Source organism: Notamacropus eugenii, chromosome 1 (genome assembly GCF_028372415.1).
Source record: "Notamacropus eugenii isolate mMacEug1 chromosome 1, mMacEug1.pri_v2, whole genome shotgun sequence".
Classification (NCBI taxonomy): Eukaryota; Metazoa; Chordata; class Mammalia; order Diprotodontia; family Macropodidae; genus Notamacropus; species Notamacropus eugenii.
Window position 1 is genome coordinate 124,075,842 of NC_092872.1, and position 1,153,433 is coordinate 125,229,274.

Below are 1,153,433 nucleotides of genomic sequence, written 5' to 3' on the forward strand. Positions count from 1 at the left end.
TACCCCTAAAAGCACCTTAACTCTAACCCTAACCCTAACACTAACACTAAAAATGCAATTGATTCTAAACCTAAGCCTAACCCTAACCCTAACCCTAACCCTAACGCTCGATTCTACAAAAGCTAACGCTAAACCTAAGTCTAACCCTAACACTATCCTTAAATCGACTCAATTCTAACCCTAACGCTAATAACCCTAACCCTAACCCTAACCCTAAATGCACTGGATTCTATCCATATCTCTCACCGTAATGTGCTCGATTCTAACCCTAACACTAAATCGTCAATCTCAACACTAACCCTAACCGTAAAAGCACTCGATTCTAACCCAAAAGGCAATCCTGACCCTAAGCCTAACCCTAAACCTCGATTCTACCAACACTAACCGTAACCCTAATCCTAACCCTACTCCTACCCCTAACCCTAAATGCACTGTAACCCTAACCCTAACCCTAACCCTAACCCCCAATTCTACGAAAGCTAACCCTAAACCTAACTCTAACCCTAACACTATCCTTAAATGCACTCGATTCTAACCCTGACCCTAATAACCCTAACCCTAACCCTAACCCTAAATGCACTGTATTCTATCCATAACTCTATCCCTAATGTTCTCGATTCTAACCCTAACACTAAATCGTCAATCTCAACACTAACCGTAACCCTAAATGTACTCGGTTCTAACACAAAAGGCAATCCTGAACCTAAGTCTAACCCTATAGCTTGATTCTACAAACACTAACCCTAACCTTAATCCTAACCCTACCCCTAAATGCACTCTAACCCTAACGCTAACCCCAAGCATAACACTGAAAATCACTTGATCCGAATCCTAAGCCTAACCCTAAGCTTAACCCTAAACCTAACCCTCAATTATACGAAATCTAACCCTCAACGGAAATATAACCCTAACACTATTATTAAATGCACTCGATTCCAACCCTGAACCTAAACATAACCCTAACCCTAACACTAACCCTAACCCTAAATACACTGGATTCTAACCATAACTCTAACCCTAATGTGCTCGATTCTAACCCTAGCACTAAATCTTCAATCTCAACCCTAACCCTAACCCTAAATGCACTGGATTCTAACCCAAAAGGCAATCCTGACCCTAAGACTTGCCCCAACCCTAACAATAAAAATGAGCTTGATTCTACCCCTAACCCTATCCGTAACTCTAACCCTAACAATAACCCTAACGAATTCTAACCATAACTCTAACCCTAAATGTGCTCGATTCTAACCCTAACACGAACTCGTCAATTTCAACATTAACCCTAAGCCTAAATGCAATCGATTCTGACCCAAAATGCAATCCTGAACCTAAGCCTAACCCTAAACCTCGATTCTACAAACACAAACCCTAACCCTACTCCTACCCCTGCCCCTAAATGCACTGAAACCCTAACCCTAACCCCAACCATGACACTAAAAATGCGATTCATTCTAACCTTAACCCTAACCCTAACACTCGATTCTACGAAAGCTAACCCTAATCCTAACTCTAACCCAAACACTATCCATAAATGCACTCGATTTTAACCCTGACCCTAAACATAACCCTAACCCTAACCCTAAATGCACTGGATTCTAAGCATAACTCTAACCCTAATGTGCTTGATTCTAAACCTAACGCTAAATCGTCGATCTCAACACTAATCCTCACCCTAAATGCACTCGATTCTAACACAAAAGCCAAGCCTGACCCTAAGTCCAACCCTAAACCTAGAATCTACCATCACTACCCCTAACCATAGTCCTAACCCTACTCCTACCCCTACCCCTAAATGCACTGTAATCCTAATCCTAACCTCAACCATAACACTATAAATGCGATTGATTCTAACCCTTACACTAACCCTAACCCTAACTCTCGATTCTACGAAAGCTAACCCTCAACCTAACTCTAACCCTAACACTATCCTTAAATGCACTCGATTCCAACCCTGAAAATAAACCGAACCCTAACCCAAACCCTACCCCTAACCCTAAATGAACTGAATTCTAACCATAACTTTAACCCTAAATGTGCTCGATTCTAACCCTAACACTACCTCGTCAATTTGAACACTAACCCTAAGCCTAAATGCACTCCATTCTGACCCAAAATGCAATCCTGACACTAAGCCTAAACATAAACCTTGATTGCACTAACACTAACCCTAACCCTAACCCTAACGAATTCTAACCATAACTCTAACCCTAAATGTGCTCAATTCCCACCCAAACACTAACTCATCATTTTCAACACTAACCCTAAGCCTAAATGCACTTAATTCTGACTCAAAATGCAATCCTGACCCTAAGCCTAACCCTAAACCTCGATTCTACGAACAAAAACCCTAACACTAATCCTAACCCTCCTCCTACCCATACCCCTAAATGCACTCTAACCCTAACCCTAACCCCAACCCTAACACTTAAAATGCGCTTGATTCTAACGCTCACCCAACCCCTAACTCTTACCCTCACCCTACCCCTAACGAATTCTAACCATAACTCTAACCCTAAATGTGCTCGATTCTAACCCTAACACTAACTCGTCAATTTCAACACTAACCCTAAGCCTAAATGCACTCTATTCTAACCAAAATGCAATCCTGACACTAAGCCTAACCCTAAACCTCGATTCTACGAAAAAAACCCTAACCCTAACTATAACGAATTCTCACCATAACTCTAATCCTAAATGTGCTCAATTCTAACCCTAACACTAACTCGTCAATTGCAACACTAGCACCAAGCATAAATGCACTCGATTCTGACCCATAATGCAATCCGGACCCTAAGCCTAACTCTAAACCTCGATTCTACGAACACAAACCCAAACCCTAACCCTAACCACAACAAATTCTTACCATAACTTTAACCCCAAATGTGCTCGATTCTAACCCAAACACTAACTCGTTAATTTCAACACTAACCCTAAGCATAAATGTACTCGATTCTGACCCAAAATGCAATCCTGACCCTAAGCCTACTCTAAACCTCGATTATACGAACACAAACCTTAACTCTAACCATAACGAATTCTAACCATAACTCTAAACCTAAATGTGCTCGATTCTAACCCTAACATTAACTCGTCAATTTCAACAGTAACTCGAAGCCTAAATGCATTCGATTCTGACCCAAAATGCAATCCTTACCCTAAGCCTAACTCGAAACCTTGATTTTACGAACACAAACCCTAACTACAACCATAACGAATTCTCACCATAACTCTAAACCTAAATATGCTCGATTCTAACCCTAACACTAAGTCGTCAATTTCAACACTAACTCTAAGCCTAAATGCACTCGATTCTGACCCAAAATGCAATTCTGATCCAAATTCTATCTCTAAACCTCGATCCTTCGAACACAAATCCTCAACATAACCATAACGAATTCCAACCATAACTCTAACACTAAATGTGCTCGATTCTAACCCTAACACTAACTCATCAATTTCAACACTAACCCTAAGACTAAATGCACTCGATTCTCACACAAAATGCAATCCTGACCCTAAGCCTATCCCTAAACCTCGATTCTACGAACAGAAACCCTAACCCTAAACCTAACCCTAACAAATTCTAACCAAAACTCTAACCCTAAATGTGCTCGATTCTAACCCTAGCACTAACTCGTCAATTTCAACACTAACCCTAAGCCTATATGCACTCGATTCTTACCCAAAATGCAATCCTGGCACTAAGCTTAACATTAACCTTCGATTTGACGAACACAAACCCTAACTCTAACCATAACGAATTATAACCATTACTCTAAACCTAAATGTGCTCAATTCTAACCCTAACATTAACTCGTCAATCTCAACACTAACCCTAAGCCTAAATGCACTCGATTCGGACCCAAAGTGCAATTTTGAACCTCATCCTAACTCTAAACCTCGATTCTACGAACACAAACCCTAACTCTAACCATAACGAATTCTAACCATTACTCTAAACCTAAATGTGCTCAATTCTAACCCTAACATTAACTCGTCAATCTCAACACTAACCCTAAGCCTAAATGCACTCGATTCGGACCCAAAATGCAATTTTGAACCTCATCCTAACCCTAAACCTCGATTCTACCAAAACTAACCCTAAACCTAATCCTAACCCTACTCCTTCCCCTACCCATAAATGCACTCTAACTCTAAGCCTAACCCTAACCCTAACCCACGATTCTACGGAAGCTAACCCGAAACCTGACTCTAACCCTAACACTATCCTTAAATGCACTCAATTCTAACCCTGACCCTAACAACCCTAACACTAACCCTAACCCTAAACCTCGATTCTACGAACACAAACCCTGACACTAACCCTAACCCTACTCCTACCCCTACCCCTCAGTGCACTCTAACCCTAACCCTAACCCCAACCATAACACTAAAAAGGCTATTGATTCTAACCCTAACCCTAACCCTAACCCTAACACTTGATTTTACGAAAGCTAACCCTAAACCTAACTCTAACCCTAACACTATCCTTAAATGCACTCAATTCTAACCCTGAACCTACTAACCCTAATCCTAACCCTAACACTAAATGCACTGGATTCTAACCATAACTGTAACTCTAATGTGCTCGATTCTCACCTAAAAGGCAATCCTGACCCTAAGCCTAACCCTTAACAACGATTCTACCAACACAAACCCTAACCCTAATCCTAACCCTTCTGCTACCCCTACCCCTAAATGCACTCTAACCCTAACCCTAATCCCAACACTAACACTAAAAATTCACCTCATTCTAACCCTAACCCTACCCCTAACCGTAACCCTCTCCCTAACCCTAACGAATTCTAACCATAAATCTTGCCCTAAATGTGCTCAATTCTAACCTTAACATGAACTCGTCAATTTCAACCCTAACCCTAAGCCTAAATGCACTCGATTCTGACCCAAATGCAATCCTGATCCTAATCCTAACCCTACTCCTACCCCTACCCATAAATGCACGCTAACCCTAAGCCTAACCCCAACCATAACAATAAAAATGCGCTTGATTCTAACCCTAATCCTAACCCTAACCCTAACCCCCGATTCTACGAAAGCTAACCTGAAACCTAACTCTAACCCTAACACTATCCTTAAATGCACTCAATTCTAACCCTGACCCTAGTAACCCTAACCCTAACCCTAACCCTAAATGCACTGGATTCTAACCATAACTCTAACCCTAATGTGCTCGATTCTAACCCTAACGCTAAATCGTCAATCACAACACTAATCCTAACCCTAAATGCACTCGATTCTAACACAAAAGGCAATCCTGACCCTAAGACTAACCCTAAACCTCGAATCTACCATCACTAACTCTAACCATAATCCTAACCCTACTCCTACCCCTACCCCTAAATGAACTGTAATCCTACCCCTAACCTCAACCATAACACTATAAATGCGATTGATTCTAACCCTAACACTAACCCTTACACTAACCCTAACCCTAATTCTCGATTCTATGAAAGCTAACCCTCAACCTAACTCTAACCCTAACACTATCCTTAAATGCACTCGATTCCAACCCTGAACCTAAACCTAACCCTAACCCTAACCCTACCGCTAAACTTAAATGCACTGAATTCTAACCATAACTCTAACCTTAAATGTGCTCAATTCTGACCCTGACACTAACTCGTCACTTTGAACACTAACCCTAAGCCTAAATTCACTCAATTCTGGCCCAAAATGCAATCCTCACCCTAAGTGTTAACCTAAACCTCGATTCTACGAACACAAAACCTAACCCTAATCGTGACCCTACTCCTACCCCTTCCCCTCAATGCACTCTAACCCTAACCCTAACCCCAACCATAACATTAAAAAGGCGATTGATTCTAACCCTAACCCTAACCCTAACACTTGATTTTACGTAAGCTATCCCTACACCTAACTCTACCCCTAACACCATCCTTAAATGCACTCAATTGTAACCCTGACCCTAAGAACCCTAACACTAACCCTAACCCTAAATGCACTGGATTCTAACCATAACTCTAACCCTAAATGTGCTCGATTCTAACCCTAACACGAACTCCTCAATTTCAACATTAACGCTAAGCCTAAATGCACTAGAATCTGACCCAAAATGCAATCCTGAACCTAAGCCTAACCCTAAACCTCGATTCTAAAAACACAAACTCTAACCCTAATCCTAACCCTACTCCTACACCTACCCCTAAATGCACTCTAACCCTAACCCTAACACCAACCATAACACTAAAAATGCAATTGATTCTAACCTTAACCCCAACCCTAAACCCCGATTCTACGAAAGCTAACCCGAAACCTAACTCTAACCCTAACACTATCCTTAAATGCACTCAATTGTAACCCTGACCCTAATAACCCTAACCCTAACCCTAATCCTAAATGCACTGGATTCGATCTATAACTCTAACCCTAATGTGCTCAATTCTAACCCTAAAACTGAATCGTCAATCTCAACGCTAACCCTAACCCTACATGCACTCGATTCTAACCCAAAAGGCAATCCTGACACTAAGCCTTGCCCCAACCCTAACAATAAAAATGAGCTTGATTCTACCTCTAAGCCTATCCGTAACTCTAACCCTAACAATAACCCTAACGAATTCTAACCATAACTCTAACCCTAAATGTGCTCGATTCTAACCCGAACACTAACTCGTCAATTTCAACACTAACCCTAAGCCTAAATGTACTCTATTCTAACCAAAATGCAATCCTGACACTAAGCCTAACCCTAAACCTCGATTCTACGAACAAAAACCAGAGCCCTATCCCAAACGAATTCTAACCGTACCTCTAACCCTAAATGTGTTCGTTTCTCTCCCTAACACTAAATCGTCAATTTCAACACTAACCATAAGCCGAAATACACTCTATTCTAAACAAAATGCAATCCTCACACTAAGCCTAACGCTAAACCTCGATTCTACTAAAAAAACTCTAACCCCAACTATAACGAATTCTCACCATAACTCTAACCCTAAATGTCCTCGATTCTAACCCTAACACTAACTCGTCAATTTCAACACTAACCCTAAGCCTAAATGCATTCTGTTCTAACCAAAATGCAATCCTGACACTAAGCCTAACCCTAAAACTCGATTCTACGAAAAAAACCCTAACCCTAACTATAACGAATTCTCACCATAACTCTAACCCTAAATGTGCTCGATTCTAACCCTAACACTAACTCGTCAATTTCAACACTAACCCTAAGCCTAAATGCACTCTATTCTAACCAAAATGCAACCCTGACACTAAGCCTAACGCTAAACCTCGATTCTACTAAAAAAACTCTAACCCCAACTATAACAAATTCTCATCATAACTCTAACCCTAAATGTGCTATATTCTAACCCTAACACTAACTCGTCAATTTCAACACTAACCCTAAGCCTAAATGCACTCTATTCTAACCAAAATGCAATCCTGACACTAAGCCTAACCCTAAAGCTCGATTTTACGAAAAAAACACTAACCCTAAACCTCGATTCAACCAACACCAAACCTAACCCTAATCCTAACCCTACTCCTACCCCTACCTCTAAATGCAATGTAACCCTAACCCTAACCCTAACCCTAACCCTAACACTCGATTCTGCGAAAGCTAACCCTAAACCTAACTCTAACCCTAACACTATCCTTAAATGCACTCGACTCTAACCCTGACCCTAAACATAACCCTAACCCTAACCCTAACCCTTATCCTAAGTGCACAGGATTCTAACCATAACTCTAACCCTAATGTGCTCGATTCTAACCCTAACACTAAATCTTCAATCTCAACCCTAACCCTAACCCTAAGTGCACTAGGCAATCCTTACCCTAAGCCTAACCCTTAACCTCGATTCTACCAAAACAAACCCTAACCCAAAACCTAATACTACTCTTACCCTTACCCCTAAATGCACTCTCACCCTAACCCTAACCACAACCCTAACACTAAAAATGCGCTTGATTCTAACCATAAACCTACCCCTAACACTAACACTAACCCGAACCCTAACGAATTCTAACCATAACTCTAACCCTAAATGTGCTCGATTCTAACCCTAACACGAAGGCGACAATTTCAACACTAACCCTAAGCCTAAATGCACTAGATTTTGACCTAAAATGCAATACTGACCCTAATTGTAAACCTATACCTCGATTCTACAAGCACAAACCCTAACCCTAATCCCAACCCTACACCTACCCCTACCCCTAAATGCACTCTAACCCTAACCCTAACCCTAACCCAACCCTAACCTTCGATTCTAACAAAGATAACCGTAAAACTAACCCTAACCCTAACTCTAACCTTAAATGCACTTGATTCTTACCCTCACCATAAACCGAACCCTAACCATAACCCTAACCCTAAATGCACTGAATGCTAACCATAACTCTAAGACTAAATGTGCTCGATTCTAACCCTAATACTAAATCGTCAATTTCAACACTAATCCTAAGCCTAAATGCATCCGATTCTGACCCAAAATGCAGTCCCGACCCTATGCCTACCCTAAAGCTCGATTCTACCAACACTATCCCTAACCCTAATCCTAACCCTACCGCTACCCATACCCATAAATGCACTCTAACCCTAACCCCAACCCTAACACTAAAAATGTGCTTGATTCTATCCCTAAACCTAACACTAACACTAACCCTAATCCTAAACCAACCTTAACCCTCGATTCTACCAAAACTAACAGTAAAACTAACGCTAATCTTAAACGCACTCGATTCTAACCCTGACCCTAAACTTACACCTAACCCTAACCCTAAACCTAAACCTAACCCTAAATGCACTGGATTCTGACCATAACTCTAACCCTAATGTGCTCGATTCTAACCCTAACATTAAATCGTCAATCTCAACACTAACTCTAACCCTAAATGCACTCGATTCTAACCCAAAAGGCAATCCTGACCCTAAGCCTAACCTGAAACCTCGATTCTACCAACAATAACCCGAACCCTAATCCTAACCCTACTCCTACACCTACCTCTAAATGCACTCTAACCCTAAACCTAACCTCAACCCTAACACTAAAAATGTGCTTGATTCTACCCCTAACAATAACCCTAACCCTAACCCTAACCCTAACCCTCGATTGTTCGAAAGCTTACCCTAAACCTAACTCTAATCCTAACACTATCGTTAAATGCACTCGATTCTAACCCTGACCCTAAACATAACGCTAACCCTAACACTAACCGTAACCCTAAATGCACTGGATTGTAACCATAACCTTAACCCTAATTGTGCTCGATTCAGACGCTTACACTAAATCGTCAATCTCAACACTAACCCGAAGCCTAAATGCACTCAATTCTGACCCAAAATGTAATCCTGACCCTATTCCTAACCCTAAATCTCGATTCTACCAATACAATCCCTAACCCTAGTCCAAACCCTCCTCCTACCCCTACCCCTAAATGCACTCTAACCCTAACCCTAACCCTAACCCTCGATTCTACGAAAGCTACCTCTAAACCTAACTCTAACCCTAACACTATCCTTAAATGCACTCGATTCAAACCCTAACCCTAAACATTCCCCTAACCCTAACCCTAAATGCACTGGATTCTAACCATAACTCTAACCCTAAATGTGCTTGATTCTAACCCTAACACTAAATTGTCAATTTCAACACTAACCCTAAGCCTAAATGCACTCAATTCTGCCTCAAAATGCAACCCTGACCCTAAGCCTAAACCTAAACCTCGATTCTACCAACAAAAACCCTAACTCTTATCCTAAGCCTACTCCTATGCCTACTCCTAAATGACCTCTAACCCTAACCCTAACCCCAACGCTAACACTAAAAATGAGCTTGATTCTGCCCCTATCCCTAACCTTAACCCTAATCCAACGCTAACACTCGATTCTTCCAAAGCTAACCATAAAACTAACCCTAATCTTAAATGCGCTCGATTCTAACGCTGACCCTAAACTTACCCATAACCCTAAATTCAGTGGATTCCACCCATAACTCTAACCCTAAATGCACTCGATTCTAACCCTGACCCTAATAACCCTAACCCTAACCCTAACCCTAACCCTAAATGCACTGGATTCTAACCATCACTATAACCCTAATGTGCTCAATTCTAACCATAACACTAAATCGTCAATCTCAACACTAACCCTAAGCCTAAATGCACTCCATTCTAACCCAAAAGGCAATGCTGACCCTAAGCCTAACCCTAAACGTCGATTCTACCAACAAAAACCCTAACCCTAACCCTAACCCTAAATGCACTGGATTCTAACCATCACTATAACCCTAATGTGCTCAATTCTAACCATAACACTAAATCGTCAATCTCAACACTAACCCTAAGCCTAAATGCACTCCATTCTAACCCAAAAGGCAATGCTGACCCTAAGCCTAACCCTAAACGTCGATTCTACCAACAAAAACCCTAACCCTAACCCTAACCCTAAATGCACTGGATTCTAACCATCACTATAACCCTAATGTGCTCAATTCTAACCATAACACTAAATCGTCAATCTCAACACTAACCCTAAGCCTAAATGCACTCCATTCTAACCCAAAAGGCAATGCTGACCCTAAGCCTAACCCTAAACGTCGATTCTACCAACAAAAACCCTAACCCTAATCCTAACCCTACTCCTATCCCTCCCTCTAAAAGCACTCTGACCCTAAACTTAACCCAACCCTAACACTAAAAATGCGCTTGATTCTAACCCTAACACTAAAGCTAACCCTAACCCTAACCCTCGATTCTACGAAAGCTAACCCTAAACCTAACTCTAACCCTAACACTATCGTTAAACGCACTCGATTCTAACCCTCACCCTAAACATAACCCTAACTATAACCCTAACCGAAACCCTAAATGCAGTGGATTGTAACCATAACTCTAACCCTAATTGTGCTCGATTCTAACCCTAACACTAAATCGTCAATCTTATTACTAACCCTAAGCCTAAATGCACTCAATTCTGACCCAAAATGTAATCCTGACCCTAAGCCTGACCCTAAATCTCAATTCTACCAATACAAACCCTAACCCTAGTTCTAACCCTACTCCTACCCCTACATCTAAATGCACTCTAACCCTAACACTAACTCCAAGCCTAACACTAAAAATGTCCTCGATTCTAACCCTAACTCTAACCCTAACCCTAAGCCTAATCCTCAATTCTACGAAAGCTACCTCTAAACCTAACTTTCACCCTAACACTATCCTTAAATGCACTCAATTCAAACCCTAACCCTAAACATTCCCCTAACCCTAACCCTAATCCTAACCCTAAATGCACTAGATTGTAACCATAACTTTAATCCTAATGTGCTCGATTCTAACCCTAAAAATATATCGTCAATCTCAACACTAACCCTAAGCCTAAATGCACTCGATTCTAACCGAAAAAGGCAACCCTGACCCTAACCTTAACCTTAAACCTCGATTGTACCAACTCAAACCCTAACCCTAATCCTAACCCTACTCCTATCCCTATCCCTAAATGCACTCTAACTCTAAACCTAACCCCAACCCTAACACTAAAAATGCTCTTGACTCTAACCCCTCACCCTAACCCCAACCCTAACCCTCGATTCTACGAAAGCTAACCCTAAACCTAACTCTAACCCTAACACTATCCTGAAATGTACTCGATTCTAACTCTGACCCTAATAACCCTAACTCTAAATGCACTGGCCTCTAACCATAACTCTAACCCTAATGTGCTCAATTCTAAGCCTAACACCTAAGTCGTCAATCTCAACACTAACTCTAACCCTAAATGCACTCGATTCTAACCCAAAAGGCAATCCTTACCATAAGCCTCACCCTAAAGCTCGATTCTACCAACAAAAACCCTAACCTTAACCCCAACCCTAACACTAAAAAATGCGCTTGATTCTAACCCTAAACCTAACACTAACCCTAACGCAACCCTAACCCTCGATTCTAATCCTAGCCCTAACACTCGATTCTAACCCTAACCCTAACACTAACCCTAACCCTAATCCTAACCCTACCCCTACCCCTACCCCTCAAAGCACTTTAAACCTAACCCTAACCCTATCACTAAAAAATGCGTTTGATTCTAACCCTAACCCTAACCCTAACCCTAACCCAACCCTAACCCTCGCTTCTACCAAAGATAACCGTAAAAGTAACCCTAACCCTAACTCTAACCTTAAATGCACTCGATTCTTACCCTCACCATAAACCGAATCCTAACCGTAACCCTAACCTTAAATGCAATGAATTTTAACCATGACTCTAACACTAAATGTGCTCGATTCTAACCCTAACACTAAATAGTCAATTTCAACACTAACCCTAAGCCTAAATGCATTCGATTCTGACCCAAAATGCAGTCCTGACCCTAAGCCTACCCTAAACGTCGATTTTACCAACACTATCCCTAACCCTAATCCTAACCCTAAACCTACCCCTACCCATAAATGCACTCTAACCCTAACCCCAACCCTAACACTAAAAATGCACTTGATTCTATGCCTAAACCTAACATTAACCCTAACCCTAACCCTAACCCAACCCCTAACCCTCGATTCTACCAAAACTAACAGTAAAACTAACGCTAATCATAAACGCACTCGATTCTAACCCTGACCCTAAACTTACACGTAACCCCTAACCCCTAACCCTAAACCCAACCCTAAATGCACTGGATTCTAACCATAACTCTAACCCTAATGTGCTCGATTCTAACCCTAACATTAAATCGTCAATCTCAACACTAACTCTAACCATAAATGCACTCGATTCTAACCCAAAAGACAATCCTGACCCTAAGCCTAACCCGAAACCTCGATTCTACCAACAATAACCCGAACCCTAACCCTAACCCTAACACTAACCCTAACCCTAACCCTAAACATTCCCCTAACCCTAACCCTAACCCTAACCCTAACCCTAAACCTAACTCTACCCCAAACACTATCGTTAAATGCACTCGATTCTAACCCTGACCCTAAACATAACCCTAACCCTAAACCTAACCATAACCTCACCCTAACACTAAAAATGCGCCTCATTCTAACCCTAACCCTAACCCTAACCCTAATACTCGATTCTACAAAAATTAAACCCTAAACCTAACTCTAACCCTAACACTATCCTTAAATGCTCTCGATTCTAACCCTCACCTAAAAATAACCCTAACCCTAACCCTAAGTGCACTGGATTTTAACCATAACTCTAACACTAATGTGCATGATTCTAATCCTAACACTAAATCGTCAATCTCAACACTAACCCGAAGCCTAAATGCACTCAATTCTGACCCAAAATGTAATCCTGACCCTAATCCTAACCCTAAATCTCGATTCTACCAATACAATCCCTAACCCTAGTCCAAACCCTCCTCCTACCCCTACCCCTAAATGCACTCTAACCCTAACCCTAACCCTAACCCTAACCCTCGATTCTACGAAAGCTACCTCTAAACCTAACTCTAACCCTAACACTATCCTTAAATGCACTCGATTCAAACCCTAACCCTAAACATTCCCCTAACCCTAACCCTAAATGCACTAGATTGTAACCATAACTTTAACCCTAATGTGCTCGATTCTAATCCTAAGAGTAAATCGTCAATCTCAACACTAACCCTAAGCCTAAACGCACTTGATTCTAACCGAAAAGGCAATCCTGACCCTAAGCTTAACCTTAAACCTCGATTCTACCAACTCAAACCCTAATCCTAATCCTAACCCTACTCCTATCCCTATCCCTAAATGCACTCTAACTCTAAACCTAACCCCAACCCTAACACTAAAAATGCTCTTGACTCTAACCCTCACCCTAACCCCAACCCTAACCCTCGATTCTACGAAAGCTAACCCTAAACCTAACTCTAACCCTAACACTATCCTGAAATGCACTCGATTCTAACTCTGACCTTAATAACCCTAACCCTAACCCTAACCCTAACACTAAAAATGCGGTTGATTTTAACCCTAACCAGACCGCTGACCCTAACCCTAACCCTAACCCCAACGAATTCTAACCATAACTCTAACCCTAATGTGCTCGATTCTAACCCTAACACTTAATCGTCAATTTCAACACTAAACCTAACCCTAAATGCACTCAATTCTGACTCAAAAAGCAATCCTGACCCTAAGCCTAACCCTAAACCTCGATTCTGCCAACACTAACCCTAAACCTAATCCTAACCCCATCCCTATCCCCACCCCTAAAAGCACTCTAACCCTACCCTTAACCCTAACCTTAACGAATTCTAACCATAACTCTAACGCTAAATGTGCTCGATTCTAACCCTAACACTAAATCGTCAATTTCAACACTAACCCTAAGCCTAAATGCACTCAATTCTGACCCAAAATGCAATCCTGACCCTAAGCCTAACCCTAAACCTCGATTCTACCAACACAAACCCTAACCCTATTCCTAACTCTGCTGCTACCCTACCCCTAAATGCACTCTTACCCTAACCGTAACCTCAACCCTAACACTAAAAATGCGCTTGATTCTAACCCTAACCCTAACCCCAACCCTAACCCTAACCTTAAAACTCGGTTCTACGAAAACTCACCCTAAACCTAACTCTAACACTAACACTATCCTTACATGCACTCGATTCTAACCTTCACCCTAAATATATCCCTAAAACTAACCCTAACCCTAACCCTAAGTGCACTGGATTCTAACCATAACTCTAAGCCTAATGTGCTCGATTCTAACCCTAACACTAAATTGTCAATCTCAACACTAACTCTAACCCTAAATGCACTTGATTCTAACCCAAAAGGCAATCCTGACCCTAAGCCTAACCCTAAACCTCGATTCTACCAACACTCACCCTAACCCTAATCCTAACCCTGTCCCTACCTCTACCCCTAAAAGCACTCTAACCCTACCCCTAACCCTAACCCAAACAGTAAAAATGCGCTTGATTCTAACAATAACCTTAACCCTAACCATAACCCAACCCTAACCCTCGATTCTAAAAACGCTATATGTAAAACTAAACCTAACCCTAACTCTAACCTTAAATGCACTAGATTCTTACCCTGACCCTAAACCTAACCCTAACCCTAAACCTAACAATAAATGCACTGAATTCTAACCATAACTCTAACCCTAAATGTGCTCAATTCTAACCCTAACACTAAACCGTCAATTTCAACACTAACCCTAAGCCTAAATGCATTCAATTCTGACCCATGACACAATCCTGACCCTAAGCCTAATTCTAAACCTCGATTCTACAACACTGACCCTAACCCTAATCCTAACCCTACCCCTACCCCTACCCCTAAATGCACTCTAACCCTACCCCTAACCTTAACTCTAACACTAATAATGCACTTGATTCTAACCCTAACCCTAAACCTGACCCTAACCTTAACCCTAACCCTAACGAATTCTAACCATAACTCTAACCCTAAATGTGCTCGATTCTAACCCTAACACTAAATTGTCAATTTCAACACTAAACCTAACCCTAAAGGCACTCAATTCTGATTCAAAATGCAATCCTGACCCTAAGCCTAACCCTAAACCTCAATTCTACCAACAAAAACCCTAACCCTAATACTAACTCTGCTCCTCCCCCAACCCCTAAATGTACTCTAAGCCTAGCCCTACCCCCAACCCTAACACTACAAATGCGCTTGATTCTAACCCTAAAACTAACCCTAACCCTAACCCTAACCCTAACCCTTGATTCTACGAAAGCTAACCCTAAACCTAACTCTAACCCTAACACTATCCTTAAAGGCACTGGATTCTATCCCTGATGCTAAACATAACCATAAACCTAACCCTAATCGTAACCCTAAATGCACTGGATTCTAACGATAACTCTAACCCTAATTGTGCTCGAATTTTACCCTAACACTAAATTGTCAATCTCAACACTAACTCTAACCCTAAATGCACTTGATTCTAACCCAAAAGGCAATCCTGACCCTAAGCCTAACCCTAAACCTCAATTCTACCAACACTCACCCTAACCCTAATCCTAACCCTATCCCTGCCCCTACCCCTAAATGCACTCTAACCCTAACCGTAACCTCAACCCTAACACTAAAAATGCGCTTGACTCTAACCCTACCTCTAACCCTAACCCTTAACCTAACCCTCGATTCTACCAAAGCTAACCATAAAACTAACCCTAACCTAACTCTAAACTTAAATGAACTCGATTCTTACCCTGACCCTATACCTAAACTTAACCCTAACCCTAACCAAAAATGCACTGCATTCTAACCATAACTCTAACCCTAAATGTGCTCGATTCTAACCCTAACACTAAATCGTCAATATCATCAGAATCCTAAGCCTAAATGCATTCTATTCTGGCCCAAAATGCAATCCTGAGCCTAAGCCTAACCCTAAACCTCGATTCTACCAACACTTACTCTCACCCTAATACTAACCCTACTCCTACCCCTACCCCTAAATGCACTCTAACCCTAACCCTAACCCTAACGCTAACACTAAAAATGCGCTTGATTCTAACCCTAACCCTACCCCTGACCCTAATCCTAACGAATTTTAACAATAACTCTAACACTAAATGTGCTCGATTCTAACCCTAACACTAAATCGTCAATCTCAACACTAACCCTAACCCTAAATGCACTCAATTCTGACTCAAAATGCAATCCTGACCCTAAGCCTAACCCTAAACCTCGACTCTACCAACAAAAACCCTAAATCTAATCCTAACCCTACTCCTACCCCTATCGCTAAATGCACTCTAACCCTAACCCTAACCCCAACCCTAAGGCTAAAAATGCGCTGGATTCAAACCCTAACCCTAACCCTACATGCACTGGATTCTAACCACAACTCTAACCCTAATGTGCTCGATTCTAACCCTAACACTAAATCGTTAATCTCAACACTAACTCTAACCCTAAATGCACTCGATTCTAACCCAAAAGGCAATCCTGACCCCAAGCCTAACCCTAAACCTCGATTCTACCAACACAAACCCTAACCCTAATTCTAACCCTATTACTACCCCTACCCTTAAATGCACTCTAACCCTAACGCTAACTCTAACCCTTACACTAAAAATGCACTTGATTCTATCCCTAACCCTAACCCTAACCCTAACCCTGGATTCTACAAAAGCTAACCCTAAACCTAACTCTAACCATAACACTATCCTTAAATGCACTCGATTCTAAACCTCACCCTAAACATAACCCTAACCCTAACCCTAACCCTAACCCTTAATGCACTGGATTATAACCATAACTCTGACCCTAGTGTGCTCGATTCTAACCCTAACATTAAATCGTCAATCTCAACACTAACCCTAACCCTAAATGCACTCGATTCTAACCCAAAAGGCAATCCTAACCCTAACCTTAACCCTAAACCTCAATTCTACCAAGACTAAGCGTAACCCTAATTCTAACCCAACCCCTACCCCTAGCCCTAAAAGCATGTTAACGCTAACCCGAACCCTATCCCTAACACTATAAATGCGCTTGATTCTAACCCTAACCCTAACCCTAAACCTGACCCAACCCTAACCCTCGTTTCTACCTAAGCTAACCGTAAAATTAACCCTAACCCTAAATGCAATGCATTCTGACCATAACTCTGACCCTAATGTGCTCGATTCTAACCCTAACACTAAATCATGAATCTCAACACTAACCCTAACCCTAAATACACACGATTCTGACCCAAAATGCAATTCTGACGCTAATTCTAACCCTAACCATAACCCTAACCCTAACCCTAATCCAAACCCTAAAATGCACCCTAAGCCTAACCCTGACCCTAACGCTAACCCTAATCCTAAAATAAACCCTAACCCTAAACTTAACCCTCAACCTAAGCCTAAAGCTAAACCTTAAACCTAACTCTAACCCTAACCCTAACCCTAACCCTAACCGTAACTGTAACCCGAGCCCTAACCCTAACCCTAACCCTAACCCTAACCTTAACCCTAACCCTAACCCTAACCCTAACCGTAACTGTAACCCTAGCCCTAACCCTAACCCTAACCCTAACCCTAACCTTAACCCTAACCCTAACCCTAACACTAAGCCTAACCATAACCTTACCCCTAACCCTAAAAATAACCACAACCTCAATCCTAACCCTAACCCCAATCCTGACGCTAAACCTAACTCTAACCCTAACCCTAACCCTAACCGTAACTGTAACCCTAACCCTAACCCTAACACTGAGCCTATCCGTAACCTTACCCCTAACCCTAAAAATAACCACAACCTCAATCCTAACCCTAACCCCAATCCTGACCCTAAACCTAACCCTAATCCTAACCCTAACCCTAACACAAACGCTAAAACCTAAACCCTAAACGTAACCCTAACTGTAACCCTAACCCTAACCCTAACACTCATCCTAACCCTAACCCTAAACCCTAAACTCTAACCCCAACCCTAACCCTACCCCTAACCCTACTCCCATCCCTAACCCTAACCCCAATCCCATAAGCCTAAAGCTAAACCTTAACCCTAACCCAAACCCGAACCCGAACCCTAACCCTATCCCTAACCCTAACCCTACCTCTAACCCTGATCCTAACCCTAACCCTAAATGCGCTTGATTCTAACCCTAACCCTAACCCAAACCTTAAATGCGATTCTAACCGTAACCCTAAGCCTAACCCTGACCCTAACGCTAACCCTAATCCCAAAATGAAACTTAACCCTAACCCTAACCCTAATCCTAAACCTAACCCTAACCCTAAGGATAACATTTACCCTAACTGTAACCCTAAACCTAAGCCTAAAGCTGAGCCCTAACCCTAACCCTAACCCTGACACTAACTCTAAGCCTAACCTTAACCTTAACACTAACCCTAAATGTGCTCGATTCTAACCTTAACCCTAACCCTAACTCTAACTCGAACCCTAACCCTAAGCCTAATTCTAAATGCACTCGACTCAATTCTAACCCTAACCTTAAACCTAACCCTAACCCTAATCCTAACCCTAACCCTAACATTAACCCCAACCCTAAATACGCTCGATTCTAACCCCAACCCTAACCCTAACCCTAATCCTAAATGCAATGCTAAGCCTAACCCTAACCCTAACTCTACCCCTAACTCTAAACATAATCCTAACCCTAACTCTAACACTAATCCTCACCCTAACCCTAACCCTAACGATAACACTTTCCCTAACACTAACCCTAAACCTAAGCCTAAAGCTAAACCCTAACCCTAACCCTGACCCTAACCCTAACCCTTACCCTAACTCTAATCCTAACCTTAACGATAACCCTAACCCTAACACTAACCCTAACCCTAACACTAACCCTCGATTCTAATCCTAACCCTAACACTCGATTCTAACCCTAACCCTAAAACTAACCCTAACCCTAAATGCACTCTAAGCCTAACCTTAACCCTAACTCTAACACTAACGCTAACCCTAACCCTAACCCTAAAAGCCTAAAGCTAAACCTTAACCCTAACCCTAACCAGAACCCTAACAATATCCCTAACCCTAACCCTAACCCTAACCCTGAACCTAACCCTAAGCCTAACCTTAACCTTAACCGTATCCCTAAATGAGCTCGATTCTAACCCTAACCCTAACCATAACCAAAACCCTAACACTAACCCTAACCCTAAATGCACTCAACTCGATTCTAACCCTAACTCTAAACCTAACCCTAACACTAAAGCTCTAACTAACTAAAGTTCTAACGCTAACCCTAACTCTAACTCTAAACTGACACTTACCCTCGATTCTAATCCTAGCCCTAACACTCGATTCTAACCCTAACCCTAACACTAACCCTAACGCTAAATGCACTCTAACCCTAACCCTTACCTGAACCCGAACCGTAACCCTAACCCTAACCCTAACTTTAAGCCTAACCCTAACCCTAACCCTAATCCTAAGCCTAATCCTAACCCTAACCCTCACCCTAAATCCTAATCCTAAAATGCACCCTAAGCCTAACCCTGGCCCTAATGCTAATCCTAATCCTCAAACGAACCTTAACCCTAACCCTAACCCTAAGCCTAACCCTAACCCTACCCTCTAACCCTAACCCTAAGCCTAAATCCTTCCCCTATCACTAAACCTCACACTGAAAATCCGATTTTAACCTTAACTGCAACCGTAAACCTAAGCCTAACACTAAAATGCCTCCATTCTGACACTAACCCTAATGCGATTCTAAACCTAACCATAATTCCGTTCTAGCTATTCTAACCCTAATTCGACCCCTAAAATGCACCCTAAGCATAACCCTGACCCTAATGCTAACCCTAATTCGAAAATGAAACCTAACCCTAACCTTAACCCTAACCCTAACCCTATTCCTAACCCTAATCCTAACTGTAACCCTAACCCTAACCCTAACCATAACCATAACCATAACCCTAAACCTAAACCGAACCCTAACCTAGCCCTAATCCTAACCCTAACCATAACCCTAACCCTATCCCAAACCCTAAACCTAATACTAATCCAAACCCTAAAATGCACCCTAAGCCTATCCCTGACCCTAATGCTAACCCTAAACCTAAAATGAACCCTAACCCTAACCTTAACCCTAAGCCTAAATCTAAACCCTAAACCTAACTTTAACGCTAACCCTAACCCTAACCCTAAACCTAACTCTAACCCTAACCCTAATCCTAAACCTAATCTTGACCCTAACCTAGCCCTAATCCTAACCCTAACCATAACCCTAACCCTAACCCTAACCCTAACCGCAATCCAAACCCTAAAATGCACTCTAAGCCTTACCCTGACCCTAACGCAAACCCTAATGCTAAAATGAAATGTAACCCCAAGATTAACACTAACCCTAACCCTATCCCTAACCCTAATCCTAACTGTAACCCTAACCCTAACCCTAACCCTAACCCTAACTCTAACCCTAACCCTAACCCTAAACCTAAACCTAACCCTAACCTAACCCTAATCCTAACCCTAACCATAACCCTAACCCTAACCCTAATCCAAACCCTAAAATGCAGCCTAAGCCTAACCCTGACCCTAACACTAACCCTAATCCTAAAATGAACCCTAACTCTAACTTTAACCCTCAACCTAAGCCTAAAGCTAAACCCTAAACCTAACCCTAACCCTAACCCTAAACCTAAACCTAACCCTAACCTAGCCCTACTCCTAACCCTAACCATAACCCTAACCCTAAGCCTAAGCCTAACCCTAATACAAACCCTAAAATGCACCCTAAGCCTAACCCTGACCCTAACGCAAACCCTAATCCTAAAATGCAACGTAACCCTAAGCTTAACACTAACCCTAACCCTATTCCTAACCCTAATCCTAACTGTAACCCTAACCCTAACCCTAATCCAAACCCTAAAATGCACCCTCAGCCTATCCCTGACTCTAACGCTAACCCTAATCCTAAAATGAACCCTAACCCTAACATTAACCCTAACCCTAAGCCTAAAGGTAAACCCTAACCTTAATCCTAACCCTTATCCTAACCCTAACCCTACCCTAACCCTAACCCTAACCCTAAACTAACACTTACCCTCGATTCTAACCCTAACCCTAACAGTAACCCTAATCCTAAATGCACTCTAACTCTAACCCTTACCTGAACCGGCACCGTAACCCTAACCCTAACCCTAACCTTAAAACTAACCCTAACCCTAACCCTAATCCTAAGCCTAATCCTAACCCTAACCCTCACCCTAAATCCTAATCCTGAAATGCACCCTAAGCCTAACCCTGGCCCTAATGCTAACCCTAATCCTCAAACGAACCTTAACCCTAAACCTAACCCTAACCCTAACCCTAACCCTACCCCCTAACCCTAACCCTAACGCTAAATCCTTTCCCTATCACTAAACCTCACACTGAAAATCCGATTTTAACCTTAACTGCAACCGTAAACCTAAGCCTAACCCTAAAATGCCTCCATTCTAACACTAAACCTAATGCGATTCTAAACCTAACCATAATTCCATTCTACCTCTTCTAACCCTAATCCTACCACTAAAATGCACCCTAACCCTAACCCTAACCCTAAGCCTAAAGCTAAACCCTAAACCTAACTCTAACTCTAACCCTAACCCTAACCCTAACCCTCACCCTAACCTTATCCCTAAAATGCTAAACCTAACCATAACCATAACCCTAAAAAATGCGATTCTATCACTCGATTATAAATGCCTCGATTCTAACCCTAACCCTAAATGAGCTTCATTCTAACCCTAACCCTAAACCTAAACCTAACCCTACCCTAACCCTAACCCTAACCCTAACCCTAAACCTTACCCTAACCCTAACCCTAACCCTAAACCTAATGCTAACCCTAACCCTAACCCTAAACCTAAACCTAACCCTAACCCTAACCCTAATCCTAAAATGAACCCTAACCCTAACCTTAACCCTACCCCTAACCCTATCCCTAACCCTAACCCTAACACTATGCCTAACCCTAACCCTAACCTTATCCCTAACCCTAACCCTAACCCTAACCCTTAACCCTGAAATGCTAAACCTAACCATAACCCTAACCCTAAAAAATGCTATTCTATCACTCGATTATAAATGCCTCGATTCTAACCCTAACCCTAAATGAGCTTCATTCTGACACTAACCCTTAATGCACTCTATTCTTCAACTAACACTAACCCTCGATTCTAATCCTAAACCTAACACTCGATTCTAACCCTAACCCTAACACTAACCCTATCCCTAAATGCACTCTAACCCTAACCTTAACCCTAACCCCAACCCTAACCCTAATCCTAAAATGAACCCTAACCCTAACCCTAACCCTAAATGCACATGTGTGCATACTGGTATGTGTCTTGAGTCTGTGATAGCATCAGTTGATACCACCTCTGCCTTCCTGTCCCTGGGCTCAGGGCTTAAACTCAGAGGACAGTGAAACTTCTTTATGATCAAAGAGCTGTCGTTTGCAGGGACACAGTTCATGGAAAGCAACTATTACAGAGGAAGGAAAAAATGAACAGAAGAGTGGGGCCTCTCATATTTCAAAGCATCTTCTTTATAATTAAAGATGAGAATAACTGTACAATAGAGCTCCTCCTTCATGGCCCCACTCTACTTTTCATCTGGCAAATTTATTTTCTACAAGGTTTCATGAAATCTTCATAAAAAATGTATTTGTGAATACTATATGTAGCAGTAAGAAGTCCACAACCTAAATGATTTAAGAATTTAAATCACAGGTGTACATTAAATATGCTTGAGGTGTCATAACTTAGGTGTATAAAGGTTTAGAAAGCAATCAAGCCCAGAATACTTATATCAGTAAGCAGCTGCCAAAAATGACAAGGTATTTAATTAACCTGAGGGGAAAAAACCCTTTGGAATTTTCTTTGGATCCTTAAGATTTATTTAGAGACTTCGCAGAAAGATTTCTTATTTTTCCATGACTCCCCACTAAGCTCAAAATGAATCCAGTTCAGTAATCAATTTTTAAGCTCTTATTATGTGCCAGGCACATTGTTAAACTCTGTGGCTACAATGACGCAACAAACAAAATTATCCTTGCCCTCCAGTTTCATTCTGGATGGCCCCCCAAATTAGCAGCTCTACTTCCATCCTGACTCCCCAATAGGGAAAAGCAAAAGGAATGGGAATTTGTTGAGCGTCCTCTCTGTCCTAGGCACTGTGCTGAGCGTTTTACAAATATTTCATTTGATTCTTAAAACATCCTTGGGAGGTAGGTGCTTTCCTTATCCAAATTTTGCAGTTTATACAATTGAAGCAGACAGGGATTAGGTGACTTGTCCAGGGTCACATGGCTAGTAAATATCTGAGGCTAAATTTGATCAGGCCTTCCTGACTCCAGCTCTCTATCTACTAATGCAATTGCAACAGAAGGATGCAGCCTCTCTGGAGTTCAAACTTGCCACCTTTGCCATTACAAACAATCACCACTGACTAACCACCATCAACAAGCAGATAAGCCCAAGAGCTTTAAGATTAACGAGACTGCATGGACCACTGGTCCTGCTGGTAGACCAGTCCCCACAGACATCGTCAAAGGGCATAACCTCTATGGAAAAGGGACCTACCTGAACCAGGAAGGTACACTGAAGAAGAGAAACATGCCAAGCAAATCAAACCACTACCATCACCGTAATCATCTCTGGCTCTCAGACTTTGATGGAGATAGCCTAAGACCCTAGTCCCAAGAACAACAGTCATGCTAGTGACCCCACCCCACCCCCCAAGATCACTGGCCCTTCTAATCCATTCCTCAAAGCCACCGTCCAAGGAATCAGCCCTTGTGAAAATGTGATCTGGTACTGAAACTCCTTCCTCCTTAGCAGCCACTGAACCACAGACCAAGAAAAGAAGGTTCTTGATGTTTAGTAAGTTATTAACCAAATATACTTAGCATTCACTAGGGGCGCACTTTGATGGGAAGAAGAGGAGAAATGCAGAAAAGCAAGACATCGGTAGAAAGGTAGGCAATTATGGATATGGAATATGGAACATGCTGCCAGACAGGGCAGCTGGTGGCTTAATTATTTTTTGTTGTTGTAAGAGTCAGTTCAGTGTGAAAGAAGGGTTAAAGGGAAATGAATGTAATGTGTAAAAATTAAAGATATTATTAGTAATTTTTTTTAAAAAACAGTTGGGGCGATCCCTGAGTTGGCAAAACTAAATTCCACCCTGTGTAATTAATTCTTATATAATTAAGTATTAAATTAAATGGCACATAGGATACTTCCATTAGGCTTTCAATGAAGAAAGAAATCAGCTGTTATTATTATGTTTATTACTATTATTACAACTTTAAATAAGTTCTATTGATGCCATTTATTTTTATTTATATCATCTTCATTTCTAGATATCTCCTTCACCCCCAAAATCAAATTGACCCTTGTAATAAAGAAAAACAAATAAATGAATCTAACAAACACAATGACAATGTGTGTCACGTTCTTCTTTCAGAGTCCCACACTTCTCTGCTGGAAGAAGGGAAGCATGTTCTCTAGGAACATGATGGGTTTTTCATATACTGCAGAGCTCAGCTTCCTCTGTAATCTTTTCATTTAATTGGTTGTCATTGTATATACTCTTTTTCAAGTTCTAGTTATTTTGCTCTGTATCTGTTTATACAAATCTTTTCACATTTCTCTGAAACCCTCATATTCACAATTTTTACTGCATTTAAATAATATTCCATCATATGGATTTATAAGTGAATTCTACTAAATATTTAAAGAATAATTAATTTCAATACTAGATAAGCTATTTGAAAAAATAGGCAAAGGAGTCCTACCAAATTCTTTTTATGATACAAATATGGTGCTGATAGCTAAACTTGGAAGAGCCAAAATAGAGAAAGAAAATTATAGATCAGTTTCCCTAATGAATACAGATGCAAAAATTTTAAATAAAATATTAGCAAAGAGATTACAGCAAGTTATCATGAGAATAATACATTATGACCAGATGGGATTTATACCAGGAATGCAGGGCTGGTTCAACATTAGGAAAATTATCAGCATAACTGACCATATCAAATTTACAGAAACCATATGATTATTTAAACAGATGCAGAAAAAGCTTTTAACAAAATACAACATCCATTCCTATTAAAAACACTATCGAGCATAGAAATCAATGGAACTTTCTTTAAAATAATATCATCTACCTAAAACCAGCATCAGTCATTATACATAATGGGGATAAGAAGCATTTCCAGTAAGATTGGGAGTGAAACATTATCACCACTGTTATTCAATATTGTACTAGAAATGTTAGCTTTAACCATAAGAAAAAGAAAATGAAGGAATTAGAATAGACAATGAAGCAACAAAATTGTCACTATTTGCAGATGATATGGTGGTATATTTATATGCTAGAGAATCAACTAAAAAACCATTTGAAATAATTAACAACTTTAGCTAAGTTGTAGGATATAAGATAAATCCAAATAAATCATTCTCATTTCTATATATTACTAAGAAAACCCAGCAGCAAGAGTGAGAGAAAGAGAAATTTGATTTAACTTAATGGTAGGCAATATAAAATATTCGGGAATCTTCCTGCCAAGACAAACCCAGGGACTATATGAACACGATTACAAAACACTTTTCACACAAATAAAGTCAGATCTAAATAACTGGGAAAATATCAGTTGCTCATGGATAGGCAGAGCTAATATAATAAAAATGACAATTCTACCTAAATTAATTTACTGATTCAGCACCATACCAAACTACCAAAAATTATTTTATAGAGCTAGAAAAAATGATTAAAAAAATTTGTCTAGAAGAGCAAAAGGTCCAGAATATCAAGGAAATTAATGAAAAGAAATGCAAGGGAAGGTGGCCTAGCTATACCAAATCTAAAACTGTATTATAAAGCAGCAATCATCAAAACTGCTTGCTACTGATTAAGAAACAGAGAGGTGAATCAGTGTTATAGATGAAGTACACAAGACACAGTAGTCAACAAGTATAGTAATCTACTGTTTGATAAACCGAAAGACTCCAGTTTCTGCGATAGGAACTCACTATTTGACAAAAATTGCTGGGAAAACTGGAAAATATTATGGCAGAAACTAAGCACAGACCAACATTTACTGCACATACCAAGATAAGGTCAAAATGGATACATGACTTAGATACAAAAGGTGAAAGCATAAACAAATTAGGAGAGCAAGGAATAGTTCAGATCTATGGAGAATGGAAGAATTTATAGCCAAACAAATGATAGAGAACATTATGAAATACAAAATGAATAATTTTGATTGCATTAAATTGAAAAGTTTTTATAGAAGCAAGTCAATGCAACTAAGATTAGAAGGGAAATGGAAAACTGGGAAACAATTTTTACAGCCAGTGTCTGTGATAAAGGCCTCATTTCTAAAATATATAGAGAACACAGTCAAATCTATAAGAATACAAGTCATCCCCCAGTTGATAAATGGTCAAAGGATATGAATAGGCAGTTTTCAGAGGAAGAAATTAAAACTGTGTATAGTCATATGAAAAAAATGCTCTAAATCACTACTGATTAGAGAAATGCAAATCAAAACAACTCTGAGGTACCACATCATACCTATCACATTGACTAGCATGACAAACAGAAAAATGGTAAACAGTAGAGAAGTTATGGGAAAATTGGAACACAAATGCATTGTTGGTGGAGTTGTGAACTGAGCCAACCATTCTGGAGAGTAATTTGGAACATAGCCCAAAGGGCTATAAAACTATGCACACCCTTTGACCCAGCATACCATCACTGTATGGATCAATTCTCTGCTGCCTGTGCTAATTTTGGCCTAATAATTAACACCAAAAAAACACAGGTGCTCCATCAGCCACCAACACACCATCCACACATGGAACCATCGATTATAATGAATGGAGAGGAATATTCACACAGACTATCTGTGCCCAACCTGTGGTAGAGCATTCTGAGCTCATATTGGTCTGATTAGCCACAGTTGGACACACTGAAACTTCACTTTATCATGGTGTTGTCATTTTGGTCCTCTTTGAAGATGAAAGACAACTACCAATCACAAGGTCTGTATTCCAAATTGAATGCCATGGATAAGTTCACTTACCTTGGTAGTGTACTTTCCAGGGATGTACACATTGACAATGAGGTTGATGCTTGCATTGACAGAACTAGCTCAGTGTTTGGGAGGCTCCGAAGAAAAGTTTGGGAGAGAAGAGGTATTAGACTGACTACCAAACTGAAGGTCTACAGAGCCCTTGTGCTGACCTCATTGTTGTATGCCTGTGAAACATGGACAGTCTACCAGCGCCATGCCAGGAAACCGAATCGCTTCCATTTGAATTGTGTTAAGAAGATTCTGAGGATCACCTGGCAGGATAAAGTACCAGACACTTAAGTCCTTACTGTAGCTGAACTGCCAAGTATTCAAACTATGCTTCAGAGAGCGCAACTCCAATGGGCTGGCTAAGTTGCCAAAAAGACTATTTTATGGACAGCTCTCATGAGGGAGGCGATCACCTGGTGGTCAGAAGAAATGATACAAGGACACTCTCAAGGTCTCTCTCAAGAACTTTGGCTTTGACTGTGCAACATGGGAGACACTGGCACAGGACTGCTCAGCACAATGTGCCCACATCAGAAAAGGTGCTGTGCTCTTTGAGCAAAGCAGAATTGAGACAGCACAAAGTAAATGCAGGATGCGCAAATTTGGGATATCCACCCCAAATATTCACACAGACTATCTGTGCCCAACCTATGGTAGAGCATTCTGAGCTCACATTGGTCTGATCAGCCACAGGACACACTGAAACTTCACTTTATCATGGTGTTGTCATTTTGGTCCTCTTTGAAGATGAAAGACAACTACCAACCACAAGGTCTGTATTTCAAAGAGATCATAAAAAAAGGGGAAAGGACCCACATGTACAAAAATATTTATAGCACCTCATTTTGTAGCAAAGAATTGGAAATTGAGGGGGTGTCCATCAATTTGAGAATAGCTGAACAAGTTGTGACACACGAACAAACCAGGATACTGTTATTCCTTAAGAAATGGTGAGTAGGCAGGCTTCAGAAAAATCTGGAAAGACTTGGAAGAACTGAGAGAACATTGTACACAGTAACAGAAATATTGTGTGATAACTGACTGTTAGACTTACCTCTTCTGAGCAAGGCAATGATCTAAAACAATTCCAAAAGACCCATGATGGTAAATGCTATATACAACCAGAGAAAGAACTATGAAATCTGAATGCAGATCAAAGAATACAACTTTCTCCTTTTTTGTTGTTGCTATTTTTTGTGTTTTCTTTCTCAAGGTTTTCCCCTGTGGTTCTGATTCTTCTTTACAACATGACTAATGCGGAAATACATTTAATATGATCATACATGTATAACCTATATCAGATTGCATGCCACCTTGGTGAGGGGGGTGAGTCGAGGGAGTGGGGGGAAATTTAGAACTCAAAATCTTATAAAAGCAATTGTTGAAAACTAAAAATAAATAAAGTTTTGAAAAAGAAATAATGTTCTACCATATTGTACACCAGAGTTTATGCAGCCATTCTGCAATCAATGGGCATGGACTTGTTTCCAGTTCTTTGCTACCATAAGAAAACTGCAGTTTTGAATATTGTTCTGCTTATTAGGCCTTTGTTTTTATATTTGACTTATTTCAGAATACATGCCCAGTAGTATGATTGCGAGATCAAAAGGTATGGACAATTTAGTTGATTAGTTGAGCATACCTTCATATGAATATTGATAGTTTACATTTTTTCCTCTGAAAACTATTTTTTCTCATTCAGCAGGAAGTTTTTAACTGAATTTTGGTGCTGGGAACCTTTAGAGAGAAAGATCACTTTCTACCACAGAAGAGGGAAGCATAAAACATTGGTGTCTGAATTTGACTTATGGAAGGACTCTGGCATAGACTGCATTCTTGTAACAACACAGAGCAACATCCAATCCTCATTCAGCTGGGGTCAAGAAACTATAATCCCAGGTATAATGTGTGTCTTATTTCCTCCCTCTCCAAATAGACGCTAATCTTGTTGAGGTCAGGATCTGAGTCTTAGTTCATCTTTGTTGGTCTAGTGTCTTTTTGTCATTATAAATGTCAAAATGAATTTAAATCCTTTCTAAAAGGCAAAGGGAGTAAAGTGGGCAGGAGGAAAAGCAGAATGGCACAGTTAGACTAACAACAGATGTAAGATTGAAAATGTAACCTGGAGACCATTTATTCTACTTCATTATTAATAGCTATAGGAGTACATGCTCTAACAGGCTTCCTCTGCACTTACATTTTATCCCATGTGGGAGATGGCTCACATTATCACCTTCCTGTGAATCAGAGATATAACAGACAATTTTCAAAAGGTCCATGTTTGATGACTATGGCTTGGAAAGACACTAGGGGCCTTGGAAAACACATATAGAATCCGTGGGTGGCAGGGCCAATGGAGATATTGCAAAAAAACAAAAATGACACTGGAGAAGGTATAGGAAACTATTTTGAGAAGCAAAAACCTCTAAAACTAAACACTGTGTAATTATAATAAGCAACCTTAACAGCTCAAGCCTCAGTCAACAGCTGAGAAAACACATTCCCCTCACCCCTGTTTAAGAAGTAAGGGACTGTGGATGTAAAATATTGACCATACTATCAAACATAGTAGACGTGTTGGTTAGTTTTACTTAACTATTTTTTCCCTCTTTTTCCCCTCAAATTTTGTTAGAAGTGATGAATTGCTGGGTAGAGAAAAAGAAAAAATATATTAAGAAATGGATGTGTTTTAAAAACAAAAGGCATTCATAAAAATATTTTTCCCTAAGAAATGCTTAAGTACTCCTGCTTAATCTTTAATACCAATTAAGTATAATAAAATTTATCTTAGTATATTTTTAAGTAAGAAAATCTCAAGGCAGCCTAGATACTGAGTCCACAGCAAAGGAAAGCAGCTGTGATATCACAGAAAATGCAATAGTCAGAAAATTAAGAGCCCTGGGCTCTAGCAATGGCTCTGTCATTGTCTCACCAGGCAAGTCACTTATCCCCTCTAGGTGACCATCTCATACGCTATAAAATAAGGGATTTAGCTTGGTTCTCCAAAATTTCTTCCAGCTTTAAGATTCTATAAGGGCCAGGAAAGAAATGATGACTTCTGCAGGAATCATATCTTGTATGCATTTAGAATTTTGACAAAAGAACTTTGAAATATACTGCAGCCTTTGGAAACATCATAATCTGCTCTGCCAATAAAATCACGACCTCATTTAATGGATCTCCCATTCAGTGGACAGCAGGAATTTTGATCTTGCCTGGAAGAGCTGAGGAAGAGGATTTTCTCCACAATAAAAATGATAGGCACCTACTCAGTCTCAACTTGGGTTTCTCATGCCCTTTTCCCATTTTGCATAGAATCCAAAGACCTCTGCAATCTTTGGTTTTCCTATAGCTTTATTTCCCTTTCTTCTCTTAAACAACTGATTCCAAACCACTCCCAAAATTGGTCTGCTTTAGTCTGCAGAACCCACTCTGTGCTGTGCCACTCCTGGGTGTTGGCTCAGCATGTTCCCTATACTTGTAATGCCTTCTTCTTCATCTCTGTAGAAATCCTACTCAGACGGTTATGAGGATTTCAGGAAGACTTCTATGAACTGCGGCAGAGGAAGGAAGCAGAATCAGAAGTGTGTGTATGCACACATATGTGTGATACATATATATGCATCTACACACACAATAGCAATATCTAACATTTATGTTAGATGATATAATAGCATTATGACTATAATCATAGCTAACATTCATATAGTACTTACTATGAGTTAGGCACTGAGTTAAGCACTGTACAATTCTTATCTCATTTGATCCTCACAACAATCCTGGGAGGTAGGTGCTATTATTTTTATTTTACCAGTAAGGAAACTGAGGCAAACAGAGGTGAAGTGAGTTGCTCTAAGTCACACAGCTGGTAAGTGTCTAAGGCCACATTTGAACTCAGGTCCTCCTGATTCCAGGGTCAGTGTTCTATCTACTACACCCCCTAGTTGACCCAATAAAGCTTATTCTTAAAAAAAAGAAAAGAACTCCAATCACTCATCAGAGACTCAGTTCTAATCTCATTGCTTCCATAGAGTCTTATGATCTTCCCAGTCAGATTCCTTTAGTAATTTTTGTCAGTAGAACTTATATGGTACATTCATTCATGCTTGTACTGGAGAATGACTATGTGCAATGAATATTATAAATTAGAAAGATTCAGGATAAATATAATAGAATACCTGCCCTCAAGGAATTTATAGTCTATGAGTATAAGATAAGACTTGTACCCAGTTAAATAAAACAGATCTATCCATCAATAAACATTTATTAAGTGCCTTCTATGTATCAGATCTCTTCTAGATGCTGGGGAAAACAGAAACAAAAATAAAACAATCCTAGACTGAAGGGAGCTTACTGGAAGAGATAATATATACTGACATATGTAATATCAAAAAAAAGGTAATTTGGGGACATTCTCAGAATAGAAGTGAAGAAGGATTCAAGATCAAAATGAAAAACAAATATACTTTCTTGCATTATAGTTATTTGAGTATATGTTTTATCTTGCCCCCATTTGGTTATAAACTGCTGAAGGACAGAGATATTTGAGAAGCAAGAGAAATGTGGCCATTATATCTGCTATGTTATGCTGTCTCTCTTAGGAGGTTCGAACAGATGTTTTTGCATCGTATTCATTTTTTAATTCCCTCACAGTACTAAGGACAGTGGTTTGCCCATAGTAGATACTCAATAGATGTTTGTTGAATAAACGATTGGATGTCTATATACTGTCAGATCTGTGACTGATCCCTATGACCTTGGATGCTATCGTACTTTTCCTTTCTGAAATTCAAGGGTAATTTCCTTCACACTCAGTACTCACCCAAAGAGAGGTTGAGAACCCTGCTAAGTGACTCAAATCAATAATCCTAATGAGGTTTCACCCCCCAAGTCTTCTGGGAGTGTCCTGGGGCAGTTGAAATTAATTTCATTCATTCATTCCTTTCAAGTAGCCTTTTCAGACCAGTCATACTTGTAGGGGGGGAGAAAAGATGTTCGGCCCTGGTCAACCTATAGATCCAAAGTAGTTCTAAGTCATTGCAGAAACAGCTGTGTCCAGCCTTCCTCAGGCTAAATTCAGTCACTCAGGTTTCCAAGGCAGCATTTGGAAGGCAGGTTCTTTGTGCCACCAGAGGCACCAGTGCAGCAAGATTTGACTCTTGACCCTGAAAATAATAGAACTTGCCACATCTACTCTGCTATTCTGGCTATAAATTCTCAAGGTATGCCTGGCAAGAGTCCATACATAGAATGAGCCACTTCCTGCATTATTAATTGCCCTATGTCACTGACCAAAGGGTGTCAAACTAGACAAAATGAATAGGCCCCTTTACTGGGAAAAAGAATTACAGCAGGGAACTGTAACTGTCTGCCTTGAGCAGTCTCCACTTCCACATGGGCAAGAAGAGAGAGAGAATAAGGATTGGAGAAAGAAATAGATCTTGAAGAGGGACAGGAGGCGTGAACAAGATACATGCTTTAATTCAGTGAGGTTGATTCTAGAACGTGTAACAAGCCTTTAGAAATACCTTCTTATTTCTACAACATCAAACCAAAAAATGGTTATTGTCCTGACCTCACTATGTAGGCAGAGTAATCTTGTAGACAGTAAGCAGGAAATTACTTGTGATGACTGAGGACGACCAAATATGTCCCTCATGAGAGAGGAGGGTCATGTTAGAGCTAGAAAAGTCTCCTGGGTCTAAAATTCCACCATTAGTGGTGCTTTTATTTGTCATTAGCCTTGAAGGGGCACCTTTTTCAGTTTAATGATATAATAAGAACTTAAATGTTTATCGTGGGCCAGGCAAGAAGCAGTGGTAGTGTGAAATAATGGATTGAGAGCTGATCACAAAGCAGTAAGACCTGGGTCAAGTACTGTCTCTGATACATACTAGATGTGTTACCCTACGCAGGTCACTTAACTTCTCAATGCCTTAGATAACTCTCTAAGATTATAGAGAAGGTGCTAACCTTCAATGGTAGAGGGCTTCCTCACCTGTAATTGCTTACACCAATGAAATCACAGGACCAATTTCTATGCCTGTATTATAGCCACAAATAGATTTATGATCACATTAATTTAGAAGGTTTTCCAGCAAAGCAAATTTTGACCCATCCGTGTCTGCCCATCCTGGTCACTGTTGTCCATTTCCTCCCAGAATTTCATCACAGAGGGTCCACCCAATGCGCTAGAAGCTTCCCTTGCTTTCTCCTGGAATTTTGAGAGTACCAGCAGGGCACGCTGGCTCTCTACCTATCATCTCTTGCCACTGCCACATGACTAACCCTTCTTCTTCTATCATACAATTCTTACATGACGTCTTTTACTCTCACTCTTTGAAAATTTTAATTTGTTATAAATAGCAGCCTGCTCACACCTACCACATGCCTCTCGATTTTCCTCTGTGTATTGTCCATTTTTTATTATATGGATGCCTTCATAGCAATCCATGAAACAAAAGCACTGAGACTACAAAGACAAAAAAACATAATTTCTGCACTCCAGGAACTTACAAGGAGCAGGAGTAGGATACAATATGCATACAATATATATAGATAAGATAGTGATAATTTGAAAAGGGGGAAAAATACTAACAAATGGAAAGATCAGGAAAGATTTAATGCAGGAAGTAGCACTTGTACTGAACCCTAAAGATAGTTATGGAGTCTAAGAAGCAGAGCTGAGGCAGGATACCTCCTAAACATGGGGGACAGCCTGTGCAAAGACATGGAGATGGGCACATAATGCAAGAAGAAATAGATCTGTTTGACTGGAATATTGTGTGTGTGAAGGAGAATAATGTGAAATGTCTAGAAATGAAAGTTATGGCCAGATAGTGAAGGGAAGTCGATGCTAACATGAGGAATTTGCATTTTATTCTAGAAGCCAGTAAAGATTCTTGAGCAGAAAAAAATGACATCGTCAAGTCTATTCTCTGGGAAGCTTATTTTTGTACATTGAGTGAGGAGAATTGGGGGAGGAGAGACTGGAAGCAGGGAAAACAATTTGAAGATAACTATAAAAGTCCAGGCAAGAGGTAATTGACACCCGACCTATGGTGATTGTTGTATGAGTAGGGAGAAGCTAAGAGATTCAAGATACGTTGGGCAAGTACAATTCAAAAGACTTGGCAATAGATTGCCTATGGGGGAGAGGGGTAGATAGATGGAAGAGTTAAGGGTGATACCCAAGTTGTAAATCAGGGTTATTGGCAGGATAGCAGTTCCCATAGCAGAAATAGGAAAGTTAGAAGAAGGATCACTTAAGGGATAATGACCTGAGACCTGTTTTGGATGTGTTGAATTTGAAATGCCAAGGAGAGATGTCCAGCAGGCACTTAGTAATGCGAAACTAGAGATTAGAAAGATTAACCCTGGATATATACATTTCCCACGGAAGCTGATGAGATCACTCAGAGAGGCTATAAAAATAAATTGAAAAATCGTTAAAATCCAAATGTCACTGGAAGGCTAATATTTTAAACCCTAGTTTTGAGAAGTTGAAACCAAAGGGTAGAGGAAGAACAACTACGCAGGAGGGTCTATAGAATATCCTGGGAGTGAGCAGTGGGTCAGAGCAGTAGAGAACTGGCTTCTGGTTAATTTGACAGTTATGTGGAAGTTGTGATTAATGGGACTGGGAAAGTGTGAGAGTGTTTGAAGGGCTGATTTAGTGATTACCTGGGAAAGTTCCTATGGGTGAGAGTAGTATGATTGAAGGCCAGAGGGAGTTAGCAAGCACCTGTTATGTATTGTAGAGAAGTAGTGGAATGGTGTGGGGTATTTATGGTGTGAACTAGGTCTTGATACCCCCCTTCAGAAACACAGAGATGCCATCAGCAAGAAGAGATCAGTGATTTTTTTCAAAGAAGCTATAATATCAGATTCTAACTTAGAGAGCATAAGAGAATGATAGTGTTCTGAATTCCATCTAGTATTATTAGGGAAGAGATTGACAGGTTGAATGGGGGTAGCAGGGAAATATTCCCCTCTCAATGCTTCTGATTCTCTGAATTTTGCTAATATGACTAAGCTGCTTCCTCCCCTGGGAAATTCCGTTAGCATCTAGGGTCTTCTCATTTTGAAATATTCCTCTTTCATGATGGCCCCTTTTTCTCATTGGTGAGTTCCGCTCTGGGGAGGGAGGCCTCCATTGGGGGATGCCTTCAAATTGCGCAAGCTTCATTCTTTTTCAGGCTGTGCTTTTAACTCTACACAATTTGTCACCATGCTCCAATCTGAATATTTTTCCCCACCCCATTTTTAGCTCCCTTTTATGGGTTATCTTCCTCCAATTAGAATGTAAGTTTCTGAGAGTAAGGAGAGTCCTCTTTTTGCTTGTATTTGTATCCTCAGTACAGTGCCTGGCATAAAGTAAGTACTTAATAAATGTTTGTTGCCTATCTGCATGCTTGGGCAGGCACAGAGCTATCTGTCAGTGACAGTCACAGGCTATGTCATTCACAACGACCTAAGCAGATTGATTTCCTATGTGACAAATACCTGAGAATAGGAGCCTAATGGAACATGACTGAGATTAGGCAAATAATTTAAAGGGGGTTTTATTTGGTGGACAAAGGAAGGCCAATAAAGAGAAGAGGGAAAGTTGAGGAATGTCCTAAGACAAAATTCACCTATCTCACAATTTTGACTAAGATTGGCCCAGAAAGAAACACAACTTGTACAAATGCTGAATCAAACAAGCCAGAGAGAGAAGATGGTAGAAAATAGACTTTTTTTCAAGTAAATAGGATCTCTCCAGTAGCTATGGATACTTAAACTTTTATAAACAGACCTTCTGCATGTTGGCAGCTACAGGAATTCAAAGAGCACTTAGAAACTCCTTAACATTTCTTCCCCACCCACAACACAGCTGGTGTCTGCCCCTTGAACTCAATGACAAAAATCCCTTCTTTAGCCTTAAAAGCCACTATCCTTTTTTTCTCCTGCTATGAAAAATTAATACACCTGCAAAATTGGTTCTCCAGAAACAGTGCAATCAAGACCAGAAAGTCATTGAATTGTTCCTGCTGCTCATAATTAAAGAGAATTAATTCATCAGAGCCGAAGGTAAAGTCCACAGCACAGATGCTAACAAGCACAATATTCCAGATGCCCAGGCTTCCTTCTTTAATATTTTCACATCCACACACAATCCTTAAAAGTAACTAACAAATACTCTGTTAAAAAAATATGAAGTTCCTGAAAAACAACTGCTTCCCGACTTCTGGAAATAGAGCCCACATGGAATGAGAAGGAAGAAGGATACTCTCTCATGAGCTCAGAAGGACCTTCAGCATCAAAAAAGAAATAGGGAAGGGAGAACTGGAAAAGTGGCCTAATATCCCATTAGCTTTTCTCTTCCTTTCACATCTAAACCTCCTCTTCCTGACATACTCACTCTGTCTTGCACTCAGATTTGTACACTTCCAACTACAGGGAGTTCTGTGATACCTTCATGCACCCAACTCATTATTTTTTAGCTTTATCAATTAAGGTCTGATTTCTTCCTCCCTTCCCTCAACAAACAAATTGTGGAAATGAATAAGAAGCAGGTGGTTGAGCAGAGGAGGAGGAACAGGAAAGACTTCATGTAGAAGAGGGAGCTTGATTGGAGCTTTAAAGGAAATTAAGGATGCTTAGAGGTTGGGGGGAAAATGAGAGTGCCTACTAGGTATGGTAGACAACCTATATAAAAGCAATGAGACAGAAGATCAGTATTGTATACCATAAATAGCAAGAAGACCACTTTATCTGGGCCATAGAGGTCATGAAGTGGAGTGATAAAGAATAAAGATAAGTTATAGTCCAGCTGTGAAGGGCCTTAAATGCCAAATGGAGTTTGCGTTTAATCCTAGAGAGAATAGAGAGCAACTGGAGTTTATTAAGGAAGGAAGAGTGATGTACATGGTCAGACCTACACTTGAGTGATATTACTTTGGCAGTGTGAAGGGTGGGCTGGAAGGAGCAGAGACTTTAGAAAGGAAGACCAATTAGAACTCTACAGTGATTTTTCAAAAGCAAAAGGTAATGAAGGCCTGAGCTAGCACAGTAGCTGTGATAAGAGAATGAAAGAGAAGGATTTGAGAGATGTGGTAGAAATTTATTCAGCAAAACATGGCAACTGAGTAGGTATGTGAGGTGAGAGAGAATGAGGCAGCAAGAACACACAGTAAGTGCTTAATAAATGTTCATTCATTGACTGATTGACTGACTCTGTGGCTAACAACCAGGATGACTGGTAAGGATGGTGGTATCCCCATCAAAAACAGTGAAGTTAATGACCCATACAGTACAATACATTATGTTCAGGACTTTGAGCCAAAGTCCAAGTTGGTACCATCACGTATAGTTGAATACTTCATGACATTCAATGTAATAATGAAAGCAGTAAGTCCATGAACTTATGAATACAAATATTCCTTCTACTGCTACAGATCTCACCCCACTTATAAATTCTCATCCAGTGCAATTCTTGTCTTTGTCCTTCTATAGATTACCCCATTGAGGATCTATTTAAGGCACTACCACAGCACTAGAGACCTCTCTGATTCTTCTAATATTTCATGGATGTAAGACTGTCCTTTAGTTGTTTCTCACTCTTGTTACATGAGCAAACCATCTCCTTCTCTGGTCAAAAACATCTGGATTGATATCTTTTACTCCCTTCTCATGTGAACAAATTATTGTTGATAATATGATGAAGTCTACTTAGAACCACCACGTCTTTTCATTGCTTCTTAGATCATTATTCACAGTCATGAAGCATCACTAGGAAAACACGAGTTAAAAGATGAAGTTTTGATGTAGGACATAGCTTGGGATCACTGAAAGTGCTACTTAATTTTTCAAATATAAAAGAACTTGATATCCTCTGAGCTCAACTTAACTTCCTGTCTGCAGTGTCTGTGCAAGGTATATGAATTGATGGACTAACTCACCAAGCTGTCCACACAAATGTCTGTAATAATCTGAGCAATAGTTATCTTACACTTTGTTTTTCCTGTATGGGTTTCTAGACCAAGTCTATTTAGTGACCATGGATCTCACTGAGGAAAGCCTATAATATTTCAGCACAACGTGCAAAAAACAGACATAAAGGAGCATAAAAGAAAACCTCATCATCTATAGGTAATCTCTTCACCCAAGTTAAATGTAAGTTCCTTGAAGATGCTGACTTTCTGTTTTTTTCTGTGTGTGAACAATACATACCACTATATTCTGCACATAGTAGGAGCTTAATAAATGTTTGTTGGTTAAATGATGCTATTTGGAAAGACAATCTTTGAAATGATTTTCTGGACCAAGGTCCAGGATTTAATACTGATTCAAAATGTTACATCTGTTTAAGCTTCGAAAAACACGTACTCGAATACCAGCTTTAAGCACTTAACTCAGCTACATTAATAACACATTATTTGTACTTTGGTCACAGGGATAAATTAATAATGTGAATGTGTATTACCCAACATTGAAATGATTCCGCTCTTCCAAATGTTTTCTTTTCTGCCTTAAGTTTCTGACTCCTTTCCAAAGGTATGAATTACGTACATTTCCTATGATGTTCAAATCAAGTTTTCAGCTATTTGTTGTTCACCATTGATACCTGTTTTCATTTGCTTTTTTATAATGAAGCATTAACATGTAAAGAACACAAAACATCTGTATTCCTGGAGAAAATCAATATTTGCTAACTTCAAGTGATTTATGAAAAATATTTTCTCCCCATGGATACTTTAGGATGATATTTTTAAGATAGTGAAAAAGCTCTGAAATCTTGAAGTAGTGAAGTTTTAAAACTTCTCTAAATTTAAATATTCACACAGATTGAGAAAATTGCTAAAGGCTATAGTGAGGTTGGTTCCCCTTTTACCCTGAAACAAAAATCCTACCTGATCACATTATTAGCAAGTACTGCCAGGACTGAAAAGTTATTCAATATAATTGGAAGGGGTCAGACCTAGGGAGTTTTCCGCTGGGATTCTATTTATCCCCTTTTTTAAAGTGCTTTGCCTCTAAGACAGGGACCTCACTTCAGGAACCTGTCCTCTCCTTCCACCTCATCTGTCCTCCCAGAAAGCACCAAATTCTCTCCCAGCCCAATAAAACTTACTGGTTCTATAGTCTATTCCTTGGGCTACCCTCTTCTCCACTTGAGCTAATACGATAGTTTAAAAAAAAAAACTAAAGAATGAACACCTCATAATGTTTTACTATATTATCCTTGCCAGGTAATATTTACATTTTAATAGTTGTTCTTGGATAGCTTAACCCAAAGGAGAAAGTCACATGGGAACTTCTGGCACTGTGGCAAGGCCAGAGGGAGAGATACAGTTGGGCAAGAAAAGACTTTCCTAGGATTGATTAAAATAAATCATACTCCACAGGAAGCTACTTGCTCCATCTCCATAGAAAGTTAGCCCTATAAACTAAAGAAGGTGGTATGGACTGGTAGATAGAATAGATAAGAGTATTATTCTCAGGGAGACCAATGTACAAATCCTGCCTTAAAAATTTACTAGCTATGTGAACCCCAGGCCATTTATTCAACCTAAGCTTCAATTTCCTTGTCTGTAAAGCAGAAATAATAAAAACAGCACTTACCTGACAGAGCTATTATGAGGTTCAAATGAGATAAGTATATGAAGCACTTTTCAAACTTCAAAACACTATATAAAGTCAACTATTATTAAAGATATTATTTCATTATCATAATTATAATTGTATAAATATGCTATTATGAATGAATAACAAGCATTCATACAGTATTTTAGGTTTACAAATGCTTTACAAATATTATCTCATTTGATAATAGGTATTATCATTATCCCTGTCTTACAGATGAGGAAATTGAGGCAAACAGAGGTTATATGACTTGCATATGTTCACAATGTAAATGTCTGAGGCCAGATTTAAACTTAGGTCTTCCTGACTCCATGTTTAATGCGATATTCAGTGTGCTACAATAAGGAGACCTAAAGAGCTTAGAAAATACCTTGCTTGCCAAAAAGAAAGCTATGGCTAAAGAAGGCAATGACAGGTTAGAATATAAATGAATTTGTAAAATCTTGTTTTTAAAAAAAGGATAATGTACAATCATAAGCAATGTTGCCTCATAAAGCAGAAAGAAGCAGTAGAGGTTAAAATCATTTCAAAGAAATCCTGTCATGAGCCTGAACTAAGCAAAGTCATCCCAAGGGCATTTAAGGATGAATGTGGAAGAACAACAAAAGAAAACTGGAAAAGATTTGCAAAAATCATTAAAACAAACTGTTTTTTCCATTTAAGACTGTTGAACCATCACATTTAGACCCTAATATTATAGTCTAGATGGCTTATAACCAAGATAAAAATAGCACTAAAGAAAACAAAGATGAGGAAAGCAGCCAGACTAAACCAAGTACAGACAGAAGAGATTCATAGGTGACACAATTGTGAGAGCTTTCGAGGATTAATAAACAAGATGTCACAAGGAGGGGGAAATAGTGAAAGAGTCAACAAAAAATCTCAGACCTTAATGTTGCTGGAAAAAAAAGACAAATATAAGAACATCGATAATTTCTGACCTAAACCTCAATTCTTCCATGAAGACAAAATCTTTATGAGCCATCTATACATAAATGGAAGGCATCCTCAATAAGCAGGTTTTCATAAGTGATATTCACTTTAACATTTCACAACTCAGGGAAAGGTATTGATAAAATTTGACCATGCTTATTTTTGGTTGATTTCATAAAGCTTTGATTCTATAGGACAAAATGTGACCTTACAGATCCTTCTCAATGAGGACTCTTCAATCCACACGTCAAAATCATTCAAGATTCCTTGAAAGAGATGATGATGACCCTATGATCATCTAAATCAGCCAAGGCATATAACAGAGACATGTTCAACAAAGATGTTTGCCACTGTAATGGAAGAGAACCAGTAGAGTCCAAGCTGAAGAGGAATTCCCCAAGGATGATGAATTCTTCCAGAAGCTCCTATTTATGGATAACATACTGATTAGAACATTTCAGTGCCTCTGGAAAGAGATCTTTAGTCATTCAAAGGAGTCTGGTGTGCCCATTCACACAGGAAAGAATAAGCAGATAATGTTTATTGCCCAGATTACAACATGAATTTGAATGGACTGCCTAAATAACTTGTCCATCAGTGTGTAAATCTAGACTAGGCAATAGAGTATGTATATCTAGGATAGACAAGAGAGTGAATTGGTCCCAGAGTTGAAAAGGAGGAAGACAGCGGACTGGATTGCCTTTGGGAAACAGTGAAACTCTTTTAACGACCCCAAGTTTCCCACAAAAGCAAAGTTTCATCTATTTAATGCTAATATTCTATAGCTGTTCCTGTGTAACAGGAAGACATGAAATACAATAGTTTTCAAAGAATTAAAAATAAGTATTACACAGAAGATAATGGAGAAGAGCACAGGAGGTATAAGCAAGCTGCAACCAATGAGGAACTTCCAAGAAGAATGCAAGTGAAAGATGTCATCAAAGAAGTGTATGGTGGAAAGGGAAGGTGGACTAATCACAAGGAAAGTGATGAAAGATGACTGGTGAGCAGGCACAATGCTGCTCTGCTACCCTGGTAATCTCAGGAGAAAGGGAGGAAGAACTCCAGCATGTGAAGGGAACTTGTATGGCAAACTTATGGAAGGATATGGATAAGAACAACCCAGGATGAATGGGCATGGATGGGTCAAAAATGGCGTCAATCAAGGGAATTTTGAAATTGACATGATTTCAGTATTTGTATTTGAGTGCTTGAGTATCTGAGTACTTGAATACTTCATTATCATCATTCCCATCCCACACCAAACAAAAATAACTTCAATTTGAGCAGTGTTTCATAGCTTAAATATTCTGGCAATATTCTCCCACACATTATACCTTCCACTTTCCTACCGCATCTTTCATTCTACCACCAGATTCTCTGGTTCCTTCCTCCAAAATGGTCTCCTCCTATTTTCAACACTCACTTGATGCAGTCAGTAAATTTGATGATTGAGAAAGGATTGGTGATAGCAGGAGGATTTGAAAACTAAAGAAAAAATGTGGCTGCTGGACTAAAACAGAGAGATTTAAAAAATAAGAAACTAGTCCTTTCCAGCTCTAAATCTATGATCCTATGTGCTAAGGAAGCACACTCTCTGATTTTGTCTCTGAGCCGACTCCATCCTCAGCACCATGAAAAACAGCTGCAGGGGATAGGCTTTGCAAATGCAGCTGGTAAGGATTCTCAAGTTTTTAACCCTATTTGGTACAGCAGGATAGACAAGAATTAGGAAAACTAGCTAGGTGGCAATATTTTATTAGGTGATTGGAAGGGCCCACATTAATTTTCCTCTGAGTGAACTCTCCTAATTCAGTGGCACTAAACAACATCCATAGGAAATCATCTAATTCCTTAAATCAAAACAACTTTCCAGGCTTTTGACCACTGGTCCTTTCCTTGTTTCTCTAACTCTAATTGCCTATTATTTTTACTTTCCCCAACCTTTCCCCCACTTCCCAACCATCCCATCCTCCGTGACAACAGGGGATAAATTGTTTGGGCTGATATCCTGCAAACACAGGTGGTACCACCTGCTACACTCTCTGCTTCTCCTCTAGGTCTCTAACAGCTGTTGGGTCTTGGTCTTTTCAAAAGTACATTCAGAAGGAGGAATGGGAGGGGGAGGAGAAAGGGCTTCTACCAGCTATGCTTTACTTAAGTCCTTTCTCATGACCTCAAACAGGCAATGCTGGCATACCCTGAAAAATCAGTTTGACTTTATTTGGCTGAATTGTGTACCCTATCAGGGACTGTCAAGATTAAATTCTTGGCATGAGCAAACTTAATGCAATTAGGCTAAGAAGGGAAGCAGTTAACTGGGAAAATATTTATATAAAATATTTCTGATCAAGGTCTCATATCTAATATATGTGGACAGTCAATGGTAATGTGTGTGTGAGCATCTCTCTGTGTGTATTACCAAAATTATTACTCAGTAGATGTAATCAAACGATACAAACACTTTTCAAAAGAAAAATCACAAATTATTATCAATCACGAGAGAATGCTCCAAAACACCAATCAGATGAGAAATGCAAATCAAAACTATCTGGAGGTTTCACCTCACACTCAGGAAATTGACAAAGATGACAAAAAATAGAATGTCAGAGGAGTCATGGAAAAAGAGAATAAGTGACTCATTGTTGGTGGAGTTCTGAATTGGTCCTGCCATATTGGAGAACAATTTCGTATTATGCAAAAGAAAGTAACTGAAATGTCCATAGTCATGGACTCAGAGATTCTACTGCTGGTATATGACTAAAGGATTTCAAGGATAAAAGAATGGTCCCTATATGCACCAAGATATTTGTGGCAGCACTTTTCATAGCATTGAACAACTAAAAACAAAGCAGATGCCCATCGATTGGGAAATAGGCAAATTAGAGTACATGCGTGTCATAGAATATAATAATGCTGCAAAATATAGTGGATATGATAAATGGAGAAAACCAAGGACTTATCTGATGCAAAGTTAAATAAAACCAGAAAAACAATATATATAATGACCACAACAATGTAAATGGAAACAATAACAACAAAACATTCAAATCAAATGCTGTGGAATTATGACTAAGCTTAACCCTGGAGAAGACATTTGAGAAGGTACCTAAACCTTGCTGTTGCATAAGTAGCAGATCATCAGTATAGAGCATTGTATTTAAAATAAGACTTTTTAAATATATTAGTTTTGTTGAACGTTTTTCTTCCTCTTGTTTTTTTTATTATAAGAGATGGATCTCTGGGAGGAGGGAAATGTAGGTAATGTATCAGTAGCCATTCTAAGAAATTCTAAGTTATAATGTGTCTCCATGGGGAAGAATAGGTAAACTGAAGTTTATTCTCAGATCCACCAATAGTTTTTAAAATATTTTTCCTCAACCTAGTCTTTAAATCTTGTTCCATGGATTTGATGCATGGACCAGAACAGTTTCTAAAAAATTGAAAATAAATATTCCACAGAGGAGCAATGGAAAGACACATGTTAAGTGTGAGCATAGTGCAACCTATAATCAATGAAGAACTCCAAAGAGGATCAAGAATCTAGGATGACATCAGGAAAATATATGATAAAAAAAGATGAGCTGATATGGACAGATTTGCTTGAGTGCTTGAGGAGAACATAAGGGGATAAAACAGTCTTCTGTGTGACTGCTTCATGTGAGCTGTGCCTCAGCTTAGAAATAATATAGGATTCTCTAAGAGATTTGAATTGAAATTGGTTCAGTTATTCTTAATACCCAAGAGGTTACTTGGTATATAGGGTGTTAGACTGCTCAAGTGATTAGACTATACAGCTCCAGGCAAGAAGATATTAGGCAGCACTTTTCTTCCATTATTTTCGCTTATCACCTCAAGATGACTATTGGACTTAAACAGAAATGTGAAAAGCATTAAAGACTTCTCTGTGCCTACCTGGCTTTGTATTGTAATCACAGAGTAGATTTGTTCAGGCAAACAAGTTAAAGGATACAGATCTCATTGTAGTGATAGTGGGTGGCTAATAGACAATATATGCCCTATTTATACTGTACAAGGAAATGTTTACAGTACATACGTTGGGAAGTCAAGCATGGTGTGTGCTGAACATATATAAGACAATGCATGGGGAAGTATTTACCCAACCTCTGAACCTGCTTTTATCTACAAAACTAGGAATCTCAGGAACTGGGGGAAATAAGCCTCAGAAAACATGGAAGAAAAGGCTATAAGAATATGGAAGTTACAGAGTTGAGCCAGAAGAGACCACAGAGGTCTCATTTTATAAATGAGAGAAGTGAAGCCCAGAGAGATTTACAGGTCATAAGTGACAGAAGCAAGACTGAACCTAGACTCTCCAACTCTGTACTGTTCTATCCTACTTTAGCACCAAGGAGAGAGAAAAGTAGGACCATGTGACCTTGGACAAATAGGACTTTTTGGGTCCTCAGTTTCCTCATCTGTAAAATCTTGATCTTGGACTAGATAACCTCTCAGGTTCGTTCGACTTCTAAATCTGTGACCTGTCATCCAGGACCTACTGCTTCGAAGGCTACTAATAAATACTTCTTATAGGAGTATAAATGGAAATATGTTAAAGAATCTTGAGAGCATGTGATGGTTGTAACAGTTTAACCAATTCAGGGATGAAACAAAGAAATAAGGGGAGGAGAGAGAATGGGAAGAGATGAGGAAAGGAGAAAAGAAATGACTTAATAGTTTCTAAAAATGCGCAGCAAAATTCAGAGAAACATGGTAAGACTGATTTGAGCTGATAACAGAGTGAAATAAGCAGAACCAGAATAATTCAGTGTCTTCAACCATGTAAAAGAACATATGTGTAAAAAAGAAGGCAAACTTTAAGTAAATATAAGAACCAATTATGGCCGTACACAGTAACAGCAATATTGTACGATGAACTGTGAATGACTTAGCTGTTCTCAGCAATACAATGACTGAAGACAATCCCAAGGGTCTAATGATGAAGCATCCTGTCTGTCTCCAAAGAAAAAACTGACATTGTTTGAATACAGACTCAAATGTCCTATTTTTCAATTTTCTTTCATTTTTCTTTTAAGTCTTCTTGTACATAATGACTAATGTGGAGATGTTTTACATGATTACACATGTATAACCTGTGTCTGATTGCTTGCCATCTCAGGGAGGGGGGAAGGGAGGGGAGGGATAGAATTTAGAACTCAAACCTTATTTTAAAATGTTAAAAATTGTTTTCAGATGTAACTAGGGAAAATAAAATGTTATACATATACATATATATATATGCATTTTTTATACAAAAAGAATCAGTTGTAATCTGAGAGAACTGGTAATGAAACATACTTCCCTTCTCTTGGCAGAAAGGCTGGGGAGTATTGGAGCAGAATATTGCATTCTCTGTCAGATGTGGTTACAGTGTTATCAGATGGTTTTTCTTACCTGTCCCTTTGTTACAAGAGATGGTTCAATTCTGAATAGGGGAGGTATATATAAAAGAGACTGATATAAAATTAAAAGATATCAATTAAGCACATTTTATAGATATATCTATATATATATTTATCTGTAGGTATAAAATAAAAACCCTATGTAAACATATATAAACATACAAATACATATGTATTTATAACAGCTTTTTAAAAATGTATAGAATATACACTTCTTATGAATAGGGACTGTCTTCCTTTTTGTCTGTCTCCCCAGAGCCTAGGCCAGTACCTGGAACATACCAGAGAAGGAGGACTCTATAAATGTTTGTTGAATGGAACTGAATGAAATTAACGACAACAGTTGGCCTTCTTTAGAGCATTTGGGGTTTGCAGTGTAGCATATGTTACCTTCTTTAAGAATCATAATCTTGTGAAATAGCTACTACAGGTTTTGGCATCCCCATGTTATAGATGAGGAAATTAAGGCTTTGAGTAACTAGGTGATTTGCCCATGGTCAATTGCTAGAGGCAAAATTCAAACCTTGGTCTCTCTCCAGGGTTTTTTAAACTACACCACATTGCCTCCTCAGCACCTCAATAAATGTTTGCCATATTTTAAAATGTCTCAAACAATGAACACTATATGGAATTTGCTTCATTTAGCAGGCATTTTCCTCCAAGGATTCTTTACCCCTAATTTTTTTTAATGTTTATTTTTGTTTTTGTGTCACATTTAAGTTCTAAGCTGTTTCCATCTGCCTCCCAAACCTGCACTAGAGAAGGCCAACATTTGAAATAGATATATGTGTGTATACATGTATATATATATGTGTGTGAAACCATGCAATATATAGTTCCATGTATCAGTTCTTCCCCTGGTGGGGATATCATCTTCCTTCATCAGTCCTTTGCAATGATTTGGAATATTTATATAATTTGGAACAGCTTAGTCAGTCACATTTACTCTTTGAACAATATTGCTGTTACTGTATACAGTGTTATCTTCATTCTGCTCATTTCACTCTTCATTATTTCATGCAAGTCTTTCCATGTTTTTCTAAAATCAACTGGCTCATCATCTCTTATAGCAGAGTGTGTTCATCACAATTAATAAGCCTACTAAGGGTCCTCTGGAGTCATGCTTTGTCATTGCATTGTTCAGAGTTCTTAATTCTTTCAAAGTTGTTCCTTTCTCCTTCTTCTGCTTCTTCTTCTCCTTCTTCTTCTTCTTCTCCTTCTTCTTCTGCTTCTTCTCCTTCTCCTTCTTCTCCTTCTCCTTCTTCTCCTTCTCCTTTTTCTCCTTCTCCTTCTCCTTCTTCTTCTTCTTCTTCTTCTTCTTCTTCTTCTTCTTCTTCTTCTTCTTCTTCTTCTTCTTCTATGACAGTATCATTGAAAATTGTTTTCTTGACTCTGCTCTCAAGCAATTCATACAAGTTGTCCTAGATTTCTCTGAATCCATTCCTTCTGTCATTTCTAATGGTGTGATAATATTCCATTACATGGTCATGTATTATTTGTTTACTCATTCTCCAATTGATGGGCACCCCACTCCAGCCTACCTTTTGAGGCCTGTTAAACATCTTTCTTTATGTACTCAACATTCCACTGAACCTGACCCACTTCCTGCTCCCTGAACTTCATCATTTCTAGCCCTAGTACCTTTGTTCAGGCTGACCTCCACATTTGGAATTCATTCCTTCACCTGGGAGCTTTGAAACTTTTAGCTATTATGTTTCTGTGAGTTCTCATTTTAGGATCTCTTTCAGGTGATGATCAGTGGATTCTTTTTCAATTTCTATTTTGCCCTCCAGTCCTAGACCTTCAGGGCAATTTTCCTTAATAATTTATTGGAGTACAGTGTCTACACTCTTTTTTATAATCATAACTTTCAAGTAGCACAACAATTCTTGTATCTCCTAAATCTATTTTCCAGGTGATTGGTTTTCAAATGAGATAGTTCACATTCTCTACTATGTTTTCATTCTTTTGGTTTTGTTTTATTATTTCTTGATGTCTTATGAAATTGTTAGCTTCACCTTGCCCAATTCTAATTTTTAAGGAGTTATTTTCTTCAGGAAGTTTTTGGGTCTCTTTTTCTAATTGGTTAACTTTCTTTCCATAATTTTCTTACTTTTCATGTATTGCTCTTATTTATTTTCCCAATTTTTCCTCAAGCTCTTTTATTTAATTTTTAAAGTTCTTTTTAGGGACAGCTAGGTGGTCCAGTGGCCCTGAGTCAGGAGGACCTAAGTTCAAATCTGCCTTGAGACACTTGACATTTACTAGCTGTATGTGACCCTGGACAAGTCACTTAACCCAATGCCCCCTAATAAAAGTTCTTTCTAAGCTCTTTCAAGAGCTCTTTTGAAGTTTTACAATAAACTGTTTTGTCTTTTTCTGAGTTTGAACCCTGATCTGCTCTATCACTGTGGTAGCTATCTATGGTGAGGATCTTTATCTGTTTTTTTTTTAATTTATTTTTAACAGCATATTTCTTGCCTGTTAACTTTATGTTGGGGTTGATCTCTGCTCTGGGGTGTGGGGGATGATCTTTCAAGCTTCTGGCTTTTTTGTGCTTTTATTTTTTGAGCTCTCTCTGGGGACCTTTGATCTCTTGGTTCTTCTAATGTTCTATATTCCAAGGCTAGCTGTGTCAGCAGCAACCTAGCTTTGGGAACTTCCTCTCCACAAACAGTATTAGAATAGGACAGTGTGGGGATTGAGTGGCTGGATGGTTGTGGGGGCCTTTCTTGGCTCTGGACATGGAGCCCTGGCACTTGACCAGATGTGGTCCCAGGACGTAGAACCAGGCTGTGGTTGCAGGTGAGCAGGAGTGAACACACACCAGCAAGTGTGGTTGCTAAGCCTGCTGCCCACTGCTGCCTTTGGGGCTTACTGTTTATTGACTTGGTGGTATCTGCTCAGTGAAATCTATACTTTAATCAGAAAAGACTACCATTCCAAAAGTTCAGATCTTTCCTAACATCCTCTCAAGTTGTCTTAGGTTAGATGAATGCTTTACCCTGACTTTTAACTATTTCTGCTGCTCTAAATTAAGTTTTAAGGCATTGTTTTAAGTTATTTGGGGGGGATTTGGAATAACCATATAGTTTCCTTCCTTATTCCACCATCTTCCCACAATTCCCTAGTGCCTACCCCTAAAATTAAAACACAGAAATGGTAGAAAGCATTGTTTATACTCAAAAAGTTTGCTGTAATGTAATCACAGCCTCCTGATAGGACATGGCTTTTAGTACCACAAAAAAAATCACCAAAAAAATGTATTTCTGCTTTTGAATTTCAAGGCAAGAAATAAAAAACCATCGGGATATACATTAATCCCCACATATTTTGCACAATACCAAGCAATACCACATGTTCTTTTTCATCTTCCTTCCTTGCTTCTTTCACTACTGAATCCCTGACAAATGTCAGCTGTAAATATCAGACCTTGCAGTCATGCTTCAGACTATCTCTCTACGTGTATTAACTTTCACCATGAAATAAATGGCATTCCAACCATGCTAAGCCCTCTATGGCTTCTTAATAGGTAGACAAAGAAGGGAAAACTTTATGTTAAAGATCTCAGTGAGAAATAAACCAAATTTGCAAACACATCAGAAAAGCAGAGACAGGTTTGACTCAGCCATGCAAATAAAAGCAAAATAAAAATGAAATCAAGATGAGAAGACCTGAGTTCTAGACTATACTTTGCCCATGTGCTAACTGGGTGAGACTGTGTGACCTTGGGAAAAATATTTCAACTTCCATGCTCATTTTCTCCTTCTGCAAAATGAGGATTAGATGAAGATGATTCCTAAGGTCTCTTATAGCTCTATAATTTTATAGATTGTGATGCAAGAAATGAAAGAAGCCAATTTTAAGGGGGGGGGGAATATAAAAGTCTGATTAAAAATCTAAGCTTTAGCCCGCAGAACAGATTGGTAAGCTGTATTTTGATAGCACTAAGTAGATAAGTCAGACTTTGTCTATACATTTGAGAAAAATATCCTAGGATCATATACTTAGAGACAGAAGGAATCTTGGAGGTCATCAAGTCCAACTTCCTTACTTTACAGATGGAGAAACTGAGGCTCAGAAAAGCTAAGTGACTTCCTAAGATCATGCAGGTAGCAATTGTCTGAAATGGAGTTTAAACCTACATCTCCTGGATTCTAAGTCCAAGGTAGGATCACAGATGTAGAACTGAATGTAGAATGTAGAACCAAAATAGGTTTTTCTAACCTTATTCACAGGCAAAGTTAACAGCTGAGTGCTGATATCATCCAGTCAGAGCAAATAGACAACAGCGATTCATTTTTGTTTTTTTATAAGGTAGGGTATTTTTTTAGCCCAAATCATCTAGAACAGGGGTCCTCAACTTATTACCATGGAACTATTAAATCACCAAACTTCAACCTCCAACCATGAGCTTGCTGTCAATTCTATCCATAATCACCATCCATCCAACACACACACACACACACACACACACACACACACACACACACACACACACACAACACAAGGCTTCAGATAAGAGACAGAGAAGCTTTTCAACATAACAATGCTGCAGACCCCAGCCTTAGACTTATCGATTTCCATTATTTTCTTTCTTTTGCCTATAGACAGTCATCTTTTAGGATAAAGCAAATTGGTCCTGATCCAAGTTTAGGAGTGGATATAACTCTCAAAGAAGCTGAGGGGATAAAATGAAACTAATGTCAATTTGTAAAATACACTGAAGCATCAGTAAGCAAATTCACAGATGTGCACTATACTCTTTAAGGTTGCTTGTCTCTGTGCTGATAGTTATTCCCAGTGTGGCATAACAGATAGGATGCTAGACTTGGAGTCACAATGAGCTGTATTCAAATCCCATCTGAGACACTTACTAGCTAACCCCAAGCAACTCATTTTCCTACTCTGTGCCTTAGTTTCCTCATCTGTAAAATGAAGAGTTTGGACTAGATAGCCGAAGGTCCTATAAAGCTCTAACTCTAGGCACATTTATGTGGTTCCCATTCTATGCTAGGCACTGTGCTAAGCCCTTTATAAATCTTATCTCATTTGAGTCATATAGCAACCTTGTAGGATAGGTGCTATTTAGAGTTTAGAGTTAAGGGATCTATGGCAAAGGGAGACCAAGGTACTTGTGCAAGATCACACAGCTAGTAAGTGTCTGAGGCCACAATGAACTCAGGTCTTCCTGACTCTAGACCCAGTGCTCTATCCACTGGGCAACGTAGCTGCCATAAATCCATGCTTGTTCTTTTACATAAATCTGTATAAGTCTATGGTTGTTCTTCCTCTTGGATAGGTAGGTAGATATACAGTCAGAGATTCACAGATAGGACATTTATTAAGCAACCTTTGTGTGCCAGGTGCTGTACTAATCACTGTGGATACATATAAAAACAAGCAAGACAAACTCTGCTTTAGGAGAGATTACATTCTAAAGGAGAAAGACAACATCTAAAGGGGAACTGGACAGGAATGATGTGGGAATGGCTGGAGATATCCTGGAAGTGCCATAAAAGCTTTGGCCAGAACAAGGTGAGATCAAAAGTATACCCAACAAAGCCCAGGGGTGCTCCAGGACCCCTCCAAAGGGAAGGGAATAAAGGTGATGGTTGGAGCAGAGTTAGCATTCCTATAGACAGCCAGGAAGTATTTAGGATTGAGCTCCTTGATCAAAGCTGTCACTGATATTTATTATCATCATATTTATGACTTTGCTTCTTCGATGGAACCGTGGTCTCATTGGTGTGGGTAATCCCTCCACTGGGAACTATCACCACCCACTATGACATTTCAGCCTGTGTGAATCTCATCCATGTCTTTCCATAAATCTTTCACAGAAAATCCATCTAGTGCATTAAAGACTTTCAGGTTCCCTGAACCTTTTCATATCTTGAGAGTTCCATTGTTAATTCATGTTCTTTTCCTGTCTCAGGATTTCTGTTCATTGTATTGCCTGGTTGCCTTACGACTGGCCCACTCTCCATTCAAGGAAACAAGTTCTCAGTTGTTGATACCCAGAGGAAGGCAGTCAGGATGGTCAGTGGATCACAAAATCAGAGATTTGGAATTGGAAAGGATCTCAGAGGCCACTCCTCTCATTTTACTGTTGAGGAAACTGAGTACTAAAAGGTTTAGATGATTTGCCCAAAAAGTAGTCAAGGTCAGAAAAGGAATTTGGATCCAAGCTCTTGACTCTTAAAACAGCACTCTCACTACCACAACAAGCTGCCTCTTGGAAGAAAAAGTTGCAAGACAAACATTGTTGAAGGTGTGTGTGTTCCTCCTTCATTGCTGAAGAAGACCATGCCATCAGAGAAATAATGACATGACTCTTGCACTTGACCTTGTTTTGAGTAAGGAAGGACTATGAAGGTCACCAGCCTCACCTCCTCCAGAGCCATCTGAATCCAGTCACCAGATATTCATCAGGAAGACTGGAGATGCCCCAGGATGAGGCAACTGGGGTTAAGTGACTTGCCCAAGGTCACACAGCTAGTGAGTGTCAAGTGTCTAAGGTGAGATTTGAACTCAGGTCCTCCTGACTCCTGCACTGGTGCTCTATCCACTGCACCACCTAGCTGCCCATGTTGAAGGGTACAGAAGGAAGAGACATACTCACCTAGCAATTGAAATAAGATCAATCAACCCTGATAATTAGTGGAATGAACCAAACACCCCGTGTCTTTACTAGACCTTATCATAAAGGTGTATATCCCTCCCTCCTCTAGGTAGAGAAGTGAGAGACCACTGATGCTGAATGTTGCATAAACAAGTCAGATCAATAATCAAATCAAGTATTCACTAAGTGCCTAAGCACTAGGGATATAACAAAAGGCAAAAGATACTCCCTGATTTCCAGAAGTTCACAGTTTAATAAAGGAGACCACATACAAACTGCTGGGGTCATCTCAGTGCAATACCAAGGGATCAAAGGAAGAATTTTATCAGGGAAGTGTAAGTATGATCCACATTTTACGGATGAGGAAATTAAGGCTCCTTATGGAGACTTGTCCAAGATCACACAGCTATTAAGTAGAACTGTGCTTGAACCCAGGACTTTTGTCATCAAATCTAGTGGGATCAAGGAGTAATTTCCTTAAAAAAGAGAAGAGTGTTTATATTGTGCTGCCTACAGAGGTAGTCAGGGATAGAGCAGGCTTCTGAGAAAGGAGCTAAGAGACAACCGAAGGTACAATCACTCAGCAAGGCTCTCAGGAGCAGGCTTTTGAAGAGCTCTTCTAGCCATGCTCCAGCTGTACTACAAAGCATCATTTTCTTCATAAAAAGTATCAAGTAGCATGTGGTTCTATAGGGCATAAGCTCCTCATGATTAATTCTAGGGAAGGTTGAGAAGTGGCATCCTTTGCTTTTCAGGTGGAATAAAAAGTAGGTCTAGGCTAGATACTCAGAACCCTCAGGTATTGTATATAGAAACCATTATCCACAAATGCTATAAAATTCAAATTTCTATGAAGTTCCAATTTTTAAAAATTCAGTGTTTATCCTTGTGCCTAGCATGCAGTAAGTACTTAACAGATACTCATGGAGTGACCCACTGAATAAACAATAAAGACAAAGTAATTGTATATTTTCTACTCTTTTAATTGGTTATGGGGCAGTTAAAATAGGGTCTACTGTAGAAAATAACATATAAAAGCCTGTGTTATTAGGAGAAGTCCAGAGAATTTGGATTGCTAATCTGCTAGACTGGTGCACCTCATAAGGAGCTGAGCTTGTGATCTTTGCTCCATGGGAAACGATACTTGCTTCGATCCCTTGCAAAAAGGGTTGGAACACTGACAACACCAGTTCCTGCTTGGATTTCCAGTGAGAGCGGAAAAAGGATTTCTCCACCTCCTTTTCTCCCCACAGGAATGGTAACTGCACATACTCAACTACAAGACCATGTGTTTACCCTAGGAAAGCTAGTCTGCCTCTTCTATTTAATGTATCTTTCCCTGAGTCTAGTTGCCTCCTGTTTCATGAACTAAAGAGAGGCAGCTAGATTGAGTTCAAATGTGGCCTCAGATACTTAACAGCTTGGGCAAGTCATTTTACCTCTGTTTGCCTCAGTTTCATCAACTGTAAAATGAGAATGATAATAGTACCTACTTCACAAGATTGTTGTGAGGACCAAATGAGATAATATTTGTAAGGCACTTAACATAATGCCTGGCATATAGTAGGTGCTATATAAGTGCGTATTTCTTTCTCTGAGATATAGAGGTTTCCAGCTCTATCAGTAACCTTGTGAGTTCAGAAGGTCAGAAGTTTCTTGAAGTGGATGCTGGTGGCCAAGCAGGATACAATAGCTGTTTGGAGGGAAAAAATATTTCTAGGAGAATTCATCAGAATAAAAGTTAAAGCCAAAGCCTTGTCCATTTGGCCAGAAGATCTGTGAAATTGTGAGATGTTCAAACCATGCAGTTCCAAAGTAAAAATATTCCTTCAGCATCCCCACAAAGTATTTTATATTTTAAGTATGTCAATGCACACCTATGAATCTTTTGTGTTGTAAGCATTTCTTTTGTGGTAATGGGGATAAATAGCTGTCCTATACCTGATATCTATTGCTAGGAGATATCTGCTGTTAGAAGACACTCTGTTCATTGTTTTTGGAGGGATTCCATGTGCCAAACTGTGCTTTTAGAAATTTTCCTCAGAACTATCAGGTAGAGGGAAAAAAAAGCCTGAGAGTGTCAGGAAAAAAAAAAGACTGAAGCTCTATTTTAGGCCCCAAAGTCCCCCAAGATTGAATCTGGGCTCTGCGTAAGTCCAGAGGCAGGGCCCCTTGTGGGAAAGGATGTCCCTCCCTGGTTAGTAATAATTGTCTATTCCTTTCTCATGTTTTCATCACGGATATGCTTAATGTAATGATGTATATATGTACTATTTTTGGCAGAAGCAACATAACCCCAATATTAGGCAATCAATACAGACAAATTTAGGATAAAAAGAGATCCAGGGTCTAGATTGGGAGGAGAGTAAACATAAAACAAAAATCTAGGTCAGATTGATAACACATTGTCTAAAGAAGAAGACCTGAGGAGCTGAGAAAAGTAGAAATACTAATTGCCAGAGTAGGGAATGGGGGATGAGGAAGATGCAGGTGGGCCAGGAAATTGATCCTTTATTGGATTTAACTTCATTATGTTCCTAGGCAGGTATTATCCCAAGTTCTTGTTGTCCACCAATGAGACCCTTATTCTCTCTTTCTCATTTTCTCCTTCTTATGAGGTACAGAAGTCTTCATTGCCCCTACCAATGAGAATGTCATTTTGGAACTGATGATTATTGATGGCTCATAACTAATTCATAAACCTAAGCTACAGACATTTTGGGGTTTGGTTTTTATTAATAGATTGAGAAATTTTAGAGAGATGGTTCTAAGGTTGAACCTGATTTATGTAAACCCAGAGCTTTGGTTGTGGGCTAGAGGCTACATTTGGGGAACTTGCTGGAATGTTTTTGTTCCTGAGGCCCACAACCAAAAGTCCTCCATTTATAAGAACTGGATAAATCTCAGAAGTTTCTGATCTCTCTTTGCTTGCCACTCTAGGGCAGGGATTGGAATTGGAAATTGGGTGGCCTGTAGGCTCCTAGGAAATGGGGCTCACCAGATGGATTGCTTGACACTTTAGTAACATGCAGTGACTTCCTTTGTTGGGAAGGTCACAAAAGGTAATACTATAAATCTGAAAACAGTATATGTCTCTTGAATGTGAGGATGGCCAGAGAGCAAAGGACAGTCATCTTTCTGTTTATGGGCTCAGGTGCAAGACCTTTCAGGATTTGGTTTATTTTTAAATAAAACCTATTCCATATTTGATGTCCTTGCAAAGAAACTGAGAAGCTTTTTTTTTTTCATTTTGTCAACCCCAAACTCCTTTTTATTGTGAAAATCCTTTCTCCCTACTGATATACTCACATTGTCATGGGTAGGACCTCCAAGTCTATTCCTGACTCAGCTTCCCATTTTCTAGACTTGTACCATACTTAGCTAAATAAGGTTATACCTGTTGGCGTCTTCTCGGTCCCTTATTTCTGGTAGACATGGCACTAACTATCAACACGTAAAAAGATAAACAAAAAAAATCATTCTACATCAATATAAAAACAATGAATGGAATATGGCTCTTTAAACAATGTGATTTGCCCTGAGTTCCACACACCTATAAAGGTAATTCTGCCTATGGTAACTAACTGCCAATGGAGAGTGTTGGGTTCCTTCACATACTCAAAAAGATAACAATCTACTACTACTCTTACCATCACACTAGGTACAACTGCTGAAGTTGTTACCTCTGTCAACACGGATTCTAACCCCTACATGATTTTCTATATAAGTCTACATAAATTCCTAAAGTTAAAGAATATATTATCTTGTAGCCAGCCTTCTGGTAATGCGTCTCCCTTGCCTTAACTGGACTATCCTTTATGTATCAGATAAAAAATATAGATCCATATTCTGAAACTTTTGAATTTGATAGGACATGCTAGATTTTTATGCTTTGTTGACAAACCTCTTGAAACCTCAGGGTCATCTTCAAATCTTGATAAAATATTTGGATATCTGACTAGGACTTTAATGGAGGAGGCGGAGGATTACTAGCATGAATGATGATGGCATTTGCTGCTACCACCACCACTACTACTACCGCTACTACTACTACTACTACCACCGCTACCACCACCACCACCCATAACAACAACAAATATCTTTATGGTGCTTTACAAACTGTGAAATATAGTCAAAAATACCAGACTTGGAATTGGAAGGTCTAGGGTACACTATATATTACAATCTGGGTGAACTTGAGCAAGTTATTTAATATCTCAGTCTTGATATCCTAAACTGTAATATGGGTCTAATTAATGTTTTCATTCTCTAACTTAGAAATTTACTGTGGGAATTAAATAAGACAAAGCAATTTACAGTGTTAAAGAATTTCAGAAATATGAAGAATTACTACCATAAAACATTTTCACATTCATTATCTCACTTTCAGCCTCACAATATTAGTAGCCAGGACTTACTTACAAAGTTTTCTAGAAAAGGAAATCGAAGTTCAAAGATTTACTCCCTGTCCTCTGCCTAATAAGGAGCAGATATAATCCTTTGTGACCCTGGGTGAGTCAACACTATTTGCTTCAGTTTCCCAATTCATAAAATGAGTTGGGGAATATCAAGGCAAGCTACTCCAGTAGCTTTGCCAAGGAAACCCCCACAGGAGTCACAAGGAATCTGACACAACTGAATAGACTGAACAACAACAAGAAAAGTGCTTACACCCGGGTCTTCTGATGCCAGATTCATGACTATTTCTACTACACCAATATCATCTTAGAATTCCCTAATATAATTATTACATTATGGTCATAAAACAATTATCAAAACAAAGTTAATTTAAAAAACAATCAATCAACATTTAGTAAGCACCTACTAAGTGCAACACACCATGCTAGGTGCTGATTGTATAAGAGCAAAAGCTAACCAATCCCTGCCCTAAAGAAATTTTCATTCTAACTAGAGAAAAAATATGTACAGTATATACACATACACAAAGCTTCTAGAAAAGAAATACAAGGTAACCTTGGGTTTGCAGGTGAGGGAGAAAGCAACTGGAAGCTGAGGGACACTGCAAAGTCCTCATCCAGAAAGAATATGGAACTTAGCTGAATCTGAAAAAGAAGCAAGGATTTCAAGGACAGAAGTGAAGGAGGGCATTCCAGTCATGGGAGGGTAACCACAGCAAAGACATAGAAATGAGAGACAGAATGTCATTTGTGATCCACCTTCTGTGAAAATTTGTAAAATCCATCATTTGTACACACTTAATACTATAGCTGGGGCTTTGGGTAAAAAGTGTGTGTGTTCATCCTTCATTGCCGAAGAAGACCATGCCATCAGAGAAATAATGACATGACTTGCACTTGACTTTGTTTTTGAGTGAGGGAAGGCTGTGCAGGTCACCAGCCTCACTTCTCCTCCAGAGCCATCTGAATCCAGTCACCAGATATTCATCAGGATGACTGGAGATGCCCCAGGATGAGGCAACTGGGGTTAAGTGACTTTCCCAAGGTCACACATCTAGTGAGTGTCAAGTGTCTGAGGTGAGATTTAAACTCAGATCCTCCTGACTCCTGTACTGGTGCTCTATCCACTGTACTACCTAGCTGCCCCAGAGATGAACAGTAGAATATGAAGGATAGGGTGATTTTGGTTGAGAAGACTTTGGCATCATTTTTTCCAAATAGAAATAGAACATTCCTTCTTGTTCATCATGAATTTGAGATAAAAGCTTTTTCCTTTACTTTATCATTATTATTTTTCCCAAAGCCAATTACTTCTGGAAGAAAATTAATTAGCTATGAGATCAAAAGGCCCACAAAACATAATAGGGAAAAGTCTAAATTTTGGAAAGTTCTTTTCTTTAGAGAGATGAGGCAGCACCAGACAGAATTGGAGCATGTGGCTGCAATCCTCAAGACTGACTCTGTTTTTCTTTCTGTTATTCTTCAGAGAAAGAAAGAAATCCAATTCCTACCAGCATACAAATATTTCGCTTATACCACAGAATACTTTGAAGTGTGTCCACTTTACATTTGTCTCTATTTTTTTCAAACTTGGGCGTAATTTTGTTACTGTTGTTTATTTTTCAGGTGTGTCCAACTCTTCATGACCCCATTTGGTCAAAGATACTGAAGTAGTTTGTCATTTCCTTCTCCAGCTCATTTTACAGATGAGGAAACTGAGGCAAAGAGAGTTAACTGACTTGCCCAGGGTCACACAGCTAGTAAATGTCTGAGGCTGGATTTGAATTCATGAAGATGAGTCTTCCTGACTCCATGCCCAGACCCAGGCACTCTATCTTCTACACCACGTTGCAGATCTTTGGGGATAATTAAGCATATTTGAAAGAGAAATATTTGATATTGTGTAAGACTACCAGTATAAATCTATGGGATAGAAATGTAGAGAAAAACAGGAGAAAGGGAAGAAGGAATATGGGCAGTGTGATATAGTGGAAACATCAATAGGTATGGAATCAGAGAGCCTGGCTTCAAATCCTTATGCATTTTCTTCTCACTGTTTCCTCATCAGTTAAATAATTTGTAGATCTAGAGACAGAAGGACCTCAAAGGGCATCTGGTCCAACTCCTTCATTTGACAGATTAGAAAATAAGAATGATAATGAGGAGGCTGATATGATAATGATATGATGAGGATGCTATGTTTTATATATATATATATATGTGTGTGTGTGTGTGTGTGTGTGTGTATTATATATATATGATATATATAATAGAGCATTTACCTCAAGTTTTAAGGTTGGCAAAATACTTTACATATGTTATCTCATTTGATCTTCACAACAACTCTGAGAAGTAGGTGCTATTATTATCCCCATTTCACAGATGAGGAAACTCAGACTGACAGAGGTTAAGTGACTTGCAAAAGGTCACACACATGGGGAGGGAATTGAACCCAAATTAGATGATCCCTACACAATCATTAAGATTTTCCTTATGTGATTCATTAGACCAAATATTTCCTCATTCTAATTCACAATTTTTCCATAACCCTGAGCTGAAAGGTAAATGAACTGGTAATCAACCTATCATGCTAATATGGTACCCAGCAGGCATTGCCAATCATAATTGATTGTAATAATACATACTTCATTATTTCAATGACCTGGAATTTCATCAGTGTGGGGTATTCACTTCATGCATATAGATTGTTGTTCCTCTATGACTTAGTAGAAGAATTTTGAGAATTAATAAAGCCAGGAAATGCATGCCCTACAGCTGATCTGCCAGAAGGCCTCTTGAGACTGAGCCTAGCTGGTCCCTGGATTCCACTCAGGTAGTCAGTCCATCCCCAGACTTTACTCAAAGCTGTCCTAGTATGAGAGACCCTGTCAGAGCTTACACTCTGTAGCATAGCATTCAAGAACCCAGGATTATCTCTATACTGTGATGAGGCATCAAGTAAAACTTTAATGGAGGACACCACAGGGTGGTATTGTAGATAGAATGTCAGCCTTGGTATTAGGAAGTATCTGATACATATAATCAGATATGGCAAGTAGTTTAACTTCTCTGTACCCTTGACAACACTTTAAGAATATAAGTTACAGGGGACAGAGCCAAGATGGTGGAGTAGAAAGATGTATATACTCTAGTGCTTTCCCCACAGCCCACAAAATACCTGTAAAAAAATGACTCTCAATGAATTCTAGAGCAGCAGAAGCCACAGAACAACAGAGTGAAAGAGGTTCCTAGCAAGGGTAACCTGGAAGGCCAACAGGAAAGGTCGATCTCACCAGATGCTGAGCAGAGTGGAGCCCAGCCCTGGCCACACTGTGCTGGGAGGATCAGGATCTGAAAAGACTTCTGTGGCAGAATTTCCAGCAGGCAAGGTCCCACAAGCAACAAAGAAAGCTCCAAAGGTCAGTGTGGGAGGTTTTTCCCAACTGGGCGAGAGGGGAATGGGGTTCCCCCAGCACTAGCCCCAGGCAGCAGCAGCAGTAGGAGGGCGGCAGCTATGGTGGCTGAGGAAGCAGCCTGGGTCCATTGTCCAGGCAGCTCAGCTTAAAGCCTCTGGGGGAACTAAGAAGCTGATCTGAACCTCAACCCTCAATGGCGGCCCTGTTCCCATCCAAAGCCCTGGGGGAGTTGAGCAGCTGCTTTGAATCTCTGTACTGGGGAGAGAAGCACTATGACCTTCCTCTTGACAAAGGATTCAGAAATCAAGTAACTGGCTGAGAAAATGCCCAAAAAAGGGAAAAAAATAAGACCACAGAAGGTTACTTTCTTGGTGAACAGGTATCTCCTTTCATCCTTTCAGATGAGGAAGAACAAGGCATACTGTCAGAGGAAGTCAAGGCCTCTGCCTCCAGTGCCCCCAAAATGAATATGAAATGGGCTCAGGCCATAGAAGAGCTTGAAAAGCATGTCAGCAGCCTGCTAAAGGAGAATCAAAAAAATGCTGAGGAAAATAGCACCTTTAAAAGAAGGCTAACTCAATTGGAAAAGGAGTTCCAAAAAGCCAATGAGGAGAAGGAGGCTTTAAAAGGCAGAATTAGCCAAATGGAAAAGGAGGTTCAAAAGCTCACTGAGCAAAATAGTTCTTTAAAAGAGAGAATCAAGTTCAGGGAAGCTAATGACTCTGAGATAAACCAAGCAGTTAGAAAACAAAACCAAAAGTTTGAAAAAAAGGAGATAATGTGAAACATCTCATAGGAAAAACAATTGACCTGGAAAATAGATCCAGGAGAGACAATTTTAAAATTATGGGACTGCCTGAAAGCCATGATCAGAAAAAGAGCTTAGACATTATCTTCCATGAAATTATCGAGGAAAACTACCTTGATATTCTAGAACCAGAGGGCAAAATAAATATTGAAAGAATCCACCAATCACTTCCTGAAAGAGACACAAAAAGAGAAACTCCTAGGAATATTGTGGCCAAATTTCAGAGTTCCCAGGTCAAGAAGAAAATATTGCAAGCAGCTAGAAAAAAACAATTCAAGTATTGTGGAAATATAACCAGGATAACACAGGATCTGGCAGCTTCTACATTAAGGGATCGAAGGGCTTAGAATAGGATATTCCAGAAGTCAAAGAAACTGGGATTAAAACCAAGAATCACCTACCCAGCAAAACTGAGTATAGTACTTCAAGGGAATAAATGGTCATTCAATGACATAGAGGATTTTCAGTCATTCATGATGAAAAGACCAGAACTGAATAGAAAATTTGACTTTCAAACACAAGAATCAAGAGAAGCATGAAAAGGTAAACAGGAAAGAGAAATCATAAAAGACTTTCTAAAGCTGAACTGGAGGAGTATTTTATTTTAATTTAATGTTTATTTATTTTTAGTGTTCAACATTCATTTCCACAAAATTTTCTATCTCTCCTTTCCCTCACCCCATAATACCTTGCATTCTGATTACCCCTTCCCTCAATATGCCCTCCCTGCTATCACACCCCTCTCTTCCCTTATCCTCGTCTTCTCTTTTTGATGGTAGGGCTTTTTCTGACTACATATCTGTGTGAAGCTGGATTTTTTTCTTATATTTCAATCAAAACAATATATTGCAACAGACTGACTGCAGAAGCAGATATAAGAATCCAGCCATCTTCTGCTAATCTAGACATTAGAGCTGCAAAAATATGTAAAATAATACCACTTTTCATTAATTTGTTTTGTAAAACACATTGCAGGCAGGCTTCTGGGTATCCCCACTTCTAACATAGAGATGGCCTTGAGGGGTTCTTGTGTATTCCTATTTTTCCCAGGCTACATACAGGCACCATGCTAGGCAAACTGGGCATGCTTAAAGGCCCCTCAAGACCATCTCCATGTTAGAACTGGACATGCCAAGATGCCTGGGCTAGAATAGTTATTAATCATAATATATGTTTATGAGTTTATTGCTATTTTAAATTTATTAGTAAACAGGCTTTTATAAAATTTATTCATTTTAATTTCTACTATGGTAGATATAACCCACATAAACCAAAGCTCTTCGGGATCCTCATTACTTTTTAAGAGTGTAAAAGGGTCCTGCCAACAAAATGCTTGAGAATTACTGGGCTATAGGTGGTCTCTAAGGACCCAACTCTGAAATTCTAACACTTGTCCAAATTTCCACTGTGAAGCAAATGTGTATTAAGTATTCTTTATTTCTAGAATTCAGTACTTTCACAAATTTTTTAAAATAACTCATGACATTTTTGGAGAGACTCAATGACTCTGAGTTTCCATCCTCCTGGAGTAAATTCTTCCTCAGTTTATTTTTAATTAATGGTAAGATTTTAATATAATCTCCAGAACCTAATAAGATGAAAATTAATCAGAAATATTTGCTAATAATACAAAAGATACATTATGAATACATACCTTTAACTATATTCCAGGTGGGACTTAGTTGTTTAGAGAGACTGTGTTAGAGACTGTGAGTTAGAAACTTGATCTTTAAATCAGAAAGGTATAAGTTCAAGTCTCTCCTCTGGTAAACAGTAGAGGTGTGATACTGGGCAACTAACTTAACCTCTCAGTGTACCACACAATTCTCTAAAATTATCCTTTGGTCAAATAAAGACAGATCCAAATAATTTGAAAAATAATAATTGCTCATGGGTCGGCCAAGCCACTATAATAAATAATAAAAATGACAATACTACCTAAATTAATTCACTTATTCAGTGCTATACCAATTGAGCTACCAAAGAATTATTTTAGAGAGGTAGAAAAAATAATAAAGTTCATCTGGAAGAGCAAAAGGTCAAGAATATGAAGAGAATCAATTAAAAAATGTGAAAGAAGACAGCCTAGCAGTATCAGATCTCAAACAATACTTCAAAGCAATAATCTTCAAAACAACCTGGTCCTAGCTGAGACATAGTGATAGATCAGTGGAACAGATTAGGGATACAATACACAGTGGTGGAAGACTACAGTAATCTAATGCTTGGTAAACCCAAAGATCTAAGCTTTGGAGTCAGGAACTCACTATTCAACAAAAACTGCAGGAAAAACTAGGAAGCAGTTTGGCAGCAACTAGGCATAGACTAATATCTCACACTGCATACTAAGATAAGGCTGAAATGGGTACATGATTTACACATAAAAGGTGATATCATAAGCAAATTAGGGGAGCATGAAAAATTTGCCCATCAAAGCTATGGATTAGGGAATCAATTATGACCAAACAAGAGATAGAGAGGATAATTTTGGTTATTGTACATGAAATTAAAAGGGTTTTGCACAAACAAAATTAATGCAGCCAAAATTAGAAGGAAAGCAGGAAATGGGGGTGGGGAGGAAAATTACAGCAAGTTTGTCTGATAAAAGTCTCATTTCTCAAATATGTGGGAAACTGAGTCAAATTTATAAAAAAGTCATTCCAAAGGATATGAACAAGGAGTTTTCAGAAGAAGAAATGAAAGTTATCAATAGTCACATGAAAAGATGCTCTAAATTACTAATAATTAGAGAAATGCAAATTAAAATAATTCTGAGGTACCACTTTACAGCTATCAGATTGGCTAACATGAAAGAAAAGGAAAATGAATTCTATAGGGATTGTGGGAAAATAGGTACATGAATACACTGTTGATAGAGTTGCAAACTTATCCAACCATTCTAGAGAACAATTTGGAGCTATTTCCAAGTTGTGGACTTGCTTCCATGGAAAAAGTTTCCACACTGGGAGCTCCCCAAACCAATAAAATCACAAGTACAGACTGATTACTTAGAAGGGATAAATATATTTAAACTATTTATGTCTATACTTTAAGAGATATAATAGTTTTGTTTTTCATGTTATGTGTAGTGATATAGACTCTACTTACTTTCTCAATCTACAAGCACACATTTTTCCTTAGTGTTTTAGGAGTGCCACTGAGTGTTTATGGGATTCTTTGAATGCTATCATAAGCTTAAGCCCTCATTCCAGTATGTTCTGTCCAATAAAATCACCAATTATTATCACCTCAATACTATTGATATTATTGATTAGCATCACTCTATCAATTTAACCAACTAATATCAATTAGCTTTTATAGAAAAATATTTATAGAGAGGATATAACAAGAACAGAAGTACAAAAACATCCCCTTGCAAAAAACAAAACAAAACAAAGAAGCAGAGACACACTCTTTCTTCAACCATCTCAGTCCTTGGATGGAGTGGTTCAAAAATAATGTGGTTGCTACAAAGCATTCACCCCACCAAATTCACTTTTGAATGTAGCATATGCAATGGATGAGTTGCTCTCTCACCTGCAGGATGTGGATGGTGTTCTGGCTGCCAGATTGATTCTCTGTTATAGTGCATCAAGCAGGTCACTCCTCAAGGCTTCACTAGCACTCCACCAGAGTTTGTTGCTAATGAATTCTGATATGGATTAGTTCTTGGTCCCCTAGTCATCCACAAATTCTTTCAAAGTAATAGCCTCATCTGGTTTATCCCCAATGCTCCACCTAAGAATGGGGAAGAATAGCCACAATCAGGGACAGAAACAGTAACAGGGCTGTGTGCTCCAAGGCACATGGCAGTAGTCTCAAGGAGAAGATAAAGGCCCCAGGCCCTTCTCCCCACTCAGAGACTTAGAGTATTTTTTTCCTGATCAGTGAAACACAACTCGGTGAGTTGTCTTACTCACTGAAACACAACTGATTTGACTGGTTGGTGCCTTTTGTAGCCCAGTTCTGGCTCAGCAGTCAACTAGTCTTTTCTTCCTCTCAAAGTAAATGGACCAGAAACAATCAGGTACATACAAGTGCTCTGCAGTGGGGAGCCAAGTCCCTCCATTCCATACTAGAAGCAGGCTAGGGTGCCCTGCTTATGCTCCTTGGGCTGTACTCTCATTGGCCAGTCTCCGGTTTCCTATAAACATGGAGCTTACTTATTTGTATTAGTTGTTCCACCTAACCCACACCTCCACCCCTGCTCCTAGAAGAATTTAGGATTGATGATCTCATCCAAGAGGAAGAAAATCAGCCAGATTCATTCATTCATTTTTAATTTCAAAATAAGGAGTTACACCAATATGCCATGGTAGTAAAGTATCCTTATGAGTCAAATCGTCAAGAAGCATTTATTAAGCATATAATATGAGCCATGCACTGTACTAAGTGCTGGTTTTATTCAAGAGATGGCATGGATGGGGGAAAGGGGTAAGCCTCAGCCCTCTATAGGCAAATGGGTTTTAAAAGGGAGTGGCAGGTCCTGGTGATTATCCATCACGATGAGAAACTGGGAGGTAATGACTTAAAATGGGTCAGTTTAACTCACAGTAAGTCTGTCTGGAAAAGCATAGGCAGTGAAAGAAGTTGCTGAGAAAGAAGCTATGGATGAAAGTCTGCCATGGCTGGTGCCCAGGGCTCTGAGGAGACATCTGTCTGTCAAGGGTGGTTGCAGAAATCATGAAGTCAACTTTGTCACCAGGCACTGGGAGTCCAATGAGGATGAGCCAGGAAAAAGCAAGCATAACCCGAAGGTATTATTTTCTCTGTCTGCTCATATTGCCAGAGCGTGGTCATAAGGCATCACAAAACACAAATCCACAGTACATGAGAGCCCAGCAACTAAACTTTGGCTCATAATAAAGGCTTCTAATAAAGCTCATTATAAAGCTGTGTCTCCTGCCATGTTGCAGTGAGTACTGTCATTCTGGCCCCAAAGTGAGACATATTGTGTATTTTCACTTACTCTTCAAAAATGGCTTATGAAACATGTGCCTCGGCGAAGTGGGGTAGGTAAGAAAAGTGAATGCTATAATGGAGGAACCGTCTCTAAAAGCACTGTGATTACACGGGGCCTGGGGGAACCAAAATTTGTCCCAAATGACAAGAGATGAAAGGATATGCTGGAAATGAAGAAAGAACATGAAAACAAGGAAAGCAGAGTGCACGTCCGGCTGAATTCTCTTTGTTGTCATTCGTGTGCTCTAAATCACAGTAACTTCTTAAAGACATCGGTGTACAGATGGGTAAATCTGGTGCTGAAGCCTTCCTATCCTTCCTATTCCTAAGCTTTGCAACATGGTGACTGTTGTCATCCTCCAGCACGCTTGATGCTGTCTTTGGCAGACACCTGCCCTGTCCCTCCCAAGGATGACAGGAAGCGTTGCAATTTCCCCAGCCCAAACAGAGAAGACCACATCGTATCATTCCATTCCAGCCTTAAGCATTCTGTCAGTTCTCCAAGACTCTGGAAGATGGGCAAGCTGGCATAGTTCCACTGCCTCTCGGAATCTTCTTCTTACTGAAGATGCTTCTCATAGCCTGCCCGTGGGGGCACTGAAAACTGAAGCCTTGTTGGTTCAAATTCACCCAGTCTTCATCACCATAGTTATGATACTGATAACAGTAATTACTATACTGGCCCTTGGCTACTAGCATCAGTGGTTGGAGCAGGAAGAGAAGTGCCCATGTTGCCTTTGCTCCTTGCATGAAAATTCACTTTGGTTTGTCTAGCTGGCCCCTTTATACCGCCTCAGACATGTGGTTTTCAGATGTTGATGAGCTTGATCCAACTGCAGTGTGTCATTGTTTTAACAAAACTTCCCTGCTTCAGAGATGTTGGCCACAAAAGCACTGAGCCATTTTTAAGGTGGACTTCTACAAGCAGTGGAAGCTTGAGGAGCGCATATGTGCAGCAGACCCTGGAGGAGCAGCCTGGCAGAGAGGTCAAAGAAACCAAACTCTCCCACTGGTATGTTCATTTGCAGAATCTGCATTTGGTGATCATCTACTTTCCACCTCCTTAAAGGCAGACCCTCCAGCTAGTCTGATCACCAGGTGGGGATGACTCCTAATAGATCTCCTCCAAATACTAATGTCTAGGAAACATCAATTCAGTTCAACAGATTATTATTAAATGCAGAATGTTCTGCTAGGTGCTGTGGATACACAGACAAAATCAGAATGATCGCTGTTCTCAAGAAACTTGCTGGGCTAATACCAAATGGAACACATGCTTTGATGCAAATATCCCAGTATCAGGTGTCTACATGGTCAGAGATAGAAAGGTCCCATCTACACCATGATAATCATAGCAAAGTAAGGTCATGGATTTAAAGACAGAAGGCATCAACAAATTCAACTCCTCATTTCATAGACAAGAAAACTGAGGCAGAGGGAGGTTAAGTGACGTGCCTAGGGGTATACAGCTAGTAATTATCTCAAGAAGAATTAGAATCCAGACCTTCCAGACTCCTAGCCCAGAATCTGATTCATTATATCCACTATATATCACTACCACCTTCAGGTAACCATCAATCAGGGAAGACAAATTGTGGCACATGAACATAATGTGCCAAAAGAGGAAAATGACTGTGAAGAATACAGGGCATCCAAAAAGTTTTAGTGCAGTTCTTTTAAAAATTGAAAAACTTTTAAAGCCTCTTAAAACTTCACTAGCACTTTTGGGACATGCCGCAAAACAAAAACAAAATCGGAAGACTTATACAGACTATAAAATAAAGTTAGCAGAACCGAGAAACAATATACACAGTGACTGCAACAGTACAAATGGAAAGAGAACAGGAACAAGAAAACAGAACAAAACTGGCATATATAATTATCATGACCTCGTTTGGTCCTGAAGAAAAGATGTGAGAATGCACCTCCTTCCCTTCTTGGCAGAGATGGAGAGTTATGGGTAAGAAACACTGTGGATATGTTCACATTACTTGATGTGTTGGTTAATTTCACTGATCTACTTATTTTCTTCCTCCTCCTCCTCCTCCTCCTCCTCCTCCTCTTCCCCAACTGGGCCTTGAAAAAACATTATGGAGTCTATGAGATGGATTACATCTCATAGAGAGTGTATTACAGATATGAGTAACCTTACCTGTGCTAAGTCATGTAGAATGGGAAGGCCTGGTTGACTGGAACAGAAAAGACTAGGAAGGTAAATGGGAGCCATATTTTGTAAGGTTGAAATGGTAGACTGAGTATTTTACCCTTTTATCTAAGAGGTAATATGGAGTGCCTGAAGGCTTTTGAGTATGGGAATATCATGGTCATATATATGCTTTAGAAATATCAGTTTGGCAGCTGCGTGGTAGGTAGATGGGACTAGATTCTTTGTATCTCCAGTTCTTGGTAGAGTGCCTGGCACCTAGTAAGAACTTAATCACTGCCCACTGAGTGACTAGCAGAGTCAAGGAGACCAATTAGGAAGCTACTAAAAATAGCCTAAATAAAGGATGATGAGCAGTTAAACTAAGAGAAATAAATGAGTGGGTAAAAGTGAATAGATGCAAGAGATGCTATGGAAGTAGAATCAACTAACTTATCAGAATATGAGGGATAGAGGAAAGGGAAGAGTCGGTAATTCAAGGTCATGAATCTGGGTGACTAGAAGGATGGTGTTTCCCTCAACTAAAACAGAAAAGTTTTGAAGAGGGATGGGTTTTGAAGGAAATTAAATGTTACATTTTGGACATAATTGATTTTGAGATTCCTATGGCACATCCAGATGATAATGTCCAGCAGGCAGTTGGTAACATAGGAGTACAGTTCAGGACAGAAATAGGCGCTGCACATACAGATGATAGTTAGCTGCACAGAAATGGTAATGAAACCCATGGGGACTGATAAACCCACAAAAGAAGACTATAGGGAAAGGAGAGAAAAAGTTTAGGAAAGGCTTGGGACCCACTAGCACTTATGAAACTAGAGCAGGATGATGAACCAGTAAAAAGAATGAGAAGTAACAGTCAATCAATCAATGGGCAAACATTTACTACCTGCCTACTGTGTGCCAAGCACTATGCTAAGAAGAATCATGAGAAAGCAGCATTATAGAAACCAAAGGAAAAGGGACGGTCCAGGAGAGATTCCTCAATGGTATCAAAAGCTGCAGAGGTGGAGCTCAGTGATACCACTTAATTTAATAACTTAAAGAGTCTTAGTAAACTCAGTAAATAGTTAGAATTAAGTGCTGAGAATAGAATCCAGATTGCCAAGGTAGTAAAAGCACGTGAGAGGTAAGGAAATGAAGGAAATGAGTATTAGATTTGTAGTATCATAGGAGTGGTAAAGGAAAAAGAAATAGCTATTTTTTTGGCTTTGTTTTGTTTTTAAGGATGGGAAAAAATGTGGACATATTTGTAAATAGCACAGAAGGACCCAGTAGATAAGAAGAGATTAAAGATGAGGAGGAGAAGGTCATTACTGAGGCAGCAATCTCCTCACCTTTACCAAAGGCTTGTGGAAAGGAGAGCAAAGCTAAACTGAATTTCTTCTAAGATTGATGTCTTCCTCAAATTCATAGACCATAGAATCTCAAGAACTAGATGAAATCTTAAAGATCATCTAATCAATGAGTTTTTAACTTGATGTTCTATCTACCCCAAAGTTTCCATGGATTCATTTTAGGGGGGAGGGTAGTCCATTAACATGACTGTGAAAAATTATATCTTTATTTTCGCTGACCTTTGGTTTCCATTGTAATCCTGTGTGTTTTATTTTCTGCATTTAAGAACATTATTGAGACAGGGTTCATGAATTTTATCAGATCTCCCAAGAGGTCCACAATATTAAAAGGTCATGCATCCTGAAGCTTATCCAGCCCTTTTTATAGATGAGGAGACTAAAGGTCAGAGAGAGGTAAGTTGTTTGCTCTACCTCACATAGGAAGTTAGTGGGAGAGTGAAAATTGAAACGAGTTCAGTCCTTCTATCATATCCTGGGTCCTCCCATTGCCAAATTTCTTACTGTCTTTGGTATTAAAGTCTCTGTGTTACTTTGAATGATTAGATGTCGGTTTTGGTGAACTTCACTGGTGAATCTCTTGAAGGTAGCTATGTCATGAATTATTTATTTAATACCTAAACACCCCAATAGTATCCATACATTCTTCTGTGAATATATGTTATAATAACTTCTTCTATCTACCATGTATTTACAATTACCTTATATCATTGAACCTCATGACTTTTGTGTATATGTGGATCTTATGAGCAGACCTTGCTCAAGTTTAACATTGGGATGAAATGAGGCACTCATAGATTCCTTGAACTATTTACTTAGCCATAATATCGCAGAATATACAAGAAGGATAAAGTAGCATTTAGCTTCAGTAGATAGAACCCTTTTTTATCTACATATGGAAAGACAGTATTCAAGAGGATGAGGTATGGTAACTCATGAGGTATCAGGACTTCCACCAAGTCTGAAGAGTACAGACCTTATTTGGTTGAGACTTTTTATGATACTAGATGATAGGAAGCCATGTCAATGTAGCTGGAGCCCACCAGAAAGCCTCACCATCAAAGGAGGTACAATTTGAGCCTTGCTCCATCCTTTGGATTAATCAAGTCCAGCTTGTCTTCTTTTAGGGAAAATCTATCTTAACCTATGTAGGGAGACCCTGGTTAATACTGGCCCTGTAACAGTAGGGCTGGGTTATTATCTCCATATTACAGTTCAAGAAACTTTATACTAGGAGATGTCAGATGATAGTGGTTAAGTGGTAAAAGTAAAACACATATCTAGACCTTCCAACTGGAAGTATCATGTTCTTTACATTGTTTCCAGGTATTTCTAGATGTCCACACCTAATCAAGTGTTTACATCACTCTATGATGTTAATAATGACTCACATTTATATAACACTTTGAGCTTTATAAAATACATTCCTCACAACAGCCTTGTGCAATAGGCTTTGTCTTCCCTTATCACAGGGTGCCCCGGTCATTGTGGTCTCCATTAACATGCAGGCCCCTGGATGAGCTCCATCTCCATCCTTTGCCATCCCTGGACTAGGGAGGATGGGACTCTAGCTGGACCTCCCTCTGGCATTTGGCTAGGAAGCCTCCTCATATTGCCTCTTGTGGAGGCACCAACAGCTGCACTCAGTTATCACTGAGTGCCTTAGAAAACAGTGAAGGTTCAGTCTTCTGTGACCATACAGCATTTACACCTTTCACTTCCAGGACTCCATCTAAGTCCAGGCCCTAAAACACCAATCTTGACTGGGTACATATTTTACATATGGGCATCTCTTGGATGTATAACATCTTCCACCATCTTGGCATGAAGTAAAGAAACTGGAGCCAAGTGTCAGTTCTGTCAGGGGCCTCAGAGACACTATTACCAAGAATACACTAAACCAGATGCTAGGGCCCATCTCTTCACTTCCTCCACCCCATCCCTGCTCTCTGGAGTTTGGAGAGAAGAAGTTGACAACAATTTGTGTTATCTCAAGAGATTTTGGGGGGAAAAGAGTGGAAGGACTCAATACTCAAGGAATCAAGGACTCTGACTCCATCCCCATCCTGTGGCTAGCCAACTCCCACTTTCTCCTCTGTGAATCAGTTAACATTTATTGAGTTGAAAATCCTCTTCCTCCACTAAAACTCCCACAGATCTTTTTAATTTACTTCCTTCTTTACTAAAATGGTTCAAAGGAAAAAGCATCTAGATTCTGGATCTAGAGTCTGGAGATCTGAATTCTAGGCCGTCCTCAGTGACCTTTGGAAAGTTACTTCACATTTCTGGGTCTGTTTCTTTATCCATAATATGAAGGGGATAGATCTCAAGGATCACTTTCAGATCTGTTATTCAAGGCCTCTATGAGCTGATTAGTATTTGGCTACAATTCCATGTGACCAAAAACTGAATGAGCTTCACTCTTTACCAAGCTCATCCCAGTTTTACTTACAATACCATACTGTGTCAGAATTAGCACTACTCAACATAGATTGTTCCACCAATAAATTTGGGCATTGTAAAGTTCACAACCCACCAAGGCAGCTAAGTCTCGTAGTGGATGGAGAGTTGGGCCTAAAATCAAAAGAGCCTGAGCTTAAATCTAGCCTCAGACACTTACTAGCTATGTGACCTTGGACAATTCACTTAACTTCTGCTTGTCTCACTGTAAAATGGGGGATAATGATAGCACCTACCTCTCAAGGTTGTGGTAAAGCACTTCGCACAGTGCCTGACACATAGTAGGTACTATATAAATGCTAGCTATCTTTATTATTATTATCCATTCATCCATGCTACTCTTGGCCCAAAGTAGTCCTTTTCTGTGATGTCTCAGAGAGTATATACATTATATCTTTGGGGGTTTTCACTGCAGGCTAATGTAAGGCAAGTCCTTTCTAACTCAGAGACCATCCACCACTAAGCAATGGTTGTGTGGATGTTGTTGGCTTAGGAAGAGAGGAAAGAAGAAGGAAAAATGTAGAGGAGAAAGAACAGCTGAAAAGAGAGAAACTGTAGCAGAGAAAGAAGAGATAAGAAAATGCTATGTGTGATAGGGAAGGAGTAACATGGAAAAACACGTGCAGATGTAGAGAATCTGGGAAATATTTGAGAATAACTGAGTTGTCCAGTTTAACATATATATTGCTGCTGCTGCTGCTGCTGCTGCTACTACTACTACTACTACTACTACTACTACTACTACTACTACTACTACTACTACTACTACTAGTACTGTTGCTGCTGCTACTACTCCAACTGTTGCACACCTGGCAGAGCTGAACGCACTTTACGTGCTGGTAAGTCAATTGAAATATCAACTAAGTGCTTTGTGCCAACAGCTGTACTAGAGTCTGGGGATACAAAGTTCAAAATAAAAATCCCTTCCTTCAAGGAATTGTAATGGAGATCATATACTAGGGGAGAGACAAAAAAGGAGGAAGAGAACTTGAGACTCAAAATGTAAAAAATATATATGGTCAAAATAAATGAATGAATGAATGAATGAATAGTTTTAAAAGAATTCAGTTCCACAGGGTAAATGCAGCATGTACTCAGAATACTGGATTTTTGAGCAAGAAAACTTTGACTTAAATTCCTTTTCTACTGCTGTGTGTTACATGTGTGACATTTCTCTGGGCCTTAGTCTCTTCTTCCATAAAATATTGGGGATGGACTACATCTGAATTCATTAGAATACAATCTCCCTGAGGACAAGAACTGTCCTGCTGTGGTACAATTCATAGAATGCTGGACTTCAAATCAGAAAGACGGGTACAAATCCTGACATGGATTCTTATTGACTTTGCAAACCTAGGGAAGTCATTTATCCCATGCCAGCCTCAGTTTCATCATCTGTAAGATGGGGGTGATAATAATACATATTTCACAGCATTGTTATAGAAATTAAATGAAATATCTGTACAATGGTTTGTAAACCTTCAAGAATTGTATGTTCGTTGGGATATAGTGGTAAGTGCTTATATTTGTTGATATAGAGTTTTTTTCAACTTTGAAACGTTGATTAGGTGACTCAGTAAATAGATAATTAGAGGAGAAAAAACACTAATAATAGGGAGCTTCAGAAAATACTTCTTATAGAAGGCTCTATCTAACTTGATCTTTGAAGGAAGCTAGAAATTCTAAGAAGCAGAATTGAGGAAGGGATGCATTCCAGGCATGGGGACGGGAGATGAAATGTTAAGTTTAGGGATCATAGATCAAGAGCTGGAAAGAACCCATGAATCACCCTCTCCTGTCATAGATGAGGAATCTGAAGTTCACTAGTTAAGTGACTTGCCCAGGGTCAAACAAATGCCAATGAGTGGCAGAGAAGAGATTCAAACTCAAGTCCTTTGACCCCCAGAACCAATACTCATTCCACTCCTTCAAGGAGTGGGCTAGTTTGACAGAAAATTAGCTGGTATCAAGTTTTATGCAGTTCACTAGTTTTTGTTTCGCTGGGTTAACTGTTAACCTGATCCTTAGATCCTCCATATGTTTATGCACTTTCTGGACTCTTGGCCTCTTCATTTCATATATTTTACTATCCTTTCTACTTCTTTCATTTCTTCTCTTTTTATCCTACATTTTACTCCCACCCAAAGTATCCTGTTTCATACAGTCTAAAGATACTGACATCCTCCAGTGGGATCACACTTGTGTTGGCACCATTTCCAGGTCCAATGGGAGCCCTAATCCCTGAAAAATTCAGTTCCCTAACCTTGTCTTTGGTGTGATTTTCCCCAGCCCTGGCATTCTTACTCTCCAGATGTCTTTACCCTCTATGTGTCCTGCTCAATGCAGAAAGCCCTACTTAGTTCCTCTGATTCACTGTTCTCCCTCCTGTCTCATTTGCCACTAGACTACTATTAGAGCTGGTTCTATTTGTCAGTGAAGCAAAGGTTCTTCAATTTTTGTTCTAAAATGACCTCTGAGCTTAAAGTATACAGAACTATGTGAGGCTGCAGGAATTTCAGACCTGGAGTCAGGAAGATGAGTTCAAATTCTGTCTCAGACACTTAACATCTGTTTGATTTTAGGCAAGTCACATAACCATCGCTTGCCTCAGTTTCCTCAACTGTAAAATGGGGCTAATAATAACTTCCAGAGTTGTTGTGAATTTCAAATGAAATAATATTTGTAAAGCATTTAGCACATAGCAGGCAATATACAGTTACTATTATTGTTGTTATCATTATTTATTATTGACAGTACATTGTTTTAAATGTTAAAAGTGTAACACTTAAGTTCCACAAAAGTAGAAGAAGGGATGAAGACAATGTTCTTACCAGATAATCTCCTCTTTTTTTAACTTTCTTAATGTTTATTTATTTATTTTTAATTTTCAACATTCATTTCCACAAAATTTTGAGTTCCAAAGTTTCTCCCCATCTCTCCCCTCCCCCCACCCCAAAATGCTATGCATTCTAATTACCCCTTCTCCCAATCTGCCCTCCTTTCTAACACCCCTCCCTTCCCTTATCCCCATCTTCTCTCTTGCCTTATAGGGCGGGGTAAATTTCTATACCCCATTACCTATATTTCTTACTTCCCAGTTCTATGCAAAAACATTGCATACAAAAACATTTGTTCCTAAAACTTTGAGTTCCAACCTCCCTTGTTCCTCCCTCCCCACCCATCCCCACTGAGAAAGCAAGCAATTCAATATAGGGTATACATGTATAAATATGCAAATAACTTCCATATTAGTCATGTAATGAAAGACTAACTATATTTCCCTCCATGCTATCCTGCCCCCCATTTCTTCTATTCTCTCTTTTGACCTTGTCCTTCCCCAAAAGTGTTTACTTCTAATTGCTCCCTCCTCCCATTTGCCCTTCCTTCCATCATCCCCCTACCCTGATTATCCTCTTCTCTCCTATGCTCCTGTAGTGTAAGATAGATTTTCATACCAAACTGAGTATGTATGTTATTCCCTCCTTGAGTCAAATGTGATGAGAGTAAGCTTCACTTTTTCCCTCTCACCTCCCTCCTTTTCCCCTCCATTGAAAAAGCTTTTCTCGCCTCCTTTATGAGACATAATTTGTCCCATTCCCTTTCTCCCTTTCTCCTCCCAATATATTCCTCTCTTATCCCTCAATTTTATTTTTTTTAATTATGATCTCTTCCTATTCAACTCACCCTATGTACATGTGTATAATCCCTCCAACTACCCAAATACTGAGAAAAGTTGCAAGAGTTACAAATATTATCTTTCCATGTAGGAATGTAAACAGTTCAACTTTAGTAAGTCCCTTATGATTTCTCTTTCTTGTTTACCTTTTCATGCTTCTCTTGATTCTTGTGTTTGAAAATAAAATTTCCTATTCATCTCTGGTCTTTTCAAGAAGAATGCTTGAAAGTCCTCTATTTCACCGAATGACCATTTTTTCCCCTGAAGTATTATACTCAGTTTTAATGAGTAGGTGATTCTTAGTTTTACTTCTAGCTTCTTTGACTTCTGGAATATCATATTCCAAGCTCTTAGATCCCTTAATGTAGAAGCTGCTAGATCTTGTGTTATCCTGATTGTATTTCCACAATACTTGAACTGTTTTTTTCTAGCTGCTTGCAATATATTCTCTTTGACCTGGGAACTCTGGAATTTGGCTACAATATTCCTATGAGTTTCTCTTTTCAGATCTCTTTCAGGAGGTGATTGGTGGATTCTTTCAATATTTATTTTGCCCTCTAGTTTTAGAATTTCAGGGCAGTTTTCCTTGATAATTTCATGAAAGATGATAGCTAGGCTCTTTTTTTGATCATGGCTTCCAGGTAGTCCAATAATTTTTAAATTGTCTCTCCTGGATCTATTTTCCAGGTCAGTTATTTTTTCCAATGAGATATTTCACATTATCTTCCATTTTTTCATTCTTTGGTTTTGTTTTGTGATTTTTTTGGTTTCTCTTAAAGTCATTAGCCTCTGTCTGTTCCATTCTAATTTTTAAAGAACTATTTTCTTCAGCGAACTTTTGAACCTTCTTTTCCATTTGGCTAATTCTGCTTTTTACAGCATTTTTCTTGTCATTGGCTTCTTTTTACCTCTTTTACCACGTGAGTTAGTCTATTTTTAAAGGCGTTATTTTCTTCAGCATTTTTGGGTCTCCTTTAGCATGCTGTTGATTTGTTTTTCATGATTTTCTTGCATCTCTCTCATTTCTCTTCCCAATTTTTCCTCCACCTCTCTTACTTGATTTTCAAAATCCTTTTTGAGCTCTTCCATGGCCTGAGACAATTGCATATTTATTTTGGATGTTTTGGATGCAGAAACCTTGACTTTCTCTGATGGTATGCATTGTTCTTCTTCATCTTAAAGGATGGAAGAAAATACCTGTTCACAAGAAAGTAGCCTTCTATAGTTTTTTTTGCCCTTTTTTGGGCATTTTCCCAGTCAGTTACTTGACTTTTGAGTCCTTTGTCAAGAAGAGGGTATACTCTGGGGACCTGTAAGGTTTCAGTTTCTCTAAAGTGGCATAATCAAGGGAGAGGAGTAAACTCCTCTCCTAGCCTGCACTCTGGTCTGGGAGCTACTAAAGCTTTTCTACCCAGGATCTGCAAGTAGAATTCCCTTTCCAGAGCCTCCACCAGCTCCACCACGCCACTCAGCACTCTTCCTCACCCCCTGGCTGCCACTCAGAGCTGAGACTCAGGTCACCTGTTCAATTCCCCCAGGGGCTTTAGCCCAAGGGCTCCAAAAATGAATGCTGCTTCTGCTGCACCACCTGGGGCCTGGATTAGGGGAGGACCCTGTTCCCTTCTCACAAAAGTAAAAAAAGCTTTTTCACTGATCTTTGAAGCTGTCTTTGGCATTTGTACATTGAGGGATCTGAGAATGGCTGCTGCTACTGGGGATTCTGGCCCCAAGGCCTGTTCTGGTCCTGTTCCTGCTGGTGCCCAGCAGCCAAGGCTGGGCTGGGTTCCATGGTGGGCTGTGCTCTGTGCCCCATGCGATAGACCTTTCCTGTCAGCCTTTCAAGCTACCTTGGGCTGGAAATCTCTTTCACTCTGCCTTTTTGTGGCTTCTGCTGCCCTAGAATTTGTTTAGAGTCATTTTTTACGGGTATTTTAGAGGAAGAGCTCGAGTATGTGCGTCTTTCTACTCTGCCATCTTGGCTCCGCCCCTCCAGGTAATCTCTTGATTCTAGTAATATGATCAATGATTGTATGATTTTTTCTGTTGATCTTGACAAGGCTGAATATTGAATCTACATTACTCATCATTCACAAACTTTCCAACCTCTGTCATTTTTAATAATCTTTTCCCATCAATCATCCTTTAATATCTGTAGAAAAAAAGTATAGTGTAGTCAGGGACACTCTGGACTTGGAATCTACCAATCTGAGTTTGACTATTGGCCTTGCCTTTTAACAGCTGTGTGATTCTAGGCAATTCAATTAACTTCTCTATGCCTCTTCTATAAAATGGGAGACATGATACTTTACCATTGATGACACAGAGTTGTTATGAGGAAAGCACATATTTGGAGACTAGATCAATGGCATGACATCCAACTGGAAATGGTTCATCTGCCTTCTCCCTCTCTCCCTCAGCTCCCTATTGGTGAGTTGCTCCCAGAATTTCCATTTTGTGGAATGGCCAAGACTAGCCATTCTTCATTCTCTAGACTTTGCTACTATGCCCCAATGTCAGTATATGGCCCCTCCCAACTCTATTTTTTAGCTCCCTTTTATATGTTGTTTTCCCCATTATAATGTAAGCTCCTTAAGGGACTGTCTTTTTGCTTGCATTTATATCCTCTGTACTATATTTGGAACATTTGTTGTTCAGTCACTTTCAATCATGTCCAACTCTGTGACCCCATTTGGGGTTTTTGGCAGAGATACTGGAGTATTTTACAGGTGATGAAACTGAGCCTAACAGGGTTAAGTGACTTGTCAAGGGTCATACAGATAGTAAGACAGTAAGTATCTAAGGCCACATTTGTACTCAGGAAGAGGACTCTTCCTGACTCCAGACCAGGCACCCTATCCACTATGCCACCTAGCAGGTTAGAGATGAGGGGACTGATTTCTTTAGTTTATTTTTGTTATAGTAACTCATGCAGCAACCTTGACCATTGTTAGAGGATTGCTGGCAACTGTTACCAGCTGTTACCCTCCCCCTCCTGGATTCCTAATGCCATCTCTAGGTTTCTATAAGTCTTAAAGTGATGAGCAGGACTTAGGGATAGTCTTCTGTTGATGGAGGAGGGGTCAGAATTGAGAAAGCAAACTGAAATGAGTGTGAGTTGGTTTTTTTTCTAACCTTAAAAAGACTGTGGAGTGTGGCCACATGTATTAAAGTAAGGGATGGAGAGAGGGAGAGGAGAGAATACTGCCTAGACAGTGAAGCAGGGAAGTAAACTAAATAATTTAATCATCATAATGTAAACAGGGCTAGGGACCTTCCATGGAGAAGGCTAGCCTACAGAAAGGTTTCACAGTTGCCTGAGGCCATTTTAGTCTGATGAGGTAATAGTTATCAGTAGTATGCTAGTAAATATTTAATTAGCTCTCCAAATTCAAAAAAAAAAAAAGTATGCATGTAGTTTGCCAATTTCCAAGGTGAAACTAGCACACCCCTGGATGTATTCCTGTAGATCTGGAAATGTGTAGACCCACCCTACTGGAAAATAAATTTAGAACATGGAGAATAGTACCAAAAATATTCTCCCCAGTCACTCAAGAGCATCCATAACCCTGAAAGGGATCTTATAGTCAAGCCTTAGGAACCAGGTTCATCAGTGGATATATTAAGATAGTAGCACAAAAGCACGTGTCAGACACAGAGAGATTAGGTCCCTTGCTCGTGGTCACAAAAGTGGCAAGTAGGAGGGAGGGACTGGGAATCAAGTCAAGTTCATGAGACTCCAAATTCAGAGCTCTTTTCTTCTTATTGCACCACACTGTCTCTACTAGTGTGGAGTGGCACAGAAGAGTAGTGGGTAGCATACTAGTCCTAGAGCCAGGAAAACCTTGGGTTCAAATCCTGCCTCTGATGTTTCCTCAGTGAGTGGCATTTAATTCTTCAATGTGGCAGTTAATCCCTCTGAACCTCAGTGTCTTAACTATAATATGGGAATAGGAACATCTCTAGCAAACTATCTCACAGGGCTGTTATAAGGCTGAGATAGGGTCATGTCTATTGCTGATGGAATACTGTTCTGCTATAAGAAATGACGAGGGGGAAGGTTTCAGAAAAACCTGGGAAAATTTATATGAACTGATATAAAGTCCAGTGTGCAAAACCAGAATATTGTATACAGTAACAGCAATATTGTACGATAATCAACTGGGAAAGAGAAATCCTTAGCTATTCTAATCAATGCAATGATCCAAGACAGCTAATGTTCATCTTTTGGAAGAAGTCTTTGATCACAAAAATCTTAGAAGCATAGTGTTAGATGACCTCAACATAACATTTAGTCCCACCAGTGAATGAATTCCATCAATATCACATACTTGATAAATGGTCATCTATGCTCCAATGAAAAGATCTCTAGGAAGGGAGAATCTACTACTTTTCCAGGTTTCATTTTAGCATATCTCTAATGGACAGAAAGATTTTCCCAGACTGGTCCATTGATTCTCTGGGTGACCTTGAGAGAGTCACCTCACCTTCGTGAACATCAGTTCCTTCATCTTTAAAATGAGAAGGGAGGAGGTGGTAATAGTTGTCACTGAAGTTCTTGGTCAAAGAAATCAATTCTCTCCCATCAATCAAGCATCACTCAGATGAAGCCTGCTGTGAACTGTCTACTTCTAACCACTAGAACCTGAGAAACTTTGAAGCTCTCGTTCACTGTCTTCAATCCTCCTCCTTAAGCTCATGTTTTTCTACCTATCAGTTCTTCCTCCTAGTTCTCATACATTAAGTGGGAGTCTCCTGACTCTCAGAGATTCACATTTCACTTACAAATTCATAACTCTCCAAATTTTTCCTATCAAGTCAATAATCCTTTAAAAAGATCATATCTCAGTTTTCAAATGTTTATATGATTTCATTATTGTTGTTGTGGAAGTTTTACCCTCAGTCAAAAAGAAGTTACTTACAAATTAACTGAAATATACATCATGCTTGTAACTCTGAAGGCTTTATCCTGAGCATTCATCACTGATCCATCACCTTGAAATTGTCTTCCTCTATATTCATTTATCTAGCTTTTAACAAATGAAAGATCTTTCCCTGTCTACTTATAACATCAAACTGTTCCCACACAAGTGAGACTGATATCATCTTACATCATTCACAAAGGGATTTGAATCTTTATATCATATACCACAAGCATTTTTGTTCAAATCTTATTTTCTTATTTGAAAGCTATATATGTGTGTATTGTATATTCATATATATGTATATATAATACATATACAGGTACATATACATATATATATATATATATATATGTTAGTAGCATATTTTAAAACTAGCTTGTTTTGTTACTCTTTAGTTGTTAATCATCATATTTAACAGCCACAACATCTTATACCATTTAATAATTAACATAAATCTTTTCCTTTACACAAAAATATTTTCTACCATTTTCACCACCAAATTGCAGTGTATCTTTACACTATGAATGAGTGTCTAAATACCCCATGAAACTACCAGGTTCAAACCTTTTGGTCTGCACTTTCAGAAAGAGCACCTGGAAGATGGAATAACGAAGCATTCCACGTTTTCCCACCCAAGATTCCCATTGCTCTAATGTTCATGGTTTAGGACAAAGAAATTTTTGTTTCAAGAACTTTTTAAGTTAGATTCATGAATTTTTAAATTAATTCTTCATGGAAACCACTAAGTTCCTTAAATGATCAACTCAAGTGCCTCCTAGATCAAGATGTTTCTTGATTTCCCCTAGTTGTTGGTGTCCATGTCTCCCTGTCAACACAGACTGAAGGTTTTCAGGTATCAGCATTCAGTACGTGAGGTTCAAACATTGGGTTCAAAATAAGAAAATAAAGTAAGTCAGCTTTACTGACTTCTGCAATTGATGTGTTGTGTGTTTTCCTTAGCATGTTGTTGATAGGTAATTGGTATGTTGTTCTCCTTAACATGCTGTTGATATGTAATTGGCATGTTGTGGTTTCCATCCTTGCTATGTTCATATGTAGTTTGGTCTGCAATTGGCACACTGGTTTTCACATTATTGTGTAGTTAGTGTGTAATTGGTGTGTTGAGTTTTCTCATTAATATGATGTATCATTGGCTATAATTGGCTTGGTGTGTTTTTGTTAGGTTTTTGCTTTCTGCATTTCCCATTACCATGTAATTGACATGTTGGTTTTGTTAGCATGTAATTGGCATGTTGTGTGTTCCATTAGTGTGTCATTGACCTGTTTTCCTTTGTGTGATGGCCTGTTGCTTTTTCTGTTGTCATGAAATTGGCATGTTGTGTTTTCTATTGTCATGTAATTGGTATGTGCATTTTCATTGCTGTTTAATTGGTTGTGTGGAATTGGCATATTGTGTTTTGTTAGTGTGTCCATTTTCATCAGCATGTAATTTGGTGTTTGTTTTTTCTGTTAGCCTGTGGTTGTGTAATTGGCATGTTAATATTTCATTAGTATGTTGTTGGTATGTAATTGGCTATTGCCCTTTCACTGTTGTGATGTTGTTGTGTAATTGGCATGTTGTATTTTGTTAGTATGTTATTGGTGTGTTGCAGTTTTTACTTTAACGAGTTGGTGTGTTGCACTTTTGTTTGTGTGTAATTGATGTGAAATTGGCTATTGTGTTTTTCACTTTAAGGTGTTAGCATGTAATTGACACTGTGTGTTTTTGTTGGCATGTTGCTTTTTCTGTAGTGTATTGTTAGCATGTAATTGGTTGTTGCATTTTTCCTAGCATGTTGTTGGTATGTAATTTTGTGTTGCGTTTAATGTGTTGGGTTTTTTGCTTCAAAGTGTTGGCATAATATTGAAGTTGCATATTTTGTTACACATAATTATCATGTTGAGTTTTTCATATTAAAGTTAGCATGCTGTGGTTTTGTTGTAAAGCGTTAGCATGCTGTTGACATGTGATTCGCATGTTGTCAGTGTGTTGTTTTTAGCCTAAATGTTTAGAATAATTGGCATGTGACATGTTCATGAGTAATTAGCCTGTTAACACATAATTGGCATGTTGCTAACTTTGATGGCAAAGTGTTTCAGCTTGGTGTGTAATTTTGTAGGCTTGTGATGTTGGCATCTTATTGGTATGAATCATATTCTTCGTGTATGGAACTTTACCCTCCTTTCCTTCTTTTGCCAGATTGCTCATGGGATACGTTTTCTTCTCACATCTCCAAAGCTAAGGAGACACTTGGGGAAGAACTATTATTTCCTTGGTTGCTAAGACAAATAGTACATATTTTTTTTTTCTGACAAGAATATATATTTAGTGTTTATCTGTGTTTTGATGAAGGCCAATATACTCACAGATTAGTGAATAGACAGGGATCACAGAAGTACAAAAGTACCAAAAAATCCCTCCAGCACAGTCTCCCTGTGGATACTTTCTTTTTAAGCTGGAGTTTTTTATATGAGGGAAACACTGTCAGGATGTCCATCCAGCAGGATGCTTCTGACCAGAGGCCCATCAGTGTGATTTGTAGACAGAGAGAATTTAAACATTAAGAGGATTGAGAAATCAGTGGGCTAATTAGGATGTTGATGCGCTGGGTAACTGGGTAGCTGATTAATACAAGCTTTTTAAAAAATTATTTTTATTCTGTATCTTGCAAAAAAGCAGCAGTTGTTCTCACTCAGAGACCACAGTTGAAACAACCCATGAGACATCCAGAATCACATCTAAGCTAAAATGTGACATCTGTGGAAGACTATCACAGAGAATTGCTCCTTGACATCTGAGGATAAATCTAAAACAAAGATGATACAGTTCAGCTGAAACCTTTTTCCCAGTTATCATCTAAAATAGATGTAAGGTGTAAATTCTCTATCTACCAAGTACTTAGTAGACCACCAATCCTAGGCCTTGGGAACAGCTAAGCAACAAAAAGCCTTTATAGAGTGAGAAAAGATTTACAAATAAGTTGCTTCATAAAAAGAATCCTGGGCTGTAGAGCCCAAGGAGCAGAATCTCTGGCAAGATTAAAAAACCTTGAATATGAGACCAGTGATGGGTTGTGCTTGTGTCTTCTGAGGACCTGTGTCACCAAGCTTATTACCCAGTGCCTACAGGGGAGGGCACTTTTCAGCCAAAACAGCATTAAAGATCATGTCCCAAGTAACTTGTGATCTGTGTCAGTGAAGGGAGCACCAGTGAAATTACAGATCTCTAAAAGACTGAGGTAGATAATATAATATATATTTTACACTATACACACACACACACACACACACACTATATATATATATATATATATATATATATATATATATATATATATATATATATATATATATATATATATATATATATATATATATATATACATAAAATGGTTATCAAATCTGTAGTGAAAATAGCACATTCTCTGTACTATGATGGCCATTGCTCACCTTTCAATCAAACTTGCACAAAACAGCTAGAGGGATAGAGAGAAGGGATAGATCTGAGAGGTGTGGCAGAGATGGAGAAAACAAAGGACTCAAGATGAAAAATGCTCTCCATCTCCAGAGAGAGAGCTGATGAACTCTGAGTATAGATTGAAGCAGAAAGTGCCAACCCAACTGGCACTGGGAGAACTTTCCTCACCTGAGAGTTTCCTTTAACCAATGAAACCACAACTCTATTCTTGATCGCTATAGAAAATGCCACATTTATATAGATAATAGATAAATATAGATATATACTCACTGAGATAATCTTGAGGGAATAAAAGGTGCTTAGGCTTAGAAATATTAATATGACAACTGACAAACAGAGCCAAGAACCCAGGCCTCTTTGGCCTTACAATGTCAAACATCTAGGATATTGACTATATCTTTAGGCTTTCATCGAAGTCAACTTCAACAAATCAACTTCACCAGCACAAGACAGGAATGGTATACATTTTCCAAGTTAAAGTATTGGTGTACTGTGGATCCTCACAACAATCCTGAGAGGTAGGTGCCATTATTTTCCCCATTTTACAGTTGAGAAAACTGAGGCAAACAATGATTTAAGTTACTTGCTCAAGGTCACACACCCACTAAGTTATTAGGTGCTAGATGTGAACCCAGGTTTTCCAAACTCCACTCCCAGGTTCATACCACTTAATTACTTCTTCTCTAAATCCAAACAACTTCCCATTACCACTGTGTCTCCCCAGGTGCCCTCACTAGGAGATTTCATTACAGTCAGTACCTTTAAAGAGATATGATTGGTATAAGCAGGCCTATATATTTTCCTCAGAACCACCCAACTCAGGCCAAACAATTCATGAAAATTCCCCAACCTTGAGTGAACTCAATTAATCTTAAACACAAGTCCTACTAACTAAGACGAGTGTTGTTCTAGGGCAAACTTGGAAATGTTTCCTTCCATAAGTTCTTTGGTGTTTTGCCTGTCTCCAGAAAGGAAAGGAGATGTCTGGGTTTCATGTACAAGGAAGAAAAAAGGAAAGAAAGAAAGAAATTCCAGGATCCCTTAATTCCCTTCAACTCTGCTGCTCAGAATTGTCACTGGATCCATTTGGGAGGGCTCCTTTAAAACTGAATCTCAGCTTCTAACATTAGAATACTCCTGAGTAAATATGAACATAGGAAACTAATTGTTAATGTGCTCAATGCCTTGGCAGAGTGCCTCAAAAGCTGATACCCAGAGTCTATCTACATGTTGATGTTTCTTAGCCTCCTGACTCAAAAAAGTGCAGCCCAGTTTACTTCCCTTATATTGGGTTTCTATTCTCACTCAACAAGAGATGGACACAGTGATTTAATGGGTCTTTTCCATGTTTAGCTCCTATGATCTATATGACAAAGGGGGGAAAAGCTAGACATGCTGAGAACTAACGAAGCATAAGGATAAATATGTTTAATGGTAAAGTGTTTTTCATCTCATGTGAAATATAGGTCAATTTGCTGTAAATTTATTCACTGGGGTTATTTGTGCCAGGGCAGATTAAATGGCAGATACTGCAAGATTTGGGCTTAGTGTAAAATAGAACCCTATTTTGTCATGCGGTGACAGGGATCCAGCAACATCCATCAATGTTTGTCTCCATAGAGAAGATGGCATTTCAAACTGTTCAAATAAAATTGATTTGTGGTCCTTTATTACATTTGTGTAGACAGTTTGAAAAAAATCTGAAGTCTGGACACCTACACAGAAATTCAGATATATTGCTGGGTTAGTGGCTAAAAAAAATGACTGTGCATTTCTGGAAGGGGGAAAACTATTCTAGCACCTAAATCCTGGATGCAGAACCCATCCTGATGTGTGACACCAATGAAATGGATTCATCAGACTCAGCAGCCATTGGACAAGTTTTATGAGCTTGGGATAGAAGATCTTTCTAAACCATGTAGGGAAGAAATAATCCTCAAGTCAGCACTCTTTGAAGGGGCTGAATATTTCTTTTATTTTACTATAAGGAGTCTATATTTGTCTCCTTTCCTTTGGAACTTAAAGGTTCCAAGGGATGGAAGTAGTGCCTTTGGAAGCAATGTGATATCAGAAACTTGGGAACGCATTGCCAAGACCTGGATCTCAGTTTCCTCATTTGTAGGATGAGGTGTTCGGACTACTGAATAAACTTTAAGGTCCCTTCTAATGATAGAATGCTACAATGATTTCATTGGTATTGGGAAGTCACCATAAGGAAAGTCCCTCTATCAATCCAGATCAATTTCTGATCTGTAATTTATAATTTTTAAGAGCTGTCTTAGACATTGATTGGATAAGTGACTTGCCCAAGGTGACCAAGCCAGCATATATCAGAGACAGTATATAAACCTAGTCAGCTCTTCTTGATTTCAGGGCTACCTTTCTATTACATTAAACTCCCTCTCCAATGAGTCATTTCCTTATCTGAAATAAGTGACCTCCTGGGCTTCCATTTATAGAAGTCTACTTGAAATTTGTGGAGAAAATAAGCTAGTAGGGGCTTATTTTACATTAACTGAGTGCACTTAGGTTCCTAACTGAACAAATGAAAATCCTTTCGTTGCTGGAGTGAAAAAGCGGAAGTTCTACTTCTTTCCCATTCATTATTTAAGCTCTTGATTAGTTTTAGAGAAAACAGGCAGAGAAATACCAAAAGAGATTGATGTGACCTTAAGCATTTACTTCAAGCCAGAAAATCTATAGTTACATTTTCCACAGCAATTTTAGCTTTGTTTCCTCCTGGGTATTATCCTAGAGGCTCCATTTCACTATCAAAACAAAGCGTAGTGAGTACAATATTCAGTGTGATTCAGCGAAGTCCAATAAGAACTATAAGAATATAACTATGCCTTTAGGGTCATCCTCTCAAATAAATGAGCCAAATTGTTGATTTGGGCTGAAATGTCACCTCCCCTGACCTGTCTCATTTGTACATGTGGAATGATCTATAAGAACCAGATTAAAGAATGAATCTGGGACATTTTAGAATATTCCAGGATCCCATGTCCCTAGAAAATAAACAAGTTCTTTGAAGTAGAGAAACCTATGTAGCCTATGGAAAGAAGGGTATGATAGTCATATGTATGATTTGCAGTTTTGATGCCCAGGAAGCCCCTCACTATGCAGAGAACTGCACTCTGCAGGAGACAGAGACCTTGAGGCACTGGCTCCTGTGGGGAGGTCCTAGAATCATGAAGTCATTATTGGAGATGCCACTGCCAATGCAGTAACATGATTAGTGTGAGCCAAAGAGGAGCTCATCTTTGTTCAGCTGCTACAGGGAAAAAGCATGGCATCTGGTAGCACCCTAATTTAAGCAATTAAGCAAACTAGGTGCTCAACTGGATTATTCCTATTCTGCTGAAGGAATGAAAGTGCTGTAACAATATAAATGTGCCCACTACATTTTGGTGCCCTAGATTGTTCCACCTTAGTTATATTTCTAGTGTTAGTGGAAAAACAGCTTAACCTGGAGTCAGAAGATCTGATTTCAAAACCTGTCTCTTGGGGGCAGCACAATGGAAAGAGCATAGGCCTGCAGTCAGAAGTATCTGAGTTCAAATCTAGCCTCAGGAACTTCCTAGCTAGATGACCCCGGGCAAGTCACTCAAACCCCATTGCCTCAAAAAAAGAAGAAAGAAAATCTGGCTCTGCCATTTTATTAGAGATGTGATCTTGGGTAAGTCACTTCTACTTCTGTAAGACTCAGTTTCTTCATCTGTAAAATGAGGAGGGTTGAACTAGATTATTTATCTAGTGTTCCATTCAGGTAGAAATTTTGGCATACAGGGAAGGTTTTAAGAGCAGCCAGCAGTCATGGAGGTCACAGTATTGCTACTGAATACAACAAAATGATGAGGGTGCATCTCTAAAACGGACAACAGCAGAGTGGGAGAGTTTGCTACATCCAACTGGTACCCAGCAGCTCTGAAATAAAGGCTAAAAAGATTGACCCAGAGAACTCCAAGCTGAGACCTGAACTGTGAGGGGTAAAGTAAGGTAGAAAAGATGATATGTGACCAGTAATAGAAATGCATAAACTTCCAACTTTAAGCACCAAAAGAAGCAAGAGATTCTGAAAGAGATGATGGAGCAGCATCCAGAAATGGATTTTCCCAGACCAAATCCAACTAACTACTTCCTAACCCTAGCCTGTTTTCTCCTTGATCATAGGCCCTAGCTTCTTTGACCATTTCCCTCTGAGAAATGGTTGTAATTCAGAGATAAGGAGCAGGATTCATGGCCATTTGTCTAGGCCCAGGGTGAGCTTCCACTTCAAAGTCATTCTCTAGGATTATTTTTGGAACCTATTGGGGGGGAGCGGGGGAGATGGTCACAAAAAAAAGATGTCTTATAATCCCCATTCTGTATTAGTCTCTGATTGAATAATGTGGGGGTTTAGTTCTCTAAACTGCTTTCTGGAATGGTTGAACTATTTCAACCATGTTTTAAACTAAGAACATGGAACAAAGAATAAATGTAGGTATTTTGCCTCTATCTTATAATCAGATAAATAACTTCATGGGGAAAGAGAAAGGAGAGAGAAAATTGGGGCAAAATGATACAAATATAAGACAATTTCTAAAAATCTAGTACACACACATATGTATATATATTTATATCTATATGTATTTATATATTGTTTCAGATATGAGCAAAAAGGGAAATTGCAGAGAGTCTGCAGGAAAGAATCCAGCTCTGTAACTCTCATATTAAGCCACAGAGATCACTCAGACCTTCCTTCTACCTGACAAACTATAAGCTTCCTACTACATACCTAAACCTAAGCAAAGCTGCCCTGACATTTCTGGACTTTTATGGTTCTTCAGGCTTGTGGGTTAATCAGAAAGCATTTATTAAAAACTCAGTATGTGCCAGGCATTGTTCTGGGTCCAAGGAATACAAATATAATAAATAAAACAAGCCATAAATCTTCCTTCTTATAGAATTGAAGAGTTCTCAGATTTTTGGTAAATAAATGCTTCTTTATATTAAAAGAATATGTCTGAAGGTATCCAAGTGAGTAGATAGAAAATGAAAAAGAGTCCTTATGTATGAGAAATCTATTCTATGAAGAAATTGAACTGGAGATGACTGCATAGGAGAGTAGAAAAGGGACTGAGCTTTGCCTGCATGGTCCTAAAAATGTATTAAACCTTACTGAAGGGGGAAAAAATCCTTCATTGAGAGTTTATTGTCCAGGTTTTAATGAAAGGTTGAAAAAAAGTCCTTGCATTTTATGAAAGATATAAGGGAAAATATGACAGGGAAAAGAAATTCCTATTTTTTTGGAGGCTGAAGAAATATAGATAAATGAAAAATTATTGCACCTAAAATCGGCAATCTGGGTTCTGCAGATTTTAATGGAACTTTTTCATAGAGAGCACCAACAACTTGACACAGTACATATTCCTCTGATCTCTTCTCCTTTCCACCAGGACAAAAATATCCATTTTTAGTGTCAGATGATCCAACAGACATGTACCTGCTGGTCCCAATGTGTCAGAGTCGCCAAGATCATTAGAAGTAAAAGAGTTAACTTGGGTTCTTCCCTTTAGCAAGTTGGAGATTTTTCCCTTTTATAATGCCCAGTCTTCACTGCAAAAGTGATGGCATAAAAGTTGTAATTTCCTCTTCTACCCCTCTGGAACCCTCTGAAACTCCATAATAGGGTCACAGATATTGGGAAGGTTATATGAACCATATCGTAACACTCCCAGGGAATCCAGGACTTGGAAAAAAAATGACAGATATACAGATGAGCCTATCTAATTTTCTTATCCCTTCTGAGTCATATCCAGAAACTTTAAAATCTTAAAATATATCTATTTTCCATTTTTAGACAACATTGTTACATTTTTAAAGTTTTCCTGTTTGATACCATAATTTAAAGAATTTGCTTGCAATGGACAAACTATGAGAAAAGGATCTAACATAGTAATGCCCTAAAAAGTTTTAATCTACCATTGTCTATGAGTAAATAAAGACTGCCTCATCACCTCCTCAAGCACATTTTCTCTCCAACTTTCACCACCCTACAGGCAGCTATTGGTTTGGCTACCTTTTGTTCAGGATGGGAAATGTACTCTCCTCAATGTTACTCATGGATCATCAATAAGGGAAAAGGACCTACATGTACAAAACTATTTATGGCAGCTTTTTTTTTTGTAGTGGCAAAGATATGGAAATTGAGGAGAAGCCCATCAATTGGGGAATGGCTGAACAAGTTGTGGTATGTGAATAAAATGGAATACTATTGTGCCATAAGAAATGATGAACAGGCAGATTCAGAAAAACCTGGAAAGACTTACATGCTCTGATGCAGAGTGAAGGGAGAAGAACCAGAATAACATTGTATACAGTAACAGAAACATTGTGTAATGATCAACTATGACTAACTTAGCTCTTCTCATCACTACAATGAGTCAAGACAATTCCAAAAGACTCATAAAGGAAAATGATATCCACATCCAGAGAAAGAACTATGGACTCTGAATGTAGACCAAAGTATTCTATTTTCACTTTTTGGGTTTCTTTTTTCTTCATGGTTTTCCCTCTTTTGTTCTGTTTCTTCTTTCACAAAAGGTTCATCGAGGTAGCCTCCTTATCTTATCCATTTCTAGATCAAAGTTCCAGGGCCACCATCCATGGGCAAAAAAAAATTGTTGATTCTTTGTCAACACCATTGCTGATTCATTCACAGCCTTCTAAGCCAATTCAACAAGTGTTTATTAAGTACTTCCGATGTATAAGACTCTGTACTAGGTACAGGGAATTAAAAAAAAAAAGGAAAGAAAATGATTCTATTCAACCTGACATTTACAAGGTAGGGGGACCATTGCTCACACAAAAACTGACTGAAATTTTCCAGGTTATATGACAAGAAAAGGTTATCCCCTAGGAGTTCAAGGATACCTCCATTGTCCATCTCTATAAAGGTAAAGGGAATAGATTGTCCTGTGACAACCAAAGTGGGGGGAGGGGAGTCTCTCTCTTAGTCATTGCTGGCAAGATTCTTGCTAGGCTGATCCTTCACCTGGAAGATGGTCACGTACCTGAGAGCCAGTGTGGCTTCAGAAAGGGCCACAGAACAGTCTATATGGTGTTTGCTGCCCACCAATTCTAGGAGAAATGCCAGGAACAGAACAGAGGTATGTACACAAGGTTTGTAGATCTGACCAAGGCCTTTGGCACTGTAAGTCATGAAGGCTTATGGAAAATTATGTCAAAATTTGGTTGCCCAAAGAAGCTCATCAGCATTGTACTTAGTTTCACAATGGCATGTCTGCCAGTTTCTGGATAGTGGACAATGCTCTCATGCCTTCCCATTCACCAATGGAGTGAAACAAGGCTGTGTGCTTGCTCCCATACTTTTTAACATGAAGGTTTCAGCCATCTTGTCAAATGCTTTCAATGAGGATGAACACAGCATCAAGGTCAACTACTGTACTGATGGTAAGTTCTTCAATTTGAAAAGGCTACAAGCCAAGATCAAAGCGAAGGGAGTGTTGGTGCATGATTTTCTGTTTGCAGATGACTGTGCACTCAATGCAGCCTCTGAAGCTGAGATGCAACAAAGTATGGATCAATTGTCTGCTGCCTATGCTAATTTTGGCCTAATGATTAACACCAAAAAAACACAGGTGCTCCATCAACCACCACCACACCATCCATACATGGAAGCATCAGTTACAACAAATGGAGAAGTTTTGAATGCTGTGGATAAATTCATTTACCTTGGTAGTGTACTTTCCAGGGATGTACACATTGATAATGAGGCTGATGCACACATTGCCAGAGCTAGCTCAGTGTTTGGGAGGTTCCAAAGGAAAGTTTGGGAGAGAAGAGGTATTAGACTGACTACCAAACTGAGGGTCTACAGAGTCATTGTGCTGACCCCATTGTTGTATGCCTGTAAAACATGGACAGTCTCCCAGCGCCATGCCAGGAAACTGAATTGCTTCCATTTGAACTCTCTTAGGAAGATTCTGACGATCACCTGGCAGGATAAGGTACCAGACACTGAGGTCCTTGCTCAAACCAAACTGCCAAGCATTCACACTATGCTTCAGAGAGTGCAACTTCGATGGGCTAGCCACATTGTTTGAATGCAAAATGTGTGCTTGCCAAAAAGACTATTTTATGGAGAACTCAAATGGGGGAGGTGATCACATGGTTATCAGAAGAAGCGATACAAGGACTCTCTCAAGGTCTCTTTCAAGAACTTTGGATTTGATTGTGCAACATGGTAGACACTGGCACAGGAACACTCACCATCGCGTGCCCACATCAGAAAGGGTGCTGTGCTCTATGAGCAAAGCAGAATTGAAACAGCACAAAGGAAACATAGGATGTGCAAATTTGGAGTAACCACCCCAAATGTTCACATAGACTATCTATGCCCAATCTGTAGTAGAGCATTCTGAACTCATATTGGTCTGAACAGTCACAGTTGTCCACACTGAAACTTCATTTTATTATGGTGATGTCATTTTGGTCCTCTTCAAGAACAAGAACAACAGCCAACCAATGCAGAAATATGTTTAATTTGATTGTACATGTATAACATATCAGATTACTTGCCATCTGGGGGAAAGGTGAGGGAAGAGAGGGCAAGAGAAAAATGTGGAACTCAAAATCTTATAAAAAAAGAACATTGAAAACTATCTTTACATATAATTGAAAAAAAATAAAATTCTACTTATGTTACTCATGGCTAATTCCCAAATCTCTGGTCCCACATGGAACCATTCTCAAAGGTTTCTCAATATTAGCTATGTGAGCATCTCTACAATTTGTTTTGTACCCAAAAATCTCCCTGAGAATATCAGAATCTAATTATTGTCTATCAAGACCCCATTCTCTTGAAAGCAACTAAGGCTACCAAAACATTATCTACATATTCATGTTTAATAAGAAACATATAAAGAACAGAGAAGATCCCAGAATCCTAGACAACAAATATGACCCACTTTCTGATGAATGAAATTCCTTTCTCCTTCTTCCTTTTTTCCAAAAGAGTCACCATGCTTTCAAACAAGCAAACAAAAAACCCTGACATCACTGACTTTGGTCCCAGGAGCACAGATGGAGTTGAGGACCTCAATGATGAACAATGCTGGATTCTCTTCATTAACCTGCTTCCCTCTGGGGCAACAGCTTTCTCTCCCTCACTCTGTGTGCCATATCTGTATAACCAGGGAACATCTGGTCATGCAGCCCATGGTCCTACAGCTCTGAAGTTCTCTGCATTTCATGGCCAGATTGTCACAGCTCCAGCATTCGTTGGCCTAGCAAATGTGCTCTTCACTATATGGTCAGCACCCTCTCTGCTTTACCCAATTGACCCCACATTCCTTACCGCTGCCATTCAGAGAGCACCATCCACTCTCATCAAGGATCTTTCTGTGTCTCTTCAAAGCCCTTTAGGGAATTGTTTCTGGTCATACACCCTGAGGCTCTTCAGTGGGAGGAAATTAAGTTCCGACTTCACTTGGAAATTCTCTGACTCTTGTTAGAAATCCTCAATATATATTCCTCTTTACAAGCATACAGAGTGGCTAGCTCTGTGCTTAATTCTGTTTTACCTTTAAATGCATATAGAGTGTTTAACTCTATGAGTTTGTATCCAAACCCAATCAATAGTATTTAGATTAGAGGTTCAGATCCATTATTCCTTTCGGATGTCATTCATTTTACAATGCAGTTTTGTAAGGACAATCTGTATCCTCTTGATGTCAAGAGAAAGCAAGGAATGCTCCCTCGTTGTAAGCATAAGCAAGGTGGGATTTTTTGTTGTTTTTCTTGGTGTTTAGTTTTCCAGGCTCATGCTAAACATCTGAAGGCTTAATCTCCTTTGAACTCTGGTAATTCACAGCTGTGCTGAGCCACATAGGTTTCATACCTTTTAACCCGGGGACCTATTAGTGGAAAGTGTATATATGTATTTTGAGGTGAGATATTGCCTGGGGGCTTGATCATGGAAAGATATTTAGCCATTATTAAGATCCCCCTCCGCCCCGCCAAAAGTATGCCCTGATGTTGGCTCTCTCTCAATCTGGTAATGTATATAGAGAGGAGATCTCTTAGGGAGAGTGGACCTCTGATAGGGAGAGGAGACCTTTGATACCAATCCTTGAGATAACACTAGAGCACTGGACTAGAAAAGTATAGGGTTTAGTGAGACTGGGATAGTTGTCTGTTGTTTTTCAAATATTGTATTATTTTGCTGTACCGAGAGCCCAGACTGGAGTGGCCCCTCCACATGTAAGGTTGAGGGAAGATGAGCTGCCCTAGAGATGGAAGCTGTGCTTAAGGCAGGAGATGATTACAAAGCACATAGCACAGTGCTTGGTGCTTAGTGGGTGCTTAATAAATCTTGTTCCCTTCCTTTCATGTTTTCTGGGTGAGAAAGTCAGAAACCATTCCTTTGCATGTGGCATCCACCAAGCAGTGAACTTGGGATTCGGCCATCCTACCCCGTTCTCTTTTTGGTCAGGAGAAACTTGATCAGGTACACAATAACCCAATCCCATTCTAAGTCACTTTCTTCAGTGGTATTAGTGACACCCTACCTGTTGTGTTGCCTCTGAAAAGTACCACATGCCCAAACCTAACAGTTCACTCTTTTCTGTGCCCCAAGACAAGCATGGGGTGGCTCAGGAATTATACCACACCTAGCCCCTCTGGCTGAAAAACCAGGGATGACTGTTCATTGTAGGCAGAGGAGATCCATCAGTGAACAATTACAGAATTTGTGGCAGAGGCAGATCAGATACCATGTTCCCTAACTCTCTGCCTAGAATACTTTACTTCCCAACAGCCTACTTCTTGGTCCTTTCTTAGGAAAAGTAAATTACGCTAATAAGAGGAAAGTTTTTTTAGAGGCAAGAAAAATGACCATGATTCTACTCACCAGGTAAGCAGCCTGACATGGTGAAGTCAAGAAGACTTAGAGTAAGGATGGTATGGGTTCAAATCCTACCTTGGGCTGTGTTACTGTGATCAAGTCGCTTATCCCCTCAGTGCCCCAGGAAACTCTCTAAGACTGTATATTACAGACAAGTCACCCATCTGCAACTCTAAATTGGTTAAAAAAGAGTTCCCACATCAGAAAATTTCTCAAACTAATGAAAACACCTGTTTGTACAAAAGAAAACTTACAGAAAACCAAACAGAGTGTTCTGTATCAGCATTATCCACCTAACTAGGTAAATCTTTTCATGCTCTGAGACTAAGCAGAGTGGAATATTTACCAAAACATTAATTTGTTATCTGATATCATAGATATGGATTCTTCTCGCTCCAAATGTACTTCAATAGCCATCTAGTTCAACATTTTCATTTTTCAGATAAGGAAAACAAGGTCCTGGGAGATTACATGACTAAAGTCATGTGGGGAAGATTTGAATCCAGATCTTCTGACTCTAGAAACAGTGCTACTACCACTCTACCCCCCCAGGTATCAAAAGCTGTTCTATACAAGGACTACAATTACACAAATGTATAGGTCCTTAAATAGCAGTAGAAGTCAAAGGAATACCAGGCTAAAATTGAAAGAGTTTTTACATGATAGTCTCTTTATTCTGTAAAAAAAAAAATTTAACTCAATGCTTTATTTTGTATTGCTTCATGTAATCTTTCAACATTTCTTTAAATTCTTAATATGCATGTTCCCTTATATTCCATGTACATTTCATTGAATTTTTCTAATAATATTCCATTACATTACTATAACACCATTTGTGCAGGCAGTGATGATAAAAAAAAAAGTCGGCCCTCTTCCCCCTCTCCCCACTCCTAGCATTATGGCAGCTAGAGGAGGGGTCTCAACTAAGCAAGCTTGTCCTTGGGATCTTGGCTACCTTTTCTACTTTATATTTGTTTTTATTGAGTAGGTAAATCAATATGAAACTCAAGACATATGTGTCTAGGCTTGGAGTTGACTTTGTGACTTCAAAAGATCCAGAGTGTCATCAGGTCCATGAGGTAGAGCTGACTGGTGTCCAGGAGAATTTCTTCATGGAAGGATATGAGTGAAAATTGTTTAGACAGTGCAGAAGTAAGGTGAAATATCTCCATGACTTTCAGTGTTCCAAAAACACTATGTTATATTCTGATGACATTTAAGTATAAACTTCTCAAGAAATTGTAACAGTAATTTTAAGTTATGGTACTGAATGCTATCTTAAGTTATTCTGTTATTTTATGATGTGAGTCTTTTGTATGTTTGAGCATTTCTTTTGCACATAGGAAATAAATAACTGATTCATATGGCACAATTTATATGGCATGAATACCTTTCATTTCCTCACTTTTTGAGCTAACATAAAGATGAGCCCAAACCTAAGCTTTAGCTAATTTGCCTCCAGAATGCTGACGTAAGAGAGTTTGATGAGTGAAAGGGTATAAGAAAAAGGAAAGTGCTCTCTCAGAGTGTAGGGTTTCTCCAGGGCTAATCCTGGTCCACACCATGTGCATGGATATAAAGAAGAATGGCCCCTTAGGGAGAAAGAGAGCCTCTAGTTCCTCGGATCCAATATGGTTCCAAATGTTCAATTGACATGATAACATTTATTCATTTAAAAAAATAATCCCTGAATTCATCCTCTACCCTTAGTTGTAAGATAAAATGATTTCTCTTCTGATTTTTGTATATGACATTAAAATTAAGAACTTTTATCCCTTTGTAATTCGTTTTGGTATGTCAGATACTGACCTAAACCTGTCTTCCAACAAACTGCTATCCAGTTTTCTCAATAATTCTTGTTGTAAAGAGTTTGTTTGATATTGCTATGTGTTCTTGGGTTTAATGAATACTATCCTGTCATATAAGTTTTATTCTAAGTCTTGTGTATCTATCTCTTCTAAAAGCCAAATATTGTTTTTTCTAAATATAGCAACAGATAATTTTGAAAATTATTGCTTTTTAACCTAATTTGAGATTAGGTAATGCTAAACCTGATTTCCAACTCTTCTACCATAATTTCCATTTGTATTCTTGATATTTCCTCAATATAAGATTTGTTAATATTATATCTAATTCTATACGCCAATTTGATTGTATGTAGCATTAAATTTCTTGATTAATTTGGAAAGTATTGTCATTTTTACCATAGTTGGTGCAGTCTAGCCATTAATGTTAAACATCTCTCCAACAATTTAAGTTCTCTTTTATTTTTTTTCTTTCTTTTCTTTTTTTGGTGAGGCTATCGGGATTAAGTGACTTGCCCAGGGTCATACAGTTAGTAAGTGTCTGATGCTGGTTTTAAAATCAGGTTCTCCTCACTCCAGGGCCAGTGCTCTATTCACTGCACCACCTAACTGTTCCTATCTTCTTTCATTTCTATGAAATTATGTTAAAGTGTAATTTATACAAGGTACATGATTTCTTGGTAAGTTAGCAATATGACATTTGTTATATTTTACAGTTATCATTATTGGTATTTCTTTAAGTCTTCCTGATTTTTGCTATTCACATATGCAAAGGCACATTCAGTACCTCATTATGGGATGCAAGCTTCTCTGAGTTCTCAAAGACTATGCCAGTTAAGCTTAAGATCTGACAAATTCTGCCATATTAGAAAGGCAGTAAGTATGATCCTAGAAATTAACTGAGTCTAATTCTGAGAAGTAGCTATGTAAGTATAAAAAGATTTATCATCACTTGGCTTGACATTTGGCAATGAATCCTTGGACCACAGAAAACCACAAAACAAAGGAAAATACAAAAACCCTTAGGCTTACACAATCTCTTTCTATTGCTATAGTTAGGGCAGTAAAGTGATGGGAAAGAGAGAAAGGGTGCTAAAAATTACAGTTTTCAGAATACCTATGAAGTTCTATACGGTTGTTGGAATTCTAAATACAACATCTTTGTTTGGTAAAAGACAGATGGAATAGTAGCAGAAAAGCTGAAATATGTCCATCTAGGCATTCTCGGAATGAAACTAAAAGAAAGAAGGAAGTAGAAGCTTAATGGAAAGATGGATCACAGGTATTCGTTGGAGAAGCAAACAAGTTTGCATTGGCTGAGTTGGTTTTATATTCAAAGGAAATACAAAACGTTATTTTGAGGTACATTTGGCTTGTAATACATGAAGGACTCATGTTAAGTGTTTACAGAAAGACCATCATGAAAATAATTTCCCCTTATACACTAACACCAGTTACAGAAGACAAAAAGGCAAGGAAACTCTCTGAGGATTTGACAAGACCCTTCGTGTTAAACTGGAATACACTTTGACACTTGGTGACTTCAGTGCAAAGAGGGGAATAGGTAAGGATGATGAAAAACATAAAAAAGCATAAGTCAGGAAAAATGAATGAGAGAAGTCAAAGTTTCATAGACTCTAGAGAAGCCCCATACCTTTACATAATGGATATTTTCTTCAAGGAAAAAAAATCAGTAAGCATGCAATATAGTGATTGCCAAGTAGCATTCAAAAATTATTTAGATTATAGTTTAACAGAAAAAGACTCCTTATTCATGGAAGAGTCTTCTCTGAATCAATTGTCTATGTGGAGTCATATTAATGACTTGTAAGAGAAAAAAAATCATACAATAAAAAGCTAGAATGTATAATAATGAGAAAAAGATATTGCATATGACTAAAACAATTCAATCCTGAGTTATTTAAACAAATATTTGATAATGTAAAATAGGTAATGCAAAATTATATCATGATTAAAATAATTTTATGTATAAGTTTAACTGAAATAAACTAATTACCATAACAAGGAGATTAAAAAACCTTAAAAATACCTTAGTCAGCAAACACTTGACAACATGAAATGCAGCAAGATGGAAGTGAAAGGCAACATTCAGTTATAATATAAACTTATTTGTAAAATCTTACAAAGAGGGATAATGGATTATTATGCTTCTTATGAAGTCTTGCTTCATAAAGCAATATAAAGTAGTAGAGAATAAAATCAATTTGAAGAAATTTAAACCAATTGGTAAGAGATCCAACCAAGCAAAATCATCCCAAGGACATTAAGGACATAGCAAACAAAAAATAAAAATGGAAAAGTTATGCAAATATCATTATGACAAATTGTTTCCTCCATCAAGGACAGCAGAATCACCACATTTGGCCACACAACCATGCTTGTACAAAGATAGAAATGACCCTATGAAGAACAAAAATATGGAAGAGCAAGCAAATTTAGACTGTGTGAAAATCTGTGGTGGAGGTAACACATTTGTAAGAGTTTAGGTATGAATTCAAAAAAATGTACAAGGAGGGACAGAGCCAAGATGGTGGAGTAAAAGCAGGGACTTGTTAGAGTTCTCCCCCAAACCCAGCCAAATAGCTGTAAAATAAATGACTCTAAACAAGTTCTGGAGCTGCAAAACACACAGAATGATGGAGTAATGCAAATCTCCAGCCCAAGATAGCCTGGAAAGTCGACAGGAAACATCTCTTGCACAGACCTGAACATGCCTTGAGGGACTGATCATTGGCACCTATGGTGGTTTCCAGACTTCACGATCCCAAAATGCTGAGGACAAATTGGAAGGTCAGTGGAAAAAACCTGTCAGACCTGTGGGAGAGAGTAGAGTTGTCCCCCCCACCCCAACAGAGGGGGCAGAGGAGCCCAGGGCAGCCACACCAAGGGCTGTGGCAATGGCTGTTTCTGGAGCTCTAGGCCTACAAATTGAGCAGATGACAGTATACCCCCTCAATCTTCACTGGAAGCAGACAACTACCTTGACAAAGAGCTCAAAAGTCAAGGAATTAGCTGGGGAAATGAGCACAAACAGAAAAAAAAAAGTCAGACTATAGTATCTTACTTTGGTGACAAGGAAGATCAAAACATATAACCAGAAGGAGACAACAAAGTCAAAACTCCTCCATCCAAAGTCTCCAAGAAAAATATGAATTGGTCTCAGGCCATGGAAGAGCTCAAAAAGAATTTTGAAAATCAAGTAAGAGAAGTAGAGGAAAAATTGGGAGGAGAAATGAGAGTGATGCAAGAAAATCATGAAAAATGAGTCAACTGCTTGCTAAAGGGGACCCAAAAAATGCTGAAGAAAATAACACCTTAAAAAATAAGCTAGCTCTTTCCCATCTCTCAAGATGGCAGACAAAAAGCCCCCAAAGGAACCAAAGGAAAAGAAGGTTAAAAAGGAAAAGAAGGAGAGCAAAAAGGAAGATGTGGCTGAAAAGGTGGTGAAAAAGCCTTGAAAGCATTGCATTTGGAACCCAGTCCTGGCCCGACCAATTGGTAGGTACTCCAGGTCTGCAATGTATTCCTGGAGAGCCATGTACAAGTGGAAATATGCTGCACAAAACACCCAAATTGAAAGGAAAAAGAAAAAGAAGGTACCTCCTACTATCTCAAAACCAGTTGGTAGCAATAACAATGGAGGAACTCATATGGTAAAGATTCGCAAAATCCCTACTGAGGGTGTGCCTAGAAAGCTGTTAAGTCATGGCAAGAAGCCCTTCAGCCAGCATGTGAGGAGACTTCGAGCTAGCATCACCGCAGGCATCATTCTGATCATGCTCACTGGCTGCCACAGGGGCAAGCAAGTGGTTTTCCTGAAGCAGTTGGCCAGTGGCTTACTACTGGTGACTGGACTCCTGACCATCAACTGTGTTGCTCTGAGAAGGACCTATCAGAAATTTGTCATTGCCATGTCTACCAGGGTTAACCTTTCAGGTGTAAAAATTTCAAATCATCTTACTGATGCTTACTTCAAGAAGAAGAGGCTCTGTAAACCCAGACACCAAGAAGGAGAGATTTTTGATACAGAAAAAGAGAAATATGAGATTACAGAGCAGCACAAGGCTGATCAGAAAACAGTAGACTCAGATCCTGCCCCAAATCAAGAAAATTCCTCAGCTCCATGGCTATCTGCATTCTGTATTCTCTCTCTCCAATGGAGTTTATCCTCACAAACTGGTGTTTTAAATGCCTAGCCGAGAACTCTTATTAAAATATTTGGAATAACAAAAAAAAAATAGGCTAACTCAAATGGCAAAAGAGATCCAAAAAGACAATGAGAAGAAGACTGTCTTAAAAAAGCAGCAGTGGCCAAATGAAAAATGAGGTCCACAAGCTCAATGAAAAAATAAGAATGGAGAAGATGGAAGCTAATGACTTTATGAAAAATCAAGAAATTACAAAACAAAACCCAAAGAATGAAAATATAGCAGACAATGTGAAATATCTCCCAGGAAAAGCAATTGACCTGAAAATAGATCCAGGAGAGACAATTTTAAAATTGTGGAACTACCTGAAAGCCATGATAAAAAGAGCATAGACGTCATCTATCAAGAAATTATCAAGGAAAATTGTGCTAATATTGTAGAACCAGAGGGTAAAATAGATTTTGAAAGAGTCTACTGATCACCTCCTGAAAGAGATCCCAAAAGAAAAGTTCCTAGGAATGTTGTAGCCAAATTCCAGAGGTCCCAGGTCAGGAAGAAAATATTGCAAGCAATCAGAAAGAAACAATTCTAGTATTAAGGAAACACAATCAGGATAATACAAGATCTAGCAGTTTCTATATTGAAGGATTAAAGGGCTTAGAATATGATATTCCAGAGGCCAAAGAGCTGGAATTAAAACCAAGAATCATCTACTCAGAAAAACTGAGTATAACACTTCAGGGGAAAAAATGGTCATTGAATGAAATAAAGGACTTTCAAGACTTCTTGATGAAAAGACCAGAGCTGAATAGAAAATTTGACTTTCAAATACAAGAATCAAGAGAAGCATAAAAAGGTAAACAGGAAAGAGAAGTTATAAGAGACTTATTAAAATTGGACTGTTTATATTCCTACATGGAAAGATAATATTTGTAACTCTTGAGATTTTTCTCAGTATTAGGGTTGTTGGAGGGATTATACATATATATATATGTATATATATATACATATATAATATATATATAGACAGAGGGCATAGGGTGAGTCGAATATGAAGGATGATATCGAAAAAATAAAATTAAGGAGTGAGAGAGGACTATATTGGGAGAAGGAGAAAGGAAGAAACAGAATGGAGTAAATTATCTCTCACATAAAAGAGGCAAGAAAAAATATTTTCAATAGAGGGGAAGAGGGAAGAGGGGAGAGGTGAGAGAGAAAGAGAAAGAGTGAACCTTACTCTCATTGGATTTGACTTAAGGGGGGAATAACATGCATACTCATTTTGGTATGAAAATCTATCTTACACCACAGGAAAGCAGGGGGAAGGGGATAAGCAAGGGTAGGTATGGGGAGATTATAGAAGGGAAGGCAAATGGGAAGAGGGGGTAATTAGAAGTAAACACTTTTGAGGAGGGACAGGGTCAAAAGAGAGAATAGAATAAATGGATAGCAGCATAGGATGGAGGGAAAGTATAGTTAGTCTTTCATAACATGACTGTTATAGAAGTGTTGTGCATGACTACACATGTATAACCTATATCGAATTACTTGCCTTCTCAATGGGGGTGGGTGGGGAGGGAGGAAGGGAGAGAAGTTGGAATTCAAAGCTTTAAAAATGAGTGTTAAAAATTATTTTTTCATGCAACTGGGAAATAAGACATACAGGTAATGAGTATAGAAATCTATCCTGCCCTACAAGAAAATAGAGGAGAAAGGGATAAGAGAAGGGAGGGGTGTGATAGAAGGGAGAGCAGATTGGGAGAAGAGGTAATCAGAATGCATGCTGTATTTGGGTGGGCAGAGAGGAAAGATGGGGAGAAATTTTGGAACTCAAAATCTTATAGAAATGAATGTTGAAAACTAGAAGTTAATTTTTAAAAAGTGTACAAGGAAGGGAAGATAAAGATATGGGGGGGGAGATCTTTGACTTTATTAATACTGAAAAATGCAAAAGAAAGCATCAAAGACTATCAACCTATATGCCTACTCCCCTAAATAGGAAAAATTTCCATGAGATTCATCTATATTAGGGCATCTTCATTGATAATATTGGGAAACAAGCAGGCTTTCACAAGCAATGTCATGTAATGGATTTCATCTTTACCATCACACACTTGACTGAAGGATGCAGTGAATACATGATGCTGTTATATTTATTCTTTGTTGATTATCTTTTAGGGCAAACTTCCAAAAAGTGGTCTGCCATCCACAAATAAAAATCATTCAAAATTTCTTGAAAAAAATGCCAGAAACAATTTTCATCAAATAACCCTGATCATAAACATCAGGTGAAACACAAAACAAGGAAACACATGCTCATCAAAGGTGTCCAACACAAAGTTCATTTTGAAGAAGGATTCCTTAGTGAGGTCCACAAGATATTTTTCTTTGCAAATGACATTTTGTGGATGAATCAAGACCAGGAAGATGGTTGAGACTCATGGAAGTGATCCATAACTACTCAAAAGTTTGGCCTGACTATCCACACAGGAAAGACTTAGTGGATAAAGAATAACTATCGTTCAGCTTATAACATACAGTAGAATGGACAATCTATAGAGTTTCTCTATCAGTATGTATGTCTGAGAAAGATAGTGCAAGTGGAAAATGGGTTGGGCTCAGACATAAATAGGGGAAAAAGAGAGGGTTGAATTGCCTTCATGACATTGCAGCACTCTTTCTTAATGACCTTAAGTTTCTCTTGGTAACAAAGGCCTGCTTTTTTAAATATTCATATTCTGCTGGTGTCATTTTCTTTGGCTGAGACTTGGAACAAAGCAGTTTCTGAAATATTGAAAATGAATACTAAAGAGAGGAAAGGGAATATGATCAGGTTACAATACATAACCAAAGAGGAATTTCCAAACAGAAGAAAAGTAAAAGGTGTCATTAGGGAAGTATCATAATTGGAAATTGGGATTAGTTGGTCACATGGCAAGAACAGAGTATGACAAGTGAAGAGCCCAAATACTCTGTGGACATCCTTACAGTGTGAAGAAAAAGCAAAGGAGACTTCCAGCACATTGGCTAGACATTTGTGGAAAATTATTGGAGACTGTGCATAAGAGTAGCATAGGATAGGCATGCATGGATGGTTATAAGTTCCATGGTTAGAGGAAACATCCAGGTGAATCAGATCACAGATTCATTTGAGTACTTGGAAATGCTATTTTTGAGGATTTGTTTTTATTTAAATTATTGTCTTATTTTTTGATTGACTTTTACTGGGTTTTCTAAGTAAATTTTCATATCATCTGCAAACAGTTACTTTTGCCTTGTCTTGGCCTAAGCATATTCTCTTAATTTTTTCTTGCCCTGTGTTCACAAATTTAGAAGTTGGAGTAACTTCAGATGTCATTTTCTTTTTTTTTTTTTATTTAACTTTTAACATTTATTTTCACAACATTTTGGGTTACAAATTTTCTCCCTTTTTATCCCCTCCCCCCCCCAAACCCAAGCATTCTAATTGCCCCTGTGACCAATCTGCTCTCTCTTCTATCCTCCCTCTCTGCCCTTGTCTCCGTCTTCTCTTTTGTCCTGTAGGGCCAGATAGCTTTCTTGACCCCTTAACCTGTATTTCTTATTTCCCAGTGGTAAGAACATTACATTTGATCCTAACACTTTGAGTTCCAACTTCTTTAGCTCCCTCCCTCCCCACCCCTTCCCTTTGGAAGGCAAGCAATTCAATATAGGCCAAATCTGTGTAGTTTTGCAAAAGATTTCCATACTAGTTGTGTTGTATAGGACTAATTATATTTCCCTCCATCCTATCCTGACCCCCATTACTTCTATTCTCTTATGATCCTTTCCCTCCCCATGAGTGTCGACCTCGGATTGCATTCTCCTCCCCATGCCCTCCCCTCCATCCTCCCCCCCACCCTGCTTGTGCCCCTGTCCCCCACTCTCCTGTATTATGAGATAGGTTTTCCTATCAAAATGAGTGTGCATTTTATTCTTTCCTTTAGTGGAATGTGATGAGAGTAGACCTCATGTTTTTCTCTTGCCTCCCCTCTTTATCCCTCCACTAATAAGTCTTTTGCTTGCCTCTTTTATGAGAGATAATTTGCCCCATTCAACTTCTCCCTTTCTCCTCCCAATATTTCTCTCTCACTGCTTGATTTCATTTTTTTTTTTTTAGTATATGATCCCATCCTCTTCAATTCACTCTGTGCACTCTGTCTCTATGTATGTGTGCGTGTGTGCATGTGTGTGTGTGTGTACTCCCACCCAGTACCCAGATACTGAAATGTTTCAAGAGTTACAAATATTGTCTTTCCATGTAGGAATGTAAACAGTTCAACTTTAGTAAGTCCCTTATGACTTCTCTTTGCTGTTCACCTTTTCATGGTTCTCTTCATTCTTGTGTTAGAAAGTCAAATTTTCTTTTCAGCTCTGGTCTTTTCATCAAGAAAATTTGAAAATCCTCTATTTCATTGAAAGACCATTTTTTTCTCCTGAAGTATTATACTCAGTTTTGCTGGGTAGGTGATTCTTGGTTTTAGTCCTAGTTCCTTTGACTTCTGGAATATCCTATTCCATTCCCTTCGATCCCTTAATGTAGAGGGTGCTAGATCTTGTGTTATCCTGATTGTATTTCCACAATACTTGAATTCTTTCTTTCTAGCTGCTTGCAGTATTTTCTCTTTCACCTGGGAGTTCTGGAATTTGGCCACAATGTTCCTAGGAGTTTCTCTTTTTGGATCTCTTTCATGCAGTGTTCTGCGATTCCTTGAATATTTATTTTGCCCTCTGGTTCTAGAATCTCAGGGCAGGTTTCCTTGATAATTTCATGGAAGATGATGTCTAGGCTCTTCTCTTGATCATGGTTTTCAGGTAGTCCCAGAATTTTTACATTGTCTCTCCTGATTCTATTTTCCAGGTCAGTTGTTTTTCCAATAAGATATTTCACATTATCTTCCATTTTTCGAATCTTCACACTATGTTCTGTGATATCTGTCTTTCTCATAAAGTCCTTAGCGTCCATCTGTACCATTCCAGTTTTGAAAGATCTATTTTCTTCAGTGAGCTTTTGAATCTCCTTTTCCATTTGGCTAATTCTGCTTTTGAAAGCATTCTTCTCCTCATTGGCCTTTTGAACCTCTTTTGCCAATTGAGTTAGGCTAGTTTTCAAGGTGTTAATTTCTTCAACATTTTTTTGGTTCTCCTTTAGCAGGGAGCTGATCTGCCTTTCATGCTTCTCTTTCATCCCTCTCATTTCTCTTCCCAGTTTTTCCTCCACCTCTCCAACTTGACTTTCAAAATTCTGAGTTCTTCCATGGCCTGAGCCCATTGGGTGGGCTGGGACACAGAATCCTTGATTTCTGTGTCTTTGCCTGATGGTAAGCATTGTTCTTCCTTGTCAGAAAGGAAGGGAGGAAGTGTCTTTTCTCCGAGAAAGTACCCTTCAATAGTTTTATTTCTTTTCCCTTTTCTGGGCATTCTCCCCAGCCAGTGGCTTGACTTCTGAATATTCTCCTCACACCCACCTCGCCTCCTGGTCCTCCCAGCCAGCGTTTGGAGACTGAGATTCAAATGCTGCTTCCCTCCTTAGGGCTTTTGGCGGGGGCAGGGCTGCTATTCAGTGTGAGAATTAAGTTCAGATGGTCAGGTCGGGGCAGGGCCGCCTCTCAGGCTCTGTTCCCTCAGGGGGTTTATGCACAGACCTTCCACAATGGATCCAGGCTCCCTCCCACTTGGGGAGCCCCTGTCTGCAACCGCCTCTCAGCTTCTATCTCCCGGGGGGGCCCGAGCCATGGGGGCACCCCACTCCCCTCTCGACCCACCAAAGAAACTCTCTCACCGACCCTCATCACCTGTGGGTGGGGGGGCTTGTCCTGCCACTGGAGATCCCGTCCCTAAAGCCTGCTCAGATCTGTACCTCTTGGAGCCGCGGCCACCGCAGGTCCGGGTTGGGCTCCGCGTCTGCAACACGACAGACCTTTTGCGAGAGGTTTGCAGGTCCCTCTGTGGGTGGAGGGACCTCTTGGCCGCAGGATATCTCGTCCCCGTAGCCCGTCCGGATCTTTTCCTCACGGTGTCGCGGCCGCTGCAGGGCTGCACTCAGCTCCCAGTCCCGGCGCCCAGTCCACAGCGCAAAGGACCCCCCGCGAGAGGTTTGCTGGTCTCTCCGGAACAGAAATCTCCCTTGCTCCAATATTCCGTGGCGTCTGGGTGCAGAATTCACCGTGGGTTGGTCCCCTCTAGCCATTCAGTGGGTTGTGGGTTTGGAGCTATGTGTATGTGTGTCTTTCTACTCCGCCATCTTCCAGATGTCATTTTCCAGATGAGAAAACATAAGTGCAGAAATGGAAGATAAGTTGGCCAAATGTTACACAACTAGTAAATGGTGGAGCCAAGATTCAAACCCAAGTTCTGTCTCATCACATTCAGCACTGTTTTCCATTTCATTGTATACCTGTTGTTATAACGAGCTTTTTTAGGACTTCATCAAATAATAATATTGACAGTGGGGATCCTGGCTTCATTCTGAATCTTACTGAGAAAATTTCTAGTGTTTCTCTGTTATAATTAATGCTAGCTGCTCTTGGATTGTGAGAATTATTTTTTATCATATAAAGGAAAGCTTCTTTCATTCTTGAAATTATTCATTTTTTCATTATTTCATTATTTTTAAATAAATGAATGCTTTATATTATCCATAAATTGAAAATAAATATATGCTATATATTATCAAAGATTTTCTTGATCCCTACTGATGTAATCATATGATTTCTGTAGTTTTTGTTATTAATATGATTTTATATGTTGTTTTCTTACCATTGAGGGCCATCACCACTTGTCTTGACTCTTCTCTTGCCACTGGACTTCAATGACTCTGGAGAAAAGAGTGAGGCTAATGACTTTGCTAAGCTCTGCCTCACTTAAAACTAATTCATACATATTCCAATATATCACCCCTCTTTGAGATAAAACAACAACCATCTATTTTCCTACTATTAAACCATCTCCTTACAAGCCTAGTATAAATTCAACTTTGTTAAAATGAGTTTTTTTCAATGTTTTGCTAAATCTTTTTATTGTTGTTTTATTTAACTTTTGCACTGATGTTATTTTTCTTTTTCTGTAGTTCTCTTTCTCTATTCTATCTCTCCCTGGTTGGGGAATGAGGACTTCATTTATCTTGCAGGAAAACTTCGGAAAAGTATCTTTCATCTTTATTTTTGAAAACAGATGTTATAATATTGAGATTGTTTGTTCTTTAAATGTTTGACAGTATTCATTAGTAAATATATCTAGACCTGAAATTCTTCCCCCATTGGAGTTCATTTATGGCTTTTTCAATTTCTTTTTTCTGAAATTGGTTTATTTAGAGTATCTATTTCCTATCATGTTAACTTTGGTGTTTTATATTTTTGTAAAAATTCATCTATTTCATTTATGTTTTTAGTTATGTTGCCTCATAATTCAGTATAATCATTTCTGATAATTTTTTTCTTTCCTCTTCATTTTTTGTGAATTCTTTTTTATTTTAATAACTATTTAATTTTTAGTAATATTTGTAATTTTTTAATTTTGGTTTTCCTCCATTTTTGAACAGGTTAACTAATGGATTATTCTGTTAGTTTCTTTAAAGTTCTTTTTTAAAATAATAACATATTTATATAATACTTTAAGAATTATAAAGCACTTTACATGTATTATCACACAATAATCCTAAAAGACTGGACCTATCATTTTCCCTGTTTTATAGATGAAGAACCTAAGTTTAATAGAGATTTAAGTAACTTCCCCAGGATCACAAAGCTGGTAACTGTCTAGGGCAAGGTTTACTTGTAATTCAATTTTACTTTATTTTCAGTTCTGTGTTGATTTATAAAATCTGTTTGTGATTCTTTGCAATCTTCAGTTTGTTGGTTTTCTAGGGTTTTTTTAAATTATATGCTTCAAGAGTTCAAAAAAGCTTTTGTCCTTTTGTGCCATTCTGAGCTTCATGGGATTTGAAAGAGGCTGCTCCTGCTCTAGACTTGCCCACTCTTCCTAACTATTATCACTGCTCTGGCATTTTCTAACCATTTCCATATCCTATACTTGTACAGCCTGGTCTCACTGACCAGTGTCCAACATTCTCCTGACTATAAAATCAGAGATATGCATAGCTCCCTGTTGTTAAGGGGACTGGGGGCTGCTGAGAAGTATAGTTTCCCAGATGGAAGGAGGCTGAAAACTTGAGAAAAGATGAGAGCTGCAACAGTACAGAAAGTTTAGTAACTTTTGAGAGCTGAGAGCCAATTACAAGTGAAAAGCACTACTACACCAAGTTAAGCATAATAACAAGCAACTGGAGTCTTGTCTGCCTCACTGATCTGTTTAAAGAGCAATCAGGCTGGATAGAATTTTCTATTTGCCTAAATGTACCCATCTTGCCATGCTGTTGGGACTTGATGAATTTATCCACTTTCCACTTCTTTCTTATTTCTCCCCCTCCCCCTCAATATTCATTGCCAAACAAACCAGCACTAAATACCTTTTCAAAATTTCTTGCTCTAGGCAGACTTCAGAAAAACTTAGAAAGGTGTACATGAACTGATGCTGAGTAAAGTAAGCAGAACCAGGGAAACATTGTACAGAGTAATAGCAACATTGTTGGATGACTAACTTTAGTAGACATCTCTTCTCAGCAATGCAATGATCTCAAGACAGTTCCAAAAGTTTCATGATGGAAAATGCTGTCCACATCCAGAAAAAGTCCAAATACAGATCAAAGCATACTATTTGCTCTCTCTCTTTTTGGTTTCTTCTTTCTCATGGTTCTTTCCATTGGTTTTAATTTTTCTTAACAAGATGACTAAGGTGAAAATATGTTTAATATGAATATATATGAACCTATATCAGATTACATACTGTCTTTGGGAATGGGGGGGGAAGAAGGGGAGAAAATTTAGAACTCAAAATCTTATGGAAGTGAATGTTGAAAACCAAACATAGATTAATTAATTAATAAAAAAATTTCTTACTCTAAAAAAAAATCCTTGGATTTTTTTTTTACTTTTCTATCTGAACTTTCATAATGATTTCTTTTATCTCAGTAATGATAGGTTGACTTTTATTGAGTACTAAGCGAATGTTTATTACAGAGGACAGAAGAAAAGGAAACACAAGAGAAAGAAGAGGCATAAACCCTTGGGACCAAATGCCTTATATTGCTGTCTCTGGTGACAGAAAGGGGAGCTTCACAGGAAACCAATCAGGTATGTCTGAATGAAAACCTGCCCTTCTTATAAGGTTACCTGAATTGTTTACCTGCTATGGTACAGAAATGATCCAGGACTCTGTCATCTCACATATTGACTAAAGAAAGTGACTAGAGATTAGAAGAACTTGAATGTGCCAAATTGAAAAGCAGCCTCTTGCAGGACTGTCACTGACTCTCCCCTCTCCTCGTCCTCCTCTCCTATCCTGAAGACCATAACATTTAAAGCCTAGAAGCCCTCAACCTCTAACAGTAACTGAGAAGTAGTGGTACATTTTACCCTGGTTTGCTCTTTCTTTATCCTTGTTCCCTAGTGCCCTGGCCTCTGAGTATCTCATGCTAGGCCCTGGCCTCTCCTTGTGTGAGTTAAAATGAGCCATAATAAAGCTCTATTGCTTGAAACATTACTGAACTGTCTAACTCACTTGTAAAAACCTTATTTGAGTCTCAAAATTGTTATTACAGACTGGTACATATGTTAAATTCATTAGTTCTTTCTCTTTTTTCTTTTTTTAAAGTATGCATTCAGGGAAATAGATTTTCCTCTAAGGATTACTTTAGCTGCATCCTATATATTTTGGCTTGTTGTCTATTATCTTTAATATAATTTTAATGTATCTTGGATTTAGTGTTAGACCGAGTCATTATTTAGGAGATTGTTCTTTAGCTTTCATTTAGGGCTGCATCTTTCGTTCAGATCTCCTTTACTGTTGCAGTGGTGGGGAATGATGCCTATCAAGAAATCTGGTGGAGCTCTCTCTGCTAAGAGCAGAGCAGCCAACGAATTCTTGGCTTGCCTTGGTGGTAATTTCATTCTTCAAAGAGTAGAGGAGGTGACTAGAAGAACTGATGTTATAGACTCAATATTGATTGATAAAAAAGGACTGATTGACAAGATAGAAATAATGGGAAACTAGGGAGGAAGTAATCACCTTGTATTTTGCTAGAGGAAGGCTGTGTAGAACCAGACACAAATCCTAGGTTTTGAGAAAGTTGATTTCCAGAAAAAGAGTATATAAGTATTTATACCTCAAAATTTATATGTGCTCAGGAGGGATGGGTGCCATCTAATAACACAAATCAAATGGCAAAAGAAGAGAAAAAAGGTGAAATGTACCCAGAAATAGATGTGGCTATATACAGAACTCAAGACCTCTTCAGTCAAAGACATTTAGGTATGCTGTAGGGGGAATTCTTGTTAAGCTACAAAGGGGTTAAGCTACAAAGACTGTGGGCTCCTTTCCAACTCTGTGATTCTGTCCATTATGAAAGAATGAAATATCTTCAAAGTATCTAAGAACCATCTTTTCTCATAATAAAATATGTTGAGCTCTGAAAGACAGACAATTTAAGTGTGCGAATTGTTATCCCTGGCTGTTTGGTATTTATTGCATTATGGTTTCTTAAGTGTACATTTAAGTTTCTGAGTTTTTGCATTGGTTATGAGTTTTTCATGTCCTAGCATATGATCAATCTGTCACTAAATTATTTTTTGTTTTCCCTCCATCAAATTCTACCATTACTACTTAAAAATTATTGTTTTTTTAATTTTACTTTAAAATGTTCAGTAATTTTTAGTCATTTAAACTTTTAATAACTTGTTTTTTAATTCATACAACAATACTCTTTGATCCAGCAATTCCACTACTAGGTCTGTATCCAAAGAGATCATAAAAAGGGAAAAGGACTCACATGTACAAAAATACTTATAACGGCTCTTTTGTGGTGGCAAAGAATTAGAAACTGAGGGATGCCTATCAATTGGGGAGTGACTAAACAAGCTGTGGTATTTTAATGTAATGGAATATTATACTATAAGAAATGACAAGCAAGCAGATTACAGGGAAAAAAAAATCTGGAAAGACTTACATGAACTGATGCAAAGTGAAGTGAGTAGAACCAGGAGCACATTGTACACAGTAACTGCATCATTGTAAAGTGATCAAACAATAGTTTACGACAACTCCAAAAGACTCATGATGGAAAAATCTATCCACACCCAGAGAAAGAACTGATGGAGTCTAAACGCAGATTTAAGCATACAGTTTTCACTTTATTTGTTCTTTTTCTTTTCCTTTTGTTCTGTTTCTTCTTTTACAACATAACTAATATGGAAATAGGAGCAGCTAGGTGGTGCAGTGGGTAGAGCACCAGTGCAGAAGTCAGGAGGACCTGAGTTCAAATCTCACCTCAGACACTTAACATTCACTAGCTGAGTGACCTTGGGAAAGTCATTTAACCCCAACTGTCTCATCCTGAGTCATCTCCAGTCATCCTGATGAATATCTGGTCACTGGATTCAGATGGCTCTAGAGGTGAAGTGAGGCAGGTGACCTGCACAGCTCTCCCTCACTCAAAACAAAGTCAAGTGCAAGGCATGTCATCGCTTCTCTAATGGCATGGTTTTCTTCTGCAACGAAGGATGAACACACACACTTCTATGGAAATATGTTTTACATAACTGTACATATATAACCTATATCAAATTGCTTAATGTCTTAGGGAGGGAGGAAGGAAAGGAGAGAGAAAATTTGGAACTAAAAAATTTATTAAAAAATGAATGTTAAAAATAATCAATATATTCCTTAATTTGTTGGTTATGAAAATGCCATCTTAACCCCTAAACTCAGCTTCATTTCCAGCTAGCTCACAGTTAGACTCCAAAATTCTATTTTTAGTGCTATAATCTGTCTATCTCTGTCTCTGTCTCTCCATTTGTCTGTTTGTCTATCTGTCTCTCTCTGTTTTTGTTTGTCTCTCTCTATCTTTCTCACCCTTCCATCTTCACTTGTAGAACTGGATTTCATGAAATAATAGTTGTTATTCTGTAAAGTGCTCCCTATCTCCATTCTTCCAGGTTAGCCAGTTCTATCTATTGCTTTTCCAAGAAATTATTGTCCCAAAATCTTATCCTTTGTGTTTTTAGTGCTCCTCATATGAAATATCAGTTCAAAACTATGATAGATTTATTACCACCTTATAGCATGTACACCTTGACTGCTTTGTTATTCATTACTTGTGTTTCAAACATTGTTTGCCTTGTTAAGTTTCTGATATATGGTCAGTTTGTCTGTCAAAGGCCTTGCACAGATCTGGGTTCTTTGATAGGAAAAAAAGAAATTTCTTTGTATCACGGAAGAACCATGTTTTCTCATGGAGAAATACGCTTTTCTTTGCTAGATAGATAATTTGGAGGTATAAGCCATTTTTCCTTCTTTTTGATGTATTGCATTCTAGCTTGTTCCTTCATTTTGTTATATCATTGAGTAATCTTGCAAGATCTCAATGGTTACGCTTGGATATGTGAAGCATTTTGCAACTGATGGCCTTTGAGAGTTGCCTGGGAGGCATTGAGAGTTTAAGCAACTTGCCCAGGGTCGCATAGCCAGCATGTATTTGAAGCAAGATGTGGACTCAGGCCTTCCTGACTTCAAGTCCAGTTCCCTATATTCACCATGCCACACTGCCTCTCAAGATGAGCAAGTTTAGTGCTCCACAGTAAAGAAGCATAAACTACGCTTCAGGCTAAGAATCTACTTTTTTCTGAGATTATTAAAATTTACATTTTTCTGAAACAGTCCTTTGATCTCACTGGATCAACCTCTCCATTGTCATTACAGAGAGAATAGGTCACTGCTGGGCTTGGATGTTGAATGGAGTACAAACTGATTCTAAGTCTGATTCTCCAGCCACTGTACAATGCTGCCTCTTATCCTTATATCTTCTTAATAGAATGCGAACAATATTCCTCTTTAAAGAGAAGAACCATCCTTTTCCTTTTGAATAAGGCATGCCCTTCCAGATCTATTTTCCATTTATGGGTTTCATCCCAGCAGGGCTCAGTGAGGTCTGAGGTTGAATTTACCTCAAAACTTTGAGATCTCTAACTGACCTTGACTACTACCCAATTACCCAATTTACCTTATTTTTAATAAGTCATTTCTTTCTGGACATTTCAGTCATGGTTTTTATTGCTGGCTACTTTTTAAGTTTTTCTCTTGTCTCCTACATTATAGCTAACCTGTATAACTTGGGGATATATGTAGGCAGTTGTCTCCCTCCCACCTGCCTCTACTACCCAACATCCTTTTGATTAGGTTAAAAGACTCCAGCAAATAAAAATATGTGTATGTGTGTACACATGTATATATATACATACACACACACATATATATACATATATGTACATATGCACACATGCCTACACACACACACACACACACACATTACACATAGCTCACACTGGACCAAGAGCTCATGGTACCTATTTTTCAAGATGTGGAAATACCATTCTCAAACAAGATCTTCTTAGACGGTCAAGAGACCTAGGTTTGAGTCCTGGTTCTGTCACTCATCACCCGTAAAATTTGGGGCAAGACATAAACTCTCTAAATAACTCAATTTCTTTATCTGTAAAAATTGAGGCTGTAATATTTTATTATATTAGGAGTTCAAAGTTTTTTGAAGATCAAATGAGATATGGCATATGACACTTTGTAAATATTAAACTGTATATAATTGTCAAATATCATTATCATTCAGCTTTATTCTGCTACTTCATTAATTCATAATCATGTTGAAGTCAGTGATAGCTTGCCTGACAGTCACAATTTGTGGATCAATGTTGCCCCCTAGGAGACAGGATTTATACCCAAGCAGAGCAAACAGCAGAGTATAAAGAATGTTCAGCATGTCCCCAAAAGGATGTTTTGGGATACCCTGCACTACAACGCTTTGGGGAGGGGAGAACATATCAAAGAGTAAGACAAATTGGGAAATAAACTTTGAATTTAGTGTTTGTGAAAGTAGAAGGAACTTTCTATGCTAGATTTTATGAAAGAATTTGAGGGTGGGAAGGTAGGGATTGAGATGTAAGCCAGTACTACCAATATATTTCTAGTAAAGTACTCTATGGTCAGGCTTCAATTATTTGTCTACATTATGGCAATATAGACTTGAAATTAAGGACTTTAAAAATCGTTTTTAAATTCCTTTTTGTTGGTTTTTTTTTGTTCCCAAGTTTTTTAAGTTGAACTTTTTGTTTGAGAGGAGAGAGAGAGGGAGAGAAAAAGAGGGGGGGGCGAGGGAGAGAGTCTAGTTTTGCCTCTTTAACACTGTACACACTGCTGCTGAAGTCCAAATCAAAGAAGTAGAAGGGGTGGAACAGTCAAAGGGAAGATACACAGAAACAGGAAAGATTGGCTGGGGTCGTAGCGTAAGAAAGAGCCTGGGTTGGAAGCCAGAAGACATCAGTATACCAAATAATAGAATGGAATTTGGGACTTGAAGGCAAGGAAATCTCTGGATTCCACTTCAGACACTTCCTGTATGACTCTGGACAAGTCACTTAACTTCAACTTTTAACTTCTTCATCTATAAAGTAAGAACAGTAATACCTATCCAACAGGACTGTTGTGACAATCAAATGACAAATCAAATGTGACAATCAATGAAATTATATATGTAAAGCGCTTTGTAAATCTCAAAGTACTATGTAAAATAAAGAGTTAATATTATTATCTTGACTTTGTAACAAATTTGTTTATGTAGTGAAAAGAGTATTGGTTTTGGCATCAGAGAATCTGGAGTTAAATCCTACCGATGTGACCTTGGGTCAATGAATTCCTCTGGACCCCAGTTTCCTCACCTATAAAATGAGGGGATGAGAGATGTCCTAGGATCCACATACCTTTAAATCTTTGATCTCATGGTCTTGGATAAGTCACATCACCTGTCTGAGTTTTAGGATTCTATTAGAACGAAATCTTGTGAGCAAAGATTGCTTCATTCTTTGTACTTATGTCCTTCACACCTGGCACAATGTCTATCACATAGTAGGAACTTAATAAATATTTGTTGATTGTGTAGATTGTCTGATTAGCCTCATAGATCTAGTGCAATAAGGGTCTTAATCCCCCTTTAGTTCTGCCCCCTCAGATTACAAATGATGAAACTGAAAGCCAGAGTGGCTAAATAACTTGGCCGAGGTCGCGAAGGAAGAAAGTGTCTGAGACGAGATTTGAACCAGGATCATCTAACAACAAATCACTCTGCTTTCTCAGATTCTCAGATTCCTTCCAAATTTAACATTCTTTGATTTGAACTAGTCCTATAATGTGTATGGCACAGTCTATAAATATTCAAATGATCTCTCTCTCTCTCTCTCTCTCTCTCTCTCTCTCTTTCTCTCTCGTGTGCGCGCGCACACACACACAAATAATGAAAATAAAGTGTATTGATTTTAGAATAAATTCTGTGCTTTATGCAAAACTCATTTTATTGTGGCCCTTCATAATATCATATGCAGATGTTAGTAACTCATGAAATTTCTAAATGAGACAGAGTTTCATAACAATGAATTTCACTAAGGCGATGAGTTAGTCTTTGGCAGAATACCAGATAGAAATGGCCTGGTGTCGACTGTTCTTTCCCCTTGGAATTTCACAAAATCAGACAATGTTTGAATTACTCAAATATGCCCCAAGTCTGCAGTTCATTGTCTTAATGTTTCAAAGGACCGTGCTTCGATAAATCACATCCAATGTCTGAGGCTTGGAACAATAAAACTTGTAAGCAAAAATAAGGCATAGCTGCCTCTAGCTATTGAAAGGGGCTGTAAAGCAGAAGAAACTGTATTGGATAATAAATGTAATTATTCCTTTGAATGGTTTGTGCTAACATGAGATGATACCATATAATGGGCTTTGAAGGTGAAGTTTTGTATTCTGAACTACTCTAGTTAAAATAATGTGATAGTGTCATAAAATAGCTACTAAGTTAGTGTATTAGGACTTGTGGAGAGATAGGGGTTACTGAAAAACAGTCTTTGCTATTATTATATTATAGAATCAGAGCTTTCCTGAAACACTTCAGCATCTGGAGCTTACAGATCACAGTCCTGTGCCATCAAAAGGGAGAACTAGGGAGTGATCCAGGTTTTTGGTTTTCTTCCTGGTCTTTATTTGAAAGAAAAAATAATTGAAAAAACAAAATTTTTTTCCACACTTTAGTAATATAAAACTATCTGCCAAATGCTGTATCTCACTAGGTCTGAGTGAAGTTAATGGAAAGAAGGAAATCCTTTAAACTTAATTCTTCCAGGAGCTGAATATCTACATGAAGAGATAAACTTGGACAGGACAAAAAATGTATGCTTTCTATTACAACGATACAGATGAGTTCCTTGATTTTTGATTTTGTCAGCGTGGAGACTTGGGAGGAGAAATGCCATTGGATGCCAGTTTTGTTAAAATAATAAAAGAAGCATCTTCCTCCTCTGCCTTCCTTTCAGGCTGCCTTCAGTTCAGGCTGCCTTCATTTTATTGGCTCCAGTCAGCTGCCACACATGTAGTCTTTCAAGGAACTTTGAAGTCACATAGCTCAGTGTTCATTCAGTCTCTCTAAGGTTTGGTCTCTCTCTGTCTTTCCCTTTTCCTATAAACAAGCCCAAGTCTTCTCCATTCTTGAGACAACCTTCATTATACCCTGCCATCCCCAGTATTTATCTTCAGTCGTCCACCCTAATGGCTGTACTTTCTCTTCCATTTACATCCCTATTCTCATCATTTAGTGGAAACCTCTCTTTCTAAAGTCTCATGATCTTTTCATTGTCAGATGAATGATCTTTTCTCAACCCTCATTCTTAACCATCCCTCTGTAGCGTTTGACGTTGCTGACCCCAATGATGGCACTTTGGGGGGACGGTTCTCCTCCCACCTGCATGACACCTCAAGGCTCCACTCTAGGCCCATTACCTTTCTTTACACTCTCCTGCTTAGTGGCTTCATCAGCTGCCATACGTTCACTTAGCATCTTCATGCCAATGATGTTCAGACTTGTGTGTGTAGCCTTAGCCTCTTTCCTGACTAGTCTCAAATCAGCTGTCTATTAGACATTTTCAAGTGGATGTCCCAAAAGTATTTCAGAGCTAACATTTCCAAAACAGATCATATTATCTTTTTCACAAATGAATGAATGAAAAAACATTCAAATGTTTATGATGTACAAAGCACTCTATAAAGTTCTAAGGGTGCAAAAAGAAAAGCAAGAGGTCTCAAGGATTTCACATTCCAATATATGTAGAAGGTCTCAGATGCAAGTCAAATGGAAAGGTTCCATGATACTTAGGGTGCAGGGGAAAAGCAGATGGTAATGTATCTTTTAAAATATTATTTCTCTTCATAAAACCATATGCATTGCTGATGGTGCACCATGTGACGGTGCCAAGGACTTCCCTTTCCATATCTTCAGAAGCTCTGGCTACTGAAGAGGAGGTGGAAGGTAGGGGTGGGGAGGAAATTATTCAGCACCTGAAGAGTCAACGGAATCAATTGCCAAGTCACATTTCCACAAATGATGCTTCCTTGATAGATAGATAAGGAGGCTGTAATGGAGGCAGAGACAGGGGTCTGGAGGCTGCGACTATTCCCAAGGCTCTTGGGCTCAGTGTCCATGCTTGTTTATATCCAGATCTAAGAGGAGGGAGTACTGGAGATTTGACTTACAGGTTAGTACATGCCAACTCCTGTCTCTCAGGGTGTCTTGCAGCTTCAGCTAGGCTGGCTCACCTGTGGGCTGGCAGTTAGTGGGTATGGTTGGCCCCTTCTCAACAGGGGTTGTCCCTCCTGGATAATGACTGTAGAGGCTAGGTTGGAATCAGAGCCAGTGGCCTAGGGGTATGGGGAGAAGACTATTATTTCTGGGGATTTTGAGATTCTCTCTCCCTCTTCCACACTTCTGTTTCTCTAATGGGCATCACAGTCCTTCTAGTCACCCAAGTTCTCAACTTCAGTGTCATGCTTTACTCCTTACCCTTACTTTCCTCACATATCTAATCAGGTACCAAACCTTATCATTTCTATTTGTACATCTCCCACATCTCTGTACTTCTGTCTACGTATATATTCCACCACCCTCAGTCATCATCTTTTATTTTCACTCTTACAGTAGTCTCTTATTTGGTCTACCTGCTTCAAATCCATACTCCAATCCAGCCTCCACAAAGATGCCAAATTGATTTTCCTAGAACACAGGTCTAAGAAAGAGTTGGCTTTAGATGAAGGAAGACCTGGGCTCAAATTGCACTACTGACACATTCTAAAATGTGGCCTTAGACAGGGTGCTTATTTTCTTAACGCTCCAGGACTCCATTTTCTAATCTGCAAAGAAGAAGGTTGGACTCAAAGATCAGAGGTGCTGAATATGCTGCCCATGGGCTGAAAAATGTGGCTGGAACCATAGTAAAACGTAATTTGGAAATATTTAACAAAATAAAAATGCAATAGAATATAGAGGTTGTTAATATGTGGTTAAAAATATGTAGCCTGCAGGGATCCTTATATACGGTTTCAGTGGCTGCCATTTTTATTTGAATTTGAAACCACGATATATGTCATTCCAGTTCTAAATCTCTGACCTTTTGTGAATGCCATATAGTCACTGTATGTTAAATGTGCTAGGGACAGGGTCAGTAGCCCTCTATACAGCTGTTTGCCTGTTGCCTCCATTCTACAGCACTGACAAGAGTCTAAGATATAATTCCTACTCAATAAGTTTAAGATCTAGTTGGGGAGATGAAATGTCCAATACTCCAAAGCATCAAGGTTGTGCAGTGAATGGACGCTGGGCCTGGAGTCAGGAAGATATGAGCTCAAATCCAGCATCAGAGACTAAGGCAAGTCACGTTAACTTCTGTGCACCTCAGTTTCCTCAAGTATAAAATGGGGATAATAACGGCACCTATCTCCCAGGGTTGTTGTGAGGATCAAATGAGATACTATGTAGCACAGATCCTGGAACATAGGAGGCCCTTAAAGCTTGTCCCATTCCCTTTCCCAGAGCCCAAAGAATTAGGTGTCATATGAGGGGCCTATTAGATGCATGCCCTACCTATTGATGTTAAATGGTTTCATGAAAAAAAATGCTTGTTTTCACTTAGTTTCCCAGTTGGGGCATTATAAATAGGCAGTCAAACTAATAATATCATAGCATGGTTTTTAAACTTCACAGAAGAGTTTTACTATTATGTCATTATGAAATAATGTGGTCAGCATAGCCTGATCCAGCGTAAGCCTAGATTTTGTGGAGAAGAGTGGAATTCTAAAGTTGGGAGGGACTCCAGTGCTTATGCAACTTTGGCTCTTGCTTTTAACAGGTGGGAAAACTGAGTCCCAAACAATTTAAGTGACTTAAAGAAATTCAGACAACAGAGACCACAACCCCAACAGCCTTACTCCCAAACTGATTCAACTTCCAACATACCACACAGGCTCCCAGAAATAAAATACTTTTGACGGGGATGATAAGATGCCAGGTTTCAAATTAGGTAAGGTAAAATAAAAGAGTCAGTGTGTCCAGACAGCTGGCCTCAGAGTAAGAGAAACTTGGGTTCAAGCCCTGCCTCTGACAGGCTATTTAACTCTAGGCAAGTCATTGACCTTCTTTTTTCTCTAAACAATTCTCTAAGACTATAAACTGGAGAGCAAAAGTTGATTGGAATTGATAAAGGCAATTTCCTTAGTGAGAGTTCCCTGTAGCAATGAAATCACAAGTTTGGTCAAAAAGGATGGCATAATTAGACCCAACACAAGTCTAAGTCAAGTACAAATTAAGAATGAAGCAAAAAACCTTTTTTTCTTGATCTCAAAAAAAATGGGCAACATGGAGACTTGTAAAAAGAAAGCTGATTTAAGTTTATCATTAATTTTCCATTTCACTACATCTGCGTATTTGTGGCGATGTGGGTGACCATCTCTTCTGAGGTAATGGTCAGCCTCAGTCAGAGTCATTTTGTGGAGTCTAGAAATGGTTTGTGAATCCATTCCCAACAATGTTGTGGGTGAGAACCCATTGTGGACAACACAACCCACGCTGACACTCAGAAGTGCCAGTCCGTAATAGATACTTAGTCATAAAACCTTAACCACACATTACAACAGTGTCTGTTGACTTCCAGAGAGTATGATAATGCTGTAAGAACTTTCTCTCTTAGTTCCTAAAATTCTCTTGTTAGTAATAAAGCATGGCCTGGTGTTGAGTGAGTGTGTGCAAGCGTGTGCATGTGTATTTTGTTTTTATTGTTTTGGCAGTCATATTTTTCTAAGGCTGTACTAGAAGAGATTTGCTAGGTTTAGGAGCATAGCGGCTAAGAGATAGAAATAGAGAGACAGAGAGAGATAGTGCTCTAGGGTTGCAAAGCACTTTACATATACTACTTCACTGGATTCTCACAACAACCCTGTGAGATATATGCTAGCCTTAACCCTATTTTAGAGATGAAGGAACTGAGGCTGAGTGAGGATTAGTAACTCGCCTAGCGTCATAAGTGTCTGATGCAGGATTTGAAGTACAGCCAGTCTTCTTGTGGTGAGCCTCTCTGGATCTGGGACAATAGACAATATATTACTTGGTCACTTCTCAACCTCTTTGTAGCATTGTAGAGTTTGCATTCCCCTGGCGTTGCCTTGAGAAATTACAGTCACTTCTAAATCATCATGGGGCATTAGATTAAAACTTCAGTGGAGGAGATAGAAGCAGCAGCATTACCAGAATCAAAAAGGAAAAAACCACTGAGACCAAATGAACCTTTGGATGCTGGAAAGAAAGGGATTTGCTAGGATTGAGGATGTAGAGAAGGAAGGCTGAGGAGACTGTAAATGGAGACAGTGTAAGAATTCTCTATTGGTTGACAGCAAAAGCAACAGCTCACATTTACAGAGTATGTTTATATTCACAGGTACTTTCCTCACTACCACTTTATCAGGTAGGCAGTACAGTCACTAGTGTCCTTATTTTATAAACAAGGAACTAAAATCTTGAGAGATTAAGCAACCTGCCTGTGACTACCAAGCTCATAAATGTCTGAGGAAGGATTTGAACCTCTGTCTCCAACCGCAAGTCCAGTGCTCTTTCCATTGCAGCACACTGCCTCTCACAGGTAATTCCCCCTATCTATACTGTCAAAATGTCTTATCAATAAAAGCCAGGATTGGAGAGGAGGGGGAAGGGCACCAGGTTTAAAATAGAGGTCAAAGTTGCTGCGCTATGGATGAAGTTACCTTTCAGATCTATAGATAGGAGAAGGCTTCATCACCAAACAAGAGATGTTCACAGGAGGTAAAATGGAAAGTTTTGGTTAGCTAAAGTTTTGCACAAACAAAACCAATGCAACTAAAATTAAGAGAGAAGTAGGAAGTAGGAAATGGGGTGGGGAGGAATCTTTGCAGAAGTTTCTCTGATAGAGGTCTCATTTCAATGATATAGAGGGAATAATAGATATTCCCCAATTGAAAAACGGTCAAAGGACAGTTTTCAGAAGAAGAAATCCAAACCATCAATGACCATTTGGAAAAAAGTTTCAAGTAACTAATAGAGAAATGTAAATTAAAATAACTCTGAGGCATCACCATCAGATTGGCTAAGTTGACAAAAATGGAAAATGATGAGTGCTAGAGGGGCTGTGGGAAAATAGGTATTTTAATACACTGTTGGTGGAGCTGTGAAATAATCCAAACATTCTGGGAAATGATTTGGAATTAATGCTCAAAAAACTTATAAACTGTGCATACTCTCATCCGGCAATACTGCTACTAAGTCTATACCCCAAAGAGAGCAAAGAAAGACGAAAAAGACTCATATGTGCAAAAAATATTTATAGCAACTCTTTTTGTGGTAGCAAAAAAAAAAAATGGAAACTAAGGAGATACCCATCAATTGGTGAATGACTGAACAAGTTATGGTAGATGGATGTCATAGAATATTGTTTTGCTGTAAGAAATTATGAAGGGGATGACTTCAGAAAACTTAGGGAAGACTTGTATGAACTTATGCAAAGTGAAGTAAGCAAAATCAGGAGAAAAATTATACGAGAAGAACAATATTGTAAAGATAATTAACTCTGAAAGAATTTAGGAATTCTGATCAACACAATGACCCACCACAATGCTGAAGGATTCGTGATGAAACACGCTATTTACTTCCAGACAGAGAATTAATGGACTTCTAGTAAAGACCGAAGTGTTTCTTCTCTCTTCCTTCTTTTCTTCTTCTCTCTTTTCCTCCCTCCCTTCCTCTGTCTTCCTTCCTTCTTTCTTTTCTTCCTTCCTTCCTTTTTTCCTTCCTTCAACATGGTTGGGGCAGCTACGTGGCTCAGAGGATAGAGTGCCAGGCCTAGAGCCAGGAAGATTCATCTTTGTGAGTTCAAATCCTGCCTCAGAGCCTTACTAGTTGTGTGACTCTGAGCAAGTCATTTCACCCTGTTTAGGGGCAGCTAGGTGGTGCAGTGGATAGAGCACCAGTGAAGAAGTCAGGAGGACCTGAGTTCAAATCTCACCTCAGACACTTGACACTCACTAGCTGTGTGACCTTGGGCAAGTCACTTAACCCCAATTGCCTCATCTTGGGTCATCTCCAGTCATCCTGATTCTGGTCATTGGATTCAGATGGCTCTGGAGGAGAAGTGAGGCTGGTGACCTGCACAGCCCTCCCTCACTCAAAACAAAGTCAAGTGCAAGTCATGTCAATATTTCTGCGATGGCACGGTCTTCTTCAGCAACGAATGACAAACACACACAATCTTCAACATGGCTAAGGTGGGGATTTGTTTTGCATGTGTGTGATACACACACACACATATTTGAAATGAGCTTTGTTTTTCTTGGCGGGGGGAGAAAATTCTGAACTGAAAATAAAATTAAAATGTTTAAAGTTCCTATGTTTATCGTTGGGGGAATCATTTTGTGAGTAGTCACCATACTTCCAGCCTAAGCAAGTTAGGGAAATTCAGACTCTAAAACAAAATAAAAATTAAAACAAAACCCACTAAGCCTAAAATGGCTGTGCTATTCTGTCTCCCAATCACCTATTCACTTTCTGTTTGACTTACAGATACTATTTTAGGAAAACTCACATTCTTGAAGTTTTGCTCTCTGGAAAAGAATTTTTTAAAAAATATTTTTATAATATTTGAAAAGTGAAGTAATTCTCTAATTAGTTTCTAATTGTGCAAATGTAATCCTCCCTGCAGATGTGGCCTCTAAATACAAATAGGGGGAAAATCCAATGTCATATAATTGAAGAATTAAAAAATGAACATTAGTTGATTCTACGTGAACCCAGATTTTTCAGCACTTTAAAAATATGAATGAAGTCTTTCAATACCAACTGAACAAAATTTTGAGAAATGCTGGGCATGTTTAGCTCCTGATTCCCATGATTAGGAATATTACTGTGACTTTCATTTAAAACAGTTCATTTGAAAGAATTGCAAATAACTTTCATTGGTTTAAGGCAGAAAAGGACAGTGTTTGCTGTAGAAATATATCTTTTTACACTCTTGAGGCTTAGCACACAGAGCCAAAATAAAATGTTGGCTCAAACAAAATTTTTTACAATTTTGGAAAGTCTTATATTCAAAGTGTATATTTCTTAGGGGAGAGAGACAGGAAGGGAAGGACAGGAAAGGGAAGAGAGAAAGAGAGCCAGAGATGGACAGAGAGACAGAGACAGAAAGAGACATAGAGAGATTTGTTAAGAATGGAGAATTATTCCTAGTATATTTTCAAAGATCCACAATTTCACTGGTATGGTTGCTCCCTCTACCACTATAGATCAAAACCTGGCATCCTTATAAAGGGCAGAGTACTGGACCTGTAGTCAGTAAGACCTAGATAGGTCTTATACTCAGGAAGACTTTGGATAATTGTTAGCTGTGTGAGACTGGGAAACTTATTTAACTTCTCTAGACCTCAGTTTTCTCATTTGTAAAGTGAGGTCGTTGGACTTGATTATTTCTAAATTTTCTTCCACCTTTAAATCTATGATCCCATAAAGACCAGCACAGGCTGTTATAGGTGGTTTAAGGAGTTGCTATGTTGTTTTTTTTAAATCATCACCTGGTAGCCCACTAGACCCTTAACTAGAATTCTCATGCCCAGAACAAAATCATTTGAGTCAGAAAAAGGAGACGTACTGACTGTGGCACAAAGTGACTATGACAACAGGTACAGTCTGGCCTGTGAGAATTAGAGGCAAAGCTAAGCAACAAGACAGAGATATCATGTCAACAAGATTTGGGGTGACAACTAGAAGAGGGGTCACATTCCCTGGTAGCACAGACCAGTGGAGAAGGATGGAGGCAGATACAGGGATAATCGTGACTGTGGGGAAACACTGCTTCCTCCATGCTCAACCCCAACTGTTGGTATTCTGGGGTTAAAGCCCATATCGTTCCCTTTTTGTTCTGGGTCTACAGTCAACCACACAGGGATTAGTCTCTCTGGTCAGTCTTTTCTAGTTTTATAAGGTCAACCACTTTGTGCTCCCTGGGTACAGCCTTGGAAAACCAGACTCATCTTCACACCTCGATGAGATAGTGTTGAAAGGCTAATTATAGAGACATCAGCAGCATTACTACCAGGATGAACATGGAGAAACCATTGGGACCAAAGGAACGTTGTTGCTTTATATTGTTCCTTGTCAGTAAATTGTACATTTGGGGTGTGTTGCTAAAGTGCTATAAAGAAAGGCTCAGCATTGGCATGGTAACTGGCCCTAAACAAAAGAGGTTATGATTGCAAAAAATAAACACTTCAATGATAAAAGACTAAGAAGATGTTCAATAAGGTTCTGTTACTGGGATCACATCATTTATATTACCCAGCATTTGTGCCTTGGGAACTCTGGTTGGTTGCACTAACTCCATCACAAACAAAGCTCACTAGTTGTTGCACATTTGTAGGCATATATGTGTGTGTGTGTGTATGAATGGGTGGGGGGAGAAAGCGAAGGGGGATACATAACACAAACACACTAGAGAGAGGAAAAGAGTGTGGTATTATAGACAAATATATGTATTTATATATGTATATAATTTTATGCATACACGCTATACATTTTCTAAAACATTCTCCCTATAGAATTAACTTCTTAATGGCAGGGATTATTTCATTTTTGTCTTTGTATCCCCAGAGCCCATAATAGGCATTTAATATATGATTGTTTATTGACTGAAAAATATCAGACCAGCAGTCAAGAGACCTGGTTTCCAGTTCTTACTCTGCCTCTCGAATGACGATATTGTACAAGTTGCTCCACGTAGCTGAGCCTCAGTTTCTTCACCTATGAAATGAAGGGTTAGACAACATTATAAAGCTGAACAAAGGACTAGTAAGGAAGCATGTTATCCATCTCCTGACCAAGAAATGATGAAATAATAAGAATAAGATAACATTTTTATATATCAGCAATGTGGAAATTTATTTATATATATAAAATACATACACTCACACACACACATATATGTTTGGGGTTTTTTGTTTTTTCAAAATGGGGTAGGGTGCAGAGAGGCAAGAAAGTGAGAAAGTAAATGCTCCTTAATTTAAAATATTTTTATGAAGGTTGGACTGAATATTCTTTAATGCCCTTTCCAGCCCTAATGTTAAATGTTCTGAGATCATCTATGTTCTTCTGTCTCTCCCCAGTCTCTTTTCCATATGCAGGTACACATACACACACACACACGAACATTTGCCAGATCTGAAATCCTGTGAGATTTTGATTTCCTTGGGCTATTTTCCCCCTCACTACTTGATGCTGAACCCTATAGCTTCATAAATAATTTTACTTATAATCAAACCAATCAATCAACATTGACTGCCTACTGAACCAAAGGAACTTGGCTGGTCCCTGGGGATATAAAGACTTATGTAACATACAAACTTCCCTGCTCTAAAAGAGCTAAGAATTTAGATGACGAGAAAGGACATTCACAAGAATAACTGAGGATAGAGGGTAGCAGCAAGATGTAGTAGAGATGACATGGTATAATGGAAGAAGCATGGGACTTTAGTTAGGAGAGAAGTGGCGTTCAGTCCCAGCTTCAACACTTACTGGCTAAGTGACCACAGGTAAAACACTAAACCTCCTGGAACCTGTTTTCATAGCTGAAAAATGAGGATAAGAATATCTGCACCTGTTACTTGCTGGGGTTTCTATGGTAAAAGTGCTTTAACAACCATAAGTTGCTATAAATGTGAGCTATTATATAATAAAGGTCTAATGGATGGTACAATAATGCTTGGAAGAATACAGAAGAGTAAGAAGTAACTTGGGACTAGAAAGACCATAGAGGAAGGAAGATTTGACCTCTGTTTTCAAGAAATGTAGAATATCCTTAAATGAAGAACACTCCAGGTAGGGAGGAGACTCTCTCTTTAGATAAGAAGATAGGAATTTGTATGGTGTATTTTGAGAACCAATAGGCCAGTTGGGCTGGAGTAATGTTATACTTGGAGAGTAGAAGGAGACAAGATCAGAGTGGCAGTTTGGGGCCAGATCATGTAGGAATTTGAGTGGCAGTCTAAAAAGTTTGGACTTCCTCCTATATGTGTTAGCAACCTATTAAACAATTACAATTAGGGAAATAGGGTCATAAGAACATAGAACTAGAGTTGGAAGAGATCTCATAAACCATCTCTTCCACCTCTCATTTCACAGTTGAGAAAACCAAGATCCAGGACAATTAAATGAGTGGTCCAAGGTCACATGTACTACACAAAGAAGGAGCAGAGTCAGAGTTTGAACTGAGGTCCTCTTATTCCAGCATGTTTTCCACTGTAACAGTGCTGCTTCCTTAAATGAGAACAATTAAGTGGTATTTTAGGAAGGATAACCAGAGATGGATTGGATCAAGGAGAGACTGTTAGGAGACTAGCCAGAAGACTATTTCAATAGTCTAGGCATTATGAGATGACAGTTGGACTAGGGCAATGGTGCTAGAAACGGAAAAGAAGGGATAGAAGAACAAGAAATCATTAAGAGAAAATATTTTCATAAACTTACCTTATAGGCTTGGCTTCTGTCTTCCCAGTGCCCAAATACCCTGAGGTTATAAGTTAGGTACCTGGGAGCCTAAGTGATGTTTCCAGACTTCTACAGCAGCCTTTGTAGAACAAGCTTTACACCAGTGACTCAAAAGAGCTATTTCTCCTACATTTCAGTCTGGGAGTTAGATGGACACAGCAGAATATTTTGTTTAGGAAGGACCAAGTTATGGTAGTTCATAGCCAGTCACAGAAGATCCAACCTCTTAACTGTTTCTTTCCTTCCCATTTATCGTACCCCATTGTTGCATGCCTAGGGATAATAAGAAAGAGGTTGAGTTTATTTGTTTGTTTATTTTGGCTGTCTTCATGATCCACACAGGAATTAGTTTAGCTGTGACAAGTGGTACTGATGGTGAAGGCAGGTTAAGAGAATTGGCTATGCTGCAGTATAGTCTGTGGGTTTGTATTGATACAATGGTTGTTCTCTTTGGAACTATGACTATGAGTATTCCATTCAACAGAATTAGAGCAGATTGGGATACAAGCAGAGACACCATTTGACAATGTAGCCAATTTAACATTTTAAGTAATATGATAATACTATGCCAAAGACCATCTTTTTGACAAAATTCTTTGGGTGATACTTTATGGCTCTGAGCCACAATAACTATAGCATTAAAGTTGCAGCTCACCTAAAAGGCAAAGGAGAGGGCTATAGACTGTAATTCGTTACGAGCCAAGAACTGCTCAGAGAAATGTTGCAAAGGATGTCATCAGGGAGCTGGATGACTGGAAAAGAAAGTGAGTGAGGGTAACCAATGGTCATCTCACATGACCCATTCTTCAGTTTAAAAAGGTTTAGAAAAAAATAATTAGGAAACCATGACTGCTTTCAAGTATCAAAGACTTCAGGGATTTAAACATTTTGGATAAAACCGCTGATGAATGTAGAAATGCAAAATTGGCTAAGGAATGTCCATTTCTTCCAGGAAAAGCTTTAATGTTTTGAGGTATTCATCAATTTAAAAATATTCAAAGGATTTTATTTTCAGAAATATTACAGTTTTCAATAATAAAACTCCCAATATAAATGATCTCTTTCCCATGCTCCTGTCCTGTATCGCAGCTGTCTATAGGATATCTCTACCTTAATATTCTATCAATACCACAAACTCAAGAAGTCTCAAGTCAGGCATCATTTTCTCTCAAAACATTTTCTTCTCTCTGACATTCTCTTTCTGTTGATGGCATAACTACCTTGTCACCAGACTCAAAATCTTATCCTTGAGTTCTCCCTCTCCCACTCTCCTCACATCAAATTTGTCTTCAAGATCTGACAATTATATTAAACATGATCAATTTAGTCATTTCTATTCCCAGCGATACCACCTAAGTTCAGGCCCTAATCTATTCTGTACATTAGTGTCATTGAATTTTCTAAAGAACTGGCTTGCTTATGAACACAAGTCCCATCCAAAAAAAAAAAAAGGTTTCAGTTGTTATAGGCACCAGAGGCTATAGAGGTAAAACAAACAGACAACTAAACAGTTGTTGTTCAGTTGTTTTTGACTCTTCGTGACCTCACAGAGTATAGTATGCTAGGCCCTTGTATCCTCCACTGTCTCCTGAATTCTATTAAAGCTCATATTCATTGTCTCCATGATACTCTCTGTTCACATCTCATCCTCTGCTTTCCCCTTCTCTGATGAATCAGAAGTTGGAATTAAGGTTGCTGGGAGAAATATTAATCTCAGATATGAAGATGATGCCACTCTGATGGCTGAAAGTGAAGAGGAATTAAGAAGCCTCTTGATGAGGGTAAAGGAGGAGAGTATAAAAGCTGTCTTGAAGCTTAACATTCAAAAAAACTAAGATCTTGGTACCTGGTCCCATCACTTCCTGGCAAATAGAGGGAGAAGAAATAGAAACTGTCAGCTTTATATTCTTGAGCTCAAAAATCACTGCATACAGCAACTGCAGCCATGAAATGAAAAGATGTCTGGTCTTTGAAAGAAAAACTATGGCAAATCTGGATAGCATACTAAAAAGCAGAGACCTCACCTTGCCAACTAAGGTCCACATAGCTATGATTTTTTCAGAGCAATGTATGTCTGTGACTTGGACTATAAGGAAAGCTGAGCACCTCAGAACTGACACTTTTGAATTATGGTGTTGGAGAAGACTTTTGAGAGCCCCTTGGACAACAAGGAGAAAAAAATCAGAAATTAATTCAGGCTATTCAATGGAAGGTCATCTCACCTCAGACACTTGACACTCACTAGCTGTGTGACCTTGGGCAAGTCACTTAACCCCAACTGCCTCATGCTGGGTCATCTCCAGTCATCCTGATGAATATCTGGTCACTGGATTCAGATGGCTCTGGAGGAGAAGTGAGGCTGGTGACCTGCACCTCCCTCAATCAAAACAAAGTCAAGTGCAAGTCATGTCATCATTTCTCTGATGGCATGGTCTTCTTTGGCAACAAAGGATGAACACACACACACATACTGAAGCTGAAGGTTAAATACTTGGGTCACATAATGAAAAGATGGGACTCATTGGAAAAGACTCTGATGTTGGGAAATATTGAAAGCAAAAGGAGAAGGAGACTGCAAAGGGTGACATGGATAGATTGTGTCATGGAAACAATGAACATGAACTTGGACAGACTTAGAGAGACAGTTAACAGAAGGATTGATATGCTATGATTCATGGTGTCATGAAGAATTGCACATTGAATAACAGCAAAATATAAATCCAATCTGAAATCCTGTCCATACAATTAGGTCCATACCCCCACCCTCTCTCATCTATACTAATGACCTCTTAATTGCTGGATCCAATGTCTTCATTCTTCTTGTTTTCATTGCAGCTCTAAATATTGTTGACTACCCTGATCAGCCACTTATCCCTCCTTACTCTACTGCAATCACCTCCTAATCAGTCTCCCTGCCTCAAGTACTCTCCCCACTCTAATCCATCTTCAAAAAGTTACTAAAGTGATTTTCCAGTGGTTCCCTATTACTTCTGGGATCAAATATAAACTCCTATTTGGCTTTTAAAGCCTTCACTGAGCAGTTCCAGCTTGTCCAGTCTTCTTATGTGTTACTTTCCTTCCAATGCGACATATAGACTAGCCTCGCTGTTCCATTTTTGCACAAAACATTCCCTTGATATCTCTAATTTTCCCATTGTGTTGTTTTCTTCTATTTCTTTGCATTGCTCAAGAAACCCTTATCTCTCCTTGTTACTCTCTGCAATTCTGCATTCAGTTAGGTATATCTTTCCCCTTCTCCTTTACAATTTACTTTCCTTCTTTCCTCAGCTATTTATAAAGCCTCACCAGATGCCATTTTGCTTTCTTGCCCTTAATTTTCTTTGGAATTTTTTTGTTGTTGCTACCTCCTGTAAAATATTATGAACCTCTGTCAACAGTTCTTCAGGCACTCTATCTACCAGATCTAATTGCTGAAATCTATTCATCACTTCTACGTCATATTCATAAGAGATGTTATTTAGGTAATATCTTTACAATCTGATGGTTTTCCTTACTTTCTTCAATTTAAGTATAAATTTTGCACTAAGAAGCTCATGGTTTAAGTCACAGTCAGCTCCAGGTCTTGTTTTAATTGACTGTATCAAGCTTTTCCACCTTTGGTTGCAAAGTATATGATCAATCTCATTTCAATATTGACCATCTAGTGATGTCCATGTGTAGAGTTGCTTTTTGGGTTGTTAAAAAAAAGTGTTTGCTATGATCAATGAGCTATCTTGACAAAACACTATTAGTTTGTATACCCGGAGTCACTTTGTACTGCAAGGTCAAATTTGCCTATTATTCCAATTATCTTTTGATTTCCTACTTTAGCATTCCCATCCCCTATGATGAATATGACTTTTTTTTCTGATGTTATTTCTAGAAGATGTTATAGGTCTTCATAGAACTGATTAAATTTGGCCTCTGGCATCAGTGGTTGGAACACAGACTCATATTACTGTGATGTTGAACAGCTTGCCTTGGAATCGATATTTTTCTGTCATTTCTGAGATTGTACCCCAGTACTGCTTTTCTCACTCTTTTATTGACTGTGAGGGCTACTCCATTTCTTCTAAGAGATTTTTGCCAACTGCAGTTTATGTAATGATCAACTGAATTAAATTCATCCATTTCCATCCATCTAAGTTCACTGACACCCAAATTGCTGATGTTTAATCTTTTCATCTTCTATTCAACCACATCCAACTTACCTTGGTTCATAGAGCTTTGATTCCAGGTTCCTATGCAATATAGATCTTTAAAGCATTGGCCTTTCCTTTCATCACCAGACACATTCACAGCTGAGCTTCCTTTTGGCTTTGGCTTAGCTGCTTCATTAATTCTGGAGCAACTTGTAGCTGTCCTCTTCTCTTACCCAGTAGCATGTTGGACATCTTCCAATCTGAGGGGCTCATATTCAAGCGTCATTTCTTTTATCATTTCAATACTGTCCATGGGGCTTTCTTGGCAAAGACGCTGGAGTGGTTTGCCATTTCCTTCTCCAGTGGATCACCTTTTGTCCAAACTCTCCACTATGACCTGTCCATCTTGGGTAATCCTGCACAGCATAGCTCATAGTTTCATTGAGTTATGCAAATCCTTCTGCCACGATGCGTCAGTGATCCAGGAGGAGAAACAAAGAGTTCCCACCTTCAAAGAGCTAACATACCAGTAAAGAGTGTACAATAGGCAAAGGTACTCTACTCTTACCTAACCAGAACCTCTGCTTTCTCCAATGTGGTAATTCTGCCTTACTCATGATGGCAATAATCCAGAGCACTCAGCACAATGTGTTGCATATAGCAAATATAATTAATGACCATCTATAGCACCTCAGATAATGTCTCTCCTGTGTTAAGAACATAGAAGATCTTTATAGATGAATAACGATGGGATTGAACTCATCCTACCCCATTTAGCCCAAATATATTTAACAGTAGATAGCATACCTCAAATGTTCACCAGGTATGAACTAGATCTGAACATGTTTCATCCGTTCATTCATTCAATAAACATTCATCAAGCACCTACTATGTGCCAGGCACTCTACTAAGTACTCTATAACACCCAGCATCTCTGTTCAGAATGACCAGGTAAGATGGCCATTCCTTCTGGGGGCCTGTATAAAGCCATGGAGCTAACGAAAACTGAGAGATTCTAGTGCCTGACGGTGGAGTACTCCATCTGTACTCTTGAGAATGAATTGGCTGGGGTGAAGAAGTGGCATACTGGGCTGCCTACAGTGTCTCTCCCCATTCCTCCTTGTCCCTACCTTGTTTGGAGGATGGGCTTCAAAAAGTCTGAAGGATTTTGGACTTTTCATATTTCCATCCTTTGCCTAACAGTGTCCCTGGGACAGACGATGGCAGTATTTGAATTATGAAACAAGGACAGAATGGATGAAGATTCAAGGCTCTACAAAGAGCCTAAAAGAAAAGTTTAAGCCATATATAAGAGTTAAATCTTTAGAACACCAGCAAAAGGACTGCCAGGAACTCTGAGTTTCCTCTCTGCCATATTTATATGCTTAAGTTTAAATTTTTCTCTGGACTCTGTGTGCATGTTTGGAGAATCTATCATAGACTTTTAGGAAGATGTTTTGTACCAACTTGTGCTATTGTTCTAGAACCCCTAACCCACTCCCCTCCAGTTCCTCAGAGATACCCCTACAGCTCTGTGGGAACACAGTAGAAATGCTCTAGGGAATCTAGCCTGTCATGTAAATGGGGGTTGAGATAGTCACTTTATAGCATGTGCTACAAATAAAATAAAGGAAATATCTTTGTTTAGAGGTCCTCTGATGCCTAACATCAAGAAGATATGCCTACTAGCTAATATCACAGAGGACGTTCCATGAAGAACTAAAATGGGAGAGTCATTCCTATTTCTGGAAAGATTCTTCAAATGTTTGTTCCTGTTTGTGAATGACATTGTCTGTATTATATCAGGCCATGCAACACTTCAGAGACTCCTAAATGAAACCCAGAATCACTCAAAAGAGTTGGCCCAAAAGTACATCAGAAAAACTAAATGGATGAAGAATGTCTGTTGTCTAGACTAGGATATATAATTATCTGGACAGCCTGCAGAGTTAGTCCATTAGTACTTTTTTCTTGGACAGATATAATAGATAATGAACTGGGTCCAGAATTGAGGAAATAGAAGAGAGAGGACTGGATTGTATTTGTGAAATTGGTCAGCGCTTTGAGTGGCCCCATACTTCTCCTCTAAATAAAATCCCATCTTGTTAATATTAATGTTCTTTTGGCAACACTATACAGTTACAAATCATAGAATGCCATAATCACTGAGGAATCAAAAGAAGTCATCCAAAGGGCAACAGAGAGGGGCATGGTGGATTTAAATAGGTTGTAAAACATTATAAACAATGGATTATGCACAGTAAACAAAAGAGATGTTTGACCAGGAATGAAGATAGGCCGATCTTTCAGTAAAATGAACAATTCACGTACTGCATTGGTACTTAGGTAATAGCAAGAGATGAAAAAAGAAGGTCCCTAGCCTACCACATAAACCTCATGAGGAAGATTTAGGGGAGCACATAAATAAGAGTCCCACAGGATGAGAAAGACGGATTGTGATTTTCATCCCTGAATGGAGCATTTACATCATTCAGATCTCAGACCAACTGCAGTATTTAATATAAATACATGCTTGGTGTCATCAATTAAAATATACATAAAAATGCCTTTCCCCCCAAGTAACCTGCCAGGGCAAATAAAGTGTTGCACACTAAGACTACTTTACTCTTGTGTAGGAAAAAAAAAAGCATTCAAATTGAGTTCAAGAGAAGATTTTAAATTCATTTCAAATCATTTGGGAAACATTTCTTAAATGATGTTGAGATGAGTTCTTTAAAATTTCCTGTGTAGATACTTTATTCCCTTCTCTCCTCTTTCTCCCCACTGTGCTTCCTTGTCCACTTCTCATTTTTCTAACTTGACTATTTTACTTTCTTTACAATGTTTGTGCCTAATTTTGCACATTTTGAGCCCTTTACAAAGTACTATTTGATCATAGTCAAATCCCTTCCCTTTTCCTCGTCTTAAAACAAGAGGGATACAACAGACAACAGCTAAAGCTTCTTTGAGGGGCTAGGATGCTCCTATATGATGAAGAAGTCTGTAGTAACATGACTCTAAGCAACATATTATGGCTTTATATATAATCAACTTACCATTTTCCTCCCCCTGGTAATTAAATTTCAACAAATTATTTATTTAAACACCTATTGTATACTAAGAACTGTGACAGGCATAATAGGTGGCCAGGCAACTGAAAGACAAAATAGATGATAGCACCTGCTGTTCTGTGGAGGGGATCACATAAGGATAAGATACATTTAATTCAGGGGAGTTAATGAAAAGGTGAAAGGAGATGAAAGATGAGAGCTCTAGAAGTATGAGAAGAAGGGAAGACTGTTAATAGTTGGAGGAAACCAGAGGTGCCTCCTGAACCAAACTGAACACTAAAGGATATGAGTTCCAAAGGTGGAAAAGAACGGGAACATTATAGGAATGGGGGATGATGTGCAAATACACAGAAGTAGGAGATGTTACTTTGAAATCAGGAAACAGCAAGTAGCTCATTGTGATTGGAACATTATATGTGAAGAGAATAAGGTTGGAAAGGTAGATTGGTCAGATCATAGAAGGTCTTAAATGATGGACTTAGGAGTTTGTATTTTTAGCCTTGAGGCAATCAGTCAACTAACATTTTTTAAGCACCTCTGGCATCTGATCCAGGAAGACACTGTCAGAACTTTGCCTTAAGAAGATACTTTTGGCAATTATGTAGAATGTGAATTAGAAGAGAAAGTCTAGAGGCAAGAAGAACAATTAACGGGTTACTACAATAATCCAGATACCAAATTGTGACTGCCTGTATGAGTGGAGAAAAGGGGATTGATGTGACGGATGTAATGGAGGTAGAACTAGATAAGACTTGGCAACTGATTGGATGTGGCAGGGAAGGTAGAGGCAAAAGGAAAAACAAAATTACTCCAAAGTTTTATACCTAGTTGACTAGGAAGATACTGGTATTTTCAACAGAAATGGGAAGTCTGGAAGAAAAACAAAGGTAGGATTAGTTGAGGTAAGAATTCTGCTTTGGACATATTGAGTTTGAAGTATCCACAGAAGAACCAGATGATGACCAGCAGGAAGCTGGACATGTAATTCTGGAGTTCAGAAGACAGATAAGGGTTTCTTACTCCCTGGGATGAATAGACCTGGGAGTAAGCTGTATAGAGATGATAATTGAATCCTTGGGAATGGATGAGAACCAAAGGAAAGAAAGTAGAAACAGAAGACAAGAGGGATATCACATTTAGGCAAAGGAAGTGGATGATGAACCGACAAAGAAGAATAGAAAGAGTAGTGAGGCAGGAAAGAGTACTGTCAAGGAAGCCCCAGGAGAAGGACTACAGGGTGATCGCTTCAAGGCATCATTAAATCATAAATACAGAGCTGGAAGAGACCTTAGGTCATTAAATCAAACTCCCTTTATTTTATAGTTGAGGAGTCAAGCCAAGAAAGGTTAAGTGACTCACCTATGGTCACAGAGTTAGTACTTAAGGGAGGATTTGGACCAAAGGCCTTCCAGATTCCAAGCCAAGCACTGTATCCACCGAGCCACATAGCCGCCAATGGCAGAGTCAAATGAAGGTTAAAGGATGTAAGGCCGTGAGGAAAAGAGGCAAAGTCAATGCCTTTATGAACAAGTTTCAGTCACCAAGATGGAAATAGCAACCTTTCATAAATGAATAATAAATTTTAGCCTTTTGATTTGGATTCAGGAAATACAAAATGATACTCAGAAAACACAACAGAACTCTAGCTACATATGTATTCATATACATCATGTATTGGACGGATCACATCCTTTCTTAAGGATTTAAATAGGGGCATAGCACAATAATCACAAAGGATATGGTAGGTGTGGATGGGTTATAACCTGCATTGTTCAAGAGAGTACCTACCTTGATGAGATAAGCAATATTCTAAAGTCTAAGTATGTGTGTTTTCTTGGTCTAGACATGTAATTTCAGCTGTGTGGGAAACCTGCTCTACTAATACAGACTGGTGACTCATCTGTAACTTCTAATATTGGTGAATTCTCTATAGAATTGGTGTCTAACAAATAGAAACAGGGGCCACTAATCTGTACATAAGAATCCCTGCAGGTCACAGATTGACAAGTTTAAAATGTAATGTTATCGATGTTTTATTCTATCTATTTATTTTACTAAGTATTTCCCAATGACATATGTCTGGTTTGAAGCACTGGGGAATGTTGCTGGGAGCTGTGTGTTGGATTCTTTTGGTCTCAAGTACTGAGAAGTTAAGTGATTTGCTCTGGGTTACAGGTAGGACTTGTACCCATTCTTCCAGGTTCCCAAACCGGCCTCAAAAATATTTATACACATATACTATAGGAAAGAAAAAAAATTTCTAAGTGGGATATTCTTGGATTGACAAAATAATAATACTCGAATAATACAAGAACTTTTTCTATTTATGGAACTATCGGAATCATTTACATATTTGTGTCTATATTCATAAGGCATTTTAACAAAGGAAAAAATTAGACTAGTTTTCCTTCCACTTAAGAAGGACTAAATGATGTCATTTTTCTGACATGTTAAATATCTGTCATGCATTGAATATAAAATTTCAGTTCTATTCTGCTCCTGTTTTAAAAAAGAAAGTAACTTAGTATGTCTCCATTTCACAGAGGAGGCTCAACTGTCCCTTTCTACTAAGGGCTGAAGAATGACTTATTCTCTCCGTTGCTCAAAATAATATCCAATAGCTTTGGCTTTCCTTTTGAATGACTCTATCTCAGACGATAAACTGTTCTCTATGTTCAGTCCTCCAAAGGCATATAAGTTAATATCTTTTCTTGAAATTTATAATTAGAAAAGAAGTGAGAACACTTAAAAGATATTCAACTAAAATAGTAATATAAATACCTATTCCATCTCTGGTTCAGGTTATTCTGCTACCACATCAAATTTTCCAGAAATTCTCATTCTCACTGCATAAAAACCACTTTTGAGTGGGGAAAAAAATGAATTGTCTATGGTGTACCATCACATCAAAGAATCCTAGGAAGATATTTAATATGACATGAAATATCATAATATAAGCAAAAATATCCTCCCCCCAAAATGTTTAGTATGAATATACACATTTAAATGTACATACAGTTGAGTTTACTTAGTTAGGAAACAAGGGCAAAAATGAATCCAGAAACACACAAAGCCAGGCACGATTTCAAAGAGGTTAATACAAATGTTGCAGTTCTCTAGAGGCCTACGAGAATCTCCTGGCAGCTGGTTTTCTGGCACCAAAGGACAGTGCCTGATTTTGTAATTACAGTTGGTGGCCTGCTAAAAACTATGTTTCTGTTGGAGATGTATTACAGTAACTGCAAGGCTATTTCCTTGAATCATACAGATGCTGTACCCCTTGATCACATGAAGTGTGTTTATATTCAATCTCTGAGAATATGACTGGGGTACAATAGCTGAGAAGGAATCAGTTTGTTCTCTTGGGAAGACTGGTAGTTATCATAGATAAAATGTCACCATGTTTAACCTCTGTCTGGGTGGAGACAAAGCCTATGACTGTTATCTTGTTAAAAGGAGTCAGATTTTCTACTGGTCTATAATGAACCTTGTAGCACAGCCATCATAGATGGTGATTGCTAGTGGCTGATTCTATCTTGGGAAATAACTAGGTCTTCCAGGCCTGTAGAAGGATGATTCTCAATTTCAAAGCAGTTGCTACTGGTGAAATCAATTTCACTTCAATCAGAAGAGCTGTTCTGAAACACAGGAGTAGGCAAGTGCATGGTTAGAGTTAGTTTCTCCAAAGGAGCTAGAAATAGTTTTGAAGTCATGACAAAAGTGGTGGAGAAAATGAGGAACTTTAAAGTGAAATGACCTGCCCAAGGTCATTTTATTTTAAGAACATAAGATCTGGTTATCTAGTCCATTTTATAATGGAGCCAGGATTAGGATACTGGGCTCTTGAGTTTACTTACTCCAAGCAATACCTTTGGAGGGTGGGGTGAGGAAAAGGGGTAAAATAATGTTTCATCTCAGGTAACAAAGTAGATATAATTAAACTAATGACATAGAAGGGAAGACATAGCTCCTTTCCTTTCTGGTTGCATAGGATATGGCTGCTATTTTCAAACCACATCTCCACTGCTCTGTCTGTCCAGTTTCCACATCCCTTACTGACCATTCCTTAATGTCAGAGAGCTTCCACACATAAACTCAGCTTTTAGCCAGGATGGACAATTTCAGCATCCAGCTGGTATACAGCTATTTTGAACTCCTTGCTTAGCTAAATTAAACTGATTTCAGAAAGGAGAATGGTTTCCTTTTACTGTACCTTTTCCTAAAAGCATTTTCATGAAGGAAGATATAAATGATAAACATCAATTCTATAAGATGATACTATTTGACTGCAATGAATATTTTGCAAAATATACAAAGCTTTTATGATTGTAGACTATGACATCAGTCCTGTATGAATGCAAAACCTAACGGAAGAGGAAAATAACTATATTTGTAATTGACCAATTTTGCTTCTTGGCAAATACTTCTTAGCTCAGCAATCTAGTATAATATACGGACTTGCAAATAGTAGGCATACAAAATATATCCTGGTCAATGAATGCCAGAATTACAAGTTCAGCTGGTGGTATTAGAAAAGCTGGATGAGACCAGTTAGTGCTGTTTTTCAGGTAATGGATGGAACTGGTAAAAGACCTTGAAACTTGGGATAGAGATAAAGGTATTTGATGAATAAACTAATCAAAGACTTTAAGCGAAAGTCTACATGGTAGAAAAAAACAATACTTTGGCTGCACTTGAATCCCAGACTCACAGGATTTGGGGCTTAACAGGATTTTAGAAGTAGAGGTAACACTAGGACAGGCAACTGTGGCTTTGTCCAGAGTGCTAAAGTTTATAGTGCAAATTCTAGTAGATAAAAACAAGTCAAGTAAGCACTGAGGTAGCAAGAAGAGAAATAATAACATAGGAAGGAAGCAGAGAGAGGGCTTCCCTATGTCCCCAAACTACATACATTCCTGGTGATTCTTCTCTAGACTTAGCCTATCCTCTCCTTCCTACAGCAGTCCCATGGCAGAGGAGGGGGAAATTGGGTTGATGTCACATTCTCAACTATATCTTACCCCCTGCCCAGGACATCTGAGGCAGCTAGGTGGCAGAGTAGATAGTCCTAGACTTCAAGTCAGGAAGACTTAAGTTCCAATCCTGCCCCAGATTAGCTGTGCGTGAGGGACGTAGAGGGTTCAGTGGATGAACTCTGGATTTAGAAGTCAAGAATAATAGAATTTAGATTCTGCTGGGCAAGTCTCTCATCTGCCTCTTTTTTCCTCATCTGTAAAATAAGTGTGATCCATTTCAGCTTTAAATCTACAATCCTGTATTTTGTGGTACTGCTTCCTTCCCCTTTTCCACCCTCAGTTATTAGCTAGAGGTAATACAGTCTAACTTCCTCATTTTACATTAGGGAAACTAAAGAACTGAAGAGATTAGGAAGTAGCAAAGCCATGAATTTCTCTATCTCAGTGAAGTATATATACAGCAAGTGAAAAAGGCTCTTCTGCTGTTTTCAAGCAAGGGATTGGCTTCACTCCATTAGGACACAACCTAGAAGATACCAGTTTAAGGAGCCTACTCTTTTCTTACTAAAGTCAATAAATATCTTCCTTAAACCAGAAGTTCTAGGCATGATGCCACCATCACTTATACTGTTAACCCAGCAAAAGTCTAAAGGGAGACAGGGAAGGCAGGATATTTTACAGGAACCAACCAAGAACTTTTTGCTGACAGTCTACTCTTTTAGGTCATCTTATGGAACTGCTTAAGCAATCAGTTTCCACACCTTGCCTTTTCTCTGTTAAAGCTAGTGCTCTGCAGTAAGTATGCTGCAAGACTGTTATAGGAGCTTTGGGTCTTACAATTAAACCAAGTTTATCAGACTGGGAGAAGAAATCTTAATACTCCTTTAAGAAATAAAATATTCCACCCAGTCTTATATAATGGCCATCTGGGATTTTGCAAGATGGCTCCTCATACTGGCTCCTCACTCTTCAGATGATTGCAGCCATCAGTGTTATAACCTGAGATACACTTTTAAGCTGATAGGACTTTATTTCATTTGGGAGGACAGAAAAAAGGGATGGTTTACTTCTTCACACTTAAGAGAGGTCTGTCTATCCTCCCATTCTTTTAGTACAGAGCAAGCAGAATGCCAAATCCACAACTGGCTTTTCAAAGGAAAGTTCAGGGCTTTCTAAAGTGAGATAATATCTGTAAAGTACTTTGTACATCTTAAAGTGTTCTATCAATAGTAGCTATTATTAGATGTGCTGGAGAGAGTAACTTTAAAATCTGTACTATATCTTTCACCCTTTTAGAGGGAGGAAGGGAAAAAAGGGCTCCTCCTCCCCACTTTTCCTTCCAAGACTTCTCTGAAAAGCTTGGCTTCCTGGCATCTATCTAGGTGATTCAGTGAGTGGAATACTGAACCTGGAGTCAGAAAATCTCCAGTTCAAATTCTCCCTCAAACTTTCACTAGCTGTGTGACTCTGTAAATCATTTAACCTCCCTCTACTTAATTTTTTTTTCCTCCTCCCCTCCCTTCCGATCCTGTTTGGTATTCAAAGCCTTTCATAACCTGGCCCCAACTACCTTTCAATTCTTCTTACATTTTACATGCCCCTTTGTTCTCTTTGATCCAGCTGACCCTGGCCTCCTCAATGTTTTTTGAAGCTGCCTCCAAGCCCGAAATCTTTTCCCACCTCATCTCCACCTCTCAGCTTCCTTCAGTTCCAGCTAAGATTCTAGGTGCCCCAGAAAGCCTTTCTCAATGTCTTTTCATTCCGGTGCCTGTCCTTTTTTATTTCCTCTTTATCTCGTATATAGCTAATTTGTATCCAGTTTTTCCGCATGTTGCTTCTTCCATTAGATTGTGAATTCCTTGAGAGCAGGGACTGTGTCCTTTGTATCCCCAGGGTTTAACACAGTCACTGCCCCGTCGTGGGCCCTTAATAAATACATGTTTATTGGCTGACTTTGGACCACCCAGCAGGTTTCTGTGCACTGACTAGAACAACAACTAACACTTCGGTGACCCTTTACAAATATAACCTCATCTGGTCCTCACAACAAACCTTTGGAGGTGGGAACCATCATCCCCCATTTTATAGATGAGAAAACTGAGACAAACCAAGGTTTCAGTGACTTGTCTGTGGATCACCAGCCAGAAAGCATCTGGGGGAGGATTGAAATCCTGGTCTTCCACAGCTGTGTGTCATGTTACAAGTGAGAAAATTGAGGCAGACACCCAGGGTCACACTAGTGCGCATCTGTCTTCCAAGGCTACCATTTTACAAGTAAGAATGAGGCAGGCAGTGACTTGCCCGTGGATCACACAGTCAGTAAGCGCCGGAGGGAAGATTCGAACCAGGGTCTTGAGAGGCTGTCATTTTACAAGTAAGAAAACTGAGGCAGACTGAGGTTTCAGTGACTTGCCCAGGGTCACACAACTAGCGTCGGAGGACAAAACTGAACCCTGGTCTTCCAAGGTTCCAAGTCAAGCCCTCTATGCCTAGACGCCCTCCGGCTGGCTCCCGGGGCTGGTCACTTCGGGGGCGGGGATCTCCGCCGACTGTCCACGTGCGACTGACGGGAGGGGAAAGTTCCCTCTCTAGCGGTCCTCCCCTCCCCTCCCCCCATTGCCTTAATTAATCCTAATAGCATAAATCAGGCCGGAGGCCAGGGGCACACCCTCCCCCCTGCTCGAGGCTGTCCGCTCCGCCGGGGGGAGAGCAGCGCGGCCGCGGCTAGGCCCGCTCCGGGTCCCGGCGGCTGCAGGCAGGGCCAGGAGGGCTCCGGGCCGGGCCTCGGGAACCAAGCCGAGCCCCGAGCCGAGCCGCCGGGTGGGGGAACACGGCGCAGTTTGGAATGGAGAAGGAAAAAAAAGGCCGAGCCGTCCCAGAGTGATGACGCGCTTCCTGCTCCTCCGGTGCTGGGGGCTCCGGGCTCGCGCTCCTCGCTCGCCCGTCCTCGCGCTCGCGCTCGCGCTCTCTGCCTCTCGGCTGTTGTTCGGTGCTCGGAGCCAACGGCGGCGGCGGCGGCGGCGGGAGCGGAGCGGGCTGCGAGGCGCAGCGGGGGGCAGCCGACTGCACACACCCGGGCAGGCGCTCTGCCGCGGAGCGCTGAGCGCATCCCCCGGTAAGGCACACGGTCCTTCGGCTTTTCCTCTTCCTCCAGAGCCATGCACGTTGCATGAAATCTCTCCTAGCTTTCCCCCCTCCTTTTGCAAAGAAGAAAAATCTGATTTTTTTTCTCTCTCCCCACCCTCTCCCCATCTTGTGAGGGATGCCGGTGCAGAAATAAAATGCAAAGCTACCTAGACTCCCTATTCTGGGAGAGCTTTTTTGTTCAGAAATAAAAAGGATTTTAAAAATGAAAATAATGCACCTGTCTTTTGCATATGCATGTTTCGTTGCACTCAGCCTGGAGTCCACGGTTTGCAGTTGCAGATCTCTTTCGAGCTGGGACTTCGGAACGGACTCCCAGCTGCTGGCAGCGCTGGGTTTCCTGGTCTTGGGTTGGTTTCCGGTGATTGGGTTTTAAAAGCAGCCCCGGAGGCGAGAGGGACCCCCTCGGGTTCCCGGGTTCCTGCGAGTCCTGCTGCCGCCGCCTGAAGCCAGGGGAGTGAGGCTGGTGGGTGGACGAGCTTCATTCCTGCACAAGCCATCCCCGCTCCGGCGCTACTTTGCAAACAAGTAGCGAGCAGCCGCATCCGATACAAATGTATCCTTCTGCAGCTCCCCGACCTTTCCTAGGACTCGGGCTGGAGAGCTTCGCGGCAGGTTAATCGCCTCTTTCTCCTTCGCCCTTTTACTTTCTAGTTTCGTCACTAACACATTTCTGGCCCAAACCGTGGCGTGGAGATCCAGGGAAAGGACGTGGATGAAGTGCCATTTGCTCCTTTTGCCCTCGGGTTCAGCCGAGAGTCTTTATCAGGGAGAACCCGCTCCCCCCTGCCTTCTGCTCTCGTCCCATTTCGCCTCTATCTGAGCTGAAATTTCGCGCCCCGCCTTCTGTGGGAACCGGGGGCATTGAAGGCACGCATTTTGGGATCCTTGATAAGACTGAGTAAAAACATTCGAGGGCGCCATATTTTCAGTGGATCTTGGTGGTGGGGCTTGCGGGGGGGCGTCTGTGTGCATGTGTGTGGAGAACAGTTTCTGTAGCTGGTTAGCAACCCTGAGTGTTCAGCCCCGCTTTCGTTACTCGCGGGGGAGGGAGCGAGCTGTATTCGCTGGGAAACTTTGTGTGTGTGGAGGTGGGAGAGCAGGACTGGGCGCGGGGAGCGGAACGGGTGTCCCTGCGAGGGCTGGCGAGCACATTGCCAAAGCAGGCATGAGCCCGAGATGTCTCCCCAGTCTGGGGACCCGTGGTACTCCCCGCCGAAGGGAAGCAGCCGGCTCCAGAGGCTGGCTACCCGCCCCGCCCTGCCCCGCGGCGCCTTGCCCTCTCCCCCTCCCCATTGAAATTCTTAGGTACCAGCTCGGGGGAGGAGGGGAACACGCCCATCCAGCCCTGGGGCTGGCTGCTGCTACTTGGTCGTTGAGGCACCCTGCGCTCGGGAGATGTGGGGAACTAAGGTGGGTGCTTCATGCAGCATGTCGAAAGGGGTGGGGAAAGAAATCTTGTCCCCGATTTTTTTCCGCCGGTGCCTAGAGCGGAGCGCTCTGCCAGCTCTAGTTGCCCTGCGGAGCTCTGACTGCTCAGTCCGGAGGGAGGAAGGGAGCGGGGAGCCCAGGCTGCCGGGAGCTCCTGGGCTTCGCGTGGCTGCTGGGGAGCTTGGCTTGGGGGTGGCGGCGGGGGAAGGGAGAGCCGATCTTGGGCACTTCGTCCCCTGTGCCCTCCCTGGAGCTGCGTCCCCGACTCCGTGGGCGCTTCCAGCCTCCTCCGGAGCTGCGCCGCCCCCCAGCCCTCTCCCACCCTGCGGGGCCAACTCCCCGGACTTGCTGTTGGGCTCCTGGAAGCGCAGAAAGGGGGCGGGACCAGAAGTCGGGGCTTCGCTAGGTGAAGCTTTGGGGAAACTTGGAAGTCCCCCGTGACTAAGGGGGAGAGAAAAGGAGGAGATCGAGTGGCGGTGTCCTTTTTCATCGGGGAAAAAAGGAGAGTTTATCAGGGAGGGCCTTTGGGTCAAAACGAAGCCGATCTTTCCTAGAGGTGTACGTGAGTGACGGGTGGTGTTGACATGGTCAAGGAGGAAGTTGGCTTAGTTAAGGAAACAGCTTTTCTTTTGGTAGTGGAAAAAAGTGGGTGCAGAGGTTAACTCCGAAGGAAGATTGTTACGTATTTCCCACCGGAGATGATTTCTCGAGAGGTAGCATCTGATTACAGAAAGAGCTGGACTTCTCCAGGAAGAGTGATCACTGACACCGTAGGCTGGCTAGTCATCTAACTTGCTTACAATCTCAGTTTTCTCCTCTGTAAAATGGAGATGTTCCCTCTTGCACCGACAATCACAAGGTTGTGAAATTAAGCGTTCAAGAAAGAACTGCCGCTCCTAAACCATCCTGAGAAGGCTCAGTTCTCCCAATACAGTGACCTGCTGAATTGCATCCTTTTTCAGTAATGTAGTAATACTGCATATGCTCATTTTTGTCACTTGCTGGATTGTGAATTTGTTTTTCCTTGGATAAGGAGGAGGGAAGGATATAATTTTGGTTCTTAAGTCAATTTTGTCTTTATTTTCTGGCGGAAGAAGGAAAAATAGAGTTCCAGGGACAAAATCTCTGTTGTGTTTGTTTGTAAGAGTGTGCCACACTTCCAATTTTGCATCTTGTTTTGCAGTTCTGTGTGTGCACTTTGGGTTTTCGTTAAAGCCCGAGAAAGAGAAATTCACTATGGGAGCTGCACTGTAGTTCCAAGGTTTAAGCTGTCCAAGTTGGAGCTGCTTAGGTTTAGAAAATTCAGTTTATTTAATCATTTGCTAGCTAACCTAACCCTGATTACCATTGAATTTACAAAATATTCTAATCTATGAGAAGGGCTGATAATCTAACTTCTTATACAGGCATATGTGCAAAACCATGGGGGCTGAGGGAGGGAAAGAAGGCAATTGCTTGCCTGAATGCTAATATTTCCTCTTACTCCCACCCACCCCCCCTTTTTTTTTTCTTTTGAGCTATATAGCATATAAATATCTATACCTGAGGACTTTTCTCTACTTGACATCATTTCTCTATGTACCTGACACAGACTAGCTTTGAAGTGAATCTAATATGGCAGTGAAAGATTCCATTTTTAAATCTTGCCAATTATAGATACACTTGGGATTCTGAAGCATTAAATTGCTTAATTGTACCTGGGCTATATGACTTCCCTATCTTCTTACTTTTTACAGATCATCATCAGTTAAATTTGCAGTGAAAATTTTGCCCTTATTCTTAAAGTTGAAATGGTTTGTTTCTGTCTTGGAAGAAAGAAGTGACTGTTTTTGAAATTGTATAATGAAGTTATTACAGCATCAGAACAGGTATATAGAGTTAGATTACATCTGTCTTTTCTGTTGCTTGGTGGTTGAGAGAGACTGAATTTTTTTTCTTTTCTGGGATTTTTCAAACTATATTCTGGGGAAACCTTTTTGGTTTCATGGAGGTGTTTTGAAAATGGAGTTAGGTCTTTATGGGGAAAGTATTCTTTTCATATAGGGGATTTTCTCTCCCCCTACATATTTAAAGTTTCTGAGCATTTCTCCCCCCGCCCCCAACTTAAATTTAGTTTCTCTCCCTTTTGTCTACAAATTATATGTTCATCTTCAGGTTATTCCTAGGGACTATGCCATTTATTCCTGGGGATTATGCCAGAAAACAAAACAATAGGAATTTTGCCACTGCAGGTGTAAATTTTATTTTAATCTTTTTTTTTTCACTGTGACCAAGATTAGGAGCAAAATCAAAAGAAAAGAAAATTTTGTTATGATAGTCATTGATAGTTGTATAGTGCTTTAAAATTTGCATTTTGCTTAAATTTTCTCCCATAATCTCCACAACAACCCTTTGAGGTGTGTACAATAGGGATTGTTATCCTTTTATTACAGATGGGGAAATTAAGACCCAGAAAGGAGGACCTAGCTCTCTTCTTGCCTCAGAAGCATTATTTTTACCTCTTAACCTTTGTCCTTAAATAGTTCCTTTTTCGTGACACTTTTTACCATGTAGTTTCCATGTCAAATACACTAATTTTGGGGGTTTTTTACATTAACTTTACATATTTAGAACACAGTGTTACAGCTTGAGCAAGGTTCTGTGACCTCAAAACATTTGAAAACTGTTCTTTGCATATTATGAAACTCAAGACATCGTAACGTTTGGGGTTTTATTTTCTTTGTCAATATTAGGAAATAACGTAGGACTTTGTGACCCATAATATTCTTTCCAGAAGTCCTGCAGCATGATATTTTTGGAAAAACTCTGAGTCCCTTAGAGGAAGAGAAGAGAAAAGCATTGAGGTTCAATGAGGTTCAAAGCATTGAGGTTTCAAGTTAATTTTTTATTGGGCATAGCAGTTTTGAAGACAAGGTGGAATAACATAGTTAGAATTATAGCCTAAGTTATCCAGCTGGTGCCTTTTTAATTATGGCGCTTTCCTCTAGAACTTTCTAATTCTATTAATTTTATATCTAATAAAGGAACTAGTGAAAACTAGTGAAAACACAAACCAATTCAAGCTGTTTAAAATAATTAGAATAGAGGGCATAACCAGATGTTTTGCTTAAAGATAAAACATGGTTAAGGAATTTGAGATCCATCAGTAACTTTTTCATTAAAAAAATCACACAGTTTCAAAAAGCAGAAGTTGTTAAAAGAAAAAAAAGCTGACCAAAGAGAGAGGTGTAGGGTGTATCTCTCCTACATCAGTGTAGTCTGATTCATTTTAAACAATGATTGCCCTTTTGGCTTAATTGGATGAGAAAGGACAGGCCATACTTAATACAGAGCAGAATCATGGATTCTTTGAGCTGTTAGGGACCTTAAAGTTCATCTGTTCCTTTCTGATTTGGTTGTGAGAGCCTTTATGTATGGGTTATCTGGTTCACTTACCATTCATTGCGCAGTGGATTTTCAGAGTTGGTGTCAGTTCTATGATTTTGTTTTCCTCTTAACAGTTTAATTTTGATCAGATTCTTGGTGTTTTGCCTTTGTAGACGGTGCAAGAGGTGAATATTCTTTATATTTTCTTTGCTTTCCTAAGGTTTCAGCTCCATTTAGACAAAACATTTCTGTAGAAATAAAACCTCCATAATTTTGGTTCCCAAAGGTGATACCCCTTTCTCTTTCTAAATCAAGTGGACAAGTTATCAGTAAATATTAATTCTTCCTGGAATGGAAAACTGTTGCCAGAAATGTTTTAGAAAAACTTAAGGTCTGGGGAACGTATGTACCACGGGCTCTTCTTCACTTGTCATATCCTGAGGAGAAAACCCACAATACAGAGAAAGTTAAAGAATAAAACTTGAATGTCACTTCCTTGCCCTCAGAAGATAACATAATGGCAGCATCCAGTTTCCCAAAGACAGGGAGAGAGGGCTGAGCTTTTTTACAAGGATCATCTCTAGGCAGTCTTCTAGTGAGCTGATTTCTATGGAGTCAGGAATCTTTCTTTATGTATATGTTGATTGAGTATCCGGTAAAATAATTTCCCCCAGTGTAAAGTGTAACTCCTAGAAAAACTTTATTGCTGGTCATTTATGGATTAGTAACTTACACTGAAGATAGTGTAGTGTAAAGATGTGATAGCTTCAATTCTTTTCCAGCTCATAGAATCAAAGTTTCAGAAGTGAACAGAGAGATTATTTAGTTCAGAACCCTTCCTTTGATAGTTGTGGAGGGGTTAAAGTAACTTGCCCAAAGTCACAAACTTTAGAGTCTAGGATTTGAACTCAGGCCCTCTGACTCCAAATCCAGCCCTCCTTTCTCTGTATCACACTGCATACTTTGTCTTTTTTCCCCTCTCCAGTATTAGTCTACAGTTGGCATTGGCAGGTGTGTCTTGTTGCTACAGTACAAAGAAGGGCAGCCATCAGGATGAGGGCTGACCTTTAGTGCTTCACTTCCTCCTATTCAAAGAGTATTTCTTTATTAAATTGCTTCAGTGTCAGTTTAGCTGCTAACTCCTGCATCCCATCTGAGCTACAGCCCTGTTCAGTTTTACTTCCAAATTCTTGACTTCCGTTCTTTTTAGAAGAATTTAAACATATCTTTTGTTCTCCCCACCCCTAAACATTCAGTAGTGGCTCATCTGTCTGGGTCTCAGTTTCCCCACCTGTGCCATAAAGGGATTAGACTTCATTATCTCTAAGTATCCTATAAGGCCATGATCTTTAATTGTTCTTGTCTTGCAGAGTTCAGAGCACATAGTTGGTGTTCAGGAAATACTTGATCAGCTGATTAATAGAGAAGACCTAGAGAGAACTAGACTTATTCTTTGCCCTGTGTTGCTTTTTCTCTCAGGAAAGAAGATATGCTGGAACAGCTTCTGTGACTGTTGTACAGAAATGGGGATTTGACATCCCTGAGGTGTTAATGGTGGCACATAGGTCAATGACAGAGATTGTGAATAATACTCAATCCCTGTGTCCACTTGAGAAAACAGTGGGAAGATTTTTGCCTCTATCTGAAATGGTGTTTAAATTTGCACACCAGTAAAGGATGTGATGCTAAGGATGTTCCCCCCTCCCACCCCCTCCATTCTTTTTTCCTAAGGATTCTGAACAAAGGACCACTAAGCTCTTATGTGTTAAAATTAAAATCCTCTTTCTCTTTTTTTTCCCCCTGGGTGTTTTCACTGCTTTAGGACATGCAATTTAATTACTTGACACTGGTGTCTGTGTATATTCTGACATGTTGATTTAAATGAGAATGCCTTCTAAAGTGTGTCCTGAGGTCATGCAGGTTAATGCTTCCAGGGAAAGCCTAGATTATTACAGGGTCTGACCGTTTACACTGAGGCCAACATAAGAGGCTTAATTTTCTCATTTACCTTGAAGTTCTACCTATGGGTTCAGAACCTATTACTTATCTGCCTTTAGGCCCTGTTTAAAGGAGCCTACTCCCTGGGGAGCCAGATGCTCCTGACTGGCTGGGGTTCTTTTGTAGTTCTTTTGTAGAAATGGCTTGGTTTGACATGTGCTTTTAAAAGGAATCTTTTGTTATTGAGTAATAATAATAGCTCACTTTTTATATAGCACTTTATAGCTTACTTCCTAAGCACGTTCTTCTCAATGAACAGCCCCTGTGAGGTAGATAGTGCAAATGTTGTCTTTCCCATTTTAGAAAAAGAGACTCACAGAAATCAAGGGATTTGTCGTTGAGTAAATTCAGCTCCACAAACTTAGTGTCACCTGTTCTTTTTAGGGCACTTTACCAGCTCATAGTGCATGTGAAACACAATGCAAAAACAGCAAGTGATGAAATCAATGAGATTTAGGGCTGGAGGGGGACTGCAAAGGTCATCTAGCCCAACCCCCACATTTTACAGAAGAGGAAACTGAGGCCTGGTAGTTTAAGATTACATAGGAAGGAAGTAGCAGAACTGACATCTGAAACAATGTAGTCTGACTCCATAGCCAGTGCTCATTTCAGTACAACACACTGTCCTCAAGAGCTCAGCTGCTAACAGGGGACTAGGATGTATATTCAAATAATTATAATACAAGGTAGAATGTGACAGGGGCAATGGAAAGATCCAGACCAGGGGTGGGGAACCTGCAGCCTCGAGGCCACTTCTGAGTCCTTGAGTGTGGTCTTTTGACTTGAGTCCAAGTTTTACAGAACAAATCCCCACCCCTGATCCGGATAAATTGTTCGAAGAAAATTTGAGGTAGAATCATGACTTTGACTAGAAGACTTCATGTTGAAGATAAATAGAGTCTTAACTGAAGAAAGAAATTTTAATAGTTTGAGATGAGGAAGGGGGCTATTTCTAGTATATGAAATGAATGCATGGGTAGAAGAATTCAAAGATAAATAAAGCATCAACTAGTAAGTCATTCTAGCTGAAATATAGACTGGTGCCAGGGAATAGTGTAAATTAGAGGTAGGATGGGTGCTAGCTAAACGCTAGGGGAAGGAGTTTGCTAGTTGGCACAGTGGATAAACCATTGGATTTGGACTCAGGAAGGCCTGGGTCCAAATCTGGCTTCATACTCTGACAAGCTGTGTAACCCTGGCCAGGTCACTCAACCTCTCTGCCTTTACTTGATCATCTATAAAATGGGAACAATCATAGCGCCTACCTTCCATACGTTGTTATGAAGATCAAATGAAATAATGTTTGCAAAGGACTTTGAAAACCTTAAAGGACTATAGAAATGCTACCTATTATTAAAGAAAGCTAAGGTGCAGTAGATACAGTGTTGCATTTGGAGTAAGGAACTTTGAGTCTCGCCTCAGATACTACTTACTAGTTGTGTGACTTCGGACAAGTGATTTAACCTTTCTCAGTTTTGTGATCAGTAAATTGTGGATGATGGTACTTTGCTCACAGAGTTGTTGTCAGGATCAAGGGGGACATGTAAAGCATTTTGCGCATTTTAAAGCACTCACTATATGTTGTTGTTTAGTCATTTTCAGTCATGTCCAACCTCATTTGGGGGTTTTCTTGGCAAAGATACTGGAGTAGGTGGCCATTTCCTTCACCAGCTCATTTTACAGATAAGTAACTGAAGTCAACAGGGTTAAACCCAGGGTCACGTAGCTAGTGTCTGAGGCTGGATTTAAACTCAGGAAGATGAGTCTTCCTGATTCCAGGCCCAGCACTCTTTATCTATTACCATACTAGTAGAGAGAAGGGAACCTATTCAGGTGATGTTGTAAGGGTAGAAATGAACAGATTTGGCAGCTATCTGGATAAAAGAGAGAGAACAAAAGTGAAGAATTGAGGATGACATCAAGGTTGGGAACAGGTTGACTGGGTGAATGGGGGTGCCCTCAGCCATAATAGGGAAATTGAGAATAGGGGGAGGTTTAGTGGAGAAAAGATAATGAGTTCTGTGTTGGACATGGTGAGTTTGAGATGCCTATGTGCCATCCAGTTTGAAATGTTTAATAGGCAGTTGTTAATGTAGAACTGTAGCTCTGAAGAGAGATGAAGGTAGGAGATATATATCTGGAAAACATCTATACAGTTGTGGTAATTGAACAAATTGGAGTTGAGTAGATCACCAAATAGAGAATCAAGAATAAAAAAGAGGAATCCTAGGACAGGAATTTGGAGACACCTGCAGTTTGTGGGTATGCACTAGATGATGATCCGGTGAAAGAAAATAGGAAGGAGGGGACAGTTTATGAGAACCAAGAAAGAATAAGTGTCGGGAAAACCTAGAGAGGAGAAAATACCCAAGAGGAGGAGATGGTAGTCATCGGTGACAAGTACTATAGAGAAGTCAAGAAGGAAGATGGAAAGACAAGACCCTAAGCTTTGGTAACTAGGAGAGCACTGGTAACTTGAAGAAGAAAGCAGTTTCTGCTGATTTAGGAGGTCAGAAGGCAGATTGCAGAGAGTTCAGAAGAGAATGATAGCAGATAAAGTAGAGGCTTATTAAGCATTGACTTCTTTCCTCAAGGAGTTTAGCTGAGATGGGGAGGAGGAATATTGTACAATAGTGCAGATAGTAGAATCTAATGAGGTTGTTTTTTTTTTTTTTGGTAAGGAGACTTGTCTGTTTTTAAGTATTAGGGAAGGAGCTAGAAGATCTGTAGGGATTGAAGTTTGGAAAAGGAGCAGAAATGATAGTAGGAGCAATCTGTTGGAGAAGATAGCATGGGATAGGATCAAGAATGCATGAAGAGGAGGAGGCCTTGTTAAGGACAAAAGCTATTTCCCCCAACTGGGTGGGGATAGTGGGGGACGATGTTAGGGGAGTGTGATAAGAAGAGAAGGTGAGAAGAAGGTCCTTTTGGGTGAAGGCCTGACTTTTTTGGTGAAGAATGAGGCAAAGTTCTCAGCTCAGAGGGTGTTATGGGAAGCTTGGGAAGAGAATGGAGTTGGATCAGCCATTGTGAGTGGGATAGAGAATAGGTTATGAACTAGAAGGATAGTCTTCTGTAATGAAGGGCCATTTGAGATTAAATAATGTAGATTTTCTTGTGTACCTACTCTGCACAGTTCTATATCTTCCTTCAGCTTATTGAAGGCAAATGATGGGAATGATCCAGAGTTGGGTTTTAGCAAGGTGTGATTGGAGCTAGGACAAGATAAGAAGGGATACTACGGAGAGGGAGAGAGGGAGAGAGAGAGGGAAAGGGGGAGAGAGAGAGAGAGAGAAAGAGAGAGAGAGAGAGAGTCAAGTTTATGAACTGAGCTGGTTGGATGGTCATGTGAAGGCTTTGTAAAAGGAAAGGAAGGCAGGAACGGCAATGAGACAACTTTAAGAGGTTGAGGAGATGAGAGCCTGAGCAAAGTTGGTGACAGAGAGAATGGAGAAGAGGACATCAATGTGAAAGATGGTGTGAATGCAGCATCCAGTAGAACTGGGCAGCTGGATTGGGATGCAGGGAATGAGGGAGAGAGAAAAGTATGAGGTTGACTCTGTGGTTTGGAGTTTGGATGACTGGGAAGGATGGTGGTACAATCAGTCATCAGTCACCTCTTATTAATTACCTTACCATACAAAGATTTCCCTGCTGTTAAGAAGCTTACCTTCCATAGGAGGAAGCAACATGTACAGAAATAAGGAAATTAAGAGAAAGGGGGTAGGTTTGAGAGGAAGATGATGACTTCAGTTTTGGAGAGGTGGAATTTGAGTAACCAGGTTAACATCTAGGTAGAGATGTCCAGTCGGCAGTTGGTGACTCAGGAGGTTGTGGCTAGAGATAAAAGATTTGGGACTTTTAAATGATAGACAGGTTGACCATCTGTATATCTAAAGGGAGTTTCCACAATGAGATTTCTTCTATGCTGATAAAATCACAGGTTCAGCTGAAAAAAAAAATAAAAGATATGTAATAATAATTATTGTTACCTTATCTCTTTTGGACTCATTGTCCTCATCTGTAAATTGTGGGAGCTGAGCAAAATGACCTTTGAGGTCCTTTCTAGCAAGAGCTATGTCATGGTATTCAAACTGAGCCTTGAAATTTCCTATTTAATTTTTTCCTATCAAATTAGTTGTTTTCCACTTGTTTCTCAAATCTCTCAATTGGCCTGTTCCTCTTCCTCTCCCAAGCTCAGGGCCTACGGTCAGAGATCATAGTGACAGAAAGGACCTTAGGGACCATTTAGTCCAAATCTTCATTTTACAAATGATTAATGAGACAGAGAGATTAAGAGACTTATCCAATGACAAGTAGCTATTGGGACTGGAATCCAAATTTTCATATTCTTAATGTACTTCCATTGATGTCATGTTGGGTTCCATAAGCAGTATGAGAAACCATGGAGATTTCTGGGAAAAGCTGCCAAAAATGATTGTGTGGGAGAAAAAGCAGGGAGTGTGAAGTAGGGATGAGATAGCAGAGAGCTGTGACCCTTCTGGGGAAAAGCCTTATGTCATGTCCTCACATTGGAGGTACAAGTCTTGATTTGGAACATCAGACAATCTGATGGTAGTTCATCCTTTAACTCAATAACATTTGCTCCTTTCCCCCTTCCACTTCCCTGTTTCTGTTAGAGAATCACATTTTAATGCATATGGCAGGGTTTTAAAATTTTCCTTCTAAAAGCTACTCTGCAAGTTGAATTTATAGCTAGAGTTAAAACAGCAATCACTTTTAAAAAGGTTCTGTACATGAAAAAGTTTTAGTATTTACTTCATTAGGATTTTTGGCTCCCCATAATACCAGAGGTATTCCAGGGTTAGAATACAGCACTCATCCAGTTGCCTGACAGGTTGGAGAACAGTAGGAAGCTGACAGTGGACTTTATTCCTTACGACAGAAAAACAGAAGGGTATTTGAGAGCACTGTACAGGGGATGCAAGGTTTTTGGCTAGCTTATAGCAAAGGCTATAAATATCTTGTTGTGTCTTACTGGTGAATTTGCTTCCGTTACTGTCAAGTAATTGCCCAAGGCTTGATCAGAGCACTTCTGTCTGAACACCTAGACCTCCTTGCTCTTGAAGACCTTTGGAGGTGGCTTTATAGCAAGTGTGAAAAAGAGACTATTAAACACATTATAGTGACCCTTTTGGAAGTTGAAGTGTGCCAGATTAACAAGTATATGTAATAAATAGGAAAAAAAAGGGAAACCCAGGGAAGAGGTCTCCTTTGTATTTATCTCGAGGTATGCCTCACAAACTTTAGGGTGTGACGATGAGTAAGAAGGCTTGTTAATGGTTTGCTGATAGTGGTTTTTCAGGTAAAAGGTGTGGCTCTCCATTAAGTACTCATGTTAGAATTCTGCATATCTGCCTGTTACAATAACATCTTAAAAAAATATACCAAAGTTCTGTTTGATTCTATAGTATATTTTTCAGCCTGAGTTTCCATTGTAGGAATCTGGCCCTTGAAGAATAAAGGTGGAACTAAGCAACTATAGATTTTAGAGTTGGAAGGGATCTTTGGAGATCAGAGTATCAGACTTCAAAGGGATTTCAGATTTTCTAGCATACACATGAACAGGAATCCTTTCTATGGTATCTCCCCATAGAGGTCATTAGGGAATCAAGGGCTATCCAAGGCAGCCCATCCCACCTTTGGGATGCTTTTTAATTGCTAGGATGTTTTTCCTTATAACAAGAGCAGGATTTTCCTTGCTTTTATTTATATTCCCAGAATTTAGCACAGTGCTTGGCACATAGTAAGCATTTAATAAATTCTTTCATCCATCCATCCATCTTATCTGTCTCTTTATCTATCTTTTGACCTATCTCTAGTCTATCATTTCTATTGTCTCTCCATCTTTATCATCTATCTTTGTTCTGTCATCTATCATCTTTCTCTGTTTATCTGTGGACTTGCCTACTTCCCTATCCATCTGACTATCTCTCAGTTAACTCTGCATCTTCTACCTATAGTTTCTAGTCTGGTTCCCACAATTCTCCTAGAGACTGTTCCTTCTTCCACATAATAGCCCTTGAAGTAGTTGAAGACAGACATCTTATCCTTCTTCAGTCCTTCTCCAGGTAAATTTCCCTGGTTCCTTCTCCTTCATTGACATGGGTCTCCAATCCACTCACTTTTTTGGTTGGTCTTCTTTGGATGTACTGCAGTTTGTCAATGCCCTTCCTAAAATAGGGGAGCCAGAATTCTATATGGTATTCTGGATGTGGTTTCACTAGGGCAGTGAATGTACTATGCTTCTCTTAAATGCATTTTTTATATCAGGTTAACTTTGTGAGTTAACATATCTCACTAGTGACTCATTGAGCCCAGTGGAGTCTTTGAGCCTCACCTAGAAACTTGTAGATTAGTTTGTTTTTTGGAGATATGTAAAGTTAATGTATTTCAGCAAAGTAAAGAGAGGCGGGAGGAGGGAGAGTTGACTTCAAAGCCAGGAATATCTGGGCAAGTCACTGAACATCTTAATGTTCCAGGCAACTCTTGGAGGCAGAGGTTCTTCACCATTTTGTTGATTCCTTGACCCTTTTGACATTCTGGGGAAGCCTGTAGATGCCTCAGAATTATGTTATTTAAATGAATAAAATAAAATACATAGGATTACAAAGGAGTTATACTGAAGTAAAAGTAGGGCAGCTAAGTGGTACAGTGGTTAGAGCACTGGGCTTGGAATCAGGAAGACTTAACTTCATGAGTTCAAATCCAGGATCAGATACTAGCAGGGTGACACTGGGCAAGTCAATTAACTCTGTTTGCCTCAGTTCTTGATAATGAGCTGTAGAAGGAAATGGCAAACTACTCCAATATCTTTGCCAGGAAAACCCCAAGTGGGGTCAAGAAGAGTTGGATACAACAGGAAAATGACTGAACTGACAGTTAAGAAAATACTAAAAAATTATAGTGATACATCTAGTGGCAAGTCCGATAACTGTAGTAATCTCTAAGTAGGGAAGATATTTTCACATCTACAGCAATTATAGTGTGATGTGAAAATATTTGTGATTTCTACTGGTGTGAGTAATGGTATTATAGTTTGTTTGCTACCTTCCAAACTGAAGGAAATGCTAAGTTTCAATGAGAGAGGTCTCTCTTTTACACACACACGCGCGCACACACACACATGTTCAGATCCTCTGATCTATAAGGTCGTATAAAAGCTAGAAAGGATTTGAGTACAGACTAGATAATGGAATAGATGTATTTCATCTGAGGACAAAGAAATTTAAGTGCAGAGAGTCTAATAACTATATAGTAGTGGATTTTCCTGACCACAGCAACTCATGCAATTGTCTTTTAAGATGTGAAGGGGTTATAATTTGCAATGGTAAATTCTAATAAGAAGATACTTTTATTTCCTCTACCTTTGGGCAAGAAAGCTCTTACAGGTCAAGCAGAGCCTTCAATAATTTACACAGCTACGAAAACACAAAACACTTTTCTATCAGGGTTTTCTTTAATCATCAGAGTGTTTCAATATCACAATCAAATCCCATTTGGATGACAACTTCAAAGATCTGTTATGCACACTAAGAGTGAAGTTGGTGAGGAGATGACATGTTTGTTTTGTTGCTTTAACCTCTCAGGTACTCTTCACGACTAAGACTGAGTTGCAGAAAAGGTCCCGACCTGCATTGTTACAGGGAATTTCCTCTTCTGGGAGTTCCCTTTAATCACTAAAATTACAGGCCCAGTCCCTATGCTTTAAGAACTCTGCTAAAAATTAAAGAGAACATGCTTGAACTAAGAAGAAATAGTGTTCATTCAAATCAAGTCATTTCATCTCTCTGAGTCTTAGGTAAATGATCTAGAAAAAAAAACGAGGAGTTTGGAAGAGGGAACCTAAGGTCTTTTCTAGCTTCAGCACTCTGATTCTATATAATGAATTCTATATAATATACTTCTAAGTGAAGTTTAATTTATTCAAATGGATTTCCCTTTAGAAATCGCTATCATATCATATCCCAAAAAGGCATTATAATTGGAAAGCCAGAGTAAACTAAATTCCCCCCCAAAAAATCTAAAAAGTATTTATAATCCAACTATGTGTCTAGCCTTGTGAATGAGAAAGGAAAGTCCAAACTATTTAATTGTACTGAAATTTTGTTGTACTGAATATGAATATATGGGGCAAGGGCTTATGAAACTTTTAATTATATGTAGATGTTCTACATATGACCTCAGTGTCATTAATATTTACTAGTAGTAATACTGGCCACTGCAAAGCCCTTCTCACACATTTTTCTTACTATGTGTCTACTTTTATATTTACATATTTTATGAGTTTTTTTTTTCAAATACCTACTGACAATAGCTTCGAAATTTGCGTCCTCCATCATCCTAGTCCAGGAGTGGGGAACCTGCAGCCTTAAGGACACATGCGGCTCTCTAGGTCCTCAAGTTCAATCCTTTGACTGAATCCAAACTTCACAGAACTTGTTCTGGAGTTTGTTTCTGGAGTTTGGATTCAGTCAAAGGGCTGCGCTTGAGAATGTAGAGGGCCATATGTGGCCTCAAGGGTGCAGGTTCCCCATCCCATGTGAGTTTTTCTTTGGTTTTGCTTTGCTTTGTTTGTTAGGAAAGAAACCAATCAGGACCAAATTTATGAATTTAATAGTAAAGGGAACTCCCAGGTAAGGAAATTCCCTTTAACAATACAGGTTGACACCTTCACTGCAACTTGCAACCTCATAATTTTTCAGGGCTCTTAATCTTGGATCCATGGACTCCAAAGAGGTCCTATGGATAGATTTTAGATGGGTTCATAAGAGAGAGAGAGAGAGAGAGAGAGAGAGAGAGAGAGAGAGAGAGAGAGAGAGTGTGTGTGTGTGAGATGGACCCCTTTGATAGTCTGGTGCTTTCTCAGAAAGTTTTTAAGTGCATAAATTCAAATGCATAGGGTTACCAAGGAAGCCAATTATATTTAAATACAGTTATCAAAATAGTTTAAAATAAGCAAGTTCATAGACAGAATCCCTGGATAAAACATTTGTGTTCTAATAGAAATTTCAGGGACCCAGGGACACTTTCTTGCTACAGTGAGACATTGGAGTAGGATGTTAGTAAGTCTTATGAGAACAGGAGAAGTAGGGGCAACTAGGTGGCATAGTGGATAGAGCATGGGCCCTAGAGTCAGGAGGACCTGAGTTCAGATTCACCCTCAGACACTTGATACTTACTAGCTGTGTGAACTTGGGCGAGTCACTTTACTCTGATTGCTTAGTTCTCCCCCCACCCCCAAAGTAGGAGAAATAAATGGTGCTATTGAAATAGGTCTTGACATCTTGGTAACTATAGTCTACATTTTTCATTGAAAACTAAATTTTCTTTGGGAAGAGATTTCCAGTCTTGTGTTCCATATTGGGTTGAATGTTGATACACGGGAGAAATCATCTTTCTTCGCTTTCTGGCTCCTAGCTGCTTCTAGAATTCTGGGCCCCACTCCTGTCCCCTTATCTGGTTTTGCTGGAGCCTGCTACACTTGCAGCTACAGCCTTCCAGCCCCTTCAGCAGGCACCTCCCTCAAGTTCCAGCCCTTCCTGCCCCATCAAGGCTTCTGCTAGGAGATGGGCTTCATGGGGCACTGCTTGCCATGACCTTGAACTTGAAGTCCTCAGGGAACTTTCTCACTGATTACCTTCTGGATCCATCCCCAAATTAATTAGCATACTGTTTTTTTTCTTAATTTCCTCAATCTAATCCAATGCATTAAGCACCTACTATATGCACAGTAGAATAAAAGACAGTTCCTGCCTCTAAGAGCTTCCACTCTAATGAGAGGAAATGACATACAAAAAGAGGCAGCAAAGGGATAGGGGGAAGAGGGAGTGGGAATTGGAGCCTCGGGGGAGTTGGGGCAGCTAGGTGGTGCAATGCATAGAGCAGGAGTCAGAAGGACCAAGTTCAAATCTCACCTCAGACACTTGACACTCACTAGCTGTGTGACCTTGGGCAAGTCACTTAACCCCAATTGCCTCATCCTGGGTCATCTCCAGTTATCCTGATGAATATCTGGTCACTGGATCCAGATGGCTCTGGAGGAGAAGTGAGGCTGATGGATGACCTTGCACAGTCCTCCCTCACTCAAAACAAAGTCAAGTGCAAGTCATGTCATCATTTCTCTGATGGCATGGTCTTCTTCTGCTATGAAGGATGAACACACACACTTTGCAGCAGATGCAAAGTAGAATGATCTGAGTCTAGTTTCTGTTCTCTACAAAGGAAAGCTTTGGGAGAAGTTTGGTATTCCTTCCTCCAGCCTTCCATTCACAGGGAAAAGGAGGCTGAGGTAGGTGGTATCAGTCAAGGTTTGAGTTAGCAGCATGGTGGTGAGATTAGAAGTGGGAGGGGCACCTTGTTCTGGAGCTGAAACTAGGTATGATGGCACAAGCGAAACTTTGCGTATCATCCCAGTGATGCTGAATCCCAGTACCAGCTATCCACTCCTTCATTCCCATCTACCTCAGCCTTTTCTCCCCAGTATCTTCAGATCTGCCTGCCCCTGCCACTGTGCCCCCTGGAATGACTGGTCCATAATCAGTTCTCTTTTCTTAACCTTTTAACTCCTTCTGGGTTTTGGCACTCCCAGAGACTTTGTTCCTTCCAGCATCCCTGGCCATCCTTTCCAGTATTTGCTGCAGTTTTGCTCCTACCCCTTAATGTCATGATCTTAGTATAGTTCCTTATTACCATTCACCTAGACCACTACAGCCTCCTCATTGGTCTTAGCATCATGGAATCATAGATTCTGGTACTGGAAAGAGATTCAGCAGTCACTCAGTCCAGCCCTCTCCTTTTACAGATGAGGTGTAGGGACTGGATTCAATGCTTTGTTCTTCCAAGACTTACTTTGGGGAAGTCACAACTTCTTTGGCCTTCAGTTTCTACATGTGCAAAATGAGGGAGTTTGAAATGGCCTTTAGATGTTCCTTTGATTCTTAAATAAGAGATCTAAAGGTTACTGTCAGTCTCCTTTCTGTGTCCTGTATCTCCTGGTGCCTGGAGTGCCTTCTCTCCAACTCTTTGCATGTGGAATTCTATTTGGCTTTCAAAGCCCAACTTGAATATTATCTCCTCTATGGAACATTCCCTGACCTTCTCTGTTGGTAATGACCTCCCTCTGTGATTATATTGCATTTTGTTTTGTTTTTTCCTAATGTCTTTGTTATGTATTATGTTTATGTCTCTGTGTACGTCCTTTGTGTATTCCCAAATGCTCTTGTCTCCCACCACCCTTAGCGTCTCCCTAATTTTATCATAGCACCTCCAAGTTGAAATACCTAACACTTCCATTAGGTCCAGACAACTTTTTAAAAATACTGATGTCTTATCCGATTTTTAAAAAAGCAGTACATATATATTGCAAGAAAAATCATCTTTCCATTTCATTTTAAGTAGCCATGGTTTATGACTGAGGGGATGTGTGCACTGATGGGCACTGTGCGCTTCACACCTTAGAATCAGAGTGGACCCTGTCATTGTCATATCCTGTACCACATTGGTTTTCCGGTGATACTCACTTATTTTTTATTATACCAACCACCCAAAACCCAGCTTCAGAATGCTATGCTATTGCAAGCAAGAACATTTAAGAAGCTACTGACATAGTTAAAAGTATGAGTAAGAAAAAACTATCTCACTTCTAAGGATGTCACTAAAAGAAATATAGCTCCATCTAATATTGCTATTGGGAACTAGAGTTCAGAGTTTGCAGTGAGATGTCTAACAGGTGTTGAGTATGGAGTATTGTATTATCGTATTTTTACATCATGTCCCAGAAAACTCTTCATCCTTCGCTTCAACCCTGGAACTCATATCTTGGAAGAGTCCTCTAGACCTCTGAATGGAGGCTATAGGACACCTCCCCAAACTTCCACTTAACCAAGGTTTTTAGGCCAGCCATCTCTTCATTTTTTACCTGGTTATACTTTCCTGGGATTCTTTCTCATGTCCCCATCCCACCTTTTTGACTTCTTTTTATGTGTTAGCTTTCTTATTAGAATAGAAGTTCCTTTTGTATTTCCTGTGTTAGCATGGTACCTGGCACGTAGTAAGCTTGTAGTAAATATTTATTGATTAGCTTTCTCCCTTAAAAATGTAAAATTACAGAACCCCTGCAAGTTTGTCTAGTGCACACTTGGGGAACCGCTCTATGAAAGCAGAAGCCACTTATGTAAACTGTTAAGTTCTTCCTACTTCTGGTAGAGTGCTGTGCATATAACAAGTTTTTAATCCATATTTGTCAAATTAGTAAAAATGTATTGGTTTAAAAAATCTTATTCATGCTAAATGCAAATTAAAATAACTCTGAGACACTTCGCAGATTGGCTAAGAGGATAGAAAAGGAAAATAACAAATACTGGAGGGGATTTGGGTAAATAGGTACGCCAGTGAACCTTTGGTAGAACTGGGAATAGTCTGTCCATTCTGAAGAGCAATTTGGAAATATGCCCAGAAAGCTATAAAACTATGCATACCCTTTGACCCAGTAGTATCATTACCGTAGGTCTGTATCCCAAGGAGATCAAAGAAAAAAGAAAAGAATATATGTACAAAGGTATTTATAGCAGCTTTTTTTGTGGTGGCAAAGAATTGGAACCTGAGGAGATAACCCATTAAAATTGGAGAATGATAAAATACTTTTGTGCTGCAAGGAATGATGGAAAGATATGTTTTCAGAAAAACCTGGGAAGACTTACGTGAACTGATGCAAATGAAGTGAGTAGAACCAGGAGAACAAAATGTTACAGTAATAGTAATATTATAAAAATTAACCGTGAAAGACTTAGTAACTGATGATGGCAGTGATGTACCAGAATTCCAAAGAACTCATGATAAAAATGCTATCTACCTCCATGTAGAGAACTGATGAATTCAGAGTGCTAATTGAAGAATGTTTTTCTCTTTCTCTTTCTTTGTTTCTCCCTCCCCCTCAAGAACATGGCTAATGTGGAAAGATATTTTGAATGACTTCATGTGTAGAAGGGGTATTGTATTGGCTTCTCAGTGGATGAGGGAGGAGGTGGAGTAAGGCAGATATTTTGGATCTGAAAATAAAAGTAAAACTGAATTTTACAAAATCTTATTAATTCTTTTGTCATTGTCACTTCTCAACACCATTTCCCTCCCCAAGTAGAATTCTCCCCTGGAAGAAAGAGTTAAGTAAAACAAAGAGATACCTTAATCATATTTGATCATTTGATGTGGCATTCTTTACCCTGGTTCATGACCTTTCCATTGAAAGAATGGAAATATGTTTCATCATCAGGTTTCTGGAATCAGCATCTATCATTTCCCTAAATTTGAATTCTGATATCTTTTGATGCTATTTTTGTATTGGGTTTTTCTTAAGCCAGGACACGGCTTTTCTTCTACTCTGGGATAGGCTTCTTTTGTGTCAGGGAATCCATTTGATAATTGCTGAATGTGCTGTTTTTCTCTGAAAGCATTTGTAAAATATCACCTTTCTATTTTCTGGGCATTAGTTAAAGCTGTTTGTTAATTATCAAGATGGATTATTTCAGAAGCTTAGGAAGGTTGTGTCAAATCCTGTTCTTGTTTATTCTTTATGTTCCCTTTGGGTGGGGAGAGTTCTTTGACTAATAGTTTAGGTCCCTCCTTCTATGTCCCGGCAGTTAAGACTGGAGTGTTCTGGCTATGACTTTTTCTACTTGGATTCCAAATAGAACCTGTAGAAACACCATGGGCAAAGTCAATGAGTTTTCTGCAGTTGTCTAGATTTTTAACAAAACAGTTTTCAAAGTAGGCCACTGGATCAGAAGAGCAGTGTGATAGCTTTGCAAGAGCCTTATATACTTGGAGATACAATGGGAGACAGTTTTGAAGATACCCTCAAATTCGATCGTAAATCCTGGCAAGGCACTGTAGTGGGAAGTAAACATTCATAGTGAATGGGCCTGGAGTCAGGAAGATATGAGTTCAGATCTGACCTCAGACACTTCACTATGTGACCCTGGGCAAGTCACTTAACCCCACTTGCCTCAGTTTCTTCATCTGTAAAATGAGCTACAGAAGGAAGTGGCAAACCCTCTAGTATCTTTGCCAAGAAAACCCCAAATGAGGCGATAAAGAGTCGGACATGACTGCAAGGATTCAGCAACAGCAATTTTAAAGTGCTTTCTATAACTTGGATTACTATGTAAATGTGAGTTTCATTTTTATTACTGTTATCAAAAGAGGAACCATAGTGTAGTGGTAGGGGCATTGAGCTTGAAGTCAGAAGACCTGTGTTCCAGTCCCAGCTACTCTATTTAATAGTCACGTGATGTGGGCCAGTAACTTTATCTGTCTAGATCTCAGTTTTCTCATCTGTAATATGGGGATAAAGATAATTGCATTTCTTCCTCATAGGATTATTATGGTCAACTATGATAATGTATGTAAAACATGTTGTAAAGGCTTACAAAATATCTATTAGTAGTGGTAGCATTATCATCATCACAATTGGTGATTGGTTTTTGTTTTTTTGTTGTTATTGTTGCTAAATTTTGTTAGCTCTGAGATTGGGCCCAAATTAGTTGCTCCCCTTTCTTGTTTGTACTCCTGATCCTTCATCCTCTGGCCCTATTGCATTATGCCCTAGATACTTAGAACTCAAACTGTATAGCAGTGATGCCTTTGGCGCTCTTGGGGCCATGAAGATATGGTGGTAGGTAAGGGGCTTGATGGCAGCCTTTCTAAGATATTCTGTGCTATCCACTTTGTGATATTTCACCTCCAAAGTGAGCAGTTACTCGGAACTGAGTACCTAACTTCAGGTTATTTTATTTTCATTTGAGGGCAAGATTACATGGCGTGCAGTTTTTCTAATGTTCCCTCAAACCCTTAAATACTTCTATTCTAAGGATCATCAGGGAAAATACCCTGAGAGAGACTTGTTAAATGGCTTGAAATAACCGTCCATGTGCATTTTTGAAATGACAATTAGAAGCTTATTTGAGGAGCTGAAGGCCCGCTGTGCAGCATTAGTCTAGGCAAGCTCAGTGCCAAATTGGGAAGTTCTCCCATGGGCTCCTTCACATAGCATCATCTGCTCAGAAGTGCTGATCCGGGGAAGCAGGGAAATTGTCAGATTTATGGAGGAGAGTGACTGGGACAGAAGGGCAGGACCATGTGTTCATTTAAAAAAAGTTTTTTTTTTTAATATGAACAGTACTTCTCCAGAGGGAATAGGGAACTTTGCAAGTGAAATCCTCAAGTGGGAAAATTAATATTACAGATTCCTCCACATTGGTGTCATGGCTTCATGCTGGCCCAGAATATATACATTCCTCCTGTCCCAAGACGTCCCTTGGGAAGGTTATCTCACAGCACTTTCCCTTCCCCCTCTTTCCTTCTCTTACTTTCCTTCCTCCCTGAAGGTTGTTGATCAGTGTTGCTGTTATCAGTTCCCTGCTGGATCCTACTTTCAGTTGCATGTATGTCAACAATAGGGGTATTACTTGACTTTGGGATCCTGTAGGGTGAAAGAGAATGGAGAAATACAACATGATGATCATTAGATCCAGATGTACTGACTTTCCCTTCCTCTAAAACCAGTAAGTCTGTTTGTTTCCATTTACCAAGAATATTCTTGTTAACCTGGTGTTTGGTTTCATGGAGCCAGGAGTACCAAGGTAGCAAGAACACTAGATGTGAGTCTAGCTATTTGGGTGATGCTTGAAAAAGTCATTTAACTTCTCTCACCCAGCTTCCTTATTGGCTAGGCAGATAATACTTGTATTACATATCTCGTAAGATCAAATAAAATAATGTAATCTCATTTACCGGTTTTATGCTCTTTGCTTGTTTGAAGTATTACTTAGGAATCTACTATGTGCATAGCATTGCGCTAAGAACTGTGGAAGGCAACACAAAATTACGTAAGATTTTCAGGAAGCTATGGACTTGTTAAGGAGACAGACCTATCTGTGCATGCGAGAAGTTCAATAGCTTTGTAAGGCTGAGTGTAAGAGAATGCAGGATGGGGACTGAACCTGGGATTTCGGGGTGGTTTGCTGTTTATCCTTTGTTCATGACATCAGCAAGGTGATGTCATGACTTGCAAGTGAATTGGATTTAAGTGAGGGAGGGCTGTGCTTAACTCTCCTCCAGAGCCATCTGGGCTGCATAGCAAGATATAGCTCAGGATGATGGGAGATAGCCCCAGATGGGATTTCATAGATAGTGAGGAAACTCCTTAAACATTGCACGTTGCAAATTATACTCCTTAGACTCTAAGACTTTTAATAAAAGGATTTGTTATGTAAAATTTGGATTCAGTCAAAAGACCACACTTAAGGATTTAGAAGGCCACTTGTGGCCATAAGGTTGCAGGTTCCCCATCCTTGGCCTTGGAGAGTTGTCTAGAGTACCTGGAGGTTAAATGATTTGCCCAGGCCACACAGTTGTTATGTGTTTGAGGCAAGACTTGGACTCTGGTCTTTCTGTCCTTTATGCTAGCTCCCTATCCACTAACTACATGCCATGCTACCCAGTAAGGAGGTACAGATAAAAATCTGCCCAGGACTTATAGTCTGTACCCTACAATTTAGTATTTAATATGCTACTTTGCAGTAGTTATTTTGTGGGTATATTAGGCTTTTCTCCACCAACTAGATTCTAAGTTCAGTGAGAGCAGGACTTGTGCTTTAAATTTTAGTTTGCTACTTTGAGATATAATGGAAGACAGATTTTTCTGGGAGGTGGATTAGACTATAAATATTTTTCTGAATCCTCTCTCAGCACCTAGGAGGTACTCAATAAATAGGTATTGACTGATTATCCACAGGGGAGAGGTAAGATTGGGTGAGGTCCCTGTGTTACGGTGGTCTGTGAGGAGCTGGGTCAGGAGGCTGGCTTGCCTTAGCTGTCTTAAAAGCAGGAAAGCTGGGCGACCCCTGTTGAGAAATCAGTTACCAGGAGTCTAGTGGAATGATTGTTTACCATGCTTAAGCAGCAAATACTCACTTTCAGGTTTGCTATTGGAAGAGAGAATGTAGATTTTTGTCCCTGTTATTGAGTCTGGCAACTGTTGCTCAAACATACAGTATCTAACAACTTAAAAAACAAACAAACCTGAAAGCAAGTTTAGGTCTGTGAAGTAGTTCAGGCCACACAAGACAACTTTCCTTACAGGACGAATAAATTTAGATTTCCATTAGTACTCAGTAATAATTGATGAATATAGCCTGTCCTTGGTTATGGAGTCTAATTTCCCTCACATTTCTCTCAGTGTATCTTCTGCCTGGGCCTAAAAGCAAACTTGGGTTGTGATTTCAGCAGGAGGACTTTAATAAGCTACAAGAAGGGACTTTTCTCAGCCTGTATTTGGTGCATGTCTGGAATAGACAGGCAGAGAGAGAGAGACAGTGGAGGGACGATTAATAGGTGAAATGCGCCAGAAATACTGGAGCAGCTGGCTCAAAGCCGACTTTACCCATAGACACATTGTAACAAAAGTTTGTAACCTGTGTTTTTGCTTAGATCCAAGTTAGTTAAAATGTTTGGCTCCCCCCCCCCCACTTCCAAACAACTGTTTCATAGTAACAGTTGAAACAAAGCTTTATGTTTTGGGAACATTTCCTGGTAAAATAAACATTTTTAACTGAAACAAACAGGATGTTAGGATATAGATATCAAACAGGTATTTACTTTAAACCAGTAAACAAACAGGACAGTGTAAACTTTCAAGGAAATTCCAAGATTAGCCAAAATTTTAGTGCAATATGACTTTGTCAGCAGGTCAGCCTTACTCAAGGGTAAGTATGTATGTATGTATGTATGACCCTGGGTGTCTGTCCAACTTCTGTATGTACCTGTCCAAGGCTGTCCTTAGGAGTCCAGCTGTAGGCACACTAAGACTTTTGCATGGTCTACTTCTTGAATATCCAGAGAGACCTGAATATCCAGTGCTGTATGACCCTGAGCATGACCTCTGACTCAGTTACCCCATCTTGAAGATGGAAATAATAGTCACCTACCTTACAGGCTGTTGTGAGAATCAAATGATCAGATGATCAATGCTAGCTATTGCTATATGATATTGACTTAGAAGGGGGCAGTTTGTAGAAGAAAGCAAAATCATAAAATGGTAGCATGGAGGGGGAGGGGTACTAGGCAAGTAGTGAACAGTTTTACTCATGGGTTCTCTTTAACAAACCCTGCTTTCTAACCAATTCCTTACCCAGGAACAAGATGGGTAGAGCGTTTCTGAGCTACGCAAATTCTCTCCTCCACCCTGCCCTCTTAGTGAAGTATTTCTGTATTGCTTTTCCTTCCTCTCTCCTGGACTCTGACGCTTATTCTGTTTTCTCCCAGGGCACCCTTTCCTGTTCTTCATTCCCTCCCAAGTATTTCATGAACCAATCTCATTATTTCACAGACCACTCTGAGTTGCTCAAGGCCAGTGACTTGGACTTAGCAGAGTCCTTTTTCATTTTGCGGGGAAGAACTAGATCATAGATTCATTCAATTTGGGTCAGCATATATTTCTGAAGTGCCCACCTTGGGTAAAGCAGTGTGCTCAACCTGGGGGAAACAGACAAAAGGATAGCTAATTTTCCTCAAGTTGCTTACATTGTCCTGGAGATAGAACGTAGGCACAGAGAAGTATGGAAGGGAGGAAAATGTTCAAGGGAGTGATCACACAACGTGCCCTTGGAAAATAAAGAATCAAGGACGGGGAGAATTAGGGAGTGCTTGCTGGAGGAGGTGATGCCTGCATTGAGCCTTGAAAGAAGGGCTGATGGACTCTGCATCCATAGAAATGTTATTGTACCTGGTGATCGAGGTCCTGTCATTTCAGTGCTTCAGGCATACTTCATTATATAAAGGATAGCAATTTCTTTAATGTGGGTACTTCTACCAACACAGATCACAGACAGTCCTATATGACACAGCAGATCATCTTTAAGGGCTTCTGTACCCCCCAATACCTCCGCCATTATCCTGTCCTCAGGCAACTAGTGATAGTGTATAGAGCCCTGGAGACAAGAAGGCGAATCTAAATCAGATCTCAGACTAGCTGTGTGACCTTGGGCTGGTCACTTAACTTTTTTTGCCTTAGTTTCCTCACCTGTAAAATGAACATAGTAATAGCACTTACCTTCCAGCGTTGTTATAAGGATCAAAAGAGACAATGTTTGTTTTTTTAAAAAGCACTTAGCATAATGCCTGATACATAGTAAGTGCTATATAAAAGTTTATTCTCTGCCTACCCTTCCCCCCATCTTCATCTTGTTACCAGTCATATGGCAAACCCCTCTGAATTCGTATTGCAATAGATCTAAATTCAACGACTGGACTCGTATTCCAAGAATATTATGGGTTAAAAAGGCATTTGTGGGTTAGTCCTGAACTGGGGCCAGCTCATGTTGGTACTTAAATGTTAACTTTGCAAGTTACTTCTCAAAGAGCTGTTAAAGCATTTTCTGGCTCCTCAGCTATCTCCTTGAGTCACTGCCACATCCCAAGGATGGCTTTGTCTATCTTTGTTGCTTTCTGACTCTTACATGAGTCTGCCTGTTTTTCTCAAACTTTGTGTTAGTAGCTTGTTAGTGCCTTGAGGGCAGTGGACCTGTTTTATTTATTTTTGTATCCCTGACACTTAGTTCTGTCTTTGAGAAGATGGATTTGTGATCAAAGGAGAGGATGTATATAAAAGACTTTGCAAACCTGAGCTATATAAATTCTAATTAGTATTGTTTGTTATCATTATTGATCTTTGATCAGTGGGCAAACAACAACAGATCCCAACCCATCCACACTCTCATTGTGTGTGTACCTTTGTAGCCCTAGCATCCAGCACTATGCCTGCAATATAGTAGGTGCTTAGTAAATACTTACCATTTGACTGATTAATTGATAGTAAATGTGCCAGTGTCCCATGCTCCCTCTTTTTCAGTGATCTGCTTTCTCTTAGTCATTATCTGTTGACATCCTTTTACCTCATGACTTTCTCTGAAGTCTACTCATGCATGCATTTTTCATGGCCTTTGGGTGACTTTGAACTTGAAATGTGGAAGCTCAAGCTCTCACACATAATAGGTATCTAAGAATATTTGTTAAAATTTTATTGAATTGAATCCTTAGTTCTCTCTTTTTTTCCCCACTTAGTTTTATTTCCTTCTGCTTGGGTAAGGAGTATCAGAATTATAAATGCTCTCTGCCTTTCCCCAGCAGCTTAATTTTTGAGCTTTCTTGAGAAAAAAGATAAGACATTTTGGTGTTTTGCACCAAGCATGTGTTGTCACCTTTTCTAAATCCTGAAGGAGGATTAGGAAATTGTTCTTTCAGGTCTGATTAAAGACCCTCTGAGAAACTAATGATTAAATTATATTGTTCAAGTATAAATTCTACTCTAGAAAATTATTTTGGATCCCCATACCAGTCAGTTCCTGCGGACAACCTTTTCTCTTTTTCCAACGACCACAGGGAACTTCAGCTGAACCTTTTCCCTCTAATAGCTAGCCAGCTAGCAGCAGCATTTGGCTTAGGGGATGGTTCAGATATGGCTAAAGAGAACTAGCCTCAGAGTGTATAAGGAAGGCTATAGGCTCTGGTAATTCAGTTTTAGGCTTTCTGGCAGAACTGGCCTGATATCCTAGGGGAAAATAAGAAGGTGTTATATTTTTAATAGGATAAAAACCAATTTGGAAACCCATCAGATCTTCCTTCTTTGTCTTCTTCAGTGCATTGTTCTATGTTGTCACCATTCAAGCTTGTGGGTGGTAGCCTACTATCCTGGCGGGCATTGTTCCAAATAAGTTAATTGCATTCTGGCCAGTCTTGCAATTTTCCTTTTGAGTTTAACGTGGAAAGGAGAGAGAGAGAGAGAGAAAGAGAGAGAGAGAGAGAGAGAGAGAGAGAGAGAGAGAGAGAGAGAGAGAGAGAGAGAGAGAGAGAAGGAGGGAGGGAGGGAGAGAGAAAGAGAAATGGGGAACAGGGGTTTGGGGGGTTCCCTGTCCTGTTCTACTCTGTCCTGTAAATACTTATGATTCAGAAAACAATCCTTTTATATTTGCAAGTTGTAGAAATAAAGTAGAGCCCTGCTTGTTAAGACAAAACTATTCTCATTTCTTTCCCTTCTCACCGTATTGATGATTTGAAATTCTACTCATCTTTTTTGGATAAACTCAAATCCCATGAATTCCAAGAAGCTTAATTACCTCAGGTGCATGTGATTGTTCTTCTCCTTTGAATTCTGGGAGTAAATTGTTGTTTTCACTTTACTTACGATATTCTAACATTACGTGGTGTCTTTCAGAATAGTTACTGATGTGTCGAGATAATTGTAGAATCCTAGAATCTTAGTAAAATGGAGGCCCTCTAGCCCCACCCCCTACCTGAAGCATGAATGTCTTCCAAAATATTCTTCCCTGGGGTCCAAAAGCCTGTTTTGAAATATATATTTTTGATATCTGATTTCAAAACCATTGGTTTCCTTTAGAATCCTGTGCATTTATTTTATGCATTTAAAAACATGATTCTAAGAGGTTTCATAGGTTTCACCACACTGCTTGAGGGATCCCATGAAGGAAAAAAAGGTTTGTGGGTTTTCTGTTTCCCCATTCTGTTTTTGGGCTATTCTAATAGTTAGAAAGTTCTTCTTTATGTTGAACTTAATTTCCTTGAGGGTAGAGATTATGCCATGTTTTTTTTTGTATTTTCACTATATCCATGCACATGAATAAATGGTTGGATTGGGATTTAATGTCAGTCAAATCATGTCTACCAAAGTAATATTAATAATTGCTTCACATTTCCAAAGTGCGTCAAGGTTTTCTGAGCACTTCACATATATTATCTCATTTTATCTTCGCTTTGATCTTGTAAGGTACGTACTATTCTTATTTTTGATTAATAAGTGAGAAAGGTTAAGTGCTGCTGATATGTATCTGATAGAGGATTTACACTCATGTCACTCTGATTCCATGTCCAGAGTGCTATCCACTCAGGAGAAGCCTGGTAGAATATGGGTGGTCCATCTTCAGCACTAGGCACTCGCCCATTCCGGATGTTTTGCAAGGGACTGTAAGCATCTTGATTGATCACTCTCCGCAGGATAAGTCATAAAGAGCTACTTGGAGTGTCCACTTCCATAAAGATTTCTGAATTCCAGTCAAGATACTTTTCTTCATTGACTGACAACTTTAGGAACATATGGCCCCTTCACTGTTTTACTCCTAGAGAGATGAATATGTGAGGGTTCCCTTCAACTTTTAAAGATTCAATTTTTTTTCATGTGGAAGCCTCATTGATCAAAGAACCACCTAATCATTCAACTTGTTGAAAGCTAAGAAATTGTTACACTCCTAGTTTACGTGGTAGCGGGCACTTGGGCAGCTGTGTGTTCTTTAAGGTTTTGTTCAGTATGAAGCAGATTTGGAGCATAGGAGCTATTAAATGAGGTATTGAATAGTAGCATCTCACAGTGTGAAGGGACCCACCCATGGAATCATTTAATCCGACCTATACCTGAACAGGAATCCCTTCTATAGTAGCTCTAACATTATCATTCAGCCTCTGGAAAATAGGAACGCATTGCTTCCGTAGACAACCCGTTATCCTTTTGGAGGTCACAATTTATAACAAAGTTTTTCCTTAAATTGAGCTGAAATCTAGTTCTCGGCACTTTACACTTACTATTTCTAGTTTTGCCTTTAGTTAAAATAAGTCACAGATCTTTATATCCTAAATTTAGAGCTACAGGTTTACTCAAAGTTCATTCCATTTTACAGATAGAGAGACTGAAACCCAGATGGGTGAAGTGATTTGCCCAACCTCACACAAGTGGTCAGTATACCATGTGTCTTCCAAATGGGAACTCTTCAGATACATGTTGACATCTATCAAGCCCAATTTCCTGGCCCTCTTGCTCCACTGTCTCCAGTCTTTTTATTTCTAGATTAAATATCCCTAGTTCTTTGAAAAGATTTTTATGTGCATTGTATGTTTTCAAGGGGTCCTTTTCCTTCTTCCGATATTGCGCTTTTCTTTTTTTATTTTATTTTATTTTGTTTCATTTTCTTTCTTTATTTTTTTTTATTTAACTTTTAACATTTATTTTCACAACATTTTGTGTTACAAATTTTCTCCCTTTTTATCCCCTCCCCCCCCCAAACCCAAGCATTCTTATTGCTCCTGTGACCAATCTGCTCTCTCTTCTATCCTCCCTCTCTGCCCTTGTCTCCGTCTTCTCTTTTGTCCTGTAGGGCCAGATAGCTTTCTTGACCCCTTAACCTGTATTTCTTATTTCCCAGTGGTAAGAACATTACATTTGATCCTAACACTTTGAGTTCCAACTTCTTTAGCTCCCTCCCTCCCCACCCCTTCCCTTTGGAAGGCAAGCAATTCAATATAGGCCAAATCTGTGTAGTTTTGCAAAAGATTTCCATACTAGTTGTGTTGTATAGGACTAATTATATTTCCCTCCATCCTATCCTGACCCCCATTACTTCTATTCTCTTATGATCCTTTCCCTCCCCATGAGTGTCGACCTCGGATTGCATTCTCCTCCCCATGCCCTCCCCTCCATCCTCCCCCCCACCCTGCTTGTGCCCCTGTCCCCCACTCTCCTGTATTATGAGATAGGTTTTCCTATCAAAATGAGTGTGCATTTTATTCTTTCCTTTAGTGGAATGTGATGAGAGTAGACCTCATGTTTTTCTCTTGCCTCCCCTCTTTATCCCTCCACTAATAAGTCTTTTGCTTGCCTCTTTTATGAGAGATAATTTGCCCCATTCAACTTCTCCCTTTCTCCTCCCAATATTTCTCTCTCACTGCTTGATTTCATTTTTTTTTTTTTAGTATATGATCCCATCCTCTTCAATTCACTCTGTGCACTCTGTCTCTATGTATGTGTGCGTGTGTGCATGTGTGTGTGTGTGTACTCCCACCCAGTACCCAGATACTGAAATGTTTCAAGAGTTACAAATATTGTCTTTCCATGTAGGAATGTAAACAGTTCAACTTTAGTAAGTCCCTTATGACTTCTCTTTGCTGTTCACCTTTTCATGGTTCTCTTCATTCTTGTGTTAGAAAGTCAAATTTTCTTTTCAGCTCTGGTCTTTTCATCAAGAAAATTTGAAAATCCTCTATTTCATTGAAAGACCATTTTTTTCTCCTGAAGTATTATACTCAGTTTTGCTGGGTAGGTGATTCTTGGTTTTAGTCCTAGTTCCTTTGACTTCTGGAATATCCTATTCCATTCCCTTCGATCCCTTAATGTAGAGGGTGCTAGATCTTGTGTTATCCTGATTGTATTTCCACAATACTTGAATTGTTTCTTTCTAGCTGCTTGCAATATTTTCTCTTTCACCTGGGAGTTCTGGAATTTGGCCACAATGTTCCTAGGAGTTTCTCTTTTTGGATCTCTTTCATGCAGTGTTCTGCGGATTCCTTGAATATTTATTTTGCCCTCTGGTTCTAGAATCTCAGGGCAGGTTTCCTTGATAATTTCATGGAAGATGATGTCTAGGCTCTTCTCTTGATCATGGTTTTCAGGTAGTCCCAGAATTTTTACATTGTCTCTCCTGATTCTATTTTCCAGGTCAGTTGTTTTTCCAATAAGATATTTCACATTATCTTCCATTTTTCGAATCTTCACACTATGTTCTGTGATATCTGTCTTTCTCATAAAGTCCTTAGCGTCCATCTGTACCATTCCAGTTTTGAAAGATCTATTTTCTTCAGTGAGCTTTTGAATCTCCTTTTCCATTTGGCTAATTCTGCTTTTGAAAGCATTCTTCTCCTCATTGGCCTTTTGAACCTCTTTTGCCAATTGAGTTAGGCTAGTTTTCAAGGTGTTAATTTCTTCAACATTTTTTTGGTTCTCATTTAGCAGGGAGCTGATCTGCCTTTCATGCTTCTCTTTCATCCCTCTCATTTCTCTTCCCAGTTTTTCCTCCACCTCTCCAACTTGACTTTCAAAATTCTGAGTTCTTCCATGGCCTGAGCCCATTGGGTGGGCTGGGACACAGAATCCTTGATTTCTGTGTCTTTGCCTGATGGTAAGCATTGTTCTTCCTTGTCAGAAAGGAAGGGAGGAAGTGTCTTTTCTCCAAGAAAGTACCCTTCAATAGTTTTATTTCTTTTCCCTTTTCTGGGCATTCTCCCCAGCCAGTGGCTTGACTTCTGAATATTCTCCTCACACCCACCTCGCCTCCTGGTCCTCCCAGCCAGCGTTTGGAGACTGAGATTCAAATGCTGCTTCCCTCCTTAGGGCTTTTGGCGGGGGCAGGGCTGCTATTCAGTGTGAGAATTAAGTTCAGATGGTCAGGTCGGGGCAGGGCCGCCTCTCAGGCTCTGTTCCCTCAGGGGGTTTATGCACAGACCTTCCACAATGGATCCAGGCTCCCTCCCACTTGGGGAGCCCCTGTCTGCAGCCGCCTCTCAGCTTCTATCTCCCGGGGGGGCCCGAGCCATGGGGGCACCCCACTCCCCTCTCGACCCGCCAAAGAAACTCTCTCACCGACCCTCATCACCTGTGGGTGGGGGGGCTTGTCCTGCCACTGGAGATCCCGTCCCTAAAGCCTGCTCGGATCTGTACCTCTCGGAGCCGCGGCCGCCGCAGGTCCGGGTTGGGCTCCGCGTCTGCAGCGCATCGGACCTTTTGCGAGAGGTTTGCAGGTCCCTCTGTGGGTGGAGGGACCCTCATGGCCGCAGGATATCTCGTCCCCGTAGCCCGTTCGGATCTTTTCCTCACGGTGTCGCGGCCGCTGCAGGGCTGCACTCAGCTCCCAGTCCCGGCGCCCAGTCCACAGCGCGAAGGACCCCCCGCGAGAGGTTTGTTGGTCTCTCCGGAACAGAAATCTCCCTTGCTCCAATATTCCGTGGCGTCAGGGTGCAGAATTCACCGTGGGTTGGTCCCCTCTAGCCGTTCTGTGGGTTGTGGGTTCGGAGCTATGTGTATGTGAGTCTTTCTATTCCGCCATCTTGGCTCCACCCCCCGATATTGCGCTTTTCTGTCTTCCTAAAATATACCCCAGACTGAGCACAATACTTTAGACATGGTTCCATAAGACAAAATATAAATGTAGTGGGGCCAGCCATTTCTTTCAACCATTCTTTGCTGAAATAAGTATAAGGATAGTGTCATTATGATGTCATTTATATAGGGACTTTCCAAATGAGGAAGCTCATTGTACCTAGGTCTACAACTTATTTTTTACTTATAGTATTGACTAGACAATTCTGAAGGACTTAGGATGAAAAATACCGTCTCCAGAGAAAGAACTAATGGAGTCTGAATGAAGATTGCAGCATACTCTTTTAAACTTTATTTTTCTTGGTGGTTTGTTTTGGTCTTTTTTTTCATGACATGACTAATATAGAAATATGTATTGCACGATTGCACTTGTATAACTTATGTTAAATTGCTTGACTTCTCAATTGGGAAATAGGGAGAGGAGGGAGAGAATTTGGAACTCAAAATTAAAAAAAAAGGTTAAAATTATTTCTATGTCTAGCTGAAGAAAACAATAAAATATTAAATATTTTCCAAAAGATGTTTAGAGCTTTGAGAAGTTATATGACTTGCCCAAGGTCATATAGCCAATACTTTAAGGAGCTGTGATAATAATTAATGGCAATATTCCCCTCAGTAGTTATGCCTCATGAGTTACTGTGGTTTAAAAAAAAATCTCCTGGTGGTCTGTCTCAGGTTCTTTTATAGTTTTAATGAGTACAGATACCCGAAGAATTATGTTATAAGAGAAGCCAATACTTGGCATGTATCCATCTCAGAGAAACAAAACATTATGAATTTAATTGCTGGGTAGTCTTTCATTCCAAGTTAAATGGATGCATGAATTATATAGTCCTGTCATAAATCACTGAGGTAATCTCTGTGCGGAGGAAAGCCCCTTCCCATTCAATCAGTCAATCAGCAAAGTATATCTAAAGTACATACTGTGTGTCAGACACTATACGAGGCACTGGGAATGCAAAGATGAAGAATGAAATAATCTTTATTTTCTGGGAGCTTATATTTGATCTATATATACATATATACATTTATGAAATAAGCATAAAGAGGATAAAATTCAAATAAATATCATGTAGTTAAAGACAAGGTAGTTTTAGGAGGAAGATGTTAAGTTAGAAGATCAGTAAAATCTTGCTATAGAAGGTGGGACTTGCATCTTGAATTCTTCTGTGGGTTGGAAAGGAGAAACGGAAATTGGCATGGAGAATGATTAGTGCGAAGGAAAAGATATATATACGTGTGTGTGTGTATTTATGTATGTATGTATACACACATACACACATACATATGAGGAAAAGAAAGAAGGATAATTTGTCTGGATGGAAGAGTACAAAAGGATTTGGTCTAATGAGTCTGGAAGATAGGTTGGGTCTGATGTAAAGGTCTTTAAAAGCTAACAGAAGTTTATATCACATTCTAGAAGCAATAGGGAGCCATTTGAGTTATTGAGTTGGGGAGTGGTGTGGTTGTGCTCTAGGAAAATCATTTTGGCATCAGTATGTAGTATGGACTGAAGTGAGAAGAGCCTTTAAGCAGAGAGACCAAGGTGGCTATTATCAAAGGTGATGGAGCAGGAAGGCCTGAATTAACAAAGTGAATAGAGAGAAGAGATAGGATGAGAAAGATATTGTGGGCATGCAAAATCTGGTAATTGATTGGATATGTGGGGTGAGTGAGAATGAGGAGTCAAGGATAGTGCCAAGTTTATAAACCTCGGAGACTGGAAATATGGTGGTGCCTTTGACATGAATGGGGAAGTGCAGAAGACAGGTGGGTTTGGAAAGACATTATAAGTTATGTTTTCAGCATGCTCAATTTAAGGTGTCCTTGGGATATCTAATTTGGAATGCCCAATAGGAAATTGGTGATTTGGAGCTGAAGCACAGAGGAGAGACAGATTAGATGCATAACTCGGTGAGTCATTTGCGTGAAGATGATAATTTTACTCATGGGAGTTTGATAACATTATGGAGAGCAAGTGTAAGAGAGAGAAAAGGACCCAGGACACAGCCTTTGGAGAACACCCCCAGTTGGGGACCAGCAAAGGAGAATGAGAAAAGAGTGGAGCTAGGAGAAAATAGTGTCCTTAAAACCCAGAGGAAAAAAGAGAGTATTCAAGTTAAGGTCATCAGCCATATCAGATGCAGCAAAGAAGCAGAGAAGAATGAGGACTGAGAAGAGACTATCAAATTTGGCAAGTAAGAGGTCATTGATGTCTTTAGAAAGGGTAGTTTTTGTTAATGATGAGATTGGAAGTTAGATTGTAAAGGATTAAAGAGTGAGTGGAAATGAATGCAATGAATATCGACAATTTTTTTTTCTAGGAGTTTGGTTGAGAAAGGGAGGAGAGATAGAGGATGATATCTTGATGGAACACCCCTACCCCCTTAGAGTCTATAGATTTCTACCCCACACAATGGAAATTATATGATGCCCCTGAAGGTAATAAGTAAAGATTCCCAGCCAGGTATCAACTTTGCAGTCCAAGGGATTAATTTATGAGAATTTTGCTGCCTTTCTGTAGGTAGAACAATGATTTAAGATCCGTGGTCTGTGTGGAGTGTGGAGGGTTGGAGGAATTGCTAGCAGTCAGGTCTGGAACTGTGGGTAGTCATATGCCTAGAGACTAGATTCTAACAGGTCTGGTCTGCCAAGCTGCTCTTGGGCTTTATGAAGGTTCAATATATCCTCTCTAGGCTCTCTAGAAGTAGTTTCACATCTGTTTCTCAGGCTTGTGCCAACGTGGACTCTCCAGGTACCGTAGCTAGGCTGGAAACCTTGTTCAGCATTGCATTTCTAATCTAGTCGTAGACATTAGAGGTGGCTTCCTAGAGAGCAGCTTTTCAAGTATTTGTATTATATCCCTTCTAAATCCTCTCCAGTCTAAGCCAGACAAGTTCCTTCAACTGATCTTCATAAGATCAGTGAATAAACAAATTTTTAGATCTTTTACTGTGGATAAGAAGGCAGAACTACTGTTCTTATCCTCCAGGAGCTCACCTTCTCATGGGACGTGACAGTATGTAAATGTTTTACATGTAATACATACATAGCGTAGATGGAAGATAGTCTCAAAGGGAAGGGATAATACTGGGGATGAGAGGGAGGGACTAGGAATGTGCTCTACTAGAATTTGGGATTTGACTTGAATCTTGAAGGAAAGCCCTGAGGGAAACTTTGGAAGAATATGCCAGGCATGGAAATCAGCTAGTGCAAAGGTACACAAGATGGGGGTATCATTATTGTAGAACGCGTGGAGATTGAATAAAAGAAGAGTGGAAAGGTAGGGAAGGGCCAGGTTGTGAAGAGCTTTACATGTTCCCAAAGAGGACTTGATATATGATCCAGCAAGTAATATGGAGCCACTGGAGTTTATTGAGTAGTGGGGTGATTTGATCAACCCCATGGTATTAGGTAAATCACTTTGCTAGTGGTGTGGAATATGGATTGGAGAGACTTGTGTCTGGGAAACTAGTTAGGAAGCTCTTGTGTTAGTTCAGGTAAGTGGTGATGAGGTTCTGTACCAGGGAGGAGGCTGTGTGAGCAGAGAGAAGAATCCATATACAAAATAAGTTATGAAGGTAGAAATTACAAGATTTGACAAGAGATGGATATGTGGTGTAAGAGTCCTAGGAAAAGATGGCATGATCAATGATTATGGCATAAACCCAAGATTTAACACCCTGGTCCCTCAGTTCTAGTTGTGCTTGTGCTTATAGGACAACGTGGCCTCTTTCCCAAAGGTTGTGGAGAGGGAACAAGTATTGGGTAAAGGGTTAGGCTTCTTTCCTTTTTCAGAGAGCCTTACATTCGTTTTAGTTAAATTCTTTGAAAATAGCTATTTGCAAATATTAACATACTCAAACGTATCTTCTTTCATTCATTGATTTGAGCTCTAGTTCAGTGGTAGCAAACATATAGAAATGGGGGCCACTAAACTGTAGTTAAGGATCCCTGTGGCCTCTTCTTGCCTTAAAAAGCCACATATGAACATTATGTTCTATTGTATTTTTACTTATTTTGTTACATAGTTCCAGATTACATTTTAATCTGGTTCAGGCTGCATTTGCAACCTCTTTACTAAGTGATTTGCTCCCTGATTTTTTTCCTTTTTGTTCCATATCATTATTAAAATAATGAAAAATTATAGTATCCTAGATTTTGAGAATTAGAAAAAGTGTTAATAGTCATCCACTAAATGTAAGATTTGCTTTTAGTGCTGCTAGTAGATGGTTACTCTTAACATTTCTACTTTTAGGGAACTCTTCTACCTCAAGGGGCATCCCACTCCATTGTCAGATTTCTGACTGTTAGGGAGGTTTTCCTTATGTTGAACTAAAGTCTGTGTCCTGCCGCTTTCCCCATTGATCTTAATTTTCTACGCTCTGGAGCAGCAGTAGGTAAGACCACTCCCACTTATACATGTAATAATTCCCATTTCTAGAATACTTCCAGGTTTATTGAAGTATTTTGCTCACAATAGTCTAATAAAGTAGGTAGTGTGGGAATTAGTCTAATTTTTTATAGATTAAATTAAATTCAACAAGCCCTTTTTAAATACCTATTATGCGCAAGACATTGTGCTAGGGGTTGAAGAAAGCAAGGGTTGGAGACCCTTGTAACATCCACAGCTGCATTGCTAGTCCACCTTGGTTTCTTGACTCCAAATCCCATACTCCTGTGCCTCCATTTTTCAAGGCCAAACATTCTGAATACCTTCATCCTTAAAAAAAAAAAAAAGGTATCTTTTTTATATAGCCTAAATTTCCCCTTATGTGACTCACTTTTCCAGAGTCCTTCATTTATTCTTCTTATGATGTAGTTTTTAGATCCCTTCATCATCTCTGTCACTCTACTGTACACTGTTTGTCAGTTGTCCTTTAAAAATGTGATGCTTACAACCCTGTTACTGTAGTCAGGGCTCGTGCAGTGTACAGGAGAAAGATGATGCCTCTTTACCCAGACACACTTCATCAAGAGTCCATTGACTTTTTTTTCAGAAGTCAGCTCTTTTCCATATTGTATTCCTGCAGTTGATTTGTGAACCTCAGTGTGGGACTTTGCATTTGTTTTGTTGGTTACTTTTCCTTATTACAGCTATCCTTGATGTATCTTTTAACCTAATTGTAGGTGCAAAATATGGATATGGAGTGGGGGCTTCATGTTGTAATTTGCCCAGCCTACACTGTAGTAGGGATGACCCTGGGCTCTTGGTGTAGGCTGTTGAAAGTATTATTAGAAGTCAAAGAAGGGAGAGATCAATGCAGGCCTGTGTAATGAGTTGCTTCTTGGACTGGATCCATTTTCCAGTAGATCAAGGAACTTGTGGGGGTAGTGAAGTGTGATGGGTACAGACTTGGATTGCTAGTCAGGAATAGCCATCTCTACCAGCACCCTCTCAGCAACTTTAATAATCTTGCCTGGTCAGTTTAGTTTGCTTTGTGTGGGAAGAGAATAGACTGACTACTTGTGATATCCCTCAGAATCTCCCTGTATGTTATTTGCATTCTTAATAAGATGCACACCCTTTAGAAAAAAAAATCCAAACAAGTAGTCCCTGTTCCTTATGGAAGAGTGGTTGGCAGAGCATCAAATACCTACCCAGAAAAGAGCAAATCATGTTTCTTATGGCTTATTGACAGTGAGTGGGATTGATTTCTGGGGACTGTCAGTCATTGGTCAAATACCACTTAAGAGAGCAAGGGGGTTAGGTGAATTTTTTTTTATGTTTTGGATAACATTAAACTGTATCAGGCTTGTAGGTATGGTGATGGCTACTTGCTAAGGGGGCAGGGAGAGATGCCTGCATCTGTATTTCAGCACAGGCTTAGTGCTGAGACTTTCTGAAAAGTCCTTTATACACACTATCTCACTTCATTGGTATAATAGCCCTGTGAGAGGTGGGTACTTCAGGAAAAGCTTTGATTCAGGCACTGTTCTTGTTGAAGGCAGAGTGCTAGTAGCCCAGCTTTATGGGCATTCAGGTGCAGTGACACATTCTTCACTGGCCCATATTTTTCCAGGTTTAGAAGTTGGGTCATACCTCCTGTAAATGGTGTTAGGTAAATAATTCTAATCAATTTGCTTTCTTTCCTTGCTTTTCTTTCTTTAAAGGAAGCCTCCTAGCGAAGGTATGTCTTGAGGGCAAAGGGTATTCCTACCCCATCATTAAGACAGTAGTTTCTTGCAAAGAATAGTAGCAGTAGGAGGAAAAGGAAAAGGAGAAGAAAGGAAAAGAGTAATTAATAATTATTATTGAAAGTTGGCATTTATGCAGCACATAATAGTTGGCATTTATTTTTACTTTTTGAAAAATTATTTTATTTTTAATTTATGTAATAAAATAGAAATTTCTGTAATATAAGAAAAAAGATGATTTGAATTAAACTGCAACTCTGTTATGTATATATTATGTTATTCCTTTCAAATATATAATAAAGTTATCATGTAAATGTCATTTCTTCTCTCCCCCCACCCTAGAGATGGCTACCATTAAACACAAATAGGCAAATATAGGTAAAATTATTTCACACATACTTCTGTTTGTCAGTTCTTTCTTTGGATCCAGATAGTGTCTTCTTCATTTGCCCTTTATCGTTAATTGCAGAGATGCTCATCAGTTGGGAAATGGCGGAACAAGTTGTGGTAGATGATTGGGATAGCACTATTGAGCCATGAGAAATGATGAGCTCGTTGACTGGAAAGACTTGCACAAAGTAATCAATAGCGAGCTGAGCAGAATCAAGGGAACATTGTATACAGTGATAGCAATATTGTTTTAATAATAACTTTGAATGAATAACAGTAGACAGAGTGCTGGCCCTAGAGTTCAGAAGACCTGTGTTCAAATCCAGCCCCAGGCACTTGTTAGCTGTGACCCTGAGGGAATCATTTAACTGCTGTCTGCCTTAGTTTCTGCATCTTTAAAATTGAGATCGTAATAGTATCAGTTTACTGGGTTATATGTGAGGATATTAATGTGTGGATAAAAATAGGATAATAATTGTTAGGCACTATATAAAATCTAGCTGTATTTATTTTTTTAAGTTATTACTACCATGTAGTACTTTAAAATTTAAAAAGTGCTTTATACAGAAAATCTTGCTTGACGCTTATCACAGCCTTGTGAGGTAGGCACCTTCTCTTTGGTCTGAACCTTTCCATAATATCATTATTTTAGGGAGCTCAGCACCTCCTTTGAGAAAATTCTCTTTATCCATGCAGATGGACCACCTTTCTCAAAATGACAGTCTTTTCAGAGATGCCGTGGGCACTGAGAAATGGAGTAATTCACACCCAAAGGGACAAACCTGATAAATCTTTAAGGCAGGATTAGAATCTAGGTCTTTCCACTGTAGCAATGGCCTCTTTTAATTAAAGCTTCTTTTGGGGGGGCATGATTAGAAGAATTTTGTTCCTCAGTTTATTATGAAGAGTAAAGATAAAATCTATGCTTTTCAGATTAAAGAATTTTGAGCCATTTTGGAACATTCCTTTAATTTTCTTGGAATACTGACAACATAACTTTCCTTAGTTGGAAAAACAGACAAAAATAGCTGTACCTCTATTGCTACAGATACAAAAGATTATCATTTATATACCAGATAGGTGTTATAATTGGAGGTTAACATTATGGAAGCATATTCATTTTGGGAGTACTGTCCAGGTGCTACTATCCAAGGACCCATAGATCAGTAGTATCTAAAGTGGGATGCAAAAACCAGTCCATTGAGCTGTGGGAAGAAAAAATTAGAACTTCTGTTTATATACGTCGTTCAGAAAAATAAGCAAATACATCGTTTTATTAATATTTAATATATGGGTGTACACTTGCATCCTCACTCAGGTTGTTTGTGAGACATATGTCATGATGGTACCCTAAGTAGCCTAAGGATGGAAAGGAAGTTCCACAAGGTGGAGGGGTTGATAGTAGCAGTTTTTGCTCATTAAAATTTTTTTCCAGCATGTTGTAGCATACTATGTAGTTTATATTACCTAGCTAAATGGATTTATGGATTATCCAACTAATTTTAACCAAACTAACCCCCACAAAATGGACCGAATGACTTAAAAAGCTTTTCCTGCAAAATAATCATGAATCGAAGGTAATACTGCTAATATAAGCTTGCTTAAGCAAGCGACATCAAAATGCAGAATAGGTATTTCTATTCCTACTGCATCCTCATATGATGATTGAATCAGATCTAATGAGAAGCTGGCAAAAATAATTCAAAATTATTAAGAAGGTTATATGAAGTATGAATTTATATCCACTCTCACTAACAATGAACCTTGCTGTAAGTGTGTAGTGTGCCTTGAGATTTTAGCTGTTGAGCGTGTGAAGCTATAACCTTTAACAAGATGTTTGAAAATGGAAATTTTATTGTCAAAAATGATGCAAACTCATGTATTAGAGACTCATGCTTACTTATTTGTAAATAGGTTTTTAACCTGTTGAAAAAATTTCCCAGATGAAGAGCTTCAGTGAGTTTTTAATCATTTGCTAAAAAGATTAAAGTGCTGTATGCTTTTTGAGTAATACTACCTGACTAACATTAGGGGGGAAGGAAATTTGCTAGCCAAATTTTAACAAAAACTTTTGTTCAATTGGTGGATGGATTTTTAAAAAATTATGATTTAATAAATACAACCAATTAAGTGCACTTCTTCTGTTGGGACCTGATCATCTTTGTGAGGTATCTTTTCCAGCTCTTACCACCATTTAAACCAATTAACAAAATAAACTGGACTTCAAACCAGACCTTCCAATCACTTGTATTACAAAATGTTAAACTGAGATTTTCAGTATTAATAGCTAGCATTTATGTATTGCTATAAGGTTTGTAAAATGTTTTACATATATTATTTCATTTGAAAAAAATGTAAAATAATGAAGCAGAATTATGCAAAAATACATATTATTTTTTCTTCTAAAATGATTGTTACTTTGTGAAGCACAATTCGTTGTTGCCACATTTTGGTTACCTTTATTCATGACAAGAGTTGTCCATGTGAGAAATAGATGTCTTTTATGCAGCCAATGTCAAAAAAAGGGAATTAAGCATATCCAGTCACATTTCCCTCTCCAAAACAGTATTTTAATTTTAGTGAGAGCAAGTAGATTTCTTATGCCATTCATAAAAAATCTGTTTATTTCTGTCATATCTTATATATTTATTTCTATCTTAATTTTCTGTTTATTCTTATATATTTATTTTTATCATACATACATAGTATATAAGTATATTATATCATCTTATATACATAATATATAAGTATATTATGACATGTTTGTAATTTATTAAAAAACATAGTAAACATTTATTAAGTGCCTATTATTTGCCAGATACTGTGCTAAGAACTGGGGATAGAAAGAAAAACAAAAGATGATGGTCCATGACTTCAAGAAGCTCATAATCCAATGGGTGAAGGCAATAAAAAGAATCTGAAAAGTGGGAGGAGAGAGTGCCCATCATGAGGGCATGAGGAAGCCAGGTGGGAATTGGGTACCCTCCTTAAATGGAGGATCTGGGAGGACCTCTCCATTGGCCACTCCCCACCCTCTTCCATGAGGGGGAACGGGGGTGTGAGATTCAGAGTTGATACGATCTTTCAGGCTGTTGAAGTTCAGGGGAGCATGATAAAGTCCAGATACTGGGTGCACTTAAAATTTTTTTTTTACTATTGGAGTGTATACCTTAGATGATACTCATAGGACATTATGATATTTCTCTATATGGCTACTGTTTTAAGACTGAAAGTGAAGAAATAAGGATCTGTGGTTTTAATCAGTTACTTCTTTCCTTAACTTTAGGTGAGTTCAGGGTAGGAGGAGACAGGTAGAGAGTGGGAGACTAGAGGATATTTGCTCTCTGCATCCACTCAGAATTGAGAAGTTGAGATCAAAGCTGCCAGAGGAAGCCACCAGTGTCTTTCCGTTTTCAGGAACACCGATGTGTGTGTAAAGTTGCTTACTGTAGAAGTGTTTGTCTATCATATATAATGACTTTCCCATTATATCAGTTTGCCATCAGTATTCAGAAATGCAGAGATAGTCATCACAGTCTGGGCAGTAAGGAGAAGAAGGTGTTAAGTAGAAGACTCTTGGTTTTGCAGATGGGAGATAATTGGCTTGGGGAGAGTCCTGGTATAATTATGTAAGTCATGCCAAATAGTCTGTAATGTGTCTGTTTATTGTAGAAATGCCTGTTAAAGGTCCTTTAATAATCAGCAGCATAGGAAATTTTACTATTTTGAGCTCATCTGTTTCCTATTTTATATGTTTGCTAATCTTCCAATTAACTCCCACCTCTCCCCCTACACTCACAGAATGACTCCTTCCTTTCCTTTGCCTACTTTCATGCTTAATTTCTAAAGCCAAAATGCACCATCGGGTATTTAAAACTCCATGGGTTGTCTGTTTAGAATGAATGTTCCCTAGGGCTTGCCTTGTGGTTTTCTGGAGGTGGTAATGGAATGAGGACCTATCCTTCCTGTGCTGGTAGCTTTTGTTTTTTTCTCCTTATCCTCTGATTTTTTTAAACTTCCTGTGAGATTTTTCTCTCAAACTGAGAACATTTTTGGGTGACTGCTCAAGCTGTCATGATTCTCCCACCGTGCCCCTAATTGGATCCTTCAGCCAGTAAGCAAAATGAAAAACAATAACAGTGACAAATTTTTTAAAAAATTCCTGTACCTTTATGCTTCAATCTGCACCTGCAGACCACCACCTCTGCTGAAAGGTACATGTCATCATCAGAGACAGGATTTTATCAATCCAGAGTTTCCATTCCAAAGATATTGTGATATATAGTGGGAGCAGCTATTGTTAACCTTTCAACCTCTCTCTCTCTCTCTCTCTCTCTAAATATTTATTTATAAAAATTATATATATATTTATATATATATAAATATATATAAATAAATAAAATATAAATATATATATTTAGGGATTGCAGGTCATGGCACCCTCAGAGTCAACCTTCATGCAGCCAGTCTGTTCCATAAAAATTTACTCCATTATGATCCTTAAGCTTCAGGATTCAGAACTAGAAGTCATTTCCCATGGAGACCCTCTGTTAAGTGCTCTGTGTCTTCCAAGTCTCTGGTTTTAAAGGGCTCTGAGATCTAAAGCTCATTTATACAGAAGTGTAAATAACTAGTGACAGTTGAAGGTGCTCTCAGAAGGATGAGCATTCTAATGAGATATGTCTTATAGTTGTGTGTGTTTGTCCTTCGTTGCCGAAGAAGACCATGCCATCAGAGAAATGATGACATGACTTGCACTTGACTCTGTTTTGAGCAAGGGAGGGCTGTGCAGGTCACCAGCCTGACTTCTCCTCCAGAACCAACTGGATCCCATGAGCAGATATTCATCAGGATGACTGGAGATGACTCAGGATGAGGCGAATGGGGGTAAGTGACTTTCCCAAGGTCACACAGCTAGTGAGTGTCAAGTGTCTGAGGTGAGGTTTGAACTCAGGTCCTCCTGACTCCTGCACTGGTGCTCTATCCGCTGCACCATCTAGTTGCCCCGGCCTTTAAGTTAATGAATGTGTGTATTGCAAGTAAACAAATTGTAAGTAACCAAAAGTAGGTTAAGGAGAGAGATGATGGGTTTGTTTGTTTGTTTTTTGTCTGTGTGGGAAGGGGAGAAAAGAGGAAGTGGACAGGTAAGCTTTTCCTTGTCCCCGAAACCAACTCACCCAAGACTGACCCAAGTGATAAGTGTTCCTTCATCTATAGGGATGACTGCTATGCTCCTTACTTAAGCTGAAGCTGATCGCTGTTGAGTTTTAAAGATATATTTGTTTTTACACTTCACTCTCATTTCCTGCTTTATCTGGTTCCTGTCATATATGTTTGATGTAGATATAATGTTTTGTTTCCAGAGTTTATTTTAAGAATGACAGTAGGAGCTGCCTTGTAAACTTGTTGGAAAATAACGTACACGAAGCTGTAAACTGCAGCTACCACGCTGTGAAAGTGTCTAAACTGTTTTAAGCACAATTTCACTCCTTTCCTGTACCTCTTCACGGTGGATGGTTTACATCTGGCTTGGATATTCACAGTGCATACACACTTCTCTGTATTCTCCCCCACTAATGTTTGAGGAAAGAAAGTTAAGTGGAAATCAGATTCTTTCTATTCCTTTTAAAAATAGTCAGTCACAACCCATCAGTTGTTTCTGATGAGGTAGCCACTAATCATTGGTTGTGTGAGATGTTCTAGGTCATCTATACTATATTGCATATGGGGAACCCAACACGCCATCTTTATTGGTCATATTTGTCTTATTAATTCATTCTTTGGACCATTCTGCTTAGTAGTGATATTGTATAATAGCTAAAAGTGCTTAAAGTAGGGCTTGGCAACTTTTCAAATGTGGTATGCCAATGTTCTAATCTCTCCTTTTCGACCTTGAGGTAGGAAAGGGGATGAGTGATCAAGTGAATTTTAAATTCTGTTAAAGAATGGTGAAGGCAGCAAAGTGGGATTTGTTAGTGACCTCATCATACTCTCAGTTTTCCTGTTCCTACTTTATAGAGGTGAAATGAAGGTAGACCACTTTGTTTTATGTACAGGGCAGCTAGGTGGTGCAGGGGATAGAGTACCGGGCCTGAAATCAGAAAGATCCAGACATATACTATTTGTGTGACCCTGGGCGTCACTTAACCTTGTTTGCCTCAGTTCCCTCATCTGTAAAATAAACTGGGGAAGACATGGCAAACCACTCTAGTATCTTTGCCAAGAAAATCCCAAATGGGGTGACAAAGAGTCAGACAGGACTGAAACAATTTGAAAATAATAACAACTCTGTATAAAAAGGTTTTAAAGTCTTAGGAATGAAGGCACTATTTAATCCAAGTATTATTAGTCAACTTTGTATTATAGCCTATGTAGCAATCTTACATAATTTAAAACTTGCAGGTTTAATTAAACCCTGTGTTGACAACTCTAGCCACTTTTTTCTTATTTAGTATGCAACCTGGAGCATAATCTAACAGAGAAATCCTTTGGAACCCAAAACTTTAATTGCCACCCTAAATATTTGAACCAAAAAGAAGTCATCGTTTCCATTTCAGACATCAAGTTAGAAACTAACAGAAACTCCGAGGCAAAGTCAGGAATCTGGATAATTCTGCAGCTTTTGAGTCAGGTCTTGCAAGATAACATTTATTATTTGAATTGCTATGACTTTCCAAACTATCCCATCTACCTAAGTTAATTACCAAAGGTAATTCTAAAATTAAAGCTTAGCACAATTTGGAATATCTGCGCATCTGTTTAATTTCCTTAGCAAGCATGTGATTGAATTGTATTACCAGTTATTCCCCAGAGCAAGCATATGCTAGTAAATTTTTAACAACCGGCTTCTATCCCCTCCCCCTAAGAAATGCTTATGACTTGCTTTAAGTTTAATCTGTATTATTAATTAGACAATTAATTAGACAATCAATACAACGACTGAAGCCTTGATTTGTAGTGTTTACCAATTTCCAAGGCACAAATATTCACCCTGAAAAATTTAACAATTGGCTCTGAAGCTGCTACAAGCAGGCCCCAGCACAGCTTTTCTTCAAAGTAATGAAAAGCATTTCAGTGCTTTTCGAAGAAGACAATATAAGGTTCAGAATGTAAAAGCTGCTTGTCCAAAGTCATGGGATGATTTATTCTTAAAACTGATTTTAGTATACGAATTTTCTGACTTCTTCCCCTGTTGCGACGTAGCAAATGTGAAACTTTTCTCCAGTGTGTACATAGTGATATCCTAAAAATAGAATATACAAAAGTTCAAAGTGAGTAAAAATAAAAACGAACATTTTCATAATCAGTTTGGGTATGAAATTGTGAACATTTTTACTTGTATTTACAAGGTAAAGTAGGCTTTACTATCGGTGTGTCAAAGTAAGAGAATTTTCAAGACAGTTTTATTGACTTTGTGAGAAATATAAGGGTGCTTGCTAGAGACAAGACTTAAACACAGGAAATAATTAGGGAACAATGCAAGGCTATCTCTCTAGGAGTGAATTGTGTGTTACAGACATGAAATTTCTGTAGAACGTCATTGAAGACAATTAGTTTCACTTGGGCTATAGGAGTGCAGTCTTTGGGACCTTGGACAAATCACTTCGAGTAGATAAATCTTTAGAAGGCGCTTCTAATTTTAGACTGATCTTATGATCCTTGTCTAAGGGTCTCCCTGTTGGTGGTGGGTTTTGTTATCAAGAGTACAGAGCCCTTTGAAGACTCTACTCAGAATGAGACCTTCTCTTAGTACCAGTGAAATTGTTGTAGTTAGGTTGTATTGGTAGATCATCTTGGCTGAACATTCCTTGGAGTATCTTTGAAGCTTAATTCACACAGAGATATAATTCTCTGTTGTGGAATAGATATTGTGCTTTTTCCTTGAAAATGGGTTGTCTCTTCTCATTAGATTATAAACTAAAAGGGCAGAGACTTTCTTTTTTATTAATTGTATCCTTAGGGTTTAGCATCATGCCTGGCACATTGTAGATGCTTAACAAATGTTTATTGAATTGGCTTGGCTTGAACTTCACAGTTTTTGCTAGATGAATAGTAGAAAGATAGAGAAAAAAACCTTAATATGTTGGAGTTGTTTCTTAAGGAATTTTCATCTTTTTGATAATTGTTTTTCTTTTCACAACTTACCCGTAGGCACTATGCTAACTGCTGGTGCTACAAGTGAGCAAGGTAGACCTCCCCATCCCCCAGAAGCTTACATTTTTCATGGGGCAGCTAGGTGGTACAGTGGATAGAGCACCAGTGCAGGAGTCAGGGGGACCTGAGTTCAAATCTCACCTCAGACACTTGACACTCACTGGCTGTGTGACCTTGGGCAAGTCGCTTAACCCCAATTGCCTCATCCTGGGCCTTTTCCAGTCATCCTGGTGAATATCTATCTGGTCACTGGATTCAGATGGCTCTGGAGGAGAAGTGAGGCTGGTGACCTGCACAGCCCTCCCTCACTCAAAACAAAGTCAAGGGCAAGTCATGTCGTCATTTCTCTGATGGCATGGTCTTCTTTGGCAATGAAGGATGAACACACACATTTTTCATGGGGGAAGACAACGTTTACCTGGCACATGTCCACACAGAGTCGATGGTTGATTTTGAAATGGTGGCCAGGAAATAAGGTTGAGGCTTGAATGTGGGCAACATAAAGAGAAAATTCTCTGTCCAAGGCCAGGCTTCCCATGGCAAAGTATAAGGTTTTGGATGATGACTGGAGTTCAGGACCTTGTTTAGATTTGATGCCTATATTTGAAGGGGACCTAGGGGAAAAAAACATTACAATGTAAAGAGGATTGAACTTAACATCAGAAGACTAGGGTTCAGGTTCTGCCACACCAACTAAATAGCCTTGTGCTCTTAGGCATGTCATAAGCTCTCCAGATTCCAGTTTCCTCATCTGTAGAATGGGAATAACGATGTTTACACTTTCTGTGTCACAGGGCTATTGTAAGTAAAGTGTTTTGTAAACTATAAAAGTCAGCGCACATAGACAAGGGCTTTTTCTATTATAGGGAAATAAAAATGTAGTTATTATATTGATTTTAGTAAAAAGAAGTAGAATGGAGGAATGACCTGGTTATATAATATTAGGTTCTTCACTATAGGAACAGAAAGATTGTTACAGCCTTAGGCATAAACATATAATGAAGCTAGAACAGCCCTTGGCACATATTTGTGGATATAATTTGACTGCACGCTGGTGACATATTAAACATGAAACTAGATAATTATGTAATTAGTCAATTGAAACATGTGTCCTATCCCCAGGACACCAAAATAATTCCTCAGAGGTTGAAGACTGAGTAACTGTGCCTGTTATTTTTTTTTCCTGTAGGGTTGTGTAGTTGTGTGTATGTATTTTTAATGATTCAATCCCAGAGGGTCCCAATGAAGCTTGAAACTTTAGAAACCAAATATCTTTGATCAGGAGCTTTTGGTTTGGGGGTTTTAGGTGAGGTTTAATCAGCAGAGCTGAGAAATGGACTCATTCAGCAATTCAATCAAGCTGCATTCATTAAGTAGCTTCTATGAGAAGAGACCTTGTGGTAGGTGCTGGGAATAAGGATCAATCAGCCAGTCTTTAAGAATCACCTTCTATGGGTCAGGCCTTGTGCTAAAGACTAGAGCTACAAAACAAAGGCAGAAAAGAGTTCCTATCTTCACAAGGCTTACGTTCTATTAGAGGAGACATTATATATTACATGTTGAGCAGTATAACATGAAATATGCATTATATACATAAATGCCAGATACATAGAAGATAAACTGAGGGAAAGGGGAATGAGATGGGGAGAGGAACCAGTAAAGGGAGGCCGGGAAAAGGCCTCCTGCCAGAAGGAATTGTTCAAGCTAGGTCTTAATTCTGAGATGCAGAAGAAGGAAGAGAGAACTTTTCTAGTCCTGAGAAACAGCCAGTGGAGTGGTGTGTGTAAGAAACAGCAAGAATGTTGCACTGGACAGGGTGGAACAAGGATTAGTTACAGCTGAGAATACTGAAATGATAGGAAAAGGTAGTAGCTTACTTTGTTCTACTGGTGGGCACGTGTATATTGATAGGTAAGGCCAAGGCAATTGGAGGAGGCAAAGCCTACTTAGAAAAGCTTTGTGGAAAATATGGGAGCCAAACTGAGATTTAAAGAAAGATAAGAATTCCAAGAAGTAGAGGTAAGGAGCAGGGAGAGGAGAGACAGAGAGAGAGAGAGAGAGAGAGAGAGAGAGAGAGGAGAGAGAGAGAGAGAGAGGAGAGAGAGAGGAGAGGAGAGAGAGAGAGAGAGAGAGAGAGAGAGAGAGAGAGAGAGAGAGAGAGAGAGAGAGAGAGAGAGAGAGAGAGAGAGAGAGAGAGAGAGAGAGAGAGAGAGAGAGAGAGAGAGAGAGAGAGAGAGAGAGGAGAGAGAGAGAGAGAGGAGAGAGAGAGAGAGAGGAGAGAGAGAGAGAGATTTCCTTTAAACAGTTTACATATTCATTCATTTATTACATACTTTAATTACTTATTTAATTAAAAGTTTGGGTCTCCCTATCTTGCCCAGACTGGAAATGTAGGGGGTGATTCATTGGCTGGATCTGATTCTAATCAGTTGGGTAGCTTTTTGATGTGCTCTGTTTTGGACCTAGGCTGGCTTCTGAGGCACCAGCCTCGTGTCCCCATCCCCTCACTTTGGGGACACCCCCCACCATGTTAATACCACAGCTCAGAGCTCCAGCAGGCTCAGCCTCTCCAGCAGCAGAGATTATAGGCACGCTTCACCAGGCCTGGCAGCAGTTGTCATTCTCTTGGGGGGTGGGGAAGGAAGCCGTAAGTACAGAGATAAGTAAATATAAACTATGTGCAGAGTAAATACCAGGCTGTGTCTTTGGGAGGGGAGGAAGATACGAGCAGCTAACAAGGCCCTGTAGGAAGCAACATTTGAACTGAGCCTTGTGAAAGAAGCTAGGCATTCTGGGAGGTTGAGGGAGGAGAGAGAAGTGTCTCTGGCATGGTGGACAGCTCGCATATAAAGGCAAGTGGATTGTTTGGGGTGAGGGTGTGGGGACAGGGAATGGAGAATGTATGAAGGAAAGTCTTGTTTAATAAGCCTGGGCCAACAGGCTGCAGATAGAATTGTGAAGAACATTAGAAGTCAGGAGGAAATTGTATTTGATCCAAGAGGAAAAGGAGCTTTAAAAGTAGGGGGTGTTTCACGGCTGGACCCAAGCTTTAGCAGCATCACTTTCGCAGTTTTGTTGAAGATGAATTAGAAAGGGGAGAAGAGGCTGGAGGCAGGGAAACCGCTTGAGAGACTCTTGCAGTGTCCAGATCAGGATGAATACAGTGGTGGCCTTTTCTGACTTGTCCTCATCTCATCTAACCTTGACAGTAATTTTACCCAGACCTTTTTGCCACTTTCAGAATATTAACGGAGAGGAGCAAACGTTGTGATTTGGTCCTCCTGTGTGAACGAAGGCTGGTCTGAGACTTTGTAGATACTTTCCCCATCACCCACCATGAACAATAAGTCCCCTTTTAAGCATATTATAGATTGACAGTGAATCAGCCCAACCCTTCTATAGTATCTAAGATCCCTCTGAAATGGATACGTTGATGTGTCTGAAGCTTCTATGGAGAATGAGTCTAATTGTGATTTTTAAATGAGTATTCTGTACGGCAGGTCTACGTTCTAATGACTGAACTATGAGCCTTCTCTATTCTTAACATGGCATGCACCTTCTTTAGAGTTGCTTTAATCAGAGGAAAACTCAGGGGTAAAAAAACTGAACAGCATTATCAAAATATAACTGCATCTTCCATCCCCACCAGGTTTCTGTTGGAAACTTTCTCATTTCCCACAGTGCAAAGATCAATGATATCAGTTGTCTGATGAGATGACAGGATTCATTAGAATATATTAATGAAGTAATGTATGAAGAATTTGCTTTGAAAATTATGAAGAGCTATCCCAACGTAAGTTATTGTTGAGTTATTTCAGTCATGTCTGACTCTGTGATCCCATTTGGGGTTTTCTTGACAAAGAAATTAGGTTTGCCCTAATTTTTACAGATGAGGTACTGAGGTAGGCAGGGTTAAGTGCCTTGGCCAGTGTCACACAGCTGGTAAGGGTCTGAGACTAGATTTGAACTCAGGTCCTGACTCCAGGACTAATGGTCTATCCATTGTGCCACCTAGCTGCCCTCTACAAGTATAAGTCGATGATCCTCATTTAACTTTTTTAAATTGTCAGCTTTTGGATACTGTGGAATGTGAGATTTTGAACTCCTAGTGGGACAGGGCCATCTTTATTACCTGCCTTTGGGGTTGCTTGCCCAGTGGTTGGCCTGGCTAGAGAAGCTGATTACCTGTTCCTGCAACTGCTGCAAAAACGCTGTCTGCTGGGGATGTCAGGAATTTCAGTTCCTTTTGGAGATACCTTAGAAAGCAGATTTTGAGAACTTTCAGATTTTCTTGTAAAAGTTTCTGAACCCTGAAAATCCTTGGAGAGAAAAGCATTCATTCTCTTCTTTCTCCTCCTCCTCTTTCTTCCCCCTCCTTTTCCTCTCTTTCCTCTTCCCCTCCCTCTTTTCCCCTCTCCCTCCTCCTTTTCCTCCTTCTCCTCCTGTCTTTGTAGTCATTGTAAGTTCTCTTCTCAATGTCTTTGACATAATTTCTGAAGTAGATGTTATGCTGGTTGCCATGACTTGGTATCTTTTTTTCAGATGACTGTAAAAAGGGACATTGTGAAATAAGCCCCAGATTTAGGGTCTATGGTTAGTTTGATGGGAGGAAAACAAAAACCTCATTAAAGAATTCAAGCCAGTTCCTTTGGAAGGAAAGAGAGAATTAGATACACGCCCTTCTGGGAGAGGAAAAGGGTGTTTGCCAGTTGGTAATATTAGATTAACGGAGGAGGGAATATGTATGTATTTTATTTGTACACATGTATTTACTTACATACATATGTGCAAAATGCTATATAAATTATTAATAATGATCAATTATTAACGTCCACAGGCTAATTAATAGCAATGCAGTAACGACTGATGCTTTGATCTATGTCCTCAATGTCTTTTAATTAGTTAGTCCAGCAGTAATCATTTATTCAGTGCCTGCTAAGCGCCAGGGATACAGAAAGTGACAAAAGACAGTCTGTGCCTTCAAGGAGTTCCCAGTCTAATGGGGGAGACAACATGAAATGAACATGCAAATCAAGCTATAGACAGGGTCAATAGGAAGTAATTAACAGGAGGCACTAGAATTAAGAAGAGTTGGGAAGGCTTCCAGTAAAAAGTCAAAACAGGAATTTTGGTTGGGACTTCTCTAAGGGAAGCCAAGGAAGTCAGTGGTCAAAGTCGAGAATGGACAGCGCCCCAGACTCAGGGGATAGCCAGAGAGAATGCCTGGAGCCAGGCTATGAACTCTCTGTTCTTGGTACAGCCAGGAAGCAACTGTAAGTCAGGTACATGACCTTCCATGTTTGCTTTTCAAAGGAAGGCAAATATAGTATAGTGGGAAACGTGCTGAATTTGGAGTCAGAAGACAGGAGTTTAAATCTTAATTTGGGTTAATACCTGTGTGACCTTGGGCAGGTCACTTTGGTTCATTTTTCTCATGTGTAAAATGAGGTTGTGCTAAATGATCTTCAAAACCCTCCCTGTTCCAAATCTTGTCCTTCCAACAGTCTTAATTCTCTGTGCTCTGTTAGGAAGGAGGCTCCAGAATTTTAAAGCAAAAAAGGAATATAATAGAACTGAATAGAACAACAATATATGGTATGATATGTGACCGTCACAGCTGGGGGCTGGGGGGAGGTTGGGATAGGGGCATGGCAGGGGGCAGGTGGGGGGGGGAGAAGAAAGGTTAACCCCTTAGATCTCTCCTGTTGGATTTTTTAATTTTTGTAATTAGTTGCTAGTTGTGAGCCTGCAATATAAGGAAGTCATAGGATTGTAGATTTAGAAAATGTGCCACTGCTTCCCCCCCTTTCCATCTACTTGCTATGTGGTCCCATGGATTGATTGCTAGGCCTAGAGTTAGGAAGTCTTGAGTTCAAATTGAGCCTCAGACACGTTCTAGCTGTAAGATCCCAGGCAAGCCACTTAACCTCTGTCTGCCTCTGTTTTCTCATCTGTAAAATGGGGGTAATAGTCGCTTCTGTATCCCAGGGTGGTTGTGAAGCTCAGATGAGATAATATTTATAAAGCACTTAGCACAAACAGTAAGTGCTATTTGAATGTTAACTATTATTATATTGTATCAATTTATGTATATGTGATCTCTTAGAATATGAGATTCTCAAGGACAGGAGGGACTTTTGTTTTTTCTTGATATCCTCAGTACTTAGCATAGTGCCTGACACATAGTAATCATTTAATAAATGCTTATTGTTTGGTTGGTTTTGGAAGACACCATACAAGTCAACTAATCTAACCCAGTCCCTTTATAGAGGAAGAAACCAACGCCCAGAAAAGTTAAGTGACTTGTCTGAGATCACACAGGTATCTGTCCCATTGTATTCTGCTTCCTGTTCCTGTGATGGGACAAACTGACAACAGAATGGGCCAATTACCTCCTGAGATGGTGAGTTCCCGGCCAATAGACCTTTCCAGAGATGACCATGACATTGGTTTTTTTTGTAAGATGAGGTATTTGCTTCAGGAAATAGGTTAGACCTGAAGACCAACAAGGTCCTCTCTGGCTCCCGGTTCCTGTGACTTGTGCTCACTCTTCCTTGCCCCCCACTCTCCACCCTCAGTCCTGATGCATCCAGTTTTCGCTGTTGCACATATGAGCCTTAATCCTTTGAGAAGAGAAACACTCCCACCTCCAGTGTCATCTTTCCCAAAATCAGAGTCTGGGCACACCTTCTCCCTGAGGGTTTTCCTGATGAATTAATCAGTAAGCATTTATTAAGAACCTGCTACGTGCCAGGCATTGCACAAAGCACTGGGGTTACAGAATGAAGTAAAAGACAGTCCCTGGCCTCAAGGAGCATACAGCCTGTAAACAAATATGTACGAAGCAAGCTATGTATAAGATAAATAATTAGCAGAGGGAAGGCACTGGAATTTACTGGAGAAGGCTTCCTGTAGAAGGTGGTATTTTAGTTGGCACTTAAAGGAAGTCAGGGAGATCAGTAGTTGGAGCAGAGGAGGGAGAGCATTCCAGACATGGGGGACAGCCAGAGAGAATACCTAGAACTGAGAGAGAGAGTGTCTTTTTCCTGGAACAGCCAGGAAGCCAATGTCACTTGGATAGAAGAGTTGGGGAGGAAGGTGTAAGATGACTGGAAAGGTAGGAAGGGACTGGGAAATTCAGAGCTTTGAATTCTAGACAGAATATTTTGTATTTGTTCTGACAGCAGTAAGGAATCACCAAATTTATTGAGATGGAGAGGTGACATGACTGAACATGTGTGTTAGGAAAATCACTTTAGTGTTTGAATGGAGAATGAATTGGCATAGGAAGAGACTTGAGGTAGACAGACCTCCAGCAGGCTGTTGTGGTATTCAAGATGAGGTGATGAGTGGTGGCAGTGTCAGAGGAGAGAAGAGATCCTATTTAAGAGATTTGTAGAGATGACAGACCTTGGCAATGGGAGGAGGTATGCGTCAGATAGCGAGGAATCCAGGATGACTCCTAGGTTGTGAGCCTGAGGGACTGGGAAGATGGCATTACCTTCTACAGTAATAGATAAGGTAAGAGGAAGACAGAGATTAGAGGGAAAGATCATGAGTTTGAGATGTCTACTGGACCATCCAGTTTGAGATGTCTGAAAAGCAGTTGGAGATGTGAGCTTAGAGGTTAGCGGACAGTTTGGAGGAAAAATGGTAGATTTGAGAATCATCTGCATAGAGATGGAATTTAAATCCATGGGAGCTGATTAGATCACCAAGCACAGAAGGGTGGAGGGAGAAGAAAAGAAGGGTCCAGGATAGAACTTTGACGGATGCTTAAAGTGAAAGGATGTATTCTAAAAGGGGATCCAGCAAAAGAGACAGAGAAAGATTGCTTAGAGAGGCAGGAAGGGAATCAGGAGAGAGTGGTGTCCCCAAAACCTAGAGCTAAGAGAATCAAAGAAGTTGGTCACCAGTGTCAAAGGCTGAAAACATATTGAAGGGAATGAAGACTGAGAAAAGATGGTTGGATTTATGCTATAGAGCCCCCCCCCCCTTTTTTTTCTTCCCCTCATATCATGCTTTGGAAAAAAAAAAACCAGGTAGAATACAGCACCTTCATATAGCATCCACCCTCTAACATCTCCAACAATATTTAAATTTTCATTTTATTTTATTTTTTACTTCAAAGGTTAATGGATAACAGCAGAGTCAGCAAAAACTCAGCAGTGATCACAGCCAGAAATAATTCATGCTACATCAGACAGTACAACACATTGATTTACAGACCTTAGGGTGTAGAAGGAAGAACAGACTGGAAGGCATGTAGGCCCTCCCCCCAACCTCCCCTTCCCCCATATCTTTCTGTACATGATCTAGTTAGAGTAACAGGATTGCCTCCCATTCAGCTCATCTTGGAAATAAAGAATTACACTGATCATAGCTTAATGAACTGGGACACGAACGCATTCAGAGAGCCACTGAGAGCTGGGTCAGAAAGTCAAACATTTCCGGCGATGTCTGGCACTGTCGCATTCTTTGTTTCTCTTGAAATATTCGACTTCATGACCTAATCAGTCTCTAGTGCAGCACGTAGTTATTATTGCATGCAAAAGCAAAGGAATGAGCAGAATGTAGGGGTGAGTAGAGAGCCAGGAACGTAACCTTTGGGTCAGAAAAGATGTGAATTCAAGTCTTCCTCTGTGTGAGCTCCAGGCTGTGTGACTGCAGGCAAATCACTTAACTGCTCTGTGCTTGAGATGACTCCCCAAGATATGATCTTTATTGGTGAGACGCACCATTACTGACCTTGAGACTTAGAAGAGACCTACCTCCAAGGCCATATAGTCCTTACTGGGAGTTTCTTACCCCCGTGAAACCATTGGTTCAGAAAAGAAACCAAGGGACCTCTTGGGGTCATGCATTCTATCTCCTTGCTTTTGTATTTTTAGGAATATAGTGAAGCTGTGTGTTAAGCTTCACTCTACAGAAATACGAATGTCATGATGATAGACTTTCCAGTTCCCTCCTTCTGGCCCCTCTTTCCTGTATATTGGATCATGAAACTTAACACCCAAATCCCCCCCCCCAAAAAGGAAGAAAGAAAACCCCAAGTCTCACAGTTTAGCCTTGTGTCTATATTGCTTTTTCAGACATTAATGAACTCATTTTCTCCCTCTCCCCTGAGTTCCTATTTCTGTATTCTGGCTGATTTCACACTTACAGTCTGACTTATGTACTTCCTGTTCTTTCATGGAAAGGCAGCATAGCTTAGTGGATGGAGTGGTCTTGCAGTCAAGATAATTTGGGTTTAGGTTCAGTCTCTGATGTATGTAGTGGCCTTGTGATCCTGAGCAAGCCAATTCATCTTTCAGTGTTCTGGGCAACTCTCAGATAGTCTAAATTGAAGATGAGAGGCTGACCTGCCATAGTAGAGGGAGTTTCCTCACCGTTCTCTGACTTTACATATACATATTATATATGTGTGTGTGTGTGTGTGTGTATATATATATATATATATATATATATGAATTCACTGTATTTCTTAGCTCTGCAACCCCCCCCCAACCCTCCCCCTCCACAATCAGGGTTAAGTGACTTGCCTAGGGTCATGTCTTCTCTGTGCTCCTCCCCCAAATCTATTTTAAGGAAAATGCCCAGGCCAGCTAGACACTCCTTTATCCCTCAATGGGTTGCATTCCTGCATCTCCAGGCTTCTTTCTCCTTCATAACCCAGCAACTTTCTTAACTTTCTTACCCAGCATGATGACTGTAGCCCTGCGGGCTCTTCCTCTCATTGGTCAGTTTTTCCCAGAACCTCTCTTTTAATGAAGGTGCCTGGGGTGCGAATGTTAACTTCTTCATCCTCTTTGGAATCCATTTCTGTCTCTCCATACTTCTGTATGCACTATAATCCAGCAGCTTTCCATCCTGAAAGATTCTCATTCATATATATTATGTGTGGATGCATGTGTGTATGTTTGCATGTATGGATGCATGTATGTGTGTATATATTTTTTCCTCAACTCCTCCACATACCTGTAGCACTGAGAACATGGTGAATGACCCGTAAATACTTAGCTCGTCCATTCATTCTAATTTCTTTACTTTAGGTATAGATTGAGTTGGATTCAGGCCAACATACCCTTTCTTAAATGTTTTCTTTATTTTTAGGGGTGGGTGAGATATTTGATATAATAGGATATTAAAAATAGGTATTAAATTTGGGAAAAGTGTTCCTTTTTTCCATAAGACCACATATCCTAGGAGCAATTCATGAATCCTTGCTGGTTGACTTCATTCCATAGGTGTAAGGACTGGACATTTCTAGTCTCTTTGGTCTAGGGAACTTCCAGAAGATGAAATTTCCTCTTACCAGTGCAGATAGGAAACATCTCTATGGCTTAGAATCCTGGAAAGTTGTGCGGACCCTTGAGCTGCTAGGTGACTTGTTCAAGGTCACATAGACCTTGTATCAGAAGTAGAACATGAACCCAAGTCATTCTGACTCCTAGGCCAGCTCTCTATCCATTACACTTCCCTGATGGACCTCATACACATTTGAAATATATTAGAAAATGACAGGGATATTTGCATCTTCAGTTGACTTTAACCAGAGATTTGATGTGTTGAACAGGGATGTTCCAAGCTTGACCAAACTAAGAGTGAGGTTCCATAGTGAATTCAGATGACTAGCCAAAGCCATGGACACTCTTTTTGACATGGCTCCTTGATGATATCTTGCCTATATTTTTCCATTAGGAATGCCTTATAGCAGAAAAACTGATATGCCACACCAGGATTTCTATGGGTTAGTTATTTCTGAAAATGAATAGGAGCTGAATCAGTGTCTATTTAGCAAATGTTGGAGGGAGTGGAGGGGAAAAGGAGAAGGAAATATGCATTTATATGGGACCTACTATATACCAGGGCCATCGCTCATTGTCCTGATCTATGTCTTGCCACTGGACTCTCTCTGATGACTCTAGAGGAGAGAGTAAGACTGATGACTTTACACAGCTCTACCTCACTTAAATCCAATTCACTTGCACATCAAGACACCACCCGTCTCTTGTCATTGGCCTCTTCAGGAACAGAGGATATATAACAACTTTTGGCCATGCCGTCTTTTTGGTCTGGCCCAACTTGTCCCTTTACCCCTTTATTGCTTAGCTAGCTCTTTGTCTCCCTTGGTGATCCTTGACAAAAAGAGCTTTCTTTTTAATCATTTAATTGATCAGTTTGCTAATTTGACCGACCTTTATCAATCGCCCCAAATCTGTCATCACAAAATGTAGCGTTATTAGATAATCCTGACCAGTAATGGAAATTGAGCTGTGGAACATTCCCTGGAGATATAAGCTGTAAGAGACATCTGTATATCCTTTGTGACCTGATAATGGTGAGAAAACCACTCACCATTAATTTCCTGTCTGTAAGCTAGATTTAGATTTCCATTGCAACCCTTCTTTCTCGTTAGCTTTCACCTCCCTAGCCCTTTCTTTCCCCTCCTGTTCTCGGTAGCAGTATGGAGTTGAATGACCCCAAAAATGAAGTGTGCAAGACCCTTCTAGGCTGAGGTCCTCTGATTCTTGATGTAGCAGAAAAAGAAAAACGGTACCTTTTTAAGATACTCATCACATACTGGCTTTTATTATTTTTGCACCTGATAGTAGCTACTGGTGTGGCCTTGGGAAGGTCATTTACCTTCTCTGGGCCTCATTTTCCTTATTTATAACATGGATTATAATGAATACCATTCCATATAAAGATTTTATATAAAAAGCTATCTAGTTACTATGAAATTCATATAACCATTTCATTCTCTTTTCCCTGACCTTTGTGTGACTTCAGGGACTAGATTGGCAGGGAGGAGGATTTCTAACCTTTGCTCTTATTCGAGCCCTTGGATATATGCTTTTAGTTTGCAACATGACTTAAAAATAATTTAGCAGCAGTATCTTAAAAAGTAATAAATTAGGTATAACCACTACTTTCATAATGGAGGAAGTTAGAATTTTGTTTTTGAAAGTGAGAAAAATAACATTTAAAGTTTCTAAATTTAGTAGGAAGGGAAAATTAATCGATAATTTGATTTTAAAATAATCTGCTTACTCAATTCACAAGGCTTTAGCTAACGTCAATAGTATATCTGTTTCTTTGTCTTCTTTCCTCTTGCGCCTGCAGACTGGATAGTTCAATAAGTACCTGTTGAGAAATCACTCAGTCGTTCATATTTGTGTGAGTTCTCTATATATCTATAGGGATAAAAGACTGTATCTGTGATTTAAAGAGAATACTCAAATGAGGAAATGCCCTCTCCCATTACAGAGCAGAGGTATACTGTCTCCATAACTTATAGTCTCAATGACCTGGAGCTCCTGGGGGCTGGGGGATATGTGGAGTCAGAAGAGCCAGCTTTATATCTGAGGTAGGACCTGAATCCAGACCTTCCTTACCTTTATACACTGTGCTATGCTGGTCTCTTGTACTCTTTCTCTTGTATTTTAGATATCAGATTTTTATCAGTGATATTTGATGCGAGGATTTTTTTTCTTGATAGCTTTTCTTTTATTGGTATTGATTTTGTTGGTGCAAAACTTTTTCAATCTTCGAACTTTCATTATAGAAGACTGAAAAACTTTTGCAAAAACAAAATCAATTTTTTGTTTTTGTCTTTGTGTCTTTTGTATTTACTTTTTTCCTGTTTGGTTATCCCTCAGCCATGGCTGTGAAAGATATCTCCTTCCATTTTTCTCTAATTTAAAAAAAATTGATATGACCTTTTATATTCAATTCTAGTATGTCTTTGGAATTTATTGTGGTGCATGTTGTAAGATGCTGGTCTAACTATTATTTCCACTTTCTTGCTTTCCCAGTAGTCCTTTTCAAATGTGGAAGAAGGAAAGAAATTGGAGCTGAATATTCACAGCATTTGCTTTATCCTCTGCTCTTAAGAGGCAGCGTGATGGTGTATTAAAATCAATGGACTTGGAGTCAGTAGAAACTCAGGTGTGCATCTTGACCCCTGGTGCTTCCTATAACTGTGTGATTAAAGACAAGTTACCTCACTTTGTAGAATTTCCATTTTCTCGTCAGAAGAAAAAAGGATAATAATATCTACAGTGCCTTCTTCACAGGATTGTTGTGGTATCAAATGAGATAATAAAGTGCTTTCTTGAAACCTTAAAGCACTACCTAAATATCCAGGTTGTGTTTGGGATTGCTAGATTTCAACCACCACTTACTCAGTCATCTGTTAAGCATCTGCTGTTCTCAGTGTCCTGCGCTGGGTGCTGGAGGGAAGGGGAGTAGAACTGAGCTCAGATAGGAGAGCAAGAATCAAAAATCACAAAATTTCAGGCTTTGAACAGACCTCAGGGGCTGTATAGTCCAACAGATACCTGAAAAAGAATTCCATGACTACAAATTCACTTGGTTATCTAGTCTCTACTTGAAGACCTTCAGTGAGTTAGAACCCACCACCTTCTTAGACAACCTGTCTCCCTTTGGATTGCTGTAACTGTTAGGAGCTTTCTGCTGACATAAGACCTAAAGATGCTTCATCAGCTTTCGTCCTCCCACTGCACCTGGCTCTGTTGTCTTGGGTCCAATAGAGCAGCTTTTTAAAGTACTTGAAGGCAGATATGGCGTGTTGCCTCCCTTGAACTATTTCTGGGCTCAAGGGCACCAGCCATGTTTCATGTCCACGACGGTCCTACATGGATAGGGAACATAACTTATGGCAATGTATTTATTTTAAACAAATTCTATTGCAGCCAAAAAAGTGTCTGGGTGTCTCATAGAATTCATTACGGTGGAATTGTACCTGTAACAGTTTGAGGCTAAGACTCAGACTACATTGTTGAATGTAGACCTGGGTGAGGCTAGAGCCGGCATTTTGGTGCAGAAATGAAGCTCTGAGAAGGGAAAGATGAACATTTTGTGAAAACTTATACTTATACTTATACATACTGTGCATTCTTTACTCCCCAGCTGCTAGCAGCAACAAATGCCTTTTAATGGGCACTGTGACTTTCTGATAGCATTATAGGTCAAAATAATGAATGTGTAGCCCCCCCAATATTTGGAAGTATTTTTTGAAATCATCAAAGAATTTTTGCGTATTTAATCTAATTTAGTATCAAGTGCATGTTGTTATATTTTAATTAGCAACATCTATGCTAATTAGTATAAACCATAAAGCACCATAGGAATATGAAAGATACTCTTAATATGAATACTTTTCTCATATTACTAGAGCACTATATGATTTACCAACTACCTTCTTCATAACGACCTTGGTGGGGTAGGTGAAATATTTTAAGTCATCAAAAAATTTTAACTTACATATTGAGTTTAATTCATTGAGCATTTACTAGGCATCTACTGAGTACCAGGCTCAGTGAAAAACACAGAAGATACAAAGCCAAAGGTGATGTAGTATGCGTAGCTTTTTTTAGGGGAGCCAGAACCATGATTTCATTGTAATAGAGAATTTTGTGGAGAACTTCCAGGAGCCCTGCAAAGTTAGGTGACCTATTCCTAGTCACATAGCCAATGGCCATCAGTGGAGGGACTAGCCTATGGCTCTTTTTAACTCTGAAGATGGTCTTTCCTTCCAGTGGGGGAAAGCTCATTAACCAAGATGCCCTGTTTTCTAACCATGACAGATAAAATAATGAAATTAAAATGTCTTAGGCAAGTAAGGAATAATTCAAGGCAGTTAATAGGACAAGTGTTCAAAGGAAGTAAGTGTGATTAATTGCTTAAGAAATTGTATAGAAGAGGGAGAGGTTACTTCAGGCTGAGCTGGAAAGAGAAGGCTTCATGGAGGAGGTGGATATGAAATGATCACTGAGAGATGCCTTAGATGTGCACAGGTATAGATTAGGTGGGGGAGGGCAGTTTTGAGGAAACGGGGTTTGGGGTCAGGACTAACTTCTGGTATAGACAAGTTCACAGAAGGAAGTGAATTGTTAAAAATTCTCTTAAGATTTCTCAAACTGGGTTCTCCTTCAGAGAGGGGATGATGCTTCTGTCTGTGCTAACCTGCCATCCTGACAAACTTCTAAGCATCCTTGGATGTCACCGGTGGGGATTTCCCTGCTGCTCCTCTTTACTAATGGGCTGTTCTATTTTTTGCCCATGCTGTCTCCAGTAGCAACAAGCTGATTTCTAGCTTCGCATTGCCTGACATGCCACTGTGATAGGGCTTGTGTGACAAAAATAGACCTGAATTCTTGCCAGGAGCAGGTATCTGGATGGGAGTTCACCTTTAGTTAGTACTGACTTGGGTACTGTGTTTGAGGTATGGTTGATGTTTGCGCAGTTTTAGCTGATGCTAGATTTTAGATGAGCACATCCATAGCAAAGTTAGCTGAGACAAAGACAATACTTGTTCACTTTGGACTTTTGAGCACACTAGAGTAAAGAATAATACAATTTAAAGTGTCCCTGATTTTATATATCATTTCTCACACACACACATACATCCCCACTCTTTATAGAATTAAGTAGTAGTAACTATTGGGTTAAGCCACTAATTTGTAAATATAGTAATGGAATTGTAGAATCACATAGAAAATAAACTGGAGGGGAAAATGTAGCCTAGATTAGGAGTACTGGAGGAAAACTATCGTGGTGATGTTTATTTTTTTTTTAAAGCTACACATAGTCTTTCTTTTCACTCTTCTGACAGGTTGATTACTTCTGATTAAGGACCAGAACATTTGCAATCCATAGGGAGAAAGACATTTATGTTTCAATCATACAGCCAGTTTTTAATCATAGGAAAAACTGCTGAGTGGAATGATTTTGTTGTTTGTTTTCTTTTTTTAAGGGCAGCATAAATCATTTGAAAACTATATAAAGTGTTATATGTAAGTAATCTTCTGTGATTAGTAAAAATAATTCAACGAAGCGCATTTGGACTTGTCACCATGCTTCTGAGGTAAATCTGGCCTCCCAGAGCTGGTCACCAAGAGAATGCGCATTAAGAGTCAGTCCAGAGCCAGGTACTGACCTAGTTTAAAGGCACCTTTTCCTTTCCAAAGCAGTTGGAAGGACCTCTTCTGCTTTCTTCTCTTGCAGCTAGGGACTTACATTTTTCCCTTCTGAAATGATGGGGGTGCATTGTTCTCATAATTTTTTAGGGCAACTGACTAATTTCCTTTGAGCTCTTCAGTAGTCCCAAGTTTGTGGTTGTAGGATTGACTTTTAGTAGCAAAGATGATTGTGATTTTAATATAAAATTGGGAATTCTGAGTATCAAACTCCTTGGCATTATGCAAAAGAAAAAATCAGTTGACATAGAGCCATCATTTTATAGTCCTGAAGTAAAGTGACAGTTTAACAACAGAAAGTCTTTACATTTTAAATGAAGTAGGTTAAAGTTTCTTCACATCTCTGGGTCTAGTTCAGGGGCTCTTACGAGTAGGGTGGGGAACCTGGGGCCTTGGCCTAAGATCTGTGGATATATTTCAGTCATTAACTTGGATTGGGGGAAAAATTACACCTTTATTTTCACTAACCTCTCACTGAAATTTATCATTTCCTTGAATTTTGAATGTTAACAAGAAACCATATTGGTGTTAGCAGTACCTGTGACTTTTTCATCATAATGCTTGCTTATCACATTACAGCTGTATAATTTTAACTCATCACTACTTCAAGATTACTGAAATTATTAGATCTGTCACTATGTATTACTATGCCACAAGTTAAAACAAATATTTTGGTAACTGTTTTAATATAATTAGGTTTTTTTTTTTTTGTGGTAATCCAAAATATTCTGCTTTTTGCACTTAAAAACACTTTTCTGAGAAGAAAAAGTCCCTAGGCTTCACCAGACAACCAAAGGGCAGACTTCCCCACCCCACCCCCCATCTAGGTGAAAGTGGGAAGGAAGCATATGGACCTGACTTTAACCTTATTGGAAACTGGCTATTAGAACTTGGCATTTCTTCCAGGCAGAGACTGAAATAGACATATGATAGGTCAGGATTTAGGTGTACTGGCTGGGTTCCAGTAGAAGTTTAGAAATCCCTGGAGGCCACTTACGGTGCCTGGACCACTATAGTACTGAGAATCACTGTCTTTTCAGTTCCAAATTCTCGTCTTTCTCTGTCCCCCTTATTGCCCCTTTCCCCCAAAAAAGAATCCTCAATGTCATAGAGAATGATGAGAAGATTGGAGATTGAGACAGAACCAGGCAAATTGTTTTTCTCCTGTCCATTCAAAATATAGAGCGGGCAGTTCCTTAAAAAAAAAAAAAAAATCACCATTCCCTCCCTTCCTCTTGCTTCCTTCCTGCTGTTTTTCTTTATCCCATTGTAAAAATAATTTCACTTTTCTAGAGTTCTTGTATTAAAAATATGCTCATGGGTGAGTGGGAAAAAAAATGCCTCTTGTTTTGAAAACCATCTTGTATAGCTTAGCAACATTACCCTTTCATAGTCTTTCTCTCCTGTTCAGAAACCTGCCTCCAAAATAAGTTTTTAAGTTGGTATTCAGAATCTTCCACAGTTTAGTTCTAATATGTTTTCTGAACTTTTCCCCAAGAGAAGCATTCTTCTCTAGCTGGATTGGTTTACTTATTATTGTCTCTACCTTTTGGATTCCCTTTTTGTTTACTCTGTTTCTTCCCTCACTCAGTCACCGAATTCTAGTCACGAAAGCCTCCGAACTTAATCCCACTTCTTCTGTGAAGTCTGCTCTGCCTTGCTTTTTTTCTATCCTGTCTTCAACTGTGTCTTTCAAAGAGCCAGGGTCCCCAGGGTCTCCCACTGCATCCTAGGCCGTCTCCAGTTGTCCTGATAAATATCTGGCCACTGGACCCAGATGGTTCTGGAGGAGAAAGTGAGACTGGAGACCTTGCACAGCCCTCCCTCACTCAAATCAAAGTCAAGCACAAGTCATTTCATCATTTCCTCGATGTCATGATCCTCTTCGAAAATAGTGGACAAACACATTGGGTACTGACATATTTTTTAAAATCTCAGTTTTAGAGCTTATCTATTTCAACTCCTTTATACATTTTACTGATGTTGAAATTCAGACTCAGAGAAAGGTAGACCATTGACCAAGGTCTTGCTCCCTTATTCTCTGGCTTGTGTGCAACCATACATGCAAATGTACAAATACATACACACACATATGCACATGCACACACACACACACCCCAGTTAGTAAAAGGGCCAAGATTTGAACTCAAGACCTCTGATCAAAAGTTCCTTGTTCTTTCCACTGGACCATATATATTGTACTGGATGATAGTCCTTGAGATTTGGACCTTTTTTTTTAATAAGAAATTATTCTTTATTCTCTCCATAGTGCTGCTTTGCAATCGTTTTTGTTGTGGTGGTTCAGTAGTTTTCAGTAAAGTTTGACTCTTTGTGACCCTCCTTGGGGTTTCCTTGGCAAAGATACTGTAGTGATTTGCTGTTTTCTTCTCCAGCTAGCTTTACAGTTGAGGAAACTGAGGCCGGCAGGGTTCAATGACTTGCCTAGGGCTACACAGCTAGTATCTGAGGCAGGATTTGAACTCATGAAGATAAGTCTTCCTGACTCCAGGCTGGCACTCTATCCACTATCCTAGCTGTACTTGCCAGTAGTACTTTTTATCAAATAAGCGCTCAGATTGTTATAGTTGGATTTCTGTGACAAAGGGCTATAATGATTATTACTCACTAGAAGGAACAAGTTTCAAAGCTGATGATTTTCAAAATTAGCAAACAGTACTTTTGTCAAACTGCATTTTGTTAAAATTAGGGAAATAAGATATGGAGGGCTGGAAAACCTCCACGATGTCAGACCATGTTGGTTGATGTGTCAGTTTGTTTTGATGAACCGTTTTTCTCCTCTTATTTTTTGTTACAAGAGATGGCTTACTGGGCAGGGAATGGTAGAAAGATTATCTTTGGAATTGAAAGTGAAGTAAAAACAAAAGATAGCCATAAACGTTTTTAAAGCAGAGTCACATCTTTGGGTTGGTTCTTTGAATGGTGCTTGCTTATCTCCTTCCTACTTATTAGATCTGAAAAATAATTTTCAAGTGGTGGTCTCCATTTTCATGATTAGCCATTACTGGACATTTAAGTTTAACTTGGTTAACATAGAACCAGTGCCTGCAGTTTCCCATAAAGCTGTGGGTAACCCTTCTCTAATACTGTTCATCAAATGAAAGTATAGACTCCTCTGGCAAGGTGAATGAGCAGCTTGTTCCCTTGGATGGGCTTGACATGGACATCTTGTGGTGCCTGATATGGAAACCTATGTCTGGATGTAGTCTGGTGGACATTATGTCATGATGCCTCCTAAGGGTGGAGCAGAGCATGGTGTCTCATTTAGCATTTAGGAAACATTTAGCAAGTGAAATTCAATCTATGGCCCTTTCACAAATAGAAAGGAGGTCCGCATCTCCTTACATCTCTTTCGTCTATGACTTCTATCCCAACCTGTGTCATTGGCCTCTTAGTCACTAGTGTATCATTTAAGCAGCTGTTAAAGCCACTCAGAATGCTGGCCACACCAAAAAATAGAAAAGATCATTTCAGGAAACTGGTGAGAAGCTGATTTTTATTTTTAAATTAAGAGTGATCGTTGAGATAACCCCATCCTTGATTAGGAATTCAGCAGCTTCTAGCGTGTCCTCTGTCTCCATATTTTCTTGGAGAAATTCTCTTGTACAAAATCTCATTCAGTCACATTCTTTTGAGTGTTTGCCTATGACAGTGCAGAATTTAGTTGGTTTTTTTAAAATTGATTTTGAGAATACTTTATAGGCTCTGTCTTAGAAGAATCGTTATACTCTTGGGCAGGATTATATCTCGGGAATGGGAAAGGATCTCTGAGACCATCTAGTGTGGAAATCCTCATTTTAGGTCCTGGGCATGTGACTTGACCAAGATCATGTAGGTAATAAACATTAGAGGAGAGGGTTGAACCTAGGTTTTTTGTTCTTTCTTTTCATGGTAACACACTGGTCTTTAGTCCTCATGTGTTAGGAGCACATTTAAAATTCAAAATGCCCGGGTTTTGTTTTAATTTGATTTTACATTAAAAACCCCTCTCCAAGGCAAGCTACTTTTGCTGAAACTACAAATGAGTCTTTATACTAGGTGTTTGTTTTGAGGTGTATGAGAGAGAGGGAGAGGGAGAGGGAGAGGGAAAGAGAGGGAGAGGGAGGAAGGGTAGTAGGGAGGGGGGGGGGTGTCTAAGGACTTTTTTCTAGTGTCTAAAAACTTGAAAGACCTAGGTTAAAGTCTCTTGAAATTTATAAATTAAGGAGCTGAAACTTGCTGGGGTGGAAAGTGAAGTGTCCTCAAGGTGGAGTTCCCTGGGCCTGTACTATTGGAACCACAGATCTCATCCTTAACTCTTGGATTGACCTTTCTGGTTGATCCCATCTTTCTGAACCTCAGTGCCTTGTACACAGTAGGCCCTTAATAAACATTTATTGAGTCGGATAGACTTGAATAGGAGGTCTGAGTGCTTCCTTTCAGAAAGACTACAGATCATCATTCATTCAGTCTTTTGATGTGGCTGCAGCTTCTCCCCCCATCTGGACTAGTTGATGCCAGAGCAGATTAGCTTTATTTGCAGTCTCTATTTCTTTTCCTGGAAGGTTTTTTTTGAGTTAGTTGTCAAACAGAGTTATGTGTTATGTATGTAAATGTCTTTTCGTAACATTACTAGCTTTGAGGAACTGGGAAATTTATAGAACTGAAATTAAAATCCTGCAATTGAAGACCTGGACCCATGCTTGGTCAAGTATGGGATGAACTGCTTAGCTCAGATAGAACTTTTCTTCTTCAGCCCCTTTCCTTTTTTCACTCCTCCCCCCCTTTCTATTTCTCATCTGTCATTTTTATATTTGACCTGGTTTCCCAGAAATGTTGGGATGTGGATTTGTCGGGTTCTTTGAAGGACATTCTTGCATATTCCAAGGAGCCCAGGGGTGGGTCTAAATCATACCCACCCACCCCCACCCCTCCCCATCTTCAATTTTGTTCTGTTAGTTTTCCTGAAATGCTGGCCTGTGGATTTGTCAGATTCCTTGTGGGGCATTCCTACATATTCTGATTTGGGGTGGGGTTGAACTCATGTCCTTCGCCTTCCTCCAGTCTAGTTTTCTTGAAATGTTGGGGTACAGATTAGTGAAATTCTTTATGTGGGATTCCTGTAAATTTCATGAAACTTTAGGATAAGTTTCAAAGGAGGGATGGGGTGGGAGTGAAGTACCTTACTCCAGTCTTAAGGAATGTGATAGAGGAAAATCGGAGAGTGTATTTTTGAAGTTTTGCCCAGGTAATCTTTCTTTAATTAAAAATAGTGATTCAAGTAGGACAAGACTCTAAAGAGCTTTGAGGATACTTTTTAAAAATTGCAAATCAATTTTTAAAAATGCAAATGCTGGAAGAATGGAGCTCACCAGGAGGAGACAGAATACTTCTATTTTCTGTTATTTCCTTCTTCCCAATGTAAATCCAAGGCACCGTTTTAACTAATCCTCTGAATATGATGTATATAGTAACAGCAACCATGGACTTAGATCTTGGAATAATACTAATTTTGTGTCTGTCAAGTCGTCTCAGTCCTATCCAACTCTTTAAGACCCCATTTAGGGTTTTCTTGGCAAAGATATTAAAGTGGTTTGCCATTTCCTTCTCCAGTTTATTTTACAGAGGAGGAAACTGAGGCAAACAGGGTTAAGTGACTTGCCCAGGCTCGTGCAAGTAGTAAGTGTCTGAGGCCGTTTTTGAACTCAGGTCTTTTTCATCCAGGCCTGGTGCTCACTGTGGCAGCCGTCCCAGAATAATAGGTAGCAGCACTTACATAGGCTGTTTTGCAAAGAGCTTTACACATATTATCGCATTTTGTTTCAGTAATGACTTATAAATAAAACCAGTAATAGGAAGAGCAGGAAATAATATAGTTGATGGAGAAGAGGGCTGGCTAGAAAAAGAGACTGATAATGTTGTTCATTTGTTTCAATTCTGTCTGATTTATAATAGGTCTAATCTAAAAAGGTGGGTGAGACCTGAGAGGACATCTAGTCCAGTCTCCTTTTTTTTAAAGATAGGAAACTGAGACCCATGGAAATCAAGTGACTTTTCTGAGTACATACAAGTAGCATAGGGGCAGCTAGGTGGTGCAGTGGATAAAGCACCAGTGCAGGAGTCAGAAGAACCTGAGTTCAAATCTCACCTGAGACACTTGACACTCACTAGCTGTGTGACCTTGGGCAAGTCACTTAACTCCAATTGCCTCATCTTGGGTCATCTCCAGTCATCCTGATTCTGGTCACTGGATTCAGATGGCTCTGGAGGAGAAGTGAGGCTGACACAGACCTCCCTCACTCAAAACAAAGTCAAATGCAAGTCATGTCATCATTTCTCTGATGGCATGGTCTTCTGCTATGAAGGACCAACACACCAGCAGCATGTATCTGAAGTAGGATTTGGTATCTGGGTTTCTCATTTCAGACACTTTCCATTATAATGGCCAAAGTTACATAAATTGTATATTAATGAATCCTTTAGAAATCCATGATTTCATTGTTGTGGATATTCAACTTATTAATGAAGATTTCAGTTTCTCGTTGACTCAGAGTTTCTGTTCTCCAGGACTCGGTCTTAGACTCTCTCTATATTGTTGGTGGTCCTTTGTTGGTGAAGAGGACTTATGACATCAGGAGGGCAATGTCTTGACTTGCTCATGAATTGGATTTAAGTGAGGCAGGGCTGTGCAAAGTTATCAGCCTCACTCTCTCCTCCACGGTCATCAAAATCCAGTGGCAAGACAGAGGGCAAGATAACTGGCCAATGGCCCTGGATGCAGTGGGTGATCTTGACCTTTAAAGTCTTTCCCAAGTCTCAGTTGGTTTGAGGCCATGCCTATTCAATGACTAAGGACACAACTAAGAGTTGTGTTTCTCTACTCATGCTCTCTTGAAAATCTTATCAGGTTCTTAGCATTCAGATATTTTTACATAGATAGTCACCATCATCACCTCCTTGCTAGATCCCTCCTCCAGGATTCCCAAGTACCTTTGTTTTCACATTTTATTGTCCATCCTAAATTTTCCTCTCCTTCAGAACTCCTCTTTCTTTGAGGGTAGCACCATTTTTCTGTTTACCCAAATTCATACCCTCAGAACCATTCTCTCTCCCTAATCCGTCTCTCCTAAATTACCCTCTCTCTTATATACATCAATTGTTAAGTCTTGTCAATTTTACCTTCATAGGGACCATCCCCTTAGTTTAGGCCCTCATCACCTGTCAAGAGGCATCCTTAATTGGTTTCCCTAACAACATTTTCTTTCTTCTCTAAATAATTCTTCAGTTAATTAGCCATCCTAAGCCCTCATATTTTACCATGGTGTTTGCTTACTAAAAGCCTTCAGGGTAGTCTAGACCCCACCACTTAATTGGACAAATCACTTCACCTGTCTAGGCTTGAGTTTCTTTCTCCGCAAAATGATGAGTTTGGGCCTAGATGACCTAGATTTGGACCTTCTAGCTCCAAATCTGTGATTCAGTGATCTTCATGCCATACATAACTGTCTACATGTTTGCTCAGTAAATTCTAAGCTCTCTGAGGGCAGGGACAATTCTCCTTTTGCTTTTGTGACCATGACCCATTTTATCGTTGGGTTGTTTCATTCATGTCTGACTCTTCGTGACCCCATTTGGGGTTTTCTTGGCAAAGGTACTGGAATAGTTTGCCATTTCCTTCTCCAGCTCATTTTACAGATAAGGAAACTGAGACAAACAGGGTTAAGTGTCTTGACCAGGGCTGCAGTAAGTATATGAGGTCAAATTTGAACTCAAGTCTTCCAGACTCGAGGCCTGTGGTTTAGTCCCTAACTTCCAGATACTCGATTATAAATCCAATGTTTTTATGCCTTGTATAATTTATGTGATTCTTTTGATGTAAGGAAAAAGTAAAAGCTTTATTTTTATTTTTTTGAAATCCTAGCAATCTCTGGCTCCTTTTTGCCTCTTCCTTCCCTTGAAGGGTCTATGTGTTTATTTAGTGAGTCATTCAGAATATAATCAGAATGTTTCCTTTCCTCCATGCAGGCTTCTATGCAAATGTTTGAGGGTCACAAATGAAGGGGGCCTTGAGAGCTTGCTGGCTGCCTTCTGGAACATATGAGAGTAGCACTGACTTGTCACAAATTCTTTTAATATTTTATAGCGAGTGAACATTTTCCAGCCTTCACAAGATAGGCAGATCTCATTGGCTGAGCTTGTGGAGTGGACTGGTAACTTGAGACCCATCCCTGGAAAGGTTAGCAGCCCTTTGGCTATGCCTGGGGGTTGAGAGTGAAATGAGGAGAATGAGGAGTGAGAGTGAGGAATGGGGCTTTGTTGCATTCTAGAGACATTTTGGGGGAAAAAATCCAAAACAAAACATGTTTGGTCATCCTGGAGAAGGATATCAGACAAATTCTACGGTACAAATGCAAACTCTCTTCTAGGGTTCTGGCCCAGCTTTTTGGAGTAGAGGTCTTATGTGAAGAAGGCAAAATGATTTTGACCTCTGATAAGAAATTATTCTGGATCACCACAGGACCATCATTTCAGCTGAATTGTTCATTTTGCTGCAGAATTTAGAGGGCTATTTTAGGCCCAACCCGGGGTAGATTTCTTAATAAAGTCTAGGACTTAATCTAACTCTCTATTTTTGTCATTATTCATTTGAAGTTTCCTTGGCAATGATACTAGAGTGGTTTACCATTTCCTTCTCTAGCTCATTTTGCAGATGAGGAAACTGAGGCAAGCAAGGTTAAATGACTTGCCCAGGATCACATGGTTAGCCATCGTCTGAGGCTTGATTTGATGTGTCTTACTGACCCCAAACTCAGTGCTCTAACCATTGTGCCACATAGCTATCCCAAACTTTCTCTGTAGAAGAGATAAATATAAGTAGGGCTGACCAGATTGAGACTATCAGTTTGATGGTCAAAGGAAGGAGTACTCAAATTTATCACAGGTTTTTTTTCTCCTAAAGTACTTCACAAAAACACTTTAGGACTAAATCTTCTCTTTTGAAATAATTTGGCTAAAGCAAAGTGCTCCCCCTCTATCTTTTAGGAGAGGACGGAACATGGGTAGATTAAGGGAAATGGGGAATTTGTAATATAAAAAGACAATACTAATTTTATAGCAACAGTATGAAAAAGTTTATGGCCCTCCTCCAACCTTCTGTAACTATGAATCCCCAAGGATGTGATTTTTTAAAACCTCTTTTTAAAATTTAATAGGGACAACACTTTTTTTTCTTTTTAAAGAAAATGATATTCACTTTTTCTGAGACACTAATTTTCCCAAAAACTATATGCCCCTAAAGGGGAGGTAGTCTTTAATTTGTGCCTATCTCTGGGGCTTGGCATGAAACAGCGAAATGTTTGTTGAATGAAAGGGAACAATGTGAGCTTACCAGAGCCTGGTAAGCATAAAACGTGTTTTGATAATGGTGCCAGTCTAGTGTGGTTGGCACACAGGAAATAAAACTGAGTGAGGGAGTTAGATTGTAGCAGAAAGACTTGTATGCCAGCTTAAGGAATTTGGACTTTTTTCTCTAAGCACTGGGTAGCCATTAAAAGTTTGTAGGTTGGAGACTGATGTAATCAGAATGATATCTTGGGAAGATTAATTTGGCAGTGATGGAGAATGAGAGACCACTTTGGAGGCCTTTGTGATATAGTCTAGTCTTCGAAATGAGGTCGTTAGCAGTGGAAATGGACACAACTTAAGAAAGACTGCGAGAGAAAGGATGGAATTGGATAACTGAATTTTATTTTTAAGGTAGTAAAATCACCTGCCCTGTGCATGATTCTCCACAGGCATTTTTGAGTACCTGTTATGGGTTCAGCACTGTTGTAGAAACTGAGATACAAAGGAAGTCTAAGATACTGGCTTTATTTAGTTTAGAAACTTCTTAGTTGGGAAGGTAAGACTAACAGATGTGACAGTAAACAAAGGCTTGAGCCCCCCCCCCCCCCCAATCCTTGTCACCTTCTTTTCTTGCCCCCTTTGTGGCCTCTGTCCTGATTGGTGAGTTCCTAGCTTAAATCACCATTGCATGAGTGGAATCCATCTATGCTCATGTCAGTCTTGTTTGGACCAACTCTGATATTCCTCACCAGCTGCCTTGCTCTGCTTGGGCATCCTTCCCCTTCCCACTTCTCCTTTATGTATTGTCTTTCCCTTTTACAGTGTAAGCTACATGAGAGTGGAGACTGGCTTGTTTGATTGCATTAGTATCTTTAATTCTTAGCCTGGCACATAGTAAGCATTTTTAAAATGTGTTCTCTCTCTCTCTCTCTCTCTCTCTTTCTCTCTCTCTCTCTTTCTCTCTCTCTCTCTCTCTCTCTCTCTCTCTCTCTCTCTCTCTCTCTCACACACACACACACACACACACACACACAGCACAGACTTTATATTTAAATGCAATCGACATTTAGGAAAAAAGGAATCAGTGAAGATTGGAGTAATTACTGAAGCCTTTCATGGGAAGAAAAGAGACGTATGCTAGGTATAGAGGTATGGAAGGAAAGATGGAGAAAGTAGGGACACGCTAAGAGGGGAAGGGCATATTGAGCAAAAGTCATGATACGAGCTGTAAATGAGCATGTTTGAGGGACAGAAACTTGACTGACTAGAATAAAGGATGTACATTGGGATATAGATATATCTATCTATATATAGTATAATAAGAAATACATTTGGGGCCAGATTATGAGTGGATTTGATTCTCTAGACAGAGAAATTTAGATTAAATGGTGCAGAAAATAGGATATCAAGACATCACCCCCTCCCCCAATACTCCCCCCCACCCCCAGCACACAGCTAGAAAATAAAAAAATGGGGCTTAAAAGTTTGGATTTCATTGGGGCTCATCCTTCTGTTGCTCTCAGAGCACAACCTTTACAAAGTCAGATCTGAAGCAGCAGGAGACTGGGAGTGGTGGGGAAGAGGTAGACAGGGTTAGTGAATGAAACTCCTTCCCCTTCTCAGAAGAGTTTGAGCTTGGTGGTCCTGGGCTGCCCACAGTGAATAGCTTAGCATGCATCCTCTCTGAAACTGCTTAGGAAGAAGGGATCTGATAAGCTTCACTCTTGGTTCATTCTAAACTCTGAATTTGTAACTGCTGCTCATGTCCTGCATAGCAAGCACCAGACTCAGTCTGGCATCATTTACCTGCTTCTTTCTCCAGGTTCACATTTTCCAGCAATTTAACAAGACAGAGGATAGACATTTAATAAGCTCTTATGGATGCAGCTGCAGTTACAGCCATGGGGGACGAGATAGCTTTTCTTTTGGCCAAAGTTGCTCACTCTCTAGTATAGAGTTCAGGATACGGACATTTGGAATTTGTATTTAGTAGGTTGGATCTGCAGGCTTGCACATGCTACTGCTGAATTTGATAGCACTATCGAGCAGTCAGTGCCTGGAAACATTGAAACCATCTCTGGTATTCATAATTCACATTTGCTACCCTCAAGTAATATTTTTAGCCCTCCCTGAGACAGGTTATTGTGAAAGGAGGCAGTGACGCTTTGCAGGTAGTGCAGGAGACATGAAACTGGCTTCTCTTAACCTGCTATTTTTAATTCTCTAGAGCCAGGGTGGTGGGATTTACTGTAGGTCATTAAAAATTCAAAACAATCATTTATTTTAATTTATTTTCTCTGTTTTTTTCTGTATACGAGTGTGAATCCCTGTTGGGATTGGTGAGTAGGGATCCCTTCATTCACTGTATGCGTCTGCAGTGTGTCTGGCAGAGTACCTGGCACCTAGTAGGTGCTTAATAAGTATTTGATGATTGATACCTCATCACCCTGGAAAACGGAAAGAAAAGGCTTCCAGGGCAAACCTTGAGAGGGCAAAGGTCAGCCTCTAAGGACTTTTCGTCTCACCCCACAGTTTCCATAGTAGACTAGCCCCTGTCCTCTGCCATCCTGGAGTAAGAGGTGAGAGAGCTTCCCCTTGAGATTCCATCTTTAGGGTATTGAATTTTTAGGGTGGAGATTAAGGCTGGGCCAGGGTTTCTCTATCTCTTCCCTGACTTGATCAGTTGACAGTTGAAAGTACTGTACACAGATTCCAGGCATGCTAATTTTGGATCCACACCATACACAGAAGCTGCCTGGAGATTCTTGAGATTGTGAGGAAAGAGGCCCCAACTTTTCACAAGTGTTGCTTTCTCAGGCCTCTCTAGTTGCTGATACCCTTTTCTGAGATTATACACGTGCGCATACACACGCACATTTATACACATACATCTATACACACACATATACATATATACACATATACATATAGCTGTGGTGTTGCAGCTCACCTGCAGAATGTGAACTCCTTGAGGATCTGGATAATTTTATTTTTGTCTTGATAGCCTTCCTGCCTAGCCCTGTGCCTTTCAAGCAGTACTTGCTAAATAGTTCAGCCTACTTTGGCTGAACTGAATTGCCAAGTCTTCCTGTTTTCATTCATCTTGTGAGTTGCTTATGATTTTGGTGGCTTTTTTGTGAATCCCCTAGTTTTCCCAGGAGCATGTGATAAGGGTGAGTGTATTGGGAGAGGGGGGTCTCTTCTATCCTTTTGTCCCTAACCCTCCTCCCCCAACCTAATCCTAGAAAGGGCCATACTTAAACCTTATCAGGCAGCACCTTAAATATTAGTTAACTGGTCAGGTACCATGCTTGATCCCTGAACCTGGAGTCAAACAGGTTTGACTCCTGGCCTTGCCATCCCTCTGCTGTGTGACCTCAGGCAAGAGACTTCATCCTTTGACAATAATCAGTTTCCTTGTAAGCTCTTCTTCTGCCTCAGGATTCTAATTTTACAGATGAGAAAACTGAAGTCCTGAAATTTAAGTGATTTTGATCCAAGGACACACAGCTGGTAAAAATAGAGATGAGATCTGAACCTAAGTCTTCTAGCCCTACTCATTTTATGTAGTTGAGGCAATGGATTTGTGAGTGAGAAGGACACAGGGACCTAGAAGGGAGGAGATAGAGAAAGAGGATCTGGAAGGAGGAAATAGAGAAAAATGATCTATTCCAGGAAGGAAGAGAGGAAATAGATAAGTGGCCAAAGATCCCCATTGTAGAGTTTTGTGTAGGGCCGGCCAGGCCACTGACAGCGTTGTTGTGAATCCAGTGCGTTGCCAATAACTAAATAGTTACATAAGTTGCTCTATTTTTATAGGGCTAGGGAACTAGGCCTGTGATTTCTTTGGCTATAGGAAAGTCCTAGATGAGGAAAGTCGCTATGCCAAAGCAGGTCTGCCCTCTTTCTGCAGTTTTGTCTTACAGAGTTGCCTAAGGCTTTGAGAAGTTAATTGACTTGCCTGGAGGCACTAGCCCTATTTCTTGTATGTCAAACTGCCCTATCAGATTTCTCCAAATAGATGTCCTGGAGAATTGTGAAACTTAACAGGTCCAAACCTGAATTCATTCTGCACCCCACTACTCCACTCCCCCATTCTCCGACTACCCCACTCCCCACCCCCAACTCTCCCCTTTTCCCAACTTTACTGTTATTGTCTGTGGCACCACAGCGTAGTCACCCAGGCTTACAATCTAGGGGGCCTTCTCACCTTTTCACTCTCTACTTCCCCCCAACCCCCTCAACCATATCCAATGTGTTACCCAGTACTATTTCTTCTACTTTTGAAACATTTCTTGCATACTGCCACCGCCCTGGTGTAGCCCCTCATCACATCAGGCCAGAACTATTTGCAGGAGGCTGCTGGTTGGTCTCCCAGACTCACATCTCTCCAAGGCCTCTCCAAGGCCATCCTCCACCCATCTGTCCAGTTGATCTTCCTGAGGTTCTTGTGTGACCATGTCACACCTCCCCCTCCCACTGTATCTCCCATATTTGGTAAACTATAGTGGTTCTCCATAACCTTCAGGAGCAAACATAAACCCCTCTGACCATCTGTTTGGCCTTCAAAACCCTTCATAACCTGCCTTCCTCCCACCTTTGTGGCCTTCTTAGACTGTACTCCCCACCCCACCCCCCATATACTCTTCAGTTCAGTGACATTGGCTTCCTTACCATTCTTCACAAAAGACATTCCATCTCTTGACTTGAGACAATTTCATTGACTTCCCCCACTTTTAAACTTACTAGCTGTGCGACTTTGGGCTAGTCACTTAATTCCTCTTTGACTCGGTTTCCTAACCTGTAAAATGGGGATGATTATAGCCCCTACCTCACAGGGTTATTATGAGGATTAAATGAAATTATAATTGTAAAGTGCTTACTTAGCACTGTGCCTGGCTGCGTGGAAGCACCAGTAGGTTTGTACTGTCTGCTTATTCCCACCCTCTACTTCAGTGAAATCTCAGGTCCAGGTTCTATCCTTTTATTCAATATTTTGGTAGTAAATCTTAATGTCAGGAAACTTTGAAGTGCTGCTTTCCTAGGATGATGGAATATCCCTGTTCCAGTAAGACTGATCTCTTTCATTCTAGTGCATCAGTTGGGGGGAATGACTTCCCCTAGCTTAGGATTTTGCAATAATAAATGAACCAACAATAAAGTCTTTATTTGCTGAGCTGCTAACTGTAGAAGAAGGCTGTAACCATGTTGGTCCTGGCATTTAATTCAGAGCAAAAGCTTCCATAAAAATGATGGGTGAGGACAAAGCCTACTCTTATGCCAGGACACTTTCCTCTACTGACCTTTTATGCTGAGGACTAGGCAAACCAGTCTTCCCTCCCCCCAGTGCTGGGAAGTTGGTTGTGTAGAAACTGGAAATTAGATAGACCAGCTTGATTCCTCCTACCTAGTGCCCCACCTGCTTCTAATTCTAATCTCCTATTCCATAAAAACTGCTATTAACAAGAAGAATACATTGCTTTACCATCTACTGAAAAAGAGAGAGAAATATTTAGTTGAACGTGGATTTTAAAAGACCGTTCTGTGTCATTTTAAAGCTACTTGTTATTAATAAAGAAGTGCACAGCCCCTGAAATGGTTCTGTAGTGCACTCCAAAGTCCTATAAAGAGAGATATGGTTGTTTAAATCTTATTTCTTACGTGAAAAGGTCTCTCGTACACCATAAGAGAACGAATTTAGTCTTTTTTTGAGGGGGAAGATGGAACATTCCTATCTCACCCAGGCTGGAAATGCAGTAACTATTCATGAGTTGATTCCCCTCCACCTTTGCCCCTCTGTGAGCAGTCCACTGGTTGGGATGGCGATGATAGGACTCACCATGTTGGTGCCGGTCTTAGTGCAGATGCCAGATGGATGGGATTAGCCCACTGCAGGCCAGATGACCCAACCTCTTCAGTCTTCTTGGTAGGAAGGGTTACAGGCCTGTGTCTCCACACCCTTTTTAGTCTTGATTTGAAATAGAAAAGGTATCACTTCATGATGCTAGACACAGATCTCTCTTCCTATTGGCCCAGTTGTGTGCTTTTAAAAAAAGAACAGAAGTTCCAGGAAAGGGACAGTGTGGTGTGGTGGGAAGACCATAAGTCTAGGAGCACTAAGACTTGAATTCTTGACTTGGTTCTGCCATTGGCTGTGTCATAAGTTGACACACCTTAGTTCCCGAGTTTCTTTACCTCTTAAGAACCTTTCCAGATATAAAATGCTGATTCTAATATATTCTGTTTACCATCTGGACTTGAAGCTTCCTGGCACATTCTTTTCTATCTCTTTTCAAAGTGTGACTGTCCTAGAATCAGAATCTCTTAGAGCTAGGAGGGAATATTGAAGATCGTATAGTCTTTCATTTTCATACATACGGAAACTGACACTCTGAGTGATGAAATGACTTACCCACAGTCATACAATTAGTTAATAGCATCAATCCTTCAAATGGATAAAGGATACTACTTCTTCCACACCTACCCTTTCCCCTGACCAAAAAAAAAAAAATGAAAAAGAAAGATGGGAAGGAAGGGAGAAAAAAAAGGAAGGAGGAAGGAAAGAAAGGGAAGGAAGGAAAGACAAGGAAGGGAGTGATAGAGGACGGGAGGGTAGAAGACATGGAAGAAGGGGAAGGAAAGGAAAGAAGGAAGAAATGTAGGGAGAGAGGAATGGAGGAAAGGAAGGAGGGAGAGGGAAAAGTGAAAGGAAGGAGAAAGGAAGGAGGGAGGGATAAAAGGAATGAAGGAAAGGAAGAAAGGGAGGGATGGAAGGAAAGAAATGAAGGGAGTGCTAGAGGGAGAGAGAAAAGGAAAGAAAGGAGAGAAGTATAGGAGGGAAAAAGAATAGAAGGAAAGAAAGAAAGGAGAGAAAAAAGGAAGGGAGGGAAGGAAGGAAAGAAGAGAGAGGACAGAAGGAGAGAAAAGGGAAGGGAGAAAAGGAAGGAAGGAAGGGGGTACGTGGGTTTGGCCAAGATTTGTGGCATCCCTTCCTTATAATCACTCCACAGATTTTCTGACTGTTTAGCTACCATGGTTTGAATTAGTTCCTGGTCCCATTCTCTTCTTTTAGTCATGGAAATCCAGAGTTGTAAGGGACTTCAGAGAATATTGGTGCAACCTGTATTTGAGCAAAAAGCCCTCAAAAACATGCTGTAGACAGATGAATCACATAAGAGTGCTGGATGATGGAATGAATGTAGGCTTGGAGTCAGAAGACCTTGGTTTGAGAACTCATCCTCTTAGTAGCCACATGAGTGTGGGCAAGCTGAGTCTCAGTTTCTTTATCTGTAAAATGGGGATCATATGTATGCTTCCTTGCTTAACAGTATGGTTATGATAATCACATGAATAAATACATAAACTTTCAATGACATAATAAGTTAGGTGCTGTTTTTATATTGAGAGGTTACTTGGTGAGGTAGAAAGAGGATTCTCCATACGGGACTGGATTAGTATTCCAGCTCTGACACACATTCACTGTCCAGTTAACCCTGGACAGGTAACTTACAGTGCTCTAGGCCACTCTTCAATATTACAAATTGTGAAACAGTTGTAGATCTGCATTCATAGAGGGTATTTCCTCACCTAGAGCTGCCTATCCAATGAAATCACAAGTCAGGACTAAAAAATAAGTGTTATATGCATAGATGCTATTTCTGTTGCTGTTTTAAAAAATGACTTGGTGTGACTCCAGTGTCAGATCCTTATCCTTTCCCTCACCCATTTGTGTAGGAGAAATAGTCCCTGACTCAGAGAAGCTTGTCTGGTGAGGGAGGAGATGAGCCAGGGAATGAAGTGTCTGTGGGGGTATCTTTAGACAAGTTGGAGTAGGAAAGTCTCTGTTCTTTGGCAGGCAAACAAGAAAATGATCCCCTTTTGGACTCATGCAATGATATTTTGCTCGGACTCTGTAGTCACAGATTTGGCAATAAAAGAATTTGTAGTTTTTCTTTTTTTTCTTCTCAATGTCTAGAGGTCTCTTTGCTTTTCAGATCCCTCTTCATGCCACCTTCCAGTGTTCTTTTTAGAGGGGCAAAACGTCTTTCTTGTGATTGACAGCTGCCAGGTTTTCTATGTCATTGAGTATAGCAGGACTTCATATGTTAAGGGTTTTGTCTGAGACTAGGTGGTAATCGCCTTTTTATTTTAGCCTTTTTTCTGATTGGGAGGGGCAAGGTACCCAGAGACCATTGCAATGACACATGCCATTTGGTCCCCCTCCTCTGAGAAAGGGCAGAGGAGAAGTCAGGACTCCAGTGGCGTTTACCAGCTGCTTCTAACATCACCTGAAGCCTCAAAACCACTCCTTAAACAGCAAAAGACCGGCCAGGGTGCAACTTCACTTGAGTTCCCAAGATGGTACATGAATAAAGTACAGTAATAAAAGTTCTGCCATTTGTTTCTGTTTACAGCCCCTGATGTTTACTATGCTACATAGTAAAGATCACTTCTCAGAAACTTGATGAAAAGTCTCATAGAAATGCCTGCATGGCTTTTTGTTTTGTCTGTAAGTTAGAAGGCAAATGTTTTATTCAGATTTTATTGGGTCTAAATGTGTTTTTTTGTTTTAATGAACCGTATGTAGCTGTATGAATTTGCATAGCCAATAAATCAGAGGATAGTGACTTACTTTACAAAAAGATTCCAAGTGGCACAAAGGATTCTCTATTTTGTTCTTTTTCACATAGGTCGATTCCTGTGTGTATCTGAGGTATAATGTAATTTTCATTGGACTTTTCTGAAACAGTTCTGTTGTTTAAAGTGAGACAAATCTACATTCCTTCCCTCATGATTCTCTGTAATTTATTTGGTGCAGAAAACTGTTCAGCTCGATCAGAAGTTCAGTTAACAGGCTACCATGCCATGCAACTTTACATACCTTGGGAATGCTGTGCCATGCAGAGTATTGATTCTTTAGAACAGGGGTGCTGATCCTTATTTGTGTCATGGACTCAGCTTTAGGGGATGTCTCTGGATGTGATACACTTAATAAACTGGAAAGGAAACTCTTTGCAAGGCTGGCAGAGCACACTGACCAACACCCTGTTTGGAAACCCCGGGAAACCAAAGCTGCCCATCTGTGGACTGATTGTTGGCCAATGTGTCATCTTCACCTCACCCTTCAGCTCCAGTTTGCTCAGAGTGGGAGCTTGCCTGGGTCTCCATACTACAGGTAGTGTCATGCCTTGGAGAATGGAGAAAAATCTGTTTATTTGGAAATAAAGTTTAATTTATTTTCAGGAAAGGGTGGAGATAGCTCTTTGGATAGGATGATGAGAGAAGTCAAAATAGAAAGAAATTTTGGAGCAGTGGGTGTGCCTTTTTAGGAAGTAGAGTCCAACTGGCCCTTCCTTGGAGAAGACAATTTGGTATGATACTGCCAGTAGGACTGATCGGAGGTTAGGGGGCTGGTTAGCGTCCAGTGAGGGGAAGGATTGCTAGAGATCTTTATTTTCCTCTTCCTTATTTCTCATATTTAATTAAAATATTCTTGTTTCGAAGTTTTCTAGCTTTGGTGAAGAGCCATCCTGACCACAAAGCAGCCACCCCCGTAAGGAGGTGGATGTGGAAGGAAAAGACCTAAACAATTTGAGACTCCTGAGAATTCCCTTTTTTATTGCAAGAGTCTGCTGAAGCTGCTTCTGCAGTTTGTAGCCAGAATGTGTGGATTTCTTCCTTGGAATTAAGAAAGCCCTCATCACCCTCCAGGCCTGTCACGATGCCTGGTAAGAGATGGGTACTTCATAAATACTTGCTGATTCATTATTTAATCATTACTACTCAGTGTTACTAATATGTAAGAGTCAGTAAAACCAGCTCAGTTATATTAGACTTCATTTTTTTAAAGTCCTCTTCTAGGGACCCATCTAGAATCTCTAGATGAAGAGAAACTTGAGGTATTCAGGTTTCTCCCAGTTTTGTTCCTGATTTTTCCCTTCTTATTTTTGCACAACCAAATCTTCTGATCACATGGTTATAGATCTAAAGCTAGAAAAGTCTTTAGAGGTCCTTGAGTTCAGTCCCCTCACAAATGAGAAACCTGAGGCCTAGAGAAGTTAAGTGACTTGCCCAAAGTAGTACCACTGTCTGCTTCGGTTTCCTCAATTGTCAAAGAGAGATAATAATAGTACCTACTTCGAAGGGTTGTTGTATTTGTAAAGCACTTGGCACATAGTAGGTCCTTAAGTCATGTTTTTCCTCCTTCCTTTCTTCTTTATTAGTCTGAAGTATAATTTGAATCCTGGCTCCAAATCTTGCGCTTTCCTCACTCTACCAATTTCAGATGTGAGCTTTGAGATACACTATCCATGTTCATTTTATTCTGTAGACAAGTCAGCTGCCTGCCATTTTACCTGGCTTGTTTGACCAATCTCTACCATAGGTGGAAAGTCTTCCATTGGTATCTTTGATCCATGTCTTTTAATAAGCACTTATTAAATAATACTTATTATTTAAGTACCCTTATTATGGTGCAAGATGCCCATAGTAGGCACTGAGGTTTCAAGGACAAAAAAACCTGAAAACAGTCCCTGCCCACATTGAGCTTACATTCTGAGTATTCTCCTCATAGAGACTTCCCACAGTGTACACTATTTCTGTCTTCAGTTCAACAGGCATCTAATATGTGTGAGGCACAGTGTTAGGTGCTGGGAATGCATAAACACAGATGAGACAGTCTACCACTTTATATTCCAGCTCATTTACACTTTATGACTAAAGTTGGAATGGTTTGACATTTACCTCATGTGGAATCTGGTCACCAGGAAAATGCTTCAGCCTGTTTTTTTTCCCCAACTGTTGTCGTTAGGCTAAGCATATTTTAAGACACTTGGTTTGCTTACTGATTGATAAGACATATTTAAATTAACTGTAAGTGTATTTGTTTACTATGGCACATGGGCACTTTGTCTCTAATTAAGTAATTAGAAATATGCCTAGACATTTCTCCTTGTTGTCAGTTGGGGGCTTTATTTAGGATTAGTTTTACTGCTTGTTATGTTAGCAACCAAATGACGAAGACTTTTAGAAGGGGCTGTTGATATATCACGCTTGTGGTAACATTGACTTTACACGCAGATTCTTTGCAGTTAAGAGCAAAGTGAAACTCTTCTTGCCCTCTATGCTCTCACCATGTTATTACCGTCTTTCTGGTGGCCAAGTAGAGGACTCATGACCTGACTCCTCCTTCTCTTCATCCTGACTTGGTATTTGGAGCTGCCGAGAGAAAAGCTGTAGCCCTAAGATGTGAGTCCTCTCTTTCCAGATGACATCATGGGCATGCTTGTATAATTGCTCTGTGGAATTTGCTGGCTGAGTTTTGGTAATTGTTGGATCTCGTCTCCTACTTTATTGCTTTATGTCTGTCCTGGCAATCTTGTGGTGAGTTTCTTGAAGCAAATCAAATGCTGGTTCCATGAAAATGAAATGGCACGTCTTGCAGTTCTTGGAGTTTGCTGCAGAAGCCTGTCTCCCTTTCCCTTCTAGCTTTAGAGAAAAAGTTTGGACAGGTTCCCTTTTCTCCCTCACTACTTCCCTTCTTCTCATCTGTTCTTTCTCCTCCCTCTAGTTCTGGAGTACAGTCTTTCTTTTCCTCTTTTGCATTTAACAGTGGAAGAATAGGGAGAATGAGAGACCTCCTGAGTTCAGTGGGGAAGTTTTACAAACTGTTCAATTCTGTTCTAGTCATTATATAGTGCAATGGAAGGTCAGGGAGATAGTTTTAAGAGATTAAACCTCTACTTCAATCACACAAATTACATACCTCTTTCTCAAAGAGACACTTTCACCTGCATAGGAATTAACTCACTATATACATTTTGTTTTGCTAAGCACAAAGGATTAAAAATATCTTTGAAAAAACACTGTACTTTGTTGTTAAAGGAATATATAGCTGAAGTCAATAAGTACTCTATTAATTGTAATGAGAGCTCCCATTTTGATAGTGCTGTGAGCTTTGCAAAGGGGGCTCTTCACAAACAACCTTTAAGGGTAGATAGTTTGAGAAGTACTAGCCATATTTTACAAATTTGGAAACTGAGGCTCAGGACTGGTTAGGTGATATTTGCCCTAAGTTGTACAGAAAAGATTGCAGCTAGGACTCAAACCCAGAGAACCGTCTACTCTCAGAAAGTTAACACCTGTTACATAAACTCAGAGAAGCCACTGGAAAAAACTGTGTGATGTTTTGTGCCCTACAAAACAACGAAAATACCAATACTATAATACATTTTATGGGAGGACTAATGCCATTTATAAGTGCTTTAAAATTTAAATGTTGAATAATAGTTTGTGTTCTTGTTATTTCATCTCCTTGAATTCTTGGGGTGTTTTTGTGGGTGTGTGCTGTGAATACTATTAACAATATATTGCTTATACATTTATGTTTTTCATCATCTGATCAGTATGGATACTTCCAGAACCTTTGAGGATCACCACCTGTACAAGCATGTTTGTCCATGGTCTTCCAGTTATCCATGGAAGATGGAGCTAGCCAACTTGCTGGAGTGGTTTTCCATTCCAAGCCCTAATATTTTTGTGGCTACAAGTACAATATTCAGATTGTCCATTAGCGATTCCACATTCTTCCTCAATGACCATTGTAACACCTTTTTTCATCCTAGTTGTCAAGAATAATTTTTTTTTAACTTTTTATGCACAAGTCATACATTATTGTCTTTAGCCTACTTACACCCACCATACATTTTTCCTTTGTGTTATCTGCCATTTCAGTGTTTTGGACGTCATTTTGTTCCATTGTTTACTGTCAGCTGGAACTAATGGGAGATGGGTTTATTGAAAGTGTGATACAGCTTCCTAAATGCAATCAGCATTTCTCTTCCCCTTCCTTTAAATGTCTGGATCCAACTCATTGTTTCTCTATAGTGCCTGTCTAAGATATTTGAAATGATAAATTAACTCAACAAACTTTCTGTCTAACTCTATGCCATGATTTGAGCAATATACATTCTTTATCCACTTGTTTTTTCCTGTGTGTATTACTAGGCTCATCTTTCTTTAGGTCAGGGGTGGAGAACCTGTGGCCTTGAGGCCGCATGTGATCCTCCAAGTTCTCAAGTGCAGCCCTTTATCTGAATCCAAACCAGGTAAAAGATCATACTTGAGGATCTAGAGGGTCACATATGGCCTCGAGGCTGAAGATTCCCTATCCCTGGTTGGTTTAGGTGATTGTGGAATTCATCTGAGGAGACCCTGTAGTGGTCCAGGCTTAATGGAGTCAGTGTAATGTTGTTCATTGCAAAGAGTTCTGGGTCTGGAGCTGCAGAACCTGGGATCAGATACTGCCTTTGATACTTACTACCTGTGGGAAATTTGGCAAGTCACTTAACCTACCTGGGTCTCAGTTTTCTCATCTGTAAAATGAAAATGTTAGACTAGTTATTTCTGAGGTTCCTTCTAGTTCTTTCTCTATGATCCTATTTTCCTAAAGTGTAATAGTAAAGGAGTATTTGGAAAACTTTTATAAGGAATCCAGCTTCCATTTGGACTTTGTCCTAAGATATCCTCTGGTATGATGATGAACAACTTTGGTGAACATATCTCCTTCTTTTATGCCATGAAAGGGGATCATTGAACAAAACTACTCGATTTGCATATGTCAGGAAATCTTGTATGAACTTAGCATATGAATGGAGACACCTGATTTTAAGAGATTTTTAAGGAAGGAATCTTTGTAAAAAATGTATTTATATATATATGTATGTATGCATGTGTTATGTGTGTGTACATGTACATACATAATATATGCACACACATATATTTGTGGAGCAAGGAGATATTCTAGGATATAAAACTATCTATGACAGTATATTTCCTTACTGAACTGTCATGTATAGTACAATGGAAAGAGAATTTAATTGGTAGTCACAAGTTATGGGTTCAAATCCTGGTTGTACTGCTTACTACTTGTATAACTTTGGGAAAGTTACTTAATCTAGGGCTGTCTCCTTATCTGTAAAATGAAAGGGTTGTACTAACTAGATTCTATTTAAACTTCCTTCTAGCTCTAAAACTGTTCTTTCTCCTATGATCCAATGAGTTTCCATATATAGTATATAAGTATAGGATGAATTCTTGCTCAGGACCAAGATTTGATGGTGTCTTAGAACCTTTCAACTCTGAGATTCTGAATTCTCTGTTGTATAGTGACTCCTTCATCTCTAAAATTCTGGTTTTTTTTGTCAAGGCAGTCCCAGTTAAGGATTTGCCCAGGATCACACAAAATTCTACACTTTTAGAGAGAATCAAGTACAGAGATCTCTAACCTTTTTGTGAAGCAGGAGCCACTTTTCCACTCCCCTCATGGTTTAAGATCATCCAAATTAAGAAATGGCTCATTTGGTGTGTAGACTGGTGGGGGTAGGGGCAAAGGTACTATTGGGACCTCTACTGTCATCTCTGTTGGGAAACCTGGAAAACCCTATAATGGGGCATGAGAGAGAAAGATGTGATACTAACAATAACTGACTGGAAGGTGTGCTGCTAGGCCTCAATCTTCTCACTGGACACCGCTGACCTAGTCTGTTCCTCTCATTGTATAGAGGTATAGGGAAGGGTGGAAAGTTAAATGACATGTCAACAGAACACAGCTAATTAATTAGTGATGGAATTGGAGCAAGAACTCAGATCTCAAAACTTCTACTTCAGTGAGTTTTTCTTCTATTGTGCAAAAATGACTCACTATATTTAATATATTTGTGGTCCTACTTAAACTTGCACACTTATCTCTTATATCGACGTTGGCCCCTTTTTTTGCCCTTTACTTCAAGATGTGAGTTATTCTCTCTCTTAAATACAGGACTGATACTCTACCCTTCAGATTCTGCAGATAAAAAGAACACAAAGGCCGTTTGTGTTTCTAAGGCAAAGGCAAGCCAGTAAACTCAACACAGTTGGCTTCTTGACAGTTTCCCAAGAGCAGACTGCATCCTTATTTATTTATAGCTTCTGGTTTAAGATTTGGGCTGTGGATGATATTGGCTACATTGCCTTATTGCCTGTTAAGCGTGTGCATATGGTCTGGAGTTGGGGATTGACCTCAGCAGGTCAGGAATCTGCTTTGCTCCCTTTCTGGTGCCTGAGTGGAAAAAAGTTGTTTAAATAGAGATCATTGGGGCCAAGTGGAAGGAGCACTGGACCTAAAGTCAGAGGGCCTAGGGTTAAACCCCAGTTCTCTACGTCTTAACATGTGTGATATTTCACCTTCCTGGGGTTCAATTTGTAAAATGAGTAGGTTGGACCAGATATCTTTTAAGGTCTTTTCCAGCTCCAAAGCCTATGCATTATCTTCTTTATGTCTACAGGAAGCATCCTTTAGGCATATAAGAATTTGTGAGGGGGAGGGGAGGGAAGATGTTAAAATATATCCTCTTTTTAAGTTGAATACACCTAGCTTGACCATTAATGACCAACGGGGCAATAGTGATGTTGATAGCTTTTATTTCACTTTTATGGTTTGCTAATGTACGTAATCTTGCTTGATTCTTACAGTAACTATTAGGGATATAGTACTGTGCAAAGATCATTACCTTCCCCTTTTTCACAGATGACTCTCTGAGAAGGTAAGTGATTTGTCCAGGGTCACACAGTCAGTTGCTGGCTTGTTATCCAAAATTGATTCATATTTGCCTTTCGACTCCCAATTCACTTTACAAATCTTGGGATCCTTCTTTTAGACACCCCTCTGAGCTCTTGGGAAGAAATACTGATCAACTTAAAACTTAAAAGCTATTTAAATATAGACCAGATGTGAAGGCAAATTCTAAAATGAGGAAATGGTGGATGTCTCTGAGTACGCTTCTTACAAAATACCTAATGGTGGCTGTGGATTGCGTGAAAGGAGGGGTACAAGTTCTGGGTGGAGTAGGTGTCAGTAATGCCAAGTGTCCCAGAGAGAGAGAGGCAGGCAAGAGACCAGGTAGGAACAATGGAAAGTATTTTTTATGTGCTCCTTAAAATTTCTGTTTCATTTCATTCCTTAAGTGTGTGTATTATGATGGGTTTCATTTCTAAAATGATTCAGTGTTCCAAAGGAATTGCCTTTTGATGTTGAAATGTAAGGCTGCCCTTTAAAAAGTCCTGTCAAGTGCTCTGGGGCACAAATATTCTTCCTGTCATTTGGGAACCTTGGGTCTGCTGATGAGGAAAGCCAGATTTAAAAGAATGTAAATAAGGCAAGTGCTGACCCTGAAAATTTCAGTCAGAGTTTGCTTTATTCAGGGCAAGTTAAGTATGTGACACCATAAAAATAATTTACAGCATTTTCATGGAAGCCAGGATGGGTGATGATGATAATGTGTTTTTAAAAATTTATTTTCTTGGCATGTCATTGACACAGAATCTTAACCAAATAAGAAACACTTGTATGTTGGAAAAAGGCCCCCAAAGGCTTTTAGATGGGCTGTGGTGGGGGTGGTCAAATATGGTTTCCTTATTTTATTTCAGATATTGAAGCATAGGACTTACTCTCTGACTCCTCATTTGAACTCAAGGTCAAATCCTTTCCATTTACAACCAGTCCATAAACAAATTTTTTTTTTCTGACAAAAAAATATAAAAGCCATGAGTAGACTCAGTCTCACCTCAATTGATTCTGAAAAGTAAAGAGAAAGGAGTGATCTTTCTCAAAGAAATCTAGGTCTCTAGGTGAATCTATAAATTTATTCCCTTAACAAGCCATTTTTGCCATAGGCTGCATTACTGATAAAGGAGAATATCCAGCTACAATTTTGATTTGCATGAGCCCTTCTCTGAGTCTACCACCAAAGAGTCCCTAGATAAGCATTCCAGAGGAAGTCTGGTCTTTAGACCAATAAGGAAACAGAAGCCTGAGCAGATGGGCTCAAATAATTAAATTCTTTATGCTGGTGACTTGTAGAGAAGAAAAATTTCTTCTGGTGTTGACATCCTGTAGCCATTTCTTTCATCTTGAATGCCACCTGTGGGGCCCACTAAGGAACCTCTCACCTGGGCACGATAGAAGGAAGAAAGAGACAGGTAAAAGGATAAGAGGGAATAGAAATAGAGTAAGAGAGGAAGGAAAGGCAGAAATGAGTTGGGGGAGACAAGAGAAAAAGACACATTTCAGGAGGAATGTTAGATAATGGATAGATGGCATAGGTTACCCACTCTTTAACTTATACACTTACTTCTTCTGTTGGTTTATTTTTGTTGCTCTTTTTTTTTTTTTTTACTGTTTTTACCACTTAAATCCCTCTCTAAGACTGTATTTACAGCTGAAAAGCAGTCATTTTAGTTGCCTCTAGGCTAATAGATAATGTTAACAGTGTAGGCACTGGATTGATCAGAACTCTGGTGGCAGCATTTTCATAGTAAGATTTTAATATTGGCAGCAATTATGACTGGCATTTATGATTATTTTGATATATATATATATATATATATATATATATATATATATATATATATATATATATATATATATATATATATATATATATATAGTAAGCTCATTAGCTAATAATACCTTTGGGTTACTACCAGCCAGTTAGTAAAAGTTCGACTATTAAGATAGGAAACTCATTGAGAACCTTGCCCCTCTCAGCCCCAAATGGTGCTTTGATCTTCATAGTATTCTTGAGTTTTCAAAGTTGAACAATAAACTGGATTGTTTCCCCACTGCTTGTGTTTGTGCATTTGCTAAGGATTCTTCTTTTCATTAATTCAGGGGAACTGCGATCTCATTGATGGAGGGTATGGCTTCCAGTGATGCACATCACAACTGAGCTATGCCTTACCCTGTGCAATTTTTAGCCATGTCTTCCTATACATCTTCCACTGAAAAAGTATTTGTTAACTATGTGCCAGGTTGGGCGGCTAGGTGGTGCAGTGGATAGAGCACCAGTGCAGGAGTCAGGAGGACCTGAATTCAAATCTCACCTTAGACACTTGACAGTCACTAGCTGTGTGACCTTGGGCAAGTCACTTAACCCCAATTGCCTCATCCTGGGTCATCTCCAGTCATCCTGATGAATATCTGGTCATTGGATTCAGATGGCTGTGGAGGAGAAGTGAAGCTGGTGACCTGCACAGCTCTCCCTCGCTCAAAACAAAGTCAAGTGCAAGTCATGTCATCATTTTTCTGATGGCATGGTCTTTTTTGGCAATGAAGGATGAACACATACTGTGTGCCAGGCACTATACTAGATAAAAATACGTAAGTAAAGTGAGCCTTACCCTCAGAACTTTTTGTAAGTGGGTGATTTTGGTTGTTCAGCTGTTTTTTCAGTCATATCTAACACTTCATGACCCCATTTGGGGTTTTCTTGGCAGAGGTACTGCAGTGCTTTGCCATTCCTTCTCCAACTCATTTTATAGATGAGGAAATTGAGGCAAACAGGGTTAACTGACTTGCCCAGGGTTACATAGCTAGTAAGTGTCTGAGGCCAGATTTGAACTCAAGAAGATGAGTCTAACTGATTCTAGGCCCCCCCTCCCCCATGCCTCACACACACTCTACTGCATCACCTAGCTGTGGTCCAGGAAGGGAAGTTTTATCTGGAAAAGCACAGGAATGGTGAGTCGTGTCATAGGGCTGTTAATTGTCCCAGTGGTACTAAAAATAGCAAATGCAGTAGTGAACTAACTGACTTATAGCAAGAAATGGAAGGGGGTGGTAGTAGAGAGTATATATGTATTGTGATGGGACAGATGGCAAGAGGTCCATTGTGGGTGAATGAGAAGCATGACTTGGGTGAGGAGTTGGCTAGATACAGTCAGTTAGGTTAGTTTGCCCACATTCATTCAGCCAAACAAGACAGCTCAGCCTCAGGTTTGGAGTTCTAGAACTAAGTGGATTAAGTCATGTAAGGAGGGGTGATCTTTGTAGGTCTGATGCAGGTAGAGAGAGGGGGGTCAAAGAAGGGAAGACAACAAGATGGCTGGTGTGGATGGATGTGCTGAGCGAGGGCTTTCCCTGAGCTCTTTTAACATTCACTGGATACTATTCCAACTCTCTGATTATCCATGTGTCACTCCTTACATGACATGGGAAATAGGGAGTAGGTTCAGCAGTTGTAATTCAGAATGGCAGCCCTAAACTAACCACTGTCTTTATTGTTTACCCATCTCTCCTTCCAAATCTCTGGAACAGCATGAACCACCAAACACCTCTATTTCTACATGAAGGGGCAAAGGCCTAGGACCAAACACAGAAGATGCCAATCTATTTTGTATTCCCAGTTTCTCCCCTTAACCCTACGACATACAGTAATCAGAGAATCACAGATTTAGAACTGGAAGGGACTTTAGAGGCTATCAGTTCTGGTTTCTCATTTTACAGATGAGGAAACTGAGCTTGATGATTAGGTTAGGTGACTTGGCCAAGGTTACATGGCTATAGGTGTTTGAGGCAGGATTTGAATTCAGGTATTCTTGACTTCAGGTCCAAAACTGGTCCACTATGCCATCTACTCTGTCTTTCTTTCTATCTCCCTCCCTCCTCTCTCTTCTCTCTCTCTCTGTTTCTCTGTCTCTCTGTCACACACACACACATACATACACACACACACACACACATACACACACAATATGTCAAGGCTTACAAAGTGCTGTCTTTATAACAGCTTGTTGAGTTAGGTGGTACAAGTACTGTCATCTCACTTTTAAGCATGAGGAAACTAGCTAGAAGAGTTTAAGTGACTTGCCTAGGATCATACATATAGTGAGTGAGGGTTCTAAATTTCAAATCCGTGTCTATACTGGCTCAAAATCTGGTTGGCTTTGGTGCTGCCTCATCACGTAGCCTTCATCTCATCTAAGATACTCCAGTCCTCTTTGCTTAATTTAGAATCCCTGGAGTATCTCGGTATGCTGTGAAGGCCCCTCCCATTCCTTATTCATTGTTCATACCACCATGGTAACTATGGTGGGGGCAGAGGGATGGATGATCTAATGATATCAAAAGATTTTTTCAGAAGACTGCCAATTTGAGTAATCTTACAAATAGGTAAAATTCTTGACTAGTGTTCTTTACTTTAGGAGGTGATGTGGCATTAATGGATTAGGGGAAAGAGGTTATTGAGTCCTCTCAGTCCTGTTTGATTTGACTCCTCATGATCCCACTTGGAGTTTTCTCTGCAGAGATACTGGGGTAGTTCCTTTTCCAACTCATTTTACAGATGACGAAACTGAGGCAAACAGGGTGAAGTGACTTGCCTGGGGTCACTACTAGTTTCATGATTTTGGGTAAGTCACAACCTCTCAGTGCTTCAGTTTTTCCATCTGTAAAATAAGTTGGACTTGATGCTACTCGAATCCCTTATACTTTGAAATAGACTTTCTTAAGATCCTTATAATTTTCAGAGGCTTCTGTTGAGAATAATTCTCTTCCTCATCTGCAATAGTTATTTATTAATAGTGGCAGCTAAAGGGTTAATGGTGCCCTTTAGGGTAGTAAGATTTTTCACATAGACACTTGTCTATTAGAAACAGGCCTGCGATTTCTTCAGGGACATTGGTAGATAATTGAAGGTCTGGATCAAATGGAGGCTGGATTGAAATCATCATTTAAGGGAAAAGATACTTTTTAATTGATAGCAGTCAGTAATACCCATTCCCCCAAATTATATTCACAGTGTGGTAATATCATGAATATAAAAAGATTTTAAAAATACATCTACATATTCCTAACTTGCTTTAGAGAAAACAGAATTCTAGGTGGTGACCTAAACTGACATTCAAGTATTCTTAAGGCAATATAAATGGGTTGTGAAATGATTCACATAAGACTGAAATTTTAAAAAAATGAAAATTAGTGTTCCTGTTATATCAATCCATCAAGAAACATTTATTGAGTACCTGCTATGTGTCAAGCACTATGCTAAGCTCTGGTGATACAAAAAGAGGACAGTCCCTGCTCTGAAGAACCTTACAATCTAACGGGAGAGACAATATGTAGTCAAATATATACAAAGCAAGGTATATGTAGGAGAAATAGGAAATAATCAACAGAGGGAAAGCACTGGAATTAAGAGGGGTTGGGGAAGGCTTCCAATAAAAGATGGGATTTTAGTTGGGATTTAAAGGAAACCAGGGGAATCAGTGGGTAGAGATGAGGAAGGAGATCATTCCAGGCATGTGGGACGTCCAGGGAGAATACCCAGAGCTAGAAGATGGAATGTTTTGTTCTTGGATCAGTCAAGAAACCAGTGTCACTGGATTGGAGTATGTATTATATTAGCATAGATGCAAATTTCCCTCTACAGTGCCGACTGGCCCCTGCTCTGCAACTTACTGATGAGAATTGCCAGGTCCCGTGAGAGGTTTTGAATTGTTCAGGGTCACTCAGGTGTAATTCTAAAGCCAGTATTGAATCCAGATGTTTTTGATTCCACCAAACCCAGGTCTTTCTCCATGCTGCTGTGTTGTCCTACTTATACAGATTATATGCTTATTTAAAGATATTACTGAATATGCCGTTATCATCCAATTAGGTTAGTTTCTTTCTTAAAGAAATCTGAGAGAAGAGTCTTCTAAACTTAACTGTGTCTGAGGCACAAATAAATCCTTTGTTTTTGCTTTCTCTTGAAGGGAAATAGCTTAGTAGGAGCTCTGAGGTGGGGAAAAGGAAGTTAGCTCGAGGAGGTAATAAAAAGAGAATTCTTTTCCCCACCTTCTCATCTGCTCACCCCAAAGCACACATGTACACCAGGGCTTCATACACATAGAATTAGTAAATAGACTCTCCCCACCAATGAATTTATGCATATGCACTTCTGTGGAAAAAAGTAGTCCTTTTGTTACGTCTCCTTGCTTTCCATTCAGAATAGCCCTTGATATCAATTTTAATCAGATTCTAGTTTGTAAAAATGGGCAAGATATTCAGCATGATTCTACCCTTCAGAAATTTTTACTTCCTTAAGAGATGTTTTCATGGATTTGCATCCATTATTAGGGACTGAATTTAGCTGCTCTATTTCCCTAGTGATACAAAATATTGCTATCAGTTTCTTCTTTTAGCTCTGACCAAGGGCCTTGATTTAAGTGAATTTGAATTTTTATATGGTGACTAATTCCTTGTGGATAAGCAAGGGTCTTGACTTTTGTCAAGGCTTTTAGCCAGGTCTCAGAAATTTGGCTGAAGGACCTGGTCAGTTGCAGGAGCCAGTCTGGGTCATAAGCCAGACATCAAACAAGGGCTTCTGGAATCCATTTCCTGATGTGGTCATTTCTTGGTGCCTTGGTCAAGATAGGGGTGGAAACAGTGGATTACTCTATGAGTGAGCCATCTGTGACTAGTTTTTGAAAGGCATCCTGCTTTTAAATGACAGGGCTGTATTATGCACCATGTAAGTAGAGAAGGAAAATGCTGGATTGTTTTGCTCTAAAAAAATTATTTGAAAAAGCCCTGTGTCTAGGAGAGTCAGGTCATTTTTTTTTCATTCTTTCCTTTTTTTAAAAAAGTTCAATGAGTATTTTATTGAGAGATAGCATGAGAGGAGTGACTAGAGAGATGGTCTTGGAGTCAGAAAGATCTCTGTTCAAGTATTAGCAAGTCACCTAATCTCTTAGTGGCTCAGGTTACCCTTTTCGGAATGTAAGTTGCAGAGCAGATGCTAATCTCCATTGGGAGAGTTTCCTTATTAGAATCTCTCAATACTGATGAAATCTTAGATTAAATCAAAATTTAAAAAAAATCAGACTGTGCTTAGTGCCCTCTTTCCCATGTAACAAAGTATAAATAAACAAAAAACCAAAAGCAAAACACATTGTTCATTTCCGACGAAGTATGCCTAATTCTGTCTTTGCTGAAAGAGAGGAAACATGCTTCACTGTTGGTGATTGTATTGGTCAGAGTTATGATGTTTTTCAGTCATTGTAGTCATTGTGTACATGGCTTTGCTTGGTTCTGTCTCACTCTGCATTAGTTCATACCAGTGTTTCTCTGAATTCTTTGTTTCTTTTGGCATGATCATATTCAAAAAGTTTTGCTGAAAACGATCATTTTAACTGTAGGACTGATGTCCTGAATCACTTAATCAACAGACACTGATTGTGCAATAGTGACATTTGTAACAAATAATGATGTAGATTCATATTTGTGACCTTATCTACTTGGGAGTTCATTCCGGTGATGCAGGTCACAGCCCATCCCATTTCTTCCCATTCTGTGTGGCTCTTGTTCATGTCCTCCCAAAAGCTCAGTGCAGCAGGGTCTACCCAGATATGGTGGAGACTTTCTTTGCTTACTATGGACATCACAAAGATACTCCAAGTTGGAGTGCAGTGACACTGTCCTGATTTGGCTCATTCAGCACACGCCGTTGATCTTGGCCAACACTGAAGTCTGGTGGCTGGAGAAATACATTAAGGAGGTATTGGAAGACTTTGCCAAAGACAGCGAAAAGAAGGTGAAACTGCTCATGGGGAAGAGGGTTCAGCTGGCAGAAGACCTCAAAAAAGCTAGAGAAATTCCAGAAAAACTAGACACTTTCATGGAAGCCCTCCCTCAGAAGTCAATAATAGAATCCTTCCTAGCAACAGTTGCCTCTGAATACAGTGAACAAAGAAAACCTTTCTCTCTCTTTGGTCCAGCCTTTCTCCTTGGAGAGCCCCATATCATGGAAACACCGCTTGTCCAGGACACATATAATTTATTCTTGGGGGTGCCTCTTTAGTCACAACACCCCATGTTTATGTTGTTAAGGTGATAGAGTAGGAGACTGTAATGATGACAACATCAAGTTTGGTTCTTACCTTACCAGGGGCATAGGTCTTATGATGTAGAGAGTGGTTTTACCTGATAACCATTTCTTGTCCAGAAAATATTGCTGAAATAAAATAAAAACCTGGAGCAGCACTGTCATTTGTATATAAAATAATCCTACCACCCTCTCCTTCCCCCCCCAAAAAAGGTATCCAAAGATACCTTTGGAACATTCTGCTTACCCATCTATCTGTCTTGTCTTGCTTTTGTCATGTGGTGAGTTCATCTTCTCTCCCAATCATACAATTCCCTGGTGATCCCTTTTACTCCTGTTCATCTTTGGAGCCTCTCTTTGGTTATTTGTTGCACCATGAACACCTTTCCTGTGTCCCTCTCTATTGCCCTCTATGTGGTATTGATAGTAAATAGCTTATATCAATTTAATATTTTATAGTTTTTGTCTCTTTGCAGCTTTACAATAATCCTGTAAGGCAGGCATGGATTATTCTTCCTTTTGCACAGAAGAGGAAACTGAGGCTCTGAGAGTTTGAGATTTGCCCAGTATCTCATATCTAGTAAAATTACAGTGTTGCAATTCAAACTTAGTTCTTCTAACTTTGAATCACATGTTCCTTCCTTTATATCAAACTGTATCTCTAAAGAGTGCCTATCATACTGGCACTGTGAGAAATATAAAATATAAGGCAATGTCTAGGAGCTTACAAGTCTAGTTGGGAAAGTAAGACGTATAGAAATACATAGGAAAAGGTATAATATGAATAACGATCTCAACAGTACGATATACTTCAAAGTTGAATTCCAGTCAAAAGACACAGTCATTTAGTATGGTGGGATAGAGGAAACAGATCCAGAATGCTTGAATTGAATACTGGGTCCGTCATCATGAGATTCAGTTCCGATGAGCAAGTATTTGTAAAGTGAAGCACAGTGTGCTGCCCAGGAACCTGCAGGGGCTTTGTGAACAAATTGGTGAATCACTGAATTCTCTGGGAGTCTGACCAAGGAATATCTACTCTTTTAGGCCAAATTCTCTCTTTAGCTATGGAAACTAGGTCCCAGGAGAAAAGAATCCACTTTACAAGAACTCAGGGCCACCATGACAGCACTTTTATTTAGTGTACTTGAGAGCACCCCTCAATTTCCAAGACCACTAGGCAGTTTGTAAACAAGTAATGATGTCCTCAGGAGAAGTAGGCCCACCATGTGCAGTCACCCCAAGGTGGTCACATGCTCCTAGCTTCTGTCATGCCACACTGAAACTTTTGCTTTGAATTTAGGAGCTGGCTCCAAACTTTAGAAACCAAAAAATAATGGAAAGATAATGGAAATGGAAAAGATGAAAGGAAAAAGAAAGGAAAAAGACATGCTGGAGGGGCTGTGGGAAAACAGGTACACTAATGCATGGTTGGTGGACCTGTGAACTTATCCAATCATTCCACAAAACATTTTGGAACTATACCCCCAAAAGCTATTAAAATGTGCACACTTAGTTATACTGCTACTGGATCTGTATTCCAAAGAGAGCAAAGAAAGAGGAAAAGGATCCATGATAGCCATGAATTGGAAACTGAGGGAGTGTCCATTAATTGGGTAATGGCTAAAAAAAAATTATGGTTTATGAGTAGTATGGAATACTTTTGTGCTGTAAGAAATAATAAAAGGACTGGTTTAAAAAGCAACAACTTGTATAAACTGGTGAAAGGCAAAGCAGAACCAGGAGAACAGTTTATATAACAATATTATTTTAAGGACAATCAACTCTGAAAAAATTAGCAACTCTGATTACCACAATGACCAATCATAGTTCCAAAGAACTTGTGATGAAACATGCTATTTACCTCCATTTTGTTCCTCTTCCTCCTCTGGAATTTGTTTGACATGACTACACATATTTGAATGGCCTTTCTTTTTTTTGCCTGCTTAGAACTGAAAATACAATTGGAAAAGAAAAGCCCCCTTACAATTTACAGATGAAGAAACTGAAGCCCGAAAAGGTTTGCTAAATGTTACATGGCTATGACATGGGAGAGTAGATTCAAGTCCTGATCTACTGATTTCTTATCCCAGGTCATTTCCTCTATAATGTGTTGCCTCTTCCTGGATGGGTGTTATTATGTGTGATGTTGCAGACAAACTCTTTGGATTTATATTCTTTCCAGTTTTTCTAGGTTGTGAGCAGATGATAATAAATTACATAAGCAACAAATTATGAAGAATGAATCTGCATGACTAGAATTATTTAGTAGAGAGGCAGCTCTTCTAAGAGGTAGGCTCCTCAAAATGTGCCCCAACTTCCCTGAGGAAATTCTCTCATTATGGAGCAACTTTGCAGAGCAGGCCAAAGGCAGCAGTGACAAGAGATCTATAATAAGGTCCCAAGTGAGCCAGAGGCCAACAACCCCCAGGAAAACCAAGATTGGGTCTGAGGAGGAAGGGAAAGTGTTATAGGGTTTAGGATAATAAGGGGGATCACTTCAGGAGTTGGCTGGGACCGGGGATGGGGAAATGGGATAGGGTAGGAAACTTTTTATGGCTCCTCTGAAGATCCCCAGGTCCTCCATATGGGGGTCTTGGCAACTGGCAATCTTTTCTACCAGTTTCTGAAAAAAGATGTCTCGCCCTGGAATTTCTTCCACTTAATTTCCTCTGCCTTCCTAAAATCCTGCTGATAAGAGATTCATTTGTATTTCTTTAAGCTCCTTTTAAAATGTGAGTTCAGGTTCTCGACCACAGCTTGGGGTCTTAGTCATCTAGTAACACTTTAGTGTGAATTGGTTCAAATAGTTAGCTTGTCATTTAATGCCTAGTAGAAAGAAATGTGTCCTAGAGGAAATAGGATTTTTAGTGGGGATTGAGTGAGGGAGAAATGGGAGGAAGGTATATTAGGAGATAGAAGAGAGACTCAAATGAAGATAGGATGCCAAACACTGTAAATTTTCAGTTTTGCCTAAGCCTGGCTCTGTAAGGCATTCAGGCTGAATCGCCACAATAGACCATGACATAATCTGGTGGTTCAAAAAGGAGTTGGGCATCCTTTGGGTCCTGGACAGAAATGTGGGATCCTATGGTTTAGAGCTTGAAGGAGCCTTAGAAAACATTTTGTTCACCTTCTTTCTTTTCTTTTTAAAAAATGTTCTTGTTGATATTTTCTGCTTCTTACATCTCTGTAGGTATCCCAAGCCATCTCACATGACAAATAGTATTTTTTTTAAGAGAGGAAAAAAGTAGTAAAGCTGATGATACATTGAAAAAATCAGAAAACGTGCAATGTGTAATCTCCTGCCTCCATGGATGGTTAGGTCAGATCTTTCCTTTATTTTCTCAGGGTTGGAGGGGGGACCCTTGAGATTTGAATCTAGACCCTTCTAGGGGGCAGCTACTTGGTACAGTGGAGTCAGGAAGACCTGGGCTCAGATTTGGACTCAATTCTTCCTAGCTATGGAACCCTGGGAAAGTCTTCGTTCTTCTGGTCTGCCTTAGTTTCCTCAACTGCAAAATTTTCTTTTCTGTTTCTACAGCCATTTTTACTACTTTTAGTTCAATTTAATTCACCTTTCCATGATTCCCTTCCCAGAGTAATTCCAAGCTGAGAAAAGAGAAAAAAAAACCTAGTGGGAGTTTGAGGAAAAGATAAGGTGAGGATGGACATTGGGCAGCCCCAGTGACTTTGTGATGCAAACTGGGGACCTGGCTAAATCCTGTAGAACTGTTCCATGTCCCTTTTCTAGCGCGCGCGCGCGCGCGCGTGTGTGTGTGTGTGTGTGTGTGTGTGTGTGTGTGTGTATGTTTCACATAGCTGCCACAGAATGTCATTGAACATGAAGCTAGCTTTCTCACCTTTTCAGGGTGGAGGGGAAAGGTTATATGTCGCTTTTACACCTCAGGGAATACCTAGAGAACATAAGTATTGATTCATTTAACTACTTAAAGAAATCAGGATGTACTAGATAGAACATTTTGATGATATTCACCTTTAGCAGCTCCAGAATTACATTTAAAAAAAAAAACCTTTTACATTTGTGGCTACAAAAACTTTCTTGCAGTTTATTTGGCCTGTTGGTTTAAATTTGCATTGATCCATTTTACTCACTTGACATCACTCTTGTCACACTACTTGTGTGACCATGGGCTAGTCATTTAATCTGTTTCCTTGTCTGCACCATTGTACCCCCAGAATTTGACACAGTGTACTGCACTTATTAAATGTTTAATAAGTACTTGGTGTTCACTGATTATGAAATGAAGGGTTTGGGTTCAACAGCTTCTAAGATCCCTTCCACCTTTAAATCTCCAAACCCATGATCCTATGTTAGTAAAGAATTCATTTTACAGGAGAATGGCAGAACAAAGTGGGGGTGGTAGTGGTTGTGCATCATCTTGGATTGGACCACAGCAGAGCATGGGTGCGGCATGCTATGCATTTTCTCAGATCCTAGTGGAATTGCCATAGTACAAAGAAGAAAACATGAGTGGTTGCTGTAGTTTCAAAATAAATTACCTCACTGCCTCAATTCCTCTTTATGCAAAGAGAACTGGGTAAATAATGGAGAGAACCCTAGGGCTGCATCTCAGAAAACCCATTTAGTGCTTTGAGGATGGGAGGAGGAAATGGTTGGCTCTGAATGACAATGATAAGACTTATTCCTAGGAAGCAGAATACAACATTCAAAAAATGTAAGCCATACGTTCAGATTTGACTATTTAATTCTTGAGAATTCATTCTTGGTATGTGGCTCTCTGAGCGTGGTAATGTCTGCCACCCACTGTTCTGTAGGAGGCACGTAATCAGACTTGGTGCAAATTGCATTAAAATGAAAGTTGTCAGTTCACTTTCAAAGCTGTTGTTATATTCTGAGCAGAAGAGGAGCAGTTGGTTTTGGTTTAGATACGTAATTAGTAGACTTAAGTTTTTAAAAGTCCTTCATTAGGAACCACATATCTTAGGGAATTAGCATTTTGTACTTTTAGTTTCCTCTTGTAGAGGGAGAAACGTCTTGGCCAAGCAAACTTTTGCTGAAGTCTGAGCCCTCACTCTTGTTAGAAATGGGTTTGCCAGATACCTCTGAAGGATCTCCCATTTTTTATGAATCTGAAACAGTATAAGGATTTGGTCCCTATGCTTGTGACTATCAACTTTTATATTTAAAACAATTCTTTCCCTTGCATCCCACAGAAGAGTCTCTTATAATGTTAGGTTTTCTCTCTAAAATTTTCTTTTTAAAAAGTTTTTGTTTTTTATTTGTTTCATCTCCATAGTTTTCCCAACCCTCCTCTCTTGCCCCTCCTGGGAGCCATCCCGTATAACAAATAGTGTTGTTCAAAGAAAAAAAAAACAGCACAACTGATTGATATGTTGAAAAGGTAAAAAAAATAAGTGTAACGTATAACTCCTCTGAACCTCTCACTTCTACAATGAACTGGGTTTGAGTTGTCTTCTCATCCCTCTTCATTCACATCCTACTTGTTTTTCTTTTTAATAATTTTACCACATTCACTTTTTGTTTTTTTTTGGGGGGGGATATATCTTCCCCCTCCATTTACATGGTATTTCTAAAACTCTTGACTGCCTTTCCCCCTGCTGAGAAGCAATCAGTTCTACATTATTAAAAAGTTTTTTGGAGGAAAAGCAGAAATATGTGGATAACCAAACTTTAGAAGAAGAGAGGAGGGATGGGAAAGGAGAAGAGAGGTAAGACTTGGCCCTGCAGACATCTTTGTGTGGCTAGGGACGTCCAGAAAGGAATTTGTGGAAAAAAGTATTTTATTATAAAGGTGAATTACAAATGCATTATATGATCCTCAAATACCCCTTCCAACTCTTAATAATCTATGAATTTGGGCCTATAAACTTATTTTTGTAAGCCCAGAAACATGTTTTCTAGTGTTGATTCATTCTGTTACTAACTAGCTTTGTAGCCATACGCACATTGCTTAACTCATTCAGTTTTATCATCCATACCATGTTGGGGTTAGATCTCTAAGGTACCATCCAACTTTATGATTTGGTGATTTTGTTAATGTCTGTAAATATACTTAGAAAGTTGACCTCTTGAGTTACCAGAATGTGTGATTCTCCATTTCTTTTGTTGTTGTTTTTTAGGAGAAATTAGCCAGTTCTTAGCACTGTACCTTTAAATACTTGATCTCACATGGGATTTTCCTTCTCCCTTTAAAATCAAGTTTACTTATTTATGCGCAATGTTTTCAGAGCATTATTTCACTCAGTAATCATGATGTTTGAATTCAAATAGTTCATCTGTTTCTCTTCTAATAGGGTTCTCCAGCAAGACAACATCTGGATTTGGTTGCTTCTGGTTCTTGGACTAAACAGCTGATTTATCATCTTTCACCAAATTTTTGGACTGATTGTTTGAAAACTCTGTAAGTAGTTCATATGTTTTCTAGATGTGCAGAACTTGTGAAGCTTGTTCTAAAGACTTTTGTGGATGTGACTTGTTTCTGTTATGTGATGCCAATGAAATGCCAGTGAAACGATTCCTTCATCTTTGTTATTACTTTTCTTAATCTGTTTGGCCAAAACCTGCCAGACAAAGTAGAGGAGAGAAAACTAGAAGAAAAGAATTCTTTTTGAAAGAGATGTTAGTGAATCCAAGTTTTATAAATTTCTTACGCTAGTGAGTGTCCCTAATGCATTTATGGGGTAGTTTGGTGGCATCATCTATAGAGTGCCAGGCCTAGAGTCAGAAACACCAGAATTCAAATCTGACCTCAGAGAATTACTAGCTATGTGACTTTGGGAAGGTCATTTAACCCCGTTGGCTTCGGTTCCTCATCTGTAAAACAAGCTAGAAAAGAAAATGGCAAACCACTCCAGTATCTTTGCTAAGAAAACCCCAAATGGGGTCACAGAGAGTCAGACACAACTGAATAACAGCTAATGCGTATTTAATAATCCTACAAATAAAGGGAAAAATTATTTCCCAAAGTGAATAATGATGCCCTAGTTTAATTACATTGTAATTCAGTATTTATTGTGAAGGGAGTTTTATATAAAATCAGGGAACCTGTATCAAGAAATGTTCAAGGTAGGACTGAGATAGATCACAAAATAAGATGTTAAAAAGAGTGTTTTCCCTAAGCTTTGAAGTAAACAAGTGCAGCTCATAGCTCGGGGGAGAGTATGGAGGCAGGGTGATAGGCTAAGAACTTGAAGTGGCATTGGAAAGAGTCAAGGCAGCACAGTGGTGTTTGGGATATTCTCTAACTCAGCACACAGACATGGCATTTAGCATTTACCTAAGGCTTCATGATAAGTAAAAATTGCTTCCCTATCATTTAGGATCAAGGACTTGAATAGAAAAGGGTTGTCAGTAGTGCAGCTGAGGTTGCTGATTTCTGTGTTATTTTTTCTTGTCTTAATTCCTGTTCTGTCCTTTCTTTGGTAGCAGTTTCCACCTTAATAGTGGAGGTTTAAAAGCACCTTATCCTTACTGGGTTTGTCTTACTTGGATCATCTGAAGAACTTTGATTAAGGGAGGCAGGAGTGAACATGGAAAATATGGAGTATATTAACCTCACTCTGGGCAATTCACATGGAGGGCAAAATGTGTTTTTTAGCTATCATGTTTTTCATATTTTGATTCTGCCCCAAAATGATGATCTCTTGTGTTTAGGGGAGAGGTGAAAAAGAAGTGTTGGGAGATAATTTTCCTCCTGCTTTGATTAAGAATTAAAGGCAACTCCCCAGGGACTTCTGTTTTCAGAGCTGGTCTGCCTGTGGTAAAGAAAAAGTAGGAAATGAAGCTTTCATTTATTTTATGGTTTGTATGTTACTGTTTTGGCTCTTCAGTGTTGGCTTTGCATCACCACAAGGGTCTGTGGGATGCCAAACCATTTGTTAACTATAGAACTGAGTGGAACAACTGGTTAGTCACTGTTAGGTTTTCAGTGTCCAAATATTGGTGCCCTTGGACTGAATGTCTCACAAATTTCTATGAAAATGGGTATAAGGAGGATATTCATCATTGCTTTAGTGAATTCACACAGCATCGAGTCTTAATCCCTTCTGGCCTGAATTTTCTATGGAATGTTGGAGTGCTTCCTCAAACGAAAGACCTTGAGTTCAGATTTGATTTTCAAATCACCTGTTCATTACCAGTTAGTCATTACTATACTTTCCTGCTCCTTTGGCACAAGGTACCAATGTGATGTAATTGGTCGATAAGAATAATGCCATAGGAGGAGACCTTGCCTTTCCAGGCTTGCATAGATGTGGCTAGCCACAGATCTTGGAACGAAGTAGTGCCATGTTGTAACCTGACTGTCCATAATTTATGTTGTGGGCATAGCCTAGTGACAATGAGGATGGTGATAAACACACCGTTTCTTTGTTTTCTCTTCTATAAAGTTGAGCTAATACTTTGCCTCATGGAGTTACTGATAAGGAATTGATTAGGATGATTGTATATAAAAGAGCTTTAAAAAAAAAGTTGGCCTTCAGCTCCATATTTGAAGATGTTACCTCTGAGGGTGATTAACTATGGGTGACCACCAGTGGAGCAGACTGTCCCACAGTCCTGGGCTTAAATCATCCTCATTCCTGTCGCTGGAACTTTGTTCATGACGTTCGAGCTCTCTTGGAGTAAACTGCATTTTCTAAGGTTGTAACGGACAGCTATCAGTTGCTAACAATTAGTTTTCTTGTGATCACTTGGAATTATGGTTAACATCATTAAGAAGAGTTTGTAATAACAGGAAATAAACTTTTCTAGATGTTGCTGTTTTCCAGATGAGAACTGTAATAGTCTGCATTTGTTATTTAACACTCATTTTTAACATTTAAAGAAAACCTGAGTTTTTGTGATCTTAAGAAAATGATCAGTTAAAAAGATATATACATGTATTCCTTTCCTTTCCCCTTCTTAGAAAGCTGTTCTAACGATAAGTTAAAAAAAAGAAAAAGAAGTCAGCAACGCTGATGAATACATTGAAGATGTGTAACCGGTGCAAAGGAGTGGAGATAGGTGTCCTTTCCTATCTGTTCTTTGGGACCAAGCTTACTATTCATGGATTTGCAACATTGGTTTTTGTTTGTTTTGTGCTAGTTCTTTCCATTTTTGTTGACGTTGATCGCTGTTACAATATTGTTGTTACTATGTACATTGTTCTGGTTCTCATTTCACTTTGTATCAGTTCATAGAAGACTTCCCAAGTTTTGCTGAAACCATTCTGTTTGTCATTTCCTGTAGCGCTATAGTATTCCATCACAATTATATACTACACTTGCTCAGCCATTCTCCAATTGATGAACATCCCTTGGGTTTCCAATTCTTTTCCACTTGTAATCTTTAAAAATACTATGTAATAATTTTTGGGGGGTGGTTCTGGGAGGTGTTTTTTTTATCCCCAGTGCTTATACACATGGTTGTGTTGAATCTGGGAATTTATTTTACCTTAAACTTTCCCATTAGTAAAATGACCATGTTGTATTATATAATCTCAAAGGTCCTTTGCAGTTCTAACAATTCTAATTTTGTGATTTTAGATTTGAAGACCCAGCTTTTGTCCCAGCCCTTCCTCAAAGACCTACTTTATCTTTCTAGTCTGCCCTGCTTTCTCCCTTTTTAAAATTCTTCTGCACTTGCATCCAAGATTATAGTTTGGCATTTGATTCTTCTCATCATTTAATATCTTTTTTTGTCTGTCTGCCTGAGCCGTGAGCTTCTAGATATCCTATAGGCATCTTAAATTCAACATCTCCGAAACTGAATGAATGATCTTTTAATTTAAACTTTCCTCCCTTGGAAACTTCATTACTGTTGAGGGCAGCACCATCCTCGCATCACCCCAGTTTGCAGCCTCAGCATTGTCCTTGCTTCCTCAACCTTGCTCACCCCACCCATCTCATCCATTGTCAGATCTTACCATTTTTACCTTTGCTACAATTTTCCTGTATTCCTCCCTTTGCTTCATTTCTGGAGGCACAGTCCTGGTTCAGACCCCCTTCCCATTTTGTCTGGAGTGATACAAAAGCCTGCTCCCTGCTCTTGCTGTAATAAGTCTATTATCACGTTGTCCATCCAGCTACCAAGGTGATTTTTTTTTCTGCATAGATCTGACTACATTACCCTGTTACTACCGGAATCAAATATAAAATTCCTTGTTTGCCATTTAAAGCTTTTTGTAAGCTCACCTTCTTTACCTTTCCTGTCGTTTTATACCTTACTTTCCCTCCGTGCATTTTAAGGTTCCGAACATTGGCCTGCTTGCAGTTCCACACACAAGATCCTCTATCTCCTTGTCTTTGTAGGCACTGTCCTGGTTGCCTGGAATTCTCTGTCCCCTCACCCTCGACTCTTACTTTCCCTAGGTTTTCAGCTCTTAGTTCAAAGCCCACCTTTTGCAGGAGACTTTTCTCTATCTCCCCAGCTGCTGACGCCTTCCCCCTTTCAGATTACTCCATTGCCTCTGTATATATCTCTTGTGTATCTAGTTATTTACATATCGTCTCCCCCTTTAGAATTTTGCTTTTAGAGGGTTTCTTTTTGTCACCAGTACTTAGCACATAGTAAGTGCTTCATACCTGCTTCATTGACTGATGACTAACTTTATCTCCATCTCCTTAACATTTGGTATCCAAGAGGCAGTCAAATATTTCTAGCCATCCTAAAACTGAAAAGGACAATTCTTTCTGCAACATGATCCATGGAATTGGGGAGACAATTCTTGAGTGGATGACTACAGCTGAGGCTTGTAAAACTGTTTTGAACTTGACCTCTTAATCATCTGGTTTTACTGATGTTCTTGTGGGAAGAGACCCACCTGGGTTCTGATTTGCCATATGATGAGCCGCGCTGTCTTGTCCTGCCTTGTACAGCTCCACATAGTGACTATGCTCCATCTTTTGAAGTTATCCACTCTTGTGTTTTTGAAAATGTGCTGGAAGCAAATTTCAGCAAGGGTCAGATTTCCTGTTGTCATTTGGCAGGCATTTGTATATTCCATGTTTAACTGGAGTGTGCGGTGACAAGATGATGAAAGGCTAATAAAATTCACTGTGCATTCTGCTTTGCCCTAACCTAGCCACCTCAACATTTTCCTTTTCCTTCTGAATTTCAGCTAGCTGCCTGTTTGGCAAATCCCTGCTTCCACATGCCTACATTAGCCCTTAAGAGATGGGTTTGAATTGTTTCCAGGGGTCGCTCTTGGGTTTACTTTTAAAAGTATTCTCTATCTTTGGACATATCTTTGCTGTAATCTACTCTGGGCATTCTGCCCTAAGATGCTTTGGTCTTTAAGGGATTGAGAAAATGCTATCAAAAACAATTGCAATTCATGTGGTCCATTCTTCAGAGATGCCCCCCAGGCTCTGTGGCTGCCTTTGGCTCCCTTTTCTGTGATAAGTGTCACGTGTATGCCCTCTCTGGTGTGCACATTTGGGTGATCTTCACCACTGCAACACTGGGAGATCTGGATCACTCAGTCTACAGTAGAAAACTTTGGCAGAAATCAAGGGCTTTTGGAGGAAAAGAGGTCTTCTTAGAGAAGGAACCTATATAGGGCAGTGGGCCTACCAGATTTTTTTTAATGGAAATATTTCAGTGATAAAATACCTTTAATAGTCCTTTTGAGATCAGTGGCAGCCAATCAAGTAGCACTCCCTGTGTAGCTGGAATGCTTTGACAGCATAGTGGATTTAGTTTGGCAAGGAGTCTTTTCCCAGGGCAGCTGCGTTAGTTACACTGAGGCAGAGTTGTACAGAAGAGACTTTCACATCAGAGAAAGTGATGATGGTGGGGGTGGTCATGGGGGTGGGGAAGGTGTGACCCACATGGAGCAATTTAATTCCCCTGATTGCTCAGTCTTTTTGTCTTGAGTTCAACATCCAGCTGCTCATTCTGCCTGAACTTGTAATGGAGAGGATGACTCAGAAATCTGGAAGTCAGTTGTGGTGATTTCACTGTAGGATCTGTAAAAGAGAAAGGAAGGTAGTCTGTGTGGGAGATGATTGCAAAGGCGGTCTTTAGTAATTAAGTTGATGGAATGAGAGCTAAAGTAGTAGGGTTACCCAGGCTTTGGCACTTGACTTTCCTGCTAATTCTTTTCAGTTTGACCTTTCATTACTAAGAGTAAGAACAGGGAAACATTTGATGTCAAAACATTAGAAAAATGGAAATTGAAGAGTCTAAATAAATATAAAATAAATAATAAAAAGAATACATAAAAAGAAATGAAAATAAAAATAAATTATTCATAACGATAGATTTTGAGAGGTGTATTAGTTTGTCTTGTCCCAGAAATTTTATTCTCTTCTTTCTTTACAACAAAGTTTTATTGATCTTTTTTACTTTTGGGGCTATGGCTATTTCGTGATATCTCCCTTCCCCCACTTTCATAGACCTCTCCCTTGTCACCAAGAGAAAGACTAAAGCACCAACTGTGTTTCTTTGTCTCATATCATGCAACATTCATCATCACAGTCCTCTCACATTTTCACCATGATGAGTGAGGAAGTGTTTGTCATTGGTCATTTAGAACCAAAATCAAGAATTTAGTTTTCAACAGAGAGCTTGTATAAGCCATTAATGTTATGTAATGTGAGGTGGTGGTGGTGAATTTTTGGGGGGGTGGGGTGGAGGGAGGGAGTCCTACCTGGAAGGTAGATAATTTTCCCATGTAGGGACAAAGACTCCATTGAGTTAGCTGAGTGTGTCTTCCCTACTCTGCTTCTAAAGTCTGTATCCTTCCCCTTCTTTTCTGACATATCTAATATCCTTGGGATATTCCAAAACATTCTTTATGGTTACTTTTTTGAGCAAACTTAAGATTAATGAAGTCTTTGTGTACTGATTCTTTTACCTCACATCTGGAGCTTCTAGGCTTGAGTTCCTATGCTGACTTTCTTTGTGTGTTCATGTCTGTCTATACTGAATATATATGCATGTGTGTGGGCTCCCTCTCTGGTTCAGTTAGCTTTGCACTGTTCCCTGGGCAGATACTGAACTCCTCACCTTAGCTAGCCTGTCGCTGGTGACAAGGGAGAATAGGAGGGATAGTACAGACATAGCAGAACAATTCCTCTTCTTACTGGGAAGAAAGTAGGGTAAAACATTGGAATCGTATGGGAGTGGTTCATCTTCATTTTTGAAAGCAAGCACAGTAATATATAGGTGTGTATACATATACATGTGCGTATTATCTACATGAATTTTTACTCTATTTTTTAAAAGAATACTTTGTTTCTTATAAATGTTATTGCTGAAAAGTTGTATGCAAATTAACTATTCAGAAATAGAATAATTTAAATGCCTTAGGGGAACTGGCCATTTAAATAAGACAAAGCAGTCCTTCATAAGAGAAATAATCCTTGGTTTATCCCCAGGGAAGCCCTCCAGTTTTATCTGTTATATAACTTTGGGGTTTACTGTATAGTGGATTTTCCTAAAGTGAGGTACAACCATACTCACACGGTGCTTTCTTGGCTAGGGAAACAAAAGCAAACCTCAGCAGAGAGAGCTCTGTTTTGAGTTAAACTTTGTCTGAGCGTAGCACATTATCTGCCTCTGTGGCAACAGAATGAAACCCATCAAAGAAGACAGAAACACAAATGCAATTTTAATAGGATGTTCTTCTGTTTGTTCCTGAGTATTCCTAAGGTACCGATCACAGCAATATCTAAGCCTTCAGACAGTGGCAATGGTAGATTAGAATACAATGAGAAACAGCTTCCTAGCCTGGACTTGGCAGTCTAATAATAATCATTTATTATGACTTTTTTTCATTTATATTGCTTCTGTACTCAGTGGTTGGGCTGGGAAAAGTAAGTGTGAGGTGCTAGTTGGGATGAAGTAATAGCTGCGAAGAATTTCAGATTGATCAGGAAGCCTTTTGTTACAGCACTGATTGCCACATGAAAATAAATATGTGGCTCTTTTCTGCTCGAAGTTCTTTCATTGATTTGATAAACCCTTATCCCAGAGCAGGGATTCTTGAAGTTACTACATTAATGAACCAGATAGGTTAGGAAACCGATTCTGTGGTATATTGGTAAATATTTAGCAACTGACCTCCCCCTCCAAAAAACCCCCCCAAAACAAGTCTCTCTCTCTCTGTCTCTGTCTGTCTGTCTGTCTCTGTCTCTCTTTCCCCGCCCCCCCCCCCCCACATATGTATGTTTGGGGCAGCTAGGTGGTACAATGTTTGATAAAGCAGGACTCAGGAGGACCTGAGTTCAAATCTCACCTCAGACACTTGACATTCACTAGCTGTGTGACCTTGGCCAAGTCACTTAACCCCAATTGCCTCATCCTGGGTCATCTCCAGTCATCCTGATGAATATCTGATTACTGGAATCACATGGCTCTGGAGGAGAAGTGAGGCTGGTGAGCTGCACAGCCCTCCCTGACTCAAAAAAAAAAAAAACAAAGTCAAGTGCAAGTCATGTCATTATTTTTCTGATGCTATGGTCTTCTTTGGGCAATGAAGGACGAACACACATATGTATGTATATATAAATATATACACATAACATTTTCCCATATATATGTATATATATACATATATATGCTTGATATACTTTTAATTTTCAGTTTGCATTATTAACATTTCCCCCATCGCTTTCTTAAGTCTAGATGATCAGAAAGCAACAAATCTAGCTCTTATTGGTAATATTTGTTGATTTCCAAGATACAGTGCTTACACTGAAAATTTAACAATCTGCTAATGGATTGAGCTGGCACACTTCTGCTCTATGTAGGCAGATTTATCTACCTGATCTGCTTCCCCTTAGTGCAAAAGCAAGCAAAAAATACTTTTGAAGCATCTAAAGTGTGGCATTGCTTTTGATGAGACACCACTGAGAGAAATAAATGGACTTACTCAGAGTAACGAGTCTTTGTTGAGCATTCATTATTCTGCAAAGCACCATTCTAGGTGCTTTGAGGATTTAGAATTTTAAAATGTATACAAATATACATGTGTACATCAAGCAAAAAAAGTCTGTGTCTTTCCTCTGAAAGAGCTTCCCCATCGGTTCCATTGATGGGGAAGATCTCTAGAGAATGATTCAAACAGGAATACAAAAGATTACGATTGGTTGCCAAATGAATGGTACACAGATGGTAAGTGTTGTTGATGTCCATATAAAGAAGATCTCATTTCACTAGGTAGGGGAGGCTTTGTGGATGGAGCCATGGGGGTGTGTGTGTGTGTGTCTGTGTGTCTGTGTGTCTGTGTGTCTGTGTGTGTCTGTGTCTGTGTCTGTGTCTGTATCTCTGTGTGTGTCTGTGTGTCTGTGTGTGTCTGTGTCTGTGTCTGTGTCTGTGTCTGTATCTCTGTGTGTGTCTGTGGGTCTGTGTGTCTGTGTGTGTGTGGTTTGAATAGGAATTGGAGGAATGCCATGAATGAATGAACAGTACCCTGAAGCTCAGCTACAGAACTCTCAAGGACTCCAAACCATCGGTTGAAAGCCTCCTCCTTGAGCAAACAGTAAATCAAGTATCTGTTCTATTCAGTTGTAATACTATCACAAACTAATCTCGGATCCTGGTACCAATCACTTTTCAGAATCTCACAATCCTTAAACTGAAATAGTTTGTTTACAACCAGTCAATACCTGATTACATTCACAATTCATCAGGTGACTGCTAATACTTAATCAAATCAATCCAAAGGTATGTATTGATTACCTCCTATTTTTACTTATTAATTATCCAAATCTAAAAGCAAGCAAGAGTTTGCATATTCTACTGCATATGCATACAATGTAACTGTAGATTTGTTACCTTTTTTGCAATTTTGCATACTCTGTTACATGTGAATAAAATATAACTGCAGATTTGTTTTTTGTTTTTTGCAATCAAATATAACACGAATTTTGTTAAAGAAATCAAAGTATGAGCACAGATTTCCCTTCTGCCCCTTGTCGCCTAGTATTTTCTTTTAATCACTTCTTCCTTGGAATATTTTGAGGGATCCATTAGAAAAAAAAAGGATAAAGCATCCTACATATCAAACTCAAATGCAACCTTAAATATAACATAAACATATGGTTCCCAAATAACTAATTTGTCATTTCAAGATGCTTTAGTTATTAATCCCAGAATCTCTTTTGAGTAGCTTTTGGCTTCATTGAAATGGTCCCAGTTTTTCTGGAACTTCTCATTTAGATGTCAGGTTAACAGGAGTACAAGTACTTGTCGTTCTTGGAGGGTGAGTTCATTTCTTTCCTCTCCAGCCAAACCACCCCCCCCTTCCCCCAACAACCACTCTCTTTTAATATCAGATAATAAAATCTTTATTAGTATCTCTTGGATATTTCTAGGCAGATCTATTGTTTTCATCCTCAGGAATAAGTGTATAACTCTGAGGGATTTATTAATATATCTTATTTTAAAATCTTGAAGTTCTTAAAATTGATAGGTCTTTGGAACTCTCAATTTTCGAGGGAATCATCTAATACGGCTTTGATTTCTGGTTTTAGTCATTCTCAGCATCTTTCTTTGCTCTGCAGCAGCTGCCAAGAACAGAAACAACTTCTTGGGACTGCCTTTTGTGGGGAATGTTTGGGATGCATGTATGTATCACAGTGTTCTTCTAGGGCCAGCAGCTGATAACAACTATTCAGTGCAGCTGAAAAACAGCTGGCTTGAGAAATAAATACACTTATGTTAGTAGGCAAAGTGGAGTAGAAATTACAGGCAGCCCTAGGGGGAAAAATCATTCTGGATAAGCCTCAGCCCTTCAGGAAGGACTTTTAATATGTATTTGTTATCTTGCACTATGAAGATCTCTATGGATTCTTGGTTTCTTCAATCAAGAAACCAACCCAAACAAAAACCCAGAGCCTGCTTATTACCTGACATGCCACATTTTTGTTAAGTATATAAAATCCTTAGGCATAATGATTTTTTGTCTTCATTTCTTGGCTTCTTGTCCCTGTTCTGTCCTGTTTTACCTCTTCGTCTCCAACTTTGAAATGTACTGTGGAAAGAATGCTGGACTTCAAGTCAAAAAAGCCATGCATGCTTTGCTGTTGGTTAACTGTGTGCCCTCAGGCAGATCACATCTTCGCTCTGGGCAGAAGTTTCTTTATCTGTGTTATTGAGGAGATTGGGATAGATTATCTCTGAGCTTCTAGCAAATTTGCAGTGTGTTAAAGATCATTCATTTCCATTTTAACCAAAATCTATTTCCCTCTATGAACAACAGTAACTAAAAACAAACAGATGCCACCAGGAGCTTTAGAATTTCCAGAACTTTTATGACTCTTTATGAGAATACATATAAAGAGATTCCTTTGAATTCATTCATGCAAAGAAATGGATTGGATAAATATTAATTTTGAATGGAATTTTTCTTCATCAGGGACAACTTTGGAAACTTTTTATGTTTCTAGCTAGTCTTGCTAGTCTGAGAAGTTGAGTGGGTTCTCTTTAAGTCATCATTCATGTTCATGGTAAAAATCCAGACCCAGGGCCCCCAGTCTGCCTTTGCATCTGATGTAAGGCAACTTAAAGAGCTATAAATCCTGAACTACTAATTACATTTGATCCATGTTGCTTCCCTCTTTTCTGCTTCACGGCCATGAACAGGGTGATGGTGGTGTCACTGGGGAGCGAGATAATGGGCATAAATGATGATCCAGGAAATCTAGTTCCTGAGCAGCTGTCAACCAGCTGTCAGGCTGGTGACTCAGCAAATGGTAAAATGGAAAGTCTAGACTTAGAGATTTAGTGGAAAGAGGATGGAATTTGGAATCAGAAGCCCTGGTTCCAAGATCAGGCTTTCTGAAAACACAGAGCCTGTCACATATAACTTCCCTGAGCCCTGTTTTCATCATCTACAGAACAGGGATAGCTAGATAGAGAAATTATTAAGTGCTTACTATGTGCCAGGCCTTGTGCTAAGAAGCCCTGAGGTGATAGATACCATCCAGCAAGAGGAACTCTAACCTTCAAAGCACTTACATTTCACAGAGGGAGAACCACACCTAAAAGGGGGTACTTGAAAGTTGGTGGGGGCTTTCCTACAAAAGCAATGGTATGATTGGAGCTCTCAGGCAGGAAAGGAGATTGAGATTTGGTTCTCCCCTGCCTATAACCTAGGATGACATAATTTGCCTCACAACGTTATGGTGAGGCAAATGTAAAGTCATTTTTGAGTGGAAGTTGCCATCCAATCCAGTCAACATTTATTAAGCCCCTACTGGGTGCCAGATACCGTGCTATGTGCTTGGGATACTATTAATAAAACATCCTCATCCTCAAGGAGCTTATAATTTAATTAATGGGAGGGGGGCAACAAAACACAAATGGAGGTAGGAAAGCAGAGAGGAAGACACGCCGGAGGCTACCCATTTTAGGGGCATCTTATTCCATAGAGTTGAAACCAGAAAGAGCAGAGTGTAATGAGTCCCAAAGCCCAGCTTTTGCCCTCTATTGGGAGGAGTTTGGTACTCCAACTTCCAGCCCTCCAGTCACAGGGGCAAGGAGACAGAGGGAGGTGGTTTCAGTCAAGGCTTGAGTTAGCGGCATGGCTATTAGCTTAACCTGGGAGGGCCAGTGTTGTTGAAACCAGGCCAGAGCAGCAGATGCAAAGGAGGAGGCCGAGCTGCCAGTATCAGGAACCTTGTTATTAGATGTTCAGGTGGATATATGCTCTCGCTGGTGTGGCTTCTTGGCCCACCTAAGAACTTGGTAGCTTTTCCACACCTGACTTTTCACTCCAAGTACTGTTATTTATGTCTTCACTTAGGCTTTTATAGAGAATCTACCCTACGCACCAGACATTCTTTCAGTTTTGGTTTTTTTCCCTCTTTTTCACTTCTTGACCCCTCACAGTCTGGCTTCTGACTTTATTATTTCATGGAAACTCCTTTCACCAAAGTGACCAAATCCAGTGGCCTTTCCTCAATCCTGATTCTCCTCGAATTTCCTGTGGCCCTTGTCACTTGCTCACTCTCTGTACCTTGATACTTTCTTCTCTCTGGGTTTTTTGGACACTGTTCTCTCCTGGTTCTCTTCCTGCCTATTTGAGCTCCTTTTCAGTCTCCTTTTCTGGATCCTCATCCAGGTCACACGGTCTAACCCTAGGTATCCCTATGGGTTCTGTCCTGGGCCTTCTCCCTCTAAGCTGCTTGTCTTGGTGGCTCATCAACTCCCGTAAGTTTAATGATCATTCATATCCTGCTGTAATCTTTTTTGCTGACCTCCAGTTTCTCATCTCCATATGCTTTTCAGAAATCTCAAACTGATGTCTAGTACATATCTTAAACACAATGTCCAAACAAAACTATTATGTTTTCCCCGAAATCCTCCTTCCTCCTGACTTCCTTGTTACTGTTACTGTTGGATTACTGCTTAAGGGCAGCACTATCCTCCCAGTGTTATCCTTGACTCTCCATTATCCAATCTGTTACGGAGGCCTGTTGCTTTCACCTTTTGTAACATCGCAGACGTGCCCCCTTCTCTCATCTGACACTATCACTGCACTAGTGCAAATCCTCATCACCTCACATCTGGACTATTGTAGTAGACTGCTGGTGAGTCTGCCTGCCTCAGTGTCTCCCTTCTCCCAATCCATCCTCTGTTCTGCTTCTAAAGGGATTTTCCTAAAGCACAGGTTCAACCCTGCCCCCCAGTAAACTCCATGCAGCCTAACATGGGACACATGTGAACCACTTTGCACCCCTTTCCTTCCTAGCTCTGCAGAGGAGTGGGGTAGAGGTGTCTTCTCATAGCTCCTGTTTAGGGGCAAGCTGGTTCACTGTAATTTTATTACATTCATTTTATTCACTTGTTTTTCTTCCTATTTACATGGTTTTAGTCTTTGTTTATATTATTTTCTTTCCCTTAATTTTCCCTGTATAATCTTCCAACCTTCTCTGCTACCCCCTCCCCACTAATGCCTTTCTTGCAAATTTTTTTAACAGTATTCTTGCAAACAAGTCATTAGAGCTACCACGTTGCAATTTATCTGTATCCACCAGCTGTCTCTTATATTGCCTTTTGGGTTACTTATACTTTTTACTTAAAAATGCAGATTTTAAAAAATACCCTCTTTTTTTTTTTTTAAACTGTATTTAAGAATCTCAAAGAATACTGCAGTCATCAAAACCATGTTTCATCTCTCTGGATGGGAGCCAGACATTTTCAGGTACCTTGTCTGTAACTAAGCTCAGGAATCATGCTCTAAATCTGCCTTGCCAATTGGTTTGCATATATTTATCTGGGGGTTGAACCTTTTATCAACTCTCAGTGTTCATGAGCTGTTCCAACACCAGTTAGTGCTGAAAATCAAGTGCATTACTTTGGTAGCACTGAGTTTCCTCATTTCACTTTTTGGAAGTGTAATGCTACACCAGTGTAAAGGGGTGCCTTTTCCATCCAAGGGGGTATTGCTGAGTTTCCTAACAGCTGTGCTTTCTTTCTTCTCACTTTGCATGTTTCTACATTTAAAACAAAGGTCCCAACTTAATTTTTTTGTTCACCTTGGGATTTTAGTTTATTGGGAACAGTTGTCATTCATTATCGCACTGCCATTTTGGGAGTTTTCTTCCCCCCTTCCCCTTTTCTTTCTTCCCTTCCTCTCTTCCTTCCCTTCCTCCCCCAATTTCTCTCCTTATCTCTGTCTCTCATCTTCTCCCTCTCTTCTCTCCTTTCCCTACTTCCCTTCTTCCTTTCTTTCACTCCCTCTCTGTCTTTTCCTTCTCTTCTCTTTCCCTCTCTTTCCCTCCCCTTCTCTCCCTTGTCCCTTCTCTCACTTTCATCCTCCTCTTCCCTTCCTCCTTCTCTCCCTTCCTTCTTTCTCTCCCTCTTCCCCCTTTCTCTCCCTTTCTTTTTCTTTCCTTCTCTCCCTCTCTTATCTCCCTTTCCCTCTCTTCTCTGTCTCTCCCTCTCCTCGCTCTCTCTTTCTCCTCTTCTTCCCCTTCCTCTCCCTCTTTATATCAAGACTTCTTATTCTCTACCCTCAAATGAAGATGGACAATACTGCAAACGAGTCTGTGCAATTCTGTTTAACCAAGAGAATGTCACAGATGAAAAACATGATTGGATGTGACCGTTTGGTCCAGACCCTCAACACCTGTGAAACTGACCTTTATAAAAGTTTAAGTCTTGGAAGCAGTGAAGTACTCTAATAAAGATCACAGAAAATATTTCCAAGTGTTTCTAGGTAAAACCATGCCTAAGTGCTCTTGAGACTGTGATGTCTTGGTCACAGGCTAATAAGCAAATTGCAGGGATGAAAGGACACAGGTGGTTCAGGGTAAAACATGGATCATAAAACTTTTAATGAAATGGGTATAAACAGTAGCAGGCATCTGAAGAAAAACATACAGTTTAAGGACAGTAGAGTTTTTAAATGTAGAAACATAACTCTTTAAATGTGAATTTGTGTATGTGTATATATGTATGTGTGTATAGATGTATTATATGTATATAGTGTTTCTAGGTGTGTATTTGTATATGTGGTATCTTGGAGTCTAGATACTTCTTTGATTTGGAAAGGAATGCTTTGTTTTATTTTTCTCCATCCTGGGGAGCTAAAGCCCTGTAGAACCACATGGTACTTGTAATGGCAAGCAAAAAAATCTTTCGCTGTTTTGTTTTAGTATAATCAAGTGCCTCTGATTGAATCTTGCCTTTATCAACCAAGAGTTTTTAGTAGCAGTAAGTTACAGAAGTAAGACTTTCTGTAACTAGAAACCAGGTATGTATTTGTATGTATTTGTTAATTTGTTAACTGTGTTAATGTGATTAAAGAAGATCTTCCCCACCCATTAATGGGCCTGGGAAGATTTGTAGGAAGGCCCATACCTTTTGTTAAGTTTCTAATGAGGTACCGGTTCTCAATTTTGATTCCCTCTGGCTCTAAAAAATGTATAAATACTCTGAGAGTGAGATTTTACTTTGGGAGCTTAGTTTTTGAAAGATTTATGTTCCAGATGAGACTTTGGGAAGCTGCTAAGCAGCCCCTCGGCTTTGAAAACCCAGATGTTGGTGCTTCCCTCTCTGGTTACTATGTATGTATGTAATGATCAGACAGTTGGAAGCCTGTCAGTTGGTCTTTATTTTTCTGCTTTTGTATTTCTCTGTTGGTGAATGATATATGTGCTTGATTAAAGAAGATTGTTAACCCCTCAAAAGTTGCCTTTCCTTTTAGAAAAGCAGATCAAAGAATCTGTCCCCCTGTGTATGTCAGGGTGCTTGCTTTTACAATACTTGATTCATTTTTGTAAAGAAACTGATACTTTGCCATGTGACTGAGGTATATATATATGAAATCTTTCATGATTTCCTTGTCCCACACCCACTATAGTTACTAATGCCCTCCACACGATCTTGAACTTATTTCATATTTATTCTGTATAAAAATATATACACACACTCATACACTGGCCATCGAAGTAGAACATTAGCTCTTATAGAATCAGAAGATCTTGGTTCAAATCTTGTTTGACCTTGGGCAAGTGGGCCTCAGTTTCTCATCTGCAAAATGGGGCCTTGAGGACCACTATGGTACCTTCCAGCTCTAAATTTATAGTTCTATGATTGTTAACAGAAGAGAGAGCTCTTTAAAAAAATCTGTTCTTGAGTCATTAAATGGGTGATTTTACTTACCTCCAGTGTCTTAGTAGGTCTTCTTTCAGAAGCTTTATTTTTATAGATGACTATGTACCTGCTATCCCTCTAGGTAAGATAAATCACAAATGTACTTTTTATTAACAAAATTGCCATTGGACTTGGGGTCAGTAGAACTGGGTGCAAGTCACAGCACTGCCCTATGTGAATGATTTGACCCTGCTTGTCTCCCTAGCAGCCTGAGTTTCCTCATCTCTAAACTGTGGCTCATTCCTACACTTGGGAAGTTCTGCCTTTCTGTTCCTCAAGGCCATGATAACTTTATCTTTTAGGGAAAAAAGGTGTTTGATTCAAGGGAACTTTTGTTGCAGATGTTTTGATTGCTGTTTCTTTTAAGGTTCTGATATTGAGCAATCCTGTTCATCAAAATTCATTGAAAGACATGAATTCCACTCAGCAGACATTAAGTGCTTGCTATGTCCACGACTGCATGCTGGCGATTGGGGATACCAAAACAAGCAGTTGCTAACCCTAAGGAACTTGCACTCTACTTCAATTAATTGTCAGGAGAGGTCCTGAACAGAGTGATTACCTGATGTACTCTGAAGCAGGCCATATGAATAGTAGAATAACTGAAGGCAGACATCTGTTCTACAGGTAAGTAGTATTCATGAGAATAACTTATCAATAGTACAAGATGTAGAAAATGTCTGATTTTTTACTTTTTAAAGTTTTACAAATTTCTAATGTAAAAATTTCAAATTGTTAACAAAGGACTAGTGTGTGTGTATGTGTGTATACATATATATGTATGTATACATATATATGTGTATACACACAGACTTTGTCTTTTTTTTTAATTGCCAATTCATTAAAAAAATTTTTTTGTACCTAATTTTTTGTTTGAGCAGAGAAATGGGTTGAACTGGATTTGAAAATAGTCTATCTTTTTGGAAACCTGGTTTTTGAAAATGGAGTGACTATGTGTAGACCTCTACAATCTTGCCATTCTTTAAGCATTCTTCAAAACCACAGCTGTACAGATGTGGATAGAAAGAGAAGAGCCTGAACGGATGGTGACTGTCAGTTGTTTGCCCAGGTTAATGGAACTTCATTCCTAGTTATAGCAGCTCTTGTCCCTATTATTCAGGATAAGCATGGGCTATAATTCTATATATCCTCCTCTTCCTCCTCATAGCTAAATTTATGTTGTGTTTTAGCACATGCAAAAAGCTTTTATGAACATTATCTTATTTGATCCCAGTGACTCTATGAATGGTTTACACATAGTAGGTGCTTGATGAATTCTTGTGGAAATGAAATGAATTACATATATTAATAATAGATTTAAATAGGTATTAAACATATTAAGTTTAATCATATTAATTACATTAAATGTAAATTAAATTAAATATTAATTTGTTAAATATATTAACAGTATATTTAGCTTTTAAATATATAATGAATCTCATCTTAAGATAAGAAAAGTGAGGTAAGAAGTAAAGTTATTTTCCTACAGTCAAGTAGCCCCAAAGTGTCAGAGGTCAGAGCTTTTGTGCCACATCGCCTGTCATGATGTTATTACTTATTGACACAATGTATCTTTATAATGAAGAGGGTGGGAGAAGCCCAGCCTATGTGGAGGCAGAAATCAGTATACTTGGTACCATCTATTATCTTGTTGATCAAGACTCTCGCCCTGAGAAAGACTGTGAGACAGTGTTTCTACTCAAGACTTAAGCTAGTCTGGGGTACTTGAGGAAAATAGAAGAAAGATTGCTGCTATGTTCTTGGGAGATTAGTTACTATATATTGTCAATAGCGTAGAGAGTAATGGTACACTTTAGAAGCAGGGAGGAATCAGGTGAAGTTTGCCAGAGTAGCTGATCTCCACAGACCCAGAAGCTAAGCTGTGCCCTTTCTGACTGCTCTGGGAATGCCTGGGCTATCTCTGTCCTTGATCCTGTTTCCTGGAAGCCTTGCTTCTTGACTTAGAGAGAAGGGCTACAAAGAAAAGATAGGGCCTACACCTACTCAACCCTTATTTGCTACCTTACATATTCTACTTCTAGTGTAGACCAGTGTGAATTCCCTTCTTGAGGTAGGACTATAAGGGAAGGATTTTTTGTTTTCACTGAGCAGTTTTCTCCCTGCTATTTAATATGCATATTACACTTGAACTCCCAAAAGATGCAGAAGAATGATAGCTTTGTTTAGAGACAGTTCCCAAGGGCTGCTTTTTGGCCATTCTTTCTGATAGCACCGGCCATGCCACTGTCCATAAGTCAGCAAGATTTTGTTTGTTCAGATTTTGGTAAACTGGGGCATCTGGGGCTATGCCAGATGTGCCCTGGAAAAATGCATCTTGTGCAAATTTAGGGACAGGCCAGGGGAAACAACAGTAAACAAAAGGGGGAAAAGAGCCATTTTTAGGATGTGATAAGCTAGGCCATGCAGTAGATAAGAGAATTCTTTTTCTCTGGTGCCATGTTCTTCTCCTGCAGCTGTATGGTTAAAGGTCTGGGCCAGCTGTGTTGTACTGGATGAAGTTACTCCTTGATTCCTCTGTCCTCCCAGCAGCTGGAATGCAAATACTATCATCTTGTTATCTCTTAACCTAGCTCCCAGAACTGGAACTGCTTGGGGAGATTAGGCCTTGGTTTCCCAGTGCTTTGATAATACCTTTTAAATCCTGGCTTTGCTTTGGGAGTGAGGGTGTAGGGGCGGTAAAATGAAGTAGATGACTGTCTTCTTTGGTATTTGACTCAAGGACAGTTACTCACTGTGAAATCTGTGGTCTCTTGATTTGGCCAGTAGATTTCTCTTTTTCTTCTCTTAAAAGACATGGCAGCATCCCTTCACCTCTATTTGTGAAAACATTACTTTTTGGTTGAAGCCATTTGAACTTGCTCACATTACTAGATAGGTCCATTTGCTGAGTTGAGAAGGAACCTCGTGGAACTTGGGCTTAGCAATGAGGATTATAGTCAAAGAGATATATTTACCATGATCAATACTAAGGGAGGTAACTGGTGTGGTTATTATTTTAAAAAATCTGGGTAGCAGTATAAAAGTGCCAGTAACTTTATTTGACAAACATTAACATAATTTTTAAATTAACATTACGTTGCCAAAATGAAATATGACTTGAGAGGCGGCTTGGTATAAATGTATTGGGGATTGATTGGCTATAGAGTCATAAAGACCTGGGTTCAAGTCCCATCCCTGACATGTGCATGCAGATAAGTCACATGACCTTGAAGTACTCCCTGGATTAACTCTCTGAATTGCCCCAAAGTTACATTGGTAGAGAGAGTTTTCTTCCATTGTGTAAATGAAATCACAAATCTTGACTGGGAGAGAAATATTACTTATATAGATTTATCCATGGTAATGAAAGGAAGTAATAATGTATCCATCATATCCAAATAATACCAATAAAAATACAAATTTCTCTTATTTCCCTTTATACCAGCAGAATTTTAATGAGGCAGACAGTTTTGTACTGTGGCCTCATATGGAATTAAAATGAATTAGATGCTTACCCAATCTTAATTGAAAATTATTTGTAAATAGTGGGTAGCCTGTTGATATGGAGTCAGGTATCTATCTAAGTTTTAATTGTTTTGGGCCTTTCCAAAGTAGACTGAATGAGATGTTTGATCATCACCTTAGTATGTCAGAGAGTGTACTACATGTGGAATCAGAGGTCCTTGGTTCTAAACCTACCTTTGCCATTTATTATTACCTAAGTGACCTTGGGCAAGTCACTTCCTCTTTCAATCTCATTTTCCTTCTCTGAAAAATGAAGAGGTTGAAAGATAAGATTGCTAAGCATATACCCCAAGGAGGACCAAGACTGAAACAAAGGTTTCATATACATCAAAATATTCATAGCTATATTTTTCATGCTAACAAAACAATTGAAACTCATCAATTAGGAATCAGCTGAAGAAATTTGGCTAAACATATTCATATGAATATGCCCTAAGAATCAATGACTATGAAGAACTCAGAGAAGTTTGAGAAGGTATATGTGAACTGATACAGAATATATAGAATGAGAAAAACAAATACATGATGATTTTGCTGAACTTTTTTTCCTATTACTTGAAAAAAACTTAGTATGTCCTTCTGGATAGGGGAGGAGTGACAAATGTGTTCAGAAGTAAAGGTGATATAAAAGTAAAAGATATCAGTAAAAATAAGATTTAGAAAGAAGATGGGGGGAGGGGTTAAACAAGATGGTCATTGAAGTCCCTTCCAGCTTAAAATCTGTGATCAGTGTGCTTCAGAATTGTGATGAAGGGACCAGAGAAATTCAAAAAATTCAACTTTTTCCCATCCAGAGAAAATTCAAACAGTTTTAAGGTCTGTATTTTCTTGTAACCAGGATTTCCCAGTCATATTCTTCTTAAAGCAAACTTACCATTGCTCTTCCTTGGGAAAGTGAATGTAGCTTTAATTTCCTGTGTTCATCAGACAACTGTTAAGATACGAAGCTTGCCGAAAAGCAAGTGATTGAACTGGTGGCATCTTCTTCGAGAAGGTTAATGCTTTCTAGAGCTACAATCTGGACCTTTCTCTATAGGTGTCTAGCGATTCTAAAATCCAGGGGAAAGACATCATTGTTCTGTGGTAAGAAAACAATAAATGATCCTGGAAACCAAGGGAAGAAGGAATTTCAAGAAGGGAGGAATGATGCCCATTGTCAGAAGATGTAGAGATTTGGAGATCGAAGACTGAGGGAAAAGCCTTGTTAGACAGTCACTAGGAATTTTTGAATGAAATGTGGCTGAGAGGAAAGAGTGGCTGACTTGGAGTAAGGAGACATGGGTTCAAATCCTACCTCCAGCATTATCTGTGACCTCAGGGAGTCAGCCTCCCAGGTTCCATTTCTTCGTCTACAAAATGAGAATGAGAAAGCACTACCTGTTTTATGGAGATTGTTGCATCATGTTGCAAAAACGAAGTATGCCTTGAGAGGCATTTTGAAAGCCTTTTGTAAACCTCAAAGTGCTGTAGAAATGAGGGAGTTTTCTTTTGAGATTATGGTTTCGGTAGAGTGGAGAAGATAAAAGGCAGCTTGTAGGGGACTTAGGTAGAGAAGCAATGAGGAAGTAGAGGTAGAGGCAGCAGATTTAGATCAGTTATTTTCTGGAATTTTTTTAGTGAAAAAGAAGAGCAAGGTCAAGTGAAAGGTGTCCATCCTCTCATTCCAGGAAAATGAGATCTGTGGATGTTTGAGGGTAGAGGATAAAGGAGAGAGAGGGAGAGACAGAGATAGACAGAGACAGACAGAGAGACAGAGAGAGAGAGAGAAAGAGAGAGACAGAGAGAGAGAGAGACAGAGAGGGGGTTGGGAGTTGTCTGAGATAGAGGATCAATCTAAAAACCATTTCTGGGGGAGGTAGGAGGACGTAGGATCAAGGCCATGAATAGAAGGAAGACTCTTGGAAGGGATACCTCTTTCTCTGACATAGGAAGGGAGAAATGTGTCAAGACAGTGATATATTAGATGAGTAATGTGTAGAGAGTTCCTGCTTGTTAGCCTCAATCTTCTTAACAAAATAGGTCAAGTCATTACTGAAAGTGGAGCTTTCATAGAACTAATGATTTGAAGGTTGCCGAAAAGTTTTGACATGATTATGGGAGTATAGTTGGGAATCAGGAAGGAAGAATGAAAACACTCACCAAGTGAAGACCCTTGAAGACTTAGTTGTTTGTGTGATATTTGTTTTGGGTCAGATTCTCCAATAACATTTTACGTGCCAGGAACTCAGTGGGAATGATCCATTGCTGGGTATTTATTTGGCACAGTGAAAGTTAAGAGAACAAGAAAGTTTCTAGTCTTTATGAGGGCTGTGTTGACTGATATTGGTATTTGGGATACACAAGGAATTCTGATTTTCAGAAGGTGGCCCAACTGGTATGATAGAAAGAGTACTGGCTCTGGAATCAGAGGACCAGGGTTCAAATCCCCCCTTTCCCCTCCCAGTATTTATTAGCTCTATGACCAAAGGTTAAATCACTTCATCTCCCTGAACCTCAGTTTTCTCATCTGTATGAAAAAAAGAAGTAGGACTAGTTAGTTAGCCTTTGAAGTACTTTGTGGCTCTGCATCTTTGTGAGGGTGGAGAGCAGATTTAATGGGTATGGAGAAGTAAAAGGTAGTAAGAAGGTTGTGACTGGAATAGGGTTGCTCCAAACTCAAGATTTAGCAGGGTGTATATAGAGTTTAGCAAATTCTTTAATCATATTATAGATTATTACTGTAAACACAGTGGTGCCTTTTAAAACCTATTTGTATTCTACAAGTTTTTTTATACCAGTACCTTTGTAAGATGTCCTTCCAGGTCTCTTCCATCACCTTCTCTTCAAGACATTGCCTCCTGTTTACAGCGCCCAAATTTGGTGTCTACATTGTTGCTTATATGCTGTCTCCATTAGACTCCTTGAGTGCAAGGAATGTGGTTTTTTGCCTTGCTTTGTGACCTCATCTCTTGGCACAGTGTCTGGCATATAGTACAAGTCTTAATGAATGCACTTTAACTTCACTTAGTTCAGCCAGCATTTCTTACCTGTTTGCTATAAAGGTTCAAGGTTCTTAAGTTCTAGATTTTGGGAATGTAAAACCAAAAAGTTTCTGTCCTAAAGGAGCTTAAAATCTATTGTGCTTAAGTTTTCTGTCTGTAAAATGAAGGGAATGAACTAGATCAGTTATTTAAATTGTGCTCTGTGAATCCTAATATTCTGTTAAAGGTTGGGAGTTCCTTTAGGGCAACTGGATGACTCAGTGGATAGACTGCTGATCCAGGAGCCAAGAAGACCTGAGTTCAAATTTGACTTCAGACACTTATGAACAGTGTCATATTGAGCAAATCATTTAACCCTGTTTGCCTCAGTTTCCTTTTCCATAAAATGAATTGGAGAACAAAATGACAAACCACTCCAATTTCTTTGCTAAAAAAACCCCAAATGGGGTCATGAAGTCAGATATGACTGAAACGTGAACGACAACAAAAAGGGTTCATTTAGTGAATTTTAAATGTTAATTAATGTTAAATATTAATAATTACTTACTATTAATACTACTTACATATCAAAAATACTTTTATGTAGCATTTATATGTGTACATAAAAATAGGCTTAACTCTCTTTGGGGTATTCCATACCTTTAAAGCCCCTTGTCATTGATGCATTGAACAACCATCATTAAGCATTTACTGTGTGTCAGATACTTTCCTGTGTGCTGGGGAGAGTGCTGGTTCCATCAGGGTTTATAAGTTTAAAAGCGTTACATGGACAAGTAAGATTTTTGGTACCCTTCCTCATTTATAACTCTAATCATAGAATCATAGATTTAGAGGTAGAAGGGACCTCGTCCAAACCTCCCATTTATTAGAAGAGGAAGTTGAGCCCTAGGGAGGTGAAATGACCTGCCTAAAATCACCTAGGTAATAGATGTTAGAGGTAGAATTTGAATATGAGCCTTCCCCCTGCTCTTTGCACTAGGACATAAGATGACTTTAAAGCTGCCGAAAGAAGTCTATGAGTTAATTTTATTGAAGAGTAAGTAGCACCCCTTTTCATACATAAACTTTGTTTCCCTTCAAACCAGCTTTCCTTTCAAGGACTGGACTTTTATCAGTGGTTGCTTGGCTTGGTGATTTAATCTTTCTTAGCTTTTGGCTAGTGGATAGAGGAAAAGGAGGAAAGAGAAGAGAAACCATGGTCTAGGCAATAATCTTACTTAAAAATTCTTAATTTAGTTGCCTGTAATCAGTTTTGAGCTGGCTTTTTACAGATCTGTTCCACTTTCCTACTTTCTCAACAAAAGTCGTAACACATAAGTTGGGACAGCTATTCCATGTTTAAAAAAAGAAAAGTGTACCCAGTGCAATGCCATGGAATTGTGACAAATGGACAGACCATTCTCTCCGAGTTCTCAACTTTTTATTTTACTTCTTCTCTGCCACATTTCCAGCCTTTTATTTTTGATAATAACTTTCAGTGTAAACCCTTCATCCTAGCTGTCAGGATCAGCAATGGTCTGGGGAAAAATATTTTCTTGAATCCAGGGAGAATTTGGTTTATTGCTTTGTATCTGACGCATTTTTGAGTAGTATTGTCCAGGGACCACTGTCACATGGCTCAGTGCTTAACAGTTTCTTTTGAAACCATGTTGGTGTCATACCGACGTTAAGAGAATGTGTCTATGTTTACTGCTGCTTGGTTGCCCAGCCATTACCTTGCAGTTTTGGTAAGTTGGAACTCCTCTTAACCCTTCAAATATTATAGTTATTCTGAATGCTATAAGTATGAAATATACTACTAGATTGAGCATCTGAAAAAGAGCTTTTTAGCATTAATACTTTTTCATTCCATCTTTAATCCAAGTATTAAAAACTGGATTTTCACTACAAGTCTTTGGGAAGGTTTGTGGCTCTTTTGTGACTGGCTAAGGAGCCAAACTGGTGCATAGTATCCAATTAAGATTATTGGTAAGGGTCTGCCAATATCTCTCCGTCCTATGATTATGAGGCTAACTCACATTTACTTACACTTAACTTGCACCTGGTTTTAAACGGGCTTTAACCTAAATATAATGCAATTATAATATAATACATATTTGTTAAGCTTTTACTATGTGCCTGGCATTGTGCTAATCACTGAGGATATGGATTAAAGAAAAAAAAGAGTCCCTGCCCTCAAGGAGTTTATAATCTAATGAAAGGAAGCAACACACAAAGGGGATTGGGGTGGGGCAGAAAGGGGGCACCATGACTGTGGAGTTGAAAACAAGCAGTGTATCTGGTAGAAAATGAATATGATAGTCAAATAGACATTATTTTATTTGATCCTTGAAACAGCTCTGTGAGGTATTGCTGGTATTATCCCCATTTTACAGATGAAGATCCTGAAGTCCAGTTTAGTTCAGTGACGTGACTTGACCAAGATCACATTTCTGAGGAATATTAGGGCTTACATCCTGGCTGTCTTTACTCCAAATTCAATGTTCTTCCTGCTACAACACAACTGCCTAAGACTTTTCCTGGCTACCTTCAAATTCCAGTTCTTTTCACCCAAGCTTTAGAAGTGTGTGGGATAGCATGACCCCCCTCCCCCCCTTACTCAAATTGACTGCTCAGAGGCATCTCAAAGTAAAAACAGAACATCTCCTTCATTTGGTTCTCGGGAGAAGGGGGTGGTCCCTTCACCAGTAAAGCTGGAGTTAGGAGGTACCTTAGGGACCAGAATGGCAATTTATATAGACCCAGACCCAGAAGTCCCCCTCCCACCGCTGACCATTATTCTCATTAGCTGAGAAGCAAGGTCTTACATTTTAGGCACAAAATCTAACCAGTCCCTTTTGGAACCCTGTTCAAATTTCCAGGACCTTTACAAAGCTCAGGAAAATACACATCATCACATGCAAATTAGGCATTGAAAACATATGCAAATTGGGCATTGAGAACTTATGCAAATCAGACCGACCAAAGTGAGGACTGCAGACTGAGTGTGCATATGCAAATTAGGTATTGAGGAGTTAGTGAACCATAGCCAATCATTGATCCTAATGCACTGTATAGCCTTACATGGAAATCACCTGACTCTGGAGGAATCGAAACCTGGGTCTAAAGTCTCTTCTACTCTAGGGAGGGGTCTCCATAGTACTGAGAAGTCTTCACTAAATCTGTTCCCATTCAGAGGGGAAGATTCATGCCATTGTTAAATAAAATGAAGTTTTTCACCTTCTTTGTTTAGCCAAGGATAAAAAACAAGTCCTTATGAAGTTTTCCCTAGCAAAAGTAGCTCTTCACAATCTGAAGATATAGCTTCTGACTGGTCAATGCGACCAACACATTGAGTTGTTTTTCCAGTAACGGTGAGAGGAATTGTGGTATAATACATAGAGATCTGACCTCAAAGTCAGGACATCCTGGGTTCACGTCTTGCCTCTGACACATACTAACTGTGTGATCCTGGGCAAGTCAGTGCAAAGAATGTGTTGATTTGCATTGATAGAGAGAGTTTCCAATAATAATGATAATCACAAGCCCCTGCCCTGGTCTGGTGAGGTAGTGGAAAGAACGCCAGAAACCTCTTCCATTCCATGATATCCTTTCTACCCTTCTACAGCACTGAGCTCTTCTAACATCTTCACCACCGGCAACTACTATCAACCTACTGCCTCCCAATAATAGTAATGGGGAACATTTACACGGTGCCTACTACGTCAGGCACTTTACAAATATTGTCTCATCTGATCTTCACAACAACCTGGGAGATAGGTGCTAGCTATTATTATCCTCATTGTATAGTTGAATAAACTGAGGCAAATACAATTTAAGTGACTTGCCTAGGGTCCCAAGCTAGTAAGTACCTGAGGCCACATTTGAATTCAGGTCTTCCTCATTTAAGGCCCAGTGCTCTCTCCATTGTGTCAGCTAGCTGCCCCCACCTATCAATATGTAACCTAGGAGCCCTAGGCGTGGTACCGATCCCCCAGACCAAGAGGTCTGCTTCCAGACTAAATCCTGTAACTGACATCTGGACAAGCAACTCCTGTGGAGATTGTCACCTGGCAATTACTTCTGCAAGGGCTACTGCCTCTGCCTCCTGAGGTAATTTTCTCATGATCCAGAAAGATAGTTCTTGCTGTTAAAGTGCTTAGCATCTCAAATGGTCCAGCGTCAGAAATAGATAGCATTTTATTAGTAGATGCATTGTTCAAGAAGATACGTTGCCATCTGCACCCTGAGGACCAAGAGACCTTTCTGTGACTTGCCACTGAAACTCCTTACCTGTATTGTCTTGTTTACTGGATTAGACTTTGCACATATTGATGCTTGGGATGTGCCCTTCTTACCTATTTGAAACCTTTCTATTCAAGGCTCACTCATGTGCTTTCTCCACGAGGACTTTAATGGAGGGAATTCTCTATTCTGAGTCATTAGTAGCTGTGGTTGTAGAGTAAGCAGGATGTGCAGCATCTATGGAATCAGTAGCCAAGTCACCTCTGCCCAGGGGGTTGTTTGCCCAGATAATAGCTGTAGGATTCAGGCTTTAGGAAGTCTTTCCTGATTCCCTTATTTGTGGATGCTCTTAAATGATCAAGTGTTTTGTTATTCTGCTTGTATGTTGTGCGCAAGCTCTTTGAGGCTAGGGGATGGTTTTTTACTTTGTCTTTTTATCTGTAGAGCATAGCACAGTGACGTGTACAAAGTGGGCTCTTCATTAATGCTTGTTTGATGAGATTGAATTGTATCACCGTTCCACACTTTCATACCTAGTTTCTCTCTTGTAAGTAGTTTCATTTCTTTTTGTGAAGTTAGATGGGCATTACCTTATCTTTTACTTTACAATGGACAGAAGCAATTGGCTAACATAAGGATCCTGTGGCGTTAGCGGCATACTTTTAACAATCTCAGCTAACCAGTAACAGATGCCTTGGTTATAATGCAAGTGTTCATCCAAAGGGCTTTTGTGTGGCTTCTTCTTCTACTGCATGCTTGAATCTTCTGTTTAATATAGTTTCCTTCACTGACTTAACCCAAATGGGATTTGGCCACAAAGTGGCTTCTTAAGGGATTAATGGGCTCATTCACTGCCTCAGTCTCTTAATGGTCTTCATGCAAAGGATCTTCTTTCACTGAAATTGAAAAGAGATCGTGTCCACTCCTTCCTCTTCGTCTTTCCCTTGGGATTTCTTGAACTTTGGGGGCAGCCTGTTCTTTTGAACTTCCCGTAATGTTTGTTCTCCCACAATGTTTCCTCTCCTTGGCTTTTCATATACTCTTCCTTGGCATTCTGCCACTGCCTTATTCTTACAGATGAGGATCTTAATGGAAGCATTTCTTGGCTCCTGGTGGTGGCTTATTTTCCCTTAAAAAGCTTCTAGAAACTGAGGGTCATCACCATCATTACACTTTAATGCAGAAGATTTTCTTTTTCTAACCTATTACCTTTTTGAAGACCCACTTCATATATGATGCCTTATGTACAAAGAAGAATCTGAAAGAGTTGTGATAGAATCTCATGTCTTACTTCTTTTAGGGTTAGTGATCTAACAACAGCATCATTTCCCCCTCTCACTGCCCTTTTCTCTCTGCTGCTGGTTCTTTATGTGAAACAGCTATGCCTAAGCATTTGTCTAAATTAAGTTTATGAAATTGGAATCATTTTTAAATGTACCAGGAAAATAATGATTCCTACTCTGAATCTTTTTATAGATGAATGTATTCTACTGTAATGCTGGTCATCTCCCTGAGATTTCCTCCCTCCCTTCCTCCCTCCCTCCCTCCCTCGCTTCCTTCCTTCCTTCCTTCCTTCCTTCCTTCCTTCCTTCCTTCCTTCCTTCCTTCCTTCCTCCCTCCCTCCCTCCCTCCCTCCCTCCCTTCCTCCCTCCCTCCCTCCCTTCCTTCCTTCCTTCCTTCCATCCATCCATCTTTTTTGAAACATGAGTTTATTCAAAGAGGAAGTCTACTGACCTGCAACTTATTCTAAAGAAAAAGACAAGCCCAGCTGTTGAATGGCAACTCATTAGTGGTCTGTACTTTTCTATATAAGTGTAAGCGGGAGCTTTACCTACACTTTTTGGAATTACAGTGTTGGTACCAATCCTATCTTATATAGCATGAGGTTTAGGTTCAGATTGGCAGAGGAAGGTTCAAATCTATTCTCTTTTTTTCCTCTTTTAGATTCTCTTGACTCAGGGATAAACAATAGACTTCTCTGTTTAGCTTGTTAAATTCTTAAAAAACCGTGTTTTACCTGGCCCCAACCTCTCTTTCCAGTTTCATTGGACTTTATTCTCCCTCCTGTACTCTTTGATCTAGCTAAACTGGCTTTCTCTCTGTTCCTCACACATACCAACACACCATCTCCCCTCTCCATGCATTTGTGCTACCTATTCCCCATGCCAGAAATACGCTCCCTCCGTTCCTTTGCCATAAAGAGTCCTTTTCTTCCTTTGATACTCTCAGAAACCATTTTCTGCGTGGAAACTTTTCCTTATCTCCTCAACTACTAGTGCCTTCCTTCCCAAACTACTTTGTGTGTAGGTATGTAATGTCGGGGTGGCGTGTGTGTACATGCATGTCTATCTCCCTCTCCATATATACACATGTATGCATATATATGCATGTGAAGACATTTTTATGTGTGTATATATTATCTATAAATAATATCTATCTATCTAAAAACATTAAGATATAAGTATCTCACTCATTAGGGTATAAGAATTCTTTTGAATAAGAATTATTTCATTCTTTGTACTTATATCTCTAGCACCTAGCCATTTACTGGCACATAGTAGGCACTCAACAAATGCTTGTTGAATGGTTGATTGAAGTGGTGTTAGTATTTGAGTATTGGTAGATGAATGAATTAGGAAAAGCATAGCAGATATGGGAGGAAGGAGCATCCTGAACCTTCACAGTGAGAATGTTGCTTCACAGCCAGACTATGGCATATAATTTGGGCCCTCGTTCACTCTTTGGGGGCAGGGGAAGAAATGACTGAAATGATTGACTCAGTAGCTCTAGTCATTGACAGAACTGACACATTCTCTTGTGAGGATTTCTTTGCTCTCTCTTTTTCTCTCTCTCCCCCTCTTCCTCTTCTTCTCCCTCTCCCTCACTCCCCCCTTTCTTCTCCCAGTACTTTGGACCTAGTAAGTGCTCTATAAATATTTGTGGAATGAATTGAATGAAAATTTTTCTTTCCTGATAATCATAAGGGCACAGCCACAAATCCTGGGCTTCAGTCTTCATTGTTAGAAACATGGTGTAGAGTATCAGAGAGAAAGCTGGGAAACCAGGGTCCACGTTCTGCCTCTGACAAATACTGGCTGTGTGACGCTGGGATCATTAACCTCTACTTTTGTTTCTTTGTCTGCAGAATGGAAATAATAATAGCACCCATCTCCTAGGATTGTTGTGAGGATAGATGGAGATCATATTCATAAAATATTTTGCAAATCTTAAAACAATATATAAATGCCAGCGCTATTATTATTAACGATGATTATTAACACTGCTCTACGCAGCTCTCTAAAGAAAGAAACTCTCCGTAAGTTGCAGAGAAGGTACCAATTAGGTGCCAGTCTGCATCAATAGATGCAGCTTCTCATCTGGGAATTCCCTGTACCAATGAAATCACCAGTCTGGTCTCCATCCCAAGTTCCTTTACTCAGCATTTGGAATTCATGGGAACTGCATTAAACCTGGGGAGGATTAACTTCTTCCTACCGTAGGAGTAGTTGCAAGTTAGGGCTCTTTTGAAATTTATTTCTGGACCGGAACCTTTCAGGAATTTTTGGTTCCTAGTAAGTGTACCCTTGCAGAGGGAGAAATTCTTAAATTGTCATTGTGTTTGAAACAAGTGACATTGTCTCTTGTGACCTTTCTCTGGGGTTAGTCCTTCATATTTTGATGTCACAGAAGCATGTACTCCTTTTGGGTTATAAATAACTATGCAACTTGAGAGTTAGGCCAGACGGCCCAGTGTTGGAGCAGCTGCATCTGTCCCTGTGATGGAGCAGAAGAACTGACCCTTGTGAAATTCACTTTGCCACATGAGCAGAAAGACAGTCAGACAGGATATTAATCTTCTTAGGAAATATATTCAGAAAGCAGAATGCTTCCTCTTTGGCATTTCTGTTTTGTTTTTGAATTGTGTGAAATGATGGATTATAGAAGGATAAATGTATATCATTGGCTCGAGACAAACTATTTTAATAGTGCCTGCTACTTTCTGACCAATAGGACAAGTGTTGGGGGTGTTAGAGGAAAATAATTATATTGGAAGATATTGAAGGGGCATCGTAAAGAAGTAGGTGTAACTGGGTTCTCAAATAGGAGATAATTGAAGGGAATGATGGAATATCAAGGAAAGATCCCTGGATTCATTGTCAGAATGCTTGCCTGGGTTTTAATCTTGACTAATTTAATTTGATTAACTTAATTTGACTAATTTAATCTTGATTTTTTATATGTGTATATGTATATTTATATGTACAAATGTATATGTACACACTAGGCATTGAATATATGAAGACCGTGAGTACCCCTCAAGGAGTTTGAAATCAGATTCTACATTTTAAAAGTAACTCTTCTACTAGTTACCTGTGAGCTTTGAGTCAGTTGCTTAACTGTTTTTTTTTCTGGTTCCTCATTGGCAAAATGGGTATAATACTAGTCCTAAACAGCTCACAGGTTTGTTATTATTGTAAGAATCAAATAAAATAATGTATGTAAAGCATTCTAGATGGTAATCTTCAAAATCACAAATTAAGGTTAAACATACAGTGGTTTTATTGAAAATTCCACAGATAGAAGACTTCATTGAGGAATAAGGTAGAAGGGAAGTGGAGCTCTGGGTCAGTAGAAGAGGATATTGGAAATGGTCCTATCCTTACGTTAGGGACATGAGTTAATTGCATGGTAATTAGTCTCTAGCATGGTTGATCAGAGTAACTGTGTAATTGAAGCATGACAAAATGTTACATGCTTACTAAGCAATTGAGTTGTCTTCCTAAGGATATAGACAGAAGTGGGGGGAAATTGACTTCTTTTGAAAAGAGCTGTTTCTTACAAGAACATTCCTCTTTTTCTTGCATCAAGTGATGCCCATTTGCTGACTAGAGGAATAAGACTGATCCCACAAGCCCTACATAAACCCAGATTCCTCGTTTACATGCTCTCCCCCCAACGGCATAGATACAGACATACATAATATTGTCAGAGGGAGAGGTCGCCCTTGTGTGTACCTTAAGCTAAAGCCAGCTTTTCAAATTTTATTTAAATTTAAAATAGAGAGTCTTTAAAGAGTGGAAAATCCTTTCAGTTGTGATGGATGTTTCATAGTGGGTATCAAACATGCTTAATGATGTTATATTTAAAAATGGAAATTTTTCTTCTTCCAGACAAATCAGTATTTCAATCCTATAGTTGATCAGTGTGACAAATTAGTCTCTTAATTTTGCATAATTTGAATTAATAATGAAGAGGTTAATTTAGTTCAGGCTTAGTGATTTCTGAAAATTCAGAGAAAAGGTTTTTTTGAAAAGAAATTTTAATTCTAGTTTCAATGAATTATGAAGGTGACATTTTCATAACTTAAATGGAAAAGATAAGTACCTAGATTTGACTAAGTATGGTTTTTCATTTGTATAAATTATTTCTTATTTGCTTGTTTTCTTTCTTGCCAACATTTCTTTTAGACTTCTGTTGATAAAGACTATATTTAATAGTTCATACTTACTCTCAAGCACTTGTTCTAGTGAATTATAAACTAGCATTTTGGTATATAGAATTCCTTACTCACATGTATTTTACAAAAAAGTTATGTTGTTTCTTTTGTCTTTATATTCAGTCATTCCCCCTTATTAACATCTTCTGCATCAAACCATCTCCTGTAACAAAAAATTATGAAAAACCAACAGGTACAGTGAGTGCATCTCCCACCTCTATGGACACAAAGTAGAGGTGTGTTCCATTGTATTGTCTATCATTGTTGCTAATTCTTGAGGTTACTAAAGGTTTTATAAGGAATGACACGTGGATCACAAATTCTCAAAGAATGCATCTGTACAAACATGTGGAACATAAGTAATAAGTGTAATATAATTTTTCTTTGATTATTCAGAAAGGCAAAGTTCTCTAAGATCATCACTGTGAAAAGTTATTATATTATGAAAGATCAGATTAAAACATTAAATCGTTCCAACCGTTCAATAATTGTAATAGCCAGTACTGGTCAATAGAAGCAGTGTCTCACTTTGTACCAGTCATTTGGTCATTCAACTGCACAGCCATCTCTAGTTGTCCTGATCTATATCTTGCCACCCAGATGGGTCTATATCTGGACCTAGATGTCTCCAGAGGAGAAATTGAGGCTGGTGACCTTGCACAGCACTTCCTCACTGAAATCCAATGTACTTGCGAGTCACGGCATCCTCCTTCTGATGTCATGGTCCTCTTTGAAAATGAAGGACAAATGACAATGCATCAGTCATAAATGCCAAAACACCAGGCTTAGTAGCCCTTACAAAACATTTTTAACCCTTGCAGACCAAGAGAGATTTCAGATGGTAGAACTCATTTTGATAGAACTCATTTTTTGAGCCCTTTCTTTCCTGTTAATATTGCTATAACCCTATTCTACTTGTATTAGAGATACCTACAAACAGTGGGAAAACTTGCCTTGAATTTTGCTGATGACTTCCTAGCAAAGGGCTCCCTTCTTTCTTTAGAAGAACTTCTTGTAACAGACCCAACCTCCCTCATGTTCCTATCATAAACGCCATCATCATTTAATGAAATTGTGAGGCTAAATTTTAAGTAGTAATTCATATTGACCATTGAGGCTGATGTCAGCCTCTTATTCCCCCTTAAAAATGGGCATTAATCTATAGAAAGCTCAGAAGAAGATGGGGTTGCATCATTGTGGACACTGGGTTGAGGTCAGGGGTGACATGAATAGGCTGCTCTAGCCAACACCTACTTTTTAAGAAAATTCCTTCATCTGTTCCTGAGTGTGAATGACCCATATAAATGCCAGAGTATGCCACTGTATTTTTTTCAGAGTGATAGGGAAAAGAGGAAAAATTTCCATAGTAGGATATAGAGCCATTTAGAATTCACCATTGGTGGGGTGGAGTTTCCTAAAGTCATTTTGTTCTAAAAGCAGCCTGGGGTATGTCAAAATATATCTTTAGAAGTCTGCTCACCTTTATAATGATAGATCCCTTTCCTGTATAATCATGGTGGGAGTGGTATTACCAAGCTTAGCCCCAGCATGCTTTGGGGGAGGGAAATAAAGATGCACCATAATAACCTTTCATTTGATTCAGAACATAGGAGTAATAGCCACTTGGTCTAGTGGATAGAATATTGGACTTTGATGCAAAAGGGGTTTAAATCTCAGTTCTTTCATTTACTAGCTGTGTGACTTTTCAACTCAGCTCCTCATTCATGAAATGATGGGGTTGGAATGTATGACCTCAGCCCTAAATCTGTGATCTTAATGACACAAAAAATACCCATAACTAAAGGCAACAGAATTGTGACCAGTCTAACATTTATCATCAAGGGATAGCACCCTGTCTTTTCCTTAAGTATTCCAAATAAATGCAGCCTTTGTGTAGAGTGCTAGAATTCTGACACAGTCACTTTATAGCACCATAGATTTAGTACAAAACAGACTTCAGAGCATGCAGTTCCTTATGCATGAGGAAACTGAGGTTCAGAGAGGTTAAATGGACTTGCCCAAGGTCACATAGGTTGGCTGTATTAAGAGTGGGATTTGAACTCAGGTCCTTAGTCTCTTGAGTAAGTGACTTTTCTACTGTATCATGCCATCTCAGTTGTAAAGAAGTTCACCTGTTCCCAGGGAAACCTCCAGATTTCTGTTACAGTGCCAGTACATATATATACTGACAGTTATGTTTGTTTAATCTTGGGTCTAAATGTTTAATTTTCCATTTCAGTAACTCTTTGTTTAGAAATATTATTCTTGTGGCCTCTGCATCTTTTCATAGGACTGACACCATTCATTATCTCTGGGTTACAAGCCCTACGAATAATCTGTATTTTCTTGTTCCTCTTCTCCTGTACTCAGTTCATGAATTGTTGGCTTAGGAATGTATATGTATTCCTTCTTTTTACTTCCTTCTTTTTACTTAGGGTTTACTATCCTATGGTGCTGTACTTTGTAGTGCTTGGCACATTGTCTGGAACAAGACTGGAGAACTTGCAGCCTTGAGGCATGTGTTCCTCTAGATCCTTGGATGAGACCTTTTGACTATAGAACAAATCCTTTTATTAAGGGGATTTGTTCAGGGAAGTTTGAATTCTGTCAAACGGCCGTACTTGAGGACCTAGATGACCATATGTGGCCTCCAGGCCGTAGGTTCCCCAGTCCTGGGATTCTGGCCTGTGCTTAATAAATGTTTATTGATTTGATCTGAAATCATCTGTGATTTCCTTAGTGTGAGTATTCATGGTACTGACATTGCTTGCTGCTGCACTGTGCCTTAAGCAACCTGTCTTCTTGAATTTCTGCTTGGCCTGGGCAAAAAAAACCCCAAAAAAACAAAACAAAACAAAACACATTTCATTGCTAGCCTTCCAGTGGTGCACCTCTTTGAACTTAGCTAGACTGATTCTTGAATGACAGCCATATAGTCTTTTGCCAATTTGGGACATCTTTTAAAAGCTTTTGCACCTGTTAAGGAGTGCCACAAGCCATGTGAGGGTATTTCCAAGACTGTGGTTTGAATTGGTCCCTGGTTATGATTTTTTTCTTGGCACTTTTCACTGGTTTTCCCTTCCTGGATCTACTGATGAAAAACTGATTCAGCTTCGCTGAGAGTTTGTTTTGCTTCCTTCCTGTACTTACCTATGCATATATTAATTTCCCCCTTATCAATAATCTGTTTCCAGAAGTATATTAATATATTGGAAGTTGAGATTAGAAGTTGAGTTTTGATCTATTTATTTCCCTTTGCAGTCTTTCCTAAGTTCTATTAAGCAGATGAGTTTGTTAATTGTATTCTGATAGAGCTAGTAGTTATCATATAAACATAACCCGAAGTCCTGTAGGAACAGCTTCCATCTTAGCATTTCTTCCTCCTCGGACTTTTTATTCAAAGCTCACAATCTATTTTGGTGTCAGTTTGAAAGAAAAACAGTAGTCATGGAAATGTCAAAGACCTGAAGAAATTTCAAGTTCTGCTTAATCTCTCCAAGGCCCATAAGTGAGCTGTAGAACAGATATCCTCAGTCAATAATTGGCATTTACTAATGAGATAAGTTAAATGAGCATCAGTTTCCATCTGGCCCAAGCGTGAAATTCATACACTGGGGCAGTAGAATTATTTCCCTGAAGGGAATCAAACAGGACTCTGTAAAATATTCTCTATTTGAGTGTCATTATTCTAGTGTCTCCCCATTTAACAAAAGAGTTGGCTCTTTGGGCCAGAGTATGCCGTTGTGTTTTTACTTTATATTTTAATAATTTGTCTTACTGGAGGGAGGAAAAAAGGTTGTGGTTGGAAAGAAGGATGGGGTTGGAAGACCAACCCCCAGCCATCCCAAGAACTCAATTTAGGATGCTGTAAGCGTGTAAGAATCTCCTTGGACTCTTGTCACATACTTCCTTTTACTCTGCATGTATTTTGCATGTACTTATTTTAGTGATTTAACTGTTATCTCCCCCATGACTATATAAGCTCCTTGAGTGCAGGGACTGTTTTTGAGTTTTTGCCTTTCTTTTTAATTCCCAATGCTTAACACATTGCCTAACATGTAATAAGTGCTTAATAAATGTTTGATGATGACATGCCAATTGCTACATGGCAATTGGGGGGTAGGGATTGTTACTTCCATGTGAAAAAAGGGGGAGGGAGGGACTGAAAGGGTAAGAAAATTGGATGTGACAAGAGCACAGGAGGATTGTCACATTCCATCATCATAGCATCTTAAATTAAGTTCTTCGAATGGTGATTTGCTGGTGTTCCTTTTTTTTTTCCTTTTTTCCTTTTTTTGCTTTTGTTCCTCCCTCCCTCCCCAGGGACCTCAAATACAAGGTAAAAATATAGCTGCACAGTCTGGCCCAACTCTTCTCCTGCTTTTTTCTGTAAGGCTCCTGTAGTGACCTGCATTTTGCTTGTGAGCCAAAGGACTCACTTCTTCAGAGGTGTCCCCTCCTCTCTCCCTTGAACAAACAAACAGAAATAGATCTTTCGGGGTATGGAATTTGCTCTTCAGTGTCTCATGTTTTGGTAAACAATGGAAGAAATAAAGCTGTCCACCTATTTCAACAGAAGTCCAAGAATGCGATCAGAACTGGTTGACTGTTGGCTTCTCAGTTACACATACTCCATATGATCCGGTCGTCACTGAGGGAAAAGATAAGGATTTCTAGGCCAGGCCAAAGAGCCAGGACCTTCTGGTACTGACTTCTTGTCTCCCTTGCATCTGTGGTTCTGCGGCAATTGGGGATGGGATGTGGTGGGGGAGGCTTTTCATCTCTTTCCCTTAACCATTGAAGTTCAATTACTGAGTATTGTAATTGCTTAAATTTGGGAGAACCACATCCACAACAAACAAACAGAAAACCTGACTTTCTAATGAATACAATAAGTGGAAGTAGAGGAAGGGGAAAGTGCCGGGCTTCTAAAAGAAATCATCCCAGGCTTGTCTCCCCAGATTGAATAGCAGTCCTCAAGTTAGCCAAGTTTGCCTGGGACCCACGTGGCCAACTCTCTTCCCCACCTTTCTTCTTTCCACATAGCATAGACAGTGTTATGTGCTCCCTGGCTTACAACTGTGAGTATGTTTTCCTGGTTTTATGATTTGTTTTTAACCACCCCCACACTCCCTTTTGCTTTTAATCAAATCAGGATGACATTTACTTAGGATATCTGCAGTGTTTCCTGAAGAATTCTAATTTCACTTGAAATTGTTTTGACTGCCAATAAAATGAAATTTCTGTCAGACGGGGAAAGTGTTTCCTGTGTAATGTCAGCGGTAACCTGTAATTATTACAAATTCTTTGATTTCAGCTTTTCTTGTGTATTTCTTTATATTTTCTTTGTCTTTTCATGGCTTTTTCTTCCTGTTTGGGTTACAGCTAGAAGTTCACTCTCTTCTTGCACACAAGAGTTAATTGGCCATAAGCTTATATCAGGCAGGTGATTAGTCTTGTAGCTACTACTTTAGAGCAATGCAGTCGTTTTTAAATGATTGTGCCAGTTGTTATTTTGACCCAAGAAAGGTTTGGTGGAGTTGATTGTGTGAAACTTTAGGTGGGAGATGAGTTAAGCAATTGCATAGCAAAACATCCACGATTGTTTTCTTGAACTTGATCATTGTAAGAAAGCGAGGACCTTAAATTGACAATCTCTCATGAAATCAACATCAGGTCTACTAGGTGATATCTCTTTGAACACTGGCCCAGTTGAGAGAATAGTATCCTTCTGGCAGATTGTAGTTGCCCTATTCAGATCAGAAAATAAGAAGCTGTTGAAGAACTGTGAGTAGCTAATAAGATTTTTCAAAGAGCAGTGATAATCAAAGGTTGACAGCTTAAGGTAATTACAGTTGTTCAGTTAGTTCAGTTGTGTCTGACTCTTCATTACCCCTTTTAAGGTTTTCTTGGAAAAGATACTGGAGTGGTTTTCCATTTCCTTCTCCAGCTCATTTTACAGGTGAGGAAACTGAAGCAGACAGGGTTAAGTAAAATTTGCTTAGGGTCACACAGCTTAGTACGTGTCTAAGGCTGGATTTGAACTCAGGTACTCTAGGCTCCAAGTACAGTGCTCTGTCCACTTCAGCACCTAGCTGTCTAGTTACAGGTGTACTTAGAATGATTTACTCATTTTCCAGAATTTCCTGAAGCTATTTTCCTTTGTATCTGGCCTGGAGTTAGGAAGGACTCTTCAAGTTCAAATCCAGCCTCAGATACTTATTAGCTGTGTGAACCTAGGCAAATCACTTAACCTCTGTTTCTCTCAGTTTCTTCACCTGTATAATGGGGATAATAATAGCTACTATCTCCCAAGATTGCTGTGAGTATAAAATGAGATAATATTTGTAAAGTACTTTAACATAGTGTGCACATTGTAAAGAAACATATAAATGCTAATTTGCCCCCTCTTTTCCTTACCACCCAGCTTCACCACTACCTTGCACTAAAGGAAAGGAGAAAATACTCAGATTAAGAATGTATCTTTATATTCACTAACTTCTAACTGAAATTTAGCATTTCCTTCAATTATTTAAAAAAAAAAACACCACCACAGAAGCGTCCATAGGCTTTACCAGATTACGAAAGGAATTCATGATACAAAAGAGGTTAAGAACCCCTGATGTATATAAATATTTTTATTATTGTTAGTTTGTCAGGGAGAGGATGATGAAACAACTATTTCCTTTCCTTTCTGGGTAGATTTTATCATTAACTTGAGAGAAAAGTAGGTTTACTCAGGTAAAACTTCACAACTAGCCAGTTTTATACAAGGCAGATAATAACCCAAAAACCTGTTTTGGTTTATCGTCCTTTAAGGGGCTGAGAGTGTTTGGAAAAAAAATATTCAAAAGAGGGTCCAAGAAGTCCCGAGTTCAGGTTGTTTACCTACCATTGCCCACACCCTTAAATTCATGCAGTATCCCATTAGACTCATAGGACTGAGTGCATTTTCCTCGTTCATATCATTAGGAAGAGATCTTGTTGGTAAATGGAACACACTTCACCTAAATGTAGCTGTCTCTTTGTAGAAGGAGTGATGTGAAGTGCTGACTCAGTTTTTCACTTTCCTTATTTAGAAAGCTTATGCACAGAGCACATTCTTAACCTACTGGATGAGGTTTGAAATGTGAAAAGAATTGGCCTGAGAATTGTCAGTGGACCATGGCAAGCAGTATAATTTGTGTGGGCAAATCTCTGTTGAGTGGGGGAGACCATAAAATTGATTGACAACACTCTTGTCAAGGAAGCGCTGACTTGAGAGGGAAGTCTGTAATATGCACTTGAAATTGGAATTGTATTGCTAAGGGCATATTTCCAAGTTTTTAAAAGAAATTCTGTCAATTATAGTTTTCTTCTGAAAGGAAAAGGAAAGTTTGAGATAAGAGCCAAGCAGGAAATGCTTTCTCCATTTTGGGAGCCAGACTTTATCTCATGAAACTTTAGGCCTCTCCAGATTGCCCTTGTCATTAATGGAGAGGAAATAGTAGGCTTGGTATCCTACCTGTGTTTTAGTAGAACTGAACTTTCCTCCTGAAATTCACTTAACTTTGCATGTGGATGAAGAATATTCCTTTGGCTTTTTTCTTTTAAAAAAAAATTGGTCCCTATAATTTCCGTAGTTCTATAGTGGTTCAAAATGTTGGTCTTATTTTCCCCTCTCTCCCCACTGCCCTTTAAGTCAGACTTGTAAAAACATGAGCATAGCTTATACCTGTACTTATATCGTCTGCTTGCTTCTAGCCTCTTACTGTAAGAGGCTGAGTTAAGTAGAGTATATAATTAGTTCCCACCAGTCCTGCTCCCTTCTCCCATTAAATATGAGTCTGTAAATTTGCAAAACCATTCCTGCTTGCCACATCCACCATCACTGTAGTTCCTCTCATGACCTTCATTGACTTTAGCACTGAATATTTTATGTGGTCATTTTGTGTAACTGTTTTACAGGTATATTTTTCTCTTTCAAAGAGATCTTACTTTATGAGTATTGTTTGTATCCTCCTGCTCCTCTTCTTCCTCTTAATGAATATTAATTAGGTACCTACTATGTGCCAGACATGGTGCTAATTAGGCACTCAGGATGCAAAGAAAGGTAAAAACATGATTTTTGTCGTCAAGGAGCTGGTATTCTAATGAGAGGAGAAAACATGCAGACGCTCTGTACAAAGAAGTTATACATGAAATGGGAAGCTATGTCTGAGGGAAGAGGAGGGAAAGAGGGAAAGACTTCCTACAAGATTTGATTTGAGTTTTGGGGGAAACCATGGAAGCTAGGAAGGGGAGGCAAGGAGGAAAAGAATTCCATAGGGAGTTCAGCCAGTGAAACGTCTGTAACCTATAGTGAGGAAATGAGTATCTTGTATGAAAAGTAGGAAACAAGTCAGTGTACCTGGATTGTGAAGTGTGTGGGGAAAGTGTGAGAAGACTGGAGAAAAGTAGAAGGGGACCAGATTGTGATGGATTTTAAAAGCCAACAAGAGGATTTTATATTCCATCCTAGAGATAATGCAAAGTCAGTGAAGTTTATTGAGAGAAAGGAAAGTGACATAGTCAGATATGAGCTTTGAGAAGATTATTTTGGTCGCTGAATGCATGATAGACCAGTGTGGGAAGAGAAGTGAAGTAGGGACGCCAACCAGCAGATGTCTCAGCAGATCAGGCATGCAGTGATAAGGGCCTCAATCCAGGTAGAGGCAGGAGAGAAAGGAATGTATGTGGGGGATGTTTTGAAGATAGAAATGATTAGATTTAGCAATCAATTGGATATGAAAAGTGTAAACACATAGTGTAAGCACTTAATTTGTTAATTGGAAGATGTGAATGAAGTGCAGAATAACTTCATTCTTTGGTCATCTTTGTAACTGGGAAAAATTGTGATGCTTCTGCAAGTAATAAGGAAATTTGAAAGAGGGGAGAGTTTTTGAGTAAAAATAATGAATTCTCCTGGACATGTTAAATGAGAGATATGCATAGGATACCAATTTTGAGATTTCCCAGTAGGCAGTTGGAGATGGACCCTGGAGGTCAGGAGAGAGCAGCTTGTATAGTCAGAGTACATGACCTCTCTGTTGTGACCATTCTGTCTCACAACAGTGATACAAATTGCAGCCTACCTGCTTGCTTGCAAATGTGGGTTTTTCCTGTGTCTTCCTATCAATCTTTTAGAAGGACCTATCCAGGGTGCTAGAGACCTCCCTCTCTATCTTTGAGTATTCAGTGTAACACAAGCTGCTGAATTGTTATACCTTACTCAACACACAACTTGACTTGCCTGTCCCCTCTGGCTTTAAATCTCTCCATGGATATCATTTATCCCACTAATGGTGTCCAAGTCTTTACTGGCTTCACGGTGGCAGGCTGCTCACCTCTGCCATTTGGCTCTGCTTTGCCTCTTTTGGTCTCTTGAAATTGTGATTCTTCTGAGATAGTGATATTCCATAATTTTCACCCACACAGTATCATTAGATGATATTGTTGTTAATGAATATAGTGAATTGATCCCATTGGTCCTTCATTACCTCTGTGACTAGCCCAGCAAGCCATATTTCACCTTATTTCAACTTTCACCTAAATTTCCAGTTTAGTTTAAAAACATTTTACTTATATTATCACTTCAACCTCCTTGCCCTAGCCTACCCCCGCCTTTCCCCCTCTTCCTCCTTTAAGAGCTTCCAGCAGACTCCCTAGGGACTTTCAGAAGATCAGTCAGTTTTTACATCTGGAAGCAGAATGATCTAATATTGCATACTTTTGCTTAAAGTGCTTTCCTTTTGCTGTAACTAGATACTTCCAGTTGGAAGTGTATGTAAAAGAAAGGGGAGGGGAGGGGAGGGTCTACCAGGGCAAGGGCATAAATGAAAGTTACATCAAACAATACCTGGATGCTTAACTCTGGCAGCTAGGGCAGACGAAAAGAGAGGATTCCCTATTCACTCCTCCAGCCCCACCTAGGTGTCTCTCCTTGTTCTTATAATTTTTCTCCAGTCTACCTTCCCTGGGTTAACACTGAGCTGTCTAGTCCTCCTACCTAGACTGTTTAAGTCAACACACGTTAGTTAAAAGGCAAACTATGTTCAGAGGTGCTGGTCAGAGACAAAAATAAGATATAAACTCACGGAGTTTATAATCTAGTGGGCAAATCAGTACATACACAAATAATTAACTTAAAATAAATTTTAAGTACATAAAAGCAATATATAGTGCTTTGTTAGTTCTGAAGTAGAAAAGATTTTTTTTTTGGGGGGGGCATAGGTTGAGGGAATCAGGGAACCAATCATGAATAATCTGGCATTTAAACTGGTTTTTAAGCACAAGTAGAATGTCAGTAGTTGATTGAAGGAGAGGATAATTCAATAATAAGGGAACCATCTGAACTAAATAGGAAAGTGTTGGAGGCATGTGTAGGATGTCAAATAATCCTGGTGTGGTGATAACTTTGATTACATGGAAGAAAGTGATATGAGATTTTGCTGAAAGGGTAAAGTGGTATGATTGTGGAGGACCTTAAATGCCAGGTGAAGTTTGGACTTTGCTTATTAGGCAATCAGGGGCCCCTAAGGATTTTGAGAAGAAACAGGATTTAACCATTTGCATAAAAAGAAAATGACTAGGAACAATGTAAAATGTGGATTAGAGACCTCAGAAACTAAGGGCAGGAACTGCTTAGAAAGTTATTGTCATAATACATGCAACATGTGGCAAGAAGGAACTATAGCTGGGTGGTAACACTGAGAAAATAAAAGAAGCGTGGATGCAAGAGATTCAATTCAATGCAGCAACCATCTATTGATCACTTAGTGTGTGTCACTATGGCTGAAAGGACATGATGACAAAAGCATTCCCTGTTCTCAAGGAGTTCACAATCTACCTGGTGAAACAATATGTACACAGATAAATACAAAATATACGCAAAGTAAATACAAAAAAAAAAAGGGAGCGATCATGGCAGAGTGTCAGGATATTACAAGGGAAAAATTAATAGGACTTGGAGATTGACTGGATATCAGAGGAGGAATCAGATGATCCAAAAATGACTGCATTTACAGTAATAGAGAAGTTAGAGGAATGATAGGTTTTAGGAATAAGAAAATCATTTTGACTCTAAATATTTTGAGTTTGTGGATGAGATATGTAGGTAGAAGGCTATCTTGTTTTTGGAGAAATGGCAAGAGGAGAAAGTTCAAGGTTAGAGATATATATCAGATGCTTGTAAGTCATTAGAGCCACTAAGTGCTTGAGATTGTCAAGGGAAAATTGAGATTGCCAAGGCTGAATCGGAGGGACCTATAACTTTCTATTTATTCATTCATTCATCTATCTATCTATTTATATTATTAATTTGTTTACAGTTTTTTACTTATAACTTTTAACCAAAATTTAAGAGAAAGGAGGAAAAATAGTGAAGGAAACAGAAAAGGATGTTAGAGAAGGAGGAAAAGAATATGGGACAGAGTAGAATCTTAGAAAGGAAAGGAAGAGGAAGAAACAGGGAGATGAAATTTTCTGCTATGTTGACTAGTTCTTAAAAGGGCAAGGATGATGAGGCCATTGTAACTTATCCTAGGAAGAATACCTATAAATCTGGAGAAGATGAGGCAGGGTGTGATCCAGACCTAGTGCTAGGTCCTGGAATCACCAGAGTGAGTGGCAGAATAGTTCAAAGACCAGAGCCAGAAAAACACCTACCTGGGAGATACCAGATATGGGAATGAAGCTAAAGGGGAAAGCATCCTTTGAGTTTGTGAGTTGAAAAACAATAATAGTTCAGACAATCACAGAGGAATCCATAAAGAGCTGGTGTAGGAAAACTGGGGGGGAAGGGTGATTTGATGAAAACTTCTTCTCACAAAGAAAGTACCTTAGGGTGCTTCTTTTTATGAAAGCAGTCTAGTGCTTTTACCATACCCATCCACAACTCGAGTACCTCTTCTCCCTCCTACTCCCATTCAGCAGAGGGTTTTGAGGCCATTTACTCCTCCATCCTCTTGCAGTTTGGCTTTTCTCCCTGTCACTCTTGTAGAATTGTACTCTACCTCCTAAAATTTGTATTTACTCTTTGTATAATTGCACATGTGCATAATGAATTCCATAATAGAGTATAAGTCCTTGAGAGCAAGTTTATTTCAGTTTATGTCTTTCTGTCTGCTCCACTTCACATAGTGCTGGACACATGATAGATGTTGATTAATTGACAACCAGCTTGGGACTAATAGTAGTTGATGCTGCTGCTGATAACAGCTAGATTTTAGCACCTGTTGTGTGCCAGGCACTGTAATAACTATAAGGCAGAATATATAGTAATATATAATATAAAGTATGTTGATTTTATATTAGAATATTTGTCATATTATTTCATTTGATCCTTACAACAACTCTGGGAGCTAGATGCTGTTATTATCCCCAGTTTATAGTTGAGGTAACTGAGGCCAAATGAATTGCCCAGGGTCACACAGGTGGTAAGTGTCTGAGGCCACCTTTGAACTCAGGTCTTCCTGAATCCAGGCCTGGTGATCTGGCTACCCTAGGCAAATAAGCTCATGCTGCACTAAGCTATGTTAAGAAAGGCATAGTGTCTCTGACGTGAGGGAGGTGAGAGTTTCATTGCATTCTGCCCTGATCTGAACACTCCTCTAACACATGGTTGAGTTCTTGACACAGCACACTTTAGGAAAGATGTGGATAAATTGCAGGAGACTGGTACTTAGGATGATGAAAATATTTGAGGACTTTGCTATGTGAGAACTGGTTGAAAGAATGTGTATTCTCTTTAACCTGGAGAAGAGAAGGCTTAAAGAGAAAAGTGGAGCTGTCTTTAAGTATCCCAGAGCGGGTATCACAGAGCAAAGACATTTATTCAACTTGTTCTCCTCTTTTCCAAAAAACAAAACTTGGAACTTTGGATCTGAGCTGAAAGATTAGGATTGATTTGATGTAAGGAAACTTTTCCCCAAAATCAGTTTACATTATATATTTATTAGCTCAAGTTTACAGCACTTTAAGATTTATAAGAATGCTTTCTTCTTCACAGTTCTATGAGGTAGGTAGCATGGTTCGAAAAGTGTGGTTGTTGAATTTGTCTTCTGATTCTAAGATGTGGTTTTCAACTATGACAATATGTATGTATGTCCTTTGTTCTCTAAGAGAATCATGACATCCCAACCATGAGGGAGGACTGTGCAAGGTCACCAGCCTCAGTCTCTCCTCTGGAGCCATCTGGGTCCAGTGGCCAGATATAGATCAGGATGACTGGAGATGGCCCCTTGTGGATATAGGTTTACATGGGTCTATGGAGACTCTTGGCACAGTAAATAGAGCACGGGAGTCAAGAAGACCTGAGTTCAGATGTGGCCTCAGACAGTTATTAGCTGTGTATGAGCCTGAGTGAATCACTCAGTTTCCTCAACTGTAAAATGGCGATAATAACACCTATCTCATGGGGTTGTTGTAAGGGTCAAAATGAGATGTTTGTAAAGCCAACATAGAGGTCAAAGACCCCTGTTTCTTCACAGGGTCACTTGGCTTTAGTCTTGTTTTACTGGACTTTGTGATGGAAAGTCACCCAAATCCTCTGAGAGCCTAGCTACAGAGAGTAAAGCCACACAAATTGCACCATTTCCCTGTCTGCCCAGCCTATGTCCTCTTGTTGTGGCCCCCTACTTTCTTCAAGAAGCTTTCCTGGACCCCATCTAATGCTAGTGTGTTTTCTGAGTTGCTTGTCTCTGCCCTTTACCCTTTACATAGCTTGTTAGTACGTCATTGTTTTCATTCTTTCTCCTCATTAGATGGTGAGCTCCTTGAGAGCCTTCTTTTGCCTTTCTTTGAACTCTTTTTATTTAGCAAAGTGCTTCACACATAGTAGGTGCTTAAATGCTTGTTCACTGACTTGCAGTCATACAACATTAACAGGAGAATATTAGCATTAAAAAGTTGAACTTTTAAAAACCTCAGTTTACTTAGTGCTTCTACTACTGTTAGGCATCTGGCTGTTGCCAGTTTCCCCCTGGTTGCAAATAATGACATTCCAAGCATGTTAGTACAAATAATTCTTTGTTTTTTTCCATTATATTCTTAGGATTGGTTCCTCGTAATGAAATTATTGGGGAAAGAGTGTCTTGGTTTTTTACCTCTTGCAGACTGTCTTTTCAAGGAGTCGAAGGGTAAGGGGAAGCATGAGGAAAGGGAAAAGACAGTAGATGGAGGGGAAAGGCTGAAAAAAAAAAGGGATGGGAGACTTGAGCAGATTTACTGCCAGACGGGAAGGATCCAGTGGAGAGACTGAACTAAGCAGTGGATTTAGACCAAGTTTACAGTTCAAGGAATAACACATTAAGGGAAAACAAAACAAAGCAAAAACATAGGCACATTTCTTTCTCTGAAACAGGATTTTTTGAGGAGGAGGGAGGAAGGGGAGAGAATGGGTACAGACACTGAAATGCTTTGTAGTATGGAGGGGAGTTGAATGATCTCACATCAGATCTCAGTAAAATAGGTGAGGTCATCGCTGGGAGTGTGTGGGTGGGGGAGAGTAGAATTGAGGGTTTGAGGAGGGAGGAAAATATTTGAAACAGTCACTGTGGGTAGTAAGAGGGGGAATGAATGAGTGTTAAACAGAAGGCTTGTCAAATAGCAGTAAAGGCCCAGCAGAGGTTAGGCAGCATAAATTTACAGTGGATGAAATTGGCAAGAATTTATGTCTTTCTCCAGTGTGCTGAACAACACAGAAATAGGACTGGAGAAATTGAATGGTGAGGTTTCTGTTGCCCAGGATCCAAGGATTAGCAGGAGGCAAATCAAGGTAGGTTAATGGGAAAGGGATTCTTGAGAGGTGATTAGAAATTATTTCCTAAGCTGCAGAAATAAAATGTGAAAGGAAAGTCTCTTTAAAAATGGACTTTTAATCATTAGTAAATTACCTGAAATTTCATTTTTCCCCCGAAAGGGTGGCTTATATAGGATTCTTAAGTAGGCATTTTCAAGAGAATAAAGTAAAAGGACTTGTGTAGGAAATACAGGGCTTATTAACTTTGCCACTGATTGCTGTGTAACTTTGGGTGTGAACTGTCTTTTTAGCAAATGGGCACGAGAATGCTAGAAATAAATTAATTCTTTTCAGGGTAGCAGTGGGTTGTATATATCTTCCACTCTTGTATCAGGAGCCTATTAAGGAAGAGTATATTTGTGTGAGGAAATACATGGTTTCTTTTCCTAGGAAGGATGAACTAGAGAATGAGTTTGTTTTCTTGTACCATTTCAGATATGGTCTTTCATTTGAATTGGAGATTTGTTTTTGCTTTTGTCATCGGGTGGCATTGCTTAGTAATCCTCCCTCTCTATGAGACATAAGTGATTATGCCAAGTTGCTTGAATTGGTATTAATAACCATGTTCAGCACTCTCCACATAATGTACCCCGACCATCACCATGTATCCAGGGGGAGATCAGTAATAGTGTTCTTCTGATTCTCTAGTAGGTGCTCAATAAATCTTTTTCTTTTTGGTTGAATGAAACAGCCGTTAAGTGTGACTTCCATTTATTCATGGCCTTACTTTTCTGCTTCCTGGCTTCCCTCAGTTAAGGATGTAAATGTCCTTTTAGGTTATTCCTTTCCTTTGCTTTTGTCTTGTTAAATTTCCTATGGTTATCCTTCTGAGGGATTGCTGTCTGGCTTTGAGGTATCTTTGGAACCCCAAATCTGAGCAAATTTGCATCTTCTCCTGTCTGATGTGTAAGCAACTTTGATTTTCATCATAGATTAAATACCTTGCCTGGAAATGTCAAAAGGTTGTAAATGGCAGGGAAGCTGCTAATGGAATATTCTGCTCTCCCTGAGTGTGCTTCGCTTCCTATTTGCTTTGGGTTGGAATAGAATAAGAAATATTTTTTCCTACCTTATTTACAAATGCACAATATTTCTCTGAATCAGAACCAACAAATTGTTTCATTATGCAGCTGTTATAAAAATAATTCTTTCTTAAGATACTGGCAGGTGGAAATGCCAGAAAAAAGAATGTTGACTGCGATGCTGCAATTAGGTTGTTGAAAATAAACTGTTTTGCTGACATATGCAAGTAATCCTGACAGTGAAATACATGGGAAATAGTGTTATCCAGCATTTTACCAGTTCGAAAGCTCTGAAAAATAGATATGTCTGTTATTGTCCTCTACCTACATGACCTGGCATCTCCCATTTTTAATCAGCTTAAAAACGAATCTGAAATAGTGTAATTCAATAATACAAGAGCAGCTACAGTGGACAGGGATGCTGTTTTCTCTCCGGGTCACCTTTTGAGGGGTGGGGGGCAATGTGAGGGTGTATAAAATGAAAACTCAGCTTTTTGGAAAATGACCCTTGACCCATTTATTAACTTTCCAAGTACAAAAGAGCCCCTATTGAATGGGCTTCCTCCAAGTTACCTGAAATTTCAGTTGATGTCCTTTATATATGAAAGGATGTTAATATTAAATCCCTTGTTTTACTTGGGTTGGGAAATAGAAGACAGATCAGTTAGAATTCCTATAACTTTTCCATGAGCTATTTCTTTACGTAAGTTTTTTTTTTTTTTAGTTTCTTAAAAAAATTGAATCTTGACTCAACTAAGGGAGAACGATTTTTCTCTCTCTTTTTGATTATATATATGGAATAAGTGTCACCTGTTCGAGAATTTAGAAATGCTTGTAAATGTTGCCGAGTGACTGGAAAGAACTGATGTAGTAGACATAGCTCTAATAGGGGACCCAGAACTGATCAGGCCTGGGAATGCTATAAATCTCTGATCTTTTCTTGCCTTGCCACACTGCCTCTAGGACTTTTGTATGTGACTTTCCATTCACTTAGGAAAGAGGAAAAGAGAGCCTAATTCCTGGAGCAGCTGGAATTTACTTCTCCTTTCCTGGGACTTCTCATTAATCAGTAAGCAACTGTTTTTTCCAAAGTGGCTAATAACATATAGGGAGTGAAAAGGGGGATGTCCCAACATAATTTGTGAAACATTGACTTTGAAAAAATAAGTCAAATCAGAATAGAAGAAGGATGGAAAGGAAATTGTAATTGACATGATCACAGTCCCTGATCTCTCCAATTTGTATCTCCACTGCTTAGATCAATGTCTAGCAGATAGTAGGTGCTTAATAAATGCTTGTTGACTTGTAAGGTTTGTTTGAGTCATTTATTTTAGGAACTATCTTTAACATGAACATGTTTTACTGATGACTATTTAAATACTGAGCAAGCCTCATTAGTTTAGAGCCTACTGGGCTTATAGTTTGAAACTTGTCCGGGAAGAAATTCTTGACTAAATAAATAGTGTCAGATATACAGGAAGAGTGTCATCCATCTACTTGGCTTATTTATGAAAAGAAACTTTCTGATCCTAGTGATGTTGCAACTTTGGCCTAGTTAATTCTTTTGGGAGTTACTTTCCTCCCTTGTAAAATTAAGTGATAGGATTAAGGCTGCTTAAATCATTAAGGCTCCATCCACTTGTGAACATTGTGTTAATTTGATTCAGGAAACAGTGCTACATAGATTTGTGCAACTGCTCATCTTAAATGTTTCTCTGTTCATCTTAAGCACGTCTTTGGATTTTATAGAATCCAAATACCAGAAACTAATAAAACTGTTCTTCTGGGGTGAAAAGTCTGAATTCAATTCAATAAACATTTATTTTGTATCTATTTTGTGGAAGACGAAATGTCTCTGCCTTTACTCAGAGCTTAGATCACATTAAACTGCCTTTGTATTTTCCTCTAAGTATTCCAAATTAAAAAATAGTGTATTCTCATTAACATACATTTATCTTTGCATGTGCCAAGTATTTCTTGTAGCTCCAATTCTAAAATAACCATTAAAATACGTTTATTTTTGCATGTGATAGCTATTACTTGTAGCCCCAATCCTGAAATAACCAGCCAGTTACTGTAAGTCAAATTTCCAAAGCTTAATTTTCTGTAATCATATTAGTTTAAAAGAAACTAAAGCTCAAAGAGGTAGATGACTTGCCCAGGATATCTAGCCAAGTAGTAGACAGAATCCTCCTGTTATTTCCACATAATCTCTCTTTCATCTAGCCCTTTTGTTTCTCTGCTTTTCAGAACTTATCATAGGGATATGAAAATTGCCATGCTAGATAAATATTTCTAGTGCCAGTGTGAAGTCCAGCACAATCAGGAAAGAGAAAGATTAAAATAAATTACTTGATTCCTCACTGGGAAGGGAAAGACTTGGAAAGGAGGAGCAATGATGGTACTTAAGGAATAGATTTGAAAGCTCAGCAGTGTCACATAAGGAACGGGTAATCTCCTGGGAGCTTGGCAAGACTGTTATTTTAGGGACAGCAACTCAAGCTCATACATAGCTTCTAGAAAACAGCTTTCCAAATAATGCAGGATTTCATAAAGCTGCTTTCCTTTCCCCCCCAAAATAAAATAAAATAATTGTAGTTTAGCTCCAATTAAAACAGTAAATCAGAAACTGTATTAAAGGGTCTCTTGGTACTGTTTGCTGTGACTTTGCTAGGTGATAAGATACTCAAAGAAATATACCTAGTTCCTGACCTCAAGGACATTACAATCTAGGTTGGGAGACACAATAAAAAAATGAAAAATTAAAGTAGCATTGCATTTTTCCATCATTAAGGTCTCCATGAATATATTTGTCTATCCATAATATTGTGAATGACTTCCTCAAAAATGGGAGTACATATTTCCCATAGAAAATAGGTTATGAAAATGAGCTGTTTCCACACGGCTAAAATTCTGATGTCAAGTCAGGAAGCATTTATTAAGTGCTTATTGTATATACTTGGCACTGTGTCAAGTACTGGAGCCAATATAAACAAACAAAGACAGTTGCTGTGTCTTAGAGTTTACGTTCTAATAGGGGAAGACCTTACATAGAAGGAAACTACTGCCGTGTACTGCATGTAATTGAGAGAAAGTGTGGGAAGTCCTGAGGAGAGTAAGGAGCAGAACCTGGAGAAGTGTGAGGGAGTAAACTTGGCCAGCCTAGACACTCCCTTAAAATGGAGGTCTAAGACCTAAGACTTTGTCATTGCAATGCCAGCTCTCCTTTCTTTTATTGGAAGCTGGGTTGAGTTGTGCTAATCTCTTTTAACAGTGTATATGTGCAGTGGATTGGCAGTTTAGAAGTGAGAGCATTTCAGATGGGGGTCCCTGGGTGAGTACACTTGGAGATAGGTAGGGAAATTAGCAAGGCATGTTTTAAGTACTGCAGAATTGTGGGTGGCGTTTGGCGTAAGGGTCGATAGTTGCTTCAGCCAGCATTATTAATCAAGCATTCTTATATCTGAGAAGTCTAGGACTGTGCCTGCCTAAATTCTTCTGCATAGTGTGCCAACGTGGTCTGATGACAGTGATGATGATGGGTGTACAGAGGGGTTTGCCATCTTGCTATGACTGTGAAAGTTGCTCGGACAACTTTGCTGGTGGTGATGGTCTCCTTGAATAACTTCAGCCACCATGTTGTAATAGTAATGCTTAATAATACTATCTCAGATCTTTATAGTGCTTTAAAGTTTACAGAATGCTACAGAATAGGAAGTCCATGAGCATCATGCCTATTTTACAGACAGGGAAACTATGGTCCATAGAGATAAATTGATTTGCTCAGGGCCACACAGCTGATACTGTAGAATTTAGGGAAAGGATTTAGGTGTTTCTGCTTTAGAACATATAAGATGCACTCAAAGACACTGACTCAAGTTCAAGTGATTACACTGAAAAGATACTCTAATTAGTAACAAGTCTGACTCACCATAGGTATGACATTGACTTTTCCTCAGAGGGAGAACTGTAGTAGTGGGGCTTGGCCAGAATAAGGACAGGATCTCACTTGCTTAATAGTAAATTGACTACTGAGGGAATATATGAGCATGTGTTCCGAGGTAGGGAAATTGCCTTGGATGAGAGCATCTGCTGGAAAATGTACTACATGCTAATGTCAAAAGGCGAGGACCTAGAGGTGGATTGGTGGCTGATAGTGAACAAGAGTGTTGGACTCGAAGTCAGGAAGATCTGAGTTCAAATCTTTCCTTAGACACTTACTAGCTGTATGACCCAGAGTAAGTCAGTTAATATTTTTTGGCCTTAGTTTCCTCATTTGTAAAATGGGAGGAATAATAGTGCCTGTGTTACAATGTTTCTTTTGAGAGGATCAAATGTAGTAATAAATATAAAGGGCTTTGTCAAACTTAAAGCACTATTTAAAAGCTGTCTCTGTTGTTGTTTGGTTGTATCTGACTCCTTGTGACCCTGTGGGCCATGCTGTTCATGGAATTTTCTTGGTGGAGATACTGGAGTGGTTTGCCATTTCCATCTCCAGTACATTAAGGCAAACAGAAGTTCAGTAACTTGTCCAGGGTCACACAGCTTGCCTGAGGGCAGATTTGAACTCAGGTCTTCCTGATAACAGACCCAGAACTCTAGCCGCTGAGGCATCTAGAATGCTACCTATAACTATTTATAAAGATGTATGCCATCCTTATGACTGTGCATATTTATGCTGAATAACATAGTTTCTGTGAAAGGAAAGAGATGTTAAGTAGTTTCCTTTAAGATTTTATATACACTGGGCCATGGAAAACTAAGCGTAGTTATTGGAAAGGAGGCAACTACAAAAGTCCCTTCATTTTTCTTTACTTTCCTCTCATTTTATTCTGTATAATAATCTCATCAACAAGCTAATTTCTCACACAACAGGTTAGTTATTTCTAATAAGTCTCTGTGGATTTCAAAATCCACCTGATATATTCAGATTATTGTTGACATTGTCCCTATCTTTTTTGTGTCTTTGGTCAGGGGCGTCCTGCTTAAGTATAAAGTGGTTTTTTTTTTTTCTGTTTTATAGGAGGCAAAAAAGGGGCACAGTTCTCATTCACATATAAATAATTCCCCTTTGCTTCCTTTCCTGTATGACTTGCTCAAGAGTAACTACACTCTAAGGATTGTTCATCGTTGTTCAGTCATTTTCAGTTGTTTCGTACTCTTTGTGACCCCATTTGGGGTTTTCTTGGCAAAGATACTGGAGTTGTTTGCCATTTCCTTCTCCAGGTCATTTTACAGATGAGGACACTGAGGCAAATGGGGTTAAGTGTCTTAGGGTCACTGAGGTAGTGAATGTGGGAGGCCATTTTGAACTCAGGAAGATGAGTTCTTGGCACTCCATTGTGCCACCTAGCTGCTCCTTAAGTAGGTAATGGAATATAATTTAGTGAAATAGTAGATTACTGATTACTGTGGATTACTGATTTTGACGGTTATAAATACAACAGTAGTGAAGTACACAAGTCAACAGGCATAAGCACCTACTATGTGCAGGACATGGCAAACAATTTCACTGCATTTTTAAAGAAAAAAGGGTACATGAATAACTCATAACTTATTCTGGCTTATTCTGGAGAGAGCATGAGTACTTTGTAATTTGCTGATTAAGTTAGGAAACATACTTCTGTTCTTTAGGAGAGCTTAGCACTAAGCAGACAAAGTATCTGTAGATCTCAAAGAATGTTATCTCTCTTGAGGGAGAGACACTGAAATCCAATGTATATTTGTTGAACATGGTACATGGGGTAAATGCAGTTGCTTGCTTTGTGACTAGGATTGCCATGGCCCTGAAAGCCAGGCAAGAAAGATTAATCTCTACTGATAATGGCTGATATTTTGATAGTGTTTCAAGGTTTGCACACCATTCCTTGTCCATAATCTCATTTGATTCTCACAAACCACCAAGGTACAACAGGCTTACTTTCCCCATGAGGAAACTGAGTCACCGAGGGATTAAATGATTTGCTCATGGACACATACGTGATGTGAGACTCACAAATCTCTTCTGACTGTATGTCTACCTCGTGTTATATGCTAGGAGCTAGTGATACACATCAGGGCAGGCAAGAAACAGTTTCTCCTATCTATACAAGATCTATGTACAAGATCTATACAGGAAATATTGTCCTGATCAGAGGACAGGCGTTGGCATCACAGGAGACCAGGACAGAAATATGAGGGTACCTTCATAGCACCAGAAAAGTGAGATGTTTTGGCTGAGATCATATGGAACAAAGTTGAAATTGGAATTCAAGTCTTCCAACTGCCAGTCTACTTCTAGGTCAAGATAGCAAGCATTTATTAGGCTACTTACTATATGTGTCAGGCATTGTGAGCATACCGAGAAAGATAAAAGACAACAGCTTCTCTAGGAGCTCACAATCTAATGGGAGAGGCACATGCAAACAGCCATGTACAAACAAGATATATCCAGGATAAATTGGAGCTATGTGCCAGTACTGTGTTGAGCACTTTACATATATTATCTCATTTGATCCTTACGACAACCCTCTGAGGTAGATGCTATAATGTTATCCCCCATGTTCTGTTTGTAGAAACTGAGGCAATAAAGCTACGGTAGACACTATAAAATATCTGGGAGTCTACCTGCCAAAACAAACCCAGAGACTATATGAGCACAGTTACAAAACTCTTTTTGTACAAATAAAGTCAGATCTAAGTTAAGTGGAAAAACATCAGTTGCTCATGGGTAGGCTGAGCTAATGTAATAAAAATGATAGTTCTTCCTAAATTAATTTACTTATTCAGTACCATACCAATCAAACTACCAGATAGTTATTTTCTAGAGCTAGAAAAAAAATAATATCAAAATTCACCTGGAAGAACAAAAGGTCCAGAATATCAAGGGGACTAATGAAAAGAAATGCTAGGAATGGTGGCCCAACCCTACCAGATCTCAAATTGTATTAAGAAGCAGAAATCATCAAAACCACTTGGTATTGGTTGAGAAACAGAGGGGTAGATCAGTGGAATAGGTTAGGTACTCAAGAAAAGTAGTTAATGAATATAGCAATCTACTGTTTGATAAACCCAAGGACCCCAACTTCTGGGATAAGAACTCACTGTTTGACAAAAATTGCTATGAAAACTGGATAACAGTGTGACAGAAACTGGGCATAGACTCATGCCTGACACCATACACAAGAATAAAATCCATATGGATACATCATCTAGGTATGAAGATTGATACTATAAATTAGGGAGCAAGGAATAGTGTATTTGTCAGATTTATGGAGAATGGAGCAATTTATGACCCAACAAGAAACAGAAAACATTATGAAGTGCAAAATGGATAATACTGATTACATTAAAAAGTTTTTGCACAAACAAACCTAGTGCACTCAAGATTAGTAGGGAAGCAGAAAACTGGGAAAGAATTTTTGCAGCTAGAGTCTGTGATAAAGGCCTCATTTCTAAAATATATAGAGAACTGAGTCAAATGTACAAGAATACAAGTCATTCCCCTATTGATAAATGGTCAAAGATATGAATTAGGGAATTTTCAGAGGAAGAAATTAAAGCTATCTATAATCATATAAAAAATGCTCTAAATCACTATTGATTAGAGAGATGCAAATCAAAACAACTCCGAGGCACCATATCACACCTATCAGATTGGCTAACATGACAAAGCAGGAAGATGATAAATGTTGAAGAAGATGTGGAAGAGTTGGAACACTAATTCATTGTTGGTGGAGCTGTGAGCTGATCCAACCATTTGGGAGAGCAATGTGGAACTATGCTCATAGGGCCACAAAAATGTGCATACCCTTTGACCTAGCAATATCCCTTCTGGGACTCTATCCTAAAGAGATCATAGAAATGGGAAAGGGTCCCATATGTACAAAAATATTTATAACAGCTCTCTTTGTGGTGGCCAAAAACTGAAAATCAAGGGGATGTCCATCAATTGGGGAATGACTGAACAAGTTGTGGCATATGAGTGTAATGGAATACTGTTATGCTGTGAGAAATGATGAACAGGAAGACTTCAGAGAAGACTAGAAAGATTTATATGAACTGATGCTGAGTGAAAGGATCAGAACCAGGAGAACTTTGTGCACAGCAACAACCACAGTGTGCGAAGAATTTTTCTGGTAGACTTAGTACTTCATTGAAATGCATGGACTTAAAAAATTCCCAATGGACTTGAGACAAAACACCTTCCAATCCAAAGAAAGAACTATGGAATTGAATCACAGATAGAAACAGACTATTTTCTTTTGTATTATGTTTTGTTTTATGATTTCTCCCATTCATTTTAATTCTTCTTTGCAACATGCATTTAATAGGAATGTACGTGTAAAACCTATATAAGATTGTACGCTGTCTCAGGGAGGGCGAGGGGAAGGAGGGGGGAAATGGGGGAAAGGGAGTGGAAAAAAATCTAAGATATGAAAGTGATTGTTGAACACTGAAAACAAGTAAAATAGTTCAATTTTAAAAAAAAAGAAACTGAGGCAGACAGATTGGCTCCATCAGAGTCACACAACTAGTAAGTATCTGAGGCTGGATTTGAACCCTAAATGCACTCTTTTCTTGACTTGAAGTCTAGCTCTCTATCTACTGCACCACCTAGAGCTCCACAGAATTGGAGGAACTTTTATACAGGGAGAGAGTAAAACAATTAGGCCATTTTAAAGAAGAGTACCTTCTTAGCTGATGTAAATGAATTCATGTTTCCATGAATTGTATCCTAGGCTATCAATGAAAGAATAATCTTTGAAAATCCTGTGGATAACAGGATTGGTGCCAGAGTACTAGAGGAAGGCAAACATTATAGTTTTCATAAAAGTCCAATTCTGGAAACAGCAGATCACTGAATTCACAATTCAGCCATGACAAATACTAGACTAGATTGTTAGAGAGGTGAGGCTTTTAGAGAGCAAGGGAGAACCAGTATGAAGGCAGTTCCCACAGAACTTATTTTGTCAAACTCATGTAATTTTCCTTCCTGTTAGGGTTATTTCTAGATGAGTAGATCAGGGAAATGAAGTTGTTCATTCAGCATTAATTAAGCACCTACTGTGTGCACCCTAAGTGCTGAAGAAGAATACAAAGATAAAAGATACGATTACTGCCCTTTGGGAGCCTACGTCCATGAGGTAATACTGACCCCCCCCCTTCTCTCTCTCTCTTTCTCTCTCTCTGTATATGTATATGTGTATATATGTGTATATGTGTATATTTACACACACACACACACACACACACACACACATACCCTTATATAGTTACAAGATGCTTTGTTACAAGTTACAAGTTACAAGATCTTTCTTTGATTCCTACAGTGACCCTTTGAAATCGGTAATGCATGTATTATTTTCTCCATTTTAGAGATGAGAAAGCTCTAGCCAATAATAAGTACAATCAGATAAGCATCCAGATCTTTTTTTAAGCACCCAGATCTTTTGACACCAGACGCTATAGAGAGTGGACTGGGATGTCATTAAGGCATCTGATAAAATCCTTAGTGCTATTCCTTGAGGATAAGCCAGAGAAATCAGGGACTGTGGGTTTGGTGATATAACAGTTTGAGGGATTTATGGGTAGCTGAACAAAAAGTGCTTAATTGATTGAATGTTTGTACAACCTCCAGAAAGTGATATTCTATGTAAGGTTTTGTTATCAATCCCCTCTTAATTACAATTTTTGTCAATGACTCAGAGGATGATATAAAAAGTCATCAGATTGGCAGTTAACATAAAACAGGGATAAATAGCAAATATGCTGGCTAAATACTAAGTGGTTTTAGTGGACTTGAAAGGACAGTGAATCACTGGTGTGATATGGCAGCCCCAAATAACCAAAGTAAATACAGTGTCCAGAAGCATCAGGGTAAGCTCTGCTGCATCCTGCCCTTGCCAGACTTGATCTATAATCCTTTGTTCAAGTTTAGACATCACATTTCGAGAACAACATTGACAAACAAGAGTACATCCAATGAAGAATAATAAGGACACTGAAAGGACAAGAGATCTTGTCATGGGATGGAAGAGCTATTGCAGCACCTGGAGAGGTTTAAGACTGAAGAAAAGACTTGGGTGGTGGTGAAGGATGTGGTTATTGTTTGCTTATATTTGAAGGTCAGTTTTCTTAAAGGAGGGATTAAACTCTTTCTGACAAGCTGACCTAGGCTCAGTGGTTAGAAGGCCATTATGAGACAGGAGAATGTTCTAATAATTGACTTCTCTCTCCTCCCCCAATCCCCAAATGTTTTGTCAGGTAGTGAGCTTTTTCCCCCAAAGATGTGCAAGAAAGGGCAGGATGACTTCCTGTCATTCATGTTGTTGAACAGAGGTTTTACAAAACATGAATTTGTAGTGGATCCAGTAGTCTCGGTTTCATGACTTTTTTTTCAGCAGCTTCCATTATCTAGGAATAGGAGTGGAGAAGGTTAAAGTGTTGTGGATGACTGAATTTTGGATTGAAAGGACAAAGAATTCAAGGGTGGAGTGCATAGTTAAACTGGTTAATTATAGGAGGAAAGTGAGGCACGAGCAGTGGTGCTGGAAAAAAGAGAGAGGATAGTGACTAGAAGTTGTAGTGATAAAAATTAGGTGTATAAGGCATGAGAAGAGATTTAAATCTGGAAGCAAAGGTGATCGTGGTCAGAGAGGGAAGTTTCAGAATTCTTGATTATAGATTTGGTAAGGTTTTAGAGGTGGGTGGTCTAAGTTGTGACTACTCTTGGAGGTGAGTGAGGTACAATGGAGTCTTAAAGTCATGAAGATTCTGCCGGCTGATGAACTAGGAGATTTTTGATTATTCAGTGGACACAAGAAATATGAAGAGCCTCCAATATGAGGGCAGGTATTAGGAAAGAGAACAGGGATTTTAAGAGGAAAAAAGTATACCTTGCAGCTCTTAACAGAGAAGGTGATAAACTACAGGTTTAGAATGAGATAGACATTTGTAGACATGGACAATATGGGAATTTGTTTTGCTTGATTATACGTATTTGTTACAAGGCATTTATTTTTCCTTTTTTTTCCACTGAGTCAGGAGGTAGGAGAGAGGAGGATAATGATAGGGTTGCTTCTCAATGAAAAATTAAAAGAAAGAAAAGAGATGTTAAAAGAAATGCACAGAAGAGAGTAAAAGAAAGGCTGTAAGTTAACACAGACACCAGGGCATCCTTGAAAATTACATATTGAATTTATATTGAGGAAAAAGCAAGGTGTTCTTAATAGTGATTCACAGTTTCTTGTACAATCCTCTTTTTTTTGTACTGTTCCACTTTGTATGTGGAAATGCTCATTTTGTGAGGTGTTTAAGTTCAGAATAAAAAAAAAATTAAAAAAGAGAAAGGAGGTAGAATAGTGACCTTGAGATTAGGCTATGACAATGAATTTGGGCTAGACTGTAAAGATGGATAGAGCAAGCCAAAGGCTCTAGTATCGTAGATTCCGTGCTAGATGGGATTTTGGCTGTTATCTAGTTAAATTATCATTTTATAGATGAGGAACTGGAGGTCCAGAGAAAGTGTCTTGCCCAAGGTCACAGCAGAATTTGAACTCACTTCTTGAAAGAAGAGCTTGCTGAGTGTGGTAACCAGGTCTGGAAGTTGGAATGCAGATAAAAGAGTTGTCACCTCTTCTAAGGAACAACAAGGTCAGTAGTGGTTGCCCAAGGATGTGGCATCATCTGGAGAAATCCAGGTTTTCATGTATGCAGGAAGATGGAAAGATTGTGGGAGGAGGAGACTTTTGATAATAAAGGGGGCATTATGAAAAAGTGATAAGAAGGGACTAGAGGTTAGGGATCAAACCAGTTTAGATGGAGATTAGCAATCAGGAAGAGGTCGCAGAGGAAAAATCCTTTTTTGCTTTAATGAGTGGCTTCTTTGAATGCCTAGGATCATGGGCACAGCAAATGGGTGATATCTAGCCTTATATCAGGGGAGTTAATCCATATTCATTTGGTCAGAGCAGGAGATAGAAGACTCAGTGGTGCAGGGTGTCAGTAAGGTTGTAATTCTGCTAATTCTTGCTACATAAAGAACTGGGAACACCACTTCATTCTTCTGGCTTTATCTGTGATAATCCTTGGAAGAGGGGCTGTTGCCAGTCTGTGGTGTCAGTAATTAACGATATCGGAGAAGTTTGTTAGTTATTATATAGGCATTTTGTTCTACCGTATTTCTTCATCATAATTATAGCCTGGAGCTTTGGCCAAGGCTGAGGTTGAGGTAGTCATAGTGGTGATCTGTCTTCTGTCCAGCACTCTCACCTGATTGGGTAATGGAGGTCTGAAGATACTGTATTATGCCAGATTCATGTTGTCCATCTGTTTGTTTCAGCTGTGCCCGACTCTTTGTGACCCCATTTGGGATTTTCTTGGCAAAGATATCGGAGTGGTTTGCCATTTCTTTCTCGAGCTCATTTTACAGCTGAGGAAATTGAGGCAAACAGCATTAAGTGACTTGCCCAAGGTCACACAGCTAATACATGTTTGAGGCCAGATTTGAAATGAGGAAGATGAGTCTTCTAGGCTCCAGGCCCAGCCTTCTATTCACCTAGCCACCCAGGGACGAATGTTAGAGGTTCAAAGAGATAGCCCTTAGTCTCCTTTAGATGGACAATTTTATGGAATAACAAATTAATGACAGAAAGTAAGTAAATTTCCAGGATAACTTAAAGATAGATTTTGACAAGATTTACTGATTAAGTAGATATTTGGGGGATTCCTTCAACCCTTTTGGGTTGTTTTAATGCTCTTCGGTTTCTCGTGATATCACTATTAGATAAAAGAGAACACTGTGCTGGGTGGGGTGTGTTTATAAGTATGGCATCTCTCATAGGAACCAGAACTGGACCTGTGCTTTTATTGTTTAAAGGGAACTCCCAGATGAGGTCAGCATTTCCTCTGCAGTTAGAGGGTTGCCAGTGGCACTGAGAGATTAAGTAACTTCCCCAGCATCTCACTGCCTTTATGGGTGAAAGGTAGGATTTGAACCCTGGTTTCCCGGAGGAATCCAGACAATCAAACAAGATAGTATATGTAAAGAGCTTAACACAATACCGTGCACTTTGCAGGCTCTTAATAAATCCTTGTTTCCTTCCTTCTTTCCTTATTCCTACCTTCCTGCCTCACTGTTTCACATAAATATAGGGACATTAGAATAAAAATCACTTGTCACCTCTAATTTTCTGTGCTTTGGGGATAAGATTCCTTTCTGATCTAGATTATCGGGATGTATCAGCTGTTTGTCTAATTTAAGATAAGATGATTCTTCTTTCTTTTCAATTGCCTGAGATTGCTTGATGATACTTTGGGGAGAGGACTATTGAATGTAGAATGGACCTTTCCTCTACATGCTGCTTTCATCCATATTGCCCCTTTTGGGGGGCGGGGTGGTGATGGAGGGTGCACCCTGTCCTCGTGCAGATCATCAGCCAGTCTGTGTCACAGGCAGATCTAGCCCTGAGATCTTTCTGACGCTTGAGTCTGGCTCACTCATGTGTCAAGCTGCCAGCATTGTTGTGTTATTCATAACAGCTAACTGTATTTCTGTAGTGAAATCCAAACAGCAATTAGATGAATAAAAGGTCATTTTCTCCCCCCATCTATTGTAACCTTCTGAGGTTGGCCGCCGGTCTTACTTCTGAAAATTTCTCAGTTCCTAGAACAGTATCTTGCACATAGAATCATAGATGGGGCTTTGGTTGTTGTTCAGTCATGTCTGACTTTTTGTGACGCCATTTGGGATTTTCTTGGCAAAGATACTGGAGTGGTTTGCCATTTCCTTCTCTCACTCATTTTACAGATGAGAAAACTGAGGCAAACAGAGTAAAGTGACTTGCTCAGGGTCACATAGCTAGGAAGTATCTGAAGCCAGATTTGAACTCATAAAGATGAGTCTTCTTGATTCCCAATGTTCTATCCACTGCACCACCCGTCTGCCCACTGAATGGGACCTTAGGGGCTCTCAGGTCTAACTCTCTCCCCTCCCCATTTTGCTAGTGAGGAAATTGAGACAGAAAGGTTACAGAACCTAACCAAGCATAACACAGCTAATAAGTGAGTGGGTTAGTTGATAGGTTTCTCAACAGTTGTTAATTTTGCTTTTATTTAACAATATTCTCTAATTCATGCTTTAGCGTATCCAAAATAACTTTCCTTTGGTAGGTGGGCATTGGTGAAGCTATATTTATGGGGCCTCAGATGTCACAAGTGGATTTCTTCTTTTCAGGTACCTGATTACCAAACCTGAACCCTCCACAGGAACTGCATTTGTTTCCCCAGACTTTTCATTTCCTGTTTCCCATAGGGCTGTAACATTTTCATCCTCAGTCCTGTGAATTGAATCTGTATTTTAATTGCAGCAGCTTCTAAAACAAGTGATGGATAGAATCGGTTGTTAGATTCTGGCAAGAGCTCGTTGAAAACTCCTATGTTTTCTAGCCATTTGTGATCTAATTTCCTTTTGACTGTAAATAATTGTGTACAGGTGTGAAGTTTCTTATGCTTGGGTATGAAAGTGCAGGTGTTTTCTCCTATTTACAGTTTTATTTCACTGTTTTCGCCCTATACTTCCCCTCCCTCAATACCCCTAAACCAGGCTTTTTCTTCAAATAGCATCATAGTAGATAGGCATGCTCTGCCCAGTGGGATAATTTGCTTCTACAAACAAGATTTTAAGTGAAATAGCATTTATAGGAAGCAGTTCTATAGGGATAGGAACTGAGCTGAAAGCAGACAGGGAAGGTGGGCCATGGAGGAATTGAAGCTACCAGGGTTGAGAGTCTAAAGATGCTATCGCAAGGTGTGGGATGTTTCTGTGGATTGTAGTTATAAATGGTGTCACTGAGGAGTAACATTGCTTGAGTCAGTGTCTTATTAGTTCATATTATTTTTTTACTTATATTTTGAAAATGGAGCTCTTTTCTCCCCCCATGTCTTTTGATACCATAATTCAATATGGATAGAATGTGATACTCTTATCCTTCCTTATAGAAGTAACATCTCAACTACTTTATCTAAATAAAACTTCATATTTTTCAGAAAAAATTTTAATGATATCTTTTACCTTAATATCCCATTTCCTAATAAATCCCTGCCTCTCTCCCTTCTCATTGTTTAAGTCAGCCTGCTTGAATTGACCTCTCGTAAGCTTTCTTCCTTCTTCTCTTCCCTGAGTTTTCTTGTTTCTTTATACATTTTCTCCATAAAGCCTCAAATTTCATTCATGTGCCTTCAGTTTAGCCTTCCTTACATCACCCCCCTGCACCCTCCCCCCTGACTTTGAAACTTCTCTTCTTCTGTGCTTTCTACCTTTATTAGATTTCAGTAGTCTCTGGAAGAGAAAGAGTGAGGGAAACACCCTGTCTGCTTAGACTTCTGTGTGGCTCCAGTTATTAGGAAGGACAAGTTTAGACTATAAGAAAACAATTATTTCTTTGCTCTGTTAGAAAAAATCTTTAGGCATGTTTACCTCTCTCCCTCTGCTAGCAACTCTAATTAAGTAAAATATTAACCCACAGCTTATTCTGGAGACTGGAGCAGAAAGGTAGCTTCCAACAATTTCCACCAAAACAGAGTATTTTCTCCCTTTTTTTCTCCTTGTGTGTTTCTATATCTTCCCAATATGTTAGAAAAATATAAAAATTAGAATTTACTAGGGGAGAAAGACTGAGTACTAGCTTATATTGTCTAGGTCCTGTATGAAGAATTTTGACTGTTTGCTCTCAGACTTATGACACATCCCAGTGGATCTTATTTCTTCCACCTTAAGCCTGAGTGTAGCAACAAGCATACTTACACTTCCAGGATGGCCTGCTAGCATAGCTTCTTAGATCTGCTTTTCTAAAAGGAAAACAACTTCTGAGAGGTCAATAGTCTTCTCTAATCACATAACCAACATAGAAAATACAAGCAGAGAAATAAAGACCAACAGACAGGGCTTCTGACTGTCTGACTATAGGCAATACATACATCACAGATCAACAGACAGATCCAACTGTCTGACCATTCCATACATGCATACATAGTTACCAGAGAGAGATGTACCAACATCTGGGTTTTCAAAGGAGGTGGGTCTCCTTAATGGCTATCCAGAGTCTCATCTGGCATAGGAACCTTCCTCCAAAGAGTAAGCCCCAAAGCAAAACCTCACCTCAGAGTGTATATACACTTTTCAGAGCCGAGTCTCACCCTTGTGACCCAGTGCCTCATTAGAAATTAACAAACATGTGGATCTTCCTACAAAACAGTGCTCCTCTAATCAAGCTTCCCTTAATGGGTACCACCTTAGGCCTATTAATGGGCAGGGAAAATCTTTAACTCTTACACTGGGTCTAGGAATAAACCTGTCTCTTCCCTTCTTTCCAATGTACTGTGCTCCCCAAAATGAGAATCCAGAGTCTTGGCATACTACTGCTGAAAGATTTTTGACCCTCATTGCCATTGTCATTGCTTACCAGCTATGAAATTCATACCAAGAACACTTTAAGACACCAGTTTAAAAAATACAGCCATGTTGTTATAGCACACATATATTTGTGTGTATAGGATGTTACTAAATTTTACCTTAAGAGCTAGGCATTCATAAAACATTTTTGTAAAGTGAATCACTTTGATTTCACCTCTGTGGATAATTCCTCAATCAATCTTGATTGAAATTCCTCTATGTTTTACTGAATTTCCAGGCTACTCATAATTGGTCAGCAGAACTTTTTTGAACATCTCTGGGCTGCTTCTTGAATGCCAGTGTGTGGGCATTCAGAGCTCCCCAATTTGGTAGGACTGTCTAGATTTTGTGTTTCCCTGAGCATACCTTTGAGCATAGAAGCAAGCCATTCCTCATTCCTGCCCCCACCCCCCCAAAAAAACCCATCTGATATATTCCATCTTAGGACAGATTTTAGCGAGACTTTGTTTTCTGAATAATAGTATTCTCTTTGATTTACTTTATTTATTAAGTGCCTGGGCTCAGAGGTTTATTGATCTGGAGCTAGAGACAAGAGAAGACCTTTAATCAAACACTCTCATTTTACAGATGAGGAAACTGAAGCCCAGGGAGGTTAATTAACTTGCCCAAGGTCACACAGGGAGAAAGCATCTGACACAAAATTTGGAAGAAATTTGGAAGTTTGCTGGTGGGCTTGGCAGTGACAGCTTCCGTTTGGGGGTATATCCTTTCATTTCAGAGTCAAGGCTTTTTTGGCAGTATCCATACAATACTACACCATGCAATGGTACTGTGTACAAGGCCTGGTACTATAATGAGTCGTTTCTTCCAGAAAAGAGTTTATATGTGTTTGGGAGGTTCCTGTATGAACTGATGAAGATATGATATTTGAGGAAGGTGTGAAGTCAAAATGGGGGTTGGTGGAGTAGTCAGGGAGGTTTTTACAGAGAAAATAGTATCTGATTTGAGTTTGGATGAGGGGAAAATACATTGTAAGCTCAGGACAGCTAGGTGACACAGTGGATGGAGCACTGAACCTAGAGTCAGGAAGACTTGACTCTTCAAATCCAACCTCATGACACTTCCTAGCTGTGTGATCTTGGGCAAGTCACTTAACCTCTGATTATCTTAGTTTCCTCATCTGTAAAATGGTAATAATAATAGTAGCACCGACCTCCCAGGTTTGTTGTGAGGATCAAATGAGTTAATAACTATAAAGTGCTTAGCACAGTGCTTGGCACATAATAGGCACTCTGTAAGTGTTGGTAGTGTTGTTTGCGTATGTATGAAGTTTAAATACCAAATTTGGAAATAGGCTAGTTTGGCTGCAGTATGGTGTGTATGAAGGGGGATAGTGAGAAATAACGCTGGAGAGAGGTGGCTTGGAACTGGACTATACTTAAATACCACACCAAGTGTGAAATTTGTGCTTTATCTTGGAGAAAAATTTAAAAAAAAAAAAACAAGGATTAAAGCAGAAGTTCTTAATCTCGAGTCTGTGAATTTTTTTCAATTTAATATTTTGATAGCTGTATTTGAATGTCACTGGTTTCCTTTGTAATCCTCTGTATTTTATGTGTATTTAAAAGCATTCTGAGAAAGGCTGCAACAGCCTGCCATGGGGGTCCATGACAGAAAACAAGGCTAAGAACCCCTGCATTAAAGGTGTTTGAGCCAAGAGAAAGGGGTGTGTGTGTGTGTACATGTGTGTACACTAGGTGCAAGGTCACCAGGGTAGTTGGCTTTGTAAGTTGGGAGCAGGGGACAGATGTGAGAAATGGGATGTAGAATTAAGAGGGCTTGGCAAGGGATTATGGTTTCACAAGTTACACAGAGGTCAGTGAAGGCTTGAGATGAGACTTTGCTCTGGCAGGTGGAAGGACTGAGTTGCTCTGATTAGGGAACAAGGAGGTAGGAGCTGGTTAACTTTAGTTTAACTGTAGTAGTAACTGTTGTTTGGGGCACTCTAGTGACGGGTGCTGGGCAACCTCTTCAGTAGGGTGAGTAGAGGAGAAGGCTTTGAGTGTTTGGCAGCAGCTTGTTACCCCTTCACTCCATGGCCCCCGTCTAGCCAGATCCCAGAAAGAAGACTGGGCTGTGGGTGAGGCTGGATTAGGCGGAGTTGTGGGTCTGCTCTTAGATTGTAAATTACTTGCTTTTTGCCCCCTTTTGTATACCTAGGGACTGAAATGAAGTGAGTATTTAATAAATGTTTGTTGATATGACTGATTGGTATCCCATCTACCTAAACCCTTGATGGGAAAGAAATACTTGGTAGATGGTAACTTCTCTAAGTTAATGATGGACAGTCACGGTTCAGTGATCCTGACTATGCAGATAATAGGCAAAGAGCCACATGGAGGGAGGTATTAATTTCCTTAAAAAAAATACTTTTGGGGGGCGGAGCCAAGATGGCGAAGTAGAAAGACGCACATACACATAGCTCCGAACCCACAAACCACAGAACGGCAGAGGGGACTAACCCAGGGCGAATTCTGCACCCAGAGACCACGGAATATTGGAGCGAGGGAGATTTCTGTTCCGGAGAGACCTGCAAACCTCTCACGGGGGGTCCTTCACGCCGTGGACTGGGCGCCAGGGCGGGTAGCAGAGAGCAACCATACCGCGGCAGCGACACCGTGAGAAAAAGATCCGAGAGGGCTACGGGACGGGATCTCCAGCGGCCACGCAGGTCCCCCCACCCACAGAGGGACCAGCAAACCTCTCGCAAAAGGTCCATCGCGCTGCAGACGCGGTGCCCAGCCCGGACCTGCGGCGGCGGCAGCCACCACGACTCCGAGAGGCACAGATCTGAAAGGGCTCCGGAGGCGGGATCTTCAGCGGCAGCACGGGCCCCCCCACCAACAGGTGACTGACGGGGGTAGGTGAGAGAGTCTCTTTGGCGGGTTGAGAGGGGAGTGAGGTGCCCCCAAGGCTCGGGCCCCCCCGGGAGGTGGGGGCTGAGAGGCGGCTGCGGACGGGGGCTCCCCAAGCGAGCGGGAGCCTGGATCCTTTGTGGAAGGTCTGTGCATAAACCCCCTGAGGGAATTGAGCCAGAGAGGCGGCCCTGCCCCTGACCTCAGCACCTGAGCCTAATTTAACACTGAATAACAGCCCTGCCCCCACCAAAAATCCTAAGGCGGGAAGCAGCATTTGAATCTCAGTCCCCAAACGCTGGCTGGGAGGACCAGGAGGCGAGGTGGGTGTGAGGAGAACATTCAGAGGTCAGGCCACTAGGTGGAGAAAATGCCAAGAAAAGGGAAAAGAAATAAAACTATTGAAGGGTACTTTATTGGAGAAAAAACACTTCCTCCCTTCCTTTCTGATGGGGAGGAACAAGGCTTGCCATCAGGCAAAGACACAGAAATCGAGGACTCTGTGTCCCAGCCCACCCAATGGGCTCGGGCCATGGAAGAGCTCAAGAGGAATTTTGAAAATCAAGTTAGAGAGGTGGAGGAAAGACTGGGAAGGGAAATGAGAGGGATAAGGGAGAAGCATGAAAAACAGATCAGCTCCCTGCTAAAGGAGAACCAAAAAAATCTTGAAGAAATTGGCACCTTGAGAACTAGCCTAACTCAGCTTGCAAGGGAGGTGGCCAATGAGGAGAAGAATGCTTTCAAAAGCAGAATTAACCAAATGGAAAAGGAGATTCAAAAGCTCACTGAAGAAAATAGATCTTTCAAATCTGGAATGGTACAGATGGAAGCTTTGGACTTTTCGAGAAAGACAGATATCTCAGAATATACCGCGCAGATTCGAAAAATGGAAGATAATGTGAAATATCTTATTGGAAAAGCAACTGACCTGGAAAATAGAATCAGGAGAGACAATGTAAAAATTCTGGGACTACCTGAAAACCATGATCAAAAGAAGAGCCTAGACATCATCTTCCATGAAATTATCAAGGAAAACTGCCCTGAGATTCTAGAACCAGAAGGCAAAATAAATATTCAAGGAATCCGCAGAACACCGCATGAAAGATCCAAAAAGAGAAACTCCTAGGAGCATTGTGGCCAAATTCCAGAACTCCCAGGTGAAAGAGAAAATATTGCAAGCAGCTAGAAAGAAACAATTCAAGTATTGTGGAAATACAATCAGGATAACACAAGATCTAGCACCCTCTACATTAAGGGATCGAAGGGAATGGAATAGGATATTCCAGAAGTCAAAGGAACTAGGACTAAAACCAAGAATCACCTACCCAGCAAAACTGAGTATAATACTTCAGGAGAAAAAATGGTCTTTCAATGAAATAGAGGATTTTCAAATTTTCTTGATGAAAAGACCAGAGCTGAAAAGAAAATTTGACTTTCTAACACAAGAATGAAGAGAACCATGAAAAGGTGAACAGCAAAGAGAAGTCATAAGGGACTTACTAAAGTTGAACTGTTTACATTCCTACATGGAAAGACAATATTTATAACTCTTGAAACATTTCAATATCTGGGCACTGGGTGGGAGTACACACACACACACATGCACACACGTACACATACATAGAGACAGAGTGCACAGAATGAATTGAAGAGGATGGGATCATATACTAAAAAAAAAAAAATGAAATCAAGCAGTGAGAGAGAAATATTGGGAGGAGAAAGGGAGAAGTTATATGGGACAAATTATCTCTCATAAAAGAGGCAAGCAAAAGACTTATTAGTGGAGGGATAAAGAGGGGAGGCAAGAGAAAAACATGAGGTCTACTCTCATCACATTCCACTAAAGGAAAGAATATAATGCACACTCATTTTGATAGGAAAACCTATCTCATAATACAGGAGAGTGGGGGACAGGGGCACAAGCAGGATGGGGGGGAGGATAGAGGGGAGGGCATGGGGAGGAGAATGCAATCCGAGGTCGACACTTATGGGGAGGGAAAGGACCATAAGAAAATAGAAGTAATGGGGGACAGGACAGGACGGAGGGAAATATAGTTAGGCCTATACAACACAACTAGTATGGAAATCATTTGCAAAACTAAACAGATATGGCCTATATTGAACTGCCTGTCTTCCAAGGGGAAGGGGTAGAGAGGGAGGGAGCTAAAGAAGTTGGAACTCAAAGTGTTAGGACCAAATGTAATGTTCTTACCACTGGGTAACAAGAAATACAGGTTAAGGGGTCAAGAAAGCTATCTGGCCCTACAGGACAAAAGAGAAGACGGAGACAAGGGCAGGGAGGAGGATAGAGGAGAGAGCAGATAGGTCACAGGGGCAATTAGAAAGCTTGGGTCTGGGGCGGGGGAGGGGAAAAAAGGGGAGAAAATTTGTAACCCAAAATTGTGTGAAAATAAATGTTAAAAGTTTAATAAAAAAAAATATATAAATATAAAAAAATACTTTTGTGATTAACTCACTTAAATTTCCCCCTATATCCCTACCCCCTCCTCTCTCTGAGGACTATCGCATATAACAAATAATTTTTTTTACGTAAAAGAAAAAAGGAAAGAAAAATAATCAGTCAAATCAAATATTATCTCAAAGAAACATCTGATAATATGTTCAGTGTTGTGCAACTCTGAGCCTTCTCTCCACCTCTTCCTCCATACACCTTTACAAAAAAGTGGAGAGAGATGACTTTCTCATATCTTTTCTTTGGAGCCAAACTTGTTCTTTGTATTTTGCAATGCTCCTTTTCCATTGCTTTGTGATTGTTCCTTTATGTTGTTGTCAATGTATAGGTTTTTTCTTAGCTCTGCTTACCTCGTTTTGCATCAGTTCTTATGTCTTTCCATGGTTCTCTGTAGTCATACTATTCATCCTTTCTGACAACATGGTAATATTTCATGACCTTCATGTACCACAATTAGTTTAGCCACTTCACCAGTCATTGGGTATCTGCTTTGTTTCCAGTTCTTTGCCACCACAGAAGTTGCTAATAAACATTTTGGTGTATATGAAGACATTTTTTTTTATTAGTAATATTCTTGGAGTATATTTCCAATCTCGAAGAGGAGATTATACCTGGAATTAGGACTGCAGTTCTTGGAACTGGAGCTGGGAACTCCCTCTCCCTGAGTCCTTGGATTTTAGAAGTTAGATATTCAGTCTGCCAGATACTCACATTCTTTTTAGTTGTTATCAGTCCCACTTAGCTCAACCCTAGATGTTAAAGTTAATACTGAGCAAGTCGTGGTATCTGTACGGTATTGTGGTTAAAGGAAGCAGTAGTGGCCTTTTCTTTTTCTTGAACATTCTGTCATTCCTTGCTGTTAGTGATGTCAGACTAGCCATTATTTGTAAGGTAGATTAGAGAGGACCCAGAGCAGTCATAAATTCTGTCCCTTTGCTTCTGCTCAGAACTGGATTTATCTTATCTTGTATGTAAAATAAATAACTTTAAAAACAATCCTTTCAGGAAAGCAGTCAGTGGGTAGTATCTAAAACAACACAGTACATGTTTTTCTGAAAAGTCATCTGTGAATGAAATGGTAGAAAATTGACTCATTTTTCCCATTGATATAAATTGGAATTTCAGGGATGCTTTGTCTTATTTTCTGCATGCTCTTCAACTGCCATTGGATCTGGACATTTAAAAATGCATCTGTACTTCTGCTTTTTAGTTTTCTCAGTCAATTAATTAATTTCTTGTAAATAAATATTTGAATGTAAAGGAACCTTATTGGGAACCCTTATGGAAAGTAAATATTTTATTACTCATCTTCTTTAAGCTAGGTTCTGACTGGGTTTCTCCTCTACTCAAAATCTGTGTTTGTCTCCCATTGTCTGTAGAACTGAGTACTGACTCCTGAGTCTGGCTTTGTTAAAGCCCTCCTTAACCTGGTTTCCAACTGTCTTTTCTCATCTTTGTTGTAGCCAAAGTGGACTACTTAACTGTGTACCCAGTTTGTCCTACCTATATATCTTCCCATAAACTCATATGGCAATTCCTGAGCTCTGGAACATATTCCCTCTCCCCCGCTTATGTTCACATGTTGAAATGTCATGATTTTCCAGGGCCTCCAAGCAAGTGCTGTCTCCCCCATGAAGCCTTCCCTGATAAGAAAGTCCCTACTACATTCTCCATCTGGATAATAATCAATCTCTTCCTTTCCAAATTCCTCCTAACTTGTTTCGACCAGAGGTAACAAATACACTGGGCTCACAAAGCTCTAAAGCTTCCCCAACCAGATTAAAATATAATTGGGAAATATTTGACAAAAATAAATAAAAATATAATAGAATGTAGATAATGGTAATATATGATTATAATTTTTTATGCAACTAAGGATGCGTATGTAGCATTTAATGCCCCACCCCACCTTCTATATGAGTTTTATATCATTGTAGTCCATCATGCTCTTAGAATATTCTGCCTTGTGCACACTTCCGTGAGATCACTGAAGATGCAGATCATGGTTTTAAATTCATTATTTTTATTATTACGATTTTGTAAATTTTTGAGTCTTGCACTCTATGCTCATCCTAGATGTTTCATAAAGCTTTAGTGATTTGAATTCCTTCTTGTTGTTGCAGACAATCAACCCTCCCTTTTTTAGCCTTTTACTCAAATAATGCAAATTCCTTGTGGCTCTTGCATTGAAACCTAGAAAAAGAAAGAAAAGTCTGACTTGTGAGTTTTCCCTAAGTGTAGGACGTGTCTCAAAATATAGTAAATGCGTGTTTGATGGTGTTAAATGTTGGTCACCTCTTTCTTCCTCCTTTAAAACCTGTAGGACTACTTGTGTCCTCGTTAACCTCCCTCTGCTTTGAGCCCCTGCTTCCCTTGAAGTCTTTTAATACACAATTTATCACTTAATTATAGTCTGGCTTATTGTTCACTAATTGTCTTATGAGTCTAAATCTTGTCTCCCCCATCAGGATTATAAACCCCTTCAAGTTAGGGGGTTAAAAAAAAACCCAAACTTTTGTATTTAGCACGGTGCTGGGCACATAATAGATAGATCCTCAATCATTGTTTGCTTGCATGCACAGTCATATGAAGGCTCTGTTCTGCGTGACTCCTAGAACAGTTTGTCACCATGTGAACCTGTAGGGAGCAAGTTGAACAGCCTGGACCAGGAAGAGCCAGCCACATTCTCCTGAAAAAAATGGAACACTGAATCTCCAAGCTGGGCCAGAGCTGAACGACAGTCTGGAACTTCTTGGCTTTCTCCCTTCTCCCTACCTTATGGTTTTCCTCTCTGAAGATAAGCCTTTAAATAAAAAAGTTCTTGAACTTTCCTGATATGGACCCCTTTGGTAGTCTGGGGAAGCCTGCCATCCCCTTCTCAGAAGCGTGTTTTTAAATGCATAAAACAATGCATAGTAAACTAATCATACTGAAAATAGTGATCTCTCTCTTCCTCTCATGTCTGTCTCTGTCTCTCTGTCTTGTCACTGTCTGTCTGTCTGTCTGTCTGTCTCCCCTCCCCTCCCCTCTTCTCTTCTCCTCTCCTTTCCTCCTCCTCCTCCTCTCCTCTCCTCTCCTTTCCTCCTCCTTCTCTCTCTCTCTCTGTCTCTCTGTCTCTCTCTGTCTCTGTCTGTCTGTCTGTCTGTCTCTCTTTCTCTCTTTCTCCCCCTCTCTCTCCCTCTCTCTCTAAATTAATGGACTCCAGGTTTCAGAACCTCCATTTTAAAGCAAAGGGTGGTAGAACATGCCTCTATAAATTCATAGCCTTAAAGTGACTCCAGATGAAAGAAGAAAAATGGTTTCTCTTGAAGTTAACTTTATGCAGGCTTTTCCTCTTGGATGTCAATAATAACTCTTGCAGTTAGGATTTTAATAACCCTGGACTTGTGTTAAGCCAGCTGGGGTTTGGGGTTCACCTCACTGGTAGTTTACTGTACATGATACCAATTTTGTTTATTGTTCTTTGGGTCTTCCCAGGGGTACCTGGGAACAATAGGGGTGAAGAATAAAGAGGAGCTCTTCTTTCCTTTTGCCGTACATTTTATCAGAAATAGTAAAGATGTCCAAATTTCTGTTAAAGGACAAAAAAGGAGAGAGTTAGTTTCTGTGTTAGAGAAATTTCCCAAAGTGTAGGTACTAGCTGATCAAATTCCATAATGTTGCTTGAGTGTTATAGTGTTAAGAATTAGTAAGTATAAGAGCTTAGAGCTCCTTTATTTATCTGATGTGAAAACTGAGGTCCAGAGAAGGGAAGTGATTTGCTCAAGGTCGTACCAGTATAGGCACACTCAGCATTTGATTTCAGGTCCTCAGGCCCACAAAGAGTTTCCTGGGATATTTCTAAATTCTAAGATGCTTTCCTTACCTTTGATAAATTAGATATCTTTCTAGTGTCTGGATGGTTTTGTTTCTTTTTATTTTTGTACATTTGGCTTTTGGATTTGTAGGACTACTGATACCTTTGAGATCAAGTCAAGCAAGTTAGTTCAGGGAAAGCTGGGTGAGCATCTCTAGGTCTTTTTCTGTAAAGTACAACTACATATTTTCTTCTCTTGTGGTATAGAGAAAAGTACACTGGATTCAGGAGATGGGGTTTCTTGTTCTAATTTTCCCTCCTGACTCACCGTGACCTTGGTTAGATCCTTCATTTTCTTCTTCTTGATTCCTCTTTCTGTCCATCGACTATATACCTTGACCCATCTCAAAGGGATACTGTGTGAACACATAAAATAGTAAATGTGATTGTGCTTTAAAGTATTTCAAAGGGAGAGTTTCGAAATGTGCTGTAAGGCAGAGGTATCTAACATAGGCTGCATGAAAACACTGTAGTGCAGCCTGAACCAGATTAAAGTGTCATTGAAAAATATTGAGCAAAATAAATGAAAATACAAGGAAACACAGATCATGTCCATATGTGGTTTTCAAGTAAATACGTGTGTTGCAGGGATCCTTACATATAGTTAAGTGACCCCGTTTCTTGAGTTTGACACCATTGTTATAAGGCATGTTGTTATTGGGGTTTTCTTTGCAAAGATACTGGATTGGTTTGTCATTTCCTACTCCAGCTTGTTTTACAGATGAGAAAACTGAGGCATAATTGACTTGTCTAAGGTCACACAACTAGTAAATTTCTGAGGCTGAGTTTGAATTCATGAAAAGGATTTTTCTGGATTCTAGGCCAAGCACTCTGTCCACCACACTTGGACTTGCTCTTTTGTAAGGCATAATTATTTTTAAATCATGCTTTATCTTTGCAAAGAAGGAAGGCTTAGCAAGTGTCAAGTCTGATGTCATTCTTCCCCTTTTCTCCTCTATTTAGTAGAATAACCTTAACTCTTCTCTTCTCTAAAAGGCAGCTAGATGGTGCAGTGGGCAGAGCTGGCCTTGGAAGCAAGAAGACCTAAGTTCAAATCCAGCCTTAGAAAGTTACTAGCTGTATGACTCTTGGCATACAGCTCACTTGGCAGGTTGTTCAACCTATGTTTTCCACAGTTTCTTATTCTGTAAAATAGAAATGATAATATCTACTTCACAGATTTTTTGTGAAGAGAAAATGAGATATTTGTAAAGTGCTTTGCAAACTTTAAAGTTCTATAAACAGTAGTTGTTTTTGTTAACGTCCTCATGTACTAAATACCTCTTAATCTGCTAGGGTTGTCCATAATGATATATTCTATATGTCTTTTAAAGTTGGAAGTGTTTTCACATTTCTCCCAAAATGAGTCCCAAATTTTCAGTGGAAATAGTTCTGTAAATGTTAGAAGGTGGTCTGGCAAATTTTAGATTTTCATCAACTTGCTGGTCTAATTGTATAACAGGTCTAATTATATAATATAATAATGAAGCATTTTACCTATGAGTTTCCTTTCCCTCTGTCAATCTGCCTTCTGAATAGAGAGCAGTAATCAAGAAGATAATGCTTTTACAGTAAACTGGACAATCGAAGTGGCTTTGGATCAATCAGCTTTTTATTTGTCTATCTGTCTATCCTCAATCTATCTATCTGTTTGTCTATCGCTGTGCTGGTGATAAATTGGATAGAACACTGGACATAGAGTCAGGAAGCCCAGAATTCATATCTGATATACATATCTGGTAAGTGTTCATATACTTGCTAGTTATGTGACTCTCGGCAAGTCACCCTTTGTTTCAGTTTTCCCATCTGTAAAATGAGCTGGAGAAGGAAATGGCAAACCACTCTAGTAAACCCCAAATGGGGTCATGAAGAGTTGGACATGACTGAAATGACTCGACAACAACTTTAATTCCTGCCCTCCAGGAGTTGGCTGGGGGACTCAGTATATACATATAAACATGAAAAGGAAGTATAAGCTAATGAGTGCCAGATGGGTAGTATAGATAATAAATGACAACTTAGGAAGGAGCTGTCCCTATGGCCTGAAGTGGTCATTCCTCAAAAGAACTGGGATTTCAATTAGGCTCACTAATATTGGTAGGATTGGGATTGGAATGGAATGAGGATTGGGTAGGGCTGAAAGAGATGAGGTTATTCTAAACAAGGGGAATGATGTAGACCAAGGGTATGGTGGGAAAGCAGATTCACGTAGGGTAAGAGTGGAAAATTGGGAAGGTAGTTGTACTGATTGTGTTTGCCGGGCTAAGTATCTTGAACTTGATCCTGTATATAAACTACTCTATCCTATCCTGCATCCTTTTTAGTATTTTCTTCAGTTCTTGGTGAAGCTGATTATATGGAAGCTACCAACCACAGCAATAACCCATTAGTGCAATCAGTAAATTTTCTGGTGACATTTTTTTCCTCCCGTGTTCTCTGGGAAGCCATAATTCTCATTCTGGATACTCCCCTGTGTTCATCCTTAATCTCTCCTTTTGTTCTCTTTAGAACTGACCATCTGCTAAAGCCCTTTCCAGGTTATTCAGAACTGCTGAAATCCTGGACTGTGCCAATGGGGCTGACCAGATGTTATAGGAAGTAGGAGGCTTCTGGTATTAGATCATATAATCCAGACCTCTCCCAAAGCAGAGGTCCTACATAGGAAGTGGTTTAGCCTGATTTTTTTTAAAAAAAATCAACTGAGATAAAATATCTTTCTGGAATGAAGGGGTCTTGAAATAATGACTCTCAGTGTAGCCATATAATAATTCACATTTCAAGCTCTAAGTACAATTCTTCTAGCAGACTGTCTGTAAATTTGGAATTGTGGGTCCTGATAGTCTTAAGTTCAGTGGCTTTACAGTGAACTTGAGAATAGTTTGAGACCGCTCTGGTTTCAGTGTTTAGAAGAAATATGATGGATCCAAGGGGAGAGAGACAGCTTCTACAGAACTCACTTTGAGAATGGGTTCGGGGGTTTGGAAGGATATTTACAGGAGCTGAGGCTATTTTTGTTAAACTGTGAGACTAGGTAGGACATTCTAATCCCCTGACTTCAGGCAGACCACAATTGAAACACATTCAGATAAATCTTGTTTGCTGTCTTTTGAAAAGGAAATTTGAATGCTATGGAACCCGTGGAGCTTTTCCCCCCTACCCCTTGGATAATGTGCCTGTCGTCCTTCTCGTTAGCTATGTATTTATAAATGTTTAAAATTGGTTCTAATTGGTGCTTAACTTTTATGCTTTGTGGCTACGATGCATCATCATTACGAACTTGATGGCAGTGTGGAAGCTTAGCTGCCCACCCCAGAGTCTGATTTACATCCTGATTTACTGAGATCAGTTTTGCTTAATTTCAGTGTATTAGCCAGGTGTGAAAACAAAATGGTCAGCGAGTGATGGAACACCAAAACTTTTTTCCTTCTCTGATGTTAAATTGGTTTTTGTCCCGTACCTTCAAGGAATATAATTTTATATGTATCCAGGACACCGCGAAAATACAGTAACTCAAATAATGATATTACCCAAAGGATTAGCATGACCAAAAAATGTAAATTTGTATTTTTTAATGGGTATGTTTTAGTTTTTACATTTCAGCATTTCCCATGGTATCCTCCACACCCTTCCCAAAGATCTATCTCTTTGCAGCAAATTAAAAAGAAGAAAAAAAGTCCAATAAAACAAATGTATCAAAAAAGTCCATTATATACAGTATTACATACTCATAGTACACCATAATAAAAAGAGGAACACCACCACCAAACGTTTATTGTTTATTCTGTTTGTTCTCTACTAAGCACTTTTACAACAAATGTGAGCAAGTATTTTCTTACATTTCATTTGTCTTTGTTTTTGTATTTTTACTTTTGGGCTCCTAATTGTTGGAAAATTCCCCCCCCCCCCGATATCAGACCTTCATGGTTCTGTCTTCTTGGGACAAAGAGAACACACTAATTCGTCTTTAAAAGGACGAGTCTTCATATACTTTTCCGTTTCTTAGCTACTAATTGATGACTATTTCCAAAAAGGGCTTCTCGAAATATTTTGGTGTGCATGGTGCTTTCTTTTTGTCATTTTTCTCTTTGGGATGTATGTTTAGCTGTGGGATCTCTGAACATTGTGGTATTTTTCTTAGTGTATTTCCAAATTGTTTTCAGAATGGCTGAACCAGTTCACACAACATTGTATTTAACGAGCCTGTCTTTCCTAAGCCCCTCCAACGTCCATTATTCCAGTCTTTTGTCATCATTGCCAATTTGTTGGGTGTTTGTGAGGAGAGTCTTCCGAGTTGTTTTGATTTGCATTTCTCTTATCATTAGCAATTTGGAAGTCTTCCATATGGTCTTTTGTTTGTTTGCTTACAGTTCTTTTGACTGTTTATATACTTCTACCTCTCATCTATTGGAAATGGCTTTTGGCACTATACGTTTCTGTGAGTTGCCTATATATCTTAAATATCAGACCCCTATCAGAGATGTAAATTTTTATGAATTATTTTTTACTCCCTACTTAAAATTACATTTTGGGGGTGGTGAATTAATTTTCCCCTTGTATTTGAAAAAATAAATGAACAGAATATCCAAAGCACAAAAATAAATGAGTCATTTTCTTCCATGGAAGTCTTAGTTTTACTCCTCCTCATTGAATGGAGGTCATGACCCTGAGTTCTTAAATGTTTCATAAGAGAAGTGTAAGCTCCAGATGGTCCTGTTAAGCTGGAAAGACTTCAAGTATGTTTCTGGTGGCAAAATAAATCTATCATATGAGGACCACAGAGGAAAAAGTATTGGATGTGGAGTGAGAGAATCTGCTTTTGAATTCCAGCTCTTCCACTTGCTTCTTGAATGACCTTGGACAAGATATCTCTCCGCTGAGTCTCAGAATACTTATCTTTAAAGTAAAGAGGTTAAATTATATGACTTCTTAGGTGCCTTCCAGCTCTAAATTTATTGTCTTAATTTTTGGAATTACAAATATAAGCAGAAAAAAGTCCCTGCTCTCAAGGAATTAGCATTCTAGTCAAATGAAATGGAAAATGATGAGTGGAGGAGAAGGATAGAGAAAGTTTTGAGAATCTGGAGTGGTTGGTCTGGGCATTTTCCTTACAATGGAGATTCTGGGGAAAATCAACCAATCAACTGGGGTCTGCAGGGGTTAAGTGTGAGAAGACTAAGAGTGGAATAAACTTCTAGAATAAGGAAGGATTCTCTGTCATGGTAGAGAGAATCCACAATCAGGATTGGAGCCTGGACTTGGCCAGTTTAGTTAAAACAGATACCTATCATGAAACAATTGGCTGTGCAAACCCTTAAGTCTCAGTCTCCTAAAGAGATGAGAGATCTGTTTAAATTAATTAACTAGCACTTATTAAGCACCTGTTATATATCAAACGCTAAGCATTAGGGATGCAAAGGCATAAGTAAATATAAAATAGAGATGTGGTCTAAGACCTAGATTTCTTCAGCAGCTCTGGCTTCAATTCTGAGGCCTTGACTGTAACCCCGAAATTCATTTTCTCTCTTTGATTTGTACTCTTACCACAGAATTGTACTCTGGGGAAATCTCTAAAATGAAGTATAGGAGTGGCTCTAGCCTAAATTTTTCCGAAAGCAGATTAACAGGGTGGAGGCGATGCCCACACCAATGAAATCCCTGGTCTTTAAAGTATTAAAGTACAAGTTCCCAATGTTGTTCTGTTTCAGCCTGTATTTTTAAAGTCTTGATAAAATACATGCAAAAATACTTCAATTATAGGAATTAGGAGAGGAATGAGATGCTGTTATTTGAATTTTAGTCCCAAATGCCTAGTTTATGATAAACCAATTTTAATACAAAAGCTCGTTTTTCACCAGTCGGCTTCTAGCTGGTAACACAAATTCAGTCTTATGTTTGAGTTCCTTTCCTAGAGCATACTTCACAGAAAATCCTAAATAATTTAAATTTTCTTTTAATGAAGTGGCTAAGTAGAAGGCAATTGGTCGAGTTTTATCCAGTGACTGTCTGGGTCATGAATTTTTCACTTGGGGTCTGTGGGGTAGATATCAGGGGATTTGTCAATGGAGATTACAGAAAAATGACATCTTTATGTTCACTAACCCTTGGTTTCCTTTGAAATCTATGTATTATTAGTTTTATATATTGAAATATGGTATTCTTTGAAAACAAAATCTGTCCTTAGGTTTCGGTGGACTGGTCAAGTGATCCATGACACAAAAACGGTTAAGAAAGGTTCGCCTCATTGTAACTGCTATTTGTTGAAAAAAAATTTTTGAAAGCATTACTTAGAAAAGCTAATTGAAGAGATGTTACTGTCCATTGGAAGAATCGAAATTTGGGAAAATTTATCTATGGGTTTCAGCCTATAAAGTAGCGAAGAAAATATTAGACTAGAAATCAGTGGTTTGTTTGGCTTAAATTTTCCTGCTCACATTAACCAGGCATGTGACTTGGGGCAACCCTCTGTCTCTTTGGGGCTTCCTTTCCTCATCTACAAAATAATAGGGTTGTGTTAAATGGTTTCTAATATCCTTTCCAATCCTAAGTTGATATGATTCTATTTTGCAAGAGAATATGTCATTTATAATGTGATCAAGACCTACACTTACCTTCTCTCATTAATTTTTGTAGACATATATTAGGGATGTGGACATTAGTAAAAGTGTGGTAAAAAGGGGTATGCATGTATGTAAATGTTTATATGTTTATGCCTATCATACTTTGACATTCACAAAACTTTTGAAGTTTTAAATTACTGTCACAGAATTTCAGAATTGGTCGGGACCTCCATAGCTTTCTAGTCCAACTTATACCCTGAAGAACTTTGTCACTATACCATCCCCCAAAAATAGTCCTCCATCGTCATCTTGAACACTCCCCCCGCTCCTCAAAGAGTAGCAACCCATTTTCTCCTAGGGGCAACCCATTACACTCCTGTCTAATTTTAATTATTAGGAACTTTTTTTTCCTGACATCAGGTCTAAATCTGCCCCTTTGCAGCTTCTACCACTTGCTTCTGGTTCATCCCTCCAAGGCCAAACAAAATAAATCCAGTCCCTCTTAAAACTCACAGTAGTAAAATATTGTAATGTTGGAATTACAGGAGCTGTTCTTTGGTTTGGCTCTCATTTCCCTGGAACCTAAAGCCCTAGAAATCTGATCTGCCAGCATACTGGTAGAGCTGTGTATAGGGAGATTATCATTGCAAGCCAAAGTCCCTCTCATAATGGCTTCTTTATTTCAAAACATTCACAGGAAAGGCACTGAATGAAACTGGAATAGGGAGCTGTATCCTCAAAAGCATCACAGGCACATATGTGATATAATTCTGTACATTTTCAAATTGTAATGCCTTTAAAACAAATTACTCTAAGATATCATTAAGGTGGATTCCATTAATTTGGAGTTTGAAATACTTTGGAAATGTACTACATAGATGCCTGGTTGATACTTCTCTTTTTGGTGCCTAATTTTAAAAAAAGTTCCCTATGTAAAGAATTGTATAAACATATGGAAGAAATATATCTAAATTGTTTGTGAATAAAATGCCTTTTTTGCAACTTCAGGTACTTTAGTTTCCCTATAGAAAACTAAAATGCTATTTCCATTTTCCATTATTTATTACCTACTACATTTTGCAGGTAACTTACCCTGATATCTCTATATCTATAAAATGAAATAATCATGTCTTTATCTTTCCTTCTCTTCAGCTCTGTGGTGGGAATAATATCCTAACTTCTGTCTGCATGCTTTAGGGTCATTTTGTTAAAAGGCTGTTGTTATCCTTCCTTGTGAAAATGGACCAGTTACTTCCTAGTGAATCCATGGTGTCTTGACTTGCTAGTGAATTGGATTTAAGTGAGGTAGAGCTGTGCAAAGTGATCAGCCTCACTCTCCCCTCTAGAGTCATTGATCAGAGTACAGTGGCAAGACATAGATCAGGACGGTGGGTAATGGCCCTGGGATAGCCTACTACTGAAGACTTTCAGGTGGTTCTCTTTGCATTGGTTTTGAACTCTGAGGTGGGGAAGGTTGAGAAGATCTGGGAAGATTTCATGGAAGAAGCATGAAAGCAGGTGTAATAATTAAGTCGGCAGAGAAGAAAAGGTCGTGGGGATCTTTCAGTTCACTAACTGAATCCAGAAGCACGAACCGTGATAGGGAGCTCATGTAACAATGAACTATTATTTCACTCTAGAATTATTAATTCAGTAAATATTTAAATAAGTGCCTGTCTTGCACAAGGCATTACACAGACCATATGATTAACCTCCCCATCTTTCTGCCTTCTCTATACCCTACCCACTTTTTCAGGATACTAGTAAAGGATTAACTTTTCCATAATGCCTTCCATAATGCATTCTCACCCACATGGATTCTCCTTTTCCAACTTATTCTGCACCTGTTGTCTGTAACAAACACTTCCTTATATACTGTCTCTCTCCCAGTTTTATGAATCAGTCTTGGGTCCCTAACTGGATTGTGACTGTGTGTCATATTCTCTTTGTTTCCTTCTACATCATAGATCGGTGCAAGGGGCTTAAATGTTGGGTGATGGATGACTGAAATTGGTTTTTTCTTTAATTCAATTCAGCAAATATGTATTGAGTCTTTACTGTTGTCAAAAAACTGAGCCAAACATTGTGACAGCTAGAGGAATAAGACTAGGACCCTGCCTTGGTTATTTCTGAGTGAAATCTCTACATCAATTTAAAGTAATAAACTTCTTTTCCTAAATACAAGGCCAACTTGGTTCTTCTGGGAACTTAGAAGAACAAAGTCATTCTCCATCAGTGCATTTGGCAATTATATTGCAACTGCAATGCCAAATTGTTATGTGAATTAAGTATTTTTGATTCATAAATAATTTCATGTTTAAGGATTTTAGGAGGGAATGTTTCTAGCAGTGCAATTCTTCTGGTGAGGATAATAAACCTCTTGAGGGCAAGGAGTGTGCATATGTGTGTGTGGGGGGGTGTTGAGGGTGGGGTTCATTTTATTGATGTAGGAAAGTTTAAGGGAGAAAACTCCCAGCACCTCCTCTGTAACTTAAAGAGTATCAGGGAGTTGCCCGTTGCCAACTGCCAGAGCTGTTAGCTGTATCTCTGTACCTAAACACAGGGGTTATGGGAGTTGCTCAATGTCACACAGCCTGTACGTGCTGAACTCGGGTCTTCTTTCCTCAGAGGCTTGCCTTCTATCCACTTCTCTGTGCTGTTCCTTAATGACTCCATCCTGTGTCTCAGGCTGCCAACCTGTGTTTTTGTAATCTGCACAGTCAGATAGCATCAGTTGTTCATTTCTGTATAGAGCATTGACATGAAGTTATAGCTCATTTTAAAATATCTACACTAGAGAGAATTCGTTTTGTAATGTACAAATGTCATAGCTAGTATTTCCTGTCTGTGTTCTCAAGAATTATAGCGTAAGTGTTCCAAAATATTAGCATGTTAGAAAGCGTGAAAGGTATATATACGCAAGACCTGGCCCTGATCACTTGGGAAAATACTCCTTTTTTGGAACTAGTTTGGGAAGGAGCTCCCACTCATAAAGATTTGCTTTTTACATTTGCAAAATTAATAGTTTCTCCTTTATCAACACAGAAGAAAAACAACATTTCTATAGCACTAGCCAGCAGGTCAGTTTTATCAGCAGTTTTCTGATTGCACATTGAGATTTCGTCTGATTTGCATATTACTTTTAATAGCAGGAATAAAATAGGTCTTGTAATTAATCTGTGAAACAATTCCAAACAAAAGCTGGGGTGGGGTTTCCTGTGTAGGAATGGATACTGTAATGAATGGGAAAGAGAGGTCTGAAGTCCAGTCTTTGCTTAGATTTTCCCAATTATAAACTGGCCCAGTTTCCAAAGGAATGTTACACCCCTTCAGAGGCCCCTCTTTCATGGAAGTTAACCCTTCTTGCTACTCCATATATAGAAGAAAAGAAATATTGAATAGTGATAACCCTGTGATAGAGTATAGAATGCAGTGACATTGGACCACCAGATCAATTTCTTTGGATACATCAGGAACACCCCTAGGACTAAGGACAGACAACCTGGCTTACAGCATTCTGGGGGAAGCATTTTGAATATTACTTCTTATAAAGGTACATTATATTTAATGCCAAAAAAATTAAGCTGTCCGTATCATGTTGAACACATACAACACAGTGGGTGGAACACCAAGTATGGAGTTAAAGAAACGAGGTTCAGATTCTACCCTGGATGCTTATTCCTTGTGTGAGCCTGGGCAAGTCACTTCTGCCTGGGCCTCAGTTTCTCCATTTGTAAAATGAGGAGTTTGGACTCTGAGGGCCCTCTGAGACCCCTTCTAGATCTAAATCTATGGTGCTGCAGTCTTGAGATCCAAACAACAACAGCAGATAAACATTTATTAAGATTGTGATCATTTAAGCTACTTGTTATAGCAGAGACTCAAAACTCTCTAACATCCCAGGACTACAATTTTTAAGCATCAGGCCAGTTTTAACGTTTAAATTTTGCTCAAAATATACAGATATTTTGTCCCAACTCAGTTCAAGAAGGAAATTTTATTTCATAGGCACTCTTACGTGAATCTTCGCCCTAACCTTATATTCAGTTATAATATTGATGTTACAATATGGTATGGAGTAGAGGGGATAGTTTAAGTGTATTTTACTTCTTGATACTGTCTTTCTAATTTGTATTCATATTGCACTTTTTCTGTTTGGCTAATCTGGGGGAAATTGACCTCCTTTTTTGTGTCAGTTGCTTATAGTTTTGTCTGGCCTTAACTTGGGGAGTTCAGTCTGCTACGTGAAAGACAGTGAAATCCGGGAAACTGTGATGATGAAAAAATTGTCAAGTCCCTATCCTCCAGAAGTTTATAATTTCACAGAGGAGAAGGACACAGTATGTACACCGTATGTTAGACATGGGGACAGTCAGTGGGGAATGTCTGAACAAATTGTGGTACGTGACTGTAATGTCACTCTGCTGTAAGAAGCAATGACTATGGAGAGACATAGAAGACATTGATGAAATACTGTGAAGGGAGAACAATATACCCAGCGACTGCGACAATGTAGATGGAAAGCATAACAACAGAACTATCTAATCCGAATGCAGTGGAAATATAATGGCCAGTCTTCTCCCAGGGACAAGATAAAAGAAAGCATCTCCTTTATAGTATTGTTGTCACTGTAAAACTTGGTCTCCTGGTTCTGCCCGCTTCACTCTTCATTAGTTCATACAGGTCTTCCCAGGTTTCTTAGGTACCATTCTTTTCATCATCTCATAGCACAATTGTATTCTATCGCATTTATATATCATAACTCAGGGGCGACTAGGTGGTGCAGGGGATAGAGCACCAGTGCAGGAGTCAGGAGGACCTGAGTTCAAATCTCATCTAAGACACCTGACACTGTGTGACCTTAGGCAAGTCACTTAACCCCAGTTGCCTCATCCTGGGTCATCTCCAGTCATTCTGATGAATATCTGGTCACTGGATTCAGAAGGCTGTGGAGGAGAAGTGAGGCTGGTGACCTGCACAGCCCTCCCTCACTCAAAACAAAGTCAAGTGCGAGTCATGTCATTATTTCTCTGATGGCATGGTCTTCTTTGGCAATGAAGGACAAACACACGTATCATAACTCATTCAGCCATTCCTCAGTTGATGGGGAACCCTGTTTCCAGTTCTTTACCACAACAAAAAGAACTGTACATATTTTTGTACATCCTTACATTGACTAGTTCACATGAGAGTATGGTTTAAATGTTAGTCCCTCCCCAATTCTCTTTTTTCCTTGCTTATATAGACTTCTAACTACACTCTCTAATTATGTAAGAGAATTTTCCCCATCCCTCCTCTCCCCACCCTGGTGTATTTCTCTTCCTTTCCCTTTCCATACTTCTTTTGAGATCACAAAGACAAAACCAAACCTTTTGGAGGCATTTTGTTTACAAACTCCCTCCCTGACCCCTGGTGATAATAAGGTTCTAGGTGGTGTTAATTAAATACATTTTACTCCTTCCGTGATGTGTCTGTGTGTTGGAATCTTCACCTTCCATTTGGGAAGTGGGAATATCTTTTAATAATAGCCTTATGTGTACTTTTGCACATGTGGCTGTGACATTGCCTGAGTCTTCTCGCACTGGACAGGCAATTGTCAAATTGAAAGCTTGGTTTAAAAACAAAACAAAAGCGTGTAGTCTGTCAAAGAAATGTCAAGGATGCTGATGTGACAGCTACCCTTTTTCTTAGGAAATTTCAACTAGAATCTCTGATCTTATCTTTAAAAAGAAGACAAATTCTTAACATTTTTATTGTCAGAATCAGATTTGGAAGGGACCTCAAATGACTGCCTGATTTTACAGCTGAGAAAGCAAAAGTCCGAAGAAGCAGCTTGCCCAGGGTCATATACCTGGTAGCAGAATCAGAAGAGGTAAACACACTGTAGTGGAAAAAAATATTGGACCAGATTATAGTCCAAACTCTGCTGCTTACTTGATGCAAAATTTAGGGCAAATCTAATGTCTCATTGCCTTGATTTCCTTTTCTGTAAAAAGTGTTCAATTAAAGTCCCTTTCAACTCTAAATCTATAATCTTATGATATGTTATTTACCTGTGATATATTTACCTATAAGATATAAATATATATATATTTACATATAAGATACCTATAAGATACCTACTTGTAACATAGTTGGTTTGTTAATGATTTTTTAAAATTTTCTACAATTTCACTGGATTAGGGAAGTCCTGGTTGAGGAACTTCCTTACTCAATGCAAATTGAATACCTGTTTTGCGTTGTACAGTCTCAGATGGTTGCTTGGGCCAAAGAGAAGTTAAGTAATTTGCTTAGGTTCATAGAGCAAACTTTAACACTTTTTTCCTGGTGGAACTCATCTGCAGGTCTTCTAACTCCGAGGCCAGCTCTTTATCCACTAAGCTGAAAGTTAAATGGGATATTTCGGAACCTGAGGGTGGGGTGGGGATGGAGGAAGGTGTTATAGGATGAAGTGTTCAGCCTTACTATTATTGGTAGTACAACTGCTACCTTTGCCTGGGTCTCCTGTCTTGTGAATCCTCTTGCTATCTGTAACACGTGGTGTTGTACTGACAACTAGGATCTCATTGTCATCATAAGGCTGAACTCTGCCAGCTTTGTGCTCATTTGAAATTTTCAGGAAAACAGGATATGCATTGTATTTGTCAGAGAACTATTTAAGAATACTGTGTTTAGTGAGCTAGGCCTGGCACAGCCATTCCTGATGAAAAGTTGTGTCTCCCATTTTGCCGGGAGCACATTCTGCTGAATTTTTACTTTCTGTTCCCTCAGTGGAATATGCAATGGACGTTTGTCTCTGCTGTGATCGAACAATTCATTATTTACACGTGTTTCAACTCCTACAGTGTTTAGGATATTGTGCTAAGCACTGGACAATACAAAGATGAGTTATTCTCTGCCCTGAGAGAGCTTATACCCTACCAGTGGTAGAGCTGGAGAGTCACATTTTTCTAGAAAGAGTTTGCTAATATGAGCAGTGGTGTACATTAGTACCACTCTTAATCCATACATCTAGATTTGGAGAGAGCCATCCATAGCTCTCAAGGTGGCAGAGGTAGAGTAGACTGGCATAGGAAAGTTTGCCAGCCTGAAATACTGAATTCTATTGTCCTATGGAGTCACTGATTTTTGGGTTTTTTTCATTCTTATTTTCAGGGAGTTAGGCAAGGGTGGACATTAGAGAACTCCTTTGTAATACTCTATGCCCTCTATGAAGGGCTCTCAGGGAATTCACCTCCTTGTTTCCCATTGGCTGTGAAACAACATTCTGCAAGGTGAAATCAGTTCTGAAACTCTAACCTCCTCAGAAAATTTCTGACATTTGCTTTCATATCTTTTTATTTGCTATCAAAGCTTTAGTTCTCTCTCCAGAGCTTCTTTTTATGTGTTTTCTTCTTCCATTAGAATGGGAACTCCTTGAGGTTAGGGGCTGTATTATAATTTATTTTTCATCTCCAAGTCCTTAGCACAGTACCTGGTACATAGTAGGTGCTTAATAAATGTTTATTGACTCTGACTCTTACTCTAATTTTGGACGTGCTTAATAAATGTTTATTGACTCTGACTCTTACTCTAATTTTGGACGTTTTATACCAAGCTAATTTCCTTTCTAATTCCTTTTTCTATAACTCTTGCTCAGTACACAGCCTAAGTCCTGTGACCACTTCTTACCCCAGAATGCACCTGTGGGCACCACAGTTGGCACCAGTTCCTACAATCTGAGTCTGTGTAAGGCTCCCTGGTATGGCTTGGGGAACCTTGTCATTTTGCACATCCTCAGTTTGCTTTGAGTTCCTGGATACCTGGATGCTCTGTGAAGTCAACTCTTAAGCAGACCCCATTCCCCTCCCCTTTCCTTTCTGCATACCTTTCTGTACCAGTGTACTTTTCTGTCTCCCTGTACCCAGCTGGGCTGGAAAAAATCACTTACTGTGATTTTTTCTTTTTCAGTCTTATGTGTCTTTTAGATCGTTTTGGAGGACTTTTGTTGGGGAGACATTGCTGAACTTATTCCTACTATCCAGTCATCTTTACTCTGTCTCCCATCTTCCTACTTTCCCCTTTCTACATCAGTTTTCTGTGATTGTGTTACAAATTTTGCAGTTTTGTAATCTTAATTTTTTTAACTTTATAAATGATATAAAAGTGAATATGAGATATCCTCATAAATTTATTTTTATGAATGGATGACAGTGATAAAGTATTTCTGTTATACCCCAAGGGCTGTGCCAAGGAATAGGGATATAATAAGAACAAAAGGGGAGACAATATGTTGTGAGTCAGATGGAAAGGTTCTATGTCCGTAGGGTAGCCAAGGAGATCTTTATGTATTTTAATGTCATTTCCTGTGATTAAACCTTATCCATTTCTGATGTTGAACCTTCTGACAGTGCCAAGAACTTTGGTGTGGAGAACTTTCTTTCCAGAGTTGCAAAAGCTGTGGCTGCTGAGGAGTCACTGGGGCTGCCTTAGAAGCAGCTGCCAGGTCACATCCCCAATAGGGTTGGGTTTCAGGATAATGGCTGCAAAGACTGGGTTAGAAGCAGGGGCAGTGGTCAAGTGAGCACTGCTAATGCTAGTGTTTGTGGACTTGGGGTCCGGAGGTAGCTTTAGCAGGATCTGAGGTGGTAGCAGGTAGTAGCAGTGGTTTGACTTCCCTGGGACATGCTGCTTTTCCTCTATCTCCCTCATGAAGCCTTGTGCCTTCAGTTTGTCTTCCCTGTAGGTGGCAATCAGTTCACTGTTGGTAGGAATGATTGGTCTCAGCTCCACAGGGGCAGCTTCCCTGGATGATGGCTGCAGGTTCAGGGCTGGAAGCAGAGTTTATTTACAATTCAGATAAACCTATAAAGAGATTTTTTTTTTTTTTTTTACCATATAGACATTTAATCTGAAGAAAGAATAGAGACATACACACATACTGAAAAGGAGCCTTGTATAGTAGATAGAGGACTAATTTTTGAGTCAGAATGACCTGAATTAATGTTGCCTCTGGTACATTTTAACTATTTGACCATGTGCAAATCACTTTGAAGCACCCCCAGGTGATGCCAGAAGATTATAAATTGAGTAGTTGAAATACTTTGGTAGAAGGAATTTCCATAGTGGGACTTCCCATGCCAGGGAAATCACAGGATTTCATTTTTCTTCTTCCCCTTGACACATGTATCTCTAGGTTATTTTTTTGTTGTTAGAAGTAGCTAGCAAAGTAACTTATAGTTAATTTGATATTAAGCAACCTTATGAACATGCATAACCTTCCTGGATGTTCTCTATAGAAATGAAATCACAAGTACTTTCCAGAGCATGGTGTTGTTAAAGCATCATTCAAAAGTGAATATATTTTTGTACATTCGAGCTTAAATTTGAAGATAGCAGCAACCCAAATGTAGTGAGATTGAAAACTCAGAAGACCGTCTTGCAGAAATTTCCTTGTTTAAACCTTGTACTTTCTAGAATTTTAGTTTCTAAGGAGGAAGAGGAGGATTAAATCTCATGGGAGGCATAAGGGAAACCAGCATAAGAAGGGTGTGTGGGTACATACGTGTGTGTGTGTGTGTGTCTAAAGAGATAGGAAGAGAAAGGGGTAGTCAAGTGACGGATAAGGCAGGAAATGAAGAAGCTTGTCACCATGTGCTCTGTTTCCAGACTCCTTTTCCTTTTATCACCCCTTCATCTCTGAGCCTGCCTTCTTGACTCTGTCATTATACATGTTCTTTAATAAAGAATGGGAGAGCTAGGTTCCTCTTAACTGGAGGAAAACACTCTCCTAACCATATGGCACCTGGAATTTCCAGGATAATTTAGGGTTTTCTTAACCAAGTTGTATTTTAGGATACCAGAAGTGGTGAGAATGTCTGGGTGAGAGGTTGTACGCATTGCCTACAATTAAAACCTTTATATTTCCTCTTCAACCAAAGAGACTGGCAGTAATAAAAGTAGCATTTTTATGACTCCTTAAGGTTTGCAAAATACATTACAAATGTTATATCACTTTATTTTGTCTATACCACAACCCTGTGAAGTAGTTTCTCTTATTATCCCCATTTTACAGATAAGGGACTGAGGCAGATAAGCATTTCTTCAATTACTTTCCTAGGCTCACACAGCTATTAAGTGTCTTTAGGGATTGGTAATAGCCATAGCTGACTTAGGTAACTGCAGTTTCCTGACTTTGTGAAACCATGGTGGTGACTGAGAATTGCACATGATGTGTTCTAGGTTCAAGGTGTATGATGAATGAGTACAATTTTTTGGATCCAGGAACCACTGAACTGTATTTTTATTCCAGTTTTGTTTAGGGCATAGAAAAGCATGTATGCACAGACTCATTCTGCCTCATATTGTTAATGGGTTCCATGAAAACTTGAAACCAGTGGACCCAGTGTCTTAGTCGATAGAGTTCTGGACTTGGAATCAGGAACTTGTATTCAAATGCCATTTCAGAAACCTGTAGCCTGTATTACCTCACTCGGAAATCACTTAACCACTCTGAGACTTGGTTTCTTCATCTGTAAATTAGGAAGAGTGATACCTGTAGTAACTGCTCGCCAGGTTGTTATAAGATTTAAATGAGATAGTGTCCACAAAGCAATTGCAAACCATAGTAAAGCTATTGTTATTAAAACGTATTAGGGTGAGCTATTACAGTGAAGTTAGTTTCTTAACAATATTGTAAATGGGTAATTGGACAAATGCTAGCGGTAATGTTTCTTAATTTATTAAGAGTATTGTGAAATGATTTTTGTTTAGGGAACAATATAGTAAATAAGCACATGTTAAGCTTTTGTTCTATGTCAGGGACTGTACTAAGTGGAGGAGATACAGGTAAGAGCAGAAAACAATCCCTGCTCTTCAGCTCACAGCCCATGTCTCTATTTTGTAGCTTGTAGTAAGTGGAATGACTGGTGGGAAGCTGTGACTTTTCCATTTGGAGAGGCTGTTTGTGGCTCATGAGTTCCCAACAAAGCAAGAGAATTGCAGTTAAGGAAAGCTATGCTTTCATTGTGATTTGGATTTTGTCTTTCCCTCATCCCTACTTCAAGGTCTGTTAGAACATCATTAAGTTCTAGAGTGGTTAACTGAGTTATCCACATTTTCTCTTTCATCTCCCCGCCCCCCCCCCCCCCCCCCCCGCCCCGTGCCCTTTAAAGTGTTGATAGACTTCCAGTGGGATTTTGAATGTGGTTCTAAAAGGATTCTGTGAAGATCCTTCCCAAACACCTCCGTGGTTGGTGGGTCTTGGCATGATGGGCTCTCCTTCAGCTTCTTTAAGAAATGATGCCAGGTTGTTCACTGACTCCTTTCCAAGTGTGTGAGCTTACAGGGTTCTCCCTATCATGGCTTTTTAGTTTACCAGGAACAATCTTTGGTAAACATGGCAGTTAGAAAAACCCAAATATTTATCTTGGCCGATAAATTTTCTCAAGTGTCTGGCTCTTCCCCTGACAGTGTGCAAAATTTCAGCTGCAGAGGAGGGAGATATATTTGGCTTTTTCACTTCATGTCCTGGTTACTGCTCTCTGCTTTATAGTGGTAAAATACCTGTGAGAAGAAAATGCTACTTCAAAAGAAAAACAATCCCTTTATGTTTTCAACTTTTTTTCAACAAGACTGAATATATCCTCCTCCCTTATTTCTAATTCCTAAGCCGTTTCCAGACAGACACGTTGGAGTAAGATAATTTTAGGGAAGCTTCCAAATGTATAATATGGGGAAATTACACTCTCTGCAGCCCAGTATTGGGTTTAGAAACTATCTCGCTTTCAAAATAATTACTCCAGGCCTGTAATTTCATCCGATTTACAACAACTTTGAAACTATCTGGTGCCACTGAAATAACTTCCTAAATAATTCTTATTTAGTAAATTAAACAATCAAGCTTTAGAATGTTGCAACATGTTCTCATGCTTGGAAATTTCATCTAATTTTTAAAATGTATTTTGTAACTTTTGTTCTGATCTTTCTCCCTTTCTCCTTCCCTCCCTCCCTCCCTTCCTTCCTCAGTGGACCCTGGCTAACAGCAGTCCACATTTGCATTCGTTTATGGACTCATAGATTTAGAGCTGAAGCATACTTTGGAATTGTCTAGTCCACTCTCCTCAGTTTTCCATATAAGTCAATTTAGGAACCATGAACATGAACAATGAAGTGCCTTGCTGAAAGGTAGCAAGGAATAGAACCAGAATCCAAACCCAGATCCTCTGATCCCAGCACAAGCAATTCAGATTATAAGGAATACCATCCTGTGCTTAAATCACTATTAAGCCACTTATCTCACACAGTTGGTATCGCTGGTAGTTATTGAATATTCCATAAAGAACTGTGAGTGGGCCAGCATGGTTGGCTGGCCTTGGGATCAGGAAGATCTGAGTTCAGGTTACTCCTCTGACACACATATTGGCTCTGTGACGCTGGTACGCCATTTAACCTCCCAGAGCTCTCATTTACACCAAAAAATCTTCAGTTTCACAATTGTTGCTAGACTGCATTGTTAGAGGGAATTTCTTCACTTGGAATTGCCTAAACCAGCCAAACCACATGTCCTGTCCAGGAAAAACCAAACCACAATAAACCGCTAACTAATTATCTAAAGTGACTTAGTTTATTGTCATTCCTTTGGCATTTTTTAAAGAGGTGAGCACTAGGTACTAGATGACAGACCCGTGGCTAAGTCTGACACTTGGAACCTTTCCAGTGCATGACTTCTCATGGGAGCAGTAAAGCATGACAGGAGTATATTGTCCATCACTCCTGTGAATCAGTCAAACTTACTTTTTGTCAACAGAGGGAAAGGTACACACAACTTTGATGCCAGGGTGACATACCTTTGAGGTAAGACAGGTTTCAAAGGTCTGCCCAAGCGTGACCACACGTAAGTAAAACCAGCTAATCTTACTTTCACAGAATTTAAAGAAGGAAAAAATGCTCTCAGCCACAGGTAACCCTAGCTTTCATTTTAAATAAAATTAGAAGAGGCTATCATCTGACCTTTTTATGACCTTTTCCGAGATCTTCAGTTATTCTTTAGAGAAACATTAGACAAAGCTTTGTTGAGAAAAGTGTGCCTGCCCGTCCAAATCAGGAGTTCTTAACTTGGGGTTTGGTAACTTTATTTTTCTGAATATTTTGGTAACTCTTTTTCAATACAACTGAAACTTTATTTCAATGTAATTGGTTTCTTTGGTAATATTAGGTATTTTATTTTAGGCATTTTAAAATGTTATTCTGAGAAGGAATCCATAGAATTTGCCAATCTGCGAAAGGGGCCTGTGACATGAAGATTAAGAACCCTTAATGTAAATGAAAACAGGGTTTCATGGTTTCTGTGGAGGAAGAGAGAACAGACGAGGCTTTAAAAATTTTCTTCTTTCCCCCTTATTTCTTCCATTCCAAATAATGCTGTCTCCCCTGCCCTGGATCCTGATGGTTTTAATCAGGTGAATCTAAACTTCTTCCAGCTGTTTATTTCCATTCTGTGAACTTTTCATTCAAAAGAGGTGAGTTTATGGCATTTGGAGACTTATTTAGGGTTTCTAAAAAAAAAGAACGTGGCACAGTGGATAAGAGTTGGATTTGGAGTTAAGAAAACTGGATTCGTGTCCTGTGTCTGCCCCTTGGTAACTCTGTGATCATGGGCCTCTCAGAGCCTCCCTTTTTAAGTGTGTAACACAAAGAGTGCATTAACTAGAATATCTACATTACAGAGTTCTTGTTAGGCACGAATGTGAAGATGTATGTAATTAACTTTGCCAACTTTAAAGTCCTACTTAAATGTCACTCATTAATCATCATTATTTAACTATAGTTGGAATGAGATTTAAGGGTTTTTTTTATATATATGCAGGGAAACATATCTCCTGCTCCAAGCTTTTCATCATCCTAACTTCTTATTTGATCAATAAGGTTACCAACAAAGATCACTGGAAATGGCTAAGATCCCCTGGCAGGGTAGCTAAAGGGAAGAAAAAAAAGCATTGACCTTGGAGTCCAAACCCCCTGGTTTCATGGTAGCTGAATCATTGGATTTCTCTCAGCCTTGGTTCCCTTACATGTAAATGGTGATAATTTTTGCACTCCACAGTTGTAAGAAAACTGCAGAAAGTGGAGAACTGTGAGCAATTATTATTCAATTGAACAAACATGTCTTAATGCCCTACTGTGTGCCTACCTGGCCATAAGAAATGACAGGTCTGAAAAATTCAGGAAAATATGGCACCACTTACATTAATGAATGCAGAATGAAGAAAACAATATATATAATGCCTACAACTATATAAACTGAAAGAAAAATAAAATGAGTCGGAATTCTGTGTAATTATAATAATGACCAAGCTTGACCTGGGGAAAAGTTGAGAAAAAAATACCTCCTTCCTTTTCTTGAAGAATTATGTAAATGTCTGTTCTGTTCATTGTGTTGGTGAAATTTTAAAAAAATCTTTGTCATAAGGCAGACCGTCTCAACTTTTTGTCTTAGGATCCCTTTAGACTCCTACAGTTTTTTGAGGATCGCTCCCCCAGCTCTTATGAAGCATATATCTATTTTTATTTACTATGAGAAATTAAAACATCATAGTATTCTTATGAAACTAGTTTTAACTTTATATGCAGACCACCTGAAAGAGCCTGGGACTCCCTGGACCACTTTGAAAGCCACTGTTGTAAGGAAAGTCTCCATGACTAGGAGAAAACAAGGGGAGTATATTTGGAAATGAATATCAATAATTTTGCTAAGGCAAAGGAGAGATCCAGTCAAAATACTTTATGACAGTAGAGCGGCTCTTAACCTTTTGTGTTTCATAGATCCCTTTGACAATCTGGCGAAGCCTATGAACCTCTTCCCAGAATAATGTTCTTTTTAAATACTTAAAGCAAAATACAGATTACAAGGAAAACCAAAAGTTCATGAAAATAAAGGTGTAATTTTTTCCCCTTCCAAGTTCATGGACCCCCTTGAAATCAACCCATAGGCCTCTTTAGGGATCCATGAACCATAGGTTAAGAATCCTTGCTCTAAAGAAATTTGAGAAAGGAGAGATTGCTTTAAATATGTAGGGATGAAGGAGCATAGACTTTGGAGCAATAGAAGGATTTTAATAGGGAAAGATAAGGAGGATATGCATTCTGAGCTCCAGGAGGGAGCAGCCTGCCAGAACACCTAGAGGCTAGAGGGTTCAGAGTGCTATTGGGACTCAAGTTTTAGGAAACCCTCACATATTGCCACCCACAAACTAGGACCACTTCTTCCCAGACATAGACCAGGGGAGCTCAAAATCTGAACTTCAGATATTTTATGAAGTACGTAATCAGACCAGATTTCTCAACAATGTTCCTTTATTTTGATACTACGGTCCTTAGGGACCAGAGCACAGCACCCCCACCATGCATGATCACACCAAGGAAAGTCTCCAAGCTCCCACTAGGGCTGCAGATCTCAGCCTTTTCCCTTGTTTGGCTGCCTCATGGATACTTCTAAAGCACCGTTTGACTACATCCAACAAAATGCTCCAGAGGCTCCCTGTTCCCTCTAGACAAAGAATACCAAATCCTCTGTTTAGCATTTCAAGTCCTTTAAGAGCTGGCTCCTGCTATTTTTTCCAGGCTTATTGAGGTTACTCTCCTTCACACCCTCTATTTTCCAACCACTTTGGTCTCCTTGTTGTTCCAAATTTCCTGGCATTCCTTCATATATACTCTGATACCGACTCAGTTTACTTTTTCTCTTTCCTGTTCACAGACTCATACCTCATACTCTACACTCTTTACATTCTTTAAAAAAAAACACAAAAACCAAACCACCAACAACCAAAAAAACCCCAAAACACCAGTTTCTCATATTCCTCAGTCACACTCTGCTGTCTCTTTCCAAGCTCTGAACTGACTCAGTTCTTTCTGAGTCACTCTATACAAATGCTAGCTCACTGAACCTCCCTTCCTTCCTTCCTTCCTTCCTTTCTTCCTTCCTTCCTTCCTTCCTTCCTTCCTTCCTTCCTCCCTCCCTCCCTCCCTCCTTCCCTCCCTTCCTTCCTTCCTTCCTTCCTTCCTTCCTTCCTTCCTTCCTTCCTTCCTTTCTTCCTTCCTTCCTTCCTTCCTTCCTTCCTTCCTTCCTTCCTTTCCTTGTTCCCCAGGACTTTATTAAATGCCTTCTATATGCTAGAACCTGACACATAGAGACAAAATAAAAGTAATCTCTGCTCTCAATGCACTTCCCTTGGGTAGGGGTAGGGTATAGAAGGGAGAGGCGGAGGGAAATGAAATAAACACAGATGAGTAAATTTCTTAAAATATGTAAAATGGTTTCAGAGAATTGCTGGCAAAAATGGAAGGGATCAAGAAAGGCCTTGTGGAGGAAATAGTACTTCAGCTGATCTTTGAAGTAAACTAAAAACATTTTTAAGGCCATTAACTTTAAGAGGTGAAGGTGATAGAAGAGAACGTGGGGAGAGAGGGGAAGCTTGTGTTAATGTACAGAGGTGGGAGTTCTGATGTTCAGCATGAGGAACAGGAAAAAAGCCCGCCTAGCTAGACTGCAGCTTGTATGAATCTTTCTAGGCAATAAGTCTAGAAAGATTTTTTAGAACCAGATCATAAATTACTTTAAAAATACAAACAAAACAGCTTGTATTTTCTCTAAGAACATAGGAGAGCATGTATATGTATGTATATATTTGTGTGTGTATATAATACACACATACAGACATATAAATAGTGTGTGCATGGATAGAACTAGGGACAAAGAAAGAGAGAATATAGGAGAATATGGAAACACATATATATTAGTGATAGGGAGCCCCTAGGGCTTTTTGACTGACATGGTCAAAGTTCCTTTGCTTTAGGAATCAATTTGGGCGCTATGGAGAGGAGGAACTGAGAACTGGGAAGGGTTTGAAGCAAGGAAACCAGAGAAAAGGAGGAAAGGGAAACTGAAATTGATGTCAACAGGACCTTCTTTTTAGTCTATATCCTGAAACTTAAAAGCTATATGATCTTGGACAGTTCACTTAATTTCTCCAAGCCTCAGTTTTCTTATCGGTAAAATGGAAGTAATTTTAATGGTATATGTATATTCAGCTCTCCAAGACACAGCTAGTTTGTTAGCTGCAGGTTGACAAAAGTCAGTAATCCAGTTATAGACTTTGCGACAGGAGTAGTATGAAAAAAGTCTGGAAAAGTGAGATGAGGGAAAGAAAGCTCAATCCATTAAGTTATCAGTAGTGCTTCCTAACCCTTATAAATCTAGAATATGTTTGTACATTTCTTAATTTGCTGGGGCACTTTCCAGGAGGGGAGAGAACATGGACATGAATGAAAATTCACATAGCAGTACAATTAGGAAAAATGGGAACAATTCTTTAGAAAACTATGAAGTAAGGTCCATCTTATAAGGGCTAATTGCTACCCTGAAGCACTTCTAGTGGGACTCTCATCTGTTGAAAGATTCTGCTAAATGATTTAAAAGTTACCTGAAGTCTTTAAATCTATGATTCTTTTAAAAAACTTGATGGTGGGAATATTATGCAAGGGAAAGGTTTGAGGAAGGGAAGAAAGGAGGGGGTGCTATGTCCTATTGCTCTTCCCTGATCAGAGGAGCCAGAGGTAGAGCCACAGAGAAAGCCTGGCTCTTTCCCCACTAATCCATCCTTCCTGCTTCTGCCAGATTAATTATCCTTATTTACTGATCTGATCACGTTCCTCTGACTCAGAACCCTTCAATGACTTCCTATTGTACAAGACTTTCCATAATCTGCCACTATGCTACCTTTTAATACTTAGCTCACACTGTGCCCCTTCATGTATACTGCATATCAACTAAATTGTATTATTCCATCCATTTCCCATGTCATATTGTACCACCTCTCTGTCCTCTTGCCTCCATATGTCTGAAATGTCCTTCTGCCCACCCCTCTGTCTGCTGAAATCCAATCCATCCTTTAAGGATCATTAAAAACAAACAAAACAAAAAATCCCCCTGTTTCCTCCATGAAAATTTTTTAGAGTCTTCCTTGCCAACCCACTCCAGGCAGAAACATTCTTTTTCCAACCATCTAATTACTCATTGACCTTGAGTAGCACTTGGTATGCAGCTGATGTATCATTTTTCAAATAGACTTTGGAGTATAGGCTCTTTTTCTACACTAGATTTTAGAGTTCCACAGTATATTTGTTGAAGTTGAAAGTTGGATGTCATTCCTGACATAGACATTAGAGAAACTGTGACCCAAGGTTAGATATCATCCTTGACATAGAGGTTGAGGAAACTGTGACCCAGTGCTCGGGCTCAGGTGGGCTCTTTTGTGTTCTGTAATTTACGGATAGCAGCCATCCATCAGTCTCTGCACATAGTTCTGCTTCCACTGACTGCCCAGGGTCTGCACTAATGCCATTTATGGGGACAATGCATATGTAGTGGGGGAGCATATTCTGACTCTTGATTGACTTGAGATGCAGATTGTGTTATGGTAAAAGCATTAGCCTGGGAATTGGGAGACATAGGTTCCCATCCTAGCCCTGCCATTTCCTAGCCATAGGACCTTGCACAGGACTCTTAGCCTCTCTCAGTTTTAGTTTTATCATCTATAAAATAACACATTCAGACTATTGATCTCAGAATTGTCTCTTTGATTCCTGAGTTATTTTTTCAGTGGGTCATGGTGCCTCTGGTAAATTTGGTGAGCCCATCTTTTGGATGCTACCAGCTTAGTGCAGGCCTTCATTATTACAGTGGCCTGTTGGTTGGTCTGCTTCCTTAAGCCTCTCCCCACCCCCTACAGTCTGTTAGATTGATATTCCTGAAGTACAAGTCCATCCATATCACACACTACGCCCACCTGTACCCCCAAACATCCAGCTCCTATTCAGTAAATTTTTGTGTCTCCCTGTCACCTCCAGGATCTTATATAAAATCCTCCGTTTGAAGTTCAGAGTTCTTTGTAACTTGGATCTCTCCTACCTTACTGGTGTTCTTACATCTTTGCAGTCTGCAATCCAATTATACTGGACTCCTCGCTGTTTCTCTTAAGAGGAGCTCTATCTCCCACATCTGGGTATTTTCACTGACTGTACCCTGGAATTCTCTTCGTCAGTGTTTCTGCCTCCTGGCTTCCTTTGAGGCTCAGCTAAAACCCCAACCTCTGCAAAAAGCCATTCCTGATATCCCTTAATGCTAGTGCTTTCCCTCTGTTGATTATTTCCAATTTATCCTGTTTGTACAATACTTGTTTTCATATTGTCTCCCCAGCAGACCATGATCTTCTTAAAGAGTAGGGGATGTTTTTTACCTTCTTGGGGGGGGTGGCGGTATTGCCGTTGTGTAGCACAGAACCTAGCATATAGTAGGTGCGTAATAAATGTTGGTTTGCTGACTAACCTTAGACAGAAATTCCAAGAATGATTTTGAATTAAGGGGAAAGAAATTTGATTATTTGCCTTTGGTCAGGGAAAATGAATTCCTTTTCGAAAGAGTCAGAGTGGTTTAAGTGAGTGTCAATAAATTTCAGGGTGAGGACAAGAAAACTCTTTGTCAAATTACACACAACAATCTGTGGTTAGATTTAGTTTATTGAAGTCATTCAGATAGTTTCCAATTAAAACAAACTCTAGTGCATGTTATACAAGTAGGTTAGAGTAACGATGTGGTACAGCAGAGATACTGGACTTTGATTGAGCAATACCTGACTACAGATCCTCTGATATTTAATTCGTTGTGTGACTCTGGGCAAGTCAGTTTTTTCTCTCTTAAAAAAATTAACTATTTTAAACATTCTTTTATAACTTTTTTGAGTTCCAAATTTTTTCCCTCCCTCCAGCCCCTTCCCCACTCATTGGGATGGCAAGCAATTATAATAGCAGTTGTATATGTGAAATCATGCAAAAAAGCAAGAAAAGTAAAGTGAGAAAACTGCATTTCCTTTTGGACTCAGTGTTCAGTAGTTCTTTCTCTAGAGGTAAATTAACAGTTTCATCATGTGTCCTTTAGAATCGTCTTGGATCATTGTACTGATTAACAGTCACTAAGTCAATTACCATTCCACTGTTGCTGTTACATTGTTGCATGTGCGGTGGCCTCCTGGTTCTGCTCATTTCACTTTGCATCATTTCGTAGAAGTCATCCTAAGTTTTTCTGAAACCATCCCTCTCATCATTTCTTACAGCACAATAGTATTCCATTACAATCGTATACCACAACTTGTTCAGCCATTCCCCGATTGATGAGCCTCTCCTTAGTTGGGTTAGTTAACTGCTCTGAGCGTCAGTTTCCTCATCTGTACTTCTAGTACCTACCCCATAGGATTGTTATGACTAGTAAATGAAATAATTTATTAACTGCATTGCAAGCTTTTAAGTATGAAACACATTTATTGATAGTCTAAAAAATGTAAAACCTCAATATGAGAAATAAATTTCTCAAAAAATGTATTTTGTTAGTTAATTTTTAAGGTTTAGAGCTCAAACTTTTTGATCTATGAACTCCCTTATGGTGTTAACATGGAAACCCAAAAAACTTTTGTTTATATGGATTATCTATCAATACTTAACATATTAGAAATTTAAAATGACAATTTAGAATATTTACTAATTTGATTAAAATTGTAATCAGTCCATTGTATGTCAATATACATAATTTTATGAAAAAACTCCCCCTCCAGTAAATGTAGTGAGAAAAGTGGCAAAATTTTTACATAATTTTGCAAATCTCTTTAATATCTGACTAAAAACAGCTGAATTCTGATATTGTTTCTGTATTCGGTCTCTTGCAATATGTTGGTTTGGTTGGAGTATATGAAGACAATTTGATCTCACACAGCTATACAGTTGATCAAGGGAGGGGTGTTTTAATAGGCAAATAATATTTTAGTATCATAGGATCTTGGGTCCCTTAAGAAGTCCACAGCCCACACTTTAAGAGCTGGTATTTTAGATAACCAAAACTCATTAGGATAAACAGAAAATGGTCAGAAAACAGGAATGAATAGGTAAAATGAGGAATTTATGGGTGAGCAATAGGAAGAAATACTAGGACTAGAATGAAATGATTCCATGAGGCAGAAAGATGAATTCCTGATTCACAGGCAAAAATCTCCTTAAGTCACAGGATTATAGTATTTTAGCACAATAAAGACCTTAGAGGTCATTCCACCACTATTATCTGTCCTCTGATTTTAAATATGAAGAAGCTGATGTGCAGCTAACTAATATGATTTGTCCTAGTTTATAATGCTAATTAATTTCATTATTATAGCTACCAGGGTCTTCACTTTTCTAGTTCAATAACCTTTTGGTTACCCTGGAGGTAGCTTCTTCCCTTTCTTTCTACTTATACCACTCTCTCTCTCTTAGTTATTTCAGGAAGGGAGGCATTCTGAAAATTTTGAAGAACAGGATTCTCTCTGTACTCCTGCTAGGTGATCAAGTATTGCCTCAGTTGTTCACTGTTGCATAACTACGTTTCCTGTTTTAGCAAGAATTCCACTCCATTCGAGTGTCATTTTATATCTGTGGAAGCTAAAGCATTCCAGGTCTCCTGGACAGTGCAGTGGATTTGAAGTCGGCATGGGCTGAATACAAATATTTTCTCTGATAATTTTCTTAGTTGTGTGACTGTAAGTCACTTAACCTTGCAGTTTCAATTTCCTCACTTGATAAATGGTAATATTAATAGCCTCTGCCTATCATGAGAATCAAATGAGGAATGTTTATAAAGCACTACATAAGTGCTAGCTCTCATTGTAGATGTTATTATGAAGTGGTGATAAACCCCATTACTTAGATTTTTTTAGTGAATTCTTTCAACCTTTTCTCATAAATCTTCTTTCCTGATATTTTAGTGTTCAGTTAGTATTCATTTTCCTCTGGTCCTTATTTGGTTTCTAGGTGCCCTTTTAACACATGGTGCTTCCAACAGGATTTGCTATGACCATGAAATCTCGTTCTCATTTCCCAACTTCCCCTGTTCCCCTGCCCCCAAAAAGTTATCAGCTATTAGGAGTACCTCTTCATATTTTAAAATGTTCTGTTTTGTAGGTGTGTCCCCAGGCCACTTTCCCTGCAATGTACTTTCTCCCTGGCTTGGTATACCAGAAGGCCAGATTTGTTCACTAAGGCTCCTTGGCAAAGGAAGCTTCTCACTAAGAGGTCAGAAGCAAGAGATGGGTTGTTATTAGGAATGAAAGTGTCAGTTATTTTGAAATACTGAGAAAAAAGCAAAAAATCCCAGAGGCCAGAGACAGGAAGCATCATCCAGGATCCAGAAGAATAGGTCAGGGGCAAACAAGGTCCCAAGGTCCGAGAATAGGCAAGCTATGAAGAATCTGGATATACAAACATGTTTGAACCCATACACAGTGGTGTGCATGCATTTTAAGTCATTCAGTCTGCTGGGCAATCCAGTGTCTTTCTGATCTCCTTGTTCCTCTGAATGAATTTTTGTTGTTGACAGCAACCATCTGTCACTATCTTCGCTGTCAGACAATCCGTCAAAGCCTATTTGACCTGTAATGTTTCTGAAGTATAGTACTGTAGAACTTTTCACCAGTCCTTACAGTATTTTTATAGGAAAACATGCTCAGAATTCTAATTTGAGGTGCCAGAAACACATTCTTCAGTCTTGGCCACCTCCTGTCCAACCTGTGGAGGGGAATTCACAACCCTGAGACGCTGGCTTCTATGAGCTGATGCTGATAGAAAATTTGGGAGCAGGAACTCCTGGAAGTGAGGTCTTCTGGCACTTTTCAGACCTGCAATGGCTCTATGTGTTCCCCTTGTTGATGAAGGATTAGAAGTTTATCTTATAATGTAATTAGAAGAGTGCTTAGTCCCACAGCTTAATCATTTAGAGCTAAAGGGGTCCTTAAACATCTTCAAGTCCAACACCCTCATTTACATATTAGGAAACTCAAGCTCAGAGAAAGGAGATGACTTGGCCAAGGGCATTAGGCAGGAAGTATCAAAGACTGAATTAAAACTCAGGTCATCTGCACTGTTTCCCTACTCCAGTGCTGTTTTTTTCTTCATCGCTTAATTTATCACCTATTTTGCTATCACAGATACTATCTGGGACCCATACCACTTAGTAAACAGAATTTTAGAAGGGTGGTGTTTTAGAGGCAGCCATCAATGTTAAGAGGGAAAGAAGAGTGATGAAAGGAGGCAAAATCTCAGGAAGGAATTGTAGGATTATGGGTTTAGAGTTAGAAGAAACGTTAAGCGTCATTGATTTCAGCCTTTCGTTACTGAAGAGGAATCTGCAGTACTTCGGTGAAGTGACTTACTCAGGGTCACTCGGCTTATAAGTATCTGAGGTAGGATTTGAACCCTGGTCTTCCTGACTCCAAGTCCTATCCCTGGTTTTACACTATGGAGGGACTCTTAATGGCTGCCAGGCTGGGGAAGATGATCTGTCTGTAATGGCAAAGTCAGAGACTTCTTTTCCTTAGGTCTAGCAAGTTCTTTCTTAATTGGTGTCTGGGTATGCTGTCCTCTGCCTCACCTTGTTTTTGTTTAGTTTTGTTTTTGAACTTGACCGCAGCATTTCTTATATCCTATAATGAATAGCAGCTGTGGAATGTGGCACATCAGGTGCCGCCAAATTCCTTCCTATCCTTATGATTTGGAGGCTTTGGAAATGGGGTCAGTTTCACTCTACGGCATTTATACTTACTTCCTTCATGGCCTGTTACCATATTACATGAAATTCCTTCTTAACTTGGGACCAGCACTTGGGAATGCATGCCTGTAAACATATCTTACTATTCACTTTGCCGTCTTTTGCTGGGTTTCCTCCACTGAACTGAAAATTGCTTTTGTGAAAGTCATTTCTTTTTTCCCCTAATGTAATTTAAGAGGTAGCATATCTGATTTGTCAGGTAGAACTTTTTCTTGGGCTGTCTTGTCATTTACCCATTTTTCAGTCTTGCTCGACTCTCTATTTCTTGGCAAAGATACTGAAGTAGGTTGCCATTTCCTTCTCTAGTTCATTTTACAGATGAGGAAGCTGAGGCAAACAGGGTTACGTGCCTTGCCCAGAGTCACAAGGCAAGGAAATGTCCGAGACCAGATTTGAACTCGGGAAGATGAGTCTTCCTGATTTTAAGCCTGGCATTTTGTCCATTGTGACATTTTGCTTCCCTTGGGTTGTCTATGGAATTATCTGGAATGTCCTTCCAACTACTCAGTCCTTCTCAACCTACAAGGCTCACCTAACTTAATACCTTCCCTTCCATATCACCTTTTTTTGATCATTGTAACCTCCAATCATCTCTTAAGTGCTTAATGTCTTCTATCTTTGTCAAGAAAGAAATCTTTGGCACCTCCTTTTGGCAGGATGTTCTGAGAGAAACAAGGATGTATAATGTATAGTTCTTACTTTCTGGTTTATCATCAAGTTAGTGATATAAGACATTTGCACAAAAAGAGTTATCTGTAAAATTAAGTGAATACTATAACCTATAAGTATAGCACAATATAATGCCAGAGTCCTGGAATTGGGTTCAGGAAGACTTGGATTCAGACCTCACCTTAAACACTTACTTGTTGTGTGACCTTGAGCGTGTTATTTAATTTCTCTGTGCCTAATTTTCCTAGTCTGTAAAATGAAGAGATCAAACTCAGACTTCTATGATCCTTAATCAAACATTACTCTGTCATATATCTTTTAATTGTCTTTTCACTCATTTATTTTGTTTTGTTCATACAGAACATTTGTAAACCTCTCAAGGACACCTTTGTTTTAGAATCTCTAATAGTACCTAGCATAGTAAAGGCTATGATCATGGTAGGTGCTTAATATTTATTGAAAATTAATTGGTGAATGCTAGCTACCACTTATCATAATCATGCAGTTATTTCCTGTTTTAGGGCAATGATAAAAATTTCTACAGGACTGATTCCAGTATATGTTATTGTACAGTAACATATAGATTAAAGGTCTTAATTATCTATCTGTATCTCTCTCTATATGTATATACATATATGTATTTATGTGTATATATACACACATATGTGTGTGCACATATATATACATATATATATATGTATATATATAAAATGAGACTTTCATCAGGAATTTTATGCTTTTGTTCTCAGGATGTTTAACTTTTTTGTCAAGTAAATTGACATCTGTTTAGTATTCTAGGGAAATTATCAATGCCCAAAGTTTCATGACAGGTTTCCTTTAAATGTAGTCTTTTATAACACTGAGTTCATGTTGCTTTTGATAATATTTCTATATTAGAAGTAGCTAAGAATTTTCTTATCTATATTTATGAGAGAAACTGTGGTCTATCAGATACTCACAAGTTTTCTCTAGACTCCCAGATTAAATGATTATTCTGCCCTACTTGAAAACATCACAGCCGGCTTTGGTATTTGTTTTAATAAAATTTTATTTTCTAAGTTCATCCAGCATTAAATTGAGATGTAGAAAATTTATGTTTTGACAACTAATGTAGGGAGAGAAAATAATGGAAAGGAAAATGGAAACTTTTCAAGATGCATTTTATTCCTCATGTAGAAAAATCATTTAAAATTATTAAAGGAATGATGTAGACACATTTAATTTCAAATCACATTATTTGGGGAATATTCTTCAACTGGAAGCCTGGGGTTTACAACAAATTGATTTGAGAGTCTCAATTTTTTCTCAGCCCTGCGTGAATTTATTTTCTTCAGGAATATACACATATATATTTTATACTCTTATTCACTTAAATGTTACAAGTTTTAGTAACTGCATTTGGAGTTAAGAGGGCTATTAACTATCTTGGAACACAAACTCTACCTACAGGCATCTACTTTATTTGATCATTTCTGAAAAGTGGTTCTGCTCATGCCTGAAAGATTTCTCCACGTGACACTGGCCAAACGGCTGTCCTTCAGGGATCCATGACTTCCTGGTTGCTGTGGGCATACTCCCACCTCTAGTCGGTCTGTATTTTCTTCTGATGCAGGCCTTTTGGAACCTATTTTGTTTGAACTTTGATCAAGTGACAATAAACCTAAATTCCAAATGAATGAAGATCCAAGGTAGCACTCACTTCCTGACACGAGGTGATGAACCTCAAGTGCAGAATTAGACATGCATTTTCAGGGGTGGCGAGTATGAGTTTTGTGGAGTTTTTTGGCCAGAATATGTAGAGAGCTGCTGAAGTTTGTATTTTTTGCTGCTGTTGTTTAAAGTTTGTACATTCTGAGAGGGGGCACTCATGGGAGAGAAGTTTAATTTAAAAAAAAGGTACTTGAAAAATGGAATCCTTTACAACAAAAAAGAGAGGATAATCTCTTGCTGGTAGAAATCATACTCTTGATGTCAACAGATCTGTTGTTTTACTTCTATTTGAACTGGTTGTGCTAATGATTTTTTTGGGGGGGAGGGTCCAATTTTATGTTGAAATGAAACTTTTATCCTCTAATTCAGTCTTTATCAACTTCATCCATGAGCTTGGCAGAATGGGTCATGATTGAAATTATAGAAATTAAATTTTGTAATGAAATTTATTATTAGAAGGTGATTAGAGATGTCACTGAAAAAATTGTGTCACATAGAGCTAAAAGTGAACTTTTTAACCTTCCCCATTAATGCTTTTTTCATCTTGTTGAAAGCATGCCAAGGAGAGGTAAGAAAAAAGTTGGTTTAGACCAGTGAGGCCAGAATTAAAAGTGCAAATAAAAGGCTTCGTTTGGTAGTTACCACATTAAAATTCATTTGTTTAGGCCAAATGTGCATTCACTGAACTCTCACTTACTATAAGAAAATTGTGGATGGCATGCACAAGAAAGATATAATTTAGATTCCATATTTGAGGTAGACAAAGGAGCCACTCCCAGTATCTGATAGACCTAGAGGGCTATGGCTAACTAAATCAGTAGGAATGAATTGTCATGTCCTCCTTTTAGTAATGTTCATTGAACTGAATAGCTGATATTAAATTACTCATGCATGTAGATTACTGCCAAGTAATACATTTGCTAAGTCTACATTTGCTAAGAAATCTGCATAAGCATCCTCTACTTCACATTGTTAATTGGGAAAATCCATCAATGAACAAGTGTTTATGAAGACTGTGCTTTGTGATAGGCGTAGTGCTAGGGATTGGCAACACAAATGCAAAGAATGAAGTAATCTCTGATCTCAAGGAGCTGACATTGTTTCCCCCAAAGCAGATGGTCCAAGTATACAGTCAGTGAGTAAGATATCTAAAGATGGACGAGAGACTTGCAGGAAGACAAGGGAGTAAAAAACGGAGGAAACAAAAGAGTTGGAAAGGATAAGAGGTCCATCCTTCAACAATGATAGTTTGCTAACCCTAACCCTAACCCTCCTTTTCCAGCAAATGAAGACAAAGAAATTGTGGACTTGGCCACCATTCTTCTTTCTGAAACAGCTCCCTAGACAGCAAGTCCAAGAATCAGTGGGATATTTTTCATAGAAAATTTCTGTGAGCTCCGGGACATGTCCATTCTGTTGTGTTCCCATGTTCTTTCATCAGATCATTAGGTGATAAATTTGTGGCCAGAAAAAGTTATGCAATTCAAAAAGTACCACAGGGACCCCATCTATTTGTATAGCAACAATGACAAGTTGATGAAAAGTACACTGGGAAGGGAAGGATACATAATTTGTACGCCATCTAAAAATATGAATTTTACCATTGGCACTCTTGGTATTCGATCTTTTTTTCAGAAGTCCACAAGTTGATGCATAACCACATTCATAGTAATATTCTCACTATTAATGATGCCACAAGGATTTTTTTTTAAGTGGCTACTAAATGGAAGAATAGCTCACAGGTTATCCTCAGAGAGCCAATTAAGAGAATTAGAGGGGCTGCTTTCATCTTGTGCCAAAAGGCAACATGAAACAGGATTTCATGATGTTCTTGGTCATTTGCTTTGATTATAAAACATATAAGCAAACTAATCACCTTGAAGATGAATAATAATCATCATCCCTGACACTTGTGTAATTCTTTAAAACTTATTAAGTACTCTCCTTGTTAATTGCTGTCCATAGACCAACCTCCAGATGAAGTCATTTTCTACTTATGCTCTTTATGAAGCATTTGACAGCATTCTCCCAACTCTATCAGCATGTACTTTAATATTTATTAACTTCATCAGGGCAGAGGGTGAAGGATGCAGGAAGGGGGAACAACTATGTGACAATAGGCTTCATGGTGCAGAAACAAGCAAATATTATCGACTGCCAGTTAGAAAATTCCGACCTGTGCGTAATGTGTAGTTTCTTCAAGAAGAAAATTAAGTTACTGAACATGGCAAAGGGATGGGGGGAAGAGGAAGGGAATAAGCATTTATTCCTACTGTGTGCCAGAAACTGTGCTAAAGTGCTTTTTACTTGAATGTCAAAGAAAATAAAATTATGATTTAAGGAGAAGGAAACTATTGATTAGCACTGTGAATCATTTTAAAATCAGCTTCTTATAAAATAAGCATCAATTATTAGAGCAAAGGATAATAGCATCAAATTAGAATAGAAGATTAAATGAATCACAGTGAATTTACAAAGCCAGGAAAATACTACCACCATCACTACTACTACAGCTAGCTAGCAGTTATGTAGCACTTATAATGTGCTTTACAAATCTACTAAGAACTTTATCATGTATTTTCCTCCTTACCACAATGCTGGGAAGTAGGTGCTATTATTATCCTTATTTTATTGATGAGGAAATTGAAGCAAGCAGAAGTTAAATGATTTACCCAAAGCTGGATCTGAACTCAGGTCTTCCTGACTCTGGGCCCAGAGCTCTATCTACTACACCATCTAACTACTAGGTACACATAGTGAGTACAATAGAAATACAAAACTTTATCAGTTAGTGTATTTTAATACTTGAAGGAAGGGAATAAAAATTCATACTTTAAAAAATTGGTATTATATTCGTAAGTGGTTTTTCCAAAGTAAGGCTCTATGCATTCGAGTTCAATCTTAGAGTCTTCTCAGTATTCATCATTTTCTTAAAGGATCATGTTTTGCACCCACCCACAAGTATCATAACATCAAAGTCTGGCTCATTGGATCTCTCTCCCTGAAGATTGGTCAGTTCCTTCCTACTACCACAGAGACTCCCAAGACATCTGAACCCAAAGCAGCTTTATTACACAGTGTATGAGGAACTGCAAAAAGGAACGTTATAGGTTGTCCTCCTGACCGAGCCCCTTTGCTCCCCTGCGTTTGTTCACAGTGCCCATAGTAAAATAAAGCGAAATAAAAACAAAAATGTATGTGAAGATCCAGAATCTTAAGTTCACTGATACTGCAGGTCTCTAGACCAGATTATTTTGGGCCACTTTTGGTTTTTCCCCCTATGATCAATCTCTACCCCCTCTCTACCAGCTCTCTATCTGCCCCTCCTGGTATTTGATGCCACCATCACCACCACCATTCTTGTGGCATTTCTGGATGCTTGTGTTTCACCAAAAATCCTGTGCGTAGTGCAGCACATCTGCCTGCCATTTTGTTTAGTGCCATCTTCCAGAAGTCACTCTGTATATTCTCACATGACTTTATCTTATCCCTTGTAACTCCTGCTTGATCCTTTCTGGGTGCTTTCTTTGTGACCACAGCATCCAAGAAAATTAAGGCTTTTCGTAGAGGACTCTACTTTTCTTTCAGCCATGACACTGAGAAATGCTAAGTTTTCTCTTCTGCCCAGTACAATACTATCATTACAATACTTATCTTACTGGTGAAGAAGGGGAAAACTAGCATCCTACTGATGGTGTATAAAGTCTTCTGAGTACCATTTAGCTTTAAAAATACCCTTGATCTCTGAGAATAAGCATTTTGCTTTTTTTTTTCTTTTTTTCTTTCAAATTTTCATTGGTATTTTTTTAAACATTACTTAAATTCTCAGTGTATTCCTCTTGTTCTCCCTCCAGAGAGTCTTCCCATAGATAAAAGCATGAAAAAGGGAGAAAAAGTTAGATCATCATATCAAAAAAGTCTGGTAGCATATTTGGTTCTATGCTACTCGTTCTCCCCTTACAAAGAAAGTGAAGGGGAAGTCTTCCTATAAGCTATTCCTTTTTTATTGCACTTCTCCAGCATTCCATTTTTAATTATTTTGTTGCCTTTGCTGCTCTTTCCACTGAAACATTCTTTTAATTATTAGGAATATTGTTTTTCTTGATTTTTTTTCATCAGTTCATATGTCTTCCCATGTTTTTCTATTTTCATCATTTAACATAGCTCAGTAATATACCATTACATTATTGTACCACAGTCTGTTTACCTGTTTCCTATTTGATGGATGGGAGTACATGGATGTTGACATTATCGGGGATGATTTAAATATGGGATGTGGGATTTACAACTAGATAAAAATGTTCTTTTCTCATTTATTAAAGCTGAATGCCAGAAAAGCAAGCAGATCATTGGCCAATTTAGTAATCGTGGATTTTCCTTTTCTTCTGGTTGACCTGTTTCATTTCCTCATCACATTGGAAAATGCAAAGTGCTGATTTGAAAAGTGAAGTTCTGGCATCCCAAAGTTAGAGTATGAGAAAGCAGTTTGGATGTGATCTAATTGTTCCTAAGATGAAACATACAGATTGGAAATCACTTGTAAATAGCATCAGTTAAGTGTTCTGCTTTTTACTCAAAAGTGGCATGTGCTTGACTTTTTATGCTTTGAGTAGTTATGAGTCTGTTAGAGGAACATTTAAATTAAATATTTAAATCTCTCTCTTAATGGATTCTAGCAGGGAGCTGTTTGTGAAAGTGTGTAAAGGAAGCAGAGTTCTGATGAATGCGTTTTAGTGTATGCAGTTTTAAGATTTATTTAGATGGGCTCATTTCACTCAGAAAACAGAGTGGGTCAAACACTCTGGACCTAAGCAGAGTGGAGCTAGACTGGAAGTATCCCCAGCCCTTCACACCTGTTGGAGATATGGAGACCAAGTCTTTTATTTTTATTTTTTATGCCTGATGAGTTGATTCTTGGTAAACTGGCTATCAATTTTCTGCAAGTAGCAAAGCATTAGAAGGTGAGAATGTTACGAGTAAAGGAAGAATCAGGTCATGTTTGCTGGTGTGACTAGGTCATAAAGACTCCGCAGTTGGAACTCCTGAGTGTGCCTTTTGCAAGTGGCTGGTGCTTTGCTAATTTCTTCCCCTCTGAACAGCATCCAGGGATGTGTGGGTTCTCTGTTTTTGACCTATTCGATCAGTTTCCTAGGAAGGCAGTACCTCTGTACCTAGGGAAGGAGGCTAAGTCTGAGGCTATGCTGAGATAATATCTTCCATGTATAGTAGGAAGAGCAGTGCTCAGTTGGAGACCCAGCTCTGTGCCACTTAACCACTTTGGGGATCTTAGATGGTTTATTTAAACTCTCTAAGACTTATTTTCCTCATCTATAAAATGAGAGGCTTAGACTGGACTGCTTCTGAGATCCTTTTCAACTCTGGAGCTATGATCAGATTTTAAGGCTGGAAGGTGTGGTTTTGTTGATATAATGAAATCCCTCTGCCAATGAAGCTTGGCACATTCCCTGTGATGAAGTGTCTCAGTGGATTGAGTGTTGGTCTAGAGTCAGGAAGACCTCAGTCTAAATCCTGACTCGAGACGCTGAGCAAGGTATTTAGCCTCTGCCTCAGTTTCCTCACCTGTAAAATGGGAATAAAAGCACCTATATCCCAGGGCTGTTGTGAAGATCAAATGAGGCAACGTTGTTATAGCATTTTATAATCCTTAGAATGTCATATAACTCCTAACTAATTATCATTTTCTGCAATTTAGTCTTAGAGAGTTGTCTAGATTACTAAGAGATGAAGTGACTCATCCAGAGTTACTTGTTCAATTTGTGTTGGGGGGGACGACTTACAACTCAGAGCTAAACTAAGCTATTTGCTACTCCCTGGCAATCTCTACATAATTCTAGTATCTATGTGTAATACTAAAGTGATAAATACTACTATTAAATAAGAAAATAAAAAAAACCGGAAAAATAATGATTTAGTGTCCATATTAGTGGAATACGTATAGCATTGTTTGTCAGTTATTTTCTAGAGGAGATTCTCATTTAGGTATTATAGTTTGGACTAAATGGCCCTTCTCACTGTGACATTCTGACACAACATGTCAGTCATGTCCAGGTGCTGCAAGGGATGAGAAAACCTCTAAGACTTTTTCCTTGGAATTAGTGAGGGAGCTCAGACTCAGACGTGTCCGACTCATGACTCTAATACAAGCAAGTGCTAAGTCATGTGATGCAGAAACCCAGCCCTTGGGGAATTTAGATGGAGGGTGAGAGAACAAGGTGACACAGACCAGGAGGGGAAGGCTTCGTGGAGGACAGGGAATTTGACAAGGCTATGAAAGGACAGAAAGGAAGAGATGAAAGATTTACCAGACTTGATTTATAGGATATAATGAAAAGGAGAGACAAATTGGTGTAGTACATAGAGAGCTTCCTTAGAGTCAGACAGATAGTGGTTTAAGTCCCATCTTTGATACATTCTGGTTTTGTGACCCTTTGGGTAAGTCACTTAAGCAATTATTTTGTATACTAAGAGGATGACTATAAGTTGCAGAACAGATACAAGTCCACATTAGTTGAGGGAATATCCTCTCTGGCAGTTTCCTTCCTCAACATAATCAAAGATCTAATCTACGCCCCCCCCCCCCCCCCCCCCCACCAAGGGAAAGATGGAAAGGAACAGAAAACAGTGCATACAATGAAACCATGTTGTTTTTGCTTTAAGAGGACAGGTAGTGAGTGAGTTAGAGCTCTGCAGAAGCTAGAGGGAGGGGAAGCTTTGTGTTTTGTTGAGTTTTCATTTTAAAGCAATGGGACAAGTTATAGTCCAGTAGGCTCTTTCTAATACCCTGGTGATGGCAACCGCTGTGTCCTGGAGGAAGGCAACAGATGGCAGCTTATGGAAACCAGATTCTCTGTGCTAAGTAAGGATTGGACAGCAAAGGCAGCTTTTGAAAATGAGGGATATACATGTCGTAATCAGGTGGGCCTGGCAATGCAAGGAATTATTGACCAGAAATAGAAATGCTCCTGATTTTCGTATTGTGGTTACTTAGATAACCGTTGTTTCTGTGATTTGTCAAGGGACCTCTTGACAAATACCTTGGTCTCTTTTATTAGCCTCTTCTTGGATTGTCAAGAGAGCAAGTGACCTCTGCATTGTAGTGTCGTAGAGCCATCATTTTCAACACAGATCTTATTCAGTAGTATTGCAGTTACCAAATTCCCATAGGATGGGAAGTGATTCTTTTTTCTTAAAGTTTCTTTTTAACGAAAAGTTTGTGACTTTTCCTATTTGTCTCCAGCTATTTAAATCTAGATAGTGAAGGAAGTAGTTTTTAATGTGAAAAAAATACATTTCCTAATGTTTAATTTTTTCCCATCAAATTCATCTTTTGATACAGGAATGTATTCCATTGTAACCCCAAACTCTTGAACTGATTCTGGAGTCAAAGGACCTGGGTCCAAATCACACCTGATACTCTATCCTCCTTGGGCCCCAGTTTCTCATCTGTCAGAAGAGAGAGGTTTGAACAACACCAGTTAGTCTTTGAGGTCCTGTCTTGTTCTAGAGCTGTGATACTCTGAAGTCCCAGGCAGAAGTGGTGCTACACTTTCGGAGTTCTCATTTGGCTCTTGACACTTAAGCTGAAAAAAAAATGGGTTGCAGAATCACTTTTCATATTTACCAGGATTAGTATTAGACAAATAATTGATGTGTGTGTGTGTGTGTTTTTTTTTATTGGTGATGTGATAAAGAAGAATAGTAGTTCGCTTTTAAGCTTTACAAATGTTACCTCATTTGATCCTCTCAACAGCCCCAAGAGTTAGGTGATGTGATTAGCCTTATTTTGCAGATGAGGAAATTGAGACAAACATACATATTCTTTCAATATTTATTTTACCCTCTGGTTCTAGAATATCAGGGCAGTTTTCCTTGATAATTTCATGAAAGATGATGTCTAGGTTCTTTTTTAGAACATGGCTTTCAGGTAGTCCCATAATTTTTCAATTGTCTCTCCTGGATCTATTTTCCAGGTCAGTTGTTTTTCCAGTGAGATATTTCACATTCTCTTCCATTGTTTCATTCTTTTGGTTTTGTTTTGTGATTTCTTGGTTTCTCATAAAGTCATTAGCCTCCATCTGTTCCATTCTAATTTTGAAAGAACTATTTTCTTCAGTGAGCTTCTGAACTTCCTTTTCCATTTGGCTAATTCTGCTTTTGAAAGCATTCTTCTCCTCATTGGCTTTTTGAACCTCTTTTGCCAATTGAGTTAGACTATTTTTCAAGGTGTTATTTTCTTCAGCATTTTTTTAGGTCTCCTTTAGCAAGGTGTTGACCTGCTTTTCATGCTTTTCTTGCATCTCTCTCATTTCTCTTCCCAGTTTTTCCTCCACCTCTCTAACTTGATTTTCAAAATCCTTTTTGAGCTCTTCCATGGCCTGAGCCCATTGAATATTTATTTTGGATGTTTGGGATACAGAAGACTTGATTTCTATGTCTTTCCTGATGGTAAGCCTTGTTCTTCCTCATCTGAAGGGATGTGAGGAGATTATCTGTTCACCAAGAAAGTAACCTTCTATGATCTTATTTTTTTCCCCCTTTTCTGGGCGTTTTCCCAGCCTGTTACTTGACTTCTGAGTATCCTCTCCACCCCCACCTCGCCTCCAGATCCACACAGCTAGTGCTTAGGGTCTGAGATTCAAATGCAACTTCCCAGCCTCAGGGCTTTTGGCAGGGGCAAGGCTGATATTCAGTGTAAGATTAAGTTCAGGTGCTCAGGTGGGGGCAGGGCCACCTCACAGGGCTCAGTTCCCTCAGGGGGTTTATGCAGAGACCTTCAACAATGGATCAGAGCTCCTGCCTGCTTTGGGAGCCCCTGTCTGCTGCCTCCACTGCTGCCTCCTGAGGGGGCCTGAGTTATGGGAACACCCCACTCCCCTCTCAGTGAGCTGAAAAGACCCTCTCACTGACCTTTGGCACCTGTGGGTGGAGGGACTTGCACGGCCGCTGGAGATTCTGTCCCTGAAGCCTGCTCGGATCTGCTCCTCTTGGTGCCGCGTGGCCAAGGCAGGGCTGGGCTCTGCTCTGGGTCCTGTGGGCAACAGACCTTTCATGTGGGTTTTTCAGGTCTCTCTGGAACAGAAATCTCCTCCACACCATTGTTCTGTGGCTTCTGCTGCTCCAGAATTTGTTGGGAGTTCTTCTTTACAGGTATTTTATGGACTGTGGGTTTGGAGCTAGCATATGTCTGTCTTTCTTCTCCGACCATCTTGGCTCCTCCCCCCTAGAAGTCTTATTAAGTGATATAGTGGAGAAGTGCCATAGAGATCTTCTAGTTGAGAGGTTCTTAACCTTTTGTTTTTAATTTGGCAACTAGGTGATACAGTGGATAGAGTGCTGGACATGGAATTAGAGACTTGCTTAGGTTCATGCTTTTATTTAGTGTATTAACTGGAGCTTGAACCTAGGTAAATCTGCTGTGTCTCAGTTCAGTACTTTGTCCAGTAAAGCATAGGTTATTTTTAATGTGTTCAAATTTTGATTACAAGTAGAGCTGTAAATTACTGAGCTATAAGGACTCTAGAATCTGTTATTGTTTACTCCTAGCCTTATACCACCCTGTTTTGCTACTTTATCTGAAACACATTAAAAAAATTGAGTATGGAAGAACTGTCAACACAATAACCCAAAGAATTCTATTAGGTTTTTCCAGACTGTTGGATTTGCTTTCGCACCTTTCTGTCCTGAGTTTTTTTCTGTAAGGTGGAGAGGACATTGAAGGTCCTTTTTTATAATCTCTATGGGCATAGAGGGATGCTACCATTATGGTCTCAGTCCCAGTGCATTGTTTCAAGACCTGAGTTCAAGAGTTATTCATCGACTCCTGGATCCAAAGTCAGGAACTCTAGGGCCATGAATTAAGAAGTAATTCAATTTCTGTTCCCTTCTGAAAGTGGAGCACATATGTATTTTGCACCCTGGAAGTGAACATGAATCTTCTTTTGCTTTGGAAAATAGTATAGTGCAGTTTTACAGAAGTGTGTGAAGAGCCAAAATTTTAGAATTTAGAATTTCTCATGGGCTGATGTAAAGCGTTAAGCAACATTTTCCCTCCCTCCTTCTCCAAACATGTACATACATACTTACATATATATATATATATATATATACATGTATATATAACTGCAGTTGTTTTCCCTCCTAGGGCATTTTAATTTTTCCATTTTCAGAAGCAACCCATTGCTTTCATAGAGTTCACATCCAATAAAGAATCCTTACTGCACCAAAATCACCAAAGAGTCATCTCATCTTTTCTTAAAGCTCTGCAGTGGGATGGTAGAGGGAAATGCAATTCTTAACACAGTGTCTAGAACATTATTGGTGCTTTAATAAACACCAGCTGGCAGACTCACTAACATAACATTCTCCTTTTTTCAGATAGCTCATTGTAGTCCTCAGAGCCCCTCTCACCATGGTCTTCCATTTAATTGACAAGGTTCTAGGTGTTTTGTTGGTCAGAATTTTCTTCAAGACACATAGAGCATTGGAACTAGGGTCAGAAAGACCAGAGTCCAAATCTTGCCATAAATTCCTATTGGCTGTATGACCCTGGGCAAGTCACTTAATGTGTTCGTGTCAGTTTCCTTATCTGTAAAATGAGGATAATAATAGTGCTTGTCTCTCAGGGTTGTTATGGTGATCAAGTGAGATATGTTTAAAGCAATTAGTTCAGTGCCTGTTACATAGGAGATGCTATATCAATCTTAGTTGTTCTTAACATTCTTAACAAAGTCATTTTAGTTAAATAGCAATGCAAATGAAATAGCCACAAAACATTTTCCTTTCCTTCTTTTCCTCCCTTTCCTCGCTTCCACCTTGAATTTCCTCCTATAAATATAGATGTAGTCATCATCATCATATTATTAATAGCACTATTATTAATATACCTTGCCCCTGCAGAGGTGAGCACCCCCTGTCTTCCCCCCAGCTCTTTCAGTCTGCTGTGTTAGAGTGATCTTTTAGCTTTCTTCTGTGCTTCATCTGTTGTTGTCTTTGTCCTTCATTCTTGAAGAAGACCATGACATCAAGATGATGACATGACTTGCAGTTGACTTTGATTTGAGTGAGGGAGGGCTGTGCAAGATCACCAACCTCACTTTTTCCTCCTGAGCCATCTGGGTCCAGTGGCCTGGAGATGGCCTAGGATGCACTGGGAGATCCTGGACCTTTCAGGCTAAGGTCCATTTTCACTTTGAGTGAGATACACTCATTCATCAAATAGACTTCTGTAAATAGTTACTCAAGGGATGGCCCCTTTAATAAAAACAAAAAATCAGACTGGGATGGGGAGACCCTCAGGGTTCCTGGGTAAAGCAGAAACAGTTACTATTTAGTAATTACATTCACTCTGTGTTAGGTGGGTGGGGATTTGTTGTCCAGTCTGTGAGCTTGCAGTGAATTGGGTTTAAGGCAGAATCCTCAGCAGAAGTGCTCTCTTGAGGGCCGCTTGGTCTTTCATTGTTGGAGATATTGTGATGAGTCTTTCCTTTCTACAAAAAGCTAATGTTCTCCTCAGTTAGCATTCTTAGCCAGTAGCTGGGAAATTTGCTTCTGCTTACTGTTGGCCATCTGTACCACAGCTATGATTGCTGTGTAGTCTTCTTAGAGCTAAGTTACTTGGCCAGTTCCTTTGAGGCTTTCTTTTTTCTAAGCTCTCCTCCCCAGCCAGTCTATACCAGAAGACAGAGACACCTAGAGCTATCTAGATCAGGTCTGTCCTTCGACTTCTTAAAATCCACATCCACGTTTGATATGCCAAAGACCCATGATCCTTGACATGTGCTGTCCTGGCCTAGGACATTCTCTGATTTAATCAGTCTTTCCTAAAATACGGCCCCTGGAACTGAACCCAATACTCCACATTTGGTCATCCAGGCAAGCGTATACTTAGATTGTCTTTTCCTTATTCAGTGAAGCTATATTTCTTTTACTGAAGTCCAAGGTGGCCTTTTTTTTTTTGACTTACCATATTGTACCATTCTCTTAAAAACCCCTAGATCTTTTTCATTCAAATGTATTCTAAAGATACACCTGTCATTTGCTTTTGAAGTTGATTTTGTATACCTGAGTGTCAGACTTTACATTTATCCCTCATAGATTTCTTCTTAGTAGATTTAGTCCTATGTTGTAATTTGCCAAGATCTTTATGAATCTTGACTGTTATCTTGCTTGTAAGCTATCCTTTCTAGCTTCATGTCATCCAAAAGTTAGATAAGAATCTCATCTGTGCCATTATCCAAGTCATTCATAAAAAGAGTAAACTGTACAGCACCAACTACATGTCTCTGGCTCATTTCACTAGAGGATACCTAAGCTGATGTCAAACCATTAATGATTACTTTTTAAATCTGACAACTCAGTCTTAAATTCATGTAGTTATATCCTGAATCTTTCCATCCTTTCCACAAAAATAATATGAGACATGATCCTAGAGGCACATGGGTAAAACAGTAGACAAGAGTGCTAGACCTGGAGTTAAGAAGACCTGAATTAAAAATCCAGCTTCAGATACTTCCTAACTATATGACCCAGGTTAGCCACTTAATCTGTCTGCCTCAGTTTCCTCAACTGCAAAATGGGGATAATAAAAGCACCTACCTCCTAGGGTTATTTTTAAGATCAAATGAGATAAAATTAGTAAAGCACTTAGCATAGTATCTGGCACCCAATAAGCATTTAATAAAGACTTGTCTCCCTCCATGAAGCACTTGTCTCCACTGTCCTATCCAGAGATTTAAAAGAACTGCTCTTTAATTCTATTTGTAAGAATTTTGGGGAAAAATTCTTTGGTCCCTTAAAATTATTTCCCAGTATTCTGTAATTTAGTGTCACCTTCTCTGCTACCCTGCAACTATGATTTAAACTTACAAGTCACAAAATTTTTTTAAAAATTCCTAGCAGCTTCTACATTATGGATATATTGTACAAATCTACTAAGTATGCTGCTGCTTACTATGATCAAATTTTCCACAACATTTTCATAAAGTCTTAATGTTGGGAGTTTAAGATATGCTACTCTTAACTTCCTCATTCTACACAGGAGGGAACTGGGACCCAAAGAATTGTAGTGACGAATAATTTTAAAATGCCCATGAGGAGAAATGGGACAGGAATCTTGGTCTCTCAATTCCTAATACAATCTTGTCTTCTGGTGCCTCTCATTGCAAAACTCATTTGGAGAGAGTTCATTCTGGAGATCCATGCTTTTTTTTTTCTTACTCCTTGCCAGATGTTGGTATGGCAGTAAAATTAATTACCCTGCTATTTTAAATTAATACTTGCTTTTTTAACCACTTTAGTTGTATATTCTTGATTACTCATGCACATTTTTCAGCTATCCAATGTTACATTACCATTTGATATAATTAATCTCTGCCCATTTCAACTTAGTCCCATACTCTCATAGTGCTCCTCATATGGAAAAGGTTATTAAACCCAAACTGTGGAATATCAGAATGTAGAGTATCAGACAAATTGATACGAATATTTTCCCCAGCATGTGGTTTTTTACTGTCTTCAGTTATCAGTTACACTTAAGTTCTAGACGGCACAATGAATCCCTGGCTTGGAGTCAGTAAGACCTGAGTTCAAAGGTGATCTCAGACACTTACGCAAGTCACTTAACCTCTCTATAGTTTCCTCAGCTCTAAAATGGGGATAAGGGCAGCTAGGTAGTGCAGTGGATAGAGCACCAGTGCAGGAATCAGGAGGACCTGAGTTCAAATTTCGCCTCAGACACTTGACACTCACTAGCTCTGTGACCTTGGGCAAGTCACTTAACCCCAATTGCCTCATCCTGCGTCATCTCCAATCATCCTGATGAATATCTGGTCACTGGATTCAGGTGACTCTGGAGGAGAAGTGAGGCTGGTGACCTGCACTGCCCTCCCTCACTCAAAACAAAGTCAAGTGCAAGTCATGTCATTATTTCTCTGATGGCAACAAAGGATGAACGCACACACAAATTGGAGATAGTACCTCCCTTGCAGAGCTGGGAGTCTCAAATAAGATAACATTTGTAAAAAACACTTAGTACGTAGTAATATATAGCACATAGTAGGTGCTATATAAATACTTACTCTCCTCTCTTCTCCTCATGCCCTCTCCCCATCCAAGAATCTCTTTTCTTTCCTTGCAGAGTCAGAGTTCAGGAACAGACCTTTGACCTTTTCCTGGCTGCTGAAATATCCTCCTTGTCATATTAATAATCCATCTTATTTTCTTAGCATACAGTACCACCAATGACATGTTTCACTCCTATTCTTCAAAGTTCCTCATTGGTTATCTGTGTAAGTGCTACCTGGCCTTTCCCTCTGCTGCGAACTGACCAGAAACATGAATCCGCCTTTATGTGTTACCTTTCTCTCCTCCCTTCATTAGACTGTGAGTTCCCAGACAGCAGGGATGGATACTTGTGTTCTCAATCTGTCCTTTCATTTTGGGGAATTCCTGAGTAAACTCCTTATTCCATTTATATGAGATACCATCTTATCATCATATATTAGATAACATCTTAGATAATCACTCAAGATCATATAACCAGTATGTGTCAGGGCTGGGACTTAAATCCAGCTCTGCGTGACCCGACGTCTATGTCTTTACTGCCGTGTTGTTAGTACTGCCTCATGCGTTTAAAATGATCTTATTTACAGGAAACTTTCTAAAGCATATTTAATATATGTGCAACATCTTAGGTTGTACAAAGATGTAGCGGGTGGAGCAGGAGTTCATAGAAGGAAAAGGAAAACAATTATGCTGAAATACCTCTCCATCCTTCCCCCCAAAAATGTTCACACCCCTAGTTTAGAACCCGTGGTCCAGTGAGAGACTCATTAAGTCAGACTGCCTCTTGTGCATTTTTCAGTGGAATGATAGATCGAACAACATGGTGAGAGCTGGAGAACCACTTCAAATGTGGATGGTCAACCTGGAGAAGAAAAGATTTAGGGGGATAGGACTGCCATAATAGACCTCTTCTTGATCTCATAGGGAAGTTTTGTTGTGCAGTATTTTCAATCATGTCTGACCCTTTGTGACCCCATTTGGGTTTTCTTGACAAAGATACTAAAGGTGTTTGCCATTTCCTTCTCCAGCTCATTTCACAGATGAGGAAACTGAGGTAAACAGGGTTAATTGACTTGCCCAGTGTAACACAGATAATAAGTGTCTGAGGCCAGATCTGAACTCAGGAAGAAAAATCTTCCTGATTCCAAGCCGAGTGCTGTATTCACTACACCCTAGTGAATACACACTAGCTCCATCCTCCTAGAGAAGGAGGAGGACTGTAAGGAAAAACTTCCTAGCAACTAGTGCTTCCCCAAATTGGAATGGTCTGCCTTACAAGGCAGGGGGTTCAGTGTCATTTGAGATCTTCTTTAAGACACTGGGTGACAAATTATCAGGGATAAAGTAGAAGAGAGCCCTCTTTAGGAAATGGTTATATTAGGTAACCTCAGAAACCCTTTTCAAATCTGAGAACCTGTTTCTATTGTGCATTTATGTTGGTTTAGCTCCTGGTAGGACATGTGGAATATTACATGTGTGTGTGTACATACTCATAGGTGTCCGTGTATGTATACATGTATACGTACACATGTATGCATCTCTCTATATACATACATCAGCATATGTGTAATTCATTAAACTATAATATGGTTCAAATCTTTTACCCCTAATAAAATATTTTATACTGGAAAAACTTGCTCAGTAGTCAATAGGCATTCCATTGCTTTGGGCACAACTTGTGAGCTGGGTAGGAAAGAGCAATGATGTTAAAAGCTGGAGATGCATAGGAATGACCCTTCATTGTATTGCAAAGTTGCATTGTCTTCTCCACTCATCTCTGAAACACTAAGTAATGCCTACGTATTGGTTCCCAGGGACTGTTTTTTATGAAGGAAAAGGAGCAGAGGTAATTAGGTATTTTTTTATCCTGTTAAGCCTTTTGAAGGGATTTGTGTAACTAAACACTATTAAGGCTTTTCAAAAAGGTTTATAATTATGATTTTATGGGAGTTCAAGTTTTATATAGGGCTCCTGAAACTTTGAAAATAGACATGGAAAAGAATAAATCTGTTTGCAGAAAATAAATTGAACATAATGGATCTATTATGGGAATAATTCTGCATTTTACATTCTAAGTAGAAAAATACTTTCATACATAAATACAACCTAATAAAAATAAATCTGTTAAGTGAGTAAATATACTGTGATGGACCAAAATCTTAACCATAATAAGAATGACTCATCTGATCCAGTATGTTTACCCACTTTTCATTCTTATTCGTGCTTTTTCCATCCTCAGTTCTTTTGTTAAGGCAAAATAAATCTGGATGCTTCATGGAGAACTTTTTATCATGTTTCCTTTGTACTAGCTTCGTGCTTTTCAGTTTTGTTCCCCACATATCTTTGACCCAAGATGAATACTATCTGTCCTAAACAGAGATAAAATAGGTGGTAAATGATAAATTTGGATGGTATTATTGTGTTTGTATTTTTGATATATAGGATGATTAAAGGAGAGAACGGAAAGAAAAAAGTAGCAGAGATATAACACAGAATGAATTTTTGTTGCCCACGCATGGTAGGTACTTTTCTTAGATGAGGTGTGCATGCAAGGCCCCCAAAGGCAAGTTCAAGATCCCTGAAAATGAAAACACAGAGGCAAAAGAGCAACTCTCTAGCTTCCTGACCTTGAGAACCCACCCGGGTCTCTATAACAACAGCTCTCAGATCCAGAGTACTGCCTGCCCTGTCTTTTTGATACCTGTTTATTTTAGATTCTCCTTAAAAGAAGTGAGAGTGCATTTAACTCATTCATGTTCATGGGCTCCATTACTAAAAGCTGTTAGTGGGCTTTTACCTCATTAACACTATGCAACATCGTCAGCCCCTCAGTGCGCAAGGACTGGGTAGGACTCACAAGCCTAAGACAGTGCTTCATTTGTTTAACTGAACATCCTTGAGCTGTAGAATAAAAAAGTGTAATTTATGATCTTAATTAATGAATCTATAAGCTTTAATGAAGTACCATGCACTGTGCTAGGTGCTGGGAATGTAAAACTAAAATGAAGGGTCCTGCCCTCAAGTAACTTATAATTCTTGGAGGGTATTCTTTGACTCCTTTTTTTTTGGTAGTAGTTTGGGGGTTTATTTAAGACAAATAAAAACATGCAGAGCTTTTTCCTCATTTTCTTCACTCCTCAGTCTAGCGTTTGGATTGGTGAGCTTCATGGCTGACTGAGCTGCTACCTCAACAAGGACTTCTCCATTCTTAGAGGAAACATTGTGAGCCATCTCAGCACAATAAGACTGGTTGCACATCAGGAGCACTTCTAGCTCTTTGACTTTGTGCGCCAAAAGTTTCCTGCATCCACTTGGTAACGTGTTTTCACTTCTTATTGCTTTCATAACCAGTATCGGGCATCAGGATGTGGCCCTTGAATCACCTTTGCATCCATCGGTGCCTCTTGGTTTATGCCAGTTTCTCTTGGTCTTGATGTATCTGTCTGACTGATGTCAGATGAACAGCTTGGTGGCTTTTCCTCTTGATTTTAGGCTTTAGGAGGGGCCTGAGGGCAGGCATGATGCCAGAGAAGAGATAGCAGCCCCTCCATGGGAAACGCTGGCAGAAAACATCATTTGACTTCTGAATTCAAAAAGAGGGCCAAAAGATTTTACTCGGATTTTCCAGTTCACAGGGGTGCCATCCACAGTGTGGAAGGGGTAACTAACTGTATTAGGTAATAATTTATTACTCATTCATTTCATTCAGTGGCTTAATCTCATTTTAGGTCAGGATTGACTTTTCTATTTTCAGACTATGTTGAAGGGTACTTTAATTTTCCTCTACTCTTCTCCCTTTCCAACTTACCCCACCCAAGTCCAGCTATTTTTTTTATTAGTTTCCTTTTGATGTTTGGGGTTTTTACACCATGTTCTTTTAACGATATCATTACCACTATCAATAAAACCCTAAGAGGTTTCTCATGACTATGTTAACTTGTTTGTTTCTTGAGCACCTTGATTAGAATCACAGAAGCAGATAAAGAATGCACATTGCAAAGATTGTGATATACAGTTGGCTGAGCAATCCATTGAGTTAGGCCATCTGGCTTGAATGGGCACTGCATGTGCCCAGAGCTCAAGGGGAGGAGTAGGCACCATGAAAGGAAAGTTCCTTAATGACTAAAGCCCAATAAAAGTGGAATAGGTTGCTTCCACTGGCCCATTGATTTAGAGCTAGAAGATATCTACAGAGGTCATCTAATCCTCAGCCAGTGGAGATTTACAAACATGGGGTAGGTGCCCCTTGTTGGAAATTTTCTAAAGGGATTTCCAACTTAGATATTTGCTCAAGTAGATGATTCCAGAAGTTCGTTCCAATGCTGAATTTTCATCTTCATGTCAGCTCCTTCATGAAGGTTATCTACTTATCTCCCCTCCCCCAGCAATGACTCCCTTGAACCTCCTGTATTTAAATGCTCAAGTCTGTGGTCTCATCTATTTAGGAGTTCAGTCCATTGATATTAATATACATCATAGGCCATCCACTCTTGACCATCGTGTGTGCCCACTCTTGCCAATATCATCCCATAAATTTGCTTCAGAGGGTGTAAGCCATCAACAGAAGACCTTCCTTTCTTTTTCTTGACATTGAGAGGGTACCAGTGGAACATTTTGACTGTCTACCACTCATCCCTTATTCTTGATACATGACCAGCCCACCTTCTCCTGAACATACATTTCTTTGACCACACATTTTTTACGCCTATTTTTCAGCATTCTGTATTACAGTCTGCTCATATCTACCATGTACCTCTGCATTGTCCTCTGTGTACTCATGCTTCACTCTTTGGATGCATTTATAATCCATTTCACTGTCTTAAAACATCTACTCCTTCATGGTCCATTCAGCCTTTTCTTTGTGTTGCTCCTCAAGTAACAGTTTGTTTGACAAAATTCATTGGACATTTATTAAGCAACTGCTGTGTGTCCAGTATTGTTATTACCTTGTTAGCTTGTATTATTATACTCATCAATTTGGAGTAGAAATGACTTAGATATCTACAAATCCAGTTCTTTTCCCCATCATTTGACAGAGCCAGATTTGAAGTCTTGAAGACTTGAGTTCAAGTCTGGTGGCTGATTAAATATCAGTCTGCACTAGTAAAAGAGGTTTTTTCTACTTAAAAATCTTCTATTACAGTGCAATCACTGGAAATTTTCCTTTTCTCTATTCCTTTGTGTATGGCTCTTACCCAAACTTTGTGTCTTCCCAACATTTAGAAAAGAGCTTTGTTTAAATTACAGCTCAAACAAATTCTGAACTTCATTGAATATTTCCTCCTAATTTGTTTTGTTTTAATTTTTCCCCTTAAAGTAAGAAACACTTGTAATTTCTTAATGAAAAGGATTTCATTCTTTTCCGCATTTATAATCATTTGTTTCTATCACAATTTCTGTCTAGTTTTACATGTTTAACCAGCGAGAGATTCCTGATGTGTCAAAAACTGTAGGGGTTTATTGCTAAAAGGCAGCCATAGGAATAGTACTGCTGTACTTTATTAGAGGGTTGCACCTTGTTTTTCTGAACATAAAATTTGGAGTGCCTGGGGTAGATGGGACTTAAGTTATTGTCCAATCTTCTCAAAGGAGAGAAAGGAAAGGAAACTGAAGTTGGGAAGTGAAGTGACATATATGATTAGTGATTAGATGAGGCTAATTAGTGCTAGAGCTGACCCCCTTGAACCCTTTGAGCCTCCTGTCTTCCTTTTAAAAGGTTCTTCCACTACTCCAGAGTATTTTTCTCTGTTTCAGGTTCAGCTAATTTAAGACGTGGATTTTCTAGTCATTATTTTAAACAGTAGCTGACTCTATTAAACATCAAATAGTCAACACAGATAGCGTTATCAAGCAAACTTTTAGCCTAATAAACTCCGTTATATTGCATTTCTTGTTAAACCTTATATTAACTTCCAATTAATCTAACTTTGTACTTATTCTCAGGCTTCATTAGTGCATTTCTTTCCAATTCAGCTGAATCGTTATCTTGCAATCATATACTTTATGGGACTTGTCCATGGTTCTAGAACTTGAGGACGAATCTTCTGTGTCTTTTTACTCTACCTCTGCCCATTCTGGGTTGTTTCCCCCCCTCTCCCCACTCTCCTGGATTGGATATTCATTCATTCATTCATTCATTCATTCACCTACTTACCTGTCTCACTTAATGGTATTAGATTCTCCTGTTTAGGCCATTAAAGGGAAGTGATAGCACTGACTTACCCTTCTCATTTCATCATCATTCCTCTCTTTTCAGTTCACCAAAGTTATCTTGCTTTCAATTGTTTTCAGCTGCTACATAACTTTGCTACTATTAGTTCAAAATTTATCCTTCTTCTCATTTGACAAACACTTATCCTTATATTCTAATGGGATAATCATGTTGCCCTTCCACATTCTTTGAGATATCTTTAAAAATAAAGTAACGTAGTGTCTACAATATTCTTTTTTGTTTGTTTCTCATTTGACTTCATGGGGAACGGTAAGTATGGGTGAGTTGGGGAATGCTTATTTCTTTAGGATACATGTGGGTGTTTTCATAATTGTAAGACTAATCTCATCTGTTCCTAATTTAGTAACTGTAGACATGATTTTAACCATCATTTTTGGTATTTATTTCTATATATTTTGTCCTACTGGCTATGGTTTTCTCTATTCAAAATTGTGTACTTTAGTCTCTAGCTCCAATATATTATTCCATCTTCCTAGGGTTTCCTCAAATAGATAAAAGTATTAGTTGACTTTAGGTTGTATTTTTGTGGAGAGACTTCCTAAATAAGCTGTTGTTGTATACCTAGATAATGAATTTGTTCATTTGTTTGGGGGTGGAGTGCAATTGTATCATGAAGGAATCATGAGTCCTCTTTTTCTGGGAGAACTTAATTCAAAGGAAAAAAAAGACAGATTCCTTATTAGATATAAATGAATATTGAGAAATTTGATGGTTCGTCCCATTTATGTTTGCAGGGAGATAAAGGATATATTTTCTCATGCTTCATTTTCATTCAGAATCTTTCTCTTTCCTGACACGGATAAAAAAATTGTGCTTCACCTCTTTGCCAAAAACAATATAATTTTAGTTTCCAAAATGAATATCTTAAGATATCAATTCCTTGTTGGTAAAACAAATTCCCAACTCCTATTTGGATGCGGAAATTCATTGTTTCCTGAGCAGTTTCCTTCTATGCTTAGTATGAAGGAATGTCTATATTTAGTATTCTTTAAAAACTGAGCATATATGCTCCTATAGCATATTGATTTTTAGTAGTCTTTCTTATTATTTCAGGCATGGCTACTGGAGATCTTCCATATGGTTTAAAGATAATTTTGGAGACCTGGACTTTTTACATGAACTAAGAATTTAGGTAAGACCTTTTTCATTCATGTAGTTGTTTTTTGTTCTTTTAAAAATTTATTAATTGCTTTTAATATTCTTTTCTTTTTAGATTTTAAATTTCAAATTGTCTTCCTTGCACCCACTGATGAGGGAAGCAAAATTAAATCATTTATACATGTGAAATGATGCAAACAGTTTCATATTAGCTATATCATCAAAAAAAGTGCAAAAAGGACCATAAATTGGGAAAGTTATACTTCTTTTTGTACTCAGATTTCCTCAGTTTTCTCTCTGGAGGTAGATAGCCTTTCTTCCTCTTGAGGTCTTGAGAATTATTGCAGATCATTGTATTGATCAGAGTAGCCAAGTTTTTCACCTATGATCATCATTACAATGTTGAATTTACTGTGTACAATAATCAACTGGTTGCTATTTCACTTTGCATCAGTTCATACAGGTCTTGCCATGCTCTTTCTTAAACCACCCCCTTGTCCTTTCTGATAGGACAATAGTACATCATCACAACCATATGCCACAAATTTGTTCAGTCATTCCCCAACGGATGAACATTCCCTTGATTTCCTTCTTAGCCACCATAGGAAGAACTGATATGTATGATGTGTATATAATACACACACTTATACGTATACTTGCATACATATATACACACACATGTCCTTTTCCTTTCTCTTTGATCTCTTTGGGGTACATGCAGCTTTATAGCCCTTTGAGCATAGTTCCAAATTGTGCTCCAGAATATTTGGACTAGTTCATAATTCCAACAATAGTTTATTAGTGTGCCTATTTTCCCTCATCCCCTCTAGCATATGTCATTTCTAATAGGGGTGAGGTGGTACCTCAGAGTTGTTTTCATTTGCATTTCTGCAATCAGTAGTGATTTAGGGCATTTTTTCCTATGAGTATGGATAGCTTTTCATTTCTTCTTCTGAAAACTGTCTGTTCATATCTTTTAACTGTCTATCAGTTGGGAAGTGGCTCTTATTTTTATAAATTTGACTCTGTCCCCTATATATCTGAGAAGTGGGGCTTTATCGGAGAAACTCTGAGGTACCACCTCACTCACAGAAATGCTAGAGAATTCCAGCTGGAGAATTCTAGAATCAGAGGGTAAAATAGAAATTGAAAGTATCCACTAATTACCTCTTGAAAGAAATCCCAAAATGAAAACTCCCAGGAATATTATAACCAAATTCCAGAGCTCCTGTGTCGAGAAGAAAATATTGTAAACAGCCAGAAAGAAACAATTCAAATACCATGGAGTCATGGTTAGGCTTTAACAGCTTCTATGTTAAGGAATAAGAGGGCTTGGAATATGATATTCCAGAAGGCAAAGGATCTAGGATTACAACCAAGAATCACCTACCCAGCAAAACTGAATGTAATCCTTTAGGGGAAAAATAGATATTTAATGAAATAAGAGTACTTTCCACCATTTCTGATGAAAAAAGCAGAGCTGAATAGAAAATAGGATATTGAAACACAAGTTTCAAGAGAAGTATAAAAAGGCAAGCATGAATAATATTAAGGTACTCCCTAAAGTTAAATGGTTTTCATTCCTATATGGGAAGATAATACATGTGACTCCTAAGAACTTTATCATTATGACTAGAAGGAGTCTAAATGAATAGAAGGCATGTGAGTTGATTATGTTGGGACGATCTCAAAAATAAAGGGAACAGGAAAGAAAGAGGGATGCATTGGGAAAAGAGGGAAGGGAGAGGTAGAATGAAATTTTCTCACATAAAAAGGCTTGCAAGGAACACCTTCTCTAGTGGAAGAAGAAATTGGGTAGGGGAGGTGAACAGAGCTTGGAAGGTCATCACATTTGTTCAAAGACTATATACATAGTTCAGTATAGCAATCTTTCTTACCCAGTAGGGAGACAAGAAGGGAAGGAAGAGGAATGGGTGACAAAAAGGAGGTTAGGATTAAGGCAGGCAGTGATCAGAAGCCAAAGAGAGAGAAGGATAAACAAAAGAAAATGAGATGGAGGGAAACTGCATTTTATTGAAAGGTACAATAGAAAATGGCATAGTATCAAAAAACGATATAGCAAGTTTCTCTGATAAAGGCCTCTTTTCTCGTATATATAGGGTATGGAGTCAAATTTATACAAATTAGAACCATTCTCCAGCTGGTAAATCTTCATAGGATATTAGCAGGAAATTTTTAGAAGAGGAAATCAAAGCTGTCTATGCTCATATGAAAAAATGCTCTAAGTCACTATTGATTAGAGAAATGCAAATTATTGTTGAGAACTGAGAGGCAGTGGTATAGTCAATAGCACTGGCAGACAAGAAGACTTAATTTGAGCCCTGCTTCTGACCTTGGGCAAGTCACCTACGCATTTATACTTGTGTGGTTTATGTAAAATGCTTTGTGACTTTCAAAGTGCTATGAAAGTATCAGTTTTTATTATTCATAGACTCACTGAAAGTTAGATTTAGAAGGTACCTTAGGTATCTTTTAAAGTGAAATACTTTTCAATGTCAAGTCAGAACAAGAGTTCAAATACTAGCTCTGCCACTTACCATTTGAGTGGCCTTGAGCAAGTCACTTCATCTCTGTGGGCCTCAGTTTCCTCATCTGTAAAATTAAGGATTTGGACTAAATCAGTGTCAAAAACTCAGGTATAAATAGAGACCACTAATCTGTATGTAAGGATCCTTGTGGGCTGTCTGTTGACTTAGTTTTAAAATATAATATATTTTATATTTCATTTATTTTGTTAACTATTTCTCAATTGCATTTTAATCTGCTTTGGGCCATACTAGTCCAGATCAATTGGTCACATGTTTGATCCCTCTGGATCAGAGTATGGTTTTATAATTTATTGCTTAGCATTTTCGTAATTATAGGTAAATTAAATTATATTGTATGATTATAATTTTATAAGGCTATAGTTATACTACCTTTATCAATCAGAATATGATGAATGTAAGGACCCAACCTTTTCAGGGTATGGAAATAAATATAAAATACTTCCTGCTCTTCAGCCCCTTACAATTTATTTGGAGAAAGGGCATAAATATATCAGAACCAAAATGTAATATGAATTACAGAGTGATTCTTCCAGAAAGAAAGTTTGATTCCTATTTGGTTGGGATGAATTTTGGGAGAATTGAAATTATAAAGCATCCTAGCTGTAAATGCAGTAGCTGCTTGGACAAGAAAGGCAGGAAGAACATTTATTAAACACCTACTATGTGCCAGGCATTCTGCTAATCATTTTTACCAATATTGTCTCTTTTAGTTTTCACAACTACCCTGAAAGGTAAGTGCTGTCATTATTATTAAACCCAGTTTACAGTTGCAGAAACTGAAGTAGACGGGAGTTGAGTGACTTGCCCTGAGTCATGTAGCTAGTCAATATGAGGCTGATTTTGAACTCCAGACCCAGCACTCTACCCACTGCTTTGTCATCAAATTCTGTTTGATTCTAGTGGATATGAATTTTTAAATTAAAATATTGTTGGCAGTTTTGCAATGATAGGGAAAGTCAGTCTGTGGAAGAATATTGGTTTATTTTTAATCATAAAATCACTTTGTTTTCAAATCATTCCTACTTTCCGTATACACCTTAAGAGAAATTGAGTGAAGATTTCCCCCCTGCCCCTTTAATTCACCACATGGTGTATCCTACATTTCATCTTCAGAAATGTCCCCCGGGGTACTGTGTTCTTTTGACAGCTGTGATCCTGTGCTAGGGCACGTTGGAGGTGAACCTCTCCTGGACAGGCCTTAGCGAATGGTTTTGTCTTTGTTGGCAAGGAAACTTTATCCACTGACTACCTCATGGGACTCATTTCTCTGGATTTTTCAACCCATAGACTATTTCCTGCTTCTTTTTTGGTGGGTTTAAAGGAGGTGAGGCAGTAGGTAATGACTATAGGAATTTTAGGGCTTCCCTGAAAGTAAAATAATATTAGTAAAAATCAAAATTCATTAACTAATGCTAATTATTTCTTTTCCTTTAATGTAAACAATGGTAAGGCTCCAGTCTAGAAGCAGAGAAAGCATAAGTTGCCTTGAGGGGACTGAGAAAAATCCAAGCTGAGTGAATGAATGAGGTAATCAACCACAAGCACATCTTCTTGGCTCTCTGAAGGGCTTTGGGAGAAGTCAGGCAGGGATCAGCAGTTAAAGTGTTCAGGCAGCCATGAACCATTAGTTCTTCATGGGATTAAAGATTTTTAAAAGACAGCGAGTATGATTAAAGTGATATGTTTAATGCTGTACTTAATGACTCATGATTAAGTGATAGAAAGCTGAGTTTTGGAATAAGCTGCCATTCTGACCTTAGTTTAGCTTCTTCTTTGTCATATAGAAAGCATTTTGAAAGCTGTCACAACAAGAGAAGAAGTGAGGAGCAAGAAATACCTTCCCCTCTGCTTGTCCATGTGATTGACGTTCTGCTGACACATATTTGGGTCCCTGAGGCTTCTTTATGGTGTCTTTGCTTTTGGAGTTAGTATCCCATCATTTAAGATTTCAGAGAAGGTCTTCAGTCCTTGGGTTACCTTAAACCCCATTTAATGGACAAACTGGGAAATTAGCCCCATGATTTTTGAGAAACAACTCTTTAGCTTTGGGGAAAAGATAATAGCTATCCAGTATGTGGGAAAAGGTCGTATTGTATTGATCAAGATGAGTTTTAAATGAGTAAGAGAAGTTGTTTTCTGTACTTCCTTTCCTTCATTAAAAATGTAATATTTTGTGTTCCTGCCACTATTCTATTTGCAGAATTGGTTGGATTGCAATTTCTCTTGGGTATCATCACTTTCTCCTCTTCCCTGTGTAATCTCATTGGAGAAATGGAGGGAGTTGTCGTTTTCAGCTCATCCTTTTTTCAGGCACACATGTTCCGCTGTGCCTCTGAATGCACGTCTTGGCTGCTCAGTGAATAATTCAGATTAATAATAATATTGATAAAAGTAACAATAATGATATTGCCTAAGCTATTTTTCATAATTAAAGTCACCAGTTCATGAGTAATTTTATCATTAAATTCACCAGTTCACCAGTTTCCTCGAGCAGAGCTTTTTGGCTAAATTGTGTTCATCAGATAATTTCACTTAGAACTTAACAAGCCATTTCAAAAGCCCCTAAGGTAAGAACTTCCTTTTTTAAAAAATTTAACAGAATACCACTAACTTAAAGTCTCCGGAATATTGACCTAGTGCGATAGATTCTGAACTGAGAGAATTATTTTCCTCATTAGATCCTGGACTAGATCACTTTCACCACTACCTACCTGGCATAGTGCCTGGTCCATTTTTTTTAAGTGGCCTGTGATTTCATTGGTGTAGGGCAATTATTCTTAAATCTTTTAGTTTTTGGATCCCCTTACAATCTTAAAATTATTGAAATACTTCCCTACTTCCCTTTTCCTAGAGGTTTTGTTTATGTGGTCTATATCAATATTTACCATATTAGAAATGCAAACATCTTAGTACTATTATGACAAATATTTTCACCTTGTAGACCCACTGAAAGTATCTAGGCAACTCAGACTACTCTTTTGAGAACTGGTCGAGGTAATTCCTAGTGATGAATCTAGCTACATTGGTGTAACTTAGTACCTATTCTGCAACTTAGACCCTGAGCAAATTGTTTGGAAGCACTGAGAGATTTTCTGATTTGCCCTGAGTCACACAGGGAACCTACTGAGTTTCAGTCTTCTTTCCTGTGAGGCTGGTTTTCTGTCTACTGCACCAATGTTGTCAAACTCAGAGTAGAAATGGGGACCACCAAACTGTACTTGGGGATCCCTGTAGGCCATGTATCACCTTAGAAAGTCACACCTTCATATGTTTCTTCATTAATTTATTTTGTTAAGTATTTTCTAGTTAGATTTTAATCTGTTTCCAGTGGTAAGGGAGTGCTGTGGGCCACATGTGATCCAAGTCTATTTGATACTTCTAAACTATACCATAGTACTGTCAAAAAAGCTGTACCTAAGAAGTACTTCCAGATTAATTGATTGGTCATGAAACCCTCTTGTTTGAGGAGCTAAAAGCTTCATTAAAAAAACCTAAGGTCTTTATTACCTAATAGTATGAGGGCAAAATTAGAGCACATATTCTTTGCCCTGAGATCAGACTTATTATTAGTATTTCATCTAGAAAGTTGCTGCTTCCCTTCTTACGTTGTTGCTTTTGTGGTCCATAGACCTGTCTTTATCTTGCTCATGTCCTTTATGGTCCAGCTAAACTAAGTCTCCTTTTGTTCCTCATATGGCATTCTGCTTTCCAGCTCTCTTCTAATATCCTGGAATGGATGCACTTTCTCCTCACTTCTGCCTCTTAAAATCAGTAGTTTCCTCCTGACTGGCTCACTCTCCCTTTCTTGGTCCCCACAAGGGACCCCTTCTTCCACTTACCTTCATTACTTTATATTTAATTTGTATATGCTTTACATTTACTTACATGCTTGTGGTGTTTCCCTCTGGAGTATAAGCTGCTAGAGGGCAGGACTTATTCCATTTGGGGCTTTGTATACAGTAGTGCCTAGTATGGCATCTATAGCGAAAGTTCCTTAATAGATTCTTTTTGACCTGTTAGTCAGTTTACAGACTTGTTCCTCAGTTTCTGGCATTCTGGCTTCTCTTCATACCTATGAAAGCTTCCCTTTGTTTCTGAAATCTAGCCTTGTGGGGATATTTGCATACTAACGAGGCAGGTAGGGGGCACGGTGGGTAAGAGTGTTGTTAAATTTGATGTCAGAAAGACCTGAGTTCAAATCCTACCTCACATGCTAATAGTTTGACCTTTGTCAATTCTTTCAATTTCAGTTTCCTTATCTGAAAAATGGGAATAATAATAATAGCTCCTACCTCACAGGGATGTTGTAAGGATCAAACGGTAACATGTTAGAACAGGGCTTTACAAACCCGGAAGTGATACATAGATAGTAGTCATTGCGACCTGCACAACCCTCCCTCACTCAAAACAAAGTCATTACTTCTCTAACAGCATGGTCTTCTTCGGCAATGAAGGACGAACACACGTTACCAGTCTTAGCTGACAGGTTCTGCCCGGTGATTGCACTTTTCCAGGAATGATGGATATTGTTACTGTATTTCCGTTTTGTTACTTTTCGAAAGATATGCATGCTATTTCAGACTGTGCTGTCATACATAAAACCCATAGCTTATAACGGAAAGACCCTGCTTAATCATCCATTATGTAAATTTTATTTGAATAGAAACTATTGTAGGATCCCCCTCTAATGTTCAGTGTGTTTGAACCTTGGATTGACCTCTGCACAACTGAATAAGACTGGAGAAATAGCTTTTATGGGAAGTTCTGGTGATTAGCTGCTTAGCTCAAAACCCAGTAAGTATGCTTTCTAGCAAACCCACCTGCAATTCACCAAGTATGGTGTATGGGCACCCACGAAACTGAACATAATGAGATTTGAACCATCTAGAATTGCTCTGTACCCTAAGTGTAGGGGGAAAATGGTCACATCAGTGGTTCATAGCTTTGTGCTTGGAGGCTTTTATTAAATCCTCCCATTCCTAATGTAACTAACTAATCTATTGACTTAGATATATTAGGAATTTCTGAACTTGTGAGATGGCAAGCAAACTGTACTTTGACCTTAAATTTGGCAGTAATGGGGTCATTTTATCATGTTAATTTAATAGTGCTAAATGTCATTGTGTAGATGTAGTAAGTGAAGCATCCACCAATTTACTGAGCACATGGAAAGTATGTGCTTTGGGTACCATGGAGCATTTCTCAGTCTTGCTAAATGATGGGTTTTCTATGCAGATTCATAGAATCTTAGAAATTGATGGGACCTTTCAGATCAGGGTACAGCAGAATAGAAGGCAGAGTTAGGAGTCTGAGCACCTGAATTTGAATCCTGACACTTGGATTTTAACCGTGTGCCCTTGGGTAGATTTCTGTCTTTATCAGTTTTCTGAGGTAAAACAAGGAGGCTGGATAAGATGACTCTTAAGGCTTCTTCTGTCCCTTAAATCCCAGGTTTGCTAGACTTGTCCAATCACAAGCACTCTGGACCTCAGTTTCTCATCTATAAAATGAGGGGATTGGACCTCTGAGATCCCTTCTAGCTCTAAACCTATACAGTTTAATCTATCTTTTTAGATAGATTTTATTAATAGAGTTATCCTGGTTCTAGTTTGCTTATGAATTATTGACTCTCCTTCACTTTTGGTTACGACAAATAAGTTATAAGTAAACAGTAAAGTCAGCCAGGAACCAAGTCCTAATAACTCATTCCTAGTCTATTTTTTGACATACATATCTTTGTTTGTGTGAAATGTTTTTGTACTGCTATATATTAATGTTTTCCCAAGAATATAGGGTCCAGCCTATACAAATGGAATTTATAAGAGAACTAATTTGATAGTGTGGACATATTTTAGAGGGCAAATTGGGTCATGAGTCTATTTTAGATTCCTAGCCAAGTAACTGAAATGCATCCTGAGATACACTGAGACAGAACCCAGTGGTTTCATTAGGTGAATGAAATACCCCAAATCAAAAGAGCCTTTCTTGTTACTCAACACTAAAAATTCCACAAATAAATAACCCTCAATTTATTTACCTCTAAGGCATGATAGAATGACTCAGTCCTGCCAGTATTAGAACTGTTGGCTCCACATAGTCTAGGATGTCCAGAATTCTCATACCATTCTACTTTATCCTTTGGAAAGTTTCGTATAATTGTAGCATGTCCAATTTTATAAAAGTCTAGTTTTGGCCAGTGCATCATCCTTGTTATCACTGAGGCATTCTTAATAGAAGCCTGGATTCAGAATACCTAGAGCTCAGGGAAGTATATTTATTTAGAACCCATAGGATCCATAGCAACGCCTTCTGGCAAATTTTTTTTTATAAAAAAATTAGACAGTCTTTGGATTTCAGATACCTTATTTTTAATAATTTTATGGCTAGTGGATTGAAAACATAATATTCTCTCCATACTTTTATGTCTATCATGCAAGGTCACCTCTGGTTCAGGCTCCTTTGTCTCATTCTGTGGATGCAGAAACTTGATTAGCAATTCCCCTGAGAGTAATCAGGTCCAAATTATTTTGTGAGTCATGATGCTGCTTCAGTTAATTGACAGTGAAAAATCTTATTCTCCAAATAACTACCAACTAGTTAGTGGACCCTTTTCCCTTCCTATAGACTACCGTGTGCTCTGATTCCTTCCTTTTTCATTCTTGCCAGAAGGGACCTTCCCAACCTCTGTGCTATAGCGCTTCTGCTTTGTCCTGCACAGTTTAGTACTTAAATGCTTCCTTGTGTAATAATTGTTTGCTTGTACATCTTATCTCTCTGGTTGAATTGTAAGTGCTCTGGAAATGGGGATTATGTCAGGTACATTTGTGGCCCCTATAGCCTCAAGCTCAGTTCTCCTGCATAATTAATTCTCAACCAGTATTTGTTGAATGAATGAATGGCCAGGATCAATTTTTAGCCGTTGTTTTTTCCCTTTTAATGTTGTTGTTGTTATACATCCAACCAGTCCCATCGAATCCAAACTGTATTTGTTAAGTGGATATGCTTGATACAAAGTCAAAATAAAAATGGCCCCTTCCCAGTAGAAATTTATATTCTACAGGGAAAAAAAGAGCCAAACATTGAAAACAGAGACATCTTTCACCTGGCCCCTACTGTGAAAACAGCATTTATAATAATAGACTGTGACACTGTAATCTGTGATTGTGTTGTAGCAACCACGTTAACTAATCTACAGGGATAGAGACTGAGCTCGTGATTTCATTGGAAAAAGGAATTCTCTCCAGCATTGCAGCATCATCTCTTCAATTTACAATCTTAGTTACCTCGATCAAAAGCTTCGTGTCTTGCCCAGGGTCCCTTAGTGTCATTGTGTATGTCAAAGGCTGGATTTGAACCTGTGTCTTCCTGGCTTGAAGGCCACTGCTTTGTCTGCTGCATCGTACTTCTCCTCAGTCGAATAACTTACATGGGGATCAAGCTCCTGCCACGGCCATGTTCACAACATTAAAAAAAAAAATCGGAATTATGTGAACCAGGAAATAGCAATACGTTGATAATTAAATATTTATTAGGTATCTATTATGTATCAGGCAATATCTATGTTCTGTGAGGATATTAAGAAGTTTAAAACATAGTTCTGGCCTTCAAGTTAGGCAGCACAAACCCAAATAACTGTAAGAGGGTGCACATTATAAATATCAAATGAGTTTGATGGACATTGAGTGATGGGAATTTAGGAAAAATAGAGATCTCTTCTGGAAGGACTTAATAGACCTTGAAATATGGTTATGCTTTGGTAGATGGGGAGGTTTAAGGACGGTATCCCAGGTAGGGGTTATGGATTGGACAAAGGTATAGAGACAGGAAAGTGTGGGCTAGGTTTGGGGAGTTAGTGAATCAGTCTAAGTTTCTCTTGTTCCACAAGCATTTATTAAGTGATGAAGTCACTATGTTAAGCGGTAGGGATAGAAAGAAAGGCAAACAACCATCTCTTCCCTCAAGGAAATCACGTTGTTTTTTTTTCTTCCAAATTCATTATTTTATTTGTTTTCAATTTTCAACAATCACGTCCATAAATTCTAACTTTTCTGTGCCTCCCTCTCCAAGACAACATGGGTTCTACACATACATTCCTATTAAACACATTTTCACATTAGTCATGTTGCAGAGAAGAATTAAAACAAATGGGAGAAAGCATGAGGAAAAACCAAACATAACAAAGGAGAAAATAGTCACTTTATTCTGCATTCTGACTCCATAGTTCTTTCTCTGGACGTGGATGTCATTTTGCATCATGAATCCTTTGGAAATGTTTTAGGTCCTTGCATTGCTGTGAAAAACAAAAACAGTCCTTGCACACTGTGGCTGTTCCTGTGTATAATGTTCAAGGAGATCGCATTTTAATAGGGAAGACAGTATGCATGTAACTGAACATACAAGATATGGATATAGAAAGAGAGATCCAGGTCTCTGTATTTAAGATCTATAGCAATCTCTTATATATAGATACAGATAAATCTAGAATCCTTTTATTAAGGGGATTTGTCAGTGAACTTTGGATTCAGTCAGAGGGCCACATTTGAGGATATAAAGGACCATCTATGGCCTCGAGGCCACAGGTTGCCCACCCCTGATAGAACTGTCTAGATCTATATCTTAAATGTTATATTGTAGAGACAGATAGATAGACAGATTGATAGTCAAACCTACTCTATATACAGTATAAATGGAAGATGATCTCAGAAGGAAAGAATTGAGGGCAGTAGGGGTGGAGATTACTGATAAAGGCCTCCTGAGTCTTGAAGGAATCTAGAAAAGTAGAGATGAGGAAGGAGAGCATTTGGGGAGGGAGAAGAGAAAGAGGGGCCAGTGAAAGAGGTTCATAATCAGGAGGTGGAGTCTACTGTGTGAGTAGCAAGTTGGCTAGTATAGCTGGATGGTAATGTGTAGAAGTGTCAGAGGTCTGGGAATGGAGAAAGGGAACAGTATGCAAAGCCCTTTAAATGCCAGCAAGGAGATTAAATGGACAGCAAAGAGGTCAAATCAGTCAATAGTTAAAGAAAAAGAAATTAATTAATTTTAATTAAATTAAACTTAAATTAATTTAATTAATTAATTAAAGCTAAAGATTAAATACTTTGACTACATGATGAGAAGACAGGACTCATTTGGAAATGACTGCTGATGGGAAAGATTCAAGGGAAAAGGGAATGGCAGAGGGTGAGATACATAGATAGTGTCATGGAAAAAAATGAACGTGAACTTGGACAGACTTTGAGAGATCGTGGAAGATAGAAGGACCTGGTGTGCTGTGGTCCATGGGGTCACAAAGAGTTGGACATGATTGAATGACTGAACAATGACAACAGTTAAATGCCAGAGTATTTTATGTTTGATGATGAAGGTAATAAGCAAGTATTAGAGTTTATTGAGTAGAGGGGTAACATGGTCTTGCACTTTAGAAAATCACTTTGACAGCTTAGTGGAGGAGAGATTGGAGTGGGGAGAGTCTTGAGACAGGGAGACCAATTAGAAGGCTAATGAAATACTCCGGGTAGCGAAGGCACTGAGAGGAAGATATGTGAGAAATGTAGTGAAGAAATGACAAGAATTAGCAGTGGATTGAGTACGTGGGATGTGTGAGGGCTCAAAGATGACACCCAAGTAACCACTCTGGGTAATTAGGAGTATCATAGTTTGTTGTTTCTAAGTTGTATTTGACTCTTCATTACCCCATTTAGGGTCTTCTTGGCAAAGATACTGTAGTGGTTTACCATTTCCTTCTCCAGCTCATTTTACAGATCAGGAAACTGAGGCAAATAGGCTTAAGTGACTTGTTGAGAGTCACACAGCTAATAAGTGGATGAGGCTAGATTTGAACTCAGGAAGAGGAGTCTTCCAGACTCCAGACCTGGCACTCTACTCTCTGTCCCACCTAGCTGTCTGTATCATAATATACCTGACACTAATAGGAAAATTGGGAAGAAGGGAGGGTTTGAGGGAAAGATAAAGAGTTGTTTTGGATTTGATGAGTTTGAGATCTCTTATTTGAAATGTCTGGAAGATAGTTGATGACTTTCTCTGCATTGTAACTCAGGAGAAAGTGATTGGGGTTGGATTTATAGATCTGGGAATCACCTTGCATAGAGATGATAGTTGACCTATGACAACTGATGAGATCACAAAGAGAGATAGTACAGGCTAGAGGGAAAAGAGTTAAAACCCTAGTACAGAGCCTTGGGGGATTCCCATGGTTAGTGCATGACATGGATGAAATTCCTGCAAAGTAGACTGAGAAAGAGCCATCCCACATGTCAGAGAAGTACCAGGAGACAGTAGTGTTATAAAAACCTAAAGAACAGAGAGGATCCATGAAAACAATTTGATCAAATGATTCAGTGCTGCAGAGATGTTAGAAGGATGAGGAATGAAAAAATGCCATTAGATATTTGTCAGTTAAGAGGTCATTAATAACTTTGGGGAAGGTAGCTTGAATGATTAGTTGGACAGCCAGATTGCAGAGGCTTAGAAGTGAGTGAAAGGAGAGGAAGTGGTGGCATCCACTGTTGGCTGTTTCCTCAAAGAGTTTAGCTGGGAAGATGGGGGCCAGAAGAGGTGACTTAAGTGGGATGCTCTTATCAAGTGATGTGGACTTAAAAAAAGATTGGAGAGACATGGATGTGTTTGTAGGCAGCATGGAAGGAACCAGGAGAGAGGAAAAGTTTGGAGTTTAGAGAGAGGGTCAGAATGATGGAGGGGTCAATCTTCTTGAGGAAGCAGAAGTATATACTAGGGGTTATATGCCTTGGCAAGGAGAAACACCATCTCTTCATGAGAAATGGACATGAATATGGGGGAGAAGAGGAAGGTCTAGCTAGATCATCTCATTTTTTTTTTTTCGTTTAAGTATGAATCTACATCCTCAGCAGAGAGAGTAGGGTAGAGAAAGGTGGTTTGGTGCCAGATTGTAAGGAGTCCTATCCATTTCGAGCAATTTTATCCATATTGTGTGAAATAGATCTGTGTAGGACAGTATTTTATCCTATAGGTAAAAAGGGAATCATTGAAGTTTCTTGAAGAAGACTGTATATAGATCACAGTGTTTTAGGAATAATAATCTGGCAGCCATGTGAATGATACATTGGAGGCAGGGAGTCCCTTTAGGAAGCAACTGTGATACTCCTGGTGTTTTAATTTTTTTAACCATGATTTCCTTGATGTAGGGAGGTTCAAATCCCAAACTTCCTCTGCGTGTATAGACTTAGAGTTGTCTTTGGGTACTGAGAGATTAAGTGTGTTGTCCAGGTTCTCACAGCCAGAGGTGGGAGGTTGAATCCTGGCTCTGAGAATGGCCTTCTCTGTACTTTACCACAAAGTCTTTCAGGTGTGTATGTGTTCATGGATGCTAGAGGGGGCGATCTTCTGGTGAACTAGGCAGGGGATGAAAACAAGTAGGCATCCAAAAGTTTAGGTAGTGGCAGTGGCAGTGGCAAGGAGGCCACAGCATAATGTACAGGGTAAAGGAGGAATTCTAGGATTTTGCTGGTTAGGTATGGTGAGGGCGAAGTAAAAACATCTGAGGTCTCTTTAAAATCAAGGAATTTAATCATCACCTCAGTCAAGTTCTTTAAAAGGAAGATATTCTAGAAACTTCAGAGAAATTAGTTTCTTGAGGACTCATTGTTGGCCCCTTCCCTAGTTTCCCCCATGGCATTTTTCTTAATTCTTTTTGCTACTTGAAATTAAAAATTCACTCGGTGGTGCAGCGTGTTCCTCTCCTTTTTTGGTGTAACTTTATACCTCTCCTATTTTGGGCAATTAATTCACTCACATCAGTTCCTCATGCAGCGTTTTGTAAGTTAACCAAAATTATGCATAAACTGTTTGGAGAAAACAAAGAACTCTGTATCCCATGTAACATAGGTTCAGTTCTTGTGGTGTTTTGGCATAATTACTTCCCTCACTGAAAAACTGTAGTATCAATTTTGTCTGAAAGCAAACTTTTGAAAAGAGTTGTATATCGAGAAGCAAAAATAAAGAAGAAATAAAATCCCTTTGACTTCTTTGTTTTACCTGTAGGTTCACTGTTGGGAAAATGGTGGCCATTTGTAGTAACCAAATCAAAGATAGTGTAAAGGGAAAATGCATTTTTTATATCATGGAAAATTTTTTAGAGTACCTTTTAAAATGTCGTTGCAGATTAATGCAGGGAGCTGAATTCCTTTTAGAAAGTAGGTCAAGTGATCACATGTTTATGTATGAGGACGGTTGTAGTATAGTTTTAGGTTTATCTAATATTTCCTGATGTGGCAGTTAATATTAATGCCCCAAGCCGAAACTTTATCTTGGCAAAAATATAATTAAAACAAATCTGGTTAGTTTGTTTACCCTTTATAAGAGCAGATGTTTTAAACCTCATGTTCTTTAAACTTAATAGTATTATAAAAGTGAAGAGCTGCTTGTTAAATTTCATAACTAGCAACTACAATGAGCTTCTCTCCATAACTGTAAGTTAGAGTGATTAAGAATTTAAAGGACTAAAAAGCATAATCTGCCTTCCCAAATACCTTCATTAAATTTTGATAGACCAGCTTGTGGTGGAAGGAGATTTGAGTGAGAGGCAGATCGATGTAGTAAAGAATAAAATACTCAGTGTGGAGTCATGAGATTTGAGTTCTTTTCTGTGTGTATCCCTTATTAACGGTAAGACCATTTCCCCTCTCATCTATAGTAGGCAGAGACCAGATGTTCACCAACTCAAAGTTCGCACCCAGTTGGTGATGGAGATCGCTCAGCTTAGAATATCTGTTTCTACTAAAAAGTTAGCGATGGCCATCAGAATAATTTCTCTGGAGTTCCTAGAAAGTTATTCATAATATGAATGAAGATACCTTTATGGAAAATATTTTTCTACTGAGTTCAATTGAAGGCATATATTAGCAGGGAAAATGTTCAGTGAAATGATATTAGGGATCGGGCTTAAATAACCAACGGTTCATTCCTGAATGAGATGGAAAGTAATTTTGCTAGTGATGATGTTGAAGGCTAATAGCTAACAATTATGTCATACTTTAAGCTTTACCAAAAAATCATATGTGTATAAAATCATTTGATCCTTTCGTATATTCTTCATGAATCTCGAACATACTATTAGAACATTAGCCCCTTGAGGGCAAGGACTATTTTTGTGTTTTTTCCTATGTCCAGAGCCTTAATACAATCTTTTACACATTGGCAAGTGCTTAGTAAATAAATGCTGGGTGAAACAATTTTCACACCACCCCCAAGAGGTTAGATGATGATATTAATTCTTATTTTCCAGATGGAGAATCTGAACCTAAAGAGTTTAAATGACTTGAGTAGGGTCACACAGCTAAACAAAGTATTTTCTTTCTAACCCTGATTCTAGTTTCACTATCCGTTCTTCCGCACTGCCCCCGGTAAATGATCTGAAAGGCACTGATTCACCAAGAGAAATTGTGCTTCTTCTTACCCTCGTGTTCCACTGTTTTTAATCAGCAAGCATTGATTGTTACTCACCATGTGCCAGGTATTGTGCTAAGTGCTGGTTGTATAAAATAAGCAAATTTTAAGGAACTCACAATCTTTTGATGGTTTTTAGGTTCTGTCTTACGAATTTACTTATTCCTTCTCCGTAGGAGAAGCTAGCTGCCTTTGAGTGACTGACTGCAGGACTTTGAGGGATTCTTTCTTGTTTTATAGACAGATCCTATTGTTTGTATGGCAAAAGTTGCTTTTCTCCCAAGCCCACTTCTTGCTTTCTTTGTCTGATCCTAGGACATCCTTTGTTTCTCCAGGTAGTGCTGAAGAGCATTCAGGGAAAGGAATCCCTATCCCTCCTCCCCTTTAATGCTAACATTGTTCATGACAATAACGGATTCACCAAAGAGGTAACAGCTCTTGATTTGACATCCAGAAATCAAACCTGCTTCTAAATTTTGAAAGGCTGATGGTTACCAGGCTTCTTAAATGAATTAGTAATCCCATTTCACTTACAGTGATAGGCTAAAAAGGTCTCCATTCCTCCTTCTGCTTCTTTCTCCTCCCCTGACCCTCTGCTCCCAACCTCTCACCCTTGCTTTATTTCATTTCCCAACAGCAGCTGAGTGTATGCCTTACAGCTTAAAGACCCTCTCTCAAATGGAAGTGCCCACAGATTGACAACATTTCAGTGTACACTTTAAGGAAAGTGCCAAGAATAATAAATGAACAGGTTATAATGGATCCTACCCATCACATATTCCTGTGACCTTTGCAGATACCCTCCCTATGGGTTAGTACTGTCCCTTTGGTTCCCCTGCAGTTCCCTAGTTGATATGATTCAGTAGTAGACCAGAACTGACCTTCTTTCCATGCTCACAGGCAGTACACTGTCAACAGACCCATTATAATTCAATTAAAATGTGTTGTGGTTCATGCAAGAGAATAATCTGTGGTTTTAAAATTCTGCTCAGAGTCTGTATGCCTATCTGATGGCATGGCTCACCCCTCACTCTCCTTTTTAGATTCCTCTGCCTATCCCTACAGAGTCTAAACTGGGTTATCAGCTGTATTCCTATCATGGGAGTGCCCTCTTTGGGACCCTGTTCTCTTTGTTTTTTAAAAGTAGCTTAATTGGTACAGCATATAGAGTTCTGGACACAGAATCAGGAAGACCCTGAGTTCAAATCTTGCCTTAGATACAAGTTGTATGATCCTAGGCAAGTCCCCTAACTTTTCCCATCCTCAGCTTCCTCATCTGTAAAATAGAATTGATAATTTCACCTGCCTCCTAGGGTTGTTGTAAGGATCAAATGAGTCCACACATGTACATTGCCTTTTGAACCTTAAAGTACTGCATGAATGCAAAATTATCATCATCCTTCTCCTCCTCATCATCATTACTATCACATTTGACTTCTGCTAGAGCCCAGTTCAAGTTATATTTCCTTCACCAGACAGCTCACTCTCTCGTAAGATTTCATAGCAGTTATTTCGGTTCTTATTCACTTGGCATTTATCATACACTTTTGTATTATGGTGGGTTTTCTCTGTGCATGCAGTATATCTTGTTTGATAACAGGGTGTAGTAAAAGGGATGTTAGATCTGGTGCTGAACAACCCAAATTTGAGGGTCACATTATACCTCCTGAGCATATGATTATAAAAAAGCTACTTTACCCATCTGAGTCTTAGTTTTCTCCTCTATACGCAGTAATATTTGCATGTCTTCCCTTATATCTAGCTAGCTGATTAGTTAATTAGATAACTGGGTAGAGCATTAATTAAATGCTTACTGTTTATCAGATAAATAGATAGATATTTTCCCTCCACAACCAATCCTGTGATTCCATTTGAATAGGGAAATCTCAATAAGGAAATGCCTTTTATTAATATGTACCTGTGCTGCAATTTGTAGTCCTATAAGATTTTATGTAGGGGACAGAGAGATCTAATCACTTGTGCCTAGCCATACAGAGCATATGTCAGATATGGAACTTAAGCCCAGACTTTCCTGTTTCTGATGCTAGCTCTGTTTCCTGTATACTACCCTACTTGTCTGTCTCTCTGTCTGATTGTCTAACTGACTGACTGACTGGTCATTCTCTCTTTTTCTCTGATGTATTAAATTTTGATTAAATTCCTAGATAGCAGGGACTATGCTTTATGCTACTTTTGGTATCCTCTGCCATAGGGTATAATAATAAATATTTATTTGGTTGGATTTTTTTGCATTTCATTGAGCGATTTTCCTCTCTCTCTCTCTCTCTCTCTCTCTCTCTCTCTCTCTCTCTCTCTCTCTCTCTGTCTCACACACATACACACACACACACACACACACACACACACACACACATACATCTCGGAGGTATTTTTTTCCTGCTCTTTTGTCAGAGCATAAAGGAGACAGTGATTTCTTCCCTATACCTCCCTCCCCAACCTTTCTTCTTAAATCTGAATCCATATTCTGTAAAACATAGGTGAGCATCACAGGCTGCTGCTGGAGAGTCTTGTTTTCTACATTTTATCCTAATGGCATAAGCTTTCTGGATTCTCTGTGGATTAATTAAGCTCTTGGCGGACAAAGGATGGCCTCTCTCTTGCCTTCTCCTCTCCTGTTTGCCTCTTCTCAAGAAGTATGGCCACAGGTGTCAGGAAGTGCTTAAAGCAGAATCCCTTGTTTGATTTAGCATCTAGCTCTCTTTATGGTTAAGCATTTGAGTGACTAAGAATTTTAATAGAACCTCGGCAGGCAGAGGGCAAAGAGTATGGTAAAAAGTGATTTCATGAATTTTTTCTCAGTTCATCCTGATGAGGGCGCTAGCTAGCATTTATGTAGAGCTTCAGGCTTTGCATTTAGGGTGAACTGATGTTATCCTCGCAACAGCCCTGTAAGGTAGGTGCTGATATTACCATCATTACAGATGAACTAGGTCAGGAGGTCTGGGATACTGAGACAATCTTCATAAGAATGCTAAGGCATTTTAATTTCTATACAGTAAATATCAATAGCTGTGACTCCCATAAACAGAAGCTCTTGGAAGGGGTGATCCTTGATAGTTTTTAAAATTATAAAGGGGAACTAAGACCAGAAAGTTAAAAAACTTATGTTTTAGGTGAAGGGAAGACATGGGGTCATTCACAGTTACACAGGAGAAGATAGGAAGCCGGGAGGGATGGGAGGTGCTGCTGGGAGTTCAGTTTAGTCAGACTACATGAGGGGGGTGCAGTGTGAAAGAAGATTAGAAATGTAGGTTTGAGCTAAGCTGAAGAGTGCGTCTTTTCTGCTAGAAGCCAGAGAGAGCCACGGAAGGCAGTTTAGCCAAGTGGTGACAGTTTCAGTCCTGTACATTAGGATGTTTATTTTGTAGACTGTGGCAACAGTGAATTAGATGTAGGAAAATACAAAGGCAATATTATCAATTAGGAGTCTAACATAATAGTTCAGGTAAGAGATGATAAGGCCATGAATAAGGAGAGTGGGGTGGATTTGAGAGTTAGGATGGAGACAAAATGGACAAGATTTAGCCAATTAATAGAATATGAGAAGTAAAGAAAGAAAGAGCATTTAAAAGTGATCATGAGTTTTTGGCCCTGAGTAGCATAGAGGGGCAGCTAGGTGGCTCCATCGTGCACAGAGTGCCAGGCGTGGAGTTAGGTAGATTCATCTTCCTGAGTTCTAATCTGGCCTCAACCACTTACTAGCTGCGTGAGCCGGGTTTTCTTGTTCAGTCATATTTGACTCTTTGTGACTCCATTTCAGGTTTTCTTGGCAAAGATGCTAGAGTGGTTTGCCATTTCTTTCTCCAGCCTATTTAACTGATGAAGAAACTGAGGCAAACAGGGTGAAGTGACTTGTCCAGGGTCACACAGTTAGTAAGTGACCGAAGGCAGATTTGAACTCAGGTCTTCCTGACTCTAGGCCCAGCACTCTGTCCATCTACCTGTATTAGTGTCTTCTATTTTTGCATTATGTCTGCATTAGTGGCTTCTATTTTTATTTGAAATAGAACTGTTCTGGCAGTCTAGAGTACTGAATCATCCTGCTCTTATCTCCTATTACATTAAAAATTGTTCCCAGATTTCTTTAACAATTTTTTTTCTTTATGAAACCAATATGATGAATGCAGAGGAAAAGGACTGGCTAAGCTTTTCTGCTTGGTCTTTGTCGCAGCTCTGCCAGCTGTTCTGCCTCATCAGTCCTGTCTGGGCTGGAGAAGGTAGCTGATAGGACCAGGACCACTGCTTTCACTTTGGTGCTCCTTGGTTATGGGACGGGATGGTGGGATTGCCGGCTTTCAGGCTGAAAAGTCAAACCACATGCTTCTCTTTCCACTGGAATTTCCTTTCATCTTGATTTGTTTCTAACTTTTTGACATCACTTGCATAAGGAAATGTATCCTAGAATAGGAAAATGAAGAAATTTTCTTCATTTAAAATTTGGAAAATAGAAGTAGGTAGCATCTGATTCTCAAGTCCTTGATCTTCTTCCAAACTATGAACCATGAGGCAACTTTTGATTTGAAGTGAATAGACTAGAAATGCCATCAAGGATGACCTAGATACAAGGCCTTTTAAAAAGAGAACTTTGATGGAAATCAGGTGGGTATGTTGGCCTTCCTTGGAGCATGTTGATGGGCAGGAAGCTTTCCTGTTGGTCTTGACTTAAACTACTGTGATTGGTGAAGATGTAATCTTCTGAGACCCTAGGAAATCTTTTGTAGGACAATTCATAGAACACATCCTTTTCTTTAAAAAAAAATATGTGTGTATGTATGAATATGTATACACACATAAATTATTTCGTTTTTTCCCAACTACATTAAAAAAAAATTAATGTTCGTTTAAATTGGTTCCAGATTCTCTCCCTTCCTCCTTTCCACACTTTCCCCACCTTTGAAAAGGCAAACAATGATGTCAATCATACATGTCAAGTCAGTCAAAATATATTTTCATATTAGCTTTGTTGCAAAAGAAAATAGACCCAAAAATCCCCAAGAAAAGAAAAGTGAAAAAAAATATGCTTCAGGCTGCACTCAAAGGAACAGATGCTTTTCAAAGATGATAATAGCAACTACCTCCCAGGGTTATTAAAGGATCAAATAAGATAGTATTTGTAAAGTGCTTAGCACAGTACCTGGCACATAGTATTACTGTTCATGTCTTCATTACTCTATAGGCAAGTACATCAGCTATTTTCATAGATTTGGACACTGAGGCTTGAGGAGATTACTGGAAAGAACACTGGTTCTGGGTGACCAAAGATCACCTTTTAACTCTTACACTTATAACCTGTGAGCCCTTGGGAAAGTCACCTAAACTCCATGGGCCTCAGTTTCCTCATCTATAAAAATCAAGGATTTGAACTACACAGCCCCAGAGGTCCCTTCCTGCTCCACCTTTGTGATCTCTGATGCTTAGATTTGCCAGACGACAAGTGATAGAACTTTAATATCAACCGAGGTCTTCAGCTTCTAAGAGAGCCCCTTGAAGAACGCGACTGGCCAGATAATCCAGTTCTAGGAACTTGCTTAAGTCAGTGTTGAAAGTGCTTAACCCTTTCTCCTTCTACCTCCCATTCGGTTCTGCTTCCAGTTACCTATGATTATATATTAATACATCTTTTAAATAAGTTAGGCCACAGACAAAATATGTTGACAAATGACTCAAAGAAGGTGTTTATCCAAGAGAATGAATGTGAAACGTTGAAAGCTGGCCTCGTTCTTCCAAGTTTACTCTGGTTCTACTGGAAGGTTCTCATAAAACTGCAGAATTTTCACTGTTGCAGACAGCCTCTGTGACTGATAATATATAACTTCATGACTAATATATTGAATGAAGCTTGCTTCTCTTGTGCATCTGCCAGAAAGGTACAACCAAGTAAAATTAGTGAGTCAGACTAACAGAACATTTTTTTTCCCTGAAATTAATTCTGTTGTTGTTGTCATGGCTAATACTACCAAGTTTTAAAACCTTCATGCATGTGAATAGTGTTTTACTAAAACATCTGGATTGGTTAAATTTTCAAATGAAATGTATTATTAGAGGCAAATATTAGAGAATCAATAGATGTCAGCATAAAAATTAGATTTATTAAAATATTAGATTTATTACATTGAAAATTACTTTATTGATATTGACCTAAGCTACCTAGATTCAAGTGACAGTCTTTAAGATAAAAATATCTTTAATGTTATTAAAAACTCTCCATCAAAGTTTGTTCTAGATTGAGCTAGTTTCTGCTTATTCATCTTTATCATTCCTCCATCTCTGGGATGTTGGACTCTTGGATTGAAACTGAGCATGGAAATGGGTCCATTTTAAAATTAAAAAATAACCAAGTTAAAAAGAACGTAGCAGGGCAGTTTTCTTTGGAAACTTTCTATTCTAGAATGACTTTGAGAACAGTAAAGTGATCCTTTTGAGAGATAATTTGTTAAGTATCATGTTGTGCGTTTGGTACGAAAAGTGTGCTGTTATCAGATCTATATCTTTCTATCTCTTTGCTTTACTTCGATTTGTATTCTCAGATTCTTTGGGCCAAAAGGCTTGGTTGTCCAAGTAGAGGTCTTATGTTATTCTTGGTTTATTGTTTCCTGAATAATTATGTAATAAAATTCAGACTTTTCATAACCTAAGGTAGAATTTGTCATCAGACTTTTTTCATATAAATTCAACTTGACTTTTCATAAAGAAAGGACTTTTAGAAATCAATATTCATAGACAGAAGCCAGAAGGCTTTTATTTGCATCCTCTTCTCCAAAAAATATTAATCTGACCAAATCCAGAAATCTAAGAAACCAAGATTTAGGGACATGTCATTTAGTAAGATTTAGTCTTCCACTGATTGAAATGATTGTATTCAGATTTTTAAAATTCAGAAAGGAGGGAGGAATCATTGAAACACTGAGTACGTGGACTGACTTTGTAGATTTTAATTTTGTCACTAGGAGCAGGTAGGTGGTGCAGGGGGTAGAGTGCTGAGCCTGAAGGTGGGAAGATCTGTACCCATATTCATCCTCAGACATTATTAGCTATGTGATCCTGGATAAATCCCCCAACTTCTGCTTGCCTCAGTTAACTCTTCTGTAAAATGGGGGTAGTAATAGCACCTATCATCTATGGTTGTTGTGAGGATCAAATGAGATAATTATTGTAAAGCACTTAGCACAATGCTTGGCACATAGCAAGCCCTGTCTAAATGCTTGCAACCCCTTCTCTCCCCGCCAGAACAAGTTTTCTATAACCTTGCATTATCATTTAATACCTCCTGTAATGACTGAGCCTCCAAGTCATCTTCAGGTATGTCTGCCCCTCTGCATTTCGGTTTCCTTTTTTGTTATTTTTGAAGTGCATTTTCATGCACCTTTTAATTCTTTGCCTTGTTTCTGTTACGGAAGTTGAGGAATTGATTGTGTTACAAATTTGTCAAATATATGTAAAAGCTTCCTGTGGAGGTAAACCCTGAAAAACAGTCAGGGCAGTCCTGTATGTGGATGTTCTGAAGATTCACTGAGAATGGCAGCATCTGGAGAACGGTCTTTTGGTTTTGACTGTAAAGGAGGGGAAACAAGAGAAAGTCAATACTTGGTTATTGAAGCAGAGAGAAAAATGGTGTCTTTAAAAAAAGAAATGACTTTTTTGTGTTGTTGGGTTGGTTTTTTGGGGTTTTTTTGGTTAATGGAGATAAATATATTCTATCTCAGTAGCATTGATCCTGTTTCCTATACGTGCTCCCTGCAGCATCGTCTGAGGCATATATTGGAAGTTTAAATTCAGAGCATTCAGGCACTCATACTGTGAAACTCAATTATATTGTCGTGATATGTTCGCATAAAGTTGCAGTGAAGGTACTTAGAAGGTGGAGAAATGTTATTGCATGTCTGTAATCAGGTGCTTAAACATAACGGGCTCTAGCTAGCTTTCTTGAAGTGTAGAACTACTTGTTTGCTGTAATGCTCTCCCAAGCCACTGTGGAATTGACTTAATATAAATGGAACCTCAGATCTCCAAAGCAGATGCTGACAGCTATGGCACCAGCATGTGCTAAGAAAGTAATGGCTAAATCTGGGAACTTTACCCAAACAGAATTTTCAGCCAGGACTGCTAGTGGGACTTCCCAGCACAGATGGGCTGAGGACATAAAATCAATTTTGAATGGAGAATTGCTTTTCTCAATCTAACTGTCACTCATGCAAATTCAGGAAAGTCTTTTGGGATGCCAGTACCCAGAATCCTCTACCATCTTGGTGAAGGGCTTATGGACATGCTTGCTGCCTGGTTGGTTGGAAAGGAAGGGAGAGAGAAGAGAGGTGAAGTAGGGACATGATGTTTGGAGCATGCCTATTAGCCTTTATTTGTGCTTCTTCTTAGCCTTTGTTTTTCTGTGGTTGATGAAAAGGAGATGAATGGAAAGGAAATGTATTTGTAGCACAGAGGGGAGTGGGAAGAGGCCTTTTTATTTCTATTTCACTTTTCTAGTTTTCATTTTCTAGGTAGGCACTTTAAGTATTATTTCATACAGACCATAGAACAAATACAGCTGGGTCCCAATTAGTGTGAATAAAGAATCCTGTAAAGGTTGCATGTATGCGAGTTCATACTAGTCTAAGTTATAATTAGATAAAATATGGTCATTGGTTCCACTTCAATGGAAATACTCAGTATGAGTGCAAATAATGAAACCACTTGACAGGGATTCATTATCTGCATTCATTAGAACCTAGTTATACTAAAAAGTAAGAGGTTAGTTGAATAAAAATTTGTTGGAAACTTCAAAATGTTGGGAGTTTTATATTAGCTACCAAAAGGAATTTAGACAAATGTACCCTCTGCTTTCTTCCAACTCATGGTATATTTGGGGGAGAAAAGAAACACACAGTGGCCATTCAAGATAGTGTATCAAAAGTCCCATGAGACATTTATGAATGGATATAGAGGCAAGTGAGCAGAACCAAGTGAAACAGTTTATGTAAGAGCTACAACATTGTAAAGAAAACCCACTTGGAAAGCCTTAAGAACTCAGCTCACCACGGTGATCACCTGTCATTCCAGAACGCTGATGATGTCAGTTACCCATGCTTCCCATGTCTTAACAGAAACAGGATGGACCTTTGGTGAAGAATACGAATGCTTTGTGGATTGGGTTTGCTTGACTATGCTTTTTGTTACAAGGCAGGGCTTTTTAAATATTTGAATGAGGAGGAAGAAATTGAGGGGAGGGACCCAAATGATAGTGAGGAAAAAACCTAAGAACGATTAGTGTCAAAAGTTTTTTAAAGAATACGAAACAGAGCAGAAAGGGTTCAGAAGGAATCCGACGAGCAAATCAGTTTTGGAATTTTTAATCAAGTCATATGTAATGGGGATTTCTGGTTTTGTGTACAGTCTACTTTTCCTGTCCTTCACTGTATATGGAAATCCTTTCATTTGCTGGTATCTTTCAAGTTCAGAGCAGCAAAAAATCCACATCAAAAAATACAAATGTCATGTGAGTAAAACCGATAAGTGACAAAGGAATTTAATCATAGCCTCCTGAGAGACAAGGACCATTTTTCCTTAAATTAAAACAAGTTGGGTTTTTTTTTTAATTGATGCCTTTCCCCCACTAACATCACAGTCATTATACAATATCTCCATGTGCCTCTTTTTTTAAAAACAAAGTATCCTCTTAATTGGAGAATTGTATAAGTAATACTGTGTGATCATGGGCAAATTATTTTACTTCTTAGAGACAAAAAGACACATTGGAAGAGAGTAGGAGAGATGGTAGGAAGGTAAAGACAGAAAGAAAAAAATCACTTAATCCTTTAAGCATTTATTAAGCACTGAGCGTATAAAGACAAAAACTCAAACTATTCCTGCTCTTAAAGAGGTTAAATTATACCATGGAAAATACCACATACACAAATAAGTGAATGCAAAATCTACATGAAATAATTGCCATGTAATTTCCTGCAGGGCAGCATAAAAGGGAATAACCATATTGGGAAAGCCTCTTGTAGGATGAAGGCAACTAGGGATTCTTAGTAGTAGAGGATTCGAGCAGCATGGGGCAAAAGCCAAGGCAAAGGCCAGAATGGGAGAGATGGGATGTCACATACAGGTAATGGCAAATGGGCCAGTTTGACTGGAATATAGAGGGTATGAGAGGAGATATTCATCCTTTTTAGGGAAAGGGAGAAAGCATTTATATAGCACTTACTTTATACTATACTGTGCTAAGTGCTTTGCAGATATCTCACAAAAAACAACGTATAGCAAAATGTGTATTGTTTCAATGGTGCCCTTATTGATTAGTTGTCCCTTTCCACCTCTCTCCTATTTCCCACTATTCCAATGAGACAGGGAGCTTTTATACAAGCAAAGTTGTTTGCCTACGTAATATACAAGGAGGGTATTGTAGAATTCATCTTAACAAAATAAAGGGGACAGGCTGTAATCTGTGGGTTTAGAAAGCATCCCATACCTGATGCAGTGCATTATGTTAATTGATACTATGTTGTATGCATCATGCTCTCTACCGGATCTGCTGCCGTGGCTTTCCAATTCTAGCTGACAGCACTAACCAGGATGATGATCAATGCACCCTCTATAATGAGTTTGTTTGGGTTACCCCAAATCCATATGGATTGACTAAATGAATATACTATAAAGATGTAACTAATCCATGTTGTTGACAAACCTTTGGCTGATAGGGAAGCCTGAGAATCACAGTGTTATCATTGGTGGAAACACGTTACCAGCCAAGCGTAGGTAAATCTCAACCTTGAAACATTTTTGTATTAGCCATGCATTGACTTTCTGATGCTTAGACCTTTATCCACTGAGTAGAAGTTGGGCAAAGATGACAGCATCTCATGCATGAAGGAATTTCCTGTGTCCTCTAGATCTTAGAAGTGCTGTAGAAAGATAAGTAGTTATTGAGATTAGGGGATAGTGAATTCTGACCACCTTCCTTCACCCGCATTTACAGCCTGACTTTGCTTTTATGGAGTCTAATAAGTTCATGATCTCTTCCTTCTCTTAACTCTTCTGTCATTAGATGTAAGTACCACACCATTTAGCACTTCATTATGCAATTGTGTCCTTGCTTATCTTTTCCATGAAATCCATTGCAAACTTTAGGATAGGACCTGAATATCATAGGAATCTCTTGTTCCCACCCTACTACAAGCACAGTACTCAGGAAATACTAAGTGCGTAACATCTACTTATTGATCACTCAGTTTACCAGGAACCTTCCATACTGGAAGTTTCCCACACTGTGAAGTCATTGGTCTGAATGATTAGATTATAAAAAAAGAGAGAAGATTTCTTATTCTTCTTAAACTTTAAAACAATAACAAAGAGAGATCAACTTTGAGGCAAAACTGGGAGCAATAAAATAGAATTTGGTTGATCCAGACAAACTATACAGTCTGATTTATTTTAGCTCTGCAAGGAACCTGGGCTTTCTGTTACTTGATATGATAAAATTAACCCATGCCTGAGCAACTAAATGGCACAATGGATAGGGCAACCAGCCCTGGAGTTAGGAGAATACTGATTTCAAATGTTACTTCAGAGAGAGTGAGGTTAGTGACTTTGCGCATCTCTCTCTCACTTAAATCCAATTTACTTGCAAGTCAAGTCACCTAAATGGACATTGTGTCAGTCTAATTGAGACCTGGAAAAGACCTTAATTTTAAAAGGCCAAGGTCTTCCACTGCATCCAGAGCCATCTCCAGTCATCCTGATCATATCTTTCCACTATATCCAGATGGCTCCAGAGGACAGAGTGAGGCTAGTGACTTTGCACAGCCCTCTCTCACTTAAATCCAACTCACTTGCAAGTCAAGTCACCTGCCTTCAAGAAGAAAGGACAAAACAGTAACATCGATAAAGATTTCTTAACCATTTAACATGTATAAAACAATGCTACCTTTATTTTTTAAATTAGATTCTTATCTTTCTCTTTTTCAAGTGCCATTAAATCTACCATTTTCAGTATTGTGTCCCTAACGCCATTTTCCTCATAAAGCCTATTGTGTTTAATTGCCCCATTTTGCATAGCATAGTGCCTTTTTTTTTTAAGGACTATATGTTGTGTTACAGCAGAAATGATTATGTTTAACTTGCACAGGTAGATGTGTATATAGGCTCCTATGATTTCAAATCCAGAACTGGAAGGGACCTTAGAAGTCATAAAATCTATGAAAAATTGCATATCCATGAAATCACATTATAGCATTGTCCTGAATTATAACTTCAGAAAAGATTATTTGCCCTTAATAGATGCTTTTTAATGATTGATATTTAATTGGCAATATCTTCTAACCACTAAATTCTAAGTTGCTGTGTTCTCTAAGTACCTAGTTTAAGTGCTAGTCATCTCTAGAGAATTATTTAAATTCATTAGGGGTTTTCGTTAAGAGAATCACTTTTGTTAGGTTCTAATGATCTAATATATCTAAAGCTCTTTGCCAGTTCTAGAGTCCCATATAAACTCAGCTTTTCCTTCTCAATCATTCTCCAGCGGTCAACTCTCATTGATTCTCCTGCAATATTTTTCATACCTGTTTCCTCTCCATTCACACAGCCATGATGCTATTTTACACCCTGACATTTTCTTGCCTAGACTATTGCAATAATCTCCTAATGGGTCTTCCTACTTTTCATCTGTCCCCTGCACTGTCCTTCCTCTTCATAGCTGACAAGCTGGTGTTTCTAAAATACTGTTCTCACTATGTTACTGTCCTACTGAAAAAATCTTCACTGCCTCCCTGTTGCCTTTGGGAAAGAATACAGAAATGCACATTCTGACAATTTAAGTCCCCTCCAATAATTTGACTATCACCTATCTTTCCAGTTTTCTCTCATTTTACTCCCCTTCATGAACCCTTCATGCCAGTGAAACTGACCTGTAAGTTATCCTGTCTATATGCCCTCATGTCTGGAAGGCACTCCCGTTTCATCCTTACAAATCTGTCATTTCTTTCAAATCCCGGGTTAGGTGCCTGCTCCTATAATACGCCTTTTTGATCCCTCTAGTTTTTCATGCTTTTTCCCTTTTAAATTTACTGCATCTGACTTTGTATATCTTTATATTATCTAAGTACGTGTTGTGTTCTACTCCTTTCCTCACAGAATATGTGCTTTTTAGGATGCAAAGATTGTTTTTATTTTTATTTCTATTCTTAGGTCCTAGTACAGTGCTTCTTGGCACTTAGTGGGCTTTTAATACATTTGTTGAATTGAATTTGAATAAACACTGCTCATAATTCATCTTCTCTATTCAGATTTTCTCATACTCAGTTTTCTTTTAAAAAAAGTTTTGTTGTTCGGTCATGTCTGACTCTTTGTGACTCCATTTGGGGTTTTCTTGATAAAGATATTGGAGTGGTTTTACCATTTCTTTTTCTAACTCATCTTTTAAATGAGAAAACTGTGGCAAACATTTAAGTGACTTGGCCATGGGCACATAGCTACCAAGTGTCTCAGGCCAGATCTGAACTGAGGAAGAAGATGAGTTTTCCTGGCTTCAGGTCCAGCACTATATCCATTGCACCAAAAAACTGCCCTCCCCAAATATGCTTACATTTAAATACTTAATAAATAAGCAGGTCAAGGAAAGAAAAAGTGCGGTCTCTATCATTTGTATATGTGGTAAGCAAATCAAAGGGAAGTGTATGGGATTCTTGTACCCAAGTATTTCATAACCTCAGCTGGGTTTTCAGTCTCATGAACAGTCTTTCTATTCATTGCTCACAGGTCTCCTTGTACATTCCTCACAGTAAATGGTACAAAATATTCCTTTTTTCTCAGAACTCAGCCTTTCTTCCTACTTAACAGTTTCCTCACCTCCATTCTTATGTATCTTAAACTTCTCATTTCCTTCTACCGTCTTCTCCTTTCTTCTCCCAGAACTGTCCTTATTCCTTTCCCTTTCCCTGGTGCCCTGCACCTGTACTCGATCCCACTTCCTCTTTGACCTTGCTTCGTCAGATGTCTCCTCTCATAATTCTTTATTTTCTTCTCTATTTGTTCCTTTCCATTTGCTTATAGACATGCACAATTCTCCGACATTTGAAAAATCAAAAGCAAATATTTTCCCTTGACATTTTCTAGGTCCTTGAGCTAATTTTTCCCCCATTTATGCATGTTATGTTCGTGGCATAATTGTCCTTTAACCCGGGAGAAAAACATATGATTATGGTTGTCTTAGGGACAGATACAAGGATTTCATTGTCCAGTTGGTCATTTTAGTTGCCTCCTGCTGCCTTACTGTACAGCTTGGATATTGGAATAACAGGGTATGGACCTCATTCCTGGAGATCACCATTAACTTAGAAACTTTGCTTTAAATGTTTCATAATTGTGTACTCTTATGATAATGATGTGGGGTCTCAGTATGGAAAGAGGAAGTGTAATACACTTATTATACCACTGAGGAGCCATCTTTCAAATATTAAGACCACCTTCATTATCATGCTTTCCTCATTAAAAAAATATGGTAATAAAAGAAAATAAAGGTCTATTATTTCTCTCATTAATTGCTGTAAGCATCCTCTACCCCTTAAATGAAATATCTGTTTTATGTAGCCTGAGAAGGAAGAAAAGTTTTGGCCTAGTGGTAGTCTTAAGATGAAATTCTGTCCAATTATACATTTGGCTGTATACGCAGGAAATATACACTGAATCATCTTCCAACTTGAGTAATTTGTTGAGATTCCCGAAGGCAAAAGACTTCCTTACCTTTTGAGGTTAAGGTGAGGAAATAAAGGAGTATTTGGAAGAATGGAAAAGGGAGAAATGAACTGTCTTTGTCTTAAAAATTTTGAAATATTGGAATTCCAGCTATTGTCTTTACCATTCTGTGACCAAGAGAGTTCAACTTTCCAAGAGCACAGTATCATAAGTAAGTCTGTATATGATTGAAGTTGGGAGGGAGTGGAATGTTAGGAAAAAAAGCAAACTTAAAGACAGCGCCAAAGACTGCATGGATGTTAGATCTATTTGCCAGGAACAAAGAAAAGTGATGCTTTTTAAAGAGATGAGTCATGTTTTGATCAGGAACTGTTGCCTTTGGCGTCTTGAAGTATGAGACACTGAAATTTGTTTGCAACTATAGAATATTCTTTATTTTGAATTTTTTATTTTATTTTTTGCTGTCCAGAAGTCATGTCCCCCACTGTACGCATGAGCTGTAGGATGCTGTAGCAGTTTGCATATTCATAGATTGGACAATGAAGGGACAGAAGAAGATCCAAGAAAGTTTACCACCAATGTAATTGATTGAATCTTGTTTTGGGGCTGGTCTATGATGCTCAAGTTAAAATGGGCAAATATATATGCTTTTAGACTGTTACTGAGTCTTGTGACCTACTTTTCTGACTGCTCATACGTAAATCAATCGGGATATATCTCCATGGACACCAAATTTGGGTAAGCCTTGTCAGAACTTTTCCCTTTAAAAGAATCAGATCTTGGAGAGAGTCTTCAAGCATTAGTGTCATCCTGTTGGAGCAACCACAGTGCATGTGGAGGACTTTTCATATTAGAAGCACAATTACAGTAAGGATTCAGGTAATTTACCTTGCTACCTAAAATGAAGATAACATAGTCAATAAAGGCAAGCAGTACTAGGAATTATCCTTTCCTCTTGCAATTACCTTATGACAGAGATTCTTCATTTTTTATTTTGCACTTAATACTATTTTATTTTTTTCCAATTACATATACAGATAGTAAGAATTTGAGTTCCAGATTTTTCTCTCCCTTTCTTCCCTCTCTCCCCAAGACAACAAGCAATCTATATAGGTTTACATGTATAATCAAGTTAAACATATTTCCACATTGCTGTTGTGTTTGTCCTTCGTTCTCGAAGAGGACCATGACATCAAGATGATGACATGACTTGCAGTTGACTTTGATTTGAGTGAGGGAGGGCTGTGCGAGGTCACCAGCCTCACTTTCTTCTCCTGAGCCATCTGGGTCCAGTGGCCTGATATTCATCAGGATGACTGGAGATAGTCCAGGATGCAATGTGAATCCCTGGCCCTTTCAGGCTGAGGTCTTATCACATTCTCACTTTGAGTGAGATACACCCATTCAATGCATAGGCTTCTTTAAATTACTCAAGTACTTTAAGTTACCCCTTTAATAAAAAAAAAAAATTCAAACTGGGCAGGAAAGACCCTTGGGGTTCCTGGGTAAAAGAGAAACAATTACTCTTTAGTTATTACATTCACTCTGTGCTAGGTGGTTGGGGACTTATTGTTCCTTCTGTGAGCTCCAGAGTGAATTGGGCTTAAGCCTTGATCTTTGAACAAGAAATGTAGCCAGCATTAGTCTTGTTGTAAAAGAAGAATTAGAACAAAAGGGAAAAACCATAAGAAAAGAAAAAAAGAGAGAAAATAGTATGCTTTGATCTGCATTCAGATTTCATAGTTCTTTCTCTGGATGTGGATAGCATTTTCCATCATGAGTCTTTTCGAATTGTCTTGGATCATTGCATTGCTGGGAAGAATCAAGTCTATCAAAGTTGTGTTACTGTTACTGTGTATGATGTTCTCCTGGTTCTGCTCACTTCGCTCAGCATCAGGTCATATAAGTTTTGCCAGGTTTTTCTGAAATCTTCCTACTCATCATTTCTTATGGAACAAAACAGTATTTCGTTACATTCATATACCACAACTTGTTCAGCTATTTTCCAGTTGATGGGCATCCCCTCAATCTCCAATTCTTTGCCACCACAAATAGAGCCGCTATAAACATTTTTGCACAAATGGGTCCTTTTCCCTGGCCCTCCTACATATGCACAACACTGTTTCTCCTACATATAAAAAACATGCAGGCTAATTTTTGGAGGGTATACCAGCAGTTGAGGGGTATAAGAAAAAGCCCTGTGTAGAAGGTCGCTCCTGAGCTAAGCCTTAAAAGGAAGCTAGGGATTCTAAAAGATGGAAGTAAGGTGAGACAAGAATGCTCTCCTGGTAGGAGGGGTAGCTTGTGCAAAGACACATGGACAGGGATGAAATATGTTCAGGGAATGGCCAGTTAGCCTGTTTGGTTTGAAACAAGACTATGTGAAAGGGAAGAGTAATGTGTAATAACCCTGGAAAGTAGATTGGCACCACATGGTGAAAGGCAGAGGAGGGGAGTTTGTATTTATCATTGAGTCGCAGGGGATACACTGAAGGTTGTTACTGACCTGCAGAGTGGTGTCGTCAGACATATACCTTACAGCTATCCATTTGGCATCCTTGTGGGTGGTGGGTTAGAAATAGGGAAAACCCGAGTATTGTAGCTTTGCTGACAGGTAATGAGGGATTCTGCAAGGGATGGAGGACTTAGGAATGAAGAAGTGAGGCATGCAGTCCAAACAATTAAACTTTGTGGCAGCTTTCAAAAACAGGAACATTGTGGAACCTGGAGATTCCAGCCTCTCTGGATGTGTATGTGTGTGTGCACATACATATATAGATATATATATAGATATATATATATATATATATATATATATATATATATATATATATATATCTATATATGTATGTGCACACACACATATACATATATAGGCATACATAAACATACATATATGTATATATACATATATATTACACATGAAAGCTAAAAATCAGGCCTTTTTTAAAAAATACTTTTTTCTTATAGTGTAGGATTGTACCTCAGAAATCTAAATTGATTAAAGTGGAGAGTATTTCTAGTTCTGATATACCTACCTTAATATTACTGTATCTGTAGTGCTATATGACAGATATTTAAAGAGAGGAAAATTCATTCTGTCTCCTTGTTGAGGGTTTTTCTCATAGATATACCAAAATTAGCTCTATTTAATTGAGTTTTGAAAATTGGTTATTAGGCTATTATATTAACAATGTCTAATATTTTCATTTTCTTGGCTTTCTTAATTTCCCTAAGGTTTGTTGCAGGGCACCTTGTTATCATCCAGAATAGCTTGATTTCTAGCTAGGTAATGATTGTCTCCACATGCTCATCTCTCCATCCTTCCTAGGTAGGAGTTATGTTATTATTTCCATGTCTTGGGGTATGTAGCGATTCCAAGCATTGAGTGGTGGTATTTTATTCCTCCATTAAAATTCCAATCATGCTATTACTACAGTTTGCACCAGAAGATGTCATAAAACGGCGGAAAGTGACAACAGAGACTGTCAACATGGAATGTGAACAGTCTCATTTGCCATGACCTTGATGGATATATCAGAATTCTGTAATTATTTCAGTATCCTGGATTCACAAGAAAACTGGTAAAATGTACGGTGATGTTAATTGATAGTCACTGCTATATTTAAGCCTCATGCTGCAATTATTTAGTCTTGGTAACAAGGAAAGGACTGTAATTTTCTTTCTCCTTTGCTAATAATTCGCTGTGTAATTCTGGGCTAAGAAACTATTGTAGTTTTAAAACTATTCATGAACTCACTGTGATTTTTGTCTCTGCACACAGTACAACCAGTTTACAAGCAGAGTGATTCTGGAACATCTTGTATAGTTTGAAATACCAATTTGGAAATGGATTTGAAATGACATGTAATCTGAAATGTAATATTCTTATTAGAAAAGGTGGTACCCAATATTATTAAAATGATTCCCAGCATGTGTGAATTATAGAAGAAATTTTCTGTTTTCTCTAAATAGGTTTTTTAGGGTTAATATTTTATATTGGAAAGTCAAAATATTGAAACAATTGGAAAAATTGGGACAAATCCATCTCAGCTGTATTATAGTAGAAGTGCCTGGGAGGTAAGAACACATATAAAAATGTTGCCGTCATATATACACAGGCAAGCTCATAACTTATTTTGGCAAATTAATGAACATTGCGCATCTATAAAGAAAAAGATTCATAATTTTGGTCTTAAAAAATTGCAATTCGAGTTGTCATCTTGGTCTGAAATTAACTTAAAAAGATCTTTTCATTCAAAATTACTCAGTGAATATTCTATCTCAATACAAACTATTCCTCCCCAGGACTTGTGGCTGAAAGTAGATTAATATGTCCAGTTCAGATGACTGGAATAGTGTTATACTGGTTAGGATATCTGCTTAAATTTTAAATTAATCCAATGCGGGGATGGGGAGGGGAGATTTGGCTTGGTTCATAAATATCATGTTGTTTTTCTCAAGTAGAATGGAATCGAGACAAGGAACTATCTTAATACTGTATGTATATTTTAAGCACCCAGAACTTAGTAGGTACCTAATAAATGATTGTTGATTGTTATACATTATTCTTGCAAAGCCCTCCCTCACTCAAATCAGAGTCAACTGCAAGTCATGTCATCATCTTGAATGTCCTCTTCGAGAATGAAGGGCAGACACAGCTACCAACCATCAAATAGTTTTGTTCACCGTTAGCAAGATAGGTATAACTTAAAAAAAAAAAAAAAGATATCCCAGCTCTCAAGAACCATTTTTTATAATGGTAGAAAAAAAGTCACACACATCTGTTACATGAAAATTTTTTACCATGACAGCAGCATCATATAATTGTTGTGATTTTGGTCCTTCCTACTTGTCTTCATACAAGGCCAGAAGAGATTCATTAGGGACTTTGACAACCTCGAAATGGACTCCAGGAATATCACCAGAAACATGACTTTAAAACCAAACCCAGCAACCAGAATGTAATGTTCAGGTTGCCATCACTGGGAACAAAGGTGGTGGTTTTTTGGTTTATCTTAATTGAGCTGATCTAAACTGAGACGGACTCAAGACACTTCCTGTCTGCAGATGCGGGCTCCTTGACTTCCACATTTGCTTTGTCTAACATCACCCCCTATTCTTTCTTAATACTAATCCCCTTTGTATGAGATGTTCCTCCAAACAGAACAGCTTTCAGGGCAGTGTCTAAATGGGCTTTTTTGTACAATTTTCATGCTCCTTTGGGTCTCCTGTGGATGCAGAGCTTTCTAGAAGCATGAAGATCACAGCACTGACTTCTGCTGCCACCATCTCAATCAAGCAAAAAGTCCAATATGGCTTTTTTTGTTTTTAAAAAGGTTTAAATTTTTGAGAAATCTATGAGTTCAGTAGAATCTAATTGAGTCTGAGATAAATGAAATAGAGACTACATGAAAATTTACTTCTGTGCCACAAGATTAAGCAGTCTATTCAGTTCCCAACTCCATGCAAGTCACTGGAAATTCTTGGGAGAAAAAAGCAGAACTAAATAAATTAACATGGGCCAGAGATTATAAAGGGAATATTTAATCTACTTAATCCACTCTCATTTACATGAGAACAATAAATATGCTAGCTACAGATCTTTTCTATTTATTAGCCTGCTTATACCTAAACTTGTATTTCTGAGGGTATTTTGCATTTCTATGTTTTATATGTTTAATTAAGAGGCAACACAGCAGGTTTCCATAGAAAGTTGGCCTTGAAGTCTGGGAGACCTGGATTTAAGTCCCACTTCTGACACATAGTTCTGTTGCTCTGGACAAGTTACTTAATTTTTCTTTTTCTTCAGGCAATTCAGTGCCCCAGGCCATTTGGTGCAGTTGCCAGTGGTTGACTGGATTGTTGGGAGTTATGTCCCGCAGTGAAATTGTAAGGTTGGACTTTTATAAAAAACAAATCATTTTCTGTGAAAAAATAGAAGAAAATAATCTGAGTCATGTAAGCAAAAATTTGGGTTCCACTTTAGATTATTTCTCTTCACAACTGATTTATGTTTCACAAAACTGCAGAGTGTTGGAATTAAAATTATATCAGAGGTTATCTAGTTGAATTCATGCCTCAAGATCCCCACTAAAGCTATTTGACAAGTGTCTGTCCAGCCTTTTCTTGAAGACTGCCATTAAGGGGGAAATGACTACCTTCTGAGATGGTCCATTCCACTTTGGGGTAGTCATGATCTTAAGAACACTTTGTCTAAATGTTCTTTGCAACGTACTCCCTTGCTCCTGATTCTACCATTTGGGGTCAAATGGAACAATTGTCTTCTACATCCAATAAATGTTATCCCTTCAGGTACTTGGAAACAATTTCCTAGCTTCCCTCTACTCCATCTTTGTTATTCTGGATGCCTTCTTAAAGTCTTTTAGTTTTTCATTGCCCTTCCTAATCTATTCAGTTTTACCTATTAAACTACCCTTTCCCTCTCTCCTTTTTCCCCTCTCCCACTCCTTTCCACACTACCAGTCAGGCACTTGGGCATTTTTTTTTTCAGTCCAGACTCTAAGGAAAAGTATGAAATTGAGGAAAGGGAAGAAAACGTAAAATAATGACATCCCCCAAATCTGCATTTATTAAATGCTTGTTATATGCAAAGCACTGTGCTAAATGTTGGGGAACACAGTGTTAAGTAGTATCTGCTCTCATGCGCTCATAGAATATAACTCAAAGGGGATATTTCAGCTATAAGTTGTAGAAAGATCCCATGGTCCTTCAGGTATATCAGCAAAACAGACAGTTATGCCTCAACTCTCATTTCCACTGATAACATCATATGAGTTTCTGATGTTGAGATATATGAGTGACAAGAACTTTTTTTTGAGTCTGAAAGATATGACTACAGCACCCACAGCCACATTTGCTAGACTACATCTCCAAGGAGGTTGCTTTCTGATGACTATGGATGCTGGAACCACTGATATTCTTAAGGTTCTTGGATTAAGGGTCCTGGGATATATCCATCAGTATCTGAAGGGAGGTGGCGGTGAGGGTAGTGGTAGTGATGGTTTGACTTTCCTGGAACCCTTCTATTTCTTGTCTCTCCCTCAGGGTGACCTACTGCTTCAACTAGACTGTCTTGCTATGTAGTAGCAGTTAGTGAGGGTAACTGGCCCCTTCTCCATAGCAGCCCCCTCTCTGGATGATAGATGTACAGGCTGGAATGGAAAGAAGACCAGTAGTCTCTGGTGATTCCACTCTTGGGGATCTGGCTATTGGTGGCAGTTGGTCAGCAGTTGTAATTGCAAATTAGGAAGTTGGGTTTCTTTTACACAATGATATTTCCTCTCATTGGTGGCTGCAGGAGCTGGACTAGAAACAGGTCTGGTAGTTTGGGGGGCTATTCCCATGGGTCTTAGGTTCATGGATGTCTTTTTCAGGGTTGAGCAAAAATGGTCGTCAAGGTGATGGTGGTGGCCATGCTACCAGCCTGGAACATGCTGCCTTTTGACTTTGCTTGAAAGTCCCTTGCTGATTCAAATACTATTTGAAGTTGGTAGATCTGAACTTAAGTCCTGGCAGAGACACTTTTAAGCTCTGTTACTATGGGGCAAATGACTTTTAATTTCTCTGATCCTTAGTTTCCTCATTAGTGAAATGAGAATAATCATACTTGTATTACCTAGGTAGGATCATAGAATTTAGGTCATAGAATTCTTGGTGCCATAGAAGTGTTATACTCCAACGCACCTACTTCACATATGAGAAAAATGAGAACCAAACTGGTTGTGTCTTGTCTGAGATCATATGGGTGATAAGGAGCAGAGCTGGCATTGAAACCAATGAGCTCTCTAAATTTCAAATCTAATAGTACTCTTTTCAGTATCCCTTCTTCCTTATGGAGTTGTTATAGGGAGAGTGTTTAAAGAGCTGTCTAAACGTCACCTCTTGCTATTATTGTCACATACTTCATCTATATAATGTGAGGGAAATGCTTTATAAACTCTAAAACACTACATAAATGGGAATTGCATTGTCATCATTAGTGGTAGTTGGAGAACATTTCCCATTACAAGAAAGAGTTTCAGCTCCTACATCTGAATTTGTCTTTTCCATGTTGATGTAGAGGAAAACAAAACTCAGGAGGCAAGTTACCAATGTCTGACTCTTTTAAGATTTCAAAAATCAAAATAAAATTTGGTCCTTCCCCACGTGCACAGAACTGTGCCCTGGTCCATGCAATGCATGACGTAGAGGAAATCACACTCAGCTTTGATTCCTGAAACCCTGGGTTCAGTGCTGGTTCTGCCATCTCCTATTCATGTTTCTGTGGGAAAGTCATTTGCTGAGCTTCTGGTTTCTCATCTATCAAAAGGGAATGATACTTCCAGCCCCCACCTTGTAAGAGCATTGAAACAAAAGGCATTGTAAACTTTAGAGTTCTATAGAAACATGATCAAGGCAAAGCAAATTCTGCTCGTTATTTCTAGAATGTTTGAGAAGAGCTGTGAATTTGGAGAACAATAATAGTCACTCATATTTATATAATGCTTTAAGTTTTATAAAGTACATTCCTCATAGCAACCCTGTGAGGTAAATAGTACAAATATACTTATCCTCAGTTTTCAGTTTAGAAATCTTGGGCTGTAAGAGGTTAAAAGAGGTGGCTCAGCAGATAGAGAGCTCAGTCTGGAGTCAGGAATACCTGAATTCTGATCCAGCCTCGGAGATATACTAGCTTACCTGGGGCAAATCACGTAACCCAGTGTGCCTCAGTTTCCTCTAAAATGAGCTGGAGAAAGAATTGGTAAACTACTCCAGTATCTTTGCCAAGAAAACCTTATGGACAATATTAGCATGTTGTGTCCCACAGGATCAGGAAGAATCAGACATGACTGAACAACAAACAACAAAAACAAACTTGATCATTTAATAAGTGCCTTTTGATTGATTAATTGATTGATGATCAGATAGACTAAGTAGGCTTAGATCACCCAGATCCCAAGATGGAATGAATACATAATCTAATGATTGTGAGAATAAAAACCTTCAACATTACCATAACCTGTTAAATCAGATGGTTCTTCCGTATGCTTAATCATCCTTCTAGTTGACCATTTATTTTTAAATCACAAAGAGCTACAATTTCTGTCACTTTAATTCCTACATACATCCACAACTACTGGATTTACCAAACCATGGCTAATAATTTATAACATCACCGTAACAGTTGGGTATCACAGTCTTCTATATCATTAAAGTAAGAGGTTGTGCTGTGTGCCCTTCCTCCAAAGGTGTTTTGATCAAGAAGTAGAAACTTGTATGTTTAAATAGATGATCAAGCTATTAATTGTAACTCTTCTCAATGTATCTGACACATAGTGGACTCTTAATAAATGCTTGTTTATTGATTGATTGTTAGTGGGTTAGAATTAGGGACAGGGATTCATTCGACTTGGAATTTCATTGATATAGAAAGCTTGCAGATAAGGAAATTTGTTCTACTAATTATTGCCAGTTACCCCTCTGTAGCCTATAATATCAGAGAGTTGCCTAGAGCCCTAAGAGGTTAGGTGGCTGGCATTGCATCGTACAACTAGCATGTCAGAGGTAAGCCTTGATCCCAGGTTTTCCTGATTTCAAGGCCCATTGTCTGTTCCCTAAGTCACACTATCATTCATGTGTATCGTAGTTTAATGTTTACAAAGTAAACATTTTTCTCCACCAAATATTTGACTTGGGTGGTGAAGTTGAAGTGAAATGATCTGTCTGTGATCATACAGGATTAAAGCTAGGATTCAACCCAGACTTCCTGACTCAAGTATAACACTACCCACTGTAACATGTTGTGTTGCATATATAGTTATCATTTCAGTTTTTCCTGTTAAAAAACATGATTTGTAAGAGGAATTCAGGGCCTTGCCCAAATTTATACTGCTATTAAGAGTCAGAACTTGGTCCTGAATTTTTTAACACCAAAGGCTCTTTTCTGTACATCACATTATCTCCCTTATCTGTATAGAATGAAAGCATGATAATTAAGTCATAAAATTTGTGTATTTCTGGCTTGCTAAAGGACTTGGGGAGAACTGTAGTCAATACAGAGAGATTCAGCTTAGGGGCCTGGGTACTTGGAGCCCTTGACACTGAGCCTGAAGGGTTTATGATATTAAATGAAAGCATTTCCCATACAGATTTCAGTCACTGGAAGAAGCAATCTCTCTATACATTGTGAGGTTGGGCTTGTTTGGCCATTAAATTTCTTTTTTTTTCTTCCTTTTTCCTGTGACTCTGGGGATATATTGCAAAGAAATTTAATGAATATATTTTCATCCATACTTATTTGATTCATGACCCTGTGGCTTGTGTTTCATAGTTACTTTTTATAGCTTTTGAATTATTATGTATCACAGAACTGAATCAATAAAAAACAGAACATGAAGAAAAGACCCTGTTTAACATTTCAAGGGAGATGGAGTAATGTTATCCGTAAATATTTATATTTTACTGGGAAGAAAATGCCTTTTTCATTTGACATTCGAACAAGTTAACTGAGAGGTTCACCATTTGAGGGAGAAAGATAAGCCTTTTTTTTCCTTTTAAAAAAACAATAGGATCTTAGAACTAGAAGGACCTTGGGGATCACTTAGTCTTATTTTGTGGATTAAGAAACTGAGGCCTGGATCTGTTAAGGGTTTGTTCCATGATACATGGCTAATATTTGGAAAAGCTGGAACATAAGTCACCCACTTCCTCGGCCACGGTACTTGGGATGATACATGCTGTCTTCTTTCAAAAGTCATTTGAGAAAGAAAAATGTAGAAGAAAGTAAAGCTGCATTTTTATTATAGTTCAGTCATTCATTCATGTCCAACTCTTCATGACTCCATGGACCATAGCACACCAAACCCTTCTGTCCTTCACCTTCTCTCAAAGTCTGTCCAGTTTCATATTCATTGTTTCCACGATATTGTCTATCCATCTCCTCCTCTACCATCTCCTTCTCCTTTTGCCTTCAGTCTTTCCTAACATCAGGGTCTTTTCCAATGAGTCCCATCTTTTCATTATCTGGCCAAAATATTTAACCTTCAGCTTCAGTATTTGCCCTTCCAGGGAATAGCCTGAATTAATTTCTTTCAGTATTGACTGATTTGAGCTCCTTGCTGTCCAAGAGCCTCTCAAAAGTCTTCTTTAGCTCTACAATTCAAAAGCATTGATTCTGTGGTGCTCAGCTTTTCTTATAGTTCAACTCTCACGGCCATGCATTGCTACTGGAAAAATCATAACTTTGACAATACAGACCTTTGTCAGCAAGGTGATGCCTCTGCTTTTTAGTAGGCTGTCCAGATTTGCCAAAGCTTTCCTTTCAAGGAGCAAGCATTTTTCAATTTCATGTTTAGAGTCGCCATCTGCAGTGATCTTTTAGTCCTGAAATACAAAATCTGACACTGATTGCATTTCTTCTCCCTCTCTTTGCCAGGAAGTGAAGGAACTGGTAGCCAAGATTACTAATTTTCACATTAGGCTTCAACCCAGTTTTTGTACTCTGCTCTTTTATGCTCATTAAGAGATTTGTTAATTCTTCTTCCCTTTCTGCTGTCAGAGTGGTATTATCTGCCCATCTGAGATTGTTAATATTTTTCCTGGCAACCTTAATTCTGGCTTTTGATTCATCCAGCCTGGCATTTTGTATGATGTACTTTGCATATAAGTTAAGTAACTAAGGTGACAATACACAGTCTTGTCATACTCCATATCCAATTTTAAACCAGTTAGTTGGGCCATGTTTGGTTCTGATTGTTGCTTCTTGGCCTGAATACAGGTTCCTCAGGAGACAAGTAAGATGATCTGGTACTCATCTTTTTGAGGACGTGACACATTTTGTTGTGATTCACACAGTCAAAGGCTGTAGTGAAATCAATGAAGTAGAAGGAGGTGTTTTTCTGGAACACCTTCCTTAATCTATAATCCAGCAAATGGTGGCCAGCAAGTGGTGGCAGTTTGGTCTCTAGTTCCTCTGCCTCTTCCAAAACCGGCCTGCTCTTATGGTAATTCTCAGTTCCCTTATTGCGGAAGCCTAGCTTGCAGAATCTTAAGGATAACCTTGTTGGTATGTGAAATGAGCGTAGATGTTCAGTAATTGGAACATTCCTTAGCATTGCCCTTCTTTAGGACTGGAATGTAAGCTGATCTTTTCCAATCCAGTGGCTACTGTTGAGATTTCCAAATTTGCTGACATATTGAGTGCAGCACTTTAATAGCATCATTTTTTAAGATTTTAAATAGTTCAGCTGGAATTCCATCCCTTCCACTAGCCTTATTGTTACCAAAGCTTCCCAAGGTCCACTTGACTTGAGTCTCCAGGATGTCTGGCTCTGGATCAGAAATCATGCCTGGTTATCAGTGATGTTAAAAATCTTTCTCATATAGTTCTTTTGTATATTCTTGCCACCTCCTATGAATCTCTTCTGTTTCTTTTAAGCCCCTACCATTTTTGTCTTTTATCATGCCCATTTTTGCATGAAATGTTCCCTTGATATCTCTTAATTTTCTTGAAGGGATTTCTTGTCTTTCCCATTCTGTTGTTTTCTTCTATTTCTGTGCATGGCTTATTCAACAAAACTTTATCTCTCCTTGCTATTCTCTGAAGTTCTGCATTCGCCTGGGTGTATCTTTCCCTTTTCCTTCCCCTTTCTTTCCTCAGCTACTTATAAAGCCTAATCACATAGCATTTTGTTTTCCTGCTCTTTTTCTTTGGGGTGTTTTTTTGTTGCTGCCTCCTGTACAATATTGTGAACCTCTGTCCATGGTTCTTTAGGCACTCTGTCTACCAGATCTAATCCCTTAAATCTATTCCTCACTTCTACTTCATATTCCTAAGGGATGTTATTTAGATCATACCTATATAGTCTGATGGTTTTTCCTGTTTTCTTTAAGTCTGAATTTTGTAATAAGAAGCTCAGGAACTGAGCCACAGTCAGCTCCAGGTCTTGTTCTAACTGACTCTATTAAGCTTCTGTACCTTTGACTGTAAAGTAAATAATCTATGTGATTTCGGTATTGACTATCTGGTGATGTCCATGTGTATAGAGTTGCCTTTTGGGTTTTGGAAAAAAAATATTATAATCAGTGAGCTATCTTGACAAAACTCTATTAGTCTCAACCCTGCTTCATTTTGTACTCCAAGGCCAAACTTGCCTATTATTCCAATTATTTTTTGATTTCCTACTTTAGCATCCTAATCACCTATGATGCATAACTTTTTTTGCATTTTTTCTATGTTGTGGGTCTTCATAGAACTGAGCAACTTTGCTCTCTTTGGCATCAGTGTTTGGAGCATTACCTTGTATTACTGTGATGTCAGATAATTTGCCTTGAATTTGAACAGAATCATTCTGTCATTTTTGAGATTACATCCCAGTACTGTTTTTCTCATTTTTTTATTGACTATAAGGGTTACTCCATTTCTTCTAAGGAATTCTTGTCTACTGTAGTATATGTAATGATCACCTGAGTTAAATTCACCCATTTCCATCCATTTAAGTTCACCAACACCCAAACTGATGATGTTTAATTTTTCCATTTCCTGTTCAACTACATCGAACTTACCTTGTTGGCTCATAGATCTTCCATTCCAGGTTCCTGTGCAGTATTGATCTTTATGTATTAGACTTTGCTTTCATCACCAGACACATCTGCAGCTGAGTTTTCTTTCAGCTTTGCCCCTACTGCTTCATTAGTACTGGACTTACTTGGGGTTGACTTCCATTCTTCCATAGTACGGGTTCATCTTCTGATGTCATCTGTTTTATCATTTTAATACCACCCATTGGATTTTCTTGACAGAGATACTGGAGTGGTTTGCCATTTCCTTATCCAATAGATCACCTTTTGTCAGAACTCTCCACTATGACCTATTCATCGTGGTTCATGGTTTCATTGAGATGTGTAAGCCCCTCTGCCACAATAAGGCAGTGATCCAGAATCCATGGGGTTTTTTTGGCAAAGATACTGTAGTGGTTTGCCTTGCAGAATTCTCCACAATGATCTGTCCGTCTTGGGTAACTCTGCACAGCAAAGCTCATAGTTTCATTGAACTGTGCAGGCCCCTCTGTCAAAACAAAGCAGTGATCTAGGAGGGGAAAAACTTCATTTAGATACCTTTGCATAAACCTAGCTCTGACTAACTCTTTGTCTTCCTGGGAAGTGACATTCAAGGAAAACATGGATACTTCAACTCTAGTAAAACAATGAGTTTGTAGTTGCCTTCAGTGCTCAGCTGAAATTATTGTTGTTGTGTTCATCCTTCATTGCTGAAGAAGACCATACCATCAGAGAAATGAGGACATGACTTGCCCTTGACTCTGTTTTGCATGAGGGAGGGCTGTGCAAGGTCATGAGGTCACTCCTCCAGAGCCATCTGAATCCCATGATTAGATATTCATCAGGATGACTGGAGATGGCCCAGGATGCAATGGGAGACCTTGGCCCCTTTAGGCCAAAGTCTGTTCAGATACTCATTTAGGGTGAGGCAATGCCCATTCAGTGAATAGGCCTCTTTAATGAGGCAGAGAAAAAGATCTATATCAGACTGGGAGGGGAAATAACAATAGTTACTATTGATAATCACTCTTAAGCCTGAAGAGTCCAGAAAACAGCCCTTAAGTGGAGCTTAGGCTGGGGACTAGTGTTGTGCAATGTATGGGCTTCAGAGTACAGTTGGTTTTTAAGGTTTTGGGAAAGGGAACGGAAAAGGAAGGGAAGAAAAGGGAAAGGGAAGGGAAGGAAGGAAAGGAAAGGAAAGTTCAGCTGAAATTCTGTCTTCTAAATGAAGTTTAAACCTCTGTATCCCTCCCACCCTTCCAAACCCCATCCACCTCTCCAGTGCTTGGGGACAGCTAGGTGGTGCAGTGGATAGAGCACCAGGAGGTGCAGGAGTCAGGAGGACTTGAGTTCAAATTTCACCTCAGACACTTGACACTCACTAGCTGTGTGACCTTGGGCAAGTCACTTAACCCCAATTGCCTCATCCTGGGTCATCTCCAGTCATCCTGATGAATATCTGGTCACTGGATTGAGATGGCTCTGGAGGAGAAGTGAAGTTGGTGACCTGCACAGCCCTCCCTCACTCAAAACAAAGTCAAGTGCAAGAGTCATGTCATTATTTCTCTGATGGCATGGTCTTCTTCGGCAATGAAGGACAAACATACACCTCTCCAGTGCTAGCTCATGTGCTGTAAAAACCATCCTATGTAGTGTGTATATCCTGTGAATACAGTACTCATGTCTACATGCTTCTAACTCTATAGAACAGACTTTTTTTGAGGGCAGGGATGATTTTGCTTTTGGCTTCATATCACTGGTACTTAGCACCATGTCTGCCATATAGCAGATATTTATGTAAGGCTTTAAGTGTTTCAAAAGACTTTATATTGTTGTCTTCGTTGTTAGTAAGTAAGCGCTTAATAAATGCACATTAATCAGCTGATTAATTGAAAGGGCTGAAGCAATTAACTTTGGGTCACTTGACCTTTGGTTCCTCTAAAATGAGGAGTTTGGCCTAATTTATTTCTGCAGCTCTTTCTAGCATATAATTTAATAACTTAATATTAATCACTACTAATTTAATTTGTTATATTAATAATAAATAATATTAACTTAATATTAATATCTCAATAATTTAATAACTTAATAATCAACACTTGGCAGGCAGAGAAAGGAGAAGGACCAATTAGTGAAAAGAATCCAGGAATTTACGTAATTGGAGCCCATTGGATGGGCATTCCTGTGAACTCCATGAGGACGGAAATAGTGTTTTATCTAAATGTCTTATCTTCCCCCATGCCTACCTAGTACTTGGTACACAGTAGGTATTAAGTAAATGTTTATTTGATGGATGAATTACTATACACACTGAAAAATGAATTTATATTGATACTTTTGGTTTTTATATTTTCTGCTTTCTTGTTTATAATTAAAAATAACAAAGCTTTTAAAAAAGTTCCGCAAAGGTAGCTAACATCAAATAAGTCTGTTATATATAGAGAATTCCACACTCATAGTCCCTTACCTTCACGAAGAAGTGTTGTAATTTTTCTCATCTACTGTATCTTCTTTTAATCTAATCTTGGCCAATAGAATTTCATAGCATTCAGTTCTGATTGCTTTTAGTGATCCCAATTCTTTCTTACTTCACTTCGTAGCAATTCATAAGTGTTCTGATATATAATCTCAAAAATTGAATTTCAAATGTAGGTGTGTTTTTATAAATCAGATTTTTGTAAATTGATTCACATTTTGAATAATTCCCTTTGATAATATTTCTTCACAACTTTCCTTCTGTACTATGCTTGCAGATTTCTAAATCTGCCATTTTGGACTAGGCAGGTAGGGTGGGCCTTTGAGGGGTGAAGAGGGAAAGGAGTAAACATTTATTAAACTGCCATGGTGCTAACTGCTTTATGGTGCTTAGGGATCCTCACCACAACCCTGTGAAGTAAGTGCTATTATTAGTTCCATTTTATAGTTGAGGAAACTGAAACAGCTAAGGGTTAAATGAATTGCCCATAGTTGCATAGCTAGCAAGTGTCTAAGACTGGTTTGAACTCAGTTTTTTGACAGGGGGGTTTTGCCTCCAGGTCCAGTGTCCCATCTGAAAAGAGTATATTGTTATAATCTCCCCTGAGACCAGGGTGACATAGAGCAGCTAGACTTGCAGTTACTTGAAGGAGAAGAAAAACCTACACTTAGAAGAGAGCCGTCAATCAATTCAGCATTGATTAAACTCCTTTTGTGTGCTAGAAACTATGCTAAGGACACAAATACAAATGAGAGGGAAATAAAAGAATGTGAAAACTAAGAAAAACTCACTGGATGGAGCAAGAGAAAGGTGACCTTGAAGTGAAGAAGGGAAAGGCTTGTGGCCATCTCCAGAGAGGCAGCAAAATTGGGATTTGTTTTCCGTAATACACCAGTGAGGGCTTTATGATATCAAAATGTCTTGACCTACTGGTTGAAAAATACCCCCTAGAGGAATCACTATTTAAAATAATATTGAATTGAGTACTTTAAAAAAAAAAATGAATTGTTATGTAATCTTGAAAAATCACCCTTTCTCTGTTTTGAGATTAAGTTCAGATTTTTAGATTGAGTTTTCTTCCAATAGCCTAAAATTAATACTGTATCAGCAATCTGTGATTTTGCTGGGGGCAGTATTCCTTTGGCTAATGTAAGTGACAGCTTCTTTTTGCTGTAATCGATAGTCTTCCATTTGTTTACTGGGACCACGACATTCACCATTTGTTCAGTCTGGGAATAAGTCCCCCCCACATTCAGCTAGGAGGATGTTCAAAATAAGCAGACAAATAGCCCATCACCATTTTATTTTCATCAAATATAACCTAACTCCTCCAGGAACAGTGTTATTCGAAGTAGCATTATGTTAGCAATATAGGAATGCCATGGTACAAGTTGTAGACTAGAGTTAGGTTGATGTGTTACATACTTTTTCTCATTCTGGTTCTATCTATATCCCGAAAAGCCAAGTCATATGTAGTGATACATCTGAGAGTTCTGTATTATTCTTGAGGTCTTTCATTAGGCTTAAGAGCCCCAGGCTGTTTGGGGTGATTTGAATCTTGATGTGTGCTGAAAATTGTAGGATTTTTTGAGGTGATGACAGATTGGATTCTAGTCCAAACTTACCATTTTATAAAAGAAGTTAACTGAATTCTAGGGAGAGAGCTCTTTCCCCAAATTCTTGTGAGTAAAAGGCAGATCTAAGGACTAGAACTTCTGCTGTCAACCACCTTTATATTTTTCGAAACAGCAGAAAGTCACTTCATACCTCCCTGCATTTTGGTTTTTCCACCATATCTAAATCCACCTATATACAATCTTCAGTAACCTCCTTAATGGGGAGTGGAGGGTAGGAGGGAGGAAGAAAACTATAAAAATTATTTTAGAAATCATTATTAAATAAGAATTATTAAGAAGTTCATGCTTGTGAAGCATCATTTCCAACTCATTCACCATAATGGCATTCTTTGACAGAATATTCTAGTTTCTCATAACTATCGGAGTCACCATTTTTGGTCGCCTAAAGCAGGCCTTTCACATTAATCAAAAACAATCAATATTAAATAATGACTATGGGGGTGGTAATCTTCAAGGTTGGAAATAGATCGTAGCAGTCTTCAGACCTCTTGCTTTTATTGGATGAATCCCCAAGAGAATGGCTTCGTTTTCTAGAATAAACACTTCACTGAGTAGCTGCTATTAAAAATGAGAGAAATGAGATGAGGAAAATTCATGTATTTTCACCTGTACTGGAATGTTCAGTTATTTGTTTTCTCTTCCTCCCTACCAGGCACATATAATCTGGCTCCAACCTACCGTTCTAACTTTATCATAATTCCATAAAGGCTATAGACTAATGTCTATGCCCGCCCATACCCACCCACCCAGTGTGACTCCATGTGGACCTCTTTAGATGAAGCTAGACTGGTTAATTTGGTATGCCCTCCAATATGGCTTTTGTATTCCCACCTCTAAATCTGTTCTCTTGCTTTTCCCCTACCTAGGTTGCCCTCCCCACTCCTTTCTATCTCCCCAAAATTTGATTCTAAATGATCTTTTCCTTCATTTTCTTCCTGTGATTGTTTTTATTTCTTAGACAATAAACTTAAGCATCTACTAAGTGTGAAGCATTGTGCTAAGCTCTAGAGATGCAAATATGAAAAAAGAAAGACTGTCCAACCACTGTCCAACTGTCCGTCAACGAGCTTATACTCTAATGGGAGAGGATAACACCCAAAAGGAAATTAAAAAGGTAGTAGCAGTAAGTGGAGAAGTCAGAAGTGTCTTGGAATGGTACTTAGCTTGACTCTCTCCTTGAGTGTAAGTATTATAGTTCATGCCTCCATGATTCAATCAGAGGGACACAGGATAGAGCCCAGTTGGAGTACTAAGACCTATGGGATCCTGGGAGATGATGAGAGTTGAATAAGCTTCCAGGGGGACATGGTGGAGAAATCAGAGATGTCCCAGAATGGTGCAATCAGACACCATTCATTTATATGCTTCAAGGATGTGTCATTTTATCCTTGGTGGAAGTTCCCTCCATCAATGTAAGTCTCAGCTTTTCTACATCTTAATAGAAAATCATTATGAGTTGATGTGGCTAGGGGAGGGGGGGGGGCAGTATTCACCACTTGCTCATCTTTTAGTAATGAAGCCCTGAAAAGGCAGCTACCTTGGTCTTTGATCACACACGTTCAGTCCAGTGCTGTCCCTACACTCAAAACATTTCAAGCTCTATTTAGATTTGGCCAGAGATTGCATTCCATTGGCACAGCTTTGAAGACCAAGGGATCATCTTCATACCACAGTGCAGCCTCAGAGTAGGACTTCCATTTGATCCTCCCCATTTAGTACCTGTTATTTTCTTCTTGGTACTATTAAATCAGTAGCTCCTTATTAAGTGCCTTCTAACTGCAGCACATACTTTTTGAGCATCTATTATGTGCAAGGTAGTGTGTTTTCTTTCTCCTGGTAGTTAACAAGGAAATAGGACCCTGCATTATTAACATGATGAGCTTTAAAAAAGTGTCTGGTATTTTCGTTTTCAGTGTACATTCTCTTCTTTCTCTTTGCTGTATGTATGAGCATTTATCAGCTTTAGCATAGGCTTAACTTTGAGTCACTAAAATAGGGTTAGGATTGCTTTGTAGGCACTTAATATGGATTACACTTGATGGCTTGCGTAAATAAGTCCACACACTTGGATTTGACTCTCTTGTGGGCCAATTAGCTTTCCTTTCTTTCTTTGCCTCAACTGGACCCCTGTCTTCTAAACTGAGAGAGTGTCAGTGGATGAGTAAACTTTTTTATGATTTGAAAAACAGCTCATAAGAGTGTGTCTTACTGACATAGGGTTTTAGTATTATCATGTTTAGGTGTGAAAGTGAGTGTGTTTATCATGGCATCTAATGCTTTAAAGAGTTATAAACTTAAAAATTTTAAATAGTAATTTTTGTACCATCTAATTATCTGGACTTCTTCCTAATAGCTATAATGCTTAACCTTTGAGGTAGACAATACAAGTAAATATTCGTTTAAAAAGCATTTAAACACATATTATGTGCTATGGTGGGGCAGCTAGGTGGTGCAGTGGATAGAGAACCAGTGCAGGAGTCAGGAGGACCTGAGTTCAAATCTCATCTCAGACACTTGACACTCACTAGCTGTGTGACCTTGGGCAAGTCACTTAACCCCAATTGCCTCATCCTGGGTCATCTCCAGTCATCCTGATGAATATCTGGTCACTGGATTCAGATGGCTCTGGAGGAGAAGTGAAGCTGGTGACCTGCACAGCCCTCCCTCTATCAAAACCAAGTCAAGTGCAAGTCATGTCATTATTTCTCTGATGGAATGGTCTTGTTTGGCAGTGAAGGACAAACACACATTATGTGCTGTGGCAAGGTCTAGGTATAGAAAGACAAAGAAAACAGCCCTTGAAATAGAGAGACTTTTATTTTACTGGGAGCTACAATATGCAGATAGACAAATCAATGCAAATCATATGCTACATATGAACTAATTTGGGGAGAGCATTAATAATTGAGGGAGATCAGGAAAAAGCTTCTGTAGGAGAAGCCATTTAAGATAAAGCTTGAGGGAAGCTAGGTATTCCAAGAAACAGATGATGAAGGAGCACATTCCTGGCATGGAGGACCAACCTCTCTCTGCAAAGACAGGTAAGTAAGAGATGGTATTTCACGTATGGAAAAAGCAATAGACCAGTCTGACTTGGAACAAAGCGTATATGAAGGAAGGGAAAATGGAAAGGGAGGTTGAAGCCACGGTAGTAAGGCCTTTAAATCCCAGGCAGAGGGTTTGTTTTTTATCCTAGAGGCAATGGGAAGGCATTGAAGCTTTCTCTGCAGAGGAGTGATGTGATCAGACCTGTGTTTTAGCAGTGTAAATTTGGCATCTACATGGCAGATGGATTATTAGACCAAACCAAGACTGGAAAGAGAACCCAGTAGAGAGCTATTGCTATAAGAAGAAAGTGATGATAGCCTAAGAAAGAATATTATCTGTAAACAAGTATAATTAACTCTAATAATACAATATCATGGTGTAGTTGTTAAAGGGCTAGCCTTCAAGAAAGGAGAACCTGAATTTTTATACATCAAGGCAGTGTGACATTGGGTAAGTCCTTCAATCTCTCAGTAACCTGCCCAAGCTCACACAGGCATGTTACTGTCAAAAGTGGGACTTTTTCTGGCTCCATGGTTGCTGTCTAATCTTATCTCATACTGTCTTTTTAATATGGTGTTATTATGGGTCTCCCCTCCTCCCCAGTAGAGGAATTATGTGACTTGTTTTCATATGATAGATAAGGAGCAAAATGAAAGTACTGCTTTGTTTTTTAGACCATGAACATGGGATCTAGCCTCCTAAGAATTATTATTTTAAAAAATTTTTGTTGTGGTGGCTATTAAAATGTTTTCTGGAATTTGTCTATCGACTTCTCTTCCCTAAAGGACATTAGGAAGCCTAGTGACTTTGCTCCTTGATTTCATATCTCCCCAATCTATTCATATAAGCAGATGACTTTGCCATTTGATTTCTTTGGGTGGTCTGTGTCTAAGCATGGACTTTCCTGAAATTCTTGTGATTCTGAAATTGTATCTTTTTCTCAAGGTGTACTATCTCCCCCCGCCTTCTTTCTCTGTTTCTCTGTCTCTCTGTGGTTAACACTTCTTTTTCCTATTTAAAGAAGGAATCTTGATTTATCATAGTTCCTTACTGGAATTTTCCTTAAAAACATAAAACGTTAACCATGACCATTCTTGGGTCAGTCTGGTTAAATTTACCCTGTTTACTTATATAATAATATACAAGCTCCTATCACTTGCCCTAGCTTTGGCACTGGGGATTCAATGATGAAAAAAAATCAGCATGCTAATGTGTACATTACCCCCCTTGGAAATGGGATAGAAGTAATAAACGTTAGCTTTGGACCCTTCTTCTAATTCAACCTTTGGAAAGCTTGACATATTTTTGAGGTTCTCATCTCTGTTGACTTAAATTGGAACTTAGAAGTCCTAAATTTCATTCATTCACTTATTTGTTTATTTTCTTCAATGATTCCTCAAATTCTGAGAAGTACATTTATTCAGACAGAAGAGACTTCCAGCTGAAGAAAAATGATTTTTGAGTGATTGTTAGTGCTTATATTCTGAAGTTTTTCCTTTTAATAGTTTTAGATTTGGGGTCTTTATACCTTTGTTTCCCTTTAAAGCTTCTCCCACCTCCAGCTCACTCAGATTGTCTCCCTACAATCTTACATAATATTTGGAAACCTGATTGATAGATCTCTAGCCTTTGCCTAGGGAGGTGGTTTTTGAACAATGTTAGAATGAAAAGTAGTCTATAGCTCTTCACCATTTGTTGGACTTAGTTGTAAGGCCAAAGTATATTTCAGTTAGAAATCTTTCCCAACAGTGCAATTGTTTTCAAAAGCAGTGACAGAGGCAAAACTGAATGTGAGAAATTTAAAAAACAATATGAAATATTTTTCCTGCTTTTTTTTTCTGCCCGAAGTGTGTGTCCACTCGAAATACATAACTGAAAAATGTGAATACATATGTGGGCTGCTTTTTTCTAACTAGAGTTTAGGATGCATCTTTACCTATTTTAATTTTCTTTTACTTTTCTAATTCTTTCAAGAAAAAAAAAAGCAAACTTCTGAATCTCCTCCCTAAGTTGCAACCAGAAGTAAAATGAATAAAATAAACTTATGACTAGGGTAGCCTGAATTGATCATAGTTCAGTGATTTCACACTGGATATTTGTCTGAAAATAGATCCTACATACTTCTTTCAAGGAGAAATATTTAATTGACACAATCTTAGTACATTGTGTTCCAGTCTTCTTATCCATCAGTGACAATAGGTCTATGAATATATTCAGTAGAATTTCATTATAGAATTCCTTTTTTTAATAGTTTTATTTATTTATTTTTAGATTTTGACATTCATTTCTACAAAATATTGAGTTACAATTTTTCTCCCCTTTACCCCTTCCTTCAATGAGCCCTCCCTTCTATCACACCCCACCCTTCCCTTATCCCCATCTTCTCTCTTTTCTTGTAGAGCAAGATAGATTTCCATACTCCATTATCTATATTTCTTATTTCCCAGTTATATGCAATAACAATCCTCAGCATTCATTTCTGCTACAACTTTTCCCCCTTCCTCCTTCCCCACCTATCCCTACTGAGAAAGCAAGCAATTCAATGCAGACTATATATGTGTCATTTTGCAAAAGACTTCCATATTAGTCATATTGTGTAAGACTAACTATATTGCCCTCCATCCTACCCTGTCCCCTATTTGTTCTATTCTCTCATTTGACTTTGTCCCTTCCCAAAAGTGTTTACTTCTAGTTACTCCCTGCTCCCATTTGCCCTCCCTTCTATCATCCCCCTCACCCCCATTTGTCCCCTTCTCCTCTACTTTCCTGTAGCATAAGATAGATTTTCATAGCAAATTGAGTGAGCATGTTATTCCCTCCTTAAGCCATATGTGAAGAGAGTAAGCTTCACTTTTCCCCTCTCACCTCCTCTCTTTTCTTCTCCATTGAAAAAGATTTTTCATATCTCTTTTATGAGTGATAGTCTACCCCATTTCATTTCTTCCTTTCTCCTCCCAATATTTTCCTCTCTCATCCCTTAATTTTATTTTTTAATAGATATCATCTCTTCTGATTCAACTCTCAAAGTGTACTCTGTGTGTGTGTGTGTGTGCTTGTGTATGTAATCCCTCTACCTACCCAAATACTGAGAAAAGTCTCAAGAATTACAAATCTTATCTTTCTATATAGGAATGTAAACAGTCCAGCTTTAGAAAGTCCTTTATGATTTCTCTTTCCTGTTTACCTTTTCATGCTTCTCTTGATTCTTGTGTTTGAAAGTCAGATTTTCCATTCAGCTCTGGTCTTTCATGAAGAATGCTTGAAAGTCCTCTGTATTATTGAATGACCATTTTTTCCTCTGAAGTATTATACTCAGTTTTGCTGGGTAGGTGATTCTTGGTTTTAATCCTAGTTCCTTTGACTTCTGGAATATCCTATTCCAAGCCTTTCAATCCCTTAATGTAGAAGCTGCCAGATCCTTTGTTATCCTGATAGTATTTCCTCAATACTCCAATTGTTTCTTTCTGGCTGCTTGCAATATTTTGTCCTTGACCTAGGAACTCTGAAATTTGGCCACAATTTTCCTAGGAGTTCCTCTTTTTGGATCTCTTTCAGAAGGTGATTAGTGGATTCTTTCAATATTTATTTTGCTATCTGGTTCTAGAATATCAGGGCAGTTTTCCTTGATAATTTCATGAAAGATGATGTCTAGGCACTTTTATTTTTATCATGACTTTCAGGTAGTCCCATAATTTTTAAATTGTCTCTCCTGGATCTATTTTCCAGGTCAGTTGTTTTTCCAGTGAGATCTTTCACATTATCTTCTATTTTTTCAATCTTTTGGTTTTGTTTTGTAACTTATTGTTTTATCGTATAGTCATTAGCTTCCCTGAACTCTACTCTCATTTTTAAAGAACTATTTTGTTCAGTAAACATTTGAGCCTCCTTTTCCATTTGGCTAATTCTGCTTTTTAAAGCCTTCTTCTCCTCATTGGCTTTTTGGACCTCTTTTTCCCGTTGAGTTAGCCTATTTTTAAAGGTGTTATTTTCCTCAGCATGTTTTTGGGTGCCCTTTAGCAAGCTATTGACTCACTTTTCAAGCTCTTCCATGGCCTGAGCCCACTGCATATTCATTTTGGAGGTACTGGATGCAGAAGCCTTAAGTTCCTCTGACAGTATGCATTGTTCTTCCTCATCTGAAAGGATGGAAGGACATACCTGTTCACCAAAAAAGTAACCTTCTAGGGTCTTATTTTTTCCCCCTTTTTTAGGCATTTTCTCAGCCAGTTACTTGACTTCTGAATTCTTTGTCAAGAGGAGGGTTCTAGTCCTCATCCTCCCCCCAGGACTGTGCTCAGGGCTGAGATTTAGATCAGCTGTTTAATTCCCCCAAGGACTTTGGGTGGGGGCAGGCTGTCCCTCAGGGCTGAGGTTCAGATCAGCTGCTCATTTCTCCCAGGGTCTTTAGGCCAGTGCTTCACAAATGGATACACTCTGCTGCTGCCACCACCACTACCACCAACACCGCCTGGGGCCAGTGCTGTGGGGGACCCTGGTCCCCTCTCACCCAGTTGGGAAAACCCTCTTACTGACCTTTGAAGCCTTCTTCGGCACTTGTGGGGTGAGGGATCTGAGACCTTCCCTGCTGGGAATTCTGCCCTGGAGGCCTGTTCCAGTCCTGTTCCTCCTGGTGTAGTATGGCCAGGGCTGGGCTCCTGTGGGATAGACCTTTCCTGTCGGTCTTCCAGCTTACCTTTGGCTGGAAATCTTTTTCACTCTGTCATTCTGTGGCTTCTGCTGCTCTTGAATTTGTTGAGAGTCATTTTTTACAGGTATTTTATGGGCTGTGGGGGAAGAGCTAGCATATGTGCATCTTTCTATTCCATCATCTTGGCTCTGGCCCCCTAGAATTTCCTGTGACATGGATTTAGATACGCTGTAGGTTAAATCATCTCACTTACCACCCACATTCAAAAAAATCCTGATTATAACATATTTCACCTATTAAGTATGTGTCAGTATTGCCCTTTAACAGTTTTTATAAAGGAATTTTAATGTTTACTTAAACCTTTAACCAAACTCTGAACAGTATGCCTCTCAATTCAGCCTAAGAGCGTATTAACTTTTTGGCCACTAAATCATACTTTTAACTTGTATTGAGGGTGCAGTAGGCTAATTTTAGTAAAATTTATATATGGAAATGAATTTAGTTAATATTCGTTGGTATTTCTGGTTCACTCTATAAAGCAGCTCTTAAAACTTTGTGGTTCTAGAAAGCAGAACATTAATTACCACAGGTTGCTTCTTGAACTTTGCTTACTACAAATGGAGTCTAATCATTTTTCTTTTCAAATCTGTCATTTCCTCCATTTGCAGTATATTTTAGGATTTGTGTTAAATAGCTGTCTTTCCTCTTTTGAAAATTTGTTTTATGTCTCTTTTTGCTTGTAAAATTCATTCCCTAGTCAAGAATTGTATCTTGTTGGTTTTTCTTCAAGTTTAAACCTTTGATGGCATTGTACTCCCTTGGTATGTATTTTACTGTAAAGTCACAGAATCTCAGAAGTGAACGGGGCCCTAAAGGTCATCTCTCTTTCAGCAATACCTGCAGAGAAATGCCTTCTACCACATTGCTACTGGGGAAGTCATCTCACGTTCAATAAAAGACCTCCAGTGAGAGCAGATAGACCATGGCCATTACCTGTGCATAGCCCTACCTAATTGTTGGGGTGTGGGTATGGGTGTGGTCTCCTTCTTAATCTTTAGTCTCTGATTCTTTGCAGTTTTTGTCCATTATTCTCAGTTCTTCCCTCTGAAAATATGCTAGAAAAGACTTCCTTGGACAAACCACTTAACCTTTCTGGGTGGACATCTATAAAATAAGTAAGTTAGGCTAGATGACCTCGGATATCCCCTTAGCCCTCAATCTGATTCTATGATCTGAAGTTTAATCCTTTTTACATATTACAACTATTTATATATTTGAGTGATGGTACCTCCACTAAGTTTCTTTTCACACTAAATAAATTTAAGTCTTTTAATGAAGGATTCTTACTTTGTTTATGTGTAAATGGACTCCTTTGGCAGTGTGGTTAAACCTATGGACTCCTCGGAATATTTTTAAATGTATAACATACATAAGATTATAAAGCAAGTCAGTTATATGAAATTCACCCATCAAAATATTAAAAGATATTTACTTTGACCAACCCTAAACTAGCATGGTATTAACATCATTTTCTATCTGAAGGGTTCTCTTCTATCCCTTTGCAGCTTTTCCATTCCTTTTCTCAAATTTAATGCCCAGAATGAAACATAATAGTCCAGATGTCATTTAATTAGAACAGGTTAAAACAAGATTAGAGGCTGATAGGTAGCTCATTGAATACAGAATTAGGCCTCGGGGCAGGAAGAACTGTGTTCAAGTCTGGATTCAGATGCTGACTAGCAGTATGGCCCTGGGAAAGTCACTTAACCCCTATTTGCCTCTGTTTTCCCATCTGTAAAACGCAGAACATAATATTACCTTCCTCACAGGGTTGCTGCGAGGATCAAATGAGATATCATAGGTAAAGTGCTTTTGCAAATCATAAAGTGATACAAAAATAAAAACTATTTTCACCATTGTTATTATTTTAACTTTCATACTATCTAATAAAAACAGTTTTGGAGATAAAAGAATAAGCAATTTAGATTTAATTGTCCTTTTTTTGAACTTGGGGGTACTCAATTTTTAATGTCTTTTTAAAAAAAATCCGTCTCATTGAACTTTCTGTTTAAATCATGCCAGCTAGAATAGATGATTTCAGGCCTTCAGTTACCCCATCTGTGAAATGGGTGTAGCTTCTCATCTTCTGGGCTCAGTCATTTTAAAGCACTAATCTTCCCTTCTGATGACAATGGTGACTAACTAAATAAACTAAACATTTAAGCTTAAATGAAAAGTGAAAATATTCTACAACAAAGTGATTTCCTGTACATTTCTAGATATTAGTCCTGACATGTTTGTTTATCTTTGGTTTTATGTGATTGGTGACATTGATATTAAAAGCTCTTAGAATTTGAAAAGACCTCAAAATATCATTTGGTTCTAAGCAAGTAAAGTATTACTGTCCTCATTTCACAGCTGGGCTAACTGAATCCCAGAAATTATCTGTACTATCTGGCATAATTAAATAGAAAGTTAATGTGATTCAGAGATTTTTTTTTTTAAAGCCTCATTAAAATTGATTGAGTGCTCCAAAATATACTTGGACAAAAAAAGGATAGCTGAAGCTGAATTTATAGACAATCAGAAGGTAGAATTTCAATTACCACTCGAATGAGCTTTCAATCACATTATGAGGGCTACTGATTCTTAGTCCTATGATATCTCACATTTTTCTGGCAGATTGAATTGAAGGGATGTTTGTCAAATTTGCTGATGCTATAAACCTAGAAAGAAGTGCAAACACAGAGCATGACTGAATCAGGTCCCAAAAAGATTTTGACAGGCTAGAATGACAGGTCAAATCTAATAAGATGCAGTTTGATAAAAGTAATTTTGGAATCCTACACTTGGGTTCAAAAAGTCACGTTCACAGTTACAAGATGGGGAGAGGACTGCTTTGATAACAGATCTCAAAAAGATCTGGTCTCACAAGCTAAATATGAATGAAAAAATACAAAATGGCTATTTTGAGAGGCTCAGTGAGGTGAAGAAAGGAGGCGATGGGACAGAAACAAGATGTACTTCGTACCAGGAACTGTGTTAAATTTTGCAAATGTTATCTCGGTTGATCCTCACAACAACCCTGGGAGGTAGGTCATATTATGTTCCCCATTCTACAGATGGGGCAACTGAGGCAAACAGAGGTTAAATACTTGTCCAGGGACATGCATTACTATTTTACTACTTCTGTTTGACAACCAAGGCTGAGAAGATAAGCGTCTGAGACAGGATTTAAATCCAGATCTTCCTGACTTCAGGTCCCAACACTAGATCTACTGTATACCTAACTTCTGCTTTCTGAGAAGTAGGGAATCTGAGATTCTCTATTTATGGCTTGTGTGGCTTCAGTAGTAAGGATGATGAAGACGATGATTTGTCTTTGTATGGTGCTTTATAGTTCACAAATCACTGTATGTGGATTATCTCATTAGCCTCCTCAGGTCTGAATTTTCTCATCTGTAAAATATGAAATGTGACTTCCCTTGTCTCTTGGTAGAGTGGAACCATTCTTTTCTTTAAGGTTCCAGGCAGCAGAGTTTGGAATTAGAAGACCTGAATTCAAATCCTGACTCTTTCTTCCTCCTATGTGAACTTGGACAAGTTACTTGACCCCTCTTTGGGCCTTAGTTTCTCCATCTGCAAAACTAAGGAGTTAGACTAGATGACCTTATAGGTTCCTTCCAACCCTGAATCTATGATTCTGTGATCTTGTCATTTGCATCTGAATAGGATATGATAAAAAACAATTTTAAACTCTGTGCTAAGTGCTGAGAAAGATAGCCTCTGCTCTCAAGAAGCTTACAGTCTAACAGGGGCTAACAACATACAAAAGAAGACTGAAAAGGGCCGGGGTGAGCGTGCTACTGCATAGTGGTATATGATGAAAATATACCAAGCAGAGTAGCTGGGAGCTAATGAAAAGATTCTGGAATTGAGCCTTCTATAAAGGAAAGCTATGGGAAGAGTCTTTTTTGTTCTTCCCTCCAGCCCTCCAATAGGAGAGGTAAAAGCAACTGAAGGTATTGAGGAGGTGTGAGTACCATAGTTGAAGCAATTTCCATGCTGATGAACTTATCATAGGGAGAGGAAGTGATCATAGGGGTGCATGGTGATGATGATGATGGTGGTGGAGTCAGATCAAGCAGAGCAACCGATAGCAAATGAATTTGTTTTGCCATATACTGTCTCTCTGACCTTGGATGAATTACAGTCCCTCTTGGCTTCATTTTCTTCCAGTGTAAAATTAGCATGCTGGACCAGATCATCTCTAAGGTCCCTCCCAGCGCTACATCTATGATCCTACAAGATCTAAAATCCATCTTCTTGGCAGTCTTAGCACATAAACTTAATGAGGGCAGTTAAATAAGCCCTTGGTCCAGGGACAGAAGCAGCAACATAACCACAATCCCGCAGGTGGACATTAGCCAAGATGCATTTAACCGCAGAATGTTCTAGCATTTCATAGTACACAAGGGGAAACCTGATTTTATTCATTCTCCCTAATGACTCATTTCTTTATGCTCAGCGTAGAATATTAACTAATCTTTCTGGGTGCTACATTTGTGGTTGTTGACACGGTACACCAATATTGACTTTGATCCTAGCTCCTCCTTGCATACCTGTGTTGGGGATAAATTCCAATTCTTATTTTCTTCCCTTATCCTTTGTATTTTCTATTACATTCTATATTTGGGAACGAGTTTCAAAGTATGGTGATTAAAAGGAGCAAATGAATATTGAGAATGGTTAGAACCATAGGATTTGAGAACCAGAGGGGAATCTCTGCTAACTAGTCTATCTATGAACAGATTCAATTTAACAAATTTAACAAAGCACCTCCTTACTTCGTTGGTAACGGAGTTACTCGTAGTTGCCCTCTACTCTTCCCCAGGAGAATATTGGATATCTTTGGACTTTAGGGGCTCATCTTCTGATCATCTGCTTTATCCTTGTAATATTATCCATGGGGTTTTGTTGGCAAAGATCATGGAGTGGTTTGCCATTTCCTTTTCCAGTGGATCACCTTTTGTCAGCAGTCTCCACTATGACTTATCCATTTTGGGTAACCCTGCACAGTATATATCAGAGTTTCATTGAGCTGCATTAGCCTTTCCACCATGCCAAGACAGTGATCCAGGAGGGGGGGAAACTGCATTTAGATCCATTTAACAAATTAAGTAAAAATATTTTTTTAAAAAATCCTTGTGGCCAAATATAAGAAGCCCAATTTTTTTCCCCCTGATAGCCCCCTAAATTCTTAATGATTGCTGTCATGTCCTCCCTGAGCCTTTTTTTCATTAGGATAAATATCTCCAGTTCCTTCAGTCAATACTTACCTGGCATGGACCTGAGGACCTTCACCATTTTGAATGTTTTTTCTCTTTTCTTATCTTTCTTTGACTTAGACACAGTACTGTAGATGTGGTCTTTGTATAATCAGAGCACAATCTTTGTAAATGAATGCTGTGCTCCTTTTTATGTAGGCCAGTGTTCTATTAGCTTTTGAAGGGGGTTGACATATTGCTTTATTAACTCATTTCAGCTTTTTTTCCCCAACCACCCCAATCCCTTAACTTTTAGACATACGTCTAGCATGTCAAGATTTTTTTTGGATTCTGACTCTGTCATAGTCAATAATGATATGTAACTGGCTGAAGTATGTTTTTAGGGCTTTGAAAATTTACTTTAGTCTTAATGGGTAGGGGAAGGGGCTAGAGGGATAGCTGTTTTAAAGGTTTAGATGGTCCCAAAGTCTGTGAGGTTACAAGCCAAGTCAACAAGCATTTCTTAAGCACAAGATATGTGATAGTACTGGGCTAAGCCATCGGGATGCAGAAAGAAAAACAGTCCATCCCCAAAAGGAACTGATATTCTAAAGATGAAAAGGAGCTTTTCTATGTATTCTGTATATTCCATATTCTAATGTGAAAGGGAGCTGAAGGGAGTTGTGAGTGGGAGGGCAGGGCAGGGAAAAGAAGCTGCACAGGGGTGTAATGGTGAAATCCAGAGATCCTGAAGCAGAATTCAAGATGACTGCCCTGGATCCTTCCTCAAAGTGGAGGATCTAGGAAAAACTCACCAGTGGGAAGGTTGGTGGCCCTTCTTCCAAATGGATATTCCAGAAAGGTATTTCTCAGACACACAATAGGTTATAATTCCTTAATTAATTTTAATTTCATGTTTACCTTAGACTTTTGGTTTTTTCTCCCATAGGGAAAAATATTTCAATTTTGGTTTTATAGTTTCCTATTTATTACAAAGAAGAAAATTTTGAGGTTTTTTGTTTGTTCATTTGTTTTTCAATTTTCTTTACACAGCATTCTATCCACTGTGCTACCCAGCTTAAACCTGCTGCACTCTGAAGCTTGGCTGCCAGTGGGCCCCTGCCTCAGGGCTCCTCTGGACCCTCCTGGCTTTAGAGTGATTATCAGTAGTGGCTGTTGCTAGTTCCCTCCCAGCCTGATGTGTTTCTTTTTCTTTGCCTCATTAAAGGGGCCATGCCCTGGCTACTTCTTAAATAGGCCTATTCAATGAACGAGCATTACCTCACCCTAAGTGAGTACCTGAATAGACCTTGGCCTAAAGGGGCCAAGGTCTCCCAGTGCATCCTGGGTCATCTCCAGTCATCCTGATGAATATCTGGTCACTGGATTCAGATGGCTGTGGAGGAGAAGTGAGGCTGGTGACCTTGCATAGCCCTCCCTCACTCAAAACAAAGTCAAGTGCAAGTTATGTCCTTATTTTCTGATGGCACGGTCTTCTTCGGCAACAAAGGATGATCACAACAACAATTTTCTTTACTGTTTCTCCTGACAGCAACTTCCCTGCTTTTAACTCTCCTTGCCAAAAATCTGCACGATTTTGAGAGATTGGAATCCCATTGTCCATGTGCTACACTTTGTTTTACCTGTGGATAGTCTTCTGTAAACATGCTTTCTTTGTTGCCTTTGGTTTTTGTTCATATAAATGGAGTGTGGTAAAATGAAATGGAGCAAGAATATGGAAAATTTCCTTCCATTTCGCTGGGGCTGACAAAACACGTTCTTGTTAAGCTAGACAAGAAACACTATTAGAATTCTATCTATTTTTATTGAGCTCTGTCTCTTCAAATAGGGTTTTCCTATGTATTTCACCCATTAAGTTAATGTATCCCTCCTCATGCCTGACCTTTAAGGGAATGAGTATTAATGAAAGACATTCTGTTCAATAACCGAATGACAAGGGTTTGGGATTTGCTGTGGTAATTGGATTCTAGTAACTGGGAAGAAAGTCATGGTTGATGTTTGCAAGAGCTCTGCATTTTTCAAAGCAGATAGCAGTATTAGTTATAGAAATAACAGGTATTCTTAGCAAACAGCAGTAATCCTGCTTCTAGGGAACTTCCTTTGTAATTTCAATAGCCTTACTGTCAGTATAATAGGAGACAAATGAAAAGAAACAAAAAATGATGGTTCATTGTAAATTCTTGATTATTAAAGCTATAGCGAGAGAGCAGATAATTCAGAATGGCAGCTCATCTTGAAGCTTTCTGCTTGCAGTTTCCAGGAAATGTCAGGAAACTGGTAAGGCAAGAAGGACTTCAAGATGTGGCTGTAGGGTTTGATCGATTCACTCATCTTCTCTCTTATTATAGATCAACTGTGGAATTGCTGGAAAGGGAAAAAACTACTCTTAATTGTGTAGCATGTAATAATAAAATGTCAGTGGGAGCAAGAAATGATTCCTGGCAGAGAATACAAGAAAAAACAATCAGGGTTCAAAGGGATAAACAAAATGGGGTAGGAGAGATGACAGAAGGAGTTAATTTTAGCCTAGAAACTACAGCAAAGAGTAATAAGGATAACACTTCTGGTCCTGGTGGGCTGGATGTTTCCCTGAAGTGTATCCCTATGGTGCTGCATAGGAGACTGGGGGTGAAAGGCAGGTCATGGAGTTTCCTTTGAGCCGTAGCCATTTGGGGGAAACTGGCCTCCCAGAATTTCCTTTGAGAACCCCCAATCCTTGTGTGTTCTGTTATCTAATCTGGTTTATTTGACTCCCACAATTATCATTTTATGAATTACTTTGTTAAATATATTTGTTCAACTATCCTTGACTGTGATTGTCTTGTGTATAATAGGTGTTTGGTAGGAGAGAGCTGGTCATGATGGTGAAGGGTAAAGTAACTATTCTCTTGTACTCCTGGGAGAACATGATACCCCTCAACTACAAATATCCAGTGTGCAATAGATACAAGTCTAGCCAGTATCCTTCTTAGAGATAGGAAAATGGAGAAATGAGCTCCTAGCCTAGCCATTTCCCTTCTGTTCTACTCAAATGTGGAAAACCCATCACTATAGGATGAAGCAGATCCCAGAATAGAAATCTCTAACCAGTCCCCACAACAAAAGCCATAAGTGGATCTCCTGGTCTATGTTACATGGTTCTATATATAGATAGCTCCTTATGTGTTGAATAGATAAGGGTTACTGACACCCAATGTTGTTTGGTCTCAGAGAAGACCAATGACATCAGGAGGGTGATGTCTTAACTTGCAAGGGAATTGGATTTAAGTGAGGCAGAGCTGTGCAATCATCAGCCTCACTTTCTCCTCCAGAGTCACTAGAGTCCAGTGGCAAGATAAAAGATGACTGGTGATGGCCCAGGATACAGTGGGAGACTTTGGCCTTTTTAATCTAATGATAGTATATGGAAGTGCATGGTAGATTTTTAAAAAGTAAAGAAAGAAGAGGAAGAAAGTGGTGTTTGGAAGTTTGTTTGAGTTGATTTCATCAGTCTGCCAACAAACTCAGTTTAACAAAGCACCCCCTGAACTTGATACTAAGAATACAAAGATTTAAAAAAATTGCATATTACTTGTACTTAAGGAATTGACATTTAACTTAGAAACATAAGAAATATAAGCTTATATGTATAATACAAGGTAGGATGTGATGAGCAAAGAAGATAATCCAAACACTGTTCTAGGAAATTTCCAGAGTAAAGAAGTAGTCTTGTGGGTGTGAGGGGGGGTTTTGGTGGGTGTATTGGGAGAGTGTATGGATATGGGGTTGGAGCATACTGAGGACAGGGGAAATTTCATTAAAAAAAAGAGGTAGCACATTAGCTAAACTTTGAAAACATGTAAAGCTCTTAGCAGGAAGAGTTGAGAAGGACCTGTCTTCTGGCCATGATGTACAGTCTACCAAAATGCAAAGATAGGAGGCAGCATGCTGAGTTTGTGTAAGCGTTCCCATCAACTTTCTTGGTCAAAATGAAGTGTATATGAAGGGTTTATTGTGAAATGCAGGGATAAGTAGTTTAGAAGTAAAATGTGAATGATCTTAAATATCAGATTAAGAGAGGGTAGTTTTATTCAGTAGAAGATAGGGGACTGTTAAAGTTTTTTGAGGGATTTTGGGGTGGGAAAGACTTGATCGATCAGATGTGTGCAAATATTTGAGTAGATGTCATGTATATACTCGGAACATGGAGAAAATGTGTGTGTGTGTATGTGTGTGTGTCTGTGTGTGTGTGTGTGTGTGTGTGAGAGAGAGAGAGAGAGACAGAGAGAGACAGAGAGAGAGAGAGAGAGTCTATTTGAGTGGGGTGGGGGATAATGTCCTAAGTGCAAAATTATGGTCTCATTGTTTAAATAATGAATTTCATTAAAAATTATTGGTAAAAATGCTAGTCCAAATAGCTGTTATGATATTTGAAGGGAAGACGAGGATTACTTGCAGCTGAAATGCTGAAAGAATGCTTCTTGGAAAAGTTGGGATCTGAATCAGTTCTTGAAATATGGGTGGGCTTTGCATAGGTAAGAGAGGAGAAGCCAGGCATTTAGGTAGAAAAATCACTGGGGTAAAGGGACAGAGAGAAGTAGGAAAACATAAGGCAGTATTTGGACAGAAGAGCAGAAGAAATGTTAGTGATCATCTACTTGGAATTTTCGAGAAGTTCCATTCTGAGGTGCAGAGAAGTGTGAGTATTACCTAAGATTATGTAGCTGGAGACTCCAAGGTCTCAATTCTCTTCAGCAAATTCTGTTTCTGTAGAGGAAGCTGGGTGGTCCAGTAGATGGGACAGAGAATTCATTTAGACCCATAGAAGACAAGGCAGCTGAGGTTATTTGGAAGCATCTTATTGGGAGACTTTGAGTACCACGACAGTGTGTACTTGATTTTCAAGGGGTTTTCAAAATGCTCTTTAAAAAAAAAAAAATGAGCCTTAAGCAAAATTGTAACGGATTGTCAAACTTCTTTCACAGTTTCTCAGTTTACCCATCTCCCAACCCTGCCCCCCACTGCCATCCCAGCCCTACTCTGGCCCTGCCTTTCTACTTGACTTCTATCAAAATTTGCCTCTCATATAATGTTTTCTGTAGGAATTAGAGGAATTTCTATGGGAAATTCTGTAGCAATTCCCATAGGAATTCTCAGCTGTAATTGTGGATGATTTCACAAATGTGTTGACCCAGAGTGTCAGTAGCTAATGAGGTTTACTGCTTGCCTTCCCAAATATGTTTTCATTTAAGCAGGAAAAAAATTTTTTAATAACTCAAATAAATATATCTTCAGTTATAGAATATATCAGTGAAGGGACTTTCTTGGTGGTTGTTAGGTTTGGTTGTTTTTTTTGTTTGTTTGTTTTTGTATTGGTTTTTTTCTGCAGGGTTAGGTTGGGGGATAGATTGGTAAGGGGATGAAAGTTAGGGCACTTTCCCCCAAGTCTTCAAATGACATGTTAGCAGTATTCTATCTGGTTAGTACTGTGGAATAAAAGATCACTTGATGACTAAGAGGAAGAGAGTGGAGAACTTTCTCGTTCCAGCCCTGGGACTAACTGGTCACTATGACCTTGGACTTCAGTTTTCACATCTGTAATATGAAGAGGTTAGACTTAATTTTGCAACTTTAATGATTTAATATTTTTATTTTCCCCCCAGTTACATGCAAAAACAATTTTTAACATTTGGTTTTTAAAAAAATTTTGAGTTCCAAATTCTCTCCCCTCCTCCACTCCTTCCCTCATTGAGAAGGCAGCTATTTGACATAGGTTATACATTTGCACTCATACAAAACAATTTTGTAACTCTCAAGTCCCTTTTAAGCTCTAAGTTTCTAAAGTATTGATCCAACTCATGGCTCTTTTAGAATGTGCAAATGCTGACGTATTTGCTGATTACAATATAAATCAGGAGTTACTCCACACTGCTTTTGCTTTTGTTTTGCTTTCTTTAACTTTTCCATTTATTAATCTCACATCAATTCTTTTGAGTAGACCAAGTTAAATTCCCATAAGGCTAGACCTCTTTTCAGATCGTCTTTTGGTAAGAACCTTAGTGTATGGTGATCAGCATTTGGAAAACTAGGTAGTGGCCATCCATCACTTCCTTTCTGTCTCTGAGCAAAGTGAACGTTGCCTCAAGTTTTTGAGCAAAGGCACAAAATATGGGAAATCCCTCCTTTAAAAATGCTCACCTTAACAAATAGCAGATAAAATGGTGGTATAGTAGAAAAGCCAAGAGATATTATACATGAAACTGTAAAATCTCTATTATGTACAGCTTGCCTTTCTTCAAAAATGTAATGTATTTTAGATATATTCTAATTTATTTAACAAATTTGACACATAACTTTCACACCTCTTCTGCTTGTTTGTGATTCTGTCTGGTCTTCCATCTTCTTATATTTTTTAAAAGGTTTCAATGACCTTTTCTTTTTTTCTTTTGTTGTCATGTCTTTGAGCTTCTTTTCCTTTTTAGCCTCCTTTCTTTCTCCACTCCAAATTTGAAAAAAAAATCCTTATAATAAATATACATAGAAAAGGAAAATAAATTCTCATATCAACTATGTCTCAGGCTGTATGTATTTTTCTGCAGCTTTTCTATCACTTTTTTGTGATGAGATAGATAACGTGCTTCATCTTTGGCCCCCGTAATCATGGTTGGTCATTGCATTGATCAGAATTGTTAAGTTTTTTAAAGTAATTTTTATACCATGTTGTTATTGTATACAGTTCTACTCAGTGTCACTTCATACGGATTTTCTCAGATTGTTCTGAAGCTGACCTTTTGCCATTTCTTACAGTGTAATAATATTCTGTTACATTCATATATCATAATTTCTTCAGACATTTAATGTAGACAGGTCCTAATGACAAATGACAAACAAGGCACACTTCCCTTTAAGGTGATTTGCTAGAAGCTTGCCCTTGTAGAGAGACCTTAACTGTAGGATAATAAGAGTAACCAAGAATACCAAATAATAGTCCTTTTGATTCAAGATAATATTTGAGATAAATAGGCTTGGCAGAGTGTGCTTCCTTCGATGACTAAAAGCAGGGAACATTGCTCCAGCTGCTAATCCACGGCACTGGAATTTTTAGTGACTTTTTTGTCCAGCCGATCATTGCACACCTGTGTTCCTTTCAGGTTAATCATTCCCAGTGTTTTCTTTTTACTGCTTTTTCTTTTTTATTGGCCATTATTTCTAGTTTATGTGAACACGGCCAAACAGTGATATCAGACTCCTCTAAGTAGGGATGATTTTTACACTAATTTTCTGGGCCTAGTTCATCTTACTAGAAAACAGAGATTCAGCTACCAGTAGAACGAGGGGTGTAAGCAAGATTTTCTCAATGAATGTGATTCTCAAGGACAAGAGTGGTCCCGTTTCTGGCTTTGTGTGCCCTCTGCCTAGAGCAGTTCTTTGGCCTGAGTAACAAGTGCCTAATTAAAAGTTTGAGTTGTGATGGTGATTATTACTATGTAATTATGTCTAATGATGTTTTGGGATACTTTATATATGTGTATACACATACACACACATATATATACATACACATGTGTGAGTTTATTATCATACAAGATATTTTGTATAATAAGGTTACTACTGACATGACTACTGTTAAATTAAGTAGCATAGACCATTAATACATTCTAAGGTACTGATGGATTGTTCTATATACTATAAAATAAATATATATACACTATATATTGTAGTATATTCTATATATTATCTATATACTGTTTACTACATATTCTATATACTGTATGTATATTATATACTATATATCATATATACACTGTATACCATTTATTATATATACCTATACTACAAAAGGAGCTAGAGAATGAATTATGATGGTCATCTCTAAAGCCTTCTGTGAAGAGGCATGATTCCCAATGGGTGGATATCAGGTGATTGGAGAAGAGAAAGAGAGACAAGGCAAACACTGTGCTGTTTTAAAAGCTTGTTGCCAAAGGAGAGGAGCCTTGTATCTCCATGGATGTAATTTCACATGGAGTGATGGTTTAAATTTATCAGAGAGAAGTTGTTCTGAAAAGATCTTGGAGTTTGAGTAAACTGAAGATCAATAAGAGTCAGCAACTAGATGTGGCACCACAAAAATGCTAGCAGCAGCAGTAGCAGCAGCAGCAGCAGCAGCAGCAGCAGTAGTAGTAGTAGTAGCAGTAACAGCAGCAGCAGCAGTAGTAGTAGTAGTAGCAGTAGCAGCAGCAGCAGCAGCAGCAGCAGCAGTAACAGCAGCAGCAGTAACAGCAGCAGCAGCAGTAGCAGTAGCAGCAGCAGCAGCAGCAGCAGCAATAGTAGCAGCAGTAGCAGTAGCAGCAGCAGTAGCAGCAGCAGCAGCAGTAGTAGTAGTAGCAGCAGCAGCAGCAGCAGCAGCAGCAGTAGCAACAGCAGCAGCAGCAGTAGTAGTAGTAGTAGCAGTAGCAGCAGCAGCAGCAGCAGTAGTAGTAGTAGTAGCAGTAGCAGCAGCAGCAGCAGTAGTAGTAGTAGCAGCAGCAGCAGCAGCAGCAGCAGCAGCAGCAGTAGTAGTAGCAGTAGCAGCAGCAGCAGCAGCAGCAGCAGCAGCAGTAGTAGTAGTAGTAGCAGTAGCAGCAGCAGCAGCAGTAGTAACAGCAGCAGCAGCAGCAGTAGTAGTAGTAGCAGCAGCAGCAGCAGTAGCAACAGCAGCAGTAGTAACAGCAGCAGCAGCAGTAGCAGTAGCAGCAGCAGCAGCAGCAGCAGCAGCAGTAGTAGTAGTAGTAGTAGTAGCAGTAGCAGCAGCAGCAGCAGTAGTAGTAGTAGTAGCAGTAGCAGTAGCAGCAGCAGCAGCAGTAGTAGTAGTAGTAGCAGTAGCAGCAGCAGCAGCAGCAGCAGCAGTAGTAACAGCAGCAGCAGCAGTAGTAGTAGTAGTAGTAGTAGCAGTAGCAGCAGCAGCAGCAGCAGCAGTAGCAGCAGCAGCAGCAGCAGCAGCAGCAGCAGCAGCAGCAGCAGTAGTAGTACCACTAGCAGCAGCACTAGTAATAGTAGCCATTTAATAAATGAAATGGAACATAGGCTGAATGACTAGGTGTCTGGGAGTGTTGGAGAAGAGCTTGTTGTTCAGATATGAGTTGGATGAGGTGTCTTCTGAGATACCTGCCAACTCTCAGAGTGTGGAGGGTAGGGAATGACATGAATGGCTTAAGTCATTCTGTCATGTTTTAAATTGATTTAGGCTATACTCAATTAATTCAGTATTGGGCAAACAGCTACTGAAGAGACCTTGTGTTCAATATAGTTTGACAGTTTTCAAGTAAATAGTTTCCATAGTTTTTCAGCATAAATTCATGTCCGTACAGACTATCGTGACTCAAGATTGGCCAGCCTCAATTATTGTTTCAGATGTTCCTATTTTGCACAGTGAGATAGTTGTCTTTTTCTAAAAGCTTTTCTTCATCCACGTGACTGTCATGTATGACTGCACATCATAAGCAAGTTATCAAACATACCAATAAACTTGAATCTTAGTATTTTCACTCTTAGTCATTCAGGGACTAATTATCCAATGAGGGAATCCCCTCGCTGTCGTTGATGTCTGACAATTTCGTTGCTTGCTAATATCTTTATCAAAGTATACAACAGCAGGAATAAAATGAACTTGATAAATCTTCCTCCCCTACTTCCAGGTTGTTGTTCAGTCATTTTCAGTCATGTCTGACTCTTTGTGACCCGCTTGGGGTTTTCTTGGCAAAGGTACTGGAGTGGTTTGCCATTTCCTTCTCTAGCTCTTTTGACAGATGAGGAAACTGAGGCAAACAGTATTAAGTGACTTGCCCAGGGTCACACAGCTAGTAAGTGTCTGAAGCTACAGTTGAACTCTTAAAAATGAGTCTTCCTGACTCCAGGCCTGGCACTGCATCACTCTGTGCCACCTAGCTGCTCTTCTTAGGAGTTCTTTTAAATTGGAAGCAAACAAAAACTATTTAGTAAAATGTGGTTTTGATGTATCCATTGATGTATATTATCCATGCCAGTTGCACATCTTATTAAACATGAGTTATAATATACACTTCTCTGTGTGCCAGCAGTTTTCCTGTTGACCATCACTAGTACATGGTAATGAGCCAACCATACTTTCTGGTCCTCATTGTGGCTAGTGGCATGCTTTTATTGGATTCTACAAAATAAAGCAACCATTTCAAGGACAATACTACTGTTAACCAGCATTTATACAGTGCTTTCATGTCTGCAAAATGCTTTATATATTATCTCATTTGATCTATTAGCCATCCTACAAATGAGAACAAACTAATGATTTGCTGAACCCTGAATTAACTTGTTTAAAAATAAAAGAAATTATCCCATGAATCAGTTTAAATCAGGGCCAAATCTATTTCTGAATCTCTTCAGCTGGAAGAAAACCCAAACATGAACTATGGTTCATGCACAAAACATGAATTATTTTTAGACAATGGAGGGGAATAAAGTTAGGTGGCCCATTTTGGGGTAAAGTCTTTGACATCACCTCATTAATAATAATATCAGCATGTATTTCATTTTTCACTTGTTCAAGAGAGTAGCCGTGTAACATGATGGAGAGACACAAATTTAAGAGAGTGAATTATGCCTCTGATACTACTTACCCAGATCACTTAATCACCCTGAGCCTTTTGTTTTTTAATTTTTAAAATATAGATAACAATGCCTTTAACACTGTCTACCTCAAAGGGTGGCTTTCAGGATAACCTGAGATGATACTATGCTTTTTAAACCCTAAAATCCTATGAAAATGAAAATGATTATTTCAGGGAGGTTACCCCATTTGATTATAACAACCCTGTAGAGTAACCAGAGCAGATTTTATTATCCTCATTTCAGAGATATAAAACTCAGTGAAAGCTGAATGATTTGATGAAGGTCATCGAGGTGTGGTTAATAATAAAATCATAGCTGTAGTATTTCTATTATATTATATGTTATAAATGCATTTTTAATGTTTTGCAAATTTTCGCATCATAGAAATATTAGTTACTAAATATACATATAATGTATACCTACATATATATAGTATATACCTACATATATGTATATATGCATATATATATACATATATATATATATATATACATATGGTCTTTTGATTCTCACAATAAACCTTTGAAATAGGTGCTTTATTTATACCCATTTTACAGATGTTAAAACCGAGAGTGAGGGAGAATAAGTAACTTGCATTAGGTCTTACAGCTATCATATTTCTGAGGTGAGATTCAACTCAGGACTTCCTGATTCTTAATTAAGTACTTTATCTGTAATTATTCTGCCTCCCTCACATTCAGTAAGTAGCAGAGGACCTAGATCTTACATGGTTGTTCTGTTTTGTTAATAAGGGATAGGTCCAACCTATTAATAGCCTTATGAAAAAATACTCCAAACTACTAATAATTAGAGAAATGCAAATCAAATTAATTCTTGAGTTACTACCTCCGTGGTCAAAAGTTAACAAAAAATGAAAATTAGAAATGTTGGAGGGGCTGTGGGAAAATAGATACATTAATGTAGAGCTGTGGACTAGTCTAGCCATTCTGTACAGCAATTGATAACCTTACCTAAAAAGTACTGAACTGTGTGTACCTTTGACTCAGTGATGCCTCTGCTAGACCTGTATACTCAAGAGATCAAAAAGGAAAAAGATCTATATATACAAAAGTATTTATAGTGGTTCTTTTTGTCGTAGCAAAGAACTGTAAATTAACAGGATGTCCATCAATTGAAGAATAAATGGACAAATTATAGTGAACGAAAAGCTACTGTCCTGTAATAAATGGTGAAAAGGATGGTTTCACAGAAACCTGGGAAAACTTCTATAAACTGATACATTGAAGTAAACAGAACCATGACAGTAATTTGTACAGTCACAACCTTGTAAATACCAATAACTTTAAAAGACTTAAGAACTCTACTCAGTGAAGTGACCAATCATGATTCTAGAGAACTCATGAAGAAAACATGTTTCCTGCCTCCAACAAAAGGGTGATGAATTTAGAGTATGAGATAGATAGATAGGTACATACATACATGTGTATACATACATGTGTGTATACATACACACATATACACATGCATATATGTGTATATACTTATGCTAAGCTAAATAAATATCCACATTGGCAAGGTTCAAATTTATTTAGCTTCATTGTATTTGCTTTTTACAAGAACTTTCTTTTTCATTGAGGGTGGGAGTGTGTAGGAAGGAGAGAAGATTTTTATGTTTGGAAAAAAACATAAAAGAAAATAAAAATTTTAAAAGAAAGCCAGGTATGATTTTACTGGTCTCCAGAACTCCAAAATAAGTGAGTTTCCTCTCTCTGTTTAGGTCCAACTTAGCATCTTAACTGAATTGACCTAGAACGCTTGAGTTTAAAGACTCACCTGAGGTTAGATTGATGATTTGTTTCAGAGGCAGAATGTGAAATCAGGTTTTTTGCTATCCAGGAAGGAAATACGCATTTATTCAGTATGTACTATGTACCAGGCACTGTGCTAATAAGCATTTTACAAATATGTTATTTGATTTTCACAAAACCCTGGGAGGTAGGTGCTGTTATTAACTCCATTTTACATTTGAGGAAACTGAGGCAGAGATTAAATGTTTTGCCTAAGTTCACACAGCTGGTAAGTATCTGAGACCAGATTTGAACTGAAGTGATTCTGACTCTAAATCTAGTGCTCTGTGCACTATGGTGCTACTAGCTACCCCCTAAGCTCATGTACTGTATCACACTGCCTCGTTTAGGTTCACAGATGTTCTGAAAATCCTAATGCGTCTTTTTATATTTTTCAGCAATTCTGAGGGGGAGCCTTCAAATCACCTAGAAAAATGGTGGCCTTGTCATTAAAGATTTGTGTCCGCCACTGCAACGTGGTGAAGACGATGCAGTTTGAACCATCTACAGCCGTGTATGATGCATGCCGAGTCATTCGGGAGCGGGTACCTGAGGCACAAACTGGACAAGGTAAGTCATGAGTTACTATCTAAATTTTCATGGAGCATTATTGCTAATTCTACTTCTAGGTAATAGTAAGTCACATTTTAATAGTGCTGTAAGTGTAAAATGGCCTTTTTTCAGAATATTTTTGTGACACATATTGTAAGTATTATTCTCATTTTGATGAGAAAATTAAGGCTCAGATAAATTAATTGCCTATGGTCACATTGTTAGTAGCTATTAGAATCAAGATTCATACTTAAGTATCCTATCTCCAAGTTTTGCTCTTAGATACCTGTTGGACAGTTCCACCTGGATATCCCTCTCAGTATTTCAAAACCAACTCATTATCTCCCCCACCCCCCCAAAAAAACACCCTTCCTTTCAGATTTTCTATTTTTATTGATATCCACCTTTCTCTGTCTGCTGGGCATAAAATCTCAGTGCTGTCACTGACTCTTTCTCCCTCATCCTCCATTCAGTTATCCATCTCAGTCAATTTATCATCAGTGATATTTCTTAGAACGTTCTTCCCTTTCTCCCTACTCATCACACCATCCTCTCTTATATATACTATTGTAATAGATTCCACATTGGCCCTCTCCCTCCTATCCATTTCTATATTCTAATCCATTCATCATCATAATCATAGCTAATATTTACATATTGCCCACTATGTACCTGATTCCATGCTACATACTTTAAAGATATTATCTCATTTGATCCTCATAACAACCCTGGAAAATAAGTACTATTATTATCCCCATTTTACAGGTGAAGAAACTAAGGCAGTGACTGAGGGTCAGTAGGTGGCTGTGGCTGAATTTGAATTCAGGGTTGGCTGTCTATCCATTTCCTTTTGTTATGAAGATGTGTTGGCTATTAATTATATTATTACTTAGAGCGCAAGAATGGTAGTGGGGAAAATTTTGAAAGATTTAAAGTGGCCCGGCACGGTATTGGTGGTACATAGTTGTAGTCCCCAGAGCTGGGGAAACCAAGACTAGGGAATTGCTGGGAGTTCACAGCTGCAGAAGGGCTAAAGACAATCAGATATCCACACTAAGTACAGATTAAGGAGGGGCAGACTGGCCCAGAGCAAAAATGGGGCAAGTTAAAGTTTCCATAATCGTTGTTGGGATTAGTTTTGTGAGCGGCCACTGCACTGTAGCCTGGGTAAGATTGAAGACCCATTCTTTATTCCACCACCACACATATTCTTCCTCCCACCACCACCACCACCACCACTCCAAAAAAAGAAAAGGAAAAAATCTTAAGATTCTATAGAAGTGGCTCAATTATTATTATAAAATTAATTTTTCTTAGTGTTTAAAAACACTGCATCGTATTTAACTGTTGTTACATGACAGCTTTTCGCAGACTGCTCAGTTTTCTTTTTATAAACATAGGACACATGAACTTAGCCGGCATCATATCAAGGTTCTGGAACTATGAAAATCACCACTTCAAATTCCTTCCTAAAGGGATGCCAGTTGTCAAAAGACAGAACTGTACAATGCTATTTTTCTTGGCTTCAAAACCAAGAAATCTATGTTGTTACAGATTGTATTTAAGACTATGCTTGTTTGAACTGTTGCCATACTAACATTTTTCCAATTCGCTTCTTGAAAGTTTTGTATGTCATTGATTTTGACATGGGTATCAGACTAGTACATTTATTATTTACATGAGTTCATTAGTCACAATTGTCAATATTTACAGTAGATGTTTATCTACTTTAAATTATGAGCTTGAATCCCCAGAGTAATTTTTGATCCTTTCCTGCCCCTCACCCTTCTGCATAATAGTTGCCAGAGACTTATGATTTCAGTATTTAAATACTGCAAGAGATCTGTGACCTCATTGATGCACTCCCTCCTGCGGTGAAGATAATAAATGATTAATTATTTCATGTCAGGTCAAGTTCTTGTCTGTATCCTCCTATCAGTCCTACAGAGAATGTGCTTAATGATTTTGAAGTCTTTCATGGCATCTTCCTTCCTTCCTTCCTTCCTTCCTTCCTTCCTTCCTTCCTTCCTTCCTTCCTTCCTTCCTTCCTTCCTTCCTTCCTTCCTTCCTTCCTTCCTTCCTTCTTTCCTTTTGCAATCCAGGTTCCATGACTTGTCCAGGTTCTACCTAGTAAGTATCTGAGGTCAAATTTGAACTCAGGTCCTCCTGACTCTGAGGTCAGTACCACTACACCACCTAGCTGCCTCTTTCATTGTTTCTTCTTGTGCATACCACTGAAGCACTGAGGCTGTCCATCGGCAACTCCCCTCTTCTCTTTTACTCTCCTCCTTTACTTCCCTCATTCTTTTCTGATCATACATTTCCTGGATGATGTATTGTCTGCAAATTACTGCAGTTTACATAATAGAGATTTTCAGTTTCCTTTGTAATTGTTTTCTTCTATTCAATACTGTATATGTAAATGTTGTGTTGTGTGTTTGTTAAATTCAAGATAACACAAATTATTGCACGTAAGTCATTGTTGGTAAAGTTTTTACATCTCTTATACCCACCATTTATCTCTCCACTACCCTTTCCATTACCTGAAATTTTGATTTTTTTTTTCTGTGCTTGTGGTATTTCATGATTTGTAGCCATGTAACATCCATGGAAGAATGTTTTCTAGATGGATTTTTATATAAGGGAACAGTTTGTGATCATTACAATCACAATGTAATTTCCTAATTTCAGTCTCTTCCTCCTGTTCAGTTCCAGGCCCAGCTCATTGCTTATTTGCAGTATTTCACCAAGATAGTTTTACTTCCTAATGGCTTCCCATTCAGCTGTAATCATCATCTGGGCAGTAACAGTTCTTCATTCGGTTTAGACTGTGTTGATTGTCAGGTGGGTCTCTTTTGAATCACCATGGATTTTACTGCACAGTTCATGTACTTCTTCGGGAATTGAGAAAAACAGAAAGTACAACATCATTAGCAAATGAGACCACCTGGAATTCCTTACTGTCCATAAGGCAATCCTGACCGTTGGACCCTGTGCAAGGCACCATCCTTGACTAAGATCAATACCTTTGCTGATATCACTCCATTTTATAATTCTGATTGTCAAAGTATTCTTGGGTAAAGTTGCATCTGTGGCTTTACGTGTTAGGGAATATTGTATAGTATAATAATTAACAAATAAACAACAGAATCTTAGAGTTTGAGGCCCTTTCAGTCAGTTTGACTGAAAATCTGTTGTAGGATTTTTCTTTTGAGAAGCTAGCCTCTTTCCTCCTACTTCCATCAAGAATGCCTTTCACACCTGTGTAGATTTTTTTTATATATCTTATACATATTAGAAAGAAGGCAATATGAATCAGCATCCTTGATCTTCTTTTGAGGTGGGGGAAACCAGTCCTGTCATTGAATTTTTCCTTAATCATTTATTATTTTAGCCTCTTTGAGATCTCATAGAAAGCTACCCCTCTTTGCCTTGTAAATGGTATTATCTACAGCGTGACTCTCTCCCCTTGTTCTTGGTCTGGTCCAGCCACTCTTTCCTTTTCATTTAATTAAGTATCATTGTTAATACTTCATGTGGCACATCAAAGATATTAAAGTCCAAATGGAGTCGTTCTACTTAACAGAAGCTATGAAAACAGGTCCCTGTGGAAACGCTGCTTGATACGACTTCTTTTTGTTTATTGTTCCACTTTCATCTGTTAATGCTCATGATTATTTATGCTTCACCTAAACTTCCTCAAGATTAATTTACCGTTCTTCCATCATCTGCTGTTTTGTAAGACATAATCTCCTGCCATCTTGCTTTAAAACATTTTACCAAGGCCTTTTGATTTACATATTTTCCCATTTTCTAGGGAGATAAAATGTCTGCTTGCACTGGTGGTTTCTGGACTCTTGCTTTGGTTGCCTTACATCAGCTAAAGTTCTGTAGGTAATGGTAATAGTCCGTATCTATGTCTTTTTCTCTGTTCATTTCCCTTTTTTCACTGTCAGTAGGTCTGCTTGGAGAATTTGTGATAGCATTCTCATGTTTATCCTTTTGAATGACTAATCTGGTAAAATCTGACTGCATGCATTATGCCTTCTGTAAAATGACTCCCATGTTGTTAAACAATTATTTCCTGTCAGTATCCAAATAGTTAAATTTTTTGTTTATCACCTTCTCTTCTGGAAGAATCAATTTATTATATACAGGTATGAGACTGAGTATTCTAAAAGCCTTTGATCTCTTTTTTTAATCCTGATCCATATTTTCTAATGTATTTTCTGTTCTCCATTTATGGTAACCTTTCATTTAATATAACAAGGTATTAAATATATACAAGGTATTTATATATACATATATATAAAAACACACACATACATATATAGAGATAGAAAGCAGATTTTAGTACACAAACTGAAGGTGTATGAAGGTATATTCATGGATGGTCATCTTGTTTGCATTTTGGGGGAAGGTACTAATAGTCTTAATTTTTTTCTGATCATTTGATATCTTGTCCCTTTTCAGTTATCTTAAAAACTGGTCCCATGCTTTCAAAATAATGTTACCTCCAGCATAGATCTCTTCCACTCATCCCTAATCTGTTTCAGCTGCCTCCTTTTCTTATCCTGAAGGTTACAAAGCAAGATGGCCAAGTATCCTACACAATGTTTCTTGTTACTTTAGGCCACATGATAAAACCAACTGTACCAACGCTTTTATTTCACTCATCAAGAAGAACTTAGGGTGCCTCCTTCCGTTTAGATCACAGATTGTGAACCTTTTTTGTATTCTGAATACCTTTGGCAATTTGGTGAAACCTATGGGCCTCTTCTCAGAATATCTTTCAGTGCATACAATGAAATATATAAGTTTATGAAGGAAACCAGTTATTCTGAAATACAGTTATCAAAATATTTTAAAAAGCAAATTCACTGACCCCAAGTTAAGAACACTCACACATTTTCAAACTTTTTTATATTTTCTGGTTTTGTTTTATAGTGAGAATGTTTATATTAATATGATTCATTTCCTCCTTTGTCAGCTCTATTGATTTTTGTCCAAGGAGTACATTTACAATACTAACATAAAATTAATATTTATAGCTAACCTAAAACATGTTTGGTTTTTAGCACCTTGCATGCTTTTCCCACCACTCTACCACCATCATTTCTAAAGCAGAAGGAGTCACCAAGGCCTCAGGACTATTTAATGTTTTTCTTTACTTCATAGGTTCCCATGACCAAGTATTTCATTACTTCCTTCTCAGCTATTAGGGATGAACTTCTCTGTTTCTAGCTAAGATGGTCTCTGGAGATCAGACACAGTGTATTGCTGGACCTATAATTCAGGCTCTTTAAACATAACACAAACTACCATTCATTGCCTTGCTTCAAACATCCATATTCACCTTCACCTCAGAGTGATGCCTGACAGTAGGCTCTGCTTCTATAATATTTTTTATTTCTGCCCTTTCCAATTACAGTCACCAACTGGTTATAGCCTGTTTCACCTTTTATCCAGTTCATTATTTTAACTTCCTAACCATTTCTATCTGCAGACTCTCTACTTTTCAATCCAGCCTTTCCACACCTACCAAATTAATCTTCCTAATGCATAATTTTGTCATCTCTCTACTCACAAACCTTCCCTGCCTTGCTGTTAGCTCTAAGATACCATACAAACTCTTTTGCTTGGCAAGATTGGCCTTTTCAACTCTATTTTTTCCTTCTTCCTTTCACAGCTATCCACTCTAGGCAAAGTGGTTCCTGATTTCTTCTTATCCTCTCCTGATTCCTGTGCATTGACCCTTGCCCTGCACTCCTTCCCTTCCACATCTCGGTTGAAATTCTTCTCTTTTCTTCTGTCTGAGGCTACCTTGGTGCTATATCCTCCTTTTTCATTTCCTTCCCCAAATCCACACCACCCATATTAAAAACTTTTTCAAGCTTTATTAAACTATCTGATCCAAGTCTCTTTGGTTTCTGTCACATTCATCCTTGATATTACTTGGTTTTGTATGTGTTATATCCCTTATCCCACACTCCATCCCTAAGCTAAAACTGCAGACTTCTGGGTGGTAGAGGCTGTGGCGTTCTTCATCTTACTCAGCGCCCAGTGCCATGCACTTGCTTTGATACCTCCGTGATCTCAGTGGTATGAGCATCACCTCCTATAGTGCACAGCTGGGCTAGAAAGCCTTTCTCTAGAGTTTCTAATGGAGCATGATTATTTATTTATGTTTGCTTCCTGTGTATTTTGTGTAGATTTAATCTTTGTACGCATTTTCCCCAATAGCACACGAGCTCTTTCTAGACAATGACTACTTCCTATTCCTCTTTGTACCCCCAGCACCTGGCACAAAGAAGATACTTTGTAAATATTGTTGATTACTTCATGGATCAGCTGTCCATCATTTCTCTCTTATTACGTATTTGACCCATCTTTCCTGTTCATTGATGTCTGTAACGTTCCTTACTTTTTCAAACTCTTTAGTCATTATCTTTTATAGCCTGTATAAATCCACTGTATGTCTCTCTATCACCCACAGTCTTGACTATTGAGGTTGTGATGTTCCTTGCTCTGCAGTAACATGGAATTGCTCACTAAATTGGTCTATGTATGTGATTAATAATTTTTTTAAATTGAAATGAGTATGCTGAAGTTCCAAAAAAGAGATTACTCATGAATTCTAACATTTTATTCAGGATTTACTTGAGTGTATATAATTTTGCATGTACAACAATAATGATAATAATATTCATATTTAAAATATTTTTACTTTTTGAATAACTGAAAATTAAAGTGTAGTAATGTTTTCAAAGCACTTTATAAGTGTTATCTTATTTGATCCTCAAGACGACTCTGAGTGACAAGTGCTAGGATTATCCCCATTTTCCAGATGAGGAAACTGAGGCAAACAGGTTAAGTGACCTTCCCAGGATCACTCAGCTAGCCAGATGACTTAAGGCCATATCTGAATTCAGATCTTCCTGATTTCAGGTCGAGAATTCTGTTCACTGTGCTACTTTTTTGCTGTTCATTGATTTCAGTCATATCCAACTCTTCATGATCCTGTTTGGGGTTTTCTTGGTAAAGATACTGGAGTGGTTTGCCATTTCCTTCTCAAGCTCATTTTATTGATGAGGAAATGGAGGCAAGCTGGATGAAGTGACTTGGCAAGGGTCACATAGCTGGTAAGTGTCTGAGGTCTGATTCCAGACTTGGCACTCTATCCACTGTGCCACCTAGCTGTGTAATAACTCCTTAAACTAAGCAGCAATCTGTTTTAGAATAGGGTTCACAGTGAAAGTTGTTCTGAAGAATTATTGCTTACTTGAACATCGTACACAGCATACAACCCACATTTTGATGTGCACCAAAATCTCTCGCTTTTAACTTCAAGAAGATCATTGTAATTTCTATGGCTGTCATTAAGAACAAAGATAATTCTTAACACTTTAGCCCTTCTTGATGTTTCATGATACTTAGATGTTATTTAAAAATAAGTAGTGACATGTCAGTTTTTCATTACTGATTGAAACTAGTGAGCCAGCCCAGGGATCAAAATGTAAATTAGGAGTCCTATTTGCTTTCGTTTTTCTTTTTTCTCTCCTCTTGTACTCTCATTATGTTTATATGCTTCGCAGCTTGGAAATGAAAAGGTGTGGAAAATGTGTCTAATAGCCTTGAAGACTATATATCAAGTAACTGAGGTTCAAAGATTTTGGGTCCAGAGACTAGATCTGCATGAAGAAGAATTTCTGTAGAAATACTTTCCTCAAAAAAAAAAGCATGCATATATATATATATACATATAGACACATACACACATATACACCCAAAATAGCTTGTGAACTTTAATAAATACAGTCTAGAAATCAACATTAAAATCCTCTCTTCCAACTCTTTCTCTCTTCTATCTCTTCCTTTCTCTCTCCTTCTCTCTCTCTCCCCTCTCTCTCCCTCTCCTTCTCTCTCTTTCCTCTCTCTCTAACAATCTTCTCCATTAGGAGATCAATACGACCCTGAAATCTCTCTTCTCTGAGTACTTCTTCCTTCTTATGTCTTCTGATTCTTTTTTCTTTTTCTATGATCAGATTAATGTCTAGCTTTGGTGGGAACATTAAACATTTAAGGAACTAGCATTTGCCAATTTCAGAGGTTTTAGAGACCTTCAGCCTTTCTTGGGTCATTTCTAAAGGGGTACTTGGTGGCCTCTTAGGAACCACAATCAGTTTCTTCCCCTTTCCTTTTTGGGTAAGTTTATGCTGTTTTGGAAAAGGTTTGACTTATGGAGTAAATTGAGAAATGGATTTTACAGGTACCTTTAAGTCATCATTCTCTGTGGGGACACCAATATACCCATAACAGTGCTGAGGAGGTGAGATAATGGGAAGATGATTGAAGATCTAATCCTAACCTCTCTACCTGGGTTTTCTTGGAGTGTTATTTATAATTACTGGATCAGTCTTGCTTAAAACAATGTATACTTCCTTAACTTTAACAAATATACTTCCTTAGCCTTTTTTCCTTGCCCTGTATCTTTCTTGTATGGTTATAACCTACCTTACCTGTATGGGTTAGAACTAGGGATGAGGAACCTGCACCCTTGAGGACACATGTGGCCTTCTGGGTCCTTGGGCGTGGCTTTTTGACTGAGTCCAAGTTTTACAAAGCAAATCCTTTTATTAGAGGGATTTGTTCTGTGAAGTTTGGATTCAGTCAAAGGGCAGCATTTGAGTACCTAAAGGGCCACACGTGACCTTGGGGCCACAGATTTTCCACCCCTGGTTGGACGTTTCATTCGGTTCATTAGGTGGTCTGTTATTCATTAGCTATGTGTAAAGTATTGTATTGGACTCTAGTAGAGATGTGAAGTTTAGATAAAACCTAATCATTACCTTGGCTGAGTTTTGGAGTCCATTGGTTGATAAAATTATATGTGATATATTGTATTGCATAAGTACATTAGGGAGATTAAAAATTGGTCCTTACTGACCGGGAGGATCTACAAAGCTTTCAAGAACTGGAGGTGGGGCAGGGATTGGTGTTTGAATTGGATTCTAAAAAATGGGGAAAGAGGGGAGAGTACATCTTTGACATAGGGGAATGTAAGCAAAAGAAGGGAGGGGGATGGTCTGATAATACAAGTATATGTTCCGACACCAGGGATACGTGCATTTTGTCTGGATCATGTGAAGGGGTGTAACTTGAGATAAAATTGGAAAGTACGGTGACATTAGTTTGTTGAGGGCTTTAAATGCCAAGCAAGAGATTGTAAACTTTGATCAACAGACAGTAAGGAGTCACTAAAGATCCTTAGAGGAGGAATCTGACCACATTTATGCAAAAGAAAGATTAGCCTTGAAGCAATTTGCAGGACTGATCTCAGAGGCAAAGAATTGAGGCAGAAAGACCTTTCAAGAGACTTTTCCTGTAGTCTGGGTCATTGGTCCCAAGGACCTGTCCTGATAGGGATGAGAGCCAATCTCAGCTGGTGAGCCTGGATTGTTTTGTCTCTCAGGTTTCCCCCAATGTTAATCGTAACTTTTCAGCCTGGTGACTTAATGAAACCTAATCTTATTTGGGTTTATTATTTCAACAGCTCAGCTCTTAGGCCTCCTCATCTGCTTTAGCATTGAATACAGCTTGTGTTGTCATCAAAAGACCCTGCCCACAGTTGGCAAAAGCAAACATTCCTCTCCTGTTAAGAAGGATGCCAGTACGTTTGCCAAGTCAACAGACAATGTACAGAAGCCATTGCATGCATTATTGGATCTTCCAAGGTCTCAAAAGTCACTGTGTTTCTGAATTTCTTTCTACGTTTCAATTCTCAGCTTCTGACTATGGCTTATTCCTATCGGACGAGGATCCCAGGAAAGGCATTTGGCTGGAAGCGGGCAGAACGCTGGACTACTACATGCTGCGGAATGGGGTACGTTTTCCTGTGGGCCTTTATTTTGGGGCCTTCTAATGAGAGCAAATATTACCGTACTTGGAGGAAAGGAAGAAAAAACATCATTTGTTTTGATTCAAGGGCAAAACTTTTCTCAAACACTCCTATTTCTTTGAAGGGGGGAGACTCTGAGGGTGTTGGACAATGTCAGCAGTCCAAATTCTCAAAACTCCGTGGGGGCATAGGAGTAACCCTGGGCGTGTGTGTTTTAAATATTTTCCACACCCCAGTGGTACAGTCCTTGTTTCCTGCTTAGTTTTGTAGCCAGGAGTCTTGATGAGGCATCTCCTGGTAAATGTCATAGGCATATTCCTGTAATTATTTCCTGGGACGTAGAGTGCAGAGTGAGGGTTGGAGGATAGGAGGGAGATGAAAAATAAATTTGAAAGTTAAATTAAATTTCTCTGATCATTTTGGGAGGAGTGGGAACGGAGTGTCTTTTGCATCTGAATACACCGTAAAGCAACAAAGCAATTTTAATAACAAGTCATTTTAATGCAAAAAGAAAGGTTAGGGAAGGGAGGGAGACTGTAAAAAGGGGTTAAACATTCCTTTCAGTTTAATCAACGCTAAGATAATAGCTCTCTGAGGCATGAAGGCCGACCACTCGAGTGGACAAATTAGATTGGTTAATATTCAGTGAAAACTCCACTGTAAGCATTGCATGAAAGTGGTCAAGGAAACATCTTTTGTCTTTCACCATTGTATTTTGGGGAGTCAAAACAAAGATGAGGACACTTATTTATACATATACAAATATGACTCCCAAGCCTCTCTTGCTTCTTCTTCATATTCAATGTGAGAACAGAGGGACCCTATCAAGTCTTTTTGGAAGATTCTGAGATTGTCGTTTTTTTGCTGTGAGGAGCCTCCCTCAAAAATCAAAATGAGCTAATCCTCGTTGGATAGAACATAAGCCATAAATTATACAAAGTCTTGAGTCATTGGAAGCTACAATTATGTGGATACAATTTCAATATTCAATTGGTGTTTGTTTTTTTCTTTAATTAAAGCAATTACCAAGCCCTAATGAATTGATTTCAAATTCGAAATTGTAGTCCATTTAGCGTTAGTGGAACAAAAGGGCTTTCGCTGAGGAAAAGCTGCGTGTGAAAGTAATTGATGTTATTAACTTCATTCATGCTTCCACTTCTGTGGCTCACAATCTGGATTTTGTGAATTTTTTAACATATAGTGTGATAATTATATTTCAATGTAGTTGATTTCCTTTGTCATCTTATACATTTTATTTTATGCATTTAAAAATATTCTGAGAAGATAGTTCATAAGCTTCACCATACTGCTAAATGGAATTTATGACCCAAAAGAAAGGTTAATGAGAACTGCTCTCTTCCAAATCTGCATTTCCATCAAGGGACAGCCAGTGTAAGATATGTCTGTGGTTTGTGCTCTAGGATATTTTGGAATATAAAAAGAAACAAAGACCTCAGAAAATTCGGATGCTGGATGGATCGGTGAAGACAGTGATGGTGGACGATTCCAAAACTGTTGGGGAATTACTGGTCACGATTTGTAGCAGGATAGGTGAGATTTCAAACGTCTGACTCTCACTTTGTGGGGTGTCTCTTCCAGTTCCTACTCCTATCCCATGTACATGCTTCCTGAATCAAACCGATATTTCCCTTTAAAAATTAAAATGTCCAATGAATGCCGTATGCCCAATCTTAAGTCATTCAATAAGGAGATTCAAGAGAGTATGTCTGCCCTTCAAAAAATGAAAGAAAAAAGAATTAGAACATCATAAAGATTTTAATAATTGAGGAGCAGCTAGGTGGTGTAGTGGAGAGAGTACTGGCCCTGGAGTCAGGAGGACCCGAGTTGAAAGTTGACCTTAGACACTTAATAATTAACTGTGTGACTCTGGGTAAGTCTCTGATTGCCTCTCCCCCCACCCCTCCTCATCCCCTGCAAATAGTAAAGTAGAAAGAGCACTAGATTCGACTTGGGAGGAGGGAAAAATCAGAGTGCGAATCCTATCTCTGACAGATACATTGACTATGGCAAAGTCACTGACCTTTAAAGTCTCCTCACCTGTCAACTGAATATACCTGGATAGCTTACTTCTCCAGCATTTGTTAAGGGATCCAGAGTGATAATGTATGTAAATTATTTTGTGAGCCTTAAAGGGATGGTGATAAGACCTGTGATTTCACTGCTTTCCAGAACTCCCTTAGGAGAAAACTCCCTCTACTAAACAGGTGGGCACCTCTCCCATGACTGAGAGTTGCCTTGACACTGAGAAAGGGGAATTAATTGCATCATTCTAGTCACACTGTCAATAGCTGTCAGACGTAGCATTGGAACCCATGTTTTTCTGATTCTAATGCTAGCTTTTTATTCACCATTTCTTCCATAAAACCTTAAACCACTATCTACATCCCTGTGGTGGTGGTGGTGGTGGTGGTGGTGGTGGTGGTGGTGGTGGTGGTGGCGGCAGCAGTGGTGGTGGTGGTGATGGTGTGGTTAGTGACATAAAAAATGTATTAGAATACAGTGAAAGAGAAGGGTATTGAATTCTACCTCTGCTATGAAGCATGTATTTAACCTCTGTGAAATCACTTTGTGTCGTGGGGGAATGAGCGCTCTAATTTATTCACCTTTAGAAGGTGATTGGAATAAATTAATTTCCTTCTGTCTCTAAAATTCTGTGACCTTAAGATTATTTATTCTAATTGCCCACCCAGTATAAGAATCCTTCGTCTATTCCCTGTACATAGCAGTATAGTTTTTTCTTTTTTCCTCTTTTTTCTTTCCTTTTGTTTCCCTTTTCCTTTCCTTTTTCTTTTTTTCTTTTTCTTTTCCTTTCCTTTTCTATTTTTTGTTTCCCTTTTTTGTTTCCTCCCTTGTCTTTCCTTTCCTTTTTTTTAAACTTTTTTTCCTTTCTTATTTCCTTTTCTTTCAAGTTTTATTTCTGTTTTGTTTTTACAGACATTTACAAATTATTCCACTTTGTGACAGATTGTTTGTAACAAAGTAAACCATTTAAGTGAAACTAATAATATAACCTCATCTTAAAGCACATGCAGTGTTTCACATCTGTGGCACCCCTATCTCTAGTAAAAAAAAAAAAAGTTCCCTCCCCCATCCCCATTCCATTTAAAAGAAAAAACAAATTTATTGTAACACATCAGCATTGTATAGCAAATTCCCTCAATAAATATGTGTTTGTATACACAAATATACAGCCCATGGTAGGGGGAGCCTGCAGCATCAAGACCTCATGGGCCTTTTGACTAAGTCCAGGTTTTACAGAACAAATCCTTTTATTAAGGGGATTTGTTCTGTGAAGTTTGGATTCTGCCATAGGGATGCACTTGAGGACCTAGAGGGCCACCATGTGGCCTTAAGGCTACAGGTTCCCGACCCCTGGTCTATTCCTTCTTCCATTTAACAACCCTTCACATACTTAAAGAGAGCTATGAGGTCTTCCTTTAGCCTTTTTTCCCACCACCTCTTTATCAGAGTTTTGACATGGGATCCCTGAATTTGTTTGTGTATTTTTTTAAAGTATTTTGATAGTTGTGTTTCACTAGGATTGTTTTCTTCTGTAATACTATATGTTTAACTTCGTGTGCTAAAAAGCATTCTGAGAACATGTCCTTGTCACACACAAAAACAGTGCTAAATACCTCTGTGTTATTCAATATCTTCCTTCCTAAGCCATGGAATTTTAGACCTGAAAGCGATCATAAACATACTCTAGTCCAGTTTTCTCATTTTCCAGATGAGGAAACTGAGGTCACCAAGGTTATGACTTGCTCAAAGAAACATAACTAGTAAAGTATGAGAGTAGACCCAGATCTCTTGCCTCTCGGTACCATTCTCTTGTGATTTCAGAGTATGCTAGCTCAGCAACATTCCTTTTAAAAGGAGGTACTCCTTCTGAAGTGCAAATGTGTTAAGACCATGGCAAAGCACAGTGTAACAATGTGACTCCCTATGGTGTGGACTAAAAGTTTTTAGTGTATTCTCAATAAAATCTGCTTTTCTGGCAATAACCTTCATCTTATTTTCTTCCTTTCTTAGTGAGCTTTTTATTATCCTATCTTTACAAGACCCAAATGCAGATGTTTAGATAAAGAAAGTGTTGGTAGGATTGTAGCTGAAAGGACCACAATCATCACCTAGTTGAGCTCCTCATTGTAGAGATGAGGAAACTGAGAATAACTGAATTTCCCAAGGTCAAGTAGCAGAGCTAGAATTTCTACCTTATGTTCTCTGACTCCAAATGGATCGTTCATTGCACTTATCTCACCCTAGCGCCATTCATCATTTGTTTGGAGCAGAAGGGCTATGTGAAATATAATCTCAAAAAACGCTATTCTCATCCGCATTTGGGTTTTTTGTTTAGGTATAACCAATTATGAAGAATATTCTTTAATTCAAGAAATAATTGAAGAGAAGAAAGAGGAAGGAACGGGTACACTCAAAAAAGACAGAACGCTTCTGAGAGATGAAAGAAAGATGGAGAAGCTAAAGGCCAAGCTTCACACTGATGACGACTGTAAGTATAGGGAAGGAGACAAGGAATGTGGCAAGGGGGAAGGGTTGACTTAGCGCAGCGTAGCCAAGGATGGCATCATATTCCTATCCTTTATATAGTTCAAGACTCCTTTGCCCAGGGCATATTCTCACATTTCTCTGCTAGTTCTTTTCTACGTTTGTGCCCTCCAAGTTATAGGAATAGTAACTTGAGTGCCTCTATCCAGCCTCATCTGTTGTGGCTTCCCAGATACATTTTTGCAGCCAGACTTACCTTCTTACTGATCCTACTGGATAGACCACTGAATTTGGAGTAAGAATGATCTGAGTTTGAATTCTGCTTCAAACATTCACTATCTGCATATAACCCAGGACAAGTCATTCAACATTCCTAGACTTTAGTTCTCCTCATCTATAAAACAGGGAATATCATGGTACCTACTTCATTGGGTCTTTGTGAGGGTCAAATGAGAGAATGCATACATACATACATATATACATATATAAGTGCTTTGTAAGCCTTATGTAAATGCTCGATATTATCACCACCAGCAGCAGCATCTTTAGTCCTGATTTATACTTAGACTATTTCCTGATCTGGAATGCTGTTACCCAATCACCGTGGATAGGATGATGGGACGCTGGACTTGGGTTCAGGGAATTCTATGCAGTGTTCCGTACCTATGAACTCTGTTACTGTCTCTCCTCCCATTCTTCCCCCCAGACACATACAACTCTGCCAAAAAGGAAGAAGGGGGTGTTTTCTTATATCACTTCTTTGGGATAAATTTGTTTTCTTTTCATTTCACCACATTAATTTTTTACTTTTATAGTTTTTACCATTTACATTGTTGTAGTCGTTATGTATGTTGTTTTCCTAGTTCTGTCATTATTGGTATTACAATCGTATTGGTTTGGAAAACTTAAGGAATGAGAGAAAATAACAAATCAAAGAATTTGTTGAACTAAAATCCCTTCCTTGATTCTTTTTTTTTTCACATGTCCTATGAAAGATGTAAAAACACTATGAAAATTTAAGCTTGTGATTTTTTTTCATCTTTTATTTCAAGAGATGACTCAGTAGATGGGGATTATGTAGAGCATCTCAAAAGTTTTAAGCAGTTTTAATCTCTAATAGTTTAAATATTCTAAAATGATAGTTGTAAAAACAAAGGATATTTATAAAAGCATGAAAAAAATAAAGCATTTCAACAGGGCCTGATAGCATTTTTAAGAAATAGGAAATGTTTCTCCAAGAAAATATCTAATTTTAAGCTTGGTGTAAATGTTCTTGTCTTTATTTTTCTAACTATTATAATTAAACATCAAGAATAACAATCTGTATCAAATGGCCTTTTTGTCAGATTTTTTTAAAGTATGAGATATAAACACCTTTCACTAATACAAGTCTCATTGCATTCCAGTAAATTGGCTGGATCACAGTCGAACATTTAGAGAACAAGGAGTGGATGAAAATGAAACGTTACTGCTTAGACGGAAGTTCTTTTATTCAGACCAGAATGTAGATTCAAGAGACCCCGTGCAGCTGAATTTGCTTTATGTTCAGGTATGGTAAGTCTGCAAATTCAGGTTAAGCAACCAGTGGGAAGCCATAGCAGTGGTGGCAAAAGGAGTGGGAGGTGGCCTCTGTGTTAGTTGGGTTAAGTAATTAAAAGCCTTCCTCTCAAACCCATTGTGCATGAGAAAGCATTACTTCTACTCACTGGACACTTTTTTAGTTCGTGTAATCAGTGGGAGCCATCTAATGGAAAATGGGGCAGTTCTGTTCCACTTGAGATTCTTTCCTAGATGAAACATGATCTGGAAGGGACCTGGGCTAAATGTTGACCTGTAAGGAACACTAGACATTAATTCTAGGAATGTAAAACATGTACAAGCCAATTGAGATACTTGTTAAATAACCGTGCTTAGAGAGACAATTACCAAAAATGCACAACTGAAGTTAGCCCTGGATTCCTTAGCTAGTGAAGAGGAAAAGACAAATTAAGAATGGGAGGACTGGAGATCAATGAATGGAAAATGAGGAAAATGGAGGAGGGAAGATAAGTTAGTAAATTCTAGGGCTTTTAGTTCACATGCTATTTCCTATCATTGATGCTTTCAATTTACAAGTTCTTTCAGTTTTTAGAAAATGTAATGTCAATCTCTAGGACAAGCTGTGGTTTTATTCTATGAGCTACTCTTTAAATGAAAGTGGAATATCTTTCCCCTCCAGAATCACAGTAGTTTTGCAGTCACTGCCTCACTTTTTCCTGACTTTTTCCCCAGCTTTTTCCCTCGTGATATTGGATGAAACTTAAGGGAATGAGGGAATAAGGTGATGCAATGAAAAGAGTCTTGTATTTTTGATCAAAGAACATAGGTTTGACTCTCCCCTCTATTAATTACTACTTGTGTAACTATGAACAAGTCCATCCATCGCTCTGGGCATCAGTTTTCTTAACTGTGAACTATGGCATCGGAGTGACTGAGTATTGAACCTTTCCTGCTCTAAATTATATGAGTCAAAGATAGTTGAAAAACCTTCATTTCTACGACCCATGTTTCTTAACCTGATAATTTGGCAAATACTTTCTAGTTTTCCCATTATTTTTCAAGGTCATCTTTGCCTTCTCACATCATTAGTAAATCTTTTATTTTGAAATATCTGCTACTTCTTCCTCTTAATCTTTTAAACCTTTGCCATTTGGGGAGAATGTTTATCCTTTTCTTTACCTGAAATTTCACTTAACCAAAGTCAACAGCAATAACTTTAACTCAGCATATTGTTGGTGATACTGTTCAATATTTATTGTTCTTCCCAAAGTGGTGCTTACTTTAGTGATAAAGTGCAGTAGAATGTCAATAGAGAAATCCGTCAGTAGGTTAATGTTAATAATAATAATAATTGGTCTTTACCAAGCAAGACAAATCAGATATAAGACTATCAAGGAGAAACTGACACTTAGATTGTTAAGAGACTGACTAGCATTCTAAAATCAAAGCTTAATGCAAAAAAAAAAAAAAAAGGCTCATCAGTTCAAAGCAGGTGAATACTTCCTTACCAAAAAGGAGGAAGACTGACCGATAGATGTTCTCACAACACATGATCAATAGGTTAAAACTTTACTAAAATACTTTTGAAACAAACATATTGCTTCACAAAGCAATAGCAGAAATGGATAATAGATATATCCTATAAGATTATAAGATATATTGCCAGAAGTGGTTTATCTCCAAACAAAACTTACGTAACATCTAAAATCTCAGAGTAGAAACAAAACATACTCTATGGGTAACAAGTACGTGAACTCAATCAATCCACATCCACAAAGAAATTCAAAACGAAAAGCTGAGTCTTGCATATTTCCTACAGAGGCAGAGCTGTAGGTAGTGCTGCCATACCAGATCGTTACATCCAGATAGTCTAGAAAAGTTCTTATCACAGATTTCTGTTAGTTAATCAATTCCAAATCATGGAAATTATGCAACACTTCCCTGTAAATTGCACAAATCTGCTAGATACCTAGACCATCAAGTGGCCAGAATTACACACCAGAAGTTTGATCTCCTTCACAAACTTACGAATATCAAGTCCCCATACTCCAATATAAACAAGAAGATATTTTTTAGAATTCAATAAATAAACTGTTATGGAACTAGAGCACTGTTATAGGAAGGAAGAGTTGTCCATGATCACCCAATGATTCATAAAAAATTTAGGTATGATTTTTAGTAGCTGCCACCTTAACATAAACTACTAATCACGAAACCCCATGGAATGAAAAATCTTGAAAGCATAGAGTCCTAATGAAAATCTATTAAAACTACACAGGAACAGGATGAGGTACATGTCTGCAAGAATCATCCCTGTAATAATTCTAGTGAGTCTCCTGAAGATGAATTTGCATCTCAGTATTCTTAATCAATTAAAAAAATCATTTTATCAGTAACACCATTCTGTATCCAAAAGAATAATAGGAGTTTGAAAACTTGTGCACGGACTTTTCTGCTTTGTGACACAATGCTCAGAGTATCAGGAAGTGCTGAATTCAAATGCAGACTCAGGCAGTTATTAGCTGCAAGACCCTAGGCAGGTCACCTAACCCTTTGTGCCTCAGTTTCCTCAACTGTAAGATGAGGATAATAGCATCTCCCTCTCAGAGTTGTGAGGATGAAATGAGATAATATTTAAGTGCTTTGAAGACCTTTAAGTGCTATATAGATACTATTACAACTATTCTTTTTGCTCAGTTGTGAGTGACTCTTTGTGACCCCATGGATGATAGCACTCCAGTGCTGTCCATGGGGTTTTGTTGGCAAAATACTGTAGTGGTTTGCCATTTCCTTCTCCAGTTGATTAAGGCTAATAGAAGTTAAGTGATTTGCCTAGGGTCCTATAACTAGTAAGTGTCTGAGGTTGGATTTGAACTCAGATCTTTCTGACTGCAGGCCAAGAGCTCTATCCAACGAACTACCTAGCTGCTTCCATTATAATTACTACTATTATCACAAAAGAGGAGAATAAGATAGTGATAACAATATTAATAATAAATTCTGAAGAATTGGGTGGATAGCATTGAATATGGATAGCATCCTCAGCAGAACGATACAACTACCCTAGAGTTAAGTTATAGGCTGACCCTTCCTACTTGGAACTGCTGGTCAGATTGACTTAGAAGACCAAAGAACAAGTATTACTCCTTCCTTTTATGCCAAAGTGTGGTCAGCACCATCAAGACAAATGAGAAGTGTCAGTATCTCACCTTATGGCAATGCTTCAGGAAAGATGGTACTGACCACTAAGGTAGACAAACCATGAATGTACATGGAGTGGACTAACTATATCAGTGTTTTCATTACATACTAGTTCTGTATCATAACAAAATTTAAAACTGACTTTACCAGTTATAGTTGGGAGCATCATTTTTTTTTTTTTGGTGACCATATCCTGAACTCTTTAAGTTATATTTCAGATCAATGCAGGGAAATTGTAAGAAATATATTCATCCTTTAGCCCAGATTAGATGAAATTAGAGCTGAAATGGAGGATTTAATAAAATCTGAAGAGAGAAAAGTTGTAGAACCTGAGGTCACTGAAAAGTTTAACTTACCACTAAATGCAGAAGTCCTGCCTGATAATGAAATGGATGGTAATAATAACCGGTATTGATATTGTATGGTGGCATTTACAAGATGGTGGCATTTTTAACTCTTGCCTTGCAGGCTCGAGATGATATCCTGAATGGTTCCCATCCAGTCTCCTTTGAGAAAGCTTGCGAGTTTGGTGGATTTCAAGCCCAGATACAGTTTGGACCTCATGTAGAACATAAACATAAACCTGGGTTCTTAGAGTAAGTGGCTTTTCTTTGTTCTCTCTGTCTGTCTGCCTCTCTCTCTCTCTCTCTCTGTCTGTCTGTCTGTCTTTCTCAACCAAATACCTTTGGTATGCTGGCATGTGGAAGGGGTTGGGAGGTGCAAAATCTATAATCCTTTTCTGTGCCTTTTAACTGGGGATATTCTCAATATCCATAATATTCTTCCTCTTTACCTCTACCTCCTGACTTCTCTAGATTCCTTCAGTATTCAACTCATATTCCAGCTTCTGCAGGATTCCTTTCCTGACCTTCCATCTCTCCAGTGCTGGGTTCTTCACTCTGATGTTTTCTTTCATTTGCAGTGTGCCTTCATCTTGTATGAACCATTATTTGTATGTTATTCTCTCTCCTCTTCCCCCGTTAGAATGGTAGCTCCTTGATGGCAAAGACTGTATTTGTCTACCTTTGCATCCCTAGCTCTTAACACAAAGCCTAGGTAGTACATGCTATTTAATTAGTCTTTGTTAACTATTGTCTGATTTCAGGTAAACGTGTAAGACTTGGCTCCTTTTCTGTTAATAGGTTTGATATCAGATATTTCAGTCGAGCAGGAAGAAACCCTAAAGTTGTATTCATTATCCCTCCATGAGCCTGAATTACAGGGATGTGTTAACTATGAACAGTAAAGTTTACAATTGCCAGTCACAACCTAGTCCTTCAGCTGGGGGTCAATTCTGCCAGGATCTTGGTGTGCATTATTAAAAGGTTATGTTCTATCCCTCCCCTGGTAACAGCTTCCTATCTTTTGCCTATTATTGCTCTGATTCTAGTTCATTTTCTTCTTAATGTATATAGTTGAAACAATTAGATCAATCTTTCAGATGCAGGGGAGTTGTCAGTATAATTATGCCACTTAAAGTTGAGTATGCAAAGAAATTAGTAGCAGGAATGAGAAATGAATGTCAGTTGGGGCAGTGGGACTAAATGAATAGGCACAGCTGATGAGCAAATTCAGAATATGTTGTGAAGGGGAGATAGGGTCATTCATTAGATTGTGGCAAGTATGTTCTGCGGGGAGTAATGAAAATGCTGACTCAGCCCTTAAGTCTCATGCCATCTAAATGGAAGATAATAGTAGATGCCCTTGACAGGGAAGGAAGCCTTGGCTCTTTATTTTTAAAATTCTTCTCAGAGGCAGAAAATGCCCATCCATTCCCTATTATTTTGTCTAGCCTATGGCATTTGAAAGAGTCCTACCCTTGGGTTAATGAATCTCAGGGAGTCTCTCCAAGGTGATGGTTTGTATTGGAATATTTTATCATGACCTTGATTCTCAGACTTGCTCTAAAAAACTGCCTATGAGGAATTCCTGTTATTTCAGCCTGTATTCTCCAAACAAGCCACATTGCCAAGTAATCAGTAGCTCCTATTAAACTGGCTAATAGAACTTTCTCCATATTAAAGCTATGTGAAGACCACTTCACTGTTTATACAAGAGTAACTTAATTATGCTACTGAGAAATGAAGATCCTGTTTTCATTTTGATATTTTTAATGACGGAACTATATAAGAAGGGAGATGATTTTTAAAACAGCAATTTAAATGGACTGATGTCCCTATTTTTAACCATTCACAGCTGTGAGCCCTCTTTGGTTCTCATGGGCTTCAGAAGGGAGTCCCAAGTCAAATCCTTCTCACTTATTTCTTACAAATACATTTATTATGATACTGTTTTTATATCCCTCTACCAGGAAACAGGAACTATTAAACCTTATGGTGATAAACCATTATCATGCCATGTAAGACATAGGCTTATGTCTTTGATAATTCTTTGCCTCAAAACAGTACTTTGATTGATTTCTTCCTTTACCTGTGGCTTTGGAATTCCTATATGGTCCCTGGAGACCATAACACTTCCATCTTCCTCAAGACAGTTTTGCTTTCATGGAAGAGTTCACTTTATCATACATCTTCCAAAACAAAAATCCAAATATAGAAGTACCTTGTCACTATTTGCCCCAAGTATGGAATGCAATTTAATTATCAACCAGTCATTTAGTATTAATAGGCATAAGTATGGTTGTAATCCATTCATTTCTCTAGCTAATTATTGAGTGCCTTCTAATTCCAGAATACCGTTTAGGCACTGAGGGAAGTAAAGTTGAATAAACCAGCGTCCCTAACATGGGTGGTGTGCTGAGGAGGGAAATTGAAGAACCTTGTATTAGATTAATATGGGTTGTCTCAATATACTCTATAAAAGTATCAGAAAAGGGCATGGAAGTGCAATTGGGGACTGAAGGAGAATGGGAAAGGTTTAGAAGAAGCATGGTGGGGAATACCATAATCAAAAAGAAATAAGAGCAGTGCCGAGAAGCAGGGTGAGTCCACTTGAGCTTGGGTAGAATGTGACTTTTGCTGGCCCAGTCAGCCTGATTTCTCAACTTTCTTTGGCAGTGCTTTGCATTTGGGGGAGAGAAGTCCTGTAGAATGATAGCTTCCCCAACTACATTAATAATATCCTTTCATTGGAAAATCTAAGCTGGCAAACACTTGGAAATGGTGGTTTTTAAATCTTCTAAGATGTAACATGGAGATTATGTGCTTCAACTATGATTCCAAATTAAAATAAGCTTATTGTTACTGTGTGGGTTTTTTTCCCTGAGGAATTTGATTTGCTTTTTAATTGAGACTAAATCCTGCATAGGTAATGAGGCATTTTCATTTAACATTGATATTGGATTGTGTCTTTTCCTTGTGTATACCACACAGGTGGTAATTCTTGTGAATGTGCTCAGTGTTTTAGTTAAATGAAAACTGTGAAGCTACATGAACTCTACTTTCTCCTTAATAGTATATTCTAGTCTTCAAGGAAGTAGTCGAGTTATTCAGGAAATCCTCTTTACTAGCATAAATTTCAGAAATATGCCATGAGCATCATGTGTATGTTTATATGCGTCTTTATATACTGTGTCCTCACAGACCTGTGTATGTGCTGTCTGAACAAAAGCTCTGTTAGACATAACTTGAAACACCATGGTATGTCATGGTCTCCAGAATCAGCTTCTCAGGCATAGTTTGATAGAGATCTGTACTTTGTAGGTGTACATCTCAATTGGCAAAGTATAATAAATGCTGTTAGTTCCCTGGCTACCTACTACTGTGTTTGAAAAACATGGATTTTAGTTGATTAAAAAAATTATTCTCTGATCTACAGCTCTTTTCTGTTTAGAATGAAGGCATTTCATCTGTTAGTAAAAGTTGAGTCATTATCTATAAAGTGTTGCTTAGTCTTTCATGCATAGCACCCTGTAATTTGTAGATTGCTTCGTGCCTTAGTGAAATTCTCTTGTATTAATTTTTTTTGTAGTCAGTCAGTTGAAAGCACTTACTATGTGGTAGGTACTGTCATAAAATACAGATTCATTTGTCTGGCATTTGAAATCTTCTGTTTGACTCTATCCTATCTTGCCATCATCCTTTCCCTGTCATTTTTTCCCATTCCAGTGTGACACCTCTCTCTTCTTTCCCATCTTGGTGCTAGAACGTGATTATCTTGATGTCACTGCACTCTCTCTTGGCTCCCCCAGCACCACCCACATACATGATTATGTAATCACTTGTCAAGTCCTCTCAGTTCAAATTCTGAACTCTCATATCCATCCTGCCCTCTCCATATACAGTTATACCATCTAGGTTTAGACCTTATATGCCTCTCATGAGCTTCCATCTCCTAAATTCTTTTTCTTCCTCTAGATTTTCTCTTCTCCAATTCATTTTTCCACATAACTACTAAAATAATTTTTTTAATGCACAGATCTGACCATACCATTTCATTACTTAAACATTTAGTGTTCCTATTACTTACAGAATACTGATAGAACCACTTATAGAATAGTAGAGGTATTACTTATTACTTATAGAATATTATTATTATTTTAAAAATAAAACACAAACTTTACAACCTGGCAATCGGTGCTCTTCATAATCTGTCTTTTGCCAATGTTTTCAACCTAATATCATAAAACTTCCCTTTATGTACTCTATATTCCAGCCAATCCGTACTTCTAGTCTCAATCTGCACTTGCCTATCCTCATTGTTATACATGTTTTCCCCTACTCCTGTAATACATTATGTCCTTGAAATCCTTTTCTTCCTTTACAGTTCAACTCAAGTGCCAACTTCTCCATGAAACCTCAAGAATTTCCTTCAATTCCCCCCAAGATGTAAGCACTTTTTTCTAGACTTCTTTACTCCTATCCACTTCATTCTTATACTAATTTTTGTGGATTTGTCCTATCTCCTATTATGAGATTTTAAGCTGCTTGAGGGCAGGTTCTGTATCCTGTTCCATATTTGCATCTATATTGCCTACTTTATTCCCTGTATATAGTAACATTTTCACTGAATTGTATTTTTGAATAGGAAATAACACTCAAAATGTTGATTTTTAAAAGATTGATCCATTGGTAGTATGCAAGATGGATTACTGTCGAGAGAATATGAAGTTAGGGGCAGCTAGGAGGCACAGTGGATAGAGCACCAGCCCAAGAGTCAGGAGGACCTGAGTTAAAATTTGATCTCAGATACTTACTAGCCGTGTGATAATGTGTAAGTCACTTAAACCCAATTGCCTTCAAGAAGCAAAACAATAAGAAAAAAGAACTTAAAGTCAGGAAAACCATTTATTAGGCTGTTGTGATTGGTCAGGTAAGAAGTAGTCAGAACCTAGACTGGGGTGATGGCAATGGAAATGGAAAGGAAGAAACAAATACTGGAGATGTAGAGTGAGAATGGACAGGATCTGCCGCTTAGCATGGTTTGCCCATCTTGTCTGACCGCAGTGGTTTTTTTGATCACTTAGAGATTTTCGTCTGGCTGTGAAAATGTGGGAAGGCAGAAGAAATTTCTCTCACAGTTTACATTTCGTCTCGTGGTGTCTAAACATGCTTTGATAGTGATTTTCCTACAAGACAAAATAATTCTCTTTGTGAATGTCTGGTAGTGGCAGAACTTGAAACTTTTCACTATAAACTCTGAGCAAGTTTGTTGTTGACTGAGCAAAGCTTTTGACAGTGTAAGAGGTCTTAAATCGGTTTTATCCTTGGCATCTGCTCAACTGTATATTTTCTCTCCTTAACCTCTTTGGAGTTTTTCCTCTTTGAGATTTTGTTTGAATAATTTAGAGGCCATTGCTTTATTTTAGAGCATATGATAAAGCATTTTTTTTTCTTTTGGGAGGATGGGGCTTTAGTCAGGGGTCCTTATAGAAGCTTAGACAATGTGGAAGGCAGGGGGAGAGCAGGGGAGGATAACAGCCACTTTTCTGAAGATCATTCTATTAATTTTTTGGTTTCTGGATTAATATACCATCTTCCTCCTCTTTCTCCATACTTCCCCAATCCCAGATTCACTGTCAGCATTCTCATTTTATCAGCTATTATTTATTGATGGTGCTGGGGTAGCGTAAAGTTTTCTTAGCAGAATCTTCTCTTTGAGGACCCAAGAGTGTTTTTCTATGTCACCATGTTTCCTGTGTCCTCTCCCTGATAGCAATTCACTCTGTGCCTGTCTAACCAATGTAAGGTTCAGATTGTGCCACTTATTGTCATGCAGAAGGCAAGGTTGAGATTCAGTGTTAAATTGTGCCAAACATGATCTGTGTGCAGTATTCATGTTCATTTAATTATAAGGCAAGCCCAAATGGCCCTAGAAACGTGTAAATTCATTCATATTCAACAAATTCATTATTAAGAACCTGCCACATGTCAAGCTCTGTACTCATCGTTGGGATGGATGTAAAGTTTAAATAAGATTTTGTCCCAGCCCTTAGGGAATGTAGAGTTCATTATTAGGCCTCCTGCTTTAAGGTCTCCACATGGTTTCAGTGTGAAATGTATTAATTTTGAAGTAGAGGCATAAATTCAAAATCTAGGGACTGAACAAACTTTTTGGAAAGCCTCCATTTTATTCTTTATTCCTATCCTATACTCTGTCATGGCTATAACAGTACCCTGCTGTGTGTACCCATCACCACCAATTGTCATTTTCCTTTTTGTCATTTCTTCTAATCCAGTATGACCCTTCTCTTTTCTTTCCTATCCTGGTGCTAGGAAGTTTCCTGACTACCTGGATACTCCAGTCACTCCCCTACCTCTACTACCAGTACATCCATCCACATGCAGTCTCCTTCATTTTGCTATAATGCCTTGCATAGATTGCTTTTGTAGGCCTGTGTCTCTGTGTTCAGATAAAGTGATCCATTTTCTTAATGCAGATTATTGCAAAATAATAAGAATGATTGCTTAGGAAACATAGCAGGATGCTAACATCCAATGGAATGCTGCCCTTTAAAGTAATCACCTTTATTGCAGCCTTAATACCTACTATAATGACATGTCCATGGTTCTGGACCTTTCTGGAACTCTGTTGGAATTATTTGTAGAGTAATGAATAGAGAAGCAGCCTTGGAATCAGAAAGATGGCCTGAGTTCAAATTCAGCCCCTGATAACATGCTCAGGTTGTGAAGAAGGACAAATCAGTTAACTTCTTAGTACCCCCAGGCAGCTCTCTTAGACTGTAAGGTGCAAGGTCCTAATCTGCATTGAGAGAGGAGTTTCCATGTTGGGGAATTCTCCATACCAACAGAATCACAGGTCAGCTCTAAGCAACGTCTTCACATTCATGCCTATCTAGTTGCTATAAAGGAATAAGAAGTAATATTTTAGCAAACATTCCAGATGCTGACATCCAAAGGGAAGCTGCCCTTTGAAGTAATCGTCTTTGGAATCTATATTTACTTAAGTAATACTACCATTGTTGCACAGACTGATGGAACTCTTTATGGGAATAGACATTAGAGTCAGTTGTTAGCCACATAAGATAATGAGTAGAATTTTGCAGTCCCTGAGTGAAAGCTTTTCCCTAATCTCCTTCCCCTCCCTGTTCTCCAACCAGAGGTAATCTCTTCCCTCTTGTAATATCTCCTGCCTCTCTATTTGGCTTTTTCTGCCTTGCAGGACATCACATGAAAGGTTGGATTGTGGTTCTTTTAAAAATATTTATCCGCATCCACATACATGTATGTATGTGAGTACGTATATGTGTACATGTGTGTATATATGTGTGTGCGTGTGTGTGCCATCACTGTGCCTTGATTGCTGTCTGTCTGTCCTCTATTTCTGGCATGCTTCCTCTGATCACCTGTTTCTTACAATCTCTGGCTTCAAAACTCATATTTTTCAAAAGACCTTTCCCAGTCCACTTAATTTATTAGTGACCCCTCTTTAAGGTTATTTTATATCTATACAATGTAGCTGGTAATGTATATACCTATTTATAGACAGTTATCCCACCCCACCAACTATAGTGTAAGTTCCTTGAGAGCTGGGATGATTTTTACTCTGCATGTATGTGTGTACATGTATGTGTTTATATGTATGTATGTGTATATCCTCCACACTTAGCACAGGGTCTTATAAGTACTTAATAAATGCTCTTGATTGATAGATGGTTCCATCTAACTCGCAGCTATCTACAATAATTAAACACACTCCAAAGATGAATAATTGCCAATATACTCTGACACACTCTGCCTAAAAAAAACAGTTAATTGTTTCTGATGAAAGAAGACATTAGAAAACATTAAGAGGGGAAAAAATGGAGGTCATTTAATTCTTTCAGAATAATGTTGCAAGTAATACATTTCTGGGTAACCAAAATTTAGACTCTAAAAATTTTAAATAGGCCTTTACAAAGAAATGAAACTACATATATATTCATGGTCCTGTAGAAAGAGTATTGACAGTAGAGTTGGGGAACCATAGTTTAAGGGTTTAACCATGGTTTAGGGGGCCATCACTTCTGATCCGTATCTGGCCACTGGACCCAAATGGCTCTGGAGGGGAAAGTGAAGCTGGTGACTTTGCACAGCCCTTCCTCACTCAAATCAGTCAACTGCAAGTCATGTCATCATCTCCCTGATGACATGGTTCTCTTTGAGAACGGAGGACAAACCACAACCACAACCTTGGAAGGAGACTATGAAGAAAAAAATAGCAGAAGAGGAAGACAGATTTACCAAGGAGATTACAGACTTCAATAATGAGTAGGGATTAATAAATAAAAGAGAACTTTTGACTAAAGAAAAAGTCAAGATTGAAATGTCTGATTTAGAGAAATAGGAAAATATTTTGAAAAGTGAAATAAAGTCAATGGATCATCAGAGTGTCTAGTTAAATGAACTTCAGCTTCAAAAGAATGAATCGATGCAGGAATTATTTATTCTTCAGAGAAAACTTAAAGCATTAAAAATAATGTACATGAAGCCACATGTACCACCAAATTTTTAGAGGAAGAAAATGTCAGAATCAGTGAAAAACCTCAGAATGATCCTGAATGTATAAGACTTAAAAAAGAATTAGAACTTTATAATGAAGAAGACATGGAAAGCATTTATGAAGCTCTCCAATCAGAAATCGAATTTTTGGTATTGACATTGTCACAGAAAAGTCTGCAAGTAAAACAATAGATTATGCAGGATTGATCAACATCACTAAATTAAATATTTTTAATGCTGATATGGATGATACCCATCATAGCAGATTCTTCTTGAAAAGCATTGAACCAGGTTGCTGGTGATACCAAGAATTGTTTTCTTGACAATTTAAAATAATAAGCATTTATTTATAGCTATTCATAACATTATTGGTTTGTGGTATCCCTCGGCCCTTCCTCTCTAGCTGTCAGTCTGTCATTTCTATACTTTCTAGAGTATATATAAATCTCTACTTTCCATTCCTTACCACCAATGATCTTGGAGTTTGTCAGAAATATGCATAGGAAGAAATGCTTTGGTTATTAACCCAATTTTGCCATTGCCATTTCCATGCAAGTTTCTCACTTTCATTTCAGTCTTCTTTCTAATAAAGATATCTGAGAGAGTAAAAAAAAAAATCTGTCACTTAGGGATTATAGGTGAAGGCCTCGGTTTCCTTATCTCTAATGGGAGAGTTCAACTATATGATCTGTGAGATCCCTTTCTGCTCTAAATCTGTAATCCTATAATACTTATGAGGGTAATGGTATCCATCCCCTCCTCCCAGCATTTTCTCCCAACCCCCCATAATCCCAAGGCCTAGACATGAACAGGGACACATGAGACTCCCACAAATATACCTCTGTGTCTGCCTTGACTCCATATTTTTCACTTTCTTTGACCTTACATCTTAATACCTCTGTACCTGGAAGAATCCACCTGTGACATTGGAGCAGACTTATTAATGATAGTGGCAAGGACAGTACTATGTGGAGCTTGGTAGTATTTAGAAAGATGTGTTGTATTTTTAAAGAATCTTTATAAAATGCTTTGCCATTTGGAAAGCATTTTTCTCAAAGGGACGCTGAGAGATAGGTAGCATGAGTAATAACAGTGTTCCCATTTTACAGATGAAAAAACCAAGGGATAGAGCAGTTAAGAACCTTGCCCAGTATCATACAGGTTAATAAATTGCAAAGCTGGACTTTGAAACCAGGCCTTCTGACCCCACGCTTAGATCTACTTCCTCCTGCACCACACTGTGTTACATTCTAAAGGTAATTAATTCCTGTCCTGAAGTCAAGAGGACCTGAGTTCAAATGTGGCCTCAGACACTTGACACTAGCTACGTGATCCTAGGCAAGTCACTTAATATGACAAAAATAAATGAATGCTAAAAAAAAGTAAAGGTAATTTATTCCTCAAAAGATGTCTTAGAATGTTACAGGTAATAACTTCATTGAACCAGAATGCATCCTCCTGGGGTAAGCATTTTGAAAGATAATGGTTATTTGAATATATAAATTCTTATATCTATTAACTTACCAGTTTTGTAACTTTTTCTAGCTTTTTCAACTTCAAGCCCAAGTCATTGATCTCCTCTTTCTCTATTTTATTTATGTAAGCATTCAAAGATATAAAACTTCCCCTAATAACTGCTTTTGCAGTATCCCATAAGATTTGGTATGTTGTCTCACTATTGTCATTCTCTTGAATGAAATTGTTGATTGTTTCTATGATTTCTTCTTTAACCCAACCCTTCTTTAGGATTAGATTATTTAGCTTCCAATTGATTTTTGGTTTATCTTTCCATGGCCTTTTATTACATGTAATTTTTATTGCATTATGATCTGAGAAGGATGCATTGATTATCTCTACCTTTCTGCACTGGACTGTGAGATTTTTATGTCCTAGTACATGGTCAATTTTTGTAAATGTTCCATGTACTGCTGAAAAAAAGGTATATTCCTTTCTATTCCCATTTAATTTTCTCCAAAGATCTATCATATCTACCTTATCCAGAGTTTTATTTACCTCCTTAACCTCTTTCTTGTTTATTTTGAGGTTAGATTTATCAAGTTCAGAGAGGGGGAGGTTGAGGTCCCCCACTAGTATAGTTTTGCTGTCAATTTCTTCCTTCAACTCCCCCAACCTCTCCTCTAAGAATCTGGATGCTATACCACTTGGAGCATACATGTTTAGTAATGATATTGCTTCATTGTCTGTGGTGCCTTTTAGCAGGATATAGTTTCCATCCTTATCCCTTTTGATTAGATCTATTTCTGCTTTTGCTTTGTCTGAGATTAGGATTGCTACTCCTGCCTTTCTTACATGAGCTGAAGCACAATATATTTTGCTCCATCCTTTGACCTTTATCCTATGTGTATCCTCCCGTTTCAAATGTGTTTCTTGTAAGCAGCATATTGTTGGATTATGGCTTTTAATCCATTCTGCTATCCGTCTCCGTTTTATGGGAGAGTTCATTCCATTCACATTCACAGTTATGATTACAATCTGTGTATTTCCCTCCATCCTCTTTCCCACCATTTGTGCTTTTAGTTCTCCCGTCTCCCTTCCCCTCCTCAATAGTATTCACTTTTCTCCCCCTCCTCCTGTAGCCTTCCCCTCCTTCTTTTAGCCCCCCTCCCTTTTACTCCCCTTTACTCTTATTGCTTCTTCCCTCCCTTTTAGCCTCCCTCCCCTGTCTTCCCCCTTCCCCTCCTACTACCTATAGAGCTAGTTAGGATTATCTACTTAAGATTATTGTTCCCTCCTTTAAACAAATCAGATGAGAGTACCTCTCAAACAATGCTCATCTCCCTCCCCTCCTTCCCTCTACTATAGTTTTGTACTTCTTCCTGTGATGTAATTTGCCATTTTCTGCTTCCTCCTTTTCACACCTCCTATTATAATCCCTTCTCATACTTAAATCATATTTTTGACATGACATCATTTACTTTATACCCATTCCCTCTATGTATATCCCTTTTATCATAATAGCTGCACAGTTCTCAAGATTAACAGGTATCATCTTCCCTTATAGGGAGGTAAACAGTTTGCCCTAATTGAGTAACAAGTTTTTGTTTTTGTTTTTTCCCCCCTGTTTACCTTTTTATGATTCTCTTGAGACCTGCATTTGAAGATCAAATTGTCTGTTGAGTTCTGGTGTTTTGGTCAGGAAGCTCTGGAAATCCCTTATTTCATTGAATGACTTTCTCCTTGCCTGAAATGTTATGCTGAACTTTGCTGGGTAGTTGATCTTTGGTTGAAGTCCCAACTCCTTTGCCTTACGGAATATTAGGTTCCAGTTCTTTCCATCTTTTAATGTAGAAGCTGCAAGGTCCTGTGTGATCCTGACTGTATGTCCTTGATATTTGAATTGTTTCTTTCTGGCTGCTTGTAGTATTTTCTCCTTCACTTGATAGCTCTGGAATTTGGTAACGATATTTCTTGGGGTTTTGAGTTTGGGATCCCTTTCGGGAGGGGAACGGTGGATTCTTTCGATGACTATTTTGCCCTCTGAGTCTAGTACTTCTGGGCAGTTTTCCTCGATGATTTCCTGAAAGATATTGTCCAGACTCTTTTCTTCATCATGGGTTTCTGGCAGGCCAATAATTCTTAAATTTTCTCTCCTGGATCTATTTTCCAGGTCAGTTGTTTTTCCAATTAAATATTTTACATTTTCTTCTATCTTTTCATTCTTTAGATTTTGTTTGACTGATTCTTGTTGCCTCATTGAGTCATTAGTTTCTACTTGCCCAATTCTAATCTTCATCGTATTGTTTTCTTCAGTTAACTTTTGCATCTCCTTTTCTATCTGACCAATTTTTCCCTTTAAGGAGCTATTTTCTCCATTTAATTTTTGTACTTCCTTTTCCATTCGACCAATTTTCCCAGTTAGGTTTTGTGTTTCCTTTTCCATTTGATCAATTTCCCCAATTAGGTTTTGGGTTTCCTTTTCCATTTGATTAACTCTTCCTTTTAGGGAATTATTTTCTCCAGTTAATTTTTGAACTTCCTTTTCCATTTGTTCAGTTTTCCTTTTCAAAGTGATGTTCTCATCAGTGAATTCTTTTTTTATAATTTTAAAATCATTGGCCAGTTTTTCTTCCATTTCCTTCTTCAGCTGTTCCAGGAAAGCTAGTTGTGCTTGTGAGAAATTCATAGTCCCTTCTGAAGTTTCAGATGGAAGTACAGTCTCAGCTCTGACCTCTTTGGTGTTTGTGTTTTGGTCTTTATCCCCATAGAAAGATTCTATGGTTTTTTTCACTTTTCGTCTGCTTTTTCCTATTCATGATGTTGGCTGAGTGTTGTAGCTTCTGGTTCTTTCAGTCAGAAGGTACAGAACTTTGTGTTGAGCTGATGTGTGAAGAAGCCAAAAGCAGGTTTTTGTTTTTTCTTTCCCAGATCAGCCCTGGAGTTAGCTTGTTAGGTGTGTGGGAGGAGTGGTCTGGTCACAGGAGATCTCCTCAGCTGACCTGAGGCAAAGGCAAGGTCAGGGGATGGTGATCCCAGCTTTCCTATTGTCTTCCCTTTTCCCCTGGAGGGCTGAGGCACGCCTAGATGCTAATGCGTGTTCCCACCCCACCTGGGGCTCTTCTCCCAGCGCTGAGGCTTGCCTGGGTCTCAGTGCGAATTTTCTCTGTCCTGGGTCCTCTGTCCTTCCGGATTGCCTCCGCCACAGTAGGGAGAATCCCCCTTTGCTATTTTCCTAGCCTCTGGTGTTATGAGACTATTTGCCCCCTTCTGCTGTTCCTGCTGATCCAGGATTTTTCTGGGGAAATATTTTATGGTTCTTTCACGGTCATCAGTGGGGAGGAGAGAGCATTTACTGATCACTCCACCATCCTGGCTCCCGGAAGTTCAAGTAGGTGACTTACCGAAGTTTAGTCTTCAGGCTGAAGGTTTCAAAGGCTGCTGCGCTGATATCTGGCGCTCAGCGGCTCTCACGGGCTCGGTTTGGCTTGTCTCCTGCTCCGCTGGTTCCGCCCGCCGCTCTCAGGTTTCTCAGGTCCCTTCTGCCCTGCTGCGCTGACCGTGCTGCGCTGTGCGCTGGGGGCTCACCCCCGCGGAACAGATCCTTCCCATGGACCTTCCAGTCTAACCTGGGCTCCGGATCCGTCAAAGTCTGTCACCCACTGGATTCCGCACCTCCAAAGTTTGGTCAGATTCTCCTTTCAGAGGTATCCAGGGGAGTTTGTCCAGGAGCTTAGGTGAATCCTTGCTTTCACTCCGCCATATTGGCTCCACCCCCCCAGTTTTGTAACTTTTGAACCACAACTAAACGCATTAGACTTAACCCTTTCTACATTGTGGGGTTTAAGGGTGTGATGCCCCCCATGATCTGAGAAATCCATGTAAAATTTTGTGGTCCTCCCTTTGTACCTGAGAAGAAATATAAATTATTATGGTCTTAAAAGAGAAACTATGTTGATATTATACAATACTATACATATATTTTATGCATTTCTGAGTTTCTAAACTTTTTCTGTGTTGTCCATTGGCCTTTGCATGTCATCTGTGGTCCCACGAAACTCCCCCAAAATTCCCATTTAATTTCTTATGCCAGCGAGCTGTATTTTGAAACTGCAACAGGGAGAGTCACAGTGTGGAAGTGATAACTATAGATATCCCTCATTTGACCTAACAAGCCTGTGAGGTGTGTAGTCTGTTACTCAGTTAAGTACAGATGACTTTGAGAAGTGTCATGGAGTGGCCCCTACTCCCACAGTTAATGAAGATAGACAATGTGAATCTAACTCAGGTCTCTGGTCAGGTCTAGGCTGCAAGTCTGATGGCCTTTTACTGTGCCATCTCCCATGACATTATAACCTGTTGCCACGTGTCAGGAGAGTAAATAAAGTGAGAGAGATATATCCCAGGGTGGAGGCTGAGGGAGCACGGTGATACCACCTTTAGTGTGGGGACCACTCCTTTGTAATTCTTCCGTTGTGCTGAGGTTGTGGAAATAGCTCAGGGACAGACTTCTTCCCAGGGCTTACGCTATCCAAGGCATTTAGCAGGAGCAGACTGAGGAAAGGCTGCTGGTATAGTCTTAGGGACTTGACTAGGAGATTTTTTAGGTAGTATGGAGTTTGCAAATGAGAATACGGAAGGGAAGTTTTAGGAGAGATAGGAATGTGTGGCTTGGCCTCACAGATCCAGACTGTGAGTGTGCATGTGTTGTGTGGAAATCCCACCTCTGATGCTTATTACCTGTGTGATCTTGGGCAAGTAACTTCTGCCTCAGTTTCCTCATCTGCAAAATGATAGGGTTGTGATAGAAGGCTCCTGAGGTCCCTTCCAGCTTCTAATCTGTAATGCTGCAAAATGTATAGTTTCCATTTTGTTGAAAGAAAACAGGAGGAGATAGTGGAAGGTATGCTTTTCACAAATAGGTGTCCTACTTAGGAGAAAATTGTCCAATTGGATTTGGCGATCTAACCCATTTTTTAGGATGAAGCTTGTCATTTTAGCTGATGGATTTCAGCTGGATATGAGTCCCAGTCTCTTATATGCCTTTGGAAACCAGGCTCGGTAATCAAAACAGTAACCAGGCCGGAACTACTGCAGTGCTAGCTGGCAGAAGAGTAATGGTAGGTGGTCTGATTGTTGATGTGCTTTTATGAAAAGGACCCAGATTATAATTTTCTGACTTCCCAAGGAGAATAAAAGACATATGTGGTATTCTTTAAGTGAGTACATAGAGAGCTATGTGTTAAAACATCAGGCATATGACATCTACTTTGCAAGTCTGAAGGAATATTCTGTCAGTCTAATGAAGAATTTGATAGGGAGCTGGGCATTTTGGTCCTAATGGACTTGCTTAGCCATTTGGTATCATTTCTGTCCACCTCCTGTGTTTCAATCTGACAAAAGTTTGGTACTAGAAGAATCTATAGGGTTGGGAGGGGCATGGGAACTTGAAAACTTTCTAAAAATATGCCTCAGCTTCTTGTCAGTGATTATATACTGCAGCTGACTTGGGAAGTTAAGGCTAGACTAGGCCCTTTGAAAGGCCAGGCCTGTTCACTTTTAATCGTTTTCTTGTTGTCTTATGTATTTGCATCACAACCATTTCCAGCTGTACACCTGAGCAGAGAAGCGGCATGGTTAGACCTTTGCTTTAGGGTATTGACTTGACAGCCTGTGGAGAATGGATTGTTGAGGACTGCAGGGGCTCTCTGGGACTCACTTCTTGTCACTGTAAAATTAGCAGGTTGATTTAGATCAGGGCTCCTTCAGCTTTTTCCACTTGTGACCCTCATTCACCTGAGAAATTTTTATGCGACCCTGGGTATATAGGTATATAAAATAGGTACACAGAAACCTTTTATTGTTACTAAATTTTCACTACACCCCTCCCCCCAATCAGTTATGCGACCCCATAGATGAAGAAGTGCTGGTTTAGATGACCTTCTAAAGTCCTTTCCAATTTTAAATCAATGATCCTATAATTTAAAGCATCAGGAACATATTCCTTAAAAATGCTTAGGGCTATTTTATTGGATCAGTCCTTGATTCATTCATTGAAAAAACTTTTGTTGTATGCCTGCGTAAGGACCTGAGAGCGTGTATAAAAATACTGTTAAGATTCAGTTCCTATGATGAATCTTACTGTCCGTCAAGCCACTAACACAGATAATTATAATGTGTAATACATGATAAGTTTACTTATTAAAAAAAACTTTGACGTGGCAGACACTTCCCAAATAAAGCCCCCACAAAATACATTAAGAATACCAGTTAGTAGGCTGTTCTGTTAATCCAAGGTTATTGCAAGAAGAGCCTATGTTCAAGTGGCAGTAAGGGGAGCAGAAAGGATATGATAAATGTTAGAGCTAGAGACTCAACGTGATACGCCTCGTTTTACTTCTTTTTAACTTGGATCTGGTAAATGATTGAGAGGAAGGAGTCAAAGATGTCAAGATACACCTCTGAATGTTGGGAGGTATCACCTACATGGTAGAATCATTAGCAGAAATAGGGAGGTTAGAAGGAGAAACAGCTTTAGGGAGAAAAATCAGATGTTACCTCTCTGTCATGTTAGATTTGAGTTGCCTGTGGCACATTCAGGTGGTAGTATCCAAAAGGAAATTGGAAGTGTGAGTCTGTAACTGGGAGGAAAGATCAGAGTTGGAGATAAATTTGGAGGTTATGTACGTAGACAGAAGAATAGGTGAAGTCTTGAGAATGACTGATTTCCAAAAGAGAATTTATACAGAAACTAGTAGAAGACCAAGAAAAGGCCTTGCAGGGGGGAGAAGGGAGAACACCAGTGTTTAGGGATGAAAGCAGTAAGAGAAGCCATCTCAGGGATGAAAAATGAGTGGTTAGGATAACCAGAAAAGTTCTTGTTCCCTAAGCCTGCATTAAACAATGGAAGTATGCTGCCAGAATGAGAAATTAGTATCGATCCGATGTCAGACTATATTCAGTTCAGCAAACATTAAGTACCTATTATGTAAATAGTACCTATCATGTGCCAGGGTTGGATTGTACAAGCACAAAAACACAAGTTTGTTCCTTAAAGGAGCATACTGGGGGAGGACACAGCAAGCTCACAGGTAAACATAAAGACTATGTAAAGGAATAGAAAATAATTCCGGCAGACACTGGGGAGTAATAATGGAGGAGGTTTGTTGGGAAAGAGGAGGAAAGACCCAGTGACAGCTGCACTGTGCCTGGAAGCTCTGAATTCTAATGAGGCAGAGGGGAGGAGAGTGCATTCTAGACTGTGGAGAACAGTTGTTCAAAATCTAAGAGGTAGGAGATAGAAAGACTAGTACAAGGGATAGTTAGAAGCCTAGTTTGACTGGAATGAAAAATAATGGGAAATGATTGGAAAGGTAGATAGAAGGTTTTAAATGCCAGGCTAAGGATTGTGAATTTTATCCTGTAGGGAGCCGTTGAACATTTTTTGAGCAGAGGGAGTGACATATCCAGTCTGGAGTTCTAGAATATTGGTATGGGAGCTATGGGGAGGATGGATTGGAAAGTGAAAGTATGCGTGACTAGGAGGTTATTGCAGTAGTCTGCATAAGAGTTGATGATGCCCTGAATTAAGTTAGAGGCTATATGAATAGGTAAGAACTAAACCAAAATCTCATTTTTCCCTATCTGTAAATGGGGATAACAATGAGAAAAACAAGTGCACTTGGCCAAATCTCTTTTCTCAAAAATTAAAAGCCCTATTCTGAATACATTTTTACATTTGGTTTCAAACACTGAACAACTTTGGCTAGTGAAGTATTCTTTGTAAACCTTCATGCTGTCTAGGAATGTAACAGAGCATGGCTAAGACTTCTGAACTGTGGCTCTCTTACAAGTTTAGGTTTTCCTCGGGCTCATCTTTGGGCTGAATTGGATTTTTTTTCACGTGGTTGGAGTGTTGTGTTGTTTACAAGTGGGAAGTTTGAAAGTTCCGGGAAAGAACTGATTTACTTATCCCTTGTCTACAAAAAGGAATGAAGCATAAGGAAGCATGTATATTTGTCATAATGGATTCAAGAAGTGGTTTTCCTTTATTGAGTGTGGTTTGACTGTGTAAGGCAGTTTTTTAAAATTTGTGACCTGGTTCCAGGGCATTATGTGCCATGGCTAACTATTAAATGAATCACAGTTTCATTTATATTCTTTCCCTCTTCTCCACTCATCAGCAGAACTCATTAAATGTTGTATAGAGTGTTATATAAAAGCCTCCTAATAGGTCTCCCTCCCTCCGCTCTATTTTCTCTAATCTATCTTAAATGTAGGTACCTAACATAATCTTCCTGGTTCAGAGATCTGACACTATATATTTGCTTCTTTCACCTATTGAAATCCTCATCTTGTTGAAAGACCAGCCCAGCTGCCCTCTTCCATGAAGCCTTTCTTGACTCCTCCAACCCCCCCCCCCCCCCCCGCCCATTCCTGTCCTCTGCTAAAATCCATCTTTCTTCAGACTTGGACAATTTGTTTCTTTTATTCTCCCATTCTAACTTGTATTCTGTTTATTTGTGTATATATCTTATTTCCCTTTTCCCCACTTTTCCATCTTTTATTATGTTAATAAGCTCCTTGAAGTGTGAGTTACCATTTTGTTTTTCAACTTTGTATCCCATGTACTGGAACACAGTACATAATTAATTTTTTTAATTGAATTGAACCAAGACTAGTAGGGAACAGATGGAATTGGGGTGTGGGGCCTTGACTTTGAAGTTTTGCGAATGGTCCTTTTCTCTTTTATTGTATCCATCACAACATATTAAATAGTTTCCATTTTTCTCCCCTCAGTCTAAAGGAATTTCTGCCCAAAGAATATATCAAGCAAAGAGGAGCTGAAAAGAGAATATTTCAGGTACTGAACATGTCGTTATCTTAATATTCTACTCTGAATACCTTTCTCAACTGTTTTTACTTGAGAAGCCTTTTTTATCATCCTGACTTTGTACCCTGTGCATCCTTTCCACTTATGTCATAAATTACCATTAGCTGAAAAGTAAGGAAGCTAATTTATATCATTAATTATCATTCACTCAAGAGAAAAGGAGCTAATTTATATCATTAATTTTCAATAGCTCAAGAGTAAAGAAGCTGTCAGTTCTTCTTTAGGTTTACTTTATATATTTTCTTAATCGGTAGATTTTAGTTGAAGGTTAGTTACTTGGTCTCAGACAAACATACTCATACCTAACTTTGAGCCAGCTTCTCACTCGCAGTCACAGTGCAGCAGATGATGTTTTACCTATCACTTCTTCATACTGATTTGCTTTTGGCCAACACCCTTATTCAGGAGCCATTATTTTGGAGAGTGTTCATGATATAGTTCACAGAAAGCCAGTTGAAGCCGAAGAACCTGTGTTAAACCTGACTTCTGACCCATGATGGCAGCAGTGACCCTCAGCAAGTCACTTACCCTCTGTACATAGTAATCAGGTCACTAAGCCTCTAAGTTGCAGAGAATATGCTGACCTATATTGATAGAGGAATATTCTTACCAGGGTGTTCCCTATATTAGTCAGTGATGTCACAGGCCCATTTCTGATCACTCGCCCCTAGGCTAGACATGTATTTTAAAAGTCAAAGTTTAATTCATTTCCTGGGTTACCACAGAAGAATCTCTTCAGCGGGGACTGTTGGGAGCTTACGATTATCTTTGCTTTGAAATGTTCATTCCAAGATTCCTATCTAGACATCGTTTTTAGTCTTGGATTCCAAGCATGTAAAATGTCAGGAAACATACCATTTTTACACCTCCTGTTGGTGTCAGGTTTCTTAAAAATATAACTGCATGATCTATGCCAACCATTTTCTTTTAGTCGTTCTTGTACCTTAAGGCCTGGCGTGGTTGGCGCATGCCTATAGACCCACCTGCTGGGGAGGCTGAGGCTGATGGATCACTTGACTTGAGTTCTGAGCTTTAGTAAGGCTAAAACCAGTTGGGTGCACATACTAAATATAGCACCAATTATGAGCCCCCAGGAGCAGAGAACACCACAGTGTCTGAGGAGGGGAAAACTGTCCCAGTGGGAAATGTGGAGCAAGTTAAAATTTCTATACCGATCAGTATTGCTCTCAGGTCTGTGAGGGGCTGAAGTCCTTCCAGTCTGGGTGAGACACAGAGACCTAGGATCAAAAGGAAGGTAAACATGAGAAAGGTAGAAGAGAGGGAGGGAGGGGACCTTCAGTAGTATATCAAAATGATAATCCTCCTTTTATTTCCCCCTCCCTCATGGGGGATGTGAGGAGGAGAGAGCACATATAGAGAAGAAAAAAAGCATAAAATGCACTTAAAACTATATAGAAGAAAACAGAAGGAAGACAAGAAAGCATCACAGACAGGCAGGATAGATTTGATAGCTGCATGTTGAATTTATTACATATTTTAAAAGAAGAACAAGGTATTCATAACATCTTCAATTTCATATATAATCCTCTTTTTCTGTTCTATTGTGTCCATAGAAATGTGCATTTTATTTGATGTTTTCTTAGTTCACAGTTTTTAAAAGAATAAGCTAAAAAACAGAAAGAAACGATAGCCTTCCTTGACATCCCTAGGCTATCAGCCTCTGTAGAAATTTCCAGGTCCTCTGTCCTTATGGCCCCTCTGTTTTCTTGATGAATTGGATCTCATGTGTACGTTTTCCTAATGTGCCATAGCGATTGCTCAAATGGTTCCTACTGGAAGGAGGCAGTAACTTTCCCCCGGGATCTTGTACTCTTTCAGGAGCACAAAAACTGTGGTGAGATGTCGGAAATAGAAGCCAAGGTGAAATACGTAAAACTCGCGCGTTCTCTCCGGACGTACGGCGTCTCCTTTTTCCTCGTGAAGGTGAGCTGTGTGTTTGTCGGGCTGTTCCATTCTGCCATATTTTGTCTCTTGTGTTCTTTTGAAGTGTGTGCTGACAGTTTTCTATTTTACTCTTCTTGTGGGCTGATCAGGACCCTGCAAATATGTGTGAGGGGGTGAGATATATTGGGGAAAGAGTACTGTACAAGTCAGGAGGCTTGGGTTTGAATTTTGGCTCTGATTCTTATGAGCAGTGTGCCTCTTCCTCTGGTCTCAGGAGCATTGTTTGTCTGAGACTGAACTCATCAGAGGCAATTAACATCTGTTCTAATCTGTGACTCACCTAGCACAGATAGCAGAAGCAGAGTGTGCTGGCATGGAACCACCAGTGGCTATGGAACCTACTGGTCTGGCTCCAGATCCCAACTGTTACTTAGTAATTTTGTGACTCAGCAATTGTCCCTTAACCTTTGCCAACCTCAGTTTTTCCATCTGTAAACTGAGAGGCTAGACTTAATCTCTAGGGTTTCTTCCAGCTCAACATATTTTGTATATGTTGTGTTTTGTTTTGGTTTTTTGGTTTTTTCACCCTTTTCATAGATATACCTTTATTTGGAACAATATTACCTTACCATACAGAATCTATTTCCCTAAGACAGTTAAGCAAAACCTGCTGGTATCTTGATTGAAACTGATAAGCATGTATCACTCTCTGTTTTTTTTGTAGTGTAGGAATTGTTCATAGGATGTCAAGTCAGTAAGCTTTCATTAAGTGCCTTCTGTGTACCAAGCACGGTGGAAAAGCATGACGATAGAAAGAAAAGCCAAAAAAGGGGGGAGGAGGGGAGGCTGCTCTCAGTGGCTCACAGGTGAAGGGTGCATGCTTTCAGTCTGATATAATGGTACCAGAGAAGCAGTGCTGGTGGTGTGAATCTGGAGACCTCACCTTTGAGCCAGGAAACCCTGGCAAGTCCCTGCCTTTCTCAAATAAAGGAACTGGACTGAGGGGTCTTCATGACTGTTTTCTGCAGAGTCATCTTATGATTCTGTTAGTGTGAAAAAGAGATGCTAGGATCATGTGAAACAGCCGTGGCAGAGGGGGAAGGGTTAAAGAAAGGGAACAAGCTTTTATATAGTACTACTGTGTGCTGAACACTTCACAGTTATTATCTCCTTTGCTCCTCACAACAACTCTGCAAAGTAGGGTCTAATATTACACCCATTTTAAAATTGAGGACACTGAGGCAAGTAGAGGGTAAATGACTTGTCCCAGGGTCACACAGCTATTAAATGTCTGAGGCTAGATTTGAATTCATCTTCCTCACTCTATACCCAGTGCTCTATCTGAAGCATCACGTACCTGCTTCAGAAAAATAGAGTGCATTGTGGATAGAAAGCTGGCCTCTGAGCAAAGAAAGATATGGGTTCAAGTTCCAACTCCGATATATCCTGGTTTTGTGCCTGGTTCTAAACCTCTTAGTCCTCTAGGCCAGAGGTGTCAAACTCTCTTGCTGCAACTTCCTGCCTTAAACAAATTAAAATGTAATTGGGAAATGTTTTTTAAAAATACCACATGGCATAGATAATGTTGCTTTGTGGTTTTCTAAGTCAATATGCAGCTCACGCTTCAACATGACTACTCTGAGCAGCACTCCAAGTCCCAGGTTACAGAGATCTCCCTTGCTGTGTTAAAGAGCATGACCTCCCAGATCCAGATCCCGTTCCTATTCCCCAGGAATAGGTTCGTATTCCCACTGCTCTCTATTTCAGTTGATCCTGTCTTGATTGAATGATCCTTTTTCACAGTATCTACATTCCCCTTTCATTTTGTCCATGTGCAGAGCCTCTGCATTTCAAGGCTCTGATAGCCAATTTATTAAAAAATTACTTCTACTTGGTCTTCCTACATATTAGATTTCTTCCTTTTCTCCTCCATCTTACTCCCACCCAGGGAAGCACATCTCAGAAGTCTTAGTGTAATTTTAAGCTTCTAAAGCCCTGTCCTTCTGCCCATGTAGAAAGCACATAGTTGAGCAGTGTACCCAGGATTCAGTTTCCTACCAACAGAATCAAGACCAACTGACCAGAAACTGATCTTCTAAGACAAAGGCAAGCAAAACAGAGAAAGGTATTGCAAACAGTTTTGCTACCTGTGACGGAAGCAACTCGTAAGAGTGAAGGAACCATTTACTGTAATGGGGTTCATAATTGTACTTCTACTTAATCTGTTTCCCCTTTGGAAAATCTGTGTAATTATGTAAGGGTCAATTTTGATGTATTGAATGAACATAGTTACATTTTTTTTTTGTGCCGATGGAAGCATTTTTAGTTAATTTAATCATTGTCTTTATAATTGTTCATATTTATAGAGTACTTTAAGATTTGCAAAGTGCTTTTGCATTTATTATCTCTTATAGTTCTCACAACAAACCTTTATGTACAATTATTATCTTTCTTTTATAAATGAATTCACTGATACCATGATGGTTTGCTCAAGGTCACAGAGGTAGTAAGTTTCTGAGGCAAAATTCAAATTCAGTTCTTTTTCACTCCATTTCTCATCATCTACTTGCTACACCATCCTTCCTTTCACACAGTTTGATATTCAGTTAAACAACATTTGGATACCTTGTCAAAAGAAAAAACTTGTATCATTCAACTAATTTTTCAATGAAAAAACTCGTACTTTGTGTATTTATTTGGATTTTTCTGTTTTCAGTATCCACCATCCTACTCACTCCCATTATCATCAAATTGAAAAGAGAAAACTTTTTGGGAAACAATTATTGTAATAATTGTTGTTTTTCTGGGGCACAGAGAAACTGCTATAACTTTTGAACCAAGCAAAATCACATGGCTCTGTAGATCCCTGAGAAATCAAGACATGAAATTAAAAAAAATTAGTATGCTGTACAGTCAGCAATATCAATGAAGAGAATCTCATAGCAACAGAGTTTGTTGCTATACATTAATACACATTGTACATTAATATACATTGTGTATCTGGAAGCCACAGAACTCTGTTGCATATAACTGGGAAATAAGAAATACAGGTAATGTCCAGATACACAATTAATTTCTTGTGCACAAATAATTTTTATAGTATAGAAAAAGAAAAAAAAGTTGACAAAACTAACCAATATGATGTAATATACAGTGTTTTACACCCTAATCCCTCACCTCTGCCAAGAATCACAGGGGAGGGGGCACCTTAATGGTAGTCTCCTTAAAAATAACCTTGGTTATTTTAATTTCACAACATTTGATTTCAATTGTTGTTCTTTCGTTTTACAAGGTTGTCATTATGTATGTGTGGTATGCCTATGTATGTGTGCATATAGGTACACATACACACAAATATATGTGTATCTACATATACACATACACACATATTTATTTATTTCTTCCAAGTTCTTCTTACTTTCGATAAATTCAAATCTTTCCATGCTTCTCTGGATTAATCATAATTACTTATTATTATAGCACAGTTATAATTTTCTCTTACAGTTATGAACCACAGTTTTTCTTTGGCTATTCCTTAATCAACAGGCATCTTCTTTGTATCTATTTTTTCTTGGCAGAAATAATGATAACAATTTTTTTCTTTTTATTTTTTAAAAAAGTTTTATTTATTTTTAGATTTTGACATTCATTTTCACAAAATTTTGAGTTCCAATTTTTCTCCCCATCTCTCCCCTCCCCCCACCCCATAACACTTTGCATTCTGATTGCCCATTCCCTCAATGTGCCCTCCCTTCTGTCACAACCCACCCTTCCCTTATCCCCATCTTCCCTCTTTCCTTGTAGGGCAAGATAAATTTCTATACCCCATTACCTGTATTTTTATAGTATAAATCATATTACCTAAGGTAATGCTCTTACCAAATAAAAAATACTTCAGAAACATTAGAGGTTGTAGCAAACTGATAAGAAATGGGTTCAGAGTAATGTATGTTGTTTTGAGTCGTTTTTTAGGCTAACTCTCCATTATCTTATTTGAGGTTTTCATGACAAAGGTATTGGACTGGTTTGTCATTTCCTTCTCTAACTCATTTTACAGAAGAGGAAACTGAAGCAGAAAGCATTAAGTGACTTGCCCAGACTCACACACCTAGTGTCTGAACTCATGAAGATGACTCTTCCTGACTTCTCAGGTTCAGCACTCTGCCCACTGCACCACCTAGCTATCCTAGAGTAATATGTATTAAATTATAAATGGAGTATCAGGGGATCACAGATATTGAATTGGAAAGGACTTTGAAGGTTATTAAACCAGCCCAGTCATTTTATAGATGAGAACAGTGAGGGCAAAGGAGATTGAATGACTTGCCCAAGGTCATCTAATAGTGACCATCAGAGGAAAGTTTTAACTCAGGTCTTTCCTGAAGGGAAACTCAATCAATACACTAAAGTTTAAAAATTAATACTATCAGATAACATCTCAAAGAGTGATTAAAAAATATAGAACAGTTCAGTTATTGCTTTGACCATTTTCTCTAAGACAGGGACAGAGGTGGAGGTCCGGGGGAGTAGGAAGTGAAGGCTTTGTGTTGGAACAGTGTCCTGAAGGTTTTCTCAAGCCAGTAAAATGTTTTTGAGAGAGCTTTTAAGAAAAGATAAGGAATTCAAGCATCTTGAGTTTCTTTTCTCCCAATTTTAGAGATGAAAGGGAGGGATCTATCAATGATATTTACATACATTTTTATTTGACTTTAATCATTGGAATTCCATTAATTCTACATATTTTTTTTTTGTAAAATGTTAATGGAATACTTAAAGCTTTAATCTTTTATTAAATGATTCCTTTTTCTATGCTTTTTCTGTGCTTTCTAAATGAGCTGAGGGAGCCAGAATTCTAAACCTCTAAGTAATGGTCCTTCCAAGTCCTAAATTCTGAAACTTAATTTAGGTATTAAATTATGAAACGGAGATACTGGAGTACTTTAGCAAGTAAAGAGAAAAACCAGTGAGTGGTTTCCAAATAGTTTAACTTACCAATATTTATATTCATATATTAAAAACTATAAATTAAAAAAGCCTGAAATTTTAATGAGCTGAAACATTTAAACGTTTATGTTGCGTATATGAATCATATCCCATAGAATTGAAAATTCCTGGGGGGTTGTCTGAAGGACTGGTCGGACTGTTTTATTGAAGTTACTCATGTTTTGTTTTTGCATAATCATAAGGATTTCTTCCCTTCGTGGTGTTACCATCTGTTTTATATGTCAAGTATAATAAAATCTGGCAGTGTTCTATATTGAATTAATGTTTTTTGCATCATTTTGCAAGGCATATCTATTGAGTCTTACTTCATAGGGAGAAGTGCTAGATGTCCTTTCCTATCCGGTTTTGTCACTCTGAGCCATATATTATTCAAATGTATGGATAGGATTTCGAGTTGGCACCCCTCTCCCTTTTTCTGACTTTTTATTCACTGGCTCTGATCAAGATGAAGAAACAGGGCCTTTTGTCTTTCATTCACTTTTATCAGTGTTCAAAATAAATTTCAAAAATAGAGCAGGTTGGCAGGCCACTTAAATATAACTTTTTATTTGAAAATCTTTTTTGTTTTTATAAACAATAATAGGCCTGGCTTTTCATTTCATATGTAGAAGCTCTTAGCCTGGGTTCTGGGCCCACAAAGAGTCTACGGCTAGATTTCTGAGTGTCCGTAAACTCAGATGGGAAAAATTCCATCTTTATTTCAATATAAGTGATTTCCTTTTATAACCCTGTTGCAGTTCTGCAGATTCTCAGGATTGTGGCATTTCAGAACTAGAAGGTCCTGAAGAAATTATTTTAGCAGGTCCCATTTTCCAGGTGAGGTACCTGAAACCCAGAGAGGAAGTGTTATCTCTAGGTCACACACTCTCTGCTAAATCTGCTCATCTTCAGACTCTGCCTGAGAACTTGTTCCACTATGAGTGGCATAAGCTTCCTAAGGATTATAGGATCATAGATTTCGGGCTGGAATAGATCTTAGAGTGCATGTAATTCAATACCCTCATTTTACAGATAAGAGAATCAAGTCCCCCAGAGAGTAAGTGACTTGTCCAAGATGATGTCACTGGCAGAGCTGGGATTTGAACCCTCTGAATTGAAATGCAGTTTCACTATGCCTGGCAATAGATCTCTGATGGAATGTTCAGTGCACAAACACACATGGATGTGCACAATTACACACACATATTTCCTGATACTTTGCACATGCTTTTATTTTTCCTCTCCAAAAATAAATTGAGAATAGTTATCAGCATTGCTAATATCAGAAGGAATGGATAGTAATTGCAGGACTTTCTAGGAAAATGACCTAATTTTAGCTGAAGGTTTGAGGGATGACTGAGAAAGATGGAGAAAGTGTGACTTAAACGATTCCACACCTTCTTTGCGTAACACACAAATGCATGTCTCATAATATAAACTAGCTACATGTACCTCTAAAGAAAGTCAAAGGGAAAGTAGTCCTCATAGAGAAAGTTTCCTTGGAAAAGGCAGGATTTAAATAATAAACTCTTAATAAAAAATTCTCTTGAAGTGGTATATAGTGACTTTATTCTGAATTTCTTAGGGGAAGGGTGGGGGGGGTGGCTGGATGTGTAATTTGTTAATTTCGTTTTGACTGTGCTGTATATCAGATATTTGAGTTTCAGCAAATATGTTTGCTCTAAAAAGAAAAAAAAAGTTCTTTATGCAGATATTTTCTATTCACCATTTTAACTCTCTCCAGCTGTTCTGGGTTTTGGGAGGAGGAATTGTAAATGGATTATCCCATAATGATAGTCTCAGCTGCTACTTTCAGTATTCTTTGGGTTCTTTATTATATTTTATTTTTTTGCTGATGGTTCCTAATAGGAAGCTCCATTTTAATTTGTTGACTTATTTACAATGGCTTCTTTCTGAATGCGAGAGTGATCTTGACATGTGTTAAAGTAATCTTTCAGGTTTCTTTGCTCCTCATACAGGCACCCCTTACAACGGAGCTTTGCAAATGCGGGGTGGGGGTTGTGAAGAACGAGAAGGATGGAAGGAACAGCTGCAAACCATATTTTATCTCTCATCCTTTCCTGGGTCCAGTCAACTGTGTGTGCTAGCGCTGTGCTTGCAGATTAACTGACTGCAGCCTCTACACCTCCCTCCTGACATCTGTCTATTGCTTCTAGAGCCAGATTAGATTAAGCAATGAGGTCCACGTTGGGTTGAATGCCCCCCTTCATGGAGCTACTCATTTTTTTCAGGCCTTGTTCTTCCCTTGCCAATATTTTGAACCCTTTGGGATATGCATAAGGCCCATTTAGTGTTGTAACTGTTTCATTATATGCATTCTGTATTTCTTTCTTCAAATTCTGTTTCCCAAACCCTCCAGCAAATTTTATTAAACTCTGTCTCACTGAAATATTGTCCCTTGATTAAGAAAACTGAAACTGTGACATTCTCATCATTGTTTTAGGATTTGTGGTATGTCTCATGGTCCTCAAGATTGCATTCTTTGCTGAAATTATTTTTACTAGGTGAGAAGGAACAATTCTTTTTTTTTTTTAATAATTTTAGGAAAAGTGAAATTTTTATTTATAAAAACAAATTTTGTTCAAATGTTTTGGTTTGACATCACTTTTTTTCCCACTATACTTTTTCCCCACCTCTCCCAAAGAGCCATCTTTTATAAAAGAAAAAGAAAAAAAAGTTGACAAAACTAACCCTAGTCCCTCACCTCTGCCAAGAATCACAGGGGAGGGGGTACCTTAATGGTAGTCTCCTTAAAAATAACCTTGGTTATTTTAATTTCACAACATTTGATTTCAGTTGTTGTTCTTTCCTTTTACAAGGTTGTCATTATATATGTGTGGTATGCAAATGTATGTGTGCATATATGTACACATACACACAAATATATGTGTATCTACATATATACATACACACATATTTATTTATTTCTTCCAAGTTCTTCTTACTTTCGATAAATTCAAATCTTTCCATGCTCCTCTGGATTAATCATAATTACTCATTATTACAGCACAGTTATAATTTTCCATTATAGTTACGAACCACAGTTTTTCTTTGGCTATTCCTTAATCAACAGGCATCTTCTTTGTATCTATTTTTTCTTAGCAGAAAAAATGATAACAATTTTTTTCTTTATATTTTTTAAAAAGTTTTATTTATTTTTAGATTTTGACATTCATTTTCACAAAATTTTGAGTTCCAATTTTTCTCCCCATCTCTCCCCTCCCCCACCCCCATAACACCTTGCATTCTGATTGCCCATTCCCTCAATGTGCCCTCCCTTCTGTCACAACCCACCCTTCCCTTATCCCCATCTTCTCTCTTTTCTTGTAGGGCAAGATAAATTTCTATACCCCATTACCTGTATTTCTTATTTCCCAGTTATATGCAATAACAATTCTCAACATTTGTTTCTAATACTTTGAATTCCAACTTCTCTCCCTTCCTCCCTCCCCTCCCATCCCCACTGAGAAGGCAAGCAATTCAATAGAGGCTATAATATATGTGTCGTTTTGCAAAAGACTTCCATAATAGTCATGTTGTGTAAGACTAACTATATTGCCCTCCATCCTCCCTTTGCCCCCTTTTTTCTCTTCTCTCATTTGACTTTGTCCCTTCCCAAAAGTGTTTACTTCTAGTTACTCCTTTCTCCCATTTGCCATCCCTTCTATCATCCCCCTCACCACACTTGTCCCTTTCTCCCCTACTTTCCTGTATTGTAAGATAGATTTTCATACCAAACTGAGTGAGCATGTTATTCCCTCCTTAAGCCATATGTGAAGAGAGTAAGCTTCACTTTTCCCCTCTCACCTCCTCCCTTTTCTCCTCCATTCGAAAAGATTTTTCTTAACTCTTTTATGAGTGATAGTCTACACCATTCCATTTCTCCCTTTTTCCTCCCAATATTTTCCTCTCTCACCATTTAAATTAATTTTATTTTTTTATGGATATCATCTCTTCTGATTCAACTCAACCTCTATTCTCTGTCTGTCTGTGTGTGTGTGTGAGACCCCTCCACTTATCCAAATACTGAGAAAAGTCCCAAGAGTTGCAAATATTATCTTTCCATGTAGAAATGTAAACAGTTCAGCTTTAGAAAGTCCTTTATGATTTCTCTTTCCTGTTTACCTTTTCATGCTTTTCATGATTCTTGTGTTTGAAAGTCAGATTTTCCATTCAGCTCTGGTCTTTCATCAAGAATGCTTGAAAGTCCTCTGTATTATTGAATGACCATTTTTTCCTCTGAAGTATTATACTCAGTTTTGCTGGGTAGGTGATTCTTGGTTTTAATCCCAGTTCCTTTGACTTCTGGAATATCCTATTCCAAGCCCTTCAATCCCTTAATGTAGAAGCTGACAGATCCTGTGTTATCCTGATTGTATTTCCACAATACTCAAATTGTTTCTTTCTAGCTGCTTGCAATATTTTCTCCTTGACCTGGGAACTCTGAAATCTGGCCACAATATTCCTAGGAGTTTCTCTGTCTCTTTCAGGAGGTGGTTGATGGATTCTTTCAATATTTTTTTTGCCCTCTGGTTCTAGAATATCAGGGCAGTTTTCCTTGATAATTTCATGAAAGATAATATCTAGATGCTTTTTTTGATCATGGCTTTCAGGTAGTACCATAATTTTTAAATTGTCTCTCCTGTATCTATTTTCCAGGTTAGTTGTTGTTCCAATGAGATCTTTCACATTATCTTCTATTTTTTCAATCTTTTGGTTTTGTTTTGTAACTTCTTGTTTATCATATAGTCATTAGCTTCCCTGAACCCCACTCTCATTTTTAAAGAACTATTTTGTTCAGTGAGCTATTGAGTCTCCTTTTCCATTTGGCTAATTCTGCTTTTTAAAGCCTTCTCCTCATTGGCTTTTTGGACCTCTTTTTCCAATTGAGTTAGCCTATTTTTAAAGGTGTTATTTTTCCTCAGCATTTTTTTGGTTCTCCTTTAGCAAGCTTCTGACTCACTTTTCAAGCTCTTCTATGGCCTGAGCCCATTTCATATTCATTTTGGAGGTACTGGAGGCAGAAGCCTTGACTTCCACTGACAGTATGCATTGTTCTTCCTCATCTGAAAGGATGGAAGGAGGTACCTGTTCACCAAGAAAATAACCTTCTGTGGTCTTATTTTTTTCCCTTTTTGGGGCATTTTCCCAGCTAGTTACTTGGCTTCTGAATCCTTTGTCCAGAGGAGGGTCCTGGTGCTCCTCCTCTACCCAGGACTGTGCTCAGGGCTGAGGTTCAGATCCCCTGCTCAATTCCTCCAGAAGCTTTAAGCTGATCTGCTAGGACAATGGACTCAGGCTGCTGCCACGGCCACAGTAGCAACCCACCTGCTGCTACTGCTGCTGCTGCTACTGCTGCCTCCTCTACTACTACCTGGGGCCAGTGGGGGGGGACCCCGCTCCCCTCTTGCCCAGCTAGGAAAGCCCTCCCACACTGACTTTTGAAACTTCTTTGGTGCATGTGAGTTGAGGGATCTGGGACCCTCCCTGCTGGAGATTCTGCCCTGGAGGCCTGTTCTGGTCCTGTTCCTCCCCCTGGGGCTCTGCTCTGGTCAGTGTTCTTTGGGATAGACCTTCCTGTTGGTCTTCCAGGTTAACTTTGGCTGGAAATCTCTTTCAGTCTGCCATTCTGTGGCTTCTGCTGCTCTAGAATTTGTTGAGTCATTTTTTACAGGTACTTTGTGGACTGTAGGGGAAGCACTAGAGTATATGCTTCTTTCTACCCTGCCATCTTGGCTCTGCCCCCCCAACAATTTTCTAAGCATGGAAAGCTATGAGAGAGAAAAATTGTTCCCCTCAGGAAAATATCACATTGAGTTGTGAGGTTTTTTTTTTTACCTTAGTAAATAATATTTGTCTATTTATGATGTGTCCATAGACAATTTTTAAAGGCCAAATAAAATAAAAATGATTCTCAGTACCAAAAAATCATGTTTCTTCTCAGCTCTGCTAACTGGACTTGGCTTTTTCCTCTTTCTACTTTTGCTCATGTCTAATATAGTCAACATGCCATGCTTATTCTTATCAATATTACTTTTATCTCCTGAATTACTATGAGTATTTTAGGAACTTTATTGATTACATGCTGTGTACAAAGCAGAGGGCAGTTATTGTTTATGTAGATAGGTGTTCAGAAGTCACTGACTTTTTGGGATGTTGGGGGGTACTGTCTCCTCTCCCCTCCCCCCACAATTTCATTGTGAGCACCTTGAGGGCCGAGGTTATCATTTTCCTTTCTTGTATTCCCAGTGTTTATCGCAGTGCCTGGCATATAGTAAGTATTTAATACATATTTGATTGACTGATATCATGGTTCTTTGGAATGGGAGTAGGGAATCAAACCTACTATAATCAGGCCTCAAAGACATAAATGAATAATAATAATAATGCATGAATCTCTTCACCTTCTCCATATGTATCTGTATTCTCAATTCCTCTCAAAAATTTCAAGGGCCTAGATAGATGTCTATGCATAGGTAGATAGAGGATTTAAGTACTTGCAATGTGCTAAGATACAAATACAAGCAAATAAGACAAACCCTACTCTCAAAGAGTTTAAATTGTAATGGGGGAAGATAACACATTTAAGGGAATTGGAAATTGGGGGTGAGAGGAAGGTAGCAAGACAATAGGTAAAGAGAAAGAGAAGTCTGGAGCTATTCATGTATATATGAGATGAAGCAAGGCTCTTGACCTTCCTAAAATGGTGGTCCCAGGGAGGGAGTTACCAATCAGAAGAGCAGATTCTCAGAGGTTCCTCAAGGGTGGCAAAGAGGTAGGTGAGAAAAAAGAAATTTGGAAAGTACTGAGATCACTATATGGAGATCATTCACTAGGACTCAGGCCCAAGTATTGGCATTCAGGTCCATCCCAGTTAAAGTACACCTTTTTTTGTTTTAATTATGACCTTGATAGTCATCAAGAAATATTAATATCTGCATATATATATAAAGGATGCATTAGAAGAGGAAAGCATATGAAATAAATCTACAACGTGCAACTTTTTTTAGCATATATCATTTAACATGCTACCAACATTGCCCTTCGTATCTGTCTGTGTTCTTTTGTCTTTGTCCTCTGTTTCATGTGTTTTTTACTTTCTGTATTCATACCATACCCTACACACTCAGCCAGCCAGCCCATCCCTGCTGCTGAGGGAACTGAGTGTCCTTGCCATGTCTCCTCCATCATATGTGATAACCATATCACCTGGCAGCTGAGAGCTCTTTTATAGCTGGAGTTATTAATGATAGGGAACAGGAAGTGGATATTTATGGATTGCAAACATTTGTCTTCCCAACAGGTTCCCAGCCTGAACAAATTGTTGCATTCTCTCCATGGATAGATAGGTAATTTCTCAGAGGGACCACTATATGTTCAATGGTATCTGGTCTTTTTGGAACAAGCTTCCTTTAAGATACAGTGTGGCAAAGGAGATAGATAACCAACCTTAGAGCCAGGAAGAACCAGATTCAAGTCCTACCCCTTATACCTACTAGCTGGATGACCCTCTGCCAGTCATTTAATATCTCTGTGCTCTGAGCAACTACCCAAAGCTATAAATTGCTGACCTGTGTTGGTAAAGGGAGCTTCCTTATCTGTGAGTTCCATTTATTAGTGAAATCACAGGTCCAGTCTCCATCCCTTCCTCGTGAAACAGCCCATCTTCCCTAGTTTTTTTTTTGGAAAAACTCTTACCTCTGCCATTCGACAAACCTGCCTTTCTCTCTGAAGTGATTTGGACTTGCACCAGGGTAGTGGCAATGTCACAAGAAAGAACCATATGCAGAAGATGTTAGGAAAATAGAAATAACAGGACTTGGCATCTGATTGTCTGTAGGACATAAGAAAGAGTGAGGAATGGAGGATAATACTTAGTTGTGAACTTAAGTGACTGAGAAGATGGTGGAACCCTAAGGGAGTTGGGAAGAGCAGAGGGTTTGAGAAGAAAGAAAATTAGTTAATTTTTGAATTTGTTGAGTTTAAGATAACTACCAGACCCCAGGTATGAGATGTTTAATAAGTAGTTCAGTATCAAAGATTGGAGGTCAGGAGAGAGGTTAGGGTTTGATGCCTGCATATAAATGGTAATTGAACCCAGAAAGATTGAAAGAAATCAACAAGAAAGATGATAAACAAGGAGAAACTAAGAAGGTCTAGAATAGAGTCTTGGGGGATATACTTGGTTAATGGGCATGACCTGGTTGAGCAACCAGCAAAAACCAGCCTGATAGGTCAAAAAACTAGGAAAGAACAGTGTCAAGAAAGCTTAGAGAGAAGAAGATCAAGGAAAAAGAACAGCAAAAAATGCAGAGATCTCAGGAAAAATGAGGATTGAGAAAATCCCATTAGATTTGGAGAGATAGATCATTGATAACTTTGAAGAGTGCAGTTTTATTTGATGGAGTTGGAAACCCCACTATAGAGAGTTGAGAAAAGAGTGAGAGTCAAGTAAGTGGTGACATTGCTGATGATCTGTTCAAGGAGATTAGCCATTTAAGGGAGGCGAAATATAGGAGGTAGTTAGTGGGGATGAAGATAGATGGCTCAAGTGAGGGATTTTTGAGAATGGGAGAGACATGTGCATGTTTGTAGACCATACTAAGCAGCGAAGAGAGAGAAGAGAGTAATGAGAGAATGATCATTGAAGAGCCAATATGCTAGAGAGATGGGATGGAATGAATGATTTGTGCATGTAGAGGGTTTTCCTTGACAAGGAAAAGGACCTTCTCTTCAAGAATGAATGAAGGAGGAGATGGTGGAAGGCATCTGAGTGATTGTGAAAGGAGGGAAGAAGGAGCTCTTAGTTAATAGTCTTAAATTTTTCAGTGAAATAAGAGGCAAGGTACCCAACTGAGTGGGTAGGAATAGGGGAGCTATGGGAAATTTGAGGGGGATAAAAAGGTATGCATAAACCACTGCAGTGAATGCAATAATGAGTCAATTAAGCACTTGTAGAAGGATTGCCACAGTGAGAGCCTAGTTGAGATTATGAAACCTAAATTTGAAGTGTTCCCACTCAGCATCATTTTGCGCTTTTTCCAGCTTTGTCCAGCCACATGTGAGTGGTTGCGAAGGGAGTGAAGGCAGTGAATGGTGGGAGTAATCAAAGCCTGGGGTTTGGCAGGGCAAGATCGTCAATAGAATAAGGGGGCAAGGAACTGGCAGCTGGTTCACCAAGAAGACAAGATGGGGAAAGAGTGCAGCCAGTAGAGGTGTAATGGCTTGGAAAAGAACAGAGGGGTAGGGTATTGAAGGTCACAGTATAAAGCATACTTTGTAGTTGTGAGGGAGAGCAGAAGTGACAATGGATCATGGTCAGGTAAAGGAATTTCGGAGTTCATAAACCACAGATATTAAGCAACTATGATAATGGCAAGATCAAGGGTATGAGCGTATGTATGTGTGGATGAGGCGGGATGAAGGAGTGGGTCATGGAAAATGACTAAGTTGATGACTTTGAGGGGCTTAGGGTGTTTGAGGGAATATCAATGTATGTTAAAAATCCTCTAGTGTGAGGACATGAGATGGGGAGGAGAGGAAGATTGTGTAAACAAATTGTGGAGATCTGTAAACAATAACTGTCATATTCTAGTTGAGTGATTAGTATAGATTGAATGAACCTCAAAGGAAGAGGGCTGACTGAGCGATAGTGATAGAGGGAAAACCTGATTGTGGCAGTCAGGAACAAGGAGTGTTCTAGCTCCCCCACTTTGACCCGTTATTTTGTTATATGAATAGAAGTATGATGAGTGATGGAAAAGGTAGCCAGGGAAGTGGTATCATCAGAAGGGAATCAGGTCTCCGTGTAAATACAAGAAGTTAGAATGAAAAAAGATTTAAGATGAGAGCTAGTTTGTTACCTCTGAAGCACATTTTCAGGGCATAGAGGGAGGATTGGGCAGCTTTGGAATAGGCTTTAGGGGGATAGGATGGGGGTGGGGAATAAAGGAGCAGTCGTTGGGTGGTGGAGAGCAGAGTTTGAACCATGGTAGCCAGAGATTCCCAATTACTTGGTTGGGAAGGGTAAGATAGGGTGGAAATATGTTCATCATTGAGCTAAGGTTAGGTAGGCTTTCATTGTCTAGGGGTTTAGCCTGGGAGTAGAGTTGTCCCAAGGGTTCAGACCACTGAGTATAGAAAGAAATATTGGGAGTGGGGGTGTGTGAAGGAAGGAGGAAACATGGAGGTTTCCTGGTAGGGGCAAGACAGTGGTTATGGAGATACACACTACTAGAGAGAGTGCCTACAACACAATGGAAGCAAGTGCAGGTAAAGTCACTATAGGTAGAATTGTAGATGGTCAAAGGTGAAGAGACAGTGAGGAGTCATAGAAAGAGCTGTAGGTTTAGAATCAGAGATGTGAGTTTGAATATTGCATGTACTACCTATATGACTGATAGCAGATCACTTCACCTTCTTCAGTTTCACTTTCTTCATGTATAAAATATGCATGGTGCACCTCTAAGCTCACTCCCAGCTTCAAATCCCATGAATTCATTGACATGATTTAGTAAGCTGACTTTTAGAGTGTCCATTCTATCCCAGACCACATCCAACACAAGTTAAATAAAATTAAACATTCAATTTAATACTGTAGGTAGATATAAATAGATTTTTTTTTCTTCAACAGGATAATTAAGTCTTATCTTCTATTTCAGGAAAAGATGAAGGGTAAGAATAAATTGGTCCCCAGATTGCTGGGCATCACTAAGGACTCAGTTATGCGAGTGGATGAAAAGACCAAGGAAGTCTTGCAAGAGTGGCCTCTTACTACTGTCAAGCGCTGGGCAGCATCACCCAAAAGCTTTACTCTGGTACAGTGTCAGAATGGGGAAGCCTGGGGATAAGAGGGCAAAGGTGGACCTTGGGGTTTTACTTGTTATGACATTTAATGACTTACTCACCTTGAAAAAGCCAGGAAAATATGGCTGCTTGGGGCTGGTTGAATCATGTTATGATAGAAACACCAAAGTGCTGATAGTACTCCATCTTTTACAAATATTAACCATTAGTATATGCTTCTATGTAACTAAATCTTACAATTATTTTTTAGGAACCTACTCCATATAACCATTTATCACAGTACTTCACTATTATCACAGTACTTAACAGTAGATTCTTCATTATTACCGTGGATTGACCAGCTGAGTCTCCCATCCTTCCTTGAATCTATATAAACCATCCAGTTAATGCCATGGGCAAAAAGGAGATAAGAGAAAAAAAACCCAATAGTTACCTAAATGGATCATTTGTTCATATCATTATATAATTGGAAACCTCCCTTTCCCCAGCAGAAGTCATCACTGCACTTATTTCATACAGGACTGAACCATATGAGCCCTAGATGGATGTGCATTTTTTAAAATCCATCAATTTATTAAAAGTAAAAGTTACACTAAAACTGGTGTGTCTGTTGTCTCTCTGATTCCATCTTCTGTTTTCCCCCTCTTTAAAAGTTGCTGTTGATGTTTAAAGAATATCTATTAATACTGTTTTCTTTAGGATTTTGGGGAGTATCAGGAAAGTTATTATTCTGTACAAACGACTGAAGGAGAGCAAATATCTCAACTTATTGCAGGCTATATTGACATCATCCTCAAGAAGGTATTTACTTATTGATTTGATTAGAAAAACAGCCTTGCATGACTTACGTTGTTCCCACGCGTAACTCTTCTGAAGTGACTGGTTCAAGGATTCATTCGTTTGGCTTTCTGGAATTTTGTTTTGTGTTTTCTCCTAGAAACAAAGTAAAGATAGATTTGGATTGGAGGGAGATGAGGAGTCAACGATGTTAGAAGAATCAGTTTCCCCTAAAAAGTAAGTATTCTGTTCATGGAGGAAAGAGTTGCTGTTTAACAGAAAGGGACACAGTTATTCCTTTTGGATTCCTCTCCCATTATTCCTGTCAAATGGGGATATCTTCTACTGAATTCTAGTCACATTAAATCACTCATTTCTATGGGTTGAAGGATGTTAAACTGAAAGTGAAATCCTGCCTCAGATTACAGAGAATATGGTGAATTCCCTTGTTCTGATACAGCAGGAGTTGTATTCTCATGCTAATTTCCCCTAGACATTACCTTTATTATAGGAAATTGATTAGATGATCAGCACTGGAAAGCACCGTCTAGTCCAACCCTCTTGTTTTACAGAAGAGACACATATAAAGGGCCCAGAAAGATTAAATGACTTACCGAAGTCACATAGGTGTAAGTTGCAAAGCCAAGAATAGAATGACATCCAGTATCCTTTCCTCTGTAGAAGACACAGTAGTAGCAGATATAGCATCCCCTGACCTCAACCAGATCTTGTTAATAGAACCTAGAGACCTGTACTGGCCCCCAAGAATCAGGTGAGAAACTGTACCTCAGAAACTCAGAGACCAAGCCCTCTTCAGGCTTGTCCCCCGAAGGTGAGGAAGGCACAGAAATGCCAAACCCAGGGTCCCTAGTCTCTGGGACTATGCAAATCATCCCTATCATCTGACACCACCCTTAGCCTCAAATTCTTTGCTTCCAGCAGAATATTATAGCCATTCTCTCAAGAATACAGTAGCAGCCTTTCTTCTGACCTCTTTCCTTCCCTACTTTTCCTAACTTAAACCTTGAGTAGAAGCATCATTTGCTTCACTGTTCCCACATCCCCAGGACTATAAAAGCATCTGAGGAAAATCCCCATAGTGACAAGCTCTCCCTCTGTCCCCCAATCACCTGTTCTCACTCCATTCCATAGACAGACCTGTTAAGGCAACAGGTCATAATGGCATGATAGTCAATGAGGTAGAAGAGTCCTGAACTTGTCATCCAGTAAAAGCTGTGTTCCAAATCCTGCCTCTGACTCTTAGCTACTTGTGTGAGCCTTTACCACTCTATGCCTCATGTGTGAGTAAGCGGGCACTGGGTTTGGAGCATTTACAAAAAATAATCATTGTGTTCTTCATTGACGTTGGTAAGACGGCTTAAGAGACGATCGCCTGCCTACTGGTGGATATAAATTTAAAAGTTGGCATTTACCTTGCTGTGCTTTTGTTTTTACTCATTAACTAAGAGAAGTAATCTGATTGTAGGATTTGAAAATAGATGTCTGCTTTTTAGAGTGTGCAGGAAGCCATGTGGCTTTTGTACATGATTACACACTCTCTTTCCATCATGCTTTGGTTGGACTCACTGTGCTCCAGATTCAATTCTCTCATTCTCTGTAAATGCACGTTGTACCTGATTTGCCTCAGGGTATCATCCAAGGAAATGAAACCAGTCTAGGCCATTCTGCTGTAATTACTAGTACTGGCAGTTGGTAACGTAGAAAGTGCTGTGCGATGAGGGGGATGGGCAAGGGATTTCATTTTGGAAGAACAGCCATTGGGTAACTCTCTTCTGTGTTCACGTTTATCTTGTTAATTGGGTTGGTATCAAAATAATGGCTCCTAAGTGAGCTTCTACATGTATCTGTGGCTTTTTGATCCAATAAAGTCTCTTAAAAAATTATCAGATATCTATTTTATTTAATGGATCTCTTTGTAGTACCTGGCGCTATGTATATTTTTCCTCCAATGGGCCATAACCAAGTCATAATCATGTTTTCCATTGGTTTTTTTCCCCCAGTTTCTGCCATTTCCCCACCCCACTCTTTCTAACATGTTCTCAGTTATTTTCTGATTTTTCCCAAGTATTAGTGCTGAAGTTGGAATTCAATCTGATGTGAAAAAAGTTTTTGGTTGGCCTGTGGCAAAAATACTATAAATTCTTGGAATTGGAAGTGACCAGCAAATGTAAATGAGCAAATTCACTGCTGGTATTTATTAAGATGATGTATTTTGGTAGGGAAGGAACTTGCCTCAGATGACCCTAGCCAGTATCTCTTAGCATTCCCCACATAGAGCACCTTGTTCCTGCCTGAGCCCTGTCCTTAAAGCAATACCATTTCTGAAAATCTCACCACCATCGCAACCCTTTCTCATTGGCCTAGGGTGGGAACTCTTTGGTGTTCCTGGGGATAGGGAAGATGCAACTAGAAACACCCATAGAGTAGCTCCTTTTTCTTTTTCCTTCATGCTTGATAGAGAGGAGCAGGAGTTCAGACGACATCTGTCAGACTAACGGGATCTTGTCTACTGCTTTTTGCTAACCCATCACATAACCACCTTGTTTTCCTTGCCCCAATTCAGCTTCATCAAAGAGAGAGGGGTTCCACTGCTTGGGAACCCTTGAGTACTCCCACTCCCAGAGAGTGAGCTTTGATGGTGTGGGTGCTGACTCCCTGGGTCATCAGATCTATTTCAGTTTCATCTGATCGTTCCACAAGGGCTGACACACAGGATGGGCACTGTGCCTCTTGGACGTGACCCAGTTTTGGATGACCAAATTCCTACTTACTTTTTACTCAATGGAAAATAACATAATGCTGTTATGCTGTGTCTAATGAGATTTTTAGATATTGAAATGCTAAAGCCGGACATGTAAAGGCTTTCCTTGACAACTCAGCATTGTTGCATTTTATTCATTGGTCTTCAGTCTTCCATTTATATGTTTTTAACTAACTTCATCATTTTCAAGTTGAATATGTAGCTTTCACCAAGGGACAAAAGATGACACATCAGCTCACAGAGATTGCCAACATGATACCACATACTGTTGTATGTTAGGAATTCACCCACATAAAAATATCAAAGTTGTAACAGATAAAGCAAGAGGTGATTACTTGTATTTCTGAGATTGATTTTTCATAGAATGGACATAGCTTTCTCCATGTGAACTACTCTCATAACATTCCAAAATACAATTCAATTTACTGAAATTTAGTTGGCATGAAACTTTTTTCAGGAACATATTTATTGTATGAGGCAAGGTATGCTTGTGATATTTTACATTATTTTGTTACTTAAAAGGAAACTATATTCTATACAAGTGCCTATATGACAGAAACTAAACACTTCAAAATTTCCTCACCAGGTCCACAATCCTACAGCAGCAGTTCAACCGAACAGGGAAGGTAGAACATGGCTCAGTGGCATTGCCTGCTGTCATGCGCTCTGGTTCCAGTGGACCAGAAACTTTCAACATTGGCAGTATGCCCTCCCCCCAGCAGCAGGTCATGGTTGGCCAGATGCATCGAGGACACATGCCTCCACTTGTAAGCCTGTCCTTGCAGTTTGTTTGACCATACATGTGCTCTCTTTTTCCTTCAAAGATGCCCTGTAGGACGTGAAACAATAAACAGTTATTAAATGCCTACCATGGCTCAGGCCCTGAGAAGAAGCTCTAGTGATACAAAGAGAAAGCAAAAATAATACCTTTCCTCAAGGAGTTTGCATTTTAATGGAGGAGTAAGTCTATACAAGATAATCTGGATACTTTATATATGGTGACCATATAGAAGACACTGGCATTCAGGGAGAATAGAAATAAACCTCTTACAGAAGGTGGTGTTTGGGCTGCACCTTGAAGGAAGACGTGTATGTTATTTTGTTGTTTTGGTTCTAATAATATTGATTAGTTGTGCTGAGCTATACATATTCAATCGTATGGTCCCACATATAGCACCAGCATTCTGGACTTGACAGTAGGTTGATGAGAATGTTCAAAAGTGGATATGCTCAAGGCTTACCTATTTTGCTTGTATAAATCTCAAACTCATGACTTTGTCTTGAATAGAAACGTATTTTAAGCAAATTACTTAATTGTTCCAAATCCTATTCAACAAATTGTTACTGAGAGACATCTTGGTGTAATGGAGAGAAAGGCAGACTTGGGGTCAGGATGACCTGGATTCATTCCCTCTTCTGACACATACTGACTGTGTTTTGAAGATATTGTTTATTGAATCAACCCACTTAACCTCTTGATAATCCAGGCCATTCTCTAAAACTTGAAATGGCAGAATAGTTGCTGATCTGTGTTGCTAGAAGGTATGAGTCCTTCTTGTTCTGTTAAAATTATGAATCTGTAGTAAAAGCAAAACCAAACCAAACCTGTTATTACATAAGCTTGAAGATAGACTTTCAGCTGAAGGTTAATATATGACTACAGAGGAGTCAAACAGATAATGCATATGAATTTCCACAAATATTGCCCGAATCTTTAAAAAAATGCTTATTTAAACCCACTTTGACAATCAGTTTTACCAGATGACCCACACTATTAGACGAGGGATTTCCAAAGCCCATAAGTAAGAAAACAGTTGGCCCCTACCAAGAATTGTTGATCATTTTAGTACCGAATCTTGTTAGAATTCATTTTAGTAATCATTTATTTTAACCCCTCCTGTGTACAAGACACTGGGAAGTCCAGAGACAAATACAACACACACTGCTCTTTAGAAACTTATATGTATTGTAATATGGGAGAGGACATGCATGCCAAAATGCTGTTATAAAACAGAACTTGTTTTATTCATAGAAGAGGCAGAAATCAAATGCTGTGAGAGATTCAAGGAGAAGAAAAAAAGGCAACTGTCTACCCAGGGAAAATAAGGAAAGCCAGGATATGGCAATATTGTTGAGCCTTAAAGGATGGGTCATTCAGATATTTGGAGACAGGAATGGCAGAGAGAGGAGGGTATCTCCTGAATAAGGATAGCTAGAAATGCAGAGAAATGGATTGGGTTGAATCTTAAGAAATAGTGAAAGTCCCAGTGATGAAACAGGCAAAACTGAGTTTAACCTGATAGGGGCTACCATATAGTGATAGTAGTGAACATTTATGGCATACTTTTAAGATTTATAAGGTGCTTTACATGTATAATCTCATTTGACCTTCACAACTACCTGGCAAGGTAGGTGCTGTTATCCTCCATTTTATAAATGGGGAACTGAGACTGAGAGATGAAATGATTTGCCTGTGGTTGTACAACTACTAAGCATCTTGGGCAAGATCTGAATTTAGGTCTTCCTGATTCCAAGTTCAGTCCTCCATCCTCTACACCACCTCACCAAATATGCCAATTTAGAGCTGCTAAAAATTCCTCTCTAGTCTTTAGAATTTTCCAAGCAAAGCCCCAAAACATGCCAACACTTAGAAAGACATGGAGTTTTGTAAGAATGGTATGACTTTCTCTACAAAAGGAGGTTTTTTTCTGTTGGAATTCCCCACATCCATTTGTTTTCCCAGACGTCTGCCCAGCAAGCCCTGATGGGAACAATTAATACGAGCATACATGCGGTTCAGCAAGCTCAGGCGGACCTCAGTGAAGTGGATAACCTACCACCTCTTGGGCAAGATATGGTGAGTGTTTTTTTATAAGTCTTTCAGCACATCTCAGATTTAACAGAAAGCCAGATAATTTATTGTGTCTGACGTTTGGCACCAAAAAGCATTCTGGTTTGGAATCTCTTGTTTAGTTGTTGTTTCTTAGCTGAACCCTCACGAACAGGTATTATGGGTAAGTGGAACCCTGAGATTTCAGGGTTATACAATGTCAGAGCTGGAAAGGACTGTAATACCCAGCTAGTCCAACCTCATCACTTGACAACGTGGAACCTGAAGCCCAGATAATTGAAATGACGCGTCCAACATTCCACCGGACCATCTCACCTCTCTGCATGGTGATCTCTAATGGTTTCCTATTACCTCCAATTGTAAATTCCTCTTTTTGGCATTTAGGACTTTATATAACTTGCTCCTTTCCTAAATTTCCTATGTTCTTACACCCTATTCCCCTTCACACACTATAATTCAGCTACACTGTCCTTTTTGTAGTTTCTCAAAGTGCTCCATCTTCTATCTTTGTACATTTTCGTCAGTAATATCTCATACCCTAGTATATATTCTTTTTCCTCCTTACTACCTTTTCATTTTCCTGTGTTCTTCAAGTCTCATTTTAAATTCTACTTTATGTCGTTAGCCTTTCCTTTTGCCATCTCTAGCTACTAATACCTTCACCTTTCATATGTACTCTGTATATATCATAAAAACATACACACACAGAGATTTATACATAGGTACATATAGATACAGGAAAACAGATAGCTGTTTTCATGCTGATTCATCCATTATAGTATAAACTTGAAGGGAAAGAGTTTTGGACTTTTCTGCTGTTCTTTGTACCCCTAGTGCTTAGCACGGTGCCTGCCATGATCAGTACTTAATAAATGCTTGTTGTCTGACTGCTTGGCAAGTTAATCAGCGTAAGAATTAGGGATATATCCCAAATTTCCTGAATCCAATTCTAGTGCTTTTTCTAGTTTGCCATATTGTGTGATGGCGATGGCATTGGGGGTCCGTAGTAGATAACAAAACTGCAGCAGGCTCAAGCAATGAATGCTTGCTGAGTTCCTACACATCATTTGGGAGAGTTGTATATTGATATCATGAGAATGAAAATGCTGTTTGGATCTCTTTAACATTAATTGGCACCACTGTCAGCTATGCAAGATGGGGCTAGCTGGCAATAGAAATTCAGTGATGTTCTTGAACCAAGAAAAATAGTCTTTCAGTTCTGGTTATGTGTCTTGTAGCCTTCAGTTCTAGGTCATTAGAATACCATAACTTACTGACATTTAACTTTTTAGACTATGGCTCAGCAAAAGTATATTTTATGCTGTCTTTTGATCTAGCATGACTGGAGAATTGTATCTTCTCAGATATTCTGAATAAAGAAACATTACTGTGGCCATCAGATTTCAAATAATTACAAGTAGATTTCCATACTGTCCCTACTTTAATTGCACTCTGATATAATCACAGATTACAAGCACCTTGGAAGGTGCTCTAAGATCTTACAAGGCCTCAGGAGGATCATTCTGATGTTCACTTCCCATATATAGTAAAGCAAAGAAGTGACAGTTTAATAATGGTTTCCAGCATCTTAAAGTCTTAAAATTTAAGACTTGGAATGGACCTTAAAACGTATCTAGTCTTCTTCCCTTTCTTTGGCTGCTCAAGCCTGGAAGGATGAAACTATTTTTCTGAAGGCGATTCTGCTAGCTAATGAAATGAATAAGACTGGAGGACCTAAGTTTTTTTTTTTTAAATGTCAGATAGGGGAGAATCTGCTGTAACTATCCATGTATATCATCTATAATATAGTAGACAGAGCCCTAGAGTATGGAAGACATGGCTTTAGTCCCTCTTACTGACACATTCTGGCTCCCTGACCATGACTGACTGACCTGACCTCTCTGTATCTCTGGCCACTCTGCAAGGCTCTAATTTCCAGGAGAGCTGCCCATCTCCATCATTTTCACACTCAGAGATCCCTACACCAATGAAATCATAGATCCAGAACTAAAAAACATTTGTTTTATTTGCTGCAACTGTTGCTTCTAAATAGATGCAAGTTGTTAGAAAGGGTAGCCCTTGCCCTGAGAAGAACACTGGTAAACTATTAGAACCCTAGAGAGTTACTATTATCTGATATTGTCAGTGTCATGAAACTAAATATCCTTTTTTTCTTCCCACTAGGTTCAGGACTTAAACTTGATCTGACTGAATAAGGTCATCAAGCCTTTCACTGCAAGGCTTCTTAAAGAGAATAGTAGTAATGGTTTTTAATGAAACAACCAGAAATAAAAAAGCCTTCTTCCTAACCAGCATCTGGGAGAAAGTAAAAGGCACTTCAAAGAAAATTATTTAAGTAAACTTAAATGCCTCATTGGCTCCCTTTGCTTTGTTTAAGAAGTTTTGGATTTTGCTTTGTTTTAAATCAGAAATGTTGTTGGCTCCCGTCTTTTGGGAGCGGGTTCTTTTGTTCTTCCTTTAATTTGGCATGTAATTGACATTCTTTTGGGTGATTCTCTTATTTTCCAGGCCTCTAGGGTATGGGTTCAGAACAAAGTCGATGAATCAAAACATGAAATCCACTCTCAGGTTGATGCTATCACGGCTGGAACAGCTTCAGTTGTTAACCTCACAGCTGGTGAGTCACTGGGATAGAGATTTGTGGAGTGCTAGAGCGTTTACCTCATTGCCCTTTGATTGAAAAAACAGATTTCCATGATATGGGGAAAACCGTCTATATTTATACATTACCAGATTTGCTTTGACCCACTCACTTTCTCCAGTAGGACCCTAGAGATCTTGAAAAAAAGACTTGGTCCCATTTCAACCACCTCATACATCATGTAAAAGTACATAAAAATCCCTTTCTCCCCATCACAATATGCTAAACATTGAATAAAGTATGTTAAGTCAGGGTCTCCCCTCTTGGTGCTTATAGCCCTCAAGAGGGAGAATTAAACCATGGGTGGATCCATGTTGTCTCTCTTTCTTTGAAGCATAAAGTAACACTCTCTTTAAGGGCAAAAGTTATTAGAGAATCAAACCTTGTCCTATCAGAAATGGGAAAGGGAAACTGACCCAGAAAATCTGCCTTCCATCATGCAGGTCTCGTTCATTTTATAATTTGTTTTAAGCAGCAGGAGTTAAACTCCGTATGTACCAAATGGGACCTTAACCATTAATGCCATAAAATGTTGAAATTCCCTTTGGTGATTTAAAAGTTATTTTATTTAAGCAGTGACTAAGAAGGTCATCCAGATGGACTGTCCTTTCTTAAATGTACTTTTAATGATAAGGGGATCATACTATCACTCTCATATGCCTCTTAGTTCATAGATATATCTTTTTTCTTCAAGATGCAATGCAAGGAAATTCCTTTTCCATGAAACCTATCCTAATCCTTCCACCTCCTAGGGACTTTCTTCCCAAACTTTGTTGGTACATATTTGTACATATTTTTTTCTGCATATGCTTTTGTGTATTTTTTTATCTTCCCATTCTAATGTCCACTCCTTCAGGGTAGAGATTTTTCCTTCTTTTGTCTTTGTAATTCTGGTGTCTAACACAGTTAAATGTACAACGGTAAGCACTCAATAAATGCTGATTTATTGATTGAGATTGGTCTTGCTTCAAAAAAATCAATTAACAAGCTTTATTAATTATCTACTAAAGCATTGTGTTTAATTCTAGAGTTGCAAATACAAAAATTTAAGTCGTTTTCTTCAAGGAATTTACACTATGTTCGAGGAAACAATGTGTGTATTTGTGTGCATATATACATATATGCCCATATAGATGTGTATATGTACATATGCATAATTGTGTATGTATGTATGTGTATATGTGTGTATGTGTGTATATATATGTTTGGGGTTTTTTTTGAGGCAGTCAGAGTTAAGTCACTTATCCAGGATCACACAGCTAGTGGCAAATGTCTGAGGCTGGATTTGAAGTGAGGTCCTCCTGACTCCAGGGCAAGTGCTCCAGCGACTACACTACCTTGCTGTCCCTGTGTATATATTTTCAAGTAAATATTTTTTTCAAATATATATACACACACATATTTTTTCGAGTAAATACAAGATATTTTCAAGAAGAGGGGTTACGTACTTTTTGTAGAATGAAACTTGAACTTTGTAGGAAGCCTGGTGTTCCAAACGTGAGGAAGGAGTGCATTCCATGCATGAAGCATGGTTTACGCAAGGGCAGAGGTGGGATGATAGACAGTCATAGGTGCAAAACACCAAGAAGGCCAGTTTGACTAGACTGCAGAGTGTGTGAAGGAATAACGTATGATAAGTCTGAGAAAGTTCATTGCCTTCGGTCAGAATTGCAGGTCAGGCTGTGTAATAAGATCGATTTGTCTATTTTGTTACTTTATTTTTGGTGATCAACCTGGAGACCAAAACAAATTTGAAAGAATTACTCTGAGTTGTTCCTATTTCTCAGGTTGTTAATGTCCAGCCAACCTGCTGTCCCTTTCTCCTTCTCCTGCCTCAGGTGACCCTGCAGACACAGATTATACAGCTGTGGGCTGCGCAATCACGACCATCTCTTCCAACTTGACGGAAATGTCCAAGGGTGTGAAGCTCCTGGCAGCCCTCATGGACGATGATGTGGGCAGTGGAGAAGACCTACTGAGAGCTGCTCGGACATTAGCTGGGGCAGTGTCAGATTTGTTAAAGGCTGTGCAGCCCACTTCTGGAGAGGTAAACATTTGAATAAAGGGTTGCAGGAAAAGAATGGCATCCTTGGAGCAGATGACTTGTTCTCTGGCCGCTTGTTTTATCCACCCTCTGGCATTACTTGTGGGATCTTTACAAAAGTCTTGTGCAAAAGTCCCTGGACCTCAGTTTCCTGTTTGCAAAAAGAGGAAATTGAATTAGATAGCCTCTAAGATGCTTGATTTATGTATCTTGTAAGCTTCACCTTTTATTGGGATGCCTTAGGCTTAGGGTAGAGTTTTGCAAATTAATGAGGAAATGGAGATTTTGAGAGTCAGTTGTTTTGGGGGTTTTTTTTTTTAGTTTTGTGGAATTGAGCTAGTTCTCATGGGCCACTACTTTTGCTTTAAGTGACTTGGAAGGAGTACTCTGCTAAGATATATCCCCATTGACCTCTAAAAGACACCATATATTTAAAGGTTTAAGCACTTTGGACCCTTATTTGCATGAAGTGAGTACTAATTTGCTAACTAGACCTTGCCCATCATGTGAAAACTTTAAGTCTGTTTATTCCTGTCAGTGGCTTTTCATCCTGGTCTATAAGATCTGTAAGCTCTTCAGGTAGAAACAATGACCGTATTCCCTATTCTTCTTGCATTCTGTACTGACTCCAGACATTTCCATTCAGATGTTTGGGGAAATCCTATGTTCCTAGTTCCCCTATGTCTGAAGGAATCTGTATCTGTACTTACCAGGATTTTTGGTGAATGAGTGTTGTTTTCCAACTCCAAGTTGCTTTGTTCTTGTTTTTTAAATGCTTGTAGCCTCGACAGACTGTGTTGACTGCTGCCGGAAGTATTGGTCAAGCCAGCGGGGATCTTTTGAGACAGATTGGAGAGAATGAAACAGATGAGCGATTCCAAGTAAGAATTCAAATTCAAATTTTCACCAGAACTACAAGCCTTAACTCCCTGCACCCCTCCCTTCCAAAGACTTTCTAAGTGGTAGTATATACAAGAACAAGATGAGCTAACAAATCTAAAGCTAACTTCCCCCACCCACCCATCCCTACCCCAAATAGAGTCAAAGCAAAGACTAAAAAATTGAGAAAGTTTGCATCTTTTTGAGACCAGTTCAGAGAACTTTTTTAGTCACTTATGTATGTGTTCATTTCTATTTAAACTGGCTCAAAAGAAAGTTCTGTGTGCAAAGGTCAACATTCTTCTCAGGTACCACTCAGGACCTAGTTTCCCTTTTGCCTTACCTGTCCTCTCTCTTTGACAATCACCTTATACCCCAGGTGATCCTGCAGACATTGACCACAAGATGGTGGGTGAAGTTCATTGTGCTTGTCTTGGCCACGTGTCTCTCTATGAGTTGTGTGCTTCTTTGGCGTTGTGATGGCTTCCTCATCTTCTCAGGATGGCTGTAATTTCTAGTTATCCAGTTTTTATTCCAGTTTTTGTATATGAACTCTGTCTCTCTCTCTCTCCCTCCCTCTGTCTCTCTGTATCTCCCTCTGTCTCTCTGTCTCTGTCTCTCTCTCTCTGTCTCTCTCTGTCTCTCTCTCTCTCTCTCTCTCTCTCTCTCTCTCTCTCTCTCTCTCTCTCCTTTCACAGAATTAGAGAGTTGGGGCAAACCTCAGTATCCATCTTGCTATTTTGTTGCGTTGTCCAGTCATTTCAGTTGTGTCTGACTTCTCATGACCCCGTTTGGGGTTATCTTAGCCAAGATACTGGAATGGTTTGCCATTTCCTTCTCCACCTCTTTTTATAGATGAGAAACTGAGGTAAACAGGGGTAAGGGACTTCCCAAGGTCACACAGCTAATAAGTGTCTGAAGCCAGAGTTGAACTTAGGAAGATGAGTCTTTCTGACTCCAGGCCCAGTGCTCTATGCACTGTGGCTCCACCTAGTTGCCTCAGTATTCATCTAGTCCAACCCGTATACAAAAGGGATTCCTAATATACTATACCCAATGAGTGAACATCCACACATAGCATGGTACATCATAAAGAGAACTGTATTGGAGGACCTGTGTTGAAAACCTGCCTTTACTACCTGTGTGACGTTGGACAAATTACTTAACCTCTCTGGGCTCATCTACAAAGTGAGGAGAGTGCTCTAAGGCAACTTCTAAGGTCCTTATGAAGCTCTGCATTTATGCTCCTATCAACTCATATATATGTGTATATGCACACACACACGCATGCACAGAACTAAGTACTTCACTGAATAAATAGAACGTTGGACTCACAGTAAGGAAGACCTTAATTCAAATCTGGCCTTAGACATTTGACTAGCTGTGTGACCCTGGGCAAGTCATTTAACCTCTGTCTACCACAATTTCCTCATAAAATGGGCCTGCCTCCTAGGGTTGTTCAATATAACAAGAATTGTGTTTATAAAGTGCTCTGCCAACTTCAAGCACTCTATCCATTCTTGCTATTAACTATCATTATTATGTTTACCCATATAATATCCATATGCTTTAAATCTGTCTTTTGTATTTAGAGAAGAGCTCATGATTATACACTGTCCAACTCTAAAAGCATAACTAAAGTGAGAGCAGATGTGGGACCTTCTCCTTCCCAAGTATGTGATGTATCCACTGGTGAGCAACTCCAGGCTCTGTTTGCATGCCTGTCTGATGTACTGCCTTTATCACCATCTTGAAGCCCTCAAAGTGGGCTCCTGTTTGTTTTTCCGCCTACCCATTATTGATGGGAGGGAATGAAGAACATAACACAAGTGGGGTACCAAAAAGAGGAAGCCCTCCCTTGAAAAATTCCTTTTCTACAAATCCGGAAACCTGGTTACCTATTCTGGGTGTTGGGAGAAATAAAGGAAAATGCCTGGCACTAAAACCCAGTGCCAACATTAGCTGGATTATGGAGAAAGCAAGGGAGTTCCAGAAAGACATCTACTTCTACTTCATTGACTACACTAAAGCCTTCATATGGATCACGACAAAATGTGGCAAGTCCTCAAAGAGATGGGAGTAGCAGATCCTCTTACATGTCTCCTGAGGAACCTGCATGCTTGCCAGGAAGCAACAGTTCGAACCAAACATGGAATAACTGATTGGTTTAAGACTGAAAAAAGGGTATGGCAAGGCTGTATAGTGTCACCTTATTTCTTTAACTTATATGCAGAGTACATCCTATTAAATATCAGGCCGGATGAATCAAAAACTGGAATTAAGGTTTCTTGGAGAAGTATCAGCAAAGTCAGACATGCAGACAATACCACTCTGATGGCAGAAAGTGAAGAGGAATTACGTTTCCCTAGGAGGGTGAAAGAGCAAAAGTAAAAGCTGGCTTGAAGCTTAACATCCAAAACTCTAAGATCCTGGCAAATGGTCCCATCACTTCCTGGCAAATAGAGGAAGAAGAAATGGAAGCAGTGTCAGATTTCGTATTCTTGGGTTGAAATTCTGCAGACAATGACTGCACCATGAGATTAAAAGATGCATGCTCCTTGGAAGGAGAGCTATGGCAAATCTGGACAACATACTAAGAAGCCGATGCATCACCTTGCTGACCAAGGTCCCTATCGTCAGAGCTGTGGTTTTTCCAGTAGCAGTGTTTGTCTGTGAGCGTTGGACTATAAGGAAAGCTGATTGCCACAGAACTGATGCTTTCGAACTTTGGTGTTGGAGAAGACTTTTGAGAAAGAGCCCATTGAACAGGAAGGAGGTGAAATCAGTGAATACTCAAAGAAATTAGTTTACATTATTCACTTGTAATACTGAAGCTGAAGCTTAAATACTTTGGCCATATAATGAAAAGATAGGACATATTAGAAAAGACCCTGATTTTGGGAAAAATTGAAGGCAAAATTAAAAAGGGACAGCAATGACAGATAGTCTCATGGAAACATGGAGTAGGAACTTAGATTTGAGAGAGAGTGGAGAATAGCAGGACCCGCCTCTGATCCATGGGGTCACAAAGAATTGGATACAACTGAACAGCAACAAAAACCCAGTGCCCTCAGCAGATGGACACCTGTTCCTCTTCTCCGGTTTTTACTTTTTGAGAATAGAACCACATTCTCTATGGTTCTCTGCTTTAGAATTACAGATTTCTGGTCTGTAGGACAGACAAGAAAGAGTTAAATAGATAGGGAGTTGGGGTACAAATTTACTAGTACTTAAATGAGTTAAATCCATTACCTTTCTTCTAAAAATGTCTTCTTTAAACTCTCTGTGGGTTTTTTAATATGGAGAAGATTATATAAAATATCTCTAAAGATTCAACTTGAAGTCAAAAATTATTCCAGTCCTTTGAGTCACCCACAGTAGCTAACATAGTGTGTTTTTTTAGTTTTAATTTTTTTAAACAATTAATGGGATGTAAGTCCCATTTCTTGAGCCTCAGCTCTTTAAAACACCTGTCATTATTGAAAACTGAATTTTGTTATAACAGCAGTGCTATGAACTCCATTGAACAATTTTGATAAAGCCCTGTATTTTGACTGATTCTATTTTCTGCCCTGTAAAATGAATCATTAATCTGTATTAGTCATTTTCAAACTTTTTAGTCTCAAGACTGTATCATGATAATTTTAAACATTATTAAGTACACCAGATAATTTTTGTGTATGTGGGTTATGTCTACTGATCTTTGTGAAATTAGAAATTAAAACATCTTTGTATTATTTTGAAAAGTTTTGATCTCATGGGTCCCCTCTAAGGGTTTTTGGGACTCCCCTCCCCTCCATTTTCCCTGCTCTACATTCTGCGAAACGACTGACCTCAATAATCTATAAAGTTCCTTCCAACTGTCATACCGATTCTAAAAATGCAACATCCAGAGGGATTTCTTTGAGAAATATAGAAGAGACATATAAATGAGGAATTGGAATGGGGTCCCCAGTCACAGAGAAGTGCTGAGCAAATGTTAACCATGCTTTTGTTCTACCTCTTCTTCACAGAAGTGGCCTTCAGGTTTCAGTACAAAATGCTTTATTTTCTATTGATAATCCCATATCAGGCAACTGGTGCTGCAGTGGATCTTGCCTCACGCTTACTAGCTATATTACCCTGCTACTTAACCACTATTTGCTTCAGTTTCCTCAACTGTAACATGGACTTAATAATAACATCTAGCTTATTGTGGTGTTGCAAAGATCAGATCAGATAATATTTGTAAAAAAGTCCTCGATGCTGTGCCCGGAACGTAGCAGGCACGATATAAATGTTTATTCTTTTTCTTTCCCTATTTTACATCAATTCTAAATCTTTGCGATCTCTTTACGACTTCCATCTGTTGCTGTTGATTTACCCTTTGATACTAAGGAGCACAAGCATAGTACTTTTTGCACAGGACTGCCTTTCAAGTGGGCACTTTTCCAGTCATCCTGACGAGTATCTGGCCACTGGACCCAGATGGCTCAGGGGAAGAAAGTGAGGTTGTGGATCTTGCACAGCTCTCTCTCACTCAAATCCAAGTCAACTGCAGGTCATGTCATCATCTTGATGTCATGGTCCTCTTCAAGAATGAAGGACGAGCACAACAACAATATACAGATGAGGAAACTGAGGCAAATAAAGTTAAGTGACTTGCCCAGGGTCACACAGCTAGTCAGCATCCGAAGCTAGATTTGAACTTGGGAAGATGAGGTTTCCACACTCCAAGTCTGACTCTCTATCCAATACAATGCCACCTTGCTGCCCTGAAACAAGACATAGGATAAATTGGAGATAATCAGTCAACAGAGAGGAAGCACTAGCATTACAGAAGATCAGGAAAGACTTTTTAGAGAAGGTGGCATTTTAACTGATTCTTCTTGCTTTTTTAAAATTGTTTTCAGTTTTCTGCAATCACTTCTATAAGTCTTAGATTTTCTTCCTCTCCCTCCCCCAGACAGCATGCAATCTTACATGGGTTCTACACATACATTATTATTAAACACATTTTGACATTAGTCATGTTTCATGGAAGAATTAAAATGAATGGGAGAAAAACCCAAACAAAACAAAATATAACACAGAAGAAAATATTGGAAGCCAGGAAGCAGAGATAGAAGAAAGTTCTAGGCCCAGAGTTGGGAGTGGGAGTATCTTGTGCAACAAGTAGCACGCAGGCCAATGTCACTGGATTGCCAAGTGCTTGAGGGACGTAGTTATAACATTCAGTAAGACTGGAAGGGGGCGGGGGGCAAGTTACAAAGGGCCTGGAATGCCAAACAAGATTTTACATTTGATCCTCAAAGTAGTAGAGAGTGCATGGAGTTTTCTTAATGGGATGTGCCCTGGCGATGGCATTGACTTTCCCTTTAGAAAGGGCAGTTCAATAACTGAATAGAAAGGAGACTTAAATGGGGAGTGTCTTGAAGAAGGCAGTCCCACCAGCAGCAATTTCAGTAGTCCAGGCCAGTCCAGGTGATAGGGGCCTTCACCAGGGCAGTGTCAGTGTCCAAAGAGAGAAGTGGGCCTGTGTGAGAGCCTGTGAAGAGAGGATTGTGGCTAAAGAGAGAACAGATCCAGAAAGTTCCAGGCAGGATCTAGTGAGGCTGAAGAAAGGCCCTACACAAAATCCAACTATGCATGATATTAAAGACTAAAGCAGGAGCCCAGCAGCAAGCTCGGAGCTATAGTGTGTGGAAAAGGAAAATTCTAAACCCTTTGAGAAGGGTTTAGCTCCAAGAAGAGCTCAGCAGAGAGTCAGCCCCAGAGTCCCTGAAAAGAAAGGCTTCCTCTCATCCACCATACAGGGGGCCAGGCCTTCTGTTGAAGAGACTGACCCAAGCCAGACCCCAACAATCTAGTTACTGAGGTAGATAAGATGAAGAAACAAAGGAAAACCTCCAATACCACGCGTCAATACCTGGTTCCAAGACACACCCAGAGGGTAAACCCCAAGGAGATTGCCAACTCCACTGGAAGACCAGATCTTTTAATAGTACCTGGAAAAATGAAACTGAAGAAGTAGAAAGGAAACGTTAGGAAAGAAAGAGTAGAAAGGAAAAGTAAGAAAAATGGACGACTTAGAATAGAACCTCAACCAAGAATGGAATGCCCTGAAAGTTAAAATGGGCCAAACAGAAGACAGTGACCCAGTAAGGTGATGAGAAATGTTTCAAACAATTAGAAGGAAGAAAAGAAAATGTAAGAAATGTTACATTAAAGATACTGAGTCTTCCCTTCCCCCCCACCCAAAAAAGAAATTCCTCTCTAATTTTAGAGCACTAAAAGTACTTTTCATTATCAGATGAACTAATAGAGACCTCTGTTCCCAGTTCTCTCCAGGAAAGGGAATTCCTTGACATTCATATTTAAAATAAAAATGACTTGTCTCTTTTGGACCAGCATTTCTAAATCAAATTGAGTTATATCATTACTGTTCCCTCAAAGCCTCCCCTTTCCCTAAATTCCCTGTTTCTCTTGAGGGCTCCCCCATCCTTCCAGTCATCCAGGTTGCAGTTTCAGAGTCATTCTCTCACTGCATATGTAAAATCAGTTGCCAAGTCTTATCTGTTTTATCGCCATAGCAATCTCCTGTTCATTCCTAGTCACAACCTAGTTGAGGCCAACTCATCTGGAATGTTGGAATAGTCTCCTAATTGATCTCCCTGCCTCCAGTCTCAGCTCTCTCCTATTAGATCCCTACATAGCTGCCAAAGTGATATTCCCAAAGTACAGGTTTGAACATCTCTTACTCCCCTGCTCCATAAACTGAAGTGGCTCCTTATTACCTCTAGAATCAAATATAGACTTATCGATTTGGCTTTCAAAGACTTCACAACCTGCCTCCAATCTTCTTTTCCAACCTTATATATTACTGTCCTTATATGACCCTATCTAGCAAAATTGACTTTTCTTGCAGTTTCTAATGTATGGAATTGTATCTCCCGTCTCTCTTTTCTGCTCAGATCACCCCCTACATCCAGAATGTACTCCTTCCTTTAAAAAAAAAAAAAAGTTTTCTTCTTTTAAAACTTCAAACTTAACATGACAAAATAAAACAAATATTTCCATATACAAAGTAGAATGGGGAAAGAAGATTGCATTTGAAACCCTAACTATTATTTCTTTTATTTTTTATATATATTTTATTTTTCCTGAATTATATGTGAAAACAATTTTTAAGCTTTTTTTTAAATTTTGAGTTGTAACTTCTATTGCTTTCTTCCTTCTTCTCCCTGAGACTGTAAGCAATCAGATGTAGGTTATACGTATAGCTTCCTCTTATTTTTAAGTAATAGTAAGTTCTACATGTAACTTTCAAAATTGTGCTGCTTGTATGTGTTTCTTTCTGGCATTTCTTTTTTTCTCTTGATTTTTTTAGTTGTTCCATGATCTCCTTTTCTCTTTTTGTGGGGGGTGATGTGAGAGAAGTGTTACAGACTGTCACTAGCGCCCCTTCTCTTCCTCACATTGAAAAAAGTCGTAACAAAACTCCTGCATCAAATATGCATTTTTCAAGCAAAAAAAAAAAATCATTTTACTTGTATATGAAGATCTTTTTTTTCTTTCTGCACTTGAAATCCCTCAGCTTTCTGTTAGGTAGCAGGTCACACACTTCCTTGGTCAGTCCCTTGGAATCACATTTGTTCATTACGTTGATCGGTGTACTTAAGTCTTTCACAGTTGCCCATCTTTAACCATACTGTTTTCCTGGTTCTTCTGGCTTCATTCTCCACAACCTCATACATATTTTTCCAGGTCTCTCAGAAACCATCCCTTTGGTCTTTTCTTGTGGGGAAGTGCACTCCCTCCTGATCTTTACCTTTTAGAGTTCCTAGTTTCTTTCCATAAAGAGATTTTTTGTATTTTCCCTGGATTGCTAGTACCACAATGTGAAAGTTACCTTGTATTTTCTGTGTATTTACCTGTGTGTTCACAGAATCTCTTTCAATAAAATGTAAGTTCCATGAGGTCTGAGACGGCTCATTTTGGTTTTCTTCTTTGCTTTCCTAATGCCTAGCAGGATACCTTGCACATAGTAGGTACAAACAATAAATACACATGGTACCTTGCACATAGTAGGTATGAATGATAAATGCTTGTGTTTATTTAAATTGATTGGGACCTCTCTGGCTCCTAAAAACATGGAAAATAAACCAAACCTAGCATATCGTTAATTGACAAACTAGACAGATGGGCGACATATCTACTTAAAGAAGTGAAATTACTCTTTATTCCACAGATGGAGTCCCCATTTCACTGTATCTCAGCAGACAAGGGCTAATCATAAGCACTCTATCCTTTGCCAAGTGTTTCCTATTTATGCAAGTTCACAGCCCTCTCCCTCTTTAGCCAGAAGGTGAAAGAACAAGTTTTCTGGTTTCTAACTAAAAAAAAACTTTTCCAGTTTCCATCATATTTGATTTCTTTCAAATATGTCAGAGGAATATGACTAACTCTAAAATGAACTGATTTCTTAGAATCTATATTTAACTTCAAGATATCATGTCTTCCCCTGGGTGTTTGGCATTGTCCTGTGGAGGCTGAACTCTTCATATTTTACTCGTAAGAACTTCAACTTTTTGGAAAAGCAGTTGTCTAAAAAAGATAATGTTTTCCACATTTCAATGAAACATTCACCTGGTGTGGACAAGCATTGCAGATGGTATTTGTGAAAGTTGGTTATATTTCCAAGTTTATTCTTCCCTGCCATCAGAGGTTACATGAAAAGAGCCCTAGCCTGAGCATCAGAAGAAACGAGTTCAAGGCTTAAATCTTCCACTCGTTGGTGGTCTGGTTTTGAGTCATTCCCATGCTCTCTCCCTGCCTCAGTTTCCTTCCTTATCTAGAAGTGGCATTATTGAACTACATAGATGCTTATTAATTCATGGCAAATGTTATTGATCTGCAGTAGTAAGCATTCAATAAATCTGTCTCTTAAAGCTTTCACTCCTCAGAATGTATCCATTTTTTTTAAAATTTTTTTTAAACTGAAAAGGTATAATCCTTAAAAATTTTACCTGTGATCTGCCTTTCTCCAACCCTAACACTGTCTTTTAGTACCTGGCTCTTACCATTGAGAGCCAGTACTTTGAGACTGCTGAGCAGACAGTGTTTCACTGAGTAAAATTAATATTTACCATCCACAATATCATCTGGGTTAGGAAATCCTGAACTGATTCGATTCTGATTTAATTTCTTAAGTCCCTTCCTACTATAACATTCTGTCATTTTATCTACAGAGTATCTTGGAAAAATAGTAAAAAAAAAAAAAAAATTAAATTAAGGGCTTAATTCTGAAAGTCTGGTACATGTGAACCAGTTATTAAAATGGAAACCCTTTCACCAAAATTGATTTATTTCAGACCACTTATTGGATGAGAAAAATAATATGATGTTAGGATTGCAAGTCTTCCTACTTTATGATTGCTTCTCTTTTTTTTTTTAAAGCGTATTTATGAAAGACCCTTCTAAGCATCCAAGTAAATCTCTCATTTTATTCTTAGGCTAAAGGAAGAAGTAAAGGAAAAATAAGGGTCCTTATTGTCTGCTTCTTTTTTGCAGGATGTCCTAATGAGTTTAGCCAAAGCTGTCGCTAATGCTGCTGCCATGCTGGTGCTGAAAGCAAAGAATGTTGCCCAGGTGGCAGAGGACACTGTTCTGCAAAACAGGGTGATTGCTGCCGCCACCCAATGTGCTCTCTCTACCTCCCAGCTGGTGGCATGTGCTAAGGTAAGGTTATGTTTGGCTCTGGGGCTCCCACTCTCGTAGCTGCTGAGGACTGTGTTGATTTTCATTCGGAATCGTTTCAGGTGTCTTCAGGTGGTTTTCGTGGGGTTGTGTTCCAGGCACTCGGTCCTGTTTACATCTGTGCAACTGTGACTAGTGCACCAACCCTTAGAGAGCTGGTACTTTTTTTTGACATCTTAAGGCAGCTAGGGGATGCAGTGGATAGAGCATTGGAATCAAGGAAAGACTCATCTTCATGAGTTCAAATCAGACCTCAGACACTTACTCACTGTGTGACCCTGGGCAAGTCACTTAACCCTCTTTGCCTCTGTTTCCTCATCTATAAAATGAGCTGGAGAAGGAAATGGCAAACTACTCCAGTATCTTTACCAAGAAAACCCTAACTGGGGTCATGAAAAGTCAGACACAACTTAACTCTAACAACAACAGAAGCGTTTGCTCACGTACCAGCTTTTATAAATCTGACAGTTTTCCCAGTTGGATTTCTTGTTTCTTTCACATTCTGTTGAGAAAAGGTTTCTGAACGGTGTCACTCACTCTTGTAAAAATGTAGGTAGTCTTGAGTAACCATCTCATAGTTAACAACAATGTTGTTGTGACGATATCAGGGAATGTGAGTCTCTTAAAGAAGTGAAATAGGAAACTCACTGGACTCAGCTTCCTGGCCTCATGTGTAATAAAACCTGGACTTCTTGTTAATTCTGGGGGGTAGGGGTCATGAGAACTCAGAGCTGGAACAAGTTAACCAAGAATTAATTGATAGGGAGCTATATAGTCTTCCTAGTTCTACTTTACTCTCACTATTAAGGAAGGAAGGTATCTTGAAGTAGGGGATAGATAGCTGGCCTTAAAACCAGAAAGACCTGAGTTCATTTCTGCCTTCTAGGTTATCCTGGCTGTTTGATCCTGGGCAAGTCCCTGAACCTCTCAGTAATCTAGGCCTGTGGCATCAAACTCAAATTCCTGTCTCCCTCCCCAAAGCTTTAAGTGAATGAAAAGGCAGTGGCTTATACCACTGATGATCTACACAGTACTTTTGTAAGCTCTCTGAGATATATAACTTTTGGGGAAAGAAGAGAACCCTGGGACTTTTATTGTAGTTCATTCATATCTGACTCTTTATGACCCCATAGACCATAGCCCAGCAATACTGTCCGTGGAGTTGTCTTAGCAGAAACACTGGAGTGGTTTGCTATTTCCTTCTCCAGCAGATTAAGGCAAACAGAGGGTAAGTGACTTGCCCAGTCACATGGAGGATAAGAGTCTGAGCCTGCATTTGAACTCGGGTCTTCTTGACTCTAGACCCAGCACTTTATCCACTGAAGCATCTAGTTGTCTAGCTTGGGACAAGTTTTGTTTTGTTTTCTATAGGAGAATAACAGCTTTCTATTTTGCCTGTTAATTCCTACACATTAAGCTTGTTCCAGATGTTACTCTTAGAAAGAACTTGCATTGGAGAGTATCAGAAATATTTATTTTTGTGTAGTTCTGATTAGTATATGTCATAGCTCTTACTTAGTAGTGTTGGCCAACCAGATGGTATAGTATTTATTGGAATTGAACTCAGGAAGATCTAAGTGTGATTTGGACTTCAGATCCTTGCCCGGAAGTCATCACCGAATCTCTCTCTGCTTTGGTTTCCTCTATATATAAAGTGGGGATGATAATTACAGCTTCCTCCCAGAGTGATTATGAAGATCAAATGAGAAAATATTCATCAAGTGTTTTGCTAACCTTGAAGTACTATTGTTTGTGTGAAGAAAGCTCTTTTTTTTGGAGGGGAGGAGGGTGGTGAGAATGTATTGCTAATTAATGTTTATAACGATGGCCCTAAAATGGAACACCCTGAAATGTCCTTAAGAAAGGTTAGATAATGTTCATTATGTTTAAATAGATTCTATGGCATTCTAATTAAATTTGAAGTAACAAAGCAGTGCATTCAAATAATGAGAATGTTTAATTAACCAGAATACGTTATTTCTTAACTCTCATGTATAAATTAGAATTTACTGTATTCAATGGATTTGGGAACTAACATGGTAGTTGATTTTCAAAAAGCTTGTCACATGATTAGTTACTCAGTGAGTTTTTTAGTGAAATTTCACAAAAAACATTTTAGGTGTACTTAAATACTGTCGGTCTTTAGTACATATTCTCAACAGGCAATTAAAAAATACATGTTGGGGGACTTAGATACAGAAGTATGTGCAATCAATTCTTGAGTACTTGTGGGCTGTCTTTGAAGTGCTGCAAATTCCTACATTGGATATACCCACTTTCCCCTCGCTACAAAAATATACTCCAGTGCATTGGGAGTTTATCTCCCATTTTTAATTACCTTTGCCATTGCATCCCTTCGTTAGCTTAGAAATTTGAAAACTGATAACCTATGAATGTAATAAATAAGTGCAGATTTGTGATAACTTTTACTTAGTGGCTATGAAGTAGATGAGAGCCATTAGGCCCTACTTCCAGGAAGAGATGGCCTTGGAATGAGATTTTTTTTCAGTTAATTTTTCCCTTTTATTCATATATTGTTCTTATATAACCTTCTTTGCATGTAACACAATTTGCAGATCTTTGAAGCACTATATCCATGCTAACTGTTATTGTTGCTAGCACTTATTTGAGAGGAGCGATTTTTTCCGTCTTTAGATTGGTGTCCCCAGGGCCTAGCACTCTTCCTAGCACTTAATAGGTGCTTAATAAATGCTTCTTGAAGGGCTGATTTCCATATATACATGTTCCTCATTCTCTTACCCAGTGAGGCATCCTTCGGGAGGAAAAAGATTTTGAAAAGAATAACAGCTTTAACTATACCAACCAAGAGTCATCTGCATCTGTCAGTCTATACAATATTCCACATTCATAGACACTCTCCCAACCCACTTTTGCAAATAAGGGATAGCGGTGTCTATTATCAACTCTTTTGAGCCTCGATTTGAAGATAGGAAGGCAGGCGGGGGGCCACATGCAGGGAGATTCTACCATGATTTACAGAGCATGAACAGAACCCAGATCTTGTAGCAGATTTCAGAAATGCTTGCAAATAGTCGGGATGGGTTAAAACCACCCTGTAGTTCCATTGTCTCTGTATGCATCCTCTTTCAGGTAGTGAGCCCCACCCTCAGCTCCCCAGTATGCCAGGAGCAACTGATTGAGGCTGGAAAACTTGTGGACCGTTCAGTGGAAAACTGTGTCCGAGCCTGCCAGGATGCCACGGATGATACTGAGCTCCTGAAGCAGGTCAGCGCAGCAGCCAGCGTGGTCAGCCAGGCCTTACACGACCTCCTGCAGCATGTCCGGCAGTTTGCCAGCCGAGGGGAACCGATTGGCCGCTACGACCAGGCAACCGACACCATCATGTGTGTTACCGAGAGCATCTTCAGCTCAATGGGAGATGCGGGTAAGTGGCTTTGGACATATTTATTTCTTGGTTCCTCTAAAGATTTTGGACAGGAGCGAGGAGATAGAAAGAGAATTGGTGACGACTCAGTGTTCATTTTAGAGAGGTGTCTATTGTATTGAGAAAACTTCACAGAGTTCATTATAGGGATTGTGCTGAAATTATGCTCTGTGTTTCAGACTAACAGATGTGTTTCTCTGTAGCACTACTTATTAAGTGATAGTATACAACTTAAAAAAATATTTTCTATGTCTTCCATGAATAAAGCAAAAAGTTTATTTTCCACATATTTAGTAGATTACGTGTATTTGTGTTTTTAAAAATGAAAGCTCACACAACCTCAGACTCTTTCTAGGCTTTGTTAAAGCTCCTTTTTTTCCTATAAGAGTTCAGGCCAGTTTGTTTCTCCATTCATGTTAATTCGGTGCACAGGATAATTAAATTCTGGTTGTTTAGGACATGCAGGCTTGGCTTCCACAGAAGACGTTTCTTTGTCTTTCTGGTAAGATGTGGAGTCTGCAGCTGTTATTCCAAGAGGTTGGCCTAAGGATTGAGTATTTTTCCATAGGGCTTAACTTCTCCATTTTTGTATCCTCATTAGAGGTGAACAGAATCCTTTAAAATGTCTAGGAGAGCAGAGGTTTGAATAGCAACTGCTTTCATCTGTCTTATCCCATAGGTGAAATGGTCCGGCAGGCCAGAGTCCTCGCGCAAGCTACCTCGGACCTCGTCAATGCCATGAGGTCAGATGCTGAAGCTGAAATTGATATGGAGAATTCCAAAAAGCTTCTGGCGGCTGCAAAACTCCTGGCGGACTCCACCGCCCGCATGGTTGAAGCTGCAAAGGTAATTAACATGGCTTGATGCGCTGAGAAGTGAGTCCTGCAAGCTATTTCACTGAGGAATTTTGTTCCTTCTTACATGCTGTCCTACTAATTTGCCTATGAGGTAATATCATCTACTGCTGAAATGATCCATGTGGATCTTCTAATGCAACGTTTCCTTTGTAAAGAAGAGGAAAATGAGGCTCCCTAAGTTTGTATGAGTTAGCAAATTCAGGATTCTAACCCAGTTCTTCTGAATACAGATGTAGTTTCTTCTTACTGTACCATATTTATTATTTTTTGCTTTGGTCCCTATATATGATTTCATCATTTTGGCATATTTGCACCACCAGGGCAGGTCACCTGTGTCTTATAGTCTTAGAGAGTTACATGGTACCCTAAAAGGTCAAATAACTTTCCTGGGGTCACATACGTTAGTATGTGTCAGAAGCAGCTCTTAACCCCAAATTTATTAATGTATTAGAAACCATCTATTACTTTTTGGGGGTTTTTTTTGCAAGGCAATTGGGATTAAGTGACTTGTCCAGGGTCACACAGTTAGTGTCAAGTGTCCAAGGTAGTATTTGAACTCAAGTCCTCCTGACTCCAAGGCTGGTGCCACTTAGCTCCCCCATTTGTCTAATTTTAAGCAAAGAGATTTTCCCACACGTTTGGGTTTCCTTTTTATTTGTGCTTTTTGCTAAATCTCAAAGAAGATAATTTTTCTTTTTAGATAAATTTTTATTTTGAGAGTAAATTATTATTTTTGCCTCATGTACATTTCACAATGTATTTTCATGTCCTCTCCATCATAAAAAGCCAGTGAATGCTTATAGCAGAGGGACAACAAACAGTTCAGCAAAACTAAATTCCTAAATTCTCACATTGTATGTATGCCGTGTACCATGCTCTCAGACCTCCACCTCTGCATAACATCTGTTGCTGGTCCTGAATCATTTCAGTCATGTCCAACTCTCTGTGGCCCCCTTTGGACTTCTCTTGACAGAGACCCTGGAGTGTTTTGCCATTTTCTTCTCCAGCTCATTTTATAGATGAGGAAACGGAGGCAAACAGTGTGAAGCGACTTGGCCATGACTAGGAGTTGTCTGAGGCCAGATTTGAACTTATGAAGATGAGTCTTCCTGACTTTAGGTCTGGCACTTTAGCCACTTCCCTACCTAGCTCTTAGGCAAAGCAGCTGAGGAGATGCTATCTCCTATCACATCCTTGTGTCAAGGCTTGGTCCAGGTAGCTTTGCAACACAGAGTTGGGATTGGTTTGGTATTGTTGAAAACCACAGCTTGATACCTTATCTGCCCATGCCTACTGGCAGATGGAGCAGGAGGCCAGGTTGGAGAAGGTATTGAGCTTGTGAGTCAGAAGAAGCCACTGAGCAGAACTGTTGTACTTTTATCTCGGAGCAAAGAGGGCAAAGGAACCTGCTTTCAGCTGGCTCACCTCCATCAGGCATAGTCCATGTGCTACACCTTATGGAAAAAGATCCTGCTTCATTTATATTGTATCCCCAAAATCATAGAGAAATGTTAAGCTATAAAAGTATAAAAACTTTAAATAGGATTTGTGGCTGACAAGCCAAGGTGATGGATAAAAACTGTAAAGATAGTAGGAAGAGAAGAGGAAAGGAAAACCTGCAAAAAAAAGTGGGTGTCCCAAAAGTCTTAGTCTATCTTACTAGGTTCTCTTCCTCTGCTTTGTTCCAGGTCCTTTTCTGGGCCTCACTTTCCCCATCTCTAAAATAAAGGGGTTGGATTAGATGATCACCAAGCTTCCTTCCAACTCTAGCACTTTGATCCGTGAATATTGAACAGATTTAAGAAACAAGTCCTTTCTAGGTCACACAGCCAAGTAGTGTTAACTCTGTGATTAGAATCCTGGCTTTACTGACTTTCCAGCCCAGGAATCTTTTATCTACACTGTGTAGTGCACGATGAGACTAAAACTAGTAAGTTTTATGCTTGAAGGGGCCTATATAATAACATTATTTCATGGTCTCAAACAATCAATAAGCTGTTATCAGGCAATGCTTACTATGTGACAGGCATGGAGCTAAGTGCTAAAGATGCCTGGAGAAAGGCAAAAAAGAAGCTTTGCCCTTTATGAACATGCTATAGAAAATAATTCCATTTCAGCAATTGTGTTAAGTAACTGCACTAGGGAAGATACAAAGTTTAGATAAGGATAAAACCCTTGATCTCATGGAACTCCAGTTGAGGATTGGAGATGTGACACCTACACAAGTCATTGCTTTATAAATGGCATTATGTTCTTTCTTTGATTTTTATCAATGTAAAGGCCATGGGAGGAGAGGGGTGGGGAGTGGGAGAATGACTCAGTTTTGTGTGCTGTAGTTTGAAAGGAGGGGTAAAGAACATAACCACAATTGAACTATTGAGACATTTTTTAAAAATTCTGCCATGTATTAGCAAGTATATTTCTGTCCTTTCCACCTGCACTTCACATACCCTCTCCACTTCTTAAAAACCTAGACTCCCAAGCCTGAGACAAAATGAAATATCGTCCCCAAAGTGCCAGGAACATAGAGAAAAAAAATGATATGAAGGTGGAATATATGGACATGACCCCTTGATTCCTTCTCCTGTAGAGCTTCTTCAAAGTGTCTTATTTCTTTTGCTAATGCACTGAAATGCCTTTCATCTCTGTTATTTCTTGGCCCTCATGACCAGAAATATAGTTTATAGTAAAAATACTCATTTTTAGTAAAATTTTTTTACAGTCCCGGAGTTTGGATGTTATCTGCCACCTGTAGAGTTTTCCATGGATGTATCTTAACCCCTTACAGTGCCATAGGGAAGAAACATCCCATAAGGATGACTCACAATTTAGTACAACCGAGATTGCACATCACATTTTCAATTAAAAAATGAAATTAATCTAAGTGATTTTTTTTAATTGTCCTAAATTTTTTTTCAAGCATTTTATTTCTGGTCCTGTGATAACTTACATGGATCACAGAAAATAAAAGGATCATAAAATGATACTTTTGGAAGGGACTGTCAAGTCCAAGTCTAACCTTTACTTCAAACATGAAGACTATCTAGCATACATCCTTTACTTGCAGACCTCCAGGGCTGGAGAATTTATCACTACATCCCAAGGTAGCCATGCTCACTTTTTGTTAGCTCTGTTTCATAAAAATTATCTAATTGAATCAAAATCTGCCTCCCTGTAATTTCCACATAGTTTTGCCCTGTGGGGTTAGCAGAATATGTTTAATACTTCATCCACATGGCAGCCTTTAAAACACTTTAGGATATAATTCTTAGAGTTACATTGACATGATCTCACTTTGACTTTCGGAGCTTAGCAAAAAAGCATGTTTGAAACATCCCGTGCAGATATTTTCAGTGGCAAAAAGGAAACCTCTTGATCTTAAAGGTATCTCTTGGGAAAAATTATCTTTGCCTCTCTGCTAACCATATTCAGGACAGAATTATATGGAAAACAGTGAAAGGTATAATTGAACTGGGCCTCTTGAAATCCTTATTTTCACCCTTCTAGGGAGCTGCCGCTAACCCAGACAATGAAGATCAACAGCAGAGACTGAGGGAAGCCGCAGAAGGACTCCGGGTTGCAACCAATGCAGCTGCCCAGAATGCTATTAAGAAAAAAATTGTCAACCGGTTAGAGGTCAGGAAAAGGACCTTCCTTTTTTTTCTTCTTGGGCTATCCACTTTTTAAGTGAAATAGGCACTGTACAAATAAGCAAATTTGTAGCGTATCTTTCTGATTAGTAAAGCTAAGTCAGAATTTAACCATTGGCACAGTTGTTACAGAGAATTCAAATCTAAGAAACTGATTCTGTGGAAGGAGAAGAGATTTCAGGTATGTGAGAACTCTGAAACTAGGGTTACCGTAAGTTCTCAAGTTATAGTCTGTACCAAAGACATTTAGACAGCTCGGATCTTTAATATCAGAAGAAGTTACATTTCTGCCATTCTATTTTTTTGCAGGGAATTGCTTGTTTTGGTTATAAATTTTGGTAGCTCATTGCTATGGTATTGTCTTCAACCTTGGGGCGAAGGGAATGGTTGATCAAATGCCAGTGAATGTTTCCAATCTTGCTTTCTGGAATCATAGGGAATAGGGAGATTGAACGCATAGGGGAAAAAAGAACATTTTAAAATAAGGAATGTCAGAGTTAAAATGGATAGTCCTCCCATAAATCTAGATGTATATCAAATTTAATATCATGCATCCAGGAGAATACTGACTACTAAAATGAGAATATAATGGGAAATAAGTGTATTGTGTGTTTGCCCATGTGCACACGTACACATCACGCATAAGCCAAGTCTAACTTATACAGAAAAACCCCTTTTGCATGCGCTAGTCTTCATTCTGGTCCTTTGATTCATGTCTTTGAGAAGAGTTCATTGAAGTCTGTATGTAAATACGTACCAGGCTCAAAAGCTGAACTCAGTCTTTTTCTTCATGATAGGAATTATACCATAGTGTCACTGCTTTTCTGTCAAGGCGACTCATAGGGTGAAAGTGTTATTCGTGAGTGTGAAACATCTGTATTTGGCCTAGAGAGCTGCAAGGAAGGTGCTACATTATGGGGTTTTTTTATTATTATTTTTGAAGAAACTCCCCCGTGGCGCTGCTTATCAGTACCATTAGGGGGTGAGATTGTTCCTTGTCCCTTTACAAGAAAGACAAAGGGAAAATACCACTTCTGATACCAAGCTAACAATAACTGTTCCAGGGAATGGAATCTTATAGTGGTTTCCAGGGGCACTGTTAAAAATCAGCAGTGATTTTAAAAGTTGGCATCTACTTACAATCCTCATTCTTACCCATACGGCAGGGACCGAGCTGCTTTACCTATAGGACACAAAAACTAAAGCTTAAAAAAAAATCTTTCCATCTTGATTCCTTCTTTTAAGGTTGCAGCAAAACAGGCTGCAGCTGCTGCTACTCAGACAATCGCGGCATCCCAGAACGCGGCTGTTTCCAACAAGAACCCAGCGGCACACCAGCAGCTTGTCCAGAGCTGCAAGGTAAGTATCCAGACTGACAGAGTATGATTTCTATTGTACATGATACTAAGAGTGTTAGTGCTCTAAGTGCCTTGCTAATTTAGTTAACGGATATCATTCAGGCCCACTAATCCGATTCACAATGGCTCACATTTTCCAGGTGTTTCTGAGTCTGCTTTTTGTCAGCATTGTTGTTTTTTTTTTATTTTTTTTCCCAGTTCTTTCTTTCTTGTTGCATCCTGGATTTACTTTCTTCTCTTTTTTGAAAGATGCAAAAATCAAAGCTATTCGGTGGCCCAGCCATTTGAATGCCGTGAAGCAGTAATAAACCATTGAATTTCCAAAGAGCCTTTCTTCTGAAGAGCTGGCTACTTCTCATTCATCTTTTACATATCATAATAGTGTTTCATTTTCTGCTTTGCCCTCTTGCCCCGTTGGCTGCCTGAGCTCACACCTTGATTCGTTCATTCCCACTTGACTTCAACTCCACTTTTCCTCTGGAGCTGTATATTAGAGCCTTTCTGTCTCATTTTTTTACGAGGCTCTGTCTTCAGCTAAGTAGGCCACAGTGAGCTTGGGTCTCTTGGAAGGACCAAAAATGGTTTGATCTGTCAAACCCCCTTGTGTGGCCATTTCTTAGATATCTTATGACATGGTTGATCAGAGCCTCTTACAAACACTTGTAAAAAAATTAATCAGGGGAGAAACATGGCACATTTTAAAATTTCACTGGAACTTAGTTTTCATCCCCCCCCTTCAAGTTCTAGCTGTTAAATTATTTCAATCCAGAGTGTGGGGGTGACTGCCGCCATCTCAGAAACAAATTAACCTTGGAAAGGAAATGGATGATATTGCCATCGATGTCTCTCTGAAACAAAGGCCCAAATTCCATTCCCCCATGTTAGTCAGTAGAGCGCCGACCTTGTCAGTGAAAAGCCCTGAGAACCATGTGAGCCAGGCACTGCAAAGAAGAGGCGAGAGGAACCAATTTCTGCCTCAGGCTTCTCACACTGCTTTTATGTGGATGCTGCTGCCGCTGTATGAGAGAGCACTGCTGTGTGTGAGCTTGTACCATTGTTGGAGCTGCTATTCTCCTCCTGAGTTTGGTTGCTGCAGGGCCTATCAAGCAATAAGCAACCCAACGGGGTATGGAAATGGGCATTTCCACTTCTCAGGAGGTGCATGAAAATCAAGTTAATAGACTTCTAGAAGAAAAGGCACCCTTATTTTAAAAAAAAGACTAACAAATAAAAAGTCAGTCAATATAGCTTCCAGAAAAAAAAGGGAAGGCTTATAATTTACCAGGTGGAGGCTAACTACAAAACCCACTGAGTTATAGCTTGTGAGAACCTGGTTAAAGAGCAAAATGTCATGAGATTGGTGAGCAGGATGTGAACTTCAGAGGGCTCATTACTGAAGGCAAAGTTTGGGGAGGGCGGTTAAGTTCTTTTAAAGTATTTATGCCAAGCAGTGTGTGAACAATAAGCTTCTCTAGACATGGAATTTTGATTCTTGCCACCTTTGGGAAGTCTTTTATATTTGGGGAAATGAAATCTATTTGGTGAAGGCAAGAAAAAAAGAAACTGACAGTCTCAACTGCCTAATTCATGGAACAGACTTATCAGGTCAGAGCTACATTGTGAACGCTGTTGTGCAAGAACCAGGTAGTCCCAAAACTTTTAGAAGTCTCCACTATTCCCCACCCCCTCCAAATTAATTACCTTTCTTACTTTGGATTAATTCATGGATCCTCTTGGTTTCATTTTGGCCATAAGTTCTCCTTCCATCTTGGTTTAAGTCCAGGATCCTGTGCATGAATGAATGATTGCCAACATTTATTAAGTGCCTACAACGTGCCAGGCAATAGAAATGCAGCATTTCTCATTAAAGAACACAGCATATTAAGGGGAGGTAGAAAGCAGCCTGGTTCTGGACAAGGTAAGGTGAAATCTTACACATTCAGCGTCCTGGGGAGGGGTAGAGTCTGCGGTTCTGATGGGAAGGCAAAGAAGCTGGAGGGCCCATGCCATGATTTGGAAGGGGTAAAATTATATGCAAGTGATCAGTTCAAAGTTGCAGTTACATACATTCTGTCAAACTGAAAGCTCAGTTTCTGTGAGCTAGCTGTCACTGCTCAGTATCTTATGGTAGCATCCGCCAGGGAGAAGCTCAACTGTAGAGTAAACCCTGTATTTGTAAAGCCTTCTAAGGCCAAATATGCTTCCTAAGGTCTAGGAGATGTCTTTGCCTACCAAGGCGATCCTGTAAATGAATTTCACATGCAAGAAAAGCTGTATACTAGGTTATTTTCCTACCCATCCTGGATAATGCAACATAATTACATTTCCCAGATTACCTAGAGGTGCTTAATTATATTTTCCCTTGCTTCCCACAGGCAGTGGCTGATCATATCCCTCAGCTGGTGCAGGGGGTAAGGGGAAGCCAGGCTCAAACAGAAGATCTCAGTGCTCAGCTAGCTCTCATCATTTCCAGTCAGAACTTCCTCCAGGTAGGTAATATTGACCAGCCCATCCCAGGATGCACAGAGCCTCTTGTCACTCATGTATTGCCATTGTCCTTAAAGACAGAAAATTTTTAAATTAAGTTTTATTTTCAGATCTGTCCCTCTTCCTTCCCTCTCTTCCTCCTCATCCCTCAATATAAGAAAGGAAGAAAAAAACTTGAATTGCAAACATATCTCATCATGCAAAACCAATTCCTTACTGGTGATATAAAATGCATGTGTGTATCTATATCTGTCTAGGTATATTTGGTGTATACAATTTGGTGTATATAATTTTTCAAATAGATTCATAGTGCATATTGAAATATGTCTCAGATTGTACTGAGTCTTTCACCCCTCTCTCAGGAGCTGGGAAGTGTGTTTCACTATGAGTCCTTTGGAATTGTGATTGGACATTGTGTTGATCAGTTCCTAAGTCTTTCAGAGCTGTTTGTCTTATATATGAATTGTTCTTCTGGTTCTGCTCTCTTTACTTTGTATCAGTTCATTAGTTCACAAATCTTCCCAGATTTCTCTGAAATTCTCCCCTTCATCATTTCTTGTAGGACACTAGTACCCCATCACATTCGTATGTCATAATTGTTCTACCTAGCTCCAATTGATAGGGACTCCACCTGCCCTTTCCCTCAGATTCCAGTTCTTTACCACCATAAAAAGAGTTGCTATAAATTTTTTGTGTGCGTATGGGTCCTTTTCTTCTTCACTTGATTTTTAAGAGAGAAATCAGAATGCCTCCTGCAGCTTCAACAAATGTTCCGTGGTAGAGTCAGACCCTGAAAACTCTCTTATTATTTTTCCAGTTTCAGAGGAGATAGATTGAGCTTGGTAGATCAGGAAGCTGAAACGTAGCAAAAATACCTTGGGGCAGATACACGTGATTTTTTTTTCCCAAGGACTTTAACTGCAACTTGCTTTTTCTCCTTTCCTCTTTAAGGAAAGGAAGTGAAGAAGAGAGTGTGATAAATTGGAAATCTTGATGAACAGGCTTGCACTGATTATTGCTTTCAGTTAGATAATTTCTGGAGCCCTTAAAGTAGTCAGTCAAAAACTGTGCATGAGATTCAAGTCTTTGTATCCTCTCCAAAGATGGGCTGGCTCTCTCCAAAGGAGGGAAAAGCAGTTAACTCTCCAGTTCTTTTCAGGAAACATAGGATGCAAAGAAATAGTTATCATAACTCATTTTCTTTCCTGGAAATACTTTCGATGGTTTTTCATTATTAAGAGGTCTACACAACAGTTGCAGATCTAATTACTAGAAATCAGGATGAGGATGAAGTGTGTGAATTCGTTGGTTGAAGGAATTCCTTCTCACAACGCAAGTCATCACTTTCTTGGTACCTTATAGTCTTAGAGAGTAGGCTAGATTCCTGAAAGTCCCCTGGTCAGGGTAAGATAACCAATATGTGTCAGAGGTGGCACATGAACCCAGGTCTTTGTGGGTTCAAGACCTACTCTCTCTATCCATTATGCCCTGTAGCCTCTCTTAAATTTAAAAAAAAAACCTAGAAAACATCATTTCCATAATGGAGTAGCTATCCCTATTCTTGTCAGTTTCTCAGTGCATTTTATTTGTGAATCTGTATTTTATAAGAAGACGATTATTACTTCTTAATCCCATTTTGACGGTAGCAGGATATTGGGAGTTGAGGAGGTTTTCCCCCCTCTTGTTTCCTTAGTTTCATCAATTTCCAGTGTTCCTAATGCTCTGAAGTCAGGCATTCTGCATACTGTTTCTGTTGCCCAAATTCTTTGTAGAGAATTGGGGGATTATATAGATTTGTAGAGAATATGGGGATTAAGGAAACACTATTGAGATTTTCTCATTCCCAAATTAAAATCCAGTCTCAAACTCTTACTAGCTGTGTGACCCTGAGCAAGTCATTTATCTTCAGTTTGCCTCAGTTTCCTCAACTGTAAAATGGAATAATAATAGCACCTAACCTGCAGGATTGTTGCCAGGATCAAATACATATTTGTAAAATGTTTAGCACAGTGGCTGGAACATAGTAGGCAGTATATAAATGCATATTCCCTTCTCTTCCTGAGACATCACAACCTTTTTGAATCTGTCACATGCTGACCTTGATTAATTTCACAATCCTTCCTTTTCAGTTGCTATAGACCACGTATAGATCCGTATAAATCAACTTCCATGTGCACTAAGGTGGCCAAAGCATTCATCCTCCTAAAGCCAGTCTGGTTATGTATGTACATACAAACCCACACTGGCCCATCTACCCACCCACCCACCCACATGCACTCGTGTGTGTACGTTATCTTGTTCTTCAATGATCATGGAGATTCCACATCTGGAATTTAACATTTTAACCCTGACAGTGACACATGAAGTTGCAGAACTGGCATTAAAGAGTGATGGGAAGAACCACTAGACAAGATCAATTTTATATGTAGGGAGTCCAACAAAGTCACAAGTGTGGAACCAAAAAAAAAAATCTCATTTGCTCTTTGTTTGTTTTGTGGTTTTGTTTTTTGGGTTTTTTTGTTATTGTTGTTGTTTCAGACCCATTTCCTTGGTAAATGAGACACCCTCTACTAATACAGATTAATAGCTATTCTGCAGCTTATAGTTTTAGGGAACCTTAGAAACTCTTAGGAGAGTTTCTGGAAGTATTAGAAGTTAGGTGACTTATCCACAGTCATTCTACCAGTTTGAGTCAGAATCAGAGACTAAAGCCATTGGAACTGAACTGTTTAGCCATTCCCCAACTAGAAAGTAATCTGTCAGAAATTAGGTTTAGATCAGTGCCTCATACCATATACCAAAATAAGTACCAAATGGATATGTGACTTAGATATGAAAGGGTACAGCATAAACAGATTAGAGGAACAAGGAAAAAAATTACCTTTGGGGTCACTGAATGGGAAAGATCTCATAACCATACAGTAGATTCTCCAATTGCTTTCTGCTCATATCCAGCCGGGAAGCAAAATGGTGGCCTCTGCCAAAGCCGCGGTGCCTACTGTCAGTGACCAGGCTGCAGCCATGCAGCTGAGCCAATGTGCCAAGAACCTTGCTACCAGCCTGGCAGAGCTGAGAACTGCTTCCCAAAAAGTAAGTATATTTCAGGTCTGTCAGTACTGAGAAGCGTTAAAAAGTAGTTAGGAGTTTCTTGGGACATTTTAGGGGTGGGAGTAGACATTTCAGGTTGTCTTTTGAATACTCTTTGGGAACCTCCTTTAGGAGATTAAGGTTTGTCTTTTCATTTCGGTTTTTGCCCATTATGTCATTCGTTTGTCACCTTCAGTTGCGAGCCATGTGTTGTTGTGGCTGGTGTAGATATTTCTAAGGTTGGATATATATCGATCTCTGCTAGCTTTCCTCGAAGATGGTTTGTGTCCTTTAAGGTAGCACCAGAAGCTTTGGTGTTCATTGGTCCCTGTGACATGTAAATCTCTCTTCCTTAGGTTTGTTCATATTCGCCACATGACAACTCATTAAACTAGTAGTAGGAAAGCTTTTGAGTCATTTTATCTTTCTCTACCGTTTATCTTCCTCTGTGTTACCTCTGCTACCTTTGTTTGCATAAATGGTTTAAAGTCTTGCACTAGGACATCTGATTTGGCAATAAAATATTTCTTTCTTGGATCCATTTGGTGGATATATGGATGCATGAAGCGTTTAGGAAGTACTTACAATGCACATAACACCTGAAGACACAAATAGAAGCCCATGCTCTCAGGTTGCTCACATTCTAATGGAAGGTTTCAGCTGCAAGTCACATGGAAAATTCCCAAGGTCCTCAGGGTACAAATGGTCATGCCTTTTCTTTAATGTCATTTCTGCTTACAATTTCTAATGTTGCCAACAAAGAACATTCTTTTCTGGGTCTTCCTTCTATGAATGTGGCTGTAGCCACAAGATATTCTTTTCCCACAAAGTTCAGTGATTTCTTATATGTATGAAAATGTTTCTTTATTCTTTTCTGGCTAGGCACATGAAGCCTGTGGCCCAATGGAAATTGACTCTGCTTTGAACACCGTACAAACTCTCAAAAATGAACTACAGGACGCCAAAATGGCAGCTGTGGAGAGTCAACTAAAGCCACTCCCTGGAGAAACTGTAAGAAAGGAAGAGGGGATGATCAGAAGTGATTTTTTTTTCTGTTCCTAGAGAAGATTAAAGCTGCATCCAAAGAGAAAACAGTATGGGCTTTTGTCACAGCTGTGGAGTTATCCACTGGTGCCTGTGGTTTCAGTTCAAATTCACTGGGAGTCAAAAAACCCCGTTTTCAAAAATACCTGGGATGTACAGACCTGAGTTGATCTCACTGCAGCAAAGAGCAGAAAAAACAGTGCTGAGGCCTCCTTCCCAGAGGAACTAGCTACTTCTGTGCATGTTTCCTAGCAGAGAATGGCCATCTCTCTTTCTCAAAAGAGATATAAATACAATAATATACAATTAATAACATTCACATTTCCTCCCCCAAAACTCTTTGCACAGGGAACTATATGTGTGGAACAGTGCATATAATGTCCAACTTTTTAAATATGTTGATTAGCTTTTCTGAACTCTTATAAAGGAGGGAAAAGAAATAGATGTGTAAAAGGAGATGATGTAAAACCAAAAGATATTAATAAAAATTTGTTTTAAGAAATAACATGCATTAACATGCTACATTCGAGAAATAAGGTTTAGTGACAGACTTTCTGTTATAAGTAAGAGGGTTGACAGTGCCAAATGGCAGCATCCTGAAGAGAGGGATAATAGATTATCAATAATCACAATAATAGATAATCAATGATCTGCTGGAAAAAAAATCAATGGGCCTTGGTGTCAGGAAGCCCTGAGTTCACATCCTGTCTCTGTCATTAACAACATTTGTGAACCTGGGCAAGCGATCTAATTCTTGAGCCTGTTTCCTCATCAGTGATTGACGTCACTGAGCTGGATTCAGTGGCTCCCATGATTCCTTCTAACTGTGAATCTCTAATCCTTGTCTAGAAGGCCTGGGTTTTCCTCCCAGCTTTGCTACTAACTAGATACATGACCTTGGCCATGTGGCATCCTTTCTACAGCCACTTTATTTCTAAAATAATGATACCTCCTTTCTCTCACCATATTGTAAAAGCTTCAGAAGGAAGGACAAGTGAATTCACCATCCATATGCCATGTGTTATTATTTCTACTAGGGATGTGATCTGACCCATCCTATAAATGAATTCATCATATTGCAAGGTGATCTAATGTCAGGCTTTAACTCTTGTAAAAATTTACCAGTCCATATATATTGTGTCAGACTGCCTTTCCTTATTACTATATACTGGCAACATAAACAGCATTCTTTTCTACTGCTGCTGCTGGGTGAATAGATAAGTGGGTGTCTCCAAGCTTGGAATATCCCATCGTGTATTCCTGTAAATGAAGTTGCTTGTTCAAAATAGTCTGAAAGCAGTTGAATGCCCTCAGGCACATTCCACCTCCCTTTCCACAGACATTTTCTGCATGCACCAAACCTTTTACATTGTGTATGCATCTCAACTGCAACTTCATATTTTTATCTGGAAATATATGATTACTGGCAAACATTGCCAGAATGGAAGCATTTATTTCTGCTGTTGCTGCTAAAATTAGTTTTTTGTCCAGATTCTTCTAGACAGAGCACGAACCTGGAAATGCTGCCTTTGCATTTTAGGATTATAAATTTAAGAAAGCCACTGTATCATGGTGAAAAGAGAGGCCATCTGAAATCCAGAAGACTCAGTCTAAGGCCCACTTCTGACATATACTGTCTATGTGACCTTAGGCAAGCTACGTACATGACCTCTCAGTATTCTGGGCAGCTCTTTAAGATAAATTACAAAGACAGTGCTAACCTGTCTTGGGAAAAGGTATTTTCTCAAACAGGAGCTTCTTGTATCAGTTAATTCACAGATCTAATCCCTAGCTCTGTTTATCGTTAACCCTAGATGTAAACCAAAAAGATGTTAGAAAGCCATCTGTTCCAACTCACCCCATCCCTTTGCAGATGAGGAAACTCTGTTTCCCAGAGAGGTGATGTCTCCAAGGTCACCTAGGTAGTAAGTTATTGGGCAGGGATTTAAACCCCAATCCTCTAATTCCAAATCCATTGTGCTTTTCCGCTGGTAACTCAGGAGGGAAAAAAAAACATAAACTAGCCTTGTATTTAAGGTCAGGTATTAAATGTTGACACATCCTGATAATGCTTTTAGGTTTTGCATTCAAGTAATGACCCTAACATAGTCATTTGCCAAGTTCTTTAATGGGACCATTTATCTTGGTTACATTTATTCTGCCTTGTCCATTTATCACAATCAAAGCAAGAGGCTTTGCCTTAGATGGAAAATCAACATTTCTGAAGCACTTAATACATTAAGACAGTATATTAGATACCACTAATAAATAAGAATAAAATAAGCTCTTTCTATCAGTGAACTTACATCCTTCTGAGGAAATTTTTGAAAGACTCCCACTCCTATCATTTTATTGACCATTCCCCAAATTTCTTTCATGTTTTATTTGTACAGTTTGATGTAGAATGATGAAGTTAACCAATTTTAAATATCCTTCATCCAAATGAGGTAAAAGAACAGTCCTTCTGCCCATTTATGGATGGGAGTCCGTGATTCACTCTAAGGATTTGCAATGAATATTCCAAAATAGCTTTCAAAAGAGCCATTATTATCGTCGATACTAATGAATTTACATAGCCCTTTTCTGATCTATAAAACATTTTCGTCACAATCACCTTTTGACAGAGATATAATAAAGTTTTATTAGCCCCATTTTATAAATGAGGAATCGTTGGCTCAAAGCAGTGGAATGACTAGCCTGTGGCCTCAAAGCTAATAAGAACCAAGATGTCAATCTCCGATTCCAAGTCCAATGTGCTACACTCAATACCTTGCTGTTTATAGGTAGAAATCATGAAGACGTTGGCCAATTGGTTTCTTTTTTTTAATAAATACTATAAAGCCAGTGGAGGTTTTTCATTTCCTCAAAATGATATTTCCTCTGTATTTATTGTTTCAGCTTGAAAAGTGTGCCCAGGATCTAGGAAGTACCTCCAAAGCCGTTGGGTCCTCCATGGCCCAGCTGCTGACTTGCGCTGCTCAAGGCAATGAACACTACACAGGTAGGTACCTCTTCATCATGCATAATGCCATACAGTAAAGCTACAGCCAGTAATAAACAGGGAAATATTTCATTTCTAACATCCAGCAGCTTTTTACTTGTTGAGTGATTTTTTTTTTAATCCTGTCACGCTTGTGGTAAGAATTCCAAGTGTCATTGACCATCATGGATGGGAATTTGTCATTAGAGGAGTAGCTGACTTAGTTGCTGAAATGCCTAAGAACCTGCAGGATGGTACACTCTAGTCAATTTAGAAAATATCTCCAAATCAATTTTTGACAGAATTGTGCTTGCTAGGACTAAAACATAGAAAGGTATATCATTTCAATGGTTAAGAGCCGTGCCTGGCTTTTATTTAAATTGGTTATTATATAGCGCATCCCCCATTTCTGCAAGGAATCCAAGGCACATACATTAATTAATTCTGTGGAAAGTAGTCATCAGTCTTCTGTCTGTGTTTTGTTTTTTTTAAAGTTTTCTCCTTCTCTAGCTACTCCTAGCTCTAGTTTCAGATCTAAATCAAATTATTTTTGTAACATATAAGCCAGAGATGTGGGAATTAGTTTACACAATCTATATTTCATTATAGAAAAAAAATTGAATATCATATTGTTTGCTTCTCAATGGGTGGTGAATGGATTACAGAATTTGGAACTCAAAATTTTAAAACAAAGACAGCTAAAAATAAAGAAATAATATATTTTTAGGAGTGTTCCTTAAGAAAAAAACATTGAAAGGGGGTTAATAGAAAATTTTCACCATGATTTAAAAAAGCAGACCAACCTGTTTTCTTGGCACTACAGGCAAAGAATTTATACTATCATTGTTGCGTGTTTTCATGTTTAATTGATATGTGATTTTTCAAAAAGCAATTTGTAAGTTTCTTTGATATAAGAGTTAATGTGGTTTACATATGCTTCAGAAATGAAGTGTTCACAGTAATCTGACTATACTTTGTTTACACAGATGGTAGTCCAACTCTGATGCAAGTGAACTGAAAAATTAGAAAATAAATGCTCTTGTAAAACACTTACATTAATTGCATATTATCTCCCTTGGTAAAATGTAAGCTACTTGAGGATAGGGATGATTTCATTTTTGTTTTTTATTGCCAGTGCCTAGCAAAGTACTTGAATATATTTGTTGTTGTTCAGTACTTTCTGACTCCTTGTGACCCCATTTGGGCTTTTCTTGGTAAAGATACTAGAGTGATTTGCCATTTCTTGCTCCTGCTCATTTTACAGATGGGGAACTGAGGCAAATGGGGTTAACTGACTTGCCCAGGGTCACAAAGCTAGTAAGTGTCTGAAGTCAGATTTGAACTCAGGAGGAGGAGTCTTCCTGAGTCAGGCCCAGCACTCTATCTGCTGTACCCCCTAGCTGCATATATTAATTAGCACTTACTAAAGACTTGCTGATGAATTGAGGGAATTTTTTTCCCCCATAAAAGTGAAAGTTTGAGATATTCTGTTTGATTGATCAAGTACTCTAACAGAAAGAACATTAGTGTAGATATACCACATATTGGTAACTCATTTTTGAAAAATTAGAATACAAGAAAATTCTTATCACAGGAAGAGTCTTAAATTTAATTTTACCCTTCCTTCATAACTCAGAAAGTATTTCAGGATCTTCATTATGAACACCATTCATTACTCTTCTGTACAGAATACATTTTCTGTTTATTTGCTTTCTGGGTGTTTGGAAAAGGTAACAGATGTAGTAGGATGAGCACGAGACTTGTATTTGGGAGAACTGGAGCCAAATGCCAGTCCTAACAATTAAATTCTGTTTGACCCTGAGCAAATCACTTTTAGCTTTTCTGAAACTCAGTTTCTTCATCTTTCAAATAAAATGAGTCATCATTTCACTTCTACTTGTGTTATGGTGATAAATGTGAGTTTCCATTCTAGATAAAGAAATATTTACCATTAGTATCTTTAACCATCATTCTTAAAGTTTTATCCCATCTCTTAATGACGACTTTCTCTCTGTGTTTGGTAATGCTTTTCAAACTTCCCCTCCCTCCGAGAGCACCTCAGGAGAAAGGTGCTGTCTGTTTACGGCATGTGTGCATGCATTTTGTAACCAACACAGCTACTTCATTGGGCAGTATTCTACCTCTGTAATTTGTCGCTTTCTCTGTCTCTTCAGTTCAGGTTTTTCAGTAAAGCTACGGGCTTAAAGAACAAACAGGGGCTTCGTGTTTAGTATAGGGCTTTGCATGTAGTAGCTGCTTAATAAATTGAGTATTCTAAGGCAATACTAATGGAAGACATAGAGATTGTGGTGTTGTGGGTTTTCTCTTCTTCTACACCTACTAGTGGGGAAACTGCTCAAAGGCTGGGATAGCTTCATATTTCCTACTGAGTTCAAAAATATCAAGTGATCAGTAAATATTGAATGAATGAATGAATGAATGAATGAATGAGAGAATGATGAAACCTTTCTTTATCATCCCGAAGTTATCTTCAGTGTCTCAAATAACATCAGAGTTACAGATTTTCATGTGTATAAAGTTTTCACCAGTCCCTGTATCCAGCTATTGTGGGACTCATTTAAAAATAATTTTGAGACAAGTTTAAATCCTTTTCCCTCTCCCCCAGACCAATCGTGTGGTAGCTGACTTTTACTTACATGGTTGTATCTGTCCAATTGTGATTTTAAATTCTAGGATAAAGAAGTCCCTATAATAAGGACCAGCCATTATAAGGGGTTTCTTCTGTATTTAATCTCACTGGTGCATATTTTCCAGACACTGCTATTGAACATAATTTAGGATCCAGATGGTGAAGGAGCTGCTGAAGTAATTTATGGCTTCGAATGCTTTTTTGTAGTTTTTAAAAATCCCTTTGCAATGCTTTCCCAATCTCAGGCCTGGCAATGTACCTCAGACCACAGAATTGTTTTGTTTTGCTTTCTAAAGCTGCCCCCCATGGTGGTCACCATTCAGACTGTTACTGCCAATTCAACCACTGGACAACATTAGGTTTTTGCCAGGTCCTTACAGTGATCTGTTTTGGCCTTTCTCCTTCTTTATTATTGGTGGTTTCCTCTTTCATGCCATGGAGATCTTCAAGCTGTATGAGTTTCAGAGGGAGTCTTGAGTCGAAATTATTTGGGATGAACATACTTAAATCTTTGAAATTTGCCTTTTCCTCTTTGCATCTTTTTTTTTCTGAGTTGATTTTCTCACTCTTGCTTTCTGCATATAATTTTCATCTGCAGAAATGTGTTTTGCACCAAGTGAATCTTCATAGAAATGCCTTTTCTAGCTTCCTCTACCAAATCTTGTGTTCTCTGTACCTGAAATCAGGTTGGATTCTAGATCAGAGGTGATAAGCAAGAAAATGAAAAGAAGATACAACTTGGAGCTGGAATCAATCCGTCTCAGGCACTGTTCTAGGTTCTGGGATTACAAATGTAAAGCATACATCAATTCCTGTTCTGGGAGTCTTACATTCTAACAATAATATAAGGAACCTGAGAGATCATCTAGTTTAATTCTTCTTATTTTATAGACAAGGAGATGAGGTCCAGAGAGACTAATTTTCCCAAGTTCACATGTTTTCTAAATGGCAGATTTTGAGCTAGAAGCCAAGCCTTTTTATTTCTCTCCCTGTGCTACATATGCTTCCTCTGTAAAGCAAAGGCTTAGGTCTGAAATCAAATGACCATTCCACTCATCTTTTATCTTTTTGGTTCACATTAATCTCACTTATTTTTGCACATTTTCTTGTGAACTTGTCATTAACAATCTCCCTTCCTCCCGCCCCCCCCCCCAGCCACAACAAAAATTATTTTGTTTCAAAGTGCTCCAATCTATATAAACTATGCTTGCAGCTTGTCATATGATAAAGTAGGGATTGGGAACTTTGTAATTTCCACTCATTAGGTTATAGAGCTAGATCCCAGCTGCGTCTTTTCCTAAATATTTACAGATTAACCAGCCTGAGATAACAACCACACTGTCTCACTTATGTATCTGAGTCTCTTCTGGTGTCTTTACTGCACCTTGCTCTGAAATGAAGGGACCACCCACTGACTCCTCAGACTAAGCCAAAATGTTTCCCTGCTGCAGATACAGAGTTTAACTTTGAACCTTCTGAAAATTATCATATGAAGGTTAGTGTTGAAGACTGTGAACTGTTGGGGAGTTTTTATATATTTTTCTTCTCCATGTTTTCCAATAGGACACTTGCATACTGCTGTATCTTTCTCATCCATTCATGTCTTGGCTGTGCCAGGCAAAGATTTTCCTATTTATTGGCATGACAGTGTTGGTGGATAAGTGCTCGATGTCTGCAGAGGATAAATTGGAATTGAGGAGGAAGGAGGGAAATAGGTTAAGTGGTGTATAAGTAAACTTCAGAGGCTAGAGAGAATTAGCTTCAGCCCTAGGGCATCATCAGGGAGGCAAAAAGCAGACAGACAGATGGATAGATAAGCATTTGTGAAATGTGTTATTGTGTACCAAGTCTTGTGCTAAATTTCGGGATTGATACAAGTACACACACAAGCAGTCCGTGCTGTGAAGGAGCTTTTGTTCTAAAGGGAAGAGACAACTCATAAAGAAGAGCTGGAAACAGGGAGTTTGGTTACCCACCAAAAGATGCTTTGGAGCTAGTAGTGGGCAACTGGAGTGAAGGCTCAGCTCCAGGAAGGCTTCGGGCAAAGCTCCCCTATCAGAGGCCTTCATTTCTTCCTACCCATATCTCCCAGCATTGTAGAATTTGCTTTTTCTCTAGCGGTGATGGGCCAGTACACTGGTGCAGGCCACCCCAGAATGAGCTACCATACAGACAGACCTCAGTTCTCACAGTATTTGGGGGCATTCCCATGCTTCTCCCAGAGCATGTCACCACTGTTACTATAGTCTTGTCTCATCCAGGCAAGCAATCTGGAAATGAATTACACGTTAGTAATGAAGATATATGTGTGTGTGTATACATACATTTTGGTGTCTAATAGTAGCCATCTCTAGGGTGGAGGGAGGAAGGAAGAAAAGGAGAAAAGAACTTCCATGAGAACTTTATTATATATTTAAAAGGAATAGCAAGTTGTACGTAATAGATTTGCAGTTTCATGTGCAATCCTCTTTTTTCCCCCTATTCTGTGTTATGGAAGTACCTGATTTGTTAAGTTCAGAATAAAATAAAAAAATAAGTGTGTATTATACTTTAAGACTTATAAAAAACTTTCATCCTAGCAACCCTGGGAGCTGTGGAGTACAAGATATTATCTATGTTTTGGAGATGAGAAAATTGACTCACCATGAAAGAGGTTAAGAGACATATCCAGGCTTTACACTGACAGTAAATAGTAACAGTAAGACTTTGAACCCAAGTTCTGTAGATTTCAAAAATAGCTTCGTGCTATTGTGAGTCAGGTCATGTGCGCACCTTCAGCCACTTATATCTCTATTTGCTTGCCTGCAAGCGAGCAAGGTACTCGTGCTTGCTTCAGTAGACTCTCTCATTGGACGTATTCCCAGTACCTACCTCGTTCTCCCCCATCACTGTCACTTCCAGCACCTCACACCCATCATGGCCACATCACACCCTTGTCATGACCTCCTCGTGGTGGATCAATACCCAGACCCCAGTTTTACAAGTTTTACCTTTGTGAGCCTTGGACAGTTGAATTGTTTGATGGGACCTCAGAGAAGGTGGCAGGTCAGTTTTATGACCCAAACTCCTGCCATCACCTTGATAAATATCTGAGCGGACATCCTTGAGAGGGTAGTAACAAAATGAGGTTTAGAACAAGTTGGAGGTCTTTGTCGTTATATTCTCCTCTTGAATGCCCTTGAGAAGACATTAGTCTTTCCCTGTTGCTATTTTACCTTGTGGTCATTTGTTAACTCATCTCCTACTAATGTCAGGAAGACCCCTCTTTCAGTGGCCCTAAAGAACTGATCCGTTTTAGCCAGTAACTACAGGAAGTCTCTTTCCGTCTTCAGGAGTGTAAATGATCATTATGCCCCATCATAATTTTGTTGCTCATTGTAGATTTAAATACTGGCTTTATATGGTATTCTAACAGACAGTCTGGTGGATTTTTCCTTGAAGGAGTGGCCGCAAGAGAGACAGCACAGGCCTTGAAAACTCTGGCCCAGGCAGCTCGGGGAGTAGCAGCATCCACCAATGATCCTGCAGCAGCTCATGCTATGTTGGATTCTGCCCGAGATGTGATGGAAGGCTCAGCCATGCTCATCCAAGAAGCCAAGCAGGCTCTGATTGCCCCTGGAGATGCAGAAAGTCAACAGAGACTAGCTCAGGTGAGTCCAAAGGGTAGGATTTATGGCTTACCATAGATGGGGATAACTTGGTAGGCTGGTACTTGGGATAGAATACTTGATGCTGACTTTACTAAACTTATCTATTACCATCCCCTACCCATTAAATGCCTTAGCTATAGTATAAGCTTCCAGAGAGATCTAAGTTCTTTGAACCATATACGATGTAGAATAACCCAGTTCAGTTCTACTGTAGCGTGTGAGCATGGCATTGATATGCAGAGCTGGCATAAAGCATTTGTGTGCTAGAAAGCAAGGTGCAGAAATGGTATCCTTATACATTATGGCCCATAAGGGCTCTGTAGCCTACACTGCAACATTCATGACTTAAAAGACGAATATCAGCATGTGTAGGAGTCATAATTTTTTTATGTTGAATGTGCACATTTATTTTTTTAAAAGGCATCCCTCATTAGGTCTTCATGTGACTTGGCAATTTACTTCACCTGTGTCTAGGGCCAGCTAGGTTCAGTTTGCCCCTACTCATCCGCCTCTGCCCCCCCCCAAAAAATCATGTGAAAAGGCCTAAAATTTTCTGAATTATCTGCTAAAGAACTTAGGGCCCCAGACTTTAACCTGCTATGCTAGCTGCATGAGCCTGGGCGTTTTAACCACTCCATATTCTCAGTAGCTCTGGCCCAAAGGATTGTAGATCTGAGAGCTGGAAGGAATCTTGGATCTAATCAGACCCAACCCCCTCATGTTTCTATGAGGGGGGTTAATTGACTTGCCCATAATCATACCAACATTAAAATTCAGTCAGAGATGGCTTTTGAACTCAGTTGCTCTTACTCCCAAGCAAGTATTCTCTTTTTTAAAGGATATGTTGTTCTCTTACGCTGTAAATTCCAGCAACTTCTTCCTCGTGGGCCCACTCTCGGTTGGCTGAGGAGCCTTGACGTGCTCCATTTCTAACCTCTGTTCCTTTTCTGAGCAACCTCATGGCCCTGTAGGCCCCAAGGACTCACTATATGAAGTGAAGACTAGCCCCCTGCAGCTCAGAATTCCCAGGCTCAAGAAAGCCAACAGCTTTAACCTCCCCAGTAGCTATCATGCCCAATTGTATTCTGTTTAAGCGAACAGAAGAGTACCCATTTCAAGCTGAAGCAACAAGAGAGGTCTCTGCCAGTGCAAAATAACACATCCCAAAATGAGGATAACTCAAGAGATATAGTCACTCAAATTAGATAGAATAAAGTTTTAGGACCTTGTTTTAAATGACTTTTCTGAATCAGGGAACTCAGAATAAGCTTTCAGCCTTGTGACCTCAGCAAAGCTCATAAGATAAAGATGGTTCCAGTTTTTTTTCTTTGACACAGCTTGAGCTAGTTGTGGCTTCTCAGCTAAAGCTATCAGAATCTAAAAACACCTTGGACTTACTCTAAGGCATCTGCTTGGGTGCATTCTATCACCAAGTTAACCCCACTGGCAGGTCAGAATGTTATACTCAGGTGCCTTGGCTTTGGGCTCAGAACCTTTGCTGAGAAGTAGTTTAATAGCCTCATTTTTTTTTTTACTGGAAATGTGATTTCATTGGCATAGGAAGTTTCTGGTAATGAATTCATACCAGTGCAAATTCACACTTCTTTGCAATGCATGGTCGTAGAGGCTCTTTATGGAGTCCCTGAGATTTTAAGTGCCCAGGGTCACGTTCAGTATGTATTAGAAGGGGGATTGATTTAGATCTTTTCAGAGGCCGTTTCTCTCTCCATTTCACCACACTGCCATTTTAGGGAGATACTGACAGTTTCCATGACTAACACCCTTTGGGGAGGTAGACACTGCAATCTTACCAGGATTGGGATGTCCATTCTTCATTATTTTAGCAGCATAGAATTTGCATCCAAGGGACACTTAATTTGAGCAAGGTGAGATTCAAAGAACCCTTTTATTATCCTGTTTTTCCTTCTAAGGTGGCCAAAGCTGTCTCACACTCTTTGAACAACTGTGTGAATTGCCTCCCGGGACAGAAGGATGTGGACGTGGCCTTGAAGAGCATTGGCGAGTCCAGCAAGAAGCTACTTGTTGATTCGGTGAGAAGAATCATTTTATTAGAGATGGTTAAGTGTTTGGATGCTTTTCCAGTTTAAAATAGGGAGTCTTTGTGTCCTGAGAAGGTTACTTGGAGAAACTCTATTTCTTAGGATGTTTCTCTTTTGTTTTAAACTTTTGCTTCCTCTTGTCACTTGGAGGTAAAACTGATTTCCATAGTTGTACTAAATTCCATTTCCTCAGTATACCTTTTCCAGTGGCTCCATAACTCATTGCTTTTTAAGGTTATCTTAGCAGATAAAGTCAGCGTGGGGGAATATGAACTTTGATCTCATCTCTATTGGTTGTTCCTCTGCTGCATTAGGAGGAGGACAAAAGGGAGACAGACCCAGTGTACTTAATGGATATTGTTACTTGTACTATCTGACACTTTTGTCAGTCATCCCCTCTGGGGCATGGAAAATTACTAGCGGAGATCAGAAGTACAACAATACAAACCATTGTAGATTTCTCTAAACCTTATAATTATTTTATGTCTATATTACAGATGTTAATTGTTGGTGGTTTAGAAAATCAGAAGGCCCTAAATGTGGTAGTGAGGGTTTTTTTTCCTACTCTTAGGTTTTGAGACTTAAAAAACAAGTAAGTCCATTATTGAAGCATCTTTCCATCTAAAATCTTAATCTCTTGGGTTCAACACTTTGTACCATCTTCCTGACTTTAGATTTGTTCTCTGTCTCAAAGGTAAGCCTCCAGTTCAATGTCGAAGGACAAGGTTAACTTGGAGTAGGATCACAAAGAGACTTAGTACTTTCTCGTCTAAGCTTTATCATTACATACTTCATGATACACATACTCATACATCAAAGGTGAAAGTCACTTATTTCTCTGTCTTTTCTTATCCTAGCTCCCACCAAGTACCAAGCCTTTCCAAGAAGCCCAAAGTGAATTGAACCAGGCTGCAGCGGACCTGAACCAGTCAGCAGGGGAAGTAGTCCATGCCACTCGGGGACAAAGTGGAGAACTTGCAGCTGCCTCTGGAAAATTCAGTGATGACTTTGATGAATTCCTTGATGCTGGCATTGAGATGGCTGGTCAAGCTCAGGTAGGTGGCAGTGGTGGTGGTGGTGATGCCTGGTCCTGAGTTCACATGTACCTGTATGCTTCTTGGGAAGATACATGATCCATGATGAACCCATTAGAACGGTGCTCTCCAAAAGTGTGTCAAACTTGCATCCTTGCCAGTGAAAGAAGTATTTCCAGGCTCCAAAGGATGAGTTTTTCTTTTCTTGTCCTTGCTTAGGCAATTTCTCTTTTTACTTATGCCATTTTGGGGAGAAACATGAGATAAATTTAACAGAGATTAGAGTAGCAAATTGGAATTTAACATAACTTAGTATAAGTTTGTGTTTATATTTTCTCATGCTGGTTGGTGCACTTAAAGCTATTGTTTTGAAACCTAGTATCAATTAAATTTTCCCTCCTACAGATGAATTGATCAACCTCTTTTTAGAGCAAGGGAACATGACAAGCCTAATATCACTGTTTTCTGAACTCCAGTCACCACCCTAAGAGAGATTAAGGGTATTTCTTGCTCTCTTATCTGTTAAAGGTGTTTTCTTTTCCTTTTTTTTTTTTTTAATTTTCAGATGCTAGGCCAGGTGAGAAATGTGTCTTTTTACTGTGTAGAAGCTGCTGGAATGTAATCAGCCCTGAGAACAGACAATGTGGGTCGTTTGTGCCAGGCTGAGATGTACAAACTGCTTGACAACCCAAGCATTGTTAAGCAAGTTGCTGGAATTGTTTGTGGGGCGTGTGTCTGCATGCACGCACTTAGAAACACAGTTCCTGTAAGACACTCAGTTTCTTCAGGATAGATTTCTGTCCCCAGAACGTGATGTGTGGAGGGGCATCCCTCTGGATAAGGGGAGCCGCTGATCAGCATCCTACAGAGGCAGGCATCTGGAGACAGGGTCTGCATAATGGGATCTCTACGGATAACTTACTTCTCTTTCAAAATGCTCCCTGTGGCCCTGTGAGTCCCAGGGATGATGTACAGACCATAGTTAGTTTGGTTCCTTTTGACTTTCCAGACTAAAGAGGACCAGATCCAAGTGATAGGGAACCTCAAGAATATCTCCATGGCATCCAGTAAGCTGTTACTAGCTGCTAAATCTCTCTCCGTTGATCCAGGGGCCCCTAATGCAAAAAATCTCTTAGCAGCAGCTGCAAGGTAAGAGGGAAAAGCCTGAGGGGTTATGCTGTGTCACTGTGACAATTCTTTTCTCTTGTAATGTCTTTAAATGCTTGATTCTAAGTTCTTGTGTGTATATTACTGCAAGTGGAAATGAACCCTTAGACGTGGTAGTTTATAAAGTTGGATGTTCATGCATTTGCGTTTTACTTTAAATGAACATGTGTCCTGCACATAGTACACATTTAATGATGGTTTATTGTATTGAATTTAGGGTTAGAGTTTTCTTCCCACAAGACTTTTTTCTCCTTTTAATCCTAATAATTCACATTTCTAGTGATTTAAAATTTGCGAAGCCCTTTCCTAACAACAGCCCTGAGAGGTTGGTAGTATGAATATTATTTTGCTCAAAATACGTTTGTCCATTTTACAGATAAAGAAACTTGGGCTCTAAGTGGTTAAATGAATTATCCATATTCATATATCTAGTAAATGTCCAGGTTGTACATTTGAACTCCAATCTCTTCATTTCAAATCTGTGCAATCTTTACTAAATTCTAAATTTCATTCATTTTTGCAGGCTCAGTTTAGAATTATTTTTTTGACTGCTCAGTCCTTGGACCCATTCAATTTCTTCCTCTTTTTTTTAAGCTCTAAATATAGCTAAATTTCCTATTTACCATTGCATTTGACCATCACTTCTTCCCCCATGACAGTAATATCATTGATTTATCTCTTACTCCTTGTGAAGCTGCTTTAGAGGTTTCCTTTTGCTTGTGGAGCTCGCAAGTTTTCTTATGGTCCTAACCAAAATTTTTGATTCCCTTCCACTCCTAGATAGTTCTTCAATCTATCTTAGGACAGGAGCTACCATAGAATGGACAAATACCCTAAGATCTTTCAAATTCCCTTTCTTTAATTCTGAACTTAACAAATATGAAATAAAGGGGCATTTCCAAATACATGGTTGAACAGAAAAATAGGATTTTATCCAAAACGATGAATCTCTCTTATGTACAGCTGGTTTTTCTTTTTCCCATAAATTCAAATGTAACTGCCGTCGCTTTCCTCTTTGCCTATTTTTTCTAGGTTTCTCTTTTCTTTCTCTTTTCTTAAGCTTTTGGCAACTCTATGACATATTCTCCACCAACAGCCTCCATTAGAAAGAAAAATATAAAAATAGAAGCAAAATTCTTAAAACAAATATGCAGTCAGTCAAACAAACTCCCACAATAGCCATGTCTCAAACTGTGTGTCTCATTCTGAATCCTGAGTCCATCATCTTTCTTTCAGGAAATGAATAGCAGGCTCCATCATTGGTCTTCTGAAGTCATGGTTGGTCATCGCATTTATCAGTTTTTAGTCTTTCAAAGCTGTTTTTCTCTATAATGTTGTTTTTATTGCTGGAGATTGTTTTCCTGGTTCTGCTTATTTTATTCTTTATCAACTTGATACAAGTCTTCTTAAGTTTCAATAAAACTGTCCTTTTCATTATTTCTTATAGCATAATAATAATTATATTATACTATATTATAGTATATAATACTATAGTATAATATAGTATAATAGTAATTGCTTTCATATAGCATAATTTATTCAGGCATTTCTCTGTTGTTTCCAAGTCTTTGCCACTATGGACAGAACTGATGCAAACATTTTTGAACATATGGAGCCATCTTCTCTTTTTGATCTCTTGGATGTACAGACCTGGCAGCGGTATTGTTGGTTCAAAGGTGATGCACGATCGTGACTTTCTAAATGCTTTCCAAAATAGCCGAAGTGTTTAACATTTTCCCCGATAATCCGTTAGCATGGATTTTTTTCTTTAAACCATTCCAACTTTTGTCAGTTTTTTTCTCTCGTTTTTACCAATTATATAGTTAGGAGGTAGAACGTTGACTTAATTTTCTTTAAAAATTAGTGATTTGGAACATTTTTTCCTAAACTTATTCATAACTAGGATTTCTTCCTTTGAAAACTGCCTGTTCATTTCCTTTGCTCATTCTATCTATTGGGACATGGCTCTTGTTCTTGTAAATTTGAATCAGTTCCTTATATATCTTGGTTATGAGGCTTCAATCAGAGAAACGTACTATGAGGATTTTTTCCACTTCACTATTTCCAGTCTAATTTTAACTACCCAAGTTTTGACTGTGCAAGCCATTTTGCATTATATGTGATGTGATCAAAATTGTCCATTTTTTTCTTTGTGGTCCTCGCTGTCCCGTGTTTAGTCAGGCACTCTTTCCCCCATCCATAGCTGTGCTCCGTTTCTTAATTGATTTGCAAAAGAACTCTTTCACTTTGCAGATCTCTTGTTCTCCCAGTTGGATTTTTAGCAACTGTAGCTGATTCTTTACCCTTCCTTCACCTCCCTAACTTGCCAAGATAAAGTTTTTGATAAAGTTCTTCACAGGTTTCTCTCCTGAGATGGCTTTCATTATCTTACATGTTTTAAATGAGCTCAAAATGACAGTAACTTGAAAGTTTCCAGTCTGGAACCTGCTGTTCATTGCCTTAGATCATGAAAAGGAAAATCTAGCAAAGTAGAACCAGTTTTCAGAGCTGAGATATCCTAGGGGAAGGTCAAAGTTGGTCTTTTAAAATTCTAGATGTCAAATGAAAGAGCTGCTCCAAATGAATATCCTCAGCATTCATAATATTCGTCCCTACTTACAAAATTGAAGATAATTGAGGATAAACGTGTCCCTCTTAAAAAAATGAAAAGAAATCTTTCCGGGACACAATGGATTATCCAAAGTTTTCTATCACTCAAAATGAGCATAGAAGCCCAGGGACCATTGAAAACTATCCTGTTGCATTGCTTCACCTTTTAATAGCTCATCTAGGAATTATTAGATCATAAATTTAGAGTAAGAAGGAACCTAGAGAGACCATTTAATTCAACTCTCATTCTACAGCTGAGGAATTGAGGCCCAGAAAGGTTAAGTTACTTAAGTAACACAGAGTTAAGTAATGCAGAAGTAATTACATACACATACATACGCACACATACACACACACACACACACACACACACACACACAAAATCACACTTTTTTTTTTTTTTTTAACAAATGAGAGAACTGTAGCTCTTTAAGGCAGCGTGGCACAGTGTAAGAGTGATAAGCTTAGAATGCTGGCTATGGAGTCCCATCAGACCTGAATTCAAATCCTAGCCGTACCATTTACAGTGGTGTACTGGATAGAGTTCCGCTCCTGAAATCAGGAAGACTCAACATCCTGAGTTCAAATGTGACCTCAGACACTTACTACCTGGGTGACCCTGGGCAAGTCATGTTTGCCTCGGTTTCCTCATCTGTAGAAGGAGTTGGAGAAGAAAATGGCAAACCACTCCAGTTTCTGTGCCAAGAAAACCCCAGATGGGTTCATGAGGAGTTAGACACGACTGACATGACTACTTTTTAACCCAAAATCTATTATCCTATGGCCCTATTACTTTGGCAGGGTCACACAGATAGTACACAGCTCAACTGAATCAAAGTTGAGTGCTTCCTCCATTGCATGCTACCAATTAATCATGTAAGAGTGCCCAAATTAAAATATCTCCATTGCAAGAGGAAACTGTTGTGAGCAGATGCTGGCAGCTACTCCCTAGGGATCTACATCTTTTGTGGAGCATTTTTCTCCCCAGTTTTAATCCAGGGTAGAAATGCTGGGGACAAAGAAGGGGTCTGTTCCTGTCACAGTTAGATCTTCTTGAGGTTACTGTAAACTTTGGCTAAGCAACTCAGCCAGGAAGGATGAGCATGTACGGTGGCTAGACATCATCTTAAATCTTCAGCATTCTAGTCATTACTTCTGCTGTTGCAGGATGAGAAAATCATAGATCTACATCCAAGAATGCCCATACAGGTCACCTAGTCCTAAGGGATTGAACACACAGCCCACAGCACTCTAATGGGGCCTGAACCCAAATTAAAATGTAATTCAGAAATATTTAGCAAAATAAACAAAAATATGATAGAATATAAGTAATACTAGTATGTGGTTTTCTAAGGGTTGGGGTTTCACATTTCTGTTTGAATTTGATACCAAGTCAAGCCTAAGTACTTCATTCCATAGATAAGGAAACTCAGCCTTAGTAAGAAATGAAGTGGCCTGCCCAACGTCACAAGGGCGACCCAAAATCTGCGTTCTTTCAACTCTACCCTTCTGCTGAATTATTCTAAATTATCTAATTCTGAAATATTAGAATATCTGAATTCTACCAAATTATTAAGGTTAGAGTTGAAATCAGTCTTAGATGTAATCTGGTAAAAGCATTCATTTGATCTACTTTTTTCTTTTCTTTTTTTGTTTGAGGTGGGGGAAGGCAAGGCATTTGGGGTCAAGTGACTTGCTCAAGGTCACACAGCTACTAAGTTTCTGAGGCTGGATTTGAACTCAGGTCCTCCTCACTCCAGGGCCAGTGCACCAACTAACTGCCTCATATTTAGTTTTTTCAATGAAGTTTTGTTGTCTTTTCTAAACTACTAGAAAATAGTCACATATAGAAATAAAGGGGAGGGGGTACATTATTCACAAAACGGTTAACTCTTTATTTGTTGTCTTTTAAGTGTATATTGACTTTCAAAAGATAATAACAAAATAATCTCTTGGTTTCCATGTTCCCTTTTGAGCTCTTTTCCTTCTGTGTAATGTCCCCTATAGTTGTTGCACAGTTACCATCAGTATGACTGTTGTTCTGATTGGCCATACTTCCTCATAGCCTTCATATTGGTCACCTAGTATGGGCAGGTACTCTTCTGTTACTCATATGTCACAATATTAGCATGTTCACAACCTTTGAGGCAGAGATTCTTAGCCATTTTTTTGTGTCCTGGACCCCTTTGGAAGTTGGCACAGCCTGTGGACCCCTTTTCACAATCAAGTTTTAAAGTGTATAAAATAAAATTCATAGGATTACAGAAGAAACCAATTATATTGAAATGGAGTTAGCAGAATATTTTCAAAGAACAAGTTCACAGACCTTAGGGTATGAACTCCTTGCTTTAGACACATTGCTAACCCCTCACTTTTCATAGAAGAGGAAACTGAGACCCAGAGAGGTGACAGTCTCTTCCTTAGGGTCATAGAAAACCCAAGGTTAGATCTTTGGGCTCCTGATTCCCTGGTCATAGCTCTTTTCATTATCTATGCTGATAGCTCTTGGTTATTCATATGGCTGTCATATGACTGAACGGTAATGCCACTGCTGCTTCTCAGGGCATGAACAAGCCAGTCCAGTGTCTCAGTCCTGAATTTCCAGGCTCTCCCTTCTCCCCTCCCCCAACATTTTCAAACTTGTGCCTGTTGTTCTTTGTTGGACTGTTCATCCCTTCTGCCCAAGGAAAAGCCAATTCTCTTCTCTATAGAAAAGGGGACATATCTGTGTGTAATGGACCCTCATTTCTTCCTTAGGATAAAAGCAAAGGGAGGGGAGGGCAGAAGACATTTGAAGAACCCTGTCATCTGTTTCAAATATCTACAGTGGCATAGCTTTCACTTTATTTTCATTTGCTTTCATTTCACATTAGGAATGTGGAAACTTGTTTATTTCCTTCAATTGTGCTGGTTCAGGATGTTGCCAAATCTCATGAGTCTGGTTGAGCTGAGAACCATTTTCGCAGGTTTTCACCAACCCCTGCCTTGAGATAAGCAGCTGGGTTGGTGCTCTTTGATTGCATCCAGAGACTGAGAAACCAATTTTCAGTTGGAAGAAAAAGGTGCTCTGCCTCCATTCTCCCTCCCTGCCGCTGTTGTTGACACTGCCACCTTGCCAAGCCCCTGGCATGAAATACTCGACAACTTGAGAAGCAATTTACCCTTCTCCCCTTCCAAAGCTGCCCAAGATGCTGAGGTTATACTGGGGATCACAGGACCCATTTCCACTTCTGTCCCAGCCGTAGCATTGACTCTCTAGGAACCTGCAATTTAATTAACACCTGTCTCCCTCGTTGCCCCTTGTATTTTGCCATCGGTCCCTGCGGACCCTGTCACCAAAGCTGGAACAGCAATTCTCTTTGTATAAGAGAAGAGAGAGGAGAATTGGGATGTGCAAGAAAAAAATGGTCTTTTTGCATTTGCCTTTGGTCATACTATTTCTTCCTTCTCAGTCCTAAGTGCTCTCCCGCTTTGCTTCTTTCCACTTAAATAGTAACCATTCTTGAGAGTACAAATCAGATTCTACCTCTTTAAAAAGACTTGGATGGCCATTCAAGCCCCAGCTGATTTCTTTCTTGCCACATCTGATCTCCTATTGGCGTTTGATTATTTCATCCGCAGTCTTCCCATTTCCCCTATAAAACCAGAAAATATATAATGCATCTATTTGTCTATCTGCATCCATGTACTACGTATGTGTGTGTATAACTGTAGCTGTATACATAGATAATATATACTGTAGATAAAATGTGTATATATACATGTATGTATGTGTACATATATATATATATAGTCTGTTGTATATACATATGTGTTTGTGGAGAACAGGGGAGAAAGAAAGAGACAGATAGACAGTGCTCTTGGGCAATTTTTGTGTCATCTCTTTGCTAGGTTTCTTGCACTCCTATTTACCTTTTTGCAGGCATATGTCACATGTCCCTAAATAGATTGTAATTGAATTCAGCAAACATTTATTCAGGACCCCTCACAGGTGAAGTCTGGACCATAGTGACTGTAGTCATGTAGTACTGCACCAAGTACTTAAGACAAGGGTCCAAGTTTTACAAGTCTTATCTCTTCACTACCCTAGTATTGTACCTTATAAGTAATGGGCATTCCACAAATATTTTTTGCTCATTGAATCTCTTTATCTTCACTAGACTTTAAGTAATTCAGAGGCAGGAATAATGCCTTCACCATCTTCTCTGTCCCCCACCATGGTTGATGGTTATCCATACTTATTGTAGATTTTTTTTTTCCCTATGCTGTATCCCTTAAGATACTCTGGTTTGGGTCATTTTAGCATCAGTGAACACTGAACAGTTTTCAGGTTAGAAATCCCTTCAGTAATCTTCAAGGTTTGAGGCTCAAGTCTGTTTGCTTTTATCCTTGAATAGAGAAATGTCCCTGGTTTGTGTTTTCATTATCGGTCATGCTATCCCAGTGCCATATGGTAGCTGCCAACTCCAATATGTTCAATGCGTAATAATCTCTTGAGTGTCCTCTGCACAAGTGTGCAATTTCCTGAGTCAGCCCCATACAACCTTTCACTTTGGGCACCCTGACTTCACTTGTTTACTCTTTCTATACACTTGGAAGTGAATAAATAAATGTGACTGGTAGCTGAATCAGGTGTCTGTCTGTAATGCCTAATGAATTCCTCCACTATAAGATGTTACCCTATTTATTAAACAGACAGGTACCAGCCCTTCCTTTTATAATCTAATGTTCTAAACCAGATGACCCTGACATTGGTCAGAGCTGAAGATAGCCAAATAAAGAGTAGACACCCTGGAAAAAACATAAGCCAACTGAAGCTACATTTGCATACAAATACCAGGTGATCCTGACTTCACCTTACAACTGCTGTGCCACTAGAATGGAGTGTGTCAGTATACACTGATTTATTGATTTAGTAAGTGTTAGTCAGGCTCCTTCCCCTGAATGCAACCATAGTAAGAGGTACAGTTCCTCCTGCCCTTGAGGGTGGCATCCTACTACTTATGCCATATTGTTTCTACGTTGCGGGCAGTGGAGGAAAAAAATAACCCTCCTTTGTCATATGTTGTCCCAAATCAATACTCAAGTGTTGGATTTTTTCATCACTAGAATTACTAAAAATTTTGAGGAAAATCTATGGGCACATGAATGAATTAGACCAAAGCCAAATGGGGGGAGGGATTTTTTTTAGTTCTTTCCCTATCCAAAGTTCAAGATGTGTTTTTTTTCCTTTCTCTCCCCTAGCTCATCACCTTAAGTAAATCTAAAATTCAAACTAGAGTCTAGAGTCTTCTCATCAAATAATTAAGCTGATTGTCCTTTGCATATTGGAAAAGCCTGTTCGTTCAATTTGCATATCCTCTGGCAAACTCCAAACAATTTATTAGTAAAATACATTCATTCCTTGACTTCAAATCCTCTGCCCTTTCCATTGAACCAGGATTCACAGAGGGGGTTTGAAGTGGCAGCTTGATGTTGTCCAAAAAGCAGTGGATCTAGAGCCCACAGACCTGGGATTTGATCCAGGATTCTACCAACCAAGAGGGTTGGGGCCTCAGTTTCATCATCTACAGAAGTCAGAGATGTATAGCCTAGGCTGTTGAAAGACTAAGTGAGACCATATATGTTAAGAGCTTTATAAACTAGAAAGCGATGTATAAATAAGTCTCAGGTGCTGTTGTCATTTTTATTATAGGACTTGAACTTGGTCAGGAAGTGGAAGAATAACTCACATTTCATTACGATTCACTAAGTTCACAAAGCCACTGTCAAATATGGGTAGAATTTAGATAAATGGGAAGTGTATTCTAGGCAAAAGGGAATGATGTGAGCAAAGGTTTGGAAGGCGGAATAAGAATGATGTGCTAGGGAGAGGCACAATGCTCTGACTTTGCTTTATGTTGTCAGTTGTAAGAGGTAATTTTGGGTGATTTGGTTAAGAGCCAAATCGTGGAGAGAATTAAATCAAGCTGAAGATCTGTTTTCCTTTTTTCTCCCTCCCCTAATCTCATCCTTCAGTTGTATCCAACTCTTTGTGACCTCATGGACCACATCATTCATGGGGTTTTCTTGGGGTGGTTTGCCATTTCCTTCTCCAGTGGATTAAGGCAACAGATGTTAAATGACTTGCCCAGGGTCACACAGATAGTAATCGTCTGAGGCCAAATTTGAACTCATCTTCCTGACTTCAGGCCCAGCACTCTATCCACTGAACCACCTAAGTAAACAGAAGTTAAGACTTGCCCAAAGTCATACAACTGCTAGTCTGAGGCCAGATTTGAACTCAGGTCATCCTGACTCTAAGTCCCTAACCTTACTTATTCCATATTAATAAAAGATACTCAATAATTTAAGTAGTACCTCAAGGAACTTTCTTTCTCATTCACATTCTCCTCACTGGAACAGGCTGTCCTGGACTCACATACACCCTCCCATTCATTGGTTCTAGATCTATCTTTGCTCTCTCCTTAACTACGTTACCTTGAAACACCATTGCCAGCTCTACAAGGTCTATCAAATTTCATTACAGCACATAGTAGTGAAATGTGTGCCCTTGAAAAAATCCAGCTCTCTGAATTATGGATCTTACAGCCTAGAGTTGGTGGCAGCTTCTGCCTCTCGTTATAGAAGAGGCTGCTTAAGAAGGATTGGACACCAAGAATGTCCCAAGTTTTCACTCTTTCCCAAAGGTACATTGTGGTCCCAAAACAGTGCCAAGATTGGATCGAAAGTTCTGGTTTATTTCTTTGTGTCCCTGCTGTCTCTCCCCAACCCTCAAATGAAGATCACGTTTTTGTTAAAGAGTAGCGTTCAGGCCTACGTTTAAGGACTGTGAATTCATGTGGGATTAGACGAAAAGTAGTTTTAAAATTCCATTGCATTTTTTACAGCATGTTTGTGGTAATCAGTAGTCTCTTATTGAAATCTTAGAAATTATAAGAGGAGTTGTCCGGATGATTCTTTGTAAGTAGCTAGTTAAAGGTCTTAAGAACAATGTGATTATTGCTATTTCAACCCTGTTGGAAAATCTTGGTCATGTATATGAGACAGTCATTCATTCTGAAAAAAAGCACAGGTTCCCCTCACAAGTCAGCCCAATAATCAGATGATTTGGCTCTGCTTGAGGAAAAATTTTCTTCCTCAATTAGGTTTCCTTTTTTTTTCTCATTTATAACCTGTTGCTTACAGAAGAGCTTTAAATGGAGACCATACCCTACTTAATTCATTAATTGAATTTCTTATGAATTGGAAAAATAAAATAAGGGTAATTTCATCGTCAATCTTTATAAAAAATGCTTTTTTTTTCCTTCCTAGAGCTGTGACAGAAAGCATTAATCAGCTCATCACACTGTGTACCCAGCAAGCACCAGGCCAGAAGGAGTGTGACAATGCCCTCAGGGAACTTGAGGTATTATTACATGGAATGATACTTAGAGATTTCAAAAGATGGAAGGACAGGTGTAGTCCTTCCATTTTCTTGTAGGATTACTGTCCTGTGCCTTTCTTATTTTCTAGTCTTTCTGGGAAGGGAATTGTAAACCATCCTGGTGGACAGGAATTCCTCCTCCTGGCGGAGCTGAGGGAAGCATCAGATCTGCCTCTACCCTTGTGTTTAGGCAGAAATGTATTTAGTAGAAAGAGTCTCATATTTAGAGGAGGAGGAAGTAATTTTTACCAACTGCTCTTTGGCTGGCGCTATGGATGTAAGACCAAAACTGAACAAGTGGCTGAGGCAAGTTAAGATAATGTTATATCCTGAGTCTCTTGAGAATGGTAGCTCCCCTGGGACATACTGCTTAACGGAGAGAAGAATACATTTTGCCTGTCCATTTTGTCTTACTAGAGTTCTGGGTGATCCTGTAGGCAGAGTGTTATAAACTGACACTTCTTGACCAAAAGGGTTAAAGCAGAGTCAGAGTCTTGGGCCTCCCCATGACCTGATACTGACACAACTGAAGGCATATCTCAGGTCCTAGCTCTTGTACCTGAGTATAAAACCACAAGTATTTGTGACAGGAAATAAATGAAAATCTGTTCCTACCCAACCTTTGACAAGTCAGCCATTCCATAGATGGAGGGCATATTAAACGGACCAAAGTGACATCTCAGTAAAAATAAATTGGTTGTATTTCCTTGGACATTTGATTTCCCTACAGAGATGTTGCTTGGTTGTCAATCATTAAGAGCATTTGTACGTTCTTCAATTCATTTAGTTCTGACATTTTAGGATTACCCAAGCACCTGGAGGCAATTCCACAATCAACTAGAAATAATTGTGACTTCTCACTTGCCCAGGATGTAGTCTCTAGTGTTGACTTTTTATTGCTGGCCTTGGAGTAGTATCCTAGACCTTGGGATGTACAATAGCTTTATAAAATTGCTCAGACCCCTCTCCTCAGTCCTTGAATTTTTATCTACATATTTCTTAACAAAACCCATGGAGTCCTTAGGCCTTTTCCAAAATGTAATACCAGAAATCAGAATTCTGCTGTCATTTTTAGAAAGTCTTCATAATAAGCTGTGGGGTACTCTTTTTTGTACCCTGAGCTCAGGTTACTTCATTCACTGCCCGCTACAAAGAGAGAAACTTGAGCTGACTTTAAGAACTTTGAGTAACCTTAACACCCATTTTTTCTGGGATGACAGCCTCCAGAGCCCTGAACTTTTATAAGATTTTAGGCTGTTTGTGAAAAGTAGAGCTGACTTGATCACCTTAAACATAGGTTCAGTTGTTTGTCTTTACTCAGTGGCCTAGAGTTACATCAGCTTAGCTGTTTTTTCTTCTACCCTGTGTTTTTAAGTGGTCTGGTGGTTGAAGCAGATTCAGAAATCTTGATTGGATCTGCCAATTGTCTTTGGCAAAAAAGTGTTCCAGTTTGTTTGTTTCCCCTTTACATAGGAAAGAATAGGTATAAATTATATTATATAATGTATTTCATACCTGAATTAATATCTGAAGATGCTTTCATTAGGGAGAATGGAAAACAAAATTAAAATAATGGCCGTTAGTATTTAAAAAGAAAAACAATCATAGGATTCTGAATAGTCCAGTTAAAATAAATCCTATTTAAATGAATTTTGCTTTAAAGTGAATTCTTCAGAAAAAGTGAAACTGATGATAAATGAAGGAATTTGCGTGGTTGGTAAGATGAGCCCAGAATACTGGAGGCTATGTGAAATAGATTGCAGTTTTGAGGTTATAAACAACAGAAACAGTGATTAATTGAAAGAAAATAAGGGAAAATGAATTATGCTCCACAAAGGGTTCAACATCTATTGATAATTTATTTTTAGAGAGAGAGAGACTAATTTTTTTTAATTAGAAATTCACATTGATGAGTTTCTGCCCATCAGTTGCCCTTCTGGGTTGAAATTTAGTGTGCTTTTCCCTTCATAGTTGATTCTCAGGTAGTTGAAGCAGTGGAAATTGTCTATATATACATGGGGATAATGGAGATATTCTGTGATTTTGTAATAATAGCAAATAGCTCTTGTCCTCAGAGGAAGACAGAAAGAGTTTATTATCTTGGGGCTGATGCTTTTGGAAGCTACTCAGAATGCAAGGTGGTTGAGTGAGTCATTTTCACCATTAATAACCATGACCTGATTAAATTTTCAGTTATTTGGGGGGCATCTATCTTTTAAATTGATTAGCTTATAGATCTAGAGGGGACCTCAGAGGTCATCTAGTACGAACACTCTCATTTTTATAAATGAGGAAAATAAGACCCTGGACATTTTAAGTGATTTGCCAAGGTCATTTAGGCAACATAGCATCAGAGGCAGCTTTTTAACTCAGACTCCAAAACAAGTGTTCTTTCCATTCTCTCTTCAGATTTTCTTATGGTGTCCAAAGGGTTCTGCCTTTAGACGCCGCCATTTTTTTTACCCTGTCCCTTATACCTGTACCTTAAACTGAAGATGGATGCCATTGGGTTATGGTGGAAAGAGCACCCCCTTTGTGACTTTGGAAAAGTTCCTTGACCTCATCGGTATCTTCATCTGTGAAGTAGGCTAGACAGCCTCTGATGTCCCGTCTGTTATATCTGATAAACATTCTCATCGTCTTTCCTGTCTGATGCTTCTTAAGGCCTCATCATCAAGACATCTTATGAAGACAAATTTGGCTGCACTGGCTCAGTAGATAGAAAAATAGGTTAGACTTTTCTCCTTGATAGCATTTGAATACAGCTTATCCAGGACTTAGATAACAGATAACCAAAAGTGTGATGGTTAGTTCATGATGCCCATATGGAGAAACATAGAAGTAGGCTCCATATTTAATTAGCACCTTCACTGACAGAGTCTAGAAGGTTTAAGAGTCAGTAGCCTTTTGATGACTTTAAAAGAAAAACAAGACCAAATTAATCCACCACCCTGAATTTTCTTTCTGTCAGACTAGGCACAGATGAATTGTCCTTTCTCATTATGCCTGGTCTGCCCATGAAGATAGTAAGGGAAGAAAAGTTTCAGAGTTCAAATGCTAAAAGATTCCCTCAATTATAAATACAGCATAAGTCAAAGAATGAGTCCTTGAAGTTAATTGCCACATCCCCTTCTGCCTCCCCTACTTTATATAAGTATCATCGATAAAAGTAATCGACCTCTATCTTAATTAGTACTTCCCTAATTAGTACTGTATCTGATTAACATATATCTCATATAAGTCTCATATAGTCTCATATAATATGCTTGCTTCAAGAATTCGAAGTTTACCCACTTAAAAGTGAAATGAACAATAGTGATCAGAACTCTATGTATAGAAAAATATTTGTTATTTTGTGCCCAATAGTATGTGGAGTCACTTTCATTCTCTATGGAATGCTTTAAGGTTTGCTGTCTTTCTGCAGACTGTTAAAGGAATGTTGGATAATCCCAACGAACCTGTTAGTGATCTCTCCTATTTTGACTGCATTGAGAGCGTAATGGAAAATTCCAAGGTAAGATTGTTTTTGTTATAGTAGCTAGTATCAGCTTTCATGTTTTTAAGTAAATTAAGGAACGATGCATGTTCACATGATCGAGGTGTATGTATATGTACATATATATACACATACATACAAATAAACGCACCAAAAGCTGGGAGCCTTCGCAGTAGTACACACACGTGGTCTCTTCTTCCATGACTGTATGTGTACACAGAAACGTGTGCACACGTCTTTGTCTGTATGTACACAAACATGTGTATATGAATATATTTATGAATACATTGCTCTCTTAGCTCCCTCTCTTTCTGTACACCCACACACACACCCACACACACGCACGCACGCAGGCACACGGAGAGAAGAGCTGGAGGGAGAGAAGGAAAGGAAGAGAGAGAGAAATTTATAGGAGAGCATACTTGAGCCGTCTTTCCCGGAGAATGTTTTTCCAACTACATTGAAGTTTGTTTCTGAAATGCCCTACTTCTTCATTTCCTTCTAATTAATTATAATTAAGACTTTGCTTTTCTGTATATAAGTTAATCTGTTTTCCATATCCAGGAAATAAAGTTGTTTTCCTTTCATTAGGAAAGTGTCATTTGCCTATTCTCATTACCAGAGGAATCCCTGTTGAGGGGATCTTTATCACTAAAATGGCATATAGATTTGGTAGTGCTGCCATCTTACTAAGAAAAAAACAATTATGTTTATTCATCATTTCACTACCTGTAGAGCAACTTTAATTGTCATATACACACCTACCCAGTAGTCTTTCTTGAAGAATTAGCCACCATGCCTAGAAGCCCTTTTAAGTACTCAAATATACATAGAAAATTTATAATAAATTATCATCCAAAATAAGGTAAGTATAAATATAAAATCTAGAATAGTTACTGTTTTCTTTTTTCAATTATTCCAAGTAATAGATGCATTTTCATTTTAATATTTTCTTGCACATTGATACTACCAAGTAAATTTCTTGGCTCATTGTTTTGTCATATATAGTCCATGTCTGACTCTTCATGACCATGACTAATGCTGTCCATGGGGTTTTCTAGGCAAAGATACTGGAGCAGTTTGCCATTTCCTTCCCCAGTGGATTAAGGCAAACAGGGGATAAGTGACTTGCCCAAGATCACATAACTAGTAAATGTCTGAGGCTGGATTTGAACTCAGGTCTTCCTGACTCCAACCTCAGCATTCTGTGCATTGAACCATCTACCTACCTCTTGGCACATGGTAGACACTTCCTAAATTCATGTTGAACTGGATTCAGTGAGTCAACAAACATTTATTAAGCATATACCACATACCAAGCATTGTGCTAGTCTTGCACAATGTGAAGACAGCAGCTAAAATAGATCCTGCCTTCAAAAAGCATGTATTCTGTTCAAAGAAACATTTATTAAACTCTTTTATGTTCATAATTAGCTTTTACATTAAACTCTAGAAAAGTTCAGCTCTAGGAGTTCCCAGCTTAGATATAGTCACAGAAAGGCACATCCAAGTGATAAGTACTTTTAATACTCTATATGGATAAGCCTTCTTCCATTAGAACAAAAGACACTTTGGATACTTTGGAAAGTTTCATGCTCCCAATTTATTATTTCTCTGTTTAAAATTGAATTATTGTAATTTACTTGCCTATTATTGTTGTCAGTGAGGGGGAAGACTAGAATTAAATTTCCTTGAAGATTACAATTTTAAGTCAGCATTAGGCTCTTGCACACACTGTTATTGGAACAGTGCTTTCTCTGTTTCAGGTTCTAGGTGAGTCGATGGCAGGAATATCTCAAAATGCTAAGACGGGTGACCTTCCTCTATTTGGAGAATGTGTGGGAATTGCATCCAAGGCCCTCTGTGGCCTCACAGAAGCTGCAGCCCAGGTAAATCCTTTTTGCCAACTATGGTAAGACTGATTCCCAACCTCCACTTGAGATTCAAATGAGGATTTCCATGGAGGAAAAAGAAAAAAAAAAAGATGTGAGCCTGACCTCTCGTTCAGTCACAAGGCAAGGACTGATAGCTTTTTTTTTTTTAATAGTAAGAGGATAGGATAGGATTCAATGCAATCCAGAGAAACTGGCTCTAGAAGGCTTCTTGCCAGGTGTATGCTTCTAATTCTAACTACTAAGGAGGCTGAGGTTGAGGCAAAACAATCAAAATTTTAAATTCTTGATTTCCAGACTGCAGTAGGCTAAGGTAATCGGGTATGTACACTAAGGTTAGCATTATTTGATGATCTTCTAGGAGAGTGGAGGGAAACTAGGTTAACTCATATGCTGATAAGCAGAGGGACAAATTCATGAGTAGCCCCTGTATTTTGAAAGAAAGGGAGGGAGGGAGAAAAGAAAGAAAGAAGGGAGGGTTGGCGGAAACCTTCTACTTTTCTGTTTCTAAGTTGGAATGGAAGATGACGTACAAGAGGACAGAAGAAGTTCTTGGCCAAGATGAGTAAAAGAATGAATGAATGAATGAATGAATGAATGAATGAATGAATGAATGAAGAAAGCATTTAATGTGCCTAGGCACTGTGCTAGATATTGGAGATGCAAAAACAAAAGCAGTCTCTGCTAAGAAAAGGAAAGAGAGAGAGAGAAAAGAAAAAAGAAGCAGAAGAGAGGAAGAAAGAAAAGGTGGTAGGCAGGAGTTCTCAAGATACTTTGTGTCACACACACAAAAAATCAGTCTCATAAAGCCTATGGACCCATTCTTAGAATGTTTTTCAGTGCCTTAAAGTATATATAGGATTATAAAGCAAACCTTGAATTATTGTTATTGAGATACTTTAAAAACAAATTCACAGACCCCAAGTCAAGAATTTCTGCTCTAGAACTGGTCCTTCTCTCAGACAAAAGAGTTGAAACTAAAGTTTCCTACTAATTGTAGCATCCCAGAGTAAGAATCTCGTCACAAGCAGAAAACAGCAATTAGTCAGTGCATTAATAAATTGGACATTTCTTTCAGCTTATTGTCTCTGCTGTGGGTGGTAAATCTGTGGAGGAGATGGGAGATGGCTTGAGGGTAGGGAATGTAGAACTATATATGTTTATATTCCCCCTAATGCTTTATCCTTTTTTTTAAAATGATTTTTGAGCTATTGCAATTACCATTACATGTCTTTGTTCTTATAAAAACAGGTATGACTTGTTTGTATTGTCTCAGCCCTTAGAATCACAAGGTCTAATTGGTGTTCAGAAGTAGAGTTCAAGTGAGAAAAGGTTGGGACCCTCAGCAGTAATGTATTAGATGTCACCCCTACTCCTTCTACTGTGGACATCTTGTGAATTTTTGAAATAACTGTTTGGTTTATTTAACTGACCCCAAAATAGTCCACTGTTGCCATGAGTCCTCCCCAAAGAGGATTTGCATCAGTTTTGAATTTGGAAAGCTGACGTGGATAAAAGAAATCTTCTAGTTACCTGAGAATACAACACTCAGTGCCGTGTATATTTCTGAGTTGTATGAATTGGCATATTTTCACTCAATTGCCAGGAATATTCTTGGAACAATCATACTTCAATAGAGATTAGATGCTTCCCCCCCCCCTCCTGAAAATACTTCAATGATTTTGTGTATACAAAATGTGTGTACCTGAATCAGCATCTCTTAGTCATTTTCATATCTGATTTTCACCAAACATGTCAGGAATTCGAGCTGAATATTTTATAGCTTGAATATTGTCACCATTTTTACCTCCTGATAACCCCATGAGGTAGAAATTGGAATCCTTGTTTAATAATTGAGGAAATTAAGGCTGTAGAACTTGGTGTGATCCTCTAGTGTAGATAGTCAAGGTTAGAACCAACTCATTCCATCCCCTCATTAGCCTTTGGAAAACTGTCAGTCTTATACAAAAAATACCACAGAAACTGTGTTGGGCACAGTAAGCTGCCAAGTGGCCCCTCTACTGCAGAGAGCTGGTCCCAGAATCAGAAATATTGGAGTTCAAATCCTGCCTCAGACACTTATTAGTTGTGTGATCCTGAAATAATCACTTAACTACCACCCGCCTCACTTTCCTCAGCTGTAAAATGTGGAATAATGCAAGCATCTACCTCCCAAGGATTGTTGTGAGGATCAAGTCAGTTTATATTAGTAGAGTGCTCCGCATAGTCCCTGGCATAGAGTAAGTGCTTAACAAACACTTGTTTCCTTCCTTTGTCCTAGGCTGCTTACCTCGTTGGCATCTCTGATCCCAACAGCCAGGCCGGGCACCAGGGTCTTGTAGATCACATCCAATTTGCCAGGGCCAATCAGGCGATCCAGATGGCTTGTCAGAATCTAGTGGATCCAGGCAGCAGTCCCTCACAGGTAACCATTTTGGGCAAGATGAAAAACGCTTTACCATGGTATCCAACTTCCTACCATGTTGTGTCCTAAGTAGGTGAAAGGAATTGTCAAGCTGGAGTGGAGACTTTGCATATCCCAGATTCAAATGATGCAGTGCTCTAGATAAAGAATTTGGGAGTCCTTGAAGCTTGTTATAGATTGAAAATTAAAGAATGGTGTCTTAGGAAATAGAAAACCTATATTATTGCCTGAGTAAAATAAAATTAGCAGTGGGGGGAGGAGGGAGTATTTTGTCTTTAGTTTCTTAACAATATTTAGGCAGCATTGGGGGCAACTAGGTAGTTCAGTGAATAGTGCCAGGCCTGGAGTCAAGAAGATCTGAGTTTGAATCCAACCTCAGACACTTACTAGCTGTGTGACCCTGGACAAGTCACTGAACCCTGTTTGCCTCAGTTTCCTCATCTGTAAAATGAGCTGGAGAAGAAAATAGCAAGCCACTCTAGTATCTTTGTTAAGAAAACCCCAAATGGGATCACAAAGAATCAAAGACTAAAACAACTCAACAGCAGCGACTAACTTAAAAGCAGTCAGTTTACGTATAATGCCAGTTTAGCAATAGTATCTGTCTTCTCCCCTTCCGTAAATACCTCTTAAGCCACATGTTGCCTCTTTGTGGATATTTCTTCCTCACCCTTTTCTTCCACTGCTACCTTATTTTCACTTTAATCTCATTGCATCTGTATAGAACTAGAACTAGGGTGATGCAGATATTGTTTCAGAGTGCTGAAATTGACTGGGTACCATCAGTATTTTGAATCTTTAAACAGCATAGAAATAGCTGAGCTTAGATCCTAGTTCATAAAAATCATTAAAGTAGGAAGCTAACCATTTTCCTTCATTCCCTTGGTCCATTTGCCTACCTGGAATCTTTCCTTGTCTCTGCAAGCAGCCTACCCCTTTGCTTCATGCAGGTCCCTCAGCAGCATTTGCCACTTACCCGAGTTGCCAAATGCCTGTTTTCAGCTCTGCATTTATATTTCAAAAGCCAGTTTTATTTATTTCGTTTATTATATCATTCTACTGATGATCCTGAATGAATGATTGCTATGTGGAACTAGCTCCACGTATTGTGTTAAAGTGGGGAGGGGCACATGGTCTATATCCTTACCGAATATACGCAGTACAAGGTAGCAGTTGCATACAGATTTCTCAGTAGTTGATTAGGGAAACACAGAAATGGTGAAGATCAAAAGAAAACCTCGTTCCAATGGGAAAGAAAAAAGTCATGCATGTTTCTTAGTGATTCCTAAGTCAGTACTGATAGCTCCATAGTACAACATGTCAAAATCATTAGCATCTCTACTTCTTTTCTCCCTCTTTGCTTCCTTCAGGTCATTTTTTCCCCCATTTCCCTTTTCCTTCCTTTCCTCTCTTCCTTCCCTTCTTATCATACTCCCTCCCTTTCTGCTGGCACATTTGTCTTAAGAGGGTATGGAACCCGTTCATCCTGTGGGACAATAGAACCTAATGTTAACAGACCTGAAATCACCTTTGGTACCCATGAACTGATTCATACGGAATCTAGATTTTCAAAGCAAAACCTCTGAATCAGATTCCCTGCAGCACTCAGGTTCTCTCTTTTATAGGTTTTGTCAGCTGCTACAATTGTTGCCAAGCACACCTCTGCCTTGTGTAATGCCTGTCGCATCGCTTCATCTAAGACAGGCAACCCAGTGGCCAAGAGGCATTTTGTTCAGTCAGCAAAGGAAGTCGCCAACAGCACTGCCAACCTGGTGAAAACCATCAAGGTAGGTCAGCCTTTTCCTTCCACCTATCCCCACACTCACAATATAGCCCAGGCTGAATCCTGGATTTGTTTTGCTCTCATTGTTAATATTTATACCCATTAAAAGGTGTTTTATTTCCAGATGGGGTGTTCATTAATTGCATATCCATGTGGGCCAATTTTCCTGAATTAACAGCATGAGATTCTGTCTACTTATAATCGAATGGTTGGAGATGGTAGAGAAATGTGTGCATGTATGTATTTATAAAAGTGCAGTTTTGTTTTTTAAAAAAAGTGAGGCCATGGTCTATATCTACACAGAAAATATGTCACCTAGGGTAGCAAATGTGTGCAGATTTCCCAATTATTGATGATGGGGGAGCTTAGAAACAGTAAAGACCTCAAACTTCATTCCACTGGAAAAGAAAAAAGTTATCCCAGAATTTTTTTGAAAGCCAGTTTGCTTCCTCTTCCTAGAAACCATAAAAATAGATATAAATAGAGGAAGTGAAAAGATCTTGGAAGGGCAGGTGAAATCTTTCCTGAGACAGGTAATATGACAGAAATTGTGGTGTTTTTTCCTGTTGGAACAAAGATCAGGGTAAATGGAAACATGGAAGGAGATACATTAACAGGGAGATACATCGCCTATAGATCATGAGTTAGGTCTGTAATCCCCTTTCCTAAAAATGTTTTGTGATGGTATGAGGATATTATTATGCCATAAGAGATATGCCTTATGAATGTAATGGAATACTATTACACCAATTCCACAGGTAGGATCTTCAAAATCAAATCTAGCCAAATACCTCTTCTTTAGTTGTTTCTTTCTGTTTTGTTGGTGTACATGGATGACATTTACTGATGTAAAATCAACTTATCTGAAAAAAAATGAAATAAAATGTATACTTCTTGTAAAATTTAAAAATATTGCTGTACCAAGTTAAGGGGAAATGAGGAGAATTTTTATTTTATCTTTCCTTGGTTTTAAAACACAGTGATCTGTATGCCAAACCTCTCTCTTATAGTTCCTTTCAGATTCTTTTAGGGATGTCGTTTTCTCCTAGCAACTCACTTCAGTAAATAATACTGGTGATGTTCTAAAAGACAAGCTTGCAAGTGATTTATGTGAATAGAGAGAAGGGAAGCGATGTTAGACTCAGCTAGACTTGGCAAATAATTAGAAAGAGAAGTGAGGAAACATGAAGCCTCAGGGATGACTTCAGAGTTACAAACCTTGGTGATTGGAACATAGTTCTTTCAGCAGAAATTAGGAAGTTCAACTTGGGGAGGGGTATTCTTTTTTGTACATGTTGATTTTGAGATTCCTTTAGGGTAAACAAGTAGAGTGTTCTAATAGCAGCTGATAATGAAGCACTAGAATTCAGGACAGATTTCAATTGAGTATAGATTTATGTAGCATTCTTGGTAAGGAGAGATTTACTTTTTAAAATTTTCTAACTTCATTCACTTGAAGCACTCTATGTACAGACATGTACGTGTATATTCATGTATATTTATGTATGTGTGTGTATATATGTATGTATTCTTTCCAAAGCTTCCACTTTTTTATTACTCTTATTCTGATTATGTCAATGAGAAGGTCTCAATTAGATATAATCTTGAATTATAGATCATAGATTTAGAACTAGAAGGATCGTTTAAGGTTATCTGGTCCAAGTCCTTGATTCCCTAATTTTCAAATAAGAAAACAAAGACCCAAAGATTATTTGCCCAGGGGTATATAGCAGTGATTAGCAAGGAGCATCCATCTGTAACCCCTGGTAATTATCCTTTTAATAACAAGAATACGTCTGCTACTAGGCCTGTACCCCCAAAAGATTAAAGAAAGAGAAAAATTATGCATTTGTCCAAAAAGTAGTTATAGCAGCTGTTTTTGTAGTATCAAAGAACTGGAAACTAAAGAGATTCTCATCAATTCAGTAATGACTGGAAAAAAATGTTTTGTGACAGTTCTGGAATATTGTTATGCCATAAAAGAGATGTCCTGTGAATGTAATGGAATGCTGTTACACCATAAGAAATAATGAAAGAAATGGTTTCAGTGAAACCTGAGAAGATTTGTATGAGCTGGTGCATAGTAAAGTCAGGAGAGCTGTATTTAATACCATACAATAATGACACTACTTTGAAAACTGTGAAAACTATGATGAAGAAAGCAATACTCAACTATGACTCCAGAGGACCAGTTGCAGAACATGCTACGGGTTTTCTGAGAGAGAGGGGAGAGGAGATGGACTTAGGGTACAGAAGGAAATGGTTTTTAGATATAGCCAATGGAAGAATTTGTTTTACTTGGCTGTGCCTAATTTGTTACAAGTGTTTCACTTTTGTGGTGGTTGTTGCTTCCAGTGGGGTAAGAGAAGTGGGAGGAAGACAAAAGAGTTTTTTGGTCATTAAATAAAACTAATTTTTTTCTAATAAGTTTATTCTAATTTCTGTTAGAACATCAGGAGTTGGTGGAATGGGGAATAGGAAAGTAGAAACAGCGTCAGGGAATAGAAGGTTATGAAACGCATGCTAGGTCATCAAGGTTGTGAATATCTGAAACCAAGCCTTTTGTCTATTGGCTACCCTGACTCTTTGAGAGTCCTGGGGATTTCTTGTATTGAAAAATGAAATAGAAGAGATACATTACCAGTCATACCCACTCTCTTCTAAAGAAAATTATGTAGCTGTATTCTCTTTCTTCCTTCATTCAGCTCGTTACTCTAGTTTCACATCAGATGTGTGGAATGGAATGTTATTTTTACTTGGGCAGTTGTACTGGTTGGATGCCAACTAAAAATTGTGCAAGAGTGGCTTTTGTTTTTCTAAGAAGCCATAGCGTGGCCTTGCCCCATAAAGCAATACTTAGTTCATTCCCTTGGGCTTAAACATCATCACTGTGCACTCAATACAAATGATTCAGCTCCCCCTCTCATAGTACGTGGCTTGGCTGTAAGTATATTCGCCACTTTCTTGCTTTCCCTTCTTAAAGTAGATTTTGCAAAAGAAAAAAAATTGTTTGGGTATGGTCTTTTCTTATTTCTGAACCTTGTTGAAGTTGTCTCTGAGTCAGTGTGACACAGCAGAAAAAGAGAATTAGACTGGTAGCCTAGGAAGCTGGGTTCTAGAATGTACTCTGTTAGCAGGTACCGTAGTAACTTTAGGCAAGGGCCTCCATTTCTTCTCCACTCGAATGAAAAAGGTGAACCAAATGATTTCTAGATCTCAATTTCTAAGCATTTGGGAGTTCTATCAACAACTAACCTATTTCTACCTAAATTGTTTTAGGTTATGTATAATTGGATAGATGTCTGTGTGTCATAAATCCTTCTGCATTCTGGTCAAGCATATGGGCCCCTTCTCACAATAATGTTTTTAATTGCATAAAATAAAATGCATAGGATTAGAAAAAGAAATGAATTTATATTGAAATAATGATGTCATCATTTTCCCATCCAAGTTCATGGACCCCCTGAAATGGATCCACATTTTTCAGGCTAAGGATCTTGTTCTATGGGATGAGACACACTGTGGTAAAGGAGAGATTCTACTGCCTGTCTAGCCAGAGCGGGTGAAGATATTCACGTCATCCTTCAGTCACTAGTTATGTGACCTTGGGTGGGAACAAGCCACTTAATCTCTCAATGTCTCAGTCTACTCAACTGTAAATGGAGGGTTTGAATTAGATGGCCTCTAAAATCCCTGGCTCTGTCTGTCTTTCACCTTAGGAACTTTTTTATAGGTTCCTGACATATTAGAATACAGATTAAGATAAAAGATTTCTGAATCCAAGAGATAAGAAAGTCCATGAGACTTCACTGTTCATCTGCTCAGAGTAGCTAATCCTGGGGGACAGGAGACAAAAATGACTGAAAAGACCTGGATATTTGGTTACTTGCTTCTATGCTGCTTATTAGTATAATCTTTAGGCACTTTAATATAAAACCATTTGTGAAGATGCTTCTTTGGAATGGAAACTTTCTGCCTTGAAACTACAGGCACATTTATATCTGTAGGTTTCTTTGGATGGAGAAATAGTGTTGGCTTGTAATCCTTGAGTCTCCAGAGTTTTAAAGGTGCTTGGCTCTGGTTTTTGGAGATACTCCAAATAAACCAGCAGAAGAGCATTATTTCAAGAATGTATCATTCTCCCCTTTGTGGAAGGGTAATCCATATGATTCAGGAGGTCAGTTGTTATAGGAGATACATATTCTACTTAGTTTCTTAAAATTGTTCTGCTTCCAGTAGTTCTTTGCTCTTATTTTCCAAATATTTTTAAAAATCCTAAACAAATCAGACCACATTCGTTTTGAAATAGGATGGTTTTAGTGCCCCCAGGGACAGGCACTGGGTATCATTATACAGAAAATACTTCCGTATTTTCTCTTCACACCAGGCTCTGGATGGAGATTTCTCAGAAGACAATCGCACCAAGTGTCGAATTGCAACCGTGCCCTTGATTGAAGCAGTTGAAAATCTGACAGCATTTGCTTCCAACCCTGAGTTCGTCAGCATTCCAGCCCAGATCAGCTCTGAGGTATGATGTGCCTTTTTCCTTTTTGGGGGGTCTCCAGGAAGCAAGAAAAAGTGGGTTTGGGGTTAGTTGTCTGTAGTGTTGAATGTATATGAGAAGTTAATAGCTGAAAGTGCTTATATATGTGCAAAGTATCATTTTATTATTGTTATCATGAAAGAGATAGTATTCTAGCCTAAGTGGAAAGTGAAGAAATAAGTTATGTCGTTGACTGCTGGACCTTGAAATTTCAGTCTCCAAAGTGGGGAAGTTGTTAGGAGTATTCAGATCTGAACTGGTTGGTTTTAAATACAGAAAAAGAAGCTGTGGATTTGTTGTGTTTAGTTGCTTGCTTTTCAGGTTTTGGGGGTTTTTTTGAAGACTCTAGGTTCCCCAGCACATCTCAGAGCTTTATCTAACTAATAGATGCCCTTGTTCTATCATACCTTGTCTGCCCTGTTACAGTACTTGTTTATTCTAATGGGCTCCAAAAGAGAGAGAAGAGTATAACCTGTACAGAGTTTTGGGGTTTTTTTTATCATCTACCAGTAGGTTTTTCCCTAATAAACCTTCCATAATCTGATACTTTAATATTTATGTGCTTCTTGTGGCATATAAGGCACCCCTTGGCCTGGGTAATGAAAAATAGCTCTTCCTAAGAAAAAAAGTCATTGAGTACATTGTTTCCTTTTTCAAATTATGCATCAGTTCATATAAGTCTTCTTATTGGTGACTTCTTAAGGTAAGTGATAAGAACTACAAAAAATTAGGGGTAAAACAACATGATCATGTTATAATTCTATCCATGTCACCCTTGTAAGTGAGTTCTTCCCTCCCCCAGGAAAGCCAGAGCTATGTACATTAATTATCCCATGCTCCCAGTTAAGCTATTAGACTCTTTGCAAGAAAGACTAATTTGCCCTGCTTAGGGGTGAATTTGCATGTCAGTAGTCAGGGAAGTGATGTTCTGGAGGTCAGTATTTTAACTTTTTATGTGAGGAAAGCCAAAAAAAAAAAATCGCTAGAATATGTCACCAACCACAGCAGAGTCTGGATGGCTAGTGAGATCCCAAAGACCTGTGCTTCAGATGGAAATTTGCACTTTATAATCTCATGATACTTTTGTCGGTAAACATGATTGTAGATTATTTTCTCTTCCCTGGAATTCAGTCATGGACTGTAGAATCCTGCCCCTCCTGTGTCCTAGTTCCATGGACATCTTGTAACACTATGCTTCTTCTCAAATCCCAACTTGAAGGGATACAAACTTTCTGATGTTCCCCAAAGATGAGAAGAGGGGTAGGACAGTGAGAAAATAAAGAAGAAACAGAATACTCATGTTGTGAGTTTACAGTCTCCAGGTAGATAAGTAACCATAACCATCTCGCAGTTTCTTGGACTTTTGGGATTGTACAAACCATTGAAATCCAAAGATAATCCAAAACTCTCGTTTTCCTACAGCAGTTCTGAGGTTTCTCACCTTTACAACTGCTATTAATGAATAGCAGAATTATCCATTTGTATTTAAAACTCTTCCTCTCCCCTCTTAGACGTCAGTAAACAGTGGGGGAGAGAGAAAGCCCAAGGCTCGAATAATCTGCAGATGAGATTATCATTTGTTGTGGTTCAGTCATTTCAGTCTTGTCCAACTCCTTATGACTCCATTTGGGGTTTTCTTGGCAGACATACTGAAGAGGTTTGCCATTTCCTCCTCCAGCTCATTTGACCGATGAGGAAAATAAGGCAAATAGTTCTAAGTGACTTGCCCAGGTTCACCCATCCAATAAGTATTTGAGGCCAGATTTGAACTCAGGTCTACCTGACTGCAGGTCTGGCACTCTATCCTTTGTACCACCTAGCTGCCCCAGATAATTATATCAATAATTAAAAATTAAGGCGATTGCACATGTATTACTAAAAATGCAGCATATGTTAAAGGTGTTGTCTTGTGATGATTTGTGAGCCATTTTAATAACATGCACACAAGTTTTGTGTATCCATTGGGTGCTGATGTCTTGAGCTATCTCATCAGTAAGATTATAGCACGGATTGCTATACTGATACCATGCAGATGTCTTCTTTCTGGATTATTGAGTCTTACTCAACTGATACTCCCAGATCTTTTTTGGACCTGATCCACCATCAGGCGTAAGAAGAGAGCTTTCTATCAGTATGGATACCTTGTCCTCTGGAATATCACTCCATCTAACATAATGATTTTTCTCTTTTTAAAGTATGTCACCTTCAGGGAATGCTTTTCTGTCCCCAACTTGTATTTCACCATTCCCAAACTAGAAAAGACCCTGCTGCTTTCTTGTTCCCAGGGATCTCGGGCACAGGAACCTATCTTGGTCTCAGCCAAGACCATGCTGGAGAGTTCATCTTTCCTGATCAGGACTGCTCGCTCTTTGGCCATCAATCCAAAAGACCCACCCACCTGGTCTGTCCTTGCTGGACATTCTCATACTGTATCAGATTCAATCAAGAGCCTCATCACTTCCATTAGGTAAGTGCCTCCCAGTGAACTTGCATCCACCATCAGCTACCCTTGTGTTTTCAGTAGTAATAATCATTCGTTTGTACAGTGATTTATAGCTTCAGATTACTTTGTATCTGTTACCTTATTTAATTTTTGAAATAATCCTGTGTTATGGGTCCTGCCAGCATTATCATCCCTGTTTTGTGGATGGAGAGACTGAGATCAACTGATTGGCTCAAGGTCATATAGTTAATTAGTGGCTGAGATGGAACTAGAATCCCAGTTTCCCAGCTCCAAGTCCAGTGCCCTTTCCAAGACTCCAAATGCATCAGGCCTGTTATTTAAACTAGGATATAACTGTGATGTCATTTTATCTGGGTGCCAATGCTGTCTATCCCCTGTGCCACCTAGATACTCAGGCAAGGATAACCAGTGTTTGCTGTTCTGCCCTAAAACAGACGTTTGGGGTTTGATCTAATTCACTGTTAAAATCATATGAATATTTGAGTCCTGCTAAAACTGTGGCTCTCTCTGTCTCTGCCATCTCCAATGATATTAGGACTTTTAACATTCATTGATCAGAATATAACATTTTCAAACAGAATTTAGATTTAATTCTACATAGAGGGACTAAATGAGTCCCTCCTTTTATACAGTTATACTTGGTTTCTCATTTACATGGGAAGGACAGGGAATTAGCTAGCACTTTGCCTTAGTGTTCTCAATCATCGTGAAATTTAAAAGCCCATGCAAAGAAAAATTTCATTAGGTATAATGTATGTATGTATGATGTAGATCATTTGCACTGGAAATAGAATATATCTTTTATAATTGTACTAATAATAGCTAACATATAGTGCTTTAAGGTTTACAAAGTGTTTTCCACATATTATTGCAATTCTCCGAATAGCCCTCTGAGATAAGTCCTATTATTATCCCCATTTTACAGATGAGGATATACCTAAGGCACAAAGAGGTTAAGAGCCCTGGCCCAAGGCTATACAGCCAGTGAGTGAGGAAGGATTTGAGCCTACCTTTTATAATGGTGTTACACTTAAATCGGTGTGAAGTCTTAGAACCATATTTGGCCATTCATGGAGCATTTGGGCAATTAAAGTTCAAGCGGGTATTATTACTGCTAAAATGGAGTGTATTCTCCAGGTATTGATTTCCTCTCAAGCTGAGGACAGTTCCCTACAACTTCCTTCATCTTGGGTAAGGCAGGATGGCCCAAGAGCCTTACTTTAGGGATAATGGGTAACTCAGATTTGTAAGAAGGTATCAGAGAAAGATGATCAGGAATCTGTTGCTTATTAAATAACATAATGAAAGAGACCTGGTCAGAGACCTCCCAATCAGTGCACTAAACATTCATGTAATATCCCAAAGTAAACTGGGCTCTCTTTTTCTCCTGATAAAAAGGTTCTCTTCCTTTCAGGGATAAGGCTCCAGGCCAGAGAGAGTGTGACTATTCCATTGACGGCATCAACCGGTGCATCCGGGATATTGAGCAGGCCTCCCTGGCTGCAGTCAGTCAGAACTTGGCCACCAGGGATGACATCTCTGTGGAGGTAACGATTGCTGTTCAAATGCAAATTGCTCCATTTATCCTCTGCAAACTAGAGAATGACTTGGAGGTATCTAGCTCTGAGATCCTAAATCCTCTTCTGATGTTTCATTGTGTGCCTGTGCCCTTGAGTCTCAAAACTATACCAGCTTAGTGTGATCTCTGGAACAGTTTGTAGTAGTACTAGTAACAGTAGTAGTAGTAGTAGTAGTAGTAGCAGAAGTACTAGTAGTAGTAGCAGTAGTAGTAATAGCAGCAGCCTCTAACCTGTGTGTACACACACACACACACACACACACACACACACACACACACACACACATTGCTTTACAGTTTACAAAGAGCTTTATTCATGCTTTAAATAATCTTTATTTGTCCTAACCTGTGAAGATCACCACCACTCTGTGAGGGAGGTGCTGTTATTATGCCCAGTGATCTGCCTTGGACCACACAGCTAGCTAGCTGAAACGTGTCTGAGGCAAGATGGGAGTTCAGGTTTTCCTGACTCCCAAGTCTAATGCTCTATCTGTCCATGGTGCCAACCAGCAGCAGACTGTATGCTCGCTGCTTAAGAAACAATCTTGTTATGTATGGAGAGACTCATCTCCAGAAGACTAACCAATGAGTGATAATATTTTTCTGCTGCAACTCATCAAAACTGTTTCCTGAGATACGGTTTATATTTAAATAGTTGAAGGAAACATGCTTGTAGAAATCCTATGTGATTGGCATATGTATAACATATAGCCCATTCTAGTAGCAGTAGTGTTCAAGGTGCATATATTGGTTCTTAAAAGAATTAGAAAACATATGGGTACCTGGGAATATTAATGATATTAATATTATTATTAATTAGTAATAATATAATTATTAATTAAGAATATTAATAATAACCGTAACTAGCATTTTATATCACTTTGAGATTTGCAGAATGCTTTACAAATGCTATCTCATCTTATTTTTATTTAATAATGAAAAGAGGTAAGGACATGTAATGGTAGCTTTCTTCATGTATCAAAGAGCTGCTATGTGGAAGAGGGAGTTACATTTATTCTTTGTGGTCCCACGGAAAATTTTGGAGCAGTGTGTAAAAGCTGTCAATGAACAGATATTAGCTCCATATATGGAAAAACATGCCTAACAAGTTAGAGTGATCTAAAAGTTCAGTGGACTAATAGGCAGTGCGTTCCCTGCTACTGGTGGTCTATAAGTAGGCATTCCACTTTTGGGGAATGTTGTAAAAGAGATTGCTGTTCAGGGACAGATTAGACTAGATGATCTTTAAAGTCCCTTTTCACTTTGAAATTATATGACTCTGTGAAGAGCAAAAATATGTTTTGAGTCTCAGTTAATCTTCCTTCTGTGAATTTAAGATGCTTAATCCTGGAGTGGAGAGGGAAGAGTAGCTAATGGACAAGAAATAATCAATAAATCATGAATGGGAGGAAGGAAAGAAAGTAGGTATGCTGATTATCAAAAATTGAAATTAACATGTGACCACGATTTCCTTTTGAGTAGATTGAGAAAATGGTGCCTTCCAGTGGTAGGTACGATTGTGAAAATGGAAAACAGTAGACACTAGAAATTGAAGAAAAGATGCAGTGTGTTATTAGCCCAGGGTTTGTAAATTTAATTTAGAAGATCATCAGAGCAGACCTTGGGACGTAAATTTTAAATGTATCTATGTGCATTAACTGGGGGGGAAATGCATTAATCAAATTAGCTGGTTCTGCATTAAACTCAAATGTAAGCAGACCTCATTGAACTAAACATTTTTACCCTAAGATTATTAACTATATAGACTTTCATCTGTTACTATTAGCAGGAAGCCCTTATCTACTTATACTATTAGTCTTCTATATTGTTGAGCTCCTTCTTCCTAAAACTGGGAGGTAGAAATTTTTTTTTCAACATCTTAGAAGACAGCCAGTTCCTTTTCTTTCCATTGTTTTTTTTTTCTTCTTCCCTCTAAGTGCTCTTAATGTCTGCCTTCATTTCCTTTGATACATCTCAACCTGCCACTTAATTTCCCCAGATGAGACTCTAGAACTAGGACCCTGTCTATAAATTGTGGTGGTGATACATTAGTCTACCCTCTGGTGTAACTCTATATTGCATCATACCTGAATCTACAGCATCTACAGAAGACATGGTACTTCTAGCCCATAATCCTTCTGGTCTTTCTGGGCTAGTAGGGGTGAAGGATGCAATGGATACAAAGCAATTCATCAATCATTTGATCATCAAATATTCATTTTTTTTTAATTTATTAATTTGTTTTTAGTTTACAACATGCAGTTCCACAAGTTTTTGAGTTCCAAAATTTTCTCCCTCTTCTTCCTTCTCCCTCCCCCCAAGATGTCATGCAGTCTTCATAACAGGCTCTCTGTATATACATTCACAATAAACATTTTCTCATTAGTCATGTTGTGAAGAATTAAAGCCAATAGAATGGACTATGAAAAAGGAGAAACAAAACAAAAAAAGAAAGAGAGAAAATAGTCTGCTTCAATCTGTATTTAGACTGTAATTCTTTCTCTGGATGTGGATAACATTTTCCATCATGAGTCTTGTGGAGTTGTCTTAGAACCCTGCATTGCTGAGAAGAGTTCAGTCTATCAAAATTAGTCATCGTACAGTGTGGCTGTAACTGCATACAATGTTCTCCTGGCTCTGCTCTCCTCACTCAGCATCAGTTCATACAAGTCTTTCCAGGTTTTTCTGAAGTCCATCTGCTCATCATTTCTTTTTTTCTTTTACTGTGGATCTTAAGTTTTTTTCTAGATCCCATAAAATATATCTTTTTTCCGCTTATTAATTTTCAGTTTTCAACATTCACTTCCACAAGATTTCAAGTTCCAAATTTTCTCCCTATCTCCCACCCCAAAACAGTGTGCATTCTGATTACTCCTTCCCCCAATCTGCCCTCCCTTTTCACACACACATACACACACACACACACACACACACACACACACACACACTTTGTTCTTATCCCCTTCCCTTCTATTTTCTTCTAGTACAGGACACATTTCTATACTCCATTGCCTGTATGTCTTATTTCCCAGTTGCATGTAAAAACAATTTTTAACATATGTTTTTAAAACTTTGGGTTCCAAATACTCTCCCCTTCTCCCTCCCCTCCTATCCCCATTGAGAAGGCAAGCAACTCAGTAGTCTATACATGTGTAGTCCACTTCCGTAACAGTCATGCTGTGAAAGACTATTTCCTCCATCCTATTCTGTCCCCCATTTATTCTATTCTCTCTTTTGACTCTGTCCTCCCTCAGAAGTGTTTACTTCTAATTATCCCTTCCTCCCATGTGCCCTCCCTTCTGTCATCCCCATCTCTTATCCCCTTCCTCTCACTTTTCTTTAAGGTAAGATAGACTTTAATACCCAATTGAGTATGTATGTTATTCCCTTCTTAAGCCAGATCCAATGAGAGTAAGGCTTACTCATTATCTCTCACTTCTCCCCTCTTCTCCTCTGTTGCAAAAGCTTTTTCTTGCCTCCTTTATGTGAGATAGTTTACCTCACTCTATTTCTGCCTTTCTCCTTCTCGCAATATATTCCTCTCTTACTCCTTAATTTTATTTTTTAAATATCATCCCTTCATATTTAACTCACTCTGTGCCCTCTCTCTCTCTATATATATATCTACCTCTATCTATCCATCTATCTACACATATATATACATATATATACATGTATATGTATATATATATATGTGTGTGTATATACACACACATATATATACATATATATGTGTGTGTATATACACACACACACACACAGATATGTGTAAAGAGTTCAACTTTAGCAAGTCCTTTATGATTTCTCTTTTCTGTTTACCTTTTCATGTTTCTCTTGATTCTTGTGTTTGAAAGTCAGATTTTCTATTCAGCTCTGGTCTTTTCATCAAGAATGCTTGAAAGTCCTTTTATTGAATGTCCATTTTTTTCCCCTGAAGGATTTTACTCAGTTTTTTGGAATAGGTGATTCTTGCTTTTAATCCTAGCTCCTTTGACCTCTAGAATATCATATGCCAAGCCCTTTGATCCTGTAATGTAGAAGCTGCTAGATCTTGTGTTACCCTGATTGTTTCTCTACAATACTTGAATTGTTTCTTTCTGGATGTTTGCAATATTTTCTCCCTGACCTGGGAACTCTGGAATTTAGCTGTAGTATTCCTACGAGTTTTCCTTTTGGGATCTCTTTCAGGAGGCGATCGGTGGATTCTTTCAATGTCTATTTACCCTCTGGTTTTAGAATATGAGGACAGTTTTCCTTGATAATTTTTTGAAAGATTATGTCTAGGCACTTTTTTTGATCATGGCTTTCAGGTAGTTTAATAATTTTTAAATTATCTCTTCTAGATCTATTAATCAGCAGATATTCTGATGATGATCAGACTAGTGGTCAAGACTCTGATATTCTTTGTCTTTTCTGATCTATTGCAGTTGAATTCCTACTCTGAGTAACCATCTTCCTTCTTCTCTCAGTCCCTTGGATATCATTACTTCACAAATACTCTGTTACCAAGTTGACTAGGTTTTGGATTTCACATGCTTTTTTTCCCAACATGAATCCTGCCTCTTGTGTCTGAAGCAAGAACTGTTCATCCTCCTATCCCAGAGATTTGCCTAAGGACAGGCATGTACCAGGCATGCTTTAAAGGACCCTGGATTAGATAACACTTAGAGTCAGTGGAGCCACACAGACATTTTTGCCAAGCACGTAAGGGATCTTCAGTAGAATGTAAGATCCTTGAGGACAGATGCTATCTCATTTTTTGTCATTGTATCCTCAATATAGAGCATGATGCTTGGTAGGTATTTGGCACTTAAATAGTTTTATTAATAATTTTTTTCCTGATCCCAGTATAAATTGTTCAGGGGCCTTTATACCCAAGGCACCTCTGTGAACCAGGGCAAGTTGATTTTCGTGTTGTTCATCCCAGCAAACAGCCTGGTTACTGAACTATACCCTTATTATCTTACTGGTAATCACCCACTGTGAACAATGTGGAAGGGTTTTCTAGCATTGTAGGGACTATTGATAACTACTGAGAGGTAGCCAATTGGTTGGCTCCATTATGAGTTCTGAGAATGTAATTTATAAGGGGATCTGTTTGGAAATGTTTACATCAAAACAAAATGTATCCCCTTCTTGGGAAGAAAATTAGAATAAGAGAGAGTTGAACTTGGTAGTCAGAGTCAAGTTTGAGGCAGAGAAGCAATCCACTAAAGTAATCCACTAAACTCTTGAGTCTTTTTCTGACAAACTGCTATATAAATATTCCTCTACCATCTTATACTTGAAAAAGTGATTTTTAGAACCCAAGTATAAGAACTTTATAACTATTTATAGCTATTAAATTTCATCTTATTAGATTCATCCCAATCCGTTAGCTTGTCTGTCAGGATATTTTTGCCTCCCGACTCTCTCAACCAAAGTGTTAGCTGTCCCTACCAGGTTTCCATCATTTGCAAAGAGACTTTGAGTGTAGGGGAGTCTCCATTCACAACCTGTGCATCAGAAGATCTTCCCCAAAAGAATGGTATATTCCTTCTCCATCACTCAGGTAGTCCCCTGATAGCCAAAAAACTGGTACCACCCACTTTATTGTTTCCATCCTGTAGAATAGGGTCATCTTAACCCCGTAACTGTACTCTTTGAGTCCTTGTCTGTCCCTGCTACTTATAGAAGAACAGAAAAAATTTAAAAAAACATAAATGTTGTCCAGTGTGTTCTTGACACATGAAGTTGCTAGTGGATCGACAGGGTTGTGAACCTCAAAAGACATGGAAATCAATGTAAATCATTCAATAAGCATTTAATATGTTCTTACTTATTAAGTTCTCACTATATGCTTACTATGTGAGTACTTATTAAGCAATTGTTCATTATGTACTTACTTATTAAGTACTAAGTATTGAGTTCTTACTAAGTAATTATTCATTACTTATTTATTAAGCATTAAGTAATCATTCATCAGTTATTAAGTACTATTAAATAAGTCCTTATTCATTAGATACTATTGTGTACACAGGCTGGAGATATAAAGAAAAAGCACAAACAGTCCCGGCTGTCATGGTGCTTCCATTCTAGTGGGGAAGCTAACCTGTATAAATCAGAACATGTAGTAAAAATCTAGAGATGAAGGAATGTAGCATGACAGAATAGCAATAGCAGTTAGAGGGACCAAGAAAACCTACTGCACAACATAGTGCTTGAACTCATTGTTATAAATAGCTAAGTGTTGCAGTAGATAGATTTTGGGCCTTGGAATCAGAAAGATCTGAGTTCACATGTTGCTTCAGACGCAACTAATAAGCTATATGATCCTAGGCAATTTATGTAACCTTTCTGTGTCTCAGTTTCCTCATCTGTAAAATGGGGATAATAATATGACTTACCTCATGGAGTTATTATGAGGATCCAATGAGTTAAACTATGTCAAGTGCTTCGCAAACCTTCAAGAATGATATAAGTGCTAGTTAGGAAACCAGGCATTTTGGAATTTGAAGGCTGAGAGAGAGAGCTTTGCAGGCATGGAAGCCAATGCAAGACATAAACAGAAGATGGAATATCAGGCACAAAAATGGCAGGCAGGTTGGTATGACTGGATCCCAGAGTATGTAACCTTTATACAAAGACCTTTAAAAGCCAAAGTTTTATGCTGGAGGGATCACTGAGATATGGATAAGGTATCACTGGAGTTTATTGAGCAGGAAGGTGTTAGGGTTAGAGCTGCATGTAGGAAATTTACTTTGAGAGTTGAGTGGAAGATGGATTAGAGGGGAGAGAAATGAAGCGATGAATCCAATTAGAAAGCTGTTGTAATAGTTCAGACCGGAGGTGATGAGGGCCTGAACTAAAGTAATGGCTTTGTGATTCGGGAGAATGAGACATGCTGTAGAGAAAGAAATTGCAAGATATGGCAACTGAGGGGACATGATAAGTGAGAAAGAAAGATGAATTGAGGGTAATGCTATTTGGAATCTGGGTGACTGGAGGGATAGGAGTACCCCTTACCAGGTAAAAGAATTATAGAAGTGAGGGAAATTTGGTGGATAAGTAACCAATTCAGTTTAGTATACACTGAGTTTGAAATGTCATGATTCAAAATGTTCAGCAAGGAATTAATGCTGTAGGATTGGAACTCAAGAGAGAGACTAGACTTGAAAATTCTCTGCATAGAGATGGTAATTGAACCTATGAGCATGGATGAGATTACCAAGTAGCAGAATATAGAGAAACAGGAGAAAAGGGCTTAGAACAGAGTTTAGAGGGGACACACACAGTAACTGCTTGACACAGATGAAGATCCAGCAAAATAGAATGAGGACAAGTGGTCAGATATACAGGAGGAGAATGAAGAGAGAGCAGAATCCAAAAACTTCCTTCACACTTTTTAAAGTAGGTGATTGCTGATAACTTCAGAAAACAGTTTCAGATGAGTGGTAAAAATCAGCAGCTAGATTAAAGAGGTTTTAGGATAGAGTGATAATAGAAACAGAGGCACTGATTGTAGACAGATTTGTCAAGGCATTTAGCTGAACAGAGATAAAGATAGCTGGTGCATATCTTTGAGGGTATGTTTGTTTTTTAAGAAATTTGAGCATATTTGTCAACGAAGAAAAGGATCAGTAGAAAGGGAAAGACTGAAGATTAGAGAGAGTGGTAGTCATGGGGGGTGTAGTCTACTGGAGTGGATGGGAGGAATTGGGATCAAGGGTACATGTAGAAGGGATGGCAAGCAGAAGGGTGACCTCATCTGGGGTAAAAACTGGGGTAAAAAGAAGAGATAGTTGGGGAAGATCTCAGAGGGATGGGAGATGAAGAGGAAGGGAGAAGAAGAAATTCTCAAGAATGACCTCAGTTTTTTTTTTCAGTCAGTTATGTAGTGAGGTACTCTTCAGAGAGGATTCAGGGAGAGGGTGGAGAAGAGGTCAATGGTGGTATGATTAACCTAAAAGGAGAACAAGTTTGCAGTAGCTGCCGTGATGAGTGTTACATGGAATCAAATACAGAAAAATCGAAATATTGCCTTGCTGTAGTGAGGGACCAGTTGAGAATAGTTGGCACAAATTTGTAGTGGACCAGGTCACTTAATGTCCACTCAGGAAGCCTTGGGAGGAGGAAATGGTATATGAACCCATGGTATGACAGGGGAAGTTGAATAAGATACAGACTTAATGCAGAGTCTTTCAAATTAGCATGCTAGCACTCAGGGTGAGGACCAGGAATGCAGGAAGTTGCAACTGAAAGGATGGAAGCTTAGGAGAATCATAGTGGGGCCCTCATATTTTGTCACTCAATAGATCAATCAACCAAGTATTAAGTGCCTGTTGTTGTATGCTAGGCACAAGTACAGCAAATGAAACGAGGAGCTTATATTCTAATGAGGAAAACAATAATTCCACATAAAGATATAGAAGATAAATTTAAAGTTAATATTTACAAGGTAGTTAAATACAAAAGGATATTTAGAAGAAAGGGCACCATCAGCTGTAGGCACCAGGAAAGGCCTACAGAGGAAGGTACCAGCCAAACCCTGGATTTTCAGCTTACACTTGTTCCCATTCCAACCTAAATAAATCGATCAGTCAACAAGCTTGTGCCAGGCACTGTGTTAGGTGCTTGAAATACAAATACTAAAGAGAGAGAGAACCTGATCCTCAGTTCCCAGGTGAGGACTGCCGGCCACACAAGGAGTTTCTTTATGGTATTTCAAATGCCTCAGTTGACTTTCTAAATCCATTTCATGAAAGGTTTTAAAAAGCTGGGGTTTGGGGGCTTTTTTGGATAGAAAAGGAGTCCCAGTGTTGTGCCCTGCTTCTTTTCTAACCCATCTGTAGCTATTCTTGGCTAGAGTCAGATTGTGGATATACTTCTCATTGTCATGACAAGTAATTAGCAGAAACCTCCTGGAAGCCATTTTTTCTTTCCCAGGATGTTTTTGTGGTTGTTCCATAGGCTGTTTTTCTCATTCCTTTCAACGAGCACAGATCTCCAAAGCATAAGGCTCATATACAACAACGTTCTGGCAAATTTGCCCACCACGGAGGCCAATCTCATTTCTGATGAGCGGTGCATCCTCACCATGTATTTTTGCCTTGAATCATCTGACATTGGGCACATGTGTGCAGAGAAGTGGATGCACAGTGTTTCAGATTTCTAAAATATGAATTTTTTAAGTGAAAATTCCTGCCTACTAATCTAGTACTTCTTAGATAATCATCAATACCTTAGACTTTTTTTGCCTTATGGGTTCTCTGGGGTTAGAAGAAAAGATACCAAAATCTTGTTCTAACTTTGGAATTTTTCTAGAATCCAGTTCAAATCTGAGACTGAGTTTTTTTAAACCAAGAAGAATAACATTTGGTTGTTTTTAGCAACAGCCTGCTCATCTAAGAGAATTTATTGGGCCTCCCCCAACCATCCCTAATTGGCTTATTACTGGCCATACTCTCCAGCATAGTATTTTGGAAATGAATACCAACTCTCTCTCTCCTTCGTTTTTAAAATTGTCTTTGATCTTTTGTAAATTAGTTCCAAGATAGATGAACAGCAATTTCAGTACCTGTGATCAAATAAGGATCTTTTTGCTGTTTTGTTTCTACCAAGAAGTATAATGCCTCTGAATAATGTGATTAAGGAGGATCTCTCCCACTCTTTCCTTGATGGGCCTGCCCATTTTGGGAAGCTTGATTAAGGGAGTTGTTTTGTGGGAGGGTTCCAAGTACCTTTTGTTTTTTTCTATTGAGGCACAGTCATAACCCTAACAGAGGGTTATGCCCTCTGGCTCTAAAAAAAAGTATTAAATACTCTGAGAGTCAAGTTTTACTTTGGGGTTTAGTTTTTGTAGGAAGGTTTGAGTGCCAGAGGAGGACTCGAGGAAGCCACTTTAAGGAGTTCCTGTAACTATGGTCAGACAGTTGGACTTGTCTGTTGAATTATGGTCAGGCAGAGGAAGCCATGTCTGTTGATGTTTTGATTTCTCTGTATTTTCCTTGAAGTTCAGGGTGCTGACTCCCCTGAAATGGGTGAATGTATGTGTGCTTGGTTAAAGGAATGAAACATGTGCTTGATTAAAGTGATTGTTAACCCCTCAAAAGTTGCCTTCCCTTTTATGAATGCAGATGTAAGAACCTGTGATAGCAGGTTCCCTTGTTGGGGTGCTTACTGTTTCAGTGCCCAAAAGAAACTCAGTTTTTGATTTTAATACCTTTTGGCTATATTTTATTGGTTTCCTTTGTATCTGGTTCAGTAGTTTCAGTGATTTTTCCTGAATACTCTAATGATATTAAAACAAAGATGAAGGCATTACTTGTCATACCTCAGCTGGGGCTGGAAACAAATAGGAGATAACTTGGGGCTGTCAAGCAAAGGTAGAGACCTACCTCTGATCTTGTACGGAAAGGTGCTTAGGGAGGCTGCTGGCCACAGGGAGTATGTGCCCTTGCTACTGAGATGAATCCAAGTGAATAATTTTAAAGTGCCAGCGTCCTTGTGACCATCCACTTGATCCTGTATCCAACTGTAGGCCTCCATCCCTATGCATGCCTGTCTTTTATGAACCAGGGAAGCCCAGTGAGTAAACTGTAAAAGGAGAACTTGACAGTGCCTTTCCTTGTCAGGCTTTGCAGGAGCAGTTGACATCCGTGGTCCAGGAAATCGGACACCTTATCGATCCCATTGCTACAGCAGCTCGAGGAGAAGCAGCCCAGCTGGGACACAAGGTACTCTGGCCTCTTGCGATTCTTTTGAGTGTGGATGTGTATCTGTGTGTGTGTGCATGTGTGAGCACACTGCCCATCTGGATTTGCTTAGAGAAGGAGAAGTATTTGAATTGGTTATGTGCCAAAAAAATCTCTTCCCATCATGCTGTCAGGTTAGTCGGATGGTTGCTTCCAACGCTACATGAAGCCTCATCCTAGCATGCACTTCAGAAATTAAATCATTTCCAGACCTACAGTGCCCATTGAGGTACAACAGAAACAGCAATGCCCTGTGCCTCTTCCTCTTGGGCATGGCAACAAATGCAGTATCTAGGACCCTTCTCTGCTGGCATTCTTATTTGACAGTGCATTCCTTTTAAGAACCAGAGCTCTTTGGTACAGTTGAAGACTGAACTGAACAGGCTAATTTTGACTTCAAGAGGTGTTTGGTTTTTTTAATCATTTAAGTTTACCTCATTTCAGCATATTTAGTATTTCTCTCCTGACTCTTGAAATTAGGGAAAAGAATAGTTGCAGATAGTCTTTGCAGAACAGAAGCCTTTCCCTTACTGCTTGCCTAAGACAGTCATTCTCTTAGTACTAATACTTCTTTTATTTTAAATGTTTATTAAATCCTTAAGCTGTATTAATTATGTGAATTCTTTACTGGCACTTTACTTATTTTGGAAATGTTCATCATAGATATTATAAAGTAGATTTTAATTCCCTTGTGATTTTGTCCATAGATCATATTCTTCAGATAATGAAACTGAGTTTCCAAAATTTCTGAGGGGGAAAGACACTAACCCTTCTGGTTGCTTTTTTTTTTAATGCCAAAATCACCTAATGGTATGACAAGATTTTCTACTAGAGTCCATCTTTTCCTCTTTACAGCTTCAGGGATTGTGGAAAAGAGAAAAGAACATTAGATTTAAAGTCAGGAGATATCGGTTCAAATCCTGGCTTTCTATTAGCGGTGTCTTGAATGCACCAAATTCCACAAAAATTGTTATATTTGCATTTATTTACACATTTGCCCAGTTGCCTCCTCCTCAGTTTTTTTTGGTCCTATCTTCATATATCTTGAGGACTTTTTTTCAGTTGTTTTTAGCAATAAGATAATAGGAAATAAGGAAGAACTGTATTCATTACTCCATCTAGTCATTCAGTGAGTCAGCCATCATACAATTAAGTGACAGGCAGTGGGCTAATCCTCGGGGATACAAAGACAGCAGAAAACCTGTCCCTGCTCTCAGGGAGTTCCCAGTCTAGTGAGGGACACAACAGGCAAACAACAGGAGAAGCAAAGCCTCCCACAGGGCTTCAACAGCCTAAGACTAAGAGCCCTGGTGGTGTACCACCTGGGACCAGAAAAATCCATTTCCATCTATTTCTTCTTATTTGATGGATCTAATTCTTATTAAACAACATTCTCTTGAACCCGGAGGATTCTTAACCCAGAGTCCTCAAACTTGCTTTTTAAAAGTACTTTTATAACTATTTCAACATATTTGGTTTCCTTTGCAATTCTACTTTTTATTTTATGCATTCAAAAACATTCTGAGAAGGGGGTCTATGGGCTTCAACAGACCGCCAAAAAAGATTAAGAACTCCTTTAAGTAATCCATCAATTAAGTTAATGAAATGCACTTTTAGAATGACATTTTATATAGAGTGCTTGCAATTTTCAGATTCCTCAGAGCATCTTATGTAAGTCTCTCTAATAAATATAGGAAATGCCTCATAGATTCAATACCCAGTGCGCAAATAAAATAGTGTCACCTTTGAGAGAGCAACAATCCCTAGCCATAGAGGAACAGATTGAAAACTAACACTAGTGTTTCTGAAGCTGTGTGCAAGATAACCCTTTTAGGAAACCTTTTCCTAATCTGATAATCATGATCCTAAATCAAAAGTGTTATTTCTAGGTCACTACTAAGTGGTAGAGAATCCATTCTGACTTCTAAATTTAGAGAAATACATACAGGTTTAATCTGGCTCCTGTTTGTCCAGTCCTTGCCACAGCGTTCTACATCCACCTGTTCTTCTCGTCCTCCCCGGTCTCCATAGATATACCAGACCTATTCACTCCCTCTCCTGGTACTTTCACATTGCATCACAGTGTCCAAGAATTACCAGCGTCATTAGTCTAACACAGAATCTGGAGGTATTCCAAAAGCTATGTAGTTTTCTGATAACATTTCACAATCATGTCTAGAAATAGATTCACACAGTACATTTAAAACGCAGAATTAATACCTATTAAAGAAATGAGAACATCACAGCTCTGAATATTTAAAGGCACAGTAGTTGTTTTGATGTATTTTTTTTCCCATTATACTGAGCTCCTTGAGAGCAGGAGCTGTATCCCCAGCATTTACCACAGTGCCTAGAACATAGGACGGGCTTCATAAATACGTAATGACTGAATGGCTTTTCAAAGTTGCAAACTTACTCATATTTGTTATGGAGGAGATTTAACTATAAATACAAGAAGAGGATATAAAATTATTTCATGTACAATAGAGCTTAACACAAATTATTTTAGCAGCATTTTCCTGGAGCTCAGTTCCATCATATTATTGCCCAGGTTTGCATTTCTTAAGGGTAGCTAGGTGGTACAGTGGTTAGAGCACCAGGTCTGGAGTCAGGAAGTTTTGAGTTCAAATCAGTCCTCAGACACTTGGTAGATGTGTGATACTGAGCAAGTCACTTAACCCCTATTTGCCTTAGTTCTTCTGTAAAATGGGGACACACTGGAGAAGGAAATGGCAAACCACTCCATTATCTTTGCTGAGATTCGTGTAGAGTTGAACATAACTGAATGACTGAACAACACCACATTCCTTAAAGGAAGCTTTAGAAAAGAATGCCTTTGTATTGAAAACCCAGTTTTTGAGCATTGGAGCATCACAAAAGTAAAAGATTCATTATGCCCTCCCATATTTGTATGGCCAGAATGGTGAGACCAAGATTCCTCTTACTTAAAAAACAAACAAACAAAAAAATCACACATACACATAGAGTTCATTGTCATGACAACACACAGGTTAGACAAAGAGGGTTCATCTCTATGGAATATTATGAAGTATCCTTCTTTTTCTTCTTCTAGTCTCCGGGTTACAGACCTGGACCTGATAACAATTTGCTTCCTTTATTAAAGCATTAAGTGAAACCTTAGAATGGATCCAATCCATCACTGTCTCTTGGTAGTTCAATAAATAGCTTTTCATCAGCCTAGGCGAAATCCAAAGCTAAATGTCTGAAGAGAATGATAAAAGATTTTTTTGCTTTTTATTTTTCTTTCATTTAAGCTTCATGAAAGTATCCTAGAATCTAATAGAAAACATGACATTTGAAATGGACACAAGGAAGTAGTCTTTTCGTTCTATCGTGAAATAAAAGAATCTTATCCCTCAGTGATCAAGCTTTCTTTGCATAGTAGAAGAAATAATTGTCCTTGTTTTTTCAAGAGCCCTTAAAAGTTTCTTGTTTTCAAAATAATTGGCTCTAACATCAGATACATTTAAACTCCATACTGCTGAACAATTTTCTCTACGCTCCTGTTGTGTTTAGAAAAGGGAGGTAGAATTCCTCAAGGCAGTTCAGAACTGTCCATAAATTTGAAGATGGGTTTTTAAAAGCCAAGTTACATATCTTCCTACAGAGTCATCTGATCTTTCTTTCTTTCCCTGAAAAGTATGGCTTAAGACATATTACATTGAATACTGTCGTTTTTTTTCTTTTTGTGGATGTTTTCGTTGCAAGGTCACACAGCTGGCAAGCTACTTCGAACCCTTGATCTTAGCTGCCGTTGGTGTTGCATCTAAGATCCTAGATCATCAACAGCAGATGACAGTACTGGACCAGACCAAGACCCTGGCGGAATCTGCTCTACAGATGTTGTATGCTGCCAAGGAAGGTGGAGGCAACCCCAAGGTAGAGTCTAAAGAACCTTTCCCCCATGAAGACCTCACAGTGGGGTCATGTTGAAGCAGTCACACATTCCTGCTGTGTGAAGTATTGCCTGGAAATCTTGGGTTTTCCAAATCAATAAATCTTTCCTTTCTTCTTTATTTTTGGACGGTGAACTTATACAAGACAAAGAAAATGTCTGTAGTATTGGCGTTCTTAATATTCACCGGGGAAAGGGTGAGAAAACTACCTGATGAAAACCATTTTGGTCGACTTCTTTTTCATGATACAGCAGTCGTATCTCAGCAGGCGAGCCTCTTTTGGGATGCGTGTGATTATTACAGGAGTAAAAACACTATCTCTGGGCGTCTACACAGAGTACAGGGACTTCTTTTCATTATTTTCAAGCAAGTGACATATCATCAGATGCATCTCTCAGTTCAGATATTCACTGCAGCACAAAGCAAAATGTGGTGTAGGATCACTGGTGGTATTGACTGTTGTTACCTCAGGGACAAGGCGTGTGAAATGCTCTGGCCCATTTGCAAATGGAATATTTCTTTAGCTTGTAATATTTTGTTATTACATTTGGTGGCCAAGGACAGCCATGTGTCCTTTTCTTTAAGAGGTAATGTTTGTGTTGAAATGTTTCACGAAAGAAACAGCAAGTGCCTTCAGTTCATCAGGACTTGAATCCTAGAAATGGAGGTTTAAGGGGGTCCCCATCCATTCAATGACTGAGTACAACAGGTTACGTTGGATCTCAGTGCATCCTTCTATAAGCAATTTTATTTGATAGAATATAGGGTATAAAGATATAGTTTTAATGTTTAATAACCTAATTCCACTGAACTACTAACACATAGATATTTTCTTTGTGAAATTTATGTGTGCAATGTCCGTGCAGCTTTAAATACCTTAAAAATATACTTTACTTTAAATACCTTAAAGCTGTACTGCGACTTTTGGGACAGTGCGTGTAACAAAGACAGAACAAGTCTAAAAATGTGTTTTGATATTTTATATGGTTACTATCTCCTCAATTTCTTCAAACATGCCAAGCACTAGAAATTGAAAATAATACAGTGAGTAGATACGAGAGAAATCAATTAGTTGGATAAAGGCAGATATGGCATGCCTATAAAATTTATAAGACTGGCCCTTTTGCCCTTCCTTGGGCAAGGCACTCCATCTCATGCCTCCACAGCCTTGAACAGTCATCCACCGTGCTTGAAACACTTTCCCACCTCACTTCTGCCTCTTAGAATCCCTCATTTTCCTTAGAACCCTGTTCAAGCTTTACCTCCATAAAGCATTTCCTGATCCCCCCAACTGCCAGTGCCCTAACCCTAAAAAATTTGCCTTATATTTATATATTTTTATTTATGTGCCTAATGTCTCCCTGGATAGAATGTGAGTTCCTTGAGACAAATGACAGTTTCAGTTTTACCTTGGTACCCTTGCCCCCACCCCCAGCAGAAGGCTGGCAGACTCTTTTGTTGACCAATTGAAATTATTTGTACGTATTCTCTCTGGTTGTCTTGAATGCCTGAAATGGTAACCCACCTCTTTTCTACCACCTGATCTCCTTGGCTTCCTTTAAGTCCCAGTTAAGTCCCACACCATCTGCAGGAAGCCCTTCCCAACCCTTTTAATTCCAATGCCTACCCTCTGTTCATTTTTGCTTATATATCCTGTACTATATATCACTTGCTTTGTTTATATTTGCATGTTATCTCCCCCACTAGATTGTAAATTTTTTGAGGGCAGGGAATTTTGCCTGTTTTTATATCTCCAGAATTTAGCACAATGCCTGGCACCGTGTAGGCCCTGAGTAAATTTGAATTGTATAATAATACATACACTGAATAAAACTGAATGTGTATTGTCCTTCAAGGCTAAGTATCGGGTCATACAGATTTTAATGGTGACCATAGTAAGCACTTAATAAATCCTTGCTGATTGATTGATAGATTGATTGACTGTCTTGTGGAAGAGGGACTGTGATCTTGTGCTTTGCCCCAGGGAGAACTAGGAATAGCTCAGTGAAATTGCACAAGGGCGTGTGCAATAAAGAAAAGCTTCCTAACAATGAGTTCCATCCAACTGCTAAATGGGCTGCCTCAGGGCATTGGGAGCTTCCTGGAGGCCTCTGAGCAGAGGCTGGAGAATCACTTGTCTGTTACATCGTAGCTGGAATTGATTTTTCATGTTCAGATCAGACTCTGGCCATTTTAGTCTCCTAGCTCTGAAATTCTGCCAGTTGGTCATCAGAACCCAAGGTGAGGTGATAAGAGGCCAATTGCTTTTGAAATAAAAAAAGAAAAAAAAACAAAGGGCATATCTTCAGGGTGTGGCTAAGAAAGACTCCTCACCATGTGCCTCTTGGATTGCATGAGTATTTCAAACCTCAGAAGAAGATGAACAGGAAATGCAACATGGGAAAGGAAGAGATGTTTAACATAAGTATTTTAACAACCTTATACTTTATGATGTCTGGTGAGGTGCTGATCTAGACAGAGTTAGAGCTGAAATGTGAGTTTGTCAGTTAACTGAATTACTAATAATACATAATAGATAGGTGAGCTCCCTTTCTGACCCAGTTTTCACACTTGTAGGGAATCAGGCTGGTTCAAATACTACCATCTAAGAATGAAGACCACGTTTTTTTCAAAAGCACATAGCTTTACTGTATACACTCTTACCAAATGAGCATGTTCTTTTACAAACCAGAAATTATATAAGATAATAATCCTGATGGCTCAATTGGGTATGGATTTGATCAAGATGAATATAAGCGAGTCCTGATACCTAAGTGACGATAAGAAGCCCCAAGTGACACGGGCAAGACATTTTCTACAAGGGAAGAGAAAAGAGGGGAAAAGAAAAGAAAAAGAAAGTGGAAGGTTATTTTAAAAGAAGGGGAAGAAGAGAAAGAAATAATGTGAGGTATGATATATTTTATGACATCTAATAATTTTTAAAATGAAGTCCTATAGTTGGTCTCCAAAACTCCTTTGGGACATAAATAGGAATCACAGAATCCCTATTTTATACATGAAAATGACTTAAATGAGAATAAGGGTGACTTTATTAATCAGTTCATCAGTAAACATCTTTAAATGCCTACTACGTACCAGGCACCGTGCTAAACACTGTTTATATGGTATGTCCATATTAAATTTTTTGAAAGTTTTTTGAAGTTTCTTTTTTTCCCCCACAAAATAAAATTTGGAAAGATGTGTGTGTTCACATGCATGCATACATATGTACATATTATGAATATATAAATGTACATGTACATATAAATATACATATATATTATATAAAGGTGGGGAGAAGGAAGGCATGTGCTACAAAACACTAGAATTGTCTTATAAGTTAATTTCTGATATAAATGCTTAGGCTAGATCAGTATGAAATTTTGGTAATTGACATTTTTCTTTCTTATTTCTAAAAAAACTTGAAAGTGACTTGGCTACCATAACACAGGGAATTCATGACAGAACAGAGACCGAAACCAGGCTGTCATGATTTCTAGCTTCTCAGTACTATCAGCCTTCCTTAGTTTTACGCTGTGGTCTTCTCCCTACAGGGCTAGAGCATGAGGATTTATTTTCTTTCTGAAAGGAAATATTCCATCAGGCAAATCTGACTAGATTTCTAGTATGTGGTTTTTCACTGAGTTTTTATTTATATAGAGAAAAATCTCATAGCTGGAAACATATATATATCTAGAACTGTGTGTTTGGTAATGAAATTTTCAGTTTTAGAAATAAAAACTGAAAGCTGGGCTAAATATTTCTCAACAACTCACCTTTGACTTCTGAAATGCTAGAAAATATGGTTGGTGAATGCAAGATTCTGCTGCCTCTCTCCTTCAGTCCCTATCCCTGCTCCTCTTTAAACTAGACCACTTTTGGAAATCTTCCATTTTCTTACACGTCCTTGCTGAGTTGCAATTCTCTGACCTCTGGCCACAGCTCCATCTCTAGAGTGGTACAGGCCAAGGAACCCTCCCAGAATATGTCTTTTCTCCACCTTCACCTCATCTTTTTGAAACAAGTAAAAATTGTCTAAATAGCAGAGAACATCAGTATTTGGTGAAAGAAATGACCACAGAGAAAAATGTAAATTTTTAGAATCTTAATGTTGGAAGGAACCTCATAGGTCAGTGCCTTTGAGCCCAAAGGTCAGTCCTCCTTCCCACTTCATTATAGGAGTCCTTCCTATAGCATCCTAATGATAGCACCTATTTATATGATGCTTTTTGGGTTAGGGTTAGGGTTAGGAATATAAAACACATTGTCCACAATAATCCATCAAGGCACATGATGCAATTGGCTCCATTTTACATGTGAGGAAACTGGGAACTAGAGAATTGAAAGGATTTGCCTATGATCACACAACTAGGTAAGTAGAGGGGGCAAAAACCTATATTTTTCTGATTCCGTCTCTAGTCTGCTTTCTACTTTTTGGTTTTGAGAGCATATGGTGATTGGTTGGCAAAAGTCCCAGAGACAGGCAGTTGGGGCAAGTTGAGGTCCTGATTTCTCATGTTGCTGAAATTCTGGGGCCATCGGTGTCTTTGTTCACACTGCTGTGACACTGACCACTGAGTTCAGTCCACACCTGGCAAGAGGATTCTAAGACCTTAAGAAATGAAGCCAACAATAATTAAACAATGTAGAATTAGAAACTCATTGAATGGCAGGATAGGGATCAGGTCCTTGGTCTCTGCCTGAATACTTCTGTGGACTAAAGTATAAATTCTAAATGGTTTAATCACATATCCAAGACCTTCTACAAACTTTTTAGTCATTTCAGACTCTTTGTGACCCCATCGAAGGCTTTCTTGACAAAGACACTACAGTGGTTTGCCATTTCCTTCTCCAGTTCACTTTATAAAGGCAAACAGGGTGAACTTGCCCAGGGTCACACAGTAAATGTCGGGCCACATTTGAACTTAGAAGCATGAGTCTTCCTGACTCCAGGTGCAGCCACCTAGGTTTTCTAAAACCTACTGTCTCATTGCCTTTCTATCTTTATTTCACAGTTTTTCCCTCTACCCCATCCCAGGTTGACTACCATGTCCAGAATTTTCCTTCTTCTGTACCTTTGCTGGGTCTTCTATCTGCACTTAGATTTGCCTTTAAGTGCAACCCTTCTTTCCTGGGCCTCCTGCCCTTGGCCCATGTCTACCTGTTGAAATTCTATTCATTGGTGAAGACTAAGTCCACTTCCTCATTTCTTTATTACCCTCTCTACCCCCTGCCTCAGGTAGAAGTAATCTTTCTCTGAGCATAGTGTAAATCTTCATGCCTCACTTATGCGTTTGGCATAGCCTGCATTATGGGTAGTATATTGTTTGTGGATTATATTCCTCCTCATAAATCATAAGATCCATGAGGACTGGTACTCGGCTTTAATTTTATTTGTATTTCCTCTGACTTCTAGTGTATCGCTTTCCATATACCAAGTGTGTAATAAATTGATATTGAATAAGTACATAAATGCCTCATGAGGCAGTCTACTTTATTTGATGAACAGCTCCAGTTTTTAGAGACTTTAAAAAAATTGAACTGAGATCTGCCTCTTTGAAACATCTTCCTGTTTGCTATGCCCTAGGGCTAGCTCTGCCCAGCTCTACTAGGTACAGTACTAAAGAGAAACTAATAGGCTTCATTTACCTTTAAAATATAATTTAGTCTACAAATTGAACAGAATCTTAATGTGTTTTACTTTGTGCTGTGGAATGTAATAACAAGGAACCTTTCTTTAATGTTAACTGAGCACCTACTGTTCATTAATTCCTTCATAAAAGATTTATTAAGGACTAGTCATATGGAGAACATAAGTATCCTTGTCACTGAAGGTGGAGGGAAGAGGATGCTGAATTTGAAGAAAAAGTGCTCCCTGCCCACATGGAACGTACACTCTAGTAATAGATAACTATAAGTGACAGTGCCACTAACCCTAACCCTAACCCTAACCCTAAATGCATTAGAGTCCTTCAAAAGAAGATCCGTTGTAAGGTCAGAAGGGGAAAGTTTTTGCTGATGGCAGGATTAGGAAAAGGGTTAGAGAGAAGGTGATATTTGAATTAGTCTCTAAAGGATGGATATGACTACTGCAGGATTAGGCAGCAGGGAAGTTATTCCATTCATGAAAGAGAAGAATGAAACGTAGGGCTTGTTTGGGGAACTAAGCGTAGCCCGATTTTGCCAGATATAAATTTGGTCAATACAGGGGAAAGAGTAAAGCATGGTTACAACAAACTGGATATTAGCACCCTGGCCAGGGGCAAGGGGAGACAGGCTCCTGAGTCAAGTCAGCACTCTTCAGAGGTCATCATTGAACCAAACTGCTGGATTCTGCTACCATACTATGGTGTGCACGTGGCATCCATACTACTGTTAATTGGTCATGCACTTCTATGCAGATAGGCACGGTGATTTCAGGATAAGTAAGAGTAGAATGCACCACCAATAGTTATAGCCATGTGTGAGTCTTATAAGTGTGTGTGTGTGTGTGTGTGTGTGTGTGTGTGTGTGTGTGTGTGTGTGTGTGTTCCCTCCTCCTGGGTATCTTATTATTCATGGGATTTCTGTGATAAAGTCTTCCAACAACACCCTAAGGTTTTTCTCTTGTAGGGCACAGCCATTTCAGTTTCTATCCTAAGAGGGAAGGGGGCTAAGGGACTCAAAGGATGTAATACCCCAAATGTAATAGTACTATTAGCATAACGAATTATATTTTTACCCCTCCACCTCATTCGAAATCTAGGCATATGTGGTGCACAGTTTAAAGGAGCCGTTGTCCAAGCTACCTAGGAGTTACTTCTCGGGCAGTATTGAAGTCAGATGGGCTCATGCATGTTGTCATCCTGACACACCTCCCCTGCAAAGGCCGTACTGCAAGTAGCTATACTCCTAAGCAAACCTTGACCTTCATGGGCTAGAGTGAATTAGTTATAAAGACAAATCCTTGCTTTTTTGAGGTAGACCAGATCATCATCATCATCCTCACAAGTGGTAACATTTATATAGCATTCTAAGGTTTGCAAAGCACTTTGTATAAGTTACCTCATTTGATCCTTACAACAACCCTGTGAAGTAGCCGGATATAAAGCAAGCCCATGTAAATTGTCAGCATTCCTATATATCACTAAAAGGATTCTGTAGGAAGAGATAGCTAGAGATATCCCATTTAAAATAACTCTAGATGGTATAAAATACTTGGGAATACACCTACCAAAATGAACTCGTGATCTGTATGAACAAAGCCATTAATAAAAATTGTACATAAATAAAATCAGATTAAGTAAATGGAGAAATATAAATTATTCATAGGTAGGCAGGGCCAATATAATGAAAATGACAATTTTACCAAAATTAATCTATATATTCAATTCCATCCCAATTAAATTGCAAAAAAAATTAACTTATGGAGCTAGAAAAAAATTCATTTGGAAGAACAAAAGATTAAGAATAAAAAAGAAACCAGTGGGAAAAATGTAAAGGAAGGATGTTTAGCAGCACCAGATCTTAAACGTATTTTATAAGGCGGTAATTGTCAAAACTGTCTGGTACTGGCTAAGTACAGCAGGAGATCAGGGGAACAGAGTAGACATACAATCTAAAACAGTAAATGAATATAGTAACCCAGTGTTTGACAGATGTAAAGACTTTAGTTTTGGGAAATAAGAATTCATTTGGTAAAAATTGTTGGGAAAGTTGGAAAGCAGTCTGGCAGAAATTAGGCATACACTACACCATTCTATATATACCATCCTATTACCATTTACCAGGATAAGATCAAGATGGGTACATGACTTAAATATAAAGGGAGACATTACATGAAAATTTGAAGAACATGGAACATATTACCTATCAGACTTATGAATAATTTATTAACAATTTTTGAACAAACAAGAGATACTGTTGTGAGATGTGAAACGGATAATTTTGAATACATTAAGTTAAAAAGGTTTTGTGCAAATAAAACAAATGTAGCCAAGATCAGAAGGAAAGCAGAAAATAGGAAAGCATTTTTATAGATAGTTCTCAGATAAAGGTCTCATATCTCAAAAATATATAGAACTTTGTCAAGTCTATAAGAAGGTGAATTATTACGCAATTGATAATGGTAAAAGGTTATAAACAGGCAGTTTTCTGATGAAGAAATCAAAACAATTTATAGTCATATGAAAAAAGACTCTACAGCAGTATTGATTTGCGAAATGCAAATTAAAACAACTTTGAGCTATCATCTCACACTGTCAGAGTGGTTAAAACGATAGAAATGGAAATTGACAAATGTTGGAGGGCGTTAATTCGTTGTTGGTGGATCTGTGAGCTAATCCAACCGTTTTGGAGAGAGATTTGGAATTATGCCCAAAGAATTATTCGACTGCCTAGACACTTTGAGCCAGCAATACCACTGCTTGGTCTGTCTGCTGATTAGGGAAAATGGAAAAGAACCTGCATGTTCTGAAATATTTATAGCAGCTCTCTTTGTAGTACAAAGAACTGGAAATTGCAGGGAGGCCTATCAATGGGCAATGGCTAAACAAACTGGTATATTTTTACGATAAGATATTACTCTGCTATATAAGAAATGATGAGCTTAATTATTTTAGAAAAGTGTGGAGAGACCTCCATGAAATGACGAAGAGTGAAATGAGCAAAGCCAGGAGAACGCTGTATACAGTAACTGCAGTATTATTTTAAGAACAGCTTTAAGCAACCAAATCATTGTGAATATAATAAATACCCAAATTAACTACAAAGACCCAGTGAAGGAAGTTGCTATTTAAATCCAGAAAAAGAACTAACATATATGTATGTGTATGTATGTGTGTGTATGTATCTACATATGTATCTAGTAGTAGCTATCTCAAAGTTTGGGGTGGCAGGAGGGAAGGGAAAAAAGAAAATAACACGATAACTTTGTTGTATATTTGAAAGAAATAGCAAATTGTACATAATGGATCTGCAATTTCAGGTGCAGTTGTTTTTCTGTTCCACTTTGTTATGGAAATTCTTGTTTTATTTCTTAAGCTCAAAATAAAATAAATTTTAAAAAAGAAAGAAGGAAATCACTTAGTGACAGGAAGACCTTCGTGATCTCCCTGACTCTGGCAGTTCTAGGGCTATCAAGCTTTTTGTTTGTGCCATGGTGGTGCGGCGGACCACTGTGTTCAGTAGCATGGCCTGCTAAAGCCATAGGAAATGAGGTTAAACAAAAAGCAAGGCTGGAATTTCTCATCTGGAAAGAGAAACCTGTTGAGGAGCCTGGGGAAGGAAAAGGCAGCTCTTCTCCCTTGTTAACCTTGAGATTGAGGCTAAACCTTGACTTGGGGTTCCAGCCCAAAACTAAAGGGGAAGCCCCAAATGTTAATTATTAAGGTGCTTTAGGGAACTCTTATTTCCTGAAGCCAGGAGAGCATATGAAAAGTACATTCCCTGAAGCAGAAGGTCACTCTCTGCGAGGGGAGGGGTTCAGTCTGTTGGACTGAGTTTCAGAGGCATGAATGCAGACAAGATGCTATTTGTTTTCTCCTGGTTTGAGCCAAATCAAATTAGAGGTATAGAGCATCGAGAGCTGCCCCAAGAGCCAGGAAGGTCTGGTTTTAAGTGGTGCCTTTGACACATTGGTGGTACAAGAAGTCATTTTATCTCTCAGGGCTCTAAGCAATTGTATCAGTAAGTACCCCAACATACACAGGGGGGCCTGCTCTCACAGGTTCTTCGATCTGCTTCTCTAAAAGGAAAGGCAACTTTGAGGGGTTAACAATCACTTTAATCAAGCATATATAACATTCCTTTAACCAAGAACGTTTATAAATATTCACCTAGTTCAGGAGAGTCAGCACCCTGAATTTCAGAAAAAATACAGAGAAATCAAAGATCAACAGACATGGCTTCCTCTGTCTAACCATAATCAGTGCATGTATCACAGATCAACAGACAGGTCCAAGTGTCTGACCATAGTTACCAGAAGGGTAAACACTGACATCTGGGTTTTCAAAGCAGGGGAGAGAAGATCCTTTGCGGCTTCCCAAAGTCTTATCTGACACACAAAGCTTCTTCCAAAAACTAAGCTCCAAAGTAAAACCGAACCAAAGTGTATTTATATACTTTTGAGAGCCAGAGGGCATGACCCTCTGACCCAGTGCCTCCCTAGAAAAAACAAAGGGTACTTGGGACCCTCCTACAAAATAACTCCCCTAATCTGTCTTCCCTCAATGGGCAGGCCCATCAATGTGTGGGGACGATCTTCTTTAATCACATTCAAATAGAGGCATTATACTAAAACAAACATAGCAAAAGATCCTCCTTTGCTTGACCTCACAACTGTACATGGCAGAAAAGGTGCCAAGCCTTATTGGTAAAAGGGTTTTCCCTATCTGGGAGTTCTCTCTAACAATGAAGTTCTGAATCTAGTTCCTCTCCCTATCAAATAGCAGTCAAGATTCCCAAACAGGGAGGCCGTGGTAGGCCCAAGAGGGGGCTAGTTTCTGTTATTGTCACTTCCCTTAGGTGTAGATAGAAGGGAACCCCACTGAACACAAGTACTTGCTAGAGGTCATTAGCCCAGTGCAAGTTTATGATCCAATTTATGATCACCCTCCTGAGGTTATCCTCTCTGTCTGGACAAAATTATTCACTAAATGAGTGATCGTAGGCCTCATGGGCATACATTTGTCAAAAAGAAATTGATTCAACATTCTCAGCCAATTGCAAGGACTTTTTTGGTCCTTGTTTAGACTAAGTAGGCCTGAGTGATATCACCTTCTGTAATCCCCACTCTTTTCTCTTGGATTCAGACTATGTGGCTTGTGTTCAGGAAGGGGGAAACTATACTAAGCTCTGTTTACATCGGGCCTAGTTTTGGAGTTTGGGAGTTAGTCTTGGAGATCACCGGACAGGCATTCAAATGTGATATGACCACTCTAGTTATACATAACTCTATGCTTCTAATAGCGTTTAATGAAATGTTGGCATAGCCCATGCTTTGTTTTGGCTTTTGGACCAGTCAGTACTGTTATTCATTGAACCAGGGAAATCCCATCCAGAAAACTCCTACCAGTCCATCAATCAACAGTCATTCATTGCTTTCTATGTACCAATACAGACTTTTGCCTTTGGTGAGCTTGAAGTCTTAGAGAATTTCCTGGGACACTGAGAAATTAAGTAATTTGCCTAGGGTCCTTCAGCCAGTATATAGCAGAGGGGGGACTTGTATCCTTAGATTTTACTGAGTTGGAGGCTGGCTCTCTACCCATGCTACCATGGCTTCCCCTGTTGGAGTCTATTCATCAACATGCTCTGGCCTACTTAGATGGTATTTTGATTTTTTTCCCCTTGGTGCAAACCAAAGCATATCCCATAGATTTGGCAATATTCACTTGACTTCCCTAGCATGGATTGTTTTTTGACCTTGAGAAGGATGTTTTCCATCGGAGTCAGGTTACTTCACTGGAATTTGTGTTGCAGTCTGGATTATAAATGTATCCATCATAGGTAAGAGCTATTCAGAAGTTCAGTTCCTCTCCCAGAAGTTATACTTGTACCTGCATTTCTTAGGGACAGTGATTTTTTTCCTTAATCGCCAGTTCATGTCAAAGTACTTACGGCTGACAGTATGTTTGCCCAGAAGAAAGCTGCCATAAAAGTGGAATGTTGGGCACAAAGAAGCCTTCCAACAGTTGGAGTGATTTTCTGGCCATCCTCTTCCTCCCTGGAATTTTCATTACTTTTTCTAGAGACCAGCATCTTAGGGTAGAATTATCAAACAGAGGCCTGCAGGTGGGAATGCAGTCTGCGTGAAGCCAGGAAAACTCCTGAGTCTGTTTAACAAAATAAATAAAAATACAATAGAACATAGATAATATTCATTTGTGTTTTTGAAGTCAATATACTGCCCTAAGGGATCAATTTCTGTTTGAGTTTGACACCACTGTCTTAGAGACACACTGTTGAGGGATCAGAGAAAGAAAGAAATATTTATTTAAGTGAACCTACTACACACCAAGCATTGTGTTAAACACTTTATGAATACTATCTCATTTTATCCTCGTAACAAGCCTGGGAGATAGATTCTGTTGTTCTCCCCACATTACAGTTGAAGAAACTGAGCCCGACAGAAGTTCAATTACTTGCCCAGTGTCACACAACCTGTAAGTGAGGATAGATTTGAACTCAAAGCTCCATCTACTGGACCACCCAGCTGTAGCTTCCAGTCAGAAATAGCAGCTCGGAACTGAAATCCCTTTTCCACCCAATCACATAGTGCTTTTGACGATTGAATTGACTTTGATGAGTTTTACCTTCATTGTATAGTAGTTGCTGGGCAGCCAGGTAGTGCAGTGGATAGAGTGCTGGGCCTGTACCCAGGAAGACTCATCTTCTTGAGTTCAAATCTGTCCTCAAACATTTACTAGCTATGTGATCTGAAACAAGTCACATAACCCTGTTTGCCTCAGTTTCTTTATCTGTCAAGTGAACCAGAGAAGGAAGTGGCAAACCACTCCAGTATCTTTGTCAAGAAAACCCCAAATGGGGTCACAAAGAGTTGGACACAACTGAAAACAACTTAACAACAACATGTCTTTGTATGGATTTCTCATTCAGGTTGCTTCAGATAGAGGCCCCCGTTCAGCTGCCAAGTACTAAAAAGAGTTTTAAAATAAATTAGAGATTGATTTATTGCTTACGTCTACTATCACACACAGGTGGTATGACATGTAGAATGAGGAAACCAAGATGTTAAGCATGACTTCTTTTGTTTGTCTAGAGATTTGCAGCAGAATGGGGTCTTGTTCCTAATGATGGCAGAGTTTTCCAAGAAAACTCATATCCTCACCCTTTCAGGTAGCCTGTGTCTTCTCATCATTTATGTTCTGGCAGATGTACCAGAGACACAACAAATGTTAGACTTGCAGAACTGGGGAAAACACCTGCAAAAGTGAGTCAGGGCCACCCATCAGGCATGAAGTCAAGCACAGAATCCAGGGAGACTGACAGAGAACAGAGTTTCCATTGTGGGAATACAGATACCAGCTTTCAGAAGATCATGTTTTTCTCTTGCCATTCAGGCTTCTAAATGATAGATACTTAGAACAGGTTTACAAAGAACCTAGAAACTTTAGCCCTTTTTTCATGTTGCATATCTCAAGCCAGTGTGTTCCCTCAAAGACACATGGCTATAGCAAGAATGATTTGTCCCCTCTGTCGGTGAACTTGAGAAATCTCGTGGGTGTGAGACAATCATGATGCTGTCAGAAGTAAAAATTATGGTATTATTGGATTGGTCAGGTACCATATATAAGAATTATTCTATAAAATGTATACACCACCGTTTATTAGGGAGTATCACACGTAACACCCAGAGTGACCTCCGCAACCTCCTTTAGTGGGGAGCGGATTAATTGACAGCCTCCTGGTCACCTATAATGAGGATGAGAAATGTATTATGTTAGTCCTTTGCAAGGACAACACTGAGTTTTATTCCTCAGCCTCTGTGAAAATGTGGAGAGAGTATTTAATGGAGGGATTTAAGAAGGATAGTTATGATTACAAAACATTGTAGCAGTGTTCTTGTCCTTCAGAAGGCAGACCCAGGTCACCTCTGGGATTTGGAAAGGATGTGGTTACACTGTTGGCATTCCTTGGAGACTTCTCTGATACAAATGTATCATTATATGTTTCACTCAGGACATTGACCCTAGGGAAGGTAGTCAAGGAAACTGTGTGTGTCTCTTTCCTTTCCTTCTGAGCATCCAGCAAACTGTAGATATGCTTAGTACCTCCATAGTGATGGGGAGTGGAAAGGGAGGGAAACAGAGGAGATGAGCTTCCAAAATCAGGTAAGTCTGACTAGATGTAATATGACACTTGTCTTAGACACTATACCCTACAAACTTTAGAGGAAATTTGAGAGTTTTTTACATAATAACCTTGTAATAATGCCATGTAAAATAGCCATGTAAAAATATAATGCCATGTAAAAAAGCTTTAATTTTACTGAATGAGGAAAAAGATACTAGGAAATGCTAATGAGCATAGGAATAACTAGGTTCATCAGTAACACTTATTTGGGGATATTATGAAAAATGGATTGGAAATACAATCTCACAGTGAAGAGAGAGCTGAAGAATTCTATCTAAGAATACTGGGCAGCTAAGTGGTGTAATGTATAGAGAGTGTTGGACTTAAGAGCCAGGAAAACCTGAGTTCAAATCCTAACTAGCTGTATGACCCCAGAAAATTTACTTTACCTAGATATTCCCCAGTTTACTCACCTATAACATGGGATAATAAAGATACCTTCTGCATATAGTTGTGAGGATTAAATGAGACCATATGTTTCAAGATCTATTTAAATCTTAAAGTACATAAATATGAACTAGCTAGTAGTAGCAGCAGCAAAAGTAATAGTATGGTGGTGATACAGCAGTAGTAGGAGTAGTAGCAGTAGACACATCAGTACCTTAAAAAGAATCCCCTCTTTAACAGCTGAGTGGCACAGTGAATGGAGCAGGGCCTGGAATCAGGAAGATCTGAGTTCAAATCTGGTCTCAGATACTTACTAGTTGTGTCACCCTGGGCAAGTCACTTCACCCTGTTTGCCTTATTTTCCTCATCTGTAAAATGAACTAGAAAAGAAAATGGCAAACCATGCCAGTATTTTTGCCAAGAAAATCCTGAACAAGGTCACGAAGAGTCAGACATGACTGAACTCTAACAGAGGTGACAAGTGGTCATTCAGCTTTAAAAACCTCCACCGTGAGGGAAATGCACAACCCAAAGGCAGCTACACTTGGGGTAGCTTTATGTGTTAGGAAGTTTGCCTTTATGGTCCTGCCAAACTATGCCAGGCATTGTAGAAGATGCTGAAAAAGCATAGCGTAGGTCACTCCCACTAAGGAGGTTACAGTGTACCTGGAGAAGAAAAACTGAGCTATGTGACACAGCCATGAATCATACACAACAAAACTACTTCATGTCAGTTCTAAATTTTGTGACAGAGAGACCAGAGATGCCATGGTGGTCCCTAGGAGAGGACTGTCATTGAAAAGTAGTAGAGCAAGCAGGAAGGACCTAGAGGATATCTTCCTGGAGCTAGGTCTTGAAGGCTCCATAGGCAGAGGGGAAGTCTTTTAAGTGACTGGAAAAACATATAGGAAATCATAGAGAAAGGAATGAATAGAGCCCATTTCTGGGATACTGAGGAAGTCGACCTGACTACAGTAGAGGATGGTATATGCTTCTTGGGGTGTCACTTGGAGGAAGAATACAATATATTTATTTTGAGGTTTCAGATTTGCGTGCTATATATAGCTAAAAAAGTATTAGGTGATGAGCTAAAAAAAGACAGGCTGAAAATACAAGGAAATCTAACAGGGATAAATGTAGAGTTCTAAATATGGGTTAAAAATAAATTCAGAAGTAGAAAAGAAGGTTATGGCTAGACAGTGGCTCCTGTGAAAAAGATTTGTCAGTGCATTTTATAGGCTAATGCCTTATGGTACTATGTTGTGAGGTAGGCACAGTGCTCACACTGGGGGGCATGGGAGTCCTGCTCTCCTCAGCCCACATCTAGAGGACCATGTTCACTTCTGGATGCTTCATTTGATTGAGGATATTGATAATCTGGAGCATGTCTTGAATAGGACAAACGGGATGGTGAAAGGCCTACAGTCCATTCCATATGAAAATACAGAAACTAACACTGTTTAGCCTGATAAAGAGCAGACATGACAGGTATCTTCAGGTATTTGAAAGGCTGTCATATAAAAGAGGAATTAGATTTTTTTTTTTCTGACTAACCCTAGAAAGCAGAACTAGGAGCATTGAATGAAAGTTGTAGAAAGACAGATTACAGCTCAATGTGAGGAGAAGCTTCTTAGCATCACAGTTGTCCATAGTTGTCCATGTGGGCTGCCATGGCAGTTACTGGATTCTGTATCACTGAGGCTGGATAGCCACTAATCAAGGAATAGGATCATAGAACTAGAGCTTGAAAGCACCTCAAAAGCTGTCTTATCCAGTGCCCTTATTTTACAGCTGAGGAAATTGAGACCCAGAGAGGGTAGGTAATTTGCCCAAGGTCATTCAGTTAATAAGCATCAGAAAAAGAATTAGAATTGAGGTCCCTTCCACTTAGGAGATTCTGTGGGTATGTTCTTGGGTTTGGCCATCTACATACCAAACTTCACGCATCTGATCGTTTTTAAAGGCCCTGCCTTTTGGCCCATGTCGGAGTACAAATATTATTTCTAGTGGGAGTTTCATTTAGTTTTGTTTTGATACAGACATGTCAGATTGTTGGCGTCATTGATGTTGCAGGCATCCATCTCATTTTGAATGTTTTGAGAGCTCCAAGATCAAATATACAAGCTCTCTGTCCTGCTTTCTGCCCTTCAGTTTATAAGTAAATTTATGAAATATTTTTTTCCTCAGGTGGAATGAGTGCAGTAGGATTTTTTGCATCATGATAAATAAAGTATGGATTCTGTCTTACCCTTCCCGAGCCATGTGGTCTAGTTCATGGAGATGAAATATCGCCCTAAATTACTAGTTCATCAGTCTGTCCTTGTGAGAGAGTGTTATGCACGCTGACAGGTACCCTGAGCAAAGCCGTCTAGTGTTATCACATTTCATACCTCATTATTTGTCACATCTGAGGAAATCATTCTTGATTCCTATGCCTGCAAATTATTTTCGAGAGCAGAATAAGTTCTGGATGTTTTAATAACCTCTTTTCTTGAACTATTCATTTCTTTTAGTTGAGTAACTTCAGTCAATTAGCATTTCTGTTTTCTTATTGGTAAGTAATCAGTATAATAAAAGGGAAGGAGTACTGGTTCTAGTGTCAAAGGCCCTGGGTTCAAGTCTTACCTCAGAGGCCTACTTATTCTCTGTGGCTAATCATTCAACCTCTCAGGGCCTCAATTTCATCATATGTAAAATAAGGAGGTTGGAATAGGTAGTCTATGAGTTCCCTTCCAATTTTAAGTCTTTGATAACCATATTTCTAAGTCATCAAGGCTATTCCAGCATTTGAATACAGTTTAATTTTTATTCACATGGAAAGAGAGCAACACTAGGTGAATTTCAGCGAATTGAGGCATCTAGACCATGAGTCTGTGAATGTGTCCTCCTTGAAAAAGAGCTATGGCACTGTCATCCTATATGTGTTCAGTTGTTTCTGTTGTGTCTAACTCTTCAGGACCCCACTTGTTTTCTTGGCAAAGGTACTGAGCTGGTTTGTCCCTTTTCCAGCTCATTTTACAGATAAAGAAACTGAGGCAAATAGGGTTAAGTGTCTTGCCCAGGGTCACAGAGCTAGTAAAGAGTCTGAGGCTGGATCTGAACTCACAAAGAAGAGTTTTCCTCACTCCAGACCCTGCTGTTTATCCTCTGTGCCGCCTAGCTGACCTGTCACCCTACTTGGAAGTTGATTTTTCTAGGAGTGATGGTGGTTGTGTCCTGTTCTAACTACATGCATTCTTTTGCCCATTTCTCTTTTTGGGACATCTGGGACATGATTTCATCAGCGCAGGGAACTCCCAATGAGGAAGCCTCCTATACTAATGCCAGCGAACACCTCTTCTGCAGTTTATAGTTACAGACACTTACATGGTACACAAAAATGTTACATGACATGCCCAGGGTCACACAGTCAGTATGTGTCATAGGTGAGATTTGAAGGTAGGTCTCTCTAATTATGAGGCCCTCTATCCACTATGCTATACTCTTTCTCCTTTTATAACCAATGTTCCTTACTTAAAAGTTATCCAAACTATGCCCAAAGGGCTATAAAATTGTGCATACCCTTTGACCCAGCAATGGCACTTCTAGGTGTATATCAAAACAGTTCATAAAAACGGGAAAAGGACCCACATGTACAAAAATATTTATAGCAGCTCTTTTTGTGGTGGCCAAGAATTGGGAATTGAGGAATGTCCATCAATTAGGGAATAGCTGAACAAGTTGTGGTGTATGATTGTGATGGAATATTATTGTGCTGTAAGAAGTGATGAGCAGGCAGACTTCAGAAAAACCTGGAAATGTTTATATGAACTGATGCTGAGTGAGGGGAGCAGAACCAGGAGAACACTGTACACAGTAACAGCCACAGTGTGCAATGACTGACTTTAATAGACTTAGCTCTTCTCAGCAATGCAAGGATCTAAGACAACTCCAAAAGTCTCGTCATAGAAAATACCATCCACGTCCAGAGAAAGAACCTTGGCGTCTGGATGCAGATGGAAACAGACTATTTGCTCTCCTTTTCTTTTGTTGTTTTGTTTCTTCTTTCTCATGGTTCCTTCCATTGGTTCTAATTCTTCTTTACATCATAACTAATGTGATAATATGTTTAATATAAATGTATAAGTAGAGCCTATATCAGATTACACACCTTCTTGGGAAAAGGGAAGGATAGGGAGGGGGAGAAAATTTAAAACTCAAAACCTTATGGAAGTGAATATTGAAAACTAAAAATAAACAAATACTGTTTTTTTTAAAAGGTAACCAAAAAAGTTATCCAACTTAGCTTAGCATGAGAACAAATCTTAGAAGAGGAGGTTGGGCAGAGTAGAAGGGTCATTGGGCTTCAAGTCTGAGGACCTGGAATCGAGTCCCAGCTTTGATATTTACTGTGTAATACTGTATTGAAATTGGCTTCCTTAACTGCATAATATTTGCAATAACTATCTCCATAGACTGAGGAAATTGCTTTTGTGAATAATGAACCCCCATTCTTTTGGGAAAGCTGGGACTGCTCCTGCTTCTCGCTGGAGAACCTTCCACCCTCATCTCATCAGACTGGAGTAAAGTGACAGCGGTCAGGCCACTGACCTCAAAGTCTTGTGCTGTGTTCCCAATTCTAAGCAGTTATTCGAGTGTAGGTCTTGCGCAAGATTGTTGTTGATTTCCCCATCCATAAAAATAGGGCAAATTATTATTCATAATGCATTTGGAAAATCTCCCCCAAGAGATGTTATTTAAACACAAAAGTCTCTCTCCTTTGGTGCTAAGTGCTAATCATAAAATGTAACTCTTCCAGTATGAATTTGTTCTACTTCATTCAGTGCCTTTTTAAAAAAAAAAATGATCTCTGATGTCACAGAGTAAGGACACAAACCCTGATGTTTTCAGATGATTGAAAAATGAGGAACCTCACAGTTATTTGTGTGTAATTACAGGAGGACTTCTCATAAAATAGATGTGTCCCAGGAAAGCAATTTGTAATATGAATTTTCGGAAAAATCTGTTTTCTCATTGATTGTCATTCTAAAGTTAGGTCCTCAAATGTGGCCGTTTGAATCCAAACTTCACAAAACAAATCTCCTTGATAAAAGAATTTGTTCTATAAACCTTAGACTCAGTCTAATGACCACGTCCAAGGACCTAGAAGGCCACATGTGGCCTTGAAACCACAGGTTCCCACCCCAACCATCAGTAACACATTCTATTTCTTTAATATTCCAAGTATCCCTCATTTCATCCCTCCACAAAGTAGATCATTCCCCCTTTATACTTTAGCAAGATAGTATTTGTGAATCTCTATAGCCAAAAATAATTGGTCACTTCAAGGCTGACTTTCTAGTGATGGATCTCTTGGAACTTAGCTTGGCTGGTCCTCATTTGAGAGATATGAAATCTGTGGCTTAGGTAACCTGTTTTAGCATGGTTTTGGAGCTATCAAAGCTTACCCTACTCTATGGAACCACTACACCACAGTGAGACATTAGAAGATGACTTGGTTTGTTTTATCCCCGCTTTAGGTTACATTCCTGATCAGATTCCAGAGTGGTGCCTCTGCTTGCCATCTCAGTTTGTGCCAAGGCCTCTCAGGCACCAAGGGAGCCTTCAACCAGAATATTAATCATAAACATAAACATTAGCCAATATTAATCATATTGATCAGTAGTCAAATGCATATGCTAGCCCAAATCATCTTGGGTATAGTCACACCTGGGCTATGTGATTCATGCCTATCAGATACTAAGAACCATTCAGGGCTAGTACACCAGCCAAGATCCAAGTTCTTCCCTGGATTCTAGTGGTTCTTGAACCAAGGGCCCTTCCGTTGCTGCTTAAGTCTCAGCCACATTCACTCTGGTCCTTAGGTTTTATTATTTTTATATGGAAAAGAAAAAGCATTTTTCAAGTATGTGACAGATACACTATGTTAAGCACTATACAGATATGCCCTCATTTAATCCTTACAATTACCTCTTCATGCAGCAGCTCTTGTCTTTATTTTAAAAAGCATACATTATAGATTTAGAGCTGGAAGGTAATTTTGAGATCATGTAACCTAATCCTCTTATTATACAGATAAAAAAACTGAGGTTCAGAATGATGTGTCCACAAATAATAAGTGACAGAGTCAGGAATTGAACCCAGCTAGGCTACTCAGTGGATAGAATGCTAGACTTGGTGACAGGCCTAGCAGATCCAGCCCCATACATTTACTAGCTGTGTGATCCTGGGCAAGTCACTTAACCTCTGTTTGTCTTAATCTACTGGAGAAGGAAATGGTGAACCATTCCGGTATCTTTTCCCATGGACACTATTGTCACGCTGTGTGTTCCACAGGATCACGAAGAGTCAGACACAACTTAAGTTCATAGGATTGTAGAATTAGAGCTGGAAGAGACCTTAGAGATTACTATGAACTTAAGGCTTATAATCCTTGAGGCTGTTCTTAGAGAAGAGATTTTTTACCATCTAAAGACCATTTTTGTCCTCTTCCTAGGCACAGCACACCCATGATGCCATCACAGAGGCTGCCCAGCTGATGAAAGAAGCAGTGGATGATATTATGGTCACCTTGAATGAAGCTGCCAGTGAAGTTGGAATGGTGGGAGGAATGGTGGATGCCATTGCAGAGGCCATGAGCAAGGTGGGTTCTTTTTATCTCAGGAAACTAACTCATTATCCTTTCTTTTTCTTTCTTTTTTTTTCTTTTTGACAAGGCAATCAGAGTTAAGTAACTTACCCAGGGTCACAAGAGTCTGAGGCCAGATTTGAACTCAGGTCCTCCTGACTCCAGGGCTAGTGCTCTATCCATTGCACCAATGAGCTGCCCCTCATCATACTTTCTTGATTCTTGATTTGAGACAGCTAGGTGGCACAGTGGATACACTCTGGGCCTGAAATTAGAAGACCTAAATTCAAATCCAGCCTCAGACACTTACTAGCTGTGTAACCCTGGGCAAGTCATTTAACTACCCTTCAGTTTCCTTATCTGTAAAATGAGCAGGAGAAGGAAATGGCAAACCACTCCAGTGTCTTTGCCAAAAAAAAAACCAAAAAAAAAAACAAAACCCAGAATGGGGTCACGGAGAGTTAGACATGACTGAAACAACTGAAGAACCACAACAGTAAAGTTCAGATCCAGCCTCAGACGCACATTAGCTGTATTACCTTGGGCAATTCATTTAACCTCCATTTTCCTCAGTTTCTTCAACTGTAAAATGGGGATAATAACATAGTACCTATTTCCCAGGGGTGTTACAATGATCAACTATGATAATATTTTTAAGCACTTAGGATAGTGCCTGGCACATACTAAACGCTGTATAAATGTACTTAATATTATTCTCATTAACCTCCCTTGTATTTCTTACCCTCAGACACTTTTCCTTTGGAGATTTCCAGTTTCTCATTGCTGACTGTCACTCAGTGTCATTGTTTTCAGATCACGTATCCAACAGGCAGCTCATTTTTCCTTCTGTAAACACATTCTTCATCTTTTTCCAGTGGATCGCCATATCCTCTATAAGGAAAAATGGTGATAGCTGAGTTGGTAGTTAGGTAGAGAATATGTTCAGAGACTCATAACAACTTGTCTCCTGCTGAATCCCAGAAGGTAGCACTTGCATTGTTGTATCAGGTTGACATTCATTAGTCCTAACAATTCTTCATCTACATCTAATTACCATCGTTTGATATCATACCCAAGGAATTTAGGTGACCATAATGGAAATCTTGTCTTGAAACATCCAATGTGAGTGTGTTAATAAGGTTTTCAGGATAATAAGTGGTTGTTAATTGCTAGTTTAGAGAAGATTCGTTGCTATTGTATCAAAAAGTGGGTATACCCTGAAACTGGAGAGCACCGTAATTATCTTTAAACATTATGCACTAATTATTCCTTGTAGTTCAGACAAAGTAATAAGCCTGAACTAGGGTGTTCTGATTCCCTTTGAGGACCTCACCTGGATGCCTTGTCAAAGCACTCATTTGCTTTCTGGAATTTTATGTTGGTCTCTTGCTTTACAGTTGTTCAGTTTTGCAAAAATTGAGTATGATATTTTTCTTCCCAGGGGCCCTGGGTGCTCTGATAGGCTTTCCATGTGACTGAGCATTGTCAGCATCTGATATACCATGTATATATCTTGGAATGGCATAAAAGAATGTGGCATTAAATATCTATTTATTTCTTTACCAAACTCCTAAGATTCCAAACTTTGGCCTCTCTCCAGTGATTAAAAAAGATTTCATAAATTTCTGAGAAATGAAAAAGAAATAATTTAAATATTTGCATAACGTCAGAGTCTTATCTAGCTGAATCAGTCTATTTGACTGAGCTCTTCTTTACTAATCTAATTCAGTACCTAATGTCAGAAATATATTACCAATTTTATGGACCCAGAACCCTGTGAAAGAATGAGGGAGTAACCAGCAAGCTTGGGGCAAGTCTGATTTTACCTGACTCACTGGACTAGAACATGCTAATGTTATCACAGATGTTTGCTGGTTTCCCCAAGGTACACTTAAAGCTACCTTTTCACTGGAAAAGAGCACCAAAGCAACTTCTGCCAACATCAGTATAAGTGAATCCTTTCAAAGAGTAACATTGTAAGGAAATGTGGACACCTGTAAGGAAAAAAGGAGTTTTTGTCAATGTTTTATATAGTCATAAAAACTCAGGTTTATCTTGCTTTGTAAAAAAAAAAAAAAAAAAGAATCGGTTTTTAAAATACAATAATGATCAGCTTGACAAAATATGAACTTAGAAATTTTTGCAGTATCTGAAGTTGGTTCTAGCAAAGGACTCAAGCCATTGATCCACCATACTTCTTCTTTAGATTATGGTCGGCTGGGCTGACATTCTCTTCCTGAGTTTGAACATCATCAGGTCTCAGAATCTTGCCTGGTGCCGGCTGGTTAAGTCAGGGTAATACTGGCATGTAAATGAGACCTGCTGAGAACATGAAGCCTTAACCCAAATGGCTGACTTTAATTATGGTAATTTCTTTCCTTAGTTGTGAAGATTAAAGGAGGGGGTGACTTTTGGTGTCCCTCAGACTTGTAATGTTCGTAAAGGAAGGCCTTGCCCTCTACTCTGTAGGATTATTGAATTTTGGAATCTGGTTGGATAGACATAGTCAAAGGAAAGGTAGATAGATAGATAGATAGATAGATAGATAGATAGATAGATAGATAGATAGATAGATAGATAGATGGATGATAGAAATACGTACACACATACATATATAATACATATGTATGCATATATGTAGACATATACATATGTATATGTTTCATTTGAGGCATTTTATTTATGAAAATCTAGTGATTTAATTCCAGAATGTCACATAAATTTCTATTATTTTTTATAAGGAAGGGAGGAAGGATGGAACCTGATGCTGCTATTTTCTTATTAAATGGATATCACTGGAATGTGAGAATAATTTATAAAGTTTCTCTTAATATTAACCTTTAATATTTATATTTCATTATATTTATATAATTTATATATTGATATTAATTATTTATATAATTTATAATTAAGTTTATATTTAATATAACCTTAATATTTCAACCTTTAATAACGTAAGCCATTCCATTGCTATGTGGTTATCTCCACTTTGAGTGATCAAATTGCATGGGCCTCATCTTTTCTTCTTCACACACTGCAGTGGGTCAGCGATAGCACTGTTTGACCACACCTCCATTTTTTGGTAAGGAAATGGACGGTCCCACTGGAGTTGATAATGATGACATTAGCAATGATTACATTCTAAGGAGTGTTGATGATTACGTACTCTATATTGTACCACATGTTTGCAGTGTTCTTTACTGCCATTTTTAATTCTTCATTAAATAATAGCGCTGATTAATGCCTTCTATCTAATGAGCTCCTAAATGCTTTTTTAGCTTCCCCTTTTTTCCTACATCAAACCCATCCTGCACACAGATGCCAAATTAACTATCTGAAAACACGAGTCACATCATGTTACTCCCCAACCCTACGATCCCCCTCCTCCCCCTGCTGCCTACCGTGCCAAATCTGGGTCCTTTTGCCTAGTATTCCCAGGCCAGCCATAATTTGACCACACCTTTTCCTCACTTATATTGACTTTCCCTTGGGGTCTATAATATTCATCAATGTAGTCCTTCCCCTGCCTCTCTAACCTCTCTTTTTCACTGGCTTTTTTTCTCCTGTCCCTGAAGCATTTAATACTAAGGAGACCATTAAGATCTTTGCAGGAAGGGATATTACTTAAATATCTCATTATCTTCAATATCTCCCTTTGCAAACTTCATGTATCCTTGTACAAACTGAGCCTCATTCTCATGCAGTTACTAATAAAACGGTTAGGGTCACTTATGATTCCATTTAGGGCATTGTGCTATGATTCTGTAACTCTGTGTCCTAACAGAAGTAAAATTTTCTCATAATGATGATAATTATTAAATTAAATTACTTTCCTCTCACTCTAGCTGGATGAAGGCACTCCTCCAGAACCAAAGGGAAATTTTGTTGACTACCAGACAACAGTCGTGAAATATTCCAAAGCCATTGCTGTAACTGCACAAGAAATGGTAAGTGGTGAAGGTACATCCCCAAGCACTCTTGGATTTGTGTATGTTTAATTCCCTACTCTTTACCACTCAGTCACCAAAGCCTGCTTCCCTCTTGGGAAGGCAGAGGGAATGTGTTTCTCCAGATTATTTGTTTTTTTTTTTCTTTTCTTTTTCTTTTTTGGCTAAACCGGCAAAAATACAGTTCATGGCAGATACCTGTTGTCTTTCTAGCTAGTTGATGCTCTAGAACAGTGGTGTCAAACTCAAATAGAATCCCTGTGTGCCACATATTGACTTAGAAAACAACCATTTAATATTGTCTATGTTGAATTTTTATGTATTTTGCTAAACATTTCCCAATTACATCTTAATGTTTCAGGCCACATGTACTCCCAATTAGGAGTTTCATGAGCTGTCCCAGTTCTGTGAGTGTGACACTTTAGAGTTGACCCTGTGTGGAAGCAAATTCTCCAAACCAGGATTAAAGAAAGCTTTGGTATAGTCATGGAAAGGAGAGAAAGTTAGGTGAACAAGGGAAGGAAAATGGAGAAAGTCAGTCAGCAAGCATTTATTTCTTATTTATTAGGCATACTGTGTGCCTAGGAGAGAGAAGGAGAAAGAAAAATTAAGCGCAGAAGAAATAGATTTTCTCGTACCTGAATTAAGCAGATTACTACCCTTGTGGAATAAATTTTATTGTTGTTTGTTTTGGTCACCTAAAGCAGAAAAGGAAAACTTTCTATACATAGTTTTATTTTTTGTTTTTGACAAGACAAAACACATCTATTGAGATGAAACTTTGCCTGGAACTAAACTCAAGATGAAATTGATCATCTAGGTCCTTAGATAAAGGACAGCTGAGTAGCCTAATAAAAAATGGTTTCATAAAAGCAGACTTGGTTTTATAAAAGATAAATCACTACTATTTAAATAAAATAAAATAAGACTATGTGCAGGGAAAGGAATGAAGATATGACAATCTAGATGTTGGGTTTAAGTTACATGCAGTCAGTAATATCTATCAGATACCCTTTTATTTGTTTGATACATAAGACCACACTTGTGCATCCAGCATCTTTTTGTAGCCAGACCCAGATCATTCTCTTAACTGAGCCTTGGTCTTCCATAAGGTCCAAGGTCCCATATCCAAAAGACTTTGTCATGTGAACATCTGTCCACTAGGGGCTGACCTAAGACCAACAAAGTCTTTCCCCTCCCACTGGCTGCTCAGTTCACAGCCCTGCCTGGTCTATAGCATGATGGTGTTCTTTTTTTTCTTACGGTGGGAAAGAGTGGCAACATTCATCCTAACATAATGGAAAACATTTGGGAATCGGTATCAGAGGTGGTGATTCTCATAGGAGCAATGTATTTGACAGAACATAGATTGAATCAGACGGTTCTTAAGCTTGAGTTTTGGAGAGAAGCATAATAAACTAAGGGAATTAGTTTTGCTAACTAGTTATAAGGTTTTGTCAGTTCTCCTAGTGTCCCTGCAGTATCTCCCTGGCCAAAGTGCCAAGCTGACTTGACTTAACTCTTAATATCTATGCTCTTGATGAAGCCCTGGTTTTATGCATAATCCCCATGTATGAGACAGCTGGTGCAAATCCTTTGAGTTTGCAGAAAATTATAGCCATATGCCTTAGGGTTAGCCCCCAAGTCATTGTGTTTCATTTTGACGCAAACAGAAATGAAGCAACTCTTTGGCTCTTCTTGTTCCATTTTGGGTCTAATGTTCATTTCCTGGTGACCCACGTGGTAGGTCTGAAACCTAGCAATCATTTTTGTATAAACATATGTTAAGCTCCACATGGAGAATCCTGTAGAGCTTCTCTTGCTTAAGGGTTTTATTATTTATACCACAGAAAGATGGCTGTCATCTCTAAAACTAAGAGGGGAGAAAAGAATGTAGGGGAAAGCAACTTTTCCTTCTGGAAAGGGGAATAAAAGGTCATTTCTGGGAGGTATTACTAAAACAATATTTGGGGGGAAATAAAAGGAATTTGAGAGGGGAGTAACTAGAAACTCACTTAAGCTGAACAAATTGTAATGAAGTTTTTCTATAACAAAAGTAACTTGGGAGAGAACTCTTACTCTTCTTGATGCAAAGCAGTAGAATTTGACCATTTTGGTTTGCTGCTTTAAGCTCTCTCCTTAATTCATGTCAGAAATTTTATTTCGCCCCGATTCTCCTGCCTAGAACTATTTTAGGTTTGGAGTCCCCCCCCAGAACACTTATTTGTCCCATTTTCCAGTGTTTCACTTCCTCACCCCTTCATTTCTCATGCCCAACATGACCACTGGGCTCATGGAAGTTGGTCTAGGTTCATAGCTAGCCTAGCCCTGAGCTATTCTCCTGTTATTCCTATGGAATAACAACCAGCCTAACACTAAAAAGTTTGGACGCTTCTAGAATTGAGCCAATAGTGGACCAGCCACTCACTCACTGGTGGCTGGGGGAGAGGAATTAAGGGGGAGAGAAGGAAATGAGCGTTTGGCATGTGCCCATGCATTCCCTTGCACATTGTTCTGAGTATGGATTTCCAACTTGTGTTACTGGGCTGGCAGGAGAAGCTAGCTGGCTGCTGCTGACCATAGCTGCGTTGTCCTTGAGCCAAGCCAGGCCGTTCAGGTTGTGCTGAAGAAACGGAAAGCCTGGCCTGTTCTCTTTGCACATTCTCAATGCTGAGCATGCTACCTGTGCAGCCTCCCCCAGCCCTGTGCCTGCCAGCCCAAGGGGAGAGCAGCAGTGGGGTAGAGGGAAGGTAAACAAAGCATGTCTGTCTGGGTTTGGCTTTGCACACAGTTATCTGCAAAAACCCTAACCCTAATGCACCTGTTGCAGGGTTAAAAAAGAAGGTCATTTGGCTTCCAAGTGGTATTAACCCATTATTCTTATGCATTTTTTATGTGTGTGTTTGTGTGTCCCGCTTGTTTTCTTTTTCCAGATGACTAAGTCGGTTACTAACCCGGAAGAGTTGGGAGGACTTGCTTCACAAATGACCAGTGACTATGGGCATTTGGCTCACCAGGGCCAACTGGCAGCAGTTACAGCTGAACCAGAAGAGGTCTGCCATCTGAAGACCTCTATTTTACCTAGTGAATGCACACCAATGTTCATACCCAGATTGTTCTCCACTGTATGAGACAGGGGCCAGATAGTCAAAGCCAGGTGTATTTCCCCTCTTTGTTTCCCCCTGGGTCTTGGATAAAACAGCTGCAGGATTTCCCTGAGCCTGATTTCCTTTCTAGCCACCTGGTTGGACAAATAGATTGCTCCACTCTTGGACCTCCTAAGACCATGGTAAAGTGAGTATAGCATATAAATTCCCAGACAGAAGAAGTCTGTTTTCTATACTCTTCCATTCTCCCACCATCTAGACCTCTTGGCTCTCATAGTGCATGACATCTGTGAGCTAGGGGCTGCCTGATAAAAGAATAGGGAGTAAGGAAAGCCTGTGCTGTCTATATATATATACATACACCAGGGTAATCTCTCCGTGATCCTCTCTCTTCCTCCCCAGAGCCAGTTAACTTAGCTCACTTATCATTATATCTTTGTCTTTTTCCAAAATATGGAAGCATTGTGGGATATCATAATTAGATGGGACATTTATGGCCATTTAGTTCAACCCATACCTGAAAAAGAATCCTTTCTACAATATACCCAACCTGTGGTCATCTTGGCTTAAAAACCTTAATTAAGAGGGAAAATCATCTATCACTTCCCAAGGCAGACCATCCCACTTTTGGATAGCTCTAATCATTAGGAAGTTTTTCCTGACATCAAGCCCAAATTTAACCCATTGCAGCTCCTTCCTATAACTCCTAATTCTGACATCTAGAACCAGCAAAACATGGCAGGCTCCTCTGCAGGAGGACAGCTAACGAAACCTGTGAAACAGCCCCTGAGTGATGGAGTTTAGATGCAGCCAGCTATGTGCAACCTACCTTCTCTGAACAAGTTCCCACCAAAGTCACTGACTGCTGTTTTAGACCTGTATTCTGTGCTTTATGGGGGCTCCCCCTTTGTCTCTTAATTAGTATATTTTTGGCTTCCCTCTGATTTGTTTTCTGTCCTCAGCCAAATCTTCTCCCCTGATTCAAAGCAGACATCTGCATCTCCTCAGTCAGATCCGTACTACAACTTAAATTTCTGGATATTGGGTCAAATGTCTTCCCTAATCATCTCAGAAATCACACACCCCCCCACCCCGCCATGGTGGTTGTGCTCACAAGAACCTTAATGAATGGCTCGTAAGATGAGTAGGGAAACATCTGGCCTAATATGAAATCCATGCACTTCTCCTTCTGAACATGTAGAATCTAATTGGATGACTCAATGGTTGCCTTAAGTTGTAGGATCCTTTAGGAAAATGCAGATGGACCAGACATTTAAACAGAAAAGATTCACAGAATTTTGGGAGGTAAAGCCTGGCTGTAGCAATCAGTGTTCCTTGCAGGGAAAATATTCTTTTTCTTTTCCTTAATAGTATTTTTTACCCAATTACACTTAAAGATAGTTTTCAGCATTCATTTTTGTAAAAATTTGAGTTCCAAATTTTTTTTCTCCCTCTTCCCAAAACAGCAAACAATCTGATAGAGGTTATACATGTACAATCATGTTAAACATGTTTCAGGGGAAATATTCTAAACCTGTAATATAACAAAACGATGTAGATTACCGCTGTCATTGGGAAGATGAAAGTCACTAACTACATTCCTGAGGCAGAAGACTATCAATTATCTTTCCTTTTGCCTTTATGATTAAGGTTAGTATCCCTTGAATTACTAAATACTGGCATTTCTTCCCCCATTTGTTTTATTTTTTTAATATGATAACTCAGATATCTAAAGATGCTTCGGAAATAAACGTATAAGTAAAAGTTGCTAACATATGGCATGATAATGGCATGTAATTATATTTGTGTAAGCATGGAGAAGCAGCGTGTCATAGTCCAGCAATTTTCCAGGTTTTTGGTCTCGGAACCACTTTAACTATCCCAAAAACTGAGGCCCCCTCCTCCAAAGAGCTTTCATTTCTTTGGGCTATATCAATGAATATTGACCATATTACCATTAACATTATCATGTTAATACAAAAGTAATTTTTTTTTTTACAAAAGTAATTTTGTTACTATAAAAATCGTTTTGACCTCATGAACCCCCTGAAAAGGAGTGTTCCTATACCTCACTTTGAGTACTAAGGGCATAGTGGATAGGAAACTAGCCTCGTGGTCAGGAAGATCTGAGTTCAAATTCTGCCTCCCCCTCCTGACTGTAACCCTTGGCAAGTCACTTAACTAATGACCCCGAAAATTCTCTCATTCATTAAAAAAAATGTACAGAATATACTAAGTGGCATTGCTAGACATCTTCTTTGAAAGTTCCTTATTCCATTGTAATCATGTTCAGCACACTCCAATTTTTTATTTATATGTATTATATGTAATTTGTATAATGTAAAAAATGAACTGAACCCAAGGTTCCAGGAGTAGCCACAATCTTGAATTTTGATATCTGAACATGAGTTTTCATATATTAAACTATAGCAGGATTAATAATAGAATAACATTAATATAAGGCCCTCACCCCCACCAACTCCCACCACAAAGAACTCTGCTAGTGTGAATCATTGATTCAAGGCAGTACCAAAACTAAATGATTCCAAATTTCTGCATCAGACTTTCTGTTGATACTTCTGCTCAGAAGGCTGATTATTTTAAGAAAAATGGCCTGTCTTCAGAACATAATATGTTTGACTTTCATAAAGCATAAAGGATTTTTACATCGCAGTAAGAGAAGACTTGGCTAAGCAAAAGAAAGACCTACCATACTTGAAGAGGAATTTAATGTTGAAAGTGGTAAGTAGCAGTGTGGTAGAGTAGAAAGAGCATTGAACTTGGAGTCAGAACATCTGACCTAGAGGCCTGCCTCCTACTGGTCCTGTCTGTGAGACTGTGGATAAGCAATCTCTATGAGCCTCAGTTTTTATCATTTTTTAAATGGGGCTGATATTATCAGGGATACATAACTCCATTCTATAAACTTTAAAACACTACATGAGTGAGCCATTATATTACTGTTTGAAGAGATTTAAAACATTTCTCCCCAAAGACCTTTAAAAGCACTTATCAGCCACCATCTTTCTTGGTTAGCTTAGGTGTAGAGCCTCCTGAGACGTTGGGTTGTACACCATATGATCTATGGGGTCTTTTGCAGTCCTAAGAGTCTGCAAACCACCCACCCTCTGTAGAAAATGAACAGAATTTTTTATTGTAACAGGCAAAAGCAAAATATATAGTAGTGAAAAAAGTCAGGAAAGGAAATCATCTGCTAAAAACCCAGCTGCAAATTACTGTAGATACTGATCTCTCAAATATTCTTCGGTTTATAGTGGGTGATGTTTTCATTAACTTTTCATTTTGTTGTTTTTTCACCATCACATCTTGAGTTGCATTTTGCATTCCAGACAAAAGAACAATGTAACCTGGAGTGAAAAGAAGTTGGGGGTAGGAATATAATCCTACCCATGGTCTGCTAAGGGAAATTCCTTGCGTATGCTTGCCAGACACATATTAAAGGGAGGGGGCTGGGAGATCCCTGAAGCCACACTGCTTTCTGTTCCCAGGAACTGGGAAACATTCATATGCCTAAGAGAGCCCTCCATTATGGCATGTGAAAACATTTAAATCCAGTCCAAATAAACAGCCCCAGGACCCCATTCTTCAGAGTCCCAAGACGTATTTTGCAGAGTTAACATTCTGTCCTATTCCATGATTGTATCAAACCAAATGGAATAGAATGGTCCTTTAGGCACAAAAAGGAAGTTTTACTCTCTTGGTTTTTAGTGGAATATTCTTGTTTATTTCAGAATATCACAATGAGAACCTCTTTGTCACCTCAGGATAACTAGCAGTTTTCTAGTGCTCAGTGTATTAAAAACAGGCACTTAGGTATCAGCAGTAGACTTTCCTACAAGTTTCTTGCTCTAAAATACTTCATTAACAATTGTGAAAGTAATTAGTTATTGCTGTCCTTTATGCATACATTTCTTGCCTCCATCAATTTCTCTATCTTTAGAGAAAGGGTTCTTAACTTTCTGTGTTTCATAGATCCCTCTGGAAATTTGGTGAAGCCAATGGACGCCTTCACAGAATAATGTTTGTAAATGCATAAAATGAAAAATACATAGGACTACAAAGAAAACCAATGACAGTAAAATGCAGTTATGAAAATATTTCTTTAAAAAGTTCACAGACCTCAGGTTAGGAACCCCTGCTATGCAGCCTTAAAAGAAGTGACAGTAACAATGCCCTACATCAATCGCTTTATTTGAGCCTTTAATATTTAAACGTGATGAGGTATGTAGTACAATTATTATCCTTATTTTAACTAAGGAAACTGCCTCCAAAGAATCAAGTTCTTTGTTCACAGTCACACAGTCAGTAATGACAACTAGCATTTTTTATTAAGATCAGCAAGCATTTATTAAGTGCCTGCTGTGTACCAGATAAGCATCGCAAAAGATGCTGGGAATACCGCAGTAAAGACTGAAAAAACGCTCACACTCAGAGCCCATATTCTAATATCAGACAGCCGTCTCAAACAGTCAGATCTGCTGCACTTTAAAATGTAGAAGGTATTTGCCCCACAGGAACCCTACAAGAGACGTAATTCTCAGCTGTTGTTACTCCCATTTTACAGATGAGTCTCAGAAAGGTTAAGTGACAGACCATGGCTATAGGTTCATAAATTTAGAAAACTGTGTAAGACTTCAGAGGTTATCTGTGCAATCCTGTCATCTTACAGATGAGGAAACTGATGCCTACAGAAGTCAAGTAGCTTGACTAAGGTCACACCAATCATTATAAAAACTTGGATTCAAACCCACATCTCCTGACTTCTTTCCAAGTGTTCTTTACACCACACTCTCCTGCTGCAAAGAACACTCGAGTTGGAAAATCACCCTTGCTCTTGCTAATTTATAATCTTCCAAGCACTATCCTCGTGGGAGTAAAACTTTTATTTAATCTTATTCCAAATATAAATTTGCTATCCAAAAAAAAATAGCATGAGAAAAAAAGTTCATTTATTTGGTTGTATTCAGTAAGGGAAATGATCATGTGTTTCTTTAACTCGAAAAATAGAATTTGAATTAGAATCTCATAAAGACTGAATTTTTAATTTCATCAACAGGGAGCCTAAGCCCAAGAAGCAACTTAATTGAGATACAACATTCTCTTTTCCCCTTTTGTTCATGGAAGAAAAGTGGAGAGGCTTTTTTTCCCCTTAATTTCTGCAAGCAAATATATTACTAGAACTGCTAGGTTTTTTTTTTTTTCTAACAAGTCATAGTTAAGATCATAGAATCTTAAGATTTTATGTTAAGAATAGCTAGGATGGACCTTAGAGGTCATCCACACCAGCCTCCTTCATTTTTCTTCTTTTGGAGGCAGTCAAGGTTAAGTGACTTGGCTGGGGTCACACTGATAGTAAGTGTCTGAGGCCAGATTTGAACTCAGGAAGATGACTCTAACTGACTCCAGGCCTAGCACTCAATCCCTTGTACCACCTATCTGCCCTAACTCTAGAATACTGACTCAGTATTCCTCCACTGAAACATACTGCAAGCAAAAGCAGCTACTTTCTTGTTCACATCATAGCATCAAGGAATTTGGAGCTGAGTGTTATCTTGGAAATTGTCTGATCCAGCAGCTCTCAGACTTTCTGTTATTAGGCCCCCTTAACATTCTTTAAAGATCCCAAAAAGCCTTTGCTTATGTGGGTTACATTCAGTGGTGTGCTAGTAAATATTTAATAACCAGATCTCTCAGGGGAAAAAAACAACTTGTGTGCGTGATACATTTTTAAGTTTAATCTCCATTATTAACATTTTCTCTGTCACTTTCATAAGTCTAGACAATCAACAAAACAATCCATCCCTTCTTTGTAGCATTTGCTGATTTATGAAATGTAAACGCTCAGACTGAAAGTTTAACAGTCTGCTCTCACAAGCCAGTTCAAGCTGGCTCCAGTACACCGCTGGTTATATTTGTCAATATTTACCGTATTATGAATTAAATTAAAATTTATTTCCTGTAATTCATTTTAAAATAAATTTTAAATCCATTACATGTTAACATAAATAGCATTTGTATGAAAAATATGTTATTTTCCAAAACCAGAAATGTCAAGAAGAATGGCATTGTTTTGCGTATTTTTGCAAATCTCTTAACGTCTGGCTTAATGGAAGACAACTGAATTGTCCTATATATTTCTGCATTCAGTCTGTTCTAGCATTTTTTTTTTTTGGTAGAAGTATATGATGAAAATATGACCTCACACAGATATACAGCCGGAAAAGGGATATGCAGTTTTAATAGGCAAATAATATCTTAATATTATTATGAATGAGTTTTGACCTCATGGATACCCTGAAAGTACATGCTCATGGATCCACGTACCATGCTTTGAGAACTGTTAGCCTAATCCACCCCCATCTACTAATAATTAAAAAACATTTAAAATACTTTAAGGTTTGCAAAGTACTTGAAACATAATATTTTATTCTCACAATAGCTGTAGGACTTTTCCTGAATTAATACATGGTGTGGCATTGCTCAAGTCTTTTTAGATTTAAATAAACATTAGGGGAGAGACAGGAAGGGTCTTTGGCACCCTCCCATATGTTACGTATCCCCCTGCTTAACAAACATGAAAAGTATCCAGGATGAAGTCACTTTCATTCTGAAACTGATTCTTGAGACAGGCTGAACTTGATGTAGTGGAATGAGTGTTAGGCTGGGTCTCTGGACTCAATCCTTAATGCACTTAATTGATCGATTAATTAATTAATGGATTTGGTCCTGCCTCAGTTGTGGCACTTGAGCTGTGTAACTATGAAAAGTCACTTAACCCTTCATAGCCTTGGTTTCAGTATCTGTAAAATGAGTATGGGAATATTTACACTATCAGTATCACAGGGTTATTGTCAGATAAATACTTTATGAACCGTAAAGTGCTACAGACATGCAAGTCATCTTCACCATCATCATCCTCATTATTCAGCACTGTGATTTCTCTGGCATAGTAAATTCCAGGTGAGGAAACTTTAATAATAATATTAATACTAAATTATCATTATTGACGTTACAAATATCATCCTAATAGGGTTGCTCAGTGAAGTAGAGAAGAGATTTTCATCAACAGCAGGTCTCAGGGATTTTGGATTCTAAAAATGAATTATTGATCTCCCCACAACATTCATATCTTGAGCCTATACTTCCCCTTAAAGGGATTTCGTACCTGTTATTTTAGCCTTGCCTTTTTCTTTCCTTGGTCACCTGCTTTCTTGGGACCTGCCTAACTAGAATTTTGCTTTTTTCTGCTAAATATCACCAATTCTTCATTTGGGGGTGGGGTGGGGTTTGATACAGACTTATGAACATTGTTGAAATCACAGTTACAGTATTAGAATTTTAAAATTTTTTTTTTTTTGCTGTGATTATTTTTCTCCAAAGTAGCAAAATATTGAATTCCTTGAGAGGTAAAAGGTGTTTCTACTTTAAGGTGGGTTTGTTTCTAGGTGATGATGAAGGCATGGTGAGCCTATAGCATCTCACGCTAAAGAACCATCATCAGGCAGAACCCTGGTCAGTTCAGAATTGCATTCATGATACTGGAGGGTACCTGTAGTACAAGGAACACTAAAGATTGGGACACTAGCTTTGACCTTGGGGAAGTAGTTAGCCTCTGAATCAGTTTCCTTATTTAAAAAAGAAAAATGTGATTGGGCTACATTACCCCCAAGATACTTCCAATTTAAAAAGTCTAGAATCACCTCACCTTCTTTCTCCCCTCTTTCCTTTTCAACACTGCCCTAAAATTTTCAGATTCAGTACCATTGGCCTCTGCAGAATTCTTCCCCTTTGGCTGCTAAATACTTACTCTGAAGCTCTAGGTTAACTTTACTGTGAATCTGAAATTACTCACCAAATTAGGTTTGGATCTAAAATGTCACAGCCTCCTGTCTCAAGTGTCTTATTTTTAAAACCACCTCCTTCTTATCCCAACAAGCAGACATGCTTAAACATAAATTAAAGGATTTTCTTTTTTTTTTTACTGACTTTAATATGTATTCTGTTGACAAGGTAAAATGAGCAGCACCTTTTCTACCATGACTGTTCCAAAGTTAAACTGGCATCAAAGAGATTTCCCTCTAATCCAGTAAATGAGATTATCTGGGAAGGTGATTGCCATCCAAGTGGTCACACAAGCTTCTATGTAATTACAAGCCTCCAAAGATGTTTTCAGAAGTGAGGTGGCTGAATTTTTCAAGTGTGAGCCACAGGTCTTAGCTGGTATGGATTCTTGAAAATAATACATATTGACTTTATACTTTGAATTTTTTTTTAAATTGTCTAGCTGAACTGGACAGCCAATTATTTATGACAGGTTTATTGATCAAACCAAAATAAAAATTGATGTGAAACAGATTTCTGCTGGCCCAGGGGGATGCAAATGAGGGTAGGAGGCATTATTTGTTATAACTCAAATCAGATGACTGGCAGATCTCCATGGCAAAGCTGATTTGACTGCAGACACAGAGAGCATAGCCTAGATACGTTTAGGATTGCTTCTCCAAAGAACAAGTTCATTTAAAAGAATTTGTACCAACTCAGCCCTACAAGATAAATACTAATTAACAAATACTTTTTTAAAAACTGGTCTTTTTTTTTTTAAGCACCCATTCTTGGGAGAGTCAACTTTCTTGGCTTAGTTGGGAACTTGAATAATCCAGTTAAATATACCTAGAAGGGAATATTGGTTTTCAAAGAAACAGAATACAGTAAAATGTGCCTTACGCAAACTATGCTGAACATAGGACCTTTGATGTTTCAGAAAGCATTCCAAGATCTTTGAGAGCTTTGGGGTTCTGGATGTTAATTTTTTATTGTGTAGTACAGCTTCATCAAGTACCCTAGAAGGTGCTCTCCCAATCGATTGCTTATACTTGAAATTCCTTCTACAGAGAACCAAGTCTTCTTTCCAGAATCCCAAATCAGGATTAAAATGCAAAGGCACAGGAGGGGAAATGTAAACCAGTCAGCAGATCAGATAGTAAGCCCCTACTGTGTGCCAGGCACTGTACTAAGCACTGGATTTATATTCACAATAAGATATAAATTATTACTATCTGAGTCTTTCCTTAGAAATCTTCCAGATAATAAAGGGGGAGTCATGAAAGTAGTGTGACACAGGGGAAAGATGGGGTGAAGAACAACCAGAAAAAGCTAGAGGACCCAACTGTTTAACAGCTTTGCCAAAGGTCATACTTGGCTTCCTGTTGTATGTAACACAATAGACATAGATGAAAAGTAATACCACAAAATGTAGACATACTTTATGGGATCTGGGTGACCTTTGGAATCTGTAAAATGTAATTTAGCTGCTATCCCCTCCCACACTTCACAAGATATGGAATCTTAATAGGAGTGGAATTTTCCTAGCTTTGTTCCCCTATAACTAAAGAGAAATTTTCCATGCTATGAGAAGGTATAACTGAAAAGACCTATGATGTCTCTCTACTCCCGCAACCCTAGATTGGATTCCAGATCCGGACCCGTGTTCAGGATCTTGGCCATGGCTGTATCTTCCTCGTCCAGAAGGCAGGAGCTCTTCAGGTCTGCCCCACTGATAGTTATACTAAAAGGGAACTGATAGAGTGTGCCCGCTCAGTCACGGAAAAGGTAAGAAATTTAACCCTCTGATCACATGATGAGTAAACAGAGCCAGCTCCCAGTTGCTGGAAGTTTAGCAGCGGGGATGATATAGATAAGTGAAATCCTTTCAAAAAAAAAAAATCTGTTAATCCAATGGTTTCATCTGTTTCCCCACAGAACTAAGAAGTAGACAGAACAATTGGTTAATGTTTTATTGTCCCTCTAGTTCCTTGTCATCTGACAAAGGTGCTAATGTGTCATGAGCAAAGAGCAAAGTTATAATCACCTTCTGAATCACTGATTGGTGATCCAGCAAAGATACTGTGTCCTCTCCTCCCCTGAATAATTGAGGGTCAGCTATAGGTACAAATAAATCCCCCATGAAGCTTTGTTCTCCAGGTGGAGTGAGCGTGGCTATCAGGCCTTCATATAGCCACTGCATTCCTCTTTTCCTGAAAGATGCTCCTAAAAACTCCTCAGATGGTCAGGGACAGCATTGGCAGTGAGATCTATGGTAAGTGGAAGGTGGAGCTCTAGAACAGTGATTCTGTTCCTTCCAGCATTGAGGGCCATTTGCCAACCTAAGTATCCTTTATCTTTTACTGTGATAAGGGAGGCAGAGTTGGTGGTCTTTTGGGCAGGAAAGCAAGAGCTGCAGCCTGAGACAAAACTTGGAAGCAGAGGGTATAATGAACTGTAGGAGGGCCTATTATATTGTAGCCATAGAATAATGCTCATTGGAAGGAGAGAAAGGAAAAGAACCACATGAAGCCTTTATGAAAAGGCAGGGCAGCTTCTGGGATCTAGTCACCGGGTGGTTTTTTCTGGGTGCCTCAGTTTGTGTTCATCTGGGGTATTCTTAATGCATTGAGTTCCATGGCAAACTACCTAACAACTTGGGCACTGAAAGCACCAAAGGATGGGCGGTGGTGGCTTTGTGACTGCTGTTACTCGACCCTTATTCTTTCTATTGTGCCAGGGTTAGAGGTTGGAGGACCTTAACATCTTTCCCCTAAATACAGTGACCTCTTGTCCCATGTTGCTTGTACTTAATATGATTGTGTCATGCATACACACACACACATACACAAATATTCTGTTGCAGAATTTAAACTTTCAATTCCAACAGATTTATCATTGTCACACACAAACATGCATGTACTAACCCAATTTTCTCATCCCTCCTTCCCATCTTTTTGCAACTACTGTTCCATCCACTTGAAGTCCTCTTTCACTTTTCTGCTAATCCACATACCTGCCTTTAAAATTTGTCTCCTCCAAGGGCAGAGAGGGATGATAGAAGAGAGGGCAGATTGGCAGACAGGGGCAATTAGAACGCTCGGTGTTTTGGGATGGGGGGAAGGGACAAAAGGGGAGAAAATTTGGAACCCAAAATTTTGTGAAAATGAATGTTAAAAGTTAAATAAATAAAATAAAATAAAATAAAATAAAATATGTGTCCTCTAGGAAGTCTTCCCTGATCAACCCTATCCCATTCTGGTGATTCTTTTATTTCCAACAACTCTTATAATCCACAGTTAAGTGGCATTTTTTCTCCATGTTTCTTAGGGAGCTGATCAGAATCATCTTTTTGTGCATGTGAACTGAATGTCCCCATTATGGCACAGTCTAGTTGAAGCCAATTTCTGTATCTTTTTTCTACCTGCACTTCTTTTCCCCTAGTCTGTAACAGATCAGTAGATTTTTCATGCGACACCAATCTTTGAGGTGTCATTGGGTAACTGCAAGAGATCCAGGAGGCCCTGTGCACACTTAAGCATTTTAATTTCATCATCTCTTTTCTCTGATACTTTAATTTCGAGAAGATCTGTGAAATTCTTTGACATTTGAAAGTTTTCCTACTCAAAAGATTAGGGAACTAAACTCAGTGGAGCTCCTGTTGTTTTGAGGGGCAGTGGAGTGAGGAAAACCTGGCTCAATGAACCTAGGCAAGTCATTTCATTTCTCTGTGCCTCTGGTTCCTCATCTGTAAAATGAGGGGGTTGGATATGATGACTTCTTTGGCTTAAAACCAAAAATCCCATGAATCACTATTAGGGATTATGTTTGCACATAGTTGTGCAGTAAAGGTACTGATTGGCCTGTACCAGGTTAATTAGAGCAGTGATTCTGAACCTTGGTAAATTTGACATACACAGCCTCTCCCTCCCATCCCATCTTAGAAGTGCTGTGTAGCATCTCATTTTTTTTTAATTAAGGCAAATGAAAAATGAATATTATTTGGGAAATTTTCTCAATCTTGCCACTTAATATAAGAAAAATATACCTTTCCACTGGGAATCACCCATGCAGAGGGTGTTCCCCATCCATACCCCAGCCAAAGGTCTGTTCTTGTAGCTTGAAATAACTTCCCAGGAGGCTAGAGACATGCTAGAACCAGGAAATTAATCCATATCCTTGAGGACTTTCCTGTTGCCCTATGTGATTGCAGTTACAGCTGCCAAATTTTGTCCTAGGAGGCCACTTGAAATTGAAATATGGTGGAAGAGAATTTAAGCCCCAGGGCCCCAGGTGGCAGAACAGCTCTTTTAGAAGAGAGAAGTCATGGCTATATACTTTAGTAATAGTCTGAGAAATTTTGCCTTTAACTGCCTCACTTCTTTATTTATTCTTTAAAAATGTGTCGTATTGATAACATTTAGTCTCTGTTCAGCCATGTTTCAGTCATTTCTGACTCTTTGTGACCCCATTTGGGATTTTCTTGGCAGAGACAGGGGAATGGTTTGTCGTTTCTTACTCCTGCTCATTTTATAGATGAGGAAACTGAGGCAAACAGGGTGAAGTGACTTGCCCAGGGTCACAGAGCTAATAAGTGTCTGAGGCCAGATTTGAACTCAAGAAGAGTCTTCCTGACTCTAGGTCCAGCACACTATCCACTGTGCCACCTAGCTGCTCATCTCACTTTCATTTCTGGGAAGGAAACCATTGCCCTCTCCATTCACACTCCACAGCTCCTGACTTCCTCTTTACTTGTGAAAAGGGGCAACAATTAGACATCCAACACTGTGACCACGTTGCCAATGTAGATAACATCCTATCCTAGTAATGAGTTCTCTTTTTAACTAAGATGATCAGTGACTATATTGGAGATCTGAATATTCCTTATCACACACCTTTTCACCTTCCACTCATTTGTCTGCCAACTCAAAATGCTGTCTTTAACGTCCCTCTTAATGTCCTAACAAAACCCCATCCCCATCTCCTAAAGGTCCTTCCCATGCAAAAAAACAAAAAAAGTTGTGACATCGCCTAGTGAAGTGATTGTAACTGATAATTCATGTTACTTTCCCTTTTTGAGGTTTACCAATTAATAGAAATTAATCATATGAATGTGCACTTTAACTGTAACCGTTTGGAAGCAGAATTGTCCTTTGTGCTTGGTGTGAGTTCTGTTGCATTTTGCTGTTGTTTTTATTTACGTTGTCTGTAGTCCTTGTGTCCATTGATACTTTGTTTCTTCTTATTTCCTACAGTGTATCAGTTCATACCTGTCTTCTCACGTTTCTCTGAATTCTTCACATGCTCTCTTGCAGACAGCTCAGTAGCATTCCATTTCACTCATACATCAAATCCAGCCTCAGACATTTCTTTGCTGTGTGACCCTAGACAAGTCATTTAACCACTCCGTGCCTCAGTTTCTTCATTTGTAAAATGGTGATAATTATAGCACCTACTTTTCAGAGTTGTTGGGAAGATAAATTGAGAAAATATTTGTAAAGCACTTTATAAACCTTAAAATGCTATATAAATGTTAGTGGTCATTATTGTTATTATTTTAATAAGCCCTGGGCACTGTGCTAAGTGCTTCACAATTAATATTTCATTTGATGTTCACAACATCCTGGAAAATAATACCACCAGTTTGATCAGCCCTTCCTTAATCTTTGGGCACTGAGTTGGTTTCCAGCTTTTTATATTAAAACTAGTGCTAGTACGAATATTTTTGTACATATGGATCTTTTCTTTCTGTAAGGCCCACCCAGCCAGTGCAATAGATACTGACCAAGTGGCTGTTAGATACAAGGCGTTGTGCCAGGCACTAGTGATACAAAAATGAAACAAAATATATAATTCCTGCCCTCAAATAGTTTATATTCCACTGGATCAAAGGGAATGAACAGCCATGTAAATTTGCTTGGATCATTTCTAATTAGTTTCCTGAAATAGTTTGCCCTTTTAAAATTTTCTGTTGCATTCTCAAAGTTGTCACTTCACTATGTCTTTGGTCTTCCTAAACCACCCCCTGGCTAGGAATCCTTCTTCTGTACCCCTTGTACCTTAACCTGGCATGTAGGAGCACTCTGCAAAGCTTCTTGGTATTTAAAGTCTCATACATAATGTCCATTTCCTTCAAATCTGGCTTGTCTTTTCTTAATATGGCTGCAAAGGTACTTGGGAAATAAGAATCAGAAACAAGAGAAAAGGTAACAGTTCTCTCCTTGGATGCAGCATATTTCAAGGCTCTGCATACAGAGAGTACTTGATCAATGTTCTCATTGATGGATTGGCCACTGCCATGGTTCCCAGTGAGCCATCACTCCCCAAGCATGCTGTGACCATGCTTAGCTTCATAGTGTCAAGTTAAGTTCTTGTCCTTTCATATGTTTATTCTAATAAATCAGGGGTTCATAGTGTTTGGTTTTTTCTTTTTTTTCTTTTTATCATGGATTCTTTTGGCAGTGAAGCATATAGACCCCTCTCTGATGAATGTTTTTAAATACTTAAGATACGTAAGATTAAAAATGAAACAAATTATATTGAAATTGTTAACAAAAAAATTCCAGTTCACAGACCCCAGGTTAAGAATCCCTGTGCTGTTAACTTCACATGTTTAGTTGATTTCATATTGCTTGCCTTCTCAATAAATAGAGGAGGGCTGGAGGGAGGGAGAGAATTTGGAATCCCAAATTTTTTTTAAATGAATGTTAAAAATAAATAAATAGAAAAGCAAAAAGAAAAAAAAAGAATCCCTGCACTAGATAGTGGCATTATGTTATGAATATGGTTTTCAATCTCGTTTGTGTTCTTACTGCTTCCATTAACAATTTCTGTTCCAATTTGAAAAGCTTTTTATGTATATTATCTCACTTGATTCTCATAACTTTGTATGGCAGGCAGCATAAATATTCTTACTCCCATTTTATGGAAGAGAAAAGTTAAGCTTGAAGGTTAATAACTTGCAAATCTCAGAGGTGCTATTTGAGTCCAGTTTTTCAGACTTCAAGCCCAGTTCTCTTTCCAGTATACCTTCCTGTGCTCCCTCGTTGCCTTTACTACCTCCCATTGTCATTTGTTTTTTAAATGGAAATTGTCCATCATTATCAAAGGGTTTACGTTGTACATAAGTAGGTGTGTGGTGGAATGTTATCTGTTCTTTTTTGTAAGTGGTTATCACTCCTCCTTGTGTCTCCCAGTAACAACCTAAAAACACACATTAATTCCCTTGTGGTGGGACTGTCTGGGGAAGTATAGAAAGGATTTTTTTAAGAGATTCTATTTTCAATGACCAACCACAATTTCAGATGCTACCCACTTCCTAATAGAGAGGTGATGGTTCAAAATGCAGATTGAAACTTTTTCTTTTGGACATGGCCACGGCACAAATTTGCTTTGCTTGACTATACAAGGGTTTTGTTTTTCTCATTTTCCCAGCTGGACAGGAAGGAGTTTGAAGTAGGGAGGGAGAGAATTCCAAACCTGAAAATTTTTAAAGAGATTCTGTGTGTGACAGATGACTGAAGGAAAGATGAATACCACGTTACTGAGCACCAGCATAGGTGAATGCCGCTAGTTCCTGTATTGTCTGCTGTGCTGCATATGGCCAGATAACTGGAATTCTTGTTGTTTCGATCCAGGGAAGTTTTTCCTTTTGCTAGGCTATTAGAAAAGATGAGTGCTTAGAATTCTGATCATTCCCGTGGTGTGGGGAAGGGCTGGTCCTTTACATCCAAAGCAGAGGCAGGGTGCTTCTTGATCATGGTTCATTTCTGATCAAGAGGCATCCCAAGACACAAAACACAAGCCTATAGAAAACCTACTTGCACAAGTTAGTGCACAGAGATGTAAAGAACAAGGTCAGAGAAGAAGCTGATTCTGTCCATCCAGTGTGAAATGACCAGGTCGGGGGAGGGGAAACTGCAGCCTCAAGGCTACATGTGAATTTGTTCTGTGAAGTTTGGAGTCAGTCAGAGGGCCACACTTGAGGAACTAGAGGACCACGTGTGACCTCAAGGCTGCAGGTTCCCCACCCCTGGACAAAACTATTAGGGTATCAGAGCTGAATATTCCTTCTTGCCTAATTTTAAATGTGATCTAAAACCATAACTCTATAGATTTATCATTAGAACATAGATGTAAAACTGGAAGGGCTTTGGAGGCTATATACAGGCCAATCCCTTTGTTTTAAAGATAAGGAAACTCAAGCCCAGGAAATACAAATGTTCAGGTCCCACAGATTGTAAGTACCAGAAAGCGAGATTTGATCCCAAGGTTACGACTTCACAGCCAATGTTCTTTCCGTTGTATGATCTCATGGACTGGAAGAGAGCTTAGAGAGATGACAGACATCGTCTCCATGATGGACAGTCTTTGCTCCTCTTTGGGTAATTTCTTTTGTCTCTCTTTTTGTTTCCTTTGTCTCTGATTTCCAGGTTTCTTTGGTTCTGTCTGCCCTCCAAGCAGGGAATAAAGGGACTCAGGCTTGCATCACAGCGGCCAGTGCTGTGTCGGGCATCATTGCTGATCTGGATACGACCATCATGTTTGCAACAGCTGGAACCCTCAATGCCGAGAACAATGAAACCTTTGCAGACCACAGGTCAGGGCTTGGTCAAAATAAAGTGGGGAGGGGTGGTGCAGAGAGTTGAAGACAACGTGGTAGCCATCCCCGAAGCAGCCAAAGGTGATGGTCAGGATTGAGTTTTACCTGCCTTGGGATATTTCTGAAATTCACTCCAGCTCAAAGAGGCAGCCCAAGGAAGTAAAAAGCTTTCTTATGATTCTGAAGAGGACTAGAAAGGGGGTTTGGGAGAAAGGAAAGCAGTTAGATAAGTAGGGCAAGCCAGATCATCAAAATAAATCCTATTTACTAGAGTTAAAAGTAGAATCATGTCTTGAGATTTACATTTCACAACCCAAATAAAGCTTGCTCCAGTGAAGAATGACATTCTCACTCAGCAAAACAGGAAATCGTTCCTGTAACTCATTATCTTATGAACCACATGGCAGTTGTACATAACACTACTAGAGAAATGAATTGACCAGAAAGCTTGAGGTTTTAACTTATTTGGGGAAAGGGATGCTCAAGACCTAAGCTCTTTTCCTTGCCTGGGTCAGGAGTTTGGGACCTTGAACAGCAGCTAAGGAATACGCATTCCTCCCAGGACCTCCCAAATTAGAACTGTCAGAATTCTGTGTATGCTGCTGGAGGTCACATCCTTGGAAACACTATGAACCCCTCTCTGTCTCTGATCCTGCTTCATAGGGCATGGAAGACTGAAGAAATTCCCACCATTTCTTCCTCCTAGGCTTGCCTCCTGCCATTGGTTTAGAAATGTCAACATAAAATATAGTGGAGAACTTCACTCCCATCCATATGACTCCTCTGGCTCCTCTTCCAGCACCACTTTTCCAATTTCATACATTGAGCTAAGTGAATTGTTTCATTTCTTAGCTTGTGAAAAAGGATGCCACACACTCAAAATATCCCCCCACTGCTGGTTATTTGGAGCCATAAACTAGGGGCATCTAGGTTGTTCAGTGGATAGAGTACCAGCCCCAAAGTCAGGAGGACCTGAGTTCAAATGTGACCTCAGACACTTACTAACTGTATGACCCTGGGAAAGTCACCTAGCCACGATTACCAGAGAGGGAGAATACTAAACCAATTGACTTTGGTGTAGTTCTTGAGCTTGTTTGGCCGTGTGAATTTGTGCCTCTGGATCATGGCAGAATGGGAAAAATAACGGATCTGGAGTTAGCAGTTGGATTCAAATCTAGACTCTATCACTTTCATATATGGCCTTGGGCAAATTGCGTAACCTCTTTGGGCCACAGTTTCCCCAACTGTGAAATAAGAGTGCTGGAATATATCCCCTCCAAGGCCCTTTCCAGTTTTGCTACTTGTCAATTGGCAGCTTCTCCATCCCTTCTAGAGGGTGGTTGGTTGATTCACATTCTCTCTCTCTTTCTCTCTCTCTCTCTCTCTCTCTCTCTCTCTCTCTCTCTCTCTCTCTCTCTCTCTCTCTCTCTCTCTTTCTCTCTGTCTAAGGAAATCCTTTTATGTAGAGTCCACCTTTGAGAACGGCTTTCTCCAAGTGTTGCTTCTTAAAGTCTTGGCTCTTCTGCCTTATTTTTGCTCCCAGGGAGAACATTTTGAAAACAGCAAAGGCCTTGGTGGAGGATACAAAATTACTGGTGTCGGGGGCTGCTTCAACTCAAGATAAACTGGCCCAAGCAGCTCAGTCATCAGCAGCCACCATCACCCAGCTTGCCGAGGTGGTGAAGCTAGGAGCAGCCAGCCTAGGTTCTGATGATCCTGAGACCCAGGTATGAGAATTACTAGGGGCATCTGACTGTAATAACTTCATTAACCTCCCTGGCTTCAGTTTCCTCAGCCATAAAATAATGGATGGTCTTTCAGTTCTTGGTTTGTAATCCCATTCCTGTGTTTGTGGGCATGGCCTTTTTAGTTATACAAAATAACTGATGCTACTCTTCAGATTTCTGAAAGTAAAACAGAACTTAAAGTTAATATATGATTTCATGCATGTTTGGCTTTGGGAGAGGAAAGTGAACTCAGTGACCTTGTAGATTGTGTCCCAGCCCTAGAATTTTCACTTATATTCTCTTAAATACAAACAGGTTCAGAGAACAGCTAACTGTTTAGAAGCCTCCAAGAAAAGCTGCTACTCATTCTTGTTTATTTGGCTAGTTCCAGCCCGTCAGGTGGTAAACTCTTCAGACTTAGCTTCTTAAATCCTTTTCCACAAGTCCATTCTTTCAGTTCAGATGGCTCGTAACAGACAAGAGCTTTTTATTTATATGACAGAGAGCAAATAGTGTTGTTTGCATCGTTAATAAATGATTACAGTTAGTTAATAAAACACTAGCAACTTTTCCCTGAATGGCTGTGCCCCTTTCTTGTCTGACATCCTCTAATGGAGCGTAGCTCTGAGGGGAAACATTCCTTGAATTGCAGATTTTTTCCCTGCTGGATTTCTTTTTGATAATATCAGAATCCAAATTGGCCGCCCTGTGGAATTTTAAGTATTCACACAATCCCTTCCTGTGGTATTACTTTTACCCCATGGAGAACTGTAAGACTATAACCTGATAACTAGATAGAGCCACACATTGCTGACCATTTGTCTTGGTGTGTTTCAACTCCGGAAAATGCAGGGCCAGCCTACCTTCAAAGGGGGAATGTGACAGTTCAGTTTAATGTAGATGGTGACAAGTGCTGCTTTGTTGCCTTCCTGTGGACTCCCAAGCTTTTAAAAATACCCAGGAGGTATTGTCCTGATTTCTTGTGAAGAATGACCAGTGTGGAACTCTCCCCAATGTCACTAATCATGTGTTGGTTGGGAAGTACTCAGAAGTTAAGGAAAAGTAAGAAACTGGTGACCCCGCTTTTGCCCACTTCTTATATCTCCAGACACACAGTAATACCATCACCCAGTACCCTGTGACAGTAAGGGTAGCACATGGTCAGTAGAAGCAAATAAAACATCCATCCTTTCTCTATGCCCAGAAATTTGGCACTTCTTTTGTGAAAGGAAAATGGAAGACTGGTTAAGGGAAGGGAAGGAATGTTGCAAAAACGTGGCCCATTGCATCAAGTAGTTACAGTTACCATGGAATAAGACCAATGAACATAATGCATTTTGTGAAAGGGCATGCTAGTGTATATATCGAATTATTTGGTCTCATGAGGTAAGAGTGGTATTGAGTCATAATGATTGCTTATCTTTTGGAATCTTTTTGTAGGAAATGAGGCCAGGTCAACCAAGCCACTGGCTAAAAGACATTTAGCTGTGCTGTTTTTATTGAAAAGCAGCAAAGTGTAGTAAAGGAAAGGTTGGTCTTAGAGTCAGGAAGGCCCCAACTTTGAAACATGCTTCCTGTGCACTGGTGGGCAAGGCACCTGCCCCTCTTGGTGCTCTGGGCATTTCTCTGAAGAGTAGACATTAGAGGTTAATTTCCATTCTGAAAGTTCCTAGGATCATCGAAGTAACCCAACAAAACATTTTTATTCTTAAAAGATATTCTTCCCTCTTACCCAATTCCTCATGGCATGGGGTTGTGATGTGAGTGTTTCCTTCTGTTTTTGTGGCTCATTTCTTTTAGGTGGTACTGATCAATGCCATCAAAGATGTGGCCAAGGCACTTTCTGATCTTATCGGTGCTACTAAAGGAGCTGCCAGCAAGCCAGCCGATGATCCATCCATGTACCAACTCAAGGGTGCAGCCAAGGTAGACAAGGGGCTTCTTTTCTTCCCTGACTTGTCTTTCCAATGGCAGTTCATTGTATTAGAGGTCATTTTTTTTCTTCATGGTCTGGTTATTTGTAGCATGCTATTATTACCTGGTTAAAATCTTACAGTTTTGCTCTCTCTGAGTCTGAAATTATCTTTAGCAACATGGTCTTTCTGGTGACAAAAATAACCTGTTAAAGTGATTTATTTAGCTCTTTGTGTGATCTCTTGTCAACATCTCAGCCTGACATATCAAGTTTAACACAGCAGTATCTCTGTCACAAGCATCAGTTTGCTATTCTAGCATTTTGTTGTGCAGGTAGAAATCCAGGGAAGAGACATCAGTAACATCTTCTCTGCCTTTTCAGGGTGAGAGATGAGCATGTCAAGTCATTGAATTTATAGGTTAAAGCTGAGAATTCTTGGTTTCATGCCAGGTGAAAATTAGAGCATAAAATAGTGTTATAGTTTTCATCAGAAGGTTGCATGGAAATTTTTTTTTCAATTAACAAAATATTTATTTTTTCTCTCCCAAATCCTTTACTCCCCCTTTCCCCCAACAATTAAAAACAAACAACTTGTAGCAAACTTATACATAATCAAACATAACTCATCTCCATATTAACCATGTCCAGAAATGTCTCATTCTGCATTTTTAGACCATCACACTACTCTCTCAGGAGGTGGGAAGCATTCTCTGTTATTGGACCTCTGGAGTCATGTTTGATTATTGGTACTGGAGACATACTTGATCATTAAGAGTTCTGAAGTCTTTCAAAGTTATACATTTTACGGTATTGTTGTAGTATGAATTATTCCCCTGGTTCTTCTCATTTCACTCTACAACAATTCATCCAAGTTTTCTTAAACCCTTCACCAGGGTCCAGTTCAGACCTACAAGGTCCCTTTGCCATTTCTTATAGCATAGTAGTATTCCATTACATTCACATCCCATATTTTGTTCACCATTCCCTAATTAATCAGCAATCCCTTAGTTTTTGATGGTTTGCCACCACAAAAGAGCTTGTCCTCCATGACCTTTTTCTTTGATTTCCTTGAGGTGTAAACCTTGTAGTGACGTTGCTAGGTCAGAGTCTATGCACAGCTCACTAACTTTGGGGGCAGAGTTTAAAATTGTTTTCCAGGATGGCGGCACCAATTTATGACTCCATCAATGCCACGTTAATGTGCCTGTTTCCTACAGCCCCTCCAACACATGCCATTTTCCTTTTTATCAACTTGCCACATGAAAACTTCCCAAGAGCCCCAAAAAGACCAACGTGTTGCCTTCACTCGTCTTCAACTCAGATCCCTTCATCATATACACATACCAGAAAAAAGTGATTTTTCATGACCCAGTTCATTCCTTTTACCTGGTCACTGTTAGAGATTCATCAACATCGGGCATATACATATTTGGAAGGATCAAAACTGAAGACTGTGATGGCAGAAATTGAAAAAGGAAGCATTTTTAGTCACCCATTGCCCTCAAAGCTCAACAGCTGCTTGTTTTCTTTGAATGATGCCAGGAGTAAGGTGGTATTGACTTACAGGTTGGCTGACTTTTGTGCCTATGCTGTTTGCCTTTATTAAACTGATACACCTGTTTGTATCTAGACCATCTTTCACTCTGACTTCTCAATATGGAATTTGCCAGAGTTCTCTTGTAAGGTTTTAACAGACTCCTGCTTCTGTATTGCAAACAGGATATTCTGTCTTTGGCCTCTATGACTTTTTCATCTTCCATGCTCTCCCTCCTCACCTCCACCTTCCTTCAAGGCTCAGGTCAAGTACAACCTCATACCAGAGGCCTTTCCTGGCCTTCCCAATGGACATTACCCCTCTTCCTATTTCATTTTACAATGTACTTACTTTGCATATATCCTATCCATTTATCTTGGAATGTGTTGTATCCCCTTACTGGAAAGCAATCTCCTTGAAGGTAGGCGCTGCCTCTTAAATTTATATCCCCAGCACCCTGAATAGTGCCCGACACTTAATAAGTATATAATTAATGTTTGTTGATTGAATTAAGCAAAAGGAGAGAAAAATTCTCATTTCTTATTGTAGGACAGAAAGATGAGGACTATAGGAGTGAATAAGATACAAGTCCATTTGTTTTTTATGTAAAAGCAGTGAGTTTAGGGTATTTTCTTTTGTTGTTTTTGGTTTGCTTACAACGTTCCTTAAGGCTCTGGGTCTTTTCTTTTCCTCTGGGTATTGTCCTATTCGGTGATCTTATCACCCTCCTTTCCCAAAGGACTCAGCTGTCATCTGGATGCAGATGACTTCCAAGTCTTCCTATCCAGCTCTAGTTTTTTTGCTTTACTCCACACCTACATCACTTTTTGAACTCTTCAAACTAGATATTCCAAAGGCATTTCAAACTCAATGTGTCCAAAACATCATCTTTCCTCCCCAAAGCCACACTGTCTTCCATATCACAGCAGAGGGTGCCACTCCCTTCATTCACTCAAGTTCAGAAGCTCAGGATCATCCTCACTTCCTTACTCATCCTGTATACCCAGTAATCTGACAGATGTCTCCCATATGCCTTTCCTCTCCATTCACACAAATACCACCCTAATTTAGTCCCTAATCACCTCTCACCCAGCTTATTGCCATTTGGATGAATTCTCTGCCTCAAGCCTCCCCTCTTGATTCCATTATCCACACGGTCACCAAAATAATTGTCCTGAAACTCAGATCTGGCCATATCTTCCCCTACCCCCTCAACATACACACTCAATAAACTCTAGTTGTTCCCATTTCTCCTCTTTAGATCTCTTGACAACTTGTCCCCTTCCTCTTTTTCTAGCCTTCTCACATTTATTCCCCTCCATATAACTCTATCACCTAACCTGCTGTATCTCACACATGATACGCCATTTCCCATCTCTATGTCTTCGTACTGGTTCTCACTCCTCTTCTCTGCATCTTGTCATCTGTGGTTTCTTTCAAGATTCAGCCCAGGGGCCATTTCATACAGAAAGTCTTTCCTAATCTCCCCTCTCCCCACACTTTCTTATATATATTCTTCAATATGCTTATATTATCTCTCTTCTTAGACTGTAAGCTCCTTGGGGCAGCTAGGTGGCACAGTGCATAAAACACTAGCCCTGGAGTCAGGGGGAATCTGAATTCAAATATGGCCTCAGACACTTACTAGCTGTGTAACCTTGGGCAAGTCATTTAACCACCTCCCACCCATGCTTCAAAAAAAAAAAATAATGTAAACTCCTTGAAGGCAGGGACTGTTTTACTTTTGTCTTTGTATCCTAGTGCTTAGCACAGTACATGGCACACAGTAGGTACTTTTAAAATGATGCTTATTAATTGATTGATTGATATTTGTCCCAATCTGAGGATTATGTTGAGAAATCAAAGCAGAGCCTTAGTGGAAGATTGTTTTTTTTTTTTTTTGCTAGTGCAGTAATATTTCAAATATTTGTGAAATCATCAAACCTGCGACTTCCTGTCACTCCCCTAGGGAAAAGTCCTCAACCCACATACTGTTTCTTCTCTCTTTTTCTTAATCCTTTTCTAGGTAATGGTAACAAATGTCACATCTCTCCTCAAGACAGTGAAAGCCGTGGAGGATGAAGCCACCAGAGGCACCAGGGCTCTAGAAGCCACCATTGAGTACATAAAACAAGAACTCACGGTAAAGAACCAAGTAATTGTCCCCTGGAAATCTTACCCTTAAAATTTACTTCCATCTGTATGTAGATGGTGCTGTCATGCAGTGCACCTAATGTCATCGTCCCCATGCCTTTCACACATGAAGCATGCTCAGATGTTTTTTCTATGACTCTTGTACTGCACAGAAGAGGATTTTGGTTCACTACTATCTTATAAATGTACCTACTATTCCTCCCCCTCCTCTTTTCTTTGCTCATTATGCCCCGTCATTTATTAGCTTATCCTACTTGTACTAAGGAGGAGTTGGCTGAAAACGGACCAACAATCTACGGGAGTCTTTTTTAAAAAGAGAAATTTGGACATAAATTCAACTATACTCATGTGACCCTCCTCTCCCTTTTCTGTGACTTCGTCATTCACCTGCGATAAAATCAACTCACACCTAGCATTGGAGAGGAGAAATCCAATTAGTATTTCCCTGGGAAGCACTAACTTTTACCTTTTTGACGTAATGTTTATGTTAATTGTTCAGACCTTAGTTGGTTTAGTATTTAGTTTGTATTTGAAAGGATAATGTGAAAATATAGCATTTACTGCAGCCAAACAATGCTTAGGAACTACTGCTCAGAACCATGCCAGGGCTTTAGTCTTTGTGCTTGGTCAAAGTTTCCCTGAGAGTCTGAAAAAGGAGGGCTGTCTTCATTTAGAAGTGTCTCCTGAATACACCTACACCTACACTACAGTACTGTACTCTCTTCCTGGACCCATCCTCTTTTTTTACCCCTCCATCACTGGAATGATGCTTCCTGAGTATGGTCTCTTCCACTGCCTACCTAAGGGAAACCCTCTAGAAAACTGCTTCCTTGAGATTCTGAGATAAACTCTCACTAACCTGGGATTAGGGCAGCCAAATGGCCCACTGGATAGAGTGCTAGCTCTGGAGTCAGAAGAACCTGAGTTCAAATCTGACCTCAGACACTTACTAGCTGTGTGACCCTGGGCAAGTCACTTAACCCTGTTTGCCTCAGTTTTCTCATCTGGCAAATGAGCTGGAGAAGGAAATGGAAAACCATGGTAGGCTCTTTACCAAGAAAATCCCCAATGGAGTCAGGAAGACCACAAAACAACAAATCTGGTGTCAGTCAGGTACTCTCTGGATCCTTATCCTTTTCTTAGATAACTAATGTCCAACACAAAGTGAGTGCTGTCATTAGAAAACCTTACCTTATTAATCAACCTTAGAAAAAAAGACATAAGAATACAAACCCAAAACAACCACCCAACCAGCAGTCTTTGATATGATTGATCAGTGCAGCTTTAAAGGAGGATATACATTTACCATGGTTAATTTATTTCAGCATCTCTAAAGATGTATGTTTTGCTAAATAATTCACAGTGTCACCATAGCTCACTCGACTTGAGCTCCTCCGCACAATTATGCAGTTATATTTGTAAGAGAGGCTAAGAATAGATTGAGCTCCAAGCCTTACTTCCCCCAACCCCACACCCCTTTAAAGAGAGATACATGAGTCCTCAGAGATGCATTCAGGTCAGCCATGCCCTGCAATCGACAAACAAATCTAAGGGACTGCATGGTCTTTAAGGCTGCTGGGCACCAGCATGGATGAAAGAAAAGGATGGAGAACTAAAACAGTTACCTTCCCAGGACAGTGTCAATGACAAATATTGGGTGTCAGTTCCTGCAGTTGAACGGGTTAACATTTTCCGCATGCCTTCCCCAGCTTGTTCCCTGTGTAGGTGTTAGAGGCTTATCAGGGCTAGAGTCTTGACAAGCAAGAATGATATTACTGTACTCAAATTAAATTTCTAATTTCCTGTCATTTGAAGGTTGCTTCCAATTGCTGCATCTGTTTTGAGGCACCAGGCAGTGGCCTGGCAAAGAGAAAAATAAGTTGTGGGTTGTTTTTCCCCCTTTCTCCTCTTACCTTCCAGGTGTTTCAGTCAAAGGAAGTTCCAGAAAAGACATCGTCACCTGAAGAATCGATAAGGATGACGAAAGGCATCACTATGGCAACTGCCAAAGCCGTGGCCGCTGGGAACTCGTGCAGACAGGAGGATGTGATTGCTACTGCCAACCTGAGCCGGAAAGCAGTGTCTGACATGTTAGCAGCTTGTAAGGTAAAGATTTGCTTCACCTTGCTTCTGCCATGGCAGGGATTTTTATTAATAGACAATTTTCACTTGTGACTGAACTGTTTGGTTTAGGTTTCAGGGTATGGAGTTGGAGGGGGTAGCAGAAGTCCCTAAACCTTTAGTTTCAGGTATACAGTGGCATGTGGAAATTCTCCTGGTTGCTTTCAAGTTTGGAACTTGAAAGTAGCTGTGTGCTGACCTGCCAGCTTAATCCTCCCATTCTCCTTATTTTCCATTCTTTCCTAACTAAGAAGGAAACCTCTCCTTAGGAAAGAGCCAGGCTGAAAAACCCTGAGAATTGTGGTCAATAAGCTTTAAATGTTCTCAGGACCAGGTTTCCCAACTTAAAAATTACTTGGTAACTGTCCTTCCCACAGTGGTAGAGAAGTCCTTTCCTGAAGCAGAGCTCTCTTGATGATTCTCTGAGGGAGTGATTTGAATGAACAAAATATAACTTGGAGGAGCTATGTTGAAGCTATTTCAGATAAACTACTAGTCACAACAGCTCGTTTGCAAAAATTAGCTCCTTGTTTCCCAGTGTGAGAGCCATTTCAAGGCCATCCTTTCCACAGAGCAAGGGAGCGGTAGAAGGAAAATTAAATATAGGGGGACTTCATCACAGGTGGACTTGATCAGTACTGCTGCTGACTCACAGGGAAGTAGGTTCTTTGGCAACTAGACAGCTTCCAGAATAAGTTTTAAGGTCATTTGTTGAGAGATGGGGAGAAAACAGTGCCCAAACCGTGGAACACTCAGTGTATTTCTCAGTTTCTTCTTGAGGATTCCTAAGTAGCACCAGAATAATAAAATGTGAAACAACATTATATCAGGATGAAAAAAAAGCATTTTTGCTCAAAAATTTTTTTCCTCAATTTTTTAAAACATTTTTTTAAATTGAATTGAAATCTATGGAGGAGGAAAGGGAAGATGAGAAATTTAAAAGCTGTTTGCTTCCTTTGAAAAAGTCTTTACCTATTTCAGTTGTAGTATATCATCTCCTTTCCCTGTATCACCCAAGAGAGAAAGTTGAGTTAGTGAAGAGTGATAACATGAGGAAATGTGATTTGGAAACGTTGATCATTAATTTGTAAGATAAATAGGTTTTCTCTGTCAAATTGCTTGCCTTCTCAGTGAGGCGGGGAGGATAGGGAGGAAGGTAGAGAATTTGGAACTCAAAATTTTAAAAAACAAATGTTAAAAATTGTTTTTGCATGGAATTGGGAAGAAAATAAAGTATTAAATAATTTTTAAAGCTTATTTTTTTTAAAAAAAAGCTCAATAGGTTCTCAGTGAAAGCTGTGAAACATTATTTGTGTTCTTGGAGTACTTAACCAAGTCTCTGATTCATCTGAACTCTCACTCTTTTTCTCTAATGCTCACTGTTCACCCTGCCTCTAATACTTTGTAGTCAAGTTCAGTTAGATTGCCACAGGGCCCCATCGGTAGGGTCACCCATTTAAAAGCAGGGCCAGGAAAGCTTTGGGTGAGAGGAACCCTTCTACATCCATTGGGGGAAACCAGGCACAGAGAAAGCAGCCTGCTGACAAGGGATTTCTCTCACTAAAGCATCTTTCCAATGTCTTCCTTCAGTCTCACTCTTAAGCATGTATCTTTATGTTCAGTGACTTCGGAAATTACAATAGATCATCTTCTTCTCCCTGTTGTCCGTTTTTCCTTCACTTAAAAAAAAACAAAAGACTTGAGATAACCAAGCTGTCCTTCAGAGGCAGACTCACATGCTTGCCTCAGACATCGGAGCTTTTTGTGGATTGGGCGTTAATGTATCTGGGAGGTCCTTTGGATCCTAGTCACTAGGCTTCCTTATTGAGATTGGTCAGTGCCTTCTGTGGAATGACGCTAGAGGAAGCATGAACCATGGATCAGAGAGACAACTGGGTTGTGGCTGTGCTGCTGTTCAATGATAAAGCTGACTTAGTGAAAAAAAAATTCCCACCCTTGTACAGGGTTTGATGCCTTTGCCATGCATACATATCCCTGGAGAGAGTCAGTGAAGGAGCTAACAGGATGCAGAAGAAAGTGTTGGTGACAATGGAATAGAGGGGAGGTGGGGGTGGGAGGGAGGCACAATGGTTGAGAAGTTGGTGTCTGTAGTGACCCAAGAGTAAGTATTCAGAGTATTTCTCATGAGCCAAGCATGAATTTTTATTTTCTTCCACTCAGTATTTTGCCAATATGCGTATAATAACTCTTGACAGCTACATAATATTTTTTTTATTTCAAAGCATCATTACTTCCATTATATTTGATCCACCTACGAAGGAGGAAGAGAAGGTATTTACCCCCATTTGGCAGTCTTCTGACACGTTGCTCCCCAACATATACTCTTCATGCCAGTGATACTGGCCTCCTGTCTGCTCCACAAATAAGGCTCTCCATCTCTTGGGCTGGGCATTCTCTCTGACTGTCCCTCATGTCTACAACACTCTCGCTTCTCTGTTCAAACTACTGACCTCCATGGATTCCATTAAGTCCCAAGAGTAATAACTACAGCAGTCCATAGCAGCGTGTCTGTAGGATAAAGTGCTTTCTAAATATTATCTTACTTGATCCTTACAACAACGCTGAGTGAAAGGTGCAATTATTAACCCCGTTTGTAGTTGAGGAAACGGAGGCAGGCAAGTTAAGTGACTTGCCCAGGATGACACAATCAGGAAGTGTCTCAGGCCAAATTAGAACTCAGATCTTCCTTATAATCAGGTATCTATAGAAAGTAGACCAGATCCTATACTTTCAGAGGCCTGTTAAGTATTTTTTCTTATGGTGATGGTTTATTTTTTCCCCTGAGCAATCAAATGAATTATTGCTTCCTTATGCCAAACAGTGTCAGCCTAGCATTGAGTGTCTTCTGAAAATATTATGAGAAGTAGCAAAGGCATAGTGGGTAGCGTTTTATATATAGAGTCAGAGTGACCTGGATTCTGATTCTGGCTTTTTGTAGTTGTTTGACCAAAAGAAAGCCACTTTGAGCCTCAGTTTCCTCACTTGTAAAATGAAGGTTCTTGTAGGACCTGTCTCAGAAAGTTATCAGACAAATTAGATGATGTATTACTTTATAAATTTTACTACATAAGAGGAATATTATTTACCATCAGTCACAGCCAGAAGATAGCTTGTTTGCCTGACAGAACCTGACTCATGCCAGTAATCCTCAAGATGCTTCTAAGTTGGATAGTGAATCTCTAGGTTCCAGATAGGGGCACTGAAACAAACAAACAAAAAATTAGATTCAGTGATTGAAATGGAAAGGAATTCAGCTTTTTCATCTGTTTCTGTGTTTATTAGGTCAAATTTCTTCCTCCTCATTCCAGAAATGGAGAGACAAAGTACAAGAAAAATTTAAGTAACTATTAACCAGTCCTATCCCTATTTAACTTTCTCCACCATTTCATCCTTTCCTCTAGTCTCTGATGTAGCAATGGCCTTCCTCCTTGCCAAAGGTCAATCCCCTCAACCTATACCTTTGATCCTGTTTTCTCCTACCTTCTCTAGGAGATTATCCTCACCATCATTCCCATCTCTTTCCAGTCATCAGTATCTTCCTCTCTACTGGTTCCTTCCCTGAAAACTTCCTCCAAAATGTCCAGGTCTCCCCTATCCTTTAAAAACTCTTACTAGAAAACTATATATATATGTATATATATACATATATATACACACATACATGTGTATGTGTATGTGTTTGTGTGTCCATACACATATACATATACATATACATGTGTGTGTGTGTGTGTGTGTGTGTGTGTGTGTGTGTGTATCCTGTGGATCCACTTCTCCTCACAACATCTTCTTAACCTCCTCCAGTCTGGTTTTCTACTTTATCACTCACCTGAAGCTGCCTTCTCCAAAGTCACCAGTGATCTATAAATCACCCTAAAGGAATCTTCTCCACGTACCTCTTCCTTGATCTCTGCAGCATTTGACACCCTTAATCCCTCTCTCTCCTTGTGCCTTCCCTTCTCTCACACTAGGTTTCCCTCACATTGTCCCCTTCCTCCCTCCATGACTTCACACCTTACCCCAAGACTATATGCTAGGCCTTCTTTTGTTTTCTCTCTACATTTTCTCATTTGATGATATCAGCTTCCAAGGGTTTAATTACCATCCCTTGGCAGATGTCTCCCAGATCTCTGGGTCCAAATCTCTTCTTTCCTGAACTCCAGTCTCATAGTTGTTGTTGTATACTCATTTCAATTGTGTTTGACTCTTCATGACCCCATTTGGGGTTTTCTTGGCAAAGATACTAGAGAGGTTGGCCACTTTCTCCTCCAGATCATTTTGCTGATGAGGAAACTGAGGCCAACAGGGTTAAATGACTTGCTCAGGGTCACACAGCTAGTAAGTGTCTGAGGATGGATTTGAAAACAGGAAAATGAGTCTTCCTGATTTCAGGCCCAGCACTTTATACTGCATGCATTCACATTATGTACTTATATAAAATACATACATACATACATACATATAAAGGAGTTTAACTGCAAGGCACATGGAAAGATCTGAAAGTCCTGTGGACCTAGTGGTGAGGTGGATGACAAGGCCCAGGCGTCCTTAGGTTTTAGAAACAGTCAGTGACAGAGCTGAAAGACTGTATACACATACGTGCTGCATGCATATTTGCTAGCTTTGGATAGGACCTGGGATTCCACTGATACAGGGAGCTCCCAGTAAGCAACTTCAATGTAGATTGACACTTTTCTTGGAGACAGTCTTAAAGAACACCCAAGAGCACTAAAAATTTAGTGACTTACCTAGGACCAGTATGTGTAAGAAGCAGGTTTTGAACTCAGCTTTCTATATATCTTGCTGCTTCTCCCATATAACAAAATGTAGCATATTTAGTGTTTATATATGGCTGTGTACGTATGTATATAAATAATTGGTCATCAGAATCATTGATCCTGGAACCTAGCAATGAAGTCTTGCCAAAGTGGTCCAGGAAATAAGTCTGGTTGGACTTTCTGGGAAAATCTTCACAGTGCTCAAAATTGAACATCGTAACAAGCTGACTGGCACTAGCTAATAAATAATAAATAATGAAATAATAAATAATGAAAAATAATAGTCTTGTGTGCCAGAGCTTTAAATAATCAACCCAGCTGGAATAAAAATTCTACCTGAATGTAGGCAGTTCAGTAGAAATGTGTTTCAGAATGAAGAAGGTAAAATTCCAAGTGTGATAGATCCATTTAAGTGCCTGGTTATGTTGTTCTAGGTATTAAGTGTGTAGATACTAGTGTTATCTACACTACTGTGTAGATAACAGTGTTTAAACAGAACACAATTCCTGCTCTTATGCAGCAGGGCTAGAATTAGGAGAGTGAGACACACACACACACACACACACACACACACACATAATAAGTAGAAAATAGAGGAGTAAAAAACAATGCAGTGTATGAAAACACCAAGGATGTTGGAGGGAAAGTGGCAGCAGTTAGGGGTGGGGAGGGAATCTGTGAAGACTTCTTGGAGGAGGTGGCAGTTAAGCTAGGCCTTACATGCCAAACAGTAATTTATCAGGTAGTGAGGGAAAGAAAGGCCATCCAGGTATAGAGAATGTTGTACAAAACAAGGTATATTCAGGGGACATAGTTGTCTAATTAGGCTGGAGCACAGTACCTGGTGAGTAATATGAGATTACAGTATAAGGGTAAGATGACACCTGATCATGGAGAGCCTTGAATACCAGGCAAGACATAGACCTTTATTTGTTGATCATATGGAGCCACTGAGAATTTTTGGACAGAAATATGAAGGGAATAGATCTCTATGCATAAGGAAAATTATTCTGGCAATGGAAAGAAAGATGGATTGGAGTGGGGGAAAGAGTAGAGTCTGTCTGTTAGAAAACTGTTATCATACTCAAAGTGAAAAGTAATGATAAGGGCCTGTTGTGGGGTGGTGGCATTGGGTATGAAGGAATGGGGCTGGATATGAGAAATATTTTAGAAAGAGAATCAATCGGTCTTGGTAATGACTTGGCTGTGAGATGAAAGGAAGAAGGAAAAATCAAAGTTAATACTAAGGTTTTGAACATTTTTCTTTCCTCAGGCTGTAGCCATGTTCCCAAAGCAACTGCTAGTTGTAAGGAATTCATAGGAATTATGTGACTCGTAGATTATAGAAGATAAAGGTAAAAGATAGGAGTTTTAAAATAAAAGGTTAAAGATAAAAATTTATATATAGCCACCAACTGGGACACATGGGAAGGGTTCTTTCAGTGTATACACCGCATGAATCTCATCCATGGATGCAGATCAGTAGAATGGAAGAAGTCTTTGGCACATGATATGTGATTAATAAGTGCTTGCTGATTGCTTGGTTATGCCTAGAAGTGATTGATTACAATCCGTTTATACTCTGAAGGACTCCTATCCAAATCTTCCTCTAAGTCATCCAAAAGGGGTTCATCCATTGTACCAGGGGCTTACTTATAAGCTCTCTTATAAATAGCCGGATATCAAAGGAGTTTATAGACTGTTCACCCTTGCTACATGACTAGCCTAACCTTCTCTTCTAGTCAGTAAGCTCCTATTAAGTGCTTACTGTATGCCAGACACTCTGCTAATTGATGTGAATACAAATAATTTAAGCAAAAGAAATATAATCTTACATTCTAATAGAGGCAGACAACATATAAAGAAAAAAAATGAAAAGCAAGGGGGAAAGAGGTGGGGGAGGGCAAGTGGGTAGTGAAAGCCAGAGGGGTAGGAGTGGAATTCCCAAAGAGGGATAAAGTAGTGAACACGGCTGGCCAGGGAACTTTCCTTAAAATGGAGGTTCAGGAAATAACTGACTAATCTGAGGAAGGTACCCTGGGGGTAGAGTGATCTTTCAGGGTGAGACAGTGTGATCTTCTGTGGTCAGAAGGGAGTGTTTGTGAGTATGTGTGTGTAGAGAGAGGGGAAAACAAATTTCCATTTCCATATGTATATACATATGTAATATAAATATACGTATAATTTAAATTATGTATGTATGTATATTATGTGTGTAACATATATTAGATGGAGAGATAGATATGGATACATGGAAATTTAGGTAGCTAAATTTTTAGTTTGTAGTGTGTCTGCACACTCCTGACCAGCATGGGCCTCTCCCTTGTCTTTTAGGAGTGAGATCTCTCAATGAGAGTGGCAGGCTTTCTTTGTAGGTAACTACCTAGATGTGTGATTTAAGAGACACTGAGAGTTACATCTCCCCTCCTCATTCCTGACCCCCTTCCTTGAGCTAGCAGGGCATTTTTATTTATGTTCTTTGTCCAGATGGCCCTTGTTAAAATGCAGATATGTTCCTGATAAAGGATAATGGATTAAATTAATTAGCCCAAGATAGAACACCATGGGCAAGTGGGCACCTTTGCTACCTGCAGACAAAATGAAGGTATTGGGTATCACAGGAGGTAGAGAACAGAAGAGGCAACCTGATTTGTGATTCACCTCTAGAGTGTAGAATTAAGAGCATAATACACCATCAGACTTAACAGTGACTCATAAGACAACCTAACCTACTATTTGCCTAGGATTCCCTTATCCAGAGTAAATGCTAGATCTCCTTTTACATTTATTGGAGACCAGCAGCAAAATTTTATGTATTTATATGTGTGTGTATATGTATATATATATGTATATATAATATATTTATATTTTTAAAATAAGGTATTAATTCCATCACCTAACTTAAGTTACTAACATAAAAATCTGAGTTTCTCTAAATTTTTTTTATTTTTAAATTAATTTAATTTATTTCTAATTTAACATGATCAGCTTTTTCCCAGTAATTATATACATAAATTAGATGTGTCTTACCCATAAGAAATTCCAGATTAGTTTACTCCAGCATTCTACCCTGCCTTGTATTTTAAAGGGATGTTAGAGACTATTGATTAAGATTCCCTCATTTTATATTTGAGGGACTCAGGACTGAAAAGTCAACTGACATGCCCAAGAAAGAAAGAAGCAGTTATTCATTTCTTCTACTATATGCTAGGCACTATGCTGTTTTATAATATCATCCCATCTGATCCTCACAACTCCCCTAGGATGTAGAAGCTACTCTTAACCCCATTTTACAGCTGAGGAAACTGAGGCAGACAGGTAAAGTGACTTGCCATGGGTCACAAAGCTAGTAAAATTTAAACCCACATCTTCTAATTCTAGGCCTAGTGCCCTATCCACTAAGCTATCTATGTGCCAACTATGACAAGTTAGCAACGTCTTATTCTACCAAGTTCCAGTCCGGTGGTCTTTCTGTAACACCAAACTAATGTTCCTATTAAGCAAAGGAAGTGTCATAAAAAAAGGTAACGCTGTTGCCTAGAAAAATCTCACAACATTGTACAAAACAGAAAAATGACAGAATAAAGCCAAGTGCAGTAATTAACCAAAATCCATCTCTCTGCACAGATAATAGAATTTTGACAGAATCATGTTTTTACAGGCACATCTTGCACACCTATTATACATAAACCTGAATTTAGCAAATGGATAATTTAAGGGACAGTTATTTGTATTGCAAAGAGATTATCTATTTTGTAGTAAGACTTTCACAGGCTTCTTTTTTCAAATAGTATATTTCTCAAGCGTGTTTCAAATATGATTCAATTTACAAAAATTTAATTTATATACAATCCAGAAGCACATCTACAGCAAACAAGAACCAACTGTTCTTGAAGCTGGTACTTTGTTACATATTGTTTGCATTTCTGTGATTGTATTTTGTGTTACATTTTGAGAAATCATTCATCCTTCTTGAATTATCTGGTAAAACTCTGGGGGAAATGTCCTTCTAAAACAGACCAAAGGGCTACTTTGGACAGAGTCCCAAAGAAGCCTTCATACATGGAACTCATCCATTTGTAAATGTTTAGAAAGCCCATGACACTCTAAAAAAAAAAAAATCACTGGATTGGGAGTTAGAGTAGCCCAGCTCTGTCACTTACAATTGGTATAAACTTGGGAAAGTCTTTAATTACCCTGGACCCATTTTATAAAAACAGCAAATATAGCATTTATCTGTTGCTTTTAACATTTGCAAGGCATTTTACATATACTTCCTCATTTGATCGTCACAGTGAATCTTTGAGATAGGTACTATTATTTTCCTTATTTCAAAGATGAGTAAACTGAAACTGAAAAAGTTAAGTGTCTTGTTTATGTGTGGCACACGATTTAAACTTAGGTCTTCCAGACCTCGAGTCTAACTAGCACTTGAATCCACTGCTCAACCTAGCTACTTAATCTATTAAATGACACATGAATGAGTTAGCCTCTAAGTAAGGTCCCTTCGAGTTCTACAGCTACGTCTATTTATTCCAAACCTATAATTTAATAATTATAAAAAAATCCCATTGGAGAAACTGCCTCTACTAAAGCAGTCGTTAACACATTCTTAGGCCCCTGAGACATGACAGGGTCACATAATCAAAGTGTTAGAGAGCTGGGATTTGAACCCAAACATACATTAACTGTAAGTCCCACAAAACCTCTATAAGAATCTAGCCTGATATGTTTTGCAGAACTCATTGGATGGTCTGTGCTTATATTCCAACCCTCTCTGGCTTCTATTTCCTCCTCTAAAACGAGAGGGTTGAATTAGATGATCTTTAAGGCCATTTCCAGCTGTAATATTCTGTTGTCCCACTCCCGCCCAGGTGTGTGCTTGGAAGCACTCACCACTTGTTCAATTTTCCATGTGTTTGCCGCTTGGATATCTGATTCATTTTTTGCTGATTTTAAGAGAGTGATGGAGAAAATGTAAATAATGCAGATTTAAAAGTGTATCCTGGGGACATTTCTTTTTTCTGGAGAGACTGTTGTTAAACATTTACCAGCTTACTCTTGGGCCCACCCCAGTTTGCACTGCCTGGCTTTTTTTTTCTGCTTCACTGAGGGAGTACAGAAATCCACTTCTATTTAAAGTGCAAGGTATAGAGACAGATGAGATTTCACAGTACTCTAAGTGGGAGAGAGAGCAAGCATTAATTAGCCTGCTGCCAGGGCCCAGGCTGTTGTCAGCAAGCTAAGGTGCGTGTCATAGCAACGAGTGAGTAGTGTTGTAAGTAACCATTCAATTTCAGTTTGAAAAGAAAGTAAGAACTAAATGATCTTGTAATGGAATGAGCCCTTGCACCCACTCTTACAACTCGGGGAGAAAGTGTCTGTTTTACTACTGTTTCTCTCCTGAAAGCTGATATTTTATTCACCTCTGTAATAGGAACTAAATAAGGGAATCAGGCACCTCAGATTTCAGATAAGAGACTCGGAAAACAACCTCAGAGTTGTCTACTGTTTGCATAGGATTCCCTTACCCAGAGTAACTGCTAAATTTCTGTCTGTATTTATTGATGTTCTGAACAAATAAAAAATAAATTCTTTGTTAAATTATTCATTTCTTCCTATTCCTAACACAAAGGCCAGTTGAGTTTCTCTAAATTATTTCCAACTTTTGATTTATATCTTCTGATAGTATGATCAGCTATCCAGTGACCATAAAAATATTTCGCATTGTGGCCCTTTATTCTCCTCACTTTTGAGAACCATTTCTATAATATTTCAAAGTAAAACTTGTAGATTTCCCCTTCCTTCTTTCCCCCCCGCCCTGCAATGTTAATAACTGAGAAATTCGATTTTAAAATTCACTTGGTCCAGTGGAAAGAGTCAGGATGTGGAATCAGGATCCTGAGTTCCAATCCTGCCTTTGACACATATTACCTGTGGGACCAGGGGCAAGACATTTTATATTAAATAACACATGAATGAGTTAATTCTCTAAGATCCCTTTGAGTTCTAAAGCTATATTTGTTTGTTCCAAACTTGTGATTTAATAGGTATAAAGAAATCCATTGGAGAAACTCTCTCTACTAAAGCATTCATTAACTTTCAGTCTTAGGCATCTTCCCTGACCTCAGTTTCCTTATCTGTAAAATAAGAGCATCAACCTAGATGTCTATCCTTGCCAGCTCTACCTCTACAGTCCTATGAATTTGAGGGGAAAACTTCCTTTATCTGCTTTGATTGGTATATGATTAGTTCTTCTTACTTCAAGGTATGTTTTCCTTTCTCTCCTTAGCAAGCTTCCTACCATGCCGATGTTGCTGAAGATGTGAAAGCCAGAGCTTTGCGATATGGAACTGAATGTACCTTGGGATACCTGGATCTACTGGAACATGTCCTTGTGGTAAGAAAAGTATATTTAATTTCTCATTCTCTCTCTGTCTGTCTTTCTCTCTTCCTCTCCATCTCTCTCCTCCCCCTCTCTGTCATGCCTCTTTCTCACACTCTTCCTCTCTTTTTCCCTTTCTCTCTTTTCTTCTCTCTCTCTTTCCTTTTTCCTTTCTCTTCCTTTCCCTTTCTATCTTTTCTCTTTTTCTCTCTCCTTTTCTTAGACTTTACAGTAAAATGTTTTTAGAACTTGTCTCTCCTGGGAATTAAAATGTGTGGTTTTTGTATGTTTTCCATCTGGAGACGGACCATGGACTACCTTTTCATACAGTGAGAAACAATAGTATTTAACTTCCATACCTTTTTAAATGCCTTTCCATCTGTCATCTCATTTCATTGCCGCATCACCCCATTAGAATGGAAGGTAAGAGGAATACATCCATTTTTCAGTTAAGGAAACTGAGAAATAGAAAGGACCAGCACTCTACCTTCTTCCATTGCATAATATTTTAAAAAGTCTCTATTCTGGACTTCAAATCTATTAGGATATTTAACCTGATTTCTTTTGTGTTCCACAAAATGGCAGATATTCTGGAGATTGTTCAGATGACCTTGACAGCATAGAATAATAGTAGGGGGAGAAGTTGGTGCCACAAGTGAGAAGAAATCCGAATTCTGGTCAGACCAAAAATGACTTTATATTGATTTAATAGACTTCTTTTTGTTTGTTTAGTTCCTCCTCAGCATCTGTGATGATTTCCTCCAGTAAAATGTAAGCTTCTTAGGAGCAAGAACTTGTCTTTGCATATCTCTCACCTAGCACAGTGCCATTCACATAGTTACCACTTAATAAAAGTGTATTGAATTTAAGTAGCTTTTAGTTAATTTAGTTAATTTGAGCTAAATTCCTTAATTTCTGTGTCTTGGTTTCCTTATCTATAAAGTAAGAAGGAGAATAAAGAAGCATTTAAAAAAGCATTTATTAAGGCAGCCAGGTGGTACAGTGGATAGAGGCTAGACCTGGAATCAAGATCTGAATTCAAATATAGCCTCAGATACTCCTAGCTGTGTGACACAATGCGCAAGTCACTTTAATCTCTAGCTGCCTCAGTTTACTCAACTGTAAAATGAGCATATTAACCTCTCAGGGTTGGTACGCTTAAAAATGCTTTTCCGTTCCTTATTAAGCACCTGCTATGTGCCAGACTCTGTTCTAAGCTTTTTATTCGTATCACATCTGATCCTTGTAACCCTAGGAGGTAGGTGCTGTTATTCTCATTTTTCAGTTGAGGAAAATGTTGCAAATAGAGGTTAAAAGAGTTGGCGGGTACAATAGATCTAATCTGACAGTGGATTGGAAGTCACATCTATCTTACTCTAGTTCCAGTTGGGGCAGGGAAGGGGAGATGGACAAGATGATATGATTTCTAAGATTCCGACTCTAAAATGCTTTTACCATTTGAGGCTGTAAAGTACTAAGAGATTGCTAGTCTGTGTCCTTGTAGGCTGCCAATGTACTTAATCCTCTGAGCAGAAACCTGTGGGCTGGAGTGTCCTGGAAAGGAAACAGTTGCAAATGTTTGTTGCCAGCTTTAATGTCTACTTAAACTGGTTAACTTCTGAAATATAGATAAAATAAAACTTGAAATACACACACAGCAAAGAAACCTAGTTAAGAATGCTGAAACCAATGAGATCTCCATATTAGAATTGGCCCCATGGAAAATACTCACGTGCACTGCATGCTGCCACATAGGTGCGGAGGGACTCTTTTCTCTTAGGACTAGAGGTCCAAGAACTAGCCTAACTAGATTCAAAGAAGTTCATTATCAGTCATCATCATGATTTATATTTTGGCCAAAGCAACCCATAAAATGGACAAAATTCCAAAATGGCTCTCCATCCTGGATGGGGGCCTTCACTTAGAGAATCATGGTGGCAAAGGGTTCTAAGAATCACAGTTCTTAAACTTTCCATAAAAATTAATTTATCTGTTAGATCTCCTCTCTTGTGATCTTTATTCAGATAAAAATAAATTGACTTAAAATGTTCAAGCTAGGTCCCAATTAGTGCAAATAAGGAATCCCTGCTAAGTGGCTGCATTATTTGAATTTGCACTGCATATTTCCATCGAGCTATTTATCATATTTTACATATACTCTTACTTGGAATAGTACACATTTCAAATAATGCAACCGCTTGACACTAAATCAACCTAGCTGTGTAGAAGTAACTAAATTACTTCCATATTAGCATAATTGAATCCAGAAGTCATAAAAAAGTTTTAGCTTAGTGAAAGAATGCATCATAGGTTTTATTTGAATAGGCAAATAAAGGTGCTATTAGACTAATAGACTCTCAGAGTTGTAAAAGATCTCAGAAACCATCTAACACAACTCATACTCATGCCACCCCTCTTAAATATCCCTAGCAAAGAGGAAACCCTGTTTAACCTGCAAAGCTATTCATAACTTGGCCCCTTCTTGCCTTTCCAGTCATCTTAGATCCTTCCTCCTTCCTTTCCCCCAGCTCAATGTACTGTATAATTCAGTGACTCGGCCCTCCTTCTTCTCCCTTATATAAGATACTCCATCACCCAGCTCCAGGCATTTTCACTGGCTGTCTCCCATGTGTGGCTGGATTTCTCTCTCTCTTCATCTTCATCTTCTGGCCTCTCTGGCTTCTTTCAAGTACTAGTTAAAGTCTCACCTATAAGAAAACTTTTCTGATCCCAGATAATGCTGGTGCCTTCCCCACCTTGGTTCTGTCCAATTTATCCTGAATATTTTGTGTTTCTATAGAGTTGTTTGCAGTTTCACCCATTAGACCTGTAAGCTTCTTGAAGACAGTGACTGTTTTTTGCTTAGCATAGAACTTAGCACATAGTAGACATGAAAGAAATGCTTATTGACTAAGTGGTGACCCGGATTCTACTTGAGAGAGAGCTTGAACTTGACAAAATCCTACGGATGTGTAATCAGACTATCACGTGGTTAGAGAAAAAAATAATTAACAAATTGAACAGAGGGATAAAGATTAGAGGGTAGAGACCACATGTGATTACAGTAGCTCTGACGTAACCTATTTAGAGAGACTATTAATTTTTTAAAATGAGAAATGGATAAGTATAAAGATATTGCCTGTATCACAAAAAAAGTGTAATTGATAAAAAAAAAAAGTCACCAGAACCAGATTAAATGAAATAAGAGTTAGAGAAAATACTTAATCTTCCTGTTCAGTGGAGAGACATAGTAACCAAGGATAACCTCAGTTTAGAATACATTAAGAAGGAAAATAGAACACTTTGAGCAGTATGTTCTTATAAAATAGTGAAAAGTTTTTGAAGGGAAAATGAGCTTCCAGCCAGATTTTCATGAGATCTGGCTATGTCCAGTTCTCTAGATAGTGCTTGAAAATGAAATGAGAATGAGAATAAAAAACACAAAATAGAACAGATATGCTGGTGTTACTATGTTGATCCACATTTCTTAGCAATGCTAGTAGAATTACCACATTTGATGTCTTTCACCTATGTTCAGAAACGGCAGTGACATTTAAGAACATTGTCTAAAAGAGGTCCTAGATGTGATCAGATACATATGGAAAATCTGTCATGCTGGAGTGGACACCATTTTTAAGTGCCTAGGAACTGATTTTCAAAATCTTCCAATTAGAATAAAGATTTTAGAAGAATAAGAAGGCTCACAATTGATACTTTCACCTCCCCCAAAACATTGTTGTTGAGAAAGTCTCAGTGAGAATTCATGAATTGAGGATTTCTTTATGAAAACATGACAAAACTTCCTTTCATGGATTCCATCTTTAATGCCACAGAACTGACTATAGAAGTATAGAGAAAATAAGATCCTGTGGTATCTATTATTGAGTGATTTTTTTTATTAATTTATTTAACTTTTAACATTCATTTTCACAAAATTTTGGGTTCCAAATTTTTTCCCCATTTGTCCCCTCCCCCACCCCAAAACACTGAGCATTCTAATTGCCCCTATCACCAATCTGCCCTCTCTTCTATCATCCCTCCCTTCCCTTGTCCCCATCTTTTCTTTTGTCCTGTAGGGCCAGGTAGCTTTCTATACCCCATTGCCTGTATTTCTTATTTCCTAGTAACAAGAACGGTACTCGATAGTTGTTCCTAATACTTTGAGTTCCAACTTCTCTTCATCCCTCCCTCCCCACCTATTCCCTTTGGAAGGCAAGCAATTCAATATACGCTATATCTGTGTAGTTTTGCAAATGACTTCCATAATAGTTGTGTTGTGTAAGACTAACTATATTTCCCTCCATCCTATCCTGCCCCCCATTGCGTCTATTCTCTCTTTTGATCCTGTCCCTCCCCAAGAGTGTTGACTTCAGATTGCTCCCTCCTCCCATTGCCCTCCCTTCCATCATCGCCCCCACCCTGCTTATCCCCTTCTCCCCCACTTTCCTATATTGTAAGATAGGTTTTCATACCAAAATGAGTATGCACTTTATTTCTTCCTTTAGTGGAATGTGATGAGAGTAAACTTCATGTTTTTCTCTCACCTCCCCTCTTTTTCCCTCCACTAAAAAGTCTTTTGCTTGCCTCTTTTATGAGAGATAATTTGCCCCATTCCATTTCTCCCTTTCTCCTCCCAATATATTTCTCTCTCACCGCTTAATTTCATTTGTTTAAGATATGATCCCATCCTATTCAATTCACTCTGTGCTGTGTGTGTGTGTGTGTGTGTGTGTGTGTGTGTGTGTAATCCCACCCACTACCCAGATACTGAAAAGTTTCAAGAGTTACAAATATTTTCTTTCCATGTAGGAATGTAAACAGTTCAACTTTAGTAAGTCCCTTATGACTTCTCTTTGCTGTTTACCTTTTCATGCTTCTCTTCATTCTTGTGTTTGAAAGTCAGATTTTCTTTTCAGCTCTGATCTTTTCATCAAGTCCCCAATTTCATTGAAAGACCATTTTTTCCCCTGAAGTATTATACTCAGTTTTGCTGGGTAGGTGATTCTTGGTTTTAGTCCTAGTTCCTTTGACTTTTGGAATGTCCTATTCCACGCCCTTCAATCCCTTAATGTAGAAGCTGCTAGATCTTGTGTTATCCTGATTGTATTTCCACAATACTTGAATTGTTTCTTTCTAGCTGCTTGCAATATTTTTTCCTTGACCAGGGAACTCTGGAATTTGGCCACAATGTTCCTAGGAGTTTCTTTTTTAGGATCTTTTTCAGGCGGTGATCAGTGGATTCCTTGAATACTTATTTTGCCCTCTGGTTCTAGAATGTCAGGGAAGTTTTCCTTGATAATTTCATGAAAGATGATGTCTAGGCTCTTTTTTTGATCATGGCTTTCAGGTAGTCCCATAATTTTTAAATTGTCTCTCCTGGATCTATTTTCCAGGTCAGTTGTTTTTCCAGTGAGATATTTCACATTCTCTTCCATTGTTTCATTCTTTTGGTTTTGTTTTGTGATTTCTTGGTTTCTCATAAAGTCATTAGCCTCCATCTGTTCCATTCTAATTTTGAAAGAACTATTTTCTTCAGTGAGCTTCTGAACCTCCTTTTCCATTTGGCTAATTCTGCTTTTGAAAGCATTCTTCTCCTCATTGGCTTTTTGAACCTCTTTTGCCAATTGAGTTAGACTATTTTTCAAGGTGTTATTTTCTTCAGCATTTTTTGGGGTCTCCTTTAGCAAGGTGTTGACCTGCTTTTCATGGTTTTCTTGCATCTCTCTCATTTCTCTTCCCAGTTTTTCCTCCACCTCTCTAACTTGATTTTCAAAATCCTTTTTTGAGCTCTTCCATGGCCTGAGCCCATTGAATATTTATTTTGGATGTTTGGGATACAGAAGACTTGATTTCTATGTCTTTCCCTGATGGTAAGCATTGTTCTTCCTCATATGAAGGGATGGGAGGAGATTATCTATTCACCAAGAAAGTAACCTTCTATGGTCTTATTTTCCCCTTCCTTTTCTGGGCATTTTCCCAGCCTGTTACTTGACTTCTGAGTGTCCTCTCCACCCCCACCTCGCCTCCAGATCCACACAGCTAGTGCTTAGGGTCTGAGATTCAAATGCAACTTCCCAGCCTCAGGGCTTTTGGTGGGGGCGGGGCTGCTATTAAGTGTGAGATTAAGTTCAGGTGCTCAGGTGGGGGTAGGGCCACCTCACAGGGCTCAGTTCCCTCAGAGGGTTCATGCAGAGACCTTCAACAATGGATCAGAGCTCCTGCCTGCTTTGGGAGCCCCTGTCCTCTGTTGCCTCCACTGCTGCCTCCTGAGGGGGCCTGAGTTATGGGAACACCCCACTCCCCTCTCAGTGAGCTTTGGCACCTGTGGGTGGAGGGACTTGCACGGCCGCTGGAGATTCTGCCCCTGAAGCCTGCTCGGATCTGCTCCTCTTGGTGCCGCGTGGCCAAGGCAGGGCTGGGCTCTGCTCTGGGTCCGGTACGCGACGGACCTTTCGTGTGGGTTTTTCAGATCTATCTGGAACAGAAATCTCCTCCACTCCGTTGTTCTGTGGCTTCTGCTGCTCCATAATTTGTTGGGAGTTCTTCTTTACAGATATTTTATGGGCTGTGGGTTCGGAGCTAGCACATGTGTGTCTTTCTACTCCGCCATCTTGGCTTCTCCCCCGAGTGATTTTTTTAAAAAAGCATTTCACTTGGTTGAATTAGATATATCCTTGAAGGGTATTCTCAAGCAAGGTGTCTTCTCCTTTAAGACATTAAAAGAAATCAATAATGAGAAATGAACATCAGAGAGGACATCAATACTGATTACAAATACTGATACCAAAGTTTAACCACTGTAAATTTATTACCACAAGAATACCAGAAAAACCCAGAAAGCACTTTAGCTAGCAAACATTTGATTTGCTATGGTTGCCAAGTAGAGAGATGGCTGTCAAACGCAATGGTGGTTTCAAATATAAACTCATTTGTAAAATTTTTTGAAGGGTGATTAGGAGAAATATCATCTCATAAAGTAGAGAAAAGCATTAGAGGGTAATACCAGAGTTTTTGGTTTTTTAAAGCTTGGCAAGAAATGCCAACTAAACAAGCAGTCTAAATGCAGATTCCTTTAAAGGGCAAGAATGGAAGGATGATGTCAAATAGAAGAAAAATGGAAAAGATTTATAAAGATTATGAAAACAAATGTTTTATACACTAAGAGCAATGGAACCACTGCCCTTGAACCCTAATATAACAGTTCCACATGTGTTTATAAGGGAGGTAGAAGTACAAATAGAGAGAGAACAGAAGTCGGTCAAACAACTGTACTGGACCAAATGACCTCAAATGAGATCCCTTGTAGAGGAACCCTAATTGTGAAGGTGATGATGGAATGATAGCCAAGCTTTCCAAAGGTGGGGAATATACCAGAGGTGTGAAAAAAATCATGTCCTTTATTGATATACCCCCAAAACAGGTAACTGAGAAAACATTCATTACTGACCCACATGCCTCCTCTCCTACTTATACAAAATCTTCATCTCCAACTTGTCTATACATAAATCAAGGTCATCCTTGAGTCAGGTTTTAGTAGGGAAGAAGCTGATAATCAACAGTAGACCACATCTTTGTCATTTTGCACTTGACTGAAAGATATTGAGATTATGAATCCTATCTTGCTTATCATTTGTAGATTATGGAAAAGCATTTTATTTGGTAGAACAAAATGCCCACCAAAGTTCCTTTTTAACAAAGACATAACAATAGATATAACCATATTCAGTAACATTGATCATAAACATCAAGTGAGATGTACAAATGAAGCTTAAGTGACTTTGCCCAGAGTCACACATTTAGTGTCTGAGGTCAGATTTGAACTCAGGTCTTTCTGACTCAAGGCCAGCACAACATCTGCTGTACCATTTATTCCTGGGCTGTGGGATGTATGTCCATGTCTTAGATAGTTGGATAGCTTTCAGGTTTGGCTGGGCCAGATAATAGAGGAAACAACTGGGGACTCTTTTGACTGGGGGACTTCTTTTTAAACGACAGTTATCCTTCAATATTACCTTGCTCCCATGAATTTTTATTTAAGTGGTTCCAACATCTCCATTAACCTGTTGTCTATTATGGATTCATTTTTTTCCTTGTATTTACTATGGAAACAGGTCTTTCAAACCTTAAATTCTGCAAAATTGAACAGTTTATGTGTCTGTTCCAAACCTACCACCTGGGTTTCTTTTCCATCTTTCAACACAATTATTGTCATTGTAACGTAATTATAGAGGAAATGTACTTCATTTTTGCTTGGCAGTTTGTATAGACTTGTAATATGAAGGTAGCCAGTTCTACAAAGAAAACTGTTAAACAGAAGACAAAGGAAAGGAAGTTAAAATGAGTCTTTCAAAAAATCTGCAAAATTCCCTAAACCTGTGTACTGATTTTCAAGATAATCTTAAAAGGGAATATTTAGATTTTTTCTATCAGTTTAGATCAGGGCTCTATAAATTTATGGTTTTTTAAAAAATATTTTGGTAACTGTATCTTGGTACATTTGATTTCGTTTGAAATTCTGTGTATTTTATTTTATTTATTTAACAACATTATTATGAAAAATGGTTAACAAATTATCAAAAGAGTCCATGACATTAAAAAAGGTTAAGAACCCCTGGCTTAAATCATTGAAGTTATCCAACAGGCTCTTTAAAAAGGTAAATCCCAGTGGCTTAGAAGAAGCAAATTTAAAATGTAAGTACTATTAATAATCTCAGATTATTTGTCAGTCCTAGGGCTTCTTCCCCACCTCTTTTTTTTCCCAGTCACCTGTGCATTTGGGGAACTTGTAACTTATCAGAGCTCATCTCTTTTATTTTGTTGTTCTTGTTATATTAATTTTTGTTAAAATGCTAAAATGTTGATTTTCTAAAGCAGACTTTATACAAAGTAGAGTAAAGACTTGTGCAAATTTCTTTAAGTTTGGGAGACTTTATTATTCCAAATATTCCTTATAATCCCAGTAACAAAAGAAGAAACCAGTATGACTAAGAATTTGAATTATAAATGAGAATGCCACAAAAATTTGAAAGGATATACCCCACTTAAGTGGTTCTTGCAGTCTCATTGGTGTAGGTAGTCCAGTTAAAACTTCTGTACAAAATTGTTGTCATTGGTATTAATGCCTTCTCCATACATTTCCCCCTTTTCAGCCTCATTTCCTTGTTTCTAGAGGTCAGGTTGGAGTTCATTTAATCACATGCCCCATCTTTTTCTCAATTTTTATTCTTTCAATTTGATACAAATTTTGATCTTTGAATAAGTCAGTGGTCTGACTGACTTAGGGATGACTTCCATATCAATGAATCAATCACTTCTTATACATTAAAATAAAATACATTTCTGTGTTTTGTGTGTGTGTGAGAGAGAGACAGAGAGACACTTGTATTCAGTGCTGCCATGCCCGGTGCCTTCTGATTATTTTCTTGAAGAAAGTAGCCATGGTATATGAGCCTTCTGTATTGTCTACAAGTTTTTGGCCTCTCTTGAACCATGTTTTCTAATATTTTTCATCCTCCTCACCTGTTCCTCCATTTGCCTTGAAGTCACTGAGTATTAAACTATATGTTAATTTAATTTGAATGTTATTATTGAGTTCTTGGGGTAGGTATTAATGCAGTAGCTCGAGAGCTGAGCCTGGCCTCAGGAAGACTCATCTCCTTGAGTTCAAATCTAGCCTCAGATACTTGCTGTGTGACCCTGGTCAAGTCGCTTACCCCTGTTTGCCTCTGTTCCCTTATCTGTAAAGTGAGCTGGAGAAGAAAATGGCAAACCACTCCAGTATAATTGCCAAGAAAACCCCAAATGGTCACAAAGAGTTGATTGTGACTGAACAACAAATTGTGTTCTTGAAAAATTGATATATCTTTTCATCTTCCACATTTTTATCATTCTCCTTTGTTATCTCATCATCTGTGTCATGCTCCCTAACTGGGGATATTGGCCAAGGCTCTGTCCTAGGGCACCTTCTCTTTTATTTCCCTACTTTCTCTCTTGTTAACCTCATCAGCTCCTGTGGGTGTGACTCTTCTTTATGTAGATGACTATATAGACTGTTCTCTATATAGATAACTATATGATGATTCCAGCCACCTCACCCTAGAGGTGAGTTTCAGTTCTGCATCAATTGCCTATTGGAGACTTTTCAATCTTGAAGTCCTGAAGACATCTTAGACTCAGCATGTCTGAAACTAAATCCATTTTCTTTCACTCTAGACCGTACCTTCTTCCAAATTTCCCTATTTTTGACAAGGTAGCCATTTTTCTTGTAGTTCCTCAGGTTTCTAATCTTGACATTTTCCTGGACTCCTAAAGGTAAAGGAGAAGCCTATGGAGAAAAGACAAAGGAAGACAAAATGTTAACCTTATGAGAAGATAAGACATGAAGTATCAACCTTTTACTCAATAACAAAAGACATAAAATTGCTTCTTTTTAAACTTCAGTCTTTACAGAAAGGTTAGCTCCAAGTCGTTCACTGGAGCATACAGCAACTCCTTTAAGTATGCATAAGTAGAGAAAGTAAAGAGAACCTTAGAAATCTGTTCATTCACGGTCAACAGCAAATAAACTCTTTAAGGGAAGGAACTATATCTTTTGTCTTCACGACTCCAGAACATAACATATTGCCTTGTGCATTCTTTTTTCATTTTTACCACAACTGCGATTTTATTGACTTAGGGAACTCCCAATAAGCAATGCATGAGCAGCTCCTCCTGATCAGCTTAAAAAGTTCAAGCCCTGACTTGGGACACTTGTAGATCAGGTGAGAGTCACACAACCAGAATCTGTCAGAGGCAAGATGTGAACCAAGGTCTCCCTAACTCTGAGGCCATTTGTCTGTTCTCAATGCCAGTTAGGGCTTTACCCCAAAAGATATATCTTTTAACTAATTTAAATATATTTTGTATTCCTATATATGTTCATATTGCGCACTTCCCCCCCCCCCGAGGGCATCGACTATTTGATTTTTTTTTGTCTCTATGTACTCATCAACTCATATAGTGCCTAGTGCATGATAGGCGTTTAATAAATACAGGGCATCCCAAAAGTCTTCGTGCAGTTTTAAGCCATTAAAAGCTTAAAGAACTTATATAAGCTCTTAAAGCTTATCCTAAAACCATACTAAGACTTTTGGGACACTCTGTATTTGCTGTTTGATCAATTTATTTTCTTTAGTCCTATTTTTACCAACTGTTCCAATGTAGAGGAAGATTTGGAGATGGTAGTACTGCATGACTGATATCTCTACATCGTTACAGGAAGAATAGACCTGCTGGTACAAGGAATGGGTTGTGGTTTCAGGGAGAAGTTTAAAGTTGTTGAACAGGCTATATAATTTTCTAAATAAAATCAAACCCTCTCTCTTGTTTGATTCTGAGCCAGGTTCATTGTCCATTTAAAGTGGCTGCCAGGAATAAGTACATGTGTGTATACATATATACATACATGTTGATTTTGGCCTTTGTGTCATCCTTGTGTATGTTGCTTTCTCTTCTTTGACACTGCCATCACCCTGGTGCAGGCCCTCATCACCTCATACCTGGATGATAAGAGCTGCTGGTAGGTCTGCTTGCCTCAAATCTCTAACCACTCCAGCACATCCTCCTCCGCCCCCCCCCACGAATATGTATATATGTGTGTATCTGCATATATACATATATGCACATGTATATGTGCATGTTTGTATTTACACACATGTGTACATGTGTATACACATACACCTGTATATACATGTAAGTATTGTATATGTAGATACATATATGTATATATTTACCACCTAACCAATCAAAATTCTGGTAGCTATTTTATAACAACTTCCATTAGATTCCCCTTTTTTCCTCAGTGATTTTAGTGCCCACCTCAAAGTCTTTATCTCTTCCCCAGTTCCTGCCCTCGTACTAGGGAACTTCAGCAAACACATCGATATCTCCTCAAATATCCTAATCTCCTAGCTCCTCAGCTTATCTTCTACCCACCTCTGCCATGCACAAAGATAGTCATACCCTCGATCTTAACATCAACTACCATATTTATGAACTCTGAAATTTTCTTTTCTGATCAAAGTCTCATCACTTCACCTCTTCCTCTGCCTTAACACCTCAAATCTTGTTCTTTGTTCGCAGTGTGACCTCTAAGTTCTAAAACCCTCAATTCTTTCCCAGAACATCACCCCTGCACTAGCTACACTCTCGTCCCTTTCCCAGCTTGACACCTTAGTGAACCAGTTCAACTCTACACTGCCACTTCTCTCAAACTCCCTTACATATGCCCAGTCTTGTCCAGCCAAACCTCACCCACCATCTTCTGCCTTTGCCCCTGCATTGTTGACAAAACTCAAGAAAATTATGAAATTGTGCTGACTGGATCCACTACAAATTTATGCTATACAACCTCAAATTGGATCCTCCCTGATACAAGGGAATCATCTTATACCTCCCTAATTAATTCACTATGCCACTTACCACAGTGGTTCTTCCAAACTTTCAAATCCTTCCTCAAACCTCCCATGATTCCCTATCTCCCTTACCCTCTCAGCTGAGGTCTTTGCCTCACATTTTACTGAAAAAATTGAGACCATTTACCAAGACCTCCTTCTTCTCCACTTGTCCTCATTTCTTATTAATCCGATACCTTCTGCCACTGTCTCCTTCATCCCCATCTCAAATGTTGAGCTATTCTTTCTCCTGCCAAGGCAAATTTTTCTACATGTGCAAGTGGTCTCATTCCATTCCATTTTCTCCAACAGATTGTCTCCTCCATCATGTTTCCTCTCTCATTTATCTTCAATCTCTCCTGTCTAGTGGCTGCTTCCTATGCCTACAAACATGCCCATGTCTCCTCCATCCTCAAACAACTCCCACTTCATCCATCCATCCATCTATCCCTGATATCCATCATCCCATATCTCTACTATCTTTTCATGGCTGAATTCTGGAGAATATTGTCTACAATAAATGTCTCCGCTTCCTTTCCTCTCACTCTATTATTAACTCTGCAATCTGGCTTTGAATATCATCAGCCAAAACTGCCCTCCCCAAAGCTACTAAATATCTCTTACTTCCCAAATCTAATGACCTTTTCTCAATCCCCATCTTTTTCGACCTCTCTGGAGCCTTCAGCATTGTGGATCATAGTACTTTCTTTTCTCTAGCTTTCCTTGACACTATTCTCTCCTGGTTCTCCTACCTATTTTACTTCTCCTCCATTTTCTTTGCTGGATCTTCATCCAAGTCATACCTATCTATGGGTGTTCCACATGCCTAGTGTGTGTTCATCCTTCGTTGCCGAAGAAGACCATGCCATCAGAGACATGATGACATGACTTGCACTTGACTTTGTTTTGAGGGAGGGAGGGCTGTGCAGGTCACCAGCCTCACTTCTCCTCCAGAGCCATCTGAACCCAGTGACCAGATATTCATCAGGATGACTGCAGATGACCCAGGATGAGGCAATTGGGGTTAAGTGACTTGCCCAAGGTCAGCTCTGTCCTTGCCTTATTCTCTTCTCTCTATACACTGTTTCACATGTGATCTCATCAGCTCCCATGAATTCAAGTATGTCTAGGCTGATGATTCTCACATCTACTTATCCAGCTGTAAACTCTGCTTATTACTCAGCATGTCCAAAGCTGAATTTAAATGCCCCCTCCCCTGAAATCCTCCCTACTTCCTAATTTTCCTGTTACTTTGGAGGGGCCACCATCCTCCTAGTCCCCAAGGTCCCAACCCAAGTACCATCTTTGACTCTTCACTCTCTCTTACCCCCCACATCCAATCTCTTTCCAAGTCCTATCAACTTTACCTTTGCATCATCTCTTGTATACGACCCTTTCTCTCCTCAGACTCAGGCTTCATCACCTCAAGCCTGAATTATTGCAGTAACCGCTTGGTTTCCCAACCACACATTTCTCCCTGCTTCACCTCCTCTCAGCTGCCCAAGTGATCTTCCTGATGTACATGTCTGACTATATCTCCCCACTTGCCTCTACTCAATAATTTTTCTATCACCTCCAGCATCAAATATAAAATCCTCTACTTAGTATTCAGTGCCCTTCACACCCTAAACTCTTCTCACCTTTCCAATCTTCATGTAGCTTACATCCCCCGACATCCTCCAAATATACTTCTTATTGCCCTGAGGTTCAAAGATACCTCTTTGTGTAGCATTTTGCCCGGCCCGTTTGCTGTTTGACTTTAAGTCATAGAGAATTTAGATGATAGGGCAGCCTGTAAGCTCATTTATAAACATTCAGTGAAAGAATCCATCACAGTCTCCTGCAATCAGAGTCCAGCATTTATGCACAGCCATAGTATGTGACCCTGAAGTGGCTTGGGAATCACCCCCATTTCCACCTGCAAAATGGTCATTCCATTCTTTTCCTTCCATTCAAAATCACCTCGCTCCCAGATTGTGCCTGTGAAGGAACATTAATGGAAAAACAAACTGTTTCATCCTGCTTCATCCTCAAAATCTGACTGTTTACTAGAAATTTTCTCCCTTGCTTCAAGTTCAGAATATATACAGAAGTGATCTCTTTCTCTCTCTCTCTGTCTCTCTCTCTCTCTCTCTTTCTCTCTCTTTCCCCATCTGTCTGTCTATCTCTCTCTCTCTGTCTCTCCGTCTCTCTCTCTCTCCCCCCATGTGTCTGTCTCTCTCTCTCTCCCCATGTGTGTCTCTCTCTCTGTCTCTCTCTGTCTCTGTCTGTCTCTGTCTCTGTCTCTGTCTGTCTCTCTGTCTCTGTCTCTGTCTCTGTCTCTGTCTCTCTCTCTCTCTCTCTCTCTCTCTCTCTCTCTCTCTCCATCTGTCTGTCTCTCTCTGGCTCTCTCTGTCTCTCTCTGTCTCTGTCTGTCTCTTTCTCTGTCTCTGTCTGTCTCTCTGTCTCTGTCTCTGTCTCTGTCTCTGTCTCTCTCTCTCTCTCTCTCTCTCTCTCTCTCTCTCTCCATCTGTCTGTCTCTCTCTGGCTCTCTCTGTCTCTCTCTCTCCTGTTTTCTCAAGCATCATTCTTTGTTCCCTCATTGGTCTCTGAAGCAGTTTGAGTGCAAGGGGTTTTTCCTACTCTTCAACAGTATGAATAGTGCTGGCTGATAGAGCACAAATAGGTAATATCTTTTTAAAAATTCTCTATATTAACCATGCTTCTGGGAGGCCTGGCTGTTCAGATCAGGCAACCATAACTAAGGTGCCACTCTTCTTCAGGTAGCAGGGCAGCCAGGTGGTGCAGTGGATTGACTGCTGAGCCTGGGAATCAGGAAGACCTGAGTTTAAAACCAGCCTCAGACATTTACCTGTGTGACTCTGGGCATGCCACTTAACCATGTTTGCTCCAGTTTCCTCATCTGTAAAATAAGGAAAATGAAATGGCAAACCAATCCAGCATCTTTGCCAAGAAAACCCCAGATAGGGTCACAAAGAGTCAGACACAACCAAAAAACAATCAAATGTTATTCTAGTAGGAGGATGTTCTCTTGGAGCCCAAGGATTTTCCAAATGACCACTTGGAAGCTCACCTTGCAAACCCAAACCTATAAAGAGATGGTAAATATTACAGTTGGTGTGAGTTTAGAGTTATTTTATTGTCTTTTAGTTTTTAAGAGAAAAATTACTGTCTACAAAAGAATGTGGAGTTGCTGTATTGTTTTAATTAAAACAAGTATACTTGGAAGGAGTGGGGATTGGATATTCCATTTAACTTACTGCTGAACAAAGTCCTCTAAGGGATTTTTACAGAAGTCGCAAAAAATTGTGTTTTCCTATATATTTTATTTTACACATTTAAAATCAATATATTGAGAAGCAGTCCTTAGACTTTGCCAAACTGCCAAAGGGTCTAGGACCATAAATGCTTTAAAAATGCTGACTTCTTCCCTTTCTGACAAGGGCGACTCTAATCTTTTCCTTCTACCTCTCATTATACTTTGGCAGCTAGATGGCTCATTGGGTAGAACTCTGGGCCTGGAGTCCTGAGTTCAAATGTGACCCCAAGAAACTTACTAGCTGTGTGACCCTAAGCAAGTCACCTAATCTCTGTTTACCTTAATCCACTAGAGAAGGAAATGGCAAACTACTCCACTATTTTTTGCCAGGAAAAAACCCCCTGCACAGTACAGGCATCCTGTGGTCCGTGGGGTTAAACAGAGTAGAACATGACTGAACAACTAAACAATAGTGACTTGTACTTCTCTGACTCAGAGTGACTGTAATATTGAAGATTCTGATTTGAGAATACTCAGTGAGACCAGTGTGGGAGTCTCTTGCCTTTGGAGTCTAGTGCTGCTGGGGCAGGCATTGTCGATGTATGTAAGTCTGATGTCCCCAACGAGACTGTAGTGTCCTTCAGAACTGTGTCTTGTATTTCTCTGTTTCTCCACCCTGCCTAACATGGCGCTTACAAGGTACACAGTAGACAATAAATATTTACTGTCTCTTTGATCTTTAAAAATCATGGATTTTAGAAAATGTAGGGTTATAGATTCAGAGTTAAAATCTAACTCCCTCATTTTACACATAAGGAAACTGAGAGCCCAGAGACATCAAATAGCTTGCTCATGGTCCCATAATATGTAGCATGGCTGGGGTTTGAACCCAGGGTGTATGATTAAAACTCCAGTGGTTTCTCCACTTTACCACACAAGAATTGACCCAAAGAGTTGTCAAGCATGAAAAAATTGGACAGTCACAAGGACTTCTGATGCCAGCTCAGTAGAATAGAATAGGAACTCATAGCATTAGGGAAACTAGTTCTAACTCATTATGGTTTAAAGGAGTAGACCCCTACTGTTCTAGTATTTTTGCAAAACTAGGCTCAGAAATCTTAATATAATTTGGCTAAAGGACTCATTCAACTTACTGATTGCTTGTTGTCTGTATAGCATGAGCTGGGCTTAAGGATGAAAGTGGGGAAGTGGTTGAAGAAATAATATCAGTCTCCCAAATCGAGTAGAACAATTGTGGGAGAGCTCTTTGACTGGAATGGAGTCATTATACCTGTACAAACTCTCAACTAATAAAAGGAAATGAAGAGGGGGTTTATCTTATTAAGAGAATCCTGAATGGTTATTTATAACTACACATGTCTCATTAAAGTTGCAGATCAAGAGCAGAGTGTTGATCTAAGAGAGAAAAAAAATTCCAGGATATATGTGTGGTGTTAAATTGCAACAAATCAGTAATATGTAGCCTCAAGGAATGCAGGATGAGATAAAGAGGTTACACCTTGCAGAGGTATAAACAACTGTTAATGGTTAGAAGTTTCTGTCTGTAATACTTGTGAAACATTTTAGTGTATTAGGTTGGTGATCAATCTTGATTCTCCATCTTGTGACTTGAGTTAGTAACCTAAAGTTTGAAGGCCTTTTGATTCCACTTTACCTAAAAGTTGGAGACTTTCCTCTTCGGCATCTTCAGCCAAGCTAGAATCGCGGGATTATGGACTATAAAGCATATAGATAAGGAAGGAAGAAAGGGAACAAGAGATCGTGACTTGGTGTTCCCAAAACCTTTTTGGTTTTTGCAAGTTGAGTATTTGCAGTAGGATGATTTGACTGTGTTTGTGCTGTGCTAATATAAGAGAGGTAATTGGTAGTCTTAGGACCTAGTGGATGGAGGGGGGAGGGAGGGTAGGATGAAGGGCCCAGAATCCCATAAGTCTAAAGGGCTTTAGGAAAAGCCAAAAGGAATGCCATGAAAGGTGGGTTTGATTGTCTTTCATTACCCTGCACCAAATTGACAACATTAATTTCCATTATAAGAAGGTTTTTTTGTCTTTCTTTTTTGTTGTTGTAGCACAATGAGTTCACAAACAAGAATGCAATAAACGAAAAAGCCTAAGTATCATCTATTCATTTCTTCAGTTCTCTAAATCTGAAGATTGCCACTGTGAATACAGAGGGAGAGACTGAGGAATGAGTGAGTTTAAGAAAAGGAGTCTGAAAATCATGATTTAATAGAGTAGAATTAGGACTTAATCCTTGGGTAGAAGATGGAAACCAGGGTTCACATTATATTAATTCTAGTGACTTCTTTGGGGCAGCAAGGTGGGGCAGTGGATAGAGCGCTGGACATGGCATCAAAAAGACTCATCTTCCTGAGTTCAGATATGGCCTTAGATACTTACTAGATGGGTGACCCTGGGCAGGTCACTTAACCCTGTTTGCCTTAGTTTCCTCATCTGTAAAGTGAGCTGGAGAAAGAAATGGCAAACCATCCCATGGTTTTTGCCAAGAAAACCGCAAATAGAGTCAAGAAGAACCTCACATAGCTGAAATGACTGAACAACATTAATGACTTTCTTTGATGGACTGGAGAAGAACTCAGCTGAAAAAGGTCATCTGACCTGGAATGGAAAAAGAAAGAACTAGTAAAAAAAAAGAAGTCAACCTTGAATAAACATGTCAGGATGAAAGCAGTCCTCCCTTTTTTTAGTCATCAGAATTCTGCCCCTTCCTGTTTCACCTCACCTCCCTCCCACCAGCACCCTCAAAAGATCATACTGGAAAGTCTGAGATTGTCATGCTTGTGATCTTGGGGATTCCTGACACTGTTGGATTTCTAGGTACGAACAGCTATTAGGGTTAGGTCACACATTTGCTTTGTTGTCAAATATGTGTTGGTGCTTTTGTACTTACCAGTGCCTTCAGTAATGTGTGGGTGTGCGTTCCTTAGAATTTGGATGTGATATGTAAGGAGTTTTGTTTGTTTTAAGGTTCAGACCTTTATCTCATTTGTAAGCTTTGGTCGACATAGGAGTATATTTTCTGTAACATTAACATGTAATCATGCCTCCGATTTCTTTTCATGCGTAGATTCTTCAGAAGCCAACGCCAGAGCTAAAGCATCAGTTGGCCGCCTTCTCTAAGCGAGTGGCAGGTGCTGTGACCGAGCTTATCCAAGCAGCGGAAGCCATGAAAGGTGGGTTTGAGTCTCTATTTATCGCACCCTAGGTGGACAACACTCATTCTCTTCATTAAGAGGGTTGATTTGTTCAGGGCTTTGATTTGGTTATTTGCTAAGATGAAAGAAAATCTACTTCAAACCTTTCCTGAATGTCCTTTCTGAAAGAGAATCTCTTGCAATTAAGATTAGAGATAGTCAAGAAATAATAAGATTGGAATGTGTCTTCTTTTAGGACAAGCCTTTCTTCCCTCTCTTGGTACTGCAAAGAAGAGCCAATTTACAACTCCTTTTCCTATGATTGATTCTGTCTTTTATTCTCTACATGTTTTCATTCAAAGTCTAGGAATAAAAATAGTCAATGGACCTGTGAATTCATTGGTGTAGGAAACTACCAGATGAGGAAATTCCTTCTACTATGCTGGTTGGTCTCTTTGTAATTTGTGGTCATAGAGAGTTGCCTAAAGGAAGGGAAGGTGGAAATAAGCATTTATTAATCACTTGCTATATACCAAGGCCAGATCTGAACTCTGGTCATCTTGACTCCAGGGCCCCACAGCTAGCATGGGTCAGAGGAAAGATTTGAATCCAGATCCATATCTTGCTAGCTTCTAGGCCAGCTTTCCATTCACAATGCCACGTTGTCCCCAAAGACCTGAATTACCAAAATATGTGAGTCAATTTAATTAATTCTGAGTGATGCTTTTCTATCAAACTTCTCTGCACTTGATAACTTTCAGTCTAAATTTATATGCTGTAGATGAAGATTTTATCCCAGGCTTTATTTAGGAAGATGGAAGCAAAGAATTCCTGGGGCTTATCGTCCATATTGCCATCATTTGGGGCCAATTTCCTTCCAGTGTTGAGTTATCTAGACTTCCTAGAACTTTCAGCTGAAGGCAGTAGTAAGATCCCACAGAAAGACAGTCTTGGTTTGTGTGAGCTCGTTTGCTACAGTTCTTTACTAATAACTACTCCTAGAAAACAGTTGTACAAGAAGTGATAGCAAAACAAAGGTTTACCCAAGGTGTCTGTGTAATTAAGTGCTCTCTTTGAAACTAGCAGCATTAAATGAGATGAGAAGAAACTAAATCTAATTCCAGGAGACCATCAGAGTTCTACCACTCCCTGGTCTTTTCGGATGTTAGTGTTGAGTCTCAGCAGTAGACCAAGAAACATGGCTACCAAGAATGATGACGCTTTGGACTCCTTTCAGGTACAGAGTGGGTAGACCCAGAAGATCCGACAGTCATTGCCGAGACTGAATTACTGGGGGCTGCGGCTTCAATTGAGGCTGCAGCTAAGAAGTTGGAGCAACTGAAGCCAAGAGCTAAACCAAAAGTGAGTGTCTATCCACTGTTTCTTCTGTGACATCAACAGAGTAACTTGATGATTCCAGAAATGGGGAGGTGGGAGAGGGACAGGGAGGGCAAGTAAAGCTACAGCTTGTCCACTTCCATGTCAACACTTCTGTCAATAACTTTTCATAGTATAGAATTCCTTCTATCTCACACATAGGAATATTTGTAAAATGTTTTCTTGGGACTGCTGAAAGGTCAGAAGCCACCAGGTTTGTTATGAATTCCATGATTTTCATGAGTTTTTCACAGAAGGAAATTTGATAATGTCTCTATAGAAGGAAGCTAGGCATTGCTGGGTCCATCCTTCAAGTTTAATCCAGAGAGCTCCTGTCCTAAATGAGTCATTTGGAAATGTCTTCCTCCACAAAGGAGGATTAAGAGAATGGAGTTTGAAGTTTTCCTTCTGTTTTAGCTCACTGATAGACAATGGAATTTAAGGTCACATATGTCTGGGTGTGAGAGAGATGGGAAGAGGCGAGGGAAAAGAGATAGAGAACTGCGTTCACAGAGTGAACTGCTTACGTTCAAAAAGGACTATAGAGAGAAGGAAGATCTAAAGTGGAAAAGCTATATATAAATCTATGTCAGGGGTGTCCAACTGGTTCATAGGGCTCCATCATAAAGTAATAACCACTGCCTCCCCACCCACCATGGACAGATCCAACAAAGAATATCTTACTGGTTAAGATAATCCTCCATGTTCCTGTTAACTTCCTTGACTGTGAGGCTTCCAAAAAATAATAAGTAGCTTCTCCGCACAGAAAGGTTAGGGAACCAACCCTGAGTAGCTCAAGAACAGGCCCTCCACTCTTCACAGTCTCTCCAGCCTTTCTCTGACTCCTCAAGAAAAAGGTTACTGACCAATGTAGTATAGAAACATCTCTCACCATTTAATGAATTTATTAAGATGGAAGACCTTTCCCAAAGCACGCAGATTTCTTACAGTTCTCTTCTAAACCAAACAAATGTCTTCCTGACCTAAGGATAAACCTTCAAAAAATAACAATAAATACTTTAAGATGACTTAGTAGTTTAGGATTTTAGTTTCTTCAATTTGTCACGAAATCATATCTCCCCTAAGTGGTTTCCATCCCAAAGAGATTGTGAGATGCCTGGGGAAAGTTATCATTTTTCTTTCAAACTCAAACAGCAAAGTATAAGAAAAAAGACTTCTTAGTTTTCTGGGTTTCTTGAAAATTATCAATTTTTTCTAAAGCTGCCTGCTCTGTACTTTCTGATTTTTTTTTTCCTTTTAAAAAGTTGTCCTTAGTTCTTTTCTGGTTTGGAATTTCTATTTCTCTCCATCTAACTGATACTCACCGGACATGTCATTTCACTTGATTTAGGGAGGATGAGATCCATGGATTTGAATACCATGGCATTTAAGTCTCTATTATGAGCTCCCATTGGTGGCAGTGAGAACAGAGTTCTAGCCAATTGGAAATCATCTTGACAGGGTGGGACAACCTCGACAAAACAGGCCAGGTAATTGCACATGATACCAGGCTACCAGGAAGTTTCTAGAGACTGTTGCCTCTACCTTCTTTGTCCTATATAGAAAATTGCCATGAATCCACAGTAACCTGGAGAAAATGCCTGTCTGGCCTCTGGAGGAGTCCAGTTAACCAATAAGTGGATAAAAAAAAAAATACAGCAGACCAGTTTGAGTACAGATGCAGGTATATGCTACTGTTCCCCTCATATGTCCAGCTGTATTTTAAATTTTTTGCTGTATTTAGTAGCAGCAGTGGATCAAAGGCTGCAGTTCCTTAGAGTCACAATGTTTTAGACTCATTTCAGAAACAGAAGAGAAATATCTAGAAGATCTAAGGTATTAAAAACACTAAATTATGGTAGGAGGAGATGTTCCTCCTTCCTATCCACTAGAAAACTGTTAAAAGTATAAGTTACTTCATAGGTCTCAAGGGAAATTCTCATTTCACCTAGGATGGAGTCCAAGTGATCATTGCTTAGAAAATTTGGTACCTTTGGGTACCCAATTAAGAAAGCTTCTCAAAACTGTAGTTCAGGCTTCTCCCCCGTATTTTCTTTGCAGATGTTACTACAGATGTCACATTTTAAGGTAATGGTTTCCATACCAAAACAAAATAATTTAACTAGAGTCCTATTTTAAGTGGTTGATGTGAGTCTTTGTCCTCATGCTGCATATTTGAGGTCAGGTCCCCCAGTAAGAAGAGTATATTGTTACTGAGGGCTAGCTGTATTTTCAGAGATCCAAAGCCAGTCTCTGCTTTCCAAGTAGATGGTGGGCAACTTTTGATTCAGAGCCTTCCACATGTCTTATGTTATCTACCTAATCATTTTTGAGACACTACTTACCCAAACCATAGTATTCAAATCTGTCTTAGAGAATCAGCTGCTTTTTTTTTGCTTTTCCACTGAAGTCTATATAAAATAAAATATTTTAGCCTAGGCAGCACTTCTTCAACTGTGTGGGTCACTACTCACAGTTTAAAAAATGCTAAAAGGGTCAAAAGTGGAAAAAATTTAAGCAGCCCTGGCTTAGAGAGATTTCCCAAGTAGTAGAAAATAATTAAATGTCCAAAACTTTAAGTTTTTCGTTTTTGTACTCCTTTTTCTATCTCCTTGCTTCCCCTCTCTCAACTCTACTCATCATCTCTCTCTAATCTTTTTTTAAGTTTAAACTTTTTTTCAGAAATATTTTAATAATCAGTTATTGTAACCTTTCTACCTTTAGGAAAAAAGATTCACACCCAGTGTAAGAGTAATGCTCATTTTCGCTATTTATGAGAAGGTGTATTTGGTCTACCGTAATGGTCCCTGAACGTTTGATGGGGGCTAGTGATTGTCATGCATACAATTGGCCACTTCCTTTGATTTTATGAACCACCTTTGGGGAGGCGATGTTGGTAAAATGACTCTGCTTGCCATATTCTCAAAATGCCTCTTTTTAGGGTGTAAAGGTCCTTGACTTGTGAAGATGTTGCCTGCTATACTCCCAGCTCAGATTCTTAAAATTTAAGCATCATTTTTGCATTGGATCTTCAGAAGAGGAACAAAAAAAAAATCCACTTTGCTGAATTTTTTTGATTGGAAATGTGGTATGATGATGGAATAAAAATGTTAGAGAGCTTCTGCATGTGCCATATTGCTAATAGTGCTATTTCCACACTCACAGATAGGCTTATGCCTCCACAGACAGGTAAAGAAGTTGCGTCTGTAGTAGCTGATGGTCATTCCCTGCTGTCATAGTCTTCAATTCTGTGTCCATTTTCAAGCTCAATCAAACCTGGATGCCTTTTCTGCAGGCCTCTGTGTGATATGTTTGATATATTAGGTTGTTATTTAATCCAACTATATATCAAACATATTCCTACAGTGTCCTGCCCTGTCTCCGGGGGTTCATAATATAGTATTTAAGGCAACAGGGAGGAGTATTTTAAGGTCACAAGGATATTTAGAAGACTTCATACTCTCATCCTTATATTATGTTGTAGAAATATGGAATATTCCATTCATTTGGGTTGTACTTGGGAACTGTCTCAGTGTTGCAAGATTTTTTATTATGGATACAAATCACATAATTAGCAGAACTTCCTCAGGAATTTAGGGTTCCGGGGACCATATTTCATAGATCTGTGCAATAGCAAATTCTCAGGGTTGTATCCTCAGTGACAAAAAAGGTAGAGTAATCCAACTAGCACCTTCTTGCTTCAAGTGATAAAGGTCACTATTATAGCCACCAAACACAAGCAAGTTTTTTCCTTTCTCCATTTCAATTCATCTCCAAGGTGTTGCTGTCTCCAAATTTCAGCCAGAATATAAGGGGATGAAAAACATCTATTTGCCCTATGGTTTATGTTGTAGCTTCACAATGACAGTTTGATGAGACTCTTCGTAGTATCTTAGAAGCTCAGATTTGGAAGGGACCACAGAGGTCATCCAGAACAACCTGAAAAAGGGGCAGACTCTAAGAAGTTTAATAAAAATTGTGCAGCATTAATAATGGTTCATCCAGTGAGTTTCCTAGGCTGGCATAGCTTACAGTTTGGTAGCCCTGTTACTAAGCAGAGGCTGACAAACAGCCTAATCTGTTGTAATTGAAAGCTTAAGACTCAGATGTTTTATAAATTTTCTTTTCCTTGTACATGAGTCTCCTTGAAATAACTTTGGGTCCCATTTCTTTCGGAGAAGGAAGCAAAGTTTTTGTTGTTCTTCAGAGTTAGCTTCAGAATTTATTACTGCTATATTATATATAAAGGGATTCAGTTTGCCAATAACAAAACAGGATGGGGAGAGATGATTTTTTAAGGGAAATTTTTATAAGAATTTTATGTATTTGGGTAGCAGAAGTGGCAAAATCAGCAGTAGCATATATTTAGGGACATAACATCAGATAGAAATATTCTCTTAACTTTTTTCACCACCCAAAATTATTTGGTCTAAAATGTGATCTCTACCGGGCCTCTCAATAGTATGTATTCTTGGCTCTTCCTGCTTCCTGGTATAGAGGATAGTCTTTCCAAACTCCTTGAGCCCCGTCGAGACAATAATAAATACCTTATTTCTTTAATTTTTTTTAAAAAGAAAATTTTAAAACTTGTCTACAGTGCTATGTTGCCGAAACTTAAATCCATCTTCATTTCATCAATAAACAACTTCCTTGAGCTTTTGTCACTTGGCTACAGTCATCTGGCCAAAGTCTTGCTATGAAATTCCTTGAGCAAGTGGTTATCTAAAATCTATGCAGTGCATTTTATTGGTGAGCTGGTTTATTTTTTCCTTTTAATTTAAAATGAACAAATCAAATTGAGAGAACCCTGAGGAAAATCTGTTATTTAAAATAAATTACCTTTTTTTTTTTTTGGTATCCTTAATGCTTCTAAGGTGAATGAAAATAGCTCAAGTAGGAGGGACATGTTTTGGAAAAAGCTTTCCTAGTGGTTAAGTTATAAACTGTCACCTCACCTGAAACTTTTGTACCTCTGCCTTGTTCTCATTGGTATTAGCCAAGGGGTAATATTGAAAGGGGAAGATAAGATGTTTTTAGAACTCAGGTTAACAACATGTATCCCAAAATTTGAGACTCCCAATGAAGTGACTGTCAAAATCTGTTAGCCTAATGACTGAAACAGTTTTGTCATCAGTGACTGCTCCCCCAGATGTATCCAGGATTAATCTTCCATGAGCTTACCAATATTTTGACTTTTTCCTCTTTTAATGATTCCACTCCACCTATTTAGATATGTTTGTGCTTTCTTTTGAAAGCAGAGTCAAGTCATTGAAGAGTTGTACTTCATACAGAAATTCTACACCTCCAGGTCACATTAGAATTACCCTTGATTTTGAAAAATATGAATATAAAAGGCATAAGAGTGTTTCATAACACTACCTCTTCAACACATCGCCTAAACCTCTTTCCCTGAATCTTCCAAAGTGGCCTCTATAGAGCCAGGTTAGTTTAGGGAAGTAGAAAGACCCTTAGGAGATTCTTTATTCTGTAGCCATGGGATAGGCTCCAAACTCCTTCAAGCCTGGAGGGGGAATTTGGGACAAGGTTAAGATTTTCTAGGAGCTAGAGAGAACCAACCAATTCTCCATCAGCCTTCCAAATTAGGAATCAGCTTATGTCTACATAAGATTATAGAGAACCAATTATATTAAAATGTCATTATCGAAAAGAAATGTTGAAGTTCATTGGTTCCATGTCCTCTGGGCTATATTTAGTTTGGGTTTGGGGTACAGGCCCTGGGTCCCATGGCAGGTCATATACTACTCTGAAAGTGAAAAATGAGGAAGAGTTGGATAGAGGTAGGCCTCCCTTTCCCCTGCAGACTTCCAACCAGCAGGAAATATGATTTAGTTGTTTATATATGAGAGTTCTAGATGTTGTCTTCTTTTTTTTTTTTTTAGGGCATTTAAATATATGCAAAATATTCACACTTTTTAAATAGACCAAATCCTCTTTTTTAGGGGCGGGGTAAGGAACGGGTGTGAAGGATACAGCCTTATTTTTCATAGCAACTATTTGTCAGTACAGCTAACTGTGCTTATAATACTGAAAATTCACCTGACCCATAAGACAGGAACATTTCAGTATACTGACATAACTGAGTCTAATTAGACTTCAACCTTTATGTCTTGCTGTCAAAATAAAACAAGGATTCCTTACTTGAAAGGCTGTATAATAAGCTGTTTTCCTGCCTAGTTTTGTATCAGCCAACTATATAGGAAGTGATCATTGTTTCTCTTTGTCCAGCAACAAGGCTATGCCTGGGCATAGGTACAAACCCACTTGGGTAGGGTGAGTGGGTGGGGCAGAGTACCGGGACCTGGGCAGCATCTTCTGTTTATCCTGCCCTAGGGATGCCTCCAGCTGTGAGCAAGAAGAAAGGCAAATTCTTTAGAGCCCTGATTCAGTAGAGATGTGTGGAGTAAAACAGCAAGGGGAGGGTAAAGAAAAGTCACAGATAGCTCAGAGGGTTCTTAATTTACTAGCATTGACATCATCCTGTGAGTAACCTGGAATAGCTGGATGAAAGGACAGGGAGGAATTTTATTAACACTGAGGAAGAGGGATGAAAAATCTCTAAGAAAGGAAATACTTTAGGGGTTTGACTTAAGTAGAAATCAAAAAAAAAAAAGTACCTTTTATTTGCTGTTTCAACCAGGAAAGATGAATATGAAAATCACAGAATTTTAGGAAGGAAAAAGACTGTAAAGCTTATCTAGCCCTGTAGTCTCATTTTCTGGATGAGAAAATTGAAACTCAGGGAGATGAAGAGACTTAAGGTCATGAGATGAGACAGCTGCAGAATCCGTACTGAGATCCACACCTCCTTACTCCTGAGCCACACCCTGTCAGAGGAGCAAGCCACCCCCAGGGAGCAGCTGCCAAACATTGCTGCAAAAGCTGGGTGCAAAATTTTGCATTACTTGATGCCTCAATTATTTTCCATTTCTTTCTATTTCCAGTTTTATTAGGTTGTAGTCAGAAACTACAATTAGCACCTTGATTGTTTAGATTATATTGTTAAAAAAAAAAAAAAAACAGCCCAGGGATAAAACATGTATCTGAGTTCCAGAGCTGAATTACAAGTCAAACTTGAAAACCCCCCAATTAAAACAAACCTATATAATAATGAGCTTTTAGTACACTTGAGAGGCAGAGAGGTGGGAGAAGGAACCAGAGGTGTCCATCATTAGAGACAACCTCGATGCTTTTCCATCCATGGAACGGAGAGAGCTCCAGTACTTGGTGAAGTAGGTGGAGGACTGATCTCCAAGAGAAGCTAATTTCAGGAGGACAGAAAGTAAAGTAATAATGCAATCTTACCCGTATTGGCCTACTTGCCCCTTATTTTTCAAGCAGAAACTGTCAGAAGTGAGAGTTTCTTGATCCCATGGTCCTTTGGATGAGTAGATGACATATCTTTTTTGTGCATTTTGTCATTATTAAGGCAGAAATAAAGCAACGTTCATCTTGTTTTCTTTGGGAAAACGAGGAAATTCCCTTGTTAGTTTTCCGGTGGTAAACTTGCCAAGATTAAGTAAAAAAAAAAATTTAAAAATTGTACAGTAATAAAGGATGTTGTGCATGTACATATTTGCCAGCTGAAGACCTGATTCCGAACAACGAAGAAACAGTCACTACATTCCTGAATTGTGCTTCTCTTTCTACGTTTCTTTCCCCAACACTATTTAAGTAAGAGTTCCTTCTTCAGTTGTAGCCTTTAGGAAATGGAAGTATGTCTGCATTTATACAAACATGATTAAATCCCAGATCTTGGATATCTTAAAAGGAAGCTTTAGACTCAGTCATATACTTTCATATGCTCGGAACCTTCAGTAGGTATGTAGTGTGTGGAGTTCACTACAAAATACTATTGACTGTGAATACAGTCATTAGGACCTGTATGTGGCCAATCCTCTTTTCCACATCATGAGCACATTAAAGGAGCCATCATAGTTACCACTTTGAGAATCTGTTGCCACAAGTATAGCTACTGCCCACATAGGTCCTACAGAGTTTTGGAGAGCCCACAAAAGATGCCCTTCCCCCTCTCCCAAAAAAAGTACCTGGTAAGGACATTCAGAGGAGGGGTAGGGCAACATTTTGGAGTGCAACCCCCTTTATAATTTTTGACTAGATATGGAAGGAGAGAGGAAATTTTAACTTTCACCACTGCATGTCAGCAGTTCCTTTGTCTCACAGTCTGTTCAATGTGCATACTTTCATTACAGTTGACAAAAAGGCATCTGAAATGTTTATAGATCTGCAAAAAAAAATAGCCCTGGCAGTTAATAATATTGGGGGAGGGGGGGACATGGATCACACAGATTTAGTACCCTTTAGGCAAATCTTTTCTTTTTTTTCTTGTATGTCTCACTTTTTCATCATTCATTCATTCATCTATCTACATGATTTTTTTTCATTGTACCTTTTTTTCCTTAATACTGGTCACTTTCCCTGAACTCCTCCTCCTCCTCCACTGCCTTTGAGCCCTTCCTTCTAACAGACAGTAAGGTAGCCCGGTCTGACAGTCTATACTATATCCCCTATCTGTAGTCTCCAGCTCTCTAGTGAAAGGACAAATGTGTATTTCTTTGTCAGTTCAATAAGCCAAAGATGTTTCGTTGCATTTGATCAGAATGCAGCTGCTTTTTAATGTTAACCTATGTTCCTGTGCATATTGCCCTCTGGGTTCTTTATTCATTCTGCATCACTTCATACAAGTCTTCCCATGTTTCTCTGGCTTCCTCATACTCATTGTTTCTCATGGCTCATATTAAGCGGGTTCTGGTGAGTGAATATTTTTTAAATCAGTTAGAAACAAGGAGTGAATCTGTTGGCATAGTAATGCTCATAACATGTTGGAGCTCATACTCTTGGAGCACTGCCCAGGATACTGAGAAATTTAGTGATCTGTCCAGATCACAGAGCCAGTGTGTATCAGAGATGAGACTAGGATGCAGATCTTCTTGATGCTGAAATGACCACTATCCGCACCACAGTGCCACCTTGAAATGGGTTATCCCGTTTAAATGCAGCATTTTTCTTCCTTTTTTTTTAAGTCCCTCATGCAACCCCAGCAGATAAAAGCAATTGAAAAGCAGTCTTTGATCAACTAGTTAGCTTACTTTTATATGATCAGTCACAATAGATTTTCATTTAAAGCAGATTCATACAAGAACACCTTGACTTTTTTTTTTTAAGGTCAGTTCTTCTTAGAAACTGGAGCTCAAGGTTTTGTTGGTAGTTGGGGGTTATTTTTAAGTCTTGATTTTCTTCTACATCTGCGACTAGAGCTCTACTCAATAGTCATAATTCAAATAAAAAGTCTAAAATAAAACATTAGATCTGGAAGGGAACTTAGAAATAATTTGACCAAACCTCTGTATTTAAAAAAAAAAAATGAGGAAATGGAAGCCCTGAGAGTTGAAGACATATTTCAAGGTCATAAAGTTCGTTAGTTATAGGACTCAGACTCAAATCCAGATCTCCTGACACTTAGCCAATATTCTTTCCATTATACCAAGGGAATTTTGTTAACATTCACCTCGTTAGCCTCAGGATACTAAGGCTTACCCACAGTGGTGAGTTGTTCTTTTAACAAAGTCACTCATCCTTTTTGTGGTCCTTTCTTCAGGCAGACCTTTGTAGGATCCACCAATTCAGCATTTCTTCTCTTTTTCCTCTCCTTTCCCATTAGTATATTCCATTGGCAGTTATCATGAAAAGGCTGCCATTCGTGGGGAATAATTACTTTAAGGGTAACCAGGATCTCTATCAAAGCCTTCACATTCATAAACACTGAACTAAAAAGTTCATGATGGCATTGGGACAGCTCCCCCAGCTCTCAGGCAAGGAGTCATACACCACATAGGAGACTTAAGTGCTTAATTGATGTATGCTTTCAGCAGAGTAGGTTTAGATTTACTGATAAAACTGTCTTCCAGGCAGATGCACAAGTAGACATAGTGCAGGTTTCATTACATGGCTCTAAACAAACCCCAGTTAATGTCTAATTATCTTCCATTCTACCTTCCCTGTTTGACCATCTGAAGCCCTTAAAAGGGCAGCAGTAGCATCAGTGGCTTTCTACAGATTACCTTTTCAAAACAACCTTGAGCTATAGAGTATGTACTGTTGGGAACAAAACAAGGGCTGGTCAAATAGCATGATAACAAATGTTATTGGCAACCAGAATTTCAGTGCATCAAAAAGATTTCTAATTGCCCAGGCAGAAGGACATAGATTTCAAGCATTATTTAATGACGTAAGATGCCAGAGCAACAGAAGAAGTTGGAGGATCTCTTAAGGTTTGTTATTTAATAAGATTTGATGTTTGCTTAATTTGCCAAATTCACAGACTTGATAAAATTCTGCATCTTTGGAATTCTGTGTACTCTATATCTTCTACTGGAAGCTAGTACTATGCCCCATGTGTACTGGGAATAATATTTAAGAATGCCTAAGAATGTTGTTAAATTGAATGGATTTATCATTTGGCTAAAAGCTCATAGTTTGGGAAAATGAACTCTTCTGAGCAGATCCTCAGTTGTTCTTCTGTTACACCAGAACACCAGGATAGAATGAATAGTAGACCAGCAGCTTGGGTTCTAGTCCTGGCCCTGCCTTGACCTTGCTGTCTAACCTTGAACACATCACTCTTTCTGGACTTCATTTTTCTCTTATTCCAGATGAGTGAGTGGGACTAAGTGATCATTTAAGGTCCCTTCCAGTTCCAGCATTCCGTGGATTTCCCAGAATCAAAATGTTCTGATAGACACAGTTCTCCCCTTAGATGAATTTCCTAAGCACCAAAAAGCAAACTCCTTAACCTTGGTGATTATTCTTTATACAGTAGAACCTTCATATAATATAATCCTTAGGGTCCCATGTCATAGAACCATATTTTAGGTTAGATTGTTTTGTAGTAAAGTCCTTTGAAAATTCCAGTAGTAACTGAACCACCCTACTTCCACTCACTTAGTGGATGGGAGTCCAGGCTGTCTCCATCTTAATCTGAATCCCACACCCTGGTCAGGCATAGCTAGCAGAGTTCCAGGATAAGAAGGACATAACACATATCCTTGCACCAAAATCTACCTCCTGATTCTTAGAGGTGCCCCTACCTCCTGCTTTAAGGAATTGTTTTGCTTTGAAATTTCCCTTTAATTATATTGTAAAAACACAAGTTAGGCATTTTGCTGGGGTCAGAGTACAATTGCTAAGGGCACAAATGGACAGAACGGTTACATTCATGTTGATATCACCAGTTATGTATGATTTGAATTGTTTGCAAGTCTGATTTTAAGGACTGACTGATGAAGCCTCCCAACCTGCTGCATTAGGCATTTGGCAGTGATTCTTGGCCACCCCTTTGGTCAGGTGTCTGCCACACCTTCAGCTTCCCAGGATACTATGTCATTTGAACTGGAACACCTTGTCTCTGTCTTGTCAGATGATCCAGTGACAATATGCCTAGGATCATAGCACAAAATTAAATTGGGCAAAAGTGACATTTGCCTTGCATTTCAAGTGACATATCCCCAGGCTCAGCTTCTTTCTATGTGATATTTTATACTTTGAAGCACATTTGGAAAGGTTTTCAACACTGTCCTGATTGTGTCCCTGGCACTAATTGTGTTGCCAGTGTGGGTTTTCTTTAACACTCACCCGTATTTGGTTTTCTTTTTTCACAATGCAGCATGAGAGATAGCCATCCTCCCCTTATTCTGGGCCCTAGAGAGAGTAGAAGCCTCAGGAACATGACCTTCAAATTGTACCCTAGGACTCATGTAGTATCTTATTGGAAAAGCATGTACTCAGAGTATATTATTCAATGTAATTCTGTGCTTTCTGTTGTAGTTTGGTACAAGGAAATATGGCTTTTAGAAATATGCGTTTTACAATCTGCCCATCTTTGAAATATTTGCAGTACCTGCCAGTGGTCAGCTCTTACTTTTTTTGTACAGATGTGCACAATTCAGATGGCAGAGAACTTATACTCTACAGGTGTGACTGTTTTACAAACAATAAGGACCAGTAATGGAAGAGACAGCATGGTGCGGGTTGCCAGGAACAGCCCCCTCATGCGTGTGAACTACATATGACAGTGTTCTCTTTTCATTATAGCAAGCAGATGAGACTCTGGATTTTGAAGAGCAGATCTTAGAAGCAGCCAAATCCATTGCAGCAGCCACGAGTGCCCTTGTCAAGTCAGCTTCAGCTGCCCAGAGAGAACTGGTGGCCCAAGGAAAGGTAAGTGAGCCCAGAATGGGCAAGTGGTAGAAAACTGAGGAATGGAAAAACATTTGGAGAGAGGGCCGGAGTGATCCAGGGTAGCATTCAAAATAGCTACACTTTACGTCTTTAGTTATCGAATTGCCAGCCCTGGTCTAGTTTGGCCTAAAACTGTGTTTATAGAAACCTGACAAACATAATTAAGTATTTGGATTCCAGGCCTTCCAGCTGCTCCTTATTAAGGAAGGCATTCCACTTTAGAATGGAGAGACAGGTCCTGGACTAAACATGAATATTCCCATTGTACCATTGGACTATTTGAGTCATAAACAGTCTTTCCTTTTCCCTTTGTGCGTAGCTGACTATATAAGCACCAGAGCCAGGGAGCTCGTACAGTCAAAAATGCCATTTTGCCTATTCTCAGTTCCAAACGGTGTCATTCATTCTGTAGCATTTGAGCTCCATTGGAGTCCTATGGAATGAGTGACCAACGTTAGAGAGATAGTTTTCTTCTGAGTTTGTTGTTGACATTCAGCTGTTTCTCCGTCATGTCCAACTCTTCATAACCCCATTTGGGGTTTTCTTGGCAAAGTTACTAGAGTAGTTTGCCATTTCCTTCTGTAGCTCATTTGACAGATGAGAAAACTGAGGCCAACAAGGTTAAGTGACTTGCCTTAGTAAGTATCTGAGTGCCAACTGTCCTAATGACACTTTGTGTTTCAATCAAGGGCTTCTTCAATGTGAGTCACCTGTAACTACCCATTCCATTCGGTCTCACCACAAAATAGTACTTCTTAGTTCTCCTTTATTTGGCCTAAGGATTATTAGTTTTGCTATCTCTTCAAATTCAATTGCATGGAAGTCAGGGGTTTTTTGGGGGGGAGGATGTTGTTTTTGTTTTTTACAACATCTGTTAAATGAGGGGGTTAGTTTAAATGACCTTTAATATTTCCTTCAGCATTATGATGCTAGATCCCCTTGTATAACAGTGTAGAAGAGGTAGGGTAGGATAGAGAGGGCCTTAGAGTCAAGACCTGTGTCCTGGCCTACCTCTGACATGGGTCACTTTGGGACCCCCAGACAACCATCTGAGGCTGTTAATTGCAGAAGTAACTGCCAGTCATCTTTGAGAGTTTTCTGTAAAAATGAAACCACAGATCCAGTCCAAAATATGAAAAGCTTAATACTTTTAATAATTATATCCTGCTTTAAAAAATTGTAGTCTTAAAATGTATAACTTAGGTGGCAGTTGCTCCTATCCAAATCCTACCCACCCTAAAGCAGAATAGCATGATAAGCAAAAAGCAAAGAAATGAAAATGCCATCAGAAATGTGTGTCTGTGGATGCACCTTCCCTTTTTTCTTAATAGCAACTCCATGCAGTGCCCCCTGGTGTTTAAGTCTTTCATCTCTGAAGTCACCTTAAAGACTGTGATTCCATTTGCACTTTCTCCTAAAGGTCTCCTTTGACAGTGCAGTGGGATCCAGCCCCTCCATATTTCTAGGCATGAGCCAAAATGCAAAAACTTTGCATTGCCACTAACCTTCAGTGTGCCTGCCTAGAAGGAAAATATGTCCCCAAAACCTCGCTACAAATTCCCTTGTTTTTAAATCTCTTGTTATAAAACCAAGCTGTCTTCAGGCTTTTGTTCCCCTGACGAAACTGCCTGAATTTCTTGAAGACAAGGAGTCATAGGAGTTTATGAACCACAAGACAAATCATTTTTCTTCTGAGACATCTGCCAGAAAGTGATGGTGCCGCTCCTAGTAGCTAGGGAGATTTCTATTTCCCTCATCCCTTGAAGTACGGGGACTTTGAGGCTCGCACTTTTCAAGGGGAGAGAGATTGTCAGAGGAAGTCAATAAAAGACTGTCCCCACCTATTAAGGGTTCCCGGAGCCTTTCTTGGGAAATTAGTATCTGGAAACTAAAACAAAGTTACCCTGAACCGTTCTTGTCTACTCTACGTGGTCCAAGTGGAGACCAGCTGGGATCTGCTCGGAGAGCCTTTCATGAAGCATGTCGGGTCCTGTCTGAGAAAGGGCTTTCTGTTCTCATACTGACGCTATTTCTGGGTTATGGTCCCATGTGTGATTGTAAATTAGTTTGCTGTCTTTCTAGATTTAGAAGAAGACAGAGGACTAAAAAGCATATGGCAAGGGAAGGGTGAAGTGATGCTTTCTCATTCTCCATATCTCTGAATTGTTCTCTAGGTTGGCGCAATCCCCGCCAATGCTGCTGACGACGGACAGTGGTCTCAGGGACTAATCTCGGCTGTGAGTCATTGCCTTCTCCTCTCTCTTTGCTTGCTTTCTGAACTCTTTGAGGAAAGTTAGAGAGCTTCTTTTTTTTTTTCTGTTCACAATTGCCAGGCCAGGATGGTGGCAGCAGCAACCAGTAGCCTGTGTGAAGCTGCCAATGCCTCCGTTCAGGGCCACGCCAGTGAGGAAAAGCTGATCTCATCCGCCAAGCAAGTTGCAGCTTCCACAGCTCAGTTACTTGTGGCTTGTAAGGTGAAGGCTGACCAGGACTCGGAGGCCATGAGGAGGTTACAGGTAGGAGCACCTTGTGCTGGGGGATGGGTGGGCTAGCGCTCCTCTGGCCATTGATGTGTTTATGTAATAAGACTTTGTTCCACAAGGGCATGCAATTATATTATTAATCAATAGAGTTAAATATATGTATTGATTACATATAACATATTTATATAATTATATATTAATTAATATAATTACTTGTCAATTTAATCAGCCATCCAAAGATAATGATGATAAGAATAGTTAATATTTATATAGTGCTTACTGTTTTACAGATGAAGAAACCCAAGGAGATAAGAGGCGAAGTGACTTGTCCAGTGTCACCCGCTAATAAGAATCCAATGCTAGATTTAAACGCAGGTCTTCCTGACTCCAGGCCCAGCGCTCTCTCTACTTGCTAATGAAATCGTCCTGCCCACAAGGAGCTGAGACTCTATCAGAAAACACATGTATAATAATAAGTTGATATATACGTACTTACACGTACACACCCATAGATGTTTATGTGTGAGTTAATAAAATTATAAATGGAAGTAGTGTCTCAACAACGCTCCCTTCGCTAGTGACAATATCTGTTCATCATCCAAATGGTAAAAATCAGCTCACAAGCCTCAGTCCTGCTAGTTCTTTGTGACATCTCCCAAGCACTTGTTCATAGGAGGCAGCAGCTTGAAGGTCAAACTCTCTTTGTACAGGAGTCAGTCCTAGGACCAGGTCACTCTGAGGAGCATAGACCTGCCATCTTCCCTTTGAGACGGGAATCAACAAAGATCCCGTTTCATTATTTGCAGGGCTAGGATGCACACCTTAATAGTCAGATCACACAACTGATTTAGAACAGAAATGAAGTCGTCTCTTGTATTCTATTATCTGTTTAAGTCTACTCTGTATGGGTTCAAATTCTGAACCACTCTACTTACTTGGCTAAAGGCTGTGCCAGTGATGCCAAGATGAGAGATTGAAGTACTCAGGTGAGCCAGCTAGGTTTTAACTCTTAAGTTCCATCTTAAACATCACAAATCATTGGTCACAAAAGAGACCACACAAGAAAATGGTGGAGCGGGGAGAGGGATGCCATATCACAGTTTGTCATCACAACTGGAAAAATAGTGCTGAATATTAAATCTGCTGATGGTGCAGACAGAAATACCCTACTCGTGAAGACAAAACTCAGCACTTTTGGCTGGGATATATGACCAAGATCTACATTTTCTATTTAAAAGTATTAGAGCCCTAAAGACCACCATGATCCCATATTAAATAAAGAGTAATAAGTCTTTAGTTATTAAATTGGTCTTGAGGGAAAAAATTAACACCAAACCTAGTATAACCAGGAAAGTGGATTGGGCAAAATTGTTCAAGGTCCTTTTCACTACTTATTGATTAGAATAATCTCATTTATAATAATATGAGTGAGAAATGGCATGTTGACTTTGATGGAACATAGGCTTCTGGAGGGCAGGAATTCTAGCAGCAGAGGACATTAGAAAGAATACAAGACTTTTTACAAAAGCAAAAAAGTAGAAACCAAATAGATGCCCATCAGATGAGATGACTAAAAAAGTTGTGGTACATGAATGTACCTTTGTACTGTGCAGTAAAAAGCACAAATATGATGACTACCAAGAATCATGGAAGACTTACGTGAACTGATACAGAGGGAAGTAAACAAAGCCAAGTAAAAAATATAAACAATAATTCTTTAAAAATGTAAAGATTGATAACCACTAAGCAATTGAAAAGGAACATTGCAGAATTACAAAGAATAAACATAGCCAAAGACAGCATTCGTTTGAAGAGGTGGGAGGTCTTATATATTTACAGACTTTTTCCAAAGCATTCATCAGTTTTGCTGATTTTTTTCTCTTCTTCCTCTTTCTTTTTAAAAAAAAATATTATTTTTTTATAAGGGATGGTTCTTTGAGAAAGGTATGGGGAAGATACCAAAGAGAATGTAGGCAGTATAAAAATAAACTATTAATTTAAATAGTTTTTAAAAAGAAGGAATACTAGAAAAAATGCTTTGAAAAACAAATCCCAGCTTTGCTATTATCTGTGTGACAGTGGGCAAGTCTCTTGACTTCTCTTGACCTTAGATACTCATTTTTAAAATGAGGAGTTTGAGTTGGATGATCTCGAGGATTCCTTCCATCTGTGATCCTGTGATACATGACTTTGATTTTGTCTTTGAATCCCCAGTGCCTGGTGCATTATAGTCACTAAGAAATGTTTGTTATTTAGAGTTAGTTGTTTGATTCATTTGGCTGCTTCTTTAAAAATTTAATTTCTTAATTTTTTTGTTTTTAAATCACAATCACTTCTAAAGATACCCGTCTCCTCATCTACCCAGCAAGCCAATCCTTTCAACAAAGACCTTAAAAGAAAAAGTCAGGGAGATCAGAGGAGAGGTGGGTGGGAGAGTAAGGCAGCAAGAGAAGCGCATTGACATCATATGCAGCACTTCTCACCCGTACCCCCACGCTTTTAACAAAGAGAAAAACTTACAGTTTTCTCTAAGACCAATTGGTCATTTTATGTATCTCCACCAACAATGTGGTTATTATCTCTAATGTTTTCTCAGTTCTGTTTACTTCAGTCTTGCTCTTCCCGTGGATCCGAATTCTTTAGCTTTGTTTGACTGTATCTGAAGGTCTATTTTGCCTAATGAAAATGTGTCTTTAATGATCTGATTTCTATTTCATTCACATCTAGGCTGCAGGAAATGCTGTGAAAAGAGCCTCTGACAATCTTGTCCGTGCGGCCCAGAAAGCGGCCTTCGGCAAAGCTGATGACGACGATGTGGTGGTGAAGACAAAATTTGTGGGTGGCATTGCTCAGGTGTGTGAACTCTCAGGGACTAAGACTTGGTGTACCCTCTAACCTTAGCCCCACAATGGTTGCTAAGGGTCAGTCAACAAACATGTATTAAGGGCCTTTTAGGGACTAGGATGACAAGGACAAAGAAAGAAACCATCCTTACATTACAAAGTTATATTCAAATGGTAAAGATAATGGGCACATATCCAGAGTAAATATAGTCTGAGTAGATATAAAGAGAATTTTAAATGCAAATTATTTGCAAATAAATGCAAATAAAATGCAAAAAAGTACTTAAATAGAAGTTAATATGGGATATAGGGTGCAAAGTAGTTGGAAGGATAGGGAAAGGTTCGTCTAGAAAATTAAATTGAATCTTGAAAGAAGAGACACATTCTGTGTGAGGAAGGGATGTATTCCAGGCGTGGGAGACAGCCAGCCAGTGCAAAATCAGGAAGTTGGGAGATGGAGTGTCCAGCCTGAGGAATAGTTTGTCCAGATCACACTAAGTGGGAGGAGTGTCACTTCTGATAAGACTGCAGAGATAACTTGGAGCCGAGTTGTATAGGTCTTTAAATGCTAAACAGAGGAATTTACATTTTATCCTAGAAGCAATGGGAAACCACTGGAGTTGTTTGGGAAGGGAAGTCATATGGTCAGGTGTCGCCAGTTAGAGGGGATGAGTGCCTGAACTAAGGTGACAGCTATGGGAGAAAAGAGGAGTCCAATGAAAGAAATGTTGTAAAGGAAAGATTTAACAGCAACTGATTGGATATGTACGGTGAAGAGAGAGTGAGAAGTCGAGGCTAACACTGCGATGCTGGTACCTTCAAGAGGAATAGGGAAGTCTGAAATGGGGGAGGTTTTAGGGGGAGGGACACTAAGTTCAGTTTTAGAGGTGCCGAGTTTAAAATGTCTGATAAGACTGTGTGACATGTCCAATAGGCAGTTGGTAATGTGATTCTGAAGCTTAGAAGACAAAGTCAGTCTGAATACAGATCTGTGAGTCATTTAGAGAGATGATAGGTAACCCATGGGAGTAGATTAGTTTACTGAGAGAGAGAGAAAAGAGAATCGAGGCTAAGACCTGGGAGAATATCCATATCCAGTTAAGGGCAGGATATTGATAAGGAACTGTAAAAAAGAAGACTGAGAAGGAACCATCACATAGGTGGGAGGAGAACCAGGAGAGAATCAGGTCATGAAAACCCAGGGAGAGAAGAAAGTATTCAGAAGATAATCATCCATGTCAAGTGCAGTAGACAGGTGGAGAGTAATGAGGATTGAGAAAAAACCATCCCATTAGTCAATTTGGAAAGAGCCGTTTCAGTGGAATGATGAGATTGGAAGCTAGATTGCCAAGAGTTGATGAAAAAGTGAAAGGAGATGAAGGAGGAGTTGAAATGAAGAAGAACCAAGAATGGTAGTTTTCTCTGGTACTTCAGTTCTTTGGTACCATGCCTCTCCATCTAAGCAGAGCTTTCTTGGGGAAATGGAGAAGTTACCAGGGAAGGTGATGGGTAGTAGCCAAAATTTAATAGCATCTTGAAGGACCAGTGTGTCTCCTGCGTGGTGAGAAAGAGAGAGGGAAAGAAGAAATGATAGGTAAAGAAAAAGTAGCAGGGGCCTGCCCATGTCTCCTTCAAGGCCATCAAACCTTATCGCTTTTCTTCTAGATCATTGCTGCCCAAGAAGAAATGCTAAAGAAAGAGCGAGAACTAGAAGAAGCCAGGAAAAAACTGGCTCAGATCCGCCAGCAGCAGTACAAATTCCTCCCCACAGAGCTGAGAGAGGATGAGGGCTAAACCCTAGAGCTGAGGTTGAGAGCCCAAGGAGACGCTATATAAAGAACCGAACTGGCATCATTCTAATGGGCCATAGGCTTACCTGGAAACTGCCTGCAGGTGCTTAGAATGAGCACCAGACAAATGTGTGTGTATGTTCTTGTTCATCTGTACAGCAAAAGCTGCATGATCGTGTTGTCCCCATGGTACAGTGTCCCCATCTTCTCCTCCCCTTTCTCATTCACTGTATCTCAGGAGAGGACACACATTTTATGAACTGTTATTACCCCCCTTCCCCCTAATCAGTATTATGTCACTCTCTGACACTTGGATTTTGTCAGTCCTTCCCTCTGACCTGTTATTGGGATCTTTGGGGGAAATCTTAATAGGAAGAAAGAAAAACTGAGGAAAAGTCATTCACGTCACAGGTATCTACCACTATGGAGTAAATGATTCTTCTCCTTCTCCAGAGAAGATGGCAGAAGTGATTTGGACAAATGCAAACCAGCGTGGACTCCAGGAGGGTGAGGGGTGCCCCCTCCCATTTTGTGTGTTGGTAATTGACTCACCTCGGATTTTAGAAGAATCGTTGCTCCCAATTGCACTAGTCTGTGGGTCTGCTCTTGCCCCTTCTCTATCATCTACTTGTATGATATGTACCAATTGTATATTCTGTGGCCCAGGAAGTGAAATATTGTTTTGTTTCTGTTTGTGTTTTTTGTTTTTCCTCTCCAGAACTCCAGTGGGCTAAGGAAAAGGAGGCCTGTCAGACCTTGGGAAGCAAGGGATTGTAGTAGAACATGCATGCTTAGTCAGTCTCTGAAGCTGCTTAGGTTTGCACAGATTCATGCACACAAATACACCCATCCATTTTCTAGTTAAAGTCTAAGTATATCGGCTGTCTTTTAAAACTTACTTTGGGGCAATCCTCCAGAATGGATGAATTGCTTAGTGTCTCCTCCTTCTCCTTCTTCTTCTCCTATCCCTAGACCTTACCCAAACTACTGTATTCTCCGGAGAAGTCAGTCTCCAGATTTGGAAATTCAGTTGTCCAGGTGAGTTGGAGGTGAGAAAATAACTCACAAGCTCCATCTCCTTGACTGAGCATCAGTATGAAATAGTTTATCATATCAGAACTTTCTAGAACTTCCTCCTTGTTATATTTTTATGTCCTCTGGTGTTTCCCCTTTACCTACTCCTTTTTGAAATTTTTTCTTTCTTTTTTTTTAAATGCAGTGCGTCATAAGGTACTTCTTCACTTTTTCCCTGAATTCCCAAGAGTTTTCTGATGCTCCTATTAAAGAAGGTACATGTATGATGAGCCAGTCATCCCAAGTAGAGTCCTTTGTAAAGTTCATGGAGGGAGATGGTTTCCAGAAGCTGCTAGTCAGACAAAGCTCTCACCCTCTACCTCTTTCCTGGAGAGTGTTAGCTTTATTTCCTTCTCCTTCCTTGCTCTTATTGGCTCTGTATGGTATGAATGGGAAAGTCCACTTAGAATGGGAAAAGATGGTCTTTCCAGCCTTCAAAAGGCTTCACTTTTAGATTGCAATACATTTCCAAATGAATCATTCATAGGGCAGACCCCAGTCCTAGCCCATCCATCTTGCCATCTTTGCTCCTGAAATCTTGCTAGTTGGACTTCAGAGCAAACTCATAGTATTCAAGTACCATTTAGCTATTGAAAACTTCCCCTATTTAAGACACTTGCATGCACTATACATATCAGGGAAGTTTTTTAGAGACTAGTAGAAACATAAAGATGATAGTATCTAGGTTTGTTTTTGGTTTTGTTTTAACTTGAGAATGTGTACAAGGAATTGAGTTAAGAAGGCAATGATCTTACCAGTTCCCCAGAATCAAGGACTAGAGAGAACTGTGGCATCTCAGGAAAAGGTGGAGAGCTCATGGAATGTGGCAGCTGGTCTGTGTGGATGCTGCCTGGAGCATGGCCTGGCCTGGAGCCTCTTCAGGGATCCCCTCAGGATTCACCCCTTGCCATGCTCCTGCCTCCCACATGTGATCATGATAGTAAAGACTCTTTTTTCATGTCACACAGCTTAGTGAGAAGAGTCTGAAACTTCAAGAGAGGTTTCCTAATGTATTTACATTAGGAAACTGGCAGAAGAGGCGAAATAGAAAGCCAAATCCTTTGCAGCTGTGAGAAACGGGAAAGAAAGAGAAAAGTTTATTTTTGTAGAGCCTAAATGTTCCCCTTTGTCAGGGTTGGCTGCTGCTGTTATCCTTCTGGACGCTGTTTTCAGGATATACTATCCCATGCAGTGTAGCTTAGCTGGTGCTTTCCTCACTTGACATGTGTACACGTGCACACACACACACACACACACACACACACACACACACACACACACACACACACACATATATCACCCTATGTGAGTATCCTCATTTTGGGCAATCAGACATGGGCTTTGTTTTATCCATAACCTGGTATGTGGCTTGGTGGTAGGGTTAGACGTTTTTAGTCGTTGTTCCCCCTCGATCTTACCCTCTTACATTTTTAAGAGAGCACCTTCCTCCAGCTAAAATTCAAAGTTTTCTAAAGGGTGATATCCCCAAACATGAATCTTTATTTCAGGAGATCGCTTTCTTTTCATAGGATCATAGATGTAGGAGAGTTTTTAATTTTTGTGTGTGTCCTGAACCCCTTTATGACTTTGAAGCCTACAGGTCCCTTCTCAGATTAATGTTTATTAAATGCATAAGATAAAATATATAGGATTATACAGGAAACCCATTATATTGAAATATAATTATAAAAGTATTTTTTTAAGTTCATAACACAAGTTAAAAAACCTGATCTAGTCCAGGCTCCCACCCCCTGTTTTACATAGAAGAAAATTAAGGCCTAGAGAGGGAGAGATGAAATGATTTGATAAAGATCACATATCTAGTAAATGACAGTGGGGCCTCCTATCCAGGTCTCTTGATTCCAGATTCAACCTTGACTGTTGTGTCATGAAGGGGATGATAAATGAAGGGTATCCCAATCTCTGCTTTAGATAAGGGTAACCAATAAAGATATTTGTGAGGTTCTATTGCCTGTTAAATGTGAAATGTGCTGGTCGTTGACTTCTTTTCTTATGCTTGGACCTGGAGTTTTTCTTTGATCCCCCAGGTCCACAGGCCTGCTAATTGAAGAGATGTTGTTGAATATTTGAGGAATCTACTTTGCATTGAACACAGGGAAACTAGCAGCTTAGCCCTTCTCTCTATAAAATGATTTCCCGTGCTTCGAAATTGAGCTATGCCCAGAGATGGAAATGACCAGTAGAATACCCAAGGTATTTGATGTTCTTAAAAGCCATTTGGGCAAAGGGCTAAAGGAGCCAAGAATCACAGGTGCTAAATGTTTTATCTTCAGTCATAGACCTTAATTATTGACTCATCTCCTGATCAACAGTGATACCAGACATCAATGTAGAATATGAGGGGAACCTGGAAGCTCATTGAACACAGCTTTTTGAAATTTGCACTGTAACAGGGTGATAGACCAGCCAACAATGGGATGTCCTGGGCCTCTGCTCTGCTTAGACTACAGTCTAAGAAGTACTCATCCTTTTAGCTTCTTATACGCAAATTTCATAGAAATCATGAGACTTATGGAAATGAACTCTTATGGTTTCTGGTATTTGCAAGTACTGGTTTTCTGAGAGTGTTTCTCTGTGAATACTCAGCCAGTGAGTTTATGGACAAAACAAATTGGCAGCCTTCTTCACCATCACGAACAAAAGAAAAAAACACAAAAATCTATGAACACTTAAAATTTGGGTTCTATTGTAATACTATGCTCTGTCAGATTTACAATTGCATTTTTTTTAAATTTCCTTACACTGCTTGTGTGTGTGTTTGTATATGTGTGTGTGTGTGTGTGTGTGAGAGAGAGAGAGAGAGGCAAAGAGAGAAAAAGAGAGAGAGAGAGAGTCTGTCTGAGAGGCATGTGCAAACTTGCCAGCTGGTATTTTCAGTACCATTGACCAAGGTACCTCACTCGAAGTCATTGGACTCCAGCCCCTAAGCACAGCATTTAAAAATGCCTCCCATCCGCTAACTCAGAATGTCCCAGAGCAAACATCCAACCTCTCTCTTCAAATCACGGAGGTGGTTTTCCCTCGGGTAGCTCTAGGATCCTTGTGCCTTCCTCTTAATAAAAAGTTCCTTGTTCCATATTGTTGCACTGGGCCATTTTTAGCCAAAAGGGAAAGGTGCAAAATCAGTCTCCCAAAGGAGATATATGTAGTTAGTATATAGAACTGAAAGATGGGGTTACAAAATCTTCCAACCTTAGTCATGACTTCTTGTCCTTGCTTTAAACCAAATTCCTAGTTAAATTGAAGATGTACTTTAGGTTATATTCTCATAATGAGGATTCTCCAGTAACCAAATGAGAAGACAATACTAGAAACACAAAATACTGTCTTCAGCATAAGATGAACAGCTTGAATTTGTACTCTTGTTCAGAGTAAAGCCTGGCCACTCCTTAGAAGGGCAATGCTCTCCATGGTCCAGTATTTGCATGTGTAGCAACAGAACAAGATAGTAGGGACATCATTGAATTTAGCTTTCTGAATTAAGGATTATAGCCTGGGTGATCTTTCCACTACCCTAGTTTTATTTTTCAGTTATCAAGCATTTATTTTTTTCCCTCTCCCACCCTGCTATTGAATGGAGGAGGAGGTAATGAGGGCTGGGTACTGCAAGTGATCAAGAAATACAAAACTCTTATAGCATATGAGCATAGACAAATAAAACCGGTCCCCATATCGACCAGGACCAAGCAGCATTCTTCATTATCAATTCCTCTGGAATCGTTTTCATACTACTTAGAGCAAATTACCTTTCCCTTTCTACAACATGAAAGGACAACATAAGAACACCCCATTTGTAGTGTTAGAATTTTGGAAGGTGGAAGTGAACGTAGTGTATATAGGTTTCCCCAGCATTTAAGTTCATAAATAAAAATCTCAAAGGCCCCATCTCTCAAAGGTATCTGAGTCCCTCTGCTTTAGAGACATATTGCAAGTAAGTTAAATGTCATGTCCCTGGGGTTGGGTCAAAGCTCCACAGACTTTGGGTTTTGGGTCAATGGACCCTTGATGTCCCATAAGATTAATACCTTTCATTGACACCATCTTGCTCCCTCTATAAATGGTAATATGTTATAAGTCGTTAGGAATGGACTTTATTATGTTGTCTTCTCTTAAAAAAAAGAAACACTTGTATGAAGGGATTTTTTTTTTTTCTAAATGAAGTTTGAGCTTTTTCTTGGCTGTGCATCTGCTTCCTTATCCCTTTTACAAGCATCCATGTTTTAAATGCTCAACCTTGAACTCAGAATTGTTCCTGGGTGTATGAGACAGGCTTTGACTTGGCAGCTTGCCTTCCTCAAGCTGCAAATCCAGAAGGAATCAGGAATGGTCCATCCCTGATGTCATAGTGTCTGTAAGCTATTTATCTGGCCACAGAAATTATTTTTTTGTATTCACCAGAAATAAACTTTTAAAGAAATGAATCCGTGTGAAGGTCTGAGAGAGTAAGAATGTGTATGAGCATGCTGAGTAGCAGGGGGTGGCACACAACTCCCATCACCTAAACCTGTCAAGAATGGGAATCAAAGAGACAGTGAGGGACACAAGAACATATGCAATCCTTATCTAGGGCCCTAGAATACCATCCGTCATCATCCAGTAGAGATCCAAAGGTGAACTCATTGCCCAGACAAGGCACAATTTCTTTCTTTTTAAACCAGGAAATTGAAGACCCTTATGATGGAAAGGAAGAGGTGCTAATTTTTGCTTTTTTGTCCAGATCTGTGATTTCATCATGAATTCACCATTAAAGAAGTCCCTCCAGCAATGCAGACAACGGTTCTGTGTCTTACAGAGAATGCCTTGGGTACTGAGAAGTTAAGTGACTTGCCCGTGGTTATACAGCCACTGTGTGTCTTAGAAGCAGATTTTGCCCAACTGTTCCTCTCATAGTTTTGTTTGTTTTTTAACATGGCCAAAAAGTGCCATGGATAACGAAACCCTCTGTTTGTTTGTTTCCGTAAATGAAAGAGGACCTGAAGTTGAAAGGGCCTTAAGGTCAGGTACTTACTGAAAGTGCCCCTTTCCCTGGGGAACTGAGGCAAAGAAGTCTCTCTCCAGTTTACATTTAATGCTCTTATTTCCTCCAATGTTGGGAGCAGTTTCATGGACTTTGGGAGCTACCTGCTCATATTTTTCTGTAACCCACATTGTGGTAAGCTAAACATCTGGGTATTGGTCATTGGTCAATGGTAGCATTTAGTGGTTTCTTTTCCCTCAACATTTTGAGGTTGTCCAGCAAAATGTTAAGCCGATGTCTCTAAGCTTTTGTCTTAGAAAATGAGATGTTTGAATATTGCTTAGAATTCGCTCCCTTGGAAGTGGCACCTAGAAAGATCATTGGTAGGGCATTGAACCCTTGAGCTCATCAAAATAATTTATCAAACATATTATTGGATCATGGGATTTTAGAGCTGAAAGGGACCTTGGAAATCATCAACTCAAGTGATTCTCAATTTTTTTGGTCTTAGGACCCCTTTACTCTCTTGAAAATTATTGAAGACCTCAAAGAGCTTTGGCTTATGTGGAGATCTATAATTAGGAATTTAAATTGATAAAATATTAATGTTTATTAGCCCTTTTAAAATAATAATACCATTACATGCTAACATTTTTATGAAAACTATTTTCCAAAAGAAAAGATTTAGTGAGAATGAAATTGTTTTGCATATTTTTACAAATCTCTTTAATATCTAGTTTAATAGAACGCAATTGGGTTCTTATATATGCTTATGCTTTCAATCTGATGCGATACATTGTTTCGATTGAAGCATATAAAGAAAATCCAGCCTTAGACAGATAGGTAGCTTAAAAAGGAACAATTATTTTAATAAGCAAAAGAAAGTGTTACTATAAAAATAGTTTTGACCTCAAAAGCACCCTGAAAGGATCCCAGGGATCCAGGAAGCAACTGACCACTTTGTGAAATGATCCATTCCAACTCTCATTTGTCAAGGAGCGGGAAGGACTTGTATAAGGGCACACAGGTAGTAAGTAGCTGTTTCAGAATTCAAATCCAGAACTTCAGACTCCAATTCCAGAGTTGTTGTGGTTTTTTTTTTTAACTACACTAAGCCTTACTTAATACTTAGCACCCTGAAGGCTATATTAAAGAAATATATAACATGGTCTCTGCCCTCAAGGATTTTACCATCTGGTTGAGGAAGCAAATTTGACAAAGGTGAAACAATTGAAACCTAATTAAGTGCTCAAGTGGGTGGTATTTATTATAAATGAAAAGTCAAAAAAAAAATGAAAGAAAACTACAACATACTCTGGGCCACCTGGAACTGGAGGCCTTCTGGTACCTTCCTGGTCTCCATTAACATCTGCAGAAATTTTGTTCCAATTCAGTCATCCATCAGTGAAACAGGAAATTAAGGAATTCCCATACTTGGAATGTGAAAAGAAGGGTATGTGGAGGTGGGGAGAACATCAACATACCTTTTGCTTCAAACTGCCTGGGTTTAGAGCTTGATTTCATCATACTCATCCCAGCTTCCATTACCATAAATCTTCATTTCCCCAACAGCTCTGGGAGTGCTGCATCTACTAAGGTTTCTGCCATGTAAACTAGCCTACATTAGTTCATCCCTAAGACCCAATAAAACCATCCTAGAAACCTAATTGATTATATTTTTTACATTGAATTCTTAATTTTTTTCTTGATTATATGTAAAGAAATTTTTTAACATTCATTTTTTTAAATTTTGATTTCCAAATTCTCTCCCTCCCTTCCATTCCTCAACATTTCTTGAGAAGGCAGCACATGTGCAGTCTTGCAAAACATTTCTATGTTAGCCATGTTGCAAAAGAAAGCAGCCCTCCCCCCAAAAACCCAAGAATAATAAAGTTTTCGATGAAAGTATGCTTCAATCGACATTCAGACTCCAATTCTTTCTGTGGAGATAGATAGCATTTTTCATCATCAATACTTTAGAATTGTCTTGAATCACTGGATTGCTGAGAATTGCTGAGTCATTCATAGTTGATCATAATGCAAGACTGTTACCATGTACACGGTTCTGCTTCTCCTCATTTCACTTTGCATCAGTTCATCTAAGTCTTCTAGGGTTTTTTTCTGGAAGCATCCTGCTTGTCATTTCTTACAGCACAATAGTATTCCATCACAATCATATCCCACCACTTGTTCAGGTACTCTCCAATTGATGGGCATACCTATCGGATTTTGAAGGGAGCCAATTACGTTGAAATACAGGTACTAAAAACATTTTTAAAAAATCAAGTTCTCATTTCTCACGTTAAAAATCCTGTTTATTAACATTTTTCACATCTGTTCCCTTCTCTTTACTTAAAGGATCATCATCCTGCTTCAAGCCTGCATTATCTCTCACTTGGTCTACTATAAGAGACCCCCAGTTGGTCGTGTCACCTGTGTCTTTCTCTGCAATCCATTATCCACCCAACTGCCTTTCTAAAGAAAACTTCCTTAGGTGCACACCTAACCATGTCACTCCCCTTCTCAGAAACCTGCTGGGTTTTCCTACTGCCTATAAATTTTTTAAAAATCCCCAAAATAAATAAAAATTCATTAGCCTCAAAAGTTCTCTACCATCTGTCTCCAACCTACTTTTCAGCTTTATTTCAATTTTCCTCCTCATGAATTCTGCGTTGTAGTCAAATGGACTACCACTGCTATTGCTCTCTGAACTCAGTATTTGGTTTCCTACCTTTGTACATGCATACAAGCCAACCTCCGTACTTGCTGTCTAGGATTAGTTTAGATGCCCCTCCTCTAAGAAGGTTTCTCTGTCCTATTTTCATGAATTTGGGGGGTTGATTCATCCTTTGTCATGTGCCTGGCACATAACAGGTGCTTAATAAAAACTTGTTGATTGGTTGCTATCAGGTATCTTTTGCAAGTTTGCATCTGACTAAACAGGATGGATGGTCTGTCCAGGGTTGTGAATGGATTTCCTATTGTGGTCTTAATTCTTGTTTCATATCTAGTCCCAAAAAGACTATTGTTTCAGTCCTTTTGTTTTGTATCCAAGTCCTCTTAAACAAACGTTACTAGAAAAGGTAATGATAGGTGTAGAGAAGTAGTATAGTGGATAGAACACTGGATTTGGAGAAGAAAAAATAAAACAAAACTCAGTTCAAACCCTACCTCTGACTACTATTAGCTGTAGGACCAAGGGAAGTCATTGAGTCTCTACAAGCCTCAGGCAACACCCTAAAACTTAGTACAGTATCTGGTACATAATAGTCACTCAATAAATGCCTACTTATAGTCTGACTGACTTACTAACTTGGTCCTAGACTTTCCAGTCTGCTTTGGTAGAAAGAGTTCCTACATCAAGAATTCCCAAAGCTAATGAAATCCCAGATCCTTTGTGTAGCACACATTTATATGATGTCTTAGGGCTCACAAGGCAGCTCTTCCTCATTGTCATTTGATCCTTGCAATCTGTGAAATATATGCTGTTAAATACATGTGAGTAAACTGAGGCTTAGGGAGACTATGACTCTCCAAGAGTTTGAAAAATAATAGATTATGTTTAAATACTAAGAGTCTAAGATGGGATAGGACCTCCAGTCTCTTACTCCAAATCCACTATGCCTTGTAAAGGTGGGTAAGTATAGTACTCAGACAAATCACTAGCAATTTATTTTTAACTGCCTGTTCCCCTAAGAATTAGTTGATGACCAACTGCCAAGAATCCTAAGCTACCCTAAGCTCTGAAGAGCCAAAATTTAGGCAGTAAGGTTTGACCCACAAATTTCCCTTCATTCTTTCCTGGCTCTGGGAGTTGGATGTAAATACCAGGGTAATGCCATTTTCAGGATGTGATCGCAGCCACTTTTATATCCATGTACCCATATCAGGATTCCTTTGGCTGTGGGTCAGAGTTCAGAGCTTATTTTTAGAAAATGAAGTTTAGATTCCCTTTGGGCCTAGGAACAAAGGTTGAAGAAATGTTTCCCGTAATCAAGACACTGTGTTTATTCCAATGTCTGCCTGTAAACCAGAATCCTCATAGATGGACCAAGGTCAGGAGAAGGAGCTGTAAGAAGGCTCCCTGTTTGTCTCTGCTGGCCCTCCCCACTCCACTTCCTAATGTTTCAAATCTCTACAAATGACAAAAGTGAATCCAGGGGAAATGAGAGAGATTCAAGGGCTCCTGGTATTGACATAAAGGGAAAGGTAGTAAGACTAGGCTGATGGGTTGGGAAAGGAAAATCTGGGGTCAATAGAGCTAAGTAACACTCAAGTGTTTTTTTCCATTCCCCTGGAAGGATCTGGACCTTCACTTTTGACGACATTTAACTGTCCCATATAGCACTGCTGAAGCTAAAAGTGCTTTAGGAAAAGAGTAGGAAAATCATGAACTCCCAGGAAGCACACAGCTATATAGTTAAAGGGGTCTATTAGCTCCTGAATAGTTTTTCATGTGTATCTGTGTTTCTCTATTTCTGTCTGTCTCTCCTCTCCCTATCTCTCTTTCTCCCTCTCCCCCTCCTCCCTCATCTCATTTCTCTCCTTTCTCTCTCCTCTCTTCTCCTCTCCTCTTCTCTCCCTCCTGCAAAAACACAGCTGGCCATTAATCCCATAGGTGTCACAGCCAGAAGAACAAGTATGTTCATCATTGAGTCATATCTGATCAAAGACTCTAGAATTGGAAGAAAGAGTTCATCTAGGCCCACCCCTCACATTAATGATGAGGAAACAGGCAAATCCAGTGCTCTTTCCACGAGACAACATGCAGTCATGTTGCATGTGGACCATGTGGTTGGGCTATTTCAGAACTTACAAGAGTGCCTGGTACATAGTAGGAACTCAATAAATGCTTGATTGGTTGGTTGATGGATTGATTGGAGCAAATACTAGGCTATAGCTAGCATCTGTGGGTACTAAAGAACAAGATGTGTCCATTCCTTTCCTTCTCTTTGGACTCTAAAGAAGACCACAGTCAAATAGACGAGAGATGGTAACCAAAAGGGGTTGAAACTCTCAGTTTCTGGGTTGGTTTACTTAACTTCCTGTAGATTATATGGCTTTAAAATATCTCTATTTTTAACTGCCTCCAATGTCCTGAGAATTTATCCTTGCTCACTTTCAAGTCAAACATTAAGGCCAACTAATACTGTGCTAGATGATCTGGGGAGAGCCATTGCTTTGCATACTGTCTAGTGAATTAAAAACAATTCCAGACCTCAGGTGACTAGACTATTTGGAGAGGGATATCTCTCATCTGTAAATAATTAGGGAAGAGTGCAAGGGAGTTTTATAAAGGCAAGAGGTCAATTATAAACTATTGGTTACATAGATGTTTGGCAAAGAGATCCATCAATGTGGGGTGGCGTAGTCAAAGAGTCTTAGAGAATGTGGGAACTGAACTCGTTTTTGAAGGATAATTTGGATTGGGACTATTGACTAGAATAAAGAAGAATATTTTGGAACAACATCCTAAGCAAAGAAGCAGAGGTAAGAATGAAAATGGTGAGACTCCAGTTTGGATCAGGTCATTTAAATGAATTCAAACTGATCTAATACAGTTCCATTTTTTTTCTCTTGTACAGAGGGAATTTGGGATTTGGGGCATTGTGAAAAGGCCAGTCTGTTGACCATGAAACACTTTTGAAACTTTTAAAAAATGTTTTTATATTTTACTTCATTAAATATTTCCCAGTTACATGTAAAAATCTCCTGTTCCCAGCTACAATATATGAGTTACCACAGTTATGATTCGAAACATCTCCACCACGCTTACGCAGAGTTATAGAATGATAATTAATATAAACATCCACAGAGGCTGCACAGTGAGATACAGGAATGGGGTGATGTAAAATTGTGAGGCTTTTGCTGGCAATACACCTTCTTTGTCTGTTGGCCTATAAAGCAGGTGGTCAGTAGACAGTGAATGGGGAACCCTTAGAGTTGAATCCACAATGCTATGTGTGCCTCAACTGGCCTCCATTGAGGCTTGAGGGGATTTAGAGAAAGCACAAATTGTGCCGGTCTCCACTCACTCCATCAAGAGGTAGGGGTAGTTGCTCCCCGCCCCCCCACTTCCCCACCCCTTCTCGCTGGCTGCTATGAGAAGGGTGATTATGGAATGCTGTAAGAGTCTGTGCTCTCATTATCAACAATCTCTCCTGAGAAAACTAGACTTGAATAAGGTAAGGTTATGAACACCTCCTTAGCGTCTTTCCTGTCTGACCAAATCAAGAGTGAATCTGTGTGCTGTGTTTATCTGTCTTACAAACACAAACAAAAATAAAGTTCAAAAAGTATGCTTCAGTCTGCATTCAGAATTTCACTTCTTTGCCACCACAAAAGAGGTGCTATAAATAGTTTTTGCATAGATAAGTCCTTTCCCCTTTTCTTTGATATCTTCGGGATACAGACCTAGTATGGTATTGCTGTGTCAAAGGGTGTGCACAGTTTTATAACCCTTTGGACACAGTTCCAACTTATTCTCCAGAATGGTTACACTAGTTCACAACTCTACCAACAGGGCATTAGAGTCCCAATTATTCCACATCTCCTCCAGCATTTGTCATTTTCTTTTTCTGTCATGTTTTGCAAGTCTGATAGCTGTGAGGTGGTATCTCAGAGTTGTTTTAATTTGCATTTCCATAATCAGTAGTGACTTAGACCTTTTGAGGGAATGGTGGAATCAAATTTTCGAGAAGGCTTTGAAAGGCAAAGAAAAGAATTTAGAATTTATCTGCTAGGAAATAAAAAGGCATGGTAGTTTTTTGAGAAAGGTACCTAATTGAAATATTGGGTTATGTGGAGTAAGGAAAGTATAGGTAGCATAGGCTTTTAGAGCTTGAAAGAGACCTTAGAGGTAACGTAGTGAATGCTCTATTATGTGATGACCATTGTTTTCATTTGTCCTTTCACTTTGAGATAGTCTGAGTTAAAGTTGCCAATTATACTTGAGAATGAAAAAGCAACTTTACCATTCATAGTATTTCAGAATTGCAAGGGACCTGGGGGTGGGGGGAGGGTCCTCTGTTCTGACTTGTACCTAAATAAGAATCCCTCTACAGCACCCCCAAGAAAATTACTGTCCAGCTTCTGCTAACTTTAGATAGCTCTAATTTTTAGAATGTTTTTCTTTATATTAGGACCACTCATTTGTCCTAATTCTATTTTCTGGGACCAAATAGAACAATTGTAATTAATGTAATTAATCCCCTCAGAGTCTTTTATCTAATTGAAGAAAATTCTTCTCTCTAGCCTAAATATCCTCATTTTTTTTCAACCAATGTTGTATGACATGGTTTCTGGTTACCTCAGCACCATAATCCCTGCCTCCTAGATCATGGAAGTAGAGCTGGAAGGACCTCAAAAGCCATATAGTCCAACCCCCACATTTTACAGAAAAGGAAACTGAGACCTAGAGAAGTTAAGTGATTTGCCCAAGGTCCCACAGGGAATACATAAAATTTAAACTGTTCCAGTTTTGGAGTTAAAAGCACCTGAGTTCAAATCCAGCCTCAGACACTTACTAGCTACGTAACCCTGGGCAAGTCATTTAGCCCTGTTTGCCTCAGTTCCTCATTTGTAAAAAAAGAGCTGGAGAAGGAAATAATAGCAAACCATTCTAAGATCTTTGTCAAGAAAACCCCAACAAACTCTGGTCCTTTGGCTGCCTCTATGTGGTGTTTGCTTCAGCTTATCAAAGTCCTTTCGAATGAGATGCCTAGAATTGAGCACAACATCACAGATGTGGTGTGACCAGGACAAACCTAAGAGGGACTGGCAGATCCCTTCTTCTTTTATAAATGTAGCCTATGATCTGAATGAGGTTTCCGGCATCCATCATCATCATCATCATAACTGACCTTTCTAGAGCACTTTAAATATTGTCAAGCACTCTGCACCCACATTAGCCTCACCATGACTCTATAAGGTATTATTACTACAGGAATTAATATTATTCTCATTTTCTAGCTAAAGACATTGAAATTTAGAAACATTATATTGTTGGATTATATTGAGTTGGGAGTTCACTAAAAACCACGATTGTTCTTGAAGTCAACTTTTGTCCAGCCATAGATTTGTAATTGGGCAGTTTGTTTGTTGAACTTTCTGCCATTCAATATGTTAACTGAATGTCCCAAATTCATAATCCCTAAAATGTGATAAGTATGCTCTTTATGCCTATATCATATGTGTATGTATATATGTATTGCATACATATATTATATTATATTATATATATTTGAGAGAGAGAGATAATGAATGAGTATATGTGTTTAACATATCATGGCTGAGGATAGATCTCTGTTGTACTCTACCAGAGACCTCCTTTCCAGTGGTCATTAATCTCTACCCTCTGGATCAGACCATTCAGACATGCAAATGCACCAGAATTCCCAGATTCAACCAACATTTCTCCACTTTGTCATCAACAAATTGTGTGGAGGATCCAGGTGAAATCAGTCTACACTGTGTGTATGGCATTTCCTTGACGCAGTAACCACATACATGCATGTATATATACACACACATATACATATATACATATATACACATACATATACATATGTATATATATTTTTAAGTTAGTCTGTGATGATCTACTCTTGATGAATCCATGTTAGCTCTGAGTGATCTTGTATATAGTTTTTTTTATTATTATTTTTTTGCTTTCAGTTTTTTACAATCACTTCCATAAGTCTAAGATTTTCTCCCCCTCCGCTCCCCAAGACAGTGTGCAATCTTATATGAGTTCTGTACATACATTCTTATTAAACACATTTTCACATTATTGTATATAATTTTTCATATGAGTTTGTCTTGTCTTTCCAGATGGATTATAAGCCCCTCCTGGTTATCTAAAATTGCCTTCTCCACCATAGCACCTACTCCATTGACATTTGTAGATCAATCGGGGGTTCAGCTTTTCCCAGTATAGCTCCCTGTGTGATGTTGGCTTTTGTCTGTTGATAAGATATTTTGGGTATGAGATGATTTGAGCCTAAGAGGAGAGGGGGTGGAGATAGGACCTGTGATAACACTGGTATCAATCAATCAATCAAAATTTATCATGAGCCTACTATGTGCCAGGCACTGTGCTAAGTGATGGAGAATTCCTTGGTGAGGAAACTCCCTCTGCCAGTGCAGGTAGGCACCTTCTTTACAACAGTCTTAGAAAGTTGCCCAGAGCACTAAGGGGTTAAGTCTATGCTCCAGGGTCACACAGCCAGTATATGTCAGAGGCTGAACTGGAACTTAGTTCTTCCTGGCCATCTTCACTATGCTACACCGACTTGGGTTCATATAATTAAACAAAAAGAACTTGCTCTTTATTAGTGACAGTTCACATCAACTTGCCATCCAACTAGCTATGAAAGTCTTCTTAAAGTTACTTCTTTAAATGGCAATTTTGAAGAGCTATTTGTTTCAAAACAGCTTCTGTAAAGGGCAATTTACTCCCACAGCACCACTGGGTTTCACTGGGCTATTTTTGAAGTCCTGTCTTCTGTATCCCTCAGGGGGAGGGAGGAACAGGGATGCTGATTATTGAAATGCTGAAAGAAACTTGTCATAATACAGTCACTGTTGTCAAGTGGTCCTACCTTCTGAAGCCCAGTACCCTGTCATGGGTGAGGTCTTAGGGTAGTGATCCTGGCACCCACGTATATACTAGCTATAGAGATAACAATTTTATCCCTGGAACCTTTAAGAACCTACAAATAGGTCAGCAAACATGGCTGGATTTATTATGAAGAAAAATATGGAGTACGGGTGGGAGGAGGTCAAGTTCTTTTTCTTTTATCCTTATTCCACACATAAATAAATAGTAGCCCACATAGCTCACATCCCAACTCCCTAAGCTCATTCTTGCTCCTAGATGTATTAAAAAAAGAGCACATATGGCCTCTGGATTATTACCAATAATAATCAGCGATATCTCTCCTAAGCAGTTCAAGAAATGGAATCTGTTTCTCATTAGGTCCTTGGAAATGTATTTTGTTCACCATCTGGGAAAAAAGGCAGTTGAATAAGGTTTCTATAACAAGTCCAATGTCTCCCATTGTGATTTCATCACTATACTCCCCCTGTAAGGTAGGAGTTCTTAACAGGGACCTATAGATAGATTTCAGGGGGATCCATGAATTTGGATGAGACAAAAAATGATATTGTTTAGTAACCTCAAACTGAAATTTAGCATTTCCTTCAACTATTTTTTAAAAAACACTTTTTTGTCTTGACTTTTGTTTTGCCACTGGACTCCAATGACTCTGGAGAAGATAGTGAGGCTGATAACTCTGCCTCACTTAGATCTAATTCACGCATGTCAAGACATCACCCATCCTCTCTGAGAACAAAGAATGAACGACAGTTTTGAGAAGAGATCCATTAACTTCACCATTAACTGACACCAAAAAGGATTAAGAAGTCCTGCTTTAAACTACTTGGGAGAGGGTCCCTAATCCATCTTCCTTCCCCAAGGGTATGGTAGCTCATATTTTAATTGAGCATTTGACACTATAAAGCACTTTCCTCTTAATGCCCCTATGAAGTATGTTGTATAAATATTATTCCCATTCTACAGGTTCAGAAGTTAAATCTTGTCCACAGTCAAATGGTTAAGAAGTGACATCCTCCAGAACCTATCCCACTATAATATGCAACCTTATTCTTGGACCAGACCTTATGATTTCATTAGCATCAGGAATTCCCAGTATGGAAACTCCTTCCAATGATGCCAGTCAGCAACAATCTGTAACTTAGTCTTAGAAGCCTTAGGCACTGAAGGGTTAAGTGGCTTGTCTAGGTCACATAGCCAATAAAATGACAGTGCCAGGATTTGAACACAGGTCTTCCTGATTCTGTGGCCAGTTCTTTATTCATTATGCCACACTGAATTTCATGGCCTCTCTTATAAAATAGAAAATACCAGTAATGAAAAATCCCATTTCAGGCACTCTGGAGAAGAAATCAAAACATCAGCTTTGGAGAATATATCCTGGCTGAGACGCAAATCCAGCAAATTACAAGGAGAAGGAATCAAGTTAAATCAAAGACAGATGAGGGCGAAGGCCGCTCGGCAAAGGTCTAGCTAGCGATGAGGTCTGGACACGGTCCTGCCTCCTTATTTCCTTAGTGATGTTTTGCTAAATGGAGAGGCACCCCCAGAAATGAAGTTCCTGTGGGTTTAAGACATTTCTTAACCATTGGCAGAATGGAACTATCTCTTGATTAGGAGGAAATCTCAGTTACGAACAAATGAGTAAATTTTATGTATATATATATATATATATGTATATATATATATATATATATATATATATATATATATATATATATACACATATATATACATATACGTATATTACGCATTTGCTATGTGCCCAGTACTGTGCTAAGTGCTGGGATACAGAAAAGAGAAAAATGGGTACAGTCCTTGCCCTCAATAAGTTTTTATTCTAAAGGGGGTAGAAAACACATAGAGATTTCAGTTACAAGTAAAATGGAAAGGTCCCGTGGTCTTCGAGGAGCAGACAGTAATGTAGAAGGTAATGTATCTTTTCCAATGATAATATCATTCCCAATGATAAAATTCTATCAGTTTCAGATGTTGAACTATTTGACAGTGCCAAAGACTTTGAGAGTGAGAACTTTATTTTCTATGTCTTCGATAGATCCACAGAGAGATTTATCAAAGTGGAGAGGGGATTATTTATTGATCGATTTCAACTTGTTGCTAGTTTTGGGAAACATGTGCATGCATATCTATTACCCAGTTATTGTTCAGTCTTATCTGACTGTTCAGGAACCCGTAGCAGGACCATAGCATGCCAATGCTGTCCATGAGGTTTTCTTGGCAAAGATACTTGAATGGTTTGCCATTTTCTTCTCCAGTCGATTAAGGCAAACAGAGGTTGAGTGACTTGCCCAGAGTCACACAGCTAGTATTTAGGCCAGATTTAAACGCAGGTCTTTCTGGCTCCAGGTCCAGCATTCTATCCAGAGTCTCCTAGCTGCTTCATATCTATTTCCTACCTTTAGGTAAATCTTTTTGTACACAATGACTAAAGTTTTATGCTGTTATACAGAGATCCTGACTTTGTTTTTTGTGGGTACTACCATCTCTAAACAGGTTCATAAGTTTATAGATTTAGAGTCATAAAGGAACTTAGAAATTATCAAGTCCAGCCTCATTTTATAAAGGAGGAAACTGAGGCACAGAGGAATTAAGTCACTTACCCAGGATCACACAGCTAGTAAGTGTCTGAGGTGACATTTGAACTCATGACTTTCTTGTTTCCTCTGTATCCCACTGCCTCTCTACAACTCTGTCTTTGGTCTTCAAAAGGTGGAACTTTGTATCTAAGTAAAGCTATTAGATGCCCCCTACCCCACACTCCATCTCCGTTTCCTAGTATCCATAAATGAATCCAGCTGATCAGCTAAATAAAACGATGACTAGTCATCCACAACAAAATTTATTTGAAAATATCTCTTCTAGAGTATGGGATTCAAATATTGGGGTATTTTGTGTGTGTTTTCCAATTCATCCTGTGACTCATTGCTCTTTGATTATCGAGTAGAAACACATTGATTGGCATTGATTTCTTGGAGAACTGATGTCTCAAGGCAAGTAGAGTTGGACGTCCTGTCTTTGCTGTTTGAACACTGGGTGGCAGTCCTGGATGTCTTTTCCTGGGAACAGTCTCTAATGAGTGTACCCACTCAGTACAGAAGGAGCAGCTTGGTGTAGTGCAAAGTGGATTGAATTTGGACTGAGAAAACTTGGGTTCGAACCTTGATTCTTCTTATCTATGAGGGCTGGATTAGCTTCAAGCTCTAAATCTGTGACCCTGCGAATCTAACTGTCCCTGTGACACAAGAGTGGCCTTTCTGGGAGTAAAATACATTTCTATTTCCTTCAGGCAACAGCAACAGCATGAAGGCACCAGGTTCCTAGGGAGGTGAGTCAGTGGGAAATGCAGGGGAGTATGTGGGTAGAATAAGATAGTTCATATGTAAAAAAAAAAAAAAAAAAAAGTACTTTCCTCACAACAACCCTATGGAAGGGAAACCAAGTTCAGAAGGGTCAAAGAATCTAAAAGTTGGAAGGACCCACAAATGCCATCTAATGCCACCCATGGATCCCTTCTACTATATCCCTGGTCAAGCACAGTGCCTGACACATAATAGAGTCTTCATAAATGTTTTTGGGGTAGTTAGGTGGCACAGTGGATAGACTGCCAACTCTAGAGTCAGGAAGATATCCTTCTGGGTGCAAATCCAGACTCAGGCATTTACTAGTTGTGTGACTCTGGGCAAGTCACTTAACCTTGTTTGCCTCAGTTTCCTCATCTGTAAAATGAGAAGGAGATGGCAAACCGCCAAACTACTTCTGCCACGAAAATCCCAATGGGGTTGTGAAGAGTCCGACATAGACTGAAACAAGCGAATATAACATAAAGGTTCTGTGACTGGCTGATTGACTAACTTTTGTGTGAAGACCTTTTTACTTTGTGATGATTCTCATTATTAGGCTGGACAAGAAGATCCATTGGACATTTTTATTCTGCCTATTCAGTCCAAAGATGATTCTCCCCTGACAAAGAAAAGAGAACCAAAATGAAAGCTGAAACTTCTCTCTCCCATTAATTAACATCAGTTGTCAACTTCCCATCTACTCTAAGAAGGGGTCCTACTCTTTCTTTGATTTTCCTCTTCTCCTCAATGTATTTTAAAAGGGTAAAAAAACTAGTAACTTACCTAGGAGGCTCAGCGGATGGAGCACTGGGTTTAGAATCAGGAAGTCTCATCTTCCTGAGTTTAGATCTAGCCTCAAACACTGGATCCTAGGCAAGTCACTTAATCTCATTTGCCTCAGTTTCCTCAACTATACAATGAACTGAAGAAGGAAATGGCAAATCACTCCATTATCTTTGCCAAGAAAACAGCAAACAGGGTGTCACAAAGAATCAGACGTGACTAAAAACAAACACATGCACACAAAATACTTGCCTAGGGTTCTACAGCTTAATAAGTAGCCAGAAGAAAATAAAATCAAGCTGTTGACTTACACTCTTCTCCACTGACAATATTCTCATTGTCAGTAGGCCCAGTTCATTGGACACTTGCTTCAGTTTCTGTTTTTCTAGATAGAAGTAATTGGGTCCATGGTGGGAGATGGTCTTTAATGGGTGACACCTCTATTGATTAAATGTACTCAGTAAGAAAACATCTTCTAGCTTCTGAGGTAATCCCTATTAATTTGGCAGATTTGCAGATTTCCAATTGTGATGTACCAAAGGTTCAAGAGACATAGATTCTGGGTAATTAATCAATTTATTAATAAAAGGATGGTCATTTGGTCATCTCTCTTAGACCAAGAGACAAATCATGGAACCCACTCAATGCATATATGCCCTTGGAAGACTGAGTGTTCCTGAGAGTGGAAATCAACTCTGATTGGTTAACAAGTGATGAGAGAGGATGAATATTATGAGAGGTGGACCTATTCTAATGAGGGGTTGGGGAAAATATGGCTTTGATCATGTATTTACTTCCAAATCACCCAAGTCTAGGGCAACCTAATAAAAGAATTTGTCCTCACTTAAACATGAGTAGAACACCTGGGTGGAGTCTGAACAAGACTGAGGAGAAAGCCAGTCCAATCTCATTATAAAGCAATGTCCGTCAGACTCTGGTTTATCCCAGGAGAGAATAAATGTTTCTCCCAATACTGACAATCCATTATTTCATAATCATTTCTTTCACAGTTCTGGTTATGGTGACAGGCTAAGGTGAGTATGGTTGCTTTATCCTGTCTCCTAAGATCTTTGTGACATAACATCTGGTATGAGCAGGGATGTTTTTGTTTTCTATACACAGAAAGGATAATTCTCCTGGATCTTCTGTATAATAAGAGATCCTTTAACATAAGACTCTTTACAGACAGGTGCCATCACCCTTTGGCACCTCCATATTATCATCCCCCCATGTGATCAGTCAGTGAACAATAGTCATATAATTTTCCCTAAGACAGACATAGATAACTTTGAAATCTATGTAAAGTTAATGATCCCAAACTGCTGTGGTGAAGATTCCTTTCTCCCCCTAAAAAGAAGCTGATTAAAAGCTTATGCCAGACAAATATGACCAAGGCATCTCACAAACCTAGCTGTAATTGGCACTGGCAGTGCTTGGCAGTCTTGAAAGACATTATCAAAACATTTGTGAGGAACAAAGCTCATAGATGTATTCCTTTAAAATAAATGTTAGGATAGCATACGTGTTCCCTGTTCTCAATAGGGGAGCTCAGTCTAGGTGGGATAAAATGGAGCCTGGCCCATCTACAAGAGTTGGCCCAAAGTCCTTTGAGGAGTTAGGATGGCACTGTTCACTTTTAAAAAGGAATAAAAGTGACTTCTGAGTGACTGTAGTCATAGCCCAGAAATGAAGACAGATCATTAAAACCTTGAAAATGTTGTTGTTTTTAAAAGAACTGTTAAAAGATTTCCATAGAAAATAGGTTTTGTATGATTTCACAGGAATAATTGATATCACATTGTTTACTTTCTCAGTGGGGAGGGGAGGGGTGGGAGAGAGGAAAATAATTTGAAACTCAAAATTTAAAAAGAATGTTACAAAATAAATACTAAATGAATAAGCATAATGATACAATTTCCATGGTTCTTCAGCAGACATTGCTGTAAAGGACAGGCTGAGTAAGAAGCACTTTCCACCAGCTCCTCCCTTCTAAGAACTGGGTGGAACTGATTCTCCTTGACTCCACCTACCTCCCCTGAGCGCCAGCTCAGGGCCAGGGCTCTCCTCTTCCCCTGTATGGAGTGGAGAAAGCCCAAAGGCCCCTAGGTTCAAAGCAACCGATTGGCTGGGAGGTAAAGATGAGCTCAGCCCAAGGCAAAGGGCCAAGCTCCACATGGCTGTTCTTCTCTGCAGTGTTAGAAAGCTTCAAGACACAAATTATTAGTAAAAATCCATAAAACTCTGTGCCCCCAGGCAATTCTTTTGAAAATCAAGCCAAAAAGGAGAATTCCTAGCTAGCTGAATATGAAATAATCATTTACTCCCAGTTTCTCTCCCTTCCCCACCAAACTTTTCTTGCTCTCTATAGAAAAACATCAGCACAAGATAAAATTAAAATTCTTATCTTTATCTAGAAAGCCATCATTAAAAAATACAAATAACCAGCAAGCAAATTTAAAATACAAAAAGAGCAAATTAACCATGTCACTCATTCCATGCGACAATAAAACAGAAAGTCAGTAAGCAAAGAGTGGAGTAAATTCACCATTGTTCCAGCAGTTTCTCTAAGTAGGCATAATTCAGTCACTTCCTGCTAGGTTCCCTCTCAACTAAGTTGTGAACTAGAGAAAGAAAAAAAGACTTCAAAGTCAGTCTCCTGGAAAGAATCCTCCATCTGTTGCAGCTGGTGCCACTCTCACTGGAGAACTTTTTAAATTGTTACTAGAGTGGAAAAGTCCAATCTCTAGTTCAGATCCCATAGCAACATTATATCTTCTCGAGCACAGAAGAAATACAATTTTAAGTGTCTTTAGCTGGCAAAAAGCATTTATTAAGTACCTACTATGCGCTAGGCACTATGCTAAGCCCTAAGGATACAAAGAAAAACAAAAGACAATCCCTGCTCATGTGGAGTTCATAACCAACTTGGCCTCCTCCCAAGACAGCCGATTCAAACCTTGCGTGTTACAATTATTTGCAATTGACAAAACAAAAACAAAAATCCAGGACGCAACCTAAAAGTCAAACCATAAGGGGAAAGATAAATGATGGTGGTACGTTAATAGAATAGAATATTCAAAATGTTTTATTAACATGGACCTGTGTCCTCCTCAGTTTGGGAATTCCTCCAGTCATGCATAACATAGCCTATCCATGCCTCCTCATAGTGTGCAAGTTTTCCACTGGGGGATCTACCTAAGGTACTGGGAGCTTTCCTTGATTCCTCCTGACCTTTGCAAGGGTAAGAGTGGCACCCTCTGGCTAACCATTTTATCATTCCTCCTTCTTGTCACATGGCTAACCCATCTTCTCTTTCTATCATATTATTCCCAGATGTAATTAAGATGGACAAATATAAGGAATAAGAAATCTTTATGAAATAACATAAAGCAAATAAAAAAAAAAGGAAAAATCAGTCTAACACTGACCACCCTGGCCTCTGTCACCTGAAAGCCAGGTGTTTTACTCTTCCCCCGGGATTCTCTGGTACCTTGAAGAGAGCTGGGCACTCTGCAAATGACTCCAGCCCTAATTGATGGTGTAATGGAGGGTCATCCCCTGCACCCCAGTTCCATTTAGCCACTAACAATCAACTTTTATGTAGAAATATTTGCTTATAATAGAAAATATATATAAACTTACTCCCTCAGTACATGGAAGGCATAATTCCCCTTCCTCCTTGTACCAGCTCAGTCTATGGAAAAGGGAAGGGAATTAGGTTCACAGCTTAGCTTGGTTCCTATACAGCAAAATTCCAGTTCCAAGTCCCAAACCTCCCTTGGACTCAAGTCCCAGGCACGCTGGCTTCTTAGGGCTTCCATGATAGGCTGGCTGGCAAAACCTGCAATCTTGACTTTGAAATCAGCATGGCTCAAATTCCTGGGTCCAACAAGGTTCACTCGAACAACACAGAACAGAAACAAACACCCACAAGGTCCATTTCTTGGAACTGGGGTCAAGGAGGGAGAGCAGGAGAAGGAAGTCTTTTCCTTCCCACAGGTTCAGTTCATGGGGCCAGTGCTATAGAGGAACCTTGATCTTTATCCTCTGAACACAGAAAATAAGAGTGTCAGAAAGAGAGTGGCTAGTGATCACTAGTTTTAAAGACATAGTGAAGGCTACCCCCACCCATGTGGTAGGGGATATAGAAACCTCCAAATTAGGCCTCTAGACATTCTCCAAAGGCCTCTCAAGAGTGCCTCCAAGGTGAACTTGGCATGCTGAGACAAACCTGAGTTACATCTGGAGAGCAGAATACTCACTATAACCAAATGAAGAAAAGTGAATGAGGATATCAGGGACTTACAGGGAGAGGCGGTAAGTGTTAACATTTTTTTGTCTTGAAATAGATGAATTTGAATGTAAGGAGTTACTAAACAAATTTGATTGACTGTATTGATGTTCACCTTAAATGGGTCTATGATCTCATCAGTGTGAGGACTTCCTTTTTGAGATGGAGATCATGGTCCATGTAGGTCTCTTTCCTACATCTACCTACAAGCTTGCCACTTGGTTCTATCTTGATATCATGAGCATGGAGCCCAAGGCCTATCCATTGGCTATCCTTCATTTTCAACAGATGATTGGTCAATATTTTTAACCATGCATTTCTTTGATATCATTTACTCTTGCTGTTGTTGTGGTTGTCCTATAGAGGACCTTGACATCAAGATGATGACATGACTTGCAGTTGACTTTGAGTCAGGGAGGGCTGTGCAAGGTCACCAACCTCACTTTCTTCTCCTGAGCCATCTGGGTCCAGTGACCAGATATTCATCAGGATGACTGGAGATGGCCCAAGATGCAATGTAGGACCTTGGTCATTTTAGGCTAAGGTCTTATCACATTCTCACTTTGAGTGAGATACACTCATTCAATGAATGGGTTTCTTTAAGTAGTTACTCAAGGAATGGCCCCTTTAATAAAAAAAAAAAAAATCAAACTGGGAGGGGAAGACCCTCAGGGTTCCTGGGTAAAAGAGAAACAGTTACAATTTAGTAATTACTACTTCTTTATAATTCCCCTATTTGTAATAAATTAAATGAAGCCTGCTCCCACCCATCATACCCTTTTCCATTGTCCTTTGGATAATATACAACTTTAATTCTTTGGAGACAATCACATTAATGTCAAACCTTAGAGGAGATACTAGTCTCTTTTCTCTCCACCTCCCCCCCCCCCACCCCAGATTAGTGCTTAGTTATTTACATAATCTCTTCCATTAAAATCTAAGCTTTTTTAAGGTAGGACTATTCTATGCCTAACTTTGCATCCCTAGCATTTAGGGATAGCACTTGGCATAATGCCTGACATAGAATAAATACTTAATAAATACTTGTTCGCTGACTGATTGTTCCAAGTATTGCAGCCATATAAATACCACTAGAAAAATATTGGCTTAAAAAGAAGACTGGGTTTTGTTTCAGAAAGAAGTTTGAGGTCATTAAGAAAATTTTACAGTCTCTCAAAGGCAATCCAACTACCAGCTGTAACAGACAAAAAGATGGTAGAGAATGGCCCTGGAGGGAAAGAGGATTTGAGGATCCTAGCTTTATTCTAGAAAGGTCATAATTTCCTGTGAGGGTCCCAAAATTGTCACAGACCTTCATGCTTGATCCAGTGACCCAGAGATGTTAAAGAATAGGGAAAGCCATAGGTGTTTATAAGAAATAAGATTAGTTCAGTCATATGAAGTCCTTAATAGAATAAAGGGAATATACATAGAAATGGGTTCCAGTTTTACCCAGTTAAAGTAAGGCAGGGAAAGGAGATAAGTACCATCAATTCTTCTACAACCTCCCTCCTTTCCTCTTTTTCATGGACTCTCTTTTTGATCCTATCCCAGTCTCAAACCATATATTTCCTTGCCTCAGGAGATGAGCAAAAAATTCCAAAATCCCAAAAGAATCTACAGGTCCAGGCCATTCCGATTCCTTCTAAAAGAAAGGTTAATTTGCTTGCATTTATACCCTCAGCACTAAAGACAATTCTTGGCACATAATAAGAACTTAATCCTTTTTAATTCATCAAGACTAACTTCTTTTTTCGAGTAGCTTTCCTATCCCCCTATTAGGGAAAGTTGACTTGACCTTGCACTAGATTTATAGTAGGCAAACTGAGATATGCAAGGTCTCCATTAGAAACCCCAAATTCTACATTATTAGAACCAGAGAAAAGCTCAGAACCTAGAAGTCTTATTACAAAGTCCTCTGCCCCCAGGTAAGTTAAAAATAGTCCTCCCGGAAGGATAAAGGAATTTATTCACTTCCTACTCTGGGCTGGCTGGGTAAAGTAATTTTTATCAAGGTCTTTGTACCTGAAATTTACTCAGACTTCTAGGTTGCAGTCAGACTAAGTCTGGGTTAGATAGAATCAAAAAGCTATTACCAAAATAAGCATGCGTTAATGAATTCAATGTTTCTCTGGCTCCGTCAAGCCATTCCTGAGATCCTGGAGTTTTCTATTCAAAGGTTTTCTTATAATCATGGAATGTTTGAGCTGGAATGTCTGAGCTTAGAGATTACCTAGTTACCTCTCTCTACCCCTCCCCCTGTCTTTTTCTTTTTAAACGGAAAGAAAGTGGTGCTCAGAAAGGAGCAACTCAGTAGATGGAGCTCTGAACCTGAAGTTAGCAATTCCTGAATTCAAATTCAGCCTCAGATACTAGCTGTATGACTCTGGGCAAGTCACTTTGCCTCTGTGTTCTTCAGTTTCCTTATATGTAAAGTGGGGCAAATAGCATCTATCTCTCAGGGCAGATAAAATGAAATAATGTTTGTCAAGCGCTTTGTAAACCTTAAAGTGTTATATAAATATTAGCTATTATTAGTATTTATAATAATAATACATTCACGTTATTCATTATGGAAAAGTTAGAAATTCCAATTTCTTGATAAGTACACTTTTCCATAAAGGGAAGGATTTTGCTTCCAGGGGCATGGAATTGATAAAGAGTAAGGAATGAGAAAGGCAGTAAGGGCAGAGAGGGAATGTCCTGTCAAAAGGGGGTTGGGCCAAGTCTATCAATGTTAAATACTTGATGATATGCCAGGTAATGTGCTAAACTCTGGGAATAAAGAGAATGATGCCCTCAAATCCTTGCCCTCAAGGAGTTTACATTATAATGGAGGAGACAAATGTAAACAACTTAATTGTTGTTCAGTCATTGGAGACCCTTTGTGGATCATATCATGCCAATAGTGTCCATGGTGTCTTGGCGAAGATACTGAAGTGGTTTGCCATTTCCTTCTCCCATGGAATATACAAAATGTATCCAGAGAGAGAAGGTAATTTAAGAGAAGAAGCTTTTAGCAGCTGGGAGATAGCTGGAGGGCTGAGGTACTGGTCAGTAGAATTTGAGCCAAGTCATGAAGAAAGTCAAAGAAACTAAGGGGTGAATGTGAGTGGGTAAAGACAGCCAACCTACAGGCCTAGAAACCAGAGGCAAAATACTGTGTGCAAGTAGACCAGTGCAAAGATGATTTAGGATGTGTAGGGGAGAGGAAAGCGTCAGAAGGTTGGAAAGGTAGGAAGGAGCCAGGTTACAAAGAGCTCCAATGCCAACACCGAATTTATATTGAATCTCAGAGGTGATAAGGATCCCACCGGAGTTTCCTAAACAAGGGGTTGTCTGGGTCCTATGGTTTAGAAAAATCTTCTTGGCAGCTGAATGACGTAATGGAATAGGGAGAGACAAGAGGCAGGGAACACAGTGGGAAGGCTTTTGCAATAGTCCAGGTGTGAGGGGTGATAAAGGCCTGAATTAAAATTGAAGGCTATTGTGAGTAGAGAGAAGGAGCCTTGATACGGTGATGATGTGTGATTCATGTGATGATGACTTAGTCTATGAATTATCCGCAGCTGCAAGTCTCATCCCGGGCTGGTTTTTCCTATACAAACCAGCATATTTCTGTTCTGTGTCATTCTTCCTTCAGTTACTGTGTACTGAAGTGTGTGCTTTTATTTTCACATCAGCCTAAGCCAATCCTCATTGACTAATTTGGGAATTAGAAAGAAGGGTTCATTTCATTTCAAAGCTAAAAAACAAATGATTTGGAAATATTCCCTTCTTTGGAAATTACCTTTATTATAGTGGGGCTTCAAACTGGAGTAACAACATTAGGGAATCAGGTCTGAAGAACAGGGGGAGGAACAGCATTTGGGGGATGGGCCTTCTCCTAAAGGAATCAAGAGAAATTTCTTTACCAGCTGATTAAGAGGATGACTTTGTGTGTGTGTACTGGAGATCAGTGAGTGGACACAGTTAGTCTACCTTTGCTTATAGGCATAGAGACCCTAGATTTGGGATTCAGCATTGAAGGTAGCCCTGCAGGCGGCAGAAGAGAGGAGAAATGGGGGAGAGGGGTGTCTGAAACATGTACAGACCCCATTAATTTTCCTGACTCCTGGAACGACTCAGTGTGGAGGATGCTAGGGTAATGGTTCCCTAAGATGCTATGAAATGCCTTGGATACAGGCAAATGGATCTGGGTGGACATTTTGTGATGGATTCTAGTTGGCTAACTATGTGGTGATAAGGTCAGTTAAGGTCTCCTTGCTTCATTCACATCTGGAGGATGCTCAGTGACTCTTTCTCATGTCAGCCTTGGTCAGGAGAATGAATCATAGGAGTCTGGGATTTGGAATCCAAGCTGGATCAAGGAGTAACTTCAGGATTCTAACCCAGTGGAAGGACTTAGTAGTCATGCTGCATCAGGACATGACTTGGTGGGACCAAGTCACATAGGAATTGAGTTCAGTTTTGGGGACTACTCCCCTTGAAACTGAGGTAATCTGGGGGAAAGTAGACCTCAGAGGTATTGGTGAAAATGCTTTACATTTGTTTTTGCTATGTCTTTGAAGTAAATATTCTTTTGTAAAAGCCACGCTATGTTCAGTGGAAGTGTGGTGCTAGTCACTAGCCCCTAACAAAAAAGAGGAACATAGTCAGTGGAGGTTCAAGACAAATTCAGTACAGAAAAGATAGCTTCAGCCACACACGGTAACATCAGATCAACAAGCATGCTTCTAATATACCAGTACTTTGATAAATTCTGGGGATACAGCACAAGGCAAAAACAGATCCTACCCTAATGGAACACCCAATCTAACGTGAGAGATACCATGGAAACAACGATGAACAAATAAGACAAAGTCAGTTCTTAACTTTTGCAAGGCTAACATTTCTAGAAAATAGTACATAACAGTGAAAAACATGAATATTGACTTATTGAATCTACGGGAAGTGTGGGGTTAGGTTCCTGTGAGCACAAAAGCTGTAAGCTTTTACGAGATTATTGAAAATATACTTTTTTGCATACAATTCTTTATAACAAAACATTAATTCTGTGAATATGTGTTTTTCCTAACACAAGAACCATGAAATAATCTATAAAATGAAGGGGGAAAGAGAGGTAAGGCAGAATGGGACTGCAGGGGGCAGGGACTGCCATGTCAGAAGAACCCTAAGGTAAAAAAGGGAAAAGGATAATCTGCCATCTCTGATCTCCTCAGTTCTGTGATTGAACTGTTCCTAGATGAAAAGCACATGTCTAGAGTGAGTCCCTGGCCCCCTGTCTGAGCTCCGAACTCCCACCCAAATAGCAGCAAACAGGTAGCGCTGCTCAGCACTGTGCCTGCCAGCATCACCCATGCAAGGGCAGCAGGGGAAGCAGGATATTGACTGCTCAAGCTCTGACGAAAAGCCAGAAAGCACTTGAAAAACTTAGCTGTTTTTCCATTTTTTTTCAATTCCCTCATCACACATTTGAAAGGTTACTTTAGCACTTTCTGGAGAGGATTCTCAACCACTTTTATGAATACTTTCCTCCTTTTTGCAGGAGGAAAGATGTAAACTTTTTGCAGATATAAACTTGCCACATTGTACGTTTCATTTTTTCCTACTGTATATATGTGTAGTTTACCAATGAGAAAGTGAAAATGAGGTTACTAATAAAATCATGTGAATGAATGAAGTCATGAAAAGCTAAAAACTTGTGAAGATTGAGGATTGACTGCATGGTTATCCACATTACAACTCTCCCCATTGGGGTTTGATACATTGCTAGTCAGTACAAGAAATTAAATGGAAATTTGGGGGGAGTTTGGCAAAGGTCAGCAGATGACACAGAGCTTATGATTGAATACTTAACTTAAATTTTACAATAAGGTACTGTAACTACTCCATAAAAGAAAAAGAAAAAAAATCACACTTCTTCTCTGATACATAGGGAGGGACAAAAAATTTTACTTAGATTTTCCAGTTCATGGGAATGCCACACTCCTAACCCCCATGATGTAGAAGGGATAACTGTATATACAGTATAAACTGGAAGTAATCTCAGATAGAAGGCAGGAACACTAAGGGAAATCAGAAAAAGGGCCTTACAAAAGTGTGATTTAAGCCAAGACTTAAAGGAAACCAGGGAAGTCAATAGGTGGAAATAGGAAATAGCCAGTGAAAATGAAGGAGTGTCTCGTGCAAGGAACAAGGAGGCCAGTGTTACTGGAGCGTGGAATCCATGGATGGGAGTGAAGCATGAGAAGGTTGGAAAGGTAGGAAGGAGCCAGGAAGATAGGAAAGATTTCATGTGGAAGGTGGTGGTTGCTTTCAGTTTTAAAGGAAATCAGCCATACCAAGAGGTAGAAGAGAAGAACACTAGACAAGTCTGCTTTGCTTATGCAATACATGTTCCATGTAATGGTGTATGAGTTAGGTCATACCATAAAATACCAAGGGAACCTAGCTATTTAAAGGTAATCTGTTTTGTATATTTTTCATAAAGTGAGTCTTCTCCTAAAGGGGGTGATGAACAAGTCTACCCCCTCAGTTTATCTGGTTTGTAAATGCACATTTTCTCAATAATTGTTTCATATTTATTAAGCACCTACTCCGTGTGAAGCATCATATCAGGCCTGAGGTCAGACTGTCTTTGCATCTCGAGCGCCCGGTGCCTAGCAGTAACTCAAGAAATGCTTGTTGATCAATTGATAGCAGTAAAAATCTGGCACTCTGCTACAGGCCTTGAAAAACAACCTATTTGGCAAGCACTCTAAATTCCAGCAGATAAGGATGGAAGACAATACATGAAAAATTATTAAAATATGAGAAATTACTTCCTGCAGAAGGAAAAAAAGGCTTTTTCCCCTTCCTTTAAAAAAAAAGTGTTAGAAGTCTCCTGAAATGCCTGTGTTCTCCAACCTTACTGAAGAATTAAAACATTAAAATAAAATTCCTGGCACTGTTTATCTTCCTATCTAATCTAGAAAGGTATTCCCCCTCATCCACCCAAGCATAGTTACAACCAATTAATTAGATTTTGCCTCTCAGGGTTTCATAAAACATTTTTGCATTTTTTGCCAGTATTGTCACAGCTGTATCATGTTGTCACTCCATTATGCAGAAATATTAATGAAATTTTTAGGAGTTTTTTGTTATATTTTTCTTTTTCATATTCTTTGAAAAAATTGCCACAAGTCTTTTGAAGTCTTACCTCAATCTGTATTGTTATTGTTTTTTTGAGAAAATAATTTTTATCAAATGAACACAGGGTGGTGTAAAAAGACAAAGCAAATAGTCATCCATAGTTGTAGCTAGCATTTCAAAAAGGTATCAAGGATGTCAAAAGGTGTTCTGCTTGGAGACTGAGGGTGAAGTTGGGATGGAGCCTGAGGGAAATGGTTTCTTAGTGTAATATACACTACCCTGGGTCCCATTGCCCGAAGGACAGGTAACCTCCTTCCCCAGGATTCCTAGGCACCCTTAAAAGTATTAGGAAGTGTCTAGGTTCTCTTCCAATGGTTCCAGCACCCACAGATGATGTTCCCTGAAGTGTGGGGTGGTGGGGGTGATCCCCTTGGACCCCAGGTTCCATCTAGACTCTTAACAAATTAGCTTTTACAAAGAAATATTTACTTCAAAAAGTATAATCAGAAATATCCAAATATTCGCCAGCCTGGGGTTGAATCTCTCCCCTCCCCTCCCAATATCACCTTAGTCTCTGGGGAGGGGAGGGGAATTAAAGTCATGGTTAGCACAGTTCATTTAGAGCATATAGTCCCAGTTTCAAGCCCAAAGCCCTGCTTAGGCCCAAGCATTGGGCACCCTAGCTTCTCTGGGCTTCCATGACAGGCTGAGTGGCTGCACTATCTCTTCTGGAGTCTTGGCTGGCTCCAAGGTCACCATGTCTTGAACTCCAGGTCTGGCCAGAGAGGATCTCCATCAGCACCTAAAACTGAGAACACAACACCCCTAACTCTTTTCTGGGGGTAGGGTACAGGGGAACAAGTAAGGAAGTCCTTCTCCTCTCACTGGTTCAGTTCATAGCACACAAGCTACGAGTGAACTTCAATCTTTACTCTCTAGACACAGCAAATAAGAGTGGCATAGAAGAGAGGGACCAACATGAAAGGCACAGGAAAACAATCAAAGGAGGCTACCCTTACTGCTGTGATAGAAGAGGCAGCACCGTACTAGACAATCTAATTCCCAGGCAAGTCTCATTACACCACTCTCCAGGACCAAGGAATATTTCAGAAAGCCGTTAAATCAGTTGCCTAGGTAGCTTAAAAATGTTTCTGTCCAACAGAGGGTGCAAAAAAAAAATGTGACTGTAACTGTTAATAGAATATTTATTAAATGTTTACTATGTGCTATTGAGGAATTCCTTAGTCTGAAGAGAATTATCCTCCTAGAAGGATTTTACCCACTAGTAGGTACACAAAGTTGGAGGTCAAATATATTGAGCAGTCAAACTGAGAAGAAAAGAAATTTATTTGTGTGTTTGCTAGTTCCTAGTCACTTTGGGGTATAGATATTAGCTTATATTGAATTCCTGGAGCATAGATCTCAGCTTATATAGTTTTATCAGACCCATTTAAAAGTACAGAAACAACAGCACTGTAGCATTTGAATGAGTCATTGGAATCCAATCTGTCCCTACAAGGATTAGTCTAGAAAGTATCCAATTATGTCTTGGGCCCATTTGTGGGCTCCACAAACTGATAGACAGGGTCTCATGTTTTTTAGCCTAAAAAGGATGGAGGTAGTTAGGTTTTATGTAGTCAGTCTACAACAGGGTTCAGTCAAACCACAAAGATGTTTTAACAAAGATGCTTTTCCTACACAGTGCCAGCTCTGTGCTAAACTGTGGGGTACCAATAGACAGTTCACACCCTCTAGGAGCTTATATTCTAATGAGGAAAACAATACCCAAAAGGGAGCTAGAAAGGGATAGGGGGAGGATACCTGCACAGGAGCAGGGTGACTGGTGAAGAGGAGGAAGAAGGCAGCTTAAGTGAAGTCAATGATCTAAGTATTTATTCATTAAATAAATATTTTGGTGCTTGCTTATTGGTTAACATTGTGTTAAGTACTTCAGAAAATATAAAGAAGTACAAGATATGATTCCTGCCCTCATGGAACTTATAGTCAACTTGGAGAATAGGATATTACAGGATACATATAACTAGAGCACAAAAACAACAGATTAGGATTAAACAAAAGGCTGGATGAAAGCTAGGGGGAGAGAGGACATTGCTAATTTGGTGAAGTCAGGGAACAGGGCAGACTTTCTATACTTGTTATTTGTTATTGTTGTTTGTTATAAGGTAATATTTGAGTTGGCCTTTCAAAGGTGTGGGATTTAACAGGTTAAGCAGAGGAAGGCATTCTTAGCACAAAGGAATATGTAAGCAAAACCACAGAGCTGTGGAAATGTGGCGTGAATTCTAGAGACAATAAGTAGTCCAGTTTATCTGGAGCATAGGTTACATCGAACATTTCAAAGGCTGATCAGTAGGCATTCAGGACCCTATGTTTTGTGGAGAATAGTTATATGACTGTATTTATACATAAAGAAGGTCAGTTTGGCCGTGATGTGAAAGATGGCTGGCAGGGAGGTAAGAAAGCATATTTGAGAAGACATATTAGGAAGCTATTGCAATAATCCATGAGGGAGGTAATGACATCCTCCATTAATAATTGGCTTTTATATAGTACCTTAAGGTTTGCAAAATGCTTTACATAATGTTATCTCCTCTGAACCTCACAACACATCTGTGAGGTAGGTACTACGGGTATCATCTCCACTTGCGATAAGGAATAGGAGTTTCAAAGTCTTTCCCAGGGTCACTCAGGATTGTGACAGAGGTGACGGAAATCTTCACTTACCTGTAGCCCAGTCTTCGTGACTCTAAGATCAGCATTTTATCCATTGGTTCAGGCTCTCTCTCTATGTACCCTTTCATTAAAATAGCCTTGGGAGGAACTGTGCTCCCTTTTGGAAATTCAGGATTTGTGTTCTTTCCCAAAGTTCTAGGCCGTCTAGAAGCAGGATAGCAGAGTGTCATGGAACCAGTGTAGGGGAATGCTTCATGAAGGCAGAAATACTTAATGCTGTCAGATGGTGGGTATATGTAAATCAATAAATAGTTATGGAATTTCATGATGAATAAGTCAGATGTGACTTTTCAGAAGGGTGTTGTACTATCATGGTTGGGACAAAAGCCAAGCAGTTAAGGAGTGAAAGGATTATGAAGTAAAGTCAGTGAATGTAGCTCTTCTTACCAGAAATATGGTAACCCCCAGAAAGGGTATGATAGAGTGCAGATTAAAGCATATTTTCTTCTGAAAAAAAAAGAAGAAAAGAAAGTTGAGAGGACTTTGGAAATGGATTTTTGAAAGTATGTGTCCAGTGGTGGATAAAAGAAGCTATAAGCACATTAATGAAAAATTCTAGAATCCAGTTGCATTCCAGTCTGAAAGATTATTAAAAGGAATTGGAGATTAATGGAAGTAAAACTCATGAAGGTTGAAGCAGGGTTATCTGCTGTCAATGGCACTTGTCTTAGTGAAGAATCATAATGGCTTTATGACATAATATGGATAAAGAGCTGCATGTAAGTCTTTAAACGGGTACAGTCAAGTGATTTAACCCTAAATGATGGCATTCCTTAAAAAAATAAACTATCCATATTTAAGACCCAAGAAAAACATAGATTATTGGACATATTTATAGTACATCCTTTTTTAAACCAATAACCATGAGAAAGATTGTAAAAGTAAAATATGTCAACTATCCAAGGAAAGAGAGAGAACAAGCAATGTGATAGTGAGAAAGAGACAGAAAGAGAGAGAGAGAGAGAGAGAGAGAGAGAGAGGAAGGACAATAACCTGAGTGGGTAGGAGAGTTCAGGGAAAGTATATTTTTAGATAGAAGAGGCCCAAGTATATTTATAGGCAGAAAGGACAGCAAACAGAAAGAGAAGTGCTGGATAGGAGACAGAATTTACATTCAAGTAAAGGAATTGTTTTTAAGAGAGGAGATCTACTTCTTGTGTGACAGAAAAGGAGGAAAGCAGAGCTGAGGATACAGTAATACCACAAAGTAGAGAAGAGGGAAGTTGAGAGGGTGAGGGAATTCTCCATCACAAATGGTCTTGCTCTTCCAAATGAAGTAGGAGGTAATGTTATTTGTACTGAAGAGGGAAGGAAAAGCTCGGAACACCGATTGAAGGGTGAATCTAACCTAGCCAAATAAATGTACTAGAGATGGGTACACTGACCAGAAAGGGAAAGAATAACAAATGACTTTACATCCTCATTTTGTTCATGTTTACAGTCATTTGTACATCAATCCAGAGAGGAGTTTTGCATCGAAGAATTTATGTAGCACTTTGAGCTTTGCAAAAATGCTTCGACCATGTTATCTCAGTGGGTCTTTACAACAGCTCCATGCCAAAGGTGCTATGATTAGCCTCATTTGACAGATGAGGAAATTGTCATCATTTACAGAGGTGACAGGGTCACACATCTAGTGAAGTATCTAGGCAGGATTTGAACTCAGATTTTTCTGACTCCAAATCTAACATTCTAGCTGTCATACTACCTGGCTGCCTTATGAAGAAAGCTTCAAAGCCTGATTTCCACACAGCTTTTGTAGGGCTCTATACAGACTTTTGTTTATTCCTAATCCAGTATTTTTGTGCTATAGTCATATGTATCCTATATATCCTATCCTCCAAATTAACTATAGATTCCATAAAAACAGGGATCATATCTCATACTTCTTTATATTTTCCAAACTACTTAGCACAATGTCTGGTAAATAAGCAAGCACCATCATATTTCGCTAATAAATAAATGCCCAAAGTCTCTGAAACAGGTTTGGGGACAGAGGTTCCCTAGAAGAGGTTAATGGGGAATTACAAGGAATATCTAACCTTATATCAGATAGTTGTCTGAAATAATGGTCCAAAATTTGACCCCATGTAGAGGCATTAAAAAAAAAACCTAATCACTGCTTCACTTCTGTTCTTTTGTCCAGGAGGGTATGATGGCTCATAGCCTTATCATTGATTGAAGAGCTACTAGACCAACCTTATTAGCTAGGATCTTTCTAGCCACTATACTTGAGCAATCTGGAGCCAAGATAGCCAACATGTGAACCTGAATAAATTAAATCAGAGAAAGAGTGGAGATGCTGCAGAGAAGGAGATTAGATGCTTAATTGGGAACAGTTGAGATGTGATTCTCAGGAGGAAATAGTTGACTGTAGGATTCTCAGTAGTGAGCAGTCTCTAGCAGGGAACAGACCTAGCTGAGATCATTCTCCAGTGGGGAGCAGGCTTAACAAAGACAGTGTAATGAAATCACCAGAAGAAATCAACAACCCCAACATGAGAAGCATGAGCTGTCCGTCTGTAAGTTAACTGTCAACGCATGTCCTCTCTGCCATATAATGAAGTCTATATTTGGGAGAGAGGGTACTCCAGAGTAAATGATGGGCTGCTTTCTTCTATTTCATTAATTATTTTTGCTTGGAGCTAATTGCATCCTCCCACTTACTGGTAAAAATAAATACATCTATGGGGACTCATAAACTATGTTTTTTAGTGGATGCAGACCCACAGAGTACCTAAATCTGAGTTGCTTTTCTGGGGAATTCACATAAGGGATATTTGGCAAAGAGTTAACCAAAAATGAATAAACAGATTCCCAAGCACCACTGAGGGCTCAGCTGAGATTAAATAGCAGGCATGTGTAATGCATCCAAGGGGTGTTTTTGATTCCATTTGTCCAGTAATGCTCTAAAGCCAGGAAGTCAAAGCAGGGAAAGTAAGCACAAGTTGACTTCCCCATCCCTAGGGCTGAGACTTGGTAAGATAAAAAGGCAAGGGGGCAAAGGATTCCAGAATATAAAGCAAAAGTTTAGTTGAAAGGGCAGGATGGAGCCAAACTTGCTGCCAAATAGAGAAAGTAGGAGAGGAGCAGAGGAAATTTTATCACTCCCCCCTCTCAGGTATCACTGGAGACCTCGGCTATCAGCGATTCCCTCCCATTCCTATACCCTTCACTCCACCGCAAAACTGAATCTCTCGAATGTAATTAGAGTTGTCAGCTGCTTTGTCTGCCTCTCTGTGAATCCCTCTGTGTCTGTCTGTCTGTCTCTCTGCTTCTGCAAACTATGTTCTTAGATCAAAACTATCAATGGACCACATTCCCTCTGTGTGGAGAGATCTGAGTGCTCCTGTGGGCCTTGTCTCTGCTTTCTCAAGATGAGCATGACGATTCAACCCTTCCCTGAAGAGGGTGAGAGGAAACCTCTTCACATCGGCCTCTTGGGCCAATTCTTACATTTTAGCAATAATGAGGAACATAAACCCGCCTTCTCTCTCATTGACTCTGTTTGATAACACAAGGGGCTCAGGGGACCCTGACCAGCATCAGGTTCCAATTCAAAGGAGAAATGGGTGGATGGTGAGTGGGAGAAATATTCCTAGCAGAAGGAACAGGAGGGATGAGAGGTGGGAAAGTACTAGGCAAGTTAGGAATATGACAAGTAGTCCACTTTGGTTGAAGTGTGGCTGGTGAGAAAACTGGCCCACATTGGTTTTGATTTGCCTGTGGTCACATGGGCAAGTCAATTACTGACAAAATCAGGACTTGATCCCAGGTGTCCTGGTTCCAGTGTCCATTTCGCTAAGCTTAAGATCCCTTTATTTATCTGAGAAATAAAGGAGAGATAAAGAAACTTAATTTCACATATGAGGAAATAAAGTCACAGACAACAAACTCTCTTGGTCAGTAGCAGGATGGTGTCTCTGTCTGATCAGACAAGCAGAGAAAGTAGAAGAGAAGAGGGAGCTATAACCAGTTATTTTCCAAAATGTGCTTTCCTCCTCAGAAGGAAAAAAGGAAGAAAAAGCAGAGCAAGGACGTTAAGGGACATGGTGTTCTAAAATGCCAACTGGATCCAACATTTATTTCACTGTTTCTATTTTCTACCAATTTCCTTGGCCTGCTCTTTGCTGAAAATATACTGTACCAATACATTTACTTTCCTAATGATTGCACCTCAGAGTCTTTCAGACATAATATATCATATAAGGGAAGTGACTTCTTGAAAATTATTGATTCTCATTGTCCACTTAGATTTTAGCAATCAATTAGCTCCTTTTATTTGCTGGATTTATTATCCTCAAGTATTTATTGAGTGCCTACTATTCAACAACTATATCCTTTATTAAGTATCCATCGGCACAAAGCATTGTGTCAGTCATGGGAAAGATAGAAGGATAAATTACAGGATCCCTGTAGAGTCTGTGGTCTAGCCAGAGGGCAGGTCCCTCACTCTGCTGCTACATAGAGGAGCTTTGGGCCCAGGGAGTGAAGGAGGTGATATAACAGGAAATGATTTAACAAAGCTATGGCTGAGGAGTAGCAGAGGTCACAGTGGAGAAAGGGATGCCAGGACTGAAAATGGCAGCCTTATTCCTTCCTAGGACTCTTGAATTTACTCACCCTGTTCGGTGAGGGATTAGCCAAGACCAGAAGTGATCTGAGCTAAAAACAGTTGATACTGGGGGAAGCACCATCTCTCCTGAGTTAAATTCTTACCAGATTCACATTCCATGAATTCCCACGCTCTTTGGCATGAATTCTAAGAGAGCTTCTCTAGTTTCTGCATCAATACCTAAAGACAGGCCCCACTGGCAGCATGAGCTATGATCAAGTGGACGCTCATTTGCCTGCTGACAAAGGGCTTATAGCTAACTAGATTCTAACTGTGCATTTCTTAAAACTCCTAGATCTAGGTAATTCTATTTCTGGAGGGTCTAGGAAAATATTTCAGTCATATTTCAATAGTGTCCAACCCTTCCTTATCCTATGCCTAAGGGTAACTTCTTGAGCATTCCACGAATGGGAAAAAGACTCTTAGTAACCAGGAACTATAAGCTACCACTTCACCAGGTTACACTCAAAGCTCAAGGCCACTTTCCCATGGACTCTATATGTACTTGTGGAAAAAATGTGTCAGACTTTGGAGAGGGGGAGACAGGAGATATTTTGTGCGAACTGTTTTGATTGTTATCATCTTGGTAAATAGCCTTTGCTAAAAGCTTTTTAAGGATGGCTGACTAAATGGAATCTCACCTGATAATCAGTTTTAAGTAGAACATGCCAGTGGGGGCTGTCTGAAAATTGCCAACAATCCTTCAACAATACCCCCTAGAATCCTGACGAAGAAATGCAGCCAAGTTCTGGGGACCCCAGTGGTCAATGGGAATGGGAATTGGGATAAGAATCCTCAGAGCTTATATGAGCTACATATATAAAATAAATGCAAGATATCTTTGGTAGAGAGACATACAAGTAGCTGAAGTGTTTAGAAAAGGTCTCATGCAGAAAGCTCTGCCTAAGCTTAACTTTGACAAAAACTAAGGACTCCAAGAGATGAATGTGAGAATGTCACTCATGCCTGGATAGCAGTCAATGCAAAGACACAAATATGGGAGATGGAGCAGCCAGTATGAAGAACAGCACGTTGGTCTCTTTGACTGGACATGGAATGCATGAGGTGGAACAATACATAATAAGACTGGAAAGGTAGATTGAAACCAGGTTGGGGAGGGCTTTAAATGTCCAACAGAGGACTCCATATTTGTTATTAGATGTAATAAAGAACTTCTGAAGTTTACTGAGTGGGGAAATAACACAGTTGGACTTATGCTTTAAGACAATGACTGGGGCAGCTGCATCAGGGCTGTATTGGTGAGGAGAGAGACTCAAGGCAAAGACATTAAGCCAGTGCTTTTGAAAGGTGCCTGAATATTTGCTGGGGCAGTGGCATCCTCGGCTAGAGGACAGGATCTTACCACTCAGATCTGCATAAACCAAGTGCTTCTATTCCCATGGGGAAGGCCTGGTTTCTGTGCTTCTGCATGGTATCTTTCAGGAGAGCAACTGGGACAATATCTATAATGCACTAGGTTCTGCCCTAAGTCTAGAATTAATATTGGTTCCCGCTCAGGGGTCAGAAAGAACTTACAAACAGGCCAAGGGCTCAAAAAAGTAGAGTTGGGAAAATCATCACTCCTTCTGGTGGCTTTCTCATTTATTCATTAAATAAATGTGCTTAGCACCTACTATATGCATGGCCCAGTGTGGGCAGGGATAGGGGAATACATAGTTCTCAAGTACTAGTGGGGAATAATAAATTAAAAACTGCTCCTCAGAGCTTCCTAGTTCTCCAGGCTTATTGTACATTATTCTCCTTCATGTATACCATATTCTACCCAAATTGGCCTGGTTGCCATTCGGAATACATGACATTCATTTCAGAGGTCATTCCCCATGCCTGGAATGCACTCCTCCCCTCCCCTCTGTCTCAAGGAATCCATGGTTTCCTTCAAGGCTCAGGTCATATGTCATTTGGCCATCTCCAGTCAGTCGTCCTGATCTGTATCTTGCCACTGGACTCAAATGGCTCCAGAGGAGAAATTGAGACTGGTGAATTTGTACAGCCCTGCCTCACTTAAATCCAATTTACTCACAAGTCATGGCATGATCTTCCTGATGTCAAGGTCCTCTTTGAGGACAAAGGGCAAAAAACCAGCAATACGTGTCATTTCCCAAAGTAAACCTCTCCTGATGTCCCCCAAATTACCTTGTATTTTGTTTTTAATTTTCTAGGTACCCCATTGTGTCCCCCCCATGATAAGCAATTCAAGGACAGGGACTACATTATTGGTTGTATCTTCAGCATCTAGTATAGTGCCTGGCATATAATAGGCACTTAATGCTTGTGTAGTCCCCACCCAGGCAAGCATGAACTAATGAATGAATGAATTTCCTGGATAGACTTCAGAGATTCCTCACTGAGCAGCTATTCTCTAAGGTGAACTGATGTTTAAAATCGAAGGCTCTCCAAATGATCGTCAAGGTCTCCCTGTTCTACTCTGTATGAGAATCCATGATACATAAATATGTATTATACATGTTCTTGGAGAAAGGACACAACCTGAGAATCAGGAGACCAGGATTCTCATTTGAGCTCTGCCACTCATTCAGTATGTGACCCTGTGTAGGGCTAATCCTCGGTTTCTTCATCTGACAAAAGAAGATTGTAATAGTGTTCTTCTTAGAGAACAGCTTAGAAGCAGCTGGTGGCATAGCAGATAATGTGCTGGGCCTCAGGAAAACCTGAGTTCAAATCTGACCTTAGACATTTACTAACTATGCGACCCTGGGACCCTTTACTTCTATCTGCCTCAGTTTCCTCCTTTATAAAATGGGGATAATAGTACTTACTTCACAGGGTTATTATAAGGATCAAATGAGATATTTGTTAAAAAATGCTTAGCGCAGAGGCTGGAACATAGCAGGCACCATGGAAATACTTAATTCCTTCGTTTCCCCCTTCCTTAGTTTTGGATTGTTATGAGGTTTAGATGAGAATAATGAACTCTGACGGATTAGTAGCACTATACCGATATAAGATGCTCGTATTTTATTCTTTGTTACATAGGATGGCTCTCTGGGGAGGGATATATCTGGAAAGGAAGATAATGTAAAACCAGAAGATATAAATAAATAATTCTTTATTACAGTCATTCAAGCAGAAAAGTCTGTGTGTCTGTAGGAAGAGAAAGGAACAAACTCTTTCATGGTGCCATAGGAGCTACGCCAAGCACTGTTCACATATTATTTGGTTTGATCCGCACAGTAACCCTTCAAGGCAGGTGCTCATATTATCCCCATTTTAAAGTTGAAAAAAAGAAAACTGAGACATACCCAAGTTTAAATGACCTGCCTAAAATCACACTGCTAGGAAGTGTCTGAGGGCAGATTTGAACTCAGTTCTAAAATCTGCTTAACTGATCTTGCTGGTATTTACATAGAAACACATTACCAGAAACCTCTGCTCTTGATCGTTTTGCTTTTTTTTTTTTCATCCTTAGGTAGGAGCAGTTAGTAGTGTGGTGGATAGAGCACTGAGCCTGGAGTCAGAAAGACCTGAGTTCAAATCCAACCTCAGATACTTGCTAGCTGTGTGTTCACTTCACCTTGTTTGCCTCAGTTTCCTCATCTGCAAAATGAGCTGGAGAAGGAAATGACAAGCCACTCCAGTATCTTCGTCAAGAAAATTTTGAATAGGGTCACAAAGATCTGGACGCAGCTGAAAAAACAAGCACCATTCTTGAATAGCTTAAGCGTTTCTCTGGATGACACTCAGGTTTCTTGACTCTTAAAGCTGAAGTACTTCTGTGATGAAACAAGACGTCTTTCCCACTTCTCACAAGCACTGAGTGGTACCACTTGGATTCCACCCATCCAAGTATTCTCTCATCTTCCAAATATCTCCCACTGTTAGACAGCTAGCATCAAAGAAGCTTTTAGGAGCTCTCTTCAAGATGTTTTGGAACTAGGCAAGATTGATTTTCTGCCCTATGGGTTTAGCTTACCTGTCTATGAAAAAAGAAAGTATTATGCCAACTCCTAAAGAAGGGGACAGAGAGGGATGGACACATAGAGTGAGTGTCCATATTCCTGAGGCATTCAACACAGGTGGGTAATGCTTAGGAATAGAAGACACCTCCCTTTGGTAAGGCCCCCAGGGCAAAATTCCTGGTGGCTTATCAGTCCAAAAACTAGAAATTTGGGGGTAAGGCTCTATTTGCATTTTCCATGATATCCCCCAAGGTCAGAGAAAATGGCTCTATCTATTCAGGGATACTGCAAATATAATTAGAGGAAATATTCCTGCCAGGATCTCCATTCCTAGGACCACCACTACAAAAATGTTAAGATGGAGACTTCTGTTCTGTAGTCACAAAGACTAGATCTCCACTCACAAAGGAAAATGCTCTTACCTTTGATGGACTTTCTCAAGCCATAGGAAAACTGGCTCAAGCCTTAGGAAAACTTAGGACCTTACTAATGATCAAGTAATGGTGTTGGGAGGTCCCAATAAACATCCCAAAATGAGAATAAATTCCTGCCTACTCCCCAGTAAAACATGTCAGCCTAGACAATCTGGGTCCTTTTCCAGAACCATATTAGGTGATTTCTTTCCAAAGCCTGGTGGCTGGGAGTATCTTTGTAAATCCACAGAAACCAGGAGTTTTACATCAGAGCAGCATTCCAGAGCTACTGCTGGACTGACTTTAGCAAGTTCTTTTTCTGCTCTCCCAGATGCCAATTTATTTTAAAGAAGCAGAAATCTAATTTATTCAACTGGGGGTGGGTCCTAGATTTGCTGTTGTCCATTCATTTCAGTGGTGTCCTACTCTTTGTGACTCCATTCAAGGCTTTCTTGGTAAAGATACTCATGTGGTTTGTCTTTCCTTCTCCTTTTCCTTCATATTACAGATAAGGAAACTGAGGCAAACAGGGCTAAGTGACTTGGCCAGGGTCACACGGCTAATGAGGCCAGCTTTGAACTCAGGAAGATGAATGTTCCTGACTCCAAGACCAGCACTCTATCCCACTGCTCCACCTACCTACCCTGGGCTAGAGATAAAAGTGGAGAAAATATGATGAACAAACCCTTTAGACAGTGTCTAGCTTCCCAATCCCCTCTTTGACTTCCCTACTTTTGGATGGATTGGTGTTCTTAACTCTGTAGTCAGTTGTTTCCAATCACTATCCACTTGTTCTCTTTCCTTTTCTATATATCTTTTGGAGATGCAGGGCATAAAATGACAAGGATGAATACGCTCAAAGAAACAAGGACAGCAGTACTTGGGAGTAGGAAGTGGGAGAGATTGGGTAGAGTCAACAGTTCAGATGAATAATTTGCTTCTTCCTCAACACCTGTAGTCAGGGATACTAATTAAATCCTTAAGAAATCTGTTGACCCAGTTGCAAGACATGCTCACCAATCCTATGCTTCAACTGACTGTATTGACACTTCTCTTTTATTATTGTTATTTTACAAAAGTTGTTCATGTAGCAGTCTATATAAAATGGTGCATTGTTTGTAAATGGGAAGATAAGGGGAGAACCTTTTCTTAGTAACCATTTGGACATAGAATTATACTATCTTGGATCTAGAGTTGGAAGGGAGCTCGAAGGTGATCTAATCTAACTCCTTGATTTTACAGATGAGGAAACTGAGGGCCAGGGGGATTAAGTGATTTGTCCAAGGTCGCATAGGCAGTAAGCATCAAAAGAGAAAGTTTGAACCCCAATCCTGTAAATCCAGAGCCAGTGAAATAAGATCTACTCTTGCCTCTGTAACTGTCAGAAGTGTTTTGAAAGTATTTTGACTACTCATATTTATTTGCTTTCTATTTTATACTATGTATTCTGAGAGAATTTTAGAAAATCCTGTGGCTTAGTCCATAGTAGGAACTTAATCAGTGTTTATCATATCATAATAAGAGCTTAATGTTTATTGATTGAGAGAATCTGTATCTTTTCCTCTTAGCAATTTTTCATGAATCTTCCTTTCCCAAAGCTTGGGTCATAATTGAAAAGGGAAGCCAATTTTAATATCTAGATCTGAGCAGGAATGCTAGGGAATGATATTTCCCCAGGCTAAAGTAGAAAGAGTTTTCTATACCATCCTGCCTAGAGACAAAGGCCTTTAGTGGATGACCTCTTTTATGAGTCACTTGGAACAGCCTATCAGAGTAGTTACCTCAATGACTCTGATCTCTTAGTATAAAATTATCTCATTCTTGTTCAACAGTAAAATATGGAAAAATGGTGAGAGGTTTTGAGTTCCCCAACATTCTGTCAAAAGAAGATAAGTTTCTGAGCATCATGATCCTGACTGGAAGCTAGTCTTCTATCAAGAGAAGGGGAATTCCTTGAGTAGTACCAACCTAAGGATATTCCTCATAGTTAACCCCTAGTTCAAATGTAGGATAATGGCACCAATGTGTTTTTCTACCTTTCAGCCACTTGAGATCTAGATTATTCATGTTCTGTAGAGAATTATATCTTCATTCACAAGTGAAGAAGAAAGCTGAGCAGAGGACCAGTGACATTAGGAGACATTATGAATAATTCATCCTTCTTCCTACTTGTAGCAGCAGAGGAAGAAGAATGAGCCTAAGACCCAGTGTTCTTGTAGCTCTTGCATTTGAGATGTCCCTGTAGGCCATGTTTAGGCTCCCTAGGACTTAGAGAATCTAAGGGTCCATGGCTAATGTAGCAAGAGTATTAGTATATTTTGTTTTAGTCTTTTTGTTTCTATGGATGTGATTTAAAAAACCCATAACTGTATATGGTTAAGCCATATTTATAAGGTCAACTCTGTTATGCTATGTTCACCTCATTAGGGTGACAGAATCATCTATTAGACTAATGTTATGACTTGGATAGATTTAATTAGCTAAATTATCTAATTCTAGATAGATCATACCATGAGATAACAAGATGAGTATTGCTGCCTACAAAAAAACCTCTAAGGAATAGGGGCAGCCAGCTGTCTGGGAATCAGAGAGAGATTGATAGTTCCCTTAAGAACGCTCCAGTCAAGTCAGATCAATAAGCATTTAAATTATTGAAATGTCCTGTGCTAAGCACTAGGTATACAAAGGAAAGTAAAAACAATCCATATTTTCAAGGAGCTCACAGTTTAATGGGAGAGATAGAATGCAACCAACTATGTGCAAACAAGAGATGTGAGGGATAAATTGGGGGTGATCTCAGAGAGAAGACACTAGCATTCAGGAGGATCAGCAAAGGATCTCTGCAGGGGTGATTTTAACTGAGACTTGAATGAGGTAGGGAGATGAGGAGGGAGAGATTTCTAGATGTGGGGGACAGCCAGTGAAAACGTATGGACTCAGGGGCTGGAATGTTGTTTGTAAGGATAAGCAGGGAGGCAAGTGTCACTGGATCTTAGAGTATGTGGAAGTAAGTTATAGGAAGACGGACCCAGGCAGGAACCCAACTGAACTCTCCCAACATTCCCCTCCAAACAACTTTAAAACAACACCTCAAATAAAATTTTGGAGTGGCAGAACCAACCAAAAGTCAGAAGGAGACATTTTTCCAGCCCAAGACAACTTAGAAGGTCTGCAGAGGTGGTCTGCAATACCAGACTGGGCACAGACCTGGAGTCCAGCAGGACCACTATCAGTGGGCCTTGGAGGGAGCAGTTTCAGGATTTCTCAGCCTAGAGATGGTAATGGGGTTGGATACCTGGTTAGAAAGAGATTATAGAAAACCTTTTGCTAGCACATTGAGTGTTACTGGTGCTGATTGGCTGTTCTATTACCCATACACAGTTCTGGATCATGGGTCCAGGGTAGAGAGAAGCATTGGTGGATTCCTATGGAGCAGGGGCCCTGATCACAGTTCCAGGTCAAAGAGGAACACTAGTACTTGCAACTGCAGGGGAGCAGGGGCTGTTTTTGGGTAAAGACCAGAGCACAGACTAGGAAAACAGTGACCATACCTCTCCCAGGATAACACCATCTTGGAAGCACCAAAAAGTGCACACCTCCAGAACTAGCTCTGAAGACAGCATCACAAAAAAAGCCTGAAACTTACCACAGTGTTTCATTATCCCAAGGTGAGCAGAAACCAATTTTAACATAAAAGTCATACTGGAGAAACTGGCTGGAAAAACAAGCAAACAACAACAAAAGAACTTCACCATAAAGTTACTAGGGTGGCAAGGAAGACCAAGACAAAGAAGACAACAATTTGAAAATAGCTACAAGCAAAGCCTCAAAGAAAATGCTAATTGACCCAAAACAAGCAAGAATTCCTGGAAGTATTAAAGAAAGATATAAGAATGGTAGAGGAAAATTAGGGAAAAGAAATGAGTGATACAAGAAAATTATGTAAAGAGAATTAACAGTTTGATAAAAGAGGCACAAAAATTCACTAAAGAAAAGAACTCCTTAAAAAGCAGAACTGGTCAAATGGGAAAGTAGTTACAAAAACTCATTGAAAAAAATACTTCCTTAAAAATTGGAACTGGGCCATGGAAGCTAATTACTCCTTGAGACTTCAAGAGACAATAAAACAAATAAAAATGAAAAAATAGGAGAAAGTGAGATTTGGAAAAACAACTGGCCTGGAAAAATATATTGTAGAGAGATAAGAATCATTAGACTACCTGAATCCATGATAAAAAAAAGACCCTGGACTACATCTTTCAAGAAATTATCAAGAAAAATTTCCCCAAAATTATAGGTTCAGAGGGCAAAAAAGAAATTGAAAAAATCTACCAATCACTCCTTGAAAGAGATCCCAAAATGAAAACTCTCTGTATATCTATATCTGTATGTCTATAGATATAGATATATAGAGAGAGTCAGGATCACACAAATCTCGTTGAGTCTCAGTCAGGAACAAAGATTTAGCAGCTTTCACATAAAAGGAGCATGGGGTTTTGAATATAAAATTCCAAGGAGGTGTGGGGGGTGGGGTGGTGAGGGAGCAAGGAGTTAGGATTACAACCAAGAATAGCCTACCCAGAAAAACTGAGTGTATAATCCTTCAGGGGAAAAACAGGTATTTATTGAAATTGAAGACTTCCAACCATTCCTGATGAAGCAACCAGAGCTGAATAGAAAATATAACATTCAAGCAGAAGACTCAAGATAAACATGAAAGAGTAATCATAAGGGACCCAGTGGAGTTAAACATTTTACATTCCCATAGGGAAGATGATACATGTAACGCCTAAGAACTTTATCATTATTAGGACTGTTAGGAGTCTGCATAGAAAGAGGGCACAGATGTAAGTTGATTACATTGGGATGATCTCCAAAAAAAGATAGTAGAGAATTTTTTTCTCAAAAAAGTGAGCACTGGGAGAAAGGGAAAGGAGAGGTAGACTGAGGCAAATTTTCTCACATAAAGGAAGAGCTTTTATAGTGAAGGGGAAAATTGGCAGGAGTGGGCAATGCTTAAACCTCACTCATTGGAATTGGTCCAAAGAGGGAACACTCAGTTGAGGGAACACTCCATCCCCCAATAGGGATGGAGAAAAAGAAGAAGATAAGAGATACGGTATGGGGATTATAAGAGGGAGGATGCATTGGGACAGTCAGTGGTCAGAAGCAAGATTGAGTTTTGAGGAGAGACAAGGTAATAAAAAGAGAGAGAAGGATAAACAGAGGAAAATGGGAAGGAGGAAAATGCACAGTTAGTGATCATAACTGTGAATGTGAAAGGGATGAGTTAATCATCAGGGGTGGGGAACCAGGAACCTTGAGGCCACATGGGGTCTTCTAGATCCTTGGGTATGGTATTATGACTGAGTCCAAGTTTTACACAGCAAATCTTTTATTAAGAGGATTTGTTTTATGAAGTTTAGATTCAGTCAAAGGGCCACACTTGAGGACCTAGAGGGCTGTATGTGGCCTTGAGGCCTCAGGTTCCCCACCCCTGATAACCTATAGGATGGGAGCAGATAGGAGAACGGACAGGACACCAGAAACCAATAATATGTTGTGTCCAAGAGACATACTTAAGGTGGAAAGATATGAAGGGCTAGAGCAGAGTCTGTTATGCTGCAGCTGAAGTAAAGAGGGCAGAGGTGACAATCACAAAAGAAAAAAACAAAAATAGAAGTAATTAAAAGAGAAAATCAGGAAAATGACATTTTTCTAAAAGGAACTATATATAATGAAGTAATATCAAACAGTTTTACAACAATTTTCTCTGATAAAGGCCTCATTTCTCAAATATATAGGGAATTGAGTCAAATTTTAAAAATAAGAGCTATTTTCCGATTGACAAATGGTCAAAGGATATGAGCAGGCAGTCTTCAGAAGAAGAAATCAAAGCTATCTTATAGTCATAGACTAAATGCTCTAATTCACTATTGATTAAAGAAAGGCAAATTAGAGCCACTCTGAGATACTCCCTCATATCTATTGGAAATAACAAATACTGGAGGGGATGAGGGAGAATAGGTATATTAATGAACTGTTGGTACCAGAGTGAAGTGGTCCAATCATTCTAGAGAACAACCTGGAATTATGCCCAGAGGGTTATGAAATTGTCCATACCCTTTAATTCAGCAATACCACTACTAAGTCTTTGCCTCAAAGAGACCAAAGTAAGGGGAAAATGACCTGTGTGTGCAAGAATACTTATAGCATCTCTTTTTGTGGTGCCAAAGAATTAGAAATTATGTTGGAGTATTATTGTGCTATCAGAAATGACGAGGGATGTGATTTCAGAAAAAAAACCAAAGCAAAACATTACAAGACCTATATGAACTGATGCAAAGTGAGGTGAGAAGAGTCAGGAGATCGATGTGTACAGTAATGACAATATTGTGATGATGAACAGTGCAAGATTTGGCTTCTCTGATCAATACAGCAATCTAAGACAATCTCAAATGACTCGTGATGAAAAAATTCTCCCTCCAGAGAGAGAACTGATGAATTCAGTGCAAGTTGAGGTATATTTTTTCTCCTTTTTTTGCATTTTTGTGATATTGCTAATATGGAAATGTTGTACATGATTGCACTTATATAATTGATATCATATTGTTTGCTTTTTCAGAGAGAGAGACTCTCAAACTCAAAATTTAAACAGAAGAGAATATTAATAACAAATATACTTTTAAAAACAAGATTGGTAAGGTAGGAAGGGACCAGGTTATGACAGGCTTTAAAAGTCAAACAGGGTTTTATATTTGATCCTAGAGATAATAGGGAAACACCAGAGTTTATTGAATGGGAGGGTCACATAGTCATACCTGTACTTTTCATATGCCAATATCACTTAGAAACTGAGTGGAGAATGGACTGGAGTAGGGAGAGACTTGAGGCAGGATGACCCACTGGAAGAATGTAGTTCAGGTATGAGATGATGGAGAACTGCATCAGGGTGATGGCACTGTCAAAAGAGAAAAGGGGTTATATAGGAGAGATGAATTGACAGGACCTGACAACTGATTGCATTTGGGGGTGAAAGAGTGAAGAAGAGTTAAGGATAGATAACAGCTATGTTGCAAGCCTAAATGATTGAAAGAATGAAGGTACCTTCAGCAGTAATAAGAAATTTAAGAAGAAAGAAAGATTTGTGCATATCTGGAGATGGGGAGAGATGATGAATTCAGTTTTGGAGTTGTTGAGTTTAAGAAGTCCATAGACATTCCATTTGTGATGTCCAATAAACAGTTGCAGATGTGAGACTAAAGAGGTTTTTGAGGGTGAGGGGCATATGGGCACATTCATAGGCAGCAGGGAACTATCCAGCAGACAAGGAATGATGATTATCAATAAAAAGCATAGGAGAGGGGCAATCTGCTGAAGAAGATGGGATGAGATGAGATCACTTGTGCATATAGAAGGTTTTACAAGGACTACCTCTTCATGTGAGATTAGGTTGAAGGAGAAAATAGTAGCAGAAAGCTTCTGAGTGATTGGAGATGAAGAGAAGAGAGAACTCTGAGTGAATGACTTCTCTTTTTTTTTGATGACATATGAGTCATGGCTTTCCATTGGGAGGGTGGGAGAAGGGGAGCCATGAGCTCCCTCTGGTGTTGGGTTGGAAGATATCTCCAGTTAGATGTGTGGGAGATTAATAGTGCCTGGTCCTCACTGAATAGGATGGGACACATAACATAATAACAGAAGCACTGCCTTGATGGAAAAATGTATTAGTATGCTTCAACTAAATCCTATTCCTGTATCTCATTTTGGTATGAAGGTAATCCTGGGTTCTTAAAGGTTATGTCAATAGAGCTCATTCACAGGCAGGTCTTTAAAAGCTTAAAGTTTTAAGTAGTTCAGCAATGAACTCTGATGGTTATCCAATTATAACCAGTTAACTAATTTTAGAGAGACTCATTAAGGTTAATGACCAGCATATATGGAAGACAAAGTAGGCAGGACTGAATGAATGGCTTAAGTAAAGGTATTGAGACCTGAAAGCTTAGTTTGTTCTTGGGACAGTAAAGAGGTTGTTGTTAATTGGGAAAATATGGAAATAAGGTTGATAGATTAGATGGAACAGCGGAAATTAGAGTTAAAACAGTAGAATGACTGAATGTGGTGATCACTTACGGTTTTGAAATAGCCTGCAGTCAACTTACGTCATGGATTATTGCGAAGATCAAATGATTTACAACACCACTTATTTGTTATTGTTAGGTTCTGGAGTGCCTAGCTGGGGCAAAGCAGAGAGGCTTACTATGATCTAATGAGTGTTCCCTAAAAGACAACTAATTTAAGAACTTAGATGTTTGTTTCAGGGACCATAAGGAAGTAACTTGATTCAGAAGACCAGAGAGGTGCCCAAGAGGCCCATGAGTAGTAAATAAGAGAGATGGAATTCACACCTGGGCACTCTGATTCCAAATCTAGCGTCCCTATGCTGCCGGCGCCATCTCTTTCTTACCATCTGGGAGGCGGACACAAAGACAGAGTGGTTGGAGGCGGTTGTTTTTATGTTTTGCATAGCAAATATAATAAGTAGACCATGCCTGAGCAAGACATCATCCTGACCTCACCCAAATGATCATTTTGGCCTCCAACACATGCCATCTTCCCTTCTGAACACTTCTTAGGGCAGGAGACAATGAGGAGATTTACAAGCAAGCTGAGCTATGTTAAAAATAACAGCAAGACATTTAAATCTAATCCCTCATTAAACTCACCGGAGCTCTTGAGCAAACTGGTCTTAAAAGAGAAGCAGTTCATTGAGATGGCTGTGGAGCAGAGCTAAGGCTCCTGCGATTGCATCCTATCTTCCCAAAGTCACCAGTGATCACTGGCCTTTTCTTTGACCTGGGTCTGGGTAAAATACTTTCTATATTTTTTTGGTGGAAGCATTTAGATAATTTGCTTGCTAGGTGATACAGTAGATGAAGTGCTGGGCCAGGAATCAGGAAGACTTGAATTCAAATCTAGCCTTGGAGTCTTACCAGCTCTATGACCTGGGCAAGTCACTTAACCTTTACTCTGCCCCCATTTCTTCATCTAATACAATGTGAATAATCATAATATTAGAATCTACCTCCCAGAGTTGTGAGAATCAAGTGAGATGTCACATGTAGTGTTTTGCAAACTTTAAAGGGCTATGTAAAAGATAACTTTTATTATTATCATTATCTATTTTACCTTGCCAGGGCTTGCTGTGTGCATCATACCCCACCTCTCAGCTCTTGTAACTACCTTACAATCAGACCCTCATCTTCTCAGCTGGGCTATTTCAACAGTCCACTCAATGGTCTCTCCCCACTATAATTTTTCTGTCACACAGATTCCAAGGTGATTTTCTTTAAGCACTGATCTGATAATGTCACTTTTCTATTGAATAAACTCCAGTGGCTCCTTGTTGTCTCTGGTATAAAACACAAATGCCTTTGTTTGACTTTACAACATGGCTCCAACCTATCCTTCTGGTCTCATTATACATTATCGCCCTTCCTGGACTCTGAACTTTCTGTTCTTCACACAGTCACTCCTTCCATATCCTTTCCTTTGTGTTGGCCACACCCTGTGTCTGCAATGTACACTCTTCTCACTTACGACTCACAGAATCACTCACTTTTTTCAAGGTTGCAACTCAAGCACCACCTTCTACAGCTGGCCTTTCCTGAGCCCTACACCCCCAATCACAAGTACCTATATATCCAGTATTTATACTACTGCTATTTTGTATTTATTCTGTATATGTTTATTCTAATTTATGAAATGGAGGACTGACCAACAAGGACTCAATCCTTAAAAACTGCACAAATATTCTCTGTCTGCTTCCAATCAAAAAACATAAAAATTTTGGTAAGCCTGCTTTTGTTTTTGAATGGTTGATGAGGTGTTAATGTATAATGACCAATCTCCTACCCATCTACCGTGTGTCTTCTGCCTGGGCTTGTCTATCTCATGGTTATTGCTTGGACACACCCTGATTCTTCTGGCTACTTCTATTGGCTACTGTAGAACTTGCTACCAACTCTGGTTGCTAGTGGGACCTTTGATGGGACCTCTGGATCACTTGAATCCACCATGGTTACTCTCCATCTCAGGATACTCATCCAGTTAAAATTAAGAAAAAATAAACAAAAAAGAAAAATAGGTGCCATGTGTTCATGGATGTGTGGTAGCTAGGTGAGAGATAGGGGAGTTTCATTTCCCTCATCTGGCATCTCAAAACAGTCCTTCCTCCCCAGAACCACCGTGAAAGGAAGTAATAAATGAGTAAACCCTCGCTTTTGCATGTAGGTAGTTCCAGTTCAATGACTCAACCTCTGAGTCATTGGTTCTTCTAGCTTTATGGCAAGGAGGCTGGTATCATTGGAACACAGAGTAATGTAAGGGGGGGTGGAGGTGGGAGTAGGGAATAAGATAGAAGACAAAGACACTGATAAACTGAAAAGCATCCACTAGAGGATAATCAGAACGATGAAGCAAGAGCTTCAAGGTTTTGCCATATAAGACTTGATCAAAACAACTGAGGAAATTTTGCCTGGAGAAAAAAATGACGAAAAATAATTTTTAACTCTTAATTTAATGAACACACAAAAAAAGAGAAAGAAAGCATTTCTATATATAAAGTAAGACCAAAAGGTAGGATTATATGTGAAAATGCAAATCTCTTCTATATAGCCTACTTTTTAAGGTATATAAATTTTTTCTGAACTTAAACATCAAAAAAAAAATTCCATATACATAACAATTTAGTGTCTTGATATTACCCCCCCGACACACACACACACACACACACACACACACACACACACACACACACACACACACACACACACACTAATTTGTATTTCAGATCTTGGAACTGTCTAAAAGATATACTTTGAGCTTTTTTTTTTTTTTTTAAGAGAAGCTTTATTATTACCCCAGGAGATGGTGATGACGAAATGATCAGATCCCAGATCTAAAGCTGCAGGGCACCTCCAAATCCATATGATATGACCCAACTCCCTCATTTTACAAATGAGGAAGCTGAGAACCAGGGAGGGACATAACTACTTCAAGGCTGCATAAGTAATTAGCATCAGGAGTGGGATCTAAGCCTAAGTCCTCTGACTCTCCAGTGCCACTAGTGCTTATGATACCACACCAGTGTCTTTCTCATATCCTCTTATTTTGTTTTTAGCAACGAGTTCAGAATCTGTCTGAAACCCCTGTGGAAGAGGAGCCTTATCATCCCCATTTAATGACTAGCTGGCCAATGAAAGTGTAGGAAGATGGTGGTGTTCATGGGTTGGAACAATGGATGATGAAAGCTTAACAAGGCTGCCCTACCATGTATGCTTTAGGTCCAGAGGGACTTGAGATTGTAAAAGTCAAAACTGCCTTTTTCCTTATTTGCTAGTCAACTGAAGGAGTGTTTCGTGGTATTTTAACTTTAACTTATCACATATATTTTTGTTGGCTTATGATTGAGATCCTGATGGAAAACAGGTGGCAATTCAAGAAGCTAGTGCTAAGGACTTTGGAAGTTACAAGAGGATGCTTTGGGGAAAGGTTCAGCTGAAGCAGGAGTTCAAAACCTTTTTTGTGTGTCCTGGACCCCTTTGGCAGTCTGGTGAAGTCTATGAACTCCTTCTCAGGATCATATATTTAAATACATAAAATATAATATAGAGGATTAAAAGGAAAGAAATTATATTGAAATACACTTGTCACAATATTTTTTTAAATTCATGGACCTGAGTTGAAGAGCCCCTGGGCTAAAGAAATGTTTTTATTAAGGAAGAAGATTCTGTAGCACTTGTATTTTGGGAATGGCTGTGATCAGCTCAGGTGTCTTCCCGAAGCAGAAAAACTAAATGACTAGAAGGTATTTGCATTCTTAAAATATGTCTTTGGAGAGTCTGCATGCTGTTAGGAAATGAATTATTTTCCTACCCTACAATCCCAAGAAAAAGAGAAAGAACTGTCAGGTGGAGCATATTATCACTGAAAGAGTATCCCCTATGGATGAGATCATTAAATGTAGTAAAAAGATCTACCCTCATGACTCATTTTGGCATGGAAGAAACCTTAGGATCTAGAAAACTATGCCAATAGAGTGCAATAGAGTTTCTGGCAGGTCCCAACAATCTGGGAAGACTTTGGATGTAGAATAAATTAGAGATCTTTTGATTGTCTCATGAAGGCAACATTTTAGAGAAGAAATAGCTCTTGGATGCTCCATTAGCCACAATAAAGCACACTGGATTTGGAGTCAGACATTCTGAGTTCAAATTCTGGTTTTGCCACTTGCTACCTGTGTAACCTTAGGCAGGTCCTTTCAGCGCTAGTCCCATTTCTATATTTGTCAAGTGAGGTCAATGCCTACTATGTGCCAGGCACTGTGGTTAGGGCTGGTGATACAAAGAAAGGCAAAATCACACACACACACATTTATATAACAAGGAATTTAATATGTATATATACATACATGTATATATGTATATGTGTGTATACATATACATACATATATTATATATAAAACAAGGAATTATAAAGTGAGGATGTTGCACTAGATAAACTTTAAGATCCCTTTCAACTGTAAATCTGTCATCTTATGAACAAAAAAAAACAATTGGAGAAAACAAATCAACTCAGCATCCAATTCTGATAGTTTATGGTGCCTTCTATATCCATTGACTGCCACCTCCCTACAGAGATGGGAAGTGTATTTCATTACCTAAACTATCGGTTAGGCTGCTTTTCAATGCTGTTTTCATTTGCATTATTGTGGACTTTGTGTAAATTATTTACCAGGTTCAGCTTACGTTGCATCAAGTTCATAGATGTCTTCCCAAGCTTCTCTGATTCTTTACATCCATCATTACTTGTGATACAATAATGTTCCATTGCAATCATATAGCACAATTTCTTGAGTCATTTCCCAATCAGAGAGGGTCTGCTTTGCTTTCTTACTGTGATTTTAAAAGTCTTTCAAAGTATAGGAGTTTTGAAATTCGAATCTATTATTAATAGTATCAAGGCCAAACAAGCAAGTACTGTATAATGCAAAAGATATTGATTAAATTCCTAAATGCACATGGTAGTTACTCTGTGTTACAAAAATGGAGAGAAAATTTGGATGGCTCACCCAGAGAGGAGAGTAAAAAAGATTAGTTTGTTTTGCTTCCTGTTTGAAGTCAATGAGGTGGAAGAGATGGGGGTTTAGACTGAGGAACACAAGAAGTCTAGGGAGTTTTAGGTGGAGCTAGGAAAAGAAAGGGGGAAAGTGAGAAAGTGCTGACTCCTTGGAGGGATGCAAAAAACATTGTGAAGCTATGTGACCTACAGGCTGTTTGAAGGAAGAGCAAGACGCATCCAATAAAGCAGAGCACAACAAGTCCTGAGAGATATAGTAAGAGATTTGTGGAGATTTGCAAGAAATGTTAGGTTTCTGGCAATACTACGTAAAAGTGGAGACCATGATGTTATTCTAGAACCATTTATATAATCGCAAATTCTTAATTGTAAGATTCATTTATCTAACAAATATAAGTAATAATAATAACTGACATTTATGTAGAGTTTGAAAATTTACAAAATGATTTTCATACATTACCTTTTTTCAGCCTCACAACAACCTTGCAAGATACTGCTGGCATTATTATCTCTGTTTTAAAGAATAGAAAATTAAGGTTAGAAGAGAATAAGTGATTTGCCTATGGTGAAACAACCAGTAAGAGTGAGAGGCAAGATTTGAACCCAGGTCTTCTTGACTCCAACTTAAATGCACTCTATTACAAAGTGCCTAATATGATCAAGGCATTATACTTAAGCAATGAAATCTAATAAAGTATGACGTATGGTCCCTTCTTTCATGCAGCTTCCAATCTAGTAGGGGATATAAGACACATTTCCAAATTATTATAATAAAATTATGATGTGAGAAAAGTGTGTGAAGAATAAGATGGTAGAAACTGACAAAATAAAGTCCTTTTAACTTTTGTCTCAGATCAAGGAAATCAAAACATACTCTATGATTTGGCTCAAATCTTGCCTTCCTTTCTTCTGCAAGTAATTGTTCCATTGACCCACATAATTATGTGTGGGCAGGGACAGCTTAGAAATATCAACATTCACATAACATAGGAGACCTTCATAAAATAAATGCATCTCTGCATAAAGCATTATATCTCAGCTCCCTTTTAAGTCAGTGCTTTGCTAATTAAGTACTTCCAACTCCTTCAGTTGGGTAATTAACCCCAACCTCATACCAAGTATCTCTTTCTCTCTCCCCTGCTGCTTTCTTCTTGCATTGACCTAGTAATTTTGGCTGAAGTAGAAAGGAACAGGGAATGTGAAACACATTCATATTTCAAAACCCAGATTTCCACATATGGGCCCAACATATTAGAAAATAAATGACTCTTGGATTCTCTATTAGCACTAATAATGAGCAGTGTCTCAGGCTAGAAATCTGCAGGTGAAGCATGGGTCTGGAGAAGGAGTGTGTTTCTCATTAGAGACCTTGAAAATGTATTTTGTGCACCATCTGGGAAAGAAGGGAGGAGGCTGCTGAGTGAGATTTCTTTTAATAAGCCCAATGTTCCCCACTGTGGCTTTGTCCTCTTTCCCCTATAAAGCTCATTTGGGATTTGGTTTCCAAATTCTTTCTTCTTTCCCCCTAGAAGAAAGGCCCTGAAGTGGTTGCCTAGTATAAATTCAGATGTGGGCATAAGATAGCAGAGACAATGGTTCCATGGCAAACGGCCTGGGGCTTGGGGGAGGGGCATCATAGAGTCATAATTCAGCAAAGCACTGTAAAATATGAAGGTACTAGGATGCTGCAAGGAAGAAGTGCACATCACTGCTCTCCCCCACCCTGTGTACAGCCTGCCAGGTACCTGAGTCCCTCCTCAGGATCCTCAGCTCCTCGTAAGATGAAAAGAAACTCCTCCCAAAGCCTCCCTTTAGAAGGGACTCAGAAACCCAGCCAACTCTTCATTTCTTACCAGCCAATCTCTGCGGGTTCGATTCCACTATCATCTTCCTCCCTTCTCTCCCCAGGAAAAGCTCATCATTAGGAAATTCATCCCCATGGACGTTGTATCAGCCCTGTACTCACGTCTCATTAGCACCTACCTTCAGTTTCCTTTACTTAAGATATAATATAACTGATATTTAATAGTTTCATGTGCAATCATCTTTTCTTAAATTATATTAGACTAGGAAAATGTTTTATTCCACAAATTAAAAATAAAATTTATATTTTAAAAAATGCTTATTGATTGATCAAATTCAGTGTTGGATACTGCCAGAGCATATGTGTCTAAAGTCTGTCTTACTCTGATGCATGGCAACTTTACCAGCTGGAAGGGTAAAAATGAACCATCTCATGTATCAAGGGTGACTGGGATGTAGACGAAAAAGATCCTGAAAATACCATTACTTAGACACAGAAGTCCTCTGCCCCGCTGGAGGACAAAATAAAGAGCTCCTCCCAAAGCTCCCACTTGGAGAAACCCAGCTCAGATGTTTAACCAACTCATCATTTCATTTCCAACCAGTCTTACTCCTTGTCCCCACCCAGTTAACCTGCATTTTCCTGCTTTTTAAGCTTCCTTTTTTGCGTGATCTTCCCCTATTAGACTGTAAGTTCCTTGTGGGCAATGTATCCAAACACTTAGCACAGTGCCTGGATGTAGTAAGTGCCTAATAAAGGTTTATTTTATACATATATTTCCTATAAGACAGAAAATGTGGCAGGAAAACACAATTTTTCCTCCTCTAGAGGGGGACCAAAGTCTCTTAGTTGGAGAGAAAATTCTGCTTCAGACACTGGAGAGACCGTAATGGTGCCTAGGTGAGAGAAAGCCTAGGCAGAACCCTATTTCCTTAGCATTTGGGGCTACAAAGAGAAGAAACTTTTGGACACAACTTTCCTGAGATTTGTGTACAACCATTTCACATACATAATATGATATGCGTATTTATGTATAATATGTATGAGTACATTATATTACTAGGTTTGGGTTTTTTAGCCATTAGCAAAATAAGACCAAAGACAAAAATGGTAAAGCATGTTTTAATACTTACAGTGGATTCCAGGCTTGAGATATTTAATGACAGATAAATGTCAGTTTGTTGTTACTTTAGGGTGTGTATGTGTATATAAATATATAAATATGCCTACAGGCAGCAGAGACGAGATCACACCCTTTGTGTTACACCCCATTTCCATATTTGTTTTGTTTTAATTATTTGCTCACTTTTGAATCACTGGTCGCTGAGTAGATTCTCATAGGTGGAGTTCTGTGTCTCCGTGCGGATATTTTCAGGACCTTTCTTGTCTACATTCCAGTCACCCTTGATACATAAGATGGTTCATTTTTACCCTTCCAGCTGGTAAAGTTGCCATGCATCAGAGTAAGACAGACTTTAGACACATATGCTCTGGCAGTATCCAACACTGAATCCGCTCTATCGATAAGCAATTTTTAAAATTTTATTTATTTTATTTTTAATTTATGGAATAAAACAAACATTTCCCTAACAGAATATATTAAAAAAGATGATTGCACATGAAATTATTAAACACCAATAATGTGTTCCCCAATCTTTTAAAAATCTAATTACTTTTAGTTTTTTAAAAATCGATTTTCTCTGCCTCCTGACTCTTCCTTCCTTGTATAAAAAGAAAAGAAAAATAAAACCCAGGTAACTACGCATAGTCAGACAAAATAAATTCCCACAATGGCCATTTGCAAAAAATACGTCTCATTCTATACCCCCAAAGTCAGTCATCTCTCAGGGTGTGGGTAGCATGCTGTATTATTGGTCATCTGCAATCCTTGGTCATGGTATTTATCAGAGTTCTTGAGACTTTCAAGGCTATTTGTCTTTATAATATTGTTGTCATTGTATAAATTGTTCTGGTTCTGCTCACCAATCTGCAGCCATCTTTTCCATTATTTCTTATGGCACAATAGTATTCCACGACATTCATATAACGTAATTTGTTTATCTCACTTCTGCAACTGAAGGAGAACCTCCCCTTAGTTTTTCATTCTTTGCCCCTACAAAAAGTGCTACTGTAACTATTTTTGTGCGTGGGGGTCATTTTCCTCTTTCTGTGATCTCTTTGCCTAGTAGTAGTATTTCTGGGTCAAAAGGCAACCACGGTTTAATAACTTTGGTGGCATAGTTGTCCATTGTTTTCCAGAATGGCTTGACCAATTCATAGCTCTATTAAACAGTGCATTTCCTCCAGCTCCTCTAATATGTTTTCCATACTCTTAGGCACTGAAGAATACAGGAAAAAATGTAAGGCATTACACTTCTCTTAGAGACTTCCCTTCTAATTCTGAATACTGTACCAATGGTGAACAATTGAAGAGCATACAGGACTATGAGTGGCAATGAGTCTTGACTTAGAGAAGGCTGACCTTGGAGTCAGGAAGTCCTAGGTTTGACATCCATTACCTGTGTGACCATGAAAATGATATTTACCTCTTGAGTATACCAATCTCTTAAGATTGTGCTAGACACTAGGGATGCAAAAAAGAAGAACACAATAGTCCCTGGCCTCAATCAATCAATGATCAACCAACAAGCATTTTTTAAGCATTTCGTATGTGCCACGTTCAGTGCCAAGCTCTGGGAAAACAAATAAAAAGCAAAAATAGCCCCTCCTTCAAGGAGCCTACTTCAGCAAACACATTCATAAATACGTGCATAGAAGATAAAGACTGAGTTAGTAGAAAGTAGCCTTAGAAGGAAAGTCACTAATAGCCAGGGAGCTAGGAAAGGCCCCCTGTAGAAGTGAGTCTTGAAGGAAGCCAGAGATTCTAAGATGCTGAAGTGATAAGAGAGAGCTTTCCAGGAATAGGGACTAGGCAATGCAAAGAAGCAGAGATGGGAGATGGAGAAATGGGCATGTGTGAGGAACAGCAATATGGCGGACCGTAGCACATGTAGAGGGCCATCACATGTAAGAAGACTGGAAGGATGGTCTCAAGGTTTAAATTCAGTTTAGGGGAAACAACCTGTATGCAGATAAATATGGAAATTATATACAAAGGTGCTTGTCAGGGCACTGCAGGGACCAGGGTGGGCCTCATGTGGTCCTTATACTGAGCCTTAAAGAAAGCTAGAGAGTCTCTGAGGTTGAAGTGAGGAGGAAGCTCATTTCAGGCACAAGGAAAAACATGTTCAAAGTCACTGAGTTGGAACATGGAATGTCCTAGATGGGGAAAAGTAAGCAGACCAATTTGGCTGGAGTGTTTTCCACACCTTAAGTTCCCTGCAATGATGACATCAAAAATTTCATATCTAAATAGGCTCCACCCCTGTGACCTTTGGACCTCACTTTCTTCATCGGCAAAATGGAGTCACTGGATGGTCTCTGAGGACCTTTCGAGCTCTAGAGCTATAATCCTATGACCTGAATTCAAAGCCTAGCTCCACTACTGTAGACTACTCTATTACTTGTAGACCTTTTTCTAACCTCTACTCCAGTTGTATTTTGTATGTACCTATTTATGAACATGTTTGCTGCAGTAGGCGCCTTGAAGACAGAAGTTGTTTTTGCTTTTTCTTTGTTGCTCCAGAGTTTGGCACTGTGCTTGGCACAAAGTCAATGCTTAATAAATACTTGTTGACTGAGGTCAGGGAGGACTAGTACCTTTGGTGTGATGGCTTGCTGAGCCCTTTTTAGGGCTGCTCATCCACCTTTGGCATCTGCCTGTCACCCAACTCTCACCTGTGACTCCAAGAAGCTGTAGCATGTGCAGCAGCCACACCCCAATAAACCATCTCAGATGATAGACTAAACCAGGTTGAGGGTAACCAACAGGACTCAACCCCATTGGTACCCCAAGCACGTGAAGATTTCCCCTAGCAGAATGGGTAGATGAGAACAATTTGTTCCAACAGCCATGAAGGTGGCTGAAGCAGGTGCTGTGGAGCACTTAGGGCTTGCTCAGAAATAGAAGATGCCAAGATCATCTACTGTATCCTAGACCATTAACAATTGTCCAAACTTCTGTCTTGCCGCTGGATTTCAAGGGCTTTGTGAAATTCTGCCTCACTAAAATCCAATTCACATGCAACGTGCAAGTCAAGATTTCACCCTGTGATGTCATTGGTCCTTCCGAAAAACAAAGGACAAGCAACCAGAGATAGAAACAGAGACACCAAGAAACAGAGAGACACAGAGACAGAGATAGAGAAGTATTAAGTTGTGAGAGTCATGATAGGGAAGAGGAAGTACTAAGTGGTCATTGGGCAGGGATATGGAGAAGGAAATCCAGTAAGGTCTGGAGTAGTCTGGGAATGTTTTCAAAGGGAAAAAGAGAGTAGAGTAGAGGTACAATGGGAGACATTTCAACAGGTAGAGGGAAAGAGAGAACATTCTAGAATAGGATGAGATTAGGCACAACTTGTTTATGACTGTCCATCCAAGATTTACTTCTTACCAAACATGGAGTACAAGATGCTAAAGATCACAAAAACAAAAACTTTTTAGCAGATAGGTGTTTCCAGAGCACCACCAGAGGAGAAGGTCTATGGATCACCCAGTTCTCCTCACACAGACCTCTACTTGATAGCCCACATTTTTAGGTTGCTTGACATTTTTTCCTCCAATTCTTAATAGTCTGTAGCAGATGAGGTTTGGTTTTGACTTTTTGTCTAACCTCCATATTTTCCACTTCTAGTCATCTGTGTGGCTTTCAGAAATGCCTAGTGCATTCCCTCTGAGTCATTTAGTTAACCTCCCTGGGACTCCCTTTCTGCATCTGCAAAATGAAGAGCCTGAGCTAAATAATTTCTGAGGTTCTAGAGCTGTAATCTTATGACCTGGATTCACATCTTGGCTCCACCACTGTGACCTGTGTGACCTTAAGCAAGTAATTTACATTCTCTGAGCCTCAGTTTTCTCCTAAGTAAAGCAAAGGGGTTGGACTACATGACCTCTGGCTCTAAACCCAAGATCCTAAGGAACTGGGACAGATGAATTGAGAAAGCAACAGAAAGTAAATGAACCCAATGATATTACTGGCTGAACAAATTTCTGACACACATAGGTAATTAAGGTTAGAAAGTACTGAAGGGCAAACTGGCAAAGGAATGACATCTACTAAGAAAAACCCAGCTGTTCCATGAATGGGCGTAAGTTTATAAGGTTTCATGACCTCTCTTTTGTCATGTTCAGTTACTCCAAAAGCTATTGGTTTGTATCCTTTATCAGGAAAATTAATGAAATTTATCACATAGGAATTTATCACATTGAAATAGAGGCTTCAAAAAAATTCTTTTTCTATATCCAGGGACTTGAGGGTATGTACTTTGGGGGTTTTCCACAAAAAAGGTGATAATTGATTAATGTTAAAAGCGGCAGTTTTAAAAATAAGATCCATAACTGTTCAACTATTAAAAAGCACTCCTCCCTCCTTTTTATTGGAAACAACTTTGGATATATTATAGTCACCCTCCTGGATAAGGATTTTTATTTTCATCATGAATTGACACTATCCAGACCCCAAGCATGGAGTTGGCTACAGACAGAAAAGACAGGTCATTTCTTAGGGGGCCAGGGAGCAGGCATTTGTGGGTGCTCCACTATCTAATGACTTGGAACGGAGCATCAGGTTTAAGGACTTGCCCTCCCTGGCGCCTGGAGCTCCATAGACTGAAAGGAGAAAGTGACCTTCCCTGTAAAGAAGAGAAGTATTCATCTTGCAGACCTCCAGTCCTAGGGAAGATTCGCTGCTGTTTGTCTGGTTTATCTTTGGAAGTCGCCTGCCAAGGCCAATCTGTTCTAGTACTTTAGGGGCCAGATGGAAGGTCACTTCTATGGCTGACTGAGGGCCCGAACCCCACTGAAGAGGGCTTCCCTTCCTTGTGATGACTTGTAATATCTCTTCTATGACAACTTATGATCTGTGCTATGTAGGCAACATTTTGGGGCCAGGCAGAAAAGCCTCATGAGTCAACTGCAGGCTTTATATACATAATATACACACACACACATACATGTGTATGTATGTATATACACATATACATTTATATGTGCATATATAAAAATATTTTAAGAGCAAGTATTTATACTTCTCTTTAAGTTTTTATATTTATAAATATATACACTTATTTTTACATTTTAATTTTTTATATAGGCAGGTTTTGGTTTCAGTCACATCTCACTCTTTGTGAACCCATTTGGGGCTTCTTGGCACAAATTCTGAAGTGGTTTGCCATGTCCTCCAGATCATTTTACAGATGAGGAAACTGAGGTAAATAGGATTAAGTGACTTGTCCAGGATCACACAGCTAATAAGCATCTGAGGCTGGATTTGAACTAATGAAGATGAGTCTTCCTGACTCCAGGACTAGCACTCTGTCCACTGTGTTCCCTAGCTATGGCAGGCGACCTGAAAGGAAAAAGAACTGAGCTCAGATCTGGTCTCAGATACTTTCTGCTGCATTCCTCCATTTCCTCATCGGTAAAACAGGGATAACAACATTCCTGCCTCCCAGGGTTTTTGTGAGAAAAAAATGAGATGATATTTGTAAAGAGCTTTGCAAATCTTAAAGAGTTATATAAATGCTAACCATTTGGGGGGGGAGGGGGGAGGATATAACACTGTGTCAGACACTATGCTAATGCTTTACAATTTAATTTATTATTATTTTAAAGGATTGATAAAGTGAGGGGGAGGGAAGAAAGAACCAGGAACCAGGGGGATAGAATACAGGACTGAGAGTCAAGAAGATCTGAGTTTATTTCTGGCCTCTGATACTAGTAATACAACTCTAGGCAAGTCATTTCATCTCTGCCTGCCTCTGTTTTCTCGTTTGTAAAATGGGAATAATAGTAATAGCACTCATATCGCAAGATTGTTGTGAAGACAAAATGAGACAAAAAAGCATTGTCTTTTTTTAAATTAATGAATTTATTTTTAGTTTTCAAATTTCACTTTTATAAGATTTTGAATTCTAAAAAGTTTCCCCTTCTCTCCCCTTCCCAATATGGCATGCAATCTAATATAGGCTCTACATGTACAATCATATTAAATATATTTCCACATTAGTCATGTTGTGGAAGAAGAATCAGAACAAAAGGGAAAAACCACAAGAAAGGAAAGAAAGGAGAGAAAATGGTCTGCTTCGACCTGCCTTCAGATTCCACAGTTCTTTCTCTGGATGTGGATAGCACTTTCCATCATGAGTCTTTTGAAATTATCTTAGCTCTTTCCATCGCTGAGAAGAGCTAAGTCTATCAAAGCTGGTCATCTTACGATGTTGCTGTTACTGTGTACAACGTTCTCCTGGTTCTGCTCACTTCACTCAGTATCAAGCCTTTCCAGGTTTTTCTGAAGTCTGCCTGCACATCATTTCTTTTGGAACAATAGTATTCTATCACATTCATGTACCACAACTTATTCAGGCATTCCCCAATTGACAGGCATCTGCTCAATTTCCAACTCTTTGCCACCACAAAAAGATCTGTTATAAATATTTTTGTCCATATGAGTCCTTTCTCCTTTTTTTATGATCTCTTTGGGATACAGACCTAGTAGTGGTATTGCTGGATGAAAGGGTATACACAGGGTATATATAGCCCTCTGGGCATAGTTCCAAGTTGTTCTCCAGAATGGTTGGATCAATTCACAATTGAATTTACCAACAAAATGCATTAGTGTTTCAATTTTCCAACATCTCCAACATTTATAATTTTCCTGTTTTGTCATGTTAGTCAATCTTATAGGTGTGATGTGGTACCTCACAGTTGTTGTAATCTGCATTTCTCTAAACATCAATAGTGATTTACATAATTTTTTCATATGACCATAGATAGGTTTAATTTCTTTCTCTGAAATCTGCCTGTTTCTTTGACCATTTATCATTCGGGGAATGACTTGTATTCTTACAAATTTGACTCAGTTCTCTATTATATTTTAGGCCTTTATCAGAGACATTGACTATAAAAATTGTTTCTCAGCGTTCTGCTTCCTTTCTAATCTTGATTGCATTGGCTTTGTTTGTGCAAAACCTTTTTAATTTAGTGTATCAAAATTATCCATTTTGCATTTTATAATGTTCTCTGTCACTAGTTTGGTCAATAAATTCTTCTTTTCTCCATAGATCTGACAGGTAACTATTCCTTGCTTTCCTAATTTGTTTATAGTATTACCCTTTATTTCTAAATCGTGTACCCATTTTGACCTTATCTTGGTATACAGTGTAAGATGTTGGTCTATACCTAGTTTCCACTATACTATTTTCCAGTTTTCCCCCCAGTTTTTGTCAAATAGGGACTTCTTATCCCAGAAGCTGAAGTCTTTGGGTGATAAAAAGGCATTTTGTGAACCTTTAAGCTTTTTATAAATGCTAACTGTCTTTCTTATTTTTCTTCAAGACTTGGTGCTCCACAGTTCTGAAGGGGTGAGTTCCTGAAGGCTAGCTCTACCTTCATAGTAATAGTCTGGGACCCTATTGAAATCCATCATTTAACTTTATTTGCCCTATAAATGAAAACTAATCTGAGTGGGATATCATGAGACTCAGAGGAGCACAGATGGAAAAATGCTTTGGATTGTATAAAGCAATATATGATTTTTCTCAGTTGGGGACTGCGGGATCTAGACCTGTGTTTCCATTCATACAGGGAATGCCTGGTGAGAACTTTCTTCTCTAAAAGCTGATCAGCAACTGCTTTGCAACTTAGAGTGTTAGAGGGTTGTCTTAGGAACTAAGAGTGTAAGCCACTTGCCCAGGTTCACAAAGCCAGTAGGAGTCAAAGGTAAGACCTGAACCCAGGTCTTCCCAACTCCAAGGCATGTGTTCTGTCCCTTGCTCCATGTTGCTTCTCAGTATATTCTCTATGAATGATAGGTATCCAACCATAGAATTACAGATTATTGCCACAGAAAGGGGTCTAAGATGTCATCCAGGTCAATGCCCTCATTTTACACAGTGGGAGACAGAGTCACATAGAGAGGCAAAGTGACTTGTTCACAGTCACACAGTTAGTATCTAAGGTAGAATTTGGACCCAGATTGTCCTGACTTTAACTCTAGTGCCCTATCTACTATGCCATACTTCAAACAAGTGTCTGCCTCTGGAAAAAGCACCAAGTGGATATTTTTGTTTTGCTCTTTAAAGGAAAGGTAGCTGAGGAATGGCCCCTTCTCAACCATGGCAGGATTTAATTGATCTAAACCATGCTTTCAGTAAAGACTGTATCTGTCTTGGTTATTTCAATTTGAAGTTTCTATCAGATGAGGCTTAGAAATGCCATGTCATTAAATCCTTGCAAAATGGCATTTACAGTGGAAATTGCAATAGGGTCTTCAGTGTGGCTTGGTGGGTGACTGAAAGGGCCTGTCCAATGGATTCTGTGAGAAACATTACTAGAAGTACAGCTGAAACACTGAATTACTCATCCTCGGCAGCCTCCGTGCTCTGGACACTTGCCCAGAGCTGAAAATTCAATTTGAAGCATCTTATGAGGAGAGCTCTGGGAAATATGTCTGGCACTGACACAGTCCTTTCTCACCTGACCATATTAGACCAAAGAGGCAGAGCTGTAGACATCTAGAAGCAACTCTTAGGATTCCAGAAACCAAGAAAGGAGAGCAAGGAATGGGGGTGGGGATGGGGAAGGAAGGGAGTGCTCATCCATGGTTGAAAACCTTGATTTAAAAGGAGGATGATTTACAAGCATAGTCCTTAAAATACTCAGTCTACACGCCACTTCTGTGTCAAAAATAACCTATGAACTTGCTGTTGCCAAAGAAGGATATTCCAGGGCTTTCCTGACTAATGAAAAGACAAGTTCAGTTTAAAAAAATCTATTGCTATTTTCTGCTTCCATATCAGGAGTGTTTGTGTGTGTGTGTACGTGTACATGTGAAATAAATGTTGGAAATGTAGACATAGAGATGGAAGAGGGGTACCAATTGAGGCATTAGTTGACCATATGCTTACTTGCAAATGGTAGATTTCCAGAAGTGAAAATCAAGGAGAAGAATGAACACCTTTAGGGAATATATATGGAGAGGCACAGATGTGACCAAGGCTTACTCATGATGGGGCAACACTGCTGATGTAGGGTAACCAATGTCTTCTAGCAATGTTATTGTACTGCTCCCACTGAGTCTCCTTCCTGTTAGTCTCATATGGCATGAAACTCATGCCAAATATGTAGTCCCCACTGGATATGTGAGCATGACATGTAGTCTCTAGGAATTGCTCTCAGCTAATCTTGAAGATGTGTTGGAGTTTCTTACAATACTACCATGTCACTACCCCACTCTGCTTCAAGCTTTTGGCTTCAGTTGAGGTCCAGTTGAGGTGCTACTTCCTCATTGGAAGAGGGGGCTCTCCCACTGCTTTTTTAAAGATTAAAACCAAGAGGCTTTTTTATACAGTCCTTTTTTTATTATTATTAATCAATTTATTTATTTTTAATTTTCAACATTCACTTCCATAAGACCTTGAGTTTTTTCTCCCCCTCCTTCCCTTCCCCTTTCCCTAGGACAGTGTGCAATTTGCTATAGGTTCTACATATACATTCATATTAAACATATTTTCACATTAGTCATGTTGTAAAGAAGAATTAGAACCAATGGGAAGAATCAAGAGGAAGAAGAAACAAAACAAAACAAAAAAAGTAAATAAATATGCTTCGCTCTGCATTGAGACTCCATAGCTCTTTCCCTGAATGTGGATAGCATTTTACATCATGAGTTTTTTCAAGTTGTCTTAGATCCTTGCACTGCTGAGAAGAGCTCAGTCTATCAAAGTTAGTCATTGTACAATGTTACGTTGTTACTGTGTACATTGTTCTCTTGATTCTGCTCCCCTCACTCAGCATCAGTTCATGTAAGTCTTTCCAGGTTTTTCTGAGGTCCACCCACCAATCATTTCTTATAGCACAGTAGTATTCCATTACATTTATATGCCACAACTTGTTCAGCCATTCCCCAACTGATGAGCATCCCTTCAATTTCCAATTCTTTGCCACCATAAAAAAGAGCTGCTATAAATATTTTTGTACATGTGGGTCCTTTTTCCACTTTTATGATCTCTTTGGGACACAGACTTAGTAGTGATATTGCTGGGTCAAAAAGTATGCAGTTTTATAGCCCTTGAACATTAATATAGTCCTTTTTAAAAAGCAAAGCTCTCACAACCTAGTCATTAGATTAAGGAAAAACCCTTGATGGCTTTTCTTTCCATAAAGATGGTCTGTCTTTTTCTTTAAATCTTGGCTCAGAATGGAAATTTCCTCTTCAAAAGGAGATTCCTCATCCTAGGTACCAAATTCTTCAAAGGACAGATCCATCTCAGCTAACTAATATCTTTGGGATTAAGTCTATTTTTTAACTTGGCTTTCAGTCAATAAGGGTAGCATTGTTGTCAGAAGCCTCACTTCGACTCAAGGTTAGAAATTCCTTGTCACTCCCTGTTCACCTTGTGTTGTTTAATTGCACCCACTCAGCATCAGCTCAGAGGCTGCTTTTCTGCAACCTGCCAAGGGTTTTCTAGATTTAGCACACTTCAGTTTCTCAACTCCAAGACTTTCTTAGTCTCATATGGGTAAGTGGAAGGGGAAATAGGTATAAGAACCAAGTTAAGCCTAGGGAGTTCTTTTTACTGACTAGCTACATTCCTGCCTTTACTATTTAATGTGTCAGTGTCAAGCTACCCTTTATACTCAAAGTTTAGATAAGCCTTAGACCCTAATTTCATGGAGTTTATATTCCAGTAGGAAGATATGATACATGCATAAATAGCTATAGCACAGAATAATGCATACTTGCTACATGAAGCCAATAATGGAAATTTTACTAACTAAGGGGAACCAGAAAATGGAGGAAATGAGATTTAAGTTGGGCTAAATTTAACAGGCTGAAGTGAGGTGAAAGTCCTTCCAGACAGAAGAGGCATCATAGGAGGAGTAATTTAGAACTGAAAGCAAGAGTGTTCCAGAACTGGCTTTGAGATCTAATTGTTAAATTCTCAGTATGAGCATGCACATCTCAGAAATCCCTCTACAAAGCAGAGCTAGATTTACTGTTTTGTTAGTTGTCTACACTTTTAACATTGAAGAAAATATTACAATGCAGACTACGTCCTGCATTTTGGGGGACTAGTTATTAAACATTTATCAGTACATCCCTAGCTTGAAGGGGCCTTAGTGTCATTGAGGCCAACCCTCTAGTTGAAGAAACTGAGGTAGAAAGAGGTTAAGTAAGGAGCTTAGGAGTGCCCAACTAGTAAGTACCTGAGACAGGATTGAATTTTAAACTCAGAGCCTTCTGCCTCCAAGTGTAACATCTAATCTAGTCCAACACACTGTCTCTCAGTGGTTGAACTAAGGCACAGCAGAGGAAGGTGAAGGTAAGGGTATATATTGTTCAGCCAGAATGGAACATAGAGTACTTAGGGAGAAGAACATAAAATAAGGCTAGAGATGATGGGTAGGAACAGAGAAGCCTCCAAAAGAGTCTGCATTTTATTGGGTAGATGATAGTCCAGACAACTGGGCTTTTCATGCTTTAGGAATCATTCATCTAAACACCAGTGCAGAAAAGAGCTCATACAACCAATACGTTTTCACTATTCTCATCTCTTGCCCTTCCTGATTTTGGACAAAGCAGTTCTAGATAAGGGAGGGATTTATTTTTAAGTAAATATTAGGAGATCCTGACCAGCAGTAACAATCAACAAAAATATCCAGAAAATAGCAAATCAAGGGAGAAGGAGTGATCTCTCTGTTGCTGGTTCAGTTCCTGGTAGGAACGGATGAACAATCTACTAATTGACACTTATAAAACTGGATGTCCCTAACCATTGGTTTATTTATTTATCCCCTTTGGGGTTGAAATCTGGGATTTGAAGATGAAGGTTGGGGTTTAGGACTCATTGAAAGTGGAACCTGAAAACAAAGGCTTAATTCCAGCGATGGGCTGGCAAGAGGTGACAGGCTATAAGTAGGTCACTGGCCTGGAGTGTTGATGTATTTCTCTGCTCTTTGTTCCAGTCACCTGTCTTTGCTAGGAACTCTTCACTTGATCAGCTGAATGGAATGTGTGACAGACACTGACCAAGAGCCCCAGGGGCATACAACAAAGGCTTCGGTTAGCAATACCAACCCATCCTGCATGGTCATTCTTAGCAAATAGTCCCATTTAAATCACTATAGAATTGAGTGACCCCCTTCCTATAGGTCAGTGAGTTCTAAAGATCCCCTGAAATACTCAGCCACAAGCATCCTTGTCCCCAGACCTTACTTTCTATTGCCTCACCAAGGCACCAAATAAGGCTTGAAATAACTTGTCCTCAAGTGAACCTTTCATAAGTGGAATAATAAAATATCCCATCAGAAAGGAACCTTGGAGGTCCCATCACTTTATCCCCTAAGGCACCTAGAGATGAAGTGACTTGCCCAGAGTCAGACAGCTAGCTGACCAGTTAACAAACCCAGAGGCAGGAATGTGCTGGTAAATGTTTAACAACCAGATGTCCAGAAAAAAATTTGTATATGACACATTTGAAAATTCAATCTGAATTATTAACATTTTCTCCATCACTTTCTTAATTCTAGATAATCAACAAAACAATAAATCAAACCCTGATTTGCTGATTTCTGAGGTTCAAGTGCAAAGCACACTAAAAATATAACAGTCATCCCAATGGCTTCAGTAGCACACCACTGCATGGATCCTGAATCAAGGAGCTGCTTTTATAAAATAATGACCATTTAAAAGACATATTTGAAATATATGTACCTGTGTGTACATGTACAGTTTATATTCTATAGATAGTTTGTGTTCTGAAAGCAGAAAGGAAAAGAAGGAGAGAGGTAGAGGGAGAGAGGGAGGGAGAGAGAGAATGAATGAATGAATGAATGAGTGAGTGAATGAATCTAGGCTGGCAAAACCTATTTGCTATCAGTTTAAAAAAACAACAACAAAAATGAGAAGGTATGCTTTCTGGAGACTTGGAATTCTGTTTGTATTTCAAGCCAAAATTAATCTAAATAAAACTAATCTTTCATTTCCCTAGGATCATAGGCAAAGAGCTAGACAGGATCTCAGAAGCCATCTAATCCATCCTGTTCATTTTAAAGATGAGTTTTCTCTTTTGTCTTTTTCTTTCATTGCTTTGTCTTTCCCAAGCTGAAAATAGAGCCACCCACAGACCCAGTGTCATTACTGAGTAGCCCAGAAGCTTTGTTAGTTCCACTTCTGACTGGAGCTGTTTCATACCTTCCTAGGCATACCAGAGTACCTCAGGTCTTGGGGGCTCACTGTTTTGCTACTAAACTTAGCGCAGATGCCCAACTGACTCTAGCCCACCATGACTCAGAGCTCCAGAGTTCCAGAGATTCTTCAGCCTCAGATTCCCCAGCAGGAATGGGCAACCATAGCTGGCTACAGATGAACTCTAAAGAGAAAGATACATGATTTGTCATGAGTCATCCAGAGCATTCAAGAAGGGATCTGAACTTAGGCATTTGATTCCAGAGCTAATATCGTCAAACAATTCCCGGAGCAGAAAAACTCAGAAAAGGATGGGGTGAGATAATTTTCCATCCAAAGACACCTTGGAAGTTTGGTAGAAAAAGTCTACCATAGCTGGGTGATAGTGGAGTGCAGTCCAGCACGGGCCACACCAGCTCAGAATGGGTCTTAGGAAACCATGAGCAGGCTTTGGGGGTCACTGTATCAGTAACATCATTGGCTGCTTCCAGAACTTTCAGCTCACAGATGGCAAGAAGGAGGATGATACTTGTAATTCATAAGAAGTTCCTCATTATTAGGGCAGTTGGAAGGAGTATATATATAGACAGAGGCACAGGTGTGAATTGGATATGAAGGGATAGCTAAAAAATAAAATTAAGGGGTGAGAGAAGAATGTACTTGGAGAAAGGGAAAGGAAAAGGTAGAATTGGAGGAGCATGAGTGAACCTTACTCTCAGAAGCAAAACACTTTTGAGGAGGGACAGGGTGAAAGGAGAGAGAGAATAGAATAAACAGGGTGGGGGAATAGGATGGAGTGAAATATAGTTAGCAATAGTAACTGTGAAAAAAAAAATTTGAAGCAAGTTTCTCTGATAAAGGCCTCATTTCTGAAAATATAGAGAACTAAGTCAAATTTACAAAAATGAGAGCCATTCCTCAATTGATAAAAGATCAAAAGATATGAAGTTTTCAGATGAAGCAATCAAAGTTATCTATAGCCATATGAAAAAAAATGCTCTAAATCACTATTGATTGGAGAAGTGCAAATTACAATAATTCTGAGGTCTCACCTCATGCCTGTTAGTTTGACTAATAGGATGGAAAAGGAAAATGACAAATATTGGAGGGGATACGGGAAAAACTATTGGTGGAGTTATGATTCAATCATTTTGTATTTTGGAACTGTGCCCAAAGGGTTATAAAACCATCTATACCCTTTGTCCTAGCAATACCACTACCCAGTCTGTATCCAAAAAGAGGGAAAAAAAGAAAAAGGAAAAGAGCCTATTGTACAAAAATGTTTATAGTAGCTCTTTTCTGGGCTGTTGGAAATTGAGGGGATGCCCATCAATTGGGGAATGACTAAATAAATGGTGGTATGTGATTGTGATGGAATACTAATGTGCTATAAGGAAAACCTAGAAAGACTTACTTGAGCTGATGCAAAGTGATATATACTGTCTACAAAGCAACAGCAATATTGGAAGATGATGAGCTATGAATGACTTAGTCTCACAATACAACGACCCAAGACAACTCTGAAAGATTTATGATGAAAAATACTCTCCATCCCCAGAGAAAGAACTGATGGTGCCTGAATACAGACTGAAGCATACCATTTTACTTTCTTTATTTTTCTTGAGTTTGGGGGGAAGGTCTATGTTTTCTTTCACAACATGACTAATATGGAAATGTTTTACATGACTACACATGTGTAACCTATATTAGATTGCCTTCATTCTCAACAAGGGGGAGAAGGGGAGGAAGGGAGAGAATTTGGAATTCAGAGTTTTAAAAACAAATGTTAAATGTTGTTTTTACATCTAATTGGAGAAAAATAAAATACTAAAAAATTCTGAATTTGACAGTTAATATACATGAATACTTTCATATGCAATAAAAGAGAAAAAAGAATTGTGCATGAAATCACCTTGTACAACCTACTGGGTGTTTTTGTCTTGTCTTTTGAGAATCAGTCAATACTCTTTTCCCCATACCAAACTGCTTCCTCTTCCATTTTGGGGTAAAGAGAAACCAATCTATATGAGATTTGCTTATCTCATTTGGGGCTTCTACATAACCAGAAATCCTCTTAGTGATTTAGGCTATCTCTGCTTCCTTAATTTTTTTACAAATATTAAACTCTACCCTTCCCAATGTCCAGTCCTTATTCCTAGGCTCCCCTATCTGTTGAGAAGTCCCCAAAGATTTGTAATAAAACACATCTGACGCAGTTTCCTCTACACCGTATTCCTTATTTTTGGCCGATCATGGCGCATGTGAGTTATGGCTTAAGTCAGCACGGTTGTGACCCCTCATGGGTACCCGACAGAGTTATATACAGCAGAGTAAGGAATGCTGGATGAAACAAGTTGTGTACCTCACTGAGATTTCTTTTCTTTCAGTATCTGTCCCTTTAAAGAACTCTCCAACCACTTCAAGTGACCTCTTATTAATTGGCTATTTGGCTTTCACCTCTGAAAAACACTTTGAAATGATCACTAGCAGTTTGATCCTTGTGGCAGGTGGATTAGAAAGTAGAAGCATTGGGGTAATTGGGGATAGGAGGAACCATTGCAAAGCTTTTTTGTCTGGCCCTGTGGAACATGACCAGCTCATTCCCTGGAATAGAACTGTATCATGTTTATCCCAGGCCAGTTTGAAAGGTCTTGACAAGTACAACTCTCACCCTATCTTTTTATGGCCCCATTAATCTTAAGTCAACTGAGCATGCCCTGAGTCTGACTTTTTAAAAATATGTGCCTCCTACAAATGATAAACTTTCCAGCCTGGATCTAGTTTCTGTAAGGAAATAAGACAGTATGATGAAGAGAGACTACCTCCTTGGGACCTTGCTAAAAAGGCCTCACCTGGAAAAGTCTCCATCCTTATTCACCTTCTCCCCTCTCTTGTTGCCTCTTGTACCCATCTCTCCCTTCACACCAGTACCACTGTAGTTCAGACACTCAATGTCTCTTACCGACAAGGTTGCTACAACCTCCATATGGGTTTCTCTGCTTCATCTCTCCTCTCTTAATCCATCTTCCACACAGTTGCCAAAATAAAGCACAGACCTCACCATCTCTCTCCCCTATATCAAAAAGTTGCTGATTGGCTCCCAGATAAAATGCTCCCTTTTGGGTATGGGCATTTGAAGTATGACCCCAGCCTACCATTACAGATTTATTTTTTGTTCTCCTCCACACACTATTCTCCAGACATTTTCCAAATTCTAGAGCTTTGCATATGATCCCCCTATGCCTGAACTATACTTTCTTCTCATCTCCACCCCCTAGAGTCACTACCTTCCTTCACAGCTCCCCTCTTGAACATTCTATGTTTTAATGCTTTCTTCCTCCCCAATTTAACTTGTATTTACTTATCTTTTCAGTAAAATGTAAGCTCCTTGGGGACGGGGTTCTTTTTTTGTCTTTTTATCTGGGTGTAGTAGTGTTTCTTGCACACAGTAGGTTCTAATTAAATACTTAAATTGAATTGGTTGAATTAAGGGGGCACAAAAATGACATATTCTAGCCTTACTGAAACTGACAGAAAGATTATGTTGCCCCTAAAGTGGCACTGAAGCTATCTGCACCAGACTGGCCTGAGAGTGTTGTTGTCTGGTTCCCGAATCCTATTATCTTGGTCCTTTTATGGAGTAAGAGGAAATCATCAGCCCACTTGTGCCAAAGGGAAGCCCCCATTTCATGAAATGTCATTGTGCACCAACCTGTATCATTCCCAGTGTCAGTCTGAACTTTGGGCACATTCTTGATCTGCTTTCCAGATTCTTGCCTCTGGCTTGCCCTGAGTTTTTTTTTTTTTTTTTTTTTTTTTTTTTTTTTTACCATATCCCATCCACATTCCTGGCTGCTCTGTGCATTCCTTCAGCTCAGTTTTGGCATTCTTAGTCATTCACCTTTGACTCCTTTCTCACCTTTGGTATTCTGTCTGCTTTCTCTCATCTCTAAATTACCTGAGAGTTGATGTTATCCCCCTTACTGGCTTTCTCCCTCCACCCCATGCCTGTCACCCTCAATGGCAGGCCCCTCACCATTGTGATTGATTGTGTAACCCTTTACCTGCTGCTTAATAGTGAGAGGACAAGACAGTCACAAAGGCCCCACCTCACCAAAAGTACCTATGTATGCCCGAAATTCTAACATTAGAATGTTTTCTTCATATTGTTCCCCAGGAATGACACTGTTTAACCATGACACAGGCTCATGAAAGGGGTAATGTCATGAAAGGGGTAACATCTTCGGAAAGATTTATGGATCAGGTTACCTCGTAGAGAACTGGGTCTGTAGAACATAAGGTCTGTGGCCCAAAGGAATCTGCCGCTTTCTTTCCACTGCCAAATATCGTAGGTGTTCAGTAAATATTTGTTGGATGACTGATTGCAGATGTTCCCACTCTCTAACTCCTAAGACCCAAAGGTGTTCATTAACAATATGGCCTTTCAGGTTATAGAGGCCTTAGATCTTCTTTTCTCCCCATGTTGTCCCTGCCTCTTTCCCTGTTTCCCTTTCTACCTAAGGCACCCAGGTGTTTCCTTGAAAGCTTGGTTAATGAAGTGTAGTACACATTCTATACCCTCATTCTCCCAGAGCAAGGGCTGTAACACCTCCCTCCCCTTTGGTGTTGGAGGGATTCCCTGAGGGGTTTAGGGTGTTTCCTTTCTAATGCTAATAGCCCAAGCCCCCTGAGATCTCACACACACACACACACACACACACACACACACACACACACACACAAAATCTTAGGTAACAGTGAATAGTGATCTGGTTCCATTGACTCACTTAAGAATTAGCTTTTTCAAAGGGGCATTTACTTAAAAGAACAAATGTACAAATGTTTCTCCCAACACGTTAGGGGCACACTTTCCCCATAGCACTCTCTGTGGGGAGTGGACTCAGACCCAACTCAGTTTCTACTTGACCTTGGTTCCACCAAGTTCATGTCCAAATATGGCATTGCTGTTGGGTGAGATCTTGTCTCAGTTATCACTGGGCTGGGTCCTGAAGGTTGCTCATTCATTCTCAGGGCATCTATGCTGGGCTGGCTGCAAAACCCAGATTCTGGAGGTTCACTCATCTGACCTTTGAAAATTCACAAAGCCAGAGTCTCCAAAATGGGAAAGAACAAATGCAGAGGTAAACATCAGCCTCAGATGGAAGAAGGCCCAACGTGTCTTCCCTTAGACACAAGATTGCTTAGACATCAGCAAAGGAATAAAACAGCAAGAGAAGATAACCAAGGCTTGGGTCACTCCTTTTTTTTTTAAGGCACATCCTATTCTAGCAATGCAGTCAATCAAAAAGACTTCTCACAACCATATGGTTAACCAACCAGAACAGATTATAGAATTTACAGATGCTTTTGTTTCTCTAAGGTTCTTCCATCATATGGCATCATGATTATTCCAAAAGCAGGTTCCATCAAAGATGTTCTATTCTAGTGACCATTACAGAAAGAACAGATAGAAAGCAAGAGGAGCTCCCAATTCTAGAGTTAAAAGGAAATGTAGGGGCAGCTAGGTGGTGCAGTAGATAGAGCACTGGTCCTGGAATCAGGAGGACCTGAGTTAACATTCAACCTCAGACACTTACTAACTGTATGACCCTGAGCAAGTCACTTAACCCCCGATTGCCTCCCTCCTTCCCACCAAAAAAAAGGAAATATAGAGATCACCTAAGTCCACTCTCCCACCCAAGTCAAAAAACTTTTCTATAGTATCCATGCCATATTATCAGCCTTGTTCCCCAGAGCTGTAACTAACATGGGGTGAATAGGACTTTTCTTTATGATTCTAACATTCAAGAGAACATACTTCTTTGCCTGGGGGGAAGGAGATGTTTCCTTGCTCTACAGCCTTCCCATGTCACCAAGTGGCATAACTGTCTCCAAGCTGCCATGTCTCCACCCTCTTTGGCCTTCACTTGTGGATCAGCCCAACTCAGCCTGGCTTTATGTTTGGCAAAAGGAATGCTCTCCCCTTTTCTGATTTCTGACAGGAAAAGCTACAGCCCCTTCTTAGCATTTATAGGCCTGTACAATCTGGATTCAGCCTACATCTTTTGATTTATTTCATATAATTCTCCTTCACACTCTCTACAACTCAATCTAGATGATTTTACCCTTCCGCTAAGGCCCAATCACCATCCCAGTAATTTTCTTATCCAAAGTACCACCCTGTCCTAGACCACCAATTCCCTTTCTGTGTTATCTCCTCCATTGGAATGAAGCTCTCTGAGAACAGGGACTGTCTTTCCTTTTATGTATTCACTGTTTAACCCAGTGCTTGGCGAAATTGCAAATATTTAATAAATGGTTTTCCATTCAGTGGTCAGCAACCATTTTGTTAAGTGTCTGCTAAGTTTCATGTGCTGTGTTAAGTACTAGAGATGTTATCCATCCTTCCTTTTTGAAGAGGGCCAAGGACATCATGAGATGATGTCTTGACTCTTTTGTGAATTAGATTTAAGTGAGGCAGAGTTGTACAAAGTGGTCAGACTCACTTTCTCTTCCAGAGTCAAAGTCTAGTGGCAGGACAAAAGTCAAGATGACTGGAGATGGCTCAGATGCAGGGAATGACCTTGGCATCTTCAATGTCTAACCAAGTTCTACGTGCTCCTCAGCACTTTCTTTAGCTGCCTTCATGGCCATTGGAACAAACTGTTCTTGTCCACCCATTCCACTAAGGGAATTCTTCCCATGCTTGAGGTAGACATCCTCCTAGCTCACCAATGGGTTTGAGGCCTGTCAGTTACCTTCAACCTGGTTTGGCCCATCTACCAAGTTGGTTTTATTGGGGTGTGGCCGCTGTGCAAGCTACAGCTTCTTGGAGTCACAGATAACAGTGAGAAGGTCAAAGTTATTGCCTGAATTCCCTCCACTCCCCCCCCCCCCCCCCTTTTTGGTCTCTGCTTTTAGGTCTAGCATGTGGCAAAAACATGGCTTGTGTCCTGTCTCTGTCCTGACAGCACTTTAGTGGAATTATGGGGTAGAGCACTTAAGCAACTTAAGTTTAACTGAACTCAGAAACCTCTGTGTTTTTAACTGGCTAATTGGAAAAGAACTGACCTTAATCTCTTGCTGCTTGCTATGTATGCTCTGTGCTAGGTACTTCTTGTGGGAGTGGGAGGGTGGGAGGGAAGAAGAAGGGGTAGGGAATGCTGCTGACTTAAATTCTTTATGAGGGAGACAATGCAGATGGCCAGACAACCATCGAGTCCATAGAGTCACCAAGGCAACACATGTTTCCAGGACTGGAGCTAGGAATGTGTACATGTGTGCACTCAGCCTTGAAAATGAGCTGAGATCCAGTCTTAGAATGAAAACTCCTCTCTCTAATTCCCTAACCCTGCAATGAGCAACAGTTGTAGAAGCGCTGAGAGTTTCTAACTGGAGATTTCAAATTTTTTTTTTTCTGATACTCCCATATTAATACTTCATAGATCTGCCTCCTAAAATATCAGATTGAGTGGTACCTGTGTTACCTTCTGGGCTCCTGAACCAAGCTTTTAGGATTTCTTAACAGTCTCTTTTCTTTGTGAATTGTAAAATAACAGAGTTCCATGAAAGGAGTCTGTCCTCTGGCCAGTCTTGGGGTTCCCAATTTGTTTTGGTCCCCATGACCTTTAGTTTTCAATAAACCTGACTACATGTCCTATTCAGTATGACAGGAAATAAATTCTAGTGTTTATGCATATATACCCAAGAAATAAAATAAAAAAATTAATGCCAATAGAATAAGAATTATTTAACAAATATTCTCATACCCCTTAGATAAACTTCTTATAGCTCTGGGTACAGTGTGTGTGTGTGTGTGTGTGTGTGTGTGTGTGTGTATGTGTATGTGTGTGTGTATACACACATGCAGAGTACTGGATGTACATACATTCTTCCCTCCAGTACTCTGCATGTGTGTATACACACACGCACACAAATACATATATCCCTCACTGGGAACTACATGTCTAGTTCTCTCTTCTGTAAGGCATTCTGGCACTGTCTGAGTAGCATTTATATCCAAGTGGGACAAGATAATTCCCAAAGTCCCCTCCAAAATAGTTGTACAGCTAACTTCCTCCCGTCTTTCTCTGTCAAGAATCAAATAGTACCAGTTTCAACACTCTATCCATATTCCTTTGTTTTGCTCCCCCCAAAACCCTCAGAAGAGGCCCAAAGGCAAGGGAAGGGATCAGATTGGGGGTGGGAAAACTTGTTTTGTGAATCACTTCACGTGATCAGTGTGATCTCACAGTCTCACAGAAGGACCCCTCTTTGCAAAGCAGTACTCCTGAGACTTTGTAAGTTGAAATCTATTTCAAACACACTAGGGGGCTCACTGTGTAAAGGAACCCCTATAGTCAAATGTTCTATTAAGCAAAGAATCCTCTGGCAATGAGTCTAATCACTGCCTCCTTTATCTGTTTTGCAAACTCAAACTCTCAGTTATCAGGTTTGTTTAAAACTAAATGAAAGCTGCTTCATTGTTGAGAATTAAGCTGAACATTCGGCATCTAGCATTTTTAAACCCATTTTTTAGCTCAGGATGCTGAGGCACAGAGAGGTGCTAAATGCCCTCCTCTTCTCGAAGGTGAGGAAAAATATTCAGGTCACAGGAATCTCTCATCTTCTTTCCTTCACAATCTTATGAAGGAAAATGGACATTTTTTAAGGGCTAAAACAACACAATGAGGTATTTTTTATCTTTGAGTCGAATGCCAGGCTGTGCTTTCCTTCCCTCTGGGAGCCCTAGCAAACCTCAGAGTGAGAAACATGGGACATCTGAGGTGCTTGTGAGGGTTCCCAATCTCACCCAGGGGGAAATTCCTCAGAGTCTCCACTGTGGCATTCTGGGAAAATAGAGACATTCTTGATGGGCTGACTCCTTACTATGTTAGCTTCTTCTCAGAGTCTTTCCCTCCAGGGACTTCTCTCTGAAGAAAGTCTGGAACCAAGTACATCCTCTCTCAAAGCAGGAAGCCAGGACATCTCCTCTCCCAAGGCACAGAGTATCAGGTAACAATATTGTCCACTGATGAGGAAGGTCTAATACTCCCTCGGTCTTCTGTTCTGGCTAAACACTCCCACTTCTTTCAGCTATTGTTTTAATGGCAACAAGCTTGAGCTGAGGGTTACATAGGCTGTCTCATTCATCTCAACAGCCTTGGTGTGATAGGGGCTGTTGTTATGTCCTTTTTACAAATGGAGAAACTGAGGCTCACAGAAGTGACTTGCCCAAGGTCACACAACTAAGCAATTATGAAAAGGCAGTATTGAACTCTTCCTGACTCCAGATTCAATGCTCTCTCCACTGTGGCATCTAACTCTGCTGACAGCCCCCAGTGACTGGGAGCCCACCACCTCCCAAGACATCCCATTTCACTTTTAAATAGCTCCTGTGGTTAAGGTTTTCCTTAAGTTAAGCCCAGTTTTGCATCTGTGCATTGTATATTCATTGGTCCCAGTTCTACCCTCTGGATCTAAGCACAAATCTAATCGCTTTGACACATGAGAATTGCCCAAATATACAAGGTCATCTGCGTCTCCCCTCGGTCTTCTCTCCTGGCTAAACACTTCTGATTACTTCTATTCTTGTTCTAATGGCATGGCCTCTATTCCTCTCATGATTCTCGTCATCATTTTCTCTGCCTCATCTATGCCTTTCTTAAAATGTGGCTTTCCAGATGTGATCTGACCAGGACAGAGAACAACCGAGTCCATACTTCCCTCATTCTGGACACTGACTCTCTTGGAGCATCCTAATGACACACTTTCTCCTACTGTCCCCAAACTAGAGAAACTATTCTTCTCTCAAACAGACAGCTCAGGCAAAGCTGTTTAGTAAGATCCTGGCACATGCCCAAGGCTCTATGGGTGTTTATTAAATGCTCATCAATGAGCTCATTCCAAGAAACATCCAAAGACTGTAGACAGAGCATACTCCACTTGGAATCATATCTCCTTGTTCTGCCTTTAGCAGCCTAAAGTCTACCATGAAAGCCAAGTGGAGCCAGGAGGCAAGGCTGCTGCCAGTTTGGACAATAATGAGTCAATTCAGTGTGACTGAAACAGCCAGGTGGCATGGTGGAGAGAGTGTTGGGCTTGGAGTCAAGAAAATCTGAGTTCAAATCCTGCCTCAGAACCTTATGGGATCCTGTGCAAGTCACTTCATTTCTTTCAACCTTAGTTTACTCATCTATAAAACGAAAATATCTCTACTCTCAAAGAGCTTATATTCTACTAAGAGGAGGCAGAGATAAGTAAATGTAAAGTAATTGTGGGAACAAGGAGAACAGGAAAGACCTCTTGTATGTGGCAGCTCCTAAGTAGAACCTTAAAAGAAGCTGAATGCTTTCAAGAGAGAAGAGAGCTTGGAACTACATATGTGTCCTTTCTCCAAGCCAGAAGTCAGAACACAAGGATCTCACTCTTCCCTGAGGTGTAGAGTACCTAAAAATAGTTCCCCCTGCTAATTCTTCACAAAACAGGTCTCTCCCTCCAAGAGGGAGATAACATGCTTCCAGCCAGAATCTATAGATTATTTATGTCCAGATTCAGATTTGAGGCTCTTGTTCTCCTTTGCTTCTGGTGTAAGGTTCTAGGAATAAGAAGGCAACCAAACAACACTCCAGTGTATACAGCTGGAGCAGGGCAGTTAATGTTTTCCGGTGATACTGAATCCAGCTTCATTTAACCTCCATGAAAGCAAGGGGTAAGGCAGCAAGGCCCAGATACTGTACCCCCACCCCCCCCTTTTATAAATGACTCCAGGGGCAAATCTCTTTTCACTTCCTCCCCAGGCCTACATTTATCCCCTTCACATTCCTTCTTCTTGTTTCTTTCTGCCAACCTCCCGTACCCTCCAGTGACATCCATCGTTGGCAGTCTCTGTGTTCTTAATCATCCTGTTGGTTTATTCTCATAGTGGTAGAAAAGATGGCAAGGGCTATCTATGGTTTAGGTCTAGACGCAAAGCTTGAGAAGCTGAAATGTTAAGCACCATCCTGTTCTGGCGCAAACTGGATGTTACGTGGAGCAAGGAAAAAATAAGCCAGGGAAGTGGAATATTGGCCCAACTTTCTTCCCCTGCCCCCTGCCCCTGAGAGTTGATGGCAACTCTAGAGGAAATGAGAAACTCCCCAGTCCAAGGCTGGAGTGATTTCCAGTCTCCAGTTCCAGAGAGTGTGTGTATTTGTTTCCCTGAAGAAAACCAGCCCCAGTCCATTCCCATATCTCTGCTGTGCTGCAGGGCCTATAATGAAGGACGCAGTCAACAGGACTATAAAACCTGACCTCTTAGCCCCACTTAATGTAAATACCCAGTCCAGCCATGATGATTAAGTCCATAGGACTTGTCTCTGTCAGGCAGGACTTGGGAACGGGATTCCAGATTTACTTCGCTGACATCATTCTTGTGCGATAAAAGTCTGATATGTTTCTATAACAAGGAACAAAACTTTTATCTCTGCTACTTTCTTTCCTCCAGGATCCTCCCCTCCTCCCCCTTCCTCTTTGGTTGGATTTCTTTGTAAAATGTAATGCTAACTTTTCCCAAGGAAGCACAACTGGTGTGGACTTTTATGGTCTGCGTTGAAAAGGGGGCCTCCCCAATGGAGTCAATTTTCCTTCCAAAAGCATTGATTTTTTTTAGATCGAAAAATATTGTACAGATGGAGATGAATATGGAGAAAATAAAATTGCATTTGAAAGGAAAATGCACCTAGAAAGTGAAAACTAGAAGAGATATTCTTGATAGGGCCATATATGATTATGATTATAATTTTTAAAAGCTTACTGTAGTGGGGGAAGGGAATAAATATCTATGTAGCACCTACTACATGTCAGGCACTGTGATAAGCATTTTACAAATGTTATCTCATAATCCTGACAATAGCCTTGTGAGGTAGGTGCTGTTATCTCCATTTTACAGTTGAGGAAACTGAGGCAAACAGAGATTAAGTGACTTGCCTTAGGTCATACAACTAGTGAGGGTCTGGCACCAGATTTGAATGCAGGTCCTCGTCAGTGCTCTATCCACTTTGACATCTAGCTGCCTCTAGTTTAAACTTTTCAAAGAATTTTCACTTTTCTTTTTAATCCTATGAGACAGCAATGACCCAGGAGGTAGGTAGATACTCTAGGTTAGTGTAAGGGCCCCATGACTTAAAGGTGATTTCTCAGAAGAATCCAGTGGGTCTATAATAGAACTTTATTTGGCATATTTTAAAGAAAGGCTATGTAGCTTAAACCCTTGGGACTGAGAAAAGGGAGAAGAGATGACCGGGGGAAGATAGGTTGGAGCATGTGCACAGTTTATTAATGACCCTGGCCTTTCTTGATGTGTCTTTTTAGTCCCTTCTCATCTCCTAGATGGAATAATTGTTACTGGTCTAGTCTCTCGTGACATGGTCACCAAGATCATTCTCCTTCCCATTGCTAGGGACAGTCAGGTATCACTCACCCTCCACACTGAGGGAGCCCCAAGATACATGTGAGAGGAAGGAAGGGATGAAACCTGGGCTTATCAATGCTCTTCTGTCTTCAGCAAGACAAGGAAGGAGTTCATGCTGGTGTTGCAAGAGTCTGTTTCATAAAGAACTGCTCCTCCCAGTTCATATTCACTTCAATGATCAGGGCAGTTGGTGTCTAGCATGGCACCTGGCACACAGCAAACACTTAGTAAATACTTCCTAACTGATCTATGAAGTGGCAATAATTCCCTCTTTTTATAGATGAAGAAACTGAAGTATAGAAAGGATAAACAACCCGCCCAGATTCACACAGCTAACTAGTGATAGAGCTAGGAGTACAACTCAAATCTTATGGCTTCCATGGCAGTCCTTTTGTTTTTCCAGTCCATCATGCTACCACACTTCTCTTGGAGGGCAGAGAATTGCGATTCCCCTCTGAGAGATCCCTGTGGATTCTTTGAATTACACCAAAGCATTCATCTGATCATACATGTCTTAGTTCCAATCCAAGTAACTGGACCATAAAAGACACACTATATTGCTTCCTACATGTTCCCTCCTTTGTTTGGGACCCTTGTAAGTAGTCTGTTTTGAGGGCAACCAGAGAGTCAACCAATTGGTTTTGGAATGAAAATGCTAATATTCAGATTAACATCTAAGGCATGACATAATACTTTCCCAAACGTCATACAGCAATTAAAATAAGACTCAGCCTCCAAAATAAATTCCAACAAAAAATTTCACAGCAGAGAAACAATGCCAAATAAATATGTTTATTTTGGATTTCAAGGTCCTTTATGTCCTTGGACAGACTCATTGTGATAGAGGCAGTAGTTATCTTGTACAACTCCTTGTTTTTTGACAGGGCTCAAAGAAAACCATCCTGGGTGAATGGGTTTCTATTCTACTCTTTAAAATCCCTTCATTTGACAGTTATGGCATTTAAGTTGAAAAAAATCTGTTTCAGTCAGTTTTCATTCACTGTTCTATAAAGAACCTACAAAGATTATCCAGACAACGTAGGGTTGCCTATACTTTCTCTACCTTTGAGACCTTTCTGAATTGCCAGTCAGATATGCAGACACAGGAACAGACAAAGAACATGAGAATGTTAATGCTTGTTTGTCTGTTTGAATCCCCAAAGCAAATAGAAATACAGTCAAGAAGAGCCTTGGATGGACCATCAGAGGTCATGTTCTGTCCCACCTCTGCTAATAAGGATGCTACCTTGGATAAATCACTTAATCTCTCCTGGAGTTTAGTTTCTCCATCTCCCCAATAAGGGATTGGAATAGATTGTCTCTAAAATCTATTGTAGTTCTAAAACCTCCTTGATTTGCCTTGTGTGATTCCCACTGCTTAGTAACACTCCTGCTTCTGTCCCTTTCCTTTCGGCTGTAAGAAACCTGAATTTAATAATAACTAATTCAATTCAATTTATTAAGCATTTATTTATTAAGCATTTATTGTGAGCAAAGCACTGGGGATAAAAGATAAAAAAAAAAAAAAAAGATAAAAGACCAAAAAAGATCCCTGTTCTCAAGAATCTTACATTCTAAGTAGGAAACAGCATGTACACATATAAATATACAAGTGACTATGAGATAATTTGGGGAGGGAGTGCTAGTTTATAATCCACTGCCCTTTGTCTATTTTATTCAGTCAGACAGTGACCAAATGATTTAAAGGACTCCTTCAGAGATCTCAGAATGTTTTGTGTCCCTAAAAATTTTTAATATTTGACCTTGCTGGTATTTCTATGGTACAAACCTCAGTGGCATTTCTGCATAGATATACATGCTTGTCCTATTTTGGAAAAGCAGTATTAGGAACTATGCATTATCATATAGATAGATTTGGAAGTCTAAGAGGAAAACAATTTAAATCAAGAATATTTAAGCATGCAGGGGCCTTATTTCACTGAGCTGAAAACCATTCTTTCATAAAGGAATTCCCCGTATAATACAGTTTATAGCTGGGGGATGGGGGTGTAAAAGGGAGGGGAAGAAGCCTACAGCTGTTAATCTGTTTCCCTGCTAGAATGTGGATTGATACCTTGTGAATGCAAGGATGTAAATGATTCTCAAGTTTATTCACTGATTGCCTAATATTACTTGATATATCTGAGGTTCTCTAAAGTTACTGATCTGAGCTTTCTCCGATCCTCAGGTCTCCTGATGCATGAGCAAGCCAAGGAAGAAATACTTGCACTTCAGTGCTAAATGCCATTCTAAAATAAGCTATCTCAAATTTTATTTGAAGGGGATCTGGAAATAGAAAGCCAGCATAGTCAGCAGCCCAGTACAGAGGTGAAAAAGACTTTTCCCTAATGACCTGGGGCTACTTTGCATGCTGTACAAGTGCTTTTCCTAACACCTCTCTTGGATGGTGATGATTGGGCTTGTCTTGGTTGTGTTGGACCCAGAAAACAATTTTCAGAGTAATTGCACCCTTCTGACAGCTTTTGATATAGGCTCCCAGCTTTACAAGGTTTTTGCCGAATGACTTTATTTTCCCTCTAGTCTACCAATTTTTATGTACAGCAAATAACTGCCCACATTTCCTCCAACTGGGATAAATTGCCAGGAAGTGATAATTTTTTGTCAAATTGGGAGAGAGATTATTGCTAGGAAGTTTGTGGGATCATAGATCAAGGCTTAGGAAGAAACTTCAAGGCCATCAAGTCAAATTCATTCATTTAACACATGAGGAAACCGAGTCCTAGAGAGGTGAAATAACTTACCCTGGGTCACACAGGTAGTAAGTGGAAGAGCTTAGATTTGAACTTGAGTTCAAGACACCAAGTTTATTGCTCTTTTGTTGCATTTTGCATTCTGCCACTGCTTCCCTGTGTAGATAAGGTACTGACAGGGAAAGGGAAGCAGCAAGCAAGCATTTATTTTTAAAGGGTTTACTATGGGCCAGGTACTATGTTAAATGCTGGAGATACAAATACAAGCAAAAAGAAAGACAGTTACTGCTCTCAAGGAGCAGGGAAGAAGGCAAAATGGAAAAGGGAACTGAATTGTGGGTGTGAAGGGGGATAATGATAAAAATCCAGGTTGATGGTTTTGAAATCCAAAGAAAGGATTTGGATCAAAAGGAAAATTAAGGCACACTGGCCTGGGCCTCTGCAAAATGGAAGCTCCAAGAGGAATTCACCCATGGGACAGGAGGAAAAGGCCTTGCTAAGGAATATTCCGTAGTGAATGGAGTGGTATTGATAAATTATTCCATAGCAAGGAGACCCACAGAGCTAAGGAAATTTCCAAGATAATCCAGTAAACAAGAGAAGTATGGTTTCAAAGTCCAGAGAAAGTTAGAAACAGTGCCAGAGGAGGAATAAGGGCTTCATTCGAACCTCAGACAAAGCCTCCAATTTTACCATTAAAGAAATGTCTCTTCATTGAGGCTTACCCTCTAGGAAGCCAAAATATAATTGAAAAGTTTTTTAAAAATCAATCAAATTGGCTGTTTCATGACCAAGAAAATTGGTGGTGGTTTCACTGCATTTAGCCTTTCATTATTAAACTCAGTCAAATCAATGTGTGTGTGGATACATCCTAACAACACTAAAACTATAGTTATGTCAACCACAGTCCCCAGAAGCCAACTCTAGTGAAAGATGTGCTTTGACTTCTGCTCTACTTTGGGGTACTTTATATCTCTCTGTTCTGACCCTGACCTAGTAGCTCGAATCTGTCTATTTTTCTATTTTTAGAGTTAGTTTACTCTACACAGTAAATTGATTTTGATTCTTTCTTTGATTCTTTTTGATTGTGATTCTTTCTTTGGCCTCACAGCAGCCTATCCATCTCCCTCCCAAACTCTTCCCTATTCTAAAACTAGGACCTCAAATCATGAATAATTCTGACCCTTAGATCAATTAAGAGGTAGTCTTGGTGATTATGCTCTCCGCTTCCATCTGCTTACTTGCTAACCTCATCATCTTTCTAGGATTTGAAAGTTGAAGGCTAACATTGAGGTTGCCATTAGAACAATATGGCAAATGGTCCTTATTGTACGCCCTACACATAGTAGGCATGTGATAACTTATTTAGGATGATGAGTGAGTACAAAAGGATCATGGATTCAGAACTGGAAGGGACCTTAGAATTCCATCTTGTCCAACTTCTTTATTTTATACATGAAGAATTTGAATCCTCTGCCTCTAAATGCCACAGCACTATGTTGCTTCCTTATGGAATCTTGTCCATATTGAGAAATGCCCTTTATCAGTAAAGGTGACTTCATTTGTTTACTCACTAACATGCTATCCCTACTCTTTTCTGCTTTTATAAAATAATGATTCTCTGTTCATCTAAATCTTAACCACCTTCTAAGACCCAGCTTGAGTCCCACCTTCTCCAAAAGCCTTCCCCAGTGACCCCAGATTATGCAAGATTCCATCTCTAAATTCATGGAGCAGTCAATGGCTTTGCTACCCAGTCAGGGTACCCTGTTTTGTGTGACCTTCTAATTGTTTTATATGGACGTCTCCTTGTTACAGCCTGGTTACAAGCTTCTCTAAGGACAAGATCTATGCCGTCTGCTTCTCATATTTGTCCCAACAAGGTCAGCACATTGATGGACACATGGTAGGGCTCAATAAGTATCTGTTGACTGACTTTGATTGAAAAGGAGCTGACATGAAATATGAACCATCCTTTGCTCCTTTCCATTTTCATCTGAGAATCATATGAGAAGTAAAAGCTATTTAAAAGCAAGGCTCTGATAGCCAGGAATTACAGCAGCATTGAGTCTTTCATGGTATTCTTGTGGACAAGGAGAGGAGATCTGAGTTAGATTTTAACACAGTTAGGCGCGCTCGTAGCTGACAAAATGATTACGACTGAAACGTTGCTAAGTCAAATGTACTTCAAGAAAGGCCTCTAGCGTGTCAGTCTGGAGAGTTCTGTTTATGGCCCAGTCCTTTTCAATGTTTGACTCAGTAAGTTGAAAGAAGTCATTGAAGGCATGTTGTCATATGTAGATATGTAAATGGCATGCATCCAGGGATGTGTTGGAACTAGCTCTAATGGCCTTGTGAAAACCAATTGTTAAATTTTCAGCGTGAATATTTACACCATGGAAATTGGCAAATGATACAAATCAAAGCTTAATTTATTGTTTTGTTGATTTCTAGACTCAAGGAAATGATAGAGAAAAATGTTAATAATGCAGAATAAACTTGAGAGTGTCATGCTGTCATGCGTGCATTTTTTTTCAGACTTGGTTCGTAAACACTTAGCAGAATACCACTGCACATATCTCATGCATTAGATGACAGTCAACATCAAAAAACCTCAGTTCAATTCAATAGTATTTGTAAGCACCTACTATGTGCCATTCATTATGCTAAGGTGTAGAAATATATAGGCAAAATAAAATTTTCCCACCCATGAAGGGGGAGCTTAGAACTGAGAGGCTACTGCATGTACACAATCAATTAAATTAAATTATATATATACATATATACACATACATATATATGTTTGTATATTTACATTTATACGTATATATGTATATGCAGTAATTTTGTTGGTGGGAGGAGGAAAGCACCAACACTAGGCAGGGCTGATGGGACCAAGTTACCAAGGTTAGATATAATGGGGATCATTTTAGAATCCTGCACTTGGGTTCCACAAATCACCAAAATAAATAAAAGATATGAGAACCTAGGCTCAGCCATTAGGGTTTGGGAGGGGAAGAACCTCTAGGTTTTTTGTTGACTATGAGCTCAATGTGATTAAACAGTGAAAAAACATTATCCAGCAAACTGATTCAATCTTGGGCAGAAGTAATGGAAATTTAGCCCCCAGAAAAAGATGGTAATTCATTCGTTGTACTTTGTGGGGCTCAGAGCTTCTTAAACTATGGGTCATGACCCCCACATGGGGTGGTGAAAAATTTGACAACCGTAAAAATTTTCTGAACACTTAACAACCAAAAATTAACTAAAAATCAAATGTGTAATGAATCTGAGGTATTTCTGGCAACACTTGCCCGTATTGCATCACACAACTTCACCGCAGCTTTGGTTCTAAACACAAAGCATGCACAGTTTGCACTGCACATGCCCTCAGGCCATACAACACCAGTGAATGCTGCCAAAACTTGTAAAGGGGTCATGAGTGAAAAATGTTTAGATGTTTAGTTCTGGCCACCCTATTCTAAGAGGGATATTGGCAAACTCCATCCCTTTGAGGGGAAGGCAAGTAGGACAATGAGAGGATTCAAAGCCACATTCTATGAAGAGCTAGCAAAGGAATTGGGAATGTTTTGTTATGAAGACAAAAGAGAGAAAAAAGAATTCTCTCCAAATATTGAAAGCTATCACATTGAGAAGTATAGACCTAGACTTAATGAGTGGGAATCCTAGGGGGAACAGATTTCAGCTAAACACCAGAAGATGAAAAAAAAAACTTTTAACAATTAGAGTTGTGAGGCAACAGAATGAGCTGCCCATAGAGTAGTGAAGTCCATATGTAAAGCTATTAAGCCTAGTCCGTGTATCAGGAGATTCACGTATTTGCTGAGAGGTTATTTCTACAAATCACAGAATCCTAAAGTTAGAAGAGACATCAGAGATGATCTAGTTAGAGTGTTAGATTAGGAGTTAGGAAGATCCTACCTTCAGATCCTACACTTAGTAGTTGTAGGACTGAGGAGGAGCCATGTCATCTTTCTAAGGCTTTGTTTCCTCATTTGTAAAATGGGAGTAATACTTGCACTGCCTACTCTCCTACAGGTTTGCTATAAGGATGAAAAGAGATCAATCAACAAATATTTATTAGGTGCCAACTATGTGCTAGGTGCTAGGGGTAAACATTTTTAAGCACTATATAGAGAGGGGCAGCATGCTGTTGAGAGATAACTGGTCTTGGAATCATGAAAAAGGCTTCTTCTGACTATGTAGTAGCACAGTTTGACCAGTTTCAGAATGTCTGCGTGGTGTTTGGATATCTCTCTAAGTCACATCCATTTCGTAGTATCACAACTCCATGGCCACCTCCAAGTGGGGAGCTGTCACTAGAGGTGCCCCTGCACATGTACCAGAGCCTGTTACACAAATAAATAAAAGGGAAAAGAAAGGAAAGGACATTCATCATGGAAAGTTTCTTTTAGGAGGGAACTCTTGAACTTCATTTCTAAGTGGATAATATATGGTGGAAAGGTTTGTTGGTATCTCTCCAGACAAATTTACAACCTTGGGGCAGACCTGAGAAGTGCCCATTATTCTAAAGCAATCTGCAGTTTATTAACACAGAAAGAAGCTTTTCCCAACCAGGACCCTTCATTGGGAACTTTCCATTAGGCAGGAGTTCTTTTATTATTTCTCCTTTGGGGAAAAATCCTTTTCAGTTGCTAAAAAACAGACCCTACCACTGGAACTTACAGCAAAGTATCCTGGATCACTTCACAAAAGAAAAAAAAAAAAGGATTTATCAAGTATTCCTCTGGAGAAATGAAAGGACTGTGTATTCATTCCACCTGAAAAGTCAATACCTGCTTGGAACCCTCCAGGCTGGTTTGCTTGTAAATGTCTGAAGCATTAGGGGCACTCTCACCAAATTAGAGAAGTGGATATTGACAGAATTGAAAGCAAAATCATTCAAAATTGTTATTGTTGGGGTTGTCCTTGGATTATTACTGACTCCATAGTGAAGGATCTCACAAGATCAGTAAGTTGCAGAGAAGACAACCAAAGATATATACAGATATGACTAAGAGTTCCTACAAAAATGATCAGCAAAATACCATTTGAGCCAGAACAGACCTCAGACAATCCTGTCACTATTTTCCAGGTGAGGAAACTGAGGCTAAGAAAGCTAACGCAATTTTCCCCAAGTCAAGAAAGTAGTGAGAAGTAGAGCTAAGATTGCAATCTGGAACTCACATCAGTTTCCTTTTCTGGAAAAGGAGGAGGTTGGATTTGACCTCAGAAGTCCTTTCTAGCTCTGCCACTAGGATCCTTTGAATTCCCATTTTATATTCTAATAGCAAAATTAATGGTTGTTTGTCACTCCTCACTCTTTCCTTTTACATTAATTTAAACTCTTTTTTAAAATTCCCTTTAAATTAATTTAAAAGAAGAGGATCAATAAGGCACTTTCTTTTTAAATGGAAAGAACAAACAAAAAGAAGTCCAGACATGGAGGATGGCATTGACAACTTGAAAGCTACAGGCTGATCTTCTTATATAGGGTGTCCCAAAAGCCTTAAGGCAATTTTAAACTATTAAAGTTTTAATAACTTAAAATCTAGATTTTTCAAAAAGAAAAGGAAGCAGTATAAAACATAGACCTGTAATCTATACAACCCTCTTTTTCTGTTTTCCTGTGTTTATACAAATACCCATTTTATGTGATATTTAAATTCAGAATAAAAATAAAAGTACTTTAAATTCTGGTCTCCTTATTTCTTGCCTATGCCTGCCAGTCATGTCTTCGTGTGTTTCTCAGTCCTTAGTTACTGATTCCTAATTAAACTATTCTCCATATTGCCCTTCATTAATGAAGTGTGGGTTCCTGAATCTCTTGGAGTATACTGAGTGGTGAGACATTGAGGGTTGTAATGTGTGAGTGGCAGAAATGTCTTCCATTTTATGTAAACCCAAGTCTTCTAACATACTTCTCTCTAGCAAGACCTACATACTTGAAACAAAGAATAAAACAAGACAGCACAAGTATGCCCAGCATCAATTTGCCTCCAACCAACATTTCTGCTTCACAATAGCAACATTCATATGTTTGTAATCTGAGTGTCAAGGGCCCTATCCTTGGCAGGCAGACAAGGTTCATCCTTGGAAACTTATCAGTAATAACACCTCTATTTGGCTAATGCTTTGCCCCTATCCAGACATACTTAAGAACAATTGAATTTGACTCCTTTTTAGAGTATTAAAGTCCATTTACCTACCAGCCACCAAGACTTTCATTCAGCTTTCAAATACAGAATCTCTGGAATGGTATTGAATAGAGAAGAAATTAGCAAATATTCCAGTTCCCTTTGCAAAATGGATGAAGGAAATAGTTATCTCCTGAGAGTAATTTCCTGCTTCCTCTTCCCCTTCCCAGAATAATTCTGTCTTAGTCACAGTTAAAGATTTATAACATCAATTGAGAAAGTCCAGTTGAAGTCCCAATAGTACAGGGGCACCGAGGAACAGAAAGGTCTAGGCACAAGTCCAAATTCTTTATCTCCAACCATTTCTAGACTCTTCTGTCCAGTCATCATCAGCTGGCAAGTCTTGCCACATCCTTCACATATGTTCCCTCCTCTTCACTCATGTAGGTGGCCAACCTAGTTCAGTCTCATCACTTTTGGCCTGACAGAAGTAGAGGGGAGGACTAATTAAGTACTTACTTTGTGCCAGTCATTGTGCTAAGTCCTGGGCATACAAATATTAGCAAAAAAGATAGCACTTACCCTCAAGGAACTTACATTCTGATGGGGGGAGATACAGTAAAAGGGAGCTGGAAAGGGTAGGGGAGAAAGTAGCTCAGAGCCAAAGTAGAGCTGAGAGAGAAGTGAGCAGGAACTCGCTAATGGGAAGAAATATCAAAATATATCAGAAATAGCTTCCTATTAGTCTCCTTGCCAAAAGCCTCTCCTTGGTCCCATCCATCCTTCAAAATGCTGCCAAAAAGATTTTCCTAAAACACAGGTTTGAGCTTTTCAATTCTCTCCCTCTCTGTTAGTCAAGAAAATTCAGCGTCTCCCTCCTTCCTTCTCTTCCTCCTCTACATCATCATGATATTATTCCTCCTCCTCCTCCTCCTCCTCTTCTTCTTCTTCTTCTTCTTCTTCTTCTTCTTCTTCTTCTCTCCCTCCTCCTCTAGGATCAAATATAAACTCTCCTGTTCGACATTTAAATTTCTTCACACCCTGATCCCTTCCTATCTTTCCAGTTTTATTGTACGTAACTCCCTTCCACAAATTCTTCAATTGAATAACACCAGCCTACTTGATGTTCTACACACAGAACACTCCACCTCCCCTCTCCATGCCTTTGCAGTGGCTGTACCCCATGCTTAGACTACACTTCCTACTCACCTTTGCCTCTCATAATCCCTACTTTCTTTCAAGACTCAATTTTATTCAAGACTCATTCAAGACTGCCACCTTCTTCATGAAGTCTTTCCTGATACCTCCGAATTCTATGATGCTCACTTGCAAAATTACATTGTATTCACTCTGTGTACATTATGTATATACTTATATTCATATATGTTGTCTCCCTGTTTGTCCTTGAGGGCTGGGATTATTTCACTTTTGTGAATCCCCAAAATTCAGCACAGTCCCTGGCACATAGGGAGCATTTAATAAGTGCTTGTTAATTGATTGGTCAATCGATTCTTGTCTGTTCCCTGAAGACTCTATCTCAACTTAGGAGCTATGGTCTTTGCCCCAGGAACCACCACTGTCTGTTAGCATGACCTTCCCAGAAAGCTTCCCTCTACCTTACTCCTCCGTCATGGTTATCTTCTCCTTTAACTTCTTCTGCTTGGTGCTTTCTACCAGGGACTTGGCCCATAGCATTCTGGAAAGTGTCTTTTTCTGTCATTCCCCATCGTAACTATTATGACCAAACCCTATCCCAAAATAGCAAAATTCCATTGTAACCTCAATTATCTAATCACCCATCTATAACATTGTTCTCATGGAACTAATTGCCCCCCAAAATGTTATTTCACCTGGATACTAAATGGAGTCTGCATATATATTATCAAATACAAAAATAAATGCAATCAAGCATTAAAATACATAGCATAGATAGTAAGCACTATGGAATGTGAAGAAGAGAGAGAATAATTTTTGGCCAGAATTGTTCAGAAATATTTCTAGGAGGGGGTAAAAATTGAAAAGGGTCTTTAAGGATGGGTAGAATTTAGATAGAGAGGAGGGGGAAGACAGAATCATTTAACTTCTTGGGGCATCCCTTTATTCCTTCATTTGTAAAATAAGAAAGTTGCATTTAAGTGGTACAATGGCTAGAGTGCTAGAACTAGAAAGAGAAAGACCTGAGTTCAAAGCTTATCTCAGACACTTACTGGTCACATGACACAGGGCAAGTTACTTAACCTCTGCTTTAGTCTCCTCATCTGGAAAGTGGAAATAATAACAGCTCCTACCTCTCAGTGGTGTTATGAGGATAATAGTTATAAAATGCTTTGTAAACCTAAAATGCTAACTATTAACATAATTAATAATTAATTAACTAATTAATTAGTTAATAATTAACTATTATAATTATTATATGATCTCCAACTTTCATTGAACAAAAACATGGTCATGAGAATGCCCGTGGCTACGTGGCACCTTCTGGGGATACAGAAAAGGCCACTCACTAGCTATGTGTTCTTGGGCAGGTTACATCTTCTCTGAGTCTCAGTTTCCTCATCTGCAAATTATAGACTGCAAAACGAAGAGAGAAGACTAAATGAGTGGTTCCTAACCAAAGGGACCAAGGACCTCTGTGGGGCCACGGAGTTGTTGCAATGAGATCCTCATTTGATTTTTATTTAGTGCTAACAAAATATACAATGTGATTGTATAAGTAAGCAAGCACAACCTCTACAGACTGAATAAATTATTTGGCTCACAATGTAGATATTGTTATTTCAAATGTATGTAGATACTATTATGTTTGGGGCAGCTAGGTGATGCAATGAATATAGCACCTGGGCCTTGAATCAGGAAGACTCATGTTTCTGAGTTCCTATCTGGCCTTACAAACTTAGTAGCTATGTGACCCTGGACAAGTCACTTAACTGTTTGCCTCACTTTTTTCATCTGGAAAATGATCTGGAAAAGGAGATGGTAAACTGCTCTAGTACCTTTGCCAAGAGAACCCCAAGTGGGGTCATGAAGAGTCAGAAACAAGTCAGAAACAAGAAAAAGACTGAACAACTATTATTTTTAGTAACAAATAAACTCATTTAAAAGCATCACTGAATCCATAATAAATTTTTTGTCTCTCTCAATCAGTGGATTTTAGTAGTCCAACTACTGTCACAGAAATCTCTGAAATTCCTTGGAAATTTTTGGTATTTCCTTATATACAAAAAGGTTGAGAACCATTGGATTAGATGACGTCTAAGGCCTTTTCCAGCTCCAACATTCTTTGACTATATGGTAAGGCTGTAGTGGTAATAGCAAAGGCTGGTTGTCCCAGAGTATTGGGAGATAGTCAGATGGGTAGAGTAAGAAAGTAGGTCTTTATCACTTAGAGGCCTCCAAATATTGGCAATGATGCCTCACATTTATACAGTGCTTTCCTATCTATAAAAGCCCCTTCCCCCAACTGCTCCATGAAGGCAGCTCAGTGCCATGGCAAAAATACTGGATGTGAAATCAGCAGACCCAACTTGGGACCCTAACTTTAATGCTTATTAGCTTCATGACTTTGCGTAAGTCACTTCCCCTCTCTGGGGATTAGGGTCTTCCCATCCAAAATGAGGAAGCTGGATTAAAGGACTCGATCTCTTCCATTGTAAAATCTAGGATTCTATTACTCATTTGTTTCCAATTCTTTTTAGTTGTATCAGATACAGAGGGCTCACATAAAGTCCTGGACTGCCTGGCTTCCCACTATTTGGATTATTGTCAGAGTACTGGCGTTGGATGCTTTTCATCTCTGCTGTCTATCAAAATCCCCTCTCCTCCTCCTCCTTGCTTTCTTCCTCTGCTCTCACCTTAGGATGACATAAACGGTTGTAAGAAACTGGCAGCATTCTGGGGTTGCTCTCTGGCTAATAGAGCACCCCAACAAAAGGCTTTCTGTGTCTTTTTAACTTTGCCATTGGGATATTCTCTATTAGAGTTCAGGATCACCCTCCCTTCCTGTTTCCTGCCCCCACTCCTGAACTTTTAGATGTTACAAAAGCCATTATCCAGACATTTGGATCCCTGAAACAATCAGTCCATTTTACTTCTGCTACCCTCTTGCTCTTTGCATTATGCATACTTATTGTACATCTTTTTTTTCTTATTAAGTTCTGGCATGTGCATAGAAAATAGGCCAGGTATCCCTGCACACTCTGAGGCTTCCTTCCCATTAATTTTTCCCCTGAGTATTTACATCTTTGATGGCAACAAAGGTTACTCAATTTCTCCATCCCAAAAAATCAGTACCATTCATTTCCAAAGCTCTAGTTAGTCCAGGGATATGGAAACCACTCCAACTTTGGAGAAGGTAGAAAGAGATTCATGCCAGAATTACCAGCCACCTAGCTAGGGGAATGGGCAGGCAGTCTTCAAGGCTGGAGGATTTCCTTTCAGGTCTCCAACAAGGATATCAGACTAAAATTATCTGCTACCCCTAAATATTTCCCATTTACGTATACAAAAGTCTGGGTTCAGAATGAAAGCCATTTCCCTGATGCTAGGGGGAGGATAGTCCCTAGCTAATATTCACCAGCTTAAATTAACCTTTCCCATCAAACTCTGATTTGGACAAGAACTTCTTTATCAAAGAAAACCAGAAATAGACATCAGAGAAGTTCCATAGATTCAAACATACCCTGCAAAATACATGAGTAAATGAGTTCTTCTGTTTGGAGAGACATACGATTTCATCTCAATCCCGGAGAGAAGGAATGGCTTTACTCAGGGTTGTAGACATGGGAAGTCAAGGGACATGATGGAGGTGGCGAGGTATGTGTCTGCAGCTCCAGGACTCCAGCTCACCATTTGAAATATTGCTCCTCACCTCTTCCTCAACTTGACTTTTTTAGGGTCCTCTCAAAGTGTGAATCCAACAACAACCACAACCAAAAAGTCCCTTCTCCACTCACTGGTCTTCATTTTCTGGAATCAATATTCTCTCCATCCATTAGGAGTCACATTTCTCTTAAAGACTGACAACTTAGGTCACAAGGCAGTCCCTCAGGAATACTGCCCCAAGCTTGGGTGTTACATATTTAAAGTGCTGCATAAAACCATTAGTGTCTAATACCATGGAGATATTTTCATTTTTTTAAAAAGTGGAGAAAGGGAAAAGCTCAGGACAAAATAATCTAAAGACTGGGCTTCTATTATGTAGAACATATTCTGGGGGGAGATCTAGGGCTTGCACCTGGGGAACTTTCCCACTCAAATCACAGCACAAGGATAAGTACCTACTAAAATTCCAAGTAAGAACAGTGCTGCTACTGAGCCTGACTGTAGCTCAGATGATATCTCCAAGAAAAGGGAATGAGCTAATAAATGGTCAGCTTTTCTTTTGTTGTAGCTCTTCAGTTGTATTCAACTCTTTGAGGCCTCATTTGGGGTTTTCTTGGCAAAGATACTGGAGTGGTTTTCCATTTCCTTCTCTAGCTCATTTTTCAGATGAGGAAACTGAGACAAATAGGGTTAAGTAATTTGCCCAGGGTCACCAAGCTAGAAAGTGTCTGAGGCCAGATTTGAATTCATTAAGATGAGTCTTCCTGACTGCAGACCTACTCCATACACTGTATCACCTAGCTGCCCCTAGCTTTTCTTTCACCAGCTTTAAATACCCCAGCTCCTAAGTGGGTACAAAGTATTTGACTTTCCCTTCCCCTCCCCTGTTCTCCTAATCTTCCTCTGTCCCTTACCACCCTCTTTCCTGACCCTCCCCCCCTCTTCTTTTCTTTTTCTCTTCTCCTTTCTTTAAAGTTCAACTCAACAGAAAGGAGAAAGGTCATAAATTGTGAGGACCAGTTTGGGAAAGGGTGGGGGCAGGAAGTTTTCTGATCCCATTTCCCAACCTTTTTAGCTTCACAAAAGCCGTAGTGCTTCATAGTGAATTCATTTTCAATTTAGAAAAAAAATGTTCTTTTTGGTCTTTTTTTTTAACTTTTTTTCTTCCTTTCTCTTTTCTTTCTCTTTCTTTCTGGCTTGTTATTCTGTTTCTAAATGAGGAAGTACTACTAGGGCAGAGGATGGAACAGAAACCACATTTTTCTCTCTTGCTGAATAATGGGACATTTAAAAAAAGATTTTGGTCCAGACAGAATACTTTGTCCTTCTCATTGGCATCAGTTTGATTTCCTGAGGGATGGATTTTGTCTTTCTACCCTGAATTTGGAAATATCAAAATATGCCCCAAACTTGCACATAAGGCTCCTATTTCACCCTTTCCAGTTTCTGGAAAGGATGAAAAACTATTTCCTTTGTGCTGCCATCAACAGTGTGTGTGTGTGTGTGTGTGTGTGTGTGTGTGTGTGTGTGTGTGTGTGTGTGTGTGTGTGCGTGTGCGTGTGCGTGTGATGATAAACTTATTAGCTCAGTAGAAAGCACACTGAGTCTGAAATAAGACCTGAGCTGAATCTCAGTTCTCCTTCTTAGGAAGTCACTCTTAGAGCCTCAGTTTCCTCTTCTACCAAATGAAGGGCTTAGGCTAGATGATCTCCAAGATCCTCTCTAAATCCTGTGAGCCTATGGATTCCTATTCAGGTACACATTGAACTAAATGAATTCTGATTTTCTTTTGCTCTAAAAAAAGTTGGGTCCAGCCTTAGATCTAATAACTATGAGATAAAGTTTAGGTACTCGGCTATCTCTCAGCTTTAATCTTGTCCTTTTGTATAAAGAAGTGGTTCTTCTCCTTGCCAAGGCAAATCCCTCTACATGCACAAATGATCTCATTCCATCCTGTCTTCTCCAGGAGATGCCATCTCTATCTTCTCAATTCTCTCACTAATCTTCAAATGCTCCCTTTCTGTTACCTGTCTTGCCAATGCCTACCGATGCCCATGTTGTCCTATTGTTTCATATCTCTTCTTCTTTTTTGTGTCTAAAGTTCTGAGAAGACCATCTACAGTAGGAATGTCCCCATCATTTCCTCTCACTCTCTCCTTCACTTTCTACAACTAACCATCTCATTCAACCAAAACTGCCTCTTCTAAAATTATTAAAGATCCCCTAATGGCCAGATCTAATTTTCTCTGTCTTTATCCTTCTTGACTTCCTTTAACACAGCTGATTACTTTCTTCTCCTGGATATCATCCTTTCTCACTATTTGCTTGACACTGCCCTCTCCTGATTCCTCTTCTACCTGTCTGACTTTTCTTTCCCTGTCTCATTTGCTGGATCTTTATTCAGGTCTTGCCCATTAATTATATGTCCCCCAAGGCTCTGTGCTGAGTCTTCTTCTCTCCTCCCTGTATACTGTTTCCCTTGATTTCATCATTTCCCCTGGATTTAACTGTAATCTCTATGTAGATGATTCTCAGATGTATCCAACCCCAAATTCATTCCTGACTCCTGTATCTCAAGCTGTTTCTTGGACATTTCTGAACTGGATGTCCCATAGGCATCTTGAACTCAACATGTCCTAAATCGAATTTATTATCTTTTCACCCAATCCTTCCCTCTTCTTAACCTCCCTATTACTGTAGAGAATATTATCACCCTCCAAGTGACCCAGGCTCAAAACCTAGGTGTTATACTCAACTCCTCACTCTCCCTAACCTGAATATCCTACCAGTTGTTGAGCCCTTACTTTCTACCTTTCTAACTTCTTTCCTATATGGCCCTTTCTCTTCTCTGACCCTGCCACCATCCTGGTGCAGGCCCTCATCACCTCATTCCTTGAATATTACAATAGCCTGCTATTTGGTTTCCCTCTCTCAAGTTTCTCCCCACTATCTAATCCATTCTTAATTCAGCTATCACAGTGCCTGGCACATAGTAGGTACTTAATAAATACTTGTTTCCCTTCCTCTTGCTTCCCTTAATCTCATGAGGTTTTAGAGCCAGTGAAAGAATTTTTTCAGATAACCTGGAGCTATGAAGTTCTGTTTGTTTGTTTGTTTGTTTGTTTGTTTATTTTAGTATGACTCAGATTTCATTGATATAGAGAGTTTCTAATGAGGAAACTTCCTCCACCAATGCAGATTAGCAGCTGCTCTGCAATTTTTAGTTTTACAGAGTTGACTGGGGGTGATGATGGGGGGAGGGGGTGGTGGTCATGATAAGTTACTTGCCCAAGGTCACAAGATCAGTTTCTGTCAAGGACAAGACTTGAACCCAAGTCTTCATGACTCTGAGGCCAGCTCTCTATCCACCAAGTGTAAACTACTCAAAACTACCAATTTCCAAGCCCTAGCCCATAGAAGGTGATCAATAAGTATCTCTGTATAGATTGGAAAAGTCTCCTAAATGACTAAGGTTCTCCCACCCAATACATTATGGCTCCTTAATTCAGGAATTCAGTTTTTCCTTCTTAAAACTGTTATGTGTACAATTTGTCATACATCTTAAAATAATGAAGTTGTGAATTTAAAGACAGTCCTGTCTGTAACATTGGGTGACTTTGGATAAGTCACTTGACCTCTTGGGGGTTCAATTTCCTCATATGTCAAATGTAGTATCTGGAAGAAATGATCCCTAAGGTCCCTGCCAGTTCTGGATTCCTACGATGCTATATAAATCAGTGTTTTCTTTACCTATTCCTCAAACTTCGTATTTTATGTTTCAAGAGATGTCCCCTAACTTTAACATTCTGTAATCTGATGAACAATTTAATATTCACTTCTATTCATCCCCATCATGCTTTTTACAAACTATAATGATTATAGTTGACATGTCATCTTTTCAGACCAGAGTGTGAATTTCTTTGTCTCATGGGGAAGTCCTTCTTATCTCTTTGATTTCCTTAGGTCTTTTTTTCTGGACTTAATTCGGTTTTATTATGTTCTTCCCTGACCCTCCCCCAAATCCCAAGACATAGGAGAGTACCAAGCCATCTGAGGCAAGAAAGCTGAAACCTCAGTTTTCTGCCCCAGGCACTGGACCACACTCTCCTTCTATGACACACAAAAGCCATCTAACCTTTTGCCCTCTCACTTCCTTATCTGTTCTCCCTGAGGGCACTGGTAAAGGAGACAAGCTATCATCATCTCAAAGGCATCTGAGTTCAATGGCCCCAATACTGGATCTTCTTCAAGGACTCATAAATCCTAAGAAAGTCTTGTGTAATTTGTCACCACTTAAAATGCCCATAGTGACATTCTCATACCAGAGTTGCTTAGCAGAAACCCATTTCCCCAAATGTTCTAGCCACAGATGGTCCTAGAGGAGACTTCAGACTTCAAACTGCATAGTCATTTCATCACAAGCCTGTCAGCCAGTTGTTTCTGTGTTTCCAATTTCCCACCATACCATTATCTAACTGGACATGCTGAGACTTCAGCCTAGAAGATATCACTGGACATGTTCAGTCTAGTTGTTGACTGGATCTGGGCCCCTAAAAAGGTGAGAAAGGATCTGTTTTTCTTTGTGAAAGGTTACATAAGATTGGAAAACCAGATGTCATTTTACAAGCCTAACATTTGTGCCATTAAACAGAAACTGCTGCATCCCAGGATATATCCTGCTTATCCTGAGAGAGGGTTTGAATCCTGGCTCCAGTGTTCACTACCATAGTGACCTTGGACAGATCACTTATAACCTCTCTAAGCTTCCTCATCTGTAAATTGAGGGAGTTAGACTAGATAATCGCAGATGTGCTTTCCAGCTGGCAATTCAACGATCTTGTTATACATTTTAACTATGGGAGAAGGGAAAAAGTGAGGGCAAATCCTTAACTCTCAATGAGAAATATGTCTGGGAATGTAGTGAGCATATTAGAGAACTCTATGGCCAAACATCCAGATTTTCCTGAATAACTGAAACAGAGTCAAAGTAATTGGGTTCCAAACTTCCCCACAATGGCCTCCAAACCACTTAAGTGCCCTCTGCCACCTGGGCTACAATTCTCCTTTTAGGACTAAGTATTGTCTCTTCTCTACATGGCCCCTGGTGGGGGTTGGAAAGGGGAGGAGAGGAGGTGGAGATAGAGATAAATAGAATCAACTTTATTGTTTCACCCAGAGCCAGTTTTAAACCACAAACCAAACGAGATCAGCTTCTCAATGGTCCAGGAACATCATTCTAGACTATATTTGTCTCCTCCTGCCCCCAAACACTGCTCAGAGAAGAACGCTGGCCTCCATTAGAATGAGAAGTCATAACAATTACTTTGGATAGGTTCATAAGTAGGAATTTTTGTGCCTGTGAAAATGGGGAGGATAGGCGGAGGTGGGAAGGGATATTAAAGCCAGGAGAAGGCAATACTTCCAGACTCCTTAAACTTTCTGTATTACTGAAGACTAACTGCTGTTAGCAATGTGGGGGAGGGGACCAAGGGGGTTGGGTTTCTGGGGGAAGATGGCATTTTTAGCATCTCCTAAATTTTAGTGAATTGGAACAAAGCTCCAGATCAGGGGTAGGGAACCTGCAGCCTCAAGGCCACATGTGGCCCTCTAGGTCCTCAAGTGTGGTCCTTTGACTGAATCCAAATTTCACAGAACAAGTCCACTTAATAAAAAAGGATTTGTTCTGTAAAACCTGCATTCAGTCAAAAGGCCGCACCCAAGGACCTAGAAGGCCACATGCGGCCCCGAGGCTACAGGTTTCCCACCCCTGCTCCGGATCCTACCCTGGTTAAAAGGGTATTTCAAAAGAGTTGGGTTTCTAAATGTTTACACTAGAGTTGTTGGGGGATGAGGAAAGCTGTATTAAGAATGGAACTACTTTTCCTCCCTTCCTTCCTTCCTTTCTTCCTTCCTTCCTTCCTTCCTTCCTTCCTTCCTTCCTTCCTTCCTTCCTTCCTTTTTTTCTTTCTTTCTTTCTCCCACTTCAAGAATTATGACCTCCTTGTGGGTTTGGAATTGAAAATAAAATTTTCGTATCCTTGGAGAGTCCACTCTACTGAGTCAGTCTTAGGCAAAGTTATGGAACAAGCAAATCGGTTCTTCATTTCCTTCTACTTATCTTTTATCATCTTCTCTGAATCTTCTGGAAGCCCCTGCTCACTCCCCTACATTCTTTGAGTAGCCAATTGCCTTCAGCCTGCTTTTCAAGGACAAGTACCCTCCCACCTACAATGTGCCGTCCTTGGTCAGTACTCAACATAGTATTCAAATTTAGCATTGAAGGCCTAAGTTTGCAAAGACAAATGTGAAATAGCATCTGATCTCAAGTATCTAACATTCTGCTGAAAAATACATGTGGAAAGATAAGCAAAATGTGGGATAGAGAATGAAGTAGGAAAAGGGAGGAGACAGACAAATCGCTTTAGGAATATCTTAAGAAGAGGAGAACATTAATAGCTAGGGGAAATTGGGAACAGTTTCACAGAAGAGGTAGCCTCCAGATGTAATCTTAATTAAAAGAAGATAAAGATTTTGAAAGGCTAGAAGAAGAGACCGTGGGGATGATCAATGTGAATGCAGAGACAGGATGATGGCATGTTGAGTACATGGAAATTTAGTAGTTCAGTTTTGCTTGAAGAGAAAAATGGGTAAAGAGAATATAGGGCAGCTAGGTATAGTAGTGGGTAGAGTGCCAGGCCTGGAGTCAGGATGATCTGAGTTCAAATCCAACCTCAGACATTTACTAGTTGTATAATCCTGGGCAAATCACTTAACTCCTTTTGCCTCAGTTTCCTTATCTGTGAAATGAGTTGGAGAAGGAAGTGGTAAACCACTCCAGTATCTTTGCCAAGAAAACCCCAAAGGGGTCGTAAATAGTCAGATATGACTGAAACAACTAAACGACAACAACAAAAGGAGAGTAGTGCAGGCTGTCCCTCACCTGTAACATAGGGGTATCGTGTGACTTGTGGGGAGGCAGAATCTCTAGCTTCTTCTCCCTCCATCCCTCTCCAAGGGAGACTTAAATTCCTTCTAGGAGGGCAAGCAGGAGGTTGAAGTCCAAAGTCTGCTCTCCTCAGAAAGAGTGAGTACTATGCTAGAATTATATTCATTTTTTCCCTTAAATACTGTTTGTCTAGGGGATGTGATTTTTCATTTTCAATTTCTGATCATTATGCATTAATTGAGAGAGGGAGAAACAAGACCCCAAGCTCTACATCCAAGACTTGACTCTGTCCCCACCAAAGATCAGTTCCACAATGAACACACAAAAGAAGTAGCAAAGAAACTCATTTATCCAAGTCAATAGCAAAGCGGAAATCAGAGAAAGTATTCATAGGAGAATATATGCCAGACAATACAGAGTGAAGGAGCTCTCCTGTTGGGGGCAAGGTAACTCAGATGAATCAAGAAAGAATCCTAGATTTCACCCAAGAGGAAGTTTCCCAAAGTCTCTAGGGTAGCAAGTTAGAGATAGGGATGTGATGGCTCTCATATTGGCTTCTTCCAGAGTATTTTTCTTAAGCAACCTGAAGTGGGGTTGGCATCTTCCATTGTCTCTTTTTAAGCTGGAAGCCAAAAGTGGCTACAGAACCTAAAGAAACTTGAAGAGACTAGAGTTCCCTTTTTCCTGCTCACACCAACCCCATCCTACCCTTTATGCAGGTGCAAGGCACTGAGATCCCCCATTCAGGAGTAAGTCCCATTTCAAAGAGTGTTGGGACGGGGATTACTGGAGAAATGTGAAATAAGTCTATCAAGGCACATTCAACTTAGAATGTAGAAGACTGAAGGTTTTACACCAAAAAGTAAGTACTTTCCCCTAGAAGCAATAGAGAATCATTTAAGTTTTTTAAGCAAAGGAGTGACATGATTTGATCTGTGCTTTAGGAAGATCATTTTTGTAGCTATGGAAAAATTGGTTTGGAGAAGAGTAAAAATGGTGGTAGGGATTTAATTTATAGGATATTACCTTAGTTCAAGTGAGAAGTGATGAGGGCATAAATTAAGCTAGTGGCCATTTAAAATAGAGAGAAAGAAGATGGTGGTATGAGAAATGATTCAAAGGCCAAATCAGCAAGATTTGGCAACTGATTGGTTATAGAAAGCAAGGGAAAGGGAAGAATAAAAGAAACAAATATCGGCCACTAGGAGGTTGGTGATGTCTTCAACAAATATAGATAAGTGTATAGAAGGAATAGACATAGAGGGGAGATGATGAGTTATATTTTAGATATGTTGAATTTGTGATGCCAATAGAATATCCAAGAAGAGATGTCTAATAGACAGTCATTTAGGATTGGAGTGCAATAAAGAGATTAGGATTAGATAGATAAATACATATAGATGCTAATTAAACCCATTGGAGCAGAAGCAATCACCAGCAGAGTGTAGAAAGAAAAGAAAAACGTGCCAAGTACAGAGTCTTCAAGGCTGCCTACACTTAAGAGGTAGAAAAATGGAGGATGAAAGAGCAAAGAATCCTGAGAAGGAATATGCAAAGAGGTAGGAGGAGAACCAGGAGAGTGTGAAGTCATGAAAATCATGGAGGGATAGCATCTAGTAGGAGGGGAAGTTAACAATATTAAAAAAAAAAACTTCAGAAGAACAAGGAGAATGAAAACGGAGAAAAAGGACATTTGGTTGAGCAATTCAGAGGTCACTGATAACCTTTGAGAGAACTGTTTCAGCAGAATGTTGTAGTTAGAAGGCAGATTGCATGGGGCTGAGAAGTGGGTGGTGAACCAGTAGAGACAGAGAGTAAAGTTGACTCCTTCAAGAAGGGACCCATATAATGCCCAACCAAAATTCCAGAGGACTCATGATGAAGCATGCTACCTACCTCCTGATGAAGAAGTAATGGGCTTGGTGCAGACAGACAATCTCAGGAGAGTGGGGAGAGAGACACAAGCCAATTTAGGAATTTCCTTTTCTTGACTATACGTGTCTGTAATAGGGGTTTTGTTTTTCTTATTTTCTCAGTGGGTGAGGGAAGAAAGGGAGGAGGAAAGTCAGATGTAAAATGTAATAAAAAAGAGAAAAATATTGTTTGCCAATACAGTTATCCCTTCCACATTGTGGGGACTAGGGGGTATGGTGTCCCCATGATCTAGAAAATCTGTGTAAAATTATTTGACCCTCCCTTCATACCAGAGAAGAAATCTAAATGTTTTCTTTTTCTTTTCTGGAGTATTTACAGTACCTTATTATAAAATTTGGTTTAAGTATTTGATCATAGGTTATATGTAGGTCAGTGTACTGAGAGGTAAAGGGACTTGTCCAGGGTCACACGATTTATGTCAGAGATCACACTTGAACCCAGGTTTTTCAGGCTCCAAGGACAATTCCATTAGCATAGTTAAATGTTTTCAATGTTTGAGATAAGGTCTAAATACCAGGAATAAGCCAGGTCTCAGAACCTGACAGAGAGATCTGCACTTGGTGGCGCTTGAGTCAGGAGTCCCATTCCACAGTGGAATCAGAAACTACCTACTGGTGGTGATGCTAATGGGGATTTGGAAGCCTCTCTGATAGAAGGTAGGTAGCTAGGTGGTACAGTAGAAAGAGCACTGGTCCTGAAATCAGGAGAACCTGAGTTCAAATCCCCCCTCAGACACTTAGCTGTGTCACCATGGGCAAGTCACTTAACTTCTATTTGCCTCAGTTTCTTTATCTGTAAAATGGGGATAATAATACTCCCTATTAGGGTTGTTATGATGACCGAATGTGATAATAATTGTAAAGTACTTAGTGCAGTGGCTGGTATATACCAGGTGCTAGATAAATGTTAGCTATTGTTATTACTTCCTAAGATAATGGGGCCTTTTCTTGATGGCACGAGTGTCTATCTATACTTCTGACCACTTTCCAGAAAGTCCTGATCCCACCCTCAGGAACACGATTTTGTGGCCTAGCATCATGGGAATTTGTGTAAACTGCCTTCAGATCTCAGTGTCTGGTAAAATCACCATCAATGCCAGTCAGGAAGGTTAGGTCTGGGGTTAGAATGTCCCTGCCAGGAAAAATATTTAGGATATAGGGCCATTAAAACACTCTCAGTAGTGGCAAACCTCTGGGTCAATCAGGAAATGCCATTGGCCTCCTTGCTGCACAGAAGTCCCTCTTTTGGCTTGGGGTGTGTCTTCATGTGGAAACTGTTCACTTTTTAAAGTTTCCTCTTTTATGTTTTTCCAAGAGTTTGTGATCCGGCCTACTGGGTGAAACGTCTGACTCAGGATCTCAGATGGTTTCTTCTCTTTGATCTCTCCCCTTCCTCTGGTCCTTATCGTCTGGACTATAAATTGAAGAACTTTATTCTCTCCAAGAATATTTCATTGAACACCAGCATTGACACTGTTTAGGATCGCAGAATTTTAGAGCTTGTTTCATGTTAAACTGCCTCATGGCAGCATGGAGAAGTACAATGAACTCGCTGTATTTGCAGCCAGAGAATTTGTATATAAATCCAAATTCTTCTATCTCTGTGACTTCATCTTTATGGGCCTCTCTTTCCTCATCTGCAAAATGAGTGAGAGGGCAGGTAGGCGGTACAATGTGTAGAGCACAAGGTGTGGAGTCAGGAAGACTCATCTTCCTGAGTTCAAATCCAACTTCAGACACTTACTAGCTGTGTGACCCTGGGCAAGTCACTTAACCCTGTTGGCCTCGGTTTCCTCATCTATAAAATGAGCTGGGAAAGGAAATGGCCAACCACTCCAGTATCTCTGCCAATGAAACCCCAAATGGCGTCACAAAGAGGTGGACATGGCCAAAATTACTCAACAACAGTAACATGAGGGAGATGAATCAATGACCTTTAAGGTCCCTTCCAATTCTTAAGCCTTGGAGTCTAAATGAGACTTGGGAGCATTCTCTTAGATGACACCTGGGCAAAAACGGCAAGTTATAAAGGGGACAAACGTTCATCCTTTGGGCAAAATGGACAGAAAGATATGAGAAGGGCTACTGACGCTGTTCAATGATGTCTGACTCTTCATGACTCTGTAACTTGCCAATACTGTCCATGGAGTTTTCTTGGTAAAGATACTGGAGAGGTTTATCAGTTTCTTCTCCAGTGGATTAAGGCAAACAGAGGCTAAATGACTTGCCCATGGTCACACAGCCACTAACTGTCTGAGGTTGGATTTGAACTCAGGTCTTCCTGACTCCAGGCCCAGTGCTCTACCCACTGAGCCACCTAGCTGCCTCTAGAAGGACTATAGAAACTGAATTTAAATATTTGAAGAGAATAACTTTTGTTATTTAATCAATTAAAATAATTAATAAATGTTGAAATAAAAAGTTAAATAGACATAAGGACTAGACCTGTAATTTCACTGGTATAGGGAACTCCCTCTTCCAATGCAGGTCACCACCTTCTCTACAACTTACAAGGTTCTTAGAGATTTAGATTTGTACTAGCATAGAAAGAGGTTTATGTGACTTTCCCAGGGTCATACAACCAGCATGTGTCAGAGGTGGACCTGAACCCAAGTCTTCCTGGCTTTCTATTCTCTACACCATGCCACCTCTCATCTACTTAGTGCAACATATGATATGAGGAATTAGTCTGCATAAAATTACATTCCAAGGAAATACTTGGAGAGAATCTGGGACTCTGTGGAGAGTCTCTCAAGCATTACCGCTTATAAAATCCTTTTTTTCTTTGGGGTCTGTTCCCTATAGTTTCCCAGGCTGCTGAGGTAAGAACTGCACTCATCCAAATGGAGGAGCTGGTGGAGCTGGTCTGACTCTCACCTTGTCAGAGGCCTCACTTGGCCGCTCGCTGCAACTTTCTTTCTTCCTACCACAAATAGGGAATTTTTCTCTAAGTCAGATGGGGCCGTTCTCACATTTCCCTAATTCGCAGTTTCGTGCCCTTCTCATTTATGCTTAGAAATTAATATCTCCATAAATTAATATACTCATTCATAGCACCCAGAGCAAGGCTGTGACTAAGGGGACAGCTATTTTTATCTGGGAGATAGCTATTTGAGAAAATAAGAGGTGACCATGAGAAGATTTTACTGGACTTGAGCTTCTATGGCAGACAGACCAAAGATACCTAAGGGCATCTTGGTATCACTGAAAACCCTCATGGATATGTACACTGTTCCATCCGAGGGCCTTCATTTTTGAACAAGACCATGACATCAAGGAGGGGATGCCATGACATGCAAGTGAATTGGATCTGAGTGAGGGAGGACTGTACAAAGTCACCAGCCTCCCTTTTTCCTCTGGAATCATATGGAAAATGTGTCAAGATATAGAGCAGGATGACTAGAGACATCTCTAGACAACTAGGTGACAATGTGAACAGAATGCTGGATTTGGAGTTGATAAGACATAAGTGTGGGGCAGCCAGGTGGCACAATGGATAGAGCACTGGGTCTCCAGTCAGTAAGACTGATCTTCATGAGTTTCAAATATGTCCTTAAATACTTACTAGTTGTGTGACCCTGGGCAAGTCACTTAACTCTATTTGCCTCAGTTTTGTCATCTGTAAAATGAGGTAGAAAAGGAAATGGTAAACCACTCTGGTATCTTTGTCTAGAAAACCCGAAATGAGATCATGGCGAATCAAAAAATCCAAGTTACAATCCTGCCTCAGACGCTAGCTGTGTGACTGTGGGAAAGTCACTTACCATTTCTTAGCCTCACTTCCCTTATTTATAAAGTGAGGATAATAACAGCACCTACTACAGAGTTATTGTAAGGGTTAAATGAGATATTATACATAAAAGCACTTTGAAATCCTTAAAGTATCATATAAATGTGAGTTATAATCTGTATTATTCCCATCGAGTAACCGGGCCAGCACAGTGGGAACACTGCTGAGGAACTCGGCTAGGAATCAGAGCAGAACAGATTGAGAAGAAAGTCTTGTTTTAAATTTTATTTTTCTTTTTTGTTACATTTTAAGGCTGCCTTTCTCTTCTTCCCTCCCCAACCAACATTAGAAAAGGCCACCATTTCACTAACATATACATGCACACGCACACACATGTATATGTAAGTATATAAAACCATACTGTGCACACTTCTGTCTGTCCATTCTTTCTCTGGAGGTGGATAGCATCTTCCTTCGTAGGTCTTTTGTAGTTGATTTGCATTTTTATAATACTTAGAATCATGTAGTTGTTCACAATTGTTCTTTGAACAATATTGAGGTTACTGTATACAGTGTTCTCCTGGTTCTGCTCATTTCACTCATTAGTTCATGCAAATCTTTCCATTGTTTTTTCTAAAATTAATTCTAAAATTAATTTTCTAAAATTAACTCATCATTTCTTACACTGCAGTAATATTCCAAAATGCTCATATACTACAATTAGTTTAGCCATTCACCGATTGATAGGCATCCCCTCAGTTTCCAGTATTTTAGAATAGATTCTTAAAACTGGAAGGATACCTGGGGATAGTCTAATCTCAAACCCTCCATTTTATAGACAAGGAAACAAAGACCCAGAGACACTTGATAATTTGGCCAAGGCAATACAGATGAGATGTAGCAAACCAGGACTGGTACCAGGGTTCCTGATCCCTGGTGCTAAGTGTTTTCCATTATACTGTACTGCTAACTAGAGAGTGTCCAGTTCCAGTTTGCTCCTGCTAAATCAGCTAGAAAATTTTGGGCCATTTTTGTCTCTCTGATGATAAGGATACTTAAGTGCTACTTGTACTATCTCCAGATAAAGTGTATTATGTTTGGACAGGGTGTACTCAAATACCTTCCAAGGGTGCTAGCAGACTACTAGATTGTGAGTTCCACAAGTAAGCTCCATTAGAAGCAGAGGCAGTCAATGGATAGAACACTGAACCTCGAGTCAGGAAGACCTGAGTTCAAATCCAGTTTCAAACATTTCCTTGCTATGTGAAGCTGGGCAAGTCACTTCATCTCTCTCCTTGGTTCTCTCTCTCTCCTTGGTTCTCTCTCTCTCTGTTCCCCTCCACCCCCCTCCCCCATCAGTTTGTCTCATTTGTGGAACTCTCCAGTGAGGACCATAAACCTCTTGGGGGTCACCCAGGTAGCTTCACTTTTCCTGCATGTATAGGGGTTTAGTGGTATAGTAGAAAGCTCTCGTTGAGCAGTTAGGAGACCTGGGTCCAAGTTCAATGTATTCTCTGAGAAGTCATTTCACCTTCCTTGAGTGTCTGTTTCCTCACCTATAAAATGGATCCACTGGATCCACCAGAGAAGGAAGTGGCAAACTATTCCAGTATCTTAGCCAAGAAAACCCCAAAATGGGGTCACGAAAAGTCGGACACTACTAAAACAACTGAACAAGGAAAAGTTCCATAAGAAGAGGGATCATGATTTATTCTTTATAACTCATATATACATACAACATACCCATCACTTTTCAAGAGAAAAATCTATTAAATGGAATGGAATGGAATTTATATACATGGTGCTTGTACCCTGCAAGCTTATGCCCAAGTGAACCATACCAAAGTAAACCTCGACATTCTATGGTAACAATAGCAGCTACTTTGTTACAAGGTTTTGTTCTTCTTTAAAATAGTGGGTGGGGGCCAGGGAGAAAAAAATGAATGCACGTTTAGTAAAAAGTAAAGCCAAATTTTTAAGAAGCTGACCCTTTAAGGTTTACCAGATGCTATTTTAGACACATGCTGCTGTTTATTTTCAGAACAATCTGTGAGGTAGGTATGACGGGCATTACTATGTTCATTTTTGCAGATGACAAAAGTAAGATCCAGGGAGGTGAAGGGACCAATGCACAGTCACACAGGAAATATCAGACGCCAGAGATGAAGCTGGTTCTCTTCTGACTACAAATTCTATTCTGGTCTCATTATACCACACGACCTGCAAGGACCTTGTCTCTAGAGATTTCACATGGAATCTATAAGCTTTTGATGTCACCCCCTAGAAACTCTGCCTCTGATGACCCAGCTTACCTTTTTGAAGTTATCTGAGTCTAGAAGATGAGGGTATCAGAGGACAGAAATGCAATAAAAATGAATGCTTGCTAAATTCCAATTCTTTATTTTCCTGCCTCTTTAGTCATCTCTCACAGTGTTTACTAAATCCTCCAACAATTTTATAAATTCAGCTGCTCCAGCCCTGCCACTACTGGCTTTTTCTTTTCTTTCATTTGATTTTCTTTTTCCTTTAAGGGTTTTCATCTCTAGTTTAACTCCCAGATCTAAAGAACCATGTGCAGCTTGATGACGCTGTACTTAACAATGTAATCAGAGAGGATACAGGAAATGAATGATTCCAGAAAATGGTTGCATTGATGTTTCCTGTCTCATCAATCATTCAGAGATTATTAATTGAACCCTTACTCTGTCCTAGGTACCATGGGGGTTGCAAAGTTCCACAATCCCTGATCTTGATCTTACAATTGTGAAAATAAAGTAACCAATAGCCCCCTCCTCAGCTCCATATGGGGTGAGGAGAGGAGAGAATAAGCTGTGGGTAAGGCCTGTCCCCTGTGTAAAACTTCCAAGTTACTGCTGTGTTCAAAGTTTCTAACACTAAAAAACAGGAGAAGTTTAGGAAGATTGACTTGAGACCCAGAACTGAACTAGAACACGATCATCCATCAGGGCAGCGGGATGTCACGGAGCTCAAGGATAAGAAGGAAAAATGGCAGGCAGAGGAAGAGCAACCCTATGCTGGAGCCTGCCCCTGAATGATAATAGATGATAATAATAGCTGCTATTTATATAGTACTGATTAAGTTCCAGGCACTGTACTAAGTGCTTTACAAATATTATCTCATTTGATTTTCACAATAACCCTGCAAGGTAGGTGCTATGATTATGTCCATTTTACAGATGAGGAAACTGAGGCAAACACAGGGTAAGTGACTTACCTAGGCTCACACAGCTAGGAAGTCTCTGAAGCCACATTGGAATGTGTTCCTGATTCCTGGCCCCGTGATCTTGGCGCCAGCTTGCTGCCCCTAGTCTAATCTAGTCCATTGCTCTACTATCAATAGAAAGGCATCAGAGTACCATTCTACCGAGACCTGCTTTGTAGGCAAAAGAATTCATAGAATGATCTAAACGAGTTGCTTTGGGGAGAAGCTCTGGGAAGCTGTATATGAAAGTGACTGAAGTAGAAGAGTTCAAGAGTAGCACGTATATTCTCCACTGAGAGACAGACAGATAAGCATGGGGTACCATTAGAAACCCAATTTATTTCTCACCCCCACCCCCCAGAATTTGCATCAAGAAAGATTGCAAAAACAGCCACTTCACCACAGGTCTCTCTCTCTCTGTAACTGAGGTTAAGTGACTTACCCAAGGTCACATAGCTATTAAGTGTCTGAAGGCATATTTGAACTCAGGTCCTCCTGCCTCCAGGACTGGTGCTCTGCACCATCTGGCTGCCCCTGCCATAGCTATCTCACATAATAGATGCTTAATACGTATTTGTTGAATTGAGTAGTACCATCATCTTCCCATGCTCTGAGACAACTTCGAACATTTTTTTCTCCCCTATATCCAATAAAGCTTTTTTTCCAACTCCCCAAATCCCACCAAGCTTTTCCTTCTTAATGCTTCTTGGCTTCGTTCCCTCATTGTTTTCACTGCCTCTACTGCAGTCCAGGTGCTTATGCCTTCTCCTTCCCCCTTCCTGCCTTTGCCATTCTAATTTATCCTACACATAGCAGACAGGTTATTCACCCTAAATCTCTACTTTGCACATAAATATTTTGTTAGATGAATGAACAGTAAAAAAGATAATCCACAACACATGGGTGTATTTGCTAAGTGCCAAATGCGTAGTACAGACAGTTCAAAGAAGGGGGCAATCCCTTTCAGATGGGATGTTTAGAAAAGGCATCCAGAAGAATGAACCTTGAAGATGGGTAGAATTAAGATAAGGGTGGCAAAAATATTCTAATTAGATTTAATGAATGGTATGAATAATGGAATGAAATTGGGAAAAGTCAAGCTATTTTGGCATCAATAGACCCCTTTTTTGGAGTAAAAGGATGACATCAGGGAGTAAGACAGAAGATTGGAAAGTGAGGTCAGACTGTATAGGAGAGGACCTTGAATGTCAGGCTAGTATATAGACAATTATGAATCACTGAAGACTCTTGAGCACAGAAATGGCATGATTAAAATGGTGCTTTAGGAAGATGACTTTGACTGTGGTGGGCAAAATAGATGTCCTTTTCTTTTTAGCTCTTTTCCAGTGCTAAGGCTTATCTAATCTTCAGTAAGATTCTATATCATGACGTATATTTGTATACAGGCAAGGGTTTACACATTTACCATTTTCCTAGGACAATGGTTTCAGTGGTCATTGCCATTTAAAACAGGTATCTTTAAAAAAAATAATCTGTTCACTCTCAACTTTTAAAAAAGAAGCATTTTTATCCAAGTTTAAGTGGAAACTTTCTAGAATTTGGTAAATCATCCTATCCTAATCCAAAATTAGGAAATTGCAAACTAAGTTATTGAGAACTGTGTCTGCCACCGCTTGGACAATGGCATGAAGCGATACCCCTTGTAAATCAATCACCCACTGGTTCCTTCATCTTGGAATATTTATAAGGAAACAGACCACAGACCGTGGGAAGTAAGAGCCAGATGTCTAGCCTGCAAAGTATAGTGGGAATATTGTGGTGGGTAAGGAAAGTTTGATTCTCTGTTATCTCCAAAGTGGGAGTCAAGGGTGGGGATGGGGGAAGAACTTGTTGATTTTACCAGGAAGGAGGAAAGAACCCTGGAATTTAATTTTGTTTTGGATCACCCCTAATTATGGTCTGTGGTGTGAGTCCACAGTTCTATCTAGAAAAATTTAAATGTATGTATTCCCTTAACCGTCCTTACTGAGTTCCTACCTCTTGGGCTTTGTCCCTATTTTGGCACTTTTTGAAACACAATCCTGCAAATATGTTTTAGAGGAATGAAGTTATGTTGGCTCCCAAAGAATACTAAATCGTAGTCACGAAAGGACGCTGTGCACAGGACTGGGGACCATAAGGCTTGCTGGGGATGCTTCTCATTTATTGGTTATAATATTGGTAAAGCACTTTGGATGAAAGGTGATAGGGGGCACAAATGTGATACACCATAGAAATGTGAAGTATCATTGTACACTTATCTAGAGTGCTGAGACAGACGATGGAAACAGACTCCTGTGTTTGATTAGCGTGATGTAACCTTAGGCAAGGCTCTCTCCTGCCCTTTCTCTCCCTCCCTCTCTCCTCTCCTCTCCTCTTCTCTCTCTCTCCATCCCTCCTTCTTTCTCTCTCCTTTCCTTCTTCTGTCCCTCTTTCTCTCCTCTTCTCTCCTTTCCTTTCTTCTCTCTCCTCTGTACACACTCTCTCCCTCTCCCTCCTTCTCTCCTTGTCTCTCCCTCCCCTCTTTTCTTTTTCTCTCTCCTCTGTCTTTGTTTCTGTCTCTCACTCTCTCCCTCCCCCCTTTCTCTCTGTCTCTCCTCACTCTCTCTCTTACTCTCTCTGTCTCTGTCTCTTCCCCCCTCCCCCATCAGTTTGTCTCATTTGTGGAACTCTCCAGTGAGGACCATATACCTCTTGGAGGTAGCCCAGATAGTCTCTCTTTTCCTGCAAGCACAGGGGCTTTCTGGTATAGTAGAAAGCTCTAATCGAACGATCAGGAGGCCTGGGTCCAACTCCGATGTATCCTCTGAAAAGTCATTTAAGCCACCTTGAATCTCTGTTTCCTTAGCTATAAAATGGAGACAACTAGAGGCAAGAGGGTTTAATGGGAAGATTACTATTCTTAAAGAAAGGACAACCTGGGTCAAAATCCCAATTTTGCTCGGAGGGTTACTAGGACTCTTGAAAGCTATGGCAATAGAGCACAATTTCTAGTAGGTCCTACCTGCCTCTTAGACAGGCTGTGGTATCTCCAAACTTAAAGTCAGGTATTCCAGGTCCAAATGCTTCCTCAGATCTTACTAGCTGTGTGATCTTGAATGAATCTCAATTTTCTCATCTGTAAAATGGGCATAATCATTCTTGTACTACTTACCACACAGGGTTACTGTGAAGAAAGCACTTAGTATATAAAACATACATAAATGAGTTATTATTGTAAATAACTATAATAATCCACTGAGAGGCAATATAGCAGTGGATAGAGGTCTAGACTTGGAGTCAGGAAGCCCTGGGTTTAAGCCCTGCCTCTGACACACACACGTACTGGCTAGGTGATCTTGGGTAAGTCACTTTCAGTTCTCAGTGACCCAGGGAACTTTCTAAGACTGAACCTGCAGAAAATGTTCCTGTGCTGCTAAGAGAGGTTCTTTACTAGAAGTTTTCTATGCTCATGAAAAATATGTCCAGTCCAAAATATCGATAGTAATTATAATCCACTGACATCCTACCCTAATTTCATTACATCATGAAGGTAAATTCAATTCAACAAGCATTTATTAAGCAGCTCTTATATGTGCCAGGCACTGGGCTAGTTGTTAGGGAGACAAAGAAAAAAAATGAAATAGTCCTTTTACATTCTGTTGAAGGTGGGGAGGGAGGGAGAGGGTTCTTGAAGTCTTTGCCATTTCATCACAATTTCTGACCCACTCCTGAGATCGATGACTTGCCAGAGGCATCATGTGGTGTAAAAAAATTACAGCTATGGGGGTAGCTAGGTGGAGCAGCGGATAGGGCATGGGCTCTGCCGTCAGGACTTAAGTTCAAATTTGTCCTCAGACACTTGACGCTTACTAGCTGTGTGTCCCTGAACAAGTCAGTTAAGCCTAATTGCCTCTAAAGCTGGAGAAGGAAATGGTAAACCACTCTGGTATCTTTGCCAAGAAAACCTCAAAGATAGGGAGGACTGGACCTGTGATTTCCTTTGCTATAGGGGATTTTCAGATTAGGAAATTTCCTCTACCAATGAAGGCCCTAGCCTCTGCACTTAAAAGACTTAGAAAACTGAGAGATTAAATGACCTGCCTAGACTCTCCCAACCATATGGATCAGAGGCAGGACTTGAACTCAGGTCTTCTTGGTTTCTAGGCCAGCTCTCTATTGACCATACCATATTGCCTCTATGTCTCTAATAATAATACAGCTAAGTCCTTGTTAGTGAGGATAACAAATCTCCTGACGTGATCGCTTGTGTTCAAATTCTATTTAAATCTATAATTAAATAGAACAATGATGTCAAACTCAAATACTTAACTGCACAAAAGGATGCCTGTGAATATTAATTTAGTAAACCACATATTAATGTTACCTATATTTTATTATATTTTTATTTTGTTAAATATATCCCAATTACATTTTAATCTGGTTTTGGCCTTAGGAAGTGTTGTGGACATGGTCCAAGCTGTGTGTTTAACACCTCTGATGTAAAATATAGTTATTAGTTCTAGCCCAATGGAAATATACAATAGGAATGCAAAAAATGTGGCCATTTCAGGGGATTGAGTATTCAAACTGATAAGAAACAAATAATAACTGATTCTTATGCATCTGTTTAGACCTTGCAAATTACTACACCTGCTTTTATCTCATTCCTTAGGATAACCCTTAGAGGTAAATACTATAAATATTATCCCCACTTCGCAGATGTTGTAAATGAGACTGAAAGAGGTGAATTGACTTAGCTATCTAGCAAAGGTCATAGAGCTAATTCATTGAACAGCTTGAAATAAAATCTAACCAAAGCTCCTAATTAAAGTCTAATTTTTTTTCCCCACTTCACAAGGGCACCATTGAATTATGAATCCAATAGATACTGATTTCACCAGAAAACTATGGAATTTGATTCAATTCAATAATTATTCCTCTCCCTCTCCTTACTCCTATACCGGTATCTATGACATAAAAAGAAGGAAAAAAGAACTTCCTGTGCACTTTGTGCATTTATGGAAGGGCATAGACAAACATCACCCAAGATAAGAAGCCAGAGAGGGCTTCCAATCTTCACTAGTGGCAAAGATAGCTACAATTGATGTAATGGCGGATCTCTTGAAGTATCAAAGTATTAAAAGAGGATCCATTCTAGGATCTGAACTTTTAGCTTTCTTCTCAAAATTGCCTTTTCTTGCAGCAAAAGACAACATAGGGGTTAGGCAGGGAGAGTGTGAGGTAAAAGCGATAGGATATTGAGAAAGAGAGGGGAAGACAGAATGAGAATGGCAATGAAAGGTCCAGACTAATTGTTCTAATGAATGGTTTAATGAGCACATCTACCCATGTGTTCCTTGACCTTGAACTAGGCAGTCTTTTACTTCGTCTCCTCCCCTTACCTCCTTTCCCCACCTTCCCTGGCTGAGAGCATCTCATAATCTACATAGTGTGGCCTCATTTCATCAAACTTTCTCTTGCCTTTGCCCTTTAGATGTGTGACTCAGTCCCCTTTCCAAAAGAACACTTTTTAAGTAAAGTTTTGATTTTAATGAGGAAAAACAACAAAGAAACATGAATGCTATTTATTGAATTAAGTGAAAATAAGAAGGGGGAGGGGGAGTTTTAACAGATTATGAAGAGGCTGATATTTTGGAGTTATTATTTTCAAGTAGATAAACACAGGCCCACATAGTTTTGGTGATAAAATGTCTCCAGCTAGACATGCAGGGAGGTCTCTCTGACCCTGTTTGTGGAATGTATTCTCCCCAAGATGGATCAGGAAGAGTCAAAGCTACAATTCAGAAGCTGTGTACTGAAATCTTTCCAGATGGGTGCCAAGATGTTGGAGGCATAGGGGACCTCCCTGGGAATCTCCCACAATGTGGACAGATTGAGGAGACATTTTAAAAGAAATATGTAATCTCTTCTCACAGTGACTGTAAATCTTTCAGAGAAAGCAATGGGAAAAATGGTAGACCTCCACTTCATATACAAAGTACAGACAAATCCCATAAAATACTTGTTTTAATACCTATAATCTATTCTAATGGTAGTTTGGAGTTGGAGTCAGGAAGTCTGGGTTCAAATTCTATTGGCTATATGACAGTGGGCTTCTTTTGGCTTCTTGTTGCTTCAATTTTCTCACCTATAAAATGAGGGGATTTAGCTCAACAGTCCTTAAGGTTTCTTCTAGCCTAAATCTAGGATACTGCAATTCTGTGAGTGTACCAGACTTCTGCTATTTTTGCAGTTGTTTCAAAGAACATGATTTGATCCAGGTTATATCCAAACCCAAATAACAGGCATATTATGACGGAGCTCTGCCACGGCATGGAGTGACATGGCTAACTTCAAAGAGCAGCCTCAAAGCCTAACCTCAAAGAGCAAATTCTTACTGGTCCTGCCAAGCATAAAAGACCTGGAGGAAAAACCAAGCAACACACTGTTTATCTATTGTCCAAGGATTATCCTTGCTAAGTTTAAAGAGGCTTGTCACTAGGCGCAGGGGTAATATACTATTTTCACTTTTTTGGAGTTTTTTTTCATGGTTTTTCCCTTTTGCTGTTTCTTTCACAACATGACTAATGCAGAAGTAGGTATGATATGATTGCACATGTATAGCCTATATCAGATTGCTTGCCATCTTGGGGAGGAGGGAAGAAAGGGAAAGGAGGGAGAATATTTGGACCTCAAAATCATATAAAAAAAGAATAATGTTATCACCACTGTTATTCAATATGGCATTAGAAAGGTTAGCTTTAGCAATAAGAGAAGAAAAAGAAATTAAAGGAATTAGAATAGGCAAAGAAGAAACTAAGTTATCACTCTTTGCAGATGATATGATGATATATTTAGAGAATCCCAGAGAATCAAGTAAAAAACTACTTGAAATAATAAACAACTTTGGCAAAAGGTGCAGGTTACAAAATAAACCCAGATAAATCATCTACATTTCTATATATTACTAGCAAAGCCCAACAGCAAGAGATACATTTAAAGCTACAGTGGACACTACAAAATATCTTGAAGTCTACCTGCCTAAACAAACCCATGGACTATATGAACACAATTACAAAACACTTATCACACAAATAAAGTCAGATCTAAGTAAGTGGAAAAACATCAGTTGCTCGTGGGTAGGCTGAGCTAATATAATAAAAATTATAATTCTACTTAAATTAATTTACTTATTCAGTGCCACACTGATCATACTGCCAGATAATTATTTTCTCAAACCAGAAAAAATAATATAAAAATTCATCAGGAAGAACAAAAGGTTCAGAATATCAAAGGAATTAATGAAAAGAAATGCTAGGGAAGGTGGCCCAGCCCTACCAAATCTCAAATTGTATTATAAAGCAGCAATCATCAAAACCATTTGGTACTGGCTAAGAAACAGAGGGGTAGACCAGTGGAATAGGTTACCTACTCAAGACACAGTAGTCAATGAATATAGCAATCTACTATTTGATGAACCCAAGGACCCTAGCTTATAGGATAAGAACTCACTGTTTGACAAAAATTGCTGGGAAAATTGGATAACAGTGTGGCAGAAATTAGGCATAGACCAATGCCTGATACTGTACACAAGTATAACGTCCAAATGAATACATGATCAAGGTATAAAGACTGATACTATAAACAAATTAGGGGAGCAAAGAATAGTGTATTTGTCAGATTTATGGAGAATGGAGAAATTTTTGACCAAACAAGAGAGAGAGAGAACATTATGAAGTGCAAAATGGATAATTTTCATTACGTTCAACTGAAAAGTTTTTGCACAAACAAACCCAATGCAACCAAGATTAGGAGGGAAGTAGAAAAGTAGGAAAGAATTTTTGTAACTAGCGTCTGTGATACAGACCTCATTTCTAAAATATATAGAGAGCTGAGTCAAATTTATAAAAATACAAGTCATTCCCTGATTGATAAATGGTCAAAGGATATGAACAGGCAGTTTTCAGAGGAAGAAATTAAAGTTATCTATAGTCATATGGAAAAATGCTCTAAATCACTATTGATTAGAGAGATACAAATCAAAACAACTCTGAGATACCACATCACACCTATCAGATTGGCTAACATGACAAAACAGGAAGATGGTAAATGTTGGAGAAGATGTGGGAGAGTTAGAACACTAATTCATTGTTGGTGGAGCTGTGAGCTGATCCAACCATTCCAAAGAGCAATTTGGAACTATGCCCAAAGGGCTACAAAAAAGTGTATACCCTTTGACTAGGCAATATCACTTCTGAGACTGTATCCCAAAGAGATCATAAAAATGGGAAAGGGTCTCACATGTACAAAAATATTTATAGCAGCTCTCTTTGTGGTGGCCAAGAATTGAAAATCGAGGGGATGACCATCAACTGGGGAATGGCTGAACAAGTCATGGTATGAGTGTAATGAAATACTATTGTGCTATGAGAAATGATGAAAAGGAAGACTTCAGAGAGACCTGGAAAGACTTATATGAACTGATGCTGAGTGACAGGAGCAGAACCAGGAGAATTTTGTACACAGCAACAACCACAGTGTGTGAGGAATTTTTCTGGTAGACTTAGTCCTTCACAGCAATGCAAGGACCTAAAAAATTCCCAATGAACTCTTGAGGCAAAACACCTTCCATATCCAGAGAAAGAATTATGGAATTGGATCCCAGAATGAAGCAGACCATTTTCTTATGTATCATGTTTTGTTTTGTTTTATGGTTTCTCCCATTCATTTTAATTCTTCTATTCAACATGACTAAGGTGAAAATGTATTTAATAAGAATGTATGTGTAGAACCTATATAAGATTGCACACCATCTCAGGGATGGAGTGGGGAGGGAAGAGGGAAAGAAGGAGAGGGAAGGGAAAAAAATCTAAGATATATGGAAGAGATTATAGAAAACTGAAAACAAATAAAATAATTTTTAAAAAAGAAAAAAAGAATGTTGAAAATTATCTTTATATGAATTGGAAAAAATAAAATACTATTTACAAGAACCCCCTCCCAAAAAAACCAAAAAACCAAGGGGGAGCCAGAATATGGGAAAGTAAGATATCTGCTACTATTTCTTTGAGTTATTTAGATAGTATGGGTCTGCTGGGAAGACAGGTGGCCCATCTCAGAGCCCCAAGTACATTCCTCTTCCAGGGAAGTCCAAGCCATCAGAGTAAGGCTAAATGTCTACATGGGGCTTTAAGGAACAAAAAAAAAAGAGACTCACCAAAATGTCAGGATGTTGCCTCACGAACAAGTGCGAACTCATTTCTCTTCTGAGAACTGTCAAAACTATAGGGTGCCAATAAAAATGGAGGTTTAGGACCCTGGTGGACTCACCTGAGAGATGGGGAAATTGTATTAATAGCTTATAGATTCTTCTTTTATGCTTTCTGTATTGTCTATGGGTTCTTATGAGTCCTTTGCACTTGCTTCATTTTCCGCGCTTGGAATAAATTCCATTCTACACATGATAAACGCACTGTTACCATGAGCTTAGCATGGCGCCTGGCACTTAGTAAATGCTTTTTCATTCACTTAACCATTCATTCATTTGTGAGTTCTTATAAAAGTATTTGGAATAAATGTCCAAATTAACTACAAAGGACATATGAAGGAAGACACTATCTGCATCCAGAGAAAGAACTGATAAGTAGAAATATGTAGAGAATGATTTTACACACACACACACACACACACACACACACACACACACACATATGTATATGTATATATTTGTGTCTAAAGGTAGTCATCTCTAGGGTGCCATGTGGGGGAGGGGAAAAAGAAAAAATAAATTTACATGATAACTTTATTATATACTTTAAAAGAAATAAGAGTTGTACATAGTAGATTTACAGTTTCATGTGCACTCATCTTTTTAAAATTACACTATGTTATAGAAATGCTTGTTTTATTCCATAACTTAAAAATAGATCAATACATTTTTTAAAAGAGATGAATAAAGGTATTTGGAACATGGCTATACTTGGTAATCCTATGCATTTTACTTTATGCAATTTAAAACATTATTCTGAGGTCTATAGGCTACTCTAGACTGCCATAGGAGGCCAGGACCTGAAAATGGTTAAGAAACCCCATTCTATGGTGAACTGTGAGGATAGAAACTCGAGAAATTCTACTCAGTTTCTTTACAGAAGGCTAGACTATTTTCTCCATTCACTGAGGGATAGGAGTCATGTTATCATTTTTATTTTTTCATCACAAGGCACAGAATAGAATGACCTCTTCCCTACAGAGCAAACGCTCATCATGCCACTGGTTTGTGCTTCTAGTAGGTGGACTTCTGAAAGGGGTGAGGTTTCCTGAGATTGCTTGTGCCCTGTACACTATCACCTACAGGGAGGGGCTAAGTACAGAGTGAAGTTGTTGGCTGTTGCCATGCTCCCTCATACTTCCCTGCCAGAAAGATGCACACTGCCACAGTCTCCCAGGCAAGCGTCCCCATGAGCAGTTCCAGTCTGGTCATTTGTTCCTGTTCACCAAATGAAAATGATAGAAAACTCAGGAAAACTCGATTCTGCTAGATTTTTGCATCCAACTGGCTTTAGACTGGACCAATGTGGTAACTCCCATGCACAGAATACATAATGTGTGAGATGAGAGAATACCATTTCATGCATTAACCATGTTATGGAAGCGTGCCTCCAAGAGCTTCATTACCCATGCAGTACACCTGGGCTTTTGTCATGCTTTTTTCGCAAGCCATCTGGATTAACACTTTGATTGAACACTGGCAGTTTCTATTGTGTTTGGCTCTGGGACAAGTATTACTTGGTGTGCTGTGTTTTATTTAACATGTTAGCATGTGCGAGATGCTCCCTATTCTTATGGCGTTAGCATATTGGCATGGCTTTCCATGTATTCTTGGTTTATGGGTTGGAAGTTTCCTCCTAGGGCAGTGAGAGTCAAATCTTTTGCTGGACTCAGTCTCCCCAGGAAAGAGTTTTAACAAAAGGATTCATCCCTGTTTCAAGCCCAAGGGGAACATTACTACAAAGTAGCTTCCAAGTTATGGACAAGACCTTCATTGAGTTGTGCACTGCCAAATCCCGGACCACAAGAAGAAAGTCTTGGTATATAGAGGTCTTGGTATGTAGAAAGAGACAATTATTGTCTTTGGAAAGTATAGCAACCAAAGGCTACTGAAAGATTATCTTTAAATTTCTAAAGGTGAAGGGAAAATGAAGAAATCATATTATTTATAGCCAAGAGGAGAAGGAAAAATAGCACCCAATTTGTATTTTTTGTGAATGGGCCAATGAATGAGAGGCAGTATGGTATAGTGAGAAAAGGGCAGGTCCCTGGGAGTCTAGAAAGCCTGGGTTCAAGTGCTGCTTCAGATGCATGCTATGCTGTGTGACACTTCAAATCACTTATTGTCAACATGTGATGCTAAGTTAGAGGAAGGAATTTTCACATGGAGACTTGCTAACCCTCAGAGAAATAACAAGTCTTGCTTAAAGTGATACTCAGGAGACAATCACCTGAGGAAAGAAGCAACTTCAAAAACTTTGCTACTCTGATCAATACAATGATCCATGACAATTCCAAAAGATTCACAATGTTATCTCCAGGGGGTGGAGAGGGGAGAGAGGGAGACAGAGAGAGGAAGAGAGGGAGAGAGAGAGGGAGAGAGAGAGGGAGAGGGAGAGAGAGAGGGAGAGAGAGGGGAAGAGAGAGGGGGAGAGGGAGGGAGAGAGAGAGGGAGAGAGACTGAGAGAGATGGAGAGAGATGGAGAGAGGGAGCAGGGAGGGGAAGGGAGGGAGGGAGAGAGAATTGATGAACTCTGAATGCAGACTAAAGCATAGTTTTTCACTTTATTTTCTTTGCTTTTTTTGGCAACATGGCTAATGTGGAAACACGCTTTGCATGACTTCCCTTCTGTAATGGGTATCACATTGACTGTCTTCTCAATGGCTAGCATAGGGAAATAATTTGGAACTTAAAATTTTAAATGAATGTTTAAAAAAAAAAAAGGATGCTTCATGGTAGAGAAAGCAGAAAGCTCTGAACTTAAGAAAGAAGCAAACCCTGGCCTGTCCAGAAGAAATGTGGCACTGAAGGCAAACTGCATTAGAACTCTAGACAGAAAAGGAATTTCCAGTTCCTACAGTGCCAGGAGTTGCGAGTTACCTTTATCACACCTATAAATGTGTCTCATTACACCACTGTACTCTAAATGTGGGCCCAATTTTATAACAGACACTCTATCTGTAGGAGAGAACACTCCAGGCTTAAGGAGGTGTGGGGATTTTTTTCCTCCAACTCTTATTACTGTGCCATCTTAGCAAATACTTTTGCTAAAAGCTAATTGTCTAGTGGCTAGTTGTTCATGTGACACACTTGTGGGGGCTTGCGAGGTATGGTAGTAGGACTGGCCACTTACAGGGTGGTTACTCCCTAGAACCTAAGACAGCCGTAATTCTCTGCACACCTACACTGAGGTGTCAGTTGGGGAACAGATCAAAGCAAATGTTACACAAGAAAATATTGCAAGTTTCAGAGTATGTTTTCATATATATATGTGTGTGTATGTGTGTATATGTATGTCTGCATACGTATACACACACACACACACACACACCACATACATCCATGCTCAGTTATAGCCTTCTTAGAGGAGGAAAGAGGGAAAAAGAACAAAGTAGAAAGTACTCTACAGAGAACAAAAGAAAACTTATAAGAAAGCAAAGATAGACAGTTCTGAACACAATGTGTAGTATTTATTATATACGCTTCCCTGAAATGGGAATTTATTGCTGTATATTTTGAATCCTCTCTTGTGTTCTGCTGTGCACATGGCAATGCTTTTTTCCCCTTATTTTGTATGTAAGTTTTAGTATGTAAGTTTATTTCTTTTCTTATTGTGTTTTTAAGTTTTAGTATTTAAGTTTAAAATAAATTAATAAAAGAAAAAAGAGAAAATTTCAGAGCACGATCAGAAGAGATAGAACAAAATATACACCAAGTATAACATATAGAAAAGCAAAACAAAGGCAGAGGTAGGGATGAAAGGAGAGGCAGAGCAAATATATTGCTGTTTTTTAATTTCATAGGACCATAGGTTTAGGTCTGGATATCATCTAATCCATTAATCCTTGTTTTACATATGGGAACACAGGTCTAGAAAAGTGAAGGGACTTACCCAAGGTCACATAACTAGTAAATGGGTCCAAACCCATGACCACTGATTCCAAATCCAGTCTTCTACCTTTTCAAATGTCAATCATGCTCTGTTAGGGATTTTTTGTATGGTTTAGTTCCTTATTTTACGTGTTTCTTTGATGATCTTTTTTTGTTTATCGTTAAGTTCATTATAAAAAAAATAGTTTTTAAGAAAAGGAACTAAGACCTTAGCTGAATGAGGGCCTGCTTTGGCACTGTTTTTCCATCTACCCCATCTCTGACAAGAGGCAGAAAAAATGTACTTAAGTGAGGGCACCGGAAACGTGGGTATCGTCCACTATCCAAAAAAGTGCCACGTGTGCAGCAAAAGTGCAGCTATCATGGCCGAAGGGCCAAAACACAGTGATTATTCCATTTAGAAACAGTTGGGTGGCAAGCAGAGACTAGGGGAGAGAGATGCTTTAGATGTCAAGCCAGGGTTATCATTGCTGGTGCACAGGTGTGTGCCTTGCCTGAACCATCACCATGACATTCTCTCTGGGCCTGTCATGCTGTCAAAGAGAGGTTTCCACCAGCACCTGTTACCCAGTAATATCATAATGGAGAGGGGAAGGGGAAGCTTTACCTGCCTGGCCAACTCACTCAGCTGCCAATAGTGCTCTAGGGCTCTTTTTTCTAGTGGCAAAATTGAGGAGGGAGCAAAAGGGGAAATAACCTCTGAGGTCTATTCTAGCTTTAAATAATTGTGTGTTTCAATAAGACAAGCAGCCTCTGGCTCTATCCTGAACACTGATATACCGTATTCTAAATCATATAATCAGAGCCAACCCCATATATAGACTGAGTAGGTAACTACCTTACAGGATTAATGAGGGTCCCGTCAAGGCTCCTAAGAAATCAGAAACAACTTTTTCCATTTTCCAGTTTCTAAAAATGTTTGAAATTCTTACCATTAGAAGCTCTCCTTTGGTTTGAGGCATTGAAGGCATTCAATATGTTAATAATGAGGGAGTTGTTGTACAGTCATGTCTGACTCCACGACCCCATTTGGGGTTTTCTTGGCAAAAATACTGGCATGATTTGTCATCTCCTTCTCCAGCTCATTTTACATATGAGGAAACTGAGGCAAACACATGAAACCTTTGATACTCATTGGTTTATCGGATTAGCTTGCTACCACCTAGCAAATAATAGGGAATGAGCTACCTTGAGGAAGTTTTAATGGAGGGAAAGGTAAAAAAAAATAACAGAGTCAGAGTGATTTCCTAGGAGAGGGTCCTCATAGATACCTGGGTCTAGGTGCTGAGGGGAAAAAGGATAATAGCAAAATCAAAGATCAGGAATTCCCCAAAAGGGAAGGGGAATGGAGAAGGGAGGCTGGGGATAAAACTTGCCTACTTCATGCTTTTGCCCAGGACCAGCCCTATGTGTAAAATCTTCTCTTTTGCCAGGTTCACAGGGCTGGGGTGTATACAAGTGACCTTGGTACTTGTGGCTCACACAAGAAGGCAGCCCTCAGGGCTTTGTCATTTGACAGCTCCAGATTGTCTGACATCAGGTCCCAACCTATCAGCAGCATTTGATCCAGCAAAACCTGAGAGAATTGTCCCTCATTCCCTGCAGGTTCCTCCCTGAGTATCCCTACTCTGTGATTTCAATCATTCTTGGGAAGCATAGTCTTGGCACAATGAAATAAAAGTGTCCCTTGGGCCCCTCCCTTCCATTTCCCTCTATTTTTCACGTTAGTCAAGAAACTCCCTCTTCTATTACTATATTTGTACAAGCTTGAAGTCTTTAATTAAATTATAAAGGATGATTTTAATTTTCACTCTTAAAATCAAGGAATGGCAGAGGAAGAAACCTCAGAGATTAACCCCTTTATTTTACAGATGAGAAAATTGAAAATCAAAGAGATAAGACTTACCCAATGTCCAAGGGGACCTGGCCCATGGGAGATGCCCAGATCCAGGTACAATACCCTCCCAACCCAAGTGACTCACATTTTTTTATGTGCCTCATAACAATATCTGGGATCTTATTAGTATAAAATCCCTCCACGACTAGTTAGGGGCAAGTTTCTCAGCTCCCAGACTACTGCTCTTATCATTTCATCATAATATGTGCTAGTCTAGGATTAAAATCTTTTAATTTTTTTAATTGGAAGAGAATGAGACAAATGAGAAAAGGTAACCTATGAAAATAGGTCCTATGTCCCAGGTCATTCATATAAGGGATCTTGGCAAAATGGCTGTGTAAGATCTAAATACTCCATATCTTCCTCATGGGTTAAATCTATAGAAACCACACAACACCATGGGCATTGGACGGAGGGATGGATCAGTTTTCTAGGTATTATTCATGCAATGCCCAATCAAATAGGCAAGTAAAGAGAACTTCATAAACTGGCTTAATTGTGAAGAATGATTTGATTCCAAGCATGTTCTAGATTTTGGAAGAGCTCAGGAACCTGCAGGAGAGCCCCTTAGGAAGTGACCAGTGAGATGGCAGTCCAAAACAAATATGTAGAGGATGTTGTTAAAAGAAAATCCCCCAATACACCAAAATCTTTCATGATAGCACTTTTTATAGTAGCAAAGAACTAGAGAAAAAAAATAAAAGTCCATCCATTAGAGAACAGGCTAAACTAATTATGGTAGGTGAATGTGATGAAGTATTATGGTGCGGTAAGAAACAATAAATATAATGTCTACAGAGAAGCACAGACTTACATGACCTGGTGCAGAGGGGAATAAGCACAGAAAATAAACAATAATGGCAATGACTGTAACAAGGGAAATTAAAAGAATGATAACCACAAAACAACAAAAAGTGAATGCTATTGAATTACAGACCAAGCATGGCCTCAAAGAAAAGATGTCAGAAGGCATTTTCTCCTACACTCCTCTGTAGTGGTAGAAAAATTCACAGGATGGAACATTGCATATGTCTCTCTCCCTCTCCCTTTCTCTGTCTCTCTCTCTCCCTCCCTCTCTGTCTCTCTCTCTCTCTCTCTCTCTCCCTCCCTCTCTCTCCCTCTCCCTCTCTGTCTTTCTCTCTCTCCCTCTCCCTCTCTGTCTCTCCCTCCCTCCCTCTCTCTCTTTCCCTCTCCCTCTCTCTCTCTCCCTCTCCCTCTCTGTCTCTCTCTCTCTTTCTCCCTTTCTATCTCTCTCTCTAATTGATGAGTTTCAAGATTTTTTTCCTCTGTCCTCAATTTCTTTTTTCTTTTATAAAATATTTTTGTTACATGGGGGAGAGATACAGGGAGAAATACAAAGGATACAAAAACAAATTGTATCAATTAAATATATTTTTTAAAAAACAAATGTTTTCCTTGTTTTCATCATTTCATCTCATACAAGGAGTGTCCTCTGCATTGTCCAGTTAGATCATCCTAACGTGGCACGGTGGAAAGAGTAATGGTTTTAGAGTCAGAAGACGTAAGTTAAAATCCCAGTTCTGTTTTATACTTACTTCCTGTGTGACTTTAGGTAAATCACTTAACTTCTCTAAGTCTCAATTTCTTCATCTGAACAATGAGGGGGCTGGCCTAGGAGATACCTAAGGTCCCTCCTAGCTCTGAACCTATGACCTTCTGAGCCTCTGATCACATTTTGTGAGCTGAACTGGGATAGATTAGGCCAGGATGAGAAGGTCTCAGTCTAGCTTTGAATCATCAATGCGTCCCTTGGGACAGAGCAGCAATTAATAAGGGTCAATAAGGGCTTTGCCTCAGGGCACCAACATGCCAGGGTATATTTTCTCACCAAGGGGAGTCCACTTCCCCACAGAAATTGCTGTCCCTGGGCCCCTACGGTTAAAGTCCCCAAATCTCTAGGATCTGTAGGTCCCATTCATTGTCATGGCCTGTTTCCCTAAGGACTCACTTTTTCCCCAACCCTGAAATAGGTGAGGGTTGGACTCTCTCAGTCTGAATTTTCCCTAACCATAAATATTGAATTCTAGTTCCATTTTGCTTTTTGGATCCATCTTACTCAGGACAGCATTCGTTTCCTCTCTAGCAGTGCTTTCCTCTCTGTGCTCACATCTAAGCTTGTCAGGTACTTACTATGTCCCCAGCCCCATGCTGCTGCACGTTGTGGACATGTGAAGCAGAAGCTCTGTCTGATGCCAAAGGACTTTTAATAGAGTTGAGCAAATGGAGCTGACCTGAGGGTGAAAGGGACCAATATGAGACAGGAGGTCATTGGATACCAAATCCTGTGGTCTGTATACATCATAACATTTGTGGGCTGCTGTTTCCTTTGATTTTGCTTAAAAAAATCCATAAAAATACAAGTCTGGGAAATGAATTATCCTTCTGATCTTTCTCACATGTTTTCTTATATCTGATTCACTTAAAAGAAGACTTGCTATTTCCTCAAAACTTTGAGATTAGCACAATACACGTCAGTCATATTAATCAATATTGTTTTAGACTATTTAAAATAACTAGACAGTGTAAGTTCATACAATGTTAACAATGAGTTGTTGTCCTTCATTTTTGAAGAAGACCATGCCACAGAGAAATGATGACACGACTTGCACTTGACTTTGTTTTGAGGGAGGGCTGTGCAAGGTCACCAGCCTCACTTCTCCTCCTGAGCCATCTGGATCCAGTGATCAGATATTCATCAGGATGAATGGAGATGGCCCCTTAGTGGATTTAGGAAAATAGGGAAAGACTTGTCTTGGACCTACGAAGGAAGACGTTATCCACCCTCAGAGAGACAGAGGACAAACGAGTACAGTAGGGTCTTACATAGATGTAAATTAATGTTCTATCTGTATATGTGTATGATTATAGATATCTAACTATATGAATGTGTATATAAGCACATTTTTATGTTTATATATTTATGTGTATACATGCATGTGTGTGTATATATGCACATACATATACACATATACATATACATAATTATAACTGCTTAATTGTAGCCTTTGGGGGAAGAAAGGAGGGGGGAAAGATCAAAATTAAAAGTGCACAGCAGAGAACAAAAGAAAACTTACAGAGAAGCAAAGACAGACAGCTTAGAACACAACATGTAGGGTTTACTAGATAGACTTTTTTAAAATGGAAATTGATTGCTGTATATTTTCAATCCTCTCATGTCCTGCTGTGCACATGGCAATGCTTCCTTCTTTTCTATTGGGTATTTAAGTTTAAAGTAAATTAATTAAGAATAAATAAATAAATAAAACTGAGATTAACCCATAGTGGCCAGGAATCAGTGCAGGATGGTCAAGGGGGTGGTAAATGAGTACTTGCCTGGTGGGAGTGAGCAGATGGCCTAAAGTCCTAGAGGGGAAGAGAGGAGCAGCAGGGCCCACTCATCTCTGGAAGCTTAGCTTTTGATCTGGCCGTGGAGAAACTGGAGGTAACGTGCTTCGTGAAGGTTTTTTGTTCTAAGGTCACATGCAGAGAATCAGCACTACCTTGGAATGGATATGGTTCTACTCCAGGCCACCATTTCTATAAGGTAATCAGCCTCAGGCTACATCCTGACATAAAATATTCTAAATCACATATGTGTAGGCTAGGTAGGTAACCTCCTGCGAGATATCCATAAATGCCTTCCTCTGCAGGGAGAGTGTACTTCCTCTCTGTGGCCAAGTTTCATCTCTTGGAGCTGGTTCCTCTGCTGGCCTGTGACAGCACAATTTCTTTTCTCTCTACTGTCCTTTTTCTAGGCTTGCCTTCAAATCTGGCCTCAGATTCTTACTTACTACTTTCTTACTGTGTGACCTTGAGCAAGTCACTTGACCTCTATTTGCCTCAGTTTCTCCAGCTGTAAAATGAGGATAATAATAGCACCTAAGGATAAAATGAAATAATGTTTATAAAGTGCTTAGCACAGTGCCTAGTGCTATATAAATGTCAGTTATTATTATTTCGAGGCATCTGGTGACCCAGTTGAGAGAGCTCTGTGCCTGGAGTCAGGAGGACCTGAATTCAAATCCAACCCCAGATTATTTACTAGTTGGATCTTGGGCAAGTCATTTCACTTCCATTTGCCTCAGTTTCCTCAACCATCAAATGGGGATAATAATAGCACCTCTCACAAGGTTGTTGTGAGAATCAAATAAGATTTATTATTTATATTTACGTATAAATATATATTTATAAAAGTGTAGAGCGCAGTGATTGGCACATAGCAGATACTATAAAAATGATCATCCCCCCCCTCCTCTTCTCTCCCCTCCGAATCCCAACATCGGCAGTGGCCAAATGACTCCCCAGCTCAGTGTGGCCATCCTCATGGACCCTCTCCCCTGAAAGTTTTTGTCTCAGGGGAAGAGAGGGTCTAGTTGAAGCTGAACTCACGCATAAGGAATCTCTTCTCTGCAGGCCCTCAGGTCAGTACGAACCTTGGGTTCTTCTGTACGACTCTTTTTCCTTACCCTGATGAAAAGACCCCTCCTAAGTCAATCAGTCATTCAACAATCATTGATTAAGCAACTATTCCGTGCAGGGCACCACACTACAAGCTGAGGCTACAGAGACAAAGACTTAAACATGTCCTGCTCTCAAGGAGTTTACATTCTGCCCTCTCCTCAGGAGGTTAAAAAAAAAAGGAAGCTGAGAATTTATCATTTCTTCCCTAGAATTAAAGTCCACCATTTTTAGTGAGATGAAGTGCCTGGAGGGGGGATAAGAGCTTCTACTGCAAAGAGGATCTTCCTTGGGCAAGGTCCAGTTCCTTCTTACAACACTTGACTTTTTGAATGTCACATCTATTGCTGAGAAGTGAATGATATAGAGTGTTGGAACTGGAAGGAATCTTAGAGATTTCCTAATTCAACCCCATCATTTTACTGATGAGAAAACTAATACTCAAATGTGGAAATGACTTACTCAAGGTCACACAGTGATGGTGGAGAGCCAAGATTCCAAACTAGGGTTTCTGATTCCAAGTCCAATTTGATTTTTATCACTATATTTTCATTAAACTATGAGCTCTTTAAGGGCAAAGACTACTTCAGTTTTGTCTTTGTATCCCTAGCACCTATCACAGTGTCTGGCATATAGTATGTGTTTAATAAATGCTTTTGGATTGATCAGTTGCCCCACACTTTGTCATATCTTATTTTGTCCTTACAATAATTCTATCATGCAGCTAAGGCAGGTATTACAATCCCCAACTGACAGATTACTCCTATCTCCCATCTAACAATTTCCTCATTTGAGAATTTGAGGGATTAAGTGACTTGACTAAGTTATATAGTAAATGAGCTATAGAATAGACTTTATAGCTTTTGATCTGGCTATGGAGGCAAATACATCTTTTTACTCTTGTCTTTTTATCATCAGAATCTGGCATGGACTTTGCACAATAGGTGCTTAATAAAATCTTTGTTTAAATTGAGCTAGAACCAAATCCTAGTTCTCTCTTGTCCCTGCCTGCCTGGGAAGTTCATTTGTTTGGCTGCAAATGAACTTTTCTTCATCAAAATAGAAGTGACTGTATTTCTTAAACTAGCATCTATTCTGCAGCTAGATGTGTATTCCTTGAAATCATTGGACCCAGAGGAAGACAAAGAATGAAGGGTGTGGTTCCTCTTGGCCATCACCCAAAATTCTAATACAGATGGGAAGATATTCAGGCTGCAGCATCTGCCACTCCACTAACTACCAAGGTTGATTTAGTTTATCTGAATTTTCTAGACAGATTTGTCCCATTCTTTGACCACCCTTCCTTTTTCCATCTCTTTAAACTAAGTATTTTGAAGAGAGTCTTTGGGGCAAAACCACCTTTCTCTGGCCAAAAGTACATAAGATATGATGGACCATCGCCTGCCATCTTGACTCTTGTCTTGCCACTGAACTCCGATGACTCTGGAGGAGAGTGAGGCTGATGACTTTGTGCAGCTCTGCCTCACTTAAACCCAATTCACTCACAAGTCATCATTACCCTTGTGATGTCATTGGTCCTATTTGAGAAAGAAGAATGAATAACAAACTCCCTCTTGTGTAGGGGAAAGAGGGAGGAATCCATCCATCAATAAGAACCTAGTAGGCACTTAACTTAATAAATGCTTCTTGGCTGATGGTTGGATTGATTCCTTCTTCTCTAATTCCCACACAATACGGAGTAGAGGATGAGTTGAAGTACTTAGTGCCAGGGACGCAAAGACAAAAATGAAATAGGCCCTGCTTTCAAGGAACTTCCATTCAGTGGGGGAGAAAATAAGTACAAGAATGTACAAAATGAAGACAATGTAATTCTGGGTGGGAGGCAGTAAACTTGGAGGGGATCAGAAAAGATCATGGGACAAGACATGTAAGCTGAGCTGGTAGAAGGAAGCTAACACACTGGCCCTTGGATGACACAGATATTGAAAATGGCAGGCGGACCGATGTTTAGTTCATGATAACACACTCCTCCTAACCTTAGAAAAGTGTTTATGCATTCATATACCCTTGGCCCTGAGAACCTTAGCACATCTCAGAAATGTTGCCAGTCTTCTGTATGGTATGTATAGAGTTGACCAGAGTACAATTACAACCTAAACCAGTCCCTTACCCCCTCCTTTCATACCCACCTCTTCTATATTTACTCTCTCAATGACCCCAAATGCCCAATGTTTCCATGCTGCCTGTGGCACACCATCATTTTGATGTTGGTCTATCTTTCCAGAGCAATGCTTTATAATATAAAATTTTCTCTCTCCTCTCATCCACATGTGGTAGCTGTGTGGTATAGTGGATAGAGTATTGAACTTGGAGTCAGAAAGACTTGAGTTTGAATCCTTCCATTTACTAACTTTCTGACTATGGGTAAGTCACTGAACCTCTGTCTGCCTAGTTTCCTCAGCTGTAAAATGGGAATAATAAGTAGAACCTATCTCCCAAGGTTGTTTTAAGGCTCAAGTGAGATAACACATGTAAAGTGGTTTGTGAACCTTAAAGCATTATTATTGCATTCTCTCTCATAATTATTCATATTATTATCATATACTTACCTATCCTATGTAGGGTCCTCTTGTCTCATTTCTTGATCTCTACTAAGCGGCAATGATGCTGATGGATTAAGTAACGTCACTTCTCTTTGATCAGATCCTTAATCTGGGATCCATAGCTGTGGATAGACTTCAGGGGGACAACCAATTTGGATTGGAAAAAATTGTTTATTTTCAATAATCATTTATTTCCTTTGTAGGTCTATGTATTTCATTTTATAGATTTTAAAAATCTTATTCTGAAAAGGGGTCTGTATGTTTCACTAGACTGCCAAAAGGATCTAAGACACAAAAAAGGTTAAGAACCTCTGTGTTTAAAAGAAAAATGCCTTAATATTAGTAACGACAGGATATGTCTCCTAATGGGGACAAACTGGCAGGTTGGTAGGGGTAACTGTATTTCTGTAAGTGTGAGCATATACCTGCACATATGTTGGAGGGTTAGCGGGATTTTCTATTGTTCCTTGAGATAAGGACACCTGTTGACCTCCATCTGCTCCAGTCCTCTAGATTCTTTGCTGTGATCACCAGCTTTCCCCTGTGATTTCAGATTTGTATTCTCTATGAGTGCCAGAGTAATGCCAAAAGCAAGTAATAGCAGAAGCTCCCCATAGCCTCATTCTGTTCAGCCCATCATACCTTCCTTTCCTTACATACCCTCTGGCTTTCTTATCTATTGGCTCTGCTTGGGGACATCAGAGTGACACTTTTGGTCATGGAAAGCAGGACAGAGAGGAGCCATATGAGTTCCTGTTGGATAACTTCAAAGTGAAGTATGTAATTTGGTATTTTACTTCACGAATGCAACAGCTGTCCAGATGCAGGCAGTTTTGAGTTTGGTGTGGCTGGAATTTCTAAGAGCCCTAAAAAGAGCTTGTTATTTTAGACTCAACCATGCCAGAGCATTTTGGTACCAGTGCAGAGACTGTATAAAATAAGTTGAGACATTTTGAGGTTTTGTCTTGTTTTTTAATAAGTAGAGTCTTTGATGCTACAGAAATAATTTGGTTGGGCTATATGGACTTCAGAGTTTGTGGCCGAGTTTCTCTTATGGCCAGAGATGTCTATAGGAAGAGAGTTTTGTAGCCTGCTCTAGGGTTTGAGATAGAATGGTCAGTCTGGTTCACTCTCTTCCCAAACCTACAGAACATAAACCTCTGCTCCTTAGGGTGATTAGAAATCTGGCAAACTTTACAAATAGGTCAGCTAGGGACCTTTGTGACATGATTTCAGGGACTCTGGGAAAGCCTGCCCAAACTCTTCTGTCTCCCCAAATCTCCCTTCCCTGCTTAATTTCCTTTACTAGGAAAGAGAGCCTTTAATTTCATGGGATACAGGAAGATTTGTCACTTCCTTTACCTCTAGCTACATGCCACAACTTATCTAAAACTTGATAGGGATATTGAGGTTCTGACCTGCCCTGGGACACATTAGCCAGTAAACATAAGTGGGATTTGGATTGAGGTTTTCTTGTCACCAAGCCCAGCCCCATTGCCTGTAGCAAGCAGTAGTAATTTCACTACAAGATATATAAAAATACAAATATTCTTAAGAGAAGTAACACCAGGAAGTTCAACTTTTCCACACTGTGGTGTAAAGACTAAGCACAGGGGTCAGAGAGGAGAGTAGGATAGTATGCTGCAAGTGAAGAATGTGGCATGTGGCAGGGTTGGAGAGGAGAGCTGGAGACAGGCAAAGATTTAGGGGATTAGAAAGTTAGGAAAACCCTCCATTAACTCATTAGTTTGTTTAAGAGTAATTCTACTTAGAAGAAAAGGATGGAAGTAAAGAGAAGTAGGCATTCAAAGTAGGAGAGTGAAATCAAAACAGCCAGAAGAGCAGGAATGTTCTCTCCCTTCTTATACTCACCCATTCCATTCCACCTCAAACACAGCTGCACACAGTTATGGGACCCTTATCGCCACCTCCCCACCTGCAGGTTCAGACTGAAGCCCTTTTTTTTTTTTCAACATAGCAGCTCAAATTCCTAGCAAGTGCCTTGGGTCCAGAGTTCCTTTGAAGCCTGACTGGAAGGTGAGGAGCCCTGCCAGGTGCCTTTTTATGTGACTTCCGGCGGGCTTCAGAGGGTGATGATAAGATGGTGTGTGTGTGTGTGTGTGTGTGTGTGTGTGTGTGTGTGTGTGTGTGTGTGTGTGTGTGTGTGTGTGTGTGTGTGTGTGTGTGTGTGTGTGTGTGTGTGTGTGTGTGTGTTCGTTCGACCTTGCCATCAGAGAAATAATGACATGAGTTACACTTGACTTTGAGTGAGGGAAGGCTGTGCAGGTCACCAGCCTCACTTCTCCTCAGGATGACTGGAGATGACCCAGGATGGGGTAATTGGGGGGGTTAAGTGACTTGCCCAAGGTCACACAGCTAGTGAGTGTCAAGTGTCTGAGGTGAGATTTGAACTCAGGTCCTCCTGACTCCTGCACTGGTGCTCTATCCACTGCACCACCTAGCTGCCCCTGGGGTTGGGGAGTAGGACAGAGGGAAAGCCCAAGAGAGACGGAGCCTCTGTGGCATTTAAAGGGTCCTCTTGCTTCTTACCTAGGACTTAACTACCACCCAAATGAATGTCATTAGTTTTTTCACAAGTGTTTTCTGTTTTTCCAACATGGCTGGGGGCCGTTGCCAAGGCTGGCTGTTCATGCCTCAGGACTTCCTCCCCATTTCCACTATATTCTCCACCCCCAGCAAATCCCCACCTGTTCTACATTAGAAGAAAAGGGAGTTTCAGCTTCCACCTGTTGCCCAAGCAGTCTGTGTGCTCCAAGGGGCGAAATTGAGAGCAGGCACTCCTCTGATCCCTCCATGCCGGGGAGGGGAATATGTTTTTTTATAAAAAGTGGCATTGACGAATGCAGCTTGTTTTTCCTATAACAGGCCCCGCTGATGTATTCTCCCCTGCCCTCTTCCTACTTCGCTTGCCCTCCTAGATTGAGAGAGGAGGGATGGTGACAGCTTGACAAGGGCCAAGTAGTGTGACTGTCACCAAAACTGGGCAGGAACCAAGAGCAGGGACAATTTCAGTGGGATTCCATTATATTATTCCTTTGGTGCATGCTCGGAGGGGGTGGGAGTGGGGGGTGGGGGGTGGGCTGTGTTTAGTCTACAAGCACCTGCAGAGTCTTTCATAGAAATGAGCCCTACCCAGATCAGGATCAGGACTTCAGACTCTTGCTGGCCCGAATTCTAGCCTAAGATGATTTAGAGTGGCTGGGGAATGGAAGAGTAGACTTAGGCACAAATTCATTTTGGCTGGACACACACTGCCCCTGCAGCCCTATGGACGTTCACACTCTGTCTCTGTCTATCTCTGTCTTCTCTCTGTCTCTCTGTCTCTGTCTCTGTCTCTGTCTCTGTCTCTGTCTCTCTCTCTCTCTCTCTCTCTCATCTCTCTGTCTCTGTCTCTCTCTACACACACACATTTGAAGGATAAGACAGAAAAACAAGAAAAAACAGACAAGAGACCTCCAAGAGTACAGCAGCCTGGACACATGACATGTAGCTTAGGGTCCAATAGCCCTACTCACTTCTGCAGGTCCTAAAGATATGACTAGTATAACACAATATAATTTTTCATGTTCATGATGATGTGCCTGAGTGAAAAAAATGTCAATGTCTATCGAAGATGACAGCTAAGTATGTAATATGTGTTAGAAAGATCCACATAAATTCTAAATATGTGTTTTTAAAAAAATATTATTGTCCCTTTGCCCTTCAGAAACCTCAGCTAGACAGAATGTTGCATTTCTCAGTGCTTCCATTTACTATCCATGTGACCTTAAACAAATCACTTAACCCCTCAAGGTCTCAGTTTCCCCATCTGTAAGATGAATGTTTGGTTTTCGGTGACCCCTACAGTCCCTTCCAGTTCTTAATCTATGGCCTTATATTCCCCAAATTTCCAAATAATTGAAGTTTGACTGAACCAGCATCCTTGGACATAGGGAGACTCCGTTCTCTTAAACTGCAATACCTGGTTTGTTCTAGGTTGGGGAAACAATTACCCCAAACAGGGCACTTGAGCCCTGGACATCACTCTCTAGGCTCATCTCACTGGGCCATTAGCCCCATTCAAGCATCATGCTTCCAATCCATTCTCAAGTTTAGGAGCCAAGGTTATAGGAACAGAGATGTATGTTTTCACACTTATTTCCCCTTCTCATGAACATCCCTGGGGGCTAGCCTTTGGGTTCCCTTTTATAGATGGTACAAGTAAAGTTCACATAGTCAAATATGATATCCCCCCAATACTTCCTATCTTAGAGGGTTAGTCTCTAGATAGTTCTTTTATGTGAGAGGAGGAATAGGACAGTTAGGAGTTCTGGGCTTTTTTTCTGTTGTCCTTCAACCCTCTTAGGCTCAGCAAACCAAGCCAAACATTGCCCCTTGCCCCAGCCAGTCTAGACCAAGGCAGAGGCTACAGAGAGTCCTTTGAAACCAGTGGTGACTTCCAGTGCCAAGATGGCAGAGTGAGGAAGGAGTCCTCTGAAGCCCTCCCAGATTCCCCTCCCTACTAGAGAACCACCTCAGAATTGAGCTTACCAGTCCTGCAGGAAAGATCTGTCTCACTGGGGTGGGAGGGGAGAAGGTCCAAGAGTAGCAGCTGCCACCCTCACAGAAGGGGGGCCTTCAGCAGGGCTCCAAGCCTAGGGCAATCCACCAGCAAAGTCCCTCCCTCCTGCAAAACAGCAGACAAATGAGCAGTCTGTGCTGCACAGCAAAGCCTCACCCCAGTGACCCCATCCCCAGCACAAGCAGTCAGAAAGACCCTGTTACCATTGCAACCCAGCAGCAAGGCCCTACCCTTGGAGCAGGTCAGCACACAGCAGAATGGATAAAAAAACAGAATCCTACAATATGTTATTTACAAGAAACACATCCAAAGCAGAGAGATACAGACAGGTACGGGTAAAGGTAAGGGGCTAGAGCTGAATTTATTATGTTATAGCTGAAGCAAAGAAAACTAGGGTCTCAATAATGATCTAAGACAAAACAAAAGCAAAAATAGATCTAATTAAAGGAGATAAGGAAACTATATCTTGCTGAAAGGTACCATAGACAATAAAGTCATTGTCAATACTCAACATATATACACCAAATGGCATAGCATTTAAAATTTTAAAGAAATTGAATGAGTTACAGGAGAAAATAGATAATAAAACTATACTAGTGGGGGATCTTAACTTTCCCCTCTCAGAACTAGATAAATCTAAACAAAAAATAAACGAGAAGGTGGTGAATAAAATTCTGGAAAAGTTAGATATGATAGATCTATGGGAAAAACTGAATGAAAATAGAAAGGAATATACCTTTTTTTTCAGCAGCATATGATACCCATTCAAAAATTGACCATGTATTGGACATAAAAACCTCACAAATAAATGCAGAAAAGCGAAGATAGTAAACACATCCTTTTCACATCATAATGCAATAAAAATTCCATTCAATAATGGACAATAGAAAGAGATTAAAAATCAATTAGAAATTAAATAATCTAATCCTAAAAATACAAGTGGGACAAAGAACAAATCACAGAAACAATCAATAATTTCATTAAAGAAAATAACAACAGTGAGACAACATACCAAAATTTATGAGATGCCACCAAAACAGTAAAAAGGAAAATTTATATCTCTAATTGCTTATATCAATAAAATAAGAGAAAAAAGCAGATCAATGAACTGAGCATGGCACTAAAAAAAAAACTAGAAAAAGAACAAATTTTAAATCTCCAATTAAACACCAAACTAGAAATCCTGAAAATCAAAGGAGAGATTAGTAAAGATGAAAGTAAGAAAACCATTGAACTAATAAATAAAACTAGAAGCTGGTTTTATTTTTTAAAAAAACAATAAAATAAATAAACTGGTGGTTAATTTGATTTTAAAAAGGAAAGAAGAAAACCAAATTACTAGTATCAAAAATGAAAGGGATGAATTCACCACCAATGACGAAGAAATTAAGACAATTGTTAGAAGCTATTTTGCCTAAATATGTATCAATAAATTTGACAATCTAATTGAAATGGATGAATATCTACAAAAATATAAATTACCAATTAACAGAAGAAGAAATAAAGCAATTAGATAACCCAATCTTAGAAAAAGAAATTGAATAAGCCATCAATGAACTTCCTAAGAAAAAATCCTCAGGAACAGATGGATTCACAAGCAAATTCTAGCAAACATTTAAAGAACAGTTAATCCCAGTACTATATAAACTACTTAGAAAAATGAGTGGAGTCCTACCAAATTCCTTTTGCAATGGAAATATGGTGCTGATACCCAAAATAAGAAGAGTCAAAACAGAAAGAAAATTATACGCCAATTTCTGTAATGAATATTGAGGCAAAAATTTGAAATAAAATACTAGGAATGAGATTACAGCAATGTATCATAAAGATCATACACTATGACCAGGTGGGATTTATACCAGGAATGTAGGGCTGCTTCAATGTTAGGAAAACTATCAGAATAATTGACCATATCAATAACAAAACCAACAGAAATCATGATTATCTCAATAGATGCAGAAAAGCTTTTGACAATGCAGCACCAATTCCTATTAAAAACACTAGAGGGTATAGAAATAAATGGAACTTACCTTAAAATGACAAGTAATATTGATCTAAAATCATCAGCAAGCATTATCTATAATGGGGAGAAGCTAGAAGCCTTCGTAATACAATCGGGAGTGAAGCAAGGATGCCCATTATCACCTCTAACAAATAATTGTTAACATTTTCCTTCTTTTGTCATATCACCCACTCTTAACTGTCAGAGGGGATGTGGGAAAACTGGAACACTAATGCACCGTTGGTAGAGTTGTGAACTGATCTAACCATTCTGGAGAGCAATTTGGAAGCATACCCAAAGGCCTATAAAACTGTGCATACCCTTTGATACAGCAATACCACTACTAGGTTTATGTCCCAAAGACATCCAAAAACAGGGAAAAGGATCCATTCATGCAAAAATATTTATAACAGCTTTTTTGTGGTGGCTAAGAATTACAAATCAAAGGGATGCCCATCAATCAGGGATTGGCTCAACAAACTGTGGTATATGATTGTAATGGAATATTGCGCTATGAGAAGTGACAAGCAGGATGATTTCAGAAAAAACTAGAAAGACTTACATGAACTGAAGCATAGTGAAATGAACAGAACCAGGAGAACATTGTTCGCAGTAATGGCAACATTGTTCAATGAAGAACTGTGAAAAATTTAGCTATTCTAAGCAGTGCAATGATCCAAGACAATCCCAAAGAACTAATGATGAAGCATACTATACACCTCTGGAGCAAGAGCCAAAATTGGTTGAATATAGGCTGAAGCATGCTATTTTTAACTTTCTTTCATATTTTTCTTCTATTCAAGTCTTCTTATACAAAATGACCAATATGGAAATGTTTTACGTAATTGCATATTTATAACTTATATTTGATTGCTTACTGTCTAAGGGAAGAGGGAGTAGAGAGAGAGGGGAAGGGAGAGGTAGAATTTGGATCTCAAAGTTTTAAATAAAAATGTTAAAAAAATTGAAAAAAAAGAAATTGCTGGTTAAACAAAAAGTTGATTTTCCATATGGAAACTTCCTGTCTCTTGCGCATTTCATGAAGTCTTCTCAATCTGTTTCTCATATATATATATACATATTTTAATATGTTTTTCCCAAAAAATATGTCATAATAAGGTTCTGGTGTGCTTTACCCAAAATGAACTTGGTAGTGCTACATACGACTTTTGTTATGGCTGTTTGTTCTCCTTTAGAGGATATGACTCAGGATCCTAGACTGACTTTTCTTGCCCTTTCTGGGGACGAAAATCTCCAGCAATCACCATTATCTACAGATGACTCAAATTCACTCCAAATCCAGCCTGAACTCTCCCAGGAAAATAAACAATTATTTTTCAGTTGTTGTTCAGTCGTATTTCGGTCATTTCCAATTCTTTGTGACCCCATTTGGGGTTTTCTTGGCAAAGATATTGGAATGGTTTGCCTTTTCCTTCTCCAACTCATTTTACAGATGAGGAAACTGAGGTAAATAGGGTTAAGTAACTTGCCTGGGATCACACAGCTAGTGTCTGAGGCCAGATTTGAACTCAGGGAGATGAGTCTTCTTGACTCCTGGTACTCTATCTATCGCACCACCTAACTGCCTGAAACAATTCTTAAATTCCATCAAATCCAAGCATTTTTTTCCTCCATCTTTCCAGGTGTAATAAGAACATAGATCCAGAGCTTGAAGGGACCTTGAGTCCAGCCCCCTGATTTTACCGATAAGGAAACTGAAGCCCAGAGAAGGTGAGTTGCCCAAGGTCATAGAGGTAATAATCAATCAGCAAGCACTTATTAAACACCTGCTCTTGGCCAAGCACTGTGCTAAATGCTGGAGATACAAAAAGAGACAGAAGACAAACCCTGCTCTCAGAGCTTCCAATCTAAGCAGGTGGTGGTGGATTTGAATTCAGGACTTGTGACTCCAGAGTCAGTACTATTCTTACCGTACCATGTATTATCCTCCATCACAAAAAAATGTGCAATTCATTTAGTCAATCAGTTATTATTTATCGAGGTTTTACTCTTTGCCCAGCCATGTATGAGGTGCTGTGAGGAATACAAAACACAAACCAGGGCCTCTATCTTCAAGTTGCTCACGATTTAGATGGGGTGATAGGACTCATAGATACAAAAGGAAGGCTAACATCACAAGGCAATCCATAATTCAGTATCAAACCAATGGCTTCTCAAGGAGACGGAGCATGGTGTTTTCCACAGTGGCTGGCTAGCACAGGGACTTCACGTAAATCAGAAAAGAACGTTAGGCCTATACTTGGTTCTTGTTGAAAGTCCATTTGTGAAGACAGGCCTTCGTCTCATTCTCAGTATTCGTATACCCATTGCCAACACTGATGCAGGAAAATGTGAAGGACCTTTGCTTGCTTCTACCTACGCTAAAGCCGCAGTTTAGTAAATCAGAGGACCATAAATCAGGAGTTTGAAGGAACCGTTAAGACCATGTTGTCCAATTCCCTGCCCTTCCAGATAATCAATTCTAGGAAGTTGGTTGGGGGGGGCACTTTGAGGTCAAGTGACTCATTTAAGTCACAGAGCATCAGAGGTAAGAGGAATTGAACTCAAATCTCTCTAATTCTAAGCCTAGCATTTTATCTATTATACCAAGGTGCCTCTATACCTTTACCTAGAGGAGAGGTGCCAGACCTGTGATTTTATTGATATATGTCATTCTCAGATGACTACATATTTACCAATACAGGCTGACGTCTTCTCTGAACTTTAGAATATTAGAATGTTGCCCAGAACAGAGATGTCATGCTCACAGCTCAGTGACCACAAGTGACCACGAAACTCCCCAGTGCAGTTGGATTTGGATTAAAATTATATTAGAAATTTTAAAAAATACAATCCAACATAGATGATACTAATTTGTGGTTATCTAAGTTAATGTGGGGAAGCTAGGTGGTGCAATGGAAAAAGCACCAGGCCTGCAGTCAAGGAGATGTGAGTTCAAATTCAACTTCAGACACTTACTAACTGTGACCCTGGGTAAATCATTTAACCTTGATTTGCCTTAGTTCCTCATCTATAAATTGAGCTGGAGAACAAAATGGCAAACCATTGCAGTATCTTGCAAGGAAAACCCCATTGACAAATCTATATAATCATGAAGAGTTGGACATGACGGAGATCAACATGCAGTCTACAGTGATAGGTTTTTATTTGAGTTTGTCACCACTGGTCTAGCATATCTAGAGGTCAAGCAACTTGCTTAGGGTTGTATAGATAATATATGTCAAATATAAGAATCAAGCCCAGGTCTCCCTATTCTCTGAGACCAGATCTTGATCCACTAAGCACACTACCTTCCACCTTCCACCAAATGGGCATTTAATAAATATTTTCTCCAATTCAACAAGCATTTTTTCATCACACGGAACTGGATATTTCTAAGAGTTGGTAAATAGTCCAGTTTGGCCAAAGGGTTAGGCAAGTAATTGGGAGTGGTATGAGATAAATCCCCAAGTTGGGGAGAAACTTAAGTGACAGGATCACAAATTTTTACTTTATATAGTTGACACAGCAGATAATTTTTCTTGCCTTCACTTGCAAGTAACAGCTTCTAAAAGAAGGAATAAATAATTTGAGAGGTGGGGATAGAAATGTAATATTCAGATCAGCTAGGAAAGACTTAGCTCTTCTCAGACTCATGATGGAAAAGTCTATCCACATCCGGAGAAAGAACTGACAGAGTCTGAAAACAGATCAAAACATACCATTTTCACTTTCTTTGGTTTTTCTTCATATTTTTTTCCTTTTGTTCTGTTTCTCCTTTCACAGCAAGACGAATGTGGAAATATATTCAGCATGATTGCACATGTATTATGTATATCAGATTGCTTACAGCTTTGGGGAAGGAGGAGGGAATGGAGAGAGGAAGAAAAATTTGGAACCCAAAATCTTACAAAAAAATGAATGTTGAAAATTGTCTTTATGTGTAATTACAAAAAATGAAATACTATGTATATTTTTTAAAAAAGAAATGTAATATCCAGAATGAAGTCCTTCTATTCTTTGCCTTGGTTGAACCCCAGATGAGGTATTGTATTCAGTTCTGGACACCACATTTTAAGAAAAAGTATTAATAATAAACTCTCTAAGCTCATCCACAGAAGGGAGACCAAAGGAAGAGTGTCCTAGAGGACCACTTTAGCCTGGAAGAGAGACTATGATCCATAGATCCACAAGTGATCCAGGGATAGATTTCAGAGGTCCATGATTTTGGGTGGGAAGGCAATTAATCTTTATTTTCAATAGCTTTTGGCCTCCTTTGTAATCCTACATGTTTTGTTTCATGTGCACAAGTATGGCACATCTATAGAGTACCTTGAATGGCATCTCTCAATATGGAGAAGCTAAGGAACTTACTTGCAAGAGATTCATAATGACTTGGAATGGAAATACCCTTGAAGAGACTGATGTTGACATTCTATAACTGGTTCTGATTGACTAAGCACGGTAAAGAACAGGCTGTCTAGATTAGCTGTGGAGGCACTCAAAAAGGCCTGCCCACTTCACTTCTTTGCTTTATTTGCTTCTGCGGGAGCGTGTTCATCCTTCTCTCATCACATCTAGTGAGATGCCATGAAGCCATGAGCAGCTGTCTGAGAGCTTGGTTCTTGAAGTCTATATTTGTTCTTACATGTTCTAAACAAGGAGAGTGAAGCTTCCAGAGCTTGGTAGTTGGCAGATTGGGAGGGTTCCTCAACACCCCAACATCCCAATGTTCCAAAGTCCCTTGGTTTTCAGCATATCAATGACACAAGGAGCAAAGAATGACTTTCAGGAATGATATTCAAAACCCAGGCCAGATGTAGCTGAGATATGTACTCATCCAGATGTCATGCTGAATCTGAACACAAACTTGGTGGGACTAAGGTTATAGAGAAACTGAGCTAAAATTGGAGCCTACTCTCTCCAGAAACCAGAGAGATTCATAGAAGAGTTTTCCCTTAAAGTATTAGGGCGAGGAGAGTTTATTCTTCGCTTATTTTTATTTTTATTTATTCTTGCTAAATATAATTGCTATCTCTTTAAAGGAAATATCCTTTTGTAAAAGGTAATTAATTGATGGTAAATAATTAAATAGAACTGGGACGTTAGCTCCTAGTACATAACAATGAGAGGAACACACTTTCTGGCAGCAGAGAAGAGGAATACCTCAGCCCCTGAGGGGGTGATGGAGTCTGCCTGTCTCAGGGAGGGAGGGCTAGAGCTTAATAGATATTTATGTTTTTAGGTCAAATCAGGTGAAGTCAAGAAGCATTTACTAAGTGCCTACATTATGTCAGGCTCAATAACAAGTACTAGGGATGTAAAGAAAGGCAAAATAGGTTTTGCTCTCAAGGAACTCAAATCTAATGGGGAGAAAACATGCAAGCAACTATACAAAATTTATGTATAGATATGTACAGATATAGATATATAAAATATGGATATAGATTAGTATAAACATATATAAGATAACTTGAAGGTAGTCTCAAAGGGAAAGGGCTAACATTAAAGATGAAGGAGAAAGAATTTTTAAAGATGTTGGGATTTTAGCCAAGACTTAATGGAAGCTGGGGCTGTTAGGTGGTGCCATGTTGCATTGGATACCGAGCTTGGAATCAGGAAGACTTATCTTCATGAGTTCAAATCTGGCCTCAGACACTTACTACCTATGAGCCTGGTCAAATCACTTAATTCTTTCTGCCTCAGTTTCCTCATCTATCAAATGAATTGGAGAAGGAAATGACAGAGCACTCCAGTTATCAGGCAAGAAACCTCCAAATGGAATCATGGAGATTTGGACATGAGCAAACAATAAAATATATATAAAGGAAACCATGGAAACCATGAGGAAAAGGTGAAGAAGGAGAGAATTCCAGACAATGGCCGACAGCTGGAGAAAATGCATGGTGAAGTGAGATGATCCTTCAAGGACAGTGTCACAGAATCAGAGTATAAAGAGAGGAGTAAAGTGTAAGGAGACTGAAAAGGTAAGAAGAAGGCAGGTTATGAAGGGCTTTAAAAACCAAACAGATCATTTCACATTTTATCCTGGGGGTAATACAGAGCCATTGTAGTTTATTGAATGGGAGACAAGGTGGAGTGAAAGGAAGAGAAAAGAATCACCAGTGTCAAAGAGAAGTCAAGAAGGTAGAGGATTTCAAAATGATCATTAGATCTGGCAGTTAAGAGATCCCTGTCAATGGAGAGAATAATTTTAGTTTAATGATGAGGTCAGAAGCCAGACTGCAAAGAGCTGAGAACAGAGTGATAAGAGAGGAAGTGAAAGCACAAGTTATAGATGGCTTTCTCAAGGAGTTTAACCATAAAAGGGAGGGGAGAAATAGGACAATAGCTGGTGGGAAATAGACAAATCAAGTGAGGGCAATTTTTGAGGATGGGAGAGACATGAGAGTGTTTGTAGTAGCAAAGGAGCAGTCAGTAGAACAGGAGATGATGAAAATTAGTGAGAGAATGGGATGATAGAGGGGACAATCAGCTGGAGAGCAAGGGATGGAATGAAATCACATTTAAAAGCATGATTCTGAGAAGGTCCATAGGCTTTACTAGACCTCCAAAAGGTCTATGGCACAAAAAGGTTAAGAATTCCTGACTTGGGGTGACCTGATCATTATCTTCCAATTTTAAAGGTTTATCATGTGGAAAAGAGAGTGGATTTATTCTATTTGACTTCAAATGACAGAACCAGGACGAATGGGTAAAATTTGCTAAGAGGCAAGTTTTAGCTTGGTAGAAGCTTGTTAACAATTAAAAGTATGACCAAGTATGGATAACCTTAAGAAATAGTCATTCTCTTATCTCTTCTCAGCAATGTAAGGATCTAAGATAACTCCAAAAGACTCACGATGGAAAATGCTATGCACATCCAGAGATAGAACTTTGGCGTTTGAATGCAGATGGAAGCAGACTATCTGCTCTCCTTTTCTTTTGTTGTTTTGTTTCTTTCTCGTGGTTCTTCTCAGTAGTTCTAGTCTTACTTTACATCACCACTAATGTGATAATAAGTTTAAAATGAATGCATAAGTAGAGCCTATATCAGATTGCACACGGCTTTGGTGAGGGACAAAGGAGAAGTAGGGGGAGAAAATCTGAAACTTAAAATCCTAGGGAAGTGAATGTTGAAAATTAAAAATAAATAAATATTAAAAAAAAAAAGAAAGAAATAATCTATTCTCTATCCCTAAAGGTCTTTAAGCAGAGACTGAATGAAGACTTGATATTGGGAAGAATATTCTTGCTTAGGTGTGATGTCTAACGTCCCATCCAATTATGTGAGTCTGTGGCTCTGTGTGCTCCAAGAACTCAAAGGAGAGAGAGCAGAGTTCTTTGGGAGTAGCCCAGGATCGTTTCATGACAAGGCAGGGCTTGAATGCTCCAGGTCCCCATAAGCTGGTCAGTATTACCTGGGTGGGGCTTGCTAGATCAGGAAACAGGCACATTCCTTTACTGATAAGGCCAGCCTTGAGACAGTTATTAATTCATTTCCTCCAGCCTGTTAGGAAGGGTAGCAAATGAACATGGCAGTCTAAGGATAGGCTCCTGTCTCTGATTTGGCAACATAACCGCTCAACACACACAAATCTCTGGCTCCCTTCCCTGACTCCAACCCCATCACAGACAGCAGCCTACTCATGGAAAAATGCTATGTATCTTATCCTTAAGCTTATTAGTGATAGCCAGGGTTGAGTGGTATGCCATAGAAAACAATACAAACCGTGTTCCTGAAACAAGAGCCAGTTCCAAAGCATGCAGACCACTTCTGCCCAATTCACCAGGGGAGCTAATTTTTGGATAGAGAAAAGCTGTCAGTTCTCCCGAAGTACTGAAGACTTAACAGGGGGTGGGGGTTGGAAGTACTGGTTTCATGCATTCACCCTCTCCTTATAGGAAGAATAATCTCTGAAGAAAGGTGCTAGGCTGAAAGTAAAAATAGAAACAGCTTTGGTAACAGCCAGTTCTACCAAACAACCTAAACTCTATTCTAAACAAGAAGCTGAATAGACTGAGCTCTGGGTATACAATGTACTCCATGCTGTCCTCCAACTGGAAATTCATGATGCACAAAGACTCAGAAAACTAATTTGGCATTTACATAGTGCTTTTGCCTTGGTCAAATTTCTACATCAAAACAACATTCTGAGGAAGGTAGAATTATTTTACAGAAGAGGAGACTAAGGCTAAGAAAGGCTTTACACGATAAGAACCACTTACATCCATTGTACAAAATGACACAAGTAGCTATTATTATTTTTTCTCATTTTACTATCATTTATCCTTTGTGGAAACGTAATTTAAATACAAATAATTATAAGATGATGCCATAAAATATTATTTTGAAGTAAAGAAGCTCATCCTCTAATAAATGTTTATTGACTCTCTCTAGTACACACAAATGTACCGTGTCAATGGACACAGCTTGGTCCTTTAATTTCTATCCTTCATAAATGGCTTGTCCACCATCTTCTTCCAGAAATGAAGCCTAAATCTTTGGGACTCCAAGTCCAGTTGTCTTCCTACTGTGCCATACCATCTTTCTCTTAGTTTTCTCAGTTTAAAAAAAGTTTGATTGCTGTTTTTTGTTTCCTTATCACAGTCATTTCTCAGTTAATAAACAATTATTAAGTGCCTGCTATATGCCAGGTACTGTGTTAAGAGCGAGAGATACAAAGAAAAGGCAAAAGACAGTCCTTGCTCTTCAGGAACTCACAGTCCTAATGAGGGAAACAACAGGAAAATAACAATAATATATATAACATTTAATAACTATGTAATATTATATAACTATTACTATATAACTATATGATATATTATAACTATATAACGTAACATTACATAACTACATAATATGTAATGGCCATATTTAAAGAAGATAGATACAGAATAAGTTGGAGAAAATTAATAGAAGTTAGGCTCTAGCATTGAGGGGTATCCATAAGGGCTTCCTGTGGAAGATGGGATTCTAGATGGGACTTGAAGGAAGTCAAGGGATCCAGGAAGCAGAGATGAGGAAGGAGGGCATTCCAAGCATGGGGACATCCAGGGACATGCCCAGAGTCAGGAGATGGAGTTTCTTGTTCGAGGAACAGTAAGGAGGTCAGAGTCACTGGATTGAAGAATATGTGTGTTGAGGGAAAGGTGGAGGAGAGATATATGGATCTCCTCTATTCTAGCCAGTGAGCCCTCCCTTATAACAAAGAAAGGGAGAAAAAAGGTAAACAAAACCAATTTATACTTACCACATCTCCTGGTATGTGCAGTATTCCCAATCTATAATGCCCACCTCCCCAGCAAAGGAGGATAGTCGGTATAATTAGGCAGTGTTTGGTTTCATCTTTTTGTTATTTCCATGCCCTTCACTGTAGTCATCCTATGGAATGTTCTCTTGGTTCTGCTTGCTTTACTTTCTATCCAGAGGTCTTTTCTTGTTTCCCTGAATTTGTAATACTTGCCAGTTTTTACAAATACAATAGTATTTATTTCCAGCTTCCCATTAGAGAAAAGACTCATTTTTTGTTATTAAAATTTTATTAGCATTGTTAAGTGAGACTTGGAGTTCACTTTCAGGCCTCTGAAGAATTAAAAATGAGTATCACAGAGAGGGCAATGGAATAATATATGGTGGCTGGGAATAGGCTGTAATATGTAACCATTTAAAAAATTCCAAAGGAAAACAGGGATTGAAAACGTCTTCAAGGAAGAGAAGATGGATGGCGTGTTACGTAGAAGAACAACAGATGACAAGCGAACAATCAGGACGTGGTACCCTCGCAAGGGGTCTGTAGTTTTAAAGGAAGTAATGGAAAAAATAGGAATGAAAGAGGAAAGCAGACTTCCAGACCTCAAACTATATTATAAAATAGTAATCATCAAAATGAACTGGTACTGATTGAAAAATATAAACGTAAATCGTTGGGACTGGATAGGCAAGAATCAGATATTATAGAACGCAGTAGCCCAATGTCTAATAAGCCCAAGAGCATAAACTCCTTGGGGAAGGGCTTTCTATTCAGCAAGAAATGCTGGGAAAAACTGGAAAGCAGCTTAACAAAAAATTGTTTTAGACCAGCAACATCTTTTGCCATGTACCACAACACATTCCAAATGATCTCCTACTTAAATATAGACCATATTTTTTTTAAATTAAAAAAATATGGAAGGACTTATCTCTTGTAGCTATGGCTAGGAGGAGAATTCCTAACTAAAAAAAGGATAGAGGGAGTCACCAATGATATGAAGAAGGGTAAAAGATAGTCCTTGCCCCTAAGGAGCTCCCAAGCTAATGAAGGAGACCTATGTACAAACAAACTATATACAGGATAAATTGTAGACAATCCATAGAAGGATGACACTAGAATTAAGGGGGATCAAAAACAGAATCCTATAGAAAGCACAATTTTAGCTGGGACTTGAAGTAAGCCAGGGAAGCTAGAGGGCAGAGGTGAAGAGAGGGACCATATATGAGGGACAGCCAGTGAAAATGCCCAGAGTTAGAAGATGAAGTATCTGAAGGCTATTTCAAGGAGTCAGATTATGGTTGCTTGGGCTTATTGTATAAAAATTGAGGAGGGATCATATAATCTCAAAAGTAGAGCTGAAACGACTTAGGTGTCACCTAGTACAACCCATTCATTTTGTGCAGATGAGGAAACAGGCTCAGCAAGGTTAGGTGACTTGCCCAAGATGGTTAGGTGACTTGCCCAAGATCACACAGGTTAGAATTGCTGCCCTTTGACTCTAAATCTATCAATCCACTATACAATGCTGCCAACCCCTTTGTTATTAAATACAGTTTAGCAACCATCAACTCACAAACCCTAAGAATATATTCCACTAGACCCTTGAGCTCCCCAATATGCATATTCCTTGCATTTGAATGGATTTGTTGTTATTGTTCAGTTGTTTCGATTGCATCAGACTCTTTGTGAACCCTTTGTGAGTTTTCTTGGCAAAGATACTGGAGTGGTTTGCCGTTTCCTTCTTCAGCTCATTTTACAGATGAGAAAACTGAGGTAGACAGGTTTAAGTGACTTGCCCAGGGTCACACAGCTAGTAAGGCTGGATTTGAATTCAGGAAGAGGAGTTCAGGTCCAGCACTCCATCCACTGCACCATCTAGCTGCCCATAAACATTTATTAAGCACTCACTGTTTGCAGGCACTTTAAAAATATTATTTAATTTGATCCTCACAGCTACCCTGAAACAGGCACTATTAACAAATAATAAATGTCAATAAGAATGTATTAAGCACCTACTGTATACCAGGAACTACACTAAGTGCTAGGAATAGTCTCTCATGATATCCCACACTTGTTGAAAAAAAATGAGGGCATTATTTTCTTACAATGTTTATCTCCCACCTGAGTGGAGGTGTATCTCCAGCTCCCCTTTATCTCTTGCCTCCTCTCTCCACATTCAAAGGACTTCCCACTGTTATATTAGGAGTATGCTGAGATCTCTGAAGACTCATAACACACTTTTAAGTTTAATCTGATTTATTAACATTTTCTCCAGCATTTTCTAAACATTCAACAAAATTAAGCCTTAATTTGTAGTTTTGCTAATGTCTAAGGCATACATACTCACTGAAAGTTTTACAACCAGATCAAGCTGACTCTAGAAAGAACTCTCCTGGTCATTCATTTCCTCAACAAAACATGTTGTCACAGGGGAGCATGGGATTTAGTCCATGAACTATTCATTTAGTTCTTCCTCCTTTCCTTCTATCTCTTTAAGATCCTCTTAACTCATTATCCCTTTTTCCTTGACAATATATCTTTGTTCTTTCTTTTACTTCTTAATCTAATTTCTTTTTAAAAAATAATACTAGAAATGTGAGACATTTTATTGCTTTGTTTTTCTTGGTAATTGCGATTATCTTCCTAATGTTACTGTTATTTGAAGGTTTTTTCTGCTTAAATCTGGTTATTTTGGCAACAAAAGTCTTTCCTTTGTTGAAGGTTCATCTTTTTCCATCAACTATTAGCTAGGCTCAGCTTTGCAGGATACGTTATTTGGGGTTTCATCCTGCGATCTTTCGCTATTTTGAGTGTCTCATTTCATCCTTTCCCCCACTACTTCTTGTGGAATAATATTGAGTATTTTGAATTTACATTCCTTCATAGCTGAAGGCCTTTCCTTGTCTTCTCACACAATTTATTGTTTGACATAGAAATTATAAAATTTTCCCTCTGCATGATTTAGAGTTTTGTCCTTGTGATGATCTAGGGATTCAAATAATCATTACTTTGCCATCTGAATTCTGAAGCTCTGTGAAGTTTTCTTGTATTTTTCCCTCAGCATGGTATTCAAGTTTTTAATATTTTTCATTTTTTCCTTAGGAAACATGATCTTTAACTTATCTCTGTACATTATGTCTTCAAGATTGGTTGCTTTGTCTAGTTTAGAATTCAGATTTCTTTTTAAAGTTGCTGTCTCTTCTCTCTTGCCAAATTTTGCTCATTGCTATATTTTTAAAAGTACAAATCTGTCATTCTTCTCAGTCTCCATTACTTTATAGAAGCTTTCCATGGTGAGTTCTAAATTGTCTACTCTGTTGTTTGTTTTCATTTAGTTCTGTTTTAACAGTATTGATTTCCACTCTGATTTGCATCTTAATAACTATTTTTAAAAGTTTCATTCCTCTTTTGAAATATTCTGGAGTTTCCTGATGTTGCTCCATGACCTCTGAGAGTCTAAAGAATTCTTTTTTCATCAAGGGTTATTGATTCATCTTCCTTTATGGAATAATATTTATTCACCATATTAGGACTTTTTTTGTAATTTTTACTCATTTTTCTTTCTGTCTCTATGAATCCATATTTTATCTTTCAATCACTAAATTGGACTCTATACCCAGGCTTCTCTCTCGAGCTTTTTTTTGGGGGTCTCTTGGTCTTTATTTTTCCAGTAATTTGACTCTAGCTTTCTTCTTCATCCTCTGGCTATAGATCTTTCACAGGGCTGTTTTCAGCTTTATCATCCTTTGAGTTATGAGGGCCCAGCATTGTTAGGTGGACTTGGAGCAGAGAATGTAAATAGCAGCTAAAAGCATTTAAATTCTCTGATGTTATTTCACACTGTAAAGTATTTCTGTCTTTTTATCTCATGGTTTGAGCTCTACTTCTTTGCTCCCCTGTAAACTCCGAAAGGAAAGAACTGACAGGGTTTCTAGTTTCCTTTGCCTTGGGTACAAATGCCTTTTCCCTCTACCTAGCTTTCCTGCCATCCATCTCTCTTCTCCCATCCCATATGCCTCCTTCCCTCACTCCCACCACTTCCGCACAGAAGCTGTAGTCTTCCCTTTCTTTGGTAGGCAGGATCCATCTTTCTTTTCTGGGTTGTTTTTTTTTTTTTGTTGTTGGTTGGTTTGGGGTTTGTTTTGTTTTGTTTTCAGTGTGTATGGACATTCAAACTGTGCCACTGTTATAAGGGAACTGGGCAGAAGCCTCCAAAGCCAGAGCCTGAAACTCAAACCTATGAAGTTGCTTACAATAGCTGCGCTCAGCCAGCAGGGTGAGTTGGGAACAGAGAAAGTAAGCGGGAACTCTAAGGATTTAAATTCTCTGCTGTAATGCCATGAGGATTTTACTTTGTGATGTGTTTTGTCGTCTTGGCTTCGGATTAAGCTTGAATTACTATGCACTTGACTCATATTTCCTTCTTCTGAGTCTCTAAGGTTGGAGAGTTATATGGAAAGCAACTATGCCATTTTGCCAATCCCATTATCCAAGTTTTTCCTGTTACTCAAATTGGATACTTTGGTATTTTCCTACAGGTGGGGCCAAAGGGATCAGTGGTAAAGCCAGCCCTAGAAGAATTCTGAAACGTGAACTCCTCACTTTCTCATTCTTTGATTATATAGTCCCTCATCCTCTTCTATCTCTACATCCTCAAGATGTTCAATGCCTAGACCACTGGATACCCATGGAATGATTTCCAGCCATGTCCGTCTAGCCTGGATCTCATTTTATGTCCTGAGAATTCCCATGCAATGAAGAAAAATCCAGAACAGATCAGGAAAACTAGCTCTGTTGACTAATCTGATGTTACATAAACACTAACTGGTTAATATGCAACACCCTCCCTCCCCCAACTTCCTCCATTTCCTGACCAGGTAACACAGGAGGATTCTTTGCCTCACAATACCTTCACAAAATGTAGGGGTTCCAGGTCTGTGAAGAGGAAATATTTAGTAAGTGTTACATTTATCCTCAAATCACTTCCCTCACCCAACACCCAAGCACTTACTCCGTCCTGATGTAAGATCAGCCTGGTGTTGTGTCCTTAGGGATTTCTTCTTTTCTTTCTTATATTAATCACTCTAAATAAAGGTATGTTTTCACAGTTTCCCTTTCTCCCATCTATTAGAAAGAATACTTGACCTGAGATGTTGGGATTTTCTATCAGAGTAGAGTCCTGTTAGCAAAAATTTTGCCAATCTTCCCCAAAAGTGGGCAAGTGGTTTGAAATGCTTGTTGGAAAGAGTTACTTTCCCTTACTTGACTTTCTCTCTAGAGTTAAGACAGGCTAGCACAAGAAAAGGAGAGGGAGACAAGTACAAAGAAAGTCAACTGAAAATCTTGCTTTATATAAAAAGTCAATGCTACTTTCACTTGAGGCATTGATTTTCTTTTTTCCAAATCCTTTCACCATGAGGAAGAGAGCTAAATATGTACTCTGTCTCTAATTACAGAGTTCAGAGGTTTGCAAGCAACTCAACCCAAACCCAAACCAAGATTTAGATGAAGACTTGTATTTTTTAAAATATCAGACAGCTGGAAACAGACCCACAGGCCTGTCCTCCATTCTCCAATCCCACGTGCTTCCCAGGAAAGCCAGATGATTCACTGCAGTTTGGGGAAAGTAGTTGGGGGCGGGGAGAGGAGCATGAATAATAATTTTAGTGTAACTAGATATTCTACTCTTACCCCACCAACATGGGATAGTGGGTTTGGGTTGGGGGTTTTTGTTTGCTTGGTTGATTTTGTTTTTAATGACTAAGCCCTTTGCCACAATGAACTTTCTATCTGGTTTCAATGTGGTCCACAGCAGGGTTTGGTTTCCTGATTTGAAAGAAAGCTTTGCTTTTGCCATATTTCTGTACTTTCCTCTTCCATGACTTGTGAAAGGCAGGGACTAATCAACAAAAGTAGAGACAAAAAAGGGGAACAGGGAGGAGTCCTAAACAGGAAGCTAAGTAGACTTCAAAAATAAGCCTTGCAGATGGATAAGTAAGTAACATCTGAGGGTAATAATGTAGAAAAAGACAAGATTTACACCGAAGGTAAAGGTTCAGTAATTTCTTCATGCCCTGTAACTGCTGCCTTTGTCCCTATACCCCAATACAGTTACTCAGGATCATGTGTGTGCTCAATTCCTATCAGAATCTGCTCTCAGGGAAAGTCTGATATCAGTGATTTATACCTCAATGTGAAAGATAAGGCAAAAAACACAGCTCTTGGTTCCAGCAATAAAACAAATCTTATATGAGAATGAACATGATTCTGTCGGGGCCCCTAGAAGAGCTTATATAAGCTCCAAAGCTGAATTGGCCAGCATGGGAGCTACTGGTCTGATTTAACAAGAATTCAGCAAGCATTTACTGAGTCTCTACTGTGCAATGGACACAGTGGTGAGCATTAGAGATATAAAAACAAAAATGAAACACTACTTTCCTTAAGGAAATGTATATTCTCAATGCTGTCTTATAGTAGAGATCAGTAAAAATCACGCTGCCCTTCAGACGACACCTCTTGGCTGTAGCATTATGCGGGGGGAGGGTTTGGAGGGGAAAAGAAGTAAAAGGCAAAAGAGAGTGATCAGTCAGAATAGTGGAAAGAGTACTGAATCCGGAACCAGGGGATCTAAATTTGTTCCTGGTTATTGCATATACTTACTACCTGTATGACCTCAGGACGATCACAATATGGTAGACAGCAGAATGTAACTGACCCAACATTCGCTGGAGTCAGAGGATGGAATCAGTTTCAGTTTTCATTGGTAAAATGATACATTTGAACAGGAGGGCAGTTGAGATCCCTTTCAGCTCTAAATCTACCATCCCATGATCCCTCTGCCCATTTTCCCTCTTTGTAAAATGAGGGGATTCAAGTAAATGACCTCTAAGTTGCCTTCTAGCTTTTGATTCTACAGGTTCAGAGTTCATGGTAGAGAAACTGGAAAACGGTTAAGGCATTCTCTAAATAGTGGGGGAATTTAAGGGAATAGTGCTAAAACCAGTGGTTCCTTTCTGAAAGGGATAGGGTTTTCCTCTCTCCCCCCTTTAAGAACACATGAAAATTAAATTTAAATATAACAGAGTTTTAAAAACAAAAATAGAGTACTTTCCACAATCAAGAAAATATTTTTTCTTAGGGAAATGGAAAACTCTTTGGGGAATGGAGGGCTTAGCACTATAGTCTTCCTGAGTCATGTCCCCCTCCTCATACTCCAGGTCTATCCAGTCAGTCCTCCAACATGTATCTTGTTGCCCACCTGCTATGGACCGGCTTCTATGCTTGGAACTGTTTAGAATATAGGAGAATAAGAAATTATTCCCTACTATCAAGAAGCATATGGTCTAATTTAGGGAATAAAAATGATACACATGACAAAAGTATATATGATTTTTAAAAAAGTGCATATGACTAAGAGCTAACTGGCACAGGACAAGTTTAAGTACAGTAAATGCAAAACTTGAGGCAGCCACAAGGAAGGACAGGGCAGCTAGGTGGTACAGTGGATAGAGTGCCAGGCCTGGAATCAGGAAGACCTGAGTTCAAATCCAGCATCAGACACTCAAGCAGCATACTAGCTGTGTTACTCAACCTTGTTTGCCTCAATTTCCTCATCTGTAAAATGAGTTGGAGAAGGAAGTGGCAAACCACTCCAGTATCTTTGCCAAAAAAAACCATAAATGAAGTCATGAAGAGTCATACAGGACTGAAATGTCTGAACAATAAGGAAGGATGTATGAAAGACTCCAGTTTAATAGTAGTCTTAGGCAGTTTAGCAGAGGGACAAAAGGCTCCACATACACCAATAGCTTCTAAAAACACCCTTTACAGAGGCAGTCAAGAGAACTCACAACTGAAACAGCAAAGCAGTTTGGGTAAATTCAAGGAAAGAGCAAACAGCCTTAAGTCCTGAGGATGTCACTCTATTGCTGCAATGTACAATAGCTGATAGTCCTTAGTCATTGATAAATGGCTAAATCATGGCCAGTATCCTCTGCTTAAGAAGGTCGGTGAGTATGTGATCCATTTCACAAAGTTTCCATTCAAAATGACTAAAATGTTGCCATTTGAGTGCTTAAAGAGATTTGCTGTTTTGTTGATTTAGCTGTATCTGACTTTTCATGACCCCATTTGGAGATTTCTTGGCAAAGAAACCAGAGTGGTTTGCCATTTCTATCTCCAGCTCATGACTTGCCCAAGGATCACAATAGCTGGTAAGTGTCTGGTCACATTTGAACTCAGGTCTTCCAAAGCCAATACCATCCACTGCACCATCGAATTGTTCCACTTTAAGAAATAAGCTTCAGTTATTTGGAAAGTTATCTGTACCAAAATCCCCAGTCTTTTACCCAGATGATAACAGCTCCATAATGCTGGATAAAGTATTGCTATGTTTTTAATTGGCAGGAAGATACCAGAGGGAAAATGAATGAACATGGTAGATAGCGTAATTAACTGACTTTTTAAACAAGAGATCAGCTCTGAGAAAAATCCTTTGGACGTATGAGGAAAAATGTGAGGAGATCACTCTTTAGTTTACTCAGTGCCTCCTCCCTTCTTGGTGATCCAGTCCTTTCCCCTACAACTGCTAGTACCTTTCCCTCGCTAGCTATCTTTCATTTGCCTACCATATATACTGATTTTCTATTTATCCTGCATGCATGTATTCTGTATCTACTTAGTTGTGTTCCCATCTCTTCTGGTAGAATTGAAATGTCTTCAGAGCAAGGATTATTTCATTCTGCTTTTATGTTCCCATCATTCAGGACAGTGCTTGACACATAATGAGTATTTAATAAATAACTGTTGACTGACTAATAGATTATAACTTCCAGGTCTCCCATTGGCAGATGCCAGTTTGGGAATATAACTGATACTGAATTCTCTTCTTGGTTTTCCAAGATTCCCTGCCTCATGATAGCATTGAAAAGGAATTCAGAGAGCTTGTGACTCTATTTCTTACTCTTCTAAGAGGAGGAATTTCATCTGCCACTCTATATAAATAAATAACACAGCTGGGACTATCTCATTTCCCTCAGCAGAAAAACATTTGTTCTCCATTTTTTCCCTCCCAGCCCTGTCTTTATTCCTTACTATCCAACTGTAGAATTATAAATCCACTTATATATAATGTGGTTTGAAATGACCAGGGGAGCATGACTTATTTCCAACTGCCTTTTTAACTCTCCAGATCAGCAGGTATTCTCATGGCACAGGGGTAGAAATGGTAAAGCTTAACTTGGGAAATTGACTATTTTACTCATAAGTCAATTTCATGATAGTTGAATCAGGACATTTTAAAATATCATTCTTAAGCATACTGCCCCCACCATCTTCCCTCAGATGCAGAGATGAAGAGTTATAAACTTTTTTATCCATAATTAGCAGTGTACTCCATGGAAAAGAGAGATTTGGACTTAGCAATAATTAGATAATTCAGAACTTTTGGGATAGCTGGAGTCAAAGAGTAGTTATAAACATTATAAAAAGTATTTATGAAAGGGATCCATATGTGGCCCTATGCTGCTTACTGTTTTGATCGGTGACTTTGATAAGGCTATGGTTGGTATTTTCATCATATTTGCATATGGCACAAAGCTGAAAGGGATAGCTAACACAATGAATGACAGGCAGAATCCCCCCAAAAAAAAAGATTCTGAAGGGTGAGAGCTTTAGGCCAATTTAAGGAGACAAAGTTCAATAGAGTTAAATGTGAAGTCTTATACTTTGGTACAAAAATCAATTTCATAAGTACAAGGTGGTATCAAGAGAATCAATGAAAAAAAATGTAAAGGTGGCCTGAATGTACCAGATTTCAAACTGTATTACCAAGCAGTAATCACCAAAACAATCTGGTACTAGCTAAGAAGCAGAGTGGGGTATCAGTGGAATAGATTAGGTGCAAAATACACAGTGGTAAATGACCATAGCAATCTAGTATTTGATAAACTCAAAGACCCAAGCTTTTGAGACAAGAACTCACTATTTGACAAAAACTGTTGGTAAAACTGGAAAGCAGTTTGGCAGAAACTAGGTATAGACCAACACCTCATATTATCTACCAAGATAAAGTCAAAACGAGCACATGATTTAGACATAAAGGGTGATACCATGAATAAATTAGGGGAGCATTGAATAGTTTGTCTATCAGAAAAATTTATGACCAAACAAAAGATAAAGAGCATTATGAGATGTAAATTGGATAATTTTGAGTACAATAAATTTAAAAGGTTTTGCACAGACAAAACCAAAGCAGCCAAGATTAGAAGGAAAGCAGAAAACTTGTGGCAGGGTGCGAGATGGGGAGTGGAGGGATTATAGCAAGTTTCTTAGATAAAGGCCTCATTTCTCAAATATATAGAAAACTGAGTCAAATTTGTAAGAATTCAAGTCATTCTCCAATGGATAAATGGTTAAAAGATATAACAGGAAGTTTTCAGATGAAGAAATTAAAGCCATCTGTAGTCATATGAAAAATATACTCTAAATCATTATTGATTAGAGAAATGCAAAGTAAAACAACTCTGAGGTATCACCTCACCTCTATCAGGTAGGCTTCTGTGACTAAAAAGGAAATGACAAATGTTGGAGAGGATGTGCAAAAATTGGCATACTAATATGCTATTGGTAGAGTTGTAAACTGGTCCAACCATTCTGGAGGGCAATTTGGAACTCAAAAGGTTGTCAAACTGAGCATTCCCTTTGACCCAGCAACCACTACTCAGTCTATATCTCAAAGAGATGAAAAAAGAGAAGGTAGGGAAAAGGACCTGTATGTACAAAAATATTTGCAGCAGCTCTTTTTATGGTGATAAAAGAATTGGAAATTGAGGGGATGCCCATTAATTGGCGAATGGTTTAATAAGTTGTGGTAGATGATTGTGATAAGATATTATTGTGCCATAAGAAATGACAAGGAGGACAGTTTCAGAAAAACCAGAAAAGACTTACATGAAATGATGCAAAGTGAAGTAAGCAGAACCATAACATTACACACAGTAACAGTAATATCTTACAATGACCAATTGTGAATGAAATGACTTAGCTCTTCTCAGCGATACAATGATCTAAGACAATTCTGAAGGACACATGATGAAAAATGCTATCCACCTCTAGAAAAAGAACTGGTAGAGCCTGAAGGCAGATAAAAAAATACTTTTTTTTACTTTATTTTTCTTGGGATTTTTTTTGATCTGTTTTCTTTTACAGCATGATTAATATGGTAATATGTTTTGCATGACTTCATATGTATAACCTATGTCAAACTGTTTGCCTTCTGAATTGGGGGGAACGGGAAGCAGGGAAGGGAAGGGAAGGAGAGAATTTGGAACTCAAAAATGCTAAAAATGAATGTTAAAAATGTTTTACATGTGATTAAAAATAAAATAAAATATTTTTTAAAAATAAGTTCAAGATTGAAAAGGCATGGTTAAACATTAGTTTGAATTTAAAAAGATCTGGGGATTTTAGTGGATCACAAACTCAAAATGATTCTGCAGTGTTATATAGAGGCACAAAGGCTAATGTTATCTTGGACTATATTAAGAGAGGTTCCAGGAATGATAACAACAGTAATGATAATAATAGTGTACATTTATATGCCACTTACTGTATACTGGGCATTTTGCTAAAACCTATATTTTTTTTTTACTTGAGTCCCACAACCCTGGGACATATTCAGTCATTTTTCAGACTTGACACCGTTTGAGGTGTTCTTGGCAAAGGTACCAGAGTGCTTTGCAATTCCCTTCTCCAGCTAATTTTACAGATGAGAAAACTGAGGCAAATAGGGTTAAGTGACTTGCCCAGGGTCACACAGCTAGTAAGTGTCTAAGGCCAGATTTGAACCCAGGATGATGAATCTTCCTGATGCCAGTCCTGGCACTCTTTCCACTGTGCCACCTAGCTGCCCAGGGAAGTAGGTGCTATTATTATCTCCATTTTACAGATAAGGAAACTGAGGCAAACAAAGGTTAAGTAACTTGCCCAGAGTCTTATGCCTAATATCTGAACCTGGATTTGAATTCGCCTTCCAGGTGCCAAGGGCATGATAATTATAGTATACTCTACCTTCGTTAAACTTCTTCTGGAGTATTATGTTCAGGTTTGGGCACCACCATGCAAGAAGGCCATTGATGCAGGCGAGAGTCCAGAGGAGATCAGGCAGGATTCTGAGGACCTTTGAATCTAGGTCATATGAGGACTGTTTGAAGAAAATGGGGGTGTTTGATCTGAAACAGAAAGTTTCAAGAGAGGGTCAAGTGTTAAAGCTGTGTTCAAGGATTGGGAGAGAGTTCAGACTTCTGTTTGGCCCCATGGGGCAAAATTAGTAATAGTAGGTAGAAATTGCAAAAAAGGCAAATTTAGGCTTGATGTCAGGACATCTTCTTAGCAGTTAGAGCTGTTCAAAAGTAGAATGGACTGCCTATAGTGATGATGATAGATAGATAGATAGAGAGAGAGAGAGATAGATAGATAGAATTCATACAGCATTTTAACATTTGTGAAGCATTTTACAAATATCTCATTTGACCTTCATGGTGACCTTGAGAGGCTCATAATATAGAAAAGAAAGAAAACTTTAGGAGAGACTGCAGCACAGTTAAGACCACAAGGAGCGGCTCATTTACTTCATAGGTGTTTTCTTCTTTCTCAGGACTTAGTAGGCTCCAGCAGCCATAGGCACTTAATAAATGATAGATTTGAACTGAATTTTCCTCTTTTCTTCCTGGTGGCCCTGTGCAGCATGGGTGGTTTCCCCCTCCATTTTCCCTTGGTGCTTACATACCCTATCTTAGATGTCTATAAACAGGACAGAAAGAAGAATTTTTAAAAATATATTTTTATTACTATCTTTTTTTTTGCATTACCTAGATTTTCCCTGTATCCTTCTCCCTCCCCTCTTTCAGAAAGCCATCCCTTGCAACAAATTAAAAGGGGGAGGGGAGAGAAGAGGAATTAAGAGAAAAACTTCAACTGAATTAGTCAACACACACAAAAAAAATCTGACATCCATGAACTCCACCTGCCTCTGCAAAGGACATGGGGGAGGTGTCCTCTTAGGTACCTCCTCTTTGGAGCCAAGTTTGGTAAGGATACATTATTACAAGATATTCAGTTTTAGAAAACAAATATTCTTACTTGCAGAGATCCCAACAGCAGGTGAGATCTCAGTATGACTGCAAGTTGGATCTCCTCCCCATAAAAATCGCTACCCTGGGCTCTCCTCCCACCCCAGGCTTCCTAATCCCATGGTGTATATTTGCCATAGCAGGTGTCCCTGCCAATCTCCCTTTCTCTGGCTATTAATCTTTAGGGTCTGATCTCCACAAGTTAGCAAGGAACTCAGACACATGCCATTGGTGGGAGGGCAGAAATTCTGGCCACCAACAGAAATTTTTTGGACTCATCCGATGATCTGTCAGCACTCACAGTGATCAGGCTCAACAGCAACAGTTCCCCCACCTGCTGTTGTTTTGTTGCAGGTGGTAAACCCCAAAGGAAGTCCCACAATGATTCAGGAATAACTTTTGTCTGGATTGACAAGTGCCTAGTTTGAGGCTGCATGAGGGACAAATGAACAGAGATGACTTTTCTTCTGGATAGGAATGTAATGTTCCCACCAACCCTGCAGTGAGAACCAATACCCACTGGGCATTACTTCCTAATAGAGACCCCTGAAGGAGGACAAAGATATGGTCAGGACAGAGAATAAATATGCCCTATGCCTATACTCAGACTTTAAAATAAACAGAGGGTATGTGATCTAGACAGCAGTTGGCTAAAACTGAATAACTCAATCACCATATACAATCTGTTGTCAAATCTTATCATTTCTTTATAGCTTCTGTCTGAGTTTTGTGGGAAGGGTAGCTTTTGGGGGGAGGGGCATTTCTGAGACTGGGTCTCCTTATCTTGCTCAGCCTGGAAGTTGAATGGCTACTCATAGGACAAATATAGTCCTGATTGTCACAACGGCTTTGACCTGCCCGCTTTCCAACCTGGACTGGTGTGTTGCTCCTTTGGCAGCCTAATGATCCTCTTGGAGCTCACCAGTTAGTATAGACACTCAAGAGGCTTCAATCCTACTGCATTTCAGAACTCCCAAACTCAAGTGATCCATCAATAGCAACCTTCCTAGTAGATGGTAATACAGGTGTGTGTGACCATGCCTGGTTATCTTACCATTGGGGCAGCTAGGTGGTGCAGTGGGTAGAGCACCAGTGCAGGAGTCAGGAGGACCTGAATTCAAATCTCACTTCAGACATTTGACACTCACTAGCTGTGTGACCTTGGGCAAGTCACTTAACCCTAATTGCCTCATCCTGGGTCATCTCCAGTCATTCTGATGAATATCTGGTCACTGGATTCAGATGGCTCTGGAGGAGAAGGGAGACTGGTGACCTGCACAGCCCTCCCTCACTCAAAACAAAGTCAAGTGCAAATCATGTTGTCATTTTTCTGATGGCATTGCCTTTGTACATCCTCTTCTTACCCCTTACACAGCTATCACCTTAGTACAGGTCCTCATTACTTGCCACCTGAAGTATTGGCAGTAACGTCCAACTGGTCTTTCTGCCTCAAATCTCTCTCCACTCCAATCCATAGTGCTATCATGGTGATTTTTCTAAAGTGAAGGTTTGACCGGGTCAGCCCCCCTATTCAATAAACTCCAATGGCTCCCTAGTATCTCAAAGGTCTAATATAAAGTGCTTTGGCATTTAAAGCCTTTCACAGCCTGGTCCCTTTCTATCTTTACAGTCTTTTTATATTTTATTCCCCTCCACACACTCTTTATAGTCAGTCACACTGGCTTTCTTGCTGCTTCTTGCACATGACACTTCCTCTCCCAACTCTGTTGGACTCTCTGTTCCCCATGTCTGAAATGTTCTTCCTCCTCACGTCTACCTGTCTTTCCTATCTTCTTTCCAAATTCAGCTCAAATTCCACCTGCTGCATGAGAACTTTTCCAGTTCCCACCCCTTCTCTCTCTCTGTCTCTCTCTGTCTCTGTCTCTCTCTCTGTCTCTCTGTCTCTCTCTCTGTCTCTCTCTGTCTCTCTGTCTCTCTCTCTGTCTCTCTCTCTGTCTCTTTCTCTCTCTCTCTCTGTCTCTCTGTCTCTCTCTCTCTCTCTCTCTTTCTGTCTCTCTCTCTCTCTCTCACATACACACACACACACACCTGCCATGATGCTACTTTTCTTCTAAAAATTCTCTTCCATCTACTCTGTATATATTTTGTTTGGGCATCGTTATTTACATATTGCCTCCCCCTTTCAAACATGAGCTTCATGAGGACAGGAACAATGTTTTCATCTTTTTTTCTTATGCTAAGTTCTTAGCACAATAATACTTTGTTGAATGAATGGCTTATTGGTTTTGAGGCCTTTTAAAAAGTAGTTTAACTGTGTCCATCCCTTCCTTTTCCCTATAACTCTACAGATTCCCCAGTAAAATTCACTATATTCTAGGAGATTTTGATGGGCCCAACTCACTAAGGTCTCTTCTTTACATAAATAACTTCTGTATAGATATAGGTATATTTATATAGCTATATCCATTTATAGATAAAAATTGGAATAGATAGGTAAATAGATGATAGAAAAGCAACAGAAGAAGGAGGAAAGGGAGGGAGAAAGGATAGATAGAAAGATAAATAGATTAGATAGATGCATAGAGAGATGAAAGGAGGAGAGACAGCAAATACTTACATTTATATAGTTTGTATGGCTACACAGTCTGAGACCCTGTGATTCTTTAATTTCTTTTGTATCCTGCTCAGAATCTAGTCATATGAGGATCATGTTATATGATCATTAGCTAAAGGAGGAAAGAAGGAAGGAAGGAAAGAAAAAAGCAAGGAAGCAAAAAAAGAAGAAAGAAAAGAAGGAAGGGAAAAAGGGAGGAAGAAAGGAGGAAGGAAGGAAGGAAGGAAGGAAGGAAGGAAGGAAGGAAGGAAGGAAGGAAGGAAGGAAGGAAGGAAGGAAGGAAAAAGAAGAATTCATGGAACTTTTGCTTAGTTCTGGTAGGTAGGTGTGTTCAGGGGATGGGAGAATGGCTTAAAGGCAAATAGTACAGATTAATAATGAATCATATTTGATCTTGTGGCTGTTGCAGATAGCATGCATTTGTAAATTCGATTGGATTTGAAATCTGTAAATATTCTCATAGGGAAATGGTAGGCACATGTTTATTATAAAATGAAAAGTTCTTGAAGAAATCAATTTCAACTGGCTGACTTTAAGCCCTTTAAAATATGAGAATATATTCCTTCCCAAAACCCCTTCAGTAAATATTTATCTACACAGTGTCTCCTATGTTTATGAAACTCCTCTTTCACAAAGGGGCATTCCATTTGTTTGGAAAAAGAAATTAAACTGTCCAAAATTATTGAGAGGTCATGACTGAAGAGGCCTGGGTAGGGAGAGGGGCATTATTTCGAGCCTCCACAGTTTGTTTTTCCAAGCCTACTCTTGGGTTCAGTATATTATCTCTGGGCTGTTCTTTGTGAAAGGAATGACTTTGTGGTCCACAGTGACAATTAACTCTTTTTCTAAGTTCACCACAGGAAATACTAGTATTCCCTCTAAAGACTTTCTTGATTAGATTTTCCTTTCCCCTTTTCATTCTCCACTCTTCACTACCCTTCACCCCAACCCACACACTTCACATGGCTAGTACATGAGTGTATGTCTTGTCTCACTAGCTAAACTATAAACTCCCGAAAGGCAGGGACCATAGTGGAAGACAGTGATTACAAAAGGGGCAGCTCAGTTTTATCAAAGATGGTCCATGCCAGACTAACTTCATTTCCATAGTTTCCTAAAGTGGGTGATACCACCCTCTGCGGGGTGCTGAAACAATCCAGGAGGTCTCCAGTGCAATTGGAGGGTGTTGAATAAGATTAAGGGGGCAGTGGAAACATAAGGAAAGAAGAGAAGAAAATTTTGGAAAACCATTTGTACATGTTTCATCTGTGTGTAACAGAGTTAAAGTTGTTGTGGTTACATTATTTTCCAAATAAACACACAAAATGCAAATTATAACCAATCAATGATCAAATCCACCGATAGGTCTTAACAAGCAAGTGTTGGCAGTCTAGTGTGTTACACATTGTCAGGAAGTCCAGCACACAATGGCAGAAATATGTGCATGTAATGACTTGTTTACAATACAATACTATATGGTTACATGACCCAACATTGCAGCATCAAAATTCCAATGCAGAACCGCCCCCCCCCACAAATTGACAATAAATTATTAAATTTAAGATGCATCATTTTTTTAAAAAAATATTTTATATTTTTTTTGAAATGATGCAAATTTTTAAAAAACTGTTAAAGGATTGAAGAAGCCAGATTTCCAGGGGGTGCTGAATATTTTTTTTAAACAGGACAGTAGGTCAAATAAGTATGGGAACCTCTGCTCATTTCCATTCTTGACAGGGCTACTAGACTAGGTCAGGGGAATGTTATGACTCAAGTGAAACCACACATATAAAATGCTTTATTAACTTTAAGTTGCTACATTGTCAATTTTAGCATTATTGTTACCTCATTCTTCTCATTTTAATTTGAAATTTAGATAGAAACCATCGTGCTATTACTTGTTTGTATTACCGTTCTGTGGGCTGATACACAGGGGCATAGAAGGATTGCTTTTGTCAATAACTAAAAGTACTGAGAAGTGAGCTTAATGTTCTGTAGGTTGAAAGCATCTTTGGAACAACTTCAATAATAAACAATGCAACAGAGATAATAGAAATAGCCACCACGATGGCGGCAGAAGCATTTACAGAGGATTTGCACTCTATAGTTTGCTCATCCTAATGAAATATGCAGACTGTACCTATGCATACATTTTAGGAAGAATGTTAATAAACTGGAAAGGATGGTGAAAGGTCTTATGATAATGTCAAATGAGGCTCAGCTAAAGAGATGAGAATATTTACCAGGAGAAGAGAAGATTTAGAGAGACTATCAAGGGCCATCATATAAAACAAAGCATGGATTTGTTCTGTTGGCACTAGGAGACAGCACCAGGATCAATGGGTGAAAACTGAAGAAAGGCAGATTTCAGCTCAATATCAGGAAGAACTTCCTAATCACTAGAGCTATCAGAAATGGAAATAGCTTATGTCAGAACATAAAGAGGTTGAAGATCTTGAAGTAAAGGCTACATAACCACTTTTGTGGGAGGTTGCGGAGTTGTTCAGGTAGGCATTAGCACATAGCTTCTGAGGTCCTTTTGGAGTCTCAGATCTTGTGATTCTTTCATTTCTTTTGTATCCTGCTCAGAATCTGCCAATGTATTATGCATCTAGGAGATACTCAGTGAATATTTAACATTTACATGGTTTGTAGTAATGCCGGGCCTGGAGTCGGGAAGACTCCTCTTAATGAATTCAGATCCACCCTCAGATACTTATTAGATGGGTTACTCTGGACAAGTTACTTCAACCCTGCTTGCCTCAGTTTCCTCATCTGTAAATAAAATGAGCTGGAGAAGGAAATGGTGAACCAATCCAATATCTCTGCCAAGAAAACCCCAAATGGAAATGACTGAAAAACAAGAATGGTTACACAGTACCCTCATACACGTATCTTTTTTTAAGTTCATAAAAAAGAGTTTTATTGTGTTGTCCAAAAACTCAACACTTTAAGTTACATGAGATCTATTCATGTTTTTAACTGTTTTTTCAAATTTCCTTTTTAAAATCATAAGTCAAACATTCACTTCAATAGACTCTATCTACCACACTGGGGATATGTAAGCCTTTTTAAACATACAGATGTTAACCAATATGTTATTTTAGATAGTTTTCCACATTATAGCAAATTATCTGTACCACATGCACATTTTGTGCAGGACAGAGTGGATATGAAATGGAACAAAGAACATATCACATATATATCTGATTCGAACCTTCACAACTTACCTGTCAGATAGGAAGGACAGATCTTGCTAATTCATTTTACCAGTCAGAAAAAGTTCATGAACATCAAGTGATTTACCCAAGGTAACACTGCTGACAGGTAGTAGAACCATGACTCAGTCTCAGTTCTTCTGACAGGTTCTTTTTGTACTCTTTTCCATAAAGAAAATACTGCCTTCTATGATGCCACCTCTTCAATAAAGGAGGGGAAGAATAAATGAATACAGGAGATTTTTTGTGGAAGGTCAGCATGGAAGATGCTCATTGGTCTTGGACTGGAAGACTTGACTGAATTAAAGAGCCATCATTTATGTATAAGTGACTTTAAGCAAACCCCTTAAATTTGGGTTCTCAGTTTCCACATTGGCAAAATGAGAGGGTTGGACTAGGCAATCTTTAAACTCTCAAAATATATGACTCTCCAAGTATTATCTTTTATCCTATCTGTAAAATGGGGAGAATAACATTTGAACTACCTCAGGAGATTGTGAGGAAAATATATTGTGAACTGTCAAATACTATCTAACAGGAAAATGTAGGGAGAGGCAGCATGGTGGAATAGAAAGAGCCTTGGACTTGGAGTTAAAGGACCTTGTCAAGTACTCTCTCAATCAATTTCTAGCCATGTGACTATGACCAATTTACTCAACCTCTTTGAGCCTCAGTTTCCTCAAGTGTAAAATGGGAGTAATAATAGCACCTCCTTTGCAGAGTTGTTGTGAGTATCAAATGAGATAATGTATAAGTGCTTAGCACAGTTCTTGGCACGAAGTAGGTTCTCAATAAATTCTTATTGCCTTCCTGCTCCCATCTTCAGTAACTTTCCCCTGCTTTTATCTTCTGCGCGCACGCACACACACACACACACACACACACACACACACACACACACACACACACATCTATTGCTTAGAAAACATCCTGTCCTTTCAGATAAGTCTCTTCAGGCAACTCCCATTTTCCTTCCTCATCAGCCATGTCTCCAGAACTTCATTCATGAGAATTTCCATCCTTGCTGGACTATTCCCCTATAGAAATGACTTATATGTAAATGTTTCCCACTAGAATGTGGGCTCTTTGACAGTAGGGACCATCTTTGTATCACCAGTGCCTAACCCACTGCCTGGCCTACAGAAGAGATTTAGTAAATTGATGAACTGAAATGAAGTTTAGACTGATGGAGTGGTGAGTATGTAAGCATTTCAAACATTAGCACAAGCCTACAGATGTAAAGATCAAGGCTTGTTTTGTGGAGGATACTAAGTAGACCAGTTTGGCACGACAGATCTTCCTCTGAAATGAGCTTTCTATTTCCTATGCCATGCTACCTCTCGAGTATTGTTTTAAACCAGATGAAATCTTGGAAATCTATAATGACCAAAGTGTTTGACCATTTTCACTGTGGTTGTGCATACTTGAGATACGTCAGGTTCTAACCACATTCAGACTGGGAAGTGTTAAATCAGGGCCATGCCCTCTCTAAACTAGACTGGAAATGAGCTGTGAGGGAAATCTGTCCATTGACAAAACTTTTCTTTAGGGTTTCTGCCAACAGAAGAGTGAAAACTAGGAGCCAACAGAGCTGCAAACAGCTCTTTATTGGGTCCCTGGAACGACTCTAGTCAAAAAAGAGAGAAGGGGTTTCTGAGAATTTCTGCTCCTTTAGCTGAGAGATCATACCTCCCCACAGACACACTCCTGGCAGGCATCCCAGCCTCCCACCTCTCCAAAGGAAGGCATTCTCTCTCAATGACCTCATTAGAAATAGGCCTAGGACTTCTTGCCTCAAATTCCTTATCATGATTCCTGCTGTGGGTACAAGGAATGGAAGCCAAGAATGTGTACTTTCCAGTCTGGCACGCTATGAATGGGCAGCAATTCTGAGTCAGATTCTGATAACTAGAAACCAACCAGTCATTTAAAATGGAGGTCATATTTCAGGGCATGAAAAACAATGACAATAACTCATATTTCTATGGCACTTTCCCAGGATACAGAGAACTTTACTCAAACAAATCCTGTGAGTTAGTGCAAATATTATTATCTTTTGTTTGGAAATTGAGTTACCCTGGGTCACGCAGCAAGTATCTTGAGCCTGATTTGACCTTGAATCTTCTTGATTCCAGGTCTCAAGAACATAAGATGAATATGAAAACATGGCATGACATTCTAACAATACCATCGGTAGTGTTAAAGCTCAGAATGAGTTAAGGCTTGTAAAGAATTTCCAAAATAACAAAAAGATTTGGATTTTTTTTTTGGTGTGGATGGGCGTGGATGGAGAGGCTACTGGAGAGAGGGATCAGAAAGGGTATAGGACCACTCTTTAGAGCAGAGGGGATAATGGCAAATAACAACAGTGAAGAGGAAGAGCGGCTCATTTCTTACTTAGCATCTACTTTCTCTACCAAGAAAATGCCCTTTGAACTGGAAGTGATAGAATAGTGAATAGGGAGGTGATACCAAAGATCAGTAAGGAGCTGGCAAGAACGCCTTGCCAACCTTGATGAATTCATGTCACCTGGCCCAGATGAGCTACATTCTCCAGGACTGAGAGAACTAGTAGATGTGATTAAATTGGGAGATTATCATTGTGAGTGATATGAGAAAAACTGGAGAATGGGATAGGTACCAACAGGATACAGAAGACCAAATGTTGCCATGTCCCTCCTGCTTTAAAAAAAAGTGAGAATGGAGAGAATCGTCTTTAAATTGTAAGCCAGAATGTTTGATTTTGATTCCTGGAAAAATTCTAAAATGGATCATTATAGAGGTTAGTCAATACATACAAGAGGAGGCAACGATTATGAAGAGTTCATCAAGAGGCTTTGTCAAGAAAAGGTCAAGCCTGATTGACCTTTTCTCTTTTTTCAAAAGTGTTACTTGACTAGTAGATCAGGTAAATGCCATTGACATAGTTGACCTAGATTTTAGCAAAGCTTTTGGTAAAGTATTTCATATTAATCGTATGTACCAGCATGGAATGGTGGATAGAGAGCTGATCTTGAACCCAGGATGACCTAGGCAAGTCTTACCTCTGACTCATGCTGGTCATGTGACTCTGGGCAAGTCATTTGCTTTCTCAGGGTTCTAGGAAATGGTTGTAGGGAAGGTACAAACCTGCTCTGGTAAAAGAAATTCCTGATACCACTGAAATCACAGATTCATGCAATAGCTGTCACTATTATTCTTGTGGAAAATATGAAGAAATATCATAAAGTGAGGTGGATTTGAACCTGTAAGATGGCCAGTTCAGATATCCAGTGGTGTGGCCTATGTTGTTAAAGATACAAAGTTGGGAGGGATAACTAACCCATCAAATCCTGATGACTAGAAAACTGGAATAAATCCAATAAGGTGAAGTTCCATGAGAACAAATGTAAAACCTTTCACTCCTACTTAAAAACATCAAGTTAACAAGTTCAAGATGAAGGAGGCATGGTTAGACAGCATGGAAAAGATTTAAGAGCGTTAGTGGATTACGAGTTTAACGTGAGTCTGTGATGTGGCAGCCCAGAATGCTAACAGGATCTTGTCCTGCATTAAGAGAGGCCTAAATTGAAGAAATAAGGAGGTAACCTTTCCATTCTGTTGTATTGAGATCAGACCATACCTGGAATATCGTGTTCTACTTTGGGGATATTGGATTTCCATTCAATATTAGTCCTATGTAGAGTTTTGATGTCTACTTTTTAAATATGTTTTAGTAGAAATTCCTTTTGGAACACAAGTTGGATTAATTGACTGCTGAGGTATCTACAGCTCCGAAATTATGTGATTCTGTAAATATAGGGCAAATGAAAGAAGGAGATGATACTACCATGATGGGCAATTTCCCAAAGGAGATAATACCTGAGATGGTCCAAGGGGAAGAAAAGAAAAGGATTCTGAGAGGCAGAGACAAGTGGGGAGCCCATTTGGGGAAGCACAGAGAAGAATAGATATGAAATGGTAAATTCAGGGAACATTTAGCTATTCGGTTTGACTTGCACATGCTGTAGATGAAGGTGAATATTTTAAATTAAGACAAAAAAGATTGGAGTCAGACTATGGAGGGCTTTAGGTGGAAGCATTTCCATTTTATTGATCTCATACTATATCAGAGGGGGTCAGCCTGACCCAATGGGCATAGGGTGAGGCCTTGGAGTGCCACTTCTGACATAGACTGACTGTGTGAATCCTAGGTAACTCATGACCCATCCTGGTGTTGTGCAGTCATTTCAGTCTTGTCCAACTCTTTGTGACCCCATGTGGGATTTTCTTAGCAAATTCTGGAGTGATTTGTCATTTCCTTTCCCAGTTCATATTAGAGATGAGGAAACTGGGGCAAACAGAGTTAAGTGACTTGCCCGGTGTCAGAGGACAGCTAAGAAGTGTCTGAGGTCAGATTGGAATTCAGGAAGATGGATCTTCCCCAGTTCAGGCCTGGCTCTCTATTCCGGACACCATCACCTTCATGCCCCCAGGCAAACTCTCTAAGATTAGGAGTTGCCAGTCTTCATTGTTTTAAGGACAGCTTCCTCACCCAGAGCTCCTATACCACAGAAAGCACAGGTCCACATGAAAACAAAAAGGTAGCTGTGATAAATGATGGTGTCACTGATTGTTTTTGGAATGGCCCCCTCCCCCTCAGGAGCAGAAGGCTCAGTATTTTGCTGTTTGGTTTCCACAAAATCAGTAAAATCAGCAAGGAGTGGCCCCTTCCAGTGTCTGTGTATTAACAGGTGCTGGGTCATCATTATTCAAAACTGGGAACACGCCAGGTTTGAGCAAGGTTTGTTCATCACATCACAGCCTCTGTAGCCCACCAGAAGCAGCTGCAGAGTGGGCGGGAGTAGTCAGCACCAATCCTGCAGAGACAATCTCAGGGCTTGTACCACCGAAACGCCCACCTGGAGTATTGGACTTCCTCCATTATCTCATGGGCTTTGTTTTACTCTGGACTTTACAGATAACCTACGACTCACAGTCATTTCTACGTCTTTTCCTCCTACTATTTCTATGAGGCAGCATAATGCTGATTTATTTGTTTTCTGGGGGGGATGGGGGGGAAGAGGAACACGCATTTATTAAGCACTTTTGTATACCAGGCACTGTACTAAATGCTTTACAAACATGATCTCATTTGATCCCAGGGGAAGACAAGGGCAAGGATGAACAAATGATTTTCCATGAGTTCACAGGCAAATCAGCAATAGGTTCATTTAGCAAATATTTATTATTTTTTAATATTAATTAATTAAATTTCACTAAGTGAATTAAAATTCACTTAGTTAATAACATATTTATTAAGTACCTAATATGTTCTAGGGCAGCTAGGTGGTGCAGTGGATAGCGCACCAATGCAGGAGTCAGGAGGACCCAAGTTCAAATCTCACCTCACTAGCTGTGTGACCTTGGGCAAGTCACTTAACCCCAACTGCCTCATCCTGGGCCATCTGCAGTCATCCTGATGAATATCTGGTCACTGGATTCAGATGGCTCTGGAGGAGAAGTGAGGCTGGTGACCTGCACAGCCCTCCCTCACTCAAAACAAAGTCAAGTGCAAGTCATGTCATCATTTCTCTGATGGCATGGTCTTCTTCAGCAACGAAGGACAAACGCACAATATGTTCTAGACCAGGAATTCTTAAAGGTGTGTGTGTGTGTGTGTGTGTGTGTGTGTGTGTGTGTGTGTGTGTTTGTGTGTGTGTGCACTCACGTGTGTGCGTGTGTGAGTGAGACCCCTTCTGGCAGTCTGGTATAGGGTATGGACCCCTTCTCCGAATAAATGTTGTTAAATGCATAAAAAACATAAATAACAAAGGAAATAAAAGGTTAGTAAAAGGACATACTTTTTTTTTCCATTCAAGTTCATGGACCCTCTGAAATTTATTCACTAAAAGGGATCTGTAGACACCAGGTGAATAACTCCCATTCTAGGCACTACACTGGGAATTGTGGAAGATGACCATAGTATAAAGCAATGCCCCTGCTTTCAATGAACTTGTAATGACAGGACATACCCACATGGAAATAGGAAGAATTATGCCAAAATATGATGGGACTGGAATCGACAGGCCTTATGTCCCCAGCTGGCTAGGGAGCCACCAGATCTGCCCACTCCACACTTCAGCAAGAAACGTACCAGCGAACTGCTGTCAATCAAAACAACAACAATTTAACCTATGTCAGATTTCAGGCAACAGCTGAGTGGTGTGCTCCCTTACTCAGATACCACCCACTTCTGGATGCATTTGTTTTTGGATCATACCTTGGTTCTGAGGCACCCCAACTTGAGGGGCCCAGGCCCTGAGACAACCCCCTTCTTTGATTTGGAACTGCAGGTCCCTTAGAAGATCTTACCAGGCTTGGAGGATATTTCCTACACAGTGCTCCCTGAGATCAGTGTTGAGTAGAAGAGATTAAGAGATTGCTTTTCTTTTTGGCTGATAGAGACCAGGGATGCTAATAGCCCTCGAACGAATATTAATGAACCCCCCAGCCCAGAGCAAACAGTCTGCAGTGTCTTTAAGAGAAACGCAAGGCAGAGCCAGAGGCAAAATTATGAAGTAAGCAAAGTCTATATTCTGGTGACTTCTTTGGAGGTGGTCTTCCTGCACTTCCAAAGTCCAGTGCCATCATATTACCCAGAAATTCACTCTCCCCTTCCTTGAGCCTGCCCTCAACAAGGTACAATTTCCAAACCTCTTTTCTCCCATCCACATTACAATCTTCTGCCCTCTATCCCATTGCCTCATTGTAATTGAACTCAGCAGAAAACTAGCTAACTTGTCAAGTGCTTATGGGTTTGCAGATGCTAATGCAGAGCTGTACAACTTGTAAGCTTCTTCAGGCCACTGCAGATTGGCTAGACTAGAGACAGACTGATGGTGGTTGGTTGCTGTGGGTCATGTGACAAACAGGAAAGTGCGCTGCAAGAACCCTGCATTTTTTGTGAGCCCTCCGAAATTTTTTGATGGGTCCCTTGCTCCTATACTGGCCTGTGCTAATAGCTCCTTGAGTTACTCTTAGGACACACATTTGTTTTGTGGGGGAGGGACACATAATACTTTGATTCAAATGAATAATACAAATTTATAGCAAAAGGAAGTATTTGAGGACAAGACAACCTTTCAAGGTGAGTTCAATGCTACAACCTCAGCAGCCACCGTCTTAGCCTGCCTAAGAGGTGAGCTGGAACTTGTACATGTAATCAGGTCAATTCCAGGCCCTTAACACCCCAAGAAGGCAAGCCAACTTATGGAATCCTCACATCTTTAACAGCCAGCAATTGCTCTCTCTCCTTTTGCACATGTTGCTACACACTCTGACAGAGAGTAGGGGGAAACATGGTGTAGTGAACAGAGTGCTGGATGGATTTGAATCATTCCTTTGACAGTTAGCTGTGGGACCCTGGGCAAGTCACTTAATATCCACGGTCATCAGCTTCTTATTTAAAGGAGGAAGTTGGGTTTGATGGCCTCTTAAGCCTTACCCTACTCAAAATCTGTGATTCAAGGTCAATAAACTCCAAAGGTTTATGTCTTCAAGTAGAACAAGGTCTTCGAGACAACCAAGATACCCATTCCACCATTGTGTTTCCCAATTTTTTGTATTTGTTTGAACTTTATGGTTTTCAAAACCCTTTCTTTACAACAACCATGTGAGATAAGTACAAATATCATTATCCCCATGTTACAGATAAGGAAAAGTGAGGCACAGAGAGATAAAGAGATTTGCCCATGATTGCCATTTCATCAATAAGAGACAGAACTGAGATGACCTTGGGGCTTCTAATGCCACATCCAGTGTTCTTTGCACTATGCAGAATCACAGAATTCCAGTCACCTAGCCATCAACCTGAGCAGGAATGCCCACTAGAGCATTCTTGACGTGTTCATCTCTCTTCCACTTGAAGACTTCCAGTAATGGGAAGTTCTCTACTTCCCAAGATATATGTATGTGAAATATAAGGAGATTAGATGATCTAAAAGATCCCATGATCTTTGATCCATGATTCCATGAAAAAAAGTGAACATGTAACCACTTCTATGTATCATATTAGTTCAGATATCATGCCATGGAACCATCTTATTAACTTCATAGGACAAAATAAAAACCTTACTTCTTTCTTAAAAACTTGCCAGTATCCACAACCATGCCAGGGGCATATTTTATGGAGCAGCTATTGTTAGGACAGCTATGTAGTGTAATGGATAGAGTGCCAGGCCTGGAGTCAGGAAGACCTGAGTTCAACTCTGGCCTCAGACACTAACTAGCTGTGTGGACAAGTCACTTAATCCTGTTTGCCTCAGTTTCCTCATCTGTAAAACGAGCTGTAGAAAAAAATGGCAAACCACTCCAGTATCTCTGCCGAGAAAGCCCCAAGTAGAATCACAAAGAGGAGGACACATCTGAACAACTTCTTTTTGTTACTTTGTTATGTTAGCATCATAGGATTTCAATGTTTTAATTAATGTCAATTATAATTATCCTTAATTTTACCAGTGCCCTAGGCTTTGAGCAATTTAAAAAATCCAGTAAATAAATTCTTTGGATAAATCCAGTGCGCTAGATTGTAATGACATATTTACATGCACCTTCATCGTTTGCAGTGTTTTCTATAATAATTTCATGAGCTAGATGGTTTTCTTTCTTTTTAACTAGTCCTGTGATTTCATTGGCATGGGGAACTCCTAACTGAGTAAACTTCTTCTTCCAATGGTGGCCCATATCTTGCTGCAACTTATAGTTCTCTCTAAAGACTGTAACTCTCTAAGGAAAGTTGCTTGGAGCATTGAGAGATTAAGTGACTTACCCAAGGTCCCACAGCCAGTCTTTTTTGTCTCTGAGGCCAGCACTGTATCCATCACATTCCCTGCCTCATTTTGCAGATGGCCCCACATTGAAGTCCTAGTCCCCTACTTCTTTGAAGCATGGAGGTTATAATGGGTTGTCAAAGACTATGCCAACTGAACACAAGCCCTAGCAAGTCCTGCAATGTTGGAAAGATAGCAAGTGTAGACTCAGGGATAGACTGCATTCTCATAAGACCAGCCTGGCTAAATTCAGAGAGGTTCATCCTTGCAAGATTGACCATCAGATAAGGAAGTTCTCCAGTCACGGTGCCCCATGACCTTTGTTAGCCAGGATAACCATGACCCCTGGAACAGGTCACCTTTAGGGAGGAGAAGCAGCAAAGAGGGAACGTCCACGATGCTACTCATAAGAAGCTGGCATCAGCAGAACAAATAAGGGAAGGGAAGGCAACAGAATAAACATTTATTCATCATCTATTATGTGCCAGGCACTGTGCTAAGTGCTTTACAAATGTTCTTTCATCTGATGAACATTTGTATGCTTGGGCGCTCCCTCTCTCTGTCTCTGTCTGTCTCTGTCTGTCTGTCTGTCTGTCTCTCTCTCTCTGTCTTACACACACACACACACACACACACACACACACACACACACACACACACACACACATACACACACGCACACACATGCACGCACGCATGCATGCACACGCACACAATACACTAGGACTCTAAATGTTAGATCCCAGGACCATAGATTTAGAGCTGAAAGGGGCCTTGGAGGTTACCCATTCTAACCCCCATATTTACAGTTAAGGAAACTGAGACCTAGAAAGTGACTTGCGCAGAACCACACAGTTACCAAGTGGCACAACTTGGATTTGAACTCAGCTCCTTTGACTCCAAATCCAGCACATTTTCCTTTAAAGCCTGTTACCTCCCTGATGCCTTGTCCCACCCTCAACTTCACTAGACTCTTCATCTCTTCACAGAAGTCTTTCTGAAATCCAGAAAATACCATGGTTGGTTCTCCAAAGAATGCACCAGCATTGTTTTTATTATCTACTTGCCATAAGGATCCTACCTAGGGCAGCTCGGTGGCTCAGGGGTTAGAGTTTGGGTCTGGAGTCAGGAAGACCTGAGTTCAAATCTAGCCTCAGATACTTACTAGCTGTGTGAGCCTGGGCAAGTCAATTAACCCAGTTTGCCTTGATCTACTGGAGAAGAAAATGGCAAAACACTCCAGTATCTTTGCCAAGAAAAGTGCATGGACCGTATTGGTGAGATAAGGTCCATGGAGTCGCAATTGAACAATAACCTCTGCTTCCAAATCCAGAGGTCTTTCCACTGAACCATGAAACTATCCATTGTGTGAAGACCGGAAATGTTTTGTAAGTCATTGGTCTAATCCTCTTACCATTTGTTAGACTCACCACAAGCAAGGAACAGCCTACCTCCCTTGGAAATCTGAAACCTTTACCCCTGTATACACGATAGGGTCCATTATCACATTCCAGGTGATTGGGAAGAAATTAATAGGGTAAGAGCAAAGAGGGCATGGTCCAAGCCATGAGTCAAGAGAGAAAACAGGAACGGCAGATTGCCATAGCATAACAGAGTTCCTAGAGTAGACAAACACCAGCAGCCTCCTACTTGTAAGCAGGGAAGTTGGTGAATTATTAAGGGGAACAATTGGGATCAGCAAAGTAAGAGTTTGTTTCAGGCAGCTTCTCTGCTTGCGATGAGGTTCTTTTTGACTATTCTTGCCCGGTCTAATGCCCTGTCTAAACACTTCCAGAGAGCAGGCATCAGCACTCCTGGCTAATTTAAGTCAAGAAGATAAAAAGTTTCACACTACAAACTACATTGCCCAATACTGAATTCCATCTAGGTCTCTCTCTCTGCCTGAAGCCAAATTTGGCCTTCTCTAAATTCTTTGGGCCTACAAATGAAGGATGACATCATAACTTTGGAACAATAGTCCTTTGTAGGGGAGGTGTGGGATAGAGGGTTGGGATCTGTTTCTAGGTTAAGAATCACAAGATTATATAGTATTGATTCAGACCAAGAAAGAATCAAACATTTCACTTAATTTAACTGTCTCATTTTATAGAGGTAACTAAGGCTCAGAGAGGTTATGACCTGTCCAAAGTCACATAGGTAGTGGCAGAATTGAGATTTAAACTCAGATCATGTCTTCATATGTAGTGTGCTTTCACCATACCCTGCTGCCTCATGATTTTGAGACAGATGTATTTAGGGATAGTCTGTCAGGTAGCCACCTAAATTAAGTGAGATAGTTTGAGGAAGCCAGAAAGTCTCTCACCTTTGATGTGTGACCTTGGGCAAATCACATCACCTCCTGAGTCTCATTTTCCTCATCTCTAAAGTGATAGGGTTGAACTAGATGGTCTTACAACTAAAGCTATGATTCTGTGATCCACGGCTAAAGATATCTCTCCCACTTAACTATCATACTACCTAAAGAACCCGCCATTAGAGTTATTTCTTTAGAGTCTTGTGGGAATGGCTTTTAAATGGATACAAGTATCATCAGGTAAAATCAACAACTTGTCGGTATTTATTGAACACCTACAAGGTGCCAGAATAGTTCTCAGTACTGCAGGACTCAAAAAAAACCATATAAAACATTCCCTTTGGCACTGCCCTTGAGGAGAACAAGTCCACACATGAGAGCAATCAGAAAATAAGAGAAAAAAGACAATATATCATCAAGAAAATGAATAGAATATTAATTCAGAGAAAGACATCACATCAGCTAGTCAACACAGACATTAATTTATTTGATCAAACCATTGTCATCTAGCAGAAAGCTAGTTACTGAGAGAATGAGGCAAAGGATATATCACTTGTAATTGAGTATAAGAGATGTAGAAAGCTCTAGAGTGTAGGAAAACTATCAGAAAAAATAAAATCAGCTTGATGGGAAGTGGCAGTGGGGAGCTTAGGGGAGCATTTGGGGCAATGTAAGATCTTTAGAGTCTTAGAAATGGGATACAAAAAGCACTGTCATTGAGTTGTTTCAGTAATGTCTGACTCTCTGTGACCCCATTTTGGTTTGGTTTTTTTTTAGCTTTGTTAGCAAATATCCTGGAATGGTTTGCCATTTCCTTCTCCAACTCATTTTATAAATGAGGAACTAAGGTAAATAAGGTGAAGTGATTTTCCCAAGGTCACACAGATGGTAGGTGTCTGAGGTCAGATTTGAACTCAGGTCTTCCTGATTCCACATACTCTATCCACTGTGCCACCTACCAGTTCAAATAAGCAGTGGGACATCAGTGATGACTTCAAGCCAGTCATGGACTCCAATTTTTCAATGAGTTTGTGATTTCATCTGTATAAAGACTCATAAACCTATGTAGATCTCAAACTATTCTTTATTTTCTTATTTTATTCAGTTCTTGTCCATTTCCTGTCCATAAAGGAACAATCCAGTGTGCTTGAAAACTTTCTCTGTTGCTTTGAATATTTCATGGCAGACAGGCAGTCAATGACTGCCGAGAAAAAGAAGAATAGAGCCTGCCTCAAGGAATTTTCATTCTAAAGGAGGAAGACTACATACAAAAGGGAATAAAAGGTAGATGGAGACAAGGTGCCCACTTGACCTAAGAGTCAGAAGCACTGGTGGAGAAGAAAATGAATCCAGGAGCCGTCCTCAAAATGAATCAGACTGTCGGCCATTATCCTTCATTCTCGTTAGTGACCATCCCACCTATTTTTCCCAGTCATACATGCCTGTAATGATGTCTTTTACGTTACTTCTCCTGGAGAATCATTTCTGGCCATATCACGTGCAGTTTTTATGCCTCAGAGATCGCAGTGTTTTCATGATTGGGGAGGCAGCATGATCTAGGGTTAGACTTAGAATTGGACTTAGAGTAAGGAAGACTTTGGTTCAAATCCCATTTCAGAGATTTACTAGCTGTGTGACTCAGAGCAAGTCACTCCAATGCTCTTTGCCTCAGTTTGTTCCTCTGTAAAAGGGGGGCAATAATCATTTACAAGACTGATATGAGGATCAAATGAAGTAACTCTTTGTAGACCTTAAAGTTCTCTATAAAAGTTGATTTCTTGTTATTGTGGTGATGATGATGATGATGATGATGGCAGTAGCTCAGTAGTATTGTGGACTAGCAAGCCCTAACTTTGAATCAGACATTTACTAACTTTGTGGACAAATTCCTTAAATATTCCGGACCTTAGGTCATTCAGTCTGTAAGAGGAGGGGATTGCCCTTGATGGTCTTTAACATCCCTTCCTGCTCGAAATCTCGCATCTCTGCTTTGGGGACGCTATTTCAATCATTTGTGGTTACTGGGGAATACTTTGGTGTTAAAAAATAGGTCCTTTTGTGGCAGCAAAAAACACCAGAACATTGAAAATACTGCATATCCAAATAAGGAGAAAGGGATGCAGGAATTGGACATATGTATGTAAACCTAATTTTCCTCTGAACTGGACAAAAGAAGGTTGAGTACACCTACACAGACGCAGGCACAGATACACACACAGATTTAGTTCAGGATAGGTGAGGGAGTAATCATGAGCAAAATAAACTCCAGTTTGGTGGGAAGAATATATAGAGATTATTAAAAGGAAGAAAAAGAAGGAACAGAAATCTGTGATATGGGAAACACAAGGGAAGAGGAGAGAGCAGAAACAGGCATCATTTAGGGATCAAAAATGATGGACAGACTTCTCTTTCATCACCTACGTTATGAAGAACAGGGTAGAGACAAAAAAGAAGCCATATTAAGAGAAGAAAAGAGGGAAATGCACAATTAATATTCATAACCATGAATATGAGGTGTTTTAACTTAACCATAAAATGGAAAAGGATAATAGAATGTATTAGCAGAATCGAACAATATGTTGTTTTTAAGAAATGCACTTGAAACATAAAGATTCAGTAGAGTTAAAATCAGAAGCTGGAGTAGACTGTTATGTATAATATAAATTCAAAAAAGCAGGGAAAGCCATCATAGCTTTAAATAAGGCTACAGTAAAAATGGACATGATAAAAAGCTGGGAATCTGTATTATGCTTAAAGGCACCAATCAGCATCAACGTTTAATGTATATACTCAAAACATCATAGTTTTTATATTTAAAGAAAAATTTAATCAAATTGCAGGGAAAAATTGGTAGTAAAGTTACAATAGTAGAGGACCTCAATGTTTATCTTTCAGACTTGGACAAATTTAACTAAAAAAAAAAACGCAAAACCAACAAAAAGTTACGGACTCAAATAGAATTATGCAAAAATTAGATCTGTAGATATCTGACAGTTGCTTAATGATAACAAAAAGGAATTTACATGTTTCTCAGACGTTCATAGTCTTTACAAACACTGACCACGTGCTGGGGCATGAAAACCTTACCAAGGAATATTTTTAAAGCAATAAAGCTACACACATCATTTAAGAGTGGCAACATAATAAAAATTGTTTTCAATAAAAAGGCTCTTAAAAAATGATAATTGGAGACTTAATCCTAAAGAATCAGTGGGTCAAAGAACAAATCACAGAAAAGACAGAAAATTTCATCAGAGAAAATGGCAATGACACTAAAATGGGATGTGCAACATTCCTTTGAGGTAATTTTATATCTCTAGATGTTTTCATCAACAAAAGAGTTATCTCTTTTCTTTTTTTTCAACAAAAGATCAAATCAATGAATTAGTAATGTAGCTAAAAACACTAGAAAAAACAACAAATCATAATCTCACAACTAAAAGCCAAATTAGAAATTATTTTAACATGAGAAAGTAGGCATAGAAGTAATTGCTAACTTCTTAATAACCTTTTTATCAGTCCTGATCACAACTTTATTAAATACTAAACCGTTAAGGTTCTGGGCATAACCCTACCTCCTCACAGAACTCATTTTGAAAATGAAATTTAGAGTAGCAAATTCTTCTCAATTCTTCTCTATATCAACTCTTTTAAAATATTCCTGTCATTCTCATTTTTCTCAGTCCCTGTCAATACATTTTGCTTTATTTAAAGAGGAATCATTCTCCCACTTATCTGTGTCAAAAAGATGTCTCCTACACAACGGCTTCTCCAGTTATTCTTTACTGAATGCCAATATACAGCAGGCAATGTGTTAGGTGCTAGGAAAGATACTACAGAAAAAAAGCTACAGGATACAGTCCCTGTCTTCAGGGAGATTGCAATTAAGTTGAGATATTTGGATAGCAATAGATGCAAATGGTGTAGATATGTGTACAGATATGGGCATAGGTACTTATAGATGATAAAGGAATATAGACATATATAAAAGTATATATAGACAGATATAAATGATACAGATATTTATGCTGATGTGGATATGAAGAGGTCTGGCTATATCATGAAGCCATTTGTACAATGAAGCGGTTGGATTTCTAAGATCCAATCTAGCTCTAACATTCTATGATCCTAGAAAATTAAATAAGTAATAATATAAAGTGGTATGCAAAAAAGGCCAAATATACAGGGTGTCCCAAAATTGTGGGTGCATTTTAAAAGCTTTAAAAGCTTAAAATTTAATTTACATATACATGTAAGCTTTAATAGCTTAAAACTGCACTAAGAATTTCGGGACACTCTTTATAATAATAGTTGGCATGAACATAACCCTTTAAGGTCTACAAAGCACTTGATACAATTATCCCATTTGGTTTTCACAACCAACTTCCAATGTGTACACTAGGGTTATTATTATTCTGATTTTACAGAGGAAGATGTTGAGACTCAGAGAAGTTAAACAACTTGCCTAGAGAGGCACAGCTAGTAAGTGTCAGACATGGGATTCAAATTTAAGCTTTCCAGCACATTATACATTGTCCTCTGCAGACAATTAGTATTCCGGTAATTCTCAGGGGGCGTGGGGGCAGATGACTTCCTGGCTCAGTGGTCAATAAAGGCTTCAGCACAAGAGGTGAGATTCAAACTGAGTCTTGAAGAATCCCCAGCCCTACTGGATTTCAGTCAAGACCAGAACCTGAGCAGCAGCCAAAGGGACCTCTGTGACTGGCTGCCTCTTTGATGCCATCTGGACCATGGTTAATAAGCAGTGGCATAGCCCCTGTAAGAGACGGTGCCCCTGAATGGAATTTCAAGAATTTGGTCACATTCTTTCATGTGCTCCCCTAGAACAAATGTCATCAGCTGGACAAAGACACACTTTGAGCTCCCGAGACAGCCTGTATCCTTTGGTACCTTTGTCTTTTTACCCGGCATTGATTGATGGTTTAAAGATTCCTATCTGAGCTGGAACTCATCCAAGGATAATAGAAATGGGGATAATCTTTTTTATATAGTACAGAAAATCTTATGAAAGACTTTTGCGGATTTCTCACAGTCTACAACTTGACCCTCCCTATATTTTAATATCTGTTTCACAATTTCCCAAAATGGATGACATCAGCTTAATCTCTAAAACTCCTGATAATCACTTTTTGCCTCCAGAGTGGGGTGTGGTGGGAGTGGGGGTGGAGAAGTAGAGAGGGCAATGGGACAGACTGTAAATCTGAAAGTTTTTGTAGAAGATTCTCCAAAAAACTTTTTGTAGAGACAAAGTGACAAGTGCTGCGTTGATATTTTTAAATCAACTTATTAATGGTACTATCAGCTAGTCAAAAATCAATTGGAAAAATTTTTTTTAAAAAGCAACACTGAGTGATTCTATGAGCATTCAGCTCTAGAAAGGTAGTGAATAAAAGAGAGCAAAAGCTGTCTAGTTTATACCAAATTCAGTTTTAGCCTTGAGGGTTTCAAGTGCTCTGGCTATATATTATTCTTTCCCCCCTTGGAGATTTAACTTACAATAAAAAAAAAAGTGTCTTGGAACATTAACACACGGTCTATTAGTCATTATGTTTTGCCATGGATAGATAGGTGATGATAACCTCATCAGATTGGACAGAACTCAGACCTAGAGCTGCAAGGAATTGATATTCAGGAATGAGTGATTTATTCTTTGGGTTTAAGTTTGAAAAACTCACTTCTTCCTGTTTCCTCTTTCTTAAAATAGAAGTGGTGAATGACCAACTGATTATGTGCTACAGTTATCCCTTCCACCTCAAGACTTTCCCATCTCAGTTTTAATACAAAACCTTGGATCAGCACAAGAAAGTAAATGGGAACTTTGGGGGGAGTTTTGCAAAGGCCAGCGGATGACACAGAGCTTATGACCAAATACTTAACCCAAATTTTACAATAAGGTACTGTAACTATTCCATAAAAGAAAAAGAAAAAATTCAGACTTCTCTTGCACAAAGGGAGGGTGTAAAAACAAGTACCCTGACATACACTATCATAGGTTTTTAGATCTGCATTTATAAAAGGAAAGGCAACTTTTGAGGGGTTAAACAATCACTTAATCAAGCACATGTATCATTAACTTAGTTCAGGAGGGGAAAGTCAGCACCCTGAACTTCAGAGAAAATACAGAGAAATCAAAATCAACAGACAGGCTTCCAAATGTCTGACATAAGCAATACATACATTACACATCAACAGACAGATCCAACTGTCTGACCATAGTTACCAGACAAGGAAGCATCAACATCTGGATTTTCAAAGAGGAGTGGGAGGGTGGGGTCTTCAGTGGCTTCTCATATGGCCAAACAAACACTTCTAGTCATTAGGACCCAAAGTAAAAACCTCATCCTCAGAGTGTTTATACATTTTTTAGAGCCAGAGAGTATCGTAACCTTTAAGAACCAGTGCCTCATTAACAAAAGGTGTTCACAGCACAAAGTAAATGTAGCATGCACAAATTTGGAGTATCCACCCAAATATTCATACGGACTATCTGTGCCCAACCTGTGGTGGAGCATTCTGAGCTCATATTGGTCTGATCAGCCACAGTCAGACACAGTGAAATTCCACTTTATCATGGTGATGTTGTTTTGGTCCTCTTCGAAGACGAAGGACAATAACCCACCAACAGAAGATGTGCACCTTCCTACAAATCTTCTTTAATCACATTAAAATAATTCTCCATACAAATACACTTACTGTTTCTAGTTAAACTCTTGTTTCTGTACTTTACTCCTAGCAAAGACTCTTGGTTGATAAAGGCAAGATTCAGTCAGAGGCACTTGATTATATTAAAACAAAACAGCCAAAGATCCCACTCTGCTTGCCATTACAGAGGGCCAAAAAACTTTTACATGAATTTTCCAGAGCACAGGGGCACCAGACCCCTAGCCCCCATGATGTGGAAGGGATAACTATAATTCACTTAAACAAGATGACTAGGTCAGAGTGAGCTCCCAACTCAACATGGATTAGCAAACTGTTGCAGCTGAAGCAAAACTAAGTATGAGGCTGGCAGATTTAAGCAGAGAGGTGGCTAGTTGGCACAGTATATAGAACACTGGACCTGAAATCAAATCCTGCCTCAGACACTTACTACCTCTGGGACCCTGGACAAGTTACTTAATCCCATTCAACCTCAGTTACCCAATTGTAAAATGAGGCTAATAACAGCACCTAACAGGGTTGTAGTAAGGATCAAATGAGATAACATGTAAAAGCACTTTGCAAACCTTAAAGTTGGTATCATATAAATGCTAGCTGGCTGTGTTTATAATCCAATTAGGTTATAAACTTCTCAACGGACAGCAGGGACAATATCTTATACTTCTCTATCCCCAACACCTATTCAATAACAGCATAGGACACCAGTGTGTCATAGAGGAAGAGAACCTGCCTCTAAAGTTCAAGAGATCAGAACCACAGCCCCAGCCCTGCCCCTAATCAGGTCCCAATATCTTGGGCAAATCACTTCATCTCTCTGCAGTTCTATTTTGTTTCCCTATCTGTATGGTGAGGTAGTTATTGTTCAGTTGTTACAGTCGTGTCTGACTCTTTGTGACCCCATTTGGGATTTTCTTGGCAATGGTACTGGAGGGGTTTACCATTTCCTTTTCCAGCTCATTTTACAGATGAGGAAACTGAGGCAAACAGGGTTAAGTAACTTGCCTAGGGTCACATAGCTAGTAAGTGTCTGAGGCTGGATTTGAACTCAGGAAGCTGAGTCTTCCTGACTCCAGGCTGGGCACTTTATCTACTGCACCATCTAGTTGCCAATACGACTGGTACAACTGTCTTATACCACTTAGCACATGGTGTAGTATTTGGCACATGTTAGTTCAAAAATGATTCACTGAACCAATGAATGAATGACCCTGCACATCTCAGACAGGATCAAGATGATGAATTCCTTCCCCATCTCTTATATCAAGAAAAGTGCACCTGCCATAACCTCACCCTGGTCCAGGGCCAGGAGTCTGGCATTTTTCAAATTCTAAGAGTAACTCAGAGGATAATAACAGATCCAGCATCACAAGGGGACCCAGACCAGAATGGGGGCATCTGAGAAGAGATGAGAGAAAGAAGGCTGAATTACAGCGTTTCTAGACCCACTTGCAGATCAGCTACACTCAAGAACTCCAAAGTGTGTTCAATAATAATCATCCCTGATGTATAGACACACGCACACGCACACACACACACACACAAATTGGAATATATTTAAGATTTGTAAAATGCTTAACATGCATTAATAGTTAACATTTACATAGCTCTTTAAAGTTTGCAAAGTACTTTACACATATTATCATTTGATGATCCCAGAAACCCCATAGTATAGGTACTATTATTATCCCCATTTTATAGATGAGGAAACTGAGGTTGAAAGACATTCAATGACTTCTTCATCTGAGGAAGGATTCGTCTGACTCCGTGTCCACCACTTTCCCCATGACACCATGCAATGACTATTGCGATCCTCAGAATAGCTCTGTGAGGTAGACATAACAAGTCTTATAATGCCCATTTTGCAGATGAGAAAACTGAATCTCAGGGAGATTAACTGACTTGAACAACTAGTCACACAGCTAGTAAGTTGTGGCAGGAATGAACCCAACTCTCTCCTCACCCCAGGTCTAGCACCCTCTTCACCACCTCTATAATGGCCCATATTGCCATTCAGAACTGGTAAGTAGCTTGGCATCTTCCCTCTCCAGCTTCACCTGTACTGCCCAACCTGGTCTAATTATCAGTTCTCTATACAGACCCTGACTATTTTTCCCTCCTGTTTTTGCTCATACTGTTCTGCCTGCCTTGGGTGCTATTTTTCACATTTCAGTGGGTTCTATACTTCCTTCATGGCCCGATTCTGATGCCACTTCCCCTGTGATGTCTTGCCTGATCACCACTGATCTCTTCTTCCTTTGAGTGGAAACAATGTGTGTACTCACCATATGCACTGTAGTGACGTAGTTATGTGATACATATATATATATATCTTATATATCTATGACACTTATAACCTGCATGACCTTGAGCAAGTCATTTCAACTCCCTAAGTCAGTCATTCAACTACTGTTTTCATTATTGGTGAGTGTAACAGAAAGCACCCTGGCACACCCAGGATGGCCCTCTAGCACAGGTTCTTTGATCTGTTTTTTTTTAATTTTATTTTTAATTTTTAAGACAGTTTATAACAGATAAAACAATTCCAACTTTTGATCAGGTGATACTTCTTTTAAAGCATTTACAATATAGAGCACAAACGATTTTTTTTTTAACATTAACCAACTGAGACACAAATAATATTTCTGTTGCTAACTTCACAAGCTCTTGACCTAATTTTCTCCCCAGTATTACTAAGAAGTAAAGGACCCTAATTTATTATTGTTGGTCTAAAGTCCTACGCCTAATAGCTTAATTTTAGACTTAACATCAGATGTTGCCCTGCCAATAATCTATAATTTAATAGATCTGGTATTAAGCTTACAAACCTTCTGACTATAGGAAATTGCCACCAAGAGCAGGGACATTGCAGGGGTACAATATCCCCCCAACTTCATGTCAGTTCCAGGCAGGATTAGATTGTCCATTTGCATTCAGTCAGGCTTAAAGTCTGCCAGGGGTCAGTGGGGAAATTGAGTCAGGACAATCCTACCTCAGCCCAGGCTGAACAGCCCCTCTCCCACCCTTCCCATGAGATCTCTTTTTGCAGTTCATACCAGCATCTCACTGGCTTACTGGCATCATGAATTGGAGGCTCAGACCGCCTTTCTTGCTATCCATACCTGGAGTTAGACTCAGAAGAACAGTCACTTAATAGTCCCATAGCATCTAAAAATGGCAAGTTCCAATAACCAGGTTTCAAATATGATTATAATTTCACTTTGGCTAAGGAACATCTTTTGAGGCCAGTCTTAAGTGGCTTACATGCCTTTCTATACATGTTCTAGTTCCTGATTATTTAACAATCATAAAATCAAATTTACCATTAAAACCTTAACTTTTCCATCAATGCCAAATTTTACCCAAGGTTACCTTCCTCTAGGAAATTTAGACCAAAATTCTTTTCCCCAAAAGATGTCATTGATTTATTCTCAGTAATTAATTCAGTCAATTGTTTTAATACTAATTGCTTTTACCTCACTTTGTAACACGTCCAATTTTTCTCCCCATCACTCCCTTCTCCCCACTTCCTAATACCTTGCATTCTGATTACTCCTTCCCTCAATGTACCCTCCCTTCTATCATACCCCTCCCTTCCCTTATCCCCATCTTCTCTCTTTTCTTGTAGGGCAAGATAAATTTCTATACCCCATTCCCTGTATTTCTTATTTCCCAATTATATGCAATAAAAATTCTCAACATTCGTTGTTAATACTTTGAATTCCAACTTCTCTCCCTCTCCCCTCCCTCCCCAGCCTCACTGAGAAGGCAAGCAATTCAATACAGACTAAATATGTGTTGTTTTGCAAAAGACTTCCATAATAATCATGTTGTACAATACTAATTATATTGCCCTCTGTCCTACTATATCCCCCCTTATTTTTCCCCCCACAATTGACCTTGTCCTTTCTTTGATCTGTTTTTCTTAAAGGAAAGGCCACTTCTAAAGAGGTCAGCAATCTACTTTAATTTCATTCTCTAGTTCAAGGGAAATGTTAACACCCTGAATGTGGAAAAATATAAACAAAGAAAATACAAGCAGAAAAATTAACATAAAGACCAACAGACAGGGCTCTGACTGCCTGAATCAAAGCAACATTGCTATACACTTCACATACACCACTGGATCGAAAGAGCTTTCACATCTGAGCAGTCCAGGGGAGGGGGGCGGGGTCTGAACATATGGCCACTCAGAGTCTCAACCAGGAAATTACAAAGTCCTTCTCATAAGCAAGCCCCTAAAGTGAATTACCAACTCAGAGTATATATACCCTTCTCAGAGCCAGAAGGCATCACAACCCTTCAGTGCTTAATCAACTTAGTACCAAAAGGTTTGGAAGTCTTTCTACAAGCAAGCCTCCCTCCAAGCAAGCTCCTCCTTGGGCAAGTCCCTCCTACATTGGGCTCCATGTAAGGTCCATTAATGGATGGGGAAGATCTTATTATCCCATTAACATTACATTGAGACAAGATGATTAAAAAGTAATACAGAGAGTGTTTGCTGGTCCAAATTCGGTTTCATGATTTCTAGCTGAGCATAAACATTTAAAGTCTTGACACCTCAAGCAGCTCCTTAAGATGTTTTTATAAAGCAATTGGTGGATCATTCTGCCTTGGTGGTGGAAATTTCCACGCTGACAAAATTGCACCTTTCAGTATTTATGTAACCTATAACTCTAAAATTAACACTTGACCTATATGTCATAGAATAGTTATGAGAAAAAGATTCTGTAATATTGAAATTGCCATGGAAATGTTATTACCACCTCCTGAACTATGATTTAGAACAGGAACCATATTGTGTTCATCTTTTTATGCCCCACAGTGCTGAATCTGTACTAGATGAACATTTTTAATGTATATATTATATATGCATATGTATTTATACACACATACAATGTACATATTATATATGTATGTGTATTAATACAACACATATATGTATGTATACATACGCATATGAATACAATGAACTCTTGAGACCTCAATTATATTGCAATAGAATATAAACTCCTTGAGGACAGGGATTGTTTAATTTCTGTCTTTTGTATCCCCAGCACTGAGCAAAGTACCTAGTGCATAGTAGGCACTCAATAAATGCTGGCTTGATTAATTGATTGAGACTTGATCATAAATTTTAGCTGAAAGGCATATTAGAGATCATCAAGCCAAGTTTTTATATCCCTCCTCCCATTTTAGGGCAAGTAGGTGGCTCAGTGGATAGTGCACTGGGCTTGAAATCAGGAAGATCTGAGTTCAAATTTGTCTTCAGACACTTACTAGTTGTGTGACCCTTAAGTCACTTAAACCCTGTTTATCTCAGTTCCTCACATGTAAAATGAGAACAAATTGGAAAAGAAAATGGCAAACTACTCCAATATCTTTACCAAAAACAAACAAAAAGAGAAAAACCATGAACAATGTGTCCATGGAGTCACAAAGATTCTGACAAGAACCAACAACAAAGAACAACAATCCCATTTGACAGATGAGGAAAGTAAGGCACAGTGAGATCTTAGACTGTTTTTAGCCCATATCACAAAACAATACTGATACATGTTCATATGTGCACCCATTTTACCCAGAGACAATAGAAATTCAGCTGTTAGGAATGGTAACATTTGATTCATGGAGCCTTTTGGTAATGGTTCTTACTATAGACCAGAACTCATCCCTTAGAAATTTTCTAATAAATCAAATGCACCATAGGAATTGGCAATAGTTGGAGAAGAAAACATGAGTTAGTATGCTGAAAAATGCTGCTGCTACAGCTGTTACAGAAGAAAAGGATAGATCATGAAGTCCTCTCTAATGGGAACTTATGTCTGCATAAGTTTCAATGAAAGAATTCCCTGGGATCCCATATATCTGTGGTTTGTTGGAAACTGGTTTATTTTTGCTAAACTTTCCTTGAAACACTTCAAAAAGAGGAGAACATGATGGAAACACTCACACAAACATACTAGGCTACCTTTATGCTTACAGGGACTGGATGACCCCACATGGATGTACCTAAAAGTATCTCCCCCATAGGTTTGTCATAGTGCTTGGAATGCCACCATTAGAACCACTCCTTTGATTGAAATCATGTGTTTCCTAGAGGCCTGTAAAACTGTATTTTTGATACAACAGAAGGGGAATACTATTAACCATTAGCATGGATCAATTTGCTAAGCTGGCTAGATGCCACCTAGCAAAGGACAGGCTTGTATGAGATTTGAAAATAGGACAAATAAATATGATGAGGGACAGAGGGCAGAAAATATTTGGAAAGCTACTCAAGGAGAAATCACAGTATAGATTTTATAGATTTTTTACCTCATTTCACAGTTATACCTACCTCACAGAGCTGTTTTAAGGAAGGCAAACCTTAAAGACTATGTAAATGTAAGTGTGTATTCTACTACTATAACCGCTACAGCTGCAACAACAATTACAAGCCACTAGTACTGCTATTACTACCACCACCACTACCACCACAACCACTACCACTCTACCACTCCACTACCACCACTACTACCACCACTACCGCCACCACCACTACCACTCTACCACTACCAGTACCACTACCACCACTACCACTCTACCACTACCACTACCACCACTACCACCACTACCACTACCACCACTACCACCACCACCACTACCACTCTACCACTCTACCACTACCACCACCACCACTACCACCACCACCACTACCACTCTACCACCACCACTACCACCACCACCACTACCACTCTACCACTACCACCACCACCACCACTACTACTACCACTACTTCCTATCCTACCTCATCCACTTCTTTTTCCTCTTTTCTCTTCCTTGGCTTTCAATCCTGGTTTAAAGCACTAACTAGCTTTCTGAGCAGACACAAGTCCCTTAATCTCTCTGAAACTCAGTGTTTTCATCCATAAAATGAAGGTTCTACAATAAATGTCTTCTGAGGGACTGGAGTATCATAGATTTAGAACTGGAAGAAAACCCAAAGATCGTACAGTCAGATGCTTTCATTTTACATTTTCATTTCTCTTTTTACAAAACTCAGAGCATTTTTTGAACAGCTCCAATCTGCGATTCTAAGAGGTCAGTCCCATTTAAAGTACCACATTGGGAGACCATAGGAAACACAAAGGCACTAAAGTCTTTGGGGAGAGAAAGGAATCCAGGCCTGTACACACGTTGTGAGGGCAGAGAGTGGGCTGAAGAGAATTCCAATCTGACATTTATGCTAAGGGTGTGGATGGTGGATCGACTCAAATAACTTAAACTAAGCAAGAGGAGGTAGTGCTCATCTTGGTTTTCCATCTTTTCTTCATTTATAACCAATTTTGTGTACAATTTATAACTGCCTAAAGATGACTCTGGGTAATGTTCTCTTTCTTGCCTCCTCCCATCCCTAAACTATGTGCTTTTAATTAGCTGCTGCATTTCAGTACAATCTTTCAGTCAGCTATCACCATGGTGGGGAAATTTCCCCCACCCAGAAGTCTTGTGGTTTTTGCAGACATTCCAGAGACACCCAAAGCTCTGAGTAGGTCTTCAGCAGATAGAGAGAATCTTCAAGTCCAAAGCCCCAAAACATAATGGCACTTGCTAAAACCACAGCCAGAAGGGGATACCACCCAGAAAAGAAGGGCTTTGAGCCAGAGCCCCAAGGGCTTGAGCAAATTCCTTCACCAGGATGCCCTGGATATTTGGAAAGTTTACATTTCCCACAAAATCCTATCTTGGAAACCAGTAGTCACCAACTTGGGCCCAGTAGAATGACAATCTACACTAGGTGAGATTTAAATTTAATTCTTTTTCCTACCCTCATGGCTTTCTTGAGACAGGGGAGGCAAAGAGGGGCTTAATGTGTGCTAATTATGGTAGCAAAAATAATAATAATGACACCCATCACTTTATGGTGTTTTACACTCCTCGGAATGCTTGTAGGGTCATTATCTCACTTGGTCCTCAGAACAAGAATAAAGACTAATATTTATATAATACTTCAAGGTGTTTTATCAGAGTCACAGCGGTTCTGTGAGGTAGCCACTGAAAACATTATTTTCTTCATTTTACAGATGAAGACACTGAGACTCAGAGAAATCCAACACTGTGCACATGATCACACAGGTGTAGGTGCCAGAAACAAGATGAAAACTCCGGTCTTACTGACTCCAATTCTAGCACCTTATCCACCGTGCTCATGAAGTAGGCTGGACAGGTGATATTATCTCCACATCATAGATAAGGAAACAGAGTTTAGGAAAACTTAAATAAGCTCTTCAAGAAATTATTTATAATTTATATAGCTTACATCTATAATACAAGAATTAGCACTGGGCAAATTAACTAAATTTCCCCAAATTCTGTTTCCTCATCTCCAAATGGGGTCACAAAAAGTTGGACATGACTGAAATGACTGAATGGTAACAGCAATAGGAATTAGCTAGCCAATGGATAAATGGAAACCAAACTGAAATCCAGGCCTGGGCTCGTAGGCCAGAGATTTTCCTACTAGAGAAGTTACCTGGTGAGAAAAACAGCAGCCAAAGAAAGGGTTACCATGAGTTCTTATATTGGTTCTACTGCCGCCGAATTCCAGGACTCTCAGAAAGTTTCGAACCTCTTGTCATTTTCCAGACCATGTTGCTTGTTCATCTGTAAGATGACAGTAATCAACCCTTCCCTGCCTTTCTCACAGCATTGATCAAATCAGCATTTATTAAGTGCTTACCATGTAGTACATATAAGTGCTCCCAAGTACTATAGTAGGAACTGAAGAAATAAAGGCAAAAAGGAAATGGGTTAATTCATATAACTATTTTATGAACTGAAAACACTGTCCAAATCAAGATGGTCATCATTATCATTGTAACATCCTTTCCTTTTAGTGCCTCTTTTATAAGTCTACTATAGTTATCAAAAGCTAGTATGTTCTACTGGCCAATGCCATTCCTGTCTCCTCATGGTCACTTGACACACATTTCTCACTAGTTCCTAAAGGTAGGTTGAGAAGTATTAAATTGTCTAGCATTTTTTAAAGATCTATAAAGTTAAAATCACTATGACCTCCCCTCCTTTAAATATATTCAAGGGACTATCTTTTTTTATTTATATGTCTTCATGAACCATTTGCCTGATATGAAATGGGTCTTAAAATGCAACTATTATTCTGGGGATGAGAGCAGCAAGCTGCCATTTTCAGAATCATTCATAGTCATTTGAGATCAGTTCTTTTACTTGTCATTGTCAGGTTAATGCTATTAACTTTGCAGCAAACTGACCACTTGACGTGGCTATGAAGAAGTATGAATTTATTTAGAGATTACAACTGTCAATGTTTCTAACCTATTTTAAGGTTTAATAAGAACCACAAATATTTGCTGCAGGCTGAAACTTGGGGGGTAAGAAGAAAAAAGGAGGGAGTTTCTGAGAGCACTATTTCTTTTTCATCTGTACTTGGTCATTGACTAAACTCTAAGCCCATGTCTATACATGCAAAGCCAGCAGATCACATGTAGCTAACCTGTTCATATCTGCCATTTTAATAACCCTTATAGGTCATCACTCAGTTAGTCTGGCAATAGAGATTAACGTTAATTATAAAGATGATTGAAATAAATGAATAACTGAAGTCTGGTCCACTTAATATACAAAGATATAGGACTGGGGGTGGGGAAGGACTATTTTACCCTCCACACCATTATTTAAGATCTTATACTTAGATTGAGTGATCTGATTCTGGTATCAAGCTGAAGTAGAAAATAAACTCATTTTATGTCATCCTAAGACTCAGTTTTGCTTATTTTATTTTCTAATACAAGGGATCCTCCTATGAGAATTTTAAGGGAACACCAAAGCAATGTGGTATGATGGATAAAGGGTATAGCCATGGAGTCAAGAAGACCTAAATTCAAATCCTGGCTTTGACACGTGCTAGTTATGGGGCCATTGGTTAATCACTTAACCTCTCAGTTTTTCCCCTCTTCAGGCAATTGTTTAATTCTATAGAAAAGTTGTTGAATTCTGTTAGAAGGAGTTTTCACAGAAGAGTTCCTTACATTGGTAAAATCACAGCTTTGGCCTACCCCCTCCCCCAAGAATACTCTATTTTTATGAAGAAAAACCATTAAGCAAAACCAACCAATACAATGATGCTGTAAAGATCCAATACTGTATCTAATGGTATGTGCAACATCTGGACCCATAATCCTCTACCTCTCTACTAAAAGAGATGTTTGCCTTTAATCTGAATTCAGCCACCTTTTAATGTTGTTTTTACTTACATTATTATACTCATTGTGTAAATTGCTCTCCTGGTCGTGTTTTCTTTACTCTGCATCAAGTTATACAAATTTTCTCATGTTTCTCTGAATCCCTCTTCTTGGTACTTTCTCACAGCACAATAATATTTCATTCCATTCACCTAATACAATTCATTCATTCACCTCCCAGCGGACAGCTCTCTACTTTGCATCCAATTTCTCACTGCTACAAAAAGTCATGCACATGACTCCAAGAGAGGTTTGTGTCAGAAGACTTTAAGAAAAATCAATGAATCGCTTTCTTTGTCTACCCACTCTTTCCTGCTTTCCCCTTTCCCTCCACAAAACAAAGTAATGAAGTCCTCTGGCCCCAATATTTTGAAGGAGTTTAGTATATGCTGAGTGAGCACAAGAAACATTTTCTCTTTTTGGTTTTTATTGATTTCTCTTGTTTTTACAACCCTTCCATTTCTCATTATATCCCTCTCCCTTTCTCTGCCCAGAGAAGCATCACTGTAGCAGAGAATAAAAAAGCAGGGAAAAGAGCAGGTGAAAAAAATGAACCAATGTTTCCAGAAAGCTTGACCTTATGGGCAATGTTCCACACTCGATAGTCTCTGCAAAGAAAGGAAGAGGGATGGCACATATCCATCCCTCATAAAGACCTCCAGTTTTCCTTACTCCAAACCTTCATCTACTTTACCATAACTTTTACCTATTTTGTTCCTACTTCTGTTCTCTCAGACTAAACAGGTCTATTCAGGAATATAATGGCTAACTGCTCTGCCCTAGCAGGAAGCCTAAGGAGATATTACAATAATGCACTTCATACATCCTTGAAAGGTAATTTCTTCTAACTCACTGGCAGATGTTGAGTTGCTTGGTAATAGAAATTGGTAAGATCTCCACTTTACTTATGTAAATCCATCTTTCAATGCCCAGTTCAAGTGCCACTTTTCCCATGAAGCCCAGCTAAACTATTTGAGCCTTCACTGACCTCTTCAGTCTCTGAATCCCTGTGGCAGCTGAGTGGACAGTTTCACATTTAATGGTTCTCTAATTGTTTCATGTGTATCTTTTTTGTGTTTGTTTTGTCTCTGTAGATTTCAAGATCCTTGAGGGTAGGAATAGCACCTTATGCTGTTTTTTTGTGTGTGTCCTGCTCAGTACCTAGCACAGGCCTGGGCACATGATAGGAGCTTGTCAACTGTCAGAATGAGGCTACTGGTGACCAAATGGGACCTCCTGAATTCATCCAGGAGGAGGCACACAACCCCCAGGGAATCGCTCAGCTAGCTTTTCTCTTGTCTCAGGCGGTCATCTGAGATGCAAGGCTGGCATGTTTCTTAAAGAGCAGCATGTCTTTAAGGCCTCACATGTTCTTACCACCGTGAGTCTAAAGCTACCCGCTGGTCTATTCCTTAGGCTCATCTCTCTGAATCCATGTCAGTCTTTTGGCTGTCTACCACAATTCCCTGAAGTGCTCGTCCCTTACCCTTGCCCTAGTTAACTTCAACCTTTTCTGGGGGAGGAGGGAGAGAACACAAGGAGCAAATCTAATTTGAAATCTTCGGGTTAGCTAACTGAAACAGTCTGAGTCCTTTCTGCTGCACTTTGAAAATCAGATATTCCTTTAAAATTTTTTTTTTTCCGATTAACAAGCATTTCTTTTTCTCTTCTCCAGTGGTGGGGGGGGGGGGGGGCACAAAATCCATGTAGCAAAGATGCATAACTAGGTGAAACAAATTCTTACATTGTCCATATCCAAAAATGTACATCTCATTCTACATCTTGAATCCATCATCTCTCTATCAGGAACATTCTTCATCAGCAGTCCTCTGGAATTATGGCTGCTCATCGCATTGGTCAACGTTCGTGAGTCTTTCAAAATTGTTTTAAAGATCAGATGTTTCCACCTGGTGATCACTAAGTCCCTTTAGTGTGGGAGTCACTAGAATGCCCCAAAGTCACCTTTTCAGAGTAACTTCCGATAGAAAACAAAAGGGGAATTCTGTTAGATCCTAACACACACCACTGGCCTTTTCCCATGAACAGAAGAGGCAGATATGTGCTCCTTGTGTTTTCAGAAGTAGGAACAAATGGTAACAACAACATTTTTCCAAGACTTTTGATCCTCTTTAAAGTCTCTTCCCTCCAGAGAAGTGCTCTTTAGACATTTAGGGCTCACTGTGAATAAAGAGTTTGGAGTAGGGGGAGCATGGTGAGAAGGGGAAAATGGATAAGGCTGTCCTGACACTAGTATTTATCAAGTGCTTACTATGTGTGAGCTGCAGCAAGAAATACAGCCCCTGCCCTAAAGGAGCTTCCATTTCAATGGGGAAAGATAGCTCCTAAAAAGGAGGTGAAAGATGGGGGTGGGAGAAAAGGTACTCTTGATGGAGGCATGTTGGCAAAGTCCAGAGTTCAGAACCTCTACCAGGAGGGGAATGAAGAAGAGTCAGTTTGGGTCCCTCTCCAAAATGGAGGCCCCAGAGAGAGAAGGTCCTAAGCACTGAAGAAAGTTCCAGGGTAAGAATGCAGTGGAAGCATGATGTCTAGAGAATCAGAAGCCCAGCTAGGGGATAAAGGACTCATATGTCTTAAAATAGTCATAGCCTCTCTTTGGTAGTAATTGAAATGGAGGGGCAGCTAGGTAACACAGTGAGTAGGGCACCAGTCCTGGGGTCAGGAAGACCTGAGTTCAAATCCAGACTCACACACTTGACACACTTACTAACTGTGGGCTTTTGGGCAAGTCACAACGCTAATTGCCTTGCCTTCCTCTCTCCAAAAACAAGAAATTGAAATGGAGTTCTCTGGATCTCTGAATCTGAATCCCTCTGTCCATGCTCCCCTCTTGGGCCAGTGCTGAATCTTTTGTAGAAAGACTTGGATAAGAAAGGTGAGCAGAGCTGAATCAGGCTCTGAGGCCAGGACTACACACGGGTGGGACTGGGTCCTTACTCAACCTGGGGCACACCCTTCTCACCTATCACTGGATTTCTTGAAGACATTGAGCACTTACTGTGTTCTAACTCTGTGCTCCAAAGCATCCTGGGCAGCAAATAGGAGGGTAAGCCTTTGAAAACAAGGTCTCCTGAGGAAGGAATAGGATAAGACCAAAAAGAGCTGTGGTCACTGAATACAAATCAAAAGGGTAGGGTAGAAAGACAACTGCATTTGAAGTCAAGAGACTTGAATTAAGATCTTTATTACTTCATCTTCTGTGATGCTGGACAACTCTCTTCTATGTTCTGGGGCTTAATTTATGAATGACTGACCTAGGTGGTGTCCAAGGTGCTTCCAGCTCCAGAGCCTAGAATCCTATTCCATAGCTTTACCAGAGACCAAACTTGTAGGAAGGATGCCAAAAGGAAAGTCAGAGCTTAGCTCTTCCTGCCAGCTGCTAGTCTACCTGAGAGCAGTAAGCCTGGCCTTCCTATTGACACATAACACCAAGGAATGACCTTGTTCTTCTTTACAGATTTTAATCGGGAAGAAACTTTGTACAACATATATTCCACTGTATAACCTTTTTATGTGCCCAAGGATCCCTTTAGCAGTCAGTTGAAGCCTATGGCTCTCTACTTAGAAGAATATTTTTAAATGCAAAGGAAACCAATTATACTGAAATGCAGTCATCAAAATATTGAAAATATGAATTCATGGACCTCAGGTTAAGAACCCCTGCTCTTGAACAATCCTCTTATTTTATAGATGGGAAATCTAAGACCCAGGGAAGAGAAGGGATTTGCCCATGTTTCAGCAAAGGTGGTGTGTATCAGATCCAAGGATCAAAATTCATGATCTCAGATTCCCAAATGCCCATTCTCTTCACTACACTGACCATGATGCCTCAAGTCTCAGCATTTCTTAGTTCAAGTTTCTAGTAAGATCAAGGAACAGGACTGTAAGAATCTCTCTTTAATGAAAGTTCTAGTGTCTTTAAAATTAAGAATTCCTATGTCTATGTGGGAGTGAGAAAGAAGTATCTACTTTGGAAGGCCCCAGGTAGCCTCTTCTGTCAGTTAGAGATGTGTTTTCCTCAGAGAGTAATCAGGGTATAGAATTCACTTTTGCTGCTAATGTCTTCACTGCACATTTCCAGATAATGGCCATTAGCAGTTAATAGCCAAATTTGACTTGCCTCATTGGCTGATTGGGGGTGGGAAATGGCGACTGCTGCTGCTGAAACCTGTAGGCTATAAATAAATCTCCAGATAACACCAATATGCCTCACTTTAACAAATAAGAATATCAGTTAATAGGAATGAAGAAAGAGCCTGTGAGGTATAATACAGGGGGTTAGCAGGGAGGGTTTGAGGGAAGGAGTTAGGGAGAGAATAAGAAAAGAAGGGGAAGATAGAGGAGTAGAAAGATGCACATATGCTAGCTCTTCCCCCACAGTCCATAAAATACTTGTAAAAAAATGACTCTCAGTAAATTCTAGAGCAGTAGAAGCCACAGAACAACAAAATGAAAGAGATTTCTAGCCCAGGGTGGCCTGGAGGGTTCATGGGAAGGGTCAGTCACATGGGATGAGGGGTGGAGCACAGCCCAGCTTTGATGCAGAGCACCGAGGGGAGTGGGACCAGAGCAGGCCTCAGGGGCAGGGTCTCCAGCAGCAGCAACTGAGGCTTCCAGATCCCTCAACCCACAGGCACCAAACAGAGCTTTGAAGGTCAGTGAGAGGGCTTCTTCTAAGGGTGGGAGGGGAGGAGGGGAGGAGGGTCTCCCCCTGGCCTGGGCCCCAGGTAGTGGTGGCAACAGTGGCAGCAGTGGCAGCAGCTGCAGTGTCCTGTTGTGGAGCTCTCACCCTAAAGGCCCTGGGGGAATCGAGCAGCTGCTCTGAACCTCAGCCCTGAGTGATGGGCCTGCTCTTGCCTAAAGCCCCTGGGGGAAATGAACAACTGATTTGAATCACAGCTGCAAACTAGAGAGTAAACTCCTCTCACTTGATTGTGCCACCTTGGAGGAACTGAGAACTTACAGGTCCCCAGAGTATACCCTCTTCTTGACAAAGGACTCAAAAGTCAAATAACTGACTGGGCAAATGCCCAAAAAAGGGGAAAAAAAATAAGACCGTAGAAGATTACTTTCTTGGTAAACAGGTACTTTCTTCCATCCTTTTGGATGACAAAGAACAATGCTTACCATCAGAGGCCCCCAAAATAAATACGCAATGGTCTCAGGCCATGGAAGAGCTCAAAAAAGATTTTGAAAATCAAGTAAGAGAAGTGGAGGAAAAACTGGGAAGAGAAATGAGAGTGATGCAAGATCATGAAAAATGAGTCAAAAGCTTGCTAAAGGAGACCCAAAAAAATGCTGAAGAAAATAACACCTTTAAAAATAGGCTAACTCAGTTGGAAAAAGAGATCCAAAAAGACAATGAGGAGAAGAATGCTTTAAAAAGCAGAATAGGCCAAATGGAAAAGGAGGTTCAAAAGCTCACTGAAGAAAATAGTTCGTAAAAAATGAGAATGGAGCAGATCAAAGCTAATGACTTTATGAGAAACCAAGAAATTATGAAATAAAACCAAAAGAAAGAAAAAATAGAAGGCAACGTGAAATATCTCATTGGAAAAACAATTGACCTGGAAAATAGATCCAGGAGAGACAATTTAGAAATTATGGGACTACTTGAAAGCCATAACCAAAAAAAGAGCCTAGACATCATCTTTCATGAAATTATCAAGGAAAACTGCCCTCAGATTCTAGAACCAGGGAGTAAAATAAATATTGAAAGAATCCACTGATCACCTCCTGAAAGGGATCCAAAAAGAGAAACTCCTAGGAACATTGTAGCCAAATTCCAGAGTTCCCAGGTCAAGGAGAAAATATTGCAAGAAGCTAGAAAGAAGGGATGAGCCAAGATGGCGGAGTAGAAAGGTACACATATGCTAGCTCCAAACCCACAGCCCATAAAATACCTGTAAAACAAATTCTGGAGCAGCAGAAGCCACAGAACAACAGAGTGGAGGAGACTTCTGTTCCAGAGAGCCCTGAAAAACTGACCCAAAAGGTCCGTCGCGCACCAGAGCAGAGCCCAGCCCTACCTTGGCCACGTGGCACCGAAAGGAGCAGATCTGAGCAGGCTTCAGGGACAGAATCTCCAGCGGCCAGGCGGGTCCCACCCACAGGCACTAAAGGTCAGTGAGAGAGTCTCTTTGGCTGTCCCAGAGGGGAGCAGGGTGTCCCCATAACTCAGGTCCCCTTGGGAGGCAGCAACGGAGGCAGCAGCAGACAGGGGCTCCCTAAGCAGGCAGGAGCTTGGATCCATTGTTGAAGGTCTCCCCATAAACCCCTAGAGGGAACTGAGCCCTGTGTGGTGGCCCTGTCCCCACCTGAGCACCTGAACTTAATCTCACACTGAATAGGAGCCCCGCCCCGCTGAAAGCCCTAAGGCTGGGAAGCAGCATTTGAAGCTCAGACCCCAAGCACTGGCTGGGCGGATCTGGAGGCCAGGTGGGTGTGGAGAGGAAGCTCAGAAGTCAAGTCACTGCTGGGAAAATGCCCAGAAAAGGGAAAAAAATAAGACCATAGAAGGTTACTTTCTTGGTGAACAGGTGTCTCCTCCCATCCTTTCAGATGAGGAAGAACAATGCTTACCATCAGGGAAAGACATAGAAATCAAGGCTTCTGTATCCCAAACATCCAAAATAAATATTCAATGGGCTCAGGCCATGGAAGAGCTCAAAAAGGATTTTGAAAATCAAGTTAGAGAGGTGAAGGAAAAATTGGGAAGAGAAATGAGAGAGATGCAAGAAAAGCATGAAAAGAAGGTCAACACCTTGCTAAAGGAGACCCAAAAAAATGCTGAAGAAAATAACACTTTGAAAAATAGGCTATCTCAATTGGCAAAAGAGGTTCAAAAAGCCAATGAGGAGAAGAATGCTTTCAAAAGCAGAATTAGCCAAATGGAAAAGGAGGCTCAAAAGCTCACTGAAGAAAACAGTTCTTTAAAAATTAGAATGGAACAGATGGAGGCTAATGACTTTATGAGAAACCAAGAAATCACAAAACAAAACCAAAAGAATGACAAAATGGAAGATAATGTGAAATATCTCATTGGAAAAACAACTGACCTGGAAAATAGATCCAGGAGAGATAATTTAAAAATTATGGGACTACCTGAAAGCCATGATCAAAAAAGAGCCTAGACATCATCTTTCATGAAATTATCAAGGAAAACTGCTCTGAGATTCTAGAACCAGAGGGCAAAATAAGTATTTAAGGAATCCGCCAATCACCGCCTGAAAGAGATCCAAGAAGAGAAACTCCTAGGAACATTGTGGCCAAATTCCAGAGTCCCCTGGTCAAGGAGAAAATATTGCAAGCAGCTAGAAAGAAACAATTCAAGTATTGTGGAAATACAATCAAGATAACACAAGATCTAGCAGATTCTACATTAAGGGATCGAAGGGCATGGAATATGATATTCCAGAAGTCAAAGGAACTAGGACTAAAACCAAGAATCACCTACCCAGCAAAACTCACTATAATACTTCAGGGGAAAAAATGGTCTTTCAGTGAAATCAAGGACTTTCAAGCATTCTTGATGAAAAGACCAGAGCTGAAAAGAAAATTTGACTTTCAAACACAAGAATCAAGAGAAGCATGAAAAGGTAAACAGCAAAGAAAAGTCATAAGGGACCTTACTAAAGTTGAACTGTTTACATTCCTACATGGAAAGACAATATTTGTAACTCTTGAAACTTTTCAGTATCTGAGTAATTGGTGCGATTACATACACACAGACACACACACACACACACACAGAGACAGAGAGCACAGAGTGAATGGAATAGGATGAGATCATATCTTAAAAAAATGAAATTAAGGGGTGAGAGAGAAATATATTGGGAGGAGAAAGGGAGAAATGGAATGGAGCAAATTTTCTTTCATAAAAGGGACAGGCAAAAGACTTTTTAGTGGAGGGAAAAAGAGGGGAGGTGAGAGAAAAACATGAAGTTTACTCTCATCACATTTGACTAAAGGAAGGAATAAAATGTACACTCATTTTGGTATGAAAACCTATCTTACAATACAGGAAAGTAGGGGAGAAGGGGATAAGAAGGGTGAGGAGGATGATGGAAGGGAGGGCAATGGGAGGAGGGAGCAATCTGAAGTCAACCCCTTGACCAGGGGACTCTGGAATTTGGCCACAATGTTCCTAGGAGTTTCTCTTCTTGGATCTCTTTCAGGCGGTGATTGGCGGATTCCTTAAATACTTATTTTGCCCTCTGGTTCTAGAATCTCAGAGCAGTTTTCCTTGATAATTTCATGAAAGATGATGTCTAGGGACAGGATCAAAAGAGAGAATAGAAGCAATGGGGGCAGGATAGGATGGAGGGAAATATAGTTAGACTTACACAACACGACTATTATGGAAGTCATTTACAAAACTACACAGATATGACCTATATTGAATTGCTTGCTTTCCCAAAGGGAATGGGTGGGGAGGGAGGGGTGAAGAGAAGTTGGAACTCAAAGTTTTAGGAACAACTGTCGAGTACTGTTCTTGCTACTAGGAAATAAGAAATACAGGTAATGGGGTATAGAAAGTTTTCTGGCCCTACAGGACAAAAGAGAAGATGGGGACAAGGGAAGGGAGGGATGATAGAAGAGAGGGCAGATTGGTGATAGGGGCAATCAGAATACTCGGTGTTTTGGGGTGGGGGGAGGGGACAGATGGGGAGAAAATTTGGAACCCAAAATTTTGTGAAAATGAATGTTAAAAGTTAAATAAATAAATTTTTAAAAAAGAAATAAATGCTATTTGAATTTTTTTAAAAAAGAAGCTAGAAAGAAACAATTTGAGTATTGTGGAAATACAACCAGGATAACACAGGATCTGGCAGCTTCTGCTCTAAAGGGTTGAAGGGCTTGGAATATGATATTCCAGAAGTCAAAGGAACTGGGATTAAAACCAAAAATCACCTACCCAGCAAAACTGAGTATAATACTTCAGGGGGAAAAATGGTCTTTCAGTGAAATCAAGGACTTTCAAGCGTTCTTGATGAAAAGACCAGAACTGAATAGAAAATTTGACTTTCAAACACAAGAATCAAGAGAAGCATGAAAAGGTAAACAGGAAAGAGACATGATAAAGGATTTTCTAAAGTTGAACTGTTGACATTATTACATAGAAAGATATTATTTGTAACCTTTGAGACTTTTCTCAGTATTTGGGTAGTTGGAGGGATTAAACACACACACACACACACACACACACACACACACACACACACTGAGAGAGAGAGAGAGAGAGAGAGAGAGAGAGAGAGAGAGAGAGAGAGAGAGAGAGAGAGAGAGAGAGAGAGAGACAGCACAGGGTAATTGAATAGGAAGGGATCATATCTAAAAAAGTAAAATTAATGGGTGAGAGAGGAATATATTTGAAGGAGGAAGGGAGAAATGGAATGGGCCAATTATCTCTCATAGAAGAGGCAAGAAAAAGCTTTTACAATGGAGGGGGAAAGGAGAGAGGTGTGAGGGATAAAGTGAAGCTTACTCTCATTACATTTGATTCAAGGAAGGGATAACATGCACACTCAATTTGGTATGAAAACCTATCTTACACTACAGGAAAGTAGGGGAGAAGGGGATAAGCAGAGTGGGGGGGTTGATAGAAGGGAGGGCAAATGGGAGGAAGGTCCAGTTAGAAGTAAACACTGTTGGGGATGGACAAGGTCAAAAGAGAGAATAGAAGAAATGGGGGCAGGATAAGATGGAGGGAAATATAGTTGGTCTTACACAGCATGACTATTATGGAAGTCATTTGCAAAACTACACATATATAGCCTATATTGAATTGCTGGCCTTCTCAGTGGGGATGGGTGGGGAGGGAGGAAGGGAGAGAAGTTGGAACTCAAAGTTTTAGGAACAAATGTTGAGAATTGTTTTTGCATACAACTGGGAAATAAGAAATATAGGTAATGGGGTATAGAAATTTATCTTTACCCTACAAGACAAGAGAGAAGATGGGAATAAGGGAAAGGAAGAATGTTAGAAAGGAAGGTAGATTGAGGGAAGGGGTAATCAGAATGCTTGGCGTTTGGGGGTCAGGGGAAGGGAGAGATGGGGAGAAAATTTGGAACTCAAAATTTTGTGGAAATGAATGTTGAAAACTAAAAATAAATAAATAAACATTAAAAAAAAAAAGGAAGGAAGGGAACAAGGGAAAGTAATAAGGTTGGTCTTACCCATGATTCCTGGTATTTAGCCCTAAATAAAGCCTCCTTTTGTTTTTTCTTTAAAATTCTTTTAAATGGGGAAAAAGTCTTTCACTCTACTATTGAATAAAATGCTTTGGATGCAAATAACCCTAGGAGAAGCCACTAGATTTAAGTTCTCTTTTATGGGATAATCATTAAAAAAATTGAAATGACATTTGCAAATCTTTTCTGTTTTTCTTCTGTTTATAGCCCTCTTTCCTTTTTCATTCTTCAATGTCCTGGGGATGACTACTTAGTTGAATATTTTAATAAAGCTTTCTTTAAAGTGTTTTTACCCTTTACTCCTTCTCCTTACCTTATGAGATGATACTGTTCATAATGGTCCATCATTTTTCTTCATAAATTTTCATAGATGAACTCATAAAAACAACCTGGAAAATAAAAAACTGAATACCATAATGCATGAAGTAATACAATAAAATTATACCAAACATCTGTATATAGTTAAAGCATCAATCAAGAGAATCTGAAGATCTCTTTGGAGAAAATAATGCAGATTAAATTTTAAAATGTGTCATGCATACTTTTTTATTTTACCCAGAAAGCTGTTGTTAACTTTAATTAAGTTTGGTAAATGTTGATAAATATCAGCAAACCTGTGGGTAGAAATCTTTCCAAGAAGTATTCTCATGGGAGAGGAAGTGTGTCCCTTCAGTGGGAAACAGGGATGTTGTAATAGATTTAGTTCCACCTTGGGAGGCCACCTTCTCTGAGAGAATTGTCTCTCCATGGACAGCACAGCACCCAACCCCTGGAAAAGGGGTACGTGAATTCCTAGGGGCATCTGGTACCCAGAATGGTGAGGCATAGAGCCAGAGATGAGAAGGAGGGAGGTGAATCATGGTTAGGGCAAGGATACAGGACTGCATAATTTAGGACAAAGAATAACTCCTACCATGTGGTGCTATTTCCACCAATAAATGACATTTCTAAGAAAGAGGCATAGATGCCATCCAAACTTGAAACCTCAAAGTCATTTTGACTCTTCATTCCCCACATCTAATTAGACACCAGATTCTATAATACTAATTCTAAATGACTCAACTTCTGTAACCTCCTTATTGAGTTCCTTATGTCTAGACTCTCCTCATTCAATCCATGCTGTAATATTAAAGCCAACAAACATATATCCCACTGTGATGCCAGATCACTCCCTAAAGCACAGCTCTGATCAGTAGCCATGGATTCAGAGTTAGAAAATCAAGGTTCAATTCCCAGCTATGGTACTTGTGAGATCACAGAAAAGTCACTTAACTTTCATGCTTTATTTTTCTCATATATAGAACAAGGAGGTCAGATCTGGTTATCTCTAAGGTCATTTCCAACTCTCTATGACCTCCTGCCTCTTACTCAAATTTCTTATTGACTCCCCATTCCCTACTAAATAAAATCCAATCTTCTTTGGCTGGTATTAAAGGTCCTTTATGATCTCACTCTCACTTACCTGTCCAACCTTATCTCTTACTACTCTCTGATGTTCCCTGTGTTAAAGCCAAATTGGACTGCTAGCCAATCCCCACACACATCTTCACGTATTGAAATCCTACCTTCAGGACCTAACTCAAAATGGCAGTTCCTCAAATTTTATCTCCTACATGAAGCCTTCCATGATTTTCACCCATTCCTAGCCACAAGAAAGTTCTTTTTGTATCTCTTGTGGTACTTATTACATTCTACCTTGAATGAATATCCATCCATCTATCCATCCATTCATTCATCCATCCATTCAACAAACATTCACCAGAGTCCACCATGTCTGATTAACTATGTATGTTATGTAGTGGAAAGAGCACCAGATTAAGAGACAGAGGACTTGAATTTTAATACTAATGGTGCTACTAATTAGCTGTGTGAAGTAATAACTTCATTTCTTCCAGTGTAAAGTAGACTTAATAACACCTGCCTCTTGGAGTTTTTGTGAGGGAAGTGTTTTGTAAACTTTAAAATACATAATGCAAACTATTATTACTAGTTGTAGTATTACATCATCTTCCTTGATAAATCATAAGCCCCTTGATGACATACAACTCATTTATCTGTGTATTTTTTGTAGGTCTGAATAATTGTTATTTGAATGAACACATAAATAAAGGAAAGATAGAAGAGAACTGAATGGTCTTTTTTCATGCCCCTCCCCCTCACAGGATGATTGTTCATGTTAATATTAGGCTCAAAATGTCAGAACTGGAAGGAATCTTAGAGGTCATCCATCTAGTCCAATCTCTTCATTTTACAGATTAGGAAACAAAGGCTCCAAGGAGTTATACAGTATACACAGCTAGTAAGTTGTCAGAGGCTGGGCTTGAGCCCTGCTCCCCTGACTCCCATCTCTGACTGAACTCTTTTACTGCCTTAATCTTTTCTTGTCTCACCCAGAGGAATGACTTTAATAATGAGAATTCCAGGCCTCAGCAGCTCGATAACATAGCAACTAGAGGGTTAGACTTCAGTCAGAAGACCTGAATTATTAGAATTCAGACCCAGATACTTACTGCCTAAGTGACCCTGGGCAAGTCACTAAACTTCAGTCTCAATTTATTCATCCATAAAATGGGGATAATACCAGTACCCATGCCACAGAGTTGTTGTGAGGATCAAATTAAATTTTATGGATAGTGCTTTGCAAATGCTGCGATTATAGGAGGGGTAGGCAGATAAATGATAACTATTTGGAGATGAATCCGGAACGATGACATTGTAACCCTTGTAAGTTGATTGACTGGTTTGTCTTGGCATATGTGTAGGTGCATTGGCCATGCTGTACAGATGACCTAGTGGGGAGATTTCCATCCTAAAAGAAGGAGGGCAAATAAAACAACCCAGAGTGGACTGGGTCAGTACAGCTCCTACGGAGATGCTGGTATCCTGAAAGGCAAAAAATCTGCCTTTGACATTTCTGTACCCTGTGAAGTGACCAGCCAAGCAACTGACAGTGCCACAAAGAGACACAGCAAGACCGGTAATGGTGTTCTTCCACTTTCTTCATGGCCTTAGACTGTGGGTGTCCGAGGACATCATTTAGAGATTGTCACAATTGGGAGTGGTTACTAATTGCTTTGAATAAACATATATGTTGTTTATCAATATAAATAATTTGTAATAATAATTATACTTATATGCTGTTTTACAGTGAGAAACAGCATGCATAAAGGGTAGAGAATCATGCCAGAAGGCCTGAAGCCCTCGGTTATAGTTGCACCTCTGACACGACCAGTTGTGTGACCCTCGGTGAGTTGGACAACTAGATGATAGAAAAGGGGCTGTTCTATACTGGCAATATGTCTATGTTAACAATATGGCCTACACTGGTAATAAGTCCTACATTGGCAATTGATCCTACATTGGTAATATGTCTACACTAACAGTATGTTCTACACTGGTAATATGTCCTATGCTGGCAATATATCTACACTGGCAATTCACCCTGCATTGGTAATATGTCTACACTAACAATATGTGCTACACTGGTAATATGTCTACGCTGGCAATATATCTACACTGGCAATTCACCCTGCATTGGTAATATGTCTACACTAGCAATATATCTACACTGGCAATATGTCCTATACTGGGAGAGAAAATTTCTCTTTCTCAGGTACAGAATTCTTTAAGCCAATAAAATCCTAGGTTTGTTCACTAAGGGCACAGTGCAGAAGAAAAAGATGTAGCCTTGGAGTCAGAGATCCTAGGTTTCCTCTCTGTCTGACATTTAATGTCTGTGTGACCAGAGATGTCTTCATTCCTCTCCAATTTCTGACTCTCCAGACTTCCTCCATCATACCCCCAGCAGGTACCATTTCTCTTAACTCCCATTTTTCAGCTTCATTTTATGCATTATCTTCTACTATTAGAATGTAAACACCTTAAGGACAGGGTCTGTATTTCTTTTTACTTTTATTTGTAGTCTTAGCACTATGCCTGGTACATAGTAAGGACTTAATAAATGCTCATTGATTTGTTGACTCACAACTTCTAGGGTCAAATCCTGGTTCTGCCCCTTAAAACCTTTGTGACCTTGAGTGTCACTTTCTGGGCCTCAGTTTTCTCAGCTGTAGCATGGGATGGTTGGGCTAAAATAACTTCTAAGATCTCTGAAAGGCCTAAATTTGGGCTTCAGTTGGCTCATCTTTAAAACTAGAATTGTATTAGATGATCTGGCACAATGGATGGAACTTTGGACTAAGAATCAGGAAGATTCATCTTCCTCACTTCAAATCTGGCCTGAGACACTTACTAGCTGTGTGACCCTGGGCAAGTCACTTAACCTAATTTGCCTCAGTTTCCTCATCTATGACCTGGAGAAGGAAATGGCAAATTGCTCCAGAATCTTTACCAAGAAACCCCCAAATGGGATCAAGAAGGACTGGACACAACTGAAAAAGACCAAGCAACAACAATCACTTAGAAATTCCTTCTGTATTTAAATTTTATGAATCTCTGAACTCTAAGAACTAGGTAGTGAACACATTATTATCTTCATTTTACAAACTGGTAGAAAGAGACTCTGAAAACTTAAGTGACCTGCCCATAGTCCCATAGCAAGTAAATATGAGAATTGAGACGAGTCCAAACCTCCTGACTTTAAGTCATGAGATCATAAATTTATACATGGAAGAGAACTTGACATTCATCTAATCCAGTTCCTTCACTTTTGTCGGAGAAAAAACTGAGACCAAGAAGAGTTAAACGTCTTAGGTCACACAATTAGTAAGCGACAAAGCCCAGATTTAAATGCAAGTGCTCGAGGGTCACATCCAGTACCCACGCCACTACCACCACCCCATTTTCATCCACCCAGCAATGTAGTAGAGAAGGAACCCATCTAACAGTAAAACAAACAAACAAAAAACCTGGGTTCCGGTCCCAGCTCTACTATTTACTAGCTTTGCTTTTCTGAGCCCTCTGTGGAATGGATATAATCAATCACCAAGCATTCATTAAGGGCTTACTATATGTCAGGCACTGTGCCAGGGACTGAGGATCTAAATATAAATATGACATAGTTTCTATTCCTTTTTAAAATGAATTAATTTATTTGTTTTCAGTTTTCAACAATCACTTCCATAAGTTTTAAATTTTCTCCCCCTCCCTCCCCAAGTCAGCATGTAATCTTATATGGGTTGAACACGTACATTCTTATTAAACACATTTTCACATTAGTCATGTTGCACAGAAGAATTAAAATGAATGGGAGAAAGCATGAGAAAAACTAAACAAAACCAAACATAGCAAAAGAGAAAATATTTGCTTCAGTCTGCGTTCCAGCTCCATAGTTTTTTCTCTGGATGTGGATGGGATTTTACATCATGAATCTTTTGGAAATGTTTTAGGTCTGTGCCTTGCTGTGGAGCACTAAGTCTATCAGAAACCATTCTCGTACACTACAGCTGTTACTGCATATATTCTTAAGGAACTCGTTTGTGGTTGTTTATTCATTTTTCAGTCATGTCTGATACTTCATGACCCCATTTGGGGTTTTCTTGGCAAAGATATCACTATTTCCTTCTCCAGCTCATTTTACAGATAAGGAAACTGAGGCAAACAGGGTTAAGTGACTTGCCCGGGGTCACACAGCTCATAAGTGTCTGAAGCTGGACTTGAACTTGGGAAGAGGAGTCTTCCTGACTCCAGAACCAATGCTTTATTCACTGTGCAACCTAGTTGTCCTGAGGAGCTTATATCTTACTAAAATAAAAGTATCTGCACTGTCTACTTTATATATGAGGACTTAATGCAATAATAATATGATGGCCCTTTGAAAACTATAATATTTTACACAAAGTTTTGTTGTAATTCTCTTTCCACTAAGCCTCAGTTTGGGCGGGCAAAGGCAAATTGAAGCAAAGTAAGTCTACGTCAACACAACGAGGATTAAAGGTCAAGGTATTTCCCTAAGCTGTCCATGCACAGCTGTGGCCATGTGGGGTCTGTTTATAGAAGATGATAATTATAAAGATTCTCAGAAGGCAAGGCAGGCAAGATGGTCACAACAGTGCAGTTAATTCCAAGGAACATTCCTCTCCTCTTGTTCCCATCCTAGCCCTGGCACTACCCTACTCTGTTTCCATTTGCCTCTATCTCTGTGTAACCAAACTGAAGCTTAGCTAGGAATTGGATCCCTCACAAGAGACCAAGAGATGCATCCCCCCAAAGGAAACCCAAGAAGGTGACTAAGGCCTAGGTCTAAAGGCCAAGAATGAGGAAAGTTCTTCTCTCCCTGGCAATAAGGCAGTGCTGCCCTGTGGTGAACCCTTCCCAAAAGACGTTGATGCCTCAAAGGAATATCCCCATTGAGGAGTTCTATTAAAGGAAAAGGAATAAGTATAAAGGTTCTTCTTGAAAACTCCATCGTTGACTAAGCAATACCTGGGGATTTTCGTACCTTAGGACGAGGGTTAGCAGGAGGATACATGTGCCCTCAGTTGGAATAAGGGTTGCTTTGATAGGAAAGGAGGGAGAGAAAGAAACACCAGCATGCTGGCACAAAATTGATACCAGGGCAAGTCCACAGGAGATTGTTTGTTTGTCCTTGTTCTCCAAGACAGCCATGACATCAGGGAGGTGATGTCTTGACATGCACATGGATTGGATTGAAGTGAGTGGGAGCTGTGCAAAGTCTCCAGAAAAACTCTCTCCTGTAGAGCCATCTGGGTCCAGTGGCAAGAAGTAGACCAGGTGACTAGAGATGACCCTGGATGCAGTGGGAGACATTGGCCTTTTTAAGATAAGGTCTTTTACATGTCTCAGTTTGACAGAAGCAATATGTCCATTCAGTGATAAAGGGTAGGTAAGAAATGAATCAAAGAGGGGCCTCTTTTACCTCGTCAAAAAAAAAATCATTCTAGGAGGGGAAGACCCTCAGAGTTTCCAGACAAGATAGAAATAATTGCCATTTACATCCTCTCTAAGTCAGTCAGGGCCCAAACAATGACCAAGTGGGGCTTGGCCTGGGATCTATCATTGGCCAATACATGAGAGCCAGAATGATTTGGGTTTAAGGGATGGTCCTTAAGAAAGAAATCTAGACTATAGACCCCAAGATATCTTAAAAGATTTCAGGGATCAAAATTTACATTCCTTTGGGCAGAGCACCCACAGGTAAAGGTATGACACTCTATGGACAGAGGGAAGTTAAGGGTAGGAGAAGGAAAAGAAAGGAGAGAAAAGGAAAGAAGAGAGAGAGAGAGAGAGAGAGAGGGAGGGAGTGAGGGAGAAAAGAAGGAAGGAAGAAAGGAAGGAAGGAAGAAAAGGAAAGCTGTGTTGCTCAGCTGGCTAGTTCCAGTTAGGTCCCCAGTGGAGCAGCTTGTCCTTTGGTCTCAAGCAGAGCCATGACATCAGGGAGGGAGGGTTGTACGAAGTCACCACCTTCACTTTCACCTCCAGGGCCATCTGAATCCAGTGCCAATAGCAGGTATTGAAATAGGGAGGAGAATAGGGGAGGAGCTTGTCTTATCCTTCCATCCAATAGCTTCTTTTTAAAATAATTATTCTTGCTAACCAGGTTCTACATTCTGTTGTTTCTGTGCTGTTGCACAGAATCCTGGGATGCCTCCTAAATTCAGTACCTTGGGGCAAAGCCCCAGTTGCTCTTTGCTTTCTCTCAATCAAGCAGTTAAATTAAGCATGTTATTTAGTTCAATAATCTTTTATTAAACCTTTAAAATATAATTAAATATTATAAAATATAAAATATAAATAAAATAAAATCTATATGCAAACATATAATAAATACGTGTATAAATAAATTTTAAAAGTTTAGACCTATATGTGCATGTGTGTTTAAAGTATAACGACAGAGAGCTGGCCTCAGCCTCAGAAAGAGTAATATTTATATTCTGCATCTGACACATACTGGCCATGTGACCCTGGGAAATAGCTTTAGAGCTCCGGACAGTACTCTAAGACTATAAATTGCAAAAAAGATGCCGACCTTCAATGTCCTTAGTTAAAATTACCTATACCCATGAAATCAATTCTGGCCCTAAAATAATGATAACTCCTCAAATTTTAACTCATCTTCAGTGCCAAGAAGGAGCCACAACAATGCATCAATAAATGTTTTTTAAACATCTACTATGTACCAAAGTGGACCCATGCTAGCCAGGACAATCAAAATCACTGGGGCATTTGCATGCCCTGAGACTGTTATAATCACCTCGGAGGCCTGGAAGGAATCTTTATATGGTGAATTGGGTTTGGATGTTGCCACTCACTTGATTAGCACCGAAGTCAATGTGAAGGCAATGGCTCCTAGGAATAGAGAGGACATAAAAGTATTACACGCTGGTCCTACTGGAAACTATCTTGGTGATCAATAAGATGTGGAGGAGAGTAAAGTGAGTAGAAAACCCTCCATCATATTCTTGGTAGCGCAAGAAAATGAAATACACTGGATTGTGTCAAAGGAGGATATGGGAAATTTCCATTATATATATATATATATGTATATATACACACACATATATACATATATGCATACATATTTATGTATATATGTGTGTATAGAGATAGATAGATAGATGATAGATAGATGATACATAGATAGATAGATAGATAGATAGATAGATAGATAGATATGGTTGCAAGAAGTTCAACCCAACAAAATTTCAGATAGAATCAAATGAGAAACAGAAAGTTCATGTACCATCAATATCATGAACAGAATGGTTAGGTCTAGTCAGGTTACTAAAATTCTAGCTTCTCTGCAAAATTGGAAAGCTACGGGACTGGATAAGACCCATGATTATTTATCTGAACATGTCACAGTGGCACATGAAGTGACTTGGCTAAGGTCACACAGCTCATAATGAGAAAATACATGAGATAATAACAATATTGTGATATTGCTCCTCCTCAGCCATTCAGTAGTGACCGATTCTGTGACCCCATGGACCATAGTATGTCAGGTCTTTCTATCCTCCATTATCTCTCGAAGTCTGTCCAAGTTCATGCCTGGTGTTTCCATGATACTGTCTATCTGTCTCATCCTCTGCCATCCCTTTGTGTGGGGATATATGATACATATCCTTTAGGTTTTTTTCTTTCTTTTTTAATGTCCCTCCCACTAAGCACTCCCCTCGACACCAGTGAGCAAACTTAACAATAAACTAAAGCCCTCCGACGTAGCTACAAGAACAAATCTCTACAGTGGCCATATCTACAAATGTATATTTCTTTCTCTGGAGTCAGGAGGACTTGAGTTCAAATACAGCCTTAGATATTTACTAGCTGTGTGACCTTGCACAAGTCACTTATCCCCAATTGCCTCCAAATGTGTGTGTGTGTGTGTATGTGTGTGTGTATCTCTTTCTGAATTTTAAGTTCATCTCCTCTCTGCCAGGAGAGTATAAGTATTTTAATCTGCAATCTTTTGGACTTACAAAATATTTCTTAATTATCACAATCTTTGTTCTGTACTCGTGGCTTATTTAGGTACTATAAATATGTAAAATGAGCACAATTATTTTGAGAACAGCAGTGTATTTGACTTTCACATGGAAAATTTCTGTTTCAAACACACTACCAACACAATAAGGTCACGAACGATAGATGTAAGATGTGACATGTTTCAGGGAGACAGTTTAAGCCCCTTATGGTTCTGCCAGCCCTTAAATCCATTATTATCTCCCAAATAGAATTGAGTATGGCTTCCAAATTAAAGAGGGCGCTGAACCAAGGCCTCTGCTTGGATGAGTTATGGATTTGTTTGTGGAAACAGTGGGGTTTATGACAGCATTTCAGGGCCAGGTCATTACCACCAAAAATAATAAATTGTTTATTCTTAAGGAGCCCAGTTATCACTGTCGATTATGCAAGGAAACTCTGGAATATATCACTGCAGACTATAAAAATTTAGTACCTACTGAATTCCTAGGAAGACACAATCTAATAGCTAGAATTATACATCAAAAGCCCACTATTCTTCATGGACTGACAGAAAACAAATTCCCATGCTATAAATGCAGACCTCCAAATATCCTGGACAGCTCCACCTATAAACCAGGCCATTATGGCAGACTGAACAATCACAAAACACCATCACCTCAATAAAACATTGACCCCTAAAACTTAAGAACAACATTTTTAATAGTTGTCTCCAAACCAAACACTTATCATCTCTAAGCTACCTGGAACAAAAACATACAGGCCAGCAGAGATTAAAATTATTTGGAAACAAGATGAGGTACATATCATCACTGTTATCTTGTATTGTATTGAAGAAGATTCTTGCGGGAAAACTACAGAGAACAACATTACACCTTAATTCATTTACAAAAATCAATTGATTTACCCACTGCTGCAATAGTCTGTGAAATATTACATATAAAATAATAGTATCAGAATATCGATTATTGGGAAGCATTAAGGAGGCATTAAGGAGGACTGGGAATGACTTCTTGCTAAAGGGAAGCAAGGAAGCAGAGAGGAAGAGAGGGAGAATTCCAGCCATGTGGATAGCCAATGTTCTCTTTCACAATATGACTAATATGGAAATGTTTTGCATGATTGTACATGTATAACCTATATAAAATTGCTTACCATCTCAGGGAGGTGGGGAGGAGAAGAAGAGAAGGAGGAGGAGTATTTGGACCTCGAAATTTTTTTCAAATGAATGTTAAAAATTGTTTTTACATGCAATTAGGGAAATCATAAATATTAAACAACAACCAAAAAGAAAAGAATGTTGAGAGAAAAGCAGGGAAAGAGAATAGAACAGAAAACCTTCCAGGTTCAAGTGGTCAAAACTCATCATTCTGAGACATGATGCAATGGAAGTTGTGCCGGATTTAGAGTCAAAGGACCTGAATTCAAATCCGGATCCTGTCATTTACTACTTGTATATGTTGGGCAAGACACTTAAGCTCTTTGACCTTGGAAGTTTCTTCAAACTCTAAATCTATGAGTCTATAGACAGCCCTTCAGGAGCCATTTGAGAAAATACATAGTGCAAACTGTGAGGACTTGTATAAACTGATACAGGGTGAAGAGAGTAAGCCATACCAACAGAACATTATATATATAATAGCCAGGGTATGCTTAAAGAACACTAAAAGCTGTCAGAATCCAATATAAGAGCCAGCCTTGGCTCCAGAGGACTGATGGAACATGCCTCCCTCCTCTTGGTAGAAATGTGGTGGGCTATTGGTACAGAATGAGGACTGTGTTACTCACTGTGTCTGTTTTATTCAATTAATTCTTCTCAAAGAAGGACTGGTCTTGAGAAATAGTAGCAATTTTTAGAAAGCATCAGCAAAACATTTTTAAAAATCAATAAAAAGTTGATTCATAAAAAAAGGCCTCACTCTATATGTTAGACCTCTTTATTGAAGGGCTTCCTCCAGTTGAGAGGGAAGAGGTCGTGTGAACAAGTCACCCGAATGCTCTCTAAGGACCCGTTGTTATAGTTAGTCTAGTTCACATGCTGTGAGAGGAAAAGATCATTTATAGGTTAAGGTCCCTTGTGTCAAGTCAACAACCATGGAGAAGACAATGAGCTGAGAAGACATGCCACCACTGGGATGTTGTAAATATTCCAGTATGTTGGGGAAGGGTTTTTATTTTCCTTCATGAGTTAAATCAACGGTCAGAGTTAGACTCATGAGACAGAGAAAAAGAGACAAATATCAATGACGACACACTATCAAGAATGAGAATCTGGTAGAACTGAAGTCCACTGGCTTGTATCTTTTGGAAATCAGCGTGCATATTATAATTGGAGACTGAGTCTCTTTTTGTGGCTGAGTCACTGGACGGTGTTTTATGGGAAAGTCACAGGAATAGTTCTCCCTCCTAACCGTAGTCTTAGCAGGAGACCAAAATGTTATTGACCCAAGGGGTAGAAAGAAGACATTACTTCTCAACACATTCATCCTTACGATCTACCTCTCTGACCTCATTTCAATCCCTGCCCTTCACAAACTCTACGTTCCAGCCAAACTAGATGACCAGCCTAGAGCTCAACACTCTATCAGCTGCTTCTATACATTTTCACAGTAAGGCAACGTAGAACAACAGAAAAAGTACACGAGTCAGGGTACCTTGCTCCACCACCTACTACTCTGGTACCCTTGGGCAAATCACTGAAACCTCTGTGCTGTGAACAGTCACCACCACCACCACCACCATCACCACAACAATGGAGGTTGCATTAGCTTATTTCTGAAATCTCATCCAGCTCTCAACCTGTGATTCCTGTGCCTGGAATATACAACATCCCCTCAGAATATACACCAATCTCTCAGAATCCTTGCCTTCTTCCAAAGCTCAGCTCACGTGCTGTCCCCTCCATGACGTCTCCCCGGATTCTGCCAGTCGTTAGTATTTGCTCTTTCTCTTCAAGGCAGGGCACCGTCTCCACAAATGAGAAAAGCCTTTTGCAAATGAGCTTTGAGCCTTAGGTTTCACTTGTTGGAGTACATAGTATTGTCCCCCGAACCACCAACAGAATATAAATTCCTTGAGGGCAGGGAGTGCTGTCTCCTTCCTGTGACCTTTCTCACACCCAGCATCTAACACAATGCCTTGCTTATAGTTTTTGTTAAAAATATTTCTCTTCCCCATATACACCAAAATATTTATAGTCGCACTTTTCATGATAGCAAAGAAATGGAAATAAAGTAGATTCCTACCAGCTGGGAAATGACTAAGCATTTATGTTACATGAACATAGTGGAATATTATTGTGCTGGAAGAAAGGTTGAATGCATGCTTAGTGCAATTCCTGGTACATAGTCATTGCTTAATAAATGCTTAGGGCAGCTGGGTGGTGCAGTGGAGAGAGCACTGGGGTTTGGAATCAATAAGACTCATCTTCAGGAGTTCATATCCAGCTTCAGACACTTGTTAGCTGTGTCACCCTGGGCAAATCACTTCATCCTGTTGGCCTCAGTTTCCTCATCTGTAAAATGAACTGGAGAAGGAAATGCAAACCATACCAGTATCTTTGCTAAGAAAACCTCAAAATGAAGTCACAAAGAGTTGGACGTGACTGACCAACAACAACAAAATAAATGTTTGTTGAAGGCTTGACTTGTTGACCTAAATATTATGAGGATAGAAAAGCATGGAAAGATATATATGAACTTGATTACCATAATGTAAATGCAAAGAACAATCACCAAAAAACCAAAAGTAAAAGCTGCAAAATTGCAAACAACAAGCATGACTTCAAAAAAAGAACAAAAGAGAAGACACTCCCATCTTGCCCCTTTGCAGACGTTGAAGATCCACAGGTATGACACATTGCACATACTTTCGGTGTTTTTCAAGGTATTGATAAGTTATGCTGATTTTTTCCTCATCTTTTTTTTGTCTTAAAATTATTATTTGTTATATGAGATGAATCTCTGGGAAAATAGGGATGAGATACTAGGAGACCACATGATATACAAACACAAAAGATATCAACAAAATGTATTTTAAAATGAAACAAATATTTATTGAATAGAAAGGAATTAAAGAAATCAAACATAAAATAACTAAGTTACCTAGGATCTAGTGAGCACCGTTTGACATCAATCCTCTAGATTCTTCAAGAAGGTATTATAAGGCTACACAGCTAAATTATCCCTCGTTCTATAATTATCTTAGCTCCACAGTGGGCAACGGATAGGTAGAAACTCTATAACTTTAAGGAACCCTATCAGAAGTGTCCCAATAAATTATAATAATACCGTATTATCCTTAGTCTCTAAGATGACTCCTACTGACGTATCAGTGTGGCATACTCTTAAAGGTTCTTTTCTAGAGTGTTGCATGATTCACACTGAGCCAACTCTGCTCTCCAATGATAAGCTTTGTAAACAGCAGGAAACATTTAACACCTGAGGTTAGGAATATGGTCTTAGACTGAGGGGCAGAGTCTTCTCTGTGCCTATGGTGGGATCATCTCTGGTACTCCAGTGGAGCTCACAAAACTCCTGTGTCTCATGGGGTATGAGAAAACCTACGATTAAAAAAAAAAGCTATGGAACTTTGGGAATGAGTGAAAGGATTGTCCCACTAGGAAGAGGAATATTCTAGCTATTCAAACTCTGGGCTTCTGGTTTACACCGAGACTGAATTATTCATTTAAAATCAGGCTCTCACACTGACCAGGCATCTATGCCTGGGAATGATGTCACTAGAAGTCTGTCAAGACCTCCCTCTTTAGACACACACACACACACACACACACACACACACACGGAGCTCTTTCCTCTGTGTGGACTGGTGCTTACAATACTCAGTAATCTCTGCAAGGCATACCTGTAATCAACAGACTTAATGCACCTCAGATTTGTGGCAGGGATTCTTTTCTTGATACTGCTAAGGAAAGTCAGTTTGGGTGGTGGGAGCTGGGGGTGAGAGAGAAAGAAAGAGACAAAGACAGACAGACAGACAGACGAAGACGAAGAATCCTCTGCATTTTCAGACTCCTCACACTTTGGTTGGGGAAATGCCAAAGGAAAGAGCATGATGTCATCCTCTGACTGATCTCATTAATCCTCTTCCTGCTGAATATTGAGCAGTTCTTCTGAAAAGTGATTTTGTTTTAAGAGGTTGGTTAGAAGCCTCAGGAAACAGGGCCAGGAAAACTCCCTGTGGCTTTGATGTGTGAAATGATGTCAGGGCCAGTAAATGGTATCCACAGATGGGTTGAGAAACCATAAGTATGTTTCAGTGCAGAAAACAAAGCACATGTCAGAAAGACCATTTGGTTTTACCTTTCAGGTCTAGAGTGATCTCTAGTTTCTTGTAAGAGAAAATTCTGAGCTGGTGAACTGAGAAGTGCTGCAAATCACACTTGCTTTGAATTCCTATCCCTTCCCCCTAATATTCCTCTTTGCCTTCTGGCCTCTGTTTCTTTGCTCTCACTATTCTCTCTCCCCTCAATGCTTTTCCCTCACAGCTCCACTTGTTCAATCCCTAACCATCCTTTAAGGATTAACATGGATTTCATTTCTTCTCTGATCCTGTAACTGCCAGCCAAAAATAACCTCTTCTTTCTCTGAACCCTCATCCCTCGTTTTACCTCTCCAATGGCACTTATCATGCTACCTTTTATTATATTCATGTATTTATCTTATCTCTCCAGCTAAAGTGCCTTGAGGGTAAAGACATCAACTTCTCTCTTTTTTATTCCTGCTGGCTTTAGATATTGAATGAAGGAAGAAATCCTCATCTATAAAAAGAGAAAATGGATCTAGATGAATTCTAAGGTATCTTCAGCCCTAAATTCTACAATTTTCTGACTCACAATACAGAGATGGTTGAGTAAATGACTCTAGGCCTAGAGAATGCAGTGTCTACATGAACAGAATCTTTACCAAATGAACAGTTAACCTGTCACTTAATCCAACTCGTCTTCCCATTCTATTTTAAGGGATCACAGTGCCACTAGTGTTAACTTGCAGGGGCATTTGTTCTATCAATGCCATTTGTGGATATTATTGGCTTTGTGATGTCATGAATGCTCTTCTCCCCAATCGTCTTGATGTTTAATCACTAACCCTACATGGGGAGAGGAGATTCCCAAAAAGGGAAAAATGCACTTCCTTGGGCATAACTTTAACTTTGTCTCTATCCTTAGGTAGCTCAGTCTCCCATCAGCAGTCCTTTTCCAGAACAGATAATTCATTTGATCTTTCAGAGAAGTAGAAAGAGCTCTGTGGCTGGTTGTTGTCTGAAGCATTGTCCAAGAAAGGACAATGTAGAACAGTCATCATCAGGACCCCTGACTCTCACTCCTCCTCTCTACCCTTATTCCCTTTATGCCCTCAAACAGTCATTCCCCCTGTAATCTAGAATAACCTGATTTATTCTTGGATTCTCTAGTTTTTAAATGTAGGTCATATGAATAGCTGTAGCTGTACCTATAGTTATCAAAATAGACAACTACCTATTCAGCGACTGAGAAGACTCCAAGGATGGCACTGCTACTACTTTACTCCCTCCCAAAATGTACTTAAAGCCTTAAAGTCCATAACTAAATTAAGAAGCCTTTCATTACACAATGAAAGATAAGATTTAATATGCATACAAACCTAGGAGAGCCAACAGTGACTCAAGATCACACTCAGATGTCACTGAGGTATTTAAGCTACTTATTGAAACTAGGTTTGGGGAAGAGGAGACAACATGAAGACACTGTGTGTCCAACTAAAGGGGCATGGGAAAGGAGCATAGAGAGCATGGACTCGGTGTGCCAAAAACAGCTCATCAGCTCAACAGTGGTGTAACATTTGGTCCCTGAATACAGCCATGAGGTTTATCCTATTCCTGTCACTGTATTTTTGGTCCCTCATGACGGAGGTAGGTAGGTGTGCCTTGACTGGCTGAGCCAAAGGACTCAGAACAGAGACCATCAAGCCTTGATTCGATGACATAAGGACTCCCAAGACTGACTACTTTGGAAGACTTGAAAGTTTGAACAGATTGTAAGTAAAAAGAAGGTCCAGTAATCTATGATCACTGTGCTCCAGCCTCTGGGTGCATTTAGGAATCTTAAGTAAAGAATTTAGAATCTCAAGAGACAGTGTGGTAGAGAGCCACCCTTGGTGTTAAGAAGACCTTTGTTCAAATACCACCTCTGGCACATTCTGGCTATGTGACCCCTGGGCAGGTCAGTTAATCTCTCAGAGTTCCCAGGCAACTTTCTAAGATGATGAATCCACAAAGCAGTTGACTTCTGCAATGTAGGGAATTTCCTTACTTGGCATTCTCTATACCAATGAAATGTTAATACCCAGTCAAAAAATGTATAGAATTAAAAACTGGAAGAAACATTAGAGGTCATCTAGTCTAGTTCAATGCCACTGTCACCCTTATACAGACAGATAGAGAGATCTAGACAGATATATAGACACACACACATATGTGTTTTACAGATGAGTGAACTGAGCCCTTAAGAGGTTGTTGATTTTTCAGTCATGTCTGACTCTTTGTGACCCCTTGGGGTTTTCTTAACAAAGATACAGGAGTGGTTTGCTATTTCCTTCTCGAGTTCATTTTACAGATGAAGAAACTGAGGCCACCAGGGTTAAGTGGCTTACCCAGGGTCATACAGCTAGTGAATGAGGACAGATTTGGGCACAGGTCTTCCTGACTCCAGGTCCAGCATTCTATCCTCTTCCTCACCTTATGAGGGAAAGTAACTTCATTAAGAACACTTAGCCAGATAATGACAGTTAAGAAGTTTGTTGGAATGGAGTAGAACTCAAGACCCAGGGCATTCAGTCCAGTGAGCTCTGAAGATTGACAAAGGATACTCTTTCAATGAGAAAAGATTTTCTGTCTCCTGTTTAGCATCTTTACTTAAGGGCCCCAGCTAATCTTCTGTTCTGGTATTTTTGTCAATATTTGATGAGATTTTAGCTTCCTGAGAGGTTCCTTATCTTGAGACAGAAGAATGAAAATGTCACAACCTTCTGCTGTCCCCTGGGTAAGTGGGGACAAAGCAGCAAAAAAAAATTAAACATTATAAAAAGAATACTATCTAGTTGACAGCTATGTTATCTAACAACACTGACAGTTAAGCAAAGATGAAAAACAACACTTGAAAGTCTTCAGCTGGACAGGTCCCTAGAGTTTTCCAACAAATGAGAGCACATTCAACAGACCGACTTGCACTTTGGATGGCTACCTTGTTCTTCAAAACAAAAGATAGACCATTGCTGGTGATAATCACAAATAGGCTAGTGATAAAAATGGCTATGCTGAATAATAAAATTCAATTCAAGAAGCCTGTGTTAAGTGCCTACAACATGCCTAAGATTCTTCACTCTCCTTTTGCTTATTTATTATACAGATAATTACCCCTAACTGTGGGTGTTCCCCAAGGCTCCACCCAACAGCACCTAATTTTTTCTATCTACCTTCTTTCTCTCTTGGTGATCCATTCAAGTCACCAGGGTTCAATGATCATCACTACGCTAATAATATTATGATCTATGAATCCATCCCTGGCCTCTCTTCCCTGAGCTTCCAACCCACATCATTCATTGCCTATTGAGTATTTGAAACTGTATGTCCTAAAGATATCTCAAAATCAATGAGTTTATCAAAGATAATTAATTCCTTATCTTTATATTCATTATATCATTATACCAAACCTACCCCCTTTCCATGCTTTCAAAGATTGGAATAATACACATATGAATCACAATGTAGTTTCCTAAATGACTGCTATCAAAGGCATGAAAATTTGTAAATTTAAAACCTTGGCATTACCCTCAACTCTTCACTCACTTTTACCCCACGTATCCAATCAGTTGCCCGATATTGCCATTTCTAATTCTGGCAACATCTCTTGCGTCCGATCTATTGTTTTCACTCACAAAGTTACCACCTTGTTTCAGACCCTCATCCCCTCTTGACTGAATTCTTGCAATGGTCTTCGGATTGGTTTTCCTGCCTCAAGTTTGTCCTTATTTCATTCTATCTCTACTGCTTCTAAAGTGATAATAAGGAAAGATAAGACCATGTCACTCCTTTACTCAGTAAATTCCAGTTTCTTCCTTTGGCTTCTAGAAACAAATATAAACTTTTTCTTAAGGTTCTTCACAACCTGGCCCCAACCTATTCTTCTAGCCTTATTGAACATTACTCTCCATCCCAACCACTGCAATCTAGCCAAATCCTCCTTTCTGTTTCTCACATATGACATTCCATCCTCTAGTTCCATGTTTTTGCCCATAGTCCTCTATGACTATACGCCCTCCTGACATTTGCCTTTTGCTTCGGGACATAGTTCCAACACTACCTTTTAAATAAAGCCTTTCTTGATGCCTCCAAATGCTAGTACTCTCCCTGATTACCTTGTATTTAACTACTTTATATTTATTTGCATTTATTCTGTTCGTATTATCCCGTGTATACTTATATAAGTCTTGCTATCTCCTTCTTTAGAATGTCAGCTCTTTGCAAGTAGAAAATATTTAATTTAATTTCTTTTTAATACCCAGTGCCTAGCATGATGTCTGACACATAAAAGATGCTTAATAAATCTTTGTAATGGATTGATTAAAGGCACAGGTGATACAGAAATAAAAATGAAGAACTCAAAGATTCAATGCCTACAAAACCAAGTAAATATAGAGTGTGTATAAACTAAATACAGCTCTGTTGGTAGGAGTCTACTAACAACAAGAGAGTCAGAAAAGGTCTCATTTCAGAGGTGGGACCTAAAGGAAGCTAGAGTTTTCCAATTCTCAGCCTTGCTAGGAGCTTGGCTGTCTGACAGGGATGTCATAAACGAGAATGCAACATTGAGCTGGAGATTGAAAGAGAAGACTGCAAGACTCCTTCTAACTCTATGACTCAATGAGATTGTGCCTGCTAAGAACTTTGAGTTCGTTGGTGTTCAGTCGTCAGAAATATATTAGATGATGCTAGTGCTGGGATCAGGTACATAAATGCTCAGGACACACTTAAGTTAGAATCTCACTGTAAGCATTTAAGAATTGGGGTCAACCCAAGTGACTTAGAACTCACAAGTGAAGGCATTCTAGAGTAGTGAATTTCAAACTTTTTCCATCTGAGTTCTATTTTGAAGAGGAAGTCTTTAAACCACCTTGTTTTGCCACCTCAATAATAATCCCACCAGAATTCATGGGAAGAGTGGTACTATTTTTGATTAGGTAGATGATAGGTAGGTAGATAAATAGAGGGACAGATAGACAGACCGATCGACTGATAGATAGATAGATAGATAGATAGATAGATAGATAGATAGATAGATAGATAGATAGATAGATAGATAATACAGACATATATATTAAGCACTTACTATAAGATAGGCCAGGTATGGGGAACCTGTTCTCCACGCCTGTGCTACACACTCTGTTAATTGCTGGAGATACAAATACAAGCCAACTAGAGTCACTACTCTCAAGGAGCTTATGTTAGGATGAAAGGAATACACATTAAGGAAAGCTGGGAAGGATACCCACACAACAGCATGGTGTGAAAATGGAGAAGAAATGGCAGGGAGGCCTGGTTCCAAGCCTAGGACCCCAAGAGCAGAGTCCAAGATGCCAATGGGGAGATTAGGTTGATGACAAGAGAAATTGCTGAACACAGTGTCATATTTCAATGGAGGTGGAGTATTATGGGAGGCAGATAATAATGATTGTTAATTGAAAACAAAATACTTTTTAAAAAGCAAATTAGTTTGCAAGTCTCCTCCCAACCCATCCTAAAAATTTCAGGCCCATATTGTTCTGAGGCAAAGTATTTATTGAGCTGACGACCTGTTTAGCCACCTGTGGCAATTTCATAATTGTTGACCAGCCCCTCATTACATTATAGTTATTTGGAATGGGGGTGGGGTTGCACTTACTTTCCCCTCCCCAGCTTGGTGAAATAGAGCAGGACGGAGGAGGAGGTTTTCTGTTTTTAACAAGGGTAGATGTTCTTGATTCAAAACAGACTTGCCTCTGAATGAGAGAGACAGCAGCACCCTCCCTCATTTTCCCTCAGACCTGGCATGGATCTAGGATTGCAACAGGTACGATGTTGCTTCCAACCCTTAGGGGGTGCTGAGGAGCAGACCACACAGGCTCCATCAAGAAGAAAGATAATTAGTAGGTGACCTGAGAGACCAGAAATAGCATGGGAGGCTTAAAGACACATAGGTCTTCTGACACATCCCTCTTCTCTACAGGCTCTTTTTGGTAAATGCAACAGCAGCTAACAGCAAAAGCTCCTCTAGCACACAGATAACCCAGATGCCACTTTCTACCTATTTTAGAGCAGGGAGGAGGAAAGGAGAGGAGAAGAGGGACACACTGTCATGGCCTTTGTGTCAGAGTAGCCCCAACTGGGTCTAGGAGAGGTAACCTAATTCTATCGTACTTAAGGAATGTTGAGATGTCTGTATTTCCAGGGATACTGTTAAGAACCATATCCTCAATTTACGGAGAAGTAACTTTTGATGGGTTTGAACATTTGTTTTGAGCTTAAGAAAAAATGTTTCCCCATAAATTCATACACTTGCAAGTCCTCATTAAATATCTCTTTTGAGCAAAACTGCTTCTGCTTATTCAGTGGGGGTCAACTAGCTAAGTGTACTATTATTTACTGCCTAAAATAAATGTTCTTTACCTGGAGTGTATGAGCTTTAAAAAATATATATTTCAATAGTAGTATTTCAATAATTATATTTCAATATAATTGGTTTCTTTCATAATCCCAGGTATTTTATTTTATGCATTTAAAAACATTATTCCCAGAAGAGATCTATAGGACTCACCAGACTTTCCAAAAGGGTCCATAACACAAAAATAGTTAAGGACCCCTGGCCTGAAAGATCCTCAGTTTCGGGCCGCAATGGTTGTCACTTGTAACCTCTGAAATCCCTTCTTGGAAAAGTGACTTTAACAAAATCTGACTCTAAGTTCCAATTCATATGACCAGATTTGTCCAGGCAATCTGATGTTGATTTAGGGTGGTCTTCACTGGCCATGCAGGCAGTCAAGTCAAGTGAGAAGATCTGAGATAAGACCCATAGAAAAACTGGACTCAACCCAGCCCAGGGACCCTTCCCTCCACTGATCTACTCTGATGCTTGTTACCCATACCACTCATTTGGCATTCATTATTTACCTCCTTGTATCCTTTGCTATGTTTCCATATGTGCTTGTTCTGTGTCTTTAACTAGATTGACAAACCCTTGAAGACAGGAACCTAGCAGTGCTTTGCACGTAATGGAAGTTAAATAAATGTTTGCTTGATTGATGGGACTACGGTCCCTGTTCACTTGGGCCTGAAATAGCATACGTTGTGGTTAATGAGGAGATGGAAAAAAGATAAGTCTCCTGGAGCCTGGAGTCGATTATTAAGAAAGTAATCTGGCAGATAGGAAAGTTCCAACCCCCTAGACAGTCTCTGCATTCTTACAGATCATCAGGGAGAAAGCCCACTAGTTTACCTGATTGGCATGACACAGCCACCCCAGATGTGCAGTTAGACCTGATGGAACTCCCAGTTCCCTAATATGCAGACTCAAGAATGCTGGGAGCAAGTTCTCATCAGAGCTTTCTCAGCCCCTGGATAAGGATAGGTCTCTAATTACAGGCTGCCTGGCAACTCTGCTGCTACTTCAGGACACCCCACCCTACCACTGCCATGTTAGTATCAAAAATAGTTGCCAGAGAGTAACACAGTGGACAAGAAAGATGGCGGAAGCACATGGTATGAAACTGGAACTAAAGATCAACATTTCATTTGTTCCCATTGTCTTCTCACTTAAGCAGCTTCTGTCATCTTCTCCCCTTCCCTCTCCCTCAGCTGAATGATCTACAAAAATGACATGTAACTATCAATATATAAATCAATCTATTAACCATCTTGTTTTTCTATAGTGCCAAATCCTGGCAAATATATCCTTGCATTATCTCATTTTCTCCTTGTGCTACATGGAGGCTCAGGGAAATTAAGTGACTGGCACATGATCGCACACCTAGTCAGAATTCAAACTAGGGTCCCTCCTAACTCCAAAGCTAGCAGTTATTCTAATTTACAACTCTGTGACATTGGCAGAATAGGTATTTTCATTGCCATTTTATAAATGGAAAAGCAGAGACAGATAAGTTTAAATGATTCAGCCCAATGAGTGAAGAGTTTTGTCCAAGGTTGAAATCTCTTGGGTTTGTATTTCTGATGTGAGTTTACAAATCATGTCCCATACCTCACTGAGGATTCTAAAGAAATTGAGATTAAATATCACTGAGATACAGAAGGTCTACCAGTCAGTGCCATGCTCTTAGGACCCTAAGAATATAGACTAAGAGCAGAAAGGGACCTTAGAGGTTGCTAGTCTCATCTCATTTTAAGACACAAAAACTGAGGATGAAAATGATTGTGATTTACTAAGGTTACATTGGTAGTAATGTACAAAGTGAGGATTTGAACCTAGGACTTTTGATTTCAAATTTAGTGCTTTTTGTACTGCAACAAAATGCCTTCCCCATTGTTGTTACTATCATGCCTTTTTCACAGAAAGTTTCTTCCAACCCCCAGCTTCCTATTGCTCTCATCTCCAGGTTTTCCTGAATGAGAGCAATAAAAATCCAAGAATCCAAATGTTTGCGGAACTTCTTATCCCTATGGACCAATGAATGCTAAAATAGACTCCAATGAAACCTTAGCCTTTGGCTGGCTTCTAGCCTGGTATCCATCTGCAGAAGTAATGCCATTTTCCCTAGTCAGTTTTCAATTCAATTTGATTAACAATGCATGCAAACTAACCCTGGGTTGGTTGAAATGAAAGTTAAATACATTGACATGCAGAGATTAACTTTTTAGTCCCCTTTCATTGCTGAGACATTTCAGAAGCTGTCAGTACAAGACAGAAGCATCATTCTACCCATAACCTCATTTGGAAACCATAGTTAAGTTTCCTATATAATATCAAAGTGTTGAGAATGAGAAACCACTGTATTTTGAAAACACACTGAATCCTAGATGTCCATTGATAGGGGAATGGCTAAACAAATTTGTTACATAAATGTAATGGAATATTACTGTGATGTAGGAAATGTTGAATATCATGAATTAAGAGAAACATGAAAAGACTTAAATGAATTGATGCAAAACGAGGTATACCAAGCCAGGAAAATATCAACCACCACAAAACCATCAAAAATAAATGTTGTGAAATTACAAAGAACAAGCTTGGCCCCAAAGACACCGGAAGGTATGAGAAGATGCCTTCACCTTAGGGAGACAGCTAAGTGGCTCACTGGATAGAATGTTGGGCTTGGAGTCAGAGAAACCTGAGTTCCAATCTGGTCTCAGATACTTACTAGGTATTTGACCCTAGGCAAGTCATTTCACTTCTATCAATCAGTTTCCTCAACTGTAAAATGGGGATAATAGCACCAACCTTAATAAATCTTAATAGATTCTTAATAAATTAATTATTTAATTAATAAATAAACCCATGGGGGAGGAGCTCTGAACATATTTTAAGTTGTTTTGAAGACTTTTTCTTCTTCTTCTTTTTTTAAACTCTTTTTATAAGGGATGGCTCTCTGGGATGGAGAGGGCAAAAGTACAGGGGAAAAAAATACACCGGATCTTTAATGTAACCACAGCACATTTTGACCTTTCCTATTCTTTCCCCTCAGAAGCCAACATGCCCATTTATGCTTTTTTTAAAAGGATACTACAAATGCTTTGTGAAAGTTCTTTGTTGTTTTTACATTTTTGCAGGAGTGTCTTTATTTTGCAATCAATATATTACCAACATGAAATCATGAGGACGCTCCATAATGACATCCTCATCCTTTGTTGCAAGACATCCTAATACGCAGGTGACCCAGTTTTCTGCCTGTAACATTTCCATGCTTTGCAGCTTTAGTTTAAAAGGAGGAGGAAAAGAAGGAAGAAAGATGAGAGGAGAAGGAAGAGGAAGAGGAGGCAAAGACGGAGGAGGAGGAAGAAGAGGAAAAGGAGACAATTACTCATGATTCTATACTGTTTTAAATTTTAGGAAGCACTTTACATACAACATCCTTGTGAGATAAGATAGTGGAGGTATCATTATTCCCACTTTACGGATGAGTAAATTGAGGCTCAGAGATGTGAAATGACTTGCTCATAGTCACACAACTACAAATTGTCAAAGACAGGATTCAAACCTAGGGATCCTGACTCCAAATCTTTTTTTTTCCCCTTTCATGCCAAATATTTAACACCTGTAAGGATCTGCCCTTAGTTTTGGTCTGACATAACCCAGTCCTGCCAAGTAAACCTACTTGCTTATTTAATATGACTCAGGGTTAGCTACACCCTGAGAATGTAGTCATTGGCACTGTATCAAGCAGGAAATGCATAAGAAGCTTCCAGACTGAGACAGAAGTGATTTCAGCTTGGAAGTCTTTTGGTCTGTGGCCCTTCATGTCTGCTTCCCTCACTGCTTGCCTAGCCTCTAACCCTTGCCATGATGTGATCCCTGACTTCTAGCTGCTTGACCCACTTCTGACTCCCAAATCCTTCTTGACTTTCAGTTTCCAAGTAATTCCTACACTGCGCCTACACATTTTGTTCTCCTTGCCTCCCAGCCCTGATTTCCCTACCCTTCACCTGTAACCAACCATTGCCAATGGTCTTCATGTGGAGACACCTGCATCTGTGTCTTTGAAGTCCACTTCCACTTCTACAATCTACATCACTTACAGGAATCAAAATGAATAACATTGACATTGACTCACAAAATGTAAATGATTCTTCTTCATGAACTCATCTCTTACCACTTCCATCTTCCCCCTTGAAACTTACGCCTTCTGTGGTACGGACCGCAAGTGTCCCTGGTCAGGCTAAGTTATTTACCTGTTTTTCTTATGCCTAATTTGAACATGGAATACCAACCCCTGTACTCTGACTATCCTTCTCCCTGTGCCTTTCTACCTGGTTTGTCCCTCTGATGCAGATCCCAGCCTATGTACCTGGAATCTATAACTATATGTTCCCTACAATTTCATGTCATAGCCCAGATTCTGACCTCAGTTTTATCCCCTAGACTCCCAGAGCTTACATGCCCCCTTTTCTTATCATTTTCCTGACCTCAAAATTGTGATATTTCTCCAGGTCACCAAACACTCTACCACCCATCCTGGCTCCTGGTTCTGGCATTTTCTTGCCTGCCCAGTAATTACCCAATAAGTGATGATGACAGGTGTGACCTTGCCACATGCCTCCCATCATACATCATAGATAGGCAGGTGGATGCAAGTTCTATCTACACCTAAAACAAAATCTTGGCCCTCAGACTAAAACCAAAGAAAAGACCATTTACTAGGTAAGTTCCAGGAACATTTGGTTGATTTAATATATTCCATCCTTACAAGATGCTTTCTCCTCCCCACTTTCCATTGAAATTAGTTTAAACTGACATGTGGAATCCTAGCAATCCCACTTGCAAAATTCACTGTGTCATCTTGAAGAAAAACTATTCCAAATAAAAGAAATCAGGAATTTTAATGCTAGGAGCACAAGGCAAAACAGAAGAGGTTATTCAATACATGAACAGAATGATGCAGTAGAAAGCAGGAATCAGAGAAGTTCACTGCAGCTAAAAGTCTACATAACTTTTTAGAAACTAAACATTTCTACCGTTCCTTTGGTCCAGGAATCTCTTTCAAACTACATAAATGGAAAACCATCCCCCTCAGAGAGTAAGAAAATAACTATTTATCTGTATTAATCCAGAGACAAAAGAGCTACTGAAGTTGGAGTGAAGGAATAAGGAAAGAGAGGAGAATATTTATCTTAATAAACATGAAATGTTTCTGAATTCTTTTAAATTTTAAATTTTCTTATAAATAAGAGATTTTAATTGCCTGATTTTGAGAGAGGATATATCATATCATATCCATCAACCAAGTAGGCAGCAAATATTTATTAAATGCCTACCTATTACGTGCCATGCTATGTTGTTGGTTTAAAGTTAGGATCATCTAGGAAGAGACCTTAGGAATGATCTAATCACAGCCCCTCTTCTTACAGAGGGGGAAACTGAGGTCCAGAGAGAGGATAATATTATTGGTCTGTGTGAGGCTGTAATAGCAACTGCACTAATACACAGGGTGGGCTGTTAGCACACATTCTTTGATCTGCTTTTCTAAAGGAAAGACAGCTTCAAAGGGGTTAACAATATTAATTTAATTAAACAGAGATAAATAGAAAGTGAGTATGCAAGAAAGAATATAATAGACAGGACTCCAACTGTCTAAACAGAATAATACAACCACCTACATACACCACAAGACTAGGAGAGCACCAACATCTGAGTAGTCAGGGGGCTCTTAACAAACAGCTACCCAGAGTCCAGTCCAGGGAATCAAAAGGTCCTTCCCATGAGTGAGCCCCCAAAACAAAATGCCAACCTCCCAGAATATATAACAAATATATATAAAAAATATATAACAAAGACTTGGCCCCTGACTGGCTGACAGCCAGAAGGCATGAAACCTAAGAGACTCAACACAGATGTGAATTATCAGGGTTCAAAGGAGATTAATCCTTCAGAAGTTTACAATTTAGCCTGAGCCTGAGAAACTGAACTCCAAAACGAAAAGAAAAATCTCACATTGCTTGTGCTTAAAGGAGTACGAATACAGAAATGAAACATTCTCTACCCTTGAGGTACTTACATTATCAAAGAGTAGACAACATATACATATATCACACCTCGCCAGTACCCTCTGCTCCTGGGACACCTCTGAGTGGAGAGTGGAGTAGAGAGGTCCTTCCAAAACCTACACCTAAAGAGGGGTGCCCAGGTCATCCATTTTTTCATTTCTGAACCTACTTTGGCCTTGTTCCTTGTGCTTCTGGTGTCACATCACTTCCCTTCTCCCCCCTTTTCAGCTTCTTTTGTGTTGCTTCCCCCCTCCCCCATTAAACTGTTAGCTCCTTGAGGGTAGGGATGGTTTTTCTTTTTCACATTCTCACTCCCAGTACTTAGTGTCTGGTACATGGTAGGTACTTAAGAAATCTTTATTGACTGACTGACATGAATATGTATAAGATAAATATAAGATAATTTTTAAGGAGACAGTCCCAGCAGCTAGGGAGAAGGAATGGCTTCAGGTAAAGTGGCACTTAAGCTGAGTTCAAAAGCAAGAAACTAGAGATTCTAAGAGGTAGAGAGAAGGAGAAAGGGCATTCTAGGCAAGGGGAACAGCCTATGCAAAGGCATTGACATAGGAGATAGATTGTCATGTATAAGGAACTACATGAAGGCCATTTTGGAAAATAATATATGTCTACCACAAATACTAAGGAACTTCACATATCATAGGAATATCTGGACAGGGACAAAGATACTGGAATTATTTCACATGAACATTCCCATAATAAATACCATTGCCCTTACCAGCTACTCTTCTGACTCCACAGTTTGCCACCATGATTCAGCTACTTTCTCATCCTAGAACTTGCTCACAGTCATGCTGGCCCCTTTTTCCCCATTGCTGAACATCTTGAAAGCAGGGACTACTTCTTTTTTCTTATATTTATATCCTCAAGCACTTAATACAGCAACTGGAATATAGTAAACATTTAATAAATGCTGATTGCCTTTCCTTGAATTGCTCAAAAGTATAAATTTTCAAGCAAAGCTATAACTACAAACTTTTGTACCAAATTGGAGGGGGGGGTGAGAGAGGATTAAGGAGGAGAGTTTATGGAAGGGGAAAAGTATCCTCCTGGACAATGCAAAGTTTCTAATGTGCTGGCAGCTGCTTGGAAGGAAGAGAGAAAGGGAGGAAGGGCAGTGAGGGTCTTGGGGTGTAACCATCAGGTACAAGAAGCCTGCTAGGAATGATGCCATCAGCACTCCCTATATTTTGGCAGCCTGGGACAAAGCCTCGATTTCTCCTACTTTAGTAACGGCTTAATTGGGCAATGATGGTAGGATTTTTTCTCAAACAACTATGATATATTTATTTAAAGGATTAATAAGTTGCAATAGAGTTTTCTGATTCCAAACTCTTGAGTTCATTTTGGTTTAATTGAAAACCCTATATATTCCATACCCCACTGATCCCACATCAAACACACAGCTGTTTGTCCCTATCAATCAGGCTGCCTCTCCTTAGACACACCAACATTTTTCCTCTCTTCTGTGGCATCCCAACTAGCCCCAAGGCAATGAAAAAAAATGTCAGCCCAGCTGTAGGTGTTTGTGATTTATTAGGCGTTGGGACAACTATGAGTGACAGAATGATTCTTTAACCAAAATGTTACCTCCTTCCAGAAGCCTTTCCCATCCCCCCTCCTTCTGAGATTATCTCCAATTTGTTCTATTTATATCTTGTTTGATTTGACAACTTGGAAACGTCATATCTGCAAGCAAAGGTCTTTGTCAGATCAGAACATGGAGGCCAGGATATAGAAAATAAATGCAATTAAAATGCAGTATACCGAAGAGAAGACAAACATATTCCCAGGGCCATTCATTTTTTCTTTACCAAAGGTTAAATGCCCTTCAGTCTCTTAAAAGATTTAGCATAGCATCAGTCAGGCCAGCAACAAGTATTTATTAACGGGCCACTATATGACAATCACTACACTAAGCCCTGAGGATACAGAGAATGGAAAAACCCAAAACCAAGAGTTTACTATCGAATGTAAATATTGAGAAACAAGATAAATACAGGATAAATTGCAAAGTATAAAAAAAACACTGAATTTGGAGTGAAAAGACCTTGGCTTAAATCCAAATTTGGTCCCTTACTAGTGCAAATAACATTATCCTCTCTCTGGACCTCATCTGTTTCCCCATCTGTTAGATGAAGGGCTGTGATTAGATGATTCTTGAGGTCTCTTCCTAGGTGATCCTAACTTTAAGCCATAATCAATACAAGTTTTGATACAAACTTTTCTCATCCAGTACTGAGACCACTTGTGGTTGGTAAAATCCCTGGACTATATCATATGTTCACATTTTTTCCAGGGATTCATGTCAAGGATAAAATTTTCCAGAGTGCTTATCATCCAAGAATTTGGTTCTGTCTCACTCTTCTCCCTATTCATTACTCAACCCTTTAAACAGCCTTTGACAGCGATTTCCCTGCCAATTAACCAAAACAAACAATTAACAAATAATTAACCCAAAAAAATGTATTTAATCTCTATTATGTGCCAGATATTGTGCTAAAGGTAAAAATAAAACAGTCCCAAGGAATTTATAGTTAGGGAGTGGGGAGGGACAAGGACAACACATCCACATCTAAATACAAAATATATGCAAAGCAAATCAAAGGCACCAGTATTTGGGGGAGAGGAACAGGAAATGCCTCATGTAGAGGGTGGTACTTGTGTCCGGCATCAAAGGGAGAGGAAGAGATAAGGATACTGGGGAAAACATGCTCGAAAACAGAGATGGGGGATGAAGTGGTATATAAAAAGGAAGAAGTAGGTGAGTTTGCCTGGAACATATTGTACTTGAAAAGGAAATATCTTCATTATCAAACTCACAGAGTGTTACAGCTGGGAATACTTTTGTGCTGTAAGAAAAGGATGGGTGGAATGCTTTCAGAAAAACTTGAAAAAATTTATGGGAACTGTTGCAAAGTGAAGCAAGCAGAACCAGGAGAACAGTATATGCTGTACAGAATGGTCAGCTGTGAATATCTTAGCTATTCTCAGTAATACTGTGATCCAAGACAGTTCCAAAAAACCCATGATGAAAAATGCTGCCCTCTCCAGAGAAAGAACTGATGGAGTCTGAATACAGATCAAAGCATACTATTTTTCACTTACTGTATTTTTCATAGGTTTTTTGGTCTATGTTTTCTATCACAACATGATTATTATGGAAATATGTTTTGCATGATTGCCCATGTATAACATATCAAATTGTTTGCTAATAAGTGTCTGAGGCCAGATTTGAATTCAATAAGAGGAGTCTTCCTGACTTCAGTCCCATGCCCTCTATCCAGTGTGCTACGTAGATACCCCTGATGACCTATAAAGTTTCTCAAAGCTCTAAAGTCCTATGATTTGAATTACTGTAAAATTTAAGAGACCTTAGACACTTAGTGGCCAAAGACCACTGATAAATAATAATAAATGGCACTCTCTGACAATCTCAGATATGAAGATGGTAATGCTCTCATGGCAGAAAGTGAAGAATTAAGAAGCCTCATGATAAGTGTAAAAGAGAAGAATATAAAGACTAGCTTAAAGCTTAACATTCAAAAAACTAAGATCATGGCATCTGGTTCCATCACTTCCTGGCAAATAGAGGAAGAAGAAATGGAAGCAATGCCAGATTTTATATTCCTGGACTCAAATTAAAAGATGGCATGCTTCTTGGAAGGAAAGCTATGGCAAATATAAAGAGCATACTAAAAAGCAGATATATCACCTTGCTAACAAAGATTCATATAGTCAAAGCTATGGTTTTTCCAGTAGTAATGTATGACTGAGAGAGTTGGATTGTAAGGAAAGCTGAGTGACGCAGAATCATTGCTTTTGAATTGTGGCACTGGAGAAGACTTTTGAGAGTCCCTCAGACATCAAGGAGATCAAATCGGTAAATACTTAAAGAAATTAACTCTGACTACTTGTCAGAAGGACAAATACTGAAGCTGAAGTTTAAATACTTTGGTCACATAATGAGAAGACAGGACTCAATGTAAAAGACTGATGCTAGGAGAGATTGAAGACAAAAGGAGAAGAGGATGACAGAGGATGAGATGGACAGATAGTGTCACGGAAGCAATGACATGAACTGGACAGACTTAGATAATGGAGGAAAGAAGCGTCTGGTATATTATGAGCTGTTGTGTCATGAAAAATTGGACAAAAACAAGGGAAAAAAACCCACAAACAAAACTCTGACAATGTGTACTCTTTGACAAGGTTGACAGGCTTACTCCTGAACTTTAAAGTCATCATATTATATAAAGGACCCTGGAGAGCTCAGTTCTACTCATGCCTGATAATTCCTTAGGTACATGCTCTTCTGAAGGTCATGGAGAATTTTTCCCCAGGGCTAAAGAGGGAAACAGAGATGAAACTCCCTCTCTCCCCTCCAGTTATTCTTGTTCCAGAGCCCACTCATTATGAAGACCCAGGGGAAGACCAGAATCTATAGGGTGAAGTCAGGAGTCTTTGATGACTCCCTAACAACACCCACAGGAGCTGAGACCAAGAGGTCAAAGGAAGGGCAGTACATTCAGAAATATTCCATTTCATTGCTTTTCATGACACACTTCTGGTAATTTAGCAATTTTTAACTATAACTTACAAGCAAAATCATCACTTACATCAACACATCAGCATTTACTAAGTATCTTTTATGTACCAGGTGCTGGGAAACAGACAAAAATAAAATAGTTCCTATCTACAAGTAGCTTACATTCTATCAGATATAAAAAATAAATGCATAGTAATTTTAGGGAGAGGCATTTTAACAGAGGAAATGGATCAGGAAAGGCCTCATACAATAGGTTTGTGCCCAATTTTTTTGTAAGCATTAAAATATTCATAGGAGAAACCATTTTCAGTTGATACCAAAATGATTCATGTCCTTCTGTCCTGTTTTCTAACAATTATAAACTTCAAGGAAAGGCCCATAAAGTCTATTTTTTACGATCTTCCAAAAGGCTTATTCTATTCCACTGCTGGTTCTAGCCTTCGTTCTTTCCTATTGCTCATAACAGCTCTGATTCCTGTTTCTTCACCTGTAAAATGAGTGGGTTAGACCAGATGACCTATTTGTTGTTTAGCACTTTCAGTCATGTCCATTTGGGGTTCATTTGGGGTTTTCCTGAAAAAGATTCTGATGTGATTTGCCATTTCCTTCTCCAGCTCATTTCACAGATGAGGAAACTGAGGTAAACAGGGTTAAGTGACTGGCTCAGGGTTATTCAGCTAATAAATGTCTGAAGCCAGATTTGGATTCACTAAGAGGAGTCTTCCTGACTTCAGGTCCATGCCCTCTATCCCCTATGTCACTTAGATACCCCAGATGATCTATAAAGTCTCTCAAATCTCTAAAATTCTATGATCTGAATTAGTGTAAAATTTATCAGACATTAGGCAAGGATCCTGGGAAGAAAAATCTGATTAATTAACTGGAGATTCTTTTCTTGGATTAGAGAAGAATGGATGATCCTTGCTACAGGGACCTACTTAGGTATTAAAGGAGGAAAAACCTATGGAAAGCACCCATTGAGTTCTCTCCCCCAACACTAAAAAAAATAACTCTATATACCCACAACCTTATCTTCTCTTCTTATCTTCTGCTTATCACTACATATCTCACTTTAGAGATACCCTGACCTGCTTGAACCCCTGTGCCCTGGTGTCCTCTCCCATCATGACTTGACTCTACCTCAATATGACATTTAATTTTATAAAGCTCTATAAAGTTTTACTGTTCCTAATTTTAGAAGGTCTCCTAGGGCTTCCTGGCTCTTGTGAAGAATATAGTCCTCCAAAACTCTCAACAATTAAGACTATGTAAGTCCCTTCTCCCCCTTCATACCCCAAACACAAATTATAGCAGGGGCTTCTGAGGTCATAAATGTCTCATTTGGGGTTGCTTTTAGACTACTAGAAGTTGACAACTATGCTATTGGTCCAAGGCTATCCTCAAGCAGAATCTGAGGCTATGGTAGCATTTGAGAACCCAGGAAAGCTCTTTCTTCTTTCGTCCATTCCCCCAAACCCCTACTCTCTTTCAAAGTTATGTCTCCCACCACCCCTGCTGCCAGGGTACCTGAAAATCCACTATTTTATTACCTGGGGTTAAGACACTTCACTTCCAGAAGACTGTTACAAATCAAGATGTATTAAAAGAGATTACATACTATACCATTATAATCCTGAATTAGTTAACTCCTAGTAAAGTCCTGAGGAAATAGGACACAGGCCAGATTAAATTAGTTTTGATGAGAGGAGGTAGGTCAAAAAGCATTTATCAGGTTGTTTACTATTGTGTCAAGAGCTGTGCTGAACCTGGGAATACAGACATAAGCAGAAAAATAGCCCCTAACCTCAAGGACCTCATATTCAAATGAGGTAGACTGTATATAAAAGGAAACTGAAAAAAGTGAAGAGATGGAAAGTACCCACCCAGGAGCACAGTGGATGAAGTCCAGAGAGTCAGGAATGAAACCTGGAAAGGAATGAGGATATGATAGGCCTGAGACCTTTCCTCAAAATAGAGGTTCTGAAAGGAAATCACCGATCAGAGGAAGGGGCCATGGGACAAAATGTAATTCCATGGTGAGGAGGCCACAAGGGCAGAATCAACTTCCAAGATGAAAAAGCTGCTATGGAATGGTGGGAAAAGTCCTAAAAATCAAAAAAGGAACCTGAAAAGGCATGAAGGGAAGAAATGAGGGACAGGTGTAGGACAGGAAGCAATGAGGAGCCGTGTGAAATGGTAGTAAACCTGGGAGAAAAGAGAATAGAAGGTTGGGACCTGGGAGACCATAGAGGAATGTTGCCTACTTCACTGTATGGTCTGTTCAGGCATATCTCATTTTATTGCACTTCACCTTATTTACAGATTGTGTTTTTTACAAATTAAAAGTTTGTGGCAACCCTGCATCCAACAAGTTTATCAGCATCATTTTTCCAAAAGCACGTGCTCACATCCTGTTTCTGTGTCACATTTTGGCCATTCTTGCAATATTTCAAACTTTTTCATTATTATTATATCTGTTATGATGATCTGTGATCAGTAATCTTTGATGTTACTATGGTAATGTTTTGGGGCACCACAAACTACACCCACATAAGACAACCAACTCCATCGATAAATGTTGTGTGTGTTCTGACTACTCCACTGACTGGTCATTCCCCCATCTCTCTCCCTCTGCTCAGGTCTCCCTATTCCCTGAGACATGACAAGATGTTGAAAGTAGGCCAATTAAGAACTTTACAGTGGCCTCCAAGTGTGAAAAGAAGAGTCAATCAATATGGCAAACTTCATTGTTGTTTTATTTTAAGAAACTGCCACAGCCACCTCAACCAACTGCCTCTCTGATAAGTCAGCAGCCATCAGATGTCAAAATCAAGGCAAGACATCAGCAAAAAGTTGAAGATTTTTAAAAGATTTTAAAACTCACTGAAGGCTCAGATAGCATTTTTTAGCAAAAAAAAGAGGTGTTTTTTGGAATTAAGGTAAGTACATTGGGTTTTTTAGACATAATACTATGTACATTTAATAGATTATGGCATAGACATAACTTTTATATGCATTGAGAAACCAAAATATTTGTGTGACTCATTTCATTGCAACATTCTTTCTTGGTGGTCTGGATCCAAACCCACTATATCTCTGAGGTATGCCTGTAGAGGTTACAAAACAAATCATAAGCTGATCACGATGTAGTTAAAGATTCATAATTCTCCATCAATACATAACTACATGGATGCCTTTGGAGGACACAATCAGAATTTCATTATTATTCAAAAATAATAATAATCCCTGCACAGAACCCCTATTCTGATATTTCAATATGGTGTGGAATTGGCCATTGTGGTGTTTGTCCTTCATTCTCGAAGAGGACCATGACATCAAGATGATGACATGACTTGCAGTTGACTTTGATTTGAGTGAGGGAGGGCTGTGCAAGGGCACCACCCTCATTTTCTTCTCCTGAGCCATCTGGGTCCAGCGGCCTGACTTTGCCTCCTGGGAATTGAACATAAAAGCTATGCAAAGCAGCACAAGCTTGGGTTGATCCAATTAAAGTTGAAAAGACCCACTGAGAGACTGTTGGCCAGTCTCGTTAAGTTCCTGGATATCCATCTCCCAAACCATAGGTCACTTGTTGATTGTGTTTGGTTTTTGTTTGTTTGTTTGTCTTTTTCCGTAGAGACTAATAAAAGGAACCCCAAAACAGTCATCAGTCCGCTGTAGCGCCCTTCTTCTCTTACAGTAATGGTGGCTGAATAGTGGGGAAGGATTCAAAAAATGCTAACAATCACGGTTCTTACAATCTACAAACTTTGACTTCACTTTTGTTATTTTTGATGACAAGCTTTGTTCAATGACCAATGAGTTAATACACTATATTCTCAGTACATATAACGTCAGAAGATATTAAGAACTTGAACTTGCATGAAAAAAATGGTTTATCAGAGAGGTCACTAAAAACAATGGCAAAGTTGGTTTTATCTTATAACCAACAACTAAAAGAAACTTCATTTCGTAGAACTTAGTCCTGTAAGTAAGCAGGAGACCAATTGTTAGCTTTTCAATGTGAGCATTTACACTCTGGAAATCAGCAAATGCTATGGATCAGGTCTTGGTTTACTATTTTCCTGATTGTCTGGACTTAAGAATGTAATGGAAAATGTTAATAATGCCAATTAAACTTTTAAATGTGCTCTGGGTTTTGGAGAGCCCATTTACCAAGAGTATACTCCACACAGAGTACCACAAAGGGCATTGTACTCTCATTCCATCCACGGCACAGGATGAAATTTTTAAAAAATTCCACGATGAACTTGACAAGTTTCTCCAAACTATCAACATACATAGTAATAATCAGCACCTTTAACTCCAAGTGGACAAAGAAGGAAAGCCGAAAACCACGTTGAGAAATGTGACATTAAAAAAGCATACAGAAGAAAGACCTTAAGAATTGGGTGTAAACAAACAGGACAGTTTGTGACTGCAATGTTAAATATAATGTACACTTTTTTAAAAAACTAAGAGAAGTTTATAGTTTTGCTCATATGTCATTATATTTTCTCTTCTTCGTATATTGAAACATTCATGTTTGTAGCTTCTTAAATTCATAATAAAATTTTTTTAAAGAAATATGGCTTAGGATCAAGAAACAAAAGAAGTGAAAGGCATACAAGGAGCATGGGGGAGCAGGAATTCACTAAATTTCGAGCTCAAAGATGATTGGGGAAAAGAAAAAGAACCTATATGTTCTGAAATATTCATAGCTTCTATGTTATAGGAAAAAACCAGAAATTGTAGGGATACCCATCAGTTGGGGAATGACTGAACAAGTTGTGGTATATGTGATAGTCATGAAATATCACTGTGTTTTGAGAAATGATGAGCTCATTAATTGTAGAAAAACATGGATAGATTTGCATGAAATGAAGAGGAGTGAAATGAGCAGGACCAAGAGAATGTTGTATACAGTAACGGCAATACTGTTTTAAAAACAACCTTGAGCAACTAAGTTATTTTGACTATTATAAATATCCAAATTAACTATAAAGGACCTCTGAAGGAAGACCCTATCTGCTTCCAGAGAAAGAACTGATAAATAGAAATCTGGATAGAATGATTTTACATAAGTGTGTGTGAGTGTGTATACACGCATATTTGTGTCTAATGGTAGCCATCTTGGGGGGAGAGAAGAAAAAAGTTACATGATAATTTTAGTACATATTTAAAAAGAATAACAAGTTGTACATAGTAGATTTGCCCTTTCATGTACAATCTTCTTTTTTTTAATTCTACTACATTATAGAAATACTTGTGTTATTTCATAAATTAAAATAAAAATTTAGAGCCACAAGATTCGACTCTGTTCCCTGCTCTGCCACTTTCGGTATGACCTTGAACAAATCCCTTCCCATCCCTTCAATTCTCTGGGGCTGTGTTTCTTCAGCTGCTATATGATGGGGTTGGACTAGATGATCTGTAAGGTCCCTTCAAGCCCTAAAAATAAGAAAACACTCAGGACCATAGATTTCAGGCTGAAAGAGACTTTACAAGCTGCTCAATACAAGTTCTTCAATTTATAAATACTGAAGGGGCAGATCTATAAATGATGAATATTTTCTTCATTAAGATATCAGAAGATACTAGATGTGTCCAGGAGCAAAAACATTATAAAAGATGAAATGACTATATCTTAATAGATAAGAAATAACCGGCTGCTAAGGTAGTAGTTATTTCAGAATCAGTAGTCCATATATTAAAATCAAACAAAGGTCAAGGTTAATGTAAAATTAAAAGTGATAAAGACTACATGTATATATAGCATATATACATGCTCCAAACATATATGTATTTATATACATATATGCATGCTCCAAAATTACCTGCTTAAATAAGTCATCCATTCTGAAAAACAAAAAATGGGTAAAAGTATAAACACTGACTATAACCATGGATTAAATTACTTTAATTGGCCACCATATTAAACAGGTCAAAAGAACCCAGAAATTGTTTTGGTCACAAAGCCCATTAATCTCCTTTCCAAGCAAAAAGATATGGTAGCCAAAGGACCACATAAAATATGAATGAAGGTGGATGATTACAAATAGTATTCCAACACAAAACACTAAAAGTATTTAAGAGAAAACAAGTCACCAGATGGCTTGGCATGAATTGAAGCTAAGCCAGATCATCCTGAGAGAATTTATTAATGAAAGTGGAAAGTCAACAAAGAGGTACAAAATAGAACAGATTTGAAAGAGCTTTTATAGTGATCCATTTTGATCAACAAAAACAGTGGAACTACGGTGGAACATTCAGAATCTACTAACCCTACTACCTAATGTACTAGCTAATAAGGAAGTTGCAATGTCACTTAAGAGGATAAACTGAGGCTTGGCCATAACTAGAAATCTATGCTAGAAATAATATAATTTTAAAAGCAATCAGGGATCAATTTTCAAGATACCTCAAAAAAAGGAAAAGAAAGTCTCCCCCAAATTACAGATGCTGCTTATACCTAAATAAATAAATTAAATAAAGATAGCGAAGACTACCAATCAACACATTTTTCTCCCTCATCTTCACAAAACCTTTAGGAGAATTATCTATATACGTATAAAATGTATCCTTGACTTAAATTTTTAAAATGAAACGGAAATAGTCAGGCTTTCGCACTTGATTTTCTGTGGCAGACCACATCTTTATGGTCACACACCTCAGAGGTATAAAAATAATAAGCTCTGGCTGTAATAATTGAGATTTTTAAACATTTGATTTGATAAAGCAGAATATAGGAGTTCCTTAAACAACATGCCTCCCACATATTAAAGTTATATAACAATCTATAGAAGATGCCAACTATGAGGGTAATAACTTCTATTGAGTAGTGACATCTTGTGAGGTGTAAAACAGAGACCTGTGTTTGCCTAAGGTGTTCACCAATGACCATGAAAAACACTGTGTGCAAAGACCAAAGAAAGGAATTGCTGAAAAAAAAGGTGTTTCAAATGTTGTTTACATCGAGAACCTTGGAGAAAAGCAGATGGTGGTACAGAGAAACTACAGTATTCCACAACTTTCCCCTTAGTTATCCACCACCTTGAGCCATTATAAAATCATCAAAGCATTCTCTTAACATGGGTGATTCAGCATTGTTTGGTTTGGTCTTATGAGGTCTGGCTGTGTTTGTGCCAGACCATGGGGTAGTTACTAAGTGAGTGAAACAGAATGGGGGCACAAGAGAAAGAGAGAGTTTAAGCAGAGAAGATGAATATTATCAAGGAGTAAGTTGAAGGGGAAAAGAGCATGTATTTGTATGTTGATTCTTGAAGCCGATTCTAGGTTCAGAATAAGAATCTGAGTGGTGAGTTGGAGCTGAATGGGCAGACATTGTCCTAGAGTTGGAAAACACTTTGTATGGTTGACCACAGAAGATGTACCCTTGGTGCCAAGTCCCACAGAATAATTTGGGGAAGTTATGTTGAGAGAGACCTTTCTCAGACATTGCAGATCTGAATGGCACAGAGTTGAGCCCTAAGTAGTCTTGCAGAGGGAAAGGGGGTATTTCATCACTTGCCACTAATTACCCTTACACCTGAGCTCTGGTCTATTTGCTTCTTCTTGAACATTCCCTTTACTTAAAGGTTGAAGAACAGTGTCATGGATAACCTATGTATATGAAGTGGTACCTGAATTGAGCCTTTGAGGAAACTAAGCATTCTAAGAGGCAGAGGTCAGGAGAGAGCATATTCCAGACATGAGGGATAGTCTGAGCAAAGACAGAGAGATGGAGAGTGAAATGTGGAGTTCAGGGGACAAGTAGGCCAGTTCAGCTGGAACAGAGGCTCTATAAAGAGGAGTAATGAGAAGTCTGGAGAGATGGTCTGGAGCCAGACAGTGAAAGTCTTTCAATGGCAGGCTGAAGAGTTTGTCATTTCGTCCTAATATAACAGGGAGCCATTGAAAACTGTTAAGGCCCAGAACAGTGTTGTCATACCTGCACATTAGGAAAACTTTATTGCCAGCTATGTGGAAAGTGGTACCAAAATGTGGGCTACATCTTTCTCCTTTTGGTATGTTGTCATAAATTGTCTTTTATAAACTGTTTCACATGTATGTCTCATCTCTCCAGTGGGATAGATGATAAATTACTCGAGTTTCTTATACCTTTGTGTCTCACCAATACACAATAAACAAATTTTTGTTGCATTGAAATAGAATATCATCACAGAACAGGAATGAGACAGTGTCCATCACCTTCTTAGGAAAGTTTTATGAAAAAGTCACTTTAGGCAATGGAATATTTCTAAGCTCAGTTTCTTTCTGGTATTCTAAGTACAGTATTTGGGGATAAGAGACTAGAAGCAAGGAGACCAGCTGTCCAGGTGAAAGGGGATGACAGTCTAACTGCATAAGTGGAGAGGAGGGACAGGATGGAAAGATGATGTGGAAGCAGAATTGATTAGGTTTGGCAACTGACTATGGTGAAAAAAAAGGGAAGAGTTGAGGGGGACTCTGATATTGTGCAACTTGGTCGCTGAAAGAATGGTGTTGCCTTTGACAGAAATATGGGAAATTATTGTAAGCTTTATGGTAAATCAAAATCAACTTGTCATCGGGAAAATGTTGAGAACCTCTATTACACTTCATGGCCTGACTCTAAGAACTGTTGTTGTTCATTCTTTGTTTTTGAAGAGGACTGATGACACCATGGTATAATGTCTTGACTTGCCCATGATTTGGCTTGAAGTGAGTCAGAGATGTGCAAAGTCACCAGCTTCACTCTCTTTTCTTGAGTCCAATAGCAAGACAAAAGTCAGAACTCCCAAGAACCTAGAATCACCTTAGTCATCCAACAGCTGCCCCAAATACCTCTTTTAGGAATGTATGTGTGCACATTCCAGCTTAAGACAACTACCTTGGATAGAAGAGTTGTAATCTCTTGTATCCTTTGCAGTGTCTAGCGTGACGTTAGAAAGGGGTTATCCTAAAAGATGTGAAATCTCAAGGTAAATTGCACGTGTGCATCCCCCTCCTACCAGCTAGCATTTTTATACAGGTAATATCTGGTTAAAATGAATGTCTGGAGTAGACTTGAAGAGACAAAAAAGATCACAGAAGGGCAGGATGCAAGTAAAAGGAATTCTGAGGATGGGAAAAGCAGGTGCATTTGGCTATTTCAGCAGGATGGGACAGGTTATGTGTTAGCAGTATGTGTATGAGCACCATAGGCCATGCTTAGGATCACTGACAATGTAATTTCCTTCACCTTCTCCCTCTGCTTCCATAAGTCACTGTTTCCCATCATCTGGTTCAGGTAGCAATTCCAGAGTTCAAGTCTGGGGACAATAGACCCTTTTGTTGAAGTCCAAAAGGAGACTTGATGCTAGACATACCAAAATTATTTAGTAAATTCTGATTGATTGAATGGCTTACTTAATGTACTGCCATAGGATAATAGATTTTAGGGCTGGAAGTGATCTTAGAGACCATCTCATTCAAGCTCCAAGAGAAGAAAACGGGCAAAATACTAAATTATCTTTTTACCCAAGTTTTTAATTCCTCATTGTAAACACAGTTTTATTTTTGCAAATAATGACTTAGAATTAAGGCATGAAATGTTAGTGAAGCATACAATTCTCTTGTTTATCTGAAGTGATAAACTGTGGATAATTCATGAATTTCTCAATTTTCTTTTCCTGACATAGACATTAGTGGATATTCTATATATTGGATAAACCCCACACTATCTATAAACACCCCTTAAATTAGATGAATAGAGATGACTGCTTGGTCATACACTGGGTTGGATATTTTCAGCTTTCTCCCCATCTCCATCACAAGTGTATTTAGACAAATTGCCTTATTTTTCAATACCTCTGTTTCTTGACACATATATACTTACACCATTGTTGTTGTTCAGTCATGTCCCATCTGAGGTTTTCTTGCCCAAGATACCAGAGTGGTTTGCCATTTCTTCCTCCAGCTCATTTTACAAATGAGGAAACTGAGGCAAACAGAGTTATGCGATTTGCCCAGGATCACACAACTGTGTCTGAAATTGGATTTGAACTCAGGTCTTACTGACTCCAGGATCAGCCTCTAAATCCTTTGCCACAAAGCTGCCCTGAATATCATTGCTTACTATCTTATTGGGTTAATATGAGCCTCAATGTTCTCCTAATCTATAAAATGGGGATTGTGATACCGATAATACCGACTTCACGGAGTGGAGCTTAGAAAAAGTGCTTAATAAATCAATACAACTGAACTATCCAACAGGAAAGGAAGAGGTAAGCAAATTCACAAGAATGAAGATGAAAGATACCACTTACCTCCTGACAGTGAGGTGATTACTTAAAATGCAGAAAGAGATATAACATTTTTAGATACGATTAAGATGAGGATTTGTTTTGCCACACTACATAGGTATGTATCAAGAAATTTGGTTTTCACGTTTGTCTGTCCAATTTGCTCTAATTGGGTTAAGGGGAAAGTGAGAGGGACTGATGAATTTCTTTAATCTGTTACCTGAAAAATAAAAATAACAAGCTATTTTTGAAAGAAAAGATGGTAAGCCATATTCCTATTCTTACATCTATCTTTGTAATAAATGTGCTTTATTTTCAAATGGTTTGGTAGCCTTGGTTACATGCAAGAAAATACACTAGAAAGAAATCAATTTCAGCTGTTTTCGGAAACAATAATAAGTAGGGATAAATGCAAGTTACACCAATATTATCAAGGATCCCCCTTTGACCTGTAAGGCCGTATATAAAATGTTTTTTATTATGTCACTGTAATTACAATAATATGGTAAAAGGGCCTAATGATCTTTGAAAGAAACAGGTTTTTGCTGCATCTTACAAAAAAGAAACAGTGAGGCTTGCTTCAAGTAAAAGTAAGAAGTGCTCAGACCTTTACAGGAAGCTGATGGGTAAAATGAGAACTTTCAAAAAAATCTCACTTTCCCCTGGGTAGGAAGGAGGATATGAGTAATGGCCTGCCTGTGCTGACTGCACACCTAAAGAGTGAGGAGTCATTATTCATAGGGGTGAGCTCATTCATTTTTCAGATTTTGTTAGCTAAAGGAAAGCATGGAAAAAACATATGGAGGGATAAGGAGTAACTGTTCTTCCTCCTCGTTTCTTATCTGGAAATAAGTGGCTCCTAGATTTTCCTAATGCTATTATATGAAGTACAATATTACTTTAGTCAAAATACCAGAACTTATACATTCAACAAATTTGCATTAAGTGCCTAGTATGTGCAAGACACTGTGCTAGGTGCTGAGAATACAGAGACAAAAAGGAAACATTTTCTGCTCCCAAAGAGCTTATGTGCTCTTTTTTTCTGCCTGCTAAAGAGCATGGTATATTTGAGGTGCAACACATATAGCAGTAAGTAAATACAGCAGGTCCTAAAAGTCTTCATTCAGTTTTCAACTTAAAACCCCAATTAAACACCAAATAGCAATCCCATACATCAAAGAAAAGGTTAACAAAATTTTTAAAAGCTTGCGTCAATAAAAGAAATAAGGAGCTTTTTTAAAAAAGTAATTTAAAAAATAATTAAATAAATCATTAGTTAATTTTTTTAAGATAATGGCAGTGTGTTTGGATACCTGGGTGACTGTAAGAATAATGAGGTCCTTAGCAAAAATAGGAAAATTTGAAGGAGAATTACAATGAATGGGAAAGATAATCTGTTCTATTTCAGAAAGGTTGAGTTTGAGATGCTGATGGAACATCCAAGTGCAAAGATTCAGAAATCAGTTAGTGACTAGAAGGAAAAGAAATAAAGGAAAAGGGAAGACATATGGCTAGATATATAGATTTGGGAGTGTTGAAGAAAAATGTTAGTATTACACTGCCCTCCATGATTTAGGCTCAACTCTGCCCAAAGCAATATTATTTATTTATAATTAATCTATATCCAATCCACTTCTAGCTTGGAGAGAGTCATCCAAACTCTGGACATTGCTCTTTGCCCCAAGACAGTTTCAAGTCACATTTATAGAAATCTTGAACAAGGGAAAAAGCTGTCTAGATTAACTTTACAGAATTATTCAGTAACCACATCCTCTACTGCATTCTCTTCTGGACCACTCTCCTTACTCCAAGAGTTGAATGAATGAACCTTCCCCCTTCCATCAATACATTAATTCTTTATTCTTAATGGAGAAGAGTAGATCCTAGCACGCCAATCACAAAAGAAGAGACGGCCCTTAGATAGGTCCATAATCAAATCACTTCAGGATTAGGGAAGGCAATGACGTAAATAAGGCAGTAATTGTTCTTTGCTACAAATGTCTGGTACTACCTTTAATCCATTTCTCTTAAATTTAAAAAAAACCACCCTTCTTGTCATTGACCTAGCATGCAAGGTGTTCTTCTTGGAATTTTAAAAAAGGCTTCAAAGAAAAATATTATTTCTTAATATTGTTGGTTTTCCTCTTTTAAGAAAAGAGGCTTTAAATAGGCTTCCACAAGTCATCTGTACTAAAGAAATTATTCCCTTATGTACAATAGCTGGTGAGATCACCAAGAGAGAGAAGAGAAAAGCTCCCAGGACAGAGACGTATTTGGTGAACAAGAAGATGGATGATAACCCAACCAAGGAGATTGAGAACAAGGAGCCATTGGACAGGTGGAAGAAAAAGTAGGCTAGAAGAACATTCCAGCAGCCAAGGGAGACTTGACTTCCTTTTACAGATCTGATGGGAGAATGCTATTTGGGAGAAGGACTTGGTCTGATGGAAAAGGGATAATGAAGGAAGTCTGGAGGCTGTTAGAATTCTGAGTTAGACCAGAGATTGATTTTAGAGAAGGTAAATTTTAGGTTGACTTAAGGCCAAGCTGAAGGCAAATGAGAATGAGTAGGACTTTAGCTCTAGATGAGGAAGCCTAAAGCAGAAGGACATGAGGAGAAGAGGAAGGTCTCCAGGAAGAGGAGGATGAGGACATAAGAAGGAACACTCAGGGAGAAAAAGGAAGTTAACAATTTAAATAAATGCCATATGTGTCAGCTCTAGCAAGGCTGTCATCACATAGAACTCAGTGCTTGAAGCTAAAGGGCAAGTGACTTCTCTAAGAAATTCTCTCTTGGGTTAGGTCATCCTTTCAAACAGTCATACGAGAAACAGCTAGAGGACCTGTAGCTCCCTGCATGCAGTTTATTGTGCTAGCATTCTTTTAGCCTCCTATCTATCTCCTATCTACCTCCTATCTTTCTCTCTATCTATTAGTATTGGGAAATAATCATGCTTCTCTCTCTCTCTCTCTCTCTCTCTCTCTCTCTCTCTCTCTCTCTCTCTCTCTCTCTCTGTCTATCTATCTATCTATCTATCTGTCTCTCATGCTCTGAGCCTTCTCTGATGCTGGACAAAAATGCCTCCTGTCCCTTTAACTCTTGGATAGGATATATCTTCTTCCCTTTTCCCCATTCCCACCTTGACATCATCATTAATCATACCAGTTTGTGTTGGTGGCCACTAGTCTATATATCACAAAAAAAAATGTATTTTAGTCAGAAAAATCTATTTTCTCACTTTCCCACCATTTACCCCGTTGAAGAAAAAAGAAAAGAAAACCCAATTTCTTTATAATAAATATACATAATCAAGAAAAAATAAATTTTCTCATTGATTGTGTTAAAAAAAAAAAATACATCTCATTCTCCATGCTAAATCTATCACCGCTCTGTGAGGAAGGGTGCTATCCTTTCATAACTGGTCCTCTGGTTCACAGCAAATTTATAAAGTAATGAAATGACAGCCAACCACTGGGGAATGGTTGTTTGAAATGCTGGTTGCCTTGGGCAGATTGTCCCCTTTCTTTTCTTTCTTTTCAGAAATGAAGTAGAAACAAAAAAGGAGTTTGGATAGGTAGCGGGGGACGCTCTCTCAGGAAGGAGTAGGAAAGAAAAAAACGGTGTCAGGGCCTCAATTTGTGTGATTTACTAGCCGCCTCCATAATCTGGTCTATGGACTCTGTTGGTGACCAGTCTCAAATAGGATGCCTGTCAAGGTGAAACTGAGTAACAAAGTCTTACACTTCAATTCAAAACATCAATTTCACAATTACAAGCTGGGGAAAATGCAGTAGAAAGTAGTTCATCTCCAAAATATCTGGAGATTTCGGTAACCTGTAAGTTCAATGAGTCAGCATTATAATACGGCAGCAAAAAATGTTAGTTATCTTAGGCTGCACTGAGAGTCGTAGTGTTCGGGACAAGGAAGTGATTGTTGATTGCCCTGGTCAGATCCCATCTGTAGACTGTATTCAGTTCTAAGTGTCACATGTTAGAAAGGATACTACTGACCTGGAGAAGATCTAAAAGATAGTGACTAGGACAGTAAAGGCTTGAGATCATGCTGTATGAGAATCGATCCAAGGTAAAGTGGGAAAAATGATGGATTCAGAGTTAAGGGGAACTGGGTTAAAACCCCAGCTGTGACTCTACATGAATGACTTTACAAAAATGACTTAGTATTCCTGGACTACAGGTTCCTAGTCTATAAAAGTGAGGTTGGACAAATTGACCTCTAAACTCTAAATCTCTGATCATTTGAACTGGAAATACTTAGCCTGGGGAGGGTTGGGCATGTTTAACTTTTTTCAGACATTTGAAGGCCTGTCATGTGGAAAAATAATCAGATTTATGATGCTTAGTCCTAGAGGGGAGGAATAGGAGCAGTGAGTGAAAATCTCAAAGATGCCAATTTAGTCTTGATGTAAGCAAAAGATTCCTAATAATTATAGCTATCCAAAAGCATAATGGGCTTATGAGACAGTATGTTCTCTCTCTCACTGGGGCCTTCAAACAAAGACTGAATGGCCACTTTCTAGGTATGTTGTAGAGGTCATTCTTTTTCAGGTATGAACCGGATGAGGAGGTCTAGGTCCCTTCCAACTCTGAGAATCAGTGCTTTCATTATTATGTGATATGTACAAAAATATTTATAGCAGTGTTTTTTGTAACTACAAAAAAATGAATCTAGTGTATGGGAAAAAGCTGAACAAATTATATGCAGCCTATGGATGTAATGGAATATTCCTAGCACTAAAATAACAATAAATTTAAAGATTTCAGAAAATCATGGGAAGACGTGTGAATAGAAATAGAGAAAGAAAGCAGAACTCACAAGATAATGTCTGCCATGATGACAGCAATGTTAATAAAAACAAACAGCAATGAAACTCAAACCAATGATATCAGACAATATTGGTACCAAAGGACTAAAAGATTCCTTTCAGTTATCAATCTGTAAATTACAAAAGTGGAAAATTACCTGTGCTGTTCATCACAACCGTTCTATTCGTTGGTTTTACCTGTTTTGGGGAATGTACTTTGTGAGTTTGTTAGAGGTTGGATGGATTTTGAAAGTCTGATTATTTGTTCTTCAAGGACTAAAAATGTAGGACCTAAAAGCTGGAAGGGACCTCAGTGGCCCTCGAATCTAACACATTCTTGAATGGAATCCATGCTGTAATGTACCTGACAAGTGGTCATCCAGCTTCTATTTGAAGATCTCCATTAATTAGGAATCCATCACCACCTGAGGAAGTCCATTCCACATTTGTACAGCTTTATTTAGGAGATTTGTCCTGACATCAAGGCAAAATTTTCATCTTTTAGGCTTCCAACCACTATTTCTGCTTCTGCCTTCTACAGTCAAAGAGAATAAGGCTGATCTTTCCTCTACTAGCATGGCTAAGTTCAAAAAAATTTCACCAAAAGGCTGGCCACCAGGTGTTGAATTTTTGGGGGGGTTGTAGCAATTCAAGAGAGCCATCTACCAAGTCGTGATTCAAATGAGAAAAGGAACTACCCACACCAATTTTATCACCAGTCCTTGAAATGTCAAATTAACAGTCATCAAGTATATCAAAGACATCATGAAAAATGCAGGGTTCCAATTTAAGGCATTGGGATCAGATGAGTAAGCACCTTGTCTTGTTTAATCTTTGTGTTTCCTTCCGTGCCCAGAATAGATCCTAGCACATTTGGACAGAGGGGAGGAGGGGGTGCCATATTTATAATGTTATCTACATAGAAAACTTCCTTCACTGGTGAAAATGGACACTTCCTCTGTAATTTACAATCCTAGAGAATTACCTGGGGACACTGAAAAACTAAGTTCTTCACCCAGGGTCACATAACTGCTATGTGCCAGAGTCAGGTCTCAAACTCAGGTTGGCCCATTAGCCATTTTACCACATTGCCTTTCTCCCAGCAAAAAGAAGAAGCTTGATAAATCTTTGCTGATTGGCCCTTCACATTAATTTGAGGACCTAAAGCATTCCCAAAGGTCTCTTGTTACAAAATGCATCCACATCCAGAGAAAGAACTATGGAGTCGGAACTCAGAATGAAGCAGACTGTTAGCTCGTGTTATGTTTTGATTTGGTTTGGTTTTTCTCATGGTTTCTCCCACTCATTTTAATTCTTCTTTGCAACATGACTAATGTTGAAAATGTGTTTAATAAGAATGTATGTGTAGAACCCATATAAGATTACATGCTGTCTCAGGAAAGGAGGGGGAAGAAAATTTAAAACTTATGGAAGTAATTGTTGAAAACTGAAAACAAATAAATTAATTAAATAAAAAAAGAAACATATCTTTAAAAATGAAAAAAAAAAATCTTTGTTGAATTGAATCCAAGATCTGAGCTTGATTGCCTGAATTTAAATCCTTCCTCCACACTTAGTGTAGATAGCCCTGGTCAAGTCATTTAATCTCTCTTAGCCTGTTTCCTCCTTTGTAAAAAGAGGGGATTGGACTCAATGAACTTGATGTTTCCTTCATGCTTTAAATCTATGATCCTATAATAGATGGCCTTATTTTTCACATGTGAGCACACACACGCGCGCGCACACACACACACACACACACACACACACACACATGCACACCCATGCCACAATGGGACCCATTCTTATAGATCCTTCATCCTTCCTCTTCTGTGGAGTACTGGGAACATGATCCTCCCCAACTCCAAAATTCTCCCATGGGCCAGAATAAGGATTCCGTCAAGGGAAGATGGGACTGAGCTACTTAGGGATATTCAGTCTGTCAAAAGGCACTTCTTCGGTGCTTGCTGTGTGCCAGACGCTGTATTATGTGTTGAAAATTCCAAACGAAAAAAGAATCTTTGTTCTCACAGAGCTCCAATCTAATGGAGCAGACCACATACAAGCAACTATGTACAAAACAAATTAAAGATCATCTCAAAGGGCGGGCACTAAGATCAAGGAAGATGTAGGAAAGGCTTCATACAGAAAGTGAGACTTCAGCTAAAGCTGAAGGAAGCCAGGAAGTGGAAATGAAGAAAAAGAGCCTTGCAAGCATAGAGGACAGCCAGGGGAAATGCCCAGAGAGGGGGAGATCATAGGATTACTGGATGATTCATTCCAATCCTTCATTTTACAGAGGAGACTGACCCAGTGAGGTGAAGTCACTTGTCCAAAATCACACAAGTAATTTGGGACAGAAGTGAGTAATATGAACTCATTGATAAATTGGGGTATACAGATGGGTAATTCTACCAATAGAAGTTGTAAGTCTTCTAGGAGACAGACTTCCCTGTGACCCCATTGGTTTTCCTCCAAAGGCCCCAGAAACTGACCCAGTTGACCACCTTTCCCCCTGCCATCATCTGCTCCTTCTGTGTAGGATTGCTATCTTCCCTAGGACCTATGTTCTAGCGCAATCTTTTTGAGGTTTTCTCTGGCATCAGGAAGACTCCTCTTCATGAGTTCAGATCTGGCCTCAGATACTCACTAGCTTTGGCAATTCATTTTAACTCTATTTGCCTCAGTTTCCTCACCTGTAAAATGAGCTGGAAAAGGAAATGGCAAACTATTCCAGTGTCTTTGCCAAGAAAACCCCAAAGGGGTCATGAAGAATCTTATGAGACTCAATAATAACAATTATAAAGGGAGTGCATTAATTGCTAATTAATTAAGGGAAAACTGACAGGGAGAAAGAAGCACATACAGAAATATGTCAAGTGACATAAAAAAGGTTAAGAACTCCTGATCTTAGGTAACTTCCAGCTCCGAGAGTCTGTATTCTATTATGCCCTGGAAAATGTGTCACCAACAAGTAGATCAGCTATTCTACAACTTTTTAATGTTTTTCTTGGACCTCTTTTCCTTTGTGCTGAAACCTACAGACCCCTTCTCAGAATAAACGTTTTCAAATGCATACAATTGATTCTACTGGATTACAAAGGAATTATATTGAAGCACAACGTTTATGTGTATGTTCATGTGTGCAAACAAGGATAGATCTTGTCTTAAAACATCTAATTCATCGTTCCTCTAACTTTCTGGACCACAGTCTCCATCATTAGCATCTCACTTTGCCTTAACACCTCACTTTCATGAGATTATTTAGCACAAAAAAGCCTTTAAAGATGATCACATAACAGTCAGTAAACTTTACTACTCCAAAAGGTGAAAAAGGCTAAAAAAATTAAAGAGATTCAAAAAGTATTTAGATAGATCCATGATGGACAGATTCATAACGAGACATGGTATGTTAGAAAAAACATTGACTTTGGAATCAAAAACCCTGCCTTTGAATCCCAATTCTGACATTTTACAGCTTGGGCAAGTTACTTCCTCTTCCTAGGGCTCAGTTTCCTCATATGTAAAATTAAAGGTTGAACTAAATGACCTCTGAGATCCCTTCTACTCTAACATTTTATGGTTCATACTTACTGGTAATATGTACATGGAGAAAAACTTTTGGCCAAAAGTGGGAGGAGGAGACATTGGTAAATGTGGATAGGACCAGAGTAAATATCACAAGCCAGTAAAAACTGATACAAGTCCGAAAATTCTCCTGAACTTTTCCACTTCTCCCCAAAGCTGATGTCACATGTCAGACAAGAAAATACTGTCACAGACCCATAGTGCAGTGAAGAACCAAGAGGAGCTAAGGAATCAGAATGCAATGGTTCTCAAAAGGAAAGCTATCCTTGGTTGATATTTTGGGACATTAGCTCAAGTCATCTTGTCCTCAAGTATTTAGTTGGCATCTGAGCAGACCCTTGGGTTACATATTGGGGCAGGTGCCATGTTGTGAAGAAAGCTGTGCTATAAATACCCTCACTCCTCTGGAACTCTGTGGACAGCCGCTCCTTGAATGGCAACACTTCAAATGTCTTTTCTCAGCTCTGACTTGTCATACTTTAGAAAGGGCTGATTACCTCCAGCCTACAAAATCTCATGTATAAATATGTTCTCTGGATAAACAACCATACTGATTGAGTGTGCACCCCTTAAATTGGAAATAAAGGTGTCTATGGAACAGAGAGAAGTCACTTCTCTTGAGAAGAACCTAATGGGGTCCCAGTAAACAGTGACTGGAAAGCACTGTCTCCATGATCCAAGGAAGAGAACTTAAGAGACAAAGTTTTCTCCAATAAACATAATTAAAACGTATATTTGGGACAGTGGAAAAAACACTGGTTCTAGAGTTAGAAAACAGGTTCGAATCCCCTTCTCTGATACTTACTACCCATGTGAGTTTGGACAAGTCATTGAGACTCCCTGGTTCTTGTTTTCCTCATCTATAAATAAGTTGGACTATTTGGGACCTCTGAGGTCCCCTCCATCTCTAGATTGATAATCTTATGATTCTATACCCAAATGAATTACTTTAAATGAAAAATAAATTTGCTAGGAAGAGAATGCCGCCTAAGCACAAAAGTGAGAGTTTAGAAAACCTGACTTTGAGACTTAACTGAAAAGGCAGCCCATTCCTAAGGCCCTCCTTCAACTGTAGTTATTTGTCAACCCTACTTGTCAGTTTCAGCATCTGTAAAATGGGAAGAACATTGAAGTTGTCATTGAAAGGTTCTAAGACTTTTTTTTAATCTAGGATCCTATTCTGGATTATAGTGGAAACATGAGAGCTGTAGGTGACAATATAAAAATAAACAGATGAAATTCTATATAAAAAGAGCTCTAAGACTGAAGGGAAGTGACTTTTGTGTTCCTGATGTCATATCTGGAGCAGGTTGGTATTTTGTACTGATAAAAGAGTTGGATACAACCAGCTACCACTTTTCTGTGACCATGACTCAATTAGAGATCCATGCCACATTGATAATGAATTGTTCCTGTCCCTTGACTGAAAAGCAACAGGTTGACCTTCCTTGATTTTGTTGCTTATGTTGTCAAAAACTTTTGTTAGATTTTGTCAGAGAGGGTTTTGAGAAACATCTCTGTAGAAGTTATGGATCACATCCTCTTTTCTTCTTGAAATCAAACAGCAAGACAGAAGAGCCCAGAAATTCCAAAACATATCCATCCTACTCTTCTGAAGAAAATGCCTACTGCAGAAAAGTTCCACTGGGATGGAAAAGCCATGTGGAGAGGAGGAGTGATAAAATACCTGTTAACCTACCTACTATATGGAAAACCAAGGCTAAATGACTACAACCTGGAAAGACAGTGACAACACTCCTCTTACCCGGACTACTGCAATAACTTTCTCATTGGTCTCCCTTCCTCAAGTCTCTTCTTACTCCAATCCATTCTCTATCCAGCCACAAAGTGATTTTCCTAAAGTATAGATCTGATTATATCATACTGCCCACCCCTAACCTTCAACAGCTCCATTATCCTTAGGATCAAATAAAAATTCCTCTGTTTCTCATTTAAAGCTTTGTGAAGACATGCTGACCCCTTCCTAACTTTCTTTTCTTCTTTCGTTTTTCTCCTGGGTGCCTACTCTATTGGCCATACCCAATTAATTGCTATTTCTTATATACTCCTGCCGTCTCTATGCCCCATGCCTGGAATACTCCTTTTTCTCACCTCCTCTTTGATTCCCTGGTTTCCTTCAAGACCACTCTAATACTGCCTTCCTCAGTCCTCCAGCTTTCATCTCTAAAGTTGCCTTTCATCTACTTTTTAATATATCTTGTTTGTGCACAATTATCAGGTTATTTCTGTCATTAGAATATAAGCTCCTCAGGGGCAAGGTATTATTTTAGCTTTTTCTTTATATACCCAACACTTAGCACAGTGCCCTTATTAAATGCTGATCAATTAATTGAAACACAAGTTAAAGCCATTCAACACAGCTGTGCAATGGTGGGTAATACCTTGTAACAGCAAGCACACTGACATACACAGGAGGGCCTGCCTTTTTAAAAGGAAAGCAATTTTTGAAGGGTAAACAATCACTTTAATCAAGCATATATACATCATTCACTTAATTCAGGAGAAAAAGTCATCACCCTGAACTTCAGAGAAAATACAAACAGAGAAATAAAGGTCAACAGGCAGTGCTTCCAGCTGCCTGACATAAGCAATACATAACAGATAACTATCTGACCATATGTACATAGTTACTGGAGAGAGAAGCACCACCATCTGGTTTTTCAAAGCCAGGGGGTTCCTTGGTGGCTGCCCAGAGTCTTCTCTGGCCAAACAAACACTTCCAATCAGTAAATCCCAAAGCAAAATCTCACCTCAGAGTCCTTATACACTTTTCAGAGCCAGAAGGCATCACAACCCTTGAGAACCAGTCCCTCATTAAAAAATTAACAAAAGATGTGGGTCTTCCTACAAATCTCCCCTAATCAAAGTCCCCTCAATGGGCAGACCCATTAATGGGTGGGGAAGATCTTCTTTAATCACCTAAAATAATTAACAATACAAATATATATATGCACTGCTTCTAGGTAAAGACTCTTGATTAATTCAGTCAAAGGCAAGATTCAGTCAGAGCCCCAAGTGAGAAATAGTCAAAGGATACGAACAGACAATTTTCAGAGGAAGAAATTAAAGATATCTATAATCATATGAAAAAATGCTCTAAATCACTTTTGATTAGAGAGATGCAACTCAAAACAACTCTGAGATACAACATCACACCTATAAGATTGGCAAACATGACAGAACAGGAAAATGATAAATGTTGGAGAGGATATGGGAGAGTTGGAACACTAATTCATTGTTGGTGGAACTGTGAACTCATCCAACCATTCTGGAGAGTGGTTTGGAACTATGCCCAAAGGGCTACAAAAATGTGCATACCCTTTGACCCAGCAATATCACTACTAGGACAGTATCCCCAAGAGATCATAAAAATGGGAAAGGGTGCCACATATACAAAAATATTCATAGCAGCACTCTTTGTAGCTGCCAAAAACTGGAAATCAAGGGGATGCCCATCAATTGGGGAATGGTTGAATAAACTGTGGTATATGAATGTAATGGAGTACTATTGCACCATAAGAAATGATGAACAAGAAGACTTCAGAGAGGCCTTGAAGGATTTATATGATCTGATGCTGAGTGAAAGGAGCAGAACCAGGAGAACTTTGTGCACAGCAACAACCACAGTGTGTGAGTTTTTTCTGGTAGACTTGGAACTTTGTAATAATGCAAGAACTTGAAAAAAAAATAATTCCCAATGGTTTTCTAAGGCAAAATGCCTTCCACAATCAGAGAAAGAACTATGGAATTCATCTGCAGAATGTAGCAGATCATGTTTGTATATGTGTGTGTGTGTGTGTGTGTGTGTGTATTACGTTTTGATTTGTTATATGAGTTCTTCCATTTATTTTAGTTCATCTACACAGCATGGCTATAGTGAAAACGTATTCAAAAGGAAAGTATATGTAGATCCTATATAGAATTGTATGGCATCTTGAGGAGAGAGGGGGTTGGTGAGGAGTAGGTGGGGGGGTAAAAATCTAAGTTTTTTGGTAGTGATTGTAGAACATTAAAAAATTAATGAATTAGTTAGTTAAAAAAAAAGATTCAATCAGAGGCCCTTGATTGCACTAAAACAAAAACAGCAAAAGATTCTATTTTGCTTGTCATTACACACCTACAGATGACTGGCATGACTTATGAACCAACTATCAGAAATGGACTAAACCCTTTTAAGAACCAACATTGGCAGGAAGAGGCAGAGAGTAACAGTGACTTTTAATTGTTACTGTATCGAAGTGAACAGATTCCTTGCTTCAATCATAGATTGCATCCCTAACCCCAACCAGTGTTCCAAAAGTTGCCCTTGGTAGCAAGAGCATATATGAATGAGTACAAACACGGAACTCCTACTACAGAAATAACAATGAGCATGCCTTCTGAAATCAATTTCAAAAGATTTTATGTTGATTGTTATTATTATTATTTGAAGATGAATTTTTTTACTGAACCACCTTCAAATACATAAATACTTTGAGTTATTCACCCAGTAGTAGCAATGGGTAACAAGGAGCCATCCATATTTTCTACCTAGATTCCTCTACTGACCAAAGGCATCCACTTGGAACACAACTAGATGAGAATAGTCCAGTCACATCACAAAGCAGTATATTAGCCCATGAGATAAAAACCTTACCCTAGCCTGATTAATACCGTATTCGTTCCTTTAATAAACAATTATAAAGTACCCAGGATGTGCCAGGCACTGTGGTAGTTAATGGAGATACAAAGGCAAAAGGAAATAGTCCTGTACAGTAAGGGGAGAGGGGGAGAGAATAATATACAAAATTTTAAAACATAAATTAATACAAAATACAGGCCAAGTAAATACAAAGCATTTATATTTGTTTTGTATATACAGAGGAAGAGAATTAGTGACTGAGGGGATCAAGATGGGCCTCAAGTAAGAACACTTGAGCCACCTTGTTCCTTGAAGGAAGCTAGAAATTCTGAAAGGTAGAGATTCCAAGGCAGTATATCCCAGATATCAGAGTCTGTGGAGACCTTCAGGTAGGAAATGGAACTTCATAAATGAAGAACAAGAAGTAGGCCTGTTTAGTTGTAACATAGATCACATGAGAGACAGTGATGGGCAATGAGAAAGACAGAAAGATAAACCAGAGCCACATTTTGAAGGACTTTAAAAGCTAAAGAAGTTTATAGTTTATTCAAGAAGTAAGAGGGAGCTAGTGAAGCTTCTTGAACAGGAGAGTGACATAGTCATATCTGTATTTAGAAATATCAGTTTGGAAGCTATGGGAGAATGGCTTGCAGGGGAGAGAGACTTTTTTTAATGTATTGTCTGCTTTATTTTTTTTTCTTTTTTAAGAAATAAAATTTACTATTTATTTTTCACATTCTTTTTTTAGAATTTTGAGTTTTGAATTCTCTCCCTCCCTCCAGTCCCTTCCCCACCTACTGAGGAGACAAGTAATATGATATAAATTATATATGTGAACTCATGCAGAACGTATTTCCATGTTAGCCACATTGCAAAAAAAATTCAAGAAAAATAAAGAAAAGTGAAAAAATTTATACTTCAATCTGCACTCAGAGTTTATCAGTTCTCTCTCTTGAAGTGAAAACTGTTTTTCACCATGAGTCCTTTGGAATTATCTTGGATCAAAGTCATTCTTAAAATAATATTGCTGTTACTATATACAATGTTCTCCTGGTTCTACTTACTTCACTTTGCATCAGTTCATATAAATATTCCCAGATTTTTCTGAAACCATCCTGTTCACCATTTCTTATAGTACAATAGTATTCCATTACAATCATACCACATTTGCTAATTGATGGGCATCCCCTCATCTAATTCTTTGCTACAACAAAAAGAGCGGCTATAAATATGTTTGTACATTTATGTCCTTTTCTTTTTTCTTTTATCTCTTTGCTATACAAACCTAGTGGTGGTTGCTGAGTCAAAGGGTAGGCACAATTTTATAGCCTTTTGAGCATAGTTCCAAATTGTTATCCAGAATGGTTGGAACAATTCACAACTCCACCAACCGTGCATGTGTCCTTATTTTTCCACATATGAGAAGGGGAGAGACTTTAATCAACTTATGAGATTTTTGCCAAGAATCTGGCAAGAAATGGTGAAGTCTAGCTTGGGGTGGGGTAGATGAGTAGAGAAAAAGGAATAGATGAGATGTTGTAAAGGTAAAATTGACCTGACTTATCGACTGCTTAGATATGGAGAGTAAAAGAAGCAAGGGAGAGTGAAGAGTTGGGGATGACTCTGAAGTTGTGAACCTGATTGACTCCAAGCATAGTGGAGTCCTGGACAGAAATGAAGCTGGGTGAGAGGAAGATAATGAATTCTGTTTTGAATACAGTAAGTTCATAAAGTCTGTTAGAAATAGGCATTATAAATTCACCACATACTTCCAGGTAGAAATGTCCAGTTATAATCAACTGAGCTAACTAACTTCTTAATATGAAGAAAGTATGGAAAAGGTAATTGGTTATTCACTGGTCTTTGAACCTCACTTGTTACTATGGATAATTTTTACAATCAACAACATAATGTTTTCATATGCAAGAAAATGTGACTTAATCTTATGCATATTTGCTGGCACTTGATCTGTTGGTCAACAAGTTCCTATTAATCACCTACTGTGTGGCAGGCATTGCGCAAGGACCTGAGGATACAAAAAAAGGCAGAAAACAGTTTCTGCTCTCAAGGAGCTCACAATCTAATGGAAGAGACAATGTGCAAACAACAGCATACAAATAAGATGTATACAGGATAACCTGGAGATAATCCACAGAGAGAAGGCACCAGCTATTTAAGGAGGATCAGAAAAGGTTTCTTGTAGAAGGCAGAATTTAAACAAGAACTGAAAAGTTGCCCTCCCTACTCTCTATAAATTCATTTAAATCCTAGTATTTGATGATCACAAAATGCAGCATTCAAAGCCACAAGGCACAAAAATTTCCATGCTTTTTTGGCTCAGAGAAAAAATTGTGGGATTCATATCATAAGGACAGTCATAAACTGTATTCCAAGAGCATCCAATGAACTTTGACAGACTTTAGAGGCAATCATGCAATTCAAAACAGCAGCCAAAAAAAAAGTATTTGCCTTGCGATCCCAGAGTCTGAAGTTCATCCTTCAGATTCTCCTTTAGAGACAGCAACTAATTTCTATCAGATCTAGCTCCCAGTTTTGTAAAGTACAGGAGAAAGAAAGCTCCATTGTTGTTGCCAGATCATGTTATAGCTTGTTCTGTGAAACAATGAGCCATAAAGTATTATTTTATCTCACATTCCAAAGAAACAGTGGACGATCAACTACGTCTCGGTTTAATTATATATTCATCCCTTAAGTCTCAGGACTGTTTACTCCAGAGGGGATTCAGCCTCACCACAGGGACACTGAGACCCTTCAGATCCTAATTTAAATGACCTCCAAAAAAGCCAGTTTTAGAGAGTACACTCTGACAAAGCTATTCGTATCTACTCCGCCAGAGCAGTTCTTTTTCAGCATAAAAACTTCAACATATTGAAATCAAAACAAGATGTCTTGGACACTTTCCACTCGCCAGCTCTCCCTTACCTGACTGTACCTCTTGACATTTCCAAAGAAATCATGGAGATATTCCTAGAAAGTTAGTGGTTTTCACACAAAACTCTAAACTTACTACAGAGCCAAGGAAGAGCACTAGAGTGTTTGGGGTTGTACTTTGTAGTTTGAGCTCCTGGGTTAATGTATTTTATTGACAGAGAATTCATTGTTTGGTCCCACAGATCTTCATTGTTCCTCTTATAGTGTAGGTAGAATGTAAATGAGAGAGACTCTCATCGGTGTCAAGAACGAAAATGACTGACTCCAGGAACCCTGCTCAGAGTACTGTTAGCTCATCTAGCTGATGATCAATGATTTATGACTATGTAATCCTGAGACTGTATTCCATCCCCACCACCTCATTACCTCTATTTCTAGCTTTGGATATAACAGATCTCAGATCCTAAATGTACTGTTTACAAGGCATTCCAAAAGTTCCAATAGCTTAAAAGTAAGACTTTTGGGATACCCTGTATAAATCCTTTGTATGTTTGAGGGGGAACAAGATGATAGAATAGAAAGAAAAGGATGACTTCAAACGTCAGGATAAAGTCCCAACTCCTTAATAGGACATTCAAAATCATCATAATCTGAGCTAACTCTACCTCTTTGGGCCTTATTACTCCCATAGAGAACCCCTTCTGCACCAGAGAAGTCAAGTCCAATAGGCATTTATTAAACACCTATTATGTGCCAGGAGCAGTTAGGTGGCACAGTGGAAAGAGTGCCAAGCCTGAAGTCAGGAACTTATCTTCCTGACTTCAAATCTGGCTTCAGACACTAGCTGTGTGACCCTGGGCAAGTCATTTAACCCCCTTTGCCCCAGTTTCCTCATCTAGAAAATGAGCTGAAAAAGCAAATGGCAAACTACTCCAGTGTCTCTGCCAAGAAACCCCAAGTGGGGTCACCAAGAGTAGAGCACAAATGAAAAAAGACTGAACAATAATCACAATGACGATGTATCAGGAACTCTGCTAAGTGATGGGGGACCAAAGAAAGGGAGACAAACCACAGGCCCTGCTCTTAAGGATTGCATCGTCTAAGGAGAGGGGAAACATGCAAAACAAAAACAAAAACTAGGTACATACAAACGGTATATCCTTATGTGTAGGATACATTGGACGTAATCTCAGAGGGAAGGCCCTAGAATTAAGAATAACAGGAAAAGGTTTCTTTGAGAATGGGGACATTTATCTGAGATTTGAAGGGGCAGAGATGAGGGAGAGATTTCTAGGGATGAGTGACAGTCAGTGAAAGTGTGAAGTTAGAAGATGGAGGGTCCTATGTGAAAAAAAAAGACCTCTTGATTGTTGCCTGAATGTTTCTTGTCCGTTTCCACATATGGCATTTGTTCCTGCCATTCCCCCTGTTCAGAATTCCCCTTACCCATCAGGCAAATTCAAACCTATCTTCTCTGGGAAGTTTTTTCTTTTTTCTTGGCTCCCCAGGCCATAATGATAACAGCTAGTATTTACATATCTTTTAAAGATTTGCAAGCAGTTCTATATGAAACTCTGCTATTGTCTATGTAGCCATGGTTCTACTCATCAAATATGTGTTGATGTGTCTGTGCATATAACTGTACACACCAACTATGTGCAAAGTGTTGTAGAGGAAAACAGGAAAATGTTTCCCTGACCTCAAGAAGTTTATAGTCTACTAGAGAGGAACTTATACTTTGTACTGTTAAATATTTTTAGATATGCACTTATAACATGAAATTCTGTAACATCAGGCAATCCTCATCTTGTACATGTGCATTGATTTTATTTCTTAAGATTTGAATGTAGGGCTTTGAACTTGTGTTCCATTTTTATTATGATTATTTGTGTACATGGTATATCTTCCTAGTAGGCTATAAATCTTGCAAAAGTAGGATGGGGGAGATCTTACATAACTCCCAGAGCTTAGCAAAATACCTTGCTCAGAGTAAACATTCACAGTGCAAGTTTGTTCCAATATATTAGAAACAAACTTTCCAGATAAATTGTAAATTCCTTGAGGAGAGAAACCATGTTTTTCTTTGTATCCCTAACATGTCAAGCAGAGTGTCTTGTACTTAGGGGATGCTCTATAAGAGTTTATTGGTTGATTGATGGCAACAAGAAGGCATTCCTAGATTCAGTTTTAGAAAGGGTCTTAGAGATCACGTAATTTTATAGGTAAGAAAATTAAGATTCAGAGATTTGTTCAAGGTCCTAATGATCACATATTTCAAAACTGACTGGAAATCATCTAGTTCAACAGAAAGCAGCTAGGGGGCTCAGTGAATAGAGTGTTCACCCTGGGATCAGAAAGACATGAGTTCAAATCCAACCTCAGATACGAATTAGCTGTGTGACCTTGGTCAAATCACTTACCCTCTGTTTGCCTTAATCCACTGGAGAAAAAAATTGCAAACCACCCCAGTATCTTTGCCAAGAAAATCCCATGAACAATATTGATGAGCTATGGTCCACAGGTTCATAAAAAGTCAAGCATGAACAACAAGCCAACATTTTTCATTTAATAGATAAGGAAATTGAACCCCAGTGAGGTGAAGGGACTTGGTCAGTGTCACACAAATAGTAAATGGCAGAGTTGGTATCCAAAGCTGAGTCCCCTGATGCCAAACTCAACACTTTTTGCTATACCAGCACACCATCGTCTGGTAAATATTTCCCATAAAGCCCGCATTAAAGTATAAGCATAATATTTTGGTCATTAGCAATGTTCTATTGGTCAGTCAGGTTAATTAAAGAAACCTGATAAAATTCTGGTCAGGGAACACGATAGTCCTCCAAAGGGTTTACAAGCTGTCTGGCATTCCTAATCTACTCAGATACTGTCCAGGGAATATTCAGTATCTCATGTAGTACAGGTTGTGAATTATTCTATAGGGACTGTTAACAAGACCCTTTTCTAACTTCGCCACAACCACTTCCAGACTCTCAGCCAGGGCTTCCAGGGTAGCCCCCTTTTCCTTCTCTAACATCGAAGCTTAGGAAAGAACTGGGCTCTTCCCCCTTGGGGGAAAGAGAGTTAACAAGAATGAATGAAGAGAGGGAAATACCCATGCTTACTTACAACTTTGCTCTGCTTTGACACGGATCTCGCTGTGCAGGCTGCTATATTACCCTTCTCCACCTTATACCTTGTGGGCAAAATGAGTTATCCTGGATTACATTTATGCCATCTTTTAAGCCAAATGGCTCCTAGATGCCTACAAGGAAAGATGCTGATTTCTTAAATTGCACTCCTATATTCATATGCCACTTCGGTCGGATCATAAACTCGTAAGCCTATAGGTTTTCAAACATCATTTAGGTTTGAAGCTCAATAGACAGGCTGCAATCCCTCCTAGCTGCGGTTACAGAACACCATTTTCTCTGAGGATATAGAGGGAGGGAACTCAAAGATCCTCTTAATGCTTAAGGTTGGGGCGGGGGAGGAGGGAGTAGGGCATAATTTGTTTTCTAGAAAGTGGCATTCCCTAGGCAATGTCAAGCAGACCAAAAACCCCCAGACCTGAGGCTTTGGGTGTGGGGAGAAAGGAATGCCAGGATCCCCAACTGAACAGTCAGGACTGGAAAATCGGGTGTCCAGCTTGTACGCCAAGTGCCCCAACTCAGCAGTTCCTAACTTCTTTCTCACTCCGAACCTTTTTCCTAATTCACCCCAGTTTCTCCAGCCACAAAAAGACGGCTGGGGGAGGGGGCGAGGTTAGGGAGGACGACTGCCCACAAAAAGAATTCTATCGGATGGAATCTTATCCGAATTCGAACTCCAGCTCCCTCCGGGGCCGGGTGCAAGGAAGCCCCGGATCCTCTCTCCTGGGTCCGTTCTCCCTTGGCTCGGGGGAGCGCAGGTTTGGAAATAGGCACCAAACCATCGCCCGCCGCCTCCGCTCCTGCGGGCCCCATATATAGTCATATCCACGGTCAAATGGCCGGCCGCAGCGAATGGGCGGAGAGGGGAGGGGGGAAGGGGAAGGGATCGGGCGGAGGGAGGGGAAGGGGGAAGGAGAAAGGGGGAAGGGAAAAAAAAACTTTTCCAAAAAAGTATTGGCTGTCTTGAGGAATGCGGTCGCCCCCTTGGGAAAGTACATATCTGAGAGCAGCTGGCGGCTCTGCGCTCCCACTCCGACTCGGCTGCCTGTCCTAGCACAGACCTGCCTCCTCCTCCTCGTCCTCCTCCTTCAGCCCCAGCCCCCTTGGTGCTGCCGCACCTCCTCCTCCTCCTTAGCTGCTCCCCAGCTCCGGCTCAGTCCCCGGCTCCGGCTCCTTCCGTGCGCTGTCCCTGCCCGAGGCCCTCGCTCCACCGCCACCATGGATGCCATCAAGAAGAAGATGCAGATGCTGAAGCTGGACAAGGAGAATGCCTTGGACCGGGCTGAGCAGGCGGAGGCCGATAAGAAGGCAGCGGAGGACCGCAGCAAGCAGGTCTGCAGTTAGCCTCCCTCGTTCTCCCTCCTCCCCATCATCGTCTCTTCCCCTTCCCTCTTCCCTGGCCCTAGTGCCTTCGGTGGCAGCTGCCACAGCCCACTTATTCGGGAACCCGAATTCTCCTGGCCCCTAAAACCCACCCCTCTCGGATCTCAGGGAGTCACGCTGGGGTAGCTAGACTTCGAATGGGGAGACAAAAACCGAGCCCGACACACTGGAGTGTGAACTTCTTGGTCCTCCACCTGAACCCTTCCCTACTGCCTCCAACTCTCGTGGTCATGGGAGAGCAGTCCAAGTGCTGAAGGAAACTGATGTGCAGCCTTGGAAACTTGGTGTAGGGGTGAACACCCCGAGGGAGAGGCGATGTGGAGACGAGAACAAAGTAGGGCTCTGGACTTTGAAAAGTTCTACTGAACTTGAGCTTTTAAGCTGGGATGAGGTGGTTGGAATTTGGTAGGGTTTGTTGTACTCATAACTTCTTGGTTCATTTTTTTTTACCCCAGCAGTAGGGAGTTGGGGGGGGGGGGGGCGAAGTTGTTTCTATAGGGGGAAAGCAGGATAGAATGGCGGAGACCTGATGTTTAAAGAGAAGGGAGTGTTGGGACTGCGAGAGAATTCTCCAGCCGTGGGGGAGAAGAGGGGTTGTTCCAGTGCCCGAAACGTGATTCTTTGAGAGAACAGATGTGTGACCCTACTCCCGCAGGTCAGAGCCGGGAGAGAATAGAAAACAACAGAAAACTGTACCTCCCCTCAGTTTGTCTACACACACACACACACACACACACACACACACACACACACACACACACACACACACACACACACACACCACCACCACCACCACCACCACCACCACCACCACCACCACCACCACCACCACCACCACCACCACGCCATCCCTCTGACTTCCAAGTACTCAGACTCCCAGGCCACCCCCATCTCGGGCAGTGGCACATCAGCCTAACAACTGAAGCCAACCCTATCGCCTGTGTGTGTGTGTCTTTGTGTATCTCTACATTCCCCCTCCCCAACCGTGCTCCCGGCGCCCGGCGCCCCCAGCTCGAGGAAGACATTTCGGCTAAAGAGAAGCTGCTGCGCGAGGCGGAGGATGAGCGGGACCGGGTGCTGGAGGAGCTGCATAAGGCGGAGGACAGCCTCCTCACCGCAGATGAAACCGCCGCCAAGGTACCGGAGGCCGGGCACCCAGCGCAGAAGTGTCTAACTCTCTCTCTCTCTCTTTCTCTCTCCCCTTCCTTGTCCCTCTTCCTTTCTTTCTGTCTTTGGCCTTCCTCTGTTTCTGTGCACCCACACCCCCCCGTGCGCGATCACGCTTCCTGCTGCACTCCCTCCCCTCTCCGTGCCCTGGCCCTCTCCCCCTCCCTCGCGGCCCATCTCCCAGCTGGAGGACGAGCTGGTCTCCCTGCAAAAGAAGCTGAAGGGCACCGAGGATGAACTGGACAAGTATTCTGAGGCCCTCAAAGACGCCCAAGAGAAATTGGAGCTGGCGGAGAAAAAGGCGACAGATGTAAGTGTCACACACATGCCACCACCCCCCCGCCAGCTGCCCTCTCCTTCTCTCGGAGCTCCAGGTCACACTCCTGTGCCCAGCTGTCCAGCACCCCGAGGGTGCCACTGGGTTTGGGGGAAAATGCAAACCACTTTACCTACTCTTGGCCGGGTATCTACACACCCACCTCACCATTGGCATAGCTCACTGGATGCTGCCTCCTACTCGCTAGTGCACATGTTCATTTTATTTCATCATTCTTATTTCTCTCTATTTCTGCCTTTTTGGGGGGAGGGAGAAAGAATGAGTGGAAAACAGGACAGCTGGAGGCTGCTTCTGAGACATATACAGTCCTACTGGTGGAAATTATCATTTAAGAGGGTTTGTGTACAGAAGAGTGTACTTTCCTGCACTTTCTTTTATTTTGAGGGTCTAAGGCATGAACCTTTGAAATATAGGCCCGAGAAAGCCTAAGGCCAATGCTTTACTTTGAAAAGATGAAATGACTGCAGCTTTTGATTAGGAAGTCTGCTTCTAGACTTTCCAGCCCAGAGACACTTGATGCCAGTCATCCAGCCTGAGAAAGCTATAGCCCTCCACCCAAGGAGCAGCTAGGAAGATGATACTTGCTTGGGTCTGCAGTCTGTAGGAGTTAGATCCAGAAAGTAAGCTGGAGGTTATATATAGCTCAGTACTTTATATGGTATAGTGTGTGATCTGCACCCCTGCTCCCTCCTTACCCCAACCCCCCAGCCCCACCTGTCAGCCTTCTGACAAAGCATCTCATAGTCTTCAATGTGTCATGAATAGTTAACATCACTAAAGCTTAAACAAGTTTGCATTCAGAATCCTCTGGACATTACTGTCCATTACAATTTCACATGAAGTGATGCTCCTCTTGCTTGTGAAATCTAGTCAAGCACTGGATTTCCGAAAGACTGATTTTGCTTTCACTTAATTCATTCCCAAGATAGATGCCTAATTAGGAAAGTACATTTTAGGGTGCTGATTAATTAAGAAAGTACTTAGGATGTTAATAATAATTTCCTGTATTTATGATTGTGGAAAAGTGTTATTCTAAGTTGACTATGGAGTACAAAAGCAGATTTTCATGTGCTAGAGAACAGAAATATAAGATGGTCCATCATGGCAAATCAGAGTTAAAGACTGCTCTGAAATGAAAAGCCTATCATTTTTTTTTTATTCCAGGGTTATGCTTTTGCAAATGGGAAATTCTTCTTAGACAAATACAAAGTTCTCAATTATGAAAATTGAGGTTCTTGGGGGAGGAGGGGTTGACTGTCCCAGCTGAATGATAGGAATTAAGCTTCATACTATCCAATTTTAGAAAGAGAACCTGAAAAAGTATGTCTCTGTGACTGTATGTATGTAATTCACATCAGATGTCTTTCTCTGTATATGGCTAAAGGGATGGAGGCATGTCTACCCCCAAATTCTCCAGCAGGACGTTTATTTAGCTTGTTCAAAAGAGCCGCTGATAGATCAAGGGGAGATATTCCTTATAAGGAAAAGAATGTGGAGTATTTGGAAACAGCTCAGCGAGAGTGAAGGCAGGAGAGGGAGAAAAATGCTACTTGAGTTCTTAAGAGGAAAAAAGATAATTGTTGTAACTGCAGTGTGCTGACTGCCATGCCCTTTTATTAAAAAGCCTTATTTAAAGGAGCTGTGGAATGGGGTGGGGCAGGAGTGCAGCAGATGATATTTGAAGTCAGCTGGGGAGTGGGAGAAGAGGGAGAAAGACACACAGGGATAGCTCCTGAGATTCCTTTAAGTCATTTTATCCCAAGAGAAACTGTTTGTTGTTAAATTATATTGATTTATGTCCCTAAATCTTTTACTGTTGTTTGTAAATTAAATGGGGGAGGGAATTAAAATAGTTTGTCGATAAATGATAGGATGTTAGTACTGGAAGGGACCTTTAAAAATCACCCCCGTTTAACACCTCAAACTGCCCCCCCCTCCCATTTTACAGATGAGATTGAGGCCCATATTGTACTTTTAACATTTGCAAATCATACATATGTTATCTTAATTTTTCCTCTCAACAACCCTATGGGGTAGGTACCATTATTGTCCCCATTTACAGATGGGTATACTAAGGGTGAAAGAGGTTACATGATTTAAAAAATGTTACCAAGTTAATTAGAGGTAGTGTTAAATTTAAAGTGATTTACCCACTAGAGAAAATCATCTTAAGAACTCAGAGGAAGAGATAAATGCCTTTAGAGGAAGAATTGAACTATTTAAGGTGACATACATCACTTAAAAATCTTTAAAGGGTTCCTTTTCTTTTCCTTGTATTACCTAGACTCCCCTTCCTTCCCCCAACCCCTCAAAGAGTTCACAATGATGGAGGTCAGAGTATTCTCTGTGAGCTTAGGGGAGGAGCTGGAGCCTTTACAAACAGAGCTGATGAATAGTATAGAACAAAGGGAGAAATGAAGCCTACATGGTGTGAAATTCCCCAACCCTGTTTCCTTTGTCAGGTCTGAAGAATTTCTCTAGAAGCTTAGCTGAAAATGATTTAGGAAATCGGTGGAGTTGTATCTTCCCACCTCCATCATCCTGTGCTCTGCTCCACTCATAGTTTTTGTAGGTAGTTTTTTCCTCCAAATTTTCTTTCCCTTTCATTACCACACTACCTTTCCCCTAAAATAGACTTTTTAAAGGACCTCCTAGGAGAAAAGCTTGGGAATTAAATGTTCCCCCCCAAATAAAGGGAAGCATTTCACCTCCAAAATGAAAAGCATGCTATGTGTTATTGTATAACCTGAAATGTATTCATTTTGAGCTCTTTTTTCCTGTCAGGTCCCTGGGGTGAGGGTGTCTAATGTTATTCGTCTTACAGATAGGTTAGGATTAGAATTGGATGTGTGATTTCATATTGAATGAGGGAACTCTATCAATGAAAAGCAGCACTTTCTCCACAATGTATAGTCTTAAAGAGTTGCCCAAGGTCAAAACAGCCAGTGTATGCCAGAGAAAGGACTCAAACCCAGTAGTTCTTGCTGACTGACTCAAAACAGGTGTCTATCCGTTAGGCTAGGATGACTCTCCTTCCTCTTTTCTTGAGAAGGACTTGAACCAGGATCTCAGATCCAGTGTCTTTGCTTTCAAAGTGGTATTTGTGTATAGTGGGGAAAGAGTTGAGTTAGTTTTAGTTAGTTTAGCCCCCTGCGCCTGGGTTCCGTGTTAAAAGTTGTTACTATTAACGTGTTGGCAAATGCCCCACATTTAAGGTCTGTCGGGTCTTGGAGTCAGCTAGACATGAGATCAAGCGCTTGTTAGCTGTATACCCATCTCTCTGAGCCTCAGTTTCCCCATCTGTAAAATAAGAGGGGTTGAACTAGATGGTCTTTCCATTCTAAATCCATAATCCCCTGAATTTACCCTCAAAGTTAACAAATGCGAGTAGGCCTGCAGGACCAGGGGGGCAGGGCAGAGGGGGTTCTAGACCTGATTTGGCCTGGATCGCCCCCCGCTTCATCTCTCTTCCTGACTAACATTTCATCTTTATCCTCAAGACGAACGCCCTAACATCCTCTGGACGATGCGCTTAAAGGTGGCTCTTCTGCCCACGGCCACGAGGGGGCGCCCCGGCTCTTCGCAGCCAGGTCCCGTTATCCTTCCCCCTCCCCTGCTCCCCCACAGTCTGCGACCGGGGTGGGGAGGAAAGGTTAGCCTGCGGCAACGCTTCATTACTGGGGGGCAGAGGGGGAGGGGGAAGAGAGGGGGACCCCGAGCCCACCCGCCTCTGCAGCCCTAGACCGCGCTCGGGCCCCGCCGGGCAGGGCAGGTAGCTTCCCCTGCCCGGCCCGGGCCCCGCCCGCCCGCGCCTCCCGCGCCCGCGCCTCCCGGGGCTCAGCCCCCGCCCCCGGCCCCGCATCCCGCGGCGCCCGCACCCGCCCGCGGCTCCTCGGCGGAGCCCGGAGAGGCGGGGGGGACTTCCGGGGCCGAGCCGGGGGGAGGAGAAGGCGGCGGCGGCGGCCTGTGCGCACAGCCCAGCCCGGAGGGAGGCTCGCGGCCGGCCCCTGCCAGTCCTGCTGCTGCTGCCTCGGCGCGGCCGCTCCCCATGGCGGGCATGAGCTCCTTGGAGGCGGTGAGGAGGAAGATCCGGAGCCTGCAGGAGCAGGCGGACTCGGCCGAGGAGCGAGCGGGCAGCCTGCAGCGGGAGCTGGACCAGGAGAGGAAACTGAGGGAAAGCGTAAGGAGCTCGCCGTGCCGTGCCCTGCCCTGCCCTGCCCTGCCCCCACCCCGGCGGCCCGTGCCCACCTGCGCCCGCCCTGCCCCCGGGGAGGACTCGCGCCCACCTGCGCCTGCCCCTGCACCCCCGGGCGGCCCGTGCCCACCTGCACCCCCGGGCGGCCCTGCCCACCTGCGCCCGCCCCTGCACCCCCGGGTGGCCCGTGCCCACCTCGGCCCGCTGCTGCGCCCCCGGGGCGGCCCGTGCCCACCTGCACCCCCGGGCGGCCCTGCCCACCTGCGCCCGCCCCTGCACCCCCGGGCGTCCCGTACCCACCTGCGCCCGCCCCTACACCCCCGGACGGCCCGTGCCCACCTCGGCCCGCTCCTGCGCCCCCGGGGGGCTGCTGGGGATCCCCACCTGCTCCGGCGCCCGTCTCTACCCAAGTTACGTGTCCGCACCAACATTGCTGTCAGAGTAAGAAAGGCTGGCCACCCCCTTCCCGCTCCCCCTGGCATTCCTCCTATCATGAAAAGGGGGTGCAAGAGAAGGGGTTCGGAATATTCTAGAAAGGATTCTTCCAGGGACCTATGCATTTCTTTCAGGGGTGCGCTTTCCTACCCCAATTCAGCACCTCAGTGTCCCCAATCTCCCCCCCTCCCCTAATTCTGTCTTCTGCATTCCTCTTCTTTTGGGTTGGAAAGAAAGTCTTTAAAGAGGGTGACTGACAGTTTAGAGGCCTAGTGATGCTAAACTTGTCATCCCTATGGACCAGGATATGGACCCACCATAATTCTGGGTGGTGTTTGATTAGAAAGGTGCAGCACGCAGTGTCTGGTGGGAAAATGACCATAGGCAGTCGTTTTTCCTCCTCCCTTATGCCCCTTCATTTCCTCCTCCCCCCACCCCCATGAAGTCTCCTTATACAGATATCCCATTGTTACCGAGGCTTCATGTGTTGGGTAACTTTAGATGAGTGCCAACATTTATTAGGTGCGTTTACCCCACCACCACCCACTTGAGTATAATACCAGACCTCATTCCTTTCTCCCTAGGCAAATATGAATAGGATTTCTTAAAGGCACTTAAGGTTGATTGCTTGTTGGTTCTGTGTGTTTTGTGGATCAGGAAATTTTCTAAGTACTTTGGAAATTGTTTTTGATGAAAGTGAATATGACATCCAGCTGTGTTGTATGTGTAGGACTTGTCTGTATCAAGTTCCTTTTAAATAACTGACTGTAAACAGAAATTTGTGCGGACTAAGTTAAGACAAAAGTACAGCTTGAAAGTTTTTTTGCATTAAAAAAGTTAATAACAGGGAAAGCCTAAAATTATTTACTTCTCAAAAAAAAATCCTCTAACAGGTTACCCTGGGTTCTCAAAGGACATGCCTCTGCAGACTAAGCTCTGTCTGGTAGGTTAACTACCAAGCTAGAAAAGCTTTAAGTACAATCCTGGCATTCATTTGAATACCGACTTTGTTGAATTTAAGGAGCTTCATTGACTAGTTGAATGCCCATCGGGTGACAAATTTTTTTGACTATAGCAACTCATGAAATGGTCTTCCAAGATATGGAACAAATGCCCACACTAATGAAATTGAGCTTCTGTTGAAGTATTGAAGTAAGGGATGTCAGACCGGTGGGTTTTTTTCTTCATTTGGTTAAAAAGATAAGACAGCATAGAGCTTTCAGGTATCTGAGTGGTAAATTTCCATCCCTGACTGGGTTTAGTAGTCACGCACAATCTTGTCACAAGCTGGTCCTTTTCCTGTTGGAGAATTACAACTTTAAACTTTATGGTTCTTTGCGTTCCAGGATTCCTCTCCTTCTTATATCTCATACCAGGGACCTCTGTGCAAAAAGAATTATCAATTTGCCAATAAATCTATCTTTAAAGAACCTACTTCAATCTTTTTCACTCATGGATAAATCTTTAAAACTTGATGCGGAGAGAAAATAAACTAAAAACACAGATTGGCATGTGGGGGTGGAAGGCTGATCTGCAAACATTACCATTGGATGTTGAAACCTTCCACGCTAAAGAGAGTGTAAGGGAAATATCTATGATTGCTCCCTTAGCATAGTGATACTTTTGCAAGCCATTGGAGAAAGAAGTGTATTTTATGAAATGTTGTATGTCACCTTGATCTATATTTTTGCATGTTTTGTGCACTTTATTCATGACGACTGCCCTGTGCCATTTGTAGATACCACCAATATACTTTTCACAGTTTAAATGTATTTTTAAAAATTTTGCATAGTTCAGTGTATTTTTAAAAATAGTGTCAAAGCTATTAAATCAATAAAATGTACAGTATTCTTTAAAGAAAGGTTGGTCTATGCAGGTGTTGTACTCAGGACTAGGATTTAAAACTAGAAGGAAGCTTTGGGTGTCATTCAGTACAGTCAGTTTTGTAAATAAAGAAAGCTGAGGGCCAGAGAGGAAATGCATTGCCTCCAAAGTCACTGCCAAGGGCCTGGACTTTAGGAATTAGGTATTCCTTTGTCTCTAAAGCCACTGTTCCCTTGGATGATATATCTAGAGCTGGTAGGTCATTCAGTGACTCAGATCATTTAGCCCATTTCCTCATTTTACAGATGAGGAAACGAGGAACCTAGAGAAGTTAAGACCTTCCACCCTACCATGTGGTATGTTGGAAAGAACACTGACTGTGTCGTTGTCCGATCCAAATTTGAATTCTAGCTCAGCTACCTAATATTTATATGATCTTGTTCAAGTCACTGTTAAGTGACTCCCTGGATCCTAGTTTCCTCATCTGTAGAAGAAGAGAGTAGGATTAGGTGAACTCTGAGGTTCCTTGCAGATCTACATACATGATTCATGTTACATGCTGCTTTCTCCACAGCAGTAACGATAAGGCTTAGAATTTTGGAGCTTGAGACCATCCGTCTCCAAATGCTCCTTATTTTGGGTTGTCTCTAAAGTTGAAACTTAGGTAGCCATTGGGAAGCTTTCCTTAGTGTTATTCAGTTGTAATATATCTTAAACCTATGTGTTAATTAGACTTCAGGTAACAATTGTTCCTCTGGCAATAAAGGGAGCTATATATAAAATGTTTCCTCAGTTACTAGCCATCGCAGAAAATGGTCATTAACTGGGATTGACTCCAAAGGAGTTCCTCAGGGGAAAAAAGTCTCCTAGTATGACTTCTTCATCTTCTCTTAGCTTTCACAGAGACTTAGTTTCTCCACTCCCTGCCCCTCCAGATGTGCAACCCATTCCAGAGCTTGAGGAAGGCAGCTTTACTTGGCATGGAGGTTAACTTCAGATCAGTGGCTCTTAATGTCTTTTGTGTCGTGGATTTCTGTGGTTGTCTGAAGCCTATATACTCCTCATAGTAATGTTTTTAAACGATTGAAGGAAATGTTAAATTTCAGTTAGAGGTTAGTGAAAATAAAGATTTTTTTTTAAAAAAAACCTCTACTGAGACACAATTTCCTTACAAAATAGCATTCTACTATTGAGGATCCATACAGTCAAATGGCTTCTTAATCAATAATGCTGTGACCCAGAGAGCACACTACTTCACTATTTTAGATCGTGGGAAGTAGGCAGTTTACTCACATTCTAAGCTGTTTCCCCCCTGGAGTTGGTAAATATTTTTGGTACTAAGAGAATCTGAGAGGGAACTTTGTTGGAGCATTTTGCATTCTCAGTGTGGCTCTAACTGGAATGTATAATCTCAATTTCCTTTTTTCATAAAGGGGCAAAGGCATTACAATGCCTTGTTCTTGTCTCTCCCTCATTATACAAATATGTCTCATAAATGAGAGGCTTTGGCACAGTTGGGGGAAGGTTGTGTTTATCTGTTATCCATGGGAGTGCCCCTTAATGTCCTCAATGTTTTTTCCCCTTTCCTTACCATATAAGGACAGATGTTTTGCTTGGCTGCAGAGTCGCTTGAGCTTTATACAGCAAGTTGGGTGAAACTCCTGGTGTAACACAGAAAGTAACAAGGCCTGACCTTTGCTCATCCTGTGCTCTACCTACTCACTCAAGTTAAAGGCTTTCTAGAATAACTTCAGTCTATCAGAGGGATGATTTCAGTTACAGTACTGCCTTTCTACCAGTAGATTTTTATATTTGCCTATAGCTAGAATATTTTTAAGTGAATACTTCTTCCTATTTTTAGTTGTTTTTGCTTTAATTGGCTTGGGTTAAAATATACTATCTTAAATGAAAAGTTTCCTTCCTCTTTCCCATAGAGGATAGATATGATTCTGAATAATTTCGAGCTGTTTAGGGTTATGCTTTATGTTTCATCTTATGATCTACATGCCCACCCTTTATTGCTGCCAGAGAGCATGCCATGAGGGCCCAACACTGGGCACACACTTTAGAGCAGAGCTGTGGTAGGATGCTAATCAATGCAGCAGCACCCTTTCAAAGTAGCTCATTACAAGGCGATACACAATGACACTTCTGAAGTAAAAGAAACTGGTATCTCTAAGTGAAAGACTTAGCTGGAGCCATCAACACACACCAGCATTCCAGGCCAATATTAGGAGGAAGTTAGCCCAGGAAACTAAAGAGAATTTACATGACCAGAAATAATTTGCTTGGAGTTGGAAGGAGGCACTTGCTTTTGCTTTGCTTTCTCTATCTGTGTTTAAATAACACATAGGCTAGATGTCTTGTTGACAGAGATATTACTTAGGTATTGGGGCAAAAGGAGCTTTAGAAATAACTAAATGGACCTCAGACCTTAAGAGAAGTGTCAGAAATAAGGATTCATGAGAGCCTCTGTGTGTGTGTGTGTGTGTGTGTACATAGGTATAATAGGCTTTCAATAACCACAAGTTAAGCACCAAGGTTCCTACAGATCAGGACTGAGTGTGGAATGGAAAGAGAGAGAAAGTACCCTTATACTGTGGGATAAAATGTGTGACCGATTTCTGTTAACATAACCAAACTAAGACTGGGTTTATGTAAATTAAGCAACCTCTGGGACCTGAGATAACAGTGAGGTGCCTGGCCTCTCCCCACCGAAGAGATGTAATTTAGCTGTATTTTGCCCTCAGGGTGAGTTCCAACTTCATCCCCCTCCCCCAGTCCCAGGTCTGACCTTGAAATACTTTATACTTGCCTTAAACTCATTTAAATTTGCCTCCTTTGTGAAACTGAGAGAAGTGTCTCACTCAGGGGTGGGGAACCTTCTGCCTCTAGGCCACTTGTGGGACACCCTCTAGGTCCTCTAAGCCCTTTGACTGAATCCAGACTTCACAGAACAAATCCCCTTAATAAAAGGATTTGTTCTGTAAAACTTGGACTCAGTCAAAAGACCGCACCCTAGGACCTAGAAGGCCACATGTGGCCTCAAAGCCATAGGTTCCCCACCCCTGGTTGAACACCTTAGTTGCTTCACTGTTTGCCCAGTACAAGGCCCCCACTTATCATGCCTTATTTCAACCATTTTCCCCAAAGGATACCTCCTTTTGTAGCTTGGGTGCAATTGGTCTGCTGTTAACTGTGTCAACATTAGATTATAAGCTCCTTGAGGGCCTCTTGTTGTATTCCCAGTGTTTAAAACAGTACCTGGCGCACAGCAGGTGTTATTTAGTGAGTCGTTCTTGGAGAGAACCTCTAGAATTAACGCTGTCTACAGTGGGAAAGCATGGAATGAGTGAATCCAGAAGATCCTTCTTCAGGGCTTCTTGGGATTTTTTTGTTTGTTTTTTTGTTTTGTTTTGTTTTTATCAAAGTCCTTTTAATGTCTGCCTCATTAATTGTGCCTTGAGTTTGTTCTGTTCAATGTCTACATTTCTACTATTAAAGATTTGTTAAGTAATTAGTTATTTAAATAATTAATTTAGTTCAGGCTCTGATAGCAGTCTGGGTGAAGGGCCAGGTTAGTTCAGCGTATAAGAATTCTATGCTCCCTTTACTAGGCTCTGAGTTGGATGGTACCAATAGGAGCCATCTTGAATTTTTAAAATTGGATTTCGGAAGAATGAATTCAGATTCTCCTTCCAAAACCTGCTAGTTATATGAGCAAATCACTTCATGTCTCCGAGCCTCAGACTCCAATTAGATAATGATTAAGAAGCACTTTGCAAGCTTTAAAGCGTTATGCAAATGTCAGTTATTATTAGAAGACACAGCGTTTGCCCTGGAGAGTATAGTTGGGGGTGCCTAGAATACATAGAGGGGGTGGGAATTGGGAAGGAACACGTATAAATACAGTGTATAAAAATCAGTGTGAATAGTGTTTAAGTGCTGGGGGGAGAAAGAATGTTAGTGACTGGTGGGCTTCATCAAGCCAGGCTTCCTGAAGGAGACATCACTTTTTAGCTGGATCTTTAAAGAAGCACAAAGTTGGGTGGGGGGCACTTTTCAGTTTGGAGAATGGTACTGCCAAGGCCCACAGACACAGGGGAGTGAGTAACCAATAAAAGATACTCCCTTCGTTCTGTAGTGTGTCATCTGCAGCTATTTAGCTGTTTATTTCCAGGGGTTCCAGGTAATAAAGCTAGTATCTGGAATGTCACCCCTGAGATTTCTCACATCAGCTTAATGTAAATCATCTTCCTGCAGTAAATAAAAGGTTTTCTTTCCTATCCTTGCCCTCTGCTCAGAGCAGAGCATGGTTTTGGTGGCTGCAACAGCAGCTGAAAATCTTTGTTGATTTTCCCTTTAACTTGCTGCAGTGCTTTTAACAACGATATTGAGCTCCTGCAGTAAAAAGAGATTTGAGAGGCAGAGTGCACAGCTGAACTAGAAAGAGTTAATTTTTAAGAGATAAATTACCTGTTCTTAAGGAATTTGTTCTCTCTAGCTCCCCTCCCCCCATGCCCTAAAAAAGAAAAAAACAAACCCTCAAGCAAATCAGGGTCTTTTATACACAGTTCGGTTCAGGGTTCCATTTTAAACTAGTCTACTCCCTATGACCCATGTTGTATGGAGATGTTTCATTGTTCCTGGATGTTTTTGGCATTTGAATTTATCTTTTATTTTAGTTTGCAAACTCTTGCTCCATCATCCAAAATGACTGCATGGAAATTTGTATTTTAAGTTAATTTAAAATTGTTCCTCAAGATTTTTAAAGATTTACACGTTCCTCTCCCCAAATTTGAATAATTGGAGACGCTTTGGGGTACAGCAGACTTGGGGGCAAAGAATCCTAATTGTAACCACATTCCCCCCTGAGAATCTAATATAACTTTTAAAATATATATTTCATTTTAAATGTTAAAGCAATTAAACATTTTTTTTAAATTTTAAGTTCCAGAGTCTATCCCCCTCTTCCCTAAGACATTAAGTAATCCCATGTGGTTTATACATCTAATATAACTTTTAAATAACTAGAGTCTGTGTGTTTACCAAAACCTGAATGTGGGAAAGTCTGTATGATTTTTTCCTTATTTACTTCTCTGACTCAGGTTGTAATCTGATAATCTTTTCCTTTCTCCAATTCCTATAGATCATCTAATCCAGGGGTTCTTAATCTTCTTTGTGTCATGGATTTTGTTAGCAGTTTGGTGAAGTCTATGAACCTTATCTTAAAATAACTGTTGTATTTCAGTGTATGAAATAAAGTACGTAAGATTATAAAAGAAACTATTAACTTTGACATATAGTTATCTCAAAATATGTTTTAAAAAATTCACAGATTTGATTTATGAACTTCTGATACAACCCCTTTATAGCAAGTACCACAGTGTCTTTGCATATGGTAGACGTTTAGTTTATTGAATAGCATAAGTTCATAGATGCTAGTCAAGAAAAGGATGGATGAGCCCCTTATACAAAGATGAATTTAGATTTTAAATATGTAGAATGATTTTTTAAAATAAGAACTGCTCTACAACCCCACATCACCTTTAAGATAGTGTTTATGTAAAACAGATATATGAGGAAAAGGCTGTGATTTCCATTTCTTCAGGTTCACAAATATTAAAATAGTCACGAACCAAAACAGCACCCCAAGCTAAACACTCATGCAAATGTCTGAATTTCAGCACCCTAGACAGCAAGAGCTTAAGTGTCAGGAAAGCAACATTTTGTATCTGAGAAATAATGCACAAAAACATAGTGTTGGAGAAGATGACTTTCTCCTTAGTCCTTTGAAACTTTACTGGCCTTTTCCCAAAAGAGCCTTTACTTGTAAATAATTTTCAAATTATGAAAACTCATGATTGTTTCAATCGTTAAAAAAGTTTGATTGTTTTATGGATCCATTGTTTAGCAGTATTTTGCATTCCAGCTGCTTTGAAATCTATAGCATTCTCTTTCTGAAGACTGTGGCAATCACTGGGTTTTGAACTCAAGTTAAATATAGGGTAAGGTTTATAAAATATAGTTGTGTCCACTCCAAATCCTTCTCCCCACTCTCCAAAGGGAACATATTCAGTTAAATGAGAGCTAATCAGTTCATGTTGATGTACGTTTTGATAAATGTATAATATCCAACCCCATTAACTTTTAGTTAACTTTATATAAAATCATTCTCTTGATGCTGGGAAGCAATGTCATGTGGTAGAACACTGAATTTGGAGTCAGAAGAGCTGGATTAAAAACCTGCCCCTTTATTGTTTGCTACTATATTACTATTACTACTAGCTGTAGCATTATGGCTCTAGAACTGAGAGGGAATTCAGAGGCAATATGGACCAAGGGTTTTAAAAGGGGTTTTTTTGTGTCTTGGATCCCTTAGGCAATGGATGCATTCTCAGAATAATGTTTTTTAAATGCCTAAAATTAAATATGTGGAATTAAAAAAGAAATTAATTATATTGAAATATAGTTATCCAAAAAAAAAAAAATTTAGGTTCCCAAATCCTAGGTTAAGAACCTCTGTTCTTGACCGATTTTTTTTTTTTTTTTTGAGACTTGAGTTTCCTTGTTCACCCACTTCCAGTAGGCAAGGAAGTTTTGACCTGCTGTTTCTGACATGGGCTGGTTCTCCTCCAGCAACCTGGGGTTGCTGTCCTCCCTCCCCCACTTCCTGGGGGCTAACCAGATGGGTGCCCGGCAACTTGGTGCTGACATTAGATGAACTTTAGCCTTTCTGCAGCTCAGAACTCCCCATTTCTGGTGACTCACCAGCCTCAACCTCCACAATAGCAGGGAATATAGGAATGTAACAAGATGCCCAGCAAAGCCCTGAGGAATGGCCCAGGGCAGTCACACAGACGGTAAGAATCAAAGGTAGCATCCAAACCCAGGTGCTGGGATTTGAAAGCTGGTGTTCTTCCCACTGAACTTCATGGGGTTTTTTATCCTTAAAATCAGGCATTGGCCTAGATTATCTTCCCTATGGTCCTAAATCCTGTGATCTTATGCCTAGTCATTTCAAACAGGTATGTGTTTGCCATCTGTTTATACATCAAAACCTGTGAGAAGAATGACAGATATAATGACATGAGTATCTTACTTGCTTTTTTTAACCAAAAAAGTGCTTGGTTCAAAGAATAATTTTTTTTTCTTTCTTTAGCCTCATTCATTTTGGTAGTGTGTGGGGTGTGTAGCAAAGTTATTTAGTTATTTGCATTTAAATATAAAGATTAATTCTCATCCCTTCAAAATGTAACAGCCCTTTTTCAAGAGGCTGAGCAGGAGAAGGGAGGATTTTCACTCCTAGGTGCTATTCTGAATGTTTTATGTGGTTCAGCCTGGGTAAGTTATTTCTCCTCTTTCCATGCCTAAACTTCCCAGTTAGTGAAACAGAGAGAAAGATGGTTTTTGGCAGCAGTGACATCAGACTTTGAGCTCTTTGAATGGAAGAAGCCAAGAGCGCATGTTTTTTCATTCCGTCCATCTGCCCTCAGTTATTTTACTGAGCTCCTCTTTTTGTTATAAATTAGCCTATTTAGCTGTAAGTGAAGCAATTAGCACTTACTTAAAATTATGTCTCTAGGCTTAGGCATTCACACAACTTATACCTCATTTTAGTTATAAACATATTCTAGAAAACCTAACAGTTACCCACTGAAGTTAATGATGCAAAATGTCAGCCACCTGATTAGCTTACAAATTCAGTTCAGAAATTACTGTTTTGATGTAGGCTGTTTCTTGAATGTTTTCTCCACCTTTGTAGTCATGTGTTTCACTCTCTTCTTTCCTTGCTAGGCTGAAGCTGATGTAGCTTCTTTGAACAGACGTATCCAGCTGGTTGAGGAAGAGTTGGACAGAGCTCAAGAGCGTCTGGCAACTGCCCTGCAGAAATTGGAGGAGGCTGAAAAGGCAGCAGATGAGAGTGAGAGGTAGGAGCATCTCATCCAGGTCCTTTTACTGCAGGCTCTTGCTTAATAGGGCATCATGGTCTGGGTATTGAGTAGTAGGGAATGGATGGAAAATGAGAAGTCTTTTAAATTGGGGGTCAGGAGAGCTCTGAATTTTTTAAAATTCTATTATCTTTAGATTCCAAATATAGTTACTGCCCCATCAGTGGGATTACTTAACTCAGTATATTTCTAGGTAGAGATTTCAAGTTTTTTTCTTATTCTTCAAGTTCCTAAAGTGGTTATATGTATTTAAAATCATTTTAATTTAGTTTTTCTCCAAGGGAGGGGGTGACATTTCATGGGTAGTTAACTCTTTACCAGCCATGCTAATATCTCGGGAGAAGAAACAAAGATGATACAGGAATTCTTTTAGAGATTGTGTGTAATGTTATGAAGGCTTTAGAAAACACTCAGATGAACTAGTGCAATTCCTTTATTTTGTAAGGGTTCCAGGATGCAAAATTACTTACATGAGGTCACGCTGACAGACTTGAAAGACTTTATTTTTGTATGCTGAGTATAATAATATATAATATATTATTAACTAATATTAATTACTAATTGATACTAATTATTAGTATAATAATATATAATAAAATAATAAATCACTTTATTATTTATATATTGAAAGGCAGACTTTATTCTCAGTTTTTTGCATACTAGGACTCACCACACAGTGTAACGTAGTGGACAGAGAGCTGGCATCCAAGTCAGGAAAATTTGGGTTCAGGTCCTAACTCCAACATATACTGGTTGTGTGACCCTGGGCCAGTTATTGTAACATTCTCAGTGTCCCCAGGCAATTTTCCAAACCTTTAAATTGTAGAGTAGGTGCTAATCTATATACAGATGAAATTACAATTCAGAACAAAAATTTGAAAAGGATCCTCTACTGTAGTATGGTTTGTTTTTATATAGATTTGTATATACTCTAAGTCACACAATATTCCCTAAACTTCATGTAGCAAATGCTTGTTTTATATGTAGCATATAAAAACTGGTATTTGTCTCTCCTTTTGCACCAGCATTATAGAGAGGTTTCACTAGATAGTGGTTTCCCTAGTAGAAAGATATAAATGAGGACCACTATACCCCCCCCCCCCTCAGTGGTATGTTTTGTCATTGAGTTGCTAACTCCTTCCTAAAGAGGTAATTCTCTCTTTTGAACATCTAGCACACGTAGATTTGTATTCTTTCATTCACTCATTCATTTGTTTATTTACTTAAGGCTGGTTTCCCTTCTTAAGGCCAGGCTGGAAGTCCAGCAGCCACTTGCAGGTCTGATCCCACTACTAATCAGCACAGAAGCTTTGACTTTTCCACTCTGGACTGGTTTGCCCCTCCTTTAGGTGATTCTGGTGCTCCCACTCCCAGGGACTCTCCATATTTATACCAGATTTAGCATACACCACATTCAGTTTAGCCCACTGCAGCTTAAAACTCCTGAGCTTAAGCAATCCACCAGCCTCAGCCTCCCTAGTATTAGTGATTATATGTGTATACCACCACAACTGGCCCCAGCACACATTTAAGAAGCAAAACATACCTTCCCATCATTTTTCTATACAGCTTGGGTTTAGGCATGGTGACCTTGACACATTAATTCTAATTTACTATGAGATGCCTGGCCAACTTGGTCTCTGTACCTAAAGTGTGAGATTTTAATTCACAGCGAACTGAAAGCATTTTGTATCTTTTCTCTCTTTTTCTTTTTTTTCCTATCATCCTCCTTTCCTTCTCCCCTACTCCCCCCAAACCCCAACAGCTTTTAAGTCATAGAAAGTCATGCTTCATAGTTTGGGAGGGAAAATAGTAGCCCTGAACTCTGCTTTAGCCTACCAGTTATTATACTAAGCACACAAAATCTAAATCTGAGGTTTCCTTATTTGTCTTTTCGCTTAGAGGAATGAAGGTCATTGAAAGCAGAGCCCAAAAGGATGAGGAGAAAATGGAAATTCAGGAGATTCAACTTAAAGAGGCTAAGCACATTGCTGAGGATGCCGACCGAAAGTATGAAGAGGTCAGTGCCCACTGGGGGACAGATCGCAGGGTTCATGCCCCCCCCAGGCTTCTGACTCTAGCTTCTGAACTTCCTGACAATGGCAAAGAGCCTTGAGTTAACCAGGGAACTGGTTTACTTCTCTCCAGGAAATGACATAAGAACTCAAGCCCTTGGGACCTTTGAAAAGCAATGTCTGATGATTTGGATGGGAGTGGATCCCATTAGGTGATCATAAGTGGAAATTTTAGCCCTTATTAGATAATCTGGTGAGCAATCCTCTTTGCTCCAAAGAAAAACAGTCTGGGAATCCTGAGTCCTATGGAAGAAATCACCATGACTAAGGACAGCAGCTTCTCTCCCAAGTCATTAGTGCTTGACCTGAGTCTAGTCATAAAACAGCATGCAGATGACTATCCCATGAGCAGATGATGACCCGAGAGTCCCTTTTTTACATCTCCTCCATAACCTCCAGTCCCTTCCTGTACAAATTTGGCATTTTTACAGTATAGAGCTTTGCAGTCAAATGTGATGAGACAGTATCATAAAGTGGGTTCAGATGGAAGGGCCGCATCATGTCCATAAAATAGAAGCATGTACAGTTAAAAAGCCCGTTAGCCAACATTTTATAAAGTGATTCCACTGTATTCTTAGCATTTCCTTTTTTTTAATCAATTGCTGCTTTTATCATGAGGGCTCTGAAGTAGCATTGAGCCTAATTTTTCCATTTAACACCAGTTCCCAGAGCACCTTATTTAGCTATTTCTGTTCCCTTTGAAGTATCACCTGTCTCTTAGATTCCTATCTTCCAGAGCACACAAACGTGACTCCTTAATTACCTTGCACTTTGAGGTACTCAAATGATCACTCTTGTTTTCTTCTCTTCATTCTTGACCAACTCTCCAGAAAGCTAATAAACAAAGCCCTTTGCCAGGAGTATATTATGTATAGTTTAGAATTGGGTGTGGCTGTCTTTAGGCGTATTTGACATTTTGGTCTCCCAAACAGAACTCTTTCATCCCTTAGGTAGAGTCTGCAGGAAATGCATAGCTTAAAGCTTCCCTACTGTCTATTTTCAGTATTCTGAGTTTGGTGTCCCTCTTGCTCACCCCACATTGGACTGTCTGTTCTGTAATTAACCCAAGTTTTACCTATGCCAGACACTTAAAATTCAAGAGTATCTAATCATCAACAACAATTCTATGCTTTCAAATCAGGAAGAAGCCTCTGGTTGTTTTCTCTTTCATTGGGAATGCGAAGTGTGGAAATTCACTGCTTCTTTCCAATCAGGGTAGAATAAATTATCCTTGACCTCTACTCATTATGAAGCAGGGCACCAGGGACCTAAGAGAACCAAAAAATCTCTGCTACCTCGATTTATCTATGGCCTGATGTATATATGGGGGTGTTGGGTTTTTCATGCCACAGGTGGCCCGGAAACTGGTCATCATTGAAAGCGACCTGGAGCGTGCAGAAGAGCGTGCTGAGCTCTCAGAAGGGTAAGTGACCCCAGTGCCACCTGAATGTGTGTGGGGTGCTGCCAAGCAGTGACTAAACAGCATGACCTACTGGCAGTTACACGTTGACTTGTTTTCAGCTCGAAGCTCCCTGTTTGCTCATTTAACTGGGATGAATCAGGAGCGTGGAACCCAGGAGGACATATGTGTGGGGTGTCTGTGTGACTGCATAGATCACTGCATGCATTTACTTGCACACTGATTTTGTGAATGGCCTTGTGCATTTCATGTGTCCACTAACAGCCAAGTCCGACAGCTGGAAGAACAATTAAGAATTATGGATCAGACTTTGAAAGCATTAATGGCTGCAGAGGATAAGGTACTGATGGCTATTGTACGGTTCTTAGGCTAACTGCCACCCAGCAATCTTTCAGCTTTCGTCGCCTCCTGGCTCACTCGGTCGTGACGACCTCACCCCCACTGCGCCCTTTGCTGTCTCTTATATCTTGCCTTAAAGTGCTTTCTTTTTGGTCCTTTTTTGATTCTTTATTTTTCCTTCATAAACAATCTTTGGTGCAGCATAAAAGAAGCCGAGTCATCGCACTTAAAAGCTATTTTAATTATTTTACACTAAGCCCCACCTTGCTTTTATTACCATGTTGAGGGGCAGGAATGACAATGAATTCGAGCATTTTAATCTGTGATGATTTGGCTACTTTAAGGCTGCTCTTTGTCTCTAGAACTCAATTTTCATTTTTCTCCATCTCTCTCCTTTTTTTCTCCCACTATCCTTTCTTTGGCTTGATTGATCTCCTGCCCTCCCCACCCTTCCTGCCTCTGTTCTGAAATAATAGCAAATGTGCCGAGCTTGAAGAAGAGTTGAAAACTGTGACGAACAACCTGAAGTCACTGGAGGCTCAGGCTGAGAAGGTAGGCCAGAAGCATGATGTGGGGGGAAAGCACTTTTTGAAGAAATGGTTCAAAACAGTAGCCCCCCATTTCTCTTTGAGATCCTCACAGACTTAAAGCAACAATTCAACAGGTGGTTTAGGAAATAGCTAAATTCTGAGTCTACCACTAGGGGACCAGAAGAAACTTGGTGCTTCTTTCAGATGATGATATTATGTCAGGTTTGTGAGTTAGATTCAGCAATGGTTTTGTTTTTATTGGATAATGAATTTCCATGTGGATAAACGATGATCCGTTACTGATTCTCCATGTAAAACAGAGTGGCTCAACTAGAGCTTTAGTGCAGTGTGCTGCTAGTACCTGAGGTTCACCCATGCGCCTATCTGAGTGATGCTTAACAGCTTTGGGGAAGGGGGAGTGTGTGGTTCTACGTATGGGGAAAACACGTTTGCAGTGAACTTCAGCCTGACCTGGAATAATCTTTCTAATTACAGTACTCACAAAAGGAAGACAAATATGAAGAGGAAATCAAGGTCCTTTCTGACAAACTGAAAGAGGTAAAAATAATAGGAATAGGGTTTATTTGCTGAACTTTAAATGGAGATGTGTGGGCAGCAAACGTTCATTTTAAGGTTTCAGCATCCAAAAGCATGTGCTGATGACTTCATCACTGTTAATATTTATAGGATGCCCTTAGAGTCCACGTGATGTCCTGTCATCCGTGATCGCCCTAAGCCTGTCCATGAGACTGGCTCACACCTTTATACCCTGCATTGTGCTGCTTGAGATTCTTACTCTAATACTATGTGAAAGTTAAACTTTATTAACTTACATGAACTGAATCATTCTAGGCTGAGACTCGGGCTGAATTTGCTGAGAGGTCAGTAACCAAATTGGAAAAGAGCATTGATGACTTAGAAGGTAAGACTTTGTTAGGGTTTTTTACTTCACTTTGAGGGGGAGGGGTGTTCATTTTTTCAGCTGAAGGTTGACTTGGTAAAACTTTCTTTTCCAGCCCAAATTTATGAACCTTAATTCATTGTTTAGGTGGGCAGTTATTTTGCTCTTGCTACTCTTTTCCTCTTGACATTTTCAGACTGTTGCCTTTAAGATCTGCTTACTTTGAGTTCATTTAGAACTGTTTGGTCTCTGTGTCTGGAAAGTTGATGTTGAGATCTGAAGGATTATGGGTTGGCTTTCAATCTATTATGTACATTAGTGTGTGTAAGTGTGTTTGTGTATACGTATGTTTGTGTATGTATATATGGAAAGGAGAGGAAGAAAGGGGAGGAGGGAGAGAGAGAAAGAGTGTCTAGGAGTCTTAGAGAAGAGAAAAGTAGGCATTTGAAACAGAGGATAGGGCAGACAGCAGGAAGTACAGCAAGTCATTGAAGCAGAAAATGTGACAATTGCAAAATGATCTAGCCCCAAACTTTGAGAAAGCTTCATTCAGACAAAAGGTAGAAGACTGAAAACTTCAGTCACCACAGAGGTCCCTGCTACAAAATGAATGAGCAGCACACTCCACCCTCCTGGAGCAGGAATGATGCCCAAAGGGTTTAGACAGATAGCAGAATGGGCTGAGAGAAGGGTAGCTTAAGTAACACTTCAAGAAATCCATATCCCCATGACTAGTTCCATCAGGAAGTTGGTGACTTTAAGGTAAGGCAAGATAAGGATGACAGACTGTAATTACAAAGAGTTCCACCTGAGTATTGGCCTTGGAACTCTTCCTACCAGTGTTTCTGGCTGCAGATTGGTAGCTGTTTCAGTGCAATTAAAATACAGTTCTATAAAAGAATGTTTCACTATGTACCCAGTATACTTTTGTTTAAGTTTTCATGTGGCTTATTTGACACTATATTTTATTATGATTTATCCTGTCAAGTCATTCTCATTTCATTTTCTAATGGTTATTTGTTATTTGTTTTTATTTTAAACCCTCCTCTTCTGACCACCTGCCGCCATTACTTCCTTCATGCACTGCCTTTCTCTTGCTGCTGTTTCTGGATGGTCTCCATGCTCCCTCCTTCACCCTTCATCCGACCCCTCTCCACTTCCACGCCCTTGTGTCTCTGCCTTCCACTTCATGGTGGTAGATGAACTATATGCTCAGAAGCTGAAGTACAAAGCAATCAGTGAGGAGCTGGACCACGCTCTCAATGACATGACTTCAATGTAAATGACCTTCTCTGCCTGCCTGCTTGCCTGCTTCTGTGCACACTCCCTGCTAGTCCCTTCCCCCTTTGCTTCCATCTCCACAAATGCCCGTCTCATCTGCAGACCTCCAGTTGTTTTGCTTTAACAGTCCCCCATCCCACGTTGCTTAGGGATCACCCTTCTGTTTGTATAAATTTAGAAGTCCAATATCAGTATCATTTCTTAATAACAAAGGTAAATTTAGTTAGGTCTGTCAGAGGGCATTTTCTCCCAGTTATGGGTTTTATTTGAAGAATTTTAACCTCACTTTCTGTTTCTCAGCAACAAGCTGTTGGCATCTTTTAGAAGTGAGATGTGTTCATTCACTGAACAAGGGTTATCTCAAAAATTAAACTAGGAAAATAGTTCTGTTTATGAGTAATTTCCCTAGAGTAGAAGAAAAAAGTATACTAAAAGCTGCATTATACAAGATAATACTTTTCTTTAAAATGATGAAACATCACCCCAAAAAAGAGGAAAATCATTAACATGGGGGTCATAGGGTTTCAAGCTAGAAGGAAACTTAGCAGTCATCTAGTTCAAGTCATTCATTTTACGGATGGACTGATTGAGACTGAGAGATGGGCAGTGAGTTGCCCAAGGCCACACATGTAAGCAGGTAACTCAGTTGGGATTCCAAGCCAGGTTGTCTGACTTTAAATCTAGTTCTCTTTTCACTTTACTGCATTTCGTGAAATGCTCTTAACTCACACATTGATTTGGCTTTATTTGTATACTGAGAATTTCAGACAGTATTAACTTGATCCCCTTGGTTTCCACATTGAATCTTGTTTTTCAAAAGATTGAAATAGCTTCCATTCCATTAGTGTGTCAGTGTAGCTCTCCAAAGAGAAGGACAACACCAACAGAAGCCACAATTTAAATCCTGAATTTAGTGACCTGGTTTTTGTATTACTCTTTAAGTGTTGGTCAGGACCCCACCATCAGCACGGGTAGTCTTCTAAAAGGAATTTGTGTGCAACGAGAAGAATAACGGACTAGATTTGGGGCCTCACTTTGCCACTGATTGGCCATGAGCCCTCAGGCAGGTCGCTGTGCTTTGCTTAACACATCTGTAAGGTGGAGGGATTGGTCTAGAGAGACCCAGATGATCTCACATTCGACAACCCTGTCCTGTGCTACGAAAGGGGAGACAGCAAGTCTATTGACAAAGGCCTGGATTCAGGCATTAGCTACATGACATTAAGAAAATTAGTTACATCTCTAAGTCTCTGTTTCCTCCTGTAAAATGAAGGCGTTAAACTGCATGGTTTCTGAGGGCCCTGTAACACTAACATTCTACGTATAGACCTAAACATTGCTTATGCAATTCACATGCTATGGCAGCATCTCAATCATAACTTTTCCACCTTCAAATTCTAGCCTAACAGATTCCTCCAGGATGGTTTTATCATTTTAATAACCTTCCTACCATATCCTGTTCATAAAACATGGTGACCTCAAATGTGTAGTGCACAGTTTCATGCGTTCATATTTATAAAACCTCCCTGTTCAAGGAAGAATTAGAGAATCTCTGTCTCTAAAGACTGATTTGGATGACTGAGACCAGTTCTTCAGTTCTGTTATATCTGTAAAATGAACTGGTTGAATAAGATAATCTCTCCCAGCTCTAATCAGTCAGTCAATCAACAAACACTTATTAAGGACCCACCATATGCCAGGCACTGTGCTAAACTCTAATATTCTGTGATACTGAGAAAAACAAAAGCCTTGTACCAATTAGTAAATATTCTGTAGGGTGGCCATTTATCGTAAAACTCACTCTGATAGGCCTAGGTATGTATCTTTTAAAATTTAACAATCAGGAGGATCCTTAGAACAGCTTTGAATCTGTGCTAGAACGCTGCCATAAATTCTGCCAAACATGTGGCTGGCATTGCATGCTGAGTTCTGTCCCATTATTATTGCTGGGTTTTTTGTTTTTCCTTTTTTTCCATTGTGCCACTCTTCTTTCCCCCCTCCTGCCTTTTTATCTTCATGCAGATAAATTTCTTTGCTTCACCTCTCTCAAGACTCCTTCATCAAGCTGGATGTTCCACCTGTCTGAGCTCTGCAGTTTTTCTCAGGTTTATTGTGTCCTCCAGCTGACTTTGATTCTGTCTTCCTTTAGCATCCTGCCTCAGGGCAAGGCTTGCACTGTGCCTTCTATTGTACAGAAACTCTTTCTTCTGATGTAAAATAAACACCTGTGTGGAAGCTGTATCTGTTTTGCTATTCCTTTACACCTCCTATTTATTGGCTGAGCAGTTTGAACACCGAATAAAACTGAAAATCTGCTTCTTGCCACAAGAGATTTATTTGGGGCTGCCCCTTTTCTCATTCCCCTCCTCTCTGCATTATATATAAATGTTAGTCCTTTTGGAAATCACAAAATCTTATTTTTTAGCCTACAAACCTTTGTTCATGTAAGAGCTTGGCTGTCCTACTGTTAATATCTCAGTCTCTTTTCATTTAATTTGAGGTTTTGTCCCCATGATTCTGTGAGGAAAGATCTGTTTCAACCAGTCATCAAGTATTTTTTAAGCACCTACCATGTGCTAGACACTGTACAGCTTTGAACATATCCCGGATCTTGGAAACTCATGTTGGAACTGGTCAAACAGAATCCAGCTTCAAAGAACCGTGAGTTCCAAGGGGAGAGGCTGAGTGCTCTTGCACTGCAGGAGACGTTGAAATCGTTTATAATATATTCATTATGCCCAGTTGTCTCTTCTCATTTTCATCCTGAAACTGTCCTTTGGGTTTTCTGAACAATGTGATACTAAGTCAGAAGTGCAAACTTCATGATCGTACTTCCTGTACAAGGCAGAGAGGCTCCACACTGACCATCGCTGGCTTGAGGAGCTGTCTTTAGAACGCCTTAATTGTTTTTAAGGTGTGGCCAATTAAAAGTTGATTTTGTTTTCCTACTTCAAATTTGGGGAGCGTTAGTGATGGGGAGGGTGTTAGATATCATTATTTAAGAGCAGCTATTTGAAAAATCTTGTGGGGCAACGAGGTGGTGTAGTGAGTAGAGCACCAGCCCTGGAGTCAGGAAGACCTGAGTTCAAATCCAGCCTCAGACACTTGATACTTAATAGCTGTGTGACCTTCGACAAGTCCTTTAACCCCAATTACCTTGCCTTCCCCCCTCCAAAAAACAAAACAAATTTTAAAAAATAAGAAAATCTTGTTTCCTACCTTAAGAACTGCGAGAAATTTAGAACTTTGAAAGTACAATTTTCTCTTTTTTTCCTTCTTGACATGTTCCCACCACCAGCACGCTGGCTATATCTCCCCTTTGTTTTTAAGTCCCAAGCTGTTTTGTGTGTATGAAGTGTTTGTGATTTTTTTCATTGATCTAAAATAGTGGATATGCCACTCTTTCCTGGGTTGCTACACAGTAAGAATCCATCTCCCAATGGCCACTAGCTGGTGGGATGAGCCTCTCTGTATGGAGCGGGACTGGTTTTTAGACAGTAGGCAGGATCTCTTCCCCAGGCCATACTTGAAACTTTTCCCACTGATAGGATTGAGCAGAGTTTGTTCTCCACTGACTTAGCCTAGGAAAACACAATCACCTCCATGCTCTGATGAGGTATTAAAAGGAGGACTTCAATGGATGTCACTATAATCTATTAATATAAGAATAACTCCAGAAATAGTGTCAGCTGCTCTTTAGACTCTAGGAAGGATATGAAATACAGTTGTTGTTTTTTTAAATATGGCTTGTGAACTCGTTTTTTGTCTCGTTTTTTGGCAGTGTTATTAAAAGTTTTTCTTTTATCTGGAATCTGGACAATCCCTCCCTCCAGAGAGGAAGAAGTTTTATGGTTTGAGTTAATGTTTTGCTTTGTTTCTCCCCTAAAGGTATTTGGCTCTTCTTCTGATCAGGGACTCTTGCTTTCTAATTTTAATTTAAAGAGAAAAGTGATGATGTATCACTTGTGGCTTCCTGTCTTAAACAAAATAGCTCCTGCTTTAGTTAATATCCAGATAATCCCTGAATACTTTTCAATATGTAAAACTATGCTTGAGGTGCATCTATTTTTAGGTGTTCCCAAGACTTGAAAGTGTTCTTTAAGCATTATGAGAGGAGAGGAGGGGAGAAGAGAGACTAGAAGATTGGAAAGGTCGCCCAAGATGAAACCAAGTATGCTAAGTGAGGCTTGGTGGCAGGGAGAGTGGAGGGAGATGAATGATATAATATATAAAGCTATTCATATTTATACAGATGTCCTCACAGACCTCTTAGAATATGCTTGGCATTGCCCTCAAGGTACCAGAGACAAGCTAAGTTTTGGTTGGCAGGCAAGTTGGCACCAGGTTGATAACTATTCCCAAACACCTCTTTGAAAGCTGGGAGAAGACTGTTTTCTGTTATAAAATATGATCTTCCTGTGCTTTTGTGTGAAATATAAGTAATTTGATTCCCAGGCAGCTACCATCCAGGCAACCACTCTTACTTCCACCGGAACCCAGAAATTTAGGAGAAGCTTCAAAGATAACAGCAAGAGTGGATTATATAATTATATATACATATATATGTATTATATTATAGAATACTATAATCAGCTAGCACACACAAACTAGGAGGCTAGCAGAGGTCTAACCACTTCCTGCTGTTACTACTATTATGTAACTGACTACTGTAGGGTGGCATGATTTGGGCAGTAAATTTAATCATGAGAAATTAGTTTCCCTCCCAGCATAAAGATTTCATAGATTACCTGGACCATTATTTTAAAATCTGCATGCCCTCAGACCTTAGATTTGGTAGCTGATCATTTTCTCTGATTGGCAGGACTGCCATCTTTTTTAAGATTATGTAGGATACCAACTCCTTGGCTATCCCAACCATCATACTTTTCCTTCATTAAAAATAGATCCATCTAAAAATAGAAAACTTTTCTTGTACTGAGCACAACCACTTTCCCATTTTGGTGTGTATTCTCATACATGTTGATCTTCATCATGTTATAGGTTACACTCCAATTCTAGCAACTTTTAGTCAAATAATAATAATTATGAATGTACTGATAATTGCATAGTAACTTTGTAGTTATTTTAAATATTGCTATTAATAATATTTAATTTATGTAGCATTTTAAGGTTGCAAAGTGCTACACATGTATCATTTAATCTTCATAACAACTCTGTGAGGTATGTATTACATTATTATTCACATTTTACAGATGAAACAACTGAGGCACAGAGAGGTTAAGTGATTTTCCCAGAGCCACATAGCTATTAAGTGTCTGAACCAGGATTTTAATTCAGACCTTGCTGCCTCCAAGTCCATCACTTTTATCCACTGTACCACCTATCTGCCTTGTAGCATCAGCAGCAGGTATATTATGTTGCAATGTAAAACTTTTACTCCATGCTCCAGACACGGACATGTCTGTTCAGATGTCCCAGAGCAAATGTCAATTGAAATATTGATAATTGTCCACATAATGGACAATTTATCAGTCAATGAATATGAAGCCATAATGTCTGTGCACGTTAGGACAGAAATATACAATGTGCATATATTTTAGATCTGTACTCAAAAGTAAAATGTTTGAATTCTGGTCCAGTGTTAGTATCAAATGGCCTCTCCCTTCCAACTTAAAAACGGCAACATATTCAAGCCGCCCTCTCTCAAAGCCCTGGAGTTAGCAGCTCAATTGTTTTTATTTCCCTTTAGTGTTAGACAGAAGTCCTTCTACATATTTATGCTCTAAAAAAGGCAATGTGAAGTTCCAGAATGATAAGTAGAAGGAAACCACATGGTCAGGAAGTGGGAAAGCTAGTTTTCTTCTACCCGTCCTCCTGAGGAAATTGATGCAGTAGTAAATTGATTTAACATTCCCCAAAACCAATTAGAGTTTGTCCTCCTCCCTGCAAGATAGGGAAACAGATAGCAAGGACTTGAGGCTATGTTATCTTAAACTGGGCTATTCTGGCCAAAGTTATTTATAATTTTCCTTTCATTTAGCTGTAGACTTAAAACTCAGTTTTCAAACACATACACACTCATAGTGGGGAGAGGAGGAGAAATTGGCACAGATTTTTCAGGAATTTCACTTGTTTATACTGGAAAACAAAATTCCATTTTGAAATGAAACAGTTTCGAATAATTTGTCATATTCCAGCCTCTTACCAGTAGGTTTCTACATCCTCATTGTGGTGTGGTAAGATCTGATATTAGAATGCTATAGCCTCCCCCATCCTCTTTAATTCCCATAATAGAATTGTATGACATTTCCTAAGAGCCTTAGTTGAGGGCCCTCAAGGCCAAGCTTTTGAAACTGCTCTCAGGTTTTGAGAGCAAAACTGCCGAAGGAGTTGGATTGGAATTGCAAGGATATAGGTTCCAAACATTGCTCTGCCCCTTCCTATGAGATGGGTGAGACCTGTAATCTCTTCAAGGCTTCAGTTTCTTCATATGTAAAATAAGGAGGTAAAGTAGATGACTTCCCTGAGAGTCCTCACACTCCTAAAATTCTGTAATTCTGAGATCTTTGGGGAAGAAAACTGCTTCCAGACACTCTCCTATAGAGATGGCAGAAGTGAGGATTAATCATTATTTGAGCTAACAAGAACTGCATTCTTCTACTTCCCCTTTCTTTCATCCACAATGTTTACATCATGTATCCTTTTAGTAGAAAAAGGTGAGTCATGTGGTTGTTTTTGTTTTTATTTGCTGGTTTTCTTTGGAAGAAAAAAGGAAACTCCAGCTTTTATTTTAAATTTCCTGAGTAGAGTCCTATGGGCTTGGAGGGGGTGAAGGGTCAGCGTAGGAGATGAGGGAAAGGGTAAGTATTGCACTACAAAGACTTGGTGGACAGATGCTTACAAAACTTTGGGGGTAGAAATGACCGACTAGGTTCTCCTGTTCCATTGCTAGGCTATGGCTGATGAGCACAGTCCCCATGCCTATCTTGGGGCTGAGCCCATTTTCAGAAACCATATGTGACTTTATCTTTGGTAAGACAAGGTGTACGAGTGTTCATTCTTGGTATGAGTGTTCATTCTTTCTCCTCCTGGTATCCTGTTCTCCCTCATCCAAGGCCCTCTGACATTTCTAGCCTTGTCAAAGCTGTCCTTCCTCAGGTCTTTGTATGGGGCTTTACTCATCAGCCATCCTGGTGTATAAGATTGATGAGGCTGAAGGTAAAGTGTTCTAAAGAAATAACCAGTTACCAACTGCCTGGGGTGTGATTGTTTCCTCTCTGTTAACTCCTGTTCCCATTATTTCCTCTGACTAACCCTCTGTTCATTCTGCCTCTCTTTTTCTCTTCTAACCTGCTTGCTGATTTGTACAGACCAGCTCTACCAGCAACTTGAGCAAAACCGCCGCCTAACTAATGAACTAAAGCTGGCCCTGAATGAGGATTAACCTTGTGTGCCATAGACACGTCAGTCTTTATAACTTAAACTGTAATGCTTCATTAAGGTTGAATTCTAGAAATGTAGTCCATCTGCAGGAAACCTGTGGATTACAGTATGAGGGATTAATAATGGTCAGTTCTGGAGATATTCAAGTGAGAGAAATCTAGCCAAGAGGCTAGCGTTGTCTAGCCTTTCTTCTTCCCTGACTAGAGTAATTCCCTTGGCTCTTGATTTTGATTCCAGTCTGATATTTTGCTAAAATACATAGAAATCTCTATAAGTACACGTATATACTACATCTCCTCCGTACTCCTCCATGGCCTCCGGTTTGGATAGTTTGACAAGGTTCTGAATTGTCTGCTGCTAACTAGAGAAAAGGGGTGAGCCCACCTCTCACTCTCAAAGTCAAAGCAGACAATGGCTCTCTGCTTGAACATACCATGTCCTGTTTGAATTATGATTCAGGACAGCCATGTGTAAGCAACCCAGGCTTTGAAAAGAGAGCCCCGGGTTGGCTGAAAGACATGCTTATTTCAGTCTCATAGTGTGGATGGGATCTAGAAGTCTGACAAACGAGAATTTTGTGCTAATGTTCAGTGTCCTTGAAGAGTGTTGTGACTATGTGCTAATGAAACGTGCATGCAACACAACTCTTTAATTGTTGATAATCTTTTAGCAGGAGAAATGGTTCATTTGACTTTGCATTACGAACCCTTGTTATTTCATTCTCACTTTCTAAAAGGTTGAGTTATGGTGCCATTTCCAAAATCCTTAAGTGCCCCGAATCAAAGGACCTACGTTCAGATCCCAACTTAACCTATAAGTGGTTAAGGCAACCAAGTGACAAATGACTTTGTTAAATCTCCATTTTACTTAGGAAAGCCAGTTATATTTGGTTTTTCCCTCTCTATGTATTGATTCTCATGGTAAACAAGTAGTGACCCTTTACCAAATCTGACCTACATTTACTCAGAACAGTTTGTAAATGTAGGGGCACCCTGGGGGACTTAGAATTCTCTGATTCGTTTTACCTAAGCCACCATACCTCTTTCTAGGTCTTGGTCAATTGGAAACCATGACTAGTGTATTATGAGCATGCCTGGTTCCAATCATCTAAATCTGTTCTTCATGATTCATTATTTGCATGCTTGAATGTATTAGAGCATCAGTGTATCCAAAGAGCTGCTATTGATGTCTTAATTTTCTAATCCCACAACAGAGAAAGTGGCACATGCCAAGGAAGAAAATCTTAGTATGCATCAGATGTTGGATCAGACTTTACTGGAGTTAAACAACATGTGAAAACCTCCTTAGCAACGACCACATTCTTATCTTTTTTTTTTTTAATTTTTTTTATAAACACCTGCTTGCCATGAAACCCCTTTCATTTGTTTTTCATTCTGTTTTACCACTGTCACGGGAACATCTGTAAAATACCAGCCAGACATTAGGGGAACAGCAGAAAAGGGCAAGCCTTCAACAGGGCAGGGTGATGATGGTTTAAACGTGCCATTTCCCAGTAGAATGTTGCCTACATTTTGTAGAGAGTCTAGCAACACAGTAGGTGCAGTCCAGGATTCCTTACTAAAGCAGAAAGATTTCCACTTCAAGTGCCAACTCTGTATTTAACAAGATTAACATTGGAAACACAATCAGGTGTGGACTGGTGCTACTTTGAGCAAAAGGTACTTCTGTGGTCTTTTGTTTGATCATACAATTTAGAATTCTGTCCAGCACAGTAATTTATTTTGTTTGAGTTTTATTAAGAGATGAGAATTTGGACTTTCTATGCCTGAATTCAATTGAAAACATCAACAAAAGATTTGTAAGCCACACAGCTATGTACTTCAGTACACTTGGATGCTTGCAGCTCATTACAAATTGTAGGGCAGCATTTCTAAAGGAATTTCCACTCTTTTTTTTCTTCAGTTTTTCATGTTTAAAATGAAAGATTAATTTAGGCACTACATAAAATTGGTAGAGAAAAATGTTTCTTATTTGTGTTGGGGGGATTAAAAATCGGTGTTTGCCTCACTTTATTTTACACACTCTTGAGCAGTTTTTAAAAGTTATAACTATGTAAACATTGTATAATGATATGGAATAAAAATGCACATTTTAGGACATTTTCTAAATTTGGTGGTTTTTGTCATTTGTATTCCGTCTTGTGAATATGGATTGGGTTATTTCTTCTTTCTGCGCCCATCATTGCATTGTTTCCCTGAAACAAGGCACCATGGTAAAGTGCAACTGAAAACTGGGTTCAGGTTAATCAAGGTAGCATAAATGCAACGAGACAATAAAAAGGGGCAAATAACTCTTTAAAAAGTCATATGCAATGTATGATACTGTTGGCATGGTTTCCACTTAATCATGTGTGTATATATTAGGACACAGATAAATGATGATCCTTTACACAGATTTCCAGAATTTTCTGATTGTTTTCTTCCCCTACACACAGCCAACATTAAAGTCCTTGTAGAGTCCCTGTAATAGACACACTATGGCTGCAAATGCACCAAATTTCCTGTTGCTTTCCAAATGACTAGAATTTACTTAAGAGTTTTCTCTTTAATAGCTCTGCTTTCTTCTTGGACCTGAAATTCTTAAATCACTTACCCTCCCTGGGCCTCAGTTTCCTTATTTGTGAAAGGAGGGGGTTGGACTAGAGTGGCCTCTGGGGTCCTTTCTGTCTCTGGATCAGTGACTTTTTCTGGGTCTCAGTTGACTCATCTATAAAACAAGATTACTAAATACTTTACTTGCCCAAAGCTGGAGGTAGAGAGGGAAGAAAATGAACGATATGATTTCACGAGAGCACTTCTGGTTCCTAAATCTAAATCATTCAAGATACGAGCCTAACAGTTACTGAATTTTCTACAGACCAAGGGAAACTCAAAGCAAGAGGCATTTCAGGTGCCACTAAGGAGAAACTAAACCTGTAATTAGTCACAGTATTCTGTATGATCACAGATACGGAACTGGAAGAGGTCATGTCATCTAGTCCAACTCTCAGATTCTACACATGAAAAAAGGGAGCTTCACTTTCTCCAGTTAAGTGATTTGCCCAGGGTCACTCAGGCAGTAATAATTGCTTTTCAGCTGTGTCCTACTCTTTGCGACCCCACTTGGGGTTAATACTGAAGGGGTTTCCATTTACTTCTTCGGCTCATTTGACAGATGAAGAAACTGAGGCAAAGGGGGGTTAAGTGACTTACCCAGGGCCACACAGCTAGGAAGTGTCTGAGGCTAGATTTGAACACAGGAAGATGAATCTTCCTGACTCTAGGCCTGGCACTCCATCCAGCAGCATTTAGAAAATGTGTTAAGGTTTGTAAAGCACTTTGCATACATATCCGCTTTGATCCTTACCACAACCTGGGAGGTAGGTGCCATGGTTATTGCCATTTTACAGATAACTGAGGGACAGAGTAGGTGAGTAAAGGTTGAAATCAGATCTTCCTGCCTCCAAGTCCAACACTACCCATTATTGTCACCTAGCCACCAGTAAGTAAATGAATTGGGATTTGATCCCCGGTCCTCTGACGCCAATTCCATTGCTGTTTCCATGGTACCATAGGACATAGCTATCCACGATTGCCAGAAATGCCCTATGTCTCCCATGCCAGTTGTAGCTACAACTGCTTAGATCATAACTTTCCAAAAGTCTCCTTCACCCGGAGAATGGCTCCTGAGATCTCTCTGGGTTACTGTGTTTTCCCTCAAGCTACAGGAAGTGGTTGCAGCTGTCTGGGAGAAACTTTGGAATGTCCCAATGAAAACAAAAAGGGCTAAAGTATTGAGTTAAACAAGCTTCGTGCCATTGCTTCCAAAATTAGAGGCTTGGTTTTTGAAAGAAATCAGAAATGTGTGGAGCATTCCTTCCATTCTGCATACTTTTTGACACTAAGTCTTTTCAGAGCTACATTCCTGAGACAGATGTCATAAATTTTGTGTGTCACACTGAATGAGTGAAGCTTTGTTGAGTGTTCACCAAAGTGAATGGAATTTGTGCCAGAATTGTGACAAAGGGAAATCATTCCTCAAGAATGAAGCTGGCTCCTGCTGCTGAGAGAGCCAAATTGCCAGTTGGTAGGTAACACCAAGAATAAAAATAAAAGGAAAATGTCTTATTCTTACCTGGATGTTGTCACGGCTGATGTTCGACCCAACTTTTCTCCACTAGGGCTTTAGGGAAACTTAAATGTGTTTTTCCCATGATTTGGTTTTCTCCTTTACAATGGAAGACTTCCCCCAAGTACCCTTCATTACAGAAGCCCCAAACCTGGGAACCTTCAGGTACCAATCTCGTAATCTTACATAAATTCTGTTTATGAGGTATGCTTTGGACATGGAGAACGTTTAAAATTAGTTTCAACTTTAAACAATAGGAATTTGTGTAGAGGGGGAAAAACAAGGCTCAGAGATAAAGATCACTTTTACAGCCCCACCTCTGAGCCAGTGTTTGGATTTCTTTGCTGAGAGCTGGCTGGGAAAGAAGAATGTTGACCTGAAACAGGAATTAAAGGAACTCAGCCCTTGTGGGGAGGGTCGGACAGTTTCTGGGAATTACTTGTTGGATTGCTGTCACATCTTCCTTCTCTCAGGAGGAAATGTAATAACCAAAAAGGTAAAATCCCACTACCTTTGTGGCCAGGTGAGATGGTTCACCCGTATTACTGAGGGAATTGTTGGCCTGGACGGAGCTGAGGTATTGCATAAGATTGAGAGAAACTGGCTTAGCATTCCTGAGTGGGGAAATTCCTTGTAAAGAATAACAAGAGAGTAGTCTCTTTTTTCAGCCAAGGATAAAGGAAGTCACCAAAATGGTGATTCTGGAGTCTGACAAAGTAATCAGTTGCATATGTATTTACTTCTTACTCCCAAGCTAATGTTGGGAGTTTGTTTAGCTAATATCTTTTGGCTGTTCTGTCCCCTAATGAGAACGACTAACTATATCTGCAGACATTCCAAAAAAGTTGTTTTCCAATGAGCATAGGTGAAATTATATTGCTTAGGCTCATAAAAAAGAAAACTCTAAAGTCTTCGGTTAGGAGTAGGGACCTGACCTATGATTTTAATGGCAGAAGGGACTCTCAGGTGAAGAAATTCCCTCTAGCGATATAGGTTGGCACCTTCTCTGCAACTTATAGCCCTAGAGAGTTGTCTGGACCTTGAGAGCTTAAAAGCCTTGCCTAGAATCACACAGCCCCTATGTACCAGAGGTGAGATTTGAATCAGGTTTTCCCAGCTTCAAGGCCAACCCCCTATGCACAATGAAACACTACCAGATAGATGCACACGCTGAAATGGAGCCAGTAATTCTTAGGAGTTTTGGCCCCAATTGTCTTGGAGGTGCTAAGAAGCAATTGACTTGCCACATTCCATTTCAGTGGGTTCTAAAACCAAATCTCAGATGTAAACCAAATTCAATGTCTTATCTGTGAAAATAATTCCTAAGCAATAACAGAAAACTGCATAGCTGAACTATATTAATGAATGAGTTCATATAATATTGTTAGTATGTTTAGTGACACTTGTATGTATGGACTATCCCATGGGATCAGTTATTAAGAACCTATAAGGTATAGATGTGGCTCCTGATAGTAATTTAGTAAGCCTGTGCCCAATAGTGATGCTTTGGATTTCAGCCACATAGTCTATCTGATTAAGGTATTTTGACTTTTATTAGGACACCCTTGGGAGAAAAAAAGGGAATGGTAAACAGAAAGTGCCAGAGTGATCATGATTGATGTGTTCAAAGTTAGCCAGTATTGGTGCATTTTTAAAGGTCCCATCGCCCTTTATTTACTCCTAAATATAAAGTAGTTTAATCCTCACTGTTTGGGGTATTCAGCAGTCTTGAAAAAGCTCTCCAGCTCCTGGATAGACCTAACATATCAGTACAAAAGGGAATGTGCTGCAGACTGGCAGATGACTTTGATCTAGCCTTTGTTTTGAAATCAGTCAGTTTCAGCTATAAAAGTTAGCCATGAGCCACAACTGTGTTTCTCTCCCTTAAATCCATAAATACACATCCAGTTGTGTATATTGGAAGTTTAGGGCTGTAAATCTTGCAAAGTAATTGGGGTGGTGTAGACTTCTTTGTCTACAAAGGCAAATTTCCAGTCAAATTGATGAAGTTTTTTTGTGCGGGGGGAGGGGTTGGGGCTAATGCATTTTTGGTACATAAGCTCCTGATGAGCACAGTCCAACCACAGGGTTGGTGGATTTTAGAATGATACTGAAAATGACAACTAATATTTAGAGAGTGCTTTGCACTTTGCATGTTCATCTGAACCTCAAACCGAGTCAGGTGCTATTATTTATCCACATTTTAAAAAGTCACCTTACCCAAACTGAGGTATGGTGAGTTGCCCGGTATGACACAGCGAAGGAGATTCTGAGGCAGGGCTTAAACACCAGTCTTCCTGATTCCAAATCCAATGCTCTATCCACTATACCACCATCAAAGAAAAAAATATTACTAGTAATACTACACTTGGCATGTCTTGATGCAAGTCTACCACAAACAATTAAATTGAATTTAAACAAGCATTTCTAGATTGTAGAGATGTCCATATTAACTTAGCTGCTCACCTCCCCCCACACACACACACCCTGTGACGTGACTGCCACAAGACAATTTTAGATAACATTTATTAAAATCTTGAATGATGTAAAGATATATAACACAGCAGTCTCAAGAACAGTTAAGTAACCAACTCACTATTCCACTCCCATTTTATTCTTCTCATAAACTCAGCAGTATCCCTCTCTTCCATTTATATAGTAATCCTATTCTCAGTGGAGAAGGGTGGATCCTAGCATCTGCAGGTGTGTGGGAAAGGTTGTGATTGAACTCTTTGTTAAAAGGTTGGGTATTCTCCTTTACTTAAGAAAAGGTTTTTATCCTATCACCCCCTTTCCAAGGATTTTGAAAAGAACTGTTTTTAGATCAGAGAAATATTTCTTAAGCAGTGAGGTGGTACAATGGATAGAGCTCTGCACCTGGAGTTAGGAAGACCTGAGTTCAAATCCATCCTCAGATACTTACTGTGTGAACCTGGGCAAGTCACTTACCCTGTCTGCCTCAGTTTCCTCAACTGCAAAATTGGGATAATAATAGCAACCTATCTCTCATGGTTATTGTGAGGGTAAAATGAGGTGATATTTGTAAAGCAGTTTGCAAACTTGAAAGAACTAAATATTAGCTAGAGAAACAAGTTTTAATATGCTTGCATACTACCTAGCTTTTCTATATGTATATATATTTATTTTATATGTATATATCATTTATGTTAATATTTATATGTTGTATATTATTTATATAATGAAGAACGTATGACCCTCACCCTGTTTCCCAAGATGAATTTGGGTACCTACTTCTTGTGGGGAAATGATGAGATTAGCTAAAGCCTTTCTGGAGAAAATTAGATTCAAATAGTCTGGTCAATGAAATAATGAAATTAACAGGGCAAAAGACCTGGGCAAATGGGCTGGACAATGGAATAATGATGTGCCCAGATATGTACAGAACTCTGTTCCACTACCCGCTTGCCTACATCTGCTTCACCTTCCTGTTCCTGATTGCTTCCATCTCCCTGCCCATGGCAGACTTTCCTCTATAAGAATCCCTAACTTCTCCTGGCTAGGGGTTGGTGTCCCTTAAGCAGCCATCTCCCTTGAGGAGATGCCTCCGTTAAGGAGAAGTTTGCTTGGTGTGTTACCCAGAACAAAAGCCTTTACTTGATTTGCAAATACCCTGAGAGAATTCTTTCAAGGCGACACTGTAACACACACACACACCCACCTTATACCTCAACAATTTAGTGACCTTGCACCTCATCATTTATATGTGTGTGCTTACACGTAGGTGCGCTGCGTGTGCATGTGTTTGTATGTATACATGCATATATTGTGGTTTTGTTTGGGGTTTTACTACAGTCATACTGACTGTTACTGTGCTTGGAGTCTATAACTCCTCCTTCCCCACTCACCACAAGGTTATTGGTTTTCCCCTGCTACGCTGACAGAGTCCTGCTAACACAGTAGATGACCTTGTACTTTCCAGGAACATCCAGTGGGGACAAGAACTGGGGTGGGGGAGTGGGAGGTGAAGATGTGTTCATGTAAAAGAAATTGAAAGGTGACTGATTTCTTGGAACTTGGGGAATTGCCAATCCCTTCCTAGTAGCACTTATTTGACTCTCATCAATGTGGCCACTCTGTCCACCAGTACAAATTTCATCCTACCTGATGTCTGTTGTCTGCCATTGGTTTCACTGTGGGGAGAACCCCATAAATGTGACGCAGAAACTCTACCCAAAGCACTAGAGGCCTTCCCCTGGTTCTTTTTAATATTTCATGGATACCAATCCAGCCCTTAGGTTTTCTATTTCTTCCCTCATTGTCAAAGGATTATAAAGTTAGAGCTAGAAGGAACCTTGGAGGTCCACCTCCAAAATTTACCCCCCCCAAAAAAAAGGCAACTGAAGTACGAAGAAGGTAAGTGATATAACCTCAGGCAAATGATTCAAATCTGTTTCTCCAGCCCTATCTCTCCTCTGACCTCCAGTCCCAAGTCTCTGGCTGCCTGTTGGACATCATATGAATCTCCCAGTCACTCAGTTTCAAAACCTTGGAATCGGCCTTGGACTATTGGCTGTGATTCCATCTTCCATCCAATCATATTCAAACCCTATCAATTCTATCTCCACAATATCCTAAGCCTCAACTCTTTTTCTCAGTCCACATGGCCCTTACCCTGCTGAGTTCAGGCCCTTATTACCTCTCACCTAATCTATCATAATAGCCTCCTAACGAGTCTCCTGATCTCTTAAACTCGCCCTCCCCATTCCATCCTTCATGTGGTTGCCAAAATGATTGATCTAATGCATAGGAATCACCATGTCACATCTGAGCTCAAAAACCCTCAGTAGTTTCTAATGCCTTTAGATTAACCTGCAGATTGGCCGGGCTGCCCCTTTTGCCCCATAGGGAGGAAGAAACAAGTACATAGAAATATGCAGTACACACATACACACACACACACATACACATGCATGCACATACACATACACACACATGCACGTGCGCGCGCACACACACACATACACATGCATGCACATACACATACACACGCATGCACGTGCACACACGCACACACACACACACATGCATGCACACACACACACATGCATGCACATACACATACACACACATGCACGTGCACGCACACACACACACATACACATGCATGCACATACACACGCATGCACGTGCACGCACACACACACACATACACATACACACACACACATATGCATGCACATACACATACACACACATGCACGTGCATGCACACACACACACACATGCACGTGCGCACATGCACACGCACACATACACACACATACACATGCATGCACATACACATACACACGCATGCACGTGCGCACACGCACACACACACACACACAGACACACACACACACACACACCTATACTTCTGTCAGTTCCAAAGTAGAGCCTTAACTAGGTTATTTGAAATTAGTTCATTCAAAAGTTGCCTGGGGTCCAGTGATTTGGAAAACACTTGAGCTGCCTTTACCCTGTAAAGTGTAAAATTATGCTGCCTCTGACAACTGCGGGCTCTTCAATTTGGCTGTAATTTTGGGCTCCTAAACCTACTTTATGCTCTGCTTTGTTCTCAAGGACCAGAACAGATAACTGAGAAATTGCAGTGGCTGGTGGAACTGATTGGCTCACTTGTATATTATCAGTATCCTTTTCCTCTCCACTGCTAATTGTTGAAAAATTGCTAATGAACTCTACAGAGTTTCATTTGAATTGTGTATGACTGTATCTTTTTTCCTTGAGTTTCAGAACTAGATTAATTTATTTGAGATTCAAGCTTTCCATATTGCGCCCCTCAACCTACTTTTCCAGATTTGTTACATATTCTCTCCTTTCATGCACTCTACATTCCAGACAAACTAGTGTAACCATTCTGTAGATCAGGCATGGGGAACCTGTGGCCTCAAGGCCATATGTGGGCCTCTAGGTCCTCAAGTATGGTCTGTTGACTGAATTCAATTTGTTCTGTGAAGTTTGGATTCAGTCAAAGGGCTTCCCTTGAGGACCTAGAGAGCCATGTGTGGCCTTGAGGTCTCAGGTGCCCCACTTCTGCTCTAGACTCAAGAAGCTATCTCTTACCTGTATCCTATGCCTGGAACTTCCTCTTCTCCATCTGGCAAAATTGTTCCCTTCCTTTAAGGTTCAGCTCATTAGCTAGATTTTTGGTTAAGCTTTTCTTAATTCAAACTACCCAGCTGAAAATATCTTTTCCTTCATTAATTTTTCCTAGACCTAGAGTACTTGTATGCAGGAAAGGGTAAGCTCTTTGAAGGACATAAGTATCAGGTTTCTGGGTTTTATATCCCTAGCACCTAGCACAGTATTAAATGCCTGTGGAGTAGGCATCTAATAGATATTGGTTAAATTTAATTGACTCTTTCCTTTTCCTTATGTGCTCCTTACACTGTATTCTACTTACTTGTTGACATATCTCCTCATTAAAATATAAGCTTTTTGTTTTTAATATAAGCTTCTTGAGGGCAGAAACTGTCTCAAATGTACCTGTGTTCTTAACCTAAGCATTGTGGGTGATCTAGAAGGATGTAAAACCTCACTTATCTCAAGTTTACAGCCTTACCAAAGGTGATGGGATCTACATACGAGACACAAATAAGAACGCAAACAGTATCTGACTAAGCACCAAAATACAGGCAGCAAGTTCTATACAGGTTCACAGAGGGGAAACATCAGCAAGTAAGAGTTTCTGCAAGATGGAACCGACTAATGGAACTGTCCATGACCACCAGCTCCTAAGATTTCAGAGGCAGGAGATACATTAGATTAAAAATGGAAAAACTGAGTCAGGCAAAAGGAGATTTGATGCCTATGACTTCCGTATCTTTTCAATGCTGCCCACATAACTCTCTTTCCGTCCCTTCTCTCTGTATTCTCAGACTAGTCTGTAAAAAAAAAGTCTCAAAGTTCAGGGCCTCATACAATAGCTGCCTTGCCTCCAACTACTACCCCTAGTCCATCCTTCATGTAAATGTCAAATCAGTATTCCCAAAACAGATCTGTCACCCCTTGATTCAAAAATCTTCAGTGGCTGTTTATTACCCCTAGAATAAAATGCAAAATTCTCAACCTAACCTTGAAAGTGTTCCATAATGACCTCCACCTATCTTTCCATTTCACGTTACTCTTCCTATATTCCCCATGCCAGGCAAACTGGCCTGCTAGTTGTTTCTCCTAAATAATATTTTCTCTTTTCTGCCTCTTTTTCTGTGCACATATCTAGAATGCATTCTTTCCCAACCTCTGCCTCATAGAATCCCTAGCTCTGTCACAGCTTGAGTGCCATCCACTACATAAGGATTTCCCTGATACCATATTAGTATTTCCTCTAGAAATGAGTTTGCATTCAATGACTTTGTAAAGAAAAGCAACTTGGAAAGACTTGAGAACTCTGATTAACCCAATGGCCAACCCCAACTCCTTAAGAGCTGGATGACAAAACCCATTTCCCACCTCTCAAAAGAAAGATGATGGACTAGAGGTACAGAAGAAGATATACATTTCAGATAAAGCCAATTTGTTAGTTTTGCTTGACTATATTGGTTGCAAGGTAGCATTTTTTTTTAAATTTGGTGAGGAGAATACAAAAAAAAATAGCGATAAGATTTATCACTAAGTTTATATAGTACTTTTTAAATGTCCAGAGGAGAACAGAAAGAGATTCAGAGGGAAACACAAGTAACATGACAAATTTATTATCTATTTTAAAAGAAAAGCAAGCTGTACACAATAGAGATTTGTTGTTTCATATATAATCCTCTTACTCTGTTTTCTGTTTGTGGAAATGCTTATTATGGGTGTTTGTCACCAACAATTTAAAATTATTTTTCAAATTTAAAATTACTTTGTATAACCTCTTTATTTTATATACATGTATGCATACATACACACACAAATATATATATATACATATATGCATGTGTGTTTGTATATACATCATATGTAGCGTCCTCTCATATACCCCCTCATTGAGGACAAGGACGATCATTTCATTTTTATCTTTGTAGGCACAGGATCTAGCATAAGGCATGACATAATAAATTCTTAGCTATTTGTGTGTGTGTGTGTGTGTGTGTGTGTGTGTGTGTATGTGTGTGTGTGTGTTGAATCAACTTTCTCTGCGGAAGGAATCTGAGAAGCAGTCTCCATAATCATGAGTGAAGACAACAACCTCATCTGTGTGGGTTCCAACAACCTCATAACCTGCCTTTTTAAAACCCTATCAATCAAATTTTTGGATGATAGGTGAGCTTAAAAGCCAAGAGCATCCATTATGCTGTCAATATGTCATTCCTTATCACATGTTGTCCAGGCAGAAATGGTGCAATATATGAGGAAGAGAGAACATGGGTTTCCACAACAGTCTTAAGACTTTCCTCCTCTTAGAGTCCCCTCCCCACCTTTGTTTTCCTTTGGGTCCCATTACATGCCTAAGGGAGATAGAACACTGAAGAGTAAAGAACATGAAATCAATTTGGACATTATTGGAAAGAATGTCCAGGCTGGAGTACTAATGCCCAACAGCAATCTACGATGGAAAATAGGAAAGAAGATGTAAATTTCCTGTAGCAATTTGCAAGACTGAATGAAAACCTGCTCGCCACATTTGGATGTAGGATCACAAGGCAAATAGACAGAAATATCGAGGAAAATAGATAGGGTGAGGCAAACTAAGCAGTTACATACTTACTAACACAAAAGCAGGGCAGAGTCATAGAAAGAGGACTAGACTTGGAATCGAAACTTCTGGGTTTGAGTTCCTGTCTGCATCTTCATCACTAGACATCAGTCCTCTGATCCTGGTTTCCTCCCCCCAAAAGTGAAGATGATCAAATCTACAGTATCCTACTTTGTGGAGTTATTATGAGAACCCAATGAAAGTGTTAGCGTTCAGTTATTGTTTAGCTGTATCTGACTCTTAGTGACCTCATTTGGGATTTTCTTAACCAAGACACTGGAGTGGCTTGCCGTTTCCTTCTCCAACTTATTTTAAAAATGAGAAAACTGAGGCAAACAGGGTTAGATGACTTGCCCAGGGTCTCACAGCTGGGAAGTATCTGAGGTAGGACGGTAACTCTTGAAAATGAGTGTTCCTACCTCTAGGCTTAGTACTCTATCCACCAGACCACCTAGTAGCTCTAAGGGAAACTGGGTCAAGCACTGTGTAAACCTCATCTCCTATCGTCACTAATGCTGCACCACTCAGGATGGCCAATTACTTTCTCTCATTCTAACTTTATGGGCTCACTTCTGTTTCCAGTCATTCATATACTCAGTAATATTTTACATGATACTTCTCTCAAGCAAACTGTCAGTACTCTGCTGTGGTTTTTTGTTATTATTATTTTCAGAATTTAAAATTAGTTGTATACAGTAGTGTACTGGTAAGCATTTTGATACTGACTCTGAAGAAAGAAAAATATGCATGAAACATTTTTAAGTTCCATTTGTATTATTAACGTTTTCTCCATCATTTTCTTGAGTTTCGCCAACGAGCAAAACAACTGAGTCCCAGATCTGCAGCATTTGCAGATTTCCAAAGCATAAACGCTCATGCTTAGAACTGAACAACTGACTTAAAAAATTTATTTATTTTGAACTTAAATACAAAAAGAAAAAAAAAGAACAGTTCCATGTACACCTCACAACATAAGAAGAGGATTCAATAAAAAATCATGAATTTCCATTTCATAGTTTGCTTTTTTAGAAAAACTATGCAATAGATGGTTCGTATTATTTTCAAAGCTGCCCTGCTTTTCTGTGCTCCTAAGTTTTCTTTTGTTCTCTGCTCTGCGCACATTTTTTTCTCCCTCCCTCCCCTAAAGAAGTCTACCATTACACACCCACACACATACACTTATAATATTTACATAAATATAGATATAACAAATAATATAACATGAATTATAATTTATATATCATAATTACAAAATTTATGATCATGGTAAATTTTATATTTTATAACTAATATACAATCTGCAAATGCATAATATATCTATCATATAATATATCATTCTATAACAAATATATTAATCATATATTATATATGATATATAGTATATGATTTTGTATGTGTCTCTGTGTTTACATGTGTGTAAAACCATACTATATATCCATCTATTCAACAGTTCTTTCTCTGGATGTGAATAGCATCTTGCTTCATAGATCCTTTGTAGCCAATTTGAGCAGTTATAATACTCAGCATGACTTAGTCATTAAGAATTGTTCTCCATGCAATATTGCTGTTATTATATACAGCATTCTCCTGGTTCTGCTTCATTATTTCATGCAGATCTTTCCAAGTTTTTCTAAAATTAGCCAGCTCATCATTTCTCAAAGCTCAGCAGTATTCCATCACAATCATACCACAACACAACTAATTCTTGAGAACCTGCTAGAACCGATTCCAACACACCTCTGGTGATCTGCTTTCCTCTTTTTCTCTCCATCTCTATCCACCCAGATGCTCTTTTGTGATTTCTTTTCCAACTAGGTGGTGCAGTGGATCTAGTGAAGTATTCGTAGTCAAGAAGATCTAAATTCAAATCCTGCCTCAGACACTTATTAGCTGCAAGACGCTGGACAAGTCATATAACCTCTCTGTGCCTCAGTTTTCTCATCTGTAAATGTGGGTAATAATACTTCATAGGGTTGTCCTGAAGATCAAATGAGTTATCATTTGCAAATCTTAAAATGCTATGTAAATGATAGCTATGGTGATGGTGATGGTGATGGTGATGATGATGATGGTGATTATGGTGATGGTGATGATGGTGATTGTGATGGTGATGATGATGGTGATGGTGATGGTGATGGTGATGGTGATGGTGATGGTGATGATGGTGATGGTGATGGTGATGATGGTGATGGTGATGGTGATGGTGATGGTGATGGTGATGGTGATGTCATAGCTGCCCTTAATGTTCCTCTCATCCTTATTTCTCTTCTTTTAAAAATGTTTGAGCAAAGGCACACAATGTGGATTTTCCCAGCTCTCCAGCTGGCTCTTCGCACCACCCCCCCACACACAAATGACACTCTTGGGGCCACTGTTAAATCAACCATAGGTCCCTTTCAGGTCCTACCTTGAGATAACAAGCAAACAATGGTTTAATCTGCTATCTGGTCCTGAAATCTGGCTATAACAGGTAATTGCTGACAATGATAGATAGATAGATGGATAGATGGGTAGATGGGGAGAAAGAGAGAGAGAGAGAGAGAGATGAATGAATGAATGGATAAATAGATAAACAAATAAATATGAATGAATGAACAAAGATGGAAAAGTTGTGAAGGAACCCTGGAGATCCTGAATGGGCAACATTCAAAGGTTGTTTTAATCCCTTGATGAGCACAAAAGTATATTCAAGCTATTGCCATCCCTAAGTCAGCAGGGTTCAGGTAATGCCCCCAAACAGCCTAGCTTCCCTAGTTCATGTTGGAGATGATCTCACCTAAGTCTTGCTCTGGCCAGCCCAAGGTTGGTTCTTATAACACATTAAGAGATTATGTAGTGCACATGTTAGTTATTATGCCCTAGTAAGAGTTAGGTGGGGCACATGTCAGTTGTCTGTGTTCAATCATCTTATCTTTCTCCAGGGAAAGCATTTCTGCCTGCAGTGATATATTACTTTCTTTGATGTGTGAGCAGTATGTTACTGTATTTTGAGCCATCATACAAGTTAAGTAGGTAGAAAAGAGAATGCTGTTGTCAGCTCCAGCAGAGTCCTGGATATGTTAAAACAGGAGTGCTTAACCTGGGGCCCATGAACATTTCTCTTAATATTTTGCTGTTTCAATACAATTCTTTTGTGGTCCTATGTATTATACTTATTTTATTTTATTCATTTAAAACCATTATTATTAGGAGAGGGCTCCCAAAGGGATCCATGACACAAAATATTTTAAGGACCCTTGCTTTGCAGGAAGCACAACTCACAGAAGTCTTAAGAATTATGCTTTAGTATCTTTCTCATGGAGGCATATCTGAGAAACAGAGAAGCAGGCATGGCCTGGATCTGCCATTTAGGAGTGAAAGCCAAGTTTCTGTTTTGCCCAGCCTTTAAACAGTCACTTAGGCTCAGAATGGCCTGAGGTCCATGACATAAGAGAAGAGACTTCCTTTCACTCTGTATTGTCCTAGGGCTTAAATTGCATTCTTGAAAATGTGCCCAGGAATGATAATAGCAGATGCTCTAAAAATACCCAGAGCCAGTACTGGCTCTAAGACACTTCCATCCCAAAGCTGTTCCTTGCACCTGTATCGCACATTGTCCCTTCACGAAACAAGAAAGCCTACAGCTGCTTTAATGGTGTTTTAAGTTCCACCCCACCAAACAGCTGCTTCACATGCCTTTCCATCACAGATGATTTTGAAGGTTTGAAAAGAAGTCAATCATTCCTATTAGTATACCCAGTATGGACTTATTTTATTTCTCTCCTTTTAAAAATGGCTCACTGGAATTCCAGGCCCTCCTAGTATCTTTGTAGGTCTCAGTGGTCTGTACTTTGAAAGTCCCATTTCTTCTTCTGAACTGAAGCACTACATTAACACTAGGCCCCTGACCAAGCTCCACTTAAGGCCTGTTTTCTGGACCCTCCTGGCTTAAGAGTGACTATCAATAGTAACTGTTGCTGTTTCCCTTCCAGCTTGATTTAGTTATTTTTCTTTACCTCATTAAAGGGGCCATCCCATAACTACTTCTTAAACAGGCCTAGTCGCTGAAAGTGTTACCTCACTCTGAGTACCTGAATAGGCCTTGGCCCAAAGGGGCCAAGGTCCCCCATTGCATCCTGGGGCGTCTCCAGTCATCTTGATGCATATCTGGTCACTGGACCCAGATGACTCAGGAGAAAGTGATGCTGATGACCTTTCACAGCCCTCCCTCACTCAAAATAAAGTCAAGTGCAAGCCATGTCATCATTTCTCTGATGGCATGGTCTTCTTCAGCAACGGAGGATAAACACAACTAGATCGGTAACTGAAAAACCTGGTTCTAGTCCCAGATTTTGCCATTAACTGTGTGATGTGTGGTGATTCATTTTAACCTCTTTCAGCCTCAGTTTACTCACATTAGAAGAAAGTTCAACTACATGACCTCTCAATTCTAAGATTTTAAAGCAATGATCCTTAGGCTAGGGGATCCACGGATAGATTTTGGGAGATTATCAATTTACATGGGACAAAATTACATCTTCAGTATAATTGGTTTTCTTTGTTATCATCTGTGATTTTTGCATTCATTCAAAAACATTATTCTGAGGAGTCCAGAAGCTTCACCAGATTGCCAAAGGGACCCATGATACAACGAAAGGTTAAGAACCCTGTCCTAGAGCTATAATAATTCCACAATTAGGCACTATCAAATTGTTCCGAAACCCCTTTATAACTACTCCGTGACTTCCCACCTTCTACAGGGAAACCTTTCTCTACCCCTCTTAATTCTAGTGCCATCCTTCTCTTTTTCTATTTATTCTGTACCTAAATAACTAGTACATAGTTGTTAACTTTTTGTCTTTCCCTTTAGCTTGTAAACTCCTTAAGGGCAGGCACCATTTTGTGCCTCTTGTTGCACCCCTTGGACTTAGCGTAGTGCCTGGCACATAGTAGGCACTTAATTAACATTTATTGACTGATCGACCGCCCAACTTCTCTGGGGAGTATCCAACTACCTTAAATTGGAGAAACAATGAACTGGGGGAATCGATAAGTTTTTTCTGAACTTCTATGATGATTATTAGTTTAATATGTTTTGTAAATAGCATGGCCACTTGAGTCTGAGTGACACTGGCAGTGACTACTTGGTCATTCTCCAATGGTCTTTCCTTGTAGTGGAGACGGTCATTCTCTTTCATCTTGGTCGTACACATCGCTCCCCACTACTTCTCACATTAAGTCATAGGCCTGAGGATGCTATGTTCCAAGGGGTGGTGGGGCAAATTTTCTTTTTTGAAACTGTCCCCTCTTGTTCATTCTCTGCCAGCTTCCATGGGCTGAAATCTTGAAGAAGAGCATATCCTATCTGTGATTCATTACTAAATGCTATATTGGAATTTCAGCTACATCTATCTTCCTTTAATCCAATATTCATCAATCATTATTTTATTTGATTTGGGACTATCACTACCACCACAAAATTGAGTTTGACCCACCTGGTTGTTCTGAACCAACAGTTGGCATTTGACAATGCATGCATGGGCTGAACCTTGTTCAATTATTTGGGAAGCTTTCTGGTTTCTGGAAGCCTTGGCATTCTACTCACTTCCCAACATAACACTGAGCAACCATTTCTTCTTTCAAGGAAGAAGAAGGAAATATTCACCAAAAACATCATAGTTGTACCCTTGAAAAAAGAAGAAATTCAATCCAAAACCCAGTTCAACCCCCCCACCCTTCTGCAATCATCAAGTTCACAAAAGCCTATTAAAAGTACTCCAAGAAGAAGCCGAACTCTTCAAAAACTGACTTCACCAAATGAGTGGATGTCCATCAATTGGGGAATGGCTAAACAAGTTGTTGTATGTGATTGTAATGGAATATTATTGTGCTATAAGAAATGATGTGCAGAATGCTCTCAGAAAAACCTGGGAAGACTTAAATGAACTGATGCAAGATGAAATGAGCAGAGCCAGGAGAACATTGTACACAGTAACAGCAATATTGTATGATAATCAACTGTGAATAACTTAGCTATTCTCAGCAATACAATGATCCAAGACAATTTTGAAGGACTTATAATGAAAGGTGCTGCCCATCTCCAGAGAAAGAACTGGCGGAGCCTGAACACTGATCAAAGATAATTTTTTAAATTTTATTTTTCTTGAGGATTTTTTTGTCTGTGTTTTCTTTCACAGCATGACTTACACGGAAATGTGTTTTGTGTGACTACATACATAAAACCTATGTCAAATTGCTTGCCTTCTCAATGGGAGGGGAGGGAAGCAGGAGACGGAGATAATTAGGAACTCAAAATATGAAGAAAAGAATGTTAAAATTGTTTTTACATATAATTAGGGAAAAAAAATAAGGTCTTAAAATTGTTTTGCCTTCTTCAGTGTTTTACCTGAAACCAGTTCTGAATAGAGACTACCTTCGTAGACCTATTTGTCCAAGGGGGTTGTTTGAATTATCTTTAACCAAATTACTAAGGAAGAAAAACTGGTTTTGTTTTGTGAGAAAAATTCAAATGGGGAAGGGAGAAGGATGGGAAAGTTTCCTAGAAAAGTATATATGAAGTGTATTTTAAACACACTTGAGGGTTTCCCACCTTAAATGAATATTATTATTTACAAAGTAAATAACCATGCCTTAGTTTAAGGTATGTAAAGCTTAAATTTCAAGAATTGTGTTTACTTAAAGTAGAGCCTACTTATATAGGAAAGTCACTGCATCTTTCACATTTCCTTTTATACTTAGTCTCAAAGAACAAACTCAGCTCTGTCAAACTTCCTTGGATTATAACTGAGAAGAAGAGACAGACTCATTCCAAGGGAGTGGGAAAGGAAATAATTTAGTCTAATTCTCTTGACCCCACCCCCACTTTATAACAGTTTGCCTGGGAAATCCACATAATCTCTCTGCCAACTTTATCAGTAAGTTAATATGGTTGGGGGTTTTTTTTGTTTTTTTTTTTTTTTTGGTCACTGATATCCAAAAACTTATCCTATCCCTCAACTTTCAGATTTATATCAGGTCAGTTTCAAGAAAGGGCTAGGGTAGAGGCTGCTTAGTTACTGAGAAGGGGGTTTTAACATCTCCCTGTCACTTCTGGATTGTAAAAATTAGTGACATCTGCACTGGTGTAATCTCTGGCTTTCTGGAATTCCACAATCTCCTAGTATCACCAGGAGTGATTTTTGTGCTTTGAAACTTATACTTCCTCTTCTACATTAGGCAAATCATGACTTGGAGGTCCATGACATGCCAATGTTATGTATGTGAACACACTTGAGATTCATTAGATAAAATTCTGATACCATTCTGATACCATTAGTGCATTCTTCTTTTACTCAGATGTCATGCTCTGGATTCTAATCAAGTGATTTAAAGGGATGATTCATTATATAGAAGTTAATGGGGAAGTTAATGTAACTTAATGAACCTCTGTGTTGGCTTTCTCTGACCAGGACAAGTTGAAGTTTGCAATCTCTGTGTTTTAATAATACAAAGAACTGAGGTAGAATTGTAAATATATGTTCAACTGGGGACCCCCAATATTTTTCTAATGAAGTGCTATTTTAGAATTCCCTAGAATAACAGACTCGTAGGAATTAAGGTCATAGCCTTCAATATCCTTGATTAGAATAAAGAATGGGGTAGTGGATTTGGGGTCAGAGGACTTGGGTTTGAATTCTAATTCTGCTACTCACCTTTGTGTCTTTGGTCAAGACACAAAGATATCTTCCTTGGCCTAGGGTTCCTCAACGGAAAATTAAAAGGGTTAGACCAGATGGAATTTGCAATCCCTTCCAGGTCTAATACCTATGAAGCTATGACTTTCTCTCATTCTACAGATGAGAAAACTGAGGTCTAGACCTTATTCAATTATTCAATACTGAATTCAATTACTCAATAGAACTAGGTGACACAGTGGATAAGAGCTCTGGCTTTGGAGTCTTGAAGACCTGAGTTCAAATCCTACCTTAATTATTTATTCCTTGTGTGATCATGGGCAAGTCACTTAATCTCTCTCAGTTTCAGTTTCTTCATCTGTAAAATGGGAATAATAATACTACTTAGTGCCCAAGGTTGTTGCGACAGTCATTTACTGAGTGCATGGTTTCAGGGTAGTCACTTTACCTCCCTTGGCTTCAGTTTCCTCATTTGTAAAAAACTAAGAATGGAACTTTTCTCTTTCTTGATCTACAGTCCTACCATATTGTCTTATAAACTCCCGGCGAAAATTGCTGATGGGGTGAATTTTAGGGAGGTAAACTTGAAAGGATACAGAGTAGATATCAGTCACACACTTCTCCCCTCAACTCATTCCTTTACGCTACGGAAAAAGGCAGACTGGTAGCCAGCAGCTTGTAGCTCAGACAATTAACATTTCAAGATTCCAAGATCACAGATTTAGAGGTAAAGGTTGCCTAATCTAACCCCATGATTTTACAGATGGGAAAACTGTGACCCAGATAATATACATGATTTATCCAAGGTCACATAGATAAGAAGGGGCAGAGACAATATTCAAACTGAAGTCCCCTGACTCCCATTTCAGCTTATCAGGTGCACTGATAGATTGTGATCTGGCTGAAGAAGTCCTATGTGAGATAGTAATTGATGTTAAAGACTGGAAGAGAAAATAACAGTCCCACAATCAAGGAAAGAAAGGAAGGAAGGAGGGAGGGAGGAAGGAAGGAAGGAAGGAAGGAAGGAAGGAAGGAAGGAAGGAAGGAAGGAAGGAAGGAAGGAAGGAAGGAAGGAAGGAAGGAAGGAAGGAGGGAAGGAAGGAAGGAAGGAAGGAAGAATTCAATGCCAAAGTATAAGTTTTTCACAGCTAAGGGCCCCTAGCACTCAGCAGTTAGAAGAGAATCAAATATTTGTTGATTTAATTTGAGTTACTAAAGGAATACCATCTTAAATCAGGACATTTAAAATACATTGATATTTTCTCTTCCATGGAGAAAAACATGATTGTACAGACTCTCTGTATATGTTTCCTTTAATGGAAATATTTTTCTTAAAAAGATTTGGCTATAAGATTGAATGTATATTCATCATGTGGACAAGACTCAGCATTTTAATTAGCCTGACTGGAGAATTTGTACGATGTGGGCCAGAGGTTTCAGCATTTACCTCCAGAGCAGGGCAAATGTCACATCAAGCTGACATGAGACAGAAAAGCTCGCTTGTCCAGAAAAAGCAAAAGAAAGCCAGTCAGGAGCTCCCCCGAAGGCGCTGATTGACTAAACCCACACAGGGGTTTCCTTTGGTTAAGGAAAACAACCAGATAAAGTATAGTTCTTCGATCAGAAAAAGCCTAATGAAAAAAGTCAACCAGGAGGCAGAAAAAAGACAGGTCACCCTCATGTTCTGGTGGAAAAAGTCATGAGCTATTTACATTGTAAGGCAAGTAGCTCCTAACTTACTCAGTGACCTGAATTCAGCAAGCCAATTTAGATTCTCTGTGCCTCAGTTTCCTTATATGTTAAATGGAAATGTCATGACCTTCCTGACATATTTAAAGGGTCAAATCTAGTGAGACTCAAATGGGATAATCACTGTGAAATGTCCAAAGCGTTGTACAATATAATTTGTTATCATACCTCATATTTATATTATTGGGCCAATGTTACTTATAAAAGGAGGAGATTCAAGTCATTTTAATTAAAAGGCCTTAAGAGTTGAAGTAAGTCTGGTTGGTCAGTAGAGTAATAACAAAAATCATACACACATGTGTGTATATATCTATGATATATGTGATTAAAGTGCAGATCTGGAATATACGTGTGTGAGTGTGTGTGTGTGTGTGTGTGTGTGTGTATGTGTATAAAACCTTTTTTGGTTAAGGGGGAAGAGGTTGGTACAGAGCTGTGCTTTCATCATAACAGAGAAGTATCAATGTGGAAACTCCCTTCATTGATATGCATAGGTACCTGTTCTGCAACACGTAATCTTAGAGAGTTGCCTGTCACACGGAGAGGTTAAATGACTTGTCTAAGAGTTACTTAGTCTGTATCACAAGTGACTATATGAAGCAAAGTCTTTCTGATGTCACTTTTTGGTCTACAAAAGAAGCCAAAGAGAAACAGTTCTGACTCTTTGGAGTCTCATGTGGAGCTTTCTCTCCATTGGACTTCCATCAAAGGGGAGAGAAATCCTCTTTCCCCCAACACCCAACAGCAATCACAGCTAAAATCACATGACAATAGGAACCTGGGCTTCCCTGGGAGCCTGAGTCATTGGCCTTCTTCTGTCTTTCTCCTTTCTTCCTTGAGCACAGGCAAGTAAACAGCAACTCCAAGAAATAGACCAGGGGTGGGGAACCTGTGGCTTGGAGTCCACATGTGGCCCTCTAGATTCTCAAGTGTGGCCCTTTGACTGAATCCAAACTTCACAGAACAAATCCCCTTAATAAAAGGATTTGTTCTGTAAAACTTGGACTCAGTCAAAAGGCCGCACCCAAGGTACTGGTGCGGTACTGGACTCAAGGCTGCAGGTTCCCCATTTCTGGCTTTGGCAGAACTTACCTCTTGAGTTGTCCAGAGTTATGAGCCAATTATTCAGCAGGAGATGATGCCTGTTTGTTTTGTCTCACTCTTTGTGACTCCATGGAACATACACAGCACACCAAGCCCTTCTGTTCTCCACTCTTTCATGGTCTGTTCAAGCTCGTGTTTGCTGCTTCCATGACACTATCTGTTCATGTTGTCCTCTGTCATTTCCTTCTCCTTCTGCCTTCAAACTTTCCCAATATCAAGGTCTTTCCAAAGAGTCTTGTCTTCTCAATATGTATTTAAGCTTTAGCTTTAGTATTTGTCCTTCCAGTGAACAGTTTGAATTCATTTAAGTATCAACCTATTTGATTTCCTTGTTGTCCAGAGGAGACTCAAGTCTTCTCTAATGCCATAATTCAAGCGTCAGTTCTGTCGTCAATTCTGCAGTGCTTAGTTTTCTTTATAATCCAACTCCCACAAACATACATTACTACTGGAAAAACCATAACTTTAACTATAGACCTTTGTCGGTAAGGTGATTTTAGTGTGTTTTTTTAGTATTCTGTCCAGATTTGCCATAGTTTTCCTTCCAAGGAGCAAGAATCTTTTAATTTTATGTCTACAGTTGCTGTCTTCCATGATCTTTGAGCCCAAGAATATAAAATCTGGCACTGTTTCCGTTACTTCTCCCTCTGTTTGCCAGGAAATGATGGGACCAGTTGCCAGGGTCTTAATTTTATTTTTAATATTAAGCTTCAAGCCAGCTTTCATATTCTTCTATTTCACTCTCGTTAAGAGGCATCTTAATTCTTCTTCACTTTCTGCCATCAGAGTGGTATCACTTTCATATCTGATCATCTGCTATGTCAGTATTTCTTCTAGCAAACTTAATTCTGGCTTTTGATTTCTCCAGCCTGGCATTTTGCATGTTGTACTCTGCATCTGAGTTAAATAAATAAGGTGACCATATATAACCTTGTCATACTCTTTTTCCAATCTTAAACCAATCGGTTGTTCCATGTTTAACGCTAACTGTTGCTCCTTAACCTGCAAATAGGCTTCTCAGGAGACAGGTAAGATGGTCTGGTACTCTTATCTCTGGGAGTATTTACTACATTTTGTTGTCATCCACACAGTCAAAGGCTTTGAAGTAGTCAATGAAGCAGAAATAGATGTTTTCTGGAACTCCCTTGCCTTCTCCATAATCCAGTGAATGTTGGCAATTTGGCTTCTAGTTCTTCTGCCTCTTTGAAAACCAGCCTGTTCTTCTGATAATTCTTAATTCACATATTGCTGAAACCTAGCTTTCAGAGTCTTAAGTATAACGTTACCGGCAGGTGAAATGGGAACAATTGTTCAGTAATTTAAATATTTTTTGGCATTGCCCTTTTTTAGGATTGGAATGTAAACTAATCTTTTTCCTATAAGTACACACTACTCCGAGGAGAAGATGACCACCTGGAGAGCCATGTCCGAGTTGCCATGAGACCTGAACCTTGTAAATTGTTTCTACAGTTCCTATTTGAAAGGAATGTGAAATAAAAGCTATTTCAGCAGTTTCACAGAGTTGTCTCAACCTCCTGCGGTAATAATGATAAGAAAAACAACAATGGCCAACATTCCTATGACTAACATTTATACAGCTAACATTATAATAGCTAAGATTTGTACCTGCCAGGCACTGTGCTTTATAATTATTATCTCATTTAATCCTCATGACAACCCCAGAGGGTAGGTACTATCATTATCCCCATTTTACAGATGAGGAAGCTAAGGCAAAAAAAGATTAAACAACTTGTGCAAGGTCTCACAGCTTCTAAGTATCTGAGGCTGGATTTGAACTCTGGTCTTCCTGACTCTTGGCTTGTGGATTTATCACCTGTGCCACTTAGGCACCCCTGATAGTGTAATGAATGTGAAAGATTATTGTGTTACCTGAGAGCTTTTTAAGGCTTAAGTATTTTTTGTGGTAGAGGAAATAAGTGATCATACTATACCTGATACCCATGTTGTACACAGAATATGTTTTCTTGACAGGACCTTGTTAATTCACTTTTTGGAGACACACTAGCTAGAACTGTACTTAAACTTTGTTTTATAGATTTCTCTGGAGTTACTCCAGGGGAACAGGAGTCAATAAAACAGAGTAAGAGGAAGTCTGATGCCATCGCGCGCGCGCGCGCGCGCGCGCGCGCACACACACACACACACACACACACACACACACACACACACACACACACACACACACACACACACACACACACACACACCTTTGACCTATAATCTGCAGGTTTTTCTTTTTTAAAACATTGGAACATTTGTCCTCCAGTCCTGCTGTTTTCCGTAATCTTGTAAATGTCACTTACAGGTGTCTCAGCAATTGTTTTTTCTATGTGACCGCCTAGGAAGCAGCTCATCTGCAGCAGGTGACTTGACTTCATCAAAGGCAGCTCAGAGCTCTCTATCTCCTTATTTATCTTAGTTATCACCTCTTTATCATTCAGACATCTAATCCTTCTTTCTTTGCCAAAAGCAACTGAGCCAACAATTCCTGAGTTTGGCTTAATTTTATCCTTCAAAAAATGAATAAGGAGAAAGTCAAATCCCTACCAACAAGGAAGAACCAGTAATGAAACAGAAATGGTAAAAAGCTCGAGGGTGATGGGATCCTTCCATCTTAAACTTTGTGATGGAAAAGGAGAGATAAGCTGAGTAGAGTCTAACATGAACCCTAGATTTTTGGAGAATAAAGTTCAAAGAGTTTAGAGAAAGGATAAGTAGGATTCTATGATATAGATTGATAAACTGTGAGTTGATAAATAATAATAAAGCATTATAGTCTTCCATCTGAGTTCAAAAAATAATCTTTACAAACATAAGTTGGAACCACATGACTAGTAACAATTGTTCTGACAAATCTATGGGGCAGTCAACAATGTGGGATGGCATCGAGGAAAAAAAATAATAAGTAGCGTTTATGTGGCACTTTTAAGACTTACAAAGCACTTTACAAATATCTCACTTGAGCCACAGAACAACCCTGGGACTTAGGTGTTATTATTGTTCCTATTTTACAGATGGAGAAACTGAGGCAAATGGAGGGTAAGTGACTTGTCCAGGGTTGCACAACAATATTTGAACGCAGATCTCCTTAAATTCAGGTTCAGTCCTCTAACCACTCCACTAACCAAGCCATCTCTTAAAGCTAAGATACTGAAGTGGTTCGACATGTCTTTCTTCAACTCATTTTACAGATGAGGAAACTAAAGCAAACAGGGTGAAATGACTTGCCCAGGGTCACACAGCTAGTGTCTGAGGATTTGAACTCATGAAGAGGAGTCTCCCAGAGTCCAGGTCCGGCATTGTATCAGCAGCAGCACCTAGCTGCCCATTAGAGCTCTCCCAAAGTGGAACGTGGAGTCTGGGAGGAAGTTCTTATTCAGATTCAGGTTGAACTAGATGATTTCCAGCTCTGGGATTCTGTGTTTTTCTCAAGGTAGTGCTATCGTACACCCTTCCCTGTGAGATCTAAGGGTCTCTCCCTGCCCACCTCAATCACATTTTACTAACCGGAGGTTCCTGATTTCCCCCTGGCCCCACTGCTGTCCCTGTGGAAGGAGACACTGCCAATCCCTTTCAGGGTTTGATCCAGCTGTCATGAAACCACTCCCCCTTTCCTGATTGAGGAGCAAAGGGAGAGAAGAGCAGACCATGCTATAATTAAATTCATTTTCCTGAAGGGCAAGTTCCTGGGAGGCCAAGTGTAAGAGGTGGAAAGAATAGGGCTTTCTCTTCTCACCTGGGCGGTGCTTTCTGGGCAGCTCCAGAAAGGGTGAACCCATCATGAAAATGTGAAGTTTGGAGGCAGCTGGCCCTTTGAAGCAGGCTGGCGTGGATGCTTGGCCTTGGCTAGCAGGGAGCTCCGTGTGAACACGTGCCTCTGCTTCATGTGTGCCCTGACGTTGGTTTCAGTGTACCCAAGGTAGGGGCCAAAGAGCAAAAGTAAACAAAACCTGCATCAGATTGCAATGGGCTCTGGGTCTACAAAACTAAACCAGCTTTCCTTTACTCCTCCAGGTGCCTCTATTTTTCCTGGTGCCACTGAACAAAAAGCCCCGCTATTTAGGGGCAAAATGTGGAATAATGCATTTGGCAATGACAAATGGCCCTCATGAAAATCTGTGTTGAACTTTCATATAGGCAGCCTGATCTAGAAAATGCACGTCTCAGAAAGTCACGTATGTCTGTGTCTATGTGTATTAGAACCTAGACCTGGAGTTTCCACGTCGGCACGTTCATTTTCAAGTCCTTTAAACTGTATACGCTATCCAAGGTCATTGATTTCTGAAGGGAAACATCATATGCATCAGGATAGTGTCTGAACCACCCATTCAAGCGTAGCCCATGGAACCCCAAATGATAGGGCTCCTTATCCCAGCTCACAGTCCTGGCAAGAGAAGTCCACACAGGACAACTACATCTTCCCCCTTAGGGGTACTGGGATACCCTTCAGAAATTGGAGTACTCCACTGTTATTGGCCCATATTCCCATTCAATTGTGTTCCTCCAATATCAATTGCCACTTAAAGTTAGTGTCTTCCTTATATCATTGATAGTGATTAACATTCCATATCAACTTAACCAGTTTTCTCCTTCATGTCCGTTAAATATATTAAGTAATTAACCCCAATTAGCTTTTGCTAAGGGATATTTACTGAGAAGAAGCAGCAGAAACAGAAATATAAGCATCTCCACATTTCAGATTCTTGGACTAGTAGGTTCCCGACTTAGAAGCAGCAGCGAGGCAGTGCAGCGGATGAAGCGCTGGGGTGGGAATAAGGAAGCTCATCTTCCTGAGTTCAAATCTGGCCTCAGAGATTTACTAGCTCTGTGACCCTGGGCAAATCACTTCACCCTGGTTGCCTCAGCTTCTCATCTGTGAAATTAATTGGAGATAGAAATGGCAAACAGCTAAGAAAACCCCCAATGGGATCAATGATTCAGCAACAGTAAAGCATTTGCCCTTCCTACTTCTGAATGGGATGGAGCAGCTAGACGAGTTGAGTTGTTATCTTGCTGTAGGACAAGAGTCTCTGCACTCTGGATAATCCACAATCTGGCCACATCCTATAAATCACTCCTCAGGGCTGCACTCCTCAATTGTTGGCAAACTCTGGCATGAAATTCTAGTTCCTGGACTTTTTGAGATCTCACAAGGCCCTGAACCAAAGGAAAGATGACACAAACAGGAGACTTCCCCCTTCTGAGACCCAGGCTTGCCTAAAAAGCTCCATGGAGGGCCTGATGACTCTCCCCATCCCTGGAATGTAGCCAGGGAGAGAAATCATCAAGTGGGTTGGTTAATGCCTTCTGTGCACTCATTCAGTTTCTCACTCATCAACTAGTTAAAAGACTTCTCCTCACTACACACGGTAAGTGGACAGGAACAAGTCACAGAATACCTCTCTCTGCACATTCTGAATCAGGAAGACCTGAGTTCAAATGCAGCCTCAGACACTTGCTAGCTCTTTGATCCTGGGTAAGTCACTCAACCTCCGTTTGCCTCAGTTGTTGAGTTGTTGGGTTTTTTGCATTGTTATCTTTTGATATTATTTTATTTTTTCCAATTACATGTAAAGACAATTTTTAAGCATTCGATTTTATAAAATTTTGAGTTCCTACTTTTTCCTTCCCTAAGACAATTCGATAGTTATATTATATATGTACAATCATGTAAAATAGATTTCTGTATTACTCATGTGAAAGAAACAGAACAAAATAAAAAAAATAAAGAAGGTGAAAGTAGCATGCTTTCATCTGCATTCAAACACCATCAGTTCTTTCTCTGAATGTGAATAGCATTTTCTATCATGACTCTTGGAATTGTCTTTTGCCTCAGTTTTTGAGATATTAATTGGGCAGCTAGGTGGTGCAGTGGATAGAGCACCAGTGCAGGAGTCAGGAGGACCTGAGTTCAAATCTCACCTCAGACACTTTGACATTCACTAGCTATGTGACCTTGGGCAAGTCACTTAACCCCAACTGCCTCATCATGGGTCATCTCCAGTCACCCTGATGAATATCAGGTCACTGGATTCAGATGGATCTGGAGGAGAAGTGAGGCTGGTGACCTGCCCAGGCTTCCCTCACTCAAAATGAAGTCAAATGCAAGTCATGTCATTATTTCTCTGATGGCATGGTCTTCTTCAGCAATGAAGTACGAACACTTGAGATATTAATTGTAAATCGATTAGCACAGTGCCTGTCACATAGTAGGCATTATATAAATGTTAACTATTATTATTTAAATAAAGTTAGCAAAAATATTTTATAAAACAAAATCACAATTCCCCCTCCCATTGAAATCTATCTATGCACTCCCTTGGCGACCCTATGACCCCTAGACCAAGATAATTATTATTGCACATTATAATCTACCCATGCTTCATCATGCTGTTTGACTCTTGTCCATGTTCTTTCATAAGTTCACTGCAGAGGGTTCACCCTGTTGCCTAGATCAACCCATCTGTTTTTTTAACCTTCATATATAGTTCTTTGTTATCCTCTTCTCCTTTTCTTCCAAATTCTTGATTATCATGTATTCTGGACAACTCAAGCCAGCTATGTACTTCTCTACTGCCTTTTGGAAAATTCTTGATTTCAGTCCTTTAGACGCTATTGCATTTCATGACTCTCAGACATACTACGATGCTTAAAAAGACAGACCTTTGTTTTAGTAGGAAACTGGGGTGGAAAGGGGGAAAGTTAATGAAGGAACTTTGTAACTTCTTAAAGGTAATCCAACTCCTGTTCTGTTCTGGGGCCAACCCACTGTCTATTTGAAATGCACAAGCTGATAGGTATCATCATATAAACAATATGCATTCTTTATCCACTTAGTTTTTCCTATATGAATGGTGGAAATCTTTTGAGTAGTTATGGATTTCATATGGAAAGCTCTGCAGCCTTCCAACACTTGACAGAATCAGAACAAAGTCATCTGCAAATGGGAACCTTTGGAGAACCTCACCATCAGCAAGCAATCCCTCTCTGGCTTGGACTCTACACTGGGCATGACAGTGGCAAACACCTTTAGGGTTTGCAAAGCACTTTATGAACATTATTTCACTTCAACCTCATAACCACCTTGTGAGGTGTGCACTACAAGTATTATTATCCCTGCTTTATAGGTAAGGAAATTCAGGCTCACAAAGGTTAAGTGACTTGCCCGTGATCTTATAGCTTGTAGGTGATCAGGCCAGAATTTCAGTCCAGCAATTCCTGACTCCCAGCCCAGGGCTCTTAACCACTGTCCTGTACTATTTCTACATACTAGATATGATGCAAAAATTAGAGGATAGGGAAGTCCTGAGAAAGACACTTTATACAGGTATTCTTCCATATCCTGGGGACTAGGGGTGCTGTGATCTGGAAAATTTGCATTAAAAAGTGGGCCCTCCCTTCATACCAGAGAAGAAGTCTGAATTATTATGGTATCAAAAGATAAAATATGTTAATATTATACAGTACTATACATATATTTTATGCATTTTTGAGTTTCTAAACTTTTTCTATGTCATCTGTTGGACTTAGTATGTCATCTGTGGCTTCCGCAAAACTCACTAAAAATTCCCATTTAATTTCTTATGCCACCAACCCAAGATATATCGAAACTATGATGGGGAAAGTTGTGATGTGGAAGGGATAGCTGTATAATATATTCCAAGACCATGTGCAATTAGAATTCACAAGCTGAATCTTGAGAGAGCCAGTGATGAAGGGAAAAAAATCCTCTTTTCTAATAAAGATAATTGTTTTTAAGTTGAAGTTTTCATATTTACACTGGATTTTCTTCAAGTAGGATCCATCGTTGTCAGCCAAATGTTCTTTCCCCCATGCTAACTGGAGCCTTTGGTCTGACTGAATAGACTCTAAATATAATTTACTAGTTTACACTAGGGTCAGAGAAGCTTCACAAAGCAAATTGGACAAAGTCCCATGATTTTATAGTGCTAGGCAAAGTTTTCAGGAGATGGCAGGGGTGACTACCATTCCCTCTCCCTTCTGAAAGTGTGCCCAAAACACTTGTACCTCATCCTTGGACCTTTTTCCCTCTCCCCTGCTTTTCCATTTGAGTGACTACAGGAGAATAAAAAATGTTCTCATCTGAAGGTAAGCATGGTGATGGTGGGTAGTTGGTAAATGATAACCAATGGAGACTTGAGAAGAAAAGAAAATAGAGAAAAATAGCAAGATTCAACAAAAAGAACATTCCTAAAGTTCTGTCCTTGGGAAATGGAATCAAAGTATTAGGGAACTCTATAGAGATCTGCCTTCTCCTTTCTTCTTCCTTTGCCAAGGTCAAGACAGGATTGCATGTGGAAGGCATGGAGAAGCTCCACTGGAGAAGCCCTTCTATTCAAAATAGCAAATGACTTTAGGAATATATAATGTAACATGATATGATACGATATGATATGACACGATATGACATGACATAATATATAATTCTATCTTATAAAGCCCTAAAATATATGCATACATATGCATATGCATTATGTTATACATAGGTATGTATACATATTCATATATATTCCCTTTTCCCACCTAATTTGTCTGAGAATTGTGTTTTATATACATAATATTTATTATTAATGTTTAATAACAAGTTAGTTATAAATATATACTGTTATGCATGCATGCATGTTTGTATACAACTCCCAGACAAGTTGGGAGGAAAAAGGGAAGCCCTGTGCTACATGCTGCATCTGGAGGGAAACATAATTCCTCTTCGGTGGAGAGAATGTCTATGCAACAGTGGACATGCATCAGGGGTCTGGAGCTCTAGGGAGAGAGATGTTAAGGTTCCTCACACTCTTTGAGTGAGATAGGTGAAAGGAGAGAGAGACTCTGTAGCAGCAGACACAGAGGAAGCCCCCTCCTCCCCGTACCCCTGATTTCCAGCTTGCCTCTCAGAATCTTCAGAGCTCTTCTCCTTGGGTGAGATGAGGGCCTCTCTTTTGGCTACCTTGAAATCTCATCTTGCTCCCATATAAAAAGTTCCTCCACTAAACTCCTGTACTTTCTGCTATTTTCTTATGTACAGAATTTCTCTGATTTCCATTTGCTGTTTGCTTGAGTAAATGAAAAGTTTACTTGCTATTCATTATTCGAGGTGGTGTTCTGCATAACCAGCCTTTGGTGGGAAAGGGCCAAGCCAGGGGGTATAAGTCGGGCTCCCCTCCCCACTTTAGAGCAACCAATGAAGTGACTTTTGTTAGGAACCCTTAGAGCAGCAATATTTGAGGGAAGTCAATAGATAGAATTCTATTCAAATGAGATTCTCGATCAAACGAGACAAGGCATGCAAAGCTCTTTAAAGTGCTATATAAATGCTATTACAGTTACTGGCCTTGGTATTATTTAATTCTTCTATTAGAGGTAGGGGATTCCCAGCTACCACCCTTCTAGGACGTCCTTCGAAGGGGAAACTAAGGCCTTGCCTGGAGAAGAGCGAGCCAGGTACCAGAGAGAACTATCCACGCTTCCCTCAAGAAACATTTAGTCATCACATGTGAACATTCATATCTCACACGGGCACACATCTATTTGTGTGTGTGTGTGTGCATGTGTGTGTGTGTAATTACTCAAACGTCTCTGTTTTCTTTTTCTCTTAGCAATAGTTTTCTTCTCCTTGAGAGCAGGGATTATTTCATTCTCTGTACTTGTTATTTCCAGTACTTAATAAAGTGTTTGGCGATTGATAATATGAACTGCATGCTTGCAGGTGCTTGCAAATGGGAAGTCGTACTCAGTATTCTGGGAGGTATTAAGCATACATTTGTCCAGGTTTCCAGAGTTGGTGCTAGAAACCAAGAGAATGAGAAAAAACACACACACATATACACGCATACACACATGCACACATACACACACATGCACACCATTCACCTGAGCCCTTCTGATCATGATCACCTCTAACCCACAGTTACATAGTTTCTCTCACAGGTAAGCAAATACTCAATCATCTTTTCGTCTTAGAGCCTAAGACAGTCCCACCCTACCTGGTATTGAAATAGCCAATGTGTTCTCCAAAGCACCTACCTTATTACCATGCCTACTTAATACCATTGATGATGGTCTTGTGTTTTTTAAATCAGGATCACCAGACCAACAGCTGCCTAAGACTGCCAACAGTTGGCAATGACAACTTTCTTTTCATAGATGCCCCTAAGGAGACCTGAGGCAGGTGCAGGTAGAATAGGGAGACTCCAGACTCACAGAATCTCAGAGTTCAGAAGTCATCTAATTCAACCTATGCCCAAGTAGGGATACCCAGTATATTTCTAGCATGTGATCCTCCAACATCTATTTGAAGACCTTCCAAGAGAGCCAAGTCCACTTTTGGATATATCTAATTTTTAAATTCAGTTTATCCTTAAATTAAACTGAATCTGCCTCTCTACAACTTCTCATTGATCCTAGTTTTATCCTTTGGGACCAAGCAATACAAGTCTAATTTCTTCCATGAGACAGCCCTTCAAATACTTTAAGACAACTATCACATCCTGCTGCTCTTTAAGTCCTTTTCTCCAAGATGAACATCTCCAATTTCTCGAGCTGATGTTCTTCTGAAATGGTCTCAATTTCTTCCATTATCCTGGTCATCCTGTCCAGGGCAGCCTCCAGGTTGTCTGATTCCCTTTCTATAATGCTATAACACATTATAGAAAGGGAATCAGTTAGCAAATCAAAACAATACTCCAGGTGTGTGACCTGACTAGATGTGGTGGTGGTAAGAAAAAGAATTAATAATGATAATTTTAAAATCGAGCTGATGACCTCTATGTGATTCATGAAGCTCATTTTGGAAGGCTCCTTCTGCCATGGACACCACTCAGACCCCTATTTCCTGCCTAACATTTCCTGCCACTTTCGTCCCTTTGTGAAAACACCTATACCCCATAGTGGTATCGTCTGTTTTATTCAGCCAGGCCTTTTTTGCCTTATACCTAGTGTCTTTCCTATCTGCAACATCAGCCATGGGAAACCAGGACCTTCACCCGCCTCGAAGAGAGCTGCCCCCGTGTGGAGCAGATGGCAATTCAAAAACCCAAACTGCCTAAGAAGAAGGGCAAAAAGGCTGGAGGCAGACTCTGACAGTGTTTTTTTACAAGGGGCCATTGATGACCCACCCGCTCCCCTTCTTCCTCCTCCTGGGACCTAAAGGCCAGCCCTTTCGAGGTCCAGGGTACTTCCCTATTAGAATCTTTCCCTTATTTCCCACTCCCATCCTCCGTGTTTTGCTAGGTATTTCATTTCTTGAACCCAACTTTGTGGGAGTTAACACATGCTGTTTTCAAGGCCTATTGCCTCATGCTTTACTACACTATTTGATTCTTTTACGAAATTCTCTCCGAGTCCCAAAATTGCCATTAATGATGACAGAAAATAGTTTGTCCCACTTGCCTCAATCCGGACAATAAACAGGATAAGATCAATTAACCTTTTTGGCCATGTCACACTATTCAATCTTACCGAATTTCTAGTCCCCTAAAATCCCCTGGATCTTCTTTGTACAAATGGTTGTCAAGCCACACCTTCCCCCTCATCCTATACTTGTAAAAAAGCAGGCGTTGGCAATAGGAGTGAGAATATAAATATGACAAAAAATGAGAGCAAGTAATAACATTAAATACACATTTTAAATAAAAAGTTCATACCACCACCTACTTTCAAAAGGACTTGAGGTAGCTTACCTATTAAAACATAGTATAATTTTAGATGAAAATGGAACTGAGACTGTCTGAAGGCAACAAGAGTACTAGATATCTTCTGACACTCAAACTGAACAGAACAGGATGTTAAATTTGGGTCCTCGTTTTCTTGTAACTAAATTTTTTTGTTTCTTTTTTTGTTTTTAAAAAGAAGAAACATTAGGCTACATGGTTTTCATTTTCTGGAGATAGAAAATAAAAGGATTCATCTGCAAAGGCAACTTTTTCACTTAAACTAAAGCAGGACTTCGTAGCATGAGTTTTTGGAAAAACGTAATTGAGGAGAAATGTGCATTCTAGTTATCTGTGAACAAGCTTTATCTCTCTCCTAAAGTGTATATATTAGACAAACAAAAGTTGATCTAAACTTTGTACCTCCCACAGCATTGTGTTCTATGTGCTACATAAAATTTTATTGACCATAATTCTCTCATATCACCTACAGAGCCTAGATTAGGTCTGGGCCTTTATTACTTGCTGACTGATTGACTAAAATGATCTTGTTACAGGTATCCAGTGTCATTTACAAAATCCTTCTGGGCTTTCCACGAGCTGTAGAATTACTTCTATTCTAGTTTCCTTTTTCCCCTTTGTTCATATCCTCTCAACCAATCAGCCCCTAGTACACATGCCCAAGAGTAATTAAGGACTTTCCAAACTTGCACTTTTTTACACGTGGAAGTTTCTGCAACATGCCCCAAGTCAAGATAATCCAAAATTTCATAAGCATGCGCCTACCCCTCAAAAGGTCATACCGACAGAGGTGACTAATAGTTTTCTCTCAGGCACTTGAGGTCCAGTAAGTAATATCCTGAAAGCTGCACATGGCATATCTAATTACGACAGCATATGGCTGGAAGTCCACCCTAGGGGAGGAAATATACATCTCTGTGATAGGGATCCAGGACAGCTCTGTCTACCAGAGTTTTCTTCTGACATTAACCACAAATAGAAGGAAAAAACATGTTTCTTTTTTTAATTCAGGAAGAACGGAGTTTCCGAATTAAGCTAAGCAGCTATATGTGTATCATTCTGTGTCTGGCCAGGTCCCTGGTTGACTGTATGCCCCATACAACAGAAAGCCTTTGCTTGCATTAGTGGATAGCCTCGCTTTCCGTTTAAATGACCCCTAGGGTTTATGAGTAATTGGTCATGCTGGCCTCTGGGGAAGGATGAATGGATTAATGAAAAGTACACAGGATTTTGTATTACAGGACCAAAGTTCAAATACAGATTCTGCCTTTTACTCTACATTTGTGATCTTGGATAAACCAGTTTATCAGGATAATCCTTAATTTCCTCATTTCTAGGATAATGGAATTAGAGGACATGATCGCTAAGGTACACTCCAACTCTAAATCCCCAAAGCTAAAATTCTCTTCTCCCTTTTCCAAATCCTAAAAAATGACATTAGGAAATCCATACAATGGGGAGCACTGTTTGAGAAATAGCTACCAGGTCAGCTCAGCAAAAAGGGGGATCCTAACGATCCGTGACTGGAACTCATTGTTTTCCTCAAAAGTCAAGCAAGTCATTGCTTGCTGTAAACTGGGAAAAGATTCTTTCCTGCACACACTTTGGTTATTGCTGCCACCTACTGTATAAACAAACATTTCCTGGCTCAAAGGCTGCCTCACCATTTCTTTGGTCCCTCGTTCCTTTTCTTTTATTATTATTATTATTATTTCTTTTATTATTATTATCTTTTATTATTTATTATTATTATTTATTTTTCTTTTATTATTTATCTTTCTTTTCTAAGATATGATTTATGGGTCAAGCTGTAAATGAGTTTTTAGCCACAAAGTCTTCTCAGAAATTTTACCTACAGGGAAAATTGGCTCAAGGGTTTTCATCTTGTCAGAAATCCCCATCTACAAATCTTATCTTCCCACCAAAAATATCACATGCCTGAAGTAGAAATCGGATTGTATAATGTTCTGACCATTATACATCCCAACGTAATTAACTTCATCTGTGGATGCATTAGCTGGTTAGATATGTCAAACCTACAAATAAAAAGCTCTTTAATATCTTCCTAGTTTGGAATGGTTCAGAAATAAAGTTCCCAGGATCATAGATTTGAACTAGAAAGGATTTTAGAGGTTATCTAATCCAACCTCTTTACTTCATGAAGGAGGAAACTGAGGCAATTAGCAGTAAGCATAGAGTCAAAGGCCTGGGCCAGGATTCAAATCTATGTTTTCTAACCACAAATACAGTGTATCTTCCACTACAGCACATGGTTTCTTTGAGTTTCACTAGTTATAGATAAAACACACAGAATTGCAAAGGAAACCAATTTTATTAAAAGAAGATTTAATTTTTTCCCCACCCACATTCATGGACTCCTAGGGGTTCTGTGGATCCCTGATTAAGAGCACCTGAGCTAGGAGATAACTTAATAATAAACAATTGAAATGTTTCTTAAGAACATCTTTTGCCAAGGAAGATATTTCTGTTATTAATTGGGTAAAGTCATTGTACATAATCCAGTGGACAAGTTCTTTCCCTTATATCATATATCTCTATTTACCTTTTTTTCTATCTTTTACTCATTAAAGGAGCCATTCTCTGTTTACTTCTTAAAGAGGCCTATTCACTGAATGAGCATTACATCACTCTAAGTGGGTACCTGAATAGGCCAAGGTCTTCCAGTGCATCCTGGGCCATCTCTAGTCATCCTGATGAATATCTGGTCACTGGATTCAGATGGCCCAGGAGGGGAAGTGAGGCTGGTGACCTGCACAGCCCTCCCTCACTCAGAACAAAGTTAAGTGCAAGTCATGTCATCACTTCTCTGATGTCACGGTCATCTTCGAAAATGAAGGATAAACACAGACAGACTTTGTGATGCTGTTTTATTAAGAATATGTGAGGTCAGAGGATGAGAGTTGAAAAAGAGGCATTGGATATATTTTTGGTCACTGGAATTGAAAAGGCCATTGTAATCTTAAATACTTCTTTCATTTAACAATCTCAAAATATTTGGAAGTTTATTAGAGTGAGAGATCATTAGATCATAGATTTGGAGCTGGAAGGGACCTTCAAGGTCATCTAGTTCAACTCCCTCATTTGATGTTTTCATCAGTTCAAAATGGTTAATATGACTTGGCCAAGGTCACAAGTAAGTGGCAGACAGATCCTATTACTCAGAATCCAGTGCAATTTCCATATTTCCATTGTAGAACACTGCCTTCCTTACCCACTTATTTTTTAACAAAGAGACAAACTGAGGCTTAAATTCATAGGATTATATCATTATAATAGAGAGTTAGAAAGGATCTTAGTGAATTGAGAGTTACTGTTGTTTTCAAGTCCTGCAAGGACTGATAGAAAAGAGTCTCCTGGGGAGGAAGCTTAGTTTCCTTTAAGTAGCTATTAACATACCAAATTTGATTTGGAAATCCCCAGGTACTTACCTGAGAACCAATAAATCTTATTAGTGCTTAGTCTGAATATGACCATTTTGATATTAATTCTTCAGAATCTTTCCATTAATTTACTATGAAGGTTTGGAAGCTATGAAAAACCAATAAATTCAGATAGGGAGCTTCTCATGAGCTGCTAAAGAAGTGTGAGGGACGAGATAGTACACACATCCTTAATTCTCAAACCTAATGATGAGCTGAGGGGCGGGTATCTACCAGAAACATGCGAAGACTTCCCCTAGTTTCCACGTGGAACAAGAGAATGAGAACAATTTGTTCCAGTGGTCATGAAGGATACAGAAGTGGGCACTGTGGAGGGCTCAGAACTTAGTCAGACACCAAAGAAGTCAAGCCACTGCATCGCAGGCTACCACCAGTCATTCTGACTTGTACTTTGCCACTGGACTTCAATGACTCTGGAAAAGAGAGTGAGGCTAACTGAGCAACTCTGCCTCATTTAAATTCCATTCATGAGCTTGTCAAGACATCACTCAGTGATATCACTGGTCCTCTTTGTGTGAGGGACACTAATATGCTGTTGGTGGAGTTGTGAAATGATCTAACCATTCTGGAGAGTAATTTGGACCCGTATCCAAAGGGCTATTGAACTGTTCATACCCTTGGATCAAACAACACCAATACTAGGTCTATAGCCCAAGGAAATTAAAAAAGGAAAAGGACCTATATGTACAAAAATATTTATAGCAGCTCTTTTTTTGTGGTGGCAAGGGGATGCCTATCATTTGGGGAATGGGTGAACAAGTTGTATCTTATGATTCTGACAAAATACTATTGTGCTATAAGAAATGACAAGCAAATGGTCAAAGGATATGAACAGGCAGTTTTCAGAGTAAGAAATTAAAGATATCCATAGTCATATGAAAAAAATGCACTAAATCACTATTGATTAGAGAGATGCAAATCAAAACAATTCTGAGGTACCACATCACACCTGTCAGATTGGCAAACATGACAGAACAGGAAGATGATAAATGTTGGAGAGGATGTAGGAGAGTTGGAACATTAATTCATTGTTGGTGGAGCTGTAAGCTGATCCAAACATTCTGAAGAGCAATTTGGAACTATACCCAAAGGGCTACAAAAATGTGCATACCCTTTGACCCAGCAAGATCACTTCTAGGACTGTATCCCAAAGAGATCATAAAAATGGGAAAGGGTCCCATATGTACAAAAATATTTATAGCAGCTCTCTTTGTGGTGGCCAAAAACTGGAAATCAAGGGGATGCCCATCAATTGGGGAATGGCTGAATAAATTATGGTATATGAATGTGATGGAGTACTATTGTGAGATAAGAAATGATAAACAGGAAGACTTCAGAGTGGCCTGGAAAGATTTATATGATCTGACGCTGAGAGAAAGGAGCAGAATCAGGAGAACTTTGTGCACAGCAATGACCACAGTGTGCAAGAGTTTCTTCTGGTAGACTTGGAACTTCATTGCAATGCAAAGACTTAAAAAAATTCCCAATGGTCTTTTAAGGCAAAATGCCTTCCATATCCAGAGAAAGAACTATGGGATTCAATCACAGAAGGTAGCAGATCATCTTTTGTGTGTGTGTATTAAGTTTTGGCTTGTTATATGATTTCTCCCATTCATTTTAATTCTTCTACGCAGCACGACTATAATGAAAATGTATTTAATAGGAATGCATATGTTGAACCTATATAAAATTGTATGCTGTCTCGGGGAGAGATGGGGACGGAGGGGAAAAAATCTAAGTTATATGGTAGTGATTGTAGAACACTGAAAATGAATAAAATTAATAAAAAAAAGAAATGACAAGCAGGATGGTTTCAGAAAAAACTAGAAAGACTTACATGAACTGATGCTGAGTGAGGTAAAGAGAATCAGGAAGATGTTGTACACAGTAATAACAATATGTTTGATGAAGAGGTATGAATGACTTAGCGATTCTCAGTAATGTAATGATCTAAGACAATCCCAAAGGACTAATGATGAAGCACACTATCCACCTCCAGAGAAAGAAGTGATATTATATGAATGTAGACTGAAGCGTGTTATTTTCCACTCTCTCATTTTTTCTTTTCTTTGAGTCTTCTTGCACAAAGTGACTGATAGAGAAATGTTTCACATAACTGTGTGTGTATAACCTACATCAGATTGCACATTGTCTCAGGGGGAGAGGAGGAAAAGGATTGAAAGAGGGTCTGGGGACTCAAAACTTTAAATAACAATGTGAACAAATTGGGGGAAAAAGACACCACTTCTACACTGAGATCATTTTAAGTGCTGTCCTCAAAAAGTAATTTTCTCAATGAGTGGGGAAAGGAGAGAAGGAGAGAATATTAAACAAATATTAAAAATTGTTTCTACATAGAACTGGAAAAAACCAAAATATTTGAAATTTTTTTAAACATTACAATTATCCAACAATAACAATAACAAAAAACCTTACTACATCTACAACAGCTTGGTGGAAAAGGGGAACAACTTGCTATTTGAACAGGTTCCTGGTTTTTAGTTCAGTCACTAGTAAGTCCCGCACTCAAAACAAAGTCAAGTGCAAGTCGTGTCATCATTTCTCTGATGGCATGGTCTTCTTCGAAAACGGACAAACACAACAAGGCACAACAAATAATGTTCAAACACCAAGTACTTGTGTTAGAGGTAATCTTCCAAACAGTGAACCTCTTACTTTAAAATTCTATATTCCTAAAAGGCAGGCAGCGTACCTACTCCACAAAATGTATGTGGTTGTAAGAGTGGCTTTGTCTGATTAAGCTGAGGTTTAGATATGTACCCCAGGGCTGAAGCCCAAATATTTCCATAAGACTCTCCTCATTGGTAGAGACAATGATTATCCATGCAGACAAAGTAATCATTCTCTCTAACAATGAGGAGAGTCTAATGCAAATGTAGCAGCTAGGTACAGGTAGGTAGGGCAACCAAGTGGTACAGTGGATAGAACACTGGGCTTGGAAGCAGAAAGACTCATCTCTGAGTTCAAATCTGGTTTCAGACACTCATTAGCTGTGTGATCCTGGGCAAGTCATCTCACGTGGTTTGACTCAGTTTCCTCATCTGTAAAATGAACTAGAGAAGGAAATGTCAAACCACTTTGGTATATTTGCTAAGAAAATTCCAAGCGGGGTCAAAAAAGAGTAGTACATAACTAAAATGAGTGAATAACAACAAAATGCAAATGCTTGTGCTTTTTACATAAATATATATCGATGTTTATATTAATAATTTTTCATAGAATCATAGATGTAAACATGGTATGGGTCTCAGAGACCATCTAGTCCACCTTCCTTATTTTAGAAATGAGGAACTGAAGTCCACAAGGTAACTGACTTGCCAGAAAACACAGGGAGTAAAGCATCAAAAGCAGTATTGAAGCCATCATATTGTTTCACTAATGGTTATACAATAAAATGTTTATAACAGAGACCTAGACATATAGACCATGAGAGCACAAGGATAACAGAAGCTTTTTAGAGAACTTGATTATTCACTAAGATAGAAGTATTTCAGAGAAACAGAATCATGAGATGAACTGAGAACTGGGCATGGGGAGCAGCCATGAGAGTAGCTCAGGCCAGTGCATCAGGAAAAGGAGAGACCAATTGGGGGAGATTTCTGTGTTTGGGAAGCCAGGGAAGTGTTAGAAAGTTAGAGTTTAAATGACTGTGGAGGGAGAAATTTAGATCTGAAATTGAGGCAGTAGACTTCAAACCTAGAGAGATCTTTACTTTCTCACTAGGAGAACCAAGGGAGAAATATCTATAACTCAACCTAGTAGAAGATGTAAAAGGTGTGATAAGGAACCCAAAGATTGGAACAAAAGGATTGTACCAGAGGATCTAGAAATAAACAAGGGTAACAGCCTACTAGGAGACCAATTAAAGAATGAAGTTATCAGGCTATTTCATATAATATAATTGTGCACCTGTTCCTCATCTACCTGTATATTATTAGTTTCCAACCTTTCACACTATATGTAATAAAGTAATTGTATGCTACAACTAGCTTTGCACTGTGCAGAAAAGACACTAGCAGAAGGGGGGAAGGGGCACAAGGAAAAAATGCTATTAATGTTAGTTCAAACACCTCCCTATAATTAAAGGAGCACCATTTGTGAGGGCTAGAGAGTTTAGATATACCCCCAGGGTTTTTTTTAATTGGGTAATTTAATTTTTAAATGGGTACCTAATAGGAAAATTGCCCAGGAAACCTGTTTGGTACATGCTCTGGACCTGCCAATCCTAGTCAAGTGAGACTTGAATGTATTTTCCATGTCGATTTAAGAGACAATTTTTCCAGCACTAGAATACAGAAACAAGAAAAATATGGGGCATGAAAACAAACCTCAGATTTTTATGTCAACAATCTAGTATAGCAAATAGCACTGGGCTAGGCACTTACATCTCAGCATATAAGGTTTCTTAAACCTTGAGACTGTTAGAAAAAAATCAAGTTTAGATACATATTAAACATCTTTGAGCACACTTGGGATCATAGATGATAGACAGGTAGACAAAGTGATGACAGAAAGACAGGTAGATAGACACAGATAGAAGAAATAGATTATAGATAGAAATAGAGAGATGATTAGATAGATAGATAGATAGATAGATAGATAGATAGATAGATAGATAGATAGATAGATAGAAAGACAGACAGACAGACAGATGGAAAAGAGAAAGACAGAGGCAGGCAGACAGTTACTGGAAAAGGGCAATGTGATAGGCAAAGCAGAAAGCAGTGGAGTCCAGAGAACATCAAGGTGAGATTGAGGTGAAGCATGGATGGGACTTTTCCTCAAACGGTAGTCCAAGGCAGAGGTTTCCCAGCTTGGAAATCCTAGAATCATAGGTTTAGAGCTGCAAGGGAACCTAGAGATAGTTCACCTCATTCATTTTATAGATGAAGAAAATGAGACCCAGAGAGATTGGGTGATTTCCTCAGGGTAACATGGGTGGAAAGGTGAGGTTCAAACCCAAGTTTTTTGACTCCATATCCATCACTTTCACACACAGTGTGTAATACTGTGACATTTATTTTATTCAGTTTGTCATTTGTTCTCCGATATTAGTGCATCTGGGGATATGTATGTAAGTGACAAAAGGGTGATCCAGGTTATTTACAGGGAAGTCCACAAGATTCCACCCTCTGCATTACTCCACCTTTCTTCAATAAAGACCTATGACTATCCTAAAATGATTTAGTAATCAACAACTTTACTGACCCTTAAAAAGATTTGTCACACATGGAGGAAACCTCCCCCAAAAATCCAAGAAGAGTTGGCAGCCAGGTGAGACTGAAAGACAACAATTTCTGACAAGGAGTCAGAAATCTTGAGTTCTAATATAGATTCTGCCCATTGACCGTGTGACTTGGACTAAGTCCTGGAATACTAGAGCCAGAAGCATCTAACCCCTGCATTCTGGAATGTAGCAACACAAGGGTATTTGGAAAGGAGATGGCCAGCCCCTAATTGGATATGCCCTCCGTAATTTAATTCCCTCTAATGATCTATACCTTTGTGTGTCCTATACCTGATTTTTTCCCCCATCTGAATCTGTAAGCTCATCTGGTGAGAAAATCAATCAATCAAAAAGTGTTTTTAAGTGTTTAAGTATTAAGTGTTTCCTATGGGCCAGGGACTGTGCTAAATGCTATTATAAAACTAGCCATTCTGGCCCCCACTGCTTGAAGGCCAGATAGGTTACATGCCTCTCTACTCCCAGGGTTCTCTAGTACCTTTAAGGGAATCTGGAGGTGTATCTAAACTCTTTAGCCTTCCAGCCCATGCCAGTGGTGTTTCTTCAATTGTAGGGAGGTAGTCCTCTTGCACCTGAATTCCATTTAAATTATTAACAATCAGCTTCCCTTTTATACAGAAATATTTACTTCAAAAAGTATAATTTTACAATCATACAAACTTACTACCTCAACAGGTGGGAGGCATAAGCCACCTTTCCTTTTGTACAACCTCTAGGCATACCAGTCTTTAGGGGAGAGAAGGGGATTAGGTTCATAGCCTATCTCAGGAATTATAGAACACAGTTCCAGTTCCAAGTTCAAACCCCACTGGGGCTCAAGTCCCAGGCACACTGGCTTCTCAGAGCTTCCATACCAGGCTGACTGAGTGCATCATGCTACCTACAATCCTGGCTTCAAGGTAGTTATGATATAAACTCCTAGTTAGTGGGGATCATTTAAAATTGAGACCAAACAACACATAATAGAAACAAACACTCCAGGCCCATTGCTGGGAGAAGGAAAGAAGGAAGGAAGGAAGGAAGGAAGGAAGGAAGGAAGGAAGGAAGGAAGGAAGGAAGGAAGGAAGGAAGGAAGGAAGGAAGGAAGGAAGGAAGGGAGGTCTTCTCCTTTTCACTAGTTCAGTTCATGATACCCATGCTATGGGTGAACTGTGATCTTCACCCTCTAGATGAAGCAAGTGAGAGTGGCCAAAAGGGGAGTGACAATGCAGGGGGTGGGGGATGATGGGTGGGGAGTGGGGTACAGGAAGAACCAGGCTCAAATGCACAAGTTTTAAAGACACAGGTAACTAATCAGAAGAACCCATTAATGGATTCAAGGACACAGAAGCCTCTATGTTAGGCAAGATATACACGTTCCAAAGGCCCCTCAGGTGTTCTCTATGTTAAGCAAATTGGGCATGCACAAACACACCCAGGTTTCACTGGGGATATAAAGAAAAAGAAACCAGTCTCTTTCTTCAAGGAGTTTATATTGTAATTTCTCTACAGATCAAAAATTTTATAGGTTTTCATGTTTTAGAAAATTGCCAGGGACACTGAGACACGATTTGCCTAGAGTCACACAGTTAGCATGGGCAAAGGTTTATTGAAATTTGTGGAGTTTTGGAGGGGTGGAGCCAAGATGGCAGAGTAAAAGCAGGGATTTCCCTGAGGTCTCCCCCAAAACCCTCCAACGACTTGTAAAAAAATGACTCTAAACAAATTCTAGAGCTACAGAACCCACAAAATGACAGAGTGAAACAAATCCCTAGCCCAAGGCAACCTAGAAGGAAAGTCAACAGGAAAGGTCTTTCACACCAGGAAGGGAGCAGAGTGCAGTCAGGCATGGGCTGCAGTGGCAGTTTCCAGACTTCTCAACTCACAAACACCAAAAATGTTAGTGGGAAAACTCTGTGGGACTTGGGTGAAAGAGGAGCATGCAGCCTGGCAGTGTCTGGCCCCAGCCCCACACAGTGAGGGTGGTGGTGGCAGCAGTGGCCAGTGACAGGGCAGCAGTAGGAGCAGCAGCAGAGGCTGCTTTCAGAAGTCTGGGTCCACAGAGGGTGGGGGATCAACAGACTGATACAACCCCACCTCTACCCCCACCCCAACTGGAAGCAGAGCTCTACCTTGACAAAGAGTTAGAAAGTCAAGTGTTTGGCTGGGAAGATGAGTAAACATTGTGAAAGAACTCAGACTACAGAATATTACTTTGGTGACAAGGAAGATCAGGGCATACAACCAGCAGAATCAAAGTTCCTACATCAAAAAACTCCAAGAGGAATATAAATTGGTTGCAGGCCATGGAAGAGCTCAAAAAGGATTTTGAAAATCAAGTAAGAGAGATGGAAGAAAAATTGGAAAGAGAAATGAGAGTGATGCAAGAGAATCATGAAAATTGAGTCAACAGCTTGCTAAAGGAGACCCAAAAAAATACTGAAGAAAAGGACATCTTAAAAACAGGCTAACCAAAATGGCAAAAGAAGTTCAAAAAGTCAATGAGGAGAAGAATGCCTTAAAAAGCAGAATAGGTCAAATGGAGCAAAAGCTCACTGAAGAAAAAAATTCCTTAAAAATTAGAATGGAACAAAAGGAAGCTAATGACTTTATGAGAAATCAAGAATTATAAAACAGAACCAAAAGAATGAAAAAATGGAAGACAATGTGAAATATCTCATTTGAAAAACAACTAATCTGGAAAAGAGATTCAGGAGAGATAATTTAAAAATTATGGGACTACCTGAAAGCCATGATCAAAAAAAGAGCCTAGACATCATCTTTCATGAAATTATCTAGGAAAACTGCCCTGATATTCTAGAATCAGAGGGTAAAATAGAAATTGAAAGAATCTACAGATTGCCTCTGAAAAGAAATCCTAAAAGGAAAACTCCTAGGAATATTGTAGCCAAATTCCAGGATTCCTGCATAGGAAGAAAATATTGAAAGCAGCCAGAAAGAAACAATTCAAGTATTGTGGAAATACAATTCAGATAACACAAGATCTAGCAGCTTCTATATTAAGGCATCAAAGGACTTGGAATATGATAATCTAGAGGTCAGAGGAGCTAGGATGAAAACTAAGAATCACCTACCCAGCAAAACTGAGTATAATCCTTCAGGGGGAAAAATTGACATTCAATGAAATAGAGGACTTTCAAGCATTCTTGATGAAGAGAGCTGAATGGAAAATTTGACTTTCAAATACAAAAATCAAGAGAACCATGAAAAGGGAAAGAGGAAAGAGAAATCAAAAGATACATATTAAAGTTCAACTGTTTACATTCCTACATTGAAAGATGATATTTGTAATTAAGACTAACCACATTTCCCTCTGTCCTATCTTGCACTTCATTTATTCCATTCTCTCCCTTGACCTGTCCTCCCACAAGTGTTTGCTTCTGATTATTCCTGTCCCCAAATTGCTGTCCTATCTGTTATCTTCCCTCTCCTATCCCCTTCCCCCTTGCCTTCCTGCAGGGTAAAATAGATTTCCATATCCAATGGAGCATGTGTTATTCCCTCCTTAAGCCAAATCCCATGAGAGTATGGCTCAATTATTTCCTTTCATCTCTCCCCTCTTCCCCTCCATTGTCAAAGCTCTTTCTTCCCCCTCTTATGTGAGATGATTTGCTATATTCTACCTCTCCATTTCTCTTACTCCTAGTACATTCCATTCAACAGTAAATTTTATTTTTTTTAGGTATTCTCCCTTCATATTCAGCTCACCCTGTGCCCTCTGTCTATGTGTGTGTGTATACATATATATGTGTATATATATATACATATCTACACATATATACTATACACATACATACCTATACACACCTACACACATACACACATATATATATTCCCTCTAACTACTCTAATACTAAAAAAAGTCTCATGAGTTTCAAATAACATCTTTCTATGTAGAAGTGTAAATAGTTCAACTTTAATGAGTTCCTTAAGGCTTCTCTTTCCTGTTTACCTTTTCATGTTTCTTTTGATTCTTGTATTTGAAAGTCAAATTTTCTATTAAGCTCTGGTCTTTTCAACAAGAATGCTTGGAAGTCCTCTATTTCATTGAAATTTCATTTTTCCCCCTCATGTATTATCCTCAGGTTTTTTAGGTAGGTGATTCTTGGTTTTAATCCTATCTCCTTTGATCTCTAGAATATCATATTCCAAGCCCTTCTGTCCCTTAGGGTAGAAGCTGCTAAATCCTGTGTTATCCTGATTATATTTCCACAATACTTGAATTGTTTATTTCTGGCTGCTTGTAATATTTTCTCCTTGACCTAGGAAGTCTGGAATTTGGCTACATTATTCCTTGGAGTTTTCCTTTAGGGATCTCTTTCAGGAGGCAATTGGTGAATTCTTTTCATTTCTATTTTGTCTTCTGGTCCTAGAATATCAGGGCAGTTTTCCTTGATAATTTCTTGGAAGATGATGTGTAGACTTTTTTTTTATTATGGTTTTAAGGGAGACCAAAATTTTTTTTTTAATTTTTCATTTTTAACACAGTTCATATCACATAAAACAATTCCAACTTTTGGTCAGGTGATACTTCTTTCAAAGCATTTACAATATAGACCACGAACAATTTTTTTTAACATTAACCAACTGAGATACAAATAATAACTATGTATACTAACTTCACAAGCCCTTGACCTAATTGTCTCCACACTATTACTAAGAATTAAAGGACCCTAACTTATTGTTGTTGGTCTAAAGTCTTGGCCTAATAGCTTAATTTTGGACTTAACCTCGGATGTTCCCCTACCAACAATCTATAATTTAATAGATCTGTTATTAAGTTTACAAACCTTTTGACTATAGGAAATTGCCACTAAAAGTAAGGACATTGCAGGAAAACAATATCTCCCCAACTTCATGTCAGTTCCAAGCAGGAATAGATTGTCAACTTGCATTCATTCAGGCTTAAAGTTTGCCAAGTGTCCATGGGGAAATTGAGTCAGGAGAATCCTACTTCAGCCCAGACTGAACAGCTGCTCTCCCACCCTTCCCATGAGATTACCTTTTGCAGTTCCTACCAGCATCTCACAGGCTTACTGGCATCATGGATTGGAGGCTCAGACTGCCTTTCTTGCTATCCATGCCTGGAGTTAAACCCAGAAGAACAGTCAATTAACAGTCCGATAGAATCTTTAAATAGCAAGTTCCAATAACCAGGTTTCAGATATGACTATAATTTCACATTGGCTAAGGAACATCTTTTGAGGCAAGGCTTAAGTGACTTACATGCCTTTCTATACATGTTCTAGTTCCTGATTAAATAACAATCATGAAATCAAATTTACCATTAAAACCTTAACTTTTCCATCAATGCCAAATTTTACCTGAGGTTACCTGCCTCTAGGAAACTTAGACTAAAATTCTTTTTCCCAAACTAAAGATGTCTCTGATTTAGTCTCAGTAATTAATTCAGTCAATTGTTTTAATACTAACTGCTTTTATATCACTTTGTAACATGTCCAATTTTTCTCCCCATCTCTCCCCTTCCCCCACCCCCTAACACCTTGTATTCTGATTACCCCTTCCCTCAATGTACCCTCCCTTCTATTACACTCCACCCTTCCCTTATCCCCATCTTCTCTCTTTTCTTGTAGGGAAAGATAAATTTCTATACCCTAATACCTGTGTTTCTTATTTCCCAGTTATATGTAATAATAATTCTCAACATTTGTTTCTAATACTTTGAATTCCAACTTCTCTCCCTCCCTTCCTCCCTACTCTTCCCCACTGAGAAGGCAAGCAATTCAATACAGACTAAATATGTGTCATTTTGCAAGACTTCCATAATAATCATGTTCTGTAATACTAACTATATTGCCCTCTATCCTACCCTATTCCCCCCTTATTTTTTTATTCCCTCATTTGACCTTGTCCCTTCCCAAAAGTATTTACTTCTAGTTACTTCCTTCTCCCATCTGCCCTCCCTTCTATCATTCCCATTCTTCCACTTGTCACCTCCTCCCCTACTCTCCTGTAGTGTAAAATAGATTTTCATACCAAATTTAGTGAGCATGTTACTCCCTCCTTAAGCCATATGTGAAGAGAGTAAGCTTCACTTTTCCCCTCTCCCCTTCTCCCTTTTCTCTTCCATTGAACAAGATTTTTCTTATCTCTTTTATGAGTTATAGCCTGTTCCATTCCCTTCCTCCCTTTCTCCTCCCAGTATTTTTCTCCCTCACCCCTTAAGTTGTATTTTTTTTTATGGATACCATCTCTTCTGATTCAACTCAACTTGTACTCTGTGTGTGTGTGTGTGTGTGTGTGTGTGTGTGTGTGTGTGTGTGTGTGTACAATCCCTCCACTTACCCAAATACTGATAAAAGTCTAAAAGTCTCAAGAGTTACAAATATTATCTTTCCATGTAGGAATGTAAACAGTTCAGCTTTAGAAAGTCTTTTATGACTTCTCTTTCCTGTTTACCTTTTCATACATATTGCTGCTTCAAAGGCAAATTTTCTTTTCTGTTCTGGTCTTTTTATCATGAATGCTTGAAAGTCCTCTATATCATTGAATGATCATTTATTCCCTTGAAGTATTATACTCAGTTTTGCTGGGTAGGTGATTCTCAAAAATTTTTAAATTATCTCTCCTGGATCTATTTTCTAGGTTAGTGGTTTTTCCAATGAGATATTTCACATTGTCTTCTGTTTTTTCATTCTTTTGGTTTTGTTTTATAATTTCTTGGTTTCTCATAAAGTCATTAGCTTTCAGGTGGTCCATTCTAATTTTTAAAGAACTATTTTTTTCATTAAGTTTTTGAACCTCCTTTTCCATTTGGCAGATTCTGCTTTTTAAAATATTCTTCTCCTCATTGGCTTATTATACCTCTTTTCCCATTAAGGTTAGTCTATTTTTAAAGGTGTTATTTTCTTCGCTTTTTTTTTGGATCTCATTTTGCAAGCTGTTGACTCAATTTTCATCATTTTCTTGCATTGCTCTGTTTTCTCTTCCTAATTTTTCCTCCACCTCTCTTATTTGATTTTCAAAATTCTTTTTTGAGCTGTTCCATGACCTGAGACCATTGTATATATTTTTTGGAGGTTTTGGATGTAGAAGCTTTGACTTTTACATCTTCCTCTGATGGTATGCTTTGTTCTTCCTCATCCAAAAGGATGGAAGAAAATACTTTTTCATCAAGAAAGTAACCTTCCACAGTCTTATTTTCCCCAATTTTGGGGCATTTTCCCAGCCAGTTACTTGACTTTTGAGTCCTTTGTCAAGTGGAGGGTATGCTCTAGGGACCCGTAAGTTCTCAGTTCCTCCAAGGTGGTACAATCAAGGGAGAGGAGTTTATTCCTTTCCTGGCCTGTGCTCTGGTCTGTGAGCAACCACAAGCACTCTTTTCTGCCCAGGATATGCGAGTAGGATTCCCTCTTCACAGCCTCCACCAGGTCCACAAAGCCAGTGCCAGTGTTCCTCCTCACCCCAGGACCTCTACTCAGGGCTGAAAGCCAGATCAGCAGCTCGATTTCCCCAGGGTCTTTAGGCTGAGGGCTCCAAAAGTGGATGCTGCCACAACGACTGCTGCAGCACTGGGGCCAGGACTGAGGCTGGATCCATGTCCCCTTCTCACCCAGGTGAAACAGCTTTCTTACTGACCTTTGAAGTTGTCTTTGGCATTTGCAGGTTGAAGAATCTGGGAACCACAGCTGCTACCTGTGATTCCAGGCTCTGAAGCCTGCTCCACTCCTGTCTGTGCCATGACATGCGGCCAAGGCTGGGCTATGCTCCACTCCTAGCCTGGTGTGATAGACCTTTCCTGTCTGCCTTCCAGGCTGTCTTGGGCTGGAAATCTCTCTCACTCTGTCATTTTGTGGCTTCTGCTGCTCTAGAATTTGCTTGGAGTCATTTTTTAAAGGTATTTTATGGGCTATGGGGGGAGAACTACAGCAAGTCCATCCTTCTACTCCACCATCTTGGCTCTGCCCTCCAGAAGCAAACACTTTAGAAAAGGGACAGGGTCAAAGGAGAAAATAGAATAATTGGTGGGTGGGATAGGGTGGAGGGAAATATAGTCTTTTACAACATGACTATTATGGAGATATTTTGCATACCTACGCATGTATAACTGATATTGAATTGCTTGCCTTCTAAATGGGGGTACACGGGGAGGGAAGAAGGGAGGGAATCTGAAATTCAAGTTTTAAAAGCAAATGTTAAAAAGTTGTTTTTACATGCAACTGAGAAATAAGATATACAGGCAATGGGGTATAGAAATCTATCTTGCCCTTCAAGAAAGTTAAGGGGAAGGGGATAAGAGGAGGAAATGATAAAAGGGAGGGCTTACTGGGGGAAGGGGTTATCAGAATATATACTATCTTGAGATGGGGAGAGGGGAAAGATGGGGAGAAATTTGGAACTCAAAATTTTGTTGAAATGAATGTTGAAAATAAATAAATAAATAAATAAATTTAAATGTTAAAAAAATTTATGTTGAGCCAGTTTAAGTGACCGCATTGTTTCAGTCTTACCTTTCTTACAGTAAATACCTTCAAGTCAGCACATAGCATTAATTAATCTGTTGGAGAAGGCATCAGCTAGTCCAAGACATGCACTTTTGGTCCCCTTTCCCTACCTGCCAATCTATACGTAGTCCCAAGTATGCTTATCCCATCTCTTTGTCTCTAATTTTATTTCCTTATGATATGGCAATGGGGAAGGAGCTAAGACAAAATAGCTTGTCCCCATTGTAAACATGTATCTATTAGGATTGCCTTTCTTATCACGTAAAGTTGTCTCTAAAAGTTGCCCATGGTTTGAATCCCACATTGGTCCTAACAGTCATCCCACCCATATTTTCTACCTTGGCATTTTAAATAAGCTTTTAATTTTATTTTCTGGAGTTTTGCCTCTTTCATTTGGGCAAAAGTCCAAAGCATTTTCCTTTTAACAGTCTTGGAGAGCTTTAGGCAGCTTTCTTTTTGAGGGCCCTTCATCCATAGCTATCATTAAGGGTAGGCCCACTCTGCATCCCTGCAAGGATGACCATTATTACCACAATTATTCAGTACTGTACTAGAAATGCTAGCTATAGTAACACAAGAAGAAAAAAGAATTTGAAGGTACTAGACCAGGCAATGAGGAAACATCTTCATCATCTTTGCAGATGATATGATTGTACATTTAGAGAATCAACTAAAAAAACTAGTTGAAATAATTAACATCTCAAGCAAAGGTTTCAGGTTATAAAAATAAACCCACACAAATCATCAGCATTTCTATATATTACTAACAAAGTCCAACAGGAAAAGATAAATGGGAAATTCATTTAAAATAACTGCAATCAATATAAAATTCTTAAGAGTTTACCTTCCAACACAAACCCAGGAACTATATGAACATAATTACAAAACACTTTTCACACAAATAAAGTCAGATCTAAATAAACAGATAAATATTAATTACTCATGAGTAGCCAATATAATAAAAATGACAATTCTACCTAAATTAATTTATTTGTTAATGTCATACCAATCCAACTAGCAAAAATTATTTAATGGAGCAATAAAAAATAATAACAAAATCCATCTGGAAGACCAAAAGGTCAAGAATATCAGGGGAATTAATGAGGGAAAAAATGTAATGGAAGGCATAGTATGAGATCTCAAATTATATTACAAAGCAGTAGTGATCAAAACAATCTGGTCCTGGCTAAGAAATAGAGTGGTGAATCAATGGAATGTATTAAGTACACAATACATAGTTGTAAACGACTATAGTAATCTAGATTTTGATAAATGCAAAAGATCCTTACTTCTGGAATAACAACTCACTATGTGACACAAATTGCTTAGAAAACTGGAAACCAGTTTGGCAGAAACTAATAACAGACCAATACTTCACTCCACATTCCAAGATAAAGTGAAAATGAGGATGTGATTTACTATTTTTTTTGTAATTTTTTTTTACTTTAAACTTAAATATAAAATAAGAACAATGAAATAGTTAAATACTAACATGATACAAAATAAGAAAAAAAAAGCATTGCCACATGGACAGCAGAACATGAAAGAAGATTAAAAATATACAGCAATACATTTCTATTTCAAGAAAACCTATATATAATAAAAACTACACATTGTGTTGAGGACTGTCCATCTTTTCTTTGCTTCCTTGTAACTTTTCTTTCATCCTCTGTTGTGTACTTTTGGTTCTTTTTTCCCTCTTCCTCTCTCCCTGCCTTTGGATAAGGCTACAATTAAGTGTGGATGTATTTTATGTAGAGATATATAGATATATATACATATACACATACATATGTAGACATATACACACAGATATACATATACACAGATACCCATGCATATATACGTCACTTACTTACACATGCATATACTTAGATATCGATGATCATAGTCACACATAGACATACACATGCACCTATGTAAAACTGTACTATACTTATCTATTTTCTGTTTCTCTGAGGGTAGATAGCCTCTTCCTTCAAAAGTTCAAGTCCTTCCATATTTTGCCAAGTCCACCAACTCATCATTTCCTACCCCATAGCAATATTCCCACCTTATACTGTCAAGTTGTTTTAAATAGTCCATAACTATTTATGTATAATGTTGATAAATATGGCTGACACATAGTATAGTTTCTCTATTTTTCTCTTTTGATTAAATCTATTTTAGCCTTAACTTTTCCTGAGATCATGATTACCACTTCCTTTTTCCCTAACAAATTCTTCTCTTGATCTTTTTTTTATGTTAGTGTATCTCTTTTTTTTCCTATCTCTGCTGACTCTTCTACTTTACTTTTACCCACTACTTTGCCCTCCTATTACTTAACCTATTCCTCTTCCCCCAATGATCCCTCCCTTATCCTCCCATTCCCATTAATCTAAACACCCTTCTATAACCCCCTTTAACTTATTCCCTCACCTTCCCCTCTAAAGATCCCTCCCTTATCCTCTCCCGGTCTCCTATCTGCTTAGCATTTTCTTTTTGAATTTAGAAGACTTTTATACTCATATATATATATATACATATATACATATGTATATATGTATTGTTCCCTCTCGAATCCATTCCTGATGAAAGTTTTCAGAACTACCAGCCCTCCTCCCCCATCTAATTTCTCTATGTTGGTTTTTCCCCTTACACTGGTTTTACTTTTTTAAAATCATATCATATTCAGGTCTATCCCAATCTTTCTTATGAACTGCCCCATTACTAATAATAATCTTAGACATACATTTTTCATACATACAAAGTAAACAGTCCTTATTGAATCCTTTGTAATTAGTCTTTGGTATGTTTCTTATATTTCTCTTAGCTCTCATATGTCAAATCTATTAAGTTCAGGATTTTTTTTTAACAAAATCCTGAAAGTCTGACAATTCATTAAATTTTCATTTTTTTCCCATTCAGGATTACGCTTAGCGTTGCTGGGGATGATATTTTTCAGCTGGAACCTTAGATCTTTTGCTCTCCAATATATAGTGTTTATGATTCTAATTGTGGCACCATCACATTTAAATTGTTTTGTTTTTCTGTTACTCATAATGTTTTATCCTTGAACTGGGGATTTCAGAACTTGACTATAACATCCCTGTGGGTTTTCCTTATAGGACCTTTTTTGGGTGGCAACAGGTGATTTTTTCTTTTTCTACTCTCTCCTCTTGTTCTAATGCTTCAGAACAATTTTCTTTGATTATTTCTTGTATTATTATATCAAGTTTCTTTTTATATTACATGAAAGGGGGGGGGAGCAGATTATTCTTACGTATGGTACATATTATGTATGGGTACATGATTTAGCCATAAAAGGTGATATCATAAGCAAATTAAGGGAGCATGGAATGTTTGGCCTGTCAGATCTATGGATAAGGAAAGAACTTATGACCAAACAAGAGCTAGAGAACATTATGGGATGTAAAACACATAATTTTGATGACATTCAACTAAAACGTTTTTACACAAACAAAACCAATGCAGTCAAAATGAGAACGAAAGCAGAAAACTGGGGAGGGGGATTTTACAGCAAGTTTCTGCACGAACAGCCTCATTTTCCCCAAATATTTAGAGAACTGAGTCAAATTTATAAAACTATGAATCATTCCCCCAATTAATAAATGGTCAAAGGATATGAACAGGCAGTTTTCAGAAGAAGAAATCAAAGCTACTGTAGTCATATGAAAAAATGTTCTAAATCACTATTGATTAGAGAAATTCAAATTAAATGATTCTGAAGTACCACCCCAACCTGTAAGATTAACTAATATGACAGAAAAGAAAAATGACAAATGTTGGGGGGGATGTAGAAAAATTGGGACATTAATGCAAGTGTCCCAATGGAGTTGTGAACAGATGGAGACAATGGAGTTGTGAATGATTCAATCAATAGTAGAGAGCACTTTGGCACTATACTCAAAGGGCTATCAAATTGTGCATACCCTTTGACCCAGCAAGACCACTATTAGGTCTTAATCCCAAAGAGATCAAAGGAAAAAGGTCCCATACAAAAATATTTCCAGCAGCTTTTTATCTGGTGGCAAGAATTGGAAATTGAAGGGAGGCCCATCCATTGGGGAATGGCTGAACAAGTTGTGGTACATGATTATGATGGAATACTATTGTGTTATAAGAAATGACAAACAGTATGGTTTCAGAAAAGCCTGGGAAGACTCATAAGAACTTCATAGAAAATGAAGCGAGCAGAGCCAGGAGATCATTGTACACAGTAGTAGCAATACTGTATGACGATCAACTGTGAATGACTTAGCTATTCTCAGTAGTACAATGATATGACAATTCAAAAGGACTTATGATGAAAAATGCTATCTCCCAGCCTATCCGTGCCCCCAAGGTACATCCTATGATACCTGCATTGTACTCCTGGCTGAATCACTACCCTGGTGAGATAGACTCTTCCTGCTCACTTACTAAGTTGTCTTGGGCTAGAAAATTGTTTCATCCTGACCTTTTGTTGCTTCTGCCTCTCCAGAATTCAATTTGAGGTGTTATTTTAATTTGGAAGGGAATTTGGGAAAGTTCAAGTGAGTTCCTGTTACTTTGCCATACTGGCTCTGCTCTCCCCCTCTTTCATGTTTTAAGTACATGGTATCATTGGGCAGCTAGGTGGTGCAGTGGATAGAGCACCAGTGCAGGAGTCAAGAGGTCCTGAGTTCAAATCTCACCTCAGACACTTGACACTCACTAGCTATGTGACCTTGGGCAAGTCCACTTAACCCCAATTGCCTCATCCTGGGTCATCTCCAGTCATCCTGATGAATATCTGGTCACTGGATTCAGATGGCTCTAGAGGAGAAGTGAGGCTGGTAACCTCCTTAGCCCTCCCTCACTCAAAACAAAGTCAAATGCAAATCATGTCATTATTTCTTTGATGGTATAGTCTTCTTTGGCAATGAAGGATGAACACACATGGTATTGTATCAGAAATGCTGTTAGAAAAGTAACTTCTCTTTTCATGTGAATGCTGTTCCATTATGAATTAAGCTATTAAAAGAATGTGATCACAATGTTTTTAAACTGTTAAATATTTGATGAGGTATACTTTGCTTTAAAATGAATAATGATAAGAATAACTTACTGCTAAGAGAAAAGGCAGCAAAGTCTCCTTTAAGTTGTCCTTTTCTGTGATGTCCCTTGGGACTTTTTATTTGGGCCGGATCATAGGATTTTATCAGCCCTCCTGACTGGCATGTTAATATTCTAAAGTTTTAGAAACTAGAATTTAGAAACTAGAAATTTACAAGTTGACTTATAGTAATGAGTTTCATCTAAGATTATTTGGGTATCACTTATGAAAATTATGTACTTAAATTTCTTAATAAATGTTATTAATGAACAATTAATGAGCAATATTAATAAACATTATTAATAAATTAATAAATATTGTATTTACATCTTTGAACTAACTTAGTAACAAAAGACCTTAGATTCAAATATTTTAATTTTTGCTTTAGAAGTTAAAGGCAATAAGGACATCTGTTAGTCTGGAGACTTATAAGAGTCAGCAAGTTTGGGAGGATATTGATCCACATATTCAGTGTATGTGTGAACTAGTTCATCGTATATGTGAAACTCCAGAACATGCTTATTCTTAATTTATAAATGGATGAATGAAATACCCTTATGTTTGCTCAATGTTAACAGTTATGGAAATATGAGAAAATAATATTCTAGACCTAAGTTGTGATTAGTTCTTACTATTTGAGGTAAAATCTTCTGCAAATTTTACAACTATAATTTAACATTGTGTTAAATTTTGATCCAGGTATGATTGTCTGAACTGTCATAAAGTCAATAGTCCATCATTCAAGGGGAATACTAGGTGCTGCCCACAGTCAGTGCAATCGAAGAATTGCTACCAGTGAATGTCTATGTCTGGGAAAGTAGAAGGGATGAACTGGGGTAGGCAAAAGGTAGGATCTCCTGACTCAGTTTCCCATTATGCTATTTTCTTTGTGAAGAGGAAATTTTCCCAACTATTTAATTCAGAGTCTGACTTTTGATGTCCTGTGAATAATGTAGACCTCTGCTGTATGATTAGATATTAATTGTGACTCTTGCCTGGAGTCAAACAGAACTAAGGGAGTTTTTCCCTTGTTCTGGCTTGTGTAAAATTGTGTAAAATTGCCCTTGAAGGAACAGTTTCTCTAGGGGGGAGAGGTGTAGAAGGATTAAATGAGATTGTGTATTTAAAGTGCTACATAAGCCTCTCTGGGTCTCAGTTTCTTTATTTGTAATATGAGGTAGTTGAATTAGATGATTAATAAAGTCCCTTTCAGCTCTCAGTTCTATGAAACAAACAAACCTCATTTTACAGAGGATCAGAGAGTTTAAGTAAAGGCAGGGCAATTATTGATATTAATGGAACCTTAGCATTAGTTAAAACAGAAAGGGTGAAGTAGTGGATAGAGTGCCAGCTTTAAGAATCAGGAAGATTTGGATTCAAGTCCAACCTGTTAAAAAGAAAATTCATTGTTTGCTCAAATGAAAAAAGTAAAACTCAGGCAAGGAAAATTAAAAGGAGTTTATTAAAAATGTCAAGGCAGAAAATGTTGGCAAGATGACCACTGAGACAAATACAAGCAGCTTTTAAAGACAGCTTTCCATAGTAAGAAACACCATCCTGATAGGTGCACATGCCATTTTGTCTCAACTCCTCCCCCACTGCTATATCATAAGGAAATTAGATGAGAGATAAGAGAATGGGCGGAACATATGCATATAACTAGTGTGGATTGACAGGGAGGGGAAGGGGATCAAAAGTGTGTGTCCAGACTAGCTGGTGCTTCCCCCAACAGACTAAGTGCTGATCTGAAGGTAGGTTATTTCTGCCTCCTGGCTTTAGGTCTCAACTGAAATCCTATGTTTTACAGGAAACAGTCTTTCTTAATCTTTATAGATTATTTCTAATTTATGTACATAGTTGTTGGTACACAATCCTTTACATGTTGAATCCCCTATTAGACTGCGAGCTCCTTGAGAGCAGGGACCATCTTTTACCTTTCTTTATATCTCTAGCACTTAACACAAAGACTGACTCAGAGTAGGCTCCTAATAAATGTTTGTTGACTGAATGACTGAGATAACAAATGTTAAAGCACTATAAATCTTGAAGTTATATAAAAATGCTAACTATTATTATTATCCCCATTTTGTAAATGAAGAAAGTGAGGCTCATCAGAAAAGTTAACTAATTCCCCCAAAGTAACACAGGCAGAATGTGTCAGAGACAGTACTGGAACTTTAGGTCTTTCATGATTCTATGATCAATACTTTTTTCATGACATCACACTGCCTCAGGTTCTGTAGAAATATATGCTATCCAACTATATCTCTTGTATTCTTTATTAACAATAAGCAAGCTGTGATACCTCCACTATTGTAGACATGACCTAATGAACTGATGAACCAAAAATGCATACTTAGGGCCTCAGCAAAACTAAAGGAGGTGAACCCTGCTGATGCCCTACTACCTTTCATACCAAGCCCCTTTCTTCCATACTGGTGAAGTCCCTTACTTCCTGCCCTTCCCCATTCTCTACTAGGTTCCTTTCCACTCTAACTCCCCTGAATATGTTTTAGTTAGATATTAACTAATTCCTTCAAAGTGCTAAATGAGGGCTAAGATTTTAATTGATACCTAAATCCTCATGCTGAAAGGTAGATTTCCTCTAGTCAGTTTTGAGCCCTTTTACCTTTGAATTCTCATAGTATTTTCTTTTTATTTCTCCACTTGGTGATGAATTATATTTACTTGTGAATCTAGTCCAGTCTTTCAACTAGATTGTAAACCTTTCCTATTCCCCCACCCCCAGCCCCTTAGCTACCTATGCCTAGAAAGTAGTTATGGCTCTTACTGGAAGGTTAAATTGAACTGAATAAGTCAGGGGTGACCCACCTGTATTTTGAATTTTAAATGAAGACTAGAAATGGAAATGAAGTGACTTCCTAGAAGTTATGGTCACTGCTACCCTTCCTAAGGGAAATAATTAAGTAGATTTTTGGCAGCTCACCATTGAAAGATTATGTAGATAGACTGTTTTAGAACTGTTTTCCCAGGAGAGTTGAACCACGTCTCATATTTCAACTTCATTTTTTTGTACTAGGATCCTAACTGATATATCTGTAATTTGGGATTCATATAACCATCAGAGTGAAAGTCTCTTAAGATATTCTTTAAGCTCTGTTCAATCATTTCAGTTGGTTCTGACTCTCTGTGACCCCATTTGGGGTTTTCTTGGCAAAGATCCTGGAGTGTTTGCCATTTCCTTCTCTAGCTCATTTGACAGATGAGGAAACAGAGGCAAACAGGGTTAAGTGACTTGCCCAGGGTTACATAGTTAGTAAGCGTCTGAGAACAGATTTCTCTAAGCATTAACTTCAAAAAAAATTAATGAGAAAGCTTCTTAGGAGGAAATGGAAAACTCAGATTATTGAGACATGATCTGAAACTGTAACTATATCCATTCATCCCATGAGAGAAAAACATCTTTGTAGGCTTATAATTAGGATTTGGGAGTTCCAATCATGTACCTGAATTTTTTTCCCTCCTAATTCCTTTTCAAATAAACAGAAGCAAAATGAAAAATTACACTGCACTGTGAGCTATTTACCTTTTCTTTGCATGGTAGAAAGACTGGAAGGTCAAACATTTACAGATAATGAATCCAGTGTGTAAACCAATGCCCTCTTAGCTGAACACAGATTAGAATTTTGACTGGCCCTGCTTCCTCTGGGAATCCCTAAGGGAAAGGCTTTTGTGTAAATAACCAGCCGAGAGGGAAAATGCCTTTTCAAAGGAACAACTGAAGTCTGTTTGGATAACCTTTGACTAGAGGTGGAGGGGAAAAGTTCCACAAAATGATATCCTGCCTAGGAAGGGATTCTGAGAACAGAAATGAGCTATTGGGAAGGAATGTGCGAATAAAACAGATGTCAAAGGAACTCTTAGGATATCACTTAATAAAGTCATTTATTAAATGCAACCATTCTCCCCACTTTCCTGTGAGGCATTTCAGTTATAACTATCTTTATTTGAATGATGGTGAAACAGAGCCAGAGAGAGACGTGATTTATCAGAGACTACAACCATGCTAAGAAACAAAAGCAAGAATTCCTGAATCTCAAGTCATGTGGTGTTAACCCTTTAGCTCACTAGTTCCTCCTTTCCTTGTCGTCTGTCCTAGCACCCTTGATCACAACTGAAATTTTAAAGGGCCCCTGATTCTAAGCCCATTGGCCAGTATCTGGTCTATATAATACTCCAAGGTTAGTCAATCAATCAATATTTATTAAGCACCTACTATGTGCTGCCTACTATGTGTTAAGTGCTAGGGGTACAAAAAAGGCATAAGACAGTCCCTGCCCTCAAGTAGCTTAAGATCTACTGAGGAAAATGTCAAGAACAAAACCCAACTATATACAAACAAGGCATATGCCAGATAAGTAGGAGATAATTAACAGAAGGAAAGCTTGCGACATCTACTTCTTTGGGAAGTAAGAATGTAGTGAAAAGGTCATCGAACTTGGAGTCAGTCTATACAGGTTAGTGTCTAGTTTGGACCACTTGCTATGTGACTGCTCTGCTCTCTTTGGGACTTGTAGACCCAGGGCTTTCAGAAAAATTAGACTGATTATTCAATGCACTTAACTTGAGATAGCTAAAGTAGGAAGAATAGGATGGGGGCTGAGAGAGTTAGAACAACCAAGGAAAGTCTCTAAGGCACTGCTCACCCTTCCCCTTAGACTACAGCCACCACTGGAGTTGGGCAACTGGAGATTTTGGGGAGGTGGGGCAGGTGATTTGCCTCAGGACTGAAACATTTAAAGGAAAGCTGACAGTCTATCACATTACTCTAAGAAAGGCTAGTTATAGGTTGGGCCCAGTAATAGGTTGGTCCCTGGAGAGATGGGGGTGAGGGGAATAATATAGTGCTGGGACAATGATTGAGCAGGTAACAGAAAGGGAGATAGAATGTGGGAGAAGGCAAAGAAGACAGGGTGCAAATTTGCTGGAGGAGTTGGTATTGTCAGTCAATTAATAATCATTTATTAAGTGAGCCAAGCACCATAAAGAAACGCAAAAGACAGTCCTTGTTCTCAAGGTGTTCAGTCAGGCAAAGGCTAAAGATGAACGACCCCAACTGTGACCAAGTCTAGGAAATGGGAGGAAGGCCTGATCCCAGCCTAGCAAGCCCTTTGGTGAGCAGCACAGTGGCAGCATATCTGGTCACCTAGCAATAGGACAACAGGAAATAACCTGCTGCCCCCTTACCCCCAGAACACATTTGTTTCATCCTAGAGATTGTAGGGAGGCAGCTAGGTGGCTCAGTGACTATGGCACCAGGCCTGGAGTCAGGAGGACCCAAGTTCAAATCCAGCCTCAAATGCTTACTAGTAGTGTGATCTTGGGCAAGTCACTTAACCCTGTTTTGTCTCAGTTTCTTCATCTGTAAAATGAGCTGGAGAAGGAAATAGCAAACTGCTACAGTATCTTTGCCAAGAAATCCTAAACCAAATCACAAAGAGTCAGACATTATTGAATAAAAATAAGAAATTGTAGGGACAAAGAGGTGGAGGGCTAAAAGAGACATATAGGCTATGCCCAGGGATGAGCTAGAGCCAGCTCAAATGGATCAGAGGACTCTGATCATTTACATCTCAGAAAATGGCAAACTATATATCTATAAATCTATATATATCTATAAATACTATAAATCAGTGATTGATTATTGTCTTATCCATTATCTAGATTTATGAAAATAATGGGAAAATATTAATAATGCAGATTAAACTTTAAAGTGTGTTATACTTTTCAGGGAGTCAATTGTTAAACACTTAGCACACCCAGGTCTTTGCCTTGCTTTGCATCTCCAACCCAGGAATCATTTTTTCCCCTGAAGTTTTGTCCTTTTTGGTGCTATGGGAATTTCTGAATTATTTTTATTATTCAGGGATCAGGGCCATTCCTCTTGCAATTTTTGACTAATTAAAAGTCTATATATTAACCTCATCTGAACAAAAGCTCTTCTTAAGGATGTAAAAATTTGCTTAAGAGCTGTAAGCATTCCATAGATAAGAAGCCCCAGGAAGAATCTCAATTGTCTCAGACTTCTTGGCCACATGTATATTTTCCTCCTTCTCCTCTTCCTCCTCTTCAGTCAGTCTATTCGTGAATCCTCTACATGCAGTTTAATCTGTAACCAGACTTAATTTACCTATATATAGTTTTTTTAGACAAGTCTTTCTTAAGGGATATGGGAGATTGTGATTCTATTTAACTAAGTTTGTTCAACTTTTATGACATTGAAATAAGTAGGAGATTATGGATCTACTCTCTCTTTTCACTTTCATGGCCCAAAAGAAATGTATAGGATTGCAATGTGTAAAAGAGTTGTTTCTGGGTCACTCTGATGTAATTTGTCTATAAGAAATCCTGTTAGAATCCTCATTATTGTTCAGAGTTTCTCTAAGGCCTACAGCTACTTTCAAGTATGATGGTAAAACCTAGGTTTTCACCTCCATAATTTCTGCATCGTGGTACATATGGATTTGGTGGTAGCTACTAAGGCGATGAGACCCAGACCCCTAAGAGGAAAAGACCGTGTCTGTAAAAGAAATTCAGTGTCTGAATTTTTCCACATATTTTAGCAACCCAAATCACTGGCATCTCACCCAAGGCATCTAGCCCAGCCCAGCCCACCTAGATACTCAACAGTCCTTTTACAATGGCTCTTGGCCTACCCCAGACCACTTAATATTCCTTTCACAGTCCTCTTGACCTACCCCATACCCCTTAGCTCCTTTCACCGTTGCACCTCGGCCAGTGAAGGCTATTTACCAGTGCTTAACCCCATCCAGATCTTCTCACAGTCTTTTTTTGTATATAAGTATCAACCTCACAATCCTTAAGGTGCAGATTCACTAGGAATCTAGCCTGCTTCATTACTTTGGAAAAAAGGCTTGAGTGCTTAAATTCTTTCCAGGCAGACCTATCCTCCCTCCATCCACATACTTGATATTCCAGGGTTCCCGGGAACCACAAACTGCATCAGTTACCATCATGTGATCCCAGGGAGGAGGTCTTTTGCAATAACACTGGCTTCTCAAACTTTAATGACACTAGAAATTGGGTAAGGTGAAAATAAGAAAATCAACAGGACAGAAATAAAGAAAGAAGAATCATCCTAAGATAAATGCTCCATAAATTCAGATTAAAGCAAGAAGAAGCAGCATTTAGGAACAAAAATTCATAACTGGCCTTTCCAAAGAAATTTGGCTATAATAAAATGGCAAATAGAGAGGCACTATAATAGAGTAGAAAGAATACTGAATTTGGACTCAGGGTTTGAATCCTGAGCAATCATGTAACTTGCTACACACGACTATGTGACCTAGACAAGTCATTTCCATCTAGGACTCATTTTCTTCATTTTATCAGTGTTTTCTTTCCCTTAATGCTTTCTTGGTCTAAGTTGCTTAGGCTTTGTGGGCTAAAACAATTGGACAGACTGTATTGAGGCCAAGGCAAATTTAGAAAAACTGCAGGAGTCCCCCTTTGCTATTTATCCAGTGTCTTGAGGCATGAAAGGGGAGGGGGAAGGAAGGGAAGAAGTATTTATACAGTGCCTAGTGAGTGTCAGGTGCTATGCTAAGCACTTTTTCAATTATCCTATTTGATCCTCACAAAAACCGTGAGGTAAGTGCTATTATTATCCACGTTTTATAGTGGAGGAAACTAAGGCAGATAGAGATTAAGCGGTTTGCCAAGCATTATACAGCTAGTAAATGTCTGAGGTCAAATTTGAACTCATGTCTTCCTGACCCCAGGCCCAGGGCTCTTATTCTTTCTGCTATCTAGCTGACCTGGAGGGTCAGTGCTTCTGGGAAGGAGGCCAAATTTCAACAATCTGACTATGGACAGCTTAGAACTTTGACTGGGCTGAAAGTATAGAGAACAAAATTCTAATGCTGTCTGGACACTTGCACTGAATCTCTGTGTCCTCCTCCATAAAATTAAATAGTTGAAAAAGGTGGTTTCTAAGGTCCTTTCCATCTGTGATTGTATAAACCTATAATAATTTGACTCCATCTCCTGGTCCCTTCAGCTAATAGTGTCTTCTACTCCAAGATTACTTTGGGTTCGCTTTAGACATTTTGTATACACTTATGCCTGTACTCATTTCTCTTGTAAGAATGTAAGATCCTACAGGGCAGGGATTGTTCTCTTCTGTCTCAGTATTCCCAGCTACTAGCATAATAACTGGCACATAACGGGTGCTTAATAAACATTCAATTGGCCGTAGCTCAGGCTTCCTGCAAGAAGTCCCCAGAGTCAAGTCTTAAAAGGAAGCCAGAGAAGCTCGGAGATGGGAACAAGAACATTCTAGGCAGGGGAGATGGAATGTCCTGAGTATATTTTTTTCCAACTGGAGAGCCAATTATTAAACATTCGCTGAGGTACCAAAATTCCTAGTGGGTACTGTAACCAAACTTGCCCCAGCCCCGCTCAGGGAGTTACCTGAAAAGAGTAATAAATATGGACAAGGAAGGGAAACAACTACGGATATTGCCAGAATCTCAACTGTGAGGATTTCTGGGCTAATGGAGGAGAAGATGATCCATGGAAAGAACATCTCTACACAACGTTCTTGTCACTCCTCCCAGGGTCAGTGGGTGGGATTGTTGGGTCTAATATCACTCCATACATTGTCTCAAGTTGAGAAGATGTATTGCAAGGTTCCCTCCTATTAGAATGTAAATGGATTAAGAATCAGAATTGTCTTCAGTTTCATATTTATATTCCCAGCACTTAGTATAATTTTTCTTCTTTCATTCCTGAAGAACAGGGATTTTCCAGAGAACGATCTATACACCAACAATAATATCATAAACATAATCAAAGACTTAGGAACTCTGATCAACACAATGACCAACCACGAGGAAACATAATATGAAATATGATAAAGAGGTAACTCTGTCTCTGTCTCTTTCTCAGTGGGAGACATAGGTAATGTGGGAATTTGTTATGTATGACAATACATATTTGTAATGGATTTTGTTTTTCTTGTCTTTTTACTGGGTGAGGAAGAGGAGAGAAAAGAAGAGAATTCAGAACTGAATAAAAGAAAATTGAATTGAAAAGAAAAGAAGAAGACTAGGGGTTTTATGAGGAAGGGTGGGGGTCATTTGCAAGGTCCTACTTCCCTCTCTGATGTCATAGGCAGGAAACTACCAAGTAAGCTAGAAATTTTCCAGTGAGGAAAATTCCAGAATAGAGAAGACTGTTCATGACAAGGTGGCATGTCTAGAACAGAGATAGCCCCTCCTGGGAAAAGCTAGCCCTAGAAAACTGAAAAATTTTCTGGACCTCCACTGAGACCAATGACCCAAATATTTAACCTCTCTAAACTTGAGTTTCCTAATCTTATAAAATGAGGATAATGATACTGCACTTCACAAAATATTGGAAAAATCACATAAAATTTGGGTTTATGTGTATTATTATAATGTTTTCTACCCTAGCATAAATCCATAGAATGCTTCCATCTGCTACACTGTGATAGATTGCAAAATCAAACCAGATATTCCTCTGAAGGAAACTGATTTTATGAGGAGTCCACTTTAATTACAGCATTAAGAAGAGTCAGTGAGGACATATGCAGCCAAAGACCTTAATTTTAAAACACAGATGTTGATCATTATCTAAATATCTGGTTATAGGAAAACATGACAAAAAAGTTTAGATATGGGTTCCCAGGATGCAAAACTAATTAACAAGGAAAAGGCACATGTGTTTGGGGATATTCCCTTTTTAAAAAATAACTTCCAAAGCAGCAAAATATATTTATGTCATCTGGGCTGTTTTGGATTTTGTGCCACAAAGTTATTTGGGTTGACTCATTGCCAGATTCTATGGTTCAAAAGATCATCAAAAGCAGGGAAAGAGTCCAAGATTCTTTGAACTGAATTCCCAGAGTTCTCCTCCAAGTTACTATAAGACATTCATCACCCAGCTTAGCACCCCTCACTGGTAGCTCTGTTTTGGTGATATCTTTGGCTGATACACTCCTGAAAATAATATTAGTAAGATTCTTAAAATAAAAAGCAGAGCTGCCCTTGCTGAGAGCTTAAATTTACATATATTTTTTTCCTAACAGTCACCAGCATTTTCATTTCAGAGATCCATGAGGAAGAAAGAAGCAATTTACACTCAGGATAGCAATTCTTTTTTGTTGTTGTTATCTTCAACTCTTTATTTTTTTTTAAGTTTTTAACATTCATTTCCACAAAATTTTGAGTTCTAAATTTTCTCCCTGTCTCTCTCCTCCCCTCCCCCAAAACACCAGGCATTATGATTATCCCTTCCCCCAATCTGCCCTCCCTTCTAACACCCCTCCCTTCCCTTATCCCCATCTTCTCTCTTGTCTTGTAGGGCAAGATAAATTTCTATACCCCATTACTTGTATTTCTTATTTCCCAGTTACATGCAAAAACAATTCTCAACAATTGTTCCTAAAACTTTGAGTTCCAACTTCTCTCCCTTCTGCCCTCCCCACTGAGAAGACAAGCAATTCAATATAGGCTATAGATGTGTAGTTTTGCAAATGACTTCCATAATAGCCATGTTGTATAAGACTAACTATATTTCCCTCCATCCTATCCTGGCCCCATTTCTTCTATTCTCTCTTTTGACCTTGTCCCTCCCCAAAAGCATTTACTTCTAATTGCTCTCTTCTCCCATTTGCCCTCCCTTTCATCATTCCCCCCACTCCACTTATCCCCTTCTCCCCTACTTTCCTGTAGTGTAAGATAGGTTTTCAGACCAAATTATGTGTGCATGTTATTCCTTCCTTAAGCCAAATGTGATGAGCATAAGCTTCACTTTTTCCCCTTTCTCCTCCCCGCCTTTTCCCCTCCATTGAAAAAGCTTTTCCTTGCCTCTTTTATGAGAGATAAATTTCCCTATTCCATTTCTCCTTTTCTCCTTCCAATATATTCCTCTCTCATCCCTTAATTTTACTTTTTTAGATATGATTACTTCCTATTCAACTCACCCTGTGCTCTCTGTCTCTCTCTCTCTATGTATGTGTGTGTGCGTGTGTATGTAAACCCTCCAACTACCTAAATACTAAGAAAACCTTCAAAAGTTGCAAGTATTATCTTTCCATGTAGGAATGTAAAGAGTTCAACTTTAGTAAGTCCCTTATGATTTCTCTTTCCTCTTTACCTTTTCATGCTTCTCTTGATTCTTGTGTTTGAAAATCACATTTTCTTTTCAGCTCTGGTCTTTTCCTCAAGAATGCTTGAAAGTCCTCTATTTCATTGAATGACCATTTTTTTCCCTGAAGTATTATACCTAGTTTTGCTGGGTAGGTGATTCTTGGTTTTAATGCCAGTTGCTTTGACTTCTGGAATATCATATTCCAAGCCCTTTGATCCCTTAATGTAGAAGATGCTAGATCTTGTGTTATCCTGATTGTATTTCCACAATACTCAAATTGCTTCTTTCTAGCTGCTTGCAATATTTTCTCCTTGACCTGGGAACTCTGGAATTTGGCTACAATATTCCTTAGGAGTTTCTCTTTTTGGATCTCTTTCAGGAGGTGATCAGTGGATTCTTTCAATATTTATTTTTCCCTCTGGTTCTAGAATATCAGGGCAGTTTTTCATGAAAGAGGATGTCTAGGCTCTTTTTTTTTTTTTATCATGGCTTTCAGGTAGTCCCATAATTTTTAAATTGTCTCTCCTGCATCTATTTTCCAAGTCAGTTGTTTTTCCAATGACATATTTCACGTTATCTTCCATTTTTTTATTCTTTTCATATTGTTTTGTAATTTCTTGGTTTCTCATAAAGTCATTAGCTTTGATCTGCTCCATTCTAATTTTTAAAGAATTATTTTCTTCAGGGAGCTTTTGAACCTCCTTTTCTATTTGGCTAATTCTGCTTTTTAAAGCATTATTTTCCTCATTGGCTTTTTGAACCTCTTTTGCCATTTGGGTTAGCCTATTTTTAAAGGTGTTATTTTCTTTAGCATTTTTTTTGGGTCTCCTTTAGCAAGCTGTTGACTCGCTTTTCATGATTTTCTTATATTGCTCTCATTTCTCTTCCCAATTTTTCCTCCACCTCTCTTACTTGATTTTCAAAATCCTTTTTGAATTCTTCCATGGCCTGAGACCATTGCATATTTATTTTGGGTGTTTGGGAAGCAGAAGCCTTGACTTTTATGTCTTCCCCTGATGGTAAGCATTATTCTTCCTCATCTGAAAGGATGGGAGAAAATATCTGTTCACCAAGAAAGTAAACTTCTATAGTCTTATTTTTTTTCCCTTTTTGGGGGCATTTTCCCAAGCAGTGACTTGACTTTTGGGTCCTTTGTGAAAAGTAGGGTATACTCTAGGGACTTTGAGATGATGAAAAATCTCTTTATGGGCAATAGAGCTGAAGAGATGATGACTTATCAAATGTGCAAAAAAAAGGCAGGAGACCATTTCGATAAGTTTCCCCAGAGTTCAGCAGTGTGAAGGGCAGCTCATGTCCATGGGACCATAAACACATGTCCTGCCTAGGCAAGCCTGAGCCTGAGTTTGTGCTGCCATTAATTCCTCATCTTAGATGAAAGTCTCAGATGAAAGTCTTCAGTCTCAGAGTGAAAAGCGGTCCTCACACAGTGTGCAAGAGTTTTTTCTGGTAGACTTGGATCTTCATAGCAATTCAAGGACATAAAAAAAAATTCCCAATGGTCTTCCAAGGCAAATTGCCTTCCACATCCAGAGAAAGAACTATGGAATTCAATCACAGAATGTAGATCATGTGTGTGTGTGTGTGTGTGTTATGTTTTGGTTTGTTATATGACTTCTCCCATTTATTTTAGTTCTTCTACACAGCATGACTACAGTGAAAATGTATTCAACAGGAATGTATATGAAGATCCTATATAGAATTGTATGCCATCTTGGGGATGGAAGGGGATGGGGGGTGTAGGGAGAGGGGAAAAAAAATCTAAGTTTTATGGTAGCGATTGTAGAACATTAAAAATAAATAAAATGAATGAAAAAAAAGAAAGAAAGAAAACCAGGGAAGTTGGAATGCAAAAATGAAGCAAGAGAATTCCAAGTATGGGGGCCAGTCAGCGACAACATATTAAGTTAAGAGATGATGCACGGTACAAGGTAGGATGTGTAAGGAAGAGCAAAGAAGTCCAGTGTTGCTGGATCATAGACTCTGTGAAGGGTAGTAAAATTTAAGAAGACTGAAAAGGGTCTACAAAAGTTCTAAACTCAGGTGTAGGGAACCTGTGGGCTTGAGGCCACATGTGGCCTTCTAGGTCCTTGATTGTGGCCTTTTGACTGAGTCCAAGTTTTACAGAACAAATCCTTTTATTAAGGGAATTTGTTCTGTGAAGTTTGGATTCAGTCAAAGTGCTGCACTTGAGGACCCAGAGGGCCACATATGGTCTTGAGGCAGCAGATTCCCCAACCTGGCTAGGTTCTGAAAGGTTTGAAGAGCCAAATAGAGGATTTTTTATTTCATTATGGAAATCATTTAGGAGATAATTAGTAATATCATTGGCAACGGGGTGGAGGATGAACTAGAGTGGAGAGAAACTGAAGGCAGGGAGACCGATTGGAAGACTATTGTAGTAGTCCAAGTGTGAGAAGATGAGGGTCTGCACCAGACAGAGTGTTGGCTGTCTGAATAGATAGAAGGGAACATATATGAGAGGCACTGTCAAGGTAGAATTGACAAGACTTAGCAACCGATAAGTTATATGAGGTGGATGCAAATAAGGAAATAAAGATGATACTGGGGTTTCAAGCCCATATGACAGGAAAGATAGTGTTGCTATTGAAAATAATAGCAAAGCTGGGAAGAAGGGAGTGCTTGGGATGAAAGATAATGAGTTTTATTTGAACATATTGAATTTTTGACTGCTCCTTATCTGTTTCCACTTACTCCATTTCCACCCGTCATGATCAAAATATAGGCACTTCTCAAGACTGTCTCCCTAAGTAATCATTCAATTTCATGATTCCAACCATCAACTTCTGTGAAGGACATGGATGCACAGTCCTGAACTCTGAGTTCCAGACCATTTCAAATAGCCTACTGGACATCCCTGCCTGCATGTACCACTAGCACCTCAATTTCAACGTCTGAACCAAACCTATCATCTTTCTTTTTAAAAAAGTCAAAAAAATAACCGTTCAATTCTTGTCTTCCTTGTTTTTGTTAAGGACATCACAATTCTCCTAATGCTCAGCTTGAAATTTCTATTTCTACCATACCTCATATCTAATCAATTGCCAAGTCTTCTTAATTTCATCTTCCTCCAGCTACATCACATTGACATAGGGCCAGTTAGTGGAGGAGGTGGCCACATACTTGATATAATTTAAGAAGTTCTAGGAAAGCTTACATCTGCCCAAAATTATCCTCCCCACCCATCTGCCACACTGCTAAAGTTTTTTTTTTCTTTTGAGTTTGCTAGCTTTCTATTCCAAAACAATGGAAAAAGATCACAGATGGCATTTAAAAAAAAAAAGTATCATCAATCAGTCTTAGATGTCTGCTTTCTCATCTCTGTTAGTTTTATAAGCATGCTCTCTATAGGTATTATAATTGACTGCAAAGGGGTAAGAGCCTTCCCCAATATCAGAGAAGATTTGCTATTGCTTGCTCTTAAAGGGTTAGTTAACTTCCTCTTTTCCCCACAACCAGGCTACGAATGAGTCAGGATGTCCTCTGGTCATTGGTGCAAAAGAGATAGCTAAGATACCGTCCATGGGAATTAGATTCAAAGAGTGGGATGAATATTGTGTGTCTAAAGGGTTAGTGTGTTCAAAGTGATTAACCATATGAATCAGAGAAAGAATGGAGTGTGGACAGAGAAATGTGACAGTGTGCAAGATGAAAGAGTATGAGTCAATGAGTGTGTGTGTGTGCGTGTGTGTGTGTATGTGTGTGTGCCTGACTGTAGATCTCCAGAGAATGCATTCACCCTTAAGGTGAACCTTGATTTGTTATGTGTTGGGAAAGTACAGATTAGGGTCCAGAAGTAGGTACCCAGTTGACAAACCAGTGAGATTGAGTGTATGCTTGGTATAGGGGACATCCTCAAGAAGCAATTCCAATTCTGGGAACAATGATAAAACCCTAACAAATGCTACATATGAATGACACTGCTCTGAGTGTCTCACAGGGTCTAGAGGGTAACCTCAATGAATATAAGCAGATCTAAAGCTGGGAGAGTGAGATCAGTGTATATATGAGTGTGTTTGAGACATACTGAGTGTTTTTCCTTCATAGATATGAGAGAGAGAAAGAGAGAGAGAGAGAGAGAGAGAGAGAGAGAGAGAGAGAGAGAGAAAGAGAGAGAGAGTTTTTCAAACACTTTTCTACAGCAGACCACAACATCTTTACAGTCACATCATTACCTGAGCAGTGTGGATAACATGAGACCCTTGTCAATTTTTGTTCCCTAGATCCAGTCATTAGTGATATCCTAGCTAACGCTTTTGTACCAATGACCAGAAAACATGCTAGTGACTCCTCTGGAGCCTGGCTGGGGGTGAAGGAGGAAGTTAACTAACAACTAAGAGCAGTAACAAGTCCTCTCTGATTTTGGGGAAGGCTGTTCTCCCTTTTCAGTTGATTACAGTACACAGACCCCAGTCATACACAGACTATGCTCACAGTACTTTTATAGAGATGAGAAAGCAGGCATCTAGGTCACTGGTTGCTAATGAAATTTTTTGGGAAATATGCCATCTATCATCTTTTCAATTCTCAAAGGCTTTGCTCAGAACCCTCCCCCCCAAACCTCAATAGTTTCATTACATAAGTTAAATTATATCATTTTGATAGATAAAACTATGTAGATGACTTCTGTTACATAAATCGCTAAGTACTAACAACAAAGATGTTCAAAAGTGACATGAATGATGCCCATTACAGCGTCCAGACAGAAGGCTATTCAATTAATGGTGAGGTTCTCCAAATGCTCCTATTCACCGATAACACAGCAGTAATTACATCAAATCCTGGACTATTGCCTTTTCAATGAATTTCATACTTACCACAAATTAATCAGTTTAAGCAACAACAATGAAAAAACTAAATGTATGATAGCCACAAGATGACTAAGGCAGAAATATGTGTATTATGATCATGCATGTCTAGCCTACATCAGTCCAGAGTATGACTAGCGGATGAATAAGACAGCCCATTGAACTGGTCTATCCATAAATATCTTAAATGTATTTCAGACAGGTACTACAGATTGATAATAATCTGGGCCAAGAAGTAGGTAGAAAGAAGAGATTAGGTTTTTATCAAATTTTTGAAATTGTATTATACTTTCAAAAATCCTAGGTTGCTCACAGTCATGATTTTGCATCTCTTCAACACCAGTATTTTGCCAACAATAAAATGTGGTTATAGAGCATGGGACAATATGATCTCAGAAGAATAAAAATTGTGGGTAACCCAAAAGACCTTATAAAAAAGGCAGCATTTATCCCCCAGCCATCTGATTGGTGACTCCAATGACTCTCTATATCGCGCCAGGCCCAATCCAACTATGCCTCACTTTATTTCTTGGTTTCTTCTCTTCATAATTCTCAGCAACCCTCTTTCTCCCCACCTCCTCATTTTTTTTTAAGTTCTGGAACCATAACCAAATCAAGACTGCCACTGCCTCTACTGGATAGTATATATCAGCTCCCCATAGCTTTACTCATCATCCCAGTAACTTTCCAAACCAGAACACCTCTTTTGAGACACCTAGATGGTTCTGGAGTCAGGAAGACCTGAGTTCAAATGTAGCCTCAGACAATGGCTGTGTGACCCCTAGGCAAATTATTTAGGTGACTTACCCTCTGTCTGCCACAGTTTCCTCAGCTTCCAGCAATATCACTTACTAGGTCTGAATCCCAAAGAGATCATAAAAAAGGGAAAAGGACCCACATGTACAAAAAGATTTATAACAGCTCTTTTTGTGGTGGCAAAGAATTGGAAATTGAGGGGATGCCCATCAATGGGGGAATGGTTGGACAAGTTGTAGTACATGAATGTAATGGAATACTATTGTGCTATAAGAAACGATGAGCAGGTGAACTTCAGAAAAACCTGGAAAGTCTTTTATGAACTGATGCTGAGTGAAGTGAGAAGTAAGAGAACACTGTACACAGGTGTGTGATGACCAGCTTTGTAAAACTTAGCCCTTCTGTGCCATGTAATGATCTAAGACAGTTCCAAAAGACTCATGATGGAAAATGCTATCCACATCCAGAGAAAGAACTATGGAGTCTGAATGCAGATGAAAGCAGACTATTTTCCCTTCTTCTGTTGGTTTTCGTTTTTTCTTTCTCATGGTTTTTCCCTTTTGTCCTGAGTCTTTCACAACATGACTAAGGTGGAAATATGTTTAATATGATCCTATGTGTATAGCCTTTATCAGATTGGATGCCATCTTGGAGAGGTGGGAAAATTTAGAACTCAAAATCTTATAAAAGTGAATGTTGAAAACTAAAAATTAATTATTTAAAAAAACCTAGTTTCTTCAACTGTAAAATGCAAATAATACCACCACCTACCCCCCAGGGCTATTATGAGGATCAGATAATATTTGTAAGCCATTTGGCAAAGTGCTTGGCTCACAGCAGTTGAGCAAGTGGGCACTTAATAAAGTGCCCTCTTCCCTTTTGGCTATTATTCTCCTTTATGTGTTGTCTCTCCCATTAGAATATAAATTCCTTGAGGGCAGGGACTGTCTTCAGTTTTGTATTTGTGTTCTGGACAGGGCATGGAAAATAGTAAGTACTTAAGGAAAAAATGTTTCCTCATTCATTCATATTGCCAGTATGGACTTGAACTAGAGACAGGAATTCTAGGACATATACAACTGAAAAAAGTAGTAAGAAGAGGAGACCACAGACAGCCTAAATAACACAGCTGTATTCCAGAGATAAGCAGCTCTTTTATGGAGGAATTTGAAAAGACATAACTGAGAGTCTCACCAAAAGAGGAGATGTGGGATGTACTGGTCTTATACTGATTGGAGGGTGTATTCACACTCATAAGTTAATGCACATTCCCAGGGAGTTCGCTGGTATCTGTTTTTCAGCTCCTGGTCCTGATTAGATTATCTAATGGCCAGAGACAGTTAGCTGGGTCTTCCATGGAATTTTCCTCACAATTCCAAGACAGAAAATGTAATGTAAAGATGTACAAAGGATCTGATTCAAATCCTAGCTCTGCCCACCTGAGACCATGGTCAGATCCATTGACCTCCCTGGGCCTCAGTTTTCTCATTTGTAAAAGAAGGGGAATGTGCTAAATGACCTCTCATTTCTCTTTCTACTCCAGAATCCTCTGATTCTGTTAGCGAAAGAGATAAACGATGGAGATAAAGATGACAAAAAATGGAGAAGGTGGAAGAGAAGTGGAGAAAAGGGTTCAGTGAGGGAGAATGAATGAGGGAAAATGGGAAGGAACAGATGGCAGTGAGGAAGAATGAAGGAGAAAAGAGAAGGCAAGGGGAGAAAAATGGTACCGAGGGAGAACGAACAGGGAGAAAGAAAGGAGAGGGAAAGTATAGAAAAGGATGACAATGAGGAATGGGGGGAAAGGGAGAGGGGAGAGAGACAGACAGAGACAGAGATGACAGACAGAGAGACAGGGATAGAGACAGAGACAGACAGACGGAGACACGGAAGGAGGAGGGGAAAGAGAGAGGGGAGAGAGACAGACAGAGACAGAGATGACAGAGAGAGAGACAGGGACAGGGACAGACGGACAGAGAAGTTAGGAACTAGGATAGGAAGTGGTCCGGGAGAAGAAAAGGAAAGGAAGAAAAGCAGAAGTCGGAAGAGGAGACCAGGCGAGAGGAGCGAGAGCTGAGGGTTCGATGCGTTCGGCACTCGTTCGCTCCGTCAGTTGCTCGGTGCTGTGAGCGAGCTCGGGCGCGCGCGGGGGTCGGTGCCTCCCTCCCTTCCCCTCCCCCCCTCCCTCCCCTACGCCTCTCTCGTGCGCGCGCGCGCGTCGCCGCCAGTCTGGGCAGTCCGGGCCTGAGCCGCCGCCATGCACCGGTTCCTGGGCGCCGCGGCGCGGCGGGCCGTGTCCCCGCACAGCCGGAGCGGGCCGCGGCGCTGGTCCCACCGGCAGTCCAGGTGGACTCTGGGGCACGGCTGGGTCGGCGGACTGGGCCTGGGGCTGGGGCTGGCGCTCGGGGCCAAGCTGGCGGGAGGGCTGAGGGGCGCCAGCCCCGTACCGAGTCCCGGGGCGCCGCGGCCGGACGAGTCCCCTCTGGGCGAGCCCCCGGCCCCGGCCCCGCTGCCCCGGCAGCCGCCCGCGCCGCCGCCTCCCCCCGAGCGCTTCGCCAGGGCCATCGCGAGCAGCCGGGACCTGCTGCACCGGATCAAGGTTCGGGGCGGGGCCTCTCGGGGGAGGGGACCCTTAGCCCCGCACCCCCCGAACGGGACGCCCGAGGATCCCCGCCCCCACCCCCACCCCCAAACCACAGCGCCAGCTCAAGGACCTTGGGGCCTCGCTGGTGCAGCCCCATCCTTCAACACATCGGGAAACTGAGGCCCAGAGGGGCGCAGGGACGTAAAGTGAAGGCGGAAGGAAGTGGCGGTGCGGGCACCCCTTCCTCTGCCGTGTCACCCCCTGACTGTCCTCTTGTGCAAGATCTGGGGCGCTTCGTGGGCGTGTTCTGGCGGCTGCCCTTTTCTTCTGCCTCCTCTGCATTCTCCTCCCCCTCCTTCCCCTCCGCCCCTTCCTCCTCCTCTCCCCTCCCCTCCCCCTTCTCCCCTTCCCCCACCTCCCCCTCCTCCTCCTTCTCCTCCTCCTCCCCCTCCTCCTCGCCGGCGGGGCGCCCGTCGGGTGGTTTCCCCGACGAACTGCCCGCCTGGGCAGGAATGCCCTCCGGGGACACCTTCCCGGAGATATACATAAACCACACCTAGTCCCGTTACACAAGCTTAGTGTTAGCTTCTTGTCGTCCCAGGCTTGGAGACCTTGTGGTTCAACCCACGCATCCAAACCCCAACCGAAAACCTCCGTGAAAGATAACCAGTTATCCCCCCGTGCTTTCCTTCCTTCCTTTATCTTATTTACTTATTTGTTTCTTTATTTTCTGCCCCTCATCCTTATCTGTTGTAGAGCGCTCCGTGCCTGGACTTACCAGCCGCTAGTGTCAGTTAGGTCTGGGAGGCCACTTCCCCATCCAGACTTTGGGTAACGTGCCTAGCGATCCCGCTGTTGATTTGAGTTTTTTGTTTGTTTGTTTGTTTTGTTTTGTTTGTTTTTTCCCCTCCGCACGCAGGATGAGGTGGGAGCACCAGGCATAGTAGTTGGAGTTTCTGTAGATGGAAAAGAAGTCTGGTCAGAAGGTGGGCTTAGGAAAATACTAAATCGCTTTTTTAAAATGCAAATGAAGTATTGTTACTTGAAATAAATTCATGTGAAAACAAGTAATTCTCGTTTAAGAAAATGAAAGGTCCATCATTATGGAAAGCAGAATTGACTTTCTGATATAATACAGGATTGGGTGGTTTTAGTAGAATGCAATTATTTTAAATGTGATAGTCAATGACAAAAAGAGGTTTGAGGGTAACTTTTTTTTAAATCCAAGCTTTGCTAGATGGTCTATGTCATTACTTTATTTCCTAGACAATCTTGAATGTCTCTTTTGTAGACTAAATTTGATGGGGATGAGTATTTTTAATATGAGAACTTTTAGAAAATCATGTTATTCACCACCAAGAAGAAATGAAAGCTGATTACAAAAATAACAAAAGAACAAGAAATCATTTGGAATGAAGCAGTATAAATCACATACCACATAGTCTCTTTACAGATACTTTCATGATTATTCATTTCTCCATTACACACTTAATTGATGCTTTTAAGTTTTGACTAGCCTTCAAAAATCATTTTTTCTAGAAGTCCTTGACTGACAGCTAGCAGTTACTATCAGTAACTATCTGCCTTTTGATGTCTCTCATCTGTTTGAATTTCCAGACTTCACCCTGTACTTGGGTTCAATTTTGGGTTGTGATGTCCATTGTCAGAGCCATCATACATATAGATAAAAATAGGAAATAAATACAAGCAAAACCAGGTTGCTTAAATACATCCACAGTTTTATGTGTCTGTTAAAGGTGGCAATGGAGTCTCTGACTTAGATATTTATTTAGTAAAAATATTTTATTGTAGAATTTCTAGTTAAAAGTTTTTATCCATAAAATATTTATCTGTTACTTGAGCAGTTGATTACATAGATCACATTCACAAGTAGTAAAGATTTTGAGTAAAAGTGACTGGAAGAGACCCTGTGAAAGTCACTTGCCTCCAAAAAAAAAGTGAATGGGAGAATATAAGCTTAGAAATTTAATAGGAAAGAAAAATCATCCTCCAGATATAACATTTCTTTCATAATATTTCACTTACAAGAATTAACTTGATGTACATGGGATTTTTTTACTTGTATTTACATTTTTTACTATATAATGCTTGTTATTTTACATCTTTATTAAAATACTGTAAGACTTGAGTGTTTTTAACACTGTCACGGTTTTAAAAGGGACTTCTGAGATCTTTTAGTTCAACCCATGCATAAATACTCAAATAAATCCCCTGTAAAATGTACTTGACAAGTGGTCATCTAGCCTTTGCTGGAAGTCAGAGGGGAAACCCACACCACCTTGGAAAAAATCTGTTCCACTTTTGGATAGCCTTCATTGTTAGGAAATTTTTCCTTATGTCAAGCCTAAATTTTTTGTGTTTAGAATTTACACCTATTGCTCTAAATTCTAAGGCCATGTGAAATAAACCTAATCTCTCTTATAGGGTACCAGATCTTTTAAGTACTTGAAAACAATTATCTCTCCTAAATAAACTTTTCTCCAGGGTAAATACCTCCAATTCCTGTGGCCTAAGTATTTGGCTGTATAAGCCACATAAGTTTTTTAAAAAAATTATCAATATTATTTGTCAAGTTAGCTCTTACATTTCTATCTTAGACTTTCTAAAAGATGTGAACTAATCCCCACAATTTGATAAAGGGTATTTAAATAATCCTAAATTTGCTAAGCAGGAGGTCTGTTGTTGCAAGGGCCTCAGGTCAAATGTTTTTTCTTTTTGTTTGTATCTGAATTAGATAGAGAGTGAACTGAATTACATCTGTAGGAAATAGTTTGATGTTCACTTCTACAGAATCACCATCAGAGAGATCTTCTAATGTCATCTTGATGTGAAACCAGGAATAAATGGCATCTTGTGAGAACATTTTGTTTACTATGAATAATACTGAAGAATTTATTTTAAATGTAAGATAATCAGCCTTTTAAAATTTGAGAACATTTTCATACAAATCACCCTAAAATAATTCCTTGTTTAATTATTCAGCTTTAAATAAAGCAAATTATGTTGCTAAAATGGAGGCTTGTACAGTACACTATAGATAGTAAAGTATAATTTTGATGTGAGTATTTGGTTTCATGTTAGCGTAAAGAAATTTTGCATCCTTGTTCTTCTTGGTTGATATGTAAGAGCTGAAAAGAGCAATTTCAGATTTCCTGCGGATGTATCTTGTGTCACATACTGAATGTAAATAGCTTAGTTTTTCTAGAACATTGGTATCAAACTTGCACTAAACCTATATAAGGATCCCTAAGGTTACATATCAACTTCCAAGTCACATGTCAACATTATGTTCTACTAATTTTTATTTAGTTAGCTAGATATTTCTCAATTACGTTTTAATCTTGCTGGGGTCACAAGAGAAAATATTTGATGCTTCTATTCTAGAATATACTTAAAGTTCATTTATATATATTAATAATTACTTTTTTTTCTGTTAAAGGTTTGGGTTATGCTGATGTTGAGAACAGAGTTCCATGTAAACCAGAAACAGTGATGAGAATTGCTAGCATCAGCAAAAGCCTTACCATGGTGGCTATTGCGAAATTGTGGGAAGAGGGCAGGTTGGATCTTGATGTTCCAGTACAGAAATATGTTCCTGAATTTCCAGAGAAAGAATATGAAGGTGAAAAGGTAGTGACATTCACATTCCATCACAGACATGTTCTATTGTTGATTTTGGATTATACCTGGATATGGCAGAATATTTTATAGCTTATCTTTTTTTCTTTTTCATTAATACCATGGCAGGTTTTCCTTTCAGGCTTGGGTCTTAAAACCTGCAAGGAAAACTATTATTCTTACTGTGTTCCAGAACTGGAAAATATGATTCCTACATTATGTTTTCTTTGTATGTTTTTTTAAGTGACCTTTCTAGTTTAATATGTTTCTGCTTTGTAGCTTAATGTACTATTTGAATTTACATGTTTTAAAAATTAGGTTTCCATCACTACAAGATTATTGATTTCTCATTTAAGTGGAATTCGCCACTATGAAAAGGATATGAAAAAAGTAAAAGAAGAGAAGGCTTATAAAGCTTTGAAGAAGATGAAAGAAACAATGGAATTCAACCAAGACAAAGACTTGAAAGAAATAGGAGGCAGAAATAATGAAAAGAGTGACTTTTCCAAAGCTAAGACAGAGCAAGATAGTGAAACCAAATGCCGAAATTCAAAACCTGGCAAGAAAAAGAATGATTTTGAACAAGATGAATTATATTTGAAAGAAAAGTTTGAAAATTCAGTTGAGTCTCTAAGATTATTTAAAAATGATCCTTTGTTCTTTAAACCAGGTGAGTATTGATTCTGTTTCTTAATGAAGTTGTCAGTGTTTCTCCTAAATAAATTCAGGATATCCTAAATGATACTATCTTCCAAGCATTAGATAGAAATAAAGATTGTGTGGGTCCTGTTGCAAAGAACAAAGAATGGCATTTAGTAGCACAATCATTTAAAGTTAGCCCAATTTAAGGACACCATCTAGTTTCATTCCTTTAGTGATGTGATTTACTATGTCTTTCATGTGTAGAAATTTGGTAAATAGCAGTTTTCAAAGCATAATTCAATGTTAAATAGAAATAGACTAAATTATAGATAACCATTTCTCTGTATAATAGCTTTTAAAGAAAAATCCCTTTATTAGCAGTAATTTCTGTAAACCAAATTATATGTTCTTTTTGATAAAATATATAATTACATAAAATTCTGATATGTTTTGATAATACTTCATTTTTGATTTTTCAGTATGATGCGTAGGAATTCCATTAAATTGTAAGAATGTTTTATGTATATATTAACCTTGAAGATTATTCTTGTTCCATATATCAAGTATCGAAAAGAACGCCTAGTGACTTAAACAGTGGATCTAAAAGAAATTTAATACAATCTTCCTTTTTTTTACTCATCAAGTATTTTTAATTTTATTTTTAATAATTTATTTATTTTTAGTTTTCAACATTAATTTCCATGAGATTTTGAGTTTTAAATTGTCTCCCTCTCCTCCTCCCACCCCCAAGATGGCATGCAATCTGATATAGGCCCTACTTATACATTCATGTTAGACATATTTTCACATTAGTTATGACGTAAAGAAGGATTAGACCTATTGAGAGAAACCATGAGAAAGAAGAAACAAAACAAAACAAAAGAAGAAAAGGAGAGCAAGTAATGTGATTCCATCTGCATTCAGACTCTAAATGTAGATAGCATTTTCCATTGTGAGTCTTTTGGAATTGCCTTAGATCCTTGCAGTGCTGAGAAGAGATAAGGTAGGCATTACAGCAGCGTAGCTGTTACCGTGTACGGTGTTCTCCTCATTCATCATCAGTTCATACAAGTCTTCCCAGGTTTTTCTGAAGTCTGCCTGCTTATCATTTCTCATAGCACAATAATATTTCATTCCATTCATGTACCATAACTTGTTCAGCCATTTCCCAATTCATGGACATTCCCTCAACTTCTAATTCTTTTCTTTGTCATTACAAAAAGAATGACTGTAAGTATTTTTGTACATGTGAGTCTGTTTCCTGTTTTTATGATCTCTTTGGGATACAGACCTAGAAGTGGCATTGCTGGGTCAAAGGGTATGCGTAGTTTTATAGCCCTTTGGGCATACTTATAGATTGCTCTCCAGAATGATTGGATCAGTTCACAACTCCACCAGCAATGCTTTAGTGTTCCAGTTTTCCCATATCTTCTCTATTTTATCATTTTCCTGTTTTGTCATGTTAGCCAATCAGATAGGTGTGATGTGGTACCTCCGAGTTGTTTTGGTTTGCATTTCTCTAATCAATAGTAATTTAGATCATTGCTTCATATGATTATAGATAGCTTTAGTTTCTTCCTCTGAAAATTTCCTGTTTATATCCTTTAACCATTTATCATTTGGGGAATGACTTTTATTCTTATAAATTCCGATTCATTTCTCTGTTTTAAAAATGAGGCCTTTATCAGAGACACTGACTATAAAAATTATTTCCCAGCTTTCTGCTTCCCTTCTAATCTTGGTTCCATTGACTTGTTTAATCATAAGTTCTTCCCTCCTCCATAGATCTAACAGGTAGACTAGTCCTGGCTCTCCTAGTTTGCTTATAGTGTCAGACTTTATGTCTAAATCGTGTACTCATTTTCACTTTATCTTGGTATAAGGTATAAGATAGTGGTTTATGCCTAGTTTCCACCGTACTATTTTTCAGTTTTCCCAGCAGTTTTTGTTAAATAGTGAGTTGTTATCCCAGAAGCTGGAATCTTTAAATTTATCAAATAGTAGATTACTATAGTCATTGACTATTGTGTCTTGCATACCTCATGTATTCCGCTGATCCACCACTCGATTTCTGAAGCAGTACCAAGTAATTTTGATGATTGTTGCTTTACAATACAGTTTAATATATACAGTTATAAAGTATACATGTATGTACAATATATACATGTACAAATATAATACAATTTAAGATCTGGTACACCTAGAATGCATTTCTTTTTATTAATTCCCTTGATATTCTGGGCCTTTTGTCTTCCAGATGAATTTTTTTATTGTTTTTCTAGCTCTTTAAAATAATTTTTTGGTAGTTTGATTGGTATAGAACTAAATAAATAAGTTAATTTAGGTAGAATTGTCATTTTTTTAATTTTAACTTGGCCTACCCGTTAGCAATTGATAATTTTCCAGGTGTTTACACCTGACTTTATTTGTGTGAAAAGTGTTTTGTAATTGTTTTCTACAGTCTTCCTTTTGTCTTGGTTTTTGTTTTGTCACAGAAAAAATAGAGATGATCAGTTCATATAAATCTTTGCCTAGGTGCTTTTGTTACAGGCAAACGCTTATATTTTCATATCCTTGTATTTATCTTCATTTGATTCTCATAATTACCTTGAGAAGAAGGAGAAGTAGCACTGGTTAACTTGGGTGAAACTGTACACATTTTTTAGGGTTGTTGACTTTTGAAAGCCAGTTTGCAAGGCCAATAAAATATATTCATGACCTTTCTTAATATGTCAGAATAAGATGTTCTGGCTAAAAAAAAAATGGGTTGGTTTGGGTTTTTTTTTTTTTGTAGTACATTTTTTAAGGAGTCTCTATATGTCAAAACAATGGTTAACATTTTAAAATAATTTTTTTTTCTTGCACTCATGCTTTAAGGTAGTCAGTTTTTGTATTCAACTTTTGGATACAGTCTACTGGCAGCTGTTGTAGAAAGAGCTTCAGGACAGAAGTTTTTGGACTATATGCAGAAGATATTCCATGACTTGGATATGATGACAACTGTGCAAGAAGAAAATGAGCCAATGATTTACAATAGAGCAAGGTAAATAAATATTTCCTTGATTCCCTGATATCTTATAATATTTATGTAGTTTGTGGATTTAGCCACATTCCCCTGTGTCCATTGGGAGAGCATTTCCCATTTGTTAAAAAAAGTAAAGAAGAGGTATTGCAGAAGGAGTTACTTTTTAATTTGAAGGCTTAAAATTTAATTAATTTAGGATGTTTTATTTCTAACTTTTACAAATTTTAAATATAACCATGAAGTTTATTTGAAATTACCCAAAGTTTTACTTTTCTGCATGAAGAAAACTATAGGTGAATGCAATGACTTGTTAATGATTTGTGTAACATCTTCACATTCACTTTGGTATTATCTGCTTATTGTATTTTTTTAATGCTTATCATTCATTTATATTGTTAAATTATTTGGTTCAGTTGCAGGAAAAATGTTTTTGTCAAAGTCTTAGTTTTCATTTAGAGATTGTATATATACATATATATGTTACTTTAAGTGTTAGTGTATTTTCCATAGGTCATAATTTTAATAACAGATTTGAATGAATGATTTTTCAAATGTCAAATATCTGGAAGTTATAAAACTTCTTAATGCTCTGTTGAATTACAGGTAGATGTAAGAATGTGAATTTAGTCCATTTTTCAGGATTGATACACATATGCTACTTCAAAATCACATACGGAAATACTTATATCGCTGCCTTTTTAGGTTACTGCATTTATTTTCTAAAACGGCAAACTCATTTTATAGAGGAAAAGCTTTAGACTAATTAGGAAAAGTGTGTTGCGTTATTTACAGGAGGGTGTACAACAAATGCATTTTGCATATTGAAATAATTTGGAATGTCATAATTTAAAAGTTGTTTGCAAAACTAGTACTTGGTTAATTTTTAGTTAACTGCAGTGGGCTCAATAGTTATACAAATGAATTTGTTTATAAGAGCTTTACTTTACTCCAGTTATAATAAAAGATTTGGGAGGATACTTTAAGTAATTCCAAAACAGTGCCTATCAATAAATTGTTTATAATAAAACAAATTTGTAATGAAATTGACTTTTATTCCATAAATTACCTCCTTTAAGATAATTGGTTGCACTGAAATTCTCTTCCCCAAACCAACTGAAGATATTTCTGATTTGGTTTCAGTAATTAATAGAACAGCTAGGTCCCTCAATCAATTACACCAATACCCAGTTATTCTTACTTCATTTTGAAACTTTGAAGGCATTATTTCTTACAGCCATATCTAGCAGCAGGCAGTTGACTAGGCCAAGTACCCATTTACTAAATTATTTAAGCTATAGAAAGGAGTATAATTTTAGTCTGATTAGCTGAGATCTAACACATTTTATTATAGTAGCTCACATGATTCCCAGCCTTAGTCTATGGGATAATGATCAACATTGTGTTTGTAATCTTTATTTAACAAACTTCTTTTCCTTTTGTCTAATTATTCCTATGTCATTCAGAAAGAATGTTCTGTTGCAAGGATTTATTCTTTCACTTGACTATGCAGACAGGCAGATGACAGGCCCAAGTACTAATCTACCCAGTTGTTTGGAATATGAAATGACTACACATTCAGATTGAAAACAGCAAGATTTCACACACTTGCATCATACTCATATCTTTTACTGACCACTTGCTCTAATCATAGAAAGTTGCTATAAAAGGTAAAAGCAGGCACATGCCAGATATGACAAGAAAATATCCTTAGCTCTGTTTGAATTCAGATGAGACTCACAGTTTTCAGTTTCACCTTATAACCCAACTTAAGAATAGCCAGGTGGGAAACATTCCTTTTCAAAGGAGGACAAAGGGGAAACTGAGCCAGGAGGGTCCCATCTTAAATTGAGGCTAAAATCATTGTCTCAGCTTTTCCCAAAAGCAAACCTCCATCTGCAGCAGGATCACATTTCCTCTTGAGTAGCTTGTGACATTTCTCTCAAATACTAATTTAACGCAGACACTATATCTGAATTCAAACTCAAAATAAAATTAGTTGAGTTCTCAAAGGCTTTTACCTCAAATGCCAAGTCTCACTGATCATAGCTTAGGGCTAGATTAAATTGTTTTTACTCTTATGGAGTTGCAGTAAACAATAAAAATTTACCATGAGTTACATACATAAGACATTTTACTTAACATCTTTCACTTGTTTTTCTTTGCTTCTTCAAGTTTAAATTTATCCTGGTGTAAAGACAAATCATTAAAAATCATTTCTATATTATACATAAACTTGCATATTCTGAACAAGCCAAGTTCATTGTTTAGGAACTCCAATAACCCAAACAAGCTTTTTTTTTTTTTTCCCGGGAGCTGATGACCTTGCCCACCAGATGCTGTCTGGGGATCTGACAAGTTTATAAAATAAGGAGAATCCACAGGGACCCCAAAGAAGGGGCTGCCTGTTTACTCCATGATATTCTTCCTTTGGACTGATGAAAACCACATACTTTATGCATGGCAAGTCCCCTATTTTCAATCTTAATTTAATTTGTTTTGCCCTGATTTTTCTTTTCCCTTGCCAGGATGTCTTTCAGGGTTGCCATATTTTATTTTTAGGATCCCAGTATTTGGTAGCTGGCACAGGATCTGTAAAGAGCCCTCAAAAGCAATCTAGTACAATTTTCCTGATAAGGAAACTTAGGCCTAGGAAAATGGTGACTTACCCAAGGTTATATATAAGGAGTAAGGGGCAAAGGTGAAATTTGAATCCAGGTTCTCTTGACTTAGTACCAGAGTACTTTCTACTTTGCTTCCCACAAACACTTCCATTTCCTGGGTTGTTTGAGAATTACTATTGCTCACTTATTTCAGTGAGCCTCTCCCCTTTATCTGATAAGCTGCAGTAAAATCTTAATGTTACTTTTCAAATACTAAAGATTTTATGAGATTTACAAGAAAATTTTTCTTGGCAAATGAAACTCCTTAATGTATGCTATTGACTCTATGTCCTTAAACTTTCTAGTATAACACAATAATATACAAAGTGGCAGGACTGACATGTTTTATAGAAATTAAGAAACATTTGTCTCAACTAAGTCTGTACTGTTTGGATTTTGGATTTTGTAACATTGTTACTAAGATATAAAAATCACATCATCTTCAGGAGCTTATTTGATACATTGTCTTTCAGGAATTTGCTATATTTGTTATGTTCCATACTAATACACATTTTTTTAAAATGTATTTCTATTCCACTGATCAATCTCCATATTTATTTTTCAGTTACAGCTTTGTAGAGTAATTTGAGATCTGTTACTGCTAGCCTCCATTCCTTTCCATTTTTTCATTGATTTTTTAATATTTCTAATCTCTTTTTCCTCCAGAGGAATTTTGGTTTTTTTCCCAACTCTGCAAAGTAATTCTTTGGTAGTTTGATATGACACTGCATAAATAAATTAATTTGGGTAGTATTGTAATTTTTATTATATTGACTTTGCCTACTCATGCTCATTTTACTTCCAGTGGGGCAAAACCCCTTTTCTCATTGGGGTCTTTTCAGTTTTAATTTTGAAATTCTTTTTTGTCATTAATGGCGCAGTAATATTACATTGCATTCATATGCTATAATTTGTTTAGCCATTCCCCAGTAGGTAAGTACCCCTCTAGGTCCATGCTTTGAGCTGTTATGAGAAGATTTACTATAATTATTTTTGCAAATATATGTCCTTTTTCTTCTTTCTTTGATCTTTTTTCCCTAAGAACATAAAATAGTAAAGTTTGTTCACTGAACAAAATTATTTGTGTGAGAACCTGTTTCTCTTCTATGAAGTTACTGAAGGATCAAAGTATAAAATTAGAATTTTCACCAAGTTTTTGAAAACCAAAAGAGAAAGTATTGAAATGTCACAATCCTTTTAGTATATACAGAATTATTTTATATACTAGAAAGACAAAATTTCAGAAATTTCATTGTTAGGCAAGAGTATGGAGGAGACTTTGCACACATGCAGAAGTTGAACTCCAAGTAATGTCATTCAGGGAAGAAAATAACGCTCCTGCTGTGTAACTTCTTTTCAGATGCAGTGTACAGTAATCAGGTACTTGCTCTGATTACACTTGTAGCTTGCATTTTAACATGGCACTTAAATGCTAGTTTGCAGATTTTAACTCAGTATTTTACTCTTATCAGATTATATTGTCTTAGTTATCTTTTTATTACCCTCTGTGCCTAGCTATAGCAGATGCTTAATAAATGTTTGAAAAATGAATCTTAGATGAGTATGTCTTTCTAGCTTTGTATTGCCACTGGTTTTTTTCCCTAAGTGTGAATGTTAAGATTGTAGTACTAATGGAAACCTAAAAATGCAATTGAACCAGGCTACTTAAGGACATTTATGCTATTAAGATTTGTCTTTCTTGTCTGTCTTCTTTGTTCTGGTCATGTATGACATATACATGGAACTATTTCCAGGATAAACTTTCTGATTTGAAGGAGTAGCGTAAATGGTATTTCATACAGAAATGATACAAAGAGGACTGGGTTTAAATCCTGGCTCTAACACTGTGACCCTATTCAAGTTTCTTCATCTGTAAAATGAAGGTAATATTACAAGTAGGATTTACTTCACAAGGTTATTGTGAAGAAAACATAAACTTTAAAGTGCTTTGTAAATATGAGCCATTAATATGATGCATAATTCTACATCTTAGAACCAGTCTAGGAAATGTATAATAAGCTAACTTTACCAGAGTCTGCCCATATTTAATTGTATTCTATGCCACTTTTGTAACTTGGAGTGACTCTTGCTAGTGAAAGAAAGTTAGTAAAAGGAGAGACACTTAAAAAAGTTAGTATTTTCAGTATCCAACAGGTGATAGTCTATTTAGTGGATGTGTTTCAACCTACAGTTTAAGTTTTAATACTTGAAGGCCATAATATTAAGTTACTTATCCTGTCATAAAATCTCATGAATCTGAATAATTTGCTAATCCATACTAAAATTACCTTTCGACTATGGAAAAGAAATTTGTTAAGTACAAATTATATATCAAATAAAATGTGTAATGTACTTAGAATTGAGGATGGTAAACTTTTCAGACAGTTATATCTTTATGGAACCTCTATTCAATTACAATTGTGCTAATTTTTTGTAATTATTGTTATAATTCTTTTTATAAATGTTGTGTCTGACTCCTCATGACCTCAATTTGGGGTTTTCTTGTCAAAGATATTGGAGTGGTTTGCCATTTCCTTCTCCAGCTCATTTTACAGATGAGGAAACTGAGGCAAACAGAGTTAAGTGAGTTTCCTAGGGTCACACAACTTGTAAGTGTCTGAGGCAAGATTTGAACTCATGAAGATGAGTCTTCCTTACATGGACATGGGTCCAGCACTCTATCCACTCACTACACTACCTAGCTGCCAGTTGATTATGTATATATGTATATGTGTGTGTATAATGATACATAATTATATATTCATAATGAAATATATTACTTTATCAAAACAAAATCTAGCTCCCCTTGCTTATCCTGGTATGTTCTTAAGTTATCCAGTTTTACCCTTTGCACTTAGAAATTAATGTTCACTCCAACAGGATCCTGTATGAAAAGCATCATTATTGAACTGAATTGCTGCCTCTGCTTCATTATTTTCTTGACTTTGTACAACCCAGCTAATGTTTTCAGGAACAGATAATTACATTTTGTACTTCTATGTCTTTTTCCCCCAGTGCTGGTCACATAACAGGTGCTTACTTTTTGTTTGTGGATTAATAGTCATGTTCTAAACTTGCGAATGATACAGATAATAGTTCTTCATTTTATAGCTGGGAAAGCCACACAGGTAAGTGTGGGGACCAAGAACAAGTATTCTAAGTTTGTCTAAGTACCAGAGACGTTACCTGTTGGATAAAATGTTTGTTGTGTTCCTCCTGTGTTGTACAGGTTCTGAAGTACAAGCTCCTTTCTGCAGATAGACCCTGCCACTGTAAAAGCAGGCCTGCTCCCAATACTTAACTGACAAGATTATCAGACCGTTGCTTTCTCCTAGTTGTCTTTACTGCCTTAGTGCTCAGTCATACTGGAAAAACTCTGTTTAGTTTTTGGCTCATAGTATTGAAATGTCATCAGCCCCATATACATTTTTCCCATTTAGTATAATGTGGACAGTCAAAAATAGGTTAATGAATTCTTAATAGTGACTCGTAACCTTTCTTATTTCATTTCACTTAGGTTTTATGTTTACAATAAAAAGGGACGTCTTATCAACACCCCTTATGTGGACAACTCCTATAAATGGGCTGGCGGTGGATTTCTCTCTACAGTTGGTGACCTCCTTAAATTTGGGAATGCAATGCTGTATGGTTACCAAGTTGGAATGATTAAAAACTTAAATGAGAAACTTTTGCCGGGGTACCTCAAACCAGAAACCATGATAATGATTTGGACTCCTGTGCCAAACACAGAGATGTCTTGGGACAGAGAGGGGAAATATGCAATGGCATGGGGTGTTGTGGAAAAGAAACAAATATATGGTTCATGTAGGCAGCAGCGACATTACGCTTCTCACACTGGAGGTGCAGTAGGTGCTAGTAGTGTCCTGCTAATTCTTCCTGAAGACTTGGAGATGGAAACCACAGATAACAGGATAGCTATTCCTCCAAGGGGAGTGATTGTTACCATCATATGTAACATGCAATCTGTTGGCCTCAATAGCACTGCCTTAAAAATTGCACTGGAATTTGATAAAGACAAATCAGACTGATTCATTAAGTACCAGGTGTGGGAAGTTTAAATGTCATTACATTTTTAGCAAAAGTACCAAAAGACAGAAGACTTTTAAGAATGAATTTGTAACAGCAAATAGACAATGCAGAGAATTATGTACCTCTAATTCTTTTTAACTTTTTATACATATATTTAGCTTTTTGTGGAATTAGTTCTTTATATAAGCTCAGGGAAGTAACTTCATGGTTTTTACTTATTTCAAAAAGTGTTAAATCATTTGAAATAAAGATTATAATAAAATATATTATCTTTGTTAATGAATTGTCAAAAAAAACCTTAATGGGGAGGAAGTTTCAGACTTAGTTTTCTTAAGGTATCAGCAAAGACAGGAAGAATTATAAAGAAGGAATGGTTCATTATAATGCAGCTTTGCGAGGAAATTGTGATTTACTGATAGTAGGCATCAATATGGAACTGCTTTTCTCTTTGATTAGTCATAGTAAACATGGATTTTTAGAAGTGGAGATGGGCTGAAGAAATGTCAGCTCTCTATCAGTAGATTTTCTCTAGCACATGTGTGTCCCCCTTGGTTTGCTAGGGGCTTAGAATCTTGATAGGACTTCATTTCTGCCCATCTTGCCCACGTATATTATCCTGCTTAGCTGCAGTCCTTTCCCTGCTTATTTGCAGGCCTTAGGAAAGCCACATCCCCAGAACTGTTCTTCAGCAAGAAGCTATCAAGTAATGGCTGGCTGGGCCAGAAGCTTATAGCATAATCAAGGTCTTGGGCAAGTGCCTATTACCTGTTCTGTGTGTGCTTTGCTTTTTTCTTGTTCTGTGGATCTAATTCCTGGTCCCCTTCAAGGTCTGTTGACAATCTACCTTTTCCTTTTTTAAAAAAAAATTATTTAGTATTTAATTTTTCTCCAATTATACCTAAAAATAATTTTTAATGTTTAGTTTTAAAATTTTGAATTTCAAATTCTCCTCTTTCCCTCCCAACCCTCCTCGTTGAGAAGGCAAGCAATTTGATATAGGTTAGACATGTGTAGTTGTGCAACACATATTTCCATATTAGTCATCCTTTGAAGGAAAACAAATCAAAAAAGAAAAACAGTCCAGGAAAAATAAAGTAAAAAAGTATATTTCAGTTTGTATTCAGAGTCCATCAGTTCTTTCTCTGGAGATGGTTAACATTTTCGATTGTAAGTCCATTGTTGGATTGCTGAGAATAAATTCTAAGTCATTCACAGTTGATCACCTTACAATATTTCCTTTACTGGTTACAGTGTTCTGGCTCTGCTAAATTCACTTTGTATCAGTTCATTTAAGTCTGTCCAGGTTTTTCTAAAAGCATCCTGCTTATCATTTCTTATAGCACAATAGTATTCCATCATACCCATATACCACAACTTGTTAACCATTCTCCCGTTGATGGGCATCTCCTCAATTTCCAATTCTTTGCCACCAAAAAAGAGCTGCTATAAATATTTTTGTCCTCTTCCTTTTTGTTTTTTGAGTTGTTTCTTTCTGGCTGCTTGCAGTATTTTCTCCTTGACTAAAGAGCTCTGAAATTTGGCTATAATATTCCTGGGATGATATTTTCATTTTGGGATCTTTTTCAGGAGGTGACCTGTGGATTCTTTCCTATTTTACCCTCTGGTTCCAGAATATCATGGAAGTTTTCTTTGACAGTTTCTTGAAAGATGATATCTAGGTTCTATTTTTTCTTTATCATGGCTTTCAGGTAGTCCAATGATTTTTAAATTATCTCTCCTAGATCTATTTTCCAACTCAGTTGTTTTTCCAGGGAGATATTTCACATATTTTTTTTCATTCTTTTGGTTTTGTTTTATTGTTTCTTGACATCTCATAAAATCATTAGTTTCCTAATGCTAGTTTTTAAGGAATTATTTTCTTCAGTGAACTTTTGTGTATCTTTTTTCCATTTGATCAGTTCTGCTTTTCAGAAAAAGGCTTTCTTCTTCTCATTGGATTTCTGTACCTCTTTTAAAATTTGGCTATGGTGGAGGATGCATTGTCCCAAGATTTAGGGGGTTTGTGCAACTGTTTTCAGAGATACTTCCAGGGACCTGTAAGTTTTCAGTTCTTCCAAGGTGATATGATCTAAGGAGAGATATGCTTGCTGCTCTTCTGGCCTGTGCTGTGGTCTGAGTGACCACAAGCACTCTTTTCTGCCCTGGAACTTTGACAAGGATCCCCATTCTACTTTGGCCACAAGCTCTGATGTACTAGTGCTCCGCCTCACCCTGGGACTGCCACCCACAGTGATCTGGATCCAAGTATGGGTAAAGCAACAGAGTGTTGTCCCCAGTGCCAGAAAAGAGACCGTGGTAACTTCTGGCTGACCAGTTCAACCCCCATACTGTTCTGAGAGCTGGAGAAGCAGCCACTGCCACTCATGATTCAGTGGCTCGCAAGGCCTGCTCATGGTTTGGTGGGGCCCATTCTGGGCTGGCACAATCTGCATTGGACTGCACTCTACTCTCACCTGGGTGTGACTGACCTTTTCTGCTGACCATCAACTTAAGTGGTCTTTGGCTTGAAAGTTGTGTTACTCCATCCCTTTGTGGGTTCTGCTGCTCCAGAATTTTTTTTTGAAGCATTATTTAAAGTTATTTGAAGGGGTTTAAGAGAGAGCTCAAGCAAGTCCCCTCCTTTTCTCTGGCCTTTTGGCTCTACTTCTCCCATCTACTTTTTCTTAACTGAGGATGCATGGTATCTTTGAGAACTTGTTCTAGGTGTAGATTCAGGGAAGCCTGGGTACTGCCTCTGTCACTAAAAGGTGTGACCCCTGGTGATCCATTTCTCAGTAGCCTCTCTTTCCCCATCTATAAAATGCAGAATATCTTTTGCAAGGTAGTGTGAGACTCCAATGAGATAATGTATGCAGAGGTTCATATAAATGTCATTGTTTTGTTTAATTTTGGCCTTGTATTTTGGTACTTGTGCTTATTTGGGTTTTGGCCGTGTATCTGCCTTTCCCTGAGGTGCGTGGGTTTTGGCCATGTATCTGCCTTTCCCTGAGGTGCATGGGTTTTCTCAACCCTCATCTGCCTGCCTTGTTTCTGAACAGTTTCTGTGTACATTCTGATATTTTTTTTTTTTGCCTGCTTGGTTTTGGTTTTACTGACATTCTCATTTCTGTTTGCAGATGGTTTGCAAATGAGTGAATCCTTACTGTCAGTGTATATTTCCTAAGCTTTTTAGGAAACAGTAGTGAAAACTTTGGTTACCAGAGTTTTGCCTTAACCCATGACTGTCCCTATGTGCATTTTAGTTTTGTGACAATTTACATGTGAATACTCAGATATTAAAATATTAATCCTGAAAAGTATTTTTGAAACTTTGAACTCAAGGATGTTGTTCACCAATGTTCAAACTTTATTACTAAATTTGGTACTCAGTTGACTGTATAATCATCAGGGCTTTTGTAAGCATCTATATAATGGGGGGGGAAATATGCAAATCTATTCCCATCTCAGTAAAATCAGCTTAAATTGCACACCTTACTGTTGGTGGTATAGTAATATCATATTATGAATAATAGCACATAGTAATTCCATTTACATTGTACTTCATAATTAAAGAATTATGTTTTGGCTAGAATTATTTTTGTAAACTCAAATATTTATTTTCCTTTTTTGGATGTGAACAACTAGACCTAGTATCTTCAAAGATTATTTAAAGGTTTTCATTCTAGTATGGAATATATTAAAGTGAACACTTATTTAAAGTAGCCAGATTTAGTGGGAATTAGAGTTCCATTTGATGGCTCTGCTTTTTTTCGTAACAAAATGAAAGTAAATGCTACTCTTGAAAATGCTATGTATCTTTAAGTATGTTACTTTTATATGTAAGTGTCTTACTAAACTGTGCTCAAACTATAATAGAATCCTATCATTGCTATCAGAGCACCCTTAAGACTTGTGGGTAGGACTTTCCATCTCCCTCTGCACTGAACTTTTTAATATGTTTAGTCTCCTCCAAAGAGAGGTGTGAACTCCTTGAAAGTAGGGACACGAGTTTTTTCTATTTGTGCTTGGCACATAGTGCTTAATTAATAAATTATTAATAATTCAATAATATTGATATTATTAATTAAAATTATATTTTATAATATAATTATATTAATAATTTGATGAATTATGTATGTTGTAATTATATTATAAATTATGTATTATATATTAATAAATTAATTAATACTTCTTCATTCATTATTATATAGAAGTCACAGGTCAGATTGTATTCTATACTCCCCACATTCTGACTATACATAGTAAAACCTGAAATGGCCTTTGTAACATGAATGTTAGTCTTAGTAACGTTAGCATTCCACTGCACAGAACAGATTTTAGCAAGCAAAGTATGTACTATGCTACAGTTCTTAATAGAGTATTTCATCTTTAGAGATGGGTCAGTTTCTGAGTTAAGATCAGTAAAAAATGATGAGGGCTATCTGGGTGGCAAATTGTTGTATAATTTAATATTGAATTAAAATTTAATTTAAAATGGTTTACAGAATTGCATTTTTAGAACTCCCAATCATCAAGTAGAAATGTTACAACAAGTGTAACATTTCATTCTTAACTAAATAGTGAATAAATCAGAATTCTCTTGTAAGTAAAGATCTCTCTGGTACATTGAGATAGGTAATATAACTACCAGGGGGATGGGTCAAAACTACCTCATAGGGATTTCCAATTTTTGCTTTAAAAATTTTTTAAAGCCCTAGTGCCACTTCTTCAGTAAATTAGAGGATTTTTAAGAGGGAAAGCTTTATGGCGTGACAATTTAAAGATAGCCAAACATTCAACAAAACTTAAAAAATTAAACCAGACACATAAAGACAATTTAAAAATCATATACTTGTGAAGCTTTAGAGTTAGAGGGAAACTGTCTAGGATATTTTGTGTAAAAAATACTGTTGAAGAAAAGGGAAAAAATGTCAAAGTTCAATTCAAAATTTTCTAGTACTCTATTAGTCCAAATGTAGATCACAATTTCCCCCTGAATCTGAATGGATTACCCCCATTTAGGGGTAATGGATGTAAAGATTAATATAAGCTTTCCTGATTTCACAGCAGACATTGTTCTTTGTTTAAGGTGAGCATGTTTCTCACTGTTGGGGGCTTGTTAAATGGGCTCACTTCTAATGCCAGTGGAAGTACATGATAGTTTTATCAGTTATCCCTTGCTCTTACCACCTGACTAGCCCACCTTTTGTAGTCATATAGCTTTTTGATGATGACCTTTACATAGTTTCTGTTATTTGATTCTTGGTTGGTTATCTGTTGAAACTTACTCATGCCCACCATGCACCTCATAATTGTACTGTCAATTTTAACTCTTTGGAATCACAAATGAAAATTCATTTTCATATTCTGTATTCTAAAGCAATGTTGATCTTAGATTGTCTTGTCAGGAAATCAAGAGTTTGCTGACAGTTAGTTTATAGACCTTTTTGGTCTCTGTTGTGGTGATTGATTTCAGTCAGTCAAGTAAACATTTGCTGCCTACTTATGTATGTGCCAGTAATGTGCTAACTGCTGGGAATACAAAAAGAGACAAAAGACAGTCCTTGTCCTCAAGGGGGCTCACAATCTCATGGGAGGGGGCACAATAAACAAATATGTACAAACAAGCTTTATATAGGATAAACAGAAAATAAGAGAAGGAAGAAACTAGAATTAAGTGGAACTGAGAAAAGCTTCCTGTAGAAGATGGGATGTTAATTTGGATTTAAAGGAAGCCAGAGAGGCCAGGAGGCAGAGATGAGATAGAGTATTCCAGGCATGGACAATAGCCAGAGAAAATGCCCAGAGCCTAGATGTGAAATGTCTTGTTCATGGAATAGCTGAGAGACCTATGTCACTGAATAGTATGGGTCAGGGAATGAGGAGACTGAAAAGGTAGGAGGGGACTAGATTATAAAGGGCTTTGAACACCAAACAGGATTTTGTCTTTGATCCTGGAGGTGATTGGGAATCCCAGTTTATCAAGTAGTGGGGAGGGGGCAACATGATCTGACCTAAACGTTAGGAAAATCACTTTGGTGGCTAAATGGAGAAGTATGGATTGGAGTCGAGAAGGACGAGATCAGCAGACCTACCAGTGAACTATTAAAATAGTCTAAACTGGAGGTAATGAAAGCCTCCACCACAGTGGTGGCAGTGTCAGAGGAAAGTGTATTCAAAAGATGTTGCAAAGGCAAAATCTAATGATAAGGTTCCCTGTGGTAACAGATTGGATAAGGCGGATGAGAGATAGTGAGAAGTTGGAGGTATGAGCTACTGAGAGAATGATGTTGCCCTCTACAGTAATTGGAAAGGAAAAGGAATTAGGGGGGAGGTGAGGAGAAAGTTTAAGGAGAAAGAGATTGAGTTTGGTTTTGGACATGTTGAGTTTAAGATATTTACTAGACATCCAGTTCAAGATATCTAAAAGGCAGTTGGAAGTCTGATACTAGATGTCAGCAGAGACATTAGAACAGGATAGATAGGTTTGAGAATCATCAGTATAGAAATGGTAATTAAATCCATGGGAGATGATGAGATCACCAAATGAAGTAGGATTGAAGGAGAAAAGAAGGCCCAGGGCAGAACCCTGTAGGATACTTACAGTTATAGAGCATATGTGGATGAGGATCCAATAAAGAAAACTAAAGAATGGTCAGATAAGGAAAGATTGGCACCTCCAAAACCTACAGAGAAGAGCCTATCAAGGAGGAGAGGGTGGTTGACATGTCCAAGGCTGCAGAAAGGTTCAGGAGAATGAAGTCTGCAAAAAATGCCACTGAATTTGGCAATTAGATCACCAGTAACTTTAGAGAGAGCAGTTTTGGTGGAGGGATGAGTTTGGAAGTGAGATTGTAAGGGGTTAAGAAGAGGGTTGAGAAAAGAGAAAGTAAAAGCACCTGTTATAGACAACCTTTTCAGGGAATTTAGCCATAAAGGGCTGAAGAATTCTAGGATAACAGCAGGGATAGGAGGATCAAGTGAGGGTTGTTACATTTTTTAAAAAATAGAGGAGACGTATATGTTTGTAGGCAGTGGGGAAGCAACTAGTGGTTAGGTAGAGAGTGAAAAGAGATAGGGTGAGAATGATGGAGGAGCCAATCCTTTGAAGGACACAGGATAGAATGGAATAGATTGAGCAAGTAGAGAGGTTATCCTTGGTAAGGATAACCACTTCATCATGTGACAGGGTTGAAGGAGGAAACAGTGGCCAAAGGCATATGAGTGATAGGAGATGAAGAAGAGAGAAGAGGGAGCTCAAGGTGAGTGGCTTCAATTTTTTCTTTAAAATAAGAGGCAAGGTTCTCAACTGAGAAGATTGAAGGGGGGGGAGCAATGGGAGGCTTGTTAGAAGAGCTACTGTAGTGAGTAAAATAGTGAGTTAGAGAAGGGTAAAAACTACCTTATAGAAGTGAGGACCCAGTTGAGGTTATATAAAATAAGTTTGTAGTAGACCCAATTAGAACTAGTGAATGATTTTTCTCTGCCTTTGTTTATAAGGACTTGTGTAGAAGCAAAGGTGGTGATTACCAGTTAAACTTCCTTTTAAAGGCAATAGTGTCAGTGGCTGTTTCTTTTTATGCATTTCCCATTTTTCAGTATATTTATTTAAAAGGTCATATTGAAGTTGCCTCAGTTGTATGCCATATCTTTTTATTCAGGTTTTGATGTTATGATTTTTAGTCAGAGAAGTCGTTAGTCTGACTTTAGATGGTGGTAATGATTGCTCCATCAGTAATGGTCTTTCAGTTAAAACAGAATCAATTTTATTTTAGTAGTCCTTTAGAAAAATGTATTCATGAGCATAGAGCTTCTGTGTAATCTTCTAGGCTTTGATCTTTTTATTTCTTATTCCTGTTCTTTGTTTTTCACCTTTTTTCATTGCCCTCTCATACGTTGATGTGAATGTTAAACCGTACCTTGCTTTAATTTGGAAGGTCTTTATCAAGGTCATCATTGATTTCTCTACTTCCTCTGCAACAGATGTTGACACTGCAATTATTTTCATGGTGCCCTTTTTGCAAATATTTATCATAAACCCAATGATGTAATGTGCCCAAATATCCTAGGAAATTGTTTTTGGTTGGTTGGGTTTTTTGGGGGTTTTTTGTTGGTTTGCTTTTTTTCTTTTGCTGGGGAAGGTGAGGGGACCAGACTTGTGCTTTCATAGGTGTAGGAACTTCCTGGTGAGGAATTTCTGCTAATGAAGATTTGTACCTTGTTTACAACTTAGTCTTAGATATCAGGAGTAGAGAGGTTAAGTAACTCATCCATCAGTCACATAGTCAGTATGTGTCTGAGGCTGGACTTACCCGAAATCTTCCTGACTCCAAAGTTAGCTTTCTATTAGTTGCCTCTCCAAGGAGAATGTGTGTACCAGCTTTCCATTTAGCTACAATTGTCTATTGTTTTATGGTTTCATTTACAGTGAAAATATCAACTGATTGAATTCAGTTCCTCCAGTAGTATGTCCACTCATTATTGGACAAGGCTCTTCATAGGCATTCAGAGACCAACAATTAAATTAATATTTATAGGTGGTCTGAATAATGTGTAATTTTTAGTTCATTCTGCTATGGTCTATTACTGTGAAAGCAGAAGGGAACTTACACAGAATCATGGGCTATTTTGTATTTTCCTTTGTTTCATGAAGTACCGTAGCCAAAGAACTCATTAACTAGTGGCCAAACTGTAGAAGATGAAGCTCAAAGCTCTCTGTATTTGGGTAGACCAGACCTCAGACATTCTATCACTGGGACCATGGTCAGACCTTTCCAGTATAAGAAGAACTTGCCAGTATTTGTATCCTACCAGTATAACCTTAAGAAAAACCTAGGCCACCTCCATGCCATGATAAATGCTTACATTTGTAAAAACCAGCCCTAGGAGGCATCTTCTGTAATACTCAAAAGACCACAAGGTGAGGATGTTATTTCATGAAAGTTAACTTTTTTCTTTATAGAGTAGATTATACCACCCCTCTTTCCAGTAAGGGATTTAAAGAATATATTTCCAAACTTCAGGTTGGAATTTAAAATGTATTTTTTAGAATATTCAAGCAATTTTTATCCATATCTCTGATCTAGAGGCCACCCTAAGAGAGTATTCTTTCTGTCTGTCTCATCCCCCTTGCTTCCCTTCCTCTCCCTATCCAATTAAGGTATCTCTGCATTGTATGGCTTTAACATAAAATGATTTTTATTTGCTATATTTATTAAATAATTTAATGTTCCTTGTACTTAGAAAAAAATGAAATTTTTTTGCATTTTCTTTTCAAAGAAAGAAATTCAATTACTTTGAACTTACTTGGTCCTAGAGTAATATATTTTTCTGTCACAGTAACCCTCAATAGAAAAAAAATGTGATGTGCCTCCTCCCTAACTCTCCTGAAATTTAACTTAAGATCTTGATAAAGTCAGTATTTTGGGATTCATTTCCTGAACTGTGTTCACATTCTAATCAAGACAAATTATTTAAAATATGTGTACATACATGTATATATGTGTATGTAAACCAATTACTAACCATTTATTAAGTGCCTTCTGTGTTCCAGACACATCCCCAGTACTAAATAGTAGGAGATACAAAGACAAAATAAAACATCCTTGCTCTCAAGGAGCTTACAAAATATATACAGGTACTTTGGTGGGAAGACCACTTAATAGCTCAGGAAACATCTTGTGTTGGAGATGGCACTTGAGGTGAGCTGATGAAAAATATAAAGTCTTTGCAGGGGAAGTACAGAGATGAGTGCTTCCAGGCATGAGGGACAGAAAGGAGATGTAATATTTTGTGACCAATAGCAAAGACAGTTTAACTGGAACATAGTGTTCACAAAAGGAAGTAATACTTAAGAAGTCTAGAAAAGGAGGTTAGAGCCAGCACATAAGGACCAAAAATAAGAATTAGTAGTTCATCCTTGTGGTAATAGGGAGCCACTGAAGTTTATCGAGCAAGCGTGTGACATAGTCAGTCCTCTGCTTTAGGAATATCATTTTGGTGGCTGTAGGAAGAATGGATTAAAGCAAGGAAACCAGTTAAGAAGCTATTCTGGTCCAGGTAATAGGTGACAAGGATTTGACCTAGGGTGGTAGTGCCCTGTGATTGGAGAGAAGGTGATGAATGCAGGAAACATCATTGGGGCAGAATTGATAGGACTTAGCAACTGATTAGAGATGGGTAGTGAAGAGGCAAGAATTCCTCTGACATTGCACACCTGGGTAACCGGAAAGATGGAGCAGAAACAGCCAAGTTCAGGAGAGGGGTAGATTGAGGGGCAGAGGGAGATGAATTCTGTGTTAGACATGTTCAGTTTGAGATGCCTGAGACATCCGATTTAATATATACAAGAGGGAGTTGGTGATCCAGCACTATTGCAACTCAAATAGATATCCATATGTAAGGATTATCTGCATAGAGATAATTGAACCTGTCTTAGCTGATGAGATCACCAAGAGTGAAGAATGAGAAGAGAACCCAAGACAAAGCCTTGGTGTACACACATTAATTACGATGCAGCAAAGATGACTGAGGAGCAGACACACCAGTAAGAAGAAAAACAAGGAAAAGCAGGATCACAAAAACCTGGGGAGAATATCCAGGAGATGGGGGCCAACAAGATCAATGCTACAAGGAGTAAAACAGGATTAAGACCAAGAAAAGGCCTTCAGATTTGGCAATTAAGAGATCACTGGTACGTGTGGAGAGAGAAATGTATCGAGTGATTAGTTTGGAAGCTAGATTGCAAAGAAATGGATGTAACAGCTTTTTCTTCTAGCTTGTAAAAAGAAAAGGGATAAGATAGTAGTGGATCTATTTTGGGGATGACAGAATCACTTAAAGATTGTTTTAAGGTCGCTATTGATTAGAGAGATGCAAATCAAAACAACTCTGAGGCACTACATCACACCTATCAGATTGGCTAACATGACAAAACAGGAAGATGATAAATGTTGGAGAGGATGTGGGAGAGCTGGAACACTAATTCATTGTTAGTGGAACTGTGGGTTGATCCAGCTGTTCTGGAGAGCAATTTGGAACTGTGCCCAAAAGGCTACAAAAATGTGCATACCCTTTGACCCAACAATATCGCTTCTAGGACTGCATCCCCAAGAGATCATAAAAATGGGAAAGGGTCCCACATGTACAAAAATATTTATAGCCGCACTCTTTTTGGTGGCCAAAAACTGGAAAGCAAGGGGATTCCCATCTATTGGGGAGTGGCTGAACAAGTTGTGGTATATGAATGTAATGGAATACTATTGTGCTATAAAAAATGATGAACAAGAAGACTTCAGAGAGGCCTGGAAAGACTTATATGATCTGATGCTGAGTGAAAGGAGCAGTACCAGGAGAACTTTGTACACAGCAAAGACCACAGTGTGTGAGGAATTTTTCTAGTAGACTTAGTCCTTCACAGCAATGCAAGGACCTAAAAAATTCTCAATGATCTGTTAAGGCAAAATGCCTTCCACATCCAGAGAAAGAACTATGGAATTCGATTGCAGAATGAAGCAGATCATTTTCTTTTGTATTATGTTTTGTTTTGTTTTATGGTTTCCTCCATTCATTTTAATTCTTCTATGCAACATGACTAAGGTGAAAATGTATTTAATAGGAATGTATGTGTAGAACCTATATAAAATCGTATGCTGTCTCAGGGAGGGAGTGGGGAAGTAGGGAGGAAGGAGGAGGAGGGAGGGGGGAAAAATCTAAGATATATGAAAGTGATTTTAGAACACTGAAAACAAATTTAAAAAAAGATTAAAAAATTGTTTTAAGGATGGAGGCAGCCAGTAAATACAAAGAAACTGAAGATTAAAGCAAGAGGATGATCTTGAATACAGTATAATCTGCTGGAGATGGGAGGGTACAGAATCAAGAGTTGACTTTCATCAGAAGGGTCAACTCTTCATGAGAGACTGGTGTAAAAGAGAGTGAGAGAAGGGGTTTTGAGAAGTATAGTAGAGGAGGAGGAACTCAAGGCAGGTGGATTCCATTTTCCCCATAAAGTATGATGTGAGGTCCTCTGTTGAGAGTGTGGAAGGGATTGGTAAATGTATGTTGAGGTTTGTAACAGTTTCTGTGGGGAGTACCTTTGTGGTGATAGGAGAGGGCACCATGCCACTAAGCCCTCTCTCCTTCTGCATTCAGCCTCCTTTGGGAAAAGGAGGAACACCATTTTATCCCAAACCAGTCTCTTGCCTTTAAGCTAATGGAAGAAAACGCCATTCCATCACACCAGTCAAGTTTGCACCTTGTGGTGAGGGGAGAGGGCCACCATTGCAATTGTTCCCTGTTTCTTGCCAGCCTCCCCAGGTTTCCCACCTCATTTGCAGTCTCCCTGGGGAAGAAACATCAACTACTATTCTCCTGTTTTTTGAGGTAAGGGGACAAAACACTATTCTATCACATAAGTTTTCCTGGCTGGTCTCTTGCCTCCTGGCAAAAGATGCAAAATACCATTTTGTAGAGCACTCAGCTCCTCCCTTGCAGAGAAAAGGAGAAAGGCCATTCCATCCAGTCTCTAGCGTGGTGGTCTGCCTTGGGAAAAGGTGAACAGCGACATTCCTTCTCCTCCAAGTATTTACTCTTGTGAACAACCTCAGGCCATGAGAGAACTCTATCCTGAGATCAAACCCCTGTAGAAAATGAAAAATCTAAACTTACTCCTTAATGATTAACAAACTCCCCCACCCCCTATCCTTTCCATTCCAGTGATTCTGAAGCCCAAGAAATGATCATGCAAACCCCATTCCTGTCATCTCTCTTATGGACCCCCACCCCCATTCCATTCCTTACTCTCATTCATTTCCTTAAGCAAATTTCTGCAGTTGTCTCAATCTAAAGCTTCTCACCCCTTCCTCTGTGGTCTTTGTGATGCCTATTTCATAGGCAACAAACTTGCTTTCATCTCAAATCTTTCCCTTTTCTACTCCTTCAGTCTTCTGGCTCGCACTGAAAACTGGCTCCCTCCTAATGACACAGTCTCCTTGGCAGTCCTTTCCATTCTAGCACTGGCTAGATGCTCTTTCACTCCTTCCTTCCCACTCACCACTCTGGTTGAAGTGGCGAGTTGCTCCCCACTGCAAATTCCATATTCTCTCTTGACCACCATCACTCAGTATCCTTCCCAGTTTTGAAATTAAATCAATCCATACCACCCAATCAAAATTCTAGTACTTGTTGTCTATGAACTCCAGGACTCTTCTTTCCTCAGTGAGTTCAGTGCCTGGCTCAGTCTTCCTTACGTGCCCAACTCCTGCTCTCCAACTAGATTTCAACATGCATATTGATACTCCCTCAAATACCCTAATCTTCCAGTACCTCAACTCATTTCTCTTGACCCATTCCTCCCCCCCACCTCTGCAGTCACAGAGGTCATACCTTTGATCTCAGTCACCTACAACTGCACCATTTCCATGTTTGTGCTTTCTATAGCCTCTGACGTCAGTCACCATCTTCTTGATCATTTTTCTCTGGAGTTTTGTGACCCTGGTCTCTCGTGCTTCTTCTTCTACCTATCTAACCATTCCTCGGTCTTTGCTGAATCTTCATCCAGTAGACACCCAGTAAGTGTGGGCTGTCCTGGCCCCTCTTCTTTCTCTATACTGTTTCACCTAATGATATATCAGTTCCAATGGATTCAATTATGTTCATGCAGCTGATTCTCAAATCTACTTACACAACCCTAACCTCTCTGCTGACCTCCAGTCTTATATCTCTAGTCAGACTTATCCTATTCGACATCTCTAGACATCTGAAACCTGAGATCCAAAACAAAACCATACACCCTTCCAAACTTCCCTGTTACGATCAAGGGCACCACCTTCCTCCTAGTCATCAAGGCTCATCACCTAGGTCTCATCCTCATCTCCTCATACTGCATCCCTCACATCCAGTGTGTTGCCAGGGCATGTTAGTTTTACCTTCTTAAAAATCTTTCATACATGCTCTCATCTTGGACACTCCCAAAACCCTGGTGCAGGCCATCATCACCTCATGCCTGGACTATTGCAATAGCTTGCTGGTTGGCCTACCTATCTCAAGTTTCTCCCCACTCTAGACCATCCTCCAGTCAGCTGTCAAAATTCTCTTCCTAAAGTGGAGGTCTGATCATGTCATCTTCCTACTTAATAAATTTTAGTGCCTATCACTTCCAGGATCAAATATAAAATAGTCTGGCATACAAAACCCTTCATAATCTTGCCCCACCCCCTTCTATCTCCTTATACCACTGCTCCACTGTGTACTCTATAATTCAGTGACACCAGCATCCTTGTTATTTCTTCCACAACACACTATCTCCCACTTCTGGGCATTTTTACTATCCTTCTTGCCTGAAACGCTCTCCATCTTTGCCTCCTGGCTTCCCAGGATTCCTTCAAGTCTCAGCTAAAATCTTACCTCGCCCAGGAAGCCTTTCCTGAGCCCCCTTAATTCTAGTGCCTTCCCTCTGTTGATTATTTCCAATTTATCCTGTATATAGCTTGTTGGTATATGGTTGTGTGCATATTTTCTCCCCTATTAGATTGTAAATTGAGAATAAGGACAATGCCTAGGATTGCCTTGCTGCAATGAGGACCTAGTTGAGATGAGGCACATTACAGTCAGCACCATTTGCAAAGATATGAATAGAAACAGAGAAGCCAACACTAGGTCCAGGACTGGACTTTGGTAAGGCACCTGTGGAAATAGGACAAAGCGTGAGGTGAGAGAGGGGATTAAAGAGGAGAAGACAGAAAAAGGCTGAACTGGTTAACTACAGGATCACAACTGAGAGAAAGGAAGGAAATGAAGTCAGAGACAGGGTGATGATTTGGGAGAGTATTTAAGGGTGGAGGGGCTGGATGTTATGTGGAGGAAGAAGAACAGGTTCAGAGGCATGAGACAGTGGAGGTCATGGTTACTAAAAGTATGTCAGAGTTCTTGATCATGGAAGTGGAACATCTGCGGGCGATGTTGGCGTCTAGTAACTGCATGTCTGTGAGTGTATGTGTATATATATGTATATATACACATACACACATATGTATACACACACACAGAAAACAATCATACACAAAAAATTACAAGGAGAATGTTGCATATAATTAAAATTTTAATGTAAAACAGACTCCAAAACAGAGAGCCACTTATACACCTTACAAAGTCAAACTTAATCCTGACGTATTAGATTAACTTGAATTGCTGAACACATAAGGCTTTCTGAGATATACATTATGTCAAATTCATGAAGTTGAATGTCATTAATGTTGCTTTCTTCTAAATGAGCAACCTGTAAAGGAAGCATATGAAAGAATAACAAAATGGTCTATCCTTGTGCAATATAGTTTTGGATATAGGAAAGTTCTTTCTTAGATGCAGATGTTGCCTAGACTTAAAAACAGTACATTTTTATAGAGGCAAAATTTACTTTTAACTCAAAATTCTCAATTTCTTTTGTTTATATAATTGTAATTTCTTCTTCCAACACCTAGAACTATATAAAACCACTGACATGAATTATGGGGTTGAATCTGCTTTTATCCTATCCTATCATAGTTATTTCCAGGGATAGGTTTATAGTGTTGTCCAAAGTCCCTTCGAATAGAGTTCCTTCCTAGTCAACCTAACTTTAAAAAAAAAAAATCCACTTAAAGCATTTTACTAAGTTAAGATTTACCCCTTTCGATGTTAGGAGCTGTGATAAACTTTCAGGACTACAATACAATTAGAAAGGTTTCCAGACTTGAAAAAACTTTTAAACATGAAGAATGAGACTAGATTTGTGATTTTAATAGCAGGTTGGCACCTTTTTTGAAACTCAGAGTTACGCAGAGTATCAAGAAGCAGAACTAGAACCCACACCTTCTTGGCTCTAAGGCCAGCTCTTTCCACTGTGCTTTATTTATATTTTTTGAGAACATATTAGACCAATATTATGGTCCTTTTCATTTAGTAATAGTTCTTTCCCCAGCTCAAATACTTATATATAACATTCGGACCTCAAAAGAATGAGAAAACAGGATCATAATACATTAAGCCTTAGATCTGAGGATCCCCTCCAATTAGATCAATACTGTGGTCAGAGCTCAGATTTCCAAAATGCTATTTGTAATTTGCAAGTACTATTCTAGAACATTATTTACTGTCATCATATTACTAAAAGACAGGAATTATAATCAGATATCTATGCAAGCCTTAAAGTGGTTGTCAGATATTTTTGGAAGCAACTTAACTTTTGCTGAATGTTCAGTTGCCTGACAAATGAAACTTTCATACTTTAGGGTAAGATCTACAGAGGCTTACTTAACTGTTTTTGTTCCATTTCAGACGGTAACCTGTAAAAGCAACTTTCATGAAAATGGTTGAGACATTTAAAATAGATTTTTTTTTTAATTTGTATTTGAATTCCAGACATACAGCTACTTTTTTAACCTGGCCTTAAAAAGAAATTTAGGTGCAACTTACTTTATGCACACGTGCTCCTGAAAAAAGTTGGTAAATGAAACCATTTTCCTGCTGACTTACAGTATAATTTCTTTAGCTTCTGACTGATCTTCCATCAGCAGAGCTAACACTCTAGCCCTCAGTTCCTTTGCCTAAGTCAGGCCGTTAACACAAACCATATGGGATAAGCACAAGAGATTTCCTAGGCTGAGGCTGGTCAGTTATAAATGTTAGCTTAAAATCCAGACCCTTAAAAGAACAATCTCTTTATAACTGGAAGAATCCCTGAGCAGCCCTAATGACTTATTAGGATTAAGATGACTGTTAATTAATGATTACCAAGAGCATTCATTATTCATGAATATTAATAATCATTCAGATTATCTGCACTAAACATTTAAGAAGCACGCTCACGCTCAGACAGTCTTAGGTCAGACCATACCTTCTGTGAGCCTGGCCTTCCCTCCCGTGGGCTGGCACAGCACGGTGGAGCAGCCCACGCAGAGCACCACCGTCTGGGCATGACTGAAGACCGTGGTGATCTTGTAGCAGCCTGTTCAGAAGTGAAACAAGGAGGCACCATAACCTTTGATACAGTTCTCACGTCATCACTAAAAAGACGTTTCTCCGTGTGGAAACCTTAGGAGATTCCGTAAAAGTCCAAAGCGGACTTTCCAGGTTAGAGTCCAGGTTCTCTAACCTAGGCACAGAGAGCTGCCCGGACGCGAGGACTCTGGGGGCCTTTTTGGTTTGCTGTCGGGAGCCCAGGCCTGGGGAGTTTCCCCCGTCCCTTCCTGTTGCTGGTTTCGTTTCATTTACCTGGACACTTGACGTCCATAAAGTACGAATTCGGACTCTGAACCAGGCGCTTCTTCTTGTGCTTCTTCTTCTCGTCCTCCAGGGACGGATGCACCAAGTCTCTGGCCAGCTGGGGGAGCAAACAGAAAGCACGTGGCCTCACTCCCCGGCATTACGTCATGCTCCCGGCCTCCGGCCAGAGGGGGCGGCTGCAGAAGCTCCTACATCCCCCCCCCCACCAGACGGCGGACAGAAATCCAGGCTCTGGGACGGGAAGCCGGCCCCCCCGACCCCCCGACCCCGGCCCAAATAAATAAACAAATAAATAGAAAAAACAGGTGACGCAGGGAGGGAACAGGGGAGAAGACCAGTCCGTCGTTGTGTTGCTTCCTGAGGGTATTTTTTGAGAAGTGGGGGAGGCTCGCGGGGGTCCGAGGCCCCGGGTCGGCATCCCAGCTGTTCATGCAAGTCCCTCCGCCTCCCCGGGCCTCAGTTTACCCGTAAGTAAACACTGGTGCCACCCTAGGGCCCCTCTCTCGGACACATAAGGGGCGGGGTCGGCCCCCCCGGCGGGGCGGAAAGCCTGGGGCAGGTCCGGACGAGCCCCCCGCCCGCGCGGGGCGCCGCGGGAGCCGCAGGGCCCACAACTCACAGGCATGTCGGCGCTCCCGGAGGCCCTTGTCGAACCGCCTCCCGCGACGCCCCGCAGCCCAAGAGCGGAGCTCCGCCGCGCCGCGCCGCGTCAGCTTCCGGGATAGAGCGCGGAGGCGGGGAAGGAGCGGCCCGCGGCCACTCTGGCCTCTGCTCTCGATGGTGACCTCCGGCCCCAAGCGCGGCCCCCGAGCCTCTCCACACTCCGGGTCACCCAGAGACCCAGGACTCCGGTCCGAGCCTCGGGCCCCGCGCGCTCCAGCCCGCTGGCCTACTGCCCGCCCCCTTCGTGCCGCTGCGGGCCTCAGCTTCCCCCAACGCCACACGGAGGCGTTGGGCGAGATGGCCGCCCCCGAGGCCTGTGTGCAGCGCCAGCCGCCTCCGCGGCCCGGGGGTCTCCTGCCCGCTGTCACCCTGCGGCCCGGGGGTCTCCTGCCCGCTGTCACCCTGCGGAGCCCGACGCGAGGCTGCTGTGGACGTGGCGCTGGGGCCCAAAGTCCGCCGGGCCGGGCCGCGCCCTCCGCTGTCCACTGCTCCTGCCCCTCGGAAGCAGGCCCGCCGTGGAAATCTCCGCTTTGTGTACTCTCCAGCGCCCAATGAAACGGCCTCGGTGCCTGTTACGTGGCCGGGAAAGTCCATCTGTTCTTCTTTTTTCTCTTGGGCCTTTCCAAGCTTCCCGACGCCGGGTAACGGAAGCCGCCTGAAGGGCGGGTCTTTGCCCCACAGCGGACCAGCCTGGAGCCCTCATCAGTCCGGGCGACAGCAGCTCACCCCGGCGGGATCTGGAGAAAAGAAAGAAAGGAACCTTGGGGGTAACCTCGGTGCCCGATGCTCGCGGTGAAAATCTGAGAAGGCCCACGGGGCTGCTGCTGGAGGTGACCCAGGAGCCCGCTGCGCGTCCCCGCTGCCTTTGACGCCAGAAAGTGGAATTCATAAAAGAAGAGTTTGGAAGGAGGCATGCAGAGCTGGCGACCCTTTCTCCATATTTTCTCCACACGCAGTAGCTGTTTGTAGATGTCTAATTCTCTTTGCTAATTTGTCAGCATCCTCAAACTGTGGCTCGCCCATATTTATGTCCCCTGGCTCCAGATCCATCACTTTTTTCACCATATAATGCTGCAAAAACTTTTATTATTAAATTAATTGTAACATTTCAGCCAAGTCACATGCCCCAAGAACCTACTTAAGGAGGTCCTTGAGCTCCTCAGTGTAGGCACTCCTGACTTTCGCACAGATTACAATCTATCTAGTTTTCAAACTATACGTTTCTTTTTTTTCTCATAAATCATATGCACCTCATTTGCTAGAGGTCTTCTACATTTTTTAAAATTTCAAAGATATCCCCGTAACACAAGTGACATCAAAGAAAGCATGATAATTACACACAAAGCACTGTGCAAATTACTGAAAATAAATTATATTCAGACTTTTGATCTCAAGGGAATTAGAGACGTAGGGGAACAGACATTCCCCAATAACCATGATACAAGTGAAAATGAGATGTGTGAAGAAGAGGTCTTAAAAGAGCACTGTTAGTGATTTGAGGAGAATTCGTCATCTTTTAGGATGACAGGGCAGCTTCCAGAAGAAGCTGGCACTGGAGCTGAACCCTGAAAAAAAGGGGAGGAAATTCTACACAGTGAGGCAGAGGTTGAGAAATAGTTTAAGTTTAGGGCCCTTGGAAATGGAAGAGGACAAGGCAATAGTTTTATGGCCCTGGGCAAATTATTCACCTTCTAACTACTTTAGACAATGCCCTAGTAGTGGTGGTGGTTGTTTGTCCTTCCTTCTTGAAGGGGACCATGACATCAGGGAGATGATGGCATGATATATGCAAGTGAATTGGATTTAAGTGATGCAAGGCTGTGCAAGTCACCAGTCTCACTTTCTCCTCCGGAGCCATCTCAGTCCAGTGACCAGATATAGACTAGGACAATTGGAGATGGTTCAGGATGCAGTGGGGGACCTTGGACTTCTCAAGCTGAGGTCTTTAACAGGTCTCAGTCTGACTGAGGCAATGCCCATTCAGTGATTAAGACTTATCTACAAGTCAACTTAACAAGCATTTCTTTATTTACAGCTTTTTAATGATCCAAACGATAAAGGAATGGGAATGACAGTAACAAACTATTTGCCACTGAATATTGTGATGGGACTACAGCAATCTTATATTTGAAATTCAAGGGGATGTCATTGCAGTCCAAAACAGCTAAATATGTGGATCCAAAATGTGAATTTTACATATTTTTTAAACTGCCATATTCATTCTGAAGCTCATTTATCTCTTTCAGCATCCCAAAGCTGAAGTATATGTCCTGCTCAGCTTCTGTATAATAAAGTGGCAACCATGCTATACCATTGACGTCACAGGCAGTTGCCTACAAAACTAGATCTCTGACACAGAGCTCTAGCTTCATTTCCTTACAGGTCATTATCTTCATCGGGGAGTGCAGTTGTCTGAGTAATCTGTAAGTTCTTCTCATACTATGCTGTCAGTGCTGGGTCCATGAAAACTTCTGGAGATGCAAGAGCTGGCATGGCAACAAAATTCAAATTAGGATCTCCAAGAAGTTTTCTAGCAAACAAAAGGGAGGGTATTTATGAAGCAATTACTATATGCCTGACTTTGGGTTAAGGAATGTAAATTTCTAGCTTTATGCTAGTAATACAAATACAAGCAAAAAGAAAGATGTTTATACTAAGTCATTGAAGGGTTGTTCTCTAGACAGGTGGAAGGTATTCTTTTCATTTTCCTATACAGATGAAAGGAATTCCTTATTGCACATCCTTCCTGTATATCAGTATTAAAGTTCCCTTTCTGTAGCATTTCCAGTTAATCCTCTAAGATTATAGGTTTTACAGAGCAAGTGCATTGGTAGAAGTAGTTTCATTATCAGGAATTCTAAGCTAATGAAATCCTTGATCTGCACCAAGAAACTCCCAAACAAAAAAATTATACCTTGCCCTTGCAAAAATCCTTTAATCATAAGACCCTGAGACCTAAGTGCAACCCAGTGACCTAGGTAGAGTATTATTAAGTATTATTAAGCCCATTTTGTAAATGACAAAACTCAGAGAGGTTAATTAATTTGCCCATGGAGACTGTGTTAGAGTCAAAATATCAGACCTTTGACTTCAAGAGCAGTGATTTATTCTGATGCCATGCTGCCATCAAAAAAATTGACCAGCTGGGGGTTAGGAAAGGGATTTTTAGAGAATTGCTTCATTAGAGGAACAAAAACTTTGTCATATAGGACTGGATATTGAATAGGTAGTGAGGAGATGAAGAAGCAATTGTAGATTACTCTTTCTAAAAAAAAAATTGGCAATGAAATATAGGAAAGATACAAGGAAGAAAAGTGGAGGGGTTGGTATGGTCAAAGGAACATTGAAAGAATAGTTAGATTTTGATAATCTCTTTCAGGCTTGGAGAGGTCTGAACATGTTTGTAAACTGAGGGAAAGGAGCCAAGCAAAGAAGGACAGATTGAAGATGCATGAGAGATGACGGGCTGTAGGAACAGGATCACAGAACAGAAGGGAATGAGACCTAGGCTACAGGAGGAGGAGTAAATCTTGGTAAAAAGTACAGAGAATGGAAAGAAGACAGAATGGATAAGTGAGGACCCAGAAAGTTATAAAGGAAAGGAGAAAGGAAGTTAAGGGAGTTTCCACTGAATGGTCTTAAATTATCTGTAAAGTAAGAAGTGAAACCACCTGAGAGTGAGAGGACAGGGTGTGGATTTGGGGTTTCAGGAGAGAAGAAAAGGTTAGTGAACAAAAACCTAAAAAATGGTATAGGATCCCAAGGGGTGGGGGAAGGTAAGCACTTTCAACTTCAAATTATATCATAAATAAGTAATCATCCACAGTGTTTGGTACTGACCTCTTGCCAGAGAGATGATACACTAAAGTGGCTGTCCTCAAAGTGTGGTCCTGGAACCCTGAGAGTCCCCAAGATGTTTTAAGGGATTTATGAGGTCAAAACTATATTCATAATGCTACTAAGTCTTTTCATGTCTAATACAGTAAATATTGATGACATACATAAACAAAAGGTCTTTTGGGGGGAGTCTCAATAATTATAAGGGGTCCTATGATCCAAAAATGTGAGAACCACTTGACTAGAAGTTTTCAGAATGAGACATAAATATTCAGGTAATACCAAGTATGGATTTGTTTTACTCAAGTATACTTATTTATTACAAGAAAAGGTTTTTCCTCTCTTCTTCCCTCTTTTCCTTTCTTCTTTCTTTTTGCCTTCCTTCCTTTCCCCTTCTTCCCTCCTTTCTTCTTTTCCTTCCCTTTACAAATTTAATCCCTTTTCTTATGACAGCCCTTCAAATTGAACTTAACTTTTTTCCTTTCTCCTTTTTCATTCAATTTTATTTTCAGTTCAGATGTTTTTTCCTTCCCTTCTCTCCCTCTTACTCCTATTCAGAAGGCAAGAAATACAAAGCTCTTTACAAATAAGAAGCTGTTGAAAGAAATCTATGTTAGAGCCTCTCCCTGGTCAATTAAGGCAAACTCAAGAAATAAAACAAAAGGAATTTACTAACACCCAAGGCAGCATGAGGCTCCAGCCTTGACTCAATCTGTGTTCTGCTTTTCATAGACAAGAATAAGCAATTTCCATATAATAGAAAGACAATCTTGATTGATCAATGTTTCAAATGAGGAGATGAGTTTAGTGTTGCCTCAGTTTTTAAATTTTTTATTATTTCTTTATGTCTCATGAAGTCTTAGCTTCCACTTGCCCAGTTCTAATTTTTAAGGAGCTTTTGTACCTCCTTTTCCATTTGGCCAATCCTATTTCTTAAAGTGTTGTTTTCTTTAGTGAATTGTTGTGCAGTTTTTTCCATTTTTGAGCTTCCTTTATTAAGCTGTTTACTCTTTTTTTCCATGATTTTTCTTGCATCACTCTCATTTCTTTTTCCAATTTTTCTTCTACCTCTCTTATCTGATTTTTAAAATCTTTTCTCAGCTATTCCAGCAAATTTTGGGGGATCTGAGACTAAATAATATTTTTCTTTGAGACTTTTATGTAGCTGTTTTGACATTGTTGTCCTCTTCTGAGTTTGTGATTTGTTCTTCCCTATCACCATAATAACTTTCTATGATCAGGATCATTTTTTATTGCTTGCTCATTTTTTACAGCCTATTTCTTGACTCCATGTTAAATTTGGGCTCCATTCCCAAGGAGGCAGGGGCATTGTCAAAAGTTTCAGGATTTTTGTGCTTCTGTTTTCAAAGCTAGCGTTGGGGTTCTGCAAGTTTTTGGTTCTTCCAAGATGGTATGGGCTAAAGAGGGGCATAGTCACTGCTCTCCTGGCCTGTGCTTTAGTTTGTGAGCAACCTCAAGTACTCTTTTCTGCTTTGGAACTGTGACTAAGGTCCCTGTTCCCCTGTGGCTCACCCACGACTATGACCTGATGTTGGATCCTGGTATGGTCAATGCAACACCATCCTGCACCCACTGTCATCAAAGCGTCACCTGTAATCTCACCAGTTTTCCAATCCCCTTACTGTCTGTGGGTTGAGAGCTCCAGAAGTTACTGCTGACAATTCAGTCACCCCCAAGGACTGCTGCTGACCTGTCAGGCACATACTGTTCTGAATTATACTCCACTCTCACCCCAGTGATTCAGACCTTTTCTGTTGACCTTCTAAGTTGTCTTGTGTTGGAAAATTGTTTCACCCCTGTCCTTTTGTTGGTTCTGCCACTCCAGAATTCATTTTGAGGTGTTATTCTAAAGTTGTTTGGAGAGCAATTCAATTGAGTTCAGGAGACTCCCTGCCTTTTCTCCACCACCTTGCCTCTACCCTCCCACCTCTGCTCTTGATTAGTTTATGTAATTTACAAAAAAAATGGGAGTCACCTCAGCTCCTCCCTCATTACAAGTATTATGGGGAGAGGAAGGACCTGTAGAAGCTCTCCCCCATAGCCCATAAAATACCTGTAAAAATGACTCTAAACAAATTCTGGAGCAGCAGAGGTTACAAAAAGACAGAGTGAAAGAGATTTCCAGCCTAAAACAGCCTGGAAAGCTGACAGGAAAGTCCTATCTCACCAGGCTCAGTGGAGTGCAACTTGGCCATGGGGCATGGCACAGACAGAACTGGAGCAGGTTTCAGGGCGTGAAATCACAGGTATCAGAGGTGGTTCTCAGATTTCTCAACCTACAAATGTCAAACACAGCTTCAAAGCTCAGTGAGAAAGCTCTTTCACATGGATGAGAGGGGGTGTGGTCCGGCCCATACATGACCCAGGGCAGTGGCAACAGCATTTACTTTTGAAGTCCTGGCCTAAAGACCCTGGGGGAATTGTGGAACTGATCTGAGTCTCAGTCCTGAGTGGTGGTCCTGGGGTGACCACCAGAGTGGTGGAGCTAGTGGTAACTGTGGAGAGGGAATCCTACTCTCAGATCCTGGGCAGATAAGAATGCTTGTGGTTGCTCACAGAACAGAGCACAGGCCAGGAGAGGAGTAAACTACTCTCCCTTGATTGTACCACGTTGGAGAAACTAAGAACTTACAGGTCCCTAGAGTATGCCCTCCACTTGACAAAGGACTCAACAGTCAAGTAACTGGCTGGGACAAAAATAAGACTATAGAAGGTTACCTTCTTGGTGAACAGGTGTTTTCTTCCATCCTTTTGGATAAGGAAGAACAAAGCATGCCATCAGAGGAAGACATCAAAGTCAAAGTTTCTACAGCCAAAACCTCCAAAAAATATATGCAATGGTCTCAGGCCGTGGAGGAGCTCAAAAAGGATTTTGAAAATCAAGTAAGAGAGATGGAGGAAAAATTGGGAAGAAAAAAGAGAGCAATGCAAGAAAATCATGAAAAGTGAGTCAACAGCTTGCTAAAGGAGACCCAAAAAAATGCTGAAGAAAATAACACCATGAAAAATAGATTAACCCAAATGGCAAAATAGGTGCAAAAAGTCAATGAGTAGAAGAATGCTTTAAAAAACAGAATGGGCCAAATGGGAAAGGAGGTTCAAAAGCTCACTGAAGAAAATAGTTCTTTAAAAATTATGATGGAGCAGATGGAAGCTAACGACTTTGTAAGAAACCAAAAAATTACAAAACAAAACCAAAAGAATAAAAACATAAAAGACAATGTGAAATATCTCATTGGAAAAAAAAACCTGACCTGGAAAATACATCCAGGAGAGACAATTTAAAAATTATTGGTCTGCCTGAAAATGATGATCAAAAAAAAAGTGCCTAGACATCATCTTCCAAGAAATTATCAAGAAAAACTGCCCCGATGTTCTAGAACCAGAAGGCAAAATAAATATTGAAAGAATCTACCAATCACCTCTTGAAAGAGATCCCAAAAGAAAAACTCCTAGGAATATTGTAGGCAAGTTCCAGAGTTCCCAGGTCAAGGAGAAAATATTACAAGCAGCTAGAAAGAAACAATTTGAGTATTGTGGAAATACAATCAGGATAACACAGGTTTTAGCAGCTTCTACACTAGGGGATTAAAGGGCTTGGAATATGATATTCCAGAGGTCAAAGGAGATAGGATTAAAACCAAGAATCACCTAGTAAAACTTCAGGGGAAAAAAGTGGAATTTCAATGAAATAAAGGACTTCCACACATTCTTTTTGAAAAGACCAGAGCTGAATAAAATTTGACTTTCAAATACAAGAATCAAGAGAAACATGAAAAGGTAAACAGAAAAGAGAAGCCTTAAGGACTTCATTGAAGTTGAACTGTTTATGTTCCTACATGGAAAGATGTTATTTGTAACTCATGAAACCTTTTCTCAGTATTAGGGTAGTTAGAGGGAATATATATATGTAGGTGTATATGGGTAGGTATGTATGTATATATTATATGTAAGTATGTATATGTACATGAGTGTATGTGTGTATGTATTATATATATGTATATATACATAGACAGAGGGCACAGGGTGAGCTGAATATGAAGGGAGAATACCTAAAAAAGTAAAATTTACTGTTGAATGGAATATACTGAAGTAAGAGATAGGGAGAGTAGAATGCAGCAAATCATCTCACATAAAAGAGGGAAGAGCTTTTACAATGGAGGGAAAGAGGGGAGAGATGAAAGGAAATAATTGAACCTTACTGTCATGGGATTTGGCTTAAGGAGGGAATAACACACACTCCATTGGATACAGAAATCTATTTTATCTTGTAGGAAGACAAGGGGCAAGGGGATAGGAGAGGGAAGATAATAGAAAGGACAGCAAATTGGGGAAAGGGATAATCAGAAACAAACACTATTGTGGGAGGACAGGTCAAGGGAGAGAGTGAAATAAATGAAGGGCAGGATAGGACAGAGGGTAATGTGGTTAGTCTTTTACAATATAACTATTATGCAAGTGCTTTGCATTGGTACATATGTATGACCTATATTGAATTGCTTGTTTTCTCAATGAAGGTGGATAGGGAGTGAGGGAGAGAATATGGAACTCAAAGCTTTAAGACTGAATGTTAAAAATTGTTTTAGCATATAATTGGAAATTAAGCTATACAGGCAATGGAGCATAGAAATCTATTTTTCCCTACAGAAAAATAAAGGCAAAGGGGGATGGAAGAAGAGTGGGTAATAGAAGAGAGGACAGATTGGAGGAGGGTGGATGGTATACATGCTGTTCTGGGGTGGGAGCTGGGGAGAGATGGGGAGAAAAATTTTGAATTCAAATTCTTGTGGAAGTGAATGTTAAGAACTGAAAAATAAATAATATATTTTTTAAAAAGTATTATGGGGAGATAGAATTAGTGAGCACGTGTCACCACCATTTTATGCAGGCTAGCTGCCATGTATTCAAAATTTTGAAGTTTTACCCAGATTGACTCAATACAAATAGCTGACTTCTCACAATGTCATGCAAAATAAACTTTCTGATTTGCCATGCACCAACAACAGAAACAAAAACAAAGAAGAGAAAGACAAAAAATGCTTCAGTCTGCACTCTGAGTCCATCAGTTCTCTATCTGGAGGTAGATAGCATGTTTTATCATGAGTTCTTTGGAACTACAGTTGGTCATTGTTGGTCAGAATTACTAAGTCTTTCATGATTGATTATCTTTACAATATTACTGTTCATGTTGAAAATGTTCTCTTGCTTCTGCCCACTTCCTTTTGTATCAGTTCATACAAGTCCTTTCCTGAGCTTGAGTGAAGGAGTATTAGCAGCAGAATGACCTTATAAAGTCGGAAAGATCAAATGAGGCCTCCAAAGTTCAGTGGCAGGAGTCCGTGGCAAAGACTGAGGCTGAGCCTCCAGGAGTGAACCAATCCAGCAGCCAAGATACCGTTTTCCTTATCCAAAGTACTAGGCTTCTGCACGCAAGGGAGTGACTTTTAAAATGCCATGTTTTAAACTTGGTGAGAGGTATTTTTATAGCAACTGCTTTAAGTTTGAACTCACCTTCTCCAGGTGTAGAGGAGTGGGCTCTGGTTCAAGGAACTGTTTTATGCTTCAATTTTTGCTCTATCTTTTTAATAAATATTTGTTTGTAAAAAAAGTATTGATTTAAGTTGCTTACCAAGGTGATTGAGGAGATATCAACAGGTTGAATTATTCTAGGGAGGTACTAACTCTAACAAGTGATTTTGGGGGGAAGACACTTGATAGGGGCTTAAGCCGGTATCATCAAAAGAACGCCACTGTTATTCAAAGATACCTGTGAGACCTTTAGAAGAGGATGTAGCCAGCAACAGTCTAGGAATCCCACTTGCTAGTGGTTGTGAGTATAAGTCCAGAGCCTAAATGAGTCACATACCAGTTTAGTAACTATTTAGTAAAAATGGGGAGGGGGGTGGAATTAGGGGGAAAAGTTCATTTGGCCTGGCTCTTTCTTGATGACGTTGTACTATATTCACCGCTTCCCCAGCTAGAAGGCAGGGTAAGATCAGGTAAAGGCTAGTAGTTCAGTTTGATTGAATATGGAGTACCTGAAGGGAATGAGGAACCTGGATCTGCAACTTCATGAAATGGGGAGCTCCTAATACAGAAACTCTAACCCATTTGTAACTTGTGGAGGCTAAGTGACTTGTCTGTGGCAGCATAGCTAGTATACGTCAGAGTCAGGACATGAACCAAACCTTACTGACCACAAAGCCAGCCCTCTGTCCACACTGCCATCTTGCCCCTACACAAAGAGAGGGGAGGTACAGTAGAATGAGTGCTGCATTTGGAGTCAAACAACTGGAGTTCACATTCTAGCTCTGCCCCTTACTACCTATGTGACCTTTGGTAAGTCACCTAACTTCTTTGAGTTTTGGTTTCCTCATATCTAAAACAAGAAAACTGGATTAAATTACCTTTAGGGTCCTTTCCCTCTCTAAGTCTATAATCCTATGATCTTACTATTTGAAAAATATACTAGTTAAGACATGAAGTTCATGTAAAATCCAGTAGGTGGCATGAGGAGCCCTTTTTAATAAAACATATAGATTGGAGACTGTTGTTGTTCAGTGATTTCAAATTCTTCATGACCCCATTTGGGGTTTTCTTGACATAGATATGGAGTGGTTTGCCATTTCCTTCTCCAGCTCATTTTACAAATGAGGAAGCTGAAGTAAACAGGGTTAAGAGACTTGCAAGTGGTTACACAGCTAGTAAGAGGTCAGATTTGAACTCAAGATCATTTCCAAGTCTGGCACTCTCTCCACTGCACCACCTAGCTGCCCGGTGTTGTATGAAAGGATAGAAGGTTAGCACTCCCCTTGATAACAGTGGAGACTGTATGTATATAACCTAATGCAATTTCCAGAAATAAATCTTCCCGGAATTTTCTATCTGGCGTTTCAGGATATCAGTTTTCCTTTCATAGCAGGTAACTGAGCAAAATGAGCCTCTTAAAATGTAAGGAACAGTCATGAGTTTCCCACAGGGAATAGTGGCTAAGACTAGACGCCGAATTGGAAATGAAATAAATCCACCCCAATATTTCCACCTAGATCTTCTACGGGTATGAAATTATGTAAATCAGTGCTAGTTTGTAGCCTCAACGTTGCATTCCACTCTTTCTAAGCATGTTCATTATAATCAGAAAAGCTGTTGCAGGCCCATTGTCATCCTTATCCTTAATACAGGCTTTCTATTATCCATCGTAGTTGTAGGCTGTCTATTATATAATCCATGGTAGTTAGGCAGTAGAAGTGGCTTAAATCCACAAAAGTCCAAAACTTGATTTTACAAAGATTTTGGTAGTTTCTCTCTCAAAATTGTCTCAGCTATTCACAAAGAGCTAAATTAATTGGTTGGCAGTTCCTCTGCCCATCCTCTGGGGAAAGGTTTAATAAGTGCAGGAAAATGATCAAAAGACATTGATAAGCAAAAAGAGGAATAACCAGAGATTATGACAATCTACAGACTGGATAACCAGTCCTTGAATACTGGAGAATTGACCTACTTAATATGCATAAAGCACTCATAGTGTACTAAGTAATGTGAATAAACATGCAAAAGATACTTTCTTCCCTCTTCAAAATTTCCGTCTAATGCTATTAAGTTTACTGTTAAGGTCTTAGACTTGCCAGGAGTCTATAAGGGTTGTTCAGAGAGTAAATTTATTAGATAATTTTAAGAAAATGATTTTGTTACAAGGATTGCTACCTACCTCAAAATACACTTGTCTGCTAATTTTGAAAAGAGAGAAATCAACATTTTGAAAATTTTCAAATTGCATTAGAAATCAAGGAAGACAGGAACAGATGTATTTTTATAGCTCATATGGATTATCCATAATTGGAATTTATCCTTATACCAAGTAAAACTTGAAAACACAAAGCATTAAACATGCACCAATTGATTCATCCTCATAATGCTACACTTGACGATGTGCCTGCTCATTGCTGACTGAAATTATAGGTATGAGGACAGAGATTGCAGTAGAGACTTTTCGTAATAGAGTTAAGAGAAGGCAAATGCCTGTCTGAACTGGATGAAACATGCATGCCTCATCTCATAGTAAAGTTTATCTTAGATATAAAAATATATACTTATGCTGAAAGGATGAACAATTTTTTATCAATTTTCTTCATGCCCCTCAATTATTTGCTTGTGTTTATACGTACAGGTGGGCAGCTAGTTGGCTCAGTGGGTAGGGGGCTTGACCTGAAGTCAGGAAGACTTATCTTTCTGAATTCAAATCTGGCTTCAGACACTTATTAGCTGTGTGACCCTGGGCAAATCACTTAACGCTGTTTGCCTTAGTTTCCTCTACTGTAAAATGAATGGGAGAAGGAAATGGCAAACCACTCCAGTATCTTTGCCAAGAAAATCCCAAATGGGGTCACAAAGAATCAGGCAAGGCTTTAAAATAAATACTTACAGATACTACCTTTAAAAAAAAAGATAAGTAATCATTAGGAGAATTTATTTCTACTTTTCTGTTATAGCACCTATAGGAACTCTTACATGAGTCATTCAAACAAGGCTATTCCATGTTCAAAGTTCTCCTTGGGTCCACATTGACTGAAAACTTCAGTATGCTCTAACTGATGTGTTCACCTTTCTCAGCCAGAAAATACAAGTTCAAAGCAAAGGCATTTAATGAACTATCAGGTTAAGAAAAGCCTCAATCAAATATTTTCTTATGTGGGGCATGCTCTCCCACAAATGCACATGCATATGCATGTGCACACATGCACAGATAAGGACAGGGCACATACATGTATCTTCTGGTGATGCACTGAACTGGTCCCACTTTGTCTGCTCCCTTCCCTGTGCTCTATTCCAGATGTAGTCCCCATCCAACATCTTCTGGATATAAAATCTATGTCAGATTTGTCATTCGTACTGGGTATTGACCCCTTCTAGGCTCTTTTGGATGCTACTCTGGAACTGAGGCTGCCTGATCACCTTGTCATTGTCTCAGAGCTCTATATTGTTGACTACTTGAAGTTTTAATGGACTAATCTTGAGTAGGTGACAACCCTGAGCGGGATGCCAAGTTGATCTGATTAATCCAGAGCACCTCTACCTTAAGAGCAGATTGTCTATCCATGTTTGTTAGTAAGTGCTCCCGTGAGCCTTAGCTGAACCCTTTAGACTTACCAAGAAACTCCACTTTGCTTCCTCCTGACTTGCCCTATCCTATTAGGGCCTATATCCTGACTGAGAGTTTGCATTTGCTAACTTTTCATTTTAAGCGGTTTTCTTGATACTCTGTCTGCCTTCTCAAAGCAAAGCAAATCACTCTGAGATTATTGGTCAACTCAAATTTTCAGTCACCACCCTTCTTCAGTCCTTCACCCCTCTTACCTGGAATATTAGAATAGCCTCCAAATAGGTGTCCCTATCTCCAGTCTTCTCCCTACTTCCCCTTCAATGCACCCTCCAAACAGCTATCAAAACAATCTAACAGCTCTGACTTTACTACTAGCCTACAAAAAAAACTTCAGGGTCTCCTTATTGCCTCTAGAATAAAATGTTTACTAATATTGGCACTTTAAGGTTCTATACACTCTGGCTCCTATTTTCCCATTCATTTCACGTTACCCTTCTCCATATACTCTCCAGTCCAGCTAAGCATATACTGCAAACAGACAGAGGCTGAAAAGACATGATAGCCTTTCTGCTTTCCGCTTTTCTGCCAGCTAAGAGAGAAAAAGAAAAATTTACTGCTGGTAAGATCTTTCAGCTCTTCCTAAAGCTTGAAATTTCATCTCCCACCTTCATGCATTGGTATAAGCCACCCCCGACTTCCCAATTCCCCTTTTTGCTAATGTTCTCTCCGCTCACATTTTCCTAGAACATTTTGATCTCTCCTTTCCACCTCCTTTACTCTCTATGTAGTGTAATACTTATATGTGTACACCCGCCAGTAAAATGTTAAGCTCCTTGAGGTCAGCAACAAGTTCATCTTTAGATTTCCCTAGTGCCTTGCACATAGCAGCCACCTAATAGGTGTTCAATTAAATATCCACGTCTCTATTAATTGTTGATCGATTTCTATAGTGGAAGCACTTTTCATACTTGAAAATCAAATCACAGCTCATGCTTTATCTTGAAATTTCATGTCAGAAAGCAGTTAATTTTAATTAAAGAGAAACCAGCAAACAGATACAGCATTTTACTCAGCAATTTTATATGTCTTAAACCCTCCTGTGGCATTTGTTCAAATACAAAGTTCAGGATTGTTGTGCTATGTATATCATGCATGGATAATTAATTTTGTAAACCTTTTTTCCCCTTGAAACCATTCTCCTATATTTAGTTTTAAAGACAGTCATTTTATATTGCTTCAAATGTTTCTGATAACCAAAGAGGAAAGAATAAATTTAGGATTAAGAACAGAAAATCAGGAAGAGTAGGTTTGGGGTGAGTTCCCAGCTTCTGGTTTACTCTCTATGGCATTCAAATTAAACATTTGCGTAGATCTGATGAAGACAACTTTACAACTCTGGAAGCTAAAGCTAAACCTACCAAGGAAAAAATTTTTTTAAGGAAAAAATCAGTAATAAATGTTGAGACCATCAGATTATTTCCAATCTGGGTCAGATTTTATTGGCTTCCTTATATAATCAATGTTATTATTAAAATATAAATGTTGTGATTTGTTCCATATGAACATTGTGAGAGATAAACTGCCTACGAGAACCAGCAAGACCATGATGATGAAAGGAACCAGAAACTTCCCAGATGCTAATTCTCAAGGAGACTAGAATGGGTTCTGGTAAATCTTATAACTGCTCCTTTTAACTGAACTGTGGAATGTGACCTTTCTGAATAAAATGCAACTTGTAAGAGTTTTTCAAGGAAAGGATGCCAGAAAACCCTCTGATCTGAGTTGCCACCCATCAGTAAACACTGTCACTAAGAAAAATGCTACAGAAAATGAACTGTAGGACAGTGAAAAGGCCAGGAATCACAGTGAGAATGGCATGATACAGCTGACTACTTTCCCAACTAATGAATCTTTTCAGAATCTCAAAGCCCATTTAAGGACAACTTCAGGGAGATTCTGTTTTCTGTATAGATGAGTTGTGAAAATAAGTTTGCCACCTACAACTAGCTGTGCCTTCATTACTCAGTGTTGTATGCAGTCCCTACAGAAAGGCAGGATGGATAAGTGGAGAGGGTACTAGAATCAGGAAGACCTCAATCTGAACCCTTCCCGAGACAACTGCTAGCTGCGTGACCCTGGCAAGCAATTATTAGCTTTTCTTATCCTTAACCTTTCCGAGTCCCAGTTTCCTCATCTGTAAAATAATAGTAATAATAAAAATAGCACAGAGTTGTTGCCAGCAGCAAATGAAATCGTGTATGTAAGGCACTGCTAACTGTAATGTATATAATGCAGACCATAGCTGCTCATTCCAACATCCACTGCCATCCCCAAATTGTTTGCTTAGTATCAATGTAAGTATAAGAAAACTGTATTTTTTTCACTTTGAGTTCCTCCCTCTTTTAATTTCTCAGGTTGCTTTGTTTGATATCTTCTATGTACTTAATCAATAGGGAAAAATACTCTTTCCTTAAGGTGTTTGGAGAATGGCCTTGCAAAGCTTAAGGAATGTCTTATCAATGATTAGTGCAAGTACTCCTTTTCTTAGATCACAATGTGCTCGTTGTGTTGAGTACCCATAATACTGCACGACGTCTTTAATGATGTCCATGGTTATTAGAATGAGATTGATATAACCATCCACAAATGAAAAGAAAGTGGATGAAAAATGTGTATTGTCTAAATTTTGACACATGAATATTTATCATATATTTATGTACATAAATATATACACACATGTGTGTATATATATACATATATATAGGACAGCTTGTAATGTGTAATTATGTAATTAGGTAACCTATTAAGTTAATCTGTAGCTATGTATCTGCCTATCCATCTCTACCTCTATGTAGTATTGCATGCAGTCCCTACAGAAAGGCAGCAGCATAGATTAATGGAGAGGGTACTGGACTAGGTATCAGGAACATCTGAATTTGAATATAAAGATAGATATCTTGCAGCTAGATGATGAGCTGGTTCCAAAACTGAAAAATGGGATGAGAAGATTGACCTAAATTTCACTCAAGAAATTGCATAGCACTTTCAGAATTCCAGGATACTCCTGCTACAAAAGCCCATCTTCAAAATATCATTGCTCTCCTAATAATGCTAAAGAGCTACAAGTCATGGAACACCACAATCTCAAAGGTATCAAAATTGTAGGTGACTTAAATGGAAGGATATACACTGGGTATGAATAGGCTGAAGTCTACTCCCAATAGTAGTCATGATGATATCAAAGACACGTACGTGGCAGAAAAGGAAATGGACTAGTCACGTGGTATGAATGTAAGAGGACAAATGGAGAGAACAAGTGCTGCACTGGGATCCATAAAATGGTAAAAGAACTACATAAAGCTTTAAACGTGTTATACAAATTGCCGATGGAACATTTTCAGATATGACCATCATGAAAATTTGCTTTGTTTAACAAGGGACCTTTGCTACAAGAGTTTCATTTTCAGTGTTGGGGATGGTATATGAACAAGAGAAGAAAAAACAAAAGAAGGAAAAAAGAGTCAGTCATTGAAGACTTTCCTCCCATTTCATTGTGTTTTATTTTTATTATTAAAAATGTATTCATTTTTTAAAAATTTCAGTTCCACTAATTCATTGTTGGTGGAGCTGTGAGCGCATCCAACCATTCTGGAGAGCAATTTGGAACTATGCCCAAAGGGCTACAAAAATGTGCATACCCTTTGACCCAGCAATATCGCTACTAGGACTATATCCCCAAGAGATCATAAAAATGGGAAAGGGTCCCACATGTACAAAAATATTTATAGCAGCACTCTATGTAGTTGCCAAAAACTGGAAGTCAAGGGGATGTCCATCAATTGGGGAATGGCTGAATAAATTATGGTATATGAATGTAATGGAGTACTATTGTGCCATAAGAAATGATGAACAAGAAGACTTCAGAGAGGCCTGGAAGGACTTATATGACCTGATGCTGAGTGAAAGGAGCAGAACCAGGAGAACTTTATGCACAGCAACAACCACAGTGTGTGAGAGTTTTTTCTGCTAGACTTAGATTTTTGTAATAACACAAGAACTTCTGAAAAAAAAAAAAAATCCCAATGGTGGACCTCAAGGCAAAATGCCTTCCACACTCAGAGAGAGAAATATGGAAGTCACTCACATAATGTAGCAGATCATGTTTGTGTATGTGTATGTGTTTGTGTATCATGTTCTGATTTGTTATACGGATTCTTTCATTTATCTTAGTCTGACTACATAGCATGACTATAGTGAAAATATACTCAATAGGAAAGTATATGTAGAATCTATACAGAATTGTATGCAGTCGTGGGGAGGGAGGGAGGTAGTGGGGGGTGGGTGGGGAGGGATAAAATCGCAATTGTATGGCAGTGATTGTTAAACATTAAAAAAATAAAAAAATTAAAAAATAAAATAAAATAAAAATTTCAGTTCCATATCTCTCCCTCCCACTCCTACCCCACCCATTGAGAAGACAAGTGATATAATATAAATTATACATGTGAAATCTTGCAAAACATATTTAACAACATTAAATATGTTGCAAAAAAAGAAAACAGAAAGCAAGAAACATAAAGAAAGTAAAAAAAAAATCTAATTATGGAAGTCATTTGCAAAACTACATAGATTTGGCCTATATTGAATTGTTTGCCTTCCAAAGGGAAGGGGTGGAGAGGGAGGGAGGTAAAGAAGTTGGAACTCAAAGTGTTAGGATCAACTGTCGAGTAATGTTCTTGCCACTAGGAAATAAGAAATACAGGTAAAGGGGTATAGAAAGCTATCTGGCCCTACAGGACAAAAGAGAAGATGGAGACAAGGGCAGAGAGGGATGATAGAAGAGAGAGCAGATTGGTCATAGGGGTAATTAGAATGCTTGGTGTTTGGGGGGGAGGGGAGAAAAGGGGAGAAAATTTGGAACCCAAAATTTTGTGAAAATGAATGTTAAAAGTTAAATAAATAAATTTAATTTAAAAAAAATCTAGAGATGAATAACATTTTTCATAACAGGTCCTTTGGAATCTTGGATCCTATTATTGATCAGAATAGCCAAGTACTTTACAGATGACCATTGTAAAACATTGCTGTTACTATGTACAGTGTTCTCCTGCTTCTACTCATCTTACTTTTCATCAGTTCATGTAAATCATTCCAGGTTTTTCTGAATGCATCCTGCTCATCGTTTCTTATAATACAATAGTATTTATTCCATCGTACCCATGTACCACAACTTGTTTAGCCATTCCCCAATTGATGGGTATCCCTTCAATTTCCAATTCTTCACCACTACTAAAAAAAATGCTATAAATATCGGTGTACATATATGTCCTTTTTTTTTCTGTCTTTGGGATACAGACCTAGTAGTGGTGCTTCTGGGTTAAAGTGTATGGATGGTTTATAACTCTTTGGGCATAGTTCCAAATTGCTCTCCAGAATGGTTGAATATGTATACTTCACCAATAGTGCACTGGTATCTCAATTTTCCCACATCCCCTTCAATATTTGTTATTTCCCTTTTCTGTCATATTAACCAGTCTGATAGGTGTGGGGTGGTACCTCAGAGTTGTTTTAATTTACATTTCTCTAATCAACAGTGATTTAGACCATTTCCATATGACTGACTATAGATAGTTTTGATTATTTCATCTGAAAACTGTTTTTTCATATTTTTGATCATTTATCAATTAGAGAATGGCTCTTATTTTTTATAAATTTATATATTTGAAAAATGAGGCTTTTATCAGAGAAACTCGCTATAAATTTTTTTCACAATTATGATTACTGTGTATTTCCTTCAATTCTATTCTCTTTCTCTCTCCTTTCACCCTGTCCATCCTCATAAGTGTTTTGCTTCTGATTATTGGCTCCTCCAATCCACCCTTCCTTCTCTCAGCCCCACTCCCTTAGCCCCTTCCCCTCCTACTTTCCTGTAGGGTAACATAGATTTTTATACCCAACTGAGCATGTATATTATTCCCTCTTTGAACCAATTCTGATGTGAGTAAGGTTCAAGTGCTCTCTCCCCACCACCCTCTTCTTCCGCTCTACTGTAAAACCATTTTTGCACCTCTTCTGTGAGGCAGTTTACCCCATTCTAGCTTTCCCTTTTGCATTCTCTCATTGTATTCCTCTTTCTCACCCCTTAATTTTATTTTTTTAGATCTCATCCCATCATATTCAACTCACATCTGTGTCCTATGTTTATGTATACTCTTCCTGACTTCCCTAATAATGAGAAAATTTTTATGAGTTACAAGTGTCATCTTCCTATGTAGGGATGTAAACAGTTTAACCTTCTTGAATGCCTTATGATTTCTCTTTCCTATTTACCCTTTTATGATTTTCTTGAGTCTTGTATTTGAAAGTCAAGTATTCCATTCACTTCTGGTCTATTCATCAGGAATGCTTGAAAGTCCTCTATTTCATTGAATGTCCATTTTCCTCCCTGAAGGATTATACTTAGTTTTGCTGGGTAGGCGATTGCTGGTTGTAATCCTAGAGCCTTTGTCCTCTGGACTATCATACCAAGCTGTTGACTCTTTTTTTTTTTTTCATAATTTTCTTTCATCACTCTCATTTATTCTCTCATTTTTTTCTCTACCTCTCTTATTTGGTTTTTAAAATCTTTTTTGAGTTCTTCCAAGAATTCTTTTTGGGCCTGAGACCAATTGACATTTTTTTTTGAGGCTTTGGATGTAGCCATTTTGGTTATGTTGTCTTCTGAGTTTGTGTTTTCTTCTTCCCTGTCACCATAGTAACTTTCTATGCTCAGGGGTTTTTGTTGTTGTTGTGCTTTTTACTCATTTTCCCAGACTATTTCTTGACTTTCAGCTCTATATTCAAGTGGAGCTCTGCTTCCAAGGTGGAGTAGGCACTGTCCCAAGTTTCTAGCCTTTCTTGCTGCTGTTGTCAGAGTTAGTTCTGGAGATCTGTAAGTTTTTAGTTCTTCCAAAGTGGCATGATCTAAGGAAAGGTGAGGTAACTTGTCTCCTGGCCTATGGTTTGGTCTGTGAGTGACCACAAACACTCTTTTCTACCCTGGTGTAACCAGGGTTCCCACTCACCTGTGGCCACAAGCTCTACTGTGCTAGAACTCCTCCTCACACTGAGACTGTGACCAAGATCTACAACCTGGATCCATATATGGTCAATACCCCTGTAATCTCCTTCTGACCAGTAGTCCAGTACCCTTACTATCTATGAACTGAGAACTCTAGAAGCTGCTGCTGCTGCTGCTACCACCACCGATTCAGTCACCTTCTAGGCTTGCTGCTGGTTTTCGGGGGCCCATCCTGAGCTGGCATATCCTGTGCTGGGCTACACTCCACTTTCACCCCAGTGTGGCACTCCTTTCCTGCCAACTTTCTAAGTTATCTTGGGCTGGAAAATGGTTTCATCCTATCCTTTTTGTGGGTTCTTCCACTCCAGAAGTCATTTTGAGATGTTATTTAAAACTTTTTAGAGGGGAATTTGCAAGAACTCAGGTATATCCCTGCCTTTTCTCTACCATCTAGAGCATTTTTTTTTATTTGACTCTTGATAACTTTGATTTTTTTCTTCTGAAAATTGCCTCTCCACACTGTTTGACCATTTACCAATTAGGGAATGGCTCTTATTTTATAAATATGGTTCAGTTCTCCACATATTTAAGAAGTGAGGCCTTTATCAGAGAAAATTGTTATAATTTTTTTTTGCAGTTTCCTGCTTTCCTTCTAATTTTGGCTGGATTGATTTTGTTTGTGCAAAATCTTTTTAATTTCACATAATCAAAATTATCTCAGTTTCTTTTCAGTGATCCTCTCTATCTCTGGTTCCATCATAAACTCTTCCCTTATCCATGGTCTGACAGGTAAAATTTCCTATGCTCCCTTAGTTTACTTATTATATTACCCTTTATGTCTAAATTATATGCCCATTTTGCCCTTATTTTGATATATGGTGTGAGATGTTGGTCTATGCCTAGTTTCTGCCATACTGCTCTTCAGTTTTCCCAGCAATTTTCTTCAAATGGTGAGTTCTTATATTCTAGATCTTTGGGTTTGTCAAACACTTGATTACAACATGATCATTTACTACTGTGTATTGTATACCTAATCTATTCCCCTAATTCACCTTAGCTTGTATCAGATTGTTCTGATAATTACTGGTTAGTAATAGAGTTTGAAATCTGGAATTGCTAGGCTACCTTTCTTCACAGTTTTTTGATTCCCTTGATATTTTTGACCTTTTATTCTTCCAGATTTTGTTTTTTTTCTAGCTCTCCAAAATGATTCTTTGATGGTTTGATTGGTATGGCATTGAAGAAGTAAATTAGTTCAGGCAGAATTGTCATTTTTATTATATTGGCTTGGCCTGCCCATAAGTAATTAATATTTTTCCACTTGTTTAGATCTGCCTTTTATTTGTGTGAAAGTGTTTTGTAATTGTGTTCATGTCATCCCTGGACTTCGAATTGATCTTTCCTCTTTCTCCAAGTTATTTCCAGAATCCACCACAAGAAATCTGGATAACTGCCAGGCCTAGAGGCCTGAGGGCTACCCGAGTCTTACCTTACCTATCACAGGTCTTCGGCTGGCCAAACCGGATAAACATATGAGAGAAGAGACTTTCCGGAGTCGAACAAGGGTTAGGCTTTATTCAGGGTCCTGGTTACATGTGCAGGGGGAACTCTTCCTTAGGAGAGAGAGAGAAATCTCCCAAGGAGGCAAAGATCTTACAGTAAGAGAATGAAAGCAGAAGTGGAAGTGGGGAGAGAGGGGGGAGGGGAGAGCGAAGAGAGGAAAAGGGGCCTTCTGTCCTGTAAGGGCCCCTCAGCGCTAAGAGCACCTTCGGGCTTTCCTGACCCTACTTAAGCTCTCCGGCCGCGTAGTTTGCACCTGAATACCGTGCCTGTTAGATAACAATAGGTGTGCCCAGATCTGGGCCAGTCTCGAGGGTGGGGATGCTCTCTCCCATCACGTTTCTCACGGGAAGAGGCGGAAATACACGAGATCTCACTCCTCAATTCCCTGCTGTTTCCTGGGGGGCCTCATGAGAACTCTAAGGTTTAGAAGCTCTCACCTTTACCCACCCGAGACTGTCCACATGGAACTGAGCTTACACCCCCAACAGATAACCCCATCCAGCTTCCCAAGGGAAATCTCATGGACTGACAGACAATAGGAAAGAGAGTGAGAGTACTCCTGATAGGTCTCTAGATCTGTGGAGAGCACTAACACAGTCTGGGAGAGAATAATCAGCAGGAACCCACATGGAATGAATGGATGATGAAAAGGCATTTATTAAGTACTTGTCAAGCACTGTGCAAAGAAGAATGTAATGGGGTCCAAAGGTGTATGGGGGATCTAGCTTTTGCAAGATTTCTCATATGTGAAACATGTGTCCATGGGAACCACAGGACAAGAGAAGCATTTAGAAATGGAGACACTCTGGTAGGTGAGATGCATTTCATATACATATACATATACATATATATATATATATACACATATATGTATATATATACATACATATATGTGTGTGTGTGTATATATATGTGTGTGTGTGTGTGTATATATATATATATATATATATATATATATATATATATATATATATATATATATGTATATATATATATTTCAACATTCTGTTGAAAGAGCTTCTTAAGCACTATCCTCCCACCTCCTCAGGTACTGAAACAACATCAGTCCTTAGAAATGAAGTAATTGTCACCTGTTAGTAGATGAAAAGAGTTGCAGATGGAGAGACAAACTAAACAGGACCCCTCCTCCACAAAAGGTATCTTGTACCATCATTGAAGGCTGTAGAAAGCTTTATGTGGAGCAAAGCCAGACTTTGAAATGAAGATATGACAGATAATAGTCATATCATGCTGGGAGTTAAGGAAAGCTAAAGGAGCCAGAAGAATCAAAAGAAGTAGCAATGGGTTTCATCTACTCCCTGAAGGCAAGAGCTCTGATGAGGCATGAAGGGAAGTACTGATATGGAGGAATGATACACAAGTACTGCTTATTGGATGCCTAGACACTCAGGGCAGTACTATAAATTGAATGCAATTATTAAAATATGAAAAGGAAAAAAAAGCCTTTAGGGGTCAGATCTCATCCATAGAAAATAATACCTACCCGCTAAAGAAACCCATTCATGTTTTGAACCTTGTGGAGATATGTGCTTGTAAGGGAGTTGGTGACTACCCATCAGGGCAATAGCAGATACTGAAGTTTTTATATCATCTGGGCCAGAGAAATGAGTCAGAGCAATAAGAAATTCCTCAGTGCATTCAGGCCTTTTGTATAAAGAGGGACCTTTTGGAATAAAGGACTCCAAAAATGTGGCGAGGCAATCTTGTAAATCTAAGCTTCTTACACCAGAAGGAGAAGTAGAGACACTTAGAAACAGAGTGACTGAATCCTAAATGTAATCACTGTGCGTCAAAGTAATTTTACCCACCTCCGTGTGCGCTGTTTTGTAGTCTACTCATAACTAGCCTATTCAAAAGTGCTTAGGATTGGCTTACCCTAAAGTGACAAATTAGTAAAATACATCCGCTCCCTTTGTTTATTCCTGAATATAAAATGATGTAAACACTAGTGTTCAGGAGCTACTTTGACAAGCTTGCTTTCTTTGCAGAGCTGAGAAGTTCCTGGACACACTTTATGCATATGGAGGCACGTCCTAAATTGCAACAATAAAGAACGAGGTGGCTACGTCACAGAACAGCACATCTCCCATGTATCATTTGTTTTAACATCAATAAAGTGCAATTTGATAAGTTTTCTGTGAGCACAACTTGTGTCTTTCTTCCTCAATTCTAAATAAATCATTACACAAAGTTAAGACCTAGCACCTAGCACAGTGTCTGGCATGTAGCAATTGTTTAATAAATTATTGTTGATCTGATTAATTGACTTGCTTTGATTCATTGAATTAATGACAAGAACAGCACAGAATAGATAGCACGGAAGGATCCCGACCTTGCCTACTGAAGGGAGTACTCCCATGGATGCAATCGCTGATCCCTCAAAGTAGGGAAGCAGGAAATTAACCATTTCCTAACCTTCTGTCATTTTTGTTCATGTCTCATCTCCTACTAAAAGTAAAATCCTTCAGGGGAGGACAATCACTTTTCATCTTTGTATACCCAACATCGTGCACAGAGTAAATGCTTAAGAAGTGGCTATTGAACTCAATGGTATCATTTCCACATTAGAAAAGATAGACTTGGGGGGGCGGAGCCAAGATGGCGGAGTGAAAGCAACGACTCACCTAAGCTCCTGGAAAAACTCCTCTGGATATCTCTGGGGGGAGAGTCTGACCAGACTTTGGAGGTGTAGAATCCAGTGGGTGACGGACTTTGACGGATTCGGAGCCCAGGTTGGACTGCAGGGTCAACGGGAGGGATCTGTTGCGCGGGGGTAAGACCCCGGAGCACAGCGCAGCGCGGTTGGCGCGGCAGGGCGGAGGGGACCTGAGGGGCCCGAGAGTGGCAGCGAGACCAGCAGAGCAGGAGATAAGCCAGGCCGAGCCGATGAGAGCCGCTGAGCGCCAAATATCAGCGCAGCAGCCCTTGAAACCTTCAGCCTGAAGACTGGACTTCGGTGGGTCAACTATTTGAACTTCCAGGAGCTGGGATGGCAGAGTGATCAGTAAGTGCTCTCTCCTCCCCCCTGATGACCATGAGGGAACCATAAAATTCTTCCCCAGATTAATCCTGGATCAGTGGGAACAGCAGAAGGGGGCGGGTGGTCTCATAACACCAGAGGCTGGAAAAGTGGCAAGGGGGGATTCTTCCTACTGTGGCAGAGGCGATCTGGAGGGACAGATGACCCAGGGCAGAGAAAATTCGCACTGAGACCCAGGCAAGCCTCAGCGCCGGGAGACGAGCCCCAGGAGGGGCGGGAACACGCATTAGCTTCTAGGCGTGCCCCAGCCCTCCAGGGGAAAAGGGAAGACAATAGGGAAGCTGGGATCACCATCCCCTGACCTTGCCTTTGCCTCAAGTCAGCTGAGGAGATCTCCTGAGACCAGACCAACCCTCCCACACACCTAACAAGCTAACCCCAGGGTTGATCTGGGAAACAACAACAACAAAAAAAAGCCTGCTTTTAGCCTAGACACACATCAACTCAACTTAAAAGATCTGTATCTTCTGACTGAAAGAACCAAAAGCTACAACACTCAGCCAACATCATGAATCGGAAAAAGCAGACGAAAAGTGAAAAAACCATAGAATCTTTCTATGGGGATAAGGACCAAAACACAAACACCAAAGAGATCAGAGCTGAGACTGTACTTCCATCTGAAACCTCAGATGGGACTATGAATTTCTCGCAAGCACAACTAGATTACCTGGAACATCTGAAAAAGGATATAAAAGAAAAACTGGCCAATGATTTTAAAACTATAAAAAAAGAATTCACTGATGAGAACATCACTCTGAAAAAGAAAATTGAAGAAATAGAAAAGGAAGTTCAAAAATTAACTGGAGAGAATAATTTCCTAAAAGGAAGAGTTAATCAAACGGAAAAGGAAACCCAAAACCTAATTGGGAAAATTGATCAGATGGAAAAGGAAACCCAAAACCTAACTGGGAAAATTGGTCGAATGGAAAAAGAAGTACAAAAATTAAATGGAGAAAATAGCTCCTTAAAGGGAAAAATTGGTCAGATGGAAAAGGAGATGCAAAAGCTAACTGAAGAAAACAATACGATGAAGATTAGAATTGGGCAAGTAGAAACTAATGACTCAATGAGGCAACAAGAATCAGTTAAACAAAATCTAAAGAATGAAAAGATAGAAGAAAATGTAAAATATTTAATTGGAAAAACAACTGACCTGGAAAATAGATCCAGGAGAGAAAATTTAAGAATTATTGGCCTGCCAGAAACCCATGATGAAGAAAAGAGTCTGGACAATATCTTCCAGGAAATCATCAAGGAAAACTGCCCAGAAGTACTAGACCCAGAGGGCAAAATAGTCATCTAAAGAATCCACCGTTCCCCTCCCGAAAGGGATCCCAAACTCAAAACCCCAAGAAATATAGTTGCCAAATTCCAGAGCTATCAAGTGAAGGAGAAAATACTACAAGCAGCCAGAAAGAAACAATTCAAATATCAAGGACACACAGTCAGGATCACACAGGACCTTGCAGCTTCTACATTAAAAGATCGAAAGAATTGGAACCCAATATTCCATAAGGCAAAGGAGTTGGGACTTCAACCAAGGATCAACTACCCAGCAAAGTTCAGCATAACATTTCAGGCAAGGAGAAAGTCATTCAACGAAATAAGGGATTTCCAGAGCTTCCTGACCAAAACACCAGAACTCAATAGACAATTTGATCTTCAAATGCAGGTCTCCAGAGAATCATAAAAAGGTAAACAGAGGGGAAAAAACAAAAACAAAAACTTGCTACTCAATTAGGGCAAACTGTTTACCTCCCTATAAGGGAAGATGAAACCTGGTAATCTTGAGAACTGTGCAGCTATTATGATAAAAGGGATATATGTAGAGGGAACGGGCATAAAGTAAATGATGTCATGTCAAAAATATGATTTAAGTACGAGAAGGGATTGTAATAGGAGGTGTGAAAAGGGGGAAGCAGAAAATGGCATATTATATCACAGGAAGAAGTACAAAACTATAGTAGAGGGAAGGAGGGGAGGGAGATGAGCATTGTTTGAGAGGTACTCTCATCTGATTTGTTCAAAGGAGGGAAAAATAATTTTAAGTAGATAATCCTAACTAGCTCTATAGGTAGTAGGAGGGGAAGGGGAAAGAAAGGGCAGGGTGGCTAAAAGGGAGGAAAGAAGCAATAAAAGTAAAGGGGAGTAAAAGGGAGGGGGGCTAAAAGAAGGAGGGGAAAGCTGCAGGAGGAGGGGGAGAAGAGTAAATACTATTGAGGAGGGGAAGGGAGACAGGAGAGCTAAAAGCACAAATGGTAGGAAAGAGGTCGGAGGGAAATACACAGATTGTAATCATAACTGTGAATGTGAATGGAATGAACTCTCCCATAAAACGGAGACGGATAGCAGAATGGATTAAAAGCCATAATCCAACAATATGCTGCTTACAAGAAACACATTTGAAATGGGAGGAAAGGAGCAGAGCCCTGACCCATTGCCATAGTTTCATCCTCCCTACTCCTTGCCCAGAGGATCTTCTCAGCTTCAAAGGGTCAGTCCAAAGGATTTTGGATTTCCTGTTTTCCCATCACATCCTACTAGCATCCCTAGGTTAGAAGTGGCTGGCAGCACTGTATGCATTCAGAGTCGAGGACAAACTACTTGTAACAAAGAAAAGAAAATTCAAGCATCTACAAAGAATCTAGCAGAAAATACACAATATACCAAAAGGGAAGATGCAGGCAAATGGGACTTCTAGAAACTATGATTTACCCCTTGGCCGCATGTGTTCTCCAAAACTGCTCCCATTTTCTTTTGGATGCTATATGTATTGGTGGAAGAACGTATATCACAGACTTTTGGTGGGAAGATGTTTTGCACCAACTTTTCTTACCATAGTACCTAAGTAAATACTCCTTTCTAAAAGCTAATTAAGTCTGGTTAGCTAATTGATATCAACTGGTAATCTTGATGGGAATTACACTGGTTGGGGCTTATGCTATTATGACAAGAGAATTTCTGACCACTTTTTTACCATCATTTACTTAATATTAGTATGTCGTAGTTAGCTACAGTCCATAAATTCAAGCTTGAGATGTCAACTAGAGAACCTTTGTGAAAGGACTGGTTTCCTGTCTTACCAAGTATAGATTTTCCCCTTCTGCCATCTGTTCTTTGATGAAAATGTCATCATCTTTCCTTTAGAAATTCCATTGCATTCATCCTGCTTATGTAATCAAAACCTGTAGAGTATGGCTTAAAACTGATGCAAAGGGCTCTGATTTTATTGCAATGAAGCCTGCACTCTGATAACACGCGGCAGTTCCATGCCCCCATCTCTGAGCTACTGATTGTGTGATTGGCAGCCGTCCTCAGACAATTTCTGCCAAAGCTCATGGTGACCATAAAAGGACGAGTAGGTAAGACCCAGATCAAGTTTTCTGGCACAAAGCAGATTTTACCTAGGGAGATTTATGGAAAGGAAAAATAAACTGGTTGCAGTCCTAACCAGAAAATTGCAGAGACAGGTCAGTATTTTGTGTATTTGGCTATATTGTCTATTTGCCTACTTCTTATGCCTGAATAATCTATTAAATATAAACTATTGGACTCTGAGTGGCCAACCAGACCACTGTACTAATATCCTAAGGAACACTGAGCTATGATTCATATATCAGAAGCAAAGGTTTGATTAAAGAATTTAGTGTTTTAATTAATGGAAAGGCCTTCTCTCTTTCTAGGTGAATACTCAGGTTAGGACTAGGATTTGTCTGAACCCTGTGCCTCTTCACTTTATTTCCTCAGATAATTTCTATTACAATACATAACATTAAAAAATTCACTTCCCAGTGTCTCAGGGTTAACTAATCCCTAGAATCTTGAAGGGAAATATAAGCCAACTCTGGAAACCTGGAAAAGCAGAAAAACCAGCATGAGTGAAGATTGGGACAGTCACTCCAGAACACGTGTCCAGAATATGATATCCAGAGCATGCATTATACAAGTATGTAACAAATTTTACCATGATAATACCAATGGTACCAAGCTTATCTATCTCCTTCTGAACTTCATTTTGCTCTCTATTTTAAATTTTTTGATGATTTTTCTTTTCACCTTTTTATCATTATCACTACCCTTCGCTCACCCCAGAACACTCACCTCAAAATAAAAACTCTCCCTTATAATAAATAAGCATAGTCAAGCAAAGCAAATTTGCACACTGATTATATCTGAAAATGTATATCACATTTTATACCTCTGTCTACTCCATCACCTCTCTGCCAAGAAATAGAAGGTACACTATTGAAGTTTTGATTGGATGTGACATTGATTGATGTGCTTAAATTTCAATGTTTTTTTCTTTTACATTATTGTGAGTCATTGTATAAATTATTCTGCTGATTCTGCTTACTTCAATCTGCATCAGTGTATGCATGTCTTCCCAGTTTTGTCTGAAGCCATCCCTTTCATCATTTCTTGTAGCTCAGTAATATTCTACTATGTTAATGTACTATAATTCATTCAGTCACTCCTCAATTAGTAGGACCCACTTTATATCCAATTCTTTCTAAAAGAAAAAGTGCTACTATGAATATTTTTGTACCTATTGATCCTTATTTTGGCATCAGGAAGATGCCAAGGGAGGACACAAGTTGCCCATGAAAGATCCCTTGCTCTTGCCAAGTGATCAGATTGTCTTAATTTTCACTCACTCATTTCTTTGAAGATATACATTACTCTGCTTCTTTCTAATCTAAATTAGCTGTCATTAAAATAACAAGATCTGTCTGTGTAGAGTATAGAACATAGCCAAAGTTGGGTCAGTAGACTCTAGGAACTTCAGAAGTCATTTAGTCCAACCCCTATCAGAACTATGATTCTTCTCTACAAGAGTTATTTCAGGGAATCTCTTAAAGTACTTACCAGAATTCCTTGCAATGTACAGGTGGTTAATAAATATTGTTGATTGATTTTCCTGGGCCAGGTCTACGCAGGCAATCTGGTGACTTAGGCTTGGTACTAGAACGAAATGAAGGTTCTTGTAGACTACACAAAATATTGAACAAGAATAGCATGAGAAAGATATTCAGCAAAGATACAGCACTGGTTCAGGTGGACACAGTTCCTTCTGTTTGCATAGGGAGATGGGCTCTGTTAACAAATGATACGTTTACTTCGTTGTAAGAATTCCAACAAGTCTGAAGAGAGCCTCCACTCATTTCGGGCTGTGATTTTTTTGCCTGATATGATTAGGAAGCTGTGAGCTTAGCCCCATGGCCCAATTAAGTTGTGAAAACAGTTTCTTTGCCTGTTTAGGGAAAACCTAGCCTGGCCTTCACGTCAGTGATGTTGCTCTTATCACATTCATTCAGTCTCTCCTCTCTTAGTTGTTTTTCCTTCTGACTCTCTTCCTCCTCCTGTTTTCTCAATTTGTTCTTTCTTCTGTAATATCTTGACTCTGGGCATTCTCAAAGGCTGTTTTCATTCCTTGATCTCTTTCTACACTCCTATTCAGAGATTTCCCCAACTTCCAGCTAGCTAAACAATCAATCATCTCTGTGCCAAGACTCTCATATCTCTCCTTCCAGGCTTATCCTTTCTTGAAAGCTCTGTTCTCAGATTTGTGAATGACTGGTGGACATTTCTACCAGAATATCCTTGAAGGCACCTGAAAATTGACATCCAAAACTAAACTTTCTCAATCAGTCAGTAAGCATTTATTAAGTTCTTTCTATGTGTCAGGCACTGTGTGAAGTGCTGGGGATACAAAAAGAGGCAGAAGGAAGTCTCTGCCCTCAAGCAGCTCACAGTTTAATGGAAGAGAGAACCCACAAATACATACACACACACACACACACACACACACAACAGGTAAAATTGGAAATCAACAAGAGAGGGAGGGCTCTGCAATTCAGACGGAACAGGAAAGGCTTCCTGTAAAGATGGGATTTTAGTTAGGTCTTAACCAGAGAAGCCAATAGGCAAAGATGAGGAGGGAGAGCATTCTAGGTATGGGGGACAGTTGCAGGAAATGGCCAGAGCCAGGTGATGGAGGATCCAGCTTTCCCTTCTATCAATTTATTTTCCTAAACTTCGTCATTTTTGCCAGTGGCACTATTATTAGCCCAGCCATGCTGGTTTACAAGATTTGCTCATAGGCAGATTTCAGAAAAACCTGGAAAGACTTACATGAACTGATGCAAAGTGAAGTGAGTAGAACCAGGGGAACATCATACGCAGTCAGAGAAATATTGTATAACAATCAACTGTGAATGACTTAGCTATTCTCGGTAATACGAGGATCTAAGACAATTCCAAAGGATTCATGAAGAAAAATGCTATCCACATCCAGAGGAAGAACTATTGGAGTCTGAATGCAGATCAAAGCATACTATTTTCACTTGATTTTTTCATGTTTTTCTTTTCCTTTTGGGCTATTTCTTCTTTCACAACATGACTAATATGGAAATGTGTTTTACACGATTGCACATGTTTAACCTATGTCAAATTGCTTACTGTCTTGGGAAGGAGGGGTATAGGAAGAGGGAGAAAATTTAGAACTAATTGTTTTTGCTTATAATTGGGAAAAGTAAGACACTATATACAAGGGTTTTTTCTTTTAAATTAGCTTACTTTTGACTTATCCCTTTGTACCCTCTTTATCTAATTATTAAGGTCTAACATCCCATTCTCTCTTAACTATGCTTTCCTCACCATTTTCACAAACACCATGCTGATACAGATTACAAGCTTGGCTCATAGGTAAGATTTCATAATGATGAGAATTATTGTTTACAAATAATTACTCTTTAAGGGGAGTACTTATTGATGCTTTTTTTTAAACACCAAAGATACTGACTGATGATTGCCCTCCTCCCCATTCTCACTAGTAAAATCTTCCTTTGTGGCAAAGACATTTAATTAGGCTAAAGAAATCAATACGTTGTCCCTAACTGACAACCTATGTGTTATTCTGTACCTATAGCCTCCCTGCCATCTACCTCTCTGTTCTAAGAGGGGAGGCATACTTTCCTGTCAGATCTCTGAAGTCGCAGCTAGGGGCTCTAACTATTCACACACCTGCTGGTGATCTCATTGTGCTAGAAGTAGAGCATCTATTAAGTTCTTGACTTGCCTTACTGAGAAGTGTTTGACTTGCCTTACTGAAAAATCATACTTCTCAGAGGGTAGAAGCAGCATAAAGTTGAGGTTTAGGGGTGGTTAGTTGATCTGTAGGCAATGCTATGTCTGATCTGATTGCCAGTAAACCTAGCTGGCCTCTTGGGTATACGTTGGCAAGTAATGAAGCTAACTAAAAGGTATTCATTACTTTTCATGGGCCAACTGTCATCTGATATTGGCAAACTCAGATCACTTAAATGAGAAAGAGAGGGAGGGAGAGAGACAGAGAGAGAGACAGAGAGAGGGAGAGAGAGAGAAGAAGAAAAAGACAGAAAAACCAAAATAGAACACTTGCCAGAAACTATCTAATTATTTGATAGGTTTAGAGATTAGCCTATTATGAAGCAAGAGTGGGAGCGGATTGCTCAGTTTTGTAAAACTTTGTATTTAAAGACATGATTTTTATCTATGTCAAGGCCAGCTGAGCCTCATCAGGCTGTGAGTGGGAGGTGGGCTCAAAAAGCAGAATACTCTTAAATAGTCTTTGAGCAAACATATTCTTCTGTGCCATGAAATTGATCTCAGGCCTACTGAATGCTTCATATTCCTTGAGTTCTGCTTCCTGTGTTGACTGACATTTCTAGTCTGTTCCTTTCTTGTTAATTTGCACCTGTCGATTTCCCAGCCCACACCGTGTAAAATGACTCCTGGCAAAAAATTTGTGGCTTGGCTTTGGTAACCTCCCTTAGTCTAATCCTTCCTTTGTACTTCTCACCTGCATCTCCTTACCTGTTATTTTAAGTGAAATTCCTGGCCAGACTTTGACTCAGACTCTCAAGGCCCTGACCCATCTTACTAGCAGAACAGAAACTGGGGATTTTGGTCTCTGGAACAAATGCCACAAAATGTGCCCAGGGTCAGGTATAGAAAAGACCCTGTCAAATCAACTTTTAAAGACAAATTTACTTGAAGGTAAAAAATACTTCAGACTTTGGTATACAAGGTCTTCTGTTTAGGCAGAGATCCCAAACAGTGAAAGACCAACACTGGGGAAGTAGATGTGGAAGAGGAAATAGGTTGGGGCCATCCTGGAGAAAGGTCATTTGGGGTGCAGTCACTAGTGGGAGGAAGCAGTCTGGTAGCTTCCTTTTCAAACTAAATTTTCTTGCTAACTAGGCACAAGAGGCATCATGACTTCGAGAGTAGAGGCCTGACTTAGAATCAGAAAGAACTGAATTCGAGTCCTGCTTCTGATACAAACTGGCTGAGTGATCCTGAGGTAATCATTTAATCTCATAATGCCCTGGGCTACTTTTATTTGCCAGTTTGTGTGGGTAGAGGATCCCTTACTGGGAATTATCTACACAAATGAAATCTCAGGTTTAAGCCAAAAACAAAATTCTTCTGGTTTTGGTGTAAAGTTCAGTTGTTTCAACCTGCTAAAGGAAATCTGAGTCAGAGTGCCTCAATTGTATAGTCCTAGTTACAGCTGGACACTGAGCTACCAACCCAGGTCAAAATGTCACACACACTAAAATCTTATTTTATCTTTTGTCTGCTATTATTTGACTTGGTTCTGATCTAAGCTCTTTTTTTTTTTTTGAGGCAATAGGGGATAAATGACTTGCCCAGGGTCACACAGCTAACAAGCATCTGAGGCCAGATTTGAATTCCATTCTTTTTCACCGAAGGGTCAATATTCTTTTCATTGCATCACCTAGCTGGCCCTTGATCTATGTTTTCTTAAGAAGGTTATAAATTCCAAGAACTGCTTATGTATTACTATAATTAATAAACTCCTAAATCAGATGTCGTATTGATATTATTGGACCAAATTAAAAAGTAAGTCAGGTAGATTCCCCACTTTGCCATTATCTGGACTCTCAAGACTTTGACCCATTTAATCCCACTCTGTTGTATATCACTCACCAGCAGAACATTAAGTAGCAATTTTGGTCTCTAGAGAAATCATCAAAAAAATGTACAGAGTCACAAAGTACCTAAGGTACCTTCAAATCAATTTTTCAAGGCAAATTCAGTTGAGGATGGAAGGGAGACCTTGGACCTTGAGATACAAGGTCCTAATAAGGCAAAGATGGAGACCTCTCTGTGACATGTGTCCTCTACTCTGACTTTAATTCCTTACATGGGCAGATAGAGAATATTACATCTACCTTACTAACTGAAAGCAGAGCAGAGATCTGAAAGAGCTAGTGATTGCTGTGCAGATCAGAGAGCTCTGGGAACCATCATGGTTCTAATACCCATATTGTCTAATATTCTCTGGGAATTGATTAATTGTTTTAAAAAAAGGATAATGACATTCAAAATAGAACCATTCTTTTAATGAAAAAACTATGTAGAAGTGCATTCCATAAACTTCACTTAAAAACTCAGTCATCCTAATACAGAAATGTGTGTTGCATGACTGCACGTGTATAACCTACATCAGATTGCTTGCCTTCTTGGAAAGGGAGAGAATTTGGAACTCAAAACATTTTTTAAAAGAATGTTAACAATTATTTTTACATGTGATTGGAAAAAATAAAATATTAAAGCAAAAAACAAAGCAGTATAAAAAAAATAAACAAAAACTCAGCCATCATAAAATCCACACCACTGAGAATGAGGAGATTTGTAGCATAAAATTAGACCTGAATGATTGTCCTAATCCTGGCTTAAGATGGAATGTGAGTTCAGCTTGTGGTCAGATCATTCATAAGACATCTTCATATAAATGGATCTCTGACTTCATAAAAAACATTATAAAATTTTGTTTCAGCAAATTTCAAATAAGGGATTTGAAGAATAAAGCATCAGTGTTGATCAGGGACCCAAATACCAGTTTTAACTTTTCACAGACTGGGTTGATGTTCTTACAAATTACTTTCTTTATCTCTGCCAATGTAAATTCCTTGTGCTAAGAGACTGTTTCATTCTTTGTAATTTTATCTCCAGTGCTTAGTATGATACCTGGAAAACAGTAGGCAATTAATAAATGTTTGTTGATTGACGGAAGCCCTAATTCCAACAGAAACCCATCTATCCTGATTCCAAATGCAGCGCTCTTTCCACCTTATCAGTACCTTTCCTCTTCTAAGTACGAATGAATGTAAAAGCATGTAAGTGCTTATTATGTGCCAGTTACTATGCCAAGTAAGCTAGACAACTTGAATATGTTCTGTGGGGGGCTGTACAACTCATCCTAATAATTCTAATAAATTGCTTTGAATGTTTTTGTAATTCTTTTTTTAAATTAATTTATTTGTTTTCAGTTTGCAAGAATCACTTCTATAAGTCTTAAATTTTCTCCCCCTCTCCCTTCCCTCTTCCCTCTCTGAGACGGCATGCAATCTTATATGGACTTCACACAGACATTCTTATTAAACACATTTTCACATTAGTCATGTTGCATAGAAGAATTAAAATAAATGGGAAAAACCATGAGAAAACCCAGAACAAAACAAAGGACTCTTGATGCAAAATGCCATGCACGTCCAGAGAAAGAACTGTGGAATCAGAATGAAGAATGAAATACACTATTTTCTCTTGTGTTATGTTTTGCTTTGGTTTGGTTTTTGTAATTCTTTAAATAGAAATACCAGTTTAGAAAACAAGCCCCAAAAGAATAAACAAAATGCCTTGGGGTTTTTTTTTGTCATTTTTAACCCAACATGGTATTCCCCAGATGAATCACTCAAATCGGTTCATCAGACTTGGCTCTGAACAACTTTTGGCTGTTTCCAAAAGTCCAATCTGTTCTCAAAAGATGAAGATTTGCAACCATTGAGGATTATGATGTCCTTGGGTCTTCGCTGGAAGCCATTTACTGATTCTTCCCAGCAACCTTACCTAATAATACTATTACATTTGCATGTCAGGTTGCCCAGGACCTACCTGGCTAGTACCCTTTAGCATAGTGTGTGTGTGTGTGTATGTGTGTGTGTGCACATGCATGCACACACACACACATTCACTTGATCATGAGCAACTAGTTAAACTCATACTCAAGCTCTTCTCCATTGGCTTCTCTCTAAGTGTTCACATTTCCCATATGAACATTAATAACAGCTCAGAACTATGCTGTTCATTTATCTCACATCTGCCAGGTCTTTGTCATCACTGCCCCTAAATACTAAAATACCCTATGGGAATCAGCAACAGAATTTAGAGACACATAACCTTTCTAGCCAACAATACTTGCTCCTGCCTCCCTCTAGAACCCATTCTCCCCTCTAAACATGCTCCAGAAAGCTGCCTTTCATTCCTTCTGAACACAGAATTGGCATCAAAAGGTTGCACTCAAACATCCTTCCTCTCTCATACTCACTTCTTAGTATCAGACTCCCTCCCTCATACCCTCATTCCACTTTGTGCATTCAATAAACTATTTTACTACAAATATACGAAGTGTCGGGTCAGTAGCACCAAGAATGACAAGGAAACTCTTAGATAACACTTTAAGATTTGCAAAATATGTTACTTATTGTCTCATTTGTGAGGTAGATACTATTATATTCCCCATTTTACAGATAAGGAAAGTGAGGCTGAGAGATGTTGAGTAGCTTGCCCCACATCACAGAGCTAGTTAGTGTCTTACGCAGGATTTGAATTGAGATCTTCTTGTCTCCAAGAGAACTTCTTGAATAGCATGCTGGATTTGGAGTCTAATGACCTAATCTTAACTCCCAGTTCTGCCACCTACTAGCCATGTTGCCTTGGACAAGTCACTCATTTTTCTCTGCGCCTCAGTTTTATCATCCAACAACTAAGGGGATTAGCCTAGATGTCCTCTAGGTTTCCTTCCAAATCCAAATCTACGATCCAATGACACCCTTTTATGGGGGGCAGGGAGGAGGAAGAGATAATTAAAGATTGTGGACAGAATAATAATCTTTCTTTGGGGTTCTCGACTCTAATACTATCACTCCCTTTTCCCAAGTTTGGGGTTGGAGGAGCCTCAAGGTTGTATCTCACACTGTCACATCAAACATGGATCAGTAGCATCAATCGTGTTCGTCCTTACACCTTACTGAGTAACTAACAATTTTAGACAGTTACAGGAATGCCGCATCCTCCTAACAATGCTGTGATCCCCCGTACTGTGTTCCCTACAGCAGCCTGCCTTCCCTTGGGATTATCAAATGTAGCAAATTTCTTTAATCTTAAAGGGAAGGTTTTAGATCTTCTTCCTCCTACATACACACATTTCCCTTGTTCCCCAGCAAGGGAAATTCACTATAATATAAGGGAAACATACTAAGATAAGGGGATGTCATGACTGATGAAAAAGTTAAGTTTCATCTAGAGACAGCTAGTCGTCATTGTAGACAGAGTGCTGAAGCTGGAGTCACGAAGGCCAAGTTCAAATCTTCCCTTGGACATTTACCTCTTTCTGTCCCTATGTAAGTTGCTTAACCTCTCAGCCTCAGTTTCCTTATAGGTAAAATAGAGATTTTATAGATGAAGACCTAACTCACAAAGTTATTGTGAGGATCAAGTGGTTAAACACGTAAAACGCTTTGGAAACCTTACAGTGCTATAATAGTGCTATCATCATCATCCTCATCATCTTTATCATTGTTATCCTTTAACACTGACCAGCTGCAAGGCCAGTAAGCTACTTTCCTTGGACTCACTCTTACCTAAACTTGTACCCAGTCTTGTCCATGGTTCTGATTCAGCTCGATTTCTTTTGGTGTGGATTAAAGTGGCCAAACTACTATATCTCAATCTTCCAAAATTTGCTTTTGTTCAATTATAGGAGTTGTACCAAACCAACTGCTTTACTGGCATGGCTGGATTGGGAGAGAGTACAAAAGGGTGTCATTGGGGCGCCAGTGAAGGGAGTGAGATATGGAATTCAAGGACATGAGGAATGGACTGAAGCTTTAAAGAGTTATGCCCATAATGCATCCCGAACATGCCTTTGAGTTCAATATTGACTTCCTAGTTTCAGTCTGCTCTTGAATCCACTTTCCTTGCTCATCTGGGCCCTTTGGATTCCAGCACTCTGAAGGAACCTTGGTAAGGACTTAGTCTGGCCTTTTAGCTCCCAAGTGCTATGACTCTGATTTGGATCCCATTCCAGCATCCGCTAGGGAGGGTTAACACCCTGGTGTTAAGTCATGTGTCAGCCCTGCCCTGGGTGGGACCCTAGAACTGTAAAAGCGGAGAACTTCATCAGTTATGTTTCTCCTACAGTTACTCAGTTTAGTCATTTTCTAGTTGCCTCACCCTGACTGGTCACGGCCAGAAAAAACCCTTTCTGCCTGATGTAACTATGAGGGTGGTTCAGCTGGGAAAGCAGAAAGGGAGAAGCTACAGTATCAGGAGTCTCTCTGAGGCTGCTTATGGACAGTATTCTAAAAAAAAAAAAAAAGCCTAGAATTCTGGGCTAGTGCTGCTAAACTGGTCTTTCTATCGTGTGTGTCTGTAGAGCCGAGTACATTGACAGGAAGAAGGGGAGAGCTAAATGAAACCCAGTTGTGGGCTCCCACAATACTGTGGTGGTTCTGGGAAGTTTGATGAGCTGGGTGACTTTCCTTATGTTACTCTCTTATGATCCCCTAAAGTTGACATTACCCATAAGGCTATGCTGTGGTCCTCTGCATTTTATGTGGACCTGGGGAAAATGTGTGCATTGGGCAATGTGCTGAGCTGCGTAAGGTCCTAGGCACAGAGTACGTCATATGGCTATGCAGCGGTGACTCTGAGTCACAAGGTCAGTGACAACTACACCTTCCGAACACTTCCCTATTCTCTGAGGTCTGCCTGTGTCAGAGGTCAGAGGACCTCAGCAACAAGCCACTGCTAAGTCACAAGATACTGCCCCACCTCAAAACTCCTGGCAAGAAAGGCTCTTCTCTAAATGTGCCCCAAAGCAATTTCCCCTCAGGTTTCAGGCCTTAGTGCCTTCCACACTTCCTCTGTAGATATTTTAATGACTTGCTTCCTAGAAACTCTTCTTTCTTTCCCCTTTCCTGGTCTTCTCGCTTCTTGATGGTGAACCTGAAGCATATTCTACTAGTCAGATCATTTCGGTCAGTTTGGCCTTTACTGATGAAGTCCTCTTTTACATCTATGCTCTCCCCTAGTCTTAGGATCTATGGCCCAGGTCCATAGGGCCCTTGGACCTGGATTCTCATGCTTCTCAGAGAAGCCAGCTGGCTTTTTAGCTCTCACTCTGTTTGTTGTATTGACTCTTCGTGACCCCATTTAGGGTTTTCTTGGCAAAGATGCTGGAGGAGTTTGCCATTTCCTTCTCCAGCTCATTTGACAGATGAGAAAAAAGAAGCAAACAGTGAAGTGCCTTGCCTAATGTGACATAGCTAATAAGTGACTGGGACCAGATTTGAACTCAGTTATTTCTGACTCCTAACCCAGCACTCTATGCCCTGCCCACCTAGCTGCCCCTTGCTCCCTTACTCCCTTGCAGTGTTTTCCTGACTTTCTATTCAAGGGCT

General features: G+C 39.3%; 4 protein-coding genes, 2 long non-coding RNA genes and 4 pseudogenes across 45 annotated transcripts; 6 read left to right on the top strand and 4 right to left on the bottom strand.

Moving 5' to 3' along the window:
* Positions 1-100,871: 100,871 nt before the first annotated feature.
* LOC140524040 (large ribosomal subunit protein eL6-like) lies at positions 100,872-101,712 on the top strand (annotated as a pseudogene).
* Positions 101,713-126,657: 24,945 nt separating this feature from the next.
* Positions 126,658-143,551, bottom strand: LOC140506149 (uncharacterized). The gene is made up of 3 exons (XR_011967799.1): positions 132,954-143,551; positions 128,722-129,015; positions 126,658-126,999 (listed from the first exon to the last, which is right to left on the bottom strand). It is a non-coding gene; the product is annotated as an uncharacterized lncRNA (long non-coding RNA).
* A 407-nt stretch (positions 143,552-143,958) lies between these two features.
* Positions 143,959-709,547, top strand: TLN2 (talin 2). 11 transcript variants are annotated; one of them, XM_072612946.1, is made up of 60 exons: positions 143,959-144,046; positions 246,891-246,997; positions 374,857-374,935; positions 378,182-378,202; positions 449,086-449,257; positions 459,025-459,122; positions 460,559-460,688; positions 463,516-463,668; positions 465,071-465,213; positions 468,873-469,000; positions 487,559-487,622; positions 489,492-489,596; positions 505,223-505,378; positions 506,067-506,168; positions 506,305-506,381; positions 509,513-509,693; positions 511,670-511,783; positions 514,307-514,415; positions 516,278-516,486; positions 517,266-517,364; positions 526,915-527,082; positions 530,212-530,506; positions 531,186-531,352; positions 534,871-534,999; positions 536,259-536,372; positions 538,747-538,860; positions 541,814-541,948; positions 542,828-542,956; positions 545,888-545,990; positions 552,061-552,269; positions 554,201-554,320; positions 555,187-555,384; positions 556,373-556,512; positions 566,455-566,548; positions 569,991-570,080; positions 571,829-571,951; positions 574,236-574,379; positions 576,005-576,166; positions 580,550-580,690; positions 582,991-583,172; positions 584,584-584,716; positions 595,362-595,463; positions 599,211-599,381; positions 620,136-620,282; positions 624,113-624,214; positions 627,148-627,267; positions 636,805-636,951; positions 643,596-643,762; positions 645,309-645,492; positions 647,293-647,418; positions 650,968-651,084; positions 653,016-653,201; positions 664,305-664,412; positions 683,196-683,301; positions 684,500-684,624; positions 696,769-696,894; positions 699,090-699,152; positions 699,249-699,431; positions 702,126-702,251; positions 703,907-709,547. In XM_072612946.1, exons 5-60 carry the CDS (start codon positions 449,122-449,124, stop codon positions 704,033-704,035), a joined length of 7,629 nt encoding a protein of 2,542 aa, XP_072469047.1. In that variant the 5' UTR covers positions 143,959-144,046; positions 246,891-246,997; positions 374,857-374,935; positions 378,182-378,202; positions 449,086-449,121; the 3' UTR covers positions 704,036-709,547. The 11 variants fall into 11 exon arrangements, with proteins under 11 accessions (XP_072469047.1, XP_072468984.1, XP_072469038.1 ...); XM_072612937.1 differs by lacking the exon at positions 143,959-144,046 and adding an exon at positions 144,212-145,488; XM_072612903.1 differs by lacking the exons at positions 143,959-144,046; positions 378,182-378,202 and adding exons at positions 193,891-195,356; positions 203,834-204,514.
* LOC140507875 (large ribosomal subunit protein eL32 pseudogene) lies at positions 370,656-371,091 on the bottom strand (annotated as a pseudogene).
* On the top strand, positions 473,156-479,084 carry LOC140506144 (coiled-coil domain-containing protein 172 pseudogene; annotated as a pseudogene).
* Positions 709,548-775,969: 66,422 nt separating the features above from the next.
* LOC140506152 (uncharacterized) lies at positions 775,970-783,364 on the bottom strand. Its single transcript, XR_011967800.1, has 3 exons — positions 783,313-783,364; positions 780,511-780,649; positions 775,970-776,425 (listed from the first exon to the last, which is right to left on the bottom strand). It is a non-coding gene; the product is annotated as an uncharacterized lncRNA (long non-coding RNA).
* A 191,921-nt stretch (positions 783,365-975,285) lies between these two features.
* On the top strand, positions 975,286-1,007,775 carry TPM1 (tropomyosin 1). 30 transcript variants are annotated; one of them, XM_072613033.1, is made up of 10 exons: positions 975,355-975,735; positions 977,138-977,263; positions 991,542-991,675; positions 993,599-993,716; positions 995,124-995,194; positions 995,456-995,531; positions 996,556-996,618; positions 996,913-996,982; positions 998,161-998,239; positions 1,000,265-1,000,483. In XM_072613033.1, exons 1-10 carry the CDS (start codon positions 975,622-975,624, stop codon positions 1,000,266-1,000,268), a joined length of 855 nt encoding a protein of 284 aa, XP_072469134.1. In that variant the 5' UTR covers positions 975,355-975,621; the 3' UTR covers positions 1,000,269-1,000,483. The 30 variants fall into 30 exon arrangements, with proteins under 30 accessions (XP_072469144.1, XP_072469097.1, XP_072469134.1 ...); XM_072613132.1 differs by lacking the exon at positions 995,456-995,531 and adding an exon at positions 996,007-996,082 and having other exon boundaries at positions 975,359-975,735; XM_072613054.1 differs by lacking the exon at positions 977,138-977,263 and adding an exon at positions 976,798-976,923 and having other exon boundaries at positions 975,433-975,735.
* A 74,181-nt stretch (positions 1,007,776-1,081,956) lies between these two features.
* LACTB (lactamase beta) lies at positions 1,081,957-1,096,601 on the top strand. Its single transcript, XM_072613250.1, has 6 exons — positions 1,081,957-1,082,334; positions 1,083,239-1,083,305; positions 1,085,780-1,085,970; positions 1,086,277-1,086,628; positions 1,089,478-1,089,643; positions 1,095,803-1,096,601. Exons 1-6 carry the CDS (start codon positions 1,081,993-1,081,995, stop codon positions 1,096,332-1,096,334), a joined length of 1,650 nt encoding a protein of 549 aa, XP_072469351.1. The 5' UTR covers positions 1,081,957-1,081,992; the 3' UTR covers positions 1,096,335-1,096,601.
* Positions 1,096,602-1,111,417: 14,816 nt separating this feature from the next.
* Positions 1,111,418-1,115,072, bottom strand: RPS27L (ribosomal protein S27 like). The gene is made up of 4 exons (XM_072613262.1): positions 1,114,217-1,115,072; positions 1,113,586-1,113,694; positions 1,113,209-1,113,319; positions 1,111,418-1,111,612 (listed from the first exon to the last, which is right to left on the bottom strand). The coding sequence occupies exons 1-4, from the start codon at positions 1,114,220-1,114,222 to the stop codon at positions 1,111,584-1,111,586; spliced, it is 255 nt and encodes an 84-aa protein (XP_072469363.1). The 5' UTR covers positions 1,114,223-1,115,072; the 3' UTR covers positions 1,111,418-1,111,583.
* Positions 1,115,073-1,124,895: 9,823 nt separating this feature from the next.
* On the top strand, positions 1,124,896-1,125,003 carry LOC140521905 (U6atac minor spliceosomal RNA; annotated as a pseudogene).
* Positions 1,125,004-1,153,433: the final 28,430 nt, after the last annotated feature.

Excerpts from the sequence above, each read along its gene's own strand:
- TLN2 (XM_072612946.1), top strand. The coding sequence starts at position 449,122 with ATGGTGGCCTTGTCATTAAAGATTTGTGTCCGCCACTGCAACGTGGTG. Across the intron at positions 536,373-538,746 it reads AGCTTGTCCAGAGCTGCAAG|GCAGTGGCTGATCATATCCC; the intron begins GTAAGTATCCAG and ends TGCTTCCCACAG. Across the intron at positions 570,081-571,828 it reads GCGTAATGGAAAATTCCAAG|GTTCTAGGTGAGTCGATGGC; the intron begins GTAAGATTGTTT and ends TCTCTGTTTCAG.
- TPM1 (XM_072613143.1), top strand. The coding sequence starts at position 975,622 with ATGGATGCCATCAAGAAGAAGATGCAGATGCTGAAGCTGGACAAGGAG. Across the intron at positions 975,736-976,797 it reads CGGAGGACCGCAGCAAGCAG|CTCGAGGAAGACATTTCGGC; the intron begins GTCTGCAGTTAG and ends CGGCGCCCCCAG. Across the intron at positions 996,619-996,912 it reads TTTCTGACAAACTGAAAGAG|GCTGAGACTCGGGCTGAATT; the intron begins GTAAAAATAATA and ends GAATCATTCTAG.
- LACTB (XM_072613250.1), top strand. The coding sequence starts at position 1,081,993 with ATGCACCGGTTCCTGGGCGCCGCGGCGCGGCGGGCCGTGTCCCCGCAC. Across the intron at positions 1,085,971-1,086,276 it reads AAGAATATGAAGGTGAAAAG|GTTTCCATCACTACAAGATT; the intron begins GTAGTGACATTC and ends TTTAAAAATTAG. Across the intron at positions 1,089,644-1,095,802 it reads ATGATTTACAATAGAGCAAG|GTTTTATGTTTACAATAAAA; the intron begins GTAAATAAATAT and ends CATTTCACTTAG.
- RPS27L (XM_072613262.1), bottom strand. Across the intron at positions 1,113,320-1,113,585 it reads TATGGACGTCAAGTGTCCAG|GCTGCTACAAGATCACCACG; the intron begins GTAAATGAAACG and ends ACTTCTGAACAG. Across the intron at positions 1,111,613-1,113,208 it reads GAAGGCCAGGCTCACAGAAG|GTTGCTCATTTAGAAGAAAG; the intron begins GTATGGTCTGAC and ends CTTCCTTTACAG.